The sequence below is a fragment of the Fusarium falciforme genome, chromosome 1 (genome assembly GCF_026873545.1).
Source record: "Fusarium falciforme chromosome 1, complete sequence".
In the NCBI taxonomy this organism is placed as follows: domain Eukaryota; kingdom Fungi; phylum Ascomycota; class Sordariomycetes; order Hypocreales; family Nectriaceae; genus Fusarium; species Fusarium falciforme.
In genome coordinates, this window is record NC_070544.1 from 4,844,080 (window position 1) to 5,679,749 (window position 835,670).

The following is an 835,670-nucleotide window of genomic DNA, read 5'->3' on the forward strand; positions in this document are numbered from 1 at the left end:
AGTTGTGGGCTGTGACAAGGGGTTGAGCCATATGCGCCGTCCGACCAATGGCGTGGACTCCTAAGCGCCGCCCTTGCAGCAACCAGTCGTTAAACCCCACTACCCCTGGCTAGACTCTAGGAGTTTGGCGTCCAACGTCACCTCTCGAAGCTCTGAATCAACGTCACTTGCCAGTCGTGAACGCGCAATCGCGCGCCCTTTTACCGCGCTTTCAAGGGACAACTGGCGGCCACCGCGGGTTTTTCCCAACAGCCCGTGCTACCTGGATTGAAAGAATGGGGCAAGTGATCGGATCAGGACAGGCCCGAGGCGGCCTGGAGGGCAGCTGTGCACTACCCAGTGGACCGTGCCGTCGAGGCGGGAGAAGGAAGGGCGGAGGAGCTGCTCGGGTCGGGATGACTCCTGCAAGAGAGAGTGACGGTGTGGGTGTCAACGAATCTAGTTGCTGCACTCTTGTCACTCTGATCACCAACAAGAGCTTGAGTTTGCGTCGAGGAGCACTAGCCCCGGGCAGCCAAGATGTTCCTGGTCAGAGACAAGTTCCGTGCATGCACTCTGGCCGCGGTGGTTCCGGCTCAAGCTCCCTCTCAAGCAACTTTCCCACTATGGTAAAGACACCAAGTCTTTGATTCCGCTCTGTCCGCGTGCATGAAGGACCCCCCTTTGTCTCAATGTGGATAGAGTACCAACGCTTCGGGGCAGCCTTCAAGTTGTCAAGCCGGTTAGGAGTGTGATGAGAAGATTTGCGCATCATGGCGTCACCTTCTTATTCGGAACGAGAAATGACATCGTGGCGGACGATGGCGGCCAAGTCCGAGCCTTCTTGGTCTGGGCAAGGGTTGATATTCTACCTCCTGGCATTGATTTCCTTGCTCTAAGGAATACTCTAGAACACCAAGAATTCTACGAGCTAGCCAGTCCTGTAGTAAGTATCTCGGAGATATCAGGACAGCCAAACCGAGACCAGGCACTTAGATCTTGAGCCTCCGATAGCTACCTATTGTGGAGATTGGATGAGCTTGACGTCAGTTAGTGCAGACGACAATGAATACTAGGACGGTTGGTCCCATCAGCGTCTTGCCCCATCATCTGTCAAGGGTGAGGGGACTAAAGACTGCCGACACGAAGAGTGCTCTGTTCCGCCTCGGCCCCTTCCCTTTCAGGTGTATATTAACGAGGAACAGCTAGCAAACTGCACTGCTGGGGCCACTATGCATGTAACCTGTTGGGTCCCCTATCGTGAACTCATGAGGGAGTTTGTTGGACGATCCTAGAGAAACCCGCAACTCGTATCGCAATGAACCGAGACGTCAAAGTTGGAAGGTGACAAGCAGAAAGCTGGGGCGGATGCGGCAACAATCACTTGACTGATACGCCATGTGCCAGGGTCCCCCCGAATGGGTCTTGGAAGACAGACGCAGACGCATGATAAAGGTTGCGTAGGGCCGCTAGTTCGGGCCACAGCCGACTCCAAGAGGATACATACATGGTGTGTTGAAGTGACTACAAGAGGCCCGAAGTTTCTCGACTTTCTTCTTCTTCTCAGTCTTTGGGGGCTGGACTAGCACAATGCCGGCGGCGGAAGGACTTTGGGTCGCATAAGGGCCGCATGAGGCTTTCCGACGGGAAGATCCTAGGGCCGCAGATGAAGAGACCAGAAGAAAAAGGACCAACATGCTCGGATGAGCGTCGCTTTTGTGCCCTAGGGTTTGGCGTCTTGGAGCAGCGAGCGGTCAAAGTGCCCGTAAAGGACCAAGGCTGTGTGTGCAGTGCTGTAGTCCATAGGAAAAGATCGGAGCGAGAACCACGCCAAGGCCCCAAGAGATGGTGATATGAGTCTTGTTGCATGCCGATCCATCCATCCAATGCGTTGTCCACTCCCTTCCAAGCTCAGGGGGAGCTTATCCGCGACGCATAGTGCCGAGCAAAGAGGCGCAAGATATGAGAGATATTCCAGCGACCAACCCAACCCAACCCAACTGGAGGAGGTCGAAGAGCAGGGGCCAGCAGCCGCAGCCGCAGCGGAGATGAATGAGAGCATCGTGTGTAAGTAGACGTCCGAGATCCGTACAGTACCTACAGTGCAAGTACAATACAGTTAGTTAGCTCTTGTACAAGTGGAGTGAGCCGAGGTTGTCGACTCTCAACGGCGTAGAAGCCAACTTGTCGAGTCATCCATTGCCAAAGCCTGGGGAGAGGGAGTGCTGTGATGGCGTTTCAGGCGCGTCGCTTGAGGTGAGGTGTGAAGAGAGGTGCAGAATCGTACAGCCGCGCGCCATCACACACCACCACACCCAACCCCAACCCCAGGAAACCTAGGGCAGGCAGGGCAGGGCAGGGCAGGGCAGGGCAGGGAAGGGCAAGTACAGTAGCAAATCGGCCCCCACTGCAATCCATGGCGATGGCAATGACCAGGGCATAGAGGTGCGGCCGCCGTTGGGCACTGTGTCTAACGCGCGTGTGAGCAGAACCAACACAGTGTGATCATGGCTGCATGGTACGGCTGAATGGCCTCCAAGATGCAACCTTCAAGCGCCCCATGACAGGGGTGGTGCCTGCCTCATCCAGTCTAAGCCCCAATCATGGCTCTGGAGTACTTTCGGGGGAAGGAACAGGAACTCCTGTAGCTGGCAGCTGGAGTAGCTGGACCTGCCTTAGCACGTAGGTAGAGAAGGATGTACTACGTAGTAGGCAAGCCAGGTCAGCACTGTAAGGAAGGAGCCCAGATACTGCAAGGTACCTTCCCAGATACTCGATTTCCTGCTGTTACAACGAGGCAGAGGTACCTGCCTGTCATCCTAGACCCTTCAACACCTGGGCCTGACATCAACTTCGCCCACCACCACTACATCAACGTCGACGACATATACTTTTCCACTTTGGCCCATCCCATGACACAACAAAGAAGTGGACTCGCTCGCAAGCATGAGGCGGTGGATGGGCACTCGAGACACTGCGGCCCGGTCGGTTCCTCCTCGCATGGACCTCTCCCTTTGTCTTCTTTGTCCTCGACTCTTCCTGTCATGATACCTGGACGCGCAGTCGCACACACACTCACACACACGCACCCACATAGCTCGCAGATCCAGGATCCCGAGTAGGCAAGCCGGCAAATAGTCTCTGGCCAGGGCATGGGCATGGCATCATATGGCACAGCACGGAACAGCGCAGCAGACCGCAGCAAGCACAGCACATAGCACAACACCTCGGCCAAAGTCGAGTACATACCTACCTTCGGCAGGGCCAAGCTCAGCCATGTGTGACAGGCCTCGGCCGCCATGCGTCTAGACATGCAGTAACGCGGAGATGCTGTGATGCTATCCCGGACTAGACGCTGCCCGTTTCCGCGTGCACGACCAAGAAGCAACGGGCAGCAAGGGACGCATGCCCAAGCGGAGAAGAAGAGCAGGACAATCAAACGGCCAGAGAACAAAGACCAACTCGGATGGTGCCGCCGGCAGTGCGTGCGCGGCTGGCTGGAGCGATCCTCTTCGTGTTCGATGCATACGCTGCCGATATCAGGCGCAACCGACACACCCTTCTCCTGATGCCTTGAGGCGGCCGTTGTTGGCTTGTCGTGGACATGTTCACGGTGTGCTCTCGGCGGCCCGCGCGCATGAGTTGGGCCCGTGTACATACCCACATGGATATCGCCCCGAACAAGCCGCCCTGGCGCAGTGAAGACCAGAACGCAAGGCCCGGTTCCTCATCCGCCGCGTCAATTAGATGAGCAACGATCCCGTCGCAGTGAGACAGTCCCTTCTACACGCGCGTATACGCACACATGCATGTACACCATGACAGTGAGGCACAATTCTCAGGTACTACAGACGGCCCTTCGGCCAACAACACCAACGGCTATGGCTGATGACCAAGGCTCAGGGGGCCAACGCCAATCCCGCAGCTCTCTTTGTTCCTGTGCCTGATACTTTGATTCATCGCCGCTAAACGGCCCTATGCCTCGTGGCTAATCTACAAGGGGCTTAACCATCTCACCTCGCGGATCATGTGCAACATCCGCTAGCTCCACAGGGCGTCTAACGCTCCAGCCCAGCAAGCCAAGGGACAGGGAAGAATGGCGGCGGCGGACCCTGCCAACACACGTTTGCGCAAAAGAAGTTTTTTCCCCCTCGAGATGTGCCGAAGAACAAATCGGGGGACGGCCAAGGAACGTTGGGGGAGCATCCGGGGGGCCCGCATTCATCAAACTGGGCGAGTGCTGTGGCGTCATGACACATGCTGTACAACCCGTGCCTCCGTTGAAGTCTTGGTTGGCCAACTTGGTTTCAACAGCGGGAGAGGTGAAGGAGGGGGGAGGGTGTGAAGGAAGGCTGTCATGGCCATGTGGCAGTCGCAACAAGACACGGCAGAGAGCAAGTCTACTTGACGACGGTTGAGGATGCTGGCCAGCATCATGGCGGGGAAAAAGCTTCACCCCGATCATCTCGAGCTAAACTCGAGTACGAACGAGAAGAACATCTCCTCATGATATTGTGGGGAGGTACATTGACAGAGCTTGGGCTTATGGTCCGTCATCCGAACAATGTGTCGTAGGTGCCGCGGCAGCATCCGACACCAGGCCTCGTCTATCGATCGAACCAGACGCTGGCATGGAGCCAACGTTGGCTCATATCTCCGACGCAAGAGGCACAATGTGCAAAACCAACTGCTGAGCAATCCAAACGGACGCACCGGTCGAGTCGACAGAGATACGGGGCAGATCATGGCTCCGTTCCGTGCCGCGCCTCCGATGAACCCTTGTATGCCAATGGATGTCACCAACTCGAATTGCTGTGGCTGACCCAACCTGTGGTCAATGAAGCACGCACAGGGCGGTCATTGACCCATTTACAGATGCTCGAATTCCGGACAATGGTGTTAGGTGCTGGGTCTGGGCCCCGCGCAAGCAGCAGTAGAGGCATAGGCATCACCATCACCATCACCATCCCCCGAGGCTTGCGCAAAGCACATCGCCATGGCTCGTCCCATGGGCCGCGGCCATGATGTGGGCTGGAATCTCGAGAGGATGCATGATGGTGGTCCTCCCCCCTCCCCTCGATGCAGAAGAACATGTCTGTGGATGCACGATGCCCCATCACACAAAGGGCCCCCATCCATCCACATCTGAACCCAACTGTCTCTCTGTCTTTCAAGCCGCACACGGCGTGGGATTACCATAACCGCAAGACCCCGGCCCAGCCGCGATGCAGTTGGTTTCTCTCCGCGAGTGGTTGTGGACTGATGTGCCTTGACGTAAGTCGACTCTCGGGCAGGACCTGCCAACATGGTGTTGCGGCGTGCAGGCGACCTAATCTGGAGCCCGGAGGCTATATCTCCTCTCTGGAACTTGGGGCTGTCCCCTCCCTGGACCTCCCCTCGTCTCTTTTTCGCGTCTCTTTGCGGGGACGGACGGCCGAGAAGGAAGAGGAGCAACTAACAACACACTGCCGCCAACACGCACGCCCCCCCTCGCAAGGCTCACGCCCCTAGCCAGCCAACCTTGCCCTCCCTTGACCAACTAAGGTAGCTGGGTAGCTAACCAACCCTCCTATCTAACCAACCCAGCTCCCGGTCTCTGGACGTCGGGGAAGTGCAAACACGACCAACAATCTCGATTCCTTGCTCGGTGGCCGTTGCGAGGGTTATTTCGACTTTGACGTCGCGGCATCTCCAAGGCCTGCCTGTGCCCATAGTGTCATGGACAGCAAACATCCTCGCTCTCTCACAGCCGTTTCCAGTCTCTCGGGATCGTATCACCAGCTATATAAGGACCGACGACATTGTCCCTCTTGTCAATAATCACCACGACTCAACTCAGCAGCGTCTCTCACAATCACACACACATACACATACTTGTTCAGCTCATCACGGAGCAACACCAGCCTTTACAACATCTCTTGATCCTTCTTCTTGTTGGTCAAACCCCAACCAAGCCAAGCCATCCTCCCGCACTGCTAGACCTGGGCTAGCCATCCATACCTACCTCCTACCTCTTCCCAAAGGCAACCAGCCTATTTTTTCCCCACGGCACACAAAGCCTTTCCCGTCGGGACGAGTGCAACCAAACTCACTCACACAAACTTTTCGGATAACGGCTAGGAGCAGCCTGTCATCTGTCAAGGACAACTTTGGCTGTCGAACTGAAGCGCACCTCGCAAAAGGCAGGTATATATATCTGGAGCTTTGAAGACCATCTGAGGCCCTCTCCTCGTTCAGAATCAACACGCTCGTTGTGATTCAAAACTCGGAGACTCTTATTTGATCCTTGATTTGCCTTGCTTGAGCCTGCTTCTGCCACCAAGGACTGCCCATCATGTGCTACTGGAAGACGACTCAGCTCTGGACTCTGTGTGGCTGCACAGTTTCGAGCCTTGACCCTCAGCCCGGCACCAACTGCCAGTGCAAGAACAACATTACGGACCAGGGGACTCAGAAGTGGGTGGGCTACTGCATGCGTCCTCAGTGCCCAAACCCTCCTCAGACGACCTAGTAGGTTGGTACTCAAATTTCCCCCTCTGCAGAGACTGCCGAGGTGATAGTTGAGCTGACGAGCCACGGACGGCAGCGACCCGCGGCATCCCCGAAGGAAGGGCGAGAAGCTCTGAACAGAGCAGCACTGGCACGCGACAGCGATGATGGCGGTGCTCTACCAAGCTTCTATGCCTCCCTCGGGCTGGACGGACCCTTCACGGGGCCCAGGAGCTTTTGTTTCTTTACACGTTGGAACCCTAGAAGGATTGTTGTATCCCCGGAGTTGTTTGGCGACAAACTAGGGCTCCCAGAACAACGACTCGCAAGAGAAGACAAGACAGACAGACAGACAGACAGACAGACAGGCATGACAGTCATTTCCGGAGTCTCGAAGCACTCACTCAGCATCAGCGTCGGGTCATTTTACGTCTCCCTCTCATCTTCCCCCCTCATTTTCAAGTCATTGTTCTCTTTTTTGCTGCTTCCTTATTCACACTTCATTTCTTTGACCAGTTTTGCTTGGCATCCTTGCGCGGTGCCTCGGACAAGCCTGGATTGGATGGACCCTATCGAGCAATTACAGTGTGTGTTGGTGGTTTTGGGGTCGGGTGGAGTGGGTAGTATTGGATCTTGGGGGGTGTGCAGCTAGGGACTGGGATCCCTGGTGCTTGGTGTACCTACACGACTGGAGGGTTTCCTTCTTTTTTTTGCTTTCTTTTTTTTTCCCATCTCTTTTTTATTCTCTCCCGTCCCTTTGGAGGATGTTTTCTCTTTTTCTCTCCTCTCACACTTACATCACGTTACACGTTTCTCAAGACATCTTTGATCAAGACTCAACTCAACCCTGGTGCACCATTACCATTGCTCGCCTCAATAGGTCCCCTGTCTATTGAGGCTTGCTGTGAAGTCGCTTTAGCCCTGAACAAGGTCCACTCTCAATGGAAGCTTGGCCGCATCTGCGACCCGCCACGCCACGGCCATGGTCACGGCCCTGCCAGAGCCAAGCCCAACTCACGAGTTCACAACCAACAGCCACGGCCAACGCATCAACGCTCCAGAACATGTTTCACTTTTTTCTTCTGCTCTGTGTGCCCTCCCCTCTGGCCTTGTTCACAGCCTCACGTCTCGTCTCGAATAGAGTGTGAGGCCAGTCAGGGGGGGCCAAATGCGCCTTATGGGCGTTTTTTCATCTGATGCCTTGCCTTGGACCAGGAACAGAACCGATTGATGTCACTGCCGCGATGAGAGCCGCCCCTCGGTAATGCCACCCAACCCATCCCATCCCATCATGGCCCATGCTTGTTGAGCGGGTCTCATTGATTGACGGCTGGCATCCGAATGTATGTACTGCATAGTACTTACTGGATGTAAGTCCACCGGTGTCCACGAGCGAACGAACACCACCAACCAACATAGTTGGTCTTGCATCAGCGACCAGTTCTGCAGCCGGGCCGACAAGACATTTTTTTTTCACTCAGCTGCTACTTGGGCACGAGGCACACGGGAAAGGGGGAGAAAGAGGTAAAGAGTTGAGAAGACAAACAGGCAGACATATGCAGCAGCTCAAAAGACTGACAGGATGCCCCGGTTCTCACTCAGGCTTAAGCGCCCGCGTCTTTTTTCTCTTGACCTCTAGGCTCTGATTCTAGTGCGAGTTCAGTCAACCTCATTCAGGGATGAGACGGGTTCAAAGATCGGTGTAAAATGGGACCATGGCACCCATTGGCACACACCCGCGCTCAGCGCTCCTATCGGTCGGTGAGCGAACAAGGCCATTTTCCCACCGCACGCACAGGGCAGGGCAGATCAGGGCCGGACGAGAGAGCCCGAGGCGAGCACAGGCATCTCGTTCAGGCGACTGTTGGCCTCTGCTCTCGTGCTCCTGGTCGCTGGTGTTGGTGGAGAGTGGGCGCCACGCATCGGTGCACGCAGACGGTCGGAATCATGTGATGAAGAGAGGTCAGATTGGGGGCCAGGATGAGGGTTTCACCAGACCGAGTTGTTGACTGAGTCTTTGTCCTTGTGATGGATGACGGATGGGCAGGATCGTGACTCCTTTCCTCCTACTCCTCCTTGAGATGTCGGGGATAGCTGCTGCTCCTCAGTACTTCTCGCTTGGCATGCGGTTTTTTGCACAGCCGAGCTGGCTGTGGAAACAAACACGAGATAGACTCTGGGAGGAGGAGTTTTTGAAACTGACACAGCCTCTTCAGCCTCATTGCAGCGGTTTTATCCTCGATCCTCCTCAGATCCTCATGATATCATAGCCTTTTCAGCCCTAACACGCGATGGTTCCTTTTGTTTTTGCTATTCTTGGGAGCTGAAAGATGAAACCTGTTTTTTTTTGTCTTGCTGTATCTCCTCTTGTTGTCCCTCTATCAATGTACGCCCCGAAGAAGCCGCTGTCCCACAAAAACGACTTAGAAAACTCTCCGCCCCCGCCCCCAAATGCACACTCCCTTCCAACGAATGGATGTCGTGATAGCCTCTGCCTGCCCTCACTCACAGCCTTAGGTACAATGCACTCCTCCTCCGGACTCCTCCTCGGGCTTCTCTCCCCTCCCCGCATCTCGCCTAAATGCCGTGTCTTTTTACGGGCCCGTGCGGCCGATCGGCCCATGATTCCCATCTGTATCTATACCCGACTTGTCTTTTTTACCCTTTTCTTTGTCCTTGCATGTACACACTTGTTGGTTGCACTGCACCCGGGCAGCATCATCACCATCACCATCACCACATAGTCGTGCCTCCTTTCACAGGGTTCCCACTCGGCCTATTCCAGAGACCTCCCCTCTCCACCTCTTGACTTTAATCAGCCTTGTCGTGGTGTCCAGTTCAACACGGACTCCCTTGCCCTGCTCTCCTCTCCTCGAGGTCGCAGCCGACGCGGCCCGCGCTTCTGCTGTCATGTCACGTCCTAACTCGTCGGGTCGCACGAGCGGCTGCGCTGACCAACAACCAACCATGGGGCAAACGCACGCAAATTATGTCCCGTTCAAGACGAATATACCCAAGAAGAAGAAAAAAAATGTGTTGGGCGGGATAACCTCGTCGTCCACATACGCCGGGTACACTTTTTTTCTTCTCCTTGCCTCTTTCTGTTTTTTTTTTTTTTTTAATTTCCTTTTTTTCCGTTGCGGAGTTGTTCATGTGCCTCGTCTCACGAGAACAGAAACTTTGTGGATGGATGTACTCCATGTTACATTCCCACTGTTTCTCCCCATCATGAGACTACACAGCAATTTACATATCTAGGTAGGTACACAGATTGACGGCATTTCGACCTTGTACATAATCTCTTGAAGTGACCTTGATGAGTCTTGGCATAAAGATGGTTAAACAGTCGGGCTGTGTTCTCCTAATTGAAGATGACTTCTTGACCATGTTTGAAGAGACACTAATAAACATTCAACAAAAAAATTGGAAGAGATCATGAGCCCTGATCATGTCTATCATGCAACGCTTGTTCAATTACTACATGTGACCTAACAAGAGCCACCAAGAAAACAATAACTACACATCCCCAAAACTGGATCAACCATGCAGTGCATCACCAGACAGACTGGACTACAGACAGACTTCTTCAAGTCTCACAACACACACTACCTACGCATGCATCATCAGAGAACAGAGGGTATCAGGGCTCATTTGTTTTCAAATAGGCCAATCCATTCCAAAATTCTGCAAAGCTGAATGTGTGCCATCACCGCCTGTCTGTCATGCTGCGTCCGCAGTCTTGATTCCAATCTGGATCATCATCCTTATATGTCATTGCCTCTTCCCCCTCCCCTCCAATTCCCTTCCGTCCCCTTCCTTCGCCAACCCAACCCCCCATCGCTATAGTACAAGTCAGCTATTACAATGCCCCGTATCTTATTCTTTTGTTATTTTTTCTCTCCTCCCCCTTGGTTGTTCCTCGAATGCCCATCTGGCCCTTCTCGGAATTCCATCCAGCTTCCTCCGCCCTCGTCGTGGTTTTCTGATTTTTCTTGTATAGTCTGTACCAACTTCTTTTGCGGGTCTATGATGCTGAAAGAAAAACCCCCTGACCAAAGAACCATGCGGGAAAAAAAATGAAATGACAACCTGTGCCACGTTTGCATTATTCAATCAAAAAATTATTCGTTTGACGGCGAGTTGGGAGAACTGCTCCGTCTGTGTTAGCCCATCCTCTCGGCGCTCCTCCCCGGCCAAGCTGATCAACTCACTACTGGTTTCCAGAAGATCCCGGACCAGGTGTACGAGGAGAGAAAGCAGGCGACGTGGGCGAGTAGCTTGGGCTGGTTGGCGACTGCTGCGCACCAGGGCTCCTCTGGTACGGGCTTGTTGGCGAGTAGGCCTCAGGAGACGTGGGAGACCACGTGGGAGATGCCGGTGAGTACGACGGCGAGGTGGTTCCGCCTGCGTGGAGGTTGGGCGACGCTGGGCTGTAGTTGGGGCTTGCCGGCGAGTAGTTGGGAGACGTGGGAGAGTTGAACTGCGCCGGCGATGTGGGCGAGTAGTGTCGAGGCGATGACGGCGAAGCAGGTGAGTAGTTCGGCGACGACGGGCTGTAGTTGGGGCTCGCGGGGCTTGTCGGTCGCACCATGGGCGACGTAGGCGAGAACGACGGCGACGACGGGCTGAAAGAAGGCGACGTGGCATACCGACCCATGCCACCATCCACAAGAGGCGATGTGGGCGAGTAGGCATTGGGTGACGTTGGCGAGTAGCCTCCTCCAGGTCCGAATGGCGACGTTGGCGATGTGGTGAAGGGGCTGGTTCCTCCGCGCATCGCGTACGGGCTCATCGCAGTCGATCCACCAAAGCCGTACTCAGTGTTGCCGAAGCCAGCAGGAGTATCCGATCCAGCACCCTGGATAGGAGAGAAGTTACCAGCTGCCGGCGAGCTGAGACTGAGGTAGCCCGAGTCAGCCATGGGAGAGCCTGTGTCGTATGGCGTCGCGGCTCCCTCGCTTTCTCCTCCCTTGACAGGCATGCCAGGCATCAAGCCCATGCGAGAGTTGTCCGAGATGACAGTCTCGAGCATCTTGGGGTCCAGAAGGACATCAAAGTTGCCTGTGCCCATTGGCGCCATCTGGCCCAGCATGACGTTCTCCGAGATACCACGGCAGTCATCCAGCTCGCCTGACGCCGCAGCCTCAAGCAGAATCTCGACCGTCTCCTCGAAGGAACAACGCATCAGAGCACCAGTGTCAGCGCGGTTGATGCCGTGTCGGGTGACAGCCGAGATGGAACCTCTGTACGTCATGACATCTGTCAGTAGCGCAATGTGACGATGGTTGACGTAGGAACCGTCGAAAGCCAACACGTTGGTCAACTCCTTCACCAGCGCGGAACGAGCAGCCTCGATACCAAACACCTCAACCACTTGCCACAGGTCGTTGGTGTATGTCCGGGTCGCATCAACGCCGTCAACTGCCAGCACATCACGCAGCGCCGAACCACTCGTATCCAGGTACCACTGAGTGCATCGTGGGTCGTCCTTGATGGCAAGCAGTGCTCCATCGGGGCTCTCGACGAGTCTGGTTCCCTTGGTAAGGAAAGCACGCTCAACGCCGTTGACGCCACGAAGAGTAAGCGTATCCAGAAGATGCGCCTCCAGTCGCTTCAGCATGACATCGTCCTCCATTCGGCTATCGCCATCTTCGTCCTTGTCGCCAGCAGAGACAGTTCGGATGCGGATCACCTGCTCGTCGGCGTTGTTGTCACTGAAGATGACGGCCAGATCAGTGGGGTACTCCTCCTTGATGCGCTGAGCGACGTCGTCGATCCTGATCTCTTTATCGAGCAGCTTCTGTCGATCAAGCGTGATACGCAGAAGCCATCGCGACTGTTGGTCGATGCTGACCTGCGTGTCATCGGGAATCATGAAGTAAGACTCGACCATATCCATATCTTCAGGAATGTTGGTTGACTGGATATCGGGGTCGTAGTAGATCTCGGTAACCGCTGTCACAGAGCGAAGGTTGGTATATTCAACCATACTTCGGAGCTTCTTGGCCTGTTCCTGTCGAGCAAGCGGTGTGTTGAGATACACAGCCATGCTAGGCGTCTTGATGTTCTTGGCCAGGTTGAGAATTTCCTTGAGACGGGGCACACCCAGGGTGACGTTCTTGGAAGACACACCAGCGAAATGGAATGTGTTCAGTGTCATCTGAGTAGCAGGCTCACCAATAGACTGAGCAGCCAAAACACCAACCATTTCACCAGGGCTGACAAATGCCCGATCCCATCGGTTCTGAAGCTCGCCGATAACATGGTCGAATGCGAGCTTGTTCAGGCGATGCTCCTTGACCACTTCCTTGAATGCCAGACGAGAGCGCAGCAGGCCCTTGAAGAGAATGGTGGCATTCGCATCTGCCTCTTGAGAGATGGGGTCGGTACCGCGAACAATCTTCATGTTGTCGAGCATGTTTTGCACGGCAGGGATGACGTCAGAAGGTCGCAGGTTGCTGCGATCGTTGGCCTTGACGTTGAACACACGCTTGGCCGATTCGATGATTCGAGTAATGTTGAGCGGCAGCTGCATCATTTCCTCGTTCATCTTCGCTTTGTTGATCTGTCGGATCACCTGACGGTCCTTGAGCAAAGCCTCCCACTCGGTATCGAGAAGGGCCATCGAAGGCCTATCGCCAGTCAACTCGTTACCGAATTCGTAGTCTTGCTTGAACCACTCGGGAGGGTTGGCAAGATCCAGCCGGTACTTGGCCTTGAAGGCAGCATTGGACATGTTGAGGATCCCCAGCTTCTGCTTCTCGATGCACATAGCATCCAGACCATCTTCGCCGTAAAGGAACTGCACAACATCGCCCAGTGAGTTTCGGACGGTTCCATCGTAGCGCGCAGACAGGTCTTCCAGGGCCTTGACCAGTCGTCGCTGAATATAACCTGTCTCGGCAGTCTTGACCGCAGTATCGATGAGACCTTCTCGACCAGCCATGGCGTGGAAGAAAAACTCAGAAGGAGTCAGACCACGAAGGTACGAGTTCTCAACGAAGCCACGGGCCTCGGGCGAGTAATCATCCTTGGTGAAATGGGGCAGTGTGCGATACTTGAATCCGAAGGGAATACGCTTGCCTTCGACAATCTGTTGGCCCACAAGCGCAGTCATCTGTGAGATGTTGATGGATGAACCCTTGGAACCTGATGAAGCCATGGTGACGGCGTTGTTCGAATCCTTCAAACTCTTCTGTGTCGTAGTACCGGCCTTGTCACGAGCCTGGTTCAGAGCCATCGAGACCTTGTTTTCGAATGTTGCTCGGACATTCATACCGGGGAGAGCCTCAAGCTCGTTGGCAGTAGCCATGGCGGTGAGGCGAGCGACTTCAGCCTTCTCCTCATCAATGTGCACCTGAACCTTCTCAATGGTTGCCTTGTCAGGAATCGTGTCACCGATACCGATACTGTGACCGTTGTTAAGCAACCAGTATGTCACAACCTGCTGAACACCGTTCAAGAATGCCATGGCACCCTCAGCTCCCAGCTCGTTGTAGCTGATGTGGACAATACCACCAGCAGCCGCACCAACGATCTTCTTGGTGGGAAGACCGTACATGAGTTGACCAGCTTGAATTAGAATGCCCTCATCCTTGAGGGGGGCATCCTCCTTCTTGTCGTTGCCGTTGTGGAGGGTCACTTCCTTGGGGATGACCATGCTGATGAGCTGCTTGCCAGTCCACCGAGGGCGGGGCTTGAGAATGGCTGGCTGAGGAATGACACCATCCCAGTTAGGAACCCAGAGCATGCTGTTCATGATCTGCTCCTTGGTGAGGAAAGTGTCTCGGCGGCACAGCTTGTAAACTCCAGCAAGCGAGTCCTGGACAATACCCATGAGGGGACCGTTCTTCTGGGGTGAAACAATGTTGAGAGGCACCAGGCAGAGCTCTTTGACTTCGGCGCGTGTCTCTTCGCTCTGAGGAACGTGCAGGTTCATCTCGTCACCATCGAAATCGGCGTTGTAAGGAGAGGTGACAGAGAGGTTCAGACGGAAGGTAGAGTACGGCATGACGCGGACACGATGTCCCATCATGGATTCCTTGTGCAGAGAGGGCTGACGGTTGAAGATAATATAATCACCATCAATCAAATGACGCTCGACCTTCCAGCCGTACTCAAGAGAAATAGCACCTGCGCGGCGGTGGTGCCGCAGATCAATTCGTTGACCATCTGCGCGAATGACGTACTTGGCACCGGGGTGCTCGTTGGGGCCGTTCTCGACATACTGATGCAGCCGACCGATGTTGTAAGGTGTGACAGTTTCGGGGTAGGTGAGAGTTCGAGCGATGCTGCGAGGAACGCCGACTTCGTGAAGTGAAAGGTTGGCATCACCAGTGATGACAGTACGTGCTGAAAAGTCGACACGCTTACCCATCAGGTTACCTCGCAGACGACCTTCCTTGCCCTTTAGACGTGCTCGGATGGCTTTGACGGGACGTCCACTCTTCTGCAAAGCGCGAGGCTGTCCAGCAATATCATTGTCCATGTAGGTGGCAACGTGATACTGCAGCAGCTCCTCGAAGTCCCTGGCAATGTGTGCAGGTGATCCTTCACGGATGGCCTGCTTGACATTTCCATTGGCGCGGATGATATCACCCAGCTTGTACGTCAAATCATCTTCGTTGCGCATGCCAGTGCCGGTTCCGTCCATGGAGATACTGGGTCGGACTGGAGGCGGGGGCACAGGAAGAACGGTGAGGACCATCCACTCGGGGCGGGCGTAGTCCGAGTTGAGACCCATGTCCCGAAGGTCTTCCTCGGTGATTCGCCTCAAGATGTTGTGAGCCATCTCGGGAGTGATGGGCGTTGTCTCTCGTCGCTTGCCTCCTCCCTCCTCCACAACATCGAAAGCGGCCTTGAGCTGCAGAGCGGCCTGTCGGACGTTGGGCTGCACGTTGCCGCAACCGCCATGGCCTTCCACAGGACCCATCTTCATGCCTGGGGCGAATTCCTCATCCTTCTGCTTTGGTTCGTCGTTGTCACATCTTCTCTTCTTTTTACAGACTTCCCAGACGCGACTGAAGCGAACTTTGGGATCTCGAGTAGCGATAGCTGCGGCGAACTCGGGATCTCTCTGAGAGGACGAGGTTAGCATCAAAGGGTTAAAGAGCAGAGCTTCATGTAGTGAGACCAACAGTATCGGCTAACACTTTGCTACAGTTGTGGCAGACAATCTCCAGAATCTTCTTCACCTTCTTGATGAAGCCGGGGTGGTAGACGGGTTTCGCGAGTTCGATATGGCCGAAATGACCAGGGCACTCGCCCATAGCTTGAGTGCAGGTCTTGCATCGGAATTGTCGGTCGATGGATCCAAGGAGCGGGTCATTAAGGCCACCGTCGCGGGGCTTGGTCTTGTTCTCCTCCATGGTCTCGGGGTAGAGGATGTGGCAGACACTCATGTTCTTGATCTCCTCGGGGGACATCAGTCCGAACTGAATCTCTTCCACTGTCTTGAGCGGAGCGCTCGAGTGGGTGAAGATGAGGTTCGCCATGGTGGCGACTGGCGGTGGCCCTGACGTGAACGGAAAAGGAGCGTGAAGCGAGAGCGGAGGTCAGAACGCGCGCCAGAGGGCAAAGGAACGCGAAAAAAAGTCGAAGAAAACAGGAGAAAACTGCGACAGGGCAAGTATTGTACCGCGCAAGGTCGCAAAATCGATGGCAGAAGCCTTCAGATACGATTGCTGGATGGCGCTGAGCAGCAACGCCTGTCCTGGCCGACGGCCCAGGAGAACCTCAGGCTGGTCTCCCCCGTCGCCGCCACCTCGAAAGTCGCAAGGGATCGAAAAATCGCGGTCGGCGATGTCGTCGGTCGGTCGTGATCGGTCGGGAAGCTTCTTCGATGCGATGCGCGCGATGCCCGACGCGCGCTGTGATGAAGTTGTGCGATGGGCAAAAGTTTGTCGTGGATGAAGCGAGAAGGTCGGGGGAAGCCTGAAAGATTCTGGACTTGAGGCGGCTGGCGGACGAGCGATGGCGCTAAGCCATTTTAAGACGTTTGAGCTTTGTCGGTGTTGCCTGAGGCTTGGGAGAGGCTAAGTACCTCTACATTGGTGCACGCTCTTTCATGCTGACTAAATTGCGGTGGAGACAGCTGCAACGCGTTTTAATGAGCCAGTCGCGCTGATTTTTTCGGTTCATCAGACGGTGCACCCGCTGGCCAAGTAGCTCTACTTTTATTGTTCCATAATCACCCTCCTCTGACGTTGCACCGGTGACTCAGCTCCGGCTCAATGCCTTCCAATCAATTCATGCGTGTTCAGCAACGTCGCGTAGCCATAGGCAGCAGATGTTCAAGATTCGATTGCGCCGCAAAGCGACGTCCTTTAGAGTCAAATTCATGTCAGGACCGGCAATGCCTCGCTCTCATGAAGTCGGTGACTTTTGCGCCATGCAGCTCTAGCTTTATCGCAATGCGACAAAGGCCACCCTGGCTCTTTGTCGCGTCCAACTCTCCCCGCTCCAGATCCTTTGTCCAACGCCGTCGCCGCATTCAGCGCTTTCGGCTTCTAGAGGCCTTGGTTGCTGTCTTCTTCGCAGGTACCTTTTCATCCAAATCGCTCTGACCCTCTCCAGGACTCCTACGTCTCATGGTGCCGGTCGACACGGCGATAAATTCATCCTCGCTGTCGCTCTCGCCCAGGTTGAACAGGATGGGCATGCGAAAGCTCTCTCCTTCGTCCAGGGCCTTGGATCGATCCAATGTCAAGACGTCAACCTCCTCGTCCTCGGCATCGAGCCGCCGTCGATGGATTTCCTCTTGTGCATAAATATCGAACTCGTCCTCCCGCTCGATGTACTCGACATTTTCCTCCACCTCTGCAAAGTCTGGCGCCAGCGCAGACCACTTCTGTGGGCTGATTACAGACCATATATATATCCGGCCTGTCTCCAAGCCGCATGCGGCCAAGAGAGCGCGAGTCGGGTGCCACTCGATAACGCCCTGTTCTTCTTTCGGGTCCTTCAGCATACAAACCAGACTGCCGTGATTGCGTTCCCAGACGTAGAGCTCGTGGTTGTTATACGTCGAGGCTGCCACGTATTCTCCGGTTGCACTGAAAGTGACGTGGTTCCATGACAGCTTGTTGACAACGTCTTGAAATTTGTGCTCCAGGGGAATCTGTAATGTATCAAGATCCAGGTTTTCGACCGACAGATTAGGGACTCGAAATGTCCGGATAATTCGATCTTGCGAGTTGACCAGCAGCTCGCGGCCCGATCCTGTCATCCGCATCGTAGTAATAGCTCCCGAGCATATCTTTGCGGAGAATATAATCTCGTAGGACTTGGCGTCAATGATGTTCAGTTTTCCTTTGTTCGTTCCGGCGAGGATGTGGTCTCCAGTAATGCTCCAGATGGCGCATGTGGTCATTTGCTTGGCATCCTCCTTTGCTTGCTTCTCTCTGAGAGCTGCGTCGCCGTCGGTATTCGATCGCTTTGGGGCAGAAGGGAGGATGTGTTTGATGTCGACGGGCTCGGAAACATCGACAAGGACGGGCTGCTCCTCAAAGAGCGCTGCCACGAATTGCAAGCTGTCGCATGTCAGCAATCGCACGTACCTCGATTCAAGGCGCACTTACTGATTCCATGGATGAAGCTCGGCCATGTACGCGGGCGCGCGGAAGCGAACCTCGCGCAGTCTCTTGCCATCTTGGAGATCCCAAAGGATTGCCTTCCATCCTTGACAGGTTGTGAGGAGGTATTGGCCACACCTTGACCAACTAAGAAACGTGATGCTCTTATTATGACCTCTCAGCTTCCTCGCGACACCCATAGTTTCGAGGTCCCAGACTACCACGGTGCCATCGACTCGACCGGAAGCAAGGTAATCGCCCTTGCGGTTGAAGCGCAGAGTAGTCGCATGTCCAGAGCGGATTGTATTGGTGATGTTTTCGGGGTAATCTTGAAGAAGATAGTCGTCAGATAGCAGGAGATTCATGATGAGGCGACGATGGGCCTGGGCGTCAAAGGGTAGCTGTTGAATTAAGCTTGTCGCGTTCCATGGAGGGGGAGGTTAAGTTGCGAGCGTCTCCAAAAATCGGCTTCAGCCGCGTTGGAGGCAGGTCCAGATCTGCAAGGCTACGGCTGCCCCAGGGCCCACTCTTGGGCCGACACGCCCTGGTGTGCAAGGAACAGCGACCTCTGTACCTTCGCCACACGGCCTGAGCTGCACTAACAATTCTCACAAAGCCCCTCTGATTCACAAACGCCAGACACCATCAAGTGTGAGACTCTTCGCCAACCCTCGTTTACCTGCACTGGACTCCGGCCCAGAGGCTCGCAAAGATGGCAAACTCCAAGTGAGTTTTGAGCCTGTATATTTTTCCAAGTGTTTCCTGTATCTAATGCCTTGCAAGATTCGAGTACGTCCGTACTTTTGAGACGACGGATGCTCTACTGCCCAACACATGGATAGTGGTTCGAGTAGACGGGAGAGGGTTCACAAAGTATACTCCACATGACTCCCGATACCTATTACATTACTCATGATGAAAAGGATGTGTGCCAAGTATGGTTTTGAAAAGCCAAATGACCGAAGAGCCTTGGATCTCATGAACACGGCAGCCAAGGCGGTTGTGACTGACCTGCCCGAAATCACCATCGCCTACGGTGTCAGTGACGAATACAGGTTCATTCCCACGAATCTCTCTTATCCTTTCCCTGCTAACAATTTTGACAGCTTTGTTTTTCACAAGGCATGCACTCTGTTTGAGAGGAGAGCCAGGTACATGGTTTGCTGACACTTACAGACCTAGCTAACATCCGTCTTAGCAAACTTGTTAGCACTGTTGTCTCTACCTTCACGGCCAACTACGTCTTTTCGTGGTCGACCCATTTCCCGGATACCCCTCTATCATCACCGCTTCCAACCTTTGATGGCCGGGCCGTTTGTTACCCCAGTGTTCAGAATCTCCGGGATTATATGAGCTGGCGGCAAGTAGACTGTGAGTACTCAACCGCCATTACACAGTTGACATGGCTCTAACAAAGTAGGCCACATCAACAACCTATACAACACAACATTCTGGTCTCTAATTCAACTTGGAGGCTTGGATAACAAAGAGGCTGAGAGGACACTTGCTGTAAGTGAATTGCCCCTGAATGGTGAACGCACTCACATCCTCCACAGGGCACCCTGGCGGCCGACAAGAACGAGATCCTCTTCTCACGGTTCTCGATCAACTACAACAATGAGCCCGAGATTTTCAAGAAGGGCAGCGTCATCTTCCGTGACGTAAGTTTGGGAACTACGTCTCAGGGGCAATGCTAACTTCTCTCTACAGTACGAGCTGGTCGATCCCAACTCGCACAACATCACGCAAACCATCGACGCTCAGGCAGAGCCGGTTCAACAGTCCAAGTCCCAAAAGGAGAAGGACAAGAAGAGCCGGGCCAAGGCGCGTGTCGTCGTGGAGCACCTCGACATCATCAAGGACGACTTTTGGGATCGAAGACCCTGGCTCCTTTCCAACAAGCCAGGCAAGATTCCAAAGGAGACGTAAAATATACATCTATAGGGGTATCATCCAAAAAAAACCTTTGATCGACCTAAACTCCGCAAAGATGCTTTCGCTGTGTATATGTTGCCAAACTCCAAATCTCCATGTGCCCTTTTATTTCGCAGCCTCCTTCGCTCTTTGTCTCCTCTTTTCCTCTTTCCTGGCTCGTCGTCGGCGTTTCTCTTCGTCGGCGTCGCTCGAGTCTGCCGATGACTTGGCTGACCGTGATGACTTTCTCGACTTGGATTTGCGCTCTCGGCGAGCGGCCTTCTCCAGGGCGCGCTCCTCCTTGCGCTTTCGCTTGGCTTCCTTTCGCGCCCTTCTCTCCTCCTTTGTTTCTTTTCGAGGCTTGTTGCCATTGACCTTCTCGGTGTCTTGTTGGTCGCTAGTATCGTCCGAGGAGGAATCTGTGCTCGAGTCCTTGATCTCAAGCTTGTCTATGGTGCCCTCAAGGAATCCTCCTCGTACAAAGGACGAGTAGACCGAGTATTTGCCAAGGTTCTTGTCGATAACGTTGAGCTTGCCCGTCGTGATTGTCTGAACAACCTTTCCCTTCTTTGAGGTGTCGAGGCCCTTAAGCTGCTCATCGAATGCATTCATCCACCATTGATCGCTTGTGAAGTGTTGTTTTTGACCCAATCCTTGCGTATTGTCTTTGCGATTGAGCAGTAGGGGTTTCGCGAGTCCGATCGAGTCGTCGGTTTTATGGAGGGAGTGACCAGTTCCTCGCCACCCCTGGGAGGAGAGGAGCGCATGGGCGTTCATCGTGACGGTTTCGATGCGGTTGAAGATTGCGACGAGTTGTCAGGTGGTGTCGACCTCGACGTTCACAGGAAATGGACTGAACAAAAGCTGGATGGCTAAAGAAACTCAACTTTCGAGGGTCCCAGACCAGGAATTTTTTTAGCGGGGCTGGGATCTTATCGTGCAGGTTGGCTTATCGGCGTGTCACGATGGATTATGCTACCCTGAAGCTTCCAAGGGACGCGGATTGAGAAACGAACTGAGCAGCTCTGTGACCACATGCAGGGAGGGCACTGCGATATATAAAAGAAAAAAAAAGGGGGGGGTAGGAACGATAAATTTGAAAGTCATTTGTTTCATGATAAAGCAAGTATTTGTTCCAACCTAAGGCAAATATTATTCCCCGTGGCCCTTAACCCTCAACTCATTATCATTCACAACCATGATGCCCAGCTTCTCGTTAACCTGAGCTTTTGCCATCCCTCCTACCAAAAACAATCCCCTCATGGCATCTACCCTCCCTTTTATCCCCGATGACTCGTGAAGGCCTCAACCTACTTGGGCCCCTTGCTTCCAGCCGTCGAGGTCGCCTTGGAGGTTGTCTTTCCTTGAATTCTATCGGACAGGGCTAGACAGGCGTTTGCAGTCGCATTTTCGAATTTGACCTGGCGTTCGGAAATGTCGTTCTGAGCGGCTTTGATCTTGCTAAATCTCTGCTCAAGCTTCTTCTCAAGATTCTGCTCAAACTGCTGAAGCTTTTTGTTCAGGATGCCAAGCAATGTGTTGCGCAATTCATTGCGCGCAACCTCGGTCAAGATTCCGGGCAATTGGTCGGCCAATTGCTTGTCGATTCCATCGCCTATGGCCTCGTTCAAGATTTCGGGCAAGTGGTCGGGCAATTGGTCGGGCAACTGCTTGCAGACTTCGTTGCTGACGGCTCCAGACAGCCCTGAAACCTTGAATTGCAATCTACCGTTTGTATTGGCACGCTTTGCTGGAGGAGGAGTCGTGGCTGGGGTTGGGTCAGCAGGCCGTTTTGCTGCTTCATTCGCGTCGCGCTTTGCCCCTCGCTCCTCGAACTCCTTAAGCATCTCCACGAAATCCCTGGTCTCCTGGACATCTTCGGGGTCGCTGCTCTTGGCTTTCTGGGCGTCGTTCGCTGATTCCCCAGACTTGACAGCTGGGCCCACCGACCCTCCTTTCTTTGATCCGACCATGGTGATAGGCCGAATGAGGTGTTGTGATCTGGTAAGAAAGGCGGTAGGATAAGGAGGTCGATAGTGTTGAGTGATGCGACAGTCGTTGGTAAGGACGTGGGGATAACCTCAAATCAAATGACTCCAGAGAGAGATGACAGGTGCTGCCTAGAATAAGTTGGAATCGCGAGTTATGATGCGGAAATGTGTGGGATGGGATGGTCGGAATGCAATACCTGGCAGAGCTCTTCAGGAGGAAGAGGTTGTGAAGGAGAAGAAGGTGTTGAGATGAAGAAGAGGTTGAGGAACGAGTTTATATATTGGTGATTTGTGGGAGTCAGTGATTCACAGCCTCAGGGTTGTCAGTGATTCAGAGCCTCGGCGTTCGTTTGTTCCTGCTAGCCTTCCCCTCTTCCTTGGAAGTGGAGATGGATGTGGAGGGGAAGAAGTTGTTGAGAGGAAGAAGTTGCGGGAACGGGTTTTTATATTGCTATGGTGTGTGAGTGAGTGATTCATGGACTCACGATATCAGTGGGATATGGAAGATGTTGAAAAGGGGTGAGTTTATGCTTCCTAGACTGAAACTAAAAGATTCCTCGATGCCCTACCCCTATTCGTATTTGTCCATCCAGTTGGTCCAACTCTCTCAGTTTATCATCATCTGACTGCTTATTTCGAACTCCCATCTGTATCGTAGTTAACCATGACGATGCCCCCGAACTCTTCGTCGTCGCTCTTGTTTGACTCTGGTGTCCAGGGTCGATCTTGCTTCCATGCCCATGATGATAGATTTTCGTCTGTAGGCTCTGTCGGGCGTCTTGGCAGGGGAGGATTAGCTTCCCTTTCAGTCTCGGTTGGGCGACGAGGCAGACTGGGTGCTGTCTCCTGCTTTGGCTTTTCTTCGTTGGCCGTAGGACGTCGAGGGAGCTTCGGCGTGGGCTCCTCGTCGTTATGATTGGTTGGACGCCGAGGAAGAGGGGGGTTTTCAGGCCCAGAGTCCTTGGACTGCTTGTCCGGGACTGGAGGCTGTGAGGGAGACACAAGGCCGGGCGGGGAGATGTTAAGCCCACGGAGATCACTCGCAATCTCCTCCTGGCGAGGCGACTGAGAACTCTTCCGTTCCTCATATGCCGGCGCTCCATCAAAGTTGAGCAAATCACCCTCGGCCTGGTGGTCCTTCATCTTGATGAGGTCATCCTTCTCGATCTCTGCTGACGCCTTGATGCCCACAAATCCACACTTGCGAAGAATCTCACCAGTGAGGTCCGGATAGCGCAGGTGACCGCTGACGGACTCGCTCAAGTCAAGATTCTCGATTCCTTCGACATCTGGGATCGCTTGCAAGCCGGCAACTCCCATAGAGAGACTGTGAGCTCGGTAGACAAAACCGAGGATAAGATCGTTCTCAGAGAACACGTTGAAGATCTTTCCGGAGACGACAGTGCGAAGCGTACGCCAGTGACCGGGTGCCGAAGGTGCAGGCGCTCCAATCAGGACAACAGTGTCGACGAGTCCAAAGGCGTGACGCTCGGCAAGGGACTGCAAGCAAGCATGGATAGCCGTGGCACCAAGGGAGTAGCCTACCAGTGTTACAGGCCGCTCGCCTTGAACCTTGTTGATGAGGGCATCCGCAAGGAGCTGGCCAGCCTTGCGAGACCGGTTGTAGGCGTGGTTAAAGGGGTTGTCAACGTTGGAGGCGGCAGCGAGCAGCTGGATAGGCCAAAGGGCGGCAAGAAGAGTTGCGAGGACGGTTCGCTTCAAGATCTCGAGCTTGAGCTTCTTCCAGGCAAATGACTCGACAAGGGTTCGCAGTGCATGCCCGAGGGCGATGAGAGTCTTCATCTCATACCGGAGGGCAAATACCTCGCTATCGTCACTCATGATGCGCCATGGCTTGGTGACATCTTGCTCGGAGTGAAGCCAGCCGTTGATTCCAATAGTGACACGGAGACGACGCTCTTGGTCGTCTTGTGGGATTTCAGCGTTGAAGACTTCGCCCCATTCTTCCTTGAGAGGGATGAAGCGGAAATCTTCGACTTCTTTGGCGTACTTGTCCATCATCTCACCCTAGTCCATAGTTTAGTAGCTATCAAGAGGAAATGCCTGGGGACATACCGTCATCTTGGCACCGTATGCGCCAAATAGAGCGCCAACAAGAGCACCGTTCATCCAAAAGATACCGAGGAAGCTGGCAACACCTCCCAGGCCTACGCCACCCATGATACTGCCGACAGCGCCGGCTACCAAGGGGGCAGCCAGGCCTCCAGTTACACCAATAACTGCCGCACCAGCTACGGAAGCGAGTCCAACCTTCCAGAATCTGTTGAACTTGTTATCCTGTCGGCGCTTGGCTGCTTCAGCCTCGGCAGACATGACCTCTTTCTGCTTATCCCCATTCTTAGAGGACTCAAGAAGGGCCTTGGCGATTTCAATCTCTTCGTTGATGATAAAAGACTGTGAGAGCTCTAGTGAGGAGGCAAGATAGAGTGCCAGAGCTCGTGTGTGAGCCGAATACTTGCCCGTAGACAGAATGAGAAGTAAGATGCATGAAAGAGCTTCCTTTCTATCCTCCGATGGGATAGTTGTCAGTCTCGTCGGGATGGGGTGGTACAGAGCCTGGAGCGAGGTGACATCCTCCAACTTGTCGATCTTGGTCTCTCCGAAACTGATGAGATTCTCGCCTTCTTCAGGTGTGTCGAGCTTCTTTTGCTCCAGTGCCTGCTGGTGCTTGCGTCTCTCTTCCTGGATTTTCTGATCATCCTTGACACGGATAATCTCTTCAAGTTTAGGCATAAACTCCCGTTTCCATTCTGCCAGATGCTTCAGTGCGGCCCTCTGGATGCGTAGGGACTGAGCTGATCTGTTTGGCTGCTGGACGCGCGTCTCGGGATCTTCCTCCCTGGGTGTTGAAGGTCCACTCTCATCACGAGGGGTAGACAGAACAGGGCCCAGCTCATCATCAGCAACGTCGAGCTGAGAGCTCATGAAATCGGTGATTTCATTGACGAGCTTCCAGAGTGCTTGGCGCCGTGCGGGGTTGAGGCTGATGACGATCTGTCGTGGGTCCGAGCATGTTGGGGCCATCGTGATATCGTCTCGTTCCCCAGGAACGGTGGAGATGGTGTTGAAGTAAAGTTACGATGTCAGAGGGAGGGTCTTCTAGCTTGATATCGAACGAGACAGCTGGCTTCGCAACAAACAAGAGTTACGTTGCGAGATCGAGTGGTGACATTCCCTCCAAGCTGTCGCTATTGGTCCGTGGGTGTGCAGGGTGTGTGATCCCTCACTCTCTGCTTAGCGGCGTCGACAGTCCCCTGAAACGCAGGGGCCTAGAACTGAATTGTCGGGTGATGGGAGATATGGACGATGATACTGTGAGGTTCTTGGCCTTCTGCTGTATTGGTTGGACGGGGTTGGGGGGGTTGGAGGGAGTTGCCTGTCCCTTGTCACGTGCGATGTATCAAGATATGTCAGCGGTGGACGAGACGGAGGAACAAGAACAACGTCTTCGGTAATGGAGACGTGGATATCCAGATGTCGCCGAGGGTTGTGGTTTGGGATAAGTCTCGATCGAGTTCTCTTTACGTGTCTTATACGAGCTGTTGGTCCTCGATTAACTCCTACTGGGGCTCTGTCGATCCAACGTCATCGTGCGCAAGCTGCCGTGCCTGGCTGAGATGAGATCAGAAGCATTTGTCAGGGGTTAGGCTGGAGTTTAATCGTTTAGAGATACCATCTAAACGCCTCAAGGCTCGAAACGGAAAGCTACACATTCCAAGTGAAGCCACAACAAGCGAAGCCACAATAAGTGAAGCTAGGCCCGTTGATGATAGGTTTCCCCAACGTCATTGAGAAGAAAGGATGGCATGCGGGCTGTGAAGCATATCTGCCTTGATTAAAACTGTCTAAATATTATAAGAATAATGGCATAAAGAATCAATATTTTAGATCTCATTGATTATTTTATGATATCTTATGAATCAACCTTAGGGGAGGATAAGCTAAGACCTTGGACGGACATTACTTGACGATAACAACGCTCAAGGATATAGACAAGGTGAACACAAAGAAGTAGAGTTTCTTAGAGATTGCTCAGGATGAATAGATATATGAATAAATACAGGACCCTAGGCAGCTTAACAGAGCCTGGTCCGTTTCCTAGTCTTCTTCCTCTCCCCTCTCCTGTAGCTGTCAAGATTCGCATGGCTTTTTTTCTTCTTCCATCTTCTAGTGGTATCATGTGTCAAAAGGAGAACAAGGAAACAAGGGAGACCCAAGAAACATAAAAACAGATTAGCGACGGCTGGTATTAGGCGTGTGCAGGGCGTGCGAAATGTGTCTCGTAGATGTGCCACGTAGCAATGAAAGCTCGGTTCAGATGGTGGCGGACGGTCTCGGAATGTCCATGATAGGAAAGTGTGCTTTACCAAGTCCTAGCACAAAGGGTCAAACAGTTGGTGTATCGTTGCGACATGGTGTTGTTCAGCGGCGGACCGGAGTCGCCTGAGGGCCGGCGGTGCCCTCCATGTTGCCGGTCAATTCGGCGACGCGAGCCTTGATTCGGGCAACGCGGGATTCAATAGCTAAGATGCCGTCAGTCTTATCAACTTCAGCCACACTAACATGTCTTGACTTACTCTCTTCTCCACTTGTATCATCGTCGCCATCAGTGGTCCTGTGAGCAGGGCGGGGTGCCTCGTCGGGTTGACGAGCGGCTCTGTCAGCAGCGTTCTTGCGGATCTGAGCCCATCGATCTTGAACTCCTGGGCCGGCGGTGTTGCTCAGCTTCTCCTCAGGTTGCGCCGCCGAACCGATCTGGGGAGAGTGACGGGGCTCTCGAGCGATGGGCGGAGGCGTCGCGTCATCCTCGTCGTCACTGTCGGGGGCAAAGGCAGGCTGGTCTGCGAGGGGGCCCTGGTTGAACCGAGCATTCTGCACCTCCACAGGGGTCGAGTTGTTGCTAGGAGGCAGCTGAGCCTCCTCCATAGTTGGCTCAACGACCTCGTGGTTCTTCTGGGGTGTATCGACACGCTTCACAGGCTCTTCCATAGGCGTGACAAAGTCGGCGGGTGTGGGGGTCGGCAGCTCAGAGTCATCACCCTGTACAGGAGCGGGCTGGGGAACGGGGGCGTGGGCGACCGCAGGCTCTGGAGTCTCAACACGAGCCGGAGTTGGTTGAGCGTGTGGCTCAGGAGTGGGCTGATCCCGTTGAAGGAGCGCATTCACGTTGGCGCCGGCATTCTCTGGAAGCTTGGAGCTTCGGTTCATGCGGAACAGCTTACGGAAACCGCGGTTCTCCTTGTTCTCCTTCTGCAGCTTCTTCTTCTTGCTCTCAGGGCTTGATGGCGTAGGGGACACCATGTTCTCACGAGAAAAGTCTTGAGGCAACTCGCTCTTGGGAGGAGGGGCGGGGGCAGCCGCTGGTTCTGGATCCGGGAGCTGTGTGATAGGCTCCTGGACCTGCTCCTGAACTGGCTCCGGAGCTGGTACAGGCGCAGGCTCAACTTCGGTGGGCTTGTCGGGCACTGGAAGAGGCTTCCTTACGGTCTCCTTGGGGGCTGGCGCGAATGTCGGAGAGGCAACAGGCGTTGGCACGTCCTTAACGGGCACCTGAGGAGGCTGCTCTTGAGCATGCGAGCCACCATTGGTCTCGGCATCTCCGTTAACTCCCTCGGAGGGAATAGGTGATACAGCCAAGCCGCGACCTGCGTTGCTGTTGGCCATATACACGTCCTTGATCGTTCCCTTGTCGTACTTGGAAACCCACTTCAGTGCTGATGAAGCCTCACCGATGATGGTGGGCTGCAAGGTGAGAACACTATTAGTCTTCTCAGCCATGAGCTCTGCATCAGTTCGGCCACGGCGCTGGTACTGCTGCTGGGCAGCCAGCTTCTTCTCCTGAAGTTCAGCTGCTCGAAGCTGTGCAGCCTTAGCTTGGATCCTAGCATGAGTGTCGGGGCCAATGCTGGCCTTGCTGGCGCTATTTTGGCCAACGTTGTTTTCGAGAGCTTGCTTTCCAGCTGACTTCCGTCGACTAAGACCCTTTCCACGTCGAGTCCAGCTGAAGAAGCCCTTCTTCTCTGCGATGTAGGCACCCTCCTGAGGCTCTGGCGCCGCGCCAGCCACCATCTCCTCCATCACCAGCCAGCGGCCACCGGTGATCTTCGTCTCGACAATTGCGCATCGTCCGAATGCAGACTTTCGCTCGGCAGTCTCCTCAGGGGCGAGACTGGTCATCCAAACCCACCAGAATGCATCGTCCAAGGAAAAGGTGGTGATGCTAGCAAGTTCACCAGGTTCAAGGGAGCGGTCGTGCTCAAGTCTTGGTCGGTGTGACTGCGAGCTTCGTTGTCTCACCGTTTCAAGAGGCGGCAGGACCTTGTCGGGGGGGAGAAGAAGGTTGGATCGAGCGGCCTGGTTTTCGTCGACAAATCCGGAGGACAAGAAGTCGGCCCATGAGGGAGTTGTCGGTCTTCCGAGGCCGTTTCCAGACGCAGGCGTCCTGCGAAGGCCAGGTGGTGGTTGCTTCTGGGCCAAGGCACTTTCGTCGTCATCATCTTCCTCCTCGAGAGGACTAGAGAATCCGATATCCTCAAATCGCGACCAAGATGCATCACGCAGACTGGTCGAGTGCTTTGAGCTTGATACTTGTGACTGGTTGGCGCCAGCAATAGCCTTCAACACTCGACGACACTCATCTGTCAAAGCTTTAATGGGGTCCTCGTACTCGGAAAACTCCTGCAATGCGCGGTCCTCGTCGCGGTACTGGAAGTGGTTGGCCCTCCGCAAAAGGGCAAAAGGAGTCGGAGACACGGTGTCGACGATCATGACAACCTTGTTGGTAGTCGAGCTCATAAGGGCTGGTCGCTGGGGAGGATATTCGGTTTCCTGGAGCAGTTTCTGGAGAGACATGGGGAGCATGGTGATGCCAGTGACATTCTGTTCAGGCGAGAGAGATCGGAGGAAAGCGAAGAACATGTGGCTGGTCGCATCGGCAGCACTGGTTTCAAGTAAGCAATCACGATAAAGCCCAGTTGTTCAAAGTAACGTACCGAAGCCACGCCTCATATCCTCCCTCGAAGCCCTTGGTTGTATCCTTGTGCTCAAAGGCCCACCATGCAGCCATCCGCGACAGCTTTCGGCCACCAAGACCATTGGACTTTCCGTGGGCAGCAATTGCTGCCATGAGGTCGAAGAAGTCAAAGATGATGCGCTGACGGGCGCCATTCTCAACGCTAATCGGGATGAATGTCTTGAAAGAGTCTCGGGCCAGGTTTGAGTCTAGACAAGGGTCAGGTCTGCCGTTTGAAGTTGTCGTTAACGTCATGCCATGCGAAAGCACATACCAATTTCTCCCACTTTGAACAGCTCATACGCATCCCAGCCAACAATGCCCCCCTGAATTCGACTCCAGCACCATTTTGCGACACCAGAAACCACCTGGGGATGTTAGTTTGCGCAATCCTCGTTGTCGTAACCTACGTACCATTGGTTCCGTCATGCGCAACTCCTGGAGCAATTGTTCACCGCGTAGATTCGCATGAGACTCGAAAAAGTGACGGATAAAGGAGCGCACGGCGCTAGGATCGGAGGTCGGTCGGAATGGGAGCAGGAGAAAGGGGTGGTCGAGAGCTGGAGTACAGCATAGCGATTAGCATGTCGTGTACATGGAGGGGCATTACGGGAACGAGGAGTCGCAGGATGCGTATCCCATGTGACAAAAGTAACATACCTCGCGCCTTGAGCTCTTGAGTACAACATCGGATCAGCTCGTGGACCTCCTCGGGCTCGACAGAGGTGCGCGCGTAGGCATCGGTCCATTGTGGTTTGGGCGGCAGCGACGAGGCAAGATCGTTGGCGGCTTTCTTCTTGGACTTGGAGTCCTTTCCCTTGAGGCGAGCGAGGAGGCCAGCCATGACGGGCAACGGCTTAACAGCAGTTGCGAGAGAAGATAGTCAGGCGCGGTGGCGAGGAGATTCCATGCGACAAGAGAATAGGAATGGATGCAAAAGCGACGTCAAGTCGGGACGTGAATAAAGGGGCGGTGATGCTCTGGCTGGGGTGTACCGATGCCAGGTACTGTAGGTAGGAGCTATTCGGTGATAATTTCCCGGTTGAGAGCGGGAAAAGCAAGGCCCCGGTTGCAAAATATGGCCAGGGTCTATCGGCAGTTGGGTCGATTTAACAGTAACTTCTGCTGCACTGGCGATGATCGTGATATGAAATGGTGAAGCTGAATGAGAAGGTAGGAGGAGCCTGCGCGCAAGAGAGACGTGTAAGTCAGGGAAGGTGGGCTCAGGGACGGTTTCTACGCGGGCGTGAGCGGCATATGGGCGTACAAATAAAATTAGGGGACCCTTTTCCCCTCTGACGGATGTTGGAGGTTGATGCAAGACCAGTGAGATTGGCTGGTGCTGGGTATCGAAACGAAACGACGTGCTCAACGGGGGTGAAGGAGAAAAAAAAAAAGGAGGGGCACGAGGCCGGGGATAGAGAAGGATTATGGGAAGAATGGAAAGTGAATCGAAAGAGAGGAAGGGAAAAAAAAATGTGAGTCCAACCAGAAGCAAGATGAGACGAGAAGAGAGAGAGAGAGGGTGACAATGGGATTGGAGACGGGACGGGATTGTGGACAACGGGGGAGGTAGGTGCAGCGTACCTTGTGCTGGGCTGGGCTGGAGCGCGCTTCAGGGGCGACGACGGGGATGCGCGACCAGGTTTATCATGGATGGATGAGTACGTACAGAAGGGAACAGCACTAAGATTGGGATTCGGGCTCTTGAGCTGGGATGACAGGACGGAGAGCATGAAGAAGTCGACAAGGGTGGGTAGGGGCACTTTGGGATGGAGGGAGGGGTGTGTGCTGTGTGTGAGTGTGTTGTGTTTGTGATTGAATAACCTAGAGGTGATTGTGGTGTATTGTATAGATTCAATTCTGCTCTACTATTCATGATTGAGCTGCAGCATGAGATTAGAGGGCAGCTGGTATCATGCCCTGTATGATATCACAAATCCATACTCGCGTCTGATCGGATATTGGCGCTGGGCCACTGTAACCGTGAGGCTGAGAATTACCAACGTACACAGACACAGGCACAGGCACAGGTACAGGTTTCGTCAACCAACACAACGCCTTCCGGATGGTTGACAAGCCGCGCCCGAGTCCAGCTCACCCCACGAGCCCGCAAGCCAAGGGACTCTAGGAACAGGCTAACAGGTCAGGGTGGAGGGGCTCGGGAAGCAGATTCGGGGCATTCCATTCCAGGGGACAAGGTGAAGAAGTGCGATGGGCGGCAGCCAAAAAGGACCCCAAGAGTTGGGCAGTGTGCTACTCGCAATGTGAGAGGCCAAGACAAGAGGTAACCGTAACCGTTGGACCAGAGTTGACCAACGCGATTGGATAGGTTGGGCCGCTGCCAGAGGTCAAGGCTTCATCAGAGGAGTGGACCGCCACGTTCCTGGATGCCCTGAAATTTTAATTACGTTGGGCGGGCGGGCGGCCAGGTAATTAATTAATAGGATGTTCATGGGGGAGAGCGAGGGGCTTCATGTCTTTGATCATGCCGGCCCTCATGCCTTGGCTCTATCAGACAATGACGGCGATGGCTGAGGGAACAGGAGAAAATAGGAGGAGAGCCTACAGAAACGACGTCAATAACCACCACGCTCAGAAACTTGGGATGATGGACCAGGGGTCGCGCTCCCCCATCTCATCCATGGCCCGGCATCGGTCTTGACAAGCCTGTCACCTTGGCGCCTTGGTTGGACGCCGTCGCCGTAGCCAAATTGGTGCTGTAGCTCTAGCTTGCGCGAGCTGAGCGACAAGCGAGACGACGCGCTGAGCCTCTCACGTCTTTTCTTTCGCGACTGATCCAACAGAGCCAGCAATCATTTCGGGTGGCTCGACGCCATCGTTTCGCATTGCCTCTTCCTGCCCTCTCCAAGAGTTCGTCAGTCACCCGATGAGGCGTCCTCCTCGCCCTCTCAAACTTCCGAGCCGCTCACACGGGCGGGAGAAACGCCCTCTGGTGGCCTAATTGGCGGCGGACTGTCCCTTGTCAATATCAGCGCCTCTGTTAAGATAGGGCTTTCAGCCCGTCGATGAACCCAAGCCTCGCTCGCTCTTCTCCACGTCATGAGTAGCGCCTCTGGAGGAGACGAAAAAAAATCTCTATTCAAGGAATCCTTGATGGTAATCCACTCTCGACTCGGCCGATTCAAATCGTTCCGGTTCGCGAGCATCTTCAACATCAGCCTCTCTGCCTGGGATACCCCATCTCCTGCCAGGAACCTTTCAATGGCGGGACATCCAGTTTCTGCCCGCAAAAAAAAAAAAAAAAAAGCCCAAATATAGCCCATCTATTCCTTCTCCCAGGCTTCTTTCGGGATGTCTTTGTCCAATGGCCGTACCGGTGGCTCGGTCATCCGTGGGGCGCCCCGAGTTGTGAGTTGGCATGGCCAGCGCATCCTCATCCCACCCAAGCCGGCATTCGTGGGCGTCGTGGGTGGCCGCCTGTTCGCTCAGGATTTTCTCTCGGATCGACGCTGCTGAGCTGGCAGACGGGCTGTGCCAGACGACGACTGGCTATCCCAAATGTACGTGAGTGAGATCAGGACGTGGCCACTAACACGTAGTGTCCCATCTCACATCGTCGGCAACCAAAGATGCAGGTCATACAGAGCCCGGAAACCTGGCAGCAAGCAAGCAAGCAAGCCTCGATCTTGCTGATGAGGACGAGACAGACATCCTTGACCACCCGTCCAAGGCATGAGTCTGTGCCGTCGTCGCCATCAGCCTTCATCCCAACTCGGCCGCTTCTCGACGCCCAGACCTCGATCCATGACCCCGGTCTAGTCGAGAGTTGAACCGCAAACCAAACTCCACAGTCGTTATGCTTCATGCAAGCGGGGACGGGCACTTACTTGCGGTAGGTAACTACATGCATCCCTCTTCTGCTCATCCGTATTCCGCGCCTGGGTTGGTATGCCAGGGCTGAAACAAGATGCTCATGGTTCAGGCGTTGGTTCCCGTTCGTCCACGTTGTTGACGCTCAACCTTGATCATGACTGGCGCGTCCCTCTATGCCCCGCATTCTCATGGAATCTTTTTTTGACATGGGAGATCTAATGTTACCTCTTTTTTTGTGATGCGATACAGGAAAGATCCCAAGGGAGGCGTTCGAGGGATGAGGGAGGGTGCTTCAATCTCAGATCTTTTCCACCTCGACTCATCTTGAAATCTCCATTCGTGCGCTTGGTCGTTCAGCCCCCGGCGAAGCTGAAGGGATCATGCCATTTCATTTTGCTCAGACTGGATCTTCGGCTTCTCCTTCGAGAAGAGGTCTAGGCGAGAGACTAGCATCGCGCGCTGAAGAGTGGAGTTGAGCCGGTTGGAATTGCTTCAACACGGACCCTTTTCTCAACCGTGACCCTAAACTGAACAAGTCCCTGACCTCGGGCATGACGGCTGCTGGGTCTGGCCGGCCCGCTCTCTTCCTCCCTCCATCCGTTCTCACCGTCCGCTGATCTCCGAATGTTGTTTACAGCACAATGCTTGGCTCGGAGGTTTCGGATGACTAGAGGATGACGTCTTTGAACAGCTCGATACGATAGGCTAGGGAATCATTCATCCATAAAAGTAATACTACAACTACATATATCCATGCACATAGATTCCCGAAGGTGATCCTTCCATGATCCCTGGCATAGCGACCCGATCATCTGGGGACCAATATTCCTACATGCCAAATCCTACATCCTATCCATACATCCCTAGATACTAAGATACCTTAACCTTGATCCCAAGTGCTAATACAACGCCGTCGTAAGAAAACAAATACGCTGGTTCTGATAAACCTCAAACCCATACTCTACTCTTCCTTCTTGCGCTTTTCCTCCTCCTCGGCAAGCGCGAGGGCTTCCTCCAGAGCCTCCTCATCTGCAGCAAATTCGGCGTCGTTCTCCTTATCATCTTCATCCTTCTTCTCTGCTGACTTGGTCTCTGATTTCTTGGTCTCTTTCACATCCTCTTCCTCTTCGACAGCTTCAGGCTCCTCGACCTTGGCCTTGGTCGTAGCACCTGGTGCCAATGCCCAATCGATCTCGCCATCAGGTCCGTATCGCGATACGAGCCACTCGTTGGCCTTCTTGAAGTGACCACAGTCAAAGAATCCTCGAGAAGCGCTGAGAGGGCTAGGATGCACGCTCTGCAGCACCAGATGCTTCACTCGGTCGACCTTCTGCACTCGCTTGCCAGCCGGGGTTCCCCAGGCCATGAACACCACACCCCTCGTCCTCTTCTGAACAACTAGATCAATGACCTTTTGGGTGAATCGTTCCCAGCCTCGGTTGGCATGCGAATTGGCCTCATGAGCCCGGACAGTGAGGCAGGTATTCAGCATGAGCACACCGCGGTCCGCCCAGGGTGTAAGGAGTCCTCCCTTGTTGGGCGGTGGCTCGAAAGACGGATAGTCCTTCTTGAGAGCAATGTACATGTTCTTGAGAGAGGGGGGTGCGGGAGTGGGAGGTCGCACGGAGAAGGCCAGTCCATGGGCCTGGTTGTTGTTGTGATAGGGGTCTTGGCCGATGATAACAACCTTGACGTTGTTGAACTTGGTGTGGCGGGACCTGATTTTCCATGGTCAGAAGGGGACATCAAAAGCAAGCATCGTAGGTCCATACCATGAGTAGACGTCCTCCTTGGGCGGGAACCATTTCCGGCCAGCAGCTGTCTCGCGGTTCAGGAAGCGCTTCAGCTCCAGGAACTCCTTGGTGGTGATGTCATCCTTGAGGTGGGCCAGCCAGCTGTCGTCGAGGGTATTAATCTCGAGCTGGAGAAGCTCCTTTTGCTCTGCAGTAAGGGTTCCCAACCACTTGGCCTTGTCGAACTTGACGGCCGGCGCAGCCGCAACACTACCGGCGGGCTTAGGGGCAGCTCCGAAGAATGAAGCAATGTTACCATCGGCCTTGGCCTTCTTGGTGTCGCCTCGACCAGCCGCCGCTGCGGCCTTGCGCTTGAGCGTCGACATGACGAGATGTTGTATGTGGAGACGGAGACGGAGATGGGGAAGGGGTCGATGCACGGTAAGTCCTCGCAGGAGAAGGACTCTGGGGAGAGCTTGCGTGGGAAGAATCCTGGGCAATTGGGCTCGCCAAACGGTTCAGTGAAAATTGATTGGCACCAAAACTTTGGAGAAGAAACAATGGAGACGGACGAGAAAGTGCAGGATCGAGTCGTGATATAAGCAGTGTGATGAGATGTGACGAGATGTGATGGTTTTTCCGAGCTAAAGTGGTGATGCAAGCCCTCAGGAGTCGATGGCAACGGGGCGCGTCGTTGCGGGAGACGCGGTCGGACCCCAGCCATTAACGCGCTTCCCGTGACTTTCGCGTCGAGGACTGGAACTTTAGTTCAGGCTGCAGGGCACTGAAACCTGGGGGCTTTTCGTGAGTGGCTGGGAGCTGAAGTAGTTTCGACACTAGCAAGCCTGGCGTAACCGCTAGCTAGGCAGAACTAGGCAGAAACTGTGGAGTTGAAGATTGGTCCTGTTGTGGGTTGTGGAACTATTCAACTTGTGCTATTCAGACGTATCAATTGGGTTCTTGAGAGTTGCACAACGGCATTGTCTGAACCACACAACTGGGCGGCTTCAGCCTTGAATATCTCGAGTGGTTAAAAGAGAGTTTCCTTCGTCAGAGCCATAGCTACTATCATTGGTGCATCTCCCTGCATCATTGCGTCCGCAGCCTCCTTTTCTGGACTGGTGCATTGGCATTCGCATCGAGGCCAGACTGTGCAGGCGCTGACAACTCAATTCATATTCTACCTGAATACAGTCCCTAATTTCCCATGACTGATCATTTATCTTAACTGCAGCCATCTTGTAGACTTGCACTCTTCGTCAGTCGAGAGCCTCCAATGGCTTCTTCCCTGATGAACTTGTTCCTGGGTGGCGCATTAGTCAGCCGTCGTCACCACGCTTTTCCAATCTGGGCACATACCCGACAGGCATTACCTCATGTAAGCTCCGACCTCAACTGGACAGCTTGTAACTCCCGGCTGATTCGAACACCCCGCGACAACAACACCGCAGGCCCGCATCTACACTCTGCAGAATAGCCATGCTCTGCGGCATAGCTCGAAACTTTGGCACATAGAAGTTGCCCAAGATGAGGCAATCAATCGTCTGGGTTCTCCGTTAGTCAATCGCTTCCACTCGGCACACGCGACACCTGGCAAGCTTGCTGACCTTTTGTTAGTGCTCTGGCAGGCCACCTTGGGAGTTAGCACGAATGCCAAATATTACCAGCAAGAGGTCAAAGAACAGCCCGTTCAGAGAGGCGGTCAGAACAAACATGTCGCCGCTCCAAGAACCGATGTGGTTATTGACCATAACCACCATCATACTCCCCAACCTGGTACAGTCGGCCTTCACGGAGAGAAGGGAGCGTAAAGACGCTGACAGCTTCTAGGTGCGGAACTGGTCGATGCAGCGATGGCTGAGCTGAACAAAGCACCACAACCTTCGCATCGTCGAAAGCGAAAGGCGGCAGGTCTCGTCGGAACCGCCCTGCGGTATATCCTCAAAGCTATCCCCACGAGCCCTGTAACCTCGCCATCCCAATCCCACGATTCTTCCGCCACCGGCTCCATCTCCAATGCGATCGACCTTCTCGGGCAAGCCGCGCGGCAAAACAATTCCGACGCTCTCTACTTGCTCGCTGAGATAAACTTCTTTGGTAACTACAGCTACCCAAGAAACTTGGACGTGGCCTTCAACCACTATAACCAGCTCGCCAACGTGTACGGAAATACGACGGCCCAGTTCATGGTCGGACTCTACTATTCCACGGGGATCGGCAATGTCGTTGAGCGCGATCAAGCAAAGGCGCTCCTCTACTACACCTTTGCTGCCCTTCGCGGAAACGCTCGTGCGGAAATGGCTGCGGGATTCAGGCATCACGCTGGCATTGGAACAACTAAGAACTGCGAGACGGCGGTGAAATTCTACAAGAGTGTGGCAGACAAGGCTATTGCCTGGCACAGATCTGGTCCTCCTGGTGGTAGAGCTTGGGTCCAACAACAATGGCGAATCTCGGATGATCACGGAGGCATCTATGGAGAAGGGGCAAGTGCTTCAAGTGCAGGTATGAACGCTTTCAAGCCGAGTTACGGATCCGACGCGAATGCTGCCATCGACGACGTGATTGAGTACCTCGATTTGATGTCTCAAAAGGGCGACTTTAAGGCATCGTTCAACTTGGGAAGGATATACTACGAGGGCCAGCGGGGTCTTGATCCCGATATCGACATTGCTCTCAGGTACTTCAGCAAGGTCGTGTCCCGCTACTGGAAGCAAGATGGACGACTCCACGAAAGCCCTAAGCCGGGCCTGGAGAAGATTGCTACTAAGGCGGCTGGCTACATTGGCCGGATGTACCTGAGGGGCGATGGTGTTGCTCAGAACTTTGCAAGGGCAAGACTCTGGTTTGAGCGTGGTATCACGCAAGGAGATGCCCAATCGCAGCACGGTCTCGCTCTGATGCTGCTTCATGGATACGGGGGAAAGCAAAATGTCAAGTTGGCCATGGAGCTCTTCAGGGCATCCGCGGATCAGGATTTCCCTGCTGCCATGGTCCAGATGGGACATCTTTATTTGGACCAGGGCGGCCAGGAGGACGTCAGGATCGCCAATAACTACTTTGAACTTGCGGGGCGACATGGCAACATCGAGGCGCATTACTACATTGCAGAGATGATCCACCATGGCGTTGGACGGGAGAAGCTCTGCGGCGCCTCTCTCACATATTACAAGAGTGTTGCTGAGAAGGCTGAGCCGTTGGTCTCGTCTTGGGGCGATGCCAACGATGCGTACGAAGCCGGTGACCATGACCTTGCGTTCCTGGAATACCTTCTGGCTGCTGAGCAGGGTTATGAGAAGGCGCAGACCAACGTGGCATACATGTTGGACTCTACACAGGGACGCTTCGCTCTGTCGTCGTTTCTCCAAGTGGCTCGAGACAAGAGCGGCCTTCTCAAGAACCCAGCGCTCGCACTCGTCTACTGGACTCGATCATCGAGACAGTCGAATGTCGACTCGCTCGTCAAGATGGGCGACTATTACTTTGATGGCATTGGCACCGAGGTTGACGTTGCCAAGGCTGTCCAGTGCTACACTGGAGCCTCGGACTATTCGCAAAGCGCCCAGGCTCTATACAACCTGGGTTGGATGCATGAGAATGGCATTGGATTGGTGCAGGACTTCCACTTGGCCAAGAGGTATTATGACCATGCGCTGGAAGTTAATGAGGAGGCATATTTGCCTGTCACTCTGAGTCTGTTCAAGCTCCGGCTTCGAAGCGCTTGGAACACCTTAACACATGGACCGATCCATTCGATCCAGGATGAGCCCAGTAAGTCTTCCGTTGAATCATGTTGCTGTTTGTATCCTTACAATGCCTTCAGAACCGAAAAAGGTCAGATCACTGTCAGAATGGATCAACCACTTTTTGCAAGATGACGGGCAGTATGACGAGGAATACTATGCCGGTGAGGATCTCTACGACGGCGCGCTGGGCAGCGGAGAAGGCGCGGGCGATGATGATGGAATAATGGAGAGCCTTCTTATTGTTGGCATCACCTTTTCGCTTGTGTTCCTCCTCTGGTGGCGGCAACGGCTGCAGCAGGCACATCAGGAGGGCGAGGACGCTCGACGAAGAAACCTGGAAGGATTGCCTCCGAACCCGAGGCCCGAAAACGGGCGTGATGGTCCTGATTTTGCTGGATGGGCTGCGGGAGGTGTCGGCCTGTAAAGTACCTATGGATGTGTGAAGAGTGGCGGGCATGTCCCTTTCTTGATGGTAGCATTGGAGCGATGGCGTTTCTGGGTTCATTTTCTAAGCTAGATGGAATTGTGTAAGAGATACTCAAGAGCGATTTTCATCAAACAGTGTTCTCGACCCTGGGCTGGTATGTCGTCTTTGAGTAGAGTTAGTGGACGGCTTTATCCGCCGTGACTGGCGTGGGAAAAGGTACGTTGCACGCCACTTGCTGATACGTGATATTTTGGCGGCCAGCCTGAGAGAACTTGAATAACGGAACAATCCCGTATTTTGTATCAGTCTTAATTCAGGGAATGCGATAACCGACAAGATAGATTCTCTGGGTCTTGTTTCATCCCTTCTTTTCGTCTGTTTGCCATTGAGCCGACAGACCTGAAGACTGGCGCTAAAGAGGGGGACTGGCCTTTGTGTAACACGATCAATGGCTCTGAGACGGTGCAGGATGAGACGTTTCAAGGCAAGAGGCTGAGCTCGGAATGGGCAGCGCCCGTGAATCCTTTCACGGTTGTGCAACCCTTGACAAAGCAGCCAGCCACGGGCTTGGACATCGTCTACCTAAGCGATGGATCTTTGGATGGAATTATCTTAGGTGTCATTGCTAAAATATCACTCTGGATGGAATAAGTTACTGTAAGCATGACTCTCTTACTCTTGAACCCCGCGATCCCAGACTCAGCAGTGATAAACATGGGGTTTCTGCTCCGCAGGGCAACGAGGCTTGCCGCTTGTCCATAGGCGCTCGTGAGCCAAGCAGCCTGGCCCCCTTTTGGGCCTGTGAAACTTGAATACGCAACGCCTCCTGCCACGGATCGTCGCCCAGAGAGAGAGAGAGAGACTGCACGGAGATCCCTCCCCCTTCCCCTTCTCCTCTTTGTGCGCCAAAGCACGCACCGCAAGTCTATTTATGATTTTCTGCTTTGCATGGCAGCTGCCAAGGATTCTTAAATAACTCTGTTCCCTTTTTTCACTCTTTTTTTTCTTCTCCGCTGAGTCGCTCTTCTCTTGCATCTCATCTTCTAGTCAGCGGCCGGTTTGCTGCTTACTCGAAACAACCTCCACACATCCCTGCGACGTCGGGGCCGCCCTTGAAACTCCATCACCCTGCCTGGTTGCCCTGGGGGCCTTGCGTGCATGCACCTCCCACCTCGGACGGGACAACTTGAACACAACACAACACACATCATACAACAGAATTGCCAGTATTGAACATGCCGGCGAGACTATTTGTGCGGCGCGCTCTAAAGCGCAGAGATGACGACGACGATGATCGCACGGAATCATGGGGTCTTGACGACGATGATAACGATGAAGGTTATTGGTGGTATAGCGATGTAGGCGACGCTGCCCGAATTCACCGCGCCCAACGTTTCGCATGCTAATTGAAGTAGGAGGGAGTAATTGTCAAGTGGTCAATCCTCGCCGTCATTGTCGTTCTATTTACCCTCTGGATCGTGGGCGGATACTGGCATGCAAAGAGGAGGATCGCGAAGGGTCTACGACCTCTGGCATACCACCGGGTGAGCCGACCTCTAGATTCCCTTTGTCAATCTCGACGGACGCTAACATTTACTTTCAGTGCTTCGTGAGCAGGCGCATGATGGCACAGGTCGACCCAAGATACGCATATCACCCACAACCGTATTATGCTACCTACCCGGGGCCAGACGGACACAACTACGTGCAGCCTGGTGGATATCCCATGTACAACATGCCTCCTCCGGTATACGATCCGTCACGGCCTCCCATGTACGAAGAGCCTCCCGAAGGTGGCTCTAAGATCGACCCGACGCAAGGACAGAGACGGGACGACGGACCTGCAGATTATCAGGCACCACCAGGACCACCTCCTGCGAGATAGACTGCGGAAACATGTACAAGATTAGATGGATAAGGGCAGATACACCGGGATTTTGATCGATATGTGTTTGGGTTTGGAGCCTTGACAGGAAATAACGACTATCAACGCCGCTGCTGGGAAACTATCAAATTGAAAGGAAACGAGCTAGCTTATGATACCAGAAATAGATAGGCACTAACGGCCTTGTGCTGAATTACAACAACACTAAGATCGTTCTCCTTTGGCCGTAAACCCATAACCATAAACTCCAGTCGCCTTGGGTATATGTATCTGTGTGTGTAAGCTGATCCGGCGCCTTGTCCTAATCCACATCCATGGCATCTGGATCGTCATCTGTGTATGTTTGTGGTACAATCGCATCGTTCGTCGAGTCACGGTCTACGCTCGGTGTATTCGTCTTGCCCTCCCTTTCTAGTCGTTGCTGCTCCCTCGCGCGGTGCCTCGACTCTATGATGGCCTTGCGCACGCTGTCCTTGTCTTCGGGCACCGTCAGCGACTTAGGATCACTGTAAAGCACAAGCTGCATGCCCGCCAGTTCGCCCTCGCTGTTGGCAAGGACGGCAGGAGGAATTCGGTTTGCGCGCAGGTGCTTTTCAATGTCTGGGAGGAAGACGAGCTTCCCGGGATCGTCGGTTTCGCTGTCGGAGGAGAGCTCATCGTCGATGTTGTAGATGTAAACCTTGTGCTTGGAGTCATCGAGTTGCATCGAATCATTGGGAACTGCCCGTTCGCGAGCAGAGGACGAAGACGAGGGCGCGACATTGGGAATAGACGGTGTTGGGATTGATGGTTCCTCGACAGGAACATACAGCTTAGAGCCGCTCTGCTCTGTAAGTCGCGTGCGACGTTAGCTCCAGGGATCTACCGGGACGTTGGAAGAGTGGGACAAGATGGGATGAACGTACCAATGTTGAGCAGACTCAGGCGCTTAGAAAGACGCTCATTGTCCTGAGTCTCTGCCTTTCTCTTGCGCCGCAACCTCCTCGCCTTGTCTATGCCGTCGGTAGCAACCGGGGCTGCCGAGGTGGAGGGAGATTGCGCTCCGTGCAACATGATTGATTGATTGTCAAGTAGAGAGATGGAGGTGTCCGGGCAGTCAGTGGTCAATGGCCCCCCCTTGGACGCCGCCGCTGGAAGGCCTAAAAAAAAGGGCAACCTTGAACCCTTCAACATCCGGAGACGAATCAACGAGAGGGAGAAGGACACGGCTGCCACCACCCGTGGCGAGGATGAACTGTTTTTCGCCTGAGCGAGTATAAAAGCTTTTTGTTTTTTTTCTGGTCTGGCAAGAGTTCGCCCCTGATGTGGGTGAACATCAATCGCACTGTCGGCGGCGGAAGCAGCAGAAGCAGAAGCAGCGCCTCTTCGGCCTGGAACGGGATTGCGATAGCGGCGGCACGGGTACCGGGCTTCAGCGGTTGCGATAGCGGTTGCGGGCGTTGGAGTCGGCGCTGTCCGCCCCGGAGCTGGAGGCAAGTCCAGACGAGCACGGGTGGGCGCGGGCCTTATGTATCCCTCTTGACTCATTCAGCGGGTTCTTGTAGAACTTTCCACTCCCCTCTGTCGGCGCCACCAATAATACAGCGACAACCTCTTCTCCTCCACAACTACAACCTCCTCCAGACAAACGTCGCTGCGACTCCGCGACACACGACAACCACGATATTCGCGCGACAGATCCCCAAGGCCACAAGGAGATTTTCCTCTTTCCTCTTTCGCCGGTCTTACTCCAGCAGCTCGACCATGGCCGAGTCCGAGCTCAAGTGGCCCGCTGCGCGCGTCCGCCAGACCTTCCTCGAGTACTTTGAGCAGAGGGGCCACACGATAGGTACGCGATAGTGCGGGCAACACTCCTCGCCACCCCGGACGGCTTCGCAATTATACCCAATCTCTTCTACGAGATTTCCTCAATGCCGTTGTTCAATTTTTTATCATCCCTTTCCTATCTCAACAGGCGCTGACAAGGCTCTTCTCCAATGCAGTCCCCTCCTCCTCCGTCGTCCCTCACAATGACCCCACCTTGCTCTTCACCAATGCGGGCATGAACCAGTTCAAGCCCATCTTCCTCGGCACCATTGGCAAGACGGATCCCATGGCCGGCCTCAAGGCCGCTGTCGACAGCCAAAAGTGCATTCGCGCCGGTGGCAAGCACAATGATCTCGACGATGTCGGCAAGGATAGCTATCACCACACCTTCTTCGAGATGTTGGGTAACTGGTCTTTCGGCGACTACTTCAAGAAGGAGGCTATTCAGTACTCTTGGGAGCTTCTGACCAAGGTCTACGGTCTCGACCCTGCCCGTCTCTACGTTACTTACTTTGAGGGTGACGAGAAGTTGAAGCTGGAGCCTGATTTGGAGGCCAAGGACCTCTGGCTGTCTGTTGGCGTGCCTGAGGACCACATTCTCCCTGGCAACATGAAGGATAACTTCTGGGAGATGGGCGACCAAGGCCCTTGCGGTCCTTGCAGTGAGATTCACTATGACAAGATCGGTGGTCGCAATGCCGCCAGCCTCGTCAACATGGACGACCCCATGGTTGTCGAGATCTGGAACAACGTTTTCATGCAGTACGACCGACAGAAGGACGGCAGCCTCAAGTCGCTGCCCGCCAAACATATCGATACCGGTATGGGCTACGAGCGATTGGTTTCTGCTCTCCAGGATACCGTCTCCAACTACGCCACCGACTGCTTCACCCCCCTTTTCAAGAAGATCGAGGAGGTGACCGGCGCCCGACCGTACAGTGACAAGTACGGCAAGGACGACGTCGACGGTATCGATACCGCTTACCGTGTTGTTGCCGACCACATTCGAACTCTCTCATTCTCCATTGCCGACGGCGCCGTCCCCAACAACGACGGTCGAGGTTACGTCGTCCGACGTGTCCTGCGACGAGGTGTTCGATATGCCAGGAAGTACTTCAACGCCGATATCGGCGCTTTCTTCTCCAAGATCCTGCCTGCCTTGGTCGACCAGATGGGCGAGCAGTTCCCCGAGCTTGTTAAGAAGCAGCAAGATATCAAGGAGATTCTTGATGAGGAGGAGATTGCCTTTGCACGAACTCTGGATCGCGGCGAGGCGCAGTTCGAGAAGTACGCTGCTCAGGCTGTCAAGGATGGCTCCAAGAAGCTCGAGGGCGATGTTGTCTGGCGACTGTATGACACTTTCGGCTTCCCTGTTGATCTGACCCGATTGATGGCGGAGGAGCGAGGCCTTGAGATTGACGACGCTGAGGTCGAGGCTGCTCGTATCAAGGCCCGCGAGGCCAGCAAGGCTGTTAAGGAGTCTGTCCAGACTTTCTCCAAGCTCAACGTCCACCAGATTGCCGAGCTCGAGCAGCAGCTCAAGGTCGAGCGAACCAACGACGATGCCAAGTTCCTCCAGGGCGACAGCAAGGGCAAGGTGCAGCTCATCTACGACGGCAAGTCGTTCCTCAAGTCGACCAATGATATTCCTGAGAAGACCGCCCTCGGTCTCCTTCTCGACAACACCAACTTCTACGCCGAGTCCGGTGGTCAGGTCGCCGATACCGGCCGAATTGTCATTGACGATGTTGCCGAGTTCAATGTGCTGGACGTCCAGAACTTTGGTGGCTACATCCTTCACAGCGGTTACATCGAGTATGGTGCTCTGAACTCTGGAGATGAGGTCATCTGCGAGTATGACGAGCTTCGTCGATCGCCTATCCGAAACAACCACACTGGTACTCACATCCTGAACCACTCGCTGCGGGAAGTCCTTGGTGATGATATTCACCAGAAGGGTTCGCTGGTGGACAACGAGAAGCTGCGATTCGATTTCTCCCACAAGACTGGCGTCAAGATTGAGGAGCTTAGGAAGATTGAGGATAGGTCCAACGAGTATATCCGCCGCGGCTCCCGTATCTTCGCCAAGGATGTTGACCTGGACCTTGCCCGCCAGATTGAGGGCTGCCGTGCCGTCTTTGGCGAGACCTACCCCAACCCCGTCCGTGTTGTGTCCATTGGCAAGGACATTGACGAGATGCTTGCTGACCCTAAGAACGTGGAGTGGCGCCAGTACAGTGTCGAGTTCTGCGGTGGCACCCACGTTGAGCAGACCGGCCTGATCAAGGATCTTGTCCTTATCGAGGAGAGCGGCATCGCCAAGGGTATTCGGCGTATCATTGCCTACACTGGCGAGGCGGCGCACCAGGTCCAGCGTGAGGCTGAGGAGTTTGCCAAGAAGCTCGACGCCCTTGAGAAGCTGGATTTCACTGAGAAGGAGTCCCAGGTCAAGGCTGTGTCTGTGGAGCTCAGCCAGCTCACCATCTCTACTCTGACCAAGGATGAGCTCAACAAGCGATTCCAGAAGATCTCGACTGCCGTTGTGGCGGAGCAGAAGAAGCGTCAGAAGGCCGAGGCCAAGACTGCGCTCGACACAGTCCTCAAGCACTTCAAGGCCAATGAGGATGCCAAGTGGTTCGTTGGCCGCCTGCCTATCGGTGCCAACGCCAAGGCTGTCGGTGAGGTCGTGAAGCACTTCCAGGGCAAGGACAAGGAGAAGTCTGTGTACCTGTTTGGTGGCAGCAAGGAGGAGGGTGCCGTTGTGCACGGTGTCTATGTCGGAACTGTGAGTTGCACAGCATCTTTTACATGAACAAGTACTAACTGGAGCTTCAGCATCTCTCTTCGCAGGGCGTCACCGCCGAGCAGTGGGCTGCTTCCGTGTCCGAGGTCATCGGTGGCCGGTCAGGAGGCAAGGAGCCAACCCGACAGGGCCAGGGCACCAAGCCCGAGAACCTCGACGAGGGTGTTGAGACGGCGACGAAGTGGCTCAGCGAGAAGCTGAAGTTGTAAAACACATGGCATGACTGTTTGGGACATTGAGGACATGGATGTTTGTAAATCGGAGCAATTTTAGGGATTCGGACAGACAAAATGGAATGATATAGAGCGTCTTGTGCATGAGCCATGAGAGAACTGGACAATGAAAGGGGCATAGCTGATGATTCGGTTCCATAGAGGGATATATATATTTTATCCAACCCGGGATGTATATCTACAAGTCATGCTTTTGGTTTGTTTGTATTTTTACACAGTCACAAGAACGCTGGCATTGCGGTAATGCGACAACAAGGGGTTCTCCCCGCTGCGAGTCTCGGTGTCCTCGACATACGCCCACTTGCGCATAAAGTCACCATGAGACATAACGCGAGTGAGCTTCCCCGTGATGGCTCGGTAGATGGCCTCTGTGATCCGGAAGTCGGTGGGGAAGAGGATGTCAAAGTAACCCTGGTGGACCTGGGAACTGTCAGTTTGGTGGATAAGGGGGATGGCAGAGTCAGGGGATCTCACCAGAGGCGTCGTGACGGGCACCATACGCCGCTTGTACCGTGTCTGGACGACGGGGGCGTTCATACCCTTGACAGCCTGGGGGAGCCAGTCAAAGTCGGAGGTGACGAGCCGATGTGCGGGAAAGTACTTTTCCAGGACATCAAAGAACTGCATGAGGCGAGTGGGGATGAACTCGGGGTCTGAGAGGTTGGCCGCGAAGGGGACCTTTGTGGAAAGGTATCGCAGGGCGGCGTTGGTCGGGTATGGTTTGGGGTAGTCGCCGCCAGTGGCAGCATGGCGAACACGGAAGTAGCGGGCAGCGACAGGGTCGAGCTCATGGACGTAGAACTCGTAAAAGTCGCCATCACCATCGATGAGGACGTGACCCTGGAGGGGCTCCTCGGTAGCGACGTCGTAGCGGATACCGTCGTGGGAGAAGTTGTCAAAGACCTCCATGGCGAGGAAGAAGCACGGCGAGGGGACGTACTGATCCCAGTCGAAGATGGAACGGTTGACGATCTCGACCTTGTCGGTGTGGCCCCGGGACGCCGCCGTGGAGAGAAGGTGCCGGTTCTGTAGAGCGGCGAGGGAGGTCGAGATCTCGATGATGTTGAACTTTGTTCGGGCGTAGACCTGCGGGTCGACTTCGCGGATATAGTCAAGGATGTTGAGCATGAGGGTGCCGCGGCCGGCGCCCATTTCGTAGATGAGGAGATCGTGGTAGGGGTAGGTGGTGAGTCGGTAGTTTGAGACGAGGTACCGGGCGATGGCCTCGCCATAGTAGGGGCGGAAGAGCTCAGTAGGTGTATGCCAGAGCTGCCGTGTCGGATTGTCGCCCTCACGATCATCGAGGATGTCCTCGAACTCGGTGTACCGCCGTCCAAGCTCTGACTGGAACTCGAGCTCATCGCGCATGGAGCCAAAGTCAAAAGGCTCGCCAGGACTGAAGATGACGGCCTGCTTGGAGAAATACCCATACGAGGGGTTATACAGACTGTCTGGAACCTCTAAGTCAGCCATTGATCCAAGGCAGGGAGCAGAGGCCAGCCTTGCCGTCGATAAAGTCCCGGAGCAGCATCTTGACCTTGCGGGGCCTCTCCTTGCGCTGCTTGAGCTCGGCCAGCGATATATATGGGTACTCTGCAAACTCTGCGGACCGATCCTGAGGTAGAATGTGCGTTCGCTGCTGCCATCGACTCTCGTTCTTCTTCATGCCGCGATCGCTCGAGGGACGGCCAGCGGCGTACATCCGGCTCTGGTGTGCAGCGCGGCCGGGGCCGGGGCGGATGCCATTGGGCAGGCGGGGGAAGTTTCCCTTACAGCCCCGGGGACGGTGCCGGAAGAGCTGGCGGAACAGCTGGGCCACAATGGGGGAGTCCATTGCTTCAATGATGGCCTGGGGATATCGTCGGCATGAGGGCCCTTTTCGTGGTGTTGAGCACGCTGAGATATCGGCAAAAGTGGGCCCGGCGTGCCGGGTGTACCTCGGGTTGTTAGTAAACCGCGGAAGCTGTATCGCCAACGTTGGAGCATGCGAAGAGTTGCCACTTTTAGACTAACGAAAGAGTTGATCGACTTGTTAATTGAGAGTAGATTATCGGTATTCTAGGACTATGGAAACATAGTAGTAGTTTAGTCAAGTTTCCAGATTTTGTAGGACACTCTAAGAACCTCAACGAACTACTTACAGTAGGATCATTGCGATCTCAGCAGTACCAGCGTCCATGTCACGAGACCATAGCTCCTTATGTCTCTCTCTGCTTCACCTTCAACGCTTGGAGGGGTAGCTTGACTCCGATATACAACATCGATGCCAAGCAATCACGACACTTCCGCCTCCGGCATAACCAAAAGAAGTCTAAATCTCTTCAATGTAGCAAAATCATGACACAACCTCGACTTGAAGTCATCACGAGAAGATGGCGCCGGTACAAGACTAGGGCTCCACATGACATCACGGGCGCACGCACCAGAGTCTCGTCACCTTTGTAGCTAACAATTTCCATCTTCACTTCAACCTGACCACCCATCGACAACCACAACGATGCGGGCATTCTAGCTTCAAGGGAAAATCCCCTACCGAAAAAAAAAGGCTTGGTTTTACCATCAATAGACCAAGATCTTGCAAATGTCTTTGAGCGATCACCCCAAGGCCTACGGCACGGCCGCCGTGGTCTTCGCCTTTACTACAGGCATTCTCGTCACCCTCGGCTTCAAGGACTTTTACCCAGACCTCGAGCGTCGGTACCAACGTAAGCGCCGCGCAAACTCGGGGGGTTCGCGTCGGCCGAGTCTGTTCTGGGGTACACCTGTCACCCTCGAGGACCACGAGTCGGAGCCATCATCACCGTCGCCGTATGATGTCGCTCGCAACAGCTTAGCCTATGGCATAGAGGGCACCATCGGCAACACGCCTCTAATCAAGATCCAGTCCCTATCCGATGCCACGGGCCGCACCATCATGGCCAAGGCCGAGTTCCTCAACGGCGCTGGGAACAGTCCTAAGGACCGTGTTGCACTGAACATGATCAATGAGGCCGAAGCCCAAGGTCTTTTGACGCCACACCAAGGCGATACCATCTACGAAGGTACTGTTGGCAGCACGGGTATTTCACTTGCGACTCTCGCTCGCGCAAAGGGCTACCGCGCCCACATTTGCATGCCCTCAGACATGGCCCTTGAAAAGTCTGATCTACTTCTACACCTCGGCGCAACGGTCGAGCGAGTGACGCCGGCGCCTATTACCAGCCCCGATCACTTTGTCAACCTCGCCCGGCGTCGGGCTGTCGAGCACGCCGAAAAGGCCAATGACGGCAGCAAGGGCTTCTTTGCGAACCAGTTCGAGTCTGAGGCCAACTGGCAGGCACACTTTAACGCGACGGGACCCGAGATCTGGCGGCAAACCAACGGCGACATTGATGCCTTTGTGGCCGGCGCAGGAACTGGCGGTACCGTCTCTGGCGTCGCAAAGTATCTCAAGGAGGAAGAGAACGCGACAAATCTCAAGATTGTCCTCGCCGACCCGCAGGGCAGTGGCTTATACAACAAGGTCCGCCATGGTGTTATGTATTCGTCGACAGAGCGCGAGGGCACCCGTCGGCGGCAACAGGTCGATACCATGGTCGAAGGCATTGGAATTACACGACTGACGGAGAACTTTGAGGCGGGCCGCGAGCTCATTGACGACGCCGTGCGTGTGACGGATGAACAGGCATGCCGGATGGCACGGTGGCTCGTCGAGCACGACGGCATCTTCGTCGGTAGCAGCAGCTCCGTCAACTGCGTCGCCGCCGTCGCCACCGCCATGACTCTTCCTCCGGGAAGTCGCGTCGTGACGATCCTCTGCGACTCTGGAACAAGACATCTGAGCAAGTTCTGGAAGCACATCAAGGAGAAGGGGCTTGAGGGGGAGGGCCAGGGCGAGGCGACCAACCTGTTTACCGAGTTAGGGATACCCGAGAAAGAATGAGCAAGTCAAAAGAAAGAACGATCTGTCCAAGTCATGATTGCTGTCAAGAAGCGAGTGTCGAGTATGATTTGGGATCGGGTGGGGGCTTGTTCGACAGAGCCCATCACGCCTGAGCCAACACCAACACGCAGCCATGAGCGCCATCACTCCCAGCGCGAGAAGTACAAAAAGAAACCATCGACACCGCCATGGATTGGATGGCAAAAAAGAAAAAGGAATGCGTAATCTGGGAATCGAACCCAGGGCTCCCCGACGTTACTCGAATGGCAACGGAGAATTTTACCACTAAACCAATTACGCTTCGTTGTGGTTGTTGAGTTGGGGCCATCGTCAGAGTGTCCATGAATCCGGTGCGGAGAGTTGTCGAGACATGGACAGCAACTTCAACGTCTATTATCACCAAACTTTTGCACCCAGCCAGAAATACCCTTCAGATCTCGTTTTGAAAAGAAATAAAACTAGGTAGTGTGTTGGTAAGAAAACAAGAGAGAAGAAAGGTATCTCGCGCCGTAATCTTTCCTTCTTGATACATGTTTAAGTCGCCGCTCCAGTTCCCGTTAACTCCATGACCCTCCAATGTGTAGTGTAGCTTAGCTAGGTAGCTGCACGCAGATGCTGTCTGCGCAAAGCAAAATAAAACGCCCCCTCCAACATCAACATCAACTTAAGAGAACTGTGACTGTGTGAGCTTCATGTTTGAAAGTGTAGGCGAACAGTAAACATACCTTCCATCGGTGTCCGCAAGCCATGCATTCGCAAAAGGTCGTCATCGGTTCATCGGCGGCTCGCGTCTGGGCCTGGGTGTAGCTGACCTTCTTCTTCTTGCAGCGGCCGCACTCGAGATCTTCGCTAATACTCTTCTCCGCCATGGGCACCTGAGCCTTCTTCATGTTCTCCTTCTCCAGCTCAATCTCCTTCTTGCGCTGGTCCTCGCTCTTGAGCTCGTCATCCGTCATGACCACGAACCTGTCCGCCGAGATGTCGCCGCTCATGACACGGCGGCCGAGGTCCTTGTTGGACTTGTTCTTGAGGTTGGTAAAGAGCGATCGAATCTTCTTCTTATACTCGGGCGTCTCTCCCTTGTTGCGAGTGTAGGCAGCGTGCTCAACAGCAACGGCCTTTGCGATGACGTCGGACTCGGAGACAGTTGAGCGATAAGCCAGTCCGTTGTAGATGAGACCGATACACTGGTTGCGGACGGTGGAATCGGTGCGCTTGATATCCACGCCATCGCTGTCGTACTTGCGCTTCTCGGGGTCGCCCTTGAAGGCCTTCTTGGCACCACCGGACGACGAGGGCGGCGGAGCGGCCGGAGACGAGGTGGGAGCGGGAGCAGGCGAGCCCATCTTGGCCTTGTGGAGCTTCGAATTCTTTTCTTGCTCGACAAGCTTCTTCCATTTGGTGACGAGTTCGGCGGCGGCGCGGGCGATCTCCTTGTTGGAATTGGAGCGAAGTTTGCCGACAAAGACACCGGCCCTTGTAGCCTATCGACGGTAAAACCACAAGAGTTAGTTTATGAAGACGGACAGAGTGAAGACGATGACAAGTCGTCTAGACAGCAGAAAACATGACCAATGCAAATGTCCGGACCGGGCGCACACGCATCGAGATCCCGGGGGAGTGCGATCACGCATTTGCGCGACAAGACCAAAAGACCAGGCTCGCGCGACAAAAGGGAAATCTATATACTCAAGAGGACATGTGCGACCAGCGCAGCCTCTCCTCCTGCTTTAATCCCGTCTTCCACGTACCCTCAGCATCTCCTCGGTGGGGGAGGCATCCTTCTTGAGCGACTCCAACAGCTTGATGGCGTTCTCGGGGGGTTCGTTCGCAGCGACGCACTTTGTGAGCGCCTTGACGCGCGAGGCGAGCTCACGTTCATCCATAGACGGCATGGTTCAGTATAACGAGTGCGCGCGCGCAAGAGACGACAAAATCCAACAAAGAAAAAGAAAAAAGGCAACTGGGGGAAATTTATAGAGGTTGGGGTGAAGTTGCACACCACATTTGGGGAGGCGCTTTCGCAAACGCACGCCAGGAGCGTAATGATTGGCACGTGAGCTGGGAGAAACGTTCGGTTTTTCCGTGGTTTAGCCCCGACGGCGGAGGTGGCTGTGGGAAGGAAGCTTTGGAGGTGGAGGGGAGGGGTCGAAAGCTGTCCCGGTCAATGACAGCTGCAACAACGGTCACTCCAAGTCCGAGTTATTTCCACATCAGCGGTTGTGAATGACGACAATTTCATTCCTTGAACAGCAGATCATGAAGCTGATTGCTACTCGTTTTCTAACCTTTCTTAACTTGTCGCCCGCAAGAGACATACATAACAGCATTCGTCTGCCAGTTGATCAGGAATGATGTCATTGATCGAGTTGTGAATAGCTTCAATTCAACTACAGCTCCCGAATTCGCTCAGATGATACAAGTACAAATCATGTCTATATCCCATCAATCCTCACGACGCCCTCGTTCGCTTTCTGGTCGCCTGAGCTGCATCATCCTCTTCTTCCTCATCAACTTCTTCAGCATCTTCATCCTCATCCACCTCTATCACATTCCTCCTCGAAACCCGTTTCCGCTTACCTCCTCCATTATCAGCGACCCTTGATGATTCACCAGCCGCAGCATTAGCCTTGAGTCTACCCACAGCTGCAGCCATTCTCTTGCTTCCCTGGGCTTTCTGCCTTGGTGCGAACGCTTCCTTGGCACCCGCTCCTACGCTGCCACCAAAGAACCTTGTGATATTGCTCTGCGTGCCTTCACGGTCACGCTTGTTCATGTCCTTGATGACTGGAACAAGTACCTCATCCGTCCTCTCCTTGCTCCAACCAATAGTGGCCATCAAGAACTGCCGTAGGCCCTCGACATCCGGCACACCCCATTGGAATGCCTCGCTGCTGTCGTCCACCTCTGGGTTCAGGTACGCATCATAAACAGCTGGGCTGGGGAACCCAGGGGGTAGGAAGAGCTTGGTGCCCTGCGACCTGCGAAACTTCTTGCGAAAGGGGGACGAAGCATCGGCCTCCTTAGGTCGCGATTGCGATTGCACTTCCTTCCACCAATCGCGAAAGTCCTCGAGTCCAGATTTGCCAGGGAACTCGGATAGAATCTCAACCGCCGTGACCGGTCCGACTCCAGGCAGACCCTCCGTATAATCCGAACCAAGAAGTTGAGCAAGTGAGATGAGCTGCTCGCGAGACAAAGACAGTTCCTTCTCGAGGTCACCTCCCAGATAACACTCAACAAACTTGTTGCTGTTGAACATGTTCTTGTAGACTCTTGTGCCACCAAACAGAAAGGTATCCGAGTCGTCAGTCACAATGCCATCAACAAGGCCCAGCTGCACCAGCTCAGCACATTGGGCTTCGGCTTCCATGGGCGCAGTGATATAAGGTATGCCAAACAGACGAAGGAGGGCCTGACATTCCGTGATCATGACCTGGGTAACCTCGTCGGCATCTCGGCGGTCCTTCTTTTGCTGACCCCGTAGGGCTCGTAGCTCTCTCTCGTAGTCCTCTTTATTCTGCTCCGCCGACTTGTTGTTCAGCTCACTGGCAAATCGAGCATGCTCTTCAGCTTCCTCGGCCATTTGCGCCATGAGTTCTTCGTCGCCAGGGTCACTGAACTCGTCGTACTCAACATCGTCGAAAAGTCCATCATCTGGAAGCTCAGCGTCTTTATCTGCCCCATCTTCCACTGGCGCGCTGAGAGAGGGGACGTCCTCGAATACAGGAGAAGGGCTCTTCGCTACAGTTGGTTCGGCCATAGTGTCCAGTGGCACCACATCCTCAAATTCAGGCTCAGGGGACTCTGACTGTCGAGTCTTCTCCTGTTCCAGGGTTTCCGTCTCGTCCAGCTCAACATGTTCCGGAGCGCTTTGCGCCACGGGGTCAGGCAAGGGTTCTTGAGGCTCCTTTGAAGCAGGCTCGGGGCTGGCTTCCAAAACTTGAGGTGCAGATGAGGCTTGTGTGGCATCTGGCTCACTGTCATCAACATCGATGACGATCGGCACGTTTCTTGTTGATTTCTTGGGCGACGGTGGCTTGTCCAAAACCTCGATATCACTTCCATCATCTGATGAAGAATCAATCTCGATGAGCTGATCTTGCATCTGCCGACGGTGAAGCCTCTCCTCCTCTTCGGCCGCCAGCCTGTCCGCAGCATTGATTTCACGCTCCACATCTTGCTGCTTCTTGAGTGACTCTCGGATGTCTGTATTGTCTGCCAGCCACGGTGGCAGAGGCTTTGGGGCATCATCATCCAGCTCCCTCTCAAAGCCACCTGCCATGTCGTCGACTTCATCGACCGGCGCTGGGGTTTCTTGTGGATGTTTATTCTCCTTCTGGGTCGCCTTTTTCCCGAAGAGAGAAGAGCCCCAGGCCAGCTTGGGGAAAGGCAATGGCCCATCAAACGGGTTCTTCTTGTTCTCAACGACTGGTACGGGTTGCGGACGCTTCTTCATCCTGGCTTTGGCGAGAACCGTCTGCATGTCTTCATCGCTATCGCTATCAGCAGCAGTACTAGGCTCTTGTCGCTTCGGCACAGCTGCGCTGGCTCGGTTGTTGACAATATGCGCAATCATCGAGCCTCCTTTGGCGGTGATGGGCTTTTGCGCTTCGACGGATTTCTGTGTCCACTTGGGTGCCTCGATGGGCACATCCTCAAACTCATCGTCGTCCTTTGGTTCTTGCCCCACTCCGTGCTGGTTTTGTAATGACAGAGCAATGGCCTTGTTGAGGTCATCTTCTTCATCCGGGTGTAGTGTGTCCTGACGTGGTTCCTCGAAGAGATCGTTCGTATTCCCAAGATCACCACCTACAAACAGAGACCCTTCATCGTTAGTAGTGGGCTCCGTTCGATGGCCATCGTAGAGTTGCTGGCGTCGGGCAGCCATATCCTGTGCTGCTTGGGCGCTGGCAAGCATCGCCGCCGAAGGTTTTGGCAGCCTGTTCAGGCCTTCGATAGGGACATCCTCAAAATCCTCGTCATCCTCATCTTCGTCGTCCCTGGATTGATACTGAACTTGGATGGCATCCACATCAATTGGCTTGTGTGCTTCTCCAATGTCCTTGTCCCTGCTGACCACGCCCAAGGCCCATCCGCCTTCAGCGCCCTCATTCTTGACAAGAATGTACTCTCTGTTCTTTTCACCAGCAACACGTGCGTTCACACCTAGAGTCAGATCTGTGCCAGTCATTCCAACCTCAAGCATCAGGCGTTGAGTGAGGTGGTTTCTCTCCTTGACTCTTTCGATCTGAAATCTGGAAAATGCCATCCGATCGGGAAACATGTCGTCCAACTGTTCCTTACTAAGGCCCATTCTCAGTCGACTTCTAAGTCTCGCTGCGTTCAAGATGTTGTATCGATCCGGGGGCGGCAGACTCTTGAAGAACTCGCCGTCAAAGTCAATCTTGCTAAAGTCGTACAGATTGATGTCTTCTCCATCATGGAACTGTCGCGCGTATTCTTCCAGCTCTTCCACGCTCATGATTCGTGGGTCGTCAGGCTTCCCCATTGCGGCGATACCGCCTCCATCAAGGTCTGGTAGGTGGTAGGCATCTTGTTTGCGAAACGTTCTGGCCTTTTGTCTCTCCTTCTGCGACAGGAGCACTTCGTCCTCGTAAACTAGTTGGCTGACATCAGGGATTTCCTCCTGCTGTTCCTCTTCTCGGGCAGACACATCGCGATCTCTGTCCCGTCGCCTGCGATCTTGTTCCTCCTCGGCAATGCGCTGCATCTGCACGGCGAGCAGCTTGCCGGCCGTTCGCACAGCATCTTCGCGACGGCCTTCTCTTCTTCGCTTTCGCTGTTGGATCGTCTGGCGCTTGAGAACGGGGGCGCCGCCATCAAAGACAAAGACTGGCTGGATGCCGAACCAGAGGAGCTTGCATATGCGACGAAAGAAACCAACTACATGCGAGTTGCGCAAGGCGTTTCCTTCCTTGTCGCGCACAGCTTTGAGGAATTGGTAGATCCAGATGGACGCATCAACGGCGAGACGCTTGCGATTGAGAGTCGCGAGGTTCGTGGGCCGAGCGCATGGCTGGATAACGGTCCAGAGGCCGTTCACACCCATGACGGGATGTCACCGTGAGCTTGACGAACGATTACAGGCGCAGGGTCGGGAAGGCACGAAGCCCAGTCTTCAAGGGTAGGGCCCTCGTCTCGCAAAGTCTATGATCATGATCTAGCACGGCCTAGTCGAGCAAGACCTGGTAGGCCGAGGACAAAGGTGAATGAATGTGAAGGAGGAAGAATGAAGGAAGAAGTTGTAGGCAACCATTGAGCTTTCACGCTCTCCCTAAGCCAGCGCGCCAGTGCCTGTGCATAACGTCAGCGTGGGCCTATCGCGGCTAATCCACTGGCGAATGGTGGCTCTAACGTTAGTCTAATTCTTCAGAGAATGAGCGGCTCCCCCACGTTCACCTTGGACCTTGTCCAACTCTACCACGCCCTCTATTGATTTCGCCGCCTGCGGAAATGGACTCGGAGCAGGCTCGAGAATACCTATCGGGTATTCTAAACAAGAACCTGCGTGTATACACCACAGATGGTCGCCTATTCTGGGGTGCTCTAAAATGCACCGACCCTGTATGTCTCTCAGACCCCTCCAACTCATGCGTCACTGCATTGACATTTGGCTGACATTTGAGGGCAAAGGATAGGAACATTGTTCTTGCTCATACATACGAGTACCGGCAACCGTCATCTAGGCAGCGTGCAGAAGCAGCCGAAAAGGCCGGTGGCGAAACAATCAAGCTTGACATGAGCTCCCGCTATCTGGGACTAGTAGTGGTGCCTGGACATCACATCGTCAAGATGGAGGTTGAGGAATTTGCGAGCCAAATGCGGAACCAGATTTGATGATATCAATGAGAACATAATATTAGTGGCTAAAAATACAGCAACAAGGCTACTACAAGAGAAAGTGCCCAATCAGCCTTTTACAATCCATCCTGCCAGAAGCTATCCTCAACGCCTCATGCAACCTAGGTCGCATTCCCGTCATTACAAAGCCTAGGAGAGCATAGTACAACAGCCTTTCGGTGCTCTCCCATGGAGTGTGGCTCTTCTGCCTACGCTCCCGTTCCGCACCGGCGACTTTCTCTAAGCGGCGGCAACTTCCTGGGTGCGTCCACGGGACTCGCCGTTCAGACCACCATCACTGTCCATGATGGAGCCTCGGACATCCTCCTCATCCTCCTCGTCGCTCTCGAGGTCATGATCCCGTGCCGTCCAGGAGCTTCCATCGTTGAGAGGGACGTCCTGGCCAGAGAGATCATGTCCCTCGCTCCTAGCACGGATGTTATTTCGGCGTCGCTGCGACAGAGTTCGTGCGCGGGTCGAGAGCTTGGACGAGACAACAGCATTTGATGTAACCCAGTTGGTGAGAGCATCCTCGCAGTCCTGAATAATAGCCTTGCTGGCCTCGTATCCGTCATAAGCCTGGCGAGTCTCGCCAGGGGTGACTGGGGTGTCATCGATGAGCTCGAGGAGATGCTTTCCGTATCCGGCGATGATGGCGACCTTCTCACAGTGCTCGCGCAGAGCATCAAACTGGTATGTGTAGGCAGCCTTGACCTTTTCGCGAGTGATGTTGGACAGCTGGGCCTCAGCGACGAGAGATTCGGCCTCGGCTCGCACGAGCTCCTGTTCGAGGACGACGATCTTGGGAGAGTTGGGCTCCTTGTATTTGAGCTGGGCGATCTGGTCCGTGATCTTTTGCTTGCCTGTTCTTGGTGTCAGTAGTGTTACCTCGAAGCTTCGGGCGTGGGCCATTCTTACGGTCACGGCTAGGCTGCACCGACGCCTCAATGTTACGGATGCTCTTCATCGTAATTCGGTATTGGTCGTATCGGTCCACGTATTGGTCTTCGAGCTCGCCGATTTCGTAGAGCAGCACACCAAGCTTGTCGGTGACGTCGGAGACATCTTCGTCGCCGGCCTCGCCCCAGATGGAGAGTTGTTGCTATCAAGGTTAGTACCTCATCATGAGCAAAGGTAGCATGAACATACTGCCACTTCCATCCGCTCGCGGGCGACAGTCTCGAGACTGCGCATCACGTTCTTCTCCATCTTGACCAACTGGGAGAGCTTCTTAGCCAGGTCGGGCCCGAAGGCGCCGCCGGCATTTCGACGAAGGGCATGTCCTGTAGGACGAGAATTGTTAATTTTGAGGAGCTCGTTGCGGGGCGAATCCAAGCTTACCGAAGCTACCCTTGAAGAGACGGCCGGACTTTGTCGATGACGGAGGAGGGGGAGGGTTCTGTGGAATGAGGTCAGCTCTGGCTCCGTGACGCGCTGCGGTAGATCAATCATACCTGGAGCTGGGAGGCAGTAGGCGCCCGAGTCTGGCGCATAGAATAGGTGCGATGCATGTTGATGGCGATGATGCGACAGGCGGTGGAGCTGACAGATTGTTTCGACACGGAGACGCAGGGGATAAATAATACTGAGTGGGGATAAACGTGGGTTGATGGACAGCTGCAGCACTGAAAAACAAGGGTGAGATGTCGGAGAAGGCACAGAAGGAAGATCGAGTCCGGGCCGCCGGGGAACGTTATATGAGAAAACCCAAAAACCTGGCAAGCCTAGAGGTGGTGTTGTTGCTGCGGAGAACAAGATCGTCACCTTTTGGATGGCAAGTTCAAGGCGACGTCATCAAAGCTCCACATCGTCAGAATTGCGACCAAGGTTGAGTTACGAGCGGGCGCTAAGGGATAAAGTACTTGTACGAGAAGATTGGCCATTTTTTACGACGAGGGAAAGTAACGCTACCGGATTCTAAGCATGTCTCAGGTCTACGTCGTTCGATTTGGCCGCCAAGTATCCCTACCTGCGCATCCGGGACTGGGCTTCCCTCGAGTTGGCTGGCCATCCCGCATGCGGCTCGCAGCCACCAAGCTTCAGTCATTTTGGGCGCTAGTCAGCGTCTAAGATGAAGTATGACGGAATTGAAGCCAAATATTGGGGTCCTTTGAGCGTCTGTGGGTGGGTGACGGGGTCCTGAATCGAATGTCCCCCCGGCAGTTTCCAGGCCGAAAGAAGGGGTCAGGCATCGGACCCAGCGGATCGCATCCATGCTTGGATGCTTGGTGTTGATGTCAGTCATGAAACAGGGTCTCATCTGGTGATGAATGTGACACCTAAATAGGCATGGGCCGGTTTGTAGAGGCTGAGCAGAGGTTGTGGCATTACTTATGCACACGCGAGGCTTCAGGGTAAACGACCAGTGCAGTTCCAATGTTGGTATGGGAGGATAGGAATGGAACCTCCATGGGAGTTGACTGCCTGGTGTTTATTCTCCTTTAATTGGACCCAAGGCACTGAGTAATCTTTCTCCGGGCGCACTCTTCCTCTGGCTATGGTGGGTTGGTATTGTTGGTGAAGTCAAGTTGCAGATATCCTGATCCGGGGATTCCGATGGATTCAAGTAGACTGTAGCTATGGAGACAAAGCCCAGCGATAAGCATATTCTACCCCAAGGACACCAGCACCAATAAGGTCAACCTGACGAGGGGATATATTCACCATCAGCAGAACTTCCTTTACGTGTTAGATTTATTTCCACTATTTTTTCTTTATTTAAATCTACTCATCATTCAGTCACAGACTTTGAGGCAGTTATCAAATTGCGCCACAAGAGGCCAACCTTGCGCATGAGGTCCAGCCTTACAACTAAAAGCCTTGCGCAATCTGCAATAATCGAATAGGAAAAAAGACAGCAAGAAAGTAGTAACCTCAAGCAAGCCGAGAATACAACTCATCCCATCATTTAATTATGGTCAAAATATTCAATGTCCTGTCTGGATATATAATCCGGAGGGAAATGATTGCTCCATCGAGAAAAGCGCGGCCTCCACACTCGCGCTAGACCATGTTGGTCAACGCGCGCCCCTGTCAATCCCCTGCAGACTCCTCTCAACGCGTGTGTTGGACACTCATTCACCACTCACTTTCACCTCGAATCTCAACGACAACACAACATCGCGAGTCGCAAATATCATATTTCGCGCATCATTAGCCCGCGGCGCCAGACTTAACCGGGTAGGCAGCAAGTATCAGACGGCCTTGTTCGCGTTTGACGGCGCTACCTGCTCTTCTCTCGGGCTTGCATTCTCGTCTCGGCCACACGCGTTTCCCGGCGCTGGACAAACTCCCGCTTCCTTCAACCTACAACTGCCAGCAAAACAAACTTTATCCTGCATAATTCCCTTGTTCCTTCCCGACTCCCAAAGGAAGAAGTGTTACCCCCGCAGAATGGTTGCAGCTGCAAGTGAAGGCGAGGGGCAATCCTAAAAAAACCTTGACAAAGTTGTCAGCCGCAGTCATGACACCTGTCGACCACATCGACTTGACCTTGGGGTCGAGCGACTCTGAAGGCCACGCAATCCATTCTCGCATCTTCCCCCCCCCAAGATCGTCGCCGCATCTATCGCAGCGCGCAGAGACAACCACCGCCAGATTTGATCTCGACCCTTTTGCTAGTCGCCCGCCGGTGACAAATATCCATCACGGTACCATTCGCCGGCCCATAAGCCCGCCCCAGCTGAAGCGACCTGTGGTTGCCAACACCAGCCAAGGTGGCAACAACTCGTTCGAGCCAGCCCGTTCAGTGCCCACGGTGGCCAGGCCAGGACCCAAGACGACATCGACAAGCCCTGGTGTCGACAATGCCACAGACATGGCAAGACTGTCTGGTGTCGGACCTACCAACCCGCCGCATCGACAGGTAACGCCGCCCCTTGAGCGTCACTCTCCCAAGCAAAGCCAGCAAACCAAAGCCACGCCCCCCAAATATCAAACGCCTAGGAAGCCAGAATGGGATGTCGCTGGCATCGCCCGCACCTTGACGACCTTTCGCCAAGACATCAAGGATGGTCATGCACGAATGACGTCCTACATCATTGAATCCACCAAAGCTACAGAACGTCGTGTTCACACGGGCAATGACCTCTTCGCCGGACTCGCCAGCAAGCCTGTGCCAGTCCAAAAGGGTGAAACTATGAGAATAAAATTCAAAGTAATGACCCTCTAACCACAGTGAGGCAGTTTGATATTAATGTCATGGTACAGGAGCACTCCAAGATGAAGAGCAACAGACGCGAAGATCACTATCTTATCCAGCGCATCCAGACTGATGAAGAGCGCGTTCCCCGATACCGGTTTCATCACGTGGAAATCAAAAAGAATGTCCTCACACCAAACACAATGCTGACCTTTGTCCCCCATCTGAGGGATCTTGAGAGCTCTGAAGAGTCAAAGTACAATGTCTGGTTGCAGGAGCTGGAGGATATTGATCGCAAATCGGGGTTCAAGCCCATGAGCCGAGAAGAAAAGGTGCGCGTTACCGTCCGCTCGGAATTCGCCTCGACCGTCTCTCTTTATCTCGAAGACTGGCTGGACAAGCTTGCGCTCCCTGGCTGCAACAAGTCCACCTTGATTCGCTACATGGCAAGCCGGGCACCCGACGACGCGATCACCCCTCGACAGAAGTCCGACATTCTCAATTCGCATCGCCCAGCAGAGTCTACTACCCCGCCCGAAGCCAACAGAGCCGCGGAGATGTTCACCGAAGCCTTCCACCGTGTCTTTCATCAGGGTCAATCGCCCACAAAACAAATCGCGCTACGTGATGTCCTTCTTCTCGACGAGTCGGTTGACAGCATCATGGACTCGAAACCAACTGCCAAGGACGGCTCCAGTTCCCAGAACGAGAACGAGTTTGAGGTGGCCGAGTATGAACTTGGAAGTTATTGCATTCTTGGTTGTCTTATCTGCTTTAGCCATTCTTGCGAGCACGGAGAGTATGATGCTCAGAATTGCAAACGCACCGTTTCGATCATGCCTCGTCTCTCAGATACTCTCAAGCGACGCAGACGCCTTGCTTCCGATGGAATTAACCATGTCAATGGGAACAGCCACGGTCTGGGTCCATGCAAACGAGACTGCTACAAAACGCCAACCCACTCGTCCCTGAATCCCGACCATCGACCTTGGACCCAAGATGAGCGCACTGTCTTGCGAGCCACGGTTGCGACGACCGATGGAAGTCGAGTCAAGAGGGATCCGTTGTGCTTTATTGCCCATCTTCTCGACCGCGACTGTTCCGATGTTTTCCAAGAGTATGAACGTATGGGCGTCTCTCTGCCTGCCCCCGAGCCTGTCAACAAGACACAGATCCGGACTGTTTCATGGTATGATCGCTTCAAGAAGGCGCTTATCGGCGACTGGGAAAACCACACCATCACTCATGAACATCAACGGCGTGAACTGTCTGAGCCGTGCTCTCACGAAGGGCCATGCACTTTGGAAAGTTGCACGTGTGTACAACACGGGCTCCTCTGCGAAAAGTTCTGTGGCTGCACGGTGGAAAGTTGCGCGTACAAGTTCACGGGCTGCGCTTGTCACTCGCAAGGCAAGACCTGTCTCTCAAAACAAAAGGACCGGCCGTGCATTTGTGTGCAGTTGAATCGTGAGTGCGATCCAGATCTCTGTGGAAACTGTGGTGCACTGGAGAGAGCCGACCCCGAGAACGCCGAAGATGATATTCTTCATGCTACAGGCTGTCAGAACTGCGCATTGCAGCGTGGTCTTCCCAAGGGCCTTGCCTTGGGCCAAAGCCAGCTTGAGGGAGTGGGTTATGGTCTGTTCACTGCCGAGTTCATCGCGCAGGATGATTTTATCATCGAGTATGTCGGAGAACTTATCACTCATGATGAAGGTGTCCGCAGAGAAGCCAGACGAGGCGACGTTTTTGACGAGGAATCTAACATCTCGTACGTCTTTACATTGTTGGAGAACGAAGGCATCTGGGTCGACGCAGCCATCTATGGCAACCTCAGCCGTTACATCAACCACGCGTCAGAGAGCGACAAGCGCGGGTGCAACATCACACCCCGGATTCTCTACGTGAATGGCGAGTACCGGATCAAGTTCACTGCCATGCGTGACATTGAGGTTGGCGAGGAGTTGTTTTTCAATTATGGCGAGAACTTCCCCAACCTGACCAAGAAGCTCCTCGACCATAAGGTGGGAGGGAAATCTGACCAGGGCAAGAAGCGGACACGGCGGCCAAACCATGGAGAGGGAGTGGCCAGGAAAGCCCCCAAGGCGGACAAGAAGAAGCCAGGGAAGGGCAAGAAGGCTGCGCGTCTCGCTCTCGAGGATGAGGACCTGACGATGATGGATAGCCCTGGCTTCGCAATTCCGTCAGACCGCAAGCGCAAGCGTGGTGCGCATAACGACTCGGAGGAGGAGGAGTACCAGCCAACGGGAACGGATGCGACGTCCCGGGCAGGGACGCCGTCGACGGGTGATTCTGATTTTGCCTCAGGTAAGGCCGGAGGGAGGTTGCGAAAGCGAACGCGACAGGTGCCGAAATCAGCAGCCGAGCAAGCGGGCAAGCCTCGGGGAGAGCCCAAGACACGGGGCAAACGGGGCGGTGCCAGACCCGGAAGTGGTAGGCCTAGAAAGTACCCACGCACGGCGCCGAAGCCTGCCCCGACCCCGATCCCGGCCACGATTCCAGAAGAGCCCAAGGCGCCAACGCCAGAGGAGGCCCAGATTGTGGTGCCGTCAACGACAACGACCCAGCCAGTGGTGACGGCGCTTGGGCTCCAGCCGCAACAGCAGCCTAATTCACACCCGGAATCGCAGCCGCAGTCGACGGAAATTGATGACAGTGTGGAAGATAACGACTACAGCGGTGATATTAGGGACGAGATTATGCTGCATAGTCAGCTTGAAAGAAGGGATAATGGCGGCGTAGAAGACGACGACGACGACGACGATTCCGACGTGATTGTCCGATCGAGGAGATATCGGCGTCCTTCGGCCAAGGCCAGGGATGATGGGTCATGGTCATAGGCACGGACGATAAGAACGGTTTCAAAGTCGAGAGGGCGGGGTTGTTGTAAGATAATTGAGGGATATGGTATGTATCCTCTGCGTAATATGCTATTTGTGATTTGGGGTGGTCAGGTATAGATTGGGGGAGAGCCAAAGGTGAAAGAATAGGTAGCCATTGGCAGATGGCTATCTAGCTATAGCTATACTAGGGCTCATTTTCTCTTGAAAATGCAATCGCATCTTTGTTGCTTCAAGGCCTTGATGGTGATGGTGATGGTGATGGCGTCAGTGACATCATGTTTATGAATATGTGCATAGAAGATGAGCGCTTGTGACATAAAATACACAGACTGCACAAGCCACAACTGAGAAAGTTGTGAATGCCCCACCATTCACGGCCCGCACTCCAGCCACAAACGATGACGTTGTCGACTCGAAAACGACGGAAGCAGCAAGCGCTACGTAGCTTGGTTGGCAGGTACCTTCCCTACCTACCTTGCCCACCTACGTAGGACAGCTTGCTTCATGCCAGGCTGAACTGACCACCTTTCTTCCTCTTCTTCCTCCTACAAATACACTGACCTTCCAGGTTGCGAGAGTTCCTTTCTTTCAAACACTCAATACCTCTTTCACGCACATACGCTCGACTTGACTCGACTCTTTGCTCGCGTCCCCCGCCATCCGAGGCCTCCATCTTCAGCTTTGATCCTTCCTCACGTTTTGAATCGCCCTTGTTTTTCTACCCCTCCTCGACTTTCACCGTCGCCATGACGCTCTACTACACTCTCGTATGCGCTCCCATCTTCAGGAGAACCGTTCTCGTGCTGCCTACTGGGAGCTGTACGGTCGTCGCGGGATCATGTTGCTAATTGCGTGGCTCAGGTCTTTTTGTTGTTGGTGTTTGAGATGGCGCTGTTCATGCTCCTGATCATCCCGCTCCCCTTCAACGTTAAGCGCAAGATCTTTACGTACGTCTCTGCTCGTCCTTGTGTTACCGGATAGCTTTGAACTAACGGATGCAGCTTCATCTCCGAGAACCCCGTCGTCGCCAAGATCCAGTACTGGATGAAGATCACCTTCATCTTTATCCTGATCCTCTTTATCGACAGCGTCAACCGAGTCTACCGTGTTCAGCTTGAGCTCATCGCCGCATCGGAACAGTCTAAGCAGGGAGGGTACGTGACAACTTGCTTCCCTTCTCTATCCCACAACGACTCGAAGCTCCAAGTTTCATGAACCTTGCTAACTATGTAACTACAGTGCTGCCGTCATGGGTCACGAACGTCTCGAAGTCCAAGCCCGCAAGTTCTACTCTCAGCGCAACATGTACCTCTGCGGCTTCACCCTGTTCCTTTCGCTCATCCTCAACCGCACCTATGTGATGATCCTCGAGGTGATGCGTCTCGAGGACAAGGTCCGCGCCTACGAGGGCACCAAGCAGAACACCAAGGAGAGCGAGAAGCTTGCCGTCGCTGGCAAGCCCGGCGAGCTCGCCCGTCTCCGGGAGGAGCTTGAGAAGAAGGAGCAGGACCTGCAGAACCTTAAGAAGCAAAGCACTCAGCTTCACAAGAGCTACGACGAGCTTAGCGACAAGTATGCTGCCACTCAGCAGACTGGTGAGGATAAGAAGGGTATCTAAGCAATGTTCATGACATGCCATTATCCTTGAAGGGATCCTACCAATGGATCAACCGGCACTGGGTCCAGTGTCGCTACCGATCACAGGCAGAATCAGAGGCTACGTCAGGCCAGCACCTTTCAGGGTACATGAAGAAAACTGCAGACCAGGGTTATATGTAACAGAGGACGCAAAACAATGGGCGGGGATAAGGTTACCGGGCAAGCAACGGCGCAAAGTTGACGATTTTGGCGCGTATTAGGCTATCGATCGATCGATCGACAATTTGAGATTGTATTCAATTTCCCAGAAGGATAGAATTATCAGGAATAGTGAATCTATCTCTGTGAAGTGTTATCGCTCTTGACCAAACTTGTTTGTTGGTGTCCAAGCCAATAGCAAAGTGAAGTTGATAGTAAAATGGCCATCGCCGTAACCCAGGGTATCCAGCATTATTTGGTCAAACTGCCTTCTGTCCAGCCCAATTTTAATAATCCATGTCATACTTTTCTGGAAACAAAATACCATTCGCCATTTCCAAGACTGAAAACTCGCAATCGTCCTGAGCATCATCCTCGTCCCATGGCAACAGGCCCATGGCACGCATCCCGTCGGCACCTCCTGCTTCGCCGACCTTTTGCACCGCCTCCTCTGCTTCCAAGGGTAGATCACCCGCGGGAGCACCACCAAAGTCGGGACCAGATTCGCCGTGAAGCAGTGCCTTGCGCTGACGGACGAGGTAGAGCGCGTTTGTCTGGGTCAGTGGGCAGGCGGGGAGATAGAGAATCGCCGTCGTGGGTAGATCTGGGCGACATCTGCGGTCTAGGGCATAAACAGCATCGCAATGCCAGACAAGATAGTCGCCCGGGGCGAGCTTTGGTATTGGGATCATGCTACGGTTGAGTTGGAGGTGAGGGTGGAGCGCTTCGTTGAGCTCTTGGGGGTATGAGGGGAGGGCGCCTTGGATGACAGACGAGGGGGGTTGTTCGAGAGTCCAGTTGTCTGGGGAAAGGAAGCTTGGGTGTGTCGGCGAGGACTCATTGGGAACAAAGAATGGCCGGAGTAGGAGATATGCAGTTGTGAGCCGTATCATGGGACACAAGAGGAGGGTGCCTTCGCCAACAGGGAGGTCACTTAGTGATATCCAGCCCTGGAACATGCGGAACAAGCTACACGAGCCATCGCCGTTGTACAGATCGCTCGTCACCTTGAGGCGAGTGCTGCTCTCCCATGGATCCCACTCCTCCCACTCACCATCCCAGATGCGCTGATATGTTCCGGCTGAGCCGTAGCCGTCGGACTCCCAGCGTTCCACGCTCCCGCCATCGACATAGACGCTCAGGGAGCAAGTTTCATCCTCGGGGTGTCTTATTCTCATGCGATCGGCATAGCTGACAGGAAAGTTGGGACTGACAAGTGCTGCCGGGTCGGATGATCGCCATAGGTTCATGAGGAAACGCTGGGCATAGAGCACGTTCTCATGGCCTCGAGCCTTGATTTGTGCAGGGGACCAATATATCCCGTAGAGATGCGGATCATGCGTGGGAAGACGCTGTGCTCGGGGGTCCTCCTTCAAGTATTGATCCGTTTCTGTCTTCCACTGGGCAGCTACATCATGAGGGATAACACCCCGTATGACAGCAACGCCCCGTTCCTTGAGCTGTGATGAAAATTCGGCGGCTTCCGGGTCCTTCTTGAGATGGTCAAACTCGATTGATGGGAAAATGTCAGGGCCCTTGTTGGCAACAATATCGATTTCTGTCTTGAGCTTGACCAGCAGTCTCGTCCATGAGGCTTTGATCTGTTCTTCCTTGCCAGCAATCAAGCTCCGCTTGATCCGTGCAAAACGGGAGGGAAGCGGTATAGCTTCAGTGGTTTGGGCGAACATGCTACTTGAGGGCCCATGTCGGTGGTGGCCATTGGACGCCATATTGAATCCAGGAGTTGGCTGACGAAACACGGTCAGAGCCTTTTAATTGTGAGAGCTTCTGCCCGTCTATGGGGGAAGACCCGGCATAATGGGCGTTTCGTGGGGCGGTGTTGGCTTTATAATAGTTGAGTGCAACCCGCAGCGGCGCACGTTCTGATGGGTCAGACTCCACGATGCTATCTTTATCGTAACGTTCGTCTAGGCTAGTTATCTCGAGAGTTGTTCTTGGGGCGGGAATTCTTCGGTTGGAGTTGTTATTCTTCGGATGCTCACCGCCATGACGGGCCGGAGATCCGGTGTTGCCGCATGAGGTATCTTGAGTCTTCTAGCTATATCCAAATAGAGTAATCTGGGGGCCGGAACCGAATGACGCAGATTTAGCTGCGGGTGTCGTACGTCTTGAATGATCAGCTGCCAACTGGAAGACAGGGCATTCTCCGTTGATGGAGCCTCGTGGGCTAATAGGATGAGTTTCCAATGTCATGGATCCGGGCGTGCAGCTGAGTGACTGCCGATGAGTCGTGGGTGGCTGACAGCTCAGTTACGCCTTGACTCGCTTCGATCGACGAAGGACAGGGGCCTCGTGGGTTGCATCCTCAGCCTTCTCAACTCTGGCATCAGGCTTTCGCTTCGTCGAAGATGGTGCTCTGTTATTCTTGACCTCCTTGGACGGCACCGCGTGGTCTGATGGCTTGGGTGAAGCCGGTGCCTTCATCAAGACATAGGCAACCCTTTCCACGTCACTTGCTGCTACGTCAAGTCTCTCGTGTAGATCGTTTACCGCGGAGCAAAGGGAGCGGTACTCCTTGGCATTGTACTTGATAGGGCTCTGCTTTCCATCACAGCATAGCCACCAGAAAGCCTCGTCGGCGAAAAAGATGACCCGAGTCGCATCATGAACGGCCAGGAGGAGAGACGCAGTTGCAGGGCCGATGCCTTTGAGTTTCGTCAAGACATTGAGGGCCGCGTCGATATCGGTGTACTCCTTGTAGGCATCAATGGCTTGCTTGACGATACCCTCGGCCGTGTCAGCATCGTTTGAAGACACAAGCTTCATCAGTGTTGGCCTGAACTTTCCGTGGCGTCTGTCCAACGGTCAGATTCATCCTTACATAATTGACCACCCGCATTTGCACTTACAACTTCCACTCGACAAGGGTTTTGATGTCATCAAGCTTCATCGGGCGGGTGTCCTTGCCAGGGCTGAACATGTCCAACGCGTCATTGTAACGATACTCGTCAAGTGCCTCCAAGGTCTTGTGACCAGGTTTGGCTGCAGTCATCAAGAGCTGAATTAGCGCAGCCTCCAAGAAGACGAATTAAACGACATACCACCCTTGGTACTAGAGATCTCCTTGATGAGAGCTGGATATTGGCTTAGGAGTTGGTTGAACTCGTCGATGGTGATTTTCTCTGCAGAGACGATGGCAGCGTTGGAAGCCATTGTTGCGACGCGCCCTAGGATTCTGGGTGGGTTGAATTGAGGCTTCCGCCGCGAAGAAGAAGAAATCTGAAGATTGAGACGAGAGACAGGTTCGAACAATGTGCGATAGGAGAATAGCATGCCAGTGATGGTTGGTGAGCTTGGAAGATGAAAGATGGAAGCTGAGTTTGGAGGCGCGACGCGATTTCCGTGCTGGCCTTAGCACAGTAAGACAGCACCAAACTGGAAGGCACGCCATGAGACACTTGCACTTACACCCACTCTCATCATCTTCACCGAATACCATCTTCACTCTTTCAAACCAATGTCATTTCTCATTGAATTATAATCTCAAGCCAAATTGGGTGTGCATTGTGTTTCGAATTCTTTCGCTCATCGCCTAGGCCACCCATTGCTCCTCAACCTCTCCCAACAGCTTCCACAGCTTGTCAAAGACGTTATCGGCATCATATTGCTTCTTCAGCGCCCTCAGCCGTCTAGAATTTGTCCCGAATGCATTCTCTGCCGAGACAGTGTCAGTACTAACGTAATTGATGTAGTTTCCCACGCCGTCCTTGAGGCTGGCGTCGTTGTAGCCAAGGTCACGGGCCGCCTTCTGGTATTCGCGGTTGAACTCGCGGATCTTCTTGTCCAGACTTTCATCCTCCCACTTCCACAGGATACCGATGTTGTAGTAGTTGCCTCGCGAGTTAAAGGCTGTTGACTCGATGGGGACGGATCGAATCTTGCCGTGGGGAGTGCATTCGAGGACTACCATGCTACCCTTGGCGCTTGGGTTCTCGTCGATGAAGGCTTCAAAACGATCGCGGATGGCCTCGGCCGTTGACAACTTGAGAGGGAGGGTGAAGTTGCTGCCACCAAACATGTATCGGCTACCTGCAGCAAACATGGCGTCTCCACCCTTGTTGACCGAGGGATAGGGCATAGGCCCAGTCTGCTTCATGAGCGCATCGAGCTCCAACACTGGGGCAAAGTATTTGGGTCCATCCTCGACGGCATTTGGTCCAACGTGGGCCATCTGCACGATGGTCACCTGGGGACGAGGGGCCTCTGGATCCGGGCCTGGAGGGGCATGGGCGAAGCTGGCGATGAAGGCCTGGTTCCCATCATTGGTTTCCTCCCACTTGTTGAGGAAATCGACCACGGCAGGGAGCTTGTCTTTGGCCAAGATGACGAGGCCACCCCAGATCTCACCCTGTGGAAATGCTCTGCTGGTGAACCGAGTCACAACACCAAAGCTGCTGCCGGCACCCCGCAGAGCCCAGAAGAGGTCGGGGTTCTCGGATTGAGATGCGGTAACGATGCTCCCGTCTGCTAGCACAACTTGGCAAGAGATGAGCTGGTCGATAGCCAGCCCGTGGAGGCCGGACAAGATGCCATATCCTCCGTGCAGAATCAGTCCGCCAACACCTGTGTGTGAGACGGTGCCTCCAACGGTCGCCAATCCGTGGGGCCAAAGGGCATCATCAACGTCTTCCCAAAGACAGCCTCCTCCAAATGAGACGGTCTGAGCGGCTGCATCTACCGAGACGTCCCTCATAAGAGCCAAGTCTAGGACTATGCCCTCGGGGGAGGGGGCGCTGGAGGATTGCGAGGTGCTGTGGCCGCCGCCCTTGACATTGAATTTGATGCCATTGGCCGTTGCGAATTTGACGACTGCGCTCGCTTCCTCAGCGGTTGCGGGCTGAGCTACTGCTGCCTGAATCTGAAGTTAGTCCCTGATGTGATGCTCGGCATGTTTTAACTCACAGCTGGCTTGACACAGGTAAGACTCCATCGCTGGAGGCTAGCTTCATATCCATCGTCTCCAGGGACTAGAAGACGACCCTTGACTAGTTCCTTTCGCAACGCCGAAAACTTGTCTGCTGTCATTTTTACTTAATTTTATGGGTTTGCTGAATTTGTACAGATGATCACGCCTGCAAAAAAGCAGGGCCTTGGGCGCCCTTTTATGCGCCTCTGGCTTGGAATCGGACCCCAAGCTCACCTCAGCGACGCTGAAGCTTACGCGCCGCGGAAGCTGGATCTCGAGAATGTGGGGGATCTCATATCCAAAGAGGCTTGGTTTGGATCCTTACGATTGGCGAGGTGGTGTGGATGCAAGTGGTGGCGGTAGACAATAGCACGCCGCGGCTTACACACCCAGCATTGGAACGGATGACCGGTGCTTTCCTTTGCCGCGTGTTCTTTGGTGGCAAGAGATACCTAACGGGTTTGGATTCTTCCAGAAGCAGAAGAAAGCTGATGAATTGCTCCCAGGTTGCCGAGAAAATGTCGTGGTTTCGTAGGGATTGATCGACAGTTGAGACACTGCCCAACGATTGAAACAATGATTGGCTTTCAAACCGCCGTATTGACTCAGCGAATCGGCTCGAAGCGGTGCGTCTGTTCTCCATTGCTCGCCTCCCCTTGGAGGCTATGCATTTGCTATTAACAGCGAGGCGTACTTTTTGAGCAACCGACCGTCCATAGTCAACTAATTGGTTGCAATCGAGACAAGACCAGGGTGGGGGACCTTGGTCTAATTCGCTGAGTTGATACGCCAGTATAGAAGATTGTGTAGCCTGAACAGTCTTTATTAACACAAGCATGGAAAAGCAATAACAAGACTCTCCTCTCTCATCATGCTAAATAATACACAATCATGTTGTTATCATCAGATTTCTTGCTGCCCAACACGACCGTGTTCCTCTTACGCAAACTCGCCTGGTCTGCTGGGTTGTAAGCGAGCCATCCATCCCTGGAAGCATCAGGTTTAGAGAAAAACGACACAGCTTGAACATTCCAGCAAGGGCAAACTGGGCCTTGAAGAGGTTAAAATTCTAACTAATTTCACGTATTAGGTCTATTCTGATACTCTATTGGCATTCTACAATTCTCGATCAATTGTTTGACATGCTACATTTCACAATCAGGCTCTGTATCACTGGGAAAAGCACGCACTGTGCAACGAAACGCGCCACGTTCCGCCGCTTGTCTTGACTTGGTCCAAACCTGGATTTAGCAGTACAAATGGAGAGCGGTTTCTAGTACTCCCCAACGTGTGGCATATACGGTTGAGTGGCTTTGTCGTTGTCTAACCGTCTTCGAACGTAGTTATAGTCTGAGCATTCAGATGCGGCAGATTATAGTCCAAAAAACATGGTTCCACGGACAATGCCTTCCCGGATGGCGTTAGTAGCTAAGGCGGTCATGAGGAATCTTGCGATGGTGCTGAGATCGACGATGTGTTCAGCTAAGATACAGTGTTGGCTGGTTGACAAGGCATGAACTGAAGTCTAACAACTTACTATTCACGCTGAGCGCGTTGGACGAAATCGTGACTCTAATCGGGTGCACATCAACACAACCGGGCGTGTTGGCGGGAAGGTAAACCAAAGTCTAGATGGGGTGGTTTGCGGACCAGTTTCTCGCCCCTGGCGGAGGACACTAACAGGAAGAGTCAACGTCCATCCATGTAGTTGGTGGAAAGATATGCGACGATATTCTCACCTCCTCTGAGTGATACTCAACCTAGCTCCATCAGGGAACGTTATTGTGGACTCCCTTTCGTCACCTGGTGCCTGAGCCTCCAGATCCTGATAGCTCACTTTATGCTCATCAGAATCCGTTTCAAGCTCAAGATGGACGCTCCTGCGGTCAATTGCCTCGTACTCTTCGGTTGAGAAATAGTCGCCACCTCCAGGACAGCAGTACTTGGTGCTGCACTCGCAAGTTGGTTCTTTGCCCGAGACCATGTCGTTCGAGTCGCGGAGACCATCCTCTTCGCTACCATACCCAACACTGCGTCTCCTCGACAAGGCGGGATTCAACAACGCCAGCCATAATAGTTCCGAATCCTCCCCGTCTCACCCTCTACTCCCATCTCAGTAATATCCATGTCGGGCCAATGTCAGGCAAATGGCAACAGCGGCCCTCGAATACCAAGCCGCATCCAGAACCTGTCTTCCCCTTCTTCATTCTCATACGAGTGCTCAGTCACGACCTTGACATAGAGATCATACTGAGCGCGGTTAAAGTTCTTATTGGCTCTGTCTACCTGAAGGAAGTGGTCTATGCCCTGCTGGTCGAACATGAGATAGACGCAAAAGCGGCCCATTTTGATGCCACGGCGACCGTGTGGCTGCAGATGCTCAGTGACCCAGGCGTCAAACCGTCTACCTACTTCATTAGGGGTTGCTCCATCTAATGTAGTAGAATCTTGTATGATGTCGCAATAGAATCGTCGAGCTAGTTCCTCATTGGGGCGAGGATCAAAAGGCTCTTGGCCAGGCTCATGGGGTCCTGATAGGTTATCAAAGACGTACTCGCGTGCGAGTTTGTTGAGCTCCTCGACGGCTCTGGCAAACCTCTCATCTGAATCAGGCGTGTAAATAGTACGGAAGATGGCGAAGCCCCATGTATACGGACGGTCATGGAAGTGAGACTGCTGGTTGAGCAGCCTGAGCATCTGCCGTACCCACCTCCGGCCTTCATGATTTATGCGGAAATGGGGAGTAGTATTCGCAGCAGGTGGGAAATCAAGTAAAGATTCAGGAATTGGGCCAAAATCTTCCATGATGATTCGGTATGAGTGTGAGTTGAAAGGGAGTGCGTGGGTGGATGGTGGTGATTGTGTTGCCATCACAGAGAAAACACGCACTGTGCGACAAAACGTGCCATGTTCCGGAACGGTCGAGACCCTTAAGCGACCGAACGGGAGAAGGAGGACGGAGGAAAAAAAAAAAGGTGCCATTTATAGATAACGGCCCGTGCAAAAAGTCAGAGGAAAGAATAAATGGTTGGTCCCCCTCCGTTTTCCGTTTAAAATCCCATCTTACATTCTTCAACACCGCCAGTAAAAAAAAAAACCTCTCTACCTTTCGCTCTTACACTACCACACACGTCGCAATCATGGGTAACGTATGTTTAACTGTCTATCAGAGCGGTAAACGACATCCGGGACTAACTTGAGAATACAGGGTGCCAAGGCTCAGCAGAAGCGCGAGCGCGCTCAGAAGGAGGGCAAGACTGCCAAGTCCCAGCTCAAGGTGGTGAGTCTACCGTGCTCCTCTCGTCTCGAAGTCTTCTGTTCGAATACTGATCTCCTCGGAAACAGAACAAGCAGGCTTGCGACATTCAGTGCCAGGTCTGCAAGTCGACCTTCCTCAAGACCACCAAGGGTCCTGCGTATGTCCCCCACGATACTCCCTCCCGAGTTGACCGATCTAACAACTTAACTTCAGTCTCGCCGAGCACGCCGAGAACAAGCACAGCAAGACGCTGGCCGAGTGCTTCCCTACCTTTGAGCAGTAATCGTGCTCTTGACGAAACGAGCCTTATCAGAGCAAAACGATTAGGCGTACTAAGGGAACACATTTGGGAGCATTTTAGCGAAGCGAGGCGTACTTGTGTGTTGTTGTGGTGTGATAGAACAAGGGGGAGAGCAAAGACTGGGACATGGAGATGATGTGACGAGAAACTCACGACGGAAATGCTTTTACATGGTTCTTATGATTCGCTTGCTATGATTCCACAGGGAGAAGATGTCATATCTTTTCTCTCTCTCCCCCCATGCCTGCTGCCACTTAATGAGCCTCCACCGCCTTGGGAGGTGTCTCGACCACCAGCGCAGCCTCCTCTCGCTGCTTCTTGGCCCTTGCCTGCTCCTCACGGATCCCGGCCAGAATATCCGGGTACCAGCGTTCACCGACGTCCTGGTGGCTCTTGACGCGGTTGCGCAGCGTTGCCTCGCCTAGCGTCTTTGAAACGCCTCCAGCGCGGAACGTAAACTCGACATCGTCGATACGGCCGCCGTTGCGCTCCACGATTTGCCGGCGCTGCTCCCTCACGCTCTCCGGCACGCGGCCAACGCCCACCTTCTCGAGGTCCTCAAACTCTGCGTCCATGCGCACGCCCTGGAAGAAGGGGATGGAGAAGCGAGCTCCTGAGCCAGCGGCTGGCGAGAGAACGCGATGCGTCGTCGACACACAGACTCCCTGCGTCAAAGCCTCGAGACCCTGTCCGATAGCCACGACGAGCGTCCCTGGGATGGGTTCGCAGTCGATCCACTCTCCACGGACGTTCTGCACCTGCAGTCCCTTGTGGGAAGTTGCTTGGAGGAGGTAGCTCGTGAGCATGCTGTCCTTGTGCGGTCCGACACCCTGACCCTGCGCGTCCCCCCCGCGGCCGAGCTCGGCGAGGTCCGGGTACTTGACGATCTTGAGCTTATGCTGCTGGTCAGCGTCAAAGTACTTGGAAAAGGCATCGCTGGGGAGCTCGATGGCCTCGGCGATGAGGGAGGTGAAGTAGATGGAGATGTCGCCCATGCGGTTCATGTAGTCCGTGTAGGTGCTCCGAAACCCGGGGATAGACTCTTCGGCGGGCCATTGATTGGGTGCCAGTAGGTTCCTGTACAGAGGGGAGCCTTCCTTGGGGATGGGGTGCTCTGTTGAGAGGTCAATCTGCTCGCGGTGGTCAATCTCTCCAGCCGTGATTTCAGCCGAGAGGCGAGAGTAGCCCAAGAATGACGGGGCATTCTTCATCTCGATCTTGAGCCTGGTTAGGTGTTAGTTCTCATAAACTCTTCAAGTAGAAACAAGACTTACTTTTCCTCTTCAGGAATATCAAAGAATCCCTTGCCCAGATCAATGACCTTCTGAAACACCTCATCGGGAATGCCGACGTTCTTGAGATATAGGAAGCCAACCTCCATCAGCGCATGGCGGAGCTCCTTGAGAAACCCAGGCTTGGTAGCCGGATCCCGAGCCGCAGCCAGGTCTAGGATTGGGATAGAGGTAAACGACATGGCCGAGTTGCAGTGGTAGATGGGCAAGATCGACAACGGGGTTTAGAAGCTTAAGGTGCCGGCTGACAATGGATGCAATTTGTTGATTTGTAACTTGGTATCTTGGTCTTGTCTTGTCTCGCAAAATAAGTAATAAAAAAAAGATAGGTAAGTAGCCAAGATAAACTCGCCCATCCATCTCATCCCATCACCTCATCGCGCCATGGCGCAATTGGTCCACCAGGACACACCTTTTTCTCTTCCTGCTTCTTCTCTCGTCCTCTCGTCTCCTCTCCCCGCACCTTGCAGTGTATCCACGACCGACCCGATTCCCGGTTCCCGGTTCCGCCGATGGATGCCGGGTGGCGTCTGGTTGGTGATTGCTTCCCTCCAGCCCGGGATGCCGATTTCGGTAATGATGTTACATCTGCACATGTTGCGTCTTGTCTTGTGTCTGTCTTCAACCAACCCTGTTCAACGCCGACGCCGGCAATGCAATGCCTGGCAACCCAGAGATGGGGATCCTTCCAACCAGACCACGTCTAGTATAATACATTGGGCTTGGCAAGATAGCCCACTTCACCCTCGTATATATCCTATCTTATCATGAAGCCGAGAGAGGCTTTGTCGCGAGCAGGCCCGTAACCTTGTAGAACATGTCCTCAATCGGAGGTGCGGCGAATGCAGGAGCAGCGTCAAAGATGTCTGCCAAGTGCTGCTGGTTGATGACGCTGTGGTGAATATCGTCGTCTTCCATCTCCACATCCTCGGCTTCGACTTCGCCTTCAGCCTCGGCCTCGTCGTCACTCGCCATCTCCTCATCCTCATCAATGAGAGCAACCTTGTCACCGCCGTTTACCTCAGTGCCTTCAAGACGCAGGTCCTCCAGAGGCTGAACAGTGGCGAGGGACGAGGGGTCGGATCCCTCCGCAACTACCCACACCTGAGCCGCATCATCAAGAGCAATGAAGCCGCTTGTGTCAGGAGCAGATACCAGGCTGACAACCCTTTGAGGCGTGCTGCGCACTAGCAAGGGCTCTGTTTCTTCAGGCTCAAAAACGGCTAGGAGGGAACCCTCGCTCGCTGGCAGAGCGAGAGCAAAGTGCCCAGAAGTGTGATCGACGGCGAGTTGAAGCAGCTCGTTGGCTTGTAGGGACTCGGGCATCACAATGCCGTAGCGCAGCTCATCGCTTACAACATCGTAGACCCGTAGCTCATCAGACAAAATGACGACAAATGGCGAAAGGGCGCGAATAGACCGCAACTGACCCTTCCATTGGCCTTCAAGCGTCTTGACGACCTCGCCAGATGCAGCGTCAATTACATAGACTGAGCCAGATCCAGCCGTCCCGAAAGCCACGAAAAGGGTCGAGCCGTCTTCTGAGAAGGCAATGCTTCCCTGAGGCTCGTACTTGGCGGATGAGTCGGGGATGTCGACGGTACCGTCTGGGGACACACCGTCACCCACAGCAATCACTTGCGAGCAGCTCCAGGTAAAGACCTCCCGACCGTTGGGGCCCTTCACGAGAATGCCATTCTGAGACCTCGTCTTGGGGCGCCACAGGCGGACTGATCCATCAGTGCCGATAGTCGCAAAGCATGTCGAGACGGGGTTCGACGCCAAATCAAGAACCGCCTCGTTACGGCTTGTGGCATGCGGCGCGTTGATCCTGGAAACAAGGGCGATCTGGTCCTCGCCCTTGCGCGCCTCCCAGAACTTCAGGTAGACTTCTCGTCGCTCATGGATGAACTGGTCTTTCATATCGCTGAGGACATTATCCACGTCTCGTGATGAGGGTTCCCAGGTGTCCACGCTGGCAAGCCACTCTCCATCAGCCGAGAATGCGATGTGGGTGATGAGGGGCTCGCCAATAGGGTGACCCTTGTTAGTGATGTTTACATCCGTAGGCTGAGTGCGAGCCAGTGCTTGTTGTGACACACTTCGGAAGGACTCGAGGTCGAATGTCTGTAGCAATGGAGCTGAGAACCCTCCAGCAAGCGTAGCCTGACGACCGTTTCCAACGCAGACGTGCAATCTTGAGTGGTCGGATGGGTTAATGGCAGCTGGGATTGGTCTTTGGACACCTTCAGGCGCCTTCCACGTTCGCTGAACCAATTGATCCTTGGGTGTCGAGACATTGACAGCAGCCGACTGAATACCAGCAACGTATGCTGTTGGCTTCATCTCAGCGGTTGAGATGATCATGGCCGAGTTATCATCAAGGTGGACGGCGTAGGCTGATCCATTCGAGGAGACGGTGATGTTCTCAACACAGCCAGAAAGATGTGGCAGGAAGTCCTTTCTTCCAGTGTCCATCTGCCATAGTACTAAAGCATTTTCGGAACCTCCCGAGATCATGTAGTGGCCTATGAAAGTCAGTATGATAGGTGCAGCCACAAGATTTCAAGCACATACCGTCTCGTGACCATTTCACCGCATGCACAGCTCTTCGGTGCCAGTGGAAGTTTTGTGCCTGAATGGGCTCCTTATCAGAACCGGACTTGGCAAGGGCCTGGCTCCGAGCGAGGGCATCGCGATAGAGATAGATGGAACCGCGGGCGCCACCAACAATAATGTCGAGCACAGGCGCAGTCTCCTGTCGCGCCTTTCTTCCTCCTGTCGCTGGCCTGGGGTACACTCTGAGGTCGAGGGCGGTAACGAGGTCCGGGACATCGAAGGTGTAGATCTCATACTCCAAGGCCGCCAGGTTGTCAAATTGAGGCTGGGAAGGGACACCAAAGAAGAGACGATCGTTGAATCCACCGACCAGGACCTGACCGTCATCGCTCGCTTCCAGCAGTTGCAGGCCGTTGCCCGACTTCTTCATCGCCAAGACAACCTTGGGTTCAGACTCCGCCTTGACATTTGCTGAGTATGCGACAACCTCTATCCGTCCGGGCTTATCCGACTCGGCAACAAGAACGAGTTCCTGTGCCTTTCCAGATATGTTCTTCGTCAAGACCACAAGGGCGTTGGCAGTTCGGGATCGCGTTTGGAACGACGCAGGGGTCTTCGAGCTTGTCCAATCGACCTGGAACACATGGCCATCGGAGCATGCGACCCAGATGATATTTGAGTCTTGCTTTGAGTGCCGCATTGCGACAATGTGGGCAGGCGCCGAGGCCTTTTGTTCTGATGAGTCGGCTGCGGTGATTGGGATTCGGCGCACAAGCAAGGAGTCGGCTGCCGAGTACACCTGGATCGAGGTGTTGTAGGCGAGGATAAGGTGTCTATAAAAGTTAGCCAAGCCGATTTCAGTGGCACTTGATGAGCTCACTGTTCATCTTCGGTCAGGATAGGGTCGATATCGAGCATCCTGCCGCCCATGGGCTTGGAGACGCGCCATCCTGCCTCAGCATTGTCGAATTGTCGGACAATCTCGAGCTCCCTGGATCCAGGAGCCTCCAGAGCTCCTGCGAGCCCATCCAGCTCAGCTACGACGCCATTTGCGATGGGCAATTCACTGGCATCCGAATTGCGACCATTGGCCTTGTTCAACTTCCGCTCAGCTCTGAGGCGCTTCGATCTCGAGTCGTTCTCATTCAGGTCCCGCTTGCGCTTCTTGGTCGGGTCGAGTTTCGTCCGGGAACTCTTGTGGCCAGCCATTTTCGCCACCTCTTCCTGTCTACACAGTCGAGACGGATATCGAGTGTTGCTATCGCGACGGACAATAAGGTTTTGTTGCGAGGTGGTTTGTCCAGGGAAAAGGCGCCTGCCTGTGCATCTGCTGGGAGTTCGCAGAAATTTTGGTCCCGCTTTGGTGAACTTTTTGCTGCTGATAAGATAAGCCGACCTCCGGACAAACGTCGGAAGGTAGAATTTATTTTCAAACTCGGGAACGACGCCAAAGAATCGCGAGCTTCCTCCAAGACGCATCCATCACCTTTGTCGCAAATCTTCTCGAGACAGCCGTCGTTGCCGCGCAACTTTATCACAAAGCCAAGATGATTATTCCCATCCGTTGCTTCTCCTGCGGAAAGGTGACTAGCCCTCCGGCCTCACGTTACTCGAGCGACCTACTGACTAATTGTTTAGGTCACTGGCGACCTTTGGGAGCGTTACCTTCAACTGATCGCAGATCCCCGAAAGACCGATGGGTACGGCAAATCCTATGGCGCGATCGAATAGAAGCTGACACACATATTCAGTGACGCTATGGACGAGCTCGGTCTGAAGCGATACTGCTGCCGCCGCATGATCATGACCCACGTTGATCTTATCGAGAAGCTTCTCAAGTACGACGACACCACCGAGACAATATGATTGCCACCCTGATACTGACATGTTTTTAGGTACACGCCTGATGGCCGAAACGAGAAGAAGCAGCGTCTCAACGAGAACGAATAAGACCCGCCCTTGACAATGGAACATAAAGATCGTGCATGGTTTGGCGTTAATGGAATTTAAACAAGTACCTCGTTTGGATGGCGTATGGAAGACTTCGCGTTGAAAGGGCTAGAGCACGCGAGTACTCTTAATTCACAGTGTCTTACCCAAACGTGATCGAGATGCCCAGGTGCACTACACCCATTGACTCTTGGGGCGTTATCTGCACCCAACTCGCTTCTTTGTATGGCGAATCGACATGATCAGTCAGCAAGAACCCTAGGTTCCGTATCCTGCCCTCAAGTGAGGTTGATGATCTGAGCGAGGAGCCATGATTGCTTATTACTTGGCGGATAGGTTACTTTTGCACCTCCCCAGGTCTCCCCCACCACCCCCCGTCAAGGCCTGTGCGCAAAGAGCGGTGGACAAGCGCCTGCGACAAGAGAGAACAAAGGGGATGGGCAGACATCATGCGCATGAAGTAACGCTTAGGAGATGGAGCCAACAAGCTTCTTCGCTTAACGGAACCAGCGATGCAGCCTTGCATATCGAAAATCTCACCTGACCGAGCAACACCGGCCGTGACAAGTCTCTCGTATCGATCCGGCCTGTTGGTGTTGGCCGAGGCCCTCCCCAGGAGCCTCCCTGGTAATTCACGCGAAGACTGTTGGCCGAACCATGTTAAACAGCAGACTTGTAGAAAATCTCGCTGCAGGCCAACAACTCCGCACCGCAAGCCAAACGATTCGCCGATCCAGACTGTCGGAGACGCAAAAGGTCCGAGTTCACAGACACATCAGCAGAATCGTCTCATTGCAGGGCTCGGCATTTTCGGACCAACCTTATCACAGGAAGGCCATGTCCGGGTTACCGAGTGTTGTGTGTCAGTAGAGACATCTGGTGGCAGGGTATGCAACTCTCGATGAGGGCACTCGGTGACTGACCAACACCAAAGATGAGCCGGGATGCCACCCCATAACCAGACACTGGGATTCCGTGCAGAGCCTGAACACTACATGTGCTTCCCTAGGCCAGGCCATAGGGCAGACCAGTTGGTGTGCCAAGTTTGAGAAAGAGACGTGGAACAAAGCATTGAGGCTGAACTCCTTCACAGCCAATGCGGAACGCGGCCGACATTTGAGGCCAGCCACTCAGTTTCCAGCCCTAATACACCTAGACCAGTCAGCCTATCCAACGTGTCGGGTCGTCCTCTGAAGAGTGAGCACTTGGAGGTTGGTCTGGTTAACACCAAAGGCGGGCGAGATTCACCATTCGCTGTGATTGGTTGTGACAAGGATACAGTGGTATCCTCCTCAACCGTCTCGTTTGCCAAGATGCAATCAAGACGACCGGCTCTGGCAATACCTGATGGTGTTATAGAGCCAACAATTCTCCCCTGTGCCCTCTGATACTGGATAGTCAAGACCACTCCACAGCTCAACAAGACAGATTACCGCGTCTGGGTGGTCAGACGAGTTGCTGAAAGCGGGCAACAACCGCGCACTTGAACAAGCGGCATGAGCCATTCCGCCGATCCAGCACGATGTTTTTGCTAGGGCCAACAACGAGACGGCAACCGTGCCATAAGAGGTTGGCTTAAGCCATCGGGTCGGGTTGCACGACGCAGCAATATGCGATACCGCGTCAATTGAATGGGGTTGGGATACCAGGCCGCGCCGGCGCCTAAGCATGCAATGCACTTTCAACTCCGCCCTCTGCTCAGATCCTTCCTTCATCACCATGGCCTCGGCCGCGTCAGTTGCACTCTTGCCCCGGACTTTTAGCTCGAAATGTTCAACGGGCCGGCCAAGGAACTCGGAGCATGTGCCTCGACGGAACCATCATTTTGCAGCGTGCTCGATATGTCGATGAGCAGGCAGTTTGGGTAACATTCAAGCTTCGGTGCCTCTTTTGCTGTGGATCCCGAGACCCATCCCGGAAGGAAGAAGAATCACGCCTCAGCCCCGTCTTTGTGGGTTGAAGAAGGGATCGAGAAAGGCACCCGAATTCGAAAGAACCAGGAAGCTTGCTTCCTGGAAGAGCGAACCCATGGAGTCACCAAGGGTACACTCCAAGCTAGCCAACGGGCTGTCGTCCCCGCACCGCCTGGATGGGATGGAATCGTTAGAGCGGTTCCGACAGTCTGTCTAGCGCTGTGATAACTGAAACGACGCAGCAGGCATAGGCTGTCACCACGCTAAAATGGCTCCTGGGACAAGAATCCTAGCCAGGTCTGTCTCCAAGTTGACATGGATAATGCGAGGACTAGAGGATAATCCGCCAACAAGCCCTGGATTTTGAGCCCTTCCACTTCAAAATTGTCGGTCGAAAGACTGTTGATCAAAAGCAATGATGGATGCCAGACTCTCGGGCGTTTCCGCAGACGCATGGATATTCTGGACGTCAACAGTGCGTTCCGTGCCGAAAGCGGAAGCACCCTTCTCGATCACCTTGAGCCCCAAAGAAGCAAAGTGACAGAGAGGACGAGGCTCCAGACAAGACTGTGTCCATGAACACCGTTTACGTAAATCAACAATGTCCATGTCGCTTCGACACTGAGAAGCAGGCTGAACGCCGTTCCAGCCTGTTGAAAGCCACTCACAGCCAATATCGGATTCAAGGCGCACAGCCAAGAGAGCGCGCTGGGCGCTCCAACAAGGGAAGGGACTTTGCGTCACGGAGGCCGCTCTGCGGCCCCGGCTAGTGGGACCACCGGTTTGTTTTAGCGTTGCCAAAGCCGCCGGGACCAGACTGCTGGGATCGAAGAGGCTGATCGCTGACTGGCCCGTCTGGCAATCTGGTGGCGCCCCTGCGCGCCCAGGGCGTTTACCAGCACAATCGACAAGTCCCAGAGTGTGGGATTTCGTATGGGACCTGCGCCCGGACTCGCTCTCGAAGGAAGTGGAGGGAGGGAGGTCGCTCCTCCGGCGGCCAGACCAGACCGGACATGGCGGGCTGAGTTGCTGCCAAAACGAAACAACAAAGAGCAACTATCGATCATGGTTTGGATGGCCACTAGAGCACGGCTTCGGATTCAGGTGGCTCGAGATCACAGCAATGCCCGCATGATGGAAGGTTTGAACACAACCAACATGCCTCCATCCAGGCTTCGTATGATGAAAACCTTGGAAAACCTCAGCCGACTGGGCCGTCAACAAGCAGATGGATGACACGCTATGCGGAGTAACGATATGTTGGTTGTCGACGTGCAAAGTTGCCATTGCCACCCCGTTCGGCCTGCATTCGTCTCAACATCGAGCTCTAGAATGCATCCTGCGGGTGGCACCCGTGCCGAATACAGGCTGATTGGGATAGGGCGGGCTGAGGTCGGTTGTCGATCATTGGGATGGAGAGTTGAGTGTCACATTCCGTGCCGTCGATGCTGTGCAGCAGGCTGTGGCACATGGCATTGACAAAGGGAACGCTTCGCCTGCCAGCCCGCCAGCCTGCTTGCCTGCTGTGCTGCGCTGCGCAGAGGGCTCGGTGCCGTGCGTATTTGGATGCATCCTCGGCCAAGTCCTGCCTGCGCCAGACTTTGAGATCCACTGAGCATGGCAATTGGGTGGGCTGCAACTCGTTGGCGGAAGCGATGGGGTGGGGGACTGCGGAGGACTGGCCAGTCCCACCGTGAGTTAAGCGCCGACGCCTGTCCCTTTTGATGCAGCCCCACGGGTTAGGAGGCCACGCCCATCCCCCTCGACGAGCCTGCCGGGGTTTGACTGGCCCGTTGCTGGCGGTGGGCGCCTGGGGATGTTCTCTTGTATCCGTCGAGCATGTGTGTTGATGGGCGCAAAGTAACGCGAAGCTGAGCACCCGCAGATCCGAAGTCAGTGAGTCAATGGGTAGACGAAAGGAGTCTTACGAGAGGGAGGGCAGGTAGACGGAGAGGCATGGACTGACGAGATGAGAGTCCAACGATGACGGTGAAAGAAAGATCCATGACAGATAATATGATGGGTGTTAAGTTAGCCCTCAGGTACACACTCACCAACTGTAAGTCAGCAGGTCTTGGGATGGGGAAAAGATTGCGATCCAGAAGTAAGGCAGGTGCTAGCAGGGATGGGCCTCCCGTTCTTTGATCCGTTCGTCCAAGCCTGATGGTGTCCAGGGCTCCTTCCGTCAACGGCGATGATCACGTTCTAAGTGTTTTCGGTGTACTTGCCCTCGGTACTGGTACTGGATGTATGGCTTGGGTCATTATCAGTGTTTTTTCTTTTTGGTCAGCTTGAAAGTGCAATTCAACATTCAACAACCTATGCCTGTCTCAGTTGGGCACGATTGATTCAGCTCGTTCTTCCTCGCGAGGACACCCGTTGAGCCTCCACCTATCCCGTACACGGTAGGTAGGTAAGCAGTCAAGAGAAGGTTGCATCGACGACACCCTACTTATCCCGCCAAGGACAACGCCAGAGGCAAGGCAGCCGGATAGAAAGGGGGACATTGACGTTAGCCGCTCCAGCCATCCATCCCGTCGAGTCGACGTAATTCCGCCCTGAACTCGTGCCCTTCGAGTAGGTGTTCTACTGTGTACTACACCCCAATACAACTGACTTTGGGTTGCCGCTATTGTTCTGGCACAAGCCATCTTCTCCTGACCTCTCTCTTCTCAATGATACACAACTAGTTGGGTTCGTATCCATCCTAACCTGGCCGAGTGTCGAGTCCAGAAAAGCAAGAATTGGCTTTCGACAGAACACCAGGCAACATGTTCCCCTTCTGGCCCCCAACTTCTCTCTGACTTCCATCCGTACTTCTCTCACTCAAACCTACGCCCGACTACTTGTCGATCCACTGCTGGTCCACCCCCGAGTCGGCAGCAGCACGCAGCTCGAGGTGGCTCTTCTGGCTGGGGGTCTGTCACAAGTCGACTCTTAGCCGCAGAGCCCCTCCGCTCCGCTACCAGCTCGCTCCGTCCCCGTCCATACCCACACATCCCATATTCCATCCGCCAGGGCACGCCCCCATTCATGATCCCCCCGTCTTTTCCACCCTCGTCCCTCTTCCCTCAGTCCTTGACGATTGGTATGTCCAGTTTGTCGGGTTGTCCTTGCTGATCTGTGCAATTCAGTAAGCCGTCTCTCCCCGGCCACCAAGGGTTTCTTGACAGCAAAAGCAACCTGAACTTGAAGGGGAACCGAAACTTTTGTTGCTCAATATCCATCGCGCCTCTGCGTCTCTTTTGTTTCCCACTGGCCGCGCCAACAATCGCGTCCCGACAAGCGCAGGCCGCAGCTCCGGCCTCCACCAGAATAACACACACACACGCACACACATCTCATGGCAGCAAGGTAGCCGGCCTGACCCAAAGCCAGCTACTCGCAGGTGCCAAGGGTAAGATCACCAGAGGTCGTGGTTGGTACTGCGGTTCCCATAGCTCACTGCATTGACAGTAACAAAAGCTACCTGCATTGCTGCAGCACCCTTGCCAACAGGGCTGGGGTGTCCCATCGACAAGGGACCTTGGCTATTGACCCCTGTCAAATTGGCGTCTGCCTGCCTGAGTCCGTCGCTGCAACCGCCCGCTCCAGCTTTTGGCTCGGCCTGGTTCTTTAAACCTCCCGCCCTCCATTCTGTCCATCCTCTGCTTCTCGCCTCGACCTCCCGGTGAGCTGGTTTCCCGTTCCGACAACTGAGGTGCTTGCTTCGTTTCTGGAAGCTCTCTGAGCCCTTGCTTCAACATTGGTGTCTTGCTTAGCCGCCCTGAGCTTTGCTATTCTTCTCCTCTCCCGCATTGCCCTTTTGGAAGCATCGGCGCAAACCTTTGGACACCCATATCCCGCGGGCCTCCTCCCGGCCGCACGACCGCCGACCACCGACCGACCAACACCACACCTCCTCGTTCCACTGCCACGATAGCTATCCCACGTCTTGGGTCTTTCTTCTTCCAAGACTGGGTCACCGTTCAACCTCGTCGCATTGCAGAGTCCGCAAGGCATTCTTGCCTGGAAGCCTGTCGCTGCAATCCGTCTTAAGCTTCCCTCTCCTGCTGGAGTATTCGACATCTGCCCTCGGCCCTCCTTGATAGTTCCACCCCCTTGGCTCCAGCCATGGCCCTCGAGGCCCCTTTGAGGTCATCGACTGGAAGCTTGCAATTTCCCTTTGCCTACTACCAGAAAGAGATGTCGACGTCTACAGACACCGAGAGCCTGCGTGCTCCCTTCAGGCCAGTGTGAGTTGATACCAACTCCGCTTATATCAACATGAGCACACCGGCCTCTTACTGACCATATTATTCTAGCTCCTCTCCTCCGAGCACCGACTCATCTTCCCTCCGGCCTGGCTCTATCCATCGCATGACGAGCTCATCCTTCAATGTCATGAGCCCAAGCGATATTGTCGGCCCATCGCCAGTTACATCCAATGGCACCGAGACGACCGAAATAGAGGATGACGTTGCAGAGGATATCCATCGAGATACCTTTGACCCAAAGCCCTCACGCCGCTCCGAGGTCCGTCTCCGAGATCCAAACCTCAATGGTTGTCAGACGCTGACTGACTCAATGTAGCTTTTGATGCTCACTACCCATCTCCCTGAAAACGTGCATCAGACCAGCAACGATGAGGCAGTGTCTGTCATTCATGCACCTGAAAGCTTTGCCAGCTGGGTACGTGAGATTCAAATGATCGGCAGGGTATCACGTCTAACCCACGACATAGGTCGCTCCAGCATCAGCGCCAGAGGGGTCGAGTGAAGGGACGCCTCTCAAATCCGATGTCGAGAGTTTACCTGCTGCCAATGGCTCCCCCAAGAACTTTTCGCATAGCTCTCCCGATAGCTCTCCCGAGAAGGTATGCTGTGCATGACCTGGCTTTGCGATATGCATCTAATTCGTCGTCAGACATCGACGCATCCAGCTCGTCCTCCGATTTCAACCGATGTCAACCCTGTACAGTACAACATAGATAGCGCCACACCGCGCGCTCAAGATTTACAGTCCATGTTGGATGAGGGCACGCGCTTACGCTCGAGTAGTACGAGCAGCCTCGAGAGTGGGTTCAGGATGGGTCGTGGCAATGTGCATGGCTAACACTGGTAGAAATCGACGAGCAAACTGAAGCCGAGGGCGACGACGAAGAGTACGAGTCAGACGGCATACTGATGTCTCATCACCAAGATGAAATCGAGACTTTACGAGCTACTCTTGCGGAATGTTGGACTCTATGCAATAGCCTCTCCAAACTGAGCTCGATTCACCGCACCCGTGCCTTCAACAAATCCAGCGCCCCCGACGCACATGAGAAGGCATGGCGAACCTGTTGGAAACTCTGTCAACGACTTTACGAGAATCGAGACGCAGATGCGGGCTCATTCAGTATTAAAATGAACCTTGATCTCCTCCGTGACTTCTGCCAAGCGCTGTTTGATGTGCGGCAACGCGACGACGAGACGGCAGACTCGGTTCTTCGTGTCAGCTTTGAGCTTAACAACCAGTGAGTGGCATGTACCGGAAGTGTGCTCTCTTTCTAACGCTTGGACAGCCTGTACAGTGCTCAAGATGGCACCCTGCCGGAGGAGTTTAGGGAGCGAACGTTGGACTTTTACATCGCCTTGTGCCACCGACTCATGAAGCAACGCAGCGAATTGTCTGAGGAGACTGACCACTTGCTTGGCGCAAGCTGGTCTCTGGCAGAGATGCTCTTTAACCTTCGGCAGAACAGGCGCGATGGCAGGCCTCCAGATGAAGAGCTGCTAAGCTCTACTGTTCAGGCTTGTTGGGAGCTGTGCGACGTATTCCGTGATAGCTGGGCGCAGATTCGGCCAGACAGATCCGTTTCTCGATCGAGCCAGACCTTCAGTCACCACGCTCCTGAACAGAGCGGTCGACAAAGCCGTGCGTCGAACCCATCCTCGGTTCCGTCGAAACATGAGAGCGTCAAGAGTGCTCGCCCAGAAGAGAAACCCAGGAAACCACCGGTCGTTCCCGAAACTCCAGTGACCGAGTTTGAGGATACGCCCATCTCCCCTCAGAGCCGTTCACCTACGATGCCCAACATTCTGGTCCTCGGAACCCCTAGCGACAATAGTCGAGGTCGATGGTCCAGCAGCGCTTCCAACCTCTCGAGCTACTCCAAGAGCAGTGTTCGGACGTCGAGCACAGCAACGACAACAGCAACGTCCGAAGACGCCAATGTGACACGCGCAAAGATACTCGTTCTCCGAGCGGCTATGAATCTAGGCTTTAACCGCGATGCCATCACCGATCCAAAGGCTGCCGCCACTGCCTTGCAAAAGTTTGTGCAGGATCTTCCTGCCGGATCCTTTGGGTCTCTTCTCTCCCATTCGGCCTTGCTGGCACAGTATAAGAACTCGGTTCTAATGGACTCGATTATCCCCCGACACCACATGTTGCCATCCCGAGGCAAGCGAGTCACGGCGCAGGAAATGGCCAAAAGTATTCAGATGATGATGAAGAGTTCTCAACGATACGCATACCTGCGCGACCTCTTCCGAATCGTATTCCATTTCCCAATCGAGGAGGTCAATATCCAGCGAAATGTCACCATCAGCGTTTAAGGGACCATGGCCGAGGTTGTGCTCTCGTCCCGCAGCTTCGCTGTCGTCGAACTACTGCACTTATATGATGACTACATAATTTTATTTCTTCTTTTTTTTTTTCCTTGGAGGACTTTATGATGGAGGCAGAGGGTCATGGGAGGCTGTTGGAGGTTGGTGTTACGGATTTCATCTACTTACTACCTTACACGAAAAGACATGACGCACAAGAGGAGGAAGTGAGTGATTATTTTGGAGAGATTTACGTGGTGGTCTATTCGTTTCTACATGCACGAGATACCCTTTTGAAAGGCTCTGGCGGGCGCGTTGGTATGGATATGAGGAGGTAGAGGAGGATTGAGGGAGAAGCCGGCAGCTGGAGCCGGAGGCGTCGACCATTTCTGTCATTACGTGGCACACTGAAGGATTTCACATCTCACGAGCACGTTGGATTGGTTCTAGGTTACCTATTTAAATGGGAAGCGAAGGAGATTCGCTCAAGAACTAGGTATCCAATTAAGATATCTAACTTTCCTAGTTCTGAATTCCTCTGTGTCCCATCTCAACTCGTACATGCGGTATTGCTGATCTAGGAGTTTCTGCATCCGACGTCCATAATGACCCAAAGTCCTGGGCGAAACAAAGTCTCAACGGCGCGGGTATTCAGCAGCTTGCAAATCTCCATGGCAGGTCTCGTTTCTTCAACTTGCTAGGTGTTAAATAAGACGGTTTCTCACGCAAATCCTATCGTGTTCTCGGGTTCCAAAAAAGTAGGGGAAGGTGTTGTCAACGTGGGTAAGTGACATGTGTGGTTATGTATGTGTGAATGATTGCTTGGGAGAGATCTCCGAATCGCAGCTCTCCTCAAACAGTCTGGGGTCGAGAGTGTTCATGGTAAGGGTCGGGGTCGAAGGTGTTTGGAATGTGTATCCGTAGTCCGCAAGAGGCTGCTGGGGTACGGATCGATTAGTTGTTTGTGGCGTCGGAGGTGAGTCTGAGTATCGTTGTTGGGAGTGGAACTGCCGCTTCCCTACGGGATTTGAAAGAACTTGGCGAACTGTGGTGTTGACGTCTTGAGTTAGCTGAGAGGTCAGGGGGGGTTCGTTATCAGCTTGCCGAGCTGTCCTTACGTTTTCACGCCACTCAACCTCATCAGAGGGTATCGCCTGCTGGGGAGCAGCCTCTTCATCGGTTTGAGTGAGCATCAGTCCTGTCTGGACAATCTCAGCGGGTTGAGGGGTGTTCTGGAGCACGTCCTCTGAGGTCGCCGGCTGAGGTACGGGAGCGTTCTACACCCCGGCCTGGCCGCCAGCGACAACTTGAACGCCTGCAGGCTGGAACAGGATCCCAGGATGGTACTTCTGGATATTGTGAGGCCGATATCGAAGACCATTGACTGGGCTGGGGAAGAAGCATGGTTGCTGAGGAGGGGACATGATATTCGGCGTGGGCGTGGGCGTTGTCGAAAGTCCGGGGTTCTCTTCGGCCGGTGAAGCAACCCAAGTCTGGCCGAAAGTTGTGCTTATCGGGTGGAAGTTTGTGTTCCATGTAGCCTGCTGTTGCTGGTAAAAGGGTCCAGCCGTGGTTCTGGGGACGTAGCCCCCCTCTTGGGCCTGGTGAGCAGCAGGCAGACTGGAGGCTGGAGCGGTCGGTGAAAGCACGTAAGCTTGACTGGGGGTTGGTGATGTAATTTCTTCCTTCTTAACGATCGTCTCGACAACAGTAGAGAGTAGTTCATGACCCTGCTGGGGCAACTTCAGCTGTTGTGGTTCAACTGCTGGGGAGGGGGCAACTTCGGCTGGAGTAACCGGCGCGGTCGCAGTCGGCACTTCACGCCGGGCCCGTTTCTCAGGTCGGGGAGGTCTGAAAGGTCAGTTTCATTGTTCTGTATGAGAGTGAAAGGGTAACTCACTCGGGAGGCTCTGCGCGACGGCGCTTCAACTTCTTGCTCGCAGGTCGATTGACCAGAGGAGCCCTACCAAGCACAGCCATCACATTAGCAAGGACATTCTCGAGACAACAGTACGAGAAACGAATTACTCATTGTTTACTTACCCGAAGTCGGGGTCCTTGCCATATTTGTTGCGCAGATAGCGAATCTGATTGTCGGTCAAAGGGCGACCGAAGCGTTGATCGAAAGCGTCCGAGATCTGTTCATTGTAGAGGTCCTGGAGCATGAGCTCCAGGGCAAACTGAATCTCGTTGGCCTGATAGCTGGGTTTTCCTGTCATTCTTATTGAGGTTTGAAATGGTGGTGGTGAAGGGAATGGTGTTGATGTGTGAGGAGGGGAGGAGGAGAGGTTGTCGGGTTGCGCTCTTGAACGCGCTTCACGCTCTCCAAGAGACGACTGGAAGCGGGGGAAACTCCTAATGAAGAATGCGACGGTACATTGAATAGAGGTATTGTTCCTCATTGAGTAACAAATTGAGAAACTGTGATTAAATGCAGGAAATGCTGGGGGGGGTGGGTGTATGTGTTGTGTGTGTTATTCACAGTCGATGCGAGTTGGTGATGTTGAATGAGAAAAGAGGAAGAAGCAGGAGAAGAGTGTGCACGAGGGAAGCAGGCGGGGTGTGTTTATTCTTCGAGGCGCTTTGCAACTGTCAACAACTGGCAGTGTTTAGCTGCCTTCAGGCTTCAGCGCTGCGAGTGGCAGACGATAGGGGGCTAGCACGTGAGGCAGTTGGCAGAGGGGTATTGGAAAAAGAGTTGCTGCAGAGATTCTACTCTGAAATGAAAAGAGGGTGCAGTTGCTATAAACTGTGCGAGGAGTTTCGGTGGAGGTTGAAAAGAGGAGGCCGAGTGAAGATCAGGAGATGGAGGGAAAACGGGCCTCTTAAGGGTGCATGGGCGTCTTGTGATTGTTCACTCGGCACGCCCTGACTCAACCAAAAAACAAGCTTGTCTATTGTTGGTTTCTATAATTGCCTGCGCTTGCTTCTCTGTTTATTCTAAGCCGTCTATGTCTATTTGTCTAAAGTTGGTTGGTAAAGAGTTCTAGGTCATTCCCCCCCCTCTCCATGATTCGCATCCAAAGAGCACCTCACCCCCATCACTGTCAACAACACAGTCACGCACCCCTCCTACGACGCATCATCACTAATCACTGTCCGAGGAGATCCCCCACGACTAAACACGCCCAGCCAGCACCGCACCCTCCCTTCCTCCTCGTCCCCGATCCAGTCGTCCTGGCCCGCCAGCTCATCCTCCTCCTCGCAGAACAGCGGCGTTTCCAGGTCCAGCATGGCCTGTCGGAACGACTCGAGCAACCTCTCCGTAGTCGCGTCTCGCCGCGGAACCATCACCACCGCCCGCGATTCTGAGCCCAGCGCCAGGTTCTGGCAGATGGCCGACGCCAAGAGAGCAGGGTGGTCGTCGTCGTACATGGGGTCAGCCGCGAGAACAATCTAGTCATCAACAGTCAGAGATTTTCGGATCAAGACGAATGTGTCATGGTTGAGACAATCGTTAAAAACACATACCTTAAATTGGTAAGGCTCTCCAAACAGAGTCTGGTCAATCTCATCCTCGCTTCCACCCCAGGTCAAGGGTCCGACGGTGAGTGAACCGCCACGGGACTCAACCAGACTACTATTCTTGTCCACATTGTCCTTGAGGTTGGGCACGATGTTGGGTAGATCGCTAAGGGCAACGGGAACCTTCCACAGAGCCGCTGCCGCAAGTCCTAGGAGGCCAGTTCCAGAACCGAGCTCAAGAACATCGGGGGGCGACTGTCCCAGCGTCTCATCGAAGAGTCGGAACAGCGACGTCTCGGCCAGCCGGGGAAGATGCTGCGACAGGACGTAAGAAGAACCCCAGGTCTTGAGGCCCAGAGAGTCACCGGTGAGAGCAGGCTCCCGGATGATGAGCTCAAACTCATCCGCAGCCGCCGTCTCAAAGGGCCACCTCCGAATAACCTCACCCATGGCCGTACGCCCACATCGTTCCGACATGCGCTTGCTGGCCTGAGTCCAGAGGTCCTCCTTCTCCTCGTCATCGTCGATCCAGGCCAGGGGGCTCTTGATGATGGACGAGAGATAGCGGGTCACCTCGTTCTTGCGCTGGCTTGCGAGTGACTCTTGCTCCTCGATAATCTCTGAGCGGCGACGCTTGTGGTTCCAGATGGGAGGGCTGAGTTCAAGATTCTGCAGCACGACGGCCAGCTCGGCGTAGCTGGGACGCTGCCACATCTGTGGGAAGTCGAGAGGTTCAAGACCCATGGTGGAGTGTCGTCGGGAAGCGGTGATACCAAGTATTTACGGTGTAAGGGGAAGAGAAGGAAAATTTGCAGTTGTGGCAAAGAGAAAAAGACTCCAAGGCAGAGAGGGAGTTGTTCAGAATCAGTTTGGCGTGCTCTTATAACAAGAGCACAGTTCAAGCACGCATCTTGGGCAACAGAAACTTAAGAAGCTTGCTTTTTATCGTTATCAACCTCAACTCACTTGAGTGTTTTAAACAAGTTCACAAGGGGGAGCACAAAAAATCCGGGGGAAAAGGCGCGAAGACGGGAACCGAACCCACTCAGTCATCACCAATTATTGCCTCTCGTGGGACCCATCAACACTAACAATGGCCGGCTAAAAAAAATTATTGATAAGAGTCATGATAGGGGGAGGAGAAAAAAAAAATAGCTATGAAATCGCCAAGTCCCGATTCGGCGAGGTCGGTCTGCGGATCCCTTTTGGTCTTACACCGAGGCTGAGCCACAGGAACGTCTGCACTGCCACACAAGCTTCAGCTTCAGCCGGGGATCACCGTCTGACCCACGTGGCTGACAAGGGAAGCTCTCTCTGCCCCCCACTGTATTCCCGATTGGTCAGCCCGTATACCCCTGTTGCCCAACATGCGTGAACTCCCAAAAGTCTATCCCAAACCTCAAAGTCAACTCCAACTCCAAATATGAAAACAACAAACGCCAACGATAGAAAGCATAAACAAACACATTCGGTATCCTTCACATTCTTCAGTTTAATTCTCAGCTCCAGAAATACCCAGGGTTAACCTCCTTGCTGAAATTGGCATAACCAACGGCGGCGCGCAGCTCCAACTCTAGCTTGGTAAAGGCATCCCAGTCATTCATGCCTTGGTGAATCATCCCAATCAACGCCTGGCAAGAGACATCGAGGAGGCGCACAGCATTAGCAAAGTTCCCGGACACGTCCTGACTAGGCGAGTATTGCCAGCTATACGAGGCCGCAACTTGACGACGGCCCCGATCGACAATGTCCCGAAGGTGTGGGCACATGTTGGGGTCAAACCGCTCCCGTATCCATAATGTCCACCCGCGCTGGCGGAGGGCTTGATTGGACATGTCGACTCCTACACGCTGGCAATGCTGTTGGAACTGCGTGAGCTGTCTCTCGCAGGCACGCCGCGCGCTGGTGAGATAGCCAAGGAGCTCCCTTCAGGCGAATCCGAGAGAGGGAGACTGGCCCTGCTGAGGGGGGGCCATAGCACCCCGAGCCATAACGTCGTCTCCTCTACTATTGTCGTGCATATTTTTCGTCGTCCCTCGGGATTATGCTTGTCCAATGGTGATGATGGTGCGGCATGGCTAATAACTCTATCGACAACTGCTGTAAGTGATGCAAAAGTGATTCGCTCTATCGGTTGAGTAGAGTATGTGTTGCCAACGGTAGGATTCGTTCCGGTTGTTGTTTGGTTTGGGATTGAGTTGTTCATGGGTTCTCTGGGCTATTTAGATACGGCATAATCATCTCGCGTTTCTGGTTGCTTCTTACTCTTTCATTGTCTGTATTCAAACGCACGAAGACTTTTGAGTGATTTCCATGTCGGAAGAGAGCCATCACATGTCTCTTCTCGCAGTATCGATAAGCTGCAATAAAGCCCTTTCAATATACCACCAGATCATCCACAACGACCAAGAACACCCACAAAGACGTTTCAACTCTTAAACAAGCCTTTCATGCAAACATGCAGATCTTTGATCCCCGTGTAGCCCAGATGAGCAGCTCGCATCCTCCCACCAAGAAGGCTACCCTAGATCCGCAACTCGCTAATCTTCTTTGAGCCTGGGGGTTGGGGGCCCGTCCCGGATCAGCCCATCCATCATCCCCATCTCCATCCCCATCCCGTGCTTGGCCCGCCCAGAAAAAAACTGGATCGACCCTCGGCCGCCCAACTTGGTAAATGCCAGGGAAATCACGCACCTCAATCACATGCGACTCACGTCATAGTAGCACCGCTCGTCACATCGCCGATGCGACGCCCGTCACACTCAAGCTCGTAGACGACAGTCCAGTCACACAATAAGTTCACAGACGACAGTCAATTTCAACAGTTTCTGTATTCTCGGCCTTTGCCTAGTCTAGCCGCGTGGCTCATCAGGTGGTATCAAAATAAAGTCAACGCAAATCAAAAGTGCTCTGTACCCGTCCGAGAGCCTCTTGTCCATGCAGTTCCGGTTTTCCCTGGTGCAAATCGCAAAATGTAAAAGCAATTGGTCGTCATGCCTTGTGCGCCTTGTAAATCAAAGCCTCCCCCCGAAGGCTTCCCTGTCGCATTACCGCCGCCGTCGCCGCCATTCAGCTCCGTTCCGGCCGGCATTCGCTGTAAATTTCATTCTTCATAATCTGGAGCCGGTCCCTCATCTCCATCAGGTGGCCCAGCTTCGTACTTGGTGGGTTGTCCAACGCCGAAATCTCGTGGTGTAGAGCCTCGTACTTTTCATAGTACACCTTGAATGCCTGTGCCTTCTGCACAAGCTTGTCCGAGAACCGGGAGGATGCTGATCGCTTCGCCGCCGGTGCCTTGCTCAAGCCCTCTGCCTTGCGCTTCTTCGTCACCACAGGTGCTGATGGTGCCTCGTTCTCAAGGTCTGAAGCATTCGTGGGCGGTGACGACGCCAGAGGGGACGACTTGGTCGGAGACGTGTTCTTGCTCTTCATCGATGTCGACGTGACCGTTCCGCGAGAGTTCTGACTAGCATCAGATGGGCGGTGCTTGAGTCGAGGACCAGCCAGCGGCTGCTTGGGCTTGATTCGCTTCGAAAGTGGCGTCCCCGAGCTCGAGCTCGAATCATCGTCCTCGCGGGCTCGCTTCGTCACTGTCGGTTGCTTCAACGGTTCTCTGACCAAAGGCCGAGGCTTGGCCACCACCGTATCCTTTGTCTTAGCTGCAGGCTTGGGCACGGGCTTGGGCAACGGCTTGGCCTTGATGACAGGTGCAGCCTCATCCCCAGAGCTGTCCGAGTTCGAGATGATTGCCTGAGAGAGGACACGGCCTCCGTTGGGCTTGCTCGCTGCTGTTCGGGGCTTGGTAGGTGATGCCTTGGTAGACGGGGCCTTGGAGGATGAAGCTGAAGCCGAGGCTGAGGCCTTGGACTTGGACTTGCCCAAAAGGCGCTTGACTTGAGCCTCCTGTGCACTTGGCTTCTTGGGCTTGGCAGGGAGAGGATTCGATGTGGATCTCGACATGGCCTCTCCTCTAGCCGTGGGTCGGCTTCCATCTAGAGACTCCGCACTGCCTCGCGGTGTAGAGCCACCATCCGCCATTTCGATGGTGATAGCCGGTGTGTTTGCCGTGTTGCCCAAATTAGCCTGCACTCGGCTCAGAGATTTGCCCGTTCCTCGCTCCTCCTTAGGTAGAAGCCTGTCCCACTCTGGTTCAGAGACAGTGACTCTCTGCTTGTCGTACTGTCGGACTGCGTTGTCAATCGCCTTCTGTCGTATCTCTTGGGTATCATAATCGTAATTCCAGACATCGAGTTCCCTCCATTTTAGCTTCTTCAACGCCCACTTCTTGGTATCGTTAAGCAAATCGGCAACCTTTCGGAGGGTTGGTTCACAGTCTTCTTGCTTGCCTGTCCATTTTCCGGCTAGGTATTCGAGGCTGCGCTCTGCCACGGCAAGCTCGTGCACCAACATAGCGCGGTCTCCCTTGGCTCGGTCATCCTTTTGCGAAGCCGAGGGTGTCATCGAAGGAGAGCCTATCGAAGCTTGGCCAGGGGATTGAGGGATAGACCGTGGAGTCGAACTGTATCCGGCAAGTAGCTTGCTCTTGACCTTGATGGAGCCTTTCTTCGCCGGCAGGCTGTCAACCATGCGAGCCCTTCAACAAACGTTAGTATGATCAACCCAAACTGAGAACCAAGTGAGACCGACTTCTCGCGAGAAGCAGCATGAGCCGCGAGGCCATTCTGGAGAGCCTCGATGTCAGAGTCCAATCCCGAGGACGCAGTGCTCTTGCTGGGTTTGGTGGTCTTGGGCTTGGCGTCGATGTTCTTCTCGACCTGAGCCTTGTTTGACGATGTGGCGCCCCTGGGCTTCTGGAAAAGGGAACCGGGGTGCGGGATCTTCTCGGCGGTTCGTGTCGATTCGAATGGTCTTGTGAGGTAGAGGTCGTATGGGTGCGAGTCGGGAGGAGGAGCGATGACGTGCGAGTTGGAGCCGTAGATGAGAGTCTAGCACACGAGTCGAGGATTAGCGACGACGATACCAAGGGCACATCACCATATACGCGTGCCGAACACAGACAGCGACTGGTACAAGGCATCGTGCTGCTGTACTTACCGGCTTGGACCCGAGGGAAAGGTTAATGCTCTCGCCGTTTTGGAATGATTTTATCATGTCCTCAATGACGAAGTCGCTCAGGGTGAGGGCGAAGGCTTGCGACGGCAGGGTGGCATCCTTGCCAGTCGAGCCCTCCAGCTGGAGCCCGCTTTCGGGAACCTTGAGCGAGTTCATGCTGGAGGATATCACGAGCCTGGGCAGGCCGTGGAGTAGGAAATGACGCGGATGTGTATGTTGTGTCGATCAGTCGAGGCGGAAGGTTGAGATGGGAACGCGGGATCGAGCCGTGAAGGTTGGAGGCGGAGCTGAGAGAAGAGTGCGGTCGGAGTGTGTAGGTTTCGTTAATGTATGCAGGCGGGTTCGAAAGTAAGGTGAGGAGCGTAGTCACATTGTCATCCAACAAGGTGAGCCGAGAGTGAGGCCGCTGTTGTGATGACTTGGTTGGGCGTACGGGAACCAAAGGCTGGGGGCCCTTCTCCGATACAGCAGCAACAGCCTTGTCCGATTCAGGAGGACAAAGGAGAGGCGCCGGGCGTTTGTCACTGACGGGAACAATGGACAACGCCGCAAGCGCAAAGAAGCTCCAGCACCCTCTGGGAATTGCAACTCTTGTCGAGGAGCAAGAGAGGAGTGAGAGAGAAAGTTGATGGAGGTTTGGAGGAGAGCGGAGACGATGGATGGGGGAACGGGAGCGGCAGCGGCGAAAGAGCGAGACGAGGGTGTACCAAGGTACTGCGCGCAGATGGGAGGGAAGGAAGTTGGGGAGGTACCTAACGTACCGTACCGTACCGGACCCGTGCCTGCCTGCAGTGTGGTGCTGTGCATTGCCCAGTGCCTACCACTTTCATCAGTGACGGGCGGGAGTGGGCGTGGGCGTGGGCGTGGGCGTGGGCGTGGGCGTGGGCGTGGGCGTGGGCAAGGGCCATTGGGGCGGCCAAACAGGAAATCGACCGGGGGGAGGAGGCGCCCAAGGCCGGGCTAGCACAACACGACACAGCGCAGCAGAGCCCAGCACAGCACAGTACTCCAAACCTGGAACAGTACAAACCCAGCATAACCCAGCGAGCGACATTAAACAGCACCAGCGTCAAGGGATGCAGTCTCCCCGGGTGCGCCAAGCCGCCCGCACGGTACGCTACGGAGACTCGTCCGGGGAGGGGGGTACATGACGCTACTCGCAGCTTTACTGGGTCGAATGGGCAGCGTAGCACTGTCAGCGCCCTGGCCGGGAAGCACGTCAGGCCCTTAGCCCGCTGTCGATCACGAATTTACAGGCCGACTTACAGCACCCTTCACTGACCCAATGTATCACCCAAGTACTCAGCTTCGCTAGCGTCCATGGGGCCGTGGCTGCGGTGGCGTGCGTCGTGGTGGTGCGTGTGGAAGACTCAACCGGCCAAGGTCCCTCTTTGGGTACAGCCAAAGTATCGGCCTTCAGCTCACAGCGCCTGGAGGCGCCTGAAAACCCCCTGTGGCGGCCTCAAGAAACGGCGAGCTACTGTCCAGACACTTCAGCTTTCAACCTGGATACAGACGTGCAAAGTATCTGAGGTTGCTCCACAGCAACGGAGGTCAAGTGGTGGATGCATGCAAGGCGTTGGGCTAGCTAGTCGAGTACCACATCCCAGAAGAAGCCAAAGGGTTCCTCCCGTCCCGTTCGCCGGGCCTCTCTGGGTCAAGGTCATCCGCTTGAGCCATTATATCTTGCAGTCACCGGTGATGGCTCTGTCGACGACGAGAACTGGTGAAATACCTCAGAAAACAACAATGGCCGGATTGTCGCGTCTCCCCTTGTCACCGTGACGGTTCCCGCACCCCAATTGGCCGTCAGGTCGTCAGCCCAGGACGGGACATGACGGGGCTGGATCCAGCAAGCAGGTTGAGCTACCATTTTAGCGAGCGAACGACCCATCATGGGTGGCCCATGGCGAGACATCCAGGGCTCGGAATGGAGGCTACGGCGGATCTGTCATCCGGCCGGGGTCGGTCGTGGCCGCTTGCTGGTCGCCCTTTCAACTGCTCATGCTCAGGCCGCTCCCGAAAAGGGCTGGCCGGGCAGTCGGTCAACCCTCATTGAGATGGATGAAAAAAGGGCTTTGTCTAATCAGCTCGAGGGATTGGATGAAACAGCACAAGGCGAAACAGAAGCCTCAGGGACACGCAGACAGCACAGCTCACGGCAATGTTCCCCTTTCCCACCTCATATAACGTCTCCCTTTTTTCCCTTTGAGAAATGAACTTCTAGACGCTACGCCCAATCTCATCTTCTTTGTTATGCCTGCAACGGCAATAGCGCGTACCCAAATCCCCATATCCCAGCACCCCCGGCCGCCGCTTCCAATCCGCCGGCAACGGACCCATGACCCTCTTTGCCCTTTTGACTGTTGACAGTGGAGCTGTCGACTCTATTTACAGGCCGGCCTGACTGTTTGTTTTGTTATTGCGGTTGCGGTGGTGGTGAGTTGAGCTGGCGGATTGTTAAGCAACTCCAACCTCGACGACTTTGGCCGCGTTGCCTCTGCCGTCGGCTGCTTGCCTGATTATGGAAGCGGTAAAACGTCGAGAAGGGTCTATGGATCCCTGTCCGCTTGCTGGGCTGGACTGTCCCCCGGCCGAACAGGGCGAGGCTGAGTCCCAGATTTCTTCTGCGCATCTCGCTGCTGCACTCGACGTTCCAACGTGGGAGATGCGAGGTACGGAGACGCTGCCACATGGCGACCGAGGGCGTGGAGGATCCGATGATTGGCGACCCTCGGCGGTGAATCTGGGCCGAATGATATGACTCTCCCAGTTCACACTCCACTATTGAGTCTTGTTGTCTCTATCTTTTGACAGAGAGGCATTGGATGAAAATACAATTCCGAACACACGCACAAGCAAAAGGTCCCTCTCGTCTTCTTCGTACCACGTCGCAGAGGCCGTGCTGACCAAGGGTTCTGCGCCTTGGAGGGCATGTCTCGCTCGAGCGACAGCCATCTCGGCGGCACGTCCGTGACCTGTCGTCAGCTCAGAACGGCTCAGCATGCGACCACCTCCGAGGCGGGTTTTCCGATGGCCGGAGCTGATTGGAGAGGGCGCAGGAGGGCCATGTTCCAGGTACCTGTCTTGTGTCTTGGGCCCTGACTGAGGCCTGGCTGCTTTTACCGGCGAGCTGCTTGGAGGAACTAGATCCATCGGCCAGGGTTGCATAAAAAAAATCGAGCCCAAGTGAGTTTATGTGGCGTGCAGATGCACATCGGACGGTCCGTTTTCCAAGGCATTACAAACTGCGCAGCATATGGCTGAGCTCCGTTTCTGCGTTGTCAGTCAGCATTGTGACGCAGACCGATGAGGCATCCATTGAAGACGCTCATGGTACCTAACACTTGTGTATGGCAGGCGATTGATCCTATCCACACATTCAGCAGAGGCGAATCGATTTGTTGAGGCTCAGTGTCTGCGTTCGCGTCATCTATCCCCGTTGACAATCATACAGTACACTGCTACCCCAACTCAACTGGCGCGAGCGCGGTCGGGACCTTGCAGACAATAGCTGGACCAAGTAATGGTTGTCGATCATTCTCTGGTGGAGCAGGGTTTCAACTGCTGAAGGATAGCACGAATACCAGATTCTGCAGGCCGCTGGAGAACGACATGTTTCAGACGAGACCGATATACCAAGACAAACAGTGCAGCGGCCGGATCGTTCTGGTGCATCCAGGCCGAATGCGGGTGATGGATAGTTCTCGAGCCTGATTAATTGCTCATGCTCATGTCGCTGAACCCTACATAAATTGCCTGCAGTGACCTTGGCATTCCAGATAGATTGGACTCGCCTAGCCGTCGAGGTTTACATAAATCGACATCAGGCAGTGAGATACTCACATGGTCTATCTCTCTACATTGCCGCAGTGGAACAAGCTCTGACGAGAGGCTGGCTGGGTACACGGCTGGACTTAGGGGTCATCCAATCACAGCATCATTTGGTCAATGATAGAGTCCCCAAGAAAGGAATTCCAGCCGTTCTCTCCAAGACATGGCTGACCTGACCCGGAGCGGCAAATGCAACGGCCAACAGGGACCGCTCCTAGCCGGAAGGCATCGAGGGAGCTCCCGCGATTCCGCTCTATGGATGCGGGGGAGGCGAACACCAAGAAACGAAAGCTTCGGAGCTCTCAACCGAGCAAAAACAAGGACGGAAACAAACAACTTTGGTCTCCGATATCCTCCGGCGAGCGATGATGCCGCATGATGCCGAATGGATGGATGGATGCCCTCCTGCTCGATTTGATGCCCCGCCCCCGCAACGCCGGCTTTCCTTAAACTCCACCGAGGCCGGAGAGGTCTCCTCGGGATAGGATAGTCATGATGGTGGACGAATCCTCATGTTTATGATTCACGATGACAATGCTTCTGACCTGCTTGGGGGGGTATTTCCAGGCTAGCCTCTTCTCCAAGTGTAGCTCTTGGAAGAGCGTGGCTCAGCTTTGGCCTGATCGATCATCGTATTGCTGCCAAAGCGGCATGTTTTCCCCCTACCGGACATGTCACAACACCCAAGCACCAATTGCTTTCCTCACTGAAATACGAGATTGTCGAGTATTACGACTGTTGAGAATTTAGAGTTGGAAAGTCGCAACGTCTCGCTTGGTCCTCTTGAGCCTAAACGCATCTCAACCGTCAGGTCAGAGCTCACCCCCAAAACGTTGCACAAATTTTTGCTTTCCAGCAAAAGCAGCGACGGCGCCAGGCCTCTTGCGGAAACGTCCCAAGAGCTCGTGGCACTCCGCCAGTCCGCGAATAGAACCAGCAGCAGCAGGCGAGCGGTGCCTGGGGGCAGGGATGAGCCCGCCGGGGCAGTTGGGCCCTGGTCGGCGGAAGACCCCTGGCTCGACATGGGGCGGGAGGTACATCCATCCCATCCCAAACAGCAATGGGGGGCGTGGGAGTACTCGCCGCCTCACTCGAGCTCTCAGCGGCGGTATGCAGGGCTCAGTCTTGGTGAAGCAGCAAGTTGGCCTGCTGCTCTCTGACATCACCGCTGTGGTTGGCCTGGGGTTCACACAGCTCCCAATACGGGAGGATATCAAGGCAAGGCTGCCGCGTAGCGCCTACTGAGGCCCAATGCCGCGACGGTTGAGAAGAGAGGAAACTGGTCAGGTGGGCAAGCTTCGCTTCACCGGTCATGGAGCGTTTGGATCTCAGTCGGTGAAACCACCCGAGACAACATCGTCGCTCGAGGTGCCATCGCCTCTGGATCTCTCAGACCGCTGGGCGCTCCCGAGCCAGGTACTGTAGGTAGCTGGGTACGCATCAGCCGCCCGGTAGACACCGCTACGATACCAATACCCATCTTTCTTGGAACCGAGAGGACCTACTCATTGACAGGCAACCGGGGGGAGCGACGCATATGTGTATGACACCAGATCTGGGCAGGCCTGGCGGGTTCAATGGTGGTCACGTTGACCACGGCTCCAGACTCATGCCTCCGCCTTGATCCCACGCCCACCTCACATCCCACGTCCGAACCACCTGCATCCGTCAAAGTCCCGGAGGACGGGTCCTTGCGGTCCCGAGGTTCCCCAACAGACCGCCGGGTCTTGGCCACGCAGATTGCCGTGTTGCAGCTCATCAGGGCTGTTTATGATCCGAGTTGTGTTCTACCTCGTTGCCTGTAGAACCCCAGCTCATCAGACTGATGAGTTGAAAACAGGCTTGGCCGACGTGAGTGGGACACACCAGCAAGACAACTCGGGCGGGTCCAGATGGGATGGGCTGGGCTGGTGCTGGTCTGCATTGGCATCCCGCGGTTTACGTGCGTACGCCACGGCCGCTTCGTGTCTCGAAGAGGCGCTGACTTGACATGGCCCAGCAGAATGTCTCGCTCGTACATCCAAGAGGGTAAAAAAAGAAAGTAACAGGGCAAAAGTGCAGGCGCCTACTGAGCTGGGCCGCCTTGCCCATGATTACTTTCTGGATTTTTCTAGGGAGAGGGAGCGACATCTGCGACGTGGGATGTGTCGATGCCGGACCCTTGAGGGAGGGAATAATCAAACTTGAATTATTGCAATTGGTGACGCACGTGAAGCCTCAAGGTGAAGAAGGGGGCAGACAAATAGCCAGGAGGCGATGGACCGAAAAGTCGAATCCATCTTTTGCCGAATGATTCAGGTGGCATTTGGGATTCAGCAGGGACCAAGGACCCGCCGGCTCTCGAGTCTTCGTGAAATGACCAGGGATCTATCCTTGCTGTATGTCGAGGATGGATCTCTCAACTCCCTCGAGTTCGAGTTCGCTGGGGGTTGTTTTCCTCGGTTGATATCCCTTTTTATGAGATGTCAATTACCGCAATCTCGCGCTGGAGCTGCTTGTTCCTATTCACACTATTGAGGTTCATCAAACTAATCGGAGGAGGGAGTCGTGGATCCTTTAGATTGATATCCAGGGGTTACCGTTCATCATCACATTGACGCGAGGAGCTGAAAATTGACCGAAGATGGGTTTCTATTGAGAAACGATTGCTAAAATGCCCTTACAGACTTATCCTGCCCAAAACCCAATACTTATAAGATTGAGCATCGAGGGGTCGAGGGGAATCTACTATGGTCCATATATGTACCAGGATCTTGCGGCGTAAGGCTGTCGGGAATGCAATACGTGCACGTCGAGGACAGGACTACTCTGCAGCTGGAGCGTCATAAGAGGTGCCTCAAGATACAACCATTGTGGCAATTATTCTTTCATTGCTGCACACTTGCAGCAACGTCGATTGCCCGAGGTCACGGCTGCAATAATACCCGACGCGAGAAAATGGCACTGGACAACAGGGTAGCACCGTTGTGTCAAGACATTGATTCTTTTGGCTCATGGAACACGGTTTTAGATTCAGCACGAGCGCACCGCTAGATGTGCCATCTCATCTCGTAGACGACCATGGATAGAGAAAGCAAGGATGTCGGAGACCAAGCGCCGCGGAACGAACCATGACAAGACGAACCTGGAGCAAGGAACCCGGCTTCCGAGCGTCACGACTTATTACCTGGGAGTCTTGGCGGTACAGAGATGAAGTTTTGCACAGTTTTTTGAAACAAGATCCTACACTGGGTCTGAGGAGGGAGAAGAGAAGGATGAAAAGCTTCCAGAGTTCTTGATCCCTGTCACTCGCCTGTGCCTGCAGGTCAGCTTGAACCACGACGCACAGAGAGGCGCTGCCAAAGGGCCGAATTACACCCGGGGCTCTGTTCTCTACTGTCGAGAAGTAGAGCTTCGTTGGTCTGCAATGTCATCATGGATGTCAGCGTCTTGTAAGCCTACATCTACTCCATTTCTGTCTCTCGCCCAACTGCCACCTACGACAGAAGTGCTTGGTCAAAGTCCATCACTGCCCATTTTCACCTGCTCTATCAGAAACCGGACAGGCCCGCTGCAAGTAATGCCAATCGGGCACAGCGGGCTGCAAGTCCGTCAGCGAAGGGCGTTGACGCCGCCCCCCCTCCTCATTGCCCGTGCCACGCCTTGTACTGTATTTGTCGTCGTCGTCCCCTCTGACGAACGGCTTTTTCGTTAGAGTTCAGGCACGCAAATCCTCATTGGGGAGGGGGAACCTGTATCGCCACCTTGACGAGATTTGACATGTTTGTCTCACGTCCCTTCACCCCTCGGCTGAGGGAAGAGAGCTCGAAAAGAAGGCCATTCGACCTTCGTATCAGCTGCTCTTGAGCAACATCACGTTGATCTTGCCGACTGAGTAACTTACTGTATGGAATAATTGCTCCTACTTAATACCTTGATTCTCTTTTGCCCGCCAAAGATGAGAGACAAGAGGTCCCCTCTCGACCAGGATCCTCTGAACTGGGACCAGCTTGGCGGGCGGGTGGGTGGGCCACGGAACGCTTGCTTTGGGGGGGACGCCATTCCCCCATGCCTACCTAGCGCTAGGTCTATTGGAGGACGAGGGACTGCGTGATGGGGTGGTCACTGGGTCGTGGTGGTGTTGGGCATTTGGATACCCGAACGAACAATGGTCGACAGACAGACAGAAGAGAGGTGCCGATGGAGTCGGACTGCATGAGCTCCAGAACGCTCCAAGTCCCTTCCGGCATAAGTCGGGTTGCATGCTTACTTTTTTCTTCTGGTGCTCGGCTGCGAGTTCTGTCAAACCCTGTACGTATCGTTGGTTGACGAGTCCATCCATCCATCGTGAACTCGACACAATATCCCCGAGAGAGATAAACGGCCGGCCGGACCATGTTCCGAGGCTTGATCTCTCTCTCTCTCTCTGCTGTCCCCCACGTCGTACGTACGTAGAGACCGGTTGACCAATTCCTTCTGGCCTCCGCCGAGGTCATCCCATACAAGTCCCTGATGATCCCACGAGGGTCCCTCACCAAGCCATGGGTGTTGCAAAGACCCCCTCTGTGATAGACTTTTTTTTATTCAACTCATGTCATTGCTCATTGGCGCTTTGACGACAAAGAGAGTGATATGATCTCGGTATCACAACTCTGCCTGTTACAGAACCCGCCCGAAACCTAGTCTTGTCGGGTAAAGAGAGCAAAAGAGTCAAGTCCCAAATCCGAAGCCACCCAAATCCCTCGTCGTCCACTTCTGGCCACCCACCCCCGAGAGCTGGTTCCCACCCCGCGAGAGGCGTTTGATGGGGCTGGACTTGGCGTGTGTTTGCCCGCACTCTTTTCAGTTTCCGAAAGATGTCTAGCTTCCCTTTGAACGAAACTTTTCAACGACTGGATCGTTCGGGAAGAGGTGTTTACTAAACTGCACAAGGGGACCCGAGGCTAGAACCGAGACGGCAAGACGGGGGAGGCATTTGACTTTGGCACCAAAAAAAAGTGCTGGCGAGTTTTCTAAAGTGCTGTGCTGTAAGAGAGGAGTCGTCTTGGTTAGCTTCATCGACTCCACGTGAACATGGCGTTGGATCGTCCATGGGCCGACGATCGCGCGGGCTAACGATGCGTCCTGCCGCGATGTCAGTGATGCTGAGATGGGGCAGAAATCGACGATCCTAGTTAAGCCGTCTTGTGCCTCCACGGCAAGCTACAGATGACGAACCAAGACGAGTCCGACTCTTCTCGGCGCGGGACGATGACAAGAAGATGAACTTGTCTCACGCTGGCAACCATCTGTCTCAGGAACGGAACAGCACACCCGATCTCAAGCCACTCACTGGCGTGAAGCCTCTCATCAGGGACATACTCGGGACCCATCACCGAGGACAGGAACAGCGACAAAGTGGAATCACTGGGCGAGCGCCCCTCATTATTGATCATGAACCTAGTACAGCCGCGAGCAAGCAAGCTCTACCGCCGTCCGTCTCGTACATAGGCAAATAGGGTTGGGTGGACGGCATGGCATGGCATGGAAAGCCATAAACGCGATGCCTCTTTGCCTTTCTTCTCCTTGTCCCACCACACCGTCCCTCTCGCTCACAACAAGCTCTTCCAAAGGCCCCCACCGGTGAGCCATTTCTCCCATGCCTATTGCGTTTTGAATAGTAGAATTGCGCAGTGGCCAAGGTAAAAGTAGATGAAGTGCTTGGTTTCTGCAGAGGTGTGTATGTGTTAGTCAGGTCCCAGGAATGTCATGACTCGATCGAGCCCAGGGGTATGGCAAGAAAGCATCACGACAAGGTTTCGACCACGCACCATGAGTAACGAAGCTACCGAAATTCCGGCCGACGATGCAATGCCAGGTAGGGCCCTTGCGCTCGTCAAACTGAAGAGGGTGAGTAAGTGGTTGGCTGTGATGGCTTCTGGGGGTGTACGAACTGTCCGCTTGATGTGCTGTGCGATATCCTGCAAAGACATGTCAGCTCTGTGATCGCACGAATCCAATCATGGCACCTGATGGACCAACCTTCTCGATGGTGAACTTAGCCATAGCCTCCTGAGCTGCGAGCATATCAGCCTTGTGTCCTGCGCCATCAGGTGACGTTGGTGTTTAGCATACCAACTTCAATCGACTCCTGCTGCATGTCTTCCGTCTTTATTCCAATCCTCGTCAGCGATCGTTTCTTGCTTATACAGTTCGTGTTCGGGTCATCTCACCATGTCGGCGGACTTGATCTGGGCTGGTCTTCTGTTAGCATGATGCGCTGGTCAGAAAAACAGGAAAGAATTTGCCCACCTTCGAGCTTCTCCCGGGGCGCGGGGGTCTCGGTTGGCTTGATGTCGGACATTGTGCAGGTCGGAGAGGTCTCTCGGTGCGGGTATCAAATGCGATGCGACTGGGGAGATGACTTGTTAGCATGCAGAGTCGTCTAAGGTGCGTGAGGCTGGCGCGTGTGGACGACGATAGTTGGACGCCTCACTCGGCGCCCCCTTTCAAGGAGCTTGGGCGCACGTACGGGCGGTGGTGATCGATTGATCGCAGGGCGCAGGGCAAAGGCGTGAGTGTTTTGATTAATCGATAGGTGATGTTGTCGATGCAGCGCAGCGATATGTTGTCTGTAGGTAGGTAGCCTTGCGAAGTGGATGCTTTTCTGGAGTCGCGTGTTTGGGATGGATGCAGTCGTGTTGCTTGTTTGGCTATTGACGTTGGATGTGGGTTGGCAGGTGCCCGTACCTTCCTTTGGTAAGGTAGCCTCGCTGGGGGACGTGCACGCGCTGCTGGGACCTGCCCTGACACGGCGTGGCACGCACCGGTACTTGTTAGGTCCACTTTTTGGATTGCTTACCCTGGACCTGAAGATAGAGCTGAGATTGCAACTCACATGTAGTTATTGCTGATGATTCTATCTACTCTATACCGTTTGTAAAAATTCTTTGTGTTTCATCCAGTGAGTTTGATTATCTTCTGTGGATAATCATGCCTGTTCTCCTGAGCCTTCCATAATGTCACTGCTCACACTGAGGAGTTGGCCCACGGTGCTAACACCACGCCTACTCTGTTATCGCACACAAAAAAGTTATAGTCAAGACATTGGACAGTAGAGAGGGAGGAGAGCATATAAATATGAGATGCAATGTCAAGTCCGACTTCGTTTATCTCTCTCTACATAGGAGATGCCAAACTCTACTTCACTTACGACTTACAACAAGCTAACATGATTGCCCTGTATGACAACTGAAACAACACTTTGCCATGGATTGTGTCTTGACCCTGTGATCGATAACAATGCCACATCGCCCAACCAGTGTGGACTGTATCAAATGGACATTGTGTTTGCCGGGAACCATCCTTGGGGCCTTGACACGCAAGCTCATTTTGTTCCGTAGTGGAGGTAGATACACAGGACACATCCATAGCGAGATCTTAACACAAGGATTAAATAAATGACGAAGAGAAAATTCGAACATGGGCCTGTTTTGGGCATTAAGTTATTACAATCAGATTACCATCTTGGAGAAAAATGGCAAACGAGCCAACCCGAAGCTCAGTACAACTACCTAGTTACTCATACCGTAGCTACAAGTCGTAACCCACTGCACGATGATGATGCAAAACAGAAAGGGGATAAAACCCAAAGATGAACAAAGTTCACGGCAAGGAATGAACCAAATGCTGGTCGTAACGGCTTCACCGTTGCTCGCCTCTGCAATCCAACGGCCTGGAATAACGCATCCGGCGGTGTAGATACATGGAGAAAATCATGCATAGACCCATTGGCCACCTAGATCAGCTGCCTCAGAGAAGAGAGATCCCCGTTGACCGACGAGCGAACTGATGGTGTCTACTTTTCGGATCTAAGAGCGAATACTTGCCTCAGCATGCCAACCACCTGAGTGCGGCGAAAGTGTTTGAACATCCCTGGCCAACTCTTCAAATCCTCCGGATCTTCCGGAACAGATATTGAAAGCTGTACATACACCTACATTTATCCAGGGCCGTGGCCATGTGTTCAATATCTCGACCCGCCTCCGCTGTCGGTGTTGTCAATCCATGACTTTGTCGAGCATTTCGCGCTTGGCTCGGGTTTCCGGCGGAATGATTCGACTACGTAGTTTCCTCTCTCGTGCCCCTAAAACACTCATTCGGAAAGCCGGTGACCGCGGAGAGACTGATTTGGGTGCCCAGGTGCACCCTGATCCGAGCTGAGGTTGGATAGCCACCAAATCCGGACAAACACTCCAAGCTCTTGCAAAATGAACCGCTCCCCAGTACTTCCAAATAGCCGCAAAGCTCAGGCTCTCATGATTGGTCGAGGATGACTCTCAAAATAATTCGGTTGGTTGACCGCTGCTCCCAAGCATCTGGCATTGGTAAGGCGGTAGTCGACTGCCACACATTGTCGAGGTCCGTTTTCCCCAATCCACCCAAAAAGTCGGCTCGATGTCTTCCACAATCTCGTAGAGCATCAGGTAGGGGTAGAGGTGATGAGAAAGGGAAGTGTATGCCAGAGCGGCTGTCTTCGCCCCCGGACACTAACATCTCATGGAGGGGAGGAGTGTAGAGGTCAGCGCCCAGAGGATCTCTTATAGTCCTCAAGATGGAGAAAGCTGGCCTGATGAAAGTCATCCGCCCCTCCATAAGGTTTGGGAAGAATTCTCCAACGAAGATGGCTTGCATCCGCATTCCCTCACCGGTCATTCCAGGCTCGTGGTATGGAGGGCTCAACTTGTGCCAGGAGGTGCATAAAGAAATCATTTTCCAGACACCCCTCAAGAGGAACAGTATGGGAAAGGAGTATCACAGAAGAATATTCAGTTTATTTTACCATAATTCATTGTAACGATGTGAGGAGAACATAGGAGTTAAGGTGACGACAATGAAGTCTTCGGAATGCAACACTGCCAAATTTAGCCACTCTCAGTCCTAATAGACTTTCAGAATCTTTCCAGATTTTGAACCTCCACCATCTAAGAAAAGTTAATTCAAGTTGCTCGGAGACCATGCGGAGATGTTTGTGTTTATCTTGTATGATTGGCATTTCATGATGTGCCGTTTTGCTGTCCTGCGAGCTTCTGAAGACAGTGAGCATATCGAGATGTTGCGAGAATGGCATCGAGAGGGCACCTATACCCCTCAAACTCATAGCCCTACCTCAACACCAACTACAAAGGTGTCTCTAGGCATTGGCTTGGTACAGTCGTGTGACAATACCCCTTTACGTCTAAAAAACGGCTAACGCCGAGGCGCTGAGCTTTGATGCAGCGGTGAGAAGAGTTTATCCTGATTCACATACCTTTCCTTCAACTATTCTGTGACAAAGTGGTATGATTTTGGATACTAGTTGTAGGAAGTATGATGATGAGTGACGAGTTCTATGTCGGTCTATCAATGCAGCCTACTAATGAGTGCAGATGAATGAATAATTGTTCATCAAAACCTGCCATGAGTAGAATCTCATCAATTCGGCACAGCTCAACAATTCGATGAACCCTAAATAAACACCATCGGTATTTGGGATGCAGATTTTGGCGCCTTGGAACAGCATTTTGCATTCTGCATTAAGCCTTCAGGGGCGATCCATGCCTTCGCGACCACGGTTCTTGACTCGATGCACCAGCCGAATCTCTGGGTAGCAATTAGGCTGCAAGATATAATAGCATTGTACCGACTGATTGAACAATAGAGATCCTTCTGCTTGCAGCATCTTTTGGCAGGTTGAGTGGCGTCTAACTCGTTCGCTGGAATTTCTTCCATCACTCACTGAGAGCGGTGAAGAATAACGTCTCCTTCTCCATGCAATTCAGAAGCACATGGTGGGGTTGAGCTCGTGAGTGCACGGGCCAGCAACAGGCCCCAGCCTCAACGATAAGAATGGGTAGCAAACTTTTTTTTTCTTCCTCTCCCTTCATAAAAAGCCCACGTCCAAAAGATGCCTTGACGCGTTCAACTTCTGCTCCCCGGGTGAACCATTCACCATTGCTGGGAGACGTCAACATCAACAAAACATCATCAGATCATACTCGCAATGGCCTCATCAAGGATCTTCATCAAGGGTTTGCCACCCAACATCTCCGAGGCCGAGTTCCGGAAGCACTTCTCCGCCAAGGGTCGCGAGATTACCGATGTCAAGCTGATTCCCCAGCGACGTATTGGCTACGTCGGCTACAAGACCTCGGACGATGCGACCAAGGCAGTCAAGTACTTCAACAAGTCTTACATTCGCATGTCCAAGATCGCCGTTGAGACAGCTAGACCTGTAAGCGACTCCATCCTCATGTCTTGACTGACTGTTGCTCATGGAATGTTAGATCTCAGACCCCGCCCTGCTCAAAGGCCAGAACGCCTCGCATTCCAAACATGCGTCGGCAGGCACAGGCACAGGCACAGGCACCATCACCAAGGGCACGGAGCGTCCGATCGTGAAGGACTCGGACGCGAGCTCGAGGAAGCGAAAGCGAGATGAGCCTCAGATGGCGGATCCCAAGTTGCGCGAGTTCCTCCAGGTCATGAAGACCGGTGGAGAGGGCGCGTTGGAAGATGCTGCCAACGCCCACCAGGCTGACGGCGCCTCTGCGATACCAGCCGCCGCCGTTCCCGAGGAGGATAGTGACGACGAGTACGAGCAGATCCCGACTCGAAGGGAGAAGCAGCGCAGGATAGAGGCGCCGGAGAAGGCCCCAACCTCGGAGTCTCTAGCACCGCGCCCGAAAGAAACACCCGGCCCCGCCGATGTACAGATGCAAACTCCTGCAGATGAAGAGACAGTCGAGTCATCAGAGACCAAACAACCAGATCTGGAACATTCGGCAGTAGTTGCAGAGGATGACGACTGGCTGCGTTCACGTACCAACAGGTTGCTGGACCTTGTTGATCCCGATGATCTGGAACGAACGCCTGCGCAAGGGCCTGTTGCCAAAGAGACTGGTCATACCGAGGGAGGCGACGTCGTCAACAGTCCCCAGGCCAACCCCTCGGATGAGGATGAGATGACAGCTGAAGAGCCTACGGTCGAGCAATCGGGGGGTGAGCCGCCGAAAGACGACTCACTTGAGGCGATCCGCCGAACGTCTCGGCTCTTTGTCCGGAACCTCCCCTATAGTGCCACTGAGGAGGATCTCCGCGAGACCTTTGAAGGGTTCGGCACACTTGAAGAGGTATGTTTCAAGATTGTTTATTTGTTTTTCGTCTTTTATAACCGACAACGTGATGAACCCCTGATAGGGACAGCTTACACTACGGTGTTTGATGAGAACCAGGGCGAATATTTTAGTAGATGCTTCGATCGTCTGAATTGTTGTCAATTTTGTTGCATTTTTCTGGGTGGACTTTTAATGGCTGGGCACTGGCTAACAATGCACGTCAGGTCCATCTACCCGCCAACAAGTCAGGTACCAGCAAGGGGTTTGCCCTGGTGCTGTTCAGTGACCCGTCGGGAGCGGTTGAAGCATTCCAAGCCATGGATGGGGCGACGTTTCAGGGGCGTATCCTCCACATCATTCCTGCCAGCGCAAAGAGAGACACAGGGTTGGACGAGTTTGCCATCTCCAAGCTCCCTCTCAAGAAGCAGAACATGATTCGGAAGAAACAAGAAGCATCTGCCAGTACCTTCAACTGGAATGCGCTCTACATGAGCCAGGACGCCGTCAACGCGTCGGTCGCTGACCGTCTTGGTGTTTCAAAATCCGAGATGCTCGACCCTACCTCTGCTGATGCGGCCGTCAAGCAGGCTATCGCAGAGACGAGCGTCATCCAAGAGACCAAAGCCTATTTCGCCGCTAACGGGGTGGACCTGGAGGCTTTCAAGTCAAAGAAGCGGGGCGACACGGCCATCTTGGTCAAGAACTTTCCCTATGGGACGACGATCGACGAGCTCCGTAAGCTGTTTGAGGAGTCTGGGCCCGTGCTGAGAGTTTTGATGCCTCCTAGCGGAACAATCGCCATTGTGCAGTTCACGCAGCCTAATCACGCCAAGTCCGCTTTTGGGAAGCTTGCGTATCGCCGGATTGGAGATAGCGTCCTCTTCTTGGAGAAGGCGCCAAGTGACATCTTCAGAGGCGGCGACCAACTGGATCAAGCCGTGTCCCTAAAGGATCGTCCGGCTCCGACGGTCCAAAACCTTAGTGTGAACGACCTGCTGTCACGCGGTGATAAGCCGGAGGACGACGTGGATACGACGTCGCTGTTTGTCCGGAATTTAAACTTTTCGACGTCGACCACCAGGCTTGCCGAAGCTTTTCAGTCCCTCGACGGATTCGTCTCGGCCAGGGTCAAGACCAAGATGGATCCCAAGAAGCCAGGCCAGACGCTTAGCATGGGGTTCGGCTTTGTCGAGTTCCGGACAAAGAGCCAAGCGCAGGCTGCACTCAAAGTCATGGACGGCCATGTTCTGGACGATCACGCGCTTGCCGTCAAGGCATCGCACAAGGGGCATGACGCAGCTGAGGAGAGACGGCGAGAGGACAAGGCCAAGAGGGCCGCAGGACAGCGCACAAAGATCATCATCAAGAACCTGCCTTTCCAAGCCACCAAGAAGGACATCAGGTCCCTGTTTGGGACGTACGGCCAGCTCAGATCGGTACGCCTTCCTAAGAAGGCTGACTATACCCCAAGGGGTTTTGCCTTTGCCGACTTTGTCACTCCCCGCGAAGCCGAGAACGCGCTAAATGCGTTGAGGGACACCCACTTGCTGGGCCGCAAGCTTGTCTTGGACTTTGCGGAGGCAGAGGCAGTCGACGCCGAGGAGGAGATCGCAAAGATGCAGAAGAAGGTAGGGGGCCAGGTCAACAAGGTCGCCCTCCAGCAGTTGACTGGACGAGGGAGGACGCGGGTCAATATTGGCAACGAGAACGACGAGATGGAGGGTTGAGTTGAGCTGAGCTGAGTTGAGAATGAGAAAACAGACTACAGGCTCAATCGAATCGATGGCCTCGTCCAGAGTTTCGACAAGGCTGAGTGTCCTATACGCGAATGGCCTCGCTCGCATCAGGGACTGCGCCGTTCTCCCTTGGCAAGGGACCATTGGTTGCTGGCGAGCGGATGACATGCATATTCCGCAACGCTTATCCAGCGTGGCTACGATCGGAACTAGAGGTTGGTGCAAGACTTCATCACCCTGACAGGGGAACTGCGGATCCTCTGGATGTCTGATTCTAATCTCGTCCACATACCTTGGGCCGTTCGGGGTGAAGATGTCTCTGAAGTTGTTTCGAGACACGCCCTCCCCACCCTCCCCTGGAGATGGACGCCTCCCCTGGTGATGGACCATGGCGGCCCCGCCCTGACGCTCCCTTGCATACTAACGCCCTCGATCAGACCTCAAAGCTGCCATGTGCTGGTGGCTTGGGCAAGTGCCCTCGATTGGCCGCCATGGCGCCTCGACGTAGACATCCCTCCGGGCGAAGCCTGCTCAGTTCCCCGCCGCTGGGGCGCCCTTCCCACCCTTTGTGGATGGGATGGCGATGGATCTTGATCTTTTGGGTCGAGGAGGGGCGGGCAGCCCTGGCCTCGGCGGACACGGTCCTCAGACTATCTATACTCTGCTCCCGAGTCTTGGATTTATAGACGTCTATTAGATTTCTCCTGACGATTCTTCGTTCCAGTGCCTGGACCTCCTTTCTTCAGAAGCATACATCTATCCCACCATTCCACGTCTTGAATTCCTTCCAGCATTTCTCATCCTCTCTTGTCTGTTCATTGTCTGCATACGTAGAGCTGCGAACGGTATTCCAGCTGTGTCAAGCTTGTTCCTGTGAGCTCTCTTGCCGGCATTCCACTGCTATAGCAGCAGTTACTCCTTTGCCATGTCTTCATCACTCTATCACCCGCGGCCGGTGCTGTCGTCGCAGCGATATACACCTTCACCGGACTACCTTCAAGATGCTCGAAGAACCTACCACAACAACAGCCGCCTGCCTCTGCGGGAAGCCAACGGCAACGCGCAATCACACAACTTCAACGGCATGGTCTCATGCTATCAGAGCCCTGTGGGCATCTCGCCCTCAGTGCCCCAAAGCCTCCCAGCTCCCATGGTTCCCTCACAGTCATTCGACTGCCTGTACCGCGTCCCTACACCACGAAACCAGCCTCGAGGCTTCCAGAGGAGGCCTCGAAGCGGCGTGAACCCCCTCTACTTCTGGCCTGCCTTCCGACAATACCGCAACCGGCAAGCACACAAGGATACCCAAAAAGATAAGGGTGGTGTGTGGAGGAGGCCAGAGCTCGAGGATGCTTTTGTTGACTGTAAGAACCCTTCCTATATTTGAAAAACTATTCTGACATGCTCTAGCTGTCCTGCTTATGCCTCACATGGGCCGTCGCAAGTTTTCCATGGGAGGAAAGCTCCACGGACGTAACATGCTGATCAGCGAATACATTTTTGTCATCTGCGTTGCTATCCTTGGCAGCAAGGAAATCTTTCGAATCGACAACAGCAATGACAGTATTGAGCAGATGGGACGCAAGCAGGTGTCGAGCCACATGCAAGTGGTCAAGAAGTTCTTTGAAGATCTGCGATGCTGTAAGTTTGCATGACCAGTAACTAGTGAATCAACTAACATTTGGCAGTCCACTTCCTATTCCCTGCTGAGGAGAAGAAGGAGCCTGGTTCGACCAACTCTGATGACTACTACGACGAGGAAGAGCAGGAGTCGTTCAAGTCCAACCCAGTTCTGACTGCTCTGGCAGAGGGCCGAGTTCCTGATGTCAAGCCCAACTACGAGTACTTCTCCCAGCTCCTGGCTCTTCAGTCTCTGATCACAGTCCGACCCAAGACGGCAGAGGTCTATGTCTCGTCGTCCGAGGTCAAGATCAGAGATGATATTGCCTATGATTCTCATGACACGCCTCTGGACCAGGAGTCTTTCCCCCACCTGAACAAGTACAGCAATTGTGATGACAGCCCTACTGTTCTTGGAAAGGATGTGCTGCTTCACGAGTATACTCGCTCGCTGGACCGGTCTACCTCTGCCTGTGTCAAGACGGTTACCCGGCGATGGCAGAAGGATGCGCCCGAGATCTATGAGACTCTGGATCTTCCCACCCGGGATGAGGAGTGTCTGCTCCTCGAGATGTGCGCAACTCTGGAGCTGCACGACCACGCCCGATTCCCCTCTGGGTCTGAGCTCACGGGCTTTGTTGAGGTGGCAATCACGCAGCCCAACCTCCAGAACCACCGGTGGAAGTGTGTGACGCGCCTCACCCGGCCGGCTGAGCTGCATGGCGACGACAAGAAGCAGGGTGTGTACACCAACGAGACGGGAATCCACCGACGGGGATGCGGAGACTCCAAGCCCGACTGTGACTGCCACAGCCGACCCCGACAGGACATCCACGTCCCGTTCCCCGCGGTAGAATGGGCGAGCATCCTGAGCCAGGCGGTGCAGTACCCGGACGTGGAGCACCAGCACAAGAAGGAGAAGCGGTCAAAGGGAGACGGCGACCGCAAGAAGCACGACCTTGACCGGGCCGGCAGCAAGCGAAAGCGATCCGAGGATGACGGTGATGCCGCCTCTTGGGCCCGGCGTGAGCTCACAGGCAGTGACCTCATCTGCAAGGTGGCCATGTATCAAGAGCTCTGGTCATGTGCGCCCGACTCGACGCGGTGGGTTCGACAGGCCATCATCTTCTGGCGGTTCAACACGACCAACCAATGGTACAAGTACAACCCAGTGTTCAAGCCGGCTGGCACGTCATGGCGGTGGTTGACGGTCAACGACCCCATGTCCCGCTATCACCAGCAAAAGGCTCTCGTCTACCCGTCGGCAACAGTCTCGAGGGACTCCATCATGTCGCCCACGCCTTCCATCAACCAGCACATGACGGCGGCCATGAATGAGACGTTCAGCTCTGCGTGGGACACCAACGTGAGCCTGGCGCAGGTGCCAACGGTGCCGGCAGCAAACAATGGAATGACGCTGTTCGAGTCCTTCTCCAACGGGCTCGCTACGCCTCCACCAACAGCCGGCCTACAAGGGTCGTACCCGACCAGCTTTGACCACGGCATGCCCCCGAGCACAGGCGTCGGCTTTTTGCCTTCGACGTGCAGCACGGCGGGCGAGAGCCAGTCTGTTGGGGGACACGCACAGAGCCAAAGCTACTACGATGTGCAGACAACGCTGGCAGATCTCAAACCCGCCATGTCGGCAGTGAATCCCTTCCAGGGCCCAACTGCCACGACTGCACTGGACCTGTCAAACCCTCTTGTCTATGACAACTCAGAGTGCGACGGTCTTCAGGGCTGGGACATGCCGACGCTGGACGGGTGGTCAACTGGCACAGGGGCGGGATCTGACTGGGGCTCACAAGGTGCCAAGGTGGAACCAAGCAGCGACCAAGCTTCGTTGTGGGCACAGTCACAGTGGACACAGATGGGAGCAGATCGTGACGGTAGCCCACGGCCGATGAAGCGGCGCAGGGGGGACACGATTGAGGGCCATGTGCCGGTCACGATGGCAGCTGGAGCATGGTGAACTGGGCATGGATGAGGTCACATTCGTCAGTCATTCACAAAAGGGAAGCATCTAAGAGAGCGAGTCATTGATGGGGATGTGATACACGGGGGGAGTGGTTGATGATGCATTTACGCTGCAATGTCACAATGGTCATGGTCATGTACTGGTATTTGCGGGCGGCGTTGAGGGAGTATGAGTATGGGACATGAATTTTTGGTCACTCACGACAGTAATACCATGTTTGGTTATAGAAACGACGGGCATATGTTATTTGGTAGTTTATGAGAAGCTTTAATTTAGTCAAGTTCAAGATTCAAGATTTCAAACCAAGATGCGCCTCATGTTCTCGATGCGTCCAAGTCATCATTCCTGAACCAACGCCGCAGAGCTCATCTGTCATTAAAGTAAGTTTGCACTTGACGGGCTCTAGCCGATCACTGCATCACGACCTGAAGCTAAAGCAAGGAACAGGAACAGTTGATAGCATTCCACGGGGAACGCAGGCACGAGGGGATCTTCAGGTCGAAGGTTCCAAAGGGGCGTCTAAACGAAATGTCATGTCTCTTCACCAGGCGGGATTGGCAACAATATTGAAACACGTCTAGAAGGGGGTGAGAAATCATCGAAGTCTTTTTTTTCCCCTGTAAGAGGAGGAAACGAAACAGCCAAGGGAAAAGAAGAAAGGGCATTAGATCCAGTTAATCGGTTGACGCTAATGTCAAAAGAAAGGACAGAGACAGTCCGGGGGTGAGTGGGTGAGACATTGGCTTTTACACTTGTGAGCAAAGACACGCCCGGTATGGAGGAGCACGTGATGGAAGGAAAGCCTTTGATGTAATGATTTTCGCCAGGATTTTCGAGAAAAATGAGAAAAGATATGAGATGCCTTTGACGTAGGTGATGATCAAGATGGGATGCTCTTTGTGCTACTTTTGGAAACGTGGGGTGCGAAAAGTTGAAACGGAGGAATAAAGGTTAACTAACATCCATGACAAGGGAGGGGGTGTGCGGGAGGGAGAGAGAGATGGGGATCAAGGGGGGGCGGGGTTATTGAATATTTGGACGATAGATTGAATTTGAGGAGGAAGAGAAGATTGAGTTGAAGGAGTTGCAAGTGGAATGAATGAGCTGAGGGAGTTTAAAGTGAAGCGTCAAAGTGAGGGGGCATTTTTGGTGTTGGATTGCAACATTGCGAAATTGTACTCTAGAGCGGAAGATGGATGGGTCATATAAAAGATGGGGGTTTCAACTGACTTGACAGGGTCTCTCGTTCTTTGTTTGATAGAAACCCTGGTCAGTTGAAGTGGGTGAGGGAGTGTTTGCCTGCTTTTGCTTGTTTTGCATAACCAATGCACAACATTGGGCAACAACTGCATGAAACGGCAACCATCAAAGGAAGACGAGAGAAGAAGAGAGAAAAACACTCATCTCTAACAAGTCTTGTCAGATGATTTTCTCCAAGTCACGAGTCGACTGGCTTCGTGAAGAGATTTTTTTGGCAGGCGCTTCATCAAACATTGTCCGTCAATGCAGACGCGACCACTATATTGACCTTGTGGGACGATGACGAAGCTCGTGAGCAAGATTGAGAAGGAAAGATAAAGATAACAAGAGAAGAAAAGAGGGCATGCCCGGTTTCAAATATTCCTCAAGGCCTCGTCAGCGTTTAGAATCTGTCTATTTCGGTGCCAGTCGTCCATGAGCCCACAAGGCCGCGACGGTAGGCCTATGTATTTTTACTTCCCAGTATTCTGAGACACGGGACTGGGAGAGAAAAGTCTCAGCGAACCAAGACATCATCTATCCAGGGCCTGTTATTCCCTGTATTTAATCCCTGTTGGTTTTTTGAGAGAGTGGTCGCCTGTGGGCCAATGGGCCGCCGGGAGAGGGCGCGCTTGTAAACGGGGCCAATTTCATTAGACGCCCGCGAACCCCAAAACTTTTCTCCGGGCGCCAACAGCCAATACTTGTAGACCTGACAACTCGACCTCATACTAGGTTGTAAGTTGAGGCAAGGGTTCTAGACTCTTGACTCCCATGGCTATTCTTGGGTGAACCTAGACTCTGACCCGCGTCTGAATGAGGCTGTTCATCCAACCGGGCGGCTATCTCTCCCAGAGACTTGAAACACGGTCGTTTCCCTAACCCAGGGCCTTGTACGACTGAAAGTCTGGACCATCGACATGACCCCCCCTTGAGCGCTTCCCCAGACGAAGCAGAAGCAAGGAAGAGTCTGCCCATCAGGCCGGGTCGACCGTACCATCCCGCCTGTGCATTATGCGCGATGCTGTTGAGATCCATCCCAGCCGCGCCTTGTCTCTGCCAGGCCCGTTTCTATGACCGCCGTCGCGGTGCCCAACGATAGGCCATGGTGCTCTCCGGACTCACGATATCAACTGCCCACCCTCCACTTGGTCTGTTTCTCAAAGTGTTTCGTTCACCGGGTGCCTACTTGGTTATTGCCTGCTCTCCAAGAAAAAATTGCCGTCTTGACTTGTGTGTCCACCTTTGTGTCATTGATTGCCTGCCTCTCGTGCGAGGAAAAAGGACCCCTTCATTACCACTCGTCCTCCCACGCCCAACAACAACACCCCCGTCCTCTCCTCTTTCTCAACATCTCTGGGTCTGATCCATCCGGTTCGCTGTCGTACTTTCACTCTGTCGATAACCTTTCTGCTTCACCCGTTCACAACGCGTCACTCTAGTTCGTGAGTCACGAACGTCAAAGATGCTCAACTAGAGGGGGTGATTTTCTCTTTTCCTTTTTCTCTTTTTTCCTTTGTCACCAACTTCGATTCTGAACTTCTCTTTCTTAAGCACTACAGCTTTTTTTTTTTTTTTACTCCTCTTCACTCTCTCTTCTAGTTCAGCTGGACTGACTCTCTCAAACCTACGCTGGACGCCGGGGAACCCATCACAACTCGCTTCACACTCTGAGATTGTTCCTCACATCTCAAACAATACCAATCACTTTTTTATCTTTCTCTATCGAGAAGGAACCTATAGAACCGAAAAAGGTTATTGAGTCGTCTATCGTTGGTCACGGGCTTCATTTCAATAAAGCCGCTTGACACTGCCAAAGCCGCATCCATCCATCGACAGTGTTCACCAGCCGCCAAAGAGGGGAAAAAACAAAAAAGGCCCTTATTCACTCGCTGTTCTCGCGAACAATAACAATTGTTTTCCCTTTCATCAATCGGGCAACAATAAATCACCGGCTTGGGAAGCAAAAGTGACGGGCTTCCGCCTCCTCTGTCGCTCCTTTTCAGAGAAGGCCTCGTCATTTACATTCATTTCTACCACGGCTTTGACCTGACTATACATTTCTACCCTTCTTCTTCTTCCCCAAAGCTTTTCAAACCTGCTCGAAAGCATCATCACCATCTCGACTCTACCGACAATACTTTGAAGGCATCCGACTATCGTCCGAAACACCAACAAGCGACCACTTTCATCATGAAGGTCTCCGCCTCCGCCCTCGCCCTCGCCGGCGCAACCTTCATCTCGTCTGCTTCGGCTCACTCATGGGTCGAATATGCCTACAAGCTGGCTAGAAACGGCACCATGATTGGGAACATCGGTTTCCCTCGCGGATACGTGTCCCGCGACTCTACCAACCCTCCCTTTACCGACTCCATCCCCCAGAACATCCTGCCGGCTGCTGGACAGCCCGCTTATTCTGGCCAAGAGGTTCTCAACAAGTTCAAGTTTGAGAAGAACCCCCAGCACCCCATGCTCGAGGCCTCCGCTGGTGATTACATCGCCGTTATGCACCTCGAGAATGGCCATACCACCCTCCCTGAGAACCAGCCGAAGAAGCCCAAGAACCGTGGCACTCTGTACTTCTACGGCACTACCCAACCCAAGGAGCAGGAGAAGCTCTTTGACGTCCACCTGGTCTGGAACAAGGACGGCACTGGTGGTGACAAGCGCGGCCGCCTCATCGCTACGCGCAACTACGATGACGGCCAGTGTTACCAGCCCAACCCTGGCCAACTAAGCACCTCCCGGTCCAGCGAGCTCGCTCCCAAGGGCGCCCTTCCCACCAAGGAGCTCGCCTGCCAGTCCGACATCAAGCTCCCCGATGACTTGAAGGCCGGCGACATCTACACCATCTACTGGTACTGGGACTGGCCCGATCTGAACGCTGAGAAGATCAACATGGACGCCACCAAGAACGGCAAATTCCCCTGGGCCGGCACCTTCATGCGCGGTGAGAAGGACCCCAACGGCTTCACCATGGACGCCATCGCCCGGAACGAGAGCTACTCCAGCGTCATCGACATCAAGATCACTGGCGCCCAGGCTGATTCGTTTGTCGCCAAGGACGTGGAGAGCCTGGACTGGGTCGATGACCAGAACATTTACTCTGCTGGTATCGAGGCCCAGATGCGCAACAACTACCAGGTCGATGTTGATGGTAACGAGGGCGGTAGCGCTGTGCTCCCTTCGGCTTCTGCCCAGCCAACCTCTCCTGTTCAGCCCTCATCGCCCGTCCAGCCTTCTGCCCCTGGCGTGCCTTCGTCGTCTGCCCCCATCGGTGGTGGTGATGGCGTCGCTACGGTGACCGTCACAGAGACTGTGCGGCCGCCTGCCACTGTCACGACAGTTTATGTCACTGTTCCCGCCGAGTCCATGACCACTGGACCTGCCGCTGAGCCCACGGTTGATACTACCCAGACGTCTACGACTACAATCTTGGTAACCAGGAGCAAAACCGCTGGCAATGGTGTCGTTACCTCGGTGGTCCCCAACCCCGTGGTCTCTAACCCTTCGCCTTCTAACCAGGCCTCTGAAGCTGTTGGCACTCCCCCAACTGCTCCCTCCTCGTTCTTGACCTTCGTCACCTCCAGCCCTACGGCCGGCGCTACCAACGTCGAGCAGCCAGAGCCGGAGCCCTCGACTGTCTACGAGACCATCATCACTCATATCTCGACCAAGCCCTCGGCCACTGGCGAAGACGCCCCCGCTGAGCCCGCTCAGACTGTCGTCGAGACTCTCACCACCCACATCAACACACCATCCTCCACCGTCATCAACTCCCCCCCTCAACAAACGATCCCCGGTGGCCAGTTCCGCGAGACTCCCCTGCCCGTGAGCAGTGCCGCGCCGACCAAGAGCGGACCTCCTATCCCTTCGGGTTTCCTCCGCCGACGTGAGAACTGGGTGTTTGGCGACTTTTAGGTCGCTTCATGTATCCCAAGCCCTCCTTTCGTGAAGCTTGTAGGCTTCACTATACTAGCAACTAACGTACATATACGGCCGCATCCCCTCTTATTAGGGAGAATAGGGAAACACGGCGAAAAAGGGGTCAGGCGCGCCGGTCGCATATAAACGGCGTTGGATACATGATACCACTATTGTTTGTCCTTAGCGAAAAACGGCTCGTAGTTCGGCCTCTTCTCTCCACCGTCTTATGAACGGTGGAAGGAGAGGCGAACGGATGCCCATTTGATTTTCAGCACGGGATCTGATTTATTGCAATGTTTCTCTCTTTGGCTTGAGTAAGGGGAGCGAGTATACGTGGGATTTACGGGTGGAAACAAGCTCCCTCTCAGTTTAAAAAAATTCGAAAATGGTTCACACCAGTTCTTGATGTTTGACTCTGTGCTATGTGACTTGTAGAACATGTTTGTCATGTTTCAGTGATTCCTTGTGATTGTGACTGTGAGAAGGTGTCCTTCAAGAGGTCATTTCGGCTGCCGGCTTAATACAAGGTAGCCGACGGTGTACACGCTGCACGCAATCTATCTCGTGAGGCACAAGTGACACATGGCACAGAGAGTGAAAAGCGCCGACAATAGGGGAGTCGAGATGATATTCCGATGGGTATCTACAGTTCTGAAATCTCGATCCCTGTCCAGCTCTCAGGCGTTGCCAGGCCACATATGGTTGCACTGTCTCTTTCGTTCCTGTGTATCCGACGACAACTACATCTCACCGCACTGAGCAATCACCACATCCAGGTTGGGGACGTCCTTGCCACGGTAACCCGTCTTGGTGGCCTCCATCTTCTTGACAACGTCCATGCCGTCGACGACCTTGCCAAAGACGACGTGCTTGTTGTCGAGGAAGGGGGTAGGGACGGTGGTGATGAAGAATTGGGAGCCGTTGGTGTTAGGGCCGGCATTCTGTTATGGAATGTGTGAGTATGTGTACTGTAGTAGAAGAAGGAAAAGGCATACAGCCATGGAGAGCAGACCAGGTCGGTCATGCTTGAGGGTAAAGTTCTCATCCTCGAAGGACTTGAAGCCCCAGATACACGTCGAGCCGGTGCCATCTCCGTTAAGGAAGTCACCGCCCTGACACATGAAGTTGGGGATCTGTTTTCCGCAACATCAGCCTGCTTGTCCTATACGGAGCAATATGAAAGATCGAGGGGTGAACACGTAGGAGGAAAACTCACTATGCGGTGAAACTTGGAGCCCTTGTAGCCCTGGGGTCGACCGGCAGGGTTCTTAGACTCGCCGGTGCAGAACTGGCGAAAGTTTTCGGCAGTCTTGGGAACGACATCTTTGAAGAGCTCAAAGGTGATGCGGCCGAGGGGTTCACCTAGGGACGACGTGAGCTTGGGCTTCGGGTTGAAAGGTTACTCTAGTGAGATGAAGCTCAGTAGCAAGGCAACAATAGGCGAGCCTTGCACAACAACGCATGAGTGACCCATGGGGATAGCTTCATCTTCGAAATGCCGAGTCGGCCCCAGATGAAGCTCCGGACATGCCGGCTCGGGGCCGGAGCATGTAGGCCGAGGACGGAGGATGGGAGGGCGGACGCGGGGGGACTAACCTCCGATGGTGATGTCGAAGAAGACGCTGCAAGGACGAGACCAGCCAAGAATCAGCCCACACACACTTTCTCTCCATGGACGGACCAGACCTGACTCGAATTGCGCCCTCTCCACTGTTCGCTCTGCCGGGGGTGATGTGTTCTGCACCGCCACCTGAACGGGGATGTTGAGAGGGCGCGAGAGAGTAAAGACAGGAAGACGGGGAAAAACTCACAGAGGGTTTCCCGACTCGGGCAGTTGAGTAGGAGGCATCACGAAATGTTTGGAGACGCGGTTGTACACGCCGATTCGTCGAGATGCTGATCACGTTCAAGAGATTGAATGTTAAACGTCAAGATGGACGCCGCTCGCTGCATTCAGGCTGCATTTGGGGTTTTTGCGTGGGGCAGGGATGGAGACACCGAAAAACCTAATTCGGAAATCGATACGGAGAAGCAGGGGAGGGCTTCTAACTGGTCCATTCTTTTCAGAGGCTTTTTCATCACAGGAGACTCCTGTTCGCTTGCATGTATTGTTCCAGTGAGCACGGATGATTCTTCTTGAATCAAGAGCCGCTCAATGGTACGATTCTGTCGCCCATGGCTTCGCCTAGACCGCGGTGGAAGCCCTTTCTCCGCCCCGCGGTAAACGATACCCCATCATGAACCTAGGCCTAGCTCCAGGCGGGGGTGGCACCGAGGAGAGGAGAGTCATGAAGCGATGCGACGCCGTCTCGTCTGAGCGCACACGCGGGGAAGCGGGAGAATGTGAGCCTGTTCTCGATGGCGTCTTGCTTGGCTGAGAGACTATTGCTGTCTGGCCCCCGTTGTGGAAGAGAGACCTGTTAAGCTTTTCCAGCCGGTTCACGGGTCAATGAGACACCGAGCATTAGGATCGTCGAGTCGAGGCGCCCGACTAATTGATTTGAGAGTCAGGGTCCATCCATCCTCTGAACAGAAATTGATAAGATCACTGGCAGACTAGCAGCCTCGCAGAAAGCCTGTGAGGCTCATCAAGAAGGATCATGAGGCCCGAGACAACTGACAGCTGTCATACACTTTACTGTCATGGCTGAGTAATAACATGATCTTGCGTCAGAAAGCCAAGAACTATAGCCTCGATCAGATACACAACATGCCCAATACGCTGCGGGCGTATAAAAGTTGCATGATTGATCTCTTTGCACAGCCCGATGTTGACGACGACAGCAACAAGGGCACCGGTACGCTCGCCGGCATTCCAAACTCCCCAATTAACTTTGACCAAACCCGAGATTCCCGGCGTTTAGCAGCAACGGTCCAGAGTCAAGATCTGACGTGTCGACTTGTTTACCTATTCGCTGGTCGTCTGACAGACAGTCAGGCCCTTTTGGAGGATCCAATGGATGCGTCATAGCCCCGTCAGGAAGACCAGGAAGAAAGTCGTCAACTGCCGGGATGGGCGGGAAGAAGATCAACAGGAAAAAGAACATCCGGTGAATAAACAAAAAGAGACAAAAACGGACCCGAAGAAATGGAGTTGTGCATGTGCCCGTTGCTGCCGAACAAGCCGCTTCTTCCGTCGTCCGCGCATTCCGGCCGATTGGAGGCCCTTATTCCCGTCCCTGGCAGCTCACTGCTGACCGCACCAGAGAGGAGGACGAGGCATTTTGGCGATCCAATCGCCACCGCGGAGAGCAAAGCAAGAACAAGGCCAGCCAGACGGGGTGCAGCGCGCCATCACTGGGGCAGCCCATCCATGCAGCCAGCTAGACTGGAGCTGCAGACAAGAGGTGGTGAGCAACGCAACGAGACAACCCACACAGCTGAAATCGGCGCTAGGAGCCGTGTGAGAGCTTGCTGAGATGCACTGTGATTTACCTTTGAATCCCTCGGTGGGTTCGTTCCCAGTTCGTTTCAGCGCTGGGCTCGAGGTTTCGGTGCGGGTTGCTTAGAGGGCCGCCCAGATTGTCAAGGACGCGCAAGATGCGACCTTGTTTACGATTTGCTCTCAAGATGACCATGTCGTCTGCATTGTGAGACAGCTGTCAATGGGGAACCGAGTTTCATCATACATGATTTCATCCTTGGCTGTCACGTAGCACATTCATTTGCAGGAACATCGTCATTATCATGATCCTTGTGCATCCCTGGCATTGCGACACAAATCTACAGCCTGCGCGTGCTCAAAATCAACGGCGTTCGATCTGCGCATGCCGGCCGACTGGATATCTCGGATGGCTGGTTTCACAAGGGGGACAATCACGGGAGCTAGGCCCGGAGGCTCTTCCAGCAACTCGGAGCTCCTGCAACGGGCAGTTCTAGATCTACATGCGTTTGCCGCCACGGTGAAGTAAAGCTCAACCAAGCTTTTGGATACCCGTGGGCTGCGCCGCTTGCCTAGACCCTTGGGGGCGGTCGACAGCTGATCATCACAACATCAGCCCCCTTTCTGCAGAGATAGGAGAATGAGGTAGGGGCGATGTCCTTGATTATGCCTCTTACTTGACGGATAGCTAATGACGATGCCCGGACTTGTAAAGGTAGAATAAGGAGCATCGCGCGGGCCGGGCGGGACGGGGCTGAGACAAGCTTGGTCGGCATCAAGTGGAGAAGAGAAGGCCGCGAGAAGCGCGGTCGGTCGAGGTTTTGGGCCGGAGGAGCAAGCGAAGAAGAAAAAATTCAAAGAATAATAAACAATGCACATGAATAGCAGTGACAGCTCCTGACGGTCTAATCCGGCTTCTCGGAGAGTTGCGCTGGCGTGTTGTCGAGTGGCGACTTTTACCATGACGGGTGGTGAGATGACGGCATGCAAGGTGAGGACAGCTCTCTGCTCGACAAGGGCAACGAGATGCTTGTCGATAGCTTCTCAATTGAAGGCTGCAATATCAATAGAGTTTCCCTCAGGAGCAGCTTCTCACACAACCCGCGAGCCGCCGACAATCAAAGCTCGTCTTTTTTGCCAGAGATCGCCGTCAAAGATGGAATCAAAAGACCACGACCCGCTCTGGGGCCAGGAGACCCCCGTCATCCCCGTGCTTTCAGTGCTTCAGGGCTCCACCTCCCCCGCGGCGCTGCGCCACGAATGTCAGCGGCAGGAGAGGGAAAGGTGAGCTTCGTCCGGCGTAAAGATGCGTTGCGGAGGAGCCCATTAGTCCATGCGAAAAGGGACCTCCGTCTAGACCCTTAGAAGAAGTCTAATACGAGCGTCGTCATCTCAAGGGTGCTGAAACCTGCGGTGTGCTGCGTATGCGTATTGTGCTGTGCTGTATTGCAGTTCAGGCCGGGACGAGCGAGGACGGATGGAAATGTCATTTGCGTACGGCACGGCGTATCAACGGGCTGGGCTTGGTGTTGGAGGGAGCACGGTTGCCAACACGAACCATTATCCCGTCGAGTGAGGTGAACCATCCCCTGTTGTGGCTGTCACACACTCCAGATGCTGAAGCTTCTTGGCCGTAACGAGGAAACCCATTCATCCAATCCGCTTGTATTGTTGTTGATTGAATCACAAATCCGGCTCCAAGCCAATACGCCAAGTCCGAGACCACAGCGCGAACAAGCAAGTGCTCGACGCTGTGTTGAACCGGCCTGGCTGCTCTTTAAAATGCCTCGTCGACCCATTGTACATATGTATCTCGAGTCCTCCCTTTAACGGCGCAGCAGTCGAGGCCCCATCAAAGAACAAAAACAATAACGAGAGATAAAAAAGTCTCGCCAGTCTCGAAGCGGCAGGCCATCCCACCAACCACCGAACCGTCCGCGGGCCCCGACCTCTCAGAAACCACCACCCCAGACTCCAGAGGCACAAAGAGGCATTTTGGGACGAGACGGAGAGGGATTCCAGCCACGGACATCAGACCGCCAGCGGGTCACAGCGCGCCGGGGCAAAAAAGCATTTGGTTGTTCTGTGTCGCACAGGCAGATTGTGGAAAGACTTGGCCCGTCCATCCATCCCCCCCCCCTTGCTGTAGAGGCCCCCCTGTCAGTAACGCCAACCTCCAGCGACCTCCCTCTTTCAGGCCGGTCTCTCCACTGCCCGAGGGCATCTCCAGAATCTCTAGGCCCGCCGTGAGGGAGGGCCCCTCCATCATAGGCCCTGTGCTTCCGGGCTGAGAGCGTCAGGCCAGGTCCCTTGCACAGTGTTCACCACGGCGTTGGCCCCACACACCTATCGTCCTCGACCACTCAGATCCCGTCATTCCACCCCCGGCCCGGTTTCGCTCGCCCCATCCCCCATTCCTCCTTCGTCGTCCTCTGCTCTTGCTCTCTTTTTATCCAGAGGGCGTCCACACTCGCGCCTGCCCTGGGATCTCTTCCCTCTCTTGCCTTGTCCTGCCAACTCCACTGCACCTCCGCCCTCCGCCGCTCACCCCATCAAACCTACCATCATCATCCCCTCGTTTTTTCTTCTCTCGCTTGTACGAGAAGGAAAACAAAAAGAACAAAAGTTTGGCTGCGGATACCTTTTCTCGGCTCAAGGTTGATCGTTTGATGTTGACGCAACCGCTGCAATAAAGTGCCTGGCCCTGCATTTGCCGTGCTGCGCCCGCTGCGCCAGGCGCCTGGTCCCTCCGCGAGAGTTTCTGGCCTTGAACGGCCCATGGTACCCGTACGGCAGCCCGAGAGTCAATTCGAGCCAGCCTTCCATCGCTCTGTGTCTGCTGTCGCTCTCCTCCGACCGTAAACATGGCCGTCATCAATCAGTTGTTGACCGAGGTCACTCACATCGTCGCCCGCGCCGCCGCTCCCGAGGACTCGTCCTCAACCACATCCTCCAGCGCCAGCGCCCAGACGAGCGAGACTGAAAACCGCGACAACAATAACAACAATAATGGGTCTAGCTCACCTCTTTTATTCTTTGTTGCCCTCGGTTTCGGTGTCGTGTTTACGAATTTATGGTGAGCTCCGCTTGCGTCCAAATCACATGCACTGTGGCTGGATTGCAAAAGATGCAACGCCACTAACAACTTTTCTCAGGATTATTGTCGGTGTCAAGTACTGCTTCCGATACAACGCTCGGAACCGCGCGATGCGAATGAACGAAGACGGCGAGCCCATCACCCTCGAAAACATGCCTCGGCCTCATCGTCGACGTCGTGAGAAGAAGCTGATGACGATGGACGAGGTGAACGACAAGTTCCCCATGATGAAATACAAGACATGGGTCTCCGATCGTGCGAGGGAGGGTCTTCCCACCACTGGCGGCGTTTCGGCTCCCCCGACCCGACCCAACAGCATACGAGAAGCCGATGGAATTGTGCCAGACTTTTCAGCCAAGGAACGCGACTCAACCGATGGACGACCATCTACCAGTGCCGTGGCGAGGGGTGAAGGTGAAGCAACGGGAGCAAACAATACAACCGAGACACCGGCACTTACTACCGCTGCGGCTGTAGTAGCTGACGAGAAGCCCAAGGATGAGAAGCCTAAAGAGGAGAAACCCAAGGAAACCACAGCCACACCCGCCGAGACCGGCCAGACCTCGACTGAGCAGACAACAAACAACAATCAGCTTCAGCGAATTTCGAGTGAGGATACGGATGATGACGACGACCACATCGATGGTGCCCTGCCACCCGAGTGTTTGGAGGCCCCCGGTGACACCTGTGCTATTTGCATTGATACACTGGAGGATGATGACGACGTCCGTGGACTGACTTGCGGTCACGCCTTCCACGCCGTCTGTCTTGACCCATGGTTGACGAGCCGCCGAGCCTGCTGTCCGCTCTGCAAGGCCGACTACTATGTCCCCAAGCCTCGACCTGTTCCCGAAGCCTCGAACGATGCCAACGCCAACAACGGATCCAGCTTTGATCCCCGGAACAACCCTCGCTTCAATCTTCCTGCTGCGATTCGCTCTGCTTGGGTCCGGGGTCCTCGTAGTGCACAAAACGCAACTCCGACCCCAGAAGCGCCCCAACGCCGGCGATCTGAGCGAAGACCCGAGGGTACAGAGCAGGCCACACAACCTGATCAGACTCAGCCGAGTCCGGAAGCTACTCGGGCGTCAAATGGCGGAGTGCTGTCATCCGTACGCGGCGCCTTCCGCTTCGGTCGACGACGACAAGAGCAGCCTCCCAGTCAGAGTAACGGCACTGCCGAGACTGTAACACCATCACAACTTGAGGCGGCAAATCGTCCCGCGGCTGCTGCTCAATAAATGTGGCTTTCCGTTTTCCATTCTTATTACATAACGACACGATATTTCTCACTAGCGATGGTTTTCTCTCTTTTTTACCCGGCCGTCAGACGCAGGGCACAACCGTCATGAATCTTCTCACTATAAAGCACTCGACTTTTATGACACGGCATGTTTGTTTCAGACCGCATAAGATACACGTGGGACAGCAAGATGGGTATGAGGTAGGTATGTGGATGATTATCCGAGGACGTATAGGGCTTGATGAGCTATATATACCCCTGGTAAGGACATGCGAGGGACCGCTGGCTTCGCATGTATCGAGGTAGAGGGCAAGGGTCGCGTGGGGGGTATCCTGATTTTATCAAAGGCTTCATGTGTAAGACGGGAGGTATTGTACTTGCATTGGGCTGGAAAATATGGTTTCAGCTGGGAAGGAATGGAGCGGCGGAGTTTGGTGATTATGGGCATCTTCGATAGGCGGATGGTACAATAAGAATTTGTTCCATCTATATTTCTTGAATCCTCGTATCTATCGTGACAAATGACACCGTGACATGTAAACGCCGTTACAAACCAATCACACTGTGCATCAAATTGCTGCAGTGTTGAGGTACTACAAGTAGGATCCTTTCTGAAATCTGCCTCCAAAGTTGGCAGCCTTGTTCATCAGCTCCCTCCTCTGAGCCGTCCCGATTTTCCCGCCTATTGCCATGTCCTTTTCTCTGTCAAAGCCTCGTTTACTCGGGTCATCCTCCTCCTCGGCCTTCTCTCCATCCTTTTCTCTTCGAGCTTGATGCTCAGCGTACAGACTCTTGCCTCTCTGAGCCTCAATGTTGGCAGATATCTTGCGATTCCGCTCCTCTTCATCCTTGGCCAAAGCCGCCTTTGGATTCGTTTCCACCGCCTTGTCGCCGCGCCCGAGCACTGAGTCCTGCAAGCGCTTGAGTTTTTCTTCAGGGGTCTCTGTCCAGATGGAAGACACGGTGGAGGGACCGGATGAAGAGGCTGGTTTGGAGGCGAACTTGCGATTGCGCATCTTTGTTGGGTCGCGCTCCGAGTATCCAGACGCAGACGGTGGCGCGAGCATCCACGAATCCCGCTGGGGAGCTGGCTCAGCTGCAGGGAGTTGTGGTCCTATCGTGGGTTTGTTGGCGTTAGAGGCACCGGGGAGAGCAGGGCCGTAGTCATCTTCTGAATCTGAGTCCGAATCGGGGCCAGTATCAGGGCGCGTTGAGAGATCAGCGGGCGGCGGCGCAGGACCAACTGTTCGTTTCGGCGGTGCTGGTCCAGTATCTGAGTCTGAACCCGAGTCGAGGTCTATCTCATATTTGTTGGACGGTGGTAGTGAGGGTCCGATGGAGGCCTTCTGGGGTGCAGGCGCGCTGGGACCGTAGTCGTCGTCTGAATCGTCGAGGTCGATCTCGTCCTTATTCTTTGCTGGTGACTCGCTTCGACGATGCTTGCTTGGGGGTGAAACGTCTCTTTCTGGTGTGCGCTTCCGTTTGGATAGATGTGGTGGTAGTTGGGGCCCAATTGAAGACATCCTGGGCTTTTATGTAAACAAGAGTACGTTTCAAGAAACAGTCTGTCGCGTCGGGATGGGGTGTAGCATTAAGAATGGAAGCTTCCATCATGTGGGACTCCCGTCGCGATGGCATGGCATGCCACCCCCAGAAAGACGTCACAGCGCAGGTGGTCCGGAGAATCACCGGCCCGCTCCAGGCGTTTCTCTAGGCTGTCTGGCTGCCTGTTCGGCTGCGCCGCGACCTACCAACCTCCACTGTTAAGGCACCAAAACGGGGCTTGCATGCGAATTACGAACTACGTAGCTCGACATAGCTCCAACTTGCGCACGTCTTGGGAAATCGAGGCTTTTGAGCGAATACGTCCGAGCAGCTATTGCACGAAAACGACAGAAGCAACCGGTTAATCATTTCTCTCCTCAGCTCAACGTACGAGAGCTGGGAAGCCGCTGCGTTGCCCCTCCGACACGAACCCTCGAACGAGCTCCATACCTCACCACCCACCCACACACTCCTGCGTCGTCGCAATCACAGCCACCTAGCAGCTTTCCCCCTACGCAGGCCATGACCTTGACGCGGTAGTGTTTGCGCATGCAGTGATGGAAGCCACGGAGCAATGGCCGATCCAGAAGATTTGTCTCTTGCGGGAGACGTGGGCTCGGACAATGGCGACACGATAAACGATGCGCCGGAGGAGGCTGGCGTTGGTGTTGGTGGTGGTGCTGTTGGTTCACTCGACTCGGACGACGACGAGCCTGATCATCATCCAGCACCAGTCGCCATAGGGAACGGATCCGTGACGAATCGATACCGCGAGATTATGCAGCAGCAGCATCAGGATGGTTCGGATGTGAGCTCTCTCGGTGGGAGCTCCTTTCATGGGCTTCCGAAGCGAGCCGGGAGTCCGATCGACTCGGTCTTATCGGGACCTGATGATACTCCATCGATCCAGGTGGGAATGCATTCGCCTTTGCTTGTCTAGGCTCGTCTAACAGATCATAGGGTTCCTTTATATCTTCACCTGGAAGCAGTATTCTCCCATCTGTAGCCTCGCGCCCCGGCTTGAGTAGTCCCTCGCCTTCATTCAGACCGTTCGACCGTCGATTCCAGTCCCGCATCTCCTCATCCGCCAACCACACTCCTCGCTCCTCATCGCCTGGCTTCCCCTTTCTTTCCAGCCACAGCCGTAATGTCTCTCTTAGCTCTCAATTCCTCCTCGACCAAGCCGACCTCGAAACACCAACGCCACCATGGGAGGTGGTGCGCTGGACGAGGCTGCGGAAGCTGAACAGCCATGCTTTTTCTGAAGCGGGAAAGCGAAACTTTGGGTCACCGACGTGCCTTGCTGTGTCGGCGACGATAGTGTTGGGAACTTCCAAGGGAATAATACTTGTGTTTGATTATAACCAAAACTTGAAAATGATCATCGGCCCAGGAACCAAAGGTGAGCTCCAATGCGAGTTGGTGGACGAGATATTGACATGATATAGCCGTCGAGTCTGGGCCGATTACCGCCATCGCGATCTCTGCCGACCACACCACGATTGCTGGAGGACACGCAAATGGCAACATCTTTACCTGGGACACGAGCCGCGCATCAAGGCCGTTCTTGACTATCCCGCACTTGGACCCTTCGCATCTCACCAACCGCACGGCCGATGGCCATATGCCTGGTGTCTCAGTCACACACCTTGGCTTCCTAGGAACTCGGCACACGGCTCTTGTCTCAGCTGATGATCGTGGCATGGCGTTCTCGCATTTGGCGACTCGAGGAACAGGTGCACTTGGACGGACTGTCAAGACGCACAGGATTCTCGGCCGCTACCCAGATGCGCCAACTCCTGCTGGGAAAACAGTCAAGCCCAGCACTGTCCTCGCCTTTGCGCCTCTACCTCTGGGCAACGTCGAGTGCTCGACTGATACGCTGGGTTTGACGGCTATGTTAACGCCTTATCTTCTGGTCATTGTCTCGACCACTCCTGTGGCCCAAACCCAGCACAAGTCGGCACGTCCCAAAGATGTTCCGCCACATAGTGCTATGACGGGCTGCTTGGCCTGGTTCCCGGCGGTGAAGCTAAAGGTTCCAGATCCTCACACTGGAAGCGACATTTCCAAGGTGAAGCTCGCTTATTGTTGGTCGAACATCCTGACGGTACTGGATGTCGACGAATATCCCCGTGAAGATAAGGACCAGCCTGCCTCGTACAGGTTCAAGGCGCGAAGTCGATGGAAGTGCGAGGAGGCGATTGTCGCTGTGCAATGGCTAAGCCGGTCAGTGCTTGCAGTTCTCACCATCTCACAGAGGATGATTGTTCTTGAGGACAGGAGCATGCGCATGACAGAGGCTTTTGACCTGCTGCAAAAGTACATTTACCACACCGACTTGTTCTCGAAGCAGCTGCATACTCTCGTCGAGCAGCTAGATGAAAACGACTCGACCATGCATGGAGTTGTTGCTGATGCGTTCTACATGAGCTTCAAGGCATACAAGGGGAGGATATTCACCCTCGGCTTCAACGAAGTGTCAATTGGTGCACTCTCAAACTGGGCGGACCGACTCATTGCCATGATGGAGAATGGTGACTACATTGGTGCCATTCAGCTGGCCACCTCATACTATACTGGCGACGCCGACAAGCTCACGGTGGGATTGCCTGAGGATCCCGTGTTGCGCCATTCCATGGTTCGAGACAAGATCATGGAGATCATCAGTGCTTCATTGAAATACGCCTTTGGACAACGTCCAAAGAATCCTGAGACGTATAACGACGAGCATATGAAGCAGCTGGCAGAGACGTGTTTTGCCGCCTGTCAAAGCATTAACAACACAGACTACCTCTTCGAAGACATGTACGATTGGTACGACGACGCCGACATTGGTGGTATCTTCCTCGAGTGCCTTGAGCCCTGCATCCTTGAAAAGACCATCTCGATTGTGCCTCCCGCGGTGGTCAAAGATATGGTTTCACACTATGTCAGTCGAGGATGGGAGAGTAGGCTCGAAGAGATGATCTGCCACATGGAGACGGCAACGCTTGATCTGGATCAGATTACTCTCTTGTGCAAGCAGCACAGCCTATATGATGCCCTCATCTACGTCTGGAATCAGGCCCTCGGCGACTACATTACTCCCATGATCGATCTCCTTACTCTGTTGATCCCCCTCATGGTGGATGGAGACTTTGCAGCGAGTAACCCGGCGGATGACTTTTTCAGCATCAACGCTTTCAAGATGTTTCCCTACCTCTCCTACACTCTGACTGGGAGAGTGTATCCGAACGAGGAGCCTATGAGCGACGAGGTGGCGATCAAGGCAAAAGCTGAGATTTACTGGTTTCTTTTCTCGGGAAGAACCATCACTTGGCCCAGAGGTAGTGGACAAGAGTTCCGCACCATCCCCAACGCTGACTCGCAGCCTTCGTTCCCATATCTTCGCATGATCCTGAAGCTTGACGCGCCCAGTTTCTTGAGTTCGTTGAACGAAGCCTTCGAGGATCCATTCTTGAATGACTCGAATGACATGTACATGAATGGGGGGTCCAAGGATCTGCCTGAGGAGCTGATCTTCGGACAGACCATAAACCGACAGTACGTCCTGTCGATTCTCCTGGATGTCATGAACCCTGATGACTTTGCTCCCGAGGACACCATTTATCTCGACATGTTCATTGCACGAAATCTCCCAAAGTTTCCCCAATACCTCCTATTCTCGGGCACGACACTCTCACGCGTACTTACTGGGCTCTGCAACTATCCCGGACATGACCTGGCGGAGGATGCGCAGCTCAGCGCCGAGTATCTTCTATCCGTCTATCATCCATCAGATATGCCGGATCTGATGCCATTGTTCAAGAAGGCGGGATTCTATCGCATTTTGAAGCGCATCTACAAGACTGACAAGCAATACGGCAAGCTTGTTCAGACTTATTTCGAGGATCCAGAAGAGCAGGAGTTGGTGTTTGAATGCCTCGCGGATTGCCTGCGGCCCCAAGCGGGTTTGAGCGCCCGCCAGGTCAACGATGTTCTTGCCGTTGTCAAGGAGCATGCTCGAGATCTGCTTGAGCTCGGCGCCGAGGACGCGGCAAAAACCTTTGTCGCCCAGGAACTGGAGCTTCATCAACACATCCTCGATTCGGCAGAAGACGCGAAAGACTTGCAGCATACGTATCTGAAGACCCTGTTGGAGCCTGAGGAGGCAGCGCCAGAAGACAAAGCGACAGCGGCGCGTGACCTTGTCGAGCGCTATGTTCAGCTAATGTGCAAATTTGAACCGGCTCATGTGTCAGACTATGTCGGCCTGGTGCAGTCCACCAACTTGAGGCTGGAGAAGCTGCTCCCGACGATGGAGGAGACAGGCGTGATTGATGCAGCTGTTGTGTTGATGGCCCGCGAGGGCCAGGTCAAGGATGCTATGGAGCGACTGGTCAAGCACCTTGGAACTCTGGAATCGGCCATGCAGGGCCTCTTGGCCGGCGCCGCAGACCAAGACAATGGGCAAGCTCTTGGATACGCTGCAGAGGATTTGCTGCAAAGCCTCCAAAAGTATGTGCACGTTGGTATCTGGCTGTGTCAAGGCCAGACCAAGACTTCGTCGAAAAAGACCAAGGTGGTGCAGAAGTCGAAAGCACCAAAGTCGGCAATCGAGGTACTGTCGCCTGACGAGGCCCTTTGGCTGAGTCTGATCGACGCTTGTGTTCAGATCACCAAGAAGCTATCTCCAGCAATTAGCTCTGCCGCAGACCTCACCGGCAGTGACGACAGTTTTGACGAGGAGAAGCTGGTTGCCCTCCTCCGCTCGCTCGTTCAGCACACGTTCACGTCGCTGCTCACCGCGACTTCGAGTCAGAATACGTCTCAGCCAGGGTCCAAACTGTTGTCAAATGCAGGATCCAACCTGTCCTTTCTCCGCATTCTCCGGGCCTTCCTAACACAGGCGGCTGCTTCGTCGCCGAACCTAGCTGACCTTCGAGCCGTCCTCGGGTCCATATTCTCAGCATACGCATATGAGGAGTCAATTCTCGGACTGTCAAATCGCCTTCTTGAGCGCAGTCTGTTTGTCAATGTCAAGGAATCAGTTGAGCTTCGGCAGCGAGGTTGGCGACCCAGGGGATCCACGTGTGAAGCGTGCCACCGAAGAGTTTGGGGACCTGGAGTTGCTGGTGCGGCGGTGTTTGAGGCGTGGGAAGACAAACAAGCGATTGAAGAGGAGAGGCGGAAAGAGAGACAGGCTGACGCGGCAGAGCGAGCCAAGGGTAATGCTGGAGAATCAGACCCCAGGTCTAAGGGCAAAGGAGTCGACATGAGACCGTCGAGCATGCTTATCGAAGCAAGCAGCAGCGCCGTAAGTGGCACTAAGGACAAGCCGATGGGGCCATTGGTGGTGCTGGCGTGTCGGCATGTCTACCACCAGAGCTGCCTGGATGAGCTGCAGGAGCGTCAGGAGAATGGAGTTGTTGGGAGGGAGAGGGAGTATAGATGCCCGATTGATGGGTGAATTCGGGGTTTTTAAGAGGAGGCTCTTGTACAATCTATATGGCATAGAGACCCAAAGAGATGGATTAATGATGATGAATTCCTTCGAGATATAGTAGAATGATTGCATGAATGATGTGGATCCGGTGATCATGCTGGTGAGTTGGACATTATGCGTTGATGGTAGAACGTTGCTGTGAGAGGCCACGTCGAGAAGGTTGGGTAGTATGCATAAATTAAGCGTATGATTGGCTTGTAAAGTAACATTGACTTTAACTAAGACAACATAGGCCGCTAAAGCCAGGAAAGTATGAGAGAAACGTTTGAAAGCTTCCAGTTTGGTGAATTCAGGGTAGTGCAGATAAGCTTCCGGGGAGGCGTAGTGCAGGTGGCGTACCTGCGCTAAGCTAGGATGCACATAGCGGATGTACCCGGTATTTGAGGTGCAGTGGCCTCAATTGGATCGACGTCACAAGCTGAGATGGCATCTTTTTAAACCTTGCATCGTAGACTTCACATTACGACCGCCAGCATGTCACTCAGCTCCGACGAAGAGGACGAGATCCTAGGCGACAACCAGAGCGCTAGCTCGTCTGGTGAAGACTCTCCCCCGCGGCAACTATCGCAGAATCTGTTTGCGCCGCCTTTCTACGGTCGCCCTCCTACACCTCTCCCCCCTTCGCCATCGCTCACATCACTCCTGCGACCGTCGCGGCCTACGACTCCAGATGCATCCGATGACGACGCAATGGCGCCTGTGCCGCGCGCGGCGCCGAAAGTACCGACGTACGAATACTACGGCTTTGTGCTGTACCTCTTCAGCAGCTTGACGTTCCTCATCTACCTACTCTGGGGCTACCTCCCATCGCCGTTCCTGCACGCCTTGGGCATATACTACTATCCGAATCGATGGTGGGCGCTGGCAATCCCAGCCTTTATCGTCATGACGGTCGTATACATCTACGTCGCACTGGCGGCCTACAACACTGAGATGCTGACAGAGCCTCTCTCGAGCGTCGAGACCATCGTCGACGGCGCGGGCAAGCTGGCAGAGATTGACGCCAAGGGGAGGCTGCGCGGGGGGAGGAATCGTGAGCGCAAGGTCGAGGGGAATGGGAAGCTGCGGTGGCGCGAGATCTGGAGCGAGGGGACGGACGCCGTCATGGATATTCCGTTGGCAGGTGTCTGTGAGGTGCTGTATGGGGAGGGGAGGGAGGAGGAGGATGAGGAATATGCATACGAGGACCAGTCATGATTATGGTCAACTCGGAAATTGTATGCGATATGTGTTTATGGAACGGAGTAGTTCTACCGATTGCACGATCAATAATAGAGGCTTCATCAATACAGAAGCTATTCCAATCACTCCGTGCCAGAAAATTACAGGTACACTGTGGGCGGAATATGCCCCACTAATGTTCATTTTATGACTTCCTAGGAAGTCACAAAGAATCATTTCATCCAATCATTGTCATCAGCTGGTGAAGCATTTATTAAATCCGCGCAAGGTGAAGGAAATGCCATGTCAAACATTTCCTTCCGAGCCTTGCCAAACCATGTCGTATCATCCCATGAGCAAATGCTCATGTTGGCTGAAATCGCGAAGGCTCAATTGGGACACATGTTTTGATGAGCTGGAGAAAAATGCGACATGTCCAACAATTGCCTTGTCAGGATTTCTGGCATTTTAAAGTTCTCTTTCTAATCTTATGTTATAAGAATGCCATAATTCACAAGTTTGAGCAGTGTTCTAGTCGTTGTTGGTGACTGGATGAGCGTTTTGGATTTGGCTTCTATCTGAATTTGGGACATCCTGGCATTATGCCACAATAAAATGGGACGCAACTGAATGAGCTAAGTTTGCTCGTAGCAACTCTGAATTGACTTGAAAACTTTCTCACAAGGTCAATCAATTGATCATTTACTTAAAATTGCCCATGCCGCGTCTGCTTTGGTTTAGTACCATTAATGGAGTGGGTGAGAATGCGCTGCAGATGGCACTTGGACATTGATGTTGGGTCTCGTTGAGAGCAATTTGTATAAATGGCCGCCAGCAAAAGCATTGAAACACACTATCACTAAGTATAAAGAAACGCAAGTCTAACATACAAGAAAAAAGAAAAAAACTAGTATTGACACGGTATCCCTTTCAATGATGAGAAGCCGGCCACAGGGTGGACGATCTGGGTTGACATTGCGTATGCAAACTTCTGTCTCGAGTCCAGGATTACCTTATTCTTCCATGTCTAGGAACGACAGTACTAATTGAGATCTGTGCTAGGTGCTTCTCACGTGAGTCTATCATCCATTTGTCTAAAAAATCATCCGAGATGTCAGATAAAAGGTGCTAGAGACACTAGTAAATGGGTTTCTAGAAGTATTTCTCTAACCTCTAGGTTAGGAGTAGGAAGCAGGTTTAGTTCTACAGGGTAAAAACGTTCGCGCACCCAAGTGCATATCAGATACTTTCGAGGTGCTTATAATTCAAATGTGCAGAGCTCCTGGTACATACGACCATACCCACTGGAGAACTCGGGATCCCGTCCGCTCTCCCATAGATAAGCCAGTGAGGGGCGGATTAGTAGTTGGGTCGGTGACGACCAGCGAATCCCCGCTGTTGTATGTTTTTGCATGTCGCTTTAATTTTGCTCCTTAGTGCGCTTATATCTCTGGGCTGTTATGTATCATGACTTAAAGAGGCTTGAAGTAGAAATAAATTGCTAACTGATCTCGCACTGTATCCTTTGTCCCATGAAAGGACTACGCACTAAGGAAATCTACTTGTGAATAACCACGTGTATCCTGCTCCCTATTAATTCCGTCATACTGAATCAAGCATTCCTGTTTAATCGTGAACAATGACAATAAAGAAACGCACTTTAAATAAACACCGGCTCCTGATTAAACTGCAGCTCAAATCTCAACTTTGGCTTTTTGGCCTGCTCGTAGCAACTTTGCATCTTATCGATAAAGCTGTGCATCACGTCGTTGAACTTGCCATTGTTGCCAGGCTCAATGCCATACACCCACGGTTTGTAGGGCCTGGGCGCCTTAAGCCTCATGTACAGGGGCTGGACATTGGCTCCTATCCAACCCAGATCTGACATCAGTTCGGAGAGGGTCATCTGGAACACGTCGACTGTGGGCGTCCAGGATTCGAACCCTTCGTCACCATTTCTCCAGAAGAGCACGGATGATGCATCTATGATTTGCCTCTCTTCTGCACTTAGCATATTGTTGTTAGGAGATGGCTGGTTCTGTTCAGTCTGGGGCTCATTCATCTGGGGTTGACTAGTTTGAGGGTGGCTGGTTTGAGGCTGACGAGTTCCCGTGTTGGATGTTGAGCTGCCATTTGCCTGTCGCCGCGCAGAGTTTCTCTTCGTGCTGGGTCCGGCCGGGGATTCCTGCACCGGGCCACGCCTCGTGCTGGATGCAGGCCGAGGCACAGGCGCTCTGGGAGGACCCATGGAGCCTTTCTTGGCAGAGGCCTGTTTCTTGGAGCCCATTTGACGGGCCTGTGACGACGGCTGCTCTGCTGCTGTTGCCGCAGTGTTATGGCGAGGTGCAGTGGTGGAGGGATCTTCCTGACGAGACGTGTCGTTGGAGACAGTGGCCGTACGATGTGGCGGATCTCGGGCTCTGTGCTCCTCGACATTGTCTTCTTCTTCCGAAGAAGAGGAAGAAGGAGGTGAGTTGGGAATAACTCTCTCCATGGTCTCCTCGCGGGCGAAATCTGGACGCTGGACTGGCTTCGGGTGCCGAGCCGAGGTTCGGGTCTTTTGATACTTTTGGCGAATGTATGTCCTTTTCTTGACAGGCGCAGCAAGACGGCGATCAGCAGGCGGATCCTCCTGCGAAGAGACGCTGGTGGGAGCAAAGCTGGAAGACGAGTTACTGGTAGAGGCCAAGTTGGCGGAAGAGCTACTGGCAGAAGGCACGCTGACGGAGGGGTTATTGGGAGGCGCGTTACTGGTCGATGATTCAACAACTTCTCCATCGTCTTGTTCTCGTCGGGGGGCTTTGGCTGGGCGAACATCTTGAATCGAGTATGGGTGTGCTGGCCGTTTACCGCGATCTCGAGGCTGTTGATATGTCAGTATGAGGCATGTGTGAGGTTGGAAGGGCTGACACGTACAACTTGAGTCTCCTGTGCTGGGCTGTTGGGCACTTGATACGGATCTTCAGGTGCAGCCTGGGAAGGGATACTCGAAGTTGGATTGCCATCTCGAGGGACTTGGGGGTCGAGATAGTCATCCCGTATCTCCCATACCCGATCGGTAGGCTCGTCAGGCTCGTCAGTAGGCGGGATGCCATCTGGCATTCCTTCAAGTGGCATAAATTGCCTGAAGGTGAACATTAGGGAGGTCCCTGCAAACGGGTCGACATCCCTGACGACATATTGATGAGCGTGAAAATCTTCAAGTAGTGTCAGAAACAACTCACGCGGATGGCGCAGAGGCATTAGTGGTAGACTGCATGTTGTCGAGCTCAATGGGATCGTCAGCGCTCTGGCCCCTGGAGCCTCGGTAGGCCTGTCGGGAAGACTGTTCGCTCGAGTTCTTGCTTGGATCAGATTGCTTCATGGAGGTAGTCTTGAGTCTCCGGTCCGACTCTTTGGTAGTTGGGGTTGTCGATTGTTTTCGCTTGTGCTCCCGAACTGTGCGGTAGAACACTTTTGTCAAGAGGCGATGTATCCTACCAGGTCAGGGCTTCGAGTACTATATATATGCAAGACTTACTTACTGTTCGTAGTCCCTCGTATACTCGAGAGGCCGCTTGTTTGACGAGTTGGGGTCGTCGGGCCAGAATTCAGGACCTTTCTGTTTGAAGGCAAGGAAATCTTTGGTCATCTCCCGGAGGCCTTTCTGATGGGCAGGCGTCTTCCACTGTGTGAAGCTAACACCAGGCAAGTTGTCTTTGGAAACGAAGGTCTCGACTTGTGTTGTGAGAGCTTTCTTGAAGGCAATGTCTTGCTTTTCTCCCCTGTGCCCGTAACCGAGCGACTTGCGGAGCTCGGTGAGGCTGGGAATGTTGCAAGACTTCGTCTTGAAGACTTGTTCGCCTGCCTTGGATGGCTTTTGGCGGCGATTTGCCTGGTCCATGGCCTGAGGGTTGTGAATGTGTAACAGAATGAGAACGGTATTTATAGTCGGGAACAATGGACAATGGGGGCAGAGCACGAGGATAGCCCCTATGTGTCTGCACAACCAACAATGCAGGGGACTCTTTCAGAGGGAATAGAGAGAAATGTCAAAGGGAGAGATGCAGAGAACAAGAAGAGACGGGCGAAGGTCGAGAGTTCCCCAACATCTCTGGTCGTGCTGGCCGAGTTGGCTGCCTATACCCCTTGTAGGTTGCGAATGGGGGTACTAACGGGTGACATTGAGGATCTGGGCAGGACTTGTGTGCAATAGTTTTTCTTTTTTGAACAAGTTTTATAAGGGTTCATGGATGCGATACAAGTACCAAGGTGAACCCATGGCAGAGTTGTCTTGAGGAACGCGTCTAGTTGGTCAAGCAACTTGGCTGGAAGCCTACCACTTGGAAAGATCAACTTGTCTACAGCGCCTACTAATTGACCTAGCCTCTTGAATCGTTTTAGTCGTGGAATGAGACGAATCTCAAGACTACGCAAGGTGAGCAAAAAAAACAATGGTGACATAGCTGTGACTTTGGCATGTTGCCCAATTCGGAACGTGTTGCATGGGTAACTCAACCAACAGCATAAAGTAACCAAGAACGCCTAGGGGTTTGAAAGAAAAACTGTAAAAAGTAGTTCCACTTTTATGAGACGAGCTGAGAGCAAGGATTATTACCACCTACCTATTTTACCCTTATAAGGATTTAGTGTGATAATGTGTGGAAGTCTAAGGGAACGAGTACTTAGAGTGATCATAAGGAGCAGTTATGTTAAATATAACTAACACTACTAGACTCTAAGACGCACTACGGCTACGTTGATTAGTTTATAACTCTTCCAACATACACGCTTTGCGCAAGAGACAAGCCATACATTGCCACGCTCAATTCCATTTGGTGAGCTGGCTCCATGATGCACGACATCTCTAGAGGTCATCAACCCCTTTTGACCAAGAGTCATCATTTCTCATCCCCCAAATTTCCGCATTTAGAAACCAGTTTCATTTGATGATACGCGCAACCAGCCGTCGCATCGGTACAGGGTGGTTGTCGGGGCTACTGGACGCAGTCGTGGTGGCATCAACAATCTTCCATCGAGGGGGGCTGCGCTCTGACCAGCCTCACCGTTCTCAAACAGCTCTGATCAAGTTCTATGTACGTGGCCCTTGATCATTGGAAGTTGACCGCAGTTGTGTTAGATCGCGGTGTCTTGATCTGTCGTTCGCGGTGTTAGATGCTCTCAAACGGCGATGTGCAATTCCCACATCGTGGATCGCAGGGGAGCCGCGTGTGGCTGCCGCCGGATATGCACGATGGAGCATCCGAGAAGAAACTTCTCCAAGAGACAAGAGAGATTGTAGAGAGAAAAGAGGAGATATGAGTCTCGGCGAGGGCTGGACGCTCAGCGCGCGGGCACATCGTCCAGTAACTCGGAGTTGCCGAACACCACCATGTTCATCAGCGCTTGGACAACTCACCTGGAAGAAGAAAAGATTCACCTTGCATTTGCTGAGTGTGTTCAGAAGTTTTTCTCACACCTGTGGAATCCTTGCTGGTCATTGCTGCGGCGCGGCAAGGTGAACCACTCTGTTGGAACCAACAAAGGCACAATCTACTCCGCCATCACCCCATGAACCACAGCCCAAGGCATATTTTCAAGGATTCAGTGAGGCCACAATGCGATAAATCCCTGAACTCTAAAAGAGTGTGAGGAGAGAAAGCCCATTGAGTCATGTATGTCGCAATTCCTTCACTGCCTTGACTCCGCCATGGCCGGGGTTTCGGGCCAACACCAACACCCACACCCCCCATACAACACCCATATACGCGCGCATGGCAGACTTGCCACACCTCCCAGGTGCCGAGATAACCTGTACTGCAGCTGAAGGGGGGATCTTCGCGTCGACATGAAACCCTGTTACTACTTGGTACACTTCAAGTAATAGACCCCCTGCGTCGGTCTTGACCGCGCGGGATGCATAGCCAAGATTCGCGTTGAAGGCACCCTTTCCCTCTGGTAACTCCTTCCTATCGTCCCCAGCCTCTTCTAATTCCATTATTTCTCTTTTACTCGTGGCAGAAGACTCAATCAATTCTCAATTCTTCCCACTCACAGACGTTTACTCCCTAATCCACTCAATAACATCTCTCACTTGGCGACATGGACCTCCCCGAGCACGCCAGAAAGGCACGTCGGTCAAGCAGACGACGCAAGATGAGACTTCCCAGAGTTGCAGAGCTCCTCACAGATCTCGGACTTGCCGGTGAGAATCCTTCCCCGGACAGGGCCCTCGTCCGGGAATTCGACGACACTCTCAAGGCTTTCACCGACAAGTTCCTGGCCAAGAAGAACCTCCAGAGGATCGCACTCACTCAATGGTCTGTCCCATTCAACCAGGACATCTTTCAGCACCTAGCCACCTCGTTTCTTTACGAGGGTGGACGGGGTTCCTACTTCTGGCCCGACCCGCCTTCTCCTGCGAACAAGAAGGGATACTGTTTCTCTAAAGATCGTAAGAAGTGAGTCGCTCTGAGAAGACACTACGACTTGATATACACAGAAGCTGATCTGGGCATCTTCTAGGATCTGCGATCTCTTGATGCCACTGGCCTTCCGTCGTAACCAGATTTTGATGAACAACCAGAAGCACAGGATCAACCCAGCGTATCCTGTCACCCTGCTTCCCACCACACCCACCACGCCCACCAATGCCGCTCAACAACAGACTGCCCAGCAACAACCAAACAGCCCAGAGACCACAGAATCTCAAACCTTGAGATCAAGTCACCTTTCACGGGCTCATGGGACAAGCTTTGAGACCCCCATCGACGTGGATGGGCTGCCAGACCTTGCCTTTGACCCCTTCGATGACCCCTTTAGCGATGACGAAGCCCCCAGAAACCCCAAGTACTTACGGTGAGTTACCTCACCTTCACTGCCTAACTAGTGCCATGGCTAATGATCGATAGTGACCCTGGATTCCCTTCACCAGAGTTGTCCTTGCCGCCCATGGTACCTCAACCAGCAACAGCAGAGGATGAAATTGACGAATACTACCTTGACACGCCCAAACGCGTACCCAAAGAGCGGACACCGACTGTGGCTCCTGAGGAGACAGATGATTTGCCTGCTCAAGACCCATACGACGTCCCCAACACCCCAGAGACAGTTGCGCCCCTTGTAAGTCATTTTTATGCTGGTCACTATACGTCGATGGATGAGCTAACCAACAAATAGATCAATCAAGGCGAAAAGAGACCAGCAGAGACCGAGCTTGAGGACCCAGCTCGCCGGACCAAGAGCCCTCGACTAGAACAAGGCAATGCTACCGAGCAGTCTGGCGTTGACGATGATGAACATCCGCCACACTCCCCTGTAGACCAAGTCACACACAACAACACCTCTGATGAAGAGACGAGGCAGGCTCAACTATATGACTATGTCCTCCCTGATGGCCTGAGCCGCATTGATGGCCTGCCTGGATCTATGTCTCACCAAGGGAGCCCTGAACTCGGTGAAGATGCCCACAGGGAGGCCCTGGCTCGAAGGTCTGCAGCGATCGACTCCCCCGCCAAAGCACCTCTTGCTCTCATGTCAGATGCGCCAGCTCCAGAGCCAGAGGCAGAAGCTGAGGCATCTCGGAAGCAACCAGAGATGGACCCATTGGAGGATGTTCCCCTTGACGAACCCACCAAGGTCCAAACTCACCTCAGAGAGGGTTCATCTCAAGACAAGGTGTCATCAACCCGGCCCGATAGTGATGATAGCACCCAAGGCAAGCCTCGAAACCAGCTTCAGTCTGAAGAGCGAGAGCAGTCCATTCCTGTGATCAAGGGGAAACAGCAGCCTGAGGCACCTCAAGTCGAGGACGCTCTTACGTATGAGCCGGCCAAGAATACCACGTCCAACCCAGACCCGACCTTTGCCTTTACCGTGTATCAAACCGAGATGCGGCCCGTGATGTGGAACTACTCGGAGGATGTCTTCTTCCAAGGCTCCATGAGAGAGTTGGTTGACGAGCTGCCCATGGAGAACAAGCATTCCCTCAGGGGTCTATGCATCACGCTCATGGGGAAGCGGCCTGAACAGTACCAGATCTTTCTGTACAACGAGGTCAAGTACAAAAACGTCAAGGAGATCTATCTCACGACTATAAAGCAGGAGATGCAAGAAGCTAAGCTGGATGGGTCCCGTCTGGACTATGAGCTTATAATCAGGCCGATAAGGCAGTTGGAGAACATGGATGCTTGAGTTGCTTCTAGGACCGTTGTTTGATAGGGAGGGAGTGAATTTGGAACATGTTCCTGGACTGTCTAGGGAGGTATTTAGTTTTTGAAGTGCCAAGAGCCTCTCAATGTTTATTTACCCGAGACTTGGAACGATCCGTGAGGCGTTCGACCGAGCAACTTGGACATGTTCGGTTTCTCGTGCAATTGTGTGCCGTGAATGATGTACTCAGAGGGGCTATTTGTCGTGTAGAGTACGACAATTGCCAAGTCCCCGCAGAACAATCCCATCTTGATGCCCCAGATGGAGTCCGGGCTTCGGTGGAGAGATCTCATCCTAGCGCCTTCGTCCTTACACGGCTGGCTTTGCCGCTGCGTCTACATGTGTGGTAGGAACTGTCATCGGTACCGCTCTTCTGTACATGATCAATGCCGAGGAATGGAACTGGGGTCTCAAGACGGAGGCTCTACGTTGGCCTGGGCGCCCCTTTTACTGTCGGCATGTGGTTCTTGATTGCTGAGACCAAGGGCCACGTCCAACTCGCCTTTCCCTGTCATTGTCGCCATCGTGAGTCTATGAATCACGCCGACAATAACTCATAGACGATCAGCTGCTGAGCTGGACGAACTATTTGAGCGAAAGATTAAGCCGTTCCGCTTCCACAAGACTACCACCGTCACCCAGCGTATGGCCCAGATGAATGGAGAGGAGCGTGCTTAAGCAGGGCGGATGATGGATGGACATGGCAAAGAACATCAGCAATTTTGGTGCTGACATCTGTTTCTCGAGGCTCAGTATCTACAAGGAATCGTAACGAGGGCTTCACTAAAGAGCGTTACCTTGTCTGAAGGTGGTTATTGCAAGTTGAACCCTGAACTGGCTATGTGAAGGGGGCTTAATCCCAACCGTCAAGAGGCAAGTTGTTTCCCTTTGACGACGCAAAATGACCAAACAAATTAAAGCTGCTGTAGTCTACTCTATTCTCAGGGTTTCCTTAATAGATACCCTGGGATGAAATCCAAATGACCAATCCAGTGAACAGAACTCTGCCCCTTCAAGGGCCGAACTGCCTTGCAGCTCGTGCTAGCAAGGGAGTGTAGGCCGCTTGGCCATCCAAAGACGCCTCACAATACTTTGTAAGTCGTCGGTAGAAAAAAAACATTATGTTTCAGGTGTGTGGAATCGTCTGCAATGCCTCGGTCAAGGAGCTGTGGCCGCTGGGCGCTTATTGGGGCAGGGACAACACCATGCGAACTAGAGTTAATCTGAAAATCACTTCAAGTCTATAGCTAAGGAGTAGTTATAGGAAGAAGCAATTATCCCAATATCAATATTACAAATTCAAGTAATCTAGGACTTTCTATCATATAACTGATGAGCCTACAAACGGACAAAAAACAAAAAAAAACCCACGTCTTGATCAAAGACTCAGCCATGGCCGGATATCGGGCCAACACCAACAACAGATCGAGGCTCAGTAAGAAGCATCCACAAGGCCTGTTTCTGGCTCGAACTTTGACAGCAGAGTGAATTCAACTAGGGGATGGTCTAGGCAGACTTTGCCTTGGCTGGCGCCTTGCCGTTTGCCGCTTTCCGCACTCTCGAGAACTGAATAAACGCACCCACCATCTCGCATCTTCTCCCTCCAAGTAACACTATCTCTACTTGTTTCTGGTTTTGCGTCACTCTGCTTGAGCTAATCACGTGGTCGCCGTACCTCTACAGATATCCCACCTGAAGAGTTCATCCTCGACCCCAACTTTGTTGATGACCGCCATCATGGAGACAGATGGTAACGGCAGCAGCCTTCAAAGGACACCAGGCCTAGAGAGTATCAAGACCAAAAATATACGGACTGTCACAGACCTCCGAGAGATTCTTGGGTTTGGAAGGGGTGAATTCGACCAATCCAGAGCCTTCAAGAAGGCCATCAAGCAGTTCGCCTCTGAGTTTATCGCTGAGGACGGTAACCCTGGGCCTACGTTCACTAGGTGGAGTGACAGCTTTCATAAGAAAGTTTTCTACAACATGTCGAGCCGGTTTCTCGAGAAACACGGGCGTGAGTTTTGGCCCGACAGCCCAATAACCCAGCGCCTTCAGTACGAAAGGGATCATGCACAGTGAGTCAATCAAGAATTGTTCTTCTTTTCAGTATAAGTACTTATATGGAGTCTCTCTTAGACTATTGATCCTACTGGCGCAGCTCTTTTTTCGACAAAACGAGCTACGCCAGCGAAAGACACCCGAAAAGACATCCAAAGAAAGGTCCAGAAAGGCTCCCAATAAGCCGGCCTCTGTGGATACCTCCGAATCAACAACCAGCAGGACTTATCGAGAAGGTTCAACCAGAGAAACGCCCATCGATTTAGACGACTATAATACCCCGAGAGGGAATAGATCTCGTGACCCTGACAATGATGGTCAGGTTGTTTCGCCACAGGAGTGAGTGCTTGGTACACAACACTCCCTTAGTTATTTGCTGACTCTTTCAAGTGAATCAAATCAACCCTCCTCTATATCAAATAGAGTGTCTCAAGCACTGGACGATTCTCCTGAGCGATCGCCCCCTGACGGCTCCAACATGCAACCGAGCCCAGCCCTTCACGCGCAGGCGGAAGATGCGCTGCCCATGGAAGATATACACGACGGATCTAGCGCTCTAGAAGTGCCTGCATCATCTGTGAGTCTCTTGTATTTGCAGCCTTGATCACGGCGCTAACTACCAGTCAGAGCAACACTCATGGAAAGCGTCCTGCCCCCCCTCAATTTGAGGGTAACAATAGACAAATAAAGACGCCCAGGCTCAACCAAGAACACCCAAATGAGACAGAAAACTCTGTAGCTGAATATTCCACGTCTACTCAGCCCGAAGATGTCACCCTAACCTCGGGCAGAGTGTGGCAGCCACTCCATCGCCAAGGCTACATTATGGGGAACGAGTGCCTGGAACGTCTCGAGCCTTACGCGGACAATTCAAAGAAGAAACGGCAAAGAACTCGCGGAGCCTCCGTTAGAGACACACAGCCGCCGACCTCTGCTCCTGTGGCGGTGATGGCCCTGGAGTCTATGGAGAACCACCGTGACATCGACAGCCCTCGACACGATGCCAGTGATGGTCCTTTCGATGGCTCTCCTGAAGCTTCTGACAGGAGATTCGACTGTAATACTGAGCACGTTGTTCGGCGACGATCGAGAAGTTTTACAATGCGCGTCATGCCGGACCTGGGAGAGGGGAGCCCCCCAGAGCCAGACTTCCAACCAGAAGATGAACCAAACTTTGAGTTGCAAACTTCTCCTGGACGAGAACAAGCCCCAGCTCAGGGGCGGGAGCAACTTTGCGTTGAAACGGAGCGACGGCAATCTCATCAAAGCGATTTGGATTCTTCTGTCAATGAGTGTCGAGCCAACATTGAGACTGACAACATCACTGCTTCTACAAACGACTTTAACATCGACTACACCGTGTACAACGATGAAGAGGAGCCAGTGTCAAGCTGGAGCCCACCGAGGTACTTCTTCGCCATGTCCTTTGACGAACTGGTCGAGGCACTGCCCCTGAAGCGGCCCCGTGGGCTTCGCCTGTGTCTGGAGGGAGCCGTGAAACGCAAAGGTTTTTCAAGGACAGCCTGTGACCAGGAGAGGTTCAAGCTGCACCAGTGGAGATTCGGGGAGATGATGAGAAGCTGGGAGGATGAGATTGCTTCTAAAGGCGGACCGAAGCCTAGTTTCGAGATTATCATTGAACCGCTCAAGTAACACGGGAATTATCCCCCTTGAAGCGGTTGATCTTGGGCACACAATTAAGGTTCTCATTAGTAAACGCCCATCGATCTCTCTTTTTATTCCCTACAGAACATTCTTTTGGGAGTAGAAAGAACCATATTCGGGGTAAGGTATAGTTCTCATAAAGCTTTCTCTTACACCTTGTTCATCTTTGACTTGACGAGTAACAAGGCCCTTTCTAGCTGTATTTGCGGTCTTTATGAAGAACAGACTAGTTTGAGCTTCTTCTTATCTTTGCATCTATTGTGTAAAAAAGATTTTAACGCATTGATAACATTAAAGTTTTTCTAACCATGTGCTATCAGTTCTGCAAGTTCTCCGAGGTCGTTGACATAAGGACCGTGTTACGTTAACCAGCCGAGTCTAGCCCGTGTTGATTCACCTCGATCACATAACTCTAGTGTTACGTGTATAACTGAAAAACAAATTAAAATAACTATCGCACAAAACCCCGCATGTTCGTGCTTTCTTTGTGTTAGTTACACTCTTCACTCGTCTTTCACTATTAGAACACGATAACCTTGGTCACTATATCACCATGAGCGGAACACAGATCGCACAGAGCCTCTTGCAAGCCGCTCGCGTTGCTCCGGAAATCTTCAAGCTGCGACCTGACTACCGCGTCCTCTTGCTAGTTGTGGAAGGCATCCCTCCAGGCCCCAGCGACGCCGCCAGCGAAGCCCTCCTGCAAGAGGCCGAGAAGACGGCCAAGGAGCTTCTGGCTAAGCACCCCGTCACCGAGATCCCTCACATCGCCGCCTGGAGAGCCGCGTACAAGGGCTTCGGAGCCAAGCCGCAAAAGACTCGTAATAGTCTGGAGGCCCTCACACGTCGTGTCGAAGGCGGCCTCCCCCGTGTCAACCGGTTGACCGACATCTACAACGCCATCTCTGTCAAGCATCAGATCCCACTGGGTGGAGAAGATCTCGACAAGTATGATGGGTCACCATTCTTGGTACGGGCGACAGGCACAGAAGAGTTTCAGACCTTTTCTGGCGGAGAGCCTCAGTCGGAGCTCGCGTCCCTGGGGGAGCCCATCTGGTGCGACGATACGGGCATCACCTGCCGTCGATGGAACTGGCGACAGGGCCCGAGAACTGCGCTGACTGACGACACTAAGCGAGTTCTATTTATCCTAGATGCGCTGGAGCCTCTTTCGGATGAGGCTCTGCATCAGGCTGCCGATGAGCTTGCTTCGGCGCTCAAGAGTTTGTCCCCTGAAGTGCAAACTGCGCAGCGACTGATTTCGGCTCCTACCGAGTCATGATTGGAGTTGAATTGGAAGAGGGAGGAGAGAGAAGAGAGAAAAGAAATGCATATTCTTGGCAATGCAAAGAGCTCGACACAGCCTCATATTGTATGCCTTGGCCCAAGGCAGGCTGGCTATTGTGGCGCGGCCAGAGGAGAGGCCTCACTATGCATTGTACAATAAACTTGCTCTAGACGGGATATCTCGATAACCCAAACTATACAACAGAAAGCAAGATTGGGTACCATCGTCTCAGCTTTTTTCCAGAATTCTTCTTCTATGACAGAGTCTCTCAACACCATGTTAATGGAGCGAGCGCCCGAAAACGACACCCAAGATGAGTCAACCTTTTCAGCAGGCAGCATGTTTGGCACGCTACTCACCTTGAGTACATGTCTGCTACTACAACCAAAAGGCAGCTTGATTTTCAAGAGGCCATCTAGACTCCTTGGCCGAACCCAATTTTTTTTTCTTGCGCCTCGACCCTATCGTGTGCGCCCTCGAAGCGGCGAGTGTCTTGCACGCGTTCGTGCTTATCCTTCGGAGAGCTATCGGGTCATGCCATGGCAATCCATACCGGGAGTTTGGAGTGTTTGCTGCCGATCTACAAGCCGGGGCGGCTGGTCTTCTCTTCCTCTGTAGCCATACTGCATTGCGGCAGTGGACTATCGAGCCACGGCTCGACGAGAGGCTCGACGGACAAGCCCCTGAACGGGGCCACACTGAGATCGTCATCGACTTCGTCACTCTGCTCTCCGTCGTGGGCACTGCTGTCAAGCTTATCGCCTCGGTCGTTCCAGGGAATTTCCAGGTCATCTCCTGGTGCTACATAGGGGGTTGGATCGTGGTTCAGCTCGCCGTCATGATATCTCACTGTGGTTCTTCTAAAGAGCATTTGGATCCAAAAACACTGCTTCGATCAGCTGAGTATCTTCAGCAGAAGGTCCATGTTTGGAATCCGGCCGTAGTTGGGGCATGGTAACACTGATGTGGCTGCTGATACTACTGATGTCTATCGGCAGTTTCAGCGCATTCTGTTTTGATGAACCCTCAGTCGCGTACTACGGCTCACTGTTGATTCCACTGGTGATTCTTTCGAATGCAAAACAGCTTGTCACGACGAAGATGGGTACTTTCTCATCGCGAAAGAGAAGGGAGGATATCGCGACCTCCGTGCTTCTAGTCGCTCTCCTGGCGACAACCGCCATATTGGCAGTGTATCTTATACTGTATGAGGAGGAGGGAACTTTTAAGCCCGAGTGGCTGGATTGGTTGGGGTGAAGAGATGCGACACCTAGTTGATGAGTATGAAGCGTGAGGATATGTTGTAGTTGTTCAAGATAGTTATATTCCTTATTGATCCAAACGAGTTCCCTTAAGAGATCCAATCAGCTTGATAAGCCATTACTCCATACACGTAAACGCCTGTAGTATCTCGCCAGCTATCCATCTCTAGCTGGCAAACATGCTGCAAAGCTCCCAATCCCCACTCGCGAGCTGCCTCCAGGAGCTTGAGCAGGTAGCCTCGACCGTCTGCATCCCGTACTGACCATTCCCTTGGTCGATCTGGCGGAACAGGGTGACTTTGTAGGCGATGGCAGCCGCCATGAGACCAATCTCTACCACCTGGGGGTCGTGCATCTTGTAGGCGAGCCACTCCTCGCAGTGCCTGATCTCTTCCTCCAGCGGCGGGTCCGACTCGGCGGTGCGCGGCTCCGGGTCGCCAAACAGGAAACGGTTGGAGATGACGGCGTCCTTGCCAATGTACTTGAGGGCGCTCTTGGGCTTGTCGCACAGGGCGCGCCACAGCAGCGTCTCCATCTCCTTGGCGGCGGCGTGGTTGCGGCCCTTGATGGTGTTGAGCTTCTCGTCGTCCGATTCTTCGTCGTCAGAGTGCTCCTTTTGCTTGCCGCCGTTGAAAAAGTCCGAGTTCTCGATGCCCGACGTCAGGCTGCCGCTCTGTCGGGGCACGAGCTCCATGTCGCGGCTGCTGGAGCGTTCGCCGAACTTGCTCTCTTTGCTGTTGAGCCCGTTAGGCGACCGGTCGGTTGTGAGTCCGAGCATGGTAGGCATGATGGCGGTGTTGTTTGATTGAATGTGAAGCTATCGTCGATGAAATGAGTTGGGAAGGTTCAAGATCATCGATGCGAATAACAATTCAAGAGGGGCAGCGAGTTTATAAAAGAGCAAAAACCTCAAAGCCAAGCTCGTACGCATGGTCTTCGTCAGTCCATGATTCTCAGCGTCCAAATCCTGATTGCTGGGCCTCTTGGAGACTGGTGTGACGTCAGTCTTGGATGTAATCCGCCATCAAGTTGGAGAAGTTATGACGGTGATCGACACTAATCGATCATGACCTCAGGCATTCAGGAAAAGCGGCAATATTATTGGCCAGATGTCTTCTCGAAGCAGGATGTTAAACGTTCCTGGCGCGCCATGAACCATCTTCAACCGTCGTTGATGTTGAAGAACTCGGAGGGTCCCGTTACTCCAGGTCTAGCGCCCGTTGACTTGTCTCATCGCCTGTGGCTGGTGGTGCAAGCTGTGGCGTAAAAACTCGAGGCTCACCAGCCACACCAGCCCCCACACCCCACTACCCGAAGCTCTCAGTTTGTTCCGTCAAGGGTCCACTAAAATTTCTGTCCCAATTCTCGATATTGTGCTTTTCCTTCAACCTGCGCGACTCGTCACTCACTATCACCAAAGGTGTTTCCTAATTGCAATGGATATCCTAAAAGTCCTGTCGCGCGGGACCAAAAAGACCACCAAGGTCGGTCTCAGCGGCAACAAGGCCACGTCGAAGCTCCCATCTGCTGGAACAACCACCAACCCTCAACTTTTTCATGATGAGGTCCGCGGACAGAAGCGCAAGCGAACTCGCGACGAACCCAAAGCCGAGGCCCATGACGAGCTGCCAGAAGTCGACTTCTTCGCCCCCAAGGCCGAACCCGCCCCTAAACCGCACCCCGAGACAGAAGAGACCGACCGAGCTCCCAGTCCTGCTCGCGCATCGCAGCTGCTGAGCGAGGATGAGTGTCGACAGCTGCTACGATCACACCGGCTAAAAATCACTCTCCTTTCGAAGACCGAGGATCAGTCCAAGGTCAAGAAGCCTAAGAAGAAAAAGAAGAAGGCGGCCGTCGAGGTGAAGAAGGATACCAAGAAGCAGCTCTTCCCACAGCCATTGGACTCGTTTGGCGAGCTCCGCAACGCCTATGGTATCTCTCGCAGGGTTGCCGAGAACCTCGTCTTCCAGGGCTATCGTGTGCCGACCGAAGTTCAGATGGGCAGTCTTCCTCTTCTTCTACACCCCGAGGTGGCTTTGAAGGGAGAGGATGGACTGGACGGTGGTGTCGATTTCCTCGCCATCGCTCCTACTGGAAGCGGCAAAACCATCAGCTTCCTCATCCCAACCATCAACAACATCATGCGCAGACGATCAAAGGAGGATCTACACGATATTCATGAACTTGAGGCCGTCATTGTTGCGCCAACTCGAGAGCTGGTGCATCAAATTGTCAGCGAAGGCCAGAAGCTCGCCCATGGGACGGGGCTGAAGATCGTGTCTATGAAGAAGGGCACCCAACTATCAGCTGAACAAGTGAATGTGTCCGAAGATAGTTATGAGGATGAGGAGGACGACGACAAGGAGTCCGAATCCGAGGATGAGAAGGATGCAGACGAAAAGTCAAAGCCAGCCATCAAGGCCGACATCCTGGTCACAACGCCTCTGCTTTTACTCAACTTTCTCACATCCGGCCCCTCGAACACTCACAGAGTCTTACCGACGGTACGAGATCTTGTCTTGGATGAGGCTGATGTCCTCCTCGACCCTCTGTTCCGAGAAGCTATGCTGGCTGTTTGGACAGCGTGCACGAGTCCCGACCTGCGACTTTCATTCTGGTCTGCTACCATGGGTTCTAACATCGAGTCCCTGGTTACTGAGAAGTTAACGTCGAGGGCTCAGGCACTGGGTATCACGCCCAAGCCCCTAGTCAGACTGGTTGTGGGATTGAAGGACACAGCTGTGCCAAACATCACGCACAAGCTCACATACACGGCGACGGAACAGGGTAAACTGCTTGCTCTACGCCAGCTACTGCACCCCACGTCGAGCATTGACTCGGGACCTCCCCTTCGTCCTCCGTTCCTTGTCTTCACTCAGACCATCGACAGAGCGACTGCGTTACACGAAGAGTTGAAATACGATATTCCTCTCGAGGCTGGCGGCGCCGCGAGAATTGCTGCGTTACACAGTGGCTTGACTGATAAGGCCCGCTCAGCAATCATGCGCAAGTTCCGTGCCGGTGAGATCTGGGTCTTGATCACCACTGACGTTTTGGCGCGTGGTGTTGACTTTGCTGGCGTGAACGGAGTGGTAAACTACGATGTGCCTGGATCCAGCGCAGGTTATGTCCATCGTGCTGGACGAACAGGCCGAGCTGGTCGTGAAGGCGGTGTGGCGGTGACGTTTTACACCAAGGAGGATATCCCCTTTGTGAAGATGGTGGCCAACGTGATTGCGGCAAGCGAGAAGCAAGCTGGCAAGACGGGCGACGAGGCTGGAGTGCAGAAGTGGCTGCTAGACGCCTTGCCCAACGTTGCCAAGGCAGACCGAAAGAAGCTCAAGGAACGGGGAGTGGAAGCTCGACGAAGCGGCAACAAGGCCAAGATTACGTCCAAGAGTGGCTACGAGAGGCGCAAGGAGCACAACCGCCAAGGCGCTATTGAAGGGAGCAAGAAGAGGAAGATGCAGGAAAAGGAAGAAGACAGCGGAGACAGTGATGGTGAATGGGGCGGTATCGACGACTGAGTCGAGAAGCGTTGCCATTAGAAGCGAAAACGGATGCAACGCATACAAGCGATGCTCAAGACGCAACAACGCAGCACAGCCTATGGAGAACCCATACATTAACATAGCAACCGATCGTGGACAAGATATTCTGCTTGCTCTAGATTCGGAAATACAAAATGAAGAACATCTTGGCGCAACGAATCAAGACCAACAAACCAGGCAAGCCAATTTCATCTTGACAAGTCTTCATATTGGAGTCGACGGGCTGTCCCCAAACGGGCAAGGGATGTTTTGGGGACTAACGGAGAGTGATGTCGATAGCCTGGGCGGTCATTTGGACATTTCCCGCCATTCTGATGAATGCGCTTGTTCCGTCTTGTCAACCACCGTCGTTGGCGCCATACTTAGCTGACGGGACTAAGCCACGAGACCATCAAGGGTCCGGGGCCGAAACAGGCGGGTCAATGAAGACGCTCGAGGGGTTCTGAGAGGAGACTTTAGAGACTGTGAAGGGTCCTGAGTTGGGTCCTTGGGCTGCTCCGCAACTAGGGCAAAGATCAACACACATGGGTCCGTTCATCCCAACCTGAGAACGAATCACAGGATATTCTCTCATGTTTGTCCACCAGAAACGTTGTTGAGAGGCTTTAAATGTCGGCAATTGCAACCATGCGTTGTCACCACTTCCGACAAGGCGGAACAAACTCTGTGGGCGCTCCCGAGTCAAGTGGAACACACGTGTATGCTCATTCCAAACTCTGGTTTTGTTTCTCACAGCCTCAACGCTGTCATTCTTACCGGCTGCATCCGGCGAGTGATCCTTTGGACCATGGACGTGAGCGACCTGAGGGATTTGGAGCTTGAAGGATCTGAGGGATTCTCCAGACCCGCCAAGAGTAAGCCTACGTGAGAAGCTGTTGGTCTCGTCGCAAACATCTTGCCAGAAACCGGGCATGCGCACAACATGACATGGCGAGAATGCCCTCCCAGCCCCTCTCGAGTAAGCCGTCCCATCGGAAAGGATGCCCAACGCAGGAGGGTTGCCACGTTTCAGCGGCCGGGTCGAGAAAAGTCTGCTCCTGCATTCTTTAGCTCAAGTGAAGGTGTGTGACTGAGAGCGTGTTCCGACGTGTCCTGCAACTATGACACCCTTGCGATGCGCCCAGACCGAGCAGAGGTGAAGGAAGGGATGTCAGGGCAGATCCTCATCGACCCAAGGCTCTTGAGTGCAATTTGACAAGCCGCGGCTGGGCACACGACCAAGGCTCTTGGCCCGAAACCAGAACCAGGCCATGGCCGGTGAGCCAAGCAAGGGCAAGGCAAGGCAAGGCGCAGCAGCAAGAGACAACAGTCAGCAGTTTTGGGGCTACGCGCCAGAGAGTGGCTCAACTGGCACCGATGATGATGGTGTTGATTTTTTTTTTAATTGACCGCCTCGGCCAAGTCATCCAGGGCTCTCGATTGGCCAGAGGTTGACGTTTTGGGAATCCTGAAACAATTGGCTCGCACCCACACCACCGAGCCTAGGCCACGAAGTCGTGATGCTTCATGGGCCCCCCTGACCATTCATGCCAGGCACACAAGATCTGTCACTCGGTGCCTCGCTAGTCCGGGGCCCGAAAAAGCTTGGCAACGACGGCGTCCAACCACATTACAGCAACATTCCCAGGGGGGTCACGACCAGACCAGACCAGATGGGATGGTGGTGGTGGGCGATGAGGGCAAATGCGCCGAGCCCTTGGCCAGGCCGCTTCAGAGCTCTTTAATCTCTCAGCTCGGTCAGGCTCATGCTTCCGCTTCCTCAAGAAGGGGGGGACGGCCACCCTCCCCGGACTCTTTCTGTTTCCATTCCTTTCAAAGGCCGGGACGAAACATCTTTGTCGCTCTCTCACTAGCTATCACTCTTTGGCAAGAGACTCACCTCTCACCATCCACTCCTTTGTCTTTGATTCACTCCTTAAGATCGACTGGATCGCTCTTTGGCTTCTATTGTCTGTTTCCGTCCCAGCCCTGCGGTTTCTAGAGACTTTGGAAACAAGTCCCACAACGACCAACTGAAACTCACAACTATACCCACACATATCTGAAGATACAAGTCTGAAAGATGAAGTTTACTACTCCAGCCCTGCTGGCCTCGGCTGGCGTGGCTTCGGCCTTGACGCAGCAGTGCACAGGCAATGCCCTCAACGAGGGCGGCAACTTCTTCTGCGGTGCCGTCAAGCAGATCCTGTATGAAGGCTTTGCCGGCAGCGGAAGTTACAAGGCCGTCACCAGCATGGGAAACAACAAGCAGTGTGATACTGAGGATGTCCCCTACAGTGGTCCTCTGGCGCCACTTGACGAGGGTGTAAGTCACTGTATCTACCACCCATAATACCAAGCTAAACTCTCATCCTCCAGCTCTCTGTCCACGTCCGTGGCCCCTTTAACCTCAAGGAGTTTGCCGTCTACCACCTCGGCTCTGACAACAAGAAGCGTGATGTCGCTCCCTCTCCTCATGTCCACGCCCGCCGTCACGGCCACCAACACTTCCACGAGCAGCGCAAGAAGAAGCGTGCCGAGTGGATCACTGCCACCATTGACGGCCAGGTTGTCTCCTGGGAGAACAACTACTTCGGCCCTGCTACACAGGCTGCCCCTGCCCCTGCTGCTGCCGCTCCTACTCAGGCTGCCCCAGAGCCCGCCGCTCCCAAGGCTGAAGCTGAGAAGGAGGTCGCCCCAGCAAAGAACAGCGCCAAGACCTCGATCAAGGCGCCCGCAACCAACGGCGGCAGCCAATCCAAGCCCAAGAAGACCAAGACTACTGCTGCCGCTGGAGGTGCCTGGGCACGTACCTCTTACTACAACGCCGAGCAGCAAGCTGCTGACAACATTGTCTTTCTCGGCAACTATGGTGGTGATGGCTCTGGAGTCTTTGACGAGTGAGTCAAGTGTTGTCTCCTGTGATTATTCAAACTAACCATATCTGCCAGGACTTGGGGCAACTCCCTTTCTTACCTCAACGCTGACGGAAACGGCGGCTCTTCTTCTCCCAAGGTCCTGAAGGATGTCTATATCCCCTCTAACAAGGAGTTTTCCATCTGGACCGCCGAGAAGTGCGACGAGAGCTGTGGTTACTCCCGAGCCCCTGATGTGGCTTACAGTATGTTTACATCTCACCCCTTACTAGAGTACAATCACTAACAACCTTCTCACAGAGGGCTTCTCTGGAGGCAGCAAGATCTTCCTCTTCCACTTTAACATGCCCATGGACGGCGACCGCGGCTTCAACGGCGACATGCCCGCCCTTTGGGCCCTCAACGGCCGCATCCCCCGCACCGGCCAGTACAGCTCCTGCAGCTGCTGGACCACCGGCTGCGGTGAGGCTGATATTTATGAGGTTCTCGCCTCGGGTGACACAAAGTGCAAGTCGACTTTCCACCTTGCCAAGGGCGCCGGCAGCTCCGATTACTTTGACCGCCCCGTCGACAGCTTCATCCGGGTCGCCACCATCTTTGACGAGCGCTCCTCGAGCGTCGCCATCAAGAGGGTCCCTGATGACTTCGACTTTTCCGAGTCGCTGAGCGAGGATGTTGTTGCTGGCTGGCTTGATGGATTCGCTGTTGGCGGAAAGGGCAGCAGCTTGTTCCAGGTGGCTTAGATGATGGTATAAGAGAGAGTTGTGTGTTTCATTACGTGCTGTTTTGACATGATTTTTTGCGTCTATCTTCTTTTGTATATATTACGAGGCTATATGAGCAGACATAAGCAAATACCATGGCAAGGGCCAATCGTCCCTCAATAACAGTCCCAGGTCAAGTCGTGATGATAACAATCAACTCTAGTGCCGGGCATCTTAGACAAGAGCCAGGCGAATGGGGAGAAGTGAGACAGGTATCTCAGCATTTGTAGAGGTTGAGCCCATAGCCCTAGCCGTCCTCGCTTCATGATGAGAACATCTATGTTGTTTCTATACAACCACCTTGTCTAAGGTCTAGCTATTGCTATAATACTATACAAATTCCGTCATTCATACATCGTCACCCTTGAGGCATTTCTAAATATGATACAATGGCTTCAGGGCTTACGAGTCCTCCTCAGTCTTCTCCTCGCTAGCGGCAGCGGCCTTTTCAGCGGCCGAGAGTCCAACAACGTTTCTCAAAGTACCAAAGCTTAGGCAATCGCTGATACGGTTCGCGCCAGAGAAGAGCATCACCATGCGCTCTACACCGCATCCCCAGCCTCCGGTTGGTGGTAGGCCATAGTCGAGAGCCTTGACAAAGCTCTGATCCAAGGGGGCGGCATCTCCATCCTCATCTTCGAAAGGCTCATCCAGAGCCTCAAGGGCAGACATCTCACCTTCTTGAGTGTCTGGCGTCTCAATGGCAACGCCACCATCAGCTGTGTTAACGAGGTTTCGGTGATCGAGTAGCTTCTGCTTCTGAGCTTCAGGATCATTCTCCTCCTCGTACATGTTGGCGAGCTCACGACCACCGATGAATAGCTCTGCGCGAGCAGATACTAGCTGAAATGTCTTTGGGCAGAGGAAGCTCTTTGCCAGGGGTGACATGCAGGCCGGGTGGTTCATGATGAGAATGGGCTCCGTGAACGACATTGGCTCCAGGTACTCGGTGGCTAATCGGTCGAGAAGCTTGGACAAAGAAGAGGGCACCTCACCAGGGACGTCGATACCAGCAAGCTTCAGGACCGCTAGCATCTCTGGTAAGGCATCCTTGGAGGAAAGCTTGGGCAGGCGTAGACCAAGAGCTTCTTCCAGTGCAGGAACAAACTCAACCCGCTTGAAAGGTCTAGTAAATCGGCTCATATCGATAGGAGGGAGTGATGTGAGCTTTGTAGAGATGAGGTCCTGGCAGTGTTGAGCCAGACTACACAGGATCTCCTCCGTCTCATTGATCAAGTCCTCGAGGTTGCTATAGGCGCTGTAGAACTCACACATGGTGAACTCGGGGTTATGTGTAGCGTCAACGCCCTCATTGCGGAATGCAGGGCCAATCTCAAAGACCCTATCGACGCCTCCAATGACCAGGCGCTTGAGCCACAGCTCGGGAGCGATGCGCAGGGCGAGATCTCTTTCCTTGAACTCGGTGGCCCTGGTGACGAATGGACGGGCAACAGCACCTCCGGCATTCTCAGCCAGGATGGGGGTCTGAAACTCCAAGAATCGCTTAGAGTGGAGGTGGTCACGCATGTGCTTGGTAATCTCTGCTCGAAGTCGCAGCACATCAATCGCCTGACGGTTGACCAGCATATCGACATGTCGATCTTGCATCCTTGTCTTGGGATCGGTGAGCTTCTCAGGGATCTGCTCCATGGTGGGAGACAACAGCTCAGGCAGAGCCTTGGCCTCAATGGTGAGCTCGCCAGCCTTAGTACGGGTGGGTATGCCAACGACAGCTGCCAGACTGTAAGCATCTGGGGATAAACAGAGTGAACATTTGGGATCCTACATATGTGGTCGCCCACTTCTATCAAATTTCTGAAAAGCGAGAACTTGACCCTCCTCTCCTCCTGGTCCAACAAACACTTTGATCGGTTGATCATGACCTGCAGGCGCTCGAACTCACTCACGATGTCGAGGAAGATGAGGTTCTTCCCGACCACTCGCTTTGATCGAACTCGGCCACAGATGCTGATGTCCTTGGTGTCATCCAGCTCGTTACGGAAGGCCTCGAGAAAGTCTGGCACCGACATGCGCTCGGCACGATGCTCAAGACGCGGGTGGCTTTCGGGGTAGAGGGGGTCCTCGCTCTGTTGCTCCTCCCACAGCTGAGTCCGACGCTGGTGCTTGAAGGGCGAAACTCCCTCGGCACTCTCCTCGTGTCTGATGACTGACTCCTTCTTGCGAATAACAGAAGTGGCAAGGCATCTCCCTTGCGCGACACCCTTCAGACTCCATCCAGTCCTCGTCAATGAATCACCATGGCTAAGCACGCGCGGACATCGAGCACTTGCACATGTCGTCTGTGAAAGCGTTTGTATTAAAGGCCGGCCTGCCTGGCGAAAGTATCGTACAGACATCATGGCGTCTATCAATTGAGTTAGCATTGCCACTCAATCCAAATATGAGGCGACAAAAGCGAGGCAATTCGAAGCAAGATCAGGGAATGGCAGGTTGTAATCAACCACAGCAAGCTGTGTCAATCGCAGCGGTTCTGAAGCGATTATGCGAACTCATCATATGCGCAAGAGAAGAAATTGAGGGAAAAAGAGGAATTGTTGACTTACAATCATCATGGCAGCATGGAACTCGCGCTCCATGTGTAGAAAAGAGAGAAGCTTTTTCGCGATGATCGGCAAGAAATTTAAGAAGGCCAACGCCCCACCGAGGTTAATCCGGACCGGAAAATTGCCCGCCACAGTTCAGCCTCGACAGAGTGTGGCGCGAAAGCTCAGCTGCTGCCAACCACCCGGCCAAGGCTGAAATTTGTTCCTACGCGACATTCATCCAGTCTGACTTGGCCTGGCGCAACTCCACCAAATTCGCGATACTTTGCGCCGGATCATCCAATCGACCTCCGCCATCACCAGATCGATTTCTTCCTAAACCAAGTCAATCATGGCGCAGCAACCCCTTTCCTCGGCGGTGCAGCCCACCGACATCTACGGAGGAGGTACGCGCAGCTCTAGCTCCCCCATGTCGCGTCCACCCTCCATCAACATCTCCACTAACTTGATCGTCATCTAGATGAGGTTTCTGCTCTCGTCCTCGACCCAGGCTACTGCTACACCCGAGCAGGTTTCGCCGGTGAAGATGTTCCCAAGTCTATCCTGCCCTCGTTTTACGGCCACACGACGAGCGACCCGCCTCGCGACATCTTTGGCGATGAATGCCTCGTCCCCCGCGCCGACTTTGAGGTTCGCAACTACATGAACCGGGATAGCGTTGTGGAAGACTGGGATGTTGCAGCTCGGGTATGGGAGAACATGCTTGTCAAGCGTCTGCAGCCCGAACGACAAACGCCTCCTTCCAAGAACGGTCTCAACGATGACCCCAAGGACCAGGCTCAGGATGGTGAAGGCGATGTCGCCATGGACGACGCAGAGGCCACAGAATCGGTCGAGAAGCCTTTGGGGGAGAACCCTCTTTTGATCACAGAGGCGCCGTGGAACACGCCTAAGTCGCGAGAGAAGGCTATCGAGATCATTATGGAGAACTGGGGCTGCCCTGCCTTCTGGCTGAGCCGTACCCCCGTATTGGCAGCGTTCGCCGCTGGCAAGGCCACCTCACTAGTTATTGATGTGGGCGGCGCCAACACTTCGGTCACTGCGATTCATGATGGCATGGTCCTCAAGCGATCTATCCAGAAGTCGCCCGTCGGTGGTCTCTGGCTCTCATCCCAGATCCGAAACCTCTGGGAGACATCAGAGCCCAAGGTTGACCTGACACCCACCTTTATGATCGAGAACAAGACACCCGTCGATGCCCTGGCACCCCCTTCGGTTCGACTACGCCACTTCCCCTTCCAGATCAGCGATTCCTTCCGCGCCTACGAAGAGGAGCGGGTATTGACCGAGTTCAAGGAGTCCGTGGTGGAGGTGTGGCGTGGTCCTGGCCGATACAACGTTCCTGGCAACGAGGAGTATGTCAAGACGCAGCCCGGTCGTGTCTTTGAGATGCCCGATGGCTACAACCAGATGTGGCGCGAGCAGCGATTCCGAGTAACTGAGGGCATGTGGGATGAGAACGCCGGATATCCTATTCCCGAAGCTGAGCGCCTCACCAAGGCTCAGACGATCCCTGAGCTGATCCGCTCAGCCCTGGCTGCAGTTGACGTCGACCTCCGAGGCAACCTCCTCGCCAACGTCGTCGTGACGGGTAGCACGAGCTTGATCAACGGCTTCAACGACCGTTTGAATAACGAGCTGATGGCAATGTACCCCGGCCTCAAGATCAAGATTCACTCGGCAGGTCTGACGAGCGAGCGACGCTTCGGTGCCTGGATTGGTGGCAGCATCCTCGCCAGCTTGGGCACGTTCCACCAGATGTGGATTTCGCGCAAGGAGTACGAGGAGAACGGACCCAACGTGGTCGAGAAGCGATGCAAGTAAAGCACCCAGGCCTCCGATGGGCGTCCTTCCGGCGTATGGAGTTGGGGAGAAGATGTACATTTCAGTTGAAATCCGAGAATGGGCCTGGCATGGCAAAAGTTTAGTCTAGACGGGCGGGATTCACATATCGATGATACCTAACCCCTGACCGAGAATGTGCGAGATGTGATGTTGGTTAATATGTGAAAGAGACATTATATCCAAAGTGAGAGCAAGAGCTGATTCTTCAAACAGCCACTTCAGCCGCTTCCGTCTTTTCTTCCGTCTTGTCTCCCGCCCCAAGTTCCCTTTCTGCCCTCCTCTGCTTAACCCATGATCCAAGTTGTCCCCAAATACGTTCCTTTTCCGCTGGTGACAACGTAGCAGCTAGTCCGCTTGTGCTGCTGGCAACAAATACTTTGGCTCCTTCCCATTCTCCCTTAATGACGCCCATGTTCTCCGTCTCATCTTGCCAGCCATACTTAAAGGCCTTGCCAACAGGCTTACCGTGCCTGACACGCCAGATGCTCTCCCAGATGCTCTTGCCAACGACGCAAACAGACTCGGGCCGGTACTTGCGACACTTCTCGTGAAGAATCTCGACACCCTCATCCATCTCCTGCTTGCTAAGCTCGGCGCCGTTGCGACTTGGGCGGGCCACGATGTTCGTCAAGCCAAGCGAGTACAGCTCCGGCATCTGGCGGTCCTCTGTCGCCTTGCAGGGACGCGGAGTTACACCACTTGAGAATAGGAGCTTCCAGAAGAGGTTTGACGGGTGGGCATAAGCGTGGCCGGTCCGTGCCGTCTGGATCCCCGGATTCAGGCCGATGAAGAGGACGAGGAGGTTGTCAGCTATGGCGTCAGGGAGACCTGGGAGGTGGGCGTATGTTGATGGGGGCGCGTAGCCAGCGGGTGTGCGTGCCCGCTTCTTCTTCTGAGGCTTGGCTCCATCGTCTTCTTGGTCATCGTTGTTAATCCTCTTGGAAGCAACAGTAGAAGTGGACGAGGCTGAGGCTGAGCTGGCGAATCTTGGCGACCTTCTTCTGTCGCCACTGGTTGAATCCGGTTGGTCTGACTTGAATACGAAGTCGTTGAGCTGCAGCCGTCCTTTGAAGGTTGCCGGTTTGGGAGGCGAGCTGAGAGTTTCCTGTTCTTCGTCTCGGACTTGTTCAACAACAGGCTCTTCGACATCAGCCTCTTTAGTAGCCTTGCGTTTGGCCATCTTGTCCGTTGTTGCAAATGGAGTTCAAAGGTCGATTAATTACGGTTGAGCGAGGATGTAGAATTTCAGCTTGCTGGTGTCTGTAGATATGGGAAATCCCCCTTGACCATATTGATTTTGCCAAAACACGCCGCGGGAAATGAAGAGGCGTCTGCCTGGTTAGCTTGAGAATAGCTTCAAACCTCTCCCACGAACCTGCAGACGGACGGGAAGAGAGACTGTTCTAGGCCATTCGCCACAGGCAGGTCAGCCTTGGGACCGTCAGCGGCTCCCAGCTATTTTCAGCGCCCGAGAGAGGTCCCGGCAATTGTCAGCCTCCGCCACAGCCACACCGACAAGGGCGGGCTCTAATAGGTGGGGGCTGTGAGACACTGGAGGGCATGAACGAGCCTGGCCCCTGAATCTATCCGCCCCGAGGGACATGGATGGATACATTGTACGTGGGCCTTGCCTTGACCGACGATACGAACCGTGGCATCTACCGGGAGAGTTATTGTCAAGCTGTTCTCTTCGCAGGTTTAATGTTTTCGATAACTGTTTGAGCTGTCTGACGCTTCACAGCTGACTGGGCTTACGCTCCCAACCTCAAACACCGTCTTCAATCAGCAACCAACCACCCACGACGGGCGAATAGGAGGTGGCAGCGTAACGGCATGGGTCGCTATGGCGCCTCTCAGCAAAGGCCGGATGCTTGCATCTTGGGTCTGCTTGGTGCATCAGCATCAGACATGAGGCAGGATCGATGGGCCCCTTGAGCCGCTACTTCCCGCCTCTCAATTGGCCAACGCGGACTGTTGGACACGCAGTTGGCGGGGCAGCTGAGAGGGGCATCAGCGTCGGCGGCGGCGCGGCGGCGGGGAAGCAGCTTCACCTACAGTGACGAATGTACCTTCTGCCGGACAAGTAAGGTAAGGCGCAGGTCCAGTTGGCAAATCCTAGTAGAACGTCAAGGAAGGTGCGTGCCAGTAAGAGCCAGGTTGGCTTGTGTAAGGGTCTTTCCGAGATCAGATTCGTATTTATCACCTACTCCTTCCCTTCCTCTCGAGCTTATTCTTCCTCCATTCTTCTCCCCCTCCATAAGTACTCCATCAATTCTCATCCTCCACTGTCTTTCGAGCTTCCAGCTTCTTGTCTGTTAGCTCCCAATTGCTCTTCCTTTTTGCTTCATTGCTGTCAAGGTCTTCTTTCCCCCAATTGTCCTCACCGCAACTCTACCAACCTCTCCCAACATCAGTCGCAATGCAGGCCATCAAGCAGGCTCTTCACATTGGCCAGGGCGCTGATGCCCCTCCCGAACCTACTCCCGAGGCCCTCAACGAGCTCAAGGAGAAGTACACTCAGGCCGGCCAGGAGCAGGTCTTCACCTTCTACGACTCGCTGTCTTCCGCCGAGCGAGGAACCCTCTACCAGCAGCTCTCCGGCTTCGATCCCGCCCACATCAACGAGATCACCAACCGTGCGCTGAACCCTCCCAAGACCAGCGATAAGCCCGATGTTCTCGAGCCCCTCCCCGAATCCGCCACCGCTAGTATCCTCGACTCCAATGCCGATGACATTAACAAGTGGTACGACTCGGGTCTTGACCTCATCTCCCAGGGTCAGGTTGCCGTCGTCCTCATGGCTGGTGGTCAGGGTACCCGACTTGGCAGCTCTGCTCCCAAGGGCTGCTACGATATTGGCCTGCCTTCCCACAAGTCTCTCTTCCAGATCCAGGGCGAGCGAATTGCCAAGGTTCAGGAGCTTGCCGCCAAGAAGGCTGGCAGTGATGCTGCCGTTGTGCCCTGGTACGTCATGACCAGCGGTCCTACCCGTGGTCCCACCGAGAAGTTCTTCCGCGAGAACAACTTCTTTGGCCTGAGCGAAGACAACGTCAAGATCTTTGAGCAGGGTGTTCTTCCTTGCATCTCCAACGACGGCAAGATCCTCCTCGAGTCCAAGGGCAAGGTCGCCGTTGCCCCCGACGGAAACGGTGGTATTTACCAGGCTCTCGTCGTCTCTGGTGTTCTCGATGACATGCGTAAGCGTGGAATCCAGCACATCCACACCTACTGTGTCGACAACTGCCTTGTCAAGGTCGCCGACCCCGTCTTCATCGGCTTCTCGGCCTCTCTCAATGTCGATATTGCTACCAAGGTCGTCCGCAAGCGCAATGCTACCGAGTCCGTCGGCCTGATTCTCTCCAAGAACGGCAAGCCCGATGTTGTCGAGTACTCCGAGATTGACCAGGCCACCGCTGAGGAGGCCGACCCCAAGCAGCCCGACGTTCTGCGATTCCGCGCTGCCAACATCGTCAACCACTACTACTCCTTCCGCTTCTTCGACTCCATCCCTGAGTGGGCTCACAAGCTCCCACACCACATCGCCCGCAAGAAGATCCCCGCTGTCGACCTCGAGAGCGGTGAGACCGTGAAGCCCGAGAAGCCAAACGGCATCAAGCTTGAGCAGTTCGTCTTTGACGTGTTCCCCCTGCTGTCTCTCGACAAGTTTGCCTGCTTCGAGGTCAAGCGTGAGGATGAGTTTTCTCCCCTCAAGAACGCCCCCGGCACTGGCGAGGATGACCCCGACACCAGCAAGCGAGATATCATGACCCAGGGCAAGCGCTGGGTTGAGGCTGCCGGCGCCATTGTTGTTGGGGATAAGGCCGAGGCTGGTGTCGAGGTGTCGCCGCTTATCAGCTACGTAAGTCTACACCCTTTGAGAGGTTACTTAAGAATGCGATGCTAACATGGAACAGGGTGGTGAGGGCCTGGAGAAGGTCTCTGGCACAGAGATTATTGCGCCTGCTGTTCTGGAGCGCGAGTAGGAAGGCAAAACTATGATACCATGACGGCCAAGTTGGATAGCATTATGACGCTGTTGTCCTTGTTTGGCCAAGGGGAAATAGGCTTGATGGAGAAGCCATGCAAAATAACGAGGAGGGATAATGATAAAAATACCGGATACATAGACGCAATCAAGAGCAATGCCGCAAATGACTGGCAATTCTCAGTACATGGACAGTTTGCACACAGAACGCGCACGAGTGAACACATCTTGAATTGAATATCGTGACAATTAACTATCAAAGTTTGTATTTACCGCTCCTGCTCTTTGCCTTGGTCCAAATGTCTATATCTTCAGTTTTTCTAAAATGGCACAAGTCTATGGGAGATTTTAAGCATGTGGTTTGCTAGTTGGGCTGATCCTCGTGCTCGGAAATAAACTTTTCGGCGTCCAGGGCGGCCATGCATCCAGTACCAGCACTGGTAATAGCCTGTCGATACCGCTTGTCCTGAACATCACCAGCAGCAAAGACGCCCTCGACGCTAGTGTTTGTGGTGCCAGGGATGGTCTGGATGTAGCCATCCTCGTCCATCTTAATCTGACCCTTGACGAGGGACGTGGCAGGGTCGTGACCGATGGCGTAGAAGAGGCCGTTGGCCTCGACAGTCTCCTCCTCGCCGGTGACGTTGTTCTTGACAACAAGGTGGCTCATGAGGCCGTCATCGCCACCCTTGATCTCAGTGGCATGGCTGTTGAAACGCACAGTGACCTTGGGGTGGGCGAGAAGGCGGTTGGCCATGGTACGGCTGGCACGGAGGACGTCGCGGCGGACGAGGACGGTGACATGGCTGGCGTACTTGGTGAGGAAGGTAGCCTCCTCAGCGGCAGAGTCACCACCGCCGATGACGAAGAGGGGCTTGTTTCGGAAGATGGGGACGGCACCGTCGCACACGGCGCAGGCAGAGACACCGTTCTGCCAGTACTTGTCCTCGCCGGGCAGGTGGAGTCGGCGAGCCGAGGCACCGGTAGCGATGATGACGGCATCGGCGGTGTGAGTCTCGTCGGGGCTGAACTCGGTAGTGTACTTGAAGGGGCGGTTGGAGAGGTCGAGGGTCGCGACGGTGTCGGTAACGATCTCGGTTCCGAAGCGCTCGGATTGCGCCCTCATGTTGTCCTGTAAAGTGGTTAGGCGGTGATGCTTCCGAGGGGTTCAAGAGAGGCATCTTACCATCAACTCCTGTCCCATGATACCCTTGGGGAAACCAGGGAAGTTCTCAACATCGGTGGTGGTGGTCAATTGGCCGCCAGCGGCGATGCCATTGGCCATGAAACCCTCATAGAGGACGGCTGTCGCATCGAGTGTCAGTCGTAGGCCGGCGGTGCAGAATTCGAGGGACAGGACTCACGCTTCAACTCGGCTCGTGCCAAGTAGACGGCGGCGGTATGGGCAGCAGGCCCTGAGCCGATAACTGTTCCATCAAGGTCAGCAGCTGTATCCTGGAGGGGCATGGAGTCGATCACGTACTGACAACCTTGCTGTGCATCTTTCTGGCGCCAAACTCGGCTGGGTGTCGTGTGGTCTTTTGTAGAGTAGTCGCGGCGGCGGCAATGGAAAGGCCAGCGCTTGAGCGGAGGGTAACTCGTCGAAAGGCTGAGGAGAACAGTTTGGCGGTGTTGGTGATGGTGGGGGAGAAGAGAGCGGGATGTTGATCTTCTTAAAAAGGTGTAGACTTGGTCTAATGTATGCACGCCTTGGAGCTGGAAAAGAGGTGAGGTAGGGGTCGTGGCTGCCTCGTTCGTTGGTTTCGATGGTGGGGTATCGTAGTCGGAGAGAGAGAGAGAGGGGCAAAATAGAAAAAAAAAACGGGCAGGAGCGACTTCGGCGTTTGTGAGAGGCTAGACACCGCGGTACCTTAATGGGGAAGGCGACGCAATGTGATGCAACTGGGGACGGAAACGACGAGGGACGGCGTTTTTCGGGGGACAATTTGGAATGACAATTTGGAATAGAACCATGAGTCGTGATTGGGGAGTTTGACCTGGATCGATTTATAAGCCGGCACGAGTGTGGAGGTTTCGGAATCTGATGGATTGGTTCCTTGCTTTATCAATCAGTTACTCTTTCTTTTCTATTCATTTCATGCGAGGACCGAAAACCCGTCCTTGTCACCCTCGGCGATTCGGGAACATCAAATGTCTTCTGACTAAGCCACCGCCGGCACTTGGTGATGCCGATGACGAGATGTTGATGATTCCTCATGACAAGGGGCACTGGGGCTTGGCTTTTGACATGATTCATCTAGACTCCCTTCGTTTCTGCCTGATAATCGTTCCCACGCTGTAGTCATTTCCCGGTTTATTACACATTCATCGAATACAAAGTAAACGTACTCACACAACTGGTCCTCTAACGCTGTCCTTCGTCAGCTCCCACGCTGCCGTCTCGCTTTCCAAACCTCGCGCCTAGTGCTCCAATATCCCTCTTGAAGAACTTGCCAAAGTTGCGAAGGTTCTCGTTAATCGTAGCCTTCTCCAGTCCTGTCTGTCCTGCTGCGCCTCCCATGCCCGTGCTGCTCTGGCTGATATCCCTAGCCGCACTGAGCAACTTCTCGCCCAGTGATCCTGCCTCGAACCGTGGGCTTACTGCTGCTGCCATAGTCGGGTTCATGGAACCCAAAGCACCAGCGCCGACGCTGCTACCCAAGCTTGACGAGGTCATGAGAGGCGCCAGTAGCGGTGAGCTAGCCACCAACTTCTCATTAGGCGTGCTGTCTCGGTGAATGCCAAAGAGCTCGATGAGATGTGCGTGATCTGCTTTGCGAACGCCCTTCAACTCCAAGATCTTCTTGAAGTTGGTATCGGATCGGTCCGCGATGTGAATCAAGTACGCCTGCACCAATCCCTCTGGTGGTGAGGGCCGCACTTGCAATGTCTTGAGCAAGGGGTCAAAGCGGCTCATGCAATGTTGAACTCTCCGTACAAAGCTCGATGGGGGTGCGTCCTGTCCGGAGAACGACGCGTGGTGTAGCAGCAGCTTCTCAAACGCCTTGGTGAGAACATACTTGTCCAGTAGCATCTAGAAGCCTGTCAGTTGCCATACACCTCGGTCTACTTGATAAGAAACTCACCTGCTCTGCGCCGACTTCAGAGATAGGCCGGCACTGCACAATGCTACTGAGATAGCCTGTCGCCAGATGCTCCACCAGATTGTCGCAGAGCGCCCTGGCATACTGCTGCTTCGAGACAACGGCGAGAATCTCTGCTGCCTTACCATCCACATGCTTCACCAGCTCTCCTACGTACGAGCTCTGGTCGCCCACGCTCTCCATTGTGCTCCAGTTGGTGTTCTTCATCTCACGCCAGACACCCTCGCAGTCCACCTCCACTGCTCGTACAAGCGCCAGCACAGATGCGCTCGCCACGCCTAGGAAGGCATCCGATTGCGACGATAGGTCTACCTTGGGCACAAGCTCGCTATCAATACGCTTTTTGATGCTCTCCTCGAGCTGACTGGTGTTGACGTGCCAAAAGTCTGCTGTGTTTAGAACAAGCACCACATCTTCGATCGGGGGACCTTGGGGGCCTCCTGACTGCAGCCTGTATAGCAGAACTTGCTGTGCATACTCATCCAGGTATTTGGCAAGAGTCTTGGCCAGGTCAAGGAGACGCTCGCTAGTGGATAGCTTCGCGCATTGTGACAGCGTGAGTTTGTAGAAGTGAAACAACTCGATCGCAGACGTCATGACAGCTTGAGGGGAGAACTCCTCGTCCGGCGGGATGAGCGGCTGGTTGCGGTACTTTGGTATCATGGCCGCAAGCTGCTTATCCTGCGACTCAACCCATAAGCTCAAGTACGGCTCAAACGCAACAGAGATGAGTCCGTGAAAGCTATGCGTCTTCTCTTCAACCGAGCCAAGCGTATCAATGCTCGCTCTCGATGACGTCGCGAACCGCTTCTCGAGGCTCTGCTCAAAGTCCAGCGTCTCCTGAAGACAGCTCAGAAGTAGGTTGACGTCAATCTTGTTGCCATCGGTTCGCCGCATACTCCGCTCCAGGATACCTTTGAAGTCATCGCGAGTTCCGTCGCAAAACGCCGTCGCCAACGTCTCGTTGGCCCTCCAGTGAGGAGGAAAGATCATGGCGTGCTCGTCATCGTGGGTTTTCATCATCCGCTTAAACCATGCATATCGCCGTCCGATGTTGTCCAGGCTGCCAGCCTCGTCGTTCCCGCGGAAGACCTGTCGGTACTCTCGCAGCTCTGTGTTGACGTACCATGTCATGAGACGAGCCTTGGCCGAGTCCCCAAGGGCATCCATGACGAGGCATGCTTCGACGAGTGTCCCCCTGCGAGCGCCAACCTCGCTTTTTGCAAATGCCATCTCAAAGTCCTCGCAGACCTGCTCCAAGAGCTCCCGCTGCAGCTCAGCCACGCCTCTGCTGAGCGTCGCAATCTGCTCAATGCTCCGGTAACTATTAAAGTGCTTCATGAGCTGAAGTACAGCCTGCAACAGTCCTGCACACTCTCGATACTGTCGCGTCTTGGCCAGCCCCCTGAGTTGCTCATACGCTGTCGTCAGCATCTGTAGCCGCTTGAGGGCCGTCATGCTCAGTGTCAGGTTGCGCTTTGTGCCATCAAGTCTCTTAATATCGGCCGTCATGGATGTGATGTTTTGCTCCGTCTCGATCGCTCGTGACCGCACCGTCTCTATCTTGCGGAAAAGCTGGGCGAGCTCAGCTTGTGCCGATTGCATGCGCTCCAAACTGGAGTCAGGCCCGTAAGCCTGCTCAGTCTCCAGGGCCGAGATTTCGTTGGACAGCGCATTCTGGTGGCTCTGTAGGGTCTTTGACACTTCGCTAATAGACGATACGGCGGACGGATGGGAAAAGAGGATGTTCAAATGATCTATGGGGTCATAGTCGACTGTCGCGAAGGCACAGTTAGGCGCGTCCATGGCAAGGAGAGCAAGGGTGGGTAGGTAGGTAGGTAGGTAGCTTACCTGCATCCAAGTCTGAGGCTTCCGGTAAATTTCCGTTCATCTTGGCGTTCAATTGAAGGCCGCGTGCTCCCAAAATCTCCTGTGCCTCAATGAATAGAAGTTGATGCTGTTGAACTGGGCATGAGGGAGCGTCTACAGCTGTTGTTGCTTGCACGTGTTAACTGTCATGATGGATGGTTGAAAAGCGGGTCCTTGATCAACCATAAGCTGCCCGTCGTGCCGCCCCAACCCACGCGGATGTGGCTGAAGCGCGGGCTCCTGTTACCCCTGAACGTCAAAATGCCAATGTCAAAAGGCGGGTGAGGCCAACCAACGCTTCAGGGGAATTATATGAAAAATCCAAAATAGGTGAGGTGTGATTGTTATCAACTCTTTGATTCGATGACTTTGCTGCGTCCACCTCCAATGAATGCTACTTCACTAGACAATGGAACTGTAACCACTGAACAGTACACATACAGTACTTTGCCTACTCCGTATCTGCAGGTCTCTCGATATCCATGCTCTCCTTCTCTTTTGCAGGAGCGTCCTTGCCCTTCTTCTTGATTCCGAAGCGCCATGCGTTCATCCGGCTCTCCTTGGCGTCCTTGGAGCGGAAGCTGCCTGTCCCCAGCGACGGACTGCTCGTCATACTCTCAGTGCCTCGTCCAAGGGGAGTTGAGTCCTCGCCGAGTTCATCCAAGTCGCCAATGCTGGACCGGTGCTCCGCAGACATGTTCTTCTCCGAGAAAGTAGCACTGCCTGGCCCCTTCTTAAAGAGACCCGAGTCCTTGCCCAGTCTTGAAGACAAGCTAAACTTACTCGAGCTTCCCTTACGAAAGAGCTTCTTGACGACATTCTCAGGATCCTTATGGCTAGGAGCATTATGATCCGTCGAGTTGGAAGCTGTCGAGTCGAGATTCAAAGACTCGTGGGACTCCGACACTGACAACTGAGTATGCACCGAGAACGTATCTCGAGACATTCGCGAGTCTGAAGGTGAGTCGTCTAGGCTAGGAGGCACCTCGATCGATGGTGTGAGCGCCTCCTTGCTCTTCGATCTTCCTTCCTTAGACTTGTCCCGGTGTCGCTCTTTTTCCTTGCCCTTGGACTTCTCTTTTTCGGCACCAGAGTCCTTCTCCCTAACGCCAAAGATGCTACCCATAAATGTGGGCGCCGCCGGGTTAAGTCGTTGGCTCATAGATGCTCTGTGGCTCGGAGGACGAGAACCAATGACACCCACTTGACTAGGTGACGTTTGGGGGTTAAGCAAGTCGTCGACATCCAAGATCTCATCCTCAGCAGATGCAAGGGAAGTTTCTAGATTAGATGGAGATCCACCAATTGATGGCCGACGAGAAGGGTTCCGTGAAGGCCATCGCCCTTCATTGGCCGACCACATGCGGTTCTTAGCAATCAAAGAGAAGTCACCTGGTACTCCCCAGATGGAACCACTGTCCGTAGAGGGTCGTGGAAGGTCTGTCGATGCTATCGATGCGGGGCGCGAGTTTGGCGAGTCTCTGTCACCAGTGAGAGCTCCTGCACTGCTAGCAAAAGGGTTCAGCCGGCGAGTCGAGAATGACTTTGAGCCAGACCCAGCAGTTCGACTCGACTCTGGACCCGCATGCGGCTTCATCCAGCTAAAGCTGATCCTGCGCTTGGCTCCTGAGATCTCGTGGTCTTCCAAACTTTGAGGGAATGATTGGCTCTGGCCCGGTTTAAGAGTACCAAAAAGAGGTCCTAGTTCGTCGGATGGCTTCGGGGCTCTGTTACGCTGGAAGTTAGACAGCAAACTTGTCAGTCTGTGCCCAGTTGCCGGGGGTGCCGTTGGGGATGCGTGGAGATTCAGTGACTGGGCGTCGCTCTCTGTGTATTGGGGGAACGGTAGGTTGTGCGATGAACCCTGCGGACTAGAAAAGACATTCAGTGACCGGCCGTCCGATGAGGCAGGAGACTGTGGGCGGTCATCCTCGCCAGCTGTGATAGCCTCAGGCAAGAAATGAGAAGGTGGAGGTCTCGACTCGGTGTCCTCCAGAAGCTCGTCAAAGATATCGGATGGGAGGAGGGCATGCGCGGTAGGGCTCAGAGGTCCGGCGGCTGATCTAAAGTCCGATTCTGACTGGTGATCGTCGGGGTTATCAGCAGTCATATCCATGAACAACCCTGGGCCAAAACCTGCGCGGGTGAAACCAGTCGAAACGGGGAAGCTGTCTTCGGGAATGGCGAATTGGCCGGGCGGAGACGACAGGTTCAGGTTGGAAAGAGAGTTGCTGTTCCCGCTATGCCGCTTGTCCTGAGTTGACAACGGTGGTTCATATTCCAGGGCCGCAGGATCTGCCTGGTTGTAGTAGGCGAGGCCGGATTGGTGTTGAAGGGCTGCCAGTTGTTCCGTCAACGCCCTGATGTGCATATCCAGCTGATGGCCCTTCTTAGTCTCAGCAACCAGCTGGCTGTGCAACTCTTTCCGCCTACTTTCCCACTCCTTTCGAACTTGGGCATCGTTCTCCTTCCACTGCTCGTCGTTGCCCCCTGGGAGTTGCTCCCGGGCAGCCTTAAGGTCTTGAAGCTGCTTCCCCTTGTCTTTCAGCTCGGCTTCCAATTCTGCACACTTCTCTTGAAGCTCCGCGTTTGACTCGTCAAGCTCTTGACCTTGCTTATCGCGGTTGGCTTCCAGCTCCGTCTTCTGTGCATCAAAACCCTCCCTCTCGTTCTTCATCCTCTCAACTTCGCTTTCGAGCTTGGCAATGTTGTCTCGAACCTTGGACTTCTTCTTCTCCTTTTCATTCAACTGATCTCGCTTTCTCCCACGCTCCTTCTCTGCAGCACGCATCTGCTCCATAGACGTTCTCACGCCGGATTTGAGCTGTGCGGTCTGGTCTTCCTTTTCCCTCAGAGCTTGTCTCTTGGCATCTTTCTCTGCCTTCAGCTCCTCTTCCTGCTGTCGAAGTTCGCATTCTTCTTTAGCGATCTGAGCAACGATCTCGTCAACCTCCCTTCTCGTAGACTCAAATCGGCGGTTAAGTTCATCCAGAGACAGTTCCGGGCCATCTGACGTGGACGCCCTGATTTGCGGTTGATCCAGGCTCGCGACGGACGGCGAATGTCGCCGATTGACCGTATTTCGTCGCTGGCCAGGAGCAGTCGTGCTCACATCGGAGGTGGACGCGTTGTTACCATCGAGAACGGGGGCCGCTTCAACAGAGGGCACGGGTGGCTTCCTTTGCGAGTCGGCATCGTCGGTTTCGTCCCCAAGTCTAGGGTGGGGGTGATCATTGTTGGCGAAACTTGTGGGCACGCGCGAGTTGCCAAGTTGAGGTTTGCCATCCTTTCCGAAGGTTCGCAGACGAAGAACCTGGCTTCCAGCCTGGAAGTTGTTCGGACCGACGGCTACGACTCGAATGTTGTAAAAATGGTCGGGCTTGAGCCCTGTAACGGTAATGGCAACTTCGTTTCCGGGCGAATCGCCGACTATAGGGGGCCATGTCAGTGGCCACGACAAGGCAATAAGAAGATACACCAGCACCCACCATGAACGCCATTGACTTGAATAGTGTACTTTTGCACAGGTCTGTTGCTATTGGGTCGAGTCCAGCTCAGGGTGGCGGCGTCGGATCGAATGCCAGCAAGCGACACGTCGGGAGGCTCAGGCACGTCGACCCCGAGAATGTTAATGAGGTCAGGGACGGGTTTCCATAGTGTCTGCCACGAGCGATGCAGCAGCCTTGGGATTGGGAAGACAGCAGTTAGCACAAGCAAAGCAGAGAGGAGGAACTATGTATCTGCCGAGGGACATGAGGGGCAGAGGGAGAGGTGACGTGTTGGGCAAAACTCACCAGACGACGGCACCGAGTGTCAGAACCATCTTGAAGTGGTGTATCAGCAGAACATGGATGCGGATATCTAGCAATGCCTCGATGGACGCTGGGGACATATGCTCGAGCAGGCGACGAGGGTCAACGAGGAGGGTGAGGCTGCAGAGCAGGGCGTAGAGCAAGGCCTTCTGGTAACTGGCGCGAGGGCTATAGACCCACCAGAAGCCGAGGACGCTGAGGATGAGAGTGGTTAAGACGGACAACTCCCATGACATGTTCTCAAGCGCAGTCCCGGTCCTGGAGGATGTTGATGCTTTGGAGACGGACCCGGGCGTCGAGAGTGTCGTGTGGGATCCAAAGGTCGGGTCGGCAGATGCCAGTGGGCAGGAAAAAAGGCGGGCGTGGAGCGTGGAGATCAGGTTCCAGTTAGGCGGTTTTCCCTGCTACAGCGTGAGGTGTCCAGTAAGATTGTCGGCTGCAGGGCTCCAAGTGCGGGCGGGGGATATGGGCACTGTACCGGCCGCAAGCGATTTGGCACAAATAGGCGTGGCGAGGCGGATGTGACTGTGTCAGCGACACTGTGCTCTGATTGTGGTGCTGTTTCATCACGATTCCCATTCGTAGTCGCCAGCGCCTGTTTTACTTTTATTCGGCCAGGGCAGGGAGCGCTTGTCAATGGATGAATGGATGCCTCCTCAGATGACCTGCGCTGGCTGCTTACACGTCTTTTATCAGTGATGCAAAGCCCATCATCGGACCGCCCGGACGATGGACTGCTTGGTCCGGAATAGTTCACAAACGAGGCGCGCACTAGTGTCAAGGAGTTGGTCTGTAAACGTCAGTGATGATGTTTCCGGTTGCGAATCTCCAGTTGGCAGAAGACGGGCTTCATGTCCAACGGGTGTTCTGCAGCAACCAACCACCCGCCGATGCCTTCTGTCACAGGAACAAGCCGCACGTCTGTCATCGGCTGTAGGTATTTAACGTTAAGGTTTATGCCAGTTGCCGACCAGCATGGAATGTTTGCGAGGCGTAAAGATGCATGTGGCAACTGACAATGTTGTAAAAATTATCCGATGCAACTGCGCAGAGAGACTACAGTACAAAATGAATTATAGCTCAATATCCAGTTCCCATAATACCCATCGTCCAACACATGGGGAAAAAACTCCGGAGCTTACCTTGCCACGGCCGAATAGGCTCCCTACCCATAATCAAGATCCAGCTTGGCAGCAGCAAGAGCCGGAGATCGCCTCACGTTAGCGTCCGCTCCTCTTCGGCTCCCAGGGTTTCTAGGGCTTCTTCCAAGCTTCCCAAAATGCATCGGGGCTTTGCCCAACTCGGCATCACTCATCCTTGTCTTGTGCAACGGACCGATCATGCCAACGTCTGGCTCCAGACATGTGAGATTGTCAAACCACACAGCAAGCGCATGATCCCTGATGCTTGGTAGCATGAATTGCTCGACACAGCGCCTGACGACATTGGGTAAATAACAGTCACTAATTTACAGTCAGAAGGGGAACGAGTCAGCAATCGGGCAATATCCCACATTGTTCATCCACTGCGTTACGCACGCGTGGTCGGTTTCTCCGGCCTTAAACACATGGATCGATGACATCAAATCACCTCGGCAGAGCGAGGTCAAATACGAAAGCCAGCAAGAATAAGGGCAAAAAATGGATAGAGACCCGGTAATCTCCACCGATGCCCTGTGGCGTCAAGTTCAAAGTAGTCGGTACTTGCGAGATACAGCCCCTCATTCAGGCACAAGCCTCGGGATCACGAGAAATCAGAGGCAGAGGTGAGTGAAGAACTGACATGGCGGCTGTGATCGAGATCTATCTCTCCGATTGCTCCTCGCCTACTACAGAACGCTAGAAAGTGCCAAGACGCCAAGTGTTGTTGGAGAGGACGACGTCTCCAATTAAAAATTCGCCGTTTTACTGGTTGTGTGTAACACGATAGTGAAGAAATAAACGACAACAAAGAACGACAACGCACCTCTCACTCTTCATCAGACTATGACCTTTATCATAAATACACATATAAGATATTAAAACTATTTTGAAGTACTAGAAAAGACTTTTTTTTTTTTTTTAGGGGGATCTACATACCTTAGCACTGTATAGTATCTCATTTTGATCTTACCTGAATGTATGAGTATTTGACCTTGGTGGGAAATGAATCACTACCTAACTAACAAAGAGTATAACTAGAGTGAGAGTAAAATAAACAGTGAGGAGCACAAACCACAGACGAAAAGCATATAAAATGTCCGAGAAGTTAACCGACTTGCCCGATTAGGAGAGGCCAAACAGGACAAGCAGAAAAATGTGTCTGATGTATCTGATAAATAGGATACCAGGCGAACTAGGTTGAAACAGAAGAAAATTAAGCACATTCTCAAACTTGATAGATTTACTGGTTTAGATATCGCAAAAGTGTACCCAATATTCACACTGTCCCTGTTGACTTGGGTTGCTCCCATTGTCGTGGCGACGAGCCAAATACCAGACTTCTCTTTTGATGGTGATTTTGTTTCAGAATCCAAATGGGCTTTACTCAATTCATCAGATTGTCACCGCCCATCATGGGTCACATAAAGGATGTGACTGAACAGTTGTGCTCAGGGTAACATCCAATCTTGAGTTGTTGGGATGGGCGCAATTACCACTCTACCTCTCGAAATAGAGCTCGTGAATAGGCAATGTTGCCAAGACGAAGCACCGAATAAGTCGCACAAAGTAATAACTGAGTCAGCAAGTAGCATGGAGAATCCCTCAAAGTGATTGACTGAGGCCTTGATCTTTATGTCGTCAGATGTACATATATCAGAATCCAGGTAATCTTGTAAGGATAATTCCCAACCGCAATAATATGGTAACTTATTTGCAATTTGACACCTACAAAATTACAACTTGCACACATGTCCCCTATCAATCTAAACATGCAGAACACAGCCGGAGAGAATGTCGATGAACCCCATGAAGCAAATTTAATTCCTGGGCCTGATTCTCAAGACAGGAACTTTGGACAAGACTGGTTCTTGACTGCCCTGGGTGAGCCTTCTAAGCAGGCAGATCCTTTGCGTCTCAAAAATGACATTCTTGACGAGTTTCTGGCAAGGTACAAAGCAGCTATTGAAGAACAGCAATTAGAAAAAGGAAACCATGGATGGAGCCCCAGCCCCCGCGAGTTTGAACAAGTCTTTAGGCCAACGGGCATGTCAAGATCCTTACCTCAGTTCAAAAGCCAAGTCGCCCGTGAGTGCAAGCGCCTCATCCACCAACTAGCAGGAAATAGATACAGGCGGAAGCAGACGCTGCCGTGGGACTGCTGGATGGATGTATATGCGAACGCTGTCCGAAGTCGTTGGGTGGAACAGGGCATCTGGGGGCATAACTGGGGTGACGCCTGGCCCGACTTTCGTTCCCCTATGAAACTGGGTGAGTTCATGGGGGGTGAAGGTCCTGCCTTTGGATGTGCCTACGAATACATCATGGGAAGGACAACGACGGTCTTAACTCGCTGGGCGCATGAAAAGCCCATGCGTGCTGAGACACCAGGACAGGATGTCGGGTGTCGTCAATGGCGCCTTCAACAACTCAAGCAGATATTTGAGGCAGCTCCCAAAGTCCGTCATATAAGGGCGTCTCGTCCTGGTCACAAATTTGAATATCAGCTTTCCAAGGAGTACGAATGGATCAAGGACGAGCTCGACTTTCGCGAACCCGGACACCATCACGATGTGATAGGTTAGCCCGGTACAGTCTGAGAGAGAACTGGATTCGAGATAGCATCTGGAGCCCTGCTTGGGGCACCTTGCCAGGGTCAGAATGGGAGCATGAGATGTACAAGGCAAATTGCAAATTTTCTTAGCAAAGTTTAGAAACCTTGGCGTCTGATCAGCTATTAGTTCTCAGCGCTCAAACCTCCAATATACCCTACTCTGTTAGGAAAGGGTTTAATGTGTTGAATCAAGAAATATTGATGGCATGAGAAGACAGTTGTTTAGCAGAAGCGGATTTCTTGCTTTAAGAAGGTGAACAACGATTAGCGTGATATTGGACTCTTTGGTCATGGTTGAAGGTCCAGACTTGACCAGGCGAGCGAAGATGTAGGTATGTATTGGATATCGTTATTTCGCAAGGTTCTTGGTACTTCCTTGTCATTGGGTTGGTTTAAACAAGCGAATACACACAGAAAGCAATTTACAAAATTATGCCACTCTCAAATAGAGAATGGCTTGTGAAACAAAGAACCGTCAGGCTATCCCACGCATTGTCCTCAAAGATTCATGTGATAGATTCTGCTGGGGCGTCGATGGGTGTCTAGACCCCTGCGCGGTAGAGGCTTGTACCCTCTACAACGACCTGTCAGCCCCCCAATGTTGGGCGAGACGCCCCTCAACGCCCAGGACGGGCAGCCGCTGCGAAACTTCGTCATTCTGAGCTTCCTGTTACTGCACCGGCCGCGGGAGCAAAACGCCTCCATGCGCTCCCCCTTTTTTTACTCGATCACACCTCGTTGTCATCATTTTCAGTCATCATTTCTTGTCTTATTTTTTTTTCTCAAGATCCCTCGAGACTCGTTTGTGGTTTTGTTCCATATTCACATTTACACGCTGCTTTTGAGCTCTGGTGACGTATTCACCTGACCGGCAAAAAAGAAAGGCCCGCCCAACCAACCAGCAAGCGTCCTTTTTTGTACCGGGTACCTCGCCCGCTTCCCGTTGCGCTCAACCCGCCTCGACCGACTCGTCGATTCGACTGCCCAGTCCCCCAACAATCCGCATTCCGTCCGCCTTGAACTCTTCTTGATAAACATCCCGTACGCTTATTTCCTCCCTCCGTGTACGGGTAAAGGTTGCTTAGGCTCCTGGTTGTTCTCTGACCTCGACCGAACGTTCACTCTGCCGTACCGTTCCGTTTCCGTTCCGCCTCTTGAAGCTTGTGATCGACCGCCCTTCGGATCGTCGTCGAGTCGGCCCCGCGACAAGCCGCTACAGTTTCGCACCCAGCCTCGCCTCGTGGGAGAGAAGAAGGACTTGCGCGCTTCGACATCTTCCGCCCGCCAGAGGCAAGATGCAGTACGTGCGCGGCCTCAGCGAGTCGGTCTCGACAGCATGGAACTCGATCAATCCAGCCACCCTCAGCGGCGCTATTGATGTCATCGTTGTCGAGCAGGAAGACGGCTCGCTGCTCTGCTCACCGTTCCACGTCCGCTTCGGAAAGTTTTCTCTTCTGCGGCCGTCGGATAAGAAGGTCGAGTTCAAGGTCAATGGCGTGAAGCAGAACTATTCTATGAAGCTCGGCGAGGGCGGCGAGGCTTTCTTTGTCTTCGAAACCACCGACAACATTCCCCAGTCGCTACAGACATCACCCCTCGTCTCCCCTGCGTCTAGCCCCGCGAGCAGTCCACCTCTGGATCCCGAGCAGGCTTCAGCAGCTGGTTTACAGGAGCCAGAAGCCTTTGAGCTCGATGCCTCCGAGAGCAAACCTCGTCGACCGTCTCCTGCCGTTCTCTATAACAAACAGAACGAGCATGGTATGTGTCTGGCCTTGCTTATTCTGTGACACCGACTAACCTCCTGTGCAGGCATGATTACGCCATCAACCTCTCCTGAACTACGCAACGCTCGTCCAGTATCCGGCGATTGGTCTTCGAGCATACCCCGACCGCACAGCGACGATATCCTCCGCCAGAGCGCCCGGAGTCATGATCGAGACGGGAATAGTTCCATTGATGGAGACTATGTTGCTTCTGAGCGGTCCCTTAGTCCACCTCCTCTTGGCCCTAGGGAGGCCCTTGAGCGTGCCAGGGCACTCTCCAGGGAGTTTTCTGCCGCCAACATTCCCAGCAAAGTCACTGACACGGGCGACCTCATGCTGGACATGACCGGGTTCAAGAGCAATGAGGAGGACATTCTCCGGGCCGAGATCCTCGCTCGCAAGATCCTCTCTGAGGAGCTGGATGGCAACTATGACATTGGCGCGCTCTTTGGCTTTGATGAGCAGGGAAACCTGTGGATCTATAGCAGCGAAAGCGCCAAGCAAGCTGCCATGAACAAGACGATCGAGGGGGCTCTGCAGTCCCATCGTCAGCATATGGCAGCCGATGCTGTTTCGGATCCCGGATATCAGAGCGACAGCAGCGATGCCACTGCCGCGCCTCTTCCCTCCCATCGCCGATCCGAGTCTGATGCTGGTCCAGCGGATCTGCAGACACCTCCTCGGACACCGCCTGGCTCTTCGGGCCACGCAGGAGATCCTAACAGGAACTATGCCAAGACCTTACGGCTTACTAGTCAGCAGCTCAAGGACTTGAACCTGCAACCCGGAGCAAACGTCATGGCCTTTACTGTCAATCGAGCAACATGCACGGCAAACATGTATCTCTGGAAGCACGAGACACCTGTTGTCATCTCCGACATTGACGGTACAATCACCAAGTCGGATGCTCTGGGACACGTGCTGAACATGATCGGCCGTGACTGGACTCATTCGGGCGTTGCCAAGCTCTATAGTGATATCTCTGCCAACGGCTACAACATCATGTATCTCACAAGTCGATCAGTCGGCCAGTCTGATACCACAAGAGCATATCTTGCTGGTATTGTCCAAGACGGTTACAAGATGCCCCCAGGGCCTACTATTCTCTCTCCTGATCGAACAATGGCAGCACTAAGGCGAGAAATCTACCTTCGCAAGCCCCATATCTTCAAGATGGCTACTCTCCGAGATATTCGCAACCTATACGGCCCGGACCGTACGCCCTTCTACGCTGGTTACGGAAACCGATTGACTGACCAGATCTCGTATCGAACTGTCGATGTACCGAGAAACAGGATTTTCACAATCAACTCCAACTCAGAGGTTTCTCTCGATCTTTTGAGTCTTAACAAGCTCAAGATGAGCTACGTCAACATCAATGAAGTCGTCGACCACTATTTCCCTCCGGTGAGCACACTGGTCAAGGGTGGTGGTGAAGAGTACACAGATTTCAAGTACTGGCGAGATGATCCTCTCGCTATGGCCGACTTTTCGGCGAGCGAGAGCGACGAGGATGATGTTCGTCCAGGACGGCAAGCTCCCGTATACGTGGATGAAGAAGATGATGAAGACGAAGACGACATCGATGACGAAGAGGGAGAGGAAGATGACGAGGACATGGATGAAATTGGCGAAGGCCTCGCCGATAGCTATATTTCCCGCGCATCCATGGACGAGTTTGCAGAGGCAGAGAGTGTTTTGAGTGGCAGTGTCGACGAGGAGCGTCTAAGAGCATCTATGGCACAAGACCTCGAAGAAGCCGATGATGAAGAAGACGATGTATATGAAGACGGTGAAGAGGGTCACGAAGACAAAGAAGAGGGCGAGGACGCCTCTGGCGAAAAAGCGGCCGTTGAGCATCAACACAAGCGAAAGACCAGCGTCGTAGAGGACGTCCTCGCCCAGCACATCACTGGGGTTGGTCATCTCTCCGTGGAGAAATAAAAGAGTCGGAAGTGAAAGCTAAGTATCGTTAACAGGGAACTCGGGTAGCAGCAGCTCCTCCCGACACAGTGTAAGGAGTTTTCTGGATCCATGGCGTTCTTCCTTTTTTTTGCTTTCCTTACATTTAGAAAGAGTCGTCAGTCTCAGGGGGCGTGTGCAGAGAACAGATGGAAATGGGGCGATGATGGAATTACCAGGCATACATCTATGGTGGCATAGCGCGGCGTTGAGCATCTCTTGCATCTGGAGTGATCAGAGCATGGCATTCTGCGTTGCTGCAGGCGAATAAAAGCTTTGCTGTACATCCAGCTAGAATATCAGTTGAGCACATCGTTGCCCAACTACAAGACATCACTCATCAAGATCATCAACTGATCGAGTCATTACGAACAATACACAAGTGTCAACATTTTGAAGCCAAGTCTACTCCCATGTCCCAGCCCCTATCCTAAAAGAAATCACGCCCATCCATCTCCTTCTAAGTTTTACTCTTCCTTCTCTACTGTCGGTTCATGTGCTCGATACGGATCTCGACAGCCCGTCTGTGAGCCTCAAGCTCCTCAACCTTGGCCAGCTGCATAACAGCAGAGCCGACGTTCTTGAGTCCTTCGGCGGTAAGGTTGGAGCTGGTGATATGCTTCTGGAACGAGCCCAGGTTGACGCCGGAGTACTGCTTGGCAAAGCCATAAGTAGCTATAAAATAGTCAGTCACGCGTCACAAACTCAGGAGCCATTTTGAAACTTACGCAACGAGTGGTTGACACCAGCAGAGTAGTCGCCAACACTTTCAGGGGTCCAGGCACCAATAAACACACTCCCAGCGTTCATAACCTGGTCGACAACCTTCTCGGCATCCTTGAGCTGCAGAATTAGATGCTCAGGGGCGTACTCGTTGCTGATACGCATAGCCTCCTCAACATCCTTGACCTGGACGGTAACAGAGTGAGCGATAGAGCCTCGAACAATATCAACTCGGGGGAGGGCCAGAGCTTGCTTGTGAACCTCGTCCTCGATAGCCTTGAGCTGCTCCTCGTTTAGGTCGACAGCAAGCAGGATGACCTGGCTGTCAACACCGTGTTCGGCTTGAGAGAGCAGATCAGAGGCAACAAAGGCAGGGTTGGCGTCCTTGTCAGCAACCACGAGAACCTCGGATGGGCCAGCAGGCATATCGATACCCACGCCGGCGTTGGTATCGTTGCTAACGTGCATCTTGGCTGCCGTAACAAACTGGTTGCCGGGCCCCAGGATCTTGTCCACCTTGGTGACGCTCTCAGTGCCATAAGCCAAGGCAGCAACAGCCTGGGCACCTCCAGCCAAGACGATGCTCTCAGCACCAACCTTGTGGGCGACGTAGACAATCTCGGGGGTAATCCGGCCGTCTGATCGAGGGGGTGAGGCAAAGACAATCTTCTTGCAGCCAGCCACCATAGCGGGCACACCGAGCATCAGTGCAGTGCTGGGCAGGACAGCGGTTCCACCGGGAATGTACAGACCAACTCTCTCAATGGGCCTAGAGAAACGGCTGCACACAACGCCTGGCATAGTCTCGACCTGCAGAGTCTTCTCCTCATTCTGGGCAGAGTGGAATCGTCGGATGTTCTCGAAAGAAATATCGATCGCCTTGATAGTCTCAGGAGAAATATCCATCAGCTCCTTGGGGAAGGGAGCCTTGAGGACAGGCGACGTCAAAGAAGTTGCCTTCTCAAACTTGTGGGTGTATGAGAGCACCGCCTTGTCACCACCAGCCCGCACCTCCTCAATGATGGGCTTGATGATCTTGAGAATGGCGTCAGGGGACTTCTGAGAGGGGCGCTTCAACTTCTCGATGAGCTCAGCCTCAGAGATCTTGGAAGCGTCGATTCTCTCCATCTCGATACGACCATCGGCAGGCTTCTCGGCAGGTGGAGGTGTAGGCTTCGCAGGGGCGGCCTCAGTCTTGATGCCTTCCTTTTCGGCCCACTTACCCTTGGCATTGCCGGCTCTCCTCTTCACCTTGAGGCTCTTGGCATCGAGGTTTGCCTCGATATCAGCCAGGCTGACACCGGCGCCAATGGCCTTGGTCAGGGCAAAGTAGATGAGGTCGGCAGCTTCAAAGGCAATATTCTCCTTGGTTGTGCCGTCGCAGAGCTCCTCAGCCTCCTCCATGATCTTGGCTCGAAGTAGCTTCTCATCGGAGAACAGACGAGCAGTATAAGACCCGGCAGGGGCAGACTGTTTCCGAGACTTGAGAGTCTGCTCCAGCGCAGCAATACCATTGAGATCACCGAAGCATCCAAACTGCTGAAGGTGGCAGAAACGACCCTTCTGGTTGACAACAAACTTCAGAGTATCATTGTCACAGTCAAGGCCGATCCGCAGCAACTCCTGAGTGTCGCCAGAGGTGAGTCCCTTGACCCAAAGTCCCCGTTTCCGGCTCTGATACACTCCAGCCTGAGTGCGCAAAGCCTCAAGAATGCTCTCCTCGCTCGTGTAAGCAAGACCCAGAGCAATTCCAGCATCATCGGTGACCACAGTCGGGATAAGGCTGTCAGGTCGATCAGACTTCCAGTATGACGCAATCACTTTGGACAAAACCAGTCTTGTCGAGTCATTTTTGTCGGTTGTGAGACCAGTAGAGGGGAGAATCGGGATGGCGTTGCATTTCTTAGCCACCTCAACAAAATTCTCCAGGGCAGTCTCCGGTGTTGGCTTGAGGAAGAGGTTCTTGACCTTTCTGGCACTGGCTTCCTCGATGAACTTGCTGAGCTCACTCGAGGAAGTATCGAAGTCCTTGATCAACAGGCCACTTTCCGTAGCCGCGGAAAGATCAAGTTTACACACAGTCGGGATAACTCTTGCGCCAAACTCTGTGTACTCGGAAACGTTCTCGGAGGGGACAAACACTTTTCGTACCCCGCCATCGAGGAGGGCAACCACGTCGTCAGGGCTGCTCAGGCTCGTAGCGTCCATGTGGACAATGGTTCCGGCGACTGGACGGCCCCAATCCTTGGAAGCTGTCTCATAGAAAGGAGCTCCAAGAAGAGAGACCTCCTGAGAAGTGAGGCCATTGTCGGCAGCTTGTCCCTCAGAACCAGCTACACTGACCAGGAACGGCAACGGGAGGGTCGTCTCCATACTGCAAGGACCCGAGAGGAGGAATTGATGTCAAAAAACGAAAAAAGGTTAAGGTATGGCCGCGAATTGTTGATTGGAAGTTCTAGATAAGTGAGTCAAGGCCGATCGCCCGCGAGAAAAGTTGTGAGTGATGACTGAGTCCTGCATCGGCGGCAACTGGTGGGGCACACCTTCCGTCTTTTCGCCCCTGCCCCTCCATCGCTTCCTTCCCACTCCCGCGAAGGAAATCCGGCTTGCGCAAATGGATGAAAAATTAAGGTGTGGTCTGTGCTTCAACTGCAGGGTATTTTCGGATTATTATAAAATCCGAGGCACTGCTCGCTCGACCTCAGCCGCATGAAGCTATCAAACGACTGGCCATCAAACGGGAGAATCTTCCAAACTTCCTAAAACGCGCCAAGCCTGCAAATCCGGCGCTTGTTTTCTTCTCCCATCTTATCCGAATTCCAAAATCTCTCATCCTCATCTATTTCCATATTTATTCCATCGCGAAAGCTGGCCTAATTGTGGGCGCGACCATTGCATCGCGCCGGCGCGACACTCGAATGCTAGCCTCGCGATCAACTTAGACATCACGCAGCCAGTCGCATCGCCACTTTCTCACTTCTCATTTGAAGCATCGCAGCACCACCGAACATGGCATCGAGTCAACCCCAGACGAATGGGGTCCCAGCCTCTTCAGCGGGCACTTCGCAAACCGTTCCCAATACCCAGACCACAACTACCAGCCAACCTGCCACCTCCTCACAAAACGCTCCTCCTCCTGCGCCATCGAGCTCGGCACCTCGCCCTCGCGACTCTCGTCTCATCGAGCTCTTGTTGACCTCCCAGGGCGTCACCGCATACGAGCAGCGCGTGCCCCTCCTCCTCCTCGATTTTGCGTACCGCCATACCTCTTCCGTGCTTAACGATGCACTACACCTCTCCGGCGACCCTTATGTCACTCACGCGGGTGCCAAGCCATCAGCGAACTCGGGCGCAATCTCCGCGCCTGCGGGAGACGCAGCAGTAACAGCCAACGCCGTGAAGCTCGCCATAGCAGCGCGCCTCAGCTACCAGTTCCGCGGGGGCAGTGGAGGTGGTGGCATCAGCAAGGACTACATGCAAGAGCTGGCGCGCGAGCGGAACAAGGTGGCACTTCCCAAGATTGTACCCAGCGAATGGGGTGTTCGACTACCAAGCGAGCGGTTCGTGCTTAGTGGAACGAGCTGGGGCTTGAAGGATATGTGGGATGAGGCGGATGACGACGAGGATATGGGAGGCGACGCCATGGAGGGCATCCAAGGTCCCGAGCCGGAAGATATTGGCGGCGATGGTGTGGAGGGAGGCACGGTGGAGGATATGTTTGGTGAGGATGTGGACGAGGAGATGGCCGAGGAGAGCTAGGTGGCTCCCTCGTCAACCCAAGGACATTTGCAAAACGGGACACGCGAACGGTGTCAACGGTGTTTAGGGCGTTCAGGACAAGGGAAGGCAGTAGGTTATAGATACCTATTTTATGAGGGCAACCGTTGCCCGTTGGCTCGGACCTGGGCTCAAGCTTTATCCTCATTTCCTCGTGAACGTGTCATATGCCTACACCGCAACAATACGGTAGTTGCAGCTCAGATGTCTCTCAATCAAGGATCAGGCAGCGACACCGACCAGTGGCTATTTAATGAAACCTTCCAGTTCTCGAATTTCTCTTCCTCGTCACCATCTACTCAATCCTTGTGTTTTCCCAACTCATACTACGTAACAACGCTCATCACTATGATCCCATCCGCATCCATCGCTCGTGTCGCGCAGACATCTGCCCGCTATGTATCCCAGAGCACCAGAAGGATCATCTCCAACACAAGCTCTCGTCTTCAACCTCAACACCAACCACATCGTCGCTCAATCTCAGCCCGAACTCCCAACAAGCCTCGCACAGATTCTGCTGCCTTCCCGAGAGTATCCGACCAAAGCATCAAAGAAATAGCCAAGTCAAGTTCTTGATGAACAATACCAGCTCTTCCAGGCCCTGCCTTGGTACAAACGTCAGTTTTACACATTTCCCAACTCGGTCATTTACATTGCTAGGTCTAGTTCAACTCTACCTACCCGTTCACATTACAACTCAAGGTTGACAAGACCATTGTCTAGGTATACTAAGACGATAATCCAAGTCCTTCCCTCTTGCTCAGTATCTACCTACTAGATGCAGTCCCTTGTCAATACCGACCAGAGCCAAGCTCACAAGACGTTCTGTTCCTAACCCTGCATTGCCAAGCCATGGGCCTGTTGCTCACATCATCATGAGTACCCTTGTCTCGGCTCGAGGTGTTATTACTGTTTGTGGTGTGGTTCCTTGTACCTCTAGACCACCGATACCGGCATGAACGGAGGTTTCTGCTGGCAGGGACGTCACTGCAAAAATGGGAAATGGAAACTTCACAATGAAGCTACGGGGTGGCATTCAGAATCAAGACACAATTATCACAACTCCACGTTACCTAGTATGAACAGAGGAAATCTTATGGTACACTAGGCCTGTAAACGGTATCTCATACACTCTATACCCGGGTCTCGATTTTCGCAAACCTGACTGGCCCTTTCTACCTTAAAACTTGGGCTTCATGGTGTTGCGGAGTCTCTGGTAGTCGAAGAGACCCTCAATGGTACCCACCGCGCTGACGGCGATATCCCGGTCCCAGAGTTTTCGGTTAGCAAAGTCCATGATATCCTTCTCAGTGATGGCGTCAATCTTGCGCTCGATCTCGCCGGGAGCCATGCGGCGGCCAGTGGTGACGAGCTGTCGGCCAATGTCCTCGGCAACGGCAGTGGTGCCGTCGAGGGACAGGAGGATGGAAGCCTTGAGCTGAGCCTTAGCACGCTCAGTCTCAGCACCGCTGACGTTGGTGCAGAGACGCATCCACTCGCGGATGGCGAAGTGGACAAGGTCGTCGACTCGGTCAGGCTTGTCGGAGACGAGGTAGATACCCCAGAGACTTGAGATTGGTTAGTCATAGAAGCATAAACGTCACACACATCAGACTTACCCAGTGTCGCTGTAGCTGGTGGAGAAGCTCATGAAGCTGTTGGCGATATCATGCTTGTGGACCCAGCCGCTGAGCTTGCTGCCCTGGTGGGGAGCCTGGCCAACAGCCTTGTCGTAGTTGCCGACGATAGCCTGGGCAACGAGGGCAGTGAAGTAGTCCTCCGAGTTCCAGCTGACACCCTCAACGGCCAGAGCGATGTTGGCAGTGGGCATGGCGTCATCACGGACACGGACATCGGAACCCATGAAGTCAGCCTTCTGCTTGGAGAGCAGGTAGGCGCTGTTCTTGGGGCCGCTGCTGGGGAGGCCGCTGAAGTGCTTCTCAGCGAGCTCGACGAGCTGCTCGTGGGGGATACCGCCAGCACCGACAAGAACCATGCGGTCAGCAGTGTAGTTGTTCTTGATGTAGTTGACGAGCTCGGTTCGGGTAATGTCGCGGATGTTCTGGCGGGGGCCGAGGATGGTGCGGCCAAGAGGCTGGTGCTGGAAGGCAGTGGCGTGGAGGTGGTCAAAGACAACCTCCTCGACCTGCTTCTCAACCTCCTCGGACTCTCGGAGGATAACGTCGCGCTCGCGCTCAATGGCGGACTGCTCGAGCAGGGAGTTCTGGAGAATGTCGGAGAGGATGTCGACGCACTGGGGGACGTCAGAGTTGAAGGCCTTGGCGAAGTAGACGGTGTTCTCGCGCTGGATGGTCGTTAGCCTCGTGAAATTGTGTATCCCTTCATCCGACTGACCGAGGTGTAGGCGTTCAAGTGGCCACCCATGTTCTCAATCTCCAGCTCCAATTGCTGCTGAGAACGCTTGGCCGTTCCCTGTGGTGTTGTTAGTGATGGATCTGGACCCATTGATGGGGTGCCGAACCTTGAAGGCGAGATGCTCGAGGAAGTGCGCGGTGCCATTGGTCTCATCAGTCTCAGCCCGGGAACCAGCGTCAATCCACACGCCGACGGTCGAGGTTTGCGCAAAGGGGGAGTGCTCGGTCGCGACCTGCGGTATACGGGTCAGCAAGGCATTCCTAGATGGGTGTCGAGGCCAATTGGCCTCGGTAGACGGTGCTCACGGTCAATCCATTGCGAAGAGTTGTGGTCTGAGTCTTGCCGACGGTCGAGGGCGTGGCAAAGCCTCGTGTCAAGGGAGCGGCGGCCGAAAGACCAGCACGGTTTCGCAGACCTCGGGAGAGGTTCAAAGCTAGTCTCCGGGACGCCATGACGGAGGTTTGGAGGGTCAACGCTGAATTGAGTGGTTTGATGAAATCTTTCGATCTGGCTCGGCTAGAAGCTTTCCTGAGATAATTTGCAGCCTGAGCAATTAGGCGGAGCGCTTAGTCATTCCGACCGTCTCCGAATCAGAGCGACCCGGAAGGAAGGCACTGTCCAATGGGAGCTACCGATTACTAACCGGTGCCGACTCCACCGAACCGCCACTCATCAGCACGCCTGTCTGTTTTCGTCCTTGCCAGGGCGGGCAGTTCCAAGTACACACGAACGCAGAGCATCAACATCGAATTGTTGATGTGATTGTGGTATCATTGCAAGCAGAAACGAATCGTCCTGTACGACACCTTCGAGGCTCAAGTCCAACCTCTCTAATAAACCTATACTTACTCAAACCTGCTTCCTTGTTCTTGTTCTTGTTCTCGTTCTTCCTGTCCCTTGCAATGCCCTCTGACAACTACGACTTTGGCCAAGTCTTTCAAGCTGTCTACATCGCCAAGCAGAAACCTGCTCCTCCTCCGGTCCCTGAAAGCATGAAGGCAGTTCTCCAGAGTTACCCGCCATTGGGACAAGTAACTCCAGTCCAAGGCCAAGATATCACCTTGTCTGCTGTTCTGGAAATACCCAAGTCTCGAGCCACTGAAGCTTGGGAGATATCTCTGTGGCATTCACTAGATGGCTCAGACTGGAAAGATGCCCATCTGTGCCCCCTTGAAGACGCTTTAGCCCCTCAAACTTTACAGTCTATACCCGAATCTGTGTCTCGCTTCCATTTTACATCATCTCTTTCCTTTGACACCTCAGTGCGGTTTACTCTCAAGTTTCGGCATAGTCCAGATGTCGACTGGAGGTGGATACGCGATGAACAAGGTCTAGATGATGGCCTAATCGTCAGTGCAGCCGCTGGGGTCTCATCTGACAATCTATCTGATATTATACCTGATCTCAATTCTGGAGACTGGGTCATCAGGTCATGCCTAAGCCAGTCACCCAGGACATCCCTCTGGTCACTCGAAACTGTGATCCTGCCAGCCAAGGGAGACGATTCCAGCTATAGAGACATTGCTATCGGAACTCCATGGGGATCTTTCGTGAGGTGAGTGAGACAAGGAAGATGACGCTGTACACGGGCAGGCGTTATCATCCGTACCAATCATCTCGTCTGACATGAAGCAGGTGGTTTGCCCTTGTGCGACTTTGGTCACCTTGGCTAGCCCCTCGTCATGGAAAGGCGCAATTTTCCCTTGACAAGGACGGAATTCTCTGTTGTTTCCTAAGCCCCCAAGGCAAAAACCTTGTCTTCCTTGCAGTTAGTGGCCTCAACCATGTCTTGCCAGTCTTTCGACAAGGGTCCAAGGACCAACTTCAGGTTCATGTGAGTTTCTGATATAAGACCTGCCGATGATCAATTGCTGATTGACATAGGCTCGGAACGATGGGCTCTCGGAAGAGAAAGCCACGATACTCGTCTCAGAAGGAGAGGATTTCGAGTGCGCAGTTGCTGCTGTCATGTACCATGCTAGAAACCTGGTATCCCAAGCAGCACAGGCCAATGTTGAACACGAGCAGCAACTGTCTAGCCTGGCCAGCGATTTCAAGCCAGAGTGGCTTGAGTATTGGTTTGATGGACTGGGCTTCTGTATGTCCCCCATTGCCAAGATTAAAGTCCCTGATCTGACATCGAGCAGGTACATGGAATGCCATCGGACAGCGACTTACAGATCAGAAGATATTCGATGCCATAGACAAATTGTCCGACAACAACATTAACGTCTCGAGTCTCATTATCGATGATAATTGGCAATCGATTGACTACCGTGGCCCAAGCCAGTTTCAGTACGGGTGGAAAGACTTTGAGGCAGAGCCTGAGGGATTCCCCAAGGGGTTAAAGGCAACAGTCTCCCATATTCGAGAGAAACACCCCCATATCCAGCACATTGCTGTCTGGCACGCCCTCCTCGGATATTGGGGCGGCATCGCCCCAGACGGCAAGATTGCAAAGACATACAAGACCATTGAGGTTGTCCGTGAGGATGCTGACCGTCGTAACCTACCCCTTGGTGGTAAGATTACGGTTGTCGCTGAAGAGGATGTCTCGAGGTTCTATAATGACTTTTACAAGTTTCTCGTGGACTGTGGGATTGATGCTGTCAAGACAGACGCCCAATTCATGCTGGACACATGGGTCGGCGCTTCTTCTCGCCGTGATCTCATCAACAAGTATCTTGACACATGGACCATTGCAACTCTCCGGCATTTTAGCGCCAAGGCGATATCTTGTATGTCTCAATTCCCACAGGCTTTATTTCACTCTCAGATGCCTACGAACCGACCGACCATCTTGGTGCGCAACTCGGACGACTTCTTCCCCGAGATCCCAGCCTCTCATCCCTGGCACGTGTGGACAAACGCCCATAACAGCATATTCATGAAGTACCTCAACGTACTTCCTGACTGGGATATGTTCCAGACTGTGCACGAGTATTCTGGCTTCCACGCCGCAGCTCGTTGTGTCAGTGGAGGCCCCATCTACATCACAGATGTCCCAGGTGAACATGACATGGATCTTATCGACCAGATGACTGGCCTCACTCCGCGGGGCAAGACGGTGATCTTTAGGCCGGGCGTCTTGGGGAAGACAGTGTACCCTTATATGGGATATGATGATGACTCCCTGTTGAAGGTGGGAAGTTATCATGGTAAGTGGACATGCTCCTCATCATGTCGGCATTGGCTAACTATATCAACAGGGGCTTCGCAAACTGGCAACCCTATCCTGGCAATATTCAACGTCTCGTCACGGCCATTAACCGATCTGATTCCGCTATCAATCTTTCCAGGAGCTGATCCCCGTATTCAGTACGTGGTTCGCGCTCATACTACAGGCAGGGTGTCTCGGCCAGTCACCATCAAGGACCCGGGCTCTTTGCTCACTGGCTCATTGCCTGTCCGAGGATATGAAATCTTCTCCGCCTTTCCTTTGACGAGTCTATCTAGCAAGAAACATGGTGACATGTTGATCGCGAATCTCGGATTGCTGGGTAAGATGGCTGGCGCCGCAGCAATATTTATGAGCGGTGTTGAGGAGCGTGAGAACGGCCGCGTTATGCTTGACACGCGAGTCAAGGCATTCGGAGTGCTTGGTGAGTTTTTGTAGACCCGTCTTTCGTGAGTGGGATACTGATGAATGATGTTAGGTGTCTATGTATCTTCTCTTCCTGCCATGACGATTGATGGCGACTTTTTGATCACGATTCAGGAAAAGGTCATCCCAGTGCATACGGTGGCCATTTCGAAAGCCGACGACCATGTTCTCGAGATCGACATTGGCAAGGCGTGGAAGGAAATGGGCCTTGAAAGTCGATGGAGCAATGACGTTGAAGTCAAGGTCTTTTTTAGCATTTGAGGGGTTAAGGTAGCATGCGGATGATGAGAAGCACATAGCTGCAAGGTAGGTAGCCACACAAGCCAGGAATGTCATCTTGACAATTCATGAGTACACCAGTCGATAATTATTTATCGATATTCATATTATTGATAATGTCTTGAACTGCCTCTGTTGGCGCGAGATTGACAAGAAGTGCAGGGTAAGTTGCTTACTCGCCAATCACAAATGTTGGTGAGAACTGAAAAACTAGCAACTCAGGCGCTCACACAAATGCAGGTCGGGAAATGGCGTCCACCCATCAGAGAGCGAAAAAAAGCTTCTGTTTCTGCTTCTGGTGTGGAAGGTGCGTGCGTACGGCGCTGCTGCCCCGCCAGATCGGCCGTGGCAAGTCGGCGGGCAGGTGGCAGCCCACCTTACCAAACCTTTAGGCAAGGGTCCGGTCTCGCGTCCGTCCCATAAAAAAGTTTTCGAGCGGCCACCACCAATTCTTTTCTCTTTTCTTTCTTTTGGGAAGAAGCGTTCTATCAATTCTGCCAGTCGATATAGAGGCCACAGCTTGCTCATCGACTCGTTTCGCCTTCGACCTCACATCTTTCAAACCCAGCCCTTCATTTCTTCTCATTCACAATGTCCGCCTCCGTCCTCGACTACCGCACCGCCCTCGAGGTGCTCGGCGAGTACAAGCAGAAGGATGGCCTCGACCTGCACGAGCTGATGGACACCACCAAGCACGGTGGCCTCACGTACAACGATTTCCTCCTTCTGCCTGGCTACATTGGCTTTGCCGCTTCCGAGGTGACCCTTGATGCCCCCATCACCAAGCGCATCACCCTCAAGACCCCCTTCGTCTCGTCCCCCATGGACACGGTCACCGAGCACGAGATGGCCATCCACATGGCTCTCCAGGGCGGTCTGGGTGTCATTCACCACAACTGCTCGCCTGAGGCTCAGGCCGACATGGTCCGCAAGGTCAAGCGATACGAGAACGGTTTCATCCTCGACCCCATCGTCATTGCCCCCAACACCACTGTCGGCGAGGCCAAGGCGCTTAAGGAGAAATGGGGCTTTGGTGGTTTCCCCGTCACTGGTGAGTCTTTATACCTCCTTTCTATCACTCACTGGTTGCATGATTATACACCTTTTCTATATAACTTTCGTTCCACCGTATAGACTATTGTCATGGGGACTTTCTTTACTATGAATTCAACCTTACAAATCACCTTTCCCAAGCCCCGCCCGCACAGGAAAGAAATATGGGCTAACATGCAAAATTTGCAGAGGACGGCAAGCTGGGATCCAAGCTCCTGGGTATTGTTACCAACCGAGACATCCAGTTCGAGGAGGACCACGACCATGACATCTCCAACGTCATGGTCACCGACCTCATCACTGCCCCCGATGGTGTCACTCTGGTCGAGGCGAATAAGATTCTTGCCAAGTCCAAGAAGGGCAAGCTCCCCATCGTCGACAAGGACTTCAACCTTGTTTCCATGATCTCGCGTTCCGACTTGACCAAGAACCAGCACTTCCCCTTTGCTTCCAAGCTCCCCGACAGCAAGCAGCTCCTCTGCGCTGCTGCCATTGGCACTCGCCCCGAGGACAAGCTCCGCCTGCAGAAGCTGGTTGATGCTGGTCTTGACATTGTCATCCTGGACAGCTCCCAGGGCAACAGCATGTACCAGATTGAGATGATCAAGTGGATCAAGAGCGAGTTCCCTGGCCTCGACGTCATTGGCGGAAACGTCGTGACTCGTGAGCAGGCTGCCTCTCTGATCGCTGCTGGTGTCGACGGTCTCCGAATTGGTATGGGCAGTGGATCTGCCTGTATCACCCAGGAGGTCATGGCCGTCGGTCGTCCTCAGGCTGCTGCCGTGTACAGCGTCAGCCGCTTTGCTGCTCGGTTCGGCGTCCCCTGCATTGCCGATGGTGGTGTTCAGAACGTTGGCCACATTGTCAAGGGCCTTGCCCTGGGCGCCTCGACTGTCATGATGGGTGGTCTCCTGGCTGGTACCACCGAGTCCCCCGGTACCTCGTTCGTGTCGCGCGAGGGTAAGCTTGTCAAGGCCTACCGAGGTATGGGCAGCATCGATGCCATGCAGGACAAGAAGGCTGGTGGTGGTGGCAAGGACAGCCAGAAGAGCAACGCCGGAACTGCCCGCTACTTCTCCGAGGGTGACAGCGTTCTGGTTGCTCAGGGTGTCTCTGGTGCCGTGGCTCACCGAGGGTAAGTGGCATCCCCTAGTTTGGGGTAAAGATATGAAGTGCTGACCATCTATAGCTCGATCAACAAGTTCATCCCCTACCTCGCTGCGGGTCTTAAGCACTCTCTCCAGGACAGCGGCATGGTCAGCCTGGAGGGTATGCACTCGGCGGCCGAGGCTGGTGACCTTCGCTTCGAGCTCCGCACGGCGAGCGCCCAGCTGGAGGGCAACGTCAACATGGAGTCTTATGAGAAGAAGCTCTACGCGTAACGAATGAAATGTAACGTATGTTTGAAGAAGAGATGACTGGACGGATGGGATATGATACGGGACCAAAAAAGGCTATTGGGATGGGATGGGATTGATTGATTGATTGGTTACTTTGCATGGAAACGGCATTCAGAGGGGGTCCGCTCAGGCAGAGGATGGAACAAGCCTCGATAGGCGTAGATCTGAATAGGCGTTTACCAACCACTAGAGGTGCGGCGCGGGCGTTTTTGCTGTCAACGATTGTCTGGCAGGGGAGGGAGGTCATGAATGAAATTTTTCTGATACCCAATGAATACTGAAGTGCTGTCGGACGGTGACATGAGGAATCGGAGACATAGTGGCATACTAAGTGCTAATACCGGCTTCAACTTGAAAGAATTAAGATATAAAGGGCAACGTGATCATGACAAGAAACGAGGCTCTTGACTTTTGTCATGTTGTGACATTTTGTTCTCACGATTGGTACTTTTGCTTGGTTCGTGACGAAGGCTACTAGCAGCAATCAACATGTCAGCACCAGTCCAGAATGGCTCTTATTATTCGACAATCAATACGATGTGCTGATGACAGCAAAGCAAAGCAATGCCGGTTCTTCCGTAACGGATATAACCTTGACAACTCAAGATACATCCCCATCAAGCCTGGTTGATAACTCTTGATCAATCAGCCTCATGAAACAAGCCAATCCTTTACGGCGGCTCCGAAGCAGTCATGACACACACAACGCCAGTGACCGTGCTCACACTCGAGATTAGAGTGTCCAGATCTGGAGAACGCCGGTGCAGGGTTCAACAAAACAGACCATGCCAAGATGTAGAAGAAAAAGTGGGCGATCATCAGAGACGAGCAAGGGTGCAGCTGAAAAAGAGGATTTTGACGAATTTTCGCCAACTTTCTTACCCTGCCTCGGCATGATCTCCCTCCGATTGTGTACCCCCTATCGTGTGCATGGAATGAATGTCGAGATGTAGTCGATAAATTATATTCAAGGAAATGATGTAGCAGTAGCTAGACGATATAAAAAAAAAAAAGCATGACAATGTCCAGTCATTTGGGTATAATCCGTAGGCGCGAACCCCTCCGCGCTCCATTCCATTACCGTAGTTTCTCCTCGCCCTTTGTTTTTCCACGCCCTCTCTTTTCAATCTTTTGGTGTGTCATGATAGCATCGCGCTCGATCTCGCTACCCCCTTAGTACTGGGGCTGAGGCTGGTGAGGGTTGTATGTCTGCTGAGGAGCAGGGAAGGATCCCTGAGGCTGAGGAGACTGGTAACCCTGAGGAGGGGACTGGTAGCCAGGCTGAGGATGAGCCTGGTACTGCTGCTGCTGCTGCTGCTGGGCCGGGGGAGAGGTAGGCATGTGCATGCCCTCCTTCTGAGCCTGGTAGCCCTGGGTGATGGGACCCTGCGAGAGGCGGGCCTTGACCTCGTTGTCCTGCTGGATGAGGGCACAGCAGAGACACCAGTAGCTGACGCAGCAGTCGCCCATGCCGCTGCCCTGAATGCCGAATCGCTCACGAATCTCACCACGCTTCATCATGGAGTAGCTGCGCAAGAAATCAGCGTCAGTAACTGTTATAGTGAAGAGCGCAGGGAAAACTTACATCCAACCACAGCCAGTGACGCAGTTGATGGCGCAAAAGATGAGGCAATCGCTGTTGCAGGTATCGGCAGTCTGCATGGTAGGATCCCTCATGCGATCGGCAGTTTTACCCAAGACTGTAGACGAGCTGTGAGCTTCCAATTGCTACCAAAACAAGGCGCACGAGCACTTACGAATGCATGGGCAAAAGGTGCCGAGCAGGCAAGAGTTGCAGGGCGAGCAGTTGCACAGGTTGCTCTGCCATTCCTGGTTCTGGACATTGGGTCCCTGGGAGTACTGCTGAGCCATTGTGATTGATTGATGGATTGGTTTGATATTAATTGGTGAATCGGAGTATGAACGAAGGTCGAGGGTCGGGTTGGAGAGTGTTGATTAAAGTCGAGGTGAAAAGAGACGACGCGACCAGACAAGAGAGAGGGAGAGTGTTGGCTGATAACACTCTTGTGGGAGCCCAAAGCTTTAAAAAGAAGTGTCGGCACGGCACTTGGGCTGGACTGACGTATGACCGTTAAGCTTTCCAGAGCTGAAGGAAAGCTCTCCCTCTGCTGGCTCCGGGGTGCGGTGCCCAAAGCAAAGACAACCCTTCATTTCCAATGACAACCACCAGGGTCACCAGCGGAGTCAAACTCGAGCCGGCTGACGCCTCTGACCCTAGAAGGATCATGGAGATCACCCCCTCCACCGCATGAGACTACTGTACCGCGATACCACCAGACATGCGGGCTGTGCTGTGCAAACATGCACAAGCCTGGCACAAGCAAGGGGCCCCCAAAGGCCTTCAAGGGCGAGGGGAGCTCTTCTCGCGAAGGCATTCAGCCACTAGCCGTGCTAGCCTCCTAGGGCTGACCGGGTTTGCGAGATGTGAGTGGAGCGTCGCGTCGTCGTTGTCGAGTGCCTGGTCAGAAAGCCTGGGCGTGCCAGTCAGCCTTGAGCGTGAGGTTGACGAGAGGAATCGTCGCAGAGGACAACTCCACCGACCCAAGATTAACACGACCAAAGCCGGTTAGGTCCTCGAGCCCATTGAGGTATAGCATCGTGCACCGTCCAACCAGCCAACGTCTCGAAACAGCCTTTGCTCCTCCGGCCAGTCGGCGCCGTGGGACGTGTCAAGGGAAAGCCCTTCAGCTCGGGCGTCGACAAGCTTCGAGCTAGCTACGTGAGACCACCATTGTGAAGATCAATCCTGAGCATCTTATTCTTAGAAGGGGGCTGAATGCGGTACTGTGCTGTGCTGGTCTGGTCTGCACTGGGGTGCCCATGATACGTAGCGTATCATCCGAGTGCAAGAGCAAGGGCTAGGCCTGGTCGAAACGCCTCGGAGTGGGTTTGACGGGCGTTTTTCTCGTCTCTTGCACTTTGTCCGTTGGAGTCTTTTTTTTGCTTTGTGTGGAAATGCTGACATTCATTTGATGCTCCATCCATTCATTCATGCTCGAATATTGATGCTAAGAAAAGCAGAACGGTTTGAAGGATGGATGGGATGGGATGGGCGGACAGACGGGTACTGTGTGCGCCGCGCCCGCATTGCGAAACAAGGTGTGACGGATCAAAAGGCTGCTCGCAGACATCTTGGTGTACGGAGTGTTCATGTCCGCAATAGGGAAAATACCCATCACTGCTTCTCAACTTGTGGTCGACGGGTCCGGGACTTGACGACACCTCCGCTCGCCGTCGGCCGGCTTAAGATCACATAGTCCGGAATCACCACCTTGCCTCCCCGTAGCTTCCGCTCCCTTGGCGAGTAGTCGTCCTTGTCGAACCCCAGCTTCTCGTAGAACTTGAGCCCCGAGGCGTTGCTCACGAAGCATGTGAGCATCACCTTGTCGATCGAAGCGATGTTGTCGCCAACGTCCATAAGGTACCCCATAAGCCTTCTGCCCAGACCAGTCCTGCCCCGGTTTCTGATTAGCTCAACGTCTTACACATGCACTTTGTGGCCTCCATCCACCAGACCAGTTGCTCAGCCCTGAACGAGCTCCGTCGGAGGTCGGCATCATGCAGAATGTCACTTGTTGGTGTTGTCTTACTCACCCCTGCAGCTCCAGCTTCAAGTGGATTTCATAACAGTACACCACTGGCTCGTGGTTTTCAAAGGTAGGCATCAATGATATGAAGCCGTTGATCTTGCCATCACCGTCTTTGACCAGAATGTACCGAAGATCTGGAGATCGCATCTCCCTCCTCTTCATCGCCGGGTGCCACCCCAGCGACGAGTTTCGATAGTCTTCACCGCTCGTCTCGTCAACCAGATCGAAGCACGCCTCGAGCTCGTCGTCGCGCATCGCGGTAGGGCGCGAGAGACTTAAGGTGTAGACTGTGTCGTTTCGGGGATGCGTCCATTGAGGCCAGCCATCGCTGCTGAACACGCGACGCGCAGTTGTTAAGAAAAGTCACATCAATACCAACAAACTCGACTTGAAGACTGACCTTGGTTTGACATATTCCTGGACAAAGTCCTCGTCGGACTTTTTATTGGCGATCTCGATCGGATTCGGCTGTCGACGTCTTCCAACAAGTCTCTTGATGGGCTTCCTAGATGAGGCAGACGCCTCCTCCGTTTCTGCCATGATACCAACCTTGCTCTTGAAGTTGAACAAGGCCAAAAAGGAGAGGAATGGATGAAAAGAACAATATTATCTTGGGTGACTTTCACCATATGGTCCACTAACAATCCAGCGCATGGCAGGAACAAGGTCGTACAAGGGAAACAGCAGTCCGATTAGATAACCGAGGTTCGGCCGGCAAGACGCAAAGGCAACTTTTGAAGGCTTTCATCCATCGCCGTCTACTCCGGTGCTTTCTTTTCACGGGCATGAGAATTATATCCCCCGTCCGATGAAGTAGCCTCTGAGTGGAATGGTCTTCAGCACTCGCCTGCTGAATCTCAGCCGTGGCTATGCCACCCGGCCTAGTAGTTCTCGTCTTAAGCCAACTCTGAGTCTTGACCAGGTACGAACCTCTTAAACTCGTGGCAAAGTTGCGATGCTGATGGGAATTGAGGTATAGTTTATCCAAAGAGCACGAGTCTTGTCCCTCTACCGCACAATTCTACGAGGGACAAAGCGAATTGCAGACCCTGCTACGAGAGCCGAGTCCCGCAAGTACGCTCGGGACGAGTTTGACAGACACCGCGGCGTATCAGACGCAGTAAGTCTCTCTCACAAACCCTGGGGTATATATCATTGCAGGAAGCTAACTCTGCCTTGCAAAAGTCTCAAATCAGATATCTGCTGTCGAGGGGAAAGACGGAATGGGAAGGTATGGAGAGGTATATCGATGGTATGTAGCGCAGTAGTTGTACATGACGGGCCCTCCCGTGCTGTCCGCTCCCGTCTCAACCTCCAAAGCTCCGTTGACGCCTCATCAATTCATGTTCCAAAAAAAGAAGCTTTCGTCGTTGCTCTTTTCTACCTCGCATGCATCTGGCCGTCCGTCGTCTAGACAGTTCGATTCGTAATCGGGCGATAATTTTCCTCCTCACAGTATCGTACAGTTGCCTCAGCCACAAAAGTGACTCCTGTCGTTTCGCTCTTCAACCTTGTCGCTGCTTGTGTCGAGGGTTCGCCTTGCAGATGATGTACAAGTATCCGTTGTGTCGCTTGCCGGCTTTCCGTCGGACAACCTAATGCGGCGGCTCGTTAGCATCGTCCAGCAAGCCCGATTGCCTCTCCCAAGCACATCAATTGGACCGGCACCGATATAGCCTCACCTTGCAGTGCTCGCATCGCTTCTTGACCGAGCTGTGAACCTTCATGCCTCGAGTCTGCTGCATCAAGCCGCCGCCGAGGGCCCGCGAGACAGGCGCGGCAGAGGGGCTCGCAAAGAGCGAGGGCAAGGCGCCCATTGACCAGGTGGCCCGGGTCGCAAAAGCGCCCAAGGCATTGCTGGGGCTCAGAGACCTCGCGGAGAGCGAGAGGGTGCGGAAAAGGGAAGCCATCGTGGTTGGCGGGCGATTGGACGACTCTAGGAACTCATTCGGGTCGAGACGAGGTTTGCTTGACGAGCCAACTCGGGAGCAGCCGGATCACGTGCTGTTTGTCCATAGGCAGTTCTAGGCCCAGTCCCTAGAAAGAGGTACGTACCACAACAACATCCGCCATGGACTCGAAGTTATTTTGAACTTCGAAATTGATGTTTTCCATAAGCCATCGTCATTTCAAATGAGAGATCGTTACTTTTTATCGTGATTGTATTTTACTCAATTGTTAGTTCTTGTATCTTGTCACTATCCTCATGTACCTTTGCCAAGATTCGTCAATGGCCTCTCGGCAACAGCTTCAGGTCACATCAATTGCACAACACTTCGCCGGTCTGCAGTCTATGAAGATTCTCATACAATTCGTGCTATCTATCCTGTGGCCAACCTGCAATTTAGAGCACGAAACAAATCAAGTGTGTTCTCCCTGGTGGTTCTGTGATCCAGACCGAATACCCTTAACGCCGTTCTGTGATAAACCACAGCAAAGAAACAAAACCGCCTACGCATCCGTCCATCCATATCCGTTCTAGTTCTTCAACCCTACTTTACCAAAAGCCGGTGGGGTTCCATTGGTTCGAGTTTCGATATGCCTTGAGTTCTTGGAAGGTCTTGTTCTGCAAACTTTCGAAGAACACAGCAGCTGTGTCGAAGCTGTGGCTTACGAGGCACATGTCCTGGCGCTCGCGGGCTAGGCCCTGACCTTCCAAGTCTGAGGTTCCGTCTTTGTAGGCCTTGATATCATTCTTAGCGCGGGGGTAGAAGTCCCTCAGAAGGACATCGGCCGTTTTGCGGGCATCAATGACAAGAGCGCGATGCTGTGCTTCCTGGAGCAGTTCTGGGTCGAACATGCTGAGGAGGTTTGGGAGATTCTGCAGCGAGTCGTTGTGGATTTTGTTGTCTCTCACCAGAGGTTCAACATAACGTGGTCCGGTCACGTTGCCGTTCGGGCCAAACTGAGTGGCCGGCGGAAGTGGCCGCACTGCTTCTGTCGACTTGAGTTTGATTAGACTCTCACCATGTTGGTGCAGCGGAGCATCTGCATTGAACTCCGAACGGTGCCACTTGGGGAAGAACGGTTCCCAGACTTCCTTGCCGTCACGCTTTCCACTATCGCATTCCTCGTCCAACCACAGACGTAGGGTGCAGGCAGCACACAATCTGGTATGCGGTCGAGCCGTTCGTGCTGTCTGAGCGAAAAAGTCTTCGAGATACTCGTATCCACAGGAAGAGCAGAACATCATGGTCTGGCCCATCTCATGGAGATAGAAATTATGCCAATCATTGTCCAGTGACTCCAACCCCATCCTGACAGGCTTGAGGATGTCATAGAGTGCTTGTTTGATGGCGTTCTTGTCTGTCGAACGAGTAGCCATCAGATCCAAGTACCGGTACAGACCATCAAGGAAGCTGAAGATCTGGAGAGGGAGAAAGGGCAGCTTCGATAGATAGGTCATAAAAGCGGCGTTCCGGTCCATGAGGAGCTGAAGGTTCATCCTCTTGGACTTGAGGACGACTTGCAGGAGGATGCCAAATAGTCCACGTTGCTGAGCATCGCTCCGGAGTTTCTTCGAAGACAGCCCGTACGCGTTGGCGTCGTCACCAGGCTTGGCCTGCCCGAGTAGGGAGCCAGTGTTGTAGCGTGGGTAGAAGTCCAGAGCTTGGATGCGAGGTTGGTCGCAAGAACGGCTGCTGTTGATCTCATGGATCAAGTCCAACAAGCAGATGATATCACCAAGATGAATATCGGGGCAATCGTAGATACCCAGCATCTTGAGGTTGGGGCACGCTCGAGCGACGATAGCCACCAAACGACGGTCCAACATGGGTGTGGCATGAAAATGCAAAACACGAATCGTGTGGCGCCTGTTGTAGATGCCAATGACTGTTTGCAAAACACATTAGCAAATGGCCAATAAGGTAAGATGAGCAGCGCGTAAACTCACGAGTGGTGAAAGTAGTGGACAAGCCAACCTGTCTAGACATGCAATACTCTTGCGATGGGGCTGGTTCGGACAGTGCAGCAACCCGTTCCGCGAAATCTTGGACGTGTGGAAGAGACTTGACCATCTCGACCAGCTTTTTCCCATGAATTCTCGGGTGCCACAGATTGGACGCCTCTCGCCGCAAGGCGCGAATGTATTCCTTTCGCTCTTCTTCATTCATCTCTGCGAGATCTGCCGCTTCAAGGAGTTCCAGCTCCTGAACTTGTGCTCCTGGGACCTTTGCCCAAAATGGTATCGATGTTCCACATTCACGATGAATATCGGTGATGGTATTGACGGCATTGCGCATGGCGATACGCTCCTGGCCCTGTTTGAAGTCGGGGTTCCGCATGAACTCTCCGTATGACACTTTGGGTGTCACAGCCACGAATACGTATCCCGAGGGGAGTCCGCGAAAGGCGCGAATGGAAACGTCAAAGACAGCCTGTGAAGAGAAGAATCAGTGGCTGGTATAAGTGAGGGTGTCTTTTGGAAGCACTTACCATGCCTTGTGACAGGCCCCCCCATCCTTCGGGGTAGGCTTTGGCAAGATTAACCAGATTGGAAATGCCGGCGAAAGCCAAGTTCTCGGCCAGGATCTGCCCGAAGATATGCAAACCAGCAAACACTCCTCGAATAGGGTACTGGATCTGATGCTGTTGAAGGACGGCCACATCCACAGTCTGATAATGTCAATGTTTGTGGTCTAGCAGGTCCGATGGGCTTCAACCATACCTTGACGAGTTCATTGGCGTCGGCATACCACCCAAAAGAAGGGAGGTCTCCCTTGCGATACTTGTCGCTCTCGTCCCGGGTCGCGTACCACTGGGCGATTTCGCTCTGGACAGAAGCGTTGCAAACCTTTTTATGAAATCCCTTCTGCTGAAGGCGTTTCATGGAAGCAGCCGCATTGTACGGCATGATGACTGGATGAAAGTTAGCAATTTGTCCCCCCAAGACTCATGGCAAACTTACCTGACTCGGTTGTCTTGGACGATGAACCGCCAGAGTAGTTTCCGCGTCGACTACTCATTTTGCCTTTTAAGTTCAGATCTGAGCCAGTTGACTGTGATCTAAGAGCTTCAGCCATGAGGTTAGGGCCTCCCTTTCTCTTCTTCTTTGCCATGTTGAACGAGATGAAACCGGATCAGAGAGCCGTGAGTATGCCTCTGTAGGTAGTGAGGAACGAAGGGTGCGTTGAGCAGGATGTGAAAGATGAAGCCAAGGATAAGATGAAGAGAGAGGGGAGAAAAGAATGAATGTGCGATGAGTATGTATACATGAGATGGATGAATGCAAAAACGGCAGGTGTTGAAGTAAAGTAAACGAACGGCAACAGATACAAACGCCCGAAAAAGTGATGAAATGGGAATGGATAAACGACGGGAACTAGACGTCGGCAAACAAAACAAGAAAGGGTCAATGAGGGGAAGCCAGAAGCAGACACCTCGCAAGGCCCCAATAAGGAAGGAGGGGCTCTCGATGAAAGAAGAAGAGGGACTCGATCAGGAAAGTAGGAGCTTACCGGATAGAGGGGTGGAAATGGCCTATCGCACAGCGCTTTGCCTTTGTCCAATGAGAATAGTCGATGGTAACTTCGCAACCCAAAGCGTAGCGATCCAACCTGGGAGACAAGATGGTGAGAACTGCTCGAGTCTGCGACAAAATGAGCTCGGGGCGGGTTTTCTTTTCAGGAAGGGTAGAAGGTGTGCCAATACGCTTCAAAAGAGAGGAGAAGATGCGCGAGAATCCAAACGACGCTGCTATAATTGAATCGTTAGCTATCAGCGTCGAAACCAGGGCAGATATCAATCCTTGACGTCAAGGACTCCGAAGACGAGGTAGTAGAGGAAATGAAATGTCTGAAGAGAGGAGAGGGCGACTAGTGTAATGACTGCTCGTCCAAGATGTCTCTGCGCAAAAGCAGGATGACAGAGATGGAGGAGAGAGAGCCGCGACGACAGCCCAGTCTCTAGAGCGTGACTCACTGATGTGTGGAAAGGGTGAAGAGATGCAAAAAGGTCGGGATGGAAGAAACAACAACCACGCGAGCCGGTCGCGTCGGAGGGCCAAGGTGACTTTGGCAAAGGAGGAGAATGTTGAAGGAAGAGAAGGGTGTAGCAGGTGGAGAAGAGGATGATGAGGAGAGTGTGATGAGGAAGAGAAAGAGATATGATGAGAGATGGAGAGTGAGAGGAAGAGAGAGAGGAAGAAAGAAAGAGTCTCAGGCAGAGAAGGAAATCTGAAGGATGCTCGAAGCCCGCGATGAGGACCCCCGACCGTCGCTCCAACGCGTCGTCGGCCTCCGCTCGACGACGATGAGATATAGAAGATATGACTTACCAAAGCAGCTCCAAGGAAGCGATGTGCGCAAGGATGCAAAGTCTCGATATCAAAACCGTGGCGTCGTATCCCAAAGACGCTAGTATGTGGTGATGTCGAGAGAAGAAGAGGTGAGGGGATGAAGAGGAAGAAGAGAAGAAGAAAGCGTCGAGGTTTCCTGGGAGATGTTTATTTATCTTTGCGGGACTGACAGTGAATCACAGTCTCGATCTTGGGGCCAAGTTACGTAGCCTCGCAGGAAAACGCTCTGCCTTGCGGCGCGGCCAGCGGAGAGCTGGCCACCCAACGCCCACGCAAAAACCCACAGGCACCGGTGAGCCCTCCGGCCTCCCACCGAGAGGTGCCCCGGAGTATATTGTTTGGTACCCCGTCTGCTAGTCTAGCAGTGGCCTGGCAAAGGGTAGAAGGGACTGCACCATTTGCAAGCTGGAGGAGGGCTCAGGGAAAGGGGGTAAAGGCACACTTGATCAAATGTCCCGTAGATGCTTAGTAGTACACCCCATCGACTCCTATATCCTTTTCTTGCTCGTGGTCAAAGATGTCGTCGTGTCTCTCGTCGTCGTCGTGCCTTGATGGCCTGGCGGTCCAGCACTGGAGAACGCCCGGCGCATCCCACCGTGGCGGACCCCTATCTGAATATGATCCCCGTACTCCTTTCATCATCACCATGTTCAGAAAGCCTCCAAAAGTCTCAAAGTCATTATTTATCTTTCTTAGAGAACATCGCGAACAATGAGGATCAAGTCCTTGTCCCACAAACCCCTGTGTTGATGTCGCAGCCCTCGAGCAGCACAAAGGACGACAGCTGTTCATCCCAGAACAACGCAACAGACCCCCCAAAACATCGAAATCACGTACCACAAGCTTTCGCAAGGCAAGACTTTGGGGGCCTACGTCTAGAAAGGCGCCAAGGACCTGTCGTGGCTAACCCCTGACGGTCGGCACGACAGAAGGCATCCCAAACCTCCCTCATTCCCACCCTACCTGCGCTCGTGCGACCGGCGAGGCCTCTCTTCATTCATAAAAACCACTCGCAAGCACACTGGCTATATCGGGAATCCAAATGATTGAGTCCTCTCCCTTACTCGTCGAAGGGATGCTAACGACGGACTGATCCAGGCGATGAAGGCATCGACGAAGAGCCCAGCGACATCTACAGGATCACTACCTCGATGAAAGCCTGTGTCTATAGCATCATAGTCATCACACGCTGCGAGGCGCTTCGCCAGCAAGATCTGACCCCCTATCGCAACGTCATACTGGGCAGGGCTGTGCGGCCATTCGCAGCATCCATCAGTTGAAGCGACGCGTCGAGCTTGAAGACCTCAAAGCCCCTAATGTCCTCTCTTAGGGCAGCAGCAAACACAATCTTGATCATTCATAAGCCTAGAGACTCGCCAGAGGAGACTAGCGATGCTAAAAGGCTAGGAGTGAACAGCGTCGAAGCCAAGCCCAGGCTCTGAACCGCCTTGACGGCCATCGCGAACAACATACAATCATCTAAAGAGCTCCAAGACATACGATTTGCATTATCATACGAGATGTCACGCCAAAGACACTCTCGAGACACCTTCTTCGTTCCGTACCACAGACTCTTCGAGGTTCTCCTGGGTGGCTATCTCAGAGAACGAGTTGTCACAGCCCTCGAGAGTGCCCAAGATGTCGGAGAGCCTCTCAAGAAAGGATAATGATGTGAGGAAGCACCCAGCTAACCAAAGGGTCTAGTCAGTAAGGGTCAAGGTCATCTAATGACACCGAGCAGACTGTGAGAAGAACATTGTGCTTTCACGAACTACAGATAAACACTGACCACGAACAAAGGAATTTCTCGGTGAGTAGTGTCCACGGGGAGCCAGTCCATTGTTGCTGGCACAGACACTTCTCTTCTCACAAAGACAGAGTATGTCAGGCACAGGAGCCAATACCACAGTTCTAAACACAATGTTGACCTCACCCGAACTACACCACAAGAAACATCCCATCACTCGGGCTCGTGAGGATGGGTGTAAGCTTACTGAGTCAACCAAGACCAAGACTAAGATGGGAACTCTCCCCAAATAGAACCTCAACCTCACATTATCCCCGTTTATCATGGGGGTCAGAGAGTCCAAGGCTTACGGTAAAAGCAGATGGGCATCCTTGACTACATGCTAACAAATATCGTCGATCAGAAACGACATTACGAGCCGATCCGAGACCGCATTCTCAAGACAAATCAAAACAATAAAAGCAAGCCATGATGCAGGTTAAAACTCCTGCAAGCAATATCCCCAGCCTCATCACATCCTCGACTGCACTGTCCCTTGCATCCGTCTCACCGCCATCTCAGCATTGAGCCCTTCACCACGCTCAACAAGGAACTACACCCCACGGGACCGTCCGGGGCGAGAGCAGCTGGTCGATCCCGGTCCTCGAACCATGATATCGAGAAGATCTATTCCTGAAACGAAGATCAAGTTACAGAAACGGAAAAAAGGGCTCGTTTGTAAAAATCCCTCTCGACGTCGTATCCCAGCCCGCATGTACTGTACCAAATCAGGTTGATTGCTCGAGCTCACAATATCTACGGCCTATCACGTACAACCCCTCTACGGTCGATAAGCGCGGTTGACGACGAGTGGTCCAAGAAACATGGCGTCGCGGATAGAGGCTTAGCAGCTGGGCCGGCTTACACCAGCTCTCCAGTCGGTGAATCTGAAACCAGGGTCCTGCACACCATCAACAGTCAAAGTCGAGGAGAATCTGAACTTGGAGAAACAAAGATGACAATCCGGCGGCGGGAGTCTTGGGTGTTGTCGGAGACCAAGCCACATGGGCGAGCACATGCACATGGCTAAGTCTGCAAGGGAGCGGGGCCTGCATGAACGTTTGCTCGACGAGGACAAGGCCGAGTCGTCATGACAGACCTTGTCCGAGGTGAGCCGCGATCGACGGGAGGGTGGCAGCCAGCAGCAGCAGCAGCAGCAGATGGCCAGAGATGGTTGGATGGGATGGGACCGCCTAGCCGTCCCCAGAGCACGAGCTGAGATGGAGGTGAGGGGGACGGCCGGATGATACAGCATGGCACGCATAGGCACGAGATCATGAAGAGCCTTGTTAGCCCAGCTGTCGTCGGCCAAGCTGTGACATTGATTGGCCGGGTGTGTGGGATGCATCGCAGTCAAGGCAGAACGGAGTACTCTTGCTCATTCCTTGATAGGATGACTTGATACAGCAAAGTACAATCCAGTACTGTACAGCACTCCCAGTCGAGTAATGGGGGTGGCACCGCTGCAGAATCATGACTATCAGGGTGTCACGACGGGGCGGCAAAGAGCAGATAGCCCAGCAGGCATATCATCAGGTGCACAAACTGCCTCACACCACAACGGTCAAACCGGAGTTGTGAGAAATCAAGACAAGAAAGGACCGTCGGAGCAACAGCAATGCGGGCTTCTACTTTGTCATTCCGCCGCTCCCGGGCACGGTCACATTCACAACCACAACCACAAGAGACAGCCGGTGTTCGGGATCGCCAATGCTGTGATGTGGAATGATGAGGGCAAGGAGACAACCTTGACACTGACGGCAAATCAGGTGATTGGAAACGGTGGGCGGCGCGCGAGAGTTACCGTTGCGACTGGAAGCTTGGAGGAAAAGCTTGTCAACTGCACATGACCCCCCCGTCGTGGCTGGAACGGTTCGGTTGGGACTGATTGACTGACTGATCGGCCCCGGAGAGTTGATACAGTACGGCCCACCCCCCGTCTTGTCTCTTCATCAATGTCGGCGTCTCGGGAGCTGAACGAGAGAGACCTGGGAATCACGGGTCGAATCACGACGACCCAGAGCCGGACTGCGAGAGTAAACATCCATACCCGCATAAGCATGATAGCCAAGTAAGACGACGATCGAACAAGCGGGTTGGTACTGCAATGTACTTCTGGGAAAAGGCTGCACGGTCGCATGAAGTGTTAATAAGATCAGCTTGTGGAGCCAACCAAGTTTCTTCTTGATAGAGTCAGAGGGATGATGGCTCAAGCAGTTCTCAGAGGATGCGCACGTGTTGCTGTTGCTACGAGCACCATTACTCCATGTTGGGAGCAATCCTCTTCAGACGAGATTGTCATCCGAAATTCACATCCGTGCCCGAACGCAAGGCAGCCTGACGAGGACGACGATGACGGTGCCTCGGCGTCTATATGGTGGTTGGGATAATGCTCTATCCCTCCAGCATCACCGAGATACGGCTTCAGTGCATCGCATTGAACTGTTAGCTAGGCTCGCCGCAAACAAACAAGGCCCAGCCGCGAGTGGCTGATGGTGGCCAACGGGGTGAAACGAACAAACCCACAGAGCCCCGAGAGACAACGGGAGTTTGTGTGTTTGGTTGGATCATGAAATGAGAAGCGCAGGGTCCAATTTCCAGACGAGACGGGGTTAGGTGTCATCGGCCGACGACGGATCAGCTCTCTCCAGGGATACCAGCTGTACAATCTCAGCAAGCGAGTGTCGGTGTGCCTCGGGCAAAGTACCGAAATCAATGCCTTTTGCTAAGGTTTCCAAGGGTAGGATACAACACTGCTTGGAGCAGAAAACCGTTCTTGATCAAGCAAGAGAAGCCCCCGGCTTCGAGACGTTTCCCCCCTCAACAACGGCATGGCTTCCAAGAGGCTACCGACAAGGATCTAGGCTGGGTCCCACAAGCCGGAGTCAAGCCAAGGCGCCGTGGTTGAGCTGACGGGCATGTGGATCTCGATTGATTGCCCACGGGCGGCGGACCGTGTGTGGTGATCGCCGCCGTGCACTGTTGGCACGGATTCCGTGCTATTGTGCTTTTTTTATTAGTGCCCATCAAGATATCAGGCGCTGGTCGTTCGTGAAAGGAGGTGGCGGCAGGTCAGAAACCAAGGCAACGAGTCCATGCGAGGGCAGATGGCCAAGCAGGCAAACCAAGGCGCCTCGGAGGCGAGATGGAAGGAAAAGAAGGGTCCAGAAAGGCAACCGCAGGCGATGGCTTCCCCAGAATGACCTTTGTATCTGATGGGTGGCATTCCGGCGGTTAACATCCCGCAGAGCTACCCGCGGAAGAATATGCCATGGCAGAACCCAGAGCATTGGTCGCACAAAGGCCGTGCCCTTTCGTTTCCCGTTGCAGGTCATCAACTCACTTTGTTATGTCTCGGCGTTGATCCGCCGACGGGAGATGCTGCGTGTCAAGGGTGTCTCACCAGATGGCCCCCGATATTGGTAGCCGTGTGTGCTCGAGTCAAGGGAATGAGGAATCAACATGAGCATCGAGTCCTGTCCACTGCCAGCCGCGGCTTCAGAGTTGCAGCAAAAAGGGTCCCGAACTATTGCCAGGTGGATTGGTGTTCGCGGCTTTGGCTGACCTCCTATGCCCAACTGGTCCAAGCTATGCTCGACTTGGCCAAGACGACGGCCGGGCCTTGAGTCACCTGGACCCAAAGTGAGGGAGAGGCGCGATCGTGTGAGCCACGGCTGGGGTTGCCTGTAGCCTGGATCGAATTGGACTGTTGGGGCCCTCTCGAGTGGCTGATGCAGGTGCTGGAGCAGAACCAGATGCTGGCTGTGGCATCGCGGGATTGTGGCATTGTGATGTGATTGTGAATGGGTGGATAACCCGGATGCAAGCTTTGACTCTGTGTGTGCTACCACCATTGCACTGTGCTGCACTGTGCTGTACCCCGTAGGACAACGAGTGGGAGGTGATGGAAGATAGATGCAGGTTTCGAGGTCGGTACAAGGCATACAAGGCTGCATGTGGGTTGTTTTGCGAGCGCGTGGCCCTTCTCCATCGTGATGCTCGTGTGCTCCTGCCTCGGGCTGCAGCTTCCTGCATTTGCATGAGCTCGACCAGCGAATGAGGTTTATGATACAGGGTATGTAGGTACTCGACCTCGAAGCAAGGTACTATCTTGGGCATCTAGGAGCCAACTCCAGAGAATCATCCATAAAATCCAAGGAAGTACCTCTCATGCAGTGCAGGGTACCTCCCGTCCTGTCGAAGGGAGCAGCGCTCCGTATTGATTGATTCGCCCGAGCTGCTCAAGTTAGGGTGCAATGCGGGCCCCCGTTTATTACGACGTCGTCGCTAGCGCCGCCATAAGGCCATGTTTGGGCCCGGAGGACCAACTCTTGCTTGGACGTCGTTCCATGGCCACAGAACGGTAGAGAATTTCGTGGGCCAGAGAGAGATGAGCTGCCAGGTCCCAAACACACACGCAGCACAGCACAAGCACACGCACACGCACAAACAGACAACAAATCACACAGCATATCCGACAGTAGTTTGGTTCAGGTGCGGGATCCCGCGGCCCAGACATGATGGAGGGTTGAAGCTGAAGACTACTGGACGCAAGAGGCTGCCAGAGGATGACGCTTCTGGAGACGGCGAAGCGTGACCTGATATGACATGACCTGACCTGACACTTGCGTGCATCGCCGTGTCTTCCCAGAGGCCGAGATGGGGACCGGGGACCAACAACGAGGCACAAGAGCCAGATGCGTCAGCGTCAGAAAAAGAGGGTGAAACGCCTTTGTCGTTGTGCAGCAAATGTTCAAGCCACCGAGCATCACAGGATCCGGTGCACCAGCTCAGGCGCCTAGACACGAGAGCCTCATGGCGACCGTGGGCGGCGCCGGGGGCTTGCTTGGCCTGGATGGATGGCGCAAGGAAGAGAGACAGCCAAGATGCCAAGGCGGCCAAGGAACTATGCCAAGCAGGCAAGACGCCAGCCAACGTCGTAGAAAGAGTGCTGGTGACCGTCGAGACAAGACAGACGTGTTGAAACGTGTTCCCCTGGAACAATATTTTATTTCGGATTTCATTCTAATGGCGATCCACCAGAACCACAACGTGGTGGTTGTTGAGGGCGGCCCTGGCACGGATCGCTCGTCGGCACTGGGCTCAAGCGAGAATCCAGGGCCAGGGACAGGGACCAGGTGTATTGTTCAAAAAAGTCAGTGGCTCCCCAAGGCCCACGATTGCATGCTGAGGGTGCAAGGGGTTCGACAAGGTTCGGACACAGGGAGATGGGAGATATTGGAGGTAGATCCACCGGTGATTGGGCTCCATCAGAGACCCGGGAGCTGGGCAGATTATTATTAGGTACGTACGATGTCTGATTCATCTCGTAGAGAGACACGGTCAGCCAAGAATGAGAGACAGCCGACTAGACGACGAGACACGGAGCCAGAAAAGCAAGACTTGCGGGCTGGGGAGGAGAGGGAGAGCACATGGTTCTGATACATTTGTTGCCGCCGTTTTGGTGGATTGTGCAAGCAAGGAGGTCAAGTGCCAGACAAGATTGCTCGGCAATGTGGGGATGTAGGTACCGTAGCCCATTGGGGCCGAGAGGTGGGTTGAAGATCGATATTGAAATGTCGTCTCAAGACCCTGTTCCCGACAACAAGGGAATTTCATTCAAACCAGTGGGCGAGCAGCGAGATTTCCCTTCCTTATTCGAGGACCCGCCCCGGTTGAGTCAGAGCGAGAGATGGGGTGAGCATGTCGGTCTGGAGGATCAAAGATGGAGATTGATCAATGCTGATTGTCGGGACACGGCCGAGTTCCAGGGAATAACATGGGCGACGACACTGAAGCCGGCCGGGCTTCAGGGAGGGCTCCAGCCCGGGTCTGATCGTCCAGGTGGTAGCACTCCGTAGCGTCAATAGCGTTGAGGCCTGCACAGGCCAGTACGTAGTAGTTATCAGCCCAGCCTGCCAGCGGGCGTGGTTCCGCGCCGTGCAGCCAGATGCTGTAGGTACGGAGTATGATGGATATTGACGGTGAGAAAAGGCGGGCAGGGCAAAGTAAAGCTTCTTGTTCCTTGGTGAAGGGAAAGGAAGGGGCCGACAGGCTGGCCGGGAGCATCCGTCGATACGAAAGGAAAGGTGCCTTGCTTGAGGTTGCAACTTTTCTGGGGGGGTCCAGTCCGAAGCACGTTCCAAAGCTTCCATGATCCCGAGGTGAATTCCAAAAAGAATCTTTCCAGCATGGATGCGAGATGATGGTGAGTGACGAAAAAAGGACGGTGAATATCGGGGTACCTTCCGTCCAGGCTTGCCTTCCGCATCTTCACAGTAACTACGACCTTGGCTGTGAATGGGAAGGTACGTGTCGAGTTGAGTCGATACGATACGTGAGCCCCGCCATGAAGCACAGGCAAGTGCAGTTGGGTTGCTACTGCAATTTTGTCCGCGGCTAGCGCTGGAGCCCTTTGCAAGGTGTGCTCCACTGACGGCCGGCAGGTCGACGGAGCCATGGGGCGTCTGCAATTTCAGGCCCACTCGTTTAATGCAGCACGGGCCAGCGCCTCACCCAGCAACAACAGGGAAGAATTATTGGAAAGACAATGGACGGGAGGATTGGTTCGGTGGAATGAAAGTGACAGTCATCTAGTTGCAGCAGGAACAGAGTGTTGCTGGGGGACAGGATGATATTAGTGTGGAAGACGAAAATTCTACGCCGCTGCTAAATAAAACTGATCAGCATCAGGACGGGTGCTGTGCCCTGTAATTGCCGGCGGATTGACGTGATAATGGCCAGTTACCTTATGCACGTCCGTGGGCAAAAGCTACTTTCTGCGTACCAAGCTATCTGCTGTAGCGCCTGGTGATACAGGGGACTTCAGGGGACCTCAGGGGACGAGCTCAGGGACAGGCCGTGGGGATTAGGGGACCAGGACGGTATCTGGGTTCACTGATGGATGAGAGCATCACGGCATCGGTCAGGATCCAAGATGACGGGACCAGGGAAAGGAAAGAGGGAGAACTGCCCACACCAACAGCCTCATCAGGGAGAACGAGAGAGAGGGGAAAAAAAATGAGAGCTTTCTCACACTGGGCGCCAAGTGATTCATCTCACTGACAGAGCTTGCCTCCCCCTGTACCCCCCCAAATTTGACTGCTGTCACAGGCACAGACAGACACTGTCGGGACGCTCATTCGCTCTCCACTGCCCATCACTGACCACTCCCACTCCCCTCCCAAGGCTAATTTTCACACCGCACACGCCCTGCCTTCCCTTACCCTTGCCGACTACGGGTCCCACATCCACTTTCACTCCCTCCTCTCTCAACTCACCCTTTCGGCGTTGCGTTGCGTTGCGCTGGAGCTTGCTTTGCTTTGCTTTGCCTTGCCTTGCGCTGCCCTCACCTCACCTCACCTTACCTGGCTCTGGCTGGCAAACCGCCTTCGCACTCTGTGAATAAGTACCCCCAAGCGCCCCCTCTCCTGCTCGTCTTTTCTCCCTCCTTCTTCTTTCCCTCTCCCTCTCTACCTGCTCTTCAGCTCCATCTGAAATCCAACGCCTTTTTTCTGGATCATCTTCCTTTTTTTCCTTTTTATACCAACGTCTTTGTTTGTTGTGATACCCAATCTCCTTTGATACCCCCCGAAATCTTTCAGAATGGCCGAGGAACAGAAGAACGTCGTCGTCCCCGAGGAGACCAAGCCTGAGACCACCGGTATCTCGGCTCCCACCGTCGAGACTCCCGCCGAGTCCAAGCCCGCCGAAGAGACACCCGCTGTCGCTGCCGAGTCTGCTCCCACTGCTGAGGACAAGCCTGCTGAGGAGGCCAAGCCCGCTGAGGCTGAGGAGGCCCCCAAGGCCGAGGAGAAGAAGGAGGAGGTCAAGCCCATCGAGGAGGGTCACCTGAACCACAAGGCTCAGGGTCTGAGCTTCCCCAAGTGAGTCGAGTCGAGTCGCCCGCGGCGAGTCGCAGCCCTACGTCTCTGTGCCATCATGGTGCCGATAGCTGGCGCTGCGTGCTGCGTGCACACCTGTTTAGTCGCACCGTGTTTGCTAACCACACACCCCAGGAACCTGATTGCCAGCAAGGAGTTCTTCTGGTTCGGCTCCGAGGCCGTCGAGCCCAAGGCCCTCGCCCATTACCTCAAGGCCGAGAAGTCTGCCGATACTGCCCACTCCAACATCGCCTGGGCTTCCGAGACTGGCAAGGGTCTTCTCTTCGTCGGCGACAAGACCACCCCCTCTAGCGTCATCAGCCTGGTAAGTTGGGATCCACTCCCACGCAACCCCAATGCACCAACTGCCGGCATGTCACAGTGAGCTAACCACCGAAACCCCGCAGGCTGATGCTACTGAGCCCGAGACCGATGGCTCCCACAAGTTCCACCTCACCTCCAAGGGCAACAAGCATACCTTCAAGGCTGCCAACGCCGCTGAGCGTGACAACTGGGTTGCCCAGCTGAAGCTCAAGATCGCCGAGGCCAAGGAGCTCGTCGCCACTGTCACCGAGTCGGAGACCTACAAGGCCACCGTCGAGAGCTTCAAGCCTGCTGTTCCTAAGAAGGAGGAGAAGGCTGCTGAGGCCCCCAAGGAGGAGCCCGCCCCTGTCGTTGAGGAGCCCGCCGCCGAGGCTGCCCCTGCTACCGAGGAGGCTCCCAAGGAGGAGGAAGCCAAGGAGGAGCGCAAGAAGGAGGAGGTCAAGTCTGAGGAGCCCAAGCGACGATCCGCCAGCCGCAAGCGCACTTCTTTCTTCGGCTTCGGCAAGAAGGAGGAGTCCAAGAAGGAAGAGGTCAAGAAGGAGGCTGAGGCTAAGCCCGCCGAGGAGACCGCCGTTGCCGTCGAGACCCCTGCCGAGGAGGCTCCTAAGACTGAGGAGGCCCCCAAGATCGAGGAGCCCGCCAAGCCCGCTGAGGTCGTTGAGGAGCCTGCCAAGGCTGCTGAGGAGACCCCCGCTGAGGCTGCTCCTGCTGCTGAGGAGAAGCCCGCTGAGAGTCCTAAGGAGAAGCCTGCTCCCAACAAGCGCAACAGCTTCTTCGGTAACGTCTTCTCTAAGAAGGAGAAGAAGACTCCCGAGCTGAAGCCCACTGAGCCCGCCGAGGCCCCCAAGGAGGGAGAGGCTACTGAGGCTGCCCCCGTCATCCCTCCTGTCGAGGCCACCACTCCCCTTGCCGTTGACGTCTCCAGCCCTGCTACCGTCCCCGCTGAGACCACCGAGGCTGCTGCCGCTACCTCTCCCGCCCCCGAGGCCAAGAAGGAGATCAAGGAGAAGCGAAAGTCTTCTCTCCCCTTCGCCTTCGGCAAGCGCGACAAGTCTCCCGCCCCCGGCGAGGGTGAGAAGGTCAAGGAGAGCCCCTTCTCCAAGCTCCGCAACACTATCCGCGGCAAGTCCCCCAAGCCTGCTGAGAAGCACGCCGAGGAGCCCAAGGAGGAGACCGTCAAGGAGGAGCCTGCTAAGGAGGAGGAGGCCAAGTCTGAGGCCCCCAAGGAGGAGGAGGCTGCCAAGCCTGCCGAGCCCGAGGCCGAGAACAAGCCTGAGAACGCTACCACTCCCGCTCCTGTCGTCACCGCCGCTGCCTAGAAGGTGGCCCGCCGTTGATCGTTGCGAGTTACGACTACATCACCATGAACAAAAAACTACTACAACACACATGCATTGAAAGGGTTGGGAATGGAAGGATGGATCTGCATTTCTTCACAAGATACCGAGATACCCTGTCAAGACTGCTTCACTGATACCAATTTCCATATTTACTGAATATGAGAGGAGGAAAGGAGAAAAAGGTCTGGTAATGGACCACGAAAACACCAAAAAAAATGTTGTCCCGGCTGCCGGCCTGGAAGAGGCGGCATGCTCGCGTCGTTGCTTATTGTCTTTTCTTGTCTGATACCCGGAATGGAGATAACTAATACTAATAATACAACTGCTGCGTGTTGAACATGTTGATTTGCTTCCCTATACACTTGTGAAGATTCGCTTCTCTTATTAGACATTGGTCAACGTTGACCTTGATCGATTTGACATTGAGGTCACGTGCTTCCCACGATGGCTCCTGGAACATCGTCTTATTAGAACGTAGCCTCTGCCTCACCTGCACATCACGACCAAGTCACTCATGACCAACCGAATGGTCTGCCTGGCCAGCATCACAATGGCAACGCAAGAGCTATTCATTCATGCGGGCATCGATTGATCGGTTCAAAGCAAGTCTAGGTTCTGGATATCAAAGGCGCCAAGGGGTCTTGTCTAGCTAGATACATGCACATCGTCGTCGTAAATCCATCCATCCCCTTAGAACCAACGGTGCGTAAAACGTATAATGTATGACCAGAAATGACACCCTTCTAGTCAAAACAGACCAAAGTCAAGAGCAGCAGCATCCTTCGCCTAGCACCCAGCAACAACGCCCACGTTGTATCGTTTATGTCCTACCAAATGTCGCTTTTTCAGTGCCCATCTGTTCTGCCCAGACAGCCAAACAAGTCTCGTATATGTAGATAAAACATCAGAAGCCCCCACTGCTTTCGTGTACTGCAGTTAGAACCCCCCCAAGGTTTCCTTTCCCACGCTTCTTCCAAAACGCCTGAATGCCTTCACAAGTCCAAATGCTGAGGGGAATAACCCAGTCATGATGATGAGGTGAACAAAGAATTATGTCGAGAAAAAAAAAGGCCGAACATATCTCTAGGCAAATGATGCCAAAGGGCAAATTACATCCGGCAACCCATGATATTCCAATGGGCTAAAGGACAAGAGCGAAGAAAATATCAGCCTCATTGGGCCAAGGGTATCAAAGGATGATGCGGGCTAACAGGACGCAACATGACAACTCCCGATGTCTCAAGCAGACACCGAGAGGTTTTTATACTTGCCAACCAGTTCTTCGATCTTGGGCAGGAGCTCAGGGATGCGGAACGGTTTGGAGATGACATCGTCCTACCGACAAATGGTTAGCAAGATTCAATATGGATATATCACTGTGGGCACTTACAATCCCTGCGGCTTTCGCACTCTCGATCTGCTCCGGTCGTGCGTAAGCCGTGACAGCAATGATAGGAATGTGCTGGACAATGGTCCCCTCCCGTTCAAGCTCTCGGATTTTCCGAGCACACGTCATGCCGTCCATGACGGGCATTTCAAGATCCATGAGGATGACAGAGATATCGACGCCCTCAGCCTCCTTGCCGGCCCAGAATCTTGATCGCTGCAGTGTCTGGAGCGCCTCTTTTCCATGATTCGCGACAAATGTGTTGTTGCCGCAATTGCGTAGCTGTCGTTGGAGCACCTTCTGGTTGACAATATTATCCTCAACGATCAACACGTCAAACAGTTGGTTCGAGTCTTCGGGACCTGGCCGTGAAACCTGGCGGGTAAGCTCAGGCTTGGACGGAGGGGCCAGAGACTGCGCCTTTCGCACAATCTTGAATGGCGTGACCTGTTCGTAGTCCGAGGGAGGGCTGAGAGAGCGCCGAGTCTTGATGTAAAAGCTGAACTTGCTGCCGATACCTCGCCGGGATGTGACGCCAATCTGCCCCCCTTGCATCTCTGTCAAGATCCGCGAGATGAAGAGCCCAAGCCCTGATCCACCATATTGCACGTGTGTTCGCGGAGTAGCCTGCTGGAACCGCTGGAACAGCAGCCTCATCTCCTCCTCAAGCAAACCAGGGCCGGTGTCTTCTACTGTGCAGTGGATGTTGATCTCCTCACCAACACCCCATTCATCCGCGTTGTTGATGTCCATGAGAGCTGTGCGCTGATGATCGATCCTGTCGAAATAGATCACACCCCTACGAGTCAACTCAGACACATGCTTAGATGCGCTGAGGCTGACCGTAATAGTCCGCTTCTCCCGACCTTGGGTGAACTTGATGGCGTTTGTCATCAAGTTGATCAACACCTGTCGCAGTCTGGAAGGATCAAGCTTCACCCACTTGATGCCGTAATTGTCAAAGCTCTTGTCCACGTTGAAGGCGAACTCGATATCGTGGGCTATCAACTCCGACTCAAACATCTTCAGCGCCCTTTGTACCACCCTCACGGGTTGCTCGTCCACAGGACTCACTGCCAGGAGGTTCGAGTCCAGCTTTGATAGTGTCAGAATGTCGTCAACAATGCGTTTCTGATGGCTTGCGCAAAGATTGATCGTGTTAGCAGCGTCGAGGCAATTCTCCAATAGTGTTTCCACCTCCGCTTTGACGCTGTGCGCATCGAAAGTGCTGATATTATTGGCGATCTGGTCGGCACATTGCAGAATTGCCGAAAGGGGGTTCCGCATCTCATGGCTCGTGATGTCAATGAAGTTCTCCTGTTGCCGTTTCAACTCCACAGCTTCCTCCCGGCGCTCGCTTTGAACCTTTTCAGCCCATTTCTGAGAAGAAATGTCGGTGATGCAGCCAAAAATCAGCTTGAGGTTGCCGTCTTGGTTCTTCTCGGGGTATGCGCTCATAAGAACCCACGTATCGATCGTGTTTCCGCCACTCTGCTGACTGCACTTGAACCGGAATTCGACCGAGATGGTGACCTTGTCTGTGATTAACTTGGCCCACGCATCCTCTAGGGCAGCTCTGTCCTCGTCCCGAACGCTATCCATCCACGTGTCCACCGAGTCTTCAGATCGAGAGTGCCTCGAAATCTGCCACCACATGTCGTTACAGTAGTTGATTTTTCCGGCAAAATTGGCAATGAACATGCCAACTGGCGCAAACTCGGCCATTCTGGTAAACCTGTATTCGCTCTCCACAGCCTCTTGCGTGCGGAGGTAAAGCTGCATCGAGAGCTCCTGGCGATCCAAAGCGGCAAGCCGAGCAGCCCTTTGCCCTCGCTTGATCTCCTCCTCAAAGAGGACTACTGAAGCCATCGATGTAGCAAGCTGCCGGTTGAGCAGGTGGACAAACAGTTTGTAGTCGTCATCGTAAGGCCGTCGAGAGTTGGCGCCCATGACAATGAAACCGATCACAGATTCACCCGCCGTAGTTGGAATAACAGGAAAGACAACAATAGTCTTTGAAGGGTCACCGAAACCTCTCCAGTGGAGGCCCTCAATGAGATTCGCTGGGAGGGTGCCGTTTTCTTCAGAGAGCACGACTGGGATGCCACCCGCAGTCATCGACTGTCGCATGTAGGGGGCAAAGCCGTCGTCAGATGACCGCAAGTCGAGGTGTGAAGCCGCTGCCGGATGGTTCTCGGGGACACCAAGAGCGCCCTCGAGGACCATTTGGGATGAATGGATCAAGCTGCCAGAATGCAAAGATGAGACTTCGCTCTCATTGTCCTCTCTCGCAGAGTAAATCAATGCAAATGGGACATCGTATTCGTTATACTCGAGGCCCTTCTGCACCTGTGGCCAGAAACCCTGCACAGTCGTCGCCGCGGCCGTCCTCTCACCGATTTCACGAAGTGTGAGCATCCTTCTCTCGTTGACTCGGCGACGAGTGTTTTCGAACGCGGGATTATACAATCCCACAACCTCGCCGTCGCCACCCACAAGAGGAACGATAGACCAGGAAAAGAAGGTCTCCTCCAAAAACCCGTGCCGGTTGATGAAAAGCCGATTCTCATGCTTCATCGTGGCTTGGCCGGATTCCAACGCACTCTTGAAGACCGGCTTGATCTCATCCCAAATCTCGGGCCAGGCCTCCATGTAGCATGAACCCATTAGCTTTGGGTGTTTTCGGCCTGCAATGTCGAGATATGCCTCGTTGTATATGATAACGAACTGGGGTCCCCAGTACATGGCAGCGGGATGTGGACTGCCCATAACCAGGTTGGACATGGTTCTCAGGTCTGCAGGCCAATCTTCAATGGGTCCTAGAGGGGTCGATGCCCAATCGACTGATCGAGCAAATTTGATGTGTGGAGGAAGACTTTCCGAGGGTGGTATCCTTGTCCAGTCAAAGATCGACCTCGCCGGTTGCGACTGGAACACCTGGTTTGTAAACTCATCAGGATGTAATCTTGCTTCATCTTGCTGCATATCAACTTCGGCACCCGCAGGGTTGTTGGTGCTGAAAGTAACCCCCTCAGGCTCGGCATCGCCAAAATAGTCTGGCGCATCAAGGATTTCAGCGTCAGGGGTAACTGGCATCTCTGGCGAGTGTGCAACGCTTCGACTCTCCGGGACAGCAGCCTCGTCAATAAGAGGGAGCGCAGAGCTTGGCCGAGAGCTAGCAAAGCCTGCGCGGGCGCTAACAAAACGGAATCTTCGCCTCAGTGTCGAACAAGTCCATGTGATACCGGCGTAGACGTGCGTAGCAGAGTTCGTTTCGGATGGCGTTCGAGCTTTGGCGGAGGTCATGATCCATGATTTAAAGCGTCCAAAATCGGTTTCTGGGCTGGCATCTTCTTGATCTACCGTCAGGAACTGGAGAAGTTCATGCGCGACTCGCAGGGAAGCATTATAGTAAAGAATATGTAACCCAGCGCGGCTACCATTGGCCGCATTATCCAAGTCTATCAGGAACGTCGGTCTCTCATCTTGCTCAAGAAATTCGATAACGCCAACGCCCTGCAGCATTTGTAGCCCTGGTGGGAGGGTGCGACTGTCTGGGCTTCCAGAATGCGCAGGTACGTCCATTGAGGAGCCCCAACTACCAGGTGTGCTCTCAGATCTGCCAGGGCTGATAGAACTCACACTTGCGCGAGGCAGCTTGAGTGTCGTAACGCCTCCGGCTGGGTCCTCTCGCATACGGGAGAGCATCGATACAGCTGGGTCACCGGCAGGGAAGGCCGTGGGGCGGTTGACATGTCTAGAAGGTGTGTGCGAGAAGAAGAGGGGGGAGAGGGGCCCTTCCTGCTTTCCTCTTGCGGCGGAGGGAAGACCCAAGGCTTGACTGGGGATTTCGACCTTGCGAGGTGGCGACGCACCGGTGCGAGCTTTCTTCACAGGAGACGGTTGCATGACCGGTTCACCTCTGATCGGGGCAGAGGGACGCTTCGCCGGAACGGGAGGCTGCGTGAGCCCTCGAGTGGGCGCGCTGATGCCTCGCCGGCTGGCGATCGTGAGTGCACTCGCCTGTTGGATAGCGCTGGCAGCCGAGGCCGTCAATGATGGTGTCGCGGAGTCGGACACGGGCACGTTGGAGGCCAGGTTTGGTATGCTAGGGTCTCGCCTCCATGCTGGTGCTGGAACTCGGGGAGGGACGTGGGCAACTATGCCGGCTGTTGCAACTCTGTTGTAAGCCTCCCCAACAGCGTTGGCGGCAGCAGCTAGAATAGCAATGTCCGTCCCGGTCCCAGGCTCAGTGGTGCTTGCCCTCGATGGTGTGCGGGCAAGTCCTAAGATCGAGGTGGCGGCACAAGGACGGCGATGGCGATGGTCGTCGTCTTCGGGATCGATCGAATCGGCGGCGGCGGTAGAGGCGACGGGACAATTCGAAGAAGCGGAGGAAGATGAGGAAGAGTTGGAACTAGAGAGCTGCTGCATGAATGCACCTGGGGCGAGGACGGAGTCGAAGCCCCGGGGGAGGGACTGCGAGTCCTGGCACCTAGTGGCTTGGGGCCTTGCGCAGCGGCAAGCAGGAGATCGAGATGGGACGAGGGGCGTGTGCCCGTTGAGCGTATGTGCACGCAGTGGAGGTGTGCGTAGGGATGTCGTGTGTATATTTCGGAAACAGTGGTGGTGGTTGGTGGTGAAAGTTACCTGACTGCGGGAGTGGGGATGGGGAGGATGCAGTCAATGCTGGATTTCTGCCAGGTACCTCTCTGGGCGGCGCAATTAGCCCGGCCAGGCAGGTATATGTCGAGAATTACGGCGTCCAAGAGGGGGGGGAGGGGGGAAGAAATGGGATAGGGATCGAGATGGGACAAGGGATCAGACGGAACGGTTGCAGGGGATTTCCAGCTAAAGTGTTCGGTAGCGCTCGTCGAGACTGGGACCATGCAGCTTGACTCGGACGCAACGTGGGTTTGGCTTGTGAGAAAGGGGAAGTCCCGAATAGCCAATACGAAACAAAAGAGCCTCTGAGTCGATCCAACTTTTGACTCCAAGCTCCAACTGTTCTTGCCCGGGTGGCGGGATCGGGAATCGGGGTCGAAAGAGGACGGACGGGTCCTGACGTGAAGAGCGGTCCAGGAGGGCCGGAAGAGCCGCACGGAGGGGGATTCTAGGTCATCAGGCAGTACCAGGTAAAAGCGAGTCTCGGTAACGCGACCTTTTGAACAGCAAAGGTCGGGTCTAGGTCAGCGCAGTGATAATTGGGGGATCCAGGGCCAGGGTCCGACTGGAGCCATCGATCAAGGGGCAAACAAGAGATGGATGGAAGTCTGATGGAATGTCGTCTCTCTCTGGAGGACGGACGTTGCAGCACAGTAGAGGGCTCCTGAAAGGATGGAGATGGTTGTTGGAACTGGAAGGGGGAGAAGCGTGGAAGTCAAGTCAAGTCACGTCTGGGGAGATAAGTTGCGGTAGGCAAGGCAAGGCAAGGTAGGTACGGCGGAATCTCCGCATTCGCATTCAAGCTGAGCTTCCAGTCCAGCTGGAAGGCGCGATGCAAATCCCAGTGGGCGGTTCGGCATTGGGGAAGGTACGAGGTTACCTGCTCCTACAGGTCCAGCTGTAACTAACCACCCAAGGCACTTGCCCAATGCCCAATACGGAACACATCAGCAAAGCACAGGGCTAGAAAAAGTAATCAAGGCTAAGAAAAGATGGAAGGGATCAACAATCGCTTCAGCTCTCCCCAACTTCTGCCTCTACCACAACCGACCCCGACAGCACCGAGCGCCGCACCCTCGCCAGCATCAGACAGAACCGGGGTTCGCTAGCCATGGAGATTGGGATGGGGAATTGGCTTGCGGCGCCTAGCGGGTGGATATACGACGCCTCCTCAAGCACCAAATAGCTCCTGCGCTTTGGAGACCCGGCTTGGCACCTGGGACAAGGATGGCCACGCTGGGATTCCGCACTGGATATCGAAGGAGCCTCTTCAACGAGCCGCCCTCTCAGCAATTGCGAGGCCCCCAGAGTCAGAGACCCAGGCTTGACATTGCAGCGGCTCTTGTGCCAAGTCCATGCGCCTGAGACACTTTACTTGTCTGGCTTTACATTGGCGGACGCGCTTCTGACTTCGATTGAGCCATGCGGCAGATCCACTCTCCACACACGCGGCCGGCTTAGTACTTTGCGAGACGAATGAAACGAACGGACACAGACCGGCAGAACCAGACGAAGAAGTGACTTGGGACAGGTCATGCTTTGGTTTGGCTTCGCTTTTACCTCGCGACTACCCACGCAGTAGGCTCCCCTCATCAGTCATCAGTTTCCTCCCATCCGTCGACGACACAACCGACATACTGTACCTGTCAGGTCATGCTTAGAGACAGAGACAGGGTCGACATGCACGATGGAGGATATTGGCTGGTGTTACTCCGCAGCAGTCGTAAACGGCGGCGGAAGCATTGGTGCAACGTCTTGGCACCAGCACAATGAGTGCTGCGACAGGGCCTATGTAGGGCCAGACCTTTGATAAGTCAGTCCCACGGCCACCACATCAGGTGCCGTTCGAATTAATTTATCAGCAACGTCCATATGGAACAGCTCATCACAATTTGTCGACATTTCCTCTAGCCTCTGGCTTCTGTCCTTTCTACACCAGAGGTCTTCGGGGCTGAACAGAGGCGCCTTCGCGAATTCCCCTTCTGAGCATGGCTCGTTAATGAAGTGGAGAGTCATGAATGACAGTTACCGAAGCAAGCCTCATTCTGCACCTGTTTCTCCCTTCAGCCTCCTGGCGTGCCTCGGTTGGTATAAGGAGAGGTGATAGGGCGCAGAGCATGGGAATGACATGCAAAGCCCACAGGCCACGGGGCGAATGAGCGAGTGAGAGACTAAGAGAAGGGGGTGAAGCACCGGGCAAAGAAAAAATAAGAGAAAAAAAGTTCCCGATCTCTTCGGAAAATGGGCAAATGGTGGTGGCAGCGTCCCGTGCGTCGAACGGATGCAGTGGAACTCGCTCGCCCACATCAAGAAACGCCGATGACGATCATGGGGATCTAGAACGGTCTTTTCCTCGCACGCCTTGAGACCTGGTGCCCCACCTGGCCCAGTGCCCCTGTCGGCCTTCTCACAAGCGTCTCCACAGGTCCCAGAGAACATGGTCTGGACAAGGGCCCTGGGTCTTGGCTGAAGGGTCGGCCTTGGCATTTGGCGGGAGAAAGCTCAAGCCGTATCAAATGCGCGGGCCAACCTAAAGGTGCTCGGTGATGAGGGCTCGGTCCGAAGCCCCCCATTGTTCCCCTTGAGGAGGCAGTCTTCTAGGCCGTCAGCAACAGAGTTTGTCGGCCGAGTTGGCTTTCGCAACCAGCCCAATCAGCCGGCAGTTGGGTCCCATCGAGTCTAGTTTGACGTGTCCGGATGCATAGAATCGTCTCCAAGGTTCGAAGCGGTGTGGAGATTGTTGAGATCGGGCGAGTGACATTTTCCTTCTGGGCGGCCTCGTCCCGCGCAGCCATCCCGTTAATCCCATGATGCCGGAAAATCGTTGTACGCAGGTGATGAGGTGACGCTGGTGGCTGTTTCGGTCTCCTCTGGATAAGATAAGTTGTTGACGCCAGGGGGGCGAGCGGCTTTGGTTGTCTCGCGGTGAGAGGAAAGGCTTCCGGTTGATATCAGCACCTAAGCATGGGCATGTCTGAGGTTGACACGCTGACCCAGATCTGGTATGCTATTTTACCATGGGAATGGGCATTTGCCATGAACCCCATGGTGTTCCGGCACACCACACTTTGCACCGACTCTCAGGAGGCGTTGGTGAACCTCACGTTGAACTAGCGGCAAGATCCCTCCCGCCCACAGCCTTGTTGTCTCATTTGCGAGGTTTTTCAACCATACGCATGGACAAGTGCATTGCTACCTGTGCAGCGTGGTCGTGTCGGATCTACCCCGGACAGATGTCGAGTTGCGCAATGTTGATGTGTCACTTCACCAAGCCAACTCGCCAGGCATGGGAGGTGTGTGACCATAGGGTAGCTCAGTTGCGATGTGCTAGTGCTCCTCATGAGCTTACTGTGCCTGGGGCCGGTATGCTCATGGACAGTGTCACTGGGTACTATACCCGGTCTCTCTGGCTATGAAGGCAGCACACGGATCATCCGGCTCTCAATACCCTTTGGCGTATGGTCCATAATGGGAATGCCTTCACTTGAAATGGGGATTAACGTTCACTTCCCAGCCTGCCAAGACGATCCCACTACCTGCCCGTGTTATTTTTATCACGACGCAACCACGATGTGTCGCGCAAGTCGAGGCTCAGACGTGACGAGTCCAGTTGCTTTCGCCCATCACTTATTTTAACTCGTCGTTTGAAGCCTTCACTGGGACCGTATTGTCATCAGCATAGATCAACTAACTCCGAATGAGAAGCGATACCATGGCGTTTACCTTCAGCTCATTCCTCGACCCACGATGTGACTATCCCATACCCAAGGGATATGACTGACATGATTCGTATTGAGACTCGGCTGACAAAACCAGCACCAGCGGCTAAGGACCATCCAGACTGGCTCGGTGGACAAGAAGACGACGGCGAGGCACGGCAATGGAGCGGGAACGCCAGCTTCCGCAGTACGGTACGGCAAGCAATCAAACATGATCTCTTAGCTACCAGGTCGGACCTGCAAGCTCTTGGAGAGCAAAGGAACAAATCCCTGGCGCTGAGCAAGCCAGCGTTTCCCAAACGCACGGCATTCACAGGTTAAGCGGCAGCACGGGATGCCCATTGGCAGGACGAGGATGGCCCAGCCACCGGGCAGGCCAATCGGGCGGCCCCATCGGCGCCGGGTTCCCACCCGGGCGCTTAAACAGAGCAGATCATGTCGGATTCGGCCTCTGATTGGCAAACGCCGTTGATGGTCGTCGTTGAGATGCAGTGATGGACAGATGGAAATGCCTCCAGACGCCGGCTCCTCCAGCGCTCACAGGTCGGTCGCTGGTCAGTCGCATCCCGTCACAGTGGCCTCTCACAGCACCAGGAGCCTCTCACAGAGCATGGCACATGGGGACCGGCGCATGGGTGGTTCCCTCTTTGCCGGCCACCTTGGATGGCCGGCCCTTAAACGCTTGCCAGCCCCCAACCTGCCACGCCGTCGGACCAGAGCTCTTTTTTCCTCCAACTCCTCAGCTCGACTTGACGTTGGCGACCAGGTTGCGGGCCAACGACTGTGTATCGACGAACCTGACCAACGGCCTAATTATAGACGGCGCGACGACCTCTGATGTGGAATCGACACTAGAATCAAGAGCAGCCAAGCACCCAGCAAGAGCCAGCAGAAGAAACATACCCTCACCAACCCCACCTCGACAATATGAAGTTCCTCGCCCGTTCCTCGTCCAAGCAGCTCAAGGAGCCCAAGGGTGGCGAAGAGCCCACCCGAAGGACCTACCGCATCATCAATCGGAGATGGCCTTTTGTCTCGAGAAAGGCGACGTGGTGGCTGATGCCCATTGAGCTGGCTGGTGTCATTCCCATCCTTGCTCTCACGAGCATCGCGCAGCCCGATCTCTATCGCTCTGACATGTGGCGGATCGGCTGGGAGCACGACCCTCCGCTGAACTCGAACCCGGCCATGATTCTGTACGCCTACGCCAACTATCAGCCACTGCCCAAGATCGCCCTCATCTGGACTCGCACGTGAGTTGATTACCGGATTAATCGCACGCAACAGCATTGACTGAGACGGAGCAGATTCACCGACTACAATGTGGCCATTGCCGTCATTTCACTATTCTTCCTGCTCAGCAAGCTTACCGCCTTTATCATGAAGGTCTGGTATCCGATCCTGGCCACCTTCATCAACGTCAGCATGGTTACCCTCTACACCGTGAGCGTCTACGGGCAGATTGGACCCGATTATGCCGATCCAGAACACCCTGCTCCAGCCGCCTGGTACTGGCGCTATGGTTGTGGCCTTGCCAAGCCATACGGCAAGTACAAGAGCTGCAGGATCGCTCAGGGTCAGCTCGTGGTGACACTCTGGTTGCTGTAAGTTTTCACCTCCCAGACCCGGGTTGTAGTCGCTGACAAGTTGAATAGCCTGGTCTACGTGGCCAACCTGGCCTTTGCCATTTATGCCATGTTGCCCAACAAGATTAACGATATTTCCGAAGACGACGACGAGGAAGAGGAATCTACGCCCTCGGAGTCCAAGGAGGGACAAGGTATTTGGGAGATGCACAACATGAAGACACCCACCAGCGCCCGGGCCATACCCTTTACGCCCAGGACGCAGGCGTTTCACACATTGGATCGCCAACTGCCGCTGCGCTCCCAGCAGACCCGGTTTGCATAAGAGGAAGCATGAATGTATGGCCAAGAGTTGAAAAGGACCCCGTTTCTGGGAGACGCAGGTTCATGACATGTACACACACGGAGGATGGGCGAAATTTTCCTTGGATATGGATAGCATTGGGTGTTTGGAGTTTTGGATGATATACCATGAAACACAGGGTTGGGCCAAATGAGCCACAGCCAGGTTCTGTCTTTAACATGTCACTGATATATATATACATATATGTATATGGATGGATATATGAGAGTAATTACAAGCTACCACAGCTCGATAGTTACTTGGCGCAAACTTTCCTATTTTGTCGGTTGATCTGCCGCTACCTGAATGGGCAGGTCGGGTGAGACCCGGCCGCGGCTGGTACTCCACCCGTTGAGTCTAAGAGATAGATAAAGGTGAAGGCGAGCATTGATGATGACCTCATTCCTTGGGATGTGAGCTGGTAGAGTAGAGCTTCATTCTTCATGCTGATTTGATAATGGGTATCTACAGAGTAGACACTGTTGTGATACCGTGCCGGTAACGGCCTGAGCTTCCCCCGCGTTCGGGGTGCCGTCTTCGGCCTCCGCAATGGATAAATCGGATCGCACTTGCCTTGCCGGTGCCGACCGGTAGCAGTTCCCGGCTCCGGCAGTCGCGCCCCACACAAGCTTGGGGATGATGCTTCTACGTAAAAGACGTCACCCCGCAATCACAGCCGTCATTCCCTTCCACCATCGTCATTCGGGACAGGTCACGACGGGAGGCATCTCATCTTTTTTTGTTTCTGTGTCGTCAGTTCGTCGTCTGCTGTCAATTGGTTCCCGTAGTGGCAAACTCTACTCCTTGCGCTTTAAGTTCTCCCTTTGCTTGTCGCCCGTCATGGCTCTACTTCAACGCTTGGTTGCTCCCTCTTCGCGAGGCGCGCTGCGACAGTCTCCAGTCATTGCATTGATGATCACTCGCAGAGCTTCCAACATGGCGCCTCCTAAGGTATGATAAGCCCGCGGGTGAGTTTCTATAGCCCCGCTAACACTTGCTCAGCTCAAGGATCCGTCTCTTCTGAAGCAGGATGTCTGCTATGTCAATGGCGAATGGGTCAAGGCCAAGTCGGGCAAGACGTTCAAGGTGAACGGTAAGCTTCAATCACCTAGTCTCGCGCCTTATCTGTGAAATCCAACATCACATCTAGATCCATCAAACGGCGAGCTTATCGGAACCTGTCCCGAGTTCAACGCAGAGGATACCCAGTCAGCCATTCGAGCAGGTGCCGATGCTTTCCCTTCTTTCCGTTCCAAGACGGGACGTGAGCGGTCTAAGCTGTTGCGCGCATGGTATGAGCAGATGACTGCTAATGCTGAGGATATCGCCAAGCTCATTACCTGGGAGAATGGAAAGCCTATTGCTGATGCCAAGGGCGAGACCACTTATGCCGCCAACTTCCTCGAGTGGTTTAGCGAGGAGGCCCCACGAGTGTACGGTGACACTATTCCCAGCTCTGTCCCCGGAAACCGAGTATGGACCATCAAGGAACCCGTAGGAGTGTGCGGTTTGATTACACCGTAAGTGATCGAGTATCTTCAGATACAGAGTATTGACCAGATATCAGATGGAACTTCCCTGCGGCCATGATCACGCGAAAGATCGGACCTGCGCTGGCAGCGGGTTGCACAGTTGTCTGCAAGGCCCCCGCCGAGACGCCATTTACTTCTCTGGCTCTGGCCGAGCTGGCTCATAGGGCAGGCATCCCCAGGGGCGTTGTTAATGTGGTGACTTCTATGGAGAATACCCCTGAACTCGGCGAGCTTCTTACTTCTGATCCTACCATCAAGAAGATTTCCTTCACTGGATCTACTGGGGTTGGTAAACTCCTTATGAAGCAGTCGTCTGGTACTCTCAAGAAGCTCTCGATGGAGCTCGGTGGCAACGCCCCTTTCATCGTCTTTGATGACGCCGACGTCGATGCTGCCGTTGCTGGAGCTATTTCGTCCAAGTTCCGATCTTCAGGACAGACTTGCGTGTGTGCCAACCGCATCTACGTCCAGCGTGGTATCTATGACGAGTTTGTTAAAAAGTTTACCGAAAAGGTCAAGACATTTAGCGTGGGTAACGGTTTTGAGCAGGGTGTCACACATGGGCCTCTGATCCACGATCGTGCAGTCCAAAAGGCCGAGGATCACGTCAAGGATGCCGAGAAGAAAGGTGGCAAGGTCACTATCGGAGGCCAGAGACTTAACGACCTGGGCCCCAACTTTTACGCGCCTACCGTTATTCGAGATATGACATCTGACATGGACATGGCGTCGCAGGAGACATTTGGACCTGTGGCTGGTCTCTTCCCCTTCGAGACGGAGGAAGAGGTGGTTAGAATGGCCAACAACACCGAAGTTGGCCTGGCTGGTTACTTCTTCTCGCGCGATCTCGAGCGGGTGCACCGCATCGCAGAGGCCCTCGAGGTGGGCATGGTGGGCGTCAACACTGGTATCATCTCGGACCCTGCTGCACCCTTTGGTGGCGTCAAGGAGAGTGGCTTCGGCCGTGAGGGCTCGCTGTACGGTATTTCCGAGTACCAGATCACCAAGATGATTACATACGGAGGAATGGGCAAGGCTCTCCAGTCATGAGATGGGGTGGACATGATGATCAAGATAGGATAACACTAGGGAGAAGAACGGAGCTGTCACCAGCGAACAATAACACATGCTGACCTTTGCCTCTTTCACTACCTGTAAAAGCCTTTCAGCTTATCCTTGCTTCAATCGCTTCTCTGCTGGATGAACATTGACTCAAGACATTTGAAGCCAGGCATGTGGTGACTCGGGTACGGAACCCGATAGGCGAGGCGAGCACAATATCTGGAACTGCGGTATCTCAAGTGTTTAAGACACTTGAATCACATTTTTGTGCATCTCCACGGATGCGAAGCTGTTTCGGTCACTGTCTTGGCTTTGAGAAAGGGGAGACCTTGGAAGGCGGCGTTGCTAGATATCTGATGGAGCGGAGTCGGTGCAAGAGCCCGACCAGCTGTAGAGTCTGGGCTATTTGGAAGTGAATCTCCAAATCACGGTGGAACTTGATTGGACTTGTCACCCATGAACTGTGTTGAGACTCTCATTGAGAGACTGATTATTGGCGTATGTATCATCAACCCTTACATGACGGTAAAAATGAAGTGTCTATCCCTAAAACCCCTGCCCAGGTCGGTGCCAAGTCGTGGGGAGTCGTGGACCAGTGTCAATTGACAAGTCGTCTGCCCAACAGGAACAGACGCGGACAAGCCGTTGACTGGGAACAAAAAGAAGATTCGTCAAGTGCATGTGAAGCCAAAAAGATTGATCGTGGCAGGGTTCGAACCTACGACCTGTGGTGTTCTAGAGGATGTTCCTCTGTAAGACCAATGTGATACCACTACACCACACGACCAATTGATGGTGACGAGGGTTTCTAACAGGATCCAAGTGTGACGCCTCCAAGACGGCAAGCGAGGGTTGACTTTGTGTTATTCTCTTTAGATAGGCAATTGAGAGAAACTGTAGAAAAGGGAGCGGGAATTGGACTTGGGAACGGTGTTCGAAAACGTCAGCAAGTAGCTACTGTTCGTCCGATCATGCTGGTAGCTGGACCTTAGCTGTCCCTCCTATGGTAGGTTGGGTAGTAAGCTGCAAAGACTAGACTCTCTGACAATGGATAAAGCTCAACGACCATAATACCCTCAACGACTCGAATACTTCATCATGACCACATATTCATTTACTGTTACAATGCTCCTCCAAACATTTGAGCTCTACTCCTCTATAGAGACCTTGTAGACCGCATGACCAGAGCCAAGAGTTGTCCTGCACCAATAGAACCCCTCATAATTGAACGACCCTTATCTTATCAGCCCACGACGTGTGAAACCTGCAACTGATCTGACGTTGAAGCTCGGGAACTCGACCTCGACAGACACTGACTTGCCTCGCTCTACCATTTCACACAGCATACACAATACAATGGCACTATCACGAGCTCATGGACCTGTGAGGAACTGCCTGCGCCAATTGGCGTCCTCGGAGGGGTAAGTCCTGACCTTTGACTCGAAAGCAAAACTTGCGACGACGATTGACTGACAATGGGTTAGAAGCTCCCTCCAGACCCTCTCCCGCCGGCCGATCGCCTCGATAGCTGCCGCTCAGCCTCTCCCCCGCTTCTTCTCCAGCTCGCCAGCTCTTCTCAAGAAGCGCAAGATCGCTGCCGCGAGCAACAGCCCCAATGCCAAGGCCGCGGCCGGGACTGTTAACAAGGCCGAGTACGACACGGAGGCGGGCAGCGGCGCTCAGCCCAACCCGGAAGATCCTCTCGACTTTAGCTCCGTAGTAGCGGCGTACGCACCCATCGATGCCCACTTCAAGACGCAGCTGGCGGGCATGGTTCACGGAGGACGTTTCAACCCTACAAACCTTGGCTCCCTCCCCGTGGCCGTCAAGGACCCCGAAGTCGGAGACGGATCCTTCCCGCTGCGGGAGCTCGCGCAGGTGGTGCCCCGTTCTGGCCGGACAATCTCGCTGCTGGTGCACGACAAGGCCTACATCAAGCCCATCATGTCGGCGGTGCAGTCGAGCCGTGAGTTCAACCAGCAGCCGCAGCGGTCCGAGGACAACGAGCTCGAGCTGCTGCTCAAGGTGGAGCTGGAGCGCAAGGACGACGTGGTCCGCCGCATCAAGGAGGCCGTGCAGCTGTGGAAAGACCGCATCCGCCAGGCGAGGTCCAAGCATGAAAAGGTGCTCAAGGATTGGAAGAAGACGGGCGCCGTGCTGCCCGACGTGGTCAAGAAGGCCGAGAAGGAGCTGCAAAAGGTCCAGGACAAGAAGATGAAGGAGATTGATCAAGAGGAGGCCCAGACCATCCGCCAGCTGTAGATTTCATGAGGGCCATGTGTGTGTATCATCAGGCGTGCGAGTGTGTGTGTGGGACATTGTACTAGTATTACATATCATGACAAAGTGTACACTGATCTTTTTTCTTCCGTCTTTGATCACTCTTAAGCTCGTGCTTGCTTCCCGTTGCCTCCCTTCTTGACCAGCAGCGACGTCAGCTTCTTCTCGAAAGCGTTGACGTCGCTGGTGGTGTACGTCTCAGCCCGGAGGTGCCACGAGCGGGACACGCCAACGGGATCGGTCGCGAACTTGGGCGTCTCGTGCTGCCCGCTGACGGCCTTTTGTGTGATGACCTTGCGGACCGCCTCCTCGGCGTCCGAGATGGCGGGGCCCTTGGACTCTCCGCCCTCGGCCTGGATCTTATCCTGGATGTGCTTCTCGGCGGCCTTCTTGGCTTCGGCGTCGGCAAAGAAGCGCAGTCCGCCGGTCTCGACCTCGGAGGCGTAGTGGCGGGCTTGGAAAGCTTGCGGGGCACCGACGTGATCAGCCGTGCCCAAGACGCTGAGGTTCTGGAGGACGGTGGCCGAGTTTCCAGCGGCGGAGCCCGGCACGGCGGGCGCAAATTCGACGATAGACTCGAGAGTCAGCGAGGGTGTGTACTCGGTTCGCGTGCCATATCGCATTGCGTCGTCAAAGTGTCGCTCATCAGGGTCCATGGTTGAGTACTGATCACCACGACCTCTCGTCTTGTCTTTGTCGTCATCGTCTCGCTTTCGAACCTCCTTCTTGCCTCCCCGGCCTCGACCTCGGGCACCTCCTCTACCTCTGCCACGAAAACCGCCTCCGCGAACGGGCGAAGATGACCGAGGCGGGCCACCAGCTGAAGATCCTCCTCTTCCAGTGAATCCACCTCGTCCACGGAGTGCACCACGTCCGCGGAATCCTCCTCTTCCTCGGAGAGGCAGGCTCTTCACGTTGAGAACCTTGGGAGCGCCGGCTGGGGCAGGTCGGTTCTGGTTGCCGGGGCCATTGGGAGGGTTGGCGGCCTGCAATTGTGTCGTCGAGAATTGGCGGATGCAGTTTCGGAGAGCGTCCGAGGCCTGCTCGAGCTCTGGCCTTGTCCGGCTGCACACCGAACGCAAAGCGTGGCGCTGCATTGTTGCTTGTGGTCGTCTGATGTGGTGAAGCTGGGCTGTGAGATGCCGCTTGAGCATCCATATCCAATTTTCTGCCAAGGGTGGGGTGACTAAGCCATTGGATTTAATAGGCGCAGCCATTGGCCAATCATTTGTGCTTATCACACGCATACATAGATTCACTGATAGACAGAGACACTATCATCCAATATCAATATTCTCATCTCAATAAACAGGCAGTAGGTAGTGAAAACAGTATTGTAGGTACATAGGACTGGCTGTCTACTCAATCCCATACCACTAAGCATACCGCAAGATCCATATTTCGATCATGCATCCCCAAGTCCCAATCCCAGGCAATGGCTCCTTCTATGAGGCCTCGAATCCCATCTCCTCCTCGTTCCGCTCCGCTACCTATACATGACGCCTCCAGGCGTACCAAGATCAACCCATCCAAACTCCAGACGGCATGCTTGAGCGGCGCTGTGCGGAAAGGATCAGGTGCCGAGCTGACCATTTCTGGTCCGCTGGTTAGGACAGTTACGTCCGCCACTCGGAGAGAGCAGAGGTCGATATCGACCACCTCAACACGGCTGTCACACCGTGGGCACAATGGCCGCTTTCGTGCTGAATGTCCTTGCTCTCGGCACCCGAAACCACATCGTCGACGCTGTTTACACCCCAAAGTGCCCTGGGCGTTGCTCTGTTTGCGTTGTTGTTGTTGTTGTTGTTGTTGTTTCTGTTTCAAATACGGCGAAACTGGCTGCTCCGGGTCGCCCTTGGAGACCTGCCGCCGTTGTGTTTGTGAATGAATGTCCCCCAATAGAGGGCAGTTAATATTAAAACGACTCGGTGCTTCGTGTTCGTGGCTGCATATCGCCCCCCACTATACGCTCTGCGGCTGGACCAAGGCAGGCTATAAAAGGTCAGATGTGACATCTCGTGCAGCGCGCATATATTACTTACAGGACTGTTCAACATGTGCTGCCGCTTGTTCCGGCTCTTCTTGATATGACTCTTTAAAGCGCTCGAGTCAAGAGGCTTCAAGAGCTCAAAGCTGCAAAGGAGCTCCGCAGACACAGACATGACTGCGCCCCAATTGTCGAATTCGCCGCAGTACTGCACACAGGTTAGCCGATTATCCGTAGTCTTGCAGAGGCTGACGTACATTGGGGGCGCTAAAGACAGTAACCAAAACCCGGTCGTTAAAGAATTCGTACCCGTCCTCGACCACCATATGCGCGCGGCAGATAAGATCAAAGTCGTGATCCGCCAGAAACTCGGTGATGACGCGTTTTCCAAAACAGTAGCTGACGCCCCTCTCGTTGGCTTCCCAATCCTGCTCCATGTCTGCGGGGTCTGACCATAGCAAATCGTTGAGCAGGCCGTAGTCGGGGACATCTGTTGGTCGAGCAATGTTTCGAATGTCGTCCATGTGGACCAGCGCCGGCGATAGGCCTCCGTGAACGCAAAAGATCTTGCCGGCAACGATGGCGGCGATGGGGAGTGTGTTGAAGCAGTCGATGAATGTCTTCCAGATCTTGACGTTGCAGCGCCTCTTGCACTCATCGTAAAATCCGTACACTCGTGTGACATTAGCGCACTCGTGGTTTCCGCGGAGGAGGAAGAAGTTCTCGGGGAACTTGAGCTTATAGCAGAGGAGTAGAAGGATCGTCTCCAGAGATTGCTTGCCTCGATCGACATAGTCGCCCAGGAACAGGTAGTTGGAATTCGGGGGGAATCCACACATCTCAAACATTCTGATAACGTCCGTGTACTGGCCGTGGACATCTCCTACAACCTTGACGGGGGCATCCAATTCCAGGAGCGCAGGTTGCGACAGGAAGACTTCCCTGGCCCTCTGACAAATGGCCACAATTTCGGCATTCTTCAGGCAGACACTCTTGGTAACCTTTCCAGCGTAGCCCGCATCCAAGAGTCGCTTTATAAAATCATCGAGATCAATATCCTTGATGTCGGACATGGCAACATTGGAGTTGCCCTCCTTAGAGTCTGCTGAGGGGCCATTGTGGATAGGGTTGATGGTGTTTTCCCGCTTCACCAGGATCGACTGGCCTGGGTTCTGCATGTGCGTATTCGCGCCCGCGTTGACCGACGGAGGCTGATCCGAGACATGATCAACCTCGCCGGAAGCCTGAGCCGCGCTCACGTCGTGGGCGCCGCCCTTGGAGTGGCCCTGGACGGGAGACGGCGGGGGTTGGTCGTCTCCAACGGCGGACTCTGCAAGCGCTGACTCGGAAGTGGAGATGTCTGTCGCATCCGTTTTGAGGGGAGGGAGCTCACTCCGGCTCAGTCGGGATGAGCTCGAACGCCCGCTCCTACCGGACCGTCCAGAGGTACCTTCGCTCTTGGAGTCGGTTGTAGAATCGCCGTTGGATATAATCTGAGAGTTCCTGGGACTGTCCGTCTTGCCGCTGCCGGGGATCTTGGATCGCAGAGAGCGAAAGGATCGCGACGAGTCCTTGGTATCAGATCTGCTGAACGATGGGTAAGACTGGAGGGGGCCGTCAGGGCCGGCAGAGCCGGAGCCCTTGGAGCCACTCTCCCGGGAGCTTTGGTTACCCATTGTACCTCGATCCCGCACTCGTCAGATTGCGACAACTATCTCGAGATTGCGTGGTGGGATGCGTATCGGTTATCGATGTGAGTTTCAGTGTTGCTTTTATCAAAACCTTAACGGCGCCGCGGGTGGTTGGGCGACGAGGGTTTGCGGCAAGGGAGGGGTTAAGGAGGATGGAAAAGGTGGTCGAAGGTGTAGAAGAAGGAGCAGCGACGATGTCGTCTTTGTGCGTCCGTCTTGGGCGACTTCGGTTGATGCTTAGGATAGAGGTAGAGGTTGTCGAGTTTGGTAGGCGACCAGTGGGTTTTGCGGCGATGACGTCGTGGGGAGGGAGGTTCGTTAACGCCGGGGCGAAGCCGGAGGGAAAGAAAGCGCGACTGAGCGAGGGTCGGAGATAATATTCCCAGACGAGAAAGACCGAATTCGAGACTAGAAATACCCGGTGTCAGTCTGACTCATTTGTCAGAGCAAAAAAAGGCTGTGTCAAGGCTGATGCACGGAGGAGTTGCGGTGCATACAGGACGAGACTGAGACGACGAGTGGTGAAAAAAAAAAGTTGTCGTGGGGAGCGGCAGGTGAAAGACAAAGGTGATATATAAGATAGACCAGCAAAAACCAGCAGGTTTATTGTCGCAGAGGTGATAAAAGGCGCGGGGGATAAATGTACCTGCGGATGGAAACGGGTCGCGTTGGAAAAATCAGATCGCCAAGACGTTTGGAGAGAAAACGAGCGTCAAGGAGCTATCAAGTGCTGGCGGAGGTTATAGGCGAGGGGGGAGGAGGCGAGAGACGGCGCTGAAAAGGCAGCGGGCGGCGGAGAGCGCAGGGCAGAGCAGGGTATGTAGGGCGGGTGAGTCTGAAGGTGTTCAAGGTGGTTTTCGCATGCGAATGACGTCGATTGAATAAAAAGGTCGAGACTGGGAGCCCTGTCGTGGAAGGCGATGGACTGACGACGGCTCGTTAATGTTGGATGGTCAAGAGCACAGACAATCAAGTCAAGTCAAGCACGACGGATGAGGCTCAAAGGTTGTTTGCAAGAGGGAAAAAGAACAGGTCCAGAGGGTGATGCAAGACGAGAGTAGAGTACCACAAGGCCCGGGCTTGGCTTGGGCACAGTAAGTATACTCTGCAAGAAACGACCCAACGACAAGCAAGGCAAGGAGGTTGAAATGCGTACCGACCGATTGCCTGGTCTGCGTGCGTATCCGTACCTAGTAGTTAACCCAGCTGTAGGCCGGTCGAGAAGCTCGCTCGCTCTCGCTCTCCTCTGCCTCTGAGCGGAGCCGGATAAGGTCGAAGCGATGGAGCAGAGCAAAAGTGGCGGCGCGGGCTGTGGAATTAAGGTTCCACACCCCTCTTTCCTTTCTTTCTTGGGCGACTCTTTTGGGTTTATCGAAGCTAATGGGGAGAAGCAGGAGAAGATCGATTGTTAGAGTAGAGGAATCACAGTGTTTGTTGTTGTCGAGATCAAGTGTCTGCAGAGGAGGAAGAAGAAAAAGGTCAGACGGGCAAAAAGAGGCACAGCAACAGAGCGGCGAGAAAAACCAGCTTCAATGATATGCACCCGTCGAGATGCGGTTTGTCCGGGGGTTGATCGGCGCCCAATGGAAGCTCGCTCGCAGGGGACGAACTGTGCTCGGCGATGTTGGGGCCCAAAAGGCAGGGGTCGTGAGAGGGCAGTCGGGGGAGCCGCGAGTAGGTCCTGTCCTGTCCATGGGAGCTGGAAGACGGTCGATAATAAAGCAGTCCGTGATCATCCAGCTCCTCTTCCTCTCCTCGGTCATCGCCTGGACCGGACTGGCTTGAACGAACTTGCATCTCCGTCGCAGTCGTCATATGGCGGGACTCTGGTTTGCTTGTTTGGTCTTGGGACCTGTCCTGACGACTCCACCAGACAAGCTAGACCTTGGAGGAAGCCAAGTCCAGATCTGCCAACCTTGCTTGTCTCGCCAGCAACCTACGAAGACAAGCAAGACAGTCACTCTGGAGGAGCAACAGATGAGATAGCCAGACTATGCGATGCGAGTTCTCTCCTCTCCCACTCAAAGCTGCAGACGCTGCAGACCATGCATAAGGCATTGACCCAGCAGAAGAACTTGCCTACCTGCTCCTACTGAGGCCTTGGCAATCCTTGACCTTGGATGCAATCTGGTGCTCCATCACGGGAGCCAGTTGGCACGTGCGAGAGCTCGATATGGAGACCGGACGCCAGGATCAAGCAAGCAAGGAAAAAAAAACTGCCAGGTCGAGGGCGGCTCGGTAACCGACTCGAGACGACTCAATTCAGCCCTGATAAGTTCCCTCAGCCCATCCTTGCCAATCGGCAATCGTCTCACCACGCAACTCTTGAGGCAAATAATTAAGAGAAGGGAAGAAAAGGGCCGGCTGCGTTACGTAGACCATCACCATCAACGAGAGAGGGAACCCAAGAGGCCAAGGGCCAAGGCCCGCTAGCACATTTCTAGGCACATGCTCAACCCCCTCCTCTCAAGGACTAGGAGTCCTGTTTGAACTGATGTGTCGTTCTGCTGTTTTTGAGGCCGCTCTCACACCCATTTGCACCATTGAGACTTGCCTGTCACGCTGCGCATCACCCTCGCAGTAAATGAGAGTCGACGAGGTTGCACACCTGACCAAAGCCTCGTGCACACACTCTCGGTGCTCTCACCGAGTTCCCCGCGTGGTCGTTGTTGAACAAGCCGCAGCCGGTTTCCGCGCCTACCTTTCCCCTTCTGTGCCAAGGTGAGGTCGAGAACGACGCGGCAGTTTGGTCTCCCGACCGCTCGGTTGGTCGAAGGCAGATCCAACCGGTCAGAGATCAGACACACACACACCCCTGCTGTTTACCCTGGACTGGCTGGCGAATGGCGGCGGGCTACTATGTCTAGTGGGAAAAAGCAACTGGTGAGATGCACATGGCGGTGGCTGGAGTTGCGTGTGAGGATTCAATGCAGTGAGAGAAGCATTGCATCTGTGTGTTTTGCAATTGGACGGCTCGGACCAACACCCGATGACATTGATGTTCTCAAGTGATGGTGCTCGGCTACAATTTACTACCTACCTACTTACCCACGAGGAAGAACCAGGAGAGCCGGTGCTTTGGCTGGTGTTGTCGTCGTTGACTCGCGATGCAAACGGCAGGTCAAAACGCCTAGTGCTTCAGCTCGGCTGCCGGATTGCCCACGCTATCAGAGTCGACCATCTCAAACCCGGTGCGGGCATTGGACGAGGGGCTGGAGATGGCGTCCCGCGGTGTGGATGGCCGTGGCCCCGAGGACGGAGCTGCGTCTCCCGCTAGGCCAGAAACATCAGCCCTTTATCGGTCTGTCAGCCTAGGAGCTGCTTAGACAGCAAAAGACAAGACCAAGACGATGAAGGCCCAAGGGGGAGAGCGAGAGACGTGAGGGGAGCCATTGCGACGCCGCAATGGGCCATCTCGCTTGTCAAAGCTGATACTTTACGTCAGCTCTAGTCGGGGGGTCCTAGATCGGCCAAGATACCCTCGGCTTATATGCTGCATTGGGGTCTTGGAAGCGGGCATCATCTGGTCTTAAATAGCTTTTTTTCTTCACGACAGAAAAAGGTGTCTCAAGGTCTAGACTCAAGCAGGGCGGTGCAAGCAAACGCAAGCAAAGATAACCGGAACGGAATCACGTCAAGCCGCAAAGCCACACAAGCAAGGGTCCCGGGAAGAGGAGGCTGAGTTGAGGCAAAACCGCGCGAGCTTTCTAAATTTAGGGCGATTCCGCCCAGTCGGCGCGGGGACACGGGGACTAGCAATTGGCTGGGCTGTGTATATGGTTGCTCTGCCTCTCTTCTGCTTGTTTTATCCCGTGGATCTCGTAAGGCTGCGGCTGCGTTCTAGTAGTTTTTGCCTTCTCGGGTTGAAATGAGCCGCCAGGTTCAAAGTAAGGGCCAAAAAAAAACTTTGTCTCGTCTCATCATTCCGGTCGGGTCTAGTTGCTGACGGCCAAGCTTCTGCTCCTGCATGGATCTCAGGACAAGCACGGGAATGGCACCTCCCGTTGGGGCTTGTCACTTCAACTTATTCCATCATAACCATCCATCCCATTCCCGCCCATCCACACTGATGATGAATCTTTGGGGTGAAAAGTCAATGCAGCATTAGACGTAGGTCCAGACTGGCGGAAGATCGATCGTCAAAATCTGGCCCCGTTTTTTATTTCAGTGACGACGTCTATGGTGTTTGTCTGTTGCGTCTCCCCTGGTTTGATCATCACGAAAAACATCTCAATGTGGTTCCGGGGTGGATCACGGACCCCGGCTTGCTGTCGTCAGCACCAAGAGTTCAGGGTCCTGGCTCTGCTACGACATCGGATCCAATACCACGCATCTTGCTTGTGCAGAGTTGGCAACAACATTGACGAGCTGCCCGCTTATTGCCTCTTTGAACGTTATGGGTTCGTCCAAAGTCCCAATGCCCATCATGGAATCGTCAGCAACGAAGGCGGTAACGGAAAGTCTCAAGCTCAGAGACAAGGCATCTTCCGCCTTTTGTAGACCCTCATGTCATGGTGATCTCTCCATCAACAAGGCCCGCTGCTGGGCCAATGACAAGATCGTCATGCTGATCGTGCAGCTCCATCTGGAGGAGGGGGAACCCGTTCTGTTTACGGTTATGCAGGCTGGCTGTTGTAGGCGGTTTTTTCTCATTGCGCTGTAAGCTTGTTGGTTCAGTCGGACTACAAACCCGCGCGGTGAGATGGCGCACACGGCACAAAACAACAAGACGAGACAGAAAACGTGCTTGGCGGCTGTTGAAGCAAGGGTCAATCTCTCAGCTGCTTCAGATTGCACAGCCTGACATTGGTTCAATGTCATCAGCTAAATTGAAGGATTGCGAAAAGGCTTGGGACTTTGGAGCATGTCGCGCGTGGGGTGGCTTAGCGACTTAGTAACGACGGGAGCCGTGCGTGCGTGCGTCGGCCATCACGCAGCTCCCAGAGTGTTTTTAGTGGGAACCAGCTGTAACACCCACTGGAGTCGTAAGCACAACGCCTCCAAGCCTCCGGGGGAGCCCCCTGGAGCCGGTCATCGCCAATGAGGCGCCGAGGCAGAAACGACCATGCGCACTGTGGAGGGACTGGGCTGAAGAGGCTGGGAACCGTACAGTGTTGCTGACGGGCTTCGCACTAGTGTGGTCGCTGGGTCTTCCCTCTTTGCTGCGCCACTCCACACAGCTCTTCTCTGGCTGGGGGGTTGGAGGTGGAGGATCCAGAGTTGACGTGGAGGGGGGCGGCCAAGTGCTCACCCCCCCGGTCTCTAATGGCGCTGGCGCTGGGCTGTGTGTGGGATTGTGTTCTCAGTGCTCATGCCCAGCCCAGCCTGCTCTGCTCGCACAGCTTTTTTATAAAACCACCGTCTTCAGCCCACTCTTCCTTTCTGCTGACATCCTCTTTTTTTCCTATTCCCGTCTCGTCTCATCCCATTTCGTGTGTGCATTGCGTGTGTACGCTTGCTTCACTCACGCTTCCTCCTCCTCCCTCCGACATCGTTCGCTAAAACATCAGCTTTCGCTCACTCTAAAAGTTTACGTCATCCGACCCGACCTCCGACCGACAGTTGAACCGCAAAACAGCAGCAACAACAAAGAACATCACAATGGGCGTCGGTCGCTTCTTTTGCGTATTGGTGCCGTTCGCACTCACCATCGCGTCCATCGTCTTCTTCCTCGTCCCCACCCTCGCGGGTGTCGCCAACAAGGACCTCTACCTCTTCCAGGTCAACGTCGAGGACCTGAGCATCAACCCGGCCGATGTGGACCACATAGTCGGCAACCTCGACATCGACATCAAGCCCCGCGCCGATAAGATCGAGACCAACATCACCGCCAAGCTCCTCGACCTCGAGAAGGTTTATGATATTAGTCTGTGGGGATACTGCTACACTCCCTACAAGGGCAAGCGCCAGTGCGTCAAGCCCAAGTTCGACTGGGCTTCCGAGGTCCTCAACACCACCTACATCGAGCACTTCGGTTCCGCTGCCGGCGTCGAGATCAAGCTCCCCGATGAGGTCAAGTCTGCTCTCAAGGCCTACAGGACCGCCAACAAGTGGGTTGAGGTTGCCTTTGTCGCTGCCCTCGTCCTGCTCGCTCTTGAGGTTATTCTGGGTATCTTTGCCAACTGCTCCCGCATCTTCTCCTGCCTGACCTGGATCATCGCTGGTCTCGCCGCTGTGGTCGCTTTCGGTGCCGCTCTCGCCTCGACCCTCATGGCTGGTGCCGTTATTGGTGTCGTCAAGGGCACGGCCAAGTTCTACGGAGTCAAGGGCCACATCAACAACACCTTCCTCGCCATGGCCTGGATCGCCGTCGCCTTTGCCATCGGTGCCAGCCTCTTCTGGCTCTTCACCATCTGCTGCTGCAAGCCCGAGCACCGCAGCCGCAAGGACCGCAAGAACCGCCACTCCGATGGCGAGAAGCTCCTGGGTGGCGGCTCCCGCGGCTACGCTCCTCTCGGCAACGACCACGAGATGACGACGGGCTTCTACAACAACAACAACCAGACCCAGTCCCAGTACGGCGCTCCCCGCGACCCCAGCGGTGCTGCCCGCTCCGACCTCGCCTACGAGCCCTACTCGCACCGCGCTTAAGCTGTTGCGCGAGAGGGTTTCATGAAGCTCTCATGACATGATTATTGAGTCTATACTTTGAACAAACTTGATGATGCTGCATTAATGGCGTTTTTTGGAATCTTAATCGGATATTTGGATGAACGACTTGGGCAACGGGTCTGCTACACGCGGCCACATGGTCATGAAGGCATCATTTGGTCATTTTTCTCTTGTTTATTGGCGGCAGTCCGATGTAGATTTGGAACTGCGAGATGGATATTGGATGGATGGGAAGATGCCAATGGATGGACGGCATGATACCCAAACGTGTTTTTTCTGGACATGGTATGAATATACATAAGCTCGGGTTATTATTCGATTGTGCGATATAAAAAATCAGTCAATGAACTAAACTATTCATTCTTTCAACTCTTGAATGCTTCATTGTATCATGGTGTATAGACTTACAAGTTGGAGCCTGGTTGATATGGGGTCATTTAGACCAAATGTCATGGCTCAAAAATTTTCTCTCATGGCTGAGTTCAAAACCCACTCACAAAAAACCCCAGGCAAACGCACCTGCATATATCCCTCCCTCACTGCTGACATCCATTCTCTCTCTTAACGTTCAGCATACCATTAACTGTTAGATCGCCCATGATAGAAATATAGAGGGCATATTGGTAACTTCTTTTCACATCTTGTTGTCCCCTTTCTCGTTCTGGCCATGCCAGAGGTGAGTCCAAAAATCTGCCCCTCCCCCGCCATCATGGGCCGACATAGGACCAAATAAGAAGCTCACACAAGTTGAAACGAATATAGTCACGTCTCACCCGGGAATTCTTCCAGGGCCCTATTACCGCGCTCGCATTCTACCGCGGCGCAGACTATCTCCTCGCCGGCGAGGATACTCACCTGACCCTCTACGACCTCAAACTTGGGAATGCCGTCCGCGTGGCCAGCGTCCGCATCTTCTCGGCGCAACCCATCCACGGCATTCGCCCGCTGACTGGTGGTCGCGTCTTGGTTTGGGGTTCTGCGCAGGTCGCCGTGGTATCCCCTATCGAAGCTCTTCTTGGCGAGGGAGCCAACGTTGAAGACGTGGTCGTGAAGAAGACTACCGCACCGGACTGGATATATGATGTCTCCCCCTCGCCTTACCATGACTCCTCTGTTGTGCTCGCAACAGCCCACAACGAAGTCGTACACCTGAGTTTGGACGACGACAATGTCCCTGTGGTTGGAGCTGTCGTCTCGCCCTCACGACCCATTCTCTACGCCGCGAGCTTGAAGTGGATCGACCAAGACTCCGTGCTCTTCGCAGGCGGCACCGTCTTTGGCGAGATTGTCGTCTGGAAGTGCCATGTCGCAGATGGAAGATCCGAGATGCTCGCCACGCTGAGTGGGCACGAAGGCTCCCTCTTTGGCCTTGACATCTCGGATGAGCTTGTCTGTCAGGATGGGTCAGCCATAAGACTGCTCGTCAGTTGCAGTGACGACCGTACCGTTAGGGTTTGGGATATTACCAAGCAGCACGGCACAACAGACCGAAAGCAGCTCCATTTTGCAGCACCTCGAGAGACGGGATTTGGATCAACACCAAATGGACAGGATGGTTCTAGCCAGTACGCTGAAGCTGTGCGGCCCATCGCAACCGTCATGGGACATGCGTCGAGAATCTGGGGCGTCAAGTTTGCCGAGCTGGCAGAGGGCGACCTTTTGCCTCAGAGCCCAGTCGCCATATACTCCTTCGGCGAGGACTCGACAGCTCAGAGGTGGCAGCTGGATCTTGACGTCTCTCCTAAGGGACTGTCCGGTTCTCTGAAGCATAAGGAGACGTTTGCTGTGCACGACGGCAAGCATCTCTGGTCACACGCTGTAACGCGCCACGACCATCAGACCATCATTGCAACCGGAGGCGCTGACAGCAAGATTTCACTCATCACGCAATCCATCCCGTCAAGCTCTCAAGCTGCCACCGCGCCCACCCACGATCTCACTTCCCTCGAGTTCCAACAAGTCTTGAATCAACTCCCCAACCTCCGCACTATCCAGCATGTTCGTGGCCGTGAAATCTTCAGCCGCTATACCTTTCTCTCAGAGGACAAAGTCTTGGCCACTTCCAGCTGGGGGCGTCTTATTCTTGGTACTTTCCGCCCTAGTGTGAATTGGACAGAGGTCGACATAGAGAACGAGGTTATCGCTGATCTCCAATCCTGCTACACCATGAAAACCATTGGAGACGACGCAGTTATCCTGGGAACGACCAATGGCAGCCTTTACCACTACCGTCAAAATCAAGGCGTGACACACATTGGGACTGTGCCTGGCAAGGTCTTTAACATCTCGCTGCTCGCTGAACCATCTGAAGGACCTATGGAACTCATTGTGCATCTCCATGGAACAGCCGACGCTCAGTATCTGTCTGTTGACTGGCGCACAGGGGCCGTCCTCGAGACGGCAGATATCCGTGGCATGGATAGCCGGTTCGTGGCAATGTCTGCTGCCAGGGTGAAGAAAGATTTGATCGCCATCGGTTCGCGTCATGGTTTCTTGTCACTCTTGAGGCAGGCTGAAGAGGGGTATCGGCCTGTTCTGAACTTCAGGTTCAACAGTTCTGATGCCATCACAGCTCTGGTGCCTCTCCCTGCCACAGAAGGCGAAGGGGCTCCGTTTTATTTCCTAGCCACAAGCAGAGACACCAAGTACAGGATATATGAAGTTGAGGACCTCGGGAACGAGGTACGACTTCATCTGCAGCATGAGGTCGCTCCTCCCTTTGCGTCTATCATCGAGGGTGGCTGGTTCACACCAGATGCCTCCCCTGAGCTGGTTCTGTTTGGCTTCAAGAGCAAGAACTTTGTTGTCTGGAACGAGACGAGAAGGGAAGAGATAGCTGCAGTTGATTGTGGAGGATCTCACCGGACATTTACCCTCGCACATGATCCGACAGACTATAACCGTATCCGCTTCGGTTTCACAAAGACGTCCAAGCTCTGTGTCTACTCGCAGCATAGTTCCATTCATCGACCTCTTCGGCAAGGAACACACGGCAGAGAGATCCGGGCACTGAGTTCCAGTGGTCGGTATATCGCAACTGGTGCTGAAGACACTACAGTCCGGGTCTGGGGTTACGAGGAGGGTAAGCAAGGGCAACCCGCTAACAAGGGGTTGCGATGCCTTGCTTCCGCAAAGTTGCACATCTCCGGCCTCCAGAAGACCCAATGGCTTGGAGACGAATACCTCCTTAGCAGTGCAGGCTACGAGGAATTCTTCATATGGTCAGTTCGAAGACTTGAATCGCGCTATCAGGGCCTTGGTGTGTTGTGTGAAGCAGGCTTGGACGACAAAAGCCCGGCTGGCGACCTTCGTATCGTAGATTTCGATGCTTGCAAGATCGACAGTCAGAACAGCATCATCATCACATTGGCCATGTCCAACTCGACCCTGAAAACGTATCGATACACCCCTGGCCATGGCTTCAAGCTCCTGGCTCGCATGTCATACACGGGAGCCTGTCTCACCCAGGTGCGCCATCTCGGGGTGGACGAGAACGGACTCTCGGCTCTCACAGCCTCCACAGACGGACATTTGGCGACCTGGGAAGCGAGCTTTGACGACAACGAAACCTCGAGCCATGTCCTGGTGCAGGTGGCCCCGCTGCACCAGAACAGCATCAAGAGCCTGGATCTTCAACCGACATCTGAAGGCTTCCAAGTGCTGACTGGTGGAGATGACAATGCACTCGGCATTACAACCATCACACCTCTATCTCATGAGGCGGGAAACCGCAGGTACACTGTTTCGAGCCGTGGTATAGTGCGCAAAGCACATGCAGCAGCCATCAACGGCTTGGTGCTAGTGCGCCGTGGGGGAGAGACATTCGGAGCCACCGTGAGCAACGACCAAAGGATCAAGATTTGGAGGATACAGCAGGACAAGACTCAGCTGCTAGCCGACGAATGCAGCGGCGTAGCTGACCCAGGGGATATCGCTGTAATAGACGGACCCGGCAGCGATGCTGCTGACAGGAACCAGGGCAAGCTGAGGTTTGTGGTTGGAGGTGTGGGGGCCGAGGTGTGGTCCTGGTAGATTTTGATCGAGTAGGGCAAGGCGTTCTGGGGTTCTTTTTGGCTTTGATGAGAGATATCCAGGTCCATTCTCAGTGCTCAGCATGAATATGATTTGCCGTGGGATTTAATGAAACCCAATGTCAGCACGGCTGCGCCTTGCACTTTGTTTCGTCTGTAAGAGGAAGTGGCCGGCAAAACCTTCAAGGATCTCGTTGGGCTTTTTCGACAAGAGTCCTTCGCTGTCATCCTCGATCCTTGCAAGCGTCTAGGCACTTCGGGTAAGCCATGCAGTTTTCGTGGGAAGAGCTGAGAAAGTCGAGAGTAACTTTTGGCATTAGCGTCTGACGTTGCATGCCATCTTGCATCGTCCCTTGCTTTAGGCTCTGCAACGGTTGGACGGTTTCGTCGGACGGTTTCCGCAGCACCAAACTTGTTTAGAAGGCGGGTCTTTCGAGACTTGCATCTGTTGGTTGGTGTTATGGGGAGTTGCAACTCGTATTGATAGCGTTTGTGCCCGACTCTTGGCACCGTGATAGAGGCGAAAGAAAAGTCGGTCATGTTTGTCAGCGCATCGGACGTCGGTCGAGGCATGCATTTCGTCTGAACTTTTCGAGTCTTGACAAGCAAGGGCTGATGCAGATAGTAAACGGGCGCCTATTCTCCACAGCGGCGCAGCCAGAGAGCACCGGCCTGGTACTGCAATTAACCAGATGGCGCATAGGGCTGACTTGAAGGGCGACAGATGGAGCTGCTTACCTGGCGACGCCGAGAATGCTGCTCCTGCTCCAGTTGACTGTCTTGGCCATTCCCCTCTGGGACATTTGTTTCCTGCCCTGCCCTGCAAGGTCGACGCTGGAACGCCCGTCTTGTTGCGCGCGAGAGCCAAGGCGCTCCCGGCAGTTACTGGCCGATCTGAGGACAGAGGCTGCTCGCTGTCTCAGGAAGCCTAGGTAGTCCAGTCTAGAACAGAATGCCAGCGCACACACAGTCTCGACTCGAATCTCTTCCCCGATGCTCGTATTGATTACACGACGACGACATGAGGTCGGGCCCGTGGGTCGTTGAATTCGGCATGTTCCTGCTCAACCCCCGGGATATGACGCAGTGGGACCGCTTTTGGGCAGTGACAAAGGTGCCATCCCAGCAGAAACCCACGTTAGTGTGCATCGTGGAATGGATCTTGAAGAGAGTCCAGGTGGTGTAAGAGGGGAAAATCGCTGGTCGAGTCAAGGGTGACAGATGCCAAGATCTCCAGGTATCGAGCCAGGTACCTTCCTCTGTTCTGTTTGCAAGCAGTGCCTGCCAGTTCCGCCTTTCTCGTCCCACGAGAGGGGGAGGTCCGTTTGCATCTGCCGCTTCCCGGAGGGAGGAGCCCATCTTCCCTGCGATCTCCCTCAAAATCAAAACCACCCTGGGCTCAACTCCTCCTCTGTATAAATCTCCTCAACACCCTCCCAATTCCCGCTCCGCTTCCCCTTCGCCTCTTCTCTCTCTAGACCTCGTCGTGCACTTCGGGTTCCTCCCTGCCTCTCGCTTCTGCCTGTCTTTCTCTTGGCTGCTCACGTTCGTTTCCGTTTGTGCTTGAAAACACCCACCTAAGAAACCACCTCGACCACCTTCACAAAAACCTCAACCTCAACACCCCAGCATCATGAAGTGGTCTCTTCTCCTCGTGGCGGCTTCTGCTGTCCTCTCTGCGTCGGCCCTGCCGATATCTTCCATCTCGCCAAATGGCCCATGCCCCGATGTAAGTTCTGCTATCTCCCGTCGATGCTTTATCGTATCTAACATGGTTCACCTAGGCCAAGGTCGACGCTATTCTCAAAGGCGACATGGATGCCTCGGAGTGCTGCTCTTACGGCGTCTGCAAAGGCGACGTAGTCGTATCTGTCGGCTAGGACATACGACCATCTACCCACCAGACCAAGATTTACGACGTTACGAACAACTGAACTGAAATGCATACCCGACCAAATTTCCTTGACTCTGCTGCGCTGGAAATATTCCACGAGTTAGAAAAGTGCAGACCACCTGACGAGGTTTCGGAACCAAAAAGCGAGACGAGATCGACAATCAAAACGAAACCAATCCAATTTTCCACACTATCCATCGAACACATCCCTCGACATGATCCCTTCATATCAGTTTGGGATGGAGGCCCTGGCTTGGTGGGGTCAGTTCCTTCATCAATCAGCACCGACAGGGGTGCTCTTGGTTGTATGATCAACCAGATTGCGATAGACAGGGCATCGAGCGTGTCCAGTTCCAGGAGCGACCAGTATCAACATGTATAAGACTTTGGGGAGTCGGTCGATCACAGTTGGAAATACTGTACTCGCATCACGACTCGGCCCGCTTTGACGGTGCTAGTGTCGGCCGACACCCGCGGCGGTGAGAACCGATTTGTGGAATTTAGAGCAACCTGTACGTCAGTCGATAGGATCCTCGACAGAAATTCATCATCGTGGTTGGATTCTCTTGAATAGAATCCAACACGCATCTCATGACATTGCCCATTGTTCCTTTTCAATGCCGAGCCTCTGGTCTTAGATCTTGCATGCCATTGTCGCGCCGGCGCCCCTCGAATTGACTCACAGATCATGGTCAGTGAAACCTTTGAGCTGTGAATGGGAAACCTGGGAATCCCACTTGGTGCGAACCCTACTGCACCCACCTTGGCAGTTAGCGCAGCTGGGACCCATGCTCGAGGGCTGGTAAGTGAGGGGTTCCGTTCACGGCTGCCTTGTATGATGTTAATCCTTCGGTTCCGAAGAGTCTTTCGTTCTCATGGAAAAGGTGTGGCAGTTCCGCTTTCGTGAGGTCGATCATTGTGTTCACAGACAATGAACCTGCCCCCTGACAACCCTGCCCACCAGGGAGATGGACATAACGGTTGTCCTGATTGATAGTCGCTATGGTGTCTAACTTTCCCCTGAGTGCGGTGGCTTCCGTCACCCGCGAGTCACCTAGACCAGATAAAGACATGGGAATGTGACCCGATCTTCAGGAACGTGGCGGCTCGCGCTTAGCAACAGGGTGCCGCTACCCGTTGATGGCGTTGTTGCATAGGTTTCGAGCTAGAGCTGGAATGTAGGGGCCAATAGCATGCGCTCCAGCTCCAAGACATCATCTCCACGAGGCTCGCGGGATACGTTTCGGGGATGGTTGTTTCCTTGCGCCTAAGTTGTTGGAACTGAAACACATAGTTGGCTCGTCCTGCTTCGAGATGCCGCTTGCCATTGCCTTGGAAGATCGAAAGAGAAGCTGTTTCGTCTGTCTTACACTGCGTAACCATTCTCTCCAACGTTGCATATCCTTCTTCGGACCCTAGGAATAAGGGTGAGATAAGAAACTAATGTTCTGCATGCATTTGACGTTGACGATCAGATACGAGGTTGGGCGTAGATTGCTGCCGTCTCTGTTCCTCAGTAGACCTCAAATGCTGGTTTCGTCCAGTGGTCGATTGTCTCTACCATTGGTGTCGTCAGAGTAAAGCAGTGTTGTCAACTGGCAAATTGTCGGTTTCAGCAAGACCATTGAGGTATCAAGGCAACACCAGGTTCGGATAACAGGTTGCAGGGATGACCAATAGCATGTTGTCTCCTCAACCGCCCCTCTGCATCTGCTGCTGTGGTCTCGAATCCTGCAGGTTTGGACTGCCAAGGCATCTCGACGCCTCAACAACCAAGTCGTGCAATGCAATTCGCCCCCTCGACCCTTAGAGATGCTGGCATTTCTCGTCTTCTTTCCGGCATAGGAAGTAGAGAGTTGCTGCAGGCCAAGGGCTATTGTTGTCCCACGTGTCCATATTGCTTTCTGTTCAGGCATCAACACTCCTATAATTCCCATAACACCATCTTCCACTCGGAAAACAGAGGCCCTGTAACCAAGAAGGGCCCTGTGACGAGAGAAACGGGAATCTCGTGCCCTGTAAATATTTTCCCATGCAAGAATATAACGTCCCAGCCGACACTTGTCAGCCCACTAGTCTCGTCCATCTCGCAACTCCCCTGCAACAGAATTTGTCAACATGTCATGATATGTATTGCAACAGCCACGCATGAAATCCAAGCATTCTCAGCAGTTTCCTCAACATCCTTGGGCTCGGAACTTTGCCGTCGCAGGTCTCGAGGTGTCAGTAATCCGTCGACAATGCTGAACCAACCCCACGCAGGTCATGGCCAGTCTTTGCTGGCCACGGATTGGACGGGGAACATGTGATGCACACGCAACAGAACCCTCACCGGGTGCACATGTCGTGTTCACCGAAACGAACGTGGAGAGACTGGATTCTCGCTTCGGTCAGAGGATTGATGGGCAATTCGTCACCGCCACTGCCCAGGTGCCCAAATTGAGAGGCTGCATCCAGAACAAAGGATGGTCGGTTCAAGGTTGTCGCATTGCTTTTGATGGTGACACGAGAATGGCGATGCAGGCGCAGGAGTTGAGACAATGAGAGCAGCTCAGCCCAGCAACGGCGGCCTTTAACTCTCCCGAGACCGGCAAGCCGTCGAGGTTGAGGACCGGTTCGCGACCGGATGGGATTGGATTGCCAGGGCGGTTTGGCAGCTGACCAGATGAAACTTTCGCGTGTTCTTATGACCTCGAATCGTAGAAATAGGATCCGCAGATATTTCAGCAGATAATAATCCGTAACCATCCATGTCAACGTTACGGGGCCCCAGGCTCAGAGCCCACATGCCGTAACACGCGAGCCTATCCCCCACAAGAACCTGGCTCCCCGAGACCACAAGACCGGCGGTCGCCGAGTTATCGGATCCGTTAACCTCCAATTCCAAAGAGCTGATACCGGTTGACGGGCAGCGATTGGCCCGGCTGGCGATCCAGGAGCCTCCAACGGTCCCATGCGGTTCAGGCTGCCATATCCGTCCATTCGACGCAAAGGAAGGTTCAAGATGATAATTCGGATGTAGAGTTAGGACCCGCTGCCGGCCACGCATCGCGGCTCCAATGCGTTAGCCGTACCAGTCAAGAGCCGTCCCGATCGCGCCGACACCACCTTAGTTTCCTCGGTAGAATCACAGTGTGCAGTCGTGCATGTAAGCCAGCGCCGGAGAGCTGCCGGCGGACTCGGTGGCAACCCATCGACCTGCCTAGGGAGGGGAAGCATCGCGGCAGTGACCAACGGAGGTTACTGGAGCTACCTACCTAGGTCTAGCTAGGTAGCTAGGTAGGTAGCTGTAGCTGCCGGGGTCCCTCAGAGCAAGCGTTCGTCTTGTTTCTGCTTCAGCAACGGGACCCAACAGTCAGGGCCGGGCATGTGCCCCAGAAGGCCTTACTCGTAAACCGGTAAAAGACCGTGAAACCAATTCAACCGCGACTCAATATTAACCAACAGTCGCTTATTAGTCCGGTGCGGTGGCATGGCGTCCTGGGGTTTCCCCGGGCCGGTCGTTGTGATTGGTGCGGGAGTCGAGATGCAGACTGTGGTACAGCCTCCGAATCATGCCCCCATCCACATCGAGGTAAACCCCACAGAGTACCACCGAGTGGGAAGGCGTGGGAGCAGACTGGCGCGCTGGATCTCAAGAGGCCCTTGTCTGTCGTCCTGACGTGGGGAACTCGAGATTTGCCATGCAACCAAACATATACCGATGGCAGCGCGCATGACCCCAAATTTTTCTCCGTGTAGGAAGGGCAAATGTTTAAAAGGATCCTTTGAGCCTCGTCCAGTCCGGCTGGGTTGATCACTTCTCCTCGCGCTCTGCTTCCAACCTCGAATCCAGACACCGGTATCACGACCAGGTCCAACCGCAGACGAGACAGACCCGAACTACACAAATCCATCATGAGCCCCTCAGCAGTCGATGCCCCCGCGACCGCGGACGTCAAGACGACCTTCAAACCCAACATTGGTGTCTACACAAACCCCAACCATGACCTCTGGGTGAACGCCGCTGAGCCCAGCGCCGAGAGCGTCAAGTCCGGCGCCGACCTGAAGCAGGGCGAGGTCAGTGTTGCTATCCGAAGCACTGGTATCTGCGGGTAAGTAATCCTCGTCTTCTCGACCCCGCCTCGCCCGGGAATTGGTTGCTCACCAGGGTATAGCTCCGATGTTCACTTCTGGCATGCTGGTTGCATTGGCCCTATGATCGTCGAGGGTGACCACATCCTTGGCCACGAGTCTGCCGGCGAGGTTGTCGCTGTGCACCCCTCCGTCACCCATCTCAAGGTGGGCGACAGGGTCGCCGTCGAGCCCAACATCCCCTGCGGTACCTGCGAGCCTTGCCTCACTGGCCGATACAATGGTTGCGAGACTGTCCAGTTCCTCTCCACCCCTCCCGTCCCCGGCATGCTTCGCCGATACATCAACCACCCTGCCGTCTGGTGCCACAAGATTGGAAACATGTCGTATGAGAACGGTGCCATGCTCGAGCCCCTCAGCGTTGCCCTGGCTGGCATGCAGAGAGCCCAGGTTTCCTTGGGAGACCCCGTCCTGATCTGCGGTGCTGGTCCCATCGGCTTGATCACTCTGCTCTGCTCCGCCGCTGCTGGTGCCTCACCCATCGTCATCACTGATATCTCTGAGAGCCGATTGGCGTTTGCCAAGGAGCTCTGCCCTCGAGTCATCACCCACAAGGTCGAGAGGCTGTCTGCTGAGGATTCCGCAAAGGCCATTGTCAACTCGTTTGGCGGCGTTGAGCCCACCATTGCCCTCGAGTGCACTGGTGTTGAGAGCAGCATTGCGGCTGCTATCTGGTCGGTCAAGTTCGGCGGCAAGGTCTTCATCATCGGTGTTGGAAAGAACGAGATCAACATCCCCTTCATGCGCGCCAGTGTGCGCGAGGTTGATATTCAGCTGCAGTACCGATACTGCAACACCTGGCCTCGGGCCATTCGTCTGGTGGAGAGCGGTGTAATTGACCTGTCCAAGCTGGTCACCCACCGTTTCAAGCTGGAGGATGCGCTCAAGGCCTTTGAGACCTCGGCCGATCCCAAGAGCGGGTCGATCAAGGTCATGATCCAGAGCTTGGATTAGACAACGAAGTGATAATTATAAACGGGGTGCTTGGCGTATGTATTTGAGGTTGAGGCGTGTGTTTGGGGCTTGCTTGTAGAAGATGGCCTCTCTTTTTTGGGTTTTAGAAACACGAGAACAATGAAAAATTGAATCAAGTCTCGTTCTTCAATTGCTGAATGGAGATCATTTTGTGAATGCTGTCATGGTCGCGCACCGAATTTCATATGCAGTTGAATGTTGTGAAAGGGAAAAGAACACAATGGTGATTGCTGTATTTAACGTCCCCTCAGTCTGAGTATGAGCCGGCGGCTATCAATCGGATCTGGCAAGAGTGAGGCATCGCTGTTATTGCCGCTCGTCCAGGACTGCCGCACAGTCCCAAAACGGCTTAGCGCCACCACATTCGGCTCAACCACCACCCAGCGAGTTCTCCCGAGCTTTTTTTCTCCCTCAGACGACCTCGCCCACGACCACGATCAGCCTCGACTCCATCAATTGACCACCCGCCGCAGGTCTCATCACCCCACGGAGCTCCGACACCGATCCCACGAGGCTTCTCGAATCCCTCATCGTCACCTCCGCCACCATGTCGTCGCTCGCCCGTCCCATGCTCCGCTCGCCGGCCCTCCGCGTCGCCGCCCGACGCTTCGAGAGCACCGCCGCCCAGAAGGCTGCCGAGGCCACCAAGAACACCGCTGCCCGGGCTCAGGAGGGTCTGTCGCGCGTCACATCTGCTGCCGGCCCGGCCATTGCTGGTGCCGCCAAGGGTGCTGCCAATGCCCTGAGCAAGGTCGGCGGGCGAACGGGCAAGGTCATCAGCTTCGTTGAGCGTATGTCTGCCACGGCATTCAATCGCAGCGTGGGGAATTGGATGCTGACAAACTGAACAGGACAAGTTCCCTTTGTGGTTTACTACTCCAAGGTTGCCCTCGAGGTTGGCAAGATTGTGTTCCACGGCCAGAAGATGAGCCCTCCGTAAGGCCCCCCCCTCAATTGTCCCGCAAATATTGGGCGGGACAGCCGGCTAACGCGCATCCGACAGCAACATTGCCACTTTCCAGACCACCTACCAGAACCTCCTCAAGACCATCCAGACCCGGGGCCTCATCCAGTCCTCCCAGAACGTCATCCAGCAGGTACGGAATATCGGCCCTGCTCAGGTCGCCGCTGGCGGCGTCGTCCTTGCCGAGGTTCTGGGCTTCTTCACCGTCGGCGAGATCATTGGCCGATTCAAGCTCGTTGGTTACCGCGGCGAGGTCTCTTCGCACCACTAAGCGTGTCCCTGTAATGTAGTGGGAGTTGTGGGGATGTATGAAGAGCTGGAGAGAAAGACGAATGTGAACGACTGGGTTATAGACATGGCTTCCCCGGCCCGAGGACGCCTGGGAAGGGCTGATTGGAGACTCATCTATTCGGGGAGTTGGAACCTGGGAGATTAGGGAACACCGGTCTCACTGGACTTCGATGTTTGTCTTCTGTGAGCACCTTTCTTTTGTAGAACTGTACATCAAAATCAACACCCGGCGGGCTACCCCCACCGTGGATACCTTCCAAGCAGCGATATCTGGGTATTTGTGTGAGGTCTCTACTTGGCCCATCCCTTGCGTCATCCCAATTGACGTTAGTCACCTTTATCTTGCAGTCTTGGATTTCGCAACTACATAATGGATAATGATATGCTTTGTGGGCTCTGCAGAGTGACCAATAATTCGCCGGTGTTCGTTTCAAGATAACTATACTTTATTCAGAAGCTCCACAAGAGTCACCTTTCGCTAACTCATACAAGCATGGGGAAGGATCTCAAATTAGTCTTGCAACCGGCAAGTCCCGTGGTGCTTGGGTTTTATGGGCGAAGAAGGCTACCTGGGCATCCATGATGGTTCCTTAACCCAAGTGTGGTTAACTTCATCTCGAGATCTACAGGGAAAATATACTTAACCCCATGACTCTCCACTGGCAGGTGCAGTTGTGATGCTTCGTCAAGTCTCCTTCACCAAGGTCGTGCTATAGAGTCCTTCGCCGTAGTCCAGGACAACAGCCCAGAGGAAGTCCTGATCAGCGACCTTTCAGAGTTGCATGACGACTTCGTCTCAAGATTCAGATGTGAAATACCTGAGTGTGCCCAAATCACATTCAAGTTTATGTGTAGCGTCTGGTTCATATGGACAGCGATTCGTGGAGATTTTGCCCCGGTGAAATGGATAGCCTCGCAACATGACTGAACTTGCTCCAAAAAGTCTCTAGGAAACGTGTATAATACTGTTGGGTATTTCTCATTATGATATTTCAGATATAGATATATGGGCACTGTTGGTTTGGCCTTTGGCTGATCGTTAGAACGGGGACTCCATTGCTCAAGCCCACCAAGACGGTGTACTAGCTCAAATGTAGCATATAGCCGCCTTGTTTGATGCTTGGTGTAGAAGTCAAGACATAGCAGTCTGCGAAGGGAGTGTTCCCTTCGATCCTCATGAGCATATCCAGGGCACATATCCAGGGCACACGCATATCCTAAGCAAACATATATCCATGGCCGACAATTCCGTCGACCAGACATTTCAGAGCGTTGGCCAAGGCACGACGGCCTAGAAGCCGAAAAGGCCTGTCCAAGAAACAAGCCGCTGGCAAATCCGCCCAGGTGGCCAAAGCCATCCGCTCCGGACGATCCTGAGACAACTTCTCAGCCAGATGAAAGGGTACCAGCGAACGATGAAGGAGACAGCGGTGGTATGAGGGAGAGGAATCGCGCAATTCAGGCAAAACAACCTAGCTTTGGCTTGTCAGGATGAAAACGTGACCCTCCTAGATGCTTCCAGAAGGCCATTTTCACCGAGACAAAGCCTTGACCAAGTCATTCACCTTCTGCTTCTGGAAGTGAGCAAAGTGACCACGGTATATGGGTCCCATCCCTCGCGATAAGTCGATCGGACCCCTCGCTTAGTTCTCAGTGTCACCTTCTTCGCAGAAGCGGGTAGCCTGGGCGGCAATGCCCTCAGCAAGGCCTGACCGCCACAACAGATCCGAGAGGGTTGCCGCGTGCAAAGACCACGTCGTGATCACACGGAGCGCGATGCGGTTCGGTCAAGTCATCCGATCGACCCGCGCTGTCGACGGAGCTGAAGGCCCGAAACGAGAGAGGGCCGTCCCGAGGTGTGCGGAGCTCTTATGGAGTCCCCGGATTAGATCTTGGCAGGCAAATTAACAGCTACCAGCCACGCTGCGTCAAGCCCTTGCCCGCACACGCACGCGCACGGCGGCATCAGTGCGTTTGACAGACAGATTGATGTGACCAGGTCAGCAGAGTCTGGGCGGTCAGGTCTTTTCCGCCGTGACCAACGGGGGTTCCTTCATTAAAATGGCTGGTCGTTTGATTGAGGGCCCCCCTTCCTTGTCGCTGTTGGTGATACCGATCATGACCCCTGTCGCCAGATATTGATTCCACGATGCCAGTTCTGAGGGAGAGCGTCTCTTGAAACTCGGCGGATCCTCAAACATGGGAAATGAGTGGTACCGTGACGCGCTCGGAACAAAGCGTGGTGCCATTTCGGAGCAGCCAGGGTGTGATTGTGTGCAGCGGCCATCGTATTCTCAATCTGCCCCCTTCAAGGACGAGCCTGGGCTAGTGAACAATTCCAGGAGCGGAGCGCGTCGCGACGATCTGCCTAGCATTTAATGTTATCGTCATTCCCACTGAGCAGCATAGCATGTCTTGTGTTGGGTCTGACGAGCTTGGGGCCACAAAAATGGACCAAGGCCTTACTGAGGGGGCCCGGGCTTTCTCGCCGTCCAGACGTGACTGCGAAGCGATTAATATCCCATTCTGAGGTCCACAGCCTGGAAAGACATCGATAACTCACATGTTGCAGTAGGTGTGGTAGCGCAGAATACAGATCTCGCGCTTGACTCTTGCGCATAGCTCACGGACCTCATCAGGCCCCAGGCCATGCTTCTCAACCAAGGGCATCAAGCTAAGAGACTCCAGGCTGTGACTTAGACCGAGGTTGAACCATCTTGCGATCTCTCGTTCACGCCGATCAGGAGACCAAGGGCAGACAAAGGCCGGGATAATCTCCTGCTTGATGTCCGTAAACCCTGCAGCTTCGAGCATTTGTCGAGTTTCTTCTGGTGCCACTCTTGCGGTACGGTTGAACTGGTCCATTCCAGTCAGGAACAACTCTGCCCACTGGGTAAATGAGGAGTTCGAAGGCCTTTCATCGTCATCCCATCTGGGCGTCCAGTCGATTTCCACGTGTTCCAAGTGGCCGAGTCCCGGAGTCAGGTGCCTGCACATGGGTTAAAACAGCTGGCGGCGGTGAGAGCGTAGTACATACTCAAATATTTTGCGATACACTTGGGGCCACAAATCGGTCTGAATGCTTCCAAGCATCATCCGCAGATGGATCAAGTCGCAGTCTGATAATAGCGGACCCCACATCGGTTCTTCGATATCATATTGCTTTGGCATTACCCCTACAGGGATTCTGGGCACGTTAACCTCTGGCTTCTGTCTGCGAATCCTTCAAGACTTACAGAGCGGGCTGAATCTGGTTCAAGTCTACAGCCATAATTTGGGCGTCTGAGAGACAGCTGCGGCCTGTCAGCGAACGTCGGAAAGGGGACTGCATAACGAAGTGAGTACTTACTCTTCTGCGACGTTGATAGCCCAAATTCCAGTCCCTGTACCAAGATCCATGATTCTGGGTGTTTTCCGCATGATGGGACAGTGGAAGGGCTTGTTGCCGCGAGCGACCAGAAAGACTTTATGGAATATATCCAAGCGATTTAACTCTTCCTAAACAGCCTGGATTAGAGTGCCTGACAAATACTCCGGGGCAGGGATTGGCTTACTGAATCGATGGGAAATAGATACTTGCCAGGCTTCCAGGAACCGTAGAAGCGGCCATGTTTCCAGTAACCATCCTCAAGATACCTCCCCTCGGATTCGGTCACGCTAAATGATGTGAGCCTGGCTGATTCCTCAAAGTTCTCAGATTGGGATGGAACACACCTATTTTGTGAAGACATGACGACCATGGGAGAAGACCGTGGAAGGACTCCACGTCACCAAGGTTCAAGGTATGGGGAACGAGGTCTCAGCGTGGCTTGACTGTGGTGGAAGACTGAGAGAATCCAGATTTGCCTTGTTGAATCCAGGATGTGGGAGGATTCTACGCCCAGTGGAGAACACTGCTGCAGATGTTAGCAGAAGCACAGCAGCAAGCCAGGATCCACGAGACGGGAAATAGACATGTGTGGAAGGTGATGCAGGATTCGGGAGCAAGATCTGAAGGATGGGCAAGATATGGGAGTTCTGAGAGCTAAATAGGCCCAGCAACGCGCAACATCAAGCTTGACCCAGGTTGTCGAGGAGAGCGCGGCACGGTTCGCTGGCACCACAGGACTCGAGGATTTCAACTCAAAAACCATCCGGGCATAGACCCTAAAACGGCGCAAAAGGCGCCGAACAACGGTAGAGCTGGTGAGACGTAACAGCCTCGCAGCGTTGTTGGTCGCACGCGGCTCCTGCATATCGATGTCCCAGGAAAACGCTCCATAAAGTTTGTGGCCAGAGATTCGAGACCGACGGGGAAGGGGGATCACAAAAAAACGGGGGCAAACGTTTGAGAAGTCGCGATGGATGGACGCTTGCTTGCTCCGACCAGCACACATGACTATTCCCAACAGCACTCACTTACAGAGCAAAGGTAGGCTTCCAGGTTGAAGACTCGGGGCCAGATCCACGCGTGCGAAGTAGATTAAGAGGCTGTAGGTAACGCCAACGATGAGGGACCGCACAGCGTTGGCGACGGGGAGCTGCCAGACAGGATTGGCTGGCAGTGGAGGTCGAGAATCCGACTCAGGACGAGAGGGGAGCTGCCAATGTTTCCGGAGGTGGGTTCCAAGGCGGAGATGGGCTCAGAGAAAGTTTGCTCTGGCGAGGGCTTTTTATGTGAAGCTGCCAGGAGGAGATCTGTCTGGTGCTTGGTCCAAGAATCGAGACGTGAGACGGTGGTGGGGGAGGACAAGCTCAACGAAGTCAAGTCCAAAATCAGAGGAGGGTTTTTTTTCCACCTGTTCCACCCCTTTTCTTCCTACCGCGAACGTGCGCAGGACGAATTATGCAGGATGAATGCTCGGACTGCTGATTGAGATGTTCAAAAGGCCAAGGCGGAGGCAAGGAAGAGCAATGGCGGAGAAGATGTCACGGGCAAGGAAGAAGCTGGAGAAGATGAGGAGGAAGGTGGTTGATACTTATTATTGCCGGCCGGAGGGGACGTGGAGCGCGGAGCGGCGTGTGTGGGCATAGGATGGAAGTGGATGGGATGGGACATGGATGGAATAGAGAGAGGGACGGTAGGTAGGTAAGGTAGGTTGGTACAGTAGGTACAGCACAGGCAGGAGCAGCGCAGCGCAACAGAGCGCAGTGCAGCGAGCGAGCGAGCGCAAGGAACCTACTACGTAGTAAGGCAGGTACGGGCAGACAGCCCAGGTACAGGTAGCATGGGACGTGGGACCCGTGGGCGTGGCCCTTGTGATGTCTCCCCTTGCCTCTCAGTATTGCACCCCCCGTTGACCGTTGTTGGTCGAATTTTGTTTTGATGCGCCTCGAAAAGCGGTTTAAGACTTGTGTTACCATCCCTGGTGAGTCCGGTGGGCTGGGAATACTCCAAGTTACAAGGCGAGGTAGGCTGCTGTCCAGCAGGTATGGACAGTACTAAGCATCCATTGCAGGACCGACGGTCATGAATTCTGCTGGTCGACCAAGCGTCCATCTATGGAAGTAGACGGACAATCGAGTCTTTCGGGACACACCTCTAGTGACTGAATTGGAGGTGGGTGGTAAGGGAAAAAGAAAACCCAGGGGGGCGTGGCCGTTGTAGGGCCCTGGCGCCGCAACACCATGGTAGAGTTCCGGGGGCAACCAACTTCGATTCCCTGGGCTACCATCCAAGGATGGATATGGCTGGCTGACTTGGGGACGGATTCATGGAGGCAAGCAGGTAGGCAAGCAAGCAAGCAAGCACGGCTCCTCGACATGCAAGGTACCTTGGCGGCACACAGAACTCGCAGCCCGCGTGCCCAGCGTCAAGACACGACCTTGTCTTGGATGTCCGGAGCGAGGCCTGCAAAGTTGGCCTCTTGAAGTTGGTTTCTAGGACCAAGGTGGTCTCCCAGTCGGCCTCGCAGCTGGCCGCCCCGAGGTCCTGTTGTTCTGTAACACCCGAGATCACCTCCATTTTCGGAACCGCTTGTCTCTCCAAGCTCCCGGTATGTGTTTTAGTGCCGGTGTGACCAAGGCTTTGCATCCATTCCGAGGTAGGTAATCAATGTGTCAAACAAAGCCAGAGGCGGTGCCGAGTCCCAGACTATGCCATTGTTCCCCCTCAAGGTCCAAGGCGAGGTGGGCGCTATGATGGCATGGCTGTCACGGTAGATGGTGCCGAAGCCGCAACCGCAACCGCAACCGCCAGGCGGCCTTGTGAACTGGACGGGTGTCGTCTAGGTTTTTTTTCCGCGTTGGTTAGGTCGGTCGGTCCCCTCCCCATCCTTCTCCAACCATGCCCGAGCCATCAATCAGTGATGGCTCCATGTCAATGTGGAGGACTGGGAGTAGGACTGGTGGTCCCGCCGGCGGTGCGAGGCGCCTGTGTTTCGGGGTTGCCAAATGCCCCTAGCCGACCACGGCCGTGCTTTAGCGTCGAGCGAGCCATGCCATTTAGCGCGGAGCAGGGAACAAGGAACCATCCATGGATCAGCGAGCGAGGAGAGAATTAGAGACGGCTTCAGGTGGGTGGTGCATGACCATGACCATGACCGGCACTGAAGACAAGGCCTGCCGCCCTCCAGAGTGGCTGAGTTGGGGCCAGCATCCATTGTGGATGCAGATTGATGGCGTAGCAGGTAGTACTTGATCGAGGATCGAGGGAGATCGGCTTCAAGAGCAGGCCATATTATCACCACCTGCCTAGGTGGGCAACATATCTGACTACTGCCTAGTGCGCATAAAGTTGTTGTTATTAGTGAGCCTCTCCAAGATGGACGCCCGGGCCCAGTTGGCCTCTTCAACAGCAATTCAAAATAAGGATCTGCTCTTATCTCGCAGTCTTAATCACGGGCAATGGCTGTTATAGGCATGGAAGGAGGATCTTCCCGCACGTAGGTCATGAAACGGATTGAGGAAGGAGACAAGGTCCGGTCTTTTTCCGTCTAAATCGAACAACTTCTCACCACCAACTTCTGCCTCCATCCATCTACATCCACCCTGTCCGTCCTTCAGTCATGTTTCCCCCAAATTCGTCAACTGCATCGCCGGCTCCGATTGAGACAGAGGGAGAAACCCGCAAAAAGGAAAACTATGGATGCGCCATTCTCAACCGTTGCTGCTCGCCTCATCCCCCCAGCCCAGCCCAGCCCAGCCTCCATGGATAGAGGACGTCAACCAACACACAACCCGACGCGATGGGAGGCTTCCCTAGTGCCCGCCTGCTCCTCGTTGCGCGCCGCCGCCGTCTGTCGCAGGGCCAATGCTCCCTAGTGACTCGAGCTAGCCGCCACCCTTTTTCTTTTTTTATTGCCAGACGCGCCGAGGTAGGTGCTTGATGCCAGGGCTGCCCCTTGCGCTGGACTCCCCGCGGCACGCCCGCAGGCAATGGGCAGTTCAAAGGAATGCCTGGGCGCTGGCGCATATTAGCCCCCCGACCACTGAGACTCATTGATGGATTCCTGTTGCTTGGCTTTGGATGCTGTTTGGCCCCATCTCTTCCCGCTGTCCTCGTTTCGTCCCGTCCGGGCGCCGCCGTCTCCATCGTCGCCTTTCTTTCTACTCACCGGCTAGGGTACCTGGGTCAAGGTAGACATGCGCATACCTGCCATTTCCTCTCTTGGGCTTTGATTTTCAGCTGTGGCATTGACCGTTGTCGAGGGCTTGGATCTTCGCCGTGCTGCTCGCCACAAGACTTTCTCAAGAACTTCGAGATCAGCAACAGATGAATCGTTGGTGGCTTAGGAGGCTACCTATTGATGGATGTCAAAGTGAGGCGACACACGAACCAGAAACGCACGCCTTGCAATATTCACACCAGCTTTATTCCCATCGAGATGGACTTACGCGCTGGATCCCAGCCCTCTGGTACAGGAGGGTTGCCAGCTTCACCCCCCTTGCAACAACAGCACCTCACCTGGCCTCGCTTCCTGGGCACACAGCTTTCGGCCCGGCTGCGCTCCTGTTGGCACTGTATGTATTAGGTCCAACTGTTCGTCGATCCAAATCATGGATTCTGACTCTAGGCAAGGGATTGGGCCAGGGCTCCCCCGCTCTGCCCACTGCATCGGGTCACCAACACCGCTCACTGTCATGAGCCTCCATATTCTTCAACGACCGACTCTCCTTCCATCCAGTCGAGAGGGAGCACTGTGCTGCGCTGTGCGGGCGCGAGCTACGGTACACTTTGGAAGCCTGCACTTGTGTTTACGCACCAACCCATCACCAACATCACAGCAGCCACAAGTCCAAGACGAATCTACGCGGGCCGCTATTCCCATTTCCCCGCAGCTAATGCTTCATTCAACCAACCGACTAACATCCTTGCTGAGCGAAGCGCCTTGCTGTTCTGAACCCTTTCTCGTCCAATCCCAGCAGACCAACCGACAAACCATAACCGCCCACCGTCGACGTACCTTCTAAATCATGCGAGTCGCGGCTGGCGTCCAAGAGCGCCGGCGTCCGTCCACTAACGACACTATCTTGACTGTGCAATCCTTGATCTGGGGCACTCCAGGGCGTTACTCCGCCTCAGGATTCCGGCCAAAGGAGAAACCTCCATGTACAACTACTCGCGAGACTCAACTTAACGACAACTTATTGTCGAGGACAGCGCAGGGTTCGTGGCTCCAGATAACTCCGCATGAACTCATCTTGAAATGAAACATGGAGCTCTGTCTCTGATCGGCCATTTACGTGCTGTGCACCCTGCAGTGCAACGTTCTTGCGGACCGTCGTTCCTCGAAACGAGCTGCTGGATGCGGCTCTATCGGAGCACAGCAGCGGCTGCTCGTCTGCCGACACATCTGACAGGATGCAAGTACCTACAAACATCGACCGGGCTCAAAACGCTACCGTCTCGCGGATGGGAAGAGCTTACCTCGGGAGATTGTCGAAACCGATACTGGGGCTTCATTATCAGCTTGCATGTGACTTCCCCTGTGCATGGGTATTTCCCGAGTGCCTTTCTTTATCAATTGCTACCTTGACAGTTGATACAGCCAGCACCTCTGATGTGTGATTGGAAAGGGCTTCCGCTTCAGTTGAGATACGTTGTGCCATAACCGAGCTACCTGGAATATTCCGTGTCCACAGAATCCTGACAACCCGAGACGCTAAGCAGTATTCCTCTGATTGAGATAAGAGCACAAGTTATTATCAGACGATGTTTACTATTGTCACTTATCAGGTTGCCCGCTCAGAAAAGACACAACTGGTCGACCACCATGGATGGGCAGTGTCTTGATAATGCTGATCAATCGCGATTCTCTTCAGAAGCAGGCCTTGTTCAAGTCTTGCAAGGACGCCCATGTTCTCGCAATAGCATAAATCCAACCACGGAGGCATGTTCTTTCACGGATACAGGCCGCTCGGACGTCACATCTCAACGACGAGTGTGCCCCTTTTCCGACTAGGCTTGACACGTCATCAAGTCACGGCTATCTTGTTCGCCTTGGCAGCTATCAAAAGCTCTGCCAACGGAGGAGATGGGCTCGATTTCTCACGCCAGGCAAGTGAGGGAAAGTCCGTGGTCAGAAATGGGCTGGTCATCCGTCCCAACAACTGGCAACTCTGGTACTAAATGGCAGAACTAATGTATGCATGCGTACGTTAAATGGCACCAATCACAGGCCGCCAATGATTGACCGCAAAGCCTCCTCCGTCAAAACCAATCCGCTCATTCATGCAAGTCCAGGTACGTCGTGCGGAGATGAAATGAGGTTTGCACGGCCCCATCCCTGAACCCTGTCTGTTCCCGCGCTATCCAGAGGGCTGGGTCGGAGCCCTTGGGGACGGAACGTACATGGCCTGGCACGCGGAAGTAGGAAACCTTTACATCTAACTGGTTACCGACCTCGGCATACTGGGTTGGCTCTCAATGAGAGAAAAGAAGAATCGTCTCGTCAGCGACTGACAAGGGCTTTGTACTTGCCCATCACCGACATATGCCTCCCCCATTAATGGATCTTTCAATGGCGCTTCTCATCATCAAACCCGGCTGCCTTCTTTCAGGCGGGTAATGACCGCGCGCTTGGGTTCATACGACTCCCCCTGGTGAAGGAAGGGTCCACATCTACTGCATTGGCTGTTGACGAATACGTAGGAGGTTCCGGGGATCAGCTACCTTCCAGCAACCCGGGCAATATCGGCGGCTGTCGAGCTGGGGTTTTCGTCTTGTTTCGTGGTTTCAGCACAGTGCGCATGACTCCACCCCTGGAGCTGCTGGACCAGATCCTTGGTTCGAGGACTACACGTGGATTCCGGAGGAGGTTTGCCTGGTGCGTCTGAGGTTCATCCTCCAGTACCCCCACGATTGTGGGCGGTCATGCTGAAAGGTAAAAAGGCGGCTTTTGCGAGAGCTCGGGAGGATATCGAGCCTCTGCCTATACCACCAGGTGTGCATCATCAGCTGTGTGTGCAAAGAGCTATGTTGCATTTGTGTCCCAGACTTGGAAACATAAGACGCTCTCAGCAGGTTCACATCTCCCGAGCCTTGGAGGACGGTACCCTACAACAACCCTCTTACCATCCTCTTGGGCAACCGAAACTCCAAGGAGGCGGACAAACCTGTGGAGAGTCCCAGAGTTCTGTGCAAGCCCGGACAAGAGTCACCTGCCCCTGGCAACAAGGGAGCTTGATACGAGACGAAGCTAGGAGTAGCGGACACAGCCATGGCCCCGTCGAATCCACCATGGACTAGGTCGTACCATTCCACCGGATACCACTACTACGTATGTGGTATGTCAGGCGACCTAGCAGCAAGACGGCGTACGAGCGAGTGCTGGCGTCTGGGTTTCGTCTGCCACGACCAACACGCTCGCGGCATGTTAGTGATTGAGCAACTCTACTCTGCCTGTGCCGCCAGGAAGCGAAGTGAAACGGTGCTTGGGGTGGCAACGGTTCGTCCTGAGTTGGGGAGGATGACCTAGGAGGCAGAAGCCAGGAGCCTCGGCGACGGCGACGGGTGGACTGTCCTTGGCGATGGATCTGCCCTCTGCATGGCTTGCAGGAGACGGTTCAGAATCGGTGCCTGAGGACTGCGATCTTTGACGCTGGCTGGCTCCTCGCTAACAGGGGGGGCGTAGAGATTGAGAGGACGTTTATCGCAGACCGCTTCAGCCCCTCTAGGACAGGGGGCCCCCAACCAACGCGTGCGCAAGATGGACCTTGTACATGGTCTGATGGTTCCCCAATGCTACCTCAGCGTTTCCTCCGAGTCAGCAGCTTGATTGCCAGCAACAGTTTGCCCTGGCCCATGAGGATCGCTTTACATGGGGGGGGTCGAACGGCCGAAATTTACCTGTCACGCTGATTTATGCACGACGGGCTCTAACGCCATAGGCGAACTCGTCCCCCCTCCCCAGTCACGCTTCCCTTCCCTTCCCCGACACGACGAGACAGACTCCGCCGATTCCTCCCCGAAGAGCTGAGGCGAGATGGCTGACCCCTGCTCGCTGTGCCGCACTGGTGCAATGCCCCGTCCCAGACTGTCGGGTCCAGCTCTGTGGGGTCCACGAAATTAAAGCATGCCGGCGGCAGTTGGGGGCAGCGGCCAGAGAGGGCATTTGTGAGATTCTGCTCGCAAAGCTGGATGCCCGTGCTTCTATTGCCATGCCACGAAGCGCTGCCTGCATGCGCATGTTGATGGAGAAGGCATCTGAGGGGCTTTTATGGCAAACCAATGGGATATCACAGAACAGTACTCGTCAACGATGGACGAACCCGAGTGCGTGGTATCATGAGCTCGCTAACCTTGGAACCAACAGACGCTCGCTGACTGAGTTGGCTACTGTCCTGTACCACGTCGGTGGGATGAGATGGAAGCCAGCCCAAAGAAGCAAAGAGCACCCTAGCCCATGTCTATACTGGGGACGGCTAAGCCGCATTCTCACTCTCGTCGCACACACAACACAAGACGATGGATGCACACACACAACCCAACCCAACCCTGACAACACACATGGACACTCGCGCACATACAACGAACCCACTAGGCTACTGCACTTTGCGGCCGACGCAACAACGCGCCGGTGAGAATCTTTCTCTCTAGCAGCAACAAGTCAACAACAGCACAACCGGCAAGGCAGGGATTGTGAGCGCTGATCCTGCCCATGTCGAGAGCCAACAGCTTCCCAACAGTCGGTGGCTGCAGATTCCCAGCCCCCGGGGGCCGACCCTAGGCTGCGTCCGCTCGTCGGTTTCTTTACTTTTTTTCTTTCCCTTGCTCCCCTTTGTCTCTCTTCCCACGACGGATGACGGACCAACAGCCCTTTTGTCACCTGCCAGGGTCCATGGCCCACAGTGCTGCTTCATGTCAGAAGTCAAGACAAAACACGAGATGTTTGAGCTGTGAAAACGACAACCAACATACATGAGATCCTGTGACACTCCCTGCCTCTTACGTCACTTGGTCAGAAATAAAAAAGGACAGAAACCCAAGTAGGCTTTCAGCACACATACGGTCAACATTTTTGTGATTGTCTTGTTGGTCAGACTACGTACAGTATCCATTGATCAGCCCCAGGTACTGCTCGCCTCGCTATCGCTCACAGCCCTCACCGGCTTCACGTCAGACAGGGCAAGGCAAGGCAAGGAAGGGGACATGGGAATGTCATGAGCTTGTCGCGGCTAAATAATCACCCCCTCCCCTAGGTAGCTAACGTGTTCTCAACACACTCTAGTTGCGGCCGGGCCCGTGGCCTTCACACCGATAAAATGAGAAAAAAAGAGGAAGAGAGAGAGAGAGAAAACATGCACCACGTATGTAGGTGGCCTCCCGTGGAAAAATCCCGATACGGTCCCAGTCTGTTGGCCGCAACGTGCGGCACCTGCGACCTCCAGTTTTGCCCACTCGCTCACGGACTGCATCTGCATATGCGTGACCTGCGGCCCAGCCTCAAGCCTCACCCGCCATTCATCATCAATCCTGTGCTGCTTTGACCGAGATTCCTCTCCCCAAAGTGCTTTGTTTTGGTGTTGGCCCGCCTTGCGCATTTTGGACCTAGTCTCAATCTAACCATGCCGGCCATCTAGCAAGCCGCCCTTGAATCGTGCCATCCATTGTCGACCCTACCACTCGTATTCGCCGGTAGCCTTGTGGAAGACATACTCCTTCCCGTTGACGGTCAGGACACCGTCCTTCAGTGTGCACTTCCTATTGCGGTTGTTAGTAAACAAACAACAAAACAACGCCCATGATGGACATGGTAGGGAGGCAAGGGTTCGTACCACTTGTTCTTGACCCGCTGAACCTTGTCATACATGCAAAGCATGATGTTGCCCAGACCCTCGTCATCCACATCGTCGTCGTCCCGGTCCTCTTCAGGGTCGTCCAGGTCCGAGTTGATGGCATCTTCATCCTCCTCCTCGCCATCATCGCCTCCATCATAAGCGGCTGGCTGCTTGCCGTTTGCACTACGTGACTTTGAGGCCGAACTGTGTCTGGTCGCTTCCTTGAGGGGGAGCATCAAGCCACCGCCTTCCATAGACTTGGCCTTGGCCAGGATCTGCTCATGCAGCATGCGGTCAATCTCAACTCGTCCCAGCTCGCGCAGGTCGCCAGAGACCCCCCGCTCCATGAGAACACCCTCGAACTCGTCGGCATCACCCGCGCCATCTGTCTGGCCGTTGCGAATATGGGGCTGACCATTGGCGGGTTGTTGTTGGGCGGTGGCAGCGGCCATCTGCTGGCGATACAGCTGCTGCTGATGCTGTTGTTGCTGAGTCAGGCCTGGCTGCTGGGGAGCAACTCCCGGTTGCTGACCCTGTTGAGATTGTGGCTGCTGCTGCTGATGGAGAGCGCTGATTGAACCGGCAGCTCGCTGTCCATACTGAGCCTGTAGTTGCTGAGCAGCTCGGTTCGCTGCCACGTTGTTCTTGTCGTTCATGTTGTTGTATGCCTGGTAAGGCATAGGGTTGCCTTGCAGGCCGGGCTCCTGCTTGACAGCAGGCCCCTCCGTCTTCACATAGGGGGAATCTGGCTTGACACCATTCTGGGGCTGAGTTTGGGGCGGGTTCACACCGGGCAGAGAAAGACCCTGAGGCACAGGGACATTGAGTTGTGGTGAGAACTGGGCCTGCGCATGTGTAGGGGCCGCTGATGTAGGAGGAGGCGCAGGTTGAGCAGGAGGTGGAGGATCAGGCTTGGGATCCCATGGGAACCGAGCAACGTCGAGTTGGGTCAGTTTCCGTTGCCATCCCTAGAGTTGAAGCCATGTTAGTCAACTGATGCAACGGAAACTAGGCAGAGTGTGCAAGTCTGAATAGGTGCAAGCCAAGACAAGATGCTATGCCTGTGCCTGTGCCTGTGTCTGTGCCGCAACCTCATTCCGCGCCTCGCCTTGTTTTATCAACTTTCCTCTGGCAAGGCAGACAAGAGAACAAGCAATAGGCAGCAGCAGCGTCTGATAGGTTGTGCAATGTGTGATGCTTGGTGGTGCAGGGCGATGCAGGCCAAGTGGGTTCGTGATAGGACGAGGAAGCACGTGAAGTGGATTGTCTTGTGAGGGGTGAGGGGATTCGGAGCCAGAGAGTCCAATCAGAAGGCAGAGGCCGGTAGTGGGAGGAGTCACAGGGCGAGGCGCGGCAGGGGCTTCGGGCTTAAAAGACCCAAATAGTGCTGTGTCGCCCCCTCCCGTAACCCCTAACCCGCCATCTCCCTCCGCTCGCTCAGCGCGACCCTCGGCGCTCACCCGCCCAGCAAAACCCCCCTCATGAGGTCTTTTGTCCAAAAGTCTGAAAATGCCAGTTGCATTGCCGTCGTCGCTTTCTCTTGAAAGACGGCAGACTTGTCTTGGAGAATGGAGAGGAAAGCATCGACCAAGGGTGTGTTGTTGAGGGCCTCCCCATCTTGGGTGATGCGAACATCGAAACAAGCAAACAAACTCAAGGCACCAACATAGTAAACGTCTGTCTATCTTACCTGTCGCAGTTCCTCCAGCACTGATTCCTCGACACCGCTCTCCTCGAAATCGACCCGCGAGCTGTTGATGACCTCGTCGATGATGGTCTGATAAACGTTTCCGACCGCTTGGTTCGACATGCTTCCGGTATCGGGCTAATGTTGCCGAGTTTGTGTGGGAAGAAACAGAGAGGACTCTCAACTATCCGTGACTCAATGCCTTTTGTTGATGCGCCGCGAACGCAGAGATGTTGGGGCTGCGCCTAGGTAGGCGAGCAGCAGCAGCACGAGGGACTTGGTGATGGTGCAGCGACGGGTATTTGACGGCGCGACAACAGGACGAGTGTTCCAGAGAAGCAATTCAGCCCGCGCGATAGGTAAGATGTAGCTGGACGCGCAAGAAAGAGTGACAGAGCAGGGCGCGATGTGCGACTTGCTCGATGCTTGATAATCGACTAGACCGTGACCGACGTAGGTACGTAGACGTGCGCTTGACAACCAGCCAACTGAGAAGCAAGCAGAACGAGTGGCGACAAAAGAAAAAGCACTCTCAAAATGACCAAATTGATCAAGACTGGAAAAAACTAGGATGCGCTGCAGAGAAAGGGATTCGTCGGCCGCGTCGCACGGGGTTCGTAGGTTGACGACGAGAGGTTCTTGTGGCAGGTTGGAGTGCGCCTTTGTGATGTGCAGTGGGGAGAGTTGGTAGCCTCTGGTAGAATCTGGGCTTCAACAACTGCGTTGGCCCCCGGGCTGACTCAGCACCTTCAGCTGCTAGGCTTCTCAGCGGGCAAGTGCCAGTGGAGGCAGGCCAGGCACACCACCACCACCCATTCACTGAGGTGCACCCAACAGCCGGCAGGTCCCACTAACAGGGCTGAGTGCCTGGAACTACTCAGCCATTCATGGATGGAAGCGCAGTAAAGGCCTGATAAGTGAACAGAATGGCATTTCTTTAACTTGAAGCTTACGGCGTTGTATTTTCTCATTACTTTTCTCATTCATTCTTACCGAAACGTGGCAGCCGAGTGTAGTCTCGTGACTTCGCCTTGGGTCACTCAACCTCCTGGTCTGGAGTTCTCTCGCAGTTCATATTCTAATTAAATACAAATAAATAAGGAAATCTTGTAAATCTTGAAGATCTGTAAATCCACGAAATCCCAGCTGGTCTCGTAAATAAATCTAGGCTACCAAGCGCCTAAGAGGATGTGCCTCGGTGTTGAACACATACTCGTCCAAACTGATAAGATCTGGGTTGCTGAAGATGAGGTAGAAGTACTTGAGAGTCTCGCCCATCCAGAAAGACTCCATCGAGTCCACCTCGCGCGGCTTCTCGTCAGGCACCGTCACGTCCCATACAGCCGTGTTGGCCAGCTCCGTCTTGGTGGCCTCCTCGATAGCCTTGAACATGGTCCACGCGTGCTCAGCAAACTCGGACTTGCCCGTCACACGGTAAAGCATGAAGACGCTCTCGATGGCCTCGGGGCGCAAGATGTATCGGCGATCCGGAATCTTTGTGAAACCTTTGGGGAGATGCTCATCTTTGATAATGGCGTCCACCTGTGCCGTGTCGCTTTCCTGGATCCTGGCCTCCTTGAGAACGCCCTCCTTCCATCGCTTCTCATCCCATTCACACGCCTCTTGGCTGGCGCAGGGAACCATGTAAAAGGTCTCAGGCATAATTCCGTGCGGGAACGCCTGGTATGTGTAGATGCAGCCATTGGTGAGCTTGACGGCGGCGTCAATGTCCTGCTCACGGTTGAACAGTCGTCCGCCCAGCGCCATCATGCCTCCAAGGAAACACACCAAATGCTGGCCTTGGCTCTCCAACTCAAGCTGAATTTGACCGTCCTTGTTCTTGGCGTGAATTTGCCCAGAGATAAGAATGTCCTTGTTCTCAGGTGTCATCGGCCGGAACAGGTTGTGCTGCAGCACCGTGTCCATAGCCTTCTCGTACATGGTCTGGTAGATGGGCAGCTGACCACCCATCATGGCGGCCATCTTGGGTAGATACTCATACACAGAGTCTGCCATCGCGCCAAGGGTAAACGTATTTCCTTGGTTGAAGACCTGGCTCTTAGCATCCACAACCAGAGGCCATTGGCCTGGGAGCATCGTCGAGCCCTGTTGCACGGCCAACAGGTCCATGATGGTCTGCGACGCGTCAAACCATTTAGGGTCGCCCGTCAGCTGTGAGAGTTTTGTAAGCTCCATGCACAGGCTACCAATCTCAGCGAGAAGAACGCCAGCACCAGCAATTTGGTCCTTGCCCTCTTTGGCGGCATGGAAGTTCCAGCGGGTGATGGGCATGTGGTTGGGTGTGTCAAAGGCCTTGTAGATCATCTCGCCAACCTGGACGGCCTTGCGCAGCAGACGCATGTCATTGCTCAGCTCAAAAGCAGAGAGGAAGCCTCCGAGATAGCGAATGTTTGTCTCGAAAATGTTGACTTCCTTGAGATCCGTCTTGGTAAAGTCGATCTCGTCGGCAGCAGCAACAGCCTCGTTGAACTCATCCTTCATGTCCATAATCCACAGCGAGTCCAGCGAATCAACCAGAGTAGCGGCCCAGCCGCCAAAGGGATTGGTCTGGCCTCCGGACACGGGGCTGAGCTCATCGGCCATCCACGCGTGCTTCTTGTACGCGTTCCAGCATCGTGTAAAGGTCTCCTTGACTGCCTGCTGGCGCTCACGGCGCAGCTCAGCGGCGCTCACCGTGAACTCGGGGAACGTGGCCTGGACCTTGGGGTACTTGATGGGGGCGGCGGTAGGCAGCGGCTGGAAGGCGGAATGGGGATAATTGACCTTGACGGAGCTCCAGAGGTAGCTCGCATCCTGGTCGGTTCGCCAGAGCGAGGCCTTCACGGGCCAGCCGTGGTTCTGGAAGCCGCCGGCGCTGTAGTAGCCAGGTCCAGGGGCCTTGCTGGTCCAAAAGAAGAAGAGGACCAGCGTCATCAGGCCGCCTACCAAGACGAGCCCTCGTGTGCGGAACAGCATGGTAAAGACTCGCTTTGATGGGTGGTGATGGAGAAGGAAAAGGTACAAGTAGCTTGTTTGGGCTTTGGATTCGAGACGGAACCTGAAGGGAGGGAGGGGGCCAAACCAGGGGGCTCTCCCGAAGCTAAGGTTGAGCGTAATCTCTCCAGGGTCTGGCCTTAGAATAATCTAAACTCCGGCTGGGCGAGTTTCGAAACTTTTCAGGGTACATCCGTGGCTCCGCCCCCACCAGCCGCTATCACAGGCCATACACAGTCATGACGCGCACTGCTGCGTTGTTTACGGTTGAAACGTGTAAGTCTGAGTCCATTGAAGGGGTCGGAATGATTGATGAGCTCGTGGGTGAGTCGGTCGATGATGAGTGAGTAGCTGGCCAAGAGAGAGGATAGCTCGTCTCTATAACCAGTTGTCGGCCTGTTCTGGCTTATCTAGCCATCCAGGATTGCCGACGGCTTACATCTGCAATGCGCCATCATCACACTCACACCTCACTCCAGGGCCATGGCATTCAGTGAAAGCATACACAATGTGCAAGAATAAAGTAATGATGACCGATGCACTGTCTTTTGGCAAGCTATCTACTGAATGTGACAGTCCCCAGCCATCTTTCCTACACAACAGAACATGGTTCAGAGTGAAACCTCAGCCAAGCTCATCATGTCACAACAATCAATCAACGCGATTTAAATCAAATCCATGCTCCTGGCATTTTCAATTCCAAACACAAAATTCAATGCGCCTATTCGCCCAATCCCAATATTGCCAACACGATTCCTAAAACTCCAACAACAAACAAGTGCCAATTTGTCGGCTTCCATCATAAGGGTCATGACCATTCCGTTCCGTTCGTCTCTACGTGGAGAAGCACTTTCGTACCACGCGTACAAGGGCAGGCAAACGCCCAAACTCCGTGCTTCAAAATCCAGAGAGACCCAGATACCAGTGAAAGATCATACCTACCTGGCCCAGTGGGTACTGGCGCTTATCGGATAGTCATCTGCTTGGCCATGGAAGCCTTGCTGGAGGCACCAGAGGCACCAATGCCAGCGGAAGCACCAGCCTTCTTCTCAAAGATCTTCCAGAACTTCAGGCTCTCATCAGCAGCTAGTGACATGTTAGCAAAGGGTCTTCTTCATAGATTGGCAGCTGTTCTTACCAGCAGTAGCCAGCATCTGGCCGTCGGGGCTCAGGCAGCTGTGGAGGACTCGGCTCTCGTGGGCGGGGATCTCGACAGTTCGGACGAGAGTAGGGTAGCTCCAGATGCTGAGAGAGTTGTCGGGGAAACCGCTCGAGCTGACAATCTCGCGGTGGTGGGGGCTCCAGCGGAGGGAGGTGACCTGAGAGCCGGTGTCGATGCTGTTGACGCGAGCGCCAGAGGTCGAGTTCCAGAAGTGGATGTGACGGTCATAAGAACCACCGCCAGTGGCGAGAAGGTTCATGTTCCAGGGGCACCAGGCGAGAGCCTTGACGGCAGCCTTGTGGTTGGTCTTGGTGAACTTGGGAACAGACAGAGATCGAGCGTCCCAGATGGAGACGAGGTTGTCGTTGCCGCCAGTAGCGAGCTGAGCACCATCGGAGCGCCACTCAAGACCACAGACCTCAGAAGTGTGAGAGACAAGCTCAGCGACCTTGTGCTCGGCGATGCGGACATCGTGGTTGAAGACGAGGCCGCTGCGGGCACCGGTGGAGAGGAGGTGCTTGTTCCAGCCCATGACACCAACACGGGTCTCATGACCAAACATGCTGCGGATCTTCTGGCCCTCGGCGACATCCCAGATCTGGACCTCACCAGTTCCGAGGCCAACACTGACGTAGGCACCATCGCCAGACCACTTGACACTGCTGACGTAGGTATCAGGAGTGGTCTCAAGCAGGCAGCTGACACTGCCCTCATCGGCAGACCAGACGTAGACGTTGCGCTCAAGACCAATGGCAACCTGGTTGCCGGAGCTCCAGTCAAGAAGGTTGAGGTAGTAGTCGTCGACCAGGCCGGGGGCGTCAAGGACACGCTCCGGAGCGGTAGCAATGCGGCGTCGCAGCTGGGCAGAGCTAGAGGTGGTAGACTTGAGAGGTCGGTTGTACTGCTGTCGCAGATCGATGGGCTTGGAAGACTCAGGGGCGGCGGGCTTGAACTCCAGGATACGGGTGTTGAGGCTCACACCGCAAGCGTTGGCCAGAGAGTCTTGGTAGGCAACAGTGTTGGGAGAGGGTCGGGAGTAGTCAGGCTCATCGTCGTCGTTGATGTTCAGGTTCTCGAGAGCAGCCATGGCCTCGTCAGCAGCAGTGGAAAGAACCGAGGAGCTGTCAGTGCTGCTGCTCTTAGATCGTTGCCGGTCAGACAGGTCCAGCTTGCCAGAGCCAGCGTTGGCGATGGCTGAGCTGGCGCCACGGTTGGGGATGAAACGGTCACCGCCGTAGTTGAGAGTGGTCTTGGTGGGCTTGCCACGGATGCTCTTCTTGGACTTTGTGCTGGAAGGGGTCTTGGTGTTGTTGCCGGTACCGGTGAGAGTGAAGTCAGAAACGCCCAGCTCGAGAGCCTTGCGGGGAGTCTGAACACCTCGGGCGATGTTGGACTTGGGGGAATCCCGGTGGGAAGCCTTGGAAGTCGATCGGGCAAGGTGAGACATAAGGTTGCCGCCATAGGTGGAGCGGCCGTTGACCCTGAAGTCGTTGCTGGACTGTCGCTCGGGGGTGAAGGGAGACGAGTTCAAGTTGACGGGGACATTGGTGGTTGATGTCTGTTGACGAGGAGAGGGAGTCAAAGGCATCCGTCCGCCAGCGGTCCGGGCAGAGAAGAGTCCCTTGTGGGACTTGATTGGGGTCGTCACAGCTGCGGAAGCCATTGTGAAGACTGTGATGTAAGCAGTTTCAAGAGACACTAGCTAAAGGTTCCTGTTGATTAGTATTCTTTATTGGGATCAATGTTCGATAAAATCGAAGAAGACGCCTTCACAAAGATGCAACCAAGTCGGAGGGGCGATCAGATGGCCAAGGCGATAAGATCTAGCTGACTTTGAAAAATTCTTGTGGAGAGCGGTGGATGAGCGGTTGAGAGTGAAGCACAAGGCTTGCGTGAGCAATGGGTATGAGAGAGGATGTGAGGAGGAGAGCGGATGGAATGTGGTGGATAGTGAAGAGAGAAGCTGTCCAGAGGTGAAGCCATCGAGGTCTTTTATTTACTTTGAGCCCCACCATGTGTCTGTCCGGGCAACCAGTTTAAGTGACGTCGGAGTGAAGCTAAATCCGTTCCGCGCCCCGGAAACGCAACCGAACCAATCACGGCGACGCCAAGCCACGAGCCTTGCGCCGCGCCACAGCAAGAACCCACTCAAATTTCTCTTCCCTGTACCGAAACGGGCCAGGCCCAGGGTCTCTTCGACGAGGCATCACCGCATCCCACGTCTCACACGTCCATCCACATCCACTCGACATCCACTTCCCTTCCCTCACCGACCGGGCGACCCACGAACCGAACCCGTCATCACCGACCGTATCGCGGCCGACGCTCCCTTCATCTCCTCATCCCTCGTCTTCTCCCTCCGACTGCTGGTCTGTCCTTCACATCAACAACCCAACGTCGCGGCATGAGCAGGTAGCGCCACACGTCGCTCCCTCGGCTTACACTTTGCAATTTACGCCATGGCTCAACCTTCAACCCCCGGCCAGGTGCCGACCTCCATCTTCGGCGGGCCTACCCCTGTCGCCGGATCAACGCAACCCGCCGGCGTCGCAAGCCAGACATCCAGCTCTACAGCGCTTCAGTTGCACCAGACGGCCACGCCGCCGTCTGCTACCTCTGCTGCCTCGTCCGGCAATACCTACATCATGCCCAACTCGCCCGCAAAGGGTCGTAGTGTGGCAGATGGATACCGGCCCAAGATCACCCGCACGCTAGGCCAGAGACCCGCTTGCCTAGTCAATGCCTCGGTGACGTACTGTGGGAATAACCAGATCTACGCCTTTGGTGGTTTTGATCAGTATACCGATGAAGTTTACAACCATGTGCTCAGGCTGGACCTTGTGAGCCATCAGTGGAACCTCGTTGACAACTATGGCGACATTCCTGGAGTTCGAATGGGTAGGTTGCCTGCCACCCCTCAGGCTTGTTCGCGGGGTAGGACTAACTGATCGCGTGCAGGACATACCGCGACTCTGTATCAAGGGAACAAGCTCTTGGTGTTTGGCGGCGAGAACGAACATCGAACCTACCTGTCCGACCTGATCATCTTTGATCTCAAGACCGCTCATTGGACTCAGCCTCAAGTGTCAGGTCCTATTCCCAAGGGCAGAGCGAGGCACGCCGCCGTCCTACACGAGGACAAGCTCTTCATCATCGGAGGCATCACGGGCCAGAACAACTACGTGTTGGATGACATTTGCTACCTCGACTTGAAGACATTCACTTGGTCCAAGGCATGGCGCTTCGTCGGACGATTCGATCACTCGGCATACATCTGGGGCGAGAGAGTCTGGGTGTTTGGGGGCCTTAGTGAGGACATGGACAAGATCAGCGACCTGTGGTGGCTGGATCTGAAAGGAAGCCCTCAGTTCGATTCGAGGCCGCAGGTCGGCATCTTCGATCGAAGCTCCCTTTCCACTCGAGCAAGCGGCTCTCCAAGGCCGCCATATACCCTGCCACAGACGACAGCTGTTGGTGCCTCTGGATACGCCGCAAACTCTCGAACGGCGCAAGTGAACCCTCCGTCATTCCAGCTCAAGTCATATGCACCTCTCGCTCCTGGATCTATATCGGCGCTCAAGTTTATGTCTGGTCCATCAACTCCATCTCAAGGTTCAGGCATACATTACCATGCCTACTCCTCTGGAACTCTCATCGACTTTGTGACGCCTGCGGCTACGATATCGCCGAGAGAATGCTCGCTCTCCGCCCTGGACCTGGGGACTCTTCGGTGGACAAAGCTCGCCGAAGGCCGAGAAATCTTCAAGTCGGGCTATCGCTGGCACTACTGCACTATGAACGAAGATGGCACCAAGGCCTGGCTGCTTGGGTGCCCGACTGACCCTGCTACAACTGATTTGGGCCCCAATGGCTATGAAGAGTATCTAAGGTAAGCAGGTCTTCTTGGACCATTCGCAACGGTATCTCTAACCCATATCACAGTGACATCATGGAAATTGATCTTCGAAGATACGGCTTCCTCGGCGATCACTTGACGCCGGAGCCCAGGGCAGAGTCGAGGCCATCGGCCTTTACAAGGGCAACAGATCAACCATCCAAAGGTCTTGGTTCGGATCTCGCAAAGCTCTTCAACCAACCCCCTGAGACGGGGAGTGGTACTGACTTTGTCGTGACTGCGTTGGCTGGAGAGTACGACGATGATGAGACCCTCAGCTCTGGACTCATTTGCGCCGATGGGCAGTCCCAGGACCAGAATTGGCTCTCACCAGATGCGCCGACATCTCAGCCCATCCATGTGCACAAGCTCATCCTACAAGCGCGGTGGCCACACTTTGCACGTCTGTACAACGCGCAGATGGCCGAGTTCCACACCAAGAAGATGCACATCCCCGAGCCATATACGGTGGTCAAGGCCTTCCTCTATTACCTGTACACGGACAGTATCCGCGGCACATCAGACGCCGAAAGCGACGCGACAACTGCGCTCTCGGACGTGGCTGGCCTGCTAGTCATGTCCAACATCTACAACATTCCCCATCTCCGTCTGCTCTGCGTAAATCGCCTCGCCAAAGAACTCGACGTCGACCACGCCTGTATCATCTGGTATTGTGCAGGCCTGGCCAACGAGGAGTGGCTTCGAAAGCGTGCCGCGAGCTTCTGCATGACGCATTGGGGCCGCATCGTCCGCACGCAGGGCTTCCTAAGGCTTCCTCGCACCGCACTCGTCGAGCTCTCCCAGGAGATCGACATGGAAGGCCGTGTTATCGGCGGTGAGGAGCTCGAGTGGGGCAATATGAATGGCCGGTATGGCGACATGAGCCACTCTGCTCGTAAGGAGAGCATCAGCAGCAACCACACTCAGATGATCGAGTCCGAGGCCGATGATGAAGACGGCATGGAGATGACCTGACGTCCCTATGCAAGCGGTGCCATGCGTATCAGACGCCCGATATAACTTTATCCCACCAACCACAAACGCAAACCTTCTGCACCCCACGTTTCACGAAACACTCGATCTTGACGACGTCACGCAAACGACGGCCATTGGAGCCCCCATTTCCTTCTCTCTTGTTTCCTCTCTTTTTTTTTCTCTCGGTGCCTTGCTTCCCTGTCACTGGCATTGTCTCTTGTCACCCCCTAACACACGCAGGGGGGTTCAGGCGGGAGTGGCACTTCCTGTCTCACTCCGGGGCAGGTAAGCTAAGCTTTTTGTCTCACACGCAGCGCTTCCGGCACATGGACGCTGCATCTGGTATGTCTTTACGGTACGATACGGTATGGTGTGATGGTATATGGAGTATGTAGGGGTCACGTTGGTTTTCCTCATGGCAAATGCGGTGTTGGCCGGGCTTTGTTCGCTGTTGTTTTGGGAGCATCGCAAGGCGTTTGGTAGTCGTATCTGTCATGAAGTGTATGTTTTTTTCTCCTACAAAATAGATATAACAGGAAGCGGCTGGCTCTCATTGGAAACTCGTTCGACCATGTTCTCTAAGTGACTCCCCTTCAAGTGACGTCTTCCTTCTGGGCTTCTCAACCCCAGCACGGAGTTGTTTCCAAAGCCGGCAAGGTTAGTACTTGCATGACAAGTTAGTATAGCTCTCAGCTTGGTTCCGTTTGCAGAAAAGCTCATGCCGATCACGAACATGACGTTAGGTCATCCGCCTCTAACATGGAAGACAGACAACTCAACTTCGAGGTGGACGGCATTGGCTATTGACACAAGTTATCGACGGACAGGCGAGAAGAAGGATCGCGGCAAGTAGGGTAAAGAAACAATCGATGCAATTCAAAGCCTTCCGTGATATCTATTGCATAAACGTAAACTCAAACAGTAAAGTCAATCCCACCACGCCAGAGCCATGCTGCCCAGTCTATATACATCATGGCTTCGCTTTTCGTTCTCTCGCTTCCACTCCATCATCACTTTTTTCCATCCTTCCACCCTCATTCCATTCCTGTCTCGGTAATGACAGACATTGCGAGACTCGACTGCAAAAACCACCATCTCACCATGAGTGAGTGAGACTGGACAACAAAACAACGACCCAGCGTCCAACGCGGAGCAGCAAATCAAATAATGAGCTAAACAGAACAAAACAAAAAAAACCACCGAGCTTTTCTTTTGCAGGCGTAAACATCAAAGGCGTTCCCGGGGATCCATGTAAATGCCAGTTTTCCCAACCTGTCGTCTAGCTTGCAAGCATTCAACAACTTTTTCAACATAACTCAGCCACCAGCTTGTCATGGACAAGGAAGGACCAAAGGCCCAGGCAAAAGAGGCAACAATGTCCAAGTATAGGGCCATCTCCAAGAAGCACCGAAAAGAAATAGGCCCAGGTTGATCGACGTAATTCATCCGGTGCCAATCGTCTCTGATCCTGTATGGGTGTTTGCTAGTCCGGGAGTGACACCGACAGAGTGAAAGCCAGGCTCAAGAGGATAGAGGAGGCACCGGACAGATAAAGACCCATAAGAGAGAAAAGAATGAGAGGCGTTGGTTGAAAGTCAGACGTTCAGATGGGCAGAACAAACCATTAAAGAAGAGTAAGGGAGGCAAGTGCATATAAACAAACAAACATCAAACTTTTGGGGTTGAGACTCGACAGCCTTGAGGCCGAAGACAATCTCCATCTCTGTCGTTTCCGGTGACTAGAGCTGCAAGCATCCTGATAACAGGTACCTTAACGCCTTTGCAAAATGCTATCAATCGGGGGCATAAAAATCAAGCAAAGGTCCAAAGGGGTATTGACAAGAAAAGACGAAAGTGACGCAGCATGATGTTGACCTCGTGATCCGGCACGGGTCCAAAGAGTGAGCCGGCGTCATGCTCGAGTTGGGTTGGTTCCTTAAAGAGTGATTTCGTTCATCCAAGTGTGTAGGTGGGCAGGGCCTTGAGCGCCGGTCCAGCTCAAGGCGCCAAGTATCCAAGTTGTGCCCTTCATAAGCGATTCTGCTCGCAATCACGTTGGATGGGGTCCCTCAATGTCAGATGGGCCGTTCTTATTGCATCATCTGGTCTTCGCCTATTCCTGGAAGGTTCATACCAGCTGCAAGAGCTTGGAGCTTAAAGTCCGGATTGCACGGCAGAGAATGGGCCTTGTGCTGTTGGAATGCGTCAGTATATATCCATATGTCAACAAGGGGGTTCTGTATAACGCACGTATTTCAAGCCGTTAAGGTTCTTGTAACGCTTGCCGCAGGTTTCACAGCTGAACGGCTTCTCTTTCTCCATGCCCAATGTTCCGGGGTAAGGAGCACTGGTCTCAGGGTTGACGATGGAAAAGGTACCGTCTCCATTCTCGTGCAACTGCTGTGTTTGGTGACCATGTGTCTTGTGGTACCTGCAACCCTGTCAGTATGCAGATTGGCCGGTGGAGAGACCCTTCTTGGTCATCTCCAATAGTGAGGGCAACTTACTTGAGGCCGTTCTGGTTTTTGTATGCCTTTTCGCAACCAATTACAGGGCACTTGAAGGGCTTGTGTTCCTCGGGCATCATCATACTCTGCAGACGTTGCATAAGAAGCTTGTTGGCAGCCGGGTCGTTCAGTTGAGCTTGGTTGAGACCCAGCTGAGCCAGCTGCGCCTGGATTGTGCGGTTGGCGGCCGGGAAGGTGCCGTTGGGGCTAAACAGATGCTTGCCGGGGTCGTTGATGCAGAAGTTGGAGTCGTTGTTATTCTGGTTGCCACCAAAGTTCATATCGCCAATGTCATTCGTGTTACCGCCCATGGGCATACCAGGAAGATCCTCGTCCAGATCCACCTGCTGGCCCCGGATCACTTGTCCCTGTGTGGTGAGTGATGGGGTGTTGACAGAGGAGACAGTGGGGTTGTTCTGCAGGCCGAAACTTGCGGCCGCTGGTGTTGGTGGTTGAGAGGTTCGCAGGCCCTGGGTGAGGCCAGAGGTGTTCATGTTGAGCTGAGGTCTTTGCTGTTGGCCGAAGAGCTGTCTCGTCTGATGCATCCGCTGGCTATCGTCCATCTCCATGGTGCCCACAGCATCATCCATCTCCATGTCCGCCACGGCGTCCATATCATCGTTCAAATTCGATGTCATGGTGGAACCCATGTGCGCATCGTGGGCACTCTGCTGTCCGCCCATCATCTGCATGGCTGAGCCGGGAGCCCTGTTCTGTTGTCCCAGCTGTGCGGACGAGGGCTGCGTGTTGCCGTGGCCCGGTGCTGCCGAGTTGGCTCGGGAAGTAGACATTCGTGGGGCACCGGGCATGCCCATTTGAGAAAACTGAGAGAATGCATTGTTCCGCGCTGTATTGGGGCTGGGTTGTGTATGTGCTTCTTCGTAGTGCTGCAGTAGATCATGAAGGTTGGGTAGAATCTTGCCGCAACAGGTGAAATCTCGCATAAAGTTGGCTTCTAGCTTGGGCAGGTATGAAGACGAATGGAAGCTCGGTGACTGGTGGGTACCGAATGGAGAGGTGCCTTGCATCATGATACTGCAGACCCATTATGTCAGTAAAGAGTGCTCAACGAAACGAGGGCTACTAGCTCAGGCGGGAGGGCGCATAGGTCTCGTAGGGATAGCGCATGCATCTAGCCCACCGGGCAGGGACGGAGCCCAAAGCCCAAAATGGCTCGCCGCAGGAAAGAATCCAGACGACCGATTTTGTGTGCGAATGGCGGGGTGTAGTCACAAGCGGCCAGACGAATGAGCCCGCCCACCGCTACAAACCATGCTGTCTCGCGTCGGTGGAAAGGATGTAGTAGAGTAGAGAAAGCTTGGTGGTCGGACGATGAGTCCCCGAGAGCGGCGCTGAGAAGCCGAAGTAGGGCAATGATCGGAGGGCGAGGGCAGGGTGAAGGAACGTGAGTAGGAACAACTTACTCGTCTCTAACGAAGCTGCCAAAGGACATGCCGCCCCAGCTCATGCCACCCATGAGGCTGCCGGCGAGAGATTCTCTTCGGTTACGGTTCGCATTGTCGCGATTCGGATTGTTCATCGATATGGGCTTTGGGCCGGCGCTGACAAAAGAGTCCCGGCGGCCCATGGAAGGGTCGAGGGATGGTCCGGTGGTCATTTGGTCGGTGTGGTCGACGCGATGACGGTCGACGAAAGTAGAATCGGGTATAGCGAAGGGGTTGCTGGTATTCGGAGGCGACCAGATAGAGTGGCCGGCGAAGGTCGACTTCTTGGTGGTGATGGGGATGGGGATAGTTGGGGAGGAAGTGTAACCGAAAGCAGAAGGGCTGGCAGCAAGATAAGTAGCAGCCTCAGCAGTAGTAATAGTCCCGTTCGCAGAGCCAGAGGCAGCAGTAGCGGCACCAGAGGCAGTGTTAGCGTCAGCTCCGGTCGGGAAATGGTCCGTGGTAGGGGTCTCCGGCTGGGGCGACGGCGACTGCGTCAGCGAGCTCGAGTAGATGGGCGACCCTGGAGAGTCAGGGTAAGCAGCAACGGCGTCGGCGAAGTGGCTCGAGTCACAGGCACGGTTGTACCAGGCGTTAGCGGTGGCGGCGGGGGCGGCGGCCGAGGGGGCGAGGGCGGGTGGGAGTCTGGGTGCCCACATGCTGGTGGAGGTCGACGCACGCGGCTCCTGGGCCTTCGTCGTGTCGTTTGAGTTCTGGAACCACAAGAGTGACGTCCGCATCTTCTTGGCGATACCTCTGCTAAGGATGTGAGGGTAGGGATGACGTTGTTCTTGTCGAGATGGGCCTCTGCGTGTTAGAGCACAGAACTCTCGACGTCGAGACAACTCAACTCAAGGTGAATAGTAGCTGATGAGCCGTCGGTCAGTAAGACAGCCAGCTAGCAGTCGGGAGGTACCTCACGAACTAGTCAGTCAAATGTAGGGCACTATTCCCAGGTACCTTTGCGCCGAGGTGCTGCTGTGCTCTGCTGTTCGCTGCGTCGACGGTTCCGTCGAGACGGTGTGGTTGGCTTGGCGGATTTTGTGTCAGGGATCCCAGACCACCACTTTTAGGGCAGTGCTGGTGCTGTGTTGGACTGCAGCCGTTCAACAGGGACTCCAAAGGTTGAATATCGTCTTTGACGCGAACGGGAAGCCAGCAGGAATCAATGTCCTTTTTATTCGAGCAGTATGTCGGTGCCCCAAAGTGAATTTCGGACAGAATGAGTCAAAGAAAAGAAGGCTGATGTTTAGGTTGTCAACATGAACCCGTGCAGGCAGCCTGGCTCTGCCGCTTTTTGGGGTCCTCCCTCCGTTCAGCAGCAGACTATGCCGCAGAGTTACCACAGAACTTTACTGTTGCATCTACCTATTCACAGAGAGTACTCGGGGCTCTGTGCTCGGGTCCTAAACTCTTCCTGAACGATGTGTGTTAATGCGTGGTCCGTAGCACACCAGGAGCTTCCTGCGTGGAAGAATGATGCCTGAGGTGGTGTAAGTGAGCGTTCGGCTGGTGACGCAAGACAGGCAGTCCGGGTTCCTGCTCCTCGCTTTCGTCCGACACGGTTGGTTAGAAAATCCGACGTATGCGCTTAAGAAGACTGATGCACCGCAGTGCAGACAGAGGAATGCGTGATATGTGTATGATGGGTGAAAGCTGTCAACATGAGCGCGGCATTACCACGGCCTGGGCAACTCAACAACGTTTGAGCCGTCAAGAGGACCAGAACTTAGGGTCAGCCAGGATGGCCAGAGAGCAGACGAGGATAACCTGGTCGGTACAAGATAATATAGCGTGTGGGCATAGATAGATCTGGAATCGAGAGGTGACGAGTGAACGTCAAGGTAATGGCCCATCCCGCAGTTGTCTTGACCCAGTTCAACCACCCAACCACTACGTAGTGGTACCTTTTAGTCTGGACGACGATCGGAAGGTGTTGGCTGGGTTTCTGCCTATCCCTGGTCAACGGTCTTTCTACCATTGATGATGGCGCTGTCCCTGGATAGCCCAATCCGATACATACATCAATGCTGCATGCTTTTTCCGCTGCTGGGGTCCTGTCTTCCCCAGGTCCAGGATGGTTCAGGCGTAGCAGCATTAAGGGTCCAGGTCTCGGTCCCCAGCAGAAGGCGCAGGTGATGGTTCATGGATCACGGATGACGGGTGACGCGGTACGTACTGTAGGTACTGCACCGAAGACGAACAAGAGAAGAAACATGCCAGCCAGGGATCAAGACATGGCATGGATCAAGGGTTGATAACTTGGAGGAGGAGGATTGGGTGAATCAACCAGGGCATCGGCGGCTGGTGTGGGGGCCCGCGTCCTATGCTTGTAAGGCAAGAGAAGCAGGCGCGCTCCATGGCAGAAAGATGGCAGGTGGCAGGTGGCAGGTACCAAGAGCTGACTGGAGGTACTTTGCTTCAGTACCTCCCAGCTCAGCGCTGCAGGTCAACCACAAAACGATGCCTCCTACGAGTCGGGCTGTATGCATGGGTACCTACGGTGTCCAACCTTCAGTTGCCGCCTGTCATCTCTGCTATCAATTGAGCTTTGTGCCGCCTGTCAACCTCAGTTGTGCGCTTTCACAAACGACGAGTGTGAGTGAAAGTGGGGTTTCATTACAAGTTCCAGAAGCACTCTAACTGTTGCAACACCGGCAGATGCCGTTCTGAGAGCTTGGGGCGCTAATCCTGTCCTTGGGAGAGCTGCCCCTCCGCCAGGCTCTCGTGTTGGAATCTCTGTGAATGGGGGAGGTTTCCTGCGGTACCTGCGGCAGGCCACGAGTCACTCACCGCACGCCTTGGGGATAATGCTAGTGCATGAGTCGAGTCCTAACTATAGATCCTCGAAGCCAACGTGGGAGGCCGAGATCCATCTCATTACCCTCGGGCTGCAGGTGGCATTACTTGCGGTGAGTGTAGGTTGTGTTTGGTGCACTGGCTGGTCTGTTCGTCCATTGGCTGTTTCTAACTGAAGGCATACCTAGGCGAGTGGTCGAGCTCGTGCAGATACCGTGCTTCTTTTGGAGATGGGACCAAGAACCTGTTTTCGAGACGACACGGCCGGCTACAGCCCATGGACATGGGCCGAGCAGCCTCGAAACTCGGTGCCAGAGCCTATGATGATGCTCATGCTGGCTAGGACCTCCCTTCTAGTGCCGACATGGACCTTGAACTGGAGCTGCAACCACGAGCCAGTGGAGAGAAGAGAATCCAATGGAGGAAGCTGAGTGGATCAACAGAGATCCACAGCCATTGCCAAGAAGTACTCAATTGCCTGTTTGCGCAAGGGCATTCGACTCTCTGGATGCATGGGAAACCATTTGCCGGGCCGTGGCAATGAAGGCATATGATGCATTCACGAGGAAATGAAAGCGAAGCTCGAGCCCTCCGAGCATCGGGGATCGATCGGCGAGCAGCCAAAACGTGGAAACGACCGGCGGCACTGGGATCAGCAGCTGCCTTTCATCTGGCCTCTCCTCTCGTCCAGGTTCCGTTCCGTCACGTACAGTAGCGGTCGGTAAGAGGCACGGAATTAATTATGGACGGGTATCGCCCTGCTGGCAAGGCGAGTGGGCGCCTGGAGCGCCACGGCGCCTTAAAGGCTTCTAGGACTGGAGTCAATGCGGCGCTAGAAGCTCATCAGAAGAGGCCGGCCTGTTGTTCCAAAAGCAAAACAACGTGGGCAGCGACAAGAGAAAAGGCGATCACCAGTGGGACAAGTGGGCCTGGAGTAGCTGATGCAGCGAAGCTCTGGTATGGACGGATAAACGATTGGAGACAAGCGATATCATGAGCAAAGTAAGCAACTAAAAGAAGGCAGACCATGGCTCAAAGTTGCGTCCTTGCCTAACGTCTCGACGCCATCTTCCCGGTTCATGCTCGAGTCATTTGGAACCAAGATGGAGCGGGAGATAGAACATGCTCTCAACGCCAGAATACAGCATCACCGTGAGTTGATCTACATATCAAGATTCGCTCCTCTTTCTACAAACCGACTATATGGAAGTGCCTACACAACTTCTCGGTATCAAAATCCCTCCAGAGTCCATTTCCTAGGCCACCTTCTCCTCCAACAACAGCTGAGTTGTGTCTGAGGGGGTACTTGGCCATTCCCTACCCATGGCTGATACTAGAAAGTAATGTCATTATCGGAAGCCGATCACGGAATTGCAGTGCCAAGAATAATCACATCCCTATCATATCTCGACTACCAAGACCGACGGATGGCACTGATGACATGCGTCTGTCCGCTCGTTGGCCAAGCCGAGGGAGCTTCAAGGAAGGCCTCCTGTCCCTCTGCCCTTTTAGCAACACATGGGAACACCACGTTTCGACTAGTGCAAAGCCCCAGATGGTGTATCTGGTTCCCATGCCGGTTCCATTGGCCCTCCAAGGTTGCTTGGCTGCTTCTGGTTGGGATTTGCGCGTTAAGCTGAACCCAAAACGTGGGTCATACAGGAGGTTTACGTCAACAAATTTTCATTTGGCCCAACATCGATATCCGGCCGAAAGTTACGGACGAGATGCACCCAACAACACCGGGTACTTTGCGCCTCTGCGCTTCGTGCATGAATGGTCCGACTTGGACTGTACCGTACTGTACGTACTGAAAGCGTTAACGCTAGCAAGCCGACATCACAACGTGGTCTCAACGTGCTGTAACCCGTGGATGTAACACACCGTGAGGCAGCGCAACACACATCTCGGTCATTGTGATCTGAGGGTTCGGGAATCGGGACTCGGGATAGATGCGACAGAAAATACCCGTTCAAGATCTTGGTACCTTTTGGCCTTGGTTGGGACGAGATGTTAGCTCGGTTCGGACTTCAACTCTCAGCTAGGATCTAGGATCTAGGTTCGAGCGACCCCAGGGGAAAGAGACAACGACGGTCGTGCCTGCCTCACTTCCCTCCTGCCTGCTGGTCCAGCATCGAGATGGGATGCAACTTGGAAGCATCCTAGAAAATCCATCACACCAAGTCAGCCCATCCTTGAGCGATTATAGCGGCATTTGTTCACATCTGCAGTCCCAACCCACGATCGATATACTGAATCGAGGAGTCTCTCACGTCCTCCTGCGGCCATCCGATCACTTTACCCCACCATTGCTCGCAAAGCTCATGAGGAGTGCGGGCGGCAGGGTTCTGGGGCCCATCCCATGGGCAGAGAGAGGAACAAGGTAACTAAGCGACGCTTCAGCTGCTGACCGAATACCTTAGCCGCGGCTCTCGCAGCGAAAAAGAAGAGAGGCCCAGACCAGAGCCAGAAAAGCAATCATCATCTGGACGCCTTCACATGGTCAGGACCCCTCCAACGCCGCCCCGCCACCCTGGGAATAGAGCTCTCCACAGAAGCTTCCCGTGAGAAACATGGCGGAGGCCCCGGGGCTGAACACAAGCATTCCAATCTCGGAGAATACGGAGGCTGCGGAGCATTCAACACGGAGCAGGTGCCCCTTGGGTCCATTGACACTGCCGGATCTTAATCCAGTCATAGACAGTTCCACTGGCCTGGTGCTGCCGCCGTGAGGATTGTCATAAAGTCCCGGATGATCATACTCAAGTAGGTATGCCGCACGACAAAGCACAACAGGGGCGACACGAAGCGGTTGGCGGCTGGCGGTTCTTGTCACGAGTGGCGGCCTCTCATGACTGTATAAGCAGTCACTTGATGATCCTTGATCTCCGCGACCTGGGGACCTTGGGGCTTGTGCTTGGGGATATGGGACTTGCTGGTCGCCTTCCAAGGAACGGCAGCCCATCGAACCCCCCGTCCTGGCCATTACCCCAGCTGCCCAGCCAGCCAGCCAGCCAGCCAGCATTAGAAGCACAGTCCAGACATAATGGGCGCTTGGTTGGTGTCCTGGGCGGTTATCGCCGAGCGCTCGAGGCAGCAGCACCAGAATCTCAAACGTCACTTATCCAGGAGACTTATTAATTTACAACCGCATTTGGGCAGTCTCCGTTCAAGCATGCCTCCCTCGGCCGCAAGGAATCTCCTGTCCGTCTTGTCTCCGACCGCTGATGAGTGGAGATTGTCCTCCGCCTCGTGCAGCATGAGCTGCCTGACTCATGCCACAGTTACAGTAGCGTCCTCTCATTGTTTGAGCGCAGAACTGGCCCTCTTAGAGATCTTGTTAAACCGATCCAGGTACGCCACTCCCATCCTCGAGCCTCACGGCCCCGTCCAGGTCTCCACCGAGGCTAGTCCGGCTGAAAACTCAAGTAGGCTGGACTCGGGAGGATTCAAGGGCACAAAGACACTTGGGATCCAAAAGTGGGCGCAGAAGCGTCATGGAACAAAGCGCCAAGTCGCTGCCAGGTCGCCCATTCCACAACAGGACAGCGATATGTCAGCCATACCGTAATCGCGTGCACGCTGATTCCTCGAGGACGAGGTCTCGACGACGCCGTCTCTGAGGTGGAGGGAGCCACTGAATGGGTATCGCTTCCCGAGGGAATTAACTCGGGGGCTAATTTACGGCGCCTTTTGGTTAACACGGAATCTGAACCGGTTCGCCCGCTTTCCAATCACTTTCCAATCTTCAGAAGGACCATGCCCGAGCTCGCAGCAAAACCAGAGGCTACAGGACGTTTGGAGGTTGGTCTCGTGACCATAGATCAACAAACGAACGACGAGCGGAGGCTGCGGCTGCGGCTGCGAGGGATGGGACCTGGACAACCAACCAAGACCCAAGGGAATAACGCAGCTCAAATCGGATCCGTTTGGATGCAGGCACTCGATTGAGCCTCTCGCAGCTCGCTACCTCGACACGGTCTCTCTCGATGGTACAGTGCGTCCTAACTGTGGGAGTACCAATCAACAGTGAGCTAACAGTCTACACTTCGCTTCCATGTGGGTGAAGCATCAGTGGCCTTTTTTCGACTTGTCCCCCTCCACTCTCTACTGCAATAGCCTTGAGGCTATTGTCCGTGTCTCCAGGTGCATTGAAACCTGCTAAAAGGCTATCAGCTTGCCCTGCAGCTTGGGGCTTCTGAGACATGTCGCAGCGCAGGAGCGCCAAGTTAGAACCCCATACTCTGCACAGCACCTAGCATTGGTTCAGTACAATGCAGCCGCTGCCATTGTTGAAGTTGCGGCGGCTGGCGGTGGCGGTCTCCTCGTTACTGTATCCCCACGTTGCGGCTGGATCATGATGACGCCGGAAGCTGCAGCTTTCTGGAGGTGCTCCCCCACGTCTTGAGGACCGACATGGGATTTGGAAATTGCATCACTGCATTGATGAGACTGGCGTCATCACAATGGTGATGGCGAGTTACGCCATGCAGATACGCAGGGATCGGCGTCAACTAAAGCCACATAAAGCAAGTAGATGGGCATGGCAGGTCACTATCACGACGGTTGGGCCAAGTCTCTGGCGAGCTGCTGTCTCGAATGGCCTCTAGGGGTACGAACAAGTCCCTCAGGCTATGCTAAAGAAAGTGCGTCTTGGCAGATCTACTGGTTCCCATTAGGTGATGGCATGCATCCAAGCGAAGTTGGGCGACTTGCATAGGGATACGGGTAGGCAGGCGTGGCAGACAACGTCGTCCTTGAGACGATCTAGAGGTGCAAGCCATCCAGCGGCGCTATTGCAGATCAGCTTTCCAGCCATCGAGGTGCAGATCATGTCCCAGATGAGCCTGCCGAGGACGGAGAGGAGAGGGGAAATAAGCCGCAGTCTAGTCCAGACCACACTTGGCACTTTCGAGGGCCAACATGGAGAGAGAACTAGCGACAAGGAGAGAGAGGGCATCGATGGTTTCCCTCGCGAGAAGCTCGGTACGATGCCCAACTTCTCATGGTGTTGTTTCCGCACTTTGCTTTTTCGATAGGCGAAGGCGTCGGTCATGACACCCTCCATCCTTGGCGAGAGGTCTATAGTCACCCTCTATTCTGGTCCCCTCGCATCTGACAAGGCTCTAGCTCGTCATCACTAAAGGCGCAAGCCGTTGAAACCGACAGTAGCTGCATTTCAGGTCCGGAAGTCGGCTGACACTGTCAGCTTGGCTCGAAGCCGGTGTATCATGACTGCTTTTGATATAGGGGTTGGGGGGAGGGGAGGGGTGTGGAAACCCCGCCTCTCATGGCTACCGAGTTGACAACCAACGCTGGTGTTGACAACCGGCGCTCTCAGTGGTGGGCTCGCATTCTGCCTTGTGGGCTCTGCTTAGCGGTCCTGTCAATTATGATGCGCAGGGAGAGTTCCCAGAACGCTCATTGAAGTGACCAGAGACGACTGTGCTTGTTGGAATGGTACTTGTTTATGGACAAGGCCATTGCATCCCAAGAGACATCTGCGAGCGGCTCCGCGAATGAGAAGGCATTGTGCCATAAGACGCCCGAGGGACGTGGCTAATCGCGGCGACGAGTAGGACCATGGCTTCAGATGGCGCATGACTCGAGGTTTTGCTTAAAGTTGTTGATAACAACGGCAAAAGATATGCCGGGTTGCAGGGGATCCAAAATGGCTTGGTGTTGATGTTGCGAATCAGATTGCGAAGCAGCCGGGCCACGCCTGGTTGCGAGAGGCGCTTTCGATAATGACGGATAGAAAAGACGACAGGATCTTTGGTGTCATCTTTGGCGCCTCAAATCAGACCGACCATGCGAACAATCGAATCTGATGGCGGGACGGGGTTGGCCGTACATAGGTGAGTGACAAGAAGCTGACCAGATTGCCCTGTCTCTTTTCTCCTCGGTTCGCGCTCCTCGTATGAGGCGACAGGTCAATTTGCGTGCGGCGTTCGGGAAGCGAGTGAAGAGAAGGTGTCGTGTCGTTGGTGGGAGGCAGGATGGAGGATTTGGTGGCATTGCACTGTCTTTTCCTGCTGGGTACAGATACTTGGGTAAAATGGCAACAAAGGTCAAGGTCCAATGGCGGCCGACGAGATTCCAAAGTCAGGCCACGAGGGATGTTCCGGAGGGCTCCGAAAGCCGTCTGGGGGGGTTACGGAGCCGAGGAGATGGGCATTCCGTATTTCAAGGCACGCGGACGGTACGGCCTTGAACTGGTCGGCGAGGTGGCGTAAAGTCCCCGAGAGATGAACGGCCAGGTTGCGGCTCTGTAGGACGCAGTGCCGGCCGACGACCCGAGAGCGAGCATCAATGAAGGGATATGATATCCACCGAGCCGCAATGTCAGATCTTACAAGATGGACTGCAGCTGTTATTCAGCATGAATACTCGATGACTGTCCCGAGCAGTCGATCAGTCGGCGGCCGTGCCGAGCAAGGGACCCCGTCAAGCGGCACAGCTACCGTGCCTGGAAGGGGTTACGGCAGACGGGACACGATATAAGAGCCCAGAGCTGTGCCGCTCTGGCCGCAAAATGCCGCACAGGTTGCCGCTATTTCGGGGACCAAGACGGCGGCGACCAGCGGCTGGATCGGGCTTGCACTGTTTAAAAATATCATGTTGTCGCGGGTAAAGTAGGAATTGGGGATTCGAGACTGTCTTTGTCGAGGAATATGTCGACATCAGCAGATGGGCAGACTTTTGGTACGACACGCGCACACGCGCGCGCGTGCGTGCGCAAAGCGAGGGGAGAGAGACAACAAATGTTAAGGGGATGATATATATTGACTCTCCTGTTCTATCAGCGAGACGTCATTCTTCTTTGCTCATTCTCACGAATCTCGTTGGAATTCGGCATCCATCTCTTTGCGCTGCGCCTATCTCTTCCATCTCCCTCGAGCCAAAAAGTTTAAAGCCCTCGGCGTCTCGGTCATAATTCGGTCTTGGTTGCAACGGACGGCTTCGGAAGAATCTGACATCATTCATTGCCGAAACCCGTCGTCATTCACAGCGAAAGACAAGAACTGTGTGTGTGTGTCGATTCCTTCTCTTTTTCGCATACGACGGCACACGAGACTGTCAAGGTTTTTGTCATCTTCAACGTCATTTCGGGATACGCGAAGAATTGTATTTCATCGAAAACACCATCGCTCATAAAAAGACCGATAGCCTGCGCATCAACAGACGCATCCATATCAAATCGGCCATCTTTGATAACTCTCCGAGAGCCATTTTTTGCAATTGACCCACACTGGGCTGAGCCTGAACCGCACGCGGGCACTGCAACCACCTCATCACCATCATACGACATTTATTACGACCTCATCCACTCTCTGGGGTAAGCTACAGCCAAGGTCTCGAAATCTAAAAAGGACCGCACGCGAGCTTTCTCGTACGAATTGGACTTGTCAACCATCTCTCCAATACTCTACCAACTACCGCAAACATGAAGATCCTCACCAAGGAAGAGGAAGAGGCCCACTACGCGGCTGTCGTCAAGGGCGGTCTCATCGGAGGCACCATTGGCATCGGTGTCGGTGTTGGAGGCGTTCTTTTCGCCTCGCGACGATACGCAGCCTTCCGAGGCCTCACCATCCCCTTCCGGACCTTCCTTGTCACCTCGGCCGGTACCTTTGGCGCCATCATCAACGCCGATCGCTGGTCCATGGCCTTCCAGAAGGAGCAGAACCCCATGAACTTCTACCAGGACGAGACCCAGCGCGTCCAGCAGATCACGCGCGAGAACCAGACCGCCTACGAGCGCTTCATGGAGTACGGCAAGGAGAACCGCTACTCCATCGTCTTCATCTCGTGGCTCGCCTCCATGGGCCTCGCCTTTGCCCTCGTCAGCCGCTCCCCTATGAACACGGCCAACAAGGTCGTCCAGGCCCGTGTCTACGCCCAGGGCCTGACCCTCGCCGTCCTCATCATCTCGGCCGTCTTTGAGATGAACGACGCCAAGTCTGGCAGCGGCCGCTGGCAGACTGTCATGGTCATCGATCCCGATGATCCCGAGCACAAGCACCTCATCGAGAAGAGGATCCACAAGGAGGAGTACGAGGGACAGGATCTTTGGAAGGGTAAGTCACAATGACATCCGAAATACCGAGCTTGAGGCTAATTGAGTAAAACAGACATGGTTGCCGCTGAGGAGCGACGATTAGCTGCCAAGAAGGCTTCCGAGACCAAGATCTAAGCGGCCAGAGCCTCTGAGCAACTACATATGCTCGATAACCACACATCATCGACCAACACCCTACGAATCACATCTAATAAAAAAGAACTACAAACCAATCGGCGCTATATCATAGGAGGAGGGAACGGCGGAATTGGACCCAGTATGAATGGGTATGACAGCGGGAGACATTAGGAGTTTCATGATTACCTGCCAAGGAACAGAATAGTTCTTGGTAAAAAGGGTAGGCCTTGCCTCACTCAACAAACCAACGTTCAAATAACCTCTCATTTTTTCCTACCTGTATAAAATAGGACGCAAGCAAGGGGGCCAAAAGGGGGCACGGGAACTTGTATCAAAGGGCAATGACCTCGGGTGGCGATTGGCCCCGGCGGATTTGAAATGATTCGAATTTGTTCTGTATCATACCTAGTAGACATGATGATATCAAAAAACACCATACCAACAAGTACACGTGCCTGCAAAACGTGCTCAAGAGTAAGGGAATAGGCATTCTACGCTGTTTGACAAACTACTATAGAGTACCAATGGGTTCGCTATCCTCTACAAATCCACATTGGCATCTCTTCATACGTTTAACGAAGAGCAAGGTTAGAGTAGGACGGCATATTCTGAAGCAAAGTAGAGCTCCGTACAGTCCCTCCTTATAATCTATCCATTCTCCATGCCAGAACACAAGCTCAAGATGTGCCGCAAGTCACCAGGCTGGTATAACAAATGTCTGCTCTTGGGAATAGCCAACATGTTAAATTCATCTACAAAAAGGACTCATACCACCGACTCCCTGCTATACCTCTTTTTTTTTCCCCGAGGCTCTCGCTTCCATCTCTTGATATCCGCTCGACCTAACCCTCTGTAGACAGTAAAACCAAGTACAAACACACTAAAATACCCAAAGAGTTCACTCAGCCGTGATCTAGACCTCGATGGTGAAGTGGCTGATCTGCGAGTAGTACGCATGCACGGCCAGCTCCAGAAGCATCACGTCGCCAAACACCTCGCTCCCGTCAAAGCCGCCTATCACGATAAGACGGCTGTCGTATAATGCCGTGCCGTGGTAGCCGCGTCCAGAAGGTGCCTTGCCGTAAACACGCCGCTTATCCCAGGTCATTGTGACCAAGTTCAGTAACAAGACGTCGTTGGAATACTCGTTGCCATCGTGGCCGCCAATGACGAAGAGATAGGAGCCCACGATGGTGGCAGTATGTGAAAGACGGCGGAAAGCAACAGGGATAGGAACGGCTCTCCATACGTGTGTCTCAACATCATATACCCACACGTCGTCGAAGCACTCGCCGCCGTCGGAGCCACCAAAGATGATGAGCTTGCTGCCCACCATGTTGGCCGTGTGGTAGCCCCGTGCCTTGGGGCGATAGTCCTTAGCCCCTGGGGTCGTCTTGTCAGGGCTAGATACTAGTCGCCATGACATTTTGTTGACGTCTGTGACATCGAGTCGCCAGATATCGTTCAGAGCTCGTACGCCATCTCCGCCGCCGAATACGTAAATGCCATTCTTGTACAAGCATGCCGTGTGCGCCCTACGCTTTGAGGGCATCTTGTCACCGATAATCCGTGGCTTACTCCACCGGAAGTTCGTTGTATCCAAAACATAGACGTCGTTGTAGTATTCAGGGCCGTCACCTCCGCCAAACACAATAAGCTTCTTCCCTACGGCGGTGCAAGTCATGGCTCTTAGAGGGACCGGTATGTCACCAACGACGTGAGGCACGGACCAGTGGAAGGAATCCGCGTCCAAAACATAGAGGTCGTTGAAACACGTTCTCGAGTCGCACCCACCGAAGACGTAGACGTTGGAACCGGTAATAGTAGTGGTATGCGCTCTCAAGCACGTATGAGGGGCACCCGACACGGGCGCCTTGGACCAGTACATGCCGGACGCCGGGGCCACGGGGACATCGGGCGCCGTCCTGGGATCCGGGAGCGGGGGGTATGCTGTATATTCTCCTCGCACTGCACGAGGGGTATGGGATCCATATCGCGCCGCGACTTGGGCAGTTGTGCGACTGGCTATTGCCGACGTTGACCGCATGGCCGTGGGCCGTCGAGCATGACGATCGTCGCTGGAGCCATCTCCGGCGCCGTTGGCGATTGATGGTGGTGGTTTGGTAGCTGGCCTCGAAGCAGACGAAGCAGGGGGTTGTGAAGCGCCTTGTGATGCTGACTGAGAGCGCTGGCGTATCGAAAGGTCGGAGGGTTTGCGACGGTTGGCCTGGATGCTCTTACTGGCAAGATGACCCGGGGTATGACTTCTGGGCAAGGGCGTAGGATCGCTCGACTCGTCGTCGTCGGAATCATCGTCGACAAAGCTAGGCCTCGCTGCTGTGGGAGCGCCGACGGGTCTCTGTGCTCGCACTACCCTGGTCTTGAGAGGCGACTTATCGGAAGACCTGCCCGAATCCGCCATGTTCTCGCAGGTCCTTCTTCATTGCCCGTGGGAGATGATTGTAAGCCTGGCTTGGGATCGAGGGAGGTGGGTGGGGGGTAAGGCGATGGGACGGTCAAGGACAGAGGCAGCAAGCAATGCAGTTCAAAAAGAGATGAACAATACCAAAACACAAGTAAGGTACAATACTAAAACAAAGCCGGATTGGCGACGTGCCAGAGCCGGAGAGAGAGGCACGCGCCGTGGGTTCTGGTGGTGGTGATGATGATGTCGAAGGGTGTGATCGTGCGGCGGCCACCTTCCTTACAATAGATTCCCTGGGGTCGAGGGCCCCGGGCGGGCGCCAGATGGGGGATGGGCTTATCGAGGCTGATGTACCCCGGTACCTTGGGCACTGCGACGTTCCACCAACCAACGAGTATCTGCTGATTTTTTAGCGAGGGTTAGCGAGGTTTGACCCCTGTGGCTCACTCTCTGAAGGGTTTCTCTGGGCATGAGGGGTACCTGATACATCAGGTCCATGTCTGCCTCCGCTGCCCGACCTGCCCCTGGACTTCATGCGGCCTGCCCCACCAAACCCGCTGTGGGAAGGAGCCTCTAGCGCATCCATAGCTTGGTCTATCAAATCGAGATTTTTTTTCTATTGTAGGATCCTCGACTTCGAGGACAAACGCTTCTTTACAATAACAAACGTGAGGTCAACACTGGCGGATTTTTCAGCAGATTCATTAGTCAGATAATCAAACGGTAAGCTACTTCAATTGAATCCTCGGCATGCGCAATTCCTCGAGAAATTCACCTACTTTCTCCTTCCAAGCATCACCTCTCACTCCTCCCTCGCCTCCCACTCCCACTCCCACTCTTACACTCACATCCCTGACCTTTACAAGTTCCAGCCTCACTCACCACTACTAGGTTCTTTTCGCTTAGTTCGCGTATGCATAGAGCGTATTGATTCTCATCGCTATTCCTGCGCCCTGAAATCATGAGCAAGCAGGCAGACGCCCAGATGGGCGGCGTCACTCCAGAGCCTCAGCACGCCGAGGTTGCGGCCGATGCCAGCAACATCACTACCGTCGCCGCAGATGATGGAGAGAGGGCTTCGAAGAGACTTAAGATGAACGACTCGGTCCCATCTCAATCTGTGCCCGGAGAGGGTCTGCACGATGCGCCTGCTGGTAAGGATGAGAAAGCGGCCAACGGTGAGAAGGAGCAGCAGACTCAAGAGTCAAAGTCTGACTCCAAGACTGAGCATGTTGATGGACGTACCAAGGGAGTCGCACCCATTAAGAAGGAGTAAGTCGATCATACCCTAGGATATTGAGCACGATTAGGCTGATCATGGCAAGGTATCTCGTCGATGTGTCCGCTCTGAAGGATGCCTCAGCCGACGATGTGAACGATGATGATGCCGCCGAAGGACGTGGAGCTACCAACGGAACTTCCAATGAAGCAAACGGCGAGAGAAACGACCGCAAGTCTGGCAAGGGCAAGAAGGACAAGAAGAAGCAAAAGGGCCAGAACACAGAGCGTAGCTTCGGCAAGTTCGACGACGCCTTTCGCATTTGCAACAGCCGAGCTTTCTACCCCGAGTTCTCCCCCAGAGAGTGCAAGTTCGGCGACCGATGCAAGCTCTCTCACGACCTACGCAAGTATCTCGAAGAGGGACGTCGAGGAGACGTCGAGACTTTTGAAGGCAAATGTCCCGTGTTTACGGCTCATGGCCACTGCCCCTCGGGCTGGAAGTGCCGCTTTGTCAAGAGTCACATGAAGGAGATTGAGCACGAGGACGGAAGAAAGGAGCTGGTGCTCATCAACACCTCCGCAGATGGCGGCCAGAATGGCGAGCCCCAAGATGAAGAGTCCGAGGAGCAGCGACCTGGCGTCTCCAACATTGTCAGCATGGACAAGAAGATTGACCTTAACCGCAAGCGAACCGACTTCACAAAGGCCGACCAGTACATTACCTGGCTCAATAAGGAAGCCAAGCTGAGCGAGGAGTTCATGAACCGCCGAAAGAATCAGTCCGATGAGGGCATCGAGGATCTGCGTGCCCGCTATGTCGACCCTCCCTTCAAGCCTTCTGAGAAGCGACGTCTCTACTTTGGTCCCGAGACCCCTACCCTGGCTCCCCTTACTACACAGGGAAACCTCCCTTTCCGTCGTCTCTGCGTTGAGCTCGGTGCTCAGCTGACATACTCTGAGATGGCCATAGGAATGCCTCTAATCCAGGGAACCAAGGCTGACTGGACCCTCCTCAAGGTCCACGACTCGGAACTCACTCCTCCCAAGATGAACCCAGGGTCGGTGCCCATCTTTGAGGACTACGATCACTCCCGGGATCTCAAGTTTGGTGCCCAGATCTCAGGAAACAACCACTGGGTCGTCTCCAAGGCTGCTGATGTTCTGAACCGTTATTGCCCCCATCTTCGCCTCATTGATCTCAACTGCGGTTGCCCTATTGACATGGTGTTCAAGTCCGGCGGTGGATCGGCGCTTCTTGAGAACCACGGCAAGATGGAACGCATGATTCGAGGCATGAACGCCATGTCCGGGGAGATTCCCATCACTGCCAAGATAAGGACTGGCATCCGGAACAACCGCCCCACGGCTACCCAGCTCATCGGCAAGCTGGCCTTTGGTGCGCGGGAGCATCGTGAGCGCCTCGGTGCCCCTGGTTGCGCTGCCCTGACTCTCCATGGACGAAGCCGTGAGCAGCGATACACCAAGAAGGCTGACTGGGGCTACATTGGAGAGTGTGCCGCTCTCATCAAGACCTACAACAAGCAAAAGGACAGCCTCACGGACACAGCTGCCGAGCCCGATGAGAGTTCTCTCCCCAACTCCAAAGACGGCCGCATGTACTTCCTCGGCAACGGCGACTGCTACTCGCATACCGAGTACTATGAGAACATTGAAAAGGCCCGTGTCGATACCGTCATGATTGGTCGCGGTGCCCTTATCAAGCCCTGGATCTTTGAGGAGATTGAGAAGGGTCAGTATCTGGACAAGTCGTCGAGCGAGCGCCTCGGCTACATTGAGAAGTTTGTGCGCTACGGCCTCGACGCCTGGGGTTCTGATGAACTCGGCATCGGTTTCACCCGCCGCTTCCTGCTCGAGTGGCTGAGCTTCGCTCATCGCTATGTTCCCGTCGGATTGCTGGAGTATTTGCCCCCTAGCCTGAACGACCGGCCACCCAAGTACAAGGGACGAGACGAGATGGAGACGCTGATGGCGTCCAACAACTTTAGAGACTGGATCAAGATCAGGTGCGTGACAGCTACGACAACACAACTGCCCATACAGTTCATTCGGTGATCAGCAAATGCTAACAACATGTCTACAGTGAGATGTTCCTCGGTCCTGTCCACCCGACTTTCAACTTCCAACCCAAGCACAAGTCGAACGCGTATGAGGCTGAGGGCTAAGGGGATGATGAATTAAGCGCAAATGGAGAAAAGCGGATTTTTAAGATAATGAACATGTCTTGGTTGGCTGTCATGTCTGCTATGTCTATCATGGGGCGGATTTGCTTGAGAGTAAGACATGATGTATGTACATGAGTCTTTACGACACGATAGGCCATGGGGGACAGCCGGAGCTCTATTGTAGGCCCGTGAAGAGGCCCTCATTTATGATTGAGCCAATGACATTTTGTAAAAGTTCACAAGCTCATCAATCCTTCGTGCACATGACAAGCAATATAAAATAGCATGCAACATGTTAATGAGGTTCTGGCGTATTAAAGCCTTGTCAAACTTGTTACACCCAGCCAAGCTATGAGTATTTTTCATTTTGCTAAACCAGATATTGCAAGGTTATAGATCCAGTTCAACTTCATGGACATAAGGGGTGTGACACTATTGAGAGCGTAGCAACTTGTAGGCAGTTTGCTGAATTAAGAATGAATGTCCATATTTATCAGTGTCGAGGAGCACAACTCCTCGAGGTATCTGCTATAAAGGGATGAAAAAAGACAAAGTAAACCTGAACGCTAGGAACTAGTATGTTCGTGAAACCAAAAACTCCGTAATCATGTTTTTTTGCCCAATGTATCCAATACACCCACCGTCTCGTCTTTGATCGAGACGAAGTCTTCTTCAGACAGAATCGTACAGCCTGCCGTTGCCATGTACAGTTGGCGCCGTTGCTCCGTTGCCAGGTTGGTTCCTCCTCTTGCAATTAAACCCAGTCTACGAGTAGAAGTGGCTCCTCTGCATGCCATCAGCCGTGGCATACTCCTTCTTGCCCTCCTCGGGTCGCTCAATTGAGCTTGTGAGCGAGTTGGTGCGGCTGCTCTCGCTTGGTGCAGCCTTGAGCTTCTTGGGCTCCTGGGTCGGGCGCTTCAGGACTTCGAGGTAGGTCGAGGGAAGGTATCCTTGGCGGCCATCGCGAGATCTGCATTGCCACCATTCGCTGGGGTTGCCGGAGGGGTCGTTCTTGCTGAGGACTGCAACCAGGTCACCCTTGCGCGCCTCAAGCTCCATGCCGGTGTTTGGCTGTGGAAGGAAATCGTAAGTGAGTCTGCAAAACTCGAGCTTAGAGGGATCCATCGGCTGCTGCGATTCGAGTGCCTGAGCCTGGAGACGCCTCTGCTCCTCCTCCTGGGAGGCAGCCAGGCTCTTGATCATCTTGGACATGAGGTAAGGGATACCAAAGGCAGCCAGGACAAAGAAGAGCAGGGGCTTCTTGCTAGCCTTGGGAGGGAGGGGCTTGCCGTCAGGTCCCATGCTGCGGCCTTCGAAGCGCGCAAAGGCAGCTGGCGTGAGCGCCATCGCATCAGCGGGTGGTGGCCGACCAGTGATCTTGGCGATCAGTGTCCGGATCCAGCGAAGGAGGGTGAAGATACCCAGTACTGATCCAAGGGTATCTCGAAGGTTGCCGAATTGCTCCGCGACAGAGACCATGGCTGAATATTGTTAGTTACCGCGCCCGCTCTTGATACAAGTCAACTTACCAAAGAAGCTCGAGTGGGTAGCCATGTACGTGCTCTCAAGCATCTGGGCGAAGCCGCCAAAGGCTGTGACGATGCCCTCAAGCATCTGGAAGGTAGCTTGGGTGCTGTTGTTGAAGCTGTTCGTCAAGCTGTTTGGGTCGCCAGGCATGCCCATACCACCACCCATGCCTCCGTACATGCCGCCACCCATACCACCATACATGCCTCCTCCATAACCACCATAGCCGCCGTACATGCCACCGCCATAGCCGCCCATGCCAAACCTTGAGTAAGGGCTTGAGTAGGGCGACGAGTAGGCGCCGCCCATGGAGTTGTAGGGAGAGGTAGCCATACGGCTATAGTTGGCGGCGTTCTGGTTGACAGTGGATGTGAGGGATGAAGGACGGTTAGGGAGAGGTGGTGCGGATGAGTCGGTAGTCGATGTGACAGAGGCGGTTGAGGGCGAGACTGAAGCAGCTAGGATCGAAGGGGTCAGCACGCAGGCGCATAGACGCGGGGAAGCAGGCGCAGGTGAACCAAAGAGGAGATGGAATTGGTGAAGAGGAAATGTTTATCCTGACTTACCAGCTGCAGTCGTAGCCGCGCCAGGTTGCTCCCAGGGCTTGGGCGGGGACGCCATGATGGAAGATTAAAGAAGGGAGAAGGGGACCCTGGAGAAATGTATCGCGAAATCTAGATGTTGAACCGCCTAGGTCGCGCCTTTGCTGGTCGCTCCTCGTGACGTTTTGGTGGTGGACCTCGGGAGGTGAACCGGACGCAAGATCGGAGGCTGACTCCGTGGTTTTTCCAGCCTCAGCTAGCGTTGCCGCGGTCGCGCGGGGGCAACGGAGTTGCCTCGGGAAGTACGAAGAGGGCAGCCGTTGCCAACGTCGATATCGTCGCGGCCGTCGTTCTCTCGAGAGGTGCAGGCAATGGAAGGATTTTGTCTGATGGGACGCTGGGTGATGATGACGGATGAGGAGGGAGAGGATGGAAAACCAAAGGGGACCGACCGGGGGGGAAAGCGCGACAGAATTGAAGTTGGCAAAGATAAAAAGTGGGGACGGAATAGAATGGCGACGAGCGTGATGGCTAAAAGGGAAGGAGAGGCGCAGAGAAATCCGGGGGGGGGCGAACGGGGCCCGGGGCTACGACCGATCCAACCTCGGCACTGCCGCCCCGCTTGATATGATATGCGCGCGATAATGCTCTGCTCTCACCGGTTTTGCCGTTTGGAGGATGGTGCGCGAGTCGTGAATGCTTAATAATTGCAGCTGAGTATCATGAAGACAAGGAAATGTGGCAAAGAAGAGTGTGTTGAAGAACTTGTTCGACGGTAGGAGTCTAGACATGCTTTCTGTTCATTGAACATGAATATCAAAGAACTGAGAATAACACCCATGTGCTTGCCGTAATCCAATTGCCTAGGCTGACCTCCATTCATTGCCTCGCTCTCGGTCTCTTCTCCCGCGGATCGCCGCCGCCGTTGTCCATATCTTTTTGGGCGGGGAAACCTGCCATGTGACAGTGACGCTGCGTTTCGCCACAGCCCTCGGCCTATCCAGTGGGCCAGCCGAGCTACCCTGCATCCCCAGGTAATGAAAAGAGGCAATGGATCGATAGGCCTGAAATTGCATACCTAATCAACAAGTCTTTGTTCTCGAGCGTAGGATGTAGGGTTCCGTTCTCTTTTCAAGCGATTCAGTGAAATCGGGGTGGGATTTCAGGTTGTACATAGATCTTGTGAACACCTAGTGGACGGCCTGACGCTGGCCAATTGTGTGTCAACTCTATACCAACATAACATCAACACAAAATGACCAAGAAACGACCCCCAAGCCCAAATCTCATACCCAACCCATTCATCAAGAAGAAAAACCTTGAATGGACACTAGATTCTCCATCTACTACCCAATCTACTCAATCCTCCCTCATCCCTCTCCCACTACCGAGCACGACCGACATCGAGTCAGGATCATCTACCATAGATGACCACCTCTCCCATTTCAAAGCTCACCTTTCCAAACACGCTATAACACCATCCCCACTGCTTTCTATCTCATCGTATGCCTCACTCTACTCTAGCAACGTAGGCAACCCCCAAGGTGCTCACTTTGTCATTCATCAACATGACCACCCCATTGCTGGCACGCATTATGATCTCCGGCTCCAGATCAACGAGACGAGCAGCGTCAGTTGGGCCATCATGTACGGCCTCCCGGGTGACCCGAATAGTGTTAGACTGAATCGAAATGCCACCGAGACACGGATTCATTGCCTCTGGGTATGTTCCTAGACCCACAAACTCAGCCCGACAAGGTGACGGTGAGCCAAGACAAGACTGACGCCAGCCTTAGAACCATCTGATAGAAACTGCTTCATCGTCAACAGGCTCATTACTCATATGGGATACGGGAACATACAGAATACTTCCCAGGAAGAGCAAGCACTCACCGCCATCCGATCCCTCATCACCCCCATCATCACCAGATCCATCGCCCGAAGCAACACCACAAGTCCTCTTACACGCCGCTTTCCAAAAACGCAAGATCCGCATCCGCCTCCACGGTTCTCGCTTACCGGACCCTTACGTTCTTAACCTCCGCCTCACCAAATCAGAGGACGCGGCTGGGAGGGCAAAAAGTGGACGGGCGCCTCGAACTAAACGCCGTCGTCAGGGTAGAGGCGCTCCGCAGCCACAGTACGAGACAAGTGATGAGGGTGAGAGTGAAGACGGTAAAGGCGAAGACGTGCCCGTAACTGTTGATACAGCCGCAAACGCAGAGAAGCTGTCTGCGATGGAACGTGAGATCCGCGAGCTCGAGGATGAACAAGTCCGTCTAACAAACGCCTACCCAGGGGCTTCCAATACCATTGGCAGCGTCCACCAGCGTCGATGGTATGTTTCAATGGACCGATCGGCCTGTGGTTTCGTTGAGAAGCGAACCAAGGGTCGTTCAAGCTGGGAGTCAGACAATCATGTAGAACCCCACGAGACAGGGCCTGGCGAGGCCCAGGACAAGCCAACTGGTCGCCTGTCTTATCCATTCTACGTTCGTGGCGCCGAATATGAGCGCAGTGTTGTGACGGGACGGCGAGGTGCTGACATTCTCAAGGACGAGGGGGTGAGAGATTTTGTGCAACGCAAAGGTTGGGAACCTGTGCTGAACTGAACCGAGTTACCCTCCTGCTATACAAGTTTCACATGAACTGCGCCCATCCGAGATAATGGAAATAAATCTTATTCTGGTACATACATACATTACTGCGAAACCCTGGGCTGTTATTGTTGTTCCATGATGCCTTTTCATAGCCTCCTGGTACATGGCTGTATCCCTCGTCTACCCTTATGCCGGAACACTCACAAGTCCCATCTCGCAGGTTTAGCAACTTGCGACCCGGCCATCGCCATCGCCATCCCTATCATCCATCCGATACAAATCAGTCCGTCCTGTCCAGACTCATAAAACGCCTTTCCATGCTTGCTAACCACGCATCATCGCGTCCTTGTAAGCACCAGCCATTCCGAACCCGAAGCCCTGTAAAATCAAACACACATTTTGGAGAAATAGGAGCGTCCTGGAAGGCCTCTAAGCCTTGGGATCAACCAGAGTTGGTGCAATTCGCCTCTTCTTGGGCTCTTTGCTCTCCTCTCTTTCACCCTCGCTCGTATCTCGCTTGGTACCCGCAACACTGCCTGTGGTGCTCCGTGGCGTCTCCGGAGGTGTTGTCATAGGCACCCCCGTCACCTTACCCGAGTTTGCTGCTGCAATTCCTGGGACGCTTCCAGCAATGAGGGTAGGGTTGCTGATCACGCCCGTGGGCACAGTGCTTGACTGGGTCGTAATGGTTGCGATCGACGATGTCGAATTGGACCTCGCTGGAGAAGATGGGCGTTGAGAAGCGAGCGAAGCAGACGGAGGCGGTGATGGAGCCGTGAAAGAGCTTGCCGAATTGCGATGATGATGATGTGAGCCGTTTGGAAACGGCGACGGGGGCGCGAAACTGGTCGTCGGTGTTGGTATAGGGGTATTCTGATTTGATGACGACACAGTTGTCTGGGACTTGGCTCGAGGAATCTCGCCCTTAAAGACCTCGCCCAATTCGCCAGCTGCGAAGGATAGAGAAGAACAGAAGCCATCGGAAGATGATATCATCAAAGTCAGACCATCGCTTGACCTAGTTGACTTGTTAGCAGGTGCTGGGGTCCCTGGGGAGTTGTACATACCATGCAAGATCAGTAAAGGTAGCGCAGTGGAGATTGCTCACGACGCAGATAGGGGACTTTTGTTGAGTATCATACAGCAGTACCGAGTCCTGAGTAGCTACCGCATATACCATGCGATATGGCAGTGAGAAGGCAGGCCTAGGGCCAGGGATAGATGAGTTCACTTCCAGGTTTGAGCTTTTTGACTCGCTTGTTGCGGTTGCAGGTGGAGGGGGCGGGTCCATCACGGAGGGAGCTGGGGAGGGCTTTGAGAGAGGTTCAGGAAGAGACGGAATGGGCTCCTCAGCGGATGATGTATCAATGGTGATATTTCTCGTAGTGGGCGGAGACTGGCGTAGAGTGTAGAATATGGGAGAACACTTTACTACCACAGACGGCTTCTTGTGGCCTGGCAAGTGGGCGATGGGAGGCTTGTTGATGCCCCCTCGGGTATATATATAGACCGTGTTGATCACCTCGTACGTCGGCTTTGCATCCTTTTCAGCTTGGTGCTGATTCTGGTACTGCCCAGATGGAGTCAGGAGCAGGCTCCCATCGGGCGTAAACGTGAGTCGTCGGAAGAACGAAGTCAGGGTCTCGTTGGCGTAGAGGTTGGCATTCTTCATTCCCAAACCAGCGCTGATGGTTGACGACGGCTTTGGAGAAGGATCCATCGGCATGACAGCTGGTAGCGGCATCGAGGGGGCCGGAGATACGGATCGGCGAGAGGAAAAGGAAGACCGACGGCTGTGGCTCACGACGCTCGGAGGGTTCATGGGAAGGGCAAACGAGGTTGGTGTGCCTGGCGCAGAAGGAACTGGCGACCCAACGGAGGGGGCAGAGTCGAGGACGGCGAGCGAGGAGCGGTGGCCGAAGTCAGGAGGAGCAGGGCTGCTGGAAGAGATGCGTCGAGGGGGTAGGTCAGCCTTGATATGGCTTGCGAGCCTGGGAGTCTTGTCATCTTGGCTTAGGGTGTATTGGCCGTCCTTTGTTTTCAAAGAGTAAATATGAACGGATCGATCGGACGACTGCGTAGCGATATACTCGTTCAGAGGATCCCAGGTAACGCCCTGGACGTAGTGACTGTGCTCGGCGATTTGGCGAACCAGCGTTCCTGTTCTCGAGTTAGAGATCGTTGGGCGGCGCATCGCGAACTTGGACTTGCTGACCTGTCTGGGCATTATAGATTCGTGCTATGTTATCCATACTGCCAATGATGAAATGGACGCCGTCGGGAGACCAGGCCAAGTCATAAATCTCGGCACCGCTAGAACGACACATATGCTTGGCTCTCCACGACTCCTTGTCATCTGAAGCTTCGGATCCGAAATTATTCTGAGGTGTTTCGGTCGGAACCCAGAGTATCACGTTGCCATCGTCGCCGGCAGAGGCGAGTAGTTCGCCTGGAATTAGATCTATCAGTATATGACGAAACATCAAGAGAGCGGGGGAAGCCAACCTTTGGGGGCCCAGCGGACAACATTGACAGCCTGGTTATGTTTGGAGAGTGTCGAGAGATACTCGACTTTTCGTTCCTCGCCATCCACCTGAACTTTCCATATTCTCACATGATTATCACCACCAGCAGTAGCGAGACGTCCTTTTCCATTTGGTTCAAAGTGAGCCGAATAGACCGGAGCGTTCTGGTCGTGCCAATTGATGATGAGGGGCGTGGCTTTCATCGCGACGACAAAGCAGATATGCTAGGGCGGTCGAAGCTGGAGCTGCATAGGGAGGCGCCTGGCGAGGCTGTGGGAGAAGAGGGCGCTCTATTGCTCCCACGCTCTGGAAACGAGATAGATGATCGGCCGGGGACGACGACAATCTCGGGTTGATATGTAAAGAAGAAAGTATGCGAGGGTGGACTCGAAAACCGAGGCGTCGAGGCTATCGGCAGGGACGAATTCGGCAGCCCGTAGTGCAAAGTAAAGTAGTGAGCGATGACTGGCGAGTCTGAAATGGTGGAGAGCTCCAGGCTGGAGCTGGTGTGGACCTCGGAGGACTTTGATTAGACGCCAAGCTGTAGGGGGATTCAATGGCGTGAAGAGCGGGTAGCAGTAGATCAATCACGGGGAGAAACGTTGGTGATGCACTCGTTTGATGAAGGAGGAGGAGAGGGAGACGCGGGACGGGAGTGAATGGTGGAAAAGAGGAGAAGAAAGGGCAGCAGCAGCCAAGCCTGAATGAAGGTGAGGTTTATTTCGGCGTTGAATGGATGATGCGAGGGACAAAAACCTCCAGGACAGGGCCACGAGGCACGAGGCACAGGCAGGTCTTGCTTCCTTCCTTCCTTTCCCAAATGCAAGGTAACTTCCAGTAACAGGCGCAGGTTAGGTTGTGCCGGTGCGGCGGACGCGCGGGCGATCACACACTGTAAACTCAGACCCAAACAACACCCACTTCACCCAAGGATGGATCCATTGGGTGGATGGGGACGGGCGGGCTTGGATTGGACGTCACGGGGCAACTGGGCAACGCAGGCCCTGGGGCTGCAACACATCACCTCGCTCGGGCTGAGGAGGACGGGAGGGGACGGGGAGGGAGTCTGGGCACCGCAGATGGATATCAGTGGTGGAGAGCGTGTTTGGATTTCTGGTGCCCTTTGATGGCCCCCAAGCACCCGTAAGACAAGCCTAAGCCCAAGACCCAGACGCCGCCGGGACCTACGCTACGCCAGCAAATGCGCCGCAGCCACCGGCAGCCCTGGAAACGAGTGCCCTGCCCAGCTACAACCTGACTTTTTAGCGGGCACTGAAGAGGGGAACCCGCCCATCTCAGCAGGTGTCAGAGCGCCTGCGTGGTCTACCAGGGACGCTGCTGGGGTTCTACGGCTCGTCGCTGGGTGAGGGACGGGTGCGGCTGCGGCAGCATCACGCACATCAGGGACCAAAGAATGGAGGCTGATGCTCATCAGCCCAGAACCGAGCCTCTAATAAGTCTGTACGCGCCCAGGACGGCATCCTCCAAAGAGACATGATCCGACAAGCTAAAAGCAAAAAACATACCTTCCCGTTATGCCGCTTGACATTCTGTCCCGTACCGTATGGATAAGATATCCGAGCTCGCGGAAACCAGCCGGCGGCGGGGATTTAAAGGGAGAAATGACAAGAGGTTTAGATTCCGGTTGGCCAAGACTGGTGGATGGATGGAAGCATCCATGATGCCTCTGTTTTGATGGATCAGGCCGGCATACACATGTTTTAAACCCTCTTTTTTCCCCCTCAATGATCACAAGAACCCAACGCCGAAAAGTATACTTGACATTGAAGACTAAAGCCGCCGCATGGATGACCCTGTTCAACTGTGCAAGTCGTGAGGTGAGGTGAGGTAACAGTCTTGTTCAATGCGTGTCAGCCAGAGTCAGCATACAATTGTCCGTGTTAGACTCGGGGGAATGGAGCACCAATCATGATACTGGTCTTGCCAATCCTTGGAGCCAAGGACTTGGAACCGCGAAATGTCGCTGGCCTGAATCTAAATCACAAGTGGTCAGCACGCGACTCACACAACAGCAAGGGGAGCGCCCGCATTATTCCAGCATGATGCATCATGGATATGGCCATGGTGGCGGATGCTCACACTGTACGTCGTGCGCCAACAAGCCCTGTCACCAAAGCCAGGACTGTTTTCTCCGATGCAGCTTCGGTCCTGGACGTCGTCTTGTCACTGAGATATAAAGACCACCATTCTGCCCTGTCTGCAACGCCGTCTCTTGCTAGAGACGTAGCAAAGTTCCTGAGCTCAGGCCAACTCATCCCACGCTGGGCCGGTTGTCCCTGGCGCGGAAATTAGAAGAGCGGGAGATCCGAAAATCGAAGGTCGAAGCTTCGAAAGGAGTTACCCGTACGGCAGTTCCTGATGCTAAGGCCAGCCCCCGGCCCAGAAGCGAAGCCCGGAGGTGGTGATGCAACCAGCCGACAATGCCGGCAGGACTCGTTTGCAACTGATCTGGGCTGCCCCGTCCAGTGCCCACGCGTCTGGCTGCAGGGGCTTGTGTGGTTCTTTGGTAGCAAGGTGAGCTTTAGAGTATTCATGGTTCTCCCACGGGGATGGGTACGCTCCTTCTTGTTGCCTGTTGTGGGAAACTTGGAGGTGCGTCCAGGTTCTCCATAGTGTTGAGACTATTGCTTCACGTAGCAGGCCTCAACTAGAACCTCGACGATCTTAATCCCCCCAGTACAAAGCCATCAAGGAAATTTGTCCAAGGTTGCATTCGGTAGTTTGTCGTCTGGTCCTCAGGATCTGTGTAGCATCAGCTTCATCTCATCCCTGAACCATCGCAAACCTTTTTCGCTTCCTGGAGACACAACTTGTCTTTCAATCTCAGATGCCTGTTGGATGAGGCGGGTGTTAGTTGACTCATTAACCTCGCTTACCATATTACCATGGATTTATCCGTCTTAGACGCAACGGGCGCCATGTGAACTCATGCCGGAGATAAGATGAGTCTTTCGACCACTCCCCACAATGATCTCGAATTTCATATGAATCATATCAACAAGTTGTGATTTGTCGAAGCGTGCCCATTGTTCGGAGCATAGCTTTGGCGGCATACTGACTACCTACTTACCTTCTTTGTGTGGATAGGAGGGAGAGGGGGACTCTGGTTTGGACACTTCCAACAAGGGGTCATACTCAAGATAGAGCAGGGGAGCTCGTATCCTCAAGCGAAACAGTATGTTTACGATCCTCTTGGATATGACTCCCTCCAAAGTCTTTTCTTCCACCGCTTTTATGTTGACACAATCCTCTCTGGTTGAGGGATAATACTCTGTACACGCCTTTCAGTGGCGGAATTTCGTGCTTCGCCAATGGCCGCCTTGTTTAGCCGACTGTCGATACAGCTTGACTCACAGCTCGATCTGGGGATGCGTCTGTAGCTCGATAAATCTGCATGATCCGACCTCGTGAGTCACGCCGTCGAGGGGACTTGTTGTTGGAAGTTGACAGAGATGGAGTGGTGACAGAGATGCTTGCTGGGGTGGTGACACAAGAGGCGTTTGAGACGGGCTGTCAACTTGTCGATCAAGTTGATACGGAAAAGGGCTTGCCTGCCTTCTTTGTACTAACAGCAATATACTGAGACATAGAGCTTATCAGGTTTGACGAAACAAGCCATCAATATTTGCCTGCCCGTGTGGAAGGGTCAAGATAGGCGCTGAGCGGCCATTTTTGATTGCTAAGCTAGCATTGGGCGTGCCGTAGCCGATGAGTTCCTTCCGCTGGTGGTGTTGTTTGGTCCTTCCCAAACCATCTCGCCGACAGGTTGGTGTAGTGCACGGGCCAAGTCTCCTGCAGGAAGGCACCTCGACTACGTGATGCAGGTTCCAGGCTGAGTCCGTCGGATTCATTGTCGTTCTCGATCCCCTTTCTTCGTTGCCTCATTGTATCCTCGTCACAGAGCGGACAGAAACAAGATGAAGCTTGCTTTCAGGCTACAAGTTACGGCGACTGGCAATTGCTTGCCTAAAAGGTGCATCGGCGACGCCACGATGAATAGGCACCGTCTCTCGACACGGCACGTTCGTCTTCCTCAAGTTGTCGTTCAAAGTTGGAGACTGATCGCCAATGGGCGTCACTAGCCCCGCCATCATCCGTGTTGCCCGTGTCGTCACGATTGGCGGGCTTGATGGACCCTGCATTGTCACTTTTTGGTGGCTGGCGGTGACTGATACCAGCTCGCTTTCACGCAGGCTAGCAGGCTCGCACCAAAGACCGAGCACAAAGAACCCGGCGACAGAGCGGTATGGATGCTATCAATGCATGGGTCCCTGCAATTACCTTGCCGTTGCTGCCATGTTCTGCAGTTCGCACCGCAGCACTACACCCTCTGAGTACAGTTGATGCCTTGCCGTGACAGTCATAGGCTCTCATTATCGGAGGAACTTGCAAGCAAAAGGACATGAAGGGTCTGTGGGCTAGAATCTTAGTGGGCGATTACCTTCAACGGACGGCCAGACACAACGTCCGCCCCCATTCCGGATCACGACACGAGGCGTTCAGGATGAAGCTTGGCCCTGGGTCCCCATCCTCATATTGCCCCCGATGACTACCAAGTACTGCAACTAAGCACTAAACCCCGGTCTCAACCGAATCTATCGCGGCACGCGGCAACTGGGCCCTTTTGTCTCGGTGCCTTGGTTCAACCCACCACAGAGCAAAAGGATCCATCTTTCTCGGACGGCAGCTTACATATCATCTTTAGAGGCAGGTGCCTGGACTGCTAGGACAAAAGCAGCCGCTTGACCCTGATCCGTCGCCTTGTCCTTTTCCCTCTTCACTTATTCAATGGTGGTGCTTGGCCAAGCATGGTTAATTCCGATAACCTCTCGCTCCCGTTGACGGGCACGGGCCTGGCTCTGGTAGCAGTGGCCACCACGCCGGCCCTTGTTGCCATCATCGCTCAGTTGCGGCAACGTACCCCCAAAGATCATTTTTATGAAGACGAAGACGGTAAAAGCACACCAGAGAGCATCGCTGCTTTTTCCAATCGGCTACCAAAGGCCTCTATCTTGGCATCTTCGACAATCGGTTTCGGCACTTGGATTGCAATTTCTGTTTTTTCATCTCTTGAATTGTCCTCCAAGTTGCTGGAGAACTGGCTAATTGCTGGCGCATGGGTGAGTGGACTCAATTCCTGGTGGTTCTAATGATTGCTTTTGTAACACTTTCAACAGGGCCTTGTACTGCTTCACGCAATCTCTCTGAGTGCTCATCACTCGTCTGTAAAAGTTCACAACCTCGGACTGTGGTTGTTGGCGTCTGGTCTTGTTGTTGCCACTCTTACTGTACCCCAATTGATCACAGAGGCCCAACATGTTTCCAGCGACAACGTCCCAGTTGTCATCCTCCGTGCCGTAAACGTGGTTGCTGTCATCTCTCTATGCCTCTCCAGCGTTCTACTTCCTCGGCGACCTGAGGTTTACTTCAAAGACCGCAAGGTTGATGGAGAATGGACCGTGTCTGCCCTGAGCAGATATACCTGGACCTGGGTCGAGCCACTTCTTCAATATGCCTCCAAGAGGAATGATCTGGATGCTGATGATGTCCCTCATCCGGACCGGAAGCTGCGTTCTGGACTTCTGAAGCATGACTGGGATTCAATGAGATTTGATGGTAGTCTTCTACGAGCATTGCTCTGGGCATACAAAGGCAGCTTCGTTTTGCAATGGAGTGTTACCATCTTCCGGAACTTCCTGGGCCTCTTGCCTTTCTGGACTATGCTGCGTCTCATCAACATCCTGGAGCAGCGTGATTCGAGAGGGTCGGGACCCTCTCTCGAGCTCTGGATCCTTGTCTTTGCGATGGCCGCCTTTAACCTATTGGATGCTGTAAGACTTCTCCCACGTTTTCTATCTGATCTAAACGCTGATGTATTTCCAGTGGGTCGAAGGATGGGTATTCTGGTACTCTTTTGCCGATGTCTCTTTGCCTATCCGAGCCCAACTTTCTACGCTCGTTTTCGAGAAATCTTTGCGGCGTAAGAACGTCAAGGCTGCTGAGAAGCAGAAAGAAGCCACCGAATCACAAGAGGCAGACGGAGACAATAAGGATGATGACGAGCCTGACAGCTCAAGTGTGCTGAAGTCTCGGCAAGCCATTGTCAACCTCGTCGGCGTCGATGCTGCACGAATTGCCAATTTCGCGGCATACCAGTTCCTTATTATCAACAGCGTCGCCAAGCTTGTCACTTTCAGCTTCTTCCTCGTTCGTTTGATCGGCTGGATCCCTTTCGCGGCAGGCATGTTGGCTTGGGCTGCTACCCTACCCGCCAACACATATTTTTCAAAGGCCCTGTTGGGTAAATCAGAGAAGCTCATGAAACTCCGCGATGAAAAACTGGCAGTAGTCAACGAGGCCTTGCTTGGCATGAGACAGATCAAGTTCTCTGCACTTGAAGCACGATGGGAGCAGCGTATCTTGGCCATGAGAGAGAGAGAACTCAAGACTCTATGGCAACTCTTCATCGTTGACACTGGCCTCTTTGGTTGCTGGGTAGTTAGCCCGATTCTTCTCGCAGCTACTTCTCTGGCCATTTACGCTATTGTCAACGGGCAGCTTCTACCCTCGGTCGCCTTCGTTAGCATCGGAATTTTCAAGGCCCTGGAAGTGACACTTGGAGTTCTCCCTGAGCTCATCACAATGTCAGTTGACACACTCGTCTCGATCAAACGAATCGATACATACCTCCAAGGCCCGGAAATGGAGAAGACGCTTTCTGAAGGTTCCGAGGTTGGATTTGAAGGTGCCTCGATTGCCTGGCCCGTCGATGAAGATACACCCGATGAAGATAGATTCATCCTGAGGAACCTCAACTTCAACTTTCCCGTTGGCGAACTGTCTGTCATTTCGGGAAAGACTGGAACTGGAAAGAGTCTGGTGCTCTCTGCTATTCTTGGAGAGACAGACTTGTTAGATGGATCAATTCGCGTCCCGACAACAGCTGAACCCGCCAAACGTCACGATGACGAAGCTCATCCAGGCAACTGGATCATCCCTGGCTCAATTGCATACGTTGGGCAGACTCCGTGGTTGGAAAGTGCCTCATTCCGAGACAACATCTTGTTTGGTCTCCCCCTTATCGAAGAACGTTACCAAAAGGTGATCGAGGTTTGCGCATTGAAGAAGGACCTCGAGATCCTGACGGATGGCGACAAAACAGAGCTCGGCGCCAACGGCATCAACCTCAGCGGCGGACAGAAATGGCGTGTCACATTGGCTCGGGCTATCTACTCTCGTGCCGAGATTCTTGTCATGGATGATGTCTTTAGTGCTGTCGATGCACATGTTGGCCGTCACATCTTTGAGAAATGTGTTACTGGTGATATCTGCAAGGGTCGAACCCGTATTCTCGTCACTCACCATGTGGCTCTGGTTCAAACCAAGGCCAAATTCATCATTGAGCTGGGCGAAGGCACTGCTCTTCATGCAGGGCTCGTGTCTGACCTCATTCGCGACGGAACACTGGAGGAGATCAAGAGCCACGAGCAGACTAGTCAGCAAATACTGGAAGACGAAGCGACGGACTCATCAACTGCCGTCAACTCGGAAGAAGCTTCCGTCACAGATGAAACCGCTGAGACGAATGGATTGCAAAAGGTACAGTCCAAGGATGCTAAGCAATTCATCCAGGAGGAGGTGCGCGAGAAGGGTGTTGTCAAGAAGCATGTCTATATGACCTACCTTCGGGACAGTGGCGGTCTGCTCCTCTGGGGCATCTGTGCGGTTATCTTCCTTGGTTATGAAATTGGAATTCTTGGTCAGTCTTCTAACACTCGTTGCTATCTTGAACTACCTAACTAACACCCTCTCTAGGCCGGGCATGGTGGCTACGAATCTGGACAGGACATGCCGATGATGGTGTACTATCTGTCAGTGTTCATCAACAGCATGGACATGCGTCGGTTTTCTCTCTTCAGCAGTTCCCATTGAACTCTGCGTCTGGCCTCCGAGTTGCCGAGTCTCAGAATGACCTGAACTTCTACCTCTATGTTTATATCGGCATCTCCAGCGTTACGGCTGTCATCGGCACGCTCCGATTCTTCTGGGCTTACTTTCTCGCCATCAAGGCTAGCAGGTCACTCTTTGAGAAGATGTTGTTCGCCGTTTTGCACACTCCACTCCGATGGCTTGATACTGTCCCAGTTGGTCGAGTTCTCAACAGATTCACGTCCGATTTCAACATAATCGACAACCGAATCACCATCGACTGGACCATGTTCATTTCCAACTTGCTGTCGCTCGCTGGTGTCTGTGTCGCTGCCTTTTTCGCATCCAGCTATGTCATTCCTCTGGCTGTGGTCCTGCTGGGACTGGGCATCATGATCGGTAACAAGTACCTCTATGGCGCGAGACCACTGAAGCGACTCGAAAGTAACTGCAAGTCGCCAGTATTTGAGCTATTCAACGCGGCGCTGGCTGGCGTTTCTACCATCCGTGGTTTCCAGAAGACCCAAGTCTATGTTGATCGGATGTATGACAGGCTGGACAGTTGGAACATCATCACTTCCTACATGTGGCTCGTCAACCGTTGGATGGGCATCCGTATGGCCTTTGTGGGAACACTGTTCTCGACTGTCGTTGGCATCATCGTCATTATGAGCCCTAGTATGGACGCTGCTCTCGCTGGCTTTACTCTGTCCTTTGCGCTTGACTTTGCTGAGAGCATCCTCTGGACCATCCGCCATTATGCTGGCATGGAGCTCAACATGAACTCAACCGAGCGAGTGGTCGAGTACACAGAACTTGAGACGGAGTCCTTGGAAGGCGAGAAACCCCCTGCGGCTTGGCCTACTTCAGGCACCATGGAAGTTGACAACCTCGAGGTTGCGTATGCCCCTGATTTGCCCCCCGTATTGAAAGGAATCTCGTTCAATGTCAAAAACAACGAGAGAATTGGTGTGGTTGGCCGGACGGGCGCAGGAAAGTCGTCTCTGACTCTTGCCCTCTTCCGGTTCTTGGAAGCTCGTTCTGGTAGTGTTTTCATTGACGGTTTGGATATTTCCAAGATTGATCTCCACAGTTTGAGATCTCGCCTGGCCATTATTCCTCAAGTAAGTGCCTGTCTGCTAGCTGACTGATAACCGACTACACATACTAACAATCTCTCAGGATCCCGTGCTGTTCTCTGGCACCATTAGGTCAAACCTCGATCCCTTTGACGACAACACTGACGAGGAGCTCCGTGACTCGCTCGCTCGTGTTCACCTTGTTGATTCTCAACCTGCGACACCGTCCAATGAGCCCGCCTCGGCAGGAACTTCAACACTGGCTCCCAAAAACGTCAACGTGTTCCGGGATCTGTCAAGTCCCATCTCCGAGTCTGGCGGCAACCTCTCACAAGGGCAGCGTCAACTTTTATGCCTTGCGCGTGCCATCGTAGCGAGGCCCAAGATCATGGTGCTGGACGAGGCCACATCGGCCGTCGATATGGCTACCGATGCTCTCATCCAGCGCAGTATCCGCGAGGAGTTTACCGACAGCACTCTGCTCGTGATTGCGCATCGTCTGAGCACCATTGCCGACTTTGACAGGATTCTTGTCCTCTCTGAAGGCCGGGTCGCCGAGTTTGGCACGCCCAAGGAGCTCTGGGAGAAGGAGGGCGGTGTATTCCGTGATATGTGTGAGAGCAGTGGTGAGAAGGAGAAGTTGAGACAGACGATTTTTGCGTAAGATGAAGACGAAGATAAAAAGGGGAAGCTAGAGATGGAAAAAGTTTAAGAGTTTTGATTTGATTTGATTTTGTTTGAATGGAATAAGAATAAGTTATATATGGCTTTTTGTTTATCAGAATGTTGATGATGAAGATGGAAGCATTCACAACAAGGAATACGTTGAAGTATTGCATAAGAGTCAAGTCTGATCAAGAAGCGAAATTCAAGGTGTCATTAAACAATCATATCTCATGGTTCAGCATATAACCCAGTATCTCAATCTCAGTTGTCCTAAGCCATATTTCCAGAACCTCCAATTGACCCCAACTCCAACTCCCAAGCAAGAACTACGAGAACTTAGTCGCTCTCGTCATCCGAATCATCAGCATCGTTCAGGGTGTCCTCGAAGCCCTCGACAGCGCTGGCGTTCTTGATGTAGTCACGGAAACCACGGCTCATCTTGACAACAGCGCGCATATGCTTCTCGCTGATAGTGATGCGCTCCGAGTTCTCGTCCTGAGCGTCGCTCTCAGCCAGAGCGAGGGCTGTCTGCATGGCATTTCGGATCTCACGACCGTTCCACTTGAGGGTGCGCACCTCGCGGCTGCTCCAGACAAACTCGCGAGCAGCATTTGAGACGTGGATGAGGCCGTTGGAGTCTCGGCTGAGACGGTCAAAGTTCTGGGTCCAGATGCGCTCTCGGTCCTCGTTGTTGAGGCTCCTGTAGTGCAGGGCAACGTGGATACGGCTGAGGAATGCGTTGTCGAATGACTGAACGCGGTTGGTGGTGAGGAAGAGAACACCGCGGTAGTACTCGAGAGCGCGCAGGAAGACAGAGACGAGACCGTTGCGAGCAATGTCCTTGGATCGACGACGCTCGAGATAGACATCGGCCTCGTCGAGGAGAACGAGGGCGCCGTAGCGCTGACCGAGCTCAAGGAAGTAGCTCAGGTTGGACTCGATATTATACGAGTCAACGCTGAGGTCACCGCTGGTGAGAGCGATCAAGGGTCGGTTGGTCAGCTCAGCGATACACTCTGCAGTGCACGTCTTGCCGACGCCAGGGGCACCGTGGAGGAGGAAGATTCGACCTTCACCCTTGTTCTTGACAAAGTCGTTACCCCAGGGTGATATCTTGCCAGCGCCGAGGTCAGTCGCAAACTTGCCGATCAGAGCCTTGACAGTCAGCTTGACCTCATCATCGAGGACAAGGTACTTGAAGGCATCCTTGTCGGTGTGAAGCTGCTTCAAGTTGGCGAGGTCGAGATGACCCCAACGACGATCGCCGAGGATGAAGCCTGGGATGGTGTTGCTGCAGACGAGATAGAACAGATCGCTATCGGGAGGCGAGTCGTGAGTTGGGTCGAGATCCTCAAAGCCAAGGTACGGGCTGTCGTTGCTCTGGCTCGAACGGTCGGACGAACAAGCCTGGCATCCGCATCGAGGTTCGTTCCTGGGCAGATGATCCTTGGGAGGAGGGGCAGTCTGATCGAAGCGAGGAGGAGGGTGGTAGCGGGCCATTCCACGCATGGAATCAGGACCGAGGAAGTAGAAGCTGTCAAAGCCGGCAGCATCACAAATGACACGACCTCGCATGAAGCCTGTCGGTCCTCGAGACTGTCTGTTGGTAGCTCCTGAGTTGACGAGCTGACCCTCATAGTCCATGTACGTAGGACGCTTCAGGAGCTCCCAGTACAGCTTACCGAGGGCAATGTTCTTCTCCCTCATGGTGAGTCCACCTTGAGCCTCAAGATCCTCGGGCCAGAACTTGGCAGGGATAATGGGAAGGCTGCTAATGGCCTGCTCTCCGAGCCAGGGAGAGAGGTTGAAGCTGTACATGTAGCGGTTGACCTTGGTGCCGTTGGTCTCGAGCATCCAGCAGCAGATCTTGTAGGCATCGGGAGTGTGGGTGTTCTGGTTGATGCTGACACTGCTGATGACGTACGGGGTCCAGATGCCGTAACGCTTTGTGTAGATGACTTCGCCGGGCTTGAGGAGAAGCCAGAAGTACTCAAAGGTAGCTCTTGGAACATCGAGGTTGTGGCGTTCCTCCTCAAGACGGATCTGCTCGCCGAGGTTGTCGTCAAGGAACTTGAGGAGGACGTCAATGTGGCTGGCGGTGGTGGCGGCATACTCCGAGTCGTGAGTCGAAGGCTGATTGTCTCGATATTTGGCAAGCTCTTGGCGGTGGTGGTAGAGAACGCGGTAGGGAGAGCTGATGGTGACAAATTTGCCATCGAGGTTGATGTAAGGGTAGTAAGCCACAACGGCCTTGAGGGCATTGATCAGATGCTGAGAGTGAATGCACATGAAGGGTCGGGCAATGTCTGGAGACGAGGCCTCGAGATCATGTTCTTCATCTGAGTAGTAGTCATCATAACGATAGTTGACTTGGTCGAAGGTCTCGGTAATGGGTCGGTCTTCTTGACCTGGACCAGCACGAGGGGGGCCACGACGAGAGCGCCTGCTGGTGGCCTTCTCGGTGAAGACCTTTGTGATGATCTCAAGGACAGGCTTCTCCTTTGTAGCACCCTCTTCCTCGTCTTCGACATCACTGTCGGCATCGTCTTCGAACTCGGGAACATCCTTGAAGGCCTGAGTGCTCTGGCGAGCTGTAAATTTGTTAGCATGGTATATTCTGAGCAGAGAGGAACAGTGATGACTTACTATCAACAACCTTGTCGTTCCAGCCAATGTACTTGATGACATGGAGGACATCCGGAACCTTTCCGTCGATCTTGAGGACTCCCTTGGAAGCAGGCTTCTTGGCCCTGCCGACCTTGCGGGAGATGTCCTCGAAGCTGACGATGGAGCTGGCGTCGTCTCGCCCAACAATATCGGGTTGAGGGGTCTCCATGATGGTCATCTGAGGTTTGAATCTTGGGTATCAGAGAAATGACTTGGGATAAGATGGTGAGAAGAGGAGATGGAGTGAACAGATGGAGAGGATGAGATGCTTTGCTTTATATGCCTGCGACACCACATGTTACTTGCTTATCCTCAACCAGGCAAGTTTGCTATCAGGAGGCTGAAGGCAGCAGCGGCACGCCAAGCCTCCAATGCCTCTGGGGAACCAAGCCATGGCTGCACGGATCCAACGTCACTGTCCAGTTTGTGTCGCACCGTGAGTGGTGCAGATTAGGCATCACAGGGCTCCTGCGGCAGTCGAGAATGCACGTCGTCTCACCCCCTGGACCTTAGCGTGAAGCCATATCCACCACCACCAATGAGGTTCCACTTTCACCAATGAGATACCGCGACCTTTCAGCCCTGCTCCACAGCCCCTCACTCGGAGCCTGGGGTGTAAGCCATGCTCCTCGCCCAGACGATGCCGTGTTGATGTTCTGCACCTTGTATCATGGCCTTGTATTGGTGAGATGAAGGAGAAAGTGGAACATCGATGAGAGGAAAGGTGCAGGAGATGACTGTACGAGTATAAGGTAAGTCACGTATAAGAAAAGCCTGGTTGGGGTCTATTTGTTAGACTAGGCTGTGGTAACCGTTAACCGTATCCGTAAACCGCCCTGCGGTTAGCCTTGAGCCAACCATCCGGCTAGCTCGTTTCCCTTTGAACGCCTTCAATGCTCGTGTTGATAAACCTCACCGATCAAGCTACTAATATGGCGACAACATGTGAGTCAATGACACTTCCTCCCCTTTGCCTCAAAGCTCAAGGCTCAGCATGTGCGCACGCAGATCCTCCATCACGACAGTGAGCTTGACCTCAAACTGGACATCAGTCCCCTTGAGCAGGTCCCGATCAATCTTCTCGTCGGCAAACGCATAAAAGTGTCGTCGAATCTTGCGCTCAAGCTCGAGGTCGTCGCGCTGAGCCTGGGATCGGGTCAGGCACTCAATGTTGGAGATGTGGTCGACGTCCCACTCGGCCGACAGGTCGTAGTCCCAGGCCTCTTTGAGCTGCTGGCTGTCGTGGACGCCGAGGTACTGCCAGAAAGGCATGAGAACCTCCTTGAAACCGTACTGGGCGCCGGTCGTGTCGATGATCCAGCGTTCGTTGAGGCCCGGGCATCGCACTGCGACGACGGTGTGCGGGACGGCGATCAGGGGAGCTGGGACGAACTTGACATCGAGAAGAGGCTTTCCCATGTCTAGGTCGACGACCTCGAGAGTCGAGACAACCTCTGATCACAACATGTTAGTACTGAATCACCCCAAATGGAACACTGAGCTTTTCTTACCAGAAAGCAGCTTGCGGGTCAAGGGGCAAAGCAGAGACATGGCCATAGTGCACTGGCTGTTCAGAAGGGCTGCCTCCTTATGCTGAACATTGTCGGTGGCATCGCTAGGGAACGGGCCGCGCTTGGCTCGAGCCTCGATGTCTCGCATCTTCTGATGGATGAAAAGAGTACCATCGCGGAACTCGAGCTTGATCAGCTCCATGTCGAACACCGTCTCTCTGTACACGAGGAGGGCGGCCTTGAGGGTCTTGGCGGTGCGGAGGATGACCTTGCGGCGGCGAAGGATGTTGCAGAGAGACTTGTGAACAGGCCAGTGTGCCTTTTGGCAGTCGCGGTTGCAGTAGACGGTGCCGGGAGCGTCTCCGGGGATATACTCGGGCACGTTCTGACAACCGCTGCAAAGCATGGTCGCCTCCTTTCCGCAGTGTGCGCATGCAGCCATGTTGAACGACTAGGGGAAACCAATGTAGTCGAAAGAGGCTTTGCGAATGAAGAGGGGACGCAGATGAAGGTACCGTGCGTCTTGGGAGAAACCAAAGAAGATGGTTGAGGTGAGGGTTGACCAAGTTCGCCTGTAGGATTTCCATATTGAGTCCAGCCAACGATACAAAGACCTATGGAAGACATCAATAGGACCATTGAGAAGTGTTTGGTAGATGACTGGGCAAACGGGGGCCAATATCGCCCGCTATGGTGAATATCAAAAGGCCGAGACTGGGTAGACAAACGCGCTGTGGTGGTAGTTAGACAACTAGTCTCGAATCGTGGGATAACGACAGAACAAACACTCGTCAAAGAATAAACAATGCCAGGGGTCGATCGCTTCGATTAACCATTGTTAAACACGAGATGACCATGATCATCTTGTTTAGGCGGATGTTCATGGCAGTGGCCATGCTATGATACAAACTCGACGGCGCCAGTCCTGAGACTCCAAACTCCAAACTGTGCAATAACCCACCATGCTATCAAGTCTACTCCAAACAATAGCCCGTCAAGTAATCATATCGCCATCGAATCATGCGCCGGCGGCCCTCGCCCTCGTCGTGACATTGCTGGCGTGTGCGAGCAGGAACTTGCAGCACGTCAATGTCAACTTGCACGCCTTGGTCCAGCCGTCATCTTGGGCGATTCCGAGCTTGATGCTCACATCCCCAATCTTGTCGCCGTCGATCTTGTACGGCAAACTAAGCGGATTGCCGGTAGCATCCGTTTGCCTATGCACAAATGCACCCAGCTGTCGCACAAGTTCAAGAAAGGCGACCATGGCGTTATCAAATCGACGGTGCATGAACGTCAGCCCCAGAGGCATATCTCCAGAGCTGTACAGCTCGAGCACGTGCTTCTTAGGCGGCGGATTGACTGTGCGGGTGCCCAGACGGCTGGACGCAGGGTTGGGCATCTCGTACCGGATGATCTTTGATGTGCTTCCCATGGGCTGGGGTTCGTACCCATCGAACTTGTACCCGAGCTTGTCTGCCACCGTCACCAACAGGAGAAGCGCATGCCCCCAAGCGGCATTGATCTCTGGCCAATCTACCGGCTTATTAGACAATCGGCCGAGACGTAGACCGTTGATGGTAGCAAAGCTGCCGTCGTGGCTGATGCAAAATGTGTCGTTGTAAACGTTGGATCGCTGCAGCTTCTCCAAGAGCTGCGAGTCGTTGCTGTATTTGGCGTTGATGCTGTCCCTCTCTGACTGAAACTTGGCCATCTTGGTCGTAAAGGCATTGCGATCCCTCCAAAACTGTTCCTCCTCTTTGTCGAGCTCCCGAGACTCCTCTTCCAGAGCCACGAGCTCCTGGTCCAAGGCATCCTTTTCTGCCTCCAGCTTCTTCAGCTCCAACATGGCACTATCCCTGTCCTGTTCGGCTTTCCGGAGAGATTCTTCTTGTGCCTTGATTTCCTCTTCGGTCGGCTGGTTCGCCTTGGCCTCTTTCAGATGCTTCACGTATCCATCTCTTTCACGCGAAGCCGCCTCCAGCTTCTTCTGCATGCCTTCGACGAGCATATCAGCGCACTCGACGCATATCGGGTGGTCGATGTCGGATCGTCCAGATAGAATCTCGAAGAGGCGGTTTATTCTGCCCATTTCGTTGCCCATAGGTGCATCCTGATCGTCCGTAGTACCCCTGCTAGAGCTTGCGCGTCGTAGTGTGGGAGGTGTTGAGGGCCGGTCGGTTCCCTGGCTTGGCGGGTTTGCGACTTGCGACTCGGTCAAGTAGATGAAGGACATGGAAGAATCGCGAGGATGGCCACCATGACTGCGCTTGAAGGTCGGTGGCCCGGTGTTCCGCGATACCCTGTCGTAGAGGGACTTGCGCGCTTGGTTCTGTGGTTGTGTCGTCGAGGAGGGAGATGCGGTAGCCTTCTTAGGCGTTTCTGGTGATGTGGAGGCTGAAATACAATGTTAGGTGAGTGTCCAATACTCGCGATGAGGCCAAAGAGGCGGCACTTACAGACGAGGAGATCGTAGGCGGCAGGGTTAAGGTCTTCGAGAGAGCCATCCAGCCTGAGAGGCTGACGGCATTTCTGGCAATTCATGTCGGGCTTAACGACCGCGCATAGCTCTGAGTGCTCAAGATCCCAACTAGAAGAGGCGTAGACGGTAGAGAAGGTGGATATGGCAAGTTACAGCAATACTGTAGTGACAGATATGGGTTGGGGATGATTGTGTTAATGTCAAAGTGGAGGGTCCTAGCGGTGACGTTGTGATTCAGGCAGCCCGGACAGTCAGCCAGGAGCTACTGCAGATGGCACCTGACTACTTGGTACATCGCTACTGTATGAAAGACAAATGCCAAGGTAACCTGAGACAGTTTTCTACTCTCAAATATGATTGATATAAGAACCTGTGCCGGAAATTCAAGTTTGGCAAGCAAATAAAGGTCTGTTTTGATACACTCACAGCTCCAGGCCAACCTTGGTGTCGCAGCATCATGTCACCCCTCCATCTTCCAGCAAAGCTACAGGGGTTAGCTCACTGAAGCCCTTGGGATGAACCCCGCCAAATGGACCTACAAAGCAATCAATTTACGCGCTGCATGGGCCTAAAGCGCGTCATGGCGCGTTCAAGCCCCTCTAGTTGCTCCTCCAACCATCCATCGCTTGTCCAAAGAATGCAAGCAGAAGCGAACGAGCGCATGTGCAACGTCTGTGTTGCGCTCAAAGGGAGTGACATCCACACTCACCAGAAAGCGAAAGACTTCACATTATCGTCGTCAATATGGAGCCACCAGCAAAGAGACGACGCAAAGGCCCCTCACCCCCAACACTCGGCCAAAATGACGACGAAGACGACGAACTCGCCTCCCACCCGCAGGAGATTACTGTTCGGCGGGACCCCGATATCCAGTTTGCGCTGAAACGAGCCAATGCAAACCACAAGCTTCAAGCCACCATGGCGCACATAATCGAAAAGTACAGCCGCGATTTCGAGGGCGTTGGTGACGAGATCGACATGGAAACCGGGGAAATCGTCGTGAATAACGGCCACTTGCGCAACATGCGCGACGAGGGAGACGTCGAGGGGCTTTGGATGGATGGTGACAGTAATGCCGAAGAGGATGAAGGAATCTTGCTCGAGGACCTGACAGACGAATATTCCGATAACCAAGATGAAATGGACGAACCTCGAAACCCAGAAGCAGACGACAACCAGAATTCCAGTACAAGGGAACAGCATTCAAATACCGGATCAGATCCTAATGAAATGGAACAAGGAGCAGACTCTATTCCTGCGCCAGCTGGCAATGAAAAGAAAAAAGGCGCCGAAAACCAATACGAGCGATTGCCCCCCGAAACCCGCAACTCAACAGACGGCGAGCCCGACGTCCCCCCTCCTGGATTTCCTCCTTCACCTTTTGGGCCCGGCGCTCCTCTCGGCTATGGCGCGCCGCCTGGACCGTTTGGGCCGTGGTCCATGATGCCTGGATTTCCCATGAATCCTTGGGGTCGTGATGATATCCCCCCTTATTACAACATGCCTCCAAGTATGCCCGGCCCCTGGTTCAACGGAGGAAGATATGAGTTTCCTACAAACGATGGACAGACATCTATCTGGGGACGCAACTGGGTCAAGAAGACAAAACGGGCTGGTTTCATGAAAAAGGCCTCGAAAGGCCATGCCGAGCCGAGTAAGAACCCCAGCGATACCGCGGCAGACGAGGAAACGGGGGACGATGATGGTAATGACAAGGAAAACTCGGGAGAGCAACAGCCAGAAACCCAAGAGGCTTTGGCAAATGATCGGATTATCAATGCCAGTGACGAAGACGATGACTTGATCTTTTCCGGGACAACTAGCTCTTCCCCTGCTACGAAGCGCAGCTCTATCCCCTCAAAGGAGAAACAAGCGGCAGAAGAACCCACTAAAACAAAACCGGTGGAAAAGGTCCTCGAGGAGACGGCAGGGAACGCTATCAAAGTACCCTCACACGATCACGAGCAAGATGACGGAAACCGCAGACGCTCTGGCCGAGCCAGGAAAAAAGTGGAATACATGGGCAAAATCTCTTGGGCAGAAGCAAGAGAGTGGCGAAACTCTGGTCAGAGCTTGAGTGTTGAGCTTCACAGAGTCGATCGTGCGAGCCGGCAAGGCTTTCAAAGCGTCGATAATACTGATGATGAGAGCCTTCCGACCCAAAAGGCGGCACCACAAAGTCCACTAAAGGGGGCTCCAAGAGAAATGGATAAAGCTGTTCAGAGACAAGTCATCCCGGATTCTCAAGACACGGCAACGCCATTCAACAGCAGTGCTCCTCAACCGTCACAACTAGCTTCACAACCACCAGCTTCTCAACCACCAGCTTCACAGCCGCAAGCCTCTCAACCCGCAGACAAACAAGATAACCTGGGCACTTCCAATCACAACACCATGCCCAGCATGGTTCTCTCCGATGACGAGGCACCGCTCGTGCTATCCAGAGTCATGGTGCCTAAACCACGCGCCATGCCTTCAAAACCTACTCCTCGGTTGGTGAGCGTTCAGGAAGAACAAGAAAGCTCAACGGACAAGGATAGCACCCACAAGGTTGACCATGCTCAAGGGACCAATGATAACCAGGCCCTTCAAGCTGAACCGATGGAAGTTACTCAAGACGAGGTCAAAGATACAGCCTTGAGTAACTTCCATAGGTTCAGCTTGAAGGGCCTGGTTATTACCCAGCCCCTAAAACGGAAGCGAGGCAGACCCAGAAAATCAGAAGTGCCAGTTGAATCCACTACAATCGTGGATTCGCTGGATACCTCCCCTGACCCCCTGAAGCGCAAGCCCGGTAGATCTCGAAAATCGGAAGTTTCGCTAGAGAGGCCCCCTCCGCCCCCGAAGCGCAGGGTCGGCAGACCCAGAAAGTCGAGTACTGTCACGCGTGAGGTCGACACTGGAGTGCAGACCCACGAGCCCCAAGCTCCCTGGCAGGAGATCTCGACTGGGGTTGACGTGGAGATGAAGGAAGTTGAAGAGGCTGAGAAGCCCAGCCGCATGTCTCGAGAGCTCAGATGGCTCGAAAAGAAGAAGCCGAAGGGTGTTTCCGATCTCGAAGCTCAAGGGGTGACATCGGAAAAGCGTCTTAGGTCTCGAGGGTCAAAAGAAACACTCCAGCCAAACGATGCCAACGTGGAGGAATCACAAGGATCCAACAAGGAACCCGAAGCAATCCCTATCAACAGCCCGCCTTCACTAGCAAGAGTTGCTTCGTCGCCAAAGGTTGTCCCTACAGCAAAAGCTGTGGCCCCAGCCAAAACTGCCTCTTCAGCAAACCTCCCTTCCTTGCCAAAGGTTACCTCAAGAGTTGTCTCCCCAGCAGAATCTACGTCTTCTCCACAGGCTGACCCTGTGGTAAAACCTACATCTCAGACAAATCTTGTCTCCTCATCAAGGGTTGCCTCTTCTCCGAAGGCTGCTTCTAATTCAAAGACTGCCTCACCTTCTAAAGCTGTCTCACCTCCAAAAGCTGTCCCTCCAGCAAATAACACCTCCTCACCAAAGCCTGCTTCTCCACCAAAGGCTGACTTGCCTTCAAAAGCTGTCTCTCCAGGGGTTGTCCAATCTTCCTCTCCTCCAAGAGCAGTTTCGCCTCCTCCGGCTGAAGCTATTCCTCCAGCCCAAGACCATCAACCTCCCTTGAGTACACCTCAGGATCCCACCATCCAACCAGCATCAACCCCTAAGAGGAACAAGGATAGAGTCGTCCATGCTGCGGGAACGCCATCCAACTCTTCTAAACCTCACACTCCCCGCCACACCTCCATCCGAACAACTCGGGCGCCCTCTTCCCGCCGCTCCCTTCTCTCCTTTGTATCCGACTCCGACTCCGACTCCGACCGCTCTCGCGACGAGCTAGCCCACAAAGTTAGGCTGAGCTCTCACAAGAAGAGCGCTCGTCCATCTACGCACAAGATCTGGAAGTCCACTTCTCTAACCACAGAGTTGCATCGAACGCCGAGCAGAAAACGCCGTAATGAACCCCCCACTCCTGTCAAGACGCCTGGCGGCACGTTGAGGACTTGTGGAGTAGATGGATACAGATGCGGGCGTGGCTTTTGCTTTACTTGCTTACCTATATGAGACAGAACGTCATTCATAGTGTCACTTCGGATAGCCAAGTGTAGATAGGGGCAATGCATAGATGAACTCATCAATACAGGCACTTTTGAATGCTTGCTAGATTATGACGCTACCGCATAAAGACTGACCATGATAAAAACAAACAAATTGTTCCGAGCCGAAGCCAGCAAGGCCATGTCCGTTGACAATTAGATATGCACCAACCCTCCCTCCGTCCCAATGTGCCAGAACCGCCCAGACCCTGGAACGCCAAAACCTCGTTGTCTCGTCCACGCCCCCTTGCCAGAAAGTCATTCTTCCAAACCGAGCATTTCTCCAACCCGAGACTGCCACAGGGTAACGCAAGCCCCCCGTCCTAAACCCAACACTTTGTCACGCCAAATTGTGAGATACCACGTAGTGGGATGATACCTCACGGACCCCGAGCCTCATCCAGGAGCCAGGCCATTCACTTTCACAGGGGGATAGGACGGAGGAACGAACGGTTGACAAGTTGTTTTTCCTAGTATGAACATCCTATCAAGGGTGAAGGCCGACAAGGTTAAAACCGCCGGTCCGGGGTATCATGGGTGAGGGGGATGCCGCCAGGTTGACCACCGTGGATGATGATTATCGGGGACAAAAAGAGCCGAGGCTCTCAGGGCTTGTTGGCATTGCCGTTGGCAGCCGCAAGGTGTTGCTTGAAGACCTCGGGGTCACGGACGGGGTTGAAGTAAGGGTGGGCCTGTGCCTCCTTGGCAGTGAGTCGTTCCTATAACGAGTTAGAGAATAAGATTCACAAACTGGGAGTTTGGACAAACCTGGTGGTCATATCGCAACAGCTTATCGAGGAAGTCAATAGCTTCGTTTGAGACAAAGCGCTGGTTCTCCGAGGTGACAAAACTGTGCCAGGGCTTCTTCTGGAAGCGGCCCAGGATATCATCGTACTGAGTGTCAAGCTCAATCTCGTACTTGTCGATGTAGTCAAACAGATCATCGGTGCCAAGAACCTTGGCGATCTTGACAAGCTGGTCTGAGTTGCTGTTGCCGTGGAAGAATGGCTCCTTGCGGAAGATCATCGAGGCAAACATGGCTCCCAGGCTCCACATGTCGAGGCTGTAGTCGTACTCCTGGAAATCGACCAAAAGCTCGGGACCCTTGAAGTATCGGGAGGCAACGCGGACATTGTATTCGGTACCGGGGTGGTAGAACTCGGCCAGACCCCAATCAATAAGACGTAGCTGGGACAAGTCAGCGGTGTGTTTTGGGAGGGCAGCAGGTGGCGTGACCAACTTTGCGATTCTCATGATCGATCATAACATTATGAGGCTTCACATCTCTGTGCATGATTCCCTTGCTGTGGCAGAAGTCGAGAGCCTTGAGCAGCTCAAAGATGTAGTAACGAACATCGATGTCGTTGAACTTGGGGTACAGGCTTCGGAAATCGGTGTTGTTGACATGCTCGAAGATGAGAGACGGGGTCTTACTCTGGAGTTGCGACTGTGGTTAGTGTCTCTTCTAGATTGCTAACAACGCAGAGTACCAACCTGCGAATCCCTCACGACATCGAGAAGGGCCACGACGTTGGGGCCACCGGCAAGATTCTGCAGAATCTTGATCTCTCGCTTAATCTTCTTCTTCTTGACGGGCTTCAGAACCTTGACGACGCATTTCTGGTAGTTGACAACGTTGATGCCCTCAAAAACCTCCGAGTATTTCCCTCGGCCTGCGAACAACCCAGTGTTAATGACTCAAAGAAACCGAACGGTCGCGAACGAGGGATGGGGGGCACATACCGATCTTGCGGACAACCTCGTAGTTCTCCAAGACACCCCAGCCTGTCGAAATTTTGTCAGCTGTGTCGTCGAGCGGGAGCGCAAGAGCAGGATGAGCATACTGATGTTAACGCCGTCGTAATCCCAGTAGCTGCGGGGCATGTTCTGGTTGACATCGGCGTAGACGCGCGCCATGATGGGCAGAAGTGAGGGGGTGTCGCGAACCGAAGACGCACGCGAACGGGGAAGACGGGAAAGTATGGACGAGAAGACGACGAAAGTCGAAACCCGGGGGGGAAGAGCCTGGGGATATAATTCGAGTGGAGGAGTCAAGCCTCGGCCTTTCACCTTGTCTGGGCGAAGCGAGTGGAAAGGCTGGACTGGACTGGACTGGACGGAGCTGGAGGATGGAGTGGAGGGTTTGCAAACCTGAATCAAGGTCAAGCACGGAAGGCAGGTGCAGGTGGGATGGTCCTGTCCCCGGCGGCTTCTGACGAGTCTAGCCCGAACCGGGCCCACACTTGGCGGGCGGACTTGTTTTTGATTGGTCACTGCGCTTATCGGCTGCTCCGATAAGGTATTGGTAGAGGCAACGCTGCTGTTGTTGGTGGCACGAGCACCCCCAGCCTCCAACCAAACAACCGTGCTTTGAGCATGTGCTCTCTATGAATGCAGCGACATCATGGGCATTGGAATTCAGACAATGTTCAACGGCATGTTGTCAATCAAAAGGCTGCTTTTATGCGGTGTAAAAAACTAGTCAGCTATTACATCAGGGAGGACTTTGCAGGGCTGCATCAAGCTGTGTATTAGGTACCTAAGCACTCTATTTGCATCGATAGGTACTTGGCCGTCTTCACTCATTCCTTGCGCCAATGACCAAAATAATATCATGTCTTGTCTCAACGACTCAATTCACATAGGCATCCATTTAAAAGTGAATCTCAAGACCAAGCTCATACATGAGCTCTCAGTCCTGCCGTCATTCACACCAGACTTAAAGTGAGCTAATGTGAACACCATATGGTGACATGCCTAGCCAATAACCATAGTCAGCAGCTTGAAAGCATGAATCATGTTGCAAAAGTGACCAAATAAAGCGTCTCACATCTCAGAGAGAAGATTAATTGCTCGACATGTCAGGGCTGCAAAGACGTCAGCATCAGCCGAAGCCGATACTTCATACATCTCCAACCCCGATCCGACTAAGGATGACGATACAAAGGTTTTCATCATGATGGGATTGGACAAAGTGAAAAGGAAAAGTAGTGCTTACCGGGTGTTGACAAGGTGTGCATGCATCTCACAAAGCGAGGCCTCTGGCTTGTCGCTGACCCTCATCCAGGGTCTCATCCAAGAACCGTCCATGCCGTTCTTCAAGGCTCAGTTCAGTCGTAGTCAAGTGAATCTAAACCTTTGTCGACAACATCCCAGGTGCGTTTTCGCAGATCCGGCTTTGGCTCAGGCCGCCCACGCTTGGGACCCTTCTTCTTCTTTTTCTTCTTATTGTTTTGGAAGGAAGTTGGTAGTGCAGACGAGGTGGCTTCAGTTTGAGTAGGTGCAGGACTGTCGTCGCTCAAGTCCATCGGCTCATCCGAGGACCCAACTGTCTTAGTGTCGGACTCCTTGGCTTGCTTCTTGCGAAGAGCTTCGAGCTCAGAATGTCGAAAGATTTCGATTTGCTCGTCTGTCAAGGTACGCTTCACGCCATCCGGATAGTAACCCAAACCATCGTCTTCCTCTTCCCACGCATCGTAGTCCATGTCATCTTGGATGTGCTCCTGGTCTGGGGGATTTATAAATGTTGCCCCAAAGGAAGCGATGGCAGCTTGTGAGAAGTGCGCCTCATGGAAGGCAAACAAGTCATCCTGGAAATGTCAGCTAGATTCATCAGATTAATTCGAAAGAACAGCATACCTTAGAGACGTTCGGCACTTCATACTCAGCTTCTGCGCTCACATCACGTTGTTGGGTCATGTCTTTGTTTTCATGAACGCGACACCGAAAAATGAGGTTCGCGGTCTGACGAGATTGAGGTTGGCGGAAGACGCGTCCAGACTTGGAATTACGTCACGTGCCAACCACCAAGAGCACCCACGGCGGTGAGCTCCAAGAAAGTTGCCCGTGAGGGTCATTCCCGCCTCAAAACAGGTATCAAAATAAGGGGTATATGTCCTTCATAACAGAGAAAGCCCAGAAGCTGCCAGATAGGCTTAACGTGAATTGGCCACGGTCACCTTTCCCCAAAAGTCAGAGTGCATGCACACAGCAAAGCTACTGCGATTTGAGGAGAGCCAAGGCATTTTCAAAGGCGCGCACAACCTGATCATCTAGGAATGTGTGAGGAACATGCAGAATTTATCAGTAACCATCGGGACTTACAGTGTTCCTGCTTCCGCTCCATCCTGTCTTCTGATAGATTCACAAAGCGTCTTCGCGTTTGGAGACGCTTGGCGGCACGCTCATCATCATGAGCCGAAGCTGCAGCAGCCCAAACTTTGAAGTACTTTCTGCGTATCAGTGACTGTATGCACCACAAGAGGGTGATAGAATTACCTTGGAAAGGGCCTCGGCCTCTTTCAAGATTTCGCCCTCGTGCTCGTCGGCGTCGCGCAAGGCGCTCTCATAACGCGCCTCAAACTCATCCCAGTCAAAGGGCTCGAGAACGCCGGGGGTATCTGGAGGATCCGAGTTCGCTGCCTGCTGATCTCCATGAGGCTCTGGTGTCTTGCTGGCGGCGTAAGGGCGTCTCTGTGAATTGGACATGGCAGCGGCGTCCTGAGAGTCAGAAGGGCTTCTTTGTCCGTCCTCAAGGGGAGAGTTCTCGTCAACGGGCTGCGTTGGGGGAGGCGAAGACATGTTGCACAAGGCTGTGTCGCGTTAAACTGTCAGGGTTGTTGTCGGCCAAGCAACCAGGATCGTAGATGGGGACGTGCAATGTCCTACATCCAATGGTTGAGTGTGTGGGTTGTAGATTCGGAACAGCGAGTCCCTGAAGGCACGTTCAACAGTGTTGCACAGCCTCGGCCAAGGTCGTGACTTGGAGTTTCGACACGTCCCAATGAAGTGATGATGTGCCACTGAACATGTGCGATGATCAAGTTGATGGATGAATGAAGATCAAGACTATGTTCACAATTGGTGACTATTGAGCCTCGCAGTGGCTGAACAACCCTGAGAGGGAAGGTACCTGCTCACTAATATAAAAGCATCACCCCTGCAGGTTGTTGCCTTGTGGCTTGCAGCTAATGCGCCACACTCAGCACAGTACACTACTCACCTCGCCGACGACCTCGTGACTCGGCCAGAACCTCGAAGAACAGAAGTCATCTGCCATTAACCACTGATTAACCCTCAGTTGACGTATAAATATACGCATTCGCCTTTTACTCCAGATCCGCCACCGGGAAGGCCAGGCGTGACCCTCTTCTGCAGCATCCTCAGACCAAAGGAAATCAGCCGCGACCCCCCAGCAGGTGGCGAAGCAGCCAAGATCAAGATGGACTGTGATATCTGCCATCGCAAGCATGACGCCAAGCGATTGCCGTTTCTCTGCACCGTCGACGCCCGGAACTCGCTATTTGAGGACCGCCTGAAGAACGTGCAGCTGCTCATTGAAAATGAAGGCCTCCAGAAGGAGATCAGTGCCTTGTTGGGGGAGCCCTCGACCACCCCAACAAAGAACCGCAAGGACTCGATGCAAGCGCAGCAGCGAATGGCCGAGGATAGGACGACCCAGATTCTAGCCGCCGCCGACAAGTTTAGGGAAGACATAAGAGCCGCCAGGGCCGAGATCGAGGCCAGGAAGGCCGCCCTATCCAGCCGCAGATCTGACTTCGCCGCTGCGTCCGATGGCCTCTCTGATCGCAGAGCGAAGCAGCAGAAGGAGGTGGAAAAGTCCATCAGCATGATTAGCTACCGGTGGACCCGGTCAGCCGAAGACATGGCTCGTACCCGATCCTTTCTTTGTATGGAGGCGGCCACACTGTATGGACTCGACCGAGTCGAGAAGGGATCCCCCGGACGATACGAGTATCAGCTTGGTGGTATTCCTATCACCGAGCTGATCGGAATGAATTGTGAGAATCCTGGCTCCTCTTCCAGAAGTAAAGCTAACACCCTCATGGTATCATCGCCGGAAATGATCTCGACCTCTCTGGGTCACATTTGCCATATCCTCATGCTTGCATCTCATTATCTCGCAATCCGCCTCCCTGCAGCCATCACCCTTCCTCACCGCGACTATCCTCGGCCAACCATTTTCAACCTGGCTAGCTCCTATAGAAAGGGAGATCCAGTGTTTCCCAGCCAAACAGGAGCCGCCACCCCTAACTCTACCGCAGGAGATGCGGACTCTCAGCATGTTTCGCGCCCGAGGCCCCTTTTCATCGACAAACCTTTGTCGCAACTAATCAAGGAGGATCCAGCCACCTACTCTTACTTCATAGAAGGTGTCACTCTTCTGGCCTACAACATCGCTTGGGCCTGTAGCACTCAAGGAGTGCCAGTCGGCGAAAAGGGCTCGTTTGAGGACATCTGCAACATGGGTCGCAACTTGTACAACCTTCTGATCAACCAGCAGTCCACAGGCACCGATGGCAAACCCACTCACCTGGGACAGTTTTCCCACGGGACAGCCTACAACTTTCTCTCAGCAGCCGAGGGGACTGAACTTGCTAAGAACTTCAAGTTGCCCAACCCAATGAAACTCGCCGACAAGCTTAAGAAGAAGCTGCTTAGCGAAGCGCCTACACCTGACTGGGAGGTCCTGGATGATGACGCCTGGAAGGTTGAGGAGACCCCAGTGGGCAAGCCATCCGAGGACAAGAGTTCTCCTCGCAGAGGCTCAAGTGGATGGATGAAGGTGAAAAATAGATGAGTAGAGGTATATATATCACGGGTCGTTTCTCGACCATAATCGATACCAGCCAAAGTTGGCAACAACAACAACAATAGACTTTTAATAACCCAGACAAATCGATTACAAACCAAACTCCTTAAACTCGAACAAGTGGCATGCCGCACACATTATACATGAAGACCTTTTGTCTTTTTCTTCAAAACCTGGTATCCCTTCAACACTTTACATCCCTTCACAGCTTCATATCCTTTCAAAACCCTGATATCATCTCTTCGATATCATTTCGTCAAGATTGACTTGATGCTTTCCAGCTTGTCGTTATTCATAGATCGCCGTTCCTCCTCAGAGATTCTCTCTGAGATTCGTAATGGTCTCGTTCCTGGTCTCGCAAATTCTGTGGCACCGATAACGATTGAACAACTGTGACCTTCTTCTTGGAGCTGGACCCGCTCAGTAGTCTCTGCGCTGCGGCGTCTGAAGACTCTGCCTCCATTGCGGTGTCTGTAGATCCTTGTCTGATGGGTGTAGTTGGAGATGAAGTCGTCGCGGATGAGGATGCGTTGCTTCTCTTGGAGTGGAACAGCTGAGGTTTCTTTCCCTTCTTTGCCTGTTGTCGTCTGATCGCCCTCTGTAGCTCTGCCTCTCCAAGGTCCTTGGGAGTTCCAGCAGGGGTCGAATCGCGTCTACCAGGCGTCTGACTTGGTGTCATCTGCTCTGGAGAATCGGTGATGAGGGTGTCTGAGAGTATAGATCCCTTTCTCGGGGGACCTTGTGGGCTAGGGTTTGGCTTGGGAGCATCCTGCTGCGTAGTCGGAGTCGGCGTGGTGATGGAACTGTTGCCTCCTGGAAGGATCAAGCCTCCCATATGGATAGCTGGGACATGCGCAGGCTGTTTCGTGCCGGTGGAAGTAGGTTGAGGTTGGGGAGGTGGTGGAGGTGTGGGCGTGTTGGCGATTCTGTTGCCTCTTGGGAGGGTCAAGCCGCCCATCTGGATAGTTGGAACAGTCTCAGGCTGGTTCGCGGCGGAGGGACTGGGTACGTTCTGTTGAGGTTGAGGAGAGGGTGTAGGGGCCAACGGGTTGGTGGTATTGTTGCCTCCTGGGAGGGTTAAGCTGCCATTCTGAACAGCTGGGATATGCGCAGGCTGGTTCGCCGCGGTGGAAGTAGGTATGTTCTGTTGAGGTTGGAGAGGAGGTGTAGGGTTATTGCCACGAGTTGTTGCGGACTTGACAGTTGTCTCTTGAACTGCGGATGGCGGTGCAACGGGAGTTGTTTGCTGAGGTTGGGTACTATCACCAACGGGAATGCTTGTAAGTCCTGCCAGCAGGACGAGATTCTGAGCGGTGTTGTCCATCACAGCTTGCTCTTGCTCCTGTTCTTTGTTCTCAGAAACGGACTGTAGTGATGTCTGTCTTGACTGAGAGGGGGCGCTGCCTGTGTCCTTGGACCTGCGAGATCTGGGCTTCAAGATGTGTCGCTTGGCCATCTCTGCCTGACTGGCTTCCTGGGGTTCATCAGGGTTTTCAGCGGCTTGGTTGGTTGAGGACTGAGGCGCGGTCGGAACAGTGCTTGCGAAGAGTGCTGGATCAACGAGAGGCGGTTGGGCGTCGTTGGTTGAGGGTAGAGTATGGTGAGGTGGGCTCGGGGAAACATGTAGGACTGTTTCAACATCGCTACTATCGTTCTCTTCGAACGCTGCGATCAGGTCTCTCTCAAGTTCATCGAGCTCCTCCTGAGGCTTGTCGGCCTCTTCAGCTTGGGTATCAGGAGTCGCGTGTGCAACGGGAGTCGTGAAAGGAGCGAGAGCGGCTAACGGAGCGAGAGTGGATGGAGCGAGAGCCGTCGGTGGTGCAGGGAGGGCTTCGACATCGCACATGGCGATGTCTGAGCCCTCCTCACCCTCCCAGTCCATCTCAGGTGAGAGGCTGGTGAGGGGACCAGCATCTCCGGAGTCGTCAACGACGGTCTCCATCTCTGATACCAGCTGCTCCTGGCCGACGGTACTCTCCTTGGGATCTTGGTTGGAGTCAAGATCCATGAGGTCGCTGGTCGAGCGAACCTCTGCGTCGTCGCGCAGGCTCACCTCTCCGAGAGCCGAACCGAGAAGGTCTCCGAGGGCCATGGTCTCGTCGTTGTCTGGCAAGCCGGGAAGGTCGTTCGAGGTGGTGGTGGTGGTGGTCGGCTGAGCTGCAGCCGGAACCACGGGCTGGGAGAACGGGTCGGTGCCATCGAGATCGGAGGGAGGAAGGGAAGAGTTGAGCCACTCTTCGAAGTCGTCGAAGTCCTCGGGTCTCTTGAAGGACGAGCTGGTGGTGTCCGGAGCATCCTGGACGAGGGGGATGGGGGCGGCGGCGGCGGTGGTGTCGGCGGCCTGCTCCTGGACTTGCTCGCCTTCTCGAGTCGAAGACTCCGATGACTTCGAAGGGGTCTCGTCGACCCTTCCTCTAGCGGCAGCGGGAGAGCCAAACAGCCGTCCTGGACGACCTCGCCCCAAACGCCCCCTTGCCCTCATATGGCTACGAGGGCGACGACCTTGGAGGTTGGTCGACACCCTCGCCCCGAACAGCGTTGTCGGAGACCGGACAAGCTGTCGAGACGCCGATGATCTGGGCGCGGAGGGTCTGGGGGAAGCCGACGCAGGAGGCTGTGGCCTCTCGGAGGGCTCTTCGTCGGTCTGCTTGACCATGGGAGACTCTGGAGCAGGAGTAGGAGTCGGTCTCGAAGGTTGAGGATCCCTTGCGGGAGATGAAGCGGCCTTCTCCTGTGGCTTGGAAGCAGGGGCCTTGTGCTGCTTCTCCTCGGTCATCGAGTCCGTCTGAACACCGTTTGAGGTATACCTCGATGAGGATGCCTCGCCCGATGCTCGCTCCCCGGGAAAGCCTCGAGGCTCCGTCTGGGTACCGCGGCTGTAAAACGCGATGACCTTTCGGGAGCCCTTCGACCTAGGATCTTGCACCTTGACCCTGGCGAGTTCGAGTTCGGGCTCAGATTCCGGAACTCGAGGACGCCAACGACGGTCGGTGCGACGAAAGATGGCGGCCAGACCGGAGAAGTCGGCGTCGGGGTCATAACCCCTTCGCTGCTCCTCCTGTCTGGCAGCCTCGTCGCGCCTCTCCCGCTGTCGGCGTCGATCCTCGAGCTCCTTCTGCCTTACTACCTCCCTCTCCCTCACCTCCCGTTCCCGCTCCCGCATCGCCAACTCGTACTCTCGTGTGGCCCGCTCCTCACTCTCCTTCCTGCGACGCCTCTCCCAGTCCTCGGTGAGGAGCTTCTTGAAGAAGGCTTCCCCAGCCGTGTCCCTGGGATCAGCGTCGAGGTTCACCTCACCAGGCTCTGGAAACAGAATCTCCAGGTCCATGCAACGGTAGGCATAGTCTCTTGCGAGAACTATGCCATCCCGGACGGTTCCGGGGAGGTGGTACGCCGTAAACAAAATGTTTGGCGAGGAGAGGAGGAACCAGAGCTGCCAACAATTGGCAAAGAAAGGCTCTGTCTGCGACCTCAGACGTGAGTAGTCGCTCTGCCAGATCCAGGGGATCAGGCAGAGGGCCGCCGCCGTAACGGCCTGCAGGAACACCACGGCCCTGGAGGTGTTGATCAGCCTCCGGAAGTGGTAGAGCATCAGCAACCACCACAGGAACCGCGGGCTCACTGCAAAGACCCAGAAAGCCAGTCGGAGAAGCACAAGTGGGAGCGTGTCGTACTCCGGGTCGAAGCACTCGTGCATGTTGAAGATCGAGTCCCATTCACACCCCTCTCGGAGGGGAAGCCACATGGGAAGATCTTCAGGGCGCATCTTGTTGTCGGACATTCTGCTGTGTATATCTAGTCAGCGCTCAAAGCTGGTGACAGTAGCGTCGCTATATGGTTAAAGGGGTATATCAAGGTGACTCTGTGCGAGTGTGTATATAAAGCTGCGATACTTGTCACTTACTCTGGTGTCGGGGATGCTTCGCCTTTTTAAAAGTGATCGCGACTGCTGCTGATGAGAGAAGAAGAAGAAAGAACGAGGGGAAGCCGAGATTGTTTTCATTCTTTATTGTTTGACTCGAATTATTCGTTGTGCGTGGGAAAACTGGCGGGCAGTGATTGACACTGGCAACCAAGTGCCAGGCCGGCCGTTCACTCAAAGGAGGCATCGTCGGTTACTGCCAGTGCCAGGCCAGTTTGGAACAAAGATAACGATAAGACATTGCGTTGTTGCATGAATTGGCCTGGCTTGATCGGTATTGACATCAAGTTCATGTCTCCGTTGGCCATGAAGCATCGAGTCATCGTGATGCTGTGTGCTAGTGGTGATACAACTACATGAACAGCTTCCTTTCACGCAATCAAGACTTATTGTTGGCAAATACAGATTATTCATTCACAGCATAGACAATGTAGGATAAAGTCGTGTCGAACAAAGTCTTTGTTTAACAAACACCTAACAAAGGGGTTCTGTTTGTTCCCTCAACACCCATATATCGCCAAAGTCCAGCACACAAACCAAGGTATCTCTGATCCAACCAACGCCAATGCCTCCCATCACGTGTTCCCGGTCCTGTCATCACTCATTATCCTTGACCGATTCAGCCATGATTCACTTCCTGCCCCGAGCAATCAACCTTGTATGCAGTTCAACCATTACATTGCTCCATTCCTCCTCCCCAGCACCAACAGCCTTGCCAACCCTCGACCCAAGGAACTCGGCCACCTTTGATACGTTGAAGTGTTCACCATACAAAACCTTGGCCTCAGGGGTGACAGCTACATCCAGTCCTTCAGGGCCACTTTGGCCCAGCAGGTTCAGCTTGACCTCCACCCGGGTTTCCAGGGGTACAAGCAGCAGGGAAGTCGTGATCGCCACGCTTGAGTCAGATGTCTTTTGCACAGTCGTCGGGAACGAGGCATTCATACGACCAACTTGTGTCGAGACCAGGTTGGCCTTGTCCCAAGCTGCTCGCACCATATTCAGGAGATGAGAAACCTCGGTTCGGCTCTGGGGGAGAGCACGAACATGGTCTCGAATACACTGCAAGAAGAACTCCTTCTCTGCTGTCTTAGGGAGCGGGTTCTTCTCACGGCTGTCGGCAATGTACCACAGGTCGATCGTCGAGTTCGGTCGGTGCGTTTTGAACGAGGCAATGTCAAAGACAATCTCGATCTCACGCTTGTAGGCCATGGAAAGGACTGTGCCCGAGATTCCAGTCACGGCCCAGCCGTGCTCTTTCTCGATAGCGTCCACGCGAGCTGATGGATGTTAGTTACTGAATAACACAACAAAGATATTGAAAGAGGGATACATACCTTTGAGGCTGTTAACCTCGGTACTCGTCCAACCACGGCACTCTTCTCTGATCTTCTCAGACTCCTTAATGTCCTCTAAGCACTTCTGTTTCCGTGCCACCAAATCCTCTACTTCGACTTCCGAAGCTTGGAATTGCTCCCGGAGATCCGCGATACGCTTCTTCTTAAGCTCGATATCTTGATCAAGGTCCGACAGCTCCTCACGAGCAGCCTCAAGATCAGCTGGGTCACAATCAGCCAGTTCTCGAGCTACTTCCTCAAGGTTACCACTCTCCTCCACGAGGGACTGGTACCGAGTCATGATGGCGGGCAGGACAGAGTCGAGAAGGCTCTTTTGCTGGTCCAAAGACTCCTTGTCCACCTCCATGCCCTCATCGATCCTGAGCAAACCCTCCTTCAGTCCATCCTGCAGCTTCATTCGCCACTCGTACCACATGGCCTTGCTCAGAAGGCGGGCGTGGTTCTTGACATTCATGAATTGCTTGTCCATAAGAGTCTTGATCTCGGGTGTCGCTGCCATGTACTCTTTGAATAGTGGCGGGTTCTCCTCAAACGTGTCCATCTCGATTTCCTTGACAATACGTCGGCCTTCAGAGATGTACTTCTTCAGCTCCCGGCAAGAGTGTTGATACAACTCAAGCATTGGCACTGTACAGGCACCAGCAACAACACAGCGCTCCAGCGACAGGTTCTCCTCCCCTTCCTGGAGGAACCCGTTGTCAAGGTTTCCGGGAGCTGTCGTGTGTCGCCTCTTGGTGGTTGTAAGCTCCATGAAGCGAATCGACGTCATGTTGAGGAAGTCCTGAAGGTGGATTCGCTCTTCGTCGTCGTCAACCTCGTTCTCGAGTTGCCCGGCATCTTTCACAGGTGATTCATCAAAGTTTACCGAGTGTCCAGTCCGATCATCATCAACATCTTTGAATCTTCCCTGGTGTCTTGGTGTCGTTGCCGGCTCCTGTCTCTCGGGTGAGGACAACGTCGGGGTGGCGCTATTGGGTTGTAAGCTCTTTCGGAATGACAGCGTGAGCTTCCCCGTCGTCTCAGCTTTGGGGGGATGTTTGAGTCGGACGTTTTTGACGGGACTGCCTTGATGACCCTTGAGTCTCTTGACACCGTCGTTCTCCTCCTCCTCGTCATCATCCAGCTCACTGGGTCGCTTTCCGAGGAGTCCTCTGGCGCTTCCAACAGCAAGACTCTTACGGCCCCTGAGCGGATTCCGCTTCGGGCTGAGGCTATCAATCATTTCGCGAAGATTAAGTGTAGCTTCAGCACCATCGGCTTCTCGCTCGAGAATCTTTCGGCGGTTCTCCTTGTCTTCCTCTTCTTGAGCCTCCTTATCCACTTCGCTCACCAATTCTTTCGGATCATCGAACGTAACACCACGTTTTCCAGGCACAAACTCGGTGGCCATATCACCAATAGAACCGCGGCGGTCAAAAAGGGCGGCAACCTGTGGAGATCCAAGTCCAGCTCGATCAGCACCGACACCCGACAGTCGACGATTCTGGGGTGTCAACACAACGGTTGGAGTTCGACTGCCTGTTCCAGTATTGGTCTGAAACAGACCCTTCTTCGGCGTAGCCTTAACCGGGGATGGGGTTCTAGAGCTGATCCTGTTGGATCTAGTAGAAGATGGCCTCTTCGGAGAGGCAGACCGTGGTTTGCGTTCTGCTGTTCTGGGAGTGGTCTTTGTTGAGGATGCCGGGGCAATTTGAGGCGTGGATAGCTTCGCGGATGTCGGCGTCCTGGCCTTGGGCATCGACTGCGGTGTAGTTGACGTCTTGGCAGGAGATGGAGTCCTGCTAGACCTGCGAGCGAATTGAGGCGTCGTACTTTTGGGTCCAACGCTACGCTTCAGCTTGCTCGCTTGAGAAGATGAGGGCTCCGGGCTAGGTGTCGTAGTTGGCTTCTCGGCTGTTTGGGCTTCAGGCTTCTCAGCAGGAGTACTCTTGCTAATCGCAGCCTGGAGAGCCTCATCAGGGTTGTCTGGTGTGTCGGCCTCCTCTTCCATGACCCGCTTGCCCAAGCTTCGTGCATTCCCTAGGGCATTGTTGAGAATACCGCCAATGGCAGTTGTCATTTCCATACCCATGGTAGTATCACCATCGTCCTCGTCCTTGTCGTCGTTGGTATTCGATGGTCGGGTCAGAATTTGGCCAACTCCCATGGTCATGTCCATGGGCGCATCGTCTTCGTCTTCATCCTCGTCGTCTACCTGGTTGACCGTCCTTCGCCGAGAAACTCCCAAGCTCTTTCTCTTCTTCTGTGAGAGAACTCCACCCATAACTGTCGTCAGCTCCATCGACATGTCTTCGTTCCCATCTGACTCGTCCATCTCATCGGGAACTGGCCGACGGATACCACCAATTGCCGTGGTAAACTCCATAGTGGCCTCTTCCATCGGGGCATCATCCTCATCATCTTCGTCATCCGGCGAAGGCACCGGCTTTTGCGCCTTGCTCTGGTTCATGATGCCTCCAAATACACGGGTAACGTCCATAGACATGTCCTCATCTGGATCACGTTCCTGTGCTGGCTGAGGCTTGATGATGCCACCAACCGCCCGTGTTATATCCATATCCATGTCCATATCCATATCTGATCCGTCATCGTCATCGTCGGCTTGAGCTGATTGCGCTTGTTGGGCTTGAACTGGTGGCGGTAGATTCTCTTGGTCTCGTGCAGCGACAGTCGGCTTGTTCACATCTTTGCCCCATCCGAAAGAAGGAATGAACTCCTCGCCGTCATCGAGATCTTCATCGCTATCCTCATCGAGACGCTGAGTGCCGGCTCTTCGAGCAGCAAGTCTAAGGGCTTCGTCCAACGTTGAGGACTCTTCTTCGTCGGAATCAATCGATCGGTCTGATGCGGCTGTTGTCCCCGTCACCTCATCGATAGTGAGCATCGTTCCATCGTCAGAGTCGCTGCTTGAACCGTCGTCTTCGCCATCATCCTCCACGTCGGCAACTTCTTCCACCGCATCTGCTGGCTCGGAGTCTGAACTATAGACTGTCGATGTCGCCGTGTCATCTTCCGGGTTGTGAAAGTTTGCGGGTGGAAGGCCAGAGCTTCTTCGTTGCTTCTTCTCCTCTTGATCGCTAGCAGCATGCGATGAGGCCCCATGCTGTGTGTGGGCATTATTCGAAAACGCAGAGTTCCTCCTGGTTGAGTCGGTGGATGTTGTAGAGTCTTGCATGTATTCGACCTCGTGAAAGGTATGCAGGGTTGCTTCAGCCGCGAAGGAAACACGGCGGTTGGCAAGGGACTTTCGACGAGCATCACGACGCTCTCGCTCCTCGCGTTCTCGGGCGGCGGCTTGTTGCTCCTCCTCAGTCTTGACGGCAATCTTGGACCCATTGGATTCAGTGGTGGACTGATCTGCGAACGGAGATTCTCGTGTAGGTCCACCAAAGTCGATCAAATCAGGTACCTTCGGTTTCATGGGTGGGATTTCGGGTATGGGAATGGTCGGCTTGAGGATAGAGCGGGGGGCCTTGTTCGAGGCGGCAAGAGACTACATCATGTTAGATGGATATAACGCAAGTTGAGAGGGCATTGACTTACCAGGCGCCTGTTTCCATTTGCCTTCATGAGGGCATCTAGACCGCCTGGACCCAAACTCTTACTTCTTGACTTCTTGCGACTCGCAGCCAACGAACTTGTGACGTCGACCGTTGCATTCTCCTTTTCCATTGCTTTGCGAACATCGGTATGCGCGCCGATAGACCTGCGCGTGCGCCGCGTGGCGGGCACAGTGGCATCAGTAGCAGGCGCCATTGTCGGTAGAGTTGTCGGATCTTGTCAAGTTGAAGCCAACTCCAAACCCTGGACGCGACGGCGATAAAGTGGTAGTGGGCTGTCTCCCGCGACGGACCGTGTTTGTTTACTTTGGGCGGTAGCAACAGGGGGGAGGGGCTCCACTTTGCCAAGTCTCCCGCCATGCTCTGAACCAAAGCATAATCCCCCGCCTGCTCACGTGAGCCCTCAAGTGTCAGCCACAGATCCCCCACTCGCTTAATTACCTAATCTGTGGCGCTCGGCTGCACAGCCAATCCCAAATTTTACAAGCCCTAAGTCCCAAACTGCACGGAAATTTTGGTGTGTGATTTGCCCTACTTCTCCATCTGCGAAAACTGACCTCCGCAGCCACTCTCAACCTCGCCTCACCCAGCTTAATCCACGACACGCCCTCTCGTTACGGTACCTGCCCGAGAAGGATTATTCAAGATGTCAGTCAGAACCTCAGCAACGATCGATACACGATGTCCCGAACGAACGCGTCGCTAACCTCTGCATCAGGGCGACCGAGTTGACCGTCCAGTCGGAGCGTGCTTTCCAGAAGCAGCCTCACATCTTCCAGAACTCGAAGGCCCGAACCAAGAGCACCCGACCGGGCAAGGGTGGCCGACGATGGTACAAGGACGTCGGTCTGGGTTTCCGTACCCCCAAGGCCGCCATTGAGGGCAACTACATCGGTACGTGGGATGTGGACAATATTTGGTCTGGAGAAGCATTTTGGAGGTGGAGCGCATTCAAGAGGACTCGCGAGAATGGAGATGCATTCGAGCGTACCTTGCGCAATTTGGGCGACCAGACGACTCCATGTTGAATCGCATTGCTGACATTTTGACTCTGCAGACAAGAAGTGCCCCTTCACCGGTCTCGTCTCCATCCGTGGCCGTATCCTCACCGGCACCGTCGTTTCCACCAAGATGCACCGAACCATCATCATCCGAAGAGAGTACCTCCACTTCATCCCCAAGTACTCCCGTTACGAGAAGCGACACAAGAACGTTGCCGCCCACGTCTCCCCCGCTTTCCGTGTCATGGAGGGTGACCAGGTCACCGTTGGCCAGTGCCGGCCCCTGAGCAAGACTGTACGTTGGAGGATTCTGCCAGTTCGCGACAGGGGAAAATGATTGCTAACTTGTCCAAGGTCCGATTCAACGTCCTGCGCGTGCTGCCCCGAACTGGCAAGGCTGTTAAGAAGTTCAGCAAGTTCTAAATTGGAACTCTTCTGGCATTGTTTTTGGCGTGATAAGCATCAGGGGGGATGGGAAGTTTCCTCTGACGGGTCGGGCACCGGATGTTGCGTTGCAAACGGTTGTGCTATAGATGCAATCGCGAATAAAAAGGATTCACGAAGACAATTGTCTGTCTGGGGTTCATGGTTCACTTTTGGGCGTGATATGGCTAGGAAAAGGGTCGTCATGATCTCAAGATTACGTTCATACCTTTGACTATCTCGGGCCAGAAAATGCCAGTGCCTAGTGAGGACCTATTCTTTCTCGTGAGCGGTGCCAGTGTAATGGATGTTTTGAGTTGTCAAGCCAGCGGGCTCTGTGTCGGCTGGCGACCGGTGCATTGCCTAGTAAACGGTTAACACGGAGCATGATTCGAAGGGTCAGTCCTAGGCACTTATTGTCTGGTGAACCACACCGAATTGAGAGTCAGAAGCATTATACAATAAATCAGTTGAAGTCATCACGGGATATTTGTATGTACCGTGTTTAGCACAGTGCATGTGCGCATTTCGCACCTCCACCCATCGCAATTGAAGGTCAGTGAAAGTTCAACCTCGGACGAGACCTCTATATTCGCACTCACGACTCGACCTCCAATCCCTATCCTTACGCTCAGCTGCCAATTCAGACCTCTAGCTGAAATGGGCTGGATCTCTTCCATCCTCGGCACCGACAAATCGGCGGATCCCCTCGGAAAACTCGATCCCAGTCTCCGCGACTTTCTCGAAAAAGAATCACCCCTCAAGTACCCGACGAAGCAACCCGCGAACCCCCCTCCACCAGCCCAAGAACCCAGCCATGACAATTCTGCGATAGCACCGGCTCAGGCGCAGAAGCCGGCCGTGCCCTCGGCGAGCTTGTACCAGGACGGACGATATGCACACCTGTGGAAGAACTACCAACCGCTGGCCGAGATCGAGGCCGAGACTGCGAGCGATCATGATAAGCTCATGAATGTCCTCCAGTCGTACAAGGAGAGGAAGGAGGCCATTGGAAAGGCTGCGCTGGAGAACTGTGCAGAGCACCAGGAGGAATGGGTGAACTGCATGAAGCACGGCACATGGGAGGATCAAATTCAAATGTGCCGGCACCAAGTGCGCAGGTTTGAGCGGTGCTACATGATGCAATCGGTATGGCTACGGCTACTTGTCTCGGTCTTTGATGCTGGCTAACATGATGCGCAGCGATTCCTTCGTGCGCTGGGATACGGATCGGTCGAGGGCAGGTCTGCCGTAGTGGAGGAAGACATCCAGATGCACGCCGACTCTCTCTTCCAACGGATGATCAAGCACGAGGATGCCGTGGAAAAGGCCAAGGCCGAAGGACTCCCTATCCCAGTCTTCGAACCCGCGATACCCAAGTCCAAGGGTCCAACGGTTACACCCACCGAGGAGCTCCAGCAGCAATGGAAAGAGCAGCTCGAGAAGCTCCCGGAGGAGGAGCGGGCGATGGAGGAGGCTGCCCTGAGGGCCGATCTCCAGGCCAAGGCCGAGGTCGCGGGCAGCGTGCAGAAGATCTGGGACACACAGGCGGAGCAGAGGAAACAGCGGCAAGCAGAGGGCAACTCGACATTTGGGGATTATGTTGCGTCTCTGTTTGGGAAGTCTGGAAAATAGAGAAAAGGAATGTCTGTGTATGATTCTGTATAACATGTGGTTGTCAATTTGGACCAATGCTGTCTAATGTTACGAAGGTAAAATGATGTACGCACAACCCAATGTAAAAATATTCACCTGTAAATGCTTCATGTACGATTATTTGGTGCAAGTTGAGGTTATCTTACGTTAGACTGATTACTGTAATGGTGAAGTTCGGATGTGAATGTCGAAGTTGATGATAATTCATGAAATATGAACTTTTACATGGGGAGCAAAGAAAAGAGCTTAGAAACCACACTTCACGGGTAGAAATAAAGGGAATAATAAGCACATCGTATTTTGAACACAAAATACTGGCAAGAACTAATTAATTACTGGCTGACTACCTACTTACCTCTCGTCTTATGTCTGGTCACAGCCCATTCACAGTCCTACCCTAAGGTGAAACCATCGCGACAACGGCGCGACAGCGGGAAACCAAGAATCCTGAACCCAAACTGCGGATGCCTCTCTCAGCAAATCCAACGACCGGTTCCGTGGTCTAGTTGGTTATGGCATCTCGTTAACACCGAGAAGGTCCCCGGTTCGATCCCGGGCGGAACCACCATTTTTTGCCGTTTGGCACTATTTTTGCCAAGACTTTGATGTATAAGACCGTCACTCGACTACATATCCTGTGTAACCAGAGGAATTGTCATTTTTTTATGTGATCTATCTTGTTGGTCAACTTTAACTACGGCTGCAACTCGGGATAAAGATCACACTCTGGTGACTGATCAAGCATCTCAACAAAAACAACAAAGGACGGAGGACCGTTGTGGGAACTTCTACCTGAACAATGTGTTGGACAGACAAGTGACGATCACTGATACATGCCTCTTCATCCAAGCGACTGGTTTCTTTAAGAGAGTTTGTTGACTAGGTAGCACTTCGCTCATTAATCACTCAGCGGCAGTCATTGCTCGAGAGAAGATAGTATATGCTTGGCCAACGGCATATTCATTGCTCCATTGGATATCATAAAGATGACTCCTGCTAAATCACAACAAAAGTAACCCAAACTCCCCTCCTTCCCACAGCGTCTAGGCGATTTTCACACCAGCAGAGGCTCTAGGTTGTTGTATCATTTACCACCCGCCGTCTAGCAGCAAGCCTCGTCACAGGCGCAGAGGCCGCAGCAGATCTCGCAGCCAGCCTCCTCACCACCGCGCATGCTCATCTCTGGCTGGGGCTCGGCCGTCTTGAGAGAGTCTGTTAGCTCCAGCTCCAGGGGTCGAGTGTCGTTCTAGAACATAAAACTCACGGGCTGCTGGGTGACAATGTCACCATTATCAGTCGTCATGGGGGCTTGCTGGGTGGGCTCCATGGAGGCAGGCATGATTGCAGATGGAACAAGGTTGGAAATAAGGTAGAGCGTAGGAAAAAGACTGCAGAGTTTGTGACTTGTAACGGTGGATGTGTGTGTGTGTATCTCTTTGCGTAGGTACAGTAGAACGGCAACCCATAGCCGGAGGTCGTCTCTTAAGTAGCCAGACAGTGGCGCTCTATGAGGCGTAGCTCAAGGGAGACAGCTCGAGACCCCTAATCAGAGGCCGCCAACATGTTTCCAGTTGTGCCTCCATCACAGCTCCTGATACCACTGACGTACGCTTGCGGTGCCGGTTTGCCGGGTGGCTCTTCAACGTCTCTGGCCGACTCGTACCCGCGGGAGCAGCCGTGGCTGGGCCGGGCCAGGGTCTACTGTATTCAGGGACAGCGACCATGAAATGAGCCCTCGAGGGACGGCAATCAGAGGCCGAGATGGAGTCGCCGTGCGTAAACCATTCGTCCAAGCCGCTGGAACCATCAGCCATCAGCGGCACTGGCTGCCGATATATGCGGTGCCGAACTTCCGGGAAGCTCCACCCCGCATTTGACCGATACGGCACATGGATAAGCCTCGCAATGACCTCACTGAAACACCACGGACCAGCTTCCAAGATATTGGGCTATTATTATCCAGAGGCCAAAAGGATGACAGGTAATGAATGAATGCTGAAATGTAAATGGTCTAACGAAGCACCAAAACCACCAAAAAGAGCCAAAAATGCTCAGGATAGTGGTGTCAGAGAACCATTCGCATTTGCTCTTGGAACCGCACAGTAATGTGGAAGCAGACCAACAGCTGCAACACATCAATTGTCAGACGAAAGCGTTCCGTTGTGATATCACCTCCTCAAAAATCCTGCAGTCAGATCTGGTGCACAAGAGGCAGATGGCAGACATTGTTAGCAAAAGAATCAAGTCAGCAGAGTTCGTCACGATGCCACATCACACGGCTCAACTCGATCAGAAATATGCTAGGGAACAATCGATTCTGTCGACTATTGCCTCCAACAACCAAGACTTTTTTCGCTTTAGTATTTCGAGAGTCGCGCCGCCTTGAACCGGCTGACCCTCTCTTTTCCTCCGTCCGGCTCGTCCAAGGGCTGGATCGGAGACTCATCTTCCTTGAGGAACCCACCTTCTCGCTGGATAAACTTCTTGCGCATTCTCTGATACTCATCAGCAACCTCGTGGTGGATCATTTCATCGTCAATTTCATCCGGGGGCTGTGGATCTGCCTTTGTTTCGCGCTCAACTAACGTGTCAGCTAACGTTGTTCCTTCGGGACCCGTGGGCGCCGTTGGTCGATCTTGATCCAGGAACTTGACGGGGACGTCAAGAGGGCCGGGTGGGACACCCGTATCCCTAGCCTTCTTGAAGCGAGAAGGTTTGCGATTCGACTTGACCTCGGGGGTCTTGGTAGGGCCCGATCGCTCAATAACGTCACTCAGTGGTTCCACTAGAGGCTCCTTTTCCTTAATAGGAGCCTCCCTCACCGGGAGCGTCGTGGGCTCCTTTTCGGGAGCAATGTCGAGACTCGAGGCGAAGCGAACTCCCTTCTTGCCGTTGGATGCCTCGGGTTGCTTCTCCTTGATGTTTGACTTGGTGGGTGCTGGTTTTGATGCTGACGATGATGCCTCGGCCTCTCGCTTCACAACGATGCGGCCAATACCCTCATCGTCTGAACTCGACTCCGCATCCTCCTCCTCTTGCTCGGCCTTTTCAGTGAAACGCGACTTGATGCCTAGCTTCTTCTCAAGCTCGAGCATCCTTCGACGGTAGCCATCTGTCACGATGCGACCAGTAGACCGGCCATATTTGTCCTCGTCGTCGTCATCATCCTCAAAACCTTCGTCGCTATACTCAAAATCGTAGTCGTCATCATCGTCGGTGTCTCCCTCCTCTAGTTGCAACTCTGCGACAACAGCGCCAATTTCGCCCGAGTATTCGAGCATCTGTCGGCGCAACTCTGCTTCTTCCTCGTCATCGTCTTCGGGAATGATTGGTTGTTGTTTACTGATCATCTCCTGCTCCTTTGCGTGGTTCATGATTTCTTCGACGCGCTTGGCATTCCGTGAAATCTGGGGGGTAGGTCCGTCTTGTGTTTTGGCGTCGGCGGCAAACGATACTCCTTTGCTGGCAGAGGGCAGAGGCTGTACAGGCTCTTGTGATAGCGTTGGTGCAGCTGCTGACTCTGGAGCGCTCCTTGAAACTGTCGATTCCTTCTTCTTAGGGACTTCCTCCTTTGTGGCCTCCTCCTTTGATATCGACTCATCCTCCTCGAGATCCTTCACACCAGCCTTTTCGAGAGCCTCTCGAACCTGAGGCAACGAATCGCCAGGCTTGTTCAGCCTGTAAGAGACGACATTGTCGTCGTCGTCAAGCTGCTCAATAATTTCAGTGATCGGCAGACCCTCCTCGTCGGTGGCATCTGGCTGACTGATAACTGTAGCCGCGGCAAGCTTATTCTCTGCCGCCTCAATCTGCTTCTCCAGCGACTCGATGTTCTTGGTGACATAGTCGATGCGTCGGTCAAGGACGTTCAGGATCTGCTCTTTGGACTTTCGATTCTTTGAACCGAAAATCTCATCGATCTCACGTTGATTGACGAGCTCGCCCTCGAAGCCATTTTGAATTGTGGCTAGCTCTGTCTCGGTTGTCTTGCACACGGCGTCGACCTCCTCCTTGAGAGCCTCATACTCGGCATCCCACGTCCTCCAATGCTGCAGGGCCTTTTGCAGCTTGCTGACGTTTTCTTCAAGCTGCTGCCGGTGCCGTTCGAGATCCTGGAGACTGTCTTTGCCTGGAGACATTTTGCCGATCTGATGCAGCTGCCGTGAGGCGCTGGTGGCGGAAACAGAACTTTTTTTTGTCGGGGGTAGCGATGATGATGAGTGATGAGGAAAAATGGCAGGGGTGCCTGAAGCTTAACGTGACGGGTAAACACCGGCATACGATAAGCGCCAGGGACGTCATTCACGGTTGCCTCACGAACAGGCGACAGCACAAAGGCGTGTTTGACATATCAGCCATGGATCTTGGTAAATCTGATAGGCATTGGGTGAGACCCTAGGGAAGGATCGAGTGCTTTAGGTGTCTTACAGTATAAAAGCCACCTAATGGTCGTGTGGGGTGGACGAGAACTTGTCCTCCTACATCTTGGCCTTGATGTGCTAGACCATTATCTATAGCATCAAGTCATGACAGAGTCCAGCAACACCAAGACCCTCGAGGCCAAGTGCTTCTGTGGATCTGTCCACTTCAAAGTCGACGTGCCTGTGTCCTCTCTGCCGTTTCTTACCCATCTCTGTCATTGCAGCCTCTGCAGATATGGCTCAGGAGCACCATGCATCTTTCATGCGGCGCTACCGCTGGACGTCATCCCCAAGTTCGTGGCACCATCGTCGGAGAAGAACATGACGGGCTTTCTCGTCGGAAAGGGGATTGGGACTTGGAACTTTTGTTCAACCTGCGGCTGCCACATTGCCTGCATTGCGATCGATAAGAGGACCTGGACGCTCTCCACCTCCATCTTTATCGACGGTTCTGAGTACTTTCACATCCGCAAGCACATCTATAGCAAGTCGACAAAGGATGGTGGCATTGCGCAGGCGTTGACGCACACGAGGGGCCAAGATTTTATCGACTGGAACCCTCCTGATGACAGGCCGGATGCAAAGATCGTCGAATCACGTCCCGAGGTTGGTGAGGATGGAAAGGAACGTCTTCGCGTCGAGTGCGGATGCAAGGGTGTTTCCTTCACGATCCCTCGACCAAGCCAGGAGGTTATGGACGACGAGTACATGTCCCAGTTCGTATCTCACAGGGACAAGTCGAAATGGCATGCCACGTTTGATGCGTGTGACGACTGCCGCCTCGTCAATGGGACTCATGTCGTGGGATGGACCTTTATCCCCCTTTCGGGGTGTGAGCCTCCCATCAAGGACGACCTCCTCATCGGCACGGCAAAGACCTTTAAGTCGTCAGATGAAGTCTTGAGATCCTTCTGTGGCACCTGTGGAGCGACGATTTTCTTCTCCCACAGTGATCGACGACCGGGAACCAAGCAGCACATCGTCGACTTGGCGACGGGTATCCTGAGAGCCCCCGAGGGCGTCATGGCAGAGAACTGGCTCACTTGGCGAGGAAGGCTGGCATGGTTTGAAAGCGGCAAGAAATACGATAAAGAATTTACAGAGTCGCTGCAGGAGGGAATGAACAAGATGGTGTTGGATAGACACGGCGTGGTTGATGATTACAATATCGGTTAATGGCTCCGGAGTTTCGGAGACGGCGCCGAGAGACGATGCATGACAGGGGAGTTGGGGGGTGGGAGCGAGCGATGTAGTATCAGTCTTTTGGTGATTTTGAAAATCTCAAAACTTTCAGGAATGAATCGAAGTATGCATTTGAATGTGCCAGAAGCCTCTGTTTATGCTCTATGCTGGACTGTAATTCTATAAACCATGGCAACTTTTATTAGCGGACTCGCCTCCGAAAGGCCGTAGTAAAGGCGCCGGCGCCGGACAGTTACCGACGGTCTCTGGCAGCGTCAACGAGTGAGTACAATTTTGCCTCACCAGAAGAGAGATAAGTATATCAAAAGATCACAAGCTCAACTATCCAGGACTCATTAAAGCAATTTTTGACTCTTTTGAAACCTCGACCTCCAGCCTACTAAACCTGCATCACCACGACCTCCATCACGAGTGGATTACCCGAGCTTTCAGCGACTCACTCGCTCCAAGACATTCCCCTCTCACCAACTTTTTTCACCCTCAAAGACATCGCCCAATTCGATGCGTCATGTATCTTGGCGAGCTATTAGGCAACCCTTCAGATTCATAGAAGTTTCAAGAGCCTCCCTATACACCATGGCTTCTTCAAGTCGATCCTACAATGTAGAGTTCTCACCCCCGCAGTGATAGACGTGAGGCTGACTTGGTTGTAGGACGCCATTGATGCGCTCAACTCACTTCAGACGCCTTTCGATATAATAGAGGCTAGGAGGAAGGCTGGTATCAGACCAGATGCCGTGTCTATCAAAGAGATGAAGACCTATCTTCATCGGATCGGCTATACCGTAAGGGCTTGGCAAAAAAACCGCTTGATATCATGACTAACAAGAAACAGCCCTCAGACTTGGATCGCCTCAAGATAGTTCACGTAGCAGGAACAAAAGGCAAGGGAAGCACCTGCGCTTTCGTCGACTCTATTCTCTCCCAGTACCAGAACTCGTATCCTGCCCTGCGCAAGACGGGCCTCTTCACCTCTCCGCACCTCATTGCTGTCCGCGAGCGTATCCGCATCAACTCGACGCCAATCTCGGAGGAGCTCTTTGCAAAGTATTTTTTCCAAGTCTGGGACCGTCTTGAGGCGGCGCCCAAGGGGGAAGGCGATGAACTCATGGCGCCCCGGCCCATCTACGCACGGTACCTGACGTTGATGAGTTGGCATGTGTTCCTTCAGGAGGGTGTGGATGTTGCCGTGTATGAGACAGGTATTGGAGGTGAATATGATGCGACGAATGTCGTTGAGAGGCCTGTGGCGTCAGGCATCAGCACCCTAGGCATCGATCACGTCTTTGCGCTGGGCGACACGGTTGCGAAGATTGCATGGCACAAGGCCGGTATCATGAAGACGGGCAGCGCGGCCTTTACCATTGAGCAGGTCCCTGATGCGGACGAGGTCCTGAGGAAGAGAGCAGCGGAGAAGAAGGTTGACCTAAAGGTTCTGGATATTGATCCTCGACTGGAGGCTGTCAAGATCCGACCAGACGCCGTCTTTCAGAAACGCAATGCCACTCTGGCTGTTGCCCTAGCTGAGACTGCACTGGAAAATATTGGGGTTCCTCTACCACCCAAGACGGAACCACTACCGAAAGAGTTTGTTGAAGGTCTTGAAAAGGTTGTGTGGAGAGGTCGATGCGAAGTCAAGAAGGAGGAAAAGGTGACCTGGCACGTCGATGGTGCTCACACATCTGACAGTCTCAAGATGTCGGCCAAGTGGTTCAAGGATGAAACTTCAGGACGGTATGTTGTTCCATATTCAGCCCCTATTCACGAAGCTAACTCCCCCCTTAGCCCTGGCCCTCGTGTCATGATCTTCAACCAGCAAGGTCGCTCCGAGGCTGTCGACTTCCTTGATTCAGTGTTCAAGGCGACGAAGCGAGATGGAAAACCTGCTTTCGACCATGTCATCTTCTGCACCAACGTCACATACGCCGCCTCTGGTTACAAGCGCGATTTTGTCAACCGACAGTACGATCCAGCTGAGATCGACAAGATGACGGTTCAGCATCGCTTCGCTGAAAAGTGGCTAGCTCTGGACCCTGAAGCTACCGTCAAGGTGATGCCGACGATTGAGCAGTCTATCGACTATGCCCGACATGTGAGTGAGGGTCTCCCCGAGGGTGAGACAGTGCAGGCCTTGATCACAGGGAGTCTGCATCTCGTCGGTGGAGCCCTGGGCATTCTGGAAAAGGCCGACGCTCTGTGATTGACAAAAATAGAGGCGCGTTCCTCTGGATAGGTAGATGGGCATATTAGAAGGAAGGCATCTATAATAGACCCTCGGGCTCCAAGGCCCGTAAGATACCCCCTGCAAGATACATGCTCCCCGTCGCCAGGACCTTTTGATGTGAGCCACCTTGTTCCGCAATCTTTCTTACTTCAGCGACTGTATCCTGAATGTTGTCAAACGTCTTTGTGTGGCAGCTAGGTGCCCTTTCATCCATCGTTCGGGCTACGCGAAGCTGTACCTCCAAGTCTCTCTTCTTGCCGTCGACCGGCTTCTCCTGGTCGTTTCTTGTGAAAAAGGCATGACTAAAGATGTTTTCTCGTCCCGATGCATCTCGGATAGCGTTGAGCAGCACCGTCAAGAGTTCAGCTGCGTCTCTCTCTTGCTGGTTAAAGACGAGAACTGCCGACTCATCTGGACCAAGTGTAGCGACGAACCACTTGGCAACTTCTTGCATGCTATCCTTGGTGTGTGCGCCATCCAGATGCCATCCGATGTGCCCCTGTTGAATGACCTCGCAGCGGCCTCGAATGTTTGCCTCCTTCAGACCCTGGACCATCTTGTCTGGGAGGTCCAGAAGGGCAGTCTTGGGGTCACTGCCCATGCCGAGATGCTCTCGCACAGCGAGCACAGCGAGTGCTTGGTTGTACTTTTGAAAGTTGCCAGGGAGCCTGCCTGGCACGCCTCCCCATCGCTCAACAAGAGCGTCATCTAGCTCAACGAGCTCGGCACCTTTCTCTGCCGCTCTCTCTTGCAGGACACGCCTCACGCTGGGCTTCTCCTCTATCTTGCGGACGAAACCACGCACGCCGGGCTTGAAGATGCCGGCCTTGTGCCAGGAGATCTTCTCGACCGTATCGCCTAGCATGGCAACGTGATCGATACCCAGCTGTGTCAAGACAGCGACCGAGACAGCCTCGGGCGGCACCACGTTGGTAGCATCGTATTCGCCACCGATTCCACACTCGAGAACAACACTGTCGACTTTCTCCCGTAGGAAGATGTGCCATGCGAGGATGGTCATAAACCGGAAGAAGAAGGGTTTCGAGTTTGGTCCCTCGGCTTCTGAAGTGCTCATGCCTTCTTTCTTGGCCTTGTCGGAGAATCGCTCCCACAGCTCGAAGAAGGCCTCAGCAAAGAGGCCTTGGGAGACCGGCTCGCCTTGGATGGCAATGCGTTCTCGAGGGCTGACGAGATGCGGGCTCGTATATGTCCCAACTGTTTCGTATTGTCGCAGCATACCAGTAGCAAAAGCACTCACGGAGCCTTTCCCCTTTGTACCAGCGACGTGTATGTGTCTGAGGCGGGCGAGGTCCTTGGGCTCGTAACCTGCGCGGCGGAGCCATTGGCGCATTTCTGGGATGGCCAAGGCATTGAGATCCTCGGCTGGCTTATTTGCAGAGTTGGAGCCAGGAGTTTTTTCAAAAAGATGGGTGATTTGGCGGTTGGAGTAGAGCTGCGAGAGGAGGCCGAGAGCCTCGCTGTAGCTGCGAGATGCGGTGCTGAGACACCGACCAGTGCTTGTCGAGCTCATGGCTAAGACGCGCACTCTGGCGTAGCTGCTGAGCAGTGAGCAACAGTATCGCATTATTTTACAATCATCAATCGCCCATTATGAGTGATTGATGTGCTGTACTGTGTAGAGTTGAGGTTAGGGGTTTTGTTGGTGGTGTCAATTGAAGTGGGAAAAGAGACTGCCTAATTCGTCGACCAAGAGGAGCCTTGGCCTTGGATTAATCATGGTTTCTTCATCATCATCACAACCTATTCTTCCACTTACCTAACTCACTGTCAGAGAATGATGTGGATAAATAAAGACCTAGGTAAATATGCTCATGTTTTTAGTATTTTTTTATGGTTTTACGTTATTTTCAAGTTTAGCAAAGACTTATCTGAATTCACCCTTTCAATCTTCCAGCTGCCCCCCTCAAGGTTTTGAGACTTGCAAACCATCCAGTCAGGGTTGAAGGCAATAAGTAAACAACCGTTGCCTTGATTACCAGAATCTAAACTTCTGCTTCGTTCTCTGTGTCGTCCTCTGTCTCGCCCGCTGCTTCCTCCTCTTTTGGCCAGGGCCACCAGCCCTTCAACGGCATGTTGTCGTAGATGGCATTGATACAATGTTGCGGCTTATGGGCGTGATAGTAGTACACCCGGTGGCCGCGAGGGCGAAATGCCATCGCCGAGAGGATATCCTCGACCCTAAGATCCCGTAGCCTAAACTCCGAGAGCACGTGAAGTTCGTGAGAGTGCACCGTGAGCTGGGCCATCCACTGCGGATCATCTTCCAGGTCATCGAGGTAGTAGGTGCGGCAGAACCTTGGGAGGCTTGGGTTTTCCTCGCGGGGATAACACGCATACTCTCCCCTCTCCTGATCGACGTTGGCCTCGCTCCAGTAGAAGCCCTCCCTCATGAGTCTTGGCACATCGTGAGCGCTGACCTGGAGGTAGGCTTTCCATTCTGGCATGGTATCGTCTGGAACATCCAGATCCGAGACGAATATAATGTCTAGGGCCCAGACCATTTCGTCTTGGAGATGACATCTGCACGAAATGCGGGAAATGCCAACTCCGCTGCCGGGCTGCGAGGTTTCGTTTGTTGCCTGTCGAAAATTAGAAACCAGGCCTGCCGACTAAGTGAAGTCAGTATATTATAGCTGGGGTTGATACTATGGACTACTACGTACAGGGTCGGCATCGGAGTTTGTTGGGCTGGACATCCTTCAGTTTGAAGGGCGAGATCAAGATTAGACTCGAGAGGATGATGGAAAGACGGAAGCATCAAGAAGCATCCCCACGCGATTTAAATACTTGACTTGATATATGCGTGTCACATCAGACGTGGATGCCATCATGGACGGCGACTTGGCCGTAAACCACACCCCTCCCGTCCTACTCAGGCTGCCTTGGACAGCTACCGGTCGCCAACCTGCTCTGACACCTGCCGGTGCCACAAGCGAGGCTTCCTGCACCTAGAGTTGACCGAAACCTTCGGCGCTCCTGGCTGGCTGGTGAGGCTAGAGTCGAGGCCTTTAGAACCGTGCCTCTTTTCTTCTTGTTAGCCACCAGTTCCCAACCAAGCAGGGAGGTATCCTTAGAGAACAAGGCCATACTTGAGTTGATATGAAGCAACAACCTTCCCTAAGTATCCGGTAACGGCCCGATGGAGGGGAACCAACCCGTGACAATATGCCAGCGTTCCGAGCAACATGCGAAGAGTCGCCAAAGTTTATTGCATCCCAGCACAATGCCAAGCTGCCGACAGAGGCCTCCAGATTTGATAGAGGGTGAGATGACATCTGTGGAAACACGCCGATCGACAAGAACTGGTCACCTGAGAGCAACCAAATGGTGCCACGCCCTCATCGTCTATTGCTATCTAATACACGGGCATTGAACCCCTCTAGACACGACGACACCAGGGACAAATATACAGAACAAATGAGACGGCTCCTTTTGTTTAGTTTAACCTTAATCCACACGGAGGCTCTGCAGACGGGCCTCTGTAGCAATCACCTAGTTATCGTGTTAGCAGATTGGTCAGAATCAATCGAGAATACACTTACGTCGAGAGCCTGCTGAACCTCCAACACCTTGCGAACCTCACCCAGCCAGTCCTTGCTCAAAGTCTTGGCCCATCCCTCCAGGCCATTCATCTCTCGCGCCGCCGAGTCCAGATCACCCTCCTCCAAGTATGTCTGGGTGCGGGTCAGGACACTCTCCACATCGTTGCCATCCGCAAGGCCCTGCTTCTTGAACATGACGTGACTGAGCACCCAGCTGGATGCGTGGCTGGCAACACCAGCCTCATCAGGCAGCAGCGAGGCCTTTCGGACCTCGTTAGCGACACGGCGGAATCGGTCAATCAGCTGAGAAGAAGTAGAGATGCCGCGCTGGTAGGCGGTGGGGTTCACAGAGGCGATGGCGGCGTTGACAACGGGGTCGTCCGAGGCAATCTCTCGGAGAGCCACGAGCTCGCGGATAAAGGGGCGAGGGTGGTGGTCATCCTCTAGGCTTGCTCGCACAGCCTCGACGGCAACGTGCAGCTGCTGGGTCTTAAGATTGCTGTCAAGAACCTCGTTCCAGCCGGTTGTGAGCTTCTCGAGATCCGCGACGGCAGAGGACAGAGCAGTCAGCTTGCCTAGTCGGCTCTCACGCTCTTGCTCAACCTGGTTCTCCACATCCTTGACGAACTCCTTCTTAAGAGCAAGGGCCTGCTCGAGGAGCTGGTTCTGGAGCTTCTCCTCGTTGAGCTTCCGTTCACGCTCAAGAAGAACCTTGACTCGGTCCTCGTAGTTCTCGCGGACTTTCTTCATCTCCTCCTCGAACTCATGTCGCCATTGGCTCTCCTGGGTGATCATGGCGCTCTCGACACGGTCAATCAGGTCGGTGGCGGCCTTGTCGAACTCGTCGATCTTGTCCCGAACTTGGCCGGCGGCCTTCTTCTCGAACTCCTCCTTCATGGCCTTGAGCTTACCTCCAACCTTGGTGATCTCATTCTTGGCCTTGCTGACGGAGGATCCGTAGCGGCCGTGGGCACCATCAGCGTTGATGACCAGGATGAGGTCATTCACCATGTGTACGAGGTCCTGAATGACGGGCTCCCTGGCATCATCCAATGACAGAAGGTCAATCGGCTTCAGAGGAGGGTACCTAGAGGGTTCATTGACCTCGGGGGCCTTGAAACCAGACTCGGACCGAGGAGTAGGAGCGGGAGCGGGGGTAGGTGCGGGTTTCTCAACAACCTTAGCAGTAGGTTTCGGCTCAGCAGCCTTGGGCTTGGGGACCTCAGCCTTGAGCTCCTCCTGCTTCGCAGGCACAGGGCCAGCGCTGGAGCGTCGAGTACCATCGGCCACCCTCCACGAGGCGCCGCTCTGGGCGGGGATTCTGACGGCACCATCCGCATCCCGAGACTTGGCACTGGTGGCGCTGTTGGGGAACCTCTTCTTGTACTCCATCTCCTCGAGGTAAAGTACGGCCTGCTCGCCGAATGGGACGTATCCGGTAAAGAAGTCGTGGAAGTTGTCGCTGATACGAGAATACCAGACACCTCCGGCGAAGCCGACGGCACCAAGGACAAACAGAGTAAACACAAAGTTCCTGAGTCTGCGGAAGAATCCCTTCTTCTTGGGAGCTGGGGGAGGAGGAGGAGGAGGAGGAGGAGTCGTCTTGGGAGCGTCTACAGTAGCGGCCTTGGTCTCTCCGACATCGTCAATGGTGGTCTCGTGGATCTTGTCAGAGGCGACAGCCTGGGAGTTCGGCAGGATGGGGGAGGATTCGGACTCGGGCTTCTTATCGACAGCATAGTGACGCTGGGGAGATGAGGTTAGCGATTCCCGGCATCCGTTGGTGACGTCTGAAGGGCAAGCTTACCTGGCCGACGAAGGCAGCGCGCCGCGAGGCCGCAATGGGCCATTGGCGGGCGGCAGCGGCCACGGAGGGCCTACCACTGAGCACCCTCACAGACCGAAGCGAAGTTCGCAACATGAGGGAATGCAATGGCGAACAGGGCGCGGTTCGCGATGCGGGTTGAATTCGGTTAGATGGAGTTGAGAGCAGCTTCAAAAACGCTCAGGGTAAAAGTTCGGCTAAAGCCAGCTCCGGATCCGCTAACATGCCCGAGCGGCAGGAACCGGGTGACGCAACTACAATGATGCTGATACTGGTACTGATAATGGCAGTTGGATAGCGGAACATGAGAATATCCCATTACGATAGGAATTGGCTTAAATACGGATTATTTACATGCGGTTATGGTTTGTCTCATTTTCCCGTATTTTCCCTTGGTAAATCTTGTTTTCAAGGCTGTCATACCAACATGTAGTCGAGCCGGTAGTGACACTATCGCATGTGAGCGTGGCCAAGGTCCTGATGACCCATTTCTATGTCAACCACGTCACAATACATATCGAGATACAACCTGGTGTTTAAGGGATGTTGTTGGTCTCAACCAAGTGATGCCTGATATCAAATGCAGCTGCCTAGTACTTACCCCGCGTCGTGCTGTCTGGCGTTTCTCGGCACTTCATGAAGCAGTCACTCGTCATCAAATGACTTCAGTTCACCTTGATCTAACAACAGCGGTCTATTCAGACGCTGAAAACATAATGGGGAAATGCTACAGAGCGCCTTGTACAAACTCTCCTGCTCATTCATCCAGCAAGCCACTCTATCTCTCCGTGGCGCCCAAAGTGCTGAACTGGGGCAGTGGTAAGCACTCGGGAACCACCTAAACCACCGCGCGACAAAATTCAAGTTCGGTATTAAAAAGTATGGACTGAACTGATTCCCTCCAAACCCAAAGACTCCAGTAAGTATGTGACGCGCCCCAGCTCATTAAGCAACTCGGATCGGAGCCTGTGAATGATACCTGCTATACATGTACCCGCGCCGAGCTCTCTTGTGTGGTGAATTCGCGGGAGCGTAGTGAAAGGTTGCCTCTAATCTCGATGACTCAAACTCGGAATGGGATTTAGCAGGCGCAGGGTCCGCTGATGTTGGTGTTGGAATTCTCAGGAGCCAGACTGACTCCTGGTCGTTGGCCTGGTCGAGCGTGTCGGGGTCCGGCCTGGTCCAGGGGAAGCTTCTTGGCGATGGCTGTGAAGAGGTTCGCAACGTTCTCGGCTGTCTTGGCCGACGTCTCGAAGAAGAGGAGGCCAGCCTCGCGAGCGTAGGCCTCGGCGTCGGCTGTGGGGATGGCACGCTTATCGGGTTGCTCCGTGACCAAATCCAGCTTGTTTCCTGCAAGAGCGATGATGATGTTCTCGTTTGCCTGGCGTTGGAGCTCCTTGACCCACGCCTTTGCCTTGTCTAGTGATGCCTGGTACGAGTTTAGCATGTTGCTGAGGGGTCCAGTTCAGCCTGGGGTTGGGCATACGGATTGGGTGATGTCGTAGACAACAACAGCGCAGTTGGCGTTTCGGTAGTACATGGGAGCCAGCGACTTGTAGCGCTCCTGACCGGCCGTATCCCAGATCTCGAACTTGACAGTGGTGTTCTCGTCGAGCGAAATGGTTTGGGTGAGGAAAGCAGCGCCGATAGTAGACTCGCGATAAGAATCGAATTGGTCCTAGAGGGTATATGTATGAGCCCCGAGCACAATGACGTGGGGATCAAGTCGCTTTTACCTTGACAAATCGCAAAACTATTGAGCTCTGAACAGATATGTCAGTATGGAATCATGGTGGAGGCCATCGCTGTGATATACCTTTCCAACGGCAGACTCGCCTGCAACAGTGTTTAGCGACTAATGAACCGGGCTGACGAATTAGAAGAGTAGCTGGGACGTCACATACCCAGAAGAACCAGTTTGAATTGCGCAAAACGGGTGTTGGTGCCGCGGGCGCCAGCGGGAGGTGCTCGGGAAGCCATATTGGAAGACGGGGATGCTGTGTCGAGATGAGAGTGCACGGAGGAGCTTCAGCGAAGGCCGGCGGTAGTGGCGGTATGACTGCTGGTGCTGGGGGTTGGGGCAGGCAGTCGGACGTGTCCTAGACAACGGCGTGGAGCGACGTCGGGTTGGGCAGCGTATCGAGAACTCGGCCGTGGGATGCGCAGGGACAGCGAAAGCGTCGATATAGGATGGATAACTGCAGCAGTGGACAACCGGACAAAGAGATGGAGAGAGGAAGAGTCGACGGGAGGCTGTAAGGTGAGAGGCGAGTGCGAAGAGATGGGCTCTAAGTTGGTTTGGGATGGCGACGGCCTTGAGAAGAGGAACCCGACTAGAGCGGCTGCCTTGGTCGTGACTGGCTGGAGACTCACGAGGCACACGTCAGGGTGCCAGGCAGGCCCTTTTTCTAGCGGCTGTGCCACTGTAGGATACGGCGGGACGGCCTGGACGGGGTCTTGGGGGTCCGAGAAGGGGTACGTACTCTATCGCTGGAGCACCTACGCACGCAAGCACGCGCAATCTGACCTCACAAAGAGGGCGGTACCTGGATGTCTGGGGCGTCATGGCGGGACTAGCAAGTACCTCGGGCCCTCCACCCTTTTCACAGGCCATTCACAAGCCTCATCCTTGTGACGTGCATCATTAGAGCGGTGCGCCACAAGCACTCTTGGCTTCCCTTATCCATGTGGCTGTGCCCTAGCTTCGCTGGCCTCATGGCTCACGCCGTCTTGAGCTTCTGTTCTAATCAATCATCTCGGCCCATCCCTCGCGTCGAGTCCCTTTTTTCAGGCCCTTCCCTTCCTTCTTAGCCTTCAAGGGCAGACAAGTCGCCGATCTGGCCACTCCCCAGTCCCCCAGCTTGCACTTTAATTTCACAAGCTTTCCGGCCGTTCCTGACCTTCAACTTAATTCAAGCTCCGTCGACCAAGCTCCCGGAAGCTTGACCACACCGCCCATGATGGCACAATTCCACGCCTCCAAACTCCCCTATCGCGACATCAATGTCAAGGTTGCCAACGACTCGTACACCTTCGCCTCGCCCTCGTCCCCCGATGCGCCTGCCCTCGTCATCGACCGTCCTACTGGCGATCTTCGTCTGAGCCCAGGCGGCGCCGCGTCGGCCAAGCGAGCGACTCGTGTCTCGAGTATTGCCGGTATTCTGGGAATTATCCAGCTCCGACTTGGTTCGTCTCTGCTGCGCCAACCGCTTGGATAACCCTAGCTGGTGCTGGCTGGTGCAACAACGCTGACCATATCAAGACAAATATGTCATCTTCATCACAAAGGCTCAGCCCATGGGCCGCCTCAAGGGCCACATGGTCTACAAGGTCGCTGCCACCGAGATTCTACCCATGCGCGAGCGGTTGATCCATGACCCCGACGAGGACGTCTTCATCGAGCTCCTCAAGACATTCCTTGCCTCCGGGCCCATGTACTTTTCCTACTCTATCGACCTTACCAACTCCTTCCAGCGCCAGTCCTCCGCCGACACCTCCAAGCCCTTGTGGATGCGGGCCGATGACCGCTTCTTCTTCAACAAGTATCTCCAGAGCGACCTGATTGAGTTCCGTAACAACGGCGCCCGATCCCAACCCGGTGCGCAACCGGCCATCGACCCTTTCATCCTACCATGCATATTCGGCATGCTCGAGATCAAGCCCACCACCTTCAAGAGCAACCCTCTGACGATGGTGCTCATCTCTCGACGCTCACGCCACCGAGGCGGTACAAGATATTTTACACGCGGTGTAGATGAGGAAGGACATGTAGCCAACTACAACGAGACGGAGCAGGTTATCATTCTCAATGACAGCAACAGCGGACTCGGTGGATATGCAGGCAGCTCAGACATGCAGAGTGGCAAGTACGGTGCTGGCGCTGGCCAAGAGATGCAGATCTTCTCCTACGTCCAGACCCGCGGAAGTGTTCCTACGTTCTGGGCAGAGATCAACAGCCTGCGATATGTTCCCAAGCTCCAGATCCGCGGTATCGATGCGGCTCTCTCTGCCTCTCAGAAGCACTTTGACGAGCAGATCCGCTTGTATGGTGACAACTACCTCATCAACCTCGTCAACCAGAAGGGCCGTGAGCGTCGGGTCAAGGACTCGTACGAGAAGATGGTTGAGAAGCTCATGTCTTCGCCCAAGGAGCTACACGAGGCCGACCTCGTCACCGACGAGAAGTTCACCACTATACAGCCCGAGGGCAACCGCCATGAGTTTGACCGGTTGCACTACGTCTACTTTGACTACCATAGTGAGACCAAGGGCATGAAAATGCACAAGGCATATGCCCTCATCGAGAAGTTGGCCGATGCCCTCGACAAGCAAGGCTACTTCCGGGCCGTCGACACGCCATCTAGCATCGACGGTAACCTCGATGCTCGCAAGTACCAGACCAGCGTCATGCGCACCAACTGCATGGACTGTCTCGACCGAACCAACGTGGTCCAGAGCATGTTCGCCCGCCACACCCTTGACCGCATCTTTGAGGATGTTGGCTTCATGGCTCGGGGCTCCTCGTTCCGTGACGAGGACGCTGCCTTTGAGGATATCTTCCGCAACATCTGGGCTGACAATGCCGATGTCATCTCCACCGCCTACGCCGGCACCGGCGCCATGAAGACGGACGTGACCCGAACCGGCAACCGAACCAAGGTCGGTGCCCTCCAGGATGCCCGTATCGGCATCACGCGTTACTTCCGTAACAACTTCCTTGATGGTCCTCGACAGGACTCTTTCGATCTTTTCCTCGGAGCCTACAGGCCTGGCTCCACCAACATCGGCACCACTCTTGTCTTCACTGACCGCCGTCCCATCCTGATCCAGGCAATTCCCTATATTCTCGCATTTAGCACATTTATTATTTTTGTCGGTCTCTTCACCCGCCGGGCTCCGGACGCGAGCGTCCTGCCCATGCGTATCTTCCTTTTCTTCTGGTCCATTGTCGCGCTCTGGACCTTTAGCTTCGTTTGGAGCCACGGCATGCTCTATGTAGGTCTTCCCCTCCATGCCCTTTGCCAAGCAGCAACTAACTTGTTCCCAAGGTCAACTGGCCCCGTCTCAACCCCCGACCATACGCCGTGGAGGGTTACAACGAGCACTATGCCAAGGCACGCAAGGACGCTGTCATTGGACCCTATGTGGCCAAGCACGAGAGGGGTCTCAGCACGGCGCGGTACCTCAACGCGGAGGAGGGCAAGAAGAGGATCGAATAACTCAAAAAGAGGGGAGGTTGCAAACGGTGTCTTTATCTAAGGAGTGCGTCATTTGCTGGCGAAGTGGTTCGGTTCAGTTTCAATTGTTTTTTTCAAACCAGGGACTATGGAACCCTGCCATTTTTCGAGACCAGCTTCCAGAGAAGGAGAGTTTCTTAGTTGTTGTAATGATGGATTAGTTGTCGACGTGGCTTTTTATCCTACACACTTTTTTGTTGTTGTAATATGGGATGTGAATATATATAGGGATACAGGAGAGAGGGAGACAAAAGAAGATAGTGTTGAAAGAGAGAGTGTAAAAGACGGTGTTTTGTCTTTGGTATTAGCTTAGGTTACATAGGTACAGAGATGATGATTAAAAAGAAGAACGAGAAACAAAACAAAGGTCGCTTAAGCACAAGAAAAGGTCAGGTCGTACACTCCGAGGCTATATGCTGCCACTCGATGCCATGCCACTGTCGTCGATCGCAACAACACTCAAAGGCACCCCCACTGCGCCGCGCCATGCTGCTGCCCTCATCGTGGAAGAAAAGGGGTATCAATATCGGACTTTGCCGTGTCCAAACAAGAAGAAAAAAAATAGGGGGGCAAGGATAGGTAGTAAAAGGATAGAGTGATAATGGTAATGATGAGAATGTGTGGATGTGAAATGATGTCGTGGTAATCTCTTGTAACATCCAACGCCCCGTGTTGAAAACTCCTCTCTTGCACCGACTCCCCTCTTCCAAACTCCAGTCTTTTTTTTTTGTTGTGTCGTGTATGTGGCTCTCTCATCTTCTCTTCTTCCCCCTTTTTCGTCCTTCGTCTATAGCCACAGGAGCCACTTGATGCCTCCCCACACGCCTTGTCCGAGGCCCAGAACAATTCTAAAGATGGTGACGACGAACCAGACGTACCACATGAAGCCGACGAGCACCCACTCGACAACGGACCACATGCCTCGGCGGAGCCATCTAAACCTTCTGCGTCTGTTGCGCATCATCTTCTCGATCAGGTCCAGGACGTGCTTGACCTTGAGGAGTTGACCCAGGGCAAGGTCCTTGCCCGTCTCGTCAGCTTGGTCCGCACCCTCGCCCGTCATGCCCGACAACTCATCTGCGATACGAGAGCGGACACACCAGATGTGCTCTTCCAACTTTGGACGAGTCTGGCCTGTGAACCGATCTGCTGAGGTCTGCCATTGCTCCATTGAGGTTTGGATGGCGACTCCCAGCGTGCGGCTCGCCAGGGGAAAGTGATCACAGTAAGGTATCGGGTCATCAGATGGCAGTGACTTCTTGGGAGTCAGCTTAGCAATCTCAGCCCACGGCACGCTTGGAACATTCGACTGAGATGAGCAGCCAAGCGTCTTGAAGCTATCCTTGCCAAGGGGCCTCTTGGGCTCCTGAGCACGGCGGGAGATCTCCATAGCCTTGATGCCAGACGTGAGAATAAGCGTTCGTAGTCGGGCAATCTCTCTCTTGGAGAGTTGTCCCTCTTGGGGAAGGGCTTGGTTCGCGATGGACCACTTTCTAGCCTTGAAGTTGTCAGGCTCGTCGAACCGAACCATGGGCCCAACCTCATCGGAGTTCTTCTCTGTAGTCCGAGTGCCATCTCTAGCACTTTCACGGCATGATTCTGCTTCCGACATCTCAGGCTCGGCAGGAACCTCTTCGACTTTTCGCGGGTCCGTATCATCAGGCACATCAAGCTTTGGCGGCCTAAGGACAAGACCGCGAGGCTTAGCTTCATTCAGCTTCTTCATATCAGTCGATGATGACTTGTGGTTGTCCGGCAGTCCTGACTGGGCGCGTGTGTCGGCAATGGGCTGGAACTGTGGCATTGTATCCAAGAAGTGTTTCGGTCCCGGTTGAGATTCGGGCTTGTTTCGCCTTGAATTCGACCGGGACAGAGTGAGAGATAACCGTGCCCTTCCCTTGGATTGGTCATTATCCGATTCATCGGCAGAGAAAGCCTCGGTCGACGGATCCAAGGGCATATCCCGTTTCCATAGCATATCGCCCAGCCTTGAAACGCCGCCTCGGATTACAGTATCGATCCGAGGCCCCTTGAAGATTCCTCGAAGACCAACCTGATCGTCGCCCCTTGGCCTGATACTGCCCACACTGCGCTGATACTTGTGGCCCTCATAGTTTTGTCGCGAGTTGGACGGGTGTCGCTCAAGCGGCTTTGTGTCGGTAGGTGAGGCAGGTTCAGGTATAGACGGCCGGCGGCTAGACGATTCGGTATCGACAGGTTGGTCATCGTCTTCTTCACGACTCTTGTCTCGGAATATTTGCTTGACCTTGGTGAAGGGGTTCCTTGATGGAGATGAGGATCGACTGGATGGAGCAGAGAGTTCCAACCCAGTTGGTGGTGCTGACAGACTTTGCTGTGGCATGAGTTCAGGAGACATTGGCTGAGGAGAGTCAATGTCTTCCACATGGTGTTTTCCACGCTTAGACCCTCCTCCCGTGTATCTCCCCAGATGTGGCCGAGATGAAGACTCTACCACGCCTTTGTCCTGCGCAAGACGAGGGTCCGAGTCGCTAGGCTCCGTTATAGACCACTTCCTGAGACCAGGTGATTTCAGGGGGAGGACGTGGTCGGGGAATGCAGATCCATCAGCTTGCATATGCTCTGCCTCGGTTTCCTGAACATGGGAAAGCCTCTGCTGTCTCGTCTCTCGGGCGATCATTTCCAGCATCTGCTTCTCCAAAAGTTCGTTGTCGCGACTGGATATTGTCCCTGCCCGGCGCGGCCGTCGAATCCTTCCCTCGCTCTTCACTTCGTCCTCGCTGCCAGAGTCCGACAAGGAACCACGTCTCCTTCGCAAGAAATCATGGTGATTGTGAGTCGAGCTCGTATGTCGATGAAATGATCCCATGTCGTGCAGCTTTTGCTTCGTACGGCCTCGGTGGCCCGTTTCGGAAGTGTCTGCATCGATCTTGAGGGGCTTGTCTGAACTCGCGTCCGCATCCTCGAGTGTCTTGGTGGCGAAAGGCGACACGCCCGTCCCCAATTCATCGGTCTGTCTCGACATTGGGCGGCTGATGTCAGCTGTTTGTGGGTATATCTTGCCCAAGAATCTATCCTCAATGAGCTGCTTGTGATGGTCTTGTTCTAGCCAGTAAGCATCTGCAATCAAATCGCATGGCTCAATGAACCAATCCACTCTTGGGCGTCTAACGCGAAGAGCGGCCTGCGCAGCAGAGTCCGATGCCATCTGCGGATCAATGTCCTCAGCTCCTGGGAAGGGAGGCAACGCAGGGGTGTCGCTGGAAAGAAGGTCTCTTGCCGCTCGATCTGCTGCCTCATTGACCCAATCCTTGACTGATTCGACATCGGCAAATCCTTGCTTCTCGCCATCAATGACCATCCTTTCGCGCGCTCGAACTTTTCGGTTTCGAATGTACTGCAAAGGGTTGTACTCTCGCCCAAGCGGAATCATGAATTCTCTGCTACCGAACGAGGTCATCTTTCTCTCAGTTGTTGGTGAACCCGGTGGGCTCGCCCCCGCAGGCCTGTCATAACCCATCTTGAGAGGAGGAAGGACAGCCAGCAAATGCCTGTATTGGGCCATGAGCTCGAGGTGTTCCCTGGCCTTCTGCGCTCTTGCTAGTGTTGAGGTAGAGAAGTGGTAACGGTATGGGGCGTCGGTGGTGGTCTCAAAAGGGGAGCGGAGAGGACTGCTAGACCTCACACCAGCAAGTCGTGGTGTAAGAGCTTGGTTTGGTAGAGACTGGTTTGGCATTGGTGATATGCCCCGGCTTGTTTTCCGCTGTTGCTGCAGATGGGCTCTGAGATTGCTACCAGCCTGGTTGTCTTGAACGGGTGCCAAACGAGGTGGGTTCGCGCGGCTGTGGTTGCGCCGCGAAGCTATACGGCGGGATTCACTCAGATTCAAGGCCATATTGACAATCTGGGTAGAATCGACATCGAGCGCAGCGCCCTGCTGCGCAGCCGCTGGTCTACGGCCTCGCCGATGGCCGTCATGTCGCTTGTTAACAAAGAGCTCCTCCTGAGATGAATCCGGTGATACAACCCGAGCTCGATTACCGCCACCGGAGCCGATGCCGAGCCCAAATTCGCGAGGGACGCTGGAGGAGTACGGCTCCAAAAGGTCCTTTCCTTTTTGTTGCGAGGCGTTTCGGGGCCCGCGCCGCTGGTTGGACGAGTCATCGTCGCCAACGACGGCATCCTGAAGTAAGAAGGCGCCGCTCGTCTGCGGCTTGTGTGTTCGCCGTGATCGGTTTCTCTTCGGCCGGCCGGCTTGGAGGGCGCTGCTCGCATTGGCGGCGCCGCGGGATCTGGGATTGAATCGGGGGAGGAGCTCGTCGTCGGAGAAGGCGAGGGGTCGTTCGGGCGATATAGGGGCGCTGAGTAGGGCGCCGATGCTGGCCTCGCCCCTTTCGGCGGTGTCGTAGCTGAACCTCGTGGGATACTCTGGCGTCACCGGGCCAGATCGTCTCCCGTAGGCGCTCAGGGACGACGGAGCACGCAGGTCCGCCATTGCGATGTGCTATCACATACCACGCCGACGCTCAGCTCGGAAGAGAGGCGGGGGGTCTGTCGTCAGTGTTGATGGATAGAGCAGTGCAGCATTTTTTCCTCCAAGGGTCCTGGTCGATCGGAGTCCGAGATCCCAGTCGAAGCTGTTGTCCTTGGTGACGACGGCCTCGAGGTCGGCCCCGGGCTAGTAGTTGGAGCGACAGGTAGGCGAGAATAGCGTAGGTAGGTAGGTAGGTATTGCAGTGGATATTGTCGCCAGCCCAGCGGAAAAGACCGCCTTCAAGAGCTCATGGCGCTCCGCAGAGGATGAATGGATACAGTACACGATACGAGTGAATTTTTTGTGTAGTTGTGTCGTTGCATCTGCAGAGCATAAAGGATTGGATGTTCTCCAGTTACTCCATGCGGCGGCGACAGCGACAGCCCCTGTCTTGTTCTAAGAACTGACTTCCATTTAGGTTGGAGGGTCCCAGCACGTCACGGGAGCGCTACAGGACAGGACGGGACCCTCAACCCCCGGTTACAGGGCTTGGATGCGCCAGTTTACGCCTCTCCCACCTCTCAGCTTCTTTTCCTAGGCACGGCCGTGGCGGGCAGTGACGCACACATGTCTTTGGGTGGCAGCCACGATGTAAGGTACAACGCTTTTGGAGCTTCCATCACGCAAATCCAAGTACCGGGGAGACTCCAGCCCGAACCCCCGATCGCCGTGCATCACATGAAAGAAACAACGCATCACCACGACACGTCCACTCCAGCCTCGAGCTGAACTCCAACGTCTCAGTTGCTGAACGAGGCGGGGTTTCAGGGGCAGCCCGATGGATCTGATTAATAAAGTCATGCGACTGGACATTTTGACTCACCTGTCGGGCTCGTGGCTGGGCCGTTGACCCGTGTTCCGATGTCTTAGTAGTAAGTGGTGTCTCGTGTAGGTCTTCGTTGTTACACACTGTCTATCCATCCAAGCCCGCCAACTTGCGCCTCGGTTCTAGGAATAGCTACAGCTCTCTACTAGCTTACAATAAGATACATACATGTGTTCGGGAGATTGTGCGGTATACACCGCCATGGTCGTCATCAACACCGTCTATCATTCTCTTCCTCGCCTCAGGCCGAGGCTGGCAGCCCGCCAACAACATGTTCGCATCTGCCACACAAGGCGTCTTCGGCCGGCGCCACATATCGCCAGCACCGAGAGCACTTCTCTTGCTTCGGCGGCTGCACGTGCACCTTGACTTTGGCGTCCTGGATCTCAAACTCTTGCGAGTAAGACCAGTCTGTATTCTCAGAGATGGGCTGGTTCACCTCGACGGATGACACCACAAACATGGTCTCCAGCTCATCCAAGTACCGTCCAAGAACGGCCAAGGTCTTGCCCTCCTCCACCACCAGGTTGACCGAACACTGGAGGGAACTGCCAAGTACCTTGTCGGCCCGAGCCTGCTCCAGAGTCGCCTTGACGGCGCTGTGCACCTCCGAGATGACGGCTGTATCATTGCGCAACACGTCTTGTGGAATTGTGAAGCGTAGAGGGTCAACTAGGGGAGAGCTGTACAGCTGTCGTGCCGGGTTCTCCAGGGATCTAGTCTCGTTGTCAGCATATCGGCCTTTGCATTGCCGCGCATTGACGACTTACGTGTCTTCCGCCATCCACGCTGGCCGATGCGACCACGCTTCCTCAACCAGTAGAGGAGTGATCGGTGCCAGCATGCGCAAAAATCCGATAAAGACGGGTTCCAAAATGCCACCTCCATCGCCACAGTAAAGACGGTCCTTGAGGGCCTCCAGGTAGAACGCGGACAGGTCTGTTGCGACCCAGCGGTTAATCAAGCCGGTCGCTCTGTGGAACTCGTAGTTGTCGTAGGACTCCATGACCTGGGACATAGTATCCGAGAGTTGAACCAGTGCAATTTGATCCAGTTTTGTCAATTGGCTCTGCCGGGCCTCTTGGTTAAGCGAACCCAGAAGCATCTTGATGATGGTCCGGTACTTGATCAACGCAGTGTGAATGGGCTGGAGAATTGTCTGTCCGATGAGTACATCCGTGGAGAAATCAGCACTTGCTGCCCACAGACGAACAGCATCGGGGCCGAGGCCATCAAACCGCTGGCCGCCCTTGCCCTTGCCCTTTGCCTTGACGGGTCCAAGAAGGCTACCATCCATAACTTGGTCAGGGACAATCATGTTTCCAAGGGACTTGGACATCTTCTTGCCCTGTCCGTCGAGGGTAAACCCATGGGTAACCAGAGTCTTGAAAGGGGACACGACCTTGCTGGCGCTATCTGTTGACTTATGTGACGCCACGTAAGTCAACAGACTTGACTGGAACCAGCCGCGGTGCTGGTCAGATCCCTCAAGATAGACATCGGCAGGTCCTTCAGTTTCCGTCCAGGAACTTCCGCTGTCAAACCAAACGTCCATAGTATCAGTGCCTCGTCGGTATTTGCCAGTCAATGTCGGGGGGATCCAAGCCGGGTCATCGGGACTATCGGAGAACCAAGCAGAAGAGGTACGCTCCTGCATAACAGAAATGATATGCTCGATTGTCTCCGTTGTCATCACCGCATTTCCACTCTCGTCGTAGAGGGCGGGGATCGGGACTCCCCAGGAGCGTTGACGAGAAATGCACCATTCACTTCGACCCTTGACAAAGCTCTCGAGGCGGACACGGCCGCCCTCGGGGACAAAGCGAACATCTCGAAGTGCCGCAAGAGCATCTTCCTTGATGCTACCAACATCAGCAAACCATTGGGCCGTAGCACGGATGACAACAGGTCGCTTTGTCCGCCAGTCGTAGGGATACTTGTGTCGCAGCTTGTGTGTGTCAAGAACATCATCATTCATCAAATCCAGAACTGATTGGCTTCCACCGTCAAGAATCGAAGGAGCAGAGGTGAGTTTCTCAGGATCGTCAGGATAGGCTTCCTTGGTGAAGTGACCACTGTCGTCGATAGGAGCAAAAGCCTCGATACCAAACTTGGCGCAAGCCTCATAATCTTCCTGCCCATGTCCAGGAGCAACATGAACAAGACCGGTTCCAGAATCAGCAGTAACAAATTCGGCATCGATGATGAGTTGTGAGCCAGAAGACTGACCCCGCAGCTTGTTGTGATACTCGAGACCCTTCAAGTCAGAACCGCGGATAGAGTCAACCACGACTTCGAAAGGAGGCAACATCTGTTTCATAGCTTCCACACGGTCAGCAGCAATAAGGTAGCCATCTGAGCCGACTTGAATGACCGAGTAGGTGAGATCGTTATGCACAGCAATGGCGCGATTCGCCGGGAGTGTCCAAGGAGTAGTTGTCCAGATAGCCGCATATAGTTTGCCCTTAAAATCACCAAGCTCGGGAATCGAAGACCAGTCAGAGACAATAGGGAACCTAATATAGGCAGCCTTTGAGACGTGGTCATCCCGATATTCGAGCTCAGCCTCTGCAAGCGCAGTCTGGGATGACGCCGACCAGAAGACGGGCTTGTGCTTGCGGTAGATCAGACCTCGACGGACCAGGTTCTGAAAGACGCGCAACTGTCGGATTTCAAACTCTCGGTCCATTGTAGTCCACTTCTTCTCCCAGTCGGACATGACCCCAAGGGCTCGGAATCCCTTCATCTGTTCCTTGACGGTCTTGGAGGCCAGGCGCCGCGCCGTGTCCCGAATCTGCACTGGGGTCAAGCCTTTTGTAGCACTTGACCCAAGAGCCTTCATCTCGATAGGAAGACCATGGCAATCCCAACCAGGACGGTATACCACCCTTCGCCCTTGCTGCACCTTGACCCGCACAATCATGTCCTTGAGGATCTTGTTCATAGCATGCCCGACATGGAGGTTACCATTGGCGTATGGGGGACCATCGTGGAGGACAAATGGCTTCTCATCGGAGCGGTTCTGGGCCTGCCAGATGTAGAGATCATCGGTGCATTGGCGAAGATGTTGCTGAAGGAGCGTGGGGTTCGGACGAGCACTGCGAGATCGGCTTTGTTAGCTCCACGATGGAACAGAGAGAGGCGCTCGGATAACGTACGGGAAGCTCGACCGAGGCAGCCTCAAGGTCGACTTCCAGGATTTGGACATGATCGATCGAGAACCATGTCGCGGCCCACGTATAGGGGAGTTCTGGAGTCGAGCCTCGTCGCAGAACAAGTTATTTGATGTAGTCGGCGCGGCTGAGGAAGAATTTTGGCGCTACTCGCTTGAGTCAATTGACGATCCATCCATTCGCTTGAGCCAAGCTGCAAGGCTGAAGGCCCACCATCGTTCCAGTGGAAGCTTTGAGTTTTTAGCGTATTGCGGTAGCGAATTATAGCAGGCTGCCGCCTATTACATCACTAAATCTATGGCCTCGCGCTTCACGTTCCCGTCAGCGTCTCATTCATCCTTCACGCACGTTTATCTTGAACCTTCACTCTTCATCTACACAATGGCGCCAGTTCGACGGTATCTGAGAATATCAAAGTTCTCGGTCCTCGAATGCCGAATCTATCTCGACAATCCCGCCCTGGCTCAGTCATGGCTTCTCAATCCTCGCAACCCAGTGCTACCCAAGGTGATTGAGAGTATCCGCCCATTGGTTCTCCCAAAGCTCCGTGAAGAGAAGGAGAGGCAAAAGAGCAAGAGCAAGAGCAAGAAGAAGGGAATCAAGGATGTCGTGGTTTCAGGTATCTCCTCACAAAGCCCACTCTATATTCTGCTCAGTCGACTAATCTCACTTAGACGATTTTGAAGTCTCCATCTTCCTGACAGAGACGAGCACGCGGCATTCCTTGATTACAAAGACCAAACACTTCAGAGAGAAGCTACCTCCGAGAATGGAATCCAACTCGTCTAAGCTTATCGGTGAAACTGATAGCGTCCCCGTTGATGTCGACGCGGAGGATCAAACTGCGGTCCTGGAAGAAGATGAGAGCGAGGTCCGGCTGGCAGATATTCCCCTCGTCGAAACGGCAACAAGGCGGAGCAAGCGCCAAAGAGGGCGACCTATCCGGGACGACGATGAATCTGAGGCATCCGGAGATGATGAAACAGCGTCGGCTATCGAAATCGACTCTGATACGGAGGCACCCCCACACAAACGGCACAGAGCCCGGGGAGCCTCGTCTGAGGATGGTGCCGGCGAAAACGACGACAAGAAGAAGCTAGCGCTGGACGTGTCATATGACGGGTTCGCCATCTATGGTCAGGTGCTCTGCCTCGTCGTCAAGAAGAGGGAAACGGGCAGACCGGTGCAACACGCCGCAGGTGGCGGTGGTGTGAATGCAAGAGGTAGGCCAGAAGGCCAGGCCATGATGGAGAATTGGATCTCGTCGACGCAGATTCCGGTCGGGGAGGAGGCTTCATGACCGACGCCAGCTCGACGTCCATGTTGCTGTCTCGGAGGAGCAGCATCTCAGCCAGCCTGGGGTCCCGTAGTGGCGTGACAGAGGCAGCGAGGGCTTGCCCGAGAGACCCGGGGGCCGGTGGACGGGAGCTACGGATACGGCCGTCGGTTCTCCAGGATGATTCGGAGGTGCCTGCGAGGAGCCGGAAATGGACGGGTTCGCAACGCAAGCCGGGCACCTGAAGCTGCACCTGGCGTCGACCTGCCGGGCGGTGGCTGAGCTGTTCAGGTCGCCCAGATCCTTGGTCTGTGACCTTGGCCTAGCTTCAAGACACTCGATTGCAAGCTACCAAGATATTTGGCGAGGATCTGTCCTGAAGGTCCACATGTTCCGGGCCGCTCGGACACCACCGTTGACTATCGAGGCTGGAGGCGTCTTGGCATTCATCTCAGGAACGGTCGTCATTTCAGGATGCGCCCATATTTGGCACATTTCGATAATGAACCTAGGCGAGGGCTTGGCAAACGCGACAATGATCTCCAGGCTGGGCTGGGCCCCTGGCTACTGTATGTATGTACGAGCGAGGTCCCATCTGGAGAGGACACGGTTGGGGCTCTCCTGACATGGTTGACGGAGCTGTCATTGGCGCACGGCGGCCCGGACGGGCACTATCGATGCTAGGCTCTGTCTGATGTCTCAATGATATGACGGGAAAACCCTCGAGATGTGCGGGTTTTGGGGGTGGTGTTTTGTATAATGGCGCAATTCGTCTCCATCGTTCGTGTATCTTCGGATCTACCCTGGCCCTGCTGGACGTCATTAATATGGACACGGGTGTGTTATTGATGGGCTTTTTCCGCTGCATCCACGCCGTCGTCGGATGTACTTGCAAGGGCTCTCGGGATGGCTTGGCCGGGCGTCTTGGCTGTCAAAGGGAGCGCAGTGGATGTATAGGTGTTTCAAATACATGGGTTTATCAACACTGTAGCTTGTCAGTGATCCAGGTGGTTCATTATTGGCAGAGGCAGAGGCGGTTTGATCTATGGCCCAGGACGTTGAAATTCGTGGCCAAGACTCATTGCCCAGGAACCAAGCGGTGCCAGTCGCGAGCATCCATGTAAGAAAGCAGGCTGAGTTGGAATTGGGAATCCAGCAAACGCAGTCATCATAGCTCAGCTTCCATGCCATGTCAGCTGCTGCGGCACCAGCAGCCTCGATGTGCCAAGTGCCCGATATGGCACACTCGATGAGGCTGTGAGACCAAAGAAGAGAGAGAGCAGAGGTCGAGACCCCGTGGGCCGGCAGGGAGATAGGTTGCAATGTTTCAATGATGGCTCGCTCCGAGCATGCGATACAACGCCGGCGGACGATTAATGTAATGTAATGTATGGTCGGGTATTAGATATCGCTAGGCAAATTACAAGGCCAGAGTGGGAGTCAATGTCACCTAGCAAGTCTACGCGTGACTTGACAGCTCGACCGAGGCTTATCATGTTGATGATATGATGAGGTGATGGGGCATTAGATGAAATGCCGTCAACTGCTGACAACATACTATGTATGCGTATGCCTATGTGTCAGTGGCGGATACGGATACGCTTTAGACGGACGGGACGCGTGTTGACAACTCTGGATATCCATGTCCCAACGTGTGCCGAGCCCTCCGCCGAGCTATCGGCCGTTTTGCCCAGATCCCCCATCTTCCAGACTATCGGTGAAAAGAGTCATAATCAACATCAGCATCGTCACTGCATCCCTTCCCCCTCCCCCTGCCCCTGGTGCCTGGCCCTGTCCACCTGACAAGAAAGTTGCGGTATCGAGGAGGCTCAGATTTACCCAGAGATCCCGGGTTGCCGTGTCGGGAAAGCGATGACATGCCGCTCGCAGCACTAGCAACCCCGCAACCGCTCTCGACAGGCAAGGATCATGGGGAGGGGGTTTCGATTCGATCCCCTCTCTCAAACTCGGTGAGTAGGTAGCCGTGGGCTCATGGGATGGCCCGGTACAAAGGCCGGTTGTACCTCGATGTCGAAGGAGACAAAGGGTATGGGTGAGGCCATTCATGATGACATGGATGGTGGGCTACTGCAAGACAAGAGACACGCCTCCCCCTCCATGTCCCGTCCTTTACGTTAGCAAGATGCGAATTGCATCCCCATTCAACTGAATTGCATCCACCGACCACGCAACACCGCCGCCGGTACAGCGGCACGCTACGGGCTCTGCATATTCCACTCCTGATTATCATGGCGGGCACGTTTCGTTGTGCTTCCCCTCTCTTGAGACTCGACCCCTCAATCCAGCCCCTCCCTCTCGGCCGGGACGGTCGTGGGTCATGGACCGTGGACCTTGGTATGGCATCATCCATCGCGTCGTCTTCCTTGTCGAGCTCGCTCCGAAACATGATCCTTTCTCAGTCGAGAAAGCAGCTCACGTCTCAGCCTCGGCCGCGGCAGGCATCTCGCAGAACCATCAGGCAGGCAGACGCGCCTTGTGTCTGTCATACCTCACCTCGTTCTGCCTTATCATGATCACCGCTGCTTCAGCCTCCCCCTCACTCGAGAAAGAAAGCCCCACGATTTGAAGAGAGGCTGCATAGTTATCGTAGCATATTCCTGCACCGTGTTGTCATGGTTGCTGAATGATGACTCCCCCCGCCTTCCATTCGCTGCACGCCGCGATTGAGTTATACACCGTTGATTGGGATGTTTGACAAAGACAAAACGCGCTTTCTCTTCTCGGAAGCCGTTGCAGATTCAAACGTTAGGAACATGACATCGATCGCCGCTAGTCGCACGGCTCACTGCAGCTCTGGATACAGTAGTCGCCGGGGTTAGCCTGACACTGCGACAGTACAGCTCACCCCAAAGAGACGGTATGCATGTCTGGCGTATCCCTCTTGCTTGGGCGTGCCATCTCGTGACCCTATTGCAGGTTTTAGACCTGGTCCTAGAGAGCTAGGTTTGGCCCTTTCGGCGGCCATCACCAACCACGTCACCGATACACCTCATAATTCATCGCAATCCTTCACGTAGGCTGCTGACCGCCTCGTTGTCAAACATACTAACTCCAAACTATCATGGCCCGATCGTCAACAATGACGCGAGCCGTGTTGGTTGTGGCCGGGAGTGTAGGGTAAACGTCTTGCAACGGCACTGGTCGCCCTATCTGGAGTTAGTTATCCATGGCATCAATCCCTCAATGACGTGCATTTATTGGTCTTTTGCGAAAACACCTACAGTAGCCGAGCAGTAGTTGGATGCATATGCGCCCAAGGCAGCAACCGAGGCCGAGGTTGAGGCCGAGTTGTCAACTGTTACTGGTGTTATCTGCAGGCAGAACAATTGTTGCAATTACACTCGAATGACAGTGCCCCTCCTCCCCCCACGATCGACAAGGCGTGAAAGACATGCAGAACTCACCATGTTGATATCCCTCCTCCTTGATACGGAGATACACTCCTCCCAATCTCCGCGTCTAATCCCTTCCTCATCAGTCCAGCCCGCATACATACCCAAAACACCACAACCAAGGTGACCAACCCCTCAATCCCCGGACCCTGGGCATCACCAGAATGCCAAACGCCAACAGGTGGTCGATCGACGCATATCTGGGACCCGCAGCGGGCCGATCTGACACAGGACTCTCCAGGACCGTCCCCTGCCCGCAGTCCTTAACCAGGCCGCACGCTCGAGTTGAGAGACATGTCTGTCTGTCAAGCATTCCGCGGCCAACAGAGACGCAAACCCTCATGACCTGAGCACACGCAATCTCGGAGCCGTGCCGATCGTGCAATGATCAACCAACAGACCCCTCACCGGGAAAGACCCCGATCCTTCGTAATCTACTGTATGAGGAGCAGGAGGAGGAGGAGGAGGAGCGCTCGTACAGACCTCGAGTCGGGAGGGACGAGGCGAGGTCACACATTATCGTGCATCCAACCCCTCCAGCATGCCATGCACCCTGACGATTGTTTGACCATGTCGCGATAATGAATGCATATGTAAATCATGGATCGAGACGCATCAAGATAACCGCCAAGCTATCTCGGGCGTGTTTGGCCCGAGAACGGCCGCCCCCGCGAGCAAGATCCGGCGAGTTGCGCGAATGGAGCCCTGCCATTGCGAAGCAACACAAACCAACGCACCAAGGCAGCCAGCCGCCGTAGCCACGGGAATACCCTTCATCGATGTGCTCGGTGGTTTGCCCGAGATCTCGAACAACCTCCTGACTGAATGCTGCATCTGGCCTCTGAACCATGACGTCTGTAACTGTCGACAGGTGCATCCCAATATCAAGTCCTAGCTCGACTGGCGTGGTTATGCACGCTTGGATCCAGTAATGTTGTCTTGGAGCCACAGATAGACCGTTACCAACGTGGAGATAGCTGCACGGTTTGATGAGCAACTCATATAAAATATGCAACTCATCACTCCATTAGGGGGCCGTGCTCTCTATAGCCTTGCCAGCAAACACCACGTGCGATTGAGCCGCGATACTGATCGCCGACTTCGCCAGCAAGTTGATCTCCTGTGCAGCTCGTAGAGGACCACCGCCGCCGCCAGAAACAGGTAATGCTGAGGGTTGCAACCTGTTCTCTGCGTGCCCTGCCTTGGTCAGAGCCCACACGTGGCACTCGTGGATGGATAACGGTTCCCGCAACAACTGAGGTCCATGGGCCAGCCTCAACACCACGTTGCAAGATGAAGGGGGACAAGTTGGTCCTTACTCCCACAACCCGACAGAGTTGAGTCGCGGGTGAGAGACTCGGCAATATTCGGTCCACAAGAGGGAGGCCCCAAAAAGCAAACCCGCTCAGACAGCTGGAGGACAGACAACGAAATGCGAAAACCCCTTCCCATCGAACTGGGCTGGGCTGGGCTGGGTGGCTGGACAGGGCAGGGCAGATTGGGGTTACATCGCTGGATCGATAAATGCTCCCCCCCAGAGATGGTAGCGATGGCGCCACCTAACCTCGCTTCTCCAATCGAGAGACCTGGAGATGATGCACCACTGTGGGAAAAAGGAGGGTAAGCGAGAGTGACCACTCACAAGAGTCCCTGAGCGAGACTCTCCAGGCCCAGGCCAAAAATATCGACGTCAGCCTCGCATCATTCCCCCCCCGGCCAGGGGGTCGGACATTACCAGCCCGCTCGCCAATTCGATAGTGATAGCCGAACCCTTGAGGACTCGAGATGATCCCCGATAAAGGCTGAGCTATCGAGTGCGTCCCGTCGCGCTCGGCAGCAGGGTTGTTCAGCTTTGCTGGCACTGCCAGCAGCAATACCAGGCTCCTGCAGCTGATAGTTGCCAGCCTCATGGCTCCTGTAGATGATGATCGCCTCCTGGGAATATGAGCATCGACATGTCTCACAGCACGGAACAGAGGGCGCAACTGTTCCTGATCAGCCAACACGGGCCAGGTCAGCCAAGTAAACGGCCTTCTCCAACCGTGCGCCTGCAATGTGCAGCGCTCGGATATTGTTTGATCGAAAGGGGTCTCTTGCATATGAACAAGCGCACACTCCAGCCTTTGGTCAACTTGATACATGGAGTGTTCCCACATCGTTGACACGAACGGCGATCGTCAGGGGACGCCACACTCTCTCGCACACACCAGGGCCAACGTCCCCTGACTTCCACGTGGAGTGAATGCGAGCCCCTGGAGCTGTGGCTTGACAGGAGGTGAGCGCAACGCTGCAGGTGGGTGTGGTCCATTCTTGGTTACCGTGGCTTGCTTCATCCAATATCTCGACGTGTTCACCTCAGCCCAACGGCTGCCCTGCCCTGTGGCTTTGACCCTCCTTTTCCGTGCTGCTGCATCAAGGTCGTCAGCCGCATTCGCATTGGTGCGTTCGTGTCGTTCTCGTATGTGCCTCTGAGGCGTTCGTCTGGACGCCTTGGCTGAGACATGGAAAGCTGACACAACGTGCAACTCGGCCCGGCTCAACGACTCAGGCGGCCTTCCGGTGTAGAAGCCGTGACACTCTTGATATGTCACTGACAAGATTGTATCACTTTGGTACGAGATTCTGCTGGGCTGGACCCCGTACTCAGCTCAGCTGCTGTGGGACGGCTTGCCTCGAGATGAATTATCTCCGATGTTTTTCTGGGGCATTCGAGACAACACCAAGAACCGATAGAATGGATTTGACAACGGCTCCGAAGCTTGCACGGGCCAGAGCCTGGAACTACCGGCACTTGACGGTGAAGTACTGGAGACAACACAGCAGAAAGGGCCTCTTGGCAGGTCTCTTCGGCACTATTGCAGATAGACCGGCTTCTTAGAAGAGCCGGATCTTGCAACGTCGCAACGCAAGCGCCGGTTTTCAGCTCGTGCTGACCATTGTCCCCAAGCCTCGTCCGAAATCACTGGGGTCCGAGGCCGACCGCCTGGAGAAGAAAGACACTCCAACGGTTTTGGCGTCAGGAGGCTGGCTGGGGCTGGTGGCAGAACAAGAAGAAGAAGCAAAGTGGCCTTGGGCTAAGCCTCATCTGGGGAGGCCGAGGTACGGCGTCTCCGTGAGGCCCCCCTACCAACCCCGGTCTCAGAATCCCAAACAAGCTCGAGACGACGCTGCGCACGTCAAAGAATGCGACGGTGCCTGGGCGACCGCTTCATCTCTGCCTAGGGGTACCAGCGCAGCGGAACGGGCGCGGATGGCCGTGTTGAACTCGGAGCGAACTGCCGAGAGCGGCGTGAGACCGTGGCAGCCAACGCGTCAGATGACCACCACCGATTTGGCATCCATAGGCTCTGAGACGAGCCCTCTGTGATGTTTGGTAGCAGCCAAGAGGTAGCATCAAGGCCAGCCCAGCTGATTGATCGCTGCAGGCATACGTTTTTTTCCTTTTTTTCTTCTCGTCATGGGGTTGACAGGAGGACGATTCGGAACACCGAGAGAGAACCTTTCTGTTGGTTGACAGTGACGCCGGGGTTGCCGGTTCCTGATCAGCAATCACAAAACATTGTACCGTCCATCCATACCAGACAGGAATTTGCCACTCCGAGGGCATGGATGGTCTTGATCAATTAAGGGGCAGGCCTCGGAACCGATGAGAAAGCATGTTGGCGATGATCTCAAGTACAGTACCGGAGACGAGACGAGACGAAAAGCCAGCCCGCCTCCCGTCAAAATTGCCCAAAACAGTAACCATCGTCTCCATCGAGTTTCCAATCATTTGCCACAATTCCCACTTTCTCGATACCCCAGGGAGAGAAGTCGGTGAAGGGGCAGATTTCATCAGAAACCCGGCGGTCTGGAACCGGGGATCCATCTCAGACCCCGGATTGGAAGAAGGAAAAAGAAGAAGGAAAGAAGGAAGGAAAAATCTCTGCTAGCTCGATCCGTGCGATTCGATTCGACACACACACCCCCTTCAATAGAAGTCAATTCATCTCCAGATAGTGGTGCCTCGTCATCCTGGAGATTAAGCAGCAATGACCACCCGACAATTATTCAGAGTCAAAGGCGAAGGCCCTAAGAGCCGTTGGACCCCCTGTTATCCGCTAGCATCGAGTTTGCCACCACCCGAACTCTGGCGCACGCAGTAGTCAGGGGCACTGGACGGAACGGCAAAAAAGAAAGACACTGAGCGTATGTATGAGAAGGGGGCTGAAATTCCGCAACCGTTTTTGTCACTATTGAGGCTGACTTTACCTTGTGTGGGGAGCAATAATGTTAAAGGGAGAGATAGTTTCAAGCATCGTCTGTGCAGGGTCTAGGGCATTAATCTCCCAACAGAAGCAGCACAAAGGAGAAGGGGGGCAGGCCCGCCGTTCGTTCTGCGTGTACTGTAAATTATAGTGCAGGAGGTTCGTGCACTTTGACGCGGGCGGTATGACGAGGGCGAAGGGCCAGCGGAAAAAAAAAAGACAACATGACGAAAAAGACAAAAAGAAAAAAAAAAAAAAGTAGCAGGGGTCAAACAACGCCGGCTGCGGATAAGGCAGATGGGACATGGGAAATTGAGACACACCCCCCAAGACTGGTCCCGAAAAGGGGATACTCGACAACCATGTACCGACCCTCTGTCGGTAGATGAACTCCATGCCTGTCCTGTCTGCAACCGTATGGTCTTAGCTGCGACGAGTGCAGCATGAAAGTGAAGCGCTCAAGCCCTGGGTTGGGCCGTGTAAGAGCCCAAGTCTGCTCACTGACAGCATGTTGTGCATGATGTGTTGGTGATGTTTGGTCGTCTGTGTGTTGTCCGGGGGGCACGAGACACCGTGACCCAGTAAAGTGATTTGATTTATCATCTCAAGTCATAATAACTACATTAACAAACAATTAAGCAATGGAGCGTTTAAACTCGGTCGTGCTTAAGCGTTGAGACAACGCAGACAAACATGTGCGCTGTCCGTGTAAGTGCGATCCATTCATCGCAGACCGCTCTCCTCATCACAAATGAGATCGCATCCCGCTGACTCAGAAGCAAATCCAAGTGCGTTGACCCAGAGGAGCGGTAAACCGACCTTCAATGTAACGCCTCGAGCATGAAATTCAGCCCAACCACTCGCTCGCTGGACGGGCTAAACAAAGCGGATGCTTGCGCCAAGGCAATGTCCGTGCCGTGGCTCTAGAATCAATGTCCCGCGCTTCCATTTTGCGACGGGGCCTTTCTATTTTTTCTTTAATTGACCGACCTGTTGTCGGTGTGCGCTCGGTTGTGATTTTAATCGGGGCATGCTTGCTCGCCCACCCCTGCTAGACCTCATCTATTGCCAGATGCTGACGCCTCAGTCGCTAATTAAAGAGCCGGCTATTGGACTTGCTACTCCGTAGTAAGTTAACGGAGCCTCAGAACGTTGCTGGAACATTTCCAAGCCGGCATCGGAAGAAAGGCTTGGGCCATGATCTCGCGGGACTGACGAAACACGGCGCCGAGATTGGGCGTGTTATTGAGCCTCGGACACGAATAATGGACAACACAAAATATATTGATCAGCACATGACCTGTTCATAGACCGATATCAGATCCGCATTCGGCTGTACGGGGACGGGGTGAAGGACCCCTATGACTTCATCGCATTTCCCACAGAAAAAAAAAAAAAAACTCCATCTTGGCGCTCGCTTCCTCGATTTTACCCAGCATTCTCCCGCTCCGCAAAGTCGCGGTGAACGTGGTTCGCAGGAGTGGGAATAATAATAAGAGAGATCTGCTAATGATGGGGTTAACCCATGATGATGATGATGGGGAGTGGAGGCTAGGTTGGGCTGTTGCGTAGCATTGTATCGAGCACCATGAATACGAATAAGCACCAGTAATTGCAGTAGCAGCCGTTTGGCCGTGGGGGCACGCACGCACTCAAGCACGCTCACACACCACACCGTCATTGCTGAGCCTCGTTGCCGAGCCTTCCCCCCCCTGCCAGCCAGTTGGGACCGGCAACGTCGCGCCCGGTTGGGTCGGAATCACGGGCAAAGTGCAGCAGTAGCACACAGCATCACCGTCACAAGAGCGCGTGTGAGTCATCGCGGACCCCAGCCTGGTCCGGGGGTCCTTTGTTTCTGACGCCTGCGCCTGTGGAGAGGTAGCGAACGAACGACGCTGCTGGCAGGCAGGGATGTCGATCCAGAGGTCGGGCAGCGTCACCGATGAACCACTTGCGGGATGGGGTTCGGGGGGTTGCGAATAGAATGTAGGGCTGCAGCGGGCGAGGATGGAGCCTAGACCTGGGTAAAAGGAAGGAAAAGAAGCAGGGAAAAAAGGAGGCGGCGGCACAGCAACACAACGCCATGGAACATGAATATACACAATCGGGTCGGGATATTGAATCTGGCTCTGTGGCATGGCTTACAGGGCTGGCGTGCTATTTTCGTCCGGGAAAGCACCTCGTAACCCTAAACAACAAGACATGCTCGTCGAGGTCAACGGCGCCCGCTGTGGCAGAGGAACATAGATGCGATGTAATGTTACCCGGCGAGAGAGGACGCTCGAAACAGGTTACGCCAGGCACAAGCTACGGTAGTACCGCGAGCATCTGCTCACTTTTCACTTTGGGCGCAGAAACCGTGACGCCTCAGCCGCGAAAAAAGAGGTGAAGCGGGTTTCTGTTGCCATCTTCTCTTCTTTTTCCCCTGGGCTTGGACTTGCTTGGCATGCCTTCTTTGCCGTGAGGGCGGCCCGCGTGTAAGCCATCCAAGCCAATTCCGAATGGCTGCTGAAGGTTAGAGTTCTGAGCACGCCGAGGAAGCGCCTCGGTTGCGAGCTAAATCGTTTGATGGGAAGGACACGTTCTCTGCGGCGCCATCCGTTTGAAGGAGATGTGATGATGTGAGCTGGCGCGCAATACTAGTACCGAATACTAACAAGAGCGGAACCTGAAACGAATACGTTGCTGGCAGAGAATGACGACGAGTATAGCGGCACAGCCTTGCGACAGGTGTAATTAAAGAAATCCATAACTATGCACAACACAGGAGGGGACGGGATGCCTGGACTAGCGAGCGGTAGAGCGAATACGTGTTATGAGACGCAAGGATTGGGATATCAGCCATCTGAGACCTTCTGTCACCAACAACCGAGACAACAGATCAGTGTAAGTCAGAACAAATTGCCATGACTTGGATATCCCCGCGATCGGAATCGATATCCCACAAGTATCGACAAGGTCTGGGCCTGACGGGATCGCTCAAAACATGAGACGGCAACATGCTGCGCCAGACAGGAACGCGGGTGAAACCAACACTCACTCGCCCGCCTAGCGAAACGTTTCCATATCTTCTTTGTAAGACGGGCTCAGTATTTGCTTCTGCAAGCGGTCAGCATCCATCAGCCATCACTCAGCCCTGCTACTGCTGCTACTGCCGCAGCCTTTTTTTTTTTTTTTTTTTTTTTTTTTTACGAGGGGGTAGTCCTTTGTTGAGTCCGGCACCTGACCTCAAATTGCGGTTGGCCGTTGTGCGACGACAAAAAATCGAGCGGTGTCAACCCCCCTGGTCTCAGCTTTTCCAAGGAGTCAGTCGTGCTTCTTTCTCAATGATCCTCTCGCCCACGTTCCCGGGCTTGGCCTTTTGCTCTCTTTGCCTTTGCGGAGCCCCTACGGAGTACATGGTCCTTGACAGGTCATGACGGGCGAAATTGGACGTCATTCAACTACGAGCGCCTAGCCTCTCTGACGCCCCCCGGACGCTCCCCACTTCATCTCCCACTTGATGCCACCCCCAAGGCTGGGCCCTCTCCAGCGCAGGCGAAGAAAAAAAAAGGCGAGAGAGAGACCCCCTTTAGCGCCTCGATGGGAGGGAGCCTGGACGCTCTTTGGGCAGCCAGGATGGCCTTCTATGAGGCTTCCATGCGTTCCATACCAAGCCTGTTGTGGAACCCTCTCCCTAGACCAGGCCTTGGAAGTCCTTGCACCAGTTCTCCAGTTTCGCTTCGCAACTCTGGCTCCTTCTTGGCGTTGACGAGAGCCCAGCCCGTCCGGTCACTCGGTCCGACGATTAACAAGAAAGAGGATGAATTTTAAATTTTTGTGTGCGTGCGTTTGCTCTCGCGACTGATGAGAGTTTCGGTCGCTGAAAGTCAACGGTTCAGTAGCCGGGGCGGCTGGAATGGACATGTGCGTTTTTGACCACTTGGGGCTCGGCTTGGCTGGGACTCGTTTTCCCTTCCTAGGTAGCCAGCATTTCTCCCATCGGATTTATTTCTGAATGCCTCGGCGATTTGGGGGCGGGCGGGCGTGCGTTTCGGCCGCCGGACCGGAAAGATTTAACGACTTGAGGTCTTTTTTGTTAAATGTCTGTATGTTCTGATGGTAGCGTCGGAATGTATGCCGCCTTTTTGCAGATCGAGTTGCTTACTGATGAGACACAAATTCGTTGGCCCGGGGCCTCGCACTGCATCAGTAGTTGCTGTTTACAGAATCCTTTGCTGCTCTACCGCCTGGGCAGCCTTGCTAGGCCGGGCCAGGTGATCTCTAGAGATCCAATCGTTGGCTGCTTGGTGAGCTGTACCAAGCATGGGGTCGTCATCATGGCATCCGTACTGCGTCTACTACGACTACGACTACGACTACTACACAAGTCCCGGGCAACTGTTGCTTTTTTGGGTGTGTGTCCCAACAGACTGTATCCATATTGCTGGGCTGAATGAATGAGCAAGTGCCTCCTCCTGCCCTGGTAATTGATGCGCATTGCAGCAGCGCAGGCGTCAACTTGTGGCCGAGCGCGTGCAACGCTGGCGAGCGAGCGTTCGGTGCGCACAGGAAATAGAACCAAGGAAATGGAAGGCTTTGCTAGAACGCAACGCATGTAATTACTGCAATATTGCACAGCTATTTCAGTAGAATTGCTAGGCATTCTTGTGCGACAAGGGGCCGTGGGGAACTGATCTCCCAGGGGGACCCCCATGCCTGATAGTTGGCGGACTTGTTTCAATTTCCCTTTTGTTGGTCGAGGCCCACTGCGTCACCGTCAGTTCAGAGGAGAGGCAGAGAGAGAGAGTCGAGGGGTGCCAAGTCGCATCTGATTCTCTTACACCGCATCAGAACTGAAAAGGCCGGCAGGTATTATTGGATCCCGGGCGGCATGGCATGGTAGAGGGAAACGTGAAAGAGAGGCGTGGCATGGGTCCCTCAGCGGACGGCCGCCCTCACCTGGGCTCAGGCAGGCCGCTCGCTTCAGGTACCTGATGCCAAAGTACCTCCACTGACGTATCTACCTCGTACGAGAGGCCTGACCTCCATTTCACAGAGCACCACGGCCAGGGGGGGCGTGTGTCTGGCCAAACACCTGGTGGGGCGCTCATCATCTCCTGGGGGTCGGGTCCATCGGGGGGGGGGTGGATTCACTCCCCCCTTCTGCCCCTGTCAGAAGTGGTGCCCTGTGTCTTGCGCCCTGGGCGGGCTGCTTCACTTCAGATTACCTTTGACTAGGAGCTGGAGGCACAAACACCAGACTGGCCGGCCAGGAATACAAAAAGGGCAGCGACCTCCCTCTTCCCCACGAGAGAAAAAGTTGTTAATCATTCTCATCATCGACTCGATATCTAAGCAAGCAATTCATCCTATTTAAGCACTCGCACTCGCCTCAAGCTTCTTCACTTGCAACACATACAATCTCGAGTCACTCAACTCTTACCAACACTCAACCACAACACCAAGAACTGAGCCAACCGTCCTCAGTTCACTCAACCTACTCGAAGCTTCTCAAGCAAACACCAACAAACCACAATCAACATGCCTGCTCAGCGACCTTCGCAACTTCCTCCCTGCCCCGGCCCACCTCCCAGCCGCCCTCTTCCTCCTCTGCCCAAGCGAGGCTAAATGGATCGACAACTTCATCGACGGCCTACAATGCAATCAACAATCCTCCTCTCGGCTCAACATCTCTGGGAATCCAAGGCTTCCATGGCACCCTCACTACCGGGCTCCTCTCACCCTCGGTTACACAGACAATGAACAAGGTTCACACTCGGGTCTTCCAAGGCCTTGTTCGCGATGGCGCGCGTGCGCATATGCACATGCGAGTCCCGCAACGCAACTCCAACACAACCCCAACCCGTCTCCCGCATGCACCTAATTAATCACTGCCGCCAATTCTGGGTTCCCTGTGAGCTGGCCAAACACGCAGAAGTCTCCTGCCTGCAACAGCAACTGCAACATCACGGATTCGGCCGTCGAATCAAACACCCTGCTTCTACCGCATTTCAACAACAACCACAACTCCAGCCCTGCCTGGGCCGTATTCACCCAACCCAGGCGTTCACTTGACGACCTGGCCACACATGGCCCGGCCTCGACAGCCACACTCTTCATTCGTCCCTTTTGGCTGGACCGACCGGACTCCTTCATCTTTCACTTCTGTTGCGTGCGCCTCTCTTTTACAGCGCATCACCGTTCAATACCCCTCCTACGATATTATCTAATCACCTTATTACACTCTTGCCTATTTTGCCCTTCTCTACTTCGTTTGATCAACTATTTGGGAGGATTATTTTGTTCCGAAAAGGGATTTTGGGAACTGTATCATTAGACAGGCATTACCATGGGCGTCTCACACACTACACATCGCAAAGGTCTTGCTGCGTTGGGCGTGTCACGATGGGGAACGAGAGTGGACTTTTTGACACTATTATCATGATGAATACGCCGGTTGGGAACATAGATATTGTTTTTAAGGATGGGTTACTTTTACTCGCCTCTTTTCTAAGGAGCAAATGGGATCAAGTCCACTGATCACTCAGTGTTGACGGAAAGGGAACGAGATACCAGAGTTATTACGCGAACTGAATCAAACATGAAATTGCCCCAAAAAGTACATGGCCCCAACTGAATCTGAACAATGCCCTTGACCTGATGCCCACCGCTTCCGACTCTTCCCTATTGCTAGCCTCAGTGCCCGAAATAGCGGACGGACTCAACCCCCGGATTGTGGATTGTCCATGGCTGTTGCCCAAATTACCATCATCCCTGTCCCGATCGAGCCTCGTGATCTCCTACATCCCTGTCCTATCCTGCTTCTCTCCCTTGCATCGTATCCCCTCGCTCGCACCCCAGCCTGCCCAGCCCAGCCCAGCAGCATCATCATTCATCATCCAAGGCCGGAGTAGCCAAGAGGTGTCAAGGTGTGCCTGCTCGCTTGCAGCATCTCTTTGACTCTTGGTGCCACGCCTCTCTCTTGCGCCGTCGATCCCGACCCAGCTGACGCTCTCCCAAGCACTGAAACCTGCAGGGCTCCCCTGGACCTGACGATACCTGTATTGTGTGCGCGTGCGTGTGTGTGTGTCCTTGTGCTGCCTCTTGATTCTCCCGTTCCTGCCGTGGCTTGCAGCCCGGCTCGTCCCCTATTTTCAGACAGGAGCCCGTAATCCGGGGGCCGGGAATGGCAAGGCACATCCACCAGCGCAAGATGCCAGCGATTTCGTCTTCGTCATTTGACAATCATATTTTTTTCTTTTTTGCTAACTTTAGTCGTCCAAGCCCCTTCTCTAGATCTTCACTCCATAAGGATATCGATTTCCGAGTGGTTTGTAAATAGCGTTTCGTTTCCTTATGTCCGGCTCTGAGCCGGCGTCAAGGCCAACGGGAGCTTTGCTCCCGCACTGGAACGGAGGGAGGCCGGCCGATACAGTTCATTGGTCCCAAACTCAGGGGAAGACGGACTAGACGCCAAGGTGAGCGATAGGATTTCCTGGCACCAACCGATCCTTGGGACAGGAGCCCAAACAAGGCTGTGGGGTTGGATAGCGCGTGTCTCGTCCTGTCGTCCCACGTCGAGGACAGTCAACGAGGTGAATCATGGAATGATGAAACAGGCGGTCACGGCTGCGAGAGCTGCAAGGTCCGCGAATCTTGGCAGTATTGGGCAAACGTTTAATTGCTGTGTGGCGAAAACGTGTCCAACCTTGATCTCCTGTGTCCCTGACTTGTCTCACAAGGCCGAGGTCAGCATCGACGCCCGCTCAAGGGGTAAGGAAACCATCTCGTAGAGTGGGCAGTGGGCAGTGTGTGTGTCTGCTTGCTTACACGTCTGATAGCGCTATAGAATCGACTACATATATCGGCTGCCTTGTTTAGGTAGGCTGTGTTGCACACCTTTAGGTCTCACACCAAAGCGGGTGAAATAGCTTCTTTCAGACTCTGACCCCTCATTCCCCGGACCAACTCCCTTCTGTTTCAAGCTCTGGCAGTCCTGAGTATGCGCCGCTCAGCCATGTAGGGCGCTGGACGGGGATTGTGATGGGCTGGTATGTAGATCACGACGTTCGAGGAACGCGTGGTGGTGTAGCATCAGGAAGCATGCCATATGCGATGCTCTTTCAGGGACAGGGGGTACGGACGAACAGTGTGTTGGTCCCCTTCCTGAACAAGATCGTGACAATGAGATGCTTTCTCCAGACTATCATGAGCTGGTTGGTGATGCTTGCGTTGACCCCTAGTTACGAGAGGCTCAGGCTGTCAGTCACAACCCGTGGCTCCATGACAGGTCACGTGGTTACGCGCTCTGGCTTACGCCCGGGCCGTGACATGGGGGCGGGTCTTGGTCTGCCGCTGCAGGGCGACAAGGCTGGCGTCTTGAAGCTTCAAGGATCTCGACAGACCGTTACTTACACCGAAAATCCGTCTCGGCGATACGCTGCAGGATTATCTCGAGCCGTTTTCTGCATGCCCGAGCGCCTGCATCAGAAAGCTTACCGCGCCTCGTGCTTAATCGCTCAGTGTCTAAGCGTATGACGTCTTTGCGATAACCTCATCGGTCCCCGTCCCGTCCCGTCAGTCATGTTGGACCTCCACGTCTGGGGTTCGGCGTTTGGCCTGCCGTCCATTGATCCGGAGTGCCTCGCCATCATCACATACCTTCACATCAGCCTCCCCGCCTCAGCCTGGCGCCTGATCCCCAGCAACGACCCGTCCATCAGCCCATCTAGTATGCTTTACGATTTTCCTTCACCCCCATCATCCCTGCTCGGGTTTGAACCTTGTTTGTTAACCGTTTGACCCCAGATACTCTCCCCGCACTCCACCATGAGGGCGTCTGGACGAGCGGCTATGCGCCCATCGTCGACTACCTGGCTTCAAAGTCCCTCGGCGACAACCTGGACGCCGGCTCGACGCCTATCCAGCAGGCGGACCGCATCGCGTACGGTGCATTCTTGACCGCCCATGCTGCCCCCTTGCTGGACCTCTCGCTCTACGTCTCTGCTGCGAACTGGGCCGCCACTACTCGTCCTGCTTTTAGCTCACTCCTACCATTCCCGTTGACATGGACCGTTCCACCGCTGATCCGGGCAGAGGCCGTGAAGCGTGTTGAGCATCTCGGCTTCGCGGACATGGACACTGACTTTGATCCCAATGGCGGCCTGCACCTATCTTCAGGCCGGGATGCTCTCCCTGAAGCGTTTCGAAGGCACATCCCTGCGCGGACTAAGAAGACGATTCACGAGGAGATGACCCCTGAGCAAGCGGTGCTGATTCGACTGTACGGACTGGCCGAGGACTGCCTCTCGGTGCTTGATGACTACCTGAAAGGAGATTCTGAGAAGAACTTTGGCTTCTTTGAGAGTGCTAGCCCTTCATCTCTGGACTGCCTAGCATTTGGCTACCTTGCATTGATGCGTGACGCTCCGGTGCCGCGGTCTTTCCTGAAGGATTGGCTTGAGCAGAAGGCACCTAGGTTGTCCAAGTTTGTGGACGACATCAAGTCAAGAGGTCTGGAGAAGCAGGGCCCTCTTCCATGGGTTGAATCTGGCCATGATACGGCTCTTCGTGTTGGCGCTCGCACTCTCGACAGTATCATGTACAACATCCCAGGCGTCGGCGACCACTACGCTACTGAAGTTAGGAGACGAGCTGAGGAGAATATCAAGGGCATAGATGGGAGAACCTTGATGCTGGCCATGAGCCTCATTGCAACAAGTGCGGTTCTCGGATATGGCTACCACATGTACAGGGCGATGCAGCCTTTTGGATCCCGGATACAAGTGTGGCAGTCGGAGCGGAATCGCTCTAAGCTGAGTCGATTAGGTGCGGTTGGTTCTATACTGGATTCCGCCTTCGGGAGCTATCAAGCTCCACGGACCGCCCCAGCTTATCAGTCAAACGAGGCCCGGTTCGTCGAGACGGACACAGAGGTGGACTAAGCTGGGCATCTTATGATATGAGTGTAATATTACTGTATCTCTATCCTGTATAGGCAGCCTCCAGTGGCCTTAGTGGTACACAAAACGATCCAAGACGACATTGCTTCTTGAAGTCTAGATGTTTTAACTGCGAAAGACATTATGCTCTCGAGTTGAGTTTAATTCTACACCAGATACCCATGTCTTCCACCTCTTGATATATCAGCTTATATCTGCCGAATCTCCTTGCCTGCCATCTCAGGTCGGTCAATCTCCCACTCGTCTCTCAACACTGCAAAAGTCAGGTCGGTCACCAGCAGGCTCTGTCCCAAGCTCCACACAAGCGTGATGGCGTAGAAGAAATTTGCGTTGCCGCTTCCATAATAGATCCAGAGATGGTAAAAAGCCGGTCCGAGGAACGTCGCATAGAGGAGCGTTGATGTCGTGACAAAGGCATACCGCATCAGAGGGAAAACGTGCCGGAACAAAGGAACCACAGAGAGGAAAAGACTCGCGTCCGCGAGAGAGGGGTAGGGCTTGAAGATGGAGAATGTGCCCAGCAGGATGGCCAACACGGCCAACGGCTGAGGGCGCAGACGGATTGAGAGAGCGGCGGGATAAGAGGCGAGGTGAAGCCAGAAGACACCAAGGAAGAAGGCCCGGAACGAGTCAAACATCTCAATGAAGAAGTACCACCACAAACCGACGTTAGGCGTGAGGTCCGACAACGTCAATTGGATGCCGTACGTACGGGCGAGGAAGTCCCACGAGTTGCCAGCCAAGACAAAGGACATGCCCAGTAATGAGATGACGCAGCCCACCACGATGAGAACATTGGTAGCCGCAAACTTGGCGAGGGATGCAACCCGGCGCTTCTCGGGCTGGCGATCAAAGGCGAGGAGAATCAGAGGAGGGAGAAGGAGGATGGGGTACATGGATAGGTAAGAGGCGAACGACAGGGCAATCATGGCGTTGAAGGGAGAACCCTTGATAGCCCTGGCGATAGCATATAGGATGGCGCAGTTGGTAAAGACACCGGTTGATCGTCCTATACATGTGGCGATGGTGTAGGGGTTGAACAAGAAGCTGTTGCATGATGTTAGTATTGGTGTTGAGTACAGCCAAGAAGATTTCCCTTACGCAGCAGCAACGGCGGCGCCAACAAACTTGTTTGTCCGGCGCGGCGATGTAAACAGCTTCGAGCTAGCCGCCTCGCCCGAATTGGAGATCTTGTACAACGCATCGGCGCTGAGGAGGTCTACGGCGATGTAGAGCAGGTGTGTGAAGATGGGCCAGACCTTGACGTCTGGGAGCAGCGAGAACAAGGGCAGCAGCAGCGGCGCCTGATGGAAGACACCACCATCGTAAGGAGAAACGTTATTCGTATATAGGAACAGACCCTCTTGCACTGTAAAAACCCGTGTGAGCGCATGGACTAGAGTGCGCCGGGAGCGAGGGGCTTACATCGCTTGAAGCTTGTGACGGGGGTCGAGATCTCGACGCGGCTGGTTAGGAGGTCGGGGAGGCCGGGAAAGGCGAGGAAGAGGGCGAGCCGGAGCAGAGCAGCGCCGGCGTATACGCTGGCTTTGCCTCGCAATGTCATGATGCCAGGCATTGCATTGCTCGAAGAGGAGCTGGTCGTGGAGGGGGGATCGCGTCGAGGTGTGGTATCGCGATCAAGGTGTCGTTGGAGGCCACTTGGCGGGTTGAGGCTTGGCGGGCCACCTCCACCGGCGGGAGAGGGGCCGCTGGAAGAGCCGCTGGGGCTTTGCTTGGCCGAGCGCTGAATGGACGCTACAAGGCCCTGAGATGCGCTGGAGCATGGGCCCCGGGCGGTGAGAAGCAGACTGGCCAATTGGGATCCGCCATTGCCGCGCTAGACCTAATCGATTTGCACCCAGGGCGGTGCTTCTCGGCATAAAATTTCGCGATGGAAAAAAAAGTTGAGAGACAGAGACAGCAGGAAAAAGTGCCCCGCTGCTTCTACTGCTGCTGCGAGATACAACCATCCAGCAAAAAAGAGCCATCAACAACAACCACAATGGCTCGGATAAAGAAGAAGGGCAAGGCCGGCGCGGCCAAGAACTACGTTACCCGAAACCAGGCGATTCGAAAGCTGCAGATCAGCCTGCCCGACTTCCGAAAGCTGTGCATCTGGAAGGGAATCTATCCTCGCGAGCCCCGGAGCAGGAAGAAGGTGTCCAAGTCGTCGACCAGCTCGACCACCTTTTACTACGCCAAGGATATCCAGTACCTCCTCCATGAGCCGCTTTTGCAAAAGTTCCGCGACCAAAAGGTCCTCGAGAAGAAGATCTCCCGCGCCCTCGGTCGCGGCGATGTCACCGATGCCTCCCGTCTCGAGAAGAACGCTGCGCGACCTGAGAAGACTGGAAAGCCACGATACACGCTTGACCATGTCATCCGGGAGCGCTACCCGACCTTTGTGGACGCCCTGCGAGACCTCGACGACTGCCTGTCGATGCTGTTCCTGTTCGCCAACTTGCCGTCCACCACGTCGGTTCCCGCCAAGATGGTTGCCCGTTGCGAGCGTCTCTGCCTCGAGTTCCAACACTACCTGATCGTGTCGCAGAGCGTCACCAAGTCGTTCCTGTCCATCAAGGGAATCTACTATCAGGCCAACATCCAGGGAGAGGATGTCCTCTGGCTGGTTCCCTACAAGTTTAACCAGCGCGTCGTCGGCGATGTCGATTTCCGCATCATGGGCACCTTTATCGAGTTTTACATGACCCTGCTTGGCTTCATCAACTTCCGACTGTACACCTCCATTGGCCTCAAGTACCCTCCCAAGTTCGACCAGGTCATGGATGAGAACGCCGCCGAGCTTGGCGCCTTCACTCTCGAGGGCAAGACCTTGGTCGGCGCCGAGGAGCACCAGCAGAAGCAATTGGAGGCTGCCGAGCACAAGCCTGACCCCAAAGTCCAGGCTGCTGTTAATAAGGTTATCAAGAAGATCAAGGGTAGCGAAGCCGAAGACGATTCGACACCAGCGACCGAGAATCAAGTGGAGGGTGAGGACCAGGATGCGGGTGTGATTGACAAGTTTGAGCCGGCGGCCCCTGGCGGCGATGTGCTCCCCCAGCCTTCCAACACTGGAAACAACCCCAACAACCTCTTCTCCAACCTGACCATCTACCTCTCCCGCGAAACTCCCCGACAACCTCTCGAGTTCCTGCTCAAGTCTTTTGGCTGCAAGCGTGTCGGTTGGGATGCTGTGCTCGGCGGTGGTGCTTTCACTACTGATGAGCTTGATCCCGCTATCACTCACCAGATTGTCGACCGACCTCCCATCCAGGCCGTTACTGAGGAGGATGGCGACGATGAGGACAACCAGACTTCGCAGAAGCTTGCTGCCAACCGACGAGTCCCTGGAAGAACCTACATCCAGCCCCAATGGGTGTGGGACAGTGTCAATGACGGCGAGCTGAAGGAGCCTCATCTGTATGCTCCCGGCGCTTCTCTGCCCCCCCATCTGAGCCCCTTCGTGAAGAGCGTCCAGGGCGCATACGACCCCACCATCCCTCTCGAGGAGCAGGAGCCTGAGGAGGAAGCCATTGAGGCTCAGAGCGACGGCGAGGATGAGGTTGACGATACTGTTGAGGGTATGGATGTGGCCAACTCAGACGAAGAAGAGGATGGCGAAGACGCAGAAGACGACGAGTTTGGCGGCTTCTCTGAGGACGAGCAAGAGGAGGACGAGGATGAGGACGATGCCGAGCAGCGTCAACAAGAGCTGGAGGCTGAGCTCACTGGCGGTGCCGTCAAGTCCAAGACGCCCAACACCAAGGCCAAGGCCAAGGAGGAGGCGCGCAAGGCGCTGAACAAGAAGGCGCGCGAGGAGGCCGAGGACATTGAGCGGGCCAAGGGCATGCTCAGCAAGAAGAAGCGGAAGCTGTACGAGCAGATGGTGTACACGAATACCAAGAAGAGCGCCGAGGACCAGAAGCTGCGGGCCAAGAGGAGAAAGCTGGAAAAGGAAAAGGCAAAGGGCAAGGCGAAGTAAGGCGGGCGTAGGCGTACGTAATGTAAAAGGCTTCAATGTTTTATACCATTCGGATAGATTCAATTTGCATGCGAAGAAAAGAAGAGAGTTTGTTTAATTTTGTGAAGCTATTGTGAAGTTGGTTATTGGTGAACTGTGATAGAGTGTTTGTGTTTATGCTGGGTGGGTAAAAGAACCTTGTTGTAATTTTTCTACCATGGTGAAAGTTGCCTTGTAAAACTTGAACCTGACAACAACCACACCAACAATTTTCATCTGAGAGATGAGTAATAGGCTCGACTATGTGAGAGGCCAAAATCTCATCCAGTACTACTTATCATTTTAATCATCATCATTTCGTCCCCTCGAATCTGTCATAATGGAAGCTAGCGCTACAGCATGGGAGTTAGACAGCGACGAGATCGCATCCATCGCCTCTGAGGACCTGCGCGAGAACAGACCGAATCGCTGGACGGGACCAAAATCCACATGGCGCACCCTCACGGAAGAGGATAGACTGCTGTGGCAGTCGATGAAGCAGCTCCAGGACCAGGATCTCTCTGTGCATCTCTACAATGCCTTTGCCCTGAAGCGAAGAAGTCGGGATACGGAATCTGCCCGGGACCTGATGGTCAAGACGGTGAGCCACATACAATGCTTCAAGAGAACGGGTTTGACCAAATTTAATATAGGCAGATGGTCAGGAGGCAGTTTGGGCACCGCCAAAGATGTGGACTGCGTGGCCTCTGAAGCACAAACAAGTCCCCAAGGAACGGCTCATCAACAGCCAACCCGACGAGGATGATCGCTTTACGTTTCGCAGACAGGAAGAGATTCTGCCAAGTACCGAGCTGGAGGAGGAGGTTGCAGCAACCATTCTACGGACCGCCAAGCGGCGCTTCCGCAAGAGGATGAGCAACATGGCACCTCGCCCTTCTATCGAAGAGAGCGGTAACGACACACCAGTCGTCCCATCGAGAGAACCATCCATGAAACCTGAAACAGAAGATGAAGGCGAGAGGATGGCGGTAGATGCCGAGGGAAGCAAAATTACCGGTAGAGGGGGACGGAAGACGTACGAGCCGGTAGAGTCTACCAACGATGAGCTATCCTACCAACTGCTGAGGCCATCTGTTCGCCATATTCTATCGCAGCTCGACGCCACACTATCTATCCTTCACAACTCGCGGTTAGCGGGCATGAGCTACATGTCTGATTCCTCAACAGAAGAAGAGTCCGACAGTCAGAGCGGGCACAGGCTGTCTCGTGGCGGTCGTCGAATGCCATCTCACGACACGGACGGTTCTGCACCTCCCACACCCGCCACGCCCAGCAGACGCGGCCGTCCAAGAAAGATCCGTGTCCCTCGTGAGGGAGAGACGCAGGAGGAGTTTCTCTTGCGCGTCGCTCGCGAATCTCACAGGAAGAAGCCGACGACTCCCAAGGACAAGGACGCTGCGTTTGAAGAGTGGATGCGTAAGGGCGATGAAGCTATTGAACGCGAGCGGTCCCTGTCTCTGAAGCGAGGGGCATCTGAAGGACCGGACAGCGATGTTGCAAGTTCGGCCTCTGGGACTTATATGGATCGTAAGCGCGCGAGGTGGGGTCTTCGAGACTGGAGCGATGTGCTTGGAGCCGCTGCCCTTGCTGGCTTCTCAAGCGAGACCATCGCTAGAACGGCACGTCGTTGTGCTGACCTCTTTGAGGAGGGTATGGTGGTTAGGACGCTGAACGAGGTGCCCGTCTCTCAAGGTACAGGTATCAGCGGTGTTGAGTACCGCCCAGAGCCCATCCGGCTCTCATACTCGGACGAGGACGAAGATGCTGATGATGAGAGTGACGGCGCGGCAGGCCTCGTTCAGCGCCGCGTTGCCTCTAGACAAGCATCCCTCGCCCGCTCAAGCCGAAGTCCAGACTCACTCGGCAGCCGACGCTCGACACGATCACCCGCACCGCCAAAGTCTCCGCGTTCCCGGTCAGCATCGGCGGGCGGACTCGTCTTTTGCCCCGTCGCCTCGTGTGATCGAGCTGCACAAGGGTTCACACGCAAGGCCAATCTGCGACGACACATTGAGCTCGTGCACCAGGGCCAGACGGAGGAGATGGACAGCGATGAGGAGGTGGCTGGCGGCGTGCATGTCGATGGCTTCTTGAGGCCCATCGTGCCGGGTAGGGGCTGGAGAGGAGAAGACACGACACAGAGGAGGAGGAAGAGGTTCTATGGGGATCGGAGCCGCGAGACGAGTGTTAACAACGGTGATGCATCGCCTTGATAGACTGTAGGGTGGTTTGTGTGATATCAACACCCACTGGTTCACCTTGATCAATGCGGCGATACTATAATTGACATAATGTGAATATCATTACTTGGTCATCTCAAAAGTCAAAGGGTATCAAGTACTCAAATAACCCTACAACGTTCAAACCCTCAACCGCTCCAAGAACTAGACAGACGCAAAAACACAAACCCAACCACCCCCCAAAACTCCAGATCCAGAAACCGGATTGCAACTGTAGATAAAGGTCTTTCATTTCAAACTCTCATATCAAACCACTCTAATTCAGCCTGGGGCTCTTTCTCCTCTGCTCAAACGTCGTGGGCAGGGCATTCTCACCGCCCTCTACGACGATGGCGTCTATGTTGATGGACTTTTTGGCGCTCCGCGTCACTCGAGTGCTGCGCTTAAACAGCGGCATGGTGCGCTCGGGAGGCATCGACATGGTGCTCACCCGCGGGTTGAAGTTGATGGAACCCGTTGTGAGGTTTGGGTTGACCTCGCGGAGGCTCATGCCGAGGGTGCTACCGTCGGGGGCGCTGGCGTTGGAGGCACGGGGTGGAGGACGGGGAGGAGACGTCATCATCTTTTGAGAGTCGAGATCAGCAAAGACGATGGTTGTGTCCTTGTCGTTGTCACGGTCCTTGGTTGGCGTGGGCATCTCGTCGATGCGAGAGATGATGAGATCGTGAGGCTCAGTGCGAGGCAGGTCAGTTGGGTAGTGGTACTGAACCTTGGCAGGTGTGTCACCCGTAGGCTGGTACTCCTGAAGAGCTGTGCCCGAGATGTCTTCCCGCAGGTTGGCTAGGGGCTGGCACAGCTGATCATTCAGGGGCTCCAGACCATCCTGAAGATCACCAAGGTCGAGCTCCATCTCCTCGCCGAGGTTCTGGACACGGTCAAACGTCGACTTGAAGTGGGCCGAGATGTTGCCAAATGACTCCTCGACAGTGTTGGACAGGGCCTGGACGGACTGGCCGTGAGTCTCGTGATGATGTCCATTCTCCGACTTGGCGCGAGTGACAAAGTCGTCGAGAGCCTCCATCTGGACATCGAGATCCTTAATCTGCTCGTCCACGACGCGGACCGTCTCGGCATGGACAGACTTGGCCGTGGCCTGGATCGAGTTGCTGTGCTCGTTGGCCGCAGTCCAGTCATCCTTTAGCTTCGTCTTGAGCTGATCGCGAGACTTCTTGACCTCGTCCAAGAGCTCGCCCTCCTTGACATCCCAAGATGTCATGCCCTCGCCGTAGTGAGAGACGGCGTTCTCGAGGTTTGTGTTGGCCTCAGCCATGCTCTTCTGAATAAGGACAGCCTTATCGTGAAGACGTGACTCCTGGGCCTCGGCCTGCGTGTTAATCAGGGCAGAGATCTGGGTCATGAGCTTCTGGCGATCGTCAACGGCTTGTCTTCGCTCCTCCTCCAACGCGTCCTGGATACGGGTAGAAGTGGTGGCATTCTGCAACACGATGGTGTTTGTCGCAGCCTGAAGTTGTCGTCGGAGACTATCACACTCGGCTCGCTGGGCTGTGATGTGCTTAACAAGATCTTCAAAGATGGACTTGAAGTCCTTTCCAAGCGCGCTGTATGAGTTGTGTAGCTAGTTCAAATTAGTACATAACCTCCTTTGTATAAGTAGGAAGCCAACTTACCTGGCCGTGGAAAGCCGTCATCTCATTCAGCATATCCGCCGCTATCCTCTCAGCAGAGTGAGAGATAGACTGCAGACTCTCACCCATCCGGTCCTTGACGGTATCGCGTACCACCTTGATCTCCTCCAGCACCTCATCCATGTCCTCCTTTGACTTTTGCTTGCCATCCAGAAGCTGCTTCTTGGACTCGACAAAGGTGCCAAAGTGCTCATCCAGGAATGTCTGTGTTGATGAGAGCTTCCGTAGCTCCTCACTCACAAACTCCTCCATTCGCTTTCCAACGCTCGCGATGTGCTCCTGCTGCTCGTCCTGGAACTCCTCGATTCGCCTTTCAACCATGGAGGTGACATCGGCGACCTGGTCCTGAGATGTGCTCCACGTGTTGCGGTTGAGAGACTGCAGATCCGACTTGCGCTTGTTCTTGGCGTGAAGACCACCGACGTCGCGGACCGTCTTATGAAGCTTGTTGATGAGCTCTCCGCCAACTTGTGTGAGCTTCTCCTCCGTCTTCTGATGTGCTTTTCTGATCCTGGTCTCCTCAGCCAGCGACTTTCGCGTGGCTGAAAGAACAATCTCGGTCTGGTCCAGCACCTCCTTGGTGTCATCTAGTAGGGCCTTGGTGCCCTCGTGATCCTTCTTGAGACCCATGAACGTCGACTGGAGGTTGAACAGTTCCTGGACCTTGTTCCGTAGGTTGCTCTCTAGAGTCTCGAGTTTGGCGGCCTGTTCCTCGTTGACGATGCGGCGCGACTCGCTTTGAGCCGTCATCTCCTCGTATGCCTCGTTGGAGAGGTAGACACCATTGCGCTGGCGGGTAGCGATCAGCTCGCTCTTGAGCTTCTCAATCTCCATGGTAAAGTCCTTCAGCAGCGTCTTCTTCTCCATCATGGGGTTGAGCTGTGGCTTGTTCTTGATGTTCTTGGCCCGGAAGGCGTAGTCGAGCGTCGAGATGGTCTCCTCCAGGTTGCTCTTTGCAGGAGAGATGGTGGCGATGATACAGGTCTTGGTCCTGCCTCCAAGAGAGTCTTGCAGTAGCCGAGTCAACTTGGACTCTCGGTAAGGAATGTGAGAACCGCGGTCGACGAGGGCGTTGATGACTCGGCCGAGAGTCAGAAGAGACTTGTTGATAAGACCAGCCTCAGCGGCGCGCTTGTTCTCGGCGCCTGATCGTTGAATGTTCTCGCTGCCAGCCAAATCGACCAGGTTCAGCTTGCCGGCGCTGACGAGGGCGTCGACGCCGTGCTCGTTGGGCTTCCTCACGTAGGTGGTGATTGTGAAGACAGTGTGACTTCGAGAACTCAGGTCGTTGCACTTTGTGGCCGCCACCTGACGCCTCAAGCTACCCTCCTGAAGCACCTTGACACCCTCGGCAGCTGTCTTGATGTGCTTTTCCTCCATGCCCTGAACCACGGTACTCGTGTGACCCCGCCGTGAGGTGTCGTCGTAGATCTTGAGCTTGGCGCTCTCGTCGGACGAGAGCAGGTCGCGGAGCTCCTCGTTGTAGAGCTCGATGAAGGAGCATTTGATTGTGCTCTCGGCGTCCTCGAGCTCGAGCTTGTTGAATAGCGTCTGAAGAACACGGGGAATGATACCGGCCTCGTCTGAGAGAAGACCTAGAGTTTCGGTCATGTCGCCTGACATTGTGTACGTCTTTCCCGTGCCAGTCTGTCCGTAGGCAAAAATGGTGCAGTTGTATCCGGAGAGCATCTAGTGACAATGGTTAGCAATTGACTTCCAAGCACAGCCAGAAACCTACCTCGTCAAGAATCGGCTTCACTGTATCGTCAAAGACCATGTTCTGGTCGGCGGCCTGGGAAAAGACGCGGTCAAAGTTGTAAGAGCGGTTGCTCAAGGCACTGGGACCCATTGACAGCTCGACAACCTTTCCCTTGACAGCATCAGTAGCAACAACGACGTTGCTGTTCTCGCGGACCTCGCGCTCATTACGGCCGCGGCATCGCACGACGACGGTGATATTTGTCTCCTCTACCCCTGCGTCGGCGTCAAAGTCGCGTTCCTTGCGCTTGGTGCCGACCGTATTGACCGAGGTGACCGACTCGGAGGGCGACACGGCACCGCTGCGCTCCATGGAGCGCGCCGCGATCGAGGATGAGGCGTATCTGGTCGACGAGGCCCTCGTGCCCGCTGTTCTCACGTTGGCACGGCTGCCGGCGCCGGCGCGTAGGCTCGAGGCCATGGCGATCCGGCTATGCTCCCGGTCGGAGCGTGTTGGGCGTTGGTGAGCCACGGTGGGCAACTTCTGGTGGCGAGTCGGGGTGGATGGTGATGTGCGGTGAAGAGTCGAGTGTGGTTGTGGTAATTGTTGTTGTTGCGGGAGCTTTGACGGTGCCCGCTTCATCTAGACATGTACTAGACTTTGACAAGTACGTTAATTGAAATTGAAAAAAAGAAACCCTGGATCCTAAAGTCAATGGCACAGAGGAGGGGATGCCTGCAGAGGGTTTGTTTCAGCAACGCAAGCCTTGTCTGGCGTAAGTAAATGTAAATACAAAGAGGGTTATACCGACATGGTCTATAAACTACCCAAGGCCCTTGTTTAGTGGTGCGGGTCCCATGCGGCAGCTGGGGTCAACACTGGCCATGGCGTCTATCACCACGGCAACGCCCTCTTTCGGCGATACGCCCACCCAATCGAGGCCATCCACATCTTTTGACAACGTTAACTCATGCAAGCCTCCAGCTGTCAGCCAAAGGACGGTCCTCTAGACTGATTTTTCAAAACTCTTGCGCCTTATGTGAAGCCCCCTGAGATCCATTGTCTCAGCGGCCGAGTCTATCTTGCCAGAGACACTAAAATAGCCTGCCTCTCTACATAACCCTCAAGACTCCAACATTAAACCCTCCTTTGACCATATGGTATCATGTCATCCGTCGTGAACCTTTTCTCCTATTCCGTATCCATCTTGTCACCGTCATCATCCTTCTTTGTCTCGTCTGTCGGCGCCTTCTTCTCATCTTCCCCGTTTGCCTCGCTAACATCCTTGTCCTTGAGTTCGTCCTCAACCCCATTCTCTTTGACCTTCTTTAGTGCGTCACCTTCGAGCTCCTGTTCAGCCTCACGTTTCGTGCCAACGCTCTCCGCGCTGGGGCTCTTGGCTTCGCTCTCGCCTTCGGCATCTCCATCAGCATCCATGCTATCATCTGTCTTGTGCTCGTCTCCATCGTGTTTTCTCCCAACAGCAGCCTCAACGTCAATGCCCTGCATTTCTAGACCACCTTCGCCCACGTAGCTTGTTGTTGAAGATTGAGGGCCTGTGTCGTCGACACCAATCTCCTCCGGTCCTCGTGCATGTGGTGTCTCCTCCTCTTCCTCCTGAGCTTGCTGTAGCTGCTGTTCTTGTTCTTGTTCTTGTTGGCGCTGCCGAAGCTGCTCCTCTTCTTCTTCCTCCTCCTCTCCCAACGTGAGACCTCCCTCGTGGGCAGCCTCTTGGGCTCGTGACAACTGGCTTACAGGGACCACTCCTGCTCGTTGCTCCTGTCGCAACAGCTCACCCTGCGTGACGCCACGTGCATGTCCCGTTGATGGAATGCCATTCACACTGACAGAGACGGTTTCGATACTACCCACGCCATTGGGGCCGTCGATGGTTTCTGTGCTTTCGCTGTGAATCTGCGCACCAGGCGTGTTCTGTCCACTGTCGGGGCTGCGCCTCGTTAGCCACGGGATGGGAGTCAAAAGAGCTCCTCCTAGCGCCTCGTCTGTGCCCAAAGCTGCCGTCGTCGGATTGCTCCACGCGACTGCCACAGCCGGATCGTTTGCGTCTTCGCCATTTAGGTGCATCGATGACATGTCGGGAATGGGCGGGGGCAGAGGGTAGATGTTAGTCCCCGAGGTCACCTGCACGGTGCGATCGACTGCATGTAAATAAGGCGCCAGCGCCTTGTAGTGCGCGCGAGGCTGCAAGATCAGGTCGGCCAGGCGCTGGATCGTATGAGGCGGGTAGGTGTCAAAGGTCTGGAGGTGGCTGGTGATGTCGAAGAGCATGTCGGCGAGCTGCTTTGGGAGCGTGCCTTCGATGGGCTGCGTGGCAGGGAGCGACTCGGTCGGCGCATTCTCCTTGTTGGCTTCTTGGGACGAGTCGCCGGGTGGTGATGACGGCTGCGTAGACGCGAGCTTGTCCCCGGCGGTTTCGGGGGTCGGTGGCGGGGGAGGGAGTTTTGGGATCGGAAAGTCGTTGTGTGCGATCTGAGAAGGAGTCGGTCAGTACATACAAGGTCGTGGACAACTGCAGCTCTGAGGCTATACCGAGTCGAGTCTCGAGAGAATGTCGCTGCGCAAGGCGGGCCAAGCCTCCCTATCATCAAAGGTCAGACATCCAAATCCAAGAGTCGCATGCCCAGTTTGAGCTCACTTTTCGACTGAACAGCCGGATGCGACCTTGCCGAGCAGGCCATTATCGCTATCGACCTCCATGGTGGTTTGAGGAAATGACCAAAAGTTTAATTAGGGTGTTTGTTACTATCACCATCGGTCTCGCCCATCGCGCACTGAACGTTAGACTTGTATGTATGGGGGGTTTGTCACCCCGCTAGATGCATTTCCTCACCACCATACCCTCTATCAACCTCCCTCAGCAGGTTTCCACGAATAACTGAGATCGGACATCTTGGAATCATTGGCTGTAAATAATGTTGAAAAAGGTCCGATGGAGGAAACAGACACAGAAGTGGAATTAGAACGATTCAACAGACATGACGCGCTCATGCTACAGCTCAAGCATCATGTCCAAGCACTGGGGAACCGCAAGAATATTAAGAAATGGGACGCGTGTCTTGGTCTGTCTACTTAATGATTAAAGGTATTCGTCCCCGTAGAGAGGCTGAGAAAAGTGAACAACAAGTCATCAACGGTATCAGCCCACCATCAATCCATCATTGGCCTCACAGCTGATGAGGATTATACATCCACCCAGATGGTTCAAAGACTGCCTTGAACTTGACGGCGTCATACGTCCCGATGGCGCAGCTTAGATCATGGAAGCCTTCCAAGCCCGTGACAGGCAGATCTTGCTCGGCGTCCGTCTCCTCATGCAGCGCCCACCCGCCCGTTAGAGTGCCGTTGCGGGTGAAGAAGATGTCGACCTGGGGTTTCTGCCCGCCGATGGGGCGGAAGGTCATGCCAATACCGTACGTCTCACCGCGGCGCATCGGCTCAGTGAAATCACGGCCACCCCAGCGATCGTTGACGTACTTGTGCCCATCGTCGCCGTGAACTGCCAGACTGCCACGATGCCAACCCGGCATTCGGAAGGAAGGGTAGGGCAGCGCCGTGAAGCCGAGACCAACGTAGACCTCCGGACTATCGCGCGTGATTTGGACCTCATAGTAAATGGTTTTGGGCTGTCCAAGGCGGATGGGATCATGCTCGGTGACAGAGTAGAGGGGCGGGTAGCCAATGATGCAACGGTCGGGCGAGTTCTTTGAGGTCCGACCCTCCCAATGTCCAGGGCTGACCCAGGTGAGCTTTCCGTTAAAGCCCATGGGCTCCATTAAACGGATGTTGCCCGCCTGAAGAGCCGACTTTCCGATCTGGTCCAGGTAGATGGGCTGTGTCATGGGATAGGCCTTGCACCAGTCTTCACCGGCGATGGCTTCTTCTTCAGTGGCATTGCTGGTCGGGGATCTATCATAGCCACTGAAGATGGCCGGTGGAGGGGGGAAAAGCGAGGTATCAGGCACAGCTACCTCCCAGTCGTGCTGGGGATGAGCGGCGAAGGCAGGCGGAGGTCCAGGAGGAGGAGCATATTGTTGACTTGGAGGTGGCCCTGGTGGAGGAGCATACTGCTGCGATGACGATTGTCCAGGTGGTGGTCCTGGAGGAGGTGCAAAGTCCGCAGCCTGCTTCTTGTCCGGGGGTGGGCCTGGAGGCGCTGTGTAACTCGGCTCTCCCAGATGATTGGGGTCGTTCTGTGGGTTATATTTGCTCTTCTTGACGTCTCCCTGGCTCTGCGACGACACAGGTCGCTGCACCGGACGCGGCGCCGGGTCGCTATCGCGTTCGTTCTTGCTTCCAAAGCACATGGCTAAGTGAATTTGCAGTGATGTTTTGTTGATGATTTGACTCGATGATGAAAGTGATGAGATGATGGTATGAGCTGGGTTGTTGAGGAGGTCAAAACAAGGTTTCAGGCGCATGCAATGCAACCACTTGCACTTTGAGAAACAGCAGCAGCGACTGATGGCGAGCACCACCAACGAGAGCAGGAACAGCAATTGAGTCCTAGAACAAAGAAAAGAACAGACGCCATCTATTTACCAATTATTTATTGCCAGCACAGCACACTTTAAAGTCGTGGCTAAGCCACCTTTATTCCACCCTCATCTTAATCCAACACCACGCCGCTTCAGGCCTGGTTCGCGGCTGGGCACCCGTGCTATTAGTGACCAGCTGACGAACGAACAACACTGCCCCCGAGAGACAAACGCAAACGAGCGGCGCATTGCATCCTCAAAGAGCCTGAGCTACCAAGAACTGCCTTGCGTATGGCGTATTAGGCAAACTTACGTATGAGGCCATTTTCCATTGACCTGATGGATGTATCTGGCCCATGTCACAGCTACTGAAATCTGAGTGGGAGGTGTACATGGCATGGGGACAGGGAACCCTCATAGCCACTTTAAATTGCCTGACAAACTATCTAACAAGGACAATCCATGTTTGTGTCCCTTGAATATCCTCCCAAATCCATAGCAGTCATATGCTACCATGTGTCTGTTGTGCCTCACAACCACTCTCACCCGTGGTAGAGCGCACCCACTGGCGGCTTGGCTTAGCTGCCCCAAGCACTGGCCTCATTCTCATCAGGATAAAAGAATGCCACCACACTGATGATGATATACACCGCACAGAGCAGGGCACCCTCAAGGTAGTTGCTTCTGCCATCAAGAACCAGGAAGTTGACAATAAACGCCGACACAAAGAGACAAACAGTCTCAAACAGCGTAAAGTACAACGTCATCTCGCGGTCCATGATCCAGCCGAGAATAACAACCAATGGGGTGATGAAGATGGCGATCTGGATCGAGCTGCCGACAGCCACACCAATAGCCAAATCCATCTTGTTCTTCATGGCCACTGTGATGGCTGTGACGTGTTCTGCAGCATTGCCCACAATGGGCAGGATGATGAGACCGATGAAGATTTCTCCGACCGATGAGGTGCTAACGACCTCCTCAATAGAGTCAACCAGGAACTCGGCGCAAACCGCAACCAGAGCCGTAGAGACGAGGAGAAGAACAACCGAGCCGATTTGGGAAAGGTGCTCTTCATCGTCATCCTCCCGATCAGCCTTCTGGGCGCCAGCGGCATTCAAGGCCATCAACGGAACCTGGGATGGCAGCATGGCACCAGGAGGGCGGAACTGCTGACCCAGGCGGTCAGGAAGCGAGTTGGTACGGCGAATACCATAGCGAACGCGGGGAACAGGACCAGAAGGGGCGGGAGGCAGAATACCTGGCTCTGGCTTCTCGGTGAAGACAGTGGGTGCCAGGTTCTTGACCGACATTCCTCTAAGGGGGAAGGGCCTTCGGCCACCAGTTGATGAGCCGGGTTCTGCCTCGTTCTGAACAGCGAAATCGACACGGCGAGGTTCACCCTCGCCGCGAATTTGCGCACTAGCCTCGGGCTGCTTGTTCCGTGATTGCGTTCCATCACCACCCTTTTCAGTGTCGTGATCGTGCCTCTTGTTCTTACGGTGTCTGTGTCGGCGATGGCGACGACGCCTGTGGGATCGACGTGGTTCCTCTTCTTCATCAACGGCTTGTTCACTCCCTTCATAAGAAGGGAATCGGGGGATCCGGTGCCTGGAAGCTGATGGTTCAGATACTTCTTCACCAGGGGTAGTGTTGTTGGTGGTGAAAGAAGCGGCGCGAGTGGCTCTAGTGTTGGCAGTGTCGGCGGAAGCATTGCTAGATCTTCGACGTCGTCCACCACGAAGAACCTTCTTCATCCTCTTGCGGACGGTACCGTGGGAGGAATCAGAGTCAGAAGAGTCAGAGCTCGATGATGAGCTGTCGTCCGAGCTAGACGAATCCAGCCAGCCAGCAGCAGGACCAGGGGTCGATTCAGCATCGACAATGTGCTGAGGCGTGGACTCGTACATGTAGGCGTGAGACTTGAGCTGGAACAAGAGGTAGATGATGTAGACGAGAAGGAGGATCTAACGCCAGTTAGGAGGATCACCTACAGAGAAGCAGCGGCTGAACTTACCACACTGGTTCCACGACTAATCTTAAGAGATTGGGCATCAGCAAGCTTTGTGTCGCTGAAAGAGGCGTGGAAAGCTGTCTGAATGAATTGTTAGCACGTTGTGACGGTATACTCCGTGTTATAACCTACCGGCAAAACCAGGCTGATGACACTGAGACTGAGCAAACAAGCACTCATCTGAGTGACTGTGCTGTTGTAGATCTAAAGGATACGGTTAGTACCAGAGAGCATCAGCGAGAGATGAGGCGACAAACCTGTTCTCGGTAGCGTAGACCACCAAGGAAGAAACCCATGCCAAGGATTAGCAGTAGGTTGGCCAAGATCGAACCCAAGAGGGAAGCCTGAACAATTCGAATCTCATCCTAAGACTAGTTAGTATTCATGGAACTTCAAGCAACTGCCAACACGTACCTTGACCAGAGCAATACTGTTGAAGGGAAGAAATAGATGTTAGCCATCAGATCAACGCAAGAGCAGTTATACCATAGCCCACTTGAGCTCTAGTAACCTTTGCCATACAACAAGAAGTTGGGATATTAACGTACATACTATGATAAAGTTAGCATTCAATGTACCGAAACATGAAGAGGATGGTAGACTCACAAGATGATCAGTTCAACAGCATTACCGAACGTAACGTTCAGCAGGGCGCCAAGAGCATCTCCCATCTTACGCGCCACAGACTCGGTTGCAAACGCAAGCAGTCCGGCGAGAGGGATGATGGCAATGGCATTCATGGCAAAGACGACACCGCCATGGATGCCGTCAACCTGGGAGACGGCAATGCCGACGGGTACAAAGATGAGCAGGACATTAAGCCAGCTGTAAGTGACGGCCAGCCAGGTATTGCGGCGGATCTCGTCGATAAAGGTGCCCTTCTTGGCAGTATTTGTGTTTTCTTCAGATGGCTCCCCGGCCTTGGGTGTCGGCTCTACGACAGACCCCGACCGTGCAGCCTGAGAAGATGTATGAGATGGGATGTGCCCAGGTGGCATCTTGAGCTCGGAAGAGCCATTGTGGTTCGTGGAGTGGCCGTCGACGGCAGCTTGATCTGCGCGAGGGACATCATGGTGGTTATCCGATCGAGTCTTTTCGTCAAAGTCGTTGCGGTAAGGCTGCTGGCTCAAGCCAAAAGTGTTTCCGCCTTCAGGAGCCGTGGATGAAGGAGGCAAGAATCCATGCGCTGCGGGTTGTGCACCAGAGCGACTGCCATCTATATCGGGGGATTCAGAGGAGGCTTCCTTCATCGAACAGGCTTTTATCTTGAAATGTGCACGAGAGTACAGGATCTGTCTGTCTATCTGCTTTCTTTCTTGATAGGGAGTGTCTTGAGGATCTTGGGAAAAGGTCGAGAGACAGTTGTAAGTGAAGAAGAGGTGAAGGGCCAAGAGGCCAAGGCCTTGGCTTTAAGGCGGGATCGGGAATGGAGCGGGCCTCACCTTCCTCGAGCTGCTCCAAGTTTCCCAGATCGGGGATGACGCTCTTTCGCAGTGAGGTGGGGTGGCGTCAGTGGAGAAGCACCCACTGAAACGGGCCCAGAGGCGCAATGATGCGTCGACCAGCGCTGAGGGAGCCCGCTAAAACGTGGATGATTACAGTGGATTTAGCGGTTGATTGGCCAGCCTGCCAGGGGAGTGATCAAGTGAGGCTGTGTGCCCCAGGCGATTCCCGAGACTCCATCCTTTCAAAGAATCTGGACTCTTCTGGAGGCGAGTGGTCAAGTGACTCTTTGCACAGTCATTCTATCCTCTATTGACGTGAGCATCACGCTTTGATTATTGTTGAGAGCCCTGAAGACAACAGAATCATCAGAAATCAACAGAGTACCGTCGTAACAAAGCACAAAGGCCTGTGCTCTCAAGCCCCATGTTCAATGCGGCGGTCCAGCAAACAGGCTACTGGGGGCGCTCAACGACGACGCACCTGGCCACGCGCTACATCAACAAGCTTATCGGCGAGAATCCCCTGTGCTATTCGGATCTTGCGTGCCGAGTTTGGCTTGGCATCGCCGGCTCCTCGTGGCGCTGTTGGTCACCCAGAGACGGGGATATGGCGTTGATTACGCAGTGCTAGAGCCGCCTTGCTTTGCCTCGTCCGTCAGAGGCAAGGGATCGACAGGGACCTTTCCCAGCCATCATTGTTGCATTCCTGTGGCTGTTGAGACCACCAACTTGGCCAAGAGTCTCCAGACCTCACGGCACAGTTACAGGAAATGTCGCTAATTACCGGGCCAGCGAGTTTCAGGTTTTGGCAAAACGCCCCAAAGACTCTATTCCAACGTTGCTTCATCACCTGAGTGACGTAACCCGGCCAAGTCGCAGCAGATCAACCATCATGACAACGACCAGGTGGGAACGGACTAAACACAAATCCGAGCCGAATATTGAATAAGCCGGCCGGATTCGAGCATGGGGCTCTGAGCGGCCCGGCGATGGGCTCGGCCCCGTTTCCATCTCGCTGCTCGAATTACCCCGAGTTCTCCACTCACTCGCCATCCATACCTTGGATACTCTACAACGATGAGACCTCTGTCCGCCTGCATAGCCTGCCGGTACGTTTCTGGGACTTGCCGCTGTTCGACTCGAGGGCCTGACGAGACGCTCTAGTGATCGCCGCAAGAAATGTGACCGCGCTCCTCAGTCGATACGCTGTAACCTCTGCATCAAGAGGGGCCTTGAATGTAGCTTTGAGAGCACCCCCGAAATACCTGACAAACCTCTCGAGCATGCTTCACCTGCCATCTTGAACGACCCAGACTTGTCCGAGGAACTGGTCGACCTCTACTTTCGTCACGGCAACATTGCCTTTCCCTGTCTGTTTCATTGGCCGTCGTTCAAGGCCTCTGTTAGAGATGGGACAGTCCCCAGAATCCTGTTTCTAGGAGCTGTTGGTCTTGCGGCTCGTTTCTCATCACATCCCATGTTTGCTGGAATCAACCCCTGGGAACGAGGCCGTCCCTATGCAAAGGAGGCCGAGAAGCTTCTCGACTTGCACGATACCTCAATAATAACCATTCAAGCATGCGTGCTGTTAGCGTGCATCTGCGTGGCTGAAGGAGAAGCTGTCACAGAATCTGTATACTACGCCATTGCTTGTCGAATGGCCATGGTAATGGACCTACCCAACGCTCCTGTCAAGACGGCTATTGAGCGCGAAGTCAACAAGAGAGGTGCGTGGGCTTTGCTGAATGTGAGTGCTATGTGGTCACGACTGAACTGTCCTTGATAGTCTGGTGGTCTCTTGTTACCAGCGATACCTGGTTGTCTGCAGCCTTTTGTCTTCCCAGAGCGATAAAACCACGCCAAGATGTCCCGTTACCGATAGGAGAGTTGACCTTTGCTCGACTTCAACTAGATGACCTGGCAGACGATGAACAGGTCTTAGCTGCTCTATCATCTGAATCCGCAGAGTACTCCTTTCCAGTGCTCGCCCATATGATCAAACTTAACCAGATCCTATACGAGATCAACTCCTACTGTGCAACAGTAGTAGCCGAGGAGATCCAACAAGAGTCAATGTGGAACTCTATACATAAGCTGTCTGCTTCCCTGGACCGGTGGTATTCCTGTTTACCGATGCAATTACGGTACAGTCAAGATAACCTCCAGCACTGGACCAGCCAGGGGCTCGGTCCCAAGTTCATATGCCTTCACATCAACTATAACAATGCCTCGCAACGCCTATTCTACCAGTTCCTCCAACTCAGCCAGGTATCGGATGAGACGGGCAGCACAGCCATCCCAACGCAGCTATACGCCGAGAGGTGCAAGCGGCACGCCGGAGACCTGTGCGACCTCATCTCACACGCTAAGTCCCGCCCCGAGACGGACGTCTACTACTCCCTCGCGGGCCACATGCTCGTCATCGCGTCTACGGTTCAGCTCCATACCCTGCTGTTCGGTATGGACGAGAGCGAGATCCAACTAGCCAAACGCAGGCTTGAGCGCAACTTTGAGATGCTGACCGACATATACACGTACTGGCCCATCGTCTACACGTCCTTTAGCAGACTAAAGGCTTTTCATAATGCCTGCCTGAATAGCAAGGACAGCTCGTTCCGGCTCGACCGGTGGATGCTTCAGTTTATCCTCGAGTTCTCGAAGCCGGTGGACGAGAAGGACATGAGTGCCCGTGATCCGGAGAGGGACCTGTGGCCTCTAGACCAGCTGAGGTATCTTTTTGAGTCGTAGCAGGGGATATTTGAAAAAGCATATCAGGTTCATTCACTATAAGCACCAACTTGCGGTGTTGATAATGAGGATACGGGCAATGGATGAGTACTAGATACCAACCCCCAGGATGATTGTTGGTTCAACCATCTGTCTATTTGAAACACTGAGAATCCATATCCCTGCTCAAGCATACCACGCTATCAGCCGTGACTTCATCTTTCATCCTCCACCAAAGGCCTCGTCACACCCACACAAAGTCATCATCCTCAAATCATGGAAAGCTCGGCTTCAAAACAAACTGTGCCCCAGCAACCAGGCCGCTACCAAACGATTCAAGTCCACTTCGTCGGCGCTCCTCGCGTCGGGCTAAGAGCGTTAGTCCATCGCATCTGCATGCAGGAGTACGTTGACGAGGTTCCCTACGACCCAACGGGTGATGAGAGTGGCCGCAAGATGGTGACGGTTCAGCAGGGCCCAGTGATGCTGAACTGCGATCTCATCAAATCCAACGATGCCTACACCCCCACCTTGGTCGAGAGGCTGGCTGCGCGCTCAGATGCTCTCATATGCGTGTACTCTGTCGCGGACCGCTCCAGCTTTGACTATGTGCAAGCGTTGTGCAGGGACATTCCGGTGCCTCCTCTGCCAGAGGGGCCAGTCATCTTTGTGGCAGCAAGCAAGACAGATCTACCGGATTGGGAAGTGTCGCTATATGAGGGGAGAGAGTTTAGTTTCAGCATCGGCGCCGAGTTCCTCATCACATCAGCCAAGACGGGTTCCGGTTGTGGTGATGATGACGCTGCATCGTTGGTAGATCACATATACACGAACAAGGCCAGAGCAGAGCAAGAAATGAAGGCGAGGTCAGCGGACCAGGCTGGTGATGAAAGGGTCAGGGGTGTTACTGATAAATCCAAAGTTCACCGGATGGTTTCGCGGGTTGTTGAGCGGTTAAAGAGGTTGAGGGATAGGCAAGATCCCAATCAAGAGAATTCAACCTCGTATACCACGCCTCCTCCAGCCAGGTCAAGATCACGACATGAGACCCAAGGATAAGCAGAAACCAACAGGGCAACTACATTCCCCAGAATCAGAAGCCATAGATATATCTCACCACACAACAAGCTCAGCAATCATTACAAAGTTATCGTGAGTGGCGTTTCAACTAGAAGCCTGTTGAGTCATATGAGCCCGAGACGAACTATATACAACTAACAACCTTTCATCCAAACCAAAAGCCGAACCAAAACTCCCCCAAGCTAATACAAAGACCTGGCCATGATTGCAATACAACGTCGGTCTGCAAAACCACAGGCAACTCAAGCTTCCGCTACAGTTAATTTCTACATAGATCCGTCTTCTCTGATCCTTATAGCTATGTCTAGGTATGATATATGGCAACTCCATTTACCACGACGTCTTCAAATACACCTTCCAGCTCGTGAATGCAAACCACTTCGTCGATCCATCGGGCAGATAGACCGAACCCTCCATGCCACGTGCTCAAACTTCGCTCCAGCGCTAATGCCTGCAAGACAACCTTGAGATGCGTTTATAGAGACAGACAAATAAAAAAAGCAAACCCCTTCTTCCTCTTTCTTTCTTCTTTCTCGGCCGAGATCCAGGTATCACAAGGTCATCCAGCCCGCGTCCTGCTCTCATCTGCCGATCATGACCAACAGCCTTTCCGTACCAAAATGTATGTAGGAGAGTGTAACCATCCGGGACCACCACCTGATCTCAATCAATCTCGTACGAATCCCTTTGCGCCATGATGTGAGTGCGTGAAAAGGACCAACTCCGGGCGGCCTCTGAGTTGCTAATGGGCATCATCGAGAGCCCTCGGTTTCGTCCCTCATTACTGATATGTGTGGTGATGTGCGTGTGTGCGTCCCGGCAAAATCAAATAGGTAGACAATGACAATTATAGCATCCAACAGCGAACTTTGGTGCGACCAACTTCCAGACAAGAGATTCCCAAACTGAGACGGAACGCCGTAAACTCCGGGTGCTTATCGCATGCTTTGTTCACCGCTCTTCGCCACCTCGAGCCTTCCCGCGCCTCCTGAAGAAGTCCATGACTCGCTTCGCGGCTCCGCTGCTCCCTTCGTGTCCTCGGTAGTCGGCCCCTTCGTAGGCGTCCGCGAATCGCTTGTGGTTCTTGTGAAGGACCCCGCCACGCTCTCCACGGCTGCTGCCCGCGCGTCCATCGAAGGTCTCGGATTCCGAAAAGTCGCCCTGGTAAGGTCGAGATCGCGGTTCCGTCGGGGGGCGGCGCATGTCCACTGACGACTCAGACCCCGTGTTTAGGTGAGCACCACTCTGCATGTAGGGTGGGATGGCGCTGGGCCTTCTGGCATCCTGTGCTGTAGATCCGTAGCGGTGGTGGTAGACAGGGCTCGAGTGAGCAGTATCTTGCGAGGGGACCTGCTCGTAAGGGGCGTCAAAGTAAGGCTCGCTGTGTCGGGGCTCGTCATGGGCGCTGTATCCACGGAGCTGCTCGTTTCGGGGGTTCTGAATGGGCAGGTCTTGCTGCGACTCAGCCTCCGAGGCTGTTACACTTCCATGATCCTTACCACCACCAAGACCCAGTTTGGAAGACAGAGCTGGGGGCACCAGAGAGAATCGCCGACGCTCCGGCTTCTCACCTGAACCTTGAGAGCCGTGGATGCTGCCACTGCGCTTCTTGCCAAGTCCAAGGGAAAAGGATCGTCGAGATGCTCTTGAATCAACCGAGGGTCTGGGGCCAGCTTCCTCACCAGGCAGCATCGTGTTGGACAAGCTGACGGGAGGGTACTTTCTTGACTTGTCGGCGGGCTGTTCTGATCGCTTCTTACCACGACCTCCAAAGATAGATCCGCTTCGGCCCATGATCTTGTTGCCAAGATCGCCAAGTGTGTTGGACCGCTTGTGGCCCCTTCCTTCACGCTTCGTCTCATTCTGGAAGGCAGACATCTTCATAACCTTGGGAGGAACGCTTCCCACTGTCTTGGCCACGTTCTCCTCGTCCTCAGGGTTCGAAGGCTGCTGGATTCGGCCTTGAGCATTGGTATCGGCAATTGTTGGGGGCACCGGTTGTCCGTAGGTAGTGCGAGATTGCAGACCCATAGAAGCGGAGGACTTTATAGAGCCTCCGGTTTGTGGCCTGGCTGTGGTACTAATTCCAGTCATGAAGGCGTTGTCGGAGGTGGCGCGAGTGTCGCGGCTCGGTCTCGCGGGAGCGGCAGCAGTGTTCTTGTGAGCGCTCTGAGGCCGCCTGGACTGTGTTGTCCGGGCAGCAATCTCCTTTGCCACTGGAGGCTCTCGAGGTAGTGGCTTCTCAGTAGAGACCTCGGGTGCGGGCGCCTGTGTAAGAGAGCGAGAGCTGGGTTTGGCGGCCGCGGCATCGGCACCACGCTGTGTCTGCGTGGTGGGAGCCACGTACTCGACCTGAACAGTCCGTCGCTTGGCATCCTTGGGCGTGCGGTGCCCAGACTCGGATTCGGGGTCGATGTTTCCATGGGTCTTGGCCAGTCCTCCAACAACGGGAGGATGAGACTGCTTGTGCTTGGTGGCCTCGCGGACCGATGAGCTTCTGGCGATAGTCGGAGCCTCTGCATAATCGTCCGGTGCGGAGCCAGAATTCGGAACATCGGAAGGTAATGTCGTCGAGCTGGTTATAAACTCCACCAGGTTCGCGTATTCGCTGAGCCAGCTGTGTCGAGCCACTTCGAAGAGGTCCGCCCTCTTACGGGGGTTGGGGACGAGGATACGACGGAGGAGATCTCGAGCGTGTGGTGTGACATACTCGGGGAACGTCAGAGGAGTCGTCACGATATACTTGTAGAGAAGGTTGATGTTGTCGCCTTCGGGGTTGGCCGGATCGTCATCGAAGGGAAGGTAGCCAGCAAGCATCGCGTACTAATCTCAAGTTAGCACCAACCATCATCAGCAACAGTTCATATTCGACGTACCAGAATGACACCACAACTCCAGACATCCACCTTGCGTCCGGTGTAGAGGGAGTCGCTGACAACGAGCTCGGGAGCTGCGTAGCACGGGCTACCGCAACTTGTCTGCATGAGATCACCCTTCCTGGTTCCGTTGCGCTTGACGCGGTCCAGACCCATTCGTTTCACGAATTCCCTGTCGGTGAGGTTAAGCTCCTCCTCCTCAGTGAGATCCTCATTCGCATCGAAAGTGTTGGCAAACCCAAAGTCGGTAATAATGATGTTGCGGTTGCGATCCAGGAGCAGGTTTTCCAGTTTCAGATCTCGGTGAACGATTCCCTTCTTGTGAAGATAGCCGACACCCGAGACAAGCTGGGCAAACAAACGGCGGGCCGCATTGTCCTTCAGGTATCGGTGGTTGAGAATATAGTCGAACAGCTCGCCTCCAGATGCATACTCGAGAATGATGCCAATGTGTCTCTCTGTCTCGACCTTGTCGATCAGGCGCACGATATTAGGGTGCTGGACACCTCGCAAAATGGCAACTTCTCGGTAGATCTTGGCGAATCGAGACGGGTTGCTGCCAACACTGTCCCTTTTAATAAGCTTGATAGCAACCTGTGGCGAATCGTTAGTCAATTCCTAGAAAAAGCAAGCCGGGAGGATGCGAGCTCACCTGAACGCTGCTGTCTTGCTTCCAGCCTAGCTTGACCTTGCCAAACTCGCCCTCGCCGATAGTGTTTCCCAGGATAAAGTCGCCGAATTTTGTAGTGCCCTTGTTGCTTCGGCTGTGATCGTGACGACTCCGTTGCCCTCGTCGTTCCTCGCCGTGGTCGCCAGTCGCGACCACAGGAGGCGGCGCAGCATCGTCGTCGTCCTGGTTTGTGGCATGATTCCGATCCCTGCCACTTGGATCTTGGGCAGCTGCAATGGCTTTGGTTAGGTTGTCAGTGGCTTCGTGGACAGGTCTCGAGGGCGTACTGTGGGCGGATCGGATGGGAATCGCGGTCGTGGCGTTCTTGCCATCTCTGCTGGCGGCTCGGGCAGCGGCGTCAGCCTTGCTGCTTCGATATCCATTTTCTGCGGCAGCGCCGTGATCACCATGGGAACCGGATCGAGATGCATCGTTTTGTCCTCGTCGAGGGGAGTTGGTCATCTTCTCATTGGAGTATTGTGTCCTTCGCGAACCGCCGCTCTGGTTGTTGGACGAAGTCCGTGGAGGAGCAACGGGAGGCATGTTGCCGTGCCGATCAGAGGCGGACGGCTCGTGTTCGTTGGGCGCTGAGGTAGCGGTGACGGGAGAGCCAAAACCGGGACCTAGATGGTAAGCAGGTGAAGGTGCACTGTCGCTCGTCTTGCGTGAAGGAGGTCGTCGCGAAGATGGAGAAGCGGTCGCGGTCTGCTGGGCATTGTACGCCTGGCCAGAAGGGGATGAGTGTGAGGACCTGTACTGGCGGCTGGACGGTGTGGCCAAGGGAGACGAGGCCAGAGCGGTGTGTTGATGGGGGGCCGTTTGCAGGGCAGCCGACGACATCTTCCACGCCCAAACGCGTCAAAATGTCGAGTTGGAGGAAACCGTTGAAGGTGTCGTGAGAACGGGGTCAACGGCGTAAGCGAGCAGAGAGTTTTTGGTAGTGGCGCTCGAAAAAAATCCAGGCGGGCGACGCGAATATGCAGGTCGAGATACCTGGCAGTTTCAGACCGCGAGTTTTCGGGGGGGGAGCGCAGTGCTGGGGGTGGATTGACGCGGCTGGCGAATCGAGAAGCTCCAGGGAGCAGCAGCTGTAAGCGACCAGCACGGGGGGGACGACGTTTCAAAATTGGATTAATGAGCCCGACAGTCTCGACTATCTCATGGTGCGCGGGCAGAATCTCGGTCGACGACGTGCGATTTATCGATTCGTTCGGCTTGGGCTTGGACTTGGACTTGGGCTGACTGGGTGCAGTCCCCGTCTGGCGTGCGTATCCGGCGGGACGAACCCAATAACAGAGGTGCAGCTTTCGGCGCAAGGGCAGATTGGGATTGGGGGGCGGCCGATGCTGGATGCGTTGGCAGTTGGGCCGGTATTGTTTTTTTTTGTTGTTGTTGCGGCTGCTTTTGTCACCAGGCTTGTATGGGGTTGCTGCAGCTGCTAATTAACTCCCTTTTTTTATGGAGGCGACAGGCGACGGTAGTGGACAGGTGAAGGAGGCTGGGAGAGATCAAGATCAACACCCAACACTCAACGCGAACGCGCAACAACCGAAACGCCAAGTGAGAGAAAGGTTAGGATGGGAGAGAGGAGGGATCGCCAGGAACGGGCGAGGCTGAGGAAGTAGGTAGGTTAAGAGGAGATGATGGGCACGAGTCAATAAAAACGGGCGACGCGAGAAACCTAGGCTCTGGGCGAGCCAGCTGCGGATGGGGTGAGGATCCGAGTTTGAGTTGGGGCCGCGCGCGCTCAAAGGGTGGAGGGTGGTGGTGGTGGAGGAGGAGGAGAGTCTGATGGAGGGAAGGTGTCGAAGGGGAATGGAACCAGCCGATTGAAGGAGACGGGAAGCTGAACGACCTGGACCTGACCAGGACGGGAGGCTAAAGATGAGGTACGTACATTGGAAATGGATCTCAGGGACATGGCATTGGAAGCGCAGGGCAGCAGAAACAGCCCTGGGATGGATGGATCAGTGGACAACCTACCGGGCAGAACCCAGACATGGAAGCAAGCACAGGCGCAAAGCAAGCAGCACGCAGCACATCCCCATCCCAATCCTTGAGAGCAGACTCAAAGACTCAGGCGCCAGCGCGAAATTGACGAGATGAGACCCGACTTGGGCTGCAGTTGTGGAGCCCCATCCGCCGGCGTTCTGCTCGCTACATACAGCGGGCGGGTACCTCGATATCCACTCAGCGGCCCTTGACCAGACTCGGGGCGCGCCTCCAAGTGACTTTCCCTTCTCTTTTTTTTCGGGGTCCTCTGCTAGCGGGTGACAATCTTTCATCGGTCAACCTGCCCTTCATGGATCACGATGCAAGGAGTGGGAGGGCGATGATGGATGAGGAAGGGGTCCCGTTCTGGTGCCGCTCTCTCTCTCTGGCTCAGGTACCGCTACCCCTGAATCTAGCGTCCTGCCCCGGCGGGTACCTGGAAGCTGTCGTTCCTGCAGGTACAGTGTACCGGGGGCGCCCGAAATGGCCTGTAAGGTCATCCATCCATCCCTCTCACGATGGATGGAGGGATCCATCAGACAGTCTGACACAGGCAAGATGCTGTTTGTGCAAGACGCTCAACGGGCTTGTGTTCCTTGACAGTGCAGATCGGAGGGTCCGAGTCGAGGTCCGAGACACACACACACTCTCTCAGAAAGAGCATGGATGATTCGGTTCATTCAGCACGTCCCCGGACACATTGCGGTCGACGCATTGTTGATGGATGCATTGGATGTTGTTGTGAATGACGACGATGACTATGGCCTTCATGATGGGCCAAGGTGATCGGGCCTCTACTGGAAATTACCCCATGTAATGCCATTCATCGCCCGGCGCGCCAAACTCAATGCCCCCCGTGCCAAATACATACCTCGCCAGTCCAAAGATTGGATATCATGCTCCCAACCTCCATCACCGAGCGAGTCGCCCTAGGCCAATAATCAATGCCTGCGTCGGCCAGTGCTCGCACCATCTCGTCGGTCCTCCCTGGACTTGGATTCGGGTGGTTCTCCGCAATTTCGACATATGTATTGGAGGCGAAGCTAGTTGATATGTCTGGAGCTAGTCCCCCATCATTCATCATCCATTGTTGGCCCGATGTCTCTGGAATTGGTCTTGGGCCTATTAATACGTCGGGAGACGCCTTGAACCCAATGGCCACCCGCGACAGACACGATATTGTGTCATGAATGCCTCCCAGGCTATCAAGGGCTTGGATATTAGGCCGCCTCTCTGAGGGAGACGACAGCCGCGCAAACACGGCTGGCCACTAGAAGCACCAGCCTGGTATCCAATGTCAAAACAACAGTCAGGCAGGCATTGACCAGTAATCTTAGAAGTGGGCTTCTCGAAGGGGTGGCTCGGCGGGTGCTCACACGGTGGTGGTCTCAGCTCTCTCTTGACCTTACGCTCTGGCCTCCGTCCATCAACACAACACAACACGGCAAAGCACGGCGCGGGATAAATATCCATACAATGCTCGGCCACACCGTAAAGGGTAGAGATGCCCTGTGCTCAAGGAAAGGAGGGAGGACGGCAGGTCAGACAAATCTGGAGGGCATTGAAGCCTCGAGGTTGCTGAGCGCGTCTGACCTGACGTGTAACGTCGCGCCGTTTCTCTGATATAGCCCAGCCCGCGCCTATTATTACCCTCGATTATCGCGCTCTACACAATCTTTGCTGATCTCCAATTCCATTATACGGGACCAGAAACAACGAGCGCGTCTCCCGTCCCGTCTCGCCTAAGAGGCCCGGCCGTCCTCTTGGTATCCGACCCTCGGGTTCACGAGGGGTCTCGGCCAATCTCTCTCTGTTTCCGCGGCCGGGCGAACCCTCGAGCTTTTCAACACGAGAGGCGAGAGAGAAAGCATGCAGCCGGCCGTAGTGGTTCCCACTTCTTTCGAGAAGCCCGGGTAGAAGAAGCAATGAAGCAAACGAACGGGGCCTTGGAGCGTGCGCGTGCACAAGCGCCGGCTGCTGGCATGATTCTTCTCCTGTGGCCAGATTCGCTCGTTGTTGGTGGTCCATCGAACCATGGGCCAAAAAGAAAGGAAATAAAAAAGAGACCAGTTTCTTCACCAATAGGCCCCGTGACCCAAGACAAAGACAAGTGTGATGTGATGCTTGTCACTCTTGTCAGATCGTCACCGTCATCATTTGGCTTCCTCGACTCTAGGTTGCATTGGAACCTTGTTTCCTCTGGCCGAGATGTGAGTTGAGAGCCAGGGTTCAGGGTTGAGCATGACAACCTCATCCCTACAGGGAGGGACAACCGCGATGCCGCTTTGCTCGTTGGAGAAGCTGGCAGCTGCAGTGAGCCATTGACGGATCCTGCATTCGTGCATGTGTAATTACCACGATTGCTTTTCCTGGAAAAGGACGTGGCAGACCAGACCAACCCTCGCGCGCCATGTCATTCAAAAGGTTCAGTGATCTTCATCGCTAAACGGCCTCCATCTCGCTGCAGCATGCCCAACATCTGGTGAGCGAGCTTCTCTGCTGCCTCAAATGGTTAAATGCCCGGCCTCCCTTGCTTAGGTCCTAGGATCAGCAGTATGCGCCTCTTACATGAAGGTCTCTCATCGACAGGGTTCGGAGTCGCTTGTTAATTACCCCAGACCAGCAGCTTTGAAGTTTGCGTAGACGTAGTACGGTAACTATAGACAGCAATTGTAGTCCTCGCGACTGTCAACTCCAGGAAACTCATTTACCTTGAATACAAATGTCTCTTCCTCATGCCTATCCTGGCTTCTAGCCATCCATCCCGAGACAGGGCTGTCCCTCTTTTTTTTTGAGAGACTTCTGAAACACCCTAATTTCCATCTCCGATTCTCCCACACTTATAGCGGCAGCCCCACGGGCACCTTGTGCAACATCAAGATGGAATATGACGCCGTGTTGATGACCTGGAAGTTGGTGTGCAGACAACATCCAAGGCACCCGTACGCAATCGTGTCCTCATGCAAGACTTGCAAGATCCTGCGCGTGTCGTGGCCGCTCTCCTACGCGTCGTCGTCGTCGCACCAAGACGATGCGCCCAGCCAGCCAGCCAGCATTAAACGCCGGAGATGAGCTGCATTTCAAAAGACAGGGATCGTCCGCGGGCCTTTGAGCCTGGCAGGGTTGAGCCGTAAACTCGCCCAGTCGTTTCAGACGTCATCTCCCGGCGTCGCCGTCTCCAAGAAACAAGCACGAGCACAACCACCGCCGAGCGAGCGACCGGCCTGTCAAGGCATCTCAAGCCTCACCGGCGCGCGTCTCCTCTACCGGACGGACGCCAAGGGCTCCATTCTCACGTCAACCGGCCGCGAAGCCGGCCATCACAGATTCATCACCAACTGAGCCGCCCCCATTGAAACGTGGCCGTGGGTTGAGCTGACACGATGGATATCTCACTTAAGAACCCGGCTTCGCCCGTCTCACCAGAAGCCATCGTTGTTTTGTTTTTTTGTTGTTTTTTACTTTTCACTCAGGATTGTGACCTTCAGCTGCGCCACGCACTTACATACATGCTCGCTCAGGTTGGATTTATTCATGTCATAGCCCTCAGAATCCAGCTGCATTGAAACGCGATACGTCCATCCCGGCCGGATGATGGACCTGAAGTCATACCATCAACCAATGAGACCTCGCCAATATCGATTCACACTTACTCGCATCTTGGATCTCACTCGCACTACGGATGTTCCGCGATTGCGTTGCATGGCATCAACCGTTCCTCTCCAGGGCCCAAGTGACCCCTGATCGTAGCCCTTCTCTGGCCTCTCCACCCACGATTGATGTGTCACTTGATAACACGCCCGCAATGAGAGCTGATTCCCGTCTCCTGCATCCAGAGCTCATTATCGAGCTCGCCCTCATCTGCCGAAAGTCTGTGATGGATGGTCCGCGCCTGATCTCCGTCTTCTGCCGGGCGAGCGCACATCCACGACAGGGGCACCTGGACAAGCCCTGGTGAACTCACTCAGTAGATGTAGCACATAACTTGTAATCGTGTTTTGCTTTTCTGGTCGAGATTGGCCTAATGCGAGCATGTACGTATGTATGCTTCGCACCAAGTTCATGCACTGTCGACTTCGGCACTTCCATTACATTAGAGCCGCTTCCACTATCCAACTCATACACCGAGTCGGCAGATGAGGTTACTTGGTGTTGAACTCTCATTGATATGCCGCCCGTAGTTCCCTTTAGCGGCGAATTAAACCAATGCGCCACCTCTATGCTATACTCAAAGCTTGATATTGATGTTGTAGGCGTCCAATGCCAAAGCAACGCCGGTGATAGTTGACATGTACGCCACCAAAATGCCAATGGTGGCAGCCGGACTAGCATCCAGTGTCTTGACAGTCATGTTGACCAAGCCAGTCAGGAGGTTAGCCAGCAAGAAAACAGCCAGACCGTTGCGGTTATAGGCTCGTATCACGCGGCTAGTGGCCTTTTCATAGGCCTCCTTCTCGCTCTTGGCATCTTGCGCATTATAGAAGGCAGGGAAGAAAACGGTGTCAACAATGGCAAATCCAAGGAGTTGCAGAGTGTTGAACGCAACAACCCAAAGGACGTAGGGAAGGTTCGCCAGACGTCGTGAGACCGTTAGGCCAAATCCGTAATGGTAGTTTGTGGAAAGCAAGTAGAGTCCTGTCCAGACACCTCCCCAAACAGCCATGGTCATCAGGAGTGTGTTCCTCTGAGCCCCTGGGCTGGCGGTGCTTCTCGGGGGGATGTTTCGGGGGATGACGAACATGCCCGTATCCTGGCCGGCAAGGAAGATGGCAAGATATCCAATGAAGCTGAAGATGCCCTCCCGATTCATGGAAATCAGGTCTGTCCTTGGCGCAGTGAGAACGTAGGCTTTCAGGTTGGTAGTTTCAAGCAAAATCTGATAAGTGATACCGACCAGCAGCGACAAGGCAGCAAAGGAAGGGACCCATCTGAGGGCTGCTTGGAAGATGGCAACAAATGGAGGCAGGAAACCAAGCGTGAAGAAGAAGTTCCAGTGCACACCATACTCTGTGACATGTTCGGCGTAGTCCAGGCCCTTGACACTAAGCAGTCGGATCACACCCAGAACCAATAACGGGATGGAATGGCGCATCGAGTGAATAATTCGGTGGATGAGGGGCGTCGCCCGTCCTGTAGTGCGGCCTACAGCTTTCTCCCGCAGCACGGGACGAGCTGCGACGAGACCTCCTGAGAAGACAAAGGATCCAACACCCAGATCCATCAGGGATGTGCCCCACGTCTCAACTTTGGCAAACCGCCTGGGGAACAAACGGAAGTCGACAGCCAGGATTGCGACGCAGGTGACAATCATCATGCAGCCCCGGAAGTTTGTCAGGAACGGCTTGGTCGAGAGGACGTCGAGCTGTCCCGAGCTACCCTTGGACCGCGCATTAGGCGGGACCTTGGGCTTCTTCTTTCGGTTGATCGAGTTCGGCGGGAGCGTAAAGATGAGAATGGCGGGCACAATCAGGAGGAGGTTGAGCAGAACCGGTGTGCCCGCGTATAGCGTCGTGGAGAGGAGGATGGCGCCGACATTGAGGAGGAAATCGACGGCAAAAGCGAGGACGGTATACTGTTCAAAGAAGGACTGGCGGGCTTGGAGGACGGACCAGAGGATTATGGCGACCTGAAACGACAACTTAGTTCCTTTTCCGCATGGCGGGAAATGACTGGGAGGGACAAACAGCGGCAACAGATGTGACATAGTTGATCTCTGCGACGGAGCCGCCTGAGAGGTTGGACACAAAGTCCTCCTTTCGCTGCTTGTAGCTGGCGGAATCAGACATGACCAGCTGCAGTAACTGACAGGTCGGTCTCAATACATGCTAATTTTTCAAGCTACTTCAAGCAAAAAGGAACAGTGTGAGTGGGAAGAAGAGTTGACGACACCTGTCAAAGTCGTCAAAGTGGGAGCTCAGCCTCGCTGGTGATACCATGTCACCGGGACCAGGCTGCAACTCCTATACCCGACCAATAGGATGCGACCGCCCGCGCGGCTAACCTATCACGTGGTCCCAGTGCCAACCACAGAATATCAGTTATCGACAACCTCAGTTCAGCTCCCCAAATACGGCTTCGACTCAATCAAGTGGCCCGGCCCAATAGTTTGGGTGCCTAAGATCCGGTTTCTCGACGCCTCCTTCAGGCCTCCGTGTCTCTGAGGCCAACCAGGAGCGGGCTCGTCGCAGCGGACGCAGGCGTCTCGGCACCGAGAGCAAGCCGCATTTCTTTGTTCTCTCGCAGTGGCAAACACGCGCTTCCTACTTGTGAAAGCAAACCCGCCCAGCGCCCAGAGGGGCTTTTCCCTCCTTTGTGACGAGCCGCTACCGAGCTGGAGGTTGTTGGGAGGCGTGCATCCGTCAGGGTTTTTTCCCTTCTTTTTCCTTTGAGAGTCAACGCCATCAAATTCCAGTGAATAAAATGGCTGCAGTCCGCGAAGAAAGGAGTCTGCTCCTGATATCTCCATCCTCCTCCCCTTTCTTGTTCTACTCTAGCATAAAGATCAAACGACTGGCTTTTTACATCTCATCTATTCATTACCTTCAGAGCTTTTGGTCCAGACAAGCAAGCATATCGTGTGTGACCTAAACCAACATTGACGACATCGTCATGACAACTACCGCAACAGAGGCTAGGGTTCGTCCTGCCATAGAGCCTATACGAACCACGGGCCCTGAACTGAACATCCGGTCATTCCGAACACGTATGGCCCTCAAGAGCCCAGCCTGGTCCGCCTCGCCTCTCTCGCCTCGCAGTCTCCCTCTGCCAGGGTGTCAGGAGCTGAGGGATGAGCAGATGCGCCAGCATGACAAGATGGCCGTTGACCGGCTGGAACCGCGAAGCCGTGACTCCTCCAAGCTGGAGCCGAGCCTTCGCAACGTCTCTCTGAGACCCATCGCAGAGCTCGCCCTGCCAAGTCCCAATACTCTACCAGCTCGTCGTTCTCCTTTATCTGCACCCCTATTCGCGCCGCCAGTCTACCGCAGACCAACTATCGTGGAAGAGACGAGAAATATGTTGCTTCAAGGACAGGATGGTGAACAAGGCGGTCATCTCTCGCAGGCATATGATCGCAGACAATCCGCGCCACCGGGTGTTCTCCACGCAAGAGCTATGCAGATCGCCCGGCAGCGAGAACACCTCCGTCGAAGAGGTTTTATCGGTTCGTATAGACCGCGCGAGGCCGAGTTGTTGGTGATGCCGGTTGAACTACGCCGCCTCTCTACCATTACCGGTGCAGAGCCCCCCTCTCCCTGCCCTGTAGATGGGCGACTGACCACACGTGTGGTTGTTCATTCCCGTGGAAGAAAGTCACTGGTTTTGACGAGGACGTTTAATCTAGACGAATTGCGAGCTACGCTTCCGCGCGTGAGCCCAGTTGATCGAGCTGACCAAGGCCGAAGAGCTTCAGTTGCGACTCTCCAGCGACCCTCCACCGCAAATCGACAATCCTCGCCAGGCCTCATCGCTGAAAGGCGCCACTCACATGGCGCTCTTCGTGCCCTTAGCCCTCAGCGTTCACCAGCCGTAGAGAGAAGAAGTTCTCGGCAAGGGTTGTCGTCGGTTGCCATTCGTGAGTTACCCTACACCACTGACTGGAGCAACTTGGGCTATCAACCAAGAACACCAAGTGGTCCATATCTGACTCATCTTACTACCATAGACATCGAATACGCACGAACATATCTCCCTGTGCTTGCCGCCATCATTCTCTCCGAAATTGTTCGACCGGGGGACACCATCGAGCTCCCGCTACCACACCCCCGAGCCTGGGAGGACACTGTCGCGTATATCTACACAGGACGGGTTGCTCTCACAGAGCCTATCCGACAAAACATTCTTTACCTAGGAGGCAAGGTCTGATGAAAATAGCATTCATCGGACAGGGGGCATATCGTGGATGTTTCTATGGACTTACTGGCGGCAACATTAGAATGACGAAGGCCGAAAACAGGGGTTTCTTTCTTCTTTATGTCTTGTAATTCTGGAGACTGCTACAAAACTGGTGAGGCGATCGGGGCAGATTAATTTGTGATTATTACCTACATATGATATTATTCTGGTTTAATCCACTGTAGTGTAAACCCATCGCCCCAACAACTACCCGTGAGCACAAGGGCGAGTATGGACACCCACAACTATGCTCGCCTTTGCCGACTTATCTTCTCATGATTGCGAAGGAGCCATGCATCATAAAATCTGGATTTGTTTATGCGGCGTACCCCGAAGCCTACGGTCGACGGTCATGGGTAGCATGCCTCGGACACGAAAGCCCCAGCATGCCCAGCGAACGAGATCCATGGCAAACCAATATTCTCGAACTATACGTATTTTACTAGGCACAGGATATAGGCACAAAGCGATGGCCTCAATGAGCGGTAAATTAATCGACAGCAGCTATCCGTGAACCTCGTTTACCGAGGACTTTGAACATGTACTCTTTCATCCTTGCCATCCATGTCTCAACATGGTAGATTCAAGCTCGGGATAATACAGGCCGAGACACAGGGAGATGAATAGTTGCCTTGGACATGCACCACATCTTTTTTAGACAAAGGGAACAGGCTCCTATCTGCCGGGCCGTAGGAAAGGTTCTGTACGAGATCACCGATCGGAGAGTCATGTAGTTTGTATCCAGATTTCTGCAATCTTCACATGTCTTGAATTGACACTACTCGGATAACTCACAAGATGGGCGCACGAGTTCCTTGGAAGAAGGCCTCAAGCGCGAGGCCGGCGCTGCTCAAGCAAGTCCGTCCGCCAAAGTCTCCTCCCCCACAAGTGTTGTCGCATCTCCGCTACCGACACGAACACCCCCAGCACGACAACTTTGCGTGGCTGGTGGAGAGAGACGGCGTGCTGCATGCATGGCCTGCAGAATGCACGCTCGGACGAGCTGGTCTAGAGACACGCCCTGGACTATCGAGCCACCACCCTTTAGCCCGGCCCGGCCGGTGAGGTACTTGCATAGTACAAGAGGTACAAATGTATATATTTGGGGCTACTATATTCTCGAGTTAGCGCAGCCTGCCATGCTCAACTCTGGATGAGGGGAGGCAAGGAGCCATGTTGCAAAGCCTGCCGACAAGAAGAGGAGACCGTCGTGCCATATTGCAGCGGCTGTTTGTGACATCGACCCGTGCCGCAATGCCAACGGATGCCACGTTCTCGAGTATCGTCAGAGGTTGATGGAAACAAGCTTAAGGTGGCAGTCTAAGCGAGAATACGTAGAGTTCTGTCAAGGATCAGTGGCATAATGGTCCGGCCCGGCGGCTACTGCGGCTTGGGCAAGGCCAAGCGCGAACCTCCGAACAATGGACGATGGACGATGACCGACCGATGGTAAGCCGCCGCCGCACCTCCGCCCGCCGTCTCAGCCCTCGGGCGCACCTCAGTGAAAACGGTGTTTCTGTCCGTAAGGTATCCAGCAAAACTGCGGGCGTGCGTCATATCACCACGTTCGAACGAATACTAGTCCGAGAATGAGACGTGAGAGAGTGGAGGAGAGATAACAACTGGGGAGATGAGGAAAAAAAAAAAAAGAAAGAAGGCGTTCTGGAGGCGAAGAGATGAGGTGGAATTTGCTGCAGAATCTGGGCCTCGTAACCAAAGACGTTTCTTTGTTTCGAATAACCACAGCGAGTCTGGACGTTGAACCTGCTGCAGCCATCTCACACCTGTCGCATTATCGCATCAAGCCCTGAAGTGCAGGGACCCAGGCCCTGGTGCTGGTGCCATGGGTGTGCCTGGGAAGGGTGCTCTCTCCTTGTCGATGGCGACGCCTCTGGCCGATAGCGACCTGCAGCTAAGTGCATGGTGATAGAGGCTGCGCGATGAGCGAACAGCAAAGTCGATTCAAGGGTTTCGAGGAAGGGGCGAAAATCGTGTCGGCCCGGCCAAGCCGAAATCATTGCTGAACCGACCTGTCTATTGTTGGTTTTCCTACTTGGTGATGATGCAGGAGAGAAGATAACGTGAACCTATGAGTTGAGGTTGAAAAACTTGGCTTGCAAAATACCCGGTGCCTGCCGATTTGTGTCGATCACACCTGCCAGAGGCAAGATCCCAAGTTGCCTCATTCGGCAACCGGGACCTCCCCTACACAAGCGCAGTAAGTAACCAGGTACTGGCAGTAGTTAAGCTGGCCAACGGGGCGTAGTGCATACCTTAGCTGAGGGAGGTACTTGCGACCTGACTAGAGCCTTCCATGGCCATTCGAGGCCTCTGCTGTGCGCACCTCCTTCATCTGCATCCATCTAGTTCTCTCATCACTCACAGCTTTCACCGAGACAGCAAATCATCAACGATCGGGCGTTGCCTCCAACAAAAGCAATTTGGTTGCTGCTGCTGCTGCTGCAAGCTGAGCACAGAGGAGAAGCCAAGGCCCGTTTTTAGTGGGTGTCTCCGCAATCTCGTGGTACCTATATCCTATTGCGCATTGCAGCATGCATGAGTTCCATCCCAACAAGCTGGCCCAAACCTGTTGCAGCAAAGATGGAGGAGTTCGCCATGTTCGTCAACAAGACGAGGCATTTTCTTGCTCGTGCATTGAGTATCCTATGTACGTCCAGTCCATTGCTGCTAATCCTTTAGGGACGAACAGAGTGCGTCTGTCTGCATTGCGAGACCGTTTCGACCTTCAAGGGACCCTCGCACCCTGACCCTGTCGACCGTCCCGTCGTTGAGGCTTTGCCGTCCCTGGCCTCGAGCGTCCTGTGCCATCCCTGTTCTTGCCGATGGATGTCCGAGCTCCAGACCCACGGCGATATCTCTGTCAAGGAGGGGAAGGGCCGCTTTGCCAGGGTCTGAGCAGGGTAGAGCAGCTGTCTCCAGCTCAAGGTGAGAGAAGGAGAGGGTTCAATTGATTGAATGCCACCAGGCTCGATATGATGCATCACAACTGTCGGCTGTGATGGCTAGGATGGCAAGCCCCATCCGCGCATCTCGTTTGCCCAGTGACTCGTCCGCAATGTGGCTAGCCGTCGTCGTGGGGCCGGTTTGCGGGCGCCGTGAATCCCAGCTTCGGAGGGGCAAGAGGGGGAGCTCTGGCAGTCCATCTCCCGCCGTCACCAAGATTGGCCGTCCTGTTGAGCCTGGGATCTGCAAATGAGCTCTCGCGGAGGATTTGCATCCAGGGACCTGCGTCAGAGATGATGCAGGCCAGAAACGGACGAGGGGGGCTTGATTGTGGGGGAGCTTGTAGCTCTTTTACCTAGGTCGGTGCAACGAGCAGCATTGGCTCCTCTGTTTGGATTGCGCACGGGGAGATCGTGGCCGAGTTCAAGCCAGCACAGATGTCCTCCCGCTGTGGATATCAGAGACGGATCGAACGACAGTTCACGGGTGCACTGCTCACTAAGGTGAGGTCTTGAGCTCCTCCACACGGGTGGCTTGCGAGCAGCTGAGATTGACCCGATCCTATACGGAGGAGTACCTCGACCAGCTCTGGCAACACACGATGCTCACATAGTCTCGAGCAAGCCATGGCCAATATCTCCTGCACCGCATAGGAGGAAATACGTATCAAGGCATGCAACAGCATTGATCGTGTGCCCATGGCACCCATCATGTTGAGGCGGCCCAATGGCACCCACTGAGCGTGTGCTGTCAGATGTTGCGTGCAGACGAGGAGCACCAAGGCCCGCAAAAACAAAAACAAGAACCAACATCACGACAACCTCCCGCCACCATCCCCCACGACTTGCATCGTGCAGAAGCATCTCTGTTGTGGTCGCCGCCACCTCCACCACCACCACCGTCCATCCATCCACTGTCTGTCTGTGCGTGTGCAGAGGAGGGGGATCGCGAACGGCAAGGACAACAAAGCCTTCGGACGGCCGTGTCGTGTCCACGATGCTCACGATGTCGGCGATGCTGACAAGGACCGCACCAATTCAATTGCCCACACCCCCAGACTTGAGGGTCAGGCTAACCGCCAGATTTATGTAGGTACCTTGCGTCGTCTGTCTCACAAGGTGATATCTGAGTGGATAGCAGAAAACCCCGCGCCAAAGAGACGAGGGTCGTCCGTCATATCGAGCCAAGCGAAGCTGCGGCCGATCCCACTCCAGAGATGCTTAGCTTGGCTTTGCGAACCCTGGTCTTGTCCACCGGCGTCTATCCTGGGAGTGCAGTGCAGCGCACACCAGCCCTCAGTGAACCTCATCAAACCCCTCCCCCCAATAGCAGCCTCATTACGTACCCGTTTTGCTGCCGACCTCAGGTCGCTTTCGCTGGAGCCAGCCCTGCGTTGAACGACACTAGCACACAGCCCGCTTTCTCATCAACCAAAATCCTGCAGCAGCAATGGTAATCAGCCCTGTCTTGGTTTGACCGGCGAGGAGGGGAAAGCGGAGCCCACGATGCAACGATTGCGGGGGGTTTCAAGGTCCATTGTTTATTGATGAGAGCTCCCCCTGTCTGCAACTCATCGAGGCCCGCCAGAATGCAACGGTAATCAGAGGGACCCGGAAATTGACAGAAAAGGTGCAAAGCCGTGTTGATCCACGGCCACGCACGAGTCGTGCATTTGACTTTGTGACTTGAAGTCGCAATGCCTAACGGGGCAGGACCCTGGATATCTCGGGTCTCATGTGTGCACGACGCTGTCCATACACAGTAACTTTTAGACTTTGTGGCGACCTGTATCGTCATCATCTAGCGCTTGTGAGATGTGAGACAGACTGAGCCCGAGCCAAAGAGAGTGTGGCAGGTTCAAGATTCGGCCAGGCCACCAAGCATATGATGCGAAGCAGGATAAATTCGAGGTTGGCTGGACTGGGCTGGGCTGGGCTGCTTGTCGACATAACTAGCCAGGCCCTTTCCCTCTCTGGGCGGCCTCACTCCCTCAACTCGGGCGTTGTCGTCGTCGTTGTGGGCCTTGGTGCCATCCACTAGACGGGTGGTAATCACAGATCGCATCTGAAAATCCCATCTTGGCTAGGGCTGTCATCACTAACCTCTAAGCCATCGTCAACGACACCACCATCTCACCTCGTGCTTGACTAACGGGCATTTTCCTCCCCCAGGGTGGGCTGACGACCAAGACATATCCGCGTCACTATGCCCGCGTAATGGCTGCTTCGATATGAAGCTATCAGAGAACACAAGTCACAGGCCAGACAAAGGTACCATGGTGTTGCCAAAATCAGGAGTTTCCAGTATACTCCCAAGGTTTCCATTATCAAAGTGTCTCACATGTCTTGGATATGGCCTCTTTTGTTCCCATAGTCCGATTCCGAGTCTTTGCCCGTTGCCATCTTTTCCGCACCACACGCACACACACACACACACACACACAATAGTTAGAAAAGAAAGACCCCCATGATTCAACCCATACCCAATTTGTTACAAGACAAGAGACGACTTGAGCCCGGGCTTGGTCAGCAAGTCAAAAGGCTAGTGGCCACCACTGCCATGACTGCTTTTCACCCTCCAAAATTAGGTCCAGAAAAGCTCGCTGTCTAGGACTTGAACCGTCATTCATCCACCTTGGAAATATCTCATTCCAGGCGGGAGACAACTCGCTGGGTCCCTGCAGCGGCCATCGGCCGGAAAAAAGCCTCTTCATCGTCTCTCATGCAGAAAGCAGAAACTTTTTGTTCAAACCCCTGAAGATAACCCTCGCCTGATCCCTCCCCTTGACTCCGGTCCGTCCCTTGTTTTTTTTTGGGGGGGGGTGGTAGTGGTGTGATGCGGTTGTTTGAAAAAATTCGGCGGAAAAAAAAACATCAAATTCCCAGTGACCTAATTGGTCTCGTACAAATGTCCCATGCAAATATGAAAACGTTGCTCATGGCCTCATCAAAGTCGTTTCGTCGCCTGGTCACATTGCCCGACACTCTCCGCTGATCGAATTTCCGTTCGTTTGCAGCTTGGTGTCTTCGGGCGTTATTGTCAAAGGCGTATGCACTCGTATAGGCATATACGATGTGCTCGAGTCGTAGGCGGCATAGCCGCTCTTCTCCCACGCGCCACACTGCGCTCCCCGTCCTTGCGCTGGCCGTCCCTTCTGGCGAGCGTTGTAGCGGATGAGCGAACCCTTTCCAGGGGGTGTCTTGAGAACAATCGAGGGCTGCGGGGCCGGGGCCAAACGCTGCTCATCGTTGGTGTCTCCGTCGGCTCGGCTGCCCCAGGACGTCTGTATTCAACCTGGTTAGCGAGATAATTGCAATGCTGATAACTTTGCAACGTACCATATTAAGAGTGACCAAGGCGTACAGCTTGACCAGTCCATGGAAATACCCAAACAGGATTGACACTGGGAGAAAGATGACATCGCTGGGGTTTCGGAGGAACAGGCCCATAAGCTTGACCACCTTGGTAAAGGCAAACATGTAAATAAACTGAGCCCAGAAAGCGTATCGGCGGTTCTGGATATCCCAGTCGGCCGTCGCCCACCAGCACGAGGCGAGAAGAAGCGGGTCGGTGACAAAGGCCAGGGAGGTAAAAGTCGCGATGTGGAGAGCGTAGGTGCACCACCATTGCTGCCTGTTTCTTTTGTTAGAGGAACCATTCTGACCCTTGATGTTTTCTTTCACTCACTTCCAGACATATCGCTCAGTGACCAGGCTGGTCCAGTTGCTTCGCCAGTTGCTGCGCGCCCAACGCGAGCACTGGTACAAAAACTTGTGGCTGTTCTCGAGGGTCGTCTCAATCTCGCACTCCTTCTCGTACTGAATCCAGGTCTTCCACTGGTGGCTGACGAGCCAACGAGTCACAAAGTTGTCATCATCAGCGTTCAGAATCCACTTCCTCCACTTCTCGTTCTTGAAGCCGTGAAGGAAGTCATGGCTCGACAGAATCTCGGAACGATAGGCGCCAGTGCGTCCAGACATGCAAGATGTGCCGCCGTCAATGTTGTGAGTAGCCGAGATCTCAAAGTTGCGACGCTCGATGTAAGCTGCGCCCAGCCAGTTCCAGGCTCGGGTTGACCAAGAAGCATCGTGCTCTCGACGAACCCGCTGGCAGGTTCCGACACCACCAATTTGGGGGTCCTCAAACGGAGCAAGGATCCAGGGCATGAGGGTGGAAGGCCAGGTCACATCGTCGTCCGCCATGATGGTGATGGGGGTCTCCACTTTGGGCAGGGCCTCGCACACCTGAAGACGCTTGTTGGCGATGGGAGTATCGAAGACGCGAACCTTGGGGTAATTTAATGAGTCAGCCAATCGCTGAAGGTCCTTTCGCTTGTCATGCGTAGTGACCATGATCAGCTCAGCCGGCTCGCAAGCCAGGATGCTCTGGAGAGAAGGGCGAAGTTCCTCAAAGGCGTTGTGGATGGTGGGAATAACCACGGTGACATCCTTGTTGGTGAAGGTAGGCTTGTTTGGAATGGGCTTGGACTTGTAGCTCCAATGGCTGACGCAATGAACCAGAAGCCGGAAATAGCGATGAATCCTAGCAAAATGTTAGACTGAGTTTACTGAGCTGAGCCTTTCGCCGTGAGGTCGAATCTGTCTCTCTGGTACACGATATGGAGTGTTGCGAGAATCGGAGAGCGTGGACCCAGAGGCCGCGGCGTAAAAGGGTCCACTTACCAAAGTCCCCAGAACAAGAAGATCCAAAAGGTTGTCGAGTACCAAAAGTCAAAGGATGGCATCGAGAATGACAGGATTCCAGTCAAGGGCAGGGGAGTTCGCCCAAAGTTTTCTGTCTCAGGCTCATACATGGCGAACTGTGAGTGAGGGGTGTTGAAAGTTCCAAGGTGCGGCGGGCGAAGGGTGCTGTTTATCCCCTCCGTGGGAAGGAGGAATATCCGTAAGACACGGTGGCTGTTGATTGAAGCCCAAGACTATGAGCCAAGGCTCTCAGGAGCACTTTTGCTTATAGCAATGGCGACGCTGCTTCTGCAGCCTCGTAGGGTGGTGAAGAGGCGGAGGAGGTCCAATCGAACGAAGGTGGAGAGGATGTTTTGAGAGGATATAGTGAATTTCGGGTCTCGTGATGTGAATTGGACAGTGATTCTCTGTCCAGATGGTCGTGATAAGGTGGAAGTGAAGAAGAGACGCTGGGAAGGACCAAGGCAAAAGACTATGCACCACAGACACACACTCGCACGGCGGCAAGACTCGAGGAACCGGACGAGGGCCAAGACAGGATAATATACAAGGACGGAAAGGGGACTATTCAGACACGGCCATGGCAGGGTGAATTGGCCGATGGGAGAAGTGCGAGGAGGAGGAAGAGAGGTAGTGGCGATGATAACGGCTGGGGTCGAGGTTGGGGGAATGGGTCTACGATATATACCTATGCCAAACCCCGTCCCCAAAACGGGCCATGCATGAACATGGAGAAGAGAGGGTCCTTGAGGCCTGCCGTGGGCCATCTCTGTGTGTACCTCGTTCTTGGTGGCACGCTGGTAGGGCGGCAACTACGTACCATAGTACAAACAAGCGCGCGAGCTCTGTCGAGATTGATCTTGGTCTGGACAACGGACAAGACGGCAGGGGTGCATTGGCTCCTGCGCTCATTGCATTAGGACCAGTGGGGAGCGAGGGGTTGGATGGAGGGTTTGGAGGGTTGGAGGGACCCATGTATTGCGGCGGCGGCTCGACTTGGGGCAGAGAGGGCACAACCTATGTAACTAGTTAGTAGCGCAATTGGGGTTGAGGTGAGGGAGGGGGTGTGCTGAGATTAGACACTGGCGCGCCGTCGAGAGAGGCGTCGCTACGAGCCAGTTGAGTCCGTTCGACGCCGACCCCGGCCGCCCGACTACCGGGACCGGTACGAGTCGTTTCTGGTTTTTCCTGCTTGCTGTCTTGTGTCCTTGTTCCTACTGCAAGCTGTCGACGAATACTGGAGCGAGCAAGTGGGGAGTCGCCTGTAGGTACGGGACACGGGCACGCAGGTTCGTCGACGCGAGCGAACCTCAGCACCCTGCCTTTGCCTTGGGCTAACCAGGTACTGTCCTGTACCGGATAGGTACTTCCAGCAAGCCCGTTCGCTTCTCCAGGGCCGATGCATCGTGGCGCCGACTCTGGGCTGGCGCATGAGGATCACGTCTCGTGCCCGCTGACGGCCCATGGCCAGTGCTGCTCGGCCCGCGGCGCACATCATGGACCTGGTCGTTGTCGTTCTTTTGCCTCCGGGGTCCTGGCGGCAGGGTTTCTCGCAACCCTCAATGGCGTCGATGGCTACGGGCGGGAGAGGAGACATGGGACCTGGCTCGTGTTAGCGTGTGGATCTCTCCTCCTCTCGCTGGCGCGAGTGAGCACAAGCCATGGCCAAGACAACCACTCAGCATGGACCTGGTGAGGTATCTTGTGGGGAGTGGATTTTGGTCGCTGGAGGCTTGTACGGAACCAGGGACCTTGGTGCTTGAGGTGGTCCTTGAGGGCTAAGGGACCTGCGACATGATGCGCAATCTCACCTGGGGACATGCCAGCCCATCCGTAGCTCATTCGTGGCAAGATGGACATGCTCGTCATGTCGGGATCTAACAAAGATGGCGTCTTGCGTCTGAGGCCCCAAGGTGAACCCTGTGGAATCCAGCAGATAAACAGCAGATGCGGGACTGGACGCAGCCCCATGTGGTTAATTTGAGATATCGAGACAAGAGGAGACGCCAGTGGACCCATTGTCCAACCAGCAGTGGCGAAACGGGCGGCGATTGACCAAAAAGCAATTGGATGTCGAATATCACGGCGTGTATTCACATCCATCCATGGATGCAGGAACTGTGCCCTGACACGCCAGGGACTGCTGTGTTGGGGCGCGGAGATAGCTTAGTACCTTGGAAGATGAGAAATGAGAAGTCAGAGTATGGAGAAGCCCAGGGCCATGTATGGTATCCAGGATGTAGCTTGAGGAGGGAGCGATATCACACAAGGGGGCTGAGGCATGGAGTTCAATGATCCATGGCGGGGAACCTCGATACATCCAGATGGAGGCAGGTACGACTTGTTCGTGGGTAGGTAGAGAGGAAGGTACCTCCCGACCTACTTCCAGCCTGGGCAGCCCGTGCTCCATCCCTCCAACCTACCTCCCTCCATGCCTGTTTGACGCCAACTTGCTTTATCGACCTAATTATGGTATATACATACGAGTGCTTGTTGCCGGCCAGAGATTTGACGCTGACATGTGGATTCACCAAGGTATCCTATGGAGAGCAAGGTACGTAGATGCAAATATCCTTCCTGGATCAACTGAACTAGATGTGGTGGGGGAAGGGCGGAGTACCTACGTAAGGAGTCGGCATAACTTGAACGCCTGGTCTCAACTTCGCGCCCGGTTAGAACTACTATACCGTTTGCATTTGCACGAACTGGATACCTCAAGCATCGTGTGCTGGGGAGGTAGGCGATCTCTTACTACCCCGATCCAACATATACCACCCTGGAGTCGCATGGCCAACCTACTCGAGTAATGGACTGACTCGGAGGACAGATGGGATTGATTGCCGTGCCTTATCCGCGCAGGATGAGAGAATTGACAAGACGCATACATAGGTGAAGTGGCCAGGCGAAATGCATCATCACATCACATCGCATAGCCTGAGCTTCCGAGTTGTTGACCTTGGGATCCGCTCCGCCCATAGACGTCCGCCGCGTTGCCATACGGTGGCACTCGCAGGGACCAGCGGCCGATTATGCTGGAGCAGGCCTGGCCTGGAGAGAGCAGCCGACGAGCAACGGCGCAAACTGCAGATCGTCCACCACGGGCAGCCTGGCAGGGTTGCAACAGCTGCGGGCCTGGTGCTGCCCTGGCTGGTCGATGAGATTGATGAAAGAACTTGGAGGCTGCATCATCTCTGCCGACCCTGGCCTCTCTCTCCGGCCGCCTGTGGCCTGCATCTGCAGCATCGGAGCGTCTGGCGCACGGTGCAACGCACCAAGGGCCCATCCATGATCCGTGGGCTTTGATCCGTGGATGGATAGAGATGGGTGATATGGCTTGGGATGGGATGGGATGAGATGGGGGGCATGGGACATCCACGCCGTGCGGCTTGGCTTGGCTTGAGTGAGTGCAAATCCAGCCTGCTCCCGGTTGTTCGCGCCTGACCCTGGCGCATCTTAAATTCTGGATCTGAGATTGGACCCCCTCTCATCAACACAACAAGACAGACGCACCCTCATGCGGTTGGTTGGCTGTGGACGCACGCTTGCCAAATTTGCCTGGCTGACGAGACGATATGGACGGAGAGATGTGCTCGATTGCAGCTCGACCAAGACGCCGAAATCACACCATACCTTAATTCGCGACGCCTGCTCGACCTCGAACCCACATCGGCCGTGGTTGTCACTGCTCAGTGGCGTTTCTCTCAGAGACAGGGCCGTTGGTGTAGTCTCATGTACGACACGACACGACACGACAAGACAGTCAAGGCGGTGCCACAATGCCTGGGGCGGGATGGTCATCATCCATCGGCCGGAGCCCGTCAATGCTAAGGCCAAGGGAAGGGAACCACCACCAAGAGGGCAGAGGCTGCCGCCATCGCCATCGTAATGCCATGCAAAAATGGCTCAGCAGCCAACCACGGATACTCGTACACCTGTGCGAAATCGATAGCGACGGAGCCCTAGCGGCATGTCAGTCATCACCTGCTCCAGTTGGTGCAATCACCCAACACCCATTGCCTAGTGACAGCCGCAAACCCTCCATCCAGTCCAGTCCCTCGCTCGCGGCCGACAGAAACGGAGCCACTCGCTCCTCGTCCTACCTCGCCTGTCCCTGCGAGGACCGTCTCCACCGTCAGCGCGCTGCCAATTGTTGCTCCGTCGACGCAGTCACCAAAGCTCGCCAGATCCCGAGTCCTTGCCGCATCTGATCTAGACTTGCTGGGGCTGGCGCGTGCGCTACAACGTGGTGGACAATTGCGCACATTCGCCCTGTCAGAATTCCGCGATCACTATCAGCCAGCATCTGTTGGTCCGAAGCCAAGTGAGAGGTCCAACGCGGCGCGACGCAGCTCGACTCTTCGGGCAGTCGCTGCGCTCTGCAGGCTACTGTAGAGCATCGGCTATGCTGTCTTGGCCGAGCTTTCGAACTTGATTCATACAAAGTCACCACCACATGGAACCGAGCGGCTCTTTACACCCCTCACTCACCCAGCATCGAGTTTCTTTGGAGACAATAGTGAGACAGAGATGTCACCAGGTCTGCCGCAGTCAGGAAAAGGCCGCCGCTGATCTCCCAGTTCAATGTTTTGGTGTTGAAGAAGGATGACATGCGAGGTCATGACCGAACGACCATGGCAATTCAAGCCAATCCAGACGGTTGTGGGTCCGGACCTTTGATTTGTTTCATGGGCAATTCTTGGAGGGAGTCTGTCCATCACCAAGTCCGAAGGAATCCCCACCGCACCTCGATCCTTATGCCGCTCGTTTTCTCGCTCAACCTCCTCACTCGCATGTCGATTCGCCGCTATGGACCCATTGGCATATTGATGGGCACACGCTCGAGGTATTTCCTCCGGTTAAAGATTAGCAACGTTGCCACAATGCAGTCGACCTTGGTGGCAGCCACCGATGGTGCCCATGTTCGGGATGTCAAAGACCGCACTCGAGGCACGGCACAGCACAGCAAGCACAGCAATGGAGTGGGGTTGACGACGACTTGTAATTTCGTTTCTGGTGTGCAAAGGATCGAAGCAGATCTTGATGCCGTTGTTTTGCTAGTGCACAAAACGGGCTTGAGGATTGTGGAGGAGCCAGGATAGCCCTAGCTTCGCTTCGAGGCCAAGGTGATGGACTCCGCAAGGCACACGGACGAGGAAGCACGGAGCATCTGCTAAACCAACGTCGGCACAGCCCGCACTCTTGAAACCGACTACGTCGAGAGTATCCCGCCGAGAACCAGCGACATGACCTGAACTCTGCCATGACGTCCAATATACCTGAGGTAATGGATTTAGGGCAGCAAGTCAGGTCACGAGGGCCATGCCCTGTCCAAAACCTGGCGATTGACGAATCCTTGTTCATCAGCTTGAAACCAAACTTGATTCAACTTCCCTCAAGAGCCTCCTCGACAAATCATGGACCGCACCCCAGGCGGTGGGATCTTGCGACATAAGATCTGCTCAACAACAAGAAATGATATCAGTGCTTATACGGAATGATGCAATCTTGTATCTACTGCCCAGAACAAGCATACTCGGACAAGCCCTGCACCTATGGTTCATTGCCCGCACACGCACGCACACACATACAGGTACACGAGGATCCATATCAACCTCAATGCAGGGAAAGAATTCGCCGAGTCGAAATCAGTTATACGACACTCTCCTGAAGCCATTCCGCTCAGTATCGGAGCGGGCTGCGTCGTGAATCCGCTTTATGGCTCAGCCCAAGCCAGACATTGCCATTGCCTGAGACCCTATAAGTCATGAGGCCTTCTACGGCATACGGCTCTGAAACAGTCCTTTTGTTCGAGACAATCCACGTCCAGCTCATATGCCTCAAGGTTCCTGTAGGGGCCCAGGTGAGTAAGAAGCCACAGTGCCAGCAGCTGGCTTGCGTCGGCTCCAAGCTCTTGGGAATGGAAACGTGTCCAGGCCAGGGCTTGTCTAATTCTACTTGCAGGGGCAGGCGCATGTTTCCCCCTCTATTCGCCGCCATTTCCAGATAGGTGGTCCTGATACCAAGCTCTCCGTTCAGAGAGTAACGTGGAGAGGCGGGGCACGACAGCTCTTCGGGGAAGCAAGGTGCTGCTCCCGGAGCAGCTGACGGAATAAGTGCGCAGCCTCGAAGCGGCTATCGTGGGCATCATCATTATCTGGCCGTCTCTATAGGCCCATGCTGGAGGTGCCTGGCGCTAAGGGCCTTTCCCTGCAGCTGGATATGGAGACATTTCCCACTTTCTAGGGACTCGGTACCTATGCATTGAAGCATCGGGGCGGAGCAATCGACGTGAGCTGTCAAACGCAACAGCACAACATATGTACATGAGCTCTCATGTCGATGGCCGAGTTAGGCCAACAAGCTTTGTTGACCCCTCACTAAGCAGTGGATATGCCGGCCCAAGATGACTCCGGACCATATCGGGTTGTTTGTCCCTTGTTCAATAGTTTAGGCGTTGAGAGCCTAGGACCTGCTTGAAGCCCCCACTCGAAGGTAACTGACCTGTGACGATAGTTGAGGTCCCGCTCGGTAAAGCACCGCAGAGAATAGGACAAGGAGGGGGAATACGAGCCTGGGCGATCTGCGGAAAACCCGGGGCAATGTCTATCGAAGCTCTCTCGCATGCGGCCGAGTGAGGGCCTAACAGGCACGCGCAGCGGATACAAGGAGTCGACTCTGTGAGCATATTCTTGTGGACGGTTCGTTGTGATAGAAGCGCGAGTAATTGAGCCTCTTAAGCTCACATGACTTAACCTGAGCACTCCGTGCATGGGGCCCCTGGCTTTCGAGTGGAGGAGAGAACCCCGAGGTGCATGTTGTCGTGTTTCTACAGCTGCCCAGGTTCGGTAGATCTCCGATGATAAGGTTTATTTTACAATATAATCCTATAGACACGATTTCAGCCGACATAAAGCAGAGAGTATCGCCCTGCCAGCCCCCCTGGTCAACCCAGATATTGGCTTTTGAAGCATGAAGTGGGCAAAGGAGCATTGTTGAGATTCTGACGAGAGAGCTCAATCAGTGCGAGGGCCTTGCCGGGGGGGCTAAGGCAAGAACCTCGCTGGAATTCAAGCCACTGCCATATTTGTATGCTACTGTTGAGATGCCGTTACGGGTTGGAAGTGGGAGGGACAACAACACTGAAAAGGAGGATACAAATGCGCCGTGTAACCAACAGAGCCGAGTTCAATTGACACAGCAACGATTAACCGGCATACAACCATGGCGAACAGATGCCGGGCTTGGATGCTGGGTCATCTATCACATCTGAAGCTGGTCCGTTTCTATGGGTTGGGAGTTGCTATCCCGGCCTTGGAGCTAGGGTGCATACATTAGTTTGTGGCCCATCTTTAAGCACGACGAGGTAGCCACCCAGACCCAGATGACAGATGAGCGGCGACTGGATCTCGACATGTCAACTTTCTAGGACGCGGATTATACAGGCATCACCGGGAATCGGAGAATTCGATGCTGACGGGATGGCGGTGAGTGGTTTGGGGGGGGAAGGCTTGGGCTAAGGGACGGGCCAGGCCGCGTCTAATCTGGGGATCTCCGGACCAGGTCGATCAAGCCGTGGGGACAGATTACTTGTCAAGGAGAGAAGAGAACCCTCGAGACAAGATGAGATGACTGGCCAGGCTGTGGAGCACTCATACAAAGAGTGAATCTCGGTGTGCTTGATGGATGTAGCACGGGCCGGGGGTTTGCAACGCTTCCTCCACATGGCAAGCGGTTCACTACCAACGAAATGCAATGCCATACGAAGAGACTATACCAAGTCTCTTCTACAGACACCTCAGATGGCCACTTTGGAAATGTTGCAGCGCTTGGAGTCTCTGGGCAGGAGAGAGACACCGAGGTTGAAGAGTACCGCTGGAACTACCGACCCTCGAACAGCCATTTGAAGGTGAGTTTCGACACCCCAAGAGTCTTGGCTTCCGGCGAAGAGATGGACCCTCTTGTGGGTGGAGACGAAGGGCCTGACTGGTCGAGATACTTCTTGTCTACTTACCAACCTGTGTGGGTTTCCAAGGATCCATCCGAGACTTCAAGATGGAGATAAAGGCCCCCGCCCGGGATACCGCAATGGGATGAAGTGAATGGGGCAAGTAGACATGGTTATGACGCTCGAGCTAACAGGTATAGACGTCTGGGCATATCAACTCCAAGCGAGTCAATTGACCAATGATGATATGGCCAGGCAATTGGAATTATGGTCTCTTGGAGGGAGCGATATTCAGAGCCGAAGAGGATTGGAGAGAGAATGAGAGAAGGGTGTGATGACGCGAGGCCAAGCAACTCGTCATGCCCGTCGTCATAACTTATCCTCACGGCGGCCGATTCCACTCACCTGAGTAGGTAAGAGAGGAGTTGCGTTGCGTTGCGTTGCGAGTCGGGGCGGAGGGGGGCGGAGGGGCTGAGGGTCGCAAGAGGGGCGAAGAGGGGCCAGCAGCGCTCGTCGGCGGCGTGGCGCAGGTTGAAGGAGACGCCGGTGAAGTGGGAGTCCCTCTGAGGCTTGTGTGGGACAGAGAGTGTCAACCATGTGAGGGGATAGATACAGTACCAAGGAGATCAAAGATGGTCAAGGTGGAGGAAGAGGAGAAGCGTGTCCGTTGAAGTCTACCACACTCAATGCTCGTGACCTTGTGGGTTCTGCAGGCGAGGAGAGAGTCACGAGGGGTTGCAGGGATTCTGGCAAGCTGAGTTTGGCTCAGTCTGGGGAAAGGAATGTCTCGAGGCATCTTTGAGACGCTCAGACATGTTCCTGACACTGATGACGATGGATAGCGTGGCGCAGGTTGGGGCCGGCTGGTCCCTGAGGCAGTTTGAGTGGCACATGGCGGGAGCACACAGACATTGACAAGAATGACAGGCACGCGATGACACGAGTGACGAGTTTGGAAGGGAAAAGCCTCGGCACGGGGGGTAGAAGTTTCGTGCTGAGCATGGCAGCGGACTGTGATGATGTTCAAGGGCTGAGTGAGCATGGGCAGTGGACGAGGTGGTGACAGATGGCGGATGACTGATACTGAGTGATAAGTGCTGAGCCTCGACACTGATGAAGACCAGCCAGACCACGGCAGCTGTTGGCTGAGAGTTCAAGCTGGGCCCAGAACGGATGATCGGCGACTAGTGCCAAGGGACAAGGGGCCGAGAGCAGGCCGAGGCAGGGTCGAGGCCAAGAGGAGGAACGCGAGTGAGGAGGCGAGAGAGGATGGCGAGATAATGCCTCTCTTCTCGAGGGGAAACTTGGTGGGCATTTATTTCAGAGGGAAGAGAGGGATGGTTCGTAAGAGGCTGCCCAGTCATTGGGGCGCGACCAAGGTGTATGGCCATGGCGGGAGGAGGCCCCTGCCTGGATGCGACCACAGCAGAGGCCAAACCCCGCAAACAGAGACAGTTGCTAGGTGATGGGATGGGATGGGGATGGGGATGAAGCAGAGCGATCATGTTGTTGACGATGATGATGATGTATTATCGGAAACGACGGATTAGAGTCGATGAGACAATGACGGATCCATGTGGATGGGATGCGATATATCTGCGACAGATCTACAGCGCACAACGGCGACTGACCGAGGAGGAGGGTTAACTACCTGATTGCGGACGGAGGAACCAACACCACCTTTATTCGAGACGGGCCGATGAAGCAGTGGCGGGCGCGGAGTGAGAGGTTTCCGACCCGACTAGTTTTACTCATGTTGGTGTTGAGAAAGTGTCTCATGTGTTTGTTGACGATTTGACAGCTTCTGCTGCTCGGTGCAACCAACCTTGAAGATCAAATATCCATGAATGAGGGTAGAAAGAATCTGACAAGGGGCTTCAGGGTGAACCAATCGCTTGCCCATGTAAAAAGTCATTTCTTTTGTCTTGGCCAACCACGGTCGTGGCCTCGCTTGGTGACAAGGGAATTATTGCTCACCAATTCGACCGTCTTTTAGGTCCATCAAGTCGTCATTGTTTGGCAAGGTCGTTGATTGATCATCTGAGGGGATTCTCGTCTACTTCCCCCTTTCCGTTGGGATCTCCTTTTCGGATAATGACCTCCTTTTTGTATAATGACATGGTTGACCTTTTGAAGCAAGATCAGATCTCTTTGCTGTTTACATATACACAGCATCATCCTGTGCTTCTTTGTTACAGCGGTGCAGCCCATCCATCCATCCATCCTTTACAGCACCGATACGGACTGTTGCATCTCGCCTTTCAGGGTTTATCCCCACAAATACATGCAATCTCACATATCGTCCCCTTGCCCTTTCATTATCTGAGACCCCGTCTCTAGTCTTCCTTACCTAGTTTCTCCAATCTCTCCTAGACGATCCGGCTCGTTCCCCCCTCCCGCCCGTCTACTAGTCTAATATCTCTCCCACCGCCTTTGAGGGGAGAGAGACATACATGTCCCCCATATCAACAACGCCCACCGCCAGAAAGACGTGACGGCCGCCTAGGCCAGACCGACAAGACCCTATCATCCCTGCCTGGCTGGCTTGACAAAGGACTGGACTGGACTGGAAAAGAGCTCAGACTTGGCCCGTAAACTCTCTCCACCAAACCCCACGTGTCCATGGCCTGGGATGAGGCTGAATCTGGCCTAGAACAGAATCGACATTGGCCCGTCTTCCCTGCGGAGTAGTACTACTGCTGCTGTAGGTTCTGGTTCTGGTTCTGGCTGCGTCGCCGCCACCGAAACCCAGTTTAGTTGGGTTGCCTGAGTGAGTTCAGTTGAGTTGAGCTGAGTTGAGCCCATGGTGACGGTGTTTTTCGTCTTGTGTGTACTCTTCCGCTCCGGCCGCACCGCCATTTTGGAGACACTGGAGGTTCGTCCTGGGTAACCCATCCCATCCCATCCCATCACCGCTCCGCCGCAGTCGCCGTCGTAATCTGCCGCCTCCTCCGGGGAAGGCTTCTCGGCACGGCCACAAAGATAGCGTCTCACCCACCATCTCAGCTCTTCCTCGTCTTCCTCCTGTTCTCGCCTCTTTTCTTTTTGAATCCCCCCCCTCCCTTGTCAAACCTTGAGGCTTCTTCTCCATCTTCTTTTACCGTAAAGTACTCTGGACGCTGCCCGACGCCGTGGCCCCCGACGACTCCTCCTTTTTACCCACTCTCGGCTCCTCTCGGACACCCCTGATAGCGCTGCGCTCGCTCCAGCTCCTCTTTCTTCAGTTTGCGACATTTCCTCCGTCCCGGTCTTGTCTTTTCTCTCTCGCATTTCATTCTCCGCCAGGGGCCTTGTTTACGCTGGTCGTTCAAACTGTGCCTCTGCGCGCTTCTGTCGGTCTGTTCCGCCATTGTCGCCTGTGCAACTCGAAAGACAAAAAGCCATCCATGATGTTCTGAGAAAGGACTGCGCGTGCGACTCCTCCTCCACCAACCGCTAGGTGTGCTGCGCTGCGCCCGTATCCGTGCAACGACGGAAAGAGAAGAAAACGTCAAGACCACAACCACTCGGGAAAAAAACACCTCGCATCCTCTCCTGGTCCTGCTTTGTCCTCCCGAGTCTCCTGCAACTCATCTCCTTTCTCAGGCTCTCCTCTCCTGCTGTGGCAATGGCGCAGACTAGTCCCCCTTTGCCCGGTCACTTCCACAGCGGCCATGGACATCAACACGCAAAAATAACAAAGGCTCGCAGCCGACAGGCAGTCAAGCCCATCCTCAAGAAGCTACACCCTCACCACTCCTACTCGCACTCGGAAAAGAACTCTCTCGACCTCAACCGCGGATGGGATGAGCAGGGCCAGTTCGGGTACTCGTCTTATACCACCAGCGGCGGTGACGACGACTCTCACGGCTCTTACACGGCAGGAGCCTCGACACTGACAACAGCTGGCACTCGGTCCGCCCGCGATGTTAGCTTCTCCCTCTCTGCCACTGACCTCAGCAGTGGCGGGGCTCGTTCAAACAAATACTCGCATGCCCGTTCAACGAGCGGTACTTCTCACGCTTCCATTGCTACTTCTACCAGCGGCGGTCGCAACGGATCCTTTGTGCACCCTTTCCAACAAACGCCGCGCACATCAACGCCGCCTCTCTCCTACGCCAACTCGCTCGCTTCTCTCGAGAACCCCAACGGCCCTCGCGATTACTCTCCTACCATTACAGAGGACGACGACGATATCGAGCCCCAGAACCTGCAGTCTTCAGGCCGCTCATATCCTCTGCCGCATTCGGGTTCCCGCCCGCGAAGACCTTCTCTCGCCAGCCAGCGCACCAGCTCCCTCTCCGACATCAATCAGCCGCTGCGCGTCACTGCCAACGGCCGCTCAACACCAGGCATCTCGTCGCGAAAACCCCACAGCATCGTAACCCGCAGCCGCTCCGACCTCCACCTCAACACCGGCTCTACGAGTGCCCTCGACTCTGCATCGAGCGCGACCCCGCCTGCAGGCTCCTTCATCTCCCCGCAGATGATCGCTGCCTCTACCTCTTCTTCTGCAATGTCACCTCTGCGTAGCTCTCTCGACATGGGTGGTTTCCGTCTCCGCTCGCGAAGCGAGGTCGACACTGCTACGCGCCAAGAGCACGTCCGCGAAGCACGCCGCAAGTTTGAGGAGAAGGAAAAGGCCAAGGAGGAGAAGTACGCCCGGGAGCAGATCCGCAAGCAGGAACGCGCCGAGAGCAGAGAGGCCCACCGGTTCAACAAGCACGGCCGCAAGGGCAGCTTTGGAACCTCGCGCATCTCTTGCGACCGAGCTTCCAGCACCGACATTCGACCTAGCATGTCCCGCAAGAACACTGGCACCGGCTTGGGCCTGGGCCTCAGCACTGAGAACGAAAAGGTCGATTTTGCCAGCCGAGGCTACGATACTGTCACCACCGGGCAGACGCCCCGTGCCAGAACTGACGATGTGCACTTCGAGTCTTCTCGCCGCAACAACACTGCCAAGCGAAAAACTACAGGCGCCTGGACCGCCTTTGTTCTGTGGCTGAGAACGCGACTGCTCAAGCTGGGCCGACGATAGAAGAAGCTTACCAGCGAGATCAAGACCCGATTCTCCAACAAGAAGGGCGCCGATGTGAACCCCCATCAGCATCCCAACCCATTGTTCCGCAACATTTACTTTCCGACCACATATACCCCTCGCTCTTGAGTCTACTCACTGAACCCCCCACGGCGAATGCTGGAGCCTACGCGGCACAGCACCACTACCTCACCTCACTTGGCGGGAGACGCAACACTCACCACCTCCCTGCTCACGTATACGGATTTACGGCCTCAAAGCATTGCAGCGATGGGAAACACTCAGGTCCCACGGCCGGACCGAAGTTACCTTTTTTTCCCACATCTTGTTTTTCACTTCTTTTTAGGCATGGAGTTGGGGGTTCACCCGCGTGTTCTGTTTTTTTTTCTGTTTCTTTTCACGATTCGCACAGACATGGTTGCATCGAATGGATCTGAGCACTGCGAGATGACGTTTGAGGACTTTCTGCTCTATGATTTCAGATGCATTTGATGTATTGTGCGGTCACCATCGGTTTACCGAGGCACTATTCGCAACATGGCATGGAACGGCACGGGATAGCACAGCCTCGCCGGCTGCGGATGCAGACAAGCTGCTGTTGGGTGAAGGGTATGTCTTGGGACTCGGTTTAGGCACTCTCCGGATAGACCTGGATCAAATCAATTCAAGCAAATGCATGGGCATGAATTTTGCCTCTTCCAATTCAACCAATCCCATCCCCGCTTCCTTCTTCTTGGCAATTCCCTCTCGTGAGATAAGTGATCCGCTCCATCCGTGACTCAACCATGTAGTCTACTGCTCGCCCCCTGCACCCCATCCGTCGTCGCAAAACCGCTCCATTCAAAAGGTGGCTCAGCATCGCCCCTCGTTCGTTCCTTTTCACATGACATTTCCGCATGACGTTGAGGGTCCTGCTGTTTTGGTGACCCCGTCGATTTCGGCGTGCGAGAGTGGGGCGCACGGCTCCGGCCGAGCCTCTGGGAGCTGAGAGCGGGGGAAGAGTCGAGACGACGGACTGTGGGGAAGGAGGAGAATGGTCATGAGATTTCCAGGACCCTGAGACGGCGCGAGATGAATTGTAGTGGCGGCTGAAACCGAGTAGGAATAGAACCTGAACCTGAACGAAAAGTGGGTGATTTGCTAAATTGCTAGGTGCCCTTCGTACAGTAGCAAACACATCCCATGCACTTAGTGACAGCCAATGCAATGAGCAAGAACTCCAAAGTCACTTGATACCATCTTATGGCCATAGAAGTTGCTTCTCCCACGGCTCTTCCGCGGATTCATGTTTGTAACGCAGTCTTTGATGAAGACGGTCTTTGGCGCCTTGCCAGAACTCGACAGCAATGGGGTCTACAGCATAAACCTTCCAGTCTGGCAGGGGAAAATCATCATTTTCTTCAAACTCTTGTCGGACGGATTCCACAGCTTGCTGAACTTGATGTGCGCGTTCAAGCACCTGGCTCTGCTGTGAAGCCAGTGCAGCGATTTTCGAAGACAAGGGGCGGTCCAAGAAATCCTGCCTGCATTCCCCCTCTGGTAACTGAACCGCTCGTCCACGGATTCGGACCTGGCGACCCTGCTCCGGCCAGTAAAAGGTCAAAGCAGCATAGGGATTGGTTGCAAGCTGCTTGCCTTTTGGACTATTGCCCTTGACTGCAAAGTGCCACCCCCGTGCATCGACGTTTTTCAAGATGAGAACTCGGGCATCCGGCCAACCTTGGTCATCGACCGTGGAAAGTGTCATTGCGTGAGGTTCCTTGACGCCAGCTTCAATCGCTTCCTGCACCCACATTTCAAACGCCGCCTGAGGCGTGTTGGGAAAGGTTTCGAAATCGCACTTTAATAAAGGTCCTTCGAGGACTTTGAGATGGCGGAGCTCGCTCCGAAGGGTGTGGTTCTCGTCGGCGCTCATGGCTGCGGGTACTTGGGCAATCGATACTAGATGGCTAGGTTGCCAACTAGCTAGCATTGATTGAGCGAAAATAGACGTAAGGAACTGGCCGATGGTATTTATTACCCTGCTTGCACTCCGAATTCGGGATGACTCACGGCAGTCATCCCCACGGCAATGAGAGGGCCCAGGTTGCAGTGGACGTTGAAATGAATGTTGTCAAGGGGTACCTAAAGCACGCAACTAAAAAAGGCGCCCTCGGATATCTTTCAACCTCAAAAACTATATAAACCTAGATATAGTAAGAACAAGAGTTATTCAAGGGGTAAGTTATAAGGCTATAGAGAGGGCATGAGATGGGGTGATGAGATATGAGGTTTTTATTAAAGATATGCCATTGGGGCTTGTCTCACATGGATCGAGATGCTCAGTGTTGGTGTTGATGGATGTGAGACATCTCGGGGATAGTACAGTTGAGTATGAACGGAAAGAAGACCGGAAATAAAGAATTGCTAAACAACTAAACAGATTACAAGAGAAATAGAATACAGTTGATACCCATGGATATCACCCCAGTGACGAGGACCACCAGTTACAGCTTGGACTTTCGAACGTCAATCGGAGACCACCACGGCCACGCTGTCGGCGCATTGTCCTCCATGTTCCCGGTAAAATTGGGCTTCCTTTTCTCTAGGAAACTCTGCATCCCTTCCTTGGCGTCTTTGCCTGTGAACAAGTGCCAAAAGATCTTGCTCTCCAGCAGATGAGCCTCCTCTGGGGAGCCCACATTTCTGTAGATCATGTCCTTCATGACCCGCGTGGAAACGTTGCTGACATTAGCTGCAATGTCGTCGGCAATCTTGAGAGCCGTTGGAAGAACCTCATCGGGTGCGACAACCTCGCTGAAGAGGCCGTCCAAGAGCTTGTGCCCGGCAGGGTACACAGCGCCGGTCGTTGTTAGATGCAGAGCCCGGCTGGTGCCAACGAGACGCGGCAGGAAGAAACTGCTGCAGCCCTCCATGCTGAAGCCTCGACGAGCAAAGACAAAGCCAACCATGGCGTCACGACTGGCGATGCGGATGTTTGCACCCAGAGTCATGGTGATGCCAACGCCGACAGCAGACCCATTGAGGGCGACGATGACGGGCTTGGCGCAGTGATACATGGGGAGGGAGACCTTGCCGCCCGAGTCGCGGTGATCATTGGCGTCCTTTCCGAGGAGGTGCTCCTCGTTAAAGTCCATGCCGGCGCAGAACATGCGGTTCTTGGGGTCAGACGAGGTGATGACCACGGCGCGGACTCGGGGGTCGCCCGAGATGAGGTTCAGGGCCTCGGAGAGGGAAGCGCACATGGTGTCGGTGAATGCATTGCGTGCCTCCGGACGATGAAGTTTAATGACGATGACGGGAGTGACGGAGGTTGAGGAGGCGGGATGGTGGAAGAGCTGAAGGGTAGGGAGGTCGAGGGCAGCGTAGCTGTCTGGAAACGACTGGGAAGATGCCATGGTGTTTTCTGGTGATGCTATGGAAAATCTGTGATTCCTGACCGCACAAGAAGAGGGCTGAAGTAGAGGGTATATGTTGGTTTAAAGTTCAACGGGTTGATATGGCGTTCGAGAGTCGTGTTTCGCGATTAGCCTCTTGACGACTTACAAGAATGAGCCGAGGTATGCGGATATTGTTAACGGGCAACCCTGGTAAGAACCTTGCAGCTGCCAGTTGAGAATACCTGGAAATAGATTCAACTTTGTGTATCCGTGTGTAAGTAACAAACTGACCCAGATAATGCAATCTTTCTTGGCTGAGATCGGTTCATGGCTCACGATCACATGAAAGACGAGATGATCCCAGCTCCACCACGCGCACACAGTACCCATGACAGTGTTTGTGGGGTAAGTCACTGTACTGCAAGATCTGGATGACAAAGCATGCACCTGACACTTTTGCTAGCTCGCACTCCGGATGCGCGGATTGACCAGCAACGCAACTCTCCACTCTAGCTCCAGAGCCCGAGTCAAGCTTTTCTGACCAAAGACGAAAGACGTAACCCAACGCGACGGCGCGGTCGACACCTCATGGAACCATGGTCTATCAATGGGGTCCTCACAGGGACGTATGCTACCGGATGTACATCACCGAGCGTCAGTCGCTCGAGTCCATCATGGAGCACCTGAAAAAGGTGTACCAGTTCACGCCCAGGTTTGTCCCCGGATGCGCCCCTAAATGTGGGAACCCTGACTTACACGACCTTCTTAGCAAACGGGCCTTCCAAGTTCAGTTCAAGCGGTGGAATTTCCCACTGAAGCAGAGGCCTGCGCATAAAGACCCTCGCCTCGTCAAGCGCGTTCATGAGCTGTGGCTGAAGAACATGCCGCAGGGTGAGATGCTGCGGATCCTCAAGGACGAGGAGGGCTACGACATCAACTCTAGGGAACTGATGCGGGTTCGTGCTCGGAATCGATGGCTTCTCAGGGTTCGCCACGGCGATAGGGCGAAACCTGACGATGAAGAGGAAGAGCCCGAGTCTCCGGAGGCTGAGGAAGGAGGTCTAACGCCTGACCAGGAGGGAGCCTCTCACGAACCCGTCTCAAATCCTACCACCCCTTTTGTTCTGACGCCTAAGCCTCGCAAGCTCAGCAAGAGACAAAGTAGAAGGAATCGACAACAGCTTGCAGACGAGAACGACTTGGTCCGATTCCCCTCAGAAATGACTCTCATTGACTGCAAAGACGTGCTGCGTCTCGACGCAACCACCTATTCAGAAACTCGCGAATGCTTCGGGCGTATTTGCCAACAAGAATCGATTGTGAAAAAGACGCTGGCCGGACCTGACAAATGGGAATATGTGAAGAATCGTCTCATCCACGAACGCCCGCACCTACAAGAGGTCCTCTGGGTTTCAAAGGAGAAGCTCGAGACGAAACAACTTGCACTAGACATCATCTGCACCGATGTGACGAAACGACTACGCAATATGGACACCAAGATGACTCTCCTCGATGCGAAGAACGTGCTTGGCCTCAACCCAGAAGAGTCTCGTGAGATCCGCACTGCTTTGTATACAGTCCTCTGCGATGCGAATTTTACCTGCAAGTCCGACGTGAACCCTGAGGAGTGGGAAGGGTTGAAGAGACTGTGGATGGAAAAGTCAATACACGTCAAGAAACTCAGTCTAACTGGGGATGATGCAGAGACGCGCAAGAGAGTTCGGGCACTTGAGATCCTTGCCAGGGACGTTATCAAGAGACGGCGGGATGACTACAGACACCAAAATCCTAAAGGCAGTGAACATGCGAAGCAGAAAGAAGCACAGCGGTCACAGACACCACAAGATGGACAGAATCGAGAGCAACTTCAGCGGCCTTCGTCCAAGGAGAGCCCATCCTCTGCCTTTGCCGTGTCGGATAGGGACGCCGCGCGGTCTAGTTCGCCAGCTGCTCCTCCACCGATGAATGATGATGGATTGGGGAATGACATGGACAGCAGCAGCTTTGAGCCAATCCCAGAGGTGTCTCGGGACTCGCGCGTGTCGTTCGCGTCGGCTGGGACGTCTATGCCGCCTCAACTTCCGACGCCGATACCATCACAAACCTCCATGGCGAGCTCCAACGGCGTTCTTCCGCAACCCCCTCGAATGCTGGGGTCATCGGCCTCGACGCCCATGTCTGTGAACTCACAATACGGATCACCTCTCTACATGGGGGCCAACACTCAGTCGGCGTTTATGGGACAGCAATACGTTGCACAGCAATTCTCGCCGGCTCCAAGCACCGCCATGTTTCAGGGCGTCCCAGCCGTGTCTACTTCCTTTGCGATCTTCCTGCGACTACATCCTTCGTCAACGATTGTCGCCAACACGGGTCTATGGATAGGGACAATGTCGGCGCATTCAGTTCAAGAACTGCGCGATGTAGCAGTAGCCAAGTTCCCCGGGGCGATTTGTGTACGAATTGAGGGAATCATCAAGGACGACAAGGGGACTGAGCTACCACTACAGATACAAGACGACGAGGAGCTGACGGCGTATTTCGCGCATATGCGGGGTGGTTCACCAACGTTTGCAGTCCAATTAGTCTAGAGGTGGACTTGAAGCGCCGCGTCTAATAGTGTAAAAGCTGCATAAGAGGCAGTGGCAGATGGAAAAGGATTCATGAAGAGGCATAACAAAACGGGCGTACGGAGTTTCGGTCCAAGACGGAGATTGATGATTGGTCGGGGCACGGCGTTGGGACGGAGGAGAGCGGAGGGGGGTTAGGGGAGCGGACTTGGTCTCTCCGCGACGTGCTTCGGCGGGATGCGGCCTGGTCTGGAGAATGCGGCGGCCAAGAGTCCGAGGGGGGCAATTGCTTTTTCGGTTAGAGAGCGAGAGCGTACACATGTATGAGTGGGATGAAATGAAGGAGATGAGGTTGATGGAATAAGATTAGATAGATACCTATGGATAGATTTGTAATACATGGCCGACTACGGCGGTGACGTGCTTTGTCGCTACAATTGCTCTTGCAGAGTCTGCCCTCTCTCATGGTCATAAATGCTCATGATGGGTCCTCAGGACTCATTTCAGCCGCCTGGCCCCTCCCTTGAACTTCAAGGGAGGTCATGGATGTTGGATGGCCTCCGGGGCCGGCCGGAGACGACGGCGGGATATGACAGCAAAGCAGATACAGGAGAGCCGAGGAAATAACTACGTAATTCAACAAAAAGAAAAGAACAAATCATTGGGGGGGATGATGCAGACAAGGACAAGGGACAATATCAGCCGCGAGATCTCATTCAATACCCGTACCCGATCGCTGGGCACGCCCTGGAGGAAAGCCCGTGGGAGGGAACCCCCGTTACGGGTGCCAGGTGGGGCTCGGGCGTAGCTGTCGCGGTAGTCCAACTCCGTCCCGACAAAATTCCATTGCCGCACGTCGCAAGCCTTAAGCTCGCCATTGACCGCCCGAGACGACGGCCAATTGCTCTCTCGACATCCTCTGACGCCTTCCTGACTCTTGTTTTGCATTCTACGACGTCGCGGGCTTCATACTCTCTGCCATTGACCCCTCATCTGACCCCAGATATGGCCTCCCTCCAGCTGCGCGCACAGCGCACCGCTCTCCGGAGCCTACGGACCTCTCACATCACAGCCGGCCCCCGGAGCTCACGGTTACCTGCCTCGCTCCGCTGCTATGCCACTGACATCGAGCCCGAGCGGCCCAAAGCTCCCCGGCAGGGCGGCAACGAGACCAAGGTTGGCCGGACGTTCCAGGGCCAAGTCATGGGCAGTATCGGAGCTCGATTGAGGCGTGAGCGAGAGCAGCGGGAGCAATATGAGCAGTGGAGGAACATGACTGATCCCTCACGAAACTGGATGGTGACATTTGGTCAGTGACGCTCTCTTGATATGCCATCAACTCAAGCTAACCATGGGATCCCTCACAGTCTTCCTTTCCGGCGTCGGAATCGCATACTGGCTCGGCACATACTGGCCCAAGGACGCCGAGCCCACATCGACGCTGCCGCTCAACAAGACCAAGGAGCCGCAGCACAACACCAAGCTCGAGAACATGCAGGCGGCGTGGGCCGACTTTGTCAAGATCGTGGGCAAGGAGAACGTGAGCACGGCCGAGAACGACATTGACCACCACGCCACGTCGAGCTGGTCCTCGCACCAGGCAAAGGCCGACGAGCGGTCCTTCTGCGTCGTCTACCCGAGCACCACCGAGGAGGTGTCGGAGATCATGAAGGTCTGCCACAGCCGCCGCATCCCCGTCGTCGGATACAGCGGCGGTACTAGCCTCGAGGGCCACTTTACGCCCACACGACAGGGCGTGTCGGTCGACTTTGGCCGCATGAACAAGATTATCAAGCTGCACAAGGACGACCTTGACGTCGTGGTGCAGCCCGCCATGGGCTGGGAGGCTCTGAATGATCACCTTGGGCATGAGGGTCTCTTCTTCCCCCCTGACCCCGGCCCCGGTGCCATGATCGGCGGCATGATCGGTACCGGATGCAGCGGTACCAATGCCTACCGATACGGAACCATGCGAGAGTGGGTGCTGAGCCTTACCGTGGTGCTCGCTGACGGCACCATCATCAAGACGCGGCAACGTCCCCGCAAGAGCTCGGCCGGTTATGACCTCACCAAGCTCTTCATCGGCTCTGAGGGCACTCTGGGTCTTGTCACTGAGGCTACCCTCAAGGTGACAGTCAAGCCCGAGTCGACAAGTGTCGCCGTGGCTAGCTTCCCCTCGATCCGTCACGCTGCCACATGCGTGAGCAAGGTTGTGGGCAAGGGTATCCCCGTCGCGGCCGTCGAGATCCTCGACGACAACCAGATGAAGTGCATCAACGACGCGGGCATGACCTCCCGCGCCTGGGCCGAGGAAGCAACACTCTTCTTCAAGTTCGCCGGCACACCCGCGGGCGTCAAGGAGCAGATCTCGCAGGTGCAGGGCCTGGCCAAGCAGGCGGGCAGCCGGACGTTCGAGTTCGCCAAGAGCCAGGAGGAGCAGGACGAGCTGTGGAGCGCGCGCAAGGAGGCGCTCTGGAGCACGACGGCCATCAAGAAGCCCGGCGACCGCGTGTGGACGGGCGACGTGGCCGTGCCCATGAGCAAGCTGCCGGACCTGATCGAGGAGACCAAGGAGGACATGGCCAAGAGCGGACTGTTCGCCTCCATCGTCGGCCACGTCGGCGATGGCAACTTCCACACCATCCTGCTGTACAACGACGCCCAGCGACAAAAGGCCGAGACGGTTGTCCACCGCATGGTCAAGAAGGCTGTCGAGCTGGAGGGTACTGTGACGGGAGAGCACGGTGTTGGCCTCGTCAAGCGAGACTATCTGCCTCATGAGCTTGGCGAGACCACCGTGGATGCCATGCGACAGGTGAGATTCCCCTATTTTAGCTGCAAGACGATTTACTAACAAATCTCGACAGATCAAGAAGGCCTTTGACCCTCTATGCCTGCTCAACTGCGACAAGGTTGTTCGCATGCAAAAACCAAAGAAGGGTGAGGTCGACGAGTGGTAGATGTGATATAAAGAGATGAGGAATAAAAAAAAAGGATGCAAAGGGAGTACGGAATTATACCTGGCAAATTGGTGGTGTTTTTGCGTGTACGATGGGGGGAGGTGGGAATATAAGGCATCAGAGGATCAAAAAGGGATCTTCCTCTGCTCATGGGATCTTGTATGTATGCATGGTTAATCAACTCAACAACAGCCTTGTTTTGAATGATATTCAGATGGCTACTCATGATTTCTCGCTGTGAAGATGAAATCTAGTTCATTTTGACTACACGAATGATAAGAAGCGCTCTCTTGTTCAAACCACCCACTCTTTAGACAGCATCCTCACGGATACAACAGAGGTACTGGTGGTAACTGTACCAAACGACCAGCTCAACTGTGACAGCTCTCTCCATCTGCGCTAAACACCAACGATCCAGGCAAAAAAAAAAAAAAGGGGGGTTCCTTTACAACCTCAACCCGAATTCTTGTTCGCACGCTTCTTGGGGGACTTTGACTTTGCCGGTCGTCCCTTGCGAGGGGATATCTAAAAGGTCACCGGAGTCAACATCTATCAGAAACTAGAAGCCTGAAGGGGAAAGTATAACCATACCAAGATGCTGATAGATTTGAAAATGGGATTTGTAGCATTCAAATAGGGCAGCACCTTGAGGTAATCCAGATGAGTCTTGAGCTTGCGTGTCTCCTCCAAGGTCTCGTCAAGGAGCTCTGCCAGCGCTTCGTTTCGGCGGGTGATTTTGCGGATATCCCTCAGTAGCTGGGATAGCTGTGCTAACTCTGTCTCTTCCTCCTTGCATTGTATGTATTCCTCCCCATTGAATAGGATGGGATTCTCCTCGGACAGGATGGGCTTCTCTTTTACCTGTGCCTCTATCCTTCGCTTTTTGGTGGGCGATTCCGATCGGTTCATCATGGTGGATTGTGTAGTAGCTTTGCTGATGAGTCTGGTAGATGTTGAGCTGTATTGCAATACTCTGTAAAACTTGACGAGTTGGTGTGCTATTGATGGAATGATAGCTTTATCAAGTTCCAAACTCACCGAGTAACACATGAATGTGGATGGACTTGGAAGGCGAGATACTGCCCACCATAGCTCTTTCTCAACTCCTCAACGTTATCATGGAAAGGCCGACACACAGATAACCAGAATTGTATTGTATTCAGTACGTCCTAATCCCGTCTATAAGACATGAAGCAGAAGCATCAGTTCCGCCAAACACCAGAAACGCCTCCCGACATGAATCATAGCAGAGAACCCTCGCCACGCCATTGGATCAAAACACCGTCACCGTGTTGATGTGCCCGTTCTTCAAAACCTCAAACACCATTCCTGGAAACCCGTATAGTGTTGTCGTGGAATCACCGTTGGCTTCAGCTCGCCGGGCTCCACTCTCTTCCCATCCTCCCAGGAACTCGCAGCTGCTTCCTGGGCTGTCTCCCCAACCTCGGTTGAGGACCATGCCTCGCTGTCGAGGTTGAGAATCGTTCCGAGGGAAGACGGATGCCCACGCCTCGTTCATCCGGTCCTCGATCTGCGGAAATGGTGTTTCTGAGTTGATGGGGTCGCCTCCATCGCCCGACTGGTCCAGATATGCAATCTCCCAGCGACATCGGCGATGGCGGTTGAACTCATATGAACCGGGAATGTTTCCATGAAGAACCAGCTTCGTGGCGACTAAACGGTCGGGAGAGTGTGAGATGATGCCCTTCTGGGCCTCGGCTTCGGTGCCTTTCTGACCCGGGGGTAATTGTGAGGGTGGAACTCGGGTTGAGATGAGAATATCGAAGCCAAGGTAGAAGTAGTTGTAGAAACACTCCCCAGTGGTGTTGACTCCGATCTGATCCTCAACAGCCTCCTCATTATCAGATGCATCCGATGCATCGTGCATAGAGGACTGATCCGTGTCGGTGAGTTCGTCTTGTCGACCAAGATCGGCGGCATTCGGACGAGCCTTGGTATTACTAGTTGTGCGCATTTTATGAATAACCATTTTCTGATCATTCCTGCGATAAATGGCATTTGGAGGTCCCAACTCCATGATCAGATCCTGCGGCGTAGTTTCGCCTAGGTTGATGACAAAAGAGTTGTTGGTCCACTTTCTGAAGAACTGTATCTTTCCGCCACCATACATCCGGATCAACGAGATTTCATCGGGATACACATCTTTGCCTCGAGGGATAACATTCGTCGACTTGATGCTGGGTAGGATCTCAGTCCACAGAGTTGGGCGGGCATCGGCCCAGGAATCGCCGCTAAACACCGCCATCGAAGTCGCGACTTGGCTCGATGCAGAAGCAAACGTCGAGACAACATCCTTTTCGGGAGAGTACTCGGAAGGGTGCAGTTTGAAGTTGAAGGCCACGCCAGGGTACGACAGGACATAAATGCCGTGTTCCTGACCTGCCACCGGAGGGATGAACTCTCCATCATATGTAGGTCCAAGTAGCCTATGATACACCTGTCTAAAAGTCGGTCCCGAGGTTGAGTCGTCCGGTATGGGAGATGCTGGTGTAGAGCCATTTACAGGTCTGACGAGATCCCTCTCTTTAAAGGTGATGTGGTTCTTGGTAAAGTCGAGGACCTCGATCAGTCGTAGCCGCTGTTCAGGTCCGTCGAAACGAAGGCGCACACCGTTTGCTGGGAGATCAACTGCGACAGGTTCTGTGACGGGTCGGTCGGGGGAGTAGAGGAGCTCGATCTTGGGGAAGCGTTGGGGTTCGGCCTTGAGGCGGGTCAGGACATCGTGGAGAGTTGCGCCTAGGACTTTTGGGCAAACACCCCATGTCAGAGATTGCCAAACCGTGGAGGATACATATACTCACCGAGGAAGCCCAGCGCCCGGCCAGGATAGAGCTGCGCGGAGAAGAGCGACATGGTTGGGGTTGTGGTTGTGGTTGACGGGATGATCAACAAGCGATAGCTTATCGCATAAGCTGTCCCTGGCGGGGTTGAGCTCGCTCTTGGATGAGCTTTGTAACCTGTGAGTCGCTGCGCATGAGACGGCGGAGAAGATGATGGTTGTATGGGATAAGTATGCGGCCCTTGGTTGAGGCCAAAGAGACAGATACTTTTAGAAAATGGTCACGGGCATGAATGTTTGAACGGTTTGATTGTTTGTCGAGTGAGGAGTGATAAAGCGCCCATGTGATGTAGTGACGCGGGGAGGGACAGGGACCTTGGGGTCAAGAGCTGATGACGTAAGGCGACCACATGGTTTCGTCGCTTTGAGATTGAGCTCACTCAAAGGCTGTGTCAACAAGCGAGATGCTCAAAGGTGACTTATTCTTGACAAAAGACCGTTTGCAGATGCGCGTCTACATTGAACATGGCTTCATGGCTGTAGAGTTTGCTGCGGCTGGTATTCATTGAAGCTTCTGGAACGAGAGCTGAAGGGCTAAAGTGCCTGCAAGTCAGGGCCGTGTCAGCACGGAGAGTCACTTTGTATTGTATCAAGTCACCTTTCACTCTTAGATGAGGTCTTTATAAGATGATACATATCTCCCCAAGATATAAACTCAGGACACACTATTTTGAGAGGGCGGTTCCAGATGCTTTCCATTCAACGAACGATTCTTGCAGCGAACCTCGGCATCTGTCCCAGATCATGTCAAAGGTCAGCAAGGTACCCAGTTAAGTAGCTTCAGGGAACCCTGGGGGGCTTGTCGGCGGGTCTGTGCGTTATGACCAAGCCTTCTTGGGCCCCTGAAAGAGACGAGAAAAAGAGGAGACACTGGCTTTGGCGTTCGGAGCTTGCGCCCATGGTTTGCGAAGCTTCCGCATGAGCTCCTTGTCAGCTCCTCATGCAACCTTTTTTCTTTATCTTGACATCCATACCACCTCCTCTGACCTTTCACTCACTTCTTTTCGCCTTGCTTACTCCTCTGAGACACCCTTTTGTCTGCGGTGTCCCTCTTGAGAACTGTCCTTTCATGTGTCACCTGTAATCTCATCAGATACAAAGAACCAACAGCTAGCTCATCGAAACACGACAACCCATCATGGCGCCTCCATCCGACTTTGCCGACTACCCCAAGCCCGTCGAGGGTCCTAACGTAAAATACCACCGCAGGGTCGATAACAATCCCGTATTTCGAGGTCTACCCCTCGCAATTGGCGCTGGCATGTGAGATCCCAACCATTCCATCAATCTCACTCTTTCAAACCCACTGATCCTCTACCCAGCATCTCGAGAGTCGGGTTCCTCCAGCAGCACTTTTGGGACAATGCTAGATTCGGCACCATCAAGGACATTCCTGATCTCGATGAGATGCCTTTTAGGTTTCATGTATATCTTGCTCTTCTATGCCTCGTAAACGGGACCTCGAGACTGACTCCCTCAGCCAACCGTCACTCCCTTGGGAGATACCAAGCCCATGCTCGAGTTTGAACCAGACCTTCTCAAGGCCAAGTACACCGACTCACCGGCTCGCTACTACACCGTCGCCGAGTATCACGAGATGTTCAAGTCCGGCCATGTGACGCCCCTCCAAGTTGCCGAGGCCCTTCTGCCCCTCATCACCAAGCCATCCGGCAAGTATTCCGATGCCTGGGTCGAGTCTCCTGGCAAGGACCATCTCGTTCTTGAGGCCGCAGAGGCGTCTACTGAACGGTATGCTGCCGGCAAGCCGCTGAGCATCCTCGATGGCGTGCCCATTGGTGTCAAGGATGACACTGCTGTCAAGGGATACTCTAACAACAACGGCATGAAGCATCACCCAGGTCTTCCCTATTTTAAGGAGAAGGAAGAATCTCTCTGGCCTGTCAAGAAGCTTCAAGAGGCTGGTGCCGTGGTCATTGGCAAGAATTGTATGCATGAGCTTGGCTCAGGTGAGTTTCTCCCACTCTTTGTTTCTGCATTTCATGATAGCTAACGGCCTGCCAGACACCAACGGATGCAATGTAAGCTTTTTACATCCTACATCAGATATCAAAGCTAACATACTTAGGTCGCCCAAGGAACCCCAACCAACTGGCACAACAAGTCCTACTACCCCGGTGGTTCTTCTTCTGGCGCCGCCTCTTCCATCTCCCTCGGCATCGTCCCAATTGCCGTTGGAACCGATGCTGGAGGCAGCATCCGTGTCCCAGCCGCCTTTAACGGAGTCTACGGCCTCAAGCCTTCGCATCACCGCACAGTCTACATGAACAACACCATGTGCGTCACTGGCCCCCTCGCCGCCACTGTCTCGGATCTCACCATTGCCTACCGCGTCATGTCCCAGCCCAACCCAGACTGCGCCACTCAGAGCCGCTTCGGCTTGTCCATCCCACCAGCTCCGGGATCTAACAAGGTCATGGGCATCTGCCGCGATTGGTGGGGTCAGGCAGACCAGCGTGTCAAGGATGTGTGCGAGCGAGCTGTCGACTACTTTGCCAACAAGTGCGGCTACGAGATCGTCGACATTTCCATCCCCTATCTCCCCGAGGCTCAGCTCGCGCACAGCGCCATCTGCATCGCAGAGATGGCCGCTGACGCCCGCCGCCGCGCTGTCAACCCGGCCGATTGGCTCACCCTAGTCGGCCCCGTCAACAAGGTCCTCATGTCCGTCGGAGCCAAGACACCTGCGGGCGACCTGCTCAAGCTCAACGCTCTCCGGGAGCTCATCATGAGACACCTGGCATTCCTCTTCCAGAAGCACCCAGGCCTGCTCATCATGACTCCCGTGTCGCCCATGAACGGGTGGCCAATCACGCCCGGCGATGAAAAGTATGGCATGATTGATGGTGACAAGACTATCCACAGCATGAGCTACATCTTCCTAGCCAACATGACGGGAACGCCCTCTCTGTCAGCACCGGTAGGATACCTTGATCCTGATCAAGGCGAGGGTAAGTTGCCGGTTGGTTTGCTGGCGACAGGAGAATGGGGCAGCGAGGAACAGCTCCTGGCCTGGGCCGCAGAAGCCGAAGATTATCTGCACCATGCAACTGAGACGAGTCGCCGTCGCCCAAGCGAGTGGGTAGATGTCATGAACCTGAACAAGGCAGATGCTTAGAGCACATCTGGTCGTGTCAGGATTTCACGTGTGATTAGCGGTGCAAGCGATAATGTTCAATATTTCATTTCATTTCGTTTCATTTCCACGCAGATATTTGCGTCGTGTCGTCATCTCAGACATTGCGTCAGCTCTGGACTCTTACGCAGTGTCTCTGCCCGTGCGAAGTGTCCGCTTATTTGTTTATAAACTTGGAGGCCATTCCCAGGAGGCCACCTTGCTGCTCGCCCTGGTTCTTGAGGTACATCTTGAGGGCAACTTCACCGGCCTGCTGGACGACGCTCTCCTTGCTGGCGTCGGATGAGACCTTGCCCTTGGCGGCCTTGTCATCAAAGAGCTGGGATTCAAGGGTTAACAACTGAGGTTCATCAGGGTAAATAGTAACCAACCTTGCTGGCCTCGGCCATGGCAAGGCCAAGGAAAGCGCTCTGGCTGCTGCTGCTGCTCTTGGTCTCGCCCTTGTTGAACAGCTTCAAGGCCTGCATGGCAGCCGCAGTGCCCATGCTCTTGTCGTCCTCCTCGTCCTCGGAATCCTCATACGTCTTCTTGTGCTTCTTGATGGCGTCTAGTGATGACAAGCAATGAGCCATGTAGCCTCTACTAGAAACGAGGGGCAATACTCACCCTCCTCATCAAGGTCTTCGTTGGCTAGCTTGTTCTGCTTCTGCCCGAGCGAGCCTAGGATGTTGGAGAACAGGTCCTTGTCGCCCGAGGAGCCGGCGTTCTTGTTAGCCTCCTCCTTGGCGTGGTCGAAGTCGAGGTTGCCAAAGAAGCTGGAGATGCCGCTGCCGCCGCCGTGTGACTCTGTTCCTACGTATTAGATGGGCCTTGTTTGATGATTCGGTTCATGGGTTGGACTGACGGACGCCACCGGGGGGAGGGTACTGCTGTTGCTGACCATACTGCTCCTGGCCATACTGTTGCTGCTGTCCGTACTGTTGTCCGCCGCCGTACTGCTGCTGCTGGGACTGGTCTAAACGGAAGGGCCAATGTTAGTATCTCTCGTGTTTTATTGAGGTTGATATTAAGATGGGAAATAGCCATGTCGTCATGATCTTCATGATGGCCCCGTCCAGCTCGGCTCTAAGTCGAGTGGAATGAGGGGCATCATGGAAGGGACCATGGCGGGGTAAAAGCCATGAGAGAGAGGTAGACGCACCCTGACGCTTGTCCTTGTCGTCATCAAGGAAGTCCTTGGCGGCGCTGACGAGCTTGTCCATGATTTCGGCTTGTTGTGCCTGGATATTATTTGATGATGGGTTCGTATGCGTTGCAGAACGAGATTGATAAAGTCGATGATGGAGGGGAAATGGAGAGATGGAAGAGGGGTGCTTGAAATATGGATGGCACCCTCCGCGTCTCAGGTACATACGCACATGCCTTACACACGGCGTCTGTCCACCAACAAACGATGGCCATTCAGTCGCTGGAGCTGACCCTGCTCATTCGCTCCCTCACTGGCGACGCGCAGCCTCTCCCCATCCTTCTGTGCCCCCCTGTGGACGGATGGGCCGTGACGTGGATCAAGAGCTGTGGAGAGCTGCCTTATTATGGGGAGCTCGACAAGCTGCAATGACCTCACTGTCCAATCACCGAGGATATGGTGTCGGCGTCTGTTGTTAGCTGGAGCTTGTTTTCAGCTGGCATTGCCCCAACTACTGCAGCATCGCTCCGCTGCTCTGCTGCTGCTGGAGCTGTAACCGAGGCCGCCGCATCCGTACATCCATCCAGCTGAACAAGACTCAGTCAACAAGAGGGCACCCCATCACCACCAGGGCCTCCTCTCCGTGATACACAGATCACCTCAGACAACAGTATCAAATCAGTGTCAACTGTCTAATTTGTTTAATTCATCCCAAATCGCCCTCGTAATACCCCCTCACCCACTCAATGGGTCCCAACATGTGCCACATTGTTTGCGTTGGCACCTCTGGAGCTTGCGCCGTGTTTGCCAGATGCTCCATACACCCCTAAACGTCCATGTTACACTCTCAAAACATCAAGATAATCATCAAGATCCGTATATCATATGAAAATCAACATAACAGCCGGCCGTGAGCGTCTCGTGTATCCCGCTTTCGCCTTGTAAATGCAAATAGAAAAGTCATCCCAACTCCTTCTCGTCAGAGACACTGTATCATCTCTGCCGACCCCGACCAGCCACGGCTACCTTTTACCAAACGCTCGAATCGTACTTGTATACTCGTACATCGTCAAGAGCTTTCGCCGTCGTCTCAAGCCATCGAGTGATCTATCGTCGGTCCTGGTGCGTGGTGGTGGCTGACGCTGCTGTTCCTCTTCTTTTCCTTCTTGGCCCATCGCAAACCGCAGGCGTTGCACAACGTCTTTGGTCCGCTCGGTCCCTTTCTCCACTCTGGTGAATCCAGGGTTCCTGTTACCATTCAGTCAGCATCTGTCCTACCCGAAGCGTAGGCCTCGTTTCAAGAAACAACTTACCGCAGTCTGTGCACACATATTCTTCTGAAGTCTTGAGCTTCTTCTTCTTGTCGCCTGTCCGCGGGTCCCGTTCCATGGGAATTGCGATGCCTGCGTCTCCCTTGATCAGGGTCGGGCTGGCATTGCCAGTTGTGATTCCTCTGCTCCGCTCACCCTCGATGTACCGTAAGCCCGTCAGCATCTCGATCGTCTCGGTATGCGATGCCCCTTCATATCGTGCCATCTTGTCATTGAGCGAGTCTGGTCTGCTGCCGGCTGCGCCCTCGAGGTTTTCTCGTGTTAGAGTCTTGTTAAGCGCGGCCCGGTCCGCATCTGTGAGACCTCGATCAGTGCTCGGGCGGAAAAAGTTGGATGACACCCCAGTTCCTTCCGAAAGCGTCACATCTGAGCGACCTTCTTGACTCTGCATCCACTGCTTCTGCGCTTCGTCATTTTCGGCTTCCTCTTCGCGACGAAGTTCGGCAATACGACGCTTTAGTCGCTCGTTTTCGATCTTGTGCTCGAGGAACGAGTCGAGAAGCCCAGCATTCTTTGTCGGATACGGGCGAGCCATCATGAAGACAGCTTGGCAGAAGGGTGACTGGTTGTTGGGGTTGGGCGCAAACTTGGAGCCCGCGATATGAGCATGGCCGACAGTCTCAAAAATGGCAAACTCTCCATCCTTCTTCTTGAAACGGTAGAACAGGCGCAGCGGGTTTCCTGATGCAATCGACTCATTGAGTTCGGCCACGAAGACGCCCCGGTCATCTGGGTGGATCAGGTCCTTGAGAAAGATGTCCTGGATCTCCTCCACACTGTACCCTGTCACATTGAGAATACTGGGTGACGCGTATTTGATGCGGCCGTTGGCATCGAGGATTTGCAAAAAGTCTTTGAGTTCCTCCACGACCTTGGCGGGCCAATTCCTTCGCTTGGTGAACTCGGTCAGAGTGCTGGCGCCTGCAATGTTCATCTGGGCAAAGGCGCCTGCAGGGAGTGGCCCCGCGCCAGGGACGTTGTTCGCAGCTGTATTGAATTGATTTTCGGATCTCGCGACAGACTCTTCAGTCGACGTTTGCGCATTTGGGCCACCGAATGAGCCCGTCATGTTCGATTCGTCGGCCGCGTCGAGGCCCACGGTAACGTCGCCCATGGAGCCGAGCGTGTTGTTGTCGAGGAGGGCCATGATGCCAGTGCTGTCCTGGCCATCTGCGCCCATCTGCAGAATCGGGTTAGCCGTAGGGGTCGCAAGGCAAAATAGCGTTGGCTCTGGCAGAGGGGGCCTCGAGTGGCCACAGCCTCGACCTCGGCCTCGCAGGGGAGTGGTGAATAACCTGACCACCCGTCATGTCGGGGAGAGAACCGATGTCGAGGTTGAAGCCAAAGAAGTTGAAGGTATTTTGAGGGGGGACGCCGAGAGGTGGAGGGGGAGGTGGAGGTGGTCCGTGGGACATGGCTGCGGCGTGTTCGTGTGGCGATCGAGCATCCATTTCCGTAAATTGCATTGGTGAAGCCCCAGTAAGGGTAGTTTCAGCGGCCTCGGGGGCGTCTGTGGCCGCTGCAGCACTGGGGTCAGCGGCAGTGAGATAGCGACAACGGGGAGTCGGAGTCTAGTTTGTAATGACACAGCAATGACGCGAAGAGCATGGGTGGAAGGGAGGGATGGATGGATGGATGTATGGAAGCTTGAGAGAAGAATACTATCCAGCTAAAAACTGAGATCGCTATCACGACTTCTAGTCTCGGACGATATGAGAGAAAGATTGAGAATGAAGGAGGGGAGACGATCCCAGACTGAGAATGAAGTGGAACGAAAAGAGATGACCAGTTTCTTTTTTTTCCCTGCTCAGGCAGAAAGGGTAAATTGCATCAAACCAGTACCAGAGCTGGGAGAAGACAAAGAAAGCCCGAGAAGATGCCTGGGCGAGATTGGAGAGCTGGGCATGGATGTAGAGTAAGTAATATGAGAGACAGACGGAACACGAGGGAGGGGGGGTTATGAAATGAAAGTCAGGACGTTGCACGGGTTCGGGATAATCATGGATGGATAGGCAGGCGGGAGGTGGAAGGAAGGTACGAATACCTAGGCAGGCAGGGAAGGTATGTATGTATGAATGATGAGATGAAGAGGAAAATCGCCTCTAGAAACAATCTGGGGGAATACCAAAGTAGGTAGACAGGTAGCGTCTAGAGACAACGACGAAGGCCCGCTTTCCGAGTCAAGCAGAAGGTCCGGAATCAAGACCTTTATTTCCCCTGTTGACAGGCTAGGCCTGATGACAAGCAGATCGTTGTGGGTTCGGTCAAACATGGCACTTTGGAGAATTCCCGTCTTCTACACATGGGAAAATGGCATTAAACGTCATGCCCAAATGCTATCATAGCACCACACCTTCTTGTGCCCAGGTTGGAGCCCAAGCTGGTCGGTGCTTTGCTTGGCTGGGCAATTCTCACTGGCCTTTTCCAATGCCTTTACGGCTCAATCCACATGCTGGCCAATGCTGCTCTCCCAGCCCGGAGGAAATGCCCCGGGAAAAGCGGGCGTCTGATCCTAGTGACGACGTCTTGTTGATCTTACTGGCCTAGACAGCAACAGCTTAGCCTTTGTCTGCATCCTGCACGCCTTTAGTGGGTTCCATCGTAAGGGTCCAGTGGGCAGTAGCGCGGCCCGCTCCTACCTCAACTTGTGTGACGTCTCATTCGAGGCTCAAATACCCTGAGGCGTGAAGCGTCGATTTTGCGCTTCCGTCAGGATAGACGCGCAGCTTAACTTTCAGGGGGATCACCGCGGGGCCGCCTTAGGGGATCCATTTGCGCGGTTCCAGATCGTGGCATCGGCGAGAACTGAGGTCATCGAGAGAGCGGTCTGATGAGGCCAGAAAACCTGGATTGGTCTCACGAGACCATCTGAGGGAAACATGTCTTGAAAGTTGCTTCTTTCATGAAATCCTACACCTGCTGCAGGGCCCCTGTACCTCTCTGTTAGCAAGATAAGACATTGCTGAGAGGGAAATCCATCTGGGTCTTCGTGGGACAAGGGTTCAATCTCGTTTTTGGACCCTTCCGGATTTCAAGCCACGACCGTTCCCCCTCTGTCAAAAACGGCCCGCTCAGTGCCGTCGTTGCCCCTCAGGGTCCTGGGGCTCTCTGGCCGGTTTTCTGACGTCAATCCGACGTAATTGTCAAGCCGGCTTTCAAGAAACTGAAGAACTTGTCATGATGGAGAACTGAAACAATGGCTGGATCAATGACCTCAACTGATGCCAAGCAGGAACCCTCAAGCCCTCGCATCTTGAGCCTTGCTGTAAAGAGGCAATGCTCCGGGGATTCCCTGGCATGTATGGATCCTTGACTAATCCGATTAATGAACGAGAATTTGCTCAGGCTACGCTTCGATGGGACAATACACTTGTCCCGTGTAAGCCCGCTGGAACTACGGTTAAATTTGATGCACGTGACCTCGCATCGGCACTCGACGCGTTGGGTGCAACTTGTCGCGTCACCCATGCAATTCGACTTCAGCTGCCTAGGTAATCCACACTTGGAAGCGCAGCACCCTTTCAAAGAATCAACTCCTTTGGACCTAGTAGATATTCTCGGCCCTAACATTGCGAAATTCGCTTTTACCCGACACCTCGATGCGGTAGCCGCCCAGCATGTCGAAGATCGACAAGCTCTCCATCTCGGGCGTGCGCTCCTTCAGCCCTGCCGTCCGGGAGGCCATCCAGTTCAACACCCCACTGACACTGATCGTGGGATACAACGGCTCCGGAAAGACCACCATTATCGAATGTCTCAAGTATGCTACCACCGGTGAGCTGCCGCCCAACAGCAAGGGCGGCGCTTTCATCCATGATCCCAAGGTGCGATGCCACACCCCTAATGCTGGCTCTTTCATCCCTTTAACAGTCCCCAGCTCTGTGGTGAAAAAGAGGTCATGGCCCAGGTGAAGCTGCAGTTCCGATCGATCAACGACCGTCAACATGTCGCAACCCGAAGTATACAACTCACTGTCAAGAAAACCACCCGCTCACAAAAGACCCTTGATTGCTCCCTCGTTGTGGTCAATAATGGGGAACGAACAACTACATCGACCCGTACCGCCCAGCTAGATGAGATGATTCCCGAGCGACTTGGTGTTTCACCTGCGATCCTTGACGCCGTCATATTCTGTCACCAAGACGAGTCCCTTTGGCCGCTGAGCGAACCTGCCGCACTGAAGAAGCGCTTCGATGAAATTTTTGAGGCCATGAAGTACACCAAGGCCATTGACAACCTCAAGGTGCTCAGGAAGAAACAGGTCGAGCAACTAGGCAAACTCCAGAACGACGAAGCCCACAACAAAGTGAACAAGGACCGAGGTGACCGAGCCGAAAAGAGAATGAACGCGTTGCAGGAGGATATTGAGGGAGCCAGGGCCAAGTGCGAGTCCATCAGCACTGAGATGGACAACACCCAGGAAATAATCCGGGAAATCCGAGAGACTGCCAACAGCCATCTTGCAATCGTTCAGAACCTCAACACAAAGCGCGAGCAACTCGAGTACCGAGAAGAGGCCATCAAGGAGCTGAAGGCTACGATAGATGAACTTCCAGAGGATGACTCTCGGCTGGAAAGCGACCTTGCCCACTACGAAGACCGCATGCAGCATCTCCAAGAAGAAGCTGACCAAAACAAAACCCAGTACAACGAGTTGCAAAACGAGCTGGCGCGTTCACGGAAAGACCTGTCCACCAAACTCTCTGAGCAAGGAAAGCATCAGTCCGACAAGGACAAGTATGAGCGCCAACTCAAGACCCGCATGGAAATGATCCAGGAAACTGCCCAGACATATGGTTTCTCGGGTTTTGATGGTGATTTGTCTGATCAGCAAGTGAAGTCTTTTAATGACCGACTTCAGAAGCTCCTCAATGAGAAGAAGCGAGATTTGGAACGCCTCCAAAAGGAAAACTCGGTTGAGCTGGATCGAGCTACTGGTGTCATTACTGAGCTTGAGGGTCGCAAGGCTGCCCGAACACAGGATCGTGTATCTGCTAAGCAGCGGATGACTGCCATCGAGAAACGCACAGCCGTGCTCCACAACGAGTCTGGTCTGATTGATGTGGATGAGGGTGCCAAGGCTATCCTGGATGGGCAGATGCAAGACCTCGACAGCAGGTTCCAGACATCTCTGAAGGCCTTTGAGAACGCAGACTGGGACAATCAACTATCGAGCGAAAATGACAAGCTTCATCAACTCGAGAATGAAAGCGACAAGCTGGGCAGAGAGCTGGTCGAGTGTACTCGTCTCGCCTCAGAGAGAGCTCAACTTGACTACAGGAAAAAGGAACTTGCTGACCGCAAACGCAAGCTTGATACTCTGACAAGCACGTGGAAGGCAAAGCTGGATAAGATCATTGGTAGCGACTGGGAGCCAGAATCGCTCGATGCCAAATTCCAGTCGGTTGTCAAGGATCAGAACAAGGTTGTAATGGACGCTCAGAAGCGTCGCGACCAGACACGCCAGAAGCAACAGAAAGTGGAATTCAGAATGCGAACGGCGAAGGAATCGCTTGACAGGAAGTCAAAGGAGGCTACGACCTGTCAGCAACAGGTTGTCGATGCTCTCCAGACGGTTCGAGACAATGCGATTGTCGAGGACTACACTGAGGAGGTTGAGACGGTAGAGCAGCAGGTGGAAGAGCTGAGGAATGACCTGAGTCTCTTTGACGCTCTTGTGGATTACTACAGCAAGTGCAAGCGCATGCTTGACGCGAAACGAAAGTGCTTGCTCTGTGAGCGTCACTTTGATGACAACCAAGCCGCAAGTTTGGAGCGTTTGAGCAAGAAGATTGAGAAGAATCTTGACCCCAAGGGCAAAGTCGACACTGAAAAGGACCTGAAGGAGACAGTGGCAAGCCTTGAAAAGCTGCGGTCGGTACGATCAGCTTACGACACCTATGAACGGTTGTCAGCTGAGCTCCCGTCCCTTCGCGACGAATGCAAGTCCGTTGAGGCTGAGTTCGACGCTCTGGAGAGACAACTCGAAGAGCAAACGTCGGTCGTGTCAGCCGAGGAAGAAAAGCAGAAAGACTTGGAAGATATGTCCAAGACTGTCATGAACATTACCCAGACTGTCAAGGATATCGGAGAGTCAGAGACTCAGGTCGACCGCATCATGTCTCAGCAGATGTCGGGCGGTGCAACTCGAAGCCCTGACGAGATCCACGAGCTTCAGGCTGGCGTATCTGAGCAGATGAGGAGCCTGAAGAACCGCATCTCCAAGTTGACCACAGACCGTCAGCGCATGAAAGATAAGCTGAGCGCGCTTGAGCTCGAGAAGAGTGAACTGAGAAACAAGATCAGCCGCGCAGCTGGGCAACTGGACAAGAAGAAGGATTTACAAAACCAGATCCAGGCTTTGAAGGAGGAGCTCTCTCACCAGCGAGAGGTGATTCAACGCGCCGATGAAGAATTGGAGAGCATTGAACCTAGCATCAACGAGGCAAGGTCCGGCCGGGACGATGTACTTCGACGTGGCCGATCGAAGGAGCAAGTCATCGCCGATGCCCGTGACAATGTTGCCAATTCTGTCAGCGAGATGAAGATGATGGACACGGACATCCAAGACTACATCGACCGGGGCGGCCCCTCCAATCTTGCTTCCAACCAGCGTGCCATTGCCACGCTTGAAAAGACGATTGCGAACACTGAAAAGGAGGTGACAGACCTCACAGTCCGCACAAACAAGCTGAAGCAAGACATTGATAACGGAGACCGGAAGAAGAAGAACATTAGGGATAATCTCAACTACCGCAAGAATCTTCGCACAGTTGAAGTCATCCGCGGGGAGATATCTGAGCTCGAAGACCGCAACGCAGACGAAGACTATGAACGTCTCCAGGCTGAGGCTCGTGCGCACGAGGACCACTACAACCGCCTTCTTGCGGAGCGCGGCTCTGTCATGGGAGCCATGAAAACCAAGGACGAGGAGCTCGGAAGACTGCTTCAGGAATGGGAGATGGACTACAAGGATGCCAAGAGAAAGTACCGCGAGTCACATATTCGCGTGGAGACTACCAAGGCTGCGATTGAAGATCTTGCGCAGTGCAGTTCGGCCGTTGACAAGGCGGTCATGCAGTTCCACTCGATGAAGATGTCTGAAGTGAACCGCATCGCAGGCGAGTTGTGGCAGAGCACATACCAAGGTACCGACATCGACACAATTCTGATTCGTTCAGACAACGAGTCAAGCACAGGCAAGCGCAACTACAACTACCGACTTTGCATGGTCAAGCAAGATACGGAAATGGACATGCGTGGCCGATGCTCAGCTGGTCAGAAGGTTCTCGCATCTATCATCATCCGTCTGGCGTTGGCCGAGTCGTTCGGCGTCAACTGTGGTCTCATTGCACTCGATGAGCCTACGACCAACCTAGACCGCGACAACATCAAGAGCCTGGCAGAGAGTTTGCACATGATCATCAAAGCTCGCCAGGCCCAGAGCAACTTCCAGCTCATCGTTATCACACACGACGAGGAGTTTTTGCGACATATGAGATGCAGCGATTTCTGCGACAGTTTCTTCCGTGTCAAGCGTGACGAGCGACAGAACAGTGTCATTTCCAGAGAGAGTATCACCAAGATTTTCTAATTGGAGTGGTAGCCGAGCCCATGAGATGATGGTCGTGTAGAAGAGAAATATTCTGAACGCTCAGCGAGCAAGGGAAAATGGCGCTGGTATCTTGAGGCTGGGATTGGCGTTGGGCATGTACAATTGTCACATTTACTAAACATGGATGTATTACTCCCACACACTAAAGCTGCGGGCTTTTAAGGTATGAAGCTCATGCGATTCTCCCCAAAAGAAGAACCGGTCAGTCGGGTTGTGATTTTCGGTTGGCGAAGAGATGCGCGTGGCTTGCATTGTCCGACATGTCAGTTGAGACATAACGCATAGGCCGAGAAGGTGTTCGCTGAGGCCTGCCATGTGGGTGGTTGAGACATGGGAAGATCCATGGATCCAGCTCCTGTCAGACATGCTTCCATGGCATGGGAGAGGGTTGCGGAGTTGTTGATGAGGCCCAAGTTCAAGATTCGTCTAACTTCCAAAAACGTTGATGGGGACTTTTCGGGCACTTGTGGTGGCTGATGAAGTGCCGCCTTTTCGGATCGGAGACTTGTAGTGGCTGACCAAGTACCATCTCAACTGCCTGAGCGGCCAGGTTACCTTGTCGACAAACCTCGACAGAGCCAGCGTCTCATCGGCGAGGTGAGTCATCCCTGTCCATGTTAACCAGATCTACGCGGCAACTGGATGAGCATCTCGTCGCAAGCTCGGCGATAGGAGCCAGTGTATGACTATGAATCATGACGCGGCGCGAGTCTCGACGACGGGGATGACGTTGAAGAGGTCAAGACCAATTACAGTACTGTACCAGACCAACATAAGACGGAACCTAGGGTGATTCCGAGAGATCCTGGGCGTCGTCCCCACGACGAAGGATCGGAATTACGAACCGGCAATAAGTGACTAAGGGTGCAGACTCCACACCCTCCTCGGTTGAATCTCAGTCTGGTTGACGCTTCAAGGAACTATTGCTCCACCCTCCAAGAGGCCCCAGGCCAAGCTTCATTCGCCGAATTACCTAACGAAACGAAATGGCACTTGACGACGACTCCATTGCGCCCTGCGAGCCGGGTAGCCGTATTAGGGAGTTGACCCCCGGTCCTCGGAGAAGAGAGCATGCCGAAGTCTCTGCAACTGTGTGGTTTTCCTACCCCCTCGACTCTCGAGCACCAAACAATGCCGACCGGGTTGCTGAATTGGACAAGGTGAAAAAGGTGAAGAGGTTGCGTTGTCGACGATGCAGCAGATATAAGTACGACGACTAATTCCTCGAAAACACACTGGCGACAAGACAACCAAATAGCGGAGTGCACTGCACTGCACTGCATTGTTGATTAGCAATCCAATCCTCGACGCGGTCTACGGCGCCTTCCGAACAAGGCCTATTGCAACTACATTGGCAATCCTCAATTCAATTCATTTACGGAGTTTCCGCTTCCTCAGTCTCGTCAGTCTTGTCAACTGCCTTGACAATGACGGCCTCGACGACAAATCCAAACCAGAGGATCAGTTCTGAGACTACGCTCGACGACATTGAGCGAGACGGGGCTGCTCCTTCTCCTTCCAATGCAGTTGCAGATCCAGGAAATGTTCCGACGGCTGCTCCTGCCCCGGAGGCTGGGCGGACCAAGCTCGAAACCTTCCTGATCATGTTTGCGCTCGGGCTGGCGCTCTTCCTCGCAGCCTTGGATGTCACCATCATCACAACTGCTGTTCCTACGATATCCAACGAATTCAAGTCTAGTCAGGGCTATATCTGGATAGGAAGCGCCTATCTGCTCGGAAATGCTTCCTTCCTCCCGACCTGGACGAAACTGTCAGACATATTTGGGAGGAAGCCCATCATCCTCGTGGCGGCCGTCACCTTCTGGATCGGATCTCTACTATGCGCCGTGAGCAATGGTATGGCCATGCTCATCGCCTCGCGGGCCATCCAAGGCGTTGGCGGAGGTGGCCTGGTGGTACTCCCCAACATCGCCATCAGCGACCTCTTCTCTATAAGGAACCGAGGCATGTACTTTGGCATCTTGGGTATGGTGTGGGCGCTGGCCTCTGCTGTCGGTCCCATCCTCGGTGGCGTCTTCACCAGCCAAGTCAATTGGCGCTGGTGCTTCTATATCAACCTGCCCCTGTCGGCCGTTGCCATTGTCATCCTGATCTTTGTCCTCAAGCTGCACAACCCCCGGACGCCGATGAAGGAAGGCCTTTTAGCTCTCGACTGGCCGGGTAGTTTGCTCATGATCGGCGGCACAATCATGTGGCTGCTGGGAATCGAGCTCGGAGGTGTCAGTTTCCCCTGGGACTCGGCCACCATCATCTGCCTCCTCATCTTTGGCGTCGTGACGTGTGGCATCTTTCTCGTCTATGAGTGGAAGGTTGCCAAGTTCCCCATTATGCCTCCCTATCTCTTCCACAAACAAAACAGCAACGCGGCCTTTGGGCTGGCCTTCACCCATGCCTTTGTCTTCATGTCTGGCAGCTACTGGCTCCCGCTATACTTCCAAGGCGTGCTCGGTGCATCGTCTCTGCTTTCTGGCGTTTATCTGCTACCCTTTGTACTTTCCCTGTCGTTCGTCTCGGCCGCGGCCGGCATCATCATCAAGAAGACGGGTCGCTACAAGATAGTCATTGTCTCGGGCATGTTCGTGACTGTCCTGGGCTTTGGCCTACTCATCAATCTTGAGCCGCGCGCCAACTGGGTCAAGATCATCATCTTCCAGATCGTCGCGGGCATTGGCATTGGCCCCAACTTCCAGGCGCCTCTGATCGCGCTGCAGACAAACATCGAGCCGCGAGACATTGCCGCCGCCACCTCGACATTTTCACTGATCCGTCAGCTCGGTACCTCGGTGTCGGTTGTCATCGGCGGCGTCATCTTCAACAACGAGATGGAGAGGCAGTACCCCAAGCTCGAGCGGGAGCTGGGCCCCGACCTGGCGAATTTGCTGTCGGGCTCCAACGCGGCGGGCAACGTACAGGTCGTGGGTGAAATGGGCGGTCACGAAGGCCGGGTGGCCAAGACGGCCTACTGGAAGAGTCTGCAGACAATGTACATTGTCTATACCTGCTTTGCTGGTCTGGCTCTGATCATCAGCACGATGATAAAGCAGGTGAACCTCAGCAAGGAGCATCAGGAGCACAAGACGGGTCTCACGTCGCTCAAGGGGAGGAAGGACAAGAAAAACGACAACGAAAAAGCTACTGACAATTAACCGGGCGTTTGACATGCTCTCACATAGGCTCAACCCATGTAGAGTTGGATTGTATTTTTGGTATAAATGTCCTATTATTCATGTCTCAAGCGTAGCATTTAGATTGTAATGTAATTAAAAGTTGTTCATTTCAGTTCATTTTTCTCTTATGAAGTTGATTTCCCACCGTATGTGATAAGATAGCAGGGTACACTATCAGACAACTTGACTATCTGATGTAGGTACTGTGAGGGTATAGTTACCAGATACTCATCGATGTCTATTCTTTTCGCTATCTAATCGCAGCCTTGCTATTAGAGGGGAAAATGCTAAATCATAGTGATAGGAACCAAGCCCGGCATTGAGCATGATGGCTTGAATGTGTGTAAAACTGTATTTCTCTTGCTGGGTCGCCTTGATCTACCTTTGGGTATGCTATGAGGTTGAATTACCTTTCAATAGGAACCAAGCCCCTTCCAATTATGGTGTAAGATATGAATCTACCAAAGAGCCAAGCTGAGGCATCGCTCTGTTGAGAAACTTGGAGAGCCTTCATTCTTTCAAGGCTCCTCCTCAAGTTTAAAATTAACATGGTCTTCATAAGCATAACAAGTCTAGCTGCTCAGTCTAGTCTATCGCTCACAACAGCTTCTCCCCCTCCTCAAGCGCCCTCTTCCACTCCTCGTAATCAAACCCGAGATCCTCGAGCTTCTTGATCTCGTGCCTCTTCTCCCCCACGGCCCGGCTCGCGAGCTTGATCTTGGGCACCCTCTCCCTCACCCAGCGCTTGTCCAGTCCCCAGTAGGGAGGCCTCTTACCCTCTCCGTCGTTCTCGAGTCCCAGCTCAGGGGCCTTGGGGGCCGTCTTGCTTAGTTCGTATAGACGGTTGATGTAGTCCACGTCCTCTGGAGAGTGCATGAGGTGAATCGCCTTGCCGGAGCCCTTCTTTTCGTGCTCACTTTCTATCCATGCTTCCATTTCTGCCGTTGTAGGCGCGTTGAGTCGTCCAGACCAGATACGCGCAACCACGGCGCTCTGCGCCTCGGCGATGGGGAAAGGTACCACACGTTGGGGAACGCTGAGGAACGCAAGGGTTGGGTCAGCCGTGTAGAGGATCTGCTCCCACAGATGCGCCGCATAGCCTCCATCGGGAACAACGACGGAAGGCTCCAGCGACTTGAGGAAAGGATACGAGTAGTGAAAGCCCGTGCAGAAGATGACGGCGTCAATGTCTGTCTCTACCTGGTCATTGGCGAAGCGGACACCGCGCTTCGAGGGGAGGAACTCGACGATCTGGGGCACATTGGCGGCCCATGACTCCTTGGCTGGGGGTGTCACTGTGGGCTTCTCCTTTTCGGAGATAAAGATCGGGTGCTTGGCGACTGCAGAGAGCTGGGCGCTCACGTCGACACCAGACGCCGAGTTGCCCACAACGATGACTTTCTATAACAAGATCAGTAAGCGTGGGTTGCGAAAATTGTGCACGATATTGCCTACCTTGTCCTGATAGTCATTAGGTCGACGGTAGAACTTGGAATGTGAAATGGCACCCGGATACGCCTTGTCAAACTCGACAAGTCCAGGAATATCCGGGATGAAGGGGTCGTTGTAATGACCACTGGCCACCACGACAGCGTCAAACTCATCCTTGGTCGCCTTGTTCGCCTTCAAATCAAGCACCTCAACCTGCCACGGCTTAGACCGATCTGTCCCTGGCTTCTCGATACTCAAAACCTGGGACTGATACGAGATGTATGGAGTAAGGTCCTCGGCATACTCCTTGAGATACTGCAACACAGCACTGTGTCGGGGAAACAGCGATGAGCCCTGGGGGAACTCCTTGTCGGTGTAGTTCATGAGCGAGTGGGGGATGTTGGTCTCGAGCAAGTCGTAGATAGGCGACATGAACTCGGCTTCCCCGCCGTCCTTGGGCCAAAGAGCTTGGTCGGGGAGGCTGCTAGGCCGCGTTCTCGGAACAGAGAAGCCATTCTCGTGGGCGAGGGGTGTGTAGTTCCAGACACCACCTGGAGTGGCACGTTGTTCAAAAATGTGAACCTTGGAGAATTTCTTCTCTGCGAGTAAGTATCTGAATATTTGTTGTTAGCTCTCATAAGCCGCAATTGGCATCAGTGAGACGTACTTGGCCGCTGCAAGACCACTTGGGCCGGCGCCAATGATGGCAATGCGGCGGACCTGAAGTTTCTCTGCCAGAGGCATTGGGTGTCGATTTAATGCCAAGTTCCTTAGATATTCTTCTGAAGGTTACACCAAGCAGACGCGAAGAATATGCCGTAAATGTGTTGAATATGTGTGATGGAATGAATAAGCAGGTAGGACCGTAGGACGGCTGAAGGCGTGCTTCGGCCGTAAGGCTTCCTAATAAATATCTTAGAACTCAACCGTCAAACTTCACGTCAAGCACCCGCGTGGTCTCATTTGACCATCTGAAATCCACGCCGCCGATGGATCCCGCAAAATAGCCTCATGGGACCCTGTAGTTGTGACTTGGAGCCGGTCCGCTCCATCCTCCATCCTCCATCACGAATGGCCTGATTGCCCGATTGGGCCCGATTGCCAATTATGGCAATCCCGTGTCGGGCTCCGCGCGACGCCGACTCCGGGCATCGGAGCTTGGCCGCCTGCCCCAGCTTCTCCGGTCCTGGTTGATGTTTTAGATCTGGATATTCCTCCAGAAACAAATCTCATATCTCTGACCTTGTCGTATTCCCATATGCATGAATCCTCACCATTGACAGAGCTAACGGGTTCGCGGCTCGGTCAACTGCCATTAGTGTCGTAGCGGCTCAGAGTCCGATAACGTCCCCTCTTGATCCCAGGACTATCACCTCGTGCAAGCACGCAATTCGGTCCACCTTCGTCAACAACGGTCAGGATGGCGCATGCGGCTCCGTGTCGAACAGGAACCGTCGTCAAATGAGATGCTTGCCATTTTTCTCCTCTTGGGTACTCTCCTGAATGTTGGCAGGTTCCAGCTTCACTGCATCTGCCGTCGTCCATCTGTATGGCAATCCATTCACTGACAACTCAGTCGGCTCTCTTTTGCCTCACCAGGGCCAGTTGATTCCAAGGCATGACGCTCGCAAGAGCCCCGGTTTCCCGAAATGGCATCTGATATGAAGGCTTCGATCCACCGCTTCCGCCTCCGCAGGGTGTCTCCATCCCCGAGAGATGCCGGTCGGGCCCGGTCCGCTTCACCTCCAGTGTCTCCTGATAAGCGGCTGCAGGAGGCACCCCAGCGAGATGCGCAACCTCGCCGACAGGATGGACAGCAGCAACAGCAGCCGAGACAGCCTCCGCCAACGGGTCGGGGTTCGGGAGGGAGACCCATAGCTCCGGCCTGTGATCGATGTCGCAGTTTCAAGAAGAAGTGCAGTCGCACCTATCCCGTGTGTTCTCTCTGCGCCAGCGCCGGTCAGAGATGTTCTTACACTAGCCCTATTGCCAACGCGGAGGCGCAGGCCCACCAGCTTCGCTCGCGTGTGCAATGGCTTAGTCGCTATATCAACGAGAACCTGCTCCCGCCAGGTCAGCAGGGTGGGATAGATGCCATCGAAACTGGAGTTGATCTAGGCCCCGTGCTCAGCGGTGGGCAACGGAACGGCGTGGGGCCTCCCGCAACCTCGGGCGCAGCATCGTCACCCCTTTCAAGGGTTCCGGGTCCGGCGACCCCTCCGTTGGATACCACCGGACCTCTCCCGTTGATCCGTGGGCGTGACCACCCTATGACCGGGCAGCAGAGCAGTGACGTGCGGATAGAGGACAGAGACCCGGGCACCGTGAGAACCACGAGCAGTCATCTCTCTTACCAAGCCTCGAGTGACGGCTCTGTCACCAGACGGCGCTTAATCGCTCGACAAGCCCTTCCTCCCGATATTGCGCCAAGCCGTTTCGTGGATGCCTTCTTTCGCCATGTTAACCGAGCATATCCTTTTGTGGATCAGGTCAAGATACGTCGTGACCTCGAGTCCCTAGGAGATGCTTCTCCTGCGGACCAAGATCCTCCCATGACGTTGCTGTATCTTGTCATGGCCATCGGATGTACATCTCTAGTACGGGCAGGACAGATACCGAGTGACACGGCCAAGCGATTTGATGTAGTCTATCCAGACATCATCCAGGAGTGTCTTTGCAATGAGGGCGTCGAGTCGGTACAGATCCTTGTTCTCTTGGGACTATACTCCCTTTTTGATCCCACAGCGACCTCCGCATACTTTATCGTCGGCATCGCTGCTCGTCAGGCTATGGTCATTGGGTTGACGAGGCCAGACGACCAACCTCGTACACCGGCCGAGACGGAACTCAGGCATCGACTATACTGGAGCATCTTCGTTCTAGACCGCATGATGGCTGCATCACAAGGCCTCCCAGTGGCATTGACGGATGAGCACGCCAGCGTTCCGCTCCCAGGGCTCACGGTTGAGGAGTTTGCGAGTACGGATAGAGCTGTATATGCTCGAAACCTACAGACCAGCCGGCATGTCATACAACTTCGACAACTGGAGTATCGGATTCTTCACGCAGTACATCTGCAACGAACCGCAGAGACTGCAGGTATCTCGTCTTTAGATCGGCGTGCAGTGCTCAGCAGCTTGAGGTCAGAGATCGAGGACTGGTACAGCAACGGGTGCCTTATGTCGCCAATGGAGGCCGATAACCTACCTATTCACAGCAGTGTCACCTGGCTAAGCGCACAGTATTATCACTTACTTGTTCTCCTTTACTTCCCCAACCACTTCAACAGTGCGGCATCGGCGGTGCCTCGGTCAGAACTGCTCGAGTTTGCTCGAAAGCAGCTCCAGGCCAACTCAGCTCTCCTGCAGCAACGACAGCTACCACTGAACCGGGTGTCACTGTGCAGGTTGCTACCCGTGTGTCTGGTGCTGATGCACGACTTTGTGGCATCATACGGCTCAAGCGATTGGGGAGCACAAGGACCGGCACCGTTCGCGGCCAGGGACGAAGTAGCTGTCCTAATCACAATCCTCGAAGCATTCCCGAAAGGATGGACGGTAGCACACGAGGCAGCTCGCATAATCCAGCAGTTTGCGGGGGTAATGACAGGACACGGAAGTATGGCGACTGCGTACTTTGGTACACAAACAGTATTCCCGGCGACGGGCAAGGAGAGCGTTGAAGAGCTGGTGAGGCCTTGTATCACGAGCTTCACGGGACTATTGCACCAGTTTCTGGGAAAGGCGACATGCTTCCAGGCGATCGAGTATGCTGCTGAAACGAAGGAGGTTGAAAAGATTGGGCAAGTTGGAGTCGCGGCGCAGCAAACCACGACGAATTCGCTGTGGTTGAATGGAACGGAGTCGAACGCCGGGGGCGTGAACGAGGAGGCTGTGCTCGGGTATGGATGGGGTTCCTGGGATCTCGATTTCCTTTGAGCCTTGACTCTGTTGGGATTAGTTGATGTTGATGGATGTCAATATGAGGTTGGGTTTTATAGATGGATATATGGCGTTTGCGGAAGAGTGGTGGTTTTTAATAATGTGCAGGTTGGTCACTGGAGGCAGGTATGATTGCGCACCCACAGCGCCTACCCAATACCAAATACCACCAGCATCACATGAGGGTAGAGACGGTCAATTCCATATCTAGCGATTAATTAAAGACAAGGTTAACTAACAGCAACGCCGGTCTCCCGCCGCCACGTCTTGGACCGTTGTTGATCACGATCGCGCGTTGGTGCATTCCAACGGCGAGACAATCATCTGCATCGAGCAAGGTATCGAATGGCTGGAACAAAGCTAAAATCGAGGCTCTGCTACCGGGGCTGCTCCCGCATCTGTACTCGGTTGAAAGGGGAAGTGTGCATCAAACAAGGCTAGAATGATACATGTCACAGCATCAAGATCCATCGCTTCAAGTTGCAAAACCCCCAAGTGACAGTCAGTCCCTGATCTGACATCCATCCACTCTCTGGCACTGACGATGACAGTCTGACGGGCAGGCCGGGATTGAAGATGACGACAACAACCAGAAGCAGCATCAGAGCGGGTATTGGCATTGGACGGTAAATGGGCATTTACGAGCTGACGTGCATCCGACTGGGGACTCTACCAATGGCCAGAATTATTTATGGCATACGTGGGTGGATCGCGATAGACGATTACTACAACGTCTCATATCAGGGACACGAGCGCGAGTTGTCCCGAGCAGGGCAGCTTCGGCCAACAGGGCAACCGAGATACAGTAAGCGGCGGCATTACTGTATGACCCCAGGCCCTGGAATCAACACGGAATCAGGGGATGCCGTCCGTGAAGAATCGAATCCCGAGTGGGAACTGGCAATCATGAAAATACTGCACTGCACTGCAGATCACGAGTGGGCGGACAGCTGCCCAGGCTTTCGACACACTCACCAATTTGACTGCACTTTCGATTGCCTTTTATCTACCCGTGCATCGAGCCCGTTGACGTGGTTGGAATGAGGTGGCTGGCGGTTGACTGTGATAGGGCTGCATGTGAAAGAAGCGGTAAATGATAAATCAACCCAGAGGAGTGCTCAACACCAGATGAACTCCCAGCCATCACTTGGTTCTTGTCTGCTGTTTTTAGCACCTTGCTGTATGCACTGCACAGCACAACAACCGAGGCCTCCTCGCGCTAGCCCATCCATCCATTGTCACCTCATGGATCATTCATGGAGGGGAAGCTCTGTGAGACCCCTTCCCCATTGAAGGGGGGCAGCGTGACGGCATCTTGAGCAGAGGTGGCTGTGACTGGGCTGAGTCCGACGGACATTGCATCCAAGCCCCGTGCTTTGTAGCCGCTGTTAGTGAGATCATGTCAGGCTGGCACTCCACACCCATCTGCATGCCGGGGACGCTCCCTGGGGTCATATGCACTAACAGATTGACCGCACCACTTGCACTGCCTCAGGATTGCTCCCCAGGACTGGGCATTCTCGTGGGCGATCGCCATAGCCCTCTGCAATCTCGAAGCCCGGCAACGGGGACTCGAATGACGATATGCAAGGTTGTCGTTAATTAAGTTGTCCTACAAGGCGTCTAGCACTACCTAATGCAAGTAGTAGCTCTAGATGGCACCGCCCATCGTGGCCGGCAGTTCCCATGCCATGCTCTGGTCTCTCATGGGATGGGATCCCTCCAAGGCTGATCATGCACACACACAGTGATTAGTAGCTCTCCGCCAAGTCTGGAGGCTAGAGACGCAGCATCCCGCGTCTACGGTGCCGTCCCCGTCAGTCAGCCCAACGCCTTGCTACCGGGTCGGTTCTGTTCGGCGTGTCTAGGCTAGGACTCAGGTCAGGACATGAGCATGCTAGCCGGCTGCGTCATAAATGCCGAGACGGCCCCAGTAGTGTTCACCGAGCAGTCTCCTACATCCTCTCTCATTCACTTGCCGGTCACGGTGCGAGATACGAAAACAGTGCATCCTCAGCCGACCGAGAAATATTAACAAGTCTGAGACAGATTGCACTCGACACCCAGTCCATCGAAAGTAGGAATCCACTGGGGCTTGCCAATTTAGCGGCCCAAACCCACTGGACTGGCTAACTAGCAGACACTGGCTGCACCCACCGCCGAGTCCCGTCCCCCCAGGAAAAAAAAACGCCTGGACCCCTGCCACCCCTTGCCCTGCCACCCCTGTCCGCCCATCCACTCCATTTCTGGGCTTCCCACCCACTGATCCTGGGCGCGCTCTCTTTTAACTTGGCCAGGCCTGGCCTGTTTCAGCGGCCTCGAACTGGACCTTGCTCTCTGACATTTCTAACGCCTCTCGCCTCTTCTTCTCATTTCTCCCCCATCAATCTCAAATCTCATCCCATCCATCCTCCCCTGGCCGTTTGCGTCGACAAATCGCCTCATCAGCAACAACAAAAACCTCGCAATTGCGTCGCCGTCTCTCGTTTCTCAACCTCTACCGTCTCGCGACCTTGCCTTTTCCTTGTTTAATTATTGCCCAGGAAGGGGCTTTATTTATCAACCGCTCCTCTCCGCGTCGGCGCCCGCGTGAGCTTCCATCACAGACCCTGACCCACGACCGAATCTACGCGTCCTCGAGTTTTCTTCATCCATCAGCATCGTCGTCCATCGACAATCGAACGACCTTGACGACCATCGTCATCTTCTTTTCGACTTGATTTCCGTGACTCCCGGTTGGAGTCGAACATATGCACACCGTGGCTACCCGACTAGAGTCTCGCAGGTCGCTCCTTGGCCCTGAGCACGGTTATGGCTATGGAGGTCATTACAACCAGCCCTACAGCGATGGAGAGCCTGCTCCTCAGCCTATTCCCCAACCCGCCGCCTTCACTCAGCCCAACTTTGGCGACACCTCCGGCGTCGATCCCGCAGTGAACCAAGGCTACGCCTATCGAGAAGGCTTCTCTCCATCTGTTCCAGCCACGAGCACACTAAACGGCAAGACGGGCTTCCTCACGAGCCGGTGGCCCGCCTGTTTCATGACAGTTTCTCTTCTCCAGGCTGTTCTGTGTATCTGCTTCGAGGCGTAAGTCTTGCTCACAACCCCTCACGTGTCAGCTTCCCAGAGCCTCGTCACTGACGCTTACTTGCAGCTACGTCTTTGGCAAGTTCCAGTTCAATCTCGGCCCTCACATCAACCTGCCCAAGGTCCAGTCTCAGTACAAGACTATTCCTACTTTCCTAACCCTCTTCATTTTCGGCTTCCTCTACACTCTCGTTATCGTCTGGGATGCCCTCCGCCAGAAGAACACTATCCAGGTTATCGGAGTCTGCTTCTCCAACCTGGCTCTCATGGTCTACACTGCCATCCAGGTTGACCAGATTAAGGAGGCTTTCGACATCCTTGGGGTGCACAATGCTCTCGAGAAGGGTGTCACTGCCGCTGACCTCTGGGACGATGTCAAGCCTTACCTGGTTGCCATCCCCGCCATTATCGCCTTGGCGACCGTTGGCATGATCTTCATTTCCTGGAAGATCTACCAGGAGTATGCTTGGGACATTCTCAAGAACATTGGCGCTGATTACCGCATGAAGAAGCGCTTCCTCCACTACCAGGTACGTTCTCTTGACGTCTCAAGAGTATCACGTCTTCAAGTTCGATGTCTAACGCGACCCAGATCTACATTGCTCTTCTCAAGTTCGATTTTTTCTTCTTCCTCGGTTTCATCGTTCAGTTTGTCGTCGTTGTCGCAGAGAAGAACGATCCCGAATTTGCTTTGACTATTGTCACCATTCCCATCACCATCGCCATTCTACTCGCCGCCGCCTACTTCACCCGCAAGGAGAACAAGCCTGGCATGGTGTGTGTCATCATTCTCTATCTTGGTGGTCTCAGCTACTTCCTCTTCAAGCTGGTCCGAATTTACCAGCCCGGACACAAGGAAGCCTACGAGGCTGTCCGCCGATCACTTACCGCTTTCGCTGTCATCACTATTCTCCTTATCCTTCTCACAATCGCCAACGCCATTGTATGCATGTGCAACTTTGGAAAGGGCCTCAAGCCACACCTTCAGTCCCTGTCTCGAAAGCGAAAGGTTGAGGAGAAGCCCGACATCAACTCGATCAACATGCAGGACGTCAAGCCCCAAGCGCCCAGCCGAATGACGATTGATTAATCGGCCTATCAACGAGCCATGGTCCCCGAGGCAACAAACGCTCCGAGTGATCATTGTACAAAGACACGAATTTACGAAAGGATACTAAAATTTTCCCTTATATGGCACCGGTCAGACAGGGCAGGCTCGGAACGGACGGTAGCCAAATGAGAAAGGCGTGAACAGAAGGCGAAGAGATGATATCCCCGGGTTGTGTCTGCAGTTTCCTTTAGTCCTCTTTGTTTTTTTCTCTTGATTCTAATTTTTCCTATGTCAAGACCCAATCATATTAGGCGTTTAACAAATCTTCATTCCCTTGAATGAGTGATCCGGGAGTTTTTGTTTGTCACTTGATGGTTGAATCGTGGAGAATATCCACGATGGGTGGGTTGGTGGAAATGGTGAATCCCGGAGCGTGGAGATAGGCAGAGCGACCTAGTAGAAAACCTTGGACTTGGCTGTTTAGGATAGTGAATACATACCAAGTAGTTGAATCATGAATGTGTGAAACTCGCGGCTTCTTTGCTGTTCCAAATGATGTTTGATGGTTTCAGCATGGTGAAACGTCAGATGTCGTAACTCTTCAACACAGCTCCCACATTCCGTGTTTCACAAGTTTGATGTGGTATTGAAACTATAACTGAGGTAGTCTACTAAGCAGTCGGCGGCATATCCCAACATTCGCAACACTATAAACATGAGTGACCGGGGGCTAAGGGGTGGTCCGTTGCGCAAACCCATAAATCCATCAACGCCAAGTTCGCCAGATTGCCCAGAGTAGTGAATAACCATGTGCGAAACGATTAAAGACAAAGCTATGCAGATGAGTAGGTATCAAAGAGAAGGGTCACTTGTTAGAGCCTGATCTTAACGGCGTCCTTAAGGTGGCCTTCAGTCGGGCAGTAGGGACACTTGTACCGCGCGGCCTTTGTGATGTTGTGTAGAGACTCGCGGCAGATGACGTGACCGCAGGGGAGCATCATGGGCGGGTTATCTTGCGTTGTTTGCTCCTTGCTCACGGGGCAGACAAAGATGGGATGGTAGATCATGGATTCAGGTAGGGGCGTCTCAAAGGCCAGCTCGTTCTCGGTCGTCCACTCCGTCTTCTTCTCACGCATGTAGGTTGTGTACTTTATGAGGCGAGGCAGGGCGATAGAGCCTGCTGTGACGGCAATATAGAGCGGCGACTCGGCAGAGAGGCCGAGCAGGGAGCAGAACTCGCGGGTAAAGGACATGGCCACGTCCTCGAATGCCGAGTCTATCTCAAAGATGTGCTTATAGGGCGAAGCGGCGAGGTTCGGGGCGTACACCAGAGCGCAGCACAGCTGTTGGATCTCGCGCAGGTGTCGGGCCTGGAACCTGGCAAAGTGTTGACGGGCGTAGGCGAGAGCACCGAGGGGTCCGTTGCGCTCGGCGTCATCGGGAAGGCCGTTGACTGAGCTGCCCTTGAAGAGCCATACAAACTGAAGCTTGCTAAGCTCGAATTCCAAGGTGCTGCCTTTGGCCTCGAGCTGCGAGCTGTTGGCGCGAGCCCAGTCGATAGCAGGGACAAGATTGCGTTCCTTCAGCTCTGACAGAATGCTGTACATCTCGGAAAACTTGTTTTGCAGATGCTCTGAGTGCAGATTGCGGATATCGTCTTCGGGTTCGTCGTCATCGTCATTGTCCATATCGTCATCACCGTCTTCGTCCGTTTGCCGAGGGGAGCGGGCTTCGCGATGCGGAGGGTGGTCGTGAGCTTCGTTTAGGAACGTCGAGGCAACAGAGAATTGTCCTTCCCGTAGGAGATGCATAGCTATGGCTCGGTTGATCAGGCCCGGGTGGTCAGCCATGGCATCGGTCTCCATGGGAAGTTCGCGGTGAGGGAGTGCCTAAGTCGGTCAGTGGCCGTCGCAGCGGCAGCAGTCAAGTAGCAATAACCAACCTTATCCAGGGCCTTTCCAAAGGCCTTCTGTGCCTTTGTGACTTCCTTGAGGTCTTGTGTGATTGATTCGAGCCGGGACTTGACTGGGTTTTGCAGCATCATCATGGTCATGCCAATGCGATGCGCGTCCGCTTCTATCAAGACGTTAGACAGCCCCGGATGAGATATGCTTTAGGATGCCAACCTCCAGCAACCTGCTCCCGCGTGGCAGTGAGCAAATCTATGATCTGGTCTACATCATCGATCGCAGCGTTGAGATTGGACTTTCTCATGCGAGCCAGCTCGACCATGAGCGGCGCAAATGGCGAGACGTGATCGCTGTCGGCTCCCGCCATGGCTGTGATATCGGTGGGGTTTCGGTCAGCTGTGGTTGCCGAGTTCTGGGTGATTATGGGTGAAGCCTCAAAATTGGGCTCCTTGTGAGTCGGTGAATTCCAGGGGATTAATCCAAAAGCTTGAGCAACGGTTTGAGCGGAAGAGAAATGGCGCTGCCGTGATCGACAGCCGATGTCGTCTGAGGTCCAAGTGACGGCTCCCACTGACGATAGCGTCGGCCCGCTGTTATCGATAAGACAGCCTCGGGGGTTTGCTTGTAACGGGGTTATCCCCATTATGCCCCTGGCCAATCAGAGCTAACAGAATGCTTCTAGTTTAAGCAAGAGCGACTCTGTCAAATTCATGCGTTGGACTTCTCAAGGCTACTCTCGTGCAGTCAAATTGCCTATCCTAAGCCATCATCTCCCTGTCTTCTACCTGCGTTGAACTGCTCCTCCCTCCATCTCGCTTCCATCCTTGAAGTAAGGTTCTGTATGACCCCAGCTCCGCCAGGGTTCACGTGGGGACACACGGAATTAGTGCCCCGCAGCTACCTAGCCAAGAAGGTAAGGTACCTAGAGCTAACGCAAGGCCTTCTTCGAGCTATTGCATCACATGCAGGCCCTGAACCTGAACACCAACAAAAGGCCTCCCAAGAACCCAAGCGACCCCTGGAGACGGCCTCTTTTTCCCGTCTTCTGCTTCGTTCGCCGCGCAGCTGGACGGCGAGAATGTAGCTCGAGACCGCCGCGACTAAACCCCAGGGGTCGATGACGACGCCATGGCCTTCCGATTCCCCTCTACACCGGATCCTCGAATCCACCGGCTCGAAGACGAATATCTCGCTCCCGTTACCGCCAAAGGCTCGGTCCAGCGGACCGGACGAGCAAGCCCTTCAGACGGCGCTCTACCTCCAGTCGATGCAAACCCTCATGCTGAGCATGAGAAAGCTGCTGAGCCTGTCCTTCTGCCTCCCCAACAAGCACCGCCACGGAAACACATAGTCTTTGCAGACCCTTTTGCCTTTCGGTTCGTCGCCGTCACTCCTGGTATACTTACGCGACTTCAGTCCTAATATTTTGATGTACAGATATCTTGAAGACGATAGTAATGTCAGTGTTGTCGAGCGTCGTGGGATATTACGCGGTTACGAGTCCTACCTTGTCGAACAATGGGCGTGTTCGAGAAAATCACCAACCCTCGTCATTGTCACTTATACTGGAGATGAGAAACACTCTGTTGCGGTTGGTGTTCTCTCGGTGCCGGCAGATGAGAGTCTCTGGCCGGCCAAGCTGCGCGCCTACTTCAAAGCAATCCAGGATTCGCATGCGAGACCCAAGGAAACAGCTCTAGGAGAGCTTATGGTGACAAACCTTAGCAGCTTTCCCTCGGCTCTTACCGTCATTCTCATCCCCGAGGGCGATATCCGCAAATATCGTTCATCATTCATCGTCAACGAGGATCTCAAGCGGTTAGGATGCTCGGGGCGGTCAGGTCTTACACTCTCAGACCCGGCCGAGGCGACCCAAACCAAGTTCCTACAACTCTACAAAACTAGCGATCGGGTTCCCGTCAGCCAAGCTGTAATAGAGCTCATCAAACTCTGTCAAGTTGCTCTATACATGTTTGACAAGTTAGGTCACGAGTTCATCGATGGACTACTGTGCGACAAGACGGAGATGGCAATCAACAACTGGTGGATTGAAGTTGGTGCTGAGCACTACAACTTCGAGCCTACTGATGGCATATTAGGGCCGACCACTGTGTCAGCTCTTCTAGGCATGTTTATGGGGGCGAGGAACCGCCTTCACTGGTATGGTGCTCCGGTGTCGAAGGACGTCTTCGACCTTGACTGTACCAAACGTGGCATTGGTCATTTCCAAAAATCACAAAAACTCGAAAGAACGCGGAGGTTGGACCGCCAGACGATTCTCAAGCTCTACACAGTGTCTGCCAAGGCGGCAGCTGGAGAGGGCTGGGGTGTACAAAAAGCGGTCAAATCGACTCTGACAGAAGTCGGAGGTAAAAGAGGCGAGTTTGTCATGGGCATGGTATCAGGCAAGGACAAAGGAGGACTTGCTGATATTGAGACCCTCGACATTGACAGGTTCGTCAGCCTAGCCTACGGCGACAGGCCGAAATGGCTCTGGCATGGCAAGCCTCGAAGGACGCTCGCAGAGCTACCAAATCACAGCCCAGAGCTTGGCAATGGGCTGCCATGGAAAGATGACGATTCAAACCCGAACCCAAAACGGGTGTATTCTGCGCCTGCAGAGAGCGAAGCAGAATCGAGGCGGACAGATGATTCGCCTGGCATCTATTCAGCCTTTCCTCCTGGCTCCGCTACTAGCATCGGTGAGGGCGCAGGCGACAAAGATGCTTTGCGAAAGAATATGTTCAAGAGTGTCGCTGGGAAAATGAGCGACGCTCGGTCTGGTTTTGGGCGCATCAAAGATGCTGTTGGAGGAGGTCTACGAGGCCACAACACTCGGCCTTCGGTCTCGACAAGGGACGACTTTGGAGAGATGGGTATAGGGGGCTCCAACCAGGCACTCAGCACAGCCATGCTTTCCACCACAGCACCCATACCAGGGGTAGGCAGGGCATTCACTTGGAAGAACAAACCAGAAGAGTACCTGGCTGCGATGAGGCGGGGTGAGACGGATGTGATTCCAGGTCTGCCCCAAACTTCGCACTTTGCGTCTACTTCGACTGTCGATTTCAAACCTGCCTCGGCTCCAGCTTGTGAGACTCAGAAGCGTGAGCAGGAGGGTGAGCTGATGGACATTGGTGCCGAGGTGCGCAAGGATGTACTCTCCAAAGCGCCCTCGGCTGTTGGATCTCTGGTTGATGAGGCAGACATTCAGGGACCGTTTCTGGAAGCAGAACGCAAGAACAGGCCCGCGCGCGTGGGACTCTCACGACGGCATAGCATCCAGCTGCTCCAGTGCGGAGCGGAGAGGATTCTCAATGAGAACCGATGGCCACGCCGAATGTCGTTTAGCGATGCCGAAGAAGCCGTGCTAGGTTGGGATGATATCATTGATATCACGGATACCACGGGCGACTTTGCGAATCTGGAGGCATTCAATGACCTTGCTCAGTTCTTCAGCCGGCAGATGGATGAGATCAAGGAGGGCATCGAGCCGTGGGTGACGGAGAGGCTGAAGGCGGTTGAGCTCCTGGACGATCGCTACGCAAAGGACAAGGATGAGCTCCACGCTCTCTACTACCAGTTGAACGAGGCATGTCAACGGATGCGTATCAGCTCTCATGAACTCCTTGCCGAGGAGCGATCCCACCTGACGGAGGGCTTGAAGGAGGTCGAGGTGCTTGTAGCGCGTCTCGACTATGAGATCAATGCTCTCCTATCAAAGGTGAATGACGTCGAGGATGGCATTGTCACATTTGAGAGACAAGTGGAGGATATGGAGAAGAAAGCCGAGGATCTCAAGATCCAGCTCGAGACAGAAGGATGGTTACATTGGCTCTTCAGGACGATGACAGGCATTGGAACTGGCCCGGATATCACACGGTCTACGCCATAATTCAGTCGCCGATATAATTAGTGGTGGAGCGAGTCGAGTCATGGAGCATTGTCATGGGGCTGTGAATTTTCACATGCGTTTTCTGGCACGGAGTTTTTGGGACAAAGCATCACATGGAGCATAGATTACCCCCATGGGAGAAGGCGTTGATATAACGACAGATGGCGATACAGACAGACGCACACAGAGAGCTTGTAGTGGAGGTGTTCTTTTTCGTTCGGATTGTAGCATGAATCCATATACAGATATTATACAACGACACCTTTGAATTCATCTCATCATCCAAGCCGCCTCCGGTTTCATGTCGATGCGAGCGCCCTGTGACGCAAACCCAAGCATCTAATCATCGAGGAACAGTTCCCAAGCATATATTCGTACAAGCCCTTGTTTCTTCCAGTGGCGATTCTTCCCGTTACGCCCTTCCGATCTATACGCTTCTTTGCAAAGAGAGGGGGGAGGCTATTCGTGTTGTGTCCCCCCATATCTAATGCCTCTTAAAACATGCCGCCGCCCTGTTGACCGCCGAGGGCCTGGCCCTGCTGCTGCATAATCTCGCTGACCTTCATCGACGTGTCGAGGAACTTTGCGGTGCAGCGGTCGAGGCAGACGGACTCGCCCTTGTTGAGCTCGCCCTCGCGGTAGTCGTTGGGGATGCACTTCTTCTGGCACGAGTTCTGGAGACTACAGAAGAGTTAGTGACTGCTGTTAATTCATGCTACAAAGCCAATTCCACCCAGGTGAGGGGTTGGTGTTTACCGGTTGTAGGTGTCGGCCATCATGCGCATCTCGCTCTCCACGGCAGCAATCTTTTGCTCCGAGGTAGGCTGAGGACGACCCATTCCGAGGAAGCTCATCTTGGCGGTGTTTGAAAGGGGGTGTTTGATTTTAAAAAAGAGTGATGGTGTTGGGTGTAATGGTGTTGCGATCTGGGCGGTTTCGGCGTTGACGATGCTTTTGCCTTGGTCAAAGGGAAAATTTGGGCTTATCGCTGATTACGTGAGGTGCGCTTATCGATTGCTGCGTGTATGTCATAGGCTCGTGGGGTTGGCCAATGAGGTGTTGAGCTTCAGTCATTAACGGTACCTGATTGTAAGTGATGGTGGAAGAAGCAGCCATGTTATAGTATTAATTGCAAGAAATAAGTTCTTTGCAATAGTATTGTAGAGGGACATTATCGAGTTGTTCAAAATACTTTTTGGTCGATGCTCACAGAACCAACACCTAATGCTCCTCTTCAGAGGCAGTCTCACCTACCCTGCAGATGGCCTCGTAATTCATTTTGCTTCCTTTCTCAGCGGTCTACCGAAGCTTTGGTAATTCATGCTTGTTTCAAGGGTGTTTTTAGAGTTTTCAAAATGTGCCTTGGGCTTCGAGCTTAAATCTCCTCGTCTGGGAGTTGTATCTCGAGGTAATAGTATCGCAGGAGCGTATTTGCTCCAAGCCCAAAAACCCAGTCGAACCGACCATCACCTAGGTATATAGTCTCAATGCTTGGACAGTAGTATTCTAATTACTGGGGATTGAAAAGCACCACTATAAAATCATTAATTAAAATCCAAATATCGTAAATTTTCATTCAATGTCTCAAAAAGTCGGCGCTATTTATCACCCAAATATCACTATATCCTACTGTAGGCAATCTCTAGTTCTTAAAGGTAATGGTCTTGGACCTCGTCCACTCCTCGAGACCAAACGATCCACCAAAGCGGCCATGTCCACTAGCCTTGGCTCCTCCGTGAGGGAGAGCACTCTCGTCATGGACCGTCATGTTGTTGATGTGGACTGCTCCAGTCTCAATCTCCCGCGCAATGCGGAGACCCCTGCCGAGATCGGTGGTGAAGACCGACGATGACAAGCCGTAGTCAGTGTCATTGGCGAGCTTGATCGCCTCCTCCTCAGTCTCAATGGCGATTAGAGACACGGTAGGACCGAATGACTCGGACTGGTAGATGTCCATCTCTGCCGTGACATCGCGGATAACGATGGGCCTCATACGGTACTTGCTGGTCTCCTCAACGTCCAGATTTCCGTGAACCAGAGTGGCACCCTTGGAGATGGCATCCTTGACTAGGGCCTTGTTTCTTTCGACTCCCGCGGTGCTGATGAGGGTGGGCGCATCGCCCTTGGAGGAGAAGATTTGCTCGATAGAGGCAGAAAGCTTCTTCTCGAACTCTGCCAGGACGTTCTTGTGCACCAAGATTCTTTCAGTCGACATGCAGATCTGACCCGAATTCATAAAAGATCCAAGTGCATTCTGGAAAGCGGCGAGATCGAGGTCTGCATCCTCCCACACGATGGATGGGGCCTTGCCACCCAACTCCAACACAACAGGCTTCAAGTTTTCACCCGCCAGCTTGCCAACGATGTGGCCAACAGGAGTGCTTCCTGTAAAGTTAATCTTCTTCACATGTGGGTTCTTGATCAATGCTGAAGTCACAGACGCGGCATTGGCTCGCTCGTGGAAGATGACGTTTAGCACACCCTCGGGTAGACCTGCCTCCCTGAAGACATCGCCAATCGCCCACAAGGTTCGGGGTGAAAGCTCGCTGCCCTTGAACACAACAGTGTTTCCAGCAGCAATGGGGAAGATGACGGCTCTTGAACCCAGGATGAAAGGAGCGTTCCTGGACGCATTAGTATGAGAACAAGACACCCGAGAGTACTAACATACCATGGAGAGATAGCCAAGACAACGCCATAAGGTTCCTGGAGAACGAGGGCGTGGGTGTTAGGGTCGGCCAACCTAGGAATTGAACCCTGTATCGTGCCCACGCGACCAGCGACCTCCTTGATATGTTGGATAGCAGTGCTGATGTCAAAGTCGGCCCAGGCAGCATCACTGCCAGTCTCTCCCATTGAGTACTCGCGCAACTCGTCACGCCGCTTCTCGATGATTTCTGCAGCCTTGAGAAGCACATCACGTCTCTGATAGGGAGTGGCCTTTCGCCATGTCTTGAAAGCCTCGGCGGCAGCATCTACTGCGGCGTCGGCATCCTTGACGTCGGCACTATAGTAACGATGAATGACCTTGCTATTTGAGGGCGAGATGATATCAAAGGCATGCTCAGAGGTCTGGTCCTTGCCATTGATGAGGAGAGGGACAGTGTATGTCTCTGTAGCCGATCCGTTCGACATGATGGAAGTTATGAAGCAAATACTGTATCTTAGAAACCAAAAGATGAAGAAGATTGTTTGTATGAACAACTCAACCGAGACAATCGGCGGGCGACAGGCTCCCTTTAAGTAGCTGGGCGAAAGCAGACTGCTTGGCCAGTCCGACGGTGTTTCATTCCTCGGAATCCCTCCCCTCCTTGCAAACAGGCATGGCATAGTATAGCCTACCCCAACCCCGCATGTGGATGCATGCCACATCGGGTTGTGGAGGGGATCATGGACGTGCTGTTTGCGCAGCTAGGCGACGGCAAGTATGCTCGGCACGTCCATCGGGATTAGTTATTAGCGGGCATCCCATTTGACGTGCTTGTTCCATGGGTACGCTTCCTAGCGCGAAATAGACCAGCACCAAGAGACCTCTAAAGTCAAGACTGGATAGGAGCCTCACTTGGGGATCCATTAGGGCGGGCACGGTTGTTGGCCTGCGTTTCTTGCGTTTCAACTTGGAGGATCGTCATTGTGCTTTGACTCAGGATCCCAAAGAATCAGTTGAAAATTCAAGACGACATATTGTGACAAAGCAAAGGTCCATGCCTGTCAACAGCCCATATGCACTTCGCAAGTGATAGTTGCGAATCGGGCATGGCTCAACCCAGCAAGATCAATGCCCAGGCTCGGAGGGTATCACGGACGTTGCATCGCTGCCGGGTCCAGGAATGGCTGAGAGACGGCGGCGGTGCGGATCTGGACAATTTCTGAGGAATTCAGCGTTAGAGAAGGCTCAGTCGAGCGAATAAAGTCAACTCGGGCGCATGAACACTCACCGACGACTGGGACCGATCCTGGAAGTGTAAAGTGGACCTCGGACTTGAGTCGTGGAGAGTGCACCACTTGGCCAGGACGCGGAGGCGCAGGTTTGAGAAGCCTTGGGGTAGGGGTGCGTGGCTTGTCAGATTCCGGCATGATTGCGAGCTGTCCTGTGTAGCTGTATGCTTTTTCTTGTAGCCGAAGGATGCTAGCTACCGTAGCTGTAAGGACCTTTGCGAGAGAGCTTGAGTTGATGGCGCAGTGTCGTAGGAATTGGATTCGGTTTCTGGAGTTGAAGGTGGAGAGAGTCCACTGACAACACAACCAAACAATCTCCTAAGATCCATGGAATCCACCGTGTCAGTTCATAGATACAGTGGGTTTCGTTGGATTGGAGCGCAGTGAGTACCGGTTTCAGTAGTTGTCTTCTCATGCACCACCCATAGACATCGGAGACGCTCTGGAACAGGCAAGCAAGATGCGAGAAGTATCAGCGCTAATAGGAAACGGAGCTGTTCGTTTAACGAGTGCGGGACTTGGCTCGCCTGAGACGGCTGTTCATGCAGTGACAGCGTTGTACCTTGGCGGGCGTCCTTGACGGTGGAGGATGAGGGTGCTATTTTTGAGCCGGAGGGTTGAAAGGACGAAATTATGAATGACGCAGTGAAACCCTTATGGACCGTTGAGGCTGAAGCTTTACGTGCTTACATACATGGATGTTTCGTGCTGTCTCACCTCCATACTTGCTGCACCTTCCCTATCGTGCCTATCTACAACGGTGGGGTCACGGGGTTCGCACACAGAGAGGGCCTCATCTTTCCGTCTACCTATAGGGCATGCCACGCGATGGTAATTGGAAGATGCTGTCTGGCTAGGACATGATCCGAGACCTTTTCCCCCATGCCGAGCGCCAGGTTGTCTTTGAGCGAGACTGGCTGGCTCCACTACGGATGGGGAGATGCACCTCGTGCATGGCCCATGGGGTAGCTAGGAAGCATCCTACTTGCTACTTGGTACGTATGCATGTCCTCATCCAAGAGCTCGGTCTGAATAGCTTCCTGGAGTTGCAATTGTGTGCTTTTTCAACAGAGTTTCGCGGTTTCTCAACTGAGGTGATACCTTCCTTCCCTGGTCAAGAGAGGGTCGGAGGAAATATCCGCCACGTGACTCAGATGCGGGTTCCCACCAATCAGATGACGCAATTCTCCGGCGGTGGCACCTTCTTTGCAATGAATTTTTCCCATCCCCCGCCCGAGCCTAGGTCGCACAGAGGTCGCCTCAGAAGGAAAAGTTGGCTCAGAGGGTACCGTGACAGTACATCCATCCATGGAAGGCGAAAAATTCAAGGCCTCCTGATCGAGTTTTTGCAGTCCACTAACTCAATTAGCCACTCGAGCCACAGAAGGGGGGCCACGGGGGGTCTCAGTACCGCCTTTTTTTCGCAAACCAGCGAAAAGCAATCTTCTCCCAAACAAAACAATCCGACAACCGCTCCCCGGGCGCCCCTCTCCTCCGTAGTCGGCCTTTGTCCGCGCGCATTGTCTTTGCCAACACACGACGCGCCCACCCAGCGCCGCGATTCCAACAGCGACACCGGCCGCCTATAACGTCTCCGCCCTCCGAACCTCCGTGTGTCTGTGCCTCGGTGCGGCAGGCGCAACACATTCATCGTCGTCGCCGCGTCTCCTCCGGTCGCCGGGCCTCTGCTCGTTGCCTGCATGGACGGCCCGTCCATCATGGCCGCCGGTGGGGCGGCGTCCATGAGCCCGACCAGCCCAGTCAGCTCCCGCCATGGTCATGGCAACAGCAACGGCGCCAACAAGCGCAAGAGGAGCAGCATGGCTGGGCTGGAGAGTAGTCCTGGTAGTAATCTCGACGATCATGATGCTGATCACGAGAAGAAGCGCCAGCCCGGCGTGAAGCGCGCCTGCAACGAATGCCGTCAGCAGAAGGTGAGTCTATCGCCAACCACCACAACCCCAACCCCAACCCCAAGCGCATCCCACCAGAAGCTGACCAGATGACTCAATCGCAATAGTTGCGCTGTGATGTCGTGCAGGAGCCCTTCCAAAGTTGTTCCAGGTGTAACCGCCTCAAGCTCGAGTGCAAGATTGAGTCCAACTTCAAGCGCATCGGCAAACGCTCCAAGCACGCCGAGATGGAGAAGGAGATTGATCGCCTCCGCCGCAACATCGCCCGCGCAAAGTCTCAGGGCTTTGTCCCCGAAGACGACGACAACGTCAACTCCCCCATCACACCGAGCAATCCGACGTACACTCATACCCACACTCGGAATCCGTCTCTGATGGGCTCTGATGAGGCCGTATCGTCTCTGCTACACCTCAAGCGGGGAGGAAACTACAACGTGCCTCGATATACTCACGAGCTGGAGAACGTTCAATTGACCGAAGAGAATGTCAACAACCTCTTCAACGAGTTTTTCGCCTTCTATCATCCTTTCCTGCCCTTCCTCAATCCACAGCAGGCTCCCGACCTCTACTATCAGCAACATCCGCTGCTCTTCTGGTCTATCGTCTCGGTTGCAGCCCGACGCTTCAGTCCGACAAACGTGCCCAATCTGCTCAACAATCTCTCGGGACCCCTGACACGATTCCTGTGGTCGACGATTGGGGAGGTACCAAGCAACTACTATGTGGTCAAGGGTATGTGTCTGTTGTGTACCTGGCCACTGCCAACAAGTACGACATCGTCCGACCCAACACACATTCTGTGCGGTGTCATGATGAAGACGGCGACCGGAATAGGACTTCACCGGCCCAACCACATTCAAGACTTCTCCAGAGTGTCAGTGGAGTTGAATAAGGAGCAACTGAGCGACCGTGTGACAACATGGGCCGTTTGTAACATTGTTGCGCAGTCGGTTGGAACGGGATACGGCCAACCAGCATCGACACTCTACGACTGGACCTTGGCGCTGAGGCCGGGAGATGACAGTGCCTTCCAACTCTCACGGGAACTCGAAGCCAGACTGCAGATTGAGAGGTTCTGCGACAAGGTCTCCAAGGAGATGTATAGTAATGCAAGCGATCCGCGGGGTGTTGCCGGCGATGAGCACCGTGCTATGCTCATGCGCGTCTATCGCCGGGACTACGCAGAGTTGCACGCCTCGATCCTGTCTCAGGAGCTGGGACCCATCATCAACCTGCATTTGAGGGCCGGAGCTCTTCATATGCGTCTGGCGGGCTTCTTCGATTCTAGCAAGACACCGGGCTACATGGACGATCTGATGGGTCTCTGGCGAGCCACAACCAGCTTCCTCGATGATGTCTTGGAGATTGACAAGGTGACAAGCCCCAGAGAGACGATGGGGGGTACGATTCTTCTTCACTGCAGCAACTACATCGGACAGATGATGGTTGCGGCGGGCTTTGCGCTTCTCAAGCTCATGAGGTCGTTCTTTGCAAAGACTATTGATTTCCAGCGTGGACGAACCCTGTTTCACCAGACGATCCGAGCAATCCGAGCAACCAGCGTGGTCAACAACGATCTACAATGGCGGCTGGCTGAGCTGATGGTGCAGATGTGGAACGGAGCTCGACTAGACAACAACCAGCAGTCGTTCAACAGCAACGACGACTCCCCGATCCAGATGGACGACAGCCTCCAGCTCAAGGTGCGATGCCGGCACAGCATGAGTCTGGTGTTTGACTCTGTTTGGCGGTGGAGGGAAGACTTCCAGGCAATGGGGCGAGGTACTATCGATGGTAGGTGGATGAATTCCCCATCCCGTTCCGTTCTTGTTCTGTTATGAGTGAAAGAAGCATCATGTCGTTATTTGTCTTGTGCAAGCAATCACTGCCGCAAGATGCTGACACGGACAGTAGCAGCCAAGCAACCGACAAATCCAGATTCGGCTAATGAGTCTTCAGCATCTTCGACACACATGGACAGCACCTTGGTACCGTCACACACGCTGCCCCCCTCGAGCCTGCTCAACACCAACACCAACGGGTCCCTCACGCCCGGGGCGACTGGGCTGTCGGCGGCGTCATCGGCCCAGAACAGCATGATGGGCATGGCGGCGTACGACAACACCAACTACGACTTCTTCGACCCCCAGCACTGGATGTTGGATGGTCTCCTTGACTTTAACTACTCGTTCGTCCCTCCCCTGGAAGGCGCATAGGGGTCCGATTCCAAGGGAGTCTAGGCCGTGGTAGTATCGAGACGACTTGAACAGCATCAAGACGAAGCTGAGCCCCCGAGTGACCCTTGTTCTCGTTTGGTTTCATGTACTTCTTTTTTGTTATTTTTCTTCTTCCTCTTTCGTTCGTGACTTGGTGAGACTGTTCAGTTCAGCGAGGGACTTTATCATCAGCCTCCCCTTGTCAAGTTTGTTGCTTTTCTATGGGAAATGGGAGGGAGGTTTTATCAGGTGACATGAGAAGTCATCGATGGGATGGGAGAGATATCAAGAGAGAGAAAAAGAAAAAGGGTAAAGACTACAGTCCACGTGTGTATGCAGCATGACGGAATGCGACAATGTTTAATTATGGTCGAGCTGAACTGGCGTCATATCATGTTGATCGCGTTTCACAAGCCTCTTTTCTTGGTCCAACCAAGCCTCATATCATGATCCATTCAAGGTATGATATTCGTTGGAACTTTTGAGTGCAACGCCGGAGGGAAGGATTTTGAGGCTTGGGTTGTCGCAGCATCTCCTATCACAGACTCTCGTCTGAAATGAGAAAAGGGGGGGGGCAGAGCAAGCAAGGGGAGACCCTCTATCTGCTCTATCTCCATCTCGCTCTTTCCACAGCCTCGGGACGGAACACGAAGTTGTAGGGCGAGACTTTGTTGTCTGTGTTTTTATTTTCGAGATGACGCAGGGAAACGGAGTCATATACGCCCCCCCCTTACCTATATCAAACGGAGACGCGGGGATAAGTCGTCGGCCGACGGATTCGACCAGGCTATCGACATGGATGAGCTTCTTGTAGGAGCACGCACCGCTAGAAGGTCATGGTAGATTGGAAAACTGCCTAGAGCACAATGGAGTAGAGTCCACGAGGGCTAGATGATGAATGTTTCACAGATATTTCCTTCGTGTGTTTTTACCATCTTTAGCTCTAGGGCCAACAGTTCTATGATACAGCACAGCCAGAGGAGCGAGTAACAAGATAAGAGTCTAGACAATGAGAAGGATCAGTGGGCATGCCATGTTAGTGTAGTATTCCGCAACCCGGAGCCCTGGTCACGGGCGCCCGCTGGATGTGCCAGTTTGCAAACGGTCGCATCCATCGCCATTGTCGACCTAGCGTCTTCTTTCAATCAAAGTCAGTGACGTCGTGTAATAATAATCCCTCCCCTTCTTCTATACGGGAGGAACGTGTGGTTTTTGTTCTTTCTGCTGACAGGCAAGCTTGGCCTGAACCATTGGCTGGGCTTTTTGAACAAGGGGGGGTTGGTTTCTTGCGCCACAGCCGTTGTTCAAAGAGAAAGGAGGGAAATGACGCCCGGCTTCTGGAAGGATTTGATGACTGTTGCCTTGTTGTCCGTGTCCCCTGGCTAAGATATGCGAGGGGTTGTGGCTTGATGTGAAAGGAATGTGATAGAGGGTTGCAGTCGAACGGTTGGACGCTCAAATACGAGGCTACTTTTTCAGCTGAAAGAGCAAATTAGAATAAAGAATAATAAAGAGGCAAACACGAAAGAGCCAGTTTTTTTAGTTTTTTTCCTCCAAGAGATTCGGCGAGGGCCGTGCCGAGGATACAATTTGTTGTTGTCTCTCTGTCGGTCCAACATGATGTGAATTCAACCTCACCCGCATAATAAAAAAATATATGGGGACTCGGTAGATGTCGCAGACGAACAAGAAAATGCCCTGCCGTAGATATCACATGCGGCCGTTTACAAGACCTCCCCGAAGACGGTGGGTGACATTGGCCGCGCAACTCGGGGCCTCTAGAGAGGCGGCCATCGCGGGCCCGCGGTAGTAGACAAACCAGATGGAGAGAATAAGCGCCCTCAACGAACGACATGACTCTTTACAGAGGGAGAAGAGAGACGGTCAACCCGGGTCGTTGGCGATGGCGATGGCGATGGCAAGGCATTTCTGCTGGGCTGTGCTGTTAGAGAAAGAGAGCATCTTGATACACATTGCCATGCCATGCCATGCCATTCCACCGGGCTATGCTCAACCAGCCTGGCATCGCAGTTGGTGCCGTCCAATGCCGCATCTCCAACTGGACGGAAGGATCAGGCACAACCATGCTCCAACACGGAGCCGAAGCCGGGACTGGAACACTTCATCAGAAACAACAATAGAACCTACTCTGCCAGTAGGGCTGGGCTGTTCACCGTCTTCGGCTGATGGGCAAAAAAACGAAAGAAACAGAGCCAACACCGCACGCCCCCCCTTTCTCTCAGGGCGGGCATCGTCGATTTGTGAAACTCGCCCATCGATCTGCGCCCAGGATAAGCCCTACAGCCCCCCTTGTGACCCCTCTCCTTTGATGGGCACCACCACACGTTGCAGCAGGTTCCAGTTCGCTTCCCTTTCATTCAAGCAAGGCAAGCGGAAGAGAAAGATTCGGCGAGCCGTTGCACGGCACCTCCACAAGTGCCGGCAAGGGATTCGCCCGTGGCAGATCTCTCAAGGTCCGCTTGTGATGCGATGCCATCCCGTCGTCGAGTGGGAAGGGAGGAACACATACTGTAGCGTGGGATTCCCGGCAGTTTCTTTCATAGTGAGAAGGGGGGGAATCCTCTAATCTCGGCCTTGTCTGCTTTTGTACAGATACGATTATGGTCCAAGGAACCCTAGAGAACCTTAGCGGTCGATAGACTATCCATCTTGTCTACTATGCTGGTGTCCATTGTTGATGGTGATGATGATGGACAGTAGAACAGCACGCGGGTCGGCGGGCGGCGATCTCAGGTTTGTCCTGTGCCCTTGGGGGGGAGCTAATAGCCAATCCTTGTATCGTCAGGCTGTCCCGTCTGTCTCTCTCTGTCTCGAGGTCTGATCATCAATAAAAAACTGGCCCACGATGGGCCCCAGCTCAGACACAGACACAGACAGGTCCCGGGAAACTGGAAGTTTGCCACCTTTCATTAAAGACAGGCCCAGGCAGAAACACGAAACAAACAATGAGCAAGATTCGATTCCTTCTTCTCATGCTGCGGAAATTCGGATCCGATCGTCATTGGCCTAGGCCTGGGTCTGGTGTGCAACATGATGGACGGTCCTGGGCCTGGGTCAAGAGATCTCCTCGGGAGAGCTTATCCACCCCCCTGCACTTGGACTTGGACTTGGACTTGGGCAATGTGTCGGTCCCCCCTCAACAAGGGCCTGATTCCTTCGTAGTTTTCCTGGAATCTCAGAGCCCGGCAAACGATGCCGTCACCATGAGCCCACATCCGAGACCGCCAAAGACGGGTTGACGACGGACTCGGACAGGGGAGTTGACATTCGACGCCATTGCATCAGCAGCCAGACCTGTCAATGGGTCAATATCCCATTTTCTCTCGTCAGATCTCTAACTCTCGCCCTGTAGCCAACTGGGTGTCTCGACACAGATTCAGTAAACCCACAAAGCAGGGCAAATTGCTGATTCGGTAGCCAAGCTGCGACGGTAGGATTCCCGAGTGAGACCTCCACCAAGATGGGCAAATTTGATAGTAGGTTATCCATCGAGGGCCCCCTACCCCCCCGGAGAAGCTCAAAAAAAGAACACCCCAGCCCAAGTGGTAGCCGTGCGAGACTAGGTAATTATTGGTGGCATGGCTTGAGAACCGACGGATACCATCTCGTCAAGCAACAGCCGCTCATTGGGCAGAATGATTTTGTGTTTTTTGCTTCTTTGTGCTGGTGACGGACGCCAAAACAAAACAAAACGAAACAAAGAAAAACAGAGAAAGACGGGACGACGGCTCGCTCGGTTCCTGCAAGACAAAGAAAGAGATGCAGACTCTGCAGTTGAGAAGTGATGCACACAGAGTCTGACCGTATCGCACTGGAAGCCCTGATGGGCCTAGTTTCTGTCCCTCGCGCTTCGAAAAATAAAAAACCAGAGACAAGAAGAAAGACCGGCGGCTGCTGTATGTAACCCTCGCTCGCGGCAATTCATGGTCCCCCGAGGGCTTGGGCTCGGGGACTAGTAATAGCTGACTGAGAGTCGCACTCGCTCCTCGCGCCTTGTCGCGACAAATAATCCAGAGTTTTTCGCCCGGCGTGTCCGAAAAGATGCGACCTTGACAAGAGTACAGAGTCATTGACCTTGTTAGTGGCTCGAGATCCCAAGTCATAAGCGACAGGGAATAGCACAGCACAGCACAGCACAGCACGTCCGTCCGCAGTGACATGCTCTGCTCTAGTTACTCCGCGTGCGCTAGAACTTGCTTGCTTGCGCCCTATGACGCCCGGTAGCTGAAGCTCAAGTCGTGTTGAATCCATTGTTGGAAACAATAGGGAGCCACAATAAGCTGTCGGCTTGGCAGAGTCACAGACTGATGCGGCTTGCTCCTATTCATTACCCAAACAGGCAATCACCGCTTGACTCGAGATTCAAATGTCGCCAGCTTGCCTTTCATTCATCGATGCGGGGGGTCCGTGAGGCGCTCTCACGGTGACCCGGCTGTGCTGTGCTCTGCTCTGCTGTTTCTGCTGCTTGTTGCCCGTGATGAACAGGCAGAGAGAGGCACAGACAGGCACGGGAATGTTACATAGGGCGTGGGTTGGCAGCCGTTCGAACCAGGGCCATGCCTTTTTGCCTCGATATGAATGGACCGACACCCCGCGAGATTGGCTTCTGACGAGGGAGTTCCTTGAAAGATGATCGACCGATAGATGATGGCAGAGCAAGACGGGGGGGACCCTCCGGAACCACACCCCTCCCCTCCAGGGCCCCCCTCCCCCTTGTGGCTACGCTACCTCAGCCCAGTAGACTTGTCTGCAAAAGAGCCAGAGTCGAACGGCAAAGGGAAGGAAGGAAAAAAACGTCTTCTTCTGTCAGGGCCCTGGTGAATGAAATGTGGAGGTGTCTCCAGAGCAAGGGAGATCCCGGCATCAACCATGCCACGGCGGGGGCCACCTTGGCAGAAACGGGGCCGCAGCGTTTCTTCGAAGCCTCAGCGCGGATCGGCAATTTCGCGACCTTAACGCCGCCGCCGCCGGGCTCGGCCACTTGCCGCGTCCGTCAATATCAGATCTGCCATGTTAAGTCAGCATCGCGAAAACCTTCACCAAACACCAAAAACCTCGGCTCCAAGACGCTGCACATGCTGCTGCTCCCTCTCGATTCATGCGTCAAGGGGGCGCGGGCATCTCGCTTCGATTCGATCGCCAGGTTCTGCTGCCGGCAACATACGAGCAAGTGACATCCGGAAAAACCAACAGCTGGATCCGACCCAGAGGTTTGGTACCGCCCAATTTGCATGAAGCACCCCGAATCACTCGGCGGTGTCTGTGAGTGGAAGGTAGGGGGGAGGCATGGCAGAGGGATGGGGCTCAGGGACATATACGAACCATAAGGTTGAAATCTGAGACGTCAAAGCCGCGCCTGGGCATGCACATGGGCCATGGTAGACGCGGTGAGCCTCTGGCCTCGGGCCTGGGAGGGATATCGTGGTTTGCCATTGACAGCACGCCCGGCATGGCTCTCCTGGTGGAGGGGGAGATCATGAGGCATGGGACTGTCGCGACGGGGGCGCTTAGATATGAATCGACGAGTTAGATGCGCCTCAACAGGCCCGTGAAATTCAAAACCCCCCCGCAAAACTTTCCCATCTGGGTAAAAACTCTGCTCATACCCAACGTCCCGGCAGTTGGGAAAATTAGATGGATAACGGTGAAACAGGAAACAAAATCAAGCAGGATAACTGCCATGCCAACGCCGCCACGGCACAAGCAGGGTCGTCCTTGGTTGACGCGGTCCGACAGCAGAGCCGTTGGAGATGCAGATGGGCATATCTTTAGATGCCGGGGTCGGGATGTGGGAGAGGATGGGAACGAGCAAAGCCTCACAAGGCCAGGACCCGTGGGACGAGGCCAGCATCCCAAGGCGAAGCACTCCTTTCACTGCCTTGCCGCACCATCAGTCAGTGATGAATACAAGATCGAACCGCATGACCGTCACAGCCAAGGCTGTGCATCTCCGAGGTGGGATCCGCGGGTAGAGCAAGGGATCTACAGGAACCCTCAGCCAAACCCCAGATCTGGCGGCAGCGGGAGCGGCGGCGGCGTTGTGTTGGCAGCATTAGCAGACGGGCTATAGCAGTAGATCGAGCAGATAAGCAAGCAATCAAAGCAAGCAATCAAGAACCAAGCAGGTAATCAGGGGTGTCAGCATCATCTGTCCGTGTGTCGTGCCCAACAAGCAAACCGGCACTTACGGCCATGCTGATCTGATCGGGGGACGAATGCTCCGAAATGGCGATGGATGGATGCTCGAGGAACAGGAGATGCATTGCCAAGACCGTCGACAAGACACGTACCGTATACGTGGGCATCGCAGCCGGATAGGGAAGCGTCCGAGGTATCGGTACGGCAAGCCGACTCTCAAGAATCAGTGACGGATTGATCTGTGGTGATGGTGGTGATGCTAAAAAGGACCTTGAGCTAAAGAATTGGGGGGCGTGTGGGGATGATGCGGCCTAGACGTTGTGGGCGTGTCCACAGAGGGGAAGGTGCAATGAATGATGGATGGATGTAGATGTGGGTGTGCGCTGGCAGTCGCAGTCGCAGTCGCAGCGCATTCGCAGTCGCAGTCAGTGGCAGTGGACAGTGGGCAGCAGTGGACGTTCGCTTACTGCCCAGCCGCTGCCCAATGGCGGTCCTCTTCACAGCGCCTAGACGCGCGCGTACCCATGCCTCTTCCGGAAAGGCGCAGCTACCGGAGTGCGCGCCCATTGGTTGCCGCTAATCGTGGGGTGGGGAGAGGGAAAGAGACGACGAGCAGAGGAGGGGTGGTCGCATCTCCGCCGACCGGCCATCACAAGAGGGGGCCCACGCTCAGCCAGGGAACCCCCTTGCTCGGGCTATTCCAGTTGTGGAAGAAGAGTGGTTCCTGACCCTGCTAGCGCGTCCCGGCAGTTTGGTACGCTAAGCTTTGTGGTGGGACCGCCAAGCTCCGGATCCGTGCCCTGAATGGCCGGGCCCGGGGCCGCATTTCTAGACCCGGTACGTATCGCCCGTAGCGGCGCCGTAGCTTGTGCCGGACTGGTCGAGCTCCGATACCCCTGTCACCTCCATCACCGTCATGGGTTGGTTATTGCGCAGGTGGAGATGCAGCTGGTATTAGTCGTGCCTTTGTGAGCCATTCTCGCTGTCATTCTCTCTCTGTGTCCCGTCCTGCTACCACACTGTACCGACAGGCATCGGGGACCTGAGCAGTCGACGAGCCCGGATTCTTTCCCTTCTCAGCATGGCTCCTCCTGCCATCCCTCAGCTGAGCCAGCCGGAGCACTACGCGGGTTGCGACCTGCCCCTTGACAAGACGTCAGTGTCAGTTTGTGCGGCACACACAGTACCTACGCGGTTCCCTCCGGGCCTGCTTGCTGCCACTGCCACTACGTAACGTCAAGAATTGGGTCGCATTCGCGGACCAGGGGCCAGAGATGCCGAGGGTGTAAACTTTCTCGATCCGACCGCGGCAGCAGACGATTTCGGTCGTTGGCCCGCGTGTGCCTTGCCTTGTGTGTCTTGCTGGCCAACACCAGGCAACGTGCAAAATCCAACGGTTTTCTTCGATACACGCGGCGTCTGTTGCGTGTGTGTGTTGCGTGTGTGTGTGTGTGCTTGCCCAACAGACAAGACTTCTCTTTGCTTGGCTGATCAGTTGGTGATGTTGTTGCCCTTCTCGGTGCTGTACGGCTTCAATCCGTAACTATACAAGAACTCGCGGATGCCCACCTCTGGGAAACTCTGACGGGATCATCAATGACCCCGAGTCTCCGCTCATCCTCCTCCTCACCTACCTACTACTACACCTCCTCCTCCTCCTCCTCCCACAAGATGACGAGGCAATCTGCCGGTCGTCGTCAAGCGAGGTTGTGGAGCCACCAGTTCTGTTCTGCGTATCTGCTTCTCGTCTGGCTTCCTTTTTGGCCTCTTTTGTCGACCGCTTCCGTTCCTGGGTTCGGCAGCAATACTGTGCCACCCTTTTCGCCCTGGTTGTCGTCGTCGGTCGTTTGTTTGCTTTGCCTCTCTTTCACCCTCGTCTGTTCGTTCGGCTGCGCCTGTGGTCGCGGCCTAGTCTCTCTAGCCGTGGCCCTGTGGTCGCCCTAAAAGGTTCCCCAAGTAAAGAGACCCCTGCTCCCCATTTAGATTATGGCGTCTTGATTTTCTGGTTGTCTTCTCGCGCCTCCTCCACTCACATCCCAGTACGGTACGGGACGTCACTGGCGCACCCTTTTTTTTTCTTCGCTGCCGATCTTGAGATCGATGGACGCCAAACGGCCCGCGCAGGATTATTGACCTTCCGCGCACTCGCTGTCAGCCCTTGTACTAGCTTCCTGTCAGCCATCATCATTCAGGTCATATTCGCAACTGTCTTACGCTTCCCGGCCATGTGTAATCTGTGCTCTCAGTCATGGCCTCAGGTACAGTAAGCGTCGAGGCCCTGTCGACCACAGACGGGCAGCATGAGCAGGATTTCGGCCGAAGTGCTTCCTGTCCTATCCTGTCTGTTTCTGCCTCTGCCTCTGCTCCGCTGCAGACGACACCAAACGGACCCTGCCCACCTGGTACCCACCTTGCCGCGTTCTCTCTCACCCATTGTCTCTGGCTGGCCATTGGCACTGGTGCATGTCGACCTTCCAGCTCTGGCTCTTCTGGATACTTGTCGCCTGTCTGGCTGGGTCATGTTTAGCTCAGCCTGTCGGTTCTAGCAGCCTGCCTAGCAGCCCATCTAGCACCGTCCCAGTTCAGCTTGCCCCTGGTTGAGGCTAGTTGCCTCGTTTTGCCTTGTCTGGTCATCCGTCTCCTCGCCCGTCTAATCGTCTCAGAACGGTAAAGCCATGTCTGTTGTCGAGGTAGTAGCGCGGCAGATGTCTCGTCCCTCCACATTGTCGTTGTCGTGTCACTCGACTATCGAGACCAATACAAACCTGTCAAATCCGGGTTGTTTCCATCATTGACAGTACTCTTAATCTCACTCACCTCAGTCGCTTCTTTCCATCTCCCTCTGTCGATCATGACGGCTCTGGCGGGATGGGCAAATCTGCTCTTCCTCTCTCTTCCTTGCCACCGCCTCGGGCTCGGCTCAGTCTTGAGTGCCAGGCATTGGCAATTACACAATCTATCCAGAGTGTCGGTTTCGTAGAATGCTCGAGACCCCGTACCTGAGACGCTAGGCGTGTGTGCGCAGGGCTTTGGTGATTCGGCCTGAGAGGTTCGGAGTTCCCTTGAGGCGCGCTCAGCGACGTTCTCTCTGCGGTAGGTAGTAGAAAACTACCGGGCTTATTCGGTGCTGTTTCCCTTCTCGAGACCAACGTCTCCATCCGCCCATCCATCCATCCATTTTCCCATCCATCTCATCATCTCACACACCCATGGCCCATGCCCCCATACTGTACTCCTCCCATGCTCCAATGCCCCATACATTGTGCTTCCCATGTCGTGCCCACTCCCACGCCACATCCACTCCCACCCTCCAAAGCCGCGCCCCTCCCCTCCCCTCCCCTCCATCCTGGTCCATCTCCACTGGCATGCACGTCCTCTGTCCTTAGTGTTTTCCCTATTCCCAGCATAAGCCAGCCCATCTCAGTCCCTCTGCCTCAGACCCTCGGCGGCTATCTTTATGCACGACAGTTCAAGTACCTTGGCATAGCCGTGGCCACCTCTGCCAGTACCAATGCCAGTGCTGCCAGTGAGTGCCAGTGTCAGTGTCATTGCAGGGCCGTACCTTGGGGCTCAATCCCTCTGTCAACACCCCGGTCTACCCCCCGTTCGCCCCTCCCCCTGCCCTGCCTCTTGGGTTGACCAGGTCTGTCTCTCCTCGCTGGTCCAGAGATCCCTGGGCTTGTTAATATCGCTGCTCTCCAAGAATGTCCTGGTACCTTTGCTCTCCAGACCTCGACCTCCCTGCAAACCTACCTACACTCCAACGAGCTCGGTCGATCTGCGCTCCACTGCCTCTTCACCTCCAAAGTCCATTTATACAAAGAGGCCGGGCCGTCTCCGTTGTGTGTCTGCGACTGCGTCCGCGTCTCCACAAGGCTCTGTCACTTGCAACCCGTTCTTCTTCTTCTTCTTGTTCCTCTTGCCCTTGCACTTGCGCTTGGCCTCCATCTCTGGACATACCGGGTCTTCAAAAAGCGGCCGCGGCCAGGAAAGGCTGAATCCCATCTCACCTCTCCTCTTCCCTATCTGCCTCGCCAGGGCTTGATGCCATCCCGGAGCACCTCAGTCTTTGTTCATAAATGCGCCAGTCTCAGACAGACTCTCCCACCCGCCGCCACGACACCAACGGCTGTACACCACTTCTCACAAAAGCATTCTATCCCCCAGCCCCGCTGATAACCCGACCACTTTGGACTACAGCTGTCCAAGATCCCAGCTTGATACCCACTTGATCATGGTTGAGCAGCAGTATATTGCCCCAGGTCTACCCCATTCGGATGGTCTCTCGGGAGCTTCCAACTTGCACGACGCTGTCCCAACGACTGCTGCCTTGCCAGCCTCCCCCTACCCTGACTTGACTCCATACGCATCTGTGAGTTCTTCCTCCGAAGGACGGATATGCAGTAGCCATATCTGGCACCCCTGCTCGTGGTAGTGGCGACGAGACTGACTTTTACCAAAAACAGGTCTCCTCCTCCTTCAACAGTATCCCTGGCCAGTGCGATTCGTCGCTCTTGACTCCCATTTCAGTTGCTGGCTCTCCTCCTCTGCACCAGGTGTCTAAAATTGCACACCAGCAGTATCCTCCTCCTCCAACGACTCCTAACCAGCAGCCAACCCCTCCGGGAAGTTCCAAGATGTACCACCAGCAGTGGCCGGGCCAATTCGACGTCAACGGCCAGTCTCCCCAAACCAGCTCGCCAATGACTTCTCAGCCCCCAGTGACTCAAGAGTTCCTTGACCCCAACTATGTCCACGAGGGCCGCCGAACTCCAGGACCGCCAGAGCCCTACATGGGTAACTTTGGTGTGTCGACTGGACCCGAACCGCAGACCATGAACCAACCCTACTACCTCAGTGTAGCAGCTCCAGTCGACCATCAGAACCAGATGATGATGCGAGAAAGCCAACACATGCCCATGGGAATGCACCACCGCGAGATGCCCCATGCGCCTCTGTTGCATGAGCCTCACCCTTCCCAGTTCCGCCAGCAACGCCGACCCAGCATGGAAGATCAGGGGCTGCATGGTTTGCCAGCAGATGTCCCTCGCTCTGTTACTGGATCTCCCCGCCGGCGCGTTTTACAGGCTCCCAATCGCGTCAAGAAGCGCCAGTCCAAGAGGTCTGGCGCAGCTCGGAACATTGTGGCAGAAGATCCTCTTGACGAACACAAGAACTGCTTCGGGCAAGAAGTCCCACCCAACCTGAAGAGCAGCTGTCCCGAAGAAGAGCGCTGCATCTTTGAATCACGATGGCAGCACCGCCACCAAAAGGGCCAGGACATGTGGGAGAGCATCCAGAACGACTTCAAGGACCGATTTCACAAGTGCCCCGGCAAGGAAATGCTGCAGATGAAGTTCAAGCGTGGCCGATCCAAGTATATCGATTGGATCAACAAAGATGTTAGTCCCCTGCGCACCCCTCTGATATTCAATGGCTAACTGTTTCTCCAGGAGGAACTTCTCCGTGAAGCTTGGATGAGAGTCGAAAAGAACCGGTACCAGATGATCCTCGAGGCATTCATCGAGTTAGGCGGCTCCCGAAACATGCGGTTAAGCGCCAGCGATATCGAGGTCAAGGTCGTCAACGACCTGAAGCTTGAGGAGGGACTGTACATGGAGTCACACGGCGATGCCAATATCCGACGACGTCGCAAATCCCTGTCAACAAGAAAGCGCTCGGGCGCTCGCGGAGTCGACGACAGTGACGTCCCGGCCAACGACGAAATGATGAGCGTTGGCTCACACAACACCCATGAGGACGAGGTTATCAACCAAGTCCATGGCCCCTTCAAGCTCGATGACGAGGCCTCCGCAAACCCCAACAACATGATGGAAATGCATCTATGGGACCAGCAGATCAAGATGGAGCCCGGAGTGATGCAACAAAGAAATGACCGTATGCAACCAATGATGAGAATGAGTCCAGGATCGCAGACCATGTACGGAGGACGGAGAGGATCTTAGAGGTTGGCGGCTTCAAGGCGCAAGGTTGGGATCGGGTGGTAAAGTGCTTTCCCCTGCTGGATACCGTTTTAGATTGCTTCATCTTCTCGACGAAGAGCCCACACTCCTTGTTTTCTACCCATGTTTCCTGTCATTCTGGATGTTTGCGAAATGCATGAGAAATCTTCCATATACCCCTTCCGAAATATGCTTTTAGATAGAGCTTCTAAAGACGACCCTGATGTGGGTTTCCAAGTCATTGCGCTGTGCTGAGTCTTGTTGAGCCTCTTGTTCTGATCGTTTCGAATCTTGGTTGTAAGGCCAGGGCAGTCTACCTGGTCTTCACTCTCAGTAGAGCCCTATTCTTTCGTCATACTCTCCGAAACTCATCGGCCCTCCACTTCAAAGCAGACGCCTTTTCCGCGCAGCACGTGCAAAGTCAAGTGATCCCGAGTGGCTTCGTACAAGTCTGGGGTCAATATTTCCTTGACGCACGGGTTGAGGGGCCTCTAGATTGGCGATTGAGAGCTGAACTCAGTGGCGTGTTGTGCAAGAGCAGGGGGCAGAGAAAGGGGGCGGGCACGGCACATGTCGAGCGAGAGTGAGACAACTCAACCTCGTATTGAGAGACTTATCCAAGCCTGCGGTCCCGACAGTCTGGAAAATTGCGCTTCAAGTAAATTTGATTGTCGCTGCAACTTGCATGCAGCTGGGTCAGGCTGGCAAGGGTTCCATTTGTCGCCAGCGCAGCAGGGAGGGTGTGGTGTCGAGACAAGCTCGATGGGGTCGCCTCGAGCCTAAACTAGTGGCCCCGTCGACGGACGCCCTGGCCGTCAGGGATCCAGGCTTAGCCCCCGATGCAGATCACGCCGTTTGACAGTTCGGCAGTGCTAGGGTTGAGGCGTGTTGCGAAGCGTTGAGCGCCGTCCGTCCGCCCGAGTTTGTGCGTAACTTGACCCGTTGTCCCTCTCTAGTTCTGTACAGCACCGTAGCCCGTGGAACACTGAACAAACCAGATAGATAGGACGTCGTGGGGCTTACTCATGGCCGTGAATAATGGCCCGGGGAATAGATGGTTCCGTAGACTGCAATGTTCGGATGTGGGTTGCCCAAAACGACCGTGGCCCCCCTGTGCCCTGTGGGGAAGTTGGGCTGGCCAAAACCGTCTTACAATAGGACAGTGGTGCATTGTGAGATTGTTCCCTCAAATGCGGAGGAGGCCAAGGCTCAGCAGACTAATTCTAGAGGCCGAAGGGCATTGCGAGCGACACCTGCGTGTGCCCCATGTCCGAGGAAGTCCTAGCCAGTTCTCCGATGCAGAAGCTGGGGATCACACCGTGTGCTGCACCACCAAGCAGAGTGGTTTCAACGCAATGCCGAGTGTTGTCATTGTATCACACCAGACTCATGTAGGTGAGAAACGACAGCCGTACAATCGGGACCGCACCGAAGCGCCCTGGACAGATCAGGTTCATCCTCCGTGACACACCTCGGGATACAACATAATGGTTCTCGGGCATCAGACTCGGCCGTTGGCAAAGCGACCCCGAGGCACGAGGAAGCTAGTAGTTGACATTGGGGCGGAAGAAAACGTTATTGACTTCGGTGCATCTAACACCGGGACGAAGGCAGGTGAAATTGAAGCCAAGGACATAGATACCCACTTGCTGTGAGAACAGGGCATTGACGGACCCAGCAACTTTAGGGTCCTATGTCTGGCAGTCCAATGATATCACAGGTTGCAACACCTTGAGCACTTGTCATGTTCGAAAAGCTGATCAGCAAAGTTGGGTCAAGCAAGCAGTGAGAAACGGCTGTGTCGGCGGAGCCCAGAGCTGTATCCTTGGCTAGACGAAACAAGGTCCGGAGTAGAAACCAGTCGAGAAGGCTGCAGCACCGCAAGATGCGGGAGTTGAACAGTTTGCGATGGGGATGGCCCTTGGCTGAGCTAGTCCAGACTGCCAGAGCGGATACTGGTAGAGTGACAAGAGATGCACAAGATTCGGTCCCTGCCCACCAACGCAGGCACACCGCTATCGCACAGCATGAGCATTGGGGTTGCCTAGGGCTGGCTATCGAACTGGAAGCATGTGTCGTTTGGGGAACAATACATACGTAGTTCATCTTGCCCGCCGCCTCATGCGCTGCTGTCGCATGTGCCGATTTTCTCTTTGAAATGGGCGTATGTGGTATACGCTATCTTCGGGGGCTCCGGCAAGCAAACACGGCGCCGTTGCCCATGCGAGAGGAAAGCCAGCGACCCTAAAACAAGCCAGGAGGGAAGAGAGCAAACTTACTACGCACGTAGTATGACGCTAGGAGCTGCCATCACCGGCCAGTCTCCGCGTGGCTCGTCGTTGACCGTGGAGTGGAGGATCTTCAATGGAGCTCGAGTGGGGACTGATCCGATCCTGTTTCAATGCCCATGGCAGTGTCGAGGCGGCATGTATCTGTACATGGCCTTTCCAGGCTGGTTCGCACCATCCATCTCATTGTGGGCGCGTCCTTGATGCCAACCACACCATACCAGAGCCGCCCGCGCGTGTGATGAGAGTGATAGAACCTGATGGTTGCTGTGCTGTAACGCGCTTAACAGCCTTCCACCGAGTTCAACAAGCCGTGACCAACACTGAGTAGCACTCGGCTGCGATGGAAATGGCGTGCGTTGGCGCTTGCCGCTGAAGGGTCGTTAGACAAAGAGCAAACTAACTGAAGCTTGTCTGTGAGCCCTGTTTTGGCGCTTCTGCTTCCTGTCAGGGATGAGACACACTATCTGCATCGCGACCCCCCATCGTGGTGGCGCGAGCCTCGGGGCTCGGGGCTTTTTGCTTTGAGCAGGACCGGGATCTGTGGGCAACCAAGTTGACGACAGGCAATCGAAGGCTCAGCAGAGAGATGTGGAGATTTGACACTGGGCAAAAGAGATCAAGGGAAGCGAGTCCGGGAAGCCGTGCCGGGAGCCTACCTACTGATACCCGACGTTACCATCGGAAAATCTAACGCCGTGGATGTCAGGCATGAAGGAGCGTTGGCCTGAAAAGACGATCGAGAAGGGAAGGCGGAAGGTGGGTTCCTCGTAGCCTTGCGGGATCTTGTCAGCTGTGACGGAAGACAGTCAGCCACACACACCCGCCACATCTTGAAGAGATGTGGCGCCGTCGAAAAGATGACAGCATCGCCATCACTTCACCAGCCTGTGGTTCCTTCTGAAACTCCAGAGACTGACGCCGGGCGCCTGTCGCGCGCGAAAAACAAGGCGATCACTGACGTCCTACATGCCACCCACTCGGTTTCGCTGCTTTACGGCTTCTCTCGATGAGCCTAGCAGCTCTCGAGCGCCATCACCCCCTGGCTAGAATCCCCAAGGCTTTGTCTTCATGATCAAGGAACAGGATGTTGCTGGCCACTGTCCTACTCTTCGTATGTGCCGTGCTACCATGGACGGCACAGGCAATGCGGCAAGACCACCTTGCCCGGTTGCGCCGAGAAACAGTGGACATGTTCTACCATGGTTTCAGCAACTACATGGAGCATGGGTTCCCTGAAGACGAGGTATGTCATGCGGTATCAAATGTCAAGTCGATTGCACTTATTAACATTGTCTCGATAGCTTCGTCCTTTGACATGCGCCCCCCTGACTCGAGATCGCGAGAACCCCGCCCACATCGGACTCAACGACGCCCTAGGAAACTACTCCCTCACACTCATCGACAGTTTATCGACCCTGGCTATCCTTGCCGGAGGACCTGACGATGGGACGTACACAGGATCGCGAGCGTTGGGCGACTTTCAAGATGGAGTGGCAAAGTTTGTCAAATACTATGGCGATGGACGGCCAGGTGCGTCAGGCCAAGGCCTCCGCGCGTTTGGGTTTGACCTCGATAGCAAGGTCCAGGTCTTCGAGACGGTCATACGCGGACTCGGTGGTCTTCTCAGCGCGCATCTCTTTGCGATTGGCGAGTTACCTATTACTGGATACGATGTAAAGGCAGCCGACGTGAAGGATGATGATCCCTTGGAACTGGCGCCTATATCATGGTCCAATGGATTTGAATACGACGGGCAACTGCTCAGACTTGCGCTCGACCTCGGTCAGAGACTTCTTCCTGCATTCTTCACAGACACAGGCATTCCATATCCTCGAGTCAACCTTCGACATGGCATTCCCTTCTACACCAACTCGCCTCTTCATCGTGATGCCGACGAAGAAAAGCCTTCTTCAGATGGTGCACCTGAAGAAATCACCGAAACATGTAGTGCTGGAGCAGGAAGTCTGACTCTCGAGTTCACCGTCCTAAGCCGCCTTTCAGGGGACCCTCGGTTTGAGCAGGCTGCAAAACGAGCCTTCTGGGCGGTTTGGGGCAGGAGGAGTGAGATCGGTCTTATTGGCAATGGTATTGATGCAGAGCGAGGTCAATGGATAAGTCCGCATGCTGGAATTGGTGCCGGCATGGACAGCTTCTTTGAGTATGCTCTCAAGAGCCACATCCTACTCGCTGGGCACGATCTGCTGAATGCATCAACATCCCATCGACAGAGTAGCACCGGGTGGCTAGATCCCAACGCTCTTCATCCTCCTCTCCCCACAGAACTTCACTCTTCAGACGCTTTCCTCCAAGCATGGCATGAAGCTCACGCCTCCGTCAAGAGATACCTTTACACCGACAAGAGTCATTATCCGTACTACTCGAACAACCATCGAGCTACTGGTCAACCTTATACCATGTGGATTGATAGCTTGGGGGCATTTTACCCTGGCCTCTTGGCCATGGCTGGCGAGGTTGATGAGGCGATCGAAGCAAATCTCGTCTATACCGCTCTCTGGACACGATACGCAGCGATCCCTGAGCGCTGGTCTGTCCGAGACGGCAACGTTGACCAGGGTCTCGGTTGGTGGCCAGGCCGCCCCGAGTTCATAGAGTCGACATACTACATTTACCGTGCTACAAAAGACCCATGGTACTTGTATGTTGGAGAAATGGTTCTGAAGGACGTCGAACGACGATGCTATGCTCCCTGCGGGTGGGCTGGTCTTCAAGACGTCCGTACAGGGGAAAAGTCTGATCGCATGGAGAGCTTCTTCCTGGGCGAGACGACAAAGTATATGTACCTGCTCTTCGATCCCGACCATGCGCTCAACAAACTCGATGCTGCGTACGTCTTTTCCACCGAAGGTCATCCCCTCATTCTCCCCAAACATCGTCGAGCAAAACCAACTGGACGTCGCCCTCTAATAAAACGCGATGTCACTGGATACAAGCATTACGACGAGACCTACACGAATACCTGTCCTGTGCCTCCTGTCCCAGGATTGCTAGCCGAGTCAGCAACAGCAGCTCGACAAGACCTATTCAGCGTTTCTCGTTTTGTCGACTTGCACAATACGCCAAACATCCACGGCCCCCTTGAGACCATCGAGATCACAGACAAAGACAAGAGACGAGTGACCCGGTACAGAGCCAAGACTAACTACACACTCTTCCCCTGGACGTTGCCCCCGACAATGCTTCCGCAAAATGGTACCTGCACCGCACCCGTTGAGCGCATCACGACATTGATAGAGTTCCCGGCCGGCGATGCAGCCAGCTCGCTGGTTTCACGTTTCGGAGCGTCTCTTGTATGGTATACCCACAACGGGCCAACGGTTCGCAACCTCGATGGCATGCGGCTGCATTTGGAGCGTCAGCCGGATGGCGAGCTTCCAGATCGAACTTGGAGGATCACTCACGCGGCAAGCAGGGAGCTCGGTCGCCATGAGAATGTATTCTTCCACGCGGAGCACGTACGGCACTACAAGGACGAGGCCTTCACCTGCCTCCGGCGGAAGGACATTGTCGAGATCGACCTTCTGCTCGACGTGCCGGATAAGCAGAATGCCAGCGAGCCAGCTCCCGCCAATGGAGCGAACGCATCCAGCGATGCTGTAGCCAGCCAGCCACCCATTGCTTCAGAGTCTCTGTTCAAATCACTGCTTCGTGCCGTGAGCTCCGTCTTTGAACCCACATATACCGACATCCCGGAGTCGGAGCCGGAGCCCGGCCCCACCATACTCCGGTGGTCGGCCTACACGGCAACCGGCGCCGGCGCCTTCCCCATGCCGCCAATCATTGACACTCCGACGTCGGCCTCGCCAAGCTACAATGCTCGCAATCCTCTCGCCAACTTTCCCTGGAGAACCGTCTTCCTCGCCGGCCATGCATGCGATGCGCCGCTGCCTGAATCCGCACCACGCCAGCATCAGATCATCGTCATGCGTCGTGGCGGCTGTTCCTTTAGTGAGAAGCTGGAGCGTGTCCCGAGTTTCTCGCCAGGGCCGAACTCGTTACAACTTGTGATTGTCGTAGACGAGGGTCCAGAGGATGACGATTCCCAAGGCTCTGATGACATGGTACGCCCGCTTCTGACAGTGGGGCAGTTGACGCCCAAGGGCATGGAACGGCTTAGCGGTATTCCCATGGTTCTCATGCGTGGTGCCAGGGGTGATTATGGGCGGTTTGGCGAGGCAAAGGGCGTGGGAATGCGCCGGAAGTATGTGGTTGAGAGTCAAGGAATGTTGATTGAAAACGCCATTGTGATATAAACCAGATTATGCATGTCTCGGCGTTTGTCTTGAGGTGGCTTTTATGTAGCGAGTGGTAACACGAGCATTTTCCGGTAGCGTGGGTACGAATAGATATCGTAGAATTGAATTGTTGACTCAGACGTAAGACATTGTGTGCGATCTGGTGGAGAAGGGTTAAACCAACAAATGGAGTAAGTGACGGTCTTCAAAGCGAATATTCAGATGGATCGAACCGAATTCGATCCTCATGACAAGAAACATTGCAATCATTTCGTAATTAGATCGAGATCTTATGGTTATATCAACGTACCCTCCGAATCCCCTTTCTATATGCGCGAGCCCGAAAGACTTTTATTGTTGAAAATAATACCCTCCACAAAAACGCCAACCAGTGTAAGATCTCAACAGGTAGGAAAATGCTGTAAAGTTTGGCCAGAGCCACGACAGACGATTCAAGTTCAGAAACAAAAAAGATGACAAAGGACTCGAAACTTCTAGCAGAATCCCCATGCCCGCGTCGCCGCGGGGCAAGCATTATGAGTTCGTCGACGTCGATCTATGGCCCGGAATCGAATATTCGCTGGAAATGGGATCGAAGAAGAGGAAGCAGGGTATCCACCACCTAAGCGTCTTCGAGGAGAATCTGAGTGGGGATGTTGCCGAGCTTATCTCGGCCGTTGAGGCCGGGAATCTGGAGAATAAACAAGTATCCTACAACCTCGCCCTTGAGCTGGTGAACGAGGTCGGCCGCAGCCTTCGCGGAACCACCTAGAGAGCACGTCAATCTGGGTCCGGGAAACGCTATGCATGATGCGATAGTGAGCGGATTGACTCACCCGTGGCAATGATATCGTCAACAACGAGGACCTTCTGGCCCTCGCGAACGGCGTCTTCCTGCATCTGGAAGAAATCCGTGCCATACTCCTTGCCGTACTCGGCAGTGACACAGGGTCCAGGGAGCTTGCCCTTCTTGCGAACGGCGGCAAAGGGAACGCCGAGGCGGAGGGCGAGGCCGGGACCGAAGAGGAAGCCGCGGGCATCAAGGCCGACGATAACGTCAGGCTTGGCCTGGAAAGACTCGGTGACCTGGAGCTCGAGGGCGTTGACGAGAGTGGCATGGGCGGTTGGGTCGGCGAAGAGGGGCATAATATCGACGAAGTTAATACCCGGAATAGGGAAGTCGGGGAAGCTGCGCAGAGTCTGGCGCAGGCTTATCTTTGCACCGGCGAGTTCGGCGGAACGGGAGGAGGAGGAGGAGGGCTGTCGTCCCGAGGCATCTTGGCTGGCGGCGGCGGTAGACGTGGTGATGTTTGTCACGGAGGATGGAGTGGTGGAGGAGACTGGCTCTTGGGCGCTCATTGTGGAGAGAGGAAGAAGAGAAGAGGAAGGAAGAGGAGGGGGGGAGAAGAAGGAGTGAAGGAGGGAGGGGAGGAAGGGAAAAGGAAGGAAGGGGAGAGAGAGAGAAGAGACGAGGGATACAGGTTGGGAAAGGGCGAGCGGAGGCCGGTTGCCAGGCACAAGGAAGAGGGAGTGTGGTTTGGTTTTTGGTCGGTGGTCGGAAGAAGGACTGAGCAGACGGGAGGAAAGTACGAACAAGGTACGTGCTCCGTATCCGCAAGGTACTTGGTCGAGATTTCGTACCTGACGGGCAGCAGATGTAGCAGGCAGGTACAATTCGAAAGCAGCAGGCAGCCCGGACAAGTCAACGCCGGGGCAGGGAAGGGGAAGGTACGACGGACGGACAGGCAATGGCGACGGGATGAGGAAGGAGGGGTGCAGGACCGCAGGTGGTGCTTGGGCGTGCGAGGTTTGGTGGGGGAATGGCAGGAGCGATTGAGCGATTGGGAGCGAGGGGGAGGGGAAACCCGACAGGGAAGTGCAGCGAGGCTACCAGGGGTGTAATGGGAAGCTGCAAGGTGGAGGAGGGGGAAAATTTTTTGGGCTCGACAACTTTTTTTTCCTTCCTTTTTCCACCTTTTTCCCTGGACTGGGGACGTCGGCAGCGATGAATTTACGGGACAGATTGGATGCGGCTGGTTGGAGGGCGGTGGGCAATGACCGTCTTGTGGTCAATGCTAGCACGCTCCAGGCAGCCCCAGCAGTGCCTAAGACTCTGTCTGGTCTCGCTCGACTGCATCCCGATGGGGAAGTACTTTGCTAGGTACATGGGCAGGTACTTTACTAATAACTCATACTTTACTATCTTATTACTGGAGCTTGGTTCACCAGCGCCAGCGGATAAGCATGGAGCGCATCGATCAAGGAACAAGACTGATGAGAATTCCAGAGAGTCGGTGTGGACGTAGCGGTATGGGAGCGTTGTTGAGGTTGCATGCTGGAGGATAGACGGAAGCTTCCAAGGTACTCTTCTCCGTGTAAGATTACTCTGGTTGTTTGCATCGGAGACTATCCGGGTCACCAACACAAGGGACTACGTGGAAAAGGTGTAACTTGGCCTTGTTCGTGTGTCGTACAACTGCGGATATATCGGTAACACAGAACAACCGTCTTGCATGGCTTGGTGAGCACCTGCTACTACCCCGTGCGTGAATGAATGCCTAGCATGAAGGGTGCCATGGAGTCCAAGCACTGGGGTCATATCACACACCTAGCGAGAGACAGTGGTTGCGTCCACAAACCGTGACAGTGGCAGCAAATGCAGCGCGTTGTGCAATAGATCAGAAGCGAACCACATCATGGCCGACGGAACCTCCAGCTAACTACCCTTGTAAACAAAGACGGCAGTCGACTTGACGACGGTTCTGATCTGTCAAACGCCATTTCTTACCCACAGTCACTGCATGCTGCTCCCTTTGGGGCGGCTTGCATCTGGTTTCTCCCATCACTTGCCTGCCCGCCTTTGGGATATGCCAATATTAGATCCATTGCTATGTAAGCTCCAAGTTGACCCCCTAGGAAATTCTCCCATTGGGTCCGGCCCCGTCCTGGGCCCGACATCGATCGACCCACGGATGAAGTAATGGCGTTTTCACACAGGCCAATACTGGATGCCGTGACGAATTTCACATACGTGCCCGGCTCGTATCGTAAACGTGTGCTTGTTTGGTTTGGCTTGGGGTCAAGATGCCATCCATCCATTCCATGAATGCATGATGGCGAGAGGGAGCAGCGGGTTCGGCATCAGCCCGGAGGCAGCGAATGAATGGCGCACGGCGCGAGTCGGGTGCGTGAGCCGTGAGACGCCGTGAGACCCCGGGCTGGCCTCCGGCGCTACTCCGTGCGTCTGGCCTGCGTACCGTCAAGGTATACTGATCGCGGGACCAGCCCCAGCCCGGCGCAGCACTCAACCGCCACCAAATGGACCCCGTTGGGTTTTGGTTGGTCTTTGTTTTTTCCTTCTATCCTTCTATTTCGAAAAATTTTCCCACATGTGCACGTCGATAATTAACTAAGGGACTGTGTCATTCTCATCCCGTTACCCCCTAATTACCCCAGCGCCGCCGCCGGCTACTGGGTTTCCGGTCCTGGGTCTGTCTATTAATATCTGTAGGGACCTATCTATGCAACTGCAAGATCCAATGATGTTTCCAAAGGGTGGTATCTGGGAGGGTCTTCACCCGTGTTCAAGCAGGGCACACGTGCGCTGGTCTCGAGTGTCAGATTGCTCTTTGGACATGATACACGTATCAAGACACAACGCCCTCGTCCTGGTGCTGAGCAAAATTACTGCCCTCCCGCCGTGAGCAAGGTGGATGCTCAAAGGGGCGCTAGAATTCTTCGCTATGGATTTGCCGGAGCGGATACACGTTAGCCAGCGGCGGGCCATGGATGGACGGCGAGATGGAGATTGCCCATGACTCTGGCCCAATCCCAACCCCAAACGTGCCCTACCCCTGGCCTGGGAAACAAACTGGGATCTTTGTGATGGGATTCAGGTGCTCCGGTCGATTTGGGCCTCGCTATTTTATTTCCTCAGCAGCCCATCAAGGCCATGCGATCGCCATGCTCCCCTGGCGTGTGTGCCTGGTTCCCTATCCCCGGGTTCCCGGTTCAATCTACCAGGGCGGCACAGCCACACGGGCATGCACGGCGAGAGCTCGGGGAGAGCTCGAAATACCTAGACGAGAGCAGCCGGCTCATGGGAGAAGCCAGGCGTAAAGGGGGAGCGAGGCCGATGAGGCACGACTCGGGGTGAGATAGGTATCCATGCAAGGGCGTGCCGTAGTATGCCAGCTCCCAAGCCCGGCGGATCACCAGCCAGCCATGATATGAGGTACGATTCAAGAGCGTCGGTGCTCTGCTGCTGTTCAGAATGGATACTTGGCTGGTACTTGGCGCTTATAGTCCCATGTCTGGCATCCATGGCCGCAGCCAGCTCCCCACTTCACAGCTTGGTGGCCATGGCTGAGCTTGACATTTCACCATCATCCATTACGACTTCTCACTCGAAATGACGACGTCGTACATATCCAAGCAAGGCAGCGTCAATGACAAATTCTCTCGGCTTCCTTGGGGGAGTGTGAAATGGACAAAATCCCTGGTGCCGGAGAAGGAGTCGAAAAAGGCCAGGGATTAATATCAGAGCGAAACGGTGAACTGCCTCTTTGGGAAACGTCTTTGAAGAGCCGGAGGGAGACTCGACGATGGAACATACCAACCTCAGGACCTGGGCAATTTTCTTTCCTTTTTCTCAGGCAGCTGTGACAGATTCCTTCTTTGGACTGCTACACTCATTGCACTCTCACATTTTTCTCAACTGATCTGGTCCCTGTAAAATGTCAGTTTCGTCCCCATCCATCCCGCGGGGAGGCTCCTCAATTAACGGAAGGTGCGTCCGTCGGGCGCCTGCCGTCCTCGGTTCCTTCCTGCGCTAGGGCTTCATGGTCCGATAATGCTGTACTTGCCTTAGTTATGCGACATGCGTGCCTTCCTACCTAACTCATTGCTATTATCTCCAATGGATAGTCGACAACCCTCCTCGGCTTTTTGTTTCCCTTCATCCTCCAATAGATCTCCATCTTCACGCCATCGTCATGCTTGTCGGCATAAGCGAAGAGTTTTAGAGTTCTCATAGTCGCTCGTTAGATCTGACAGTCATGTTGTTGGAGCGTCCAAGTCACCAATTTCTGTTGCCCATCGATCCAGCCAACTCCCCATGGATATCCACACCATCCACTCAGACTGCGCGCTCTCTGTCCACTCCTTCAATCGACTCTGGTTATCCACCTGCTCCGCTGACACCTCGGTGCCCACTGCGTTTCCGTTGTCCAGCCTTGGGCGCGATAAACCCATGCAGCATGCAGCCCGGCGACAAGCCATCGTTCCATGGTGCACCCAAGCCCTGGACTGGTCGGAGCCTTTCTTTATCGTCTCGGCCCTCTATTTGGTTCCGTTTCTGAGCTGAGAAACTTGCTCGCCAGCAAGAGCAACCCGTCTTCTAATCAGCGGATAATGCGCCTCGGCATGAAACAAGAAGACCAAGATGATTAACCTTGCTGGCCCTGGCTCGTGGGTCTTGTTTCAGAGCGAGAGGCGTCCAAGCACACGCACCCTGGCGATGCCGACAGAATACCTACAGTACAGTACATGTGCCTGTCGCGAATGGGAGGGTATGTATGACTCTTCACTCGGAAGCCCGTGTTTCCCAGCAATGAGTGCCCTCCCACTCTGTGAGGGCTTCCCCAAACGATCCACGACGCTCCACCAGTGAGTGCAGCTTGGTGCGACTTGGGTTGCAACTGTGCGGCATCAAATTCCCCTGCATCAGTCCATACCTACATGGAGGCGACAAAGTCGTCCGGCCGAGTTGCAACAGTGGAGAGGTTCGGTCTACACAAACTGCCCTCCTCCGGAGGAGACGTACGAACACAGTGGACCCTGGACAGTCTTCTCCATTCCAGACGTGACGAAGAGCTCATCTCGATGAGTCCATTGCGGCCAAAACCGACGGCCAGGCTGCCAGGCTCGCTCGACTCATCAGGCTTCTCCGACCATCGCTCTGGCAAGCTAGAAGCACCCCTGTTTTGTCGGCAAATCACTCGCAGTGTTCTGATGCTATCGACTGGGCAGGTTCCCTGTGACAATCAGCCCGCGATCCTCTGACTGACTCTGGCGCGACTCCACCAGGCTGTTGATATCTGAGACTCTGCAGCCCGATATGGATCCCGACGATGAGGCACGCACATATGGACGGACCAGGTACCTTCACGTTCACGCGCATGACATTGCATGCGCGTCGCATGGTTCTCTTTAGCCGTCTGTCCACCAGCCCGCCCAGATTAGAGCCCTCCAAGGCATTCGGCAGGCGGGTTCAATATGACCTCGTCAGCTCGGCCGGGGTGGGTTCTTGAGGCTCGCAAAGGTGTTGCTGCGAATCATGGCCACTCATGTATGACCAGTCCGCAATGGTGTTGCAACCTTTGCTCCAGCCCTGGTCCCGGCTGCTAGCTCCTCACTCTCACCACCCTGCAGAACTCTGATGCGTCTGCGTCTGCGTTTGGATCTGCTGCTCCTGCTTGCTTGTGCGTCTGCACCCGCGCCGCAGCCCGCTTCTGCATCGGCTTCTTCTGTGTGTGTCTCTCTGGCCATGCCGGAGCCCATTGCCTTGTTCGTCTGACCCACCCTTAGCCTTATCCATCTGTCGTGACTCCCTCTCCTTGCTGTGCCACCATGTTCCCCCAGCCCTTCGTCCAATGTCTTGCATATTCTCCCCTCCAGAAACCTCTGACCGGCTGCTTGTCCATCACAGCATCATCTGCCCTCTCTTACACTGGTTGACCGGTTATTGATAACAGCGGAGTTTTGACCGCTGTTTGTAGCACTCTTCCGTCAAGAAGACGGCCGCCGGGGCTTGCATTAGCCGCAGTCGCGTCGTTGTCATCATGCCTGGTGGCGTTTGTCCGGGCCGTACAGTCCCAAGCTTCGATACAAGCGTCCCCATCTTCTCCGATGGGCGATGATGCCATGGATCCCCCTACCAAGCATGGATATATGGGGCCGCTGTGCCAGCATGACATTCGTACAGGCACCCAACAGCCATGACCCAGCAACAGATCAATTATCAACTCAGATCGCATGCGACTGGACCTTTTAGGAAATGGCCCTGCTATTGTTCAAACGCTCGACGAGTTGAACCAACTGACCAGCATGGTTCTGTTGCCATGTCGCCATTTCTCTCGCCAGTATCGAGTTTCTCGAGACATATCCACCACGAGACATGGAAACCTCTGAGTATCAGCTCAGCCCAGAAAACATGATCCGAGTTTCGTGAGAAATGTGGCAGCTCGGGAGGTATGCTGTCAGGTCTGCAAATCCCAGCTCCAGTGCCCCTCAGTTGATTATGCGCATAAGTTTCGTCAACCCATAACACACATCAATTGATGTTGAGAACCAAGAGTTTTGGCGGGGAAACTCTATATCAACGCCCTCCAGTCGATATGGACCCAACGCATACCACACATGAGTTGAAACTCGTCTCTGTTGATTTGCGCGACAGTAATTAACTTCAGACTCTATTAACGGTCTTGGCCGGTGGGAACATGTGGTATCTAACAATGCTAAAGATGAGGAAAAAGAAACGACAACTCTCTAGAAACGTTCTAGCGGGTATCCGTCTGCGTCCCAAGCGCAGCTCACATTCTAACGTCAAGAAAGCCAAACAAACCATGCATCATGCGCGAATCGCTGTCCTGCAACAAACATCGAAAGCCAACAACTGGCTGCAACCAATGAACCAACGTCTCCAACAAGAGCCCCAAGCCGCCCAAACTCTCTTGCCGGCTCTGCAACCATGTCTTAGCAGCACAACGCGTGGCCTCTACAGTATCCGTCTAGAGAGCGGCACCTCGGCATCACTCGGCCCGTTCCGGCCCTCTACCTCATGGTCCCTGGATCTAGCCCCTGAATGATGACCTTGGCTCCGCGAGGCCGATCTTGCTCCACTCAGCGGAACTGCAATCGAATGATGGAGAAGAGCATGTTCTGCAACACGTGCAGCATGACCGCGACGCAAGTCGGCATCAGCTCCGGCCAGACGGCAAGGTCTAGCTTCCCCTCTAAGCCGACGTCAATGTGGAAGAAGACACGGATAAGACCCCGCACAACGATACTCGCCACCAACTCGCATGCCCACGTCACCGTAGAGGCGTAAAAGGTGACGTTGAAGTTGTAAGGCTCACCCTCGGTGTCAAAGGCAAAGTATGGGTAGACGTCCTTGTTAGCGCCAAAGTGCAGCACAAGGATGCTGCCTAGGAACGTAGCCATGGACACATTCTCGGCCAGGAAGCGGATGAAGACGTTGCGAGCCTGGAGCTTTTGGTAAGATCCGTAGCTTTGCCCGTTAAGGCCCAAGATACAGAGAATCTTGTGCATCAAAGAGGTCATCATGATGGGAGTGATAACCACCAGGCTTGTCGATGAGAGGACCTGGAGGATGACGAACTGGGTTGGCGAACGCAGGCGTGCATAGAGAGAGCGGACGTATGTCTGATAGGTCAACATAAAGTATCTAATTCGTCGTGTTAGCTGGGGCGTTGGAGGCAAAGGCTATCTCTCAAGCCTTGGCAGTTGTAGACTTACAGTTTAAAGACCCAGCTGAGGGGATAGCTCCCTACACGCTCGCCCTCACGGATGCCCAACACCCAACCCGTCAATGCGTCAAGGAGATGCACTGTCGCGACCCAGCCATAGACATAGACAACTGTCTCCAAGTTGTTATGTGGAAGAGTCCGCAGGTAGATCTCAGCATACGCCTCTCCAATCACGTAAGCCATCAAGCCAATGAACAAGGCCACGCAGAACCACAGAAACCGTACAAAGCTCGCCGGCAGCCAGAGTCGACGCATCCTAACGCCTTGCGGTCGCAGCTCCGGCTCGACCCGGAGCATGTCCGTGTCGAACAGGTCGGCGGAGACATTACGGCGCCGGCGGTCCCTGCCCGACAATGACTCCGGTTCTCCGGTCCACCAGGACGTAGTAAAGATGCGCTGTGTCTCGGAGAGTGAATGGCGGAGGCCAATGTGGCGCTCGTTGGTGGTGAGGATGAGAAAGGCGATGGCGACGGGCATGGCCATGATGATGAAGGTCCACGAGATCCATGCCGTGTTGTGAACGGTGAGGAAGCGGGTCGCGCTGTTCATGTATATCGGTATGGGTAGAGCGATGGACAGAATGGCGATGAGAAAGACGGTGAGTGGGAAGCCGAGAGACTGCGGCCACCAGTTGAGACTGTAGAGGTTAAAGACCTTGGTGATCCAGATGAGGGCGGTGAGGTTGTAGAAGCCATAGTAGACGAAGAGGAAGAACCAAAAGTTGACCTGGACTCGCGCTGCTCCGTGGCCGGGTGCCTTGGGCTCATGAGGGTGGTTATCGTCATCGTCGTCATAGTCGTGATCTCGTCGAAGGGAGTATTGGGGGAAGGGTATAGAACACCAAGCCACGGCCTTTTTTTATGTCGGTCCAGTCAGTCCCAAGCCTCGCCCCTTTACAGAGGCCATTTCAACGTACCAACAAGGCCGGCATCAAGACCAGAAACCCATATCTGCTCCACCACTTGTCCACGACCCTCTTCACGGCCGACTGCCTCGGGTCGACCCAGATATCCAGCACCCACCGCTGCCAGGCGCGCTCCCACGCGGTCCTCTCATCCTCTAGCCCGTCGCTGCTGGTAGTGCTTCCGGCGTCATCGATGTGCGCGAGCTCTGCGGCGACAGCACTACTGGGGACAGCGCCGTAGCCGAGGATGTGGACGCTGCCGCGGCCGTCAAAGGCGGCGGTGCTCGATAAGAGGCCGAGCTGGCTGGGCCGCCGCGGTACAACTCCCGGGCGCGGGGGCACGGCGCGGAACCGGCCGAGAAGCGGAGTCGAGTCGTTTGGGCGGACGCGCGACTCGGAGCCCTGCGTGAACTGGAAGAAGCTGGGCATGGGATGTCGTCGAGGGAGGGCGGATTGCGGCCGGACTACATCGATGTCGGAGGGTTGTTATATCATGAGTGGACGTTTGTCGTTTCGATTTAGGATTTAGTATTATCAAGTCGTTATACAATCGTGCAATGCCCAAGAATTGAATCCAAGAGTCAAGGATGAGAGAATTAGTATCGCGGGCTTTCGAGTCGTTGGTGTTGTTTTTTGCCAATTGTTGGGTAGATTGGTTGGCACCCAGGATGTCGGTCAGGCCCGTGTCTATCTCTCGGCTGATAATAAGCAAAAACAAGGGTCCAATCTTCTGCCATGACGCGCCCCCAGACGCTAGAGATCAGCGGGCTTCAGTGGAGTGAGTGCGTGAACGATAGGCCAGCGTTGCAGGGGCTGGACCCTTGCTCGGGACCTCGAGCTGAATCTTGATATCAAGCCTCTCGTCAAAACAAGTTTCTTGCGCAGGCCACGGGGTCAGATCCATCCTGTAAAAGAGGCATTTTGATAAATCGCATGCCCGATATCCATGGGTAAGTATTACAAGAACTACAGTGTTTTTATATGCATATATGTACATCTTGCGCATCTGGCAACACCACCATATCGCTCAGTCCGAGGATGTACTCAGACTCTCAACTAACGAGTCCTCATCCTTCTCATCTACAAGTACACCCCCGGTGATATCGTCCGAAAAGGCCACCGTCTTTGCCGAGTTGTGCTTCGACGGCTCCAGCAGGTCACCGCTCCAGGGCTTGCATTCTCTGACATGCTCACCGCATCGTAGGCATGTCCAGCCCTCTCCCTCCTCCCGCTCCAGACGGGTTGCCAAGCACACAAAGCAGTACACACAGCCGCAAGGAATCGTCTCGTATGGGTTGGTGATATCCGTTTGGGCTGAGCCGATAACACCGCTGGAGGCTGCCGCCGCCAGGATCTCTGTTTCTGAAGTCGCAGTGTCGTTCTGGTCCTGGTAACAGATGGCGCATGTCCTCTCAGGGAGGAATGCATATTCTCCATTGGGCTTGCTGCCCTCTTCTGGGCCTGTCCTAATGATGTCCTTGGTTTTTCGCCATGTCCGGGTCAGCCATCGCCGCCATCGCTGGATGCCAATCAAAGGCAGCACAAAGAGTAGAAACTCAGTAAAGGCGTGCCAGACAAGTTGTCGGTTGAGATACTCAAACGAGACCTCTCGGCTGACCTGGCTAGTGGGTGGCGCAAGCCTCATCCGTAAAACTCTATCAAGGAGTGTTCGATATCGGCCGTGCAGCAGAAAGATAAGGAAGGAGACGCATGCGGCAGCTGAATGGACAGTCGAGAGGGTGGATGTCAACCGCGAGAGCCGCTTCACTCGCGGGCTGGGCTCATCGTATCCATCGTCATGTTCCAGCAGCCAATCCTCCCATCTTGTCCAGGCGTAGTTCCCAAATACTGTCACCAACCCGTAAAGCGATTTTTGCACTTTGGAGGGCGCCTTGAGGATGGGTCCCTCTCTCCTGGCATCCGTGTATTTGAGGTTCTGAAGAGCCGCGCCGTATGTCGCATCGTGGTCCCAGACGGTGAGCTTAAACAACACTGCCCTGAGGGCCAGCATGATCTCGGCCGACCAGTCATCGTGAAGATGGCCTCCACCAAAGTATTTGAGGCCTTCGCAAACTTGGTCCTTGAGGATATCCAACAACTCCACGTCAAGCAATTCGGCGTCAACCTGTCCCACACGAAAAGCAGGTCGCGTACCCTCTCTCGTCGATATCGCGTCCCAGGCAGATCCGATGCGGCCGAGGGGGAAGGGTAGGCGCTCGAGGCTGGATCGGGTTCGGGAAGATTGCCGTTGCGCAGCGATACGGGCTGTGGCTTCGGCCTCGCGGGCCTGGCGGCGCGCAGCTACGCGGCGCTGCGCTTGGACGAAGCTCGAATCGGTCATCGGGTCGGTAGCATAGGAGCGGTCGTTTGGGGCGCGTGTGTTGGAGTTTCGAGGTATTGAACAGTCGAAGTTTTGGTGAAGGAGAAATGTCACATGGAAGCGAAGGGGAAAACGCGCCAGACTCTCCTTGTCAGCTCTCTGGGGTTGGGCGGAGCCACATGACGACAGAGCTAAGCGGCTGTCTAACAGACCTCCACTGGGAAGCCGAGGTGTTGTCGGCTGGGGAAGGTGCGTTTTTCGCGTGCCTGCCAGGCCAGTGGGCTCCGGCGCTCGGTCCCTCCTGTCCTCCCCGCCGCGAAATCGGCCGGGGCCACTTGCCGCAACGAGAAGGTCACAAAAAAGGCAGTTGCAACGCAGAACCTCCTTCGTAGGGACTGGTCTTTCCAGAACTCCATTGTAATCGTTCTAGAATAGAACTGTCTTTCATTCAACTACATCAGCATCGACGCTTTGGTCTTCGCATCCCCATCGAACCAGGAACCCGGCTTCGGGTATTACCAGTGTGAATACCCTCTTGGCGATGGCCGTTTTCGTCAATGAATAGGCAGAGAGGGAGGGCGCTTGGATAATCCCCAAGTTTGTTTGCATGGAGCAGAGTCCCAGAAGCCTGGGCCTGGGGACGCTCACGATTGCCGCCGGCAATCGACACCAAGTACATTATCGATGCTCTCTCGGCAGCAGCAAGCTGCTGCATGTTTGCACTGCTGGCTCAGCTTGGCACCCAGAATCCCTTCTTGAGGAGACCGGTGACCAGCCGAGAACTCGTCGGTGGATACCTTTTCAACCTGAGCAAACAATCAGAGCGCCGATGCGCAAGTATTTGAGACAAGTCGGCCGCTTTGGGAAACTCCTTCTCAGCCCATTGTCTGGGTAGGAGATGTCCAAGGCCCGCGCCGAGTGGCTGCGTTGAGTGATGTTGATCCAGGCTTCAAACAACATGTCTCAGAGCCCCCATCCTCACTGGCAGCCTTAAATATCACCTTGTGTGAGAAAGAGGGGGCACATTCTTCGACACCGCACAGTGTCTCGGCAAGGAATTCGACACGAAGCATACCGTACCAAGTTGGTAATTACGGGACGCTTTGCGTGGTGGGCCATTGCCCTTCTCCCCTGAACTTCGAGATGGCCAACAACTGGTACAACCAACAAACCGGGCTCTCGATGAGTCGACTGTCTCAGCTATCCAAGATGGCGTATGCCTCCTCTCCACAGCCTGGCAACGTGGAAATGCGGCCTACCGTTTTTGACAGATTCAGCCCCCAGTCTTTGACCAAGAACCCAAATCCAAGCCACACAACGACCAGGCCAGCCAACTCGGTTCTTAGAATCAGCCCTGGGCTATTGTTTTGAGATTTGAATGCAACTCTGCTTCTTTACTCCCAATCACATCTCACAACTTGGGAATTGCTTTTGCTTGACGGTGACGATCAGCTCCTCTTCGTGTCACCTCGATTACCTGGACCCGCAGCATTTAACAGTATCAAGGTCATACGGCGATGTCCCCTTTGTTTCCCTCCTTCCCTAATAGAATGTGCTTCTAACCCAGAGCGTTGGTAAGTAGGGACGCGGACTTGCTCCGGCTGTCTGTTGGTTCGACAAACATTCCCCAGTTTGCTGCCTTGTGACACCCTTCCCGTATCTGGCCCGCTCGTTGGGAAGACCCAACAAAGAGTCTTGTTCATCCTTGAACTTCTTTCTCGTCTCTCATCCGCGCGATTCGGCGTGTCGGTCAAACCATGGCAAGTCCATTCCAAAACGACGTTTCAGCTGCGTCTGAACCCCAGCCGGTTCAGTTGCGAGCCGGTGCGGTGCGTTCTCGAGCGAAACATCGTGCTTCTCTGGCCTGCGTTCAGTGCCGTCAAAAGCACACTCGGTGCGATGGAGTCCTTCCAGCTTGCTTCCGATGTAAGAACGACGCGAGGAAGTGCGTCTATGCCGAATCACGCCGAGGAATCCGAGATCCGAACAAGCGGAGGAGGATGAAGGAGAAGGCCATGAAGGCCGACCGAGATGAAGCATCCTACAGCACGCCATCACCCAACTTTCCGGGCTTCGACATCCCCGCCCATGTCATCCAGAGACTCCCTGCTGGCTGGACGCACCGAGAGGCACAAACTCCTCGTGCCGTTAAGGATCTATTCGACCTTTACTACACCAATTTCCACCCTACCCACTCATGGTTGCCTCCGAAGAAGACTCTCGGTCGCCTCATTGAGACGATTCCAGATGACTTTAAGTTCACCATGACCATGATTCTCTACGTGGGATCCAAGTATGCCGACAATGTGGACAGCACGTTACTACGCAATGACGCCTATGAGATGGCTTCAGGGGAGTTGCCCGAAACAGTCTGGTCTGTCCAAGCGCTACTATCCATGTGCATTTCTGCCTTTGGAGAGCAACACGATGACTACTGCAGTCTGTGGTTTGACCGGACCCGTGACCTGGCTCTTAGATTAGGGCTCCAACACAAGAGCTTCGCCGATGCGGAGGAGGATCCTATTCTGGCCGAATCGTATCGAAGAACATACTGGGCGTTGTATACACAGGGGTCACTGAGGACGGTCCGGGAACATCTTGGCTACTGGCAACTCTACCATACGGAGGCAACAACAGAACTTCCATGCGAAGAGTGGGAATATGAATCAGGTGTCAGTCATGCCATTCATTGTGTACCTTCTATACTGACATGTTGACAGGAAATTCCAATTCCAGTGACTCTAGAGGACTACGACAAGAGGGGACCCTCAAGACAATATTCTTCATGGGCATATTTTGTGGACCTGACTCGCATCTGTGGCTCATGTGTTGTGCCTCTCCTCAATGTTGGGGAGGTGGCATTTTCAGAGGCCATGGATAATGCGAACCTTCGTGTTGAATCGTGGATATTGCAGATACCTCAGTGGAAGAAGGATCTTGTCGACACAGATGGTACGGTTGACATGATATTGTACCACGCAGTAAGTAGATATACTCTCAGACTATTGGACAGGAGCTGACTGTGGATGGCCTACAGCTTGGGGTTGCTTATGGGTATGTCAAATCACAGCGTTCCCAGTTGTCACACTGGTGCTAACTGTTGAAAAGTCTTCAGATTCGGATGCAACTCCATTACAAGGGCGTGAAGCCTCAGGACGGTATTCGAGAGGTTGCCAACAAGGGCTTCTCTGTGCTCAGCAGTTCGCCTTCCCCTCCTGCAAGCGTGACCATGGGGTCCAACACTCGGCTGCCTGGATCAGCAGCTGTTCAGGCATCGCTACACCTTGTGTCATTGTTCAACCTCCATCTCCCACCAGAGAAATTTTCTCCATCTTGCATCTTAGGCCTTGAGCGGGCGGCTCTACCACTTTTCGATGCCTTGCTCTATGGACAGGGGCGGCCGGTTTACAAGGTCAAGATCTCGCTTTTGGTGAGTGTGCTAAGAAATGCGGGCAAATTCTGGCCCAGGTCGAAAGCGGTCTCAGAAGAGATTGAAGAAGCAATGAGGGGGGCAGCAGATATTATCGAGGCTACTGAGCAGTTGCAGGAGATGCAGACGACACCCGATATGCTCGACTCGCCTAGTATGGACGAGGAAGATCCACCCAGCGAGTTTGCGCCTCCGGTATTTACGACGATGGACCAGATGGATGCTTGGGCACAGGAACAACCACAAGCTACGAATGTGGAAGCAACAACTGAGGCGCCAACACTGGAGATGCACGGTGTTCCGCTCTCTAGCCGTGAGGAGATGACGCTTGGCATGGAAACTGCTCCGCTTCCAATGATAGAGAATATAACACTGAGTACGGAGGTTACATCATTCCCAGAAACTGATGAAGCAACACTAGGTACAGAGGCCACTCCATTTCCGAAGACTGAAGAGGTTACGATGGGCATGGAAGCTATTCCGGCGGCACCTTTCTCTCCGGCGGAAGCGGGGCCCTCGGAAATGGAAACCCATCCAGGGATGCCGATGTCATATGTGAAAACTGAGGATCAGTGGTTTTAGGGGGTGAGGGCCAGGAGCGAGGGAAAGTGCCAGACATGGGAGTTTTTTCTAGGCCAGTGATGGTTTGGGGTCAGTCCTTACTACTGCCAGTGGGTTGATTACAGGGTATTTCTTTTTGTGTAATGGGTGGATATGTGGGTTATTAGATTCAAATTGCAAATATCCATTGTTGTGTGTTCAGTCATGGCTTTGATTACTAGTGTGTTTTTTTCTGTTCAAACTCACATCCAGGCAGTCATTTAAGTTGAAAAGTGTTGCAGTTTCATCTCCGCCATGTTCTTTTGTTTGTATGGCATTGAATCAAGGTAGGATGCATGAGTGTTGGTTGTCATGACTGAGCCAAGTCTTTTGGGTGGAGTTCTGTCTTTGGTATGGACCTGGAAATCCACAGGGTTCTGAGACTGAACGGGATGTTGGATTTCACTGAGTTTCTTACATGGCATGCACGTAGGATAGGGGCAAGACAGAGGATAAAGATCGGATCAAAGCTGATGGAATGCAGAGCTGGGTAATTGATATGGCGTTGGTTGGTCATGGTGTTTGGAGTTACACCCAGAATAATAGCAGAACCTTTGTCTCAAGAGGAAAGCAGTGAATTACCTACATGAAAGAGATGAAGTCTTTGCATATCTCAGGTTCCGACTTGATAACGGATATATTTCTTTATACTGTTGCTTGTCTGGTACATATAGTTACTGCTTCTCAGTCATCTACTTTGAAGTCAAAGCAGTTCGCCTACCCTACACTCACGATAATGAAATGGAATGCTCGGGCACGGGACCCTGTCAGCCTCCACCCCCACCTCGTTATTAAAGGATCGATTGGCGGGCGCTAGAGCTCATGGCCATGCAGGGATCCCTTCCGTCCCCACCAACGTTAAGAGGAGGGGAGCCTTGGCCTTTGATAGCGTCCATGGCCGCCTGCTCTTACATCATTCACTCATCGCGACAACCTCAGGTCAATTATTTACCGCCCCATTCACCGCCAGGCACCGAACACGCCTGCTTTGATATTCACGCCGTGAATCTCCTTTACCGAAATTGCGCTTTCAAGGCCGATGACTCATCGTGCCTAGATTTACGGCATTTAAACTGACCTGCGATTCGTTACTTGCACCACCTGTTTCGGCTATATCAACACCACTTCGCCGCCCACCTTTTTCACTGTTCGATGTGACTAGGAGCCTCGCGCAGCCTCTCACCAGTATCTGCTACCCTCCGCGACAGCATCGGTCACACCTGCTCGTGTCAGCAGCAACCATGACGCGACGGCGCGAGCTCCGGCCCGAGGACTCGTGGCGCGTCGTCGAGGGCGAAAACGACAGCTTCGACACGAGCATCCTCCCGTCGCTGGCCGACTCTTCGTCTCCGCCCATCTCCTCAGGCGGCATACCGTCACAGCCGTTTTCGCAAGGAGATATCAGCTTCGGCTCGCAGGACAGCATCCGCGACTTTGGCGTCGACGAGCGCGACATTCTGAGAGAGCCGTTTCGTCCGAGTCTGTCTCGAGCCAGCGTGAGCGCAACCGGTGATCCCGTAATCAGATCGCCCGATCCCGAGTTTTATATGCCGCAGATAGATGTGGCAACCGACGCAACAGGAAGCGTCAGGAGCGAGAGAACGGTTAGGGGATTGGGGATAGGATATGCGGGCGATCAAGGCGTGAGAAGACGGGGAAACCCCCTAACAGGAAGCCCATCCAAGCACAGGAATATCCGAGAAAGACACAGAGCTGCCGAAGAAGAGTATTACCGTTATCGCCGCCAACATCGGGGAGCGCCTCCAACCGTCGGGAGCCAGATCGCGGGATCCATACCTCCAACGCTGTATAATGTACTTCGCTGGTTCACGGGAATCTTCGCCCTCGCTTTCCGATATGCCCAACGACCGCTCGCGCTTCTCCTCGCCATCTACCTCTGCTTCGGCGGCCTCATCATCGCACAGAACATGGCAACACGCTCCATCGCGGCGTCGCTCTCTCCGCTGTGCCGGATCCCCGGTCTCTCCATGTTCGGGCTTCCGTTCTGTCCTTCCCTGGACACCATCGTGACGCCCGAAGCTGGAGCGTCGCACGTTGAGTTTGACCAGCTCATGGACGTGCAATCCAAGTTTGAGCAGGTACTAGAGAAGAGCGCCGACGGCGTCTCGCTCCCCTTTGAGATGAAGCGCTCCGAGATGGCTATAAGAGACCTGCGCACTCTTATTCGACACAGCGATGTTTCGAGACGTGAAGAGCTTGTCCTTGAGTTTGACGGCTATATCGATACAGCTCGTCAGTCAGCCACGGACTTGCAAAAGTTCAACACGCACGTTGGCTCATCCGTCGACGCAATCATCAGTATCAACCGTTGGACGTCTCGCTATATCGACACTCTGGCTCCATCAGAGGAGTCTTCGAGCTCCCTCTCGTCCACTTCCCCCTTTGTCAGCTGGGCCTCGTGGCTCTTCCACCCTTTCCAGCCCACTAGCGACCACATGTTCAACGAGCGCATGCTCCTTGACAAATACATCGAGCACACAGCTCAAGTCTCGAACCGAATCGCGGCGTTGATCCTCGAAGCCCAGGCCGTCCTCCGCCTCTTCACACAGGCAGAAGACTACCTAAATAGAATTTACGAGATCACAACCCTCTCGTCGATCGACGCCGAAGAGCAGCGCGACTCCCTCCGGAGCCTCTGGAACCTCGTCGGCATCACCACGAACGGGGCCGCCCGCGTCTCTCGCCAGATCGCCCTCCTGCGCCAGGTCGACGACCAGCGCACAACGGCCGTCGCACAAGTGAGCGCTCTCATCCTCGAGCTTGAGAGCATCCAGCAGGGGCTCGGCGATCTGAGGGACGCCGTCGCACAGCCCGAGCTGCTGCGTTACGGGGCCGGCGGTGTGGCGCCCCTGCCGCTCAGCGTGCACATTGCAACTATCGACCTCGGCGTCGAGCGCCTTGAGGATGCCAGAAAGAGGATCCGCGCCGCAGAGGACGACCGCGTTCGTGACGCCCTGGCCAGGGTCGGAGTGCCTGACGAACGGCTGCTTGGGGGGCAAGGAACATGAGAATGAGCGATGAGGAGAGGATATGAAGATGAAGCATCCACGGATAATGAAGGAATGAACGACAAAGGAATGGAATCAAGACGGACAGGACATATGATTGACTTTGTAACTATCACTGGATTGAGCGGCGTTGGAGTGTTTGGGCGTTTTTGCACACGATGGATGATACCAGAACCTGGACCTGATTTGGGTATCAGAGAAACATATTAGTAGCCATGGATAACATAGAGGCGAATTTTGTCACCTTCAGCTGCGGCACTCTGGTGACTTTTGCTGTCCTGGCATCCAAGACTAAAGTCACTTACAAGTACCATCATTCGTTGAGCAGACCATTTTCATTTGCTTCTTTGTACTCAATGCGCCAAAGGATATCGCCTCAACGCTGACTGACACCTTGGCGCAGTTACCAACCAAACATCTTGGTACACATCACTGCTACCTCACGAGCGAGGACAGCCATGCTCACAAATAGCCCATCTCCATGGACAAGATATCTACATGACGCTCAGAACCCCATCATCGTCCCCTTATATATAACCAAGACCTTGGTGGTCGTATCAGCCCGCCTGACGCCGTGTTCAAATAAAGTTAACCCAATGCACCCAAACCCCTCGTGAATAATAGTCGTAGAATAGTCCCCTTTCCGTGGTATGGCCCAGTATCCAACAAAAATGCCTGCCAATCCCATAAACGCCAATGCCATGCTTTGTTCCAAGTAAATGCAATGTGAGATGCCATCTAAGTCCCAGTGTCGTCCCCGAATTGTGTTAGAAATATCCAGGAAAAACTTTTGAAATTGCACGAAGCCCTACATCGTCCGTTAATTGATGTCCCAAGATGCTTTAAAAATGTCGGTTACTCACATATTGCCCTTTGAGAATCGGGGTCGTCAAAGGGTGCATTTTTGGCTGCAATTTCACGCATACGCTGTCGAGCGAATGAGGAGGGACTTGCGCGTCCTACTGTTGGTGTGATCAACTCGGAATTTTCTGGTTGTGTCGGTAGTAGGTTCAAAGCCCGGGGTCTCGATCGTCTCGGCTTCGTGGCCTTGGCTGTAGCAGGAGGACGCGTGGTCGCTTCTGGCTCCTCCGGTTGGGAGGTGGTTGACGAAGGCGCTGGTGGCGTATCCGCGTGTTCTGACACCTCCGCTGTTGTGTCTTCTGCGGGACGTCGTCTGAACTTTCCTAGCTTCAGGGAGACTAAAGGCGAAGAGGCAGGTCGAGTGGGAGATGTCGAGGTTCGGAAAAGTCGTTTGCCCCAGTCTCTGATCTTGGTATTGTCTGTTGATCCTTCCGACAAATCCTCAAGGTCGACCCGTTCCCGTAATCGCCGTAAGGCACGTTCACGACGAACCATGCCGTTCGTGATTTTGGGGCTGTAGCCTCTTGGCAGCATGCAATGCTTGCACACGGGACAAAGAGAACTGTTTTGCAACAGAAACTCATCGATACATTCCGGATGAAAGATGTGTCCACAGGGGAGCTCTCGGATAATGGTTACTCGGTGGTCGAAATTGACGAGACAGATATGACAGCTTGGCTGGAAGTTGGTAGCAGCATTGTCGCCATTGACGCCGATACTGGATCGCTTGCTCCGAACGCTGGCACCGGAGCGGATGCTGCGCTGATCGAGTCCCCGGCTGCTTCGTAGACGGCGGGTAGACGAGGGGGTAGGAGGAGCGGCCATCGACTCGGGGTCTGCATTGTATGTGAACAGAGGGAATCCGCGTACATGAGTGGCCGGCACCGTTAGGCGCTTGATACCCATTGCCTCAAGGTCTACCTCGCCGGATTCGACTCTTCGCCTGAGAGATATTCGACGTCGCCGTTGAACTAGGTGCATGGTAACCGAGACGAAGGCAATGATGGCCAGGAGAGCACCGATGACGATCAAGAAAAAGGCCCAGAGAGCTGGCATGTTCGACTCATCGTGCAGCGAGAGCTCGGTCCATATTCGAACGTAGTCTTTTGGATTTGGGCCGTAGAGCTTGTTGATCTCGCTTCCGTAGGGAACGTCATCGATGCGGCCTGAATAAAGACTCAGCTGTTGCATGATACCTTGACCTTCCTTTCCTGAGACGGCATATATGGGATATTTGTTGGCATTCCTCCAAGCCCCGCCGTCCTCCAAATTCCACACAGGCGAGTCTGCATCTTGGGGTTTATTTGACGAATTGTTGGGCTTGTAGAAGATGAAGGCGCGAATGGGGTCGAGACGCGCAGATGCGAGGTAGGATAGGGTGCAGTCGATGCTGAACCAAGGAGCGAGAGCGATGAGGTTGTAATTTGTGGGAGGTAGGTTTTCTCGTCGTGTCACATTTTCGGGTATGAATTCGTACTGTTGTTGGTCACATTCGGGATAGCCGTCGAGGTCCGGGACGTAGAGGAGGCCAGAAATGCTCTGGCGTGAATCGGCGTTGGTTGAGGTCAAGGTGGTGATGTTACTGGTGATGCGCTCCTCATATGCCATCTGCTTCTGCTCGTGGGATGTTAGTCAAGACCGATCGAAGCGAGGGATTGCCTCGATGTGAGCAACTTGGGGGTCGAGTCAAGGGCGGTGAACGCACCGAGAGAGCCGTAAGGTTTCTGATGATTGTCGACGGGACCGTACTGGCGCCGCTCCATACTGGATTGCTAAACAGGAGGCTGATATCAAGTCAGCGACATGCGCACGAGGGTGACGAGAGATTTCTGTCCCGGTGTCGCGAGGTCGTGGCGGCAGAGACGACAACGGTGGGTGGGAGGAGTGGTCTGCATGAGGGGAGTCGACGACATGGTGATGATAGGCGAGACGGGACGGATATAGCAACGACAAGCGAAGGGATTCGCGACAAAAGAAATCAACGGTAACCTAGAGAAACATACACGGCATTTCGTATCTCGGTGAGCGCTGGGCGACTGTCAGTTCAGTTCGTGGGATGCCAAGACTGGGGTAGGATGGGAGGCTTCTTGGCCCTCAACCCGCAGGAGCGGATGAGGAGCAGGAACGGAAGGGGACGGAGACCGTTCGGGTAGAGCGGGAAAGAGCGAGGAAGCGCGGGACAAGACGACAAGACCAAGAAAGGAGACGAGGACTTACACATGCTTCTAAAACATATTCAATCATGGAATTGTAGGCATGATATGGCGGACACCGACCGCGCAGAATTGAAGCAGCGGCCAGGTTGACAGGTGATGGTTTGTGGTGAAGACAGGATGACTGGGTGATAAGGTACGGAGGAATTTGCGGGAGCGAGAATTGAGATTGAGCAAAGAGGCAGGAGCGGACGATTTGGGGCTTCTGGGGGAGGGAAAGAACGAAAGAGACAAGCGAGAGTGGGAGTGGAAATGGTCCGGGCACTGGAAATGGGCTTGCTTGCTGGTCGCTCTTGACTGACAGAGACGGGAGACTTGCGTCTTGCGAGGAAGGAGGGAGTGAGCGAGTGAGTGGATGGATGGGATGGCGCTGGTGGAGTTTAGAACCGTGGAGAGCAACCTGAGTGGGTGGAGAAGGAGACACACGCAACGCGAAAGGGAGGAGCAGCGCCCCAAGTGAGCGTTTTGGGGGATGGGGAGATGCTGCCGGCCGACGCCAAAGAGAGAGGAGAGGGGAGGGGGCAACGATTCATGGAGACGAGACGCCCTGCCTGCCCGCCTGCAGTGACCTGGCCTGGTCTGGTCTGCTTCCTGCTGCTGCCCGGCTGGGAAAAGATGGCAGGTGGTACGTAAAGCCCGGGAATTGGAGGTGGAGTGTGAATGAGGTCTGTTGTTAGTGGCGCGTTCGGGGGTGAGAGCCGATAGGGGAGTGAGAATAAGATGACCCAGGGCCAGTTCGCAGGGCAGGGGTTGTGTCTGGATGAGGCAGACCAGTCCGAATCCAGTTATCGCCTTGAGAGCACAGTTCTGGAGGAACAGGAGAGGAATGGAATCTGAGAAGGGGCAAGATGTTGCTATTGACCAAGGAGAAAATAGTCTGTAGGTGAGCAAGAAACCGAAAGATTCTGCGAGAGACCGACGAGTCTAGGCACGCCGAGTGTAGAGCCAAGGGTCGAGACCTCGAACCGCGCACGATCATGACAGTGACGACTCTCAGATGCAAATCAACCAACTCCCAGCACATCTTTCAGTTGCAGGAACAGGGCAAAAAAAGAAAGTGATGGCGGCGGCAATAATTGGCGCCAAGCCGGGATCATCTGGCGGAACCGAGAGCTTGGAACTCTTGGTGCTGAACGCTTCCCAGAGTATCACCAGCTTGGCCTGCTGTTGGGCATTGTGTGTAATGATTGTCACGACACGGGCAATGTCGTAAAAACGCCGATAGCAGGGAGCATGTGAGTCCAAACCGGACGAGTTCTGGCCATGGCACTCAAGTGGCCGGGAATAATAGCGAGTGAGGTGATGTCGGAGACGGGAGCCAACGCCATGAGAGGACCGCTATCGCAGTCGCTTTCGCTTTCGCAGTCGACCCATAATACTCGCATTCACAGAAACATTCATTTGTAGATTGACGAGATATAAACAGAACAGAAACCACTTTAACGGACCCTTGAACATGACGGGAGGTTCGTTTTGGCTCCTGCCAAGCAACTTGATCAAGAACCTACATCGGCAGGTACAGAAGAGAGATCCATCTTGGAAGGCATGGGCGGCGGGAGTTCCGAGGCCCGAGCTTGTCAGCTCTCTCAATCTGCCCTGGAAGCTCCCGTCTCCCGTCACAGCATCAGACCAGCCGGCATCAACTTCAAACAAGGGGAGTCAACCATCAGAATCCACTAAATGCAAACTTCCCCACGAACCAAAAGCTTGTTGAGCGTCACTTGGTCAGATTAGGTCATACGGCCCGCAATGCGACTCCATCCAGTCTCTCTTTCTCTCTTTTTTATCTCTGGTTTCAGGGATCGTCGTCTCTGGGATGTGCCTGATGCCTGTTGCCACCCAACAATTTGAGCCTCGGCCTTTCCTTTGCACATATGTGCGTTTTTACTATGTAGCACCTGGATCACTTGAGAAAAGCCATTGCTTTGGCTGCTGATAACATTGGAGCTGTCGTGGAGCTTACGGCTCGTTGCAACCTGAGACGGAGCTCGTCGATTCAGCGAGTGGGGTATTTTGGCAACAAAGGATTGGTGGCGCCTCAGTTGGACTCGAATTGGGATGGATGCTTCGGACACGGCCCTGTTCCGTTCGTTCTCAAGAGACAATCCCATATCTTTCAGATGAGGCAGGGAAAACAGGCCTTTGCAGTCTTCAACACGCCAAGGAGTAACGAGTTGACGTTGAGGAGAATGGAATTGAAACGACTTGGATAGGGATCCGAACCGAATCGGATCTGCACTTCTGCCAAGCTCTGTGCCCAAAAGCTTGTCTGTTCGAGACGTTCCAGCGGCGCCAGCCCACCAAGTCGTGATGACCAGGGGCGCGGCATAAACGCGTTTACGCGAACCCTTGAGCCACAACCTTGACGTTTCGTCGCGAGCCGGACGCCCCAGGAGCCTCATCTCTCCTCTCAATAGGACTCATTGATCAACACTGCCTGCTGGCTGACGAGGGCTGATCCAAGGGGTTGTGGAGTTGATGGCTGATCCGTCGATGGCAATGTCGAGCCCTGCGGGGATTGGCAGTCCGGTGTTCAGCAGTCACACATCGGAAATGCTGACAATCTCTGCGGATGCAGAGACCCTTGATCCTCGGGGCCTTGCGACTTTGTACGCGGAACAAGGGTCGGTTCACAGTGTCATGTCGCTGGGCGATACTGACTGGCTTACTGCTGAATGGAAAGCGACAATACCACCCACCCCTCCCCTGTCGCTTGGTTTTCCCAGGTCCCGTTGTCTGGATTTCCGCCATTTTAGCCCGCACATGGCATCGGTGCATGCGGGCGGCACAAGCGCTGCAACCCACTGTCCGAGAGCCCGGTCTTGGCCGTCTAGAAGGCAAGCGTTTGACGGAAGCCATTCTCAGTAGCTGCCGCCGACACGATGACATCGGATTGATGGGCAGTTAGTGCAGTTGTACTGTACGGCGAGGCATGAGTAGCTTGTGGCTGCGACAAAGCATGCGCCAACCCGGCAAGACGGCACAGCCTGAGGTGTAGATCACTGGATCTTCAACGAAGTTCAAGCACCGGAGAGCCTAGATCAGCCCGTGAGCCCTACGAGCAGGCGGGAGCTGCATGGGAATGGAGAAGAGAGTGAGCACAATGCCGACACGGCAGCACGGAATCAACTTGCCGTGCTTGCTTGCTTGCTTGCCTCGTGCGCTCACATTGTGAGCCCTTCAACAGGCTGGCTGGGCTAAGGTTTATGTAACTCAGACCCAGACCAATGCACAAAGCCAGGCGATGTGCTCAGATTGTTTCTGTCAAGAGGCCGTGTCTCTCTCTACCTATCCACCCAGATGAGCAGGGGGGCACTAACAATGACTGACCACAAAGATCTCGCATTCCAGCCCATGATGGAGAGCTTGCAGAGCTTTCGGTTCAAGCTCAGACTCAGAAGACCTTGGTGCCGCGCCACTTGACGTAATCAAAGGAGCGGAACGTTGGTCGTGGACAAGCTGCGATCCCTATCAGGTGTTGCGTTTGGTGCTGTACAGTCTTGGGTCGCTTTCCCTACGTACAGAAGCCTGAAAATTGGACAGCCTGAATCAGCACGGATACTTGGCCGCTGTATCCATTGATACAGCCAGCCTTCGGTGAACTGTCGCAACAGGAGGGCAAGACAAGGCCCTCGCTCCTTGCAGCAAATGAAACCACCGGTCTGTGACGTTGGGCACAAGTTTGATAATCGTCCTCTTGTTGTCTTTAACCAGTAAATGACGTGGGCTGCACGTGGCACGTCTCCCGTCATCTTCGCGAGTCGTGTCAACGAATGTGTGCTCTGTTGCTACTGAACGTTTTCTCATTGCCCGTTTTGGACCGAGACACAGGGATCTGGTTCAAGTTCTCCAAAAGCATGTGCGGAGTCGTTGCGCAGGCTTACCGCTCTGTACTGTCTCAAGAGCCTATCAACGCTGCTCAGCGGATGCAGAGATAAGGCTTGACTTGACTTGATGGGTAGGATATGTAACCTCGGATAATGGTATCCATGGTCATGGCCGTTGGACTCCATCTCACCACCGTCTGGTACTGTCTCTCCAGGAGCATCATGGTTGGAAGTTGAAGACTCTCCTGCTTGTGATATGAAAGTCGAGGTTTGCGTTTCCACAAGCAAGGAAAAATACAGCCATCACGCGGGATTTCTTTCAGCTGCAAGCCTCTGCCGCCCATGGCAAGCGGCTCCTCATGTTGCTTCCGGCATGAACCGCTCGGGCTCTCGGACGATATTTAGCTTCCGAGTGTCTTGCTCGGGGGGCAGAGTCGATCCTGGCGAAGAGCATGAGGGCGTTGGATGACTTGGGAGTGAATTGAGCTGAGCCTTGGAGTCAAGAATAGGCACTAACAATTGTGCCTCTACGTTTTCTATCGAATTACCTTTTATGCGCATGTCACGGCTAAAACTATCGCAGAGCTGGACTTGAAGGCATTCCAGGCCTTCGGATCGGGGCCTCACTGCCGCATTCCAGTCGGCAACGTCGTTTCCGTAGCCACTGTTGGCTCGGCTTTGTACTTGATACCTGTCTCTCTCTACTTGAAGGGCACTGGGTAACACTGGAGTCATCCAAAGGAGTTGGAAGGGATACGGCGAGTGTGGGAGGCCTCCCACAATTGAACGGAGGATCGATGTACATGCTGCATATGTATGGTATCCCAGTTGCATTTGATCGTATTTATGAATTCTTACAAGTTATCACTGTACGGATACTTCGGGATCGTCAAATAGGCGCGGCTGAGAATCCATCTAAACTACCAAGGAGGTAAACGCCACCAGATTTACGATATAGTCCTTCAGGGCCGCTACTCTGTAGATATCTCCTGGCTCCACATTGTACTACATCCAAGATACGTCACAGTTAATTAAACCGTACGGGAAATCATAAATTCTTTTCACTAACAAGAGTGCACATTCTGAACATGTATCACAGCCGAGGGCATCCCTCTTGCTCCCATCGTGAGGTCCATTGCTCTCACGCGAGGCGAGCCGACTGGGGTGCTCAGCAACTTACCAGCGTCGGTCACCACCATAGCCGTTTCCGCCGTACTCATCATTATCACGTCGCTCATGTCTGCCGCCGTAGCCTCCCTGGCCCTGGCTTTGGCGGACGTACTCGTCGGCGGCTCCTCCAGAGTAGCCGCCTTCCTCACGGCGGCCGTAGTTGTCCTGGCCATAACCACCACCGTAGCCGCCCTCCTCACGACGCTCGCCGCCTCCGTAGCCACCGCCGTAGCCTCCCTCTTCACGGCGCTCGTGACCGCCGCCATAACCACCACCGCCGTAGCCACCTCCGTAGCCACCCTCTTCTTGACGTTCATGGCGGCTGTAACTCTCCTCGCGGCGCTCGTAACCACCGCCGCCATATCCACCCTCCTCATGGCGTCGGCCACCGCCATAGCCGCCCTCATCATCATCGCGGCGGCGACCATAACCTCCTTCATCGTCATCACGACGGCGGCCGTAACCGCCCTCGTCGTCGTCACGGCGGCGGCCATAGCCCTCCTCAGTTGAGCCATGGTACTCGTGGCGCTCGGTGCGCTGGTAGCTACCCGAGTAAGACTGGTGAGTCTCTGTTCGCTCCTCATAGCCGTAGCCTCCGGTGTGACGGCCACCCTCAGAGTCCCGTTGCTCGTACCGGCTGTACTCTTCGTGACGGCTGCCATCTGGGCGCTCTGTTCGAGAGTACTCGGCCTGGCCATAACGATCACCATGACGGCCATACTCGGTCTCAGTGCGAGTATACGATCCGTCGTCTTCACGGCGGGTGCTGGTCTCACGTCTGGTGTCATCACTGTTGAAAGCTCCTCCAAGGATGGAGCTGGCAGCGTTGAGGAATCCGCCAAAGCCGCCCTCCTCCTTCTCCTCCTTACGGCCGGAAGAGGGCATCTTGTAGCCGGTGTTCTGCTCAACCATGCCAGAAAGAGCGCCAGTAGCACCCTTGAAGATGGCATCGGCGGCGGCACCAGCAATCTTGTCCTCGATAGTCTCGGGACCACCGTAGAGCTTGCGCATCTTGAGCTTACCAGCACAGCCGTGGCCGTGACCAGTGTCATAGACGCCCTCCTTGTGGTTCTCGCCATTCTGGACGCCGTCACGGGTCAGCTTGCGGCGGTAGTCCTCACGCTGGTCATCACCCATCTCACCCCACCACTCCTTGACGTTCTCGTAGCAGCGGCGTCGGCCCTCCTGGACTTTGCGGTTGCCCATATCACGCTGGGCAGGGTGATGCAGGATACCGCCGATGATGTCGTCGAGGAGCCTATCCACATCGACACTCTCATCGTCAATGGCGTCCATGAGCTGAGGGACTACCCAGTGCACCATGCTGGCAGCATTTCGGCCGGCAATTTCGTTGAGAATCTAAGACTCAGTTAGAAGCTGAATTCATAACACTTACGTTGCTCACTTACGTTGGAGAAGTGGTCCTTGGACAGCATGGAGTGAGTGGGATCGGTAGAGTTATCATTGTGGAAAACAATGTGCTGCTCGCGCTCACTGCTCTCAATGATCTCGTCGGAGCCAGTCTTGAGCTCGTTGCGGATCTGCTGGATCAGGGGGACGATGAAGGGGGCAATGATGGAGAAGATGAAGACAGAAAGCTGCTCCTCCAGCTGCTCAATGATCTTGGGCAGCACAGGGATCTTCTCAACGGCGCCCGAGATGCTCTTCATGATGTCGTCATGGAACTCAATGGCAGGCATGACCTGCTTGAAGACGTTCTGGACGTAGAGGGTGAACTCCTCAGGGTCACGAGGGGAGACGGAAACATTCTCCATCTGAGCCGTGGCGGCGTTCTGCTGGAGCTCATCGACGCGATCACTCTGGTGCTTGTTACCAAAGATGCCGTCGGGGATCTTGTCCAGCAAGTCCCGGAGCATGCTGGTATCGGACGCGGCGCCCTGCTGAAGAGTGCCCTCGAGTTCGTCAATCTCATTCTGGGTCAGCTTGTCGGATACTTGAGTCTTGTTAGTGTTGTTCTTAACAAATGCGAGGGCGTGCTTGGTGAGAACTAACCTTCACCAGTGACGGAATGCAAGAAATCAACACCACCAAAGGTACCAGTAACGATGGGGTAGACACGGTCACGAGCACCCTCAAGGTTGATCTCGGTGTTACGACCACAGTGAGGGAAGACATCACGTTCGCCCAGCTCAATAAGTGCGAGTTCGGTGTAGTTGCTGTGAGCAAAGAAATCTGTAGATTTGTGATTAGCACATGGACAACAATAGACCGCGCGCGACGGTGAACTGAGCAATAGTATACTGACCCTCGAGGCAGTGCAGTCCAGTACCCATGAGACGGAGAGCCTCATACTTGTCCGCCTTTCGCTGAGAATCCTTGTATCGGCGGCCGAGCTCAATAGTACCGCCAAAGAGGCGTCTGACGAGCTTGGCAGAGGTCATGATACCGGCGCGCTCGTTGGCAATGTAATTCTTCATGCCCGTCTCTGGGTCGACCGAGAGCTCTCGTTCCTCATCAATGGGACCTCGAAGGCGACGGTCATACTGGCGAGCGTCGACATTCTCGGCGTAGTCCTTGGGGTTGTCGATGTGCTCCTCAGGGCGGTAGCAGCCCAGTCGCTCAGCGGTAACCTCGAACTCGCCGGAGCCGTAGCCAAAGGTCATGAAGCCGAGAACGCAAAGGAGGAGACGGATGGCTTCGGCAGAAACGGACTTGACAGTGCCGACATCGACAGCCTGGGAGTAATCTCGGAGCCAGTTTCCAAAGTACGTGCGCGAAACGTTGATCTTGTTGAATTTCTTGCCATTGAGGGCACGAGCCAGGGTGAGGGTGAGGAGAGCATCTTCGATATCGCCGTGTCGCCCTAGGAGAGATACAGTTAGCTGGGATGCGCCGAGGGATGCGATATGGGGGGGTCACTCACAGTTCTGGCCCTCAACCTTGGAGATTGAGGCAATGTTGCCAGCACCGAAGGCAAAGGCAGGAGAAGCCAGGCCAACGAGGATGATGAGCCCCACCAGGAGGCCGTGAGACCTGAAACTGAACATGGCTGCTGTTCGCGTCTTCAGGCACTGGGAGGGATCCCAGAGAGAAGCTTGGTGTTGTGTTGCAAGAGTGGTGGAAAGAAAGAGCCCCTTCTGAGCTAGCAGGAGGGGAGATGAAGCAGTGCAGAAAGGAAGAATCCAGTCATGAAGAGTTGTGAGGGAGGAGGAGGGAGAGGAAAACAGGGAGAGGAAACCAGGAAACGGTGGAGGATGAGGAAGTGGAGGAGGGGCTGTCTGAGGGGCAAGTGACGCAGATTCAGCTGGCGCGGGCGCTGTGTGGTGCTGGGCTTCAAAGTGGTGCTACCGTTGGCCGAGCAGTGCAGCAGTTGACAAACAGGAATAAGCCAGCAGAATCGCTCGGGCACATGCTGATGGCATTGCCTAGGTATGCCGACGGTACTGTATGCACTGATCTCAGCTCATGTAGACAGCCACCATGATCTAGGCGTCACGGGTGTGAGACGGGTTGCCTCCCGTCGGGTCCAAGCAGTATGCCAAGCTCTGTCGAATCGAAGCTTCTGAAGCCACCATAGCTTGGACACAAGGTTGGCCGGGCCATCCGCTGTTCATGCCTTGCTAGAGAACATGGCCTGCTTCCTCAGACCTCCGTTTGCCCACTTGGTGGCCGAGCATGAAAACCATACGCGCCGGGAGATCGCGAGGATGGTCGATCATGGAGGGGTATCAGCCATAGCGAACTGGGGGATGGAAGCTGTCCAAGCTGGGACAAGGGTCTGGTACACGGCAATTGGCTGCCGCTGTCATACAGATGCCAAGTACCTCGCCCCTCCATCTTGAGCATCTCTGACTTGGCTTGTTTTGGGTCCTTGGACGGCCTTGACAGCAGGGGTCTGTGACACCAGTGGGTGCCCGGCATCAACCATTCAACGCCGTCGAATGAAGCTTGCGTGGGCTGCTCTGGATCAGAGCCCCGCCATTGCGTGTGAAGGGATAAGAGAGAACTGCGAAGCTCCTTGAGCTTTACTCCATCACGAGCATGAACAGATCAAGAAGCACGTATAATTCCCTCGGCAGTGACTTCATTTAGAGAGATCAACAACATACCATGGCCGTGCAAACTTGGCACCGAACGGCGGGTAGAATAGAAGCGTCGTTGGCTCAAGGCCAATAACTTACTATTAAGCTTACTGGAGCCGCGCTGCCATCACGTGGTGTTCTGAGCCCCTCCAAGAGACGCGTCTCGGTAGTTGGCGATCATGAGCTCAGTCGCGTTCGGGCTCGAAACATGGAGGGCCAAAAACTCAAGAATGTTTCTGAGTAGGAATCGAGCAATCGAAACGGAGGCATCTTGAGTCTTTATACAAAAGCCAATCGAGGGGAGGCGGGTCAAAGGGTCGAGCTCCCATTCAAGCTCCCACTCTCTGTCTATGAACAGTTCAATGTCCATCAGGGTGTCCCTTTGCCACCCTTCGGCACCTTGTGTGATGCCTGCGTTGTTTTGAACAAGAGAGACGTAGTTGACGACGAATTGTAGCCCTTGAACCGTCCACAGTACAAATTGGCGAGGTGCGAATCCTTAAAGTAGGTACCTGTTTATTGCAACTGTTGGGATCGGGTTGGTTGGGGAAGAGACAAGTTGGAACTTGTCTTGGAACAACGGTCATCAACGATCGTTTGAGTAGAATTGATGTCGTGGACATGAAATCTCTGTGGCGGCCCGAACAGATACAGTACGATGAGCAATCTGGCCATTTAGTTACGTCAAAGAAGCGCTCGAGGACGGGATTCCTTGAGGCTTTCGCTTCATACACTGGCAACTGAACATGGCGTCGATACATCTGCTTGAGCGCAGTCGAGGACGGCCATGTTGCAAAAAGTGTGGGAGTTCAGGGATGCTCGAGCTGACCGGCTCCAAAAGGTAGAGGGCTGCTGAAAATAGCTTGATGGACGCTGAAGCACGCCAGGGCAGAGAGTCATGGTGAATGACACCTGGAGGACGTGCCAGCGACAGCTCAATGATTTCTGGCAGAGGGTTGTCCTTGGAGGGAAACGTCAAAGCCTCTGGGACGCGCTGTGGAACAGCGAGAGGTTGGGGGACCGCTGGGTGCCTGAAAAGAGCCGCTCTCCTCTGTGACCGTCATTCCATCACCCCCCTGGTTGATCGTTCTGAAATGTACAGGCCAAGGGTGAAGGCGCCGGAATGACCCCGCCTGGCTGTGCCCAGCTAGAGGCCAGCGAAAGCCCGCCCAGCTGTCTGGCGAGCTCAGGGCGCACTCGGATTGGGCTTGACCCAGCGGTGAGTGGAGGGGGCGGCAGCATGGTCACCACACTCTGGGTGTGACAGTGACACATCGCTCCGGATGCCCTGGAAAAGCGTCGCGAGGGGGCGCTAGAGACGTCGCTCCAGGTGTCTTCTGTAGGTATCGTTACAGCATCACGGCTTTTGCAAACAGGTTTGCGAAGGCTCTGGACGGGGTTATAGGCGGCTCCAGGCCACAAATTTGTGATGCACCAACAGCCAACAAGTAGATGAAATCAGCAAGCATATTCAATGCAGAGAAAAGTTAACAAGGAAAACCCACCGACACAGCTTGATTGATCATAAATAATAGTCGAGTACTGAGGCGATACAGTTGGCGCTTCGGCCCTCGCAGCAACAGTAGTACCTTGGGAGTGCGGAGGCTGCGCAACTGGGCGCGGAGTCGTTTCCATCCTTTGCTGCGAGTGGCTAACGGACCAGTCAGAGAAGGTCCCAGTGCGGTATCTCTTGCGCTGGTCATCCTGAGGGGTTTCTTTGAGGACGAATTTGTGTGTATTTTTTGCGTTGAGGTCTATGTGTGGGAGAAGTGATGAGCGCGGAGTGCGGGCTCTTACAGAGCAGGGCTGTGGAAGGAGGCCGGTTGCTCTTGCCCTGGGTTATCAAGCTGGCAATTGCCTAGGATCTTGCTGTGCGGTGTTGGGGAAGGTGCTGTGGCGAGACTACCTGCCTCTACAAAAGACGGGAGCTGGAGTGCGTGCCTGGAATGGATGGACAAGCAATATTCAGGGCGCTCACTGAACTCTGAAAAAACACCAGCTGGAGGGCAGCTCGCGAGAATCACTGATGGCCTGGCCCTGAAGACGCGCCGAGAACCGTTTGGATTCTAGCGCCTCAATCATCAGGCTCGACAATGGGGCTGCTGCTGTAATTTGGCGACCACCAGGTCCTTCCAGGCCCCCGCCTTGCCGGGCAGCGATGAAAATTTTCACCATAGAGGGCAGAGCACCTTTATCATTGTGCTCCAGCTGGGCGGGCGGCTTCTTGGGCGACCTGGTCGGGTGGGTGGGTTACAATGGCCAGCCAGTTGATCGGGGAGTGGAAGGTGACCACTAAGAAGCCAGCGGAACACGCATCCACTGCAGCTGCCGCCTTTTTTTTGCCCTGAGAGGCACTCGCCTTTTTTTTTTTTTTTACCCTCGGGCGCTGCGGTGCGATTTTTTTTTGGGCGCGCCCCCGCCCCAGCAAAGCCCAGAAGGTCACCCACTGCTGTCCAGTTACTGATTGCGCATGGTGCCTGACCCCTACATATTCAGCGCACCACCCACCCCGCGCCCGAAATCCTATTTTCCCCCGTTCTTCAGCACTCATCTCCCCTCAGAATTCAGCACATTTCAGCGAGCCTTCCATCGGCTTCCCGTCCCCTCAACGCCCCAAACGCAACAGAGCTCGCCCGCTTTGACAATAAACGCAGCATACAGCAGCGCATTGCGTTCCACTGCCAGTCAAACGCGCCCCAAGCCTGTCAAAACACCAGCGCAATCTGCAAAGAGCCATCGCGCGCGCGTCTTGAGCAAGAGCATCTATATAGATCACCACTTCTACTCAACCTTTTCACCACCACAACACCATGGCTCGTCCTAAGAAGTCGGCTGCCGAGAAGCAGCAGCCCGCTCAAGTTCCTGTTCCTCAGCAGCAGCACATTCAGCATCATCAGCAGCCCCTCGTCCCGACTCCTATGATGCCTGTCCCAGTTGCCGCTGCTGTTGTTCCCCCCCCTCAGGCTGTCATGCCTCAGCGCGTGGTCGACAACGATAGCTTCCTGCGAGTACGCGATTCGGTGAGTTTCTCTCTGCTCTTTCTTCCATACTCCACATTGTCTGCCCATCGCTTGGCAATATTGTCTCGTTTTGAAGCTCTGCAAGAAGGCGTCCGTTTCTGCCTTGTGTTTTGCGTTTCCTTGCGTGTTTCAAACTCTGAGGTGGCTCAAGTTGCGAGGCGTCAAGGCATCCCCCAACGCAGAGACTCGTCAAGCATCACACACTTGTCGCATTCTCAACCTCACAAGTCCCTTGGTCAAGTGTACCACCACACCCCATGTCTCTTGTGTGCCGTACAAAGCGAAGACGCGTTCTGTGAGCTGGCTGTTGACAAGTCGGTACCGCACCGCGCTTCCGTGTGCTTCGAGACTCGAGGACACTAAGGAGCTATGGCCACCGCACCTTGGCTCAGCTGCGACTTCGGACCCACCAAAGCTTCTACCCCACCTGCACCTCACTTACACGCTGCCCTCTATCATTCAACGGTCAGAGATGGTCAAGCTAACGTGATGATATAGGCTGTTGGTCGTCTCACCACCATTCTGGAGCTTCTCCGCTCCTTCACTGCCGACTATGTTCGACAGACCAACCTTCTCCTTGGTGAGCCCACTGCTGAGGGCTCCCAGGATAACCTCCTGGCCACCTTTGAGCATGCTGCTCAGCAGCTCATCATGCCCGTCCCTGAGCTTGCTCCCCCTGTTGAGGAGAAGAAGGAGCGCAAGAAGCGAACCATTGACCCCAACGCCCCCAAGCGTCCCCTCACTCCCTACTTCCTCTACATGCAGCACGCTCGCTCTATTATCGCGAACGATCTTGGCGCTGAGGCTCCCAAGGGTGCTGTTCAGGAGGAGGGTCAGCGACGATGGGCCAACATGAGCCCCCATGAGAAGCAGGTAGGCTTTACTCAGTCGCCATGGTTTTGACACGATCGCTGACATGTATCACAGGGTTGGAACAATGCCTACCAGTACAACCTTCGTCTGTACAACGCTCGTGTCCACTCATACAAGAATGGCAACCCTCACGCCAAGGGCATGTCTGACGAGGAGGCGCTCAAGTACGCCGAGGACTTCCACATCCCCATGCCTGAGCTCAAGGATGCTGCCCAAGCCACGGCTCCCGCCGACGACCAGGATGCTATTGCTGAGCAGCTTCAGCATGTTGCTGCTGCCCCTGTCGCTGAGGAGCCCGAGGAGGAGGAGACCCCTGCCAAGACACCCAAGAAGGCTACCGGTGGCCGCAAGCGCAAGACGGCCACTCCCGCCGCCGCCGTCGAGGAGGTTAAGACCCCTGCGCCCGCCAGCCCTGACAAGAAGCGAAGGCGCACCTCGACAAAGCTCGCCGCCGCCGAGGTTCAGGAGGAGCCCAAGAAGTCGGGTCGCAAGAAGGCTAAGAGCTCCTGATTGCCCTTCATCTGTTGCTTCTCATTCTTGGCGGGCCTTGCTTGGTCCACCACCGCTTTAAAGTCTCTCTGTTGAGCTCCTGTCACTGGCAGGAAGCATGATACCAAAAGGGAGAGGTATATGGCACGGGGGTTCTATACTCTAGGAGTTTGGGAGGGGTTCGTCTTTATTGTACTTTGTCGTTTATTCTTTTTGAGGGCTATAGGGGCCCGAGGACACAAAAAGCCCGGGCGGGACTGACTGACTGACGGACGAGAGACGGCTGGGTAGCGATTGGGGTCTGCTGCTCTGTGTATGGATTTACGCTTATGTTGTATTTACAGTTGAATTCGCTATGCCGTAATGACATCCATGATTGCGAACAAAGTTGCCTTGCGTACTCATGTCTTTGGAGTTTGTGGATGATGTTCTGCTTGACTGAAGTGAAGTTGTATTACTGTTACCACGCACTTGGAGCTATTTGAAATGAGATGATTGTTTCCATTAACTACAGGAACTGCTGCTCTGTATATCCAAGTGTGATATTCAACTTTCCTCAGTCCACTCTCCTTGTCCTTTGCCTTGACCTCAATAGACATAAAACTGTTGCGTCAGGGGCAGAGTCTCTGCTGGCGCCGCCACACACACCTCGCCATCGGCCTCGACAGTGTAACTCTCTGGGTCGACGCGCATCTTGGGCATGAGGTCGTTGTGCCGCATGTCGCGCTTGCCAACGGTACGACACCCGCGAACCGCTTCGACACGGCTGCGTAGGTTGTACGAGGATATAGCGCCCGATGTGATGGAGGCGGAAGAGACGAAGAGAATGCTGGTGGAGGGACAGAGGGGAGCGAACATGGGACGGGCGATGATGGGTTGGACTGTAGGAATAGAGGCATTAGGGTCGCCCTAGATAGTGTTAGCAAGATCAGAGACAGGAGAAGGGGTCACTTACCATTTGAGCATATGCGATATGTCCTCCCTTAATGACATTGCTAGGCTTGGTTCCAAACCAGGCCGGATCCCAGACGACCAAGTCGGCAAACTTGCCCACCTCGATGCTTCCCACCAGGTGACTAAAGCCTTGAGCAACGGCCGGGTTGATAGTATACTTGCTCACGTAGCGCTTAACACGAGCGTTGTCAGACCCCGTGCCCTCATCCTCGGGCAGCCGACCCCTCTGGATCTTGTTCTTGTGCGCCGTGTTCCAGGTCCGGAGCACCACCTCGCCGCAGCGGCCCATGGCCTGCGAGTCGGAGCTCATCATGCTAATGGCGCCCAGGTCGTGGAGCACGTCCTCGGCGGCGATGGTCTCTGCGCGAATTCGGCTCTCGGCAAAGGCAACGTCCTCGGGGATGTTCTTGGATAGATGGTGGCACACCATGAGCATGTCGAGGTGCTCGTCAAGCGTGTTACGCGTGAACGGCCGTGTTGGGTTCGTCGACGACGGCAACACGTTCTCGTGCTCAACGACCGAGATGATGTCTGGGGCGTGGCCGCCTCCAGCACCCTCAGTGTGGTACGTGTGAATCGTCCGACCCTTGAAAGAGGCGATGGTAGACTCGACGAAGCCTGACTCGTTGAGTGTATCAGTGTGGATGAGACACTGGACATCCAGCTCATCACAGACAGTAAGGCACGCGTCGATAGCAGCGGGAGTACAACCCCAGTCCTCGTGAAGCTTGAGACCGCAAGCGCCTGCCGTGACCTGCTCGCGGAGGGCCTCAGGGGCACTGTCGTTGCCCTTGCCTGTGATTCCAATGTTGATGGGAAGGGAATCACAAGCCTGGAGCATCTGGCGCATGTAGTGGGCTCCAGGGGTACAAGTGGTTGCATTTGTTCCCGCGCTGAGATGTCAGTGAGCCCCTGAACACGGAAGTGAGGTGAAGGACAACGTACCTTGGACCAGTACCACCGCCCAACATAGTGGTGACACCGGATGCGAGGGCCTCGGGTACCTGCTGTGGACAGATAAAGTGGATGTGAGTATCGATGGCTCCGGCGGTGACAATCTTGCCCTCTCCTGCGATGACATCTGTACAGCTTCCAACCACCATGCCGGGCGTCACGCCGTCCATCACGTCTGGGTTGCCCGCCTTGCCGATGCCCACGATCATGCCCTCCTTGACTCCAATGTCTGCCTTGTAGATGCCGGTCCAGTCCACGATGAGCGCGTTAGTCACAACTAGGTCCAGTGTTTCAGCATCTGGTCGGCCCGTTGCCTGGCCCATTCCCTCACGCAGCGTCTTTCCACCACCAAACTTGCACTCGTCGCCATAGACCGTCTCGTCACGCTCAATGCTTACCCATAGATCTGTGCTGCCTAGCCGCACGAGATCACCGGTGGTGGGACCAAACATGGTTGCATACGCGGCGCGGTCCATATCAAAGGCGTCGATATAAGCCATGTCACCCGCTGGCTCAGGAGCGTGAGCAAAACCAGCTTCTTGCAACCGTGCAAGGATCTCATCAGCACGAGAAAGGTCAACAGCTCCTGATGCGAGGTTGTTACCCCCACGTATAACACGGTTGCCGCCAATCTCGACAAGCGTAACAGTCTTTGTATCGCCAGGCTCAAAGCGGACAGAAGTGCCGGCAGGAATATCGAGCCGATAACCATACGCACGAATACGGTCAAACTCGAGCTGCGGGTTGACCTCTATAAAGTGGTAGTGAGATCCCACCTGGATAGGTCGGTCTCCCCTGCTCGTCACCTGAAGACGGATCCTATTGCGGCCCTCGTTGAGAGTGACCCGTGACTTGACAGTTACTACGGCACCGGGCTGCTTCTCGTGCGCGTACTCTTCAGAGGCCGCCATGGGGAACGCATCGTTGTCCGGGACTGGGAGGAAACTTCCATACAGCGCCTTGCGGAGGTCACCATCATCGGAGCTGATGGGGTTGTGGACGGTCACGAGATATGTGCCGGATGGAAAGGTACCCTCAACTTGAATCTCATGAAGGGTACTGCACACAGAGGGGAGGACATGACGTCGACCCAGCATGGTGGCTCCAAGAGCCATAAGGTCCGCGACGGTGTGATTTCCATCGCGGATGAGTTCATGTAGGTTGTTGGCAATGAGAGCCTAGTGCGAAGCGTGTTAGTTGACAGGATACTAAGCAGCAAGGGTACGACGCCTCCAACGGGCTGTCTACAGGGTCCGAGACAGGGTCATAAAGAGGCGAAGGAACTATAGCATACTCACCGCAGCTTCCGAATGGTTCAGCTTGACTCCCCTTGCCAGTCGCCTCTGAGCAAGCACTCCCAGCTGAGAGATGACGAGCTTATCGATCTGTAGTTCCCGAGAACAACCCTGGTTAGTCGAGTCATGGGCGGCCCCAACCCCAGCCAACGACGCAGCGTGGAGACGGGGCCTTGTGAGTCTTGGCGGGAACGCACCTCTTTGGGAACCAGATGCATGTTTGATAGGCCGCTAGTTTCGTCTGTCGTCTGCAAAGCAAAAAAGGGAGAGGGAGGAGTCAAACCGGATCGCACGGGGGCGGGATGGAGAGAAGGGGGAAGGGGGAGAGAGAGGGAGGGGGAGAGAAAGAAGCTTTCCCCGGCACGGCACCGTTAGCCGTAATGAGAAAGGTAGCCTGACTTGTCTCGACTCGTCCATGACTTAAACGGGCATGGATATGGATACAGTCATTGATAATAATATCTGAGCTCAGAGCCTGTGTTGTCCTGGCCCCCCACTGTCGCGTGGTTTCCAGGTTGCGATAAGGCCGGGATGAGGGTTTGGGGTTGCTCTCTTGATAAGGCCGATTGGTCATTTGCGCCCGCCGGCCATCGATTTCGGTTGTCGCCGTTTGCGGGCGAGTCTTGGCTTTCTTAGATGGTTATTTCCGGATCCAATAGTACACATGTTGTAGATGTGTGTACCGTGACATGGAGATGGAGTAGGTAGTCAACGGTCGCACATGTCAGCATTAGCTTACCTACGTCTGAATGGACTCATCCACGCAACCCTAGCTTTTCAAGTATAGAAAGCGACAATTGGTATTCTTTAATCCTGCCTACTGACCATTTATCCATCCCTCAAACACCATCTTACACCCCAAACGCCATCCACCAAACATTATATCTGCGTAAACAACTAGAAACTGCGAGGTTGAGCCATATAGGATTCCTATTCCTCCTCAACTTCCTCATCCCACTGCTCTTTTTCCTTCTCGAGCAGGTCCGCCATGTCTTCCGTCTTGAAGATGGAGCTACCTTCGTCTGCCACCCTTGGCACTTTGCGCAGGCTTTCGTCGTCAAACACCGACCCGATAGTGTCGATCCATCGTCGGCGTCGCTCCATCAGCGTCTTGGTCAAGTCACCAATGCCCGGCCGTGCCATACCAGCGGCGCTGCCCACAAAGTGACTGCCTCCACCCGCGCCCCCAGGGCGTTTTGTCTTCTTGCTCTTGCCAATTGTCCGTGTGCGCTTGAGATACGCAGCCTGGACCTGGGTGTCGAGATCTTCCAAGATAGTCTGGTATTCTTGGTAAGCCATACGCTCGCGCACCAATTCCGTCAACCGCGCTTTGCGTGCGCCGTTGATCAGCATCTGGTCCTTCAGTCGGCCTTGAAGGAGACGTAGTCTCGCTGCCACCTCGTCGTCGTAGTGCCCGTCAAACTCGGCCTCAAATCCTTCAAGAGGTAGAAAGCCAATGTGCCTCAGTTCCTGTTTGATGCGCTCATCGACTTGCGAGTACTCCAACTTCGGATGTGATGCCTTCTTCCAAGCCTCTGTAGATGACTCTGGCATAAATGCTGCCGGTTGTTGGGGATTTGACTTTTCATCAGAACCTCCAGCATGATCTTCGCCATTGACATCGCCGTTCATACTGACATCTCCATTAGTAGCACCGTTAGTTGTTGGTTTGTCATCTGAAGGTTGTGCGCGAGCCTCTGGTCGAAGGGTTTGCATCAGCCGTGTCAGCAGAGGGCCAACAGATAGCTTGTCCGTTTCTCCCACGTCGTCATCCATGTTGTCGATGCTTCCGCGCGGTTGGTTGGGTGGGAGCTTATCGCGGCCTTGTTGAGGTGTATCGATCGACATTGCGCCGTCCTCCTCGGCCCAGATCTCTGTGTAATGTCTCTTGCCGCGCTTGGGCATGACAAAGGGCGTGACCCGGTCTCCCCTCTCGCGCAAAAATGCCAGGTCCTCCTCGGAAAATGGTCGAAAGAAGGGGTCGATGTATGACGAGAAAGTGGTAAAGTTGATCTGACTGCTAGGCTTCGCATTGCTAAAGTCCTTGTCGGGCGGATCTCCCGCAATGAGATCAGCGAGATCAGACTTGGGGTATGTTGCGACTGAATAGATCTCTTTGCGTTCCTCGTCTGGCATGCCGGGATAGGTAGGTCGAATCTCGTACACGGTTGGGTCAGGGAAGGTGGAGGGATCCTCGCCGAAAGTCATTGCTTGAGGTTGTTCGCGGCGGGGCGGCGCACCCTCGTCCTCGGAACTTGACTCTTCGTCTTCCTTTGATTCCACCTTAGCTTTATTATCGACGTCCATAGCCGATGGTGAAGCAGCGGCAGCGGGGGATAGCGAGGAGCTTGCTTCGCGATCGTGTTTGCGTTTGGAATCTCTCATGGGAGACGAACGTTCTAGTAAAAATACTGTTAGCATAGTTCTCAACAACTCAACAGGGTGGCCGCAGTTTCTGCCAGTTGTCGGCACTGGCAACCACCTGTCTCACAAAATTCCGAACAGCATAGGAAGTCATACCAACATTGCCTTCCTGTGGCGCAAGCGTATCGGGCTTCTTTCTCTTGTGTTTAGGTCGTTTTCCTTCTTGGTCGCCATCGGCACGCCCAGAGTAATCGTCCGGTCGCTTCTTGCGCTCGTCGGCCAAATGTCGCATTCCGCGGTCGTAAAAGGTTGAGCGCTTTTCCATAATATTGGATAAACTCTTTAGGCGCTCGATCATGCCATCGAGGCTCTTGGAATCGGGGATGGTGGCATTGGAGGCGGACTGATCGACCATATCATCGTAGGTGAGGTTGCGAAAGAGAATCACCCGAGTATTCAAGTAGTCCGGATCGTACACATCCTGCGGCGGGAGGCTAGCCGTCGCAACTGGGGCGGGCGTCGTGTTGCGGCTCTGCTTCTGAATGGCGGCAGAGTTCTTCTTGCCAGTGCCCTTCTGACTCGACCCGGGCGGCATCGTGACGGGTGTCTATTTGGAGGGCCGGCGCGGCTTGAGCATATACGATTTTCGGAGATACGTGGCCTCGAGGAAGATGAAGTTAGATGCTGTTGAATAGCGACGGCAACAACAATAAAGGGAGTCGACAGGCGCGCGATCCATGCGACGTGCGTCAGAGCCGCTTCCAGCTCCAATCACTTGGCACCCCTGCCTGGTAGTGGCGTCGGCTGACGGGAGCGCGAGAGGGGCACTTCTTTCCCACGATGTTTTCGGAGAAACTGTATCTCCGAGCACGGCAACAGTAAATGCCCACCCAAGCTTCAGTTGACTGGTCTGCCATTCACACAAACGCCTTTATTGAATTCGAGTGTCGTCTACTTGGAATCAAATACTACAAAAGGTCGTCACTCTATATGCCAACACGACCAAAATGAACCACCTACCGTCATGATCCTCCAATAAGCTCCCATCCATATCGACTACTCTCTGTTATTCACGGCCTCCTCGTAGTGAAAAGGCCCTCTCAGCCCTGGTCGGGTTCGGTCAGCGATAGATTCGGCGGAGAATAATGACGTCTGGCGAAAACGGTCCGGCTGTATGGCCCCGGTGTCGGTTCTCCATAGATCTGGCACGGCCTCGGCTCTTCCCAACATGACCAACTGCTCTGGATCGAGGACGACCATCAGATGCCGGGGCAGCTCGCCATTGTCGGAGCTGTGGAGATTTAGGACCCATTCCCGGCATGAAGAACTCCGCTTGTGTCGCCGAGTGGATCTACATATTCGGCTCGACGTGACAGCACCTTGTGCCGATGCCGACGTGAAACCCCGTTGTGCTGTTCTCGCTGATGAGAGTTGTCGAATGGCCCTAGTGCCTACGCTCAGGATGCCTAGAGCGATGCTGCGAGTGACTTCCGACAGTTGTGACACGTGAAGCAAGGCAACTGAAAATGATGCCAGCAGTATTCATACTGCTTTCTGACCATCACGGCCACCTCGCGGTGCCGCAATTAGCTCGGTATCAGGTTGATATTGCATCATGGCATGTTAACTACGGAGAGAACCGGTCGACACGTACGGAGTACAAGGCCCCAGTCGTCGAAGAGCAATGCAACCAATCGCCTGAAGATTCCGATTCTACTCGGCGCAAGATTCAGCACCCTGACTACCCCAGAAATCCCATCCTCTCGCCTTTCAAGGTTGTTGTCGGCCCTAGCCACCTCACCCAGCGAGCATCGACTCTCTAACTCCAATTGGAACCTCGAGATGGCCCTCGCACTCGAGAAAATGCCGCAGAACTCAATTGCCTTTCGCCCTGAGAAGAACACGGGGTCCTTCTCTACCGCTCTTCATTCCAATCTTCAATGGATGGCTTGCCCTTGTCCTTACACGGCTGTTGACTGCTACATGTGGTGGACAACTCTTCTCTGATTGGCTGTTGGGTTTCCTGTTTGGGATAACACGAGGGCGGCCCTCCAACCGACTAACATCAACCACCAGCCATGGATCATGGCAGCGAATAGCAAGAGACCATAACACCTTGCCATGACACGAAAAGCCGTCTTGAATCAGGTTCTTTTCAAGTAAAGACACCGTTCAAGCGAATGGTGAGGCTCAATCACCACGTTTGGCAGCACTCGGCCCATGCTCAGGTCTACAGAACTCGAAGCCAAGGTTAACCTTGATGCCACGAATTCACTTCTCAAAGGATCATTCGAGACCACGATCGTCGTCAATACAGTAAACAGCAGTGCCTATCTCCCATCCCCACTCACACTATCGAGAGTAGAGCAACCGCTCATAGCGAACGAAGCGTGGCACATGTGCGCCTCCGCCGCAGCCTTGCAAGGTCCCTGAAACTGCACAGTCCTGGAACATGTGCTCCAGCCATTGGCCCACGCCTCCATCGCCCACCTCGTCACTTGTGCTCAGCATGAACCCTGCGGCGGGGTATCATGGCTATCTGGTGGGGTTGGGCAGATCAACAGGGGACTTTCTGGTGCGGGAGCAAGTAGATTGGCGTTGAGAACATCGTGTGCGAGGCGTCACAGCTGGCGTCCACTACGGACAACAGCCGTGCCGCCGAGTCTGGCGCGGTCATGGCAACCGAATTGAAGTTGATGCTGGGCTCTCTGGCTAGCCAACTCGCGTGCCTCGACATATATATCCCTGGTTCGCCGTGTCCCTGGTCTCTCGATTCACGTCCATCTTTCAACCTGGTCGTGTGAACGGTTTTCAACACTGCTTCTACAGCTTGCCTGCTTTTTCAACACCAATCCTCTCGACATACAATGAGAGAGTACCATGGCTTCTCATGTGCGTCCTCATTCAGCAATGCTTGATCGCACGCCTGCTAATCCAGTCTGCTAGGGTGGTAACATGTTGTCTTTGGCTAACGCTCAGTCCCTTCTGGCCGGTGTTGTGGCAGCTGCTTTCAGCACTCTCTGCCTCACTTCCATCTTCTCCAGCAAGGGTCAGGACGAAGCCCCGGGCTTACTCAAGTCTTTCTTCCTCTTCTTTTACTCCTCCTTCATCAAACCCCACCAGGGCGACTCAAAGGGCAACCAGCAGGATGCCCTTGAGAGCTTCTACAAGAAGCAGGCCGGGGCTTACGATGCTACGCGAAAGGTGCTCCTCCGCGGCCGCGAGGACATGCTGGCGCTTGTCGCCGCTCAGCTTGAGGCCAAGCTGAAGGATGCTGCCCCCAAGAGCGGCAACAAGAACAAGCGAATCTGGGTCGACGTGAGTCCTCTCGGAGCCCTTGTGTACTACATCACCCATTGACGCTTGCCCTTACAGATTGGCGGTGGAACTGGCTTCAATATCGAGGCCATGGCCGCTTTCGTCGACGTGCCCACCTTCTTCTCGAGCGTATACCTCGTTGACTTTTCCCCCTCTCTTTGCGAGGTGGCTAGAAAGCGATTTGAACGACTTGGCTGGAAGAATGTCAAGGTCGTTTGTGAGGACGCTCGCAAGTTCCGTCTTGAGGACTACGAGTCGGGCATGCCCTCCAAGTCTATCCCTCCTCGCTCTCCGGCGTTGAGCTACTTTGATAAGCCTCGCCCGGACTTTGGTGGAGCTGATCTGATCACCATGTCTTACAGCTTGTCTATGATTGTATGTTATAGATGACAGTCCAGCTTGAGCAACGCTAATATTGGGCCTTAGCCTGACTACTATTCGGTTATCGACTCTGTGACATCGCTGCTTGCGCCCCAGGGCATTCTCGGTGTGGTGGACTTTTATGTGCAGAACAAGGTTGACTTCGCCTTCCGAAACTACACGGGTGGTCTCGTGGATCGTCATGTCAACTTCTTGTCGCGAAGCTTCTGGCGCTCTTGGTTCGATCTTGACCGCGTTGGCCTCGAGCCCAGCCGCAGAGACTATCTCGAGTACAAGTTCGGCACCCTCCTCAACGTCAATACTCGCAACAACGGCCTAGGAGCTATCCCCTACTACATCTGGCTCGGATGCCACAAGAAGCCCTTCTCGTCGTCCAGTCTTCCCCATGAGATTGTCGAGCGCATCGATGCTCTGGTCACCGAGTCCCCTTACCTGTACCCCGCCAACCAGGGAGATGCTCTGACCCGAGCCATTGAGAGATCTGCTCCTGAGATCCGCTCCAAGGCCTTCCTCACTGCTGTGCAGAATCTGTCCTCCAACCTCCCCCTTCCTTCTTTCTTCTACCAGAACCATCACTGGCGCATCTACTATGATGACCAGCTGGCCAAGCACACGCAATTCAAGGATGAGTACATCTATGCCTTCACCTGGGAAGACACCCGTGTCGACGAGCGTCTCTTGAAGCTTGGTGCCGATGACAAGGTTCTTGCTATCACCTCGGCCGGAGACAACATCTTGTCCTACCTGCTGCAGAGCCCTGCCAGAGTCCACGCTGTTGATCTGAACCCCACGCAAAACCATCTGCTCGAGCTCAAGGCCGCCTCTTACACTGCCCTACCCTACGAGGATTTCTGGAAGATCTTTGGTGACGGAAAGCACCCTCACTTCCGCGAGCTCCTGATCACCAAGCTGTCCCCTCACCTTTCTGGCCGTGCTTTCCAGTACTGGTTGAAGAACGTCCATGTCTTCCAGAACAGCAGCGGCTACGGCCTGTATGACACCGGTGGTTCGCGCCACGCCATTCGCGTCTTCCGCTGGATTGCCCGCATCTTTGGACTGCAGAAGGCTGTCAAACAGCTCCTCGAGGCCAAGACCCTCAATGAGCAGCGAGAGATCTGGCGCAGAAATATCCGCCCTGCCCTTCTGTCCAAGCTCGTCTGCAACCTGGTTGTCTCTCAGGAGAGCTTCCTCTGGGCTGCTCTCGGTGTCCCCAAGAACCAACTGGCCATGATCGAAGCTGACCACGCTGAATCTGACCTGGTCAAGGGACCCAAGCCCCGTGCCAAGAACACTCGCTCCCACGCTATCTGGCACTACATGGTCAACACGCTTGACCCTGTCGCAGAGGAGACTCACATCGCCGCCGACAACCCCTACTACTATGTCTGCATGGATGGCAAGTTCTCGCCCAGGTGCCACCCCGACTACCTCAGCCCCAAGGCGCACGCCAAGCTCTCACGTCCCAATGCTCTCGATGGTCTCCGCATCCATACCGATGAGCTCGAGGAGGTTATTGCGCGCATCACACCCGGAACGCTGACTGTCGCCGTCGTCATGGACAGCATGGACTGGTTCGATACTGGTTCCCGTGCTGCCGCCCAGCAAATCACCAAGCTCAACCGGGCGCTTCAGATGGGCGGCCGTGTGCTCCTGCGCTCATCAGCCCTGACCCCCTGGTATATCAAGGAGTTTGAGGCCCATGGCTTCACGCCTAAGCGACACGGTGCCCGAACAGACGGCGCCTGCATTGATCGTGTGAACATGTATGCCAGTTGCTGGATCTGCACCAAGTCGGAGAACCTGCCTCCTCCCACCCCAGAGATGGACAGGGCCGGAGGCTCTGAAATTACTTCTTTGACTATCTAAGCGTGTGAGTGTTGAGCCGGTGGCACTGGGAAAGTGGGAGTTGGAGATGAGTATTATCTCAATTATCGCATGAGTTAATTGAAGAAACAGTACAAGAAAAGGAATAATTACATACAAACAAGCAAGAGAATAAAACTGATTTATCGCAAGTTGCCAATGCCTTTCCCTTCGCAATGTTTAGATACTGCGTTCATAGTATGCATGTCTCAGCCGTTGGCTCAGCGCCAAGTACAGGCCTACTACAGCTCTACGGTAGAGTGACAGCTCGTGTTTCGTAGGCCAACTCTACAACTACCAGGCGGTTCGCATGGTACAGCCCCCATTGACAATGAGGCATGTAGCTTTACTTTTCAGTTTGTCTTAGAGCAAGCTAAAGCTCCATGTCATCGGCTTCCATGTGAGAGTCGGGATTATTCGCTCGTTATCAAGCTTGGCCAAAGCTTTCCACTATCTCGGCCGAGGTCTACCAAGGAATTAAAGATGTCAGAGATCAGTAGCAATTGTATGTCACTAACAAGAAACCTCGTTGTTTATACCAACAGGTAATCCTTGTGACACTCACAAATCTCACAAGGGCGCAAGTGTATTGTTGTGCAAGAATTGTCAATCTTTGCTTAACTCAAAGGAAATTTCTATACAGTTGCCTGCAGCCATTTTTTACCTGCTCGACAAGTAACACCACCATCAAACACATACACGCCCATCACATCACTTTGCTTCATCCCCCTCATGCCTTCCAAATTCGCTTAACAGCCTCGGTGATGCCGACGTCGTTGGTCTCAAACTCGTACAGTCCCACGCCGACAATCACCGTCGCGATGTTGAGCAGCCAGTCAAAGGTCCTGCGGAGGCCGGCGTAGGTGCGCTTGGGGATGTAGTCGATGACGACCTGCTGGAAGCCCATGTGGGAGTGGAGGAGGAGGACGCTGCAGAGGACGGCATCGAGGGTGGGGTTGAGGGAGCCAGAGGCGAAGGGGGCGATGGTCAGGGGAACGAGGCCGGCGGCGAGGAGGCGCTCGAAGGACCAGTGGTAGGAGCCGTGGGCGGCGCTGGGCTCAGGAACGGGGGCAGGGTCGTTGACTGCGAGAGAGTGTCAGTTTATCATGTGAAGCCGGTATGCGACTTGGAGATCATACCGCCGCCCTCGATTCGCTCTGTAAAACATGTTAGTACAAGCTTGAAAACACATTGGCTGTATACAGGAAAACTCACGAGGACCAGGAGGGAGAATGGCACTCCGTCGGGCAGAGTTGTGGAAAGCAGCAACACCCATGGGCTTCATGAAGACGCCTCGGGTCGCGACGGAGGGGGCAGCGGCCCATCGAGAAGCCAGGACGGTCTGCCTGAGCAGAGAGGGACGCACAATTGAGGCCATGGTGAATTGAATATGCGGTCGGCGGCGCTCAATTGGGTTGGCTGTATCGAGGGCGTGGAGGAGGGTGAGGTTGATGATGATGTATGGGATTCTCGAGTCGCTGTAAACCTGAGTCGGAGGAATTGCCGAGGATCTCGAATTGCAAGCCTCGTGATTGGTCGGCTGCATTCCGATCAAGGCCGTGAAGCCGGATGAGTCGGGACGCAACAATGCTTCTCCGATGGTGGTTCCGAGGCTGCCTGTGATTGGTTAAACATTCAAGATCGCGTGGGATTTTTTTTGGACGGCGGCTTCGGAGCCATCATAGGAAGAGTGGGAGAGTTGATGCTCAATTCTTGGTGTTTCTACCATTCGTTCCTTTCCAATTAGCCAGGACGAGGCAATTGGGTTCGAAACTCCAATTCACAGCCATGGCGTCCCGCCTCGCCGTCTCCAGGCTCGCGCCTTCGAGACCCCTCATCCGTCCGACGTCCTTTGAGCGACAGAGACCCCTCCTCATAAGCTTCCAAGTTCGAGGTGTCTCAACATCACATCTTATCCAGGTCGCCGCAGGCCAACAACGGTGGAAAGAGAGAGGCGACAAGATTCAGAATGGAGAGCTTCCACACGTCTGGGATCTTCTGCAGGAGCGAGGTTATATCAAGGACGTAGCAGGGTATGTCAGAATGCGCCTGGTGTATATGGATGTGACCTAACATGTTGGTCAGAGACCCTGAGAGGATCAAGGAGATTATGCGAGTTAAGCGGATAGGCACCTACGTCGGAATCGACCCGACAGCCGACTCTCTGCACGTCGGCCACCTACTACCTCTGATGCCCTTGTTCTTGATGTGGTTCCATGGCCACCCCGCCGTCACCTTGATCGGTGGCTCGACCGCTCGAATTGGCGACCCTACCGACCGACTCGAGAGCCGCAAGATATTGACCAACTCGGAAATCTCAAAGAACATCACAAAGATGCACGTGCAGCTGACAAGGTTATGGGCAAACGTTCAGCACCTGAGGATAAAGTACGGCTACGAGAAGGACTGGGCTGCCAAGCATCACTTGTTGAACAACAACATGTGGCTAGGAAGCCTCACCCTGTACGATTTCGCCAAGAGGATAGCCAGGCATACCAGAATTGGACCCATGCTGAGCAAGGAGACGTAAGTTCCATCTCACACCGTCCAGAAGCGTACATCTAACCGTTCGCAGTGTGAAGCGCAAGATGACTGAAGGAGACGGCATGTCCCTGGGCGAGTTCATGTATCCTCTCCTCCAGGGCTGGGACTTTTGGCACATGTACAACAGACTCGGCATCCAGATGCAGATCGGAGGCTCCGATCAGTACGGCAACATCGTCGCGGGAATCGACGCCCTCAAGACCATCCGCGACACTGAGGAGGCGCCTCACGCCAAGATGCCCACCACCTGGGAGCATGAGCCCATTGGCTTCACCGTACCCCTGCTGACTGACTCTTCGGGCGCCAAGTTTGGCAAGAGTGCTGGCAACGCCATCTGGCTGGATGAGTTCAAGACGTCGGCTTTTGATCTGTACGGGTACTTTGTCCGACGGTCGGACGAGGAGGTAGAGAGGCTGCTCAAGTTGTTCACCTTTATGCCCCTGGAGAGTATCGCCAAGACCATGGAGAAGCACCGCGCCAACCCCCAGGAACGGGTCGCGCAGCACACTCTAGCCTTTGAGGTCGTCTCACTCATTCACGGCTCACAAAAGGCACTCCAGGAGGCCAAGCAGCACGAGTTCCGGTTCGGCGGCACGCTTCCCTCCGTCGTCAATGAGCCAACTGAGGAGAGTGGTATCGTCACCTCCAACAACGCCCCCAGGAGCGACATCAAGCTCCCTCGTTCCATCATGAAGAGCTCCCCCGCCAAGATCCTCTTCGCTTCGGGTCTTGCTACAAGCACCAGCGACGGCCAGCGACTTCTCAACCAGCAGGGTGCCTACATTGCCGCTCAGCCAGGCCAGAAGAGGGGTCTTGTTCCTGGTAACCTATCTTGGACGCCGATGAAAATTTGGTTCCCCGAGGAGACGTCCAAGTTCCTCATCGACGACTGCATGCTTATCCTGCGCAAGGGCAAGCACAACGTGCGCATCGTGGAGCTCATCCCCGACGAGGAGTGGGAGGCCAGCGGCCAGATCTACCCTGGTCAGCCCTTCACCGGTGTCATGCGCAGAATGAAGGACGCACTTAAGAAGGAGGCTGCGGCTGAGGGCAAGAAGCTCAAGGATGATGAGCTGGCCGAGATTGCACTCGAAAGGTATTCCAGCGGAAACAGGCTCAGTGTGGCCAACAACCCAAACATCGAGCTGCCCAACAGGCAGGAATTGCGCAAGCGCGGCCGGATGAACAACAACGACAGACGGTAAAAGAAAGAAGAGAATGGATGAACTGGCTTGGATGGGTATTCAAGCCGTGTAAGATGACGCTGTACATTACTGTAATCTGCATGATACCATAGATGAGATGTGATGTAAAATAAATAACTCATGAGTACAAAACGCTGGTTCTTGGTTTATCGGTAGAAGACGACCAAATCTCCCTTTGGAACTGGTAGCTTCTTGAGCTTCTCCATAATCTCACTATCCGTCAGGTTCTGCTCCGTGATAATCTGGTCAAAGTGATGGCAACCATCAGTGTACTTTTGCAGAGGATCTCCTCCAGGAATCGGTCGGCTCTGGCCAGAGGCCAAGGCAGCGAGGTACTGCTTAGAGACGACAAACTTGTGGACGCGGTAGAGACAGCCCTTGATAACGCCGAATTGGACGAGTCTGCGGACATCGACGAATCGCAGGACCTCAAAGCCCGCATCTTGATGGCCCTTGAGCCACTCCATGACGGTTCTTCCCGGCGCAAAGGTAGACATGAGCTTGATGAGGTGATAGTTGCTGACACGACCACGGCCATGTGAGACATATGCCGCACACTCATCGACCATACCGTCAACGTTGCGGATAAAGTCGTGGATGCCCGGGCGCGGGGCGTAGCAGGCGGAGAAGAAGAACATGTCTAGGAGGAGGATGGTGTCGTAGTAAAGAAGGTGGCGCAGAGCCGTCTTTGCGAGCTCAAGCGAGACCGATGCGGCGTGGGCGATGCGGCGGACATCAGACACGCCGTCAATGTGAGAGATTACCTTTTGGAGGGTGAGGTCCCAGGTTGGGTCAACAATGTCTGCAAACTTGGTCTTGGGGACAGGGACGTGCCAGCCCCGGACGCGGGGAGGGTCGACGTGATGAGGGAAGAGCTTCATGTTGATGGTGTTGGCTTCATCTGTTGACTCGTGAGTTTACGTCTTTGTGTGGTTTGGGGCTGTTTGACATACCAACTGGAATCATGCACTCTCCATAGTTGTCGAGATCCTCCTTGACAATCTCAAGCAAACTATCAATGGGCCTCCTCCCGGGGCCCTTGGTCTCAGCATTCTGACTCAAATACTCATTCTGCTTCTCCATCTCGGAAAAGGTCGAAGCCAACCCACGGACGACGCGTTCATAGGGGACATGGTCGACATCGGCGTCGAGGACGAGGCCAAAGTTGAAGATGAACTCGTTGCGCAGGTACTTTGTGTGGGGGATGACGACGGGGTGGCCGAGGACGGTGTACTTTCCGTCCGGGGTGTTGATGGTGAGGTAGCGGTTGCAAAAGGCCTGGCGGGGGATGATGTACTCGTGCAGCACGTCAAAGTCGATGAGGGGCGGCTTGGTTGAGTTGTCGACGGGGGTGATGCAGCCCGCGGGAGATTGGGCGACAATCTTGGGGCCTATAGGATGTTAGAGATTGTTTCTGTTGGTGGCGAGTGTGTGAGATGAGTTACCCTCTTGAGGGAAGAACCTGGCGTAAAAGATGCCTTGGATCATGATGGCTGCGGGCTCATCGTCTGGTGTTGATCATGTCCTTGTTTTCGGATGAAGTCGAGTAAGATCTTTGCGCTTGCAGATGATCCAGGCTTATTGCAATATTAAGGGTCGCCTCTTCCTTCTCTATTTTTTTGAGGGGAATATGATAAGTTGATATGATTTGAATGGTTGGAGGTGTTGATGTGAGGTTATCGTCTCATTCAGCAATGGATGCACATTGGTTCAGTGACCTGAGAGCGACAGTAGCGCCCCGCCATGGAGATCTACCATAGTTGGTTACCCTAGACCTTGCAGTTGGATGGGTCGGATCTTCATTCTGTAGGCATTGAAGATGGAATGATACCATTGGCGGGGTTATTGTTGCGTATAATTATCTCTTTTATCCTGGTATGGTTGTTTTGGTATGCGCATTTGCCCCTATCATGTTCCAACAAGGCCTGCCTCTAAGCTTTGTCACAAGCAATCTGGCGATAGAAGGTGGTGGATCGTAATGGAAGAGACTATCAAGATCCTTAGAAGAGAGTCAAACTGTCCTTACCTTGGCTTGATGAATATGTTTATGCCTTCACCTCTCTTTCACGAGACTCAGCGATCATCAACAACTCTCACATATCACAAACGACTTGAGTCTAGTCGCGCGCATCTTCAGCGCCTCGGTTTTTCTATAGCATCTGCTCTCCTTCAAGGTTCTCCACCCTCGCGCGTCATTGGCAGCGCAGTCTGCCCCACGTCACCGCCGGCGGCTGTAGTACCTCCCGTCAGTACATGCTCGCTTGTCTGTGTCGCCGCCTGGAAACCACCACCTTCGACCGACTTGGCAACCGTAACCTCGCCTCGCCTCGCCTCGCCTCACCACGAGAAACGCCTCTCCCGCAGCATCTCGCATACATATCGAGTAGCGCGATAGCAAACCGCTCCCGCAGCTGCCACTTGCCTACGGCCTCCGCGCACTCCCGACATCGCCTCACCTAATCACCTCCACTCCTTGCGCTGCGCCGTGTGTCAACATCTCGCCTCCCCTCACCATGGCCGACAACGCCGAGTCGAGCGGCGACGCTCAAATCACCTTCAAGGTCAAGACGTCGTCCGATAGCACCCACGTCATCACCATGCCCGAGACCGCGACCGTCCTCGACCTCAAGACCAAGCTCGCCGGCGAGGACTTGGAGAACATTGCCGTCGAGCGCCAGCGCCTGATCTACTCTGGCCGAGTCATGAAGAACGACGATGCCCTCAGCACCTACAAGATCAAGCACAACAACACCATCCACATGGTCAAGAGTGCCGCCAGCAATCAGCAGCCCAACCAGTCTGCCTCTACCCCAGCCGCCACATCCACATCCACTCCCGCCCCCGCCAACATGGCCTCGGGCACCGCCAACCAGCCCTTTGCCAACTTGACGGGGGCCAGATATGCTGGCTTTGGCAACGGCCTGCCTGGCCTCGACATGTTCGGACCCGACGGTGGCGTATGTTTAACGTTATTCCTGTTTCTCCCTCAAGGTTCCTCTGCTGACCAGCATGTAGATGGGCGCTCCTATGGATGAGGCAAACATCCAGCGTATCATGTCTGACCCCAACATCCAACAGTCGATGAACGAGGCCCTCAACAACCCCGATTTTGTCAACATGCTCATTGACTCGAACCCGATGCTAAGAAATATCCCCAACGCGAGAGAGATTATATCGTCGCCCTTGATGCGACAGATGATGTCCAGCCCCGAGGCCATGGCCCAGGCTATGCGCATGCAGAGGAGCATGCGAGGTGAGGGAGCTTTCCCTGCGCCTGGAGCTACCGACACGACACCCGAAGGAGCTGCAACTGGAGGCAATGCCCAGGGAACAAACCAGAGCCAGCAGAACCCGTTCATGAACCCCTTTCTCATGCCTGGCATGATGGGTGGTCAGCAAGGAGGAGAAAACCAACCCAACTTGGCGGCACTGATGCAACAGCTACAGGCCCTCAGTAACATGGGCTTCTCACCCTTTGGTGCTCCTCCCAGCCAAGGCCAGACCCAGACTGCGACAGGTCAGACAGCAACAGGGACCACGCCTAGCCAAGGCACCACAAACAACCAGCAGACTTCGGGCACCACCCCCAGCCAAGGCGGTGCTCAGCAGGGCTCAACTACCAGCCCACCACCTCCCGCGAATCCTTTTGCGGCGCTGTTCCCTCCCGCTGGAGGCGCCCAAGCCAACAACCCCTTTGGCATGAACCCCGAGATGATGCAGCAGATGCTGTCGATGTTTGGTGGCCAAGGATCTTCTCCGGCTGCGCCTCCTGACAACCGGCCCCCTGAGGAGCGCTACGCCGAGCAGCTGCGCCAGCTCAACGACATGGGATTCTTTGACTTCGACAGGAACGTGGCGGCCCTGCGACGGAGCGGCGGAAGCGTGCAGGGAGCGATTGAGCATCTCCTGTCGGGCTGAGTGAGGATTGATCGATGGTTGGATTTTGTGGTCTTGGCCCTTTGGTGGCTGGACATGTCGTTCAGCAAGGCGTCACGTTGTTGTTGTCGTTGTCGTTGTAGAAAGCAGTCCGGACAAGTTGAGCAATGCAGTCTGGCGTGGGGATGTGTGAGACGACGATGGAGCATACCTCGAACGTAATAATACGACGTTTATGATATCAAGTTTGAGCAGAGAGTCTATGGTGATAATGGTATTGGTGTCTAGATATCCATGATGAAGCATTGGCTGTGACTGAAAGGATTCTCCTCAGGGGCTGGGCATATATAGTAACTAGATACATTGTACCCCATTCGAATACTGCAAAACTATAGTTGACCTTGTGTCTGCCATGGTTGATGGGATGGATTGTTTATTTGACCTGTAATACTGGAGGCGTGCGTGATGTTATAGCAGTAGTGGACGATTGTTGGTAGTGCCAGGGGCCGTCGGGGTTTTGGACCTCTACCATTCGAAGGATCATCTTTAGAGGATACCAAAGTCCCAAGATGAGAGATAACCATTTAGATCGTGTGACGACAATCTGCCGCACTGAGTTTCAATGCCGTGATGTGTTATCGTGTTCTTTGCTTAGGTACTGTGTGACTGACACTCTCTGTTACTGAGAAGAGAAGTGTCATCACTACATACAATGATAACTACCTAAGTAATAAAAAAAATCATTCAAGATTAGGATATCGGTTACTCGGCCTCCGCTGCAAGCCTGATCATATCGGCGTATGTGTCTCTGCCCTGGCCTTCGTCTTCTCGCTTGACTGGGATTTGAGAGATGATAGTCTCCTGGACTCTGTCTGTGACACTGCTGTCCTCGAGGGCTTCTGCAACCTCATGGTGGAAAGCTTTAATTGCGCTGCTCCAAGCACTCCACTGGCGATCGCCAGGGAGAAGGTGAGGGAGCCGGCGGGACTTCTAGTCTCCGTGGGATTGGTCCTACTCAAAGCATTAGTGGTGGCTTTGTTGGTGTTGGAAGATGACTATGTACCTGGTCCTCTGAGAGGTGTCGCGCGATCTCGCGACGACGTTGTGTAACAAGACGGGAATACCGCCTCTTTCTCTTCTTCTGTTCCAAGTCAGCTGTGTTCTAAAATTGTCAAAGTTCTATCATCTTACACTTTGCCTTCTGTCGAAGCCATGCTCTTTCTCGTGGCATGAGGTGATTGTCTCAAATGCCTTTCCAAGTCTGATACTGGCAAGGACAAGACCCTGTCTAACGTTCCGGGGCAAGACGAAAGCGCATTCGTCGTCTTCGTCGTCGGGAACCGCGCCATCTGGGGCGCGGATCCCGACGGTGTCGTTAATGAAGCCATTAAGCTTCACGACGTCGAATTTATTGCCGACTAATATTCCGCGTCCACTAAGTTTGTGAGTAAGTAAGCCAAAGTATTAATAGAAATATCGCGGGACATACTCGTCGCAAGTGTGGTCGTTGGCATGGCAGTGACGACACGAGGTGCTGTCAATCTGGTCCCTCACGCAGGGGAAACTGATTCGCGCCGTGGGGATATCCCTTTCGGCGTCGAGAAGGCGAGCATTATTGAGACGAATTTCGCGGTATATACACGGCCAGCACTGATGCGAGGTAGGTGCCTCATCCCGATCACGCTGGGATAGGAGTCGTCTTCGTGTTTGGGCCCGGAACTTGGGGTCGTCGTCGATGAGACGTCTTCTCTTTCGAGAGATGGGAGCGGACATGTTGCTTCAGGGGAGTGTTGTGGGGGAAGAAGACTGTAGGAAAGCAGAGTTGTAGGTGCGGTAAGACGAGATGTGAGTGGAGGGACAAGGGGGTGGAAAGAAGAGTATGTCGAGAAGGGAGAGGAGGGTCGATGAAGGTAGACCAAAGCAGAAGCCGACGAAAAGAGAACGATTCAAGAAGAAACCGTGTTGAGGAGGAAGAAGGGAAGAGAGAGTCTTATAGTTTTTGGAAGGCCATTCACTCTATTGTAGTCACTCATGCATTTTGTATTCACTTCAAAACGTCCCAAAAGGGAAGATAAAAATGAGGGCAAACAGTCAACGGTCTGCCTAATAGTGGGTCATGATCTCTGAAAATGGATAATTTCGATTGTTAATTCTCGGATTATCAATCACAAAGTGCTCTATTGTTCCTCTATTGTCATGGCATGGCCTTGACAGTGATGCCTTGTCACTGCGGGAAACGTATGTGCGGAACCCTTGCAGGTGATGGCTCACTTTATACCACTGACAACCCAGAATTGATTGAAATCCACTGCATTAAACACATTAAACATCCATTAGTTATCATAAGTAAATAGCATCAATCATCATTAGTTGGTTAGTAAGGATCAAGGAGACATGATGGCCTCGGTTGCTACCCCGATCTCCATCCCCACTCCGACGCCGTCAAATCCGGGGGTGGCGCTCAATGGGGAAGATGCCTCGGCTCATGTCCCTCCCCCGCGAACCCGAGATCCAAGCTCCCCCGGATAAAGTACCGACGTCAGCGATCCGAGATAAAATTGTATCAACTCTCACTTTCAATCATCTCCTGAATATCCAAGATCCAATTTTGCCTGTATATTACACTCTCTCAGCCTCTCTCAGTCTTTGATTCCACACCCAATTTAACCCTCCTCTTCCGCCCATCATGCGTGGCATCCAGATCAAAGAGTACCTCAAGGTAAATAAACACCTATATATCCAAATCTTGCTCCTCAAAGAGCCAACTGACAGCAAAAAGAGCCCTGATCAGCTCGTAGTATCAGACCTCCCCGACCCCGCCCCTAAAGACGACGCCTATCTCATCCAGGTCCACGCCGCCGCCGCCAACTTCTTTGACATTCTCCAGATTCAGGGCAAATACCAGAATCAGCCTCGTAAGTGACTTGCATCTCAAGTAAACACACCCCTCGATAAAGACCCCGCGCTGACCATTCGAAAAGCCTTCCCCTGGGTTGCTGGCGCCGAGTTTGCAGGCACCGTCATCTCCGCTCCGCGCAACAGTCCCAACCCCAAGTTCCCACCCGGCTCCCGCGTCTTTGGCGCTTCGCAGGGCGCTTTTGCGACTAAGCTCTGTGCCCCTGAGGAGTCCCTTCTCCCTGTGCCAGACGGATGGTCGTTTCAAGAGGCGGCAGGTCTGTTTGTCACAGCACCGACGAGCTATGGCGCCCTGGTCGTGAGAGCAGGCGTCAAGAAGGGTGATTACGTGCTCGTCCATGCCGCCGCTGGAGGTGTTGGTCTTGCAGCCGTACAAGGTAAGAAAGCCCCTATACAGAGACCATCGCGATCAGAGCTGACCATCTACCAGTGGCCAAGGCCTTCGGAGCAACCGTCATTGCCACAGCCTCAACCCAGCACAAGCTCGACATTGCCAAGTCCTTCGGCGCCGACCACGTCGTCTCCTACAACGACCCCTCGTGGCCCGCCAAGGTCAAGGCCCTGACACCCAAGTCCCGTGGCGTCGACATTGTCTACGACCCCGTGGGCCTCGTCGACCTCTCGACAAAGTGCACCGCCTGGAACGGCCGCATTCTCATTATTGGCTTCGCCGCTGGCAAGATTGAAAAGGTGGCCATGAACAAGGTCCTGCTCAAGAACATCTCTCTTGTTGGCCTGCACTGGGGCGCCTACTCGGTCCACGAGAGGGAAATGATACCCAAGGTCTGGCAGGGCATCATGGACCTCGTTAAGGAGGGTAAGCTGAGAGGCACCGAGTATACAGACCAAGAGTTTGTAGGTTTGGAGAACATTGGCCCTGCCTTGAAGGCTCTAGGAGGACGCGGCACCTGGGGCAAGGTCGTCGTCAAGATACCCGAAGAGGGACAGAGCAAGCTGTAGATATGTGCTTGATAGAGGATATCTTTGTTTCCATGTATAGTCGTTGAAAGAGTACCCGTAGGCTTCAAGAGGGTTAAAATATCAATATGGCTCACCTATCCGTCTCTAACTAACGTTGGTCATCTCATCATTCAATAAGTTGTTTCCCTCTCATGTCATCATCATTGCTGTACCGCCCTCGCCATTGCCTGAAACTTGTCCAGCACGTCCTTGTCCACATTGACTGCCCACTGTTCTTGGAACGCTGCCTCTCCGCCCACCCGGTTCACCAGGTCCTGCAGTCGCATCTTTACAAACTCGAATGCGTGAACGGTATGCACTGGGTCCTTGGCAGTTGTATTCCGTTCCGCGATAATCTTGGGGGTATCATATTCGCTCGGCTCCAGTGCTCCCCAGATGAGCGTATCGGTGCCGTTGGCCACGCCGTCCTGTAGCTCTGAAATCACATTGATCCACATGTCGAAGTAGTCCTGAAGCTTGCCCAGAACAAGTTCCTGCATCGGCGATGGCAGCTCTAGAAGTCGTGTGAGCCCTAGCAGGTACAGCTTCTGTCGCTCAATATTGTCCATGCTCGAGAGATGTGAGAACCACTCCGAGGTGAGCCAGCCCCAGACTTGGTCCAGAGAACCCATGTTGGTCAGCATCTGCGTGAAAAGCGTGGGTTCGGCCAGCGCGAGCCGCCCCAGGATGGCAAAGTAGTCGTTCTCGGTAACTGTGCTGAGCTTGCTGACCTTTCGATTCGGTCCCGTGGTTTGGTGTGCTTCCCATGCATTGTGTAGGTTCTCGAGGAGCTTCTTCATGAATCCAATCTCGACCATGTCCTGCAAGATATACGACACTCCAGTCGAGCCACCAAGTTCCACCGCAGCTCTGATGAGGTTCTCGACGCAGATTGTGCCAAGTCGGACCTGTTCTCGGCTTCTCGAATCCAAAACACCCGAGAGCGCGCTCAATGTCGGACGGCGTAGTCGGTCCTCCAACATGGATGCAGGAGACAGGAGGATATACGACTCAACCACACTGAGGGCCAAAGAGGCCGTCTCGCTGTCATATTCAAGAAGCGGGAGGGCCAGCTCGGCTAGGTTAACCACCTCGGGAGCCAGAGGAGCGTTGCTCTGCATGAGGATGTTGTTCCACAGCTCAAGCGACTCGTCAATCAAGTGAAGATGCAAATCTGATCCCCGGCGAGCTGCTTCAGACAACAGAGGAACCATGAAATGTTGATATCGCTGAGAGCTTGGTCCCATACTCATGACAAGAGCTGCGAAAATGGACGTCACGGCCTGCTTAATCATGTATTCTTCAGCCCCAGAGTTCTCCCACACCGTAGGGAGGGCAGACATGAGCTGGTCTCCAAATTGTGACACCTGCTCTTCCATTCGCGTCACCAATATTCGAATCGACTCGAGGATTGCCAACTTGGTCTCATCCACATCGACACTCTGCACCAGGTTGATGAGCTGCGACAGGACATCAGACGTATAGGGCAAGAATGCCTCGACGCAAAAGTCAAGTTCATCAGCGATCCAGCGTAGTTGCCGGGCCGCCGTGATTCTGACGACGAGGTCGTTGATCTCATCATCGGGGTTGAGGAAATGGCGGTAGATCTGGTAAACTATAGGCCGGCTGGCATCATCCAGCTTGACAGGAGCCCACTGGCTCACAAGAATTGCGATCCGCCGTCGCAACACCTTGCACAAAGGCCCCTGTTGTTGAGCGTCATTGACGATAGTTGAGGCTAGTACAGCATCAAAGTCAAAGACGTGGTGTACATGAGCAGCTGCCAGACCCATTGCTGTGTACACAGCCTCCTTTGTAGCAATGTCTGCCTGGGGATTCTGAGCACTCTGGAAGTATGACAACAGAGGCGGCACTAGCAGATCCTTGTAGTGTGTAAGGAGATCAAGGAACAGCTTCTCGGCACACGGTCGTACCTCCCATTCATAGGCATTTCCTTCACTCTGTTCCTGTTGTTCCCATTCCTCAGGGTCTTCTTCCCAGCCTTCCAGATCAGACTTGCGGAAGATGAGCAGATGCGTAATAATGGAGTTGACAATCTGAACCACAAGATCGGGCTTGAGCAGTTCCGTCTTGACAAGCAGACTAGCCTGCTCCTGCTCGGCCTTGGTTTCCTGGCTTCTCCACTTGAAGGTCTGAACATGCTGGAACGCGATTCTAACGCATGCTCGGAGCAGGAGAAGACCCTTGAGAGCCAGCCTCTCCAAGACAGGACCCTCAACCTTGGACTTGGCCGTGCCCGCCTCTGCTGGTCCTTGCCGAATGCCCCCTGACTGGTCAAAGACCTCAGCAAATTTGGCAACGAGATCCCAGTACGCATGTACCAGGGAGAGCGAGTCCGGAAGGAACGCAAAGCTAGCGGCATGCTGTTCCGCCATGTCGATGTGTAGCTTGGTGAACTGGAGGAGGTGCTTGCCAACAACATCCTGGTAGCCGGCCGGGACCGTCGAGTCGTGGCTAACGAAATTGAGCAGCTGGCCGAACTGATTTTGTGACAAAGTCCAGAAGTCCGAAACCGTCTTGTCGCCATGGGGTCGCTCATATCCCATGATAACGAGCCGACGGAGCACCTTGAGCGCAAACAAGCTGTTGAGCATGGCAAGGTCTGCTTCATCACTTGTTCCTGCTCCACCGTTGAGAAAGCCCACCCACGCTGTGGACTTTTCGGCATAAATTTCTGTCAGGACATGGGTGATTTCAGGCGTGACAGACTGGAGAGCGGTCTGACTCTTTCGCATTCTGGCGGTTCCTAGCTCTTTGACCACACGAAGGAGGATCTGTAGTGTGCCGTGGAGGTGCTTCTGGTTGCCATTTCGAGACGAGCGGAGCAGCTCAGTGATACTTCCCATAGCATCTGGCCATTCGGTCGGATAGTCGATCCGAACCACTTTGGCGATCACGAGGGCATTGTGTAGGGCGAGGTTTGAGTGCTCCTCGTCGATGGTGCCCTGAAACAACCGCGAGCGTATCAAGTTCTTCTCGTCTTGCTTGATGCTGTTCTTGACTTGGTTATATAGCCGCCAATATCGATCGATGCCATTTTTAAGCTGGATTACTGCTAGGAAGCGAACTTCGGCGGCGAGAGACTTGTCGAGGTAGACGGCCTGTCAGACGGTTAGTATCTGGAGAATGAGGTCTCTGGAACCGGAATGAACTCGCCTGCAACGAGGAGTAGTAGCCTGGTTGAAGCTCCCATGATGTAAGCTGTTGACCCGCCGTCTGGCGCTGCGCATAGTCGGTCGAAGTGGCGGACTGCAGTGTCTGGTAGAGCGACTGCAGGGTCAGCGGGTTCGCATCGCCGGGAACCTCGATAGCGAAGCTCATGGTTGGAGCCGGCGGCTGCGGCTGCGGCTGCTGTCCGTGGGAGCCACAGAGGGAGGTCTTCGTAGAGGCCAGCCACGCAGGTGTTGGTCAGGAATGTCCCAAGGCGGCTTATCCTTGTGAAGAGCGGAGAGTATGAAGATGGCTTGTGGATTTTGGCTAGTCGACGATGGATGGATGTCCCAGGCAGTTGTTTCCTTTGGCGGGGTTCAGCGGATACCAACGCCTGTTTGGAAGGTGGAGGGGTAAAATACGACGGGAGGAGCCCCAGGCCACAACGATGAACGGGAGATGGCAGGAGAGGCTTTGGCCGACCATTCAGATATAAATTTTGCATTTTTGATCCTTCCAGATTATTGAGGGCTGAGTATCTTGTGCTCGCTACAGTGTGTAACCCTGGCTCCTTTGTCGTGAATCTATTGTGTTTGCGCTAAAACTGCTCCTTCACGAAGTACCTAGGTACTCGTTAGGTGCTGTAGGTAAAGTTCTTTAACGCTTCAACTCTAGGCATGGATCCAATGGATGGCCTGATGAACCATTTCTCCTCAGCCTGATAACTCAAGAGAGGCATTATTCTTTTTTTTGACTACCTATTGAAACCAAAGACCCCGCGTTACAAAACTCATAAATTCATGCAACTGGCCTCAGATGGTCTCAACTCGGAAGATAGGGCTGTTTAACCGCTACACGAACAGTGCATAGGTTAGGCCAATGCCGATGCCGCCAGGAATAGCGGACCAGGACCCCTGCTGACAGCCCTTGTGCGCTAGACTCCAAGAAGCAACGAATTCAACGACTCTACCGTCCGATCTCGACTTTTTGTATGGTCGCCTCTTGTCCAGACATCTTGAGCCAAGGCTACGTCACGCGCCATTGCGTCTCGAATTGGCCATGATACGCTCAAGAACCGCTCGAGCGGCTCTCGCAGCATCCGTAAAACGACCGTGGACATGTCCTGCCTGCCTCTCTCGCCGCCGCCTCTACTCGCAAAAACCCGAAAGGCGCGAACCGCCTGACCACCGCAAGCTCGGTCTCCAGCAAGAACTGTTCATCAGCTCTATTTACAGCCCCGGCTCTCCTATATTCCTCCCGAACGGTGCGCGGATATTCAACCGACTCGTCGATTTTCTCCGGAAACAATACGTTCGGTATGGCTTCGAGGAGGTCATCACCCCGACCATCTACAAAAAGTCGCTGTGGGCGAAATCGGGACACTTGGAGAATTATGCGGATGATATGTACGCTGTGAGGGGAAATACGGAGCAGCCGCCTGCGGAGCATGATGGGTGCTGTGGGAGTCATCCAGAGAATCTGAAGCCGGAAGAGGAGGAAGAGGGCGATTATGGCCTGAAGCCGATGAATTGCCCTGGCCACTGCCTCATCTTTGCCTCGAAACGACACAGCTATCGAGACCTTCCCATTCGTTATGCCGACTTTAGTCCTCTCCATCGCAACGAAATCTCTGGAGCCCTTAGTGGGCTGACTCGGGTCCGACGTTTCCACCAGGACGATGGACATATCTTTTGCCGGCCATGCCAAGTTGAGGAGGAGATCAAGAAGACGCTCGACTTTGTCAAGGTCGTCTATACTGTCCTGCGATTTGGCGCAAGCTATCGACTGGCACTCTCTACACGACCAAAGGATCACTATATTGGCACTGAGGAGGAGTGGGCACAAGCTGAGAACGCATTGAAGCGAGCGCTTGATGCGTCAGGCATGGAGTGGGGAGTCAAGGAGGGAGACGGTGCTTTCTATGGTCCGAAGATTGACATTGTTCTCACTGATTCCGACGGTAAGGAGCACCAGACGGCCACTATCCAACTGGACTTCCAGCTTCCCAAGCGATTCGAGCTTGAATACCAAGCTCCTGCTCCCGAGTATGAAGCTCGGGGTGAGACAACGGAAGACCCTGCTCTTCTCGCCGAGTACGGACCTGTTCGCCCCGTCATGATCCACCGAGCCGTTTTGGGCTCTGTTGAGCGTCTGATGGCGCTCTTGATTGAAAAGTACGATGGCAAGTGGCCCTTCTGGCTCAACCCTCGCCAGGCCATCATCCTCACAGTCAACACCTCTACACCTGTCCTTGACTGGGCTGAGCATGTGCGCGACGTATTGGTTGGACACAACAAGCAAGTCTATGAGCAGCTCGAGGCGGGCACACTGCCCGGTCAAGAGAATGTCTTTCGACCGACAGGACTGGCTGTGGACATTGACACTACAGCGCGGCCCCTGGGCGCCAAGATCAAGGAGGCCCGAACCAATGGGTATGGCCAGATCTTGGTGGTTGGAGATGAAGATGTCAAGAACAAGCAGGTTGCCTTGGGGAGGGAGAGAATATCACCAGAAGATCTGCGCGAGAGGTTAAAAACCATGGTAGACACGTTTGAATAGACAGACGGGTTGCTCTGTGAGGCACTCTATAGAAATAATACACCAATCCTCTCTCCCAATAATGATTACTCCATACCCAGAAATGATTATGGCGTGGCGCGACCCAGGTTTGCGTCTATCCGATGTTAGGATTTTGGGTTGTTCAGTGGTAACTGGAACTCGTCCCGGCGCTTGATACCTGATGTCGCCCAACCCGTGCTATCGTGAAGTCCTTTATTCTAGTAGACACGTGGTGAATTTTATACATTAACCTTGTTTTTTCTCTGCTCGCTTTAGCTCTTCTCCTTCGTCTGCAAAATCATCCTCTCGTACGCCCTGGATTGTTTGCTTGTTGATATAACGCCCTGAGACATGGTCAGCCTCCTGATCAGTGGATCATGTGGTCACATGGCAGCCAGACCTCTTGTGCTTCTCGTCAACATCGCCTCCAGCCTGCTCGATGCGATCGATAATCGCCTGCCTCTCTGAGAGCTGCTCGCGCATGTAATCCACTGTCCGCTTGAGGACCAAGCCTTCTGATCTTCCTTGACCTTCGAGGCCGGGCACCAGCTCCGTCAGGCGATCAAAGCCTTCGCGGATGGCTTGCCGGCGCTTTTGCTCTGTGTGCGTGCGCATTAGATTCAGATTGTTCAGGAAAGGCAGATGAATGTATAAGAGTATCACGAAAACATCGCGGACCTTCATACCTGATGCGATGTGGTTCTGCTTCTTTTCCTCTTCAGTGAGGCGCGGTTTCTCATCGTTGGGCACCCCGCCCTCGCCATTCGCGGCTGATTTGTTGTTTGGAGAAGACATGGCCGTGTCTAATAAAAGAGAGCTGTAGCACAACAAAAAAGTGATTAAAGTTATCAAAGGCGTGCGTAAATATTGAGCTGGATTCGATGTCGCATGCAAGCCTTTTTCATGCGCGAGAGTGTTAATGGAGGTTGATGACGTGCAAGGGTCCAAGTGCTGCCCCCAGATTTTCCATGTGAAAATGACACTACAGGACCCTGGTCCTTGCACGGGCAGGTTCAATCGGGCTGTTTGCATGTGGGAAGCCGTTGTTTGCATGCTGTGGTTCCTGATCTAACCTCGATACGCATCCAACCTGTGTTGGAGTCAACCAACCTGCATCCAATGGTTACTGTGCATAGATTAATATTAGTACATCTTATTGGACCCTTGGATCTTTCACATTCTCACTGCGCTCGATTTGGAGCCTACCAACCTCGGAGTAATAGACATGTGGGCTCAACTCTGCAGGAATATATCGACATGTGCCGTTCTTACTCCCTCAACTACCTAGGCTGTATTACCATTGAGAAGTTGAATTCCATTCATTGCTCGAAAGATACTGTTTTGCAGCTGCCAGTGTCTGCAGCTGAGCTGTAATACACCTGCGAGACCTACCCCTCGGCTGGCTGCTTACCTAGGTAGGTCGGTTGATCTGCTCGTGATTCACTTCGCGTGACATGCGAGCATCTATAAGTGCCGGTTTATCTTGTGCCTCAAATCCCTTAATCTTCCTCCGACTCTTCCCCTTCGAAATCTTCCTCGGCCTGCTTAAATATCACCTTTTCCGCCATGGCCATACATCTTCTTACGGGCAACCCCACAACGTTGTCCACGCTTCCGTCAATCTTCTCCACTAGCAACATGCCGCCAATGCCCTGGATGGCGTAGCCTCCCGCCTTGTCTGCACCCTCCCGAGTTTTGACATACGACTCAATCACATCGTCTGGAAGACCATCGGACTCGCTCAGGAAGTATACCTTGGTCTCTTCCGTGTGGCTATCGATCTGGTACCCTGGATGTCTCGCGTCCTCTCTCGGAGCAAGAACAGTGATTGCTGTCAAGACCTTGTGCATCCGCGTGTCTCTAAGGTGCTTCAGCATGCGGATGTGTTCAGCTTCGCTTCGAGGCTTCTCAAGGATCCGGCCGTCCCGGGAGACGATAATGGTATCAGCGGCGATGACGAGATCAGGGTCGGGTATCGATGCAAGATGGGTCTCGAGGGCTGTGGTGTAGACGTCCATGCACTTCTGGTGGGCAGTCGCAGCTACATATTCGAAGGGACCGAACGCCGTCTTGTCCAGGTTTTCGGGTTTCGTAGACGGGAGGATCTCGAGGTTCGTGAGGCCAAACTGCACAAGGTGAGAAGATGGACGCTACCCTCCATAAGAATTATCGCGCACCTGCTGAAGCAGCGCCTTCCTGCGAGGCGACGCTGACGCAAGGATCACTCGCTTGGAGTTTAGGTGCTTGAGGATAGGAAGGTCCAGAAGAAGAGGGCCTTTGCGCAGAGGACGGGGAGGGCCACCTTTCTCCGCGGTGGACTTTTCGTAGTCAGGAGGCGGGTCGCTGGGTGTAGAGTCCGCCATGTTCTCGTCGGGGCACAATTGTCGCTTGCGATGGATGACGGTGAAGATCGTACAGGTCAGCACCGAGCTTCCAGGTTTAAGAATGAGGTCAATGTGGGGTTGAAGGAGAGGTAGGGAGCTTGCGAGGCGCCCCACGACCACCATCCCGCCTGTGCTGGGTTCTTAGCTTGGCCCCTCATAGCAAGCCAGCTTTATCATGCGAGCCGCCGAGTATATGACGGAACTGTGTAACATGCCAAAGGAAAAAGTAATCTGGAAGATTTGCTACTTGTATACAGAAAACTCGATTTCAATAAAGAGAGCTTGCGGTAGCTCGGGGGAATTGACAGATATTTCCCTATATGCACATCATCACTTTGGTGTTTTGGAGGGTTTCATGATGAGGTTCAATTACGAGTGTAGTTCTAGCAACTTGTCTTGAAAGGCACGTATTTTCTATACCCAGAACAAAGAGATGGTATTCAAATTCAGAAAAGAAAAGGCACAATATTCACATTATGCATCATTATACAACTCAATATTTTCCAGCCCATCCGGTTCAGCTCAACCGTCCCGTCCAGCTGGCCAAATTGTTTGCCTTGTTGCCTGATTGCTGTTTTCAGGCATGGCACAGGCCAAGCGGGTACCTCCACCATGTACCTCCTCTCACACCTCGCCCTCCCGCAGTCAGTTGCAACAAGCCAGCCCACTCATTCCCGATCTCTCCAAAATCGACTCGAGCGCCAACTCCCGGCTTTCGCAAAGGGATGCATAGGCTTGCAATAGCCCACACGAGCTCGAATACTTACGCAACATCCTTTACAGCCCTCAAACTGCACTAAAAACCACATTATCGGCGCGCTACATCCGGCCTCGAGCCTCCCAAACACTGTCCTATTTGACGCGACCATTGGACCAGCACGCGTCAAAATCCACACCAGCGCCGTCGCAGCGACCTTGACCCCGGGCCCTGAGAACTCCCATTGTGCGCCGACAAATTCTGCTGGCAAAAGATACTGCATAAGTTTGTGATGCGCCTGGTCCGGCGACCGTAGCGACTACAGCCAGGATGGACAGCAAGCGCAAGGCCAATGGGGCCGCATCGGGGGAAACCGACGACCGAGCTGCGAAGCGTCGCAAACTTGCTGTAAGCCCGTCTAGATGCCTCTTGCGAACCTGCTTTCGATGGATTGTGCAACGCAGCCATGTTTGAGGTCGTTGTTACTTCGCACTGCCATGACGCGCCTGCATCGATATTCACCTCTCTGCACTTGAATTGGTGACTGACATGGTGTCTGCCACAGGATGAATTCGACCTTTCGAAGGGCGAAACCCGAGAATCGACCACCGCATATGGCATGGCCTTTTTGGAACAGCTGCGTAGGACTGCAGACAAAGGGTATACCGGCCTATTTCGTCACCGAGGACTTGAAATACTGATCTGTTCTTATAGGGGCCGTCTGGTCGCAACCTACTTTGAAAAGCTACCGGCGCGCACCGGCAACGCAGAGTACTACAAACGAACCCGCATGCCCATCTCGTTGGAATTGATCGAGAAGAAACTGAACAACGGCGAATTCGAGACCCTCGCCGAACTTGAGAGCTACTTCAAGAGGATGATCTCCAATGCAAAGGAGTTCTATCCTCGGTCATCTACCACCTTCGACGACGCGGAACGAATCAGAAAGGCGCTCAGCAACTACATGACCAAGACAAATCCTGCATACCACCAACGTGGCTACCAAGCCATGCCCACTCCCCTTCCGCCAGAGGATGGAGAGGCCGACCAGGAAGAGGACGCGGAAGGAGAAGAGGATAATGATGAAGCTGTAGATGCGGAAGATGACGAGCAAGATGAAAAGGAGGAAGAAAAGGAAGAAGAGGAAGAAGAAGAGGAAGAGGAGCCAAGCTCAAGGAGGCGGACCATCACTCTCAAACGTCGTGGGCCGGCGGCCCGCACGCCTAGGCGAGCATCTACCAGAGTCAAGGAGACGCCAAAGCCGGTTGCACCTCCAGCCAAGCCTGATCACCAGTACGAGGACGTGCCCTACAAGGGCCTCAATTTCCAGCAAGCACAGGAGAAGATTGTCGAGGAGCTTCTCCGATACCAAGATCCTGAGTAAGTCCGCAACCAACTGCCCTGTCTGTACCCCTGTGTCTCTAACAGTTCCAGGTACGAGGATGCCTATTTTGAGGCGTTTATCAACCTACCACCCCGCGCTCTGAAAGATTATTATAAGATAATCACAGATCCTCTCTCGATCAGAAAGCTGCAGAAGATGGTCAAGGGTGCGCAAAGCCGCGGTGAGGCGACCGGCATTAGCGAGTTCAAGACATGGAACGCTTTTGAGGAGAAGTCGAAGCTTCTTTGGACCAATGCTTTCTATTACAACGAAGAGGGAAGCGAAATCTACGCCCTCGCCCAGGAGCTCAAGGTTGGTTGGACCCGATTCTCTCATAGTGACCAAGCCTAACCATTTCGATAGGATTTCTTCCTTGATCAGCTCAAGCAGGCCCAAGCTGTTGTGGCAGAGCCTTCGCAAGCAAAGATCAAACTCAAAGTCGGCCAGCCTACAGATACCCCAACACCGTCGGGTAAGAAGATAACGATTCACGTTGGTGGCCAACGGGACTCTGCGGATACGCCTGCTTCAGCTCAGCCAACAGATGCTACAACTAACGGCCAGAGCGTCAATGGGACGGCTCGTACGTCGACTCCCGCAGTACCGAATGTGCAGCTAGATAAGGCCAGAAGCGTCTCGGCTTCTGTTCCCTCCCCAAGCCCATCTGTGCAGCCAGCACTCAAGGCGGAGGAGGTCGCAAGTGCATCACCCACTGGCATCCCGAGACAACCTAGCATAGCCTCAGGGCAAGCAACGCCAGCGCCAGGTGTAGCTCCTGTTCCCGCACCCGCGTCCGCGCCCGTTGCGCAGCCCCAGCCAGTTCAGCACAACCCCCTTGTTAATGGCTACATGGAGCAGAAGCACTTCCGTCGTCCTGGTAAAGGTATGCTTGCTCGGATCTTACTAGAGGACCACAGTTGCTGACAACTATCAGGTCTCGATGATGCGCTGATCGAAAGCGTGAGGATACAGGCTCATCCGGCCTTTCAATCACACAGCCCTACTGTGGCAACTGTCAAGCCAAGTCCCACTGAGATGCAGCAGTCAGCCACAGTTAACCTGCCTCCTCATCTGACCCGCATCCTTGTTGTTCCAGCGATACCGGATCACTTGCAGAACAGGCAATACAGCCTCTGGACGCTTGTGAACAAGCAACCTCTGAAGCCCACACACCACCCGGCCCCAGGCCAACAACCCAACGAGCGAGCCTTTGAGGCTATGCTACACCCTGGGGTTAATGTGGTGGAGGCGCACCTCATCGCCGCCATCCCGCGAAACGAGCGGGTTCCTGGCGGCCCCGAGGTTGAACTGGAAGTGTTCACAATCTTCATCAACGTGCTGCGGAACTAGGCGGTCCCCAACATCAAGCTGGAGCTTTGTAAGACCGAGAAGGGGGTAGGGTCGGCTATGGGACCACCTCCCCTCCCCTCCCTTAATCTGGTGAAAAGCCATGTCACTAGGGGACATTGGTGATTCCCGCCAATGAATGGAATGGAATGTGGTGTCGGAAACAGGGACGGTGTTGAGGGGGTATAGGAAATTCTTTTTTTTTGTTTTTCGAAGCGGTCCTGGAATATAGGGTTTATAGGGTATATTCACATGCTGCTGCTTCGTTATGTGCAATCTTAAATTGTATGTGTCCAATGGTTTGGTTGTGGAAGAAAAGTTGTGATATTCCTACTCTATCCATGGTATCTCAAATCAGACCCCGTTCCAAGCGCCACGCAAAGCCATGCCAGTAATCCACGCTGCTCATCCGCTCCTTTGGCCCGGTATCCCATTCTCTTTCGTCAGCCGGGCGCCGGGCGCTGCTTCAACTGCACCAGGTGCTTGAGACCAGTCTGGATGCCCATAAACTTCCGCAACTTGGGGTCGTACCAGCCCAGGACGTAAACTGCCATGCATGCCGTCTTTCCCTTCAGCTCGACGACTCCATCAACTCTGATGCATCCCCTATTCGGAGACGTCTTTGTAGGCTTCCAGTTTCGAGCAAAGGTGAGAGATGCGGCCTGGATGGCGGCTTGGATGCGAGGGTCAAACTGTGTCTCGCTGCCAAAAAGTGTACCAATGATATCACCGTTGCCAGTAGGGAAAGATCCATGGGGAGGTCGCTCAGACTGTCCAACCACTCTGACAGTCTGATTCCTAGGGCCGGCTGGGAACCCACCCTGTCCCTTAAATCGCTCGAGGGGCCCGGGGTGGAATGTCGGCTCCGGAGGGACGGGGTCACTGAAACCAAGAGCTCTTGTGAAGTCTTGAAATCCTTGCTTTGCAAGGAAGCTAATAAACGTCCAACATGTCAATGCCACAGCCTTGGGGTAGAGAACCTTGGCGAGGTGGTTTGCGGCGGTTGAATCGATGGGTCGATCACCCCAAAAGATGCCCTCCTCATCAATGATGATTCTGTGGTGAAATGGTAAGCAACAAGTCACGTTTGAGTTTTAAAGTCATGCTTACCCGGAGATGTAGTGCTTCGGCGGAGGAGCAGGCGGATAGATGATATCCAACCAGAGCTTTCTGACTGTGATTGCCCCGCCACCAAGAAGTCTGACAAATGCAGGGTTCTTCTCAACTCCCCTCTTGATCTCGTCCGCAAGACCGACTGCGATGCGTTAGAATGCGCAAGTTTCTAGTGTAGTTCTGGGCACTAACACTTGATCTCCTTCTGAAGCTTTGTATCCTGGTTGACCTTGACAAACATCTCCCATTCCGGGTCGGAGCCTCGATAAGGGGGTTGCTTAACCTCTTCGGTCGTAAAAGGGAAGGGTAGGAATAATATGGGTTCGTCCTCCTCGGCCATATTCTGCACCTCTTCCTTTTCCTTATCCGACATGGCCTCCCATTCTGCGTCAGCCCAGTCGAGGAGAGGGTCAAAAACGACGGCCATGAATATTTGCCAGCAGGCATAGAAGACGACGGTCGTAAAAAGGGCTCGGCTGTATAGTCCATCAGTTTTCCATCCACATCAATTGTATGAGTATTGCATACCCAAGTCGTCTTCGGAAACTCGGACCGTAGGAAGGTTTCGGTTTGGCAAAGTAGACGGGGACGCCGGCTGGAGGCTTTTGTCGACGCCATGGTAGGAAGGATATTTGTCTTGTCAGAGGCCGAATCTGACGGGTGACGATTCGTTGTGTCGGGATGGTCGAGATGGCTGCTCGGCGCAGCACGGCTTGTCGAGCCAACATGCTGCCTCTGGCCTGGCCTGGGGTCAGGCACTAAATAAAATACAGGCTAAAGAGAAAAGAAGAATGCCGCGCTCGCCGTATAGAAAAGAACTTCAAGGAGTGAAATGCATTGTGAGGGTGGCGATAGTAGCGATGGTGATGTTGAAATGCCGGCGTCGGCTTGATGTAAGCCGCTGAGGCGCAAGATGCACCGTGCAGATCTTTATGAACACTGTACATAACAGGCGCTCGCAACTGCCTAATGCGAAACATCGCACTGTATGACGGAACAACTCCACGCCGCGATCCCGACACGTGCATGCATCCCCAGACTCCCCGTGCCTGGAGCTTGCGACACCTCCAGCTATCTCAGCCTGGCTCCCATCAACAAAGCTTCATCAACACACGCCGAAAATGAAGCTCACCATTGGGCTCAGTGTAGCCCTCGCCAGCTTTGCCGCTGCAGCTCAGCAGACCGCCGAGCAGGCCGCCCGTGTCTACATCCTACGCGGTTCGCATCCCGTGGAGCCAACTACGAGTCTCACCCCCAGCGAAGCCCGTCTTATCCTGCAGCAACGACTCGCTCCCGAGGGCGACGGTCCATCATTTCGCGACATCCCCGCCAGCGCCGATAAGGAGCGAATTGTCTCTTTGGTTAACAAATACGGCAAGGCCTCCGCGCCATTGTTTACAAAGGAGCAGAATGCGACGCCCCAGCAGCTTGTTGTTGTGGTTGAGGGAATGCCAATCTTCGAGTACGAATCGTTCTTTGGCTGGATCTTCCACACCGAGCCCGACTTTACAGTTTCGAGAAGCCAGGAGAAGATTGAGCAGAACAACTTTTATGACCTCTCCATCGCCAAGAAGCATGGTTGCCCCCTGAGCAAGGTCGTCAGCAAGGAGGGAAGCTGCTGGAATGAGCAGTCGACTGTCGCTACCTACGACAGGTCTCAGGTACATATCCTGTGATAATATTCCGTCTCGAAATGCTTATCTAACGTTGCGCACAGGATGCCGACCACCCGGTTACCTTCCTGGGTGAGCTCCCCAAGCTCCAGAAGCTTGCTGAGTCCGGCGAGATGGAGACCACCTTGGTTTTCCTTCCCCAGGGCTCAGATGCGACGGAATCCGAAGAACAACAGGAGCTGCGACGCCGACAGGCCGAGACTGTTATGACCTCGGTGGAGGATGCTGTCGAGTCGGCTGCCGAAACCTCGTCGGTTGCTGAGAACCCCATCTTCTCCTCAATTCCCTCCATTGTGCCCTCCTGCTTCACGTCTGAGGACAGCTGCATCCAGGGCACTGCCAACTGCTCTGGCCATGGCTTCTGCCAGAACAGATACGCCAAGCGAGATGGTTCTTCTGATGGCAAGGATGCTTGCTTCAGCTGCCACTGCCTAGGCACAGTTAGCGAGAGCGGCAGCGTTACCCACTGGGCTGGCGGCGCATGCTCCAAGAAGGACATCAGTGTCCAGTTCTGGCTCTTTGCTGGCTTCACCATCTCTATGGTCGTTATTCTGTACCTGGCTATCGGCATGCTGTTCAGCGTTGGTGAGGAGAAGCTTCCCGGTGTGATTGGAGCTGGTGTGTCCAAGTCCAAGTAAGATGGCTTCGCTGGAGCGAGGCGGAACTGCTTCGTGGGGTACTGTCGGATTGTTGGGAGTTGTATAAGTCGGCTAATGGAGTTTCGCAACATAATAACTCCGGGGCGGCATGTACCATCATATGGTGTATTTGATATATGGGCGTCATAAAGGCTAGGAGCTTGTCTTAGGCCTCGATAGTAGAGGCTTCTTTTGTTAGAATGCGTTTCAATTTTCTCCAGTATGGTTGCTAGAGTGCGTGTCGGCGGACCTTGATGAGGATTAGTCAAGTCATGGAATTGTCTACCCTCTTGAGCGGCAATCCATCGTTACTAATGATATCCAATCACAATTGTTTGAGGGACGTTCCCGACGATGCCGTCCAAGCAGCATAATATTGGCACATAAGGCTAGGACGCCCAACGATTTCTCGACCCACGACTGGCGAATCTAGAAGGGCCTCGAGCTCATTCTTGAGCCTATACCCACCTCCCAAGGTAAAGTCTCAACACCAAATGTGAGGAAGATGTCGTGGCCTCAAGCTGAGGCTTCAACATGGTAGAATTTTTCCACCTCTAGTCCTGCAGCTCAGTTTGTCAGTCTATCATATCATCATCCTTTATACCAACAACCAGAACGTCGCCGCCCCTGGTCCAACCTCCGTCGATAACGGCCAAGTGCCGGCGATCCGAGCTGAACACGAAACGTCTAGGCACCAACTCTAACAGGCTTTAATGGATGACGTTCATTGTCCATCAATGAGGCCAAAGCTGGCGCGTCATTCGTAAGATACGGCCTTTATCCAAGTCTCCGGTTCATCTCAGTCGAGCAACGTCTCAGGATAAGCCTCAGCTAAGGGTGGTTGGTGCGACCAATACCGGCGGCTCCTGAATCCCGGCCCCACACGGAGTTCGTTTAGTCAGCTGGAACGGACTTTATGCGCTCAAGATAAACTCCGCCTCACATCCATGCCCAAGAACCATCTGACAACTCTTAAGAAGAGGCCAGGAGGTTTCCCTACTTCCCAAAAAGTCCGCCGGACTTGTTCCTCTCTTGAGAACCTGGGCCGCTTCTTTCGGATTGGCTTATGTACCGCTGAAGCGCTTCTACTCCCGGCCGAGATGATGTCGACAGCCGCCGCCGACAGGCCCAAGCCCGCGACGGCTAAATGGGGAGCCGCCTGCGCTCAGTGTGCAACCGCAAAGGCGAAATGCATCCGCTCAAACAGTGCTCCCGGAGCCAAGTGCGACAGGTGAGTTGGATACCCACTCTCTTTTCTCTTTCCGCTCCCATCGGCCGGTGATCATCAAAAACTCGTGTCACCGATGCCGAACGAGCCGTGTTATCGGGGTGTAAGTGCCGGGTCCACCGGAGCTGCCCCCGGGCATCGCCCCATATCTTTATCAAGAGCCGCGGTAGAAATCTTGACTGACACATGCTTCTAGATGCGAGAGATTGGTCAAAGTTTGCACGGAGCAGGTTCATCGACCTCGAAAGAAGAGACAGCCAAAGCCTTCGTAGGTCGACCCTGATATTGAGCCGCCTCGGGATGATGAGAACCCTAGTCGACTACCGTTACACAAGCAAGGACTGATTTCTATCCTTTAGGCGAACGGCTCAGATTGAAGAGCGACTGAATGGGCTAGTCAATCTACTCAAAGCCTCAGGGGGTCTGACGAATGCGGATCTGGCGACAGATACAACATGCATCCCGACTGAAGCAGATCCTGCCGTCTCCAACCAACAGAAGCCATCATCAAAATCTTCGGATGCTTCGTTTGCCCCGGGATCTAGTCCTTGGGCTATTCCTGATACCTACAATTCCTACGCCCCACCCCAATGCATCTGTAGGCCTGCATCTGGGGACGCCCCTCCTCCACCTGCTTCGGACGAGGTCCTCTTAAACATATACAGAAATGAGCTACTGGCGCTCCATCCCTTCGTCGTGATTCCACGAAATGTCACGGCAGCGAGACTCAAGGCCACCCGGCCATTCCTCATGTCAGCCATCAGGATGGTCACGTCCTTCCGAAGTCTAAGATCGATGCGAGCCCAGATGTACTATCTCATGCGGCACATAGCAGACCACATGCTCATCCGCTCAGAGCGATCTCTCGATCTGCTGATGGGAATCATTGTCATAGCAGCTTGGTATCAATACCACTGCTTCATGCACGCGCAGTTGAACAACCTAATCGCCATGGCTGTAACGCTTGTGGGTGAGCTGGGCCTCCACCGTAGCCCAACCGTACTCGAGCGGACGAACCTGATGGTTGTGAAACCTTTTCAACCCGAGCGGCGAACAAATGAAGAGAGGAGGGCCCTTCTGGGCGTCTGGTTCTTGTCATCAGCGTAGGGTGTTCATGCTTGTCATACATGGGAGCTCGTTTCTAACTTTAACCAGGATGTCACTTGGGTTCTCTCGAATAGAGTCAATGCGTTACACAAAGTATATTCAGGAGTGTCTTGGGGTTCTAGAGCGAGAGAAGGAGTACCCCACAGACACTCGTCTCGTCTATCTCGTCCGTATCCAACACTTGACGGAGCGGATCTCCCAGCTCAACTCTCCCGACGACCCCGCAGAAGAGGTTGCAGGCCTCCCGACAGCACCGTTATCGGCATATGTCTCTGCGTTTCAGGGGGAACTCGACCGTATACGAAACGGACTGCCCCCAGAGCTGAAAGACGATCGTCCGTATACTTGCTCACCTCAGAAGAATCGTATCAACTGACTTTTTTAGGAATCATATGTACTTTCATCAATACTGCTGCCCTCAGACTCTATGAACCCCCAGTATTAGATGCCCCTCGTATCATATCCATGTCCGAGTCCCTCACTTCTCCCACTTTGGGGGCCGCTTCAGCCCTTGACATCTTCTACCAATCCAGAAATGCGCTAAAGCAGTGGTTTGACAACTGGCTCGCGATCCCTATTTCCGAGTACTACTGCCAGACAACGCCAGTGGCTGCTCAGATCGTGTACGCCCTCACTGTTCTCGGCAGATGGGCCAAGTTCACCGTACCGATCACTTTAACCGATCCTAAGACGCCAATGCCGCACGACACGAGTGCGGACAACCCGAACGTGGAACAGTTCAAAGCAGATTCCGAGTACTCAGCGAGTCTAAGCTCGAGAAAGGCTACGCCCGCAGGTTCCACGCCTGGTCATGAGAACGACCCAACAGAGTGCAGCCAGATTGTTCTTCGGGAAGGAACGGACCCAAGACTACCCGCTGCTGTGGCCTCTCTTCGGTCGCAGATTCAGACTCAACCCGGTCTTTCGTTGGATGTGTCGGGGATTCTGACAGGTGTTTGCTCCCGATTCGAGGAGGCAAACGCAACCTTCCAGGTCGCGTCAACTGAGCCCGGTGCTTCGGATCACAACTTGTGGAGTATGAGTGCGATCAAAATTCGCATCACAAGGGCAAAATTAGAACGTTGGGCTGAAATCGTGGCTGCTGGCACGGAAGCCCTGAAGATACAGGACGAAGAGAACCGAGACACGGACATGGAGGACAACGGTGGCAACAACAGCGATACCGGAAAGACGCCCCTGGAAGGAGCAGAGTCGTTCATGGCCGGGGATATGCAAGCTGATGCACTTCAGATGCAAAACTGGAATGGCGGGACGCCATGGACAACTGAGATGTTACAAGGGGTTGACCCTTCTGTATGGTTCGACGGGTATCTTGACTGGGGAGCTGTCATTATGAACTCAATGGGGAATTTGGAACAATAGATTTATTCCCTGATAATGGATGAGAGAACTCTCTTACCTCACCTAAGTTTTATGTATAGCGGTTTAGCTAATAGACGGCGCCCTGCCTGTTGTTCGATTCTACTGTACACATACACTCCTCAGGGGCTTAAGCACTTCCGGGAACTGTGAGTACCACCCACGGCCCATGTTCACCGCATCAGCACCGCTTGACAATAAACTCCTGGGTTAGACCCTGGGCGCGGTAGTCAGCCTGTTACTCTTCGCCAACACTTCCGGATGAGGACATCGCAGCCAGAAACACGGCCGAATGGCTTACAGCCCATGTACAGCACCATCTGTACTGGCCCGGACACGGAAAGCTTCCCCGTGCATTAGACCACGGCGTATTTTCGATGACTTGGTAAGCAGTGATAAACAGGGTCGACAATATAGTTGCATCTCGGTGAGGCAAACGTTACTTCAGGGCTGCAGTCGAAAATCCTCCCCTCTTGTTAAGGGTTTGGGAACATGGATTTTCCCTGACTATTTGCCACTGGGATATCTAAAATTCAAGGTGTAATTACGGTTGTTTAAGAAGAAGAAGCAATGAGAGGCGCAGGGAGCCCCAGAAAACCTGCTGACATGCAGTTGGAGATGTTATAAGAGCCAGGGGGTTGTCAAAATACACGAGACTCGCTTACCCGCACCGCGATATCCCTAATCCTCATTTTCACCACCTTTTTAAAGGCCAATTCAATTAAAATCCATATTATCATAAAGCTATCACTTTAGGCTACTAGGAAGCTTTCTTTACTTACATCAATGTAATTCTGAAGATAATGTGGCATCAAATAACATAGATCGCTAGTCTCGTGTTTTGTGACACCCACAGGAAGAGTCAATCACCTCCTCCTCAAGGCCGCTCGAAGGTCTGGCAGTAGCCAATTTTTTTTCTGACCGGTCTGCCGGCCTCAACAGGCTCATTGCTTGTTCCTCAACATTGGTTGACGACCGTCCACGACCTTTGACCCATGGTGGGTTGACTCACCCCAGCCTGCCCTGACCTTGCTACCTTAGCTCGAACTTTCGAAGATTTGTGATGAGCTTGTGTCGACGAGCCCTTTGCCGCGACTGAGGATCCAACAGATTTTGTCCGTGAGGGTTGACGGGGTAGCGCCGTGCACATTTTGCGACACCTCAACTCAAACAATGTGCGTTATTGTGTTACAAAAGAAAAACTTACACTTCCAGTGTTTCCCTCGCGGTTTGCCATATGATGCCTTGAGTACTACGGATAGTATGTACCTGCATTTGCCTTCTCACCCTTGCCCCCTTGTCCTGGTCATGTTACTGCAGCGTGGAGCTTGCAGCTTCCATCCGCGCGGCTCGATCTAAGATATTGAGATCTGAGCGGTGTGGTAGCCTGTTTCGGTGGCTTGGGACAGCGAAGAAGATCATTCGCCTGGTAGAACATACAGGGATCATTGGTCACAAAAATCAGACAGAAATTCTCGTCGTTGATAGCTATATTAAACCCCCGCCCATCATTGTTCAATTCCGTTCAGGCCCAGATTATAAACGAGGCTCAAACTGTTCATTTGAGCTAGAATTTAAGGTATGATCTTCATTCCTTTGGGAGGCGAGAAAGAGACTTATCATTATATGCACATATGCTCTTATGATGGTTAATACTCTTATTGCCTGCTGGAACCAGTGCTGGATTGAGCTAAGCGCGTCTGATAATTAGGCATTTAAACCGAAAACTCCAAACCGGGCTCAATGCAGGAGTTCCCGGCAAATCAGACTACCTCACGGCTGGTAGGCTTCAAACTCACAAACGAATAAAAATTGAGGCCCGCTAACCGCCTGATATGCCTTTCTGCCAAGCTTATCTGCCCGCCCATTTACCGCATGGGTGACGAGGACTGGGCCGCGCACAACTGCGCCTCCTGCTTTGGACGTCGAGGTACCTTTAAATGGGTTACCCCGAAAGAAGGTGGTCTGGATCTGGATTTGCGTAAGTCAGATCAAACGAGGCAAGACATCCAAGAAATCACATCCGATATCTGCCTCTCGGCCGCCTACAGATACAAAGCAAGCTGACTAAACCCAAGTGCTACTGCGGCCACGGGGGAATGAAGGTCAGCGTGGACCCTTGCCCACGCTGCGGTGTTCCTCGGTGTCCGAACTGTGATACGCAACGTTTCAATACTCGCTCTGGAAACTAACTACCTGGGGGTTCAGAGCAGTTTGTTCACCAAAGCAACTCTCTCCAGCTGCTGTTAACGCTGTGTTAGGGCAAGGCTGGTTTTGCAGACCACATTGGTAGCTATTGCAGCTAGGGCTATCTTAGCTCTAACAGCGCAGAAGCCATCATGGCGTGAACAAAACTGCTGACGAGCCCGGCGACGTGCCCGGAGTGGGCCCCACAAGCACGGGATATCTAGGCGGCCTCGGACCCGAAGCTGCCCGGAGGAACAATGGACAACCCTCGTCCGCAGGCTCCGACCAAACCTCTACAGCCTCGGCCAGCTGCCCAGAGGACCCCAGGACTTCGGCTCTTACGAGAGCCGGCCTCACGGCCTTCGCAAGCCTATCCGACCGACCTCTGCAAGCCACGGCAACCAGCAGACTTCTCTTCTCCTCTCCTTTGAAGGCTCTTGGCCTATTATCTAAGACACGGGCTCGACACTCCTTTCGCGGCGCCTTGACCGTGATAGCTTCCCCTGACAAAGGTTTCCCGGCACCTACACAAAAACCGCTTGATTGAACGACTGCAACGATAACGCGCCCATGATGCTACGATGATGATTACTGGGATAGAATGGCATGGGCTACTAAGACGAGATATACTAGATGGTTATAGGCATTGGGCATGATGACTTGATTATGTTGATGACTATATTTTTTTTTTTTTTTTGCTGTCGTGGCTGATGGCTTCTTTTCATCTATACTAAATTGCAAATAATAACTGTCTTTCTGTTGCTGGGCTGCCTTGATCTGCCCTTTCGGAGCTCGGTGACCACTGTTGCCCCCACGATTCCGAGCATCAAATCGCTAATACAGTTTGTGACACTAGATAAGTCGGAGAAACAGACGAAACGATGAAGATAGGGCATCCTAGGAAGCAGGGAAATGGGAAAGACAATCTAAATAGATGGAATGTAAAATGTTGCAGTAAAAACTCCCCGTACATCCCGCTCCTGTAATTGAGAAAGGCCAAGAACAAAGTGAGTGACTCAATCAAGAGTGCGATAATCTCAGACAAGCCAAACTAGAAGGAAATAGTAAAGCGTCATGAACTATATGGAGAGACACCCAGCACTCTCAAGGCATTCTCGAATACCTGTCTCGCATTCTCATACAAGGCCATCCTCGCCTTGTTCGTTTCATCCTTCTCCGCCCAATCCTGCTCATCGTCGTCGTCGAGCGTCATCATGACTTGATCGACAAGCCGGAGCAGGTAGATAATGATGTGAGACGGCTCAAGATTCTTGAAAGACGCCTGCGCTGTGTCAGGATACTGTGCCATGATGCGTAGCAACTCAGCATAGTCCTCCGCCTCTAGGGCAGCGTAGTCCAGTGTTCCGTAGTCAGCCTCGGACGGCGCTTCACTCAACTTTGAGGTCAACCTGGCATAACAATTCTGGATCGCCGCGCCGGATTCGCTAACCAGCGATGCCATCTTCTTAGAGTCCGCAGTGTACGGCGTCGTTCGCTTGTGGGTGAAATCCTGGATGAAAAGACCAGAGAGTCCAAGAAGATCCACCGACTTGTCAGTCTTGTCCACAAAAAGGGGCTCCTCCGTCGGTTCGTCGATGCTGGTTTGCATTACATTGCGACAGCCATCCAGGTAGTCGCTCAGCAACTTGGCATCCTTGAGCTGATCCGGTAGCCCATTGATCTTGGCAACTCCCACGTGATGGATGCGCTCGGCGAGATCTTGTCTTCCCATCAGCTCCAGACACTTTGCGACCCTATGGAAGTGCATCTCCTGCTCCATGGCGACGACGTAGATCATCTTGTCGAATTTGTGTGCCTTGTACCTGTCAAGAACTGCAGCAAGGTCGCGCAATAGGTATGAAGTTGTCCCATTTCGAAAACGCACCACGGCCGTTGAAAGTCCCTTCGCGTCATGCTTGGTAAAGTCGATCATCCAGGACCCGTCGTGTTCTTCGTATACCCCCTTCTCCTTCAGAGCTTGTTCAACTTCGGCAACTGATTCCGCGCTGACCTGGGACTCTCCTGAGTACTCATCAAATGTGACACCGAGTCGCGCATAGGAATCCGTGTAGTCCTTCACTGTTGCGTCGCGGAACTGTTGCCAGAGTGCAATGGCCTCGGGGTCCCTGTCCTCCATCTTCTTGAAGAAGACGTCCCTCTCGGCATGTAGACCCTGTGACTCGATCTCGCTAGCATCCTTCCCCTCGGCCTTCGCTGCTTTGAGTTGTTCATGCTCCGGCTTGAAAAGCTCCTTGATCTTGTGGTTGACTTCGAGCAAGTGACGGAGTGGTTGCTTCGCAAACTCTTCTTTAGAGCCAAACCTCTGCCATCCCGCCGCAAGGAGTCCAATCTGCTTGCCCCAGTCCCCCAGGTAGTTCATCTTGACGACGTCCCACCCCATACTAGTGTGGATGTTGGCCACGTATGAACCGACCAATGTGCTGCGCAGGTGGGACACCAGGAACTCGCTCTCCATATTGGGCGACGAGAACTCGACGATGACCTTCTTCTTCGGCCCATCAGGCGCAGCTGCATCGGCAAGGCCGAGAGATGAGTCATATCCATATGAGGCGCACCTGTCATGGATGTAAGGTAGGAGAAGGCGGGACAATGTGTTGGGCGATGAGAAGACGCGCAGATGGATACCGTCCTTGATGGGGCATGCGAAAGGCGGCGACCTGGGTAACTATTCGTGGAATAATGTCAGTCATGATGATATCTTGGGGTGTGAATGTCAAGATCGTACTCTGTGGGCGAGATCTAGAACTAGGTCCTTGGGCTTGACGTCCTTGAGTCTAAGCCTCGGGGACACGATCACGAGGTCCCCTTGCCCGGTAACATTGGACGGCTGGATGGCTTCATAGGCGACCAATCTATCGCAGTCGACCAGCCTCTGCAGCATATCGGCGAGGTAAACTCGGAAGATGTCCTGGGGGTTGTGCACAATGTCGGCGCCAGGGAACTCGGGCACGGGAGTATGCAGCCCTGCCTTGCCAAGTAGGTCCTCTATGCCGCTGACGGAGCAGGTGGTCGTCGCCATAGCCATGATGATTCTGGATGGTGGTTTACGGCTGAAGAAGGGAGGGTGAGTCGGCGCGCAGGTTTGATTGCCTCGTTACGGTCAAGCCGGCTGAGCCAGAAGTCGAGGGCATATGAATCGGAGCAGAGGAAGGCCGGCGCAGGTTCGGGCACCAATTCTCGGGTCATTCTTCAACCTCATGCTGGTGGTAGGCTCGTTGATTTGCTGGGCCAGACTTATATACATACCTTTCGTTGGTTGCCATGCGTGGTGCGTTGTCCAGCCGCACGATTGGTGCCGGTAAAGAGTAGGCTTTGACAGGGCTGCCACGGCGATTGGTTCACGATTTTCCCGGTGAAGAAATACTCCCTCATTATCATGCTCCTCACCCTTCATGCAGCCCTTTGGCATCCTCTTGTGTCATCCCGCCTCGAGGTTGACAACGTGTCACATCTCGAACATGACCATCTCCAAGCACATGTTTTGGAGTTTCGGGTGCAGTTGCCTGACGATAAAAGACAACGGCCCAAGGATTTGGAATACTTACACCCCTTCCCCTCATTTTGATGCCCGAAGCCCTGCCAGGCCCAATAGAGGCTCAACGGTCCTTGGCAATGCGGTCGCCTTGTCCTGCGGGTGGTCACGGGTGAAGCTGGCCATCTGATATGAATCCATTGTCATTAACAATCAAGTTTGGGTATCACATAGACTAACAATGCACTATTCAGTTTACCTACTCTAAACGCAGCCATGGATCCCATGCCTTTCCCCCAGGGTATAATTTCAGTTCACCAAGATACTCGTAAACTCCAGCAATAAACAAGACAGAAAACTCAAACAACAGAAAGCCTTACTGAATTCAAGTGGATCATCAGAGATGGCCCCATCAGGCTCGGAATATTCCCGATAGAAATGCAACCAGGCGCGAAAACCACAGCCTTACTTGCTGCCAGAACAGGTATACAGCTATGACAGCACCCATCAAAACGCAAAACATCACCATGGCCACGTACGAAGGCCAGGACCCCGGTTCATCATTGCCTGGCTTGGCAGAGTAGAGTTGGGCCACCGTGTTCAGTATCGTAAAACCCTGTGATGCTTAGCCTGTGGTTTCTTTTACCCGGTGAAGACGCCCCAACTTACAAATGCTGCAATGGCAACTCGGTAAACCCGCCCTGTTATGATCTGTTGCTCGCCTTCATTATCGGTTTGTCTCTGCACCAGGTGTCAGTTTGTATTCCTCAAAGGTCTCGAGTGGCTCACCTGTCGCCTCACTTCCTTGCAAGCAAGTGCCAGCTGCCTGAGCTCACCCACAATGTCACGGAGCTGGTTGCGGTACTGTTTAATTGCAAGTAGCGACCGCAAGGCATTCGCATCGTTCTGCAGGCTTTGCCATAGGACGCCTCGAGGCAGCCCATCTTGGCCGAAAATGACGTCCTCTGCCAAAAAGTGGTCCAGCTTTGTAACCAGGTTGGAGGTGGAATGGGTCACATGGCTGAGAGTTTTGGGGAACTTTTCTAACCAAGTATGCATTTCCTCGGCTGAGATCTTCTCCAGAGGGCCGTCTTCTGCGTCGGAAGTCTATCAAGGCCAGTAATGTCAGTCAACCAACAACCGTGTAGATGCTCAAAAGGAGAAACTGACATGGAGAGAAAAGCTGGCCTTGAACCAGTCTTGTAGGTTCCCGTGGTGATCAACAATCTTGTCGAGAGCAATCTTGAGTGCCGCAACCGCATAGGCCCTTGGCGACTTGGTGAGGTCGCCTTCCGCCTGGAGGAGAATGGGATCTGACTTTCCATCCACCTCCAAGGTTTCTTCATCCGACTCCAAGTTGGACTCCTCGTCAAAGATATGATCGTCCAAGCACACCGCGGTCCAATACTTGTCACTTTTGCCCGTTACTGTGAGAGAATAAACAGCTTCATGCAAAATGGCGTGATCGTGGAAGGAAGATCTCTCATCGTCAAATTCATCGTAACCATTAAGATGCAGAAAGTCAAGGTCGTGACGGTTTCGGAGCCGCTTCCCGCCGTTCGATATGGTCCGACAGTCCTGGAGGTCCCGAGTGCTGATGCCGTAGTAAGGGACATTGAAGGAGATAACGAAACAACCACCCCACCAGGGCTATCAAATAAAAGGTGTTAATAGATGAGGGGGTGGGGGTACACTATATGTCTCTACTCACAGACTCTCTTAATATGAACTTGGGTTCTGGCGTGGGGGTGATGTAGTCAGCAAAGAGGTTACGAAAACCCTCTACCTGTGAAGCCGGTGTTGTTTTTATCATGGCAACCACGCTTGCTCCATTCGGGTTCTTGATGTAGCTAAAATGGTCAGCATCCTACTGTCATGCAACTTTAGGAAGGCCAGGGTCATGAGGCCTACATCCGTCGAGGGGGTCCAACAGTGTCGCCCTGGGAGTCTTCAGGGAAGCGCTGGTATCAATAACACGGTCAGTTGCACACGGACTTTTGAGACAAGCTTTGCGTTTTACGCACCTTCTTCTGCAAAACCAGGAAGAGCCTTTTGTTGTCCAGTATTCGTGGGTAGTCGGGACGAGGGCCAACAAGAGCCTCGTCAACCCAGTTTCGATCAGAAACCCATGCTTCTGGCTCCTGTGTTCCGATCAACTCAGATCTCTCTGGGTCCCCTGCGATCGCGTTCTGGAGGACGAATTCGCCGCTCGCGCAAAATCTTTCGATTTGCGATACGCGACGGTCCCAGCGAGCCGAGCTCTTGGAAAGCTGGATGAAGCACGGGATATCATCGAACTCGATTCCGTTTCCCCTCAGGGATTCGACGAATGGCTTGTTCTCAACCTCGGGAGAAATCTTGTGGGTACTGGCGAGCCGCTTCTTCCACTCATCTGGCTCAAACCAGTCAACCCACTCAAGAGTGGCAGTCGTCCACCGCTCGAACCGTTCGACATAGCCACGGAAGGCAGGATGCTTGAGGGGATTTCGTGGTTTCTGTGCTTGATTGTTCTCTCTTCGCCGCTCTCCTTCAGTGTTTGGATGCATAGCTCACCCTTCTTCGGTTTTGCGACCTAGACCATCTCCGTTAATAAGCATCCAAGTCAACCATCAACATCGGCACAACAAACAGTTCGGGCCCACGCAAGAGCAAGAGTGGTCCATTGTTAGCACCGATGTACATCCCCAATATCATTTTTCCTTGACCGCCCAACTTTTGTCTATCACCCCCTCGCACACGCAAACACACTTAATGACGGACCTTTTCGAGCTCAAAATACATCCGCTGAGGGACCAGCCGATTCAGCCCTCAGACGGGATGTCTTGCTGAGAAGTAACTGGGGCACCTCGTACGTTGAGTCGTTGAGTATTGCAGTTGGGACATCTGGGTATGCCACAGTTCGGGCATGGATCAACAGAGACCTTCATCCCTCCATGCCCGCAATAACACTGGGAAGCCGTCAGTATGTATACACAACAAGGATCATGCCCACAGCGTTAGGCATGTCATGTAATTCCACTCACGCAGATCCAGACCCATACCACCTTCCGATGAGGCGGGAGCTCCCGAAAAGGAGGGGGGGAGTCGTTGGAGGCGCAACTGGGTCGCCTTTTCGTGTTAGCCAAGGAGACGAGATCGGGGCCGAAAGGAGGAGCAAGGTGGACAACTGGAAACGAGGCAGCCGTCAGGCGCCCATGGCCCTTTAGGCTACATGATAGAGGGAAGCGAAAATGAGGCTGAAAAAGGGCTGTCATGTGTCCGTCAGCAAATGTGAGGCCCGACACAGCAGCCACAATAGGAAGCCAAGCTTGCATAAGGCCCAGAAGGCGACTCAAGTGGACTCACTGAGGGAAAATACAGCAAAAATAATGCAAATTGTATCCGTTCCCGAGGTTTCTGAGGTTTCTGTGGCCGCCCAGAAAGACTCAGGGTTGTTGAGTGCCAGTTAGTTGTCTTCAATGACCAACATCCAAACTTGGCGGGTTCATTTACGCCGTGATTTATTGTTCAAATACTAGTCTGAATGGCAATTAGATGTTCCCTGTTCTTAGTTTACCGTATTGTAGTGCGTACCAGGTAGGTAACTACGTAGCGTCGCTCACCCCGCCATTCCCTTGAGCCCTTTGACCAAGTAGATATCCTCACAGTTTCCACTCGCCCGGCTATGTTGAGTCGGTCTATTCGGCTTCGCTAAGTCGTTTATTGGGCCGGTTCTACTGAGTAGGTCCATAGTTGCCGTCCATTGGGTGGTAGCTTTGAACCGTTGTGTATTCACCATCGTTCGCCAAGCACATCGTCTAGTTCTCCAACTAATCTACACTATCATAAACTATATTAGTGATTTAATATTCGGAATCGTCGGGCAACAGAGGTCACCTACCCCCATGTCGTCGCACTCTGAGTTGCTGAGCGTCGCGGCTAGTCTGGTACTATTTGCATCCTCTAGCTGGGATGGCAGGTCAACCGTCATCAACCGTGTAGGAGGCGTCCCTTGGTTGTCTTGTTGTTCATGGTTATGCCGTTCAACCTCATGCTCCCCCTCAACGCTAAGCCTTGTAATGTATTCGTAACGGGTGTTGAATCTCTGCGTCTCACAATTTGGGCATCGTTGAACGCCACATCTTGGGCAAGGATCGACGCTCACTTTCATTCCTCCATGGCCGCAGTAACACTGGTGAATGGTCAGCTTGATCTGTTGACGACCGGAACTTACACAAATCCACACCCACACAACCTTTCGCCGTGGTGGTGTCTCGAAGATTGGTAGCTGGAGGTGCCAGAGAGGTGTAGCTGCGTGGGGCCCAGTTCGTCAACGACATGGGCAATGGATTGGTAGATGAGTTTGGGAAGAAGAAGGCATACCTTGAGTTTCTACGAGGCTGTCTATAAGTGCCAATCCTAGCCCGGCCGAAGGCCACCAGTTCAGAGCCCATGACGTAGGGTTCGCTGGTCGCCCTAAAAACGCAAGGCGAGTGCAGAATTCTCTACTATAGGGGTGTCAGCTTTTGCATATGATCACGCCCAGCCTTTCACTCTCACGTGTGCGACGTATCGTCTAGAAGAGGGCTATCTTGAACATTGGCCATCTGTAGGCGTCAAGAACTTTAAAAACAATGTGTCCATAGCCTTTCAAAATAATTGGGATGCAAGCCCTAGCTACTTATTTAGTCCCAGTGAGTTTGCAAAAACCTTCAGAAAATGAATCCCGCAAGGGTCTTTATAGCTATCTTGTATACATGGATGCAGCGCTCTTCAATACATACATACTCTTCAACCGGATTTTTCCACTGAGGGGTGGCCATAGTTAAGCGCCAAACCCACCCTCTAGAACGGCTGTGTTCACTGTACGGTAGCAAAACAGAGTGACAAGACAAATCACAAGAACAGCATCAACGGATAGCCAGAGTTCTCTTTTCTATAATAGTATTTTTTCCGCTCTTTTTTTTTTTAGAAAAAAAAAAAAAAGAAAAAGAAAGAAAAAAAACTCATTGGAGTTATCTTTTTATTAAAAAATCGCCAGATTAAAATGGTAGGGTTGAGCTTCGACGTCCAGGTGATCGGAGCACAATGCTTTTTTACGATGTGGCTATATCTAGGTATGCAGCCAGAAGCCCGGGTCACCTCCCGCCATGCACATAGCCTAAACGCTTGAGACTAGTTGCGTCCGGCAAATCAGCAGGGAGCACATGGTTGTGTTCGTAACTTGGCCAGACTTTTGTTGGGTGAGAACAAGGAAAGACGAGTGTCCCACAACTAATACCGTCTTCGATCAACACTCCTCTCTCGACGGGTCTTTATCGGTCACAGGGGTTTCAAATGCTGAAAAGTGATGATCCCCCCCCATAAGCCTGCAGCTATGCCTGAGATAGGCTCAAAGGGCAAAATACGTCACTATGATTTGTAAAGTTGTTGGTTAGGGAGTCGACGACTGGTGGCGAGAAATGGCAGATACCTTCTCAAAGCGTAAGCATAATATAAAAAGAAAGTACCAGTGCCTTTTGCTTGGTCAGTAACTAATATTTAAAGCCCCTGTACCCTGTAGGACGAAGATGGTCAGTGTTGAAGCTGGCCAGTGTGTCGCGGTCGTGTTGGAAGTTTCGGAGGCCGAAGCGTATCGGGGAGGCTGATGGAAACAAGAAAGAAGTGAAACCCGAGAGGCGTTATGTTGAGAAACGCCAACGGGCGAGTCAATCAAGGTGGTGAGCCCCTTGACCTTATATGCATGCCTGCCTATTAGAGTGGGAATTAGATGTCAGTAGCCAGTGTCTTCCATAGATCGAGACAGCAACTATGACTACTCATACTTCTCGTCTAGTAACCATCACAAAGTAATAAGTTGATTATGTACCTGGAACAAGGTCGGGAAAAGCTCATCGTGTTACAAAGCCTTGCCCATGAGGGGAGGCAACTTGACTCCGGCTCTGGGGTAACACCTCTGCTCACCGAAATGCAAGTCCACGCAACAATTTGGTAGACCGGTCCGGTTTCGTTTATCATGCATTGCCAAGTCAAGGACATGCTACCTTCCGATGCATGGTAACCCCTTCCGCGTCTGGGCCGTGCCTCTGGTATGGCTGGTGAAGGGCAATGGGTTGACTCCTGCGCCTAGCCGAAGAGTTTATTCGTAGCGGTGAGACAAACAATCGGAAAGCCTCCCCGCCATGCGTCATGGATTAATTACCGGCGGTGAAGGTCACTGCGACTGGTACTCACAGCTCCCAGAACCTCTCAAGATCTTCGAGTCCGTATCTGTGTAGTAGAATCGAGCAACAGGCCGAGTGCCATCCATTAAGCCGTTAAGTATATCCAGCAGGCGAGGCGAGATAGTTCCTTTGTCAGTAACCCGGGAATAATAATCTGTGGTTCCAAGTTAGGAATTGAGTTCATGATATGTAACCCTCCCCCATCACCCCCGGCAGGCAAGACTCGTTGAACCACACTGAAGTGTTAATCCCATGTCATATCTCAGCCATCCATGCTGGTCCACCATTCCAGTGGCATCTAAAGCGCATCAGCTTGCATGTCCCCGCCCATGGGGAGCTGTCGTAATTATGAGGTATGTACTCATCGTTGCCATAACTTATGCAAACCCTTCCCTTGCCTACGCGACGCGAGCTTGATGTACATCAACGGCCATTGGATCCTTCGGAGATTGTGAGAAGCCATCTTTTAAACCGATACCGAAGTAGTTAAAGTCAAGCTCGAGTGGGTCAACCTGAGCCTCAACGACGTGCCGTCCCAACGAAGATACGTCTGCAACATAACAAGCAGGGAAAGGACTTAGTACCTCCAAACTCGGTGTCGTCAAAGATCTACAGAAGGAAACGATAGTCGCCAAAGGGCAATGCGTTTTTCACCGAGACAGTTACTCTATCCATGTTCATCATTATGATCATGCCCTACACCCACACACCGATGAGGAGTCGTGTTCGGGTCCGCCCCCGGCTTTCCAGACACGCCTTTACATCCCCCGGCGAGCGCCACCAAACTTCGCTAATTGGAAAATCCCAGTCTTTGGAAACCAGTAGAACAGTTCAGTAACCACAAGCCAAACCTCCTATCTTGAAGAAAGGGAGGGTCAGATCAGTGGGGTTCCGCCACAACGAGGGACGATATCACCCAATAACACACACGCAGGAAAAGATGACTTGCTGGTCTTCACCGTTTTGGCATCTGGATTGCGTATACTTGTAAATAGGGCGGCGGTGGCGAGCGCTCCGAGCCATAGAGCTTCAGGATGTTGTTGGGAGGTTATGTAGAAGGCCAAGCTTGACAACGAGTAGCCCCGGAGACCAAGGGAATGGTGATCACCACAACACGGCGGCCAGAACGGAAGTGGTGAAACAAATGGTGAGTGAGGCTGTGCCACGCTAACCAACAGGCTAATCAATATGTGAGCTTTTAAATTGCTGCTAACGAAAAAGCAACGATTCTTGGACACTTCTTCCTTGTGGGCTTTCACGGTGCGTAAGGAGGAAAAGGTTCCATTCACTAAGCAAAAGACATATTCCATCATCGTCTTTAAAGCCATTGAAGGCCTAGCGGAGCGTGTGCTGGAAAAAGTGAGTGTGGGAGTGATAGCTAGCTCGGATTCAGGATATGGCATAGGCTAATATCTCTAGCGAGCCGTTCAAACTTCTTCCGCCTCGCAAACGTCACGAGTCGGTGAGTCTGTTATGGGCTAGACAGCAAGCCATGCGCTCCCTTGAGCTCCACGTGGTCCGAAGCTTCCTCTTGAGAACGTGACAATACATGTCAAACTGAAGATGAGTTGGCACGTAATCCGTAGAGCTAGTGAGAATACAAGTGTCGCCATATCACAAAGCAAGGTCACTGGAGCAGCTCACGGGTGGCATTTTCCCCATTGACCCGTCGAGTTGACCATTCATCATCAATCCCGTCTGACACCCATGACATGACAACATGCTGCAGTTTCGACAAGGATGGCTTCGATGCCGGTATACATCCCTGGTTCCTTCCCCCTTCTTCATGCACTTACTGATACAGTGTTGTGAGGTCTCCACTTGAGGCTTATTGATGAGAGATAGGTGGAGATAAGTATCCTTGGGGGGGGGGTTTCGGTGGTACTTGAGCTCCCACCTAAGTTTAGAGAGAAGGGCTGTGCCTTCGATTTCGTGTAAGTTGGTTAGTCCCGCAGCGACGACAGACTCCATACTTTGTAACGAAACAAGGTGAAAGAATATGGCACTGTGTTAGCATTGGGATATGATGCTATGATGTGTTGAAAATGTGTTCTTTATTATAGTTGAAGCCCGGTAGCCCTCGATGGGTTAACTGAGCCAGAAGATCGTGAAAGAATATGGAAAGGGAAAAAAAAATATCAGATAGCGAAATATCTCTTCTCTATAACGGCACTTTTAACCTCATTGGAGTTACCTTCTAACTTAGAAATCACCAGATCAAAAGGGAAGGATTAAGTTCCGATGGCCAGGCAGGCCATGTTTTTTTACGATATGGTGGTACGCTCGGCGCCGGATTCATCGCGGGCCTGATTTTTCCCTGAGAAGACAGCTTCATGCAAAACAGTCTGGTCGTGGAAGGAAGGGTCGTTATTTTCAAATCCTGACGGACTTTGGTTTCTGAAATGTAGGAAAACTCAATGATGGCGACTTCGGAGTTTGTTTGGATTTCATATTGGTGATCACTCGGATGTCCTGGCCGTCCTGTGGGCTGATGCCGTAGCAGGCGAGATTGAAGGAGAGAATAAATCGTCCACACCACCAGTCCTAACGGTATCTCCTTAGCACATACCGTGGTCGATCTTTGGTCTTATTATGCTCACAGATTCTCTCAACACCATATCCGTTCTGGTGCGGACATGATGTAGCTAGCAAACGGTTCACGAATGCCCTCAACCTGAGACCCCGGCGCTGCTTTAATGAGCACCAACACGCTTGGCCCGTTGGGTTTTTCTTCTTCTTCTTTTTTTTTCCCCATGTAACTGTCGAATTGTCACCATACCATCATCGCAATAGCAAAGGGGCGCACTGCGGACATATGTCGAGGGGGGCCTCCCCTGTCTCCTCGCGAGTCGTCTCGAAAACGCTGTATATCGGTCAGCTTCTGCGGCTTCACTCGTTGGGGGATTGAGGATTGTTGAGGCGTGACTTGGTTATAAAGCTATCACATAATAGTGGCCCCTGAAGGGACAACAGTATTTACAGAGTAGAACAGACTCGAATCAAGCTTGAAGTATCTTACCGGGCGCAATCGCAATTCACGAGACCAAAGCCAACCGAAACAGGCGCGTTCACTTTATAGGTGCCAAACAAGATATAACCCCCACCAAGCCATTGGCCAGTCTAACAAGCCTTGAAGATATCTTCGCATTCGTGTTTTGTAATGGATGTTGTTTAATTCATGCTTCAAGTGAAGCATCCGTGGAGAAGTGGCTGTTCGGCCAGCGGCGGGCTTATTAGACTCGCAGAATCGGGTCCAACTTCCGAGGCTCTACTCCATCAACTCTCCCTCAACACATCGAGGCCTCGTCCAATGTCAAAACTCTTCTTTCGCCCTTGCTTCATCGCTCGAGCACTAACATCGTGTCAGACGCCAACTCGCAATTCTTTTCGTGTAGCACCGAGACTCTCCAGAATGGCTTCAGATGCCCCGCAGGCCACCCCGCAGTGGTGGGAAGCTTTCCCCGACGCAAAGGCTTCGTGCCCTCGAGTTGAAGCAGCCGAAGTTGCAGGTCTCATTGAGAAGAATGCAGCTGCTGGGAAGGGAGCCACGAGGGACTTTTTGCTGGTTGATGTTAGGAGGACCGATTGGGAGGGCGGCACTGTGGCTACGTCCATCAACTTCCCCGCCCATACATTCTACCAGACACGGCCAGTCATCTATCAGCTTTGCAAGCAGGCGGGCATTCGAAGAATCATCTTCTATTGTGGTGAGTACTCTCTATCTAGCCAGTCAGGCCAAACCACCACTAACCATTCAAAGGGAGCTGTGGCAGCAGAGGCCCGCGATGTGCCGGCTGGATGCAGGACTACCTCGATGAGGTTGGCGAGACCGACATCAAGGCCGAGATCCTGATCGGAGGCATCAAGGGCTGGCAAAAGACGTACGGCGGCAAGCTCATGGACTATTACGACGAAAAGGTCTGGACCAAATAGGATCCGGCCGCAGATGTCAAGTCCTCTCTCTTGATATCTAGCAAGATGTGACCTGACGTCCCCAAGCAAAATCGTCCAAGATGGGGACTTTGATCTTCATTTTTCGACCTCAAACGCCAAAAATAAGCATGACAATAATTTCCCATGGTGTCTCTCTCTCCACATGTCTCCGCCGTGCGTGAGTGACCATTATCTGCCTTGGCGCTCGTCGCCGCCGATTCGTTCCAGTGCCTCAAGCATCACCACCGAGTTACCACGGATGACCTATCACATTGATTAGTATCAATAGTCTGTAGAATGAACGGAGGGAGAGGAAACATACAACCATGCCGAGTCTGACCTTCTCTCCACCGTCCTTCTCTTCCACCGCCTCGTCCATGACAATGTTCAGGAAGACCTATTCCAATTAGCCAAGAGCTTCCGCAAGTATCGCAGGCGCCCTTACATCGTAGCCACGGAGGACACCGATGACTTTACGGCTGCCGTTCAACTGCACAAACAGTCGCTTGTCGAGGTACTACACGGAAAAGTTAGCCAAGATCAGGTCGCAAGGCTGCTGAAGCCATAGGCAAGCGCCAGAGAGCAGCTTGATGCTATACAGCAGCGCAGAACGTGTAAGACGCACCTTCTTCAGCTCGGGCTGTGCGGGTGCCATCTTGAGCAGTCAAGGTTGTTTTTTAACTTGTTGATGCTGGTCTAGATGCGACGCGATCGCGGCTGGAGAGCTCCTCCATTTCGCAGTTGGCGGGAAAAGCTATGTCACGTGCCGACCGATAAGATTCTCAAATGCACGTCACTCTACTTCTGGCCCGCCTCAAAGCGCGTCGCAAACCTACAAAATTTCAAAAATCAACTTGCGCCAAACGGTCGCAATCATGAGTTCTTTTGCCGGAAAGCGCAAGGCCAAGGTCATCAAGGTCGCCGACGAGGACGACACGGCTGAGAGCGTGTCCGCTCCTAGCGGCGACACAGGCTCCAGCGATGGTGAGTACCCCAAGCTGCTTTCAATGCGCGACTCTTGCTGATGAGAACCAAGGCTGACCCTTGCGACTACAGAACCTTCCAAGCCCGTATTTGGCGCAAAAGCCGGCCGAAAACCATTCAGACAATCGGGGTTGAGGAAGAGCTTCAATCCAGCCGAGGCCGAGAGCCTTCGAGACGACAACAATGACGAGGATGATGGCCCAGTGGTGGTTCGACCAGCCATCAGCCGTTCAGGTTCGCTGAAGCAGAAAAAGAAGCCAAAGAAAGCTTCGCGACTATCATTCGGCGGAGACGATGGAGCTGCGGGCGACGAGGACGCCGCCGAGGTGTTCACGCCTAAGAAGGGACCCTTGGGACGCGCACTTGAGAATAGTGCCATCAAGAGAGGTCTAGGCACAAAGGGACTACCTATGCGAACACTCGGGGATGACGACGATCGACCAAAGTACAGCAAGGAATATCTCTACGAACTACAGTCATCCACGCCGAACACACCCCAGAACGTTTCCACCCTACCGCCCGACGACACCGACATGATGGATCTCGATGCCTCCGAGCTCGAAGGCGCTGTAATAGTCGAGTCTTCGGACTTTAATCAACCTCAGGCGACGACGATCCTATCCGAGGCTGAGATCAGGGAGAAGAAGGAACGACGAGCACGTTTGGCAAAGGAAAAGGACTTTTTGTCTGTCGAAGATGATGAGGATCCGTTTGGAAAAAAGAAGAAGGACGACACTCGCTTGATAGCAGAGGACGAAGACCTAGGCGAGGGTTTCGACAACTATGTCGAAGATGGGGGTCTTTCTTTGGGCAAGCGAGCCGAGAAAGAGAGGCGCAAACATGACCGACAGAAGATGGCTGAACTCATCAACGCAGCCGAAGGACATACTTCGGACTCGTCGTCTGATAGCGACGCAGAACGTCGGATCGCGTATGAAGCTGCTCAGACACGTGCGGGAATGGACGGTCTAAAGAAGCCCCGGAAGGACCCTGCCCAGGAGATCCTTCAAGTACCGCCCAAGATCGCGCCTCTTCCAAGCCTAACAGAGTGTCTGGCTCGTTTGCAGACAACACTCAAGGGCATGGAAGAGGATATGAAGGGTAAACAGGCACGAGTGGAAAAGCTCAAGAGGGAACGAGAAGAAATTGTGAAAAGAGAAGGAGAAGTCCAGGCGTTACTAGATGATACAGGTCGGAAATACCAGGAGGCGATGGGACAAGGGAAGGTGACTGATGCTCCGGCAAATGGGCCCCCGGAGTTGGCGGGAGCGAGGGGCCTAGAAACTCTAGGGACGCCATCACGGAAGCCCGAAGAGGAGGAGGGTTGATGGTCCTGAAGGATGAACCTTGCATTACTTCCTCGCCTCAGGAACACGTCCCTTGGGGGCTCCTTGGTATAGCAAAGTCTAGGTGCTGAGCATTCTATACAAGGCGAATGGTGGAGATCCAGCTCGGAGGCCCAGGGCCTTTACAGTTCCTGGCCAATTCTCAGTTCCGGATTGAGAAAAGGGGGCCTCCTGAGGGGGAATCTATTCACAGAGGCATGGCTACACAAGCACCAAGTTCCATTGCGACAGCCCAAGAGGTTCGGGTTAGCATCCAGACCCAAGCCGGCGACCTCAGGGCAACGTAGCCAGACTTAGCTGGCACTACTGGTGGCTGGCTGCTTTACGACGATATCGTTTCATTGCCCTTCCAAGATTACCAGGGATAAACACAGTTGCCTCAAGGCAAATAATACCCATTACATTTCTTCCTGGCGCAGACCCTATTATGATTCAGTGTGACAATGTCAAACAACTATGTACAAAGAAGGCATCGCTATCACTTCGTTCCCTCGATGTCTTGGTCATTTCTTCGAGAGATCCTGACCCAAAAGTCTGAAGCAAAGAGGAATACTGAAGCTTGAATATTGATGGGTTTTTCAGGATTCATAATGGCAAAGTCGTATCGTTTGATCAACTGTGGCAGGTCAGCACGTCTTTCACTAAATAGCAGGTGTATCTCATACCTCGAATACAGCTTTATGGATCTCCATCAGGGCTATGGGTTTTCCAAGGCACACATACTTGCCGTGGCCAAAGTGCGTGTCCCAGGCCGCCGTCATCCTCTTCAACTCGCTCTCATCGGCAAGTAGCCATCGTTCAGGGCGAAACATGTCGGCGTCCTCGCCCCATACGAGCCGAGACCGCCCTACAGCATGAAAGCCCTGCCCAACCTGCGTGCCGCCTGGAACAAAGAAGCCGTTGATGGTATCGCCTTCAGGAGGCACTTGCTTGAAGCCCAAACCAGCGAGTGGAGGCCACATGCGGAGGCCTTCACGGACGACAGCTTGGAGGTACGGTAGTGTCTGGATCTGGGCCCAGGAGATGGGCGTGCTCATTGAGGAGGCGTGTTGGCGGATTTCGGCGAGGAGTGAGGCATGTGCTGGGGGGTTGGTGATGATTGAGAGGATGGTCATGCGCAGGGCGTGAGCGGACGAGTTAGAACCAGCGATGCTATATGTGTAAGCTTCTCTTGAAGTTGGTAACATGATTGCACACGCACATGGATATAAAGACTTGCTGGATGAGCTCTTCCTCATTCATGCCGTTGTTGATGTGAGCCTGCATCATGTCCTTTGCTGGCGCAGCACCTTCAGCCAGCCGTCCCCGGACAAATTGTGTAGCAAATCTTGAAGACAACCGTCAGAGCAAGTTGAAGACTCAATTGCATTTGCAACTTACCCCATCAAACGTCCAAAACCTACTTGGTCTCCCTCCCGCGGCAGTAACAGCTTCAGGGGCCATCGATGAACAATATTTGTCAACCAGGGATAGACAGAGACAATGTCCATAGCTGACAAAGAGCTGATGTTGATCTCGTTGTAGTGGTAGAGATCCTCATCTTGGGCGAGGTATCCAAACGGTTCTCCAAATGAGACGTCACCGATGGCATCAAGGGCAAAGAACTGTGTCTTTTCGGCCAAGTCGACAGGCCGCGTCTCACCAGGCGCTGAGGTGTACTTGCGGTCGAGGAGGGCTATGAAGTTGAGGAGTTGGCGATCAAGGCCTGCCTCGAAACCAAAGTCTTCATTTTCCTTGCCAGAATACTAGAGGTCATTAGAGCTATCCTTAGTATGATGCTGTTGACGTACTCCCGGTGTCATCTTGGCCTTCATGGCCTTGTGCTTCACTTCATTCCTCTCGGAGACAACATTGTCAACGTCTGGGACTATCCTGCCGCTCATGTAAAAGTCGCCTTTGGTATAGGTGCTACGTACTGCTGACATGTTGCGCAGCACATCAGGGTCTGTTGACAATAGCTCATTTGGACCAATGCGGACAAGAGGGCCCAGGAATTGTCAGTATTCAGCATCATGAGTTATCGTGAGTATGAGATGGGATGTATACCGAATTGGCCGGCAGCTTTCTTAAGGTGTTCATGATAGCGACCGCTGAGAGCTCCGCTAAGTTGCCACCATGTTGACCAACCTGCGCCTCTAGGACCTGGAATATGACGCAGACGATGCCATCGTCGAAACTGACGAGTACCAAGGCCAGCAATCACCACCGAGACAGCCACGAGGCAGAGTCTCGACAATGAAAGGTCCGCCAACAGCCCCATAGTCAAACGCCCAGAGACATCAAAGCCGAAACTTGTTCCATCTCGGAGAAACAGAATTGAGTTTCGTCTCGGGAGAGAAATACCACATGCTTGTGATGAGTGGGGGTCAATGTGACGACAGGCGGGTATCAACAACACCAACAGACCGGGGGGCTTGACGAGCCGTCCCCGGACGGGTCATGAGCTTTTGCTGAAGAGAAAAGAGACGAGTTGAATGGACCGGGTGTCCGGTAGTGGGGATCCGAGTTTATTCTCTTTGCATTCGGGGATTTCCCCGCGTGCCTAGGCTAAAATGGAGTCTTGGGTGCCCAATTGAGGCGACGACGATGATAAGTCTTGGAGAAGTTGGACTAGATCACCATGTGCGTATTCTAAAAGCCTTGTCTTGCTATAAGTATTAAAGATGGAAGATTGATTCTTGGTCCAGCTTCTTCACAAACTACCAAGTGGTGAATGACGCAGTCTGGACTCTGGCTAATGCAGATCCTCCCACCCGTTCACAGACACGCAGGAGGCGGCTGACGAAACCTCCAGCCTGGTCATGGGAGAACTAGTGGCGCTTCACTTTGGCTGGAGCCTTGTTTTTGTGGTTTTGGAAATTGGCATTGACTTTAAGGAATTGGTTGCTATGGTAAATCTTTGCTGTCGTTCCCTCTATCATATGGTCTTACAGGCACGGGTAGCATCCCATCAGTATAGTCCAGATGAAAGGCCAAACACACTAATTCCTGTTCGTTCATAATTAATCCAGTCATAATCCATTCATTATAAAGCGTAGCATGCTCTATGATTTTCTATCGTCAAACACCGCTATGAATCCTTCTTGCTCTGAGCACCGCCATACAGCAGCCCCGTGGTGACGTTGCCAAACATCCACGCCAACCAGTCAATACCCAAGTTCACCCGTCCATACCACGGCGCCTCGCCCGTCACCTTGGGCATCCTGTCTGCCGCCTTGGTGAAGTAGTTGCTTGTCGCGCTGACGAGAAGGTTCTTCGGCTTGCCCTCTCGATCCTCCATCACGGGCATCACGCTCGTTGAGCCCGTCTTCTCCATCTGCTTGATGACACGAGTCACAATCTTGGCCATCAGGTCTGCACCGGGCGTCCACGATGTTGTCACGTAGCCCATCACGAACGCCATGTTGGGGATAGACTCGATCATGCAGCCCCTCCATGCGTACTGTGACCCGGGGTTGATTGGCTGACCGTCCACCAAGGGCTTCACGCCGCTAAAAAGCTGGAAGTAAAGTCCCGTCGCAGTGATGATGATGTCGGCTTCCAGCTTCTGACCAGACTTGAGCAGAATGCCATCCTTGGTCACCGTCTCGATAACATCCGTCACGACCTGGCAGTTGTCCCTGTGGAAAGCCTTGAAAAAGTCTCCCTCCGGACACATGCAGAGTCTTTGCTGGAACGGGTTGTAGCTGGGATTGAAGTGGACATCAACGTCAACACTCTTGGGCAGAGCCTCCCTCATCGAGTCCATGACGACCTTCCGGGCCTTATCTGGGAAGTTGAGCATCACCTGGGTGATGAAGAGCTCCCAAACCACATCTTTCCAGTAGATGAACCAATACGCCAGCACTGAAGGGAAGTAACGTCGCAAGAAATCGTCGAAGCCCGAGGTGGTGTGCCGCGATACAACAAAGGACGGACTCCGCTGGAGCATGGTGACCATGCTCGCCTTCTCAGCGAGCGAAGGGACGACGGTGATGGCAGTTGCCCCTGACCCAATCACCACGACCCGCTTGTTGGAATAGTCGAGGTCCTCAGGCCACCATTGTGGGTGTACGACCTGTCCACCAAAGTCCTCGATGCCAGGAATGGTAGCCTCCATTGCCTTGTCGTACGAGTAGTATCCCACGCAGCTGATGACAAAGTTGGCAGCAAACACCTTGCGCTCGCCTTCAACATCAACCTCGACCCTCCACTGCTGCTCATCGGTCCTCCACTCACACCCCACCATCTTGTGGCGGAAGCGGATCTTGTCCCTCAGGCCAGCAGCATCGACAGCCTCCTCCAGATATTCAACAATCTCGCCAGCCTGGGCCATCTTGTGCCTATGCCTCCATTGATGCCACGAGAAGCCAAACGAGGTCATGAACGAGTCGGATCGGAAACCGGGGTAGCGGAAGAAGCGCCATGTGCCGCCGACGGCCTCCTGAGCCTCGAGGATGGTGAAGGAGCGGTGGGGGAGCTGCTGACGGAGAACACGGCCGGTGTTGATTCCCGAGAGGCCGGCGCCCAGGACGAGGATGTCGTGGTGCTCAATTGGGTCGGCCATGGCGGGTGGTGAAGCTGGTTTGACGGTTGATGAAAAGACGTTGAGGCTCCAATTTTGGTGTTGGGGATGGACCCTGGATTTTCAGCTGCTACTTTTTCTGGTTCCTGAGCGGACCCACATTTTCTTATCAGGCCATATTCCTCAGGCATGCTTTCGGATATATTCTTGTGTTAGTGACTTGAGACGAAATGTAACTTGCCTATCGGTAATCCAGTATATCAATTGACATGTTAATTTCTGTTAATGTTGAAGCTTGCTTCGATTCAACGGCGTTCAGACAAACCAAGAGACTTTCACATGCTCCACCCCCTGGTTGTAACTCTTCTAGAGACAAGGGTTAGCGAGGGCAGAAATCTTGGCAAGGCGACTCATCAACGAACGTCGATAGTCTTTAAAACGCAGGAAACTGTAGATTCGAACCTAGAATTACCTATTCAGCATTGACTCTACAACATCAAAGTCTAGCCGATCGAGATTGACTTTCACGGGCCGATCCGGCCCCTACACCTGTCATTGGTGGGCCCCAGCTCATGGTGAGGGTGTCGTCGATCTTACTCCACTTGGAGATGGATTAAAGATCTGACAAGCCTAGTAAACAGGCAAGCTCAGTCAAGGGGTATAACATGCTTACTTACTCTTGGATTGCCATGGGTTCAATCTCTTTACCACTAGGTGCGACCTGGTACAGATCGAAAGCAGCCGGTAAAATAAAGAATCTCGATTGCTCATGAATGCAGGTACCCGGGCCCCTTGCAAACTCAAATGTTTGTCCACAGCTCACAAAGCGACAAAGGTAATCAACGATAAGCATTTTCAGTACGCATACAAATGTGGTATTCAAACTTGTATGAAGGTGACTTAAAAAAAAACAGACCTAGAAGTAAACACTGTATTCCTTGATTCACCCTCATTGTGTGAGGCTCTAATAGACGGCCATCCTAAACCCAAACATGGCCGAGTTCGAGTTCATGGAAGAAGGTGATGAGACCTTGAGCCATGTTGATCTCCTTAATCAGCCCTGAGCATTCATCGAGAATGATAAAATCGATTCCCTTAAAGCTGACCTTGGAGCCCGGCTTCAGAGGCCTGCGAGTGACGGCTGGTCAGCAACAGAACAACACAATGCAGCAGTTTCCAAGGCTCTCATGTCTTGATCCTCATATTTTCACCAGTTGTCCCGTTCATCTTCCATTGAATTGAAATCTTGTTCTGGTCGCTGATGAACTGGAGCAGCTCAAAGGTGTACTCCTTCCAGCCCTTCCTGCACCGCTTCACATAGGCTACCATTCCATCTTTGCCCTCTATTTTCAAGAGCTCGCTGCCTTTTCCTGTAGACATACTATCGGAAACTAGGACAACATTAGGATTAAATGTCTTGTCAGCGAGTGAGTAGTCGCCGTGCCAGACCCCGAAGAAGTTCTCGATGATATGCTTTGAGTGCTCCTGACCAAGCATCTCAGTGCAACAAGTTGATTCAGGTGCTGCTGCTGCTGACATGATAGATCTCACAAGAGCAAAAGATGTGAGGAATATTGAAAGTTTCATCTTGATCAGACGGATGTCTTGCGGCTAGTATAGGTGGCGAAACGATACCATATTGACCGAGGTAATGTGATTCCACACACACTCCGAGTCCTTCATCTTAACTACCCATCTCCTATACAAAAGTTCTTCCTTCACAGCTCGTTTGCAAGATCTTCATCACATCAATCCCAAGTTAGAAAAAATCGAGCCCGACGTGGACGAGTCCCCGATCACCTCGCAATCACACGAAACCCCTTGATCGACCCAGTGGGTCGTTTGTACGACAGGGGGCCTTGCCTCCCTGTCTCCTCACTTGGGCCAGACGGTTAACCACCTAAACTGGATCCAGTATTTGGCAGGGTCAGGGGCCCATGCCAGGCCGTGTTGGTGATCCTGCACCTGCTATACCCCTTTTGGTCGTTTAGACGCTCAATGTCTTGATCACTTTGAATTTGGCAGAACCCGAGTGTCGGCTTGGCTTGATAGGAAGATGATCATGGGCTGTTGGGAGGGGAGAGGGTAGGCTGTTCGCCTAGAGTCTGTGTAGATAGAAAAGGTAAGCATAGATTCAGAGTTTACCAACGTTGCCAACATTCTCCTCGAGTCTATATGTTGTTGGGTTGCACAAGTGCCTCCCGAGCATGCAGTCAACAGCCAGGCTGGAAGTTAATATGCTATAGGGTTGTATACCTTCAAGTCTAGCTCGTATATCAATGAGAAATCTAAAGGAAGATCTTACCGCGACGTCGCGTCGGAATTCAACACGACACCATCAACTATCTTCGGAATTTATCAACGCTAGAAACATAACAAGACTATTAAAAGAAAGCCTAATCGCGGCCAGAAACCAAAGCTTACAAAGGCGGAGATTAAGTATATTATTCTCTCTTTAAAAAGAGACCATCATATAACATATAACGCGCTTATCGGTATAGTAGGTGGAAAAGTATCACGGTCAACTATCAAGCGAATTATCCGCACTTATTATAGGCGCAAATAGCATGCAATATAGCAGATACCTCTATCAAAAGAAATAGCAGCCCAGCGACTTTCTTAGGCATAAGCTTAGAGAGAGGATATTAATGAATTAATCGAGGTACAAGGGTCTAAAGTTAGAGCCTCGTTTTAGTTTAGTAAAGGTTCTCCTTACTAATAACACCTCTAGATAATTTTCAGCGACAAATCAACAGTTTAGTCCCAACCTAATTATAAACATAGTTAGATCTTCTATAAGCCTCATAAGAAGTTTATAAAAGCGCTTATTAATATCATAGTTCACGGGAAAAGCAAGTTATCCATTATGGTTTGGGGAGCGATCTAGAAAGGCGGAAAATCCCCCCTTATCATCATAATTCGTAATAAACGGGCGAAGTAGAAAGGATACTCGGCTTAGAGCTATTAATAGGCTTTATTAGAAGGATTTCTTCCTATTTATAATAGGACCCGGCGATTTCAGCAAGACAATACTAGGATTCATATAGCATAGTCGACGGAACGGTTTCTAATAGAGCACGGAATTAAGTATATTAACTAGCCGGCACACTCGCCGGATCTTAACCCCATTAAGCATATTTAGAAGCTTTTAAAGTCTAATATTTGAAAGATATTTCCTCACTTAGAACATCTAAAAAGCGGCAAGGTTGACAAGGAAGAACTAGAACGGTGTATCAAGGCGGCGTGGGACGCGATTACACTGGATGAGATTAATAACCTTATCGACTCTTTGCCCCGTCGCATAGAAGCCATGATCCGGGCCAAGAATTGGTATACTAAATATTAAAGAGCAAAAGCAGGGCTTTCAAATGATTATATTTACACAGTGATTGACCGTGAATTGATAAAGTTGTGTATGAGTGAAGTTATGCGTTGAAAATGAAATTGGGGTGGTTGGGGTGGAGTGTTCGTTGTGTTTTGGACCCCAATTTTACCCGATCACCAACTTTGGAGCAGATGTGCCAGGGCTGTGGATCAGTTGCGTCCGTGTCAAGGCCAGTCGATTGGCCAGGTCAAGACAGGCAGAATTGAATCAACGGCTATTTGTCGTTTGTTCGGACTGTTTCCAACACGCCCCCTTGCAACTGTGGGTTAGCGAATCATGGAGACACGGAACTGGGCGGATTCCTGAGTCGACAGAGACAACATGAAGTGATGGAAATGCTTTTGACAGTCGAGCTAGCGCCGGAGGTTACTCCTTTACAAGTAAACGGCCGTCCGCTCCACAAGATACGTGGGAAGAACTTTTGGTACGGCAAGGCTGGGATTGGGCAGAGTGCGAATTCCCATCTCCTCATGGCAAACGGTCGAGAATAGCGGAAAGGGTCCGTATGTAGGTGTGGTGGATAGAATGCGTACCTACATTGCATTAGTTAGTGTAATGTACGGATTAGGCAGTGGATAGGGGTGTCTAAGGCTGGCCAGGGTGGGCGGCCAGACAACCCAGCCCTACCGGTAGTAAAGTAGACTCGCACTTGGATTCGTCGACCGTAACTGTAGCCAATATATCTCGGGGGTGGCACTCCATGTTCTGATTCTGACCTGGGATCTACAGTTACGGGCCGTTTAGTTTGGGCATACGTCTGATCGCGGCATCATCGAGTTCCCCACAAGGCAGGGGCATTGGATAAGCGATTTCCTTTACCAATTTCCATCAGCACAGCACCTCACAGCACAGGACAACAGGGCAGGAGCACCTGGCAGGGAAGGCAGGGCTGAGTGGCGGAGCAAGCACAAGCAAGCACCAGCAGCAAGACTCCGCCTTTTCATGCCCGCCTTTTCAATGATGCATCAGACTCAACAAGCGCCCTTCCTTGGATCTATCCATCGATCGCGTCTAATCGCCCTTTTCCAGCCCAGTCAGGTTCAGGGTTTCGGCCTCGGTCCAAATCTACGACCCTGCCTCCGAAACTTGCGCTCTTCACTCCCCTCCCGGCCCCACGATTCAACGGGGCCGTTTCTCACAGGCTAGGCTGACCAACAGCCAACAGCACAGCACAACACGCACATCACGGAGCCCCGGGCCTGCAGGACACGCCGAGTCGCCGGCTCCTGGGCTGAAACGGCTCATCAGCCCGGTAGGGCCTGGTCTAGTCTTGTCTGGGGCAATCTTGTATCCATGTAAAACGCCCGTGGCTGTCCTGTCGCTGGCTGGTATAAGTGTCGGTGGTCGCAAAATTGCTACTGCATCTGTCGACCGCGACATTTCAGCAAGACGAGACAAGGCAACACAACACGAGACAATCAATAGTACATCTCCAACAAGCAAGCCCACCGCTACTATCCCGTCCCGCAAACACTAGCAAAGCAGCCACCATGGTCAACCTCGGCCCCTCCAAGGGCTGCCATACCTGCAAGCAGCGACGAGTCAAGTGCGACGAGGGCAAGCCTGCTTGCCAGCGATGCATCCGCATTGGCAGAGATTGCGGAGGCTATCAGACAAAGCCCGTCAAGCTCAAGTTCAAGGTCCAGACGACCGACACGCGTCAAAAGTCTCGCAAGAAGACGCCCACCTGTCGCGCCATCACCCCAAAGCCGGTGAGCTTGGTGTCGCAGGTGCTGGACCCCCCGGAGACAGACGTCGCCCTGGGCTTCTTCCTCACCAACTGGGCTGGCACAGGACGCAGCCTCAGCTCCGCCCGGGGTTTCTTTGAGGTCTTGGCCCCTGTGATCTCGTCGGAACGTCCCACCTCGGCCGCCTACATGGCTGTCACGGCCGTTGCGACGAGACTCCATGGCATGTGGCGCAACAAGGACATCAATTTTGCCCAACCCCATCAGCCCTACGCCGATGCTTTGGCCCGCCTTCGCTTGGCCGTGAAAGACAAGGAAGAGAGGAACTGCCAGGCGACCACTCTCGCCGCTCTCGTCCTGCAATTCTACGAGAACCTCTTTGCCGTGCACAGTCTCGGCAAGGCGAGCCGCGTTCACCACGATGGTGCCGTGGCCCTGATGATGAGCCAGGAGCCTCGAGCTGCTGGAATGGCCATCGGTAACCATCTGCTCTGCTATGTCCTGCACCTCGAGGTGTCGTATGCCCTGCGTACAAAGAAGCGGTTCCCAACCCATATACAATCCTGGGTCCTGCAGTACCCCTCCACCTCGCTCAACTCGAGCTCCACGCTTGACTTTATCGGCATCTCGATCGCGAATCTGCAATATAGCTTCCGCCGCATGTTTTGCGGCAGCGACCCCGTTTCCACTTCACACGTGGACATTGGTGTCCTGTGGTCCGACATTAAAGCCGTCGAAGCGCGTTTGCTTGGCTGGCTGGAGCATCTGCCAAGGCATTTTCACGCCCTGAGGCTTGATCAGGTGCAGGATGTCACTCCTCACATACCAACGTACCTCGATGGTTGCGACGTCTACCCGTCGGTGCAAGTCGCCAGCATATCCAACACCTGGAGGGGCTACAGGCTCCTCCTGCTCAAGATGAAGCTTTCGATTCTCCAGCTGGTCCCGGACACGATACTCGACACTATGCTGCCCAGAGAGGAAGACTCAGACACACAGGTGGAGCTCATCTGTAACGCCGAGGACGAAGTGCAGGACATGGTCGACTCGATATGCAATAGCATCCCATTCTATCTTGGCAACCAGACGGTCCGGCCCACGGTGTTGGAGCTGACAAACTCGAAGATCATCCACCCGAGCTACTACAACCTCGAGCCCTGGGACGAAAGGTTCGTCAATTTTATGACGAGCGACAGTTACATCACGGTCGAGGCGCACAGGGCTTCTGCGGTCGCATACGGGGCGTGGCATGCCATCAATACTCTGAGTAACGTCCTCGCACTCTGTGCTGAAGACCACGGCTCTTTTCTTGCCGAGGCTTTAAGGCCGGGGCAGAAAGACTGGGTCCATGCCCAGTTTGTAAGAGCCAGCAGCTTGTTAAGTCTGGAGTCGAGCAAGGCATTCCAAGACATTGAAAAGATCCGGAAGCAGCTCCAAGAGGGCGACACGGATGTCTTGGTGGAGAGGGTTAGGGAGGGATTCAGAGTGAGTAGTGGGTGCTAAATATGCATTTTACGAGGAGTCTTTGGTGATTTTCTGGGTACCTAGAAGGGAGGGAGTGGATATCTTGTCACGGGCGGTTTTTGGTGTTTTGACAAAAAGCATGAACAGGGGTGCATCTGTTACTGGTGATTCGAATTTGAGGTTATTATACATAAATATGAGATTCTTCACAGAAGCTGAAATAACTGTGATTGCTGTGCACATTCAAAAACGTGCAAACGAAAGATTGATTGCCTGCCTCCCAGAAACCCTGAAGCTCGTAGAATATCAAATTAATCATCCAAATAGCAATTTCAAGCAAACCAAGCCTAAATAAACGTATATCTCACTCTATCGCGATAAAAGCAGCAGCCCCAGGCTGTTTACCTGCCTGGAGGCGGCGTTCCCGGGCCCCAAGCCTGACCTGGTGAAGCTATAGCTGGATACCTCGAAACCTCTCTCAGATGATCAGGAGTCCCCAGAGGCTTCATCTCGTGCGTTCCATAGCGTCGGTACGCCACCTTGCGGTTGCAGTTTGTGCAGTAGTGGCTGATATGGCTGTTCCAGCCCATGGCGTATGGCGCAACGGCTCCGCCAATGGTTGTGATTCCTAGGGCGGTTGCCGTGATGCTAGCAAATCACATTAGTCTCTAGCATGTCTCAAGTGTGAAATAAAGATCTCACTGTGTTCGCATCGAGGGGTCCTTCTTGACGCGCGTTTCTACACGGTGTCTGCAGAACGGGCAGTCTACTGTGTCTGACTGGTCTCCCAGGAGATGCAGCGGCGTCACTGTTGCGGTTGTTTCGTACAGCTGAGTCATGGGTGTTGGATCTGGGTTTACTGGGATTGGGGCGTCATAGCATCCCGTGTCCTTGGCGATGTGGTCTTGTGTGACAACCTCGGGCAGTCCGCCATCATCGAGGAAGGTATTCAGGACTCTAATACTCACATTAGCCCTGGCTGGAGATTGTCTACTCAACCTGTGTAACGTACCGTTGTGGTTGACGCCGCGCTTGAGACGGCTTCTCATCATAGCCACCCGCCGCAGCGTTGTACGAAGGTGGCGCACCGTCCGGCGACGAAACCCGCGTCTCCTTATCAGACATGGCGTGAACTGCGGCAAAGCAAGAAAACAAAAGGACTTGCAGTAGTCTGATGGTACGCTAAAGAAGGGGGCAATGTTCGCTTTGTATATCGTTCAAGGGAAAGAAAGCGAAAGAGTTGAGACCGAGGCAGAACCCAAAACCACATAAGCAGGAGTACCTAAAAGCACCAATTAGAGCTGGCGCACAATACTCTTCTGCTATTCGTCGACTGGAGCTGATCTACGAGTTGGGGCTTACGCAGGTGTCAGGGATGTTTGAATGTAGCCCTGCACGCAGCTCGCAACAGAATTTCCCACTTAGGTAAAAACTCCATTTATCTTTCAAAAACCACCATGATTGTTGATCATAAAGGTTTCAACTACATGCCATGATGGCTGGGCGCTATTCCACGTGCCGTGGTTCCGTTGCGAGATGGCGGTCGCGTCGTTTTGTCGCTTGTGGCGGTAGGGCTGAAAAATGCGTGCTGCAGGGAGAAGAATGGGACTTTTGTTGAATTCCCTGGATTAGATGATGTTTTTGGGGAGTTTATGATGCGAATTGCGAATAGTGGCTCAAACAGGATTTGAACGAGTTAAAGGGGGTTGGGCAATGAGATCAAGCCAGTGTGTCTATAACGAGCCTTGAATCAGTGGCAAAGTCGAAAGCAAACATTGATTGCCGTTTGAGAGACAATCATCAAACTACATATTCACTTCCTTATTCTTGTTGTACCCGTAAACCACCTTCTTTACAAAATGGTCAACCCAAACGTTCAGCCCTCACCTACAAGACTATGATCTCTTACCTTGATCACAGCATGGGCTTTGTTCTCTCCATCTCACACTTTGATGGTCTCGTGGATTTCTCTTGAGCGGATATATAATCAGCGTCTCCTACAACCAGCCGAGTGAGGCCATCCTTTTGCCGTTGGAGGCGAGGGCCAGTCACTTCAAGGTTGATCGACTCTGTGGGCGGTGAAATTGCCGTCTGATTCATGAGCGACATGGTCGATTACTTTCATCTTTGCCGTGACCATGGCCTATGTCAAGGCCATGAGGCTACGAATCGATAAGTTGGGAACAAGAGCTTGATTTCATGTAAGCGATCTGGATTTGGGATAAATTAATATCTGACTTGTCTTCTCAGACCGCTCACATCGTTGCTCCGAGAACCTATCATGTATGGCAGCGCCTTGGCCATTGAATCGCCGACCACCGAAGCAACTACTTTTCGACTCGATGTTATGATACTATTAAAGAAAGGGAGAATGATTCGGGTCAGTTCCTGAAGTCATGTCCTAAAAACAGAAAAAACTATCTGACGAGGATGAATCCCGGCGAGGTGGACATGGGCCAGACCAAGTCAACAAGTCCATCTCCTGCAACTGAGGCAGCAGTTGCATGAGAATTGTCTTCGCCTCGGCTTTCGTAATGGCCATTTCACCCATCTACTGTCTATGGAGATGTATCTGTGCCATCCCTTTTCTGTTTCGAGGAGCCGAGCTGATTTGTGTGCTCAAGCTTTTGTCCGTCTCCAGTACACACAGAGAGACTAGACAACGTCTAGTGCAAGAGACTGTTTAGTTCCGGCATCAGACATCTCGACCGAGTTGGTCTAGTCTGGTAACCTGTCACCGCCTTTTGATGAGTGTTCCATGATTGAGGAAGCCTCTAAGTTTGAATGCTCTCTTCTCAGCCGCGGGGAGTGAGTATCAGTGACGGCAGCAAAGAACACAATCACAATCTCTAAATTTGACACAACAAAACACCATGCGCTAGATCTTCAGTCCTTCTCATATCTGCTCGAAAATGGTGATCCGAGACGAGCCGAGGTTAGGAGCTGGACAAGCCAGATCTAGTAGATAATCCACAAGTACAGAACCACAGAACTTGAACAAGCCGAGGCATTCACGATAATGATTCCATGCACTCATAATGATTCCAAAGATAGTCAGTGGACCTTGATAGCTTGGGTATTATCGGCATGTAGTAATTGGTGGTTAATTGACAGAGACAATTTTGTTTAGTTTGATTGGTCGAAGCTGCCCCAGCAAAAGGGCGTTATGATGACACAACCCCACCTGCCCCTCTATGTGCCTTAAGCTCATGACCTGAGCTCCCCGCCATTCTACAACTTCTTTCTTTTTCTCATCGCCACCAACAATTGTTGTATACGGAAATCATGTCTTCTGATCAGACTGTCTTGTTCGACCTTCCCAGCAAGTCTCCTCGTGCTGCCTGGTCTTTGAACCCATGGAAGAGTGAGATACCCAGCTCCTGGTCTCCAGCTCAAGTACTGACCCAGTAGCTCGCTTCCTCCTCAACTTCAAGGGCATCGACTACAAGACTGAATGGGTGAGATTGAGTCTCAATTAAAAGCCAACTGAGTTGCTAACCCTCAATAGCTTGAGTACCCAAACATCAAGCCCACCTTGGAGCCCCAGTGCGTTCCTATATGTCATGTCTGCCCACCAATTGACTGACCCCGCAATAGCGTCTCGGCCAACGAGTCGACAGGAACATGGACCATTCCCACCGTCAAGTTCCCCGACGGAACTTATCTCATGGACTCGCGCAAGATTGTTGAGCGTGTGGAAAAGGAGCACCCTGAGCCTTCGATCCACCTCGACTCACCCACTCTGGCTAAGCTGGAGGAGATCATGCCCCGTATCATGGGACCTCTTCGACCCATCTACTTTACCACCGTCCCCGAGAGGTTGCTGAACGAAGAAAGTGTGCCTTACTGGCATGAGACCCGATCCAAGTTGGCCGGTATGCCTCTCGACCAGCTCAACAAGGAGAAGGGTGGCCAGGTTGCCTGGGACGCTGCCAAGCCCATCATCGCAGAGGTCGAGGCGCTGCTCAAGGAGAACTCGGAGGGGCCTTTCTTCCTGGGAAAGACTCCCAGCTATGCCGACTTTGTGTGGGCTGGCTTCCTCATCTTTTTGCAGCGCAACCAGGTCATTGACGATCTCTACAACGTCAGCGGCGACAGCCAGCTTCACAAGGATCTTTTGGAGGCGACTGCTCCCTGGCACAAGAGGAATGATCATTAAACAGCGGCTTGATAGATGCGGAAGAACACATTGATACACGAAACATGAGACATGAGAACCTTGAACATAGCATATAAAATGAGACTTCTTTCCCTCCTCTTTTGGAGCAACGTCAGAGAAGACTGGTGCCCCCTTCCTCATCGTCATCTGACCCCGAGTCTTCTGGGCTATCAGTCGTCGGCGAGTCATTCAAGTTGAGACCCTGTTCAAACTGTTCTCCCAGCTCGTCCACATCAGCCAAATCACGAGCTCCCACATCTGTCTGCGCATCAGTATGTCGCACTGACATGAGAGGATGCGTGCTGGAGTCGTGCCTCTTTCCCGTCGACGCCTTGCTCTCCATTGTCTGAAAGGCATCGTCTCGCACCCTATTCATCATCCAGTTAAAGATCTCTTGCCGTCGTGCTTTTCCCTCTCGTCCGTCATCTTCGTACAAGTCAGGAAACCTCCAGTTGACGTAGAGGTTCCCGTGGCTGGATCGCGTCTTGATGCCGCCGTGCTGACCTGGTGTCTCGAAGTAGTAGTGGCACAACCTGCAGGCTCCCTTACTACTACCAATGTACTTCCACCCATGGAAGAAACTAAGCTCCAGTCTAGAAGCGTTGGCTGTTACCCATTCAAGGACGAGTATCTCGGAGTGCACAAAGGGCTTGAAGCTGTCCCTTTGGCACTGTTTCTTGATGCGATCATCAAACTGCATCCCCTGCAGTTCCAGAGCAAACCCGCGATACCTCTCTCTCCTGGAATTATCGTGCTCCATACGACCGATAATAGCATTGGCGGCCTCGCTCTTCCTGCCGAGGGGGTTGGGATCCGCCTTGCTCGATGACACGGGGATCACCTCGACTTCTTGGAACAGCTCCGGCCACTCCTTTTCCGCATCGATGAGGTCCTGCACCACGGCTTGGTAGTTTCGAAGGCGGGAGAGGTTGTGCCTCAGCTCGGACCAGCACTCGAAGCTTCTCCCGTCTTGGATACGTCCTCTCAGGGCACGTTCGTCAACGAAAGCCTTGGTTTGGGGGGATAGGAAGACGCCGAGAGCTTGCAGGAAGCGATTGTACGATGGGAGGTCTAGAAACTCTAGGTCAGAATAGTTTAGAAGAAGCTTGTGTTACACTTACACTCGCTTTCGTCTAGTCCCTTAAACGCAATGTCTGCGATGGCGTCACCCAAAACCTCGAGGCCTACTCCAACCGCAGTAGCTGTTGCGACCTGTTAGCTCTCGGCTATCTTAGGGCGTCACCCAACTCACCGATTTGATCTGTTTGGCGCTCGCAGTAATTTAGGCACTCCCTCAACTGCCCCTTGAAGCTCTTGAGGTAGATGTCTAACCTCGGCATATTGAACGCCAAGATCATCTCCAGGACAGCCCTCCTGGCCGGCCCCTGAGCAGCTTCATCAAGCTGATGAAAGCCAGACAAGGTCTCCAACAGCTCGGTCACAAACTTTTGCGTCTTCACCAGGTCCAAGCTGCACACCTGGTTGCACCCAAAGACGTAGACGAACCTGTCCTCGTGCTCAAGGACGGCAAACGACGTGACCGTCTTTCCGCCCTTGGTGCTGTCGCAGACGCCGGCGAGCTTGTGGACAAACTGGTGGAACCTCTGCTCCTCTGTCCGTGGCCTGGCTAGCGCCTCGGGGAGGCCGAGGGAGCCTTCCTCGTGGGTGATGTCTGTGAGAGCCTTGAAGAGGACGATTGGCTCGTAGAAGCGGCGCTTCTGCTTGGGCTTGAAGAGGACCAGAGCACCTGAAAGCAATCAGTTGTAATTCGACAGTGAACAAAACCCAGTTCGTACTTGATGTCATTGTGGTAGATATGTATTCTGTCAATGAATTGGTAAAACGGTGTTGTCAACTCGTGTAAGTGACTTGTTTGACTTGATTGTAGGGCTCAAACACCACGAACACAACACTCCCCTTTATACAAACTCAACAATGACGCAAAATGATCAATTCCCGGTTCCCTCTTTCAAGGCCCTGGCCTTCCATCACCATCCGCCTCGTCCAAGCCTCACTAATGCTGGAGGCCGACCTGGGAGGCCCATCACACCATGCGGGGTGTGACCGGCCCCCTACATCAGACCTCGTTGCCTTATTTCTCTATCGCAGGCTCTTTATGCTTTTCCAATTGGGCCTTTGTCATCTTCTTCTATCGCTTCCGCCTTTCTTCTACTCAGCCTCTTCCAAAACTGGACCAACACTTGGCCTCCCTTTTGGGCCGCCCGAACCCCCCTGTCAGGCAGCGAGGCGAACTGCTGCATGAGAGGAAGTACCCGCTCTCGCGTGCTTAGGAAGATACCGGTCTTTGTTTTCTGTCTAGTTGGTGCATCGCATGTTGGTATCTCGACAGTTGCGACGACAACATGGCGATGCACTTTGAAACAGGAAACTATGGTGGCCGGCCCCAGGTCGGCCTCCAAAGAGGCAACTTGTGTGGAATAGAAGGAAAGAATATAAATTCGATGGTTTATGATGAAGTTGATGCGGATGAATCTTGTTCAATAGATACAATAACATCTACTCACTCAATTGACTCCTTACTCAAAGATCCATTCATCTATACTCTCAATAACATCCTAGAAGCATACAACGTCTTCTATCATGTCCCCAAAAGGAAAAGGTCACCGCTCTCACAAGCACGAGAAGTCCAGCAGCTCCAGTCAACCCCAGGATGATGAGATACCCATCGACCCCAACCTGACGGACCCCTCGTATACCGGATACACCCAAGACTACACCCAAGCTGGCCCAAGTAAGTCAGAAACACACTCTGAAACATATGAAACCACCGACTTAAACCTTACCTACCCAGGCAGCTATGCACAGTGGCAGCAGCAGCCGGCAACGGTCAACCCCAACGACCTCTCACTCAACCAGGGTTCGAGCTCCTCCTCCGCTGCCCAGCAGGGCTATTATGCCGCGGGTCCTGCTTACCAAGATACCGATTATGGTACGTTTTTCGCTATACCTCTGATTGAATTCGAAACGCAGACGAGCTGAACCGGGAGTTAGACGAGCAGGCAGGGTCCTCATCGGCCGCTGCGGCACAACAGGACTACCAATGCGAAGAATGCGGGCGCATCTGCCGCGATCGTCGAGAGTACAAGTAAGAGATTGAATCACTCTACATCAAGTTTCCTACTAACATGAGCTCACAGCAAGCACATCAAGACTCACGAGAGGCCCATCAGGTGCGAGGCAGACGAGAACTGCAACGAGACAAAGGCAGAGCAGAGGGACATGGATCGTCACTACATCAGCGCCCATAAAGAGTATGCAGCCTGGAAGGGCATTCCTACTGAGCCCGTCGCGTGCAACTATCCAGGCTGTAAGAAGACGTTTACGCGGTATGACAATCTGCTAAAGCACCGGAACAAGTACCACATCGACACGTGATGGGGTGAGAAAGTCCCCAGGATATGCATGGCACAAGCGTTATACCTTCTAGAGCTGTTTATTCCTTTTAAGCCTTGTTTTTCATTTCACTCCTATCTCCTGATTTCACAATTCCACCTTGACAAGCCTCCCCTGCCTTGGGCGATAATCGGGCAAAGACGGAGGATTCCTTCATTCCCTGCCACCGAACTTTTCATTCATATTCCCTGTTAATACGCGGCATCTGACTTTTTTAACGAGATGAGAGAAAAGATTGTTTAGGTTCAAGGATGTTTGTTGATATTGGTCTGTTATCTTCCATCTCCCTTGTTCTCTTCTGGTATTACACGTAAAAATCCTCTGTTGATTCCCATTTTATTTTCAACAACCACCTTTCCAAATGCCATTTGCCTCTCTAGCTTTTATACCCGCTCATTTCGTTTGATGCCAAGTCATTCAATCCCCCAAATCCGTGAAAAGAAGTGTGTAAAGAATATATGTGAAATAGGACAAAAGAAATGCAGAATCGTCCAAGAGAGGAATCCGTCCAAGAATTGGTACAAAGTGAAAAAGAGAATGCGCCGGATCCGTAAACGCCCGTCAACTCCAGAACCCCGGTGCCCGACCAGAATCTCATTGCAATGTTATTAGCAAGCATTAGCTGGCTTATGCCGCAGAGAAGGGGCACTGGCCGGAGGTGGCGCCGGAGCTGGGGCATCTCCGCTCAGTGGTGCTGTTGATGGATGGGGCCGAGCTGGGGGCGGCGCTGTAACCACCGGGGCAGCCTCCGCTGGTGCTGGAGATGATGCTCAGGGTGTCGACCTTGAACTCCATGTCACCGGTGCTGAACAGCTCAAAGTGCATGCGGGACGAGTCGACCTTCTTGGACTTGAGGTACTCGGCCATCTCAAGCATGAACTGCTCGGGGCCACAGATGTAGTACTCGGTGGCGCCGTGGCACAGGTAGAGGTCATCGCGGTCAACCTTGGCCAGATCGACGCGGAAGTCGTGGTCGTAAGTGACACCGTAGACATCAGACTCGGCGAGGTGAGTCTTGAAGATGTTGGAGCGGAAGTTGGGTCGGTTGCGGGCGATACGGCGGACCTGGTCGTAGAAGGGCACCGAGCGGCGGGAGCCGTGGATCCAGGAGACGGGACGGTGAGGCTGACGCTCAGAGACGGTGTTGAGAATGGACATCATGGGGGTGACACCAACACCAGCGGAGATGAGAACGATGGGGACGTTGGAAGTGTTGGCCATGTCAAGGAAGAACTCGCCGGCAGGGTGGGTGAGCTCGACAATGTCACCCTCATCCTTCATGTCGATGAGGAGGTTGGAGACGACACCGGGGTTGAGGGCACCGCCGCCGAGATATCGGCCATTGCGAGTCATGTGGAGGCCCTCATCCCGCTTAACGGTGACGCGGTAGTAGTCAGGACGGGGAGCATCGCTCAGAGAGTACTGGCGACACTGGAGGTAGCCCTTCTCGGCGATACTGACCTGGACAGAGACGTACTGACCAGGCTGGAAGGGAGGAAGACGCTTGCCATCGACGGGGACGAGGTAGAAGGAGTAGATGTCATCAGACTCCTCAACCTTCTTCTCGATGCGGAACTTGCGGTAGCCCTGCCACTTGCCAAAGTCGCGGTACAGCTGAGCCTCACGGCCGATGAGCATCTTGGCAAGCATCCAGTAGGCCTTGGTCCAGGCCTCCCTCACCTGGGGGGTCATGGCGGGGCCGAGGACCTCTGCGAAAGCGGCGATGAGATACTTTTCGACGATGGCGTAGTGCTCGGGCTTGATGCCGAGGGAGCAGTGCTTGTGGCACATGCGCTCCATCTTGGGGATGAGCTCGGTGATGTGGTTGATGTTGTTGGCGTAGCTGAGGATGACGGCGGTAAGGGCTCGGGGCTGGCGGCCGTTGGCCTGATTGACCGTGTTGAAGTAGTCGTTAAGCTCGGGATGGTCACGAAGCATGTTGCGGTAGAAGATGGTTGTGATGCGCTCGCCGTGGTCGGTGAGGGCGGGGATGGTGCCCCGGATGAGCCTGGTCTGCTGGTAGGACAGAGCCATTGTGAAGGTTGATGTGAAGGGAGGAGGAGGATACTGTTAGACAGTAGGTCGTCTCGAGACAGCAAGTCGACTGTCTTGAGGAGGGCTGTAGATGGTTGATGTATTCGTTAATGAACTAGGTTCAAGAATGTTGCCACTGTCCAATGGTAGATGGATGGAATGTGATGAGCAAGCTTAAAAAGAAGGAAGAAGCTTTTTTGGCTCGAGGCAGGCAGACGAGAAGATACTGAGGTTCAGAATCGGATTCCAAGAAGCGTCCTCCCCCAGATATTTTATCCTCGACGGGCTCGCTCCTCCATGCCTCTTTTCCCTGCTCCCACGCCCCTCCAGGCTGTGACATACGCCCATCCAAGCAGAGATTGTCGACAAAGAAAAGAAGAGGGAAAAGAAAGGTGAAAAACCGACTTCTCCACAAGCCGACGATTCCTCGTGGCTTGTGCTGGCGAACGCCCCGTCAAGGGGAGGGCGTGTTGGCAGAGAACATAGTCCAAGATCCCTAACCTTCAAGAAGTCGTACGATAGCATGCAGGGGATCCTTTGCTTTTTGGCGGCGGCGGAGTGCTCCTCGAGCTAGAGAGAGAAAAAAAAAGCTAGAAGGGCTTGTTCGTTAGCTAGGCCAAGGTTCAAACTGGGGAAGGGTATGGGGCTAAGCTGGACCCGGGCTTTGCCTTGGGGAGTCCAGCCCCCAGCTGTTGAGGTGTGGAACATGACTTGGAGGAGCTCTTCTATACGGAACGCTTGATTCCGTCATGATGGGCTTTTTTGGTGAGGCTCGAGAACCACCATATTCTCAGGTCGACGAAACTCTCTCTCGGTCTCTTTTCCGTGGAGCTGAAGAGGGGTGAAGGGGAACCTGGGGGGGCGTGTGGCGAACGCCATGGGATTGGATCGAAGGGATCATGGGAGTTGCCTCGTGGGACCCAAACGTGCCAACCTCGTGCCTGTGGAGGTTAAGTGTGGCTCTCTGCTCTCATCAATCTCTCTGCTCCCACGAGGACGACGGTGGGCGCATGGCACGGCATGGCATGGCATGGCACAGCTTGATTGAGCTGGGCTGGAGAGTTGAGATGTGACGGCCTCACGAACCGATCAAGGTCCAGACTCGAGATGCTGTCCGCCACGGGGGAGGGCCTGAGCAGATCGGAGTAAACCGTTCCTCTATGAGATGGCTCACGAACGAGAAATCCCGAACCCGTGGTTGGGAATAGTATGATGCATCCATCGGCGGAGTCCATCTCGTTCATGGCATTGGCATGGCAGTTTTGGTCGGTAATGTGATGGATACCGTACGTACCGTACCGTGTTCCCTCGAGATGAACCCGCTGGGAATAGGCCGGCTTTCTTGATCAAGAGCTCAAAGACACCCTTGCTCGTGCCATTTCCCTGTCTCCCACATTCCCATATCCGTCGGTAGCTCGCTTCGGTACCTAGAACCTAGGGCAGAAGCGCGCCTCGGCAAGCCAGGAACCAGGAACGACAAAGCCCAGACGCCGCCTCCACTCAAGTCTGAGTTAGCCTTGCGAATGAGGTCCACGCCATTGCCAACTGAGAGAAGCCTCACGCGACGCTGGCCTCTGCCGTCTGGGGAGAGGAGATGGTGGATTGTTTAGATGTAACGTGCAATGAAAGTCTATTAGACGAAGATTGGATCAATTAACGGTCGAGTTCACCCTCCGAATTCCAGCACAGGAGGAAGGTTGGAACGACAGCCAAAGGTTATGGAAGGTACCGAGTGCTCCGTACCTGCCTGAAGATTCAGCGGGCAGGTACGTACTCCTTCACTCAGGCTGCCAAAAGAAAACATAAACGTCTCATCCAACCTAGACCCTGCTGAGACGCCTCCCCGTCAAAGAAAACAAAGGAATCAAATCTGCAAGAGATGAGGACGAGAGAGACATGCACCGTCCCTCATGCTTCCAGAAAGACGAGAGCCAACCCAACCCAAACCAACCCAAACCCAAACTGTTCGGCTGCCGACCGACCCCGTCCCCGTGCCCGGCCGGAGGGACCCAGGTCACCCCAGGCTCTCCGTCGACCCCCGAACCATGCTCCCACGCATCCGGCCAACGCCGCCGCCGCCGTCTTGGAGAGTTCCGAGGCCTTTCAATTGATCGGTATGGACACGGCAACTGTATAGCGCACTCGGAGCGCTCACTAGACAAGGCTGATGAAGTATTGACCGTCACACGCAGCTGTCAATCGAGGACTTGGTCCTCCGCCTGGTCTGTCCGCTCCGTTCCCACGATTGGTGACACGGCAGATCTGCACCGGCCTCTCTCTACTCCAAGCGTCTGTCTCTTACTTTACAATTCTCCGGCGTACATGTGTTCATCTGCGCACTGGCCCTTCAAACCCAACTGGCGGTAAGAACGCATGGGTATGACAAGTCAAGGACCGTTGTCGCTGTCGGCCAAAGTCGGAGGGCCTCTGGGCTGTTTTGTCGACAATGCCCTGCCTTGCTCAGCCGCCTATTCCTCAACAAGACCATGCTTCCATTTTTTTTTTGTGCTTTTTCCTCTGGTCCTCCTCGGCCCAGGGGCTTGTTGCATCTCCGTCTCCAAATGGTAAGAAGCCGCGGCAGCTTTGCTTTTTAGTCGCCTCATGGAAAGCTCCACTGCCCAACCAGACGTCCTCCAGGGCCGTTGAAACAGGCCACAAGCCACCGCCGCGGCCCTGGCCGTCGTACTCATGCATGTGACGCATGCATCTGTCTGTCTGTTTGCTGCGCTGCACTCGATACACTCCATATTTGAGGTTATCCAGACTGTCCCTGGCTATGCCTGCAGGATGGATACCTTCTGACTGCTCCCGTGGTGGAAACTTGATCGTCTCCATCGCCAGAAAAGCAGTCATCCATACTCAGCCTGCCCGATTCGTCCATGTCAAGACCTGCCCTTCCCTGTTCCTGTCATGAGCACCTTTTAGATCCTTTCAGATAGCCGGGCATCAAGCGAAGCGTAACATCATCTGCCCCGTTGGCTGCAAAAAGGGACGGGAACGAACATGTTGGTGTCGGCGGCTAACCATAGATCTCGCCAATTCCTCCAACTTGGACGCTTCTCGCGGGAAGAGTGCATATTAGTGCCGCGCGATATCCATGCCATGGCTTGTGAGGCACATGGCAACTGCATCAGATTCAAGCCTCGCCGTCTGCTCGAATACCACCTGGCATGACGTACCTGCATCCGAGTGCGTCTTGCATCTCTGCCGCCTCTACTGCAGACCTCCCCCCAAACCAACATAGATGCCGACTCGTCTCCGGTGTTGCAGAGGCCGGTTCAATCCTTGAACGCTGAGATTTGAGATTTACATGTTGACGGCATCGCAATGTCGGCTATGAGATGAAATACGGATATCCTGTCGCCCGTGTGCGGAATACATTCCCAGATCGCTGCTCTCTCTGTTGGCTGTCAGACCCCATTGTCCTTGGACAAGGGGCAGTTGATCAAGCTAACGACCAACGTTGACATTCCCGCAGTGGACTAAAAACTCTTCAGGCTTTTAAAACAACCTAGAGACAGGCTCCAATAGCCGCATATTTTTGCTTGGCGTGCTGGGGATCCGAGTCAGGAAAGTCAAGGGTTCCGTTCCGTTCAACCCCACGGCTCCAACACCGTTGGGCGCGTCCTGATATTAAGCGGCTGGCATTTTGCATCTTTTACCATGTAACCCCCAAAGACACACAGACGGGCTATCACTCGCCCGGCAGTGTGTTCGGGTAGTGGTAATGGTTGTGGGATTGCCTGCACCGGATGAGACGCAACGCGCAGAGTTCGCGGGGGCAAAGAGGAACTTTGACCTCTCACTTTTTCATCAATCACGATCCAAGGTATCGGTGCCTGAGATAGCTGTGCGTACAAAGGGACATCATCTGGCATAGAGAGCCAGGGGCGAGCGAGATGGCCCCCTGACTCGGTGTCCCACCTCCGTCTTTGGCTACACATCAGCGAGCAGAGGTTGCCAAGACTTAGATTGCGGCATATCCAGTCGCCTGCACTCCGAATTCCACTTTCAGACCTTGAAGAAAGACAGGACAGGACCTACCGGCAGGCGACGGAGAGCATGGGGTGGCGTCGACGGCGGCGTCCGGGGTTGGTAGCCCTGTTCCGAAGAAAGAAGACCCCTGCCGTCTAGGTCAACAACTCTGCAGCCACCAGGGGTGAGAGGAGAGCCTCATGGACAAACGGGCCTCCAAGATGACGACAACGGCAAAGGCAAGAGAAGAGAAGAGAGATGAGAAAGTGAATTGGTGGCTTAATGCTATTACTCGCTGACTGCAACAGGAGGGGAAATCCTCTCGGACGCACCTGAGGGCCCAATGTCAAATCAGATACGAGCAGAGTCATGTCAATGGCAACACCACGCAGCTATTGTTTCCTTTTGCCGATAGTCGGTGATGCAGTCATGATACCACGCTTTCTTTTTTTTTGTTTGTGACGAGTCGAAATCGCCGTCTTCCCCATGAATTGGGCTACCGGCCGTCTCTATCTGCATCAAATCTCACAATCACGGTTACATTCGCCTGCTCAAAACAGCACGAATCAATAGCCCCCGGTGATAATCAATGCACACCTTTGAGCCCCATGCCTCGTCGGGTACCCTTGCCCTCGGGCCGGGTCTCTGACAACCTACCATTGACAGATGCATTGACCATGGCGAAACTGAAGAGAGCAAAAGAGTTAATGTGTCACAATGACCTTCTTTTGCTTCTTATTCGCAGCGAGTCTTTGACTTTTGAGGAGGAGTCGGCATAGGATCTCGCCTCTTGTAGTCAGCCGGACAAAAGATGCAAGGACCAGGCACAACCAACTTGTCCACTCAATGGATACGAATACAGCATCTGTATGTCATGCACAAGTTCTTCTCAGCCAATCCATTCATTGTCAAAGAGTCTTGCATCCAAATCAGTCGAGACGTGCCTTGAAAGAAGAAAAGAAGCAGAGAGGAAAAAGGACTAGCCCACCGCCACCACTCGGCCGCGGGTCGTCTGCCTAGTCGCCGGACCGACGACAGCATCCACCTCGTGGGCGAACAACATCATCGAGATGAAGTAGAAGAAAAAAAAAGGAGATGAAAAAGAAATCATTATGGGGTTTGAGGGTTGACGGGTGGCTTGTTTCGGAAGGTGGAGGAAGATTGTGGATGTTTTTTGAAAAGCAATCAAGACTTGATTGGGAAGTGAGGGTCTCTCTTTGACCCTCTAGAGTGACCATGTTCTACACGGTGAGGCATCACCAACATCAGTCACATCTCGGTTTCTACGGTGAAAATGATGAAACTAAAGGTAATCAGACTAAAACTTGTCGGTCGTTTCTGATACCCCTGACAAACTTTTATCCTCTGACTCGTTTAGCCTCTTTTTATCCCATATTCAAGACAAATTTCTTGGAGTGTTGCCGAGCCGAAAAGTCTTGGCTTGTCTCTTACCGTTTCTTTTTTTGGATGCTTTCTTTTCCGTTCCGCGCCTCTCTCATCATGCAAGACGGTTTTTTTTTTTCTTCTCTCTCATGCAGGCTAACGAATCTTCAACGTCGCACCATTTCCGAGCGCCGCCGTTTTCTTCACTTGCTCATCTTTTCTTTTTAGAGTATGCAATACACACCCAGTTTTTCTTTTTGTCACCGTCGTGGGTCCATCTCAGTTCTCGTCATGCTTCTCGTCTCGCATCTGACGATATCTATCATCTTCCCTCTTTATTCTCTCATACAATATACTTTGCTAGTGCGGTTTTCATTGTTTTTTTCTTACCCCCCCCTCTTCTTTGATGCTCATCGTGATCAAACGTGTCTCCCACGTTTTTACTCCTCCTAAACCCCCTGCATCACCCTCGTGCCCTCCACGTGTCGTTCCCTCCCCCAGGTTTGATTAACTTTTTGTTTCTTGTTTTTTTTCTTCAGGAGTCATTTTGTTGTTGGCTAGCCCATAAGCACGTATGGCGTTGGTCGTCGACTCGGTCGTTAACGGCGGCCGGCGCGGCGCTCGGGAGAGGCTTCGGCCGGCCCGTCGTCTGCGCTCGGCGTCTTGCTCTGCCCTCGGAATTTCTTCTGGCACTCTCAGATCATAACCACGCGACAACTGGAGACACTAACCACTAGTAGAGGTTTAGACGCAGCCTACAGCACACGCTCGTCATTGCCGTAGGGCTTCTCATCTCACTTCCCGTCGGGCGGAGAACGCCTGTTCGTAGAAAGCCATGTGGCCGGCCGATGGAGAGGGAATGGTTCGTTCCAGGCCCTCGACTCCAAACCCAACCACCCAATCTGTTCCCTCGAGAATGAACATGTCATTTCTCACCTGTCATCTCACCTCACCTCACATGTCAACACCAGCAAACTACGTATTCATAGTTGGCTTAAACGAGTCTCATTTCTCATTCATTAGCAACCATTCCGAATGCCAACTCCGTATTATGTTATGCACACGCCAAGCTTATCCATCCATCCCATCCATCCATCCTGTCATGTCTGTTTGCAAGTTTCGACAAATTCCGTAATCACGCATGCTTCCTGGTCCGCTTCCCTCGTGGTCAAGACTCTGGGGAAGACTTGCCCTCTCCCGCGGAAAAAGCAAGCCTCCCCAGTGTCACCAATCATCATCATCATCACCCCTGATCCCTTCCTTCATTTACCGTCCAACGCGAATGACACCCGCTGCAATCAGCTTCTGAATCTTGGACCGCACGCCAGGGTTTCTCATGTGCTCCTGGAGTGCCGCAGGATCAGACTGAGCCTGTTGCAGAATCGACTGCATCACGGGGTCTTGCATGATGCCCATGATCTAGATACGTCAGTACTCACTTCACTCATCTCTCGTCAGGGGTAAGTCTTACATCGGGATCCTTCATCAGACGCTCACGGGTCTGCTCCTCAGTCTCGTTGTCGCGGGCAGAGTACATGGCTGAGAACGCCTTCTGCTGCTGCTGCTCAATCTCTCGAGCATTGGCACCAGCGTGGTGCTCCTGATCGACCTGCTGGGCCTCACCGCAGGCATCCACACACTCCGAGTACTTGCGCATGCCAAAGTAGGCCTGGGCCTTGCGGATGTAAGCCCGGATAAACTTGGGATCCTTCTTGATGGCAGCATCGCAGTCCTCGAGGGCGCTGGGGAACTCAAAGAGCTTGATGAAAGCCGCAGCTCGGTTGCTGTAGCCACGGGGGTCATCGGGAGCTCGCTTCACCATCTCGGTGTAGGCAGCAACGGCACCGGGGAAGTCCATCTCCTTGAACTTCTTGTTACCCTCCTCACGAGCCTCCTCGGCCTTGGCGGGGTCGATGTAGGCCACGCGGTTGGCCTCGACCTTGGCCCGCTCGGCAGCTCGGAGCTTGTTCAGGACATCGGGAGTTCGGTGCTCCGTCAGTGATCGGTTGTAGTTCTCCACGGCAAGCTCCAGATCACCCTTGCGTTCGTAGGCCGTACCGATACGAGCATAACTCTTGGCGATGAGCTTGAAGTCGGCGTAAATCTCACGGCCCTCCTCGATGGCCTTAGTGCAGGCTTCGATACACTTGTCGTAGTCTCCCTTCTCAAAGTAGGCAGCTCCAAGGTTGTTGAGGTAGGTGATGTCCTTGTAGAGCTCCCAAGCCTTGCTGTAGTGCGCAATGGCCTCGTCAAAGTTGCGCTTCTTATAGTTCTCAGTTCCGAGGGCCTTCTCCTTGTCGGCCTCCTCCTTAGCCTTCTTCTTCTCCAGAGCCTCCTCGTCCAGCTCGGGCTCGGGCTCGGGCTCGGGGGCCTTCTTGGGCTCGGGTTGCTTAGGGGCGGGTGGCGCATCAGGCATAGGTGAGTCCTGCTGGTTGGGGTCGACCTCGCGCTCGCTCATCTGCAGATCAACACCCATCAACACGCCCATAACGGTCAACAATCGGGGGTCGCTGAAGATCTCAGATGCGTTCTCGGGGTTGTTCTTGATCGACTGCAGCTTCGCCATGAAGGCGGGGTCGGCAAGGAAGCCGCTGGTCTTGGGGTTCGAGGCCAGCTTCTGGATCATGTTGGGATCGTTAAACATCTGACCGAGTCCTCCGCTGGGGTCCTGGGGGCCGCCTGTAATCTGTCAGTTCTCGAATCTGGGGTTCGAACAAGGATTACCACGTACCGACTTCGGCCTCCATAGCCTTCTTGACCGAGGCCAGACCATTCTTGAGCTGAGCATTGTTGGCATCATGCTTCAGACCCTCCTCGTAGGCATCGTTGGCAGCCAGCAGATCGCCCTGTCCGTGCAGAGCAGCACCCTTGCGGCCCCAACCCTTGGCCCAGTCGGGCTTGATCTCAGTGGTCTTCTCAGCGTCCTTCAGCGCATTGTCCCAGTCCTTCTTGGAAGCGTAGGCGGCAGATCGGTTGCTGTAGAGGATGTGGTTGTCGGGCTGAATGGCAATAGCCTCGGTGAACTTGGCGCTATCAAATCATGGTCAGTTCTTTTTTCCCATGGATGTCTCGGAGAGACCTTGTTGGTTGGTAACCTACACAGCCTCGTCAAAGTTCTTCTCGGCGATTGCCTTGTTACCCAGAGCCTTGAGCTCGTCCGCGGAAGCCATTTCTTGGGTCTTTGTCTTCAAAATCTGAGGATCACGAGTTCAGATGAGGGAGCAGCCAAGTAGAGTCTGCAGTATTTGAGGGTCCAAGTTATGAGGAGATGTGGTCGTCGCCCCAGGCGATCTAAGTTGGGTCGGGTTGGTGGGGAAAGAAGAGGGCCAGAGCTGACTTCTAGCTCTTTCGATGCTTGACCCCGCAGGGAGCTGGCCATTGGCTGGAGCTTGCTCGTGCCCCGCAGCTGTCTCTACGAGGCTGAAATCGCAACCTTGATCGGTTGTGCAGGGTAAGAATGGAAACATCGTCTTATATCTTTAAGCTTCCTTTTGCTTCCATCATCTCACTCTTACGTTGTTTAACGTGTGACATTGAGAAAAGCAGGTTTTCATGTGCTTTCCTTGAAGACTTGCATGTCACTTTTTTTAGGTGTCAGGAAGGGCATTGCGTATCAAGGTTGGAACGATGTCATTGTATTGGAAACAAGGAATGTGACGAACAATCAACTCAATTGTGGTGTTGCATAACTTTACCCTCTTACTTTTATTAATGGAACCTTACTCTTTACTGTGCTCACTGCTTTTTATCCCAACAAGAAGGAACTATCACAAAACACATTCACATTCAAGACGCAGCAGTAGTCTAGATTCATTATATTCATTGTCATGACGCTTAACATGCTCAAACAACACAACTCTAAAGGTTAAACGACTGCTCCTTGACAGCCACCGTCGACTCCAACACGATATCACGCGCCGACTTTCCAATCAAAAACTTGTAATCTCCACCCTTAACAACCCACTTCTGCTTCGCCTCGTCAAAGAAACCAAAGTCTCGTGTGCGGACGGGCACCTCAACCGGAGCTGTCTCGCCAGGCTTGACAGTCACCTTCTCAAAGGCAACAAGCTGCTTCACGGGGTTCTCCTCGGCGGTCTGGGCAGCGCCGACGTAGACCTGGACGGCGATGGCTCCAACCACGTCACCTGTGTTGGACACCTTCAGGCTGGCAGTGTAACCATCACCGGACTCCTTGACCTCCAGGCCAGAGAAGTCGAAAGTGGTGTACGAGAGACCGAAGCCGAAGGGGAAGTTGACCTTGTCGGCAGGCAGACGGTCAAAGTGGCGGTAGCCCACAAAGACACCCTCCTTATATGTGACCTTGAGCTTGCCGTTGTCGTACTCTCCAGGGAAGTTGCCGTACGCGGGGCAGTCCTCGATCTTCTTGGGGAATGTGCAGGTGAGGTGACCCTCAGGGGTTTGAGCACCAGTCAAGACATCCGCAATCGAGTTACCGCACTCCTGGCCGGGATACCAGGTCTGAAGGAAACCCTGAATCTCGTTCAGCCAGGGCATGGCAATCGCAACACCAGTCGAGTTGACAACGACAGTCTTGGGGTTGGCAGCAGCGACGGCAGAAATGAGGCGATCCTGGCTACCGTCCTTAGGCAGGTTAAAGCTAACCTGGTCCTGACCCTCAGTCTCCCAGAAGGGCTCGTGACCAGTGAAGATAACGGCATAATCAGCATTCTTGGCCACCTCGACGGCTTCTGAGACAAGGTCACGATCGTGCTCCGTCTCGGACATGGATCCAACTCGGAGACCGCAGAGTCCCTCGAGGATACCGAGGTCCTCGCGGTCGTTGGCAGCTGGGGGCGAGGTGCGCAGAAGCAGCTTGTATTGACGGCCGCCCTCAAGAGCAACCTTGAACTCAGGGGCAGCGACACCGCCAAAGAGGAAGCCCATGGCATCAGTGCAGTTCTCGGTCTGCTCATACACAACCTTATCATCGATAATAAGCTTGCTTGGCCCGAGACCAGAACAAGTAAAGTAGTACTGAGCCGTCTCCTGGGGAGTGAAGACACCTTCAAGCGAGATGTCCTTGTTGAGGAATCCGAAGCTACCGAGGGCTGAGATCTCTGAGTCGGCGTGGCCATGTCGGGTCTCGATAGCCTCAGAGCTACCGGGCTCATAGTACTTGAAAGTGAAGCCGGGCTTGCCATCAAGGCCGACGACATTTTCGGCAATGGCAGGGAGAGTGCGGAATGTGTGAGCGCCTGTGAACATTAGTACTTCAAGCTTCAATCCTCGAACTCTCAAGTAACTTACCCTTGGCGTATGAGAACTCGACGCTGTCACCGAGAGCCTCATGCAGAGCATCCCAAGGTGTAACCTTGTAGTGAGCGCTAACAGAAGCGCTGCCACCTCCGTGGGCCAGACCAATCTTGGCGTGTCCAAGCAAGGCAATCTTCTTGCCCTTGACCCTCTCCTTAGACAGGGGCAGGATCTGGTCCTCGTTCTTGAGGAGAACGATACCCTTGGAGCCTGCCTCCCGGATCAGGGCCTGGTGCTCGGGCTTGTTGATGGCCTTCTCGTCGGGGATGGTGGGGTCCTTGAAGCACCCCAGGCGCTCGAGGAATCTGAGAACGTTTGTGGCTCGCTCGTCAATAGTTTTCTCGGATGTCTTGCCCTCCTTGATGGCGGCGATGACGTCCTCGGGCTTCCTCCATCGGGTAGGACCAGGCATCTCAAGATCCAGACCAGCCTCAAGAGAGTCGGGGGTCGAGTTGGTGCCACCCCAGTCGCTCATGACGAGACCGTTCCATCCCCAATCACCTCGGAGCACCTTCTTCAATGTGAAAGGGTGACAGTCGGCGTGGTGTCCGTTGACCTTGTTGTAAGCGGTCATAACAGCCCATGGGTTAGCCTCCTTGACCGCGATCTCGAAAGGCCTGAGGTAGAGCTCGCGCAGAGCTCGCTCGCTAACAGTCTCGTCCACGGTCAATCGGTCAGTCTCCTGCTCGTTGACGGCGAAATGCTTGATGGTGGCAGAGACACCCTTGTCCTGAAGTCCCTCGACAACTCGGGCAGCCATCTTGCCAGTAAGGAGAGGGTCCTCGGAGAAAGACTCGAAGTTACGGCCACCAAGAGGGTGACGGTGCAGACACATGGTAGGAGCAAGGAGACATCGAGCACCCTTGGACTGGGTCTCCTCGGCCAGGGCAGAGCCGATTCTCTTTGCCAACTTCACATCGAAGGTAGAGGCCATGAGACAGGCGGCAGGGAAGCAGGCAGCGGTGGTGCCTCCGGCGAAGGAAGCTCCTCGAGCGCCGTTGGGTCCATCTGAAACCTTGACATTGGGAACGCCCTTGGATGGAACGGGAACAGTCTCCCAGAGGTTCTTGCCAGCAAGAAGGGACACCTATAGAAAACATTAGTTCCCAACTCAGGTCAGATAGTAAAGAAAGGGTAACAGACCTTCTCCTCAAGAGTGAGGGTAGCGAGGATCGCCGGGACGTCAACGGAGGCCATATTGAACTATACAATGAGATCCTGAAGCTTGAAGAACAAAGAAACAAAAGTCCGCCATCTTGGGGGAAGGAGGGCTCTTTAAGTGCCCATCCTCTCAACACCAAGCGCAGCTTCCCCAGCCATAGCTCAGTCAACACGATCAACTCGTCCGCAATTCACCCGAAGTTGGCCTCATGTGGCCACGCAGTACCCGCATTTCTGCGGATCGTGGGAGGAAGCATGATACATGGCTTTTGGTGTGCAACACTGCAACGGATCATGTACCACTAGGGAAGCCTGCCGACCCGGGCTGGGGCGCCTACGATGCATGGGGCCGTGGTGTTGGGCTATTAGAGCGCGGATATTTTGTTCAGCCGACGTTCTTCCTTGGCTGAGGCAAGAGTAGCCCGAGCTAGTGATACCGGTCCGGGGCTTTTCCGGGGTTCACACGTAGCTTGCCCGTTGACAGGTGTTTAGCCGACAAGCAACCCCTCGCCAAGCCCGACCGCTCTTGTCATGATCCTCCACACGGAGTCACATTCGTTTCCGGGGCCGACGCGTCGGTTGGTTTAGCCGGCAAGTGTGGAAGACCCAGAGAGCTAAACTGGGACAATTGAGGGGATGCCTGTTCCTTGATTCGAGGTTCACGTGCTCGAAGCTTTATGGAACCATCTTGGTGGAGGCCTTCAGGGACCCCTGATGGATCGCCATGACAGCTGCAGTGCCTGAGCACTAGAGGAATAGCGTCATCACCTGCGCAAGCCCATTGCCATGAGGAGCTCAGAATTGGACAAAACTTCATGATATTTAGATAGAAGGGCCACCCAACATCCAGCCTATTGAACCGTTATTGTTAGCCCGTCAAGGTTCTCTGGCGCAGCCCCTTGCAAACATGCCCGTTCCGGCATCTGCCGAGGATTATGCGCCCCGTGGAGCTCTCAAACAAACTCCAAACATGCGCGTCCGAGCAGTGACGCAACAAAACTTGCACACCACGGACGGATACGTATCGGCTCCATGTAATCGTGTCCTCTGCGCCATGAGATCGCCCAAAACATTGAACACATAGAGGGAAAACCTGGCAGTCTAGGTCGAAATATGAGCGCCCATTCGGAGGCGCCCCGAGGTACGGTTATGATTCCCCTAGAATTGGTTCTGGTTCCCCCTTTACTGACTGGCGTCCGCCTGTCTTAGGAGAGTCATGGGCTTCAATCCCCACGGACATGATCCTCGCGGAGCTCAGGCGACGCAAGGAGGATGGCGAGAAGCCCGAGTGCGGTTCGAGGACTAAGGGTTCCTATGATACGTCGGCGCATGTGTTTGCACTGATCCTTATCCTGGCACTCAGTACGCTGGGTAGGTCGAGTTCATGATCGACGACCATGACAACTTGCTGACACTAGGAAGCATGCGGGTTCCCTCTACTATCGCGACGAACGATGCGCGGCCGTCGACAAAAATCCGTCATCTTTTACTGTCAGCACATTGGAACTGGTGTTCTGCTCGCAACCGCCTTTGTCCACCTCCTCCCGACCGCCTTCGAATCCATGACCGATCCATGCCTCCCCTACTTCTTTAGTAAAGGGTATACACCACTACCGGGCCTTGTGGCCATGGTTTCCGCCATCATCGTCGTCGGTGTCGAGTCGTATCTCACTGCCCGAGGAGCTGGCCACTCCCATTCTCATAATCATAACTACTTTGACTCGGACGACGAACCCGAGAGCGAGCTGCCCATGGTTGATACAGCTGGATTATCCGAGAGGAGGACGGGTCCTAGACCTCCGGATATTCACCTCGAGGATATGGAGACTCAGGGGCTGGTTGCTGGCGTATCGCCCTTACCAGACTCGACTCCCGTTGGCGAGGAGTCGAGAAAGCTTACAGACGACTTTAACGACGGTGATTCGGATCTGGAGCTGGAAATGGATGAACTTGCCGGTTCATCAAGCAATGCGAGGCAGCGGAATGGGCGATATGCATCACTCAAGCCGAGTAATGCGGACGTCGAACCTCTGACCCCCATGACTCCGATGACGCCAATGTCACCCGGACCGCAGTCTCCCGAGGAACAGCAGCGAAAAATGTTGCAGTGTCTTTTACTCGAGGCTGGAATCCTGTTTCACAGTGTTTTTATTGGCATGGCCATCTCCGTGGCTACTGGGCCGGCCTTTGTCGTCTTTTTAGTTGCTATCAGCTTCCACCAGACGTTTGAGGGTCTTGCCCTTGGCAGCCGTATCGCGGCAATTCAGTTCCCTCGAAAATCCATCCGGCCATGGCTGATGGTGCTGGCATACGGCACTACGACGCCCATTGGACAGGCTATCGGGCTCATCGTGCATCGCATGTATGACCCCAAGAGCGCGGGAGGTCTTCTCGTGGTCGGATTCATGAATGCGATCTCATCAGGACTCTTGCTGTATGCTGGCCTGGTCCAGCTGCTGGCAGAAGACTTTTTGTCAGAAAAGAGCTACAAGATTCTCAAGGGCAAGAAGCGACTTCACGCCTATCTCTCGGTGTGCGCCGGTGCCATATTGATGGCTCTAGTGGGTGCATTTGCCTGAGCTGTTGGTGAATCTGGAAAAATACCTGGCTGTATATAGAATGGATATTCCGTGTACATAATCATCGGTGTTGGATGGCGTTGCTCTGGGGAAAAAAGCCTGAGACAGGATTGGGAAATACCTAGACAGGTGTAAGACTGGTGGGGAGGTGCTTAGAATCTGGACGATTTCTCTTTGTTTCGTTCAAATATCTTAATCTTCAATGTTTATATTCTTGAAACTACTCTGCTGTTCTTCTTGATAGATATCCGTACTCTCATGAACTACCCCGGCCGGCCCCACGTCCGAAGTCCGAGACTCGTCGGCCCCGGGCTTCAAGTTGGCCCGGCTCGGGGTCCCTCCCTGCTCCAGAATGTCTCGGCCACGGCCAATCATCAGCTCCCCTTTAATCAGCTCTTCTCCTTGTCCCACACACCCACACCAGCTCCTGGAGCTTGCACCATAACTTATTAGCATAGCATGACGAGCTATCGAACCACTTGAAGAGTGAGACCAGATCAGCCACGGAACCAGACCAGAAGCTGATCCTTGTGACTTTGGACGAACCATTTCCTCGCCAATCTGTTTGCGTGCCCCTCGTGCTTTTCCCTCCCTTCTTTCTTTTTCCCCTTCTATATCTAGCCATGCCCGGTCAGCGTATCCTCCTCTTTCTCGCTGCACAAGTGCTCTTTGCAGGCATAGCTATATTCCTCAGTAATTCGCCGTACACCAGGATGTCTACCGCGCCGACCAAGAAATGGGCTGATGGGCCCATGAAGCTCGTTGTGACGCCGCAGTACGAGACCAAGAAGGTCAGCAGCTGATACCCACGACCCATCCCCATTGCTCATGTAGCTGACTTTTATGAACTGCAGACGGATCTCTTTACGACAGGCGCCACTCACATGGCTCTTCTCCACAATGCCGTCATCCGTGGCTTCAACTCCATCTACCTCCAAGCCCCTCATGTCAAGGATGCCGACAAGGCCGACTTTATCGGATACTCTCAGACCTGGTTCCGTTTTGTCAAGTCCCATCATGACGATGAGGAGGAGAATCTGTTCCCCAAGGTGAAGGACCTGCTTGGGGATGAAGCTGTGTGGACTGAGACGCACGAGGAGCACGGTATAGCCATTTGATCCACCATTGACACTCTCCCACTAACACATGCCCTCCCAGAGTCGTTCCTTGCTCCCCTCGCCGAGTTCAATACCTATCTCACCGACCTTTCCTCCCACCCCGTCGACCTCGACTCCGCCGAAGTGATCCGCCTCATGGACGCCTTCAAGGTCAACTTCGAGCACCACTTCCACAGCGAAATCTCCACAATCGCCGCCCTATCCAGCCATCCCAAGGCCCCCAACGACGACACCCCCGAGGGCCAGGCTGCCAGCCTGACCTTCAAGACGTGGGGCAAGAAGACGGTCACCAAGGCCGGCATGCTCGATGTGGTGCCCTTCTTCCTGCTCAACCTCGACCGCACCGCTGAGGAGGGCTTGTGGGCGAACTGGCCCCCGATGCCTGCGCCTGTGACATGGGGTCTGACCAACATTGCCGGCTCGTGGTATGGTACCTGGTGGAAGTTTGCGAGCTGTGACTCGCAGGGCAAGCCTCAGGAGCTCTACGCACTGAGGGGGTTGCCTGCCGAGGCTGAGAAGGATAGTGCTTGAGTTTGAGTAGCGTCTAGCATGTATTTTATTCACGGCGTTGATGGGATAGTTGGTCACTGGGAATTATACCTGACAGTCTTCCATGGCTGTCTATATCAAGACAAGCAACATCTGCCTATGTTTCAATGACACCATTGTGCCCCCCAAAAATTATGCTCTTTGCTACTGTGACTGGCATTCTCTTTGACTGACAAGGGAAGCGTGCTCATTACCAACAGTGACTGTACTTTAATATTCGCAACAGAGAACTTATACAAAGAAATTGAGAGACACCTGGCCACTGCAAGATATTTTTGGCGATCACCAGAAGGAATAGTCCTCATTAACTAGTGCATGGTTTATCCGTAAAAGAGGTAAAAGACGTAGTCGTTTGTCTAGATGCTCACGAGACAGGCCCAAAACGCAAAAGCGTTTGAAAGGAACAAAGATAGGGTTCAATGCCGCCCATATAATTCACACGGCTTGAAAACTGCAGAACCCTAATGGAAGCCTTTGGGGAAGTCTCAGTGACTGACAATTCTGGATATTAAAACTCGTTCGTAGCAGGCACTGGCAGCGGTCGTTTGATCTCCTTTTCTCTACAACACACCCCAATCCAACTTGCATATCGTCAAACCCCAGAAAATATCACGGCTACGCACTTGCAAGAGATCTCGACCAGGAAGCAGCATCTATCGAGTCTTTTACCATGGGCTGCATGCTCTCTCATCCGCTAGGGCGCCATGACAAGGATTCGGATGCTTGCTCAGCTTGCTCGAGCTGTTGCTGTTCGAGCGGTTCTTCATCCTCTTGCTCGCCCTGTTACTGCGATGATCATCCTGTTCCCTTTGGTACTAACCATCGACATGAAGAAAATCACCGTCGACAAAGCCATTCTTCTCCCTTGTCCATTGCTGATGGAAGACACCTTGGGAACAGATGGCGGCACCAACCAACGTAAGTTCTTGCTTCACCATCGTTGCCCACACTTAACCCAATGGGCTAGATGTCTATTAGGGTGTCTGAACAATAGTTTTATTCGTCCTAGTATTTACTAACGTTCAAGTTCTAGCCGGACACCTGAGCAACAAGCTCTCAGAGCAGTGAGTTCCACGACCGACCTTGCTACACTCGATCCACGAATAGGAAGCTGACAATTTTCAAGGGACATGATTCTCGATACGCTATCGTTGAAATCCCGTCGATGCAGATTCTCGCGCCCATCGCTGAAGTAGACCGAAGCAGTCGGAATGGCCCAGTCTTGTCACAGAGACATGGTTCACTGAACCGAGCCAACGGACCGAGAATGATACAACAACCGAGACGAAGACCAGAGCCTCCGTGTATATGCCCCGGACGAGACGAGAGGGATGCCCTCTCTCCTTCTGTACCTCCGCCATATACCCCCTGAGGTGATTAGGACATGGAACTCGATCAGGTGGCCAGAAAGAGGAACATGGGGTGGCTTACGTATGATAAAGGGACACAATGAATTCTTCGCACAATCACGTTTGAAAGCCACTGCTTCCCAGATCGTGACAAGGCCCAAGAAAGATTCATTCTTGGAAGTTCAGCTGCTGAGCTAATGTGTCGGCATCAACGTATGGAAGAATGATTTGCTGTCCGGTCCATATCCTCTCCATTATAAAAGGCCCCCATTCCAACCTGTCTTGTACCATTACCGGACCACCAAGCACCTGAACACAACTTTTTCGAACTATCCGACTGGGAGAGGGAGCCAGAAAGACTACCAACATGGGCTGCTGCTTCAGCATGTCTGAGCCCATGCCCGAGCGCAAGAGGAAGAAGAAGAAGAAACGCTCCAGTCGCCGTCGCTCCAGTGGGCATCCTGGTGAAAGTGGACAACAGCAACGGGACCACAATGCCAGTAGGCGCCACTCGGGACAGCGAAGGCGTCATTCCGGGGTCCCGCAATATATAGACACGTCGTATGGGGCTCCTAGGTGGTGGGCAGAGAGCCAATGGACGGTACAATAGTGGCAGTGGGGCGAGTTTTCGTATTCGGAGAGTAATAGAGGTCTAAACTCCTGTCTTTTCATGTTTCGTTAGCAAGTGATCTTGCGATGGATGTGGCCGTTCAAGGGTGAACTGAGACCAAGAGTGGAGATTTCCCCAGCCCTAGTCCGCGTCATGGATAGTTAGGAAGTCCGAGGTCCGAGGTTGACTCACTTATATATATCTTGTTGGTTCCCCGTCTCCATCTTCAAAGTCTGATATCTAACCAAGTAACAACGAACGCCACAATGTCTCCTAACCGTCACGCCCTTATTCTCGGAGGTAATGGAAAGATTGGAAGACTTGTCACGGACATTCTTCTAAAGAAGTCTTGGACTGTGACGAGTCTTATCCGTGCTGAGGAGCAGGTCGAGGACTTGAAGAAGGCTTTCGAGAGTCTGCCGGGGAAGCACCATGTCGTCGTTCATGACCTGGAGCAGGTTGACAGCCAGGAGAAGGCTGCCAAGATCCTTGAGGAGGTGAAGCCGGACTCGGTGGTTTGGACTGCGGGTAGGTTCATATACTTGTTGTGTAGGATGGTCTGCTAAATGGTCAACAGGAGCTGGTGACAAGGGTAGTCAGGATAGAGTAGGCTCAACATACCTTTGTCTCTTAAGAGTCCTGGTTAGCTGACAAGTCCCCAGGTCCTCCGAATCGACCGTGACGCTGCAATTGCCTTTGTCAAGGCCTCGGTCGCAGTCTCTACCATCAGCCACTTCATCCAGATCTCGTACCTTGGCGCCCGTCGCGCCCAAGCTCCTTGGTGGACTCCTGAGGACTGGGCAGGCTGGAACAAGATCAACGAGACATTCCTGGGCCGCTACTACGAGGCCAAGGTCGCCTCCGACGAGGCTCTCGTGGTGGAAGCAAGAAACAGACCCGAGATCACCGCCGTTTCGGTGCGCCCTGGAGGTCTGACGGACAAGGAGGAGGGCGGTGTGCTCATGGGACAGACCAAGAAGGCTCGGGGGATGACGACTCGTGCGACGACTGCGAGGGTAGTGGCCGTGATCTTGGAGGAGAAGGTCAAGGGTCGATGGCTGGATGTCTTGGACGGCGAGGAGGACGTAGAGACGGCCGTGCAGAGGTGTGCTCGCGACGGAACAGACTGTGCTGAAGGTGAGAACATCGTCAGTACTTAACAAGACCAAGACAAAGGGGGCCATACCAGCAAGTGTTTGAAATAGGAGACCGAGGGAGGGGAATGTGGTACTGTAGTCCGATACTGAACCATACCCCAAGGGTCAGAGGGCGCAGAGGAATTATGGCAGATCAAATAGCACCGAGATAAGCCTGGGTACCTACGGCTGCACTGAAAGAAGCCCGCTAGCTATGGAGTTTGGCCCTCCACGCATATGACACGCCTCGCACCCCCAGTGTCACCAATGCACGGAATATCAAACTATCACGAAATATAGACTGCCTGACAAGCAAGATATCATGCATATGAGTTTTATTTCAAACGATTTACGACATCCCAGTGTAAAATTAGAGCCATATGCACCCAGCACGGCCTGTAGACCAGAGGGGTGGTGCCAAATGCCACTGGCATATCGCCCAAGATATCACTGGCAACCGAGCAGGCAACCCTCATCCTCTTTTCCCTTCCAACATCTTCTCCCACTCGTGTGCATCACAACAAATCTCTCGAGCATCGAACAAAAGTCAAGCATCGTTCAGCTCGAGTCTCCAAGTGCGCAGTCTGTTTGTGGACTACTACCGCTCTCACCTGCATCTGCATCCCTTTTTTTTTATTTCCCCTACCTGGCTGGCTGTGCTTTGATTTTTGCAATCAGTAAATCCTCTGTTTGCATCCCAGAGAAGTACAAATAGCTATTCCTCTCAGGCGTCGCGGCCAGAAAAAAACCCTACCCTTTTCACAACATCGCTTCCCCTCCCGTTCCCTATCGCAACCGCATTCTTTCCCACACCCTCGCACGCGAGCGACAACGCACCTACAATCATTTCAAACATTTCTTTACCTACATTCTTTCTTTGAATTCGTCATCATGGGCTGTGGTCTGTCCAAGGAGCAGCGGCCCTCTGAGGCCAACTATGTTGGCACGGAGCTGATCAGAATGGCGCCTCCAACCCGGTATGTTTGATTTCCACGAGGCCTGGCCTTGCTTGACATTCATGTCGCTAACAAGAATCAATAGTCGACCTGGTTTCCGGCCTGATTACTCCCCTCCCCGCGGCCGGGTCATTCCTGTCCCTGTTGGGAACCCCCCTCTCTATGAGCATGTTAATGCTGGTCTTCCCGGCATGTCTCGACCTGGTACCTCGTCTGGGATCCCCACTATTCCACGAATTGACATCACGCACGATGTCATCGTTGAGCAGGATGAAGCGCTCCCTGCTCTCCCTGCCGGCGCTACCGACCAGGTTGGTGCTGAAGAGGCTGCCAACAAGGCGACGACCACCACTACTGTTGAGAGTGGGGACAAGGTTGCCACTGGCACTGTCAAGGATTCCAACTAGATCCTTCAAGGTATGCTGCCTCCTGTGAAACATGACTACAAAGGGTTCTAACGTGTTTGGCAGCATCATCACGGGTCCACCAAGGGGACGATCATTGGAACAAGGATTTCGGGTACCTGCAGGTTGACAGCTGAGCAAAGTGTCTTTCGGGATATGGGAATTCATGTGGTTTAATCTGTCGGGGAGGTCGGAACGATTTTTCTTGGAAGCAATCAACACACTCGAGGTAGTCATCACAGTGGTCCAAATCAAACACACTGCCACGACACTTGATTGTTTCTCCGCATGAACGCAATTTGATTTGATTTAATAAACGTGACCACCTAGAATAACGACTCAAAAATATGCCCAGGTGGTTTTTGAAGCTTCTGGGGCACTGTGCGACCGTTGCTATGGGAGTGTGCGGTCACGGGATTTTGGGGTCAAGTGAGGCTCTCGTCGATAGCGTCGCTGCCACGACGACGCGTTTTTCAGGCACACAAATAAAAACGCGTAGAATAATGACATGACAATTTCAAATGGGCTCTCTAGAAGCTGTCATGAGACTAGATATTTGTCAAAGAATGCTCTTCTTGCACTACAGCAAGGGGTAGCAGCGAGTGCTGGAATCACTTCTCCGCGGATCTGGGAAAACATACGACAGAGCATGCTCAGCTGGCACAACGCGTCCAGACTCTCTCTAGGGCTAAAAACAGTGCGCATACACACAGCACACTATTTTCTTTGGTACACAATTTTGGAGGAATTTCTATCAGTTGCCTACCAGCAAGCAAGGACGTCAGGATAAACGACGTGCTAAGTGGAGCAGATGTTTGACGGATGCCGCCAGGCACCAAATAACGTTCTGCTCCATGGGTACTGTAGGTACCCATCCTTCGGTAGCACACGTGATGGGTCATGGCATCTAGACTATGGAGTACGTAGCTAGCTACAGCACACAGAGTGCGGCCACTTTGACATGGGGTTATCGACTGTAACATGATCACCACCACCCGCATAAGTACTGTGCAACTCGATGCTAGCGGCCGAGACACCATGACCATGTGCTCCCCCACGCCCCGTCGCATGGAGGTATTGGGCTGGGTCTCGGCACGATCGATCGACAAACACCGGGCGACGGGTGCATGGGTAACTGACGGGCAGTAGCGGAGTTTGAGCAATATTGAGTCGGCCGAGAGCCGAGAGCAACACGAGAGTAAAAAGACGGACGTGTTACTTAACAGACGCCCCAGCCGTAGGTGGCTTGAGGGTGAAGCCAAGGGTTCAACGACAAGCCATTTTTGCAAGGATGTTCTCGATATCAGACCAGCCCACGGTCTCCAGCCCATAGAAACTTGCTCAAATCTACGCAAAGCTGGGTCCGTCTTTTGAAACTGGCACGACAATCCCACGCCCGCATTCGCTGATTTTTTTACTCTATTCCGCATTGTACGGTTCGTCGGCTGTGACAGGAGGACCCTGGGCGCAGACGAGAAAGAAAAAAAGGTTAACTTGCGCTGCATACGAAAAGGTAGAAATAACCCTTCCCGTCCTCCCGTTTTTTTCTCCTGCTGCACGAGATAATTCAAAAGTTCCCAACAATCCTTGGTGACGCCGTGATTACCTATTTATTGTTGGCCTGCCCTCTCTCGTCGACACCTGACAGCATCATCACCTCCCACTGTCAACTACCATCAACACCAATACTAGCATCAACCAAGAATCAAACACCTTCATCATGTCGTCCTCAATGGATCACAACATGCACATGACTGGCATGTCCGCGACTGCCACTGCCACCATGTCCATGGACCACGCCACCATGTCTATGGAGATGCCAGCTTCCACCTCTGCTGCCATGGATATGGACCACGGCATGGGCAATGGCTGCAAGATTTCTGTGCGTGGACACTCACTCTTCTCATAGATGTCATCTGCTAACAATCGCAGATGCTCTGGAACTGGAACACGGTCGACTCCTGCTTCATTGCCGAGACCTGGCACATCACCTCGAAGGGTATGTTCGCCGGCTCCTGCATTGGCGTCATCCTCCTAGTCATGGCCCTCGAACTCCTCCGCCGCTCCGTCAAGGAATGGGACCGCTTCCTCCTCCGCCAGCACGCCGCCAAGTTTGAAGGATCCGCTCCCGCCGCCGCTGCTGCCACCGGTTCCGACAGCCCCAAGGTCGCTTCTCCAGTCGCCTGTGCTACTCCTCTGCCTCCGTTCCGCCCCAATGTCTGGCAGCAGGCTATCCGTGCGCTGCTTCACATGATGCAGTTTGCCGTCGCTTACTTTGTTATGCTACTCGCCATGTACTACAACGGGTACTTCATCATCTGTATCTTTATCGGCGCGTACCTGGGTGCCTTTATCTTTCAGTGGGAAACTCTGAGCGGAGGTCAGAACACGAGTGCCTCCCGCGAGGCTACCGTCTGCTGTGGTTAAAGGGAGAAGGAATGAAACGGGTGCATCGAGTTATTTACTTGGTGCTCGACTCTACAACTACATCATCTCGTCACAACAACTTCCGCCGCCTTTGCACAATCTGACTGTCGAGGTCTCGGCCGTCCGTTGTGTCCTAGATACAGTTAAACTTAATCATGATACCCTTCTATTTTCGGCGATTTCAAATATGAATGGCTTGAGTGATGTTGTATGTACTTGTAAGAATGAAAATGTGAATGAAAGAATAAGGATACTTCCATTGAGTTTATCGCACGGCGAGTCAACCAAGATTGCTGATTGGACGCCATCGGCTGGTGTCAGGGGCTAATAGAGTGCTGATGTTGCACAGGGTGAAAGAAAAAGAGCAACAATGTACGCAACCGTCACGACCAACAGAACGACCAACATCACAACTAACACGCCTATTTAATACATGGAATAATACCAAACATTTAAAGCAAACAGAATCACACCCTTGATAAGTTTGATAATATCTTTTCCACTATGCTTGGTCCGTTATCTATGCCGTAGCTGCTTACAATTACACTCCCAATTGGCCCTAGTGTGCGGCTTATTTCCTCACCCTCGTCCGGTTGAGCTGACAAATGAGTTGCCTCAAGTCCTTGGCCGTCGATCCTCAAACATGGGGTCAATCAGGAACCACCCCTGCGACCACTCAATCATCCCGTCCAACTACCGACAACGTCTCAATCATCTCACAAGCAAGAGGAATTAATTACTCAACTGACGCCTCGAGCTCTCGCGGGCTGCAACCATGTTCCGCCATCTTATGTCCGCCAAGGTGCGCTCCAACGCCGGCTGCTGGACCTGTCGCCTGCGCCGCAAAAAGTGCGACGAGAAGAGGCCCGTCTGCGACGGCTGCGGCGCCCTCGAGATCACCTGCCACTATGAGGACGAGAAGCCCGAATGGATGGACGGCGGGCCAAAGCAAAAGGCCATGGCTGAGAAGATCAAGGCCCAGGTCAAGAAGCAGGCCAGCCAGCGCCGCGACCGCAAGTACATGGAGATGCTTGAGGCCGGCACGCGCAACGTCACCCTCCAGAACGGCGAGCACGATGCCGCCATGTCTGCTGCTTCTGATACGGATCCTCCTTCTGGCCACGACGTGGGCTCGACTCCGGCTTCCAGCAACACCAGTGGCGCGTCGCCTCCTGATATGCCCTGGCACAGCCACTTCTCGGTTCGCACAGAGGACCACTCCAACGCTACTGGAGCAAGCACTGAAGTTCACTTTATCATGATCTACCTCGACTATGTCTTTCCCCATCTCTTCCCCTTCTACCGTCCACCGATTCTTGCCGGCGGTCGAGGCTGGGTCCTCGACGTGCTGCAGAGCAACAAGTCTGTCTGGCACACAGCCATCTCGCTCACATCCTACTTCTTCAGCATCGTCATGGCCAATGGCGAGAAGCAACACGAGGAGTGTACCAACCGAATGGTCCACCAGTTGCAGTCCCAGCTTGAGATGGGTCTACGGGAACTGCAGCGTGAGATGAGCGCCGTCAACCACACGTCATCTGCCGCCGGCGTCCGTGACAAGCTCCTGGTCCTCCAGGCCATCCTACAGATGCTCATCTTTGAAGTGTCCACCAGTAACAAGGACCATTGGAGGATGCACCTCGACGCCGCTCTCACAATGTTCCAGCAGATCCTGCCTCAGCCCGAGCAATGGGGTGAGACCATAGAGGCCCTCTACAGCTATCGTTGGCCACCGCCAGAGATGGGAATACGCAGACCCTTCAGTACCAGCCAAGCTGCCCTGCGTTTCTTCACAGCCAACATCCTCTACATCGACGTCATGTCCAGCATCACACTTGAGCAGGCCCCGCGTCTACAAAAGTACCAGGCGCAGGTCATTCCAGGCTGCAGAGCTCACACTTCACCAGAAGAGATGCGCATCTCTGGTTCGCTCTTTATGGAGGAGTACATTGGTCTTCAGAACTGGGTCGTCCAGATGATCGGCGACATTGCCGCTCTGGATGCTTGGAAGAAGGAGCAGAGGAAAGCAAACTCTCTGTCGATGACTGAGCTTGTCCAGCGTGGTAAAGTCATGGAGGATGCCATCAAGGGTGGTCTCAGTGTCCTCGAGGCTCAGTTTGCATCCTGCAGTCCCACCATCGATCCCATCCTAAACAGGGTCGTGGCCGAGCCTGCGCCTCTATCCCATATGCCCGACTCCAAGGCCAAGGAGGCTCCTGGCCTCGCCATCAACAACATCATCTGGCTGCAAGCCGCACACACCTACCTCCATGTCGTCATCTCTGGCTGGCAACCCTCTTGCCCAGAGATCCGATGCTCCGTCTCCCGCATGACCTCTCTCCTGATGGACCTCCCCACAAACACCTGCCTGAGAACCCTGGTCTGGCCATTCTGCATTGCAGGTTGTCTCTCACCGCCCGAGGACGAGGACAAGTACCGTGCAATGATAGAGCGCATGGGGCCCTTAAATGTGTTTGGCACGGCTAGGGAGGCGCTCGAGGTCATGGAAAAGGTTTGGGCTCAACGAGATCAGATTGATGAGAGTTGGGACGTGGCCAAATGCCTTCGGATTTTGGGACATGGAGTTTTGCTGATTTGATACCCTGGATATTTGCCTCGCCTGACAACAGAGGCATGAGGTTTGGTCTATAATGATGGTTTTCCTGAGTGTTTACGAAAGGGAACAAGTTGCAAGGAAGGAATCTTAAGTCTTTAGCATAGTGAGTGTTTCTATTTATCATGATTCAAGATGTGAGAAGGGCTCAAGTCCGAACAATTCATCCCATTTTTTATTCATTTTATAATGTTGAAACCGATCTAACCAGAAGACATTACCATTTGTTTCCCAAGCCCAGTCAAAAAGCACAAGCATATCCAATCTATTATAATCCAGAGCTGACCCAATTCATCATCTAGACCCTTTTTCCACCAAACAGAGTCTGCCTCTTTTCTAGCAGACCCAGATCCCACCATCCTTCCACTCGTTCCATGAGGGTCTTGCGAGCAGACTTGACCCTCTCGAGAAGAGGACTCCGGGGTCCATCGTCGACAAAGCTCGGCGACGACGGCACCTGCAGCATCGGGGGCAGAGGCGGCAGATCCTCCACCGGCTTGGGCGTCTCCCTCAGCTGCACCCTCTTCACGCGGACGGGCGCCGTGGGGGGCGGGGGGAACCACGGCTGGCGAGCGCTCTCGGCGTCAGACGAGTCGCTGTCGAAACGCTTCTCGGGCTGCGCCATGGCCATCGTCCCCAGGCTCCGGGCCCGACTCACTGCCGCTCCTCCGAGCGGGCGAGCCGGGGCCTTGACCTCCCCCATCTCCCCACGGCCGCACCTTCAGCCCTCAATGTCCTTGGGAGCAGGGCGGGAAGCGCCCTTGGTTCGCTTCCACAGGCATCCAGAGGTGATGGCGGAAAAGGCAAAGAGCACGCACAGGGCGATGCTGAGGCCCCAGATGGACTTGATCTGGTAGCACGAGGCCTTGTCGGCGTCTACCCAGCGGAAGGTGTTGCTCTGGGAGTGGTAGACGTTGTGGAAGAGCGAGTTGACAAAGTTGGCCGTGTTGCCGTCTGAAGGGAACTTGGGGCACGAGAGGTAGCTGACGGGCTTGCCGACTGTGCAGGCCACGACGATGCAGGCGATAAGAAGGCACAGGTCGGCGCCTGTGGCGAGGAGGAGGGGGAGCATGCCGTCCCAGTAGAGGATGTAGGAGATGGCGATGTAAAGGGTAGAGATACAGGCCTGGGGAGTCAGTTACTAGCCCCTATTCAAGAATATGTTCAACTTACAACAACCAGTGTGCCAATCAGGGCCGACGGGGCAGCATAGTCGGCAGCAACCATCTCAGAGATGAAGTTGGAGGTGAGACCGATGATGGTGATGAAGGAGATGAACTCCATGGCTCGCATGGCAGTCCATGTGTGCCCGAGGGCGCCGAGGGCGGGCATGGGCTGCATCCTGGACTTTCGTGTAGCGGGCGTGGAGAGGGAGAGACGAGGGCGCGACGATCCGGCGGTGCGCAGGGGGAGGTTCTTGGAGTAGAAGGGGATGGACGGAGAAGCTATTGTGTCTTTCAAAGGTCCCGCCTTGAGAAGAGGCGAGAGATCGGTTTTCGTTAAAGAAAAGGGTGTGATAAAGACGAAGATCGTTGATCGTTTGAGAGAATGGTCGTTGCGTTAAGATTTCGTGATGGACTTTAGAGAGAGAGACGAAAACCCAGAAACCCAAAAAGAGTACAAAGGAAAATAAGGAAATAGACAAAAAGGAAAAAAAGGAAGATTGTTGTCTTTGTTGTGTAAGTTTGCTTGATGAAGAGAAAGAGAGAAAAGGAATCTTGTAAACGCCCGAAACCCCGTGTCTTTATACACCATCAACAACAAGAAAGAGACATCAACATTCAAGGTTTTTCTTGGCTCTTGTTTCCAATTACAGCAGCCGCCCGGCCTAGCAGCCCGTGAAACCAACCCATCGCGCTTCAACAGAACCACCCCGTCGCGAGATGACACAAAGAGAACCAAGATTTCCTCTCCCCTTCAGCGGCTGCTGCTTCAAGGTCCACTAGCCAATGAGAGCCACTCGATCGGGTTGTCCTCCAGAGCTGGCGCTTAACCACCAGGGACAGGGGTGTAAGTCAATAGCCGCGCAGGCGTTTCGCACTTGGCAGGGTCACGATTGGACGAGAGCTGAAGTTGGCAGTTCGTGAGCCTCATGAATTTGTTTTGGATGAGGTCGCAGACGCGGCGAGATTGGAGGGTCTCTCAGTGGGTGTAACCACTGTTTGCCCATTGTTGTGCCATTTACCAAGAGAAGCTATTCTAGGAGCATGATCCTACTACACCCGGTAGCTTGGGTTTGGGTCTCTTGTTTGGTCAACGACGCTAGGTTCTTGGTTCTCAATCCTTGCTGATTCACGGTTCAGCCCATGGTGAGGATGAACTGCCGAGAGACAGAGTTTAGTCTTCACCTGAATCTGCATCCATGCAATGCACGTCGATCCGATGCTGGCGATCCGATACGGCGCATTAGACAAAAGGGGCTGGGGACGGTGGTTTGAAAATAGAGCGACATGACATGTCAGTTCATTTTGTTGCGCCAGACGCCTATCTAGGATCCTATCATGAAAACAAACATGCTGCCTCTTTGCTTTGTTATCCGTACATACATTCTCAATGCTGCTTGCTCACTAGACGAGAGCCCAGGCAACCGCGTGGCCCATCCCCCGTCCAGTTCCACCACACCCAGACGCGCTTATTCCGCTAGCTCAGCCCAGGAGATCGTCCATGGCAGAGCCGCCAGTCTTGGGCGCCGCGTTGCCGCTAGAGGAGCCCGCGGAGGGGGCACCCCAGATTCCGGCACTGCTCTTCTCCTTGGCCAGCTGGCCCATGGTAGGCCCAGCGGTGGGCGTGCTGGACTTCTTGATGCCGGCACTTGCCTTGCCCCAAAGAGCACCAAAGGCATCTCCTCCAGCAGCAGGGGGCTTGGCTCCGGGGCTGGTGACGGGCTTCATGTTGGCCATGGTGGTTGGTGCGTTGGAAGCACTAGACATGCCTGGCAGGCCAGACACCGAGGCGGGCTTCGCGGGTTGCGCTTGAACGGTGCCAAAGTAGTTGGGCCCGGACTGGAAGCCTCCTTGCTGGGCGGCAGGGGCGGCAGCAGGAGCGGCAGCAGGAATGCTAAAGGCAGAGTAGTTGACTCCGGGAGTGCCCCTGGCGCTATTCGCGGGTGAGATTGACGCCATGCTGACCATCTGGCTGATGTCGGCCTGCTGGGGGGCCGACTGGGGTTGGGGAGCAGCAAAGTGAGCAGTTGTAGAAGCTGCCGATGTCACGGCGGGCGCAGCGGTCTGAGCAAAGTTGCTGGAGGCTGCAGGCTGGGCCGCAGGAGTAGCAGACTGGAAGTCGTCAAACTCGTCGTCGTCGTCCGCTGGCGCTGAGGCGGCGGCGGTGTTAGTAGGAGCCATAGCAGCAAAGCTGGACGCGGCCGGCGCCGCAGAGGATGATGCCGGCGCAGTATCATCGAAAGAGAACAGGTCCACCTCAGGCTCCTTCTTCTTGGGAGGCTCAGCTGCCTTCTTGGCCGCCGGGGCTCGCTCTGGTCTCTTCGCAGCAGCTCGGGATGCAGGAGCTGGCCTCTCATCCTCGTCAAACTCATCATACTCTTCGAATCGGTCAGCTCTGCTACCGCTGCCGCTGCCGCCGCCCTCTCGCCAATCGTCGCTCTGGCCACCGAAACCACCGCCATCCCCATAGACACCTCCAGAGTAACCACCAAAGTTGGCACCGCCGCTGCTACCACCGCCATAGTCGGCACTCTCGCTGCCAAAGCCGCCATAGCGACCAGAGCTGCCACTCGAGAAGCCGCCGCCAAAGGTCGCGCCACCTTCGACGCCAGTATACTTGTTCTTGGTCGCACGCGCCTTCTTGCGCTCGGATCGGATGCGGTCGACGTCGCTTAGGAGCTCGGCAAGCTCCTTGGCCCTGTTGCGCACATTGATACCCTGGTCCTTTCCGTTCTGATCAATAAAATGGAATTGGCGGAGCATCTTGAGGAGGGAGATGTGTCCCCGGGCATCATCAATCACGCGCTCGGAGCCGTGCTTGATGAGGAACTCGAGTAGTTGGAGGGCCTTGTAAATCTGACGCCACTCCTCGGCGGCCTTCTCGGTGAAGCGACGATAGATCATGGGCATGATCTCGTTGAGGGTTTGGCTGATTATGGTCAGCAGCTGGAGAGACGCATCGATTTGATTGGCGTACTAGTTGAAGGTGCCGTTGGCAATCTCTTGCATCAGGGTGGAGGAGGCTCCCCAGGGTTCGTTGTTCGTCGCCTCGCGAACCTGCGCATCATCGTAAGCCCAACGTGTCACGGCGACAGCAACAGCGACATCGGTCGCGCAGAGGCCAACCGACCTTTGCCTCCATCTCAGTAAAGTTCATAACAGCTGCGCATAGCGTCAGTAACCGTCAGGCGCAGCAGGCGAGGCCGCATAGGGAGTACCATTTTGGGCCTTTCGAAATCCAGCCTTGAGGTCATACAAGGTCAGGTTCGAGACCGTGCTCTTCAAGTCGTTGAGATCCATGGCGAGAAATCCAAGAAGCACAAAACCGCTAGAAGATGGAGAGATCTACCGCAAAGAACGGATAGTTCAGGCGAGATGTTGCTGCTGTTGCTGCCGCTCTGCGGATTGGGTAGATATTCCAACAAGATATGGGTGTCAAAGGAGCCCCTTGCGCCAACGCATCCTGGACACTTGGACACTTCCCAACGCGGCAGCGCGGACTCGGCGTGGATCATAGCTTGTCACGTGACGCTCCACCAACCATGATTAGGTTCTATTGGGGAATGAATAGAGGTAATGAAGCCCAAAGTAAAGGTGACATTCAAGGCTGGAGATTGCTATCAATCACTCAATGGCAATCATGCATAATGGGATACGAGGCTCAATTGAATCCCATCTGCCTCGGCTAACCAAAAACCACTCTCAAACCCAACAGTAAGCTCATTCCATGTAGCCATGCCATGGACAACAGTTCCGGGACAGTGGAGGACCCCGCGAGCTACAGTAAAACCTTATACTTCAGGCCTGAAAGCCGCCGCTCACCGCGCTACGAATAATCGACGCTCAGCTTGCCCCAAAACTTTTCCCTCTCTCGAGACCAGTCCAGTCCAAAAGACCAACCTCGACACGTGTATCCGACAGATCTCTGTAATTTTACCTGTCTAATTGTCCTCATCTCCTGTACCATCACCTTTTTTCCCAAGTGTATTAGTCCTCTTCAAGGTACGTGCAGTTTCAATTCTCTCTCAACCGCGTTTGCCCTTTGTCACACCAGCCAGCCCGCCAGCTGGAGCTTTCCGGGGAAGCTCAGTCAGCTCCAGGGAGAGCAAGACGCCTTCGAGCAGGACATCTCCGAGCATGTCAGTGTCAGAGCAGAGCCAATGCGTCCCGGATCAACAATGCCAATCACGATCCCAATTGGTGTTGATGGAAAAGTCGCTCAAACCCGGCTTCGATGCCGGTCCTCTCCTCGTCTACAGTATACCTCGTCATGTCTCCTTGCCCTTGTCCTCGCCCATTTTCCCGGTCTCACGGAGGGGAGCTTGCCATCCTGGTGTCCGATTCACTCACTCACTCACCCACCATCCACCGGCCACCTCACCCACGGGGCCGTGGACTGGATGAGACTCGAGGTGGAGGGGCCATGCAATGGCGAGAATCCACTGTGGTGGCCACGTCCCAGGATCCCTCCAATGGGCATGGATCCTTGGACAAAAGTCTGCTGCACCTCGGGGGCATCGGGCCACTCGCTCAACACGTCTGGGTGACGCTGGGCTGGGCTGCCTGAGGGGCTGGCTGGCTTGAGACTTGGAAGGGCCCGAGGCGTGGGCGGGCGTGGGCGTGGTCCTGGCAACCACCATCAGCTCAATGGTAGCCCCATCAGAGCTGTGTTTGGGGGATCCCTTGTGCCTTGAGCCTTGACAGAATCCCTTGACCAGCAATGGCGGTCTGAGAAAGACCAACCAGGGCTTCTCGGCTCTGCTCGTTTGACGCTGTTGATCAGCAGAAGCTGTTGCGAAGCTGCGGGGCCCACAATGGCATCCATGGCCACACGGTGACCTCATGGAGACGAGCATGGCGAAGCAAGCAAAACATGGAAGGAGGCAGAAGGCGTGGAAGGGAGCTCCCCGGCTCACTTCACGTGACTTGGCTTCCGATTTCACCCCACCACTACCCCTCTCCCGCTCTCTCCTATTGGCTCAGACGGCCCGCGCTAACATTTTGCCCCTCCAGCTTGCTCAAAATGAGACCCTCCCTCCTCCAGCCCCTCCTACCCCGCCATACCTCTTCTTGCTTCTCTGCCGCGAGAACTTCTTTCTCTCTTCCTCAACTTGTGTCTTCTTCCAACACTTTCCGAACTTCTCGATTCTTCTCAGCAACCTCCGCAATCATGGGCAACAAGGTGTAGGTCTTGCTTGAGCTCTGTGCTGTCTGCATTGCGCGCTCGCTGACTCTGATCAAACAGCTACTTCGACATTGAGTGGGAGGGTCCCGTCTTCCAGAACGGCAAGCCCACCAGCACCGTTCAGGGTAAGCTTTGAATCCCCTCAAACTCATCAAATCCATCATCGTTCTTCGTCAGGAAGCTCAAAGGCTTCTGTGACAATCCTCCAGAGGAGCTCTGTCACCAATTCCCAGCATTCCCTTCGAGCGCCCCAACCATAACACCTCACCTGGGACAACATGAGCTGACGCTAGTCCCCTACAGAGCAGAAGGGTCGCATCAACTTCAACCTCTTCGACGACGTGGTCCCCAAGACCGCTGAGAACTTCCGTGCTCTCTGCACTGGCGAGAAGGGCTTCGGCTACAAGGGTTCTTCCTTCCACCGAATCATCCCCGATTTCATGCTTCAGGGCGGTGACTTCACCCGTGGCAACGTATGTTTTCCAGAAACATGCCAATCTGAAACAATAGCTCACAGTCTCCTAGGGAACCGGTGGCAAGTCCATCTACGGCGAGAAGTTCGCTGATGAGAACTTCCAGCTGAAGCACGACAAGCCTGGTCTGCTGTCCATGGCCAACGCTGGCCCCAACACGTAAGCATCTCATGTCGAAGCAGCCCAGCCAGTTTACTAACCCAAGACAGCAACGGCTCTCAGTTCTTCGTCACCACCGTTGTCACCTCTTGGCTCAACGGCCGCCACGTCGTCTTCGGCGAGGTCGCTGACCAGGAGTCCCTCGACGTTGTCAAGGCTCTTGAGGCTACTGGCTCTGGCAGCGGCAACATCAAGTACCAGAAGCGCCCTACCATCGTCGACTCTGGTGAGCTGTAAACAGTTCCTTTGATGCGTAAAAGGCATTATGGTTGGGAATTGGAAGCACATAACGAACCTCGGAGAGGATTAGCCATGAAGCTAGTGATTCAAAAGTCGGCCTAAAGGCCCAGCTGCTAAACAATATCAACCATTCACAGCCCACAAATGCTGTAGCTCCCGTGTCAGTGTGATTGCATGTTACGTGCCTGGACTACCGGAAGAGTAGTTACAAAAGCATAAAGACGCGGATTGAAGTAAGTTTTCAAGTGTACCGCTGCGAAGGGCCATCTGGCCGTGTCGCTTTTCCTACTACGCCGCTGCTATGCCACCCTGAAACCCAAACAAACTACCCATTGGTACTTGGAACCAGACGCCAGACCCCATAAAGAAAAAAATACACTGGATAGTAGTGAGTGATAGCTCAGTAACCTCCCAGACCCTAGTAGACGTATCCAGTCTATTCAATGCCTAACCACCTCTGGAAATATTCGCAGTTGTTGGGACCTACCGGTCCACCCTCTTCGCAGATCTCAAAGACTGGGCAGCGGCCACAAGGAGCCTCAGTGAAAGCACTGACGAATGGCTCGGGGCCACCCTCGAGTCCTGTGGGATCATCACGGCCAGCCCATCTCTCTGCGGACTGCTTGGCGATGCGGGAGACGCGGTAGCCAATCTTGCCGCCAACCTTGACAGGCTCGACCAAGTTATCCCAGACCAGGACATCGACAAGCTTCTTTACATCGTGTTCGGAAAGGATGGTGTTGTGGGTGACGCCGCTCGTGGAGAGGAGACGGGCGATGTCGCGGACGGTCGGGTAGCCCGTGTAACCGGCAGGGAGAGGGAGGAGAGTGTCCTTCCTTGGAGGGGCTGCGGAGGAGGTCTTTGTGATTTTTGATGGAGGCTCATCCATGTGGCTAGCATCACGCTTCTTGCCCTTCTCCACGCCTCCCTTAACGACACCCTTCTTGGGCACCTGCGTCCGCGCCGGAGCACCACCTCCGTGGGTGCTGTGGTAGCTGCTCTGAAGCTTCAGGTAGTCAAAGACGAAGCGCTGCAGCTCCTCTATGAAGGCCTCGTCGAGGTTCTGGTCGGTGTACCATGGGCCGCCGGTGGCGCGATCGCTGGGGCGGATGGAGGCCTTGATGAACATCTTCTTGTTAGGGTGCTCGACATTCTTGAAGGGGGCGATGAGGCCCTTTGTCTGGAGCTGCTTGAGGGCGTTCTTGAGGACCGAGTCGTGCATGTTGAGGCGCTTCTGGAGGGTCTGGGACCAGATACCGTCGCCGCCCGAGTCGTCGATGAGCGAGTACACCATGACCTGCTCATCAGTCGAACACTGCTTGTACCTGGTGGACAATCGTCAGCCGCGCGCATTGGGATGGGTATCAGCCGTCGCAGTAACATACTTGTGTGCCTCCTGAGCGTCGCGCCACTTCCACAGAACCTGGCCCGAGGCCTCGCGCATGGTGATGAAGAGCTTGTCATCGCTGAGGGACTGGACGACGCGGGCCAGCAGCATGAGGTCGCGGTTGGGGATAACGTCGAGGCGGAGGAGGTCATCCTGAGAGAACATGTCGACGCCGGACTCGCGACAGCGATCGTAGAGGGCCTCCTTCCAGACGGCCAGCTTGGCCGTCTGGGCGTCGGGCGCGGGGGTTGGCATGATGGATGAGGAAGTGAGTCAAGCGCTGATTCTAAAGGGAATTCGGCGATGTGTGGCGCTGAGGAGTTCTTTCAGGTAAAGTAGTTTGATGCTACATTGACATTGGATATCGATAGTAAACAAAGAACGTAGAAGAGGGATGTGTATAAGAAGAGATTCAAGATTTTGGTGGAACCTCGAGTCATGGAAGAAGGTTTGGAAATAATTATTTTTCTGTCCTGCGCGAAAGTCCCCCCCGCAGCGCCCGCTTTGCCCGTGGAGCTCTCGTCCCCTACCCTGCTAATCATTCATGGCAGAATCTCGGCAGCCCGGTGTGACGTGGGGTCTGTGCTCGGAATGTGGGGGATCTTATCAGCTTCTTTCGGTCCCCCACTGGAGGGGGAATATCCTCACCCTGTAGGCGTATTACACATCAAGTGTTGTTGACTTTGGTGATCCAGATTAAGTTGCTGCGAGTCTTGATTGAGTTATTAAGAGTTCATTTGGATATTTTCTTGGTTCTTTTAGGGGATTAGGCTTGCGTTGCCACGGTAACCCGCATCCTGGTGGCTGAATGCTTTATGTGTACTTTGCTTCACAGGCTGGTATGGATGGAGTCATTATCCAGGGAATCACTCAGTCTGCAGTTCACGAATTCTCATCGCACCCACCTATGTTGAATTGTTGTCCATAGAGAATCGTAGAATAGAGTAAAAAATTCCAAGAAAAGGAGACCTTCAAGGAGTAAACCAGCTGTATTTTTAAACCTCATGCTTGAGGACAAGGCATGAACGTGCATCCCAAGTCCCGTTGAAATGCTTTCTCCATAAACAATCTGATAGGCAGCCCGGGGAACGACGGCGCTTCAGGTGAGTCAACTTTGGAAAGCGACTATATATGCAGTGGCTGTCATGTGATCGAATTAGCCGCAAGAACGCGCCAGGGACGTGCGTATTGGGGATGACACTGCCTCTGAATAGCCTCACTCCCAGGCTAACTGGTCAATTTTAGGCAGCAGAGGATGAGAAACTTCACGACTCAACAACAACCCTGTGCAAAATATACAGGTCAGATGATCAAATAAACACAGTAAAAGCTTAGCACATTGATTTTAAATACAATAGCTGTCCGTTTTCTTGTTTACTTTGGATATTCTCCTTTTACAATAAACAAACGATACTCAACTTCACCAACTTGAGCAATTACTAGCCATCGTCATAGACGGCGAGCACAGCTATACAATTGATCTGTACGCATAATCTGCGACAGTTCAATTGTATAACCTGCTGATAGCTACAGACCAGTCCCTGAAAACAAACAACAGGTATGATCCTCAGCGCCTTCAAGTCGCGAGTCGGCCGCCCCAGGGGCAGCCGCAATACAAGTGGCAGCAAACGGCCACTCGTAAACCTCGCGAGAATGAGATCGTTTGGAGATGTGATGGAGGGCATCATATATCACGGATGCGTCGAGATACGGAACCCGTCTGGGAAACTCGGCCGAGCCTTCTCCAAGATGGACATCGACCAACAGGTAGCTGCGTGTCCCAGAAGCCAGAGGAACTCTCAGAAAACTCTTCCTGTGGAGATGGACATCGACACGGATTTCAATATGAGATCCTTGGGACTGATACTGTCCCAAATCCCGCTTGGCCCAGCAACAGCACCCAAGTGGTGTCAACCCCGACGTTCAGTGCGAGCCAACAAGAGACAGCTCTGGCAGGGAGCGCAGACAAAGGCGAGCGGCGCAAACTGTCTTTGGAGATGAGTATAGCGCCTAAGGGGCGCGAGAGGTGGGCTGTAGATTGACTGATCTTTTTGGTTTCAAGGTTTGGAGTTGTGGTGATTGGTAACGAATAACGAGATATACGAATGATGAACTATGCTTGTTTGAATGGGCACAGTATGATATCCAGGTTTGGTCTTTCATATGGGCGTTCGGTGTCTGGGGATAGAGTATGCTTCGAGTGTCTGGTTGGACATATAAGTTGGTTATTGGTATGATCAGCAGGCACGACAAACAAATTGTTGCACTTGAGATAGCCATGATTAACGACTGATGTACATGGTGAAACAACTGATTATATCCTTTCGCTATGATACCAACTAGAAACATGAATCCTCGTAATACGACATGGAATGAGAGATACCCCGGTGCAAGAGAAGCCGATATACCGCCCTCTAAAACTGGCATCTGCCCCTCCCTGCCACTCTATCCCTACGCCTGGAACGCCTTGCCCCAGGCCACATCTTCTCATCGCTATGATACAAGGTGCTCGTCGCGTGAACCATTAGTGTGATACCGGAACCGGGACAAGCACGCAAAGAACGACTGTGGCGTGAGCTGTTGCATGGAACGTGCAACATCAATCAAACCAATTGAGCCGTGAGCCTAACCCCACTGAAGCAGCATCTAGCTTGAGGGGCTCTTGCTCTTCTCCTTGGGTGCCTCCAGCTCCTTTGGCTTTTCCTTCTCATTGTCCACGTCCATAGCGTCACCAGCTGGCTCGGCCTTGTCTTTTTGCTCAGTTGCCTCTGCGGGTTTCTCGGCGGCCTCCTCAGTGGGCTTCGGTTCTGATGTAGTCTCCTTGGTAGCTTCTGGCACTTCCTTAGTTGTGGTCTCCTCTTGTGTAGGCTTCTCAGCGGGCGCTGCTGGTTCGGCAGCAGTTTCGGGCTCGACGTCTTCCTTTTTGATAGTCGTTGTCTCTTCTGCGGGTGCCGAGTCCGTCATTCCCACGTCGCCGTCGTTGTCCACGCTGGTCTTCTCGGTCTCCTTGGCCGTCTCCTCTGGTTTCTCAGCTTCCTTCTCTGGCTGATCCTTCTCGGGCTGCTCATGCGCTGACATGTCCTCGATGGTATCGTCGTTCACATCATGAGCATCATCACCAGCAGGCTCCTCAGCAGAAGCGCCATTCGGAGCCTTGGGCGTGGCATTGCCGCTGTCCACCTCCATTTCCCCCTTACGGTAATCGGTAAAGGTGCGCTTGTTGCCGTTTTGTCGGGTAGCACCGTGAGCGCGTGCCATTTCGTCGTCATCTTCGCTGGGTTCGAACTCGCCCTCGTGCTCGACTCGCTTGTCCCAACGATGTTCAGTCATGCGAACATCCTTGTTCTCATCTTCGTCCATGTCCTCCAGCTCGGCTTCCTCCTCGTCAGTCATACCACCAAAGGGCTTTCGTGGGACATCCTGCATCTGCACACTTGGCGCAGGGCCAGTCTGTCGCAGGTTGTCAATGACGGCGGCTGTGATCTTCTCGAGGTACTCTCGGCTATTGGAGTTCTCCATGTTGGAGGATCGCACGTTCAACTCGAAATCAGGAGCATAGTACTGCCTCTGTGTTAGCAAACAACACTTCTCACAATAATCACATTGCATACCTCGTAGTATTCGTTGTAAGGCAGGGTTCGCTCCATCTCTTGCCCCACAAGAACACCCGTCTCAAAGGCCCATGTACGGGCGACATTTCGCATCGTGTAGCCACCACCACCAAGCACAAGAGTGGGCAGGTTGAAACTCTTGACAAAGTTGACGCAGTTAGCGTGACCGTCCATGCTCAGGTTGAAGCAGCCCAATCGATCGCCAGAGAGACTGTCGCCACCGCACTGCAAGACAACCGCCTCGGGCTGGAAGTATTTCATGACGTTCTCGATGACGGGCTGGAAGATTGATCGGTAAGACACATCCGTGATACCGTCTCGGAGGGGAAAGTTGACGGCATAGTTCTTCCCCTGGCCGATACCGGTGTCTCTGAGTTCGCCAGTTCCGGGGAAGTACTCGCCGTACTTGTGGAAAGATACGGTCATGACGCGGTCGGTCGTATAGAAGGCCTCTTCGACACCGTCACCGTGGTGAACATCGATATCGATGTAGAGGACGCGCTTCTTGAATCGGAGGAGTTCGAGAATTCCGAGGACGATGTCTGGAACATGGTTAGATCGTATCAACTAGGTGATTATGGGGGATTGCGCACCATTAACGTAGCAAAAACCGCTTGCTTCGCACTTTTTGGCGTGATGGAGACCACCAGCCCAGTTGATGGCGATGTCACACTTTTGGCGGTTCAGGCGCGCTGCGCCCTCCATGCTGCCACCGGCGCTAATACCACAAAACTCGAAGAGGCCGTCGAAAACGGGACAGTCGTCTCCGACATTGTACTTGCCCTGCTCTCGCATGAAGCTATCCATGTTATCGGGCGTCACCTTCTGCAGGAAGTCGATGTAATCGTCCGTGTGAAACTGGGTCATTTCGCCTCTGGTCGCTGGCTTCGCGCGCTTCGTGAAGGTCAGCAATGTCTTGCAACGAAAAGTGGCGTGGAGCGAGCATCAGAGACCCCGCGGGAGAACTCACGTAGATTTCCATCTTCTGGTAGAGGTTGTACTGCATGATCAAGCTATGCGCCAGACGAATGCGATGAGGCTTCATAGGGTGTCCAGTGACGTAGGCATAGTTGCCGATATCAGAATCGTAAAAGTAGGCGACTTTCTTTGGGGATGCGCCGTTGAGCGCGACCGAGCCGAGCTCGACCCGAATGTCGTCGCCCATGACTGCGGCTGCTTAGAGAGCGTCGCGAAGCTGGAGCAGGAAGAGGGGCGAGAAAAGGCTGGCGTGAGAAGGGGTTATTGAATCGTTGGTGACCGAGATCTTGTAACCTTTTTTGCTCAAAGAGAGCTCGGCATGATCGATCGTAGGGTGGAGAGAGAATGTGGGAGTTCGAAAAGAAACCATGTAAGAGAGAGAGCACACGGCAGAGAGAGAGGCTGCCAATGCGAACCGAAGCCCAGACTCGGAGCGGGCGTTTACACCGGATTAATTTTACAAGCGGATCCCGATTGGCTCCAGCCACAGCGGATATCAGCCCCACGGTGCTGCAGCTCATTTGTTTGAAGCGAGGCTGAGCTCTAGCCACAAAAGATCACAGCACGTGACATTACTAAGCTCCAGAGCTGTGGCTTCCAGGCTGCCGGGCTGTCGTCAACGTCAATACGCTTCCACCTTGAGCTCCGACCATAGCAACGCCCTCCAACATCTTCATCACACCTCACCACTACCATTTTTGTGCCATTCCCCACGCGCGCATCTCTACTAGACACTCTCATACACATCACAGACATCATGGAGCGCTTTAGGAGTCTACTGGGCGGTGGTGGCATGGGCCTTGGTGGAGCTGCTCCTGGCACGGTAAGCTCCAGAGCTGTAGTCAAGCTTCCTTTCAGAGGATGCTGACGATCGAGTGATTGTGCTGACGTGAATAATGCTAGGACAACACGAACCTTATCGACAACTCGGAAACAGTCTACATTTCCTCCCTCGCCCTGCTCAAGATGCTTCGACACGGCCGAGCCGGTGTGCCCATGGAAGTCATGGGCCTGATGCTGGGCGAGTTTGTGGATGACTTTACTGTCAAGGTTATGGACGTGTTTGCCATGCCTCAGAGCGGTACCGGCGTTAGTGTCGAGGCCGTAGACCCCGTGTTCCAGACCAAGATGATGGACATGCTGCGACAAACAGGAAGGTTGGTTAATCCGACTGGATAAGCTCCCGTTGCACTCACTAAATCCTCTGAACAGACCCGAGTCGGTTGTCGGCTGGTACCACTCTCACCCTGGTTTCGGTTGCTGGCTTTCGTCAGTTGATATCAACACCCAACAGTCTTTCGAGCAACTGAACCCCCGCGCCGTCGCCGTCGTCATTGACCCTATCCAATCGGTCAAGGGTAAAGTCGTGATCGATGCCTTCAGACTCATCAACCCACAGCTCTTGATGATGGGCCAGGAGCCCCGCCAGAGCACCAGCAACTTGGGCCATCTCAACAAGCCCTCGATCCAGGCACTCATTCACGGCCTCAACCGACACTACTACTCGATCGGAATCAACTACCGCAAGACGGCACTCGAAGAGAACATGCTGATGAACCTGCACAAGCACGTTTGGACGGAGGCGCTGGAGATGGACGACTTCCGACACGAGGGCTGCAAGAACAAGGACCGACTACAGCAGCTGGTCACGTTGGCAGATGGCTACGAGAAGCGTGTGAAGGAAGAGACAGAGTTGACCAAGGAGCAACTGAAGACGCGATACGTTGGCAAACTTGACCCCAAGAAGCATCTCGAGGATGTCGGACAGGAGCTCATCGAAGACAACATTGTGTCGGTGTCGAGGCAGATGATCGACAAAGAGGCGACAATGCCGAAAAAGGATGGGCCGGCGGGGAGCAAGGGACAAGCGAATGGGGAGGAAATGGAGGTGGAGGAGGAGTTATAAGCGAGTGGATATGACGATGGCGAGAGAGAGGGACACTAAGATGCAAACCATTGATTGACGAGGCCACGGGATGATGGACTTGTAGGATTATCGGGCACCATACGTTGGCAGGCGTTGGCGGTTGGAAGGGACGATTTAGAGGCCCAGCCATGTCGCGAACTACTAGACAGGTTAGCATCGTACTCATGGCACTAATTCTTGCATGCGATTGTGGTCCTGATTGGGTGTGAGCGTTTAGGTTGCGATGGGCGGTGGGCGGGACGAGGCAATCAACGGGAATGATTATGTGGGATGAGGTGTTCAACCCATCAAGATGCATTGCCGATAAAGATCCCCTGCAAACGTCCCCTGAACATGCAGCGAGCGTCTTCTTTGTTGACACATGAGCACAGGTTGGGCAGCCTAGGATTTTCGCCCTTAAAGTCATGGGTCCCGTCAGGTCAGTCACAGTGTTGTTTCTTTTGGAGGGGCCCATGCATCCATCCAGGCTTGGAATTCTTCTGTCATCCAGACCCTTCCAATCAATTTAAACAAAGAGACCACACGAATTAATCCCGTCAGGCAGAGGAAAAAAAAAACAAAAAACTAATTACCTGGTTCGCCCCTTTTTCATCTCGGTAGATGGGCAAGGGAGCCGGCGTCCACTTGAGGGACCACAGTCTCCCGTCATTAGTAAGTTCCAGTTCCCTCAGCTTTAACCCGCCCCCCCGGCCCCCCTGACACGCGCCTGTTCCCGTCCCGAAGCTTGAGTACAGTCCAGTCCATACTCAGTATTGAATTGCAAAAAGTATCTTTTCATGATAATGGCTTTTGGGTCATTTCTGCGATCACTTCTGAGCGGACTCTCCACCTCTGTCAAGCCTTCTCACGTCGCTGTGCAGAAGCTTCAGAAGGCGAGAGGGAGCCCAAGCCCACCGCCACGCACGAAACCACAGCGACAACGCACGCCGGAGCGGGATCTGCGGGACAAGAAGCGGGCGCGCGTCGACACCTGGAGCGCGTCGTCATCATCGCGAGCCCGCACACGATCACCCAGAGAAACTCAGGTCCATCACCAGAGAGCCCGAGATCAATTACATGAGAGGAATCAGGAACAACAGCATCAGCATCAACAGCAGCAGCAACGGGCCCGCGACAGCTGGTCCGCCGCTACCGCCACCACGACGGCCACTGCCGCCATCACTAGGGAGGCCTCGGTTACGCGCAACAGCCACCACGGGCGTACTGACTCCCAGCATCGAAAAGTTCGAGAGAGCTGGCCAGCCTCAACAAGAGAGCCTTCTGCCACGCGCAGCCACGGACCTTCTGACCGCGTTACTCGCCGTCACACTCACGCTCCATCGACGACGACGACACGGCGGGACCGCAGTCAGAGCCGCCATGGCACCAACCGGCTACTCTACTCGGCCAGCCCAGCCAGCAACATGGGAGTCGTCAGCGCCACCGACCGAGCCATGCCCCCGGACATTGTGCGCGAGGTCATCAACCTCATCGCCGCCCGCTTCAGCCACATCCCCTACGCTGTGAGCGGCCACGCTGCCATGGCCTACTATGGCTACGACGTCAAGCCCTTCAAGGTAAGCATCATCTGTCCCGAGCATACCCGCAAGCCCCTGAAGGGCTGGGCCCGGACACATGACATGCTTCCCATCCCCGGAAAGACGGACATCTGGGGCATTCCGACGTCCGACGGGCTCTTCCGCCAGGTCCGCGTGAGGTTCCCCTACGACTTTGGCAGCGCGCACATCGTCAAGGAGGGACCCACGGCCGCCGCCGTGCTGTCGCTGCCAGGCCTGGCCGACGAGTTGGCCAGGACCTACGTGAACGAACTCAAGCACGCTGATCTGAGGAGGCAAGAATCTCTGGGTAAGGAGCTGATGTGGGTGCTACGGAGGATCTCTACCCTCAAGCATGACGACCACTGGCTCAAGCCCGAGAGGGCGCCGCACTTGGTCCAAGACCGGTTCTGGCTTCCCTTTTCCCTATCATACCCTGCCTCCGTCCCCCTATTCGCCGCGGCGGGATGGAGCATACCTAATGCGGAGAGCTGGTGTTCACCTTAATGAGGAGAATTGATGTGGAGGGACGACACGACGACGGACGACGACGATGTGAGAGTAATGGGAGCATGTGAACACGGGACATTTAATATTGCATACAGGCGGGCGCATTGGGGCATGCATTGGAGTTATCGGCATTTACTGGCATTGGATTGGGCAAGCGACAAGAAACTCCTGGGATTGGGACTTGATTTTTCGTCAAATATGAACGACACGATGCTTATGACTACCCAACAACATAGACTAATCACGATAACTACTCCTCTCTGTACATAGATAGTACCCGCAAGGTCAGAAAGACAGGACGGACCAATAGAGATATAGCATACAGCATAGGATATGTGAATGGCCAAAGTTTATTGCATCATGACATGAGGCTGAATGTTGGTGAAGTTTGTCTGACTCGGGTGAGGCTGTATGTCGTGATGTATGCAATACAACACAACTGGCCTTGTATTCGCCGCCATGAGGTGGCCTAGATCGGTCTTACAGAGCCATAATCAATACATGCCATTGGACGAGAGCGACATATTGGTCTTGGCCTAGGCAAGGATGCCATGCATAATCGCCGCGACTATTACCCCATGCCCCAGAAGCGATGCACCGGGGAGACTCCGGAGGACACGCAGCACGAAGTCAATTCGTATTAGAGCAAAGTCATCTATTGACACTCTATCTGAAAAGCCCCGGAGGATCCGATCGACCTGGCTCCATGCTGATTCTCCAATGCACTCCAATGTGTGTATCTATCTCACAGATCCTCCTTCATCCAACACAACTCATCCCCAAAACGTCCTTAGATGGGGATGACAAGCGGTGTGCCTTCAACCTTGAGCTGACTGGAACATAGCACCAGCGCGGCTGACGATGTAGTCACCCCAGACGGCAGCATAGCTCATGTGGACAATGAGGTTCTGGCTACCAGCCTCACAGAACGGATCTCCAGCATCGCAGATAGAGATGGTCTTGTCAGCAATGGCCTTGCAGCCGTCGGGGTTCTGACGGGCCAGAACCTAGGAACGAGGTGAGTTGATGTTCAACGAGTTGATGGTGAGATGGACTTACGCCGCTGCCGTCGCTGCTCCCGACGGTGAAGGGCTGGCCTTCGACGAGACTGGGATCGCCCATGACAATGATAGCCGCAACTACAATCGTTAGAAATGGCCAGAAGATGACGATGTTGCTATTGCTTACTCTTGTTGGCGATAGAGGCGGGCAGGGGAGTGGTCTCGGGGAAACCGGCGGAGCTGGCACCACAGAAGGTGTCCATGGTGACATGAGCACCCTATAACGATGTCAGGGGCATTCGTAGCAAGATAAGTAACAAGCATACCTGAGAATACCCAAAGATAATGATCTTGGTGTCGGGGCACTGGTGGGTAAAGTCACCAACAAGCTGGGTCATGGCCGCAACGCCGGCCATCTGCGAGGGGTTGTAGGGCTCGAACAGAGCAGGGTAGAAGAGGGACTCGACATCAGAGCCAGGGACAAGACTCTTGATACGCTCAGCGACGGGGCCCAAGACACCAGGACCCTGGGACTCCTCGCTGCCACGCGCCACGACGATGTGTGCGCCGGATGGGCACTGGGCCGACGCCAAGGAGGCCAGGAAGACCGCGATGATCAAGAATAGAAGCATGGCTCTGATTTCTTGACGCGAAATTCTAGAAAAAGAGTTGAGAAGGGATCATTCTGGTGGTATGGCACTCTTAGGGTCGACTTACTGTGTGTATGTATCGGGGATACTTGGTGTTTTCTGTGGGCGGAGGGAGATAGAGGGCGATTTCTGATCTGGACGTGTTAGAGCGCCTTCGAGAGCGATCTCTAGGTGCGAGAGGTGAAGGTGAAGAAGAACGCAACAGAAGCTCTGTGGGCCTGAGGGCGAATTTATGATATGCGCTCTGGCAGTGCCAGAGATTCCGGCACTGGCGCGCAACTGCCAACTTTACAACGCCATCGCCAGCGGATCATCGACTCTCTGAGCCTTGTAGCAGGAGAAGCTGAGACGAGAGCCGTTGGGCTTTGGCATTGAGGTCGAGTTGACTGCGATGGGCCATGGACTAGCCCCCTTTCCTGTACAAGGCCAGCGTCACTTCACCTCCTATCCTCACCTGACTACCAAAGATGTCATACCCATATATCCAACTGGCCCCTGCCTTTCCCAGCTTCCACCCTTGCCCCAGTATGTGACGAGCAGCCGTACCAATACCTACCCCTGAAGCCACAGCGTGATCATCTGAACATGACGGTGGCATTCAGGCGCGGTGAAACATGGAAACAGCAAAACCAGCAGCGATATCTCCGTAAGCAACCACGTAGTTCATGTGGACGGCCAGATCATGGCTTCCAGCCTCGCAGAAGGGGTCGCCGGCGTCGCAGAACGAGACCGTCTTGTGGGAGATGCATTGGCAGCCGCCTGGTCGCTGGCGCGGGAAGATCTAGGTGAATTATGTGAGACTTGAATATCTTTTTTGGAGGATATTGAATTGTGTACTTACTCCATTGCCCTGGCTGCTTCCCATATGGAAAGGTTGGCCTTCGGTAGTGCTGGGGTCGCCCATCAGGACCAATGCAGCGACTATTCTCTGTCAGTATCCAACGCAGTAACTACAGATGGTGATATAAATTTACCCTTATTAGAAACCTTGGGCGGCTGTGGCTTTGTAGCTGGAAAGCCTTCGGAGCTGGTGCCGCACATGACATCGGCAATGATGTGAGCACCCTATGTCAACTCAGCACCCTACTTCTATTAATGACTATTACATGGTTTGGGTTGCCTACCTGGGAGAAACCAAGGAGTATCATCTTGGTCATGGGGCAAGCCTTGGCGTACTTGTTGACAACCTCAGCTAGGGTTCTAACTCCCTCTGTCTGAGATGGCTCATAAGGATCATACTGGGCCGGATACACAAGAGAAACCAAGTCAGAGTCTGGAACTCGATCCAGGATCTTGTCGGCGACTTCTCCGATGATGCCTGGGCCCTGAGCTTCGAGACTACCTCTGGCGACGATTACATGGGCTCCAGAGACGCAGCCCGGACGCTCGTAGTCTTTGGAAGCGGCGAGAGGTGCGAAGAGAACGGCCGTTTTGAGGATGGAAAGCATGGTTTCGGTTAAGATTGCGTGACTTGACAGGATGGAGAATTAGAGACGATATACTCGAGCATGACTGGCTGAAGGGGACAACTGACTTGGAAGTTATAGAGCAGGGAACCAACTTTGACAGAATAAATGTTGTAAACGGCAGTTTAGAGAAGCTTAAAGAGGAACGGACTTGATATAACTGCGAGATGACGGTCAGGATGAACGAAACGATACAGTCCAGGTGAAAAGAACAAGTCAGGGCAAAGACATGCAAAGACGGAACAACTCATATATTGTCCAAGAGTACCCAAACCCGCATGACATGTCCATCAGTTGCCATGGGTGAAACCATCCTTCAACACTGAATCACACTATCTGTTTGGATGTGACGAAAACGCGAAAATAAGCCATCTCGCAACCATCACCAGGAAAGAGACATAGGACAAGGATTTCTTTCCTTTTTTCTTTTTCTTTCTGTAAACCAACGCCACGACGATAAACAAAAGACAAGGACTTTGATTAAAAATAGAACAATTAATTTACAAGAGTGGCTTCCCACCCCCTTGCTTAGTCGCGGGGGGTCGGGGGAGGTTTGTATGCCGCAATAATTAAGTCATCCGAGGGGGCGACGGCAAGACAAACAAGAAAAAAACTACAGTTAACAACGAAAACAATCAATTTGAAACAAGACACGACCCAAAAAAAAAAAAAAAAGACAAGATGGCTCGCTCTTCTCTTGACGAGCTACTCAACGCCCCAGAGTCCCAAATCCGCTCCGTCCTTCGCGCTCTCTGCAGTGATAGAACAGTCCAGCGACACGCCCTCGAACACTTTGACGCGCTCAAGGAGGGCAGCAGTGGTGGTGGTGGACAGAAGCGCAAGGCGGCTGGCGAGCTCTTGATATGCGTGCAGTGCGACCAGCCTTTTACCGAGGAAGAAAACGATAAAAAGGCGTGTTGGTACCACTGGGGTGAGTATTTGGCAGTTTGTGTGTGTGTGTGTGTGTGTGAATGAACAATGTGCTGATGACCATTGTGACAGGAGAGCTTGAGGTTGATTATGATGGTGACTTTTGGGCGGACCACGATGAGAGATGCCATGGAACTATTGATACGGATGAGATGCGCGAGGAGTTCCCAGATGGCTTCACATGGAACTGCTGTGATAATACCGGGAGTGAAAAAGGCTGCGTGACTGGAAGGCATGAGGCCCATCCCAATCGCTCCAAGAAGGCATCGGGTGTTGAGCCATCGGAGAGTGAGGATCTGGATGAGGAGGACGACGATGAGGATGATGAAGATGAAGATGAATATTAGCAAACAAAGAATGGCACTGTCACGTCACTACGACACAAGCAGCAACACAGTGATATCAATCTTCAACACATTGTCATGGATTTCAAACGTAACGAGATTCCCAAACTCCCAGCCTATGGATGGATCATGTTGCCCAAAAGGATATTTGCCCTCCGTCACTCTCCTGTGCTCTCCTCTCGACACGCACGTCAAAAGACAAGCCCGCCTTGGGACTTATAATTACACGACATGAAGAGCCTGCAAATCGTCTCGAGTCCCCAAAGGCCAGCCAGCATCATGTCATTACCCGATACTCCGTGCGCCACAATGCAAGTCAGTCTCGTCTCAGTAATCTGATCCTCCCCTGTTCACATGAGCCATTGGGCTCCGACCCGTCGGGCCTCCAATCGTCTTCCCGATAATCTGGACCAGGACAAGAATGTGCAACATCCACCCCAGGGCCCTCTTCTAATGATGGCCCTCTAACATAAATCCAACTTCTGTAGAACGCCTGTCAAGAGGCTGAGCCTTAACTGGCGACTCTGTTGCTGAAGCGCCCCTCGACTCTATATCAATGGGCCCCTATGCCCCCATGATGGGAACCTTCTTGTTTCTCTTGCCCAACAACGTGGCGTTCTCCAGGTTCAACTCAAAAGCGCCACGCTGGCGATTCCGGTCTCGTACTTGTTGCCGGGCTGCAGCAGCCACAGCCGCCGAGTGCTGACCGTATCCCCTTTCAGTGCGCTCACGCTCCCGTCCTCGAGTTTCGTGGTGTTGTTCTTGGTCTCGGATGTTGGTTTTTCGCATGCTCTGCTCTAGAGCCTGGGTCGCTGCATTCGGCTTGGCTGCCGCGTTGGTGTCTTGTCCGTCGATTTGCATGACATCCTCATCCTCCTCATCCTCTTCGTTGAGGGCGCCAATGAATCTTGCGGGGCCACCCTTGGCACCGACCTGAGCTCTCCGCTTGCCCTCCTCTTCTTGGCGGTGCACGGCGTAGCCAACATCAAACACCTCGCGAAGGTTGACGGCGCCAGGAGATCGGAAGTCGTAGCGCTTACCAGCATCCTCGAACTTGGTCGCGTCAAAGGCTCGGAGCACCTCGGGCTTCTTCTTCTCCTCACGGGGAGTGGGTCCGTTTCCACGGATCCAAGGGTGCGCCAGGAATTCTGTAATCGTGTATCTCTTCTCAGGGTCCACCGTCAGGAGGTGGCTGATGAGATCCTGGGCAGACTTGGAGATGTCGTCCCACCAAGGTGATAGGAAGGTGTATTGGCCCTTAGCCACCTTCTCTGTGAGCACCTCGATGCTCTCATCGTAGAATGGTGGGAAACCACAGAGTAGTGTGTACAGCACACAGCCCAGCGCCCACATGTCGACTGACTTGGAGTACCGCTCATCCTTGACGATTTCGGGGGCCGTGTAGCCAACTGTTCCACAAGGCGTCATGGTCTGGTTGTCCCAGACAATCTTGGAAAGGCCAAAGTCGGCAATCTTGATCTGGCCGATGCCGCCCGCGCCCTGGCCATGGATGAACTCGCCCTCGTCGGCCTTGTCCTCATCGCCGGGCTGCTTGGGCTTGGGGTGCTTGGACGGCACAAAAGGAATGGGGTTGAACAGGATATTCTCGGGCTTGATGTCACTAGCAAGGGGTCAGCTATCTCATCCAAGGCCGTGCAGGGGCGAATGACGTCAGGAGGGGCATCACCATTTCTGGTCTCTGACATCAACCACCAGGCAGAAAAAAATCATGACATACCGATGAACAACACCCTTCTCCTCGTGGAGATACTCGAGGGCCTTGGCGACCTGGACAATGACGTGTCGGGAGAGCTCTTCACTGAAGTATGTCAAGCGGACAATCTGGTGGAAGAGCTCGCCTCCAGGGGCAAGCTCAAGAACAATGTAGTAGTACTGCCGTGACTCGGAGAACTCGACAAGCTTGATAATGTTGGGGTGGTCAAGTTGGCGCATAATTTGCACCTCCTTGAGAATGTTGGATCGCTGCGTTCAGGTTAGTATTCTGTTTAGCTCATCCGCGAGTCTGCAGGCCAATTATCCTCGTCGGGAAGACAACGGAAATAAGTGAAAATCCGACGAGGATGGCGGCTCAGACGTTAAAGAAATAATTAAGAGAAATCTTCTCGCACCTCTGCTGCCTTTGGGACTTTCTTGAAGTCTGGATGTAAATGCTTGTTTCCCTATGAAGGGGACAACCCCGTGGCGTTGGTAAATGGGGACAAAAGAGAGAATACGCCAAAAGCAAGCAAGAAACACACGCATTTAAAAAAAGGAGAAAGGGCGACGCAGATATAGACGGCCCTGGGCAAGCTCACCTGCATGCTGTTCATCTCGTACTTGCGTACGACCTTGATGGCGACTTCGCCTCTCTCGCCAGTGGTGTCGCGGGCACGGTAGACGTTGCTGAAGGCGCCGTCGCCCATCTTGTCGACGAGCTCCCAGCGCTCGAGGCCAGGGTAGCGAGGGAACTTGCTCTTACTGGCGTTCTCCTCGGCGACGAGCTTGGCAAGCTTCTCATCATCGTAGCGCTTCTTCTTGCTCGAGCACTCCTCGTTTGCGTAGTCGTCGGCGGGATCTCGTGCGCTCGAATGTCCGTGGCCGGGGTCGCTCGCATTCTTGTGCTGGGCAGCCGCAGGTTGTTGAGAAACCTCGTTCTTACGCGGCGACTCGTCAGGGTTTCCGGCGCGAGCCTGCTTGCCTGGAGCACGAGAGTCAGCGCTGGTGCTACACTGGCCAAAGAGGCGACTTACCGTGCCGGATAAAATTCTTTAGCTGTTGAATGGTGGACATGGCTGTCGAAATTGTCGCCTAGGCGCGACAAGCCGCCTTGGGAGAGAAGTTTGGACCTTGGGTCTACTACCGTAGCAAGACGGAGGACAACGGAGTTTGCCACAAAAGTCGGGGTTAGGAGCTCGTGGTCGCTAGCTTGAGCGTGGTTCTCTGGTCTAGTCTAGGGCGCGGTTTGCCGTCTAAGTCGTGCGAGTCGTGATGGTAGTCGTCGGGCGTGTGTTGAGTGTCGCAGAGCTCAACAGTCTGGAGAGACAGGCCAGGTCAGGACAAGACAGGACAGGAAACAGGGCTGGCTGAGCTGCGGATGATGCGGGGTTTAACAGGTCGCAGAAGGGAGCTCTACTCTAGTGGAGCGTCTGGTAGGGGATCTGACGTCGTACAGTGGCAGTGGCGTGTGGTAGAGAATGGGACAGGAACTGAAGTAGTGTCGAAGAGGAGAAGATCAAGGTTGAAGAGCAAGGCGTAGTAGGTTTGGAGAGGAAGAGATGGATGGATGGAGGTGAGAAAGCAGAAAAGGATGGAATTAGGTGACTGCCTTGTGGTTGGTGGTTGCTAATAAGAGCCCAGTTCTTTTTTTGATGGGGGGCGGGAGGTCAAGAGATTTGAGAGGTGACGACGGAGCGGAGGGACCTAAAGAATGGGAAAGAGTGGGCAGCCCAGCCCAGTACCAGTGCAGCAAGGCAAGCCCACTTTCAGTGGCAGTTTTTAGCAGGATTCTAGGCCAGCGCCAGCCCAGGCGGATGGGGTGGAGATGGAGATGGGGCGTCCGCGTCTGCGTCTGCGTCTGGTTCTGGTCCCAGCGAGAAACCTGGAAATAGGTTGGATTGGATCCAGGGGGTTTAAACGGAGAGTCTGGGGGTGAGGTGAGGTGAGGTCACTGATGAGATGGAAGTGAGAGATGAAAAAGCCACAGCTTCGGGGCCGTTGTTTGAACCGATAGAGTGGAAACAGACAGCCTGGGACAGACAATGTTGGGATGAAGCCCAGAAAACTGGTGGTAAGAACGGCGTGTCCGGCGGCTGAGATGAGACGGGGCCGTGCTGAAAAAAACAAGGCGTGACGTTGACGAACCCTGTTGTAGAACGTTGAGATGGATTGAATTCAAGCCGGTAGTGGCAGTTGACAGAGGGTGGAAAATAATTACAAAGCAAAGAGTTGAAAAGAGTCAGGGCATTCTCGAGCATCAGATTCGAGTCAAGTCATGGGGTGGAACGTGATGTGATGAAGAAAGGTGACGAACTGAGACCAAAAGACGAGATACGGCACCCGTGACGGGAAGCACCAAATGTCCGGGGGCATTCATCACGGAAGCGGCAGTACCTCGACGGTACAGTACATTGCATCCATTACACCCCCAGTGAAGCGAACGCCTACGGGAATGACACAAGCTAAAGAAGGGTCCAGGCCGCCAAAGCCGCCGCGGAGGCTGCACACCTCGACACCCATTCCTCTACGAGGACATGATGATGGCATCACCCTCCGCATTCCCTTGTTGAGTGGGCTAATCGGTAGGTAGCCACCATGTGCCTCTGCATGTGCTCTGTGGCATCATGACTTTTGCCTATTGCTCTCTACAGTACAGCACAATACAATGTCTTTTCGCCAGCGATGCACAGCTGACAAACCCTCATTCCTGGACGCTGGTGTTCTCTCAAAGAAACTACAGGCTACAGCTGGGAATCGTGCTTTGGCGAGATCTCCGCCCCGCCCCGTTATGACGCTGCCGACGACGTCATTTCCCTGTCGCCAGCGGGCATTGTACAGCTTGACCCTCCAATCACGGCCCCTGGCTGAGCTGCACGCCTTCTTGGCTCCCCGGGAGGGTCGCTGAAATCACAGCCCGAGCACGCGCAGCTTCAATTCATTCATGGATCACAGCCCGAGAGCGACAGCAACATGGGACACTACGCTAGGAAGTAGCCACTGACCGTTCCTGCTCCAAGGTTAGGTTCCCCGGCTACAGCGGTCCCATCGGGTCCCAGTTCCCAGTTCTCCATCCATCCATCGATGCAACTCGAGGCTTGTGATGATGGACTCTTTTTTGTTTACAGTATTATCTCGAGGCTAATCATTTTAGATCTCTCCACTGTCGAGACGTTTTTTTCTCTTGGCAGGCATCAGCTTGTTTCTTTTTCTTTCCCTCATTATTTTACATCCATGGTGTCGCCAAGCAGATCCGTTCCTCGACGGACGAGTCATGGAAGACCACCTGCATCACTGACTGACTATTGCTTTATTTCTGCAACAAGAATGGAAAATGTTGACCTTGGATGCTGATCATGACGAAGCACCGCGATACACCTGCATACGGTGCAACACAGAGCCAGCAGCAGGCTGTCCCTTCACTGAGGCTGGCCCGGATCAACTTCTTGCTGTCGCTTCTGGCAGACACACGCAACGTCAGCCCAAAACCGGCTTTTGGGTTTGGGGAGCGGGGGCTTGCCGCTTGGCTTTTGCGTCTCTGACAGGGTCATCCAATGCTTTGATGCCATCCATCCCATGCCCCATGCCCTCCATCGGCTGCCCGTCGACTCGGACGTGCCAATGTCCCCGTGAAGGTTGCCCTTGGCCGGGTCTGGACCTCGTTTGGACCCTGGCTGCATACTGTACTTGTACGAAGCCAGGGCTGACCATGTCTCGTCTCTCGCTGTACCGTACGGATAACTCCCTCAGCTCGATACGGTGTCGTGTTGCTTGCCGACTCTATTTCTGCTTGCCCGTCACTGATTTGACGGCACAGCTGTTGGTGAAAACTCTTTTTCACTCTTGAAACCGCACTAGGTGCATGTTGCACGTTGGCTCTCTTCGGGCCTTGGCCTGTACCTGGCCATCATCTCCATCCTCAACCCAGCACATCCTGGCCATCTCCAGTCTAGACCAATGTTCGCCCGGGATCTCATGTCTTTGCCAGCCCGGCATTTCCGCCCATCAAAATGCCGCCATCTGAGACTTCAATGCGAGGGGGATTCGAAAGGAATTTCTCTTTGGGGACTCTGGCGCCCATAAGCGCTATGACGCGGCTCTCTCGCTTCGTGGGACGTCTCTGACCAAAATAGACGAGACAGATGCGTCTTGATGTGATGTCATGACGCGGCTGGCGCCTGATGTTCAACACTTGCTGATATCATTCACCGGAACTCACGAGCCTGTCTTAGCCACTTGACGTTATCTCTCAGATCTAAGATGGATGTCGAGTGTTACCTTGCCCTTGGCATCTAGACGCATGCTATTAATGGCAGCTTGGAAGTGATCACGCCCTGACTAGCATGGATCTTTGAACAAGGCGCGTCAACGACATACGCCTTTGTCGTCAGCGTCTTAGACAATGCGTCTGTGCCTTGCTTGATATTCCTAGATATGGAATGCAGGTCCCCTGATCCTCTCGATACTGCTAGTTGCACTTTGCTTTCAACAACTTGTATTCGAAACTACTCTCATCGATAACACGAAAACTCGACACAAAGATGTCACATATACACAGCGCCTGAACGACGCAGATCATTGCTATCAACACAATCATACATCATAAAACATCACGCCGAGCACGTCAAACTCCTATGCCTATCTTGGTTCACTTTGTACGTAAATATATCGCAGAAAAACGCACCGCTCCCGCGCAGCTTCCGGTCCTACAACTTGAAGCATCGATATGGGACTTCGTGGCTCTCTGCGTACGACCGGAGCTGCCTGTTCTTCCAGCCGTAAAACACCCTCAGGCCTAGAGCCACGATGGCCACGAACATCAGCAGTGCCGCGTTGACCCAGTGGCCGGTTGTGAAGCCGTCGTCGCGCTCTGATGTCTTGTAGATCCATACGCCGGGGATCTGGCCGATACCGCCACCCAGACTCACGTTGATGGCGATGGCGAGACCGGTTGACGCTGTTGTGAAGACGTTGGAACTGAGCCATCCCAGCATAGGCGGTATACATGAGAAAGAACCTGCCGTTGCCAAGATGAGACCGCCGTACCGTGCCTTGTAGGCGTGGACGGGTAGAGCTGCTGATACGATGAAGCCGATGGCGCCAACGGTCGAAGCCATGGCTGTGTGGACGCCTCGAGCGTTGAAGTGATCCGCCGACCACGCCACCAGTACCTGACACACTGCATATATAATCAGCACCATTCTCTGTTCAACTACTCGAAAGACTTACCGTATGCAATGGCCCACGGAGGCACGGTCATCAGCTGGGCCTCGGGGTCAGCAAAATCCAATCCCACTGTGATGGACGGCGCAAACAAGCTCAGACTGGCAAAGGCCGGGCCTGAGGCAAAGTAGATGGCGTAGTGGGCGTACAGGCGCCAATCCGTCAAGGTCTCGCGAGCCTCGGCCCAGGTCATGGCGGGCTGCGACTCCTTACTACCCTCATAGTACAGCCGGTGGATGGCCATGTCCTTTTCGGCCTCGGACAGCCACTTGGCGCGCTCCGGGTAGTCGGGCAGGAAGAAGAGCACCAGGAAGGCGGCCAGACAGGACGGGATGCCCTCAAGGATGAAGAGCCAACGCCACCCTGACAGACCGCCCGTGCCGTTCATGTGGCCGATGCCGTAGGCGATTGCGCCGCCGAACTAGACAGTGTAAGTCGCTAGACAAGTTGTTCATTTAAGGTTAACTCACTGCGCCGGCAAGTGTCGCCGATGCCAGGATAAAGGCAACCCTGCATGCTGTAAGTATCTGCTGTCGTGCCAAGCCGGACCAAAGGCTCATGAACCCCTCGGCCAAACTCACCTAACACTGCGCTCGTCGTGCTTGTACCAAAAGGTCAGGTAGTAGACCAAGCCGGGGAACAGGCCGGCCTCGAAGGTGCCGAGCAGGAATCGCACAGCGGTGACGCTGGCAAAGCTGTTTGTCGCGGCCGTGAGGATTGTCATGGCGCCCCAGCAGAACATGAGGAAGGCGAGCCATCGGCTGGGACGCAGCTTCTTGAGGAGGATGTTGCTGGGGACCTCGAAGATGGCGTACGAGACGAGGAAGACCATGAGCGAGTTTACAAACTGCTGGTCCGTCATTTTGGTCTCATGCTGCATGTCGTCGTTGGTGGACAGGTTGAGGACCATGGCGTTGCCGATGTTTGTTCGGTCGAGGAAGGAGAGGAAGTAGATGGCGGCCGAGAGCGGGATGATGCGCAGGTCCTGCTTCCAGAGCAGGTCGCGCTCGAGGGGGCTCATGTGTACATCGTAGTGGACGGGGAGTTCCTAAGGGAACATCGTTAGAGGTGAGTCTGTGAGAGTCGAAGTGGTTGAGGTATTACATCGTCTTTAAGAATGGTCGAATCGACGTCGTCGACGGCTGCGGGAGGAGGAAACGGGATGGGGATGGGAATCTTTTCGGGAGGAGTGGCGGCCATGGTCGACATTGCCGCGCGCCGTCAGCGGCGGCCGTTTAAAGAGGCACCGAAGATGATGTCGTCGAGTTTCGTCTTTGATGGTCGGCGATCGGCAGGGGACAGAGGCGAAAGGATGTGTGGTACGGGCGACCCCTTTCTGGTGGATGGGCGATTATTTAACGCGGCGCGACAAAAAAAAAAGAAGAAGCTATACTGGTTGTAAAGAGGGACAAGACCCAGAAAACAAGAAACGCCAAGGACGAAGGGGCCTATATATATCGTGATCTGGCCGGGGGTGGCGTGGTAGTAGAAGAGATGTGATTGAGATAAGAGAGCGAGAAATGAAATGCTTTTTTTTTCTTGTCCGTCTTGGTTCTCCAGTTCTTTTTTTGCGAACAGCACCACTTTCAAGCGCAGGCCCATGGACACCGCCGACTCAGACTCGCTCGGGATGAGAGGAAATGCGGGGGAGAAAGAGTGTGTCGGCGGCCATGGATGAGCTCCAAGGCAAGGATCCACTGCCGATCAGATCACATCAACACTTGAGAGGTCCAATGACTCGCAGTGGCGCCATGGGTCTTTCCTTTTCGTCTCTTGTGTGTGTCTCTTTCTCTCTCTACAGAGGTTGAGACTTGAAACAAGGTTATATGTAAGCCGAGACTGCAGAGAGCTTGTCTTTATTCCCGAACACCATGGCCGCCGAGCTGCAGAAACACGCGACATGACCCTCAAGTGCGGCGTGTCTGCGCGGGGATGCCTGTTTTAAAATGAATAAGAGGCAAAAGAGCCCTGTCTCACAAGCGGAACCTTTATGTCCCCCTCCCCTTGTCTTGTCCACTTGCTTTGGTTGAGTGACGAGACTATGGACGGGGAGAGACAAGCGAACCGAGCCCGAGGCGGCTACCCCCACCCGAGACCTTCAAATCCCACCCTTCACGCGCAGCACGCGACTCGAAGAGAGTGAAAAAAGTCTTTAGAGGGCGAGCGACAGGAAAAAAACTCATCACAGACAAGGTCCGCCCGGCAATCCAATTGTCAAGCCTGTTGGCGAGCGGGGGCCTCCAAGAAGGATGCTACAAGGGCAGGGGAAGTTATTATTCAAGGCTGCCCAATGCGCGGAAAGGCGGACGTTGCCGTCATGACCCGATGGCTGATTATTCCCGAAACGGCGTTTGAGTGAGAATCCCAACTGACTCACTTTCATTCTTTCTGCAGCTCGTTTTTTCCCGACCCAATTGCAGCCGCCGTGGCACAGGGCTCCGCCCGTTATTTCCTAGACGGGTCGACGGCCTTCGGCTCCGGGCCCGGAGTGGGGCACCCTCCGGTCCCGGAGTAAGACAAGGTCATGCGCTCTCACATTCAATTGTCCGGGGAAAATAATAAACGCGAAAAGATTAGCCATGGGGTGCGAGATTACGAATCACAAGAGTCCACTTGGCTACGAGTTACCCAGATCGAGTATCCCGAAAGATAGAGGTTGATGCATTAGAGACTATCAACGCTGTGCAACCATCCCCCTCTCGGTAGTCCTTTTCCCTCCTCTCTCTCTCTTTTATTTGGAATCTTTGAAAGGGTTGCCCGACCTCGGGACGAGGTTCTGCATCCTTGGAGGTCAGTTGATCGTCAATGGTCGCGTTGCGCCGGCCGCGGGTTTAAGGATACCGAAAATGCCTGATGTCGCCATCATGCTTGTATTGTACTGTAACCGTCACATCAGTTGACTAACTGAACTGCCGTACAATGACGTTCGTCTATCTATGCGCAGAAGATCATCCACATTAATCCTCCGACGGCCAGACTAACCATGCCATGACCATGCACATCTTTAACCCAGCGCCAACCCACAGCGCACCCGCGATCCCGACCGAGCTCTGAGCAAAGAGTCCTCCCACAACGACGCCTAGCAACAGTAGTAGCGGCGCCAGAGCCCTCTGGTTCCTCGGCACGTTGTCAAACTTGAACAGGTTGCTGTCGGAAAACAGGTCGCAGTACGCGCTCGTCAGAACCACGCTGATGAGGGCGTCCCGTCGGAGCACCCGGCTCGTCACTGCTTGCCCACAGCCCTGGAACGCCATGAGCGAGATGGGCACGAGCACGTTCCACGCGAGGTCGTCACCGCCCGGGGGATCCGCGCCAACGATGATGGCCGCCGCTGCTGTGAGGAGGGCTTGTATTGTGAAGGAGGCGGCGAGGACCCAGCGGCGTCGCGGAGAGAAGTGATGGTGGAAGCGGCCAAAGACAAAGGATCCGAGGCAGAAGGCGGCGATGGATACGGCTGACTTGATGAGCCTGGGGCCTGGTGTTGTTGTTGCCAAACTTGCGAGGCCGAGACCGACATACACCGTGTTTCCTATTCAGGACTTGTCAGCCCTGTGTGTTTCGGTGAGTTGAAGTAAGACCAACCTGTCTGCATAGACACAAACGTGCCCCAGACCTGTATCGAGGCGCTGTCGAGGAGTCCGGTCACGACATAGCAGGCGAGGAGAATTGCGTCTGTCCACGAGAAATGGAGGTCGTCTACCAGATGACTTCTCAAGCCGGTCCGTTGCCGTTTCGAAGAAAACCCTCCTAGGAGCGGCGTCTCTTCATCCGTCCTTCCGACGCCGTTGGCCGTTGTGCGGTGCATGACGAAGACAAAGACTGATTCCCTTTTGGTCTCGGCTCACTCAGCCGCGGAAACAAAGTAACAATATAAACTTACTCTGCACCTCTGAACGAGCACGAGACCAGATTCCTTCAACGATTCAAAGTTGGGCAGTAAACGAAGGACGTTTAAAAGGCCCCAAGGCAAACTTTTGTTCCGATGACGACAGTTCCTCGCCAAGCTTAGTGTATACCCACTTTCCTCGGTCAAAGGCCATGCCCCGTGGCAAAGATAGGAATGGTTACAACGGCACTAAAGGCTAACCGATGCGTAGCATTCCGTTCGTGATAAGCTGGCCTGGGCATTTTTTTGTGAGTTGTAAGGCTGCAAGGGCATGACTCGAGGTTTTGCTTCGTTAGTTCCATGATTGTGTATGGCCTCAAAACTAGACCCTCAGTGTTTTTTTCCACGTGAAGAGCAGATGGGAAATTCGTGCTAGACTACCGGATTCACATGCTCAAGACATGTCTCACGAACGGTACTTGGGGGAACCCTGGTGGTTCAGTCCCATAAAAACAGATGTTGGAACAAGGAGGCCGTCTTACAAAATTGGACTGGAACTCTATCTCCGGTTGTGACCTTTGTGTCTGTGCCCAATGTGAATTTTTCCTGTCCCGATACCGCTTTGAAGTTGAACCTGTCACTGTCCACAGTAATAAACCATGCCCAGGTTGGTACGCTGCTGCTGTCAAGATACCTTCATGTTGTTGGCCCAGCCGAGCTCAACCACACAGGACAAGATCCGACAAGAAGGAAATACTAGGAGTGTAGTCGTTGGCTATGACTAAGGCTAGAAGATGCATCAACGCTTTTTGGGTTCGCTTCCTTTGGGAATATGATTCATCCCCGTGCTAATGACACCGCCACTCCCTCGTTTTCAACACGTCCATGTTATAGAATGGTCTAGAACAGTGAGATGATGCCCAACCGACGATACAATACCAATCCTGTGGGGTTCTTGCCCGTACAAGTTGACAAGGTCTATCGGCTACGACCTCGCCTATTTCTCACCCTTGCTCCTCGGTCATCTTACCGATGCCGGAACCTTCAGACCGATCGGTGAGGAACAGAACCCCTGCTACTCATTGGCCCTATGCAACTCGATGGTGTCCAAGGATGCCGTTACGATAGGGCCTATGGGTGAGTTGTTGAACATCTCGTCTTCATGTCAACATGGTCTGTACATCGTTCACCACTCGCAACTCGTCCATGGACAATCAAAGCAAACTCACACATCACAAGGAAGCATTCAGGAGCATTGGTTGAGATAACAAGAAGTCTCCGGACCCACGTAATCTCGTTCAGACATCAGACATGGAGCCGGCCAATAAATTTACTATACACAAGAAGTTATATAATCCAAGAAAGTTGAAAACATCAAGCCTGTTCGTCTCCTTATTTTTTGCTCTCCAGCTGCCTTCTCAGCAGCTCAACTCTTTGCTGCTCGTATTTAGAAGGAGGGAGCAGCGGTGGCAGTCACGTAGACGGTATGGGTGACAGTCTTGGTGCTGCACTGGCTCTTGACCTGGTTGCCGGAACCCCAGGGGTAGCCGGAGGGGCGGGGGCGGCGGGTAGGACGGGTCTTGCGGGTGCGGGTGCCAGTGGGAACCTGGGTGGCAGAGGGAGCCTGGGCAGCCTCGGTGGTAGCCCCAACGGCCTCAGAGACGGGCTCCTCATCGCAGTCCTCATCATCACCAGCCTCAGGGGCAGCGGACTCGGTAGCAACGGGGGACTCGGCGTCAGTGGCAGCAGGCTGAGAGGGCGTGATGACCACAGAGGAGGGCTCCTCGTCGCAGTCCTCATCATCGCCAGTCTCAGGGGCAGCAGACTCAGTAGCAACGGGAGCCTCAGCGTCAGGGGCAGTGGTGGCAGCAGGCTGAGAGGGCTTGATCACCACAGAGGAGGGCTCCTCAACAGCAATGTCAGAAGGCTTGATCACGACGGAAGAAGGCTCCTCGACGGCGATGGAGGTGGGCTCCTCAGCAGCGGCAGAGGAGGCAGCGTCGTTGGTGGGCTCGGGCAGGACATTGGTGACATCCTGGGAGACAGAGGCGAAGGAAGGGCGGGGAGCACCCTCGGGGACGGTGGCAGACTCCTCGGTGGACTCCTCAACGGCCTGGACAGAGGTGGGCTCTACAGCAGCAGGGGTGGACTGGACAGCGCTGGGCTTGGCAGAGCTGGCAGCAGCAGACTTGGTGGCAGCGGGCTGAGAGGCAGCAGCGCTGGAAGCAGGAGTAGAACCAGAGCCAGAGCCAGAACCGGCACCGTTGGACATGCAGGCGAAAGAGATCTTGGTGACGTCGGAGCCCTGGGTAGGGCCATCGAGAGACCAGGCCATGTTGACGTAGGGCCAGCAGATGCGGCCGTCAGCCATGGTGACCATATCACCAGCAACGTAGGTGTCATCAGAAGAGATGGGCTCGCCAACCTTCTTGCCCTTGGAGTCGACGAGCTGGAACTTGGTACCGGCGAACTTGCCCTTGCAGCCCATGGCCTCGAAGGGGCAGACAGGGTTGGAGATCTCCTCCCAGGTGACGAGGGCGTTGGAAGCATCGAAAGCAGCGGCGTGAGCGTTGGAGCAGTCATTGGCGCCCTCAGTGACCCAGTTGACCTGGCTGTCACCATCGGCGGCACCGACCTCAGAAGTAGCCTGCTCACCGACGAGGGTCTTCTTGTCCGAGAAGAGGGCGATGGCGACGTTGCGGTTGTTGGTGCGGTTCTGGGCCTTGGTGTAACCCTGGCCCATCCAGTCGTTGAGGGTCAGGTCAATAGCACCACGGGAAACCCAGGAGAAGATGTAAGAGTCGGAGCCAATGAAGCGAGCGAGAGAGCTGTAAGAGCCACCCATTCCGCCCATGGGCTCGTTGCTGCCACCGTTGATGGTCATCTCGTTGGAGACCTTGACACCGTTGTTGCCCATGCCCTGGGTCTCGGTGTTGAGCCAGATGGCACCCTGGTCCTCAGCGCAGAGGGAGGCGAAGGGAGGCTCGTCGGCCTCCTCAAAGGCAATACCGGTGTTGTGGGAGCAGCCCCAAGAGGAGGAAGCACCGGCAATCTCCTCGATCTTACCGTCGGTGGTGATGTACCGGATGGCATCACCAAAGTGGCCCGAGGCGGAGCCAGAGTAGGAGGTGACGACGATGTAGGCGGCGTAGTAGCCGGCCTTCTCGGAGAAGACGAGGTCACCGTTGATATCGGGAGAGGCAAGAGAGTCTCCGCCAAGGCCGGAGCCACCGAGGAGGGTGCGGAAGGTCTGCTTGCCGTTGGTGTACTTGTAGAGCACGGGGAGGGGGTCCTTGGACTCTCCAGAGACGACCTCGTTGGTCAGGATGGCAAAGCCGTCATTGTGGGCAACAAGACCACCGGCCTCCTCACCAGCCTTGATGGTGACGGGAGTGCCAACAGCGGCAAAGGTCTTGGGATCAACACCCTGGACGTGAACACCGGTACCGCTGGCATCGAGGTAGGCCAAGTAAGCGGTCTTGCCATCGGGGGAGACGGCGAAGGGAGTTCGGCGATGGTGAGGGAAACCGGTCCAGTAAGCCTCCTGAACGGGGTTGAAAGAGCTACCCAGAGTCAGGGCGTCGACGTGGTTCTCGAGCGAGGTGGAGGAGAGCTGAGCAGCCGCCAGCGCCAGGCCGGCAGCGAGGGTGAGAAGACGAGACATGGTGATGAACGACTTGTATAAGTAAACGACAGGAGTGAGTTAAGACGAAAAGGGAGTGTATGTAGTCAGTTGGACTAGTAAAGATCGTCGAAAAGAAACAAAAGAAGGTAATCGGGACTAGACCCCAGGTCAATCATCCAAAGCCAGCACTGGTTGAAGCTATTCTCTTCTCTTTCATTCTCGACCCGGGCGATATCAACTCTTTTAAAGAGCTTGAAGCCAGAGCTGACATGTTGAGGCCCCCGGCAGTTTCGGCCTCCGCCAAGCATCTCCAGACCGGCCGGCGAGCGGTGGAAAAATTCACGGCGCCCCGTATCCACGGAGATTTGGACCTCGAGGCCGGTCTCGAGCAGCCATTCATTTTACATCAGACAGTTAACGGGTGAGGGGTCACGATCCAGCATGGTTGTGCTGTTTCAAGCCCTGGTCATGCTTGTGTCAGCAATTCTTGGTCCTCAGCTCACCCAACCCGGCAGATACACTCGTCTTTGACTCTTATGCATCTTGCAGGCCCTGGCGTGGCAATTCGAGGCTGGTGGGCTCACTGTGAGTGGATCGCCAGCGGTCACCTGTCCCAACTGGGCCTAACGTGAGGCCTGAGTTTGTCTTTTGGGGACAACTCAAGAGGGGCGGTTTCGAATGGCGCTCTTTCTTGGTAAACGAGATGGAAGCAGGAGCATTGGTTCACGAGATGGCCGCATCAAAGAGAGTTTTCCAGGATGTGCTGGTCTGCTGTTGGTTGTCAGCAAGATGTTGGTCGTTGGTGTTGGTATTAGTGGCACTAGGTGTAATAGTCAGTCGAATCTCTATACACTCTGCATTATAGACTCTCGACTTTGCAGATCAGAACCAAACATTGATTGACAATAGCCTCGCTTCATCTGTTTCTGCTCAGCTGTTTTGCGGATAGAAACCGATACCGATGGGGCGTTTTACCCCTTTCTCGGGTAGCCTTAAGGGGGGCCCAGCCTTGACCAGGGGTTTCAGGGCCCCTTGTTTCGAGAGGTTTCGGCTCGATCCTCAACTACATGGGAAGATTCTCGAACGGCGTTCAAGACGGGCCAATTATCAAGGTTTCCGACTTTGGAGCGAGTATTCGGAAGCGGGTATAAAGATGAAAGGGTCCTTGAAAGGGAGACAAAAGTCTGGAGGGTTGCCAAGAATCTCAACCTCTGGGTGCGGACTCCGCAAACGTCCCGTCGGCTGGGCTAGCGCTTGTTCATCTGCCGAGTCGCAAACGAGAGTAGCAAATCATTTAGATGTAACCCGCCCTGTCCAGAAGTCGGATAGTCCGGAGAAGGGGAATGGCGCTGTCGTATTCAAGATGGATATGAAGAGAAATGGAATGTGTTGAATGTGAGTGATCCCGTGACAGCGCCTTTTCCCATACGAGCCCGTGTCGGTACCTCTACGGCCCAGCTTGTGGGGGAAGCTACAGGCGGCCGACCGCTGAAATTGCAAGCGGCTGTGCTGCTCACGTGCTGTAAATAGTCCCCTAATAGCCCGGCGGCTGCCGCCTTCAGACAGCCTGCGAGCCCTGACTAGGCCGGATTGGGTCGCCGCCTCAGTCATGGCTCAGTCATGGCACCCGCGTCCATTGTTGTCAACTCGTATCGAAGTCGCCATCAGCCACAACAAAAACGCGCGCGACGTACGTCCATCGTTGAATAGGAGGCAAAGCCTGATTGTTCTTTGTCCCCTCGATTTCCCATCCCTTTCATTCTCGTACATACATGAGCCTCTAAAGCACTCATCTCGGAGACAATCTCGTCTCCTTGTCCAGGATCCTTCATCTCCATCGTCGGCGTCGGCTTCGGTGTCAACATTCATCGGGCATCGGCTCACATCTCGCTCCCGATGATGCTCAGCTCTCTTGCTAAGCCCACAAGGAAGGGCATCAATGATGGCCTCCTCATTCTGGCCATGATTGGCGGTGTCATCTCTGTCATCTTGGCATTCATCGTCTTTATCGCTGGCACTACCATCATCCCTGGCAGTGGTGATAACCCCGATCATTTGTTCTGGAAGCCGTTGGCTCTGGTGACTGTGCGTGCCGCCTTTCTTTCTGTTGGCTCACTCATTCACTCACTCACTCACCACCCACAAACACCCATACTCATTCCATACTCATTCCATACTCATTCCATACTCATACTCTATCATCTCCATCTCAACCTGTCGAAACTAACCACCCTCTAGTTTGATGGACTCGTCCCCAACAATGACACATCCAAGTTCTTGGTGCAACTAAACTGGTACGCCAGCTCATTCGGCTGGGAGTATCCCAATGCCCCCAAGGACCTCCCCAAGGCTGGCATCACATCGTCAGGTCTACGATGGTCTTCCAACATCGTCAACGACCTCCACCAGATCGCCATGGACCTCAATCTTCCACAGGACACATGGGACTGCCCCAAGTTCGGAGCATACGAGGATCCTTGCGGCAACATCTTCTTTGAGGCATGGCGCTCCTACATGGTCCACGACGGCATGCCCATCTCCAGCTGGCTCCTCTGGATCATGGTGACGTCGGCCCTCGTCCTCGGATCTTGGACCATGGTACAGGAGTGGATGATTCAGAAGAGGCCGCACTGGATGAGGTGCCGGTGCATCATCGGCAAGAGATGGTGTCCCAGCCCCAAAGGCACCAAGGAGGAGATTGAGAACCACGACGACTTTGTGTGGGACAAGGTGCGGTTGTACTACTGGGCTCTCTCGGCCGCCTACTTTGGCACTGCCGCGGCCCACGCCTGCGTTACGTCGGTGTTTTTTGTCAAGTTCCTGGGATACTTGGAAGAGCGACTGCCCGAGGGCATCAGCATGCGCCCCAGGAGACGGATCGCCTCCGAAGTCCTGTTGTGGGTGGCTTTCGGCATAAGGTGTTTTAGTGCCCTGTGCATGGCCATCAGGTGGAAGCTGAGCCGGAGACCCAAGGGCTGGCTGGACGGGCAGAGCGTCGGTCTCGACGGCGACAGTGGAAGACCTGGTGATGCGCGTTATACTGACTAGATCTAAAGAGCGAGGACATGTACCATAATTGATAGAGCGAGCGAATCGTCGACTGTAATTTCAAGTTATCGGGACAGGGCATTGGAGGATCACAACCTGGGTAGAGATATGGCATGATGGAGATATTCAGCCTCAACTCCAAAACCAAGGCTTTACCTCGTGTATGTAACAACTTGATGAGGTCAACCCCAAGCCAAGTCCACCCCACGCTCCAATATGCCTATCTATCCGTTTAGTCACAACTCTTAACCTGACTCGCCAACTAACCCCCCTCGCTTGGCCAAATGGTCGCGCCCAGATTTGTCATGACTCTGCACCCCGCATTCGAACCAGATCCACCGACCTGCCGCAACGCGGTTGGAGGAGTAGTTCGCAGCTAACGGGCAACCCTAACTCTGTCTCTATCTCCAGAAGGGCGTGATCGGCTCGATATCTGACCTCCGGGCCGGCGCGGCCGGTCCGGTCATGGAGTTGATACAAAGGCTGAGCGAGGCCGCGCTCAAGGGAGATAGATTCGTCTTTTGCTAGTGATTCAGTGACTCGATTCAGTATTGTTGCTCTACACTTCAGTCCAAGGTTCAACTCATAACCCCCAGTCGACAGTCGCACACTTAAAATGCTCTCCTCGGCAACTCTCCGAGCTGCGCCCTTACGGCGGCTCATCACCAAACATGCCACACGCTCTCTCACCACCACTCCCAAACCACGCCTCATCACCGCCCCTCAAAAGGCTCCCTCAAAGCTCACCGTCCCGCGTTCAGCGTCTTTCGCCACCAGTGCCGAGGCCACGGCTCCCGCCCCCGAGACCGAGGTGAACACGAACTTTGCCGCCGTCGCCACGGGAGGCATCCCCTACCCCGGCATCCCCAAGATCGAGGACCCGTACCAGAAGCGACAATGGCAGCTGGAGCACATGGCTGGTGCGTTCCGTGTGTTTTCTCGGATGGGCTTCACTGAGGGAGCTGCGGGACACATCAGTGTTCGCGATCCTGTTGATCCCACTACCTTCTGGATCAACCCGTAAGTTGGCAATCTATGGCTCATCGATTACCCCTGAGGACTACATGACACTAACATGAGCCAGCATGGGAGTTCACTTTGGCATGCTCAAGGCCAGCGACATGGTGCACATCAACGAAGACGGCCAGGTCATCGGCGGCAACCGCGTCGCCGTCAACGCCGCAGGCTTCATGATCCATTCAGCCATCCACAAGGCACGCCCCGACGTGGACGCGGCCTGCCACGCGCACTCCAAGTTCGGCAAGGCGTGGTCGACGTTCGGTAAGCCCCTCGACATCATCAACCAGGACGCCTGCATCTTCTGGAACAACCAGAGCGTCTACTCCAGCTTTGGCGGCGTCGTGTTTGAGGACCAGGAGGGTGCTCGCATCGCTGAGGCGCTGGGGCCCAAGAACCGTGCTGTCATCTTGCAGAACCATGGTCTTCTCACTGCTGGTGGCACTGTTGATGAGGCGGCATATCTCTTTTCGCTCATGGAGAGGACGTGCGAAGTGCAGCTGCTGGTTGAGAGCAGTGGTCTTCCCAAGCAGATCATCGGCGACGAGGAGGCGCAGTACACATACAAGTACAACGCCGATCCAGTGAGTTTCTCTTACCATGACTCCCTACAGAATTGTGTGCTAATCTTGTTGTTTAGGAATCTCTATACACCGAGTTCCAGCCTGACTTTGAGTACGAGGTTTGGCAGTCCAAGGGAGAGCTCAAGTCGGGTTTCTAGAGGTTGATGAATGGTCTTTTAATGTCATGATGAAACTGTAACATGCATCTTGCTTCTAGAATAGGTTCTCTGCGTAATTTCCCCTTGCTAAAGAATGAAAGTCCTTTACTTTCCGTAAATCTGATTCGATGGTAATCACTTTAATCGGCCTTGTTCGTGATGACTATTCCAATGCCTTTCGGTGTCCGATAATTACCGACTCTAAACCAGAACTAGATATGTTGTGTCGTCGACTCTCCACGTCCCCTTGATATAGGTTGGCAGTCACCCATCATCCCATTCCTTTTGCTCCTTGACAGTTTCATCATCACCCGTGAGCTCTGGTCAAATTTGCTCCATGTCTAGCAGCACTGATATAATGGCGACAAGCTCGTTCTACACCATTATCGCTGGAGTCGGCCCCGGCACAGGTACGAGTCCTCCAGTAAATATGCCCTCGCACTGACTTCTCAAGGTCGAGCCGCTGCTCTCCGGTTCTCAAAAACATATCCCGTAGTCATGTTGGCTCGCCGACCAGAGAGCTACGAAGATACCGTGCAGGATATTCAGCGGGCTGGCGGCCGGGCGATTGGCATAGTGGCCGATGTGTCAGACGATGAATCACTGAGCCGGGCCTTTGAGACCGTGGGGGAAGCGCTGCCGAACTCAAAGCTCGCGGCGGCCGTCTACAACGTCAACAGCGGTTTCATGATGAAGCCATTCCTGGAACTGCAAATAGACGAGTTCCAAAACAGCTTTGGTAAAACAGGGTAAGCGGTTCCTTTTCATTTAGCTGGCGTAAATTGATTCTCATCTTCCAAAGGGACGCATTCTTCAACTTTGCACAAAAGACACTGCCTCTGCTGCGTGAGGCCGTCAAGGATTCGCCTCACCCACCAACCTTGATCACCACGGGCGCCACGGCATCCGTCAAAGCCTCGGCTGGTTTTGCCGCCTTTGCCGCTGGCAGGTTTGCCATGCGTGCGCTGAATCAGTCTCTGGCCCGCGAATTTGGTCCTCAGGGAGTTCATGTTGCACATGTCGTCGTTGACGGACTCATCGACACCCCAGCCTCCAAGGCGTGGGGCAAGACTGGTGTACCGGACACCAAGATACAGCCAGATGCGGTGAGTTAAATTTCCCCGGAGAATTGTTTATTACGAAACTGAACCGCAAGATTGCCGAGGCGTATTGGCACTTACACACCCAGCCGCGATCTGCATTCACGCAGGAGATGGATATCAGGCCTTTCTCTGAAAGTTTTTGAACCAAGACTGGGGAGCCATTTACTTAGCTATATTTCTCACAAGATTAATTCTGTATATCGAATCCGAGAGGTGTCCAAGAAACTGATATGTTGAATGTTGACATTAATTGACCTCCATGCCCCCACGCTGGCACTTAACCTATACTCAAATGACATCGTCGGGGAACAATATGAAGAGACTTTTTTCTAGTTTGACCATTTAACATACGCGATGATAGCTAACAGCTACTGTCAATATTCGAATCGTATAATATGCTGAACTTCTCTATCTAGACACTTTAGTAATCAAGCAAAAGTCATGAAATCGAGGCGGATGGACCCGAAATAGCGAAAGACTTGGAGAGACATCCAAACTCAGTGTGTAAACCGTACAGCAACTTCTATTGAACTCACAGGACGTTATACCTAGCTAAAAGCGGAGTCTCGAGGCATGGCAATGTCAAGGCCCTTAGAACTCCGTCTTATGATCCTGAAGAAACTCCTTCCAGGTCGTGGGCTGAAGTCCAACACTAGTCAACAGGTCCAGGCTTTCATTGAGGTCCTGACCATTGTAGTAACCCGGCTCTTCAATGAAAAGATGGTTCTCGAGCATCTCGTCAGCCAGCGGCTCGGGGAGAAAGCTCTTGTATGTCGCGGCATCAATAGGCACGAAGCGGGCCTGCTTCCCAACCACTTCCTCAAACTCGGAAACGATCTGAGTAGGCGTGTAGTAGCCGGCAGCAGCGAGGATCTGCTTGCCGAGAACCTCGGGCTCCTTGCGGATTGCAGCAACGACGTATTTGCCTAGGGAACACCCCGAGTTAGTGACATTGCTAGACTGTCGAGGACTGGGAGCTATGACTTACCGAGATCTGATGGAGTGTCGATAAGCGGGAACTTGGCCTTGTCGCCAACCGGGTACGCGAGAGAGTAGACACCATCATCGCCCTTCTTGATCATCTGCAGTGCGGTAAAGTTGCTCATGAAATAGCCCGGGAGAACAAAGGTGCTCGGGATGCCCTTGGATCGGATGTACCGCTCCACCTCAGCCTTGTCGTCAAAGTGAACAACGTGCTTAAGGCGCCCTCCAGTGGTCTCGGTGACATGAAGAAGAGATGAATAGATCAGGTGCTTGACACCAAGGTCAGAGGCAACGTCGGCAACGTTTTTGCCATGGGGCAGCTCCTGGCTTCCACCGGCGGACATGAAGTCGGGGGTAGTGACGAGGAAAACAGTGTGGGAGTCCTTCAGAGCAGCGGTAAGCGTCTCCTTGGAGCTCATGTCGGCCTGTAACGTGTGAGTTTCAATACATGCCATAAGTCGAGGTTACATGGATCAGACGGGCTTACCGCAACGACTTCGACGCCCTTTCCGGCCAAGGCTTGCGCTGCAGGCTTGGAGACATCGCGGGTGATGCCTCGAATCTTGTACTCCTTCGAAAGGACGTCGTCGGCCAGAACGGCCCGGATGACAGAACCACCCTGAGCGCCAGTGGCACCGAAGACAGTCAAGAGCTTGGACATTGTTATGACGGGATGATTTATCCAAAATAAAAACAAAGACGTAATTTGTCGTGCGTGCAACGGTGTGTGGTCGAGATGATAGAAGACAGATGGATGGCCAAGACACTTGGAAATGTTCCGAGACGGATGGCTTTATACCAGCAGCGGTCCATCTTGGAAACTCACTATGACACTTGCATTCGAGACCTATACACCGCCAAGTATACGCGTAGGTCAAGATGAGTGCGAAATGCTTCCGTAATCCTCACGAGTCAGACCAGCTCGGGGCATCGTGAAATACCGAGAATGTCCACCAGATAGACTTCATCTGCAAAGTTTGCCCGAAAATTTGTAAACCGTAAAGCTGGAATCACTACTCATCCTACGGCGTACTTTCTCAGTTTTATCAAAGAACTGAGGGCCAGAATGGTTTCGGTTTTCCGAAAACCCTCTGCAATTAGTGATAAAGCGGGTGATTTGTCCAAATACTAGGAGACTAGATTTCATGATCTTCCAGGTAACCTTTGTTTCTCACATTAATCCATGTCCCCACGTGTTGAGAGAGTCCGTAAAAAGACTCTCGCACTATATCGGACACCGAAGACAAGTACCACACGGCTTATTTGTCAGCCCACCCAATCGGAACTTCAGAAGGCCGAGTTTGTCATCCGACATGCAACACTGATTGGAATATCGTCCTCGAGTTGTAGGCGCTTCAGCAAATGCCGATGAGTCTGGCGCAGTGGGACGAGAAGGGGCATAGAGGGTCGGGGGTTGTTGATCGCATGAGGCGGCCTTGCCCGTTTCCCCCAACTGTATATAATCCCCCCAAGTACACGGTACGGTTTCCTACACAATAATATCAACTCAGGAGACCAAAAAGGACTTGGAAAGGACTTGGTATCTCTCATACTCCCCACAAACAACATGGCCCAAATCGCGAGAAACGTTGCTCTCCTAGGCGTATGGTACCCTCTGTTGACTATGCCCAGCATGTTCTGACCAACTTGTAGGCGACAGGAACGCTGGGTTCTCACATTCTCACTGCCCTGAAAGGAGCTGGATTCTCTGTCACTGCTGTCCAACGCAAGGATTCCACAAAGGCTGTTCCTGAAGGTATCAAGTCCGTCAAGGTGGACCTAGCCAACAAGGACGACCTTGTATTGGCTTTCAGGGGACAAGATGCAGTCGTTAGGTATGAAGACAGATACCCCGGCCGGTATTGAGTTGACGCCTTGTAGCGCTGTGCCGAACCCTGCTCTCTTGACAGAGAAGATAATGATCGACGCAGCCATTGAGGCCTCGGTGAAGCGCATCATCCCATCGGAATATAGCACCAACCTCGAATCACCTTTGTCCCGGAAGTTGCCTATTGTCACCGAAAAGGCAAAGATCCGCGAGTACCTGACCAGCGTTATTTCATCCACCGACTCACCCACGACGTGGACTTCGATCAACAACGGTCCCTTTTTCGAAATGTGCCTCAGATTTGGGGTGTTGGGCCCTAACCTCCGGGAGAAGAAGGCCACCTTTCATAACGGAGGTAACAACATGATTGGCACAACAACTCTGCCAGATATCGCTACCGCCGTGGCCAAGGTCCTTGACTCTGCACACTTTGCCGAAACCGCCAACCAGCCGGTGTACATTTATTCCGCTGCAGTCAGCGAACGTCTCCTCACCGAATTGGCATCCAAGGTCACGGGCATTGACTTTGGCACTGTGGAAGACGGAAGGATCGCTGACCTTGACGTCGACGAGCTCGTCCGCGACTCTGATGAGAAGAGGAGCAAGGGAGACATGTCTGGGATGTTTAACTATTATTACCAGATGATGTATGGAAAAGGCTATGGTGGTACAGATTTCAAGGAACTATCGTGGAATGATCGGTTGAGGCTCAAGTCGATGACGGAAGAGGATCTTGAGGGGGAAATCAGGACCGCTGCGGTCGAGTTTGGTCTTATTTGAGTTGGAGCCAGGAATTGAGGACGCAGTCAGAACGATAAAGCAGAGTGTTGATGTTTCCAAAAGTCAAGGTCGAGATGAACTGCTCACACGTCCACCTAAAGTGTAAAGCTCTAACCTTTGGGATTCTATGTAGTGAGAATATTCATTCGAGAAACGCAAGGGCCTGATTCGTGTCGGAGTTGCCTGGGGGGTACTGTATCTCGGTAATCTTGGCATTGTCCGATAAAGTGGCGCCGCCAGGGAGCTTACAGTACAGTACCTACTGTAAAATCCCCGAATGTGCTGTGCTTATGAGGACATGATGCATCATCAACCGCTCTTTATCGGACACCGAAGCATACAATGAGTGCGCCCGGCACGGCACATCCTATAACAGGTTCTATTTCCAGGCTCTCATGCACGTCATGCAGACAGAAGAAACTCAAGTGTGACCGCGTCCTACCTCAATGCGGCCGCTGCGCTAGGGCAGGGGAAGAAGAGTGCAGCTTTCCTACTAAAAGAAAGGTAAACAAGGGAAAACGGAAGCAAGTCCGCGATCTTGAAGAGAAGCTGGGTGAGTGCAAGACAAAGCAATAGAAATGAGAGGCTAGAAACACTTACTCAGGTCGCATGCATGTTTCAGTCCAGCTTGAAAGTCGCATACAGACTATCAGCGCCGGGGAAGCAACACGCCCAGAGGAGCCAGACACATCTTCTAGTACCGGTGCCTTGGATGGTAGCAGCGGAGGTGTCGGGGTTGCTGAGCCACAAGATGAGGGTCAGCCATTCTCCGAAGAGGTGGCCGATGAGGAACACCATAATGAACATTCTCCAACTGATGTTGCTTCAACCGAGCTACTAGAGGAGCTGTAAGTCACTTCCTCCCCTTTGGAAGCATGAATGCTGCTGCTAACTTGTAGAAGAACGGCGCTCTATTTCGACAAGCTTCACCATGCGTCGCCAATGATACATCGCTCTCGCTACTTGTCTTCTCTCCGCCTTTCCCACAACTCACAGCCCCCAGCATGTCTGCAGCAGATGGTAATGGCAACGGGTGCAAGTATCATTCCGATACATGCCCCCTTGGCCAATTCTCTATACAAACGGGGGAGAGCACTCGCCGAGGCGGACGAGATGAAGGTCAGTCCATCATCATGTCCGCTACCTGCGTTAGCTACTAACCACATCCCGCAGGACCAGCAGGACCACCCAGTTTGTGTCGCTCACGTTCAATGCTGGCTTCTGATTGCCTACTTTGAGGCTCGAAATGCAAACTTTTCAAGAGCGTGTGTTAGCCTGGGTCGAGCCATCCGGATGGCACAGCTGCTCAACCTCCATCAACTTGACCGGGACAGCAACAGTAGCCCCCCTTCCATATTTCCTACTATAATGCAACCGCCTCAGGATTGGTGTGAACTAGAAGAACGGCGCCGGACGTGGTGGGTTGCTTACGTCTCGGACCGACTGCTCTTTGCAACTTCGGGTTTACCTGCACTTATCGATGACCAGGACGCAAGTTGTACCCCTGAGACACGACCAGAAGGTGGATATTGACAGCTTTTTCAAGGTCTTTACGTTGCTGCCCGCGTCTGAGGAGGCCTTTCAGAATGGCTCTCCCGAGCCCACGACCACACTGCGTGACGCATTGCGGAAAATTGACACAACTCCTTCGACTTGTGGAGCTCGGGTCATGGCGGCGTCGTTATTCTACCAAGCCTCCAAGACAGCACCCCAGCCGAACTGGGACAATCTAGACGATGGAGAGTACTGCCAGCGGCTGCAAGGCATCGACCACGGCTTATCGGCTCTGGCAGACATGCTCCCTGCCGACCTCCAGCTGCCACAGAGCTCAGCATGCCAGCACGCCGTCTTCATCAACGCCCTGATTCATACCGCCACCATGTGCCTCCACAAAACAGCAGCTCAAAAGGCAAAATGTCTCCAAGGACCTGAAGCAGAGCTCCTGGCACAAGAGAGCCACAATAGGATGTTTTCTGCCGCAGTCAAAGTCCTCGACGTGTTCCAGCACACGCGAGATCTTGTCATGGCGCTCCAGAACCCAATCCAAGACTACACGGCGTACATCGCTGCGCTAGTTTTCCTTCAAGACTTCAGCGTGGGGAGAAGCGTGCAGAGCAAGTGTGATGCCCTGTTCTTGTTTGGCATTTTGCGAACTGCCGGCGAAATACAAGCCGTTGCCCGCATGCTGTCGGTCCAGCTGGGAGCGCAATTGGAGGATTGTGGCATTGATATACCTGAGGATGATGAAATAGATCTTGACAGCCTCGAAGCTTATAGAACAAGAAGAAATCGAGGCTAGATGGTGAAAGTCATCAAGAGGTATTTGAGAATCACCAGTTTCCAGACTGTATCTATGCTCAAATGTTGAGTCCCGTGTGCTCGGGGGCTGGTTTGATACCTAAGCTGGCATGCCATTCAACACTATAACGTATTTTGATATTACAACTGTTCATGAGCGACAAGGCAAAGAGGTCGATCTCGATACAATCAAGACTTTTTCTGTTTGTCTCTTCCCAGTTCCACGACTGATACGTTTGTCAATATAGGTACTTAGAGTAGCGTCTTTCGCCACCACTTCTCTTCTTCTTCCAACCACATCTTCACGTTCCCGGGCTGATAGAAACCATGTCCCTCATCTGGGGCAACAATCAGCTTGACATCTCCTCCTGCCTCCTTGATTGCATCGGCCATTTGTTCTGCCTGGTCCAGAGGACAAACCATGTCCTTCTTTCCGTGCAACAGCAGCAGTGGTGCCTTGGTTTTGTGGGCGTCAAACAATGGACTTCGCTCGCGGCAGATCCGATCCATTTCGCCCTTGCCTACACCTGGTCTCAGAACCAGATGTTCCACGTAGTCCGACTCCAGCTTGTGAGTGGATTCGTCGAGGCGCTTGACGTCGCTGATACCAGAAAGGCAGACGCCACCGGCGAAGGCCAAGGGGTGACGAGTCAAGGTTCGAAGGGTGTTGTATCCTCCTGCGCTGACACCAGTGATCCCTGCTGCCCCAATCCTCGTCTTTCCCGTCTCGGCGAGGTAGATGGCAAACTCTGCAGCATCATCTGAGTCCACCAAGCCAAAGTTACCAAAGAGGGCTTCTCGATACGCGCGGCCATGGGCACTAGATCCATTGTAGTTCAGAGCAAGGTATGCGTATCCCCTCGAAGTAAAGTATTGAATCCGGAGTTTGAGTCCCAGGCCTGTGAACGAGGTGGGACCCCCATGGCTCAGCATGATGAGAGGCGGCCGATCCCCTTCTGGTGCTACGAAGTCGGGATTATGTGGCATCCAGAGGAAACCATGGATTTTGCGATGCGGCTGTCCTTTGGAGGAGATTGTGAGCGATTCCGGCAGAGAGTATATGGAATCCGGGAAAGCCTCCTCTGTCGAGTTACGCAACTTTGTAATCTGAACAGAGTCGGTAATGTTAACTCGGTAGAGCGCTAGGGCAGACGTCGTCCCAGCTCCCGTGATGATGAACGAAGTATCATCTAGACGAGCCACTGAGTCCAGAATGACCTCGGATAGAATTGATGGATCTCCAACTTCTTTCCATGAACCCGTCTCAAGATCAACAATAATCACCTTTGATACCCCAAGGGTTACGGGAGCGGCAACCAAGAAGCGGGACGATAATGGCGCGTATGTGTGACTGACAAGCTTTAGCAAGATATCACCAGTCAAGGAATGTGGCCCATATCTCACCTTCCTTGAAACCAACGCAGGTCTCCAAATTCCGCGTTGTCCAGGCCTTCGAGCTTAATCTCAGCAGGTACATCTGCACCAGGGGCGACTCGGAATAGCTTTCGGAATGCCCCTTCTTCTTTCCCAAAGAAAAGACTGCCGTCAGGGCCCCATCGAGGTTCAGCAACACCTTCACGGCTCTCTCCGGCGATAATGTGAACGTCTGAAACTGAACCGTCCGGGTTCCAAGTCGCAGAGTACAGCTTCGCCGCGTCAAAAGGAAGGTCTGGGTGGTTCCACTCCAGCCAGGCGACTTTTGTCCCATCAAAACTGAAGTGAGGTGTGTAGTAGAAATCAGCATTGTCCCGGATCCGCCTGACTTCAGATGTTTCAGTGTTGATGGCCACAATGTAGTTGCGGATTTGGTCTGGTGTGTCATGCTCGTGGTCTTCCTGGTTAGCCAGCACCCAGGGAGAAGTTGGATTGGCATCAAAGTTCGAGTATCTTAAGTTGGGGGATGAGGTCAGATGGCTGACTTCCTTGGTGTCTGGGTTGAGGATATGAACCGTGTTGCCCTTGTTGGAGAATATGATGCGGTCATCAGACAGGATGGCGTAGGGTGAGCCTCCGTATTCGTAGACTGTGTTTTTGGCGCTATACTCGGCTGGAAGTACCTCATTCAATCCGCCCTTTGTGATCTCGATGATAGCTGTGCTTCCATCTTCTCTACTCTCGGTGTAAAAGGCCCTGCCGGACTTGGGCTATCGTCGACCCGATGTCAGCGGTCGTTCAGTTCACACAGAAGAAAACTCACGCTAGCTCTGGGGGCAGAAAGGCTTCGGGTTTTTGAAGCAACAGATTCAATCGAGATGGGCGATTTCCATTCCCCATAGGGAGCAGTGGTCTTTGACGCCATTTCAACGGATGTTGGTGGTGAAGTCAAGTTTGGTCATCAAGTGCGGGGCGCATCCTCCTGAAGGAGCACAATCAGTTAAGCTGCAGGAACTGAGCATGGTACTTTTCTTGGGCCACCCGAGTTGCTCGAAATTTGTTACACCTACGCAATCTACTCCTCATAGGTACGTTCGGAAATACATGCAGCGAGCGTTGCTCTGTGGGTTGCATTGGCATGTCTTCCCGTCATCATAGCCAGTAGATTTGTGTTCAGAGTTGGGTTTTCACAGTTCTTACAGACCAAGCATTAAGGTTCCTGATAAGATACAATTCATGATCTCGAATTTTATGTTAAGCTAGAATCCCGTGTGTGAACATGGTTGTCTTTTTCGCTTCCTTTCCCATGAACCTCCTCTCACTCATCAAGGTGGCCAGGGTTCTCTACGCGCCTCAGCAAGGGGCTCACCCTGCTGGATCTTGGCCGCACTGTACTTCTCCAGTCGAATGGCCTGGATGGCAATAAAGCCAGAGGTATCCTCGGGGTAGAAACCCTCGACTCGAGGGTGTCCATGTTAGCCTGGTCCTCACTGTACCTCCACTGCCATTGCGAGCCTTGAAGACAGCCTGATAAAGCTTGTATTTCATTTCATACGATTAAAATTACAAAATGATCGCCTATATGGAAGCTGTCGAATCTTCTTCACGACATGTCATAAGCTACGGTTCACAATAAGATCTCTTACACCGCAGCAGTAGTAATCCAGCTCAAGGACACAACCCAGTCGGAACAAAAACTTCCAACCCAGAGGGATCGTTCATCCCAGGCTTATTCATTTCAGAGCCACTCGCCCCCAAAGCAACCTCTGACCCAGGGACTATGATAGTCAGGGTAATGCCAGCTGTCTTTGCCTCTTCCTTCACCTCTGCGATGATGGGATTCCTAATTGCGCAGTTGCTAAACATAGGCGCGTACAGATAATTCATGCACTTTCTCATGCATGCATCCCACCACTTAGGGATACTTCTTGTAAACTCCTAACCGCAGCTCGCCAGTCCTGTACAATACTTTTTATACCACGGTAGGTTGCCGAGATCAATAGATGTTGAACGGCTCACCAGCTTCAACCACTTCGGGAGGGTTGAGTACTCCCACCTCTTTGAGGACCACAGTGGTCACCCCAAGACTATAATGGCAGAGGGACCAAGACTTACACAAAACACCCATCACGAAATCGTTCACAAGCTGAATGACAAAGAGACAAATACCCTACTATCTCAAACATATCCAGGGTTCTCAAGAATATGGATACAAGAGTGACATAAGAAAAATTCGGGAAAAATCTCGCCTCGTTAAAAGGAGACATCTGGTGGTTGAGCCCAAGTGCTGAAGGGCACCCTTGTGTGAGACGCAATAATGTCCAACCATCATCCAACATACATATCATCTCATCTACTCATATTACCTTCATCATGGTACAAGATGATCTACGATGTCGTTGCAGCATACTTTGACCGTGGCTTGTTGACAGCCGCCAACACCAGGAACACCATGCAAGGTACGCTCCCACAAATGTCATCGCCGATGAACAATCAGCAAGAATTCGATTCAAAAGCAACTTAATCGACGTCATTATCCACGTGGTGCTCGCCTTGATCAGGGCGCCTTGTTATTTACGAGCAAAAGATTTGGCCTCGTGATGCCCGGCTGTCCCATGTCAACACCACAACCAGGTGACCCACGTGTCGTGATGCATCCCACCCAGGAACAAAGGTCACGTCAAAACTACAGGTACATCAGGCGAGAGTTAGTACTCACTCGTCGTTCTAAAAGCAGGGCACTTTCGCTTGAAAATGACCACAGGAGCCGCATTATCAAGGCTGAGTGGAAGAGAGTGACCTTGTCGCGAGCAGCAGTAGAACTGTTTAAGAACGAGATTAAAAGTCATCAGGTACGGGTATTTACAGCTTGCGTCAGATATATACATGGCACCCTGCCTCCCCAAAGGCTAGTCCAGCCTTCTTCTACCCACAGGCCGTCTCTTTACGGGATCTAGCATGGGTTTCTGGATCTTGCTGAGCGCTTCCTCAGGACTCCGGCGGATGTCCTTCAGTGCAGAGCCTTCTCGGCGGTAGGGTGAGTACTTCGGTGAGGGTGAAGGTGAGCGACGGTGAGAGGGAATCCTCCACGACGCAACGGACTTGTACTCAATGTAGCAGGACGCGATGGTCTCCTGTCGGGGGGTAGGAGTGTCGTCGGCATCTGGGGTATCGTTACAGAAATCGAAAGCGTCGCTAGCATCTTCAGGAAATTGAGCGGTAGGAAATTCGTCCTCTTCCAGGTCCTCCTCGTCAAGGGTATCGTGAGATTGCTCTCCATCGTCTAACATGTCCATCGACGGCGGGCTCTCTGCGCAATCCGAGTCTGAGGTGACAGCTGTGTCACCATCGTCAGATTGCGAGGTCTCATCATCGTCGTGAACGTGTGTCAGGGTCAGGCCAGGGCCAAATGGCCCCGACTCTGACCCAGAAAACGACATGGAGCGTGAGGGAGGGTTGGAGGAGTATTCGTGCGACTCCGAGCAGCAAGCCGGTGATGAGGCTGAAGACTCGGAGTGCTCTGCCTCAGAATGAGGAGGCGAGAGGGGGCCCTCAACAGTCATGGGCCGAATATTGGTATGAATAGATAGAGGTTCCTTTGTCATGATGGACTCGCCATCAAAGAAACTAGGGAGAGCATCATCGACACTGCTGGCCGTGGTGCCCTCGGTTTTGATACTGTTGGTTTCGGAGAAGGAGGATGAGGATGCGATAGAAATAGTGTCGTGATCTTGATGATCATGACGGTCGAGGTAGTTGTCGGGGAGGTAACTTGCAAAGTAACGGACGATGGAGTCAAACGACTTGGTCCGGAAGAGCTGGAGTGCGTACTGCCAGTGCTCAGAGTCCATCAGCTTGGGGTTGGCGATAATCTCGACAGCAAGGGACTCGAGAGATTCATGTAGTTCACGAATTCGCTGGCGCTGCCGGTCGGCCATCAAGCGATGGAACTCGTCGGTGGTATCAGCATCGCGGGAGATTTCGTAGACGTCGTGGTGAAAAGCTTCGGGGTCTTGTAGGTTGAAGGTGAAGGTGTTGTACTGGTCGTGTAGTTTGGTAAAGAGGTCATCCCTCTTCATGCCGAATTTCCAGGCCGGCCATGACCAGCCTGGATCGTCCATGTCGAGGTCACAGTCGATGGGATTTGGTAGAATATCGTGAGGGGTTGAGTAGAGTGTCCAGAGAGAGGGCCCAGGGGGGTGTCGCGTCAAAGCTCGTGTGAGCTTTTGGATCTATATCATGGCCATGGCGAGGATCGTTCAGGGAGTGTTCAGCAGTCACAGAGGGCGCTGAAGCAAGCAGTGAGAGCGTTCGTTCGTGGGCTTTTGGGCGGAGTCTGGGAGTCGTGGGCGGTTGGATCTTGGGAATATGGAGGCGGGCGTGGTGACGAAAACAGGATGCACCAGTCTTGGGGGTGCCGTCGATAGCAACATGTTTCCCCTTTGTGCGTGGCCCCCAACCATGCAGGCATGAATGCCTGAGGCCATAAACGTGGCTGCCAAATCCGGCTCTGATTGGACGCACGGTCCTACCATCGGGCACGCGAGCCTGCGCCTGCATAACTCCGCCACTCCGTGAGCCAATCATGGCCGAGGCGAAAAATAAGCTATCCAATCAGCCCTGATCGTAAGACCCGTATCAAATTGTGCAACCAATTGGAAACACGGTGGCGTACAATTTCGGGATCAGGGAAGCCGCGTGCTGACCTCCAGACCGTGCAGCCTACAGTGCCTAAAGACGATCGGGACCCAACACGACTCCGTTGTCGGTGAGCTGTTCTCTCTGCCGACCCAAAGTCACGAGGCAAATTCCATTGCGTTCTGTCAGAGAATCTCACGGTGAGACCATGGCTGACCAAAAAGGGCAGTGTCTTTGTGTATGGAGGTCGTGACAGCCTCACGTTCGCTTCTTTATTCCACACAATTCGCCGCTCTCTATCGTCCTTTGACTATCTGGTCATGCTGAGATGGTGGCCCTCACCAGCAGCGTCAATTTCGTCATGGTCGAACCCGCCTGAGCACCGGTAAGCGGGACGTTTGTCAGGCCGCCGGCTTTCTTTGTGCGGATGCCAGATCATTCCCGCCTTTCCTTTGACATGACGCAGTGAAAGGGCTCATCAGCCCCATTTGCATCCTCTCGCTTGTGGCGCAGATATCCATGAGATTCTTCAAGGTTCAAACCACTAAGTACGTGGACCACAGATTCAGACAGCCAGGATACCTCTCGCCAAACAACACAGCCACGAGACTGAGGCAGGGCCTTGCGATCAGCCCTACCAGCAGAGCTGACCAATACCAGCCGGAGCGCACCCTCAATCCCCATCCAGAACCCCAACTCGGACCGCTCCCAGGCACCCACTGGCCTCGCTTCGCGCCGTTCTCCCGCTGCCGTTTCGTCAACGCTGTCTTTGTCTTCGCTTCCTGTTTTTCTCTGCACCCGCATCTTATTATTAGACCCGATCCAACTCGGCTCGACAACCCCATGCGACAGGTGTCCCGATCTGTTGATGACTCTTCCTTCTCTTGGTCACTTTTCATCCTCTCCTCGTGAAGACTGAGACGAGACCAGTCGCCATCAGCAGGCCTGTCCTGAAGTCGTCCTTTCAACCCCCCAAAGAGGAGACCCCTGCGTGTCCTGTCCTTCTGATGTGCCCTGTTGGTTCCCCATAACTCGCCCCGTAAAAGTCGAAGCCGTCCATCTCATCCCAGGTGTTTTCTGGTTCCTGCATTTAATCACCTTTTTCCTTTCCTTTGATGGGCTGCCGCCGCATCGAGCTTTTGACGCTTCGCCCCGTTTCCCTTTCAGCTCCCGTCCTCTATTAAACCCCTTCATCTCCCCTCCAGCTACTTGGCTGGCCCACTGCCTCACCTCTCCTGAGCCTAGCCGTGCTACCTACTGCTCCGCCGCCTCGTGTGCCTTGCTAGCATCGCCTCGCCGAGGGACGACTTCGTATCGAATCCCCCATCTCAGCCCTTCTTACTCATCCCCAACTCACCACCACTACCAACGACACTTTTCAGCCTGGATCACCACCGCATCAAATTACGCAGCGCCGCGCGGCTAAACCGCTCGCTCACAGCAAGACATACATTCACAATCAATCGTAACCTTCTTTTGGATCATCTTAGTTTGGTTGGCTGGTACCAAAGGTACTCACTCACTTTTCTCTCGTCCTGGGCGTCTCCCGTCGCCTCTCGTCATCCCACCGCCCTGCTTGCTTACCACCACCGCCGCATGGCGAACAGGCACCACCAACCTTATGGCCGAACCCAGGTTCGGGCTCTCTGAGGCCATCTCAGAGGAACGCACCGAGCCATTTTCACAGTCCGAGATTGACGCCCGATTCAGGGGCATTCGCGTCGAGGAGCCGGTCCCCGCGACCGATGCTGTGGCCGTCCCGCTGGACGATCTCCAGGTTGAGGACCACCACCACAAGCAGGGCATCCGCATCCTCTTCCGCCCTCTGGCCAAGTTCCCCAATGCGCGGTCTGTGAGCCCTGGTAGTGACAGTTGCCAGTGGCTCGCTCTCCGCGCCGAGGTTGCCTCTTCGGAGCAGCCAGAGCATAAAGTCCTGGCAGTGACTCAGACATCCAAGGATATCAAGTTCTCCGTCCGTATCCCCGGCGAGACACAGGATGACTCTCCAAGACCCCCTCTGTGGTGCGAGTTGTATTACGATCCCGCCAGTGACAAGGTCATCTTCCTGAACAAGTCGGACGTGCCAATTTCTCTCTCCAGCGTGTCTCCGACGCCACTTTCGAGCCCTCCCCTCAGTGCCGCTCACATCATCAATCCGGGGTTGGCCAAGGCTCTTAAGCCTGGAACCTGGCGCATCACTGTCCGAGACATTGACGTTCTCGACTTTCGAGTGTTGGAGAAGCGCCCAGTGACGCTCTACCAACCTCAGCCGCCGAAGGCCCCCGAGGACGTGTCGTCGACGACCAGCTCTGCCCATATCAACTCGAGCGGCAAGCGAGCCTTGACTCCCGAGTATGACGAGAAGAGGGTGAAACGCCGCGTCTCTGATCCGGAGACACCCGGTGACGACGGCGTCATCATGTTCCTCAGGCCCGCCGGGGATCATCTCGTCTTTCCCCTTCCCAACGGCCGTGAGAGCAAGGAGCTCTCGACTGTGAATGGCCACGCTTTGCTAGACGCCGAAAAGGGCGACACGATTGCAGTCCCGGGTGTTTGCGAACTGGACGAGTACCAGCTCACCAAGCGGGAGCCCATCGCATCGACGTCTCTGTCGGCTGTCTACACTGCGACTCATTCCCACGTGCCTGATAACATTGTCACAGTCAAGGTGCTCAAGACGCGTGTCGCAAACCCCAACGACAAGCCATTAGTTCACGAGCGGAACGTCATCCGCCAGGCCGACATGTGGCTCCGTGAGTGCAAGAGTCAGGAGGACTTGCAGCACGAGTCCATTGTACGTTACTACGGCGGAGATGCGCGTTTCTTGTCCCTCTACATGGAGCATGTGGACGCCAAGGATCTCACGGCGGCACCACGGTGGAGGAACAAGGCCAACGACGAGTTCTTGGGTGACAGGAATGACGCTGTCAGGATCCTGGGGGATATCGCCAGCGCCCTCAACTACATCCACGGTCGCAAGCTGGTGCACAACGACATCAAGCCTGCCAACATCCTCTACTCGCCAGAGCGAGGCGCCGTCCTCTGCGACTTTGGCCTGTCGACCCTGGCCGCTAATTCACCGACGACGGGCGGAACACCGTACTACGTCCCTCCGGAGTTCATCGGGCGCAAGCAACGCGGAACGGCCTCTGATGTCTGGGCCCTGGGTGTCACCATGCTCTACGTGTTGCGCAAGATCGCATTCCCCGACTCTCGCGCTCGTCGACAGCACCCGCGACCTCTGTACTGGCAGATCGCCGGCGTCAACAACCCTGCCGTGCCGCACAAGAACTACGGCAATGGTCAGCCCGCCATCTCCCAGATGCGCGACTGGCTTACCGAGATTTTCGAGGCCAGAGAGAACCTCAACTCCAAGGATCGCCTTGAACGCCTGGTCATGGAGATGCTCTATCCAAACCCGAACCAGCGTATCACCATGGCGAAAGTGTTGCAAGAGCTGGCAACCGAACAGGTTGTCGCCCCTGTCAAGTGAAGTGAAGGGATGAGTCGGATAATTGTTTGAACGATGAATTGTATGCACTTTGCATGTTTTGGATGACCGCTTCTTTTCTTGTTATTAAAGTCGGAGTACATTACTTTTCTCATGGGCCGGCCAGCGTGGTGGGCGGGATTAGCGAGGTCGGAAGGGTAAGTCGTCGTCCTCGCCATAACAGGGGACAACTGCTAATGTAAGACAGACGGATGAAGATACCCAGTCAATGATTACAGGAACTGCACATATAGGCAGTTTATCATATACGCATAGCGGAGCACTTGTTGAGCATGTATTATATAGAACCATAGAAGGTTTCTTTGCAACGCATGATGGTTTATTATGCCTTCATTATATCATCACATCATCTTTTGCACCCTCAGTCCCAACTATAGGCCAATTCCCATGACAAAAGCAGCAGCAAGACCCGCGACAGAGGTCAAAGCCACCATGTTGGCGCCCAGGGTACCGGCAGCGTTGTCGTTACCGCTCTCCTTAGAATCAGAGTTGGAAGAGTTTCCCTGGTTGCTTTGCTCCTCCTCCTCGCCAGTCTGCTCCTTGACAGCAAAGTACTCGCTCTCAGAGGTACAGTTGCTGGGACCCTTGGCATCCTTCTTGAAGCGAATGTCGGCACAGTTGTACAGGGCGCTGCCTGAGTCGCCGAGGGTGACGACCTGGATGCTGGCGAAGTCGCCGTCAGACACCTTGACATCTGAGGGCAGCTTAAGCTCCTCGATACAGAGCTGGCCGGGACTGGTGACGTTGAGGAACTGGGGAGTCAGGGAGACGTTGAAGTTGGTCGAGTTCTCGCCGAGGCCGAGGTTGACAAAAACATAGGTCCAGGGGTGGTGTAGCTCGAGCTTTAGGGCGCCACCCTCGAGAGGCCAATCGGTGACGTTCTTCTCATTGTAGTCAACACCGGCGCCTTGGGCGTGTCAGTAGCGATCCTTGTTGTTGGAGCAGGGCAGAGGCCAAGACTTACAAGGGTAGGTCCACTGGCTGTAGCGCTCCTCGTTCTCTTCGGAGAGAGTATCAGCTCGCCAAGCGGGGAAGACGAGACCGAAGTGAGCAGAGACAGTCTGGACGGTAGCCAGGGCGAGGAGGGACTTGAAGGCCATCATCTTGGAGATGTTGATTCGCAATTGGTCTCGAACAAAGGTAAAGATGACAAAGTCTACCAGAGGGTCCTGCAAGATGTGGAGAGAAGGTGAGGATGTAGCAGCAGATCTTGTCCCAGAGAAGGTGCGTCAGTCGGCTTTATAGATGAGATAAACAGCCACCCATTGACCATTGCAGAACGCAACCGAGCTCTCGAGAGCTGAGCTCCTCCCTGGTCAATTGACTCGCCGGTAGCTCCTGAGAATCAGACTGTTAACGACCTAGCGTGAGTCAATTTAGCAAGGCCAAAGGAGCTCTGGCGTCGCTACTTTCTGCCGTGCCACTGCGGGCTAGATGGCAGAGGCGGTCCGGTGCCTCGTCCGGAGGTTCGGGGGCGGGTGTGAATTTAAGCCAACGGGTGGCCGGGCAAGCTTGATGTGGATATGCCGGGACGGGGACAAGCTCAACTTAAAGCAACTTAAAGCACGTATTAACACATTCTAAAATCCTTATAATGTTAATTTATATCACTTCCTTTATCCTTATTATTGCCCTTTACTCTGTATGGTTCTGTTGTCCAACATTTTTGGAGTTCTCACCCACTCTACCAAACATCACAGACGGGTGCCAATGCGGGGGTGGGTCCAAGCCCGGTGCAAGCCCGAGCGAGTTTGAGATGATATAAACTTGCTCAAATGGCCGCACTGATCCCTGTTTGGAGACTTAACCGTTCCTTTTGGTATTTTGTGCCGAGATGGATCTTATCTATTTCTTGGCGCTTGGCTTATTCGAGGTGAGTAGTCCAAATGGCGACAGATGAGGATTTGGTTGCGAGTTTGGATAATCCAGGGTAGGTGTGGCATTGTGGCATCTCGTTCTTCACCGTTCGTTGATGGGCATGATCCTTTAGTTGAGATGGATTGAGTGAGCCTTGTGTTTTGTAGGCTCACTAATTATCAATTCATGGCTTGTTTCAACTGAATTCTTTGTGTTGAATGATCATGGGAGTAGATATGGGTAGGCTGGCATCTAGCACACTATTGCCACTTTTTGAGAGAACGAGATGTTAGCAAGAATTGCTCCGGATAGGCAGCTATCCTTGGTGATGTATCAATTACCTGGCTATCCATGGCAATTGATGCCAAACATGCGCTCCCATGATTATTTCAAGCGTCTTGATCGAAAACCAACCACACAAGCTCGCTCTTACAAGTTGCGAAAAACAATGCGTCCGGACTTATTGCTGCATCTGATTCAGCCTCGGTCTTCGTCAAGACCCTTCCCATTCCTCTTTTCCCAGGGTCCCGGTGCGAAGAACTTCTCCACTGAGCTCGAGCAATGTCGTCCTTACTTAGCGCTGTCACCTCAGCACCCGTTGATGCCTCGGTTCTATCTTCGCTGAACTAGGCTTGGAGGAATGTCAGAAACACACTTATTTTGAAGCTTAACTGCAAGCTGACTAAGAAATCAACTGCCTGCTCAAAATAATGGCCCTCCGTGGAGTCAAGCGATGGGGGGAGGTTGAAATCTCAGTACCACTAATGGGTCATCAAACATGATTAATTGTACAAATACTAGACTTCAGGTTGCAGCAACATTAATTTCATTCCCCGTAGGAAATAAACACCGCCATTCATGGATTTCCGACAGCCGTCTGGTCGGCGTAAATGTACTGAGTGGTCACGTGCGCCGCTCCGAAGTCGCGGTTACCTGATAAGGATTTTCCTGCAACGCCCCACTAATTTTTCACCGATAAGCTCCTTCCTTCGAGCATCCATGTTGATGCCTTCATGACCGCCTCTCCAACCTGACTTGTTCCTCTCATTACAGCATTTCAAACATCCACAACCATGGATCCGGGCCGCAGAGCAATGATCTCGGGACGAAAGTCCCCTACTCGACGAGATGTTACCTCGCCCAGACATGACCCGAGCAATCGCATTACCAAATCCACCAAACCAGCCGCTTCCAAGATCAATCCCAGGTACTTGACCCAAGACGAGCAGTCACGACAGTTCGTGGCCGACGAGGACAAGTTTGTGTTGAAGCAGTCAAAGAAGAAGGCCGATATTCGAGTTCGAGAGGGCCGTGCAAAGCCCATTGATTACCTGGCGTTCAACCTGAGATACATCGATTCCGACCGCGACGTGTTCGATGACGACGATGCCGATATCGATATTGATGTTCCTGCGCCTGCAGATGTCATCACGTCACTTGATGCAGAGCAGATTGCCGAGCTGGACTCCGACATTGCATCTTACCACGTGCTCGAAACCAATGCAACGAACCGCGAATACTGGAAGTCGCTGCAGACGCTCTGTGCGGACCGCAAGGCCAAGCTGAACCCGCACGGCCATGATCAGAGAGTTGTTAGCAGTGTCTCGGACGACATTGACAAGATTCTCGCCCCGAAGACGCACGACCAGCTGGAGGCTCTCGAGAAGCAGATCAAGGCAAAGTTACAGTCCAATGAGGACATCGACACGGATTACTGGGAACAGTTGTTGCGAAGCCTCCGGGTTTGGAAAGCCCGTGCCAAATTGGACCAGGTATACGAGACAATCAAGAAGAACCGCCTTGACCAGTTGAAGGACCGCGATCCAGCCAAGGCGAATGCAGTTGGCCAGTCGACGTCAGCCACCAATGTCTCGCAACGACCTGCAGCCTCAATTTCCAAGGACGAGACGTCAAAGCCAACAGCTGCTTCATCCTCCAGCCACGCGGACAGATCTGTTCCGCCAGGCACCGAACGCTTCTCGCAGGCTGATAACGAGGACTTTTCTCAGGCTACCAAAGCCTTGTATGATCGTGAGGTTGCTCGAGGTGTGGATGAGAACGAGGAGATCTTTACCAGCGAGGAGGCTGTCACCACCACCAAGCCGCAGTGGGCGGACAAGTACAGGCCCCGAAAGCCTCGTTACTTCAACCGTGTGCAGATGGGATACGATTGGAACAAGTATAACCAAACACACTATGACCACGATAACCCACCACCCAAGGTAGTCCAGGGCTACAAGTTCAACATTTTTTACCCGGAGCTCATCGACAAGACAAAGGCACCGACGTTCAAGATTATTCGAGAACACGGCCGAAGACGAGGAGAGTCGTTTGCTGCTGCCGGGGAGGAGGACACGTGCCTCATCCGGTTTATTGCAGGCCCTCCATACGAGGACATCGCGTTTCGCATTGTCGACCGAGAGTGGGATTACAGCGCCAAAAGGGATCGAGGCTTCAAAAGCTCCTTTGATAAGGTATGTCCACTTGACTCCTGCACCACTCTTCACGTGGCAACCCAAAGCTTCTGCATCTCCGCACTGGGCTGTCTCCATACTGTGGCAGGGGCCGTTGGATTGCTTTATGCAACCTTGATCCAGCCCGCCACGTTGATGGCAACGTTTAGACGCACGCGTCTGAGCTCACGCCCATTACGTGCCAGGAACACACAGTAGCTAATTTTGTACATATCACAGGGCATCTTGCAGCTGCACTTCCAGTTCAAGAAGGTATGGTTCTGAAAACGCCGGCCTTGGCCAAACAGATGGATGAAACTAACGTGTCATTTTTAGATCTACTACAGGAAGTAACCTGTGGATCTGGCCTTCTGGGGCCTCTGCCGCCTGGCCACCAGCCCACTCGGCTTCTCGCTTAGTTGAGGTAACCTTGGATCATTGACGAGCGAAGGGTGGAGGATATTCGACCGTAACCATCCCATGAACTTGGGGTTCTTGCATTCCGAGAAAGACAGAAATAGTGGTTTTTGGAACGGGAGGGCGATCCCATCGGCTCCGCCACGGCAACGTGGTTGTTCATAGCTCTCCCCATATGTTTCCCTTTCGGCTAATCATGTCTGTTGATTCGCTCTTGTATCACCTTGCTGAGGCCCTCTACCTCAGTGGCATCAAAACAGGTATGAAATCACACCTGCCGGTCCTGCATTATGATGGCATCGTCGCTCGCGGAGAAGGTCCAAGCACACATCGGGAGTGGATGGGGCTCTTCGCAAGCACCTTGGACTGGCTCAGGGGAGTCAAACTTGGGCGGCCAAGCGTCCTGCAGGTGAAAGCTTCTGGAAGGACCTCGTTCGTATGCGATGACGGGCCGGACATGGGACGGGCAGTGCAGAACCGCGCCCGTCTTTGCGTTTATTTGTTAAGGGGGAGGATCCTACGCGAGGCATCAGCAATCAACAAGAGGATTGGCGCATCAGCAGCAGCAATAACAGCAGCAGCAGGTGCTCGAAGCAAGATGTCCCAAGCCTCAGTTCCCAGTTAGGCACCTGACAGTGAAGTTTCGACATATTGTTGTTCTATGCCTTGGCCTTGAGCATTGGGCCGCCATGCAGTGGTGATTTTATGCTTCAACAAGCTTCTGGCAAATGCTCCGGAGTTCCATATTGACTCACAACAGGAGAAGCAGCAGCAGCGGGAAGACGGGAGGTCAAACAGGACGGCGACCAGCTGATGAGTTGATTGGCGTGCAGATTGGCATCCCGATTGGTATCGTGGGGATGCAAGGTGCCGTTCGAGACGTCTGGGTCCCGCGATAGCCCCGTTGGCGAGAGCACAAACCGGCTGAGCTACTGTCAAGTGACTTGAGGCTGGTTTGGCAACACGTACTATGGGTCGGTGTGATGCATCTTGGCCACGATACCACACATCCATGCCAGATGAGCCCGAGACGCTCCGGCAGAGGGGAGAGGGAAGATTTGGCGACGGGTCAAGGGGGAATGCGACACAAGGCCTGGCGGACCGGTCCAACCAGTGTCGGCACATTTCTTCTTGGAGTCTTCTGCTGCAAGGTTGTGCTTCCACCCGTGAGCAACGAACGGATGAGCGAACGAACGTACGAACGAAAGAACGAACGGACCCAAGGTGCCTTGCTTGGGGCCTCTTCCCCATCCTGAGGCGTAACCCCCATCAGTAGTAACCCTGGCCTTGTTACTCCACAAGTACTGGAAGTATCTGGCGGCAGTTTGAGACCGGGGTACGGGGGTGCCCGTACATCATGGCGTGCGAGGCCGGAGCAGTGCCTATCGAGCCCATCACGATGCTCTTGAAGCTCAGCGAAGCCACCAGAGATGTCTGAGAGTCCGTTTGCGCGCCCTGGGGGGCCATCAGACTTGTACCTGATGGCTGATGGCCGAAGGCCGCACCATAGCACACAAGCATAGGCACACACACACACAAAGCATGCCAGGATGCTTGCCGTTGTCGTTGGGTTGGCACCCGGAGGGGTGCCTGTGGAGGACGACCCTGGCCTTTTCCCTGGATGCCACGGGCCATTGGCCTTAGCTTGATGGCTCCCTGAGGCTTGGCTTGGCCGTTTTCTTGACTTGGCTCACACCCCGGGGGCGCTCTACTTGGATCTTGGGGTCTTTCCATAGCTGCAGCTTCGATCATTGTCAAGGAGTGATCTAGAGCTAAGATTTATGGATCTGCCAACGGGCAGCTGTCTATCAACGGATCGCCGTCCGAAGCAGGCCCTTCTCCAACAGCCAGCCTTGTTGCTGGTGGTCTTGCTACCCCAAACCAACCGGGAAGAGGCACAAGCGTCCTTCTTTGCTTCCATCGCTATCAAATATCGCTGCTTCCTCTCATATCCTCTTCCTTCTCCTCCACCCCCCGACCTTGTCCCATTGTGTCTATTGTAACGCTGCCATCTCCCGTCGTCTACTTTCGTTGTTGATCTTATACTTCTCCCAACTCTCTTCCCTCGTTCTCATCATCTTTGTTCCGCACAAGAGTCTTGATATCTCCTCGTCCCGAGAACACCATTGACAAATCACCACGAGAGCCGATTGTGTTTCCTCCCCTTGACTTCTTTCCAGGCCGCCATGGATCCACCGTTCCCTCACGGCGGGCAAGCTTCCAGCTACACGAATCCCCTTCTTGCCGGTCACGGGCAACAATCATCCTGCGTGTCAGAGCTTACCGATATGGGGTCATACTATGCCCTCTCCTCAGGTCCTGAGGATCAGTCACCACATCTCTCAGAGGCTGGTTCTCTGCCCACATCATCGACCCTGTCACAACAACCGCAGCAACAGCAACAACACCAGCAACGCTCTTATGCGACTCATACTCCGACTCCCTTCACCTCCATACAATCAGGTCTTCACTACCTGCCTCGAAGCCATCACCAAGCCTGGCCCTCGCCTCCCCCAGGCCCCGATGACTTGGATAACTACTCCTACCACAGTTCGCCGACCTGCGGGAGCGCCCCAACCACTTGTTACAACCCTTCACCAGTCTCACCAAGGACGTGGTCCTCCCCAGACTACCCTCTGCAGCAAACTTCGGAAACACTCCATCAGAACCAGCAAGAGTCTTTCAAGAACCTTCGGATCTGTACCCCAACTTCGACAGAAGGCTTTCCCGTTCGGGGTCCTCAGGTGCTGACGCCTTTCACGGCGAGCATGAGCCAGGGCCTTGAGGGTGAAGTGGACGGTCTTCCAAGAAGCCAGTCGCCCGCAACGATTCCGACATCGTCAGCCGGAGTGCTCTCAGGCACCAACTCCCCTCGCGAAGGGTTGTTGGATGCTCCTACCTACATGACGACCAAGAAGGAAGAGCCGCCGGCGGGCGAACCAGAGAACCGTGCGAGCCCAGAGAAGCAGCCGGAGACTAGGGAATCGCAAGGCTCGTCAGCTGTTGGCGCTAAGCCTGAGGAACCCTACGCCCAGCTCATCTACCGGGCCCTGATGGGCGCACCGGGGCACGCCATGACTCTGCAAGAGATCTATCAATGGTTCCGCGACAATACGGACAAGGAGTCCAAGAACGAAAACACGGGCAAGAAGAGCGGTAAGAATGCTGAAGGATGGCAGAACAGCATCCGCCACAATCTGAGCATGAACAAGGTACGTGAAAAGTGAGTTTAGTTGGTTTGGGGGAGCGATTGGCGTTCTCCAGATTTTCTTTCCTGTTTCAGAAAGGTAGTTTGGATTAAACACCACCCACCACACCCCCTGCTCCCCTGCCCTGCCCTGCCCTGTCCTGTTCAGCTGCAGCTACCGGGGTATATCGTGCTGCACACAGGCCAACGCAACCGGGGATGATGGATGGATATGGATGAAATCGAGGAGGGATCGGGGGAGGCGTTTGGATGTGTCCAAGGCTGAGCTGAGCTGACAATTGCATCTTGACAGGCTTTCACGAAAGATCCGCCCAAGAAGGAGCCCGGCTCCGGCCCTCGCATGACAGAATCGACGGCAGGGGGAGACCCCAAGAGATCGACAGAGTGGAGGCTGGTAGACTGGGCCATCCGCGATGGGGTGCAGAGCACAACGAGATACCGCCCTGGCAACTCGGCACGCCGAGCAATGGGGTCCAAAGTGCAGCATCATCCCTACAACCACCATGGCCACAGTCACGGATTCCAACAGCACGGTAACCAAATTTCCACAAAAGCCATGTCTGGAAGGAGAGGAGGTTGCGCAACGAGCAAGTCGAAATTGCGTGGCCGCCATTACACGCACGAGACGTCCACCATGCCACCAACATCGCATGCTCACCGTATCATGCCGCATCCGCATCCTCATGTACATCCCCATGCGAATCCCCATGCCCATACCATGCGCCGCTCCACCTTCCCAGCCATGTATCACCAGCCGGCCTATGTCTACGACGACCTGATGGTGCCGCGAGTCCAGAGATCGCAGCAGCAGATGCCAATCAAGCAGGACCAGAACTACAGCCCTATGACACCGACCCCCGAGGGGACTACACCTAACCCGTTCGGCCTGATGGTCCCGGAGCCGAGCCTGATGCCCTCGCAGGCTATCGCTCCCTCCAGCGCCAGCAACAACCATCATGGCACCGCTGGCTACTCTCTGTCCGGGGCCGGGGCCGGCCAAGGCAGCATGTACGTCGGACCTTCGTCAACCGGCGGGTTCCCTCTAGGCATGGGCGACGTCACAGGTGTCTATCAACCCACAGGCGGCCACCACCACGATGTTGGCGGTGGCGGATTCAACGAACGCCTCTTGGGGATGGGCCACAACCTAGTTTACAACTGGCACAACAACGGAATCTGAGATGTGCCGCCTTGCGGAGCTTAGGTCGGCAGCCACAAGGTCACATCGGGCACGCCGCTGGCGGCCGATCCGGAGGAGACAACAGACTAGGAAGAGAGAGCGTACCACCTCTTTCTTTGCGTCTGTTGTCTCTGGTGGCTTTCTCTCAGAATTGACGATATCAAAAGCAAAAAAAAAGGAGGAAAAAAATTACCAAACCCCAGAGCAAAAAAAAAAAAAACTTGTGAGGAGGGCATGAGAGGCGACTGTGAGAAGAGAGGACAAACCCTTCTTTGAAAAAGCAAGTTGGCCTATTACTGTGGTACAAGACTGTCCCACAGAGTTGGGCGCAGTAGGGAAGGATCACGACCAGACAAAACGACAACGAACATTACATTAATTACCACCAACAAACTCTTGGCCGCGGACCCTGGAGGTCATGACGGACCACGAGCAAGTCCAGAAGGGGACACCACCGCGTGCAGACAGCATCAGCATCAGCCCAACCCAGCTCAGGGTCATGGGTTGAATCCTGCCGGGCTAGACGGTGCTAACTTGCTTCAGTACTGCCTGCTACTACGCTTCTCGTCGCAGTAGGCTGGCTGAAGAAGCGAAGCATGGCATGCCTGGGCTCTCTCGGTGGGGCTGCAGGGAGAGGGCACGACTCAGAGTGGCCTGTGGCGTCGATTCTTGTTGGCTTTATCGACGACCAAATATCAGATTCCCAGATTCCCGGGTCGCGGAGCAATGTTACGGCGTCTTGATCTTGGAGCGACGATTTGCTGCCTCCTCTTGAGTCTGCGACGGCGCAGAACAAAAAAAAAGGGGGGGGCATAGCAGGGGAAGATCATCTGGGCGTCTTGTCAGTCAGACATCGGCTGCCTATCTGTCAACCATGACATCTCTCTCTTTTTTTTCTCTTGAATCTTTTTTGTTGTTGGTTCAAGGCCATACAAGTGGCGTTCACCGGAAAAAGAGGTTAGCCAGAGACGGCTTGGGACGGGACATCATCTTTTTCTTTCTCTCTTCTTGTTGATCATCTTCTTTTTCCCTTTCCGGATTTGGGAGGCCTGGATATCCATCTACAGTATCTGTCTAGACGATGCGCTCCATCTTTTTGTTCTCTTCGCTCCCCGGGGACGACGAGAGCCATCATTTTGTCTGTTTATCCGTTTGGGCGACATCGACATTGATCTCCCTCAAAGCGTGTTTTGAGTCTGTTTTGTCTGTTTTGTTCTTCTACTTCTTTTCTTTTCTCTTCTCCATTTTCTTCTATTCCCTTTTAACTTTGCCCTTTTGGTGTGTATGTGTGTTAATTCTTTTTTATTTTATTGTCTGTCTTTTTATCCCCCCACGCGCAACAAGACCTTGTCCACATCACTGCATATGGTATCGACAGAACCGATTTACCTCGCTTTTACTGCCATATTCCTTCCTCTTCTTCTGCTTTGCAGCATCAAATACTGGATACTTGCCAACATGTCGTCGTCATTTCTATTATCCCTACTGTGATCGCTTCCTGGGCACTTAGTGTGCGAGAGAGATATGGAAGCTTGGCAGAGGGTCGGTCTATAATGGGGGAGAGAGCAAAAAGAGAGAAAGAGAGCAGCGAGAGAGCACTGGCACCTCGTACATAGCATCATCGGTAGACCTTCTTACGAGAGAAGAATTAAAGCAAAACCCACCTGACGCCTCCCAAAATTAGTGCTCGACGATCATGACCGTGTAATTGTTGTTGAGGCTATTATCTTTCTATTGTCGCTGACACTAGCTTCGAAGCTTTGACAACCGGCCATCGAGATGGATTCGTCCAGACTCTGTCGCCAATCGAGCCTTGCTTTTTTCTCTCGCATCCTTCCTTTCTCTTGTGTGCTCTGACTTCGTAAATACGAGAGAGCTCAGGACAGGCTAGGACAGGGTTCATGAGGCCATTGTTCGGTTACTCTCTAGCATAATTGGGTTCCTTTCCCTCGGGTCAGACCCTGGAACCAACAGGAAGACATCCGGTGGCCTTCCCTCCCTCTTATCCTCTGCTTTGCCTCTTAACTTACTGTGTCATCGCTCCTTTTGACGCCCACCTCGTGCCTGGTACGCCTCATGGCGCTATCCTCGTTGAGGGAGGAGATAGATCAAGGAGGGGAAAAAGAGAAGCTGCTCGTGTCGCCCTACGCGCACGCAGAGAAACCCAGGTCGAGATCGGCGCAGGGAGCAAAAAATGTCCCGGAGGCTTATTTCCAAAAGGGGCAAAGCTGGGAGAGATAGACTCGGAGGGTTTCTCCTTAGATCCTGTTAGCCTCTCTCCAATCTCCACGGCGAAAGACTTCAAGGTCGGGCAATTAGCTATTAGACTCGACAGGGAAGCTTATCAAGATGAGACGGGAGATACCCATGGTTCCCGAGCATCTCAGCCTCGGCCTGGCGCCGGACGGGCCGTGGACAAAGCTTTCCAGACATAACTCCTCATCCCTTTGAGCGCGGCCCGTTGTTTGGGCTTCCCATGTGCAGGCACACCGAGTGATCAGACGAGACGAGACGACACTGTAGAATAGGATGCAGGCAGATCTGCAGACTGTAGACGGCGGCCGTCGTCGACTCTCAAACGCCCTACGTTGTGAATGTGTGTATTATTAGAACCCGTCGTTGGCCTCACGACATTGCAGCCACACGTACGTCCGTCCGAGAGGTAGGTAGGTGTGCTCTCGCAACGTGGGCTGGCTGAAATGCCGCTTGGCGTTTGCTGAGACAAGAAAGGCTCCGTGGGCTTCCTCGTCAAGCTTCTGTCCCACAAGGCTCCGGCTTCTTCAACTTTCTTTTTCTTCAGCCTCGTTGCATTCGGCCATGCCTGAAATTCTCGTTGTCTTCTCTCTCGTTCGGCTGTCGCAAACGGACGAGCAATACAAGTCACACACTCATCCCCAGACCATTCACCATTCTCTATGGCTATGGGTGGTGTGGAGCCTATTCATTGACTGCATCCTGGGTTGTGTTGGTCGCGGGCTCATCTCTCAGGCGCAAGTAGTGGACAGCCAACGGTCCCAGGTACTCGGTCACTGCCGGCCCAATGACATAGGGCAGACGTAACTTGCGAGCACTGGAAAGCATCCATCCATATGGGGGGAGCAACAGGAAAGAAAGGCCTTGATGCGGAGAAAAGAGATGGCAGTGGCAGTGAGTGGCAGGGGTGCCAGAATGGCGAATCGGTGCGCAGCGTACACACCGGGTGTCTCATTGGATGGACCGTGTTGTCTCGCTGTGCTCACATAAAGCATAGCACAACGCAGCATAGCATGGCACAGCAGGTCGGCCGACTCAGTTGCCGCCTTCATAACTGGTCGCCTTTGGGACTTTGACAGATAACTGCCCCCAACGAGGGACGGCCCGGTCATGTTCGTCGCTCTTCGTGGCAGAGACTAGACGGCGACAACCTGTGCGGCCGACAGACGTTGTGGACTTGCGGGCTTTCACACAGCAACAGCTTGCAGCGCTCTGGCTTTGGCGATTCTTACACAGCTCAGCCCCTAATGGCAGGAGGCTCAAAGAGGAGAGGAAAAGCAAAACGCCCCTGCATGCGGGGCGTATCCTGGTGGTGTGTGAGTGACTTTGACGATATGCTGCACCGTTTACAAGGTGGGTGCTGCCACTAGACAATGTGAACAAGGCAAGATGTTCTGCACCAACCGTGGCTGACGGCGAACCCTTGGCGCTACAACCGACGTCCATCGATCCGTCCTTCCTTGGGCGCTCCCTGCAGATCAAGGGGATAGGATGAGAAGCCGAGGAAACGTGCAGCACGAGATGATATTGTCCGTTGCCGTGAGGTGGAGGCTGAGGTCGAGAGCCAGTCGCCCCCAATCGCTACCCCAACATGCTGTCATCGGAACTGTGCTGGACATCCAGACCGAGCAGACTGTAGAAGCCTATTTGCTGCCAGTGGGTACTGTACAGAATCTGTGTGCGTGTGTGTGTGCTCTGGCTGTTTGACGTTTGACTTTTGACGTCTGGCCGTTTCCCTCCTTGCCATCATCCGCCACGGGTCTCCTGTGCTCATCCACCTGGTTCCATCAACGCCTGCAGAACGGCATTGATTGCATCACGCTCTCTCCGTCCCCGGAGCGGGAGCAACGCTGTGTAGCCAAACGCCGCGTTGGCTCCTGCTGGGTCCTGGATCTTGCTTCCCCTTCTCCTCCCGGGCACCAGGCTCGAGGATCAAGCATCAGGCCATCGAGTTCGCATTGCTTGATCCACAGCACAGCACAACACAGCGCCGACTGAGTGTGTCTGCGCATATGCGATCGGGAAGCGGGTCGACAAAGAAAATGACCAGACAGACCTCACCCCTGTCCAGAGCAGAAAGGTAGAGGCAGCCCCAGCGTCGCAGATGTAACCTTGGGGGGCAGCCATGAGCCCCCGATCTCCTGGATCTTGATATCAACCTCGATCTTGATCCAAACGCGAGGGGGATGCAGAGTCATCCAGACCCCGTCTGGCCCATGCCTCCACCAACGGGCTTGGAGTCTCGTGGCCAGGGACAGGGTGTTGATCGCCTTCGTCTGGGGTCCCCCATTGGGCCCGTCAGCCTCAGCAGCCCAAGCATCACCAACAACCTACATGGCAGCCGCTCGAGCCCAGAGCAGCTCGACCTGCACGGCTTCCAATTCGGACGACTCGTGCCCCGCCTTCGGTGTGTTCTCACCTCCCTGGTCGTTTAGAGCTGCGATGTGCGAACGATGTGCCGTGGATTGCACCGTCTCTCGACCACCTACGGCAGCAGTGAAAATGACGACTTGCGGCGGACGAACGAGACCCGCAGGAGTTCCCAAGGTCGCATCAAACACTTTAGCTTGCTGTCCTGGCGTAACCGGGGAACCTGGTCTAAAAGAGACAAGTAAACGTGCAGCACGGCCCACACCGTCATCTCAACCAGCTTAGCCAGCCCTCTGAGAACCCGCTATCCCTGCCCTATGCCCCAATCCGGAGACTATCGTCCAGTCTTGTTGAGGGAGGGCGAGCATGGGAGGCCGGCTTCCATCATCCGTAGCCCGGTACTTGGTGCGATCCAACAGGCATCGGCAGCCACCCAATCCACTATCGAGATATATCGCGATCTAAACAGATTTGACTAGATCGCGACGGCAACCGGGTTTCTGGAAATGCTGATGGAGATCAGCCAACCTGCACCATATCTCATTTGACCACATGTACCCTCTATTGGCTGAGGGGAGATGCGCCACCTTCTCAAACAGATGCTCAGGGTGGATAAGTGATCCGCAACCATGCCGCATCAAGTCGACTGTCACGATAGTGTCGTTTCCGCATCCAGCACCGTTGTCGATTCCCTTGAATCCGTTGTTGGCTCAAGGTAGCATGAATGCTAAGCCCCGGTATTTTAAGCGCCGCTGCACTTGGAGCAGGTCGAAATGAGACGGCCATCTCCATATCACGACCGTCAACCGTGTTCCCAATAGCCAGCAGCATTGGCAGCCTGCCATGGTCCCGGTCCCGGTCCCTCAGATTCACCACCCAAAGCTGCAGTCGAGTTTGCATGGCGACGATCTGACGTTTACTGCAACCCTCGCCCTGGTGTAATTTCCATCTTGAGCGAAACCAGCATAAGAAGAGCATCTTCTCTTCCCGTTCTCCCCTTTCTCGGCAGCCACCTTCATCGCGAAAGCGTTTGATCCGTAGCTTGTTGGAAGGGTGTACACACCTTTTACCCTTGTAATAAAGAGACCCTTGCTGCAGGAGATTTCGCAATGGCACACACTGGCATTCCTGTGTACCCACGTTTGTTCCCGCATTAGGCACTCCTCGACGCGTTCCTTGGCAGCCGCGCTAGTCATCCGGCGTTAGATGAGTCCGTCTTTGAGTACAGCAGGCCCAGGGTACCTGCGGTGACCTCCCTCTCTCGCCTGTTGTATCGCCATGTATAGCGACCAGCTAGCAGGAGCCTTGAAGTCAAGTGCCAGTTCATCCCCCAGAAGCAGAGCATGCAAGGTGGCACCCTTTGGCTGCAACACGGCGTTCTCCCGAGAGCGAATCAGCGTCGGGGCATGACCGAGTCGGGCAGTCCTCCAGAACGCAGTGCGTCGGGGGAGTGAGAGGAGTATCTTCGGCAACGCTGCCATCAAGACGCCATCAAAACGCCCCGTAGCCCTAATCGTACGATGTTGCCAACCTGGGCGTCGTGGACGGTATCATGCGACCAACTGCAGGCCTATCTCTCAATTTCATGCTTGCTCCGTTTGAAGATGATTCGCTCTGTGATGTGTCCAACTGTAGCTTGCCTGCTCTCAAGAGCCTGCCCGTGGTGGACAAAAAAGCCCTCCATAGCAGGGTTTCTCCTTGCTCTGGGGAAATCCGCCACAACTGATTCGTCGTCTCTTGCAGCATGCCAAAGTGTGACAGCTCTCATTGAGGGAAGATCCAGCTTGCTAGGCGCCGCGGCCGATAGACACCATGGTAGGTACTCTGGATCATCTGGCGCATTTAGTCTTGCTCCGAACATCTTCGGCATGAGAAGGTGATGCAACACTATTCAATGAAAAGGTTGTCTGATCGAGAGTGATGAGACACCTATCAAGACTGATAAGTGTTTGGAAGAGGATACATGAATAATCAACTAATGAAGGTGTATGAGCGAACCCAATCATAGATGGTGAGGAGGAGCGCGGCGCACTTGTGCCTGCTCCAGCACATGGGCCCAGTTGAAGATACGACTCATGATAACGTGTGCTTGATAGTGAAGACCATCTCATAATCCAGTCGCGGTAATTGCGGGTGTGCCTGGTGAACCGAACCCCGGTACACACGCCACGAGTCCGACCGAGGCCATTGCCAGCGAGAACGCGGGAGGAGATATACAGATGACACGCATGAAAGTGCCAGGCCGACATGGTGTCACAAATCTGGTCTTGCTCGGCGCGCACAGCTGCAGGCAATAACCTTGAGTGCAGAATGAGAGCCTCTCGTCGGATAGCTGCAGCGGAGTTTCATCTTTTGCGTGTCTGACCCGGAAAAGCTGCCCGACACAGAGATCTCCAGCGGACCAAGATCCGCTTCTTCAAAGCCAAGGCGACAGAAGACGCAGAGACCAGACAAGAACGATAGGTGTAGATTAAAGTTGATATCTCGGGTTGGGCGGAAACGAAGCTCGACCACAACGAAGACTGAGGTTGGCCTAGGCATGGATCCAGAGGCCTCACCTTCGACAATGTTGATGAGGTGAATAGATGACCTTATTCCAGTGGCCCGGAGAACTGTCGCACTGTCGCACTGTCGCACTGGAATTGACCAACGCCGAACCAAGCAGCCAGGAGGCTCAAGATGTGTCTCAGAGACGCTCAGCCGCTCCTATGCTTTGCTGCCTTACGATGCGACGATACTCCTGGTGTAGGGTTAGAGGGGACACAGGTACTGATGCGACAATATCAAAGAGTGATGACATTAGAATTTCCGCTTCTTCTTGGCCGGACCAGCTGCCGCCTTCTTCGCCAGCTCCCTCTTGAGTTCCTCTCGTCTGCGGTCAGCCCTCTCTTGTGAAGTCTCTCTTGGTTTTGGTGTATCCTCTTTCGTTGATCGGGCCCGGCCTCTGCCCTCATCTGCAGCCGATGATGGCTCCTTCGCATCCCCCTTCTTCTTTCCAATCACACCAAACCTCTTAGGGGAATTCTGGGTGACCGGCCTGGCAATTTCAGTCACTTCAGGTTCTGTGGGCGGTGATGTCTCTTTCACGGGCTGCTTAGACTTGGCTCCTCCGATGCGCCCAAGGCCACTCTTCTTTGCAACAGGTTTAGGTGGAGGCGAGGGAGAAGGTGCTGGGGGTGGATCATCGTCTGGAAGCGAGGCTGTTGCACCGTCGTCTTCTGCCTCCGATGCTGTCTCGGAATCATCGACATTTGGGCTTGATGCTTTCTTCGCTGGCGGAGGTATTTTGGGACTGGGGGATCGGGGCGGAGTTGACTGCTTCTTTCGGCCGAGTGCCCCTAGCCGTCGAGTCGGCCTGGCCTCCTTCCGTGTCTCGGTAGGAACGGGGACGTCTTTGGCCGAAGCGGGGGACTCGGGATCACCCTCGGTGGATGTGTCGTCAGGGACAGGCTTGCCCCTGGATGCCACGGACTTCCTCGCAGCAGCAAGATGTGGTGGTGTTGACTGGACTTGAAAATCGTCGTCGCCATCATCACCAGCCTCTGGCTCCTTGGGCAGAGGTATCTTATCCTTTGCAGGGACGGCCTTTGCCTGTGATGGACGCGTAGCGGAGGAGGCGCCACTGAACTGATGCCACCAGTCATCTAACAGAGGTGATTCGGCAACCTCGATTGTAGGCTCAAACTGCAACCCTCCTCCCCCAAGGACATCTTCTATCAACGACTCTGCGTTGCTTGGGCGATCGTCCGTGTATGCAAGGTCAGACTTCCAGCGGCGACGGTCAAATGGGGCTAGGCCTGGAATTTTGTCTGCGGCAGCAGCTCTGGAGATTCGCTTCTTTCCAGAAAGCGCGTTGAATACATGCTCTAGGCCGGTGCCTACAGCCTCCAGCTTGTCCAGAAGTTTCGTAATGACCACGTCTTTATGACCCAGCGTCCGAATTAACGATTCGACCTCGAGATTTCTGGTGAAATGGGCTTGGATCAGGGGAAGCACAAGATCTGTAGCGATGGCAGACGACGGTAACTTCTTCAGGTGCATTGGCCATTTGAGTGGCTGTAGTCCAGGAAGTTCACAGGTGATCTGCAATGTGAGACCACCATCGCCAGCGTCAGATTTGGACGCTGGTTCAAGGCGGAGATGAGTCTGATCATGGCCTGGCTGTGCCGAGTCGAGTGCAGTATTGAGGCTGTCTAGGAACTTGGCCATGTTGTCCGGGGTGTCACTGGGGTCAATAGTGGTGTTCTCGCTCCAGCCTCTGATGCAGATGGACTTCCTGTCAAGGCTTTCGGTCCAGATGTTGGCCATGTCGGTGATGTGAACCGTGTACGCCGATGTGGCGATATCCAGTGAAACCAGGAGGGGAGGTAAATCGGAGGCCGAGGGGAGCGGCAACGGCCGCCAAGACTTGGTTGGGGACATATCCGCGCCTCAGGGGTGGGAAGGAGCCCCGGTCACCAGAAGAGTAGTTCGCAGAGAGTCGACGACTCGGGCAGCAACGTTGCCTTCCGGGGAGATGATGAAACACGGGGAAAGGAAAGGTGAGTGAGATGAATCCGGTTCGTGTCTGAGTAGTAGGTCGTATAGCGCCGAACGGTTCCTCGGGGAGGAAGGTGCAATGGGTGTGAATTTTGTCGAGGTGAAGCCTGGGGAACGAGACACAACAGAAGATGGTTGATCACCTGAGGCTCGATGCTTAACTGGCCCAAACGGACTCGGAGAATATCCAAGTCAAGAATGGATACCGACTGGGGTAGCAGCTTCGTTTCAGACAGCTCGATTTGCGAGAACAGTGACACAAAAGGAGTTCTCTGGGGAATAATAAGTGGTGCAAGCCATGTGGAGCGCGGATGTGAGGTCGAGGAAGGTCCCCTCGGGGGTGTTGATAACAGCAGCTCAACCTAACTCGGGAGAGCAAATCTGCCAACGGATTCTTGCCAAGGGGGAATCGATCACTGTGTGGAAGCGCCGGTAAATGAACTTGTGGAAGGCTTCACTGCATATATCGAGGCAAGGAATCGGATTATTCTCGAAGCGAGAGAGAACAACTTGAGGATGTGAGATGACGCCTGAGGTTGACGCGTGACGCGTGAGGTCCCTGTTAGGCGCCAGATGCCTGGAAGGGTCTAGCCAATCACAAAGCTTGAAGCTTGTCAAGGCGAATGAACCACAGACATCCAGTAGTTACAACGAGCGACAGAAGTAAATAATACACCTCGAAACGCCTGAAATGTGTTAATTCAATCTAGGTTGATAATGGAGAGAATTTTCCATGAACTGGAACATGAACGGGAGGTCGGGTCTGTAATTACCAAATTCCTGAACCCTCAGGTCTCAAGCCACTAAAAACGCCCGCGGGACGGCCTGCGATCTCGACGCCCACTGGCCCCGGGGAGATCTCAGATCTCTGGCGCAAGCTTGATCGCCAGGAACTCATGACGTCCTTGACATCGGAGCTCCTATTAGAAGCCAGCGCAAGCCATGCCATCGCCATGGCAGCCAAAAAAGAAATAGGGATTCGTGCAGATGAATTTCATTTCTATTTCCTGCATTAAACAAAGGACGATTTGATCTAGAACAAACATTCAGATGCTCCTTTTCAGGGCGTGTACACGAGTGATCCCATCCAGACTCTCACCATCCTCTTTCCGCTCGACTTTTCTACCATTACCAAGAAGACCTTTCATTTCCTTGGCTTTCACAACAATGTCCCCGAAGCAATCCAAGCGCAAAGCTTCGGCGGCGCAAAACGGAACTTCTGCAAAAAAGGCAAAGACTGCCAACGCCAACGGCTCCAGCTCTGATGGCCTGCGCCTGCCTCATTACAAGGCCCAGGAGGCCGAAGAGAACAACATCGTGATTCGAAAGTTTTATCCCCCTGAGATGAGCAATGCGCGAGCCCGCGCCTACAACAACAATGAGATTCCGCGACCGATCGAGACACTTATCGGCGCCCTCGAGGACACAGCGAATGAGCGACACCGAGTCGATGTCAAGGATGCCGTTGTTCACTGGTTCAAGATGGACTTGCGCATTTCAGACAACAAGGCGCTGGCACTTGCTAGCGACAAGGCAAAGCAGGCTGGGGTTCCTCTGATTGCCATGTTTATCGTCAGTCCCCAGGATTACGAGGCGCATTTGAGGGCGCCTGTCCGAGTTGATTTCATGCTGCGAACCCTTGCCGTACTCAAAGAAGATCTAGCCAAGCTTGACATTCCTCTCTACGTGGAGACAGTCGAAAAACGAAGAAGTATTCCAGACCGTATCCTCGAGCTTATGGACGAATGGGGCGCAAGTCATATGTACGCCAACATGGAGTATGAGGTCGATGAGCTTCGACGTGAAGCTGCCATGGTCCGGGATTTTGCAGAAAACGGCAAGGCTTTCGAAGTTGTCCACGACACTTGTGTCGTTCCTCCGGGACAGTTACAAACTGGTGCCGGGAAGCAGTACGCCGTCTACACGCCATGGTATCGCGCATGGGTTGCCCATATCCACGAGGACCCCGACCTCCTTGAGCTATACGATCCGCCAGAGAAGAACCCGGCCAGCGCTCGCAAAAAATTCAAGAAGCTCTTTGATGCTCAGATCCCAGATGCTCCCAAGAACAAGCAGCTGGACAACCAGGAAAAGAAGCGATTGCGCTCGCTTTGGCCATGTGGAGAGCATGAGGCGAAGAAGCGTCTGGGCAAGTTTTGCGAGGAGATGATTGGAAACTATCACAAGAAGCGAAACATTCCCTCGGATTTGGGAACATCATGTTTGTCGGTTCACCTGGCCTCTGGAACAATCAGTGCCAGGACATGTGTGCGGACTGCTCGCGACAGGAACAAGACTAAGAAGCTCAACGGCGGCAGTGAGGGCATTCAGACTTGGATCAGTGAAGTTGCATGGCGAGACTTTTATAAGCATGTTCTTGTGAACTGGCCATACGTTTGGTGAGTGATTCTGTCTCCCGGGTTACTACCCATCTAACCACGACCAGCATGAACAAACCTTTCAAGCCCGAGTACTCCAACATTTCTTGGTCCTACGACGAAGAACACTTTGCTGCTTGGTGCGAAGGCCGAACAGGCTTCCCGATTGTCGACGCAGCGATGCGCCAGATGAAGCACCTAGGCTACATGCACAACCGATGTCGCATGATTGTCGCCTGTTTCCTTGCCAAGGATCTCTTGATCGATTGGCGGAAAGGAGAACGCTTCTTTATGGAAAGCTTGATTGACGGCGACTTTGCGAGCAACAACGGTGGCTGGGTATGTGGGCCTAAACTTGGCTCTAGGATAAGATACTGACTTGCTTTCAAAACAGGGGTTCTCGGCGAGCGTTGGAGTAGATCCTCAGCCATACTTTAGGATCTTCAACCCTCTGCTCCAGAGCGAAAAGTTTGACCCCGATGGTGACTACATCCGCAAATGGGTACCCGAGCTCAGGGACTGCAACAAAAAGGAGGTTCACGACCCCTACAACCGAGGCGCTGGTCCTAAGGCGAAGAAGAATGGATATCCAAAGGCGATTGTTGAGCACAAGGGTTGTCGAGAGAGGGCTTTGGAGGCATACAAGGAGGGTATACACGTTGGCGACATGTAGTGTTTTTATTCTCAAGTGTAGCTGAATAGGTATTCAATATTCGCCTCAAGTTAACTCTGATTAGTGAGCCAAATCACCGTCGAGATGGCCTCTTCTTTCTTTGTCTCATCTTCCTATGGCTATTCCCCTGTCCTGTTTTCTTATAGTCGCTGTTGTTTATGGCTATAGATTCGGCTACCTGCGCGTAGCTTGTCCATTTCATCTGGTCTGTGATTCTGATAGGGGCATGGCACTGGATGAACAACCATAAAACTATTAAAACGAAGAAAGACTTTATCCCGTCCCGGGCAGAGCAAAGCATGACCCTTTTTGCTGTGAAATAGAGCCCAGCATTGGTGTATGGGCTGCGATCTTGTTCCTCGTTTGTCCTCTGCCCATCAATGACCCCTTAATGGGGAACATGCTCAAATCTTCACTTCTTCCCATCATGGTAGGCCTTCGCTGCCAAACCCCTGCTCAAGCAGCCCCCCCTTGTTTTCATTCCAACTCCCTTTATTCCTGAATATGGTCAAGACGCGTCGTCATGAGCGTCCAGCAGCCTCTGGATGTCGGTTGACAACTGCTTCTGCTGCGCCAGAGATCGAGCCAACTGCTGTGCCTCCTCGACAGGGCGAGGCCTGGAGCGCGCTTCAGAAACCCATCGCTGAAGACAAACATGTTGGGGTAGTTTTCGACGATGTCAACAAGATACCACGCCATTCCCAACCAAGGTCTCCCTGGGTGGGCGTTAGCCACCGTCAAACGCGTAGCAGGAGAGGGCCCGTGAGCCTGCCTGCGTCGTTGACATTGAGCCCCTCCAAGCTCAGGTAGGTTTCGGCGGCCGTATTTATCTTTTTGGGAGTTCTAGGATAATACAGGCCACCAGTCGCCTTTCGTTTCAACATGGCGTGAAGGAACTGGGAGGGTTGTAGAGAGACTGGCAAGGAAAACACGCGGAACAGGGGATAAAACAAGAGATGTGCCAAAAGTCTCATTTCTGTCTTGAGCAAATCTTTCGTCGAAAGCTACATTTATAGGCCCTGTTTGGCCCCAGTCCAAAACCTCTCGCCTTGGCAAGCACTCTGTCCTTTTCAACCTGATCTGCCTCGCAACCTGCAATAACCATCAAACGCCCAAGTCAATTTCCACTGGTATCTCCCGGAACTCCATGCTTCTTGTATCCTCTTGCCGTTGTTTCTGACCGTGATCGAGTCGTTTCTGGGCACCTAGGGGTCAAGGTATAGCATCCGTATGCGACCCATTTGTCCGAGCATGACTGCTATAGATCCATCTATGGAGTCGTAGGGAACAACAAAACGAGTGAGAATGATTTAAGCTCGATCAGGGAGGAGTCCTGTCCAGTAATCTCCGATTTCGTGGCGAGCTAGTAGGTTGAAAACATCCCATGCACCCTCGACTCGGCGCTTTATTTCGTCAACCATGCTTGACTCCCCCTCCCTGTCAAGTTCGTTGTAGTAGAGGTTGATGAGGTCTAGAATATGCATGTACAATCCATGCTGAGGGTGGTCAGGCCCCACAGAAATGTCGTTGCGGTTATGGGCAGTTTCTCCAAGTCTGCGGTGAGGGTGGTACATGCAGAATTCAACGTCTAGGCTTTTGATTGCATCCTCACGAGTCTAGGGCTTCGTAGATCTATTGTTATTGTCGTCTTTGAACAAGTCGTCGTTATCGCCATTATCGTCGTTGTTATCGCCGTTGTTATCGCCGTTGTTATCGCCGTCGTCGTCGTCGTCGTCGAAGAACAGGCACACGAAATTGCCAGACCCTCCACCACCGGACCCCCCATTGCCGGAAGCATCCACAGCAAGTTCAAACCCCTCGCTGAGATCTATGGCAAGAGAACTTATGGGATTGTCCATAGATGTGTCAATGTCGTCGGCATCGAGGAAGGTGATTTCGGAGTCGACCAGTGGGAAAGCCATGTCTAGCAGCGGCGTGTTGGTTCTGACAGCGCGAGCCTTTTTCGGTCAGTCAGTTTCGACGAAAAAAAGAGTATCAGGCGTGAATTGGGCCAAATGGGAGCATACCGGCAGAGTTGAGCTGAGTTGAGTTGAGTTGAGCTGAGCTGAGTGAAGTTGCTGGAAGATGGGAAGAAGGAAAGGAGCCTCAAGGTTATGATGAGGCTCGGGGGAAAAGAAGAGGAGGAAGTGAGGATGAGAAGGGAAGAAAGAAGATGATGAGCTTGGGGAGGAAGAGGAGTTTATATACTTGCGACGGAGGGTTGGCTGTGATTCACTGACACTTGGTTGCTAGTAAAGATTGACTTTATTCTTAGATGCTTTGCGTTCAGCCAGGGGAGTGGTGGTTGAGATTACGAGCACCTACCTGCGAACTACAAGTACATTGCACTTCGATAGGTTGATCGGATTGCCCAATCGCACTTGTGGCCGTGTTGAGGTGAGAGACTGGTTGGGCGAGAGATTTTGTGGATGAGAGCCATTGGTATACCTGGATATGGCATCCTACAACGCTGACCCAGTCACTATAGGCCCGGATTGGGTTTTGATGAGGTCATGGTAGCCATATCTCTTGCAGAGGAGGCCGTCTTTGCCAGGAAGATGCGTGGTCCAGCCGGGATGCATCTTTCCCGTTGGTATTCCGAGTTTGATGCCAACATGGTAAGCGACTTTACCATAGAGCCAGACAGTTTGAGAAGACATGCTTCTCCACTCCCGGGCCATGAAGTTCTCACGAATGGGAGTGGTGATGCTGGCCATGGTAGCCGAGGAAGTTCTAAGGAGGGTGTAGGCGGGTTGGACTAGTAGGTCTGTCTGCCAATGTTTGGGAAAGGCATACAGCCTGTAGCAGGACTTCTTGCCATTACGGTCGATGGATACAGGCATCAAAGTCAAGCCGATTGTCCAGATTGAACCCTGGCCCATACGGTGATGAACTTCGCTGAGAGTGCACTCTAGAGGAAGAAATGGCCCACCAAGTGCGGAGCCCTCTTGCATGGCAGGGGTCGGGAGTGCGAAGGGCCCCAAATTTCGCTTCCCAGCTGCCTGCAGCACCAAGTACTGGTCTGAAGCCTTCAGGTCGCCGGAGTAGACGTTCGAAATGAAATGGGTGGATGTAAGCACCGAGTCTGAGGAGCTCGTGGAATTTGAGCCAAGTCGGGAAGTATGCAAGAAAGACACCCATTGACAAACCGGGCGCAAAATGGCCTTTGAGATAGGGGCTGTCTGGACGAACGGCTTCTACTCGAAGGTGCTTGCTGCTCTTGGCCCAGAAGTGGACAAGAGCTGCATGAATGAGTTGGGCCCTTGAGGTGAAGGTGGTTGGATTGGGACTCTGAAACTCGCATACCGCTTGCTAGATGGAATCGTCGAGATTTGTCAGTCAAGCTAAAGGCTTGAAAGGTGAAGAAAGAGTGCTGAAAGGCATCGGGGTCATCGTCACTAGATACGCGCGATCGTGTCTCGCAGGACACAACTCGACTAGCACGCGATCTGTCGAATCCGTGATCTCTGAATGCAACGATCGAGTCCAAGGTATGGTCGCCCTTCTCGTTCACGTCCAGGCCATATTGTACAAGTCTGTCCAAGGCATCATGCTCCATCTTGTGCTCTACCGAGCTGTCTATGTTGATCTCAGTGATGACCTTCCAACTTACCCACAGGGATACCTTGAAATCCTTCAGCTGCTTGGGAGAGAACAGTTTATTGAGAGGAACAAAATTAAAAGAAGCCTGCCGATCACCCCAACATGAGCACAGAATATGTGGTGCGAAAGAGCGTGTGACTGTGTCCTTATTCTCCATCCCGCTCTCCCTCAGACACGGGTGGATGTGGGCAACACAGGGGAACCCCTCTGGGGTGAAGCCCACCAAAAGCTGATGGCGTCGTAGTTCCTCTGGCGGAATTGGGAGAGCTCTGGAACATCCACGTTTGAACTGGCTAATGTTGGCTGCCTGACTTGCAAGATCCGAACGCATATTCTTCGTCCGCCACTCCAGCGATGGGAGGGCCAGCGCCGGACAACATCGCTGACGTTTGCATTGGCGCACAATGCCCGTCCTACCAAGAGACCAGGTTGAAATGAACAAAATGGCTATGAAGACGAGAGCTTTTGGACTGGAGCCAATAAGGGGTGATGGACCTAGCTCTCGACTTAAGGTTTGCTCAGGACAGAAATAAGACTTTTGGTCCATGCCTTATCAACTTCCGCATGTTTCCGTTGTTTGTGAGATGTCATTGATCCCATTATGCCCACGGTCAGAAGAAGCACAAGAGCAATGGCAAGTCCATTCTCAAGTCCACATCATCCAGACATCACCAGGAAGGCGGCCTCTATACCCACCAAATGCAAGCAAAACGCTGCCTTCCAGGCCAGTGGTAACGGCTCATGCCCCCTTTGTCCTTCTTCCCCTTCTCCAGCCACCTCTAGCATGCCTAGCCCCGGTGAATCCATTAGAATGCCGAGGAGATCGCCTGTGTTTGAGAAGGCGGCTATGGCAAGTTGCATAATGCATCAGTAGGTACCCTCCTCTAGCCCAGAGGATTAGAACGTGAACTTCTCGAGAGCCTCAAAAGCCCAAAGCCACACCCTGTCTTGGTTGTGCGAGCTGAATGGCCTAACCCTCGTGTCCAATCTCCCTGCCTCTGTTGTCGGTGCGGCGAGTTGCTTTCCTGCCTTGGCAGGGAACTTATGGTCAGTCTGTGTTGTCGCGCCGTTATTACCGACAACTCAGGGCCCCTTATCTAGGTCGTCATTTGTGTCTTAGTGCTACATGGTTTAAGAGAGGCTCTTGGAAAAAGAAACCAGGGGGCGGAGGAATTGGTCCATTTCAACTAGATGAGGGAGCTCGATGCCACGAAGGAGTGAAGGTAAGGCGGCATCATGATGGATACGCCTACGAATAGGGGCACAAGGGGCATCGGTTGAGTTCGTGGTGGTGATGGCAGCGGCAGCAGCAGCGGCACCATATTTCCTGACAGTGTCGTAAGCTGGACAGTGCAAGATCCAGGGGAGACACCCGCACCGACTTACCCTCACATTTTGATCTGACGGGAACCAGTGGGTTCAGTGCTTGACTCGTTCGGAAATGGCTCCAGCATTGGTCCTGGCTCACGACTAGTCTGGACACTTCTGACCCCATACCACACGTAGAAGACTCGCTATGTAGGTATGGTGGCCCAACATAACCCGGGACATCGTAGCCTTCGTGGCTGGCTGCCTCCGCCCTAGGGGCTGCCGACTGTTATGGAACCCATCAAAAAGACTGAAAGGATATGTAATCACCATTCAAGGAACGCTTGCCGACTGGAGGCTGACGACTTGGATTCTTCTGACACGAACGCCGATCAAGGGCCAGTGTACAGCATCACGGGTGATGCAGGGAAGTCAGACTACCAACTCTCGAGGAGTCTCACCGCCTCAGAGGCATCGGTTGATTTGCATGGTAGGGCCTAAGGTTGTCGTCATGTCTTTCTCTCAAACGGACTAGTTAGACAGCTGGTGGTTAGCTATAAGCTCATGGAGCGATGCTCCAGCTGTGATGATGAAGTTATCGCCACTTCGTCAGCCATGTTGCCATCACGAAACCAGCCAGAGCATATGAGCATGTTTAATAAGGAAAGAGGCTTTGAGAACTTAGGAGACGCCACCGAAGAGACCCCGCTTGCGCTTGCCGCGAATACATTGACCGTGTTAATTGGGGCATTGTCACTGTTGGGTTTGCTATCAGTCACATCTTCCGTGCTTCCATACGCCTAATCAATACTCCTGCAGCGCGATCATCTTTCGTCCTGAACTACTCTTAGTTTAATTCCAAGCAGTGGCTATTTATCTCTACATGGTCGTCAACAAAACATTGCAGCGGGAGAAGCGGGCTGATTACTTCCCCAGGCCTCTTGTTGTCAACAAGGGACGGTATTTAGCTTGCCTCCTTTGACAAAAAGCCCCCATGACTTACCTATATTTCATATATAGAGACCGCTTTGATCGGGCATGTCTCCCGTGTTAAACGTGGTTAGATCCCGTAATTCTCGACGAAGGATTCAAGTATCTTCATCAAAGCGGATCTATACTTAAGAGAACAACATGTTCTAACATATATCTATATTTATATCTAGACGTGAGATCATATATGTATAGTAAAGTCCTTAGTGTGTATCTATATAAATAGCTTATAAACCTCTTACTAAGTCTTTAGATATTATAAAACTACTTTTCTAAGTTTTATAAAACTTAGTATAATTCTCTACTATATTAAGGATATTATTATATAAAAATTTTAGGAAGCAATAATAAAGATTTATAAAGTATAGGCACTTAGTTATCCTAAGTGGTATGCGAAGTAGTTGAGTGAGCTGTGGGCACTACTAGTCGTGGACCATGACGAAGGTCGCACCTGCCGAGATTGGAACTGTCATCCTAGAACGACCTCGACAGGGAGGCCCAAGAAAAACAACTTCAAGACCTTTCATCATCACACATATAATCGACATTGTGACTACCTTAAGGTAGTTTTGTCCATCAACTACTGTCCCCTTGATCTCCTGGAGCTGATCAAGATGGAGAAGTACTTCGGCCTCCACAGATCAGAACCGGAACTCGACCAATTTCTCAAAACCGTCTGCAACCGTTCCCCTCCTGAGTGCCAATGGATTTGGCTGCTTCTTGCCCTTTTCAGAGAGTCCTGCGGCAAAAGTCTTATTCTGCTTCTGTTGCTCCACTTCGAGAAGCGTACTTGGTGAACAACGCGAAAAGCCCGGCCTTTACAGGAGAGTTTTTGGCGGGCTTGCAAAATGTAAGTGAAACGACTGAGTTCCGCGATCTATCTAATGTAGATCACAGGTTTCAACTCTCAGGGCATAGCCGTACTCGGCCTTGATATCCGGAAACAGTGCCGCCGAAACCACCGAAGCACGCGATGCCCACAAATTGCAGGCGGCCAGGAGCAATCTATTCTTGCTCTTGCTACGATGGTGGAGCCGTTGATTGCAACAAATGTGTTCCGTATGAAAGTCCGAAGCACCTTGACATTCGGCACGTCAGTGGGGGGTCAGACAAGGCGCGTCGACCTCGTCCAAGATTGACACGGTTTTACTAGGGCATATATACCGAGTCCCATGGCACCCAGCATGCCTGGCAAACCTGACTCCCCAGGTGATCCCATTTCTACTGGGAAATGTTGCCCAACTCATCTACCGTGGTCGTCGACAGGGATTTGGCATACAATGCGGATTCAGATTCCATCTCGACCATATTGTCGGTTATTGCCAATCGTAAAAATGTGTTCTGTTCGATATGCATTTGCCGATGCACTTGTCTTTGAAGATACGTCTTCGATACTCACTCCTTGGAGAAATTTGACTTCAAAGACGCCGGTTCATACGGCTCTGTTTCAGATCGAGGTTTCTCAGATCACCGGAGTCTATCGCTCACAGGTTGTAACGAACTTGCTAAGAGGCGTACCATCGTCTCCGTCCACTCCAACAATACGCCTCTTAGCAAGTTCATCTACAACCCGTGAGCTTGGCCCTTTGACAGATGCTCCTCCCAGCCCAGTGGATATTGCCACACACCTGAGCGAGGCGATGTCAAAGATCCCATCTGACCTTGCCTTGCCTATCTTCCGTTCTCATCACCTCCAAAAGATCGACGTCGTTGTGGATTCTCTGGTCAATCTGGTCTCATAGAACCTCCGAGACTGGCTCCAGCAGCAAATGGCAACTGCGGCTGAACTCTTCGAGGCATTCTGGCCACAGCCGAAGACAAAGTACACTCCAGAGCAACGACAGAAGCGCAAAGCTAGACGCCGACAAGTGGAGAGGTCTCCACGCTGGCAGGAAAGGCGCAACGCTGAAGAACGTGCGCAGCTCAAGAGCATTTCCCTGGAGGAACGAGCGAGGCACAACGCTAAGCAGCGTGAAGTGGAGCGGCAATGGCTCAGCAAGATGTCTCCAGAACGGCGACACATGTTAATGTCATGAAGCGAAACGGAAAGATTAAACGACTGGGAAAGATGCCCCCTGAAGAGCGAGAGAGGTACAACGCGAAACAGAGGGAATACATGCGACAGGAACGCCAAAACAGGAACGCCAAGACATGACTCTGGAGGAGCGAAAGGGGTACAATGCCAAGCAGCAAGAACAAAGACGAAATCGGCTCAAGAATCTATCCCCGGAAGAGTATGAGAAGCCCACAGCAAGATGAAGGTCATTCGGTGAACGGCGCGGAATGCCAAGGAGGGATACTGACTGCAGAACCAGTCACCAGAGGAGCGGTAGAAGCGCAATACAAAGAAACGAGAGAGGCTCCAAAACTTGCTATCAGAGACGGAGAAGCGCAGGGGGAGACAGAAAAAACAGACGTTGGAACGAGGAAAGAAAATGTGACCAGTGGAGAAAGAGAGATGCTAGCCAAGAGCACTAGAGAAGAAACGAGAGCAACACAACAAGAGAGAAGCGGAAGGAGTTCAATTCAAAGAGCCGTGAAAAAAGGGGGAGGGAAATAAGTGAGAAATGAAATGCATCTCATGGGGGGCTTTTCTGGGAGTTGGTAGTCGAGATGAGAGGCAGAATGATGATAGATAGCCAAGAGTTCAACCAAAATCTCAAGGCCACAGAGAAGAGAAAGATAATGGAGAAGCAGCGAAAGAAGCAGAGTGCAAAAGAGCGAGAGCAGCTTCACAAGCAGGCAGCAGAGGAACGGTAGAAGCACAATGCAAAGAGACTAGAGCAGAAACCAGAACGACATAGCAAGCTATCTAGAGGAACAGAAGGAGGTGAACGCTGGATGATGGGGAAGGAAGGGAGGGAAGTTCACTTGTCTTTAGCGAATGCCAGCTATAATCTCAAGTACTACTCTTCTAGTTCAACGTAAAGCATCAAAAACAAACCAAGATGATCTCTGATCTATCGTCAGTGAATCACAGCCAGTCCTCCCCTTATGGGTATATAATCCCCTCTCCCCTCCTGAACTGATCCTTCTTCCTTCTTCCCTTTTCATCTCCACTTCTCTTACTTCTGTTCTCTCTTCCTAGCCCGCATGTGCCCGCCTTCAACCCGCTCCAGCCCGCCGTCTCTCGCTCCTTGCTCTTTCTTTGGTGGCAGCTCACCTCAACTCAATTCAACTGGTATGCTCCCATTTTGGGCCCAGCCGCCTCCCTGGCATTTAAACTGACCGATGTGAGGCTTTTGATTTCTAGATCCTACGATGGAGGAGCGCCCTTCTATCACCGAGATTCTCACTTCAGTCCAATCCCTGCTTGGTGAGTCCATTGACCTCATTGAGGTTGATGGCTCGAAAGTTCGGGTCCATTGCAGGCCTTCTGGATCCTCCCACACAGAGGAGTCGCTTTCGACCATATCCAACCTCGAATCGGAGAACAAGGCCTTGAAGGAGAGCCTCACACAGTTGCAAGCAGTCAAAGATGGTCAGGAAACCAAGGTCCAGCAACTTGAGCTTCGCTGCAACACAATCGTCGCCGAAAACGAGCAGCTTCGGGATCACACCAAAGCTCTGGAACAGCAGGATCAGGACCTGCCCACGGCCAAGGACTCACTCACAAAGCTGGAGGATGCTGCCGGGACCAACCTCGAGGCCCTCTATTACAAGCAGCAGCTGGAATTAGCCTACCAGCAGAGCGAAGACCAGCAAGAGCTGGCGATCAAACTTGCGGCAGCTCAAGAGGAAAACGTCGGTCTCCAAAATGAGATTCATCGCCTCGAATGCATGGAGGAGGACGATCCCAACATCGAGCCAATCAAGTCCACCCACGCCGCAATGAAGTGAAAGGCGCTGGAGGGTTTGTATCACGATGGGACTCGGGCTGCAAAGAAGATGAGGGTAGCAAAGGATACACGCCTGGACATGAAGGGTTTCAACGCTGATGAGGCATGTGAGCTCATTGGCAACGTCAACCACGAAGTTCTCCGCGCTGCCTCAATGGGCGGTCTCCTCAATCTTGAGCACTTCGGCGTTGGACCTAACAGCGCCATTGGTCTCACCGAATTTGGGACCAAGAAACTTGCAATCTCGGAGCGGTTACGAGAGTAGCTAGGTGGTTTCGGAAGTTGGCGCAAGAACAGCGAGCTGGCCACCAAGGCGAGGAAGATCATTGAAAAGGAAGATTTCAGGCATCATGGACACCAGTTCCTACTCCCATTGGCGAACCTTTTCGATGGCCAGCCAGAGGTTGCGCCAGAAGACCTCTTGCAGTGCATCAACGAGGCGCACAAGCAAACCGCGGGGCTATTCATGGAACTGTTGAATGCCGCAAAGATGCTCAACAATAACTGCATGGAGATACTGACCACGGAGATGAAGGAAACAGTCCGCAAGCCGCTACTTGCGCTGTGTAGCACGCCCGACACCTTTTCCATACTGGATAACAATCTGCTGTCAGGAACGACCTGCCGGGACATGGTCGAGCACATCACCGACATTACCAAAAGCTACAACAAGCTGTTCGATCTCAGAAATGAGATTCTAGAGACTGCCCAGCTCCCGCCTGAGTATGCGCTTTCTTCAGTGGCGGAGAAGACCTTGACTCGGTCTTTGGCAGCGCAAAAGGAGCTGTCTAGCAATGTCGAGAGCGGCTTGGTAGCTGCAGATATCTAGTTCTGGCCATTCAGAGATCGTCTTCAGACCCAAATCGCGATTTGTCATGGTTTAAGAAGGGGGATGCATGATGATTTGGACGAGAAGAACACGAGAGGTTTTGGCTTGAAGCCAAGATGGGCCCAAGAATGGGGAAGCAGGAAATGGCATTAAATGATTGCGCAGAGGTCAAGCTTGGGATCCAGTTAATGGAATATTCGCTAAAGCTTTGCTCGGAACAGAAACGAGGCTTTTGGTTCATATCTTGTTCGGCTCCGCGTGTTTGTGGTATGTGACATGCTGTTGATCCCACCATGCCCAACAGGAGTTCAGGGGTACTTAACCCACTCCTCTCCATACTAGTTGATGCCTCATTCATATTGACACTTACCACGGCAGAAACCATTCAAGTCAACTTGGGTGAATTTAGCCAACTTCAGCGCCCTCCACCTGAAACAGTCCGATGATCTGTATTGCCGCACAATAGCGATGTTCTTGAATCTTCCCAAAGTACGATCTATGCTTGATCCTCAGTAGTCCTCCAGATGGTGGTCAGGGATCTAATATTTGAATGAGCGCAGAACAGCATGAACGACAGGCGCGTAGTCCCCGACAACCCTTTCTTGAACCCAGAGCATGATAGTCTACACCGGGAGGTCCATGTCCCACTGCATGATCACACGAGGATGCCAACGCACGTTGTGGACCTCCCTGAGAGAAATGCTTCCGTCCCACACCTCAATGATCTGTAATCCTTAGCAAGAGTTGCTGGAAATTGCGACTGTAGCTATTATATTGATGCCGTAAACTTTCTGCGCAACATAGTCTCCTGGCTGTTGCTAGGCCACAAACTGGGAGCTCCCGGTGGTTGAGGCCTGGGCAGCCGGTGTCTGTTGCATCTCTTCGACACTCTTTTCGAAGCTGTAGAACCAGATACCCGATGCCAAGCGTGCCAAGATCTGAGTTGATTCAAATTAGCCAATACAGTCTAGCTGAGAATTGGGAAAGCTCACGATCTGTGATGGCCGAGACAAATATATCTGTGGCACAAGAAGAGCAAGTATCGGTGACGGCATTCTGGCAGCACAAGGTCATGAACTGCGATAATGGTGGACAATCTAACCGATATTTGGAGGGCACATCTCATGATCGGCAGTGAAACGTTCAAGCCTCTTCTCGGAGCAAACAGCATGCTGGAGCACTCTGACGAATGCAATCAGTTTGCCAAGATCCTCCCCAAATACCAATACAAGTCGAATCGGGGATGAGACGGAGGGGTCCAGGGCCACAAGCCATTGGTACTTTTGAAACTGCATGCCATTAGCAATGTGGCTCTTTGTTCGATGACCAGGGGGTGTACAAACGTTCGGTTGAGCGCTGTTCAATTGTCTCTGCAGCTGGCTCATTGACATCGCCCATGTCGTAGGAAGACGTAGGCACAGCATGTGTTGCTGAGGAAGACGAGCACACATTCCGCCTTGTAGGGAAAAGACAGGGCTGATTCATCCGAGAACACGGTCGTTGGACATTGTGGTTGTTCTTCTCGGCGATAGTATCGCTGTAGAAATCGCCATCATCGTCATCATCATCCCGGGATGCATTGTCGAGGCTGTAGTTGTCGAAATAATAATCAAAGTCACTAGAGTCTCTGAGATCCAATATCAGGTAACAGGTGCAAAGACCTATCTCCAAGCAAGTAAGTGTCAGTTAATGGAAACGCATCCGAGAAGAGGGACTTACCCTTCATCTTATTAGGTTCTTACTCTTTGAGTACCTTCGCAAATGTGAGAGGCCAGCAAGTCGGTACCTACTGGAGGTCAAGCAAGAGTGAAAGTAAGGCTGGGAAGTGAAAATTAGGGGTTGAGGTGACAAGCAACGGGAAAGGCGATGGAAGGTACGAATGAGTGCGGTACCTGCCAGCCTACCTACCCAGGTACGCATGAGGGGAAAACGAAGAGGACAAAGGCATGAGCTAATACTCCTCGAAAGACGATGAATAAATCGTCAAAGAATGAATAATATAGTAAATAAAGTAGATCATAAGTCTATTATTATTGTTAAGGTGAAGCAAGGTGTCAAAGCGCTGGGCGCCACGAGGATTACAACTGCCAGTGTTATGAAATGTAACAATGGGGCAGGCAAACATCCCTTGAAGTTCTCTGCAATCAAGTGGAAACGACCGTATGGATTGATTACGAGATATCCATATACGACCAAAGGCTTCAGGTTACACAACTAAAACGGCTGTCCCTGAAGTCAGTACAGAGCATAGCATTAAACATTGGGTCACGCAGGCAGGGTAGCGGCTCAGGAAGCCCAAGCCTTGGTAGCTAAGGCCGACATCGATCACATCAACAGAGGGCGAGGGTTTTCACAAGAAACTCAATAACGCATGTTAGACCCGTATCTGTACCATAGCAAGCGACTTGAACGCCACGGCTTTTTCAGAGCCTGTTCAATCTGCGGCACGGAGGCTATCGAGGTAGCCCCAGAATCCCCGGAGTGAGGCGACCCGTGAGGTCTGTCCGAGGAGACTTTGCCAGCCGGGGGGGTTGGGTGCACGATCACCACTTTGTCACATCGTCGAGCATAGAGTCGGGATCTCGTAGTGTTGTCTCAAAATCGAGCCGAACGCCTCGAATTGGATTTGCTAGATGCAGCCAACCCTAGTTTCTTTCACCCATGCCTTCTTTGCCCGAACCATAACCCTGAGGCCAATTCATGTCAGAATCCCATTCCGAGGGAGCCCAGGACCAGATTGCCAAGTACCTTTTCCGAGTTTTCTTGCTTTATCGCTGAGCGCTCCAGACGTTCTTGAGGAGGCCGTCTCGCTGGGCCAATCGGTTGAGGGAGTCGTCGCTCTCGCCCATCGCTCGGACGAAACCGCAAAGGGCGTAGACGTGGTTCTCGCCCTGGACGGCACGGCCGTTCTCGTCGACCTTGGCAATAGAGATCTGGACGGAGCCGTGGTCCTTGGCCTTGATGATGCGGTTGGTGGCGCTGCACTTGCGGGGGACGTAACTGGTGATGCGACATCAGTATGGGATTGTTCGCCGATGCGGCCGTCCGCGGACGGCGTCTTGAGTTGGGCTCTTACAGGTCCACGATCTCGCCACGGTCGTTCTCCATTTTTGCGGTTTGAGGAGGGGGTTGTTCGGGGTGGTTTGGGTGATTGTTTCGGCGTGGGATGAGGTCGTCGCAAACACTTAGTGAAAAAAGCTCCTGTCAATTTTTGGCGTGGTTGCCAAATTTCCCCTCGCCTCGTGGGGCATGAGCCCTTGCTGTGGGTCATGTGATTCAGCACGTGACAGCGCGACCGACTCGCGAGGCTCCCCCTGCCCCTCCAGTCTGCCTTGATGGCGAACCATCGATACAAGGCAAACAAAGACAAGGTGGCATTTTGAGGCGATGATTCTGCCTTTCCCGCCTTCTCGCCTGACCTGAACTTGGGCACCATTTTGCTGCGTACAAAGGGCCTGAGATGCGCTTTGCGCACTCAGATTGCTGCCCTGACCGTCATGGTATCCCCCGACGTCTTTCAATCATCGCCACTTCGAGAAGCACGACGCGAACGAGTCCAAATCGAATCCTCGTCCCCCGCCCTCCCGCCACTCCAAGATCTCCTCTCGCAGAAGCCAAGCCGTCCCCCGATCCGAAGTGGCAGCAAAGCCGTACCCATCCCAGATCATGCTCCATCAAGTTTCATCTCGGCCCGTCATCTTTTGACATCGACGGAAGCAACTCGTGATGCAGTTGCTGCGTCTTCGACCACGGCGAATCGAGCGTCTGCAGAGTCCGGTGGGGCAGGTTTCATTGCAAACGATACCCATGCTTCTGTGTCAGCACAGGATGATGATATTGTAATTGTGCAAATCTCCGGAAAGTCGTCCAGGAAGCCGCGAAAGCCAAGAGCTCCCAAGACAACTACAAAAAAGAAAGAGGAACCAGCACAAAATGCCGCGGATACCGAGCCTCAAAATGGTGGGAAGGGCAAAAAGGCCTCAAAGGCCAACAAGAAGGACGATGAAGGCGTGATAACAAAGCCCAAAGCGACGAAGTCAAGGAAGAAACAGACGGATACTATGAGTAACCACTTTCCACCAGTTGCTGAGCCCGATCTGCCTGCAAAATCAAAAAAGATTGATGTCCATGAACCTCTCCATCTTGAGCAAGCACCTGCCCGAAGGCTAGATTGGACACCGCCAGCTCAAAAAACTGTCATAAACATCGATTCGGATTCGTCCGCATTCAAACAACTTGCCTCTTCGGAAACTGGCCAGCCAATGCCAGCTTTCAAGAATCTCGTTGAGGGCTACGCTTGTCTTGAAGCAGCACCCCAAGCACTAACATCTGCATCAGATGAAGACTCGAGTTTCCTGAAAAAGCGGAAACTCATTGAGCTTGTGAACACGAAGGAGGCCAACCCAGCGGCCGCTATTCCTGAAAAGTCCCCCAAGAAAAAGGCACCAAAGAAGAAAGCTCGAACAATCACGGAGCTTGCTACGGCTGCATACAAAGTGCCTACCCAACCTGATCTTGATCCACCAACTGCCTCCATATTGGATCATTTTCAGGCCGCCGGCAATGCCAACACGTCAGCTACTGAGCAAGCAAAGAAGGCCAAAGGCAAAGCAAACCCACGCAAGAGAGTCTCGAAGGTTTCAAAAAAGAAAGCGGCGCCGCCAAAACCTGTCTTACTGTCTCCAGGTGCAGCTCTCGCCCAGGTCGCAAACCAGGATTTCGTCTTCGGTACCTCCAGCCAACTAGCCAGAGAAGAGTCGCCAACTGTCCTAAGGGACCTTCAGTCCGCTTTGATGCAGTCAAACCAGGTCGATGATATAGATTTCGCTACGCCCATCAACAGCGACGCTATTGATCCACCTGAACAACGAACCAGCCTCTGGGATGCAGCCGCTCGAGACACCGAGGGTGACCTGTTTGATGTCGAGGTGATTAATCTCACAGAAGACTCACCACGCTTACCAGAAGAGACGCATGATGCAAACCCATTTGGGTATTTCAGGGGTGGCAATCGGACCAACGCTCCGGACAGTGTGGCTGAGAATACTGTCTATGATGATCATGTTTCCTTCGCCAACTTATCGGATCTTATGCCTTCACCTACCAGAAATCCCAGACATGAGGATGGCGAAGGATCACCGTTCTTCTCCGACAGTGATCTTTCTGCTAGCATTGAACTGCAGCGGCCCGCCTCTGCGCAGACACAACCCCGTCAAGAAATCCTTGCTCCAGCGGCAAAGCCTCTTAACGGGGAAGCAGATGTTCGCGAACAGCCGCCTCGTCCCAATTTTGAAAGTTACACAGATGTTCAACTTGCTAAAGAAATCAGGACCTTTGGCTTCAAGCCCATCAAAAGAAGAAGTGCCATGATTGCCCTTCTCGACCAATGTTGGCAGAGCAAGACGCGTATGGGTCAGGCAGGTGTCCACACAGGCACAAAGCGAACCTCTTCGGCCCCAAAGACCACAAAGACTGGGAGCCCTGTTTCTGCCGGAATCGATGCTAAGAGGCCCCGAGGCCGACCACGGAAAAACAGTCCAAGTGCTTCGGAACCCCAGGAACCACCCCCTTCTGCTCAACCACCAGAAACTCCCAAGAGACTTCGTGGTCGACCAAGGAAGAACAGTCTCGCTTCATCAGTAGGCACAGCCTCTCCGACGAAAGCAAAAACTGCCCCAGCACCCAAGAAGCTGGCTGCAGCCCCCAAGTCCCCAAGGCGCAGGAAAGGAGCTGCCAATCCTGTGATTGAGATTCCTGACTCCAATTCAGACTTCGGAAGTGATCTCGATTCATCGCCAGACTCTTCCATGGACGAAATGTTCTCGCCGCCTCCACTAGACTTGTCCCTTTCAACTGGTGACGATACCGAGCTCTCCTTCACAGCAACTCAAAATGACCAAGAAGTCGTCTTGTTCGAGTACATCGCCAAAGCTATCCGGTCGGCTCCTCGCACTACTGATCCGATGGAACCATCATGGCATGAGAAAATCCTACTTTACGATCCAATCGTCCTCGAGGACCTCACAGCATGGCTCAATACCGGCGAGCTCAGCCGCGTGGGTTACGACGGAGAGGTCAACCCCAACGACGTGAAGAAATGGTGCGAGTCTCAGAGCATATGCTGTTTATGGCGAGTAAATCTACGTGGCAAAGAACGGAAGAGGTTTTAATCATACATTGGCGAGCGCGGCGTTTGACGGAGTCGTTTCCATCACAGCATTCCTGGACTACATCGGCGTTATCACAAGCATTGGTCTACATTTCGGTTTCGACATATTTGGAGCCTTCTATACTAGCATGACAATCGACATGCTCAATGATACATTTTCATCTTGCAGACAATTGCCTCCACCCATACTCGCAACGACCCATCATCGACGTGGTCAATTCCAATACCTTGTTCAGTCCCCTCTTGGAGCTTGGTGAAACACTCACGGGCTTGATCAGGACTGAAGTTCATTCGTTCCGTTGTTGACATTGATAGGAAATGCTCGAGTAACAACCTAGTCGACAAAAAAGCATCATTCCACCCATATACATTCTGGTTCCTAGGTGCGCCTGCGCGGGTATCACGTCCATTCTCTCATCACCCCAGCCTGTCGAATTTCAGGTCTTCTTGTTCGCGGGTGGGGCAGGTGCTTGTCCACCACCGTCGGCAATGATGATGCCGATTCCGTTGGGCTCTTTCAACCAGTCGTCGATAGCCGGAGGGCTTTTCACGTTAGAGTCTACAGCCACAGGAAACAGTACTGGAACACCTACTTAGAGCCAGTGGTTGGGGGCATGGTTTGAGTGTGAGTCTTCAGTTCTTAGTCTTTGTATGAGGGTTTAATGTTTGCAGAGTCCTTGCCAGAGGAAATAGGCAGGACCATCGAGGTTGCGGTGTAGATTGAGATGCTTCTTGATCTTGGTCGAAGGCGTGGATGCTGGCTGCTTTATACTTCGACCATGCCTCATACCCTTCCGATCAAGCGAGATGTCCCTAGCGCGCTGCGAAACATTATCTCCCGGGATCTATCAACGACAACTCCATCGAAAGCCATTCTCCAATGATATGACACCACATTTTGCGAATGCGGCTCTGCTCGACGAATCACTGGCCGTCGCGTGCCGTAGCTGCTTGGAGCACACCACATTCGGAGCGTTGTTGCATTCCGTCTTGACTATCGCGATGCAATGGAACCCCTTCCCCAGCTCATCTGGGACAGGGTAGATGACGCGCCAGTGACGGCCCCAGGGACTCTCGCACCGTCAAGCGGCCAGTCTCAGACACACGTGTCGATGCCCTGTGTTGCTGGATTATGGAACAGGGGTGTCGGAGAGGAGGGCGTGTGTTGGGTTCGATGGCTACCTTCCCGTGACCCTCACACTGGCCTGTGGTTGCCAGCCATCCTACATGGTCAGCTGAGACCTTTGATTCACGACTTCGGGCAGATCAGGACAGCTCATCAATGCTGCATCCGGAGATATTTGCTGTCTGGGGTCTGGGACGGAGCTGCTTGAGCCAGTGAGACCATGTATGGCCTAGAGGGATGTTTATCACCTTGGGAACATTCAGTCATGCTTGCTGCAATGCAGCCGGGGTCATGCCTTCATGTTCATCAAAGACATGTGGGCAGCACTTGTCTCGTCACATCGACCACCCCGCCCAATGGTCCGATCCCCCCCATCCCATATGCAAGCTGCAAAAGGACTTGAGTCCCCGGCTTTCATGCGTCTTCCAGCCAACTGACGACATCCCTCACCCAAGCCGAGCAATGGCCGCCCAATCACCTGGTGCCATCTCAGAGACAAGGCCGCGCACATCGGTCTCCCGGTGAGCGATTGTCTTGCCACTAGTTAGAGATGAGGCTCTGCTTTATAAGAGCGATTCTCCCCCAAGGCTAGTCAAAGGCCTCATGGGCCGAATACCGTATCCCAACCGCCGCTCGCGATACGCGCACCATACAGCTCATACTTGTCGACCCCTCACTGGCCGGGGTAAGTCGGGGTAGCTTTGCGAGCTCCTCCCTGTCGCATTGAGCTATCTTGCTGAGTGCTTGATCCAAAAGCAAGATTACAGAAGCCAAGCCTGAGGGGTATTGAAGCTCGGAGCCGTGCCTTGAGCCGGCCACGATTCCCTAGCCGCGTTAGCCCGGAGGGCTAAAGCGGCCTGACGGCGACCATGGGACGGGCCAATATGGCGGCGCCAGCAGAGGAGTTCAAAGTATAACGGTAGCCACGTTCTCCGTAAAGTTAACTGGTTTGAACAGGTTCTTTGTTATTGGTGATGGATGGCTCGGCTGTGATAAGAGCCTTGTGTGGGATGCCCTTTAGCCCGGAGCGGAAGTGGGGCCGCGCCGGCGGGATATCGGCAGCAGATGCCGCAAATCCCGGCGGGCTCCGACATGACTCTTGGAGATGCACATTGAACCAGGCCTCAATTCGAGGTATAGAATGGATGTCGGGGTGTGTTTTGAGGATGATCATAGACTCGTCCAAACCAACTGCATCCGATGTGCGCCGACGTTCATCAAAAAATGCGTACAAGCACAAACTGTGCAATCGTGCCTGGTGTTCTCAAGGAACGGACCTGAGGGCTCTGGGGAACCGTTTCACTCGGCTACGGAGGATTCAGGCGCATATTCTCGGCCTTTCCCCACCGCCAATTACAGTTCTGAATTGACGTTGCAACCCGCTGTGCTAGTATCGGACAGCGTAAAGTGAAAGCGTCAAGTGATTCCGGCTACTTGGTCGCCGCGACTCTCGGTTCCGAAGCCATGACGTTGAGGCTGCAGGCCTGGGTTATCGGAAGATGACGTCCGGGGCTGGCAGCTGCACATGGGGGAGTTGGGGGAGTTGGCCTTGTGATGCATCGGAAACGGCCTCATGCACCTTGGAGATGACGTTCGAGAAGGATTCTAGGGAATCACGCGAGACGACGCTCGACCAACAAAGGTCTAACTCCTCTCTCAAGTCATCATAAGTAACTTGACATGAACTATCCTAAAATGATAAAAGAGATATCATAATAACGGATCACTCTAGATCTATCTTACTTCATTATTGTCATACTTTATTAACTCCCAGTAGGGGAGGGTAAGCTAAGGCTGATGGATGTTATCTTGTTGTCTCCCGTTGTTTCCTCCTTGGCCCGCGTGGGAGCCGATGTGCAATGTGCAACGAGCTGAGCTGAGCTGATGCGCGTGACACCGTTATCGGTCGAGATGAGGCATCGAGACGAGCCGTTAGTTCGTGGGGAGAAGGCTTGGCTAAAGCATGAAGGGTTCTGGTTTGCCAAAGTGCAAACTATCAGCGTCACAGCCGGCTGAAGGTGAGTTCTTGACATGTGAAGATTGGCGGCGTTGAAGAACAAAGGAATCTCCAGGCTGAATTTAGCGACGCCTCGGACATGAGGTCGGATTCCGCTTCTATAGCCTTTTATTTGATTATTCTTTGTTTTATTCTGTCCGAATGATTCAATTGCGCCCCTGAGCCGTCGAGTTCTGAATTCCAAATCCTGGCCAAGGACGAAAGCTCCGACCCTCCGGTGTCCGGCCGGCCGGCGTGAAAGTGCGCCGACAGAGGATGACAAATTACCGGTCGGTCTTCGCAGGGCTCGGAAGTCCGATAGAACAGACTGGACAGGAGGTTCAATAGAGCCTGGGTGTGGTCTTGTCTGATCTGGTGACATGAACTAACTGACGGCATGGCTGTTTATGGTTATGTGTAACCTTTGTCAGTCTCTGCAAAGGTGGGATTGGATGGATCCGTCCAGGGATGTCAATCGAGAGGCAAAAGAGGAGAGAGAGCGGTGGTCAAATCATGCCGCTCTCCGACGTTAGGGCCAAACGTGATTGAGGGATGACGACAGAGACCAAAGGGTCGACAGCTCGTTGGATCGTGTCGATGGTGAATATGGGGTTAGCGCTGACTCGAAACGTGAGCGAAAGAAAGAAATGCTCTTGAAGCAGCTCAAACGTCGAAAGAATCCAATCTTGATGCCCAGCTTTTGTTTAGTTCCAGGGTGGCTAATTCCCCGTCCTCGGCAGCTGGCTAGCCCTACTACACGTACTTATCCCCGGAGTGTTAGGGCGTCTTGGGCGGCCCCGGCGCTGTAAAACATCGCCTGTCTCCGTTCGCCGAGTGGTGCCAAGACGAGCAGGCTCCAACAGATCGCCACCAAACCCCCACTCACAAGAATCATCGCAACCTCTCTTTTCATTCCATGTTCCACCTCGACAGCAGCCTCTTCAGCCTCTTGGCTCTCGCTGGCTTCACAACAGCTCTTCGCATGCAAGACCTCGGGCATCAACCTGCAGAACCGCCTCACCGCATCGCAGCTCGTTGATGGCCTCAACCAGACCCTAGCGTCCATTCCAAGCCCGCGGACAGTCCGTCTCTGCCCGACACGACACGACACGATCGACCCCACGTCCATCTACCATTCAACTAGCAGATATCGCTGTCCCTTGACCGACGTGACACCAGACCAACATGTCCTACCTGGACGGCTTGAACCTCGGATACAGCTTCAACAACAATGTATCCGAGGGACTTCCCGACGCCGCACAGCAGTCCACGGCATCCCCGCCGTCCAACAATCCCCATCAGACCTCGCATCGCAGCAGCCAACATCGACCGTCATCGCAAGGCAGCGTCACCGTCTATCAGACCACGGGCCCCGACGCCCACACCAGCCCGATCCAGGCACCCGGGAGCAGCACTCCGGCCCTGAACCCGCGATCATGCGTCACCTGCCGCCGTCGCAAAGTCCGTTGCGACAAGCAGATGCCCTGCTCCAATTGCCGCCGAGCTCAGATCCCATGCGTCTTCCCCGCCCCCGGTCGGGCACCGCGGCAGCCGCGCCCAAGAGACCCTAATGCGCCCCCAAAGAACTCGAGCCAGCGCGAGATTGAGCTGATGAAGCGCCTAAGGAAGCTCGAGGGCATCGTCGAGGAGCTGAGCGGCCAGATCGAGGTCGAGTCCGGAGGCAAGGGTCCCTCGTCGGCCAATTCGCCTGAAGCTGCACATGGAGCGCAGGCCTCAAACATTGAACGATCAGCAACCTTTCCCCAGAGGCATTCATCCAGCGCATCTTCTCACCCTGGCATCCTGGGTCCGTCGAGTGGGAGCCCGAGAGGTAGCGATGCCGCGAGCGATCAGAGCGAGGCGACTCGGAAGCAACTACACCAGAAGTTTGGGCGACTGGTGTTGAACGATCAAAGCGGGAGCCGAAGATATGTCAGCAACGGCTTCTGGGCAAAGCTTAACGACGAGGTTGGTCTTTCATACTGTAGTACGGCCTGTTGAAGATGGCTAACTGTCCCTAGCTCGATTCTATTCGAGAAGAGACGCAAAAACTTACCGACGAGGATTTCGACGACTCAGATTATGAGGAGACTCCAGATAGTTCCCCCTCATTGGTGGTCCCGGCAGATCACCACTCCTTCATCTTTGGATACCGCTCAGCAGATGTCAACCTCGAGAAATGCCGTCCTCTACCCTCTCACATTCCGTTTTTGTGGTCCGTCTACCAGGAGAACGTAGAACCACTCATCAAGGTACTACATATTCCGTCAATGGAGCCGATATTCCGTGACGCGAGGAAGAACCACGAACAGCTCTCACCTGGAAACGAAGCTCTGGTGTGGGCGATCTATTACGCTGCTATCACTTCACTCGAACCTGAGGAGGCAAGTTCAGTCCTGTGCGAAAGTATTGAAACAAAACTGACCAGACAATGCAGGTACGAGCCAACCTTGGCGTCAACAAGGAAGACGTCCTTACGCAATATCGTTTCGCTGTCGAACAAGCCCTCGCAAAGGCAAATTTCCTCAACTCATCCGACACTTCGATAATCCAAGCCTTCGTCATATTCCTCGTCGTGGTCAGGCGTCAAGATGAAAGTCGCTTTTGTTGGTCCCTGACCGGGTTGGTGGTTCACCTCGCCCAGGGCATGGGTCTTCATCGAGATGGATCCCACTTCGGTCTGAGCCCCTTTGAGACGGAAATGCGGAGGCGTCTCTGGTGGGCATTGCTCGTACTCGATCTACGATCCGCAGACGAACTAGGCACTGATCTCATCATTGGAGATCTATTCTATGACACTCAGATGCCCAGTAACATCAACGATGCCGATATCAACCCAGAGACTACAGAATTCCCCGAGCCGAGGGAGGGCCGCTCTGACTGCGCGGTAGCTCTGGTTCGCTATGAAATTTGCAGTCTCTCAAGACGCCTTCTCCGAGCTGCATCAGCATCAGCTTCGTTCTGCCCTAAGGGGGCACCGCTCGCTAATCTCGGGCTCGCAGAACGAGAGCAGATGCTAATCGAAGTATATCAAAGAGTTGAGGGCAGGTTCTTTAAGCATGTGATGGATGATACGGACCCCTTGTACTGGATGGCAGGCATGATTGCCCGCATCATCATGGCCAAGATGTGTCTCGTTATTTATCAGCCCATGCTGTTCCCCGGTTCAGACGGCGAGCTTTCCGCCGAAGCCAGACAGCGTGTCTACGTGGCAGCGATCGAGATTATCGAGTACAACCACATTCTCAACACGGATTCAAGATGCAGGCAGTACAGATGGCTGTTCAAGACATACACAAACTGGCACGCCATGGCGTATTTCCTCATCGAGAGCTGTCGCCGTCCGTGGACTCCTCTCGTGGAACGTGGGTGGCAGGCGCTCAACGGCTACGAGGGACACCCAGCCGAATACGTCCGCTCCGCCGATTATACGTCTGTCATCCTACCCATACGGAAACTATACTTTAGAGCTGGCAAGCACCGAGCCACAGAGATTGCCCGTCTTCGTAGCAACCCCGAAGAAGCACGTCGTGTGGAGTTTGAGGAGCGGATGAACCCAACTCAAACGTCATTTGAAATGATACCGGCCGGTGAGGACAAGATGGATCAGATGAGGGGGAGGTGGAGGACCCTGGTGCGATCAGATGGAAGCAACGTGCCCATATCTACACCAGCCGAGCTGAGCCCTATGGCACCTCCAGCGATGCTTCAGCCAGGACCGCCAACATCACAATCACGACCTCGAACACCCGCAGCAAACGAGGTTCCATCAAACATCAACCTCTCGGAAACCGCTATGGGACTCATGAACGAACTAATGTCACAAACTACGAATTTCCCCATGACGACATTTTATCCATTGAACGAGATCGGATCAGCCGAGATGAGAGCCGCCGCATCAACAGGTTCAATGAGTACACCAGGCATGACGGCTGCTCAACTACCCCAGCAACAACAGACGCAGCTTGGGGGACTAGGTCAGCCGTTTTCTCAGCAGCCACTACAGCTGCCCAAGGACGACAACCCACCCCCATACCTCTGGCCTGATCCATATCCAGCCATGGACGACAACTTTGACAACACAGGAGGCGATGATGTCGACATGTTGGGTGACGACTTTAACTGGCAAGATTGGAGTCAAAGTATTCGTGGCTTGGAGATGGAGAGCACGCAGGGGCAGAAGGGATGGTGATTCAAAATGGCATTGTAACATTGGATGGCAAAAATGGTTGTGTTGGATTTGACTGCGCCTGTATGATACCCGGTGGAGTTTAGATGGTGCGATCTACATGGATTTAGACAAACTTCCACTCTGAATACAGCCAAATTGGTTGTTTGAATATGGAGCATATAGCTTCTAGCATCTATAACTTCTCGCTACTCGCTTGGCTCTTCTTCTCCTCTTCCAAGACGTCCTCTCTCCTCCGGACCTCAACGTTGGTCGGTCCGCCTTTGCCAAAGTTGACGAGAACCACGCGCTCCCAGTCTCCTCCCCTCTCCGAGCCCTTGAGCTCCGGTCCAGGCTTGTCTAGTCCTAAAACGACTCTCTTGTCCTCTTTTCTGATAAAGAGGTTGTGTGGGCTCATGACCTTGTCGCCCCACGGGATGGTTGCCGTCTTGTGCTCCTTGCCCTTTTCTGTCTCTGCCGTGGGTGTCCTCTTGAGAAAGGAGAGAAGCTTCTTGCGCTGGGCGGCAAGTTGCAGGGGTCCTTCTTCCAGGGATCCAGATCGGCTTGTGAATATGTCAGAGACGAGGGTGAGGAGATATGCCTGAGGAGGGAACAGGATGATGGAGTTGTCAGCGGCACGAGAGAGGAAGGTCTTGGCTGGGGCAAAGAGCGCAGCGGTATGCTCAATGCCATCGTCGGGAGTTGGAATGAGCATCTCAGACGGCATGTCGCTGCGCGTCAGAGGGAGCATGTAGAGATACATCTGTGTTGTGAAACGCTTTGCGTTTATGGTGGGAGTGATCCAACGTGTAAAGGGGATGAGGCCATCTATCACAACCATCAGCTCTCTCGTTTTCAGTCAACGCAACTCCGCACACGAACCCAGGTCTGGCTCAGCGCCTACGGATTTCAACCACTCGAGGAACTTGACCTGGTTGCCGTGTATCTGCTTCCTCGCCGCGTCCCGCTCCTCGATGCTCAGGTTTATCAACCCGCCGTCCTTTTTAGCCAGCAAGATGCCCGTCTCCTCAAACGTCTCTCTGATGGCGCCGATCCTGTACGCCAGTCCATCTTGATGCCTCTCTGGCGAGTCCACAGCGGGAATCACACCGTCGTGGTAAGGGTCCAGGTTTCCGCCGGGAAAGACATGCGCCGAGGCAAAGGATGTTGAAGTGTGAACGCGGTGCAGCAGCAACACGTCGTTGACGGGAGAGACAAGAAGTACTGAAGAGCTAGGTCGCGGCTCAGACAGCGGACGCTTGCCCGCGGAAGAAGAAGACGGTCGTTTCTGAGTCTTTGAGGCCATGATGAATATTGAAGGAGCAAGACGCTGCGCAGGCCGGGGGACAACAAAGCTACATCTAGAGCCGCTGCGGAGAAGCAACTGGGAGAGCGGGCGCCCAATGGAATTGAGCGGAGGAGGCATGGGTGATTGTTGGGTTGTGAGGGTTGAGGGGAGAGCATGTGAGGACTTGAAGCGCGGGCTGGGGGGGTGACGTCGTGCCGAGGTCCGCTTCAGATGGTGGTTCATCGGCTCCGAAAGATCGGTGGAGGCGGGGGTTGCGGCCGAGAATAAGCGGCGGGGACGGGGCCGGTTCGGTCGGTGGTGAGTGAGCTGTGGTTTTATCAAAATTGTGCGTTTAAAAAGAATTGGGTATTCTGCTAGTTGATGAATGAGCTTTTTGAGTTAGAAAATGAGACTTTTATTGATAATGAAGTTATTGACGTTGGGAACAAGAAATCACCCTCATGTACTTTTCCCAATAGCCTTCTTCGGCATGTTGATGTCTAGTACCCAAAGCCTTCTCTGAAGCTCAAAGTACACACAGCATGCTTCAAGATATTTTCAAGCGATAGGGGTCAAACTATCCGCTCGTTTAGATGCCAATGGAATATTATAAACAAACATCCGTCTCTCGTATAAACCGAAGATTGCACAACGTTGGTGTTTTAGGGTAGGGAGCTAGCTGGCCTCCAGTCAGCTTCTAACAGGGTTGTTTCTTGAGAGCTACACACAAGATTCGGGTATCAATGACATCACATTACTCGTATTGGTTTCTACGTTTATATGTACTTGTCAATTTTCCAATGAAATGTCCCTCTGGCAAAAAGTCACCACTCCGCCACACACAAATGTCCAAGTACCACCATTAAAAATTGGCCAAAATGGCAAAAAAAGAAAGCACTTCTCAATCATGATTATAGTGTTATAGGAACAGCCCGATGCGGGGGTCGAACCCGCAACCTTGAGATGGTGAACTCATAAGAGTCTCACGCTCTACCGATTGAGCTAACCGGGCGTGCTTCGCCCGGGCATCTGGCCCGTTTGACGTTGAGGTCGGCGTCTCGAAAATCGATTTATCAATGAGAGGATGTGTGGAATCAGGGCTTGGAGGGATGGGTTCTGGTTGGGTGCGTGGGTGTGTGGTGGATTGGTGGTTCGATGGGGGCTGCGGTTTGGGTGGAGTCGAGGTGTCAGTAGCGCCGTGTTGATGTGCTCGAGTGTTTGACTGTGGTGTAAGATTGTGTAAAGAGCTTGGGAGAAAAGAGTGAATAAGAGAGAATGAGAGGTGAAATGAGAAAAACAATTAAAATACATCAGCCCCTCTTCAACAGCCTAAATTCGTCATCGTCATGGCTGACAGTGTTGAGTAACTCTCTTCACCAAGGGAGATGCCGTGGTTCTTCAAGGTGGATCCTCATTGGCCACCTGGAGCCTTCTCTCAAGACCACCTCCCAGTCACGTGCACAAGACCCATTCGCTTCCCATAGGGTTTCTCACCCCACACATCTATCTCATTGTTTGGGAAAATTTCGCCTGAAAAGCTCTTGTTCACGACGGCATCTCGAGACCCGGCACGACTCTTTACGAAGTAACGCCACACTAACCCCCCTCAGACACAATGGCCAAGATCTCGTAAGTGTTCTTCTTTGCGGGCTTATCGTCGACAATTTCTCTGCCAATTTTCTGCCATCGGAACTTGAGAGGAGCGCGCGAGAGGGAAGCTGGATAAATTTCATGGCGGGGTGGGAGGAAATCGACATGATCGGTGCGCCGCGCACACGAAAACGACGAAATATTCGAGCTCAGCACGGCATCGTCGACTCGACCACCTGACGGCGACGGTACCGTTCACGAGCACACTGCGGTCTGTAAAATTACAGCTCAGCCATCCGACGACAATCACAATCTCCAACTCGAGGGCGCCGTGGCAGAAATTTGGCAGAGAAAACCGAAGCGAGACGCAACAATGAACTCCAAGACACCAGACTGACGATGCTCTCTACAGGCGTGGTGCCCCTGGTGGCAAGCTCAAGATGACCCTGGGTCTCCCTGTGTACGTCCGCCCACGGAGCAACTGCTCGACGAACGAAGCGCTAACCTAGCCCAACAGCGGTGCCGTCATGAACTGCGCCGACAACTCCGGTGCCCGAAACCTCTACATCATCGCCGTCAAGGGTATCGGCGCCCGCCTGAACCGATTGCCCGCCGGTGGTGTCGGTGACATGGTCATGGCCACCGTCAAGAAGGGAAAGCCCGAGCTCCGAAAGAAGGTCCACCCCGCCGTCATCGTCCGACAGTCCAAGCCCTGGAAGCGATTCGACGGTGTCTTCCTGTACTTTGAGGACAACGCTGGTGTGGTATGTCTTGGTCAATTCGTTACAGATATCTGGATGTGGTTGGTTAACGAAAACTTGCAGATCGTCAACCCCAAGGGTGAGATGAAGGGCTCTGCCATCACCGGCCCCGTCGGTAAGGAGGCTGCTGAGCTGTGGCCCGTAAGTTATCTTTCTTCTCTCTCGTAGTTCCATCTGCTAACCCCATCCCAGCGTATTGCCAGCAACTCTGGTGTTGTCATGTAAGGTGCTTGCTTGGGGGTCAAGGAAAGACAAAAGGCGTGGTTCTGTCCTGAAATGCGATCAAGCTAGAGCGCGAATTAGAAAGTTCGCCCCCCCTCTTTTATCTCCCCGTGAATAATACATCGCCGGGGGAAAAGACTGGGGGAGAGACACGGGGGAAGAAGGTCAAGGTCGCTGGATTGGCAGGCTCTTGCATTTCGGTTGCGGCGTGTAAGGAATGATTCACATTACCAGGCATCACATCAGGGACAAAACAAAAGTCACTTCAAAAACTGGTTTTCCTGGCGGCGTGTTTTTTCGCTTTTGGGTTTTGCATTTCCTTTGGACGAGACCCGATGCTGTGACTGTGTGTGCTGTGAAGATGTTTGCTCGCTGTAGAGATGGTGATGGAGAATCAGGCATCATGACAGTTGCTACTGTTATTTGCAAGGTACTGATCATTTGGTATGAGCCCATTGGGCGATTCTGCATGTTCAGTTGCAGGGAAGCGTAGAAGAGGAGTCCGTTTCGTGCAAAACTGAGAGAAGGGGTCCAATGTTAGGAACCAGCCACGAGGTACCTACTTGGCATCCAGCTAGAGCCATTCTTCATGGCAAGTCCTCATTAGTATCTATAGGTACTCATCCAGTCCTTTTCGTAAGAATTGATGAAGGTCACTCTATTCATTTAATCCTTATGGTGAGACATGAGGATGAATGGGTGTTGAAGAGAGGTGGGTAGCTAGCTAAGTTGGTGCGTCAAACATTTTCTTCCCCAATGTCCATACTACCCTATGGCATCACAGTTAAATCAAGGGCATCACCCCTGTACAGTACTATAGCGACAAAAAGACACGGAACCAGTTACTGCATCATCTGCCTACTGAGCCACTAAATTTTGTTGTTGTCTGGTGTAACGCCGTCGCTGGGCCCTGGAGAGTCATCGAGTTTTTTTTTTTTTTTTTTTTTCAGGTCGTTTGATCTCATACACACCAGAGGTTGATGCTCAACAACCCCCCCAACCTTAGGTAATTCTTCACACATCGCAGGATGAGGATTGGATAAATACATGGTAATCCAGATCCCTTTATTAGATCTATCCTTTGACTTGGATTACCTTGCTCTGCTCTATTATTGCCATGATGTAAACAAATACGAATAGATGCCGACGAGAATAGCACCGAGATAATGCCAATCAGTTGGTACAACAGATAACACACTTCTTTGGTTCCATATCAGGACTACATCAAAGGCCAATCAACGACAGCTAGTTCACGAAGCAAAGGACTAGAATTTGTCGAGAAGTCGACGTTGAAATTTTTCGTATCGCGCTTGCTATCACATTTATAACATCCACCCTCCATTTCTCATTTTCGGCCCTCCTCTGTCTCCCCTTCGCGTGTTGCCGAATCATTATGCAAAGCCAATACCATGCAGCTTGAGAGAACAGATAGATTGGAAAAAGAAAAGAGCAAAGGAATACGGCAAAGGAAAACGAAAAGAGACAACTATGAGTCTAGTGTACAGGAACTAGAAGTAATGAGGAAAAAATGCGAAACGAGAGCATCCAAAAAACCCCCCCTCCGAGAGTCCTTTCATAGTATACAGAGTGGCTGGCTGTATGTACCTTGGAAAGGGACCTTGATGCAAAGTCCCGTGATGCTTTGTGAACATGTTACATCGAGCGATTGGATGAATGATCCTCGGGTGCTCGAGGGATGATTTTTTTTTGTGGCTTTTTGTTTTTGTCTTGTTTGCTTTTGATGCATGATGCTGCGTCTGAGGTTTCATGTCGAGGACATGTCCAGAGACTGGAGTGCGTCATGAACTTGTGTCTCCTCACATCTGCTGGTAAGGGTATCCCATGCCGGGCATGCTGTGGCCATGGCTGTGACTGTGGCTGTGGGCGTGACCGTGCATATAGGGCGGGTTCCCAGCCTGATGGGGAGGAGGGGGAGGGGGAGGAGGAGCATGCTGAGGGTGCGGCTGGTGAAGCTGAGGCTGCTGCTGGAGATGGAGCGGGTGCTGGGGATGTCCATGCGGATGCTGGTGCTGATGAGGATGCATCTGTGGCTGCGGCTGCGGCTGCGGCTGCGGCTGCGGCTGCATCATCTGCTGCTGTGCCTGTTGCTGCTGCTCCTGCATCTGATGTTGCATCTGCAACTTCATGGCAGCCTCCCGCTTGGCCGCGGCCTTACCCTTGGGCTTGGGGGCAACGACTCCCAGTCTCTGCTCGGCGGCAGCTTGAGCGGCCTTCTTAGCGGCGAGGGTAGCCTTGCGCTTCTCGACAGCCCCGGCCATGTTGCCATTGGCCCAACGGTCTGTGACGTGTTAGTTTGAGGTGAGCATATATAATCCACCCAAGCAACTCACTCTTCATAGATGCCGACATCTTCTCCGACTTGGTCATCGACTTGTAGTCCTTCTGAGGTTCCTCACCCTCCTCGGCAGGGGCAGGAGTAGGGGCAGGTGCTCCATTCTTGGCCTCCAGGCCAGACCGAACAACCTTGATCTTCTGAACCTTGCGGCTGTTGGGGGTCTGTGCCGACTCGGCGGGAGGCAGAGGCGTAGGGGCGGCAGAAGGAACTTCGCTGGTGATAGCGGCGGCGCTGGCTCGCTTGCCTCGCTTCTTGGGAGGTGCCTGAGAAGACTCCTCAGTCTCATCGGGGTCGTCGCGGAAACGCTTCTGTCGCTTAGGCCGGAACGAGTAGGACGATTCGGCAGTGTGCGAGGACTCCTCCGATGAGGCTGTGCTCGGACGGGACTCGCCATTGTCGGTCATGGCTGAAGCGGGCTCGCTGAAGTGCTTGCTGCCTCCCTTGGGAATCTTGAGGGTGAGGAGATGTCGGCGGACGGGTGGTTTCTCCTCCTGAGGCTCCTCATCAACAAACTCGTTGGGGTCTGCTTCCTCATACTTGACAGCAGGCTTGCCACGGCCGCGACGAGTAGGCTTGGCAGGCGATTGCTGCGGTGTAGTCTCCTCTGTGTCAGGCGTAGGCGCAAGGTCTTCAACAATGTTTGGCACGGCACCCTTGCCACGAGGACCACGCTTGCGCCTCGTCTTGGGAGCGGCCTCAGCGTCCGAGGGCACTTCGTTGGTGAAGCTGACAGAAAGGTTGGTCTGCGTCTCCTCATCGCCATTGGCGTTCTTGCGACGGCGACCACCGCGGGTCGGTACAGGCGTGGAGCTTCGGCTGATGTCCTGTGTGGCAGGGTCAAAGAGCTGAACTGGCTTGCGCTGTCGCTTGCCAGTGACTTCTTCAGTCTCGGTGGCCTTCGCAGTCTGTCGAGGTTGGTTTCGAAGAGATCGGCCGCGGGTCATTATTCCGACTTGCTGAGTCTCGGGGTTCTGCTTGCCAATCTTGGAAGGATGAGGGTCGTACTCGAAGCCGTAGGAAGCAGCCATAATACGATCCTGGCCCTGGAGATAGCGAGTCTCGTTCATGCTCTCCTTGTCACGGGCTTTGTAGCCCTTGACGGCAAAGTCGGGCTCCTCATAGTTGACACCGTGTTGGTGAAGGTTGCGGGTGCGAGCTTCGTACTTGGCATCAGCTGCTCGTCGGCGAAGGGAGTTTTCGTAGTCGTCGACCACCTTGCCCAAGCTTGTCCATTCCTGCTGCCATTGAACCATGGAGACGTTGATGGCAGTGAGAACTTCGAATAGTTCCTCGGTCGTCATGTTTTCGTGATCCTCAATCGCACTGAGATACTCGGCAGGATCTCTGAGTTTGCGATACTTGTAGTAGCGGCGTTCGTTTGGTTCTTGAGAATCGCCGACGTCCACATCATCACCGTCATCTCCACCGGGAGCAGGCGAGTTGAAGGCTGTGGGATCTGTCGAATCAGGCACAGGCGAACCGCGGGTAGGAGTGTTGAGCGCAGGTGTAGGTGCTTCAGGAGCCGCGGCATCTGCATTGTCGTCGTTGTCTTCCACCATAGGCTCCATGTCAATGCCTTCTCGATCGGTGTCCTTGCCTTCAGGCGTTGGCTCATCGGTTGCGCCATCGTCTTCGGAACGGCCCTTCCTCTCAGGGTACAAGACGTACTCGCCATCGATGTAAGGCGTGAGGTGAGCCCATCGCCCGACTGGCGCTGGCTGTGGCTTAAACACCATCGCGGGTCGAGTCGCTACAGGCTTCTGAGGGCTGGATTTTGTTTCTGACGGCGCCGAAGAAGCTGGCGTCTCAACGCTTTCGGCTGGGGGAGGGGGAGTTGGGGCCTTGATTTCGGCAGGACTTGGAGCAGTAACAGGCTCATCTTTGGCAGGAGGAATCTGAGGTGAATCCGAGATTGGAGTGTCGTTGGTGGTAGCGGTAGCAGTGGCAGTGGCAGCCAGGTCTGCTGGCTCATCCTTTTGAGGTTCTTCAATCTGAGGTTCCTCGACTTGAGGCTCTTCCTTTGGAGGCTCCTCCGGAAGCTCCTCCGGAAGTCCCCCTGGGAGCTCCTTTGGGAGCTCCGTTGGAAGTTCCTCTTTTGGTGGCTCAGCCTTGGGCTCGGCATCAGTCGAATCGCCATTCACCTGGACGGGTGCGGGGGTAGCGATGTCAGTGTCAGTCTTGACAGGCTCGGCAACAGTCTCAGGCGCTTCTTCGATAGGCGCTGGTGATGCTGCGAGTGTAGGCTCTTGAACGAGAGGAGCAGATTCGGCCATCTCAACGTCTTGAGGAGGAGGGGAAGAAGGCTTCTCGGCCGGGTCGATATCCATCTTGTCCTCTTGAGGCATTGGTGTTGGCGGTTTCTGGTCTGGTGATTGGGGAACTTGATGGAGTGGTTGATGACTTGTTTCTTCCTTGATGATGTTGGAAGAGGAGGTTGGGTTGGTGTCTGTGTTGTGGGAGGAGAGGGATGTGGGAATATCTTGAGGAACAATAGGATCAGGAACAATCTCCTTGACAGGTGCCTCAAGTACACCGTTTGCTGCCTCTTCGGGCGCCGGCGAATGAGCAGGTGAAATTTGCCGATCTTGGTTAGCTGGCACTGTCAATGGTAAAGACAATGCAGCATCAATAGGTGGGTTATCGACAGGTGCAGCATTGACAGTGTCAACGGCTGCAGTGCCAACAGGGTCAACCGGCGCGGACGTTTGTGGTGCATCTGAAGCCTCCGGTTCAGGTTCCACTTTGGGAAGTTGATCTGGTTGAGGCTCTGCCGATTGAGGTAATATTTCATCCATAGGTTTCACCGCAGGAGGAACTCCCGAGGGCTTCTGCTCTACAGGAGGAGCGGGTATTGCGTGTTCCGTTTTGGGGTTACTTGAAAGGACATCACCGGCTGGCAGTGCCGGCAGGTCAGTTTTTGGCGACATCTTGTTGGCTTGAGGCGATGAGTGATTTGAACCACTAGGCTCGCGGAACTCTGATTCATCGGCGTCTGAGTAGTAGGCGCCGACTTCTATCGTGTCCTGTACGTCATTGTCGTCGTCTTCGAGGGCGGCCTCATGATAGGCCTTCATCTCACTCGACTTGCGTGACGGGTTCCTCCGGCGAGTCGACGGCGTATCGGCACCCATCGAGGCGCCTCGCCTCTTGGAGTCGGTGCCGTAGAAGTCATCCGTCTCATAAGTCACCTCGGACCTGCGTTTCCTACCGCGGGCAGACGAGGTTGAGTTGGGGACGATGACATCGTCGTCGATGTGCTCAAACGTGTAATCCACGCGGGCACGCTTACGAAGACTGTGACCGCCCTTCCTAGGGCCGTGGTCGTCCTCGTCGGCCATGGGATAGTTGTCCATGGTGGTAGAACGCTTCCTTGGGTTGAGGCCGCGGCTACTGCTTGGGGGGGAAAAGGTGAATGCGTGCTGCAGCGGCTTGCTTGAGCGGCGAGCGCCAGCACTGACACTCTGAGGGGTGGTATTAGTGTGGGCAACAACGGGGCTCGTGGATGAATTGAAGTCAAAGGAAGCCTCCGAAGCTGAAGTGGGAGAGGCTGAAGCTCCCAGGGGACGACGGCGATGAGTTGTCCGTCGCGAGCGGTCCATGGTCAGCCAGGACAGGCTGGACGGGGATGAGGCTGGGATGTTACAGCAAGGACGTGTAGCGGCCAGCCGGGCCCGCGAGAGGCGTCATGCGAGAACACGGAGCGTAGCGGGCGCGCCGTGTAAATAAAGACGACCTACTCCCAAGATGGACAGACACGCAGCGGATTAGAGAAGGGGGCCCAGACGGGACGATGCGAGGCTGAGTGAGGGTGGGCGGGATATGAAATAGGTAGAATGAGACCCGGGGATGAGCGTGTTGGAGTAAGAAGAGCGAGCCAGGGCAGAGAAAGAATTTTGAAGTACAGGGAACTGGCGGCGACTTGACTTGCAAAAAAAGAGTAGAGCGTAGCGAAGCAACAAGGACAAGACAAAGGCAACAAGGGGCATACAGGAGCCAGCAAGAACAAGCCGTACCGGGCGGCGTCGGCGAGTGATTGCAATATACGTCAAGAGACGCGGGTGATGAAGACGGTCTCGTCTCCTTTTGGCCAGGCTTTGATTCCGTAGGTTGATTTTCTCGAGGTGTCGTGGTCCGTCCGAATAAGCCAACAACCTTGGCTGGTGCTGAACCAAGGACCCGCCCGCTGTTAGTGCCAACCCAGCCAGTGAAGCCTCGCCCTCTAACATCGGACAAGGCTCAGAGCCAGAGCCCCCCCGGCCATGAAGGTACCTCCCCCGGGGTTCCTCCGCTCGGGATGCATCAGGCGAATCAGGGGTCGCATCTTCAAGGCCAGCCGCGCTAGTACCGCCCGGGACTGGTGTAGACAAGAGCGTGACTGTGTCGCCTGCTACAAATCGCTGCGTGTTAGTGGCTGGTCTGCTGCTATAAGTCGCCCCAGTACGTGGGGAGTACCTGGGCTAAGTTCCTGATTCCCGCTTAGACGCACTGCGGCTAGATCTGTTTTTTGTAACCATCAGGTATACACTCGACACAATTACACCTCGACTCTTGAGGTTGACAACTTGTAGAATTATTCCGAAATTAAAATCATGTATTAATTCGAACTGAAACGGCACTCAAATACTAGACTCTTGCTATCAGCCAAAAACCATTCAACGTTGTAGCATCCCCTGTTGCGCTCTCTTCTATCGTCTCCTCTCAGTCCCAGGCCCATTGGACCCTTGCTGCCTCGTACCTTCCCAAGCTCCAACCATCCCTTGCCGTTTCCGTTTCCGCGCCAAACAACCTTCTTACGAGTACACATACACATACATATCAAACCCCCCGCCTCCATCTTCCAACCATCGCAACTTCAACCTCCATCTAACCAGCAGGCGCCCTCTACGGCACCGCATTCCTTTCTAGCGTCGTCTCAACTAGCCATCACCCTTCACCATGGCGCCCAAGAAGACAAAGGCCGCCGACGACGACAATCTCGACGACCTCTTCTCAGGCATTGACACCAAGCCCACAAAGACCACAAAGGCCAAGCCTACATCTGCCGCCTCCAAGGCCATTGCCGACCAGGACATTCTTGCTGACCTCGAGTCCGAACTGGCCGCTGAACAGCCGTCGCGACCTCATACACCCCGGCTCAAGGATGCCGCCCGCCGATCTACTGCGACACCTCCCGCTGGTGACCCTCGCAAGTCCACCGATAGCGCACGCAGCTTGAGGGCCAGCTTCACCCCAAGTGCCACCAGCTCTGAGCTCCATGAAGCCGAGAAGAAGCCCGCACCTGAGCCTGCGCAGCCTGCTCCTCAGCAATCTGGCGGAGGATGGTGGGGTGGCATTCTGTCCACCGCCAGCGCTGCCATGAAGCAGGCAGAGGCTGCCGTCACGCAAATCCAGCAGAACGAGGAGGCCAAGAAGTGGGCGGACCAGGTTAAGGGCATCAGGGGACTTGATGTTACCACCCTCCGAACCTATGGTATGTGCAATCCTAGACATCCGCCCTTATGACGAAGCTGATCGAGGACCCAGGTGATGAACTGCGACATCGAGCTCTTCCCACCTTTACCAACATCCTCCACACCCTCGCGCCCCCTATCAGCTCCCACGAGCGACTCCTCATCCACATCACCCACGATCTTGTCGGCTACCCCTCTCTTGACCCTCTCATCCACAATGTCTTTGGTCATGTCATGTCGCAGGTCGAAGGCGGCGATCTTCTCGTCGTCCAGCGTGGTCAGGAGAGCCACTCGCGACGCAGCACCGACAACGCTGCTGGGTGGCACGATGGTCCTTGGTGGAGGCAGGCTGATTCTCCCCGTGAGCTTGGCTTGATTAAGGGTCTGGCCGAGGGAACCAAGCTGTGCCGCGCCAACGCCGAATCGTATGCGAACGAATACTTTGCTGCCAACGGCGGACTGGAGGAAGCCAAGCACAAGGCCACTGAAGACGTGAGCGAGAGCAACCCTGTCCGAACTTCGGACTTGTTCTTGGCCGTTCAGGCCATCACTGTGGATGACGACAAGACTTTGTTTGCTCGCACTGCCTCTGCTGAGAAGGAGAAGGACTCCTCCGCAGTCGAGAACCAGGAGGAGAACGAGGAGCTCATTTGCTTCGCCGTCTTCATCATGGACCCTGTCCATGACATTGAATTTTACACGGTCAGCCAGACTGTCCCCGCTCGATGGGTTCAGTGGCTTGATTCTGCTGGTCCCCTCACCCCTCGCTCCGGTGAGGAGGGTGATGTATCGGAAATCAACATTCCCGAGGAGATTAGAGATATCATTGAGAGCGGTGGTGTCGACCCCCGAGAGTGGGTTGCTGAGTGGCTTGAGGAGCTTCTGAACCTCTCGGTTGGCATTGTTGCCCAGAGATATGTTGCTCGCCGCATGGGCGTCGGTGAGGGTGGCCTGGGCAAGGGCAAGAGGAGGATGGAGGACCTGGTTCAGGACAATGCCGGTGAGGCAGCTCGGGCTGGTGTGATCTGATTGCCCCTGCCAGTGTTGTAGACGCTAGAAGCGCTGTATCGCAAGGTAGGTCGGGCGTTGGGGTTGGCGACTCTCAAATGTAACTATTCTCAGAGCTTCCTGATTAGCCTGAGAGACTGGTTGAATATTGGTGTTTCCTGTTTGGCAGTGTTGGAGTCAAGTTTTGCTGGGATGGCATTAATAGTATCTCGAGTCTAAATAAGCCGGTTGACTATTCTATCTCACTTCTAGATGCGTCCCTTATCTACATCCCGCTGCACTCCTTATAAATGACCGGTGCGATGAACTGTTCCCGCCCGCTTCAGCTCTCCTCGTGCCTCTCTGGTTGCAGTCTCCATCTCGACAAACTTCAACGGCCGGTACGCTGGATTCCACATCTGCTCCTTGATCCACTCCTCCAGCTCCTCGTCCTCCTCAGGGATGCCCTCCTGTGTCGCCTCGTCATCGTTGAGAGCGACCTGGATCACGTGTCGAGCGATGCGAGCGCTGACATCTCGCACAGAGTTGACATCCGGCAGCAGAGGGGCTGTAGGATCCTTGAGTGCAGGACTTAGTGAGGCCACGGCCTCTACTGCAGCCACGAGCATGCGGTCTGTCAGGTGCTCCGCGCGGGAGAGCACGCAGGCCGGGCCGATACCCGGGAAAACAACTGAGTTATTGCACTCTGCGATGTCGATGGTAACTTCAGAGCCAGACTCGCCCCAGGGACCCTTGACAGGTGGGAAAGGAGAGCCAGTAGCGACGAGGGCCTTGCCGTTGGTCCAGTTGAGGATATCCTCGGGTTTAGCCTCGTGAAGTCTTGTTGGGTTGGAGAGAGGAAGGACTATGGGACGTTCGTGGTGCTCGGCCATAGCCTTGATGACGTCCTCGGTGAAGGCTCCGGGAACGGTGGACGTGCCGACGAGGACGTTGGGACGGACGGCTTTAATTACGGAGAGGAGATCGGTGTCCTTATCTTTCCACTCCGACGCGGCCTTGATAAAGCTCTTTTGGGCGTCTGAAACCTCTATCTCGCTCGTGAGGAGACCAGGCTTGTCAATCAACCTTCAGAGTGTGAGCTTAACAACATCAAAGGAAGAGTAAAGCATAACCAAAGTAAGAGTAAAGCATCACCAAAATAAGAGTAGAGCATCATCAAAGATAAGACATACCAGATCTGCTTCGACGCCTCCTCATGGCTGATGTCCCCCTCGGTTGCGATGGCATCTCGCACCTGATCTGCAATGCCAAGACCGGCGCTTCCGGCTCCAAAGACAACCATACGGAGGTCCTTGAGCTTTTGCTTGCTGACGTGGAGGCCTGCCATGATGGCCGCCAGAGTGACACAGCCGGTGCCCTGGACATCATCGTTGAAGCAGGCAAAGTCTGGGCGGTAGCGGTCCAGAAGACGTCTCGCTGCGTGCACGTTAGGATGTATTGTGCTTGCTGTGGTGAAGGAACTAACCGTTGCTGAGCCCAAAGTCCTCAAAGTGGATGTATGCCTTTGGATACAGCTTTCTTGCCGACTGGACAAAGGTGTCGACAAACTTGCCGTACTCTTCGCCGCGGACACGCTTCTCTCTGAGGCCTAGGTACAGCTCGTCGTTGAGAAGCTCCTCATTGTCCGTCCCGCAGTCAAGGACGACAGGGAGAGTGCGGTTTGGGTGAATACCTCCACAGAGAGTGGTGAGGACGAGTTTGGCAACTGAGATGAGGATGCCTCCAACGCCTTGGTCACCGATGCCGAGGATCTCCTCGCCGTCTGTGATGCTTGTGAGTGAATATTTCCTTATGGTTGAGTGTAACTGACCAGTCACTACGATGTAGTCGATATCCTCGGCATTTCCCCACTGGGCCAGGTTGTCGTGGACTTGATCCTGTTCATGAATGTTGAGATAACAGCCCTCTGGGCGTCGAAACAGTCGAGAGTAGTTCTGGATAGCGTCGCCTTCTGTTGGAGTATACACCACGCTCATCATCTCATCCAGATGGAGCTGGATCAGCTTGTAACGGTCAGTACGGTCCTTCTATACCGCTGAAGCTGTATTTCCCACCTTGTAGTAGAGCACCTCATTCTGATCCTTGAGTGAGGTGAGAAAGGTGTTCTTGGCTAGGTCGTTTGGCCGGGTCGAGTACTGATCGTATGCGCGCTTGCACTGCTGCTCAAGCGTCTGAACGCCCTGGGGGAGCAACCCTATGAGGTTGAATTTGCGCCGCTCCTCCACCGGAAACGCAGAACCCTTGTTGAGATAGGGAGTGTTGAGGAGGGATGCGCCGGTGAGAGCACAGTGGATAGGGCCCTTAGTGCTGAGGGGAAGATTCCCGAACTTGGACTCTTCAGCCATGTTGGAGGGTGCGATTTTGGGCGAGTTGCTCTACAGATGGTGGTTGTGCTGCAAGATCGAATGTGACAATGGCGGGCATATCAAGAGGCGGTCTCAGGCATGGGAGGTGGTTGCTGTGCATGAATTGGATTGATTGAACAAATGATCTGAGGATAAGCCTGCAGTGAAGCTCAATGACGTAGTCGAGCATAGAAATACCTAGTTTCCACTTGACAGAACCTTGATTGAAGAACCTCTTCCTCCAATGATAAACACCAAACCGTAAAGCACGTGTCAAAGCGTGACACAATCACAACCAACAAGACACGGAAATGTCGGAGCGCTTGGAGCCTCGCCTGTGTAGAATATAGCCAAGCCCACCGAAATGGGCGACCCAACAGACGCGGACTATGATGGCCCTTTTTCTTCTGGCAGCTACAGCAGCAAAGGAAACGTCCCCCGAAGGAGAGTTTCCTTTTTCGCTGTTAAATCACCCTTCAGCCTACTTCAGGCGGATAACACAAAACGTGCCGTCCGTAGAAGACCTTCGCGAGGAAGACTCGTGAGGAGGGGGGAGTGGCTGTGAGGGAGAACGCTGCGGAGATGGGAGATAAAAGAAAAGATGTACCTACGCTTTTGGAAGCAAACAAGAATGACTATGCCGCGACCAGGTCGTAGAGACTCGTGGGAGCATGCTTGTTGCTGTTGTGGTTTGCATCCATGGTGATGTTTGTTCGAGGAAAATTCTCTGCGACAGATTTTTGGTGGTGATAAGGATAAGGCTAAGGTGGGCCCACTAGCCGACCGTTGGCGGGCCAGCAACGGTTTGGCAAGCATGGAGCACTTCCCAGATGATTATTGTAAGTATTTATGGTTGTTTTTAAATAGGTAACCTTAAAGAGATCTAACGGTTCTATTCAAAGTCGACAGTTCCTAAAGATAGCACTCTTAGGATGGCAAAACGGTCGAGTCTCGTCTAAACATTGTTTTGCCCCCACCGGGGTGTTGTCATGAATGGACTTCACGTCTCAACTCGGGATATCGAAAATCTGCTTCCTAGGTAGGCTCTATAGATTTGAGCATGAATTGGGGCCGTAATTGAGTTTTCATAGATTGCATTTCTTCATGACATTCATATCGACTCATCCGGCTAGTTGGCACCGTCTTGGATAAACCAAATCTTGTATTCCTCTAGGTTCCACGAGTAACACTCGTTTAAAAACCAGTCCAAGATATACTGCTACACAATCATTTTATCTAGGCATTCTCATGGTGAGAAGTAGGCCTGGCCTCGGCTTCCTCGCCCTCCATAAGCATCTTCTCCGCCTTAAGAGCATCAATCTCAAACTCGGGTCCCAGACCAACGTCACGGCGGGCCTCGTCCAGCATCTTGGCATCCTCCTCACCAGTTCGGCTTCCAAAGATACGATCCATGTCCTCAAGAGTGGCTCCCTTAGTCTCAGGAAGGCAAAAATACAGCCAGACAATGCTGCACGCGAGGAAACCGGCGAAGAAGATGTATGTGCCCCATTCCAGCGTTTCGAACATGGGGGGAACGTAGAAGGCAACCGCGAAGTTGTTAAGCTTAATTTTAGGTTAGTCATCGCTGTTTCTCAATCTGGAAGGCGTGAAAACATACCCAGTTGCTCGACGCACCGATCGAAGAACCCTTCGATCGGATAGATAGAGGAAAGATTTCAGCAACCAAAGTCCACGAAACTGGCCCCCATGTGGCTCCGAATGCTCCAACATAGACCCAGATGAAGGCAACTGCTACCCAGCCAGCTGCCGCGTGAGATTCCCAGTCGTGTTGGAACTTGGCGACGATGATTCCGGCGATCACCATGGAAATCCACATCACGACCGATCCGGCGTACAACATGGGCTTGCGGCCCACTTTATCGATAATAGCCATGGCAGGAAGGGTCGACACAAAGAAAACGACACCAGTCACGCCGGTGGCAAGTAGGGCCTGGGTTCCGCCGGTCAGACCAAGCCTCTCGAACACTTGGCTGGCATAGTAAATGATAGCGTCGATACCGCTGTTTTCGTATTAGTAAGTTGCACCTTCCTTTGTACACAGCCGTTTCTTACCTCCACTGCTGCCAAAACATGACTAGCCAGGCCGTAGCAACACGCTTAAAGTTGTCCCAAGTCCGCACAATGTTATAGTACTGGGCAAACTCCCGCACCCACATGTTGCCCTGTTCCTTGGCCGCGAGGTTGGGGAACTGCTTGGCAAAGGCTCGCTGTTCAAACAAAGACTCGGCCTTGATTTCCTTGTATTCGACTTGAATGAGTTGATGCTCAATGGGAAGGTTTCGGAGGTACGAGAGGGTCTTGATAGCCTCCTCATCGCGGCCCTTCTTGACGAGCCATCGAGGGGAGAAGGGAAGCCACCAGATACCCAGGGCGAGGAGGACGGCGGGGATTCCCTGAATGATAGAGGGGAGCATCCAAGCGAGGTTGCTCTGGCCGTCACCGTGACCTCCGATGTAGTTACTGCCGTATCCGATCCAGAACGAAAGCATGATACCGAGGATGGTGCAGAATTGATAGAAGGAGACAAGGAAACCTCGGAGTTCGGGAGAGGAGAGCTCGGCGTTGTACAGGGGGCTGTTTTTGGGTCAGTCCAACAGTTGAGCACAACTCCACGAATACTCACCCAACACCAGAGAAAGTTCCGACACCGATACCAGTGAAGAATCGGCCGGCGTAGAGCATGGAAGGGTTGTGGTATGTGGCGCCGACGTAAAGGTAGCTGCCCAGAATGACCCAACAGCAGGCTGAGAACATGGTGTACTTTCTTGAGATGACCTCGCCGAGGACACCGGCAGACAGCGAGCCCAGGATACCTCCAAGCTGTAGAATAGAGGTGAGCCAGCCGGTAGCGCTGGAGGACTCGACGACGGAGGGAAAGTTGTCCTTGAAGCGAGTCATGACCAAGGACTGGCCGAGAACACCCTGCTGGTAGCCATATTCAAAACCACCGAATCTAGAGAGAGTTAAATTTTGAGCAGAGATAGGTATCTGGGAGACGGACGAGGCAAAGAGGGCGATGACGATGAGCTTGGGGTTGTTGTAGAGAGTCCTCCACCGATTCTTGTAGGCGAGCTTGATTCGCGCCTCAACTGTCGACTCCATGGTGGAAGGATTACTGACGCTGAAGCAGTACAAAAGGCAGCGCAGGAAAGAAGAATTAAATAGAGGTATATAGGCCCAGTTACTAGCCCCGTCTCGATGGCCTAGACCAAGAGTTAGGCTCAGAGGGGGATGAAGCTCTCTCTTATATGGGACTATCAACCTGACTCCACGGCTTGCCATCCGATCATCCACCTCCGCGGTGACAGCTTACTGCTGCTCTCAGTTCGCATGACTCCCCGCAGGACCACATCTGATGTCCCCCCAGCCTGGAGACATTTGGGCCTTACTCTCACAGCGGGAAGGGAGGCTATTTGCCAATCCGGGGACCCCAGACCCGGAGAGAGGCGAGGATCCCCAGGGGTTGGGAAGAATTCTTGTCCACCCCCGGGGCGGCGGCCGGGCCACCTCGGTGAGACTCCGGCGGCTCGGTGGGTGGAATGCCCCGATTCGGAGATCAGCGCTAGAATAGGCAATGCCTACCACTAGGCCCGGTCGTATGGATGCTACTCGGTCCCTGTATACTTGGACATCAAGAGGCTTGGGACTGCCTTTCCGAGTATCTGACGGCCATGTTGACGTCTGTCTTACCTTGCCAGAGCCACTGAGATGTGCAGTGAAAGGGCGGCCCGTCAACTGATCTCACGTTTGGACGGGCGTATCCGAGTGTCATGGATGTAACGTCAATGTAACGAGCCGGTGAGGGAGGGATCCTCAATGGCTCAGTTTGTAGTCATGAATTATATGGATACGCGTTTTAACTGACTAATAGTTCATCTCGTTACCCGAATTCCATGTTCTCGAAAAAGTCCATGTTCGATAATCCTCGACTTACACGCTTGAAATCTCTTACAAAAAACGCACTAACAAAACTCTACAAAAGCACTGACACCATCACGCGCCGCCTCTATTTTTTTCTCACTCATTCCCAGCTCCATCAGACTAGCACGGCATTTGCCTGCTACGACGCGCTGAAACCTGTTCTTCTCCACCAAAGGAGGGTTACGGGGATCATCGTTACATGGTTAACCACCCCCAGCATCAGGAGACCCCAAAAAAAGACACCCCCAAACCCAACCCGCAGTTTTGCGGGACGGGGGTAATAAGAGAGTGGGGATTAAAAGATCAAGAGATTTGTGGGAATGGAGTCAAATGTTCTCACAAGAGGAGGCCAAGGCTCATATTTTCCACACTGCAACTCCACCTGGGCCGATTCTCTCATTCTACTCTTTGCTTGACATCCGATCACACCCGACTCTCGTGGAGCCTTTTTCGTAAAGATTGATAAAAGGAAAAGAGATGTTTGATCTGCGGCCGCGGCTTTTGTCCGTGAGGCTCTCAACTTGGCATCTTATTCCGTAACCTTGGACAAGGATTTGCCAGAATACGCTGTCGAACAGCCAGGCAGAAGCATTTCTGAGCCGGGTATTGGAGGACCAAACAAGGATCCGGCTTTGTTCCCGAGGGATTTGACAAAGCCCATCGTCAGGCGTCGATGGGTTTGTGTTGTTGGTTCACTGTGCCTTCACCTTGTCAATCACCCTTCAGCCGCAGACCCGGGCTAGAGACAGTGACGGTAGTCACTAGCCAAGAAACTGGGCTGTTTCTTGCGTCCCAGAAGATCGGATCCGCTTGGGAGTTTAGAAATGCCTAGTTCGGCGATACCTTCAAAGTCGTCGACGATCACTTCCAAGTCGTCCATTTTAGACAGCTGTACCCCAATGTTGATAGGTAAGCTTGTCATCCCCGGATATTCCTCCCCCAACTTCAAAAAAGAGGGAGAGAGATCTTGCGGGGGGGGAAAGCGAGATGGATGGGTTGAGTTGCTATCCGGACCGAAAAGGCTGCGGCGCTTCAGAGTGCCTATTCGGGTCTGAGATCGCCGGAAATAAGTCGAGATCGTGAGCACCACGTGGTGCGCGGCATCAGGTTCTAGAAGCCGAAATGAAGAGGACGCCACAGCCGTTCCCATGCCTAGCCCGTTCGCATAAGGCTGGTGTATCTCGTCAGAATAACCCAGCTGAACGCGACTGTGGCGTCTGCATGGCACAAGGCAGGGGCTTCAACTTGGGATATGCTTGCCATTCAGCAGGCGGCTACAGAAGCACAAGAGTTATGTCATCCATTGTCTTGGATTGAGCGTGTATGGTACTGCAGCTATTCAATGATGTGTACAGATCCTCCTGACAATGTTATATACTGATCCACGATCCAACATAGAGCTGACATCCACCTCGACAACTTCCACTAGGAAATCCACGTCTGTATATCCGATACTCGGTATAGACAGATCCAACAAAAGAGTGTCCTCCTTATTCATCCTGGCGTCCTGCTTACCCATCTGTCTCTTCTCTTCCTCCGCCTCTCATCCCCCTTCCCCCGCATATCGCTTATGAGTTGACCCTCATTCCTCACGTGTTGTGCGGGAATTTACTGAAGCGAATTGCCGTTGTTGCCGATGAGGTTGGGGGAGCTGCGGAGGCTGCCCGTGATCTTGCCAGAGGTGGCCGTCGTCTTGAGCCAGTTTGTGACGCCACTAACTCCAGACACACCTTCAACCGAGATGCCATACAAAGCAAGGCCGACGATGTGGGGAGTAGCCATCGAGGTTCCGCTGATGGTGTTGGTGGCCGAGTCGCTCGTGTACCACGCAGAGAGGACGCTGCTGCCGGGGCCAAAGATGTCGAGGACGCTGCCGTAGTTGGAGTAGCTGGCGATGGCCCAGTTGCTGTCGATGGCACCGACGGTCACAGCGCTAGGAGCCGAGGCAGGGGAGGTGTTAGCGGCATTCTGCGCCTCGTTTCCGGCAGCGATGACGGAGAGGACACCAGAGCTGGAGGCAGACTCGACAGCGTTGTTGAAAGTAGCCGAGTACCCACCACCCAGGGACATGTTGATGACTGCCTTGGTGGTGCGCCCCTTGCTGATGATATCATTTACAGCCCAGTTAAAACCAGACAGGATAATCGCAGTGGTCGATGACTGCCCCTGGAAGACCTTGGCAGCAATAATGTTGGCCTTCTTGGCAACGCCGTATGTCTTTCCGGCGATCGTGCCGGCAACATGGGTGCCGTGTCCAAAGGTGTCAGCGTTGTCGCCGCTGAAGGCAGTCCAAGCCGCAGTAGCACGACCCTCAAACTCGCTGTGGGTAGCTCGAATGCCTGTGTCAACAACATAGGCATAAGTGCCTTGTCCAGCATTGGTGTCGTAGATGTAGCTGGTAGAGCCTCGAGAACGGTGCGAGACAGTTCCAAGGCCCCAGGTGGCGCTCGACTGGGTGGTCAAGGCCCTCTTCTGCACATGAGCCTCCTCCTGCTCTTCCGTGATCCAGTCGAGGGTCCAGACACGATCTTGCTCAACAAGTTCAACCTGTCAGTTGTATTAGTGTCGTTTGGTCAAAGCAGTAAAGATGGGGCCTTCTCACAAGGGGGTTTTCCTTGATTTCCTCGATGGTCTCCTTATCGAAGGTGCCAGCATAGCCCTTGAAGCCATACTTGCCATCGTAGGTCCTCTCGACGCCGTTGTCGGTATCACGCTTGGTGAGGCTGCGCTTGTGAACATCATCGACCCACTTGAGGTGGCTAGTGAGCTCTGAAGCCTTAGCATCAGGCTTGAGAGTGACGATGTAGCTGCCTGGAACGACCTTGCCGCTCTCACCCTGTGCCACGGGAGCACCCAGGGCGAGCCCGAAGAGGGTAGTCGCAGCGATAGCGAGGTTCTTGAAGTTGACCATTGCAAAGATGTTTGAGAGAAAGGGGCAGAGAAGTGGTGGCTGATGCTGAAGTGTGTGAGGATGAGAAGACACGTCTGTTGGATAGGAGGCATGCCATCTTATATAGTCGTTGAAATGATGCTCCCATGTCCGTCTATGGCATCATTGTTCTTCTACCCACGCTGTCAAAGAGTAGACCCATGGTCATCCTGCAATCATTCTCAGACATGGAGCCTCCTCAGCTGCATGATAGAGGGGAAGATTGTCGTCAACTTCCTCTTCCGGAGAAGAGGAGACGTCTTTGACGCTGTCATCGCACTGTAGTCGACAGTACCAATCGCAAAGAGGAAGGAGAGATGTGACGAAGTGAAGCACCAGAGGCCCTTCGCGATGGCAGGAGCTCAAAAGTTCTTGAAATGCAAACATCAGGCCTGCGGCCAAACGTCAGAGGCTCAAGAGGATGTATTGGCCTCTACCATGACGATACCCTGATAATGTGGCTAGGATCTCAAAACTGGGGCTGGATATAACACCCTGGAGGGGTATGAATCGGCCGATTGATGGAATGAATTGGGAGACATTGGCAAGCCGTAAAGTGACGGTGACAGGATGAAGCACTGTTGGCGGAGCCGGCGAAGGTGATATGTCCTAGTAGCCTAGCCATAGCGAAAAACCCCCTGACCTGTTCAGGGTCGACATAAGTGAACAAGTAGAGGCTAGAATAGCCACATGACCGGTGTTCCAGTTGTGAAGTTCCCGACACGGCAGTGACTTGGTGTAGAGAACTAGTTGCTAGACATGGCTCGGAAGGGAAGGCGGATGTCTTAGAGCCGTTGATTGGGAGGCGTGAACAGGAACATGGCCACTCGGAGTCAAGGATCGGTCCGTAAATGATGCATAAACTGAAGGTTGTCGTTGCGGTTGTCACTAGGAGGCTTACAGCTAAGCGCCCAAAGGTCTGCCGAACCGGGTAGTTTCTCTCTGCAAGTTGACCACCTTCAAGACCGATAGGGGAAACCCCTGGATTGATTAGCCCTACCAGGGCCAAGAGCCGGCCAAGAAGGACTATGCACCTTAGCCCCGAGCCACATAACCAAGGTCGATGACCAAGTCAACTTCCTGTTTAGGGTATTTGAGCCGTGTTGGTGCGCATCAATACCACGGCAGGCCTCCTCGGGTGTTGCCAAGGACGGAGATATTTGGATATCCGTCTTGGCTTGCGGGTGAGGCTAAGATGATGGAAGTTGATCTTGGCCAAGAAGCCTTGCCAGGTGTTGAGGGCGGCGTGATATCAAGAGGAGGCGTTGGCCGAGGATAACCTTTAGCCAATCACAGCTAATTTCGGTGCTACCATAGGTTCCTGATCCTACAGCACGTACATCCTACACGCACCTGGCGTCTAGGACTTGACATCCTGCCTCCTTGAGCCTGTTGCGATCGTGGTCGTGGTGTTGAGATGAAGATGTCGGCGGAAGGGAAAAGTGGAGATGAGAGTTAGAGATGGGACGGAAAGAAGTGGAGGAGATCGCCCGCCAAGGTGCCAGGATGATGAGGCAGGACCGATCCTCACTGACGCCCAGACCTCAGAATCAAGCAAATCATAGTGGACGTCCACTAAAATCAAGGGCAGACTCCCCTAAGCTTTCAGTGGACCGTGGTTTCCTTCCGCTTTCCGTCTCCCGTCGATCCATGGCGGCCAACTTTGCTCCTTCATCCCTGTTTCTTTCAACACGCCACGTCTTTTGCAAGGATGGTTCATGCAATCGCTATCAACATCCTCCGTACAGATGTTACAAAAGTTCACAGGGGATTGCTTGTCGTTTGACATTTTCCTTTGCACCGTCGCCTTGGCTTATCGGGCCCAGGCCTTGCATCAACATCAAACCAGGCTCCACCCCCGCCTTTGAAGCCATCCTCGGAAGAATAGGCAGCTCCCACGACAACACACAACCATCCATCAGAGAGACCTTTTGCGTTGTCTTGGTCAGGAGATCTCAACGGTTGGGTCGTCCTCCTGTCTTGGCCATCCACGGTATTGTGCTCAAGTCCGTCATTGGTTGTCATCCTCCACCCCTTGCTTCCGCTCTCTCCATCCTTCGACCTTCGCTTGGCCCGGCAGTCTCCCGAAACTACGCCGCAAAGTTGCCTCGGCCCGCTCGAATCCTAAGGATCTCCGTAGCGGGATCGCTGCCTGTCTCATCCGAGAGAGCCTTGACAGTGTCATGGGCTGAAGTTGACTGTTCATCTGGCTGATCTTGGATGACTCGGACAATGAAGTCATCCCCAGGTCTGTGGATAGGTGGCTGATGCAATCTACTGCAAGGATTGATTGTCGGTTGGACGATCTGCAATGAACGGCAGGCAGTCTGTCAACTCGACGAGCTTTGACTGTGGGGAGATGAACTCACCCTAGATGCAGCCAGGGAGGTGACAGCCTGGTTCATGACTAGGGAATCAAGACATCTTGAAACGGGCATGATCAACAATGAGACGGCCTAGCTCGCGATGCTTCGAAGACCCTTACCTTCTTTCTCGTCAACGACCACCCTCAGACCAGCCACTAGCTTCAATCGCCGTTGCAAGAGTCAAGCCTAGAATCCCGGGCTGCAAAAGTCCTTGCAACATTGGAAATTCCTAGCTCCTTCCTATACTGGCACCGCATTTGAGCATGATAGCGATGTCGCGATAAGGTCGCTCTCTTTGTCAATGCCGAAAAACCGCCATTGCAACCTACGCCATCCTCGAAATTGACGCGAAAGAGACAAAGGTTCCATGGCTTCAGGAACAGTAGGGGTATTGGGATGCATGCCTCGGCTCACAAATAATCGGAGGGGTACGGCCCCTGCTGATGTGCTACCAGCATCAACAAGTGTGCAGGCTTGTTGCGCAAGAAGATGATATTTCGAAGCCTTCTAGACGACGCACATCAGTTGATCGGTGTCTTCTCCAGCCATCTTTGGGCATGGTCTCCGTACACTAAGGGAATGCAGCTCATCCTCCTGCCTGTCTCCTCTCCACTCCTCGCTTCCCTACAGCAGCCATCGACAGTCGTTGATTCTGTTCAGGAATGACAAAATACTGTCTGTCATCTTTCATTCTCCTTTGATGAGCATCAAGGGAACTTCCTGCAGCGATCAGCGGATTGACAGCACAAATCCGGGTCGAAAGTCCGGACTAGGCATGCCCACAAAAGACACGACACCACTTCCCTCGATTACACAATGAATCAATCAGGCTCAAACAACATCACGCCCCTAAATACCGCATGGATAGACAGATCATGGCTCGCTTCCTTGCAGTATAGGCCCTGGGGCATAGATTTGAGGCTACATGGCATGGAAGCTACTCGAGTTGCCACGTATCTCAGCTATGGGTAATCATACTATCGAGAAATGGCACCCAAACATCTCCATAGCAAGATCCCTATCATCAACTCGGCCACGAATCTCCCCTTGCTTCTCAATTAGAGATTCGAGCAGCAACGCCGCCCTCTTCGCATTTTTTGTCGCCCCGCGGCTCATCCGGAATGCCGGAAGCGTATCGAGTTCCCCATTTTCTACCTCCAACACTGGCCTGGGCTTTGCCAGGCCTCTGAGCTGCGCAATAGCCCACTGTCTTCTTGATTCGTCTGGACATTCTGCACCAAATACAAAGACGGGCCACATGAGGGCAGGGTGGACAGTCTTGTACTGGCCACAATCATCTCGCTCACCGTATGACCGTTGCATGAACTCCCACGTCTCGTTTAATGCTCCCTCCACTGTTGAGGTATGAGCCAGATGCCACCAGCTTACGCGATGAAGATAAACAAAGAGAATCCAAAAACTGGCGAGGTACACGCTGAAGATCTCTTCAAGGCGAGTTGCCATGTCTGGCGCCACAGTCTTTGCGAGATCATCAGCAGTAAGCGATATGGCAGATGGCCGTTGGGCCCAGAGATCCCATAGTTCGGCCTGGAACTGCTTGCCCACCAGCGCAACTTCAAGCTCGTCGTCTGGTGTAAACCTTGAACGATGATGCTTATCAAGAGATCCTATGTGCCGGAAGTAGGCCTGTGTCTGTAGGTACCACTCTGCGGCTGGCTGGAGAATGGCACGGAGCACAATCTCCTTGACATCAACCGTTGTCAAAGCGGGGACTACTGTTGCGCTATCTCCGTGCTCCGAGACGTCTGTCACAGACCCGGCTGACATGGTTTGGAAATCCTCTTGGCCTCCAAGGGAATTTTGCCTTTCTTTGGACTCCTCATAGTTGCAGCTGACGATCTGGATAGGATAGCGGGAGACGATGTTGAGAGCCTTGGCCGAAAGGAGCGGAGGCCCCCCAAGATGTGTGGCCTTGCTATCAAGCGAATTGAACCAGGAGAGCAGCTGTCGAGAGTACCAGTTCCAGTTGCAGCCGCTACTGATGATAATGTCGGCTTGGCCACAAGGAAACGTGGAGTCGCTTCGCTCGGTGCCCCGGTCACGTATGACCTGAATCCAAGCCAACAAGAAGACGGCTGCGAGGAGTTCGTTCATTCCTTGTTCCCCAAGATGATGCTTCCCCGAGGCTTGATCGATAACCTGTCTCTTAGCTGCCTCATAGCGCTCAGCGATTCGGTTGGCGCTGTCGTCTGAATCTGAAGCTTGGCCACAGGCGTCGGAGTCATCACGAGCCAAAACCTCTTCAAGGCATAGGAGAGCATTCATGACAGCATTATTCTTTGAACCCAGGCCAAGAAGATATCTCCGGAGGTATCGCCATCGCCTGATGCCGCCCATCAACATTGCAGCCGGGGGTTGCATGATGTTCCCGAACATGGCCAGGTCATCCGAGCTTTGGCTTGAAGGATAGTCCTGAGAGACATTCTTTGTATTCTGCCGAGAGTTGCCATGGTATTTTTGATCGGTTCTCGTAAGGACCTCTTTCGACAGCACAGGGGGATCCGTCGTTGGTTCGGCATCAGAATGGGAGTGAGGCAGGGTTCTGATAGTTGACGGGATTGGCGTCGGGAGGTTTCCAGGACCGCGTTCCAACTCGATACAAGACAACGAACTCAGCCTTTCCTGATTTTCGCCGTCGAGAGACGCTGAAGTTGTAGGTTCCAAGAAACCTCCAAATTCTCCAGTCCAGGTCGTGCCAAAATCAGGAACTTCACGAACTCCGTGTCCAAACACGGCCATCGAGTCGTCCAACCAAGGCAAAGACATGAATTGTGCCATGTGGTCTTCGGTGAGGGTGAACGGACCTTGATCCTCGTTGTTGGTATTCGAAGAGGTCATCGGAGAGGGGCTATCCATCGGCATGGGGGGAGGAACCGAGGAGCTTGGTAACGGCAGAAGCTTCCTTTGTGGTCTTGGCTGTAAGTCCGCAATTGGTATCCTTCCTACATTGTGATTCCCTCGTGGCCGCCGTAGATAACGGCATTCAAGCTGAAGTCGAGAGCAGTGACTGCATACAGGATACGCCTCATCACATCGAACATGGCGTCCTTTGCAGGTGACGCAGCCCAGTCGTGATCTGGCAGCCCCTCGTCCTCGCCGCGGAGGAGGAGTTGCCTTTGGAGTGCTGCGATCGGGCATGATGGGGTGCTTCAAGGAGGTATGAACATCAGGACGCGGAGAGTGAAGAATTGTAGGTGCAGGGTGCTGCTGAGCAAGGACGCTGGTCACGCAACCTCATCACAAGGGTTACCAGAGAAGCCATGATCTTAAGCGAAAAGGGACGGGAAGCTCCATGCACGTGTATATTCCAGCTTACATGGACAGCGGGGAGATTGGAGAGGCAGGGGTCCAGAACAACGGGCGCCAGGATGCGTGGGATCTACGGTGAGGTGAGGTCAAGAATCTGGGGTTCAGGGGAGGGATCTGAATGGTCAACATGGCCTCGGTGAAGATAACAAACTGCCGAGCAACTGCCAGCGGCGAGGCCTTTCCCTTCTCACCCAGGTTGCGGCGAGGGATGAACCATGATTCGCCTTAGTTATTGCCATGTTCTGGGGCTAATGAACTCTAATCACCCCGCAATACGCAACATCACGCCATTCCAAGGGTGATCGAGGCTTCGTCAAGGCGATCATGGTCTAGCCCTAGGTGCTGATAACTGATTCATCACAGCTCTCGAGTCCGTTGAATGCTACTGCAACAGAAGACGCCGCTCAAAGGTTCCGGGCTCCCGGATCAGCCTTGTGAAGTGCCGGTCATGTAACTGTGTCAATATGCAAAGCGGTAGTTGAGGTTAAAGCCTATTATCAGCCTCCCGTGGTTGATTAAGGATGTTGTCAAAGACAAGCATTGAAGGATCCCCCTATCTTATCATTGCGACAATTACACCGAGAGACGATCCAAGTGATTCCCAAAAGCAACCCGTTTTGGATAATTTAAAGATCCCAATATGGGTAATTTCTGCCTATCTGGGTGGGAGATCTACTGACGTTGCGTGTGAGCTATCACTCCGGATATCAATTATCCCAATACCCCTCGTCACGCTATTGGTCAGTTTTCCGGCACGCGAGGTTTCCGACAGCTGGGCTACCTCCCTAAAAGATACTACTGTCTTTTCTATGTTAACGTTAGCAGGTTGAAGCACACGCTGGCATTTGTAAGTGAGCTAAGATGATCGGTGGTGCTGATTTCGGGGTGTTGTTTCATACCGAGAGTCTCGGGCACAGGTGGGCAGCCTTACACAACATCACGGCAGCTATTCGCAAGGTATGAGACGCAAGACTCAGCTCAATTCGTAAAGTCGGATAAATCACAATAATGATATTGTTCAATGCACTGGGAGAGATTCTTTCAGTCACTTTATGTATGTGATAGCTGGTTCAAATGTAGTCGTTCTCATTTATACATCTACAGCTCCACAACGCCCTGACTTCCACCTCACCAACTCCGCATGCATCACAGCTTTTCCTTGTGTTCCTCTCCCTCCTTTCCTTCAACCTTGACCTCACTGGTCTTCTCAGTCCCTGTTAACCCCGGCACGTCCTTAAAGACAGCAAAGCTTGAAGGCGTCTCCTCGAGGACGGGGAAGTGGAACCCGCATTCGGGGCACTGCTCATGCAGAACAGCCTGCTCCTCCGCAAGGTTGTATTTCTTATCTTGCGTATGGTTGCAGACAGGGCAGACTCGCAAGAGCCGAGTTCCGACGAGCTCAAAGTTTGTAATGATATCCTCCATGATGGCGCCGTTGGCAGCCCACGTCTTGCAGTACTTGTGGTACGTGTTCTTGTGCCAGTCGTACAGAGCTCCTCGGCTCGTCCAGAAGCTGCACTCGTTGTACCAGCTCCTGTCGTCCGGGTGCTCCCACCAGGTGAGGTGCAGGAACCCGGGAAGTGTCATGAGGTGGCGGCGTGTGTCGGCGAAGAGGACTTTGAACTTTTCGTAGGCGTCTGGGCTTGAGAAGCGGACGCGCTGCATGCTGAGGTAGATGGGCATTTTGAAAGTGTTGAAGTTATTCGAGTAGAGTATAGGTGAGTGTCGATTCAGAGGTGAGAGGAGTGTTGAAGAGAGAGTAATTACAACGTCTGTCTCTCTTATATACGTCTACTACATCCCTTATCAAGACTCTACCGTGTAATCCTGCAACACCTCCTCTTGTAAATAAACACCAACAAGGAAATTATTGCCGTCGTGAGAGGCAAGTAATCGACAAATCCCCCCTCATCATTGGTCTACTCCAAAAATCCGGGGAAGCGGGGTTGAACTCGACAGCCATTCTTTCCGACGTGAGGCTCGTCGGGAATCTGACCAATAGGTGGTTCTTACTTATTAAGACGGCTTTGGGATATCATCGCCATGAGGCTTCATTTTGCGACGAACGTTGTCGTCGGGAAAGGGGAGAGGTCTGAGCGGGTGGTGACAAGCTCACGACGTTGTTGAGGATGAAGTATATAACATCATGGAGTTTCTTGATGGATTGCAATCCTCACCAAACAACACAATAACACTTGAACTCTAATTTCTCTTCAACCAACACTTAACAAGACCTCGATTCTTTGCCAAACACTACAACTTGAACACAATGGCCCAACCTACCACTCACATCGTCCACGGTGGCAAGCAGGTCCCCCCCGCCAGCAAATGGAACCCCTTTGAGTGGGAAGAGCCCAAGCTAGGCAAGCAAGTTCACGGCGAAGTGACAGTTGCTCGAGCCTTTGGCACCTCTGGAAACTTGTCGTCTGGCTTCTGGAGAACCGGTCCTACCTCTCCAGGGGCGAGCTCTGACGGTTCCCACAAGCTCATCTACTCGTCACCCCTGGGAGACGAGTTGGCCTGTGTCATCGACGGATCTGCCACTCTTACCGTCGTCTCCACGGGTGAGAAGCACCACATCGGACCCGGCACCGTTGTCAGCTCTCCCAAGGGCCTCGAGGTGCAGTGGGAGATTGATGCACCCTTCTTCAAGAAGTACTGGTGCATCTGGAACGGCACCAAAGCTACCCCCAACCCGCCAACTTCCCTCCAGATCAACCACGTCAGCGATAACCCCGCCGAGTGGACAGACTACCACTTCAAGGAGCCCAAGGAGGGAGACCTCGTGGCCGGAGAGCTGTACTTCATCAAGAGCGGCGGTTCCACTGGCACCATGCTGAGCGGTGTCTGGCGCTCGGGCAAGGGCATCGCTGGATCCGACGTTGGCGAGGACGGCACGCTCAGGACCCCATACACTGGTGTTCTAGGCGATGAGACCATCTTGCTCCTCGAGGGAGAGGTGGATGTTGTCGAGACGGCGACCGGTGCCAAGCACAGTTTCAAGGCTGGAGATGCTATTGGTTTGACTTCTGGGATGCACATCACTTGGACTTCCAAGGGGCCGTTCTCTAAGAAGCTCTGGGTTATTACCCGTGATGAGCTTCCAGAGGCTTAAGGGGCTGTGTAGTGTTGTAAAGTTTGTGAACAGCGGGACATGTTGGTGTCATGAGTGTTTGGACTTGATAGTGAGGCTACCACCGAATAGTACCAATTTCGAGTTCATATCTTGTCAACCATCTCATGGTGATGTGAATGAATTCATAAACTTGAAATCTCTTGGTTGGTTCTTCTTGTCTCTATGCTGTCCCAAGATTGCATCGTGTACCCCTATCTCGAGACCCAGCAACTTTGATACCTTTCCGTCCCGCACCAGACACTAACCATTTTTTATCCATTTCTGTTGTTCTCAGGAAGTTATAGTATTACTTGATTATTCTGAAAGCGGCGTACTCTTTCTTGAACAAAGAAGCAGTGTTATAGACCAATTCTCCTGAATCTAGTCTCCAACCAAGTTTAACTTCACTAGGGGGGAGCACAATTAGATCAGGCATATTCTTCGACACGCTATGTTTAACTCAATCGCAGTCAATTTCGTGAGTCATGATCCCATAGAACAGGTAGCTATCGCATTAGACCAAGCATTAGTAGTGCAGCCCCAAATACTGCGTGGTGATGACAGTCGCCTCTACCGCCCCCTTTACTCCGATGCGCACAATCTCGCCCGGGACAAGATCCACCAAGTTGTCGGCAAACCGGACTCCATCATCCTCGCACTCCAGTGCAAGTCCCTTGACTGGCACCTCGGCACTTACCTCTACAGCGCTGGCTCCGTCAACGAGCTCAACCCGGAGGTTCTTGGGCTTCTGAAGCGGCGAATACTTGTGTGGCTCTGGCCAGTTCACATAGCGTGCGATTTGCTTGCCATCCTGGTAGAGGTATGAAGCCACAACAGTACGGGCTTCGAGGCCAGCGTTCGGTGTTTCAACTGGCACCTCCAGAGTTGCAATCTCGGTTGAGCGGTTGCTCGGGAGTATAAAGGATGGAGACACAGTCTTGGAGTAAGTTTCCTTTCCAGTCTCGATATCCCAAGCCTTGACGACGCAGTCTGCCGTCACATCTTCAAGCTCGAGGTTGCTGCCCCAGATCTCAACTTGGATCTTGGTATCAATATCCACCCGCGTGTGCTTGCTCCTGGGGTGTTGATGCTCAGTACGCGTCATGCCGATCGTCACTGGGGCCATCTCGCGCTTGATGGTGTAGTACGCGTGCTTTGGTCGCAGGTAATAGTCACAAATGCTCCAAGATGTAACAGGCCAGCAGTCATTGATTTGCCAGACCAGGGCGCCGCTGCAATACTCTTTGTTGGGACCCTGCCACTGGCGTTTCCAGAGTCGATATGCCGATGCGAGACACTCGGCTTGCATCAGCTGAGTGCAGTAGACGTAGTATTCAAGCGGCTCCTGGGTGTAGCGGAAGTTCTCAGCCAGGTAAATGACTAGGCGGCGGATTTGGCCGTCGGCCTTGTTGTGAAAGTCAATAGTGGACGAGCTGTAGAATCTCTCAGGGTCTTCTTTGCCCTTGGGCAGGTAAGAATCGATGGTCTTGATGTTTGGGAAAGCTTCCATGCCAAACTCGGACACAAATCGACCAACGAGCTTGTCGAAATCCTGATATCTTCTCTGAGCGCCGTGCCAGATATTCCATTGGTGGATATCTCCAACGGTAGGATCAGTAGTGTCATGTCCACCATACGGGCTACCAAAGTGATAGATGGAGCCAGGGTTAACCTCGCTGCAGGCCTCTGGGAGAATCTTTTCGTAGATATAACGAGCCGGGAAGTCGGTCTTCAGCCAGCTCTCGGGATCCTTGTCTTCGGGGTTGTATGTGAGCTTTTCTGACTCTGCAATTTGATAATCCTCGTTGTTGCCAGCCCAAATGACAATGGAAGGGTGATGGCGCAGCCGCTTGATGTTCTCTCGGGCTTCACGGTCAATCGACTTGCGCAGCTCAGACCAGCAGGGATAGTTTCCGCATCCAAACAGAAAGTCCTGCCAGACGAGAATGCCGGCTTCGTCACATGCATCATAAAAGAAGTCTGACTCGAAGATGCCTCCGCCCCAGACGCGGATCATGAACTGGTTGCTCTCTGCCACAAGGTTGACCCAGTCATAGTATCTCTTCTTGGAAATGCGAGGGAGGAAGTTGTCAGCAGGGATCCAGTTGCTTCCACCGCAAAAGATGGGAATGTTGTTGACTTGGAAGAAGAAGCTGGTGCCAGACTGCCCTTCGAGTTCGTGTTGGACGAGCTCAACTTTGCGAAGACCGATTTTCTTGGTGGTAGTGTCAATCTCGTTCTCGTTTTCAAGCAGCGTAGCCTGGATAGTGTATAGGGGCTGCTTTCCGTATCTGATGGGATACCAGAGGGCAGGATCTTGAATGTGGAATGTCGTCGACACCTTCTTGTCCTGAACATCGGTGGTTGTTGATGCAACCTCCTTTCCATCGAGGGTTACAACAAATTGAGCCTGCGATGCCTTCCCCTCGACTTCCGCATGGACAACAACTGTGGCAGTCTTGAGCGACTCCTCAACTTCTACCTGAGCGTGCAGGTCGTAGATACGAGATTCGTAAACTTCCAGATTAATGGGCTTCCATGGACCACAAGTGAGCAAGGCAGGGCCCCAATCCCAGCCCTAGTATCTTATGTTAGGGAATGAGAGGCATTGTGAGCTGTTTGCAACTTACCCAGTGGTATTGCGCTTTTCGAACAGGCAATCTCGAAAAGTCGCCATTCCAGCACCGGTACTTGTGCTCCGGATGTTCATCCACCAAGTCCCAGCCTTTTAGGTAGGCGCTGTCAAACGTGATAACAAGCTCGTTCTCGCCATCAGTCTTGAGGGTCTCGGTGACATCTACACGATCCGAAGTAAACATATTGTCCGTCTTCAGGATTTTGGTGCCGTTCAGCTTCACGGTAGCGAAAGTGTCGAGGCCGTCAAAGGCCAGAACTGCCTTTGCGCCATCAGCGACTTTGGGGCTGGCAAAGGTGGTCCTATAGACCCAGTCGGTCTCGCCAATCCACTGGACCTCATTCTCATTCTTGCCGATAAAAGGGTCAGGAACCTTGCCGTGGTGCAGGAGGTCTAGATGAACGTTTGTCGGGAACTGGGCGACGGATAAATAAGAGGCATCATCGTCTTTCGCCTGCTTGAACTGCCAGTTCTGGTCAATTGGGGCAACTGTGCGGGGACCCATGATGCAGGAGCGATTGTATCACGGAGGATGATGGGATACGTAGGAGGTGAAAAGTAAAGAAATAAAGGTGAACGGACGAAGAGTCGAGGTGAGCTATTAAAGGCTCAAGTTAGAATGCGATGGTCCAACTTGTGATCCGATGATTGATGCCTCTTGCGTTTTAGCCGATGTGCGACGAAGGAAGGAAGGATGAGGGGTTGTTGCTGGAGACGAGCCGTGACGGACAATCCTCGTAAGACATCAACTAAAAAGACATCCAATGAATCCCCTCAGTGGCTGGTACAACCTGTCAATGGGCCTCTTGGCTGGCCGACATTCCTCATCTCAATCGCTTGCTACAGCTGGAATCCTTGCCCTCGATGATGCATATATGGAGCTCTCCCGCATCGCCGCGCCGTGTATCCGACGTCCCGTCAAGCCCAGGAAGCTCCATAAACTCTGCCCACTGCGGTTAGTGATTCCACTAGGCCTTGACCATGTGCCTGGGCGTATGCAATCGAGCGGCTAAATAGAGTTGAAATATGCATTATGCACTCCAATTCAGACTGCAACTGGTATTTATTCACGTCACGAGCCGTTTCAGTTGCACCGCCTGAACTCTGAAGAAATGAAATGAATAGGTATCCGCCAAACAACCAAACCACATCTCTCAGATCAATGATGGCTTAGTAGAAACAAGCCAGGTTTAAACTTGAAAAGTCCTTCAAAATTTATTCGTTGTGTTTTGTTATACATATTGCTACTTAGTACCATACCTACCAAGCAGCTTCGCGTCTTCGAGTGTGGGCATCCAGAGATCTTTGTAAACTGTATGCCTACTTGGGGCAGTCCATCCATAACTTTGTCAATCTGATCAGACAAGTTCAGCATCCCAAGGCTGCTTTACCTCGACATGGACATCGTGTATACCACACTCCACAATAACAGCGCGACATGCCATAACAACCGCATATGCATGCACCCAAGATGTCGAATCCTTCCTGACCGTGATCATGAGCGTAACAGGCTGCTCAAACACCTCTCTAGTCCAGTAAGCTCTGTCGTATCCGATACGGAGCAATTCGAGGGCCGTCCAGTCGATGCCTCTGAGTATTGCGCTAATGTTCTGTCGGAGAGTGCTGGTAAAGTCGATCCATAGATCAATCATTGGGTGATCTCTTCCGACGAGCCCGATTGACTTGCCAAGGGTTGATTCTCTATCGTGTTTGCGTACCCAAGGAGTTGTGCTGGACCGGGCGACGAGCCTTGGCCGAGAAAGCAGGCCGTAGTAGTACCCCCTCTGTTCCTCCGGGCTTGGGGGGACTGGTGGCGTCGTTGTTGTTGTAGTAATTGTCATTATCGTCACTTCTGTTGTGTTCATTGTTGGAGATGGTAGGAGTTGAAAGAATTAACTGGGTGAAGTGTGTGTTCAGGAATTTGTTGAAGTGATCTGGGTTAACTAATGGGCTTCCTTTTCAAGTGTTGTTTGTTGAGAGAGAAATGGGGGCATCTCGGTCACCAGATATTGACTGTTATATGCTCGTCAGCGTTTAAGTTTTCAACAGAGGCTGTGCCATAAACTCGGCCAGGCATACAGAGTAGAAATGAGTCAACGGCATGGCTTCAAAGAAGCACAACAAGGTTCGACAGAGAAGTTTGACCTCGCCGTGCCTGGAACCCACGCAAACACCAGGCCTCCCTTGCAACATCAGGATACCTTTCAAACCAGCCGCAGGCCCAGAAACCTCATGATTTCAACATGATTATCGTAGCTACCTATGTACCGAATTAGACCCCCCGAGTACCTCATCGACAACCAGGCCGATGAAGCCTCGGATCAACCTTGAACTCAAACACCCTTGGCAGAAAAGCTGCTTGCTCGGTCTATGCCCGACGCCAAACGAACGAATGCTTTGACACACAAGAAGAAACAATATTCCCAAACACTGCCGGCCTAATCATGCAACCCCGTTTCAAAAGTGACGTATCCATGAACCCATGAGCTCCGAGCAGGAAAAGAAGAAGAAACCCATTCATCAACAGCAGCCGCCGCCTCTACGCCGGTTGCTCAGCGTAAACACCTCCTCCCACTCCCTCAGGCCCCAGTTCTGCGTCCGGCTCTTACCCTTGCGTCTCCTCCTGAGCCCACTAAGACCATCGTCCACTGTGGCTCCCGTCATGGAGCTCTTAATGCTGCCTCCGTCGCTGGCAGTATTCCAGCCGCCGCTGTCGCCGTATTGGATCCCGCTGGCTGGGTCGTCGGGGTCGATCTCTCCAAGTTCGATCTTTGTCAGGATCATCCTTGCCAATCTGCCAAAGATCTCGTCGACGCCCTCGCCGTTGAAGGCGCTCGCTTCCGTCACCACTGATATCCCTGCCGTGCTGGCCCATCGGCTAGCCTCAGCCCGCGTAACCTCCCTGCCCTCGGGGGCGACAGTAGCTCTTTGCTGAGTGCCGGCGCTGATGGATGCACCACGATCTCTACCCGTAGCTGTGCTCGTATAGGAGCTCCCACCAGCGCCGGGGGTTATGGTCGAGTTCGAGGTGAAGCTTGTCGGTGTAGGTGGCGGGAGACTAGTATCGATAAGCGGATCGGTGAGATCGAGCTTGTTTCCCACAAGCAGGACGCTGAGGTTCGGGGACGCGAGGGCTCGGGCATCGTTGATAAAGGGTTGTAGGCCGCGGAACGAAGCATGCGAGGTTAAGTCGTAGACGAGGATAGCGCCCGCGGCGCCTCGATAGTATGAGCGAGAAACGGATCGGAATCGTTCGGTGCCGGCGGTATCCCAAAGCTAATATCCAGTCAGACTTTTGTGTCGAGTTGTGTAATCGTGGTTGCGGTGAGCGCACCTGGAGCTTGATTCGTTTTCGCCGCGATCCGGTACCAACTTTGATGATCTTGGTCGCAAACTCGACACCGATAGTTTGCGACGATAGGACCCTCCACTCATTCTTGACGAAGCGATGTAATAAACATGATCTGTAAATCCGCGCAACTGATCAGCCAAAGTTTCGCACACACAGCATGCCGTCGGTCACCATATCTGCGATGGCTGCTTCGTTCACCGGTTATCTTTGAGGATGACGCACTTTCCCGTTCCACTGGGCCCAAGCAATATGATCTTGGCCAAATAATCATACATGCTCCCCAGTTCCTTTAATCACAGTCAGCCGTGCCGCATACTTTGTCTACTCTCCGGCTCGCCTACCTGCTCCCGGGCGGTCCCCGAGCTTTCCTCGCTCGCGCCGGAGTGCCGGCGAGGCCTGGTCATTGCGGCGGCGCTGCGCTGGGCGGATGACGAGATGGCGGATAGGTTTCAGGCGGTCGAACGATGTCGCATGTAGTCTCGGCCCGGTCGCGGGGGGAGGAACGAGTTGGTCGCGGTAGAGCAGAGTCGATTAAGGATTAATAGGTAGTTGGTTTAGCGGTTAGATGTAGGAGGCGAAGATCGGGACAGGCGGCCTCGTCTTTTTTGGTGTGTGGTTGTCGAATCCAAAGACCCGACGACAATGCGAACCCTGGAAAATCCATGGATGTTGACCGTCGTTGGCGGCCTGCCCGGTGAACAGGGGGTGGGTCGCCTACAGCAAGCCCCTGTAGATAGCGTCATTGCTCGCTTCAGCGCAGGTGACGCTGGAGTGGGGAGATTCGAGATAACACCACAATACGCGTATCGTCATTACCGAGTTCCGAATATCTTGAGCTTCACCGAGAAGGTGAACCAACTGCTATCATCACTTACACGAAACTCAAAATGCATTTCCGAGGCGCAGTTGGGAGTTGTCATGCAGGAACCGGATTGACAATTTGGCTTTTGTTGAAGGTTTTTGATGGAAAGCTTGACTCTACTTGGCCCGAATTCATGGAAAGTCTTGCCGTTTCTATAAAGTTCATTATCCCGTCTCTATACACATCATTTCCTCAGCAGGTGGCACTTGTCGGTGCTACATCCTCCATGATGGATGCCCTGAAGAAGCAGGAGAGCTCCAAGCGCTCCAAGCAACGACCCAGCGTCTTTCAGCTTCCATTATGGGAATGCGAGAAGATAGGAGCGTTGGCGAAGACTTAAAGATAGAAGAAAAGAGGAGAATATCAAATTAACATGAAAACGTTGAAGAAATTTATGATCCGATCTCAGGCAACGAGCTTGCTTTATATTGCAGATACAAGACGCTGCCTAATTATGGCAGATGGTGTCATCAACGGGCACAACAGAGAGGTGCACGTTGAGAAGACAGCTTGGAGACGTAGACTCAAGGAATTCACTTTCCTTCTATTACACCCCAACTCGTAATCCTGCTGGTAGAGCCTTGTTTGCGTACATTTACATCATTGTGATTCTGGGCGGGCTTCAGTGGTGAGTGGGTTGTGAACTGACTGGTGAATCTGGTGCAGACTTGCTCACCGTAAGTTCCGATACACCATTATGGTGAATTCGAAATATCGGTCAGCTACCTATCCAAAAATTCAAGCCTAGAGGCGTGCTGGGATTTCGGTTGTTCCCCAACCTTGCTCAGGGATGACGCTGTTCTCTTCTCCATACGACCTGCACACACCATGAGAAATTCAGCAGTGCAAAACCAAATGATGCTGCAGATAGAAGGAAACTTGCTAAATTATGTTTGTTCGATAATGAAATATTTTTAGTTTCATACGCTATTCGATCTGACTTGTAGCTCATGGGTGACCCTCTCACTTTTACCTTCCCTTCTTCAACAAAGCACTCAAGGGTAGGTACCTGTTTGCAAGAAAGAGGTCATTGCCATCTTACAGAGGTCACCAACTACCTGATATAAGGCATGGGTTCTATCTTCTTATTCTTTTAATGTCCCCTAGGGCGGTCATTGCCTATGATTATAAAACATTAATGTGGTTGCGAATCCGCTTGAGGGATGTCACTGGCGACTTACACCGGACGAGAGTCGTCCGGAACATGAACTTGCTCATGGCGGATGGCCGTGACGTCACCACAAACCATCGAGATATGGAATTTTGCACTTCTTCTACATCCCAAAAGAAATGGAAATTAAAAATAAAAACATTTAATATCATACAAATGTTATTTGGTATTCATCTTATCATTCTAAGTGCGATCAAATGTTGTTGCTTCTGAAAAGCCGCTTGCAGGGATGGCTCCAGATGCCGAGGCACGCTCGGCCAGCCACCCCCGGATTCCCCACGTTCTGCCCGGACTTGTCAAACCAACATTACATCCCTCGATCATCATCAACAAACAACCGTTCTTACTTTCACTCTCTCATAGCTGCAAATACTGAAATCACTTACCATGAAGATCCAAGGCCGCACATTCATCGTCTCCGGAGGGTAAGTACTCACATCAGTCCCTTCACATGTCGCTGACCCGCTTGCAGAGCATCCGGCCTCGGCCAGGCTTGTGTGGAGGAAATCTGCAAGAATGGCGGCAACGCAGCCATTTTCGACATGAACGAGGAGAGCGGAGAGGAATTGGAGAAGAAGCTCTCCTCATCGGCAAAGTTCTTTGTGTGTAACGTGCTCGAAACAGAGAGCATCGCAAGCGCCGTGCAAGGTGCCGTCAAGTGGGCCAAGGAAATGGGGAAGCCTCTGGGAGGCGTGATTCCTGCAGCTGGTGTTTCAACTCCTGCCACGGTAAAGATCTTCTTTTTTCAGGAACTGCGAACGTGGCTGATTAGACTGATCGTCGGTTAGATTCTCGATCGCAAGGGCAATGCCTTTAGCCTCGACGACTTCGACTTTGTGCTCAACGTGAACCTTCGAGGAACAATCGACCTGGTGCGCCAGACTCTGGAGCATATCGCAAAGGTGGAGCCTGAAGGATCCGACGAAGAGCGCGGCGTCGTCATCATGGTCGCATCCTCGGCGGCGTTTGACGGCCAGAAGGGCCAAGTTTCTTACTCTGCAAGCAAGGGCGCCGTAACGGCCATGACGCTGCCAATGGCTCGGGACCTGGCCCGCTACGGAGTCCGGGTCGTCACCATCGCGCCGAGTCTTTTCGAGAGCCGCATGACCAGCGTGATGCCCGAGAAGGTGAGGAAGAGTTTGGAGGGCGCAATGGAGTTTCCTAGGAGGGCGGGTCAACCGGCCGAGTTTGCGCAGCTGGCGCGGCAGGCCATTGAGAACGTCATGTTGAATGGCGTCGTGATACGGTTGGATGGTGCCATGAGGATGCCGAGTAAGATGTGAAAGTGTGTGTCTCTGTCTCTTGGATAAAAAGACGAAACCATTGAGTCTCTTACAATTGTTGGTTAGAAGTTTATGAGTGAGGGGAATATTGTATCAAACAGTTCCAAGTTGAGTCTACTGTGTGGTGAGCCTATCCTGCCGAAATACTATCCGGCCTCAAGTCGGCTATTCACCTCGGCTAGTGACTCGACGAATTGTCCCCTCATGAGATTGGTAATCAACCTGAAGACCTCGATACAAAAGAATGAGATGATTGTTGAATTTTGCACAAACCGAAGCCTCCATCTTTGTTCCCAAGATAGTATCCCGTTGAGTGACTCTCTACACAGTGCTTGCCGACTAACCACTGTGCCTGGATAACTCTTTATCCCAGACACCTCCTGCATCGGAGCAACCCCATCATCATCACCAACAAGATATTTCACTCACTCACAATGGCTCCGATTAAAGTGGCCATCCTGGACGACTACCAAGGTCTTGCAGACCCCTACTTTGAAAAGTTGGACTCGGCAAAGTACGACGTCGTCTCCATCAAGGACACGCTGCTGCCCTACAACCACCCGGACAATCCGCAGTCGGGCAAGGATGCGCTGGTTCAGAGGCTCCAGCCATTCGACGTGATCTGTATGCGGCCGTCCTCATCTTCCGTGCGCGCGTCCAAGAACAGGTGGCTGAACAAGATACTGTAGGCTGCATGCGAGAGCGCACGCCCTTCCCCGCCGAGCTGATCGCCCGCCTGCCAGCACTCAAGCTCCTGCTCTCAACGGGCCTGCGCAACCGATCCCTGGACCTGGCGGCGTTCAAAGAACGTGGGATCCCAGTTGCTGGCACGGTGGATAAACTCCGAACAGACACCAAGACGGTTGGGACCGACAGCACCACGCAGCACTGCGTCACCCTGATCCTTGCCCTCGCTCGAGGTGTCGCCCGGGATGACGCCGCCGTCAAGGACGGAGCCTGGCAGACGGGGTTCGCAACTGGGCTCTCGGGAAAGACGTTGGGCGTCGTCGGACTCGGCCGATTGGGGGCCAACGTCGCGAGGATCATGACGGTTGCGTTCGGCATGAAGGTTATTGCGTGGAGTACCAACCTCACTCAGGACGCGGCAGATGAGAAGGCCAGGGAGGCCGGACTTGCTGTGGAAAACCAGGACGGCGGCAAGACCTTCAAGGCAGTCAGTCGGGACGAGCTGTTTAGCAGCGCAGACGTGATCTCACTTCATGTCGTGCTCTCTGACAGGTCACGGGGCATGATAACCTCGCAGGACTTAGCCAAGATGAAGAGATCGTCATTTTTCGTCAACACATCGCGGGGCCCCCTCGTCGTGGAACGAGATCTGCTCGACCACCTCAAGGCAGGGAGAATCCGAGGCGCCGCGCTCGACGTCTTCGACCCCGAGCCTCTCCCGGCCGATAGCGAGTGGCGGAGCAAGACCTGGGGCCGTGACGGATCGAGCCTGGTGCTTCTGACACCTCACATGGGATACGTAGAGGAGGGGACGTTGGGGTCTTGGTATGAGCAGCAAGTTGAGAACATTGAGCGGTGGGCCGCCAAAGAGTCCTTGCAGAACGAGTTGGCATAAGTTGTCGGACAGCAGAAGGGAAAGGCTAGGATCCGGGGTTCTTCTTCTCGAAGAAAAAGAAAGCGTATGCACAGAAGGGCCAGGTTTCATCCGAACGATTTAAGGTAGGGAGGCAGAAGAAACCTGAACCAACAGCAAAGAAACTGGGCAGAGCCGCGTCTAATCCATGACCTAGAAGCCTGTCGTGATAGGCTCCATAGTCGAAACAAGAATCCCTCGATCCCACGCTCCCGCATTGTAGATCTCCACACCCGAGATGCAGGCTGAGGACGGGCCTACCCGCCCAACCTCGACCTCAGACTGGTCCAAGCTTTGTTCCTTTGCCCAGCTTTTGTGAGAGCTTTGTGGCCCGATATCCTCAGAGTGAATCCTTGGCCCCGATGCCGGCAGATGGCCCATCACGCTGTATATATCCCCATGACTGTCGATCATATCCCCCAAAGGAATTTCCTCAACTTCTATCAACTCGACACATCCTCGACAGAAGGGGGACCCCCCCTCACTCATTAGGCTGGAATGCGTATCTTTTACTTTCGACTGCTCGCAGAACGCTGTGCCCTCTCAACATGTTGATGCTGCATGCCGTCCACGCAAGCAAAGCCGCGTTTCAGGCGCCGACCTTAGATTCCTCGTTGGCCACAACCACGCCAGCCCCCGTATGCGAGATTCGCTTGGGACGATACGCCCAGGCTGAGTGGAAGAAATGGCTTTCTATCTCAAAGCCTTGTTTTTCATTGTCGGATAGAAAAATTGGTCTCTGCTGACTTGGTCACCTGTGAGGCCAGCGAATTGGATGGACCCAGAAGCGCCATGTTCCAGGACAGCTGCGGTCCAACCCTCAATCTATGCCCGTTTCTGCGCCATGTTGATTACAACTATCACTTGATTCCCCGCAGTAAGATACAAAACGGTCTCGCCTCAATAATCGGGCGTGCCGGTGACTGACTGCATATGCCAGCATAGAGACTATTGCTGATGAGGAGAGAACTATTGAGACCAGGTCATCATCACCCTTCACTTCAGCCCGCCTCGGGGTCCGGAGTAGAATCCCATCTGAGTTGACAGCACTGAGACATGCCGAATTCGATATGTCGGGTATGTGGCACCAGACGAAGCCACGAAATTTACTTTCTTTATTCCTTTATGCCGTGTCGTTGATATCCACGAGGAGACGAGAGTTAATCTGTACCTTGGCACAACTTTACTGTGCCGTGTGCGCGCGTGTAAGTCGGGCACGTCAATTGACAAGACAAGCCCCAGCAATGACGAAGACATAAAAAAACTCTTCAATAGAGACGGCGCAACAAAAACCAGGCTCGCTTACGCAAATATCACGGATATGTTGGTGATGCTATCCTTGTAGTCGCAGATGTTCACCGGGACCAGGTCGCTTCTCCTCCCTTTTCTTACTGCACGACACCGAATCTTTCTTCTCCCCGCTCCCGCGCTCGCGAAGATGGGGGATCCCTGCTATGCTCACGCGAGAGCACTCGGGATAGCTCTCGAGAAATCGTGACTTACAGGGGAAGGGGTTAGACGCTCTGCTACGTATGTGCCAGATCTGCGTTTTCGAGGGCGCTTGTTCGCAACAACAGCCCGTATCCCTGCCCTCGTCCCTTTTTTCCCCATCACCAAAGACAGACATACCACACCACACCCCCTCCCCTTCCCTCCACTTCCAATGGTAGTCTCCTCATCAACGATCTTGCACCAAGCAAGGGCCAAGGGGTGGTATCACGACGTTTGACGCAACTCAAACCTACCAGACACGCGCGCGCACATCCCAACCCCGACGCAAAAAACATTGTCTTTTTGATGGACAGATTGTGAAAAGAAACTTGGATCTTTGTGTCGAGTCCACATTGTTGCCGGACATGGATCCCATTTTCGGAAGCGGACTTTTCTAGGGTTTCCTTCGGGTTCCCTCTTTGTGCTCTCTTCCCTCCGGGTATTCCGTTTTACAAGTGCAGTAACCATGGGAGCTGAGATAACACGGAGCTCGTCGACAATGACGCAGTAATCTGCCCGAATCCGCGAGTCAAACAGCTCAAAAGCCTTTATCGTCATCAGCTGACTTGGTGGGAAGGGTCCCGCAACTCTCCATGACACCCATCTGCGTAAACACTCTCAATGATGAGCAAACCAGCTAACAGAAGCAAACTGCCACAGGAGACGAGATGATGGTGGGCAGTAGGGTAGCTCTGGGAGTGGTGCATCCGGGTCCCCTGTTGACACTCTTGGACTGAGACAAGACTAGCTTCCGGCCATAGCACGAATGGGCGGTAGGTAAGCCATTCATCTCATGCAAGCCCGGTTCGCCCATTTGATATGTGCCATCACTTTTCTCATGCACATGCGGGGACCGTCGATCGTTCGAACCGAGTAAAAAAAAACCTTCCGTTTTGCTAACGCGCACACCCCCCGGCTCCGAGACATTCCAACCGTCGGGGTCCGCAGCAGGGGGTTGAACGAGGAGCAACTGCATGCATTCTTTTGCCAGAGACCATGGCGTGGTCTCGATTCATCAAGCTCATATGCAAAGGCCGGGGGTGACAACAGGTCCCTCTCTCTCTCTCTCTCCACACATTGTCTGTCTCTCGCTTTCAAAAAGCAATCCATCCATGTCACGGGCTGGCGCTTTGCCACATGGGGGACCACAGTCTTGGATGAATATGCTTCGTCACGGGCTGAAGAGCCAAGAGGGCATAGTGTCCCTCTCCCGAGGGCGTGTCGGAGGACGCCTCTTTTAGCAGCAAGAAGAAAAAGTCAATCAGGGTCCCGTATCCCCAAACAGTGTCGAGAGGCATCCCCGAGCTGAATATGGGCCTCGCTTAACCGGCCTTGGATAAAGCATCGCGGGGTCTTCTCGGAGCACCTTCAGCTCAGTCGGGCACGCAGACTCCGGTAGAGCACAGCAATGGAGTCTTTTCAGAGAACACCCAGGAACCTTGTCAGATGCGGTCCTGCAAGAAAGACAGAGAGAGGGAAGGATTGGACTTGCAGCTCAGTCGTGACACCACTGTGGGAGGGAGTCAGGCTCGGGACCCATCGTGGTCGTGGCCGTGTCACTGCCCACCCCTCGACGGTGTATCGGGGACTAAGGGCCTCTTGGCTGACAGGTAGGTCCAAGGTTGTCCTGATGGAGGAATGATGGGCCCCATGAGCTGAGATTGTGTGGCTACCCTTTTGTTTTCCTCGAGATATATAATAACCTTCGAGGGCGCCATCATGACCACCTCCCTCGACAAGCTCATCAAGCAGCACTTCCTCACCCATCACTTCACTCCCAATAGACTCTACACAGCTCAGCAACCCCTCCTTCATCAGCCGCAATGGCCCGACTTGCATCTTTCCAGTCCAACTACTCCACGGAGCATGATGGCCCAGTTCAACCAGGCGAGCAGGGCCATATTATCCCTTCCACCACCAGAAACTCGGTCATCATCGTCCTAGGAGAGTTTTGCGGAACATTCATGTTTCTTCTACTCTCCTACATTGGAGCGCAGACTGCCATCGTCACCAACAACCCTTCAGACCCCAGTGCACCTCTGGAGCCCTTCAGTCTCATGTACATTGCCGCATCCTTTGGAACGGCACTCGCCATCAACGTCTGGATCTTTTACCGCGTTAGCGGTGGAATGTTTAACCCTGCTGTAAGTCAGGCCAGAAAAGAAGCAATTGTGCGGACCCGAAGACTTACATGCTAAACTTTGACTTTTTAAGGTGACTGTCGGTTTGCTGCTCGTCGGTGCTGTTAAGCCACTCAATGGCCTCCTGATCATCCCCACACAGCTCGTCGCCGCTATTGCAGCTGCGGCCGTTACGGATGGCCTGACCCCAGGCCCGCTTCTCGTTGCCAACGCACTCGGAAATGGCACCAGCAAGGCCCAGGGTGTCTTTATGGAGATGTTCCTCACTGCTCAGCTGGTGCTGACTGTGTACTTCCTGGCCGTTGAGAAGCACCGCAGCACCTACCTGGCCCCAATTGGCATTGGTATCTCTGTCTTCATCGCACACATCTGCGCCACCAACTGGACCGGCACCTCGATCAACCCTGCCCGTTCGTTTGGTCCTGCCGTCGTCACCAGTTTTGTCGGCTACCACTGGATCTACTGGGTTGGTCCCTTCATGGGTTCTCTCCTGGCCTTTGGATGTTACAAGACTTTCAAGTGGCTCGAGTACCAGACTGCCAACCCAGGCCAGGACGACGATGACCTCGAGAAGGCTCGTCACCACCGTCTCGGCTTCCACGGCCACGCCCATGAGAAGGCCGCCATGCCCCAGTCCCGGCTCGACACCATCCAGCCCAAGGACGCGAGCCCTCCCCAAAGGAACGACAGCATGATTGACGGCCAGATGAGCCCCGTCGCTCCCTAGGTGGCTGATAGGTGCCTGGATCACATGCTCAGCATCTCATGCAACCGTGCAAGAGATGGCGAGGATGCACAAGAGAGAGATTATGGAATCCGCGTAACGGTTAAACTGGTACAACTCAAAGGCTGGATCAATTTGTTGAACCAATGACCACCACCAAACTGCATTTGCACTTGCATTCGTCAGTGTCTGTGACACGACAACAACAACAACAACATCTCGGGGAATCGGGGAAGACCAGAGTGGAGGAAAATATTGGATAGCATCGGAGGTTCCGGAGCACATGAGGAAGGGTATGGGTCTACGATTGAAATGAAATCAATTAATTATTCGGTCAAAAGGAGAGGAGGAATACAGGAATTATTTTTTTCTTTGCAAAAAAAAAAAAAAAAAAAAAAAAAAAAGCACTTGCTTTTGCCACGAAAATGCCAATGATACCTTAGTTTCCGTGATTGTCCTTGGTGTCCGGGGAGCTCATCAAAGCCGCCGAAGCCTCTTTCTCGCGTACCTGGACCGAACGGATGCTACGCCGCACCATGGCAGCGAAGCCGGTCCACCAAACCCAAATTACCAAGCTCGCGTAGGACAAAAGAAAATAAACAAGACAGATACGGGCGAGTGCTGCGTCTGTCAAGGGAGGGTGTTGACGCAGGAAGCTGATGATGTCTCGGATGGGGCCTCCCTGGACAACCACGTCCATGTAGACTGCACGAGAGACGACGATGGTGACAGTGAGCCAGATCAGGTGGAGGATCTCTAGCGCCAGGGTCGATTCGTCGAAGAGGGTGTCGAACCATTGCACGTGTGAAGATAGATAGGGCGTGTAAGAAGCCGTCTTGAGAATGAGAACGGCTTCTAAAGTGAGGCCGGGCAAAATGATGATGAAGCAAGCCAACGGTACCGCCTTGGGGTCCTTGCCAGCTGGAGCAGAAAAGGCCCAATAAGCGATCGAGCCAAGCAAAAACCCAAACTGAACCGCCCACAAGCCAAAGGTGCAAGCCCGAAAGAGGCGCCCTCTTGTTGTCAACGTTGCCGTCGCCATGTTGTGCGATGTAAGTTTAGTTGTCAGATGTCGTCCAAAGCGGGGGAGCACTCTATCCTATATAAAAAAGAAAGTACGTTCCCTTTGGGAAAACCGATTTACTGGGTAATATGATGTAAACTCGACGTTGAAAAGGTGAAACACGCGACGATCAAAGCCCAATGTTGGATCTGCCTCTCCACATGGAATATCCCTGCCCGACTTTGAGATTTTTGCCAAGAATAGCAGGGTCTAGTAGTTTCAGATCCTACAACGGTCGAGATGTAAAAGTGCTATTAAATATACCATCGATTTTACGTCTGTCTCATAGAAATGCATAGAAATGCAAATTTGAGTAAAAGTGGGCTTCGAGATGATCATGAGCTCGACGGAATGTGCAACGATAGAGACAAAACCCGCTCGAGAAATAGTAGTAAACATGATAAGAATAGTTAAATACTGAAATGGGCCGATCAGACGGGAGCATCCGAATAGTCTCGCCTTATTCTCGTCCAACAGTTACCTTTGTTTCGAGTTTGCCTTTGAAACATGATACTGCGATCGACGTAGCATGGATCTATAAGCCAAGATCGCGAGGGCCAGAAATAGCAATTGTCGCCCGAGGGCACGAGGAGAACGAGCCACAAGCACGGCAGCTTTCACATTGGCTTTCCAGTCAAATAGTACCAGCTCAATTGTTGCAGTAGAATTTTCACCGATCAATCACGTTCAAGAAACAGCTGGAAACGAAGGCCATCTTGACAGCTGGAGCAACGTCCCGCAACAGGACAAGTCAGATGTCAAGATCAAAACCGAAAAGTCGGTCAAGGGGGTGTTACCAATCGCCCGGTAAATCAAAGGTGCCAGATCAATGCAGTGACGGAGTCCTCTCAGCTGCTGGTCATGACACAGCAGGTATCAGTCATGAGACAGGGCTGGTCGTCCCAGGGCTCTACAGGTGGAACAGGACACCTGAGCTTCGACGTACCATGATTGCATTTACTACCAGTTAAAAGAGCGCGATTCGTCGGGGAATGAAGTTTTTCCCTGTAGAAGAGCGGTGTCTGAGAGACTTTGTATCGTTTCATGAGCGTCAAGTGACCGTTTCCCCCAGATGTTGCCTGACAAACGTGGTATGATGGTGAAGAGAAACGGTATGACTCCGGCATATGCACGCCATAGCACCAAGCTGAAAAGTTCGCGGGGTCAGTGAGCAGGTAGAAAAAGCAAAGGCCAGTTTCTGCAAGAGTTGGACGACCAAGGCAAGGTACAGACAGCATCATGACCAGGTCAGCGTAACAGGTCCCATCTCAGGTCGAGGTCATGATCAAGATCTCAAGTGTGCTGTCCCCGCGTCATGAGGAATTCTTGGCAGGCACTGACCTGCATCGATAATTTGTACGAAAATGAATTATTAGTAGTCGCATGCAGTTACGGCATCCACCGCGCCGGGTGATGGGGACGAGATCCTCTCTGAGCCGTGGAAAGTGGGTATGATCCGTTCGCCCGAAGATCAGCTTGCTCGCACTGAAGGGAGAGGAAGATGAGATTGATCGAGCACGATTCATGAGGCTAGCTTCAAGCCTTCATAAGCCTGTGATCGTGGTAAAAGCATCAAGATGGCTGCCCTCAGAAACAGAGATGAGGCGCTTATCAGATGCTGTCGTTGCGCCAAGTTGCGGCTTCTGTCCAGTCCCTCGGTACGGGAATAAACTGGCAGCCAGAGGTCCGGCTTCGCTCTCGCAGACGCAGCTTGGCACATGTAAAATGGCTGCTGTTAATATTCCTAGATCCTTGCAGTGGCGTTTGATTCGAGATCCAAGCTGCGCTTTCGGCGGACCAAGTACCGTTAGGGCAACGAAATCATGTCATGATGGTGAACAAGATGCCGTTTTGACCTCGCTTATTTCCGCGAGGAGCCGGGAAGAGAAAGAGTCTAGACCCAACGTCGTCATCAGGCATTAATAGAGGGAAAATTACCAGCAGCATCACTACGATCTTTGAGGATAAGTAGAGGCGCTTGAGAACTGGCAGGGAATGCCTGGCGCCGGACGGGATGCATCCTGGAACTCGGGCTGTCGCGCCTTCCACGCTGGGACACCAAGCACCAAGCCAAGAGGCACCCGGGCTGATGCACGTGACCATTAACGGCATTGAGAGTCCAGTCCCAATAACTGTTCCTGCGCCAGCTGATGACGGCAGATGATCCTTGAACCTCTTTTGATCAGTCCTGCCGGTTCCCACCTCGAGATAGTCGATAATTGCGATAATCGACGCTCGCTCCCGGCCCAAGGTCAAGCAAGCCCTCTCATCTTACACCGAAGTCTGGAAAAACACCCCACTTCGCCGAGCCCGGTCCTCGTCTTGAGCCGGCCCAACGCACTGCAGTGTCGCCTCCCAAGGTTCTTGGCCGGTCACAGGACAGGCAATTCTCGTTCAGTTGGCTTCTGCCCCATTCATCCTAGATTCTCGCTCCTTCAACAGCGAGCGCTTTGCTTCCCGGGTCCGCATATGCAATAAGCTGCGACTCGATCTTACCCAAAACCTGACGGAGCCGAGCGACGCCTGGCCTGGCCGCTTTCCTCCGAGTGGGGCCCTCGATGTTTAACGCGGGGACGGGAATTACCTAAGGCTTCCCTCTCACGACTCACTCTTGTTGCGGAATTCACTACTTCTTAGCACACTTTCGATTCCTCTCGCCAGACGCCGTGGCCCATCATGTCGTCGGTAAAGGCAACCAAGAAGAGCGCCTTCTCTTGCGAGCCCTGCCGTAGACGCAAGGTCGATATGCCCTCTGCTGCTTCGAACTGCCCCTGCTGACCCTCTCTCAGGTCAAGTGCGGTGGCGAGCAGCCCATCTGCAATCGCTGCGCTGCTAGGAACGATGACTGTATCTACAAACTGTGGGACTGCCCTTGGTCGCGTGCTCTCTTGCCCTTCACTCACACCTTAATAGAAACCCGACTCTGTCTTACACTCAACGTCTCGAGGAGCGTATTAAGGAGCTCGAGGATCAACTGGCTGCCGTCAAGTCTCCTCCTTCTATTGCCGCGTCTAATCATTCTAGCCCGGGCATGTTCAATGGCCACGACTCGGGCCGGTATGGTGACGAACATATGACCAGGAGCTTCATGGGCCTCAAGATTGACGACAAGGGCGGCATTACTTATCATGGCGCTACCAGTCTTTTCAACCTTCCCAGTGATCCGCACAAGCACAAGGCCGACTCGCTCTCTTCAATTGATTCGGATGCCCATAGAAGGGAGCGCCTGGTTAATAATGCATGGCACCAGCGCGCGATGGAAAACCTCTCCGACATTCCCGTATGCCTTTCTAAGTCGTCCATTCGTTTCTTCGCTTACTTTCCTAGGAACCCTTTCAATATCTCTTGAATGTGCACTGGTGTTGGATTCAACCCCTATTCAACTTCATCTACAGGCCCGCCTTTACTCGTATGCTTTGACCATTCATGACCCCATGCCGTGATCTAACCCTAGACAGGTGACATGCAATCGATGGGGCCGTACTATTCGCACACACTTCTAAATGCCATATTGTCGCATTCGATCCGATGGGGGAAGAGTGACCCCTCGACCAAACGGCTGCTGGATCAGTCTTACGATGGGGGTGCTGTTTTCGCAAAGCATGCTCGAAGCATGTTGTTCGACGAGTTGAGCAGAGGCGTGTGCACAATTCCGACAGTTCAAACCCTGCTTCTCCTTAGTGCCCAAGAGTGTGGTCATGGCAACACCACTCAAGCCTGGATCTACAGCGGCATTGCTTTCCGACTCATCGACCACCTGGGCATTTGTGTTGATGGACAGAGATACCCAGGCTCAGTTCACTTGACTGACGAAGAGGTTGAGATTCGGCACCGACTATTTTGGAGTTGCTATTTCTGGGATAAGATCATTAGCCTCTACCTTGGTCGTTCACCATCCATGCAACATTCACTTGTATCCCCTCCTCAAATCATCAGTGAGTTGGCTTAACCCCTGTAGACATTTCATTATACTGATAATTTCTAGTGGATGATTCCGCCGAGAACGAACTCTGGGTTCCTTTCGACTCACCTCATGGGGGAGACTGGAAGTACCCGCCTGCCACGGCTCATTCAACATCATGCTTCATGAGTGCTTGTCGACTATCCGTCATCTTCAACGAGATTCTCATCCACATGTATGATCCGCTCTGCCAGAACACGGAGCAGGAGATGCAAGAGTGCCTACAAAGCCAAGATCCTGCCATGAAGATGTGGTGGGATCAATTGCCACCCCATCTCAAGATTGACCCCTTGGCCTTGCCGGCTCTCGCGCCCCCGTCACACATCGTTACCATGAAGTGAGTATATACTCTCTGAACTATCTTTTAAGCACTGACTGACCATTGTCAAGTGCCCTCTACCATACGTTCAGAATCCTCCTATTCAGACCTATGCTCTCTTGGCAGGTGCACCCAGGAGATGACGGCCCGCATCCGATGCAGAACCATCTCATAGAATGTGTCACATCAGCAACGGCAATCATTGCCATCTTCGACCTTTTCTGTCGAACCTTTACCATCAACCACTGCGTGCTGTCGCTGTCGTACAGTGTCTACATCGCAGCAACGATCTTCCTCCTGCAGGTGCAGGCAACCCCTGAAGATCAACAAGCAGTTCGCAAACTCAACTTTTGCATCCACGCCCTGCACCAGATTAAGTTTGTGAATCCAGGTAAGTGGAAAAGAGTACGGGCCGTGTTCAACTCTAATCATCTACAGTCATCTCAAGTGCCCTTGCTCTCATTACAAGAGAGGTAGCTACCCTCGGCCTGGGCCTGGGATTGAATTCACAACAACCACCGCAACCACAGCCGCAGCCTCAGCAGGCAGCAGAGATGCCGCCAATGACACCAGGTGTCCCGATTTCCGAACCTATGTATCAACCTCCGTTCGAAATGCCCCCTCAGCAGTCCCCCTATGAGCCGGAGCAACTCTTCCAAACTCCATGGGCCGACAACCTGAGCCCGAACTCTATGGCCGTGGACCGTGGTGTCTTTGAGGCGCTATCGACTTTTGAGCCCTTGAGCGTACGGGTGGGTGCTATTCACGAGTCGGATAATAATCCACAGACGTTTGAGTGAAGGGTTGCCTTAGGCCGGTTCGACCAAAGCCGTAATTGATCAGACAAGGCTTGCCGACCGCGCCCGGGAGAGAACAAGCCTCCGCTACGGGTGGCTCTTAAAACTCAACAACAAAAATTCGGGCCTTTCAGAGGGTTCAGTCCAGGAGTCAACGATACAGCCAGTTCCGGCTATCACCTCAACTTATGGCTGATCGGCCAAGGCGTACGGACCTGAGCGGCTGGAGATTTGCTACGCCTTGGGAGCTTCGTCCACTCCCACTTGGCGATCAACTGGATGATCCGATGGCCTCAAATGGCCAAGGTAAAGCGCCGTGCCTTTCTCCCGAGGTCCCATGTGACTCTTTGCACTCGGCCGTAGGTGCGTTTCAGGTCATCACTGGAGGCGGCTATTGTGTCATGAGACCGTAGCCTAACAGGCTGAACTCATGCTGGCACATGAGGGGCCCTTGAAAGACCATGATAGTTTGTTACCATCATGATTCAAGAGAAGGATGTCCTGCGAGAGTGCAGGAGACGGCAAGGTCGAGATGTATCTGACCTTTATAAGCCGAGAATGGAGATGCACATGATGATCTCTGAATGATTGGAAATACTGACATGATCTACGCAAAATAGTAAAATGAAAAAATCAAATTGACAGAGGAACAATGTGCACCGTTGTCCTCGCGCATGAAGCCCCAAGATGACAATGAATTAATACCGGTTGTCATTCCTATCCTATTGTACCGCGCCGACCCTTGACTCTACCGACAAGACACCATAACGTGTACTCCGCCCAGACCAAACGCTATGCAAAGAAAGCACTTTTCCGTCATAAACACGGTCATGATGATTTTGAAACATCCCACAAGTCCTCTGCATTTCCGGTAAACAGCCTCTGGATGAGGTACTCGTCGTCGCCGCACCAGTCGAGGACAGTCTCCATCCATGGCTTGATATCCAACCCCTCGTACCTTGTATGAGGCCAATCGGTTGCAAAGACTACACGAGTGGTGCCTCCTAGGCGAATGACCTCCTTTGCGATGGGCTCAATGTCGCTATGATCTGGTCGCAAGCTCATGCGATAAGGAGCTGATAACTTGACGTATGTGTGTCCATTCTTGAGGAGACGGGCTAGAGACGCGAATCCAGGCAGGTCGTATGGGTCGGTGCTATTATGACCTCTCAAAGATGGATAACCAATATGGTCTATACAAAAACGGATGTTGAGGGAGGGGACAATGGGCTCCAGGAGGGTAATCATATGCATGGGAACATAGACCTGAACAGCCCATCCAAACGGTCGCACAACATCGGCGTACTCGTGCAGCTGATCGGCCAGCTCCTGCGCGTCAACGGTGAGCTCGTTAGACTGCACGTTCAACCTCACAGCCCTGACGCCTAGGTCATGCCACTCGCGCAGGGTGTCGGGGGTCATGGCGGGCGGGTCGAAGGCGACGACGCCCCTCCCCCGCTCGGGGCCCAGGTCGCGCAGGGTGTCGATCAGGCAGGTGTTGTCGAGGCCGTAGATGGAGGGCTGGACGAGGACGATGTTGCGGATGCCGACTTGAGCTTCAAAGGAGAGGGCTTCTTGGAGGGAGTGCGAGTTGGGGCGGTACATGGCGGTGGGGGAGAGGGCGTAGTTTTCGACGTCGAGGACGTGCATGTGCGAGTCCCATGCGCCGGGGGGGATGCGCTCGGCGAGGGGGCGTGGGGGGGTCGTCATGGCGGCGGTGGCGGCAGCAGCAGTCGCATGGCCAAAGATGAGGCTCTGGACGCGGTTCGCGATGGAGTTGGTGGTGTTTAGGTCGTCGGGACACGGCGGCGAAGTCGGAGGCGGCGGGTTCTGGCGGGGAAAGAGGGTCAAGCTCCGAGCGCGGGGCGGCGAGTCCCGGGAGAGGAAGGAGGGAGGCCGACGGGAGCCAAGAAGACGTTGCCTTTTCAAGGAGCCATGATCTGTTGGTGTTGATTTGTAGGTAAAGATAAATGTGCGAGTGAAATGCCTGGGCTGTGCTGGGTTAAAGGCTGCAGCAGAGGATGCAGTAGCCCTTGCTGAGGCGGCGCATCCGAGGCTTCGACACGGCATTCTCTAGGTGCATGTGCATAAGCCGGGATAAGCCTGCAATTGCAGAAACACAAGTTAGAGAAGAAGTTGAAAAGGTGAAAAGAAGACAGAGAGTACACTGCTGATTTCAATTGACATTTCCTCGCCACTAATTACTCATGACAAACGACGTATCGTGAAGCTTTGGTTTAGTGAGGCGAGAGACGGGTTCGGAAGTTGGCCGATATGCCGAGGCGTGTACTACAACTGATTAGATGGAGGGCATACTAGACACATTGTATTAGACAGTAAGTATATACAGAGAATATTCAAGGTATAGATGCAACAGTGGCACTCTGGATGGTCCATCAACTCCAGATTCTTATTCAATCTTAATCTCAACCGCCTTGAACGAGACGCTATCAAGGTAGGCGTTCGTGTTGAAGCACTCAAACCCAATAGCGACACCAAAATCATCAATCTCCTCCAGCTTCTCCTCCGTGACATCGCAAATCGTCGAGATCTTTGCCCACCGACTCTCCGCAAACGTCGCCGGCAGCACACCAACATTGAGGATAGCCTCTGTGAGGCCGATAGGGCCGACGAGACAAGCAGCGACTGCCCTGGTGCAGCCTTCTCCTTCGTCGCCGGGGGAGTCGACCTTGACGAAACCCTCGAGGGCGTAGGAGCCTGCCTTGAGGAGGGACTTGTCGATGCGGTGGTAGAGGTAGTTTGTGAAGGGGCTGCCGGACTTGGACTCGAAGTAGAGGCGGGCGGCCTTTTCGGTCTTGTACGAGTCGTCGGTGAGAGAGAGGTCCTGGTCGGGGTAGGGGATTACCTGCCAGGGCTGGAGGCCGTCGTCAAACTCGGGGTTCGTGACGAGGTTGGTGGGAACGACTTCGGCTGTTGTGGATGTTGTCTGGGCTGAGGTGGTTCCAGAGCTAGTCTCGACTGTAGTTGAACTGGTCGCAATAGTGGTCAAGGTCGAAGAGGACTCGACGACTGTAGAAGTTGTCTCGACTGAAGAAGCTGTAGTAGTTCCAGATAAAATCTCAGCGGTAGTCGAGCTTGTCTCGGCCGAGGAAACGGTTCCAGAGGTAGTTGTAGAGCCAGTCTCGATCGTCACAGAGGTTGAAGTTGCAGTCGCCGTGCTGCTAGTCTCCGTGGCTGAAGCTGACGAGGTGGTGGTGCCGTGTGGTATACAGACACCAGCATCAACAACCGTCAAAGAGGCCAGTGCCGCAAAGACAACGGTCATCAACTTGTTTGAAACCATCATGAACTGAATAAACGAGCGTATTAACGAGCGTACTGCCACAAAACTACAAGAAAACAACTCATCTCAGAACCTCCCCCTTCCTTCTATATACCCAACAGCTACACGACCATCACAGCAAAGACAAGTCTTGGCGAGCGGAATTGGTTCCTGAATCTCCATGTACGCATCGTATCTATCCTTGCAGTAGCGCGACTAGCTGTGAAATGATCCCCAAAGCTATTGGCGGGATGGTCGATTGTCAAATCGACTCTGCAGGGGTTGTAAATGAATAGTCGTTGGCGCTATCGATTGAGGCGTCTCGGTTGGCAACGACCAACTGTGAATTTTTCTCCCAAGTTGGTAACACGTCTGATATGCTTATCGAGAAAAGCCGGGGTAAAGGGCATCACATTATCTTGCATCGTATCTTGTCAAATAAGGTCTCACACGATGACTGGGAGGTAAGAACCAGTAGTTGTAGTAACATAATTGACAAACACCTATTCACCTAACCCATGTATTGCGAAAGGCAACCTCAAAGTCGGATAAGAAGCCATTGGAAAATATGCGGAAAACAATCCGAAGTTGATTGACCTAGGAAATTATGCCCAACTGGACAGTTCTACTGGTTCTGATTGTTCTTGGGTTGGCATGTACTAGACAAGAGGTAACGGGGTAGACATCCAGAATTCACCATTATCTAGCACACTAGTTAGTGCATCTCTCAAGATTCCACTCGAGCTATCGAGGGTCTGCAGTCTTATACATCTCTTAACCAACAAGCTCGAACGTTGCAAGCCCCTCTCCTTCGATAGGCCTCAGCTTCTAAACATTCAACCTCAAGTCTTATAGACTTCTCTTCCTACCGAAAAAAGCATCATTTCTAACATTCAAGCCAACATGAATAGACTTACAGGGACCCTTGTTCTCAGATTCATTGGCAGATCGATGCATCAACTTGAACACATGCTCTTAGTGGCTCATGTACGCTGACGAAAATGGCATTGTCGTCATGAGATTCTGTTTTCTGCTCAGATCGAGCCACTATCCTTTTCTCAATTGTCCCTACCACTCAAAATCAATAAGAAGGATTCTCATTGTGGACAAGGTGCAAGGTTCATGAGCGATCATCATACAAACCAAAAAGGAGAAAGTGGACTACACCTCGAAAAGGTTCCCCCAACTCACGCCAGAATGATTCACAAAGCACATGAAAACGACCCCGTAATAATATTCACTACCACCTCGAAAAAACATGCGGTCACGGGGTTATATATCAGGATAGTCGATTAATAGCCCCAGAGAAGGATCCCCGAGATCCTGGCGAAGGACTCTCGAAAAGCTTGGCGCAGGGGACTACCGAGTAACGGTATGAACATGCCATGTTTCAAACACGGCCCTCATACTGAAGATCTGACACCATGTCACCATACAAGATCGGATCTTGGCCAATCACGAATTCTCCTCGACGGTTCCCCTCGGGTACTGCAAACCTTGCTTAAGAGTTGAAACTCCAGGCAGCCGGATTAAACCTTGTCGTTTCTGCCCTGTGGGGGATATGCTATTGTAGAAAGGTGAACAAGAGCATGGGGTGCTCTGTGCCTTGGTTGAGATGAACTGTTAGGTGAGAATCTTGTGATGGCCTTCCATAGTGAGCAACTCTTTGAGTGTGATGGATCAGAAGGATTCTACGAGGGATGATGAGCTGGGCGAGTTTGAATCAATCAGAATTGCTCGGATATTGCTTGATTATCTTGACAATAGGCTCAGCAATGTCTATAAAGCCTAGCTTGATATCCTGTTAGAAGGTTAGAAGACTGTCCATCATTCAGTTTCACCACACTCACTCTTACACTCTAAACCTTATTCACAATGTCTTTCAACAAACTCGCCCATCTAGCCCTCCTCGCCCCCGCCGCAATGGGCCTCGTCGTGCCCAAAGGCATCACCCCAGAGCAGCTCGACAAGATGATGCCTCGTGGTGTCGACCAGCCCGGAAACCCTCGTCTTAACTTTGGCAAGGACAGCTGCTTTAGTACTGGAGCTATTGGTGAAAACGAGGTATGCTGAGTTTTTACTTCTCATCCCAGAACTTCAACACTGGCATTCTTGTTAGGAATGGACTGGTTGTGAGCCTACCAACAAGCTCGACGACGAAGGCCACTGTTCTATCAGCCTTCACAGCGACGACCTCGTAAGTGTCACCCCCTTAACCTTAAAAACAGCGTTAACACCATCTAGTGCGAGACCTTTTGTGAAAAGAGCCTCAAATGGAGCTATGGAAAGGAGGTCAAGTTTGCCAACGCCGAGTGCCGACGTGGCAAGTGCACCCTCGAAGATCGTATGGCCGTAACCTTTGGCGAGACCATCAGCTGGGGTCTTCAGATCGGTCACGGAGCATTCACCGCGGGCGTCAGTTTCACCTACAGCCAGGAGAAGCAGACGCTCAGCGGTGTGGTCCGCGACAAGCCTGGTGATCTAATTGATGAGTGCGGATACTGGACTTTTGTGCCGTACATGGTCACGTAAGTTTACCCCTGAACCACCATACACATCGCTTACTGAAGCTTTCCAGTTCCTGCGGTATCACAGCCAAGGGCGAACACACCCAAAACGCCTTCACGGGTGAAAAGTGCAAGAACCGAGTCGAAAAGGAAGAATGCCTCACCGACTACCTCCGCCACTCGGACGGCATGCCGGCCGGAGTGCCCGTCTTTGTCACGTACGACTGCGCAACTAGAGAGCGGCTCGCCTTTTGCAAGCAGGACGAGCTGTACCTGAAGCTGGGAGTTTCCGAGGACGAAAAGGTGCATCAGGATTATGCTCTTTCTTGGTGGGATGGGGATGCATCGAGGGGACCTACGGGGACTGCGCAGGTTATGTGCGAGAACGGTATTTGGCCTCCTTCTTAAGTGTTCGCTGCCCTGATTCCATAACTGGGCACTCAGCTGGGCTGAATGGTGTGAACTCTTGTACAGCTATTTTTCCTTCATTCTTTTTATTTCGTATTGAATCAATTGTCTTTATTATACATGCATACATCTGCTGTGACTGCTCATTTTGGGGTCTGTCATTTCCGATCCGATCTATACGGAGCGGCCGGGGCTTGAATCTGCCAAACGCCGGGCCGCGCCGCACCGATCAACGGGAGCCGAGCCCGGGGGGGGGACCGATGCGACAAGCCACTCCGTGAGGGTCGGGATTCAATCCTAATCCTCGGGGCATTTTTCGTCTCGCACGGACAGCGATATGGGAAATCAAAACCCCTGCGTATTCCTTTTGCTTGCATTTCAAGCCAAGTCACAGGCCTGCAAGACATCGATTACAGATGAGCAGCGCAAAATGCCTTGCACAGCCATTAATTCCATAACATGTAATCTCAGCCATATCAATCTCGCCTTCTTAATTCCAAATACGCTCACGCAACACTGAAACCAAATATCCGGCGTATTCAAAACACAGCCGCATCTGATTCCAAAGAGGCGCAGACGATTTAACACGCACGGGGGGCGCAAGGGGGCCCCTGGGCTAGGAACCCCGCGGAGGCGCTTTCCCAAATAGGAAATAGAGCTCTAGCAATCGTCATCGGCGCCTTCGGTGACGCAGCCTTTTTTTTTCTCCTTTGAACGGCGGGGGGCGGGGTCTTAGGACAAGGACCCCTTCGGTAGTATTTGTCAACCCCCGTCATGCATCACCGACCGGCCGGCCGGTGCTCGGCGAGTGCATAAATTTCTATATAGCTTCATCCTCCCTCCTTCAGCTATTTCATTCTACCTACAGACATTGACATCCACCTACCACAGATTTTAAAAATGCCCTTCACACACCTCCCCCCCTTCCTGGCGCGCCTCGCCCGTCCCTTCACCCAATCCGCCCTCCTCTCGGTCGCCCCAGAGTCCTCTGCCGGACCAATCCCCGACGGCGCCCAGCTCTGTACCGTCGCCGCTGGCTGCTTCTGGGGAACAGAGCACCTGTACCGCAGGCACTTTGCCGGCAAGGGCCTCATCGACGCCAAGGTCGGATACATTGGCGGAGACCTCGAGAACCCGAGCTACCGCGCCGTCTGCGGCGGCAAGACTGGCCGTACGTATCTCTCTCTCTCTCTTTCGCTCTTTCAAGGGGTTAATCGCTAACTGTCTAAAGATGCCGAGGCTGCTCAAATCATCTTTGACCCCTCCAAGGTCTCGTACGCACAGCTCCTCGAGTTCTTCTACTCCATGCACGACCCCACGACCCTCAACGCCCAGGGCCCCGACACTGGCCCCCAGTACCGCTCCGCCATCTACTTCCACGACGCCGAGCAGGAGAAGATTGCGCGCGACATTACGGCAAAGGCCAATGCCCAGTGGTGGAAGGGAGGCATCGTCACCGAGATCGCGCCCGCCGGCAAGTGGTGGTCCGCTGAGGAGTATCACCAGCTGTACCTCAAGAACAACCCCAGTGGTTATGAGTGCCCCAGTCACTACCTGAGGCCGTTTCCCCCTCTGAAGTGAGCTTTGTAGGGCTTTGGTGGAAAATGTTTCTCTCGGGTTAGCATGTAGACGGTAGCATCAATCTTTCAATTAATCAATAACTTCACAATTCACGCGCAATACAGCCATTGCTCTAATTTCTTGATTCAATAATCCTGTTCCTAAGCTACAAATGGGAATTTCCATCAACTGGCCATTCTGGCCAAATCAAGAGAGGAGTTCATTAGCCTCTTGCCAAGCAATCCATCCTTTTGCCAAAAAGGAAAAAAAAAATAATACACGGTCATCACCATCCAGGCAAAGCCCAAGCCATTACCACCTCTTACTTTCGTCGGTTCTGCTGCATCATCAGGATCTGGACCATCCGGATAAAGATGTTGAGGAAGTCGAGCTCGAGGGAGATGCTCTCGTTGACGGGATCCCGGCGCATGACACCAGCCTGAGCGAGACGGGCGTGGTACAGAACCTTCTGGACATCGTAGAGGGTGAAGCCACCGAAAACGGCGAGACCACCGTACAGCCACAGGCTCTCAGTGAAGGCAAGGGTTCGGATAGCGGTGGCGGGGATGATGAGCGGGGCGAGACCAGAGGCAGCAACGATGGCAGCACCAGCCAGAAGAGGACCACCAATGTAGAGGTACTTCTCCTGCTTAGCAGTGGCACCGACAATCGAGATACCACCCATCATGGCGACAGTGTAGAGACCAGCACGGGCGATGAGGGCACCGGGAACGAAGGCGAGGAGAGGGGCGACAAAGGCGGCCTGGGTGGCGTTGAAGGCGGTCCAGAGAGCGTACTTGGGGATATAGCTGCAAACTTGTTAGATTCGTTTCAACACCAAAATTGCATCTCAAAACTTACTTGTCAGGGCTGATGGATCGGGTGCCAATCATGGTCGCAAAGCTGAGCGCAAGACCACCAAGACCAACAACCCAAGGGTTTGTCACCATGATTCGGTACACAAAGCCGGTCTGAACCATCTGTCGGGCCGTCAAGCCGATGATACCAATTCCAAGTCCTGTGTGCAGGAAGGTGTTGTTCAGGTACTCGCGCTCATAGACAGGCATGCCGCCATCCTCACGAGTCTCCCGGTTGAAGACGGCATTCACGGCGACGAGTGTACCACCAAAGATGGCACCGCCGACGAGAAGCCTTCGGGTCGTTGTCTGGGGAGCAGCGGCAGTTCGCGCAGACTCCTGGTAGTATGATCGACCTCCGGCGCGACCGCCGCGCTGAAAGGCACTGCGCGTGGTCGCTGATGTGATGCGGGAGGTGAAGAAGTTGGGGGTCGGCTTGGCCGGGACGTGGAAGCTTCGAATCGAGCCGGCGGCAGACTTGGAGAGCGCAGGAAGCCGCTGCGCAATGCGCGCAGGGCCCTGTCGGATTGTGAGCGTAAACGACATCGTCTTTCTGGCGATGCAGGTGTCTGTTGTCGAGGTATTGGGTCGTTGACAAAGGAAAGGGAAGAATTCAAGCGGGGGTCCGAGGGAAGACCGGGGTTATAATATGCATCGAGGTTCCGGTAAATGGACGGAAAGAAAGCATGACGTTGATATCCGACGTCACGTGTTGGAAGTCGGTGGAATTTTCCGGCGCCTCTTGGTGACTCAGTTGGTCAGCAGCCCCGGCCCCTGCTAAACTCCAAACTCCATGCCCCGTGCATCGCGTCGCATCTCGGACTCGGACTTACGATGGCCGAATTTCCTCAATGACATCATGTTGAAATTTGCTTCAGAATTATTATGGGAGCCAAGACGTCAAGTGCCTTCCCTTTCAGCTCCGTCAGGGTATCTTTCATGTATCCCCTTCCGCTCCCTTGATGCAGTACTGGCTTATCCAACACATGTCCATCAATGTCCATGCCCATCCATGTCCATCCCTCGCTACCTGTCCAAACCCATCAACTACCCAGGCTCATAAACGCAAATGCTCCTTGACTTTTGACGCCGATGCTGTATGGTCATACCCCTCATGCAACCGCAACCGCAACCCAACAAGACCCCGTGCCTCCCAAAGTGCAGTAGTTTCCCCATGACTCCGTTGCATCATCGCAAGCCACCAGTTCCTTTCTCGATGACGAACCGAACAGGTCGCCGAGCCCTCTTTGCCCTGTAACCGAACGCTGACCGCGGCATAAAGTTTTGCGACGTGAGCATCGCGACGCTCATGGCCTTTGGTGCAGGCAATTCCTCCTCGCCCTCACCGCTCTCGCCCGAGACGCTTGCTCTTGGCCGCTGACCAGCTCGATCATCATAACCCCAGTTTGCAACGCTGCCAGCCCTCAGCCAAGACTCCAAGTTTCGACATTGGCTGACGTCCATCAAGTTGAGTCGTCCGCAGCCATTAAGGACATTCTCAACTCCCCGTCCTGTAACACGCACACAACCACGTACACTCAAAGCTTCAAGGTCGTTCAGATGAAGTGCCACGCTCTCCAAGCTTCCATCGCTGACTGCGCTTCCACAAAATGCTAGCCGTAGTTCCCGCAACTTAGGCAGGCGAAGAGCCACCACCTCAGTTGCTGTATCAGAGAGGGCGCAACAAAACGACAGATCCAGATGAGTGAGGTTCTTAGCCGAGTTGACAAGGGCAACAATCGCATTGTCTGACAGATATGTGCAATCTGCCAAGCAGAGCCGAGACAGCTTTTCAAACCGGAAAGGCGCCCAAGATTGAAACCCTGCGTCAGTAATCGATGTGCACCGAGTGAGAGACAAGGACTCAATCCGATTCGATGCGTGGGCAGCGAGATGAGCCATTGACCGATCCGTGATATGTTTGCAGTACGAGAGGTTGAGCCGTTTCAAATTCGGGCAACCAACCACAGTGCCCGGTGGAAGTATCGTAGGCGCAGCTTGCTTCTGTTGCTGCTGATGTGCCTTGCTCCTTGAACGAGCTGTTGAGCTTGAGATGACAACTTGCTTCGATGGAGGCGGCTTCGCAGGTGGCGGATCAGGTACCACCCAGCCTACGACACGGCCTAGCAGGTTGTCACCAACCTTGCGGCAGTTGCTCCAATCCACCTCTTCCAATCCCTTTGCATTCTCACTCATCTCCAAAATCTGGTTCGCCGAAACATCCCAAACCGACTTCATCTTCCATCGTTTGACGTTCTTGCCGCAATTTCGCCACAGAGCTTCAAAGCCCTCGTCAGTTATATGGAAGCAATTATTGAGGTCAATGGACACAGCCCGTGTGCCGATGAAGGGAGCAAGAACTTTTGTAATGAGTTCATCGGTAACCTTGCGGTTGTAAATCGAGAGATCGACATTCTGACAAACTTTGGGCGAAGTTGTCAGCAGCTTGCGCCAATGGGTGCTGACGAGTCGTAGCCGGAAGAGTTCTCCAATATCGACATGCTTGAAAATATAGATCAAGATCTCATCTGAAAGCACAGGCTTGCTCATCGTAAGGGGTCGCCGAGGTAAGGTCGTCCTAACTCTCTTGGCTGGAACGTCGTCGCTGTCCATCGTGTCGGTAAACGCAAACTTGATGGGTGTCACCTCTGAAAGACGAGAACCAGCTCTCACCCCATTAGTAGTGGGCCCAGAACTGTCAGTTGGTGGAATGGGAGGCGCCAACGAGTGACGACGGCGATTCCTAATGTTCTCCATGTTCACACTCAAAAACGGATCGGGATCTTTGGGTTCCATATTGCCAGAATCGTCCTTCGCCGGGGAAGTCGGCTTGGACGGCGTAGTGAAGATCAAACCAGGCAACGTAGCTCGCGTAGGCGTGGTAGGAGTCGGCGGATCAGACTTGTTGGCCTTTTCCCTGACGTCGGCGTCAACCATATCAACATCGTCGCTTTGCTTCTGATATCGAAGACGCGCTGTCTCTTCAACCTGCGTCTTGATATCCGGAGGGCATCGTCTCCAGAATTCATCCAGCACATCACCGGTGATCATGATGCACTCGACAGTCGTGATGGCTCGGACGGTGGCTGTCCTGCCGCGAGAGAGGCCCAAACTCGCAACTTCTCCAAAGTATTGCCCTGCTTTCAACCGCGGTCTCTTCTGGGGAAATCGAGTATTGCCTTGGAATCCCTCGTTGACAATTGGTTCATCGTGAATTACTTCAGCTTCACCACGAACAATGAAGAAGATCTCATTGCCTGGAAGCCCCTGGCGGACAATATCCGTGAAAGGCGTATACGTTTTTGGTTGAGCACTGAGTCCAAGAAAGTGCAGAATGTCGGCTGGAAGAGTTGAGAAGAGCGGCAGCTCCTTAAGCGTCGTCCGAATGTTGATTTGGCCACTGCCAATTGCGCTTCCAGCAGCAGGGTCCTCGATAATCCCTGGGCTTGGTGACTTTCTCTTCTTGGAATTGACCACGGCACCGTCCCTGATAGCACCCCTCTCCCCTGTAGATACTTCGCCAGGGGCAGCTTCTCTGGCACTGAAATCCCCTTTGGGAGACTTGAGCAACTTGCCACCCTCTTGTCTTCTCTTTTTGAGAAGATTCAGTCGTTCTTGTGCCTCCTCCCGGATAGCCTTCTCCATCTCGGGAAATTTTGGCATAACAGTATGCAAGTCTTCCTTCTTCAGCACCAGCAGGAGACATTTCGTTCGGGCAATAATGGTTGCTGTGCGCGGCATCTGCATAAGGACGCCAATCTCACCAAAAAAGGCTCCCGCCTTAAGCTCCGCGTAAACAGCCTCGCCATCTCGTGACGTCACGGCAACTACGCCGCGAACTAGCCAGTACATTGCCTTCGCATCGTCGCCCTCAGTCACGATGTGATCATTGGGGCTTTGAATCTGAGGCTTTAGATGGTTTCCGATGGCAACGAGGAATTCCTCTGGAGCGGACATGAAAAGGGGGAACGATCTAATCCGGTCAACCAAATCCAGTGGCATATCTCGAATGAGAGATGTTGTAAGCGGCGAAGGTCGGACGGGCCGGGTCGGGTTTGTCTCGACATTGAAGGATCTGATCAACGAGACAGAGTCGGACGAAGCTCCAGAATTTGAGGCCTGCTGGTGATGGGCCAGCGCCCTATAGGGCGAGGGCGAGTTTGGAGAGCGACCTCGCCTCATGATGATAGTTTTGACAACGGACGACGTGGCTCAGCGGTGATGAAATCGCGGAAACGAGGGCGGTGCGGCCTCCCCTCCAGCCAGCTCTCAGGCCGCTGCAGCAGCAGCTGGGGGTGACGCTTCCGTTTGATCGCTTGGCCTTGTCAATGGGAACTAGGGGGCGATAACGCTGACAGAGGCAGTCAAGATGAGATAGGATACGGTCATGCTCCGGTCCAACAGATCGAGGATTGCGCACGTGAATAGGGCAAGGTCGTCTTGAATCTGATACTAGAGTGGTATCGGCCGTTGATGCAGCAAAGGCCCGGGCGATGGCCTGGGAGCGGTCCGTAGGCCCCGCGATGAGGTGAAAGATGCAAAGCCTGTCGTCACAGGCCAGATATCGAGCTCGCGAGTTGTACAGGGTCCAAGGTGGCGGTTTGGAACCTCGTCGTGACACAGAGGCAGGGGACGAGTTGTCGGGAGAGCTGCTGTGTCGATGCAGGCGTGGGAGTTGGTCGTCCAAGGGCGATCGCGTGGAGGTGCCACAGTAGACTTTGAAAGAAGTGAGCGATGACGGCAACGGAGACAAAGGATGGGACCGGTGTAGGCGGCTTACCAAAGCTTGGGTGGAAGCCAAGCAGGACGATCTCTGATACTCGGCCGAGAGGACGCACCAGTGACAATCCGAGCGGGGAGCAGTCGCGGAGCGGCGAGGAAGCTATTGCGAGAACAGCTATCTGGCACACAGCTACTCAGAGGTAGTTGAGGGAAAGTCAAGATCCGTGAAGTAAACTGGATCCGCATGGAAAAGATTCCAGTCGCGGCGGAGCGCAGGCCGGCCGCCACACACACGACGCCCACCCACAACTCAGAGGCCCCTCAGCATCTCTCACACGCCCACCGCCCACTCACACTCACAAGGTCCAGCTTGGTGTGGGGTAACGCTTCTAGCTGGGCGGGCAGTGCCGTCACACACAGTGAAGAGCGTGTCGAGCGCGGGCAGGGGAGCAAGGGGGCCTGGGTTTGGGGCACACGCCGCAAGCGACGAGTGGAGCAGAGACAAAGCAAACCAAGGCAAGCAAGCGTCGGCAATGCAAGCAATGCAGCGGGAGAAGACCAGTTCAGTAGAATGCAAATTGGCGATACAGGACAAGTCCATCCCGGCCTGGGCAGGACGCCCGCCCCGTCCATGGAACCCCCCGCAACTGGTACCATCCAGGGAGACGGCAGCTCTCGTGGTGTGCTTCTGTACCTTAGCCCGCGCGTGGTGCTAATAGTGGCGTCGCTGGTTGCCACGCAGGGCAGCAATGGCAGAAGTTGAGCTCCTGGGTCAGTGCGTGCTTGCGTGGGCGCTTTGGCGCTTCGGTGGATGCTTCGATGAAGCTTCAGTGGATGGATGAGCTGCCCGCCGTGGAGCCATCCTCACCATGCTAGCATGCCCACCTCTCGACCCTCTCCCAAGGACCCTGGCCGTCGCGCCCCTTGCCCCTAGCGGACGGCACCAAGCGCAGATGACCGAGCGCGCACAGGGCGCTTACGGGGTCCTGACGTTGAGCTTCATGGGAACGATGGCCTGGCCTGTCCCAGCAGACGGATGTGGTGTTGAGCGGGAGAGCCGAGTGGAAAGATGACCTCGCTTGCTGGACGGAAGCGACCCGATAGCTTCAACGATGCTCCTGGCGAGCCACCCACGATTCCGTTACCATGGATGCTATCCATCGCACCTGGGAACAGGGTTGTCGACCGGGTTGGTTCTGCTCTTTGCTCGACGGTGAGTGGTGGCCGTTTTGGCAGTGGCCGCCTTCTGCCGTCATCATTGTCCCCATCCACCGCGTCGATCCTGATCTTCGGATCCGCGCCAGCCTGCTGGGAAAGGGGGCTGTTGGTCAGAAGACCTCGTGTCTCCTCCTTCCGACTGCATATGTACTGTAGCTTACCGAGGCATGCAAAAGGACAGCTGCGACAATGGCTTGACTGTTTGAGTAAAGGGAGCTGCAGGATCGCTATTTGGGAGTTTCTGGGCAGGCAACGCCGTCTCGTCTCAACAGCAACTGGCTTGTGTCCAAGAATAGTATTCAGTCCCGTCTACTGGAGACGGAGACGGTGCGTGCGCATGGAACAAGCCGCTGCATTGTCAATGGATGTCAATGGATGTCAATGCTGATGCCAAGGGAGGATGATCCTGGCCAAACAGGAGAAGGCTCCGCAGAGTCCTTTTGTGAAACGTTTCGTCCTTGCCTGTTTCATCAGCGAGTGCGGGCTGCACTTTCCTCCTCGGATCGATGACCGAGTGCTTGCCTGAGATAGGCCAACTACCTGAGCAGGTTGACGGCAGCTTCACATGGAAGGAGGGAACGCCTTACGCCAGCGTCTAGGATCACAACATCTACTGCAGCATCGTAGGAATCTCTGCATCTGCAATCATCCATCTCGCATTCATTACTTTACTTCATTTGCTTTCCCAGTGCTCAGACCATCACTCCTTCAGCCGCGACGCATGCAACATTTCTAGAAAGACACGCCGCAGCAAGGGCCACGACGCCATGACCATCTAGCCCCGGCAGTAGAAGCTCGCTAGAACACGCACGTTAAATTGCTTCTGTCGGATCGAGACTGTTTTTCTTCTGACGGACCGTTCCCAGCTCAGCATCGACCAACAAACATTTAGGGCTGCTTAACAGGGAAATTATAGAACATGGGTTCATGTTGCAGCATTCCGTTGTCCCACTTGCGCCTCCAAACCACTTCTCGATCTGCTGAACCTCTTGAGCTTTCTGAGCGTCCTGAGTCCTCTGAATCTTCTGGGCCTTATGAGCCTTCCGAGCTCTCACAACCACCCCGTCCAACTTTTACGCTGTCGTCTTTGACGGATCCAGGCCCGCCCCATACCAGGATACAGTGTTTCTTTCGCCCACGCTGTGGCATTTGCGGCCAAGGAATACAAGCTGCCGAGCGTTTCATAACAGGTACTTCCAATCCCTCTGTCCCTGTCCAACTCCTTGCTCACTGTCTGTTCCAGTGATTAGGAACGATGACTCCAGCGCTCTGCACCACTGCATGCCAGTATCAGCATTCCCCAAGGAAGGGTGCGTTCTCAATAAGCGATGCAACTGCGTTCAGCAGCCATGCGACATAGCTCACCCCTTGCCCGAGGGCGTGGCGATCCATGCGGATTGCCTTCAATTATTCATGCGTGAATATAAGGGCGACAAAGCTTGGGACTGCTTATAGATTCTAGCAGCCTGGCAAAATCTGTGGAAATGCGACCCTCTGTATCTCGAGCCAAGGCATATCATAAAACCCAGTCTCGAAGATATGCAGGTCCTGGGCATTCCCAGGCTGGGTCTGCTGCCAACCGAGATCGTCCTGATCATCCAGTCATACTCATTCGACAGTATCCTGTGGCGTTTATATACCACCTTGAGCGTTGCCAAACAAGTATCGAATGGGAATGGCAGCCCTCAAGACCTCAAAATATTTCGCATTGGCGAAGTATCAGCATGGGAGCGTGGGAAAGAGCCCATATTGGCCAATAACTCACCACAGGATCCCATCATCCGTCTTACACTGGATGCTTATGGGATAAAGGAGGTCGAGAGGCTACCAAGCTACTCGGACACCATGAGTGATCAGGTCGATGGCGGCTCAACAGCTTTTGCATTCATCGACGAGCGGTTCATCGACCAACAAGTCGAATTAAATGATCAGCTCCAGATGCCTGACCGCACGGAAGCAGCCAAGATAAGTAATGCGGTTTTCCACTTTCAAGTAACACCCCCATGATTCGTACCATGGCACCAAGCTCACAAGTTCCAGTTCGGCCGTGCTCGATTGTACTTCCAACCTCTTTTGCATGGGCCTTGGGTATGGAATACTCCCTCTCCGGCGATACGGAACGTTTCTATATCCTCGCAAGACGGGAATTACACTACTATGGTCTACCGTACAACTGACACAATGCCCTTGGGTCCGCCGACGACTCATCCATTGCTACAACTTTTTGGAAACTCCTACGAGAGAGCCTACGAGACAGGTTCAACACCGCATTGTTCCAACGGCCACAGGCTACACGTGTTCCCCTATATGCGAGACCGGACCTCTTGGCGCTATTACAACACCTCGCTCGACCAGACGACGGGCCTTACGTTCTTTTTCAAGTCAGGCAAATTCTATGGGGTCCATAGCCACACTGCCAAAATGCCTTCCGCTGCGGAATTCCTTGAGCGGTTTCCATACACAATCCTGCCAAGACTATCGTGGGTATATGTTCCTCTGCCCCCTAATGACAATATTGTAGCGATGGGAGTTCGTGGCGGTCGCCGTAGGGTTATCATGGTAAGTAATTCCTTCTCAGTGTCTGAACCTTCTCTCACTTCTCATGTTGTAGATTCGAAAAAGACTGAGCGGCGATATCTTTGTGGGGAATACTCTTGGTCCACAACCACCCCATTATGCACTTCTTGAGTCGCCACCCCTCGCCTTTGTCTTCAACCAGATTCCTGTTAGACATGTGAATGGTTTCGGCGTTGTGGTTCGAAACGATTCGAGTTCCGACAGCTTTATTCAAGTGCCAGCCCCTCGGCTTCAGACCTCACCGCCATCCCAGGTAGCTGAAGAAACCCTACACTCTGTCGCTCCTCTCGAAGGCTTGGTCCGCGTCAGCATTTTCCAGGCCCGAATCCCGGGTTTTTGCGTCGGCCTTCTCATGGAGTACCGGGACGGTGCTCAGCGGGCACTGGGGTCATGTCGTCTTGGCGTCGACCTTGTCACCACATGTTCAGACCCCACACACATTTGTGTCATTTCCACGACCCTCACAGGCCGGGGTATCCATTATCCAACAGCCAGGGTAGAGGTGACAAACCAAGAAGAACCCCATAATCATCACCCTGAGGGCTGGATATGCCGTCCCCTGTCTCGAAGAGGAAGTGTGGAGGTGTGGTTCAGCTACAGGGTGTTCCAGATTTCGTTTCTTGATCCGCCGGCATAGACATGTCACAATTAGGCCTTTCATTGTTCAAGCAGGTATTGTAGAATAGCGTTGTTTTCAGTCACATTTCGATAGTAAGCTCAATTCAACAAACATTACGTTGTTGGCAAGGATCTGTATGCTATATTCAACGTATATTCACAGCACTATCCAGCTTTGTACAGCATTAGTTCTTTGAAAAGATTCCAGCGTGTCGTTGTTTCGCAGCACACGAAAGGACGTGGAAGGTTGCCAAATCAGTAAGTCACACTGTTAGATCTTGCTTTAACTACTAACTAACATGCCATAGTGCTCGGCAACGACGTTTCTACTTGCCCAATATTTTGCACGAGCAGATCTCTATTTCCAGATGTTGGTCACACCCTGCGGCAGCTGAACGGAATGCCTCTTTGTCGGCGACCTCAGTGTGAGAGGTGCGCTGCTTCCCCGGAGGCTGCGACGATACATGCGGATTGCTATGATCTATTCATGCTCAATCGTGAACCAGAACATGCTTTGGACCGCCTATGAATCGCGGCAGCCTGGTGACATGCGCCTGAGCTTGACTTAGACGACAGCAGCTTCACATCACCAAGACCTTCAACAACAGAGTCGATAGGTATTCCAGAGCTAGCTTCGCTGCCTATGGAGATTGTCCAGCTTATCCGAAGCTATTCGCGTGAAAGCGCTTTCTGGCGGTATAGCACCGTCCAGGATGTTGCCGAACGCTCTTCCAATGGTCACATAGCAAGCGCCACAACAACTTTTCAATCCTTCCCGTTTCACGAAATATCAGCATGGGAGCGCGAGAGTGAACCGCTGCTCGCCACTGATACTCTTCAGCTACCTATCATTCGGCTCTTGGTCGACTCGTATGGCATCGGGAAGTTGGAGAGGTTACCAAATTGGCCTAGACATACGGCCCCGCGGTCCGATACTCACGTGTACGCTTTTCTTGATGAATCTCGGGCGAAGGGCTTTTCGATGCATTTCAAGGTATTTCGGTCACCCCATTGATAACCTCGTCAGTACTCATACACTTGCTTCAGTTTGGGCACGCCCGCATCGTACCGAATGAACGAGGCCAGGGGCTGCGAATCTGGGACACGCCAACTCCTCCACTAAACAACCTGTCGACACTCTCTTCATCGTATGTTCCAGATATCGCCCTATTCCGTACAATAGAGCTATCCCAGGTTACCGTCCTCACCTTTTTCTACCTTCTGGGGTCGGTCTTGGGTATTCATGCCCATACGGCAAAGGCCCCTCTGGCAACACAGACCTTTGAGCGCTTCTCAAGGAGAACTCAACAAAGTGTCATTTGGGTATATGTGCCTCTTCCTCGCAACGACCACGTCCTCCGACTTGGGATCCGAGGGAATGAGCCTGTCATATATAAACCTAGTTTTTTAGTAAGCCCCAAGGCCCGCGGTCGACTTTGAAGTAACAAATTACTCTAACCTGACCAGATCCGCACAAAACTCGCTGGCGATATTGTAGTAGGCCCGTGTCAAAGACAAGATAGCCACGACTTCATGTTTGACAATTCACCGCCTAAAACGCTTGTTTTCAGCTCACAGGGACGGCAAGGGTTACACTTTTTTTTTTAGAGTGAAATCGAATCCTGGCTCCAGCTCAGAACCGCCAACCCCTTTCCCGTTCCCAGTCCTGCCCGGGAACCCCCCTTCTGACTTGCGCCCAGTCCATTCATCAGCTTCTCTAGAACATGTTCACCAGATCCATATCTTTAATTGCGCCGACGCGGGGCTCTGCAAAGGTCTTCTCATGAAATATAGAAACGGCGGAAAGAGGGCAGTTGGAGAATGTCGGATCGGGGTCGGCCCTGTCACAACCTGCGTAAAGCCATCTCGGATATGCTTCCGGCGCATGCTGTATTCACCACGCGGGGTAGGTGTGCAGCTTGAGGCAAACGAGGTGCAATGCACTCGTAGGGACCACCACCATCAGAAGGAGGAGGGCTGGGTGTGTTTGGGCATGGAAGGACATGTCGAATTCTGGTTCGACAACCAGGCATCACGACTTGACATATTCAGATTTGAATAGAGTTGGCTGTGTTTTATCCATATCTATACGAAATTTACCCAGCGCATGTTGAGATAACCCATGCCACCATGAGATCAGTCAGTGAGGAACTCGAGGTAAAGAGCGTTGCCATCGAAGGGGCCGGCAGCTGAACACCATGCCAACCCTTGG

At 53.8% G+C, this 835,670-nt stretch overlaps 245 protein-coding genes and 6 pseudogenes across 251 annotated transcripts, besides 6 other annotated features; 116 read left to right on the forward strand and 135 right to left on the reverse strand.

Annotated features, from left to right (window-relative positions):
* Nucleotides 1-10,589: 10,589 nt before the first annotated feature.
* Nucleotides 10,590-15,962, reverse strand: NCS54_00136900 (DNA-directed RNA polymerase II subunit RPB1; the record flags this gene model as incomplete). The annotated part of the gene is made up of 3 exons (XM_053146998.1): nt 10,590-10,617; nt 10,680-15,544; nt 15,606-15,962. 3 exons carry the CDS (start codon nt 15,960-15,962, stop codon nt 10,590-10,592), a joined length of 5,250 nt encoding a protein of 1,749 aa, XP_053002973.1.
* A 998-nt stretch (nt 15,963-16,960) lies between these two features.
* On the reverse strand, nt 16,961-18,406 carry NCS54_00137000 (Hypothetical protein; the record flags this gene model as incomplete). Its single annotated transcript, XM_053146999.1, has 2 exons — nt 16,961-17,999; nt 18,048-18,406. 2 exons carry the CDS (start codon nt 18,404-18,406, stop codon nt 16,961-16,963), a joined length of 1,398 nt encoding a protein of 465 aa, XP_053002974.1.
* A 347-nt stretch (nt 18,407-18,753) lies between these two features.
* On the forward strand, nt 18,754-19,970 carry NCS54_00137100 (TRNA(His) guanylyltransferase; the record flags this gene model as incomplete). The annotated part of the gene is made up of 8 exons (XM_053147000.1): nt 18,754-18,767; nt 18,825-18,914; nt 18,965-19,096; nt 19,148-19,192; nt 19,240-19,412; nt 19,462-19,550; nt 19,598-19,702; nt 19,752-19,970. The coding sequence occupies 8 exons, from the start codon at nt 18,754-18,756 to the stop codon at nt 19,968-19,970; spliced, it is 867 nt and encodes a 288-aa protein (XP_053002975.1).
* A 111-nt stretch (nt 19,971-20,081) lies between these two features.
* On the reverse strand, nt 20,082-20,732 carry NCS54_00137200 (Hypothetical protein; the record flags this gene model as incomplete). The annotated part of the gene is made up of 1 exon (XM_053147001.1): nt 20,082-20,732. One exon carries the CDS (start codon nt 20,730-20,732, stop codon nt 20,082-20,084), a length of 651 nt encoding a protein of 216 aa, XP_053002976.1.
* Nucleotides 20,733-22,576: 1,844 nt separating this feature from the next.
* NCS54_00137300 (Hypothetical protein) lies at nt 22,577-24,991 on the reverse strand (the record flags this gene model as incomplete). Its single annotated transcript, XM_053147002.1, has 2 exons — nt 22,577-23,974; nt 24,023-24,991. 2 exons carry the CDS (start codon nt 24,989-24,991, stop codon nt 22,577-22,579), a joined length of 2,367 nt encoding a protein of 788 aa, XP_053002977.1.
* Nucleotides 24,992-26,389: 1,398 nt separating this feature from the next.
* On the reverse strand, nt 26,390-29,823 carry NCS54_00137400 (Hypothetical protein; the record flags this gene model as incomplete). The annotated part of the gene is made up of 6 exons (XM_053147003.1): nt 26,390-26,490; nt 26,545-28,907; nt 28,960-29,188; nt 29,254-29,347; nt 29,394-29,539; nt 29,640-29,823. 6 exons carry the CDS (start codon nt 29,821-29,823, stop codon nt 26,390-26,392), a joined length of 3,117 nt encoding a protein of 1,038 aa, XP_053002978.1.
* A 3,954-nt stretch (nt 29,824-33,777) lies between these two features.
* NCS54_00137500 (Uracil-DNA glycosylase) lies at nt 33,778-34,935 on the reverse strand (the record flags this gene model as incomplete). The annotated part of the gene is made up of 2 exons (XM_053147004.1): nt 33,778-34,534; nt 34,589-34,935. 2 exons carry the CDS (start codon nt 34,933-34,935, stop codon nt 33,778-33,780), a joined length of 1,104 nt encoding a protein of 367 aa, XP_053002979.1.
* Nucleotides 34,936-36,076: 1,141 nt separating this feature from the next.
* Nucleotides 36,077-38,719, forward strand: NCS54_00137600 (Hypothetical protein; the record flags this gene model as incomplete). Its single annotated transcript, XM_053147005.1, has 4 exons — nt 36,077-36,104; nt 36,167-36,325; nt 36,380-38,320; nt 38,373-38,719. 4 exons carry the CDS (start codon nt 36,077-36,079, stop codon nt 38,717-38,719), a joined length of 2,475 nt encoding a protein of 824 aa, XP_053002980.1.
* A 1,238-nt stretch (nt 38,720-39,957) lies between these two features.
* Nucleotides 39,958-40,607, forward strand: NCS54_00137700 (Hypothetical protein; the record flags this gene model as incomplete). Its single annotated transcript, XM_053147006.1, has 3 exons — nt 39,958-40,080; nt 40,138-40,266; nt 40,326-40,607. The coding sequence occupies 3 exons, from the start codon at nt 39,958-39,960 to the stop codon at nt 40,605-40,607; spliced, it is 534 nt and encodes a 177-aa protein (XP_053002981.1).
* A 301-nt stretch (nt 40,608-40,908) lies between these two features.
* Nucleotides 40,909-42,065, reverse strand: NCS54_00137800 (Hypothetical protein; the record flags this gene model as incomplete). Its single annotated transcript, XM_053147007.1, has 2 exons — nt 41,513-42,065; nt 40,909-41,435 (listed from the first exon to the last, which is right to left on the reverse strand). The coding sequence occupies exons 1-2, from the start codon at nt 41,778-41,780 to the stop codon at nt 40,909-40,911; spliced, it is 795 nt and encodes a 264-aa protein (XP_053002982.1). The 5' UTR covers nt 41,781-42,065.
* Nucleotides 41,910-45,425, forward strand: NCS54_00137900 (Alanine--tRNA ligase; the record flags this gene model as incomplete). Its single annotated transcript, XM_053147008.1, has 3 exons — nt 41,910-42,435; nt 42,590-45,198; nt 45,249-45,425. 3 exons carry the CDS (start codon nt 41,910-41,912, stop codon nt 45,423-45,425), a joined length of 3,312 nt encoding a protein of 1,103 aa, XP_053002983.1.
* Nucleotides 45,426-45,659: 234 nt separating this feature from the next.
* On the reverse strand, nt 45,660-47,283 carry NCS54_00138000 (Protein arginine methyltransferase NDUFAF7; the record flags this gene model as incomplete). The annotated part of the gene is made up of 3 exons (XM_053147009.1): nt 45,660-45,869; nt 45,924-46,909; nt 46,956-47,283. 3 exons carry the CDS (start codon nt 47,281-47,283, stop codon nt 45,660-45,662), a joined length of 1,524 nt encoding a protein of 507 aa, XP_053002984.1.
* Nucleotides 47,284-48,030: 747 nt separating this feature from the next.
* NCS54_00138100 (Cysteine synthase 2) lies at nt 48,031-49,371 on the forward strand (the record flags this gene model as incomplete). The annotated part of the gene is made up of 1 exon (XM_053147010.1): nt 48,031-49,371. The coding sequence occupies one exon, from the start codon at nt 48,031-48,033 to the stop codon at nt 49,369-49,371; it is 1,341 nt and encodes a 446-aa protein (XP_053002985.1).
* A 664-nt stretch (nt 49,372-50,035) lies between these two features.
* NCS54_00138200 (Transcription elongation factor) lies at nt 50,036-51,266 on the reverse strand (the record flags this gene model as incomplete). Its single annotated transcript, XM_053147011.1, has 3 exons — nt 50,036-50,044; nt 50,097-50,855; nt 51,123-51,266. 3 exons carry the CDS (start codon nt 51,264-51,266, stop codon nt 50,036-50,038), a joined length of 912 nt encoding a protein of 303 aa, XP_053002986.1.
* A 557-nt stretch (nt 51,267-51,823) lies between these two features.
* NCS54_00138300 (Hypothetical protein) lies at nt 51,824-55,444 on the reverse strand (the record flags this gene model as incomplete). The annotated part of the gene is made up of 1 exon (XM_053147012.1): nt 51,824-55,444. One exon carries the CDS (start codon nt 55,442-55,444, stop codon nt 51,824-51,826), a length of 3,621 nt encoding a protein of 1,206 aa, XP_053002987.1.
* A 362-nt stretch (nt 55,445-55,806) lies between these two features.
* On the forward strand, nt 55,807-56,232 carry NCS54_00138400 (Sm domain-containing protein; the record flags this gene model as incomplete). The annotated part of the gene is made up of 2 exons (XM_053147013.1): nt 55,807-55,959; nt 56,029-56,232. The coding sequence occupies exons 1-2, from the start codon at nt 55,849-55,851 to the stop codon at nt 56,230-56,232; spliced, it is 315 nt and encodes a 104-aa protein (XP_053002988.1). The 5' UTR covers nt 55,807-55,848.
* A 243-nt stretch (nt 56,233-56,475) lies between these two features.
* On the reverse strand, nt 56,476-57,746 carry NCS54_00138500 (Hypothetical protein; the record flags this gene model as incomplete). Its single annotated transcript, XM_053147014.1, has 5 exons — nt 56,476-57,098; nt 57,154-57,337; nt 57,385-57,518; nt 57,577-57,634; nt 57,690-57,746. 5 exons carry the CDS (start codon nt 57,744-57,746, stop codon nt 56,476-56,478), a joined length of 1,056 nt encoding a protein of 351 aa, XP_053002989.1.
* A 1,952-nt stretch (nt 57,747-59,698) lies between these two features.
* Nucleotides 59,699-63,237, forward strand: NCS54_00138600 (Hypothetical protein; the record flags this gene model as incomplete). Its single annotated transcript, XM_053147015.1, has 2 exons — nt 59,699-60,365; nt 60,413-63,237. The coding sequence occupies 2 exons, from the start codon at nt 59,699-59,701 to the stop codon at nt 63,235-63,237; spliced, it is 3,492 nt and encodes a 1,163-aa protein (XP_053002990.1).
* A 749-nt stretch (nt 63,238-63,986) lies between these two features.
* Nucleotides 63,987-64,858, forward strand: NCS54_00138700 (Endoplasmic reticulum transmembrane protein; the record flags this gene model as incomplete). The annotated part of the gene is made up of 4 exons (XM_053147016.1): nt 63,987-64,007; nt 64,102-64,187; nt 64,242-64,394; nt 64,480-64,858. 4 exons carry the CDS (start codon nt 63,987-63,989, stop codon nt 64,856-64,858), a joined length of 639 nt encoding a protein of 212 aa, XP_053002991.1.
* Nucleotides 64,859-65,324: 466 nt separating this feature from the next.
* NCS54_00138800 (Hypothetical protein) lies at nt 65,325-66,767 on the reverse strand (the record flags this gene model as incomplete). Its single annotated transcript, XM_053147017.1, has 1 exon — nt 65,325-66,767. The coding sequence occupies one exon, from the start codon at nt 66,765-66,767 to the stop codon at nt 65,325-65,327; it is 1,443 nt and encodes a 480-aa protein (XP_053002992.1).
* A 541-nt stretch (nt 66,768-67,308) lies between these two features.
* On the reverse strand, nt 67,309-68,334 carry NCS54_00138900 (Hypothetical protein; the record flags this gene model as incomplete). Its single annotated transcript, XM_053147018.1, has 3 exons — nt 68,100-68,334; nt 67,908-68,040; nt 67,309-67,852 (listed from the first exon to the last, which is right to left on the reverse strand). Exons 1-3 carry the CDS (start codon nt 68,329-68,331, stop codon nt 67,309-67,311), a joined length of 909 nt encoding a protein of 302 aa, XP_053002993.1. The 5' UTR covers nt 68,332-68,334.
* A 256-nt stretch (nt 68,335-68,590) lies between these two features.
* Nucleotides 68,591-70,083, reverse strand: NCS54_00139000 (FAD-binding PCMH-type domain-containing protein; the record flags this gene model as incomplete). The annotated part of the gene is made up of 2 exons (XM_053147019.1): nt 68,591-69,910; nt 69,961-70,083. The coding sequence occupies 2 exons, from the start codon at nt 70,081-70,083 to the stop codon at nt 68,591-68,593; spliced, it is 1,443 nt and encodes a 480-aa protein (XP_053002994.1).
* A 2,020-nt stretch (nt 70,084-72,103) lies between these two features.
* Nucleotides 72,104-72,769, reverse strand: NCS54_00139100 (Hypothetical protein; the record flags this gene model as incomplete). The annotated part of the gene is made up of 1 exon (XM_053147020.1): nt 72,104-72,769. One exon carries the CDS (start codon nt 72,767-72,769, stop codon nt 72,104-72,106), a length of 666 nt encoding a protein of 221 aa, XP_053002995.1.
* Nucleotides 72,770-73,023: 254 nt separating this feature from the next.
* NCS54_00139200 (Hypothetical protein) lies at nt 73,024-73,506 on the forward strand (the record flags this gene model as incomplete). Its single annotated transcript, XM_053147021.1, has 4 exons — nt 73,024-73,113; nt 73,173-73,244; nt 73,310-73,380; nt 73,437-73,506. The coding sequence occupies exons 1-4, from the start codon at nt 73,105-73,107 to the stop codon at nt 73,504-73,506; spliced, it is 222 nt and encodes a 73-aa protein (XP_053002996.1). The 5' UTR covers nt 73,024-73,104.
* Nucleotides 73,507-73,778: 272 nt separating this feature from the next.
* Nucleotides 73,779-74,998, reverse strand: NCS54_00139300 (Hypothetical protein; the record flags this gene model as incomplete). The annotated part of the gene is made up of 2 exons (XM_053147022.1): nt 73,779-74,748; nt 74,799-74,998. 2 exons carry the CDS (start codon nt 74,996-74,998, stop codon nt 73,779-73,781), a joined length of 1,170 nt encoding a protein of 389 aa, XP_053002997.1.
* Nucleotides 74,999-75,581: 583 nt separating this feature from the next.
* Nucleotides 75,582-78,671, reverse strand: NCS54_00139400 (Hypothetical protein; the record flags this gene model as incomplete). Its single annotated transcript, XM_053147023.1, has 3 exons — nt 78,256-78,671; nt 77,394-78,208; nt 75,582-77,344 (listed from the first exon to the last, which is right to left on the reverse strand). The coding sequence occupies exons 1-3, from the start codon at nt 78,582-78,584 to the stop codon at nt 75,582-75,584; spliced, it is 2,907 nt and encodes a 968-aa protein (XP_053002998.1). The 5' UTR covers nt 78,585-78,671.
* Nucleotides 78,672-78,847: 176 nt separating this feature from the next.
* On the forward strand, nt 78,848-79,325 carry NCS54_00139500 (DNA-directed RNA polymerases I, II, and III subunit RPABC5; the record flags this gene model as incomplete). Its single annotated transcript, XM_053147024.1, has 4 exons — nt 78,848-78,958; nt 79,014-79,075; nt 79,127-79,213; nt 79,271-79,325. The coding sequence occupies exons 1-4, from the start codon at nt 78,923-78,925 to the stop codon at nt 79,323-79,325; spliced, it is 240 nt and encodes a 79-aa protein (XP_053002999.1). The 5' UTR covers nt 78,848-78,922.
* Nucleotides 79,326-85,351: 6,026 nt separating this feature from the next.
* Nucleotides 85,352-87,819, forward strand: NCS54_00139600 (Hypothetical protein; the record flags this gene model as incomplete). Its single annotated transcript, XM_053147025.1, has 7 exons — nt 85,352-85,473; nt 85,543-85,753; nt 85,811-85,909; nt 85,962-86,093; nt 86,144-86,294; nt 86,342-86,735; nt 86,784-87,819. 7 exons carry the CDS (start codon nt 85,352-85,354, stop codon nt 87,817-87,819), a joined length of 2,145 nt encoding a protein of 714 aa, XP_053003000.1.
* A 1,268-nt stretch (nt 87,820-89,087) lies between these two features.
* NCS54_00139700 (Hypothetical protein) lies at nt 89,088-90,029 on the reverse strand (the record flags this gene model as incomplete). Its single annotated transcript, XM_053147026.1, has 3 exons — nt 89,088-89,661; nt 89,711-89,773; nt 89,854-90,029. 3 exons carry the CDS (start codon nt 90,027-90,029, stop codon nt 89,088-89,090), a joined length of 813 nt encoding a protein of 270 aa, XP_053003001.1.
* An 853-nt stretch (nt 90,030-90,882) lies between these two features.
* NCS54_00139800 (Hypothetical protein) lies at nt 90,883-92,019 on the reverse strand (the record flags this gene model as incomplete). The annotated part of the gene is made up of 2 exons (XM_053147027.1): nt 90,883-91,206; nt 91,282-92,019. The coding sequence occupies 2 exons, from the start codon at nt 92,017-92,019 to the stop codon at nt 90,883-90,885; spliced, it is 1,062 nt and encodes a 353-aa protein (XP_053003002.1).
* Nucleotides 92,020-94,344: 2,325 nt separating this feature from the next.
* Nucleotides 94,345-96,504, reverse strand: NCS54_00139900 (E3 ubiquitin-protein ligase; the record flags this gene model as incomplete). Its single annotated transcript, XM_053147028.1, has 3 exons — nt 94,345-95,869; nt 95,923-96,221; nt 96,331-96,504. The coding sequence occupies 3 exons, from the start codon at nt 96,502-96,504 to the stop codon at nt 94,345-94,347; spliced, it is 1,998 nt and encodes a 665-aa protein (XP_053003003.1).
* A 9,299-nt stretch (nt 96,505-105,803) lies between these two features.
* Nucleotides 105,804-106,504, reverse strand: NCS54_00140000 (Dynein light chain; the record flags this gene model as incomplete). The annotated part of the gene is made up of 7 exons (XM_053147029.1): nt 105,804-105,868; nt 105,972-106,041; nt 106,095-106,121; nt 106,183-106,217; nt 106,276-106,309; nt 106,374-106,396; nt 106,453-106,504. 7 exons carry the CDS (start codon nt 106,502-106,504, stop codon nt 105,804-105,806), a joined length of 306 nt encoding a protein of 101 aa, XP_053003004.1.
* A 3,678-nt stretch (nt 106,505-110,182) lies between these two features.
* NCS54_00140100 (Multiple RNA-binding domain-containing protein 1) lies at nt 110,183-113,023 on the forward strand (the record flags this gene model as incomplete). The annotated part of the gene is made up of 3 exons (XM_053147030.1): nt 110,183-110,413; nt 110,466-111,311; nt 111,521-113,023. 3 exons carry the CDS (start codon nt 110,183-110,185, stop codon nt 113,021-113,023), a joined length of 2,580 nt encoding a protein of 859 aa, XP_053003005.1.
* Nucleotides 113,024-113,957: 934 nt separating this feature from the next.
* Nucleotides 113,958-116,624, forward strand: NCS54_00140200 (Conidiophore development regulator abaA; the record flags this gene model as incomplete). The annotated part of the gene is made up of 3 exons (XM_053147031.1): nt 113,958-114,396; nt 114,443-114,673; nt 114,721-116,624. The coding sequence occupies 3 exons, from the start codon at nt 113,958-113,960 to the stop codon at nt 116,622-116,624; spliced, it is 2,574 nt and encodes an 857-aa protein (XP_053003006.1).
* A 3,438-nt stretch (nt 116,625-120,062) lies between these two features.
* On the forward strand, nt 120,063-121,790 carry NCS54_00140300 (Hypothetical protein; the record flags this gene model as incomplete). Its single annotated transcript, XM_053147032.1, has 1 exon — nt 120,063-121,790. One exon carries the CDS (start codon nt 120,063-120,065, stop codon nt 121,788-121,790), a length of 1,728 nt encoding a protein of 575 aa, XP_053003007.1.
* Nucleotides 121,791-122,536: 746 nt separating this feature from the next.
* NCS54_00140400 (Peptidyl-prolyl cis-trans isomerase) lies at nt 122,537-123,645 on the reverse strand (the record flags this gene model as incomplete). The annotated part of the gene is made up of 5 exons (XM_053147033.1): nt 122,537-122,737; nt 122,792-122,929; nt 123,013-123,158; nt 123,393-123,418; nt 123,608-123,645. 5 exons carry the CDS (start codon nt 123,643-123,645, stop codon nt 122,537-122,539), a joined length of 549 nt encoding a protein of 182 aa, XP_053003008.1.
* Nucleotides 123,646-128,042: 4,397 nt separating this feature from the next.
* NCS54_00140500 (RING-type domain-containing protein) lies at nt 128,043-129,516 on the forward strand (the record flags this gene model as incomplete). The annotated part of the gene is made up of 2 exons (XM_053147034.1): nt 128,043-128,254; nt 128,334-129,516. The coding sequence occupies 2 exons, from the start codon at nt 128,043-128,045 to the stop codon at nt 129,514-129,516; spliced, it is 1,395 nt and encodes a 464-aa protein (XP_053003009.1).
* Nucleotides 129,517-130,111: 595 nt separating this feature from the next.
* Nucleotides 130,112-131,041, reverse strand: NCS54_00140600 (DUF3752 domain-containing protein; the record flags this gene model as incomplete). Its single annotated transcript, XM_053147035.1, has 1 exon — nt 130,112-131,041. One exon carries the CDS (start codon nt 131,039-131,041, stop codon nt 130,112-130,114), a length of 930 nt encoding a protein of 309 aa, XP_053003010.1.
* A 563-nt stretch (nt 131,042-131,604) lies between these two features.
* NCS54_00140700 lies at nt 131,605-136,515 on the forward strand (annotated as a pseudogene). The gene is made up of 3 exons: nt 131,605-131,973; nt 132,024-132,465; nt 132,512-136,515.
* Nucleotides 131,605-136,515: a sequence feature.
* A 288-nt stretch (nt 136,516-136,803) lies between these two features.
* Nucleotides 136,804-137,748, forward strand: NCS54_00140800 (PIG-P domain-containing protein; the record flags this gene model as incomplete). The annotated part of the gene is made up of 2 exons (XM_053147036.1): nt 136,804-136,886; nt 137,004-137,748. The coding sequence occupies 2 exons, from the start codon at nt 136,804-136,806 to the stop codon at nt 137,746-137,748; spliced, it is 828 nt and encodes a 275-aa protein (XP_053003011.1).
* A 1,624-nt stretch (nt 137,749-139,372) lies between these two features.
* NCS54_00140900 (Hypothetical protein) lies at nt 139,373-141,595 on the reverse strand (the record flags this gene model as incomplete). Its single annotated transcript, XM_053147037.1, has 4 exons — nt 139,373-140,575; nt 140,629-140,881; nt 140,937-141,188; nt 141,237-141,595. The coding sequence occupies 4 exons, from the start codon at nt 141,593-141,595 to the stop codon at nt 139,373-139,375; spliced, it is 2,067 nt and encodes a 688-aa protein (XP_053003012.1).
* Nucleotides 141,596-143,793: 2,198 nt separating this feature from the next.
* Nucleotides 143,794-145,884, forward strand: NCS54_00141000 (Hypothetical protein; the record flags this gene model as incomplete). The annotated part of the gene is made up of 4 exons (XM_053147038.1): nt 143,794-144,152; nt 144,217-144,549; nt 144,603-144,813; nt 144,871-145,884. 4 exons carry the CDS (start codon nt 143,794-143,796, stop codon nt 145,882-145,884), a joined length of 1,917 nt encoding a protein of 638 aa, XP_053003013.1.
* Nucleotides 145,885-146,360: 476 nt separating this feature from the next.
* NCS54_00141100 (MFS domain-containing protein) lies at nt 146,361-146,580 on the forward strand (the record flags this gene model as incomplete). Its single annotated transcript, XM_053147039.1, has 2 exons — nt 146,361-146,427; nt 146,471-146,580. 2 exons carry the CDS (start codon nt 146,361-146,363, stop codon nt 146,578-146,580), a joined length of 177 nt encoding a protein of 58 aa, XP_053003014.1.
* Nucleotides 146,581-147,639: 1,059 nt separating this feature from the next.
* On the forward strand, nt 147,640-149,616 carry NCS54_00141200 (Hypothetical protein; the record flags this gene model as incomplete). Its single annotated transcript, XM_053147040.1, has 4 exons — nt 147,640-147,980; nt 148,042-148,302; nt 148,354-148,540; nt 148,591-149,616. The coding sequence occupies 4 exons, from the start codon at nt 147,640-147,642 to the stop codon at nt 149,614-149,616; spliced, it is 1,815 nt and encodes a 604-aa protein (XP_053003015.1).
* A 565-nt stretch (nt 149,617-150,181) lies between these two features.
* On the forward strand, nt 150,182-150,910 carry NCS54_00141300 (B3-4 domain-containing protein; the record flags this gene model as incomplete). Its single annotated transcript, XM_053147041.1, has 1 exon — nt 150,182-150,910. The coding sequence occupies one exon, from the start codon at nt 150,182-150,184 to the stop codon at nt 150,908-150,910; it is 729 nt and encodes a 242-aa protein (XP_053003016.1).
* Nucleotides 150,911-152,344: 1,434 nt separating this feature from the next.
* On the reverse strand, nt 152,345-152,965 carry NCS54_00141400 (Hypothetical protein; the record flags this gene model as incomplete). The annotated part of the gene is made up of 1 exon (XM_053147042.1): nt 152,345-152,965. One exon carries the CDS (start codon nt 152,963-152,965, stop codon nt 152,345-152,347), a length of 621 nt encoding a protein of 206 aa, XP_053003017.1.
* Nucleotides 152,966-153,584: 619 nt separating this feature from the next.
* Nucleotides 153,585-155,705, forward strand: NCS54_00141500 (ATP-dependent RNA helicase ROK1; the record flags this gene model as incomplete). The annotated part of the gene is made up of 1 exon (XM_053147043.1): nt 153,585-155,705. The coding sequence occupies exon 1, from the start codon at nt 153,615-153,617 to the stop codon at nt 155,703-155,705; it is 2,091 nt and encodes a 696-aa protein (XP_053003018.1). The 5' UTR covers nt 153,585-153,614.
* A 2,086-nt stretch (nt 155,706-157,791) lies between these two features.
* NCS54_00141600 (Hypothetical protein) lies at nt 157,792-159,327 on the forward strand (the record flags this gene model as incomplete). Its single annotated transcript, XM_053147044.1, has 4 exons — nt 157,792-158,034; nt 158,088-158,608; nt 158,660-158,829; nt 158,885-159,327. 4 exons carry the CDS (start codon nt 157,792-157,794, stop codon nt 159,325-159,327), a joined length of 1,377 nt encoding a protein of 458 aa, XP_053003019.1.
* Nucleotides 159,328-159,750: 423 nt separating this feature from the next.
* On the reverse strand, nt 159,751-161,711 carry NCS54_00141700 (annotated as a pseudogene). The gene is made up of 2 exons: nt 161,135-161,711; nt 159,751-161,081 (listed from the first exon to the last, which is right to left on the reverse strand).
* Nucleotides 159,751-161,711: a sequence feature.
* A 532-nt stretch (nt 161,712-162,243) lies between these two features.
* On the forward strand, nt 162,244-163,736 carry NCS54_00141800 (Actin-related protein, ARP4 class; the record flags this gene model as incomplete). Its single annotated transcript, XM_053147045.1, has 2 exons — nt 162,244-162,298; nt 162,373-163,736. The coding sequence occupies 2 exons, from the start codon at nt 162,244-162,246 to the stop codon at nt 163,734-163,736; spliced, it is 1,419 nt and encodes a 472-aa protein (XP_053003020.1).
* Nucleotides 163,737-163,962: 226 nt separating this feature from the next.
* NCS54_00141900 (UDG domain-containing protein) lies at nt 163,963-164,937 on the reverse strand (the record flags this gene model as incomplete). Its single annotated transcript, XM_053147046.1, has 1 exon — nt 163,963-164,937. One exon carries the CDS (start codon nt 164,935-164,937, stop codon nt 163,963-163,965), a length of 975 nt encoding a protein of 324 aa, XP_053003021.1.
* Nucleotides 164,938-166,176: 1,239 nt separating this feature from the next.
* Nucleotides 166,177-167,740, forward strand: NCS54_00142000 (Hypothetical protein; the record flags this gene model as incomplete). The annotated part of the gene is made up of 2 exons (XM_053147047.1): nt 166,177-167,616; nt 167,672-167,740. 2 exons carry the CDS (start codon nt 166,177-166,179, stop codon nt 167,738-167,740), a joined length of 1,509 nt encoding a protein of 502 aa, XP_053003022.1.
* A 366-nt stretch (nt 167,741-168,106) lies between these two features.
* Nucleotides 168,107-169,244, reverse strand: NCS54_00142100 (Thioredoxin reductase; the record flags this gene model as incomplete). Its single annotated transcript, XM_053147048.1, has 4 exons — nt 168,107-168,874; nt 168,929-169,047; nt 169,107-169,169; nt 169,226-169,244. 4 exons carry the CDS (start codon nt 169,242-169,244, stop codon nt 168,107-168,109), a joined length of 969 nt encoding a protein of 322 aa, XP_053003023.1.
* An 863-nt stretch (nt 169,245-170,107) lies between these two features.
* On the reverse strand, nt 170,108-172,737 carry NCS54_00142200 (Hypothetical protein; the record flags this gene model as incomplete). Its single annotated transcript, XM_053147049.1, has 3 exons — nt 170,108-170,776; nt 170,829-172,621; nt 172,698-172,737. 3 exons carry the CDS (start codon nt 172,735-172,737, stop codon nt 170,108-170,110), a joined length of 2,502 nt encoding a protein of 833 aa, XP_053003024.1.
* Nucleotides 172,738-173,166: 429 nt separating this feature from the next.
* NCS54_00142300 (Fibronectin type-III domain-containing protein) lies at nt 173,167-176,763 on the reverse strand (the record flags this gene model as incomplete). Its single annotated transcript, XM_053147050.1, has 3 exons — nt 173,167-176,144; nt 176,204-176,397; nt 176,510-176,763. 3 exons carry the CDS (start codon nt 176,761-176,763, stop codon nt 173,167-173,169), a joined length of 3,426 nt encoding a protein of 1,141 aa, XP_053003025.1.
* Nucleotides 176,764-181,575: 4,812 nt separating this feature from the next.
* Nucleotides 181,576-184,061, forward strand: NCS54_00142400 (LNS2 domain-containing protein; the record flags this gene model as incomplete). Its single annotated transcript, XM_053147051.1, has 3 exons — nt 181,576-182,038; nt 182,090-183,960; nt 184,023-184,061. 3 exons carry the CDS (start codon nt 181,576-181,578, stop codon nt 184,059-184,061), a joined length of 2,373 nt encoding a protein of 790 aa, XP_053003026.1.
* Nucleotides 184,062-184,486: 425 nt separating this feature from the next.
* On the reverse strand, nt 184,487-187,101 carry NCS54_00142500 (Histidine biosynthesis trifunctional protein; the record flags this gene model as incomplete). Its single annotated transcript, XM_053147052.1, has 2 exons — nt 184,487-184,680; nt 184,734-187,101. 2 exons carry the CDS (start codon nt 187,099-187,101, stop codon nt 184,487-184,489), a joined length of 2,562 nt encoding a protein of 853 aa, XP_053003027.1.
* Nucleotides 187,102-187,737: 636 nt separating this feature from the next.
* Nucleotides 187,738-188,487, forward strand: NCS54_00142600 (Hypothetical protein; the record flags this gene model as incomplete). The annotated part of the gene is made up of 1 exon (XM_053147053.1): nt 187,738-188,487. One exon carries the CDS (start codon nt 187,738-187,740, stop codon nt 188,485-188,487), a length of 750 nt encoding a protein of 249 aa, XP_053003028.1.
* A 1,198-nt stretch (nt 188,488-189,685) lies between these two features.
* Nucleotides 189,686-191,333, reverse strand: NCS54_00142700 (Mitochondrial-processing peptidase subunit beta; the record flags this gene model as incomplete). Its single annotated transcript, XM_053147054.1, has 5 exons — nt 189,686-190,073; nt 190,125-190,810; nt 190,861-190,938; nt 190,988-191,113; nt 191,187-191,333. 5 exons carry the CDS (start codon nt 191,331-191,333, stop codon nt 189,686-189,688), a joined length of 1,425 nt encoding a protein of 474 aa, XP_053003029.1.
* A 450-nt stretch (nt 191,334-191,783) lies between these two features.
* Nucleotides 191,784-194,746, forward strand: NCS54_00142800 (Hypothetical protein; the record flags this gene model as incomplete). Its single annotated transcript, XM_053147055.1, has 6 exons — nt 191,784-192,436; nt 192,517-192,715; nt 192,766-192,979; nt 193,029-194,039; nt 194,091-194,483; nt 194,538-194,746. 6 exons carry the CDS (start codon nt 191,784-191,786, stop codon nt 194,744-194,746), a joined length of 2,679 nt encoding a protein of 892 aa, XP_053003030.1.
* Nucleotides 194,747-195,355: 609 nt separating this feature from the next.
* On the forward strand, nt 195,356-197,199 carry NCS54_00142900 (Inosine-5'-monophosphate dehydrogenase; the record flags this gene model as incomplete). Its single annotated transcript, XM_053147056.1, has 3 exons — nt 195,356-195,815; nt 196,007-196,952; nt 197,007-197,199. The coding sequence occupies 3 exons, from the start codon at nt 195,356-195,358 to the stop codon at nt 197,197-197,199; spliced, it is 1,599 nt and encodes a 532-aa protein (XP_053003031.1).
* Nucleotides 197,200-198,390: 1,191 nt separating this feature from the next.
* On the reverse strand, nt 198,391-199,089 carry NCS54_00143000 (Hypothetical protein; the record flags this gene model as incomplete). Its single annotated transcript, XM_053147057.1, has 3 exons — nt 198,391-198,745; nt 198,803-198,917; nt 198,975-199,089. The coding sequence occupies 3 exons, from the start codon at nt 199,087-199,089 to the stop codon at nt 198,391-198,393; spliced, it is 585 nt and encodes a 194-aa protein (XP_053003032.1).
* A 1,324-nt stretch (nt 199,090-200,413) lies between these two features.
* On the reverse strand, nt 200,414-201,395 carry NCS54_00143100 (N-alpha-acetyltransferase 40; the record flags this gene model as incomplete). The annotated part of the gene is made up of 3 exons (XM_053147058.1): nt 201,229-201,395; nt 200,833-201,159; nt 200,414-200,690 (listed from the first exon to the last, which is right to left on the reverse strand). Exons 1-3 carry the CDS (start codon nt 201,366-201,368, stop codon nt 200,414-200,416), a joined length of 744 nt encoding a protein of 247 aa, XP_053003033.1. The 5' UTR covers nt 201,369-201,395.
* A 262-nt stretch (nt 201,396-201,657) lies between these two features.
* Nucleotides 201,658-202,088, forward strand: NCS54_00143200 (LYR motif-containing protein 2; the record flags this gene model as incomplete). The annotated part of the gene is made up of 3 exons (XM_053147059.1): nt 201,658-201,750; nt 201,808-201,948; nt 202,014-202,088. 3 exons carry the CDS (start codon nt 201,658-201,660, stop codon nt 202,086-202,088), a joined length of 309 nt encoding a protein of 102 aa, XP_053003034.1.
* Nucleotides 202,089-202,333: 245 nt separating this feature from the next.
* On the reverse strand, nt 202,334-202,750 carry NCS54_00143300 (Ribosomal protein; the record flags this gene model as incomplete). The annotated part of the gene is made up of 2 exons (XM_053147060.1): nt 202,511-202,750; nt 202,334-202,423 (listed from the first exon to the last, which is right to left on the reverse strand). Exons 1-2 carry the CDS (start codon nt 202,736-202,738, stop codon nt 202,334-202,336), a joined length of 318 nt encoding a protein of 105 aa, XP_053003035.1. The 5' UTR covers nt 202,739-202,750.
* A 575-nt stretch (nt 202,751-203,325) lies between these two features.
* NCS54_00143400 (Hypothetical protein) lies at nt 203,326-205,888 on the reverse strand (the record flags this gene model as incomplete). Its single annotated transcript, XM_053147061.1, has 5 exons — nt 203,326-204,662; nt 204,724-205,207; nt 205,266-205,445; nt 205,498-205,688; nt 205,738-205,888. The coding sequence occupies 5 exons, from the start codon at nt 205,886-205,888 to the stop codon at nt 203,326-203,328; spliced, it is 2,343 nt and encodes a 780-aa protein (XP_053003036.1).
* A 10,629-nt stretch (nt 205,889-216,517) lies between these two features.
* NCS54_00143500 (PH domain-containing protein) lies at nt 216,518-218,438 on the forward strand (the record flags this gene model as incomplete). The annotated part of the gene is made up of 3 exons (XM_053147062.1): nt 216,518-216,798; nt 216,931-217,120; nt 217,203-218,438. The coding sequence occupies 3 exons, from the start codon at nt 216,518-216,520 to the stop codon at nt 218,436-218,438; spliced, it is 1,707 nt and encodes a 568-aa protein (XP_053003037.1).
* Nucleotides 218,439-219,698: 1,260 nt separating this feature from the next.
* On the reverse strand, nt 219,699-224,280 carry NCS54_00143600 (Hypothetical protein; the record flags this gene model as incomplete). Its single annotated transcript, XM_053147063.1, has 2 exons — nt 219,699-219,794; nt 219,850-224,280. The coding sequence occupies 2 exons, from the start codon at nt 224,278-224,280 to the stop codon at nt 219,699-219,701; spliced, it is 4,527 nt and encodes a 1,508-aa protein (XP_053003038.1).
* A 4,877-nt stretch (nt 224,281-229,157) lies between these two features.
* On the forward strand, nt 229,158-230,141 carry NCS54_00143700 (Hypothetical protein; the record flags this gene model as incomplete). The annotated part of the gene is made up of 3 exons (XM_053147064.1): nt 229,158-229,483; nt 229,538-229,834; nt 229,886-230,141. 3 exons carry the CDS (start codon nt 229,158-229,160, stop codon nt 230,139-230,141), a joined length of 879 nt encoding a protein of 292 aa, XP_053003039.1.
* An 858-nt stretch (nt 230,142-230,999) lies between these two features.
* On the forward strand, nt 231,000-232,741 carry NCS54_00143800 (Succinate-semialdehyde dehydrogenase; the record flags this gene model as incomplete). Its single annotated transcript, XM_053147065.1, has 4 exons — nt 231,000-231,110; nt 231,162-231,252; nt 231,310-231,679; nt 231,727-232,741. The coding sequence occupies 4 exons, from the start codon at nt 231,000-231,002 to the stop codon at nt 232,739-232,741; spliced, it is 1,587 nt and encodes a 528-aa protein (XP_053003040.1).
* A 468-nt stretch (nt 232,742-233,209) lies between these two features.
* On the forward strand, nt 233,210-235,015 carry NCS54_00143900 (Hypothetical protein; the record flags this gene model as incomplete). The annotated part of the gene is made up of 5 exons (XM_053147066.1): nt 233,210-233,251; nt 233,317-233,505; nt 233,746-233,759; nt 234,001-234,174; nt 234,238-235,015. 5 exons carry the CDS (start codon nt 233,210-233,212, stop codon nt 235,013-235,015), a joined length of 1,197 nt encoding a protein of 398 aa, XP_053003041.1.
* Nucleotides 235,016-235,137: 122 nt separating this feature from the next.
* Nucleotides 235,138-236,130, reverse strand: NCS54_00144000 (Hypothetical protein; the record flags this gene model as incomplete). The annotated part of the gene is made up of 1 exon (XM_053147067.1): nt 235,138-236,130. The coding sequence occupies one exon, from the start codon at nt 236,128-236,130 to the stop codon at nt 235,138-235,140; it is 993 nt and encodes a 330-aa protein (XP_053003042.1).
* An 865-nt stretch (nt 236,131-236,995) lies between these two features.
* NCS54_00144100 (Serine/threonine-protein phosphatase) lies at nt 236,996-238,696 on the reverse strand (the record flags this gene model as incomplete). The annotated part of the gene is made up of 3 exons (XM_053147068.1): nt 236,996-237,025; nt 237,076-237,228; nt 237,278-238,696. The coding sequence occupies 3 exons, from the start codon at nt 238,694-238,696 to the stop codon at nt 236,996-236,998; spliced, it is 1,602 nt and encodes a 533-aa protein (XP_053003043.1).
* Nucleotides 238,697-244,312: 5,616 nt separating this feature from the next.
* Nucleotides 244,313-245,302, forward strand: NCS54_00144200 (Hypothetical protein; the record flags this gene model as incomplete). The annotated part of the gene is made up of 1 exon (XM_053147069.1): nt 244,313-245,302. The coding sequence occupies one exon, from the start codon at nt 244,313-244,315 to the stop codon at nt 245,300-245,302; it is 990 nt and encodes a 329-aa protein (XP_053003044.1).
* Nucleotides 245,303-245,990: 688 nt separating this feature from the next.
* NCS54_00144300 (Hypothetical protein) lies at nt 245,991-249,355 on the forward strand (the record flags this gene model as incomplete). The annotated part of the gene is made up of 2 exons (XM_053147070.1): nt 245,991-245,999; nt 246,086-249,355. The coding sequence occupies 2 exons, from the start codon at nt 245,991-245,993 to the stop codon at nt 249,353-249,355; spliced, it is 3,279 nt and encodes a 1,092-aa protein (XP_053003045.1).
* Nucleotides 249,356-250,987: 1,632 nt separating this feature from the next.
* NCS54_00144400 (Hypothetical protein) lies at nt 250,988-251,234 on the forward strand (the record flags this gene model as incomplete). Its single annotated transcript, XM_053147071.1, has 2 exons — nt 250,988-251,083; nt 251,139-251,234. 2 exons carry the CDS (start codon nt 250,988-250,990, stop codon nt 251,232-251,234), a joined length of 192 nt encoding a protein of 63 aa, XP_053003046.1.
* Nucleotides 251,235-255,145: 3,911 nt separating this feature from the next.
* On the forward strand, nt 255,146-256,336 carry NCS54_00144500 (L-arabinitol 4-dehydrogenase; the record flags this gene model as incomplete). Its single annotated transcript, XM_053147072.1, has 2 exons — nt 255,146-255,342; nt 255,406-256,336. The coding sequence occupies 2 exons, from the start codon at nt 255,146-255,148 to the stop codon at nt 256,334-256,336; spliced, it is 1,128 nt and encodes a 375-aa protein (XP_053003047.1).
* A 568-nt stretch (nt 256,337-256,904) lies between these two features.
* NCS54_00144600 (Hypothetical protein) lies at nt 256,905-257,592 on the forward strand (the record flags this gene model as incomplete). Its single annotated transcript, XM_053147073.1, has 3 exons — nt 256,905-257,148; nt 257,209-257,293; nt 257,361-257,592. The coding sequence occupies 3 exons, from the start codon at nt 256,905-256,907 to the stop codon at nt 257,590-257,592; spliced, it is 561 nt and encodes a 186-aa protein (XP_053003048.1).
* Nucleotides 257,593-260,074: 2,482 nt separating this feature from the next.
* Nucleotides 260,075-261,352, reverse strand: NCS54_00144700 (Secondary metabolism regulator LAE1; the record flags this gene model as incomplete). The annotated part of the gene is made up of 7 exons (XM_053147074.1): nt 260,075-260,114; nt 260,176-260,601; nt 260,650-260,799; nt 260,849-260,905; nt 260,962-261,110; nt 261,167-261,269; nt 261,327-261,352. 7 exons carry the CDS (start codon nt 261,350-261,352, stop codon nt 260,075-260,077), a joined length of 951 nt encoding a protein of 316 aa, XP_053003049.1.
* Nucleotides 261,353-270,650: 9,298 nt separating this feature from the next.
* On the reverse strand, nt 270,651-272,622 carry NCS54_00144800 (Hypothetical protein; the record flags this gene model as incomplete). Its single annotated transcript, XM_053147075.1, has 3 exons — nt 270,651-270,735; nt 270,810-271,780; nt 272,503-272,622. The coding sequence occupies 3 exons, from the start codon at nt 272,620-272,622 to the stop codon at nt 270,651-270,653; spliced, it is 1,176 nt and encodes a 391-aa protein (XP_053003050.1).
* Nucleotides 272,623-273,663: 1,041 nt separating this feature from the next.
* Nucleotides 273,664-275,496, reverse strand: NCS54_00144900 (Alpha-1,2-Mannosidase; the record flags this gene model as incomplete). The annotated part of the gene is made up of 1 exon (XM_053147076.1): nt 273,664-275,496. The coding sequence occupies exon 1, from the start codon at nt 275,473-275,475 to the stop codon at nt 273,664-273,666; it is 1,812 nt and encodes a 603-aa protein (XP_053003051.1). The 5' UTR covers nt 275,476-275,496.
* A 961-nt stretch (nt 275,497-276,457) lies between these two features.
* NCS54_00145000 lies at nt 276,458-278,357 on the reverse strand (annotated as a pseudogene). The gene is made up of 2 exons: nt 276,632-278,357; nt 276,458-276,579 (listed from the first exon to the last, which is right to left on the reverse strand).
* Nucleotides 276,458-278,357: a sequence feature.
* Nucleotides 278,358-279,114: 757 nt separating this feature from the next.
* Nucleotides 279,115-281,525, forward strand: NCS54_00145100 (Hypothetical protein; the record flags this gene model as incomplete). The annotated part of the gene is made up of 3 exons (XM_053147077.1): nt 279,115-279,553; nt 279,614-280,544; nt 280,598-281,525. The coding sequence occupies 3 exons, from the start codon at nt 279,115-279,117 to the stop codon at nt 281,523-281,525; spliced, it is 2,298 nt and encodes a 765-aa protein (XP_053003052.1).
* Nucleotides 281,526-283,615: 2,090 nt separating this feature from the next.
* On the reverse strand, nt 283,616-286,217 carry NCS54_00145200 (C2H2-type domain-containing protein; the record flags this gene model as incomplete). Its single annotated transcript, XM_053147078.1, has 4 exons — nt 283,616-283,717; nt 283,776-283,956; nt 284,033-285,067; nt 285,457-286,217. 4 exons carry the CDS (start codon nt 286,215-286,217, stop codon nt 283,616-283,618), a joined length of 2,079 nt encoding a protein of 692 aa, XP_053003053.1.
* Nucleotides 286,218-295,723: 9,506 nt separating this feature from the next.
* On the forward strand, nt 295,724-296,473 carry NCS54_00145300 (Hypothetical protein; the record flags this gene model as incomplete). The annotated part of the gene is made up of 2 exons (XM_053147079.1): nt 295,724-296,357; nt 296,412-296,473. The coding sequence occupies 2 exons, from the start codon at nt 295,724-295,726 to the stop codon at nt 296,471-296,473; spliced, it is 696 nt and encodes a 231-aa protein (XP_053003054.1).
* Nucleotides 296,474-297,389: 916 nt separating this feature from the next.
* NCS54_00145400 (Hypothetical protein) lies at nt 297,390-298,898 on the reverse strand (the record flags this gene model as incomplete). Its single annotated transcript, XM_053147080.1, has 1 exon — nt 297,390-298,898. One exon carries the CDS (start codon nt 298,896-298,898, stop codon nt 297,390-297,392), a length of 1,509 nt encoding a protein of 502 aa, XP_053003055.1.
* A 964-nt stretch (nt 298,899-299,862) lies between these two features.
* Nucleotides 299,863-302,305, forward strand: NCS54_00145500 (TRNA-dihydrouridine(47) synthase [NAD(P)(+)]; the record flags this gene model as incomplete). The annotated part of the gene is made up of 3 exons (XM_053147081.1): nt 299,863-300,173; nt 300,227-302,146; nt 302,224-302,305. 3 exons carry the CDS (start codon nt 299,863-299,865, stop codon nt 302,303-302,305), a joined length of 2,313 nt encoding a protein of 770 aa, XP_053003056.1.
* Nucleotides 302,306-303,070: 765 nt separating this feature from the next.
* On the reverse strand, nt 303,071-304,453 carry NCS54_00145600 (Peroxin-13; the record flags this gene model as incomplete). The annotated part of the gene is made up of 3 exons (XM_053147082.1): nt 303,071-303,786; nt 303,835-304,290; nt 304,399-304,453. The coding sequence occupies 3 exons, from the start codon at nt 304,451-304,453 to the stop codon at nt 303,071-303,073; spliced, it is 1,227 nt and encodes a 408-aa protein (XP_053003057.1).
* Nucleotides 304,454-305,629: 1,176 nt separating this feature from the next.
* On the forward strand, nt 305,630-306,986 carry NCS54_00145700 (LigD-N domain-containing protein; the record flags this gene model as incomplete). Its single annotated transcript, XM_053147083.1, has 2 exons — nt 305,630-306,097; nt 306,171-306,986. 2 exons carry the CDS (start codon nt 305,630-305,632, stop codon nt 306,984-306,986), a joined length of 1,284 nt encoding a protein of 427 aa, XP_053003058.1.
* Nucleotides 306,987-307,403: 417 nt separating this feature from the next.
* Nucleotides 307,404-309,702, reverse strand: NCS54_00145800 (ANAPC4-WD40 domain-containing protein; the record flags this gene model as incomplete). The annotated part of the gene is made up of 4 exons (XM_053147084.1): nt 307,404-307,992; nt 308,042-309,134; nt 309,190-309,423; nt 309,480-309,702. The coding sequence occupies 4 exons, from the start codon at nt 309,700-309,702 to the stop codon at nt 307,404-307,406; spliced, it is 2,139 nt and encodes a 712-aa protein (XP_053003059.1).
* Nucleotides 309,703-314,322: 4,620 nt separating this feature from the next.
* NCS54_00145900 (Hypothetical protein) lies at nt 314,323-319,192 on the forward strand (the record flags this gene model as incomplete). Its single annotated transcript, XM_053147085.1, has 5 exons — nt 314,323-314,640; nt 314,698-315,351; nt 315,404-317,279; nt 317,336-318,573; nt 318,632-319,192. Exons 1-5 carry the CDS (start codon nt 314,329-314,331, stop codon nt 319,190-319,192), a joined length of 4,641 nt encoding a protein of 1,546 aa, XP_053003060.1. The 5' UTR covers nt 314,323-314,328.
* A 338-nt stretch (nt 319,193-319,530) lies between these two features.
* NCS54_00146000 (AAA domain-containing protein) lies at nt 319,531-322,030 on the reverse strand (the record flags this gene model as incomplete). The annotated part of the gene is made up of 2 exons (XM_053147086.1): nt 319,531-321,785; nt 321,841-322,030. 2 exons carry the CDS (start codon nt 322,028-322,030, stop codon nt 319,531-319,533), a joined length of 2,445 nt encoding a protein of 814 aa, XP_053003061.1.
* An 806-nt stretch (nt 322,031-322,836) lies between these two features.
* On the reverse strand, nt 322,837-323,814 carry NCS54_00146100 (MYND-type zinc finger protein samB; the record flags this gene model as incomplete). Its single annotated transcript, XM_053147087.1, has 2 exons — nt 322,837-323,315; nt 323,373-323,814. 2 exons carry the CDS (start codon nt 323,812-323,814, stop codon nt 322,837-322,839), a joined length of 921 nt encoding a protein of 306 aa, XP_053003062.1.
* A 576-nt stretch (nt 323,815-324,390) lies between these two features.
* NCS54_00146200 (Hypothetical protein) lies at nt 324,391-325,916 on the reverse strand (the record flags this gene model as incomplete). The annotated part of the gene is made up of 2 exons (XM_053147088.1): nt 324,391-325,769; nt 325,832-325,916. 2 exons carry the CDS (start codon nt 325,914-325,916, stop codon nt 324,391-324,393), a joined length of 1,464 nt encoding a protein of 487 aa, XP_053003063.1.
* A 682-nt stretch (nt 325,917-326,598) lies between these two features.
* NCS54_00146300 (Hypothetical protein) lies at nt 326,599-329,984 on the forward strand (the record flags this gene model as incomplete). The annotated part of the gene is made up of 2 exons (XM_053147089.1): nt 326,599-329,886; nt 329,946-329,984. The coding sequence occupies 2 exons, from the start codon at nt 326,599-326,601 to the stop codon at nt 329,982-329,984; spliced, it is 3,327 nt and encodes a 1,108-aa protein (XP_053003064.1).
* Nucleotides 329,985-330,577: 593 nt separating this feature from the next.
* Nucleotides 330,578-332,132, reverse strand: NCS54_00146400 (Hypothetical protein; the record flags this gene model as incomplete). The annotated part of the gene is made up of 6 exons (XM_053147090.1): nt 331,817-332,132; nt 331,716-331,757; nt 331,467-331,645; nt 331,213-331,419; nt 330,741-331,160; nt 330,578-330,691 (listed from the first exon to the last, which is right to left on the reverse strand). The coding sequence occupies exons 1-6, from the start codon at nt 331,887-331,889 to the stop codon at nt 330,578-330,580; spliced, it is 1,035 nt and encodes a 344-aa protein (XP_053003065.1). The 5' UTR covers nt 331,890-332,132.
* Nucleotides 332,133-333,082: 950 nt separating this feature from the next.
* On the reverse strand, nt 333,083-333,829 carry NCS54_00146500 (Hypothetical protein; the record flags this gene model as incomplete). Its single annotated transcript, XM_053147091.1, has 3 exons — nt 333,083-333,562; nt 333,612-333,716; nt 333,764-333,829. 3 exons carry the CDS (start codon nt 333,827-333,829, stop codon nt 333,083-333,085), a joined length of 651 nt encoding a protein of 216 aa, XP_053003066.1.
* Nucleotides 333,830-333,968: 139 nt separating this feature from the next.
* On the reverse strand, nt 333,969-334,553 carry NCS54_00146600 (Hypothetical protein; the record flags this gene model as incomplete). The annotated part of the gene is made up of 3 exons (XM_053147092.1): nt 333,969-334,024; nt 334,077-334,200; nt 334,251-334,553. 3 exons carry the CDS (start codon nt 334,551-334,553, stop codon nt 333,969-333,971), a joined length of 483 nt encoding a protein of 160 aa, XP_053003067.1.
* Nucleotides 334,554-335,193: 640 nt separating this feature from the next.
* NCS54_00146700 (Hypothetical protein) lies at nt 335,194-336,573 on the forward strand (the record flags this gene model as incomplete). Its single annotated transcript, XM_053147093.1, has 1 exon — nt 335,194-336,573. One exon carries the CDS (start codon nt 335,194-335,196, stop codon nt 336,571-336,573), a length of 1,380 nt encoding a protein of 459 aa, XP_053003068.1.
* A 304-nt stretch (nt 336,574-336,877) lies between these two features.
* On the reverse strand, nt 336,878-340,366 carry NCS54_00146800 (Hypothetical protein; the record flags this gene model as incomplete). The annotated part of the gene is made up of 1 exon (XM_053147094.1): nt 336,878-340,366. One exon carries the CDS (start codon nt 340,364-340,366, stop codon nt 336,878-336,880), a length of 3,489 nt encoding a protein of 1,162 aa, XP_053003069.1.
* Nucleotides 340,367-341,137: 771 nt separating this feature from the next.
* On the reverse strand, nt 341,138-345,621 carry NCS54_00146900 (Spc7 domain-containing protein; the record flags this gene model as incomplete). The annotated part of the gene is made up of 3 exons (XM_053147095.1): nt 341,138-341,787; nt 341,845-345,358; nt 345,409-345,621. 3 exons carry the CDS (start codon nt 345,619-345,621, stop codon nt 341,138-341,140), a joined length of 4,377 nt encoding a protein of 1,458 aa, XP_053003070.1.
* Nucleotides 345,622-346,071: 450 nt separating this feature from the next.
* On the forward strand, nt 346,072-346,849 carry NCS54_00147000 (40S ribosomal protein S11-B; the record flags this gene model as incomplete). Its single annotated transcript, XM_053147096.1, has 4 exons — nt 346,072-346,073; nt 346,144-346,319; nt 346,483-346,721; nt 346,781-346,849. Coding segments are annotated over 4 exons (486 nt in total).
* A 579-nt stretch (nt 346,850-347,428) lies between these two features.
* On the forward strand, nt 347,429-348,484 carry NCS54_00147100 (Hypothetical protein; the record flags this gene model as incomplete). Its single annotated transcript, XM_053147097.1, has 2 exons — nt 347,429-347,998; nt 348,053-348,484. The coding sequence occupies exons 1-2, from the start codon at nt 347,510-347,512 to the stop codon at nt 348,482-348,484; spliced, it is 921 nt and encodes a 306-aa protein (XP_053003072.1). The 5' UTR covers nt 347,429-347,509.
* A 1,123-nt stretch (nt 348,485-349,607) lies between these two features.
* On the reverse strand, nt 349,608-349,844 carry NCS54_00147200 (Hypothetical protein; the record flags this gene model as incomplete). Its single annotated transcript, XM_053147098.1, has 2 exons — nt 349,608-349,706; nt 349,770-349,844. 2 exons carry the CDS (start codon nt 349,842-349,844, stop codon nt 349,608-349,610), a joined length of 174 nt encoding a protein of 57 aa, XP_053003073.1.
* Nucleotides 349,845-350,862: 1,018 nt separating this feature from the next.
* On the reverse strand, nt 350,863-352,701 carry NCS54_00147300 (DUF3835 domain-containing protein; the record flags this gene model as incomplete). The annotated part of the gene is made up of 1 exon (XM_053147099.1): nt 350,863-352,701. Exon 1 carries the CDS (start codon nt 352,642-352,644, stop codon nt 350,863-350,865), a length of 1,782 nt encoding a protein of 593 aa, XP_053003074.1. The 5' UTR covers nt 352,645-352,701.
* Nucleotides 352,702-353,031: 330 nt separating this feature from the next.
* On the forward strand, nt 353,032-354,102 carry NCS54_00147400 (CENP-V/GFA domain-containing protein; the record flags this gene model as incomplete). The annotated part of the gene is made up of 1 exon (XM_053147100.1): nt 353,032-354,102. The coding sequence occupies one exon, from the start codon at nt 353,032-353,034 to the stop codon at nt 354,100-354,102; it is 1,071 nt and encodes a 356-aa protein (XP_053003075.1).
* A 603-nt stretch (nt 354,103-354,705) lies between these two features.
* On the forward strand, nt 354,706-356,329 carry NCS54_00147500 (Folylpolyglutamate synthase; the record flags this gene model as incomplete). Its single annotated transcript, XM_053147101.1, has 4 exons — nt 354,706-354,732; nt 354,783-354,914; nt 354,965-355,863; nt 355,915-356,329. The coding sequence occupies 4 exons, from the start codon at nt 354,706-354,708 to the stop codon at nt 356,327-356,329; spliced, it is 1,473 nt and encodes a 490-aa protein (XP_053003076.1).
* Nucleotides 356,330-356,390: 61 nt separating this feature from the next.
* Nucleotides 356,391-357,938, reverse strand: NCS54_00147600 (Folylpolyglutamate synthase; the record flags this gene model as incomplete). The annotated part of the gene is made up of 1 exon (XM_053147102.1): nt 356,391-357,938. The coding sequence occupies one exon, from the start codon at nt 357,936-357,938 to the stop codon at nt 356,391-356,393; it is 1,548 nt and encodes a 515-aa protein (XP_053003077.1).
* Nucleotides 357,939-358,356: 418 nt separating this feature from the next.
* On the reverse strand, nt 358,357-359,070 carry NCS54_00147700 (Hypothetical protein; the record flags this gene model as incomplete). Its single annotated transcript, XM_053147103.1, has 2 exons — nt 358,357-358,983; nt 359,038-359,070. The coding sequence occupies 2 exons, from the start codon at nt 359,068-359,070 to the stop codon at nt 358,357-358,359; spliced, it is 660 nt and encodes a 219-aa protein (XP_053003078.1).
* A 751-nt stretch (nt 359,071-359,821) lies between these two features.
* On the reverse strand, nt 359,822-361,879 carry NCS54_00147800 (MICOS complex subunit MIC60; the record flags this gene model as incomplete). The annotated part of the gene is made up of 3 exons (XM_053147104.1): nt 361,724-361,879; nt 359,917-361,662; nt 359,822-359,866 (listed from the first exon to the last, which is right to left on the reverse strand). Exons 1-3 carry the CDS (start codon nt 361,835-361,837, stop codon nt 359,822-359,824), a joined length of 1,905 nt encoding a protein of 634 aa, XP_053003079.1. The 5' UTR covers nt 361,838-361,879.
* A 943-nt stretch (nt 361,880-362,822) lies between these two features.
* Nucleotides 362,823-363,721, reverse strand: NCS54_00147900 (Hypothetical protein; the record flags this gene model as incomplete). Its single annotated transcript, XM_053147105.1, has 5 exons — nt 362,823-363,170; nt 363,228-363,419; nt 363,478-363,504; nt 363,558-363,577; nt 363,646-363,721. 5 exons carry the CDS (start codon nt 363,719-363,721, stop codon nt 362,823-362,825), a joined length of 663 nt encoding a protein of 220 aa, XP_053003080.1.
* Nucleotides 363,722-364,701: 980 nt separating this feature from the next.
* On the forward strand, nt 364,702-366,960 carry NCS54_00148000 (SAC domain-containing protein; the record flags this gene model as incomplete). Its single annotated transcript, XM_053147106.1, has 3 exons — nt 364,702-364,927; nt 365,004-366,736; nt 366,790-366,960. The coding sequence occupies 3 exons, from the start codon at nt 364,702-364,704 to the stop codon at nt 366,958-366,960; spliced, it is 2,130 nt and encodes a 709-aa protein (XP_053003081.1).
* An 805-nt stretch (nt 366,961-367,765) lies between these two features.
* NCS54_00148100 (Hypothetical protein) lies at nt 367,766-371,452 on the reverse strand (the record flags this gene model as incomplete). Its single annotated transcript, XM_053147107.1, has 1 exon — nt 367,766-371,452. The coding sequence occupies one exon, from the start codon at nt 371,450-371,452 to the stop codon at nt 367,766-367,768; it is 3,687 nt and encodes a 1,228-aa protein (XP_053003082.1).
* Nucleotides 371,453-372,558: 1,106 nt separating this feature from the next.
* NCS54_00148200 (Isoleucine--tRNA ligase) lies at nt 372,559-375,525 on the reverse strand (the record flags this gene model as incomplete). The annotated part of the gene is made up of 3 exons (XM_053147108.1): nt 372,559-373,033; nt 373,088-375,415; nt 375,476-375,525. The coding sequence occupies 3 exons, from the start codon at nt 375,523-375,525 to the stop codon at nt 372,559-372,561; spliced, it is 2,853 nt and encodes a 950-aa protein (XP_053003083.1).
* A 346-nt stretch (nt 375,526-375,871) lies between these two features.
* NCS54_00148300 (Hypothetical protein) lies at nt 375,872-376,790 on the forward strand (the record flags this gene model as incomplete). The annotated part of the gene is made up of 2 exons (XM_053147109.1): nt 375,872-376,109; nt 376,165-376,790. 2 exons carry the CDS (start codon nt 375,872-375,874, stop codon nt 376,788-376,790), a joined length of 864 nt encoding a protein of 287 aa, XP_053003084.1.
* Nucleotides 376,791-392,991: 16,201 nt separating this feature from the next.
* Nucleotides 392,992-394,352, forward strand: NCS54_00148400 (Hypothetical protein; the record flags this gene model as incomplete). The annotated part of the gene is made up of 2 exons (XM_053147110.1): nt 392,992-393,139; nt 393,217-394,352. The coding sequence occupies 2 exons, from the start codon at nt 392,992-392,994 to the stop codon at nt 394,350-394,352; spliced, it is 1,284 nt and encodes a 427-aa protein (XP_053003085.1).
* A 206-nt stretch (nt 394,353-394,558) lies between these two features.
* On the reverse strand, nt 394,559-395,994 carry NCS54_00148500 (Hypothetical protein; the record flags this gene model as incomplete). The annotated part of the gene is made up of 3 exons (XM_053147111.1): nt 395,796-395,994; nt 395,472-395,739; nt 394,559-395,417 (listed from the first exon to the last, which is right to left on the reverse strand). The coding sequence occupies exons 1-3, from the start codon at nt 395,944-395,946 to the stop codon at nt 394,559-394,561; spliced, it is 1,278 nt and encodes a 425-aa protein (XP_053003086.1). The 5' UTR covers nt 395,947-395,994.
* Nucleotides 395,995-396,372: 378 nt separating this feature from the next.
* Nucleotides 396,373-398,352, forward strand: NCS54_00148600 (Pescadillo-like protein; the record flags this gene model as incomplete). Its single annotated transcript, XM_053147112.1, has 1 exon — nt 396,373-398,352. The coding sequence occupies one exon, from the start codon at nt 396,373-396,375 to the stop codon at nt 398,350-398,352; it is 1,980 nt and encodes a 659-aa protein (XP_053003087.1).
* A 358-nt stretch (nt 398,353-398,710) lies between these two features.
* On the forward strand, nt 398,711-400,604 carry NCS54_00148700 (C2H2-type domain-containing protein; the record flags this gene model as incomplete). The annotated part of the gene is made up of 2 exons (XM_053147113.1): nt 398,711-398,971; nt 399,024-400,604. 2 exons carry the CDS (start codon nt 398,711-398,713, stop codon nt 400,602-400,604), a joined length of 1,842 nt encoding a protein of 613 aa, XP_053003088.1.
* A 283-nt stretch (nt 400,605-400,887) lies between these two features.
* NCS54_00148800 (Kinesin motor domain-containing protein) lies at nt 400,888-404,618 on the reverse strand (the record flags this gene model as incomplete). Its single annotated transcript, XM_053147114.1, has 3 exons — nt 400,888-402,207; nt 402,260-403,966; nt 404,016-404,618. The coding sequence occupies 3 exons, from the start codon at nt 404,616-404,618 to the stop codon at nt 400,888-400,890; spliced, it is 3,630 nt and encodes a 1,209-aa protein (XP_053003089.1).
* A 549-nt stretch (nt 404,619-405,167) lies between these two features.
* Nucleotides 405,168-406,694, reverse strand: NCS54_00148900 (Hypothetical protein; the record flags this gene model as incomplete). Its single annotated transcript, XM_053147115.1, has 3 exons — nt 405,168-406,466; nt 406,527-406,575; nt 406,633-406,694. The coding sequence occupies 3 exons, from the start codon at nt 406,692-406,694 to the stop codon at nt 405,168-405,170; spliced, it is 1,410 nt and encodes a 469-aa protein (XP_053003090.1).
* A 467-nt stretch (nt 406,695-407,161) lies between these two features.
* Nucleotides 407,162-408,301, reverse strand: NCS54_00149000 (Hypothetical protein; the record flags this gene model as incomplete). The annotated part of the gene is made up of 1 exon (XM_053147116.1): nt 407,162-408,301. The coding sequence occupies one exon, from the start codon at nt 408,299-408,301 to the stop codon at nt 407,162-407,164; it is 1,140 nt and encodes a 379-aa protein (XP_053003091.1).
* Nucleotides 408,302-409,050: 749 nt separating this feature from the next.
* On the reverse strand, nt 409,051-411,841 carry NCS54_00149100 (Hypothetical protein; the record flags this gene model as incomplete). Its single annotated transcript, XM_053147117.1, has 7 exons — nt 411,093-411,841; nt 411,035-411,037; nt 410,901-410,916; nt 410,744-410,851; nt 410,619-410,690; nt 410,490-410,567; nt 409,051-410,439 (listed from the first exon to the last, which is right to left on the reverse strand). The coding sequence occupies exons 1-7, from the start codon at nt 411,734-411,736 to the stop codon at nt 409,051-409,053; spliced, it is 2,310 nt and encodes a 769-aa protein (XP_053003092.1). The 5' UTR covers nt 411,737-411,841.
* A 1,131-nt stretch (nt 411,842-412,972) lies between these two features.
* On the forward strand, nt 412,973-414,679 carry NCS54_00149200 (Zn(2)-C6 fungal-type domain-containing protein; the record flags this gene model as incomplete). Its single annotated transcript, XM_053147118.1, has 3 exons — nt 412,973-413,040; nt 413,096-413,658; nt 413,718-414,679. Exons 1-3 carry the CDS (start codon nt 413,009-413,011, stop codon nt 414,677-414,679), a joined length of 1,557 nt encoding a protein of 518 aa, XP_053003093.1. The 5' UTR covers nt 412,973-413,008.
* Nucleotides 414,680-416,689: 2,010 nt separating this feature from the next.
* On the reverse strand, nt 416,690-420,124 carry NCS54_00149300 (Protein kinase domain-containing protein; the record flags this gene model as incomplete). Its single annotated transcript, XM_053147119.1, has 3 exons — nt 416,690-418,561; nt 418,615-419,208; nt 419,267-420,124. 3 exons carry the CDS (start codon nt 420,122-420,124, stop codon nt 416,690-416,692), a joined length of 3,324 nt encoding a protein of 1,107 aa, XP_053003094.1.
* A 5,380-nt stretch (nt 420,125-425,504) lies between these two features.
* NCS54_00149400 (GPI-anchored wall transfer protein) lies at nt 425,505-427,062 on the reverse strand (the record flags this gene model as incomplete). Its single annotated transcript, XM_053147120.1, has 2 exons — nt 425,505-426,902; nt 426,961-427,062. The coding sequence occupies 2 exons, from the start codon at nt 427,060-427,062 to the stop codon at nt 425,505-425,507; spliced, it is 1,500 nt and encodes a 499-aa protein (XP_053003095.1).
* An 823-nt stretch (nt 427,063-427,885) lies between these two features.
* NCS54_00149500 (Hypothetical protein) lies at nt 427,886-429,139 on the forward strand (the record flags this gene model as incomplete). The annotated part of the gene is made up of 2 exons (XM_053147121.1): nt 427,886-428,438; nt 428,940-429,139. The coding sequence occupies 2 exons, from the start codon at nt 427,886-427,888 to the stop codon at nt 429,137-429,139; spliced, it is 753 nt and encodes a 250-aa protein (XP_053003096.1).
* Nucleotides 429,140-435,101: 5,962 nt separating this feature from the next.
* On the reverse strand, nt 435,102-436,946 carry NCS54_00149600 (Hypothetical protein; the record flags this gene model as incomplete). The annotated part of the gene is made up of 4 exons (XM_053147122.1): nt 435,102-435,416; nt 435,472-435,766; nt 435,821-436,675; nt 436,816-436,946. 4 exons carry the CDS (start codon nt 436,944-436,946, stop codon nt 435,102-435,104), a joined length of 1,596 nt encoding a protein of 531 aa, XP_053003097.1.
* An 11,442-nt stretch (nt 436,947-448,388) lies between these two features.
* Nucleotides 448,389-449,801, forward strand: NCS54_00149700 (Hypothetical protein; the record flags this gene model as incomplete). The annotated part of the gene is made up of 1 exon (XM_053147123.1): nt 448,389-449,801. The coding sequence occupies one exon, from the start codon at nt 448,389-448,391 to the stop codon at nt 449,799-449,801; it is 1,413 nt and encodes a 470-aa protein (XP_053003098.1).
* Nucleotides 449,802-451,041: 1,240 nt separating this feature from the next.
* NCS54_00149800 (Pyridoxamine 5 -phosphate oxidase) lies at nt 451,042-451,716 on the reverse strand (the record flags this gene model as incomplete). The annotated part of the gene is made up of 1 exon (XM_053147124.1): nt 451,042-451,716. One exon carries the CDS (start codon nt 451,714-451,716, stop codon nt 451,042-451,044), a length of 675 nt encoding a protein of 224 aa, XP_053003099.1.
* Nucleotides 451,717-452,287: 571 nt separating this feature from the next.
* NCS54_00149900 (Hypothetical protein) lies at nt 452,288-453,199 on the reverse strand (the record flags this gene model as incomplete). Its single annotated transcript, XM_053147125.1, has 1 exon — nt 452,288-453,199. The coding sequence occupies one exon, from the start codon at nt 453,197-453,199 to the stop codon at nt 452,288-452,290; it is 912 nt and encodes a 303-aa protein (XP_053003100.1).
* Nucleotides 453,200-453,777: 578 nt separating this feature from the next.
* Nucleotides 453,778-455,772, forward strand: NCS54_00150000 (Clr5 domain-containing protein; the record flags this gene model as incomplete). The annotated part of the gene is made up of 2 exons (XM_053147126.1): nt 453,778-453,893; nt 453,951-455,772. The coding sequence occupies 2 exons, from the start codon at nt 453,778-453,780 to the stop codon at nt 455,770-455,772; spliced, it is 1,938 nt and encodes a 645-aa protein (XP_053003101.1).
* An 834-nt stretch (nt 455,773-456,606) lies between these two features.
* NCS54_00150100 (Hypothetical protein) lies at nt 456,607-458,711 on the forward strand (the record flags this gene model as incomplete). Its single annotated transcript, XM_053147127.1, has 3 exons — nt 456,607-457,060; nt 457,119-458,566; nt 458,619-458,711. Exons 1-3 carry the CDS (start codon nt 456,757-456,759, stop codon nt 458,709-458,711), a joined length of 1,845 nt encoding a protein of 614 aa, XP_053003102.1. The 5' UTR covers nt 456,607-456,756.
* A 1,273-nt stretch (nt 458,712-459,984) lies between these two features.
* NCS54_00150200 (Hypothetical protein) lies at nt 459,985-461,585 on the reverse strand (the record flags this gene model as incomplete). Its single annotated transcript, XM_053147128.1, has 2 exons — nt 459,985-461,474; nt 461,534-461,585. 2 exons carry the CDS (start codon nt 461,583-461,585, stop codon nt 459,985-459,987), a joined length of 1,542 nt encoding a protein of 513 aa, XP_053003103.1.
* Nucleotides 461,586-462,709: 1,124 nt separating this feature from the next.
* Nucleotides 462,710-464,707, forward strand: NCS54_00150300 (Amidase; the record flags this gene model as incomplete). The annotated part of the gene is made up of 5 exons (XM_053147129.1): nt 462,710-462,834; nt 462,894-462,996; nt 463,052-463,538; nt 463,594-463,610; nt 463,658-464,707. 5 exons carry the CDS (start codon nt 462,710-462,712, stop codon nt 464,705-464,707), a joined length of 1,782 nt encoding a protein of 593 aa, XP_053003104.1.
* Nucleotides 464,708-464,882: 175 nt separating this feature from the next.
* On the reverse strand, nt 464,883-466,077 carry NCS54_00150400 (Hypothetical protein; the record flags this gene model as incomplete). The annotated part of the gene is made up of 5 exons (XM_053147130.1): nt 464,883-465,044; nt 465,097-465,272; nt 465,332-465,511; nt 465,570-465,680; nt 465,867-466,077. The coding sequence occupies 5 exons, from the start codon at nt 466,075-466,077 to the stop codon at nt 464,883-464,885; spliced, it is 840 nt and encodes a 279-aa protein (XP_053003105.1).
* An 864-nt stretch (nt 466,078-466,941) lies between these two features.
* NCS54_00150500 (Hypothetical protein) lies at nt 466,942-468,648 on the reverse strand (the record flags this gene model as incomplete). Its single annotated transcript, XM_053147131.1, has 3 exons — nt 466,942-467,099; nt 467,165-468,362; nt 468,478-468,648. 3 exons carry the CDS (start codon nt 468,646-468,648, stop codon nt 466,942-466,944), a joined length of 1,527 nt encoding a protein of 508 aa, XP_053003106.1.
* Nucleotides 468,649-470,799: 2,151 nt separating this feature from the next.
* Nucleotides 470,800-474,776, forward strand: NCS54_00150600 (Hypothetical protein; the record flags this gene model as incomplete). Its single annotated transcript, XM_053147132.1, has 2 exons — nt 470,800-471,006; nt 471,060-474,776. The coding sequence occupies 2 exons, from the start codon at nt 470,800-470,802 to the stop codon at nt 474,774-474,776; spliced, it is 3,924 nt and encodes a 1,307-aa protein (XP_053003107.1).
* Nucleotides 474,777-476,224: 1,448 nt separating this feature from the next.
* On the forward strand, nt 476,225-477,964 carry NCS54_00150700 (Hypothetical protein; the record flags this gene model as incomplete). The annotated part of the gene is made up of 1 exon (XM_053147133.1): nt 476,225-477,964. One exon carries the CDS (start codon nt 476,225-476,227, stop codon nt 477,962-477,964), a length of 1,740 nt encoding a protein of 579 aa, XP_053003108.1.
* Nucleotides 477,965-478,582: 618 nt separating this feature from the next.
* NCS54_00150800 (Hypothetical protein) lies at nt 478,583-480,160 on the reverse strand (the record flags this gene model as incomplete). The annotated part of the gene is made up of 3 exons (XM_053147134.1): nt 478,583-479,386; nt 479,441-480,029; nt 480,084-480,160. 3 exons carry the CDS (start codon nt 480,158-480,160, stop codon nt 478,583-478,585), a joined length of 1,470 nt encoding a protein of 489 aa, XP_053003109.1.
* Nucleotides 480,161-481,065: 905 nt separating this feature from the next.
* NCS54_00150900 (Zn(2)-C6 fungal-type domain-containing protein) lies at nt 481,066-483,354 on the forward strand (the record flags this gene model as incomplete). Its single annotated transcript, XM_053147135.1, has 1 exon — nt 481,066-483,354. The coding sequence occupies one exon, from the start codon at nt 481,066-481,068 to the stop codon at nt 483,352-483,354; it is 2,289 nt and encodes a 762-aa protein (XP_053003110.1).
* A 2,753-nt stretch (nt 483,355-486,107) lies between these two features.
* On the forward strand, nt 486,108-487,535 carry NCS54_00151000 (Hypothetical protein; the record flags this gene model as incomplete). The annotated part of the gene is made up of 3 exons (XM_053147136.1): nt 486,108-486,445; nt 486,513-486,975; nt 487,038-487,535. The coding sequence occupies 3 exons, from the start codon at nt 486,108-486,110 to the stop codon at nt 487,533-487,535; spliced, it is 1,299 nt and encodes a 432-aa protein (XP_053003111.1).
* An 833-nt stretch (nt 487,536-488,368) lies between these two features.
* NCS54_00151100 (Hypothetical protein) lies at nt 488,369-489,773 on the reverse strand (the record flags this gene model as incomplete). Its single annotated transcript, XM_053147137.1, has 3 exons — nt 488,369-489,385; nt 489,439-489,572; nt 489,623-489,773. The coding sequence occupies 3 exons, from the start codon at nt 489,771-489,773 to the stop codon at nt 488,369-488,371; spliced, it is 1,302 nt and encodes a 433-aa protein (XP_053003112.1).
* Nucleotides 489,774-490,534: 761 nt separating this feature from the next.
* NCS54_00151200 (Hypothetical protein) lies at nt 490,535-493,301 on the forward strand (the record flags this gene model as incomplete). Its single annotated transcript, XM_053147138.1, has 2 exons — nt 490,535-490,782; nt 490,844-493,301. The coding sequence occupies 2 exons, from the start codon at nt 490,535-490,537 to the stop codon at nt 493,299-493,301; spliced, it is 2,706 nt and encodes a 901-aa protein (XP_053003113.1).
* A 494-nt stretch (nt 493,302-493,795) lies between these two features.
* Nucleotides 493,796-494,263, reverse strand: NCS54_00151300 (Mitochondrial import inner membrane translocase subunit TIM10; the record flags this gene model as incomplete). Its single annotated transcript, XM_053147139.1, has 2 exons — nt 494,058-494,263; nt 493,796-493,982 (listed from the first exon to the last, which is right to left on the reverse strand). The coding sequence occupies exons 1-2, from the start codon at nt 494,153-494,155 to the stop codon at nt 493,796-493,798; spliced, it is 285 nt and encodes a 94-aa protein (XP_053003114.1). The 5' UTR covers nt 494,156-494,263.
* A 680-nt stretch (nt 494,264-494,943) lies between these two features.
* On the reverse strand, nt 494,944-496,673 carry NCS54_00151400 (Aldedh domain-containing protein; the record flags this gene model as incomplete). Its single annotated transcript, XM_053147140.1, has 2 exons — nt 494,944-495,925; nt 495,973-496,673. The coding sequence occupies 2 exons, from the start codon at nt 496,671-496,673 to the stop codon at nt 494,944-494,946; spliced, it is 1,683 nt and encodes a 560-aa protein (XP_053003115.1).
* Nucleotides 496,674-497,099: 426 nt separating this feature from the next.
* NCS54_00151500 (Hypothetical protein) lies at nt 497,100-497,655 on the reverse strand (the record flags this gene model as incomplete). The annotated part of the gene is made up of 3 exons (XM_053147141.1): nt 497,100-497,170; nt 497,240-497,558; nt 497,632-497,655. 3 exons carry the CDS (start codon nt 497,653-497,655, stop codon nt 497,100-497,102), a joined length of 414 nt encoding a protein of 137 aa, XP_053003116.1.
* Nucleotides 497,656-498,940: 1,285 nt separating this feature from the next.
* Nucleotides 498,941-501,369, forward strand: NCS54_00151600 (Hypothetical protein; the record flags this gene model as incomplete). Its single annotated transcript, XM_053147142.1, has 3 exons — nt 498,941-499,174; nt 499,261-500,947; nt 501,065-501,369. 3 exons carry the CDS (start codon nt 498,941-498,943, stop codon nt 501,367-501,369), a joined length of 2,226 nt encoding a protein of 741 aa, XP_053003117.1.
* Nucleotides 501,370-511,762: 10,393 nt separating this feature from the next.
* NCS54_00151700 (Hypothetical protein) lies at nt 511,763-513,494 on the forward strand (the record flags this gene model as incomplete). The annotated part of the gene is made up of 3 exons (XM_053147143.1): nt 511,763-511,900; nt 511,995-512,930; nt 512,982-513,494. 3 exons carry the CDS (start codon nt 511,763-511,765, stop codon nt 513,492-513,494), a joined length of 1,587 nt encoding a protein of 528 aa, XP_053003118.1.
* A 3,372-nt stretch (nt 513,495-516,866) lies between these two features.
* On the forward strand, nt 516,867-520,053 carry NCS54_00151800 (Alpha-1,2-Mannosidase; the record flags this gene model as incomplete). The annotated part of the gene is made up of 2 exons (XM_053147144.1): nt 516,867-517,025; nt 517,084-520,053. The coding sequence occupies 2 exons, from the start codon at nt 516,867-516,869 to the stop codon at nt 520,051-520,053; spliced, it is 3,129 nt and encodes a 1,042-aa protein (XP_053003119.1).
* Nucleotides 520,054-520,657: 604 nt separating this feature from the next.
* NCS54_00151900 (Adenine phosphoribosyltransferase) lies at nt 520,658-521,853 on the reverse strand (the record flags this gene model as incomplete). The annotated part of the gene is made up of 2 exons (XM_053147145.1): nt 520,872-521,853; nt 520,658-520,803 (listed from the first exon to the last, which is right to left on the reverse strand). Exons 1-2 carry the CDS (start codon nt 521,392-521,394, stop codon nt 520,658-520,660), a joined length of 669 nt encoding a protein of 222 aa, XP_053003120.1. The 5' UTR covers nt 521,395-521,853.
* A 6,084-nt stretch (nt 521,854-527,937) lies between these two features.
* NCS54_00152000 lies at nt 527,938-529,950 on the reverse strand (annotated as a pseudogene). The gene is made up of 3 exons: nt 529,501-529,950; nt 528,574-529,436; nt 527,938-528,502 (listed from the first exon to the last, which is right to left on the reverse strand).
* Nucleotides 527,938-529,950: a sequence feature.
* Nucleotides 529,951-530,515: 565 nt separating this feature from the next.
* On the reverse strand, nt 530,516-531,976 carry NCS54_00152100 (Peroxisomal biogenesis factor 2; the record flags this gene model as incomplete). Its single annotated transcript, XM_053147146.1, has 1 exon — nt 530,516-531,976. Exon 1 carries the CDS (start codon nt 531,827-531,829, stop codon nt 530,516-530,518), a length of 1,314 nt encoding a protein of 437 aa, XP_053003121.1. The 5' UTR covers nt 531,830-531,976.
* Nucleotides 531,977-533,565: 1,589 nt separating this feature from the next.
* On the forward strand, nt 533,566-535,820 carry NCS54_00152200 (Hypothetical protein; the record flags this gene model as incomplete). Its single annotated transcript, XM_053147147.1, has 4 exons — nt 533,566-534,480; nt 534,529-534,789; nt 534,846-534,862; nt 534,917-535,820. The coding sequence occupies 4 exons, from the start codon at nt 533,566-533,568 to the stop codon at nt 535,818-535,820; spliced, it is 2,097 nt and encodes a 698-aa protein (XP_053003122.1).
* Nucleotides 535,821-537,079: 1,259 nt separating this feature from the next.
* On the forward strand, nt 537,080-538,867 carry NCS54_00152300 (Hypothetical protein; the record flags this gene model as incomplete). Its single annotated transcript, XM_053147148.1, has 1 exon — nt 537,080-538,867. One exon carries the CDS (start codon nt 537,080-537,082, stop codon nt 538,865-538,867), a length of 1,788 nt encoding a protein of 595 aa, XP_053003123.1.
* A 767-nt stretch (nt 538,868-539,634) lies between these two features.
* Nucleotides 539,635-541,949, reverse strand: NCS54_00152400 (RING-type domain-containing protein; the record flags this gene model as incomplete). The annotated part of the gene is made up of 5 exons (XM_053147149.1): nt 539,635-539,675; nt 539,731-541,342; nt 541,434-541,512; nt 541,732-541,756; nt 541,946-541,949. The coding sequence occupies 5 exons, from the start codon at nt 541,947-541,949 to the stop codon at nt 539,635-539,637; spliced, it is 1,761 nt and encodes a 586-aa protein (XP_053003124.1).
* Nucleotides 541,950-546,944: 4,995 nt separating this feature from the next.
* On the reverse strand, nt 546,945-549,946 carry NCS54_00152500 (Hypothetical protein; the record flags this gene model as incomplete). Its single annotated transcript, XM_053147150.1, has 5 exons — nt 546,945-548,297; nt 548,348-548,892; nt 548,952-549,131; nt 549,205-549,762; nt 549,823-549,946. 5 exons carry the CDS (start codon nt 549,944-549,946, stop codon nt 546,945-546,947), a joined length of 2,760 nt encoding a protein of 919 aa, XP_053003125.1.
* A 3,845-nt stretch (nt 549,947-553,791) lies between these two features.
* On the forward strand, nt 553,792-555,384 carry NCS54_00152600 (HMG box domain-containing protein; the record flags this gene model as incomplete). Its single annotated transcript, XM_053147151.1, has 3 exons — nt 553,792-554,001; nt 554,500-554,874; nt 554,929-555,384. 3 exons carry the CDS (start codon nt 553,792-553,794, stop codon nt 555,382-555,384), a joined length of 1,041 nt encoding a protein of 346 aa, XP_053003126.1.
* Nucleotides 555,385-555,951: 567 nt separating this feature from the next.
* Nucleotides 555,952-558,784, reverse strand: NCS54_00152700 (Urease; the record flags this gene model as incomplete). Its single annotated transcript, XM_053147152.1, has 5 exons — nt 555,952-556,272; nt 556,319-557,210; nt 557,263-558,449; nt 558,570-558,677; nt 558,764-558,784. The coding sequence occupies 5 exons, from the start codon at nt 558,782-558,784 to the stop codon at nt 555,952-555,954; spliced, it is 2,529 nt and encodes an 842-aa protein (XP_053003127.1).
* Nucleotides 558,785-559,496: 712 nt separating this feature from the next.
* NCS54_00152800 (Hypothetical protein) lies at nt 559,497-561,525 on the reverse strand (the record flags this gene model as incomplete). Its single annotated transcript, XM_053147153.1, has 2 exons — nt 559,497-560,965; nt 561,087-561,525. The coding sequence occupies 2 exons, from the start codon at nt 561,523-561,525 to the stop codon at nt 559,497-559,499; spliced, it is 1,908 nt and encodes a 635-aa protein (XP_053003128.1).
* A 2,285-nt stretch (nt 561,526-563,810) lies between these two features.
* Nucleotides 563,811-566,495, forward strand: NCS54_00152900 (Hypothetical protein; the record flags this gene model as incomplete). The annotated part of the gene is made up of 4 exons (XM_053147154.1): nt 563,811-563,822; nt 563,877-564,248; nt 564,306-564,623; nt 564,675-566,495. 4 exons carry the CDS (start codon nt 563,811-563,813, stop codon nt 566,493-566,495), a joined length of 2,523 nt encoding a protein of 840 aa, XP_053003129.1.
* Nucleotides 566,496-567,222: 727 nt separating this feature from the next.
* Nucleotides 567,223-568,038, reverse strand: NCS54_00153000 (Succinate dehydrogenase [ubiquinone] cytochrome b small subunit; the record flags this gene model as incomplete). Its single annotated transcript, XM_053147155.1, has 3 exons — nt 567,223-567,575; nt 567,632-567,649; nt 567,708-568,038. The coding sequence occupies 3 exons, from the start codon at nt 568,036-568,038 to the stop codon at nt 567,223-567,225; spliced, it is 702 nt and encodes a 233-aa protein (XP_053003130.1).
* A 242-nt stretch (nt 568,039-568,280) lies between these two features.
* On the forward strand, nt 568,281-570,241 carry NCS54_00153100 (Tyrosine--tRNA ligase; the record flags this gene model as incomplete). The annotated part of the gene is made up of 3 exons (XM_053147156.1): nt 568,281-568,525; nt 568,578-569,018; nt 569,068-570,241. The coding sequence occupies 3 exons, from the start codon at nt 568,281-568,283 to the stop codon at nt 570,239-570,241; spliced, it is 1,860 nt and encodes a 619-aa protein (XP_053003131.1).
* Nucleotides 570,242-570,387: 146 nt separating this feature from the next.
* NCS54_00153200 (Hypothetical protein) lies at nt 570,388-571,729 on the reverse strand (the record flags this gene model as incomplete). Its single annotated transcript, XM_053147157.1, has 3 exons — nt 570,388-571,142; nt 571,195-571,632; nt 571,687-571,729. The coding sequence occupies 3 exons, from the start codon at nt 571,727-571,729 to the stop codon at nt 570,388-570,390; spliced, it is 1,236 nt and encodes a 411-aa protein (XP_053003132.1).
* Nucleotides 571,730-572,754: 1,025 nt separating this feature from the next.
* Nucleotides 572,755-574,159, forward strand: NCS54_00153300 (Hypothetical protein; the record flags this gene model as incomplete). Its single annotated transcript, XM_053147158.1, has 2 exons — nt 572,755-573,198; nt 573,257-574,159. 2 exons carry the CDS (start codon nt 572,755-572,757, stop codon nt 574,157-574,159), a joined length of 1,347 nt encoding a protein of 448 aa, XP_053003133.1.
* A 2,644-nt stretch (nt 574,160-576,803) lies between these two features.
* On the forward strand, nt 576,804-577,993 carry NCS54_00153400 (PKS-ER domain-containing protein; the record flags this gene model as incomplete). Its single annotated transcript, XM_053147159.1, has 4 exons — nt 576,804-576,836; nt 576,897-577,032; nt 577,099-577,410; nt 577,464-577,993. The coding sequence occupies 4 exons, from the start codon at nt 576,804-576,806 to the stop codon at nt 577,991-577,993; spliced, it is 1,011 nt and encodes a 336-aa protein (XP_053003134.1).
* Nucleotides 577,994-578,154: 161 nt separating this feature from the next.
* NCS54_00153500 (Importin N-terminal domain-containing protein) lies at nt 578,155-581,335 on the reverse strand (the record flags this gene model as incomplete). The annotated part of the gene is made up of 2 exons (XM_053147160.1): nt 578,155-581,115; nt 581,171-581,335. The coding sequence occupies 2 exons, from the start codon at nt 581,333-581,335 to the stop codon at nt 578,155-578,157; spliced, it is 3,126 nt and encodes a 1,041-aa protein (XP_053003135.1).
* Nucleotides 581,336-582,190: 855 nt separating this feature from the next.
* On the forward strand, nt 582,191-583,723 carry NCS54_00153600 (Threonine--tRNA ligase; the record flags this gene model as incomplete). The annotated part of the gene is made up of 1 exon (XM_053147161.1): nt 582,191-583,723. The coding sequence occupies exon 1, from the start codon at nt 582,224-582,226 to the stop codon at nt 583,721-583,723; it is 1,500 nt and encodes a 499-aa protein (XP_053003136.1). The 5' UTR covers nt 582,191-582,223.
* A 375-nt stretch (nt 583,724-584,098) lies between these two features.
* NCS54_00153700 (BHLH domain-containing protein) lies at nt 584,099-584,518 on the reverse strand (the record flags this gene model as incomplete). Its single annotated transcript, XM_053147162.1, has 1 exon — nt 584,099-584,518. One exon carries the CDS (start codon nt 584,516-584,518, stop codon nt 584,099-584,101), a length of 420 nt encoding a protein of 139 aa, XP_053003137.1.
* A 704-nt stretch (nt 584,519-585,222) lies between these two features.
* On the reverse strand, nt 585,223-586,158 carry NCS54_00153800 (Hypothetical protein; the record flags this gene model as incomplete). The annotated part of the gene is made up of 2 exons (XM_053147163.1): nt 585,901-586,158; nt 585,223-585,849 (listed from the first exon to the last, which is right to left on the reverse strand). The coding sequence occupies exons 1-2, from the start codon at nt 586,084-586,086 to the stop codon at nt 585,223-585,225; spliced, it is 813 nt and encodes a 270-aa protein (XP_053003138.1). The 5' UTR covers nt 586,087-586,158.
* Nucleotides 586,159-587,134: 976 nt separating this feature from the next.
* Nucleotides 587,135-589,538, forward strand: NCS54_00153900 (Hypothetical protein; the record flags this gene model as incomplete). The annotated part of the gene is made up of 6 exons (XM_053147164.1): nt 587,135-587,212; nt 587,370-587,464; nt 587,519-588,184; nt 588,239-588,500; nt 588,552-589,071; nt 589,123-589,538. The coding sequence occupies 6 exons, from the start codon at nt 587,135-587,137 to the stop codon at nt 589,536-589,538; spliced, it is 2,037 nt and encodes a 678-aa protein (XP_053003139.1).
* A 440-nt stretch (nt 589,539-589,978) lies between these two features.
* Nucleotides 589,979-591,376, reverse strand: NCS54_00154000 (Hypothetical protein; the record flags this gene model as incomplete). Its single annotated transcript, XM_053147165.1, has 4 exons — nt 589,979-590,591; nt 590,646-590,790; nt 590,841-591,124; nt 591,177-591,376. 4 exons carry the CDS (start codon nt 591,374-591,376, stop codon nt 589,979-589,981), a joined length of 1,242 nt encoding a protein of 413 aa, XP_053003140.1.
* A 360-nt stretch (nt 591,377-591,736) lies between these two features.
* NCS54_00154100 (DUF3844 domain-containing protein) lies at nt 591,737-592,959 on the forward strand (the record flags this gene model as incomplete). The annotated part of the gene is made up of 2 exons (XM_053147166.1): nt 591,737-592,309; nt 592,366-592,959. Exons 1-2 carry the CDS (start codon nt 591,770-591,772, stop codon nt 592,957-592,959), a joined length of 1,134 nt encoding a protein of 377 aa, XP_053003141.1. The 5' UTR covers nt 591,737-591,769.
* Nucleotides 592,960-593,906: 947 nt separating this feature from the next.
* On the forward strand, nt 593,907-596,677 carry NCS54_00154200 (Hypothetical protein; the record flags this gene model as incomplete). Its single annotated transcript, XM_053147167.1, has 5 exons — nt 593,907-594,190; nt 594,384-594,455; nt 594,547-595,290; nt 595,343-595,629; nt 595,680-596,677. 5 exons carry the CDS (start codon nt 593,907-593,909, stop codon nt 596,675-596,677), a joined length of 2,385 nt encoding a protein of 794 aa, XP_053003142.1.
* A 3,256-nt stretch (nt 596,678-599,933) lies between these two features.
* Nucleotides 599,934-601,907, reverse strand: NCS54_00154300 (Arginine--tRNA ligase; the record flags this gene model as incomplete). Its single annotated transcript, XM_053147168.1, has 2 exons — nt 599,934-601,547; nt 601,608-601,907. The coding sequence occupies 2 exons, from the start codon at nt 601,905-601,907 to the stop codon at nt 599,934-599,936; spliced, it is 1,914 nt and encodes a 637-aa protein (XP_053003143.1).
* An 859-nt stretch (nt 601,908-602,766) lies between these two features.
* Nucleotides 602,767-604,900, reverse strand: NCS54_00154400 (Hypothetical protein; the record flags this gene model as incomplete). The annotated part of the gene is made up of 6 exons (XM_053147169.1): nt 602,767-602,970; nt 603,024-603,095; nt 603,144-603,461; nt 603,525-604,004; nt 604,066-604,221; nt 604,346-604,900. The coding sequence occupies 6 exons, from the start codon at nt 604,898-604,900 to the stop codon at nt 602,767-602,769; spliced, it is 1,785 nt and encodes a 594-aa protein (XP_053003144.1).
* A 6,835-nt stretch (nt 604,901-611,735) lies between these two features.
* On the forward strand, nt 611,736-612,490 carry NCS54_00154500 (Rhodanese domain-containing protein; the record flags this gene model as incomplete). Its single annotated transcript, XM_053147170.1, has 2 exons — nt 611,736-612,264; nt 612,318-612,490. 2 exons carry the CDS (start codon nt 611,736-611,738, stop codon nt 612,488-612,490), a joined length of 702 nt encoding a protein of 233 aa, XP_053003145.1.
* Nucleotides 612,491-612,679: 189 nt separating this feature from the next.
* Nucleotides 612,680-613,145, reverse strand: NCS54_00154600 (Small nuclear ribonucleoprotein G; the record flags this gene model as incomplete). Its single annotated transcript, XM_053147171.1, has 4 exons — nt 612,680-612,754; nt 612,813-612,887; nt 612,936-613,007; nt 613,116-613,145. The coding sequence occupies 4 exons, from the start codon at nt 613,143-613,145 to the stop codon at nt 612,680-612,682; spliced, it is 252 nt and encodes an 83-aa protein (XP_053003146.1).
* A 220-nt stretch (nt 613,146-613,365) lies between these two features.
* NCS54_00154700 (Hypothetical protein) lies at nt 613,366-614,802 on the forward strand (the record flags this gene model as incomplete). The annotated part of the gene is made up of 2 exons (XM_053147172.1): nt 613,366-613,474; nt 613,547-614,802. 2 exons carry the CDS (start codon nt 613,366-613,368, stop codon nt 614,800-614,802), a joined length of 1,365 nt encoding a protein of 454 aa, XP_053003147.1.
* Nucleotides 614,803-615,298: 496 nt separating this feature from the next.
* NCS54_00154800 (Hypothetical protein) lies at nt 615,299-617,032 on the reverse strand (the record flags this gene model as incomplete). The annotated part of the gene is made up of 5 exons (XM_053147173.1): nt 616,611-617,032; nt 616,201-616,565; nt 616,022-616,147; nt 615,486-615,972; nt 615,299-615,436 (listed from the first exon to the last, which is right to left on the reverse strand). Exons 1-5 carry the CDS (start codon nt 616,743-616,745, stop codon nt 615,299-615,301), a joined length of 1,251 nt encoding a protein of 416 aa, XP_053003148.1. The 5' UTR covers nt 616,746-617,032.
* Nucleotides 617,033-617,890: 858 nt separating this feature from the next.
* Nucleotides 617,891-619,366, reverse strand: NCS54_00154900 (Hypothetical protein; the record flags this gene model as incomplete). Its single annotated transcript, XM_053147174.1, has 1 exon — nt 617,891-619,366. One exon carries the CDS (start codon nt 619,364-619,366, stop codon nt 617,891-617,893), a length of 1,476 nt encoding a protein of 491 aa, XP_053003149.1.
* A 4,833-nt stretch (nt 619,367-624,199) lies between these two features.
* Nucleotides 624,200-625,900, forward strand: NCS54_00155000 (Zn(2)-C6 fungal-type domain-containing protein; the record flags this gene model as incomplete). The annotated part of the gene is made up of 1 exon (XM_053147175.1): nt 624,200-625,900. One exon carries the CDS (start codon nt 624,200-624,202, stop codon nt 625,898-625,900), a length of 1,701 nt encoding a protein of 566 aa, XP_053003150.1.
* A 362-nt stretch (nt 625,901-626,262) lies between these two features.
* On the reverse strand, nt 626,263-626,986 carry NCS54_00155100 (LITAF domain-containing protein; the record flags this gene model as incomplete). Its single annotated transcript, XM_053147176.1, has 3 exons — nt 626,263-626,509; nt 626,564-626,818; nt 626,874-626,986. The coding sequence occupies 3 exons, from the start codon at nt 626,984-626,986 to the stop codon at nt 626,263-626,265; spliced, it is 615 nt and encodes a 204-aa protein (XP_053003151.1).
* Nucleotides 626,987-629,146: 2,160 nt separating this feature from the next.
* NCS54_00155200 (GST N-terminal domain-containing protein) lies at nt 629,147-630,020 on the forward strand (the record flags this gene model as incomplete). Its single annotated transcript, XM_053147177.1, has 4 exons — nt 629,147-629,225; nt 629,273-629,319; nt 629,370-629,407; nt 629,459-630,020. The coding sequence occupies 4 exons, from the start codon at nt 629,147-629,149 to the stop codon at nt 630,018-630,020; spliced, it is 726 nt and encodes a 241-aa protein (XP_053003152.1).
* Nucleotides 630,021-630,132: 112 nt separating this feature from the next.
* NCS54_00155300 (Hypothetical protein) lies at nt 630,133-631,826 on the reverse strand (the record flags this gene model as incomplete). Its single annotated transcript, XM_053147178.1, has 4 exons — nt 630,133-631,091; nt 631,142-631,222; nt 631,273-631,767; nt 631,817-631,826. 4 exons carry the CDS (start codon nt 631,824-631,826, stop codon nt 630,133-630,135), a joined length of 1,545 nt encoding a protein of 514 aa, XP_053003153.1.
* A 795-nt stretch (nt 631,827-632,621) lies between these two features.
* On the forward strand, nt 632,622-633,416 carry NCS54_00155400 (Hypothetical protein; the record flags this gene model as incomplete). Its single annotated transcript, XM_053147179.1, has 4 exons — nt 632,622-632,772; nt 632,833-632,970; nt 633,033-633,126; nt 633,179-633,416. The coding sequence occupies 4 exons, from the start codon at nt 632,622-632,624 to the stop codon at nt 633,414-633,416; spliced, it is 621 nt and encodes a 206-aa protein (XP_053003154.1).
* Nucleotides 633,417-634,061: 645 nt separating this feature from the next.
* Nucleotides 634,062-635,468, reverse strand: NCS54_00155500 (Nitric oxide dioxygenase; the record flags this gene model as incomplete). Its single annotated transcript, XM_053147180.1, has 1 exon — nt 634,062-635,468. The coding sequence occupies one exon, from the start codon at nt 635,466-635,468 to the stop codon at nt 634,062-634,064; it is 1,407 nt and encodes a 468-aa protein (XP_053003155.1).
* A 1,879-nt stretch (nt 635,469-637,347) lies between these two features.
* NCS54_00155600 (Hypothetical protein) lies at nt 637,348-637,851 on the forward strand (the record flags this gene model as incomplete). The annotated part of the gene is made up of 2 exons (XM_053147181.1): nt 637,348-637,582; nt 637,661-637,851. 2 exons carry the CDS (start codon nt 637,348-637,350, stop codon nt 637,849-637,851), a joined length of 426 nt encoding a protein of 141 aa, XP_053003156.1.
* Nucleotides 637,852-642,092: 4,241 nt separating this feature from the next.
* On the reverse strand, nt 642,093-643,996 carry NCS54_00155700 (Hypothetical protein; the record flags this gene model as incomplete). The annotated part of the gene is made up of 4 exons (XM_053147182.1): nt 642,093-642,245; nt 642,298-643,505; nt 643,558-643,856; nt 643,926-643,996. The coding sequence occupies 4 exons, from the start codon at nt 643,994-643,996 to the stop codon at nt 642,093-642,095; spliced, it is 1,731 nt and encodes a 576-aa protein (XP_053003157.1).
* Nucleotides 643,997-644,684: 688 nt separating this feature from the next.
* Nucleotides 644,685-647,297, reverse strand: NCS54_00155800 (Beta-glucosidase; the record flags this gene model as incomplete). Its single annotated transcript, XM_053147183.1, has 3 exons — nt 644,685-646,042; nt 646,095-647,187; nt 647,244-647,297. 3 exons carry the CDS (start codon nt 647,295-647,297, stop codon nt 644,685-644,687), a joined length of 2,505 nt encoding a protein of 834 aa, XP_053003158.1.
* A 1,077-nt stretch (nt 647,298-648,374) lies between these two features.
* Nucleotides 648,375-649,840, forward strand: NCS54_00155900 (Hypothetical protein; the record flags this gene model as incomplete). Its single annotated transcript, XM_053147184.1, has 3 exons — nt 648,375-648,402; nt 648,471-648,632; nt 648,684-649,840. The coding sequence occupies 3 exons, from the start codon at nt 648,375-648,377 to the stop codon at nt 649,838-649,840; spliced, it is 1,347 nt and encodes a 448-aa protein (XP_053003159.1).
* A 623-nt stretch (nt 649,841-650,463) lies between these two features.
* On the forward strand, nt 650,464-651,489 carry NCS54_00156000 (Hemerythrin domain-containing protein; the record flags this gene model as incomplete). The annotated part of the gene is made up of 3 exons (XM_053147185.1): nt 650,464-650,631; nt 650,695-650,944; nt 650,999-651,489. The coding sequence occupies 3 exons, from the start codon at nt 650,464-650,466 to the stop codon at nt 651,487-651,489; spliced, it is 909 nt and encodes a 302-aa protein (XP_053003160.1).
* A 2,234-nt stretch (nt 651,490-653,723) lies between these two features.
* On the forward strand, nt 653,724-654,626 carry NCS54_00156100 (NAD(P)-bd-dom domain-containing protein; the record flags this gene model as incomplete). Its single annotated transcript, XM_053147186.1, has 3 exons — nt 653,724-653,994; nt 654,044-654,072; nt 654,129-654,626. The coding sequence occupies exons 1-3, from the start codon at nt 653,733-653,735 to the stop codon at nt 654,624-654,626; spliced, it is 789 nt and encodes a 262-aa protein (XP_053003161.1). The 5' UTR covers nt 653,724-653,732.
* Nucleotides 654,627-655,493: 867 nt separating this feature from the next.
* Nucleotides 655,494-655,965, forward strand: NCS54_00156200 (Hypothetical protein; the record flags this gene model as incomplete). The annotated part of the gene is made up of 2 exons (XM_053147187.1): nt 655,494-655,579; nt 655,644-655,965. The coding sequence occupies 2 exons, from the start codon at nt 655,494-655,496 to the stop codon at nt 655,963-655,965; spliced, it is 408 nt and encodes a 135-aa protein (XP_053003162.1).
* Nucleotides 655,966-657,682: 1,717 nt separating this feature from the next.
* On the forward strand, nt 657,683-658,389 carry NCS54_00156300 (Copper transport protein; the record flags this gene model as incomplete). Its single annotated transcript, XM_053147188.1, has 2 exons — nt 657,683-657,844; nt 657,895-658,389. 2 exons carry the CDS (start codon nt 657,683-657,685, stop codon nt 658,387-658,389), a joined length of 657 nt encoding a protein of 218 aa, XP_053003163.1.
* Nucleotides 658,390-659,164: 775 nt separating this feature from the next.
* Nucleotides 659,165-660,988, forward strand: NCS54_00156400 (Zn(2)-C6 fungal-type domain-containing protein; the record flags this gene model as incomplete). The annotated part of the gene is made up of 1 exon (XM_053147189.1): nt 659,165-660,988. The coding sequence occupies one exon, from the start codon at nt 659,165-659,167 to the stop codon at nt 660,986-660,988; it is 1,824 nt and encodes a 607-aa protein (XP_053003164.1).
* Nucleotides 660,989-661,724: 736 nt separating this feature from the next.
* NCS54_00156500 lies at nt 661,725-662,446 on the reverse strand (annotated as a pseudogene). The gene is made up of 2 exons: nt 662,177-662,446; nt 661,725-662,129 (listed from the first exon to the last, which is right to left on the reverse strand).
* Nucleotides 661,725-662,446: a sequence feature.
* Nucleotides 662,447-663,648: 1,202 nt separating this feature from the next.
* On the reverse strand, nt 663,649-665,466 carry NCS54_00156600 (ENTH domain-containing protein; the record flags this gene model as incomplete). The annotated part of the gene is made up of 4 exons (XM_053147190.1): nt 663,649-665,095; nt 665,144-665,223; nt 665,297-665,328; nt 665,385-665,466. The coding sequence occupies 4 exons, from the start codon at nt 665,464-665,466 to the stop codon at nt 663,649-663,651; spliced, it is 1,641 nt and encodes a 546-aa protein (XP_053003165.1).
* Nucleotides 665,467-667,189: 1,723 nt separating this feature from the next.
* On the forward strand, nt 667,190-668,220 carry NCS54_00156700 (Peptidyl-prolyl cis-trans isomerase; the record flags this gene model as incomplete). Its single annotated transcript, XM_053147191.1, has 5 exons — nt 667,190-667,350; nt 667,412-667,476; nt 667,655-667,824; nt 667,877-667,983; nt 668,034-668,220. The coding sequence occupies 5 exons, from the start codon at nt 667,190-667,192 to the stop codon at nt 668,218-668,220; spliced, it is 690 nt and encodes a 229-aa protein (XP_053003166.1).
* A 439-nt stretch (nt 668,221-668,659) lies between these two features.
* Nucleotides 668,660-669,865, reverse strand: NCS54_00156800 (DNA-directed RNA polymerase III subunit RPC6; the record flags this gene model as incomplete). Its single annotated transcript, XM_053147192.1, has 2 exons — nt 668,660-669,548; nt 669,609-669,865. 2 exons carry the CDS (start codon nt 669,863-669,865, stop codon nt 668,660-668,662), a joined length of 1,146 nt encoding a protein of 381 aa, XP_053003167.1.
* A 2,391-nt stretch (nt 669,866-672,256) lies between these two features.
* Nucleotides 672,257-674,386, reverse strand: NCS54_00156900 (Histone deacetylase; the record flags this gene model as incomplete). Its single annotated transcript, XM_053147193.1, has 4 exons — nt 672,257-673,171; nt 673,222-673,763; nt 673,815-674,115; nt 674,192-674,386. 4 exons carry the CDS (start codon nt 674,384-674,386, stop codon nt 672,257-672,259), a joined length of 1,953 nt encoding a protein of 650 aa, XP_053003168.1.
* A 570-nt stretch (nt 674,387-674,956) lies between these two features.
* Nucleotides 674,957-676,105, forward strand: NCS54_00157000 (26S proteasome regulatory subunit rpn11; the record flags this gene model as incomplete). The annotated part of the gene is made up of 3 exons (XM_053147194.1): nt 674,957-675,022; nt 675,103-675,356; nt 675,412-676,105. 3 exons carry the CDS (start codon nt 674,957-674,959, stop codon nt 676,103-676,105), a joined length of 1,014 nt encoding a protein of 337 aa, XP_053003169.1.
* Nucleotides 676,106-676,726: 621 nt separating this feature from the next.
* NCS54_00157100 (Hypothetical protein) lies at nt 676,727-678,168 on the forward strand (the record flags this gene model as incomplete). The annotated part of the gene is made up of 2 exons (XM_053147195.1): nt 676,727-676,777; nt 676,894-678,168. The coding sequence occupies 2 exons, from the start codon at nt 676,727-676,729 to the stop codon at nt 678,166-678,168; spliced, it is 1,326 nt and encodes a 441-aa protein (XP_053003170.1).
* Nucleotides 678,169-678,989: 821 nt separating this feature from the next.
* Nucleotides 678,990-680,194, reverse strand: NCS54_00157200 (Hypothetical protein; the record flags this gene model as incomplete). The annotated part of the gene is made up of 5 exons (XM_053147196.1): nt 678,990-679,178; nt 679,231-679,310; nt 679,360-679,450; nt 679,499-679,829; nt 680,115-680,194. 5 exons carry the CDS (start codon nt 680,192-680,194, stop codon nt 678,990-678,992), a joined length of 771 nt encoding a protein of 256 aa, XP_053003171.1.
* Nucleotides 680,195-680,420: 226 nt separating this feature from the next.
* On the reverse strand, nt 680,421-681,270 carry NCS54_00157300 (Hypothetical protein; the record flags this gene model as incomplete). The annotated part of the gene is made up of 4 exons (XM_053147197.1): nt 680,421-680,603; nt 680,664-680,743; nt 680,797-680,887; nt 680,947-681,270. 4 exons carry the CDS (start codon nt 681,268-681,270, stop codon nt 680,421-680,423), a joined length of 678 nt encoding a protein of 225 aa, XP_053003172.1.
* Nucleotides 681,271-681,969: 699 nt separating this feature from the next.
* On the forward strand, nt 681,970-682,565 carry NCS54_00157400 (Hypothetical protein; the record flags this gene model as incomplete). The annotated part of the gene is made up of 2 exons (XM_053147198.1): nt 681,970-682,219; nt 682,291-682,565. 2 exons carry the CDS (start codon nt 681,970-681,972, stop codon nt 682,563-682,565), a joined length of 525 nt encoding a protein of 174 aa, XP_053003173.1.
* A 561-nt stretch (nt 682,566-683,126) lies between these two features.
* NCS54_00157500 (Protein kinase domain-containing protein) lies at nt 683,127-685,352 on the reverse strand (the record flags this gene model as incomplete). Its single annotated transcript, XM_053147199.1, has 5 exons — nt 683,127-684,183; nt 684,301-684,545; nt 684,692-684,742; nt 684,878-685,260; nt 685,313-685,352. 5 exons carry the CDS (start codon nt 685,350-685,352, stop codon nt 683,127-683,129), a joined length of 1,776 nt encoding a protein of 591 aa, XP_053003174.1.
* A 3,629-nt stretch (nt 685,353-688,981) lies between these two features.
* On the reverse strand, nt 688,982-690,707 carry NCS54_00157600 (Hypothetical protein; the record flags this gene model as incomplete). Its single annotated transcript, XM_053147200.1, has 5 exons — nt 688,982-689,454; nt 689,505-689,919; nt 689,969-690,008; nt 690,080-690,546; nt 690,603-690,707. The coding sequence occupies 5 exons, from the start codon at nt 690,705-690,707 to the stop codon at nt 688,982-688,984; spliced, it is 1,500 nt and encodes a 499-aa protein (XP_053003175.1).
* Nucleotides 690,708-692,455: 1,748 nt separating this feature from the next.
* NCS54_00157700 lies at nt 692,456-693,385 on the reverse strand (annotated as a pseudogene). Its single transcript has 3 exons — nt 693,379-693,385; nt 693,081-693,317; nt 692,456-693,027 (listed from the first exon to the last, which is right to left on the reverse strand).
* Nucleotides 692,456-693,385: a sequence feature.
* Nucleotides 693,386-694,771: 1,386 nt separating this feature from the next.
* On the reverse strand, nt 694,772-696,988 carry NCS54_00157800 (Hypothetical protein; the record flags this gene model as incomplete). The annotated part of the gene is made up of 1 exon (XM_053147201.1): nt 694,772-696,988. The coding sequence occupies one exon, from the start codon at nt 696,986-696,988 to the stop codon at nt 694,772-694,774; it is 2,217 nt and encodes a 738-aa protein (XP_053003176.1).
* Nucleotides 696,989-698,569: 1,581 nt separating this feature from the next.
* Nucleotides 698,570-699,997, forward strand: NCS54_00157900 (Hypothetical protein; the record flags this gene model as incomplete). The annotated part of the gene is made up of 3 exons (XM_053147202.1): nt 698,570-698,639; nt 698,772-699,034; nt 699,188-699,997. 3 exons carry the CDS (start codon nt 698,570-698,572, stop codon nt 699,995-699,997), a joined length of 1,143 nt encoding a protein of 380 aa, XP_053003177.1.
* Nucleotides 699,998-700,613: 616 nt separating this feature from the next.
* Nucleotides 700,614-701,735, forward strand: NCS54_00158000 (Aldolase-II domain-containing protein; the record flags this gene model as incomplete). The annotated part of the gene is made up of 3 exons (XM_053147203.1): nt 700,614-701,017; nt 701,082-701,598; nt 701,655-701,735. The coding sequence occupies 3 exons, from the start codon at nt 700,614-700,616 to the stop codon at nt 701,733-701,735; spliced, it is 1,002 nt and encodes a 333-aa protein (XP_053003178.1).
* A 358-nt stretch (nt 701,736-702,093) lies between these two features.
* On the forward strand, nt 702,094-702,850 carry NCS54_00158100 (Hypothetical protein; the record flags this gene model as incomplete). Its single annotated transcript, XM_053147204.1, has 3 exons — nt 702,094-702,145; nt 702,190-702,484; nt 702,538-702,850. The coding sequence occupies 3 exons, from the start codon at nt 702,094-702,096 to the stop codon at nt 702,848-702,850; spliced, it is 660 nt and encodes a 219-aa protein (XP_053003179.1).
* Nucleotides 702,851-703,429: 579 nt separating this feature from the next.
* Nucleotides 703,430-704,483, reverse strand: NCS54_00158200 (NmrA domain-containing protein; the record flags this gene model as incomplete). Its single annotated transcript, XM_053147205.1, has 3 exons — nt 703,430-703,764; nt 703,827-704,247; nt 704,310-704,483. The coding sequence occupies 3 exons, from the start codon at nt 704,481-704,483 to the stop codon at nt 703,430-703,432; spliced, it is 930 nt and encodes a 309-aa protein (XP_053003180.1).
* Nucleotides 704,484-705,389: 906 nt separating this feature from the next.
* On the forward strand, nt 705,390-706,430 carry NCS54_00158300 (NmrA domain-containing protein; the record flags this gene model as incomplete). The annotated part of the gene is made up of 3 exons (XM_053147206.1): nt 705,390-705,425; nt 705,476-705,657; nt 705,704-706,430. 3 exons carry the CDS (start codon nt 705,390-705,392, stop codon nt 706,428-706,430), a joined length of 945 nt encoding a protein of 314 aa, XP_053003181.1.
* A 609-nt stretch (nt 706,431-707,039) lies between these two features.
* NCS54_00158400 (Zn(2)-C6 fungal-type domain-containing protein) lies at nt 707,040-708,729 on the forward strand (the record flags this gene model as incomplete). Its single annotated transcript, XM_053147207.1, has 4 exons — nt 707,040-707,278; nt 707,330-707,549; nt 707,604-707,921; nt 707,977-708,729. The coding sequence occupies 4 exons, from the start codon at nt 707,040-707,042 to the stop codon at nt 708,727-708,729; spliced, it is 1,530 nt and encodes a 509-aa protein (XP_053003182.1).
* A 251-nt stretch (nt 708,730-708,980) lies between these two features.
* On the reverse strand, nt 708,981-711,027 carry NCS54_00158500 (Dipeptidyl-peptidase V; the record flags this gene model as incomplete). The annotated part of the gene is made up of 3 exons (XM_053147208.1): nt 708,981-710,079; nt 710,133-710,872; nt 710,926-711,027. The coding sequence occupies 3 exons, from the start codon at nt 711,025-711,027 to the stop codon at nt 708,981-708,983; spliced, it is 1,941 nt and encodes a 646-aa protein (XP_053003183.1).
* Nucleotides 711,028-713,011: 1,984 nt separating this feature from the next.
* Nucleotides 713,012-714,223, reverse strand: NCS54_00158600 (Hypothetical protein; the record flags this gene model as incomplete). Its single annotated transcript, XM_053147209.1, has 1 exon — nt 713,012-714,223. The coding sequence occupies one exon, from the start codon at nt 714,221-714,223 to the stop codon at nt 713,012-713,014; it is 1,212 nt and encodes a 403-aa protein (XP_053003184.1).
* A 2,138-nt stretch (nt 714,224-716,361) lies between these two features.
* On the forward strand, nt 716,362-718,233 carry NCS54_00158700 (Protein kinase domain-containing protein; the record flags this gene model as incomplete). Its single annotated transcript, XM_053147210.1, has 1 exon — nt 716,362-718,233. The coding sequence occupies one exon, from the start codon at nt 716,362-716,364 to the stop codon at nt 718,231-718,233; it is 1,872 nt and encodes a 623-aa protein (XP_053003185.1).
* Nucleotides 718,234-718,622: 389 nt separating this feature from the next.
* On the reverse strand, nt 718,623-719,354 carry NCS54_00158800 (Hypothetical protein; the record flags this gene model as incomplete). The annotated part of the gene is made up of 2 exons (XM_053147211.1): nt 718,623-719,158; nt 719,216-719,354. The coding sequence occupies 2 exons, from the start codon at nt 719,352-719,354 to the stop codon at nt 718,623-718,625; spliced, it is 675 nt and encodes a 224-aa protein (XP_053003186.1).
* A 1,827-nt stretch (nt 719,355-721,181) lies between these two features.
* On the forward strand, nt 721,182-722,915 carry NCS54_00158900 (Hypothetical protein; the record flags this gene model as incomplete). The annotated part of the gene is made up of 3 exons (XM_053147212.1): nt 721,182-722,582; nt 722,802-722,834; nt 722,898-722,915. 3 exons carry the CDS (start codon nt 721,182-721,184, stop codon nt 722,913-722,915), a joined length of 1,452 nt encoding a protein of 483 aa, XP_053003187.1.
* A 2,249-nt stretch (nt 722,916-725,164) lies between these two features.
* NCS54_00159000 (Fork-head domain-containing protein) lies at nt 725,165-727,366 on the forward strand (the record flags this gene model as incomplete). The annotated part of the gene is made up of 2 exons (XM_053147213.1): nt 725,165-726,190; nt 726,479-727,366. The coding sequence occupies 2 exons, from the start codon at nt 725,165-725,167 to the stop codon at nt 727,364-727,366; spliced, it is 1,914 nt and encodes a 637-aa protein (XP_053003188.1).
* A 7,422-nt stretch (nt 727,367-734,788) lies between these two features.
* On the reverse strand, nt 734,789-736,411 carry NCS54_00159100 (XLF domain-containing protein; the record flags this gene model as incomplete). Its single annotated transcript, XM_053147214.1, has 1 exon — nt 734,789-736,411. The coding sequence occupies one exon, from the start codon at nt 736,409-736,411 to the stop codon at nt 734,789-734,791; it is 1,623 nt and encodes a 540-aa protein (XP_053003189.1).
* Nucleotides 736,412-737,695: 1,284 nt separating this feature from the next.
* On the forward strand, nt 737,696-739,579 carry NCS54_00159200 (Deoxyribodipyrimidine photo-lyase; the record flags this gene model as incomplete). The annotated part of the gene is made up of 3 exons (XM_053147215.1): nt 737,696-738,927; nt 738,975-739,245; nt 739,301-739,579. 3 exons carry the CDS (start codon nt 737,696-737,698, stop codon nt 739,577-739,579), a joined length of 1,782 nt encoding a protein of 593 aa, XP_053003190.1.
* Nucleotides 739,580-741,195: 1,616 nt separating this feature from the next.
* NCS54_00159300 (Hypothetical protein) lies at nt 741,196-743,138 on the reverse strand (the record flags this gene model as incomplete). Its single annotated transcript, XM_053147216.1, has 4 exons — nt 741,196-741,537; nt 742,063-742,664; nt 742,729-742,821; nt 742,886-743,138. The coding sequence occupies 4 exons, from the start codon at nt 743,136-743,138 to the stop codon at nt 741,196-741,198; spliced, it is 1,290 nt and encodes a 429-aa protein (XP_053003191.1).
* A 9,778-nt stretch (nt 743,139-752,916) lies between these two features.
* Nucleotides 752,917-753,337, reverse strand: NCS54_00159400 (40S ribosomal protein S21; the record flags this gene model as incomplete). Its single annotated transcript, XM_053147217.1, has 2 exons — nt 753,225-753,337; nt 752,917-753,148 (listed from the first exon to the last, which is right to left on the reverse strand). Exons 1-2 carry the CDS (start codon nt 753,254-753,256, stop codon nt 752,917-752,919), a joined length of 264 nt encoding a protein of 87 aa, XP_053003192.1. The 5' UTR covers nt 753,257-753,337.
* Nucleotides 753,338-753,645: 308 nt separating this feature from the next.
* On the forward strand, nt 753,646-756,318 carry NCS54_00159500 (Structure-specific endonuclease subunit SLX4; the record flags this gene model as incomplete). Its single annotated transcript, XM_053147218.1, has 1 exon — nt 753,646-756,318. One exon carries the CDS (start codon nt 753,646-753,648, stop codon nt 756,316-756,318), a length of 2,673 nt encoding a protein of 890 aa, XP_053003193.1.
* A 4,306-nt stretch (nt 756,319-760,624) lies between these two features.
* Nucleotides 760,625-763,631, forward strand: NCS54_00159600 (Zn(2)-C6 fungal-type domain-containing protein; the record flags this gene model as incomplete). The annotated part of the gene is made up of 3 exons (XM_053147219.1): nt 760,625-761,407; nt 761,461-761,832; nt 761,877-763,631. 3 exons carry the CDS (start codon nt 760,625-760,627, stop codon nt 763,629-763,631), a joined length of 2,910 nt encoding a protein of 969 aa, XP_053003194.1.
* Nucleotides 763,632-763,803: 172 nt separating this feature from the next.
* NCS54_00159700 (Nudix hydrolase domain-containing protein) lies at nt 763,804-765,033 on the reverse strand (the record flags this gene model as incomplete). Its single annotated transcript, XM_053147220.1, has 2 exons — nt 763,804-764,435; nt 764,490-765,033. 2 exons carry the CDS (start codon nt 765,031-765,033, stop codon nt 763,804-763,806), a joined length of 1,176 nt encoding a protein of 391 aa, XP_053003195.1.
* A 1,477-nt stretch (nt 765,034-766,510) lies between these two features.
* On the forward strand, nt 766,511-767,471 carry NCS54_00159800 (Hypothetical protein; the record flags this gene model as incomplete). The annotated part of the gene is made up of 5 exons (XM_053147221.1): nt 766,511-766,524; nt 766,898-766,945; nt 767,003-767,249; nt 767,310-767,387; nt 767,439-767,471. The coding sequence occupies 5 exons, from the start codon at nt 766,511-766,513 to the stop codon at nt 767,469-767,471; spliced, it is 420 nt and encodes a 139-aa protein (XP_053003196.1).
* Nucleotides 767,472-769,285: 1,814 nt separating this feature from the next.
* NCS54_00159900 (Hypothetical protein) lies at nt 769,286-773,423 on the reverse strand (the record flags this gene model as incomplete). Its single annotated transcript, XM_053147222.1, has 2 exons — nt 769,286-769,767; nt 769,820-773,423. 2 exons carry the CDS (start codon nt 773,421-773,423, stop codon nt 769,286-769,288), a joined length of 4,086 nt encoding a protein of 1,361 aa, XP_053003197.1.
* Nucleotides 773,424-774,759: 1,336 nt separating this feature from the next.
* Nucleotides 774,760-776,303, forward strand: NCS54_00160000 (Hypothetical protein; the record flags this gene model as incomplete). The annotated part of the gene is made up of 2 exons (XM_053147223.1): nt 774,760-775,294; nt 775,348-776,303. The coding sequence occupies 2 exons, from the start codon at nt 774,760-774,762 to the stop codon at nt 776,301-776,303; spliced, it is 1,491 nt and encodes a 496-aa protein (XP_053003198.1).
* A 263-nt stretch (nt 776,304-776,566) lies between these two features.
* On the reverse strand, nt 776,567-778,627 carry NCS54_00160100 (Malic enzyme; the record flags this gene model as incomplete). The annotated part of the gene is made up of 5 exons (XM_053147224.1): nt 776,567-777,347; nt 777,455-777,698; nt 777,748-778,044; nt 778,093-778,285; nt 778,337-778,627. 5 exons carry the CDS (start codon nt 778,625-778,627, stop codon nt 776,567-776,569), a joined length of 1,806 nt encoding a protein of 601 aa, XP_053003199.1.
* A 1,236-nt stretch (nt 778,628-779,863) lies between these two features.
* Nucleotides 779,864-781,750, reverse strand: NCS54_00160200 (MFS domain-containing protein; the record flags this gene model as incomplete). The annotated part of the gene is made up of 5 exons (XM_053147225.1): nt 779,864-780,190; nt 780,246-780,648; nt 780,701-781,222; nt 781,272-781,601; nt 781,650-781,750. The coding sequence occupies 5 exons, from the start codon at nt 781,748-781,750 to the stop codon at nt 779,864-779,866; spliced, it is 1,683 nt and encodes a 560-aa protein (XP_053003200.1).
* A 2,427-nt stretch (nt 781,751-784,177) lies between these two features.
* Nucleotides 784,178-785,480, reverse strand: NCS54_00160300 (Hypothetical protein; the record flags this gene model as incomplete). The annotated part of the gene is made up of 2 exons (XM_053147226.1): nt 784,178-785,116; nt 785,172-785,480. 2 exons carry the CDS (start codon nt 785,478-785,480, stop codon nt 784,178-784,180), a joined length of 1,248 nt encoding a protein of 415 aa, XP_053003201.1.
* Nucleotides 785,481-788,836: 3,356 nt separating this feature from the next.
* NCS54_00160400 (Zn(2)-C6 fungal-type domain-containing protein) lies at nt 788,837-790,747 on the reverse strand (the record flags this gene model as incomplete). The annotated part of the gene is made up of 1 exon (XM_053147227.1): nt 788,837-790,747. The coding sequence occupies one exon, from the start codon at nt 790,745-790,747 to the stop codon at nt 788,837-788,839; it is 1,911 nt and encodes a 636-aa protein (XP_053003202.1).
* Nucleotides 790,748-792,340: 1,593 nt separating this feature from the next.
* On the reverse strand, nt 792,341-792,877 carry NCS54_00160500 (ABM domain-containing protein; the record flags this gene model as incomplete). The annotated part of the gene is made up of 1 exon (XM_053147228.1): nt 792,341-792,877. One exon carries the CDS (start codon nt 792,875-792,877, stop codon nt 792,341-792,343), a length of 537 nt encoding a protein of 178 aa, XP_053003203.1.
* A 586-nt stretch (nt 792,878-793,463) lies between these two features.
* On the forward strand, nt 793,464-794,309 carry NCS54_00160600 (Hypothetical protein; the record flags this gene model as incomplete). The annotated part of the gene is made up of 1 exon (XM_053147229.1): nt 793,464-794,309. The coding sequence occupies one exon, from the start codon at nt 793,464-793,466 to the stop codon at nt 794,307-794,309; it is 846 nt and encodes a 281-aa protein (XP_053003204.1).
* Nucleotides 794,310-794,835: 526 nt separating this feature from the next.
* On the reverse strand, nt 794,836-797,449 carry NCS54_00160700 (Hypothetical protein; the record flags this gene model as incomplete). The annotated part of the gene is made up of 2 exons (XM_053147230.1): nt 794,836-796,887; nt 796,940-797,449. 2 exons carry the CDS (start codon nt 797,447-797,449, stop codon nt 794,836-794,838), a joined length of 2,562 nt encoding a protein of 853 aa, XP_053003205.1.
* Nucleotides 797,450-798,302: 853 nt separating this feature from the next.
* NCS54_00160800 (Hypothetical protein) lies at nt 798,303-798,809 on the reverse strand (the record flags this gene model as incomplete). The annotated part of the gene is made up of 1 exon (XM_053147231.1): nt 798,303-798,809. One exon carries the CDS (start codon nt 798,807-798,809, stop codon nt 798,303-798,305), a length of 507 nt encoding a protein of 168 aa, XP_053003206.1.
* A 655-nt stretch (nt 798,810-799,464) lies between these two features.
* NCS54_00160900 (Hypothetical protein) lies at nt 799,465-800,700 on the reverse strand (the record flags this gene model as incomplete). The annotated part of the gene is made up of 4 exons (XM_053147232.1): nt 799,465-800,220; nt 800,279-800,408; nt 800,519-800,583; nt 800,638-800,700. 4 exons carry the CDS (start codon nt 800,698-800,700, stop codon nt 799,465-799,467), a joined length of 1,014 nt encoding a protein of 337 aa, XP_053003207.1.
* A 2,016-nt stretch (nt 800,701-802,716) lies between these two features.
* NCS54_00161000 (Hypothetical protein) lies at nt 802,717-803,612 on the forward strand (the record flags this gene model as incomplete). Its single annotated transcript, XM_053147233.1, has 3 exons — nt 802,717-802,754; nt 802,802-803,057; nt 803,118-803,612. The coding sequence occupies 3 exons, from the start codon at nt 802,717-802,719 to the stop codon at nt 803,610-803,612; spliced, it is 789 nt and encodes a 262-aa protein (XP_053003208.1).
* A 434-nt stretch (nt 803,613-804,046) lies between these two features.
* On the forward strand, nt 804,047-805,194 carry NCS54_00161100 (Hypothetical protein; the record flags this gene model as incomplete). The annotated part of the gene is made up of 2 exons (XM_053147234.1): nt 804,047-804,236; nt 804,302-805,194. The coding sequence occupies 2 exons, from the start codon at nt 804,047-804,049 to the stop codon at nt 805,192-805,194; spliced, it is 1,083 nt and encodes a 360-aa protein (XP_053003209.1).
* Nucleotides 805,195-808,514: 3,320 nt separating this feature from the next.
* Nucleotides 808,515-809,571, forward strand: NCS54_00161200 (Hypothetical protein; the record flags this gene model as incomplete). Its single annotated transcript, XM_053147235.1, has 2 exons — nt 808,515-808,847; nt 808,918-809,571. Exons 1-2 carry the CDS (start codon nt 808,527-808,529, stop codon nt 809,569-809,571), a joined length of 975 nt encoding a protein of 324 aa, XP_053003210.1. The 5' UTR covers nt 808,515-808,526.
* A 436-nt stretch (nt 809,572-810,007) lies between these two features.
* NCS54_00161300 (Hypothetical protein) lies at nt 810,008-810,610 on the reverse strand (the record flags this gene model as incomplete). Its single annotated transcript, XM_053147236.1, has 1 exon — nt 810,008-810,610. The coding sequence occupies one exon, from the start codon at nt 810,608-810,610 to the stop codon at nt 810,008-810,010; it is 603 nt and encodes a 200-aa protein (XP_053003211.1).
* Nucleotides 810,611-813,307: 2,697 nt separating this feature from the next.
* NCS54_00161400 (Hypothetical protein) lies at nt 813,308-815,711 on the forward strand (the record flags this gene model as incomplete). Its single annotated transcript, XM_053147237.1, has 8 exons — nt 813,308-813,370; nt 813,421-813,491; nt 813,545-813,911; nt 813,959-814,040; nt 814,090-814,566; nt 814,617-814,929; nt 814,983-815,302; nt 815,350-815,711. 8 exons carry the CDS (start codon nt 813,308-813,310, stop codon nt 815,709-815,711), a joined length of 2,055 nt encoding a protein of 684 aa, XP_053003212.1.
* An 825-nt stretch (nt 815,712-816,536) lies between these two features.
* Nucleotides 816,537-817,778, reverse strand: NCS54_00161500 (Amidohydro-rel domain-containing protein; the record flags this gene model as incomplete). The annotated part of the gene is made up of 1 exon (XM_053147238.1): nt 816,537-817,778. The coding sequence occupies one exon, from the start codon at nt 817,776-817,778 to the stop codon at nt 816,537-816,539; it is 1,242 nt and encodes a 413-aa protein (XP_053003213.1).
* Nucleotides 817,779-820,866: 3,088 nt separating this feature from the next.
* On the forward strand, nt 820,867-821,906 carry NCS54_00161600 (Hypothetical protein; the record flags this gene model as incomplete). Its single annotated transcript, XM_053147239.1, has 4 exons — nt 820,867-821,055; nt 821,111-821,188; nt 821,236-821,519; nt 821,570-821,906. 4 exons carry the CDS (start codon nt 820,867-820,869, stop codon nt 821,904-821,906), a joined length of 888 nt encoding a protein of 295 aa, XP_053003214.1.
* Nucleotides 821,907-822,806: 900 nt separating this feature from the next.
* On the forward strand, nt 822,807-823,487 carry NCS54_00161700 (Peptide-methionine (S)-S-oxide reductase; the record flags this gene model as incomplete). Its single annotated transcript, XM_053147240.1, has 2 exons — nt 822,807-823,077; nt 823,138-823,487. 2 exons carry the CDS (start codon nt 822,807-822,809, stop codon nt 823,485-823,487), a joined length of 621 nt encoding a protein of 206 aa, XP_053003215.1.
* A 301-nt stretch (nt 823,488-823,788) lies between these two features.
* On the reverse strand, nt 823,789-824,956 carry NCS54_00161800 (Hypothetical protein; the record flags this gene model as incomplete). Its single annotated transcript, XM_053147241.1, has 2 exons — nt 824,328-824,956; nt 823,789-824,275 (listed from the first exon to the last, which is right to left on the reverse strand). Exons 1-2 carry the CDS (start codon nt 824,867-824,869, stop codon nt 823,789-823,791), a joined length of 1,029 nt encoding a protein of 342 aa, XP_053003216.1. The 5' UTR covers nt 824,870-824,956.
* Nucleotides 824,957-825,511: 555 nt separating this feature from the next.
* On the reverse strand, nt 825,512-828,505 carry NCS54_00161900 (Hypothetical protein; the record flags this gene model as incomplete). Its single annotated transcript, XM_053147242.1, has 1 exon — nt 825,512-828,505. One exon carries the CDS (start codon nt 828,503-828,505, stop codon nt 825,512-825,514), a length of 2,994 nt encoding a protein of 997 aa, XP_053003217.1.
* Between the last annotated feature and the right edge of the window lie 7,165 nt (nt 828,506-835,670).